This window comes from Podarcis cretensis, assembly GCF_951804945.1.
Source record: "Podarcis cretensis genome assembly, chromosome: 10".
In the NCBI taxonomy this organism is placed as follows: domain Eukaryota; kingdom Metazoa; phylum Chordata; class Lepidosauria; order Squamata; family Lacertidae; genus Podarcis; species Podarcis cretensis.
The window spans coordinates 16,242,182-17,383,525 of NC_137179.1; the positions used below are offsets into that span (position 1 = coordinate 16,242,182).

At 44.9% G+C, this 1,141,344-nt stretch overlaps 14 protein-coding genes and 4 long non-coding RNA genes across 43 annotated transcripts; 8 read left to right on the plus strand and 10 right to left on the minus strand.

The window, feature by feature from the left end:
• Positions 1-54,884: 54,884 nt before the first annotated feature.
• LOC307225300 lies at positions 54,885-56,685 on the minus strand. Its single transcript, XR_013842829.1, has 2 exons — positions 56,565-56,685; positions 54,885-56,488 (listed from the first exon to the last, which is right to left on the minus strand). It is a non-coding gene; the product is annotated as an uncharacterized lncRNA (long non-coding RNA).
• Positions 56,686-57,734: 1,049 nt separating this feature from the next.
• MGST1 (microsomal glutathione S-transferase 1) lies at positions 57,735-65,949 on the minus strand. The gene is made up of 4 exons (XM_079993191.1): positions 65,757-65,949; positions 59,198-59,346; positions 58,566-58,660; positions 57,735-58,014 (listed from the first exon to the last, which is right to left on the minus strand). The coding sequence occupies exons 2-4, from the start codon at positions 59,321-59,323 to the stop codon at positions 57,765-57,767; spliced, it is 471 nt and encodes a 156-aa protein (XP_079849317.1). The 5' UTR covers positions 59,324-59,346; positions 65,757-65,949; the 3' UTR covers positions 57,735-57,764.
• Positions 65,950-105,186: 39,237 nt separating this feature from the next.
• SLC15A5 (solute carrier family 15 member 5) lies at positions 105,187-154,369 on the plus strand. Its single transcript, XM_079992658.1, has 10 exons — positions 105,187-105,213; positions 109,769-110,217; positions 112,026-112,248; positions 121,700-121,869; positions 126,677-126,897; positions 128,502-128,688; positions 133,794-133,982; positions 136,765-136,896; positions 151,118-151,226; positions 153,749-154,369. Exons 2-10 carry the CDS (start codon positions 109,845-109,847, stop codon positions 153,894-153,896), a joined length of 1,752 nt encoding a protein of 583 aa, XP_079848784.1. The 5' UTR covers positions 105,187-105,213; positions 109,769-109,844; the 3' UTR covers positions 153,897-154,369.
• Positions 154,370-189,970: 35,601 nt separating this feature from the next.
• LOC307225441 lies at positions 189,971-201,127 on the minus strand. Its single transcript, XR_013843015.1, has 2 exons — positions 201,060-201,127; positions 189,971-190,188 (listed from the first exon to the last, which is right to left on the minus strand). It is a non-coding gene; the product is annotated as an uncharacterized lncRNA (long non-coding RNA).
• Positions 201,128-209,448: 8,321 nt separating this feature from the next.
• On the minus strand, positions 209,449-253,736 carry DERA (deoxyribose-phosphate aldolase). Its single transcript, XM_079993017.1, has 9 exons — positions 253,620-253,736; positions 247,801-247,898; positions 243,376-243,523; positions 241,111-241,206; positions 240,046-240,180; positions 235,886-236,014; positions 219,927-220,039; positions 215,583-215,732; positions 209,449-211,218 (listed from the first exon to the last, which is right to left on the minus strand). Exons 1-9 carry the CDS (start codon positions 253,648-253,650, stop codon positions 211,162-211,164), a joined length of 957 nt encoding a protein of 318 aa, XP_079849143.1. The 5' UTR covers positions 253,651-253,736; the 3' UTR covers positions 209,449-211,161.
• Positions 253,737-257,166: 3,430 nt separating this feature from the next.
• Positions 257,167-268,293, minus strand: STRAP (serine/threonine kinase receptor associated protein). Of its 2 annotated transcripts, XM_079992858.1 has the most exons (10): positions 268,012-268,288; positions 265,477-265,612; positions 265,218-265,299; positions 264,900-264,972; positions 263,554-263,650; positions 262,819-262,956; positions 261,937-262,073; positions 260,667-260,816; positions 258,257-258,322; positions 257,167-257,693 (listed from the first exon to the last, which is right to left on the minus strand). In XM_079992858.1, exons 1-10 carry the CDS (start codon positions 268,121-268,123, stop codon positions 257,632-257,634), a joined length of 1,053 nt encoding a protein of 350 aa, XP_079848984.1. In that variant the 5' UTR covers positions 268,124-268,288; the 3' UTR covers positions 257,167-257,631. The 2 variants fall into 2 exon arrangements, with proteins under 2 accessions (XP_079848984.1, XP_079848985.1); XM_079992859.1 differs by lacking the exons at positions 257,167-257,693; positions 258,257-258,322 and adding an exon at positions 260,512-260,552 and having other exon boundaries at positions 260,646-260,816; positions 268,012-268,293.
• Positions 268,253-273,460, plus strand: LOC307225420. Its single transcript, XR_013842993.1, has 2 exons — positions 268,253-268,379; positions 273,252-273,460. It is a non-coding gene; the product is annotated as an uncharacterized lncRNA (long non-coding RNA).
• A 22,612-nt stretch (positions 273,461-296,072) lies between these two features.
• On the plus strand, positions 296,073-452,122 carry EPS8 (EGFR pathway substrate 8, signaling adaptor). 3 transcript variants are annotated; one of them, XM_079992401.1, is made up of 21 exons: positions 296,073-296,196; positions 385,834-385,912; positions 392,380-392,453; positions 398,774-398,841; positions 401,787-401,948; positions 402,210-402,359; positions 407,562-407,644; positions 409,035-409,171; positions 411,258-411,331; positions 415,945-416,071; positions 417,300-417,388; positions 417,910-417,984; positions 419,313-419,461; positions 422,099-422,282; positions 426,806-426,939; positions 430,246-430,354; positions 432,154-432,291; positions 444,797-445,010; positions 447,309-447,489; positions 448,804-448,933; positions 450,500-452,122. In XM_079992401.1, exons 2-21 carry the CDS (start codon positions 385,851-385,853, stop codon positions 450,611-450,613), a joined length of 2,454 nt encoding a protein of 817 aa, XP_079848527.1. In that variant the 5' UTR covers positions 296,073-296,196; positions 385,834-385,850; the 3' UTR covers positions 450,614-452,122. The 3 variants fall into 3 exon arrangements, with proteins under 3 accessions (XP_079848527.1, XP_079848529.1, XP_079848528.1); XM_079992403.1 differs by having other exon boundaries at positions 426,806-426,840; XM_079992402.1 differs by lacking the exon at positions 296,073-296,196 and adding an exon at positions 323,443-323,764.
• Positions 452,123-458,521: 6,399 nt separating this feature from the next.
• Positions 458,522-608,477, minus strand: PTPRO (protein tyrosine phosphatase receptor type O). 3 transcript variants are annotated; one of them, XM_079992219.1, is made up of 27 exons: positions 607,757-608,477; positions 535,353-535,626; positions 522,129-522,287; positions 518,228-518,380; positions 515,709-516,161; positions 514,119-514,280; positions 513,328-513,527; positions 511,579-511,699; positions 510,663-510,856; positions 506,364-506,475; positions 502,653-502,804; positions 501,229-501,349; positions 497,776-497,915; positions 490,403-490,535; positions 489,763-489,883; positions 486,995-487,063; positions 483,681-483,764; positions 482,288-482,323; positions 478,384-478,465; positions 477,104-477,194; positions 474,807-474,883; positions 472,912-473,046; positions 470,094-470,216; positions 469,027-469,181; positions 467,238-467,373; positions 461,310-461,428; positions 458,522-459,542 (listed from the first exon to the last, which is right to left on the minus strand). In XM_079992219.1, the coding sequence occupies exons 1-26, from the start codon at positions 607,847-607,849 to the stop codon at positions 461,324-461,326; spliced, it is 3,681 nt and encodes a 1,226-aa protein (XP_079848345.1). In that variant the 5' UTR covers positions 607,850-608,477; the 3' UTR covers positions 458,522-459,542; positions 461,310-461,323. The 3 variants fall into 3 exon arrangements, with proteins under 3 accessions (XP_079848345.1, XP_079848346.1, XP_079848347.1); XM_079992220.1 differs by lacking the exon at positions 607,757-608,477 and adding an exon at positions 548,841-548,969; XM_079992221.1 differs by lacking the exon at positions 483,681-483,764.
• A 25,555-nt stretch (positions 608,478-634,032) lies between these two features.
• Positions 634,033-727,546, plus strand: RERG (RAS like estrogen regulated growth inhibitor). The gene is made up of 5 exons (XM_079993138.1): positions 634,033-634,302; positions 643,551-643,729; positions 718,853-718,909; positions 724,507-724,580; positions 725,312-727,546. Exons 2-5 carry the CDS (start codon positions 643,669-643,671, stop codon positions 725,717-725,719), a joined length of 600 nt encoding a protein of 199 aa, XP_079849264.1. The 5' UTR covers positions 634,033-634,302; positions 643,551-643,668; the 3' UTR covers positions 725,720-727,546.
• On the minus strand, positions 727,326-732,822 carry LOC307225362. The gene is made up of 2 exons (XR_013842932.1): positions 728,028-732,822; positions 727,326-727,656 (listed from the first exon to the last, which is right to left on the minus strand). It is a non-coding gene; the product is annotated as an uncharacterized lncRNA (long non-coding RNA).
• Positions 732,823-761,448: 28,626 nt separating this feature from the next.
• On the minus strand, positions 761,449-766,958 carry LOC307225114 (perilipin-3-like). The gene is made up of 7 exons (XM_079992892.1): positions 766,668-766,958; positions 765,447-765,642; positions 764,765-764,847; positions 764,327-764,525; positions 763,382-763,569; positions 762,329-762,391; positions 761,449-762,092 (listed from the first exon to the last, which is right to left on the minus strand). The coding sequence occupies exons 1-7, from the start codon at positions 766,764-766,766 to the stop codon at positions 761,694-761,696; spliced, it is 1,227 nt and encodes a 408-aa protein (XP_079849018.1). The 5' UTR covers positions 766,767-766,958; the 3' UTR covers positions 761,449-761,693.
• Positions 766,959-779,978: 13,020 nt separating this feature from the next.
• LOC307225079 (perilipin-3-like) lies at positions 779,979-799,190 on the plus strand. Of its 4 annotated transcripts, none has more exons than XM_079992795.1 (8): positions 779,979-780,203; positions 780,803-780,886; positions 784,641-784,726; positions 785,672-785,867; positions 788,045-788,127; positions 789,308-789,572; positions 796,170-796,366; positions 798,618-799,190. In XM_079992795.1, exons 1-8 carry the CDS (start codon positions 780,137-780,139, stop codon positions 799,050-799,052), a joined length of 1,413 nt encoding a protein of 470 aa, XP_079848921.1. In that variant the 5' UTR covers positions 779,979-780,136; the 3' UTR covers positions 799,053-799,190. The 4 variants fall into 4 exon arrangements, with proteins under 4 accessions (XP_079848921.1, XP_079848923.1, XP_079848924.1 ...); XM_079992797.1 differs by having other exon boundaries at positions 780,097-780,253; XM_079992798.1 differs by lacking the exons at positions 779,979-780,203; positions 780,803-780,886 and adding an exon at positions 783,072-783,380.
• A 2,752-nt stretch (positions 799,191-801,942) lies between these two features.
• On the plus strand, positions 801,943-823,883 carry LOC307225179 (aldo-keto reductase family 1 member B7-like). The gene is made up of 10 exons (XM_079993026.1): positions 801,943-802,102; positions 811,989-812,156; positions 813,251-813,367; positions 814,451-814,528; positions 816,949-817,071; positions 817,612-817,709; positions 819,244-819,325; positions 820,526-820,609; positions 822,386-822,468; positions 823,110-823,883. Exons 1-10 carry the CDS (start codon positions 802,037-802,039, stop codon positions 823,150-823,152), a joined length of 942 nt encoding a protein of 313 aa, XP_079849152.1. The 5' UTR covers positions 801,943-802,036; the 3' UTR covers positions 823,153-823,883.
• A 183-nt stretch (positions 823,884-824,066) lies between these two features.
• CALD1 (caldesmon 1) lies at positions 824,067-1,008,459 on the minus strand. Of its 10 annotated transcripts, none has more exons than XM_079992390.1 (16): positions 1,008,187-1,008,459; positions 930,157-930,262; positions 907,893-908,006; positions 854,270-854,416; positions 851,376-852,555; positions 850,566-850,649; positions 845,689-845,846; positions 842,017-842,278; positions 839,751-839,891; positions 834,483-834,526; positions 834,306-834,384; positions 832,705-832,842; positions 830,657-830,752; positions 828,608-828,688; positions 828,403-828,436; positions 824,067-826,470 (listed from the first exon to the last, which is right to left on the minus strand). In XM_079992390.1, exons 3-16 carry the CDS (start codon positions 907,961-907,963, stop codon positions 826,439-826,441), a joined length of 2,547 nt encoding a protein of 848 aa, XP_079848516.1. In that variant the 5' UTR covers positions 907,964-908,006; positions 930,157-930,262; positions 1,008,187-1,008,459; the 3' UTR covers positions 824,067-826,438. The 10 variants fall into 10 exon arrangements, 9 of the variants coding, with proteins under 9 accessions (XP_079848516.1, XP_079848512.1, XP_079848510.1 ...); XM_079992386.1 differs by having other exon boundaries at positions 845,689-845,849; positions 907,893-908,001; positions 1,008,187-1,008,458; XM_079992384.1 differs by having other exon boundaries at positions 845,689-845,849; positions 1,008,187-1,008,458.
• A 50,646-nt stretch (positions 1,008,460-1,059,105) lies between these two features.
• Positions 1,059,106-1,075,367, minus strand: BPGM (bisphosphoglycerate mutase). 2 transcript variants are annotated; one of them, XM_079993060.1, is made up of 4 exons: positions 1,075,241-1,075,367; positions 1,069,177-1,069,237; positions 1,064,745-1,065,400; positions 1,059,106-1,061,048 (listed from the first exon to the last, which is right to left on the minus strand). In XM_079993060.1, exons 2-4 carry the CDS (start codon positions 1,069,194-1,069,196, stop codon positions 1,060,867-1,060,869), a joined length of 858 nt encoding a protein of 285 aa, XP_079849186.1. In that variant the 5' UTR covers positions 1,069,197-1,069,237; positions 1,075,241-1,075,367; the 3' UTR covers positions 1,059,106-1,060,866. The 2 variants fall into 2 exon arrangements, with proteins under 2 accessions (XP_079849186.1, XP_079849185.1); XM_079993059.1 differs by having other exon boundaries at positions 1,075,184-1,075,335.
• A 7,088-nt stretch (positions 1,075,368-1,082,455) lies between these two features.
• On the plus strand, positions 1,082,456-1,112,633 carry AKR1B1 (aldo-keto reductase family 1 member B). Its single transcript, XM_079993019.1, has 10 exons — positions 1,082,456-1,082,662; positions 1,091,062-1,091,229; positions 1,092,943-1,093,059; positions 1,095,636-1,095,713; positions 1,098,069-1,098,191; positions 1,106,357-1,106,463; positions 1,107,436-1,107,517; positions 1,108,198-1,108,281; positions 1,109,814-1,109,896; positions 1,112,072-1,112,633. Exons 1-10 carry the CDS (start codon positions 1,082,597-1,082,599, stop codon positions 1,112,112-1,112,114), a joined length of 951 nt encoding a protein of 316 aa, XP_079849145.1. The 5' UTR covers positions 1,082,456-1,082,596; the 3' UTR covers positions 1,112,115-1,112,633.
• A 7,531-nt stretch (positions 1,112,634-1,120,164) lies between these two features.
• Positions 1,120,165-1,136,855, plus strand: LOC307226077 (perilipin-3-like). Of its 8 annotated transcripts, XR_013843317.1 has the most exons (9): positions 1,129,922-1,130,500; positions 1,130,805-1,130,898; positions 1,131,084-1,131,279; positions 1,131,946-1,132,028; positions 1,132,329-1,132,593; positions 1,134,301-1,134,497; positions 1,135,929-1,136,057; positions 1,136,134-1,136,728; positions 1,136,759-1,136,855. XR_013843317.1 is itself a non-coding variant. In XM_079994491.1 (8 exons), the coding sequence occupies exons 2-8, from the start codon at positions 1,130,830-1,130,832 to the stop codon at positions 1,136,479-1,136,481; spliced, it is 1,287 nt and encodes a 428-aa protein (XP_079850617.1). In that variant the 5' UTR covers positions 1,120,165-1,120,493; positions 1,130,805-1,130,829; the 3' UTR covers positions 1,136,482-1,136,855. The 8 variants fall into 8 exon arrangements, 7 of the variants coding, with proteins under 7 accessions (XP_079850617.1, XP_079850616.1, XP_079850618.1 ...); XM_079994491.1 differs by lacking the exon at positions 1,129,922-1,130,500 and adding an exon at positions 1,120,165-1,120,493 and having other exon boundaries at positions 1,136,134-1,136,855; XM_079994490.1 differs by lacking the exon at positions 1,129,922-1,130,500 and adding an exon at positions 1,126,761-1,126,848 and having other exon boundaries at positions 1,136,134-1,136,855.
• The last annotated feature ends 4,489 nt before the right edge of the window (positions 1,136,856-1,141,344 follow it).

Sequence of the window (1,141,344 nt, forward strand, 5' to 3'; positions counted from 1 at the left end):
TTTAGTTCTCCTGGACCTGCCATTAAGGAGGCTACAGGAAGGATGTTCGGCTCCTTCCTTCTCTCCAGCATGTCCCTGGGACGAAAGCTTCCCAGAAAATATCTCATGTAATCAATGTGTTCAGAGAGTTACCCAGCACAAATTACTCATTAATTCAATAGCGCACAGTAAAAAAAGAACAATTAATTAATGAGTCACCCTTAGATCACTTTGATTGCAATGCGGTTTGGTTGACGCGGCAGACACTTACAAATGAAGCTGCTTTCCCATGTTATAGATATATAGATAGTGCCATGGCCAGTGTCATATTTAACACACGCCTACGAGTAATTGTGTGATTACTAGCTTCATTAAAGTGGGGCATAGGAAGAGTGCCTTCTGTCGTGGATATGCTTCAAGACAGAGGAAACCAATTATTCAATTCTATTTGATTTGCAAACTTCGCCATTCTTATCTTGTGCTCCCTAACAAGATCGCCCATCGCTGTTATTCCCATTTTACAGATAAGAGGCTGAAGCTAAAGGCTTTTCCGGATTATCCATTGGTAGTTCAACAACTCTGCAAGTTGTTTCTCATTTCTTGTACCAGAGCCAGCTGTCTGACACTGAGCAAACAGAGGAAGGGGACACTCGAACTCGCGGCTATCCAACGAAGCTGAATGTTGGGACGGATGAAATAAAATACTTCTCCAGGCAACACATTGTTAGTTAAAAGTATGGAACTCGCTCCCAAAGGAGACAGTGATTACCACCAACCTAAAGTAAAGGTAAAGGGACCCCTGACCATTACGTCCAGTCATGACTGACTCGGGTTGCGGCACTCATCTCGCTGTATTGGCCGAGGGAGCCAGCGTACAGCTTCTGGGTCATGTGACCAGCATGACTAAGCCGCTTCTGGCGAACCAGAGCAGTGCACGGAAACGCTGTTTACCTTCCCGCTGGAGCGATACCTATTTATCTACTTGCACATTGACGTGCTTTCGAACTACTAGGTTGGCAGGAGCAGGGACCGAGCAACAGGAGCTCACCTCGTCGCGGGGATTCGATCCGCCGACCTTCTGATCGGCAAGTCCTAGGCTCTGTGGTTTAACCCACAGCGCCACCCGCGTCCCGACCACCAACCTAGATGGCTTTGAAAGAGGGTTAGACAAATTCATGGAGGAGAGGGCTATTGATGTCTACTAGCCATGTGGACTATGCTCTGCCTGAAGGCAGCAGTGCTTCTTGGTGGAAACAACCGGAGGAGAGAGCGCTCTTGTGTTCAAATCCTGCTTGCAGGTTCTCCACAGGCATCTGATTGGCCAATGTGAGAACGAGATGCTGGATTAGATGAGCCACTGGCCTGCTCCAGCAGGAAGTTCTTGTGCTCTTACTTTGTGGAGGCCAGGTAAGGTCGTGGCTAAAGTGTCCCTCCTTTGTAACTTCAGAAGAGATGCACATGGGTCCGTGTTAGTCCCAATCTTCCTTCTCCTCTATCCTGTAGGCCAGGGGTCAGCAAACTTTTCCAGCAGGGAGGCAGTCCACTGTCCCTCAAACCTTGTGGGGGGCCAGACTATATTTTGAAAAAAATATTGAACTAATTCCTGTGCCCCACAAATAACCCAGAGATGCATTTTAAATAAAAGCACACATTCTGCTCATGTTAAAACACCAGGCAGGCCCCACAAATAACCAAGAGATGCATTTTAAATAAAAAGACACATTCTACTCATGTAAAAACATGCTGGTTCCCGGACCATCCAGGGGCCAGATTTAGAAGGCGATTGGGCCGGATCCGGCCCCCAGGCCTTAGTTTGCCTACCCATGCTGTAGGCTCTTCTTTCTGCAGGCCAAGAAACTATAGCCTTTGCTTATTAACATGCCCTAATAGCTCAGCGGGAGAATACATACTTCTCATGAAAAAAGGTTCCAAGATCAATCCCCGGCATTAATCTCTTCAGTTTAAAAGGATCATAAGGCCAACCAAGTTTGACACCAAACGCATCATTGTGTTTAAAATGCAGGTTTTTAAAAAATTCAAATAGTATCAACTGGAGGTGGGGGCAATAATGATCAGGATCATGGCAGGCATGGAGTGGGAATTTAACTCAATTTGCATTGCAGAGAAATCCCCTACCGGGGTCAATGGGATATTTCCCCCGACAAAAAAAGATACATTAAGAGCTAACCCCACCCCCTGCCTCCACCTGCATTCCTGCTCTGCTTCCTATAATTATTTTCAGGGGGTGGGTGGGAACTGGTGCTTATTGCATTTTTGAAAACTTGCAGGTTAAAAGCAAAGAAGCATTTGGCATCCCATCTAGCTTGGCCTTTCGATAGGTGATGTGGAAGACCACCTTCCTGGAACTCTTGAGAGATGCCACTGTACTGGGTGAGGGGAGAATGTGACGTGGTACAAGGCAGCTGCTTGTATTCTGAAAGGCTGCCCTGCAGAAAATGGAGCAGGCTTTTTATCTGTTGTTCCGAAAGCATTAAGGCAATTTATCTGATGACATCACACCTCCTCAAGACACAAAGCTAAAGGTAAAGGGACCCCTGACCATTAGGTCCAGTGGTGACCGACTCTGGGCTTGCGGCGCTCATCTAGCTTTATTGGCTGAGGGAGCCAGTGTACAACTTCCGGGTCATGTGGCCAGCATGACTAAGCCTCTCCTGGCGAACCAGAGCAGCACACGGAAATGCTGTTTACCTTCCCACTGGAGCAGTACCTATTTATCTACTTGCACTTTGATGTGCTTTCGAACTGCTAGGTTGGCAGGAGCAGGGACCAAGCAACAGGAGCTCACCCTGTCGTGGGGATTTGAACCACCTACCTTCTGATCAGCAAGTCCTAGGCTCTGTGGTCTACAGGCTCATAACTCTGAATCATGTCTCGGTTTAAAAGCCCTTAGGCTTTGCCAAGCTTTTGAGGCATCTAATCATAAGCCTGCATTTTTATTAAAGCTTATATGTTTGATCAGGGCCTGTATCTTAAAAAGCTTAATGATTTTCAAATATTTTATGCCAGGCAGAAGACCAGTTGCCTAAAAACCTTGGCAAGATATTTTTACTCCTAGACAAGGGGCCCCCCTGATTTATAGCAGAAAACAATTCTCAAAGTCGTAAAAAGGGAATTACAGGCTGACAGCCAAGGTTACACTGACCCTACAAATTAAGGGTGGATAAATAGTAAAATGAGCCATATCTTCTTCCTAAGGTTAAGAAGGTCAAGAGCAGTGAAAAAGCATCTAGCTGGCAGAAAGAGAACATTTTGGGAAATCTTTTCTAAAGCTGTTTCTTTCTTAAACTAAGATCCTTTTAAGATTTCTTTTCCTTTTAAAAGGTTGTTTATGTATTAAATATATTAGTTTAAATATAATTATGCAAAGGATTTAAGAAATGCTAGATTCTTATTTCATATAGTTGTAAGAGTTGTAACTATCCTGAAATTAAGTCAGCCACCAGCCAAGCCCCTTGCCAGACAGGAGACGCCAATCGAGCACTCCTGATATATGGTTGTCAGGCCTTTTGTTTAGAAACCTTCAAATGAAGGAGATCTCTCAATGTTGATGTGAACTCAAAATCCTTGACATATGCATAAGATAAAAATTCAAGATTAATTATCTGTTTTGGAAGGCAATAGGGCAAGGAGGGCAAGAGGTGAGCTGGTAATTAAGATTCCTTGTTGAGACACATGTAAGATATATTACTACTTATTTGTCATTTATAGATAGAAGAATATATAGCTTTTTATTTTCCATAAAAGGGCAAGAGGAAATGGGTGTATCTTTTGTGATTGGTTCTAGCAAACAGCCAATAGGAATTTCAACCAGGCTGATTGGACAGAGGCAGCCACAGGAGGAGCAAGGGGGCTGGATTAAGGAAATATAAGTGCTGGCCAGAATGGCAAGAGGCCAGGCCAGAGCTTGGTAACCATATACCACTGTGCCTCATATTTATTTGTCTGACAAATAAATTACTATTTTAATTTCTCTATTGCTGCGTTGAATATTTCATTCCAGCTAAGCGTTAACCACAAGCAGGGTGCTACACTTTGACTTGGTAGACTATTACCTGCACCCTTAAAACAGTCAAACGTTACTTTCGTTCTGTATCTCATGAGCATTTAGCTTCTGAGAAGACTTTACAAAAAATCTTCTGTTTTGCATTTCATTCCTTCAAATAAAATTCACTTTTGAATGAAGAGAGCGGCTTTCATTCTATCATAGCTGTCAACTTTTCCCTTTTCTTGCGAGGAATCCTATTCAAAATAAGGGAATTTCCCTTTTTAAAAAGGGAAAAGTTGACAGCTATGCTTTCTATAATGTTAAAGTACTCTTTAGTACAGTGGTACCTCGGGTTACATATGCTTCAGGTTACATACACTTCAGGTTACACACTCCGCTAACCCATAAATAGTAATAATAATAATAGGGCTCAGGGCGGCTAACAACAATAAAACAGTACAACAGTACAACACAACACTCTAAAATCATTCATTATAAAATTAATTCAAATCAAACCAATGGCAACCACTGGGCCAGAGCTCCGCGAAGATTGCCGAAGAAGGGAGTCAGGCTGTGCCCTGGCCAAAGGCCTGGTGGAACAGCTCTGTCTTGCAGCACCTGCGGAAAGATGTCAAGTCCCGCTGGGCCCTAGTCTCTTGTGACAGAGTGTTCCACCAGATCAGAGTTCTTACCTCGGGTTAAGAACTTTGCTTCATGATGAGAACAGAAATCATGCTCTGGCGGCGCAGCGGCAGCAGGAGGCCCCATTAGCTAAAGTTTTGCTTCAGGTTAAGAAGAGTTTCAGGTTAAGAACAGAACTCCGGAACGAATTAAGTTCTTAACCCGAGGTACCACTGTAATATAATAGAAGATAGCCCATATTATTAAGTAACTTATTCTGATACATTTAGCATCATAACCACATTTATTTAGGTAAGTGAATAGCACCCCCCCCAAAAAAAAGGGTTGCACACAAGACCCCAAAGTCCATAAATCCACAATGGCTTTTGTGTTTGTCACCCTGGGCTTCATTAGGAGGAAGGATGGTGTTATGTATTCAGTGATCTGCGATTGCCTGAGCTTGAGTCTGGACTAAGGGTTCTGAGCCCCTGTGTTCTGATTCGATACGTGATATCCAATCACAATGCCTCTGGCATTGGCCCTTAAACTCTGAGTCATGATTCGCAGCTTGGAAGTTTAGACAGCCATTCACGCTGGGAGTGGGAGTGTCCCAGGCCTTCAGAAATGTATATAAGCAGTTGCTTTGCCCCTGTTGTCGAGTTCTGTTAGTTCAATAAAGGTTCTTGCTGTTATCACTGTGTCTTGCCTTGTGGGAACCCACCTACACTTCAGGTGGGGTACAAATTAATAATAATGATAATGATAATATTTCCCAGTGTTCTTCCTTTTGGGACACGTTGTTAATCTCGCTGATTTTCTAGCGCAGCAATCAGCCACACTTTCAGTTCTGTGCAGTGTCCCAGACCACAAAGCTATGCCAGGTTGGGGACACTTTGGCAAATCGAAAGGGTGGCTAGATCTGGTGACCTAGCACTTTAAGAGGAGTCAAGATGAAAGCCAGCTGAGGCCTTGCTAGGTAAAGGTAAAGGGACCCCTGACCATTAGGTCCAGTCGTGGCCGACTCTGGGGTTGCGGCGCTCATCTCGCTTGATTGGCCGAGGGAGCCGGTGTACAACTTCCGGGTCATGTGGCCAGCATGACTAAGCTGCTTCTGGTGAACCAGAGCAGTGCACGGAAACGCCGTTTACCTTCCTGCCGGAGCGATACCTATTTATCTACTCACACTTTTGACGTGCTTTTGAACTGCTAGGTTGGCAGGAGCATGGGCCGAGCAATGGGAGCTCACCCCGTCGCGGGGATTCGAACCGCCAACCTTCTGATCGGCAAGTTCTAGGCTCTGTGGTTTAACCCACAGCGCCACCTGCGTCCCAAGGCCTTGCTAGCTGTTGATAAACCCCAGCCATCAGCCTTGAATTCTCTAGCCAAAGAAAGTCAAGATGTAATCCTTTGAAACAACATTCAAAAATGACTCATTAAGTCACAGGGTTCACAGAGTTTTTGCGGTAAGAACAGCCTGCCCACCAAGCCCACATTTTGTGTTGTGGGGAGCCTGAGAATATTCTGTGGGGCTGTTGTCAATGCAAAATATCAGAAACTAAAACAAAGGTAATTTTAATAAAGTAGAAGAGGAGAGCCAAGTGAAATTGGCAGCCATCCCAGCTTTACATTTCGATAGACTGTTGCCTGCATTTTTCCTTCTTATACCTAAAGATGTAAGAAGGGCAAGAGAGGATTTTCTTTTTGTTTGTTTTTTTAAATCAAAAACACTGAAAAATCTGGGTCCTGGTCTGCAGCAGGAACTTCTGGCTGTAGTCTCACCCACTCCAGTGACACCCAAAAAGCCACTCCTGAAATCCAGGAGAACTATGGGAGTGGCCTCCGCTGCAATAATCTGCTGTTCGAAACCAGAGAAGTCATATTTGCATACGTAGAAAGACTTGTGTATGTCCATGGGCACCTTTGGATCCTGGCTTGTGTTATGGACTGGTTGGACTCAGAGGCTGGTGAAGAAACATGGGGGTCTTCCCCTCCTGCTACAACAAGCTCCCCTCCCACCTGGTCTCCCAGAACCAGGAGAGGTGTGAAGAGGGTGGAAGAGAAGTTAGCTTCATGTAGACATAGTCTCAGAATGCTTGGGGGAAACTCTGGAGAGGAGGGGGCTTAGGCAGCTGTGAGGGAGTGGAGACCTTCAGGCTCAGAAACTGCTTATGAGGACAAGACCTGCCAGAGACGAGTTGCTGTGCTCATTAGGACTGGCACTCCTGTTCTTGTTAAGAAAGAGTCAAGTCCAACTCGCTCTGTGTAATTTACTGCTGGCTTGCTCTTGTCTTTCAGGGTTGGATTGAAGACAATGAGTAAGGTAAGTACTATATCACAGTGCTAGAGCATCTGCTTTGCCCTACACAACAACATAATAAACAAAACCCTCTAAAAGAGGGCATGCCCAGTAAAACCATTATGTCTAGGATCTAAAATTGTCTGTATTACTTGATGCAGGGTCACATATTATTATTATTATTATTAAAATAACGAGGTGTCTCCAGATCACTTCTCATTGCTAGGAAACCCACTGCAGTCAGTATCTGTTTGGCAGCAGATTCTACAGCCACAGATTGCAAAATATGGTGGCTAGGAACAGATTTTTTGCAAAGCTCCTTGTTACCTCACGTTTTCTCCCTTCAACCCCCGAGAGAAAATCCTAATAAAAGAACACAAAGTCACCACCTGAAGTTCCTACACTACCTTGGTTAAATGCCATTCCACAAAGCTTATAGTGTAATTATAACAGTTCCCTTAGGTAAGTAAGAAACATCTGTTAGTAACACATAGCAGGTGTTAGCAATTACACATACTGATTTTTTTTTAACAAAAAAAATGGTTTTAATTAAAAAGAATTCTGTTGTCTGAAAAGCGGGGCATGCTAAGTCCAAACACACTCTTGTCAGCGTGTCTCCACATAATGTAATATACAAACTTAGATAAAGGTTTGTGTGAGGTTTTCCTACAGAAATGGGAGGGGGGGGAGAAGAAATCAGAAGAAATTAGAAAAGTATGTTTTACGGAAGATGCCAGTTCACCGCAATCCAGCTGGCATTGTGATTCAGTGTAGTTCATTTACGCTTTCATCTAAAACCCACAACCAATTTGTATTCCAGCATGAGGCTTGGTAGAATCTGTACAATTCATCTGATCACCGAATAGCCGAGCAAAAATATTTGAGTGCAAACAGAATGAATGCACTTCAGGAGCGAATATAATAGCCAGACTGGGAAAGCAGACAGCAACAATGCAAGTATTAATTTGCAAACCAAGGACTCTACTCTTCAGTTCCTTTTGAGAGAGAAACACTTACACTTGGGTTTTTGAATTTCCTATACCTGCACCATGGTGCCGCACTGACCTTTATTATTCATGTTTAAGTTAATATAGGTGTCTGACACCTGCAATTTTGATATTTAAACATTAAGAACACAATGAGAACTCTGCTCAATCAGACCAAGGTTCCATCTAGTACAGCATCCACTTAACCACTATAGAGCCAGATGCTTTTAGGAACATGGGAACCAGTTGCCCATCTGGCTCAGAATCCTGCTTTCATAGTGACCAGTCAGATACCGGTGGCTGGATCTGAGCAGGATCTGAGCACAAAAGCACTTCCCACCCCTCTGGTTCCCAGCACCAGGCATTCAGAAGCTGCTAGGTTGGCAGGAGCAGGGACCGAGCAACTGGAGCTCACCCCGTCACAGGGATTCGAACCACTGGCCTTCTGATCAGCAAGTCCTAGGCTCTGTGGTTTAACCCACAGCACCACCTGCGTCCCTCACCACCAGGTTAGTAGCCACCAATAGCCTTCTCCTTGATGAATTTCTATAATCCTCATCCAAACTGGTGTCCATCACTGCCTCTTGTCAGAATGCATTTCACAGTTAAGCCATGTGCTGCATGGAGTAGTACAGTGGTACCTCAGGTTAAGAACTTAATTTGTTCTGGAGGTCTGTTCTTAACCTGAAACTGTTCTTAACCTGAGGTACCACTTTAGCTAATGGGGCCTCCCGCAGCCACAGCACAATTTCTGCTCTCATTCTGAAGCAAAGTTCTTAACCCAAGGCACTATTTCTGGGTTAGCAGAGTCTGTAACCTGAAGCGTCTGTAACCTGAAGCGTCTGTAACCCGAAGTACCACTGTACTTTCCTTTGTTGGTCTTGAATCCTCCAACATTCAGCCTCATTGTCTGTCCCTGAGCTCTAGTGCTTAGAGAGAAGGAGGAAATCGGCTACCATTGGGCCTTGCAAAGTCCATTGCACCATGCTTTCTTTGCAAACCTAGGTGATCAACTGATTAATGAGGTCAGGTACAGGGCAGGTGGGTGCAGCTGAGTCAAACAGAGACGTTCGCCTCTATGCTAGCTAATACTCTCTGTAAGACATGTCTGCAGTTATCGACCATGGCAGACCCTCCAGGGGTTCCTATTTTCCAGGGACAGTCCCAGATTTACAGAAGCCATACTGGTTTCTGATTTGATCCCAGAATGTCCTGCTTTCCCTTAGGACATCCCTATTTTCATTGGAGAAATGTTGGAGGGTATGGAGTTATGCAACCCTCGAGTCAAGGAAATAAGTAACTATACAACCTTTAGAAGGAATCTGAAGGCAGCCCTGTCTAGGGAAGTTTTTAAATGTTTGATGTTTTATTATGTTTTTATACATGTTGGAAGCTGCCCAGAGTGGCTGAAGCAACCCAGTCAGATGGGTGGGGTATAAATAATAATAATAATAATAATAATAATAATAATAATAATAATAATTGAACAGGACAGCCCTATTTTCACTGGAGAAATGCTGGAGATTATGCCATGATCCATGTTGTGTTTATATCCAGGCAAGGCTATTGCAATGTGCTCTATGTATGGCTGCCTTTGAAGATTATTAGGAACTTTCAGCTGCCCTTTTTTATCTCTTCGTTTCAGTTTTCCACTCTTTCTCTTAAAGAGAGTGAATCTTCACCTCGGTTTCCTTCAGGATATTAATGGATGTCACTGATGTCCTCAAGGCCCAAATTCTGGCCACTGGACAGTTAGGATCAATTAGATCTTAGGCTATGCTGGGGGTCAGGAATACACCCTACGGTCAACCGTGCTTTAAATGGAATTTAGATTTATTAGTGCAAATAGGATTTAGATTCACCCCACAGCATGCCTGCGCCAGCTACTGCGCCCTCATTTTGCTCTCTGGCAGCCGAAAGACACATTTGCTTCTGCTGGCCCCGAGGCAATGAGCCTCAGAACATGGCGATATGCTTCTCTCTCTGCTGCCTTACTCATGAATTAATGGCCAGGACTTTCCATATTTAAAGAAATGCCTCCACAAGGCCATCCACTTTTCACAGAGTTATGATTCCACCTCATTCAGGTGGCTGAAGCTCCCAATTAGAGAAAATCAGTGAATCTCTTTTGTGTGTGGGTGAAAACGAGGGATTTCACCTCCCCTGCTTCCCCCCTATGAATACTACAACTGTTTAATATTTATCAAGTGTCAAGAACATTCTGGTCTTCTACAGAATGCAGAAGTGACCAGGGATGGGTTTGTTTTAACACAAAAGTTAAGGCGCAAGACCACAGCTAAATTAGGGATTGCCAATGGGAATGTTTTGGAGAGCAGGGAACGGCTACATCAGAACCAGCCCAGGAAAAAGAAGACTGAACGTTCAAAAATGGTGTCATAATATAACAAGCTCTAAGTCAGGGGTAGGGAACCTCTGGAAGTGCCAAACAGCACAGCCAATTATTGGGGGCAGTGAGATCTATCCGCGCTGTACATTTAAAGCACTTTGATACCATTTTAAGCAGTCATGGCTTCCCCCAAAGAATCCTTGTAAACATAGTTTGTTGAGGGTGCTGAGAATTGGTAGGAGAGGTTAAAGTAGAAACAATACAATGGGCTAAAGATTTTGGTTATCATATTCAACTAGAATCTTGGGGAAAGTTATGGAATGAAGGTATAAATTTCACTGCTTGCAGTGCATTGAAAGAGAATGTGATGAAAATGATGTACAGGTGGTATTTAACTCCAACTAAACTTGCTAAAATGGGACGCGGGTGGCGCTGTGGGTTAAACCACAGAGCCTAGGACTTGCCGATCAGAAGGTCGGCGGTTCGAATCCCTGTGACGGGGTGAGCTCCCGTTGCTCAGTCCCTGCTCCTGCAAACCTAGCAGTTCGATAGTACGTCATGTGCAAGTAGATAAATAGGTACTGCTCCGGCGGGAAAGTAAACAGCATTTCTGTGTGCTGCTCTGGTTCGCCAGAAGTGGCTTAGTCATGCTGACCGCATGACCCGGAAGCTGTCTGCAGACAAACGCTGGCTCCCTCGGCCTATAAAGCGAGATGAGCGCACAACCCCAGAGTCGGTCACGACTGGACCTAATGGTCAGGGTTCCCTTTACCTTAAACTTGCTAAGATGTACAGGACAAAAAATAAGGAATGTTGGAAATGTAAGGAAAAGGAAGGGATCTTCTGTCATATGTGGTGGAGTTGTAAGGAAGTAAAAGCTTACTGGGAAATGATATATAATGAATTAAAGAAAATGTTTAAGAACACCTTTGTTTTAAAAAACCAGAAGCTATTTTACTGGGTATAGTTGTGGGAATGTTCTGGGGTGCAGGAGAGGATATATTGACTAATTATATCCTTATCCAACTTGTGCTAACAAGTTCCCAAAATATCAGCAGAGTTTATGACATTCCCCTTTAAGTTCGCAACGGTAACGCTTGCACAGGTTCGCTAGAACCTCTATAATAATTACTCTGGTAATTTCCCCTTTTGTTCCCTCTTAAAATACAAGACACGACACAGTCTTTATAAAAGTATAAAAGAGTTTACTCACGTTCTGTTCACAATATGATCCCAGAAGGCATACAGCTTCAAAAAGGTTACATACACTTAGAATCTATTTTATAGGAAGATAGTACTGTCCTCTCTTGGCTGAGAGCCAAGAGGGCATGTTGCTCCTTCAGAAGATGAAGATGAGAGAGAGGCAAGAGAGAGAATGGCTGCCTGCCCTGTGCTTTTATCATTACCTGCACAGGTGAGGCCACACCCACCTCTGGTCACATGCGGAGGAAGTCCGTCCCCAGGAAGTTTACCTGCTTGCTGGACAGACATCCCTCCCCATGTTCTAACATGTACACTCTAGGAATGTTGTCATTGACTGCTCCTGTGTTTTACATCCCACAATAGTGAGGGAAGAGATACCAAGGGGAGATAAAAAAATTGTTTCTGTATGCAACAACTGCGGTAAGAATTCTTTTAGCCCAAAAATGGAAGCAGGAAGAGGTACCAACAAAGGCAGAGTGGCAGGGGAAGATGATGGACTTTGTGGAGCTGGCAAGGCTGACTGGAAAAATCTGAAACCAGCATGATCAAGCATTTCAAAAAGACTGGAATAAATTTTGGCATTATTTGAAGGACTATTGTAAGCAATTAACATCACTAGCAGGGTTGCTGGAAGATTTGTAAAGAAAACAGTATTATTCTATTCATAATTACTAAAATAAGAGATCATTATAATGTCTGAAAGATGGATTGAAAAGGTACAAATGCTAAGATATAAAGATTAACTTGGAAAACCATGTGGCGAGAGGGAGGGAAGGCGATGAGCTCTAATAGAGCGAAAAAATAAAGTAGATAACAATGATGTGGTTATATGGTGTAAAATGTAAAACCAATAAAAATGAGAGAGAGAGAGAGAGAGAGAGAGAGAGAGAGAAGAGAGAATTGGTAGGAGATCCCTATTCCTTTCCCTGAACTATAGTTCCCAGAGTTCCCCAGGAAGAGGGATTGATTGCTGAACGACACTGAGAATTGTAGGTCTGTTGGAAGAAGAGAGGGCCTCTGTCAGGGGACTTCCATCGGAACAGGGAAGGGAGGCAGAGGGGCAGCTGGGATACAGGGAACCTCCGAAAATCTTGAGAAGCAGTTCCTCTTCCTGCGGTGGGGAAAGCCACACCTCCAGTGGGGAAGAGGGGAAGGGACCAGAGGATGCTGCTGGGAGCCCCAGCGCCGCACCTCATCAGTCTGAGGGTGGGGAAAGCCACACCTCCCAGGGAAAGGGGGGGAAGGGGCTAGAGGATGCTGCTGGGAGCCTCAGCACCGCTCCTGGCCAAGCTGGCCAGGAGGGAAGCACGCCTCTTCTGTCGCCCACCTTGCGCAGAGGTATAAAACGCAAAGAAGGAAGGAAAAGGCTGGGGGTGACTAAGCTCTTATGTTGGGGGAGGACCCGAAAACGACCACTCCTGGATTCTGCTAACGATTGAGGCAGTCATGAACTTGTGGTTCTGCACAGTAAATAGTTTTGCACCAAAATAAAACCTGTAAAAGACAGGTCAGAGTCCTGACTCACAAGCAACCACCATTGCCATCTGACAGCCTCCTAGCAATACTTAACAAACTACAGTCCCCAGAGGTCTCTGGAAGAAACCATGTCGGTTTGAAGTGGTATGATACTGCTTTAAATCAAATAGTGCAGATGGGACCCTGAGGTCCATAACATCTAGCCTGTTACACCATCTCAGTTCTAAACTGAGGTTAAATAAATTATTCCCTCTTTGGACTAGGACCTGGGAGACCAGATTTCAAATCCCCACTCAGCCGTTGAACTTGGCCATGTCACTGTCCCTCAGCCTCACCTGCTTCACACGGTTGTTGTGAAGATAAATTCGGGGGAATAGAAACCTGTGTGGCTCCTTGAGGACCTTCAAAATGTGGTAAGCCAGCCTTGCAGCATTTGGGGGCCCCAGATTTCCATTTCCCAAAGCCCTGTCCTGATGACACCACTGGCTAGAAGTGTGCACACAGCAATAACAAATGGCCCAGTGCTTCAGAGTGTGGGGAAATTCTGGCTTTCTGGACATTGCTGAACTGCATCTCCCATCATCCCTGTCCATTGGTCTTCCTTGTTAGGGATGATGGGAGTTGTAGTTTAGCAAATCTGGAGGGTCAAAGGTTCACCACACCTGCCATGTGGTGCCCATTCCAATCCGGAAAAACGGGAAGGTTCATCTACAACCACACAGCCTACGATGTGAAAAGGGGTCACACTGAGTGACAATTGTCCAACTGTACTTCCAGATCCTTGTCTCTGTCTACACTGCACTTAATTCCCCATCTTGCAATTAATTCTTTTGCTGGATTGGATCATTAGCTATATAAAGTCCATTACAGGGTTTACGATCCCCTTGAACCTACTTAGCCATTCTGTTGGGTTACTTAGAGAAACACAGTATTCCTGGTACACAATGTGAATTAATAGGCCTTTTGTTAAAAGCAGCCAAATTTCAACAGGCTTCGCAGCAGAAATGCCCGCAGGCACCACCTATTAAAGGGTGGTTTGACAAAATATGGGGATTGCTTATAATGGACAAAATATCTATGTAAATTAGGGCTGCTTTGCACCCTCATTTCAAAGATGATTTATGGGGGAAATGTTACGCATTTCTTATTGACTATAAAAAGAGGATATATAAAAGGCCTGCTAAATTCAGTCCCTCCCTCCCTTTCTCTCTTTCTCTCTCTATGTGTGTGTAAAGAGAGAGAGGGAGATTTTATGTTATAATTTCAGTGTATTTGATCTCTTGTGACTCCAGAAACAGAATATAGAAGTGAAAATTGGTGGTTATGTTTGAAATGAATGCGGAATGTAATGTTGGTTAATGACATGCCGGTTAGTGCATTGCTTTTTTTGTAATTGGGGTGGGGGTGGGGGTGGAGAGAAACCCTTCAGATAAATAACAATCAAAATGTTTCCAAAAAATAATCACTTTGCACAGGCAGGGCCGGGGAACGCCATTTGTAATTCAAGCCATGGACTTAGGACGTCTGGTTCATGCCTACTTCCATGTGTCTGTCTTGTATTGCTCTTATTTAAAATGTGCTGTTTGCACAGCTCACGGAGCCAATGCTGCATTCTATCGCTGAGGACTGCGTTTAAAAAGAAGAAGCAGCAGCTTTGAAAGCCAGACACGTAGCCAATGAGTTATCAAAGAGAAGAGGAGGAGGAGGAGAAGAGGGAGCACGGTGCCTTGCGGCCCTGAAAGGGTTAATGGCAAGCCCCTAAAGTTAAAGGTGTTGTCACTTCTAGGCAGTTCATCAAGCGATGGAGTCAGGAAACAAGGGAGAATAGATGAAGGTGCTCGGGATAATAATAATGGCAAGTCGTGATTTCCCTAGAGATGATCTGATCTATAGCCAAAAGCACAGAAAAAGAGGCCAGAAAGTGCTATAACGCCACCTTGCAGCGCTTAACAGACTCAGAAGCAGTAACCTGGTGTCAGAAGAGAGTAGTGGGGGCCGGGAGGGAGCCCATCACCCTGCTCATTTTTAGCGGTGGGGGGAGGTGGGAGCAAGAGTTATGCTGAGGCACAGGAAGGGAGAGCAAAATTCACCTCCAAAATTAAACAGCTGAAAGGTATGATTTAACAATGCTCAAAACTCAATAAGCCAAAGATAAACAGCAAATTAGATGGCTCAATGTCAGGAGGTAAGGGAAGCGGGGGGAGCATCTTCCATCGATCCCATCGTCAAAAATTAATCTGCTTGAGAATGCCCTCTGCTCCAATCGCGGTACTGATGGAGAGTGGAGGAATAGAGGGATAAATATATATGTACACACACACACACACACACACACTGCGTTCGTGCTTCACCTTCAGGCTAGACCCTGATTACAATCTCCTGTGAGACACCTCGGCTGGAAGCGCTTCTCATGTTGGGACTGCAAAATTAAATTGCAATCAATACTTTACAAAAATAATTGGGGGGGAAATGTTTCAGAAGTCAGAGATGTACTGCGTGCCCAGCAAACATGAAAAAGTTGGGTGTTCTCTCTCTCTCTCTCTCTCTCTCTGTGCCCCCCGCCTCCGTTTTACGCTGCTTACCTCCCTGGAGGTTATTCTTCAGGACAGATCAGTTCAAAGGTGTCTCTTGATAATATGGTTCTTCGACTGGTTTCACACACCTTGTTAGGGAATTGCCAGGGCAGGTGATAATCATACATACAGAGCTCCAAATAAATCATATCCCTGCAACCTTCTGTATATTTCCTCTGTTTCTTCTGTATGCACCTATAACCAGATTTATACAATATTGTGTTGCTGCAGTCACAAGCTGTTTTGGTTTTATTTTCAAACGAGAGCCTGGTTTGAGCAAGGATGGTTGGTGGCGGGGAGGTTTGAAAATCCATATATACTGTTCCAAACAGTGTGATAAGGAGAGAACTGCCCACCCAGCCATTAGGATAGTTTTGGTTTTGGTTGTGTGGGGTTTTGTTTTGTTTCTTAATAGCCATTTAAAACTTTCATAGACTGAAACAGGGAGGCCAGTCATTAAATTCAAAGTACAAAATGCATTTAATAAAAAAACACACTTGTTTTGCCTTGAGCAACACTTGCTATACCAGCTCTGCTAAATTCCCTCAGTTAAAATAAGTCTTGGCTTGGGTTAAAGAGCGCTTTAAAAAAAATTTAAAAATTCACACACAAACACAAAGTGGGGAGGTGAGAATTTCATCCTCAACATACACAAACACTCAGTTGTAAATAATGGTAATGTATAATTTATTTATAACCTAACCTAGCAGTTCGAAAGCACGCCTAAAAAGTAGATAAATAGGTACCGCTCCAGCGGGAAGGTAAATGGTGTTTCCATGAGCTGCTCTGGTTCGCCAGAACTGGCTTAGTCATGCTGGTCACATGACCTGGAAAAACTATCTGTGGACAAACGTCGGCTCCCTCGGCCAGTAAAGTGAGATGAGCGTCGCAACCCCAGAGTCGTTCACAACTGGACTTAATTGCCAGGGGTCCTTTACCTTTTTATAATTTATTTATTCATTTCCTTGCATTTCTATCTTCCATCATGGAACCCAAGTGGTTCCAGGTGCTGGCCAGACCTAGGCCTGCTTATTTTCATCATGCGCCTTCAGAGCATACTGTAGCCTGATATATTCAGCCTTGTACACATTTACAGGGGTCCTTCTTTGGAAGCCATTTGGGAGCAAGCAGTAACAGTCTCCAATTAATATGGCTCAGAAGAACCCATCAAACATAAAAAGCCAGTGGCTCCTTATGAGAAGTAGAACTGTGGCCAGTAAGATGGATTCAGAGAACAGCCCACCAAATACTGAAATACCCTTGAGAGTGATTGGAGTTTCAAGTAGGCCAATGTAGGGGACCTAATTCCTCTCCAGCCATTTTTTCTCATGGCCTGGTGGGATCAGGCTAACAACAACAATTTATTTATACCTTGCCCATCTGGCTGGGTTTCCCCAGCCACTCTGGGCAGCTCCCAACAGAATATTAAAAACACAACAAAACATCAAACATTAAAAAGCTTCCCTAAACAGGGCTACCTTCAGATGTCTTCTAAAAGTCAGATAGTTGTTTATTTCCTTATCTGATGGGAGGGTGTTCCACAGGGAAGGCGCCACAACCGAGAAGGCCCTCTGCCTGGTTCCCTGTAACCTCACTTCTCACAGTGAGGGAACCGCCAGAAGGCCCTCGGAGCTGGACTTCAGTGTCCGGGCTGAAGGATGGGGGTGGAGATGCTCCTTCAGATATATGGCCCATCTAGTCCAGCATCCTGTTCTCACAGTGGCCAACTAGATACCTGTGGGAAACCGGCAACAAGGAGTCAAGCACAAGAGCCCTCTCCCCTCCTGTGGTTTCAATCAGCCCATTCCAAAGGCAATTGCTTCCCTTGAAGGCTAGGCAGGCAGTGACCCCTTGGAGAGGGGAGCCTTGCTCCACCTCTTTCTCCTTCCATCAGACTCGCTTCTTTCCAGAGCAAAGGTCTATCCAGCTCTTGAGGGGTGGAGAACCTGCTGTCTTTCAGATGTTGTTGAACTGCAGCTCCCATCAACCCAGACCTTTTGGCCTACAACATAAAGATGGCCACAGGTTCCCCATCCTTGATACGGATATCTCCTTCGCCCTGGGATTGTGGTCACTGAGCTATAGCCCCATCATAACTAGCCACTATGATTTTTCCAGTAAGGATTATGGGGTGTTATTTATTTAAAAATTTACAGACCTGCACCTTAACGAAAAATACAGCAAGGTGGTATGCATAAGAAGACAATTTCACAATAAGGTCAATAGAAGTGTCAATAAAAACATTGGTAAAGAAATTGGTTAAAGAAATTCACATCTCAACAAGCCTGTCTGAATAATACAGTTTTCAGGAGATGCCCAAAAGGAGGCAGGGATGATTCCTGGCAACCCTCTTAATTCTATGATCATGCCATAAGAATATCGCAAAAACTCCATTTCAATAAGGTTTCCGGACAGACAGCTTTTAAATCTCTCTCTCTCTCTCTCTCTCTCTCTCTCTCTCTCTCTCTCTCTCTCTCTCTCACACACACACACACACACAATATCTCATTAATTTTTTTTGGGGGGTGGAGTGGAGGAAACAAACTGGGTCACTGAGGAACGAGTGACAATGACACACTTCTCACCTTACATTGTTGGCAATTGCTCTCTCTTTAATCCCTAGACCCAGTGTTCCACTTGTTAGTTAAAACTTACAAGATGGTGGGGCAAACTAAAGCCCCGAGTTTAAATGGTATTTGTACGCAGTAATGGCAGGGCTTATATTTTCCAAATCATAAAACACAGCGGGGAGTGTGGTTTATCTCTAGGTGGGGGGAGGGGAAATCAATCCTTTGGGATCTTATAAATCATAGCCAGATGCCTATAATCCCCCAGAGGTGTGATTATCTCATGACAGCCACTTTCATTGAAGTTGTCTTATGGAAACCACTAAAATAAAATAATAATAATAATAAAATCTTTATTGTGAAAGAGGGAGCTGTGAATTGTCTGCTGTGAGGTTGTTTCTGGGGGCGGTGTGTGTGTGTGTGTGTGAATGCAGAATACTCAGCAGTTAGATTAACCATCCCTTCCTCAACAAAGGGATCCCCCCTCCCCTTCCACTTGGTAACCCAAACATTGCTAAAAATGCAACACATCCTAACAGTCCTCGATGCATAAAATTCTGAGCCATGACCGTGTTTTTCTGTGATACATGTACAAGATGAAGACAGGTGCTCTGGAAGTCTGGGTCTGGTCAGTGTCTGGAGAGGTGATCACATATGCACTGCTTTGGGTTCCATAATGGGAGAAATGCAGGTTATGGGTGTAAGGGAATAGTAAATAAACAGAGGAAGTGATCCAAAAGCACCCTCTCTACCTTGAAAATGCAAGCATGTTTTTCTATCCCAGAGTGAACTCTGGAAAAAGAAAAAGAAAAAGAATCATCCAGCAAGTTTCCAGCGTGCCAGAGGGAAGCAGGTGTTTTGCTGAGGGTGCTGTCAGATCTTGAGGTGCCCCAAGTGCAGGAATAAATGCAAACCAAACATATAATTTCCCCATATTATAGTAGGGATGGGAGATAAAACCGATTTAGTTCACATTTAAAGGTGGATGTACCCAATTTGCAGTTTCCAGAACAGTACAAAAAGGGAAGCATAGCCATCCTTTGAAATTTGCAGTTCTCCGAATTTTGCAATGTAGTTCTCTATCCAAGTTGTTGTTGTTGTTGTTGTTGTTAATTCACCTTATACACCACCCTATAGCCAGAGGTCTCAGGGTGGTTCACAACAAGACATATATATACTGGGATAGAGCGTTCATGAAAAAAAATCACAAAGCATACAGAATGCATTGTAAGGGAAATATGTGCATATCTAAAATTATATACAAAAAGGTGTAAAGGGAAGAAGAAGAAGAAGAAGAAGAAGAAGAAGAAGAAGAAGAAGAAGAAGAAGAAGTAGTTAGGTGAAATTCACACAAAAATGTTGATGAATTTTCATGAGGATTTTTTTTAATTGTAAACTGATGTAGGAATTAAGTTAGGAAAAATGAGGATCTGAAACTGAAATTAATAGATTTACCCACCCTTATATCACAGTGTACATTATCCTTGCTCAACAAAAGGAATAATATTGTGTGTGAAGAGGCTCTAAAATTTCCCTCCACGCTTGCAAGCAGATTCTTTATAATACCATTAGCAACCTCATTTAAATTAGAAGCAGCTTCTTGTGTTTTATTTCTTCAGCTCAGCTACCAGCGAGTGCACAGATATATGTGTATATATATATATTCCTCCTCCGGTAAGCAGACCATTGATAAATCATCTATGTTTAGAATGGACCTAATTGTCAAATCAGCTGGGTCACAGGCTAATACCAAATAGTCTGCTTTTTGCCTCTTAAGCTATCTATCTCCCAGTTGTGTCTGACCTGTGAAGTACTTTGAAATACTGCTCAAAGAGATACCAAAGAAATGCAGGCGGCGGTCGTAGCATCGCATTAAGTTCTTTCTGCAGAATTACCTCAAAGTCAAATATTAGCCATTAACTCCCTTGACCCGATCATCTTTGAAAGACAGGTGAAAAGCGGAAGGCAGACCTAAGCGGAAGGCAGACCTCAGCACTGACATAATCTTAATTGTTTTCACTGTTTCCCCCCCCCTTTGAGAGAGAGAGAGAGAGAGAGAGAGAGAGAGAGAGAGAGAGAGAGAGAGAAGGCATAAGTGGATTTTAGAATGTAGCAGGCTGTAGAGGAACCAATAGTTTTAGGATAAACTGACCAAATCTCAGAAATTTATTGGTGACTAAAAATTATTTTAAAATATAATTCTATTTTTGGAAGTGAGAGCTGGGCCATAAAGAAGGCTGATCGCCAAAGAATTGATGCTTTTGAATTGTGGTGCTGGAGGAGACTCTTGAGAGTCCCATGGACTGCAAACCTAAGTTCAAACCTATCCATTCTTAAGGAAATCAGCCCTGAGTGCTCACTGGAAGCACAGATCCTGAAGCTGAGGCTCCAATACTTTGGCCACCTCATGAGAAGAGAAGACTGCCTGGAAAAGACTCTGATGCTGGGAAAGATTGAGGGCACAAGGAGAAGGGGACGACAAAGGACGAGTTGGTTGGACAGTGTTCTCGAAGCTACTAACATGAGTTTGACCAAACTGCGAGAGGCAGTGAAAGACAGGAGTGCCTGGCCTGCTCTGGTCCATGGGGTCACGAAGAGTCGGACACGATTAAACGACTAAACAACAACAACAATTCTATTTTTCTTTTTCTTTTGTATTCAAATGTCTCAGGAGAAATAACCACTTGGCAAACTTATTGCCATATCAAGCCCTAAATAAGGATTTGCTTACACTTGGGGTGGGGAACCCATAGCTCTCCAGATCTTGCTGGTCTACAACTCTCCTAATCCATGATCATTGGCCATGCAGGATGGGGCTGATGGGAGCTGTGGTCCAACAACATCTGGAAGACCACAGGCTCTGCATCCCTAGTGTACATCAAAGTGGGATGAACCTAATAAGACAGTGAGCATGGGACTTTCCTGTGAGTATCTAGTCTCTTAGGAGAAAACATTAGCAAGACAGCTATAGCAATGGCTCGCCTCTCCAAAAGGATGTGGGAGAATATGGTGCTAATGACCAATACCAGGATGAAGGTCTACCAGATTTGCATGTTGTGCTCACTGCTGTAGGAAAGTGAGTCATGGGCAACTTACAACCATCAGAAGTGATGCCTCAATGCCACCACATTTGCTGCGTCAGGAAGATGTGGGGCCTCTCATAGTAGGACAGAGTCTCAAACAAGTATGTGCTCTCCCAAGCCCACATTTCCAGTATGGTCACACTCCAGGCTCAGCAATATCTACGCTGGCTTGGTCATGTCCACAGAATGGAAGATGGCAGGATCTCCAAGGATGTGCTCTTTAGGGAGCCGGCTGCAGGCACCAGCCTGTTGGCAGACCAACTCTGCTCTGCAAAGGTATCGATAAATGTGACGTGGAAGCTGGCAACCTCAGCCCTACCATATGAGAATCCCTTGCAGACAACCACAGTGCCTGGAGACACACAGTCAGGTCTCGTATCCACAGCAGTGACTAGAGGAGGAATAACTGCTGGAAGGAGTGCAGAGAGAAGAAACGCTATGGTGCATCTGCAGCAACACAAGCAGACACAAATATTGAGTACCAACAACATTTGAAGGGCATCAGGTTTGGGAAGGTTTCACTGAGCCCTGGATTGGAACCTTCCAATCCAGTTTTCACCTGGATGAGCCAACCTGGGGGTGCAGAAAGAGTATAAGAAGCATCTCCCCAGAGAAAAAAAATTGTTGTTGTTTAGTCGTTTAGTTGTGTCCGACTCTTCATGACCCCATGGACCAGAGCACGCCAGGCATTCCTGTCTTCCACTGCCTCCCGTAGTCTGGTCAGACTCATGTTTGTAGCTTCGAGAACACTGTCCAACCATGGTTGGTACCTTTCAGGTCTATGATGGGGTGGAAGGCTGCCCAAGTGCTGTTGGAGCCCAGCTCCCATCTGCCCCAACCAAAATGTGTCATCCACCACTAGACCTTTTCCATCTATTTAAGGCGAGCATCAGGGGTTAGAAAGGTTGGGCACCTGCTGAGTCTCATCCCCCACCTGGGGGCAACCACCATGAGGCCCCTGGTTCTGCTGCAGCTTTTGACCACCAGCAATGGGCATAACATTTTTATTCCCAGACTGAGTAATTTTTGCACATGTTCACCCTTAAGTCATTTCTGTTCCAGTTTCATTAACCTGTAATTTTTTTAAAAAAGTGTGAAAATTCACATTTTAAACATACATTTCCAAATGTGTTCTCTCTCAAACTATGCATCTCTAAATGTATTTTGATAGGTTTTCATTTTGCTTTGAGCCAAGAACTGCCTCTTGAACACTCGGGAAGTGAGGAAGCTGGTGGGTTCCTGTGTTCTGAGCTGCACTAGTCTAGCTAGTGTGGATCAGATCAGTCCACATTAGAATTTGTGAAGACCAAGTTCCTCAGGTGCCCCTAGCTGCCACCTGCTGCTCACCCACTCTCTGGCCAAGAAAGCATGAAGAAGTGACTGGTAGCAATTGCAATTATGAGCTGATGCCTCTTGCTTTGCTCACCTTGGTGAGTGAACACCTGGGAGCAATGGTGGCAAGCCCAGTGAGAGTTTATGGAAAGGGGGGAAAGTACATTAAGGGTATCTGGTCTGAATCAAACCAAGTTACAACAAAGGAGATGTTGACTAAACATCAGGAAAATCTTTCTGATAGCAAGAGCTGTTCAACAGTGGAACGGTCTCCTTCAGGGGGTTGTGAACTTCCTTTGAGGTTTGTAAGCAGAGGTTGGATGGCCACCTATCAGGTGTGCTTTAGCTGAGATTCCTTCATTGCAGGGGTTTGGATTAGATGACCCTCGGGGTCCCTTCCAACTCTACAATTCTATGATTGTATACCCCCTCTTCCCCCCCAAAAGCCCACTGGAATCATCATGGTCTGCAACAGGGGTGAGAACCTGGTGCCAGCTGTTGTCCCCAACCAGCATGGCCAACGATCAAGGATGATGGGATTTGCAATCCATCAGAAACTGGATAGCCAAAGGTTCCCCAATCCCTGAAATGAAGAAAGCCTGAAATGCATAGAAGGATTCCTTCACACACAAACCCAATTGGGAATTAAATGTATGGCTTGAAGCATTCATTCCACCAAGCCAGACTTCCTCAGCCTGGTGTCCTTGAGATGTTCTTGGACCACCATTAATCCCAGTCAGTTTAGCCAAAGTTCAGGGGTGACGGAAGTTGCAGTCCAGCAACATCTGGAAAAGCCATAGGTTCCCCATCCCTGGTCAATGTGGTTGTCCCCTGCACAGCCACCTCTCCCAACAATCTACTGAGATTTCCTTAGGAGCTATTTATTATCCATAAATACTTTTAATGGATCTTGTGGTGGTTCAGGGTGGGGGCAGGGGTGGCTAGCAAATGCTTTTCTTGCAGGAATAAAAAGCTTCTCTTAAATGCCTCGATTTGATTTTTTCCCCCTTATTTTTTTTTATTTCATTTTCTATACAGCAGGGTTCATATATTAATTCCTTTTATCAGGGATAACTGATGCTATCTTCCCCTTTGCTACAAAAATTAAAGCCATTCTTAAAAAGTGACCCGAGTCACTGCATAGCGGAAAGGCATCTATTAGATAAAGTTAAAATGAAAAGCTAGAAAGAGTCGTCTGTCTAATCCTTCCTCTTACCAATGACTCAGATAGATCTTTTCAAACAGAAAAATGAAAGGGCTCACAGTTTCTGAAGGTTTCCCCCCCCTCTCCCCCTCCCTTCTTTTTTTAAAGGTTCAAACTACAGTACCTGGGAGAGAGAGGGGGGAGGGGGAAAATTGCCAAAGTTGTAGAGTATCTAAAAAGGAGTGAAGATCAAATTTATTTTTCTGACACAACGACTCTTTTTTATTTATCTTTTTGCTACTGGCCATAAAAGTAAAGAAGCGAAACTTCAACAAAATATCTAAAGGTTCCATAAACAGCCCCTTTCGTTTCAGATGCTCCTTTTCCTTTTTTTTACAAACCGAAACCAGTTAGACACTTACAACCGTGTAAAGCGAATGGGTGGGTGCGAGTTTGGGGTTACTTTACTTATATTTTTTTATTTTTATCTGTTACAATTTGATTTGTGGACGTTTCTGTTCCCCTTTCTCCTTCCTCTGCCAGGAGAGCACTTTCTGCTAAGCTCATTTAGCAGAATCCTATCTCAGCCATGACTCAAAGAAGTTTCATTTTCCCACTTGATCTGTGGAAAGACAAATCGAATGAATGCTGCGACACTGGAATAAAACATGGCCCTGATGTGAAGCAGAGACGCTGAATTATTTCATGTGGGGGACAGCTAAAAATGCTCACTTACCCACTATTTGAGTAGGCATTGCGCGGTGTTCTGCTGCCATCCATACAGTTAGCTCGGATTTGTTGACAGCTATCCTTTTTTTCTGATTGATTTTCTGATTTGCAGGGACAATCTCACATTCAGGGCAGCTACAGGGGACAACGAATGGATGGAGAAGGCAGCGCGGGGAGGTAAGTTTGAGAATGTCAGAGTCTCAAGAGAAGTTTTTTAAAACACAAATGATGAAGGAACTTGGACGGAACATAGGAAGCTACCTTATACTGAGTCGGATCACTGGTCCATATAACTTAGTATTGTCTACTGCCTGGCAATGGCTTTCCAGGGTCTCAGTGTTTCACAGTCTTACCTGGAGATCCCAGGGATTGAAGTGCAGACTTTCTGCATGCAAGGCAGAAACTTTAACCACTGAGCTATGGTCCTAAGCAGGTATTCTGTCTGCTCCAGAGTGAGATAAAATCCTCCTTAATGAGGACCGCCCTGGCATGGCAGTGTACCTTGGCCCCTGCATTGCTCCTGGATAGGCAGGTGGCTGCTGTGGCTCCATCAGTGGTGGCTGGTACCCATTGGTGGAGTCAGAGTCAATCACAGGCAGAGCCGCTCCCTGAGTCAGAGAGATGGAGACTGGTGGGACAGTGTATTGGACCTGCTTCCTCTGGGCCAGAGTAATTTTTGCACAGCTTTGGCTGTTGTGCCAGCTGTAACCTTTCCTAGAGCGGACAGATCCTGCCACAGCTGCAGATGTGCTGGCTATGTCCAGGTTCCGCAGCAAATATCGCCCTTGGTGTGCACATGCTGAAAGGCTTTTTAAAAGGCACCTCTATCTATCAACCCAGGAGCAAGCTAGGGACACAGATAGGCACCAAAAATATGGCATGTCCCTGGCAAACTTTTGGAGCATATGGAAGATGCCTTCCACGAGGCTTCGTCACTGCTCAGTATTGGTACCCTCCTTCTTATCCACAACTGGTACCCTGATGATCAGTTTAAAGACCAGTGGCAATTTTAAGAACCAGGGTTTGCCTTAGCTTGTTCTGCTACAGTACTAAAGCCCTATTCCACCGCTGGGACTTCTCAAACTTTAGAACCTAAATAATGTTATTGGAAATGAAACAAACCTAGTTTGAGAGCTGCGGCTCCTACATCTAAAGCGAAGCCCATTGCAAGATGATAGTTCTAGTGTATGCTCATTGGCAAGAGCTTTGGGAAACCTGAACAAGCCCAGCTCCTTGCAAGACATCTGCTGCAAGAGAAGTAAAATTAAACTTTGCTAAACCTGAGCCATCAGCAATCTTACCAGGAAGCTAAACCCACCTTCTCAGAGGCTGCTGTTGTTTCTTAATAGAGTGAAGAAATAAAGACTTAAGTCTGCTGCTCTGCTTTACAGAATGAAGGTATGTAGCATCCTAGTGGTTTTATTTTTCCGAGTATACTTTGGGGGATACGATCCAAACGAATGCAAATATTAAAATATTTATACACCAAAGCACAAAGCAAACTGTGCATCGAAAAAGCCATATTAATGCATAATATGATGTGAATACAAGATGCGCAGATGGCACCATATTGCTTTGGCGAGCAGGAGAGGTCAAACAATACACCAATTGACTTTGACTGCTATCATATAAACTACTCTAATGTGGAGCTGTGAGCTGCCAGATTGCACTCCCTTTGACTAAGTATCTTACGGCATGATGTGATCACCAGGCACAGGACAGATGCTCTCCCTGGCTGTAATACACAAAGCCTGAAGACAGTGTCACAATATTTAGGTGTAATGGATCTCTGTGCTTGGGAGCATGTACGGAGTAATGGTGATCTGTATTCTTGTTCTTAAGGACATTCCACAGGACTTAGGATGGTGAACACTGGCATTCCGATCTCGGTTTCATTGCATTGACAATATTTATATGCTACCCAGCAATAAAAGTTCCCTGGATGATTTACAAGTGAAAATTAAAACCATTAGATTTATAAATACATAAATAAAGGCACGAGCGTGAAACAGAGTTTAACCAGAAACAGTGAAGGTTATTCTTTAGCCACCTTGGGCACTTGGTTCTGGAGTGGAAAGGCAGGGTAAGGTAAAGGGTAAAGGGACCCCTGACCATTAGGTCCAGTCATGACCGACTCTGGGGTTGCAGCGCTCATCTTGCTTTATTGGCCAAGAGAGCCAGCGTACAGCTTCCGGGTCATGTGGCCAGCATGACTAAGCAGCTTCTGGTGAACCAGAGCAGTGCACGGAAACGCCGTTTACCTTCCCGCCACAGCGGTACCTATTTATCTACTTGCACTTTGACATGCTTTCAAACTGCTAGGTTGACAGGAGCAGGGACCGAGCAACGGGAGCTCACCCCATCGCGGGGATTTGAACTGCTGACCTTCTGATTTGCAAGTCCTAGGCTCTGTGGTTTAACTCACAGCGCCACCCACGTCCCAAATAGAGGATAAATAGATGATAGATAGATGATAGATAGATAGATAGATAGATAGATAGATAGATAGATAGATGATAGATAGATAGATAGATAGATAGATAGATGATAGATAGATAGATGATGATAGATAGATAGATAGATAGATAGATAGATAGATAGATAGATAGATGATAGATGAAAGATGATTGATAGATGATAGATGATAGATGATAGATAGATAGATATAGATAGATGATAGATAGATGTAGATAGATGATAGATAGATAGATGATAGATAGATAGATAGATAGATAGATAGATAGATAGATGATAGATAGATGATAGATAGATGATAGATAAATATAGATTGATGATAGAATGATTGGCCCAAGGTCATCCAGTGAGCTTAAAGGTAAAGTCCCCCTGGGCAGTTAAGTGCAGTCAAAGGCAACTTTGGGGTTGTGGCGCTCATTTCACTTTCAGACTGAGGGAGCCAGCATTTGTCCACAGACAGCTTTCCAGGTCAAGTGGCCAGCATGACTAAATCACTTCTGGTGCAATGAGACACCGTGACGGAAGCCAGAGCACATGGAAATGCTGTTTACCTTCCCGTCGCAGCGGTACCTATTTATCTATTTGCACTGGCATGCTTTCAAACTGCTAGGAGTTCACCCCGTCACACAGATTCAAACCGCCAACCTTCCAATCAGCAAGCCCAAGAGGCTCAGTGGTTTAGACTGCAGTTCCACCCTGTAGGATGGCAAGGTGAAGTAAGAGGGGTGGACTTCTCCCCAGGGTCCCTTTACTACCTACATGAGTGTACAATCCTTGTGCCCAGGTGGAGGAAGCTGACGAAGAAAGAAGGGGGAAGGGGGAAGGAAGCAGGAAGCAGGAAGCAAGAGGAGGAAAGAGAACAGAAAAAGAAAAGGGGGAAATGAATAATAAAGAAAAATAAAAAGGACTTCCAATTTTTCATCTGCCAGTTATGATCATGGTATCTAAAGGGCATTTTCTCTCCCTAGAACCATAGTTTCACAGTAAGTGTGATGATGACCATCAAAACTCCATTGTAAGGCAGGGGGGATCTTGGGTGGGCAGAGCCAAGAAAGCCAGGTAGAGCCAGGAAGCAGGGTCTCCGCTGCGACTATTTTTAAAAAAACAACTAAAAATGCTTGTTTTCTGAAAACAAGAGCTTGTTCTTGAAATGGAAACGGCCACATCTCATAGTACTAGAATCTGGGGACCATCCAGTGAAGCTGAATGTTGGGATATTTGCGACAAACAAAATGAAAAGCTTCCTCACACAGTGCATGCTTCAACCATTCTGGTGTCCGCTGTACTGGATGGCTTTAAAAGAGGATTAGACCAATTTCTGAAGAAAAAGCTCTCAGTGGCTACTAGGCAGCTATCTTCTTTCTCCACTGCTGAAGGCAGTGTGCCTCTGTGCACCAGTTGCTGGGTATCATTCCTGTTGTACTCAGATTCCTCTTGTGGTCTTCCTATAGGTACCTGGTTGGCCACTGTGAGAACTAGATGGACTTTTGGCCTGCCCCAGTCAGCCTCTTCTCCCCTTCTCCTCATGAGGCACTATTCCAGATCCCTCAACCCCGAGAAGCCTAGCATTTGCTGTCGTTGTGCCCACTCCCTCATTTAAGACAGTTGGGAGAAACTTGGCTCTTCAAACCCCATTCCATGTACATTTTAACTGCTGTCGTCGTTGGTTTAACATGTTAACACCCGGGTTTTATGGCTTCTGTTGTCCTTTGGAACAAAGTGCAATTCACTGTTTTCAATTGTTGCATGACTGCTGTTTCGTTAGCCGCCTTGAGTTCCATTTCTGGAAATAAGGCGGGATGTAAGATTCGACCACCATTCCTAGTCCATTTGTGCCATCATTTGAAAAATAAATAAAAACAAACCATGGTCTCTGAAGCTCCTTCTGCTCCTGCGATCCAACCAGCTCATATTGTGGTACTCTTTGTTTTCCATTTACAGTAGCAACTCCAGCCAACTGTTTTTGAATCTAGACTCGTTTCCAGATGGGTGTTCTCAGAGTATGTTCACCCTCTCTGCCCGGCTTGATTAGCAAACCGCTCTCTCACTCTCTCTCTCATGTATTTACTCCCATGAGAAAGTTATCATTTATCATACTTATGTTCATTTCACCCCTATTCTAATCAATGTGGCTTTCATGTAACAGGAAAAGTAGAGGGAGGGAGGAACACAAGATTAACACCCCATTAGTACACCTTTATTGCCTCACACGCTCACTTCTGAAGCAAACACTATGCCCTATATTACATTCTTTTCTTTTCTCTTTAACGTCTGGCCTCTCCAGCCCCCTTATCAGCATTATCTGAATGTAAATATTAGATGGAGCTGTGGGAAAACAGAAAGCAACTTGCAAATCTGCATATTCACCACAGAAGCAAAAAATGAAGAATGAATCTTCAAGCCAACCATCTGGCTTTAAACAATGCTCCATTTCAAAGGTAACTATTTATAAAACAACATATACTGATGGTTTGGCAGATTAGCATAAGCGCACATTAAGAATACCATCGCTCTGGGCGCATTTCATGCACCCGCAAGATTATGGCATAAATGCAGAATTCTTTCTTTCTTTCTTTCTTTCTTTCTTTCTTTCTTTCTTTCTTTCTTTCTTTCTGCTTCTCTCCAGCATCATGTGACACAAGAGGTTACAAAGCCTCAAGGGGCTTCTGGAAGATGCTTTGTGAAGGGTGGCAAACTACATGATAGAATAAACTGTTACGACAAATGCATGAGGATTATTAAAATTGTTACCAGTGAATGGGCAACAGTGGTCAGACTATCATTGTCTGGAAGCTGAAGACATTCCTAGCCACTGAAGTCATCTGGGCCTCTAGTGCCAAAAAATTGATTCAGGAACACCCCCAGATTATGAATCAGCCCTTTCAGAAGAAGTATACCCAAAGCAGGTAATTGACTAGTTATCCAGGCTTGAGACCCACCCACTATGCCTCCATCTTGACAGGATTCAGATGGGGTGGCACAGTATATGTTAAAGAAATAAATCAGATATACTGAGTCACATGCCAGGTCTTAAGTACAAGAGGCAGAAGTACCTATTACCCCAGGAAGCCCCACTAGATGGAACGAGCTGTATTGTATATCTGCAATCTTTACAGGTTTGATTGAAGAAGCTCAAGCTGCTTTTTTCTGATTTGCAAGGTTATGCGCATAGTTCCTTGTCCATGATTCGATGAGTGGATGGAAATGCAAGAGTCAAGGTTGCTGTTGGGTTCTCTCCAGCCCCTCACGAATACTTACATTAACAAATTCCCATTTGCTTTCTGAGAATATTCCTCCGCTTTTTCGCTTCGACATTCAATGCCAGTAAACACAATCACGGGAATCAGTGCTGAAAACAAACACAAAAGGAATGCAAGTGAAGGCGAAGGGGATGATTTTATTTGTATTTTTTTCCCCCAGGGGGAGAAAAAAAAGAGAATGCATAAGTGCCAAGATTGTGTTGCAATTTGTACTTTATTCATGTCACATAAAGCATGTTGAGAGACAGCAAAACCCAACTGAAGAAAAGTTAGAAGGGACTTGATTAAGGTATTCAGATGCATAAAAGGCACAGTGAAAACTAATCAGCTTCCCTCTCTTCCCCCCATCATCCCCTTCCTTTGACTCTCGCCTTGGAGAGCATGGTCACTCCAAATCAAAGGGCAACAGAAACAGTGCAAATTAGAGCAGCTTCTTCATGCAGCTTTACTCAGCCAAAGGAATTCACGTGCACAATATATTATCCCGACAAGTCTATTGCCTTGATTGAAAGGGAAATTCTGGCTGATTTCCTGAATAAGGTTATTAAAGGGGACTGGAAAATCTTCCTTTCAACTTCCTCAATCAGCAGCTCTGATACCAAACCTGCAAGCAAGAAAGAGAGAGAGAGGCTAAGGGTGCAATCCAAACCCACTCTGTGCCAGGTCAGGCTGGGCTGGGGTTGACTTGGGTGGAGATAAACCCTCTGCCCAGCTGACTGCCTCTGGCCTCTACCTGCTGAGTGATGCTGTGATGGACCAGAGTCTGGTGATGCAGTACCTTGGAATTCCACCAAAGTGCTGGAGCTGCTCTCTGATTGGCTACCAAGCCAGAGAGGGGTGGAGACAGCACTTTGGGGGAGGGATAAAAGGAGCAGTTTCTAAAAGAGCATTCAGATGGTTTAGGACAGGCATCCCCAACCTGTGGCCCTCCAGATGCTTTGGCCTATAACTCCCATGATCCCTAGCTAACAGGACCAGTGGTCAGGGATGATGGAAATTGTAGTCCACAACATCTGGAAGGCTGAAGGTTGGGGAAACCTGGTTTAGGAGATAGTTTTGGGGAGATAGTTGAAGAGATGGTTTAAGAAAGCTTTGAGGAGGGAGGGTTGGGGGGAAGAGAGACCATTGGTTCTGATCTGTGTGTATAGCATCCACTCTGAGGGTATCTAAAACTAGGGTGTTAAGTTGTGGGTGAACATATCAGACGACACAGCGATTCTTCAAACAGCTCTTGTTTATTCACAGGACAGGACAGAACTGAACTGAAGGGTTCAGTCAGCCTGCTTATATAGAGCTCCAGTACAACGTAACTGTGACAATTTTCTAAAACTATCCAATCACTGAACGTCACTTTCGATCCCTTATTTGCATAACTATCTACAGTATCCCCCTGCTGGCCCAGGGTGAGAACTTCAGTACATAACATAGGGAAAGGAGTCTCTTAGCTTAGATAGGAAGACAGTTTTTAGTGTCTTGTGAGAGTATTCAGGAAGAGGTTAACTGGAGGGCTGAGTTTGAGTGAGAAGTAGAGCTGTGGGTTGGGTCCCATTTCAGTCAGGAGGGGAATATTCTTCTAGGAAGAGAAGAATCCCAAACCAGTTAAGAAGGGTGTGGTGACCCCTATGTCTGTTATACTGCTAGAAGTACCTCAGGAAACGCTTCTCCCAGAACCAGAAGAGGCATGTAAAGGGTGGGGGAGAGGTTAGCTGCATGCAGGCCCAATCTCTGATTGCTTGGAAAAAGCCCTGGAGAGTAGAGGACTTAGGCAGCTGTGAGGAAGTGGGGACTTTCAGTCTTGGCAACTGATTTTCATGGACTAAGACCACCAGAAATGAACTGCTTATTAGGCCTCAGCCAAGTCTGTGATGATCACTAAACCAAATCTGTTGGGATTGTGATTTTGCTAACAAAGAGTTAGCTGTGTAATTACTGACCGTCATGCTCCTGTGACATGGACAGGATGGCCCTGCTCAGCATGTCCATGTCACTCAGCATTGTCATGTCACTGGGAGAACTGTAGGAAATTTAAATGGCAATGGACCTCTAGCAGCTTGCCCAAAGGCATTCAGTGATGCTGGGCTTAACAAGTGTTGCCTTGTTGCATCATTGGCACAACAGATACTGGAAAAGAGTCTGCAGACAGCGAAGGTCTTGCAGAACATATTAGGGATTAAATCACATTAAAAAGCCTTCAAGCGCATACTCTCCATTTATGTGCCAGTAACCAACAAAACCAAGGCTTAGATCTTGCTCCGTGACTTGTTTGTATTTGAACTATGTCCTGTTGATCGGAGGGAGAAGCCCATTAAGCATTTCTACCAAAATGGGCAATCAAAAATATTATCGTCTTACGACTTCCCCATTGATCTGCAGATCACTCAGTTTTGCTCCTGTTTTCTTTTCTAATCTGGACGACAGTGGGTTGGAACAAAAGGTTTCCACGACACCACTTGTCACTGCAGTTTTACTGTGCCTTTTAAAATCACAACCCCGGCCGTAGTTGGAGGCGGAAGGCCAGGAAACCACAGATACCTGCTTCACGCCATTACTGAAAGCAACGTGTTCCGATGGTGTAATGAAAGCAGGTATCCAGAGTATATCCTTTTAACTGTGCCTCTTCCATTATAGCGAATAATGGCTATTTAAATACCTGCAAGTTGAAATTATCCTGATGGAAAATGCAGCCAGGAAAAGTATGAAAGACAAAGAACTTTAAAATAAATCTCCACCTGCCATATGAAGCAATTTTTGCACCAGATGGCAGATGTTTATGACGGTGCTTAAAACAAGTAAAAATTAAATGGATCTCAAAACTTAATTGTTTTTAGTGTAAAAGGGCTCCCAATAAAAGCTTTTCTTTTCTTTTCTTTTTTTGGTTCGTTTCCACCTCCCCCACTCCATTTGGTTACAGTTCCTTTTAGAAATGACCTAAAAACTTCACTCTGGGTGTGGAAGTCTCATGAATTTGTGGGAATGTTCAGGGAGGCAGGAGAGGATATATTGTTTATTAATATCCTTCCTAACTTCTTCCCCTTCGCTCTCCATCTCCCCTCTTCCCTGTGCTCCTGCTCCTGAGCCCCTGACAGTTGTACTTAACTGCTACTTACATATCACATCCCACAGAATTCACAAGGAAGTACTTTGCTGGGTTTAGTTCAATCTGCTGAGCGCTTTCTGTATGCCATAATTCCACATTGCAGAAAAGGCACAGAATGTAGGGGTGCACACATACACTTCCAGAGAAATCTGAGCTTGTATTTATTTTTTTCTTAAAGAGTTTCTAGTCCTTATGAGTGTGGCAACATTCTTGAAACCATGTCAGCAATGTATACTGAAATCTAAGGAACCTGGGGAGACGAGGTGAGTGAATATGATGTATCATGCCTAAGGCTGGGCTAATGTCTGTCAGTGTAGATAATACCGTAGAACACATGGCCCCTTGATGAATCAACAGTTTGGCTGAGTATTAGCAGCTTCCAATGTTCCTGTTGTACAGTACAGGAAAGGTAGACAGGAATGTAGATCTGACTCTGTGCATTGCCTGGCTCACAGACCTTGCTTTTCTTGCCCAGGGATGCCACTAACCCCAGCCAGATGCAGGTTATCCCAGACCCTCCATGTGTCCCTATTTTCCAGGAACATCCCTGATTTAGAGAAGCCACCCCAGTTTCTGATTTCATCCCGGAATGTCCCGCTTTTCCTTAGGATGTCTTTATTTTCATTGGAGAAATGTTGAAGGAGTTATCTGACCCCCCAAGCCATCTGAACGCAATCCTGTATAGGGAAGTATTTTTAAAAAATGTTTAATGTTTTATTATGTTTTTATATACAGTGGTACCTCGGGTTACATACGCTTCAGGTTACAGACTCCGCTAACCCAGAAATAGTACCTCGGGTTAAGAACTTTGCTTCAGAATGAGAACAGAAATCGCGTGGTGGCAGTGGGAGGCCCCATTAGCTAAAGTGGTACCTCAGGTTATGAACAGTTTCAGGTTAAGAACAGACCTCCAGAACAAATTAAGTTCTTAACCCGAGGTACCACTGTATGTTGCCTAGAGTGGCTGGGGAAACCCAGTAAGATATGTGGGGTATGAATAGTAAAATGGTCATTATGGAATGGGACGTCCCTATTTTAATCGTTATGTTTTCCATCATTACTTAATGTAGCTGAAGTACAGTGGTACCTTGGTTTGCATATGTCTTGGTTTGCATATGTTTTGGATTACAAACACATCAAACCCAGAAGTGTGTGTCCCAGTTTGCAACCTTTTTTTGAATTACAACCCTTTTTCTTTTCTTTTTTGGATTACGAACAAAAAAATTTTGGAGGCTCCATTGGCGAAAGTGCACCTTGGGTTACAACCTGTTTTGGTTTACAAATGGACCTCCGGAACGGATTATGGTTGTAAACCAAGGTACCACTGTACTTCATTCAACAAACTGGAAACTTTCAGTTCTCCCCTTTCTATCCCCTGCTCCAACCTCAAGTCAAAGGAGCCCGTAATGGTAGAAGACTGGGAGTCTCCTCTTATGGTCAGGACAGCATCTTTGGCGAAGTCATAGATGTGCAGAGGCAGCAGGCCTGCAAAATGATCTATGAGCGACCAGTCCACTATTGGCTTGCCGAAAATCACATAAATTGCAGCCCCGGTGCAATCAATGGTCCTGCTGAGGAGAAAGCTGAATTAGAGCAAACTTTAATAGTATAGTTTACACTGAAAGTCCTGAATTATTTCCAAGGCAATACAAGGAGCGAACCACAATTCCAAGCAATGGGGGCTATTTGTTACGCACCCAAAAAAGGGGGAAATCTTTGCAATATAACGTTGGATTTGCGGATGATAGTTAGTGAGTAGGAGGAGGAGAACACAAATTCATTAGACAAACAAAAGCAATACTTTAGCCCCCGACAACGGAGATTCATTGATAAAACAATGAAGTGAGCGCAACACCCTTCCTAAATAAAGTTTCACCAATAGTGCTGTATGTTAATGGAGCTATTTCATTGTTAACGTGACTGACTGCTTATTGATTCTTCCAGTAATCCAGCAAGGGCTTCAGAGTACAATTTAGTTTGGAGAGCCACAGGCCCAACATCTATGCTCAATTACAACTTTCAGAAGGTTGGATCAATAAAATTTAAATTGCTTATGGTAATCACAACTTCAAATCATTGCGATCAGCATAAGCAATCTGCTGACCCCAGCCAAGCTCCTAAATTGAAACTTGTAATGAGTGGTCATTTAGTTTGGGTCCATTCATATTATTTGGGAGGCAAGTGATGAACAATTAGAGATCAGCCAGCACCTTCTCCTATCCAGCCTCAGTCCCCAAAGTACTAATATGCAGTTACCCGTAGGTAAAAGCCTTTGCACTTCCTTAATGGGTATTCTGTATGAATCAGCAATTATATTTTCTATTAAACTATTTCAGTGTAATTGAATTAGCAACTATAATATTGCTAGGGCAAGCGGAAACCTTTCCTAGGGAAAAATTAAACAAGATTGGCTAATTCAAATTAAAGTATAGGATTGGAGGGGGGGTGGGATGGAGAGAAGTAACCATTAAGGAGAATTGCACCTCCCAAATGATAATTAACCAGTGTATTGCTTTACTCTGTAAGTATCCTAATACTTTGGAGGGTTTTTGGGAAGGGTTCATAATAGACTTTTAAAAAAATTCATTATCAAATTCTGCCCATACTAATGAAGATTTAATCATTTGTTTTCTCTGACAAAGTAGGTTGCACGTTTATACCAAGATAGCCCACAGATTTCATTTTATGATACAGACTAACCTGCAGATTACATTTTAATAAATCATTGACAATAAATCTTTGGTGATGTTGCACAAGGTTTAATGTGGGAGGTGTGGGAAGGGGAGAGGGGGAGACTGAATGTATTAAAGGAAATGATCAATGGAAATCTCCTTATGCCAATAGGAGAACAGCCTGCCCCTCCCAAATGCAAACTTTGTGGCCAGGAGAAAGGGCCCCAAACCTTAATTTAAAGGAGATGGAGGCAAGACAAATATCAATAAAATCGTTAGACAGGAATGGGATTGAATCACAGTTATTCATATTCACGCAAGACCTTTGGCAAACAGAGCAGGGCCTTCTGCAATTTAAAACTGTTGGCTAAATCCTAAAGTCCTCCTTATTCAAGATTAGACTTGGCTGTGAATTGTTGAAAAATTGATTTTCTGAATATTTTCATTAATAAAAGTGCCAAGTTACTTTCCCCTTAGTTTCTGTAACTGGTTATTCCTGTGCATTTGGATTCCTTATGGGTGCGGCGTGAAAACATTGGAGATTCACACAAAAAACCCCAATTTGAATTATAATATAAATGCAACTTTTCATTTTCCACAGGGTGTCTTGTCTGTTTGATTCATTTCGCTCCCGTTTTAAAATGACTCCGGCAAGTAGCAATCAGATGTGTCTCCGCCCAGATAGGAACCTCTTTCTGATTCTTCAGCTGCGTTGAGAGAAGTTTTCCAGGCTGAGCAAACTGAACAGCTCCCACCCACCCTTGGCAAACACCAAAACAAAAGAACCAGATGCCGAGCTGAAAGGCACCAGAATACTAACCCTGATTGGTTGGCATTATCATGTGATGAGACCACAATTTACCAGGAGAAGAAGCAAACCAAATTAACACAATGGTCCTGATTATTGGGTGGGTGGGTATGATTTTGAAAAGCACAACGGGGAGATCTGTATGTGTTCACTGGTGTGGACTTCTAAGAATAATTTGAACAGCAGCAGAGGCGCTGCATCACAAACTACTTTCCCTGCTAGAATTCACTAGTGCCCAGAGCTGCCAGCACCAGGAACCTAGACTATGATAATGCCCTTGAATGTGGCACTTCCCTTGTGTCTGGTCTGGAGGTTATACAGCTGCTGCAGAATGCCATGGCCAGGTTTGTGACTGGTGCCTGTTATCAATTCCATGCTAGGAGGTGTGCACTACTAGGTACCAAGGCATACCGTCCAACTTTTTGAGCTCCTAATCCAGGTCGGGCACCAGAGTGAGGGTCTTTTGGTCTGGTGCTCTGACACAAGTCCTCGCGCCAGAGTGCCAGGCCAAAAAGCAGGATATTCAGGCATGTGCTGAGCAATGAGGTCCAAACCCTGCCTTCAAGTTCCACCACTGAGGACTTTTCATTGGGTGTGTGCAGTACCCTACAGTAGAGTTTGATGCCACTACTCTAATCAGAACTTGAATGCAAGTGCATGGAATCTGGAGGTGCCTTCTGCTTCTTCTGCTTCTTTATTGGCATTAGTCAAATTATATTAGGTAAAGGTAAAGGGACCCCTGAACATTAGGTCCAGTCGTGACCAACTCTGGGGTTGCAGAGCTCATCTCACTTTACTGGCTGAGGGAGCTGGCATACAGCTTCCAGGTCATGTGGCCAGCATGACTAAGTTGCTTCTGGTGAACCAGAGCAGCACACGGAAATGCCGTTTACCTTCCCACCAGAGTGGTACCTATTTATCTACTTGCACTTGACGTGCTTTTGAACTGCTAGGTTGGCAGGAATTATTATTATTATTATTATTATTATTATTATTATTATTATTATCATGCATTAGAGTTATTAAGAACATAAGAAGCTGTCTTCTACTGAGTCAGACCCTTGGTAGTGTTTACACAGACTCTGTAGTGTTTACCCTGAATGGGAGCAGCTCTCCAGAGTTTTAGAAAGGAGTCTCTCTTAGCCCTACAAGACTATCTCCTTGTTCAAAGTGAATTAGTAAGAGCCAAGTTTAAAATCCACAGGCCACACTCAGCAAAGTTGTTGTGTTGGCTTGCAGAATGGGACTCCCCCCTTCACCTCTGCACCTCCACACACCTCCCTCAAATCTGCTCTCAGAAGGGTCAGGGGAACCCAGGGTTGCCGTATTTCAAATAGTGAAAATCCAGGACAGAAAATTGTTGAGCAAAGTTGTCGACGCTGCCAACGTCCAGATACGTTTCAGTGATTTTCACTCGGACATTGTTTGAGGACCTTCAATGCAGTGTGTGAGATGAGAGGAGGGGCAATTGTTCCATCTGACGAGCAGAAATGCTTGCTCTGATGCAGCGATCTCCATAGCACAACAGTGAATTCCATCTTGTGTTCTTGATTATGCTATGGACAACCACAAAACTGCCCTTCTCTGTACTCCTGATTGCAAGGAACTCATATGCCAACCTACCTAGCAAGTTTATTCCCCCTGCTGTGCCTCTTATTTCACATATAATGTAAGAGTGCTTGAGAGTATCAATCTTCTCTCTCTCTTTTTTCCCTCCAAGTATGCTGATGTTTTACAGCCGCTCTTGCTTTGCAATACAAATGACATAATTACTTGTTTTTGTCTGGAGGCGGTCCAATCCTTGAGTTCATTTTTTAAATGCAAATCTTTTAAGTATTTTATCCTAAAATGGCAAATGCAAAAAGGGTAGCCTGAGACTAAGACGGACAACCTATCAACCAAAATAAATATGGTGCAAGTAATGGGACTTGCGTTCCGATAGCATACGGCTAGCCAAATTGATTACTTATTGAAATATGTTAACATAGTGTAATGGGGGAGCTGCCAGAGCCAGACGGACAATAATCTTGCATGAATCATGAGAAGGGACCTGCCCAGCTTTATAAATAACAAATAATGAAGCAATAAAACATCTTGTTTTCTCGGGAAACATACAGTAACTAATGTGCGGCTACCTAAGAGTTTCTGCATGGTGTGTTTGGACCCCAGTGAGCAGTTAACTTGGAGAGCCCAGTGGATCTGTGTTCACAAACGATCCCAGATGCGGCCAAAATTTGCAGATTAGCAATAGCGTTATAAAGCATGAAATGTGACTCTCTCTCTCTCTTGAAAAATGCATCTAGCCCTCAATCTTGCAGGAAAACCAAGATCAAAATTGTGCAGGCCATTTTAGCATACAAACTTTTAAACCAAGGTGAGGTCAAGTTCTTTAACAGTGGAACAGATTGCATGACTACCATAACTAGCAGGAGGGCAGAAATCAGGACTTTATGCTGGTGCAGCAGTTTCCGCTGGTGGTGCTGCACTGGCGAACCCCTCTTTGCTAAATATGGATACCATAAATGTGTTGTGCAAGCCTGCCCGGCCTGTGAGCAACCAATCACAATGCACAAAATGGCCTGCTGGAGTTCCTGTTTTGGAATAGAAGGAAGATGAGAATTCAGGACAATGTGGCAAGAGTCACCAAGGGAAGTCCTCACATACCCCCCAAGGATGTTGTTTACTAGCCTCCAATCCTTTTTTCTAGTTATATCAAGACTCATTTCACTTCCCTCGCCTTTCCTCAAACAATTTGCCCTAGTTGGAACCTCCAGATTCACCTGGGAATTTTGTTCCAGGCAAAATTATAGAAACTGAACTATTCTGAACTATTTTCCATGACATTGTCCCCTTAACAAGACCATCATGCAAATTCTGGCACACAGCATTGGGTTGCCTGGAAATGCTCAGGCCCAAATGAAACCTAGCCCGACCCTCCCTCCCTCTCTCTCTCTCTCTCTCTCTCTCTCTCTCTCTCACTACAGCTGTCTCTTTTTGAATAACAAGTGGTTTTGAATATTTGAAATACTTAAACGATTAGGCAAAGCTGCAAATAACATGCCTCCTCTCCCTGAGATAAATATTTATGGCATTTTTGAGTTTAAAAGCAATATGACAATTTATAGATTTGTGATATTCTTGAAAGAAACCTGCAAAATTGGCCTGACAAATCCCTAATCCATTTATCCATAAAATGCAAACATTACCTGACTGCTCTTAAAGAACTGTGCATAAGTTATCAGTCTCCTCGGCTGTGATTGAAACGCTGATACTAGAAGGCAGCTTCGAATCTCAACAATGCTAAAGAAAGTTAAGACTATTTGCAGTGTAACCACTTTGGATTTAACTTACCACTGCACTTCAGAACAGAAGTCGAGCTTCACTGTGGCTGTTCAGTTCGCACTAGTAGCTCAACTGCAGACTGTCCAATTTCCCACATGCACCATGAAGATAGGTTGCTCGCCAATTTGAGAAAAAAACAACAGCCTGGCCAATGTTTTTGCCACTGGGTCAGACACCAGCATCCTTTGTATAGAAGCCGGAACTCTGAGTCAGTGGATGTCAGAGGGCTTGAACTAATATCAGCATCTGAGGGCCAGTGTGGTGTAATAATAATAATAATAATAATAAATTTTATTTATATCCCGCCCTCCCCAGCCGAAGCCGGGCTCAGGGCGGCTAACAACATTAAAACAGTGTGGCATTATAAAACATTATAAAAATGAATTAAAATCAAAATTGATGGCAACCATAAACTAAAGCTTTGTAAAGATTGCCAGAGGAGGGGGTCAGGCTGCGCCCTGACCAAATGCCAGGTGGAACAGCTCTGTCTTGCAGGCCCTGCGGAAAGATGTCAAGTCCTGCAGGGCCCTTGTCTCTTGTGACAGAGCGTTCCACCAGGTTGGAGCCGCAGCCGAAAAAGCCCTGGCTCTAGTTGAGGCCAGCCTAACCTCTCTGAGGCCTGGGACCTTCAAGGTGTTTTTATTTGAAGATCGTAAGTTCCTCTGTGGGGCATACCAGGAGAGGCGGTCCCGTAGGTACGAGGGCCCTAGGCCGTATAGGGCTTTGAAGGTTAAAACCAGCACCTTAAACCTGATCCTGTACTCCACCGGGAGCCAGTGCAGCTGGTATAGCACCGGATGAATGTGATCTCTAAGCGAGGACCCCGTAAGGAGTCTCGCTGCGGCATTCTGCACCCGCTGGAGTTTCTGGGTCAGTCTCAAGGGCAGCCCCACGTAGAGCGAGTTACAATAATCCAGTCTGGAGGTGACCGTCGCGTGGATCACAGTGGCTAGGTCAGGGCGAGAGAGGTAAGGAGCCAACTGCTTAGCTTGGCGGAGATGAAAAAATGCCGCCTTTGTTGTAGCTGCAATCTGCGCCTCCATGGAGAGGGAGGTATCGAAGATTACACCCAAACTCTTAACGGACGGTGCTGGCACTAATTGCACCCCCGCAAGAGATGGGAGTTGCCCCCTCAGTCCCATGTCGTCCCGTCCCAGCCAGAGGACCTCTGTCTTCGAAGGATTTAACTTCAGCCGGCTCCCACGTAACCATCCAGCCACAGCCTCCAAGCATCCGATCAGTGTGTCTGGGGCCGAGTCCGGGTGGCCGTCCATCAACAAATAGAGTTGGGTGTCATCAGCATACTGATGGCAGCCCAGCCCAAAACTCCGGACAAGCTGGGCGAGGGGGCGCATAAAGATGTTAAAAAGCATCGGGGAGAGTATTGCACCCTGAGGCACACCACACACCAAGGAGTGGCGGGATGACAATTCCCCCCCAAGCGCCACCCTCTGTCCCCGACCAGAGAGAAACGAGCACAGCCATTGAAGGACTGTGCCCTGGATCCCCACGTCGGCAAGGCGGTGGTCCAGGAGTTCGTGATCGACCATGTCGAAGGCTGCTGACAGGTCTAGAAGAATCAGCAGCCCCGACCCGCCTCGATCCAGCTGCCTGCGGAGATCATCTGTTAGGGCGACCAGAGCCGTCTCGGTCCCATGACCAGCGCGGAAGCCGGACTGGAATGGATCCAGAGCTGATGTTTCATCCAGAAACCTACCAAGCTGTTCAGCAACCGCTCTCTCAATCACCTTACCCAGGAATGGAAGATTCGAAACCGGGCGGTAATTGGATAGATCTAAGGGATCTAATGATGTTTTCTTTAAGAGCGGGCGCACCACTGCCTCCTTCAGTTCCCCTGGGAATGTCCCGGTGCCAAGGGACAGATTGATGATATCCCCCAGGGGGGCCCGCACCTCTTCTGGACACGCTCTAATCAGCCAGGACGGGCACGGGTCGAGAGGACAGGTGGTGGGCTTTCCAGCTCGGAGGAATCTGTCTACATCAGCTGGGGATATCCAGTCAAAGTGGTCCAATACTGAACCCGAGGACAGTCGAGGGGCCTCCAGTTCCTTTATTGTATCCAAATTGGCAGGGAGGTCATGGCGGAGCAACAAGACCTTCTCCGCAAAAAAGCTCGCAAATGCCTCACAGCTGTGTGTCAAATTGTAATTTAAATTTGGCTGTCCTTCGAGGGACGTTAAAGACCGAATTATACTAAATAATTGTGCCGGGCGAGAGCTAGCAGATGCAATGGAGGCCGAGAAGTAGGACTTTTTAGCGGCCTTCACTGCCATCTCATAGGTTTTCATAAAAACCCTATAAGATGTTCTTGAGGCTCCGTCACGGGCACCCCGCCATACTCGCTCTAGCCGTCTGAGGTCCCGCTTCATTTTCCGGAGCTCCTCGGTAAACCAGGGAGCCCGGTTTCTGCGGGGTCGCAGAGGGCGCTTAGGTGCGATCTCATTGATGGCTGCCAGGAGCTGGGTATTCCAGGCCTCAACAAGCTCAGTCAATGAGTCGCCAGGGGGAGAAAGGTCCCGCAAGGCTTGACGGAATCTATCAGGGTCCATCAGCCTCTGCGGGCGAGCCCAAATTGGCTCGCCACCCAAGCAGGGTGGGGGTGGAACGTCAATCCTGGCTTTCAGAGCATAGTGATCAGACCATGGCACCTTCATCGAAGGAAACATGATCACATCTATACCGACGCCAAAGATCAAATCCAGCGTGTGGCCTGCTTGATGTGTGGGGCCCGAAACAAACTGGGAGAGCCCTAGTGTCGCATGGAAGACACCAGGTCCAGAGCCTGTGAGGAGGGAGTGGCATCAGCATGGATGTTGAAGTCCCCCAATACCAATAGGTTAGGGAACTCCAAGGCCCAGCCGGCCACCGCCTCCAGCAGGCCTGACAGGGTGGCTGCTGGTGCGCTAGGTGGCCGGTACACCAGCCAGACAGCCAAGCTCACCTCGGAGCCCCACACTAGGCCAACACATTCAATGCCGGGGATCGATGGCGATGGTAGAGCCCTGAAAGAACAATCTTCCCGGATTAATAACGCCACCCCTCCCCCCCGGCCCACAGTCCGCGACTGGTGAAGGACGGAGAAACCCGGGGGCGCCATCTCTCGTAGGGTAACAGTATCCCCTTCGCGCACCCAGGTCTCAGTCACACATGCCAGGTCAACCCCCTGCGAGGTGAAGAAATCTCGCAGGGTGGCGGTTTTGTTGCCTATAGACCTGGCATTGCACAACACCAGTGACGGAGGTGAGTAATCCTTGCTCACCCTACCCTCGTCTCTCGGGATGGGGCGCAGATTGGAAGGGGTACGAGCATATCCGTATCTCGATCCCCTTCGCCTATGACATCTGCCCCCACCGCCATACCTCCCTCGCCCCTCCACAGTAGGAATCCCAAGCCTCATATTTGCCTCCATTTACAGAATATAAAAGCAAACAAACAAAAACAATTACATAAAAACAAAACCAATCCCCACCCCACTCCCCAACCACCCCACCCCAACCCACAATAAATCAAAACAAAATAAAAGTACATGGATAAAAACCACCGCTTATGGTGGTACAACAAAGCAAAAAAAAATAAAAAATAAAAACAGTTTAAAACATATAAAAACACTTCCAACAACCGCTGCAGCAGCACCAGTGTCCCCGAGGCTGCGTCGGTGGTGAGCGTGGGCCCCGCCCCCTGGCCTGGTGGAGAGTGGGCCTGCAGGGGGAAGAGCCCTCCCCACAGACGCACGGCAGAGTGGCAGCAGCGATGTTCCGAGGCCTCCGTGGAGTCTTATATGCTGAGGTGGAGTCTGGGGCCCGCCCCCAGGCCCAAGGTGGAGAATGGGCTTGCAGGGGGAGCGGTCCTCCCCAAGACTCACCGGCAAAGCGGCAGCAGCAGTGTCCCGGGCCTGTAGTGGTTAAGAGAGGTAGTCTCGTAATCTGGGGAACTGGGTTCGCGTCTCCGCTCCTCCACATGCAGCTGCTGGGTGACCTTGGGCCAGTCACACTTCTCTGAAGTCTCTCAGCCCCACTCACCTCACAGAGTGTTGTGGGGGAGGAAGGGAAAGGAGAATGTTAGCTGCTTTGAGACTCCTTCAGGTAGTGATAAAGCGGGATATCAAATCCAAACTCTTCTTCTTCATCATCATTTTTACTTAGTTCACATGCTTGAACTATGTCCCCATTAGACAGATTCCCAGTTAGGCCTGCAAAAAAAAAAAAAAAAAATAGGGTTGCTGGTGTTCATTGGGATAGGTAGGGTGAAAGGCAGGGAGGCCAACAGTAGATGGTCCTCAGGTAAGATGGCAGGCAGGCTGGGGTTGGGAAGGGCATTGATCAGCCATGGCAGGATGTGGGAGAGGCTAACAGTAGCCTGAACAGGAGGGCTCAGACTTGCCTCCTAGAAACAGGTGCCATCTTCACAAATGGGAGCAGACCCACCCTCCCAGACCAGGTGTGCTCTTGCAATCCCGATATCCCCACAAGGTGAGTGAGTCTTATGAATGAGCACACCATGCCTTGTCTTTAAAAGCTTGGCAGAAGGGGTGGGGAAACCTGTTGGGACACCTTCATCACTTCTCTCCAGTTCTTGCCCTGCTCCTGAACTCCTGCTGTCAAGCCTGCTATTTGCCTGAATAAAGATCTCTTTCTTACTTCTAGGTAAGAGCCTATGTCTGTGTCCTTTGGGGGAGAAAATTCCCTTTGGGGGTTCAATACAGAGGCTCAAACAAGGTTGTCAATTAGTCAGATGTAATGATCACCAAACCGAGTCCAAAAGAGTCTGTAAGAGCATATCCTGTGGGTATAGGGTGATATATAAATTCAATAAATAAAATAAAATAAAATAAAATAAATATGCATTAACCCTATGCAGCAAAAGCCGTGTCTCCTTGGCTGTTTATTCTCTAGCTAACCACTTTCTCCTACCTTCTGCCACACCAGCACCTCACCGTCTCCTAATCCAACCATAGTCCTTGAAAAAACTTATTCAACTCAGGGTTGTTTTTTTTGCTGTGCACAGATGTCTGCTTGCATCTTATCTGTTAGTTATTTTTCACTCTTAGGAGTCATGGATTTCCCCCAAAATGTGCTGGGTAGGAGCCAAGACAATGGCCATTTCCTATGCACTGCAATCATATTCTGGTGACATTATTCTCTGAGGAATGGGGGCACACACATCATGGTAATAGTATAATAATTAATTCCTTGTACCCCACCCACCTGACTGGGTTGCCCCAGCCGCTCTCACCACCCAGCAGCGCCCCAACTCAAAGCCTTAAACAAATCAGAGCTTTTTGCGCTGAGGACAAATTCTCCATGTCTGTTCTGATAAAATTATACGTTATCCACAAGACTTGTCTGTTAATAATTCTTCATAATGTAATTCCTGTCCACTGCTCATAAGCCTCCGACAACTACCCTGTAAGCCACTCAATTCATTTCTGAAGTTTTCTCCCTCTCCCTCTCTCTCTTTCCCCTAGTACCAGAAGTGCCTCCTTCAAACTGATAACCCCTTTTTGGAGAGATCATTCTGAAAGCTAATTCTTCCTTTTGATTGTGAATAATGAATAACTGGAGAAGGGGAGAGAGGTGGTGGTGGGGAGTGAGCTTGTGTGTCATTTTCTTTCTTGTAGAAGATGTTCCTTCCAATTGCCGTTCTCATTAAGGAAATTACCACAAGGGTGGGCTTGTAAAGGAGCATATGTGTCACCAATACTCAAAGCGAGTAATAAAAGAGGAAGCTGGGGCCATTCATCAAAGCGTTTAAGCACATCTCAGATATCTGGCAACAGCGGTAACTGCCAAGATGGCAGACCCGGGGAGCGAGGAGGCAGAAGACTGCAGAGGAGTTTAAGGCTCACCATTTCTGAAGCAAACATGCCCCTCTGCTCTAGGAGGAGGCCATCCCTTTCATGGGAATGGAGTATCTTTTCTCAAGGAAGACTAGGGATTGAGGGGAGAAATTCAGTACTGTTTGCATCTGAAGGTGGACTTACCTAATTCACACATTCCGAAACAATATGCCAGTCAAAACTCAGCCATCCTCTGATATTTGCACTTCTACAAATTTTGCAATGCTGTTCTCCAGCTGAATAATGTGGATCGAAATGCATACATGTGCATTGAAAAGCCTATGTTGGTGAAAATTCCATACGAAAAATGTATTGTACTGGAGAAATTTGCTTTGCAGAAATGTGTATATTGGGCAAAATTGCAAAGGAACAAGTATCTAAGGACAAACTCATGCAAAAATACTGTTGAACTTTCATGATGTCTTTTTTTTTCTTTTTAAGCAAACTGATGCGGAGAACGGGACTTACGAAAGGGAAAATGAGTAACCGAGAGAAACCAAAATTGACAGATTTGACCCTTCCTTGGCAACACCGTGCTCCTTTCTCATCAAGCTACCTCAACCCCATTTTTTTTTTGCGACACATTAATATTTTTATTAGTTTTTTAAAACATATTTTCAACAGTAATTAAACATACTTTTACATCTTATTCAAATTTTTGACTTCCATCAATCCTGTCTGAAAATTTTCCAATCTAATCTCTCAGTATGCATTCCTTATCTTCCCTATTACATTTCAAACTCATAACCAATATCTCTACAGTGGTGCCTCGCAAGACGAAATTAATTCGTTCCGCGAGTCGCTTCGTCTTGCGATTTTTTCGTCTTGCGGAGCGCGGATTCCCCAGGTATTAACGGTTTTACAAAAAAGGAAGCAAACCTGCAAGACGTTTTTGTCTTGCAAAGCAAGCCCATAGGGAAATTCGTCTTGCGAAGCACCTCGAAAAACGGAAAACCCTTTCGTCTAGCGAGTTTTTCATCTTGCGAGGCATTCGTCTTGCAGGGCACCACTGTATCTTTTTTTACTTTGTAACACTTTGTATGTTTCTCCTTACAAAACTTCTTGTAGTCCTGCAAGCGTAATTTGTTGATTACAGTTGCTCTTCAAATACTTTATATACTTCTTCCAATCTTCTGTAAATCTCTGGTCCCACAGGTTTCGAGTCCTTCCTGTCATTTTGTCCAATTCTGCATAGTCCATTAATTTTGCCTGCCATTCTTCTTTCGTCGGAATTTCTTCTTGCTTCCATTTCTGGGCTAAGAATACTCTTGCCACAGTTGTTGCATATAAAAACAATTTAACATCTTGCCTATTAATGTCCTGACCTATAATACCAAGTAAAAATGCTTCTGGACCTCAACCTCAATTCTGGCCTTCATCTCAGCAAGAGCTGTGGCCTACCCAAACAGTTCCTCTTAACTTCCATGCAGGAGAGGCAGTTCCCCTGCCCAGGTCCAGCATTTCTTCAACAAGTGGCATCAACAGGGATCCCAGGTCCCATGGCACGGCCATGTCCAAGGGCACGGCCCATCCCTACTCTCCTGCAGTGTTTACATGCCAGCAGCCCACTTGAATGGGTCTTAGGTCACTGTGGATTGACTAGCGCCATCATTCCTCAATTCAGTAGTATTCTCTTGCATCACCAACCCTGGCCAAAGAGCTGGGGGGAGTCAGGTATCCAGGCTGTCCCAGGCTGTCCCACCCACCTACCAGCACCATGCATTTAAATCACTATTAAGCCAGTGTGGTGTAGTGGTTAAGAGCGGTAGGCTTGTAATCTGGTGAGCCCGGTTCGCTTCCCTGCTCCTCCACATGCAGCTGCTGGGTGACCTTGCACTAGTCACACTTCTCTGAAGTCTCTCAGCCTCACTCACCTCACAGAGTGTTTGTCGTGGGGGAGGAAGGGAAAAGGAGATTGTTAGCTGCTTTGAGACTCCTTAGGGTAGTGATAAAGCGGGATATCAGATCCAAATTCCTCCTCCTCCTCCTCCTCCTCCTCCTCCTCCTCTTCTTCTTCTTCTTCTTCTTCTTCTTCTTCTTCTTCTTCTTCTTCTTAACAGGCATGGCTCCCCCCCCCCCCAGAATCCTGGAAACTTATTTGTTAAGACTTGTTATGCAGCCCCTAATTCCCAGCGTTCCCTGGGAAGAGGGGTTATTAAACCACTCTGAGAATTGTCTCTCTGCGAGAGGAATAGGGGTCTCCTAAAAACTCCCAGCAAACTACAGTTTCCATGATTCTTTGCTGGGAGGGGAAGGCGTGACTGTTTAAAGTGGTATGATATCGCTTTAAATGTACAGTGCGGATGTGGTTCAAGACCAGATGGCCACTTTCTCTGCCTTGTGTCCAACATGGCCCTTGTAAAACAACATTGAAAAAGTTGTTTTCTTTTTTATGAGAGAGAAACCCCAATTAGCATATTTCCAAATTGTTCTGCTGTAACAGTTCTTTGAAGTCTGGCTTGCTGAGTGAGTCCCCAATGGAAGTCGAGCATTCTGAAAACAATTAAGAACAAAGGAGGAGGAGGAAGTGAAGGAGAAAGTGAAAGAATACTGTAGTTAAATTAAGCAGTGTGTGTGTGTGTGTGTGTGTGTTGAAATAGTCTAGGGATTAAACAAGCCATCGAATCATTTAACAGCACTTCCTCAGACCTGGAGACAGTAAATACCAAGTAGATTTTTGAGAAGGGGGTGGGGGTGGAGAAGGATGGAGAAAGAAAAAGAACATAGAATAACCCAAACAATTAATAAATGAAAATGACTTTGGGATGCAAGCAAAGGTAATAATCCAACAGACCTGCCACTCAGAGCAATTTATTCTGTGTTTAAAATGGATCTTCTCCCCTCCCCCCACCTCCCAAACTGTGCATTTTTAAAGTGATGAACAAAACAATCAGCGCTGCTTTAAACTATTTACTGATTTTGTGTTAAAAGCAAATTTTCCCTCATCTGGTAAATATCAAAATGTTTAGGTCTCGAGGATGTTATTTATTGCTGTGCATTTATTGCTATACATATATAGAATATGTTCAAAATGGATTTTTACTGGGAGGGGAGGAAATCAAATACATTACTCCATGCATGTTGTTATATAAGCAGTAACATAATACTGTCAGCAGGAACAATTGAATAACCGCCGGCTGCTATATTAACAAGCAGAGGGCGAATGTTGCTTCCTTGGCCCACCATTGTGGGGTGCAACCTGAGGTCATACAGTCATGGGAAGCTGCATTAGTCCATCTTGCTCAGTATGGTATACACTGACTGGCACTTGCTCTCCTGGGATTCATGCAGGCCTCGCTCCCATCCCTGCCTGAAGATGCCAGGAATTGAATGCACAGGAACCCTTACCACTGTGCCATAGCCTTTTCCCTATAAAGGTAAAGGTAAAGGTACCCCTGACCATTAGGTCCAGTCATGACCGACACTGGAGTTGCAGTGCTCATCTCGTTTTATTGGCCGAGGGAGCCGGCGTACAGCTTCCGGGTCATGTGGCCAGCATGACTAAGCCACTTCTGGCGAACCAGAGCAGCGCACGGAAACACCGTTTACCTTCCCGCCGGAGCGGTACCTATTTATCTACTTGCCCTTTGACGTGCTTTCAAACTGCTAGGTTGGCAGGAGCTGGGACCAAGCAAAGGGAGCTCACCCCATCGCAGGGATTCGAACCGCCGACCTTCTGATCGGCAAGTCCTAGGCTCTGTGGTTTAACCAATAGCGCCACCCGCATCCCTCTTTTCCCTGTAGTCCTTTGCAAAAGGTGCCCTCTGGTGCCTATGTCTTGCAGAAGGAACTTCCACCATTCCTCATGTTAAGTATAATGGTTTAATTGCACATCAAAATGGAAAATGGCTCTGGATGTGCATTGCATTGGAAAATTCTACTGTGCTAACCTAGAGCTCTCTAAGTGACACCAGGTTGATAATTAACTGTCAATGCATCTCTGCTGGCTCTGTCCCATGCCTAACTTAGATCACATGGCATTCGGTTGCAAATCTCTGTTGGGCGTGAGTCTTTTGTTCTCACGCCACCCAAGATAAAGGTGGGCTGATGTGTCTCTTGAAGAGGAAACAGCTCCAGGCTGCAATGGAGGCTGTGGAGAGAGACAGACCTTTGATTTCAGGTATGTTTGGAGTTATTTCATATTTGTAAGAAGCTGAACCTGTGACCTGGACAAGCACATGGTGGTATGAAACTATTTGCATATATCATGGTTTGTTTTTTCTGTCTGTCTGAAGAAAGTTCTGTTAGTAAAGCTTTGAAACCATATTTTGGTCTGGACAATGTTTATTCCAAGAGGAGTCAGTTTTTACTGATCCTATTGCTTCAAGCTGCACAATATTAATATTTGCAATACCCTGTTACCAGCAATGGGTTGGCTCCCGTGAACATCAGGTGGAACTCCATGCCTCATGACGGTGTGGGATGAGGCACAAAAGGGCTGCCTTCTGTAAGTGGAAGGGCTATTCCCACTTGCCCAAGACACCCCTGGATCCAAGACATTGGGTTTTTACCCCCTCCCTCCACATTTATTGGCAACCTTCCACAAAGAAGAGCTCTGTGAAGCTCAAAAGGTGGATGATCATTTTGTGATTCTCTCTCTCTACACACACACACACACACACACAGCCAAAGCAGATCACATAAAAAATGTGTGAGCACAGTTTGCATGAATGGTTCTGTGAAAAAGAAATAAAAGCACACCAGAAAGGGTTTGATCCTCCGTGCATACATGCTGCAATCCTTACAAAAATCTCCAACTCCTGAACCTGCTATTTACTGCCAGTTTAAACCTTTAAAAAAAAATATTTTGAATAAATCACTCATATCTTTCTGTATCTCTATCTCTATCTCTATCTATCTCTATATCATCTATCTATCATCTATCTATCTATATATATATATATAAAATCAAAACATTTTTTCATCCAGCTAGCCCACATTGAAGAGAGCCGTGTCACATTTTGACCAGTCGTGTTTTCCTGCTAAACGTTCCCCCAGTTCTTTCAAATGTTTTGGAAACAGGAGTATGGCAAAAGTATAACACAATCCAAAACTTATTACTGTTGCAACCTTGGTAGAGCCACTGTGATGTAGTAGAGAATCAAATAACTGTGAAAGATCTCAGAGGTCACCCAGCCTATCCCCCTTGTTGGTGCAAGAAACACATTACTGGGTAACTACTCAGTGTTGGATTCAGACTGGACATATTTGTGTTAATATCCCCCTGGAGAGTACTGGGAGATGCTGTGCCAATCACTATTTCTCAGGCTAACCTGCTTTACAGGGTTGTTGTGAAGTTAAATATGAGTTACCCTGAGTTCTTTGGAGAAAGGGTGAGATAAAAATGTAACATAAATAAAGGCTATTGCTCATTTCGATATGTCACTCTTTTTTTCTGGCTTCGTTGGGTGAAAATCTATTCAGATAAGAAAAGTTTTAGAAAGCCCAAACAAATAGTTGCATGGTTTCTCTTCTGCAGAGAAAATATAGGAGATTTTGAATGTTTTCTTTCAAGCAGAAGGGAACAAAATGCCTTTTAAGTAATCAAGCCCCGCCGTGAGAATTAAAAATACCTTTTCTATATGTTCCTGTCTCAAAGCAAAGCGATACTAAATACATACAAGGAAGTTCAGGTAGGAACAGCAAATGATTAAAACAATGTCCCCTGGGCTGCAACTCAACCAGAGAGGACATAGATAAAGTAGCCAGGAAAGGAGATAAAATACAAATAGGGATGCCGTGCGGTGTCCAAATGAGAAACATGACTTTAAAAGGGGCTGCATCATTAGCGATTCCATCACCGGACTGTGCAATGGAGTCTCAGTTGTTTACTCCAGTGGTTCTTAAACTAAGGCCCAGGGCAGTGGGAGCTGGCGTCTATGTGGACTGATAGGGCAGAAGGCAGGGAACCCAAACAGTAGGTGAAGCTAGAGCTGACAGGCCATGCTCCCCACTGGACTGGTTGTAAGTAAGAGGAGCAGAAAGAGATTGGTGGGACTGTGTCCCATTCACCCAAATGGACCAGTCTTCACTGATGGAGGGACTGCATGTTACCTTCAATGCACCTCCCCATCAGCTGGTCCCTAAAATTGCAAGGAAAGCAGCAGCGGAAATTCCTGAAGAGCCTGGTGTCCCTTTAGGTCCAGCCACACTATAGTCATATACAGTGGTACCTCGGGTTACATACGCTTCAGGTTACAGACTCCGCTAACCCAGAAATATTACCTCAGGTTAAGAACTTTGCTTCAGGATGAGAACAGAAATCGTGCAGCAGCAGCAGCGGCAGTGGGAGGCCCCATTAGCTAAAGTGGTGCTTCAGGTTAAGAACAGTTTCAGGTTAAGAACAGACCTCCAGAACGAATTAAGTTCTTAACCTGAGGTACCACTATATCACTTTTATGGCCGGTTAGAGTGTTCCCTGGGTTTCTCAGCAACTCTGCATTCCCAAGACAGTCGCTGGCAATGTCCCCTGATGTGCAAAGACTACAGAGAAGAGATGGGAGCCTTCTGGTTCATCACATGATTATACTATCATAGAATTGCACAGTTGCAAGGGTTGGCTAATCCAACCCAATCCAATGATGTTGGACCACAACTCCCATCATCCCCCACTATTCCTCACGCCAGCTGGGCATGATGGGAGTTGGCATCTGAGACCATCTGGAGAACCACGGGTTCTCCATCCCTGCTACAAGGGCTGGGACTATGCCTGGGTGACACGTCCAATCCCCAGATTCACATTCCAGCCTTGTGTCTCCTGACTTTAGACTTCTGACCTCCTGGCTCTCGGTCAGCTGCTTAAGCCGCTTGTCCAAAAGAAATCCGGTTTAACTATGCCCTGTATGAAGAAGCACTTCCTTGACCTCATTCGTCGCACATTCAGCTTCACGGAGTGCCCTAGCTTCTTGTACTGTGAAAGGAGGAGAAAAACTTCTCTCGATCCACTTTCTCCGTACCACGAGCTGATGCCAGGCAGGAGAAACCAACACCTCTTTTGCTGTGCACAAAACAAGTTTGGAAGGAATGCTTCCCCTCCCCGAAGGAAAAGAAAAGCCAAAGAGGGACATCTAGTGGTGGTTGTTCCAAATCATTTGTTTGAACAAAAAGCAGCATTTTAGCTGGCCTGGGTGGGGGTGCCTCACTTCCTTCCACGTCTATGAATAATAAAATACAATAACATGCAATATTTGAACACGGTGATAATGAAAGCTAACAATGACAAATTAATGAGTCGACTTAACACCACATGTGGAGCGGGGGTGGGGGTGGGGGAGAAGGATTTGTGGCTGCTATTTGGACTCATATTATGGCTATTTCTGTAGCCGTGCTCAGAAGACAAATGATTTAGAATAGATTAAGCAAAATTTGAGGTACTGTATGAAAACCAGACAGGAGGTCCAACAAACTCAATATTTCCCATTTATTTGTTTAGTGTTACCTCCAAGGAGCCCAAGGCAATGTACACGGCGCTTTTTATTTTATCCTGACAACAGCTATGTGAGGAAGGTTAGAGTGAGAGGCCTGATCTCACCCAGAGAGCTTCACAGCTAATGAAGATTTGAACAGTCTCTCTCAGGTCCCAGTCTGTCTGATTATATATATATATATATATATATATATATATATATATGCAGCACTTGCACATTTATTTCTATGCATGTCAATCTTACCAAACATTTATGCACTTTTTTAAAGCTACAAAATTGGAAGCAGCAATGTATTGGCGATGGCACAGGCAGCAGCCAGTAGCTCCCTCCATAGTGCAATGAAAACCTTGCACCATGCAGATCTTTTGAGGCTTTTCACTGGAATTTTTTTCATTAATTGGTGGGAAATAGCCGCGGGGGGGGGGGGCAGGCAGGCAGGAGCAGGAGAAATTATTGACACAACACTAATTAAATAAGGGGGAATCATCATCATCATCATCATCATCATTTATTTATACCCCGCCCATCTAGCTGTTTCCCCAGCCACTCTGGGCGGCTCCCAATTGAGTGTTAAAAACAATGCAGCATAGGTGAAAGGTGGTGTAAAAAAAAAGTTGAAGCCTACTGAATCATTCACTGCAACTGTATCTGTCCAAGGGGAATACGTGGCCTGCTGTTTCTGTTTCTTGGCCTCCCCAGGTCTGAGATGATTCCACGGGAGGGTTGTGTAACTTAAGTAAGTTCCCCCTTCTGATCTTGCAATCTGCAGACTAGTCTCCCTGCCCCAAGAAGAGTCTGAAAACAAATGACCCTGTTCTGGAAAGATCCCCTTCTTCCCTACAGACCTCCCCAAGCATTAGGGTCAACCACCTCCCTCAGATGTTCAGGGTAATAAGAGGGCAGTCTCCTTGGCAACCCCCAAGTTGTGAAACTCCCTACCACAGAAGTACATCTGGCTTTTTCACCACTCACCTTTGGGCAAATGCTGAAGACATTCCTCTTCACCCTGACCTTCGATGCCTGAGATGTGTACTTTCAGGGCCCACCCTATTCCTGTGACTATCCTCTGTTTTAACCATTTTTAATTCCAAATTTTAAGTTGTTGCAACCCGCCCTGGGACCTACTGGTGAAGGTGGGTTAATAAGTTTACCGTATTTTTCCGTGTATATGACTAGGTTTTTTTCCTTTAAAATAATGTCAAAAATGTGGGGGCGTCTTATACACGGAGGTCATTTCCCCCCATTTTCTTAAATCGGAGTCCCCAAAAATAGAGGGCGTCTTATACATGGGGCATCCTATAGATGGAAAAATAACGTATTTATTCATAATAATTCTGAAGTTCAGTAGGCTTGCCCTTGTATGCTTCGTCAATGAGCAGCTACCTGTGCAACTGGAAGTAACATTTATGTGCAATAGTGTCTGGAATTGCTGTTGGACACACACCAAGTCTGGTCAGCAATCGGATTTGCATAATGAAGGGTCTCATAATATCAGCTCTATTTTTATAGGCAAAGAAATTGCTTCAAAATCTTTACGGCTGAAACTCTGGTAGAAGACACTCAAAACATTCTTTTCTCTTAAGGGATACGGTAGGCTAAGAAAATTCTGCTCCCTGTGTTTATTTCAGCACTTGGTTACAAACACCTATTTGCATCAAAGTCTCCTTTACAACAAGGCTTGGCGTTGCTTTGCAATATCTTATTATTAAGGTAAATAATCTTCAAAGAACTCCCTGATTTGAATCTCTTATTCTTTGTGACATCCTATTTGCTGACTGTAGTTGGAGAAGTCGCGGGAACGAAAATAGCCCCCCCAAATGCAAAGACTTCCCCCCCCCCTTTTTTGCTGTTGTCTTTATTATTTATGCTTCAAAAAGATACATCCCAAAATAGCATCTGTAGAAAATTACCATACGTACATGCCGTCAATAGAGTTGTTACACATTAACAAATCCTAAAGCTGGTACAAGTCATTCCAATCATTCTGAGGTTGAGACAGTGTGCGAAAGAGAAAGGAGGACAAAGATTATCTGCGGGCATTGAAAAAGTTGTTCACAATATCTGGAATCAGCTACCATATACGGTAACAATAAAAAAACCCACTCTATAGAATGCAGCAACCTTGCAGCTTATATTATGTTGACAACATTGCCCAGAATGCTGACTGGTATTCAAGGAATGACGACTGGAGTCAAACCTCTCCAAATGGGCAGCTGAACGGGCAAATTCTTTTTACCAATTTATAACCACTAGGACAACCTTTTGTGATGACCTCAAGGCATAGACGGAGCTTACAAAATGGGTTTGATGTGCATTCATCAGCTTGGGCATAATGTGCTCGACAAACGTGGGCTTGAGCTCTGCTAGATGGTTGTAGCAAAGGAGTGATGTGGAGCATGGGGTGGAGGGCATGTGTTGTATCCATCGGGAACCCTGTTTGCCCACCAAGATCCGCAAGCAAAGAACATAAGAAGAACCTGCTGGATCAGGCCAATGGCCCATTCAGGGCAGCATCCTGTTCTCACAGAACCAAATGCTTGTGGGAAACCTGCAAGCAGGATCTGAACACAAGAGCCTTTTCCCTGTGGTTTCCAGCAACTGGTATTCAGATCCATCGTTGCTTCCAAATCTCAAGACCTGTTACTGTGTGTAACAAGTGCCTAATTGTTTCTATTGCTACATCTAATTTTACATATCATGCTTCACATTTGTACATTTGTGGCAGAGGCACTGCATTTAAGGCTCATCCACAGTCCCACTTGACCTGCTGCTTCCCCCCAGGAGAAACTCTCTGTTTACTGCTGAACCGGAGCAAATATCAATTGGTTTGCAGTGGCAAACAGTGGGTTTTCTCGGGGAAAGAAGCAGGGCAAACAAAAACCCTCTCGCAACCATGCCAAGAAAGTATGGGACAAGCAAAAGTGTGGACAACTGAAAACATAAAATGATTTGCAAGTAGGAAAACATGAATATTCTGCCATTATTTTGTAGCAGACCTGAGCAGGGCCTTCATCCTATCATGGTGAGCTGTCCTACGATTTATGGAGGACTTACAGTGTGGCTGTTGGCTCCTGGTAGTGCCTATATCTTCCCCTCTTCACCATGCCTGGTGTCCTCTAAATGCTTTGGGCGACAGCTCCCATCACCCTTGACCATTGGCTACACTTGCTGATGGGAGCTGTAGTTCAAAACATACCTGAATTAATTTCTGGGGAATCTGGAGCTGGAGGAACAAGACCACCACAAAAGTATGCCCATGACTGGGACAACTCAACTGTGTGAACAAACTTAAATATGGCCTTGCTGGACCAGACCAAGTATCCATCCATCCCCTGTTTCTGCTCCAATATTGGCCAACCAAAGTCATCTAGACTTTCAGAAGCGGGACATAACAATGCAAGCTATATTTACTTTCGGTTCCTAGCTTCTGATATTCCAAAGTAAATGCAGGTTTTTACATTTACATGTGAGCTCAGCTACCTTATGACCCCATACACATAAAAATTGGTGAACTAAAGCAATGGTCGTGCAGCTGACGAGGCAATGGTCTGAACTTTGTTAGAGAGGGGGTGTGGTTCAGTGGTAGAGTACCTGCCTGCATGCATAAAGTCTTGGGTTCAATCCCTGGCGTCTCCAACTAGCTAGAAAAGACTCCTGCAAGACCTTGGACAGCCACTGCTAGACAATGTATATGAGGGACCACATCGCCTAATATGAACTGACCCAAGCCCTGAGATCATCATCTTTGGCCCTTCTCAGTGTGCCTCCTCCATAAGAGGCCCAGAGAGTGGCAAACAAGAAAGGGCCTTTTCTTCAGTGGCTCCCCATTTGTGGAATGCTCTCCCCAGGGAGGCTCGCCTGGTGTCTTCATTACATGGGCACCAGGCGAAAACGTTCCTCTAATATTCTACAGCCTTTTAAATGTGTAGGGTTTCAGGCAAAGATATTTCCCCATTAACTGTTTTCTGCTTTTATCCTTTGTACTGGATATGCCAGGGGTTGAACATCAGACCTTCTCCATGTAAACCAGGAGAGCAAGCACATTTCCCTGGAAGACTTATGAATCTTCCCCTGTAGTGTGCATCGGCAGGAAAGTGTATGGTTTTGTTCTCACATTAACTGAGCAAGGGTGGGGTGGGGTGGGGAATAACCTCCTGTCCTCCAGTAGACTCAAACTCCCATGAGTCCCCGCCAGGACAGGACAGTGGTCACGGATGATGGGAATTGTGGTCCAACAATGTCAGGTGGATCACAAGTTCCCCAACCCTGCCCTAGAATATGCCCTGGGATGCTCTGTCATGCATTGGGGAGTTCTGTAGCAGGCAGGTTTTGGCATTGGGGAGTTCTGTAGCAGGCAGGTTGCGATGGCCGGGTGGGGGGGGGGCGTTGTCCCTAGGCAGGTGTGGAAAAGATGCCCCAAAGGCAAAAATCTGAAAACTACTGTAGAATGGCCATTATGGTGGTAACGAGGGCAGGTTTCTTTTCTATAACAGATTCAGGCCGTTCCACAGAAGCTGGAATATCATTGAAAAGGTCACAAACACGCCGACCCCAAAAGCCAGACCCCTGCAGGGCTGCGGAAGGGGCACCAGGTAGGCAATGGTGTGGAAGAGTCGAGCCGCAGTAAATAGTCTGTAGTGAATCAAGGCTGTGGTTTCAGAAACGCCCGTGAAAGAATAGAAGAATGCAATGAAGAGGTATGGAATGATGTTCTCAAGGTCGTTGAGATGGAGTCTGGGGAAAGAAGGAAAGTATGAGTCAGCGTCAAAGGAGCTCTTCTGGCTGTTTGCTGCCAATCAAAGCAACTCCGTAGATTATGTATAGCCAACATAGCACCGTCCAGATGTTTCTGATCCACAACAGTCATCATCCCTGATCACTGGTCAGGCTGCCTTCAGCTGATGTAAGCTGTAGCTCAGCATCATCTGGTGGGCAGCATGTTGGGTACCTCAACATAAACCAATCACCAAATGCACCCATTTTTTGAGTGCAAGGATTTGCAGTAGAACTTTACCGCTCCTCTTTCTGCATCTTCCCAAAATCTGCTTTGGGAAAGCCCCAGAATAGATTTAAGGGGTACACAGGGGGAGGTTCTGTGGAGCAAGTGTAAATCCCTGCACTGATGGATACAGAATACCCACAACAGACACAATGCACGCTACATCTTCTACATATGTAAATTGTTACTTCATGCAACTTTTTCCTTCTTCTGAAGAACAGGATAGAAAGCTTTCAAGTAAAACCAATAAAATACTCTTGTTTTCGTAAAAGTCCCCCTCAGCTACCTTCGCACGCGCTCCACATACGGATCAGTCCTGAGAGCCTTTTTCCCATCCTCTCCTTTACCCAATGCAGCCGCATCTTCAGGGTTGGCGAATGCCTGTTCGAGGGCAGGAGGAATAAATGCATTATTGTTGTTGTTAGGTCCTGCAACATTTAGAACTTACAACCACAAAAATAGGGTGATCTTTGAGCTGCGCCCCCCTGCTCCAAAAAGAGGGGTCTGAGAAGCACCCCCTGGCCAGCCCCAAAGGCACCATTTGCCTGAGGAGCTTGTACCCAGGGCTGCTGCAACAAATAGCTGTGCAAGCCTTTGGGAGGCAGAGACGCAAGAGGGCATCATAAGAGGGAAGGAAAGAGGGACAGAGGTCAGTTTTGCTCGCGGCACCCCGACCACCATTCAAGGCATCCCAGGGTTGAAAAACCACTGCTTTAAATGTATGGTGTGAATGAACCATAAATAAAGATTTTGAGAGCTGTGTGTGCAGAATATCAGCCGGTTTCCAAGAAACAGTTCTGGATCCTGTCCCTTCGCAGAGGGCAACAGAGCATCTTCCTCTCCGATCACATTAGTGGGTTTCCGCCTTTTGAAAAACACCATTGGGCTTTCCATTTCCAAACACATATATTTTCTCACCTGCTTCTTCAATCTTAAGTGTCCTGTTAGAGGGCTCAACAGCATCATTTTTATGATGATAATGACTGCATAAAAAGTGTAGGCCTTCACCACATCGAAGTCTACTATTTCATTAAGTTTATTCATTTTGGCCTGTATCCTCTGGAGACCTGGGATGGAAATTGAGAGTGAGAATGTTATTTAACATTACATTCATGGTGTGACATCAGCATTCCCGACATGTGAAACGAAGCGCGAGGGAACAAGTATGGGGTGGGTGTCAACAAGGTAGGACTTGCAGGCAGAAATCCAGGGCCTCACTCAGCAGAATAGGAACAAGCAGTAAGCCATCGCATCATTGGTCCAGCTAGCTCAATACTCTCCACACTGGCAGCAAATCTCCAGGGCTTCAAGCAGGAGTCCTTTTCCAGCCCTAGCTAGAGACAGATGGTACCTGGGACCTTCTACGTGCAGAGGAGATGCTCTACCGCTGAGCTATAGCCTTTCTACTTTTACTGAATAAGGAGAGTGTCCAAACTAAGCAGGACTGTAGTTTGCAGTAAGTGAAGTCATTTTATCTTGTTAAAATAATTTATATACCACAATTTATCAGGCAATCGGCACTGAATGCTCTGTCTCATGAGACCAGGGCCCTGCAGGATCTGATTTCTTTCTGCAGGGCCTGTAAGACAGAGTTGTTCCACCTGGCCTTTGGCTTGGAATCAACTTGATCCCCTCCACCTCTTTCCTTTTTCCTTTCTCCTTCTGTGATGGAACTCCTATTTGGGGACTTCCCTGACTTTTTTCTGGCCCACGTAGAACCAGTCTGGATAGTTGGCCTTGGTGAAGATTTGACGTTTTCATCCCCCAAAAAGTTTTTGATTTGAGTTTCTACTAAAATGAGGCTGCATTTTAATGTTGTATTTTAATCTTGTTTTTAAGTTGTATTTTAATTTTTTATTCCTGGTGTTAGCCACCCTGAGCCCGGTCTTGGCTGGGGAGGGCAGGGTATAAATAAAAATTATTATTATTATTATTATTATTATTATTATTATTATTATGATGATGATGAAGTGTGTTTTTGTCACACAAGCGTGGACTGTGACACCGATCACTCCCTGGTGGTGAGCAAGATACATCTCTAGGCAAAGAGGGTCCATAGCCCAAAGCAGAAAGTGTGGTCTCCAATCAGCTACAGCTGGGTGGTATCTGGTTTTCAGCATCGTGATATATCAGCAGCAGCTAAACACCATGATATGCTGATGTAGCACACTGTCTGGAATGTCTCTCGGTTGCTACTGCTTCCTCACCTTAGGGGAGGAAGAAGCAGCCCAGATACATTGCTCAGCACTACAGTGAGCAAGCCCCGATACCTCTCCAGCTGTCATGCAAGCTGGAAGGGGCACTGAGGCGTAGTGGAACTGCTCAGCTGGGGGGTGGGAAGCCACCAGCCCCTCACCTCAGCAAGCCCCGTACTGCTCCAGTTCGAGAAAGCTGGAGGAGCAGGGAGCTTCCTCAAAGGCGCAGGCATGCAGGCAGATGGGGCCCAAGAAAGTGCTTGCCCAGAACCTTCTTAGGTTCTGTCTACCTGCCTGCCTGCGCCGTTGCTGTCTGAAGGCAATTCGAGCTGGCGCAATGTATTGCCAGCTCAAATTGCGTGAAACTGGTATTGCAATCAGAACACCAGACAATTTATCAATATATTGCCCAGCTCTAAAATCAACACTGCCAGAAGAGTCATAGAATTGTAGTGTAGGAATATGCAGCTGCCCCATATTGGGGATTGAACCTGCAACCTTAGCATCATCAGCACCACACTCTAACCAAGAGTCATACCTCAACGGTGTGAATACTTCTCTCATTCCATTGAACAAGCTCTACTGAACTGCCCCAGAGTTAGTGTCAAAGCAAGGTGGAACCACACCAAAGAGACAACCTACAACACAGCTATTGTTAGGATTTTTATCTATCCGAGCTGCTCCAGCGAGTGGTACTATTGTACTATGTTTTGTATACATCATGTGAGTGTCTGAGAGAACGTGAGACTGGAAGTCTGAGTACTTTTGGAAGTTAGTTTCACTGCTGTATGTGACGCAGTTCTGTACCGGTCTCCAAAGAGCACAGACGTACTGATGGAGTCTCTGTATTAAAGGTAAAGGTAAAGGTACCCCTGCCCGTACGGGCCAGTCTTGACAGACTCTGGGGTTGTGCGCCCATCTCACTTAAGAGGCCAGGGGCCAGCGCTGTCCGGAGACACTTCCGGGTCACGTGGCCAGCGTGACATCGCTGCTCTGGCCAGAGCCAGAGCCGCACACGGAAACGCCGTTTACCTTCCCGCTGGTAAGCGGTCCCTATTTATCTACTTGCACCCGGAGGTGCTTTCGAACTGCTAGGTTGGCAGGCGCTGGGACTGAGCAGCGGGAGCGCACCCCGCCGCAGGGATTCGAACCGCCGACCTTTCGATCGGCAAGCCCTAGGCGCTGAGGCTTTAACCCACAGTGCCACCTGCGTCCCTTATATAGTCTCTGTATTATAAGACTGTAAATAAAGTAGTTTATTTATTAAAAGACGCCTGCTTCTTAGGAGAAAAGCAATGACAAACCTAGACAGCATCTTAAAAAGTAGAGACATCACCTTGCCAACAAAGGTCCATATAGTAAAAGCTAGGTTTTCCCAGTTGTGATGTATGGAAGTGAGAGCTGGACAATAAAGAAGGCTGATCACCGAAGAATTGATGCTTTTGAATTATGGTGCTGGAGGAGACTCTTGAGAGTCCCATGGACTGCAAGAAGATCAAACCTCTCCATTCTTAAGGAAATCAGCCCGGAGTGGTCACTGGAAGGACAGATCGTGAAGCTGAGGCTCCAATACTTTGGCCACCTCATGAGAAGAGAAGACTCCCTTGAAAAGACCCTGATGTTGGCAAAGATGGAGGGCACAAGAAGGGGACGACAGAGGACAAGATGGTTGCATAGTGTTCTCGAAGCTACCAGCATGAGTTTGACCAAACTGTGGGAGGCAGTGGAAGACAGAAGTGCCTGGCATGCTCTGGTCCATGGGGTCACCAAAAGTCGGACACGACTAAACTACTAAACAACAACAACAAATAAAGTAGTTTAGAACTACTGATTGAGTCTTTCTTCTGCTATGATAAGCCAGAAGACTAGCGTGCTCTTCTCAGGAGAGAGGGGTCGCTTATTACCGGTCTCCCTGGACTGAGGGAGATTTATGGCCAGAGAGGACCACCGGAGAGACGCCTCGAATACCTGGGAAGTTGGCAGCCTTCCCGGGCGTGTTTCCAACAGCTTATGTCCTCCTTCAGCAGCAGATCCTTGACTGGTTTGAGGCCAGCATAAAGGACACAGAGCCTGCTATTGTCGCATAGCGTAAGGCTCTTGTGAGCGAAAAGACACTTGCTACACTGAGAAAGGCGAGGAGCGGTGCCCGGTGGATTGCCAGACGATGTGCCAATGACTACTGCCTAAAGCTGTGTCTATCGCATCCAACTCGTTGCTAACAGTGGCAATACTCACAGAATGGTTGCAAAAGCCTTTGGATAAATAGGTACCGCTCCAGCAGGAAGGTAAACAGTGTTTCCATGTGCTGCTCTGGTTTCAGTGTTCCATTGCGCCAGAAGCAGCTTAGTCATGCTGCCCACATGACCCAGAAAAACTGTCTGTGGACAAATGCCAGCTCCCTTGGTCTGTAAAGCGAGATGAGCACCGCAACCCCACAGTTGTTTGCGACCGGACTTAACTGCCAGGGGTCCTTTACCTTTACCTTAAAAGCAGCGCAGCAGTGACTCTCATAAAGGGACCCTGAATTTCTGGATTTGCCACTGCACTACTGCTTGAAGGACTTCCTTCAGTCCCTGGCTGGCTCTGATGTTCCCCATCCCTGAAATAAACATTCCAATACACAATATACTCTCAAGTTTAGAGTTCCCTGCCCCTCCTCTTCTCCCCTTTCTATAAGGTGGGAAATGGATGTTTGGAAGGGAGGAAAGAATAAACTGCCTGGAGCTCTGGTAATCAAAACCCAGCTTAGATTGATCCTTGAGAGAGAACTTAAAAGCAACAGGTTTTACCACATTGCAAAGGCAAAGCAGAAGGAGAATGAACTTTGAGGTGAACAACTGAGCCGCTGGCATTGGCGTGGGGAGTAGCCTTTGTGTTGCAGGTTTTGGCAGGAATGCTTTGGAGAGATCACACTTCCTGGGATAATGTTGCACCAGCAACAAGGTGAGAGATCAAAGTCTGTGCCCAAGATTGCAATGACTATGCTAGTGTGCATTGCAAAGCAGTGAGAAACCAGGACAGTTTGCCACTGTGTCCCCACATGCTGTATTTGCCTGCATAGGAATGTGCTTTTGTGTAGTTACTTGCATAGCACACCCTTGCAAATGCACCTGTTCATTCACTAATGGCCACAGTGGCGGAGGCAGCCTTTCAGACTAGCAAAAAAACTTTTTTAATCTGCCAGTTTCTCCAAGCAACTGCAGGGGAGTTGCACTGGCAGCAGTTCCAGAAGAAGTGAGGCACGGGGGAGGATAGGCCAAATAATTTGCATTTAGTTGGGCTTGATTGAAGTGTGCTTATAAAAATAAGTGCAATTCACTCAATCCTACTCGCATCGAAAAGTGGAGAGATTTCTCCTTCTCCCCCCCTCCCCCCTCCTGCAAATATATCTGAAATAGACACAAAAAAGATTAACTGCATTTGCTGTTCAAAGCAATTCGTTTTGAAAGAAAGTAATGAGTCCTTAAGCACTTCATAAGTCAATCATTTGCTTCTATGCAGAGATGTGGATTATTATATTTTAATAACCAATGGCAGACATCTTGAATATATCCACATTTAAAAAAACAACACACACAATGACACACACTACCTGGTCTACGGACATTTCAAGGGGGAGAACCTGTCTTATCTTATCAGTGCCAAGAGGGAAAGTTTAGCAAAGGAACTTGAAGAACCAGAAACATTTGGCAGTTGATAAAATTAGCCCCTCTGTTTCCAATGTACATATGTGAGTGCCGTCACTTACGTAGCTAGGGGTGGCTGGGGCCCATGGAGGCTGGTAGGGCGAAAAGCAGGGAGGCTGACAGTAGGGGGAGCCAGAGCCACCGACAGGCAGAGCCAACCGATTCTAGAACTCTATGCCAAGTTCTATAGGCATTAAGGAACAGGAATCCAACAGCCCCGGGGCTGGCTGCAAGTAAGAAGGCAGGCAGGTAGGTGCAGGAGAGGCTGTGGTCCACTTGCCCTGATAGATCAGCTTCTACTCTTTGTAGCCAACATGGCACCAGGCAGGCAGACTAGGGACATGTCCGCAGCCTTGGGGAAAACCAAGGTTTACAAAACATGTGATGGAAGGAGCCAACCCTAACATGGAATGGAAGGTAAAAACAGCCCCAGGAAGGAACACGCACAGTGATTACAGGTTGCTGAGATTTTTGGTATGGGTGAGAACAAAAAGCAGGGCGAGAGCACGGTACAATATCCTGGAGGAGTGCATGTCGGTCTTCCTGGAACAGTGAGGTGTACACCACGCTGCAACATTATGTTGCCGTTCCCCCTTGCAGATAGAAAATCAGAGAAAAAAATAAATAAACGCCTGCAGATGCTGAAGAAATTACCTGCTTGAATCTTTGCTTTCTAGAACCCCACAGGGAAACACAGAGGAACAGTGGCGAGATTTGAACAGAGGGCTTTCAGTGAGGCAAGGGAAGGTTCACATGACTAAAGGCTCCTCCACCCAAGAATTAAAAACACACCTGCACTAGCAAACCACATTCTCCCTGCTGATTTTCTATGTGCAGGGATATATATATATATATATATATATATATATATATTTGTATCGCAGAGCATTCAGTCATATGACTTGCAGTGTGGCATTTTCCATCTCACATAGTGGTTTGTCTTCTCAGGAAAACCAGGGCCTGTGCTCCTCTAGCTTCAAGTAAATTGCATACTTAAAATAATAAATCAATAATAACAACAACAACAACAACAACAACAACACTCTTCAAAAACTGGGAGGTTGATGGGTAACTGCATTAACTAAATAAATTAGGAAAGCCAAGAAATAAATTGTGCAATTGGAGACCTAGAAATGCTTTAGTGGTGCCACTAGCACCTATTCGTATGTTCTCCCCTGCTTCTTGCTCTAGCTATTTTCCTTGAGTGAGTATGCTAAGTTTGGCAATGTAGAAAATGTAGGAAGTGAGGCCAAACATCCCAAAAGGGCCTGCACATTTCCAGTATGTATTGCACCTGTCCTGTGAAATGCTGCAGACATCAGCTCAGGAGAAGGCCACAGTGAGTTCTGTGAGACTTACTCCTAGGCAAGCGTTGGTCTGTCTCTCTACCCGTCTATCTGGTTGCAACTTCAGTCTCCCCACCTCCAACTTCCCACACTGGCCTGTGAACCAGAAAGCCTTTGTCAGAAGTTGCACAAGCAAAACACTGAAAGCAAAAGCCCAGCCACGCACACTGTGCTCTTTCGTTGTTGTTGTTCCTGCAAAAAGCTTTTGCTGCAAGGGAAAACGCTGTGCAAAGCGTTAAAGCCAACGCACCTTTGTCTTTTTCCGGATCCACACAACACCACCGTTTTGAGGAAGCAAGACTCTCCTGCTGCTGTTTTAATCTCTCTCCAACAGACACAGCTCCCTGCCTTTTCTGCCCCCTTCACTCTCCTCCCTCAACCCTCCCCTAATGGAGTCTCCCAGCTTCTCTTGCTCTGCAGCTTGCCTCACACACCCTCCAGCTCCAACGAGCTCCTTCCCTGGCCCTCCCACTTGGCTGTTGTACAGCTTTTTGTAACTCACACGCACAGTCCCTTGCAATCTGCTCATTAGCCTTTGCTCTGCATTTCCCTCCCTCCCTACTGCCCAAGGCCTCGTGCTTCGATTGCACTCCCCTCACCGCCGCAATCCTTGAACCGAAATGTGGTGAAACTAAGCAGAATGCAAAAATGCTTGTCGGGTGCCTTTAAACGTGTGCAGAGGTCCTGCGTACACACCATACATTCAAAGCACATGGGGAAGAATCCTAGGATGTGGAGTTTGTCAAGAGTTCTGGGAAGAGTACCTCCGCACAGGGTAAACTACAGTTCCCAGGATTCTTTCAGAGAAGCCATGTGCTTAGTGCCTCACGTTCCTGCTTAAACAGGACACCTTAGAGGAAAGAGGAAAATAACACAAGCAGCAATCATTTCTAGGCACATCCAATTGATGGGCAGAAAATTTGAAGTCTCCTCTCTTCTAAGCAGGGAAATGAAGATCTCCCAGGTGAGATGTTGGGGAAAGAAAGGAAACCTGTCCCAGGTGAGAGCAGGGAGGATCCATCTCTTTCCGTGCATGACAAGTGTTGTTGTTGTTGTTGTTGTTTAGTCGTTTAGTCGTGTCCGACTCTTTGTGACCCCATGGACCAGAGCACGCCAGGCACTCCTGTCTTCCACAGCCTCCCGTAGTTTGGTCAAACTCATGTTGGTAGAGACTCTCCTCCCTGAAAGAGAGGGGAGTGGTTGTGGGCGGGAGCCCGAGCACCGCCCAGCAGGGGGCATTTGCCCCCTGCCCAGTGGCGTAGCGTGGGGGGTGCAGGGGGGGCCAGCCGCACCGGGCGCAACATCTGGGGGTTAGGGAAATCCACGGGTTAGGGGGCGCAAATCCACGGGTTAGGGGGTGCAAATCCATGGGTTAGGGGGCGCAAATTACTTTCTTGCCCCGGGTGCTGATAACCCACACTACGCCACTGCCCCTGCCTCCAGCTCACCTGGCTGGCGCTCACGCCCCCCCCCCGTGGCCATCCAACCAGGTGCCACGGAGGGGGCGTGTTCAGCAGCCTTTTGCTGCAGCGCCAGCCTTTCCCTGGCCTCATTCCTCGTCGTCCCGTTGCGAGTCACCCACCCTCCACTCCCTTTTAGTTAGGGCCTAGGTCATTGGCCTTGCTATGGACCTTAGGTTGGTCGCCCTGGTTGTCCGGGGGGCCTGGTAGGAGTTTTTCCATTTGGCATTAGGCTTTTTGGTTTTTTCACCTACCTCGTAGCAATCGTCACAACTTTTGTGGTATTGGTGGGTAGGTTAGGCATTGGAATAATGTGTTGTGGTGTGTCGAAGTGCTAGGTGTGGCCATCGCCTATGCCTTCAATGTTTAGGGGTATTCCGTTAAAGGAATCTGGCGGTCGTGTATTCTGTCTGATGCCTGCTTGGCGGGAGGCCATGGCACGACCCTCGGTGACAGCAGGCGGTGAGCCTATAGTTGGATCAGCATCAACAGGCTCCACCTACTGGTGAATAAACCCACTTGTTTCGATCCAATGCCTAAGCCAATACATTTTCATTGCTGTAATCAATAAAGTTGTGGCCTTTTCTAACCCATTAACCTTATATCACGTGTCCTTGTGTCTTCATTTCACTTCGCGGGGTCGGGTCCTCGAACCACAACTTCAAGAATACTGTCCAACCATCTCGTCCTCTGTCGTCCCCTTCTCCTTGTGCCCTCAATCTTTCCCAACATCAGTGTCTTTTCCAGGGAGTCTTCTCTTCTCATGAGGTGGCCAAAGTATTGGAGTCTCAGCTTTAGGATCTGTCCTTCCAGTGACCACTCAGGGCTGATTTACTTAAGAATGGATAGGTTTGATCTTCTTGCAGTCCATGGGACTCTCAGGAGTCTCCTCCAGCACCATAATTCAAAAGCATCAATTCTTCGACGATCAGCCTTCTTTATTGTCCGGCTCTCACTTCCATACATCACTACTGGGAAAACCCTAGCTTTAACTATACAAACCTTTGTTGGCAAGGTGATGTCTCTGCTTTTTAAGATGCTGTCGAGGTTTGTCATTGCTTTTCTCCCAAGAAGCAGGCGTCTTTTAATTTCGTGACTGCTGTCACCATGTGCAGTGATCATGGAACCCAAGAAAGTAAAATCTCTCACTGCCTCCATTTCTTCCCCTTCGCAGGAAGTACCTTTGAGAGAGGACTCTGTGTTTCTTTTCTCTTTCTCCATTTTTGTTTTTATTTAGATTAGTTTCTTATTGCATTATAAAAAAAGCTTCAATAGAATGTTATAGCGGGGGGAGAGAGAAAAACAGTCATTGTGTTTGTTTGGGCATTTGGTTTGTCTGGCTGTTTTATATTGGAGGACGAATGTTTGGCTAGAATATTTCCTGACTAGCCAAAGGGGGCAACCCCACACAGGGCTAATTCACACAAACAGTGGGCAAGTTAGGAGGGTGGGTTAAACACGATGGTATATCATGGCAAGAGTCTTGCTAGCACAAGGATGGAAGAATGAGGAAATCCCAACGAAAGAACAGTGGCAAGAAAAAATGATGAGCTATGCAGAACTGGCTAAATTGACATACAAACTGCGGGTCAAGGACAACTGTGACTTTAAGGAAGAATAGGAACTTTTTACTAATTATCTAAAAAGACAACAAAATAAACTGGACTCCTTGGCAGGTTTTTAATAAACATACACAAATTTATTGGTTGATAACATGATAGATAGACAACGCAAGGATATGTATAATTTTATAACATGCAGAGAATAATATGTGCAGAGAAATCAAAGACAGGAGCTGAGGGAAGTCCCTGGTGGGGGTGGAGGGGGTGGAAAAAAAGGGGGGAAATAATGTATGTGATCATATGATTTGATAATTTGTTATGTTGAAATTGCTTAATAAAAATATTCAGATATGAAAGAACAGGATGGTATATCACATTTTGTTTATTTATTTTTTGCATTTATACCCCGCCTTTTCTTCCAACAAGCTCAAAGTGCTCTACATAGTTCTCCCCCTGCTCATTTAATTCCCACAACAACCATTTGAGATTTGAACCCTGCTCTCCCACGTCTGACACTCTAACCGCCACACCACGCTGGCAGCATGTCACACAAATGTGACACAAAAAAAGGTTCTCGCAATGTCTGTTTCTGCATCAAATGCCAGATTCTGTACTGTCTGAGCTCATACATGAAATTTACATTCAAATGCCTAGACTTTTCCAAATGACGGTTGAAGAATGTCCACCTTACGCTTCCTTTTAGAAGTTAAGCAGCGACGCACGCTGCTTAGCCAGTGGTTAGAAACTCTTCTGGCATAAATGAAAATTAAGACAAGCAATTGGGGGACGATAGTTGCTCTCAAGGGGCTCGTTCTTGAAGCCTCAACTGCAGTGAATAGGCCTCCTGGCTTTAATGGGAAATCCAGAATGCAGCCTCAGCATCACCCAGCACCATCCAGTTAAGTGAAGGAGATCTCCAAGGATTACAGACCCCAAGCGCTACGCATGAAGATTCTCCATGGTCCTTAGGTAGGACTACGAACAAACACGTAAAGTTAGGTCTGTGCTTTTCAAACGACTGTTTAGTGATGTATGTGAACAAACTGGGATATTAGTAGTGGTAGTATAATATTATGAAAGACTTTTATGTAACCAATATAAACAGGTGCCAAAATGTCTTGGACCAGCTCTGGAAACATGTTTTGACCCTCAAGCTTTCCTCAGTGGTTTGTTTTACACACACACACACACACACACACACACACAGAGAGAGAGAGAGAGAGAGAGAGAGAGAGATTTTGACACAAATATAAAATATGGATTTACAGTACAACCTACAATTTAAAACTGTGTGTGTGTGTGTGAGAGAGAGAGAGACAGAGAGAGACAGAGAGAGACAGAGAGAATAAAGCAACTACACCAAATAATAATAGTACTTATCTGGCTTCAGAGTGCTATATATGCATATTTTTCAGCCACAACAGGCACTCAAAAGCTACAGACTGCCCTCTCAGTCGTAACATCCATCCATTTATGAGTCAGCATGGATTCCAGGAAAGTGCAGCGCATTCTGATGATTCATTAGTCCTGCTAATTTTGGATGCAGGCTGCACAAGTTCTCCATCTGTGTTCTAAAACAGGAATAATAGAGCTTCTGGAATGCAGAACATGGCTTTCTTGATAGCATAAGAGCCTGGTGGATCTAGGGCAGCTTGCTGTTCTCACAGTGGCCAGCCAGAAATCACAAGCAGGATTAGAGTACAAGCACTGGTGGACCTTGGGGTCTCAAATTTCAGGGGCACCCTGGCGATGCCAACATTTGGTGCCACCCACCCACCCCCCTCTGACCTTCTATTCTACATCACAGTTGCAGCGCCCCCTGTGGTTGCACTCCCCTAAATCCGTCTCTAGCACAAGAGCCCTCTCCCCTCTTGTGGTTTCCAGGAACTGACCTTCAGAAGAATTGCTGCCTCATCTGTGGAGATCAGTTAGAGGCACCAATGCTCAGATGAGTATGGCATTTGCAGACTCCTCAAATGTCCCTATTTTCCAGGGACAGTCCTGGGTTTACAGAAGCTCCACCCCCATTGTTCAGCCTGGACACTGAGGTCCAGCTCCGAGGGCCTTCTGGCGGTTCCCTCCCTGCAAGAAGTGAGGTTACAGGGAACCAGGCAAAGGGCCTTCTCGGTAGTAGCTCCCGCCCTGTGGAATGCCCTCCCATCAGATGTCAAGGAAATAAACAATATCTGGCAATATCTGACTTTTAGAAGACATCTGAAAGCAGCCCTGTTTAAGGAAGTTTGTTTGCTTGTTTTGTTTTTGGTTTAGGGAAGCTTTTTAATGTTTGATGTTTCATGGTGTTTTTAATATTCTGTTGGGAGCCCCCCAGAGTGGCTGGGGAAACCCAGCCAGATGGGCAGGGTATAAGTAATAAATTATTATTATTATTATTATTATTATTATTATTATTATTATTATTATTCCTGGAATGCCCCATTTTTCCTTAGGATGTCCCTATTTTCATCGGAGAAATGTTGGAGGGTATGTGGTTGTGCGACCCCCAAGTCAAGGAGATACATAACTATACAACCTTTAGAAGACATCTGAAGGCAGTCCTGTAGAGGTAAATTCTTTAATAATTTATTATGTTTTTATATATGTCGGAAACCAGTCAGTTGGCATTCCAGTTAGATGGCTGGGGCATTATTATTATTATTATTATTATTATCATCATCATCATCATCATCATCATCCCTACTTTCATTAGAGAAATGTTGAAAGGTATGTATTTGAGGTGGATGGCATCTCTATGCCAGATTCCAGTGTACAGTGGTACCTCAGGTTAAGTACTTAATTCGTTCCGGAGGTCCGTTCTTAACCTGAAACTATTCTTAACCTGAAGCACCACTTTTGTTAAGTTGTGGGTTGACATAGCAGACGACACAGCGATTTCTCCAAGTAGCTCTTTATTTTGTAAGCTGGAATAGAACTGACTGCAAACAGCTCAGCCGGCCTGCTTTTATAGGCAGCCGGCTGTCAACATTGTAGCAACGAGCCCAGAGTTCCCGCCTAAAATAACTGACGTGGACCTGAGTGAAAACTATCTACAGACCTGAGTGAAAACTATATACAGTATCCCCCTGCTGGCCCAGGGTGAAACTTCACTACATAACAACTTTAGCTAATGGGGCCTCCTGCTGCTGCGGTACCTTGGGTTACATAAGCTTCAGGTTACAGACTCCACTAACCCAGAAATAGTACCTCGGGTTAAGAACTTTGCTTCAGGATGAGAACAGAAATCGTGCTCCGGCAGCATGGCAGCAGCAGGAGGCCCCATTAGCTAAAGCGGTGCTTCAGGTTAAGAACAGTTTCAGGTTAAGAACGGACCTCCAGAATGAATTAAGTACCGGTACTTAACCCGAGGTACCACTGTACTTGCTCCTAACTGCATAAAAGTCACAGGACTGAAGGGGGCGGCAATTTGCAGCAGCCTCAGGCCTAACAGTGATCTTAGAGTATGTCTGCAAATTCCCAATTTCTAAGGATGCTGCCGACATTGTCCTTGAGGGCTAAAGGCCAAGTTAACAGGAGATCTCAGCCTTCACCAAAGAGCTTGCCAATGAGTCAACAAAACAAGGTCTAGCGCAGATAGTCAGTTCAGGCCCAAATGTGGCCCAGAGACCAAATCAGGCAACAGACCAAGATCGATATCAGGGAGTGTCCAGGCAAAGTACACACAGCAGAGAAAGGAACTTTGGACGCCTGCGATTTTCAGCAACTGGTATTCAGAGAGATAAATGCCTCTGATAGAGGAGGACGAACATAACCATCATGGCTAGCAGCCACTGGTAACGTTTTCCTCCATGAAAAACTGCTTTGAGGGTTTCTTTTCTTTTCTTTTTGACAATCAAGCAGTATGTTATGCTAGTGATGTGTGAATATGAGACAGAACGGATACTGGTGGGACTGGGCCACTGCAACTTCCAGGCCTTTAGCTTTGCTGTATAAATCTTTTTAATAAAAAAATACTTAAAAGAAATAAGCATTCTACTGTGTTCAACAGAATAGGCTGTAGAAGAAGGAGAAGAGTTTGGATTTGATATCCCGCCTTTCACTCCCCTTGAGGAGTCTCAAAGCGACTAACATTCTCCTTTCCCTTCCTCCCCCACAACAAACACTCTGTGAGGTGAGTGGGGCTGAGAGACTTCAGAGAAGTGTGACTAGCCCAAGGTCACCCAGCAGCTGCATGTGGAGGAGCGAAGACGCGAACCCGGTTCACCAGATTACGAGACTACCGCTCTTAACCACTACACCACACTGGCTCTCATACACACTGTAGTGTAAGCCTGGTCACTACCCAGTGGCATGTGGTTCCCACAGAAATTTCTCCTCTTTGCAAATGTGCTCACAGGCCTCCCAAAAGTTGGCGGCTCCCCATTTCTGTTGCTGCCACCTGTCTCACAGTGCAGGTCCAGTTGAGAAAATAACCAGGTTGAGGGGGGTCTTCTTCTCCCCGACCATCACAATGATCCCTCCCCTCCCCACTCCACAATCCCTTGCTCGGCCCATTAATTAAGTAATCAGTATGACTAATCAAAATCATTTATCAAAGATTATGACGGGGGCTTTCTAATTGGATTTTAATAGGCACTGTCCCTCGCGAAAGGGTGTTCTGTGCTGATAGCACTATCGAGATCTGCGTACATCTGCTTACAGTAGCAACGGGTTTGAGATGATGTACCAGTGATTAACTAGTTTCTGTGCTGTGCGTCCATGAAGAAGTGCAGTCTTAATTAGAAGTCCTCAGAAAGCCAACTGTCACTTCTATTGTAACACTCCCAGCTCTTTGTTCTGGGGTTTTTTCATGAAACTAAGGTGTCACCCTCTGATGGATGTCAGCAATGAGAGGCTCGTTCCCTGCCCCCCTTCCAGATGATCTGGGATCTGCATCTGAAATGCACCTGTAATAAATGGGATCCGAAAAGCTTTTCCCCTCCTCTAATTGCACCAGGCAAGGAGAAATAGATCCTATCATTGCTACCATGTCCTGTGTGCCTGTTGTTTCACCTGCTAAACTTGTACACTTGTGAAGGAAAACATTATTACACATACTGCAAAAGTTGCCAATGTACTGTTCTTCAAAGAAACAAACTCTTTAAAAACTCCCTTGAACATACCGTTATTACTGCTGCTGTTATTTTGCACCCATCCTTCACTGCAAGGTTATAACAATTTAAAAATGCAATATTAAAAACAATTTAAAACAAATTCCACTCGCAAGAATAGTGATACTAATGTAGTTGAGTTTTAATAAAAGGAGAGGCTTCACTAATCTGAGCCTGGTCTCGCCTCTGTCTGAGCCTAAATTGGTCGGTATGCCGGACAGGGCCTTGTTAGTGGTGGTGTACCTGCTCTGCAGCTCCACCTCCTCCCCTCCCCAAGCCATGGGTTCTTTCTCTCAACTTTTTCAATGAGTAGTCAGCATTTCCTCCATTCTTTCTTAACTGGATGTTGGATTGTATAGTTTAGTGGTTCTTAAACTGTTATATGAGGAGCCTTGGCAAGGCAGGAAAGCAGCATATAAGTGCTCAACTCTATCAACAATCCCATCAGAAACATTTTCCCTCAAAAACCTAACATATTTTTTTACCATCTTCAGACTTGTTTCATCAAATTGTGGCACAGTGTTCTTCAACCCAGATGTCGCTAGAATAGAACTCCCATCATCCTTGATCATCACATAAGCAGGCTGTGGATGATGGGAGCTGGAGTCCATAAGAACATAAGAAGATCCAGCTGGATCAGGTTAAAGCAGGCATGTCCAAAGTCCATTTTGGAGGCCTAATCCGGCCCGCTGGTCGATTTAATCTGGCCCCCGTGCCAGTATATGTCCTGGGGTTAAATCCTAAAAAAAAGCTCAGCAACTTTGATTGGCCCTCACACATGTTCACTTCATCAAATGTGGCCCTCTTTGAAAAAAGTTTGGGCACCTCTGGGTTAAATGCACATCTGGTCCAGCAGTCTGTTCTCAAAATGGCTAGCCATGTGCTTATGGAAAGCCCACTAGCAGAACATGAGCACAATAACACCTCATCACGCGTGAATCCCAGTAACTATTAGTGGTAGACAGGCTCTAATGCTCATGTGTTGGGGTGAAGAAGGTTGTCTGATAACCCCACATCTTTTTCTTATGGAAATCCCATTCTTTCCTCTGAGTCAAGAAATGTTCCCAGTATGCAATACACACCCCAATTTGCATTGGGTGCATTCTCCAAAGAGGTGAGATGGCCGCAATACATGTTTAGTTCTTCTACACATTCCGTGTGTCCAGTGAATTTAGCCTCTTTGGTGGGGAGAGTTTGTCTCCAAAAACCTTGAGGACTAGTAGAAAATTGCTTTAGAAGAACCAGGCAGAAGGCCAGAAGCCCCCCCCCCCCCCCCGTGGAACGCCCTCCCATCAGATGTCAAGGAAATAAACAACTACCTGACTTTTAGAAGACATCTGAAGGCAGCCCTGTTTAGGGAAGTTTTTAATGTTTGATGTTTTATTGGGTTTTTAATACTCTGTTGGGAGTCGCCCGGAGTTGCTGGGGAGGCCCGACCAGATGGTATAAATAATCATCATCATCATCATCATCATCATCATCATCATCTAGGGTTCTTCCTAAGTCAGTCCATGTCCTGCAGTTCCCTAACCCACAGGTGGCAACTTAGTGTACCTTCTCCTGAAATGTTTGCTGGAAGAAATGTTTCCTCCAATGGCGCCAAAGCACCATAGTGGCCTCAAAACAACCTTGTTTGATAGGGCAGGTAGATAGCGACTTGTCCAAAGTGACACAGGCACACAGAGGAGAGACTTGAGCCTCGGTTTCCCACAAGGAAGCCCAGTATTCTGGCCGTTGCTCCACACTGGCTCTCCCCCTTGGGCTCCACGATGGTGCAAAGATGGTGTGTATTATATATAAAGCCATAGGAAAATTAGGAACTATTCCTCACATCCTGGTTGCATTTCTTTCAAGTGCCTTAAAATGGCTCCTCTACAAAATGTGCGGATGTCGCTTTAAAGAGCAGGAGAAACTGAATAGGAAGAAAAGGCGGAAGATTTATCCCAGACAGCTATTAACGCGAAATTCATTCATCCCTTGTGGAGCTTTATCCTCCTCCTCCTCAAAGGGCTAGGGATCTGCTTAACCAATTTAAAGTCGTCATAATAATCAGAATCTGCTTAGCCAGCAAAGGCAGAGGCAGCTTAAAAAGTGAGAGATCCTACCTCCTTTACTCCCCCCTGTGTCCCCCCCCCTTCTTGCGGCAAGTTCCTTGTCACCCTGAACTTTTCTGCTGGCTTGCAGGAGCAGCCGTCCTCTACTGAAGGCAATAACGTTCTACAGGGTCGACTCTTTAGGCAAGGATTTTCTGCTGCGGTGCACGATTGTTCCTAATGATTTTACGGGACTCTGCTAGACATTAATAGCCGCCTGGGACAATTATTTCAAAAGAAGCATTGTGTAGGGAGAGGCTGTATTCTGAAGAACTGCATGGATGCTGAGCCAGAATATCTCTCTCTCTCACACACACACACACACACACCCATGTACAACAGTGGTAGGACTTATGTACACCTGTATTCCATCCTTCATCAATCAAACCCAGGGTGGCTTAGGAGACATTGTCACAGCACTTTCCTTAAAAAATTGCATCCGTAGGTTGTGGGTTCAAATACCGTGCAGGGCCTCTTAAGATCAGGGACCTTTTATTTTTGCTTATGCCACCCTGCAAAACTTCATAGGGTTGTTCTGAGTGGTCTGTAGTCACCAAGAGGAGAGCCGATGCCACAGAACAAGTGATGGTGACGAATTTTCAGCCCCGGACACTGGTTTCCAGGAACTCTCTATAGCAAACTCTTGGCTGAGTGATAACAAGAATCCTTGGCAGAGAGGCCCCAGGCTACAAGACACAAGCTGAGGAAAGATGAATGAAAGCAGTTCGCATTCCCTCCCTCATTTGTATAGCAGGAAAAGTTGCGAATGGGTGGGGAGAGGCCTTATATGACGCAAGGAGGCAGGGAAACTGACAAAGAGAGAGCGAGTTTGTGGAAAAGTATAAATGGATCTGTTTAGCTTTTGGCACTGGCTGTTACCAACATAAAGAGGGCAGAAAATTGGTGCCAACCAGTTGGTCATTCCCAAACTATTAACATTTTTGGAACAGAGTGGATAGCTTTGGCTCACTGGAATGAGCCAGCTATTTATCCCCCTGAAAATATCCTTCCACATAGTACACACAATTCTCCACCAGCTCATTTTATCAATAATTATTATTATTCCACATTTTATGTAACACATTTGAACAACAATACATTCGTACCTTGGTTTTCAAACAGCTTAGTTCTCGAACATTTTGGCTCCGGAACACCGCAAACCTGGAAGTGCGTGTTCCAGTTTGTGAACTATTTTTGGAAGCCAAACGTCCAACGGGGCTTCCATGGCTTCCGATTGGCTGCAGGAGCTTCCTGCAGCTAATCGGAAGCCGCGCTTTGGTTTCCGAACATTTTGGAAGTCAAACTGACTTCCACAACGGATTCCGTTCAGCTTCTGAGGTACGACTGTATCTCCTAAAAAGGGCATAGGTAAAACAACTAAGAACTGCAAGACTTCAAAATACGCCAAGATATAACCTCAAGTAGATCATGTTCAAAATTTTATAACTACAGGATAATCATGATTCCTGAAGCACTCTGTTCTCACTGTGGAGATATATTTGCCCTACATGGGATGGAGGTGATAATTTATCAGGATAAATAGCAAGGGGTCAAAGTTTTTGGTTGGGAAATTCAAACAATGCAAATAGAGCTAAGTTGCTTTCTCAGCAGAAGTCTATTTTTAGGTGCTGGACCTTGGTGCGAAAGTTCTTGCTGTCCTGCAACTGGGGTGGGCAGGAATTCAATTCAGTTTGCATTTCAAGGGGAACTTGCCAAATTCATATTTCCCAAAGCAATATGTGTACCAGATCACAGCAATCCTTCAAAATTCTCACTTTTCTGAATTTTGGCAATGCAGTTCTCCAAACAAACCATGTGGGCACAAATGCATAAACTAGGGTTCCATGTGAATTAAAACATATGTCTTAATTAGTAAAAAAATAACAAACAAAAAATACAGAGTATTAGGGATAATTGCTTGCAAAAAATGTGTACGTATATCAGTACAAAATGCATACAAACATTAGGATAAATTCTATGATGAATTTCCATGAGGACTTAAAAAATAAATAAACCACAGGCTGATATGGAAATGAGGCAAACTGAGAAACAGAGAAACAAAAATTCACCCATTCCCGCTTCCAGTTGATGCTAACTCTGCAGAAATTGAAATGTTGTTGCAAATGGAAGAAAGATCCGCAAAATACCTGTCATCAACTGAATTTAAGAATGGAAAAATGAGAAATTGAGATTGATGGCTTCACCCATCCATATTTTCAACAGGGACAGTAAATTTCACGGAAGAGGGCCAGTGTGGTGTAGTGGTTGAGAGCGGTAGACTCGTAATCTGGGGAACCGGGTTCGCTTCCCTGCTCCTCCACATGCAGCTGCTGGGTGACCTTGGGCTAGTCACACTTCTCTGAAGTTTCTCAGCCTCACTCACCTCACAGAGTGTTTGTTGTGGGGGAGGAAGGGAAAGGAGAATGTTAGCCGCTTTGAGACTCCTTTAGGTAGTGATAAAGCGGGATATCAAATCCAAACTCTCTTCAACACCCAATGCTTCCATTCTGTAAGATGCGGTCCTAAGGCTGGTTGATTGTAACAGCAGGTTGAATGGCTGCAAAGTTCTTGATGTAGACTACGATAACAGTGTGCAATAAGTTTATGAAAATCAGGCAGCTGTGTCTGTTCCTTAGAAAAAAATTTACATGGTCAGGAATGTAAAAGCCTTATTAGGACCCATTCAATGCTCATAGTGCAGGTTGCAAGTTGCACAGAAGTCATCCTCAAGCTGAATGTTCAAAGTGACAAAAAACACAGAGATTTTCATACCTATAATGTCTTAAATGTTCTTCCCTCTGCCAATCCCCTCACAATCTCCACTATTTCACTTCTCCCCCATAACCCTTTTTTTTCAACGTCCCCATGAAAATCTACCAGTATTTTAGTGCAAATTTCCCCTCTGAATTTGGCTTGTGCAGTTCCATTACGGACGTGCTCACTCAAGAGTTTACCCTGCCCCCACTTCAGTGGCTTAGCCTGGCAGGCTATGTTTCTTTTTTTAATAGCGCAAATATTTTCTTTCTTTTTCATACACAAAAGCATATCGGCTCTTCGGATCAGGGGAACGCATTGCTTTGTCACCATGCAATCTATTAATAACCCATCTAAATTAAAGAGAAACAAAATGTATATTTAGATGCACTGATGTACATCAGTAGCGCTCAGTAAAACATTCCCAATGATCTGTTCTGACTCTGCCTTCCTTTAATATGTTAATTTTGCCATCAAAGCATAATTTTATAATTTGTCAAACCAGTCCTTTATCAAAGGCAGCGTATTTGACCTTCAGTTTTTTACACAAATAGATCATACTAGTAGCATTACTCTCTGTTGTCTTGTTACTCTGAACACTCTCTGTACATGCACAGCTATCTATGTGCAAGACTGCACACATTGTTTTGTACAGCTCAACTGTTGTGTACACATGTACACAGGCTCTACACAAGTTGAAGATAGCATGTGAATAACTTTACGAGTGTGCAGCTCAACTATTTGTGCACACAGGAGCACAGATTGTACCTCTGTTGAAGGTAACGTGTGCACTTAAGTTTGCATCTAACAAACCAATCTACATAACTTAGTAAATTAGAGGGTTGAAAGGAATAAAGTGTACCCCATTATCTTCTCTATCATCTTACTAATCATTTCCCAATAATTTCTCCCCTTTTGGCCTTTGCCTTTTGATACATATATATATAAAATCACCTACTTGCCCTTTTGCATTTCCAACAAAGCTTTGAATAATTTGTATGTATTTTATTTATTACAACCACAGGAGTATAGCCCCCCTGCCATGATCTTATGACATTTCCCTCTAATTGCTACATTTAATGAAAATTTATGTTCTCTGTTCTAAAGGTTTTCCCAGGCACGGAATGGGATATTATTTCTGTATTGAACCCATTTAATCATCATGTGTTCCTTGGTTTGCTCTGGTTATCTTTCATATTTTATAACTAGTATTAGTGTGTCTCTGCGTGTATGATAATAGATGCTAGATTTCTATGTGCAGAGTGGGCTGTTGGGTTTTATTTGTTTTTACATATGGGAGCACAGAATCATAAACAATAACTCTCATATCAAGGACCAAGAGCAAATCTGCAGCAAGCAATGTGATTCTGTCCTCTAGGAATGTACCACTTGCAATACAGGTGGCCCTTTTCCATGTTTGAATTTCCCACATTAAAAAAAAAAACTTATAAAGATTATTGCACAAAGAAAACTACCCTGCCATGGAGAAAGGTTGCTCAGAGGCCTTCCCTCTGAAACAGTGGCTTTTCACAAGCACAGTCTCTTTGGCACATTTTTAAAAGGAAGGGGGGGGGGAAATATATTTCTATATAGACGAGGCATAGGCAAACTTGGCCCTCCAGATGTTTTGGGACTACAGTTCCCATCATCCCTGACCACTGGTCCTGTTAGCTAGGGATCATGGGAGTTGTAGTCCCATATGGAGGGCCGAGTTTGCCTATGCCTGCTATAGACCTACAAGGACTGACTTGAAAACCTCTCAGGAATAAAATCAGACAAGCCAGCTTGGAATCAAGGTTTCAATGCTATGCACAGCTCTGTTTTCCCCTCCAGGTCTGCAAGCAGAAGTAGCCCATTTCCAGCATTAAAACGAAGCTGATCTTTGGAAGCTTCATTTGTGCAATTTATCCAGGTTGCAAAATCCAGCTTCCTTGGTACTGAATTCTCACCTCGTACCATTTGGATCCCTGCATGGATGTGTTTTAATGCATTGCCCTGCATATAGAAACTCTCTTGCTTGCTTCTGAACCCTTCCAAATTCATCTTAGCATTCCCTCCCTCTCCCAGGACCAGCCTTGGTGGAGATGGCCTGAGCATTACTCAGGATTAACAGCTGTTCTACCTGGGATGTGTTTGGCCCAAGGTCAATATAAACATTTCAGGGGCGGTGGTGGGGATGATGGATTGCTAATTACTTCGAATTAGACCTTCTTCCATGCTTGCTGCCTTGTCGGGTCAATGTTCTACTTATTACTATATTTAGGTGGGAGGGGGAGGAGGAGGGGGGAGGGAAGGGGAGGAGGCAGCCGATTAATTCTTCCATAGCTCACTTGTGTTTTTAAGAAGTGTGTTGACTGACAGTTCCAAGTGCCACATCTTTTACAACAAACATGACACGCAGTTCACGGAGAGTGAGTGGGCATGGACAGGATGGAAACCCTGTTGAACTGTCCACTCCTGTAAAGTGATGCAGTTCCATCTTTGTTGGGATGAAATGGCTATTTGGATGGTTCAACTGGGGCTGAGATAATGGGGGGGGGGTACAGGATAAACAGTCAAATAAGTCATGATTAAATGAGAAATGAATTGGAAAGAATGTCACATCATAACTGTACAAAAATGGCGGCATTTTTTTTTTACTAGTTTTCATTCGCTGTATCCAGTGCCGGATTTACGTATAAGCAAACAAACTATAGCTTAGGGCCCCACTCTCTTGGCCCCCCCACAAAAAAATTCACTATTACTATACCTCTTCTTAATTGTCTTTCAGTTCAACAATTACGTTGATAAAATACATATATGCAAATGACTTTAGATACCTATTAGGTCCATAAATTACTGTATTTTTCGCCCCATAGGACGCACTTTTTCCCTCCAAGAATGAAGGGGAAATGTGTGTGCGTCCTATGGGGCGAATGCAGGCTTTCGCTGAAGACTGGAGAGGCTTCAGGAAGCTCTCCGCAAGCCTTGGGAGCCCGCGGGAGCGCCCCAGGCTTCATGCAGATATCGGGCAGCCCCACAAGCTCAGGGGACAGCGGGGAGGCACAGCGCCGCCATCCTGCTGTTCGACCTGGTTTGGATTCCCCGACCTGGTTTTGGGGGGGAAATAAAGGGGGGGGAATTTCCTTTATTCCCCCCCAAAAAAACTAGGTGCGCCCTATGGGGCAAAAAATACGGTACTATATAGCATATATTCTACAACAAAAACAGTGACAATTTTTTTGTTGACAAAGGACAGCTGGACATATAAAGGGCCCCATTACTTTCAGTAGCTTAGGGCCTCATCAAACCTCAATCCAGTCCTGGCCATATTGTATATACGAACAGTGAACTCATTTTCCAAGTGTGAATCCTTACGTAGCCAAAATGGCACTACAGAGAAGTACAAGAAGGGATCCTCAGGATTGCAGAAGTACAAAAAAATCTGAAGGGGAAAATAATCTGAAGGGGAAAGAATCAAAGAGGAGGAGGAGGAGGAGGAGGAGGAGGAGGAGGAGGAGGAGGAGGAGGAGGAGGAGGAGGAGAAGAAGAAGAAGAAGAAGAAGAAGAAGAAGAATTTTATTATTTATACCCCACCTATCTGGCAGGGTTTCCCAGGAGACTGCCCCACCCCTGCAAAATACTCAAATGAGAACTGAGCATGCTCATTGGGCACGGAATGCTGACCGTCAGGCGGCAAAAGTGGATTATCAGGAGGCATGGGATGGAGTCTTCTGAAAGAGGGGGTGGCTGTCACACTGAACAGGAACACTCCACACTGCTGCATTTAATTAGGCCCTGTGACAAAATGATGCACCATGGAGTGTTCCTGTTCAGTGTGGCCACCAGCCTGCCATGTGCTCTTCTGGAGTACAGTCATACCTTGGTTCTCGAACAGAATGCATCCAGAGGTCCGTTCGACTTCTGAAAATGTTCGAAAAGCAAGGCACAGCTTCTGATTGACTGCAGGAGCTTCTTGCTCTCAATCGGAAGCCTTGGAAGTCATGTCGGACGTTCAGCTTCCAAAGAAAGTTAGCTAACCGGAACACTTACTTCCGGGTTTGCGGCGTTCGGGAGCCAAAATGTACACGTACCAAGGCATTCGAGAACCAAGGTATGGCTGTACAGTGGTACCTCGGGCTAAGTACTTAATTCGTTCCGGAGGTCCGTTCTTAACCTGAAACTGTTCTTAACCTGAAGCACCACTTTAGCTAATGGGGCCTCCTGCTGCCGCCGCACTGCCAGAACCCGATTTCTGTTCTTATCCTGAAGCAAAGTTCTTAACCTGAAGCACTATTTCTGGGTTAGCGGAGTGTGTAACCTGAAGCGTATGTAACCAGAAGCGTATGTAACCCGAGGTACCACTGTACGCCATTCCATGTGCTGTGTTTATTTCAAAAATTTATATGCCACCCTTCAGCACAACTTCCAGGTCAGTTTCCAAAAATAAGATTTTGACAAACATCAAAATAAAAATGACCGCTGTGTTCCCAATCTCTCCTTTGTCCTTCTCATGCCTCTTCTGGTTCTGGGAGACCATGGATGAGGGGAGCTTTTTGCAGCAGGAGGGGGAGACACCTATACATCTTTTGCAGTTGGACTCATCTCTGCCTCTCGGCCTCCCTCTTCTCACTCTCTTGCTTCAGCTTCTGATTCTGGACCTCTCTGTCGCAAATTCTTCGCGGTGCTTTAGCAGAAATGCTCAGAGTTCCAGGTTCTTCAGTGCAGTATATTTATTGTGAGCTTTATATACAAATATCTACAGGCTATAATACGTGAGCAGTTCATACAGCCAAACAGAGTACAGTGGTACCTCGGGTTAGGTACGCTTCAGGTTACATATGCTTCAGGTTACATACGCTTCAGGTTACACACTCCGCTAACCCAGAAATAGTGCTTCAGGTTAAGAACTTTGCTTCAGGATAAGAACAGAAATTGGGTTCCGGCGGTGCTGCAGCAGCAGGAGGTCCCATTAGCGAAAGTGGTGCTTCAGGTTAAGAACAGTTTCAGGTTAAGAACGGACCTCCGGAACGAATTAAGTACAGTGGTGCCTCGCAAGACGAAAATAATCCGTTCCGCGAGTCTCTTCGTCTAGCGGTTTTTTCGTCTTGCGAAGCATCCCTATTAGCGGCTTAGCGGCTTAGAAAAAGGGGGGGGAGGGACAAGACTCGCAAGACGTTTTTGTCTTGCGAAGCAAGCCCATAGGGAAATTCGTCTTGCGAAGCGCCTCGAAAAACGGAAAACCCTTTCGTCTAGCGGGTTTTCCGTCTTGCGAGGCATTCGTCTTGCGGGGCACCACTGTACTTAACCCGAGGTACCACTGTTCCTGGCTGCACCTTAAGGCAAATAGGAAGATCTCTAACTCTCTCTCTCTTTGACCACACTCCTCTACACCACCCACTTACTGCTGGACAGGTTTCTCTTTTAAACCATTGACAGCCAGTCAACTGACAGCACATTACTGCTGAATCATTCTGACCCAGCACTTCCACAGAAAGCATCGCAGGCTGATTGCATCAGCCAGTTGCATCACCTAGCAAACTCAAGCCTGCAGACTTACTATCTCACACAGCATTCTGTGAGTCACAACACTCTCTCTGCCAAAGACTCTTCCAGCTCATTAAGCCCTGTTACCTCTTCAGCTTCCGACACCTCCTCTTCCCAGTCTTTTCCCTCTTCTCCCTCTGACCACTCACTGTTGTCCCACCACCAATCCCCTGGCTCTGAACTTTCTTCCCATGGTTCCCCAACTGGTTCCTCTCACCATTCCTCTGCATCGAACCAGTCCATGACCGTAGGACTTGGTAATACATCCTGGTTTGGAATTATTATTTGCTATGTGGCGCTGTGGGTTAAACCACAGAGCCTAGGACTTGCTGATCAGAAGGTCGGAGGTTCGAATCCCCGCGACGGGGTGAGCTCCCGTTGCTCGATCCCTGCTCCTGCCAACCTAGCAGTTCGAAAGCACGTCAAAGTGCAAGTAAATAAATAGGTACCGCTCCGGTGGGAAGGTAAACGGCGTTTCCGTGCACTGCTCTGGTTTGCCAGAAGCGGCTTAGTCATGCTGGCCACATGACCCAGAAGCTGTCTGCCGACAAACAACAGCTCCCTCGGCTAGTAAAGCGAGATGAGCGCCGCAACCCCAGAGTTGTCTGCAACTGGACCTAATGGTCAGGGGTCCCTTTACCTTTACCTTTTATCTTCATGCTGGTTTTAAGTGTTGGGGTTTTTGTGGAGTAGTGCATGCCTACTCACTAGTAAGTTGCACTGTGTACAACAGCAGCTTTCTCCCATGGAAGCATTAATAGGATTGCAGCCTTATTCAATTTTATGGATCACTTGGTTAGACTCTTGAGATCTTTCTAACTACTGTAATAAATTATGGTATTTTATTGAAAACTGGATTGTAGTTCTGTTTTATTTTTTTAAACTCGCCCTTCTTGGGGGTGGGGGCTTTTTGCCTGGAAATCTTTAAAATAAAAACACTTTCTTCAATCAAGCCTAGTCCAAAGTCCTCTCCTTGTGAAATTCTATAGATTTTGCCTAACGTTATGTAAAGAAGCTGGTTTTTCCCAGGGATGAAGTTGTGCAACGTTTGCAGCGATCTGAGAACAAGAGACATTAAATGGATGTCAGATCATTATCAGGAAGATTGCTATCATTACCTATCTCTGGGTTGTCAGCAGAGTGCCTGATGAGCCCCTCTTATTTCTCTGTGTTTAGGAATAGCAGGGAGACGCGACAGCAGGTGGAAGCATCATGCAACACAATCCTACTCAGAAGTAATTATTCTTTCTCCGAGGTAGGGATGGGTGGATCTGTCAGTTTCAGTTCTCTTGGTTAACATAAGAACAGCTTGCTGAATCAGACCAAAGGGCCATCTAGTCCAGCATCCTGTGGCCAGCCAGTTGCATGTGGAGGCAGTCAATAGCAATCATGGCTAGTACCCATTGATCCATTGACACGTGTGGCGTTGTGGTCTAAACCACTGAGCCTCTTGGGCTTGCTGATTGGAAGGTCGGTGGTTCGAATCCCCGTGATGGAGTGAGCTACCGTTGCTCTGCCCCAGCTTCTGCCAACCTAGCAGCTCAAAAGCACACCAGTGCAAGTAGAAAAATAGGTACCACTGCAGCGGGAAGGTAAACTGCGCTTCTATGCGCTCTGGTTTCCGTCACGGTGTTCCGTTGCACCAGAAGCAGCTTAGTCATGCTGGCCACATGACCTGGAAAGCCGTCTGTGGAAAAACACCGGCTCCCTCAGCCTGAAAGTGAGATGAGCACCAAAAGCCCATAGTCACCTTTGACTGGACTTAACCATCCAGGGGTCCTTTACCTTTACCTTTACCCATTGATAGCACTCTCCTGAATGAATTCGTCTAATTCTCTTTTAAAGCCATCACTGCTTCCTGTGGCAGTGGGTTCCACAGTTTTAGCTATATACTGTGTGAATAAGTACTTTTTAAAAAATCTGTTCTGAATCTTCCAACCTGAAGCTTCATTGGATGTCCACGAATTCTGGTGTTATTAAAGATGAGGAAAAAACCCATCCGCTTTCTCCATGCCACACATAATTTTATAAAAGGCTATCATTTTACAGCCAGTGTGGTGTAGTGGTTAAGAGCGGTAGTCTCATAATCTGGGGAACTGGGTTCGCGTCTCCGCTCCTCCACATGCAACTGCTGGGTGACCTTGGGCCAATCACACTTCTTTGAAGTCTCTCAGCCCCACTCACCTCACAGAGTGTTTGTTGTGGGGGAGGAAGGGGAAGGAGAATGTTAGCCGCTTTGAGACTCCTTAAAGGGAGTGAAAGGCGGGATATCAAATCCAAACTCCTCCTCCTCTTCTTCTTTTTCTTCTTCTTCTTCTTCTTCTTCTTCTTCTTCTTCTTCTTCTTCTTCTTCTTCCTCTTCTCCTTTTCTCTAAACTAAAAAGCCCCAAATGCTTCAACTGTTCTTCATAGGGAAGTCACACCATCCCATCAATCATTTTGGTGGCCCTTTTTTGAATCTTTAAAAAGGTAAAGGTACCCCTGCCCGTACGGGCCAGTCTTGACAGACTCTGGGGTTGTGCGCCCATCTCACTTAAGAGGCCAGGGGCCAGCGCTGTCCGGAGACACTTCCGGGTCACGTGGCCAGCGTGACAAAGCTGCATCTGGTGAGCCAGAGCCGCACACGGAAACGCCGTTTACCTTCCCGCTGGTAAGCGGTCCCTATTTATCTACTTGCACCCGGAGGTGCTTTCGAACTGCTAGGTTGGCAGGCGCTGGGACCGAGCAGCGGGAGCGCACCCCGCCGCAGGGATTCGAACCGCCGACCTTTCGATCGGCAAGTCCTAGGCGCTGAGGCTTTAACCCACAGCGCCACCTGCGTCCCTGCGTTTTGAATCTTTACCAACTCAATAATATCCTTTTTGAGGTGAGGGGAGGTTTCTCACTTTTCCAATCTTAAATTCATTATTCCACAGTTCTGCAGGAATTTGCGGGGTTTGTTTTTTTTTTAAAAAAAAAAAAAACCTTCATGAAAATTCATCGGCATTTTAGTGCAAATTTCTCCCTAATAACAACTTTTTGTGTGCACTTCTAGCATATTTTTGCAAGCTGTTTTTCTCCAGTTTCTCCAGAGCTTCTCCAGTTCACAAGTGTGCTCACAAACTCAGAGAAGTCAGCGATCCCTGGGGTAGACTATGCTGAGCTAGTTGGGCCAATGGTATAACCTCATATATAGCAGCCTCTCGTGCTTCTGAGGGTTATCATGAAGTTAAAGAGATGAGCAAGTGAACCTTGGCTGAGGCAGATGCCACCAAACTCTCTCAAACAACAGCAACAGCAGCAAAAGTTTACAGGGAGGTTGAAAAGAACAGCAAGGGGCTGTCAGCTCTTCTGCTGACATGACAGATGAAAAGAAATTCAAGATACCATCCTGGGGAGAAAATTAGAAACTTTGGAATGGAAATGGCAAATGATTTTTATTGAAATGTACATCCTGCTGTCAAATGGAAAGATCAAGCCTTAGGTACTGATGCTTAAAAATAATGCTTTTTAAGTAAAAGCACGTGCACGCACAACCACTAACCTTTAAAATAGAGAGGTGGCCGTGTGGTGCATTCATTGTCTGTATTTAAAAAGAGAAGCAGAAAATTCTGGACTGTAATCCTACACAGGTTTACCAGTAAGCAAGCCCTCTTGAACTCAATAGGACTTATTTCCAAACGGAGACCCATCTGTTGTGAACAGCAGAGAGATCCAAGGAGATTCTCTGTCAAATAAAACTGATTGGGGGGCACGCCATTATTTCTTCCTGGCTCTTTTTCTGCTCCTTCCCTGTGGCAACCATTTTGTGTTATGCTGTAGCACCCTGCTTGTGGTTAACGCTTAGCTGGAATGAAATATTCAACGCAGCAATAGAGAAATTAAAATAGTAATTTATTTGTCAGACAAATAAATATGAGGCACAGTGGTATATGGTTACCAAGCTCTGGCCTGGCCTCTTGCCATTCTGGCCAGCACTTATATTTCCTTAATCCAGCCCCCTTGCTCCTCCTGTGGCTGCCTCTGTCCAATCAGCCTGGTTGAAATTCCTATTGGCTATTTGCTAGAACCAATCACAAAAGATACACCCATTTCCTTCTGTCCTTTTATGGGAATCAAAAAGCTATATATTCTTCTATCTATAAATGACAAATAAGTAGTAATATATCTTACATGTGTCTCAACAAGGAATCTTAATTACCAGCTCACCTCTTGCCCTCCTTGCCCTATTGCCTTCCAAAACAGATGGTTAATCTTGAATTTTTATCTTAAACATATGTCAAGGATTTTGAGTTCACATCAACATTGAGAGATCTCCTTCATTTGAAGGTTTCTAAACAAAAGGCCTGACAACCATATATCAGGAGTGCTCTATGGCGTCTCCTGTCTGACAAGGGGGGGGGGGGGGTGGTGGCTGATGGCCCCTGTGATCTCTTCCAACTATATGAAATAAGAATCTAGCATTTCTTAAATCCTTTGCATAATTATATTTAAGCTAATATATTTAATACATAAATAACCTTTTAAAAGGAAAAGAAATCTTAAAAGGATCTTAGTTTAAGAAAGAAACAGCTTTAGAAAAGACTTCCCAAAAATGTTCTCTTTCTTTCTGCCAGCTCTTCTCTTGTTTCTCAGCCTCAAAAATAGAAAGAAAGAAAACCTATTTTCTCCAGCCAAGCCAGTTGTCTTTTTCACTGCTCTTGACCTTCTTAACCTTAGGAAGAAGATATGGCTCATTTTACTATTTATCCACCCTTAATTTGTAGGGTCAGTGTAACCTTGGCTGTCAGCCTGTAATTCCCTTTTTACGACTTTGAGAATTGTTTTCTGCTATAAATCAGGGGGGCCCCTTGTCTAGGAGTAAAAACATTTTGCCAAGGTTCTTAGGCAGCTGGTCTTCTGCCTGGCATGAAACATTTGAAGATCTTTAAGCTCATTTTTAAAATACAAGCCCTGATTAAACATATAAGCTTTAATAAAAATTCAGGCTTATGATTAGATGCCTCAATGCGACAGCCCTTGCAGCAGCCATTTTGTCATGGATTCCCTCAGCACTTTCTCAAAATTTGAATGCACCCACTGGCCCCAAAAGGCTGATAATGCCTTCTTAAGTAGCATCCAAAGACTTGGGAAAGTCTGCTGAGATGGTTGACCCTCCCCTTCTCCTTTCTTTCTCTCTCTCTTTCTCTCTCTTCATAAAGGGTAACGAGTTACTATTTGCTGAGTTGTTCTGACGCTTAGTGTCTCTGCTTGTCGTTTACAGAGGTGTATGAGGGGATGTTTTGTTTCTCAATTAATGTTCATTATTAATATTCTCTTCGTTACTATTTCCTTCCTCGATTCAATTGGCTTTGCCGTTGATTCGGAACAAGTTAATTCTTTTCTATAATTTCCAATAAAGTAGTACCTCTGGTTACGTACTTAATTCGTTCCAGAGATCCGTTCTTAACCCGAAAGTGCTCTTAACCTGAAGCACCACTTTAGCTAATGGGGCCTCCTGCTGCCGCCGCGCCGCAGGAGTATGATTTCTGTTCTTATCCTAAAGCAAAGTTCTTAACCCGAGGTTTCTGGGTTAGCAGAGTCTGTAACCTGAAGCATATGTAACATGAAGCGTATGTAACCTGAGGTACCACTGTAGTCTTTGCTAACTGACTCCAAAGGGAGAACTGGCCACTCCTCTGCTGCTTGTAGCTTCAGTGTTTTCCATCCAAATGGCATTGAATTTTCAGGCATTCTGCTACTCCTTTGGGGCACAAGAGCCACTGAATTTCAGATAGATGGGGAAATGGTCCTCATTGTAGAGGCAGTTTAAGAAAGGAGCTTGTACTATGAGCTTTGAGCTGCTTTCAATGGAAGACACATTTGCTATTCTGCTTGTAACTTCTGTACTGTTACACCCCACCCCGCGGTGGAGATTCCAGTGAGTTTCAGGCACGCTTTACACAGGGTTCATGCTTCCTTTGGAATAATAATAATAATTTATTATTTGTGTCCTGCCCATTTGGCTGGGTTTCCCCAGCCACTCTGGGCGGCTTCCAACCGAATATTAAAAACACGACAAAACATCAAACATTAAACACTTCCCTAAGCAGGGCTGCCTTCAGATGTCTTCTAAAAGTCAGGTAGTTGTTTATCTCTTTGACATCTGATGGGAGGGCATTCCACAGGGTGGGCAGCACTACCAAGAAGACCCTCTGCCTGTAACCTCAAATCTTGTAGTGAGGGAACTGCCAGAAGGCCCTCGGCGCTCAGTGTCCGGCCTGAAAGATGGGGGTGGAGATGCTCCTTCAGCTATACAGGACCAAGGCCGTTTAGGGCTTTAAAGATCAACACCACCACTTTGAATTGTGCTCAGAAACGTATTGGTAGCCAATGCGTGGAAATGATGTTCAGTGCTTGGGGAGGGATGGTGAAGTGTTTTTGTTTTTGTTTGTTTTTTAAAAAGCTACTTCTCTTACTGCTCCCCCCCCCCTTGTGTAAGTTCTCGGAATGTTTTGCTGTTGTTGTTTAGTCGTTTAGTCGTGTCCGACTCTTCGTGACCCCATGGACCAGAGCACGCCAGGCACTCCTGTCTTCCACTGCCTCCCTCAGTTTGGTCAGACTCATGTTTGTAGCTTCGAGAACACTGTCCAACCATCTCGTACTCTGTCAGCCCCTTCTCCTTGGGCCCTCCATCTTTCCCAGCATCAGGGTCTTTTCCAGGGAGTCTTCTCTTCTCATGAGGTGGCCAAAGTATTGGAGCCTCAGCTTCACGATCTGTCCTTCCAGTGAGCACTCAGGGCTGATTTCCTTCAGAATGGATAGGTTTGATCTTCTTGCAGTCCATGGGACTCTCAAGTGTCTCCTCCAGCACCATAATTCAAAAGCATCAATTCTTCGGCGATCAGCCTTCTTGATGGTCCAGCTCTCACTTCCATACATCACTAGTGGGAAAACCATAGCTTTAACTATACAGACCTTTGTTGGCAAGGTGATGTCTCTGCTTTTTAAGATGCTGTCTAGGTTTGCCATCGCCTTTCTCCCAAGGAGAAGGCGTCTTTTAATTTCGTGACTGCTGTCACCATCTGCAGTGATCATGGAGCCCAAGAAAGTAAAATCTCTCACTGCCTCCATTTCTTCCCCTTCTATTTGCCAGGAGGTGATGGGCCCAGTGGCCATGATCTTCGTTTTTCTGATGTAGAGCTTCAGACCATATTTTGCGCTCTCCTCTTTCACCCTCATTAAAAGGTTCTTTAATTCCTCCTCACTTTCTGCCATCAAGGTTGTGTCATCTGCATATCTGAGGTTGTTGATATTTCTTCTCGGAATGTTAACAATGAATTTAATTGGTGGCAAGTGTTCAGGTTGTCTTTGGTTTATCCTTAACGACCCTACCCAACCTTTTTTATATATGTACCTGCTTGTTTCCCATTGTTTCCCAACCAATCCCATCATTGTTCATTTGCTCAGCCTGTCTTTTGTTTATAGTTGATAGCAGTACCCAGCCATTCTTATATACCTGCTTGTTTTCCACCCTTCCCCACTCAATCCCAGGCTCATCCTTATCCTGATAAAGAAATGAATAAATAATTGTTTGCTAGCTACCTGATTTGGTCAGGCTAGTTTCTTAGGCAGTGAAACTTCTCGTTTTGGCCCTAGTTTTTAAGGTTAGACTTGCATTTTACATGCAGCTGTTTTCTGTATCTGTCTTCATTAGTACTCACACCAAGTACTTGTGTGCCTCTGACTTGTGCACAAGCAGCACACATACAGTGAGTGTATAAACCATAAAGCTTAGCGCTAACATGAAGGATCTGGGTAGCATCTCTCACATCTACATCACACCCAAATAGAAGCATGAGAGCCAGCAGGACTGAGCACTCAGTTGGCTGTATGCTCTTGTTAAAAATATTAATTTAATTCTGGGCTAGCACATAATCCCCTGGACCTATCTGCCTTTTGGTGGGATCAATCCCCTCTGGAGCAGCTCCCATGTCTCCAAATTTCATGTGCTTAAGTGGAAAAACAAAAACATTATTGCCAATGCAAGTCAGTGGGAGGAATGGAGGTGAAGACTTACAAATTTGGATTAGATTGGATCTGAACCATAACTAGTGGGGCTGAGGGCTTGCACAACCCATTTGGAGGACATAGGTGGATGATCTGGTGTGAAAGGAACATAAAGTTGCAGCATGTTCCCAACTTAAAATGAATCCTTCAGCGGTGAGCCTCTGATGTCTATTGTTTAACAGACTATCACATAGACAGTGTCAAAAAAAGTCAGGAGAGACCTGCTCCCCCGCATCACCAAAAAGTAACACCAACATTCCCAAACCTTGCTTTTCAACATAAACAGATAAGTGCTATTTTAACACCGGAAACTGCAATTCAGGGACATAGGAAGCTGTCAAGAGCATTTGTCCATGTAGCTCAGTATTGTCTACACTTGTGAGCAGTGAATCTGGAGGCTGAATTAGGCCCACCGTGCCTCCCCATTCGGCCTGCGAGGTCATTTTGGCCAAGCCACACTCATCACCCCTGCACCTGATGCCACGGATGTCATTAGGTTTGGGGCAGGTAAAAAATCTTGCTCAGCAGAAAGGAAGTTTGCAGGCACTGCTGATCAGCAGACCTAAAAACAAACAAAAAAACAAAAAAACCCTTTGCAAAGAGCTGCGCAAAATGGCTCTTTGAAAGAACTTCTCAAGAAGGTCTGGCACAGAACTTTGCAAGTCACTGTGAGTGGGGTGGAACTTGCAGGATTTCTTTGAGTAACCTGGGCCACACCTCTCTTTCTACAAAGCAATTACTAACACATGTCCTGGCTCAACTTCCTGATGCACTTACCCTTCCTTGCATAAGCCAGATTTAATTGTTTCATTTCCAGTGCAAGGTTATAGATTGGAATCTACTAGCAAAACATTTTTCAACATAGCTGCTGGCAGTATCCATGTAATACTTTTTTTATCATTTATTTATTTGGAGATATTCACACTTAAATTACAGAACAGCCACCCCACTTCACAACAACCCTGTGAGTTACTTTAAGCTGAGAGATAACGTGCGGATAAAGGTCATTAAGGGAGCTTCTTGGCTAACTGGAGATTTGAACCTGACTCCCTTTAGCCCTATTTTGATACTAAATGCAGCATCACACTAAATCCTGAGAGAAACTTGAAGGACAGGAAGGGATAAGGCAGGACAGGGCAGGAGCGGGAAATGTTGCTTTTCCCCCTGTTGAACTCTGCATTCCTTTTGACACAGGCCAACAGTAGGTGGGGTAAATTCCCCTCACACCAAATTCCTAATCAGACCAAATTCCAAGCCAGGCTTTGTTTAGTAATGCATTCCAGTCGTACCTTGGAAGTCAAACAGAATTCATTCGGGAAGTCCAAAATGTTTGGAAACCAAAGCTCAGCTTCTGATTGGCTGCAGGAGCCGGACGTTCGGCTTCCAAAAATCGTTTGAAAACTGGAACACTCACTTCCAGGTTTTGATCATTTGGGAGCCAATTTGTTTGGGAGACAAGGCATTTGAGATCAAGGTATGACTGTACAGGACAGACTTCAAAGAGTGTGCAAGAGCATTTCCATTAGGACACACACTCTACAGACAACATATGCATAATCTTAGCTGGGAAGGTGAGGCATCTAATCATAGCCTGCATTTTTATTAAGGCTTGATCAGGGCCTGTATTTTAAAATGAGCTTAAAGATTTTCAAATGTTCATGCCAGGCAGAAGACCAGCTGCCTAAGAACCTTGGCAAGATGTTTAATCTCCTGGACAAGGGGGCCCCCTGATTTATAGCAGAAAACAATTCTCAAAGTCGTAAAAAGGGAATTACAGGCTGACAGCCAAGGTTACACTGACCCTACATATTACAGAAGATAAAAAAACAGAGAAAAACATAATTAAGAGTGGGTAAATAGTAAAATAAAACCATGTGCCTCCCATTAAACTTGAGCCATATTTTCCTAAGGTTGAAAGGTCAAGAGCAGTGAAAAAGGCAACTGGCTTAGCTGGAGAAGAGAGGTTTTTTCCTATCTTATTTTGAGGCTGGAAACTGTTCCTTTCTTTTTTACTTTGAAAAGGTTTATTCTTCTAAAAAGCTATCTATGTTATGTATTAAATATATTGGCTTAAATGTAATTATGCAAAGGAATTAGAAGCTAAGAAATGTTAAATCCTTATGCTAGATTCTTATTTCATATAGTTGGAAGAGATCACAGGGGCCATCAGCCACCAGCCCAGCCCCCCCTGCCAAGCAGGAAACATCATTAGAGCACACATATGGTTGTCAGGGCTTTGTTTAAAAGACCTCCAAGAGAAGGAGATCTTTCAATGATGATGTGAACTCAAGATCCTTGACATCTGTTTAAGATAAAAATTTAAGATTAAACCATTTGTTTTGGAGGGCAATAGGGCAAGGTGAGCTGGTAATTAAGGTTCGTTGTTGAGACACATGTAAGATATATTACTACTTATTTGTCATTTATAGATAGAAGAATATATAGCTTTTTGTTTCCCATAAAAGGGCAAAAGGAAATGGGTGTATCTTTTGTGATTGGTTCTAGCAAACAGCCAATAGGAATTTCAACCAGGCTGATTGGACAGAGGCAGCCACAGGAGGAGCAAGGGGGCTGGATTAAGGAAATATAAGTGCTGGCCAGAATGGCAGGAGGCCAGGCCAGAGCTTGGTAACCATATACCACTGTGCCTCATATTTATTTGTCTGACAAATAAATTATTATTTTAATTTCTCTATTGCTGCGTTGAATATTTCATTCCAGCTAAGCGTTAACCACAAGCAGGGTGCTACAAAGGTTCAAGCAGGTCATCACAAAAGTGTCCTGCGTCCTGATATCAGACTCCTCCCGGGAGCTCCCTCTGTCACTCTTATCAGTAAGGAGCTTCTTCCAGAGGCGGAGCCTGAAAGTAAGTTGGATTTTGAGCTGGTTTCCCCATCACCAAGGACACAGAGATTCCAGTGCCAGAACGAACGAACCTCACAGGACCAGCCTGTCAGAGTGTGCCCATTTGCTTGCCAAGACCAGAGAGGCCTGTTGTTTGCCACACTAAGGCTTGTGACCATCCTTCTCATCTGCTCATGCCTAGCCATGCAGTTCATCTGCTGTGCCTTTAAACCTTGCAATGCCTATGTCTCATTCATCAAAGAATTTGGCAGAAACGGACACCTGAGTTTGAGTTCTGCTTCTGTCAGCAAGGTCATGGGCTTCCTCAGGTGGCAGACCTATGTGTGGGTTGAGAGGAAGTCCTATTCAAAGCAATAGGGCTTACCTCTGAGTAAACATGCATTTACCCAGCTGCAAAATGTTGTGGGAGACTTGGTAAATATAGATCTATCTATTTCAATCCATCGCAGAGCTGCCAAGCGCAGAACTAATTATAAACCATTTCGTACTAAAAGCAATAAATTGCTCTTGTGTTTTATCCAAGCTTAAATTACCTATTGCTGAGAGAGGGAGATCAAACATGCACATCTCCGACAAAAACAAACAATTTATTTTTATTTTATTTTATTTTGGAAATCATATGCATCAAAATAAAAAAAAAGAGGAAGCTTTGGGAAACATGGCTTGATTTTCAGAAATTGACAGGTATTCTAGTTACATTAAGCCACCGAGATTTAGGTGGGTTCAAAAGGGGAGGAGGCCAGTTCATTGAGGATAAGGGGAGCAGTGGCTTCTAGCCATGATGGCTAGATGCTACCTCCAGGTTTCCGAAGACAGGTGCCTCTGAAGTACATGTTAATGAGAAGCAATCATGGGAGAGGTCTCCTCCTCCTCTTGTTCTGGTCATGGCTTCCCAGAGAGAAGGTCAAAGGACTAGACAGACCTTTGGTCCAACAAAGCTCTTCTGTCAGGGACTGGCTGGATGAGGAAGAGTGCCCAAGAGCCCCCCAACAAGAGCTCAGAAGATGATGACTTAGATCCTGGATCCTGGTTGTGGGACACTGAAGAACAGTCTGCAGAAGCGATGAGCTGGGAAGTACTAGAAGTAGGGGATTTGAGCGATCAAAGGTCAGGAGAAGGAGGGCCTTCTAGGACAGAGTTAGAGGCTGAGAGTCACAGTGTGAGTGCAGACAGTCACAGTCCTGCTGTCTATCCTCCCCCTCTAACGCTCCATTCGAGGAGAGTCCTACATGTTGCTGAGCAAAGAGCCAGACAGTCCCAGATGAGGCACTCACCCCCTCGACAAAGCCTTTGTCTGCTTGAGAGGCATCCAGAGTGAGAGGCTAGAGTATGGTTACCAAAAAATTTTCAGTGAATCCGGGGACACTCTTTTTTTTTAAAAGCTGAGTAGCAACAGGGAGTCAGTAGTGGGGATGGTGAGGAAAAAGATCCTGGGCCCAAGTAGACATGCATATTGTATAAAAGTGCAAATCCCTTCTTTCGCACCCTGTGAAACATAAATGCCCAGAGTTTTTTTAAAAACTGGGCAATAGCTTGCCACCCGCCCGTGATTCCCGAGCCTTCCCCAATCTCCTTCCCCCTTTGTTTGGCAGATCAGGGGAGGCTTGGGAGTCATGGGTGGGTGGCCATTGTTCAGGAGGGGCCAGCTTGGTAGTGCAGTTGGCGCTGGCTGGCTTCAGGAGCTGCTCGCTGCTGTGGCGCAGGAAAAATGGTGGGCGCCATGGCACCGAGCAGCTCCTGAAGCCAGCCAGAGCCAACTGCGCTACCAGGCTGGCTCCGGGCTGCTGAGGCTGCTGCTGCCACGTTTCCCAGGGTCAGATTTGCAAATCTGGGCACATTCCGGGGACGGAATTTGTCCGGGGACAGATTTGCAAATCTGGGGACTGTCCCTGGGAACTGGGGACGTCTGGTTACCCTAGGCTAGAGGGGAAGGGTACAGCTAGTGGTCAGTTTCAGCAACTTGTCAGTTGGATTTATATGAACCAGAGGACTCTGCAGTGTTGGCATTTTCTGTTAATAAAGAACTCATTGCATTCTGTGCCGCCCGTATGTGTGCCTGCCCTGTGGTTGACCTGGCTCCCTGACAGCTCCTTGACATCTTATGCTTCCAAATGGTGTGTTGCGTGTGGGGCAGTGTGACCCTTTGCAAGTTTATACAGAAATGAATCCCACTAACTTTCATGAGATTGATTCCCTAGTATGCATTCTTAGGGTTACAGTCCAAGTCTGCACCAGCTCAACTCACAACTGAGCTACACGTCCAAGTGAGGACTTGAACCAGGTCATCCAGGGCCTTGTTTGACACTTTAACCACTACACCACACTGCCTCTCATAAGAACTGGAGCAGACCAGCATCTTGTGGCCAATCAGATGCCTATCAGAAGCGCACAAGCAAGAGAGGAGCACAACAGTCCTTGACCAATTACGATTCCCAGGAATTGGTGCCTTCTTGACGTAAACCTAATTAAAGTAGCATAGCTGGCAATGGAAGGAGATTTTCCTTCCCAGTTCTATATATGAGACCAACCTGTGAATGGACACTATCCATCATTATCAGATGAGAAGTGGAACCAGATGCACATATCGTATTATTTTACTTGTAGGCACTACTTGATCACATAATTACATATCCCTCCCCCTTTTTTGGCAGATGCAAGGGGGGTGGGATCTTGAGTGCTTTCTCCAATCTATAGTTTGTCATGGGATTTTTAAAAAGCCGTCTTTCTATATGATAGAACTAGGTCTAATTTACCCATTAGAGAAAACAACATCGTAAAGAATATCTGCCAACTCCACAATATAAAACTTCACCATGCATCATGAAAAATAATTGCAATGCAATTACCTCTGAATTATAAAACCGTCAAATAGGTGCAATAAGACAAGAGCCTGTGAACATATGAAAAACTGCCTAGCACAGATATAATTATATATGTTTGGGTTGAGGCTGAAAGAGAAAGGGAGCAAAGACGTAAAATAATAAAGCAGGTGCCATTTGAGAGGAAAGCACAATGGTGCCAAAAATCATGGAACGGTGGAATGGACTTCAACCTTTGCTGAATATGGATATGTGCCAAAACATAAGTGCCTGTGTTTATAACCCCAGAAAGTGCTTTCAGCCAGCTTAGAGTAGTGCACCAGATGTGCCCATTTGTGGTGAGGTCAGATGTAGCCATGGTTTTGTATGCTTCAGTTACGTTTTTGGACTACTGCACCGCACTCTGTGTGGGGCTGCCCTTGAACACTACTCAGAAACTTCCGGTGGCTCAGAATGATGCTGCCAATAACTTGACCAAAGCCAGCTGTTTGGGATCATGTGACCCTTTATTGTATTGGCGGTTGGTACAATGGAAAGCGGTGGCCAAGATATCTAGAGCAGGTTTCCCAAAGCTTGGGTCTCCAGTTGCTTTTGGACTACAAATCCCATCATCCCTAGCTAGCAGGACCAGTGGTCAGGGTTGATGGGAATTGTAGTCCACAAAGAGCTGGAGACCCAAGTTTGGGAAACCCTGTTCTAGAGCCTTCAATGGCTTAAGGTCAAGTTGCCTGAGTGACTTTTTCCGCCTTTGTGTATCTGTTTGTCCTTTAAGACAGAACCGCCTGTGCATATTTTGAGGACTGCTTAGTGGCAAGAGATGAGAGACCTTTTCCTATGGCAGTGCCCTGTACGTGGAACTCCCTGCCTCATGAGCAGCTATGGAAACCTGTGGTCTTCTAGATGTTGCTGGACTTTAAAAAACCCATCACCTGCTCCCCATAAGCAATGCCATGGTTGATGAGAGGTGTGGTGTGATAACATCTGGAGGGCTGAAGATTCCCCATGCCTGATTTAATTCCTCTACCTCTTTACTTCCATCCCACTGCCATTGGAAGGCTGTTCTTTTGCGGTTGGCCTTAAACTTTGTCACTGATGTTTGAGTTACTGTCACTGCAGATTCCACCTCACAGAGCTGCGATTCCCAGCACCCTTAACAAACTACAGTTCCCAAGGTTCCTTGTGGGAAGCCATAACTATGTACTGTGAAGCTGACCTAAGGTAAGCATGGGAGGGGAACCTACACCCCACCCATGAGATTTTCACTGAAATTACAATTCTGCCAGATATGCCTGACGTTTGCTTGGCCTGAGGTATAGTTGAATATTTGAAGAGAAAAGTAGACAGGACGTCCAGTGCATCTTTGAATTTAACATGCATGTTTTAAAAATTGCAAATTGCATCAGCTGTGGGGGAGGGGGTAATAATCAATAATGGTATCAGAGAAGGCATGTGGGGGAAGGGCTTAACCCCTTCTTCCCCTGTTACAGTCCTCAGGAAAATCACTCCTCTTGAGGCAGTATTTTGCATCCTGAGAATCCTTCAGTGACTGTGGATTTATGATCTGTGACCAAATATCATTTCTGACTAAATTACATCATTAAAAAAAGCTTAATTATTATGTGTTGTCCCTACAGCCATAAATAAAACGAACCTCCTATAGCCATAAATAAAGAGAACCTCCAAGTTTTTATTTCTTTGTGTCTTATATTAACATCTTATCTCTCCCTGCAACCTGCTCAGAGTGCTCTCTTATGTTAGGAAGTACTTCTCATTTCAATAGAACTTACATCCATTTCTACTTAGTCTGCCTGGGACCATAGCCTTTGTTCTTTCTGCCATAGCAGTCCAGCTACGTAGATGGCTGGACCAAAAGACCAGAGTCACATCCACAGCAGACATTTAAATTATATGGCTTCTGCAAGAAAAGAAAATAAATATATATATATATATTGGGAACTGTAGTTTTTGAGGGTGCTGGGAATCGTAGCTCGTAACTATAATTCCCAGGGTTCTTTGGGAGAAATCGTGCATTTCAAATGCATGGTGTGAATGTAACCAAGAACCTCATGGCTGGGCAGGGTAATTGTGAATTTCCCATATCCAAATAAGTGGCGCAATAGGTCAGTGCAACCTTCTGTTAGCCAGAAGGTTGAGGGTTCGAGCCCACCCAGGGACGGCTGTGGGCAGGATTCCTGCACTGCCCTCAGGGTCCCTTCGAACTCTGCAATTCTAGGATTCTAGGGAAGGAAGAGCTAGCCCCATCACATTTCCTGAAAAGCCTTGTTCATTATTTTTATGAGCTAGGACCTTGATTTCACCTAATAGACAAACTTTCCAGATATTCCAAAAACCTTCCAGTTTTCCCATATCCCACTTCTGCCAGGTTTTGTGAATTCTTACCAAATTACACAGCAAGTCAATATACAACCAAAATGTGAGCAAACATTTGAGTTCATTGAAAGTTTTCAGCCAACCTGATGAAGAGTTCTGAATGATCTGAAAGCTTGCCCACTATTTTCCTACCATAGATTAGGTTAGATTAGCTCCTATGGACCCAATACAGCCACTTTCAATTAGTGTGTGTGCCTTTAACAGTTACCTGACATGGAGAAATCTTCCACCAGCTGTATGCCAGATATGTGTTAAAAGCACAGGAGCCTTATCAGAACAAAATACTTGGCATCTCTGTGTCTGCAACTGATTGACAGAAGGGATATCCTACCTCTATGATTTTGGTTGCTGGACAAGCTTTGCTGCGGAAAGTCTGCAGATGGGAAACACAAGTTGCTTGCATAGTGGTATACTACAGACACTTACTTGAGAGTAAGCCCCACCGGACTCAGTTTGTAAACATGTTTCGAGCTAATCTGAAAAAAGGATTTCTCCTGTTTCTGTCTGCCTGCTCTTTCTGCCACAACAGCTTGTGCAAAGACCAGGGTCTGGAGCCTGAGTTTTCTGCCTCCAGAGCTGCATTGTGTGAAGATAAGCAGGGCAATTTAGTCTCTGAGGCAATGCAGCCCACTGACTAGGAAGTAAGTCTCTTCAAACTTAGTAGCATTTGTTTCTCAGTAACTGTGAGCAAAGATCTGCCTACAAGCATTGCGTGCATAGCTGTCAGCTTTTCCCTTTTCTTGCAAGGAATCCTATTCAGAAAAGGGAATTTCCCTTAAAAGGGGGAATATGGTTGTGTGTGTGTGTTGGAAGGGAGCTTTGTTCCCTGTTAGCAATGGGGGCAAAGTCTGGACTGGGAAAATCCCTGGTGCCTCATGCCTGGTGTGAGGCAAACCCAGACAGTTCCAAAGCAGAGCAGAGCCTGGGCTCCTATCTGGATTTGACCACCATCACTACTGCTAGCCATCCTTCCAATCTCCTTCTCCCAAGTTCATCAGACAGCAAGGGCTCCTCCTAACCCTCTTGTTTTTGGTGATTCTCCCACTTGAGAAGGCTCAGGAAAGGCTAAAGGTAAAAGTAAAGATAAAGGGACCCCTGACAGTTAAGTCCAGCCACGAACGACTCTGGGGTTACGGTGCTCATCTCGCTTTATTGGCCAAGAGAACCGGCGTTTGTCCGCAGACAGCTTCCGGGTCATGTGGCCAGCATGACTAAACCACTTCTGGCAAACCAGAGCAGTGCACAGAAACGCCGTTTACCTTCCCTCCAGAGTGGTACCTATTTATCTACTTGCACTGGTATGCTTTTGAACTGCTAGGTTAGCAGGAGCAGGGACCGAGCAATGGAAGCTCACCCCATTGCAGGGATTCAAACCACCGATCTTCTGATCTGCAAACCCTAGGCTCTGTGGTTTAGACTAGAGGACCACAAAAAATCAGTGGAAGCCAATGGGAGTTTGCCCATCACCACATCTACAGACCCTCCCAAGTGTCCCTATTTTCCATGGACAGTCCTGGATTTACAGAAGCCATCCTGATTTCTGATTTGATCCTGGAATGTCCCACTTTTCCTTGGGACATCCCTATTTTCACTGGATAAATGTTAGAGAGTATGGACTTATGCAATCCCTGAGCCAAGAAACTATACAACGTTTAGAAGACATCTGAAGGCAGCCCTGTCTAGGAAAGTTGTTTAATGGACTTCCAGGTCGGCGCCATCGCCGAATGGCGGACTCCCTCCGAGCTCCGGAGGGAGCCTGCTGGGTAGGGGTTGGGTCCTGCCGCGCCGGCGATGCGGGGACCCTCAAAAACCATGGGCGGTGATGCCCATGGACTTGGTGACTCGGCGGGCACCGTTTGCGCCCCCCCGACCCGCGAAGGAGCCTTTTTAAAGGCTGCGGAGCGGGTGACGGGGGGGTGTGGTGCTATGAGTCCACTGCTTCCCCTGCCTAGCGAAGCCGCATGCCATTCGGCGGAGAGCAACGACTTCTTCTTTTGAAAATTTTGGATTAAAAAGAACAACCCGTGAGTAAATTTATCGGACTTAAAAGGAAAATTTGATTTACGAATTCGGAGCGAGCGGGGGAGGTGCAAAAAGGAAGTCCGCCCCCCCCCCATTGTAGATGTTTTAACGCAAGGATTTGACAACTAAGATCGAGAGATGAATTTGTTTATTTGAAAAAAGTTAATTTCACGAAGGGAAATTACAAGTAATTGTGCTGGAGGAGAAGATTGGTCTGTGAGAATTAAAATGCAACCCCCCGGGAACCGGGAGCGATCCGTCATGAGAGACTGGTGAAGAGACACAGAAACTTTGACAGCTGTCAAAGTAGCTGTCAAAGCAGGAAAATTAAAGAGAACTTTGTTACGATGGCTTTGCTGGTTAGATTTGTTACAATTTGGACATAAATTATTGGAAATAAAGGCAACAAGTTATTTGACTTTTGGTTCTGATCTGGAAAGAAACTAAGTTACCATATTCCCTCTAGAGGGAGTTCGGGACATTGCAACAGTGGCAGTAAGTGGAAAAATACTAGGAAATTGAGCAGGATTTGTTATCTCTTGGGAAAGCTGCAAAAACGAAGCATTATTTTGTCTACAGAGGTTTCTACACTAAAGGAGACAATGGATTTATCTATTGAAGAAAGGAAGGGACTTGACGTAAGTTTATGTTCCTGAATAAATAAAGCCTCTGTAGAGGAACCAGAAGTTTCTGAATTAGAAGGTTTTTGCAGCAGAACAGGAAAAGAAACCTGAGGAATAAGAGCTGGATTAAATTCAAAGTTAGAACATTTGGGACATCCAGACTTTAAAAGGATCAAGAAACAGAATTTGAGTTATACTCTTAAACACAGAGGTCTGGATGGAAGAAGAATGATTTTTTCTGAGAGTTTCTCCGAGATTGGACTTTCTGAAATTAAAAGCTACCAAAAAGACGGCAAAGTGGAACTGAGAGAGATTTAGACATGGACGTGGGTTCTCCAGGCTGGCAGTAGACAGATGGATGAACTTTGGGGATCGAAACTGAGACAGGGGGGAGGGAGATTTGGAACCCAAAGGCTGTAAAACTATACATCTTTTCTTTTTTTCCCTTTTTTTTCTTGTTTTATAAAAATAGGGGAATTCGTGGAAGAGAACTGGGGTCGATCTTAGGGAAGTATAAAAAATATAAAGAGAAATGGCTAAATAAGATAAATTAATTTTGAATAAATGGGTTAATTGTAATTCTAATAAGGTTTTAAAATTTGGGGTAAGAATTTGTGGAATTAATTTAATGAAAATGGAATACAAGAGGGGAAGGGGGGGGGGGAGTCCTGGAAAGATATCAATGAAATTAAGTGTAAAATGTATCCTTTTCTTTTTTCTTTCTTTCCTTTTTTATTCTGGAAACTTTAATAAATATTATTTTTTTTTTAAAAAAAAAAAAGGAAAGTTGTTTAATGTTGAATTATGTTTTTATATATGTTGGTAGCAGCCCAGAATGGCTGAGACAACCCAGTCAGATGGGTGGGGTTTATTATCATTATTATGCGTAATTATTATTATTATTATTATTATTATTATTATTATTATTAGAATAGGATGTCCCTATTTTAATCGGAGAAATATTGGGGGGTATGTGTCTGGTGTTAATCGGGAACCATTAGATCCAGTCTTTTTCTCTTAAGAGTTTCTAGACCTTGTGGCGCCAAATAATAAGTCAAGACACACACAGGCTTTCCTCTAAATGAAACCTCAGTAACCAAAGAGAACAGGGCTCCTAGAAATCAAAGAGGAAGGATTTAGCACATATCTCTTGTCTATGGCAATTATCGCCCATCCCTCTGTACCTAATTTTCTCCCCTCCCTGTTTGATTCAAACAGACTTCCAAGAATATTGCAAAATAGCTTAAATCTGTCTTCTTGCAAATATACACAGAGTTGCCCACCGATGTTTTCTTTTCAGATTTGGAACTATGCTGCACCACTAAATTGCAGGGGAGGGGAACCTCAAGGCAGTTTACAAAGAGGACGCAACAACGAAATTATTAACAGAAAAGTTAAAATCGATGATTTAAAATGTTTAAATTTGATAGGCTGCTTCCGAGCAAATGTGGATGCATTATAGTCCTTGGCTGCAATCCCATGCACACTAGTTGCAAGTCTGGATGGAGGAGAATTTTGTTTCTATTTGAATTTAAAGTCAAACCCACCTAATTCACACTTTCTGAAACAATATGTGAACACAAACAAAGCTGCCTCTCAAAATTCGTACGTTGTCAAATTTTGCAGTCGAGTACCATGTACATATAAATCTGCATATACTCGAGTAAATGTCGTATAGAAATGAATATACAGTGGTACCTTGGGTTACATACGCTTCAGATTACAGACTCCGCTAACCCAGAAATATTACCTCAGGTTAAGAACTTTGCTTCAGGATGAGAACAGAAATCATGCAGCAGCGGCGGGAGGCCCCATTAGCTAAAGTGGTGCTTCAGGTTAAGAACAGTTTCAGGTTAAGAACAGACCTCCAGAACAAATTAAGTTCTTAACCTGAGGTACCACTGTATTACTAAAAAAATAGCAGAGATATATTAGGGGAAATGCATATGTTGGACAAAGCGGCATACAAAAATGAGTATATTACATGAAATCTGCAGTCAGATGTTAATGAATTAATTTGCAAACTAATGTGGGAATGTGAGAATGGAAAAGAGAGAAACTGAGAGAAACCAAAATGGACATATTCAGTGCACCTTCCCTACTTGGGAGCAAGTCTCATTCAGTTCTATGAGATTTGCTTTGGAATAAGCCTGCTATGTGTATCAGGGGCTATAAATGTGGAATGTAAATCCTGAGGGTGGTTTGACCCAGCTTGCTGACTCTCTCGGGTCTCATGCTGCAGGTTTGGTAAGAGTGCTCTGACCTTTGCATGTTTACTGGAAGGAAGTCCCACTGGGGTTCACTCCCAAGTCAATCTTAAATCTTCCCCTAGTGAGGCTTAAATCAGTGCAGGATTAGGCCTTTTGGGGGAAATTATCTTGGAACTGAAGGCTCCGACTGTCAGAAGCTGAAACTGGCAGCAAGAAGGGAGGCCAGACCACAACTGCTGCTTGTATCAGGTACTGGAAAACTTCTAGAGGCAGGATTAGACCCCCTGTTTGTTTCACCAAAGATCTCTCCCTGACACAGTTTTCCAAAAAAAAACCACTCAGGGATTCTTATTGTCTTCTTTCTTTCTTTTATTAGTCCTGGCCTGACATGGTTGTTTGTTAGGACTGGTGGTTCTTCAGGGAGAATTGTATCTCTTTTTAAATGTGTAGAAGTATATGTCTGAAATTAAGAGTTGATTAAAGGTGCCTAAATTGTGGGGGCAGCAGGGGACCCCCTTAGATTTTGTGACAAGTCCCTTTAGCTCCTTATATATATATATTGGGGACTTTATGATTTGACTAAAATGGAAGGGAACTGAAGAGTGGGCCTTTTAGATTTCCTCCAACTTCCCCACCCCTGCAAAAAGGCAATTTAATTTTGTTATATGGTTGTCAAGGTTTTTAGACTGCTTCCTCAGCAAAAGCCTCTAAGCAGTTTGCAAAACAAACAGAAACAAACCACCAATAGGCAGTATTTATTTAGAACACATGTAAATCAAACATTGAAGACAAATTGACGCAAAACGTATCGAAAATATAAACAAAAGCAGTGGTTTTAAAACAAGTATGTGCAATAAAATTGCATGTCTGAAACACATGCTTTTAAAAATTACATGCTTGCCCAGTGGTGAGTGATGGGGCTGTGTCTTGAATGTCTTTGCATGATTTTTTCACTCTGCAAAGATGCTGCGCATTCATTTCTTGGCTCCGCAAAGCCCTTGCCTCCCATGTTGCTCTCCTTGTAGTTCGCTGACTCTTGGAGACCAAGGAGCCTAACATCACATTCACACCATGCATTTAGATCACTCTTATGCCACTTTAATAGCCATGGAGAACCATGGGAACTGTAGATTGTTAGAGATGCTGGGAATTGTAGCTATATAAGATCAACACTCCTTACACCTGAAGGAGCATCTCCACCCACATCATTCATTTTTTTTTAAATAATATTTATTAAAGATTTTCCAGAATAAAAAGGAAAGATAGCAAAAAGAAAAAGAAAAAACAAATATGATTTACACTTGGTTTCCGTGGCATCTTTCCCGGACTTCCCCCCCCCCTCTTGTATTCCATTTCCCTTAAATTGATTCCACAGATTCTTACCCCAAATTTTAAAACCTTATTTGTAATTTTAAATAACCCATTTATTCCAAATTAATTTATCTTATTTATCTTAATGAACCATTTCTCCTTATATTTTATATAATTCCCTAAGATCGACCCCATTTCCCTTCCACGAATTCCCCTATTTTCAAACAACAAACATGAAAAAAGAAAAGAAAGAAATAATATATAATTTTACAGCCTTTGGATTCCAAATCTCTCCCCCCCCCCCATTTCCCAGTTCCAATCCCCAAAGTTCATCCATTGTCTACTGCCAGCCTGGTGTATCCACGTCTATATCTCAACTCCACTTTGCCGTCTTTTGATAGCTTTTAATTTCAGAAATTCCAATCTCGAAAAAACTCTCAGAAAAAATCATTGTTCTTCCATCCAGACCTCTATGTTTAAGAGTCTAACTTAAATTCTATTTCTTGGTCCTTTTAAAGTCTGGATGTTCCAAATACTCCGGCTTCAAATTTGGTCCAGCTCTTATTCCTCAGGTTGCTTTTTCCTGTTCTGCTGCAGAAACCTTCTAATTCAGAAACTTCTTGTTCTCCACAGAGGCTTTTGTTATTCAGGAACATAACTTGCGTCAAGTCCCTTCCTTTCTTCAATAGATAAATCCATTGTCTCCTTTAGTATAGAAACCTCTGTAGACAAAATAATGCTTCGTTTTTGCAGCTTTCCCAAGAGATAACAGATCCTGCTCAAATTCATAGTATTTTTCCACTTGCTGCTACTGTTGCAATGTCCCAGCCTCCCTCTAGAGGGAATATGGTAACTTAATTTCTTTCAAAATCAGACCCAAAAGTCAAATAACTTGTTGCCTTTATTTCCAATAATTTATGTCCAAATTGTAACAAATCTAACCAGCAAAGCCATCGTAACAAAGTTCTCTTTAATTTTCCTGCTTTGACAGCTACTTTGACAGCTGTCAAAGTTTCTGTGTCTCTTCACCAGTCTCTCATAGCGGATCGTTCCCGGTTCCCGGGGGGGTTGCATTTTAGTTCCCACAAATCAGTCTTCTCCTCCAGCACAATTATTGTAATTTCCCTTCGTGAAGTTAAAAAATTTTTTCAGGTAAACAAGTTCATCTCTCGATCTTAGTTGTCAAATCCTTGCGTTGAGCCATCTACAACAGGGGGGGCGGACTTCCTTTTTGCACTCCCCCCGCTCGCTCCAAATTCAAAGATCAAATTTCCCTTTTAAGTCCAATCAATTTACTCATGGGTTGTTCCTTTTAGTCCAAATCCGAAATTTTCAAAGAAGAAGTCGTTGCTCTCCGCCGAATGGCATGCGGCTTCGCTGGGCAGGGAAAGCATTGGACTCACAGCACCACACCCCCCCCGCCACCCGCTCCGCAGCCTTTAAAAAGGCTCCTTCGCGGGTCGGGGGGCGCAAACGGTGCCCGCCGAGTCACCAAGTCCATGGGCATCTCCGCCCATGGTTTTTGAGGGTCCCCGCGTCGCCGGCACGGCAGGACCCGACCCCTACCCAGCCGACTCCCTCCGGAGCTCGGAGGGAGTCCGCCATTCGGCGGTGGCGCCAACCCGGAAGTCCTCCACCCACATCATTCAACCCGGACACTGAGGTCCAGCTCTGAGGACCTTCTGGCAGTTCCCTCCCTGCGAGACGTGAAGCTACAGGGAACCAGGCAGAGGGCCTTCTCGGTAGTGGTGCCTGCCCTGTGGAATGCCCTCCCATCAGATGTCAAGGAAATAAACAACTATCTGACTTTTAGAAGACATCTGAAGGCAGCCCTGTTTAGGGAAGTTTTTAATGTTTGATGTTTTATCGTGTTTTTAATATTCTGTTGGGAGCCACCCAGAGTGGCTGGGGAGGCCTGGCCAGATGGGCAGGGTATAAGTAATAAATTATTATTACTATTATTATTATTATAGCACTCGTAACAAACTACAGTTCGTAGGATTCTCCATGGCTATTAAACTGGTATTGTAGTGCTTCATATATGTGCTGTTTATGTGACTATGGTATCTTTATGATATATTAGGGCTGCCATATTACAAAAAGGAAAAGCCAAAATACCACGAAAGTTGTTGAGCCCAAAAAAACCTGTGATTTTTTTTCAGTTTACAGTGGTACCTCGGGTTAAGAACTTAATTCGTTCTGGAGGTCCATTCTTAACCTGAAACTGTTCTTAACCTGAGGTACCACTTTAGTTAATGGGGCCTCCTGATGCAGCGCCAACACTGCACAATTTCTGTTCTCATCCTGAAGCAAAGTTCTTAACCCGAGGTACTATTTCTGGGTTAGCAGAGTCTGTAATCTGAAGCATCTGTAACCCAAGGTACCACTGTACTTGCCAAAGCTCCAGGACAAACCGCTGTCTTCCAGAAATTCCCCCCAGACATCACTTCCACCTTTGAAATCCCACACATATGTCAGCCCTATGATATATACATTTATTCGCATATCTGCACAACTCTGAGTGTAGGATGGATGGGTGGACAGCATTCACAGTCCAGGAGCAGCTAGCTTTTGCAACAAGTGCAGCAGCAGCCTATCTCAACATGGGATTCAGGCAGCATTGCCCCGAACCTCGGATTCAGAACAGCAGTCAGTTTGGTTCAGAGCCTCTATGTAACAGCCTGCCTGAGTCAGTCCACGATGTCTGCTGCCCTTCTGCATGGAATTCACTTCTTAATTTTAGTTTTAATTTTTGTCTGCTTGCCACTGACCATTGCTTCCCTCCAAAAAAAGGCACTTTCTCTCTTCTGAATCGCAGCAAACAGTTGCGACCAGAACACAGTCAAAACAGATAAATTTTGCACGGAGATTTCCCTTACGATACCCACCCCTACCCTGTTTTCATTAGCCCATTGCAATTATTTGGCAGGAGGGATGCTGACGGAGATACGACTTACTGCACTTAAATGTAGTGGCGTATACTTTTCCCCCTCCTAATTAACTTTCTTATCTCAATTTAACTCGAATAATAACAAGAAATGTTATAACGATAAGCTATTGTTCATTTGCTTATGTGCATCCTTCCTGTCTTTATCGCTTTGCTCCCAGTTTCATCCGTGGTTGCTTAATTAAAAGCGTTGGAATATTAGCCCTGCATTATTTTTTTCCTTGATCCCAATACTTGAATTTTGCTGAGGTGCTTTAGCCGTCCTCGGTATTTAAGCCTTTATCTGTAGCGGGCAGATAAAGTTTGCTGCACTTTCTATTGGATTCACATAATTTTAATAGGCAATTGTTGCTTTGCGGTCGGAGTGGGGGGAGGAGGTCGTGTTTGCTACATAACGAGCTAATTAAACCGATTGGTTTCTGAAAAACCTGCATGCTCAAATAAGTTAGTGTAGACGGTTTGGATCTGTAAAAGATGAGGATCTGAGAATTGTTGTGGCGAGATGTGGAATTTAACGCAACGGTCTCACTTGTGTGCCGGTTACAGAAGCGGGTGACTGAAGTGCGCGCACACACAAAAGATTGCCTTGCCACGAACTACTATCCTCCAGCAACAGCAAGTGATGCCTCTTGTAGATATGAAACTCATGCCAGATGGGCAACCGCTAAGCGCTGTAGCCACGAAGGAGGGCAGAAAACCCACAGCCAGGCAAGACAGCGATGGCGTCTCCAGCTCTACGCCTCGGAAGGAAATCCAAGGCACAATCTGGCTCCTGCTCGTGGAGCTGTGCGAAAAGTTCACTTTCTTTGGCATCGTCTGCAACATGATCCTTTTCTGCACTATCAAGCTTGGCTATCCCAATCACCAGGCAGCCACAATCAATCTCTGCTTTGTAGGTGCCTGCATGGTGGCTCCGCTTCTGATGGGCTGGCTTGCCCAGTGCCTGGTGGGACGGAGCAAACTGGCGTATATCTGTGCGTTTCTGCATTTTGTAGGTAGGTATCTGGTAGCGCCACCTCCCAGGGGTGGGGATGAAATCAGACACAGTTAGCATCCCAAAGCGAACCTACCCAATTTGGGCTTTCTGCAAACAATACGCAAACCGAAACAAGGCCATTTCTATAAATTTGCACATCTCCGAATTTTGCAATTTCGCAAGGCAGTTCTGCAGCTAATGTCTACTAAATGCATGCACTTGGGTATATTGTGTTTAAAAGATGTAAGTGGAAATAACGTGCAACAATGCATTGTATAGGGAGCATATACCTTGCTTTGCAAAGGTATATATATTAGGGGAAATTGCATACAGTCCTGTGTATTAGAAGACCTAAACTGAAATGCTGATGAATTTTCACGAGGACTTTTTTTTTAAAAAAAGAAAATCACTATTGTGATTTCCACTATTGTAGAAATGGGAACTTGAGAATGGAAAATATTCTCCAATCCCTGCAACTTGATTGGGGTACTTTATCTGTTTTCTTTGATTGTCATTTATGTAGATGATGGATTCCCAAACTATTTTTGGTGGTTCTGGACAAAAACAGCGGTGCAACAATAGAGCACCTTCTGCCATGGAAGTAGCACGCGCTGCAACTGTGGCTGTGTGCACAGTATACATTTAAAGCACCTCTGAAGCACATTTTCTTCCTCAAAGAATTCTGGGAATTGTAACTCTGTGGTGGGTGGGTGTGAACGTGTGTGAACTACAGTGCCCAGAATCCTTTGAGGGAAAGAATGTACATCTTATTGCTGGCATCCTTCTGTCTTGGGAGGCAATGGAGGAGTATGCCTTTGGCTGTAGATACGGGAGAGACATGTTTTGTTGCAGCAGAGGCAGATGAAGGCATCTGGTTCTGCTACTGCAGATGCACCGGGGCATTTCTTCTCTCTGCACTGCGTCCAGTGGTCATTCCTCCTCTGGTCACTGCTGTGGATACACAACCTTGACCGTCTGTCTCCAGGCACTGTGATCATCTACAAGGGATTCCCCCATGGCAGGGTTGATGTCGTGTTTGTAGATACCTGAACCGGGAAGGGCGGGGAATAAATAAATAAAAATTATTATTATTATTATTATTACCTTTGTAACGTAGAGTTAGACGTGGGTGGTGCTGTGGGTTAAACCACAGAGCCTAGGACTTGCTGGTCAGAAGGTCGGCGGTTCGAATCCCTGTGATGGGGTGAGCTCCCGTTGCTCTGTCCCTGCTCCTGCCAACCTAGCAGTTCGAAAGCACGTCAAAGTGCTACTAGATAAATAGGTACCGCTCCAGCGGGAAGGTAAACGGCGTTTCCGTGCGCTGCTCTGGTTTGCCAGAAGCGGCTTAAGTCATGCTGGCCACATGACCCGGAAGCTGTACGCCGGCTCCCTCGGCCAATAAAGCGAGATGAGTGCCGCAACCCCAGAGTCGGTCACGACTGGACCTAATGGTCAGGGGTCCCTTTACCTTTACCTTGTGCCAATAGGGCTGGTGACTGAAGCCAGCTCCTTGTAGAGCACATCATTGCGGATCACTCCATCTTCCATTCTGTGGACAAGACCGTGCCAGTGTAGCTGTCGCTGAGACAGGAGTGAGAACTTTATGGAAATGTGGGCTTGGAAGAACACATATGCTTTAAAGGTATAATAGTGTGCGCACAGCCTGGTAGTCCTTTCGATGATGCAACTCCTTTTGGGTGTTTAACACGGTCTGGTTACACAACTGTCCCCCTATTTTTTTTTTAAAAAAAGTCATAAGGAATACTTTCATTTCTTAGTTACACTTTCATCCTGCCCTTCTCACACACACTGCCTTTCATGTTGCAGGTACAGCCCTGTTACCTGTCGTCGCCTTCCCCTTTGAAGATTTTTTCATAGATAAGCACTACGTCCTCCACACCTTGGCTAGAAGAGAGCAGCAGGTCCTCTTTTATGTGGGGCTGTCGGCCACCTGCCTTGGCTCAGGAGGAATAAGAGCCATCGTGTGCCCCTTGAGCGTTTACGACCTTGATGCTTACAGAGAAAAGGAGCTTCTGTCGTTCTTCAACTGGTCAGTGGTTGCAATTGGGAGAAGAGTGGTGGAGAAGGGGTGTTGCTTTGAAAGATCTCGGTAGCTGATGAAATATCCTGACTCCAATGTTGTTGGACTCCAACTCCCATCAGCCTCAGTCAGCATGATCAGGGACCAGGGATGATGGGAGTTGTAGTCCAACCACTTCTGCAGGGACACAGCCCATGTGTTTTAAACCCTTATTCCTTCCATTGTGCTTGAGGTGCTCCTGTGTGAGACTTCCCCACTGGAAGGCCGCCAGTTTTAAAATCTCCACCGAACACTTGTTGACAGGGATGTTGGATTGGCTGTTGAGCACTGGGGTTTTTTAGTGTATTTAGCTTTGCATCAAGGTTGGCCCTTAAATGCAACATCCCTGCTCGGAGGGTCCATACTTCTCAGTTGCCAGATGCTAATGGCAAATGACTGGGGATGACCATCCTTTTCATATCCTTCTTGTAAGTTCCCAGAGGCACATGGCCATCTTGGCTCCACTGAGTACCCAGCATGCACCAGATGCAGTCTTGCATTCCTAGTACAGTGGTACCTTGGTTTACGAACTTAATCCATCCCGGAGGTCCGTTCTTAAACCGAAACTGTTCTTAAACTGAGGCGCGCTTTCCCTAATGAGGCCTCCTGCTGCTGGCGCGCTTACACCATTCGGATTCTGTTTTTAGACTGAGGTAAAGTTCTCAAACTGGGACACTATTTCCACTTTTCCGGAGTTTGTAAACCGAATCGTTCTTAAACAGGACTATTCTTAAACCGAGGTACTACTGTATATTCCCTTCAGCAAACATTCTGGAAAATCCAGGGAATACGTAGTGGCTTACTAGCTTCTCCTAGGTCTCGTCTTGATCCCAGGGTAGTGCGAGGAATCCAGAAACATCTGAAATGCCACAGTTTCCCCACAAAACAACAACAAACAAACCTATGGTCACGTAAAGCAATTACCACAGCTACTGCTATGCCATAAGATCCACTGTCTTGTAATTTCACATATGTGCTTTAACTACTGAAGAAGCCCAGGATGGTGAAACAAGGCCAATATTCCAGAAATCCTTGTCTAGACTCTGTGAAAGGATTTTCTGGAACTGTAACAACCTCTCATGTGAATTGTTTGGAATAGACACCATTACATGGATGGACCTTATGCATGAATTGACTAAAGAATGATCTGATCCACTGGGTCTTCTGCTTTGTTTGTTTGTTGAACTTTATGAGTTTCTTCTGTTGAAATTTACAATTTGATACAATGAATAGTATACCTTATTTATCTAAGAACACAGCCGGTTACATCTTGTGTGTTTATTGAGGACAGTTTCCCCACAAGCAACTCGCTCTGCTTTCTCAGAGCTGCCTTCTACCAGAGCAACATCAGAGAACATGGCAACGTAACAGCTAATAATTCCACAGTTCTTGCAAGCCAAATTAATTATCATTTAAACAAGCAGATGTTACTGAAAAGGGATCATAACAGAGATGTGTTGGCATAGAAAGATGTGGAAGAGCTGGCATGTTTGTAGTAGTTAGAGTGAGGACAGGGGTGGCGCTGTGGTCTCCTAACCCTACCTGGAGATGCCAGGGATTGAACTTGGGACCTTCTGCTTCCAAGGCAGATGGTCTTCCACTGAGCTATAGACCTTCCCCAAGGGAAGGAAGAACCACCTTTGTTCTGGTGCAGCTCTGGGAAGGCGTGCATGAGGCAAGGCTACCATTGTTGTGTAGGATAGGGATGCGGGTGGCACTGTGGTCTAAACCACTGAGCCTCTTGGGCTTGCCAGTCAGAAGGTTGGTGGTTCGAATCCCCGCAATAGGGTGAGCTCCTGTTGCTCTGTCCCAGCTCCTGCCAATCTAGCAGTTCGAAAGCACGCCAGTGCAAGTAGACAAATAGGTACTGCTCTGGCGGGAAGGTAAACGGCGTTTCCGTGCACTCTGGTTTCCGTCACGGTGTCCTGTTGCACCAGTAGCGGTTTAGTCATGCTGGCCACATGACCCAGAAAGCTGTCTGTGGACAAACGCCGGCTCTTTCAGCCTGAAAGCGAGATGAGCGCTGCAACCCCATAGTCGCCTTTGACTGGACTTAACCGTCCGGGAGTCCTTTACCTTCACCTTTCTTTTTACTAAGAGCTGGACTAAGAGTAGTTTCAAATCTTCCTCTCATCCATTAAGCTCGGTCATAGCTTCCCATTTAACCTGCCTCACAGGGCTGTTGTGAGGGTAAAGTGAGATGGGAGTTGGAAAACCACATACATCATCTTCAGCTCCTTAGAGAAAAGCTGGGACATAAATGTAAGAAATAATTTCATAGATATGAATGATCGCATTGTCGAACACTAGCCAACCTCTTTCTGGGTTAATAAATAGTACAGGGAGCCTAGCTGCAATGACTTACAAACTTTGAATAGCTCCATATAGATTTCCTGCAGAGGTCATAATAAATGCCTGTTCCTCTGCATGGCTCTCATCTGCATTGATATGAAACACATACATTTTAGTTACCTCTGATTAAAATACTTTCCCAAAGGCGTTACCGTCTGCATACCATTTTTTAAAAACAACAGCAGAGAGCCTTGTGGCACCACGAAGGCTCACAAATTTATTATAACAAAGAGACCAAGTCACAGGAACCCAATTACAAAGCATATTATTTTTGTAACTGGGTCCCCGAGACTTGGGCTTTCTGTTATTTTCATTTGGGGACCCCCTCTTCTGTTTTCTTGTAACAAATTTATCCTGACATAAGTTTCACAGCAGTTTCACAGCTGAGTTCATCAACGCATAAGCACACGGCTGGGAGGAGGGAATTGTAAGCAGTGGAGTCAGAGCAAAAAAACTGATAATTGCATGATTGAACTATGGCCATTCACAAAACAGTTGTTGGCCAGACAGGTGTCCTGGCATTGGCAAGTCAATTGATATCTATAGTGTAATTAAAATTGCTTATCTCTGTTCACTAATAGCACTGAACTTTTTAATATTGATAATTATATTATCAGTAGAAATATATTGGCTTTCTTCCATTGTGGGTCAGTTTTCTAAGTATATTTTCAGTGCTTCCATAACCACCCCCTCCTCCCCAACTATATTGATATCTTCGTCTTTGAATTAAATCCAAACATTCTTAAATATTGCAGCTTTGCAGAAGGTAGCAAGATGGTTTGGTTCCTCTGAGCAAATTTCTTCTCCTTGACCTACCCGAAGGAGAGAATAAGGAAGCAAAAAAAAAAAAAAAAAAAATCTTTCCTTTTGAAATAAATAAATAAAATTCCAGGTTTTAATCCTTAATTAGCAACATCATTTTGATTAAATAAGACTCTGGAGAATTAAGTCTGAAGAGCAATCTGAGCGATAGCTCAAGAGAATTTATTGTACTGCAGTCCTAGTAATTCAGAGGAGCCTTTTTTCTTCTCCTTTTTTCTTTTTTGTTTAATCAAAGTGACACTTTCTGGTGTTGATTACAAAGGGAAAGATTAATGCATATAAAATGTACCCTTGGGGTAAACCGAGTGGGGCGGTGCTTGGGGCTTTTGCTAAGCAAAGGAAGGCAGGTAATAAAAAGCTAATTTCTCCGGCACTGTGTGGTTTGAAGAAAGGACACATGGCTCCAATCTTAAATCTAGCATAATGAAGTTTAGTCTTTGGCCTCTTCATTGTAAGTGCACGTAATTATAGCTCAGGCCTTCTTTTTACTTGATAGCTGGTCATAAGGATGTGTCTAATTTAGCTATATGCTTTGAGAAGATAATTCACTGGCGATGCAGGCCTTTACATTGACCATCAATTCTGCATCCAGAGTGTTGTCTGCCTTTACGATCACCAAGTCAAGGAGAAAGGAGGCGAGGAGGTATTGGCTGGTCCCTTCATGTGCAGGCCTGCAGAGCCCAGACATAGGCTGCATCCGCACCGCCGTTTCTTCCATTTTCCCAACGCCTCTCTAACTGTTAATTTCTGCATTGTATCTGAGCCAAAAGCCACTTTCAGAAAACTATGGGGGTGTAAATGCACGTTTAGAGCTCATTTCTGTGTTATCTGATTCCAGAAAAATCCACTGGCTGCTCTCTTAACCCAGAAAACTGCAGGGGTAAAGCGATGAAATTTCGGGTAGTAGATTGGCATGCAGTTCTTTCCTTCTCTTTTCATGGGGTAGTAGTAGCATTATCCAGTGATGTTTGCTATTGTGCCACACCGTGCCCACTGATGCGATTGATATGGAGCACGACATGCTGGTATAGGAAATTCCCCATTTATGCAGGGGTTACATTCCGAGGCACCCTGCATTTATGTGAAATTGCATATATATGAAACACCATTGGAAAAGCCTGAAACACTCTCTAAACCTTTGGAAACCTTGGAAAACCCTTTTAAAAACCAGCAGCACTTACCAAACACCAAACTGCATCAGAATCGCTCCCTCCAAATCTCCTTGCTAAACTCCAACTCTCCACAAGCCTCAATGGTCGGTGCAAGGAATCCTGAGATTGCACTTGCAAAGCTCATGCAATTACTTGGTGCTGTTTTCGTGCTTTTTTGCCCTTTCTGGACTCTTTTGGGGCTATTTCTGCCATTTTTAAAGTCACTTCTGGGTTTGGTGCGATGCACAGGTGCACGATCACATGTCAATTGGCCATTGCCTGTATATCAGCCAAATCCCCACAGTTCCATATCACAAAATGTGCTGCAGTGTGAAAGCAACGTTAGAAAACAGGACAGAAGCACTAGCCTTACAGTGGTACCTCGGGTTAAGAACTTAATTCGTTCTGGAGGTCCGTTCTAACCAGAAACTGTTCTTAACCTGAGGTACCACTTTAGCTAATGGGGCCTCCCGCTGCCGCCGCGCCGCCACCGCACAATTTCTGTTCTCGTCCTGAAGCAAAGTTCTTAACCCGAGGTACTATTTATGGGTTAGCGGAGTCTAACCTGAAGCGTCTGTAACCCAAGGTACCACTGTATAATCAGGAAAAAACTATGCAATATTCTCCACGTCTGAATGCACCCATAGGCTATCTGCACTTTAGAAGCTTAAAACGCAGTGAGATTGTATTTGTCCGTCACCTTTCACATTGCATTTGCTGAGTGGATGCTGAGTGGATTTGCCAGGGATGTCTTCACCTGATGTGCATTACCTTTTTGGTTTCCCCGCACCTGCACGCCCTTCAAACACCTGTTCATGAAGTTGTCATTATCTGAGCATGTGTAATGGCTGTCTCAAATGACACACCTCAGTTTGGCTGAAAAGCGAAAACTGTAATAGTAAAATAAAAAAAATCAACCTTTGGAATTGGCAAGCACATTGCTAAATTAAAGCTTATGGAAACTGAAGGTGCTAAGCATCATCTTAAAGGGGGGGGTCTCCCTTCTCTCTCTCTGAAAAAGAAAGCATGCTTCTAGCTGTGTCCCCCCCCCTTTTTTTTTTAAAAAAAAAGAGCTGAGTCATTGTTGCTGGATCAAGGATTCCACCACTCCGTGCAAACCTTGGGCTTAGAATCCTGTATCATTGTCTTCAGGTTAATTTTTAACTGTTGGAAGACTTGCTTAGCAATGCCATACTTATATATTGTTGAAAATGTTTCTAACCCACCCTTCAACTGAGAAGTCTCCTGCTCTGGCTTTTGAATGGCCAATAAAAACAAGTCAGTCCCTGCTCTCAGGCTAGCAAGCTTAAAGACACAATGAAAGAACTAAGCAGCATTATAAGTAATTGGTCCAATAAAGGTAAAAGGTAAAGGTACCCCTGCCCGTACGGGCCAGTCTTGACAGACTCTGGGGTTGTGCGCCCATCTCACTTAAGAGGCCAGGGGCCAGCGCTGTCCGGAGACACTTCCGGGTCACGTGGCCAGCGTGACATCGCTGCTCTGGCGAGCCAGAGCCGCACACGGAAACGCCGTTTACCTTCCCGCTGGTAAGCGGTCCCTATTTATCTACTTGCACCCGGAGGTGCTTTCAAACTGCTAGGTTGGCAGGCGCTGGGACCGAGCAGCGGGAGCGCACCCCGCCGCAGGGATTCGAACCGCCGACCTTTCGATCGGCAAGTCCTAGGCGCTGAGGCTTTAACCCACAGCGCCACCTGCGTCCCCAATTGGTCCAATACAGCACTCCTTTTTCTTCTCCCTGTTCAGTAGTAAGAAACTACGCAGCTGCCACACTCCTTGACAGCAGTCTCAGCAGATATATGGAATGTGTGAAAATGGTATGATTTTTGTAGAGTTCTGTTGATTATTATTTTTAATGCCTCCCCGTATTCCCTTCTTTTTAGCTCATGTCCTATGTTTGTACTCCTTCTGTGAACTATGATACATTAGTTAACTATATTATTTATATTTACTTTCCATCAAAATGTGATTCACCTGATTATGTTTTATTGTTTTCTAAACTATGAGGAAAATTAATAGAAAGTATTACCCCCTGAGGTAAACAGAAACAAATGAAGTCAGGCTGGTGTGAACAGCTAGGTGTGGGAAGAGCTGTGAAATGCACCAGAAAAACAACTTCGCTGCACTCTGAGGGGGGATGCACCCTGAGTCATGTTCATTAATTTCAGTCGGTCTATTCTGCATAAATTGCAGTTGACTACCACCCACCCACATCCGGGCTAGTGGGAAGCATGATCAGAACATGCCTTCTATTATTTCACATTTGTGGAGAGGGGAAGATGTGCAGAAAAGAGGGTGCCTCTTTTTTGACATTATGTGTGGGTAGGTGTAATGACTTCTTGTTGTTGTTGTTTAGTCGTTTAGTCATGTCCGACTCTTCATGACCCCATGGACCAGAGCATGCCAGGCAGTCCTGTCTTCCACTGCCTCCCGCAGTTTGGTCAAACTCATGCTGGTAGCTTCGAGAACACTATCCAACCATCTCGTCCTCTGTCGTCCCCTTCTCCTTCTGCCCTCCATCTTTCCCAACATCAGGGTCTTTTCCAGGGAGTCGAGTCTTCTCATGAGGTGGCCAAAGTATTGGAGCCTCAGCTCCAGGATCTGTCCTTCCAGTGAGCACTCAGGGCTGATTTCCTTAAGAATGGATAGGTTTGATCTTCTTGCAGTCCATGGGACTCTCAAGTGTCTCCTCCAGCACCATAATGCAAAAGAATCACTTCTTTGGCGATCAGCCTTCTTTATGGTCCAGCTCTCATTTCTATACATCACTACTGGGAAAACCATAGCTTTAACTCTACAGACCTTTGTTGGCAAGGTGATGTCTCTGCTTTTTAACATGCTGTCTAGGTTTGTCTTCACTTTTCTCCCAAGAAGCAGGAGTCTTTTAATTTCATGACTGCTGTCACCACCTGCAGTGATCATAGAGCCCAAGAAAGTAAAATCTCTCACTGCCTCCATTTCTTCCCCTTCTATTTGCCAGGAGGTGATGGGACCAGTGGCCATGGTCTTATTCTGTCTTAAATTACCCGCTGATGACAATGTATTTATTTATTGGGTTTATATCCCCTCCTTTTTCTCCAAGGGTCTCAAAGTGCCATGTATGACTCCCACCCATCTCATTTAACTCCCACAACAACCCTGTGAGGTAGAATAGGCTGAGAGGGTGTAACTGGCCCAAGGCCACCCAGTGCGCTTCACAGCCAAGTGGGGATTTGAACCCAACCCCCCGCCACGTCCTAGTACAACGCTCTAACCGCAGCACCACAATGTCTCTAAACTGAGTATGCAAGATTCTCTTCATTTCTGTGAGCGAAGTCAGAACTGTTACTCATCCTTGTTCCTTGTGGCAAACTTGAGCCATCTTCAAGCCAAGCGAGATAAGCTCACATGGCTGATTTTCAATACAAATGTGTGCCTCTGTGTACGTGTGTTTAATGGGAGCCGAAATGGTCCTAAGTAAATAAACAGCGTTGACATTTTCAGAGCTTTCGATCGTGACCTTGGGGAAACTCCGTTTCCTGGTGCTCCCAACATTTTGATACCACCCAGACAGCCGCCAAAGGGTTCTCGGTAGTGTTAAATTTACTCAAATTGGGTCTGTCATTGTTTTCTCCCCCTTTGGCTGCCTGCTGTCTGTATTCCGCCAGGCTCTCTGTGCGGATGTTCTGCTCTGCTCTGACTCATCCGCTGTCATTCTTTGCTCTAACAAGATGAAAGATGATTTTGCTCAAAGTTAAAGCCAACCTGGGGATTCTTATGGTCTCTCTGGGCTTCCAACTTGTAAAGGTTCTGCCCTGACCTTTTGGAGTCCTTAAATAACTCTTGATCTCAAATTACTGAGTGGGGGGGGGAAGCTTCAGAATTATGGCTGTCAGTATGATTAAAGAAATCTTAGTTGATTAATTGTATGAATTTTAATTGACTGATTATTGGACGAAAGCAACATGAACAAAAAGATTGTTCTGGAGGAAGGAAAGCTTACTTTCTTTGTAACTTGAGGTTTGTGTCAGAGATGTTAAGAGGCATTCTCTTCTATTTGGGGGAAAGGGGAATGCCTCTTCTTCAGATGGCAATTGTCACTTGCAATTCTTGTATTTAAACACTTTTTTTAAAAAAAGCACCAGTGCCTGATTTATTAAACTGGGGCACCTTTTTAACTGGTTGATTGACTAAACATTGCAGCAGATCAGCATATTTTCCCTCTAATAGCAAACTCTGATGGTTGGGTGTCTGACTGTTTGAATGGGAAGCCAACCTCCACAAAATGGTAAGAGTTTCTACATACTTGAGAGATTCACGAGATACATAGAAATAAATCTATCTATCATCTATCTATCTGTAAATATTAAAAAATATATTTCTTTGGTAGGTTCTCCCTTTTTCATTGCATATGCATCCCATATCGCCTGCATGATTTTGAACAATGAAGGCAGACGAAGAATGTCAGAGAGTAGGGGACGGTTAGCTCTGTTTTTAAAGTGTTGAGATGAATTCTAAATTAGTAGGGTCATCTTATAGGTAGCGGGTGTTGCAGTTAGTGTTATCATATCATTACTGTAAAATAAATTGGATGCGGCAGTGGATTAGAAGCTGCAGTAGATTATGGTATTAGTTGGGGGGGGGGGTTATTGTGTGATTTGGTGATGCCAATAAATATTTGACTTCAATGCACATGGAATTATTGTCTTCAACCCTTCTGTGACGCTTTGGCCAAACCATTCAGTTTCCTGGTTATAAACAGAGAAGATACATGAAAACAGCCAACCAGGGAAGGGAACACAGAGGCAGTTCTTAATGTCCATGCACACACAAAAATGGAGTACACTTATAAGATCTTGAAATAACAAAATTCCATCTGAGCTTCTACGATGGTCTTTGTTGATTAACGGGAGTATTTTGGTGTAGCTTGGGAGTTGTTGCATTTAAATATGGAAAAGAAGGCACAGGACATTACCAACAATGGACCTGATTTCCCCCCAAAACAAACTAATGAACAAACTAATGAATAGTGGTTCTTCTTCCCATCCCTCCAAAAATGACTCCTGTGAGCATTTCTTTTCTTTTCTTTTCTCTTGTAGGTTTTATTGGCTGGAAAATCTAAGTTCTGCCATTGTCTTGGTCATCATTTCATACATCCAGCAGTCGGTGGCCAAAAACCTTGGCTTTCTTATCCCCTTTGTGTCTGTCCTGATGGCGCTGATCACCATCCATATGGCGCGCAGTGAAATGATTTACCAGCCCCGGAAAGGTAACCCAGTAAATTACGTGAATAATCCTTGGTGGTGGTGGTTAAATTTGGGGCATGGGAGAGAAAGAAAATCTTCGTAGTTCTAAAAATTGCAGGTTTAAATCTATTTAATTTGTACTCGGGGTGTCCAAAAGCATATATTCCATTGTGATATGTTATTGCCGGGGTACGTATTGCAGCCTGGCATATCAAGGGTGCCTGGGAAAGTCCTGGAGGCCCTGAGTATTGCCATTAGCTTAAGATGGCCATGTATCTACATTACACTCCTGTGTTTGAAGGACAGTCTGTCAGTTTGGATTTACTTGGTGCTGAAAGTATTGATCTGATGTGTAGGGATCTTTCCTATTCTAATTAATTCAAGAGGGTTCTGGAAGCTTCTCTGTGTGAAAGAAACAAGCAGAAGGTTCATGATGTTTGGGCTATTCCTTCAGGGAAGCTGAGTACAGCTGCTTAAACTGGTTCTGTTATCTCTTCTGTCAAGGTCTTGATGACTATAAAAGTAAGGCCAGAAGGAGCCTCTATTTCACTTTCTCTTTCTACCTCTTTTCCTTCTGGTGTGGTGTTCTGTACAAAGTATGCTTAGTGTTAATGTTTAGACTTATTATAAGTTATTGTAGGTTTAAGTTAAGTCTGCTGCAACTGGATTTCTTAAGGACAGTGCAAATCCTGAATGTATTGGATTTGTGACCATTATGCTCATTTGCCTTCAGTAGCAGTAAAGCTCTGCTGGATGAAATATTAACTGCCTCTGGTCTATTTTTGGGAAATCTTGCAATGTGTTTAAGTTTTTACTCTGCTAACTATGCCTTGGAATTCTGCTCTGGCTCAATATTGAGTAGAATTTCATAACACAGTCTGGCCCAAGTCCAGTTCAAAGATAAAGAAACCTAACAATGGAGGAAGGACATGGACAATTGACTACCGTATTTTTCGCCCTATAGGACGCACCGGCCCATAGGACGCACCTAGTTTTCCCGCAAAAGCAGGAAGAAGGTCTTGGAGTAGCGCACAGGCTGCGTGCAGCCTGTCCGTTGCTCCCAGAGCTGCGGGGGGGGGGGGAATCATATTTTTTTCCTTGATTTCCCCCCCCCCCCGCAGCTCTGGGAGCAACGGACAGGCTGCACGCAGCCTGTGCGCTACTCCAAGACCTTCTTCCTGCTTTTGCGGGAGGTGGCGTAATTCCCCCACCTCCCGCAAAAGCCCACAGGAGCCGTGCGCGACTCCTGCGGGCTTTTCGACCAGGAGGGAGAAGGGACTGAAACGGCCAGTCTGTCCCTTCTCCCTCCTTGGGGAAAAGCCCCCAAGAGCTGCGCGCTCTTTAAAGGCAGTGCGGCTCCTACGGGCTTTTCTACGAGGTGGGGGAATTCCCCCACCTCCTAGAAAAGCCAGCAAAGCCTCGCAGCCCCTTTAAAGAGCGCCCGGCTTTTGCGGGAGGTGGGGGAATTCCCCCATCTCCCGCAAAAGCCCAAAGGAGGGAGAAGGGACGGACTCCACCAGTCCGTCCCTTCTCCCTCCTTGGGGAAAAGCCTGCTTTCTCCCACCGCCAGCCTCCAAGCCGGGTTGGAGAGTAGCAGGAAGGCTTCGCGCGCCTTCCCACTGCCCCCCATCCTCTGGGGCTGGCAATGGGGGAAGCGCTGCTTTCCCCACTGCCAGCGTCCAAGCCGGGTTGGAGAGTAGCAGGAAGGCTTCGCGCGCCTTCCCACTGCCCCCCATCCTCTGGGGCTGGCGATGGGGGAAGCGCTGCTTTCCCCCACCACCAGCCTCAAAGAGCAGACTCTCCTGGCTTCAGCAGAAGCAACGCGAAGCCTCTGGAGCACAGGCTTCGGAGGCTTCGCGTTGCTATTGCTGAAGCCAAGGAGCCTGCATTCGCCCCATAAGACGCACACACATTTCCCCTTAATTTTTGGAGGGGGAAAAGTGAGTCTTATAGGGCGAAAAATATGGTAAGTAGGGCCACAGGCCACCTAGTCACAGTGTGACAATGCATGCTGGGCTTCCAACCAGCCGCTCTGGTGGTGTCATCAGTGGAAGCAGGGCTGGCTCAAGACGTTTTGCTGCTCGAGGCGAAGGACAAGATGGCACCCTTCCATAAGGCATGTACAGAAGCCAAGTTGAATTGTAGTGGAATCTTACTCTGATACTGGTGAAAGGAGAGTATCTCCCACTGTACTTCTGGGCAGTAGGCTAGGGTAGGGGTAGTTCTGTCCCTTCTCCGCACCTCAGCATCTGCCACCTGAGGCAGCTTCAGTCTGTCTCATTGTAGGGCCGGCCTTGAGCGGAAGTGGTGCTGGACTGACCGGGTTTATTACCAGCCTGCTTCCAATCCATTTAATATCATTATATCTGCATTTACGGGACGCAGGTGGCGCTAAGGGACGCAGGTGGCGCTGTGGGTTAAAGCCTCAGCGCCTAGGGCTTGCCGATCGAAAGGTCGGCGGTTCGAATCCCTGCGGCGGGGTGCGCTCCCGCTGCTCGGTCCCAGCGCCTGCCAACCTAGCAGTTCGAAAGCACCTCCGGGTGCAAGTAGATAAATAGGGACCGCTTACCAGCGGGAAGGTAAACGGCGTTTCCGTGTGCGGCTCTGGCTCGCCAGAGCAGTGATGTCACGCTAGCCACGTGACCCGGAAGTGTCTCCGGACAGCGCTGGCCCCTGGCCTCTTAAGTGAGATGGGCGCACAACCCCAGAGTCTGTCAAGACTGGCCTGTACGGGCAGGGGTACCTTTACCTTTACCTATCTGCATTTACCTTTTGGCTGCCTTTGCTTCTTTGCATTCTGGGATGACAGAGAAGGCAGTAAGTACTTCTATGGCAGAACAGGCCCTTAAGTCTGTGTATTGTGTTGTTTTGACTGCCGGCAAGTATGCTAATGTCTTGGCGTTCTTCCCCATATTTGCTTAAAAATAAATCTTGTTAATTTCTGTTAATTTCTCAAGACAGCAAGTAGAGTATATCTTGGCCACTAAGAACAGGACAAGACTTTCTTGAGAAAACAGCACTCGTTTCTTCCCACCCCACCCCCTTGGTTACCTTCAATCTGGTATTTTGTTATATATAGCAGATGAAATGAGCAGTTTCGATTCTGCTGCTAACAAAGGTGCCTGTGTTCTTTCCAACCAGAATGGGGCATATAGGAAAGAGATACTGGAGGTTTATTGTAGCAAACAAACAGCGCTGTGCCGAAAAAATTAAAATTAAAATAAATCTTGCACATTTTATTTCAACCATTCTTCATAAACTTATGAGTACAGAAATTGCATTGGGAAAATTATGAAAGAGGGGAACAAATTTTGGTGCAACTTTCATAGGCGAGAATGGCTGCCTTCACCCTTAGAAACACTCCCATTGGACAGGTGGGAGTGACATGTGCAGTTGTTGACCACAATGCCTATGGCCAAACCTCACATTTGTAGCCAATAAAGTTGTGGCCTTATTTGATCCCAAACCAATATGCCGTGTGTTGTCTAGTTATTTTCACCTTAGGGAACAGGGTGGTCACGGGGCCTCGATACGCAAATGGTAATAGTGTAGTTCATCTTTAAAAATGAGTTGTTTAAGATCAGCCTGCAGATTTGTAGTGGCACTGGGATTTAAGTTTCCTAGGTTTGCATTCAGCACTACTTCCTCTAGAATTGCACAAGTCTGCGTTTTTGCTGCATTTTGGTTTGCACTTTTTTTTTGTTGCTGGCATTCTTCTCCTGCTTCACTCTTTCCCTTTTAGGAGGCAGCTTGAGTGCTGCATGGTTAGCTCCTTTCCCCCCTCTTCTTAATAGCTGAGTTTATAACCTTATTTTGGCTTCTTCCAATCAGATGAGTCATCTGGAATTCTTCCCCCAAGTCAATAATTCAAGTCCATAGGTGACCTTAAAGAAATGATTGCATTTTATTTTAAGGTAGCTTTTCTCTCCCTTTCCAAATGTGGGCCATGCATATGTCAAGCAGGGATTTCATTTGCATTTCTTCACCTAGCTGTAATTTTGATAATTGGCAGTTGACCAAAGACTGGGAGAAGGGGAGGGGAATCATCTAGAGAGCCATGTAGACTTTTTAAGAACCGTAATTAAGTAATATAGATTAGTTCAAGGTCAGAGGAATAGAATACTGGAGCCAAGATTTTTCAGGAGAAAGAACGAGAAGAGAAGACTATCTCTTGCAAAACATTTTAATCTGATCCTGTAATGTAGCCACCAAAGTCCAACAACTGTGTGTATATTTGGGTATATACTTGCTGCTCCAGAGCCAACTCCAATTTATATATGGAGCTATAAAGGTAAAGGACCCCTGGACAGTTAAGTTCAGTCAAAGGCGACTATGGGTTGCAGTGCTCATCTTGCTTTCAGACCAAGGGAGCTGGCGTTTGTCCACAGACAGCTTTTCGGGTTATGTGGCCAGCATGACTAAACCACTTCTGGTGCAACGGGACACCGTGACGGAAACCAGAGCGCACGGAAACACAGTTTACCTTCCTGCCACAGTGGTACCTATTTATCTACTCGCACTGGCGTGCTTTCAAACTGCTAGGCTGGCAGGAGCTGGGACAGAGCAATGGGAGCTCAACCCATTACACAGATTCGAACCGCCAACCTTCCAATCGTCAATCCCAAGACTCAGTGGTTTAGACCACAGCGCCACTCTTTGCAAGGGTTTGTTAAGGGCCCCTGGTGTTGTTAGGAGACCTCAGCTCCTTCCCAGAGTTGCAATCTCAGAAAATGTTGTGATAATTTTCCCAGGGGGTTGGGCTTCCAACTCTACAGTTTGATGATTCAATGACTCTGTTGTGGTTCATTGCCTTCTCTCACTTTTCCATAGGTAATGGCCTGTTGACAGTCTGTGGCATCATTGCTAATGCACTGAGAGTATGTTGTGTAAAATGCCGCTACTTCAGTGGGGATGTCACAAACTGGCTAGACCATGCCAAGGAGAACTACGGCGGCCAGTACAGCGAAACTCAAGTGGAAAGCACAAAATTGCTTGTCCGTCTCTTCCCTTTCATTGCCTTCCAAATCCTCTATAGGATATGTGTTGTACAGGTAAGGGTATGACTCCTCGTAGTTCTAAATCCATTTTTTGAATTGCAATCCCAGAGCAGGCAGATTTATAATATAATGCATACCCTCCAAGACGCTGCAACAAAAAATGGGAATGCCATCTTACAGGGCCTCACTTCTGTGTGAGTCACATGACCCATGTGAGATCGCAACCCCAGAAAAACATTTTTTCAGGCATGGCACCCAAAAACATGTGTTTTGAGGTGCCACACGAGATTGCAGCCTGGAAAAGGCTTTTTTTCTGGGGTGAGATCATGACATGGTATTGTGATGCCCCCAATGGCCACCATGCTCTTATGGGAAAACACTAGATTTCCCTGTTTTTCCAGGGCAATTGAAGGGCATAATGGACACTATAGGTCATTGTACCACAAGATCCTGTCATACTTCATTTTTTAAAAATAATATTTATTAAAAATTTTAAGGGTTACAAAAAGCAAAAGTAAAAGTAATAACACCATATTAAACAAAAACAAAACAACACATCACAATAAGGAAAAAAAACAAAAACCACAACTAATCTTCCCATAACTTATCTTTCATTTGCTTGTTTCCTTGACCTCCTCACATCTCCCTTTTTTGTATTCTAATTCAGTTAACTATTTCAGCAAATCCTTTCCATCTTTTCCAATTTTTGTTCTGTAATTTATCTCAATATGATGTAACTTTACTTTCCCTCCTTTCACCAATTAACAGTCTATTTTTTCCTAAACCCTTATAACATTTCTGCTAAAACCACATAACTTCATTCCAACATCCTTCTAACATTCATTAATTTTACAATGTTTCTGTAAATAGTCTTTAAATTTCTTCCAATCTTCCTCCGCCGACTCTTCTCCCTGGTCTCGGATTCTGCCCCTGTCATACTTCAACGCTATGTCTGATTCAATCTAAAACTACTATTTCGCTCGCGATCTCGTAAATTTGAAAGGTGACCACTCACAGCCTTGTTATTTTGAAAGCAGGCATTGGATGTGGTTCTACCAGGAACTGTCCTTGCAGGCTCTTGGGAGATGCGGCAGCAGATTCTGAAGTACTTGGAAGTATCTTGGAACTGAATTTTTAAGTGCCCCTCTGCAGGGCAATATGGGAAAAAAGAGGGAATGAAATAATCAAGAGGTTGGAGCGCATCTTCCTGGTGAGGAAAGGCAAAAATGCTTGCAACTTTTTAGTACAGAAAACCAAAAGCAAATACTGAGATGATTTTTGGTTTGTAGGATTATGGCTGGCGATAGAGAAAGGATACTCCATCCCTAATTCTAGAATTTGGGGTCCTACACTGAGGCAGCCTGGCAATGACTTCAGAACTGAGAAAAGGATGTTCTTCACACAATGCATAATCTGAATTTATAGAATTCACTTTCATGGAAGGAGGAGACAGCCCCTTGCGTTGGCAATCCTCACAAATAAATAAATAAATTGTGCCTGCTCCAACCATAGCCTTCTCATTTCTCCTATATCAACCTAGAATAAAGCATTCACCTTTAAAATGGGCATGGACAAAACAGGGAGAATTGTTGCCCCTATAAACAGAAGCCGATTGTGCCAACAAGCAAATGTTATGGTCTTTCCCCCTTTTGACGTAGATACCGTCAGGATATTATCTGCAGGCAATGAATTCAAATTTGAATCTGAATGGGTTTCTCTTGCCAGTAGCAGCCATGAATGTGATAAGCATCCTGCCCTTCTTATTTCTGGCTCCTATGCTGGAGTGTCTCAACACTTGTCTCTTTAGTCCTGAAACAAGTGGACGATTCTCTGCAGTCTGTATTGGTGAGTACTAATATATGCTAATTTTCATGTGCAAGAGCTATTGGTTTTTGTGTTTCTTGGCAGCCAAACAGTATTTGTAAATTTAATGAATTGTTTTGAGGTGATGCGGAGGATCTGTTAACTAAAACGCTTGGGTATAATTGATCGTGGCTTCATTGATTCTTACCTTTCCTTGACAGTATGTCTGTAAGGTGGTGCCTTCATTATGAAGCACGTCTTCAGTACCTGAGCAATGTGTGGTTTTACGCTGGGAAAACGTTACAGTTATTTTGTTCATTGCGTTTTGCAGCTTTCCTTTCCTCCCAAAGAGATCTTAAAACACCTTGTACCCTCACAACAATCCTTGCAAGGTAGGCTAGGCTGAGAGATAATGGTATGCCCCATGCCATCCAGCAAACTCACAGCTGAGCAGAGATCTGACATTTTCTGCGAGCTACATGGAGAATTTTGTTGCTGGGTCGCCAATATCAGTACTGTAAATAAATAAAACTAAATATGGGTTTTCCGCATCTAAGCCCAAGGTTTTGCCACCAGCTTCATTAAACACCACCTTGCACTGAGTGAAGAAGTACAGGGTGGGGGGAACGTCATCTGAAAAGGGATCTATTAACACCTTTCAGGGAAGCAGAATTGGCGTCAGAGGTCAGACCTTCATAGACTACGTTGGCAACCCTATCTTCCATCCTATCAGTCCCAATGGGCACCAGTCAACAATGCCATAGTGTAGACAAAATGGGGGAGGATGTGATTGCCACTCCATACCTCCCCATCATTTCTGACAAGAGCTGCCCAATAGTGAAATGGGCTCCCTTTGAAGATGATGGACTCTCCTTCATGGAAGGTTTGTAAACAGAGGTTGGGTCGCCATCTGTCTGGGATTATTTAGCTGCGATTCCTGCATTGCAGAGGGTTGGACAAGATGACTTTGTGATTCTATGAATTCGATGATTCACCAACCTATTCATTTAGCTCTTCTTCTCGCAGTCGGCTGCTCCACCAAGCGGCAAATGTATTTTTTGGACTGGAAACTATGGATGTTGGGGGGGGGGTGTTCTCAAAATAATATGCTTGTACTGCCTTCCCAGCACTACCATGTCATCCACTGAAAGACATTTGATCCTACTCCAAAGGGCATGACAGTCTTTTGCATGTAATTTTCACATTTAGACCTTGCCTAAAGCACCGAATGTATTTGTTCCAATTTGGAACCTTCTGAATATTTAGGTGCAGCTGTGTGTTTTGGGAGTGAGAATAGGATTCTATTTGTGGCCTGCTTCCTGATCTTCAACTGCGCTGTTGACCAAGGTTGTTACACAAAAGAATCCTCATCCCATTCTGTTGAGTTATGAAGGAGAAGTATGGAGGGGAAAGCGATAATCCGGCAAACTTCAATCCAAGCAATGGTCTGGTGAACTGGAGGTGGGGAAAATGTTTCCAATACAGATGCAATCAAACACCTATGCATAGTATAGGGTGGTGGCAAAGGCACCAAAGTCCCTGGTTCAAATCCTGCTCCTTGGGACAAAGACTCAGTTTCCACCAGCACTGTCTGCAATTTGAGGATAACCCTGACCAGACTTACAGGTAGAGATGGGGAATAGATTAACTTTGAATTTTAATGGGAACTTATCTAACTCTGATTTATGAATACATTGTCCACACTTCTACTCATCCCACTGCTTTCTCCCAGGGAAAATCTGCTCTTTACTGCTTACTCGGAACAATAACAACAGCAACAATTTATTAATTATACCCAACCCTGCTCATTTGACTGTGTTGCCCCAGCCACTCTGAGCAACCCTGATGAGCAGACATCAATAATTTTTTCAATGGGTTGACATTTGCTCTGATCCAGCGGTAAAGAGTAAGGGAAGTGGCAGGGCAAACAGGAAAATGCTTGGATCCATGCATGGAGAGCACTGGACAAGCGGAAAACCTCAAAGACCCATGCTTTCTATGTGTAGATGAGCCCTTAGGCTAGAATCAAGGTGCTGATTCTAGTGTATAAATCCCTAGACAGCCAGGAGCCTGCATACCTGAAAGATCATCTCACCCCTTATATACCCAAATGATCACTACATTCTGCAGGTGAGACCCTCCTGCAATGCCAGAGAGTTCACTGTGCACAATGTAGGAATTGGGCTTACAGTGGAATTCCCTCCTCTTGAATATTAGATAGGCACCATCTCTGTTGACTTTTCGACCACCTACTGTGAAGATCTTCCTCTTCCAACAAGCTTTTAAGTAGAGATCTTCACCAGTCTGCATCTGTGCTGCAATTGTTTTTAAAGATGCTTCATCATTTGTATGTTTGCCACCCTGGTCTCCTTTGGAAGGAAGCGTGGGACAGAAATTTAAGAAATAAAACCATACCTATCAAATAAGATGAGCCTTCCAAGCACTGGTTTGGACCATGAACTTGCATCCTTGCATTGTCTGACCTATCTTAATAATAATAATAATAATAATAATAATAATAATAATAATTTTATTTGTACCCCGCCCTTCCAGGTTCAAAAACCGGACTCAGGGTGGCTAACAACAAATTTAAAACACATTGAAACACTTAATTATAAAAGCAGCATAAAATACAGTATAAAAACATGAATAACAATAAAAATCAAAAATCGATCAGATAATCCCCAGGGCTAGCTGGCTGAATTGGTCCTACTTGGGCCAGCGAGGAAGCCAGGGGAGAATTAGCTGTGGGGTCTCAGAGCGGGTGATCTTCATAAAAGAGAAGGGGGAGGGAAGAGAAGGGAAATAAAAGATCAGGCTGAATTTAAATTAAAGCCAGGTGGAATAGCTCTGTCCTACAGGCCTGATGGAAGGAGATTAAATCCTGAAGGGCCCTAGTCTCATGGGACAGAGCATTCCACCAGGTCAGAGCCATCACTGAAAAGTCGCTGGCCCTGGTAGAGGATAGTCTGACTTCCTTAGAGCCCGGGACCTCTAAACTATGGTTATTCATGGACTTTAAGGTCTTCTGCAGGGCATACCAGGAGAGGCAGTCCCGTAGATACAAGGGCACTAAGCCCTCGTTGAGGTTTCCAACACAGGGATTCCTTTTGGCCCCTTCAGACCTCAGTTCTATGATTCAGTGAACACAGAGAAGAGATGCAAATTTCCTCCTTTCTGCATGAAACAACTGAGCTGCTTGTCCAATTTGAAACTCTTCCCATCCTGCCTCGCAGTTTAAAACAGACGTGCACACTTAGGAATTGATGTTTCCTGTTCTCCTATTATTTAATTCAGGACCCCAATTGCATGTGGCACAGCCAGTGCCAAAAGACAGGAAGTATTAATCTGACTAGAATTAGCCTCATTAAGTTTGTTGTAAAGCTTTGTGCAAAGTAAGAAGCACATGAAACAGAAGGTGGCAATTACTTGGGGTTTTGAAATAAAACAGTTTCTCCGCTGAACCGTAGGAAAGAACGTTCAGATAGCAATGATTTTGGTTCTCCAAGTTGCAGCTTGGAAGTTCTGAAGTCTAATGATGCTGCAAAAGTTTGAGAGGTTAAACATTTCGAAAGGTATCTGGTGTGGCACTGCGAAAGCTTTTTATAAAAGAATGTCTGGGAGGTTATAGTTAATGGGCATAAGAAGAGAAGCTAACCCTGGAATGCTTCCTTTGGTATGTAAGTGGAAGAATCTGGGGCAGGTTGTGGACCTTCGAGAGAAGATGTGATGCTCTGTCAAGTTGTCATGGCTCAGATGGAAGGAATCTGGTCCTACCACCCTATCTGGGTTATCTTACTGCAGGAGTGAGGAACCTATTCCCCTTCAAGGGCCACAGTCCTTATTGGGGAGCCCCATACATGTGGTGGGTGGAGCCAGAGGAGAACGTGGGTGGGGCAATGGATGTCTACAATAACCAAGTATGTGTGTACACATACTTGCACACACCTCTGTCTCTACCTTCCAGTCAGCCAAAAGCCCCTACGGAGGGTCAGGGGGTAGATCTACTATGAAACTAACGAATCCTAAGCTTCCAGACCCTCCAAGTGTCCCTATTTTCCAGGAACAGTCCCAAAGCCGTCCTGGTTTCTGATTTGAGCCTAGAATGTCCCACTTTTCCTTATGTTGGCCCTATTTTCATCTGAGAAATATTGGAGGGTATGCAAGTGACCCCTGGGCCAAGGAAATATGTAACTGTACAACCTTTAGAAGACTTCTAAAGGCAGCCCTATATGAGGAGGTGCTTAATGTTTTATTATGTTTTTATATGTGTTTGTGGCTGCCCAGAGTGCCTGGGTATGCAGATGGGTATAATTATTATTATTATTAATGACATCCCTATGAGCTTCAGCACCTCTACTCTCAGAGGGGCCCAGAAGCTACTTTACTCCTTATCCCAGCTCCTCTTTCTGTAAAGAAAATTACGAAGATTACTCATAATGATAATGATAATGATAATAAATCAATTGTTAATTGTGTCCTCTGACTGAATATGGAATAATAGATGCAAGAAAATACCTACAAGCTGTATTGTTTTGTATTTGTTATCAATTGTTAGACAGATAGATACAGGGCTTTTTTTCTAGAAAAAAAGGTGCCAGAACTAGTTGACCTTTTTTTTACGGGGGAGCCCTAAAAAACCTTTTCTTCTTACGCCTCCACTGAGCCACACCAATCGTGCCACCCGCAGCCTCTGTCGTGCAGCCCCGAGTGCCATGCCACCATTCCACAATGCTACAGAGGTACCGAAATGCATCAAAGTGGTGCCAGAACTCAGTTCCGGTGAGTTCTCGATGAAAAAAAGTCATAGATAGGTAGATAGATAGGCAGGTGAAGGTCAGAGGGTGTTTAGCTGTGGAGGTGTGATGTTTGGGAACAAAGCCAGAAGTGAGGCTTTACTCCTGCTAGCCATGGATGGCCTACATGCAAGTAGACATGTGACTAGAGTTACCCTGTTTGGTGAGAAATGACCTCCTTTTGCAGGCTGAAAATCTAGGATTGCAGAGATTCAATTCTGAGTTTCTAATATTTATCAGAGTACAAAATGGAGTGTGTTCATTGTCTTCCAGTATATCAGGTGCAATTCCAAAAGCAAGGTATGGTTTTATAAATGATTCTTTGCCTGCTTTGTGCCTTTTTGTACCCAGTTGCAGGTTATGCATCTGCCACCCTCTCTGTGATGGTTGCTGGGTTTTTAGAGGTACACAGGAAGCATTTCCCTTTGGTGGAACAGACTCTTTCAGGCAAAGTCCTCCTCGTCTCCTCCATGCCGTGCATCCATCTGGCCCCACAATACATCTTCCTCGGCTTGGCAGAAGCTCTGGCGACTCCCACCTGTAAGGGGACTCTTTTGTTTCATTTCCTAGCCTAAAAAGCAACCAGCTTCAACGCAGGATGACATCTGTTTGAACAGGGACAGCCAAAGCACCTTCCGTCGCAATCTTTGCCCCTGGCACTGTTCCACAGCCTCTCTGAGCAGTCTCATTCATCACTGGCATGGAAAGAGTTTAATTTGTCATTCTTGTGGTTGCCGCTCGCCGAACAAGTGTCTTTGCGGTCACGAGAAAATCCTTAATTTACTACCCAGAGTGGGACTTTCCATCCATTTAGAGAAAGGCAGGACCTTCCATGCTAGAGCGTAAAGCAATTTCAGAGATGCCACCCCATGGGGCTCAGTGGCCAAGAAGATGTCCTTCCCTGTAGTAGTAGTAGTAGTAGTAGAGAACCAGTGTGGTGTAGTGGTTAAGAGCAGTGGACTTGTAATCTGGTCAACCGGGTTCGCTTCCCTGCTCCTCCACATGCAGCTGCTGGGTGACCTTGGGCTAGTCACACTTCTCTGAAGTCTCTCAGCCTCACTCACCTCTTAGAGTGTTTGTTGTGGGGGAGGAAGGGAAAGGAAAATGTTAGCTGCTTTGAGACTCCTTAGGGTAGTGATAAAGCGGGATATCAAATCCAAACTCCTCTTCTTCTAGTAGTAGTAGTAGTGGTAGTCATTTATATGATCTGACAGGGTTACCCCAGCCATTCTGGATGGCTTCCAACAAATTAAAACGCCGTAAGACATCAAACATTAAAAAGCTTCCCTATACAGGGCTGCCTTCAGATACATTCTAAAAGTCAGGTGTTTCTTTCCTTGACATCTGATGGGAAGGCGCTCCGCAGGGTGGGTGCCACTACCAAGAAGGCCCTCTGCCTGGTTCCCTGTAACTTCACTTCTCACAGTGAAGGAACTGCCAGAAGGCCCTCAAAGCTGGATCTCAGTGTCAGGGCTGAACGATGGGAGTGGAGATGCTCCTTCAGGTATACAGGGCCCAGGCCATTTAGGGCTTTAAAGATCAGCACCCAAACTTTGAATCATGCTCAGAAACATACTAGGTCAATGTAGACCCTTTAGGACTGGTATGATAAGGTCCCGGCAGCCACTCGCAGTCACCAGTCCAGCTGCCACACTCTGGATTAGCTGTAGTTTCTGAGTCATCTTCAGAGGTAGTCCCACGTGGCGTGTAATAGTTCAGTGGCAATTTAAGGCTTGACCTGGAGGCTTTTCCCATGGGTCAGACTCATACAGCGGCACCCATCTTGAATGCTATGGATTTAACGCAGGATTAGGGCAACCTGTAGCTCTCCCGGTGCTGTTGGACTACAGCTTCTCTATCCCTGACAACTGGCCATGCTGAAAGAGGTTGATGGGAGTTGGAGTCCAACAGCATGCAAAGGGCTGCAGGCTCCTCACTCCCGATATTTCTAAGGGCAAATGGTGGGACAGGTTCCAAGTGAAGAGCTGTCAGGGACTGGCTGGATGATGAGAAGTGGTGGGAGGCACCAGCTGGGGAACCCCCAAGGGGAACCCCAAAGGACAAAGTTGGGTTGCCATATTTCAAAAAGTGAAAATCCGGACAGAAAAGTTGTTGAGCTGCTTCTGCAAAAATAAAAATTAAGGTTTTAGAGCTGTCCCCCCCCCCAGAAAACCACTTCCAATCTGGGTTGGCATATGTCTGGATTTACGTCCAGATTTTCCCAGACATTTCAGGGATTTACTCCCAGATGCAGTTCCCAACAGCCGAATCCCGCGTATGTCTGGGAAATTCTGGACGCATGGCAACCCTAAGAAAGGCTCAGAGCCCAGGGATTGGTGGTGGGACCCTAGGGAGAAGTCAGAGGGAGAAGAGTGGGAGTACTTGTTGGATGCCGAAGGGGCAACAGGATTTAGTGAGCAGGGAGAGCCTGTGACAGGGAGCACTTCTGACTCAGAGGCTGAAGCAGAGGAGAGGGATCAAGAGGCTGCTGAAGAGTATGGGGAGCCTGCCTCTCCTACTGAGACAAGCTCCCCTCCCCCCTTGTCTCTAAGGATTTGCGGAGTGATGCGTAGGATGGAGCAGAGATTGGAGATGCCCAGACGCAGTTTGAGACTGCTTGGGAAACATCTGGCAGAGGAGGAGCCTTAAAGGGGGTAGAAGGCAGGGACCATCAATCCTGGCAACTGCTCCAGAGGGCAAGACCTGTTGCTGAGTGTATGGTTGTTGCCTTAAATTAACTTCACTGGCTCTGCTTTTTCGGCTGTCCTGCATCTGACTCCAGCCCTGACAAGAGCAAACAAAGGGCTCCCACCCAGAACGATCCCTTCATTTGCCCCTGTCCCCTCCTAAGTACATGGAGCGTAATTTACCTTAAGCAATATTTGGGCATTGGGTATTTGTTTTGAAATTGTGGATTTGTTTGCTGCCCTGGGCCCCTTCTGGAGGAAGGGCAGGATATAAATCCAATACAGTGGACGCTCGGGTTGCGAACGTGATCGATGTGGGATGCACATTCACAACCCACAGCGTTCGCAACCTGCAGTCTGCGCACATGCGGGTTGCGATTCAGTGCTTCTGTGCATGCGCAAAGTGCGATTTAGTGCTTCTGCGCATGCGCGACTGCCAAAACCCGGAAGTAACCTGTTCCACTTCTTCCGTGCGTCAGCGGTCCGTAACCCTAAAAAACACAACCTGAAGCACCTGTAACCCGAGGTATGACTGTACATAAAATATCGCTCCTAGCAGGCAGTTGTGATAATGCCCCATTGCACCCCAACCAGAGATTCACACCCTACCTATTTCTCTTCATGCTTCTTCAAAGGTTCCTTCATTACATACAAGTTTGTGCCGGGCAGAATTCGTGGAGTTGCCTTGCAAGCCTTGACTTTCTTCAATGGAGCTGGCTGCATCATGGAGGCTTTACTTGTTCAAGGAGCTTACACCGCCTCACAAGGTAAAACAAACTTTAAGCTGAGTGAAGATGGGTGCCTTCCTTCCCTCACTCTCTCCCTCCCCACCCAGCACTGCTCTCTCAGTAGGGATTTTTGCCCACTTCCTATTGGCTATTGACTTCCATTAGACGCACATAACAAAATCTAGCTGCCAGCAGTGTATTGATCTCTTTTTCGTGATTAAGGTAGGTCACTAAGTTGCAGTCGGATTCATCAAAATGTAATGAATCATTCCTATTTTGATAGGTGGAATAATTAGTGTGGGTGGCATTTATTTATATATTATACAGGACTTCCTTCTCTTCCACTTGGAGAATGAGCTAGGGATTCTCGGGTTACACTAGAATACCAGAGCAGGTTTTTTCCCCTCACATATGTATACAAAGGATATTTATTTGCCAAATAATTGTTTAAACAAGAGTAGAGCTAAGGATGAGCAAAATACCAGAAATCACATTCTTTTCTTAGAGCTTCTTATGAAACCTAAAACTACCCTGAAGGTGTATTCAGTCTGGAGAGGTGCATTAATTTTACCACTCTTACATTATTTTGGATTCATTTATTATAGACAATTCTGATTTAATTCATTTCAGTTGCATTTCTGTGACCAGGGATGCTAAAGTTGAGAAACTAAGCCAGTCTTCCTGAGCCTGGTGCCTTCCACATTGGTAGGGGACGTAGTCCAAAATAGTATTAGTAGTCCTAGACTAAAAACTAGAAAGGATCTTTGCAAATTCCTAAGTGGAAAGGTTTTGATCTACACCTCTTGGGCACAGTATCTTCCAGGTGTTCACCATCCCTGAATGCTGACTGGGGTTTATGGGGGGTGAAGTCCAACAAAGTTTCAACATTTGGGGAGCACAACAGTGGGTACCCCTGTCTTCCTGTGCATATTGGATCTTCGCTGCCGAGCAAATTTTGCACATCTCTGAATATTGCAGCACAATTCTTAGTACTTTGGGTGTATCAAAATGCACATTTAAATATGTATTTTGAGAGGTGGGTTTTTTAACAACAAGAAAATGCAGCTTAATGTAGAAACACAAGCTCTAAAAGTGGAATGGAGATCTTTACTAAAAAATATGAGCATTAAGCATCGCCGTGGTATAGGAGGACAGGTGGTGTTAAGAACCTGAGAAGAGCTTGCTGGATCACTCTTTCAACTTGGTTTATGTTAAAGTCACTAATAATATGAAGTTGGCAAGGGGTGAGGTCAGTTTGGAGGATACCCTGAGGGTGCAAAGTGGGGCTGGCCTTCTGAAGAGAGTCCTGGCGGCTGCATAGAGAAGCCTGGAGTTCGTACATTTCAAGAAAGTAGTAATATCTATGCTGTAGGAGATTTCCACCAATCATCTGCCAACTTTGACCCTTCCCTTTAACAAGAAGTGTCCATCGCATTGCAGTTTAGCAACTTGAGAGTCCCCTTGCACATCTCTTTCAGTTTCACTCTTGGTTTACAGCAAGGACGTCTAACTCCCAAGAGACAGCGTAGACAGACATCTACTCCCGGGGGGAAAACTTGCCAGTGATCTACCCATTGGGGGGGTTGTTGAGCTTTTTTTAGGGGAGCAGGTCAAAGTTGTAACTAGGGAACTAGACCAGACTTCCTCAACCTCGACCCTCCAGATGTTTTGAGACTACAATTCCCATCATCCCTGACCACTGGTCCTGCTAGCTAGGGATCATGAGGGTTGTAGGCCAAAAACATCCAGAGGGCTGAGGTTGAGAAAGCCTGCATCAGACGCAGGGAAAGACTGAGGGGGGAGGAGCCATGATTCTAAACAACGCAAGCGATAAGGATCCCGTGATCAACCACGATCATCCGGGGATCCACCTGTGGTTTGCGGTCGTCCGGTTGGATAGCCCTGGTTTATAGAATTTTTTTTTAAAGCTACTAACAGCTTTTTTAAGTTACATAGCTTTTAGAGGAGCACTGTCTCTTAAACTCTCTGGATCATCTTGAGATGCCAGAGTGGTTCCAGGGAGTTGGGTTGCACTAACAAAGGAGGCAACCCAGAGTTTACCTATTTTTCACACGGTGGAATGTTAGAGGAGACGATGCTCTGAGAGTACCAGGTACTGTTTGTATCAAATATCTGTTGATACGCTATTATTTTTTAAATGTGAAGCAATTTTTGTGAAGCCGCTGCCAGCATTTGCCTCTTGAATCACCCATTTGACCTGCCTCTCTAGCCAACCCTGCAAACTGGCCATCCACAAATTTAGGAGGAAAACTGTTGAACTTTTTTTTCTCTCTCTCAAGGCAACATACTTATGGTTCTTCCGTTTTATCTTACCAACCCCCAGTGAGGTAGGAACAGAGGAATCTGCCTTATACTGAATCCATACCATGGGCCCATTAGGTCAGAACTGTCTACACTGGCAGGGACTCTTCAAGATTTCCAAGCCCTACCAGGAGACACCAGGGGTTGAGCCTGGGACCTTCAGTTTGCAAAGTGTATGTGCTACCCCTGAGCTATGACCTTTCCTCAGCCTAGGGTAGGGTAGGCTGAGAGAGAAAAGGAGGAGGAGAGGGAGTCTGGCATGGTCACCCAGTGAGCTTTGTGTCTCTGAGTAAGGATTTGAACCTGGGTCTTCCTCATTCCTCTAAGGGACATGGGTGGTGCTGTGGGTTAAACCACAGAGCCTAAGACTTGCCGATCAGAAGGTCGGCGGTTCGAATCCCTGCAACCGGGTGAGCTCCCGTTGCTCAGTCCCTGCTCCTGCCGACCTAGCAGTTCGAAAGCACATCAAAGTGCAAGTATATAAATAGGTACCGCTCCGGCGGGAAGGTAAATGGTGTTTCCATGCGCTGCTCTGGTTTGCCAGAAGCGGCTTAGCCATGCTGGCCACATGACCTGGAAGCTGTACGCCGGCTCCCTCAGCCAATAAAGTGAGATGAGCGCTGCAACCCCAGAGTCGGCCACGACTGGACCTAATGGTCAGGGGTCCCTTTACCTTTACCTTCCTCATTCTAGTACATACCGCTCAACTGTCCTGATTTAAATGGGGCACCCCAGAATTAACGCCAGCTTCTGATTCTCCCCCCCCCAAAAAAAAAATTGTTTATTTGATTTTACATATTCAAATTTACAATCATACCACACCTCCCATAAGTACAAGATTTCCACAAATCTCTGGAATTACCTCCTCCCCCTCTGTGGGTCCCATTGTCAAACCCTTTCTACTGCATCTTTGATAATAATAATAAAATTATATCTCCATTGTATCCATAGTTCTTGTTACATTACAAGTGTTATTGCGGGCCCGCTAACAATTTTAACTGTGGTCTCCAAGGTAACTTGTAAATTTCTCCTATTCCTTATTAAAATTTTTGTCTTCCTGATTTTTCCAGTCATTTTTGCCATTTCAGCATAGTCCAACAACTTGATCTGCCATTCTTCTCTGGTAGGGACTTGTCTTCTTTCCAACTCTGGGCTAGCAGCATCCTAGTTTTAAATTTTGATATGTTTGGGATCTTATGGCTGCTGTTGGTTTTGCCAACTCTATGTATTCACTTAGCTTATAAATCCATTCTTTAGAAGGTATTGCCTCGGTTTTCCGTTCGCTGGCTGAAACTATTCTAGCTGCTGCTGTGGCTTATAAAATTTCTTTTCTTATTCTGTGGGATATCACTCCCTATTATGCCCAGTGTATATGCCTCTGGTTTCCGAGAATGCTTTTATTACCTTGCACTTCCACCACATATGATAGAAGGTGCCTTCCTTTTCTTTACATTTCCAACAGATATTTGTACACTCCAGCTTCTGATTCTTTCCCAGGATGTCCCATTTGGGCTCCTGCACTCTGACACAAGTCAGTTGGCTCCTGCCAGAGCGTGGGACCAAAAGACATGTGTTTTGGGTTCCATACTCTCTCTTTGGGCCTGTGCATTGCTCCCTTCTCTTTCTCCTTCTCTGTGCCATGTGGCCCAAGTGGCGCCCACTTCCAGAAGCCCCACCCCTATCAAAACTTCACCTGGAAGCAAAACAAACCCTGCAGCCTTCATGTGGCCACCCACATGAATGGGAGAGAGAGCCAGCGAGCAATTGTTGGGACAAAACAACCAAAGTGATGACAGCAAACACAGAGGCAGGAGGAGTAGTGAGCCCTGAGGGAGGAGGGATCTGAGTGACAGGGGACCCAAGTGAGAAGGGGTGGCTCTCTGTTAATAATAATAATAATAATAATAATAATAATAATAATAATTTTTATTTATACCCCACCCTCCCCAGCCAAGACCAAGCTCAGGGCGGCTAACACCAAATATAAAACAATGGATTGAAACACAACTTCAAAAAACAAGATTAAAATGCAGCCTCATTTCAGCAGAAACTCTAAAACTTTTTTGGGGATGAAAACATCAAGTCTTCACTAAGGCCAACTATCCAGACTGGTCCTACGTGGGCCAGAAAAAGCCAGGGAAGTCCCCAAGTAGGAGTTCCATCACAGAAGGAAAAAGGAAAAAAGAAAGAGGGGGAGGGGATCAAGTTAATTCCAAGCCAAAGGCCAGGTGGAACAACTCTGTCTTACAGGCTCTGCAGAAAGAAATCAGATCCTGCAGGGCCCTGGTCTCATGAAACAGAGTGTTCCACCAGGCCGGAGCCACTGTTGAAAAGGCCCTGGCTCTGGTTGAGGCTAATCTGACTTCCTTAGGGCCCGGGACCTCTAGAGTCTTGCTATTTATGGACCTTAAGGTCCTCCGTGGGGCATACCAGGAGAGGCCGTCCCGTAGGTTGAGCTGTCCAGTGGGAAGGTAGGGTCACTGAGGGGAGTGGATGTAACTTAGGAGGAAGCAGAGAGGCATTGGCAGAGGGTGGGTCATTTAAAGAGTGTTGAGTGGCCCAGCCATGCTCCTATTTTCATCAGCAGGATGTTGGAGGGTATGCTAGTGAGACAGTGTAACTGACCACTGAGGAACACTGTCCCTGGTGTAAGAGTTGTGCCAGGGAAGTGTCCCAAATCAGACCAGGCTAGCAGCTAGTTGTCCTAAGAGCTGCTTATGCACCATCCATTTAAAGCACTGTGATACGTTAAACCAGTGATGGCCAAACTTGGCCCTCCAGCTGTTTTGGGACTACAACTCCCATCATCCCTAGCTAACAGGACCAGTGGTCAGGGATGATGGGAATTGTAGTCCCAAAACGGCTGGAGCGCCAAGTTTTGCCATCACTGCATTAAACAGTCATGGCTTCCCCCCAAAGAATTCTGGGAACTGTAGTTTGTTAAGTGTGCTGAGAGGCCCCTTTTCCTCTTCAAAAGCTACAATTCCAGAGTTCCCGGGAATCCAGGGATTGAACCTGGAAACTCCTGCATGCAGAGCAAATGCTCTCCCACTGAGCTATGGCCCTCCCCAAACAGGGGAAATGTGTTTGGGGCAAGAAGGATCAGTAACTGTGGGGAAGTGTTGTCTTTGAATCTGCTTTATGGCAGGCTTTTTAAATATCTGAGAATTTATGTCCAACTCCCCACTCACTTTTCACCTTCTTCTCTTTCCGATACCTGATCGCTCCCAACTGTTTTCACCCCTTTTCTTCCCCCCTACCTTTAAATTAATTTATCATTTTTACTGCTCTCCTCTTTGCTAAATGTTAAGGTCAAAAATCTCCCCAAGGTGCCAATAAATTGTAATGCATCCTCTGCCATCTGAGGTGGGCGTAGCGAGAGCGGGCGTGTGTTGCAAATGTTACGTGTTAAGTAATGTTAATGTGGTGCCATTTTGCTGCTCTGCAAATGTGTTGAGTCACAAGATCTTTTTCATTCATTCTTTCTTTATTTGATGCAATTAAGGACTCTTAACACCTATAGGCACTTCAGAGGGAAAATAAATTTGAGACAGAGAAGCCATTTGTGCTTTCAGGTATTGCAGTACATGCAATACAGTGTAATTGTTCAAATGTTGGGCATGGACCCAGAAGAACTGGGTTCAAATCCTTGCTTTGCCATGAAGCTCATGTTCAGGGGCCAGTCAGCATCTCTTAGCTTAACTACCTCCCTTTGTTATTGGAAGGATAACATTGCAACCTTCCTAGAGTGTTTTTCTTCCAGCTTGAATGAGTCCTTGAACTCTGATAATGCATTTTGCTGGCCTGGGTGTAGCAAAGACAGGAGTGTGCTGAGCGCCTGTGTACAAAATTTACATACATTGCTCTGCCCACTTTTGTCTCTGTCCTCACCCACCACTGGCATGCGGAACCTGGAAGGTCACGCAGAAAGGAATGCAGCCCTCTTTCTTACTTCGCGCCTTGTACAGGTCAAGGAGACATTCAACCAAACATGCAGAGGGAAAACTCTCACAGAACTACACAGCCAGTCAGGTTATATATTACATCTGTGAGGATTATTTCACTGCTGGTTTCTAACCCACACTTCCATCTGCCTGCCTCCTACCTCGTTGACTTTAACACTAAAAGAATTAACCCTTGAGCTGCACTTGTAATATCTTTGCTGTTGCAATTCTAACACCAATTATCTAGTGCAACAGTAGGCTCTCCCTCACTAGAGGTCTTCAGGCAGAGGCTGGAGACATATCTGTTGGGGAATGCACTGGCTTTTCCAGCCTAGAGCAAAGAGTCCTATTAATTTAAGTGGATCTTCAGTGCAACTAACTTTGTTTATACCTGAACCATAGTAAACATAAATACATTACTCATGTTGTTGGTGGGAAAGGACAAGGCTGAGTGATAAACCAAAGGCCAATTGAGAACGACCTTTTGGAGCACCACCAACCTTCAACCACCCTCCACTTGCCTGCCTTCTTGCAACCAGCCCAGAGAGTAGCACTGCCTATAAGCTTCCTCCTCCTTAGTCTCACTTTTGATCTTGTAGAATTCAGCAGGGGAAACGATGAGCGGGAAACTAGAATTACAATGTCATTGGCTCTGGCGCCACCTACTGTTCATCTCCCTACCTTCCACCCTACCAGTGGAATGGTCACCAGCCACCAGTGCCAACAATTAATTCATGCATCCGTGCATTACAGTAAGGCTTACAGTTAACTCTATGTTGGTTGTCCTGCTACAGAAGGGATGCTAGCAAGTTGTCAAGTCTCCCAAGTCCATCCAACGGGTCTGGCACTCTGGTTTGGGGATTGGAACCCAAATTTCCCAGATCGACAATGGCGCAGAATTTCGAAGAAGGATATTTCAGCCTCATTTGCATCCCGTAGCATCTTGTTAGTCTAGAGTTGCATTTTTGCTGGCAAAGTGGGTAAGATAGTCACCCGGCGCCTTAAGTGGCGTTAATCATTTTTTAAAATGTATCTATGAAGGATGGTGTGAATATGATAAAATAAGACTTCTTGGGAATTTGATGAGTGCAAACAGATGACGGGTGACAGTGATATTTCAGTACAAGCTGGGGAAGTGGATTTCTTAAGGCTCTTTCTACCTCCCTTGACATTTTAATGAGACACATGACAAAACCTATCCCCCTGTGCTACTTGTTATGGAGAGAAGTTTTTTTTTTCTAAAAAGTTGCAGTGCAAATATGTACATTCGGGTTTGGGTTGGAGGTTAGGAGTGAAGGAGACTGTCCTGAACCAGTTCCTTTTGACTCCATCTTGCCTCAGTTATAAGAGCCCGGTTACGTCCATGCTAGGCTTTTGGGATGCCCTGTACATGGGGCAGTCTTTTAAGACTGCTCTGAAACTTACACTGGTACCGACTGCAACTGCTTGGGTGCTTGTAGGGACCAGATGGCATACCAGGTACATTTAGGGTTGGCATATTTCCGAAAGTAGTTGAGATTTTTTAGGAAGACCCCAAATGCGTTTTTTTGTTTGACTTGCCTAAGATCCAGGATAAAGCACTGCCTTTCAGAAATTCCCTACAGGCATCAATTCTGCCTTTGAAATCCCAGTAATGTCTGAGAAAATCTGGACTTATGGCAGCCCCTGGACATACACTGGCCCCTGCTTTTTTCTGCGTCCAGTTTAAATTTCAGGGAAAGGTTGCAACTCCATGGTAGAGAATCTGCCTTGCAAACAAAAGGTCCCAGCTTCAAACTCTAGCTTCTCCAGGTAGAACTGGGAATGTCCCCTGTCTGAAATCTGCAGAGCCACTGAGCTAGATGGACCAATTGTCTGAGTCAGTATAAGGCAGCTTACTATGTTCCGGTGCTGCTGGTAACCTTCAATGCCCTAGACAGTTTGGGACCAGGTTATTTGAAGGATCAGCTACACCCATATGAACCTGCCCAGGTATTACAATCAATCTCAGAAGCACTCTGCATGGGTGTACCAAAAAGATCCATCAGATTATAGACAATGCCCTTTCAGTGGTGGCCCATATCGGTAGAATTCCATCCCTAAGGAAGTATATGTGGTCTCTATTTTAGTGGGTTTTAAGAGGCTCCCCATTGCATTTCATAGAATCATAGAGTTGGAAGGGACCACAAGGATCATCTAGTCCAACCTCTTGCAATGCAGGAATCTTTCACCTAACGTGAGATTAAGAGTCTCATGCTCTACCAACTGAGCTATCCTCTGGGCTACACCTAAATAATATGTGTAGTGCTGTGTATTGTGTTAGCTGCTACTGTTTAAAATCTTTATAATGTGTGGAGGGTTTTTAAAAATGAGAATATGATTAACATTGTTTTTATGTTCCATTTGGGTGTGAGCCACCACTGATAGGCTTTACAATGACAGGTAAATTCTGAAATAAAAAATACCTATGTGTGATGGTGATCCTCTCATTCAGTCTCTGATGGATCCTGGCTACCAGCATTTTCCTAAAGTAGAATTACATGGTTGCTGAAAAGCCAGATTGGTTAAAAATGAGATCAATATTTTAAAAGATTATTATTATTATTATTTTGAAAAGATAACAGAAGGAAAGAGGGGAGAAAGCCAGATTAAAAACATTGCCATCTGACATTAACGGGAGGAATATTCCATCAATCCTAACTTAAAAGCCTAGATTAATATAGGAAGTCAATATGTCCAAACATGTCTAAATCAGACTGGCAATTATAAGCCTTGTATTCAAATGTAGAAAGGGCAGTGAGATCTTCGGACGACTGAGTAGTGAATGGGTGGTTATTTGTCATTCTAGCTTTGCTGTATATGTATCTTTGCCACCATAAGGGCAAACAGAATCTACTTTTGTTGTCCGTCTCTTAGTCCCCACGTCGCAGGGCTATGATTTAGGAGGATGTGAACATCCACCAATATCAAGGATTCTTCCAGAGCAAAGTTAATATGAACAATACTTGTTGGCCTCTAGTTGACTTTAAGAAACCCTTCAAAACTTGAGTCAGGGGTCTGTTTCTGATATACACTTCCAAGCATATGCATGTCACTTCCGCCCATTCTTATAAACATTTTGAGACTGTTTCAAATACTTTTTGTGAGCTCAAAGTGAGTCTGTAACAAACAGGCTTCACAACTTGGTGTCAAGATTCTGCCACTTTGCTCACACATCCCAAGCCCTTGGGCTTCTAGTTCCCATTCCTAAACTTCAACTTGGGATGGACTGGGCATCTAAAGCCATCCTATTTTCATCTTATTGGAGCTTAATTTGTTGACTCTTATTTGTTCCAGTGCATTGGATCTGTTCATTGTATCTATTTTGTGTGCACTTTTTACATAAGATATCCATGTTTAACATAAAATATACACACTTTTCAAAAAAAAGTACATGCTTCCATGTACATTAATGCAAAATATGTATTTTTGAGCATGACTTTGATGCATGAAAAATGCATTGCAAAATCTGGAGGAACATGTGATCTGACTGGAAATTGCCTTCTGATCCACTAGCAGTTGTCAAATCCAGTCAGTCCACAGCAAAGAGTGGATCAAACTATTTCCTCCCTGATCCCTAATTCTAGCCATTTTCTGTTGAACTCAACAAAATGAACTGTGTCTAAGGTTGGGCAAATCTGTCCATTTCAATTCCTCTCTGCTTCTCATTTTTGCAGTCTTAAATTCAACTCTCTGCATTTCTGCAGCAATCTTTTTTAAAAAGAAACACCTTTTGAACATTCATCAGTGCAAATTTCTCCTAATGGTCACATGTTTGTATGCAGTATTGCCTAATGCACACACTTTCCTGCAAGCATCTTCCCCCAACATAATGCGTTTTTGTCTTTTATGCCTTTTGTTGTTGTTGGAGAACCATGTCGCAAAATTCAGAAGTGTGCAAATTTCAAAGGCTAGCTGTGCTTCACTTTGCATATTGGTTTGAGAAATGCAACTTAAGTCGCTTCTCATTAATATGCAAACAAAAATAGATTTTCCCTCCCACCCATAAGCTGTAGCACAGGGACCCATATAAAACCCTTCCTTGACGTCAGACACACTTATTCTCTCCTCAAGTCCTTGCAGCCGCTGGGATGTGTAAAATGAAAAGCTGCTTGATTATGAATGATGGCTCTAAAAGTTTATAAGCTACTAAAGGGGGAAGTATATAGTTCCTAGGTGCTCAGTCAGCTGACAGTGTTAAATGATATGTTTTAAACCTAGCTCTGGGAGTTCGGCTCAGTCTGTTGCATCTTTGAGGAGTAAGACAAGGGGAGTAGAGGAGGAGGTGCGGCTGTTCTGCTCCCTGACAAATGAAGGCAGTTTTTGTCTGAGGAACTGAGCGAGAGCAAACTCTGCTGACACCCAGCTGGCAACTGACAGCTTATTCTTGTTGATCCAGTGGAGGAAATTGCTTAACAAAGTTGTGTTTGCGGTCGTCCAAGAGAAGGGCAGAAACATCTCACCCCACGGGCCCAGCTGCTCTTATACCTTAACTCCCAGTTTGGCCTTTCAAAAATATTGGTTGCAATGTTATAGAATTGTGGAGTTGTTTGACTGATATATTTGTGTTCCCTCCAAACCTGTGGTTTTTATTTATGTAAGATGTGAGTCTGTACTATAAGGAACTGTCTGGTGGTCAAACTAGTCTGTTTGCTAAGTTCATGGCCCTAGTCCAGCCTCTTAAGCATCCTTTGTACATGTCTAAAGAGCTGGTAAGATACTGGGAGTGTTGCCATAGAAACAACCAGGTAGTGATGCTTCCAGAAGGACAGGGCAAGCTTGCCCCCTTCCCCTTCACTGAATGGAAGATACATCATGAGGATTATCTAGGTTCATTTGCAGCTGGGAAGAAACAGAGGTTTGATTTGTGCAGAAACGAGAGCTATGACTTTGGGAACTCACCCAGAAATCAAATGAGGGACCAAGATCTGTTGGAGAGTTTATGATGTGAGCTCTCCTGTCTTATACATGTGGGCATGGAGTTGAGGGTAAAACACATATCCATAGACAAGCGTGCGTTATAACTCCAGCAAAAGATCCTAAACCTCTCAGCGGTGTGTGTATCAACATACATGAGTGCTGGTTGCACACATGGGAATCCATATACACACTTGTAACATGATGCTCAGCCTGTATACGCATGTCAATAAAGTCATATATCACAAAAAAACTCCCAGTTTGGTCTTCATCACGAACTGGTGTGCAAAACTGATTTGCATGTATTTTCCAGCAAGAGGGGACCCTCCAAAATCTCTCCTGGCTCTGAAGTCCCTCCACACCTCGCGTGACAAGTGGGGTTGTATGTACACAAACATTGTACACGTTATAAAAGAGGAAGCAAAGGGAAGCCCCTCCAAACCTACAATGATGCGCTGTGTCTACCACAAGTAGTGGAGTGGAAACTTGGTCATCATTCCTAACTTTACTGTGCTTACCACTGCAAATGTTCCTGTATATTGAAGATGTCATTTGATTCTCCAACATGGTGCCCGTGAGCACCATGCTGCCATTGGGCCATGTTCCTTGACACCTGCTAAGACCTCCCATGCATGCTTAGGGGTGCCAGAGAGAAGATCTTTTTGAAATAATTTTTATTTGATTTTACAAATACAAGGTTATAAAAATCCAAATATAAGTCCATATACAGAGATTCCTCCGAATCTCACAACTTCCCCCCATGGGGTCCCATTTTAAACATTTACAACTGCATATTCTTCCATACTTTAACTTTTAAATCACTCCATACAGTGGTACCTCGGGTTACAGATGCTTCAGGTTACATATGCTTCAGGTTACAGACTCTGCTAACCCAGAAATCTTGCTTCAGGTTAAGCACTTTGCTTCAGGATGAGAACAGAAATCATACTCCTGCGGCGCGGCGGCAGCAGGAGGCCCCATTAGCTAAAATGGTGCTTCAGGTTAAGAACAGTTTCAGGTTAAGAACGGACCTCCAGAACGAATTAAGTACTTAACCCAAGTATCACTGTATAGTCTGTGGCATTTGTTACGCTACAAGTGAAATGAAAATCCTGCCAATGTTTCCATCTGCTTCCAGTGGTCTCTTAGATAACTTATAAATGTTTCCCATTCTTTTGTAAAGTTTTTATTGCCTTGGTTCCTGGGTTTTCCTGTCAGCTTTGCCATTTCAACATAGTCCATCAGCTTAGTTTGCCATTCCTCTCTGGTAGGGACCACCTCTGGGCGAGAGAGGATCTTGTTGTGTGCTCTTTGGTACATACATAAAAGCACTTCACAGGAAGCAAATAGCTATTCTTATCAGTGTATTTTTACTGCCAGAGGAGAGGCACTTGTGGGATTTTCTGCTCCACATACTGGACTTGGGTATTGCATATGCAGACCTGGGGGACACCATTTGCAGCTCCATCTCTGGTAACAAAATATCATAGGTCAGCCCTGGGGGTTTTGTGACTAGGGCTGGGGTTGAACTGCTTGTTCTGCCCCAGTTAGCTCTTGCTGCCAGTTAGTCCTGGGTTCATTCACCTGCCTCCATCCTATTCCTGTCCTATTTCATGCTGTTCCTTTGTGTCCCACTGTGCAAATTTTGTGCGCACCATTTATGTATATGAAGAAGAAGAAGAAGAAGAAGAGTTTGGATTTGATATCCCGCCTTTCACTCCCTTTAAGGAGTCTCAAAGCGCCTAACATTCTCCTTTCCCTTCCTCCCCCACAACAAACACTCTGTGAGGTGAGTGGGGCTGAGAGACTTCAAGAAGTGTGACTGGCTCAAGGTCACCCAGCAGCTGCATGTGGAAGAGCAGAGACGCGAACCCGGTTCCCCAGATTACTAGACTACCGCTCTTAACCACTACACCACACTGGCTCTTTTAACAAACTTTCTAACACACTCTCCAATACAATATGATTTTTTTAATGGAAAAGCTTTTTTGTGTGTGTGGAACGTATGTAAATCTGTGCACACATTTGGGGCATCAAAAATGCATTGCTGTATCCAATGAGGTCATAGACTTGGAAGGGACCTTAAAGGGCATCTGGCCCAGAATGCATAATCTTACTGGGAGTTACATTCTGATACGCAAGAAAGTTGGGAAGCAGTGTGCATAATCTTACTGGGAGTTACATTCTGATATGCAAGAAAGTTGGGAAGCAGTGTGGTCTGTAAGAAGCAGACCACACAATTCCAGCCTCATCGCTATTTAACTTCCTTCCGCAGGGCCTGTAAGACAGAGCTGTTCCGCCTGGCTTTCAATATGAACTTAGCCTGATCTTTTATTCCCCTTCCTTCCCTCCCCCTCCCCCTTTTTATGAAGATTACCCGCTCTGGGATCCCACAGCTAATTCTCCCCCGGTCTCCTCGCTGGCCCAAATAGGACTAATTTAGCCAGCTAGCCCTGGTGATCATCTAATGTTTATTGGATGGATTTCCCCCCTAAATCGATTTTTGAATTCTGAATTTATTGTTATTCATGTTTTATACTGTATTTTGTTGCATCAATTAAGTGTTTTAAATTTGTTGTTAGCCACCCTGAGCCCGGTTTTCTGAACCGGGAAGGGCAGGGTATAAATAAAATATTATTATTATTATTATTATTATTATTATTATTATTATTATTATTTGTGATGAAACATGCATGTCATTTGGCAATCTCATGCTTTGTGATAAGGGACCCTTCTGAGGTTTGAGGGTACCACTCTATTCTGCCTTGGTCAGACCACACCTGGACTAATGTGTCCAATTCTGGGCACCATAATTTAAGAAGGATGTAGACAAGCTGGAAGGTGTGCAGAGGAGGGCAACCAAGATGATCAAGGGTCTGGAAAGCAAGCCTTATGAGGAGCGGTTGAAGGAGCTGGATATGTTTAGCCTGGAAAAGAGGAGACTGAGAAGAGATATGATAGCCATCTTCAAATATCTTGACACTCTACACTCTATTTTTCTGATGGGTTTCTTGGAGCTCATCTAAATACAGTTTTTTTTCTTCTTTCCCCCCCAACAGGTGACTGGTTTCCAAATATTCTGAATGAGGGTAGACTGGAGTGGTTTTACTTCTTTTTGGCCTCACTAATGATGATTAACACTTTAGGCTTCTGGACCATCTCACACAGGTAAGTCCTTGCATATTGAGCACATGAAATCTTGACGCATGGTCGGACCAGCCTGAACAGAATGAATATTCACATATGATGCTGCATTTTCAGACAGGTGCTTGATATCTCTCTTGGAGGGCCTTCCCCAAGTTCCCAAGTGAGAAGCCACTAGAAAGAGAGAGGGCCCTTTCAGTGGTGGCCCTTCCTGATGGAATTCCCTCTGCAGAATTACCAGCAAAAGAAGAATGGCAAATGAAATTAATAGACTATGCAGAGTTAGGTCAATTAACAGGAAGGATTCGAAACCTGCGGGATCAGAGATTCTTAGAGGACTGGAGCAAATATTTGAATTATTTGAAAAGCAATTGTGATAAACAGATTACGCAAGTAGGACTGCAAGAAGTTCTGTAAGGAGGACTTTGTGAAATATTGCAAGGAAGACTTTCAAAAGAATTATTAGTTAAGGACAATTAAAAGTAATAGAGAAATTAAGAAATGCAGAACAAGTGATAAAGAATGGAAAATCTTCAGAGGTTCTTGACAGAAGTCTAAAATATTGGGGACATTTAGATTTGAAAGGAGAATGAAACAAGATTTGGAATACCCCATAGGCCTTACTTTTAAGCACGGAGGTTTGGCTGGAAGGAATGTGGATGCTGTTGGGTTGGAGCTTCCCCGAGATTTGGTTTTCAGTACTAAGGACTATCAAAAAGACTGGCAGAGGGTACATGAGAGAGACTTGAGAGCCTCTGATGTAAGATCTCCGGGCTGAGGGCTTCTTGAGATTGATGGACTTATGTTGGGGACTGAAACCGGGAAGGGGGTATGGGTGGAATGGAAATTGGGAACTCAAAGGGTATATAATATAACTTGTTTTTTTGTTTTGTTTTGTATGAGAGTTGGGAAATTTGTGGAAGGGGTGTTTTTTTTCCCGACCTTAGAGAAATGTCTTAAGAATAAGTATTGATATATAGGTTTGGATGAGAGCTAAGATTGGATAAAGTAAAAGTGGTTTTTGAAATAAATTAAATTATTTAATGAAAATAAGGTTGGAAGAATTTGCAGAAATAACGATTTGAACTAGAATACAAAAATGGGAGGTGCGAGGAGGTCAAGGAAATAAGTAAAGGAAGAAAGTGATGCAAAGGTTTAATCTGTGTTTTTTTTTTCTTTTTTGTGAGTATATTTTCTTTTTTGTTGTTATATTTTTCTTGTATTTTGTATTTTTTTTGTTTCTCTTTGTAATTCTTAAACTTTGAATAAATATTATTTTTTTAAAAAAGAAGTCTAAAATATTGTGTAAGATAAGAAGTTAAATGATTGTTGGAACTTGTTTGTTTGTGTGTGTGTGTGTGTATGGAATGCCCTCTGTAGAGATGCTGGCCTGGGGCATGCAATCCAGTCTTTTAGATGCTTTTAGGTAATTTCAGTTACAATCTATTGAGTGCTTCATGCACCAAACATTGCCTTTGCTGCGAAGGATGCTGGTTTCAGCTGCTGTGTTCTACATTGATTTGGGGTTTTCACATTCTTGTGCTACAGTGAACAGGGATGAGAAACAGAGCCGAATGGCCCTGAATACACAGCTGTATCAGACGGGCTTAAACAACGCCTTTCAAAATAGGCTTAACACAAACAGAAATAGGGGCTTTCTTCGCATACAGGTCCCTGATATCCCCATCTTAGGTACCAGGCGAGCAGCTGTCAGTCACAATCCTGGGATGGCTAGACCTTTGGCGTGGACATGAGGCAGTTCAACATATTGGAGGCCCTTCTTCATGTGCCTCTTCCACAAGAGGTCCGGAGGATGGCCTTTTCTTCAGTGGCTCCTTGTTTGTGGAATGTTCGCCCCAGGGAAGTTCGCCTGCCGCCTTCATTATACACCATTAGGTGCCAGACGAAAATGTTTCTCTTCAACCAGGCCTTGGGCTGGTTGACATCCAATGCCCTTTTAAATGTATTGTGGAAGGGAGGAATGTTGCTTTGTTCTTGTTTTTATTGTGTGTTTTGTGTTTTTATCTTGTCTTTTTATGCTGTGAACCACTCTGAGATCTTGGGATGAAGGGCAGTATACAAATTTAATACAGTGGTACCTCGGGCTACGAACTTAATTCGTTCTGGAGGTCCGTTCTTAACCTGAAACTGTTCTTAACCTGAGGTACCACCTTAGCTAATGGGGCCTCCCGCTGCCCCTGCGCCAACGCCACCCGATTTCTGCTCTCATCCTGAAGCAAAGTACCCAAGGTACTATTTCTGGGTTAGTGGAGTATGTAACCTGAAGCGTCTGTAACCTGAAGCGTATGTAACCCAAGGTACCACTGTAATAGTAATGATCGTCGTCGTCGTCATCATCACTCTTTCCCTTTTGGACTCTTGAAGGCATTAAACATGGCTGGTATACAGTATTACATTGTACTTCAAATGTCTTTATATGCTAAAAGCTGCCCAGAGTGGCTGGGGCAACCCAGTCAGATGGGCAGGGTACAAATAATAAATCATCATAATCATCAAAGGAGATTTAATTTATTTTTGCTTTGCAGGTACACTAATCTCCAGCAGGACTACGACAAAGGATTCAGAGGGAGTCTTCTTCAAGAGCAACTTTTACAGCATGAGAAATCGCTGATATTTTATGACAGCATCCTGGATTGCCCCTCTCCTTTGTCTCCCGTGGAGACTCTCCTGTGAAATCTTCCTCTGAAAATGACTGGTTGGTCACACGGCGCAGTCAGTCACCAGAGTATTGTCTGTCAGATTTTAATGATACATTCCTGTCTGTGTTTATGAACTGACTTAACAATAAATGGATTGTTGTTTCTCCTTTTCATGTCCTCATAAGATAGATAATATTTGAAATCTCAGCGAGAGCATTCAGACTTCGGCCCCGATCCTTAGCTTTCCATATGCCTAGCTCCCTTTACTGAGACACTCCAAAAGGTGCATTGTAAGTGGGCAAGAGGAATACTTACAACTTTGTGCTTCCGTGTGTGTGCAAGAGTTCACTCTGAAAATGATGTTTGCAAATAATAAAATCTCTTGCATCACAATGCTGTGTAAGTTTCCTGTTCCAGAAGGTTGGGAATCTGTGTCTGTTGAGCAAAAAGTCCAGGCGACTGAGGCAGAGTAGTAAGGGGTAGGAGCATGAAGTAGTGGTAATAACACTAATAATACATTCGAGTGGCTGATATGTTTCGCAGCAACCACTCCAACCTGTGTTTGCTGATGGTATGCAAATCAGCAAGAGGAAGACGTCCACTTGTGCATGAGAAGCAGCAGGAACATAGCTGGGGCTGATGGAAGATGTGGTTGAAAATACCTGGAGGATACTAGGTTGGAGAAGGCTGTAGCTGAGTGTCAGGGACCGTGCTGAGGAGGGTTGCACTGAGAAAAGAATGTTTGCAGCCACTCCCTCCTCCTGACCCTGAATCTTCCCAGGAGCAGGAGAACAGTATAGATTGGGAACAATGGTTTGCAGAGGGGCACACCGTATTTTTCTGTGTATAAGGCTAGGTTTTTTCCCTAAAAAATAATTTCAAAAATTAAGGGGGTGTCTTATACACGGATACATCTCCCCCCATTTTCTTAAATCTGAGTCCCCCAAAATAGGGGGTGTCTTATACATGCGGGCGTCTTATAGAGGGAAAAATACGGTATTTCAGAAGGCAGAAACTGGGAAATGCTGGATGGGGAACAGCTAGCAGAAGGAACACTAGAAGAGAGAGAGTTTACAGATTCACAGTCTCTGGATAGTATCCAGACACACCCTCCCCCAAAGTCCTGGAGAGCTCAGAAGGTTTCAGAACAGAAAACACAGCGGCTCCAAGCTCAGATTACAAGAAGTAGGAGTGACATATATTAATCGGGATGGAGGGGGCAGTGAAAGTTTCTAACTGGGAAGAAGAAGAAGAATTTATTATTTATACCCCACCCATCTGCCTGGGCTTCCCCAGCCACTCTGGGCATCTTCCAACAAAATATTCAAATACAGTAATGCATCAAACATTAAAAGCTTCCCTAGACAGGTCTGCTTTCAGATGTCTTCTAAAAGTCTGGTAGTTGTTGTTGTCTTTGACATCTGGTGGGAGGGCGTTCCACAGGGCGGGTGCCACTACCAAGATGGCCCTCTGCCTGGTTCTCTGTAACTTGGCTTTTCACAGTGAGGGAACCACCAGAAGGCCCTCTGCACTGGACCTCAGTGTCTGGGTAGAACTCCTTTTCCTTTGTTCTGCTTATCTACTGCCATGGGGGAGGAAGCTGATACCCCGAAGCCTGACACTGAGGGTCTCATGCTTCCTCTTCCCATCTTTTCAAGTCATTATGTAATGCCCAGAGCCACTCAGAGACATTTAGAAGAAGAAGAGTTTGTATTTGATATCCCGCCTTTCACTCCCTTTAAGGAGTCTCAAGGCGGCTAACATTCTCCTTTCCCTTCCCCCCGCACAAGAAACACTCTGTGAGGTAAGTGGGGCTGAGAGACTTCAAAGAAGTGTGACTGGCCCAAGGTCACCCAGCAGCTGCATGTGGAGGAGCGGAGACGCGAACTTGGTTCACCAGATTATGAGACTACTGCTCTTAACCACTACACCACACTGGCTCACACTGGATTTAGAACATTGAAAGCAATGGAAATGGAAACCAGCTCTGTACTGGACTGCAGCAAGAGGATAGCAAGGTTTCACGTGCCTCTTCCAAACCTACCTGAAGATGCCAGGGAATGAACCTGGGAGCTTCTGCATCCACAGGCAGGTGCTGGAACCACTGAGCTACAGCCCCACACTAATCCAGTGCAGCTATAGCCATTATTGAGTGACCACAATCCAAACCCAAGAACCAGATGCTAAACCCTTTCATCCTGCACAGCAAAGCAAACTGCATTAAACACACACACACACACACACACACACACCCTGTAAATTACCAAGCCTACTCTGAATGAGTTAAATGTATCTGCTGGATGACATTAAGAAGTGCTCTTAAAAAAAAAGAATTTGAACCATTTCCCAGGTACTATGAGCAAGATAAAGCATGTGGGACATTGTTTCAGGTAGAATGGGGGGGGGGGAGAGAAGAGAGATCAGTGGCAGGGATTAAGCTATCCATCTGTTGAGTTTGCACTGATGATGGAGCACATGCTCTCCATTGCAATGAGATGCGTTCAGAGAGCATTTTTCATTTCCACTGCCTAGCAACAAAGTCATTCAGCACCTGCAATAGTTTAAGCATTAAGCATAATTGGCTTTGCTTGACATAAATCTGTAGTTTTGTAAATAAGAACAGGGTAGTCTCGTCGTCATACCAATTAGCGGAAAGGAATGCTTTCTTGATGTCTGCTGTTTTTGGAGAGGGTAGATGGGTCTCTTTATTGAAAGGATTGCTCGCAGACAGCGCCTGGTGTTGCTGAAAGTTTGCCAAAGAAGCTCGGAGAGGTGACCCGAGGCTTCTCAAATGACCCTAGGCCAAAAGGAGAGGATCCTTTGTCTCTCTCCACCAATGCTATGGCTATATTCATGTCAGCAAAGTCTCTCTGCTTCGTGAGCATCCGTCCCAATTCGTTCGCACAAAATTTCTGCAGAGGTTATGCAATGCTAGTTTCAAATGTTGGTTACTTCACATGTCTCCCACTTGGATATGCCATCATTTTTCTTTCAGCAAAATATCCTCTTCCTTTTTAGAAAGCAGATTTGTTGCACTACAAGGGCTGTAGTGCCTTTGCTATTTCATTATGAAGGCACACGCTAGCACATGAAGGTCAGTCTGAATGGGTGACAGCAGCAGTGTAGCATGGGGGGGCACAGGGGCGGTTGCACAAAATTGTTAGGGGTGCAAATTTTCAACACCCGGTGCTGCCTCAATACAGCTGCATGCTTCCGTTGCTGGACGTCGCTGAAAATGGCTTTTCCATGAAACCAGAAACTGACCTCTGGACAACAGAATGACTTCTCTGATCTCTGTGACTGTGATCTGCTGGGTGACAGAGATGCTGTTAGGCAGTTGAATGTGTCTATTTCCCTCCCTCCCATCCACCACCCTCAGCGTGGCCCAGGGCATTGGCACCCCATGTTTCACCACTGGGTGTCAATTGGAAAATAACTGTAGCATGATACTACTGAGATGAATGTTGCTGTGTACTCTTACCTGGTGCAGCTTCTATTCTGTACCTAGGGTGCTTTGGAGACTTAAGTATTTTGGCCTTTTCTTAGACCAAAAAGCTTTTCAGAAGAATGTAAGAGCAGCACAATCTCCATAGCTGCTCCTCTTCCAACTTCATACAAGGTATTGATATGAGGGACATAAGAGCCCTGCTGGATCAGACCAAAGGCTAATCTAGTCCAGCATCCTGTTCTCACAGTGCCCAATCAAATCATCATCATATTATTATTATTATTATTATTATTATTATTATTATTATTATTATTATTTTATTTATTTATTTATACCCTGCCCATCTGGCTGGGTTTCTCCAGCAACTCTGGGCGGCTTCCAGCAGAATATTAAAATACAATAACCTATTAAACATTAAAAGCTTCCCTAAACAGGGCTGCCTTCAGATGTCTTCTAAAAGTTTGGTAGTTTTTGTTCTCTTTGACATCTGGTGGGAGGGAGCTCCACAGCGTGGGTGCCACTACCGAGAAGGCCTTCTGCCTGGCTTCCTGTAATTTCACTTCTCGCAGTGAGGGAACCGCCAGAAGGCCCTTGGCGCTGGACCTCAGTGTCCAGGCAGAACGATGGGGATGGAGACGCTCCTTTAGGTATACAGGACCGAGGCCATTTAGGGCTTTAAAGGTCAGCAACAACACTTTGAATTGTGCTTCGGAAACGTACCTGGAGCCAGTGTAGGTCTTTCAAGACCAGTGTTATGTCTCCAGGAAGCCCAAAGTCAAGACCTGAGGGCAACAGCCTCCAACAGTGGAGGAAGAACATAGCCATCAAGGCTGGTAGCCACTGGCAGCCCAATCATTCAGAGCTCAGAGCTCCATAATTCCATAGCTGAGGGCCATAGCTCAGCACTAGAGCAGTTGCCTTGCATGCAGAAGGTCCCAGGTTCTATTCCCAACGTATCTAAGTAGAACTGGGAGAAATCTCTTCCTGAAATCCTGGAGAGCCATTGCCGCTGCAGACAATATTGAGACAATATAAGGCAAGTTTCTATGTGCCTGTTGTGTAGGCAGCGACGAATCCACAGCAACTGAGCACACGTTCATTATAATTTGGGGTTAGCACCATTTTATGACCCCATTACTGTTCCTTAACCAATCTGCTAATTATCTTTTAATTAATTATTTCTAATCTGGCATTGAATTAATTATCAATCCTTTAATTCCCCAGTTATAATTTTCTTTAATGAAAGAGAGGTTCAGCATTATAACAACATAACGCTACAGCATTATTGCAGGGTGGCGCCGTAGCAATGTGGTGCCATAATACAGGGACATTAAAGCAGCATAGTGCTGTAGCAGTGCATCTCTTTAATTTTTTTAAAAAGCAAGCTGGAAAACTGTTTTAGAAATAATTAAAGGGTTCATTTCTTAAATGATATAAAATAAAGGGGTCATAATATTATCAGCCATCACAAGGATTATAGTCGGAAGTTATGCCATGGCCATTGGTGTGAACAGAACATTGCAGAAGGTACACAGGGAGGCATGGCGATGCTTCTGATAGCATGGGTGGAAGATTACAAGCCCTTTTGTAGCTAACAATGGAAGTGCAATGACTGGGTAGTTCAGGGCTGTTGCTCATTGGCAGAACAGTTGCTTTGCATACAGAAGGCTCCTGGTTCAAACCCTGGCATCTCCACATTAGGTCCCTGCCTGGCGCCCAGGAGGGCCACTGCTTGACCATGTTGACAACTGGATGGGCCAATAGTCTGTCACATGGCAGGACAGAATTCCAAACAAAGATGGGCCCAGGACTGACCTGCTGGGAGCCTGAAGGGCCCTGCCCTGCTTCTCTCCACCTGGCTTGGAACGGGGCCTGACAGGCTCCATAAAGGACTGCTGCTGCTGCTGCTCGGCAGAGAGGGCTGCGTTTTTGGTTTTTAAATTGCTTTTATTTTTTACCTATGTCATTTTAAACTGTGATATTAATGCTGTACAGTGGTACCTCGGGTTAAGAACTTAACTCGTTCCGGAGGTCCGTTCTTAACCTGAAACTGTTCTTAACCTGAGGTACCACTTTAGCTAATGGGGCCTCCCACTGCCGCCGCGCGATTTCTGTTCTCATCCTGAAGCAAAGTTCTTAACCCGAGGTACTATTTCTGGCTTAGCGGAGTCTGTAACCTGTAGCGTCTGTAACCTGAAGTGTCTGTAACCTGAGGTACCACTGTATTCTTAGTTTTAGATTTTATGATTTATGTGGAAATGGTTTTCCATTTGGTTGTGCCCTTTTTGACATGTTTTATTTATTGCTTATGACTTTTGTTACGTTGGTGATTATGTAAATCTCGTCATGTTGTAAGCTGCCTTGAGCATTGTTTTAACTATGGAAAGCCGGCATACAAATAAAGTGATGATGATGACGATGATGTGCTCTCGCAAACCCATGTTGCCAGCATGTTTGCACTCCTGTCTCTTTTTTGTTTTTGTTTTTTATTAACATATACAACACATACGTATACATTTACACAATACACGTACACAACACACTACCTAATTTTCATAACATAAAACATACCTACATTACTCTATATAGTACCTACCTATACTATACATATCAACATGTTTGCACTCCTGTCTCAGTGACATCCATGCTGGTTTGGCCATGTCTGCAGAATGGAATGTGGCAGGACCCCCCAAGGATGTGTTCTGTGGGGAGCTAGCTTCAGGCACCAGGCCCACTGACAGGCCAATTCTGCCTTACAAAAATGTCTGCAAACATGACGTGAAGGCTGGCACCACCAACCCCACCACATGAGAATCCCTTGTGGACGACCACCATGCCTGGAGACAGACAGTCAGGTTGTGTTTCCACAGTTTATGATATTTTAAAATCCTCGTGAAAATTTGTCAGCAGATTTCTCCTCATATAAACGTGCTTGTATGCAATTTTGCCTAATATGTACATTTTGCAAAGCAATTTTCCCCTAGTTTTGTTATTTCCACTAATATCTACATTTTTATATGCTAGTATATGCATTTATGTGCAAACTACTTGACTGGAGAACCGTGCTGCCGATTTTGAAGGGTGGCAGCATAAAAAGAAATCGGCCCATGCGTTATTTTGGAAATTATGTAGGTTCGCCTTTAAATCTTAATGGAATCAAATTTCTCCCCTTTCCCTCCTCTCCCAACAGTGAATTGGGCGTGTGTGTGTGTGCATGTGTGTTTTTAAAGAGACACTTCAAGAATGAGTCCCAATTTAAATTCTGCATCGAACTTGAAGACACACAAATTGGGAGCTAAATCTCAAAGCTTCTGGTGAGGGTCTCTGGCAGGTCACCCAAATCCAGTCACTCAAACATTTTGTGATTGCTTCCCCTGCACTTACGTAAGTGATGCTGTTTGACACCTCAGAGACAATTTCTCATGTTAGATGGGTTGTAAACGAGCACATGGTCCAGAATAATTAACGGTAACACTTCAGTCCTTTCCTGACAGAGTTGTGTTTCTCATATGCTTTGCGCTGGTCTGTCTCCTTAACTGCATGCAGCCATGCCTGAAAGACGAGAAAGAACGAGATGGACAAGTGTGTCACTGATCGAACCTCCTTTGCTGTAATTAGAAGTGTACAGGGAATAAATTATCCTCACATTCAAGCTGTCCAGCCTGCACTAATAATAACACAACCCAAAATGCAATCTGTTTATGCGGAGGCAGGGCTGAATTTGCAACCAAATGTTTTCCACTGGCCGATTGAGTTGATTAGGTAAAAACAGCTCTGTCAATACATTTCAGGTGCAGAGGGCTCCCCTCTTTTTTCTTTTTCTCCTGCAAAGCAGGCAATCTATTTCCTGTAGATCGCTAATCTAATCTTCCGTAAATTTTTAGCACCAAACTCCCTGTTGACTTAACTTGGTTGAATTTAATAGCCATCAGATGGGTAAATCAAAGCAGCTGATGTGGGACAGAAGAAGGACTTGGTTCCAAATATTCTTCTAGACACCAAGCCGTTGAACTCAAAAGCTTTGCTGTGGACAAATGCTGGCTCCCTTGCCCTGAAGAGAGATGAGCGTTATACCTCATAGTCGCCTTTGACTGAACTTAACTGTCATGGGGTTCTATACCTTTTCCTTTTACCTAGAGGTGGGGAAGAGAGTTTAGACGAACAAGATGGAGTTGTTTGTTTCTGAAAAACTATTCAGGTCTCAGCGTGAAACATACATTTTTCTTCTATCATCATCATTTTCATTATTAATACATTTATTTTATTTATTTTATGAATAAAAGCAATGTTTTAGCATTGAATTTTAATTCTTCTCTATTTATAATTTTAACATTTACACACCATGTTTCCATCAGCATCAAACATACAGTTGTCTTCTTTATCAGCCTTTAAAAGGTTTTTGGTTTTTTTGGATGTCTTTAAAAGTTTCTAAATGGTTTTTAAAAATTGCTTTTAGATGCCTGAATATATTTTCATTTTTTATCATTCTAATTCAGTTTTTAACACTTTAACAATGTTATACATTCTCAATCTAGATAATATAGAAACAAATAAGGAATATTTCTGATTGAGATATTATAATATTGTAGCTATTTAATTATCAACAAGAAAAGAAAACCTAAACAGAGAGAGAGGAGGAGGAGAAAGAAAAGAATAGAAAACAATTGGGGGAGTTAGAGTGGTCCTGGAGAGAGATAAAGAATCTACTGTATTTGTTGAAAACCATACAATATTTCTTAGATATATTAAGATTATTTGAGTAGCAGGCTTCTCACTATAAAAACTTGGAGATTCCAATGAGTCTGGATCCAGAATGATTATTAATAAATTAAATGCTTCCTTATTAATATGTATATAAAAGTGGTTATAAATATGGGTTTGAGTACTGTTATGAATGTTGTGGGAAAGGGAGAACCAAGGGAATGGAGAACCTGAATATTTTAATTTTAATTTTTGCTTTAAATTGTGTTGTTTTCGCATTTTGTTGTTTGCCGACCTGGACTACTTTTGGAGGAAAGGTGGGGTGAGCTGGCAAGGGCTGATGGGCGCTGTGGTCCAAAACAGCTGGAATGCATCAGGCAGACAGAGGTTGGCTTGAAAGACAGAGAGGAAGGAGTGAGGTGCATTATTCTGAGGGAGGCACTTCCTCTACTCCAACACCACTGCTAAGAAGGTCCTACTCACCATGTATGAGGCAGGGAGGTCATATGGAGTTGGAACTCTGAGGAAGGGAAGGAATGGCCATTGCTTCATGGCAAGAGTTGACGCTTTACATGTGGAAGGCCCCCACTTTCAATCCCTCGCATCTCCACTATTCCTGTTGCTGTGATTTGTTTTTCGTTCTGAATTTTAAATTGTTGCAACTTGCCCTAGGGCCTGCCGGTGAAGGGTAAATCATAAACTTAATCATCGGCATAATTAATAATATGAAGACGTGATTTCCTATGACACCAGTATCGAGTAACGTCAACTCGCCTTTTTGCTTCCCGCAGCATTGTGTGCTAGCACCCACATAAATTTTTGTTGTTGTTTAGTCGTTTGGTGTGGATGAGTTGGCTGAGAGGTAAAGGTGATGGACCAGAAATCCATTGTGCTCTGTACGCATGGGTTCGAATCCTTCACTCATCGGACTTTGGGACGCAGGTGGCGCTGTGGGTTAAAGCCTCAGCGCCTAGGGCTTGCCGATCGAAAGGTCGGCGGTTCGAATCCCTGCGGCGGGGTGCGCTCCCGCTGCTCGGTCCCAGCGCCTGCCAACCTAGCAGTTCGAAAGCACCTCCGGGTGCAAGTAGATAAATAGGGACCGCTTACCAGCGGGAAGGTAAAAGGCGTTTCCGTGTGCGGCTCTGGCTCTGGCTCTGGCCAGAGCAGCGATGTCACGCTGGCCACGTGACCCGGAAGTGTCTCCGGACAGCGCTGGCCCCTGGCCTCTTAAGTGAGATGGGCGCACAACCCCAGAGTCTGTCAAGACTGGCCCGTACGGGCAGGGGTACCTTTACCTTTACCTTTAGTCGTTTAGTCGAGTCTGACTCTTCGTGACCCCATGGACCAGAGCTCACCAGGCACTCCTGTCTTCCACTGCCTCCCACAGTTTGGTCAGACTCATGCTGGTAGCTTCGAGAGCACTGTCCAACCATCTCATCCTCTGTCGTCCCCTTCTCCTTGTGCCCTCCATCTATCCCAACATCAGGGTCTTTTCCAGGGAGGCTTCTCTTCCCATGAGGTGGCCAAAGTATTGGAGCATCAGCTTCAGGATCTGTCCTTCCAGTGAGCACTCAGGGCTGATTTGCTTCAGAATGGATAGGTTTGATCTTCTTGCAGTCCATGGGACTCTCAAGAGCACCATAATGCACACAAATACTGGCACCTCATTTTTTACCACCACCACCCCCCCCAAAAAAAACACCACTGGTCATGATCATTATCATCATCACTGAGAAGAAGCTCCCACTGTATAATGTGAAGGAGACCTCGATTTAATAATAATCCCTGTGCATTAGTCTTCACCTTCAGTCCTTCTTCTAGGGAACTCAGTCTGAGATGCACAGATTGGAGGAGTCCATTGAATGTCTCCTTCATGACAGCTTAATCAATCCCTCCAGCCCAAACGCCAGAGCACTTCTCCTGTCAGCTAGAGCCGAGCATCCCAATATGGCTGCTTCTTTGTGGGTTTGTGTATATGCTGGGCTTCCTCATTTGTGGTTTCCCCTTGTGCTTCAACGACAGAAAGAGATACCTGCCGTGAGCCATCAGCCTTGACCGAATGAGGAAGCCCATGTGTGCAGGAGCTCCATAGTAAGCAACGGAGGTCACAAGGTGCTCCATATCAGCACCGGCATCTACAGATTACTGAAAATCCAGGGATATTCAGTCATCTGCCTCTCCACAGATTTTGAAAGAACGCATTCGGTTTCCATCTGCCAAGACTACAAGGAGAGCTAAACTGCATTGGAGGAACTGTGGGGACATCCAGTGGTCACATGGTTTAATTAATTACAGCTGAGTTCCTCAGTGTCACGATACATCGTTTTCCAAGGGGTGTATCTTTTATCCAGTCACACCGTGCCGTGAAGCGTTGCTGGGCTTTCGGTGTGTCTGTTTGCCTAGACATATTTGCAACCACTAAATAAAACCTTGTATTTCCTCTCAGTTTGTATTTTCACTGTAAATGCTGGGAACTGGGGGGGGGGGGTGGAGAGAAAGAGAGAGACTGTGGAGAAAACAATAGCCTTCTACCCCTGCCTCCACCTCTCCACCCTCTGCCGGTGTGTGAGATATGCTTTTTTAAAAAAAATTCAAAAAATAGGGACATTTGGTAGGTACAAGTTTCTGCCTCCTGGCTATGTGACAGCTTATTTAGAATGAGTTTGTGGTGCTAAAAATCATCTTCCAAATTGGCACATGCTGTCATCTGTCTGATCAAATGACAAGCTTTGGAAGCTAACCTGTTTGGTTGACTCTGGTGAGGTTCTTTGCACCCCAATGGGGGGGGGGCAAAAGAGACTTAGTGCCATGTAAGTCTGGATGTCTGGATGACTGATGCACAAGGACATATTTGGTAAGAATCTTCTCTGGCTTGCTGGGTCCAGGAACAGCAGAAATAAGCTAACCAGTTTAGATAGGGAACAAGAATTTGGTGCCTAAACAGGGTCCCAGAGATTGATAGTGTTGGGCCACGACCCACAACCATTTATAAGTTGTGAATCTTTGTTTCTCAATTTGATCCTTTATGTGGTTAGGTAATGCCCTGTGGTGTTTTATGCATTGTGACGCAGTTATTTTTATCAGTCATAGTTCAGTAGTTATTTATTCTAACTGTTAAGAGTGAATTTCTGTTTAATTATTATTTGCTGATGCTTTGAGAGTTAATTTTATTGTGTACTATTATATTATTGAATATTACTTTATTTAAGTCGTTCCATTTTAAAGTTATGTTTTATTATGACTTTATGTATTGGGTCTGATTATTATAAGGTGTGTGTTCTTCGTTGCGTATTTTGTTGCTGTAAACCGCCTTGCGCGTAGTAATTTAGAATGGAGCTATACAAATTAAAAGTGAAATGAAATGCTGCAAATCTTGTTCCATATAAGACAGCTTCCTGGGTCCCACATCTCATTTGAGAAAGTTCTAGTGATGGACAACTCGATCCATTTTTGTCCTTATTTTTCCAGAGTGTGAATATTCCGAGATCACGCACTGATTTCCTGAACACAGCTTTTTGGGTTTCCTTGAGCTGAGAGTCCACGTTCTTTGTCTGAGGATGGGAGCCAATAGACGCAGGAACCCTGCCCACTTCTATCGTCTGGCCTCCCTGCTGCCACATGACACTGCCCATCACTTGAGTCTCAAGCTATAGGATGCTGGAGAGCTGATGAACAAAACCCTGGGGTCCAAGCATCCTTCAATGACACCATCAGTGATATGGCTACTTATTCTTGCATCTTACTCCTCTCCCCAAAATTGTGTTGTTGTTGTTGTTTAGTCGTTTAGTCATGTCCGACTCTTCGTGACCCCATGGACCAGAGCACGCCAGGCACTTCTGTCTTCCACTGTCTCCCGCAGTTTGGTCAAACTCATGCTGGTAGCTTCGAGAACACTATCCAACCATCTCGTCCTCTGTCGTCCCCTTCTCCTTGTGCCCTCCATCTTTCCCAACATCAGGGTCTTTTCCAGGGAGTCTTCTTTTCTCATGAGGTGGCCAAAGTATTGGAGTCTCAGGTTCAGGATCTGTCCTTCCAGTGAGCACTCAGGGCTGATTTCCTTAAGAATGGATAGGTTTGATCTTCTTGCAGTCCATGGGACTCTCAAGAGTCTCCTCCAGCAGCATAATTCAAAAGCATCAATTCTTCGGGGATCAGCCTTCTTTATGGTCCAGCTCTCACTTCCATACATCACTACTGGCCCCAAAATTGTACCATGTTTCAAAGAAGCTGATGCTGTTATTAGATATTTCCAAATGACACACAACTCTGTGCTCTGATGTTCTTCCATTTCCTTCTTTCCTTCTTTCCTTCTTTCCTTCCTTCCTTCCTTCCTTCCTTCCTTCCTTACTTCCTTCGTCTTCCAAGACAGTAGCAACAATCACCAGTAGCAGATACTCACTAAGGTATCATTTCTACCCCCACCTCATCATTCCATTTCCTCCCTTTTGCTTCCCTTATTTTCCCCTCTTGAAGTATAACTTGATTATGCATTCATTATAAAGACAAGGGAAGGGAATGATTAAACAAAAACATCTTTAGAATGCAGAGTTCATTTCAACCCATTTGGTTTTGTTACACACAAATTGGATTTGCATTGCAACCTCCACAGCAGGTATTCCACTTGAAATCAAAGACAGATGCTTTTATGGGATTAGAAAGAAATATCTTGGGGAATGGAGCGAGCACCTTGTTTTTGTGTGTAATAATGGCACCCAAATGCATAGTGGTTGTTTCATTATTTTATCCACCTGGAGTATTAAAACTTTTTTATTCTTTCCCCTCCTGCAATTAAAAGAAATTGAGGGTCTCTTTGGTTACCTGGCTTGTTGACAAAGCAAAAAAATATTTAATTTAAGATTCTCCCCCCCCCCCGTAAGCAGCTAATGATTCCTGAACCTATTTGAATTTTAATTGTAAATGGGTTGGAGGGGAAATATTGGTGGAATCATTTCAAGTGCTGATGTTAAATTGTTTGTTTGAAAGCAGTCATTAGTTCAAACGGTCCCTGCAAAAGCGCTATTCTGTTCCTACAAGCCCTGATTTAGCTTGTGAGGACCCTCATCATTTTTCAAATTCAGGCCCTCAATTACCTCCTTCTGAGAACACACAGCAGGCGGGTGTGTGACAATGGAAACAGGATCAAAATTAATGCATGGATTCAAGAGCTACTAAACCCTTTGCATATTACTCAAGGAAAAGTGGGCTAGATTGGAAGCATGTGCAGCCATTCCTGGCTCCTCACCCAATACAGAATATAAGAAGCTGCCTTATACAGAGCTAGTCCACTGGCCCATCTAGCCCAATATGTTCTACACTGGCTGGTAGCAGTTTTCCAGGGTTTCAGACATGGGTTTTTCCCAGCCCTACATGGAGATGTTGGGACCTTCTGCAGGCAAAGCTTTGATACTGCAAGCACAGCTACGATGCTTATCCATATCATACATGCTGGATAGCCCCATCTGCAATGTTGAAGCTTAAACAAGAAGATCTCATCGCATGCAAAACTTGTGTTAAGAATTTTTTTAATTTTATTTTTTATCTTCCCTTCCTCCAAAAGGAGTCCAGGACAGCAAACAACAAAATAAATGCAGTGGAACCTCGGTTTTCAAACGTAATCCGTTCTGGAAGTCCGTTCGACTTCTGAAACGTTTGGAAACCGAGGATCAAAGGGACGTCAGCAAGTTCAATGGGAAAAATTGAGAAATGCACCGCGGAAACTTCTGAGGCACATTCGAAAATGGAAGCATTCACTTCCGTGGTATTCAGCTTCCAAAATGTTCAGCAGCCGAGAAGTTCGAAAACCAAGGTTTAACTGTACAAATTTCAATAAAACATTAAGCACATATAAAATCTCTCTATCTAATGTATGTATGTATGTATCATCTATCTATATCATCTATCTATCTATCTATCATCATCTATCTATCATCTATCTATCTATCATCTATCTATCATCTATCTATCTATCTATGTATCTATCTATCATCTATCAATCATTTCAGGAAACATTAAAGAACAGGCACATATCCTCACAGCTAATAATTCCAAGGATGCCAAACACAGTATATTTCAGCCATCATATGCCGGGGGCATATTTTAAATTACTCCTGCTGCCCTGCGGGACATCTTTGGGAGAAGAAAAGGTTAAGAAGTAAACCTGACACAGATCAGGAGTGGAGTCAAGCTGGTGCCAAACCTCATGCTCTGCCTTCCTTTGGACCACATCAGTGAAGCTAAGAGGGACTTCTTGTCGTCTGGGCCTCCATACACAATGCCCAGGCCTGTGACCCAGGGAAGTCACTTTGGTGCTGCTGATGCAGCAAAAGCAACACAGGAGGCAACAGGCAGCGGTTTACCAGTTTCTGCAGCCACAGCAAGTGCTGTCATTCTTCAGCAGTTTGATTTCACCCCTGGAGGCACACTCCATTGTATTAATAATAATTGTCTTTCAAGATGGACGGATGCCAACAATATTTATTTCATTTCCATATCCCTTAATGTTGGTTTTTTTTTGGGGGGGGGGATTCAAAGCACTTCACAACCTACGTTAAAACTAGAGAGGACATTCCAAAAATGAGAAGCCACCACTGAAAAGGCCCTGTCATGGGTCAGTGGTGCCAAACAACCTACAGCAAATAGCATCTTGAAGGGAGAAATTTAGGGAAGGTTTCTACGATGCTGTGCTGCTTCCCCAGTCAACTTAGCCCTCACCCCATACTTCCTAATATATCATAATACTATTTTGGCCCACGTGGCAAGAGTAAAACCGCATTAAACTCCTTGGACTTACAACTCGTGTAACTGATGTCATGAGGAACACGCTACACAAAGGGGTAGGTGGTGATGTATAAGTTAACTGTATTGTTTTGTAGCACGGTAAATTTTTCATCGCTTCTCATCTATATTTTGGATCAGAAAAGAAGAAGAAGAGACATGGATCAGAAGGGCATAGAAGGTGATAAATATTTCACACGTTCTCCTAAAAATAAAAGGAATCGGGTGGACTGCTTCATGAATTTATGTGTTTATGTGGCTTAGGATGATTAGATGTATTCATGAATGTTGAAATACAAAGGAAAGAACAGCAACAAACAACTGTATAAAAGAGCCGGAGATGCCAGCATCGCTTATATTCATTGAAAAATGCACTTGTATTTTTGTGAGGCAAGAAGCTTGTTTCTCAAACTGGGGCAGAGAGAGAGTCTCCAGAAGGAGATGAAAGGCAAGCAGTGAACAATTTTGCGTATCTTATTGATAAAAGATTGGGATAGTCCTCACAGCTGATCCCAAGCATAAGAGGGACCATGGCAGGGTGATATGTTCAGGGGGTGCTGGCAACTGCCTGAGGAGGCCTGCATATCACCCATTTTTTCTAGGGCACTTATCTTCCTGGATGTGCTCCACTGCAAGTCATGTGACCTGCACCTCGCTCTTGCCCTGGAAAAGCGCTTTATTGGGGCAATATCTTGTGTGGTGCTCAAAAAAACCACACATTTTGGGGTGCCACTTGAGATTGCGGCCCAGAAATAGTGCTTTTTTCCGGGCCAGAGTGCAGGGCGACAGCACACAAGATGGTGGCACCCAAAATAGCTGCTGAGATCTCATGTAAAAAAAAAATGGGATGTGACTATTTTCGGGGCATTCGGCAGGTAAGTGCCAGCTGGTGACCCAGGGCCTGGCCCTCCTGTGTGAAAGAAACAGACCTAGCAGAATCACTGAGTTGGAGCTATGGGTTTCAATCCCTTACTCTTACAGGCTCGGAGGGTTTACAAGCATCTGAAATCGCCTTTGAGCTTCTCTGCTACCATTTATGTAATGGGTAGGTCTGTAAGAGCCAGTGTGGTGTCAGGTTCGCGTCTCCGCTCCTCCACATGCAGCTGCTGGGTGACCTTGGGCTAGTCACACTTCCTTGAAGTCTCTCAGCCTCACTCACCTCACAGAGTGTTTGTTGAGGGGGAGGAAGGGAAAGGAGATTGTTAGCCGCTTTGAGACTCCTTTGGGTAGTGATAAAGCGGGATATCAAATCCAAACTCTTCTTCTGTGAATTCTGCAGAAAAAGCCATGACTGTTTAAATCGGCATGTTACCGCTTTAAACGTATACAGGCAGTGGCACAGCTTCATGCTCCGGCACCGGGGGTGGGGAGCAGGTGGGGGCATGGCTGGCGCGCATCCCAGGGGTGTCGTGTGGTGCTCGCAGGGGCGTGGCACACATCCTGGGGGCATGGTGCGCCACCTGCACACGTCCTGGGGGCATGACATACCACCTGTGCGGCGTGGCGCCCAGTGCGGGGGGTCCAGCCATGATGGCACCCCACCGGGTTCATGGTGCCGGGGGCGGTGCGCTCCCCCCACCCCCTCTTCCTCTTGCTAGTAACCATTTGGGGCATGTCTGCCATGTGCTCACCTGCGCATGCACACCTCGTGCCAAACCCAGAGGTGACCCGAAAATGTCACCAAAAGGGGCAGAATGGGGTGGGGGGGGTGACCTGTAGTGTTTACAGACTTTTTTCAATGGTGTTTCGAATGCACACAATTTCATTTAAATGTGCGGTGCCTCGGAACGTAACCCCCAAGTAAATGGGGGGGGGTAGCTTGTAGTACAGCAGGGCCTGTTGGTCATTAAGTGGGGAGGGGGAGATGCTGCCTCAGGCGGCAGAAGCCCCTTTGGCAGTGTCCTCATGGGCTGACTCCCCACCCCACTGTGTCCATCGCTGGCAGAGAAACAGCACTGACATCTTGCAAGATCATGCATGATCATGAGGGGTCTCGCCAGAAATCAATTCCAGTGCCACTCCACTGCTGGCAGCAGAGAGGGCACAGGCAGCAGTGGCAGAGCAGGGTGGCACTTCTTGTTTCACCTCAAGCGGCAAAATGGGACGCGACGCCCCTGTAGTGCAGGCAGGGGCAGAAGTCCCTTGAACCCTGTTTCTGCATGGATCTGTATCCAGCTAAGCTTTATCCAGAGTAGACCCATTGAAATTTACCGGCTCAACTTAGTCATATTCCTTCATTTTGGTGGGTCTACTTACTGAAGTGAATGAAGTTGGGCCTATAAGATTTCAATGAGTCTATGCAGGTGGCTCTGTGAGTTAAACCACACAGCCTAGGACTTGCTGATCAGAAGGTCGGTGGTTCGAATCCCTGCGACAGGGTGAGCTCCCGTTGCTCGGTCCCTGCTCCTGCCAACCTAGCAGTTCAAAAGCACATCAAAGTGCAAGTAGATAACTAGGTACCGCTCCGGCGGGAAGGTAAACGGTGTTTCCATGCACTGCTCTAGTTCACCAGAAGCAGCTCAGTCATGCTGGCCACATGACCCGGAAGCTGTACACCGGCTCCCTCGGCCAATAAAGTGAGATGAGCGCCGCAACCCCAGAGTCATCTGCGACTGGACCTAATGGTTAGGGGTCCCTTTACCTTTACTCACTGAAATGAATGAAGTTGGGCCCATAAAATTTCAGTGGGTCTACTCTCAGTCAGATTTAGTTGAATACCACCCCATGTCTCCCACTTACTGTACATTTTTTCTAAATAATACGGTGGTACCTCGGGTTAAGAACTTAATTCGTTCTGGAGGTCTGTTCTTAATCTGAAAGTGTTCTTAACCTGAAGCACCACTTTAGCTAATGGGGCCTCCTGCTGCCAGTGCGCCACTGCCACACAATTTCTGTTCTCATCCTGAAGCAAAGTCTGTAACCTGAAGCATATGTAACCTGAAGCATATGTAACCCGAGGTACCACTGTAATAATAATAATAAACCACCAAATATTGTAACTTTTCCTCATAGGAGAATTGCTCCAGCCTTCACAAACATACAAAGATGCACAGAAACAGGCAGAGACACTTCTCTCCCAACCCACAATTCTATGCTTAGAGTTGCTTTGTTATTTTAATTTCCCTTGCTCTACGGACGGCACAATCTTTGAAACAGGCTGTAGGATTATATAAATATATAGCTAACTGTCTCCACAAGCCCATCGGAGAGATGGCGTTTCCACTGTAGCATTTCGTGACGGCGTTACCTGATGAGATGAAGCCATTTTATATTTTTTTGGTCTGAAAAGGGAAAAGGGAAGAGTTGGTGGTGTCAACATAAATTGCATAACTCGGTTTCATGCTGAGATCAAGATTCCTAAAGGGAAATCCTTTGGGATCCTTCCTTACTCAACAGAAGAAGGGGGTGAGAAAAGCCAAAAGGAAGAGAGAGAAAAGAGATACTTTTGAAGAAGAAGGTTGATCAATTTTGCAGCATCGCTTTGATTAATGCACACATTTTGGGCACCTATCATATTTTATTTTAAGAATTTTGCCAGTGATCTTTTTTTAAGGCTTGAGGAAAAATGAAAAGAAGAAGAAGAAGAAGAAGAAGAAGAAGAAGAAGAAGAAGAAGAAGAAGAAGAAATAGTTCCCTTCTCTCCAGCAAACAAAGGCAGAACCTTATAAAAGTGTTCTGTTGCCCTTGAGCTGAGAGGGAAATTCTTTCCCATTCTTTGACCTTACCTACAAGACTTTTCCAGCTGTTGTTATACACATAGATCAGTCAATAGATGTGGGTCTTCTACGATGAATGGATCAGTGCCCCCAACCTCTGTCTGCCCCTCAACTAGCCCCACTCCTTATTTCCACCCAGTCCAAGGAGCAGCCCTACTTGTCTGTTTCCTCCTCCTTTGTCTCAATATTACCCCCTGTAGACCTCAGCAAGGAGGAGGAGGAGGAGGAGGATGGGGAGAAAACTGTTTTTCACTGGTTCTGATGCCACCTACCATTGCCTCCCTCCCAGCACCTTTCCAGAGGCATCACACGATCAGTGGTGAGTAGGGTTAGAGGCAACAGTGGACGGGCCCACAAAGGTGTGTGGCCTCAGGAAAGTCCTGCTACAGTGTCCCTAGATTGGGGCCTGTACCTAGCTGTCCGCAACTTGTGAGATTTGCTGAGCCGATCGACAGCTGCGTCAGAGTACTGCATGAAATGTTCCAAACAGGCCCTTTCTAGAACACAGTGCTTGTACAGTGGTACCTCGGGTTACGTACGCTTCAGGTTACAGACTCCGCTAACCCAGAAATAATACCTCAGGTTAAGAACTTTGCTTCAGAAATCATGCTCCTGCGTAGCGGCAGCAGCGGGAGGCCCCATTAGTTAAAGTGGTGCTTCAGGTTAAGAACAGTTTCAGGTTAAGTACGCACCTCTGGAATGAATTAAGTACTTAACCCGAGGTACCACTGTACTGCTAAGCTATTATTATTATTATTATTATTATTATTATTATTAAGTTTTATTTAAACCCCACCCTCCCCAGTCAAGACTGGGCTCAGGGTGGCTAACACCAGTATAAACAACTGATTGAAATACAACTTAAAAACAAGATTAAAATACAGCCTCATTACAGCAGGAACTCAAATCAAAAACTTTGGGGGGGATGAAAACAGCAAGTCTTCACCAAGGCCAACTATCCAGACTGGTCCTACATGGCCAGAAAAAAGCCAGGGAAGTCCCCAAATAGGAGTTCCATCACAGAAGGAGAAAGGAAAAAGAGGTGGAGGGAATCAAGTGATTCTAAGCCAAAGGCCAGGCGGAACAACTCTGTCTTACAGGCGCTGTGGAAAGAAATCAGATCCTGCAGGGCCCTGGTCTCATGAGACTGAGCGTTCCACCAGGCCGGAGCCAGTGTTAAAAAGGCCCTGGCTCTGGTTGAGGCTAATCTGACTTCCTTAGGGCCCGGGACCTCTAGGGTGTTACTATTTATGGACCTAAAGGTCCTCCGACTGTGGAGGCAAAACAGAGTCACATTGGCTACCTGTCAGGGACTGGGCAAAGGAAGAATTGTGGAGACCGCTTCCCCAGCCTGATCCTTCCAGAGAAGAAGGAGACAGTTCAGAATTACAACAGGGGTTTGAGGGAGGTCACAGCTCAGAGGCAGATGAGGGGGGAAGCTGGGAAATAATGGGAGGAGGAGGAAGAATAAGCACCAAAGCATTCCAGACCCAGACCCCCTCTCCCAGAACACGGTGGGCCTTGAAAGTAGAAGAGCAAAGAGCTCAAAGGCAGAATTTACCCATACTGATGACTCGTATGGAAATGGGAGAAACCGAGGGGGTGGCGATTCACTCGGGGCAATGCCATTATTCCAAGAGGCCACATTCCCAAGCCTCTCTCTGTGAATATTGAATAAAAGCGGGTGGTAAGGACTTGAAGAGACAAGACAAGGAAAAGGAGCCTGCCATGGGGTTGGCTCCTCTGCCGCCTGACATAAGTTGCCATTGATAGCCTTTTCCTCCATGAACTTGTTAAACCTCTCTTAATCCCATCTTGTGGGAGTGAGTTCCATAGTTCAACAATATGCTGCATAAATACTTTATTTTAACTGTCCTAAGAGAGACTATGATGGGACGCAGGTGGCGCTGTGGGTTAAAGCCTCAGCGCCTAGGGCTTGCCGATCGAAAGGTCGGCGGTTCGAATCCCTGCGGCGGGGTGCGCTCCCGCTGCTCGGTCCCAGCGCCTGCCAACCTAGCAGTTCGAAAGCACCTCCAGGTGCAAGTAGATAAATAGGGACCGCTTACCAGCGGGAAGGTAAACGGCGTTTCCGTGTGCGGCTCTGGCTCTGGCTCTGGCCAGAGCAGCGATGTCACGCTGGCCACGTGACCCGGAAGTGTCTCCGGACAGCGCTGGCCCCTGGCCTCTTAAGTGAGATGGGCGCACAACCCCAGAGTCTGTCAAGACTGGCCCGTACGGGCAGGGGTACCTTTACCTTTACCTTTAAGAGAGACTATGAGGCATATGCTTCCCTATTTGCCCAGAGTTCCTTGTGCAAAGCCAGGAAGGCTGGGAGGTTTAAAGCATCATAATAACCAGCGACATTGATCCTAGAGACAGTAGGAGCCAGTTCTACTGGCGGGCTCTTTTTGCCCAGACAGTGATCTGAAGGCAAAAGAGGCTGTTTTCCAGCTGATCTCTGGTAACTGCCTGGGTGAGAGACCGCCTAGGCGCCATAAACAAGAGAGAGAGGCAGTATGGTATAGTAGTTAGAGGGCTGGAGCTAAGCCCTGTAACAGCTGGATTCAAATCCATTCAGGTTAGTGAGTGACCTTGGACTGCTCACTCTCAGCCTAACCTACCTCACAGTGTTGTTTTTGAGGGTTTAATGGGAGTAAAGGACCATGTGAGCTTTCTTGACCTCCTTGGAGAGGCGGTGGGATGCAAAGATGATAAATCGTAATGTAAATGACTCTGAGCTCCTCCGAAGGACAGTGAGCTATAAACTGGGATGAGTCAATAAAGTAATTTGCTCAAGTAGGCTGAAAAGCCTCCTGATTCAACCAAAAGACCCACCTTTTCAAATTTCCACGGTGGCCTGAACCACATGCTACTAAATTCCTTCAGAAGCTCCTCATCTCTCTCTTTCTCTCTTTTTTAACCCCCTGGAAGACCCCACCTCAAAAGCAATAAACACTTTAGAAAGGATAATCATAAGACTTGCCATTCCCACAATAGCAGATAATCACCTACAATTTCTAGATGCGTTTTCATCTGTTTCTCTCCATCTCTTTCTTCTTTTCATTTTTCCCTCCCAGCATCTTTTAGGTTTGTTGTTGTATGCTGTTTTATTTTCGCTTTTATTTGAGAACTCCCACCCCACCCCGCCGAAATGAGCAAAAGATGGTGTTTTAAGTGAGCTGATTTCTCTCTTCTGAGTGGTCTTGCTGTCCTTTGACAGGCTCCTACTCTGGGTGGAAGGATCAAACAGCCCTACTCTTTCTCCTGTGTTGCAAAGGAATGTAATATTTATCACAGCTTACTCACAGGGAGGAAGGATCTGAGAATATTCCCTTCTGCTGTGCTTTGGTCTAGGGGCTGTACATGCACATCCCGGTCCATTCTAGTGGGTGAACTCTGCGCTCATCTTTCCTGCTTAGCCACTGGCTATTGGGGAGGCGGGAGCAACACACACAGCACAAACCAGCTTGTTAGCTCTCATCTCCTCCACCAAAATGCTAAAGCAAATCTTCCCAGCAGATAGCCCACCTCCCTTGCCCACCCTCCCCAATTCTTTGCAACATCTTACAAATCAATGGTGCTTTCGGCTGAAAAGATCTCAGCTTACTTGTGGGGTGGTCTTGCCAAGCAGTGGGGCAACTTCTGAATGCAGCTGCCCTACTGCCCCTTCCTCTCCCAGTGAACTATTTATTGCATTAATAGAACACAAGAATTTGGGGTGGGGCAGCAGTACAAAATGGCCTGGCAATGTGCTCCAGCATTTCCTGATCCCACTCACACCCAGTTTTCATTGCTATTGTGTTTACACAGTGCCTTCCCCCACCCCACTGCCAAGAAAATAGGTGCCGGAACTCACCACAAAGTTGTTACAGTAAGTAGCCGAGCGACTCGGAGCAGCCCTGAACAGATGGCAGCCTGGCAACAGCCATGTTTCACTGCCCGCAGAGGTGCTAAAAACTACAGCGAGCTGCCTTACTGGCTGGTTTGGGGTCACCCTGTTAGAATTCCTGCTCCGTGATTGGAGTCATGGGATTTTTGTCTATCACATGGCGGTGTACCACAAAGTGGGAAGTGACGGAGACAGGATGTTTGTGTTACTGTGTTCCATGAAGTGGGACTATTGTCCTTTGTTTTTTTTCTCTTTGCTATCTGATGCTAGAGAGAGAGGGAGCCATGTTGCAGTGCTCCGTGTGTGTTTATATGTAAATAAAATAGATTAGCCAAAATGCTGAGTTGCTGAGGTCTGTTCCGCAAGCTGCAAAAACTCTGCGGATCCCTAAGTGTGCCGATGTCTGTTGGCATCGGTCACTGTGATGTTCAGGCAGAAGAAAGCTTTTGAAGCTCCCGAATGATCGTCCAGGAGGGAGGGAACATGCCAGTTGGGCATGTGTCTCTGCCAGGGTCCTACTCGAGTGTAGGACGAGCTCCTGACAGCCCCTGGTTCTGGTGCAAGTCAAATAAATGCACCTCCACCTCCATCATTCTCTTGGATTTGTGTGGATGGCTAAGGCAGCTCGGAAGGGCCCTTGCGCAAATGCACACACATGCAACAGTAGAGACCTGCCTGCAAAGCGTAAGGCCCGCCACTATTACATGAGAGATGGATTGGGGGAGGGATATGAATTGCTCCTCCCCGTAGCCCCCTTCATGGATCACTGCCTTGCCGTGGCGAAGGGGCTTGAATAACTCAGAGAAGCTATGAGCTATGCCGTGCAGGGTCACCCAAGATGGACAGGTCATAGTGGAGAGTTTTGACCAAACGTGATCCACCTGGAGCAGGAACTGGCAAGCCACTCGAGTATCCCTGCCAAGAAAACTCCATGGACAAAGACAAAAGGCATATAAAAGTTATGACGCTGGAAGATGAGCCCCTCAAGTCGGAAGGCGTCCAACATGCTACTGAGGAAGAGCGGAGGACAAGTACAAGTAGATTCAGAGCTGATGAAGCGGCTGGGCCAAAGCCGAAAGGACGCTCAGTTGCGGATATGCCTGGAAGCGAAAGGAAAGTCTGATGCTGTAAAGAAAAATATTGCATAGGAACCTGGAATGTAAGAACCATGAACCTTGGTAAATTGGATGTGGTCAAAAATAAGATGGCAAGAATAAATATTGACATCCTGGGCATCAGTGAACTAAAACAGACGGGAATGGGCGAATTCAGTTCGGATGACCATCATATCTACTACTGTGGGCAAGAATCCCGTAAAAGAAATGGAGTGGCCCTCATAGTCAACAAAAGAGTGGCAAAAGCTGTATTGGGATGCAATCTCAAAAATGATAGAATGATCTCGATACGAATCCAAGGCAGACCTTTTAACATCACAGTAATCCAAGTTTATGCAGCAACCACTGGTGCTGAAGAAACTGAAATTGACCATTTCTATGAAAACTTACAACACCTTATAGAATTGACACCAAAGAAGGATGTTCTTCTCATTATAGGGGATTGGAATGCTAAAGTAGGGAGTCAAGAGATAAAAGGAACAACTGGCAAGTTTGGCCTTGGAGTTCAAAACGAAGCAGGGCAAAGGCTAATAGAGTTCTGCCAAGAGAACAAGCTGGTCATCACAAACACTCTTTTCCAACAACACAAGAGACGACTCTACACATGGACATCACCAGATGGGAAACATCGAAATCAGATTGATTATATTCTCTGCAGCCAAAGATGGAGAAGCTCTATACAGTCAGCAAAAACAAGACCTGGAGCAGACTGTGGCTCAGATCATCAGCTTCTTATAGCAAAATTCAAGCTTAAACTGAAGAAAGTAGGAAAAACCACTGGGCCGGTAAGATACAATCTAAGTCAAATCCCTTATGAATACACAGTGGAAGTGAGGAACAGGTTTAAGGATTTAGATTTGGTGGACAGAGTGCCTGAAGAACTATGGATGGAGGCTCGGAACATTATACAGGAGGCAGCAACGAAAACCATCCTAATTAAAAGGAAATGCAAGAAAGCAAAGTGGCTGTCCAACGAGGCCTTACAAATAGCGGGGGAGAGAAGGCAAGCAAAATGCGAGGGAGATAGTGAAAGATACAGGAAATTGAATGCAGAATTCCAAAAAATAGCAAGGAGAGACAAGAAGGCCTTCTTAAACGAGCAATGCAAAGAAATAGAAGAAAACAACAGAATGGGAAGAACCAGAGATCTGTTCAAGAAAATTGGAGATATGAAAGGGACATTTCGTACAAAGATTACCATAATAAAGGACAAAAGTGGTAAGGACCTAACAGAAGCAGAAGACATCAAGAAGAGGTGGCAAGAATACACAGAGGAATTATACCAGAAGGATATGGATGTCTCGTACACCCCAAGTAGTGTGGTTGCTGACCTTGAGCCAGACATCCTGGAGTGTGAAGTCAAATGGGCCTTAGAAAGCACTGCAAATAACAAGGGCAGTGGAAGTGATGGTATTCCAGCTGAACTACTTAAATTTTTAAAAGATGATGCTGTTAAGGTACCACACTCAATATGCCAGCAAGTTTGGAAAACTCAGCAGTGGCCAGAGGATTGGAGAAGATCAGTCTACATCCCAATCCCAAAGAAGGGCAGTGCCAAAGAATGCTCCAACTACCGCACAATTGCACTCATTTCACACGCTAGCAAGGTTATGCTTAAAATTCTACAAGGAAGGCTCAAGCAGTATATGGACCGAGAACTCCCAGAAGTGCAAGCTGGATTTAGAAGAGGCAGAGGAACCAGAGACCAAATTGCAAACATGCGCTGGATTATGGAGAAAGCTAGAGAGTTCCAGAAAGACATCTACTTTTGCTTCATTGACTATGCAAAAGCCTTTGACTGTGTCAACCATGGCAAACTATGGCAAGTTCTTAAAGAAATGGGAGTGCCTGATCCCCTCATCTGTCTCCTGAGAAATCTCTATGTGGGACAAGAAGCTACAGTTAGAACTGGATATGGAACAACTGATTGGTTCAAAATTGGGAAAGGAGTATGGCAAGGCTGTATATTGTCTCCCTGCTTATTTAACTTAAATGCAGAATTCATCATGCGAAAGGCTGGGCTGGATGAATCCCAAACCGGAATTAAGATTGCTGGAAAAAATATCAACAACCTCAGATATGCAGATGACACAACCTTGATGGCAGAAAGTGAGGAGGAATTAAAGAACCTTTTAATGAGGGTGAAAGAGGAGAGCGCAAAATATGGTCTGAAACTCAGTATCAAAAAAACAAATATCATGGCCACTGGTCCCATCACCTCCTGGCAAATAGAAGGGGAAGAAATGGAGGCAGTGAGAGATTTTACTTTCTTGGGCTCCATGATCCCTGCAGATGGTGACAGCAGTCACAAAATTAAAAGACGCCTTCTCCTTGGGAGAAAGGTGATGGCAAACCTAGACAGCATCTTAAAAAGCAGAGACATCACCTTGCCAACAGAGGTCCGTATAGTTAAAGCTATGGTTTTCCCAGTAGTGATGTATGGAAGTGAGAGCTGGACCATAAAGAAGGCTGATCATCAAAGAATTGGTGCTTTTGAATTATGGTGCTGGAGGAGACTCTTGAGAGTCCCATGGACTGCAAGAAGATCAAACCAATCCATTCTGAAGGAAATCAGCCCTGAGTGCTCACTGGAAGGACAGATCGTGAAACTGAGGCTCCAATACTTTGGCCACCTCATGAGAAGAGAAGACTCCCTGGAAAAGACCCTGATGTTGGGAAAGATTGAGGGCCCAAGGAGAAGGGGACGACAGAGGATGAGATGGTTGGACAGTGTTCTCGAAGCTACAAACATGAGTCTGACCAAACTGTGGGAGACAGTGGAAGACAGAAGTGCCTGGCGTGCTCTGGTCCATGGGGTCACGAAGAGTCGGACACGACTAAATGACTAAACAACAACAACAACAACAAATTAAAATGCCAAGGTGTGTTATTTTTAAGCTGTTGCAGAACTGTAGTGAACTGAATGTAATATTTGAAATATTAGACCAGGCTTCCACAAACTCGGCCCTCCAGATGTTTTGAGACTACAATTCCCATCATCCCTGACCACTGGTCCTGCTAGCTAGGGATCATGGGAGTTGTAGGCCAAAACATCTGGAGGGCCACGGTTGAGGAAGCCTGTATTAGAGACGCAAGTCACATTGAGGCACACAATACATCAAAAAGCACTGATATGCTGCTTTAACAGTCGAGGGGAATCCTGGGAACCATAGTTTGCTAATAATAGTAATAATAATAATAATAATAATAATAATAATAATAATAATTTATTTATACCCCGCCCATCTGGCTGGGTTTCCCCAGCCACTCTGAGCAGCTTCCAACAAAACACTAAAATACAATAACCTATTAAACATTAAAAGCTTCCCTAAAGAGGGCTGCTTTCAGATGTCTTCTAAAAGTTTGGTAGTTATTTTTCTCTTTGACATCTGGTGGGAGGGCATTCCACAGGCGGGTGCCACTACCAAGAAGGCCCTCTGCCTGGCTCCCTGTAACTTGGCTTTTCATAGCAAGGGAACCACCAAAAGGCCCTTGGCGCTGGACATCAGCGTCCGGGCAGAACGATGGAGGTGGAGATGCTCCTTCAGGTATAGCTAAGGGTGCTGGGAGGTGTAGATCTGTGAGGTTAGCACCCTCGGCAAACTACAGTTCCCAGGATTCTCCATCACTGTTAAAGTGGTACCACAGTGTTGTATATGCATGCTGCAGGTGTGACCTGAGAGAAATGGAGATTTAAAGCTTCACCCATCCCTACCTGTCTGCAGAGACCTGGGAGGCCCCCTTTGACATTGCCGCACCACATCCAGCACCTGCTGCCTTAGCTTCTAATGCAAATAAGTGGGAGGCATGTTTTACCTGCGTCCCTGTCCCCCAAACTCCAGCGCAACTGGAGTCTGCATGCATCAGGGAAGAAGTGTGATTATCTAACTTGATCGTGGCAAGTTGCTAAATAAATTGGAGAGGCAGGGAAGCGGGGGTGCTATAAATAACAGCAGCATCTGCATCAAGGGTCCTCCAAGACATGGGGTGGGTGGGAATTGTCACAAACACCACCTGTGCTGTGTGCTGATGTGACTCTCCCTTACTCTGTGCAGCAGACGTTTGTAAAACCCAGCTGTGGGTTTAGTGCTAATTTAATAGGTGGTTTTCTGTTGTGTGTGTGCGCGCTCCGATACTCTATCCTACATTGTTATCCTCTCCCTTCTCCCTTGCCTTAATTAGGTTTACAGATACAGTTTAGGAGTGGAACCAAAGGCATATGAACCCCAGAGACGTAAGTCTCAAAACTGCAGACGTTAAAGATAAAAAGGTTGGAACTGGGTGGGCTAAAGGTGGTCTTGCAAGGTTCTTCAAGAACTCAGCCTAGCTCTGGTGCCAAGAATGGCTTCAGGAATCAACCAGGAGACTGAATATGCAGCAGAGTCTAATGGGCGACACAAACGCTGTAGGGAGGTTTTTAATGTTTGAGGTTTTTCGTGTTTTAATATTTTGTTGGAAGCCACCAAGAACGGCTGAGGCAACCCAGTCAGTAACAGTTTGAAGGGAAGGCTTTAAATTTTTTTTTCCAAAGAGCAAATAGCAACATGGTTAATTTTGAAAGTTTTAGGCAATGCAATGTTGCACAGGAACAAAACTGCAAATGACTTGCTAGGCTGGAGGTTTTCTTCCTGGTGATTTTGCTCCACCACAGGCATGAGGGGACAGTGGGATTAGCAAGGCGGAGTCTACAATCTCCTTCATGGCTGCAGGCTGATAAATACAGTGGGACCTCAGGTTAATAACTTAATTCATTCTGGAGGTCTGTTCTTAACCTGAAACTGTTCTTAACCTGAGGTACCACTTTAGCTAATGGGGTCTCCCGCTGCTGCCGTGCCGCCACTGCACGATTTTTGTTCTCATCCTGAAGCAAAGTTCTTAATCCGAGGTAATATTTGTGGGTTAGCGGAGTCTGTAACCTGAAGCATCTGTAACCTGAAGTGTCTGTAACCCGAGGTACCACTGTATCTAGGAGGGTGTTTTCAGTTGCAATCTGGCAATGCCATGATCAAATTATCTCCCACTTGAAATTGCCACAAAGACAAGTCTTTCTAGGGACATCATTTGTCTCTTTACAGATGGGGGGGTTTGTCCTGTTGGCCAGTTTGGGCTCCTGATATAGATCTATCTGGCCATATTTTAATCAAGTTGTGGCAAAATATTTCACTCTGAAAGAAAAAATGCAGGAAACCTCCACAGGATATCCTATAATACCCATTTTTCCAATGTCTAAATGGCTCCACCCTCACAGAAGAGGAAGATATCTGTGGGCTTGAGAGAACCGTGAAGATTCACAGAAGTACAACAAATATATTTTTGGAGGGAAGGGGCTAAATGGACAGATAACATCCCAATGAAAGCTGGGCATGCTCAGTGAGCATGGAATGTTGACTGCTGGGGGGTGCAGAAAAGTGTGTGTTGTTAAAGTGTTGGTGCTGACCTTTAAAGCCCTAAACGGCCTCGGTCCAGTATACCTGAAGGAGCGTCTCCACCCCCATCATTCTGCCCACACACTGAGGTCCAGCGCCGAGGGCCTTCTGGCGGTTCCCTCGCTGCAAGAAGCCAAGTTACAGGGAACCAGGCAGAGGGCCTTCTTGGTAGTGGCACCCACCCTGTGGAACACCCTCCCACCAGATGTCAAAGAGAAAAACAACTACCAGACTTTTAGAAGACATCTGAAGGCAGCCCTGTTTAGGGAAGCTTTTAATGTTTAATAGATTGTTGTATTTTAGTGTTCTGTTGGAAGCCGCCCAGAGTGGCTGGGGAAACCCAGCCAGATGGGCGGGGTATAAATAATAAATTAGTAGTAGTAGTAGTATTGGAAAGGGAATGGAAATGAACGACTGGCATGGAAAGGAGTGATTCAAATCCAGAACAGAGAGCACTCCACACATTATGTTACAGGTCCCACTTGTATGCATATTCCTCAGAGGATCTTGGCACGAAGAAACTGGATAGAGATTTTTTTCCCCTCCCTCTCTCATAACACTAGACATTGTAGACATCCAATTAAGCTGAATGTTGGAGGATTTGGGGCAGTTTTTAAAAAAGAACTTCTGCATTCATCGCACAGTTAAACTACGGAACTCACTATTGCTGGAAAACAGAGAGCAGAGGGAGAGAGCTTGTGGATTCCCCACAGATCAGCCAATGTCAGAATATGATGGTGGACCTGGTGGGCCATTGACCTGATCCTGCGTGTGTCTCTTAAGTTCTTCCATTCAGGTCGGAGAAGCCAGTGTTTCATCTCTTTATTATTCCGGCCACCTGTGTTGGGGACCCAGGTTGCTCTGCTCCTGCCCGAAACTCGTGTCTTGAATGGCCCCTGAAATCACAGATGTTAGCCATGCTTGCTCTGGGGTTAACACGCTGTTAGGTAAGCCCCTGGGGGAAACACTTTAGTGTTGGTGCGAAGCACAGATTAGATAAAGGAATAGTTTCCGCACTAATTGGTCTCTTAAGTGTTCCTCCTTGGCCCTCTTGTCACTAGAACCACTCGCACCTGTGGGAACAGGGAGAGAGAAAAAGCTGCTTCTGCCAGCAGCCGCAGCTGCACACACCCATTTATAGCTTTGTCAGGCCTCTTAGCAGGCTGTCAGAGTCTGGAGTGTTCGGTGACGGTGTTAACCTTTGGAGTACAAACTGTCTTTAATGCAACTACAAGGGAAAGAACAAAGATTTGAGCACACCGTCTCTAGAAAGCTTGCGGGTGTTATTCCTGGGAGGACTTGGTAATCATCATTATCAGACAGTAAGCCTTTCCCATTTGCAAAAGGGCACCACTTTGCAAAAACTGGGAAAGGGACCCCCACAGGTAAACTAATTCAAGGGTCTTTGGTATTTCCAAACCCACGAACCATATTTAACACCAAACTGCAACCCGGGAGACACGTTTAGTTTTGCTTTATGCATTATTTTATCTTTACATAATGCTCCCACTTCCTTTCTTTTCTGGCTAGATTTGCCAAATTCTCTCTTCTTCTCTTTTGCCCGACCCTTTTCTTCTCATCTTTTCTCTTCAAAAGTTGAGGTGCCATACAGTTTAGGTACAGCCCAGTGGTGAAGTGTAACTAATCATCAGGCAGCAACCTTGTATTCAAGCAGTGCATCATTCATATGCCCCAAACATCTGCTTAACCCTCTGTTTTGGTTTTCCTCAAATTGAAAATCTCCCTGGGAAGATTCCTTCAGAGAGAGAGAGATGAAGTTTTTTCCTAGGACAGGGATGCAGAACCAGTAGTATCTCTGGATGCTTTTGGTTTCCAGTTCCCAAAAGCTCCACAGCTGATGGTCACAGATTATGGGAGTTGTATTCTAACTGTCGGCATGCAGAGGACTGGGAGGCCAGCTGGCTAGCCCCAGCTGGGCCATTCCCTTCCAGCGGCCCGGTGCAAAGACCATCACTTCTGCTCCAACGTAAATCAGCGACCCAGGCGTCAAAGCCAGGGCACACTATCAGCAGATCGAACTGCACACACAGAATAGATGTGAGGCTTGTGGAAGCATACTACAACTACAGATTTATTAATCATAAATCAGGACAAAGAAGCATGTTGTCTCTTATGTCATCTCAGAGAGAACAGCTAAAAGCAAAAGCTATACACAAACGGAAGTTCCCAACATACTGTGCTGGAATATAAACAGACATATGACATGTAACAATCCCATGTCTGTTCCTTAAGGTGGAACGGAATTCTCAACAGAATTGAGAGCCAGTGTGGTGTAGTGGTTAAGAGTGGTAGATTCGTAATCTGGGGAACCGGGTTCGCGTCTCCGCTCCTCCACATGCAGCTGCTGGGTGATCTTGGGCTAGTCACACTTCTTTGAAGTCTCTCAGCCTCACTCACCTCACAGAGTGTTTGTTGTGGGGGATGAAGGGAAAGGAGATTGTTAGCCGCTTTGAGACTCCTTCGGGTAGTGATAAAGCGGGATATCAAATCCAAACTCTTCTTCTTCTTCTTCTTCTTCTTCAACACTTACCAACAACTGGAAGACCACAAAGTTCCGCATCCCTGTCTCAGGAAAGCATATATATCACCATGCAACATACAAACTCTCCTGAATCTTTCTGTCTGTCTGTCTGTCTGTCTGTCTGTCTGTCTCTCATTCCACACACCCACACAACATCCTAATCCTTATACAAACGAAGAAAAAGAAACACTGAATGCTTAGAAGGGGAGATCAGCTTTGTGGCTACAAGCCCAACCAGCAGAAGGTCTGTACGGATGCTCATTACACACAATGCAACAGAGTCTCCAGTTGTGTGGCGAGAGCTGAATGCATTGCAGCTCTGTTCGGATGTTTCACCAGAAACACCAGAAGCTACCCTAGATCTCAGGAGCAGGTCAGCAATGAAGAAACACCAGGGTCAGGGAAGTCAACCCTTTGTTTAAAGAAACCGAAACAGCTCGGGCCTAGCGGTCCCAGCGACACTTCTCAGTAGGACTTGCCCCAATGTGGCAGTTGCAAGGACCGCAGGTCCCTGCCTTCCCACAGCTGCCTAAAACCTCTCCAGGGTCCCCTCTCCCCAAGCAATCAGAGACTGTGTCTGCACCCAATCCATTGGAGATTGAAGCTGCTGAGGACGAGCTTGGAAAACAAGGCTGACACTGGCTGCTAGCCAGAATGGCTCTGCTCTGCTGGAATGTCTCTGAGAGTGTGGGAAATGTGCTCTTGTGCTTGGCTCCTGTTTGCTGGCTTCCTGCGGGCATCTGGCTGGCTTCTGCAAGAGCGGGCTTTGGTCTTTCAAATTTGAGCAGCGCCCAGTGCAAGGCCAAAAGTCGGCAACTCCCCACCTCTCACCTTCTGTTCTATTCAACTCACTATGTCATAGTTGCAGTGCCCTGCAGCGCCCCCTAGGCTTGGCACCAGATGCGACGGAACCTGTCGCGCTGCTCTAAATCCACCTCTGGGCTATTGCAAGAACAGGATTCAGGGGTAGATGGGCCACTGGCTTAATCAAGAAGGCTTTTCTTCCGTTCTCATGAACTATGCCAGGTGGAGCAAAGCTGCATCTTTGTGCCACCAATGGGTTAGTGCGTAGGCAGCCTTAATTACCAAGTAAGCTTCCCTGCTTTGCCTCTGTTCCTCTCACCTGCTCAGCAAACAACTGTTACAGCACCACCTAGCGTCCAAGATGATCATTTCATCCACTCGTCAATGCAAGTGAGATAATATTTAGGCAAAACTCATTGCAAATGCTCTGCTACTGAGCTATCAATACGGCCTGCCGGAGACATTCTTAAAAAAAGAAAAATCATCTATTCTATTGCAGTTTTAACTTTCTATATGTTTTAAATCATGGTTATAAGTCTTTCAGTGATAATTTTATTGTTTTACCTGATTTGTTAAACCGCTGTGAGGTTTCTTTTCCACCCTACAACCAAGCAAGTACATAAATCTTATGAAATGAAATTAATAAATAACGGCGGAATCAATGTGCTTTATATAACGACATGAGGGAAAGGGGTGGGCAGGCCTCAGCACCACCCAAACTGCATTTTGGACAGCGGGATGATAACAGAAGGTGAATAGGGGCAATCAGATTAGTTTGTTTCTGTTGTGTGTTAAGTTTGCATTCATAGGCCCCCATCTGCACTGTACCTTTAAGGCAGAATCGTACCACTTTAAACAGCATGACTGCTTCCCACAAAGAGTCCTGGGAACTGTAGTTTGTGAAGGGTGTGGAGAGTTGTTGGGAGACCCCTCACAGAACTGCAATTCCCAGAATGGCATAACAATACATTCTTCTTCCCAGGGAACTCTGGGAATTGTAAAGGTAAAGGTAAAGGTACCCCTGCCCGTACGGGCCAGTCTTGACAGACTCTGGGGTTGTGCGCCCATCTCACTTAAGAGGCCAGGGGCCAGCGCTGTCCGGAGACACTTCCGGGTCACGTGGCCAGCGTGACATCGCTGCTCTGGCCAGAGCCAGAGCCAGAGCCAGAGCCAGAGCCAGAGCCAGAGCCAGAGCCGCACACGGAAACGCCGTTTACCTTCCCGCCAGTAAGCGGTCCCTATTTATCTACTTGCACCCGGAGGTGCTTTCGAACTGCTAGGTTGGCAGGCGCTGGGACCGAGCAGTGGGAGCGCACCCCGCCGCAGGGATTCGAACCGCCGACCTTTCGATCGGCAAGCCCTAGGCTCTGAGGCTTTAACCCACAGCGCCACCTGCGTCCCCCTGGGAATTGTACCATCCCCCAAAAGCCTGTCAAATAATATATCTCCTCCCACCCCCAAGAAAAGATCAGGCTTCTTCACGCCTGCCAAGTTCTTTTACCCCAAAGTTCTCACTGGAGACATTTTGGCTCCACTGTACATACAATGGTCACAATTCATTCCTGTGGGAGAAAATCAATGGCTGCGCATGGCAACTTCTCATGAGCGGAAACAGACCTGCTCTCCCTGACAGTGGGCAGTGGGTGGGTGTGGGTGTCTTCCACTCCTTTGAGGTCTTCTGCTTCCTTGCCTGCCCTAAATACTGTTTCCCAAGCACAAGGCAATTACAAATTGTCCCTAGAACTGTCTGGCAGCCAGTATAATGGACCACATTTTTGCACCAGCTGCAGCTTCCGAAACAGTGGTGGATACGGGTTCCTTCAAGAATCAAACCTCTTCAGGCCCCACCCTGTCCCTCTCCACTCTAATTCTGCTCTAACTAGCATATCAAGATGGCAGCCTGTAAGGCTCAGGTGCAGAACCTCAGGCATCCTTGAGGAGTGGCACTGCTTCTCACATTGCCTGGATAGAGAAGTATCTCTCTGCAGAAACCTCTGGCTGGAACCTAGCCTGCTGTACACAGGTGAGGATCGCTCCCTTTGCTCCTCCCACTTTTCCCTCTGGCCACGCCCACCACTGGCACTCAGAAGGTTCCTCAGGGAAGAGTGCGGCCCTCCAGCTCCAAAATCCCCCCAACCCCGCTGTCCTGTGGAGCGTGAGGTGTCTAGATTCCTTGTTCCCAACTGTGATGTTTCATGCAACGGGAGAAGCATGAATAATTGCGCTCCTTGAAAGAGCATAACGCGCTATGAAAAACTCCTCCTGCTTCAGTCACCAGAAGTACATGTGGCACATTATGCCTCGTGTGATGGATTGAATGAGAAAGCAGCAAGGGAAGGAATCCTTGCTCTACCCAAAGCATGGGGACTCGGAGTGTGTGATTATCCTAGCCCCTGGCAGCTGGCGAATCAGTCTGTGTCAGTTTATATATATATATGCATCCCATTTGAAGTTTGTCACTTAACAAGTGTGATTTTAAAGCTTTCTGGCGGGGATCTGTACTTGCAGATTTTTTTTCTTTTCCCTCCCCTTCGCTTACCATTTGTTTTAATTATTCCTGATGTTTTTGCCTATCAAATTTCACATTGCAGGCTTCTTCAAAAGAGAAGGAGAGACTGTGCAATTGTCATAACAACAAAGCTCTTCATTACCATAAGAACTTTTTGACAGCTTTATTTTTTTATTTTTGGGTGGTTTTTTTATATATATTAAAAAATAGGGTTTTGGTTTTTTTAAAAAAACAACAACAGCCAATTACTTTTTATCAGTCTGATTCATGTTCTTCTTAAACAGATTACAGTCTTTGCTCCAGAAGTTACAAAGTGATGGGGAGAATGCATTATGCATACTTATGGAAACACACTTCTGGAAAACACAACAACAAGGAATTAGCAAGTCTATTTTCACAACAAGGCATTGCTGGCATCTTTATCATCATTGTGGCAGTTTGGGGTATTTGCAAAAGTGGGCCAGAACATATCAGCTCATTTTGCACCCACCGACGGGCAGAGGCTTTCAATTTCTGTATCTGAAACACTGGGCTCTTTCTGCCACCTCCAATGCCACGTGCTAAGCAGTCTTTGAAACTGGGGCAGAGAGAGCTTTGGCACAACACTGTTGTCATGATGGTACAGTGGTACCTCGGGTTAAGAACTTAATTCATTCCAGAGGTCCGTTCTTAACCTGAAACCGTTCTTAACCTGAGGTACCACTTTAGCTAATGGGGCCTCCCGCTGCTGCTGCCATGCAATTTCTGTTCTCATACTGAGGGAAGTTCTTAACCTGAGGTACTACTTCCGGGTTAGCAGAGTCTGTAACCCTGAAGTGTTTGTAATCCAAGGTACCACTGTACTGTGGGAAATGGCAATAGCAGGTGCACAGGAAGTGCTCCATGGCCCTCTGTTTTAACTGTTGGCAGTGCCATGGAGTTGCTGAGGGAAGGTGAGGTAGAAATGTTTGGGAAGGCCATAGCTCATTGGAAGAGCATCGGATTTGCATGCAGAAGGTCCCAGGGTTGATCCTTGGCATCTCCAGGTATGGCTGAGAACATCCTCTTCCTTATTCCCTGGAGCATTGGTGCAGATAATATTGAATGAGATGGACCAAATGGTTTGACTTAGTATAAGGCAGCTTCATATATCCCTGGATGATGATAGCTGTTGTTGTTGACATTCATGTGTTTCTGGAGTCAAGGGAGTCAAGGGAAGAGTGCAGCTTTGCATTCAAGCTTTTGGAGAGTTACAGCACCCGCTGTGGCTGTAGAGAACAATACGGAAGAGACATGTTTTGTTGAAGGTATCCGGTTCTGCTGATGCGAGCATGCCATGGCGTTCCTCCCAGTGTCCATTCCTCCTATGTTCACTGCTGTGGAGACACAACCTAATTTGATTGTCTCCAGGTGCTGTGGTCATCTGCAAGGGATAATAATAATAATAATAATAATAATAATAATAATAATAATAATAATTTATACCCCACCCATCTGGCTGGGCTTCCCCAGCCACTCTGGGAGGGGGGTTTAACACTGCCAGCCTTTGTGTCACATTTGCAGACATCTTTGTAACACAGAGATGGGCGGCCAATGGGCCTGATGGCTGAAGCCAGCTCCCCCTAGAGCACATCCTTGGGGGTCTTGCCATCTTCCATTCCGTGGGCATGACCAAGCCAGCGTAGACATCACTGAGACAGGAGTGTACAAAAAAGCTGGGAATGTGGGCTTGGGAGAGCACATCTTTGTTTGAGACTCGGTCCTGCCATGTGATGCCTAAAATCTTCCTGTGGAAGGCATTGAGGCATCACACACACACACCCCCCATCCTTAGCTTATAGGCTTGGTGCTAATACTGCAAACTCCACCTGCCCCAGGTAACAACTGTGCAGGAGATTGGACACCTGAGCTGCAGGTGTGCAAAGGTCAAGAGCCAAATTGGACTGTAAAATGGAGAGGTGGGGAAAACAGAACCAAGGAGAAATAGAATTTCTCCATTCAGCACTCATGAGACCCGAGCTGACAGAGTACCGTAGTCTGACCGCCACCGTCGAAGCTGAATGTTGACAAATTGAAAAGGGCTCTCAAGGGGGAGAGAGATTAAGAATGACAGAAGATCCAGATTATTCTAAAGAATATAAGGGGGGAAAGGAAGTTAAATGAGTGTCAGAGTGTGCTCCATTCAAATAAGAGCTTCGCGTATGCCAGCTTGTCTCCTATTGTTTGGTAATTGCCCAATGGGACGAGAGACAATGATCAGTGACAAATGGCCCATGATAGCATTTTTTTAAAACATCCTCGAGTTTTCCGCTAATAGCAGCAATTTACCACATGGGAAACAACCTTACTATGGAATGGGGTCGAGGGTTAGCCAACGAACCCAGGCAGAGGCTAGGATTTAGGCCAAACTGGGCAAATACTTGTTAAATAAGCATGTGTACACTGATTTGCCAATAGAGTGGGGTTGTGGGGGTTTACTTTAGAATCCCCTCCCCTGCCTTAGCTACCTGTGATCTGGTCTTCCCTTGTCTCAGCCTAGATCCAGCACCAACCTACAATAGGGGGGGTCACCTTTGTGTGCAGGTCCTGGGGGCTAACTGAGAGGTGAGGTCCGAGTCCAGTCCAAGGTTGATGGTGCTGTAAGGAGGCTGTCCGCCAAAGCTGTAGCTGGGTCCAAGGCAGGGAGTTGGGTGGGGTCAGGAACTCTGGCAGAAGAGCAGGACAGGGTGCAGGCAGGAACAGGCTAGCAACAACGTTGCTCCCACAACCTGGGACTGGGGCTGACTGGCTTTTATCTGCCCCAAGGCATAGGGCGACCCCGGTCCACAGGTGACTCGCCTCTCCTGGCCTGGAGGCGAGTACTCCTCCTGCAGGAACTTAGTTCCCTCCGCCTCTCTGCCCTGAGCCTCTGCAGCTCAGGAGAGGTTGGAGGGTTACCGGACCGGGCAACCTCCTCTTCCCCTGACGGGGCTGAGAGTGGAGCACCTGCAGGCAATGGGTCCTCCATCAACTCAGGGGCCAGAGCAGACTCAGCTGGTGCCTGCACCTGAGGATCCAGCACAGGTGAGGACCCTTCAGGCTCAGGCCCCAGCCCTGGCTCAGCTGGTTCTGGAGGTGGGGACTCCTGTGGGAGGCTGGGATTCCTCAGGTTCAACCTCTGAGTCCGAATCCCAGGCCATCACACCTTGGGTCCCAAACTCTACAGCACAAGGTGGTGCACTTCAGATGTTGTTGGACTACAAATCCCATCAGCCCCTGCTGGTATGGTCAATGGTTGAGAATGATGAGAGTTGAAGTCCAACAACACCTGGAGATCAGCACGTGTGCTCTACAGGGTTGCTCAAGAAGATAACGATGGAGGGAATATCACTTCAGATCTGAGTACAGCCCATGCACTTGTGACTAAAGCCTACAAAAGTTTGCACTGCCTCATGGACGCTCTTAAAACTCACAGGCATCCAGCTGAATGTTGGAAGATTCAGGGCGTATAACAGAAATGACTTCTTCACACAGTAGTTAAACTAGGGAACTTGCTTCTCCAGGAGGCAGTGAGGGCCACCAACTTGCAGGTCTTGAAAAGAGGATGGACAAATTGGTGGAGGAAAAGGCTATCAAGGGCTACTAGCCCTGCTGACTATGCTCTGCCTCCGTTGTCAGAGGCAATAATGCTTCCCCAATACCTGTTGCTGGAATCCACAGGAGAGGGAGAGTACTCTTTTGCTTGGGGCCTGCTTACAGGTTTCCCCCTCAGGCATCTGGTTGGCCACTGAAAAGAGGATGCTGGGTAAATGGCAGACCCACTTATGGAAAGAGGATTGTGGGCCGCCATGACCCTCAAAGTGTCCCTATTTTCCAGGAACAGTCCCAGATTTACAGAGACTGTCCCAGTTTCTGATCTGATACCGGAATGTTCATTTTTCCTTAGGACGTCCCTATTTTCATCAGAGAAATGTTGGAGAGTATGAGATGGGCCATTGACCTGATGTAGGTAAAGGTAAAGGGACCCCTGACCATTAGGTCCAGTCGCAGATGACTCTGGGGTTGCGGCACTCATCTCGCTTTACTGGCCGAGGGAGCCGGTGTACAGCTTCCGGGTCATGTGGCCAGCATGACTAAGCCGCTTCTAGCGAACCAGAACAGCGCACGGAAAAGCCGTTTACCTTCCCACCGGAGCAGTACCTATTTATCTACTTGCACTTGATGTGCTTTCGAAGTGCTAGGTTGGCAGGAGCCGGGACTGAGCAACGAGAGCTCACCCCGTCACGGGGATTCGAACCGCCAACCTTCTGATTGGCAAGCCCTAGGCTCAGTGGTTTAGACCACAGCACCACCCACGTCCCTTGACCTGATCTAGCAGGGCTCTATCTTATGTTCTTTTTAAAACAATAAAACCAGCAGGGAGGCAGAAAACATGTTTTATTTATGGAGGATGCTTCCTCTGCGTGCGCGATTCCTGTGGCACACATAAGAAGCGCCTGGCTCTTTCCCTTTGAGAGATATAGTTCTGGTTCAGCTGTTACATGAGATGGTGTGGGTGACAATTATTTAATTATGTCAACTACACACATACAAGACGTTGCATTAGGAAACACATATGCACCATCTGTTGGGTACCATGATTTAGCTGTAGGCGTACAGGAGTGGAGACTTGCGGGCATTGACTATTCTGGGAGGCTATAAATGCAAAGCCTCGCCTGCTGAGCATTAGCAAGGGGGGCACGGGGAGGCAGAGGCACATTTGGAGGGACAGTTACTATTACAGCTTTGGAAAGATGTTGATTTTGACAATCAATAAGCGGCATCCACTTAGCGCGAGCCGCTTTCAGAAATAAGCAGGTCGTTTTTACGAGCTAGCGAGATGCAATTCGAAAAGAGAAGCGTTCAAGATTGTATAAATAGCAAGGCAGTTTTTGCAGGCTAAGGTAAGGCTGGCCAACTTATTGAGTTCAGGGAAAAGCTTGGCGGAAAAAACTATCAGGAGCTGGGAGGTCTGTTGGACTTGCAAGCCAGGATCTGTATGAATGGGATCCTGGCTCCCTACTGCATGGCCAGGTGGACGGCAGGTCAGGACACTCCTATAGCAGCCCAAAGCCCTCCTCCCATAAGTGATATGGGAAGTAATAATAATAATAATTTATTATTTATACCCCGCCGATCTGGCTGAGTTTCCCCAGCCACTCTGGGTGGCTTCCAATCGAGTGTTAAAAACAATACAGCATTAAATATTAAAAACTTCCCTAAACAGGGATGGAGAAAGGTGTGTATAACTTCCATCTGACAGGATGGAGAAAGGTGTGTGAAGAAATCTCTGCCTTTTTCAAGACTGCACCATGGTAAGAATCACACCTATTGCTCCACCCACTTTTCTCTCTGGCCACACCCACCATTGACATGCGGCCCCTGGAAGACTCTTCCTTCAGCACCACTGATTTATAGGAATGCAATCATGGTGTATTTAGGATTGCAGCCTGGGGTAGAGTAGGATAGGGTGATCTGGCACTAAAACCAAGGACTTGGTGGTCCCCACTGGACCCCCAAATCCCTCACTGCCAGGTTGTGTGTGTGGTGTTTTTTTTTTTTAAAGAATCACATCATTCAATTTACCCCAATTTATTTAAATCTGTTCTTTTATTTCAAGTGCTAATTGCCTTTCATAACAAACAGCCTCTTCAGCTACAATTACTGGCACTGCACTAGACAGGCATCCAGAAAGTGTGACTCGAGGCGAAAAAGGTTGCCTTGGTTACCTAGACCCCCCCCCCCCCCGCAAATGCTTAATGCTTGCATCTCATGCCTGTATTCCCTGATACGTGTGATTCAATATCATAAGCATGTTGGGGGGGGTCTTCCTTTTCTCCAATCTCCCTCCATGCCTCTGACACATGTGGACTCACACCTTAATACATGGACACCTCAGGACTAAGAAACACACACACCTGGCAACAGATGCTGTTCCATGCTCCTGCTCCCACAAAACGCTGATCCCATGCTCACTACAATATTCATTTCAAGCGCTCTCATGCCACTTCAACTGGCCTGGCCAAAGAATTCTGGGAACTGTAGTCTTCTTAAAGGTCCTGTGACTTATTAGAAGACCGTTCACAGAAGTACAGTTCTCAGCACCCTTCACCAACTTCAAGGTGAGCTCAAAACCAATCCAAAAGCCCTGAGAATGAGATTGTCAAAATGGAAGCCACTTTCTTCGGGGGAACTTGCAAGAGGGGGAAGGACAGAGTTACAAAGAGTACTATTTTTTTAATTTAATGACAATTGTTGGTAATTAAAGGATTGAAGAAATAGGACTGTCTTAGAGTTATGCTTAGATGATCCAGCGCTGACGTCCTTCTGGCGGTTCCCTCACTGCGAGAAGTGAGGTTACAGGGAACTGGGCAGAGGGCCTTCTTGGTGTTGGTGCCCGCCCTGTGGAATGCCCTCCCACCAGATGTCAAGGCAATAAGCGACTATTTTACTTTTAAAAGACAACTGAAGACAACTTTTTAGGGAAGTTTTTAATGTTTGATGCTGTATTGTTTTTAATATTTGGTTGAAAGCCACCCAGAGTGGGTGGGGAAACCCGGCCAGATGGGCGAGGTATAAATAATAAATTATTATTATTATTATTATTATTATTATTATTATTATTATTAAAAACAAAATAAAAAAATTCCTTCCAGTAGCACCTAAAGACCAACTAAGTTCTTGGTATGAGCTTTCGTGTGCATGCACACTTCTTCAGATACTTCTTCAGATACAGAAAGTGTATCTGAAGAAGTGTGCATGCACACGAAAGCTCATACCAAGAACTAACTTAGTTGGTCTTTTAGGTGCTACTGGAAGGAATTTTTTTATTTTGTTTTGACTATGGCAGACCAACACGGCTACCTATCTGTAACTATTATTATTATTATTATTATTATTATTATTATTATTATTGCAGTAATGGCATGATGCAAACTTCTCTGTGGGGGGGGGGTGTTCCAAAAGGAAGGTGCCCCCACAGAAAAGGCCCTCTCTCTTCACTTTGGGTAGTCTCCACCAGAAGACCATCCCCTTTCGCTTTTGTTTGCTCTTGCTCTGTTGCTCTTGTGGAAAAGCAGGGTGGGTGTTGGGTGCTCCTACCCAGAGGCAGATTTGGAGTGACTAGTTCTGCCACACTGGGCACCAAGGTTAGGGGGCGCCACAACTATGACGTAGTGAACTGAGCAGGACAGAAGGCGAGAGGTGGGTGACACAGAATTTTGGTCTTGCACAGGGTACTGTTGAAATTTGAAAGACCAAAGTCCACCCTTGCTCCTACCACTGAGCCATAGGAGCCAATTCCTAGGGGCCAAGGTCCCTAGGAGAAGAATGGTGGGAGCCACACCCTCCCCTTGATGTGTCAGAACAGAAAGCTCAGAGGGTACAAGCTCAGATTACAAAACATAGGAGTGACATGGATTAATAGGGACGGGGGGAAACCTTAATTGGGAGCACCCCCATTCTGGTTAGAGGCTTTCTTTTATCCTTCACTGTGTTTATTAAAGAAACTAACTAGTAAGAATTCCCTTTTGTTTGATCTGCTCATTTCTGGCCAGGATGGAGGTAGCTGATTCCCCAAAGCCTGACACTTTGGGGCCTCCAATAAAATATTTGAGGGGGTCCAGGGCCCCCCAAAGTTGATGGACATTGCCATTCAAATGAGGTGTGTGCACCATGACTTGCGATGCATTAGATGGGGCAGCACTTACCTGCTCCCCACAATATTTTATTCAAGTTGGCACCCCGGCCCTGAGCTATAGTAGAGAAGAAAGAAAACAAGACTCCAGATTCTGTGCACTGGACCTAGATCTCCTGCCCTACACCCTGTAAACATTTTTTTTTTTTTTTTAAGAAAAGAGAGAAAATATTAATAATTACAGGGCAGCAGGGTACACTGCAAAGTGCAGTGCCAGCAAGACCTAACTAGCCGCCATCTTAACGGCACATTAATGTCACAGGTCTCTGCTCTGAGCCCTTTAAGTATCTAGCAATGCCCCTATGAAGAAGCCAGATGACCGCAGGCCTGAACGGTGGAAGACAGACCTCTTTGATGCGCCATCAAGCAGAGCTCTTAAAGAACCAGACGCTCATGGCTGGTTGGGAGCTGACAAGCTTACCTTCCCGTAATTGCTGGAGCAGTAGTTGGAATCTCCTTGAATTACAATATCATTTCAATTAAGAAACATGCGGGGTGGGGAGGGGGGTAAGAGAGGAAGAGGACCGTGCATCTGAAATAGCAGCTCCTTTGTAGACACAGCTGGTCTGTGTTAAAATTTTAACTGTTGCTTAAGATTCCATTTCTTAATTAGAGATAAAACTTTAAAACAGCCCAGCTGCCATCAAAGCTCAGCATCTGGTATGGAGGCGTGAAGGAGGTGAGAACTGATGGAAAGGGGTCCCTGGGGAGCAGAGAAGTAGGGAAGCGGGGGGAGGGGGGAGAGAGATATGGACATTTGAAAGTGGTTCCTGGAGTGGCTAGCTTGCTCAGCCGTTCCTAAGAGGCATTGCAGATCTGTTTTTGTTCAGGACACTGTGTGTGTGCTGGATCGAAGCCATCAGGAGGAGATATCAGTTAGGCATTATGGGGGTGGGGAGCAAGAGAGATTGCTCCATGCCGCAAAAAACCACACCCACTGATATCTGCCAAGGGTGCAAGAACCAGGCGTTTAGGAATCCGAATCTAGCATGCTGGTGGTTTATCATGCCATACGAAATTTTATAGGTTTTCAGGCAAAGGTATTAGACTGGAAGACATGTGAGCAGTGTGGGGTCTCAGCAAACTGGCTTTCTTCTGGGAAACGGATCTGAAGTTAAGCTCACAGTATAAAGACCACTTTGCAAGTTCTCTCCCATTTAGGTAAAATTGCAAACTGCTAATTTTTGAATTACCTTGAGTTATCAGTGACAAGCCACCCAAGCACTTAATGGCTGTCAAGCGTATGACTGACAAATCTGCGTGGCTTTCTCTTGAGAAACCAGCCATTGTTCCATATTAGTGGTAACTGAAAAGCCCTCCTCCTGAGTAGACTGGATTATGCACTTTTGTGTTGGGGATTAGCGATGATTTGATGTACTCTTTCAGTGCTATATATTAAATGGCACTTACGCATTCAGCGCAAGTGGTTTCATTAGGATCAATTATTTTATTTGCTTGCCACTTTCCGTTGGGACCGAACTGAAGAATTCACTTTGCATAAGAATTGGCTATCAGTTTTAAATTAGCTTTAACAAAAAATGGTGCAGCCAGCCTACTCAAAAACCCTTCCGTTCTCAAAGTCTCTGCTGCTTTCTTGAAGGCCCCAAAGGAATTGGCATGGGGAGCCTATCAGATAAAAATTCCTGCCACTCAGTTGTGGTGGTTATGATGTGCCACCTCTACTTAACTGGCAAGTAGCAATGGTGCAGTAGCGACTGACCTTGGGAAAGACTGCAAGGACCACTGCTGCTGCTCTTTCAGAGCTGCTGTGCTGTCCAGCATCTCAGAGCAATATAGAGGTAAGAAGAGGAAGGAAATGTCCTTACTCCCACCTCCACAGATGCCAAGAAGTAAACGGAAGGGCTGGTTGGGTGCTTTGGAGCATGAGGGGGGCTGGCAGAGTCAGAGAGGAAGAAACAGGAAATTCTTCTATGGCTTAGATTTTGATCTGAGCTGGAAAATGATTTGGTGGGGAAAGAAGCTTCAGCTTAAAAGTTTGCTGTTTCTTTCGAAGTGGGCTTTAACACCAAGGTTGCAGGTTCGAGCACCTTATGGGACAGCTGCATATTCCTGCATTGAACTAGTTGATCCTCAGGGTCCCTTCAAACTCCACGATTCTATGATTCTATAAAGTTCTGAAGTTTTCAAGCAAAGCTCTGATGGATTTTCCAATGTCACTAAAAAGGTGCTGCAGGCTACCCAGGAGTCTCATGTCCCCATTTAATAGAGGCATCCCATTACTCACTGCTGGAAACTGGCTGCTAGACTAAACAAACTGCTGGATTAAGGCTCCAATCCTACACACGCTTACCTGAGAGTAATTTCAATTGAACTCTTTTTCTTTCTCCTGAGGAGAAACATATAAGTTTGCCTTGTTAATGTGTTTTTGTTTTGATCCTGCAAAACAATGCTTCTATTCTTACTCACATTTATTCTTGCATTTAAATCCTTCAGGCCTCTGAAGGAGGAAAGCAATACAGGGCAGTTGAGAATTACTGGATAAGAGCAGTTTTTCTGCAAACAGAAGGGAAAGTGTTGACTTGGACACCTGACAGAAAGACAATCTTTTCATTGTCCCGCAGAGCCAACCTGGCCCGACCCCTGAGAGCCATCTTAAGCTGCTCTACATTTTATCCGCCAGTTGTTTGAATTTACTCGTCAACACACCGTGTCAACATGAGAAAGTGACCATATTTTTATTTTAACAATTTAGATGACTTTTTGCAGGGTGTCCCCCCTCCCTTTGCTAGGAGGGGAGAAGAAGGTGGGGGAAGCTCTCTAGATCTCTTTTCGCTTTGGAGTGTTGGCCTCATTTTTTCCCTTGTAAAGATGTCTCAATTTATAGATTTTATTTTGTACTCTTGTCTTGAAGACAGAATGTATGTGGTTGCTTTTTTTTGCATTTGCTTTTTTTTTTGTCCCTCTTTCTCTGTTCTGTCACTTCTAATTCACAGTTGCTAAGCGTTCCAAGAGCTCACCAGAGGGACCCTCTCATAGTGTGATTTGAAAACTTTCAGATAACACCTACCAACAGAAGCACCATATGCTCTGAAGTTTCACGATGCACCAACAGGAGCATTCCATATAGCGTTTGAACAAAATTCCCAAAGATAGCATCCTTTGCTACCAACAAAGGCCTCTTTGCTTAGGGTTATATATCCCATGCTAGCCAAATGTTACAGCATCTCCTGCCCCTGCTCCCCCTCCATTTTATACTGCTCCTGGTCTGCACAATTGCACCACACAGGTGCCATTTAGGAGTGGGAGAAAGGTTTTAGGGAGGGGGATAAGATTATGCAAGATCCAGTGGCCTGCTGTTGAATATATTCAAGGTTAGAGTGCCAAAAAATATTAATAATTTAAGAGCAATAGCTGTGAATATTGTGTGTGTGTGTACGTGTGCATAAGCATTAGCTGTGAATTTTGTATATAAGTATTCCAGTAACTATAGCAGTGTTATCAGATAGTCACCCTTAAATAAAAAAAAGGGGGTGGGGATTTATGCCTTTGGCATGCATCCCTAATACATAGGCCTATTTTCTTATTTAGGATAAAGGATGGGAGCTTCTACAAAAATGTTTCAGGTGTGAAGTGCTCCCTGTTCAAGATCTAGCCTGATGAAGGATTTCGGGCAACTTGAAAGCTTGCAGATTATTCTGTAACAGGTTGCTTGGTCTAATAAAAGATATTGCCCTCATATGGAGAGAGATATATATTGTGGGGCAGCAGCGGCAGCCTTGAACTTTGAGGAATGTGAATGTTTGAAGGAACAACTCCTACGCATCATAGCCAGCGTTGAAAGTGGAAGAGGGAGACTTGTGATGAATGCAAGTATAGAATTTTGCTCCGATTCCCTAAGCTTTGTTTTGGGGCTGCAAACCCAGGATCTCAAATGAGTGTAGAAGCCACAGGAAGTTAAAGTCAACTCAATACTGGCTCTTTTTCCAACGAGTGCTGACTTGTACAGTGCCTGTTTTCTAAACCACTGTTGCTTTCTCATTTGTGCAGTGTATTTTTAGGTGCACACTCACAACAAAATCTCTTTCCAGATGTTCAGCCAACCTATAGAAGGGTAGAATTAGAACGGTGACCATGTCCCCGACCTCCATGTAGTCTCTAATCCCCCAAACACATATGATGAAAATGGGGGTGAGGACATTAACTCTACCCTCCTTCCATGCCTAGTTGCTCTATGTTTATTTATTACTATCTTTATATCTTGCCTTTCATCCAAAGAGCTCCAGGTAGCATACATGATACCCTCCCTCCCCATTTTGTGAGGTAGGTTAGGCTGGAAGATGGTGACTGGCCCAAGGTTACCCAGTGAGCATTTGAACCTGGGTCTCCCTGGTCCATTCTGACTCACTAATCCAGAAGTGGGAAAGGTGTGGATGCTGCTGGACTACAGCTCCCATCAGCCACTGCCAGCATGGGTAATGATCAGGGTTGATGGGAATTGTAGTCCAACACTTGGAGGGTGAATGTTCCCACCCTTACTGTAACTACACTGGCTGCAGGCCTCTATGAGATGGAGGTAGGGAAATCTAGAACCCTGGTTCTAAATTGCACGGCAAGTCCACCAGAGCCCAAAAGGCTCCCTGCTTCAGAGGTTATTCCTCCTCTTCATGAAGGGTGATGGAAATAGAAGCTTGCTCATCCTCTCTCCCTCCAAACATTTCAAATTTAAACACCTGGACAGGGTTAATGGTTTAGAACAATCAGAAGAACATGGAGTGATCAGGGCAGAAGATTGTCAGGAGAGATCCGGCAGTAAATCACACTGTGCAAGTTGGAGTTAACTCTTTATTAGCAAGAACATGGTCAGCACAGACTTGGCAGAGTATCAGGCCTAATGAGCACAGCAGTTCATCCCTGGAACGTCTTACCCCGTGAATCAGTTGCTGAGAATGAAAGCTCCCGCTTCTTCAGTGCCATCTAAGTCCCCTCCTGTCTGGGGGTTTTCTCAAGCAATTGGGGACTGTGCCTGCGTGTAGCCAACCTCTCTTCCGCCCTTTTCTTTTTTTAAAAATACATTTTTATTGCAGTTTGATAATTGCTAATTCCATATATCACCTACCAATATCCAATCCCAGCTTACCATTACATTTACAATCTTCTCCCTCCCCACCTGACTTCCCTCAACTTCCCCTTCTGGTTTATTACATTACTTGTTATATTCTGCATGTATATATACTACTGGGTGTTGTTACAATGTCGTCCTCCATGTTTAAACTCAATAAAATTGTGAAAGTTTATTCAAATCCTGCCAATGAATCAATTTCTTTTTGTTGTTTCTGCAAATAGGTTGTAAACAGTTCCCATTCCTTTTTGAAGTCACTGTTATCTTTTTCATGTAATTTGTCTGTTAACTTTGCTAACTTTGCATAGTTCAATTTTTCTTGTCATTGTTCTTTCGTTGGTATTTCTCCAGACTTCCAGTTCTTGCCACAGTTGTCGCATATAAAAAGAGCTTGCATTTCCCCTTTGGTAATTCTTGACCTAGAATACCTATCAAAAAAGCTTCTGGCTTTTTCATAAATAATATTTTAAACATCTTTTTCAATTTGTTGTATATCATTTCCCAATTTTTTTTTTTTATGTCTACATTTCCACCACATATGGTAAAAGGTACCTTCCCTTTCTTTACATCTCCAACAGGTCTTTGATTCTGTTCTATACATTTTAGCCATTTTTACCAGTGTAATATACTATCTATACATCATTTTCATGTAATTCTCTTTCAGCAATATGCAGTCCATGAATTTCAAATTCACTTTCCACAGTTTCCCCCAATCTTCAATTTGTATGTTATGCCCTACACCAGGGGTCAGCAACCTTTTTCAGCCATGGGCCGGTCCACCGTCCCTCAGACCATGTGGCAGGCTGGACTATATATGGGGGGGGGGAATGAATGAATTCCTATGCCCCACAAATAACCCAGAGATGCATTTTAAATAAAAAGACACATTCTACTCATGTAAAAACACGCCGATTCCTGGACCGTCCGCGGGCCGGATTGAGAAGGCGATTGGGCTTGATCCGGCCCCCAGGCCTTAGGTTACCTACCTCTGCCCTACCCCCTGTGCCCATTTAATCATTACTGATTTCACTTCTTCATCTTTCATTCCCCTTTCCGCCCTTTTCATGCGTCTTCAGCTTCTGGAAGACCAAGGTGGAGGGGTGCTTGTAGCAGCAGGAGAGGGAGACACCTGAGGCGATTCAGGCTGGTGAAGAATCTCTGCCTCTTGGTTTCCCTCTTCTCATTCTCCTGCTTCAGCTTTTGCCTCTGATTCTGGACTTCCCTCTGCCACTTACTCTCCCAGCTCACTAAGCCCCATCACCTCTTCAGCTTCTGACACCTCCTCTTCCCAGTCTGCTCCCTCTTCTACCTCTGGCCACTCGTCGTCATCATCGTCCCACCACCGTTCTAGGGCTCTGAGCCTTCATCCCTTGGTGCTTCCCCAGCTGGTTCCTCCCACCATTCCTCTGCATCCAACCAGTCCATGGCGCAGCTGCAATCTCACTGATGGCTGGTGCCCATTGGGACTCTTAGGGCAGGAAGGTCAATAACAGGTGGAGTCAGAGCCAACTCGTTATAACTTTGACCCCCATCCTCTTCCCCGATGAGCTCTGCAAGGGCACCCACAGAGGCCAGAGGCAGTAAGAAGGTAGGCAGGTGGGAACTGGCTGAGATTGGTAGGTCTAATCCTTGTTGGCCCTGCCTCTCCTGCACAATCCTCATTTCCCGCCCCCTCCGCCTGTTCCAGTAACACCTGAGAAGAACTGCAGTGATTTGTGAAGACTTCAGACCCTCAGCAGAGCCTGAAAATGGTATGAATGACCTCTTCACCCACCAAACTGACCACCTCCATCGATGATAGTGGTGGCCACATTAAAATCTAATTGCCTCCACGTTGGAATTGTGACCGAATTCCAAGGTCAGCTGGTGAATTTTCTCGCTCCCACCCCCATCGGCTTCATCTGTTGCGACATGTGGATTTCTTTGCTCTCTCTCACACTGATAATTCCATGTACCCTTTTTTGATAATAAGATGGAGCATTGAGGAATATCTTTTTGAATCAATCAAAAGCAAACTCCACATAAAACGCAAGCTGTTCCCTTTGTGGTTAATTTTCATCCAGCTGCACTTAACTACTGATGGAGCCAGCAGAGAAAACTACTTGGCAACATTTCCTAATTAGGGGACGTTAATTACTGCTAAATACTATACAATTTCAATGTTAGAAGAGTTCATCTCCATCAATGTTATTACAGTACTAAAGGAATTAATAATGATTTCAGACTTGGAAACTGTTGCCAAAGTACCCATTAGTTCAGAGTTTTAAAAGTGGTTCAACAATGCAGTTTCAATATATGCACTTCACAAAAGGCTCGGAGCCAGTCATTCTCTGTGCTTCCATCAGACAGTGAGAGAGGCCTGCAACCCTGGATTTGACAAGTTATTTCAAATAAATATGTGAACTTCAGCCTCTCTTGCCTCTGCAAACCTCTCATGTAAGCTATTGTCTCTTTCTTTCCCAATCAAAATCCTTCCTGCAGTCTTTTCCTTACTTTGCTAGATCGAACTCTCCTTTCCCAGGACAAATACTTTCTTTCAGCCAGTGCATCCCAGAATGCACCTCTCAGGTGGGTGCCATTGTTTTTTTTTAAAAAATAATAATATTTATTCAAGTTTTAAAGGTTACAAAAGGAAAAAAGGAAAAAAAACACCAAATTAAGCAAAAAAAAAGACAATATATCACAATAAGTAAAAACAAAAAAGAAAAAGAAAAACAGAAAAATACAAACAATTAAAAAACAAATCAAACCTTCCCATAACCTATCTTTCATTTGCTTGTTTCCTTGACCTCCTCACACCTCCCTTTTTTGTATTCTAATTCAGTTAGGTATTTCAGCAAATCCTTTCCATCTTTGTTTTTATCCTAATAATTTATCTTAATATACTGTAATTTTACATTCTCTTCTTTCACCAATTAACAATCCATTTTTACTTAATCCTTTATAACATTTCTGCTAAAACCACATAACTTCATTCCAGCATCCTTCTAACATTCCTTAATTTTACAGTGTTTCTGTAAGTAAACTTTAAATTTCTTCCAATCTTCTTCCACCGACTCTTCTCCCTGGTCTCGGATTCTGCCAGTCATTTCCGCCATCAGGTGGGTGCCATTGAAGGCTGGTGCTCCCAGTGGCGGAAGAAGCCTCTCCGGCACTTAGGGGGTGCTGAGGGGTGGGGCGAGCTGCCCAGAGGCGCAAGTATGGCACCCGTATGGATTGCCCCATATGGACTGTGCATGTGGGGCAGCCTGTAAGACGCTGTGTGTGCCCTCGGCTGCTCTACAGCTGGGGGGGGAGGCAGCGGGCCATCTTGTCACACCCCCAGGGTGGCACCTGGGATGGACCACCCCCTGCCCCCCTTCGTACACCCCTGGGCGCTCCCCCACCTGGTTTCTTGCCTTTACATACTTCCAAGAAGCCCAAAACAAACATTTCAAGTCAAAATGGAAGCTGGTCAACGTGTGTGAGGCTTCACTTTGTTTTCAGATCTTTGACTCCACCTAGTTCCCAGCCACAATTGACCAAACTATGGGGCAGGACCTATTCATATTTCCATTTCTTCAATCCGTCTCCCATGTAGGAGAGTTCCGGCACCTATTTTTCTTGGGGGGGAAGCACTGCCTAGGACTTTTCCTCTGAGGCCAACTCCAGATTTAATGTGGCCTTCACAAAGTGCCCTCAGTGGACCATCTCTAGGTTCATGGACGTTCACGAGTTTACCTAGCAGGTGTAACGGGCTGCTACAAGCTGCCATTTCAAATTTCCCACAGTGCACCACAGCACTGCACCATAGGAAATTGTAAAAAGTGGAGTTGCTGATGAGAGGGTTTGGGGGTTTTTTAAGCACATAATGCACACAACCTCCTATATAAAGCCTTGGAGAATCAGACAGAAGATCTGTCAAATCTAAGCATCTTGTTCTGAGCAGTAGCCGACCAGATGCCTCCACAAGGGCTGGGGGAGAAATTGGGGTTGGTTTGCAAATTCAGTTCTCCAAAGGCTGTGATGTAGTTCACCATCAAGAAGTTGTGTACAAAAATGTATAAATTGAAAGGAAAGTGTGCATAAAAATGAATGCAGTGAAACAAACACACAATTGCATTCTATTTGCGTAAGTTGCATACAAAAATGCTGATGATTTTATGTGAGGATGTTCTTGAGGTTAAGACTGATCACAACCTGATATGGAAATGTGGCAAGCTGAACTTTAGCTAGGGAAAACACAGGGGTGCCAACTTGAATAAAAAATGGGGGGGGGGGAGTAAGCCCCACCCTGCATAATTGATCACGTCGCAGCAGACACACTATTTAAATGGCGACACCCACCAACTTTAGGGGGTCCCTTTCCACCCCTTTGGAGTTGGCTCCTATGTACCGAGAGAAACAAAAATGGCAGATTTGTCTATCCCTGAGCTCTAAGAAGCTCCAAATAAAACCATGTAGGGAAAGGTCCCAACTGGTATACAGTATATGAATATGGAGGTTCAATATAGCTGTTATGGCCTTAGTTTTTGATAAGACGTCTTCTTGGGAAACAGGGCCCCTCCAGATGTTGCCAAACTACAATGCCCATCCTCCCTGACCATGAGCTATGGGGCAGGGATGGGGGCTGTAGTCTAACTTGTTCACTATGTGTTCAAGATGCCATGGGTTTTCTTATGGGGTGTGTGAAAAAGTTCTCCATTTTGTCGGCCCTGAATCTACTGTCAAAACAGCTTCTTTGGATGACCTCAAAGAGGGAGCAGAAACCTCTACCCATTTTCTCAATGTCATGAGTACTTCTATAAAACTCCATCCCTCACCCCAACCCCACAAACATCTTTGATGACCCTTTTCCCCACCACCTCTAAAGCCCAAAGTCCCAAATTCTGCGGCTGTCATTCAAAAGGAGCTTTCTCCAAGCTCCTGATCATTTTCCTCGTTCTTTTCAAGCTCAACAACCCCCGTCTTTGAGGTGGAATGTCCAGAACTGTGTATATGACAGTTTTATTTCCAATCCTCTCTCCTAATAATCCCTAGCAATGAATCTGCCTTTCTCCCAGCTAATGTACCAAACAGTAACAGCTAGCCTAAAATCTCATATAGGACACAAACAGAATAATTTTTCTTCTTCTATGCGAGTTTAGAGCAGCCAGTATATTAGCTCAAATGGCCATTAGGCATTTTAAACACGGTGTCCTTTTGTACAGTTAGAATCCTCTTGGTTCTCATCTGCCCTATTAAAGAATTGACCAGATGGAGATTTTCCTCCCCTCCCCCCGCCGGCAAATCCTCATCTTTTCTTTCAGCACAGGTTGTATTTAATTAAAAATGATTCTTCCTTTTAATCCTACCCCTGACATTTTATCTATCATCCAGATGTTACCACTGATCATTTCAGCACAGAATCAGCAGGATAAAACTTACTTCTATTCTCTGAAGTGGGGGGGGGGGGGAGGAAACCAAAGTTACAACTGAGCAAATTAAGTTATGGAGGTAGCTTCTTCTGTTCCGGTCCTCCTCAAAGTTATGAAGAGCCAGGCTTTATGGATCAACTTGGCTGACATGAGTGGATGGGGGGGCGAGGAGAAGCAATACTTGGGGAGAAGCAAAGTTATTACCCCCAAACTGAGATTTATCTACTAAGAATGTCAGAGCCCAACTGAAGCCTATGCGCCTGATATTAGCGGCTGCTGCTTCTCGATTTGTTGTTGTTCAGTTGTTTAGTCGTGTCAGACTCTTCGTGACCCCATGGACCAGAGCACGCCAGGCACTCCTGTCTTCCACTGCCTCCCGCAGTTTAGTCAAACTCATGCTGGTAGCTTCGAGAACACTGTCCAACCATCTCGTCCTCTGTCGTCCCCTTCTCCTTGTGCCCTCCATCTTTCCCAACATCAGGGTCTTTTCCAGGGAGTCTTCTCTTCTCATGAGGTGGCCAAAGTATTGGAGCCTCAGCTTCACGATCTGTCCTTCCAGTGAGCACTCAGGGCTAATTTCCTTAAGAATGGATAGGTTTGATCTTCTTGCAGTCCATGGGACTCTCAAGAGTCTCCTCCAGCACCATAATTCAAAAGCATCAATTCTTCGGCGATCAGCCTTTTTTATGGTCCAGCTTCTCAATTAGGGTGGCAGATTTCCAGCTTGTCTGATCTACTTCGATTTTCACTAGACCCCAAGAACTACCATTCAGGGCCAGATACAAAAGGCAAATAGCTAAAATAATAATAAAACAAAGACCAGTGTGCCTCCGAGTGCTTTCTGAGGCCTAGGAATTTGTTTACCATACCAGTGCAAAACTGAGCTCACAAACCTTTCACACACAAGTCTGTTCCCGATTAGCTTTCTAGCAGCGTTATTTAGATGCAGGAAGTCCTGTTACTGTTCCTGTTAAACTGGGAGTCAGAAATCCTTGTCAAGCTACTACATATCACTCAAGAGATTGACCAGTCTACCCGTCTTCATCTCAAATTTGGGTCTCCAGCTGGACTACAACTTCCATCACCCCTGACCACTGGGGCTGCTAGCTGTTGGTGCATGAGCATCTACTCTTAGATTTTCTTTATATATATAAATTTTTATTAGTTTTTTTAATATAGTGTTTTCAAATAATCAAACATACTTTTACATCTTATACAGTTCTTTTGACTTCCATCAATCACATCTGAAAATTTTCCACTCTAATTACTTAATATACATTTCTTACTTCCACTATTACCTTTAAATCTCATAACTAATCTCTCTTCTTTCTCTATTTGCAATATTTCATATATTTCTCCTTACAAAACTTCTTGTAGTCCTACTAGTGTAATTTGTTGATTACAATTGCTCTTCAAATAGTTCGTATATTTCTTCCAATCTTCTGCAAATCTCTGGTTCCGCCGGTTTCAAATCCTTCCAGTCATTTTGTCTAATTCTGCGTAGTCCATTAATTTTGTCTGCCATTCTTCTTTCGTCGGAGTTTCCTACTCTTAGATTTTCATTTCTGTCTGCAGAAGTTCTTTTTACAGACGTTTTCCTGCATCTTTTACTTCTTTGCAGCAGCAGCAGCATTCCAGCTATCTTAGTGAAATTCCCATTACAGGAATAAACACCATTTGGTTCGGTTTCTCAGAGTCTTTATTATTTACAGAACTTTACATTGGTCATTAATAAAGGGAGGGGAAGGCAAATAAAGAAACACCATCTTTTTCTCTTTTTAACCTTGGGTTAAGTACTTAATTCGTTTTGGAGGTCCGTACTTAACCTGAAACTGTTCTTAACCTGAAGCACCACTTTAGCTAATGGGGCCTCCTGCTGCTGCCGCGCCGCCGGAGCCCAATTTCTGTTCTCATCCTGAAGCAAAGTTCTTAACCCGAAGCACTATTTCTGGGTTAGCGGAGTCTGTAACCTGAAGTGTCTGTAACCTGAAGCATATGTAACCCGAGGTACCACTGTACTCATTTACACTGACCCAGACTTAGTTGATTGCATGCCCTGATAAGGACACCTGTTGCTAGGGAAAATTTTCGTTGCCTAGCATCTTGTCCAAGGCCATTTACAAGTTTCTTCTAGAATATTCCAACGCTAGCTAGGTTTGATGGGAGTTGTAATCCAACAATAGCTGGAGACCCAAGTTTTGAGAAACACTGTTCTAGGCAGTACTGAAATCATGCACCCCTCTTTTTTAAAAAGCAAGCCAAACATTTCTTTTTGAGTTGGCAGTTCCACGCAATGGTGGCAGTGGAAACTGGAAGTCTAAGAGAGAAAATGGAAAAAATCTGAAGTCTGCCAGCGCCTGAGCCCCACTTCCTTCCCCAGCAGAAGGCAGCAACAAAATAAGGCACAAAGCTCGTGGTGGCCTGATCTTTAGAAAGGTAGTGATTATTTTTAGTTAAATCGTGTGTGCACGGTAATTAATCTCAAGCAAAACAGGAGAACAATCCCTGCACAGAATTTTTTTTTATTTAAACATATGTTCTTAAAATGTCAAGCAATTTATTTCTGCAAAGTTAGAACTTGAGACAAGATTTCATAAAATATAATCCCATCCTTTAAAAGAAAAACCCACCAGAGGCTCAGATTTAAGGCATGTGTAACGATTTTTTACAGTATTTGTACACGATTCCTCCCTCCATCAGCCTACAAAGAATTAAAAGGGCTTTAAAAGCAAATGGGAAATTTGTGGACAGGTCTGTGTACTGCATTTCAGAGTCCTGTTGAGTTCCTGTATGTGCAATGCTCTCTGCAAAAGCAGGAGAGGTTTCCAGCTCAAGAGCAGGTTGTGTCACTTGCATGCCTGTCAGGATCGCTCATTCAGAAAAATCTCCCAAATATCTCAATGAATGGGGAAGCTGCAGCCCTTTACCTGTGCTCCAGAATCACTGGGCTCAGCTCCATGGCATGTGCTTGTAGACTTTTGCATAAGGGTGCAGCTGAGGTTTGGTTATGGTTTTAGCAGCCCACAAATGCCATGCACCCTGCTGGGTCTCAAAAAAGTAGAGTATCCTGTACAATGTGCAGTACAGTAGGTTGCAATCCAGACAGACAGACAGACAGACACACACAGAGAGGGAGAGAGGGAGGGAGGGAGGGAGGGAGGGAGGGAGGGAGGGAGGGAGGGAGGAAGGAAGGAAGGAAGGAAGGAAGGAAGGAAGGAAGGAAGGAAGGAAGGAAGGATACATTGCAAGATGCATGTCTGTGTCTGTGTAGGGGGGTGAGGCAAATTGTTGAAGCCCTAACAAACTCAAGATGACAATAATTCAACCATCCATGGCTCTGTTTTTCAGCATATCATGGGATACAGCAGCCTTCTCCAACCCAGTGCTCTCCAGATGTTCTAAGACTCCAACTCCCATCATTCCCAGGATGCATGGCCAATGGTGAAGGACGATGGGAGTTGTAGTCCAAGGCACTTGGAAGACCTGAGGCTGATTCAGATCCATATAAACCAATCTTTTTTTGTTCTTGTTTAGACTAACAACACCTCCCCAGCTCCCACTGAATACATCAATAGTAGCTTCTGAGACTCTGGAGACTTTCAGATATCACTTGCAATTCAGTTTAGGTGGCAGGTGGGCGTAAATAAGAGCATCTTCTTTTTAATGCCTGCTGCTTGCATTATTTTGTGAACAGACCTGAAGCCCAGCTTTAGAGAAGGGGGCGGCAGTCTGAGACATCTGGCTCTCAAAAGAGCCTGCAACAGTGTTCATCCTGATACTGGAGACCATGTTATAGTTTATTTCGGTACCACCTTAAGGCACCCTATGCAATGGGAAAGAGGGGTGGGTAGGAAACACCAGTACAGAAAACAAACCCATTAATACAAAATTCGCAATAAATCAATCCTTTGATCATCTCTTTGCCCCACTCCCCTCCTGCTGGTATTAATGTTAGTGAATGAGGCACAGCAAAATTGACCTGGAAAAACCTTCAAAATCCAGAATTTCTCTTAGAATCATGAGCACTTGTCCAGCTTGGTGAAAAAGTGAGTCAGAAGCCCCTTGCCCTTTAATCCTTTCCCAAGCACATCTTGGACTTGTTTGCAGGAAAGGATTCGAGGACGTTGCTTGCTTACGCCTCTTCTGTGTATCCCCTTTTCCTTCTTTTTCCTTCTCTCTCTTTCATATCATGAATTAGTCACTGGTCTAAGCCATAGGCAGGTCATAGGAAGCTGCGTATCTGCCGGTCACATGGTGGTAAATCTGCAGAGTGGGAGGAGGGCAGTTGGGGAGGAAACGAGTTTACCGGAGCAGCAATGGAAAAGATGAAATTATACAGGTGTAACAAAGCCGACAAATTAAGGGCAGGTTAACAAGAAGGCGGATGCCATTTATAAACTTTTAATTACTCACACCGATAGAAATAGCACACGTTTTCTGAAGACATCTCCTTTGAGCACAAGATGATCTCATTCTGTCCTGTTCTTTGCTCCGTATTTTATTTAATTGGCAAATTTTGTGTGCCGCTCCTCTCCAAGAAACAGAAGCACACATGGGGCTCATTTAACATTGCCCTGTAAGGCAGGCCAAGCCAAGAGTGTGTGACTTACCTGAAACCACATAGGAGGGCTTTGTGGCCAAGCGGGTCTAGCCACTCCACCTCACTGGCTCTTTCCAGGGAGAAAGATGTGGAAAGTGCCATTTGTGTTTGGGTCCTGCCAAATTGGGGGGGTGAATCACCTTTCATTGGGCCCAATGCATTTTGGAATAAGCACAATTTTTCCAGCTTGGTCTGAAACCACTGCTCCACCTTGATTTATTCCAAAAACTGCATTGGGCTTAATACAGTGGTACCTCGGGTTAAGTACTTAATTCGTTCCGGAGGTCCGTACTTAACCTGAAACTGTTCTTAACCTGAAGCACCACTTTAGCTAATGGGGTCTCCTGCTGCTGCTGCGCCGCCAGAGCACGATTTCTGTTCTCATCCTGAAGCAAAGTTCTTTAACCTGAAGCACTATTTCTGGGTTAGCGGAGTCTGTAACCCGAAGCGTATGTAACCTGAAACATATGTAACCAGAGGTACCACTGTACATCTGTGTCCCGAGAGGTTCTCTCCTTTCCCCTTTATGTGACTGTTGCCTTCCCGTTTACATTTTTTGCACATCCGAATCCATCTCCCAGAGCAACTCTCATGACTGTGCCATCAATATGATAAGCCTCAGTGGTGGCAAAGTTACTTGGGGCTGATGCACTTACTCAAACCTGAAATCACGCAAAGCATGTGGGGTGTGAAGGATCAGCCATCGCAGTCAGTCCTGGGGCTTGCCCCCCTCCCCCAGAAAGTCTTCCGCTTCGCACATTACATGCTTCCAGTGGGGGCTGCAAAAAAAAACCCTATTCCTCTCAGAGAGCTACAATCCCAGAAAGGTTTAGCAAATCAATCCCTCTCTTCCCAGGGAACACTGGGAATCGTAGCTGTCAGAGCTGCCTCTAGGTCCCAGCTCATAGAGGACCAATGCTAGGCTGTTGTAATGTACAAAAGTCTTTATTGAAGTTCAATTTCAATTTCAAAGCCGCAGCGCGCAGCCCTACATCTTAAACCCTAGATCGGCGAAGTCCCGTCTGAGTCTCCTCCCCTCTGACACCAGTTGAAGATCCTAGCCCTGCTCCACCTTTTCCGCTGCTCTCTCCTCTTCTGGGTCCTCCTGCCCGCTGGGGCATTGCCCTTTCTGGACTCTTCCGACGCTGAGTCGCTTAGCTCCTCCCCCTGCCTCCTGCGGGCTTTAGGACCCGGTTCCCAATCCTCATTCTCTGCTGTCCCGCGCTCCTGTACATTTGAACTTGCCTCTCGCGCCAACCCAGTGACCTTTCTCCTAACCGTTACACTACTTCGGCCACTGCTTCCCTCTTCCGGGATACTGGCCGGATCTGACCTCCCCTCCGTTGTCCGACTTTCTGATGGAGGCGTGGTCAGCCCTGCCTCATCTTCTCTCCCTGGTGGGGAATGCACTGGCCCCGATCCTTGGGACTCTTCCCCCCCACTCTGCTCTGGTGGGGAAGCTGGTCCTGATTTCCAACTACTGCTCTGGGAGTCCCTGCTGCCCCCTTGCTCCTGGGGCGTTCCCCTTGGGAACCCCCTACCCCTGGCCACTGGCGCCCCCTTCTGTGAATCTTCCGATTCGCTGGAGAGGCTCATGGAATCCCTCGGTCCACTGTCCTCTTCTCCTACGCTCCCCTCGGATTCTTCCCCTTCGCTCTCCATCTCCTCTCTTCCCTGTGCCTCTGCTCCTGAGCCCCTGACAGTAGCTTTGTGAGAGGAAATGGGGTCTCCTAACAACACACTTAAGGGATGCGGGTGGCACTGTGGGTTAAACCATAGAGCCTAGCACTTGCTGATCAGAAGGCTGGCGGTTCAAATCCCCATGACGGGGTGAGCTCCTGTTGCTCGGTCCCTGCTCCTGCCAACCTTGCAGTTTGAAAGCATATCAGAGTGCAAGTAGATAAATAGGTACTGCACTGGCGGGAAGGTAAATGGCGTTTCCGTGCGCTGCTCTGGTTCGCCAGAAGCGGCTTAGTTATGCTGGCCACATGACCTGGAAGCTGTACGCCGGCTCCCTCGGCCAATAAAGCAAGATAAGTGCCGCAACCCCAGAGTCGGCCACGTCTGGACCTAATGGTCAGGGGTCCCTTTACTTTTTAACAACACACTTAACAAAATAATACTTCCCAGGATTGTTTGGGGGACGTTGTGGCTCTTAAAAGTGGCATGATACTGCTTTAAATGTGTAGTTCAGATGGTGGCCTTAGTTGGGTAGAGTTTGGTGCTGATGGAGCCCAAGGTTACAGGTTCGATTCCCATATGGAACAGCTGCATATTTCTGCATTGCAGGAAGGTGATCCTTGGGGTCTCTTCCAACTCTACAATTCTATGATCCACACACACATTTGGCAACAGATTTTTTTAAACTACAGTGGTACCTCGGGTTACATACGCTTCAGGTTACGTACGCTTCAGGTTACAGACCCAGAAATAGTACCTCGGTTTAAGAACTTTGCTTCAGGATGAGAACAGAAATCTTGCTCTGGCAGCATGGCAGCAGCAGGAGGCCCCATTAGCTAAAGTGGTGCTTCAGGTTAAGAACAGTTTCAGGTTAAGAACGGACCTCCGGAACGAATTAAGTACTTAACCTGAGGTACCACTGTATTTTTTTGAAAGGAAAATAGGAAAGTGCCCTATACCGAGTCAGGCTGCTTGTCCATCAAGCCTAGAGTTGTCAACTTAGACCGGCAGTGGTTCTCCAGGATGCTGAGCAAGGGCTTTTCCCATTGCTCAGCTGGAGAGTGTGTGGGGCTTTGTATGCAGAAAAGTTCAGGTTCCATCCCCCCTATCTCCATTTAAAAGGATCAGGTGGTGGTTGGTGGGGAATAGACCTAAGATCTGTGAGAGCTGCTTCCAGCCAGAGTCGACAATATTGGGTTTGATGGCTTCTGCTATTCCATCATCCGCTGCCTGGGGTTTTTTAATGGAGATGTCAGGGATTAAACCTGCGACCTTCTGCATGCAACGCAAGTGCTCTCCCTTCGAGCTCTCGGCCTTCTCCATTAAAAGCCTTCCAGCACTTGAAATAAATTAATAAAGCTGTGGATAGAGGAAAGGGGGGGGGGGGAGGAAATGGCAAGAAGGGCCAAGACTCATGCTGCTTGTCTGGGGTCTCTTGAAAAGCAGATGGTGGGAACTGAACCTGTGGCATCACAAATGCACAGCGCAAGATCTACCCATGGGTTATTCCTATATGATGGCTAACATGGTACAAAATGAACATATTACTACTGTGCAGAACCACCTTGCCTCCCCAAATGAGGTGGATCAGAACTAATTGGTAAACGCCACCAATTAAAAAGCAAGGCTCCGTTATAAGCAGCAGTGTAAGAAAACGAAAGCTCTCAAAAGGCAATTTTTAAAGTCTGTACAGTCATACCTCTTGTTGCATTTGCTTCAGGTTAAACTTTTCAGGCTGCGTCCCGCAGCAACCCGGAAGTACCGGAAAGGGTTACTTCCGGGTTTCGCCGCTCGCACATGTGCAGACGCTCAAAATGACGTCACGTGCATGGCCAGAAGCAGCGAATCGCGACATGCGCCTGTGCAGATGCAGGTTGCATTCTGCTCATGTTGCGAACGGGGCTCCGGAACAGATCCCGTTCGCAACCAGAGGTACCACTGTATTACAAAAGTCAAAACCACATGGTTTTTTATGGGGGGGGGGGAATAATATAGCATTAGGAGGAATAACAACCTTAAAAATGTAGTATAAATGCCAACAACTGGGAAACACTGGCCTGTGAGCTCTCCAATTGGAGAACAGCCTTTACCAAAGGTGTCATGGGCTTTGAAGATGCTCAAACTCAGGATGCAAGGAAGAAACATGCTAAGAGGAAAACATGCTGGGTAAACCCTCACCGTGATCAACTCCCTCCCAGAAACCTATGTCCCCACTGTGGAAGGGCATGTGAATCCAGAATTGGCCTCCACAGTCACTTACAGACTTTCTGTTAAAACCGTGTTCATGGAAGACAATCTTATTCAGCTACAAGTGATTGCCAAAGAAGCAAGAAGTAGGAATACTAACCTGTCTCTCAATATCTCCCAGCAAAGTGCTGGCCCCCAGGCGAAAGAGTTCTGGCTTTAGCCACTCATCTCCTAGTTCCTCCTTCATCAGCGAGAGCCAGATCAGGGCATCTTTGGCCGTGCGAATGCCTCCCGCAGGCTTAAAGCCAACCTTGATTTAAGAAAGAAGAACAGGAAACAGGAAATTTAAAAATACAGGAAGTTGGCCTAGATAGGAATCTGCATATCTGTATACAATATCCGTATGATGCTATCCTGCCCCCACTGGAGACTCTGTCTACATGCGCCCCAGAAAAACTTAGAAGGCTGTCAAGCTCAAGAGATGAGGCCTTATCTGTGGTGGCCTCTCATCTATGGAACTCGCTTCTATATGAATTCCCTACTTAGCCCCTTTTGGTTCGGGCATTTATATCCTATGATTTTTATTCAGCTCTGTAAAAGCGTAACACATACAGTCACGGAATCCGTTCTGGAAGCCCGTTTGACTTCCAAAACGTTCGAGAACCAAGGTGCGGCTTCCAATTGGCTGCAGGAAGCTCCAGCAGCCAATCGGAAGACGCAGAGGACGTTTGGGTTCCAAAGAACATTTGCAAACCAAAACAATCACTTCCGGGTTTGCTGCATTCGGGAGCCAAAACTTGCATCTCACAAGGCGTTCGGGAGCCAAGATATGACTGTATTTAAAAAGAAACAGAAAATTGATAGTACCATGTTCATAATTTGGTATTTCAGCATCTGGGGGAATCACAGACTCCCTGTCTCTGCTGTACACAGGGCCGCAACAGCTCTCTCGCTTGTCCGCCTTACTTTTCCCCAAACACAGTTCCTCTCCATGACCTTTCCTCAAGGGGAGAGCCATAGGCTCAGTGGGCAAACATCTGTTTTAAATGCACAAGGTTCCAGGTTCAATCCCCTACATGAAACCCCCGAGTTGCTGCAAATCAGTTTATGCACTGAGCTAGATGAACCAATGGTCTGACTCTGTGTCAGGCAGTTTCATATAACGTACAGGAGGCTCTTCCTCATGTTCCCACAACTTTCAGGAATGCACTGAGAAGTGGGCCTCAGAAGCAGCGATATACAAAAGGTAGCTCTATCTGCGACACTCTGGATTCTGGCTGCCATCTTGGGTTTGGTTTCTTTTAGTTAAAACATTCATGTTCCCCACAAATAATTACATTTATTTTCACCCAGAGCTACCTATTACTATCCTGTCTCTCATTCTGTTTGCTGACTTTCTACAGAATCCATCTGACTGCCAGAATGCACCACACACACACACACACACACACACATATCTATATATAATAAATGTTTCATTCAAGAGCTGAAAAAGTTGGGCTACTTTCCCCCTGCTGTTTCACAGCATTTCATTATTTTGTTTAATAAGTTCATCTCCTTGAGAATTTTTTCTCGTCACCTTATATTATTAAAAGTAATAAGTTTCTCTGGACTGGGGGATTTCCCAACAGAAAAACCAATTTGTGTGTGTCCTTCAATAATGACAGGAAAAGATTATTTCCCATTATGCTGCACACTTTTCATATCACCGCCGCAGCTTATCATTCAATAAATGTTACCCTGCAACCCGCTTCTGTCCTCGGAAGAAGTTTAATTTCTACATTAACCTGTTTTTATTGGCCAACGCCTTGTTGGAAAAGCATCTGTACGACAGCCAAATTGGTTTGTTAAGGAAACCATTTAGAAATCTCTCGTCAGTGATAAAATTGTCTTCGTTTAATAAAAAGGATATAAACTCAGTTTACATCTAATTTTTTTATTATTATTTCCTGAGCAGGTGCACGCACCACACACTTTTTGTTAATAGAACTTTAAGCACACACACACATCATAAAGTCTGCTTAAATGAACGATAAATTAAACAGTTATTTTAATGACATGCAAAACCTCCACGGAGGCAAGGCGAAGGACCAAATTATATGTGCTACCACCACCAAATTACCACAGAGACTTGAGACAATACACAATAGTTGCCACAGCCTTCTATGAGGTGCCCAAGTATCTGCAAAAGGAGCCAGGTGCGTGTTTATATGCCAATGCAGGCAGCAGCAGGAGTAGGCATTATTGGCACATGATGAGGTCCATCCCCAAGCGGAAGGGCTGGGTCATGACCCTGGGGTCACATCTCCCATCTTCAGGGGAGGAGACCAAGGATTCGACTGAGGCAGAGCTGCTCCTCTTATTTGAGGTTCGGTCAGACGGTGACTGCTGCTGAAACAACATTCCTGCTCTGCTCGTTATTGAGCCCTGCATGGAGCTGTCCAGGGTACCAACGAAGCCTTGCTTCTGCACTGCTGAGCTCATCGCTCAACGAGGAAGAACAGCCCCAAAGCAGACATCTGGAGCCCCCTGCCCCTTCTGCTCCACCTCTTGGCTGCCCCAGCCTGTTCGCCTGCTATTTCTCCAAGTAAGAGCACAGTGACAAGAGCAAAGAGGAGCTTGCCACACCCTCCCCCTCAGCAGCATTGAGGAGGACGCAGGCCTGTTCCAAGAGCAGGGCATACCGAGGACATCTTGCACAAAGATTCCCTCAAACCCAGTGCCAACATTGCCAGATATCAAGCTGGTGGTGCTCTCACCACCCTGACTGAAGAATTGAGTGAACATTTCTCCACCACCGCCCCAAAACATGTTTCAAGTGAAACTCAGAAGAGTGACCGTTGAATAAAAGGCTGAAGGAATGACGTGGAAGTCCCTAGTGAAGAGGTGGTTCTCTTGCAAGAATCAGAGAGGAAGTACAGGATGACACAGCCGGGTTATACTTGCTGCCGAACTCTATGCCTTCCACCCTTCCACATACACAGGACCAGGAAACAAGCCGCACCAGCAACAAAATGTTGCTGCATAGAATGCTCTTCTACAAACTCTGCCATTATGCTATTTCCCATTCTATCCCCGCTCCTGCCCACTTTCCCTCCCCATCAGTCAGTCAGCGTCCAGTGGCCACCAAGCACACACAGTCCTCACTGGGGTGTTTTCAGGGTTCGCAACCTTCGTTGTTGTAGTATTTTTCCTCCAAATGTATTTGTACTTCTGCAAAGCTACTAATACCACCCCCTTGTGGCCATATGGTGCTGCTTTGGCTACATAAGTCAAGAGAATGAGTTTTCTATAAGAATACCAGATTGGAGATATTTGCTTCTCATTCTTCTGAGATAAAAGGTCTTCAAACAAACTAAGTTTCCTATTCCTTATGAACCCTCTGTCTGTCTCTGGGCTTCCGTTCAAAGACAAAGCACAACAGCTCTGTGTCACAGCCGGTCAGTGTGGTGTGGTGTATAACTTAGAGGAGTGTAGCTCAAACTTGGGTCCCGAGCTGTTGTTGGACTACAACTCCCATCATCCCTAGCTAGCACAATCAGTGGTCTGGGATGATGGGAGTTGTAGTCCAACAACAGCTTGGGACCCAAGATTGAGAAACACTGGGTTAGAGTATCAGGCTAGGAGGAGGAGGAGGAGGAGGAGGAGGAGGAGGAAGAAGAAGAAGAAGAAGAAGAAGAAGAAGAAGAAGAAGAAGAAGAAGAAGAAGAAGAATAGTAGTTTGGATTTGATATCCCGCTTTATCACTACCCGAAGGAGTCTCAAAGCGGCTAACAATCTCCTTTCCCTTCCTCCCCCACAACAAACACTCTGTGAGGTGAGGCTGAGAGACTTCAAAGAAGTGTGACTAGCCCAAGGTCACCCAGCAGCTGCATGTGGAGGAGCAGAGACGTGAACCCGGTTCACCAGATTACGAGTCCACTGCTCTTAACCACTACACCACACTGGCTCTGAGGAGACACCAGTTCAAATCACCCACTCTGCCAGGAAGCTCACTTGGGTGACCTGGGTCTAGTCACCATCTTTCAGTCTAACCTTGCTTACAGGGTTGTCATGAGGAAAACAATGTGGGGAGAAACAGTTTATGCCACCCATGGCACCTTGGTGGAACGGCAGGATAAAAATGTAGTTAATACATAAGTCTGGCAGTTTACAGACCCTAAAGCACGGATAGAGGAACCTGTAGCCTTCTAAATGTTGCTAGATCACAACTCTCATAATTCCCGACCACTAGCCATGCTGCTTTGGACTCATGGGACTTGGAGTCCAACAAAGTCTGGAGGGCCACAGGGAAGCTTTTAATGTCTGATGTTTTGCTGTGCTTATTGTTGGAAGGCTGGGGCAACCCAGTCAGATGGGTGGCAACAATAATAATTATTATTATAATAATAAAATATAATAATTACAATAATTCCCCACCCATGGTCCAAAGCCTGCGCATCACACCAACATTGCCTTCGAGAACACAGTCTACAATGAAAAGATGGAGAGGGTATGAAGTTACCTTATAGCCAGTTTTCCAGAAGAAGTCTCTAATAGCTCTCACCATGACAAGTCCAACGGGAAAGGTAGCATTAACAGTTTCTTTTCCTGTGGAAGTCTTGATAAAATCAGAACCTGCAAGGGTGAGAATAAAAAGAGAAAAAGTAATAAACAGATGTGTCAGCAAAATTATCATTCTGGTTCTTAGTATGTGCAGATCCCACTATCAGAATGCCCCTTAGCTGAAAATTCAGTTATCCAAACATAAAGAATTACGCCCAAACCTCACTGGGCACATAGATGATTCAGATATCTGAACAGCCGGAGTTTGCCTACTTCCTTACTTGTTAGCTGGTTGACAGCTGACATTTTCGGGCAGGAACCACAGAGAGAGGGAACAGGGAGAGAGATCAGACAAATCAGAGAGCAGGAGAGATTGGACAAATCAATTTTCTCTCTTTTGCTGGTTGGCTGCAGCCATTTTTCAGATGAAACCATGGAGGGAGACCACAGATTAGAAATGCCCCCATAGGAAATGGTGGAAATTGAGGGCTCTTTGTGCAAACGCTGACCTAACAAACGATTTCCTGCGTTCAGAAAGCGAGAAGTCTATGTACAATAAGCTTTAGATTTGTCATATGAATTTAACACCTTAACAAACTAGGAAAAGAAAGAAGTAGGAATTGGAATGTTCCCTTTTGTGGATTTCCCACAGGCATCTAGTTGGCCAATGTGAGAAGTGGATGCTGGACTAGATAGGCCATTGGTCTCATCCAGCAGACTTGTCTTACATACTTAAATTTTACACTGTGGAGTGCTCCTGTTCAGGATCCCAGCCAGCCAGCCACACCTTTTTCAGGATACTCCATTCCACCCCGGCCCTTGGCAATCCTTCAGGGCTGTTTTTGGATTCCCGATCCCAATTTCAGTATATTATCGTAAACACTTTTTAAAAATTTTAATTCTGAAAACCTTTGGGTTCCTGCAAATTTTTCCAGTATTTCCTTCTTGGCTAGCATAACGATACAGTGTCAGAAATGAATTTCAAGAGAAGAACATAGGAAGCTGCCTTATTACTAGGACAACCTATTCCAAAGGTCCACATGAGACTCTGGCTCAGTGGCGAAGGACAGCTTCTGCATGTAAAAAGAAGCAGTCCCCAAGCAGATGCCCTCCAGATGTTTTGGGCTACCATCATCCTGGCCATTGGCCATGCTGGCTGGCACTGAATGAAGGGAAGGTCAAACTAACAGCCTTCAGTTGGGTGCCATCTACCACCAAACTACTGCCTCTCACTGAGCTCTCTCTTTAGTTGATGACCTCTTCTTCAGACAAGTAAGCCAAACTTCCTCGCACCAACTCCTACTTTTCCCTGTATTTCATTTAATTGTGGCATTTAAGCCCTTTAGCACAATACTTCCACCACCACCACCCCTCCGCCTCCTCTTTGCAGGGTAAGGTAAGTCAAAGCTTTTATAAGTCTGGTAATTAGAAACCTCTATGGTACAGTTTCATTAAAAACTTTCATTAAACAACATCTGCCCTTGTATAGGGTCCCCTAATCAATTTGGTCAAACAGAAGGCCTTCTAATCGGCTGTTGATAAAAATAGAAGATGAAATTTTAATTCTAATAGATTAACCACAAACTCAAAGATAGTCTTCAAAATCCATCTCGCTCCATTCTCCAGTGGATTTAACGACTATTCAGCAACTCATTACTAAATAGAACAAGATGAACATTTTCCAGTTCATTAAAGAAATGTACTATGTATTTTTGCATTGTCCTCATGATTCGTTACAGGGAGTCTTAATTACAAGATAATGGATAATGGTTATTAAACGGAGGCTCCAGTAATGAAGCTCTATTCATTTGCGAGCCTTGGAGACTGCAAAGAAGGGAAAATAAAATTACTAGCTTCAAAAGATTAACGGATCAAATTATTATTCAATTCTGAAAATCTCATTCAGACTTTGCAGAAACAAGAAGGGATTTTTTTTCACAAAAAAAAATTACTAGTATTAGGACTATAGTGATGCACTTATTTTTATTTTTTCAATAAAAATAATATCTTAAGGCTATTAGCAGAATAATCAGCTTGAGATGTGATTATCAAACATACAGCCAATTTAGCAGCATCTTCTAACAAAGAAAACAATACATTTTTTTTATTTCGTGGAACAAATTCTATTTATGATACGAGTGAGAGCTTGCTAGCAGGATTCCATAAAGAACATGGAAGACAAATGTTGCTCCTGAGCACTACAGTATAAAGGTATTATTAACATTTTATATTCCACTAATGAAAACAGAGACTTTGGAAAAAGGCGGAGGGGGGAAGGAGAGAGAGAAGCAAATGGCTTGCTTTAAAATGGAGGCCATTAAACATAATTCACACTAGCTTTATAAATAACGTATTTCTGGTCATATTGTTCAGATGTCAGTGCCTTTTTTTAAAAAAGAGTGGTAATATAAAGGGCAAAGTTTAGGAACAGAGAACAGGTTGAGAATCTGATTCCACGGCAGTATGGAAGGACCGTTCTTCTGTGATACAGCATCTTCTCCCTTGCATGCAGAAGGTCCCAAGTTGAAGGCCTGGCATCTTCAGGTAGGGCTAGTGGAGAACCTTGCGTGAAACCCCAGACAGCCTCTGTTGGCCACTGACTACTTCTTCTTCTTCTTCTTCTTCTTCTTCTTCTTCTTCTTCTTCTTCTTCTTCTTCTTCTTTGGCAATCACTCATAGCCAAGTAAGAAGTAAGATTATCTTCCATAAACATGGTTTTAAAAGTGAGTCCATAAGTGACTGTGGAGGCCAATTCTGGATCCACACATCCTTCCACAGTGGGGACATAAATTTCCGGGTGGGAGTTGATCCCGATGAGGGCTTGCCATATGTGCCTTCCTCTTAGCGCATTTCTCCCTCTTGTCCTGAGTTTGAATGTCTTCAAAGCCCGTGACACCTTAGGGAAAGGCTGTTCTCCAACTGGAGCGCTTGCAGGCCAGTGTTTCCCAGTTGTCCATGTTTCACAAGCATACAGTAAGTTTGGCAGTACAATAGCTTTGTAAACAAGCGTTTTGGTTTCCCTATGAATGTCCCGGCCCTCAAACACTCTGCACTTCAATCAGGAGAGCCACTGTAGAGGTGGATGAACCAATGGATTTGACTCAGCATCAGGCAATTTCCAGTGTTCCACTAGATTCCCATCAAATGGTACAGTGGTGCCCCGCAAGACGAACACCTCGCAAGACGGAAAACCCGCTAGACGAAAGGGTTTTCCGTTTTGGAGGCGCTTCGCAAAACGAATTTCCCTATGGGCTTGCTTCGCAAGACGAAAATGTCTTGCGAGTTCCTGCGGGTTCCCCCCCCCTTTTTCTAAGCCGCTAAGCCGCTTATCAGCTGACCCGCTAAGCCGCTAAGCCGCTAAAAGCCTAAAAGCCGCTAATAGCGCTAATCCGCTAAGCCGTCAATGGGCTTGCTTCGCAAGACGAAAAAACTGCTAGGCGAAGAGAATCGCGGAACGGATTCTTTTCGTCTTGCGAGGCACCACTGTATTCAGAGGCATGTTGCCTCCAACAGCTGGCGGAGAGCATAGTCATCAGGTTTAGCAGCCATTACTAATCCTCTTCTGAAGACATCCAAGTTGGTGGCCATCACTACCTCCTGGTGAAGATCCCATAGTTGAGTCACTCTGTCCTCCTGAACATTTTGGTTGCACATTTCTGAACCTCTCCCAATTCTACGATATCATTTCTGAGGCGAGGCAACCGGAACTGCACACAGTATTCCAAACATGGTTGCACCATAGATTTGTATAATGCCATTACGGTTATCAGCAGTTTTCCTTTCGTAGTGATCTCAAGCATAGACTTTTATCTTTTTCACAGCTGCCACACATACTGGGTCAACATCTGGCTGCACAAACTGTAGCAAGAAATGAAGGAGAAGCAGGCCAGGCCAAAGAATGTCAGGTTTAAGGATCCAGTTTTGGAAGACTTTAAGTATTTAAGTTCCAGCTGATGAATCCTACCACGTTGGGTGAGAAAATATAAATCCCCCAGGGTGGGTTTCCTATAAGAGAAATTGGGGAGCAAGCAGAAGGAAAATGCATACAACCTTTTGGAAAAGTCATTTTGGGTCACGTGTTTTTGTGGTTTCTTTTAAATCCTTCCTGGCCTACGTCTAGAAACAGAAGGAAGGCTACAATGTGAACTCACCACTATGCCACTCAGTTCAAACAATGGCCCCCAAACTCCTTTTGCATTTGTAAAAACGGTAACCATTTACATGATTAAAACTGGGAGAGTGGTTTTCAGCTAGCTATATCCAAAAACAATATTATGGTCCCACTATTAAGCAGTAAAGAATAATAAGCAGCATAGCAATCACAGAGTAATCACAATCCTTACGTTTCAAAGTGCCATAAAGACCCTGGGGACGTGATTATCTCCTGATAACCTCAGACTGCTTAAAGTTACTTTACTCTTAATAAAGAATAAGGACACAGTCTGCAATTTAAAATAATGCAGAGCAATCTGGCTGATGCATAATCTTTTGTATCACAGTTTTCACTGCAATCCTTTCAACCGCACTAATGAAAGTCCAAATTGGATGGCCCCGCGATGGGAGTGTTAACCAAAAGCAACACATTCCTCCCTCCACCCGTGAGTGCAAGGGGTGAGGATCCTGCTGGGGATCTTATATCCCCCAACCTATGTGAATCAAGTCTCGCAAGAAAGCCTGCAGAGAGCACAAGGGCTGCTGCACTCACGTGCTGCTTGCAGACTTTCTGCAGGCATCTGGTTGGGTCCTTCTTAGGTTCTTAAGGCTGCTTGTGGTTTCAAAGCCCCTTGCACAGCACGTCACACGGGGCTTTGCAGGCTCCGCTGACCAGCAGGGCCTGCAAACCCCCACCCTTTCAGCCCAACTGCATTTTAAACTGCCCCACACCTGAGATCATATACGATGCCAAGTGTAGGGGCAGGCTGCCCTGGCTTGACTGACATGGCCTCTTGGGTCCAGTGGGGTAGTCTGGCATGGCCCTGAGGTATGCAAGCTGGAGATTCCTCAATGCTGTTTCAACCCAACCAAGGCCGGCCTGATATGTTTTGTTGGCTGACCTGGAACAGCAAACACTCCGCCCGCCCCCCCTGCATGCATAGACACATCCTCATGAGTCAAGGTACATGGAACTCCTGAGCTTGCACAGAACTGGAATTGACTATTTTAATTCGGATCATTTAAAAAACAAAACAAAACAAAAACATTAGTCACTTTGCTGTCTGCCTCGTATTCCCAAAAGGCCAAAGATATGAGGCCTTTAAACCCAAGGAACCAAGGAGGGATCCAGTGGTAAGCATTTGCTATAAAGTGTTGATCCTATTGAGTTAATGCATTTTCCTCCCTCCCTTTCGTTAAATAGATCCAGCGGTTAGGATGCATAAACACGTATATCACACACACTTGTTGTTGTTGTTGTTTAGTCGTTTAGTTGTGCCCGACTCTTCGTGACCCCACAGACCAGAGCACGCCAGGCACTCCTGTCTTCCACTGCCTCCCGCAGTTTGGTCAGACTCATGTTTGTAGCTTTGAGAACACTGTCCAACCACCTCGTCCTCTGTCGTCCCCTTCTCCTTGTGCCTTCAATCTTTCCCAACATCAGGGTCTTTTCCAGGGAGTCTTCTCTTCTCATGAGGTGGCCAAAGTATTGCAGCCTCAGCTTCAGGATCTGTCCTTCCAGTGAGCACTCAGGGCTGATTTCCTTCAGAATGGAATCACACACACAGTCACACACAAACACACACACACACACACACACACACACCATGCATTCTCCTAAAGGGAGCTCAGGGCGGCTAACTAAAATATAGTATATGCAACAACTGAACAAGAAAATTTACTTAAAATATTAATAAAACGACACAAAACACCCATAATGAAACAGATTAACACAACAGCAGTATCAGCAGGGAGTGGCAGGCGGGAATCTTACAGAGGCCTGGGGGAAGAGACATTTTCATTTGTTGGCATCCGTCTGTCTCAAGAGACAATGGAAGAGTGTGGCATCAGGGGTGAAGTCATACAGTTGGAGAGTTTCAACGCCTGTTGTGGCTGTAGAGACAGATGCGGGAGAGACATGTTTTGTTGCAGCTGAGTTGGGCTGCCATTGGGCTTGGTGCCTAAAGCCAGCTCTCCATAGAGCACATCCTTGGGGATCCTGCCCTCGTCCATTCTGTGGACATGACGAAGCCAGCGTAGACGTCACTGAGACACCATTGCAATCATGCTGGGAACATGCACTTTGGGAGAGCACATCATTGTTTGAGACTCTGTCCTGCCATGTGGTGCCCAAAATCTTCCTGACATATAGCCAGGGTCAGATTACTTGTATGGTCTTACCCTAAGATGGACACCTTGTTTAACCTCAGGCCAACACTGACTACCCACCATGGCAGGGACAGTAGTGGAAAGGGCTGTAGCTCAATGACAGTGCATCTGCTTTGAACCCAAAAGGTTCTAGATTCAATCCCTGGCATTTCCAGGTGGGACCAGGAATGTCCTGGCTGAAAATCCTAATTAGGAGCCACTCCTAATCAGCATAGGTGCTGACAATGCTAAACTAGATGGATCAGTGATCTGACAAGGTAGCTTGTTATGTTTCTGAGATTTGGTGTACATGATACAACTTTTTATTTTTAAGCCTATCTTCCAAATGTATTCATTTGCTCGTAACCTAGCCTTCCTTGAATAGCTCTGAGGAACTTATATGGAGCCCCTCTGGCAGTCTCTCCCAATCGAGTCCATACCAGCTCAGCTTCAACAAAGCAACAATGCCGGATGTTGCCAGACCATTCCCTTCAACTTATATTGCACGGAGCTACGGAACATTTCCAGCAACTCGATTTAACTTTGATGCTTTCCAGTGTCAGCAGTAAGTTGTTAACTAATTTTATTAATAAAAGCCTATTGTCTACCAAACTTGGAGGAAAGTTGCTGAAATGGAAAAATGAGCTGCTTGAAATGGATTTAGAAAAAATATATTACACTGAACAAAGCAAGCCGGGAAATTAGGCTCCTTTATCAGGCTCTGAAAGTGCTATGAATTTTAAACATAACTTTTTTTTTTAAAGGCAGATATATTTTTTAAAAAAACACACACACACAACCAAGATCACAACACTTCAATGTCAACTTGAGTGTATTTTTCAATGGTTTCTGATAAAAGCACTCGAATTGTAATAAAAGTTCATGCCTTGAAGGAAGGAAGAAGTTATCTTTGCTTTGAAACCTTTAGGCTTTAAGTATAAATGCCTCGACTGTGTCAGCCCGCCCTCCCACACACACAAAGTCTGCACCAAAGACATTAAAAAAATTATTTGCAAGGGATATAACTGATGAAACTTACAAAAGCAAATGTTTGTCCTTGTTAGCTATCCATTTCCACAGCGCCATGAGCATACATGGCGTTCTACAGAATCGGATATCGTGGGACAAGTGCCTGCCCCTACGAGTTTACAGGCTGTCTTTCCATAATGAGGGAGGGGGGCATGGAAAGGTGGATGGGAGAGGCAGGGGGACTTTCCATAATGAGGGAGGGGGGCATGGAAAGGTGGATGGGAGAGGCAGGGGGACTGTGTCCATGCACATTTCAGTATCTACCCCCATATCTATAAGGAATATAGAATATTCTATACTCTATATAGAATATATCTATAAGGAATTTCAGGACGTGGGTGGCGCTGTGGGTTAAACCACAGATCCTAGGACTTGCCGATCAGAAGGTTGGCGGTTCAAATCCCCGCAATGGGGTGAGCTCCCATTGCTCAGTCCCTGCTCCTGCCAACCTAGCAATTCGAAAGCACGTTGAAGTACAAGTAGATAAATAGGTACCTCTCCGGCGGGAAGGTAAACGGTGTTTCCGTGTGCTGCTCTGGTTTGCCAGAAGTGGCTTAGTCATGCTGGCCACATGACCCGGAAGCTGTACGCCGGCTCCCTCGGCCAATAAAGCGAAATGAGCGCCGCATCCCCAGAGTCAGCCACGACTGGACCTAATGGTCAGGGGTCCCTTTACCTTTTATAAGGAATTTCAGTGGTTCTTAAGGAGATCTAATGCAATTAGCTCTTTATCAACAGAAAATAACAACACTCTGGTTCGCAATACTCCAGCTAAGATGCCCCTGAAAAGGTAAAATGTAAAGGACCCCTGGATGGTTAAGTTCAGTCAAAGGCGACTATGGGGTTGTGGTGCGCATCTCGCTTCCAGGCCAAGGGAGCCAGCATTTGTCCACAGACAGCTTTCCGGGTCCTGTGGCCAGCAGGACTAAACCGCGTCTGGCGCAACGGAACACTGTGACAGAAACCAGAGCGCATGGAAACGCCATTTACCTTCCTGCCACAGTGGTACCTATTTATCTACTTGCACTGGCATGCTTTCAAACTGCTAGGTTGGCAGGAGCTGGGACAGAGCAACGGGAGCTCACCCCGTCGCAGGGATTCGAACCTCCAACCTTCCGATCAGCAAGCCCAAGAGGCTCAGTGGTTTAGACTACAGCACCACTGTATCCCTCTACCTTTTTTATGCCGCTGAAACAGACCACTAGCTCCACCCTCCCCTTCTAGCTTATCACTCTGGATTCCTCCCAAGCAGACGAAGGCTGCATCGAGCGGGCGAGCTCCTCCTCTGGGCCTGTCTGGCCAATGTGCAGGACTCTCCTCGACCGAGGAGTCAGAGTGGGAGGTGCGCCAGCAGGACTGGGACTGTTCTGCTGCTGCTGCTGCATAGCTGGGGCAATCTGACTTCTCTCTATCTGAGTCTGTGATTGCACTGTGACTCTCAGCCTCTGGCCCTGTCCTGTAAGGTCCTCCTTCTCCTGACCCCCCTTGATCGCTCAAACCCCCTACTTCCAGCACCTCCCAGCTCCTTCCTTCTGCAGACTGCCCTTTATAGTGTCCCACCACCAGGACCCAGGACCTAAAGTCTTCTTCTTCTGTGCCCACCCTGGGGGGGGGCTTCTGGGCAGGCGGCTCCCACCACTCTTCCTCATCCAGTCAGTCCCAGACACTCTGCACTAGAACATCTACCGTTTCCTCCGTGTCTGTGTTGCATATACAGGAAACTACCATATGCAGTTCTGCTGAAGCACAATCGCCACACACAAAATCAGAGCACTGCTGAGTGATCGCTGTAAACACAGGAGGGAAGCTGCATTTAGCATTCCTGGCTGCAAGTTTATTTAAAATAATTTTATGCCAGCCCTTTGCTAAAACAACAGACAACTCCCAGGGTGGTTTACTACAAGGCAATAAAAACAAAGAAACATAAAAACCCAACAAATATGGACAAACAAACAATAAATCAAAATTGGGAAAACGGCAGCAGAGAAGACACAACCCAACAGTTCAGTGTGAAAAACAGAACTTCACAGCCAGCTTGTATGAGATCAGGGATGGGGAACCAGGAGCACTCCAGACATGCCTGGACTACAATTCCCATCATCCCACTCTTAGCCATGCTGGCTGGGGCTGGAGCCCCAACAACGACAGGAAGGTCACAAGTCTCTCACCCCTGGATGACACAGTATTGAGACTAAGGGATGAATGGTAAGTATAATTCTATGCTAGAAGACAGAGGGCCTGGAAAGGGGGGAAGCTTCTTCACCAGGTGCCAAAATAACTTCAGAGGGCATTTTGCAGGCAGGGGCCCATGACCAAGAAGGCTCTGTCTTTGGGGAAAAGGGATGCAGCTCAGTGGAAGAGCATCTGGTTTGGTCCCAAATTCAACCCCACAGCATCTCCAGGGAGGGTTGAGGAGAGACTCCTGCCTGAAACCCTGGACAGCTGTTTTTGGCCAAGTGTATAAACTATTCGGCTACATGGGCCAATGACCTAACATGACAAGTTCCTATTTTCTCTTCAATCACCATTTGCTTGCCTAACTTATCAATCTTATTATCAAAGTTTTAAATGTTCCTAGATGTTTTGAATGTGGCTTCTTTATGTCTTTTTTATTTTTTTAATGGCACCGTTTGGCTGCTTTGCTGTTCGCGGGCCTGGGCTCCTTTGGCAGGGAAGGCATAGGGAAAATTCCCCTTGGGCTTTCGAGTACGGAGGCTGACGCCAAGTTCCCAGAAGGCCGGGCTTTATTCAGCAATGCATTGTAGGACAGAGTCCAAAGAGCCTGAGGGAACTTTCCATTGCGACACAGGAAAAATAAACGTCACGTCGGCTGTTCGCCCTCACTATTGTTTTCCTCCATCCAACATACACTCAGCCTATTTTCTTTCACTGAACATGCAGACACCTCCTTGTGCCTTATCTGGAGTTGTTCTGCACTCGAACAGTCAGTGTTCAATTCCTCCTAAACTGGTTCTTACTGGTTTTATATGGTCAGGCTGCCCTCTTGCATACGTGACGCCGACCTCGGCGATAATGGGTTTTCCATTCCGCGTCAATGGTCAGCAAAGAAATCCAGCAAGCAAGATGGCGGCGATGGCGGCCAGGTCACCAAAGATGACCCTAGTGTTCCGCCAGGTAGCTGACGTTACAGGAGGAAACTTGGGTCCCAAGTTCTCAAAGTATTTAAAAAGCAACTCTCTTCAAACCTGCCCACCCCCGCCAGCAGCTTTGTAGCATGAGGGAACTGAAGAAACAGCATTCGCTCTAGCACTTCAGAGAATCCACACCCTGCCTTTCTCAAGGCATTTGAAGTGCCCTGGGAGATCCTTGGCTCTTGTGCATCATCTGCTTCTGCTTCTTCTTGCCCTTGTTCTTTGAAAGGCAGGAGCCGTTTGATCAACGAGTGGCCCAGATCAAGTCTTTTGTGACTTCAAAACACAGCACTCATTTGTACCTGTTCCCGCCTCCTAACATCCAGCTGACTTCGTCCGGGAGAGTTTGGGCTCCGGAAGACAAATGAAACTTATTTAAATAGCTTTATATTAAAATAGTCCATCATAAGCATTAACATGCAACCCCTGTCCCTCAAAAGAAAGGAAAATAAAAAAGCCCACTCAAAAAAAAAAAAAAAAGAAAAAGAAAAAGAAAAAGAAATTAGCACAAGGGAATTAAATATTTATATCAAATACAACTCCTATATATCTCTCTGGAGATAGGGGGCGGGCGGGAAGCTTGTCGGAAAATAAAGTTTAAAAGGATGGGTGGGAGTAATAATTTTTTTTTCAAAAGGGGGGGAAGTTTGTTCTTTTCTCCTGAAACTGATTGCGGACTAAAATATCTATTTGGAAACACCAAGCATCTGTTCGGTGGCAGCTGTAAGTAACATTACCCACACTCAAGACAATTTATATCTTTCCCTTTTATTAAAAAATAAACAGGCCCCTTTAAATTATTCACCAGCAAATTAAAACAGACACAAGCGCAGCAGCAGCAGCGAGGGGGGTGGCTCAGGAACCCAAGAAAGGAAGAGAACCCAAAAACTACCTCTGGAGGGGAGACAATCCAAGACCTCTTCCATTGGACTGTGCAGCCAACAATTTATGCACTGACCCAGCCAATTTTCAATACAAGAGAAGCTCTGAAAGCTCAGATACTGTATCAAAAGCTGCATCTATTGTCAGGGAACTGACATCGGAGCCAGCAGTGGAGGCAGGGCTCCCAAGCGATGCCGGAGAAAGGCCAAGCAGGGAGAGAGGGAACTCATCGGCTGGGGAAGGAAATCAGCGTAACACCAGGGATAAAGGGGGGCGGTTGGGGGAATCGGAGAGGGGTCTCCAGGACTCTTCGCTGGAGACCAGCGGGGAGAGCACAGGTCCTCCTCTGCCCACACCCACCCTGCGCAGAAGACGTCCGCGCAGGGAAAGTAGGCGTAGACTTGGCGTCAAAGAGCTTTTGTGCTGGAAGAAGTTTAAGAAACGCCCACTGACGGATTCTGCTAGCGACTGAACAGCCACGAAGTGAAGGGCTGTTCAGTCAGGAAAGGTTTAACCAGGCTACCTAGCCAGGAGTGGTGGCAAATTACGCACGAGCAACCCCAATACATCCATTACATCTATAAATAATTTTAAAAAAACACACACACAGAGGTGCCAACTCTGCAAGTCTTTTCCTCTCTTCACAAAGCAGGCTGCGCGCTCTGACTTTGGTTTTCATTGCACCTTTTCAACGGTTTTGGACCTTCCTCTCCCCCTGCCCGTCTTGCTGGTTTCCCTATTCACCACATGCATCGCCTGCTTGTTTTCTGAATGTGTTTCAAGTGTTTTATATAACTGTGCTTAAAATTCAGCTCAAGCGTCTAAATACAGAGATGCGGGAGTTTTCCTTCTAAAGAGAGTTGGACCTCAGTAGCAGCTGCTGCCAAAGCACCGTCCTTTTAATGCCCTTTTAAAATGTGGGGAATTTTTTTGGGGGGGTGGGGAGGGGTTATTGGGTTGTTTTTATTTTGGTTATGTATTTTGTATTTTTATACTGTCGTTTTGTCTTGTGAACTGCCCTGACACCTGCGGGTATAGGGTGGCATACAAATGTTAACAACAACAACAACAACCACAACAGACCTCCTTCCTGGAAATTGCACAGCAATCTAGGGCGAAACAGCCTTCCGAGCCCAAGCTCAGTTACTTGGGAAGCCTGGCATGGGACTGTAGGCCTTATTCAAGGCTGTATAAAACTGAGGCATGGCATTGATTAAAGTGGATTGGGAGAGCCAGAGTGGTGTAGTGGTTAAGAGCGGTAGTCTCGTAATCTGGGGAACCGGGTTCGCGTCTCCGCTCCTCCACATGCAGCTGCTGGGTGACCTTGGGCCAGTCACACTTCTTTGAAGTCTCTCAGCCCCACTCACCTCACAGAGTGTTTGTTGTGGGGGAGGAAGGGAAAGGAGAATGTTAGCCGCTTTGAGACTCCTGAAGGGGAGTGAAAGGCGGGATATCAAATCCAAACTCTTCTTCTTCTCTTCTTCTTCTTCTTCTTCTTCTTCTTCTTCTTCTTCTTCTTCTTCTTTCATCCTCTCTTGTGCTTCTAGAACCTGAGGACTTCCAATGAAGCTGAATAGAGTGGTTCAGGACAAAGGCAAAATCTGTACCACACATCTAAAGCACTATTATACCACTTTAAACAGTTAAGGCTTCCCCCAAAGCTTCCTGGGAACCGAAGTTTGTCAATGGAGCTGAGAGTTGTTACCTATTCCACACAGAGAGTTACAACTCTCAGAGTTCCTGGGGCAACTCAGTCAGCAGAGTATGAGACTATTAACCTGAGGGTCTTGGGTTCGAGCCCCATGTAAAAGATTCCTGCACTGCCGAGGGTTGGGCTAGATGACTCTTGGGTCCCTTCCAACTCTATGATTCCCGGGAAGAGGGCTTGATCGTTAAACCACTCTGGGAATGCTACCCCTGTGAGAGAAATAAAGGTCTCCTGGCAACTCTCAGGACCCTTAAAAAAAAATACAGTTCCCAGGATGCTTTGAGAGAAGCCATGAAGTGGTTTAACAGGGCTTTAAATTTATGGTGCAGATGTAGCCAGAAAAGAAAGAAGTAGTTATTCTTCTCACAGCGCATGATCTATGGCATGGGTAGGCAAACTAAGGCCCGGGGGCCAGATCCGGCCCAATCGCCTTCTAAATTCGTCCCGCGGACAGTCCAGGAATCAGCAAGTTTTTACGTGAGTAGAATGCGTCCTTTTATTTAAAATGCATCTCTGGGTTATTTGTGGGGCCTAGGAATTCATTCATTCCACCCCCCAAAAAATATAGTCCGGCCCCCCACAAGGTCTGAGGGACAGTGGACCGGCCCCCTGCTGAAAAAGTTTGGTGATCCCTGATGGACTTCGCCTCCACCAGAGGCTTTCCTTGTCCAAGGTGCTGGTTCAGCAGCCAGTCTCTTTTTAATGTCCTTCCATTCGTGCTGGCTTATTATTATTTATTGCATTTATACACTACTTTTATCTTCCAAGGACCTCGTGGTGGTGGTTTTCTTCCTCCCCATTCCATTCCAATTCTCCCAACAAGCCCATGAGGTAGGTTAAGGCTAAGACATGGCGACAGGCCCAAGGTCACCCAGCGAGCTTCATGGCTGAGTGGGGATTTGAACCCTGATCTCCCGGGTCTTATTCCAACACTCTAACCATTACGCCATACTGGCTTCCAACGGAGGGCTCGTTTCTCAGAATTTCTGAGGAGAAGGAAACGCTCCGCTTTCACAGTGTGGTCTGATGCGTTTGGCTGCTGCACTCGATTCAAACAGAAACAAAAACACGCTTAGCCGCTTACAAAGCCGCAGATCGTTGAAAGCTATTGTGCATATTTAAAAATGGGAAGCTGCCACGGTGCTGTTATAACAATGCGGGCTGAGGAGGGAGGGGGGATAGTGTTAACAGCAGAGCCATCTGCTGTACTGCAGTGAAACTGCATTTCAAAAAACACAGGGTGGAAAGGAGAGGTGAACTTCGGAACTTATTTTTATTTAAGGAAAAATCAAAACAAAGATTTTGAGAACCCCGCAGTGTTAAATTAACCAGCAGCCCCGTTCTAGCAGTTCTGTAGGAAAGGCTGCTAATTCTACAGGGCTAACTGCCCACTTAACGGTTATTTTCTGAATTTGTTCCCTACCCTTCACCGTAAGGTCCGAGTGTGGGTTACAACAATATAAAAATACATTAAAACTAGTTTCAAAAACTAGGAACCGGAAGAATAGGGTTGGTCCTGAATATCTATGGGTGGTATTTAGCCAAGAGTTATTCAAAGCAAACCCACTGAAATTAAGGAACGTGACGAAGTTAGGCTCATAAATTTTAATACATCTACTCTGAGTAAAGCTAAGCTGAATACCACCCTTTATTTTAGGAGTCAAAGGGAAGGGTGGAGAGGTACATCATTGGGTCTGCCTGGGATCTGGGCCATGGTACCTGGTATCATGGATGTTCAAGCTTTTTGGTTCAAGTATTCCTGCAGTGTCCCCTAGTCCTGCTATAGAAGATTTGACTGCTCTTCATGTGGCCTCCCTTTCATCTTGCCTTGGTGCACTCTGCTCCACACAAGGCCTCCCACAATCTGGGCTGCAGTGGGCCTTGTTGCCAAAAAACAGCCAGTCACAACAGCCATTTATTATATCATACCCTCCAACATATGGGACGCAGGTGGCGCTGTGGGTTAAAGCCTCAGCGCCTAGGGCTTGCCGATCGAAAGGTCGGCTGTTCGAATCCCTGCGGCGGGGTGCACTCCCGCTGCTCGGTCCCAGCGCCTGCCAACCTAGCAGCTCGAAAGCACCTCCGGGTGCAAGTAGATAAATAGGGACCGCTTACCAGCGGGAAGGTAAACGGCGTTTCCGTGTGCGGCTCTGGCTCTGGCTCTGGCTCTGGCCAGAGCAGCGATGTCACGCTGGCCACGTGACCCGGAAGTGTCTCCGGACAGCACTGGCCCCTGGCCTCTTAAGTGAGATGGGCGCACAACCCCAGAGTCTGTCAAGACTGGCCCGTACGGGCAGGGGTACCTTTACCTTTACCTTTTACCCTCCAACATGGGACGCGGGTGGCGCTGTGGGTTAAACCACAGAGCCTAGGACTTGCCGATCAGAAGGTTGGCGGTTCGAATCCCCGTGACGGGGTGAGCTCCCGTTGCTCGGCCCATGCTCCTGCCAACCTAGCAGTTCGAAAGCATGTCAAAGTGCAAGGAGATAAATAGGTACCGCTCTGCCGCAAAGGTAAACGGTGTTTCCGTGTGCTGCTCTGGTTCACCAGAAGCGGCTTAGTCATGCTGGCTATATTACCATTACATTATATGTACGCCAGCTCCCTCGGCCAATAAAGCAAGGTGAGCACCGCAACCCCAGAGTCGGCCACGACTGGACCTAATGGTCAGAGGTCTATTTACCTTTACCCTCCAACATGTCCAGGCCAAAAACTGTGTGAGTCCAGTCAAGTGACCTGCACGAGATCACAGTCCTGAGGAAAGTGCAGGTGATGCAGGGTTGGGGACTAACAAGCAACTAGCAATTGTATTTATTAAATAATAAATAAATAAATAAAGGAAGTTACCTGCCATCATGGCTACAAGACTTGCTTTGTAGACATTAGTAAGCGATCCCAGCTCTCCTGTCCCCAAAATAGTTTTCATATGAGCTTCTCCACAGGCCTGACGACACTGACGTATTTCTTCGTAGAGACCTAGCAGAACGGAATTTTTTTTGGTTAATAGTAATAATAATATCCTGACCATCTTGCTGGGTTTCCCCAGTCACGCTGGGTGGCTTACAACATATATAAAAACACAACAAAGCACTGAATATTAAAAACCAAAATATCCTATACGAGCAACAAACCAACCAATAAATCAATAGAAACCAATAACAACAATAACAACAGGCTCTTCTTGTGTTCTTAACATAGAAGGACAGCAAGTAGCTGGGTTCCCTCTTCTGCCAACCCCTAGCGAGACTAGCCCCTATTTATTTATTTATTGGCTGGCTGGCTGGCTGGCTGGCTAGCAATTGGGGGGGGGGGGTATTTACAATGCTGTGAGTGTGTTAATTGCCTCTTGCACCTGCTATTAGACGGCACACTCGCTCTGAAATTCTGTGACACACTCTGCATTCGTAAAATTCGTAATGTGGGTGGGAAACGTCCTTGATTCTCCCCAGCAGCAGCACCCTCAGTCTCTCCTTTCTTTCCTTTCCCCCTTTTTAGAGCTTTTTAAAAAGCCCATGGCAAAGTTGAGGGTCGTGCTTGATGGATGGCTAGTGGCCGTTCGGAACAAATCTCCATGTTCTTAATACATTTCAAAAATTGCTGAAAATGTTAAGTACTTTAGTGTACGTCCAATTACGCCAAGCCTTAAGTTAAATCTGCTGTTACCTATTGTTGAGTATCTTCACGCCACTTGAACTATAATTTGTCTAAGCCTGGTCTTTTAACAATTATTTTAAGTGCTCTCTAATGGATTGGAATATAAAAGCAACTGCTTTGTGTCGGCTCCCTCTTTGAGTTTAGGAGCTGAGTCCTTGCACTGGAGTTACTGAACTCCTTTCTGATAGATGACTTTCCCCTAACAATTTTCCATTAGTGCAAAGAAAATGTTAAAAACACACACGATTTTTCTCTCTTACATTTACTTCCCCCCATCCCCACTAATATACCACGACCAAGGGACAAAGAATGTGATGCAGCTCTGAACATGGGCTTCAGTCCTAAAATGTTAGCTTAAGGAGCAGCCACCATCGCTTCTGTAGAATGGCTTGAACGATGTAGGATGTGCTATCAGGGGAGCAGGGGACGGGAAGGTTTCCTCTTCTGAATTTCCTGTTTATTTATTTATTGTGTCTGCACCCTACGTCAGGCATAGGCAAACTTGGCCCTCCAGATGCTTTGGGACTACAACTCCCATCATCCCTAGCTAACAGGACCAGTGGTCAGGGATGATGGGAACTGTAGTCTCAAAACATCTGGAGGGCTGAGTTTGCCTATGCCTGCCCTGTGTTTTCCTCAAGGAGCTCAAGGTAGTGTTTGTGATCCTTCCCCTCCTCATTTAATCTCCACAGTAGGTTAGCTGAGAGGCAGGAAGTGGCTCAAGGTCATCCAGTGAGCATAGTTCTTTATTATTGTAAATCTATCTCACCTGTTCTCAAAGGAGCTCAAGACGGCATACATGGTTTGACCACCCCCCCTCCTTTTTACCCTACTCCTGTGGAGTAGGTCTGCTGAGAGATGGTGACTGGCCCAAGGTCATCCCGTAAACGTCGTGGCTGAGTGGGGATTTGAACTCTAGCGTCCTACCCCGACACTTTTAGCACCACATCTTAGGATCCAAGCTTTGAACATCTAGCCTCTGGATATGGAAGAGAGCAGCCTCTCCCAAAATGACCTTAACAGATTGGAGAACTGGACCAAAACCAACAAAAATAATTTCAATAGAGAGACATGTAAGTTTCTGCACTTAGGCAGATGCACAAATACAAGATGGGGGACACCTGGCTTGCCAGTAGTTCATGTGAAAAGGATCTAGGGGTCTACGTAGACCACAAGCTTCACATGAGTCAACAGTGAGTTGAATTCTGGGCAAACCAGCTCGAAGTGTTCTCGAAGCTACCAGCATGAGTTTGACCAAACTGCGGGAGGCAGTGGAGGACAGAAGTGCCTGGCATGCTCTGGTTCATGGGGTCACGAAGAGTCGAACACGACTAAACGACTAAACAACAGCAACAAGACGTTCTGCGAGCCCTGAAGAACAGGATACAAATGCTCGAAATGAAATGAGTTTTTAAAAACTGCTCCTGCTTCACTCCTCAGCTGGGCGTAAGTGAGGCAAACAACCTATGAAACCACAAGTTAAGCTTGGTGTCCCATTACGTCAGCGGCCCAGGATCCTGGTAACAAGCCAGGATCATTTGCCAGCTTTAAAGAACAGCTTGGCGTCAGCCTTTGAAGGTGAGCTTCTCAAGGAGAAACAGGCCATGATCCCAGGTTTGGGCACTATATGAAGCCAATCTTAACAGCAGCAGTGCTTTCTCACTTGTGCCAGAGGAGGAGCACACAGTGAGAGCAATGGGGGTGCTTGCACCAGCACACCACTTGAGCAAAGACGCCAGAAGAGAAACCCTAGCTTATCACGATGTGCAACACACGGCCAATGTCAAATCTGCATGGTATAGTAGTTAGAGCATTGGACAAGGAGTTGCCAGGCCTTGAAGCCGACTGGGTGACCTCAGGTGAGCTGCTACCTCTCAGTCTAACCTACCCCACAGGGTACTTGCAATGATAAAATAGTGTGGGTCGGGGAGATAACTGTGTGCGCTCGTCCCTTGAGCTCCCCGGAGGAAGGGAGGGTGGAAATAAATAAATAGCCTGCGTGAGTTCAACAGAACATTGTCTACGACGAAGCTACTTGATAAAAGAGGCCTTTAGCACCATATCCTCCAGCTAAAGAAATGTTGCATTGTAATGGAAGGATGCTAATTGTACAAACACAGAGCTTAGTTACTGGAGCACTGTCAGCATTTAAAGGCAAACCATTCAAGGTACATTAAGAGAAAACCAATTACAGAGAAAAGCCTTCTCCTACTGTATTAAAAAGCTTGTTAATTAATAGCATTCCAGGGAGACAACTCGCAACAGCAATCTAAACGGTACTGAGGATGCACTGAGATTCTGCGAACACCAATTAGAAAACACAGAGATTTTGTTGTCAGGAACCAAACACACTTTCCTTCTTTCTTTTCTTTTTTTAAAGTAACGCTAGGCCAACAACCCCTCGAGTTCTTTTTAACAATTCTGTTTGGAAATAATTAGAGCGCTGGCACCCATGTTGGTTTCCTTTCCCCTCCCCATTTCACATGAAGTTAAGACAAAAGCGGGAGAAAATTTATTTTTCACAATATTCCTTTGCGGAAGGAAAGCTTTGTAAAAAAGAAAAAGGAAAGGAAATCTTGCCGATACATGGGCCTGATCGTTGTCAGCGACAAATGCATTGGGGTAACGGGTTTCCTCCGCCATCACCAGGCAGGCGGCAGCAAATTGTGCAAAAAGAGAACAAAGGCTCTCAGGTTCAAGCCCCACATAGCCAGGGAAAAGAATCAGGAAAAAGACATGTGCTGGTTAGCTTCTGGGCTCAAATTGAAGTGCTGGCATGGTACAAATAATAAAATTATTATGATTGTTTTTATTTAACCATTTAATTTTATTATTATCATTGTTGTTGTTGTTATTGTTGTTATCAGTTGTGCTCAACTATAAAAGAGTTAAAATACAAATAGTTGAAAAACACTGGGTAATTTTTGGCTCAAAATATCCAGAGCCCAAGGTAACCCAAGGAAGCTGGAAAACGGGAGATTCAGGACTGTCAAAAGGAAGCAGATTTTCATTTAGTGCATTGTTAAATTGTCACATTTGCTACCTTTAGATGTTACGATGGCTGCCATTTTGGACGGCATTCAAAGGAGATCAGACAGATTCGTGGATGATATCCACGGGACATGATGGTTATATTATCTCCAGTATCAGAGGCAGTACTGCATAAGCCTCTAAATAAATACCAGTTGCTGGGGGTCACCATGGGACACGTGCCATTGTGTACATTTTCTGGGCAACCAGTTGGCCACTGTGAGATCAGGATGCTGGACCAGACAGGCCTTTTGGTCTCACCCAGCGGGGCTCTCCTGATGTTCCTGCAACCATTTTTCTGTCAGGACTCCCTTAATGCTCACCTTCCCACTGGCCTGTCAGGACTAAGGTTCTGTTAATGACAATGTCTATCTCTCTGGCGCCATCGTCCACGGCGAGGCGGATCTCCTCCAAGCGGGTTTTCAGAGGTATCTGTCCTGCTGGAAATCCGGTTGCCACTAAGAGAAAAAACACACACAGTGCAAGTTATTAGTCTTGGTGCGAGCAGAGACATAGCAGTGGGGGCAACAGGCACGAGCTTGCCAAATCTATAGAACTGGTTCACCACAGTCGTCTACTTCCCACAATCCAACCATCCACAATCCCTCCCAAATTTCCAGTCTCTTTTTTTCCTCAACAAAAGGGGGAAGTGTGAAAGTAAGCGGTTAAACTAGCACCACACACGAGACTCTAAAACAGAAGAGGCCAGCATCGTGCCCTTCAGGTCTGTTGGACTACAACTCCCATAATTCCTTGCTGTTGGGTTGCGCAGGCTGGGTTTGATGGGAGCTGGCAATCCCTGATTCACACACCGATGATTTTCAAGCATTCTGCCCTCATGTAATTGCAATATAAACAGGAAACGGGGAAAGCAGAGCTGCAACAAGCAAATTAACTTTCATCAGCAGTGCCATAGCTGTCAACGTTTCCCCTTTTTTAAGGGGAAATTCCCTTATTCTGAATAGGATTCCTTGCAAGAAAAGGGAAAAGTTGACAGCTATGATCACGTGCATACATAATCTTATGTGTATGCCACCTTTCCACAGCTCAAACCATGCTCAAGGTGGCTTACTAGATAAAAAACCCCCCACATAACTACAACATAACAAAAGTAGTCATAAACAATAAACAAACTATTAAAAAATACAACACCAAACTGAGCAATTTCCACGTAAACAACAAAACCCCCAAACAGTGGTACACATTGTTGCCGCAGCCCCTATACCAGGGGTGACTAATCTTTGGCTCGGGGGCCACATTCATCCCTCGTAATCCTCCAAGGGCCACATAATGGGAATGCATGTGGTCAAGTCAGGCTCCACATGAAGAGACAGGGTCTACACTAGGGCATTCAGACTCCCCTCTTGAAACACAGGAGGGAAGCTTACCTGAAGCTACTGGGATGTCACAGCCAGCAGCCTTCAGTGCTTTCACTGCATCAGAGACTCTTGATGGATAGACGCAAACGGCAGCAGTAGTAATGCCTGCAAACAGATCAAGAATATGGTCCACTTTAGTTTCCAACTCACTTTCAGGGCCAGCCTTGCCACAAGGCAGGGCAAGGCCCCTCTCCACCATCAAATGGCAGCAAATTGCCAAATGCGTAGATTATATATATATAATTTCCATGGTGGGGCATCATTTTGCTTTCCTGTTTCACAAACAGTGACCCCAAGGGCCCATCTCTCCCATTCCCCAAAGCAAGAATTCAGTGTTGAGAACTTAAATATTGGATATATTAAGAAAGTAAGAACTGTGTTCTGCTGGATCAGGCCAAAGGCCCATCTAGTCCAGAATCCTATTCCCACAGTGGCCAACAGCCCTCTATCCACTTGTGAGTCCCAAAAATTGGCATTTGGGGGCACGACGCCGCTGATAATGGATGCAGAACAAAGCCACATCTTATTATGTACTTCCCACTTCTCTTGAGCATCGAGAAGTTCCAGAGTTTTTATTTGCCAGTATGAAGTCAGGTCACAACTGGAGACGAAGATCCCCCTTTAGAACTTACAGAAGTTCTCTTTCGCGGGTTTTTGCTTTTCACTTTGACACCTTTTTTAAAAAAAAGAATGGTTCAAGCCATATTTCGTGCTCCTTTGCTGCGAATCTGTAGACCTCCCAGAAAACCTTTTGCTTATGGGTGGTATAAAAATGTTGTAAATAAAATAGAATTCTTTATTTTGTAGAAGAACCTTTATTTAACAAAAACAAAAACTATACAGTGTGTGAATAGCCTTATTTGTAGCATGGCAGATACTCACTGAAAAAGCAAGGCAACTCAGCTGAAGAACCTGCGTTATACTGCCACCTAGCTATTTTATTGTCTCTGACAGAGATTTGTTTAGAAAGAGACTGAACGTGGGACCTTTTGCAGAAAAAGCAGGTGCCTCGAAAAGGCAGGCAGACACACGCCCCACTACTCACCGAAACCTTATAAATGGGTGATGATGGGAGGCAGGGAGGGTGTTTGAAGATTATCAGGCTTATTCATTCCATGATCTGGGCAACAGAAGATCTATGGGTCATATTTATGCCACTTTCCCGTGAAAACAGTCACTCACAAAGCAGTTTACAACAAATAAAAACCAGACTGCGTCTCAAAACCAACCACCATGAGTAAAATTTAATAACGAAATGTTATTAATAACTTTTTTTGTTAAGAGATAGCAAAATGGGTGAAAAGAGAAACAAACCAGAAGCGGAAGTTGGGGGAAGTCTTGGAGGGGAGGGAGGGAGGAATATATAGCAAATGTTAAGAATTTGAGGTGTATGTAATGAATGAAAAAGAAAAATGAATAAAAATATATGACGGTCTTCAACCTGAAGTTGGGCATTTAGTATAGCTCTTCCAGCAGAGATTTGCCAGGCATCTTCAATGCTAACTTTCAGGTGCCTCTCAAATATATTTTTTTTATGCCAAAAAGCCTATTCTGTTCTTTAATTAACCCCCACCGCAAATCATTATTATGACAGCTGGTTTCCGTGCTTCATTGGATTTGTACGTACCGCCTTGATGTTTTATACAAGGGGGCCATATATAAATATTTGTACAAATATAAGTAAGTAAAATGGGACGCGGGTGGCGCTGTGGGTTAAACCACAGAACCTAGGACTTTCCAATCAGAAGGTCAGCGGTTCGTATCCCCGTGACGGGGTGAGCTCCCGTTGCTCGGTCCCTGCTCCTGCCAACCTTGCAGTTTGAAAGCACGTCAGAGTGCAAGTAGATAAATAGGTACTGCACTGGCGGGAAGGTAAATGGCGTTTCCGTGCGAAATCGTGCTCCGGCAGTGCGAGGCCCCATTAGCTAAAGTGGTGCTTCAGGTTAAGAACAGTTTCAGGTTAAGAACGGACCTCCGGAACAAATTAAGTTCTTAACCCTACGTACCACTGTAGTTATTTTTCTCTTTGACATCTGCTGGGAGGGCGTTCCACAGGGCGGGTGCCACTACTGAGAAGGCCCTCTGCCTGGTTCCCTGTAACTTGGCTTCTTGTAGCCAGAAGGCCCTCGGAGCTGGACCTCAGTGTCCGGGCTGAACGATGGGGGTGGAGACGCTCCTTCAGGTATACTGGACCGAGGCCGTTTAGGGCTTTAAAGGTCAGCATGACCTTAACAGGACCAAGTTTCTGTTCCTGATTTGCACAGAAAGACTTACCTTTGTCGTCCACGCTCATAGCTTGCAACAGATCCCTTCGGATGGGATGCTTGGCTTTGTAGCACAACCTGCAGACGTTGGAAGGGGTGTCATCGCCCGAAAGGGTGGTGAGGTCGATGCAGGTGACGGCCCTCAGGTGCCAAGCTGCCTTTTATCATATAGAAATATACATATATATTAGGAAAAGGCCTTATCATATAGTTGCATGCCTAGAGAACACCTGGGACTTCGGAGGCCAGGACTGATAAGAGCGCTGGTACATAAACAAGCTACAATGAACCATAGACTCTCACTTTCCCTCCTCTCATCTATTTTCTGTTCCAGGAGAAGATCAGAAGCTTCTGGCGATTTTTAAACAAACCAGTTTGCTGAAAATGCTCCCAAACCCAGCTGACCAAACCCTGCTTTCGACAAGGATCCTTCTCACCGGTCCAGATTTTATTCCCCCTCCTTCCTGTAGTTCGTGGTTTAATTTAAACAGCTGTGGGATCAGGGTGATTAAGCAGACAATATTTTGCCCACTGTATCTTTCAACTGGCACATTTCATGCATACTGGGGGGAGGAGGAAATAAATGTATTTAAAAGAAGAAGAAGAGTTTGGACTTGTCAGAGCTGCCTCTAGGTCCCAGCTCACAGAGGACCGACGCTAGGCTGACAGGACTCTTCTTGGCAACTGCTGGAATCATATTTGTTTAATTAGAAGAGTTTGGATTTGATATCCCGCTTTATCACTACCCAGAGGAGTCTCAAAGCGGCTAACATTCTCCTTTCCCTTCCTCCCCCACAACAAACACTGTGTGAGGTGAGTGGGGCTGAGAGACTTCAGAGAAGTGGGACTAGCCCAAGGTCACCCAGCAGCTGCATGTGGAGGAGCGGAGACGCGAACCCGGTTCCCCAGATTACGAGACTACCGCTCTTAACCACTACACCACACTGGCTCCCTAAAAGGAAACAAAAAAACAAGTATGATCCATCTAAAGTTAGGCAATTTAAAATCTCCCTGATTACAATGGAAAGGTCACCCACACACCCCTAATGCTGTTCCCTCTGATATGTATGGGAATTAGAAGGGCATAAATTTGTCCAGATTGCACTGGACCCATTGCCTTGCATTTAAAGTATTTAAAATATTATAACCTAGAGAAAGGAATACTGAGAGGTAATGTGATAGCCTTCTTCCAATATGTTTTCCCTTGCTGCAGAAGGTAGGCGCTGAAGCAAGAGATTCAAATGAAAAGAAAGGAGTTTCCAACTAAACATTGGGAATTACTTTCTGACTGCCAAGAACTGTTTGACATTGGAATGGACTCTCTACATCTCTGTGATTCTGAGGTCCACCTCACTTCCCCTGCAACTTGAGGCATTTAATATACAGTGGTACCTTGGTGTTCGAACGTCTCCACTGACAAACATTTCGGTTTTCAAATGCTGTAAACCCGCAAGTAAATGCTTCGGTTTCCAAACGCGCCTCGGAAGTCAAACATGCCACGTGGCTTCCGTATTGAGTTTTCTGTACGGAGGCTTCCGTACTGAGTTTTCGGTTTTCGAACGTTTCAAAACTCGAACGGTCTTTCGGAATGGACTACGTTAAAAAACCGAGGTACCACTGTAGCGCTAGTAGAAGAATTTGTTTCCATCCAAAATTCATCAGCCAATCAAAATCAAATCTTGCTTTTGTTTTTTGTTGTTGTTTTTTTTTAAAAAAAGGACTGTGAAATCAAGAAATCAGCTCACTTCAGGCAGACTTTACTAAACTTCCCGAACCTCACGGAGGAATGCAGCCTGCCAAGCCTTGCCCTGGGAACCCCAGTTCAGAGTTCTGGGGCTGTTGCTTCTGAAAAGCACAATAATAATAATAATAATTTATTATTTATACCCCGCCCATCTGGCTGAGTTTCCCCAGCCACTCTGGGCGGCTCCCAATCAGTGTTAAAAACAGTACAGCATTACATATTAAAAACTTCCCTGAACAGGGCTGCCTTAAGATGTCTTCTGAATGTCAGGTAATTCTTTATCTCTTTGACATCTGATGGGAGGGCGTTCCACAGGGCGGGCGCCACTACCGAGAAGGCCCTCTGCCTGGTTCCCTGTAGCCTCACTTCTCGCCATGAGGGAACCGCCAGAAGGCCCTCGGCGCTGGATCTCAGTGTCTGGGCTGAACGATGGGGGTGGAGACCGCAACATTAGCTGCTTACTTAACAAAGTAATAGTTGTATTTTCCTATTTGGTTAGTGGAACCTCCGCTCCTTACAAACCCCTCATGGCCTCCCCAGATCTGCTCCAGAGGTTTGTGGGGAAATCCGGAACAGATTTATGAGGCTCATAGAGGAGAAAGTTCCACTGCACAGGCGTAAATCCTACCGCTAATGGAACTGCATGGCTGACTATTGCTCTAGGTCTGCACCCACCTGTTTTGAAATGTGGCACTTAGCTGTTTTAGCACCCTTTGCTTCTCTTTCTAGACCCTCCTAGAATGTCCTCAGACCTTTCCACATCCCAGTGTAAAGTGCTGAAAAGCAGACTGTGCTGTATTGAGAATGGATGTTATGAATCAAGCTCTCCTTGAGAATCATTTAGATTCCCTATTTCATGGAGAAAGCAGGGTAGATACAAAGGACATCTTCCCTTTTTGCTCTGAAGTGATTTGTTTTGCTTTTCGTAAGTGTAGAAAAGAAACTAAGTGCACTTTTATTGTTGCTGGAATTCCTATTCCAGCTAAAATAAATGGAATTAAAATTGAATATATAATCGGCTCCTAGGAAAGAGATTCTGGCCTCCACAGTTGAAAAACAAGTTGTGAAGACAGATGTAGCAAAAACGGTTCCAAGAATTGGTGTGAACTTGTAGGGGGGCTTTTTTTTTTTGTCGTTGTTTAACCGAGAAGCTATTTTTACAGAAGAGGCTGAGTTATGAGAGTCTGGCTACATATTCCATAGCCAAACCTTCGCCAACACTCAGGATATTTCAAAGAAATATGTCAGTCTAATCCAAGCTGATATTAAAACCCACTATTAGCAGTTTTTAAGCAGAGACATTCAAATATCCATATTAGGGAAATGCCTTTAGTTGAGCAACCAAACAGGATTTTGTGATATTTCAGTCAGTAATATAAAGTCATTGCTCTAATGTGGATGTTTTATTTAAGTAATTTTCTTTCATTTAGGTAAAAACAAATACGCAAAACCCATGAAAACCACGCAGAATATCAATCAATGATGAAAAGGGAATATCCAATATTCTAAGGCTGCAATAGAAGTCTAGTGTCCAGACCAAAGGAAGTAATAGTACCTCTCTACTCTGCCCTGGTCAGACCACACCTGGAATAATGTGTGCAAGTATGGGCAACACAATTTAAGAAGGATGTTGACAAGCTGGAATGTGTGCAGAGGAGGGCAACCAAAATAATTCAGGGTCTGGAAAATAAGTTTTAGACTTGAAGTCCCACCAGCCCCAGTTAAGGTTGCCAGGCCTCCAGGGCTGACCAGGAGTTTCCAAGTATCATTATCGTCATCAGTGCTTTTTTTCTGGGGGGTTGCATACCCCTAAACATTTTGTGAATCTTTGTACTTTTGTCCATTTCCTCTATTTATTTTTCCCGATTTGAAGTATAAAATGGTGATTTTCTTGAGTCAAAATGAGAGTACCCCAAAACATTTTTTAAAGAAAAAAATACACTGATAATAATAAAAGAATTGTCCAAGAGGTGGCTTAGAAAATGCACACACCTACCCACTCATGAATCAACGTATTTAAAGCTTATTTGTGGTTTTGCCCCTCTCTGAGGTGCCTCAACACCCACCACACATGTACGCAAAAACGCACTGTTGGAAAAGAATATTTTTACCAGCCTCATTACCATGGTCCTCAAAAATGAATTATTAAAAAAGGCAAGCACCATCTTTTATGTCTATAGGCAACTTGAACAAAATTCAGTACCTTAGATCGCAAACGCCTTGGTACTCGGACGTTTTGGCTCCCGAACGCCGCAACCTGGAAGTGAGTGTTCCGGTTTGTGAACGTTCGTTGGAACCCGAACGTCCAACAGGGCTTCCATGGCTTCCGATTGGCTGCAGGAGCTTCCAATCAGAAGCCGCGCTTTGGTTTCCGAGCGTTTTGAAAGTCGAACGGACTTCCGGAACGGATTCAGTTCGACTTCCAAGGTATTAAAGCCCATGGAGGTATAACAGGTGTCTGTGGAACACGAGAGCAGAATACTCAAGGAGCAAAAGGACGTTGCCCGATACGGAGTCAGATAACTGGCCCAACTTGTGCAGCACTGCCTACACTGAATGGCAGCCAGAGTTTCAAGCAGGGGATTCTCCCAGCACCTACCTGAAGATGCCAGGGTTCACCCTCAATACCTTTGACACGCAAAGCATGTTCCCTACCCCCTCAGACACGACCCTCTCCTGGGAGCCACTTACCTGCCAATTCTTTTTCACAGCCCGCTGTGTCTGAATTTGAGCTGCCCGCCTCAGGACGGCCGGCTGGTTCACCCGGACTCTCGTAAGCCAGCTGAGGTCTGTGAGGAAAAGTGCCTAGTTCTGTTTAGTACATTTATTATTATTATTATTTTGAATGTATTCTTATTGCATCGCATCTATGTAACCCAAATAATAAAGCAGAACAAAGTCGTAAAAACTAAACCAAACCAAATCAATAAGCAACATGGCACACCCCAGATATGCTGCTTGGTGCCTATTAAGGCCCTCTGCCCCACTCTTCCCCCCTTTTTTCAATTACATTTAGGATTGTTTGGGGTCCTGTCCCCCCCCCCTTTTTTTACCCTGGGCTGCAGCTGGCAGGGTGGACAGATCCATGCAAGGGAGCGTTCCCCAAACTGCCAAGGATGAAAGGCTACACTTTGCGATGAAGATGATGATGATGATGATCATCATCATCATTTGTATGCTGCCCATCTAACTGAGTTGCCCCAGCCACTCTGGCCACTTTTGCACGCATCACCCAAATTCAGTAGCCTTTCTTATCCACACTCAAGTTTAATCAGAATTAAATTCCGCAAGGAAGAAAACCACAATTTCAATCCCTGAGCCGTTTTGCAGTGTGATGTCCATGCCAGTTTCTCAGATTTCAAAATGTGTCACCCGGGGACTGGAAAAGTTGGGGACCCATGCCCTCTTTTGAGAACTGCTTCACAAATAAAGTCCCCCCCCCATAGTAAAAAAGGTAAAGAGACCCCTGACCACTAGGTCCTGTCGTGACCAATTCTGGGCTTGCGGCGCTCATCTCGCTTTATTGGCCGAGGGAGCCGGTGTACAGCTTCTGGGTCATGTGGCCAGCATGACTAAGCCGCTCCTGGCGAACCAGAGTAGCACACGGAAACGCCGTTTACCTTCCCGCCGGAGCTGTACCTGTTTATCTACTTGCACTTTGATGTGCTTTTGAACTGCCAGGTTGGCAGGAGCAGGGACTGAGCAACGGGAGCTCACCCCGTCGCGGGGATTCGAACCGCCGACCTTCTGATCGGCAAGTCCTAGGCTCTGTGGTTTAACCGACAGCGCCACCCACATCCCCCCGTATACTATACACAGATTATTCCTACTTAAGCTGGAGAAGCAGATATTATTATTAATTGGATTTTTTTACTTGCCATTCACCGTAAGGTCCCAGGGCAGCTAACATCAATTTAAAAATAGAGTATTAAAACCTTTTTTAAAAAATCAAACAAAAAAACAGTCAAGAGAAAAGGGTGGCTCCTAAAAAAAATATGCATTTCAGGTATACAAGGCCTGGGAAAGATGTGCAACCCGCTGTTGGGAACTGCTGTTTCAGAGTTCAGCTTTCCGGGCAAATGCAGGTCAGAAATTTGGATATATTGCGGAGGGGGGAATTCTGTGTGAATCATCTCAAGTACCTGCCAAAGGAGGAGTAGGGAAGCAGCTTAGATATTCATTAAACATGGAGCGTGAATAGTCCCATTTTTTATATGTCATCTGCTCCATCTAAATATTCATAGGACTTCAGGGATAAAAGTAATTAAAGCAGTTAAACTACAGCTAATTAGCCAACTTTCTTTTAATCCTCCTCTGAAAAAAAAGAGAATGTTTTACTCCTCTGAAGACGTGTCCAAAAAAGAAGAAGAGAGAATAAGGGGGGGGGGAACAATTTTCAAAACTGTATTTAGAAGTTTCATGGGAAAGTCAATCTTCCTTTTTTCTTTTCTTTTTTAACTTGAGGGCCTGTGACTGTAGGCAGCTTGGCCCATTATGCCTCAGGGTACCGCAGCATAGCTGGTGTTGCGCCAAAGAGAAAAGGACGTTAATAAGATAGCGTTGAACTGGATGGCTACAGAGTACAGAGTTCTCTTTAATTGGTATAAAACGGTGCCAACTCACGAAGCGGCGGGTAGTGGAAAATCTGCCCAAATGGCTGGCAGTGAAGTGCTATACTTCATGAGAGGAGAGATGATAGCTGTTTCACAGATCTCAAGGGCTGACACATGGAAGATGGAGCCAGCTTGTTTTCTCCTGCTCTGGAGGGTAGAACGGATGACTTCAAGTTACACTACTGAGCAAGGGGACCCAAGGCCTGTCTTGGTAGGAGCGAGATTTCTACAAGCATCCAGAGATACCCATTTTAGACATCTAGGGTACACTGACAGCCTAAAAAAGACATTGGACTACAACTCCCATTAGCGCCAGCTAGCATGGCCCAGTAGACAGGGATCGTGGGAGTTGTAGTTCAACACCACCTGGAGGTCAGAGGTCCCCATCCCTGGCCTAGCACCTCTACTTAGAAAGATCAGGTAGTAGATAATGGGAAATGGGCTCACCACTAATCCCGAGACACTGGCTCCTGCCAGTCAGAATTAACAATAATGGACTGGAGGGTCAACTCCTCTGATCTCGTGTTCCCTACAATACTCAGGATTTCTTCACAGGGCCTCCTCAGTTGTGGCCCCAACACACTTTGTCTTTTGAGGACCCCCAAAATCTAGGGCTGGATTTCTACCCTCAGACAGTTCTTCGGTGATATTTTGCAATTGTAGATGAACGGTGACTCTCTGTTCTATTCGCAGTCGTGAGCGTTCTTAGAATTTGATCTTTGATTTTTTATATATGCATTGAGTTTTTGTTTGCTTTTTTGGTTACCTTTTAAAAAAGCTCTTAGGACTTGTTAGCTTACCTGAGTGAGCCTGGACTGCTAACCTATATATGGGATGGTTTTGCCTTGCAATCTCTACATTTTTGGGACATTGTTTTTCAAATACATATATCCTGATTAGAGTTATAATTCCTTTAGGGTGCATAGCAAGGCACTAAACCAGGCATAGGCAAACTCCGGCCCTCCAGATGTTTGGGACTACAACTCTCATCATCCCTAGCTAACAGGACCAGTGGTCAGGGATGATGGAAATTGTAGTCCCAAACATCTGGAGGGCTATGCCTGCATTAAACCTATTACTGCCTTTTCCATTACTCGATCTTTGAACTTGCAAGTTCCTTTTACTATCTCTATAGACCCAAAGTGTACACAGACATTCCAAATTTGGTGCACTCAAGATGCTTCTGGACTAAAACTCCCGTGACCACTGCTCATGCTGGCTAGGGCTGATAAGAGATTATTATTATAATTATTTACTAAATTTGTATAAACCCTTGGAGTGTCTGGGGTGGTAGGGGAGTGGTAGTAGCTCTGGCAGGATGCTCCTTCTGGTGTAATATGTTCGCCTTTTGTAGACTGAGCTCCTAGAAAGTGTCAGCATGTGAGAGTGGTCACACCCTGGGAATGGCTTCAACTGGCTGGTTAAACCAGATGAGGGTAGCCGATGGGTCTAAAACCCTCAGTGAATTAGGGACTTCCCCTCCAGCAGATTGAGAGGATGAGACCAATAGCGGGTCAAACGGTCAAGAAGGCATTTTCTGCACATGCTATAGACACAGCAGTTCTCAACCTGTGGGTCCCCAGATGTTGTTGGCCTACAACTCCCATCATCCCTGAGCTCTGACCTTGCTAGCTAGGGGTGATGGGAGTTGTAGTTCAACAACATCTGGGGACCCACAGGTTGAGAAAGGCTGCGTAGAGGGAAGTGAGGGGCAGATGGGGCTCATCAACCCAGGAAGGTAGCCCATCTAGGAGAAGGAAAACTCTGATCCAAACCTCTGCTGCCCTGTGGGGTATATTCAGGAGATGAAAAGGCTCAGGAGTGAAACCCCACAGAAATCTGAAACGGAGTCCCTAAGACAGTTTGGACGGCACCTTGGATGCCTCCTTCTGCCAACTCCTGCAGCCAAGCTGATGTGGTGCAAAGGAAAGTAGAGCAGTACTAATGATTGGATGATGCCTTGCATGCTGGTGCCAGATGTGCTGCTCTACCTTCCTTTGGACCACATGAGCAAGGCCGGGGTGGGCTGTGTGTTCTTGATGTCCTGACAGCCGAGGATCTCCAGACACACTGCTCAGGCTCACACCCCAAGGAGGTCACTTTGGAGCTGGTAACGCAGCAATCTGATTTCACCCTCAGAGGCACTGTCTCTCGAAACAGGCAGGTGTATATGTACAGTGGTACCTCAGGTTACATATGCATTCAGGTTACATACGCTTCAGGTTACAGACTCAGGTTACATATGCATTCAGGTTACATACGCTTCAGGTTACAGACTCCGCTAACCCACAAATAGTACCTCGGGTTAAGAACTTTGCTTCAGGATGAGAGCAGAAATCTTGCTCCAGTGGCACGGCAGCAGCGGGAGGCCCCATTAGCTAAAGTGGGGCTTCAGGTTAAGAACAGTTTCAGGTTAAGAACGGACCTCTGGAACAAATTAAGTTCTTAACCCGAGGTACCACTGTATATGTAGTAATAATAATAATAATAATAATAATAATAATAACAACTTGCGGTTTTTGCAAGAGGATCCATGCACCAAATTTCCACCAATGTACTAAACCCACGTGCGATTCAGATAGATCTGCTCCCCTGGTGTGGACTTTAAACCCTTTCATAACAAGAGGAATTTTGCCAAGGATGACCAAAGGGAAAGGGAAAGGTAAGGCAGCTATCTTCACAAATCGGCGTGGCAGAAGAAGTTTAGATAAGTGGATTCCCACAACCTCCCTTCACAAGCTGCAGCTACGAAAGTTTCTCTTCTCCCCAACTATTACAAAATGCATAATTCTTTTCTTCCTGGGGTCACGAGCAAGCTTGGGCAGTAAATAAAGCACATTGTCTAAGGTGCAAGTGCCACTGACCTCAGCAATGTTGGGAGACCAGGGTTCAAATCCCCACCCAAACAAAGCTCACTGGGCCATTTGCCAGTGATATGATAGCCATGTTCAAATATATAAAAGGATGTCACATAGAGGAGGGAGAAAGGTTCTTTTCTGCTGCTCCAGAGAAGCGGACACGGAGCAATGGATCCAAACTACAAGAAAGAAGATTCCACCTAAACATTAGGAAGAACTTCCTGACAGTAAGAGCTGTTCGACAGTGGAATTTGCTGCCCAGGAGTGTGGTGGAGTCTCCTTCTTTGGAGGTCTTTAAGCAGAGGCTTGACAACCATATGTCAGGAGTGCTCTGATGGTGTTTCCTGCTTGGCAGGGGGTTGGACTCGATGGCCCTTGTGGTCTCTTCCAACTCTATGATTCTACGATTCTATTCTATGCCAGCTCTCAACCTGACCTACCTTGTCTGGCTGTTGTGAGGATAAGACAAAGAGTGCTGCTTTGAGCTGCCCCTCTGAGGAAGGACGGGATACCAATCAATCAATCAATCAATCAATAATAATACTTAATATACTAGTGCTTAGGATTGCACTGCATGCTCTCACTGGATAGCAAATCTTATTAGCAGAATTTAAGGACATAAACAGAAAATTGCACAGTTGGATACTGTATGCAGACAGTGGAATACTTAAATATTTTTGGATTCTGGAATGTAGGGTCATGCAAAGCCAGTGGAAGAGTGGGACACCCCCCCCCAAAAAAAAAAAATAAGCCAGTCCTGTTGCATCTGGGAAGGGGTCACCCCTAATGAATGCGCCCCCTGACAGCACCGCTGCGTATCCTTAATCAGGCACATGATATCCCAAACCCTAGTGAACTCGGTGGGGCTTCTCCTGCAATCGCAGCCCCCCATTGACCTGGAAGTAAGCCACTCTGAATTGAGCAGGGCCTGCGTCTAAACGGGCACAGCTGGGATTGCTTGTGAGTAAGCACGCGCGGGGCTTGCAACGACCCTGGCTCCTGCCCCCCTCCCGCTCTGCAGCACCCGAGCCAGCCTTACCTAGCGCCGTGCCCTGGTTCCTAGCAGCCATGATCGGGGCAAACCCGCCTCTCCTTCCAAGCTTCCCGCACTTCCTGCTCTGCGTTTCCTCCTCCTCTTCCTGCTGCCTCAACCCGCCTCCCCCCCGTGCAAAAGAGGCTTTGCAAAGTCCGCGCCGATGCAAAGTATGCTTGTCGTTTTGCTGCGCTTGCAAGCCGGCCTCAATCTTTCGCTGTTTTGTTTTCAAGTGCGATGTTTCCCACTGCTTGTTTGAATCTGACGTTTGCAGCAGGATCTGTTCACCCTGCAGCCTAATCCCAGGCAGATTTGACTCGGGAACATGTGCCCCTCATTTGCCATGGGAACCTAGGAAGCTGCCTTTGGATAAGAGTCAAAACCATCGGTTCTCCACCTTGCTCAGTCTTGTCTGCATGACTGACAGCAGCAGACACGCACGCGGTTTCCAGGCAAGGGTCTTCCCCATAGCCCTATCTGGAGATGCCGGTCTGGGCTTGAATTTGGGACCTTCTGTATGCAAGGCAATCTGCAAATGTGGCAGCCCCTAAATTGTGGGGATTTTCTCCACAGAAGTGCAATTAGCACCATGTACAGCTTTCCTCCTTTGCTGAAGTCGCACCTCTTTAACCTGGCCTTTGTCACTCGATATACAGTGGTACCTCGGGTTACAGACGCTTCAGTTTACAGACTCCGCTAACCCACAAATAGTACCTTGGGTTAAGAACTTTGCTTCAGGATGAGAACAGAAATCATACTCCGGCGGCGCAGCGGCCCCATTAGCTAAAGTGGTGCTTCAGGTTAAGAACGGACCTCTGGAATGAATTAAGTATTTAACCTGAAGGACCACTGTAGAGAGAGAGTGTGTGTGTGTGTGTGTGTGTGTGTGTGTGTGTGTGTTTAGGATCCACTTTAGTGCAATTTGAACTGAAGTCTGTAAGCCTTGTCTTTGGTGAGAAGATTCCTGCATTGCATTCCTCCAATGAGCTCAAGGCGGTGTATACAGCAGATGGAACAGGGTACAGTGGTGCCCCGCAAGACGAATGCCTCGCAAGACGAAAAACTCGCTAGACGAAAGGGTTTTCCGTTTTTCGAGGTGCTTCGCAAGACGAATTTCCCTATGGACTTGCTTCACAAGACTAAAACGTCTTGCGAGTTTGCTTCCCTTTTCTTAAAGCTGTTAATACCCGGGGAATCCGCGCTCCGCAAGACAAAAAAATCGTAAGACGAAGCAACTCGCGGAACGAATTAATTTCGTCTTGCGAGGCACCACTGTACTGGGTTTCCATCCAACCCCCACCTTGAGCCAATTTCAGGGGGAACACGGGGAGGGGGGGGAGGGGGAAACCACCCAGCCTCTTGGGCTTGCCAATCAGAAGGTCGACGTTCAAATTCCTGCAATGGGGTGAGCTCCCATTGCTCTGTCCCAGCTTCTGCCCACCTAGCAGTTCAAAAGCATACCCAGCACGAGTAAATATGTACTGCTGCGACAGGAAGGTAAAAAGGCATTTCCGTGCGCTCTGGCACTTGTCAAGAGTCCCGTGCGACAGAAGTGGTTTGGTCATGCTGGCCACATGACCAGGAAAAATCTGTCTGTGGACAAACACCCATTCCCTTAGCCTGAAAGGGGAGATGGGTGCTGTACCCCATAGCCAAATTTGACTGGGATTAACCGTTCAGGGGTCTTTTGCCTTTACAAGAAACCACCCTTGTGCTGGGCTTTCAGGCAAGAGTTCACTAGCGGAATCCAGTTGCGAGACCTCAGACACACAGATGATAGGCAAGGTAACATCACACAGCACTAAACTTGCAGTATTGTCCCCATTGCCTACAGCGAGTTTCAGCCAAAAGTATAGGCATCATCTTACTGCCAACACACATTTGGTGTAGCAGACCAATGATGGATAGGGTGAGCCAGAGAATCTATTTTAAAAATGTAAGATACATGAGAACACTGCTGTATATATTTCCTTCGAACCATACTCTACAATAAAGCTGATGAACAGCTTTTCCATGGATGTTTCAACTATTAGAAAGCAAGTATAAACTCAACAGTATTTTATTGAGAACCCTTTCCTTAGTGGAGTATTGGGGAACTGGTGACCTTTCAGCTGTTTTTGGTTGGTTGGTTGGTTGGTTGGTTTTTTGCTACCCGACCAAGTTAGCTGGGAATAATGGGAGTTGGGAATCCCAACATCATCCGAAATGCAATTCCACCTCTGCCCCAGTGGGACACAGATACCACCACTCATGCAGAACTCATACTGAGATATAAAAACTGGAAGGGAGAATGAGGCAGGAGCAATGTGCAGCGGCTGCACTATGCAACAGCTGGGGAAGGTTAGTATTGAAAAACAGCGGGTCTAGACCTAATGGCATAATCACAAAGTCACAGCTCATGCTTGGTTATTTTGATTTGGAACTGCAGAATTTCAGTACTATCCTTGATTGATGTTTTCTACTGTTTGTCATCCATTGGCCCAGTGGTACAAGTTAAAGAACAGCTACACCCTCTAAATTACCCGATGAGATAATTCTACATCTAGATGCTCTTGAACAGGCCCCCAAACCCAGAGTTCCATTAATTCTATGTTCTCAAACTGTGTTTTCATCCTTTTTCATCTTTTTCACACCTTTCCCCTAAAGTGATAAGTATTTAAATACTCCTACCCAATACTATCCTTTGACTTTTTGGCTTCCCACCACCCATTTATTCCTTTAAAAACGCTTTTCAGAAACCTTATCAGAATAGAACTGTCGTTATCTAGAAGATCAGGGTCTTTTTGGAATGTACAGCTTTGGCCACAAATACATGAAGCATTCCAAACAAATTAGGATATTTGCAAGTTGCCTGTATAATGGCACTTATGCACATTTAACTTGTGCACACTCAGTTTTATGCACTTGGCAATAAAAAACAAAAATAAAAAGCAGAAAAGGGGTGAGCATAGAGGAAAAGAAGACTTGAGCAATCCACACACACACACACCCATTGAACACAGTGTGACTATACACAATTTTGGATTCACACACAAACCCTGGAACATAATCCCATATAAGTTGAATCTCACGTGTGTGTGTGTGTGTGTGTGTGTGTGTGTGTGTGTGTGTGTGTATATATATATATATATATATATATATATATGAATGAAAGGCTCATTTATATTTATTCTCCAGTTAATACAGATGGCCCCCTCAAAACCACAACTTTATTCCTATACACCATATGTATAATCTGATGACACACAAAAGACCAAATTTAAATCGGGGGGAAAACAAAACTTATTTCTGGTGTAGAAAGCGGATGCTACTGGGAGAAATTAAGATGGAAGATTGGCCCAATATTGTTATTTTAGAGAGAAGGTTGATTAGATAAATTTGCCAAGGTGGAGTGGGGAAAATAAAAGCCTGAAGCAGAATTGAATTTAGCCACCTACATGCAAAAACTACCACCAGTCTTAGCAGACTTATCTCATTAAAACCTCAAAAATGCCCAGTGCTGTTAGTGAACAGATGAGTTAGCTTGTACAATTTATAAGCTCTCTAAAGAGGGTTGTTGTAGAGGCATTTTATTTATTTAGATGGTTGAAAACAGATTATTTAGATGTGGTGTACAACAAAAGGGGAAAAAACCAAATCCGCTGTTTTCCCACACAACCCTATCTTTTTGCCAATTCTTTCCACTTTCAGAGAACTCTCTACTAGAAGCCATTACATTTCTCCTCAATTATTAACACTATACTGAGTTAACCACAGTTGGAGAAACTGGGTCTCGGCTGCCATGTTACATTCAGACATACAACAGGCAGTGGCGCTAGAAGATAGCGAAAAACCGTTACTGCTCATCTCATTCAATACTCTCAGCTCTCTTGAAAGACAGCCAGTTCCAATACATTCTCATCAATTACTGCCCATCTTTGCCTTGGGGTACAGTGTGCACCCTGGGACGCTGCTGCATTCCACTGCTTCCTTGATTTAGTCTCAAAATGTCCATATGTTGCCATTGACAGCTGCGAACTTAAGCCTTAACTTCAGGAGTTGTGCTGTAGATGGAATCTGAGTTTTCAGAGCCAATGTCTTCTGCCGAGTCAAGAAAGGAAACACCGATATAATTATTTTTCAGCAGGCAGATAAATTCATCTACTTTATTCAAGCATTCTGTCATGCAATTATTTCAGGTACTCTTATCTATACTTAACAAACAGCATTGCACTCATTAAGTGTGCGGGCCAATCATGGCTCTAGCAATGCTGTTTTGGCCACAATAGCAGCATCTGGTACATACTTGTCCCCGTTCACTGTTAAAATGGAGGGAAACTTCCTTGCTATGACTTCTAGACAGCCCTTGGAGCCATCTCAGATAACAAGGAGCTAGCTGTTTCTCGGCTGCCACTCACTTCCCCAAAAGGGTCTTCCTTGCACTCTTTTCACTTGGTTTTTGAAGTTCCTGAAGCTACATGGCTAAGCATGGGGTAGGGGGTATGGACCCCTACTTTGTAGTGTACATTTCACACTGGTTCCTATTCCACACCCACAACCCGCTTCCCCCCAACTGACTTAACACACTACACCGTAAAAGCATATGTTGAGGCCATTATTTAAATTACTCTGGCCGGACCCCAGCACAGCTGTCAGCTCATTACCTAGGTCTTCCTCCGCAGTTCCTGGAAGGTTGGCCTTTGATTTCGCCAGCTCTACACCTTCTTCTTCTACAGGGAAAGAAAACAGAGTCCTCTTTTTGTATGCTCAAACATGCCAAACTTTGTTGTAAAAAGCGTAAATGTCTGCTGCAGAACTGCAGGAATTCTGCAATTCACCGAGCAAATGGCATCACTGCTTTTCTGTATTTGTTGAATTCACTAGTGTGCTTTTCCATTATACGAATACTATTTATTATGAGCCAATTTTAAGTAACTCATTGACATGATCAAAAGGTGGCTTGGCATCCTCTTCCAATTTTGGAAGGCCAACAGCCGCAAAAATAATTTTTTAAAAAATCAGGAACTAAAGTGAAGTATGTATACTTCTAAGGTAGTAAAGCTTTGTCCAGGCTGCACCCTCTTCCTCAAGATGGCTTGTGTAGGCTCACACAGCAATCAATATAATAATAATAATATTTTTTATTTATACCCCGCCCTCCCCAGCCAAGGCCGGGCTCAGAGCGGCTTACAAACAATAATAAAAACAAGAAGAATGCCTCACAGCTGTGGGTCGAATTTGTGCTTAAATTTGGTTGTCCTCCTAAGGACGTTATTGACCTAATTATTCTAAAAAGTTGTGCCGGGCGAGAGCTAGCAGATGCAATGGAAGCTGCAAAGTAAGATTTCTTAGCAGCTTTCATAGCCGTCTCATAGGCTTTCATAAGCGTCCTATAAGATGTTCTTGAGGCTCCGTCACGAGTCCGTCGCCATACTCGCTCTAGCCGTCTGAGATCCCGCTTCATTTTCCAGAGCTCCTCAGTAAACCAAGGGGCCCAGTTTCGACGGGGTCGCAGAGGGCGCTTAGGTGCGATCTCATCAATGGCTGCCAAGAGCCGGTTATTCCAGTCCTCAACAAGGTCATCTAATGAGTCGCCAGGAGGAGCAGGGTTCCGCAAGGCTTGTCGGAATCTATCAGGATCCATCAGTTTTCGTGGACGAGCCCAAATAGGTTTGCCACCCGAGCCAGGGAGGAGTGGGAAGTCAATCTTGGCTTTCAGGGCGTAGTGATCAGACCATGGCACTTCCACAGCAGGGAGCATGATCACATCTATGCCAGCCCCAAAGATCAGATCCAGCGTGTGGCCTGCTTGATGAGTGGGGCCCAAAACAACCTGGGAGAGCCCTAGTGTTGCCATGGAAGTCACTAGGTCCAGAGCCTGTGAGGAGGGAGTGGCATCGGCATGGACGTTGAAGTCTCCCAAAACCAGTAGGTTTGGGAACTCCAAGGCCCAGCCCGCCACCACCTCCAGCAGGTCTGACAGGGTGGCTGCAGGTGTGCTGGGTGGTCGGTACACCAGCCAGACAGCCATGGCAGAGCTCTGAAAGAGCAATCCTCCCGGAATAACAACGCTACTCCTCCCCCCCGACCCACAGCCCGCAATTGATGAAGGACAGAGAAACCTGGGGGTGTTATCTCATGTAGGGAGACTACTTCGCCTTCCCGTACCCAGGTCCCCGTCACGCAAGCCAGGTCAATCCCCTGCGAGACAAAAAAGTCACGCATGGTGGTGGTTTTGTTGCCTATGGACCTGGCATTGCACAGCACCAATGACGGAGGTCTGTAATCCTTGCTCTCCCTACCCTCATCCCTTGGGATGGGGCGTAGATTGGAAGGGGTTCGAGGATCACTGCATCTCAAAACCCTTCGCCGATAGAGATACCTAGCCCCACCGCCATTCCTCCCTAGCCCTTCAATTATGGAAATCCCAGATCCCATACTAGCCTCCCCAATAGATGGGTAACATTCCCTCAATAACAAGTCATCCTTGGGCCAGGACTCATGGGTCAAAATGGTATGGGAAAGAGGTGGAGGTTTGGTAGGGTAAGTATCCCTAGAAGATAAAGCCCAACCAACCGCACCCCAAGCGGGGGGGACAGTCCCATGGTGTTTCATTAACTGTCAATCCCCCTCTCCCTCCTGGGTTGATCCATAACACACACAAAAACCAACCAAAGAGAAAACTAAACGTTAAGCAGGAAGATTAAGCTCTAACTAGACTTCTCACCCACAAGTCTGTTGTGTGAGATGTTTTATTCTTTGGTGTAGAGGAGCCCACACCTGCTCTATAAACAGGGACAGTCCAGAGGTTTACCACCTAGGCCTTAACTGATAACAGTTAAAAGATGTTCTGCTGGTATGCAATTCATTAAGATGCCAACAAGCTATTCAAGTAACGGAGTAAGATTATTACTATAAAACTGCACTGAAAATGTTAGATTCTTGATTTGGCTGGGGAAACTCAGCCAGATGGGCGGAGCATAAATAAATTATTATCATCATCATCATCATCATCATCATCATTATGATTATTATCATTATTTTACAGTGCACTTTTGTTCCACCAGTTCTTACCAGGGATCACACATTTCCAGAGACCATATGTTTTCCCGACTGTTGTCTGCCACAGTCTTAGCGTTCCATCCTCAGAGCCACTAGAATACAACTCTCCGTCTGGGCTAAATCTGACACAGTGAATAGGCCCAAAGTGCCCCTTGTAAGATTCTGCAGGGAAATGACAAATCACTGAATTTCCAGGCAACAAGGAATGCATGTGCTTTAACATGTAGGCTTAGGAATTCAGGAAGAAAAATAATGTCTCGGTTCCTTAGCGGTTGGGTTTTGTAAATGAATTTACCGGTCCAAGTCATAGGAGGACAGTAATGAGGCCCCAACTGTTTACAACATGAAGAAGCCCTCACCTACTTTGTGTGATATGGAGAGGTCCTCCACTACTAAGGGTATGGCTTGCCACCCAAACATGGATGTGATACTGCAGCAACCACAAAGTTTCCTTGAACATTTTACTCTCAGCATGGAAACATCAAAAAGAACTGCCTGCAGCTATCGGAGGGTCACTAGAATCAGAAACTCAAGCTTCAATCTGGGCACTTGCTTAGCTTGAGATATTCCTTACCCAACAGCTATGCACAGAAGACAACCTGCAAGGCCAAACATTAGAAGGCTAAAAAGATCCCAGAACATGAATAATTCTTAGTCAACACTTGAGTCATTTTGCAAGCTCTTAGATTTCATTTCCCCTTGGCCTGGCTACATGCCTCCTAATGGTCAGAAGTTGTTGCTAGGGACCAGTTTCCCTTACCTCCCCACTAAATAATATGCATAGGGTTCCCCCCATTCTTCTTGCACCCCATTTCTTCCAGTAGCCAGCCCTGAATAAAAGACATGAGTGTAGGGAAAGACCATCTCGGGAGGGAACGATTGGGAAGTAACAAGAGATGGTTGCGCATCACTTTTGTTTCTTTGGGATCTTAGCCGTACAAAGACTGATCAGCTTTGGTTATCTGGACAGCAATTACAGTCAAGGTCAAATTTAACTAATCCTATTGAAGCCTGCTGTTCTGACTGAAGTGCAATGACAATCTGAGGAAGTTTGTGAAAGTGAGCCTACACACATACACACAGACCAAGGGAAGTAAAATGAAATGAAATGTGGCTTTATAACAATGGCTTAGGAAGTTACCGTCTCTTCATTATACTGATTGCGAGAAAACCTGAAGGCTCCAACCTTTGGAACGACCAGTTAAGCAGGTTTTATATTTTAACAAGAATGCAAATGATAAAAACATGCTCTGGAGGTATTTCGAAACCTGTTGGAACATACCTAGTTCTTCACCAGTATTATAATCATACTTATAAAGTTTAAAGTCCTCGCCACCCGCAACTAGACATTCTTTCTCAGGGTGAAGGGATGCAGAATTAATTGTTGCAGGAGCCTCAAAGGATTTAATCTGTTCCAGGCTAAAGAAGGGAAGGAAAAGGCATTAAAAGCTAGAACTGGACTCTCCACAGAACCATATACCAATGCATTAAAAAAACCAAACCCACAAAAGGTGGAATTCCATATAGAGGACTTTCATCCACTTACTATGCCAGGGTCTTCTCAGATTTTTCTGCCTGTTCTAGCAATAGTAATATTTTGTGCTAGTTGTTGTATAATTAACTGGATTTTTATGGCTGCATTGCATTGTATATTACCAGACCTTTAACTGACTGATTTTAGTGCCACTCTCATTTTGGATGTTTTTAGTGCTTTGTGTTTATCCTGATGTGTTTTTGCTATGTTCATGCTTTGGCAACAGGTTCAGAAATTATGATTTAAAAGCAAGGTAAGCTTTAAAATTAAGTAAGATGAAACCATTTCACTCACAGGAGAAAAACCAAGGTTGTGAAAGTTTTCCAATCTGAATGATGAACTGCATCTCCTTAATCAAGACTACAGAGACTTTCTTCAGGATGCAAAGAACTAAGGATTATATCCAATGCTAGTTCTCAGAGCAAACCCATTGAAATTAATGGTCATGACTAACCTGGGTTGATCAATTTCAATGGGTCTCCTCTGAAAAGAACTTAGATAAAACATGAAGTATTTCTGAAGGGATACATATTAGATCTAGTATGGAAATATACACTTTTTATCTGTTTACTCCAAAAAGTTGCCAATTACATTTCTTTCAAAACTAACCACATTAAAAACTCAACTTACGTTTCTGCACTGTGGAAGGCGATTGTTTTTCCATAGGTGATTACTATTATCTCCCCTTCTGGAATATATTCCATACTGCTGACAGACATTGCAACATTTATTGCCTTTATTTCTGTAAATGTATTTCTGTCCCAGAGTCTGCATCAGAGACACAAAGGTAAAAATCTGTTTAGCTTATCACAAGACCAGCGCCATAGGTTAGATCTCCAAAGCCCCTTGGGTCACATGCTTCCCTGCACTGTCATCACCTCCCCCAAGACATTTACAGTATGGCTTAAGAGCATTTCACAGTTTCCCTCCCAAGAAGCTCTGTGATTCTTCTTGCTTCTCAGCCTGGCAAACAAACTGCAGCTTTTTATGAACTTAAGCATTGTATACCTTATGTAAATCCAGCAATATTTAAGTCTGTCCTTTCCTGGTGCAGGGTACTGTATTGTGAGACATATACTCTGCTGAATAGATCAGTCAATAGAGCATGAGACTCTTAATCTCAGGGTTGTGAGTTTGAGCCCTACACTGGCGGGGGGGGGGGGGAATCCTGCACTGCAGGGGGTTGGACTAGATGACTCTTACGACTCTTTCAACTCTACAATTCTATGGTTCTAGGACAGAGCACACTAGCTGAAAAGCTAATTATATATATATTTGAATTCAAAAGAGGGCCCTATAATGAACACTAAATCCAGAAACACAAAAGGCAGCTCTGGTGAAAGGGAGATATTTGTTCCTTCCTACCTGACAGTTTTGTCATCTGCTGAAAGGATCTGTCTGTCATCACTGCTCCACAGAGCCTTTTTAATCCCAGACGTGTGGCCGCTGACGATTTGAGGGTCTAAACAGTAGGGGAAATACTGTGTTATTTCAAAAGATCTCTTCTAGCCATGCACATCATCAAGGTAGTTTTCTCTACATGACTTACAATCAATACCAAGCAGATTTACTGAGAGAATAGTAGCAGTACAAGTAAGCACTACAAATGAGATATTTTATTTCCCTGCATATAACTACATAGTGTAATTGCAAAGGGCTGTGAGAAATGATCTTCAGTGCAAATTCCCAAACTTATTGTGACAGGAATGAACTGCAGTAGCTGCAGCATAACCACAAGTAGATCAGAAGCATACAGGGCAACCAAAGCAGTTTGTACCAAAACCTGGCATATACCCCAACTGAAATGGATCTAGAAAATCAAGTTTCCTCCTGGGGTGGCTGGATCTGGTCCACAATCATCCGCTCAAGAACCTTGCCCAAGAAGGGCAGATTAGCGACTGGCTGGTAGTTGCTTAAGATTTTCCGAATTCAGGGTTTCTTGAGGAGTGATTTTCTGAGCACCTTGTCCACATCCTCAAGACTTACTAGCTGAAACTCACCCAACACAACAGGGCCAGACACCCCTTGAGATTCATCTGCTACAACAGCATAGTCAAGATTCTGGCTGATGGAACAAGTTTGTTCTCAAAATGCTTTGCAAACAAGTCACAGTGAGCTACAGTCAGTTCCACCACCTCCTTCGGACCATACAGTGAGAGGATCCACGCTACACGGAAAAGCTCTGCCGGACATCATAACGAGGCGGCAATGGAAGCACCACGGTATACTTTCTTTGCTGCCTTCACTGCCACGTACAGCAGGTTGTGACGACTAATAAGTAAGGATGTGCCCTTACCCTACCCCAATCCCTAATGCAGCCTGGAAATCCAAAACACACTTTCTTTGGGGGGGGGGTGTGAGAAGAAGGGAGTGTTTTGCAAGGAAAGGCAACAGCTTGCAAAAGGCAGCTTTCTCCCTCTCCCTTTTCAGGAAAGGAAAAGTGTTTCCTCCATTACCTTTACTGGCAAAAACGGCTTGCCTCTTCCTCCCATCTGCACACCCCACACAAGTATTTTGACAAATGGGTGGGACACCCACCTGTCAATCATGTGACATCAGAACAATGGGATTGACAGCTGGGTTGTTCTGCCCACCTGTCAAAGCTGGTCTGCGAAGAGGCTCCCCAACCCTGAAATAGTGTAACTGGATGCAAAAGAAATTCAAAAAGAAATTATAATAATTAGTTTCACCTACTAACAGTAAAAACCCACCTGCCTCTGGCTTGCTTAAGTCATAGATACGCAACAGTTTATCTTGCCCACCTGTCAGCAAGTAATTGCTGTCCTAGAACAGAAAATGAAAGCCATTGTTTTCATTGGTGCAACAGTAATATTATATTAAACATCACTACTTTTAGAAACTGGTTTTTAAAATCAGTACTATTTCATTTATCATTATTTTATTTAATACTAATAAAATCAGTACTAGTTAGGAATATGAAGCTGTTCATATGATGCCCTTGAGAAAAACACAGGCAAACAAAGGCAGGCATTCAGCCCTGAAACAAAGATATTTAGTGTCTGTTTTACCTGAGTAAAGTCCACAGATTTGACAATGTGCTTGTGGGCTAAGGTGATTATTTCATCTCCCGAAACACCATCCCACACTTTGCTGAAAGGAAAAAACATAGCTATTGATATGATATATTCCAGACTTGAAATAATGTTTTTACACAGATTTGAGACACTGGGGGTGGGAGGGGGGAGATTCAAGTGCATTAAGTGAGCTGCAAATATAGTAGTAAAGAACAGGGTAGGTTTTGGTGTTAGATACAAGACTTTCACTTACGCAGTGAAATCTGCAGCTGCTGTAGCTGCTTTAGTGGCATCTTTATTCAAAGTGGCACCCCAGACAGCTCCTTTGTGACCCAGAAATGTTCCAATCCAATCTCCTGTGTCACCCTGGCGAAGCATAGGTTTCCCATCTAGACAAAAAGAAATAAGTAAAACATAGGAGTTTAGTTTATTAACCAACAATCTATATGAAATAATCATACGAAGAGTATCTTTGAAATTAGGATTCAGGAGAGATTATCGAGCAAGAGGTTTGGTCATCTATATGTCACTATTCTTCTCTATGAACTTCACCCATCAAAGAACACTTGCTTTTACACAACCACTTGTATACAGAAGGGAAAAGGAAGGCAAGATCATGTGGGGGACTGACAATTCATATTCAACCTCTGATCTAAATAAATGTTCAGGGGGTAAATCAGAGGTTGAAGGTAGGTTATTCCAGGATGATGGGTCGTACCTACTTCCCCTCAGTTGCCGGGGGGGGGGGAGAATCACCTATGATCTCTTAAGGCAGCACTGCAAATAAGTTTATGGAAATGTTTGGAAACTTGTCTCTTTTCTCAGGTTGACAGATTCAACATAGTTTTATATGTGCAGAGTGGAGAGGGGAGGCACCAGGAATTTCTGCTCTATTGGCCCCAACAAATCCCGATGGCTTTGCCTGTCTGCTTGCAAGAGCACCAAGCAAAAAAGTTAATTGAAAGGCCACCATCCATTACAGGATTTAGGGGTGTTTCAAGCTCAATTAAGCATGTTTAATCCAGCACTGAATGGTGGCTCAAGTGCCCAGCGTATAATGGATATGCATGTACTTTTTATATTAAAAAAATACCATAATGGAGCTAATACATCAACAATATTTGGAAGGCTCTGGTGGCCCTGGCATCATTTAACAGTGTAACAATAAACTTTAAAGACTTAAAGCACTAGACACAGCTTCCCCAGACAATACCCTATCCAGGCACTGGCCAGCTTGACTTCAGCAGTGTTTCTGAATGATTTAGTTGAGATTCCTGCATCACAGGGGGGTGGACTAGATGACACTAGGAATTCCTTCAACTCTACCATTCTATGATTCTATAACCAGAACCATGGTATGCATATAGTTAAATATTAGGCACAGACACATTATGTGCCAAGAGATAAAGTGATTAACAAAATGGCTTATTATTGTCTCCATAATACCATCTACATTCATTACAAACACCAGCTTCAACAGGTCTCTACTCCCAAAGGCCTTACAATCTGGAAATAGAAACAACAGAGGAAAAGGAATACAGTGGTGCCCCGCAAGACGAAAAACTCGCGAGACAAAAGAGTTTTCTGTCTTTTGAGGTGCTTCGCAAGACGAATTTCCCTATGGGCTTGCTTCGCAAGACAAAACGTCTTGCGAGTTCCTGTGAGTTTTTCCCCTTTCCCCCCCTTTTTCCAAGCCGCTAATAGTGCTAATCCGCTAATAGCCGTGCTTCGCAAGACGAAAAAACCGCAAGACAAGAGACTCGCGGAACGGATTAATTTCGTCTTGCGAGGCACCACTGTAAAGGGAAAGCAGGTACAAAGAGAGAGTGGAAGCATAATTATTTACACACACTCCAGTTTAAAGAGCTTTCCCTGTGAAGGATGCACCTTAAGCACAAACATAACTTGGAGGACCCACTTCTAAAATACTAATACAACATGGATTATCGGCAAGGAGACTGTTCCAAAAGCTTTCCAAGAAAAGCAAGGATTTGAAAGTACCAAGTAGTATGGCCACAGACAAGGCAGGAAAAGGAGGACAAGGGAGGGGAATTGTTTTCATTAAAAGTAAAAGTTTTCTTGCTGCCATTTCGGTTCAATGTATACCCAAGATAAAGTATAAGCTACTGTGGTATTATTCCAGTAATGTTTGATTCAACACTTATAGACTCACAGAACTGTAGTCAGAAGGGACTCTCGAGAGTCACCTAATCCAACCCACTCCAACGCAGGAATGTTTTTGCCCAGCATGAGGCTCGAACCCACAATCTTGTGATTAACAGCCTCATGCAAGTGTATACTGATGTTTTGGGGGTTTTTGGTAAATCAAGCAGCATAAAAGAAAGATAGGACTGCGGACACACCCAGGCACGAAGAAGGTTTGTTAAAGATTCTGTTCCCAGATCTGAAGGCTCCCTTAAAGCAGAAGATTGAAATGAAATGAAATACTTTATTGTCACTTGTACAACTTGTATACAGTGAGATTACACGAACACCCCCCCACTCAGCTCTCTTAGTCTTAATTCCCCTCGTTTACTGACGCACACCCACCAAACCCAAGTCAGTTGCTTAGTATTATTATTAATATTAATAATAGAATTTGTACACCACTCTTCATCCATAGATCTCAGAGCTGTTCGCAGCCTAATTTTCCGAATATCTGTACATAAAAACTTGAGATTACTATTATTATTGAAACAGGCTAGAGGGAGAGAATTCGCAGTATTATTTCCGTGCCTGCCACCCACCGACCCCTCGCGAAGAAGCCCCCGCTGGCCCCTCGCCTCACCCTTGCAGGCGCTGATGAGGAAGTACCCGTAGGGGGTGATGCCGCTGAAGGCCAAATCCACCACAGGCCGCGTGTGGCCGGAGCACGTCAGCGGGGTCTGTCTCATCGCCATGGCGGCGGCGGCGGCGGCGGCGGGAGGGAAGGAGCAGCGGGGGGAGAGGGCCAAGAGGGCGACGCGAGGAAGGGCGAGGGGAGAAAAGAGGCCGCGGGAGGGGCGGAGAAGGCGGCCACGCCGGGGAAACGCCGCTCGCCCACAGCCACGCGCAACACTCTGGCCGCCAAGGGAAGGAAGGAGGGAGGGATAAGACGGCGCCGGAAGCGACGTCGTCAGAAATGGCCGCTGAGGGAAGTCCGCGCCCAGGTCGAAGGTAACCATAGCGACGCTTCCGGTTTCGCCCTAGAGCACCATAGAGTTTCGGGGATGGAGCGGCGCTCCTGCTCTCTAGATCTATATCTATTTTGTATGAGTTGTGGGTTGATAAATATATAAATTATCGCGACGGGAAGGATATACATGAATTATAGAAATATGAATTATAGACATGTAGCGTTGGAAGGGACCCCGAGGGTCCTATGTTCCAACCAGGGATAGGTACGGGATTCGAACCCGCAAAGTTGGCTTTGTCAGCCCCATATCATATATATAGCTCGCAATCATTTTAAACCCGAAGCTAAGAAAGTGGAAGAAATAGGAAAGCCGCTGTTGGGATTAAACTCCGCCCCCAACTCAATTCCTTTTGTGAGGCTGTTTCTTTAAAAGGGGGAGGAACCCTCCTCAGGCCCCTGTGGGCCCATTGGGCGCACACCGCCGTACGTACTCTGACGCAACAGGTTGAAGCAAAGCGAAGGATGCGATAGGGTCCTCATGTCGTTGGGAGGACTGTACCACTTCAGCCTACAGCTGCGGGGGAAATACTGTACTGTGAGCAATTCTTTGCATTAAGAACAAAACAGGTTGACATCATAGAATCATGGAATCATAGAGTTGGAAGAGACCACAAGGGCCATCGAGTCCAACCCCCTGCCAAGCAGGAAACACCATCAGAGCACTCCTGACATATGGTTGTCAAGCCTCTGCTTAAAGACCTCCAAAGAAGGAGACTCCACCACACTCCTGGGCAGCAAATTCCACTGTCGAACAGCTCTTACTGTCAGGAAGTTCTTCCTAATCTTTTTTCTTGTAGTTTGGAACCATTGCTCCGTGTCCGCTTCTCTGGAGCAGCAGAAAACAACCTTTCTCCCTCCTCTATGTGACATCCTTTTATATATTTGAACATGGCTATCATATCACCCCTTAACCTCCTCTTCTCCAGGCTAAACATGCCCAGCTCCCTTAGCCGTTCCTCATAAGGCATCATTTCCAGGCCTTTGACCATTTTGGTTGCCCTCCTCTGGACACGTTCCAGTTTGTCAGTGTCCTTCTTGAACTGTGGTGCCCAGAACTGGACACAGTACTCCAGGTGAGGTCTGACCAGAGCAGAATACAGTGGCACTATTACTTCCCTTGATCTAGATGCTATACTCCTATTGATGCAGCCCAGAATTGCATTGGCTTTTTTAGCTGCCGCGTCACACTGTTGGCTCATGTCAAGTTTGTGGTCAACCAAGACTCCTAGATCCTTTTCACATGTACTGCTCTCAAGCCAGGTGTCACCCATCTTGTATTTGTGCCTCTCATTTTTTTTGGCCAAGTGCAATACATTTCTCCCTGTTAAAATTCATCTTGTTTGTTTTGGCCTAGTTCTCTAATCTGTCAAAGTCGTTTTGAAGTGTGATCCTGTCCTCTGGGGTGTTAGCCACCCCTCCCAGTTTGGTGTCATCTGCAAATTTGATCAGGATGCCCTTGAGTCCATCATCCAAGTCGTTGATAAAGATGTTGAATAAGACCGGGCCCAAGACAGAACCCTGTGGCACCCCACTAGTCACATCTATTGTTTGTTTAACCCATTTATTCATTCATCTTTCAAAATGCAGTCTTTCCTGGCTGGAACATGTTGTTGTTGTTAAAAAACCTAAATACATGAATAATCCTCAAGGCAGCTTAACATGAAAAGAAAATGCAAAAGCAATTAAAATACCAGTTAAAGGTGGTTAGGGGGTCAAGGTAAGACTGGAGAGAACCCAGGGTCAAATCCCTGCTCAGCTGTGAACCTCACATAGCAGCCTTGAGCCTCTTGCTTTATCTCAGCCTAACCTACATCATAGGGTTGTTGTGAGGATAACAAGTACGTAGACTAAAATACTAAAGCAGCTGGGGCTTTTTTGTTTTTGTTTTTCTTATACTTTCCCCAAGTCACAAAGTACTGTATTCACATTCTCACAACACCTTTGTAAGTTGATTGCATCAGGTTGATCATTGGGGTTTGGGGGGGATTGTTGTTTTAAATGAGAAATGTAACCAAATGATTGTGGCTGCACTGTTATGCCCAGCTTCCTGGGAGTAAGTATTTCTGAGCATAGCAGGTGTCTTCACCCTTTAAAGACCTAGGACCCTGAAAGCCTCAGATTTATTTATTCAAAAAATAAATAACTCAAACATGCATTTTGGGAGCCCATTTCTTAATCTTTCACCATTTATTTGCATAGGTTGTGGCCACAAACCACTGGTTGGGTCCCCAGACCTGCCAGTTGAAGTCTAGTGATGTATAGCATTGCATGGTGAATAAGTAAACAGATTCATTTAAACCTTTCACTACCCATTTATCTATTATTTCACCCAAGGGGAGGACATTTCAATTCCCTTCAAGTGCTCCCCCACACCCCCGCTTCATCCTCTTGAGAAATGCAATCTATTTTTGTTGATTTCAAGTGCCATCTGAGAATTGTGTCTGACTTAATTAGTGGAGCTGTCTTCTTAAATTTTTAAAAGGCCCTTGGGTTGACTATTATGGAGAACTGCTTCCAAGAGGGAAAAGAATAAAATCCAAGGTCGGTAAAGCTGACTTTGTAGGAAAACTTGAAGTAAGCAGTGCAAACTATGCAGCCTGAACAGCAGTGGTAATGCAGAGCAAGCTGTGTGCTCCTCAAGAAAGTTTGATTTGATTATTCCCACCAGTTGGCTTGTAATTTAATTTTCTGTGCAATTGGCCTACAATTTGCCCTGTAGGCAAAGGCGCCATATGATATCCATTTGGGGAGATATAAACCTCCTAATAGTCAAAGGAAAGTCATAAATAATATCAGAAGCACAAATGGAAAGACAGAGCCCTGGAGATAACAGGCTCATTAACATTGGGCTATAGTAAAAACCATGCTTATCTGGCTGCTTTAAACCTATTAAAAATCATTCATTCATTCATTGCATTTATACCCCATCTTTCCTCCCAAGCAGCAGTGCATAGGTCTCCCTATTTTTTTCCTCACAACAACCCTGTCAGGTAGGTTGAGCTGAGAGACTGTGACTGACCCAAGGTCACCAGTGAGCATCATGACCTGGTGGGGCTTTGAACTCCCCTCTCCCAGGTTTTAGTACAACAATTTGCCTACTACACTACACTGGCTCTAGTGATACTATTCCTGCCTGATGTTTTACACAACTCCTCTTCATAACTTTACAAACAACAGTAGAGATTTAACTTCTGATGCAGCAAAGGACAAGGTTGGGTTGCTAGTAATGGGCAGAGGTGCTTACCTGACATCCCAGTTGGTGAATCCCTGCTTCTTACTGGAAGAGGCAGGTTTGGTGTGGTGCAAACACACCAGCAGAGCCAATCCAGTGCTGCTGGTGGTGGATACCTCACCCCTCTCCTTCCCAGCAAGCGACTTACCTGCCGGGAGGTCAGGCAAGCGTCTCCACCCCAAACACTGCTAAGGATTTCTGTCATAAATAAAGCAAGTAAGTGTGGAAGTGCTGGCAGCTTCTAGGAGCAAGAAATGAGAGCTGAGTACAGGGTGGAGGCTAAAGATGGACAAACTACCCCAGGAGGAGCACGGCATGTCCCCCCAACCAGAGGAACAACCCTGCCCTATTGCCAATGGGTCTCAAACCCTCAGTGAGTTAGGACTACCCCTGCATGCAAAGACAGGCTCCGGCGGATTGAGTGGATGAGGCGAACAGTAGGTCTAACGATCAGGAAGGCAGTTTCTGCACGCGCTGTAGAGGGAAGTGATGGGTTGATAGGGCTCATCAACCTGGGAAGGTAGCCTGTCTAGGAGAAGGAAAACTTTGATCCTGAACCTCTGCTGTCTTGTGGGATATCTTCAGGAGAAGAAAAGACAAGGGAGTAAATCCAACACAAATCCCTAATGATTAGCTGGTGCCTTGCATGCTGGTTGCCAAACGTTATTGCTCTGCTTTCCTTTGGACCACATCAGCGAGGCCTGGGGGAAAGGGCAGGTCCTGATGTTTGTGCAGCCCAGGATCTCCATACACAGTGCCCAGGCTTGCGCCCTGGGGAGGTCACTTGCGTGCTAACACAGCAGTTTGTCTTCACCCCCAGAGGCAAATTCCATTATCTCTCAACCTACTATTGGTCTTGTGTGCTCAATCTGCCAGAGCCTATCTTCCTATGCAGAGGAGTTCCCTAGCTGAGGGTTTGAGACCCATCAGCTACCCTCACCTGGTCTAGCCAGCTAGACGAAGCCATTCCTGGGGTTTGGCTGCTGCATGCTGACAGTTTCTAGGAGCCACAGGTGAGAGCTGAGTAATAGTAATCAATAAAAGCAGACTAAAATATCTCAGATTCCCTTGACACTTAAAAACAAACTAAACATGAGCCAAAAGCTTATACAGTGGTGTCTCGGATTACATACGCTTCAGGTTACATATGCTTCAGGTTACAGACTCCGCTAATCCAGAAATAGTACCTTGGGTTAAGAACTTTGCTTCAGGATGAGAACAGAAATCGTGCTCTGGCGGCGCGGCAGCAGTAGGAGGCCCCATTAACTAAAGTGGTGCTTCAGGTTAAGAACAGTTTCAGGTTAAGAACGGACCTCCGGAACGAATTAAGTTCTTAACCCGAGGTACCACTGTACTGTAGTGTTTATCCTTGAACACAATGTGCCCATCGCCACTAGATGGAGCTCTACCTATCATGTTGGACACCAATTCGTTTTCTGCTTGGAATCACACAGTTGTATGTTTCTGTTACTCTTATGTGATTTATATATTGCATGGTTTAATCTGCTTTGGTTGACCTACTGACCTCTAGACAGGTGCAAGCAGGATAGGAAAAAAATGAGGAAATGCTGGGTCTTCCATCTCTCTGCTTCACCCGTTTGCTTTCTTCTCCTTATTAAAGCAGGCGATCTTTGTCAACAAGAGTGGTGCTGACAACAACTCATAAGAAGTAACCATTGCAGTGTAGGAACTGCCAGCCTTACTCCTGACCTCGTCAGCTACTTAGTGATAACACACTGGAGCAGCAGAGCTACAGTCACATTAATTCACCTAACAGTCAATGCCAAAGGCACTTCCAACAGGAAACATGAACAGGCCTTATGCCTCAAATGTCTCACACCTGGTTTTCATTAAGATGATAAACTTGGTCCTGGGCTGTACCACTTCACAGTGGTAGGGATGTTCATGTGATTGAAAGCTCCCTCATTGCCCAAATTGGGGCTTGCAGTTGCTGTCAACCAGCTAATTGGCAGCGCTTGTAAAGTACTGTTTAACCTCAAATCGCAAAGGGAAACAGACCACTTGGCTGCATTGCAATATCAGGTGATTGACAGGTGGGAAACCCCACCCAGCTGTCAAAGTTGGCCCCCTGGGCAGTGCTGGAGGGCTGTGTATGTGAAGGTAAGTTCTCTAAGCAGAACACAAAACTGACACTCTCTGCAATACCGTCATTGCATACTCTCCAACATTTCTCCGGTGAAAATAGGGAGGTCCTACTCAATAATAATAATAATAATAATAATAATAATAATAATAATAATTTGTTATTTATATCCCACCCATCTGACCATAATAAAACACTAAACATTTTTTTAAAAAAACTTCCCTATACAGGGCTGCCTTCAGGTGTCTTCTATAGGTTGTATAGTTACTTATCTCCTTGGCTCGGGGGGGGGGTCACATAACTCCTTATCCACCAACATTTCTCTGTTGAAAATAGAGACATCCTAAGGAAAGGTGTATGGTCTGAAGCTCAACATCAAAAAAACTAAGATCATGGCCACTGGGCCCACCACCTCCTGGCAAATAGAAGGGGAAGAAATGGAGGCAGTGAGAGATTTTACTTTCTTGAGCTCCATGATCACTGCAGATGGTGACAGCAGTCACGAAATTAAAAGACGCCTGCTTCTTGGGAGAAAAGCAGTGACAAACCTGGATAGATGCTTTTGAATTATGGTGCTGGAGGAGACTCTTGAGAGTTCCATGGACTGAAACCACTCAATTCTTAAGGAAATCAGCCCTGAGTGCTCACTGGAAGGACAGATTCTGAAGCTGAGGCTCCAATGATTTGGCCACCTCATGAGAAGAGAAGACTCCCTGGAAAAGACCCTGATGCTGGGAAAGATGGAGAGCACAAGGAGAAGGGGACGACAGAGGACGAGATGGTTGGACAGTATTCTCGAAGCTACCAGCATGAGTTTGACCAAACTGCAGGAGGCAGTGGAAGACAGGAGTGCCTGGAGTGCTCTGGTCCATGGGGTCACGAAGAGTCGGACACGACTAAATGACTAAACAACAACAACAACGAGGAAAAGTGGGAAATTCTGGGATCAAATCAGAAACCTGGACGACTTCTGTAAATCCGGGACTGTCCCTGGAAATTGGGGACAATTGGAGGAGCTGCCATTAAGCTGTGTTCCATTGCAGTGATTTTCTTCATGAGACAGAATGGCAGCTATGTATTTAGGAGGGAGAAACTAAAGGAGTGCATGGGGGAACACAGCTCAGGTAGGAGCCAAAGTGGTTTTCTCTGCTACTAATCCCAGCCATTGAGAAGCAAGGTGGCTCTTCGGCCATAAGTCTGGACAGATCTGTGTGCGCATGTGTGTCAGAGTCCACACCATTCCCCCCCCCTTCTCTTTCTGATTTGCGGCCTTCAACTGCTGACACCGTTCCACTTTGTGAGTTCATTTCGAGGGAGGAACATACAGTGCATTCAAGGCAGTTGACGAGAAGCAGAGACGGTCCAAGGATTCAGCACTGTTGCGCGAGCCTGGCGTGGCAAGAGAAAAGGTCAAGGGAGCCTCATCTGTATTCTGTTCTTGGAGCATAGCTAGAAGAGAGGCACATCAAAGATAAAGCCAGGTCAGCTTGTGGTTTTCTGCTGAAGTCACAGAAAAGGTTCAAGGTATTGCACGATTTCAGCCTCAGTTGGAAAGAAATAAACCCCAAATCTATGCCTTACATCCGATTGGGCTGCAGCTTTGTGGTATTGCATCTACATGAATGTGGAATGGCAAAAGGTATATAGCCCCTAATGGAATACAGGTTCCATTTTACGGCCCATTGGTCCATGTAGCTTATCTACACTGACTGGCAGAATCTCTCCAGGGTTTCAGACAGGGAATCTCTCCCAGGCCTGCCTGCAAATGCCAGAGAATGAACCTGCTGTTAAGTTGTGGGTGAACATATCAGACAACACAGCGATTCTTCAAACAGCTCTTGTTTATTCACAGGCCAGAACAGAACTGAACTGAAGGGTTCAGCCAACCTGCTTATATAGAGCTCCACTAGAATGCAACAGTAACCATTTTCTGTAACTATCCAATCACTGAATGTCACTTTCGATCCCTTATTTGCATATGTGGACTTGAACTATCTACAGTATCCCCCTGCTGGCCCAGGGTGAGAACTTCAGTACATAACACCTGGGACCTTCTGCATGCAAGATCAATGCTCTGCCACTGAGCTACAGCCCTGGCCCCTAATGTCCCTTGAAAATGCATACAAAAAGCAGTATACTGCACTACTCGTGGTGCTACCATCAGCCAAGATCAACGCATACACATGCCATCTGCTTTGTTGACCATGTAGTGTGGTGAGAAGTCATGGAGAACTCAAAAGCTTGTGATATTTTGACTGCCTTAATAAACGCATTGCCATAATATGGTTTTTAAATCAATATGATTCCTGTTTTTAAAGAGCCACGGAGAAAGACAGCAAGTTCTCATGATGATAAATTGCTTCGATCTGTTCTGCTAACTACAATCCCCCGGCTCCATCTTCTGTAACTTTGCTCCCACACAGCTCCTTCTAACTTGTGGTAATTACTATTCCATGCAGAAGTTGCACTCCAGATTGTTGTGTTCCTTCTCCAGCTTTCCTCAAATAAATAAAACTGACCGCTTCACATTCTAATGCTAGGAAGTGGATGGAAACTTAGCATGCCTGTGTCTGTTCTCCTCACGTACCAAGATGTTATCACAAAAACCCAAAATACAGCAAAAGAAATGCTTTCTATAAGAAACCTTTTGTCTCCCCCAAAGCCATTTTCCTTGCATTCCTTGAAATTTCTCAGACATGTGAGATTTTGTTCCAAGGTATGTTGCTTCGTGCAATCTTTGGTGGACATTATGGGTTGGATCCATACTTAGGTTTGTTGCTTCCAGGTCCCATTGAAATCAGTGGGGAAAATCAGTCCTGAATTAAGTCCAATTGATTTCAGTGGGAATTATGCGTGCAAACAGCAGGCTACATGCCTCACCCTACTTCCGTGGGAGTAAGCCTCCTTGAATTAAATGGTGCTTACTTTGGAGTAGACATGGTTAGGACTGCACTGGTTGCAACCCACTATGAGCCAAACTAGATGTTGGGTGGTAGAACTGAGTCGTAATTCATTTCTGCCTTGCACTCAGCTTCTTTTACAGCTAATTTTCTTCCAGCTTCGGCAAACGTGCCTGAGAAGCTTACCAGGAGAAAATACATAGCGTGGGGGGGGGGGAATTCAGGGAGGAAGAAGGCCACACACCCTCCTCAATCACACCCCTTTGTCACAGACCAAACCTCTCACAGACCCTGCTGTGTACAGTGGTACCTCGGGTTACATACGCTTCATGTTACATACACTTCAGGTTACATACACTTCAGGTTACAGACTCCGCTAACTCAGAAATATTACCTCGGGTTAAGAACTTTGCTTCAGGATGAGAACAGAAATCATGCTCCGGCGGCGCAGCGGCAGCAGGAGGCCCCATTAGCTAAAGTGGTGCTTCAGATTAAGAACAGTTTCAGGTTAAGAACGGACCTCCAGAATGAATTAAGTTCTTAACCCAAGGTATCACTGTACTGTCTTTGAGTGCTCTTGCCAAGCTAGATAATCATACCCTGCAAGTGTTCCAGAAGAACTGAGACATTCCTTCTGTCATGAGAGCACAGTGGCCATTTTGGTTGGCATGATCTTGTGTGATTTTGAGACATGATTTCCTCCAGGAAAAAAATCCCTTTTGGGGGACCCGTGATCTTTTGTGGTGCCCCAAAATTCATTTTTGGGCACCATGCCCAGAAAAGCACCTTTTTGTGGGGGGACTATGTAATCACTTGAGCATGTGGTAGCCAAAAACAGGAGGACGGAGTCCAGGATTTTGGCTTCAAAGTGTTGGTGGGTAACAATTTGTGTCTTTGGACACCAATGATGTTTCTTGCTTGCCTGGAGGGAAATAATAATTTATTACTTATGCCCCAGCCATTCTGGGCAGTTCTTTGTCCGAAATGCATCCCTCAGCCTGAAAAGAGGTTCTGCCAACCCTGGCATATGAGATATTACCACACGCTGTGAAATATACTTGGAGTTGGGTGTGAATTTCATGCTCTTTATTCAGCTCATAGTAGCAATGAATTAATCTTTCCCCAAAAGGTCTAGCTATATATACATTATTTACACAATAGGCCCTGGGTGATTGGCTAATTCCAGGCTGCTGCTCCATTCACCTCCTCCAGGAGCCTGATTTGCTGCTCCTGCAGGCCAATCAGACTGCTGCATTCTGGATCTTATTGGTCTAGGATTCAGCTCCGTACATAACACGCTGGCTGACTGTTATCCCTCCCAAATCCCCCCTCTAGTTTTAGATCTTCCTAGAAATCCAGGTTTCTACCACCATCCCTTTACAGATGTTCCACCCTGAACATTTGAGGACGAAAGATTTTTAGGGTGCCAGGTGCCATATGCTAGTTTTTAGTGCTATTTTTCTAGAAAAGGAGGTGCCGGAACTCTCCATGAACGCCTCCCTTGTTCTCTCATAATGGCAATAGCGCCCACCTGAGAGGTGCCAGAATTGAGCTCTGTTGAGTTCCAGCTAGTTTTGCCCTGCTAGTTCTGCCTTTAATGTCCCCACATGGTATTTTATCATAAAACTGTGGAGTTGGAAGGTACCCTGAGGATCATTTAGTTCAGGCTTCCTCAACCTCGGCCCTCCATATGTTTTGAGACTACAATTCCCATCATCCCTGACCACTGGTCCTGCTAGCTAGGGATCATGGGAGTTGTAGGCCAAAAAACATCCAGAGGGCCAAGGTTGCAGCTGTCCCATATCAGGATTAAACCTGCAACCTTGGCATTATCAGCACCATGCTCTAACCAACTGAGTTATCTTGGCTTGCTCCCTGCTCTCCTGGGGTTCCTGCATTGAGCAGAAAGGTCAGCCAGGAGCTAAGCATGTAAGTGTTTCTTTTTTCTTTTTTTCAATTAATTTTCCCAAAAAAATAAACTAACAAACAAACATACATCATAACTGTACTTAATTCAATCTTCATAACATTGTTAAGTGACTTCCTCGAATTCCCCTGACTGAATTTCAATATATATCATTGTAACGGTTTTCCAAAACAAATTTCTCATAAAATTTACTTAATCACTTAACATCTTTCTTTCTTTTCATCTTTGCTTTAAACATATTATTCTATAACTTCGCATATTTAAATCTTTAGCCTATTTATTTTTTGTAAGTATTTCTATTTTAATTATCTTGACATATTTAAGTAAATAGTCTTTGAAATACTTCCATTCCCCCTGGTACTTCTCCTCCTTCTGGACTCTTCCGGTCAGGTCGGCTAGCTCCGAAAAGTCCATCTTCATCTGCCATTCCTCCACTGTTGGTACTTCTTGTGTTTTCCAATTCTTGGCTAATAACATTCTAGCTGCAATTGTGGTATACAAAAACAATAAGCATGTAAGTGTTTCTAGCTGAGTACTGAGCTTCTAGATGAGTCTCTTCATGACCAGAAACTCTGAGAATGCAGGGGTAGCCAAAAACATGCTTCCAAACTCCCCTCAGACTTCCACGCTAAACGTGTCAAGAAGGGGTGTGCGGTCAACATCTGCAAGGACATTGGAGCCTCCATATGCACCCTTGGCTCCTAAATGACCTCTGGCAATTGGAAGGTGATTCACCTACCTTGCGTGGACCATTTTGGCCATATGTTACCTGACCTGTATGTGCAGGAGGCGATAGTTTTCCAAGGATGCAGCTGTTAGCCACACTAAATACCAGGGAATGATGCAATACATCTTTACGAGGTCATCCCGTTCAAAACGTATTTTAACAAAAGAGGTTTTCTGTTCCTTTCTTTTCTGGGGGTGGGGGGTGGGGGGTGGGAATCCCTCCCTGTTTATTGGCATCTGCCCCAACATCTTTGCAGCTGTTCTCAAATTGGGGATATGTTCGCTGACCTCATGGGCCGCATATTATGATTATCTAATATACTAGAGAACGGATGACACACTGGATTTTTAAAGAACTACCTAACGTGTGAAGAAAAAAAAGATTCCCATGAGCATGGATTTCTTGCATGCAAAAACAGGCATGTTTTGGACCTTAAGCCCCTTGTCGAATAAACTTGCTTGCTTACAGCGGCCACAGATGAGAGGCCATGTCTGCCTCTAATCAAAATCATCTGGCATGTGGCCAATGATTTCAGTCATGTCAGCAGGTCTCGTAAATACAGATGCAACAGCACTCTTAAAGCTGCTTGCCTTCTCCAGCTGAGTGGAGTTCAGGGCCAAACTACACTGATGCCAGACCTGTTTTTAAATGTGTGCTTAGCCTAGACCTAGAGCAAGGGGGGAGGCAATGGGGGGGAGCAACGAGGGGTGCCCCATTGTTGAATAGGATCCAAATTGCAGCAGTCTGATTGGTCCTAGAACAATAGTATTCAGAATGCAGCAGTCTGATTGGTCCTAGAACAATAGGATCCAAATTACAGCAGTCTGATTGGTCCGCAGGAGCCACCCAATCCAACTCCAGGTGGAAGTGAATCCGCAACCTGATTGGCCTACAGGAGAATCCCGGAACCAGCCAATCACGTGGGGCCCATTGTGTAAATAATGTATATAAAGCAGACATTTCAGGGAAACTTCCATTTCTCACTACTATGAGCTGAATAAAGAGCATAAAATTCACACTCGACTCCAAATATATTTCACCCATAATGCTCCAAGTAGCGCAGAATTTTGGGACATCGGCATTTGAACTTGTACAGCCAGGTTTGCTTATGCAACTCCAATTTTAAAAAATCTGTGCGCCTTACCTATTTGTTTCAGGGCTCAGTTCAAGGTGCTTTAACAAATTTGCGGTCTGTAGGGCAGCAGCGGAAACACTCCTTCAGGTACACAGGGCCAAGGCTGTTTAGGGCTTTAAAAGTAATACATTGAACTGTGCTCAGAGCCAATGTAGACTGGTGTAATATGGTCCCAGCGGCCGCTCCCAGTCACCAGTCTGGCAGCTGCATTCTGGATTAGTCATAGTTTCAGAGTTGCCTTCAAAGTTAGCCCCACGTAGAGCACATTGGAGTACATATATTGGTGTTTGTTTATTTTTTTCTTGAAAATTATTTAATTGATGCAATTGTTTAAACTGTTCTTCTGTTCGTAACTGTTTTATATATGTTTTTTATTATATAGTAAATCACTTTGGGATGTCTCATGGGAAGTGATTCATAACGAAAATAAATCACCATCTCCTTTCTTTTCTTGGCAAAACTACCAATGATCATCTCCCATTCCCACCCCCCCATGTTTATTTTTCCAGCTGTCTTAACACAGCTTTAGATTGTTGTCCCTTTACTAGTGTTTTTTGTTTTTTTTTTAAAAAAGGCTGTGTATCATGCATTTTTCAAAAACGTGCACCTGATGTCTATTTTCACAGTCTTTAGAAGCCAGGTGAAAACATACACTTTATGCTGCAGTGTGTTTTGTGGTGTTAACTGCTGCCAGTTATTATGTTTACTGCTATTATTTTATTGTACTATACAGTGGTACCTCGGGTTAAGTACTTAATTTTTTCCGGAGGTCCATACTTAACCTGAAACTGTTCTTAACCTGAAGCACCACTTTAGCTAATGGGGCCTCCTGCTGCTGCCGCACCGCCAGAGCACAATTTCTGTTCTCATCCTGAAGCAAAGTTCTTAACCTGAAGCACTATTTCTGGGTTAGCAGAGTCTGTAACCTGAAGCGTATGTAACCCGAAGCATATGTAACCCGAGGTTCCACTGTAATTTCTGATTTATCATGTTGCACACCACCCTGAAATCTGATCCAATGAAGGGCCGGTGTATAAATGTTTCAAATAAATACTGACTAGGGGGCTGCACACGCTGGTTTGCTGCTTTAATCACCCCCTGCCAGGTTACAATATATTATTGGAAGGTGCTTCACGCAGGAAAACAACTTTCAGCTGAGTTCACTATTACAGGGAGTGATTATATCTGCGGGATATATATAACACCTTTAAAAATGTTCCCTCCATTGGCCCTTTTCTCTGAGTTGGTAAATCGCTTCTCCCCCCTCCACCAGTCAGCTATTTTGGGTAATGGAAAGAATGTACGGTTGTTATCCCAAAGTTTGGCAAAGCTGATTTGCTTCATAGCCCAAATGGTCATAAACCAGATAAGCTGAGGCTAAAGAGTTCGAATGGATCTCCAGGGAGATTCCATTTTCAGTACTTGACAATGCTATTTGCTGGGGCCAATGTTTTGGGATGACTCTTCAGAAAAATAAACAGTTTCACCCGTTCCCATGATCTTGGTGTCATGAGAATTTGAAAACCATAGACATAATTGATGCAGAAACAAATAATTTCTGGCCTAGTCCAAAGTAATTGAGTTGTTATCATTGGGGTGGGGGGAGACCTCTGTGGTGAGTGGTGACATCAAGTGTCCCCCAGTACCAGGAAATGCCTCGCCCCCCATTGTACAATTTCTGGGTAGCACTCCACCCTTAAGAGTTCCTTTTGAGAAGATGCCATCGTGTCTAGGGCTGTGCCAAACATTTCTCCTGGATTTTTTCCATATGTCTCATCATCATTCTGCCATTCCATTTGAAAACTATGAAAGGGGGGGAGAGAGAGAAAAAAATTCACTGAAATTCTCATGAGTGGGGGCAAGAGTTTTGTCACACTTATTTTTGAGGTGGCTGACTGGGTGTTTGTGAGGGTCTTTTAATTCTGCAAATCATCTCCCTGATGGTCTACACTCTGCAGCCTCCCTGGGTGCTCTTTTCAATCAGCACCTGGGGAGGCTGCAGCATGCTGGAGAAATGTTTAATGGGGACCAAATGCAGCCCTCCAGTTCTTTCTTTCGGGTCCCTGGGATCCTCCTCATGGCATATCCCCTGCACAGCCCTTCTCCCCAGGGCATACCCTACACTGATAGTGCTTCTCACTTGCCTGGATGGAGGATAAAGAGGCTGATGTGAGTGTGTGAGAAACTAGTCTACTGCACCGAGGTGAAATTTGCATGCATTGCTCCACGTACTTTTGCCTCTGGCCCCACCCACCACTGTCCTGTGGCTCCTGGCAGTTTGCCTAGAATGGAATGTGGCCCTCAGGTTTAAAAGGTTCCCTCAGTCACCTCATAACAATATACGTGAAGGAGCGTCTCCATGCCCATTGTTCAGCCCGAACACTGAGGTCCAGCTCCGAGGGCCTTCTGGTAGTTCCCTCACTGTGAGAAGGGAGGTTACAGGAAACTAGGCAGAGGGCCTTCTTGGTAGTGGCGCCCACTCCCATCAGACGACAAGGAAATAAACAACTATCTGACTTTTAGAAGACAGGCAGCCCTGTTTAGGGAAGTTTTTAATGTTTGATGTTTTATAGTGTTTTTAATATTCTGTTGAGAGCTGCCCAGAGAGGCTGGGGAGGCCCAGTCAGATGGGCAGGGTATGTATGTATGTATGTATGTATAAATAAATAAATAAATAAAATAAGGTAAGCACTAAACCCTGCAACCACCAACATTTGAAATAAATTCTCAAGTACCCTGTGTATGAGGCACAAAAGGGGATGCCTCTTTCACTGAGGAATAACACTTCTGATAAAGCTGAAGATAGATTTCAGCATGGCACTAATTATGACTCTCAGCACAAGCAGTGTCTTGGATTCTGACACAGAGGGATGGATGGACCAACTGGATCAGGAAGATCAGGGCAGCTGCTCAGCACAGACTGAGGCCCAAGCTTGAGCCGAGAACCTGAGGCGCTTGAACTTGAAATTGCACTTCTGGACCCAGGTTTCCCTGAGGAGCTTGATCACTTTACATTGGAGGGATACATGAGAGTGGGAGGGGGTCTGCTCACCTATTCAGGCAGTGCACAAGGTGGAAGACGACTACTAGGCTCCACTCCCAGGGGCCTGCCCCTTTAAGGCTTTCTGATGGTCTGGAAGGGGGCGGGACCTGGGAAGGGAAGCCCGCCTCTCCCCTTACCCCATGCAAGGTCTCCAAACTGAGCTCCAAACTTCTTTGCAGCAAGCTTTTTGCTTGGAGCTATCCAAGGTGCTGCAACATCAGCCTCATTCCCCATTTCCTGACTAAGGCAGGTGTCCAGCGTCCCCTATAGACTCCCCTTTCACGGTCAGGATGGGTGCCCTTATAAAAGGTCAGGAGGGGTACACTTCTTCAGCTTTCAGTCTCCTCCTTTGGGTCCCTAGGGCAATCCTTAGAACCATACTAGCACCAGCCAGTGGGCCGGATCCTGACCTGCTCCACCCACCCCAAGCTAATGTTGACAGGTGGGCAGGCTATGTGCCTGTCAGTCAGCTGAAATCTCAATCATATCACGTGACCTGGTTCGAACATTTCAGTGAACTACACGGGGAAGTGGAATGTTACTGAGCTTTCAGGGGAGTGCGGAGCAAGTGATGTTGGAAAGCAGCTCAAGCAGGAGTAGCAATCACTCCCATAATTACAATAATTATAATTATTATTTATTAAATTTGTATATCGCCCTCTACCGCAGGTCTCAGGGCAGTTCACAAGATAAAATCACGATATAAAAACACAATAATAATAATAGCACAAAATAATAATAATAATAATAATAATAATAATAATAATAATAATAATAATAATAATAATATATTTATACCCTGCCCATCTAGCTGAGTCTCCCCAGCCACTCTGGGCGGCTTCCAGTCAAGAGTTAAAAACAATACAGCATTAAATATTAAAAACTTCCCTAAACAGGGCTGCCTTCAGATGTCTTTTAAAAAGAAGATAGCTGCTTATTTCCTTAACATCTGAAGGGAGGGCGTTCCACAGGGCAGGTGCCACTACCAAGAAGGCTCTCTGTCTGGTTCCCTGTAACCTCACTTCTCGCAATGAGGGAACCGCCAGAAGGCCCTCAGTGCTGGATCTCAGTGTCTGGGCAGAATGATGGGGGTGGAGACGCTCCTTCAGGTATACTGGGCTGAGGCCTGTATATTGATTTAATTATGTACAAAATGCATAATCAAAATTAAAACAAAAGCAACCCAATAACCCCCCATGACACATTTTAAAAGGGCCTTGGATGTCAATTAGCCAAAGGCCTGTTTAAAAAGGAAGCTTTTTGGCTGGTGCCTAAAGGTGTTTAATTTATAATTAAATAAATTTCTTAGTCGTTTTATCTTGCTCAAGGCAACTCAAAGCAACCTGCAACCCTGAGTTTATAGACACAGAGAGACAGGGGCTGTATTTTAATATAAAAATCAGTTAATTTAATTGATGACTGTTTGCAGTGCTATTTTTCTAGAAAAAGTGTTGCTGGAACTCATCATGAATGCCTTCTTTGTTGTGATATAATGGCAATGGTGCCCACCTGAGAGGTGCCAGAACTGAGTTCTGGTGAGATCTCCCTGAAAAAAAAAAGCCCTGGCTGTTCCTATGCTTTCCAAATATATTTTCAGTTATTTAATTTGTTTTTACATACAGACAGCCCTTCCATATATGGAAACAAACAGTCAGTATTTTTATTATTATTTAACACTTCTTAATACCTTAAACCATTTGCTCTTGAAACTTTATGCTATTTTGTAGGGTATCACATTCGACCTTGCCGTATTTTCTCCTGAGCAATTTTCTTCTATATAGGATTTTTACACAAGGGAAAGTTGTTTATTTTGCCCCGCTGTATTCCCATATCTTGAAGGAGATGAGCTTTTTGAAAACTTCGCCTTGCTTTATCATAAATGATTTATCAACTTGGAGAATGCTGTATATAATCTGACATTTATTTGTTTTTAATGTTGTTTTTAAAAATATTAATTATGCATAATTATGTCCTTGATGCTTTGTTTTGTTTCTTTTCTGTTTCCAGGCAGTGGGCTTTGGGAGCATTGAAGCTCATTGGCAGGCAGCAAATAGCTTCCTCCTGGTAATTAGGACACAGGTGGCATTGTCGTCTAAACCACTGAGCCTCTTGGGCTTGCTGATCAGAAGGTCGGCGGTTTGAATCCCCACAATGGGATGAGCTCCCGTTGCTTGGTCCCTGCTCCTGCCCACCTAGCAGTTCAAAAGCATGTCAAAATGCAAGTAGGTACCACTCCGGCGGGAAGGTAAACGGCATTTCCGTGCACTGCTGTGGTTCGCCAGAAGCGGCTTAGTGATGCTGGCCACATGACCCAGAAGCTGTACGCCAGCTCCCTCAGCCAATAAAGCGAGATGAGTGCCGCAACCCCAGAGTCTTCCATGACTGGACCTAACAGTCAGGGGTCCCTTTACCTTATAAAGAATGGTGGCAGCGATGAGCTCAGTGAACTCCATAGGCCTAAATCACCCCGATCTTGTGCCCGTTCAGATTTGAATCCTATTGAGACAACAACCTCAGTTGAAGGAATGTGTGGAGATATGTATATATGCCAGTATCACAACTGCTGGCCTCCAAGCATGTTGGCAGCGCACTCTCAGATCTATCCCTATGAGTCTCCCCTGAGGAAGAACCCCATAGGCTCTTCACTAGTAGAGGCTGATGCCAGCAGCACTTCCATTGACTAGAAAGCAGCACTCAGGTTATCCAGTGATATTGAGGAGGGCCGTTCCACTTCCCTACACTGGCTCCCAGTACATTTCCGAGCACAATTCAAATGGTTGGTGCTGACCTTTAAAGCCCTAAACGGCCTCGGCCCAGTATACCTGAAGGAGCGCTTCCACCCCTATCATTCGGCTCAGACACTAAGGTCCAGCGCTGAGGGCCTTCTGGTGGTTCCCTGACTGCGAAAAGCGACGTTACAGGGAACCAGGCAGAGAGCCTTCTCGGTAGTGGCTCCCGCCCTTTGGAATGCCCTCCCATCAGATATCAAAGGAATAAACAACTATCTGACATTTAGAAGACATCTGAAGGCAGCCCTGTTTAGGGAAGTTTTTTAATGACTGATGCTTTAATGTATTCTGATGTATTTAATGTATTCTGTTGGAAGCCGCCCAGAGTGGGTATAAGTAAAATAATAATAATAATAATAATAATAATAATAATAATAATAATAATAATTCCCTTGAATCTGAGTCCCAACTCCCAACCACCTGGGACCTTCTATAGGGTTTGAGTCCTCCTTTGGTTCTTGCCCACTGCCTCTCAGCACACTGGGGTCCTCCCTGGTGCCATAGTTTTCTGGCTCCCCAATCTCTTCCCATTCTTCCTCCTCTGATCAATTCTGCCTGTCTCCATGAGGCTTGGAGTAAGTTTAACATGGACGGTCTCCCAGAACAGGGGTCTGTGCCTGATTAGATCACTCTCCTCCCTACAATCTCTCCCCCTTCCTCTGAAATTAAATCAGATTAGTAAGAAATGAGGGGATGCTTTTCAAAAAATCCCTAACAAATCGTCATCCAACCGGAAAAAGAAGGGGGAGAACAGAAAGCAAAAAGAAAACACCCAGTCTTCTCTAATGCAAACATTGCTTTTCCTTTTTAATCTTGCAGAATGTCCTCAAGAGTTTAAGGGTTGCTGAGCAATCTGACCTTGGCAGCACAGAACATTTTATGATTTCACATGACTTGTGTTGCGCTCCATCAGTTTCTCTGGTGTGTTAAAAACAAACTGGCTTTTCCATGTCCTTTACTGCCCCGCCCCCCACTGCTCTCTCTCTCTTTTTTAAACTCTTTAGGCTACAGTGGTACCTCAGGTGAAGAACTTAATTCATTCTGGAGGTCCGTTCTTAACCTGAAACTGTTCTTAACCTGAAGCACCGCTTTAGCTAAAGGGGCCTCCCACTGCCACCACGCGATTTCTGAAGCAAAGTTCTTAACCTGAAGCAAAGTTCTTAACCCGAGGTACTATTTCTGGGTTAGCGGAGTTTGTAACCTGAAGCGTCTGTAACCCGAGGTACCGCTGTATTTCTGAGCAGGATTCAATAACAAACCGAAAATTCTGCTTGAGCAATGAAAGTTGATTTGGTGCTCTTGTGCAATGAACCTCATCCCCTCCCTCCCCCTCCCACTGGGATTTTTGAAATAAGGAAAACGATGTGAAGTTACACTGGAAAGTGGGGGATAACAATTGTCTACCCTCCCTGCAAGCATATTCCTCTTCCTAAGTTAGCAGTATTAGACCCTGCTGGGTACCAGGACGCTGTAAGCTGCCTGGGCTGCAAAGTTGTCATTGCTGGGCCTGATTTGGTAGGCCTGCATGACTGAAGTCTCCTTCTCACTTAAATGTTGCTTCCAATCCCAATATATATATATTTTTTTTGGGGGGGTGGAGTTATACCTCTGGATTCAATAGGTGACACTTTCAACACCTGATTTGATTATTTAATTTTGATAACTCCTTATATATTAAATATATATCTAAGCGGTATACAGAAAAACCAAAGCAACAACAGACAACGTAAACAAAAAAGTTACAAAAATACAAAGTTACATATAAAAATGTTATATTGATTGTTATGTACTGACCTGAATCCTAGATCAATAGGATCCAGAATGCAGCAGTCTGATTGGTCCGCAGGAGCCACCCAATCCAGCTCCAGGTGGAAGTGAATCAGCAACCTGATTGGCCTGCAGGAGCAGCCAATCGGGCTTCTGGAGGAGGTGAATCCGCAACCTGACTGGCCTGCAAGAGCAGCCCGGAATTAGCCAATCATGCGGGGCCCATTGTGTAAATAATGTATATATAGCTAGATGTTTTGGGGAAAGTTTCATTCATTGCTACTATGAGCTGAATAAAGAGCATGAGATTCACACTTGACTCAGAGTATATTTCATTAATACAAAGTAACTATGTGGGCTTTTGAGAGGGAACAAGCTTGTTTTCTCCTGTTCTGGAGGCAAGGACATGACTCAAACCAATGGCTTCAAGTTTCAAGAAAGGAGATTCCAACCAAACAGGACGTTTCTGGCAGTAAAAGCTGTTTGATGGCTCTCTCGGGAGGTTGTGGACTCTCCTTCCCTGGAGGTGTTAAAGCAGAGGTTGGATAGCCATCTGTCATGGATGTTTTAGCTGAGTTTCCTACACTGACCCTTCCAAATCTACAATTCTATAATTGTAAGCTGGTGTTAAAGGCATAGCTACAGGAGCAGGATCAAAAGTTGGCAATCCTAGAAAGGAACAGGGTGGGGATGGCTAACATACTATTCATCCAAAATAGCCTGCCAGCCTGCCATGTTGCCAAAGCCAATGCTCCATCCATAGCTCTCCTTTGTTCCTGGCTTGCCACCTGGGAGTCTGGGTATTGCCCCACAGGGGACCAGATTTTGCATCAAGGCTGCCAGCTGCTGACTCGTCCTACTCCATCTCAAGCCCATCTAGCTTTCTCAAATCCATACCCAGCATTTTGCATCCCACCTCACCGCACACTGGCTCTCTAGAACATCACCTTAATTTAAAAAAGAGGTGTCCATACATCACCTACAACAATTCACAGTGCGTTCAAAAACCTTTCCACAAAAAGATGGCTCTAATTAAGAGCCGGTCTTTAAATCCACATTTTAATCTGCGATTTGTGAATTAATCAACATCGCGCCAATTAATTAATTCAGTGTTAATTTAATGTACAACAGGGTGTTGGAAAGAGACAAATATACTAAATTATGGAAAGAGACACAGACCTGCATTACACGCTGAAGGAAAGCGGCTGATGAATAGAGCTGGAATAAGGTCAATACAATATAGTTAAACTCCCAGGCATGTACGAATGAGAATATAAGAGGCAGCAAATCGCTCTCCTGGAACATCAAGATGAGTAAATGTGAAGGTTTTATTTTCTGACTAATGTTATTGCCACTGCTGTGCAGTGAATCAATCATACCTTTTGCAGAATCCCTAATATATTTTGAAATGTTCCCCTTCAGGGATGGAAATTCTCAGCCTGATGGCAAATGTCGTAAAAGTAGCTTTGGCAGGATAAACCACCTAGCTAAGGAAGCTATGGAGCAGAACCTCACTCCAGTTGTGTGCCTTGCTATGTTGCAGTTATCTGAAAGGGTCCCCATTGTGGAATCTGCACTGTGGCTGATGTCAACATGCAGCATCCTCAGGGTGGGTACCAGGGCCCACTGATGAAAACAGCCCTTGCCCATTTTAACACGGAACATAGTACGACATATGAAAAAAGATCTGGGGGTTTTAGTGGACCGCAAGCTTAGCATGAGCCTACAGTGTGATGCTGCAGCAAAAAAAGGCTACTGCTATTCCAGGTTACATCAGTGTCCAGATCAAGGAAAGCAATAGTCCTGCTGTATTCCACCTGGCCTTTAATTTGAATTCAGCCTGATCTTTTATTTCCCTTCCCTGCCCTTCTCTCCCCTTTTATGAAGATCACCCGCTCTGAGACCCCACAGCTAATTCTCCCCTGGCCTCCTCACTGGCCCAAGTAGGACCAATTCAGCCAGCTAGCCCTGGGGATTATCTAATTGATTTTTGATTTTTATTGTCATTCATGTTTTTATACTGTATTTTATGCTGTTTTTATAATTAAGTGTTTTAAAGTGCTTTAAATTTGTTGTTAGCCGCCCTGAGCCTGGTTTTTGAACCGGGAAGGGCAGGGTATAAATAAAAAAATTATTATTATTATTATTCTGCCTTGGTCAGAATACTCACCTGGAGAACAGCTTCCTACTTAGCTATAGTTCCTATGAAGGAGGGGAAAACTTCCAAGGCTAGGCCATATATGAGCAGTGTATCCACACAGTGAAGAAAGAAGCTGCCAAACTTATCTACCTTCACCTCGGGCTCACCTTCTGTCTTCAAGAGAATCAAATTAGTTGAAAGAGGGGGGGGGACCACCCCATTTATTTGGAAGTGTTTTGAATTCCTCTACGAAGAGCTGTACCAGCTCCATAGTTCTAACTAGAGGGGTTAATTGAAAACTGCTCTCATTGTGTACAAGAGCCCAGCCAGAGCCCTCTTTCGATTGGGTGACTGTCACATTTAATGCATGTTATGCTCTTGCTGTTCACCTCCCTCCCCGTCTTGCAGACAGGAGAAAGCAATCTATTGTTCCTGGCTTGGTTTTAATCATTACAACTGTCACACCAATATGATATCTCTACCGCTATGTATATCTAGATTCATTAAACAACAACAACAACACAGCAGTGGCAGGAAACTGAAAGGCAAATATAAATATTGGGGGAGAGAAAAATCTGGATGCTTTACAGCAGGGGCGAGGAATCTCAAGCCCGTGGCAGCCTTCTAGGCCTCTCGGAGTGACCAGTGGCGTAGCGTGGGGGGTGCAGGGGGGCCGGCCGCACCGGGCGCAACATCTGGGGGTTAGGGTTAGGGGGCGCAAATCCACGAGTTAGGGGGCGCAAATTACTTGCCTTGCCCCGGGTGCTGACAACCCATGCTACGCCACTGGGAGTGACCCTCAAAGTGTATTGCAGATCACACACTCCCTCGGCCAGACACCTCTTACTGGCTCTGCACACACTTTGGAACTCCCTGCCGACTGACCACAGCCAGGCACCTTCACTGTACTCTTCTTGGCAACTGCTGGAATCATATTTGTTTAATTAGAAGAGTTTGGATTTGATATCCCGCTTTATCACTACCCAGAGGAGTCTCAAAGTGGCTAACATTCTCCTTTCCCTTCCTCCCCCACAACAAACACTCTGTGAGGTGAGTGGGGCTGAGAGACTCCAAAGAACTGTGACTAGCCCAAGGTCACCCAGCAGCTGCATGTGGAGGAGCGGGGAATCGAACCCGGTTCACCAGATTACAAATCCACTGCTCTTAACCACTACGTCACACTGGCCAATTCAGATAGGAAGAAACTGTTGCATCTTTTAACTTTGGGGGGGGGGCTTACTGTTAATTTTAATTATTTTTGAATGTTTTAAATACTTCCTGGTGGCCCCTCCCACTGGTAATATTGTTTTTGTAAACCACTTTGCGGTTTTATTACAATCAAGCAGTCGATGAATGTTGTGAAATAAATGAATGAATAAATCTATGTTTTCGCCTGGCTGGAAGGTGGCTTCGAACTCTGATAACGCCTCTTGTTTGCCTGGGTGGAGGACAGAGGGATGTGTGAGTGCCTGCAGAAACTAGCCTGTTCTGTGAAGGAAAATTTTATAGTCATTGCTCCACCCACTTTTACCTCTGGCCCTGCCCACCAGCATGTGGCCACTGCTCAGAATGTGGCCCTCAAGCTGAATGAGGTTCCTCCTGTCTGCTTTACGGCATGATCCTGTGCATGCTTATTTAGAGGTCAATCCCATTGAGCTCAGAGGAAATTAGGCTGCATTCCTATGCACGCCTACTTGGAAGCAAGTGCCATTGAATCCAACAGGACTTGCATCTAAGGAGACATGCATAGGGTTGTGCTGCAAAGCTCTGAGTCCACCTCCCATCAGCTCTGGTAGCTAATACGACCAACAGTGAGGAATGATGGGAATTGTAGTCCAGTAACAACAGCTGGAAGGGCTAGGCATTGCCGCTTTGGATATGCAGGTCTGGTTTAGCTATATGCAGCATTTTGAGGCAACAGCAGAAGAACCTGTGGCAACATCTCAGGTAACAATGACCAGGTAGATCCAATGATTTATAGCAGGGGTGGGGAACCTGGCGCCCTCCAGATCCTGCTGAACTACAACTCCCATCAGTTCTAGAAAGCATGACCAATGGCTAAGGATAAGGCCATCTTCCAGCTGTTTTGCCCACCCCCTGGCCTTGGGAGTCCTCATAAGGAAGCTGGTCCTGGAGGAAGAACTGTGAGGGGAGAGACTCCATCAGGCAAAGCCTTCTTCCACTTGCCTTGCCCCACCCTCCAGTCTCTGCTTCTCAGTTTGTATTGTATTATTTTATGCACTGTAGCTTGCCGTTGTTTTATTGATTGTAGTTTCGAAATTATTTATTGTAATCGTTAAGAGTGGGTTTCTGTTTAATTTTTATATGCTCATATTATTATTCTATACTATTCTAATGATTGTTGACTGTTACTTTATTTGGTGTAGATTGCTTATTTTAAAGCTCTTTTATTATCACATTTTTGTATTGCATTAGATTGTTATAAGGTTCTTTTGTTTCTTCAGCTTGTAAACCGCCTTGAGTATTGTGAGATAGAAAGACGGTATACAAATTAAAAGTGATGATGATGGTGGAGGTGGTATCGCTTTCCCTGGAGCTTTTAAAGCAGAGGTTGGGTGGCCGTCTGCCATGTATGGTCTAGTTGAGATTCCTGCATTGCATTGGACTAGATTATCCGGGTTCCTTTCCAACTCTACAATTCTATGATGGGAGTTGTAGTCCAGTAACATCTGGAGGGCATCACATTCTGCACACCTGATTTGCAGGAAGCCGTACATTCCAACCATCACTTTGGAGCCCAATAAAGTATGTTAGCTTTAAGTATATAAAGCAGCCCCTAAGGACTTTGGCTTTTATGACTGTTTGTCAAAAGTCCCTCTTCCACTCCCTCAGCAAATCACATGCTCTGAATGAATTGCTTTCAATGCAAGCTCTTCTGTTTTTTTTTCATCCCAAGAGCATAATATCAGCCAGGCTGGATTAGGCCAAAGCCCAGTGTTCTAGCATGGAAATCCTGTGTCTGTATACTTAGAAGTAAATGGTCAGTGGGATTCATTCCCATGCAAGCATTCACTGGATTGTAGCAGCAATCTTGGGCTGAGATCAAAAGTCAGTCACACTCAGAGTAGACCCACTGCAAGGTGGAAAGGGGCGAGAAATGCCCTTTCTCTGCACTACCTCCCAGGCTGGTGCAGTGAAGAGGCCTGGATCAGGGCCATTGCCATACATGACCGCATGGGCGGGGGGCAATTGAAGACCCATCAACACCCCTCGTGTGAGGACTACCAGGCTAGATGGGGGAGGGGGACCATGGATACAACCCCCCCAAGCAGAATGCTGAGGTAGCCTCATGGTGCATGCTCTAGTTATCTCCTGCTTGGAATATTGCAATGCGCTCTACGTGAGGCTACCTTTGAAGTTGACCAGGAAACTACAACTAATCCAGAATGCGTCAGCCAGACTGGTGACGGGGATTGGCCGCCGAGACCACATAACACTGGTCTTGAAAGACCTACATTGGCTCCCAGTACGTTTCCGAGCAAAATTCAAAGTGTTGGTGCTGACCCTTAAAGCCTTAAACGGCCTCGGCCTAGTATACCTGAAGGAGCATCTCCACCCCTATCGTTCTGCCCGGACACTGAGGTCCAGCACTGAGGGCCTTCTGGTGGTTCCCTCACTGCGAGAAGCAAAGCTACAGGGAACCAGGCAGAAGGCCTTCTTGGTAGTGGCTCCCGCCCTGTGGAATGCCCTCCTATCAGATGTCAAAGGAATAAATAGCTATTGACATTTAGAAGACATCTGAAGGCAGCCCTGTTTAGGGAAGTTTTTTAATGACTGACGTTTTAACGTATTTTTAATCTCCTGTTGGAAGCCGCCCAGAGTGGCTGGGGAAACACAACCAGATGGGCTGGGTATAAGAGATCCTTCTTGGTAGTGGCGCCCACCCTGTGGAACGCCCTCCTATCAGATGTCAAAGAGATAAACAACTACAGTGGTTTTGTTGTTTAGTCGTTTAGTCGTGTCCGACTCTTCGTGACCCCATGGACCAGAGAACGCCAGGCACTCCTGTCCTCCACTGCCCCCCCGCAGCTTGGTCAGACTCATGCTGGTAACCTCGAAAACACTATCCAACCATCTCGTCCTCTGTCGCCCCCTTCTCCTTGTGCCCTCCATCTTTCCCAACATCAGGGTCTTCTCCAGAACTACAGTGGTACCTCGGGTTAAGTACTTCATTTGTCCGTTCTTAACCTGAAACTGTTCTTAACCTGAAGCACCACTTTAGCTAATGGGGCCTCCTGCTGCCACCGCGCTGCCAGAGCACGATTTCTGTTCTCATCCTGAAGCAAAGTCCTTAACCCGAGGTACTATTTCTGGGTTAGTGGAGTCTGTAACCTGAAGCGTCTGTAACCAGAAGCATCTGTAACCCGAGGTACCACTGTACCTGACATTTAGAAGACATCTGAAGGCAGCCTTGTTCAGGGAAGTTTTTAATGTGTGACATTTTAATGTATTTTTAATCTTTGTTGGAAGCCTCCCAGAGTGGCTGGGGAATCCCAGCCAGATGGGCGGGGTACAAATAATAAATTATTATTATTATTATTATTATTATTATTATTATTATTATTTTCAAACCCAGCACCTTTCAGTGGATTCACCTGTCACAGGATTCACAGAAGAAGGCCTCATCTAGTCTGGTATCCTGTTCTCACAACAGCCAAGCAGATGCCTGCAGGAAACCTGCAAGCAGAATCCGACCATCAGAGCAGTCTCCCCTCTTGTGGTATCGGACAGTTGGTCTTGAGAAGCCCTTAGCAGCCCTCTCTTCCATATCCCACACATTCAGTTTCAGCTAGTACTAATCAGTTGGGTCACCTTTCATAATATGGCGCCAATGATAACAACAACAACAGTAGTAGTGGCAAGAGTATTGTTAGCCCAGAAATGGAAGCAAGAAGAAATTCCGATGAAAGAAGAATGGCAGACGAAATTAATGGACTATGCAGAATTGGGCAAAATGACAGGAAGGATTCGAAACCTGCGGGACCAGAGATTTGCAGAAGATTGGAAGAAGTATATGAATTATTTGAAGAGCAACTTTCATCAACAAATTACGCTAGTAGGACCACAAGAAGTTTTGTAAGGAGAAATATACAAAGTGTTACAAAGTAGAAAAAGAGAGAGAGTTTGAAATGTAATAGGGAAGATAAGAAATGCACACTAAGAGATTAGATTGGGAAATTTTCAGACAGGACTGATGGAAGTCAAAAAAATTGAATAAGATGTAAAAGTATGTTTAATTACTGTTGAAAATGATATGTTAAAAAACTAATAATTTTTTATATATATATAAAACAGTAGTAGTAGTAGTAATTTATTATTTATACCCCGTCCATCCGGCTGAGTTTCCCCAGCCACTCTGGGCGGCTCCCAACAGAATATTAAAAACACGATAAAACACAAAACATTAATAACTTCCTTAAACAGGGTTGCCTTCAGGTTGGGTGGGGGGCAGGATTTATGTTGGGGTGGGGGCAGAACCGAGCTATCTGCAACGCGATTGGTCAGTTAGTTAAGTATTTTTATTTATTTACTCCATTTAGTGGGGGCAGCTGCCCCCCCCATGGGCCTTCTCAACTTTAAATCCAGCACTTTGCTAATGGTCAGTAAGGGTAACTTTCTCTCCCTAGCGGCCGCCCTAATCCTCTTACTTAGTTCCACACACATGGATCCACATTTCTCAGCCGCGGCGGCGAGACCACGCGACGCGCATCCTGCACGTGTGAACCGCCTCGCTGTTTCCTCCCCCTCCGCGGGGCTTCGTCCACCAGCGAGCGAAGCCCGGGCCGTCCAGGAGAGGGCGCTGCGGCCCGCGGGAAGCCCGGAGCGCACCGAGCCGCCGAGGCAGAGGCGGGCACTTTGGAAGCGGCAGCGGGCCGTGCGGAGGGCGCTTCAGTCGGCAGCCTCGCCGCTCTCCCCGCCCGTCGGCTCGGACGCCCTGCGCGGACCAGACGCCTCTTGTCCTCCCTGGGAAGGAAGGGAGAGGAGAGACGGGAGGCGAGGAACCAGCAGCGCGGTAAGAGGCGCACAAAAGGCGTCGGGGGGAGCGGGGGAAGGGTCGCTCTCCCCCACCCTCCCCCCACAATCGGGGGGGGGGAGGCGGGAGGGGGGTCGCCCCTAACCCCTCTGGGGCCCAGACCCACATTTCCCTGCTTTAATACTCCCTTTGGGCGTCGAGGGGGTGCGAAGTACCGCGTCTGGGGGGGGGGCGCCGTCTGCTCTCCTGGGAGATTTTGGAGGGGGGGGGTCTCTCTTGGTGGGGTTTCCCCTTTTTCCAAAGGGGTGGGGTGGGGGGGGGAAGCCGGTGCCGCCCCCCCGCCCCCCCCGTCTATTTTCCGCCCTGGAACTCCTGAGACTCGCGCCTTTGCTCTCTCTCTTTCTCCGCGTCCGCTGCTCGTGAAAAGCGTAACGTGTGAAATGGCCGCGCGTGTTTGTGAAAGGTGGAAGGGGGCGCGGGTTCAGTAACAGGCGCTCCCGCCCGCCGCCGCCGCCCTGTCCAGCCGAGACGTGCGCTGCTCCGCTTCCCTTCCCCTGTAACCTGAGCACTCGCTCACTTCCCACACCTGTGATCTATCTTGTCAGCTGGTTTGTTTTTCATATATATATATATATATAACAACTAGGGAAGGATTGTAGTTGCTGGCTTTTTATTGCTTCCTGGAGTAGATAAATGTGCTCCTTGGAGGAAATCCCAGCTTCCTCCCCCGCCCCCAAGCTTTTATAGCTTTCCACGATTAGGCTGTGCAGTCCTGACCCCACTTACCTGAGAGCAAGCCCCGTTGAATGCAACAGGACCTCCTTCTGAGTAGGCATAGGACTGCAGCCTTTAAACTCTGGGGATTGCATTGCCTTTTGACAGCAGCTAATGCTCCAGATTCTTCTCAGAATCAGGGAAGGGGCAATAAAAACTGCCCCAAAGATGTATACCTCCGTGTGTTCTTTCTCAGCTAAGGCAGTGTGGTGTAGTGGTTAGAGCAACAGACAGGGAGGTTAGGCTTTAAATCCCCACTTGGCCAGTGTGAGCTTGAGCCAGCTGCTATCTCTTGGCCTATCTTACCTTGTAGGGTTGTTTTGTGTGTGTGTGTGTGGGGGGGGAGATACTGCCTGGAATTCCTTAGAGAATATGTATTTACATTTATATATAAATGTAATAGTAACTAACTAGCTATATTGCTACTTTTTCTGCCCCTCTCCTAATCACAGGGAATGTCTTATTGTGCAGTGTACACACCATTCATTTCAAGCACTCACTTCCTAAGAATCACCAGAACTGTGTTTTGTTAAGGGTGCTGGGAATCATAGCTCTGTTGGGGGGGGGTAAACTACAGTTCCCAGAATTTTTGAGGGGGTGCACTTTAAATGCATGGTCACTCTTAACCACAATTAGCCACCGCCCATTTTGACTAAGGTGCATGACCTCCTGCATGACCCATTTTCAGCCCATGGTGAGCTCTCCATCTCTCTGTCTGTTTATTAATCTGCATTAGTGTTTGTGGGTACAAAACTGAGAGCAGTTGCTTATTCTGTCAAGGAAAAGCACCAGGGAAACTTCTACATAGCAGGCTGCATAAGTGATGGTTAGTTAGGACTTCTCTAGTGGATTCTTGTGTTCCAGTTTATGATGTGGTACCTGTTGGTTATCAGCCTGCTTAGCAACACTTAGTCACTGCCTCTTGAGCTGGAAGTAATAATACCCATGGGTAATTATTGTTAAATATACTGTGTAGGGCGTCTTTTTACAATTGTGGTTTCTATCTACTCGGTAGATATGTAATAACAGGCAGCCCCACCAACTTCAGCATTGAACTTTATCACAGAACGTCAGATGTTAACATGTGGCAATGTTAGAAGCAGGAGCCTGATGTTTTGCCATGGGTGGGACTGATGGATTTGTAGCAGGGAGTCTAATTCAAGAAGGTAGTGCCCTCCCCAAAAAAAGATGTTGGAGGGAGTCAAGGCAATAATAATAAAAATTATTATTATTATTATTATTATTATTAGCCAAATTGTTGTTCCTTGCAGACTGCAGTTCAGTGTTTAGCACTCAGGCCAAAAGGTGAGTCACGCAAACATGTGACAAGATTTCTGTCACATTCTTGAGCCTGCTATAGTATGCGTGAATTTTCTGATTTAAAAATAAATGGAAAGTTAACTTTCTAAGTATTTCTGTTCTTTGCCGTTGAACTAACACAAGCAAAAAGTTAAATCCTGGGACCACAAGGTGACAATAATTAGGTAGGCAAGGGCCTCCCTTCAGTTCCTCAGTTTGTGCCTAAGAGTTTGCAAACTGTTTTGCAGTGATAGCCAACTAATACATGCTTGGAGTAGACCTGTTGGAAACCACTGTGCTTACTCTAACGTTGGATATCACTCTTCGTGCACCAGCAAGCACTTTTTAGTCGGGGCAGAACAAATGCAAAATAAAGGGACCGGTTTTGCTATGGACAGTTCACACAATTGTTGGCTTTTGTTGCCATTGTTGAATTGGCTGGATGATATTATCCATCTTTTTTGAGAGGGGTCAGATGAATGCATCTTACCAATGTTCCACCTGTGACCTCCATCTCAGCTTCTGTCTCTAGCACTTAAGGTGAAATGTTCCTGCTCTACTTAACAACTATGGTTGCTGCTACTTTGGCAGTTCAGCCTGAGCATCTTTGAAGCTTGCCTCCAAGACTTAACTATAGGTCATGGATAGGCAAACTTAGGCCCGGGGGCCGGATTCGGCCCAATCGCCTTCTAAATCCACCCCGCGGACGTTCCGGGAATCAGCTTGTTTTTGCCAGAATAGAATGTGTCCTCCTATTTAAAATGCACCTCTGGTTTATATGTGGGGCATAGGAATTCGTTCATTATTTTTTTCAAAATATAGTCCGGCCCCCCACAAGGTCTGAGGGACAGTGGACCGGCCCCCTGCTGAAAAAGTTTGCTGACCCTTGCTCTAGGTGGTTCTGTAAAAGGCAGTTTCTGTTTCTTTCCAGTAGAAATGTTAGGGTGCTTCCTCCAGACTGTCACTTGGGGGGGGGGGGCTGAGCATGCTTGTTATTGCCAAACTATGTTCATGCAAACTCAGAAAGGTGCAAATCAGTCCATTGCGGGTGGAGCAGAGGCAGTCTGCACTCTTCTGGATTTGAGCACAGACCGCGTTTGCTTGGGCTGCACAAGTTGTCCTGATGTCTTGTCCACACCTAAACCCCAAAGCAGAATCTGTCAGTTGCATCAGCTGTCTTGCAAAGGGATCTCTTTTTCCCTCGACCCACAAGATCGGGACATTGCCAGTAGTACTGACTTCCTGTTTTTGGCATGTGTTTATACATCTTTAAAGTTTTGTTTTACCAGGTTTAGTGTTGTATCTCTGTTTTTGTGGCATCATTTTGTTGTGCTTGCGTTTCTTTCTTTTTGTACATTGCATAGAGATTTTCAAACAGGAATATGAGCACATGCTACAGCCAGATACTTCGTAGCTTTTTATTTCCGATTACTTAAAATAGATGCTCAATTCCGTATTAAATGTTGCCTTGGTTGAGTTAGCAATTATACAGTGAACCCAGGGTCAGCCTTTGCTTTGGTATCGGGCTTGAGAATCAAAATTCCCACGTTTTCCGTGCCTGTTGCTGCTGGCAAAAGATCCCAGAGAAGTTACTTGATCTCCCTTTAAGAGGTGGAACGACTTTCTGGTTTCTCCAAGCTGAATGGAGACTTTTTGTACTGCTGGTTTCTAAAGCTCTTTCTCCAACTGTAGCAGAATCTCTCTTCTCAACCTGCCTGTGGCTGCCAGCCAGGAGGAAAATCATCCTGACACTTTTTGAACTGCAGCCCATTACAGGGAAAGGGTCACACCCTTGACTCCATCCGAATCCTTCTGATCGGTCAGGGAATGAATGGCGTTAGCTCTCAACTCCTGGGTTTTGATTCCCTTAATATGGAGATCCTGAATAGAACGTCTGTCTGGGCCAATTTCTTTATAGAGCTCAAAGCTGGGCATGAAAACAATTTGCCTCTGGATTCCCCCGTCCCCCAAACCCCCTTCATTTCCTGAGAGCCTGTTTAGCATTCAGCAAAACGGAGCAATAAAGCTTTTTCTGGGCTGTACACCAGACCCTCAAAATGTCCCTATTTTCCAGGGACAGCCCCAGATTTACAGAAGCAGTCCCAGTTTCTGATTTGACCCTGGAATGTCCCACTTTTCCTTAGAATGCCCTTGTTTTCATCAGAGAAATAGTGAAGTGTATGGTAGGAAATCCCTATTTTCATCAGATAAATGTTGGACGGTATGGAGTTATACGACCCCTGAGCCAAGGAAATAAATAACTGTACAATCTTTGGAAGACATCTGACAGCAGCCCTATACAGTCATACCTCATGTTACATTTGCTTCAGGTTGAGCGTTTTCAGGTTGCGTCCTGCGGCGACCCGGAAGTACCAGAAAGGGTTACTTCCGGGTTTTGCCGCTCGCACATGCGCAGACATGCAAAATGATGTCATGCACAGAAGCAGCGAATTGCGACCTGCAGGTGTGGGTTGCATTCCTTTCAGCTTTCGAACGGGCCTCCGCAACGGATCCCGTTCGCAACCAGAGGTACCACTATACAGTGGTACCTTGGGTCTCAAACAGCTTAGTAGTTGAACAAATCTGCTCTCCAACGCCGCAAACCCGGAAGTGTTCCGGTTTGTGAATGTTTTTCGGAAGCCAAACATCCAACACGGCTTCCGATTGAGTGCAGGAAGCTCCTGCAGCCAATCGGAAGCTGCACCTTGGTTTTTGAACAGTTTTGGGAGTCGAACGGACTCCCGGCACAGATTAAGTACAAGAATCAAGGTACCACTGTGTAGGGAGTTGGGGTTTTTTTAATGTTCAATGTTTTATTATGTTTTGATGTATGTTGGAAGCCACCTAGTATAGCTGGGGCAACCCAGTCAGAAATAAATAAAATAAATAAATAAATAAATAAATGGATGATAGGATAGGATAGGATAGGATATCCCTATTTTCATTGGAGAAATGTTGGAAGGTATGTGTACACTACAAGGTAGGCAAAGAGGTTTCAATGTTCCTTCCACGAGTGTCTCATGAAATATGGATGAACCATATTGAGCTCCTGGAAGAAAAGGGTGGGATATCAATGAAATAAAACAAAATAAACAAAAGTAAATAAATATCTGTTGAATTGTTGCTGATGACAAATTGCATCCCTTCTCCTGCCCAAATTCGCTTCTAAAACTGACACCCACGTCAACCTTCTCGGTACCAACTGCACAGCAGCCAAACAGATAGAAAAGTACGATACTAGCTGGTATCTCTTCAGCCACCGGACATCTACGTCAGCACTAGAAAAATGAGCTTCTTCTTCTTAAGTTGCATCTACTGTGGCTTCAGGAAAAGCTAAGATCGGGAAATGTCACAAGTCTAAACAAAATGCACCCATTCTCTAGCGCAGCGTTGGATGCTGTGAGATAACAGTGCCTGCCTTATCGAGACTTACACCTGGTCTGCTTGAAAAGTATAGCGTTTCTGGCACGGGTGCGATTGGCGCACCTATCGCTTTCACTTTGAGGAGAGGAAGTAGAGTTTTATCCCATCGTTTCTCAATAGCAGGCCAGAACAATGAGCGCTCCTGCTCTTGCAATGTCCATAACAACTCTATCCCTGTTTAGCTAATCAGATCAGAGGATGCAGGGGGCAGTGTTTGTGGTCAGAATTGTACCTGTCCTCAACCTCTGCCTGTTGCTCAGCTCTCTCTGCTGATGCTCTCTTTACAAGGCACAGAAGAGTGTCTACATAGACACAGCTTGTCTGCACACAGGCCTGGTTTATCTATGACAGTGGTTTTCAAGCAGTGTGCCGTGGCACCCTGGGGTGCCTTGAACGATGGCCAGGGGTACCGTAGGCAACACTGGCCTCTGTCCCTCTTTCCTTCCCTCCCCCCTCCAATGCCCTCTCGCATCTCTGCCTCCCCGTGGCTTGCAGAACTGTTCGTTGCAGCCGCCCTGGCCACAAGCTCCACAGGCGAATGATGCCTCTGGGACTGGTCAGCGGGTGCTGGTTGCCAGGAGCCAAGGTGACCTCGGAGCAAGCAAGCAAGTGGGTGAGGGAGCCCAGCCAGTCCACCAGCCCTTGCAGTTGGGAGTGGACAGACAAGTCCCAGGCCCATGTGGGGTGGTGTGGGGAGACAGATCAGAGATCAGAGGCAGCGGCAGCAGCTGCCCAGAGGAGAGGAGTTATAGGTTAAGTTGCTGGGCTGGGTACCTGTCACACTAGCCTGTGGTTTAGTATTATGTGTTAATCCAGAGTCCGTATGGAAGAGCCAGTTACTGTAGGAGTGCAATCCCACTTGCCCCATTGAATTGAAAATTCCGGATTTGGTTGAAGGTGTAAGATGATTCTTTTGTCTTACTTGGTGTGATGTGGTCGCTGGGATACTTCTGTTGATGGCTGGGTGGAGAGACTTCTGTGTGCAGAAACAGATCTGGTGGCTGGGTATATATGGTGCTGCTGGGTTTTTTTTTTTTTTTTGCATCTGGATCTTGAAGCCTGTGTGTAGTAGGTCCATTCTTCTCCTGCTCACTGCTCGTTTTGCAAGGTGTAGATCGCTGCCACAAGCCTGTGTGGCCTGCTCACTCACACATTCAGAATGGTTTCCTCGCCAATGGATCCTGCAGAGAGAACAATATACCTTTCAAACAATGTGGCAAATTCTCTTCCACAGGGTCCTGTGCATGCAAGCAATATACATTCCTATGCTGCCATCCCACTGGGTCCTGGGATTTCATTCTGCATTGCTCTCTCGTTTCTAAACGTATTTTGGCAGCTGTAAGAGCTGTCAGATCTTGCTTCTTCTTTCTAATGGGAACCTGACGATTTGCACGGAGCTGAATTCTGCATTCCTATAGACCTGGGGATGCCTGCTCATTATGCTCCTAGCTGCAGGACTTTGGGAGGATGTGCAAAATACATCAATGCGCCTTGGGAGCAAGTTGTGCTCCCGCTTCATTGGAAACATTTATGCGCTGGCCATTGGGAGGTGATGGTTTTCTGTGATGTGCTGAAAAGCAGGGATCAACTGTACATGTCTGAGCAACATGTGGAAGGATAGCGGCAGAAGAAGCAGAGTTTTCTTACCTATATAGTACACAAACAGCCTCTCCAGTTACCAGTATGTAATGCAAAAGGGATCTTTTATGCATTCATGTTCCTCTATCAGTACAGCACCGAGTGACATGTGATTTGTACCAAACAGCAAGCAAATTTGTTTTATGGTCACTGGCTATAAACAGCACTTTTGTTCATGATATTTTCTAAGAGACATGTCTTTTCTTTCTCCGTTTCGGAAATGGGTGTGCTTTCTGTATGGGGGAAATACATAGTATGGATTGCAGTTAGTTTTATGTGTTTTTAGAGACCTGTTCCGTTAAAAAAAACCCCACCCCTTTGACTTAGGAAGTGTGTTTTCTATTAAAATTCAGGCACCTTATCGCATCTAAACAGCTTGCTTGAAAGGGAATACAGACACTCTACTATCAACAGTAGAAGGAGAAGGAAAGATGTTGGGGAGAAGGGGAGGGTTTTGATTTGACCAAGCTATGCAGGTAGTACAACTCGCCCTTTCCCCATCAGACAGTGAAAAGCATTAAAAATGGTTTCAAAGAGGAGCTATTCATTTGTGAGCGAAGTCTTTTTGACATAAGCCATTTCTGAACTGTTACCAGTGCAGCTGGAAATGCAAAGGGATTTTAATTTTACAGGACATTCAAATTGGCTAATTATATTAGCCTAAGCCATTAGAAACACTCTGTAGGGTGGGTGGGGAAGATTATAGTACAAAAGGGAGAATTCAAGTACCCATTTTTAGGATTTTTAGAAATATTCCTAGCACCAGAGGGCAGCTGCTATGCACTCTACCGGAAATAAACACAGTAAACTGTTTCGTTTCTGCCTAAAGGGAATTGGTTAGGATTTCTTTGGATAAGTACAGATGTCTTGCCTCAGCCTCTTAACTAGGGTTAAAAGGTTTTGAGAGGGCTGTGTGATAGTGTGTTCCCTCCCCCAAGTGACTCCCCTCTTACACAAAATGCCCCCTCCCTCCTTGACGCCATCTTGGCTATGGTTAAGACTATCCATAGTTCTCACCTTAGCCAGAATGTGCAAACCATGGTTAGCAGGGAGTCACTGGGGAATGGAAGTAGGGAATTCTGGGACAGGTGTGATGGCTGTTCCCTGTTCTTGCCACTATTTTGTGACATTTCAGGTTGGTCCATTGGATTTTGAGGTATTTCCCCCCCCTCTCCACAGGCTACTGCTTCCTTTGCCTCGAAGGGAACTGAATGCTATTGCACTTCTTCCATCATCATCATCATCATCGTCATCATCATTTATTGCATTTATACCCCACTTTTTTCTCCAAGGTGCATTGTTCGCCTCTCTCCATTTAACCCCCACCACAACCCTGTGAGGTAGGTTAGGCTGAGAGGCAGGGGTGGGTCCAGATTGTTGTTCTCTTTGGGGGGGGCGGAGGGGCTGAGTAAAGCCCCCTAACAACCAGACTTTTAGAAGACATCTGAAGGTGGCCCTGTTTAGGGAGGCTTTTAATGTTTGAATGTAGTACAGTATTTTAATATATTTTTTTGGAACCAGCCCAGAGTGGCTGGGGAAGCCCAGCCAGATGGGCAGGGTATAAATAATAAATTATTATTGTTATTATTATTAACAAGAGTTTCCTGGTGCTCTCTGGAGCATGGGTAGGCAAACTAAGGCCCGGGGGCTGGATCCGGCCCAATCGCCTTCTAAATCCGGCCCACGGACGGTTCGGGAATCAGCGTATTTTTACATGAGTAGAATGTGCTTTTACAGTGTTACCTCGGGTTAAGAACTTAATTCATTCTGGAGTTCCATTCTTAACCTGAGGTACGACTTTAGCTAATGGGGTCTCCTGCTGCCATCATGCCACCCCCGTGTGATTTCTGTTCTCATCCTGAAGTAAAGTTCTTAACCCAAGGTACTATTTCTGGATTAGCGGAGTCTGTAACCTGAAGCGTCTGTAACCCGAGGTACCACTGTATTTAAACTGCATCTCTGGGTTATTTGTGGGGCATAGAAATTTGTTCATATTTTTTTTCAAAATATAGTCCGGCCCCCCACAAGGTCTGAGGGACAGTGGACTGGCCCCCTGCTGAAAAAGTTTGCTGATCCTTGCTCTGGAGTATAGCATTCACTATAATGAAAAGGCTAGAGCTAAAGCGATGATGGTTTTATCGTCAACTTATTGACTACCTGCCAGATCTGCCTTGAAGTGAGCGAGGCATGAGAGAGTAGCGTGCTCCTCGTGGCTGCAGCAGCACATCAGAGCATTTTGTTGACAGATGACCTTCCAGGTTCTTGATTTAAATTCTTGATTTCTGTTGCCAAACTGAAGACAGCTCTGTAAGGATATGCCTGCCAAAGTGAGGGATCCATAATCATTAGGAGAACCTCCTGCTGCTTTGATGAGATGGCTGTTTTGCTCTAACATTGGTCTTCTGTGCTTCACTTTTGATCAGAGGTGCCTTCTGTTAGTAATGCCCTTGAGATGTTGGACTACAACTCCCATCATCCAGTGTTAGAAACACAGATGTATAAGCTAGGCGCCAAATGGCTCTTCAAACCAAGGTTACAGTTGGCAAAATAAAGTGTCTAGTTGCCATTTTTTTGGCAAGATGGCTCCAAAGTCTTATTTTGACTGACCATGATTCTCAGTTAAACATCTGGCTAGTTCAGATGACAACCCTGAGCTCGTTTAAGAACCTTTAGAACTTATAAGAAGAAAAGTCATTTGATCCAGGGACAGTCCAGATATTTATATACAGTCGTACCTTGCAAAACGTTCAGAAAACAAAGTGCCGCTTCTGATTGGCTGCAGGAAGCTTCTGCAGCCAATCAAAAGCCGCAGAAGCCCCATCAGATGTTTGGGTTTCAAAGAACGTTCACAAACCAGAACACTCACTTCCCGGTTTGCGGCATTTGGGAGCCAAACATCCAAGTACCAAGGCGTTTGGGATCCAAGGTACAACTGTATTGGCCCATTCTATGGGTAGGCAGACTAAGGCACGGGAGCCGGATCCAGCCCAATCACCTTCTAACTCCAGCCTGCAGATGGCCCAGGGATCAGTGTGTTTTTACATGAGTAGAATGTGTGCTTTTATTTAAAATGCATCTCTGGGTTGTTTGTGGGGCATAGAAATTTGTTCATCCCCCCCCCCCAAAATATAGCCCAGCCCCCCACAAGGTCTGAGGGACAGTGGACCGTCCCCCTGCTGAAAAAGTTTGCTGACCCCTGGCCTATTCCTACCCCTTTTTCTTAAAGGTAACATGGACCATTCACAACTTGGGAATATTCTTCACAACTGTGAGCAGGGCAGTGTGGTGAGGCCAAGCTGCAACAATTAGCTATAACGTTGTTCACTGCTCCTGCTCAGACTTTACAGCAAAAGCATTTCACAACCCACCCACTCAAAAAATCACTCTGATTGTGCGGATAAAATATAACTGATAGAATTCTACAGTATTAGTGTGTAAAAACTTTCAAGATCCAATGATCCCCAGGCATGCATCCCGGGCATCTTCACTTGATCACAAGTAGCCGATAGGTGCAAAATGCTCCTGGCGCCTGGCTAATTTTGAACTCTGCTCACCACTGGTCATGCTGGTTGGAGCTGATGGGATGGCAGCCTGGCATCCAGAGATCTCCACGTGGTCGCAGTTGGACCTGTTCCAGTTTCTGTGACTGACCCAAGGTCACCCAGTGAGCTTCATGGCTGAGTGGGGATTTGAACCCTGATCTCTTAGGTCCTCTAGTCCAGTGTTTCCCAACCTTGTGCCTCCAGCTGTTTTTGGACTACAATTCCCATCATCCCTTGCCACTGGTCTTGCTAGTCAGGGATGATGGGAGTTGTAGTTCAAAAACAGCTGGAGGCCCAAGGTTGGGAAACACTGCTCTAGTCCAACACTCTAACCACTACAATACGTTGGTTTCCTAGAGTCCTTCTGCTATGGAGGAAGCTATATAAATTAAGTAGGTAGAGGAAAAAGGGGAAAGCAAAATGTCACTTAGAGAAGAATCTGAAATATGTTCCTTGAAGCTTGAATTTGTTTTATTCTGGATCATATTGTTTGACGTTTCAGTGTGTTGTAAACTACTTTGAGATTTTTTATTTAAAATTTAATGTGGTATAGAAATGAAATGAACAACAGCAATAGCAGCAGCAGCAACAACAATTGGGGGGCAGGAAGAAATGGTGCCTAGACATTCTGTTGGGGCAGGTGAGGAGGTCTCCCTGGTCCTGAATGGGGTAACTGTGCCCCTGAAGGACCAGGTGCGCAGTCTGGGAGTCATTTTGGACTCACAGCTGTCCATGGAGGCACAGGTCAATTCTGTGTCCAGGGCAGCTGTTTACCCGCTCCATGTGGCACGCAGGCCGAGACCCTATCTGCCAGCGGACTGTCTCGCCAGAGTGGTGCATGCTCTAGTTATCTCTCGCTTGGATTACTGCAATGCGCTCTACGTGGGGCTACTTTTGAAGGTGACCTGGAAACTGCAGCTAATCCAGAATTTGGCAGCCAGACTGGTGACGGGGAGTGGCCACCGAGATCACATAACACCAGTCCTGAAAGACCTACATTGGCTCCCAGTACGTTTCCGGGCACAATTCAAAGTGTTGGTGCTGACCTTTAAAGCCCTAAACAGCCTCGGTCCAGTATACCTGAAGGAGCGTCTCCACCCCCATTGTTCTACCCAGACACTGAGATCCAGCACCAAGGGCCATCTGGCGGTTCCCTCATTGCGAGAAGCAAAGCTACAGGGAACCTGGCAGAGGGCCTTCTCGGTAGTGGCACCCACCCTGTGGAATGCCCTCCCATCAGATATCAAAGAGAATTTCAACTACCAGACTTTTAGAAGACATCTGAAGGCAGCCCTGTTTAGGGAAGCTTTTAATGCTTAACAGACCACTGTATTTTAATACTTTGTTGGAAGCCGCCCAGTGTGGCTGGGGTATAAATAATAAATTATTATTATTATTATGGCAACTGTAAATTAGGTTTAAGGTGCCATTTGGTGATTAGCTTATATATCTGAATTTCTAACACTGCTTGAATGGTAAGTGGATGGTGCTGTTTTGGCTGCCTGTGGATCCTTCCTTGGAGAATGATCTAGCTATTACCATCTAGGATGACTCATTATATACCTGGCATGTATCATATGCAGTGAGAGGACTTTGTTTCCTCTTTGGGACTAAATACATTGCATACGTTCTTTCTTGGAAAAGGCTGCACCTGCACATCTACTAATTATGATTCAGTCTCCTTAATGAACTATATGTCATGATTAGAAGAAGAGAGATGATTTACTGTATTCCCCCCCCTTTTTTTTCAGTGGGATGGAAGTGACATTTCACATTTTGAGAATTAAGTTGCTGAGATCTCTTTTTTTAGGATTGAAAAGATATTATTCTGCCCAGAGCAATCAATCGCATAAGAAAATGTATGCCCCATGAGCTCCTGCACTCAAATTAGTTGTCATTTGAGTCATGTGTGTGTATTTAGCTATCACTGAGTAATGGCTTTAAGAAAAATATCAGAACATGCTGTGCGTATGTAAGGAGGGAGGCTGCTTTTTCACTGAATTTGTAGGTTTTGCAGCACGTCTGAGAAAATAAAAGTTGGTCCCCACACTGAGAAATGAGCAATTAAAAACAAAACAAAAAAGTAAGGTGGCACAGATTCTGTACCTTTAAATCATATTTGAAGCACATTCCCTCTCAAAGAATTCTGGGCAGTGTAGTTTGTTGAGGTTTGCTGGGAACAGTAACGACAACAAGGAATAAACTACATTTTATTGCAGGCCCTTCTGTGTGTGTAATTGTCCCAAAAGTTGCTTATTGCTAGGTCCAGCTTGGTCACTGATTGATTATGGCAGGGAGATTGTGCTTAAGAATGACTTCCAGAGCTCTTAATGTCTCTGTTTAAGAATCTTACGTTTTAAAAATAAAAGGTATGGCTTTTGATCCAGAAGTTCAGAGGTGCTCTTAATTGGCAAAGGGGTTTCTAAGAAGACCTTGCATTTTTAATATTTGCTTCTTGTAGTATAGCATATGTTTGGGAACATATAGTTTCACAGTTGTATATATCCGTCTCTTTAACTAATTTTTTGTGTTGGTAGTCTTCCATTTGTTGCTGTTGAGATTTCTAACTTGGGAGCGGGTAGAATATAGACTCGGTTCTGCCGATTTGCTGCTGGCCAATTTCCGATGCACCAACTTCCTTAACTTCCTGGGTGGCAGAGCAGGCATTTTTGCATGCAAAAGTTCCCAGAGAGGATCCTCAGCATCCCCAAGTAGAACGGGGAGAGACTCCTGTCTGAAATCCTGGAAAACTCATTCAGCTGATGTAAAACGCTGTATTGTCTAACTCTGTAGATGGCATCATTCGTATGGGCTTGCAGTGCTAGATTTGGTCCGAACCAACAACAAACTTGGCGTAAGCAAGAATGCAAACTGAGGATTGCTACTAATTCATTCAGCCTTCGCCAACTTGGTGGGATGGGCGTTGTAATCCAAAACATCAGGTTGGTGAATCAGTTGGTTGCACCTTAGCTATCACTATTAAGGAATCCTTGCTATAGGTTCTTGCTATATTTTGTTGGAAGCCGCCCAGAGTGGCTGGGGAAACCCAGCCAGATGGGTGGGGTATACATAAATAATAATAATTTATTCTTGCTTTGTAGGGGGGCAGAGGAGAAAGGGGGACCACACAAGATTGAAATCTGCCACTCCTGCTTTAACTTAACATTGTTAATAATTTAACTTTGCGGCAGGCAACAGCGTCCAATTGGATTAGATCCCTTTTTTTCCCAGGGACTACACTATGGAAAGAGGGTAACAATATCTATTCCAGTGATTGAGCATATGTTTTGTTCATCAGTTTTTCCCAGCTGTATTGAGTTAATTTTGCAGAAGATTCTTGTTGTACATTGTCTATGGCCTAGCTGCTGGAATCTCTCTCTGTGTGTATGAATGAAAACAATGACAAATATACAACACTCACACGGGCATTCTTATTTGTGTGGCCACTTTTTGTTGTTTCTGGCAGAACTTCTGCATATCTAAAAACTCAATTTCCCCCCTCTCCTTTGGAATAGGCATACAGCGGCAAGGAGTATTGAATTTCTATATGATGTGCCCCTGTTGAAAAGACAGGAGCGACTCTTTATTAAAAGAAGACGCATTTGGAGCCCCCTGTATAAACCACCTTTTCAAACTCCTCCTTGCTCATTTTGGCAAGATGCATCTTGCAGATGTGCAGTGGAAAATAGTTGAAGGGGAGTTCCACACCTTTGGTCCATATAACCGTCAGTTCACTGATGAAGGGAAGACAGCTTAAAAAACAAACAAACCCAGAACAAAACAGCATCCTCTTTTGGTGCAAGATGTTCCAGTTGCACATCACTCTCTGCTTGTTTGAGAGATGCAGAGATGGGAGATGAACAGTGCAGTTCCACGCATGTGCTTCCCCCAAAGAATATTGGGATCTGTAGTTTTCCACTGCAATTCCCAGCGCCCTTAACAAGCTACAGTTCCCAAGTCAGGGATGGGGAACCTTTGGCCCTCTCAACTTTTGGGGATGATGGGAATTGCCATGCAAAAATAAGGTCATTATGTGTAGATCACTTTGATATGGTGGTTTACCAGTGATGGTGATGACAATGATGAATAACATTAATACACAGATTCCCTATTTGTGCATATTGCTTCCAAAGAAGGTAAAATCCAACCCTCTGTTTTGTTTTGTTTTGTTTCCTATTATCAGTTTATTGTTTTCCTGTACTTTTACTGCTCTATTATTAGATGATTATTCTTCTACGTGTACTGTGTTTTTTATTGCTCTGCCATTACTGATCAGCTAAATTGTTGTGAGATTTATTAAGTATTGCACTTTGAAGTCTCAGCTGTTGGCTTGAGACAACATGTATCTGGCCAGTGGGATGAGTTAGGGGATGCTGTATATAGCAGGAGGCTGCAGAAGATCTTTTTTTACTGGCTAGGCGTTTGTATAAAGAGGCAGAACTATTTTTAGGCACAGTGTAACCAATATTACCGTATTTGCCGCTAAATTGTTGCTGTTATGGCTTCATGGTTTTAGCAATGCGTTAACTTTGTATAATGCTTTATCTGTTGATTGTAGCTGCCTTGAACTCCCAACTGGAGAGAGAGAGTGAAATTTTAAGATCTTGAATAGATGATAGTTAAGTTACTGTGTTCCCTTTAACCAACATGCCTTAATTTCTGCTGATTGGCATCTCTGCATTGGGCTAACACCTTCCTTTAAAGTCACCTAACACTAGTTTTTAGCTTATTGTTGTTTTCAATTATTTTTGAACGTTTTAAATAGTTGCTTTTAACTATTTTTACGGGTAATTTGTTTTATTCTTTTTGTAAACCACTTTGAGGGTTGTTGTTGTTGTTTTAGTTTATTTTACAGTCAAGTGGTATATACTTCATAAAAAACAAAACACAATAAGCTAAAAAACAGATTAAAATACCGGTCAAAGGACTACATATCTGGATAGGCTTGTCTAAACACAAATGCACCTAAAAGAGTGCAGTGCACCTGATATCAACAGGCAGAAACTTCCAAAGTTTGTTGTGCTGCCACACTAAAATATCACTTTAAAAGAGGTGCAGAGTCATTCTTGGCAGTCAGCAGTGAGCCAGGTGGGCCAGAGACCTGATGGCAAATAAAAGCAGATTCACGTAGTCTAATTGCAGCCGAGTCAACATTTATCAGGAAGTACTTTTCTGAGACAATTCCAGAGACTTTCCTTTCTTCTTTTTCCCACTTCCTCCTTTACCTCTTGAAAATATCAGTTTACAGAATTTTCTCCCAAGTACTCGCCACCATTTTTTTAATGGCAGCTGCCATTTTCTCACCCACACCCCCTACTCTTAATTGACCCTGGGGAGTTGTGGAGGATGGAAACTGGTGGCCAGTTTGCCAACCCAATTTCCACTGGTGCCACTTGTGGCGAGGGCATAACAAAAACCTGGAGCGTGGCAAGAATGAAGCTGTGTTGTTGCCACTGTATAATAGTTAGGCAAATTATTAAACAATAAATCCATTTATTTCCCTTAAAAAAGGCAACCCATTTAGAACTGCAAGTGCATAAGTGGACATGACAACACTTCAAAGAGGCCTATGTGAACCACCTGAGATTCAGGAGACGTCTTGACACATCCGGCAGATAGATCTGCCTTGCGGCCTTTTGTACAGATGTAGTCTTCCACTCTCCATTGTCAGAAGTATCTTCACCCAAAGAGTTAAGGTCAAGCAGCTGGTTAATCCAAATTTGTTGAAGATTAGGGATGTGGCGGCATTTATAATGGGGCCTTTAATCTGGCGGTTCTGAGTCACTGCTTAAATGCTGCATAATTTCCTCGGCTTATTGAGCCTCCCCAAAGCTTCCGTTCTCCCACCCTCCCTCCCTCTCTCTCTCTCATTAAGGTTTCCCCACGTGAGACAGAAAAGTGGAAAGCGAAAGGGAGAAAGTGCATTAGCGCACTCAAAACGCAGCAGGGAAGCGGCATCTCCCTCTCCCTCCACCCCACCCCCTCTCTAAATGTTCTCGTCTTTGACCAAAGGTGCGATAATTAACATTGTTATAATTAGAAATGTACTGTCTTTGTGTGTGGCGTGCTGATTGAGTGCAAGTATGCCTCCAGCTTGATGGAACGTGCGTAATCATAGAATCTTAAGAGTTGGAAGGGACCCAAGGGTGATGTAGAACAACCCCTTGCAATGTTCTGTAAAGGTAAAGGACCCCTGGACTGTTAAGTCGAGTCAAAGGCGACTATGGGGTTGTGGTGCACATCTCGCTTTCAGGCCGAGGGAACCGGCATTTGTCCACAGACAGCTTTCTGGGTCATGTGGCCAGCATGACTAAACTGCTTCTGGCGCAACAGAGCACTGTGATGGAAACCGGAGCACATTGTTTACTTTCCTGCTGCCGCAGTACCTATTTATCTACCGTATTTTTCGCTCTATAACACGCACCTGACCATAACACGCACATTGTTTTTAGAGGAGGAAAACAAGGGAAAAAACATTCTGAATGAAACAGTGGATGTATCATTTTTGGGCTTCATGCTGTGGCCACAGACATGTGATCTGATGGTGAATTTGGGGTGACCCAATGCAAAAATCCTGAGAATTCCTGTGGATCCATGCTTTGTAACCACATTTTTGCACCATTGCAGCCCCAGGCAACAGTGGGTGCGTGATTTTTTTGGTGCAGGCTGTAGCCATGGACATGCTTTGTGATCTGATGGTGAATTTGGGGTGACCCAATGCAAAGATCCTGAGAATCCCTGTGGATCCATGCTTTGTAACCACATTTTTGCACCATTGCAGCCCCAGGCAACAGTGGGTGCGTGATTTTTTTGGTGCAGGCTGTAGCCATGGACATGCTTTGTGATCTGATGGTGAATTTGGGGTGACCCAATGCAAAGATCCTGAGAATCCCTGTGGATCCATGCTTTGTAACCACATTTTTGCACCATTGCAGCCCCAGGCAACAGTGGGTGCGTGATTTTTTTGGTGCAGGCTGTAGCCATGGACATGCTATGTGATCTGATGGTGAATTTGGGGTGACCCAATGCAAAGATCCTGAGGATCCCTGTGGATCCATGCTTTGTAACCACATTTTTGCACCATTGCAGCCCCAGGCAACAGTGGGTGCGTGATTTTTTTGGTCCAGGCTGTAGCCATGGACATGCTATGTGATCTGATGGTGAATTTGGGGTGACCCAATGCAAAGATCCTGAGGATCCATGTGGATCTATGCTTTGTAACCACATTTTAAGTGGGGAGCGAAGGAAAAACAAAGAAGGGGGGTGTGCAGAGAAGCAGCTGGCTAAGAATGCAGGAGAGGGATTTAACGGGAGGGAGGAAAGAAAGGCAAATGTTTCCCCCCACCCAAGCCAGCCATCTCTCTCTCCCTCCCTCCCTCCATCCCCCCTCTCTCTCCCTCCCCCCTCTCTCTCTCCCCCCCTCTCTCTCCCTTCCCCCCTCTCTCTCCCTCTCCCCCAGCAGCACTCCACGGAGCACAGAGAGGAATTCCCCTCTGCTTGCCTTGAGGGGAGGGGCTTTCCCTGCTCTTTGTTCCGTTTCAGCAAACACAGCAACGAAACATAGGAGGGTGGGCAGTAAGACCCTGAGGCAGAATGCAGGAAAGCAGCCGCTTCCTCTTTTCAGATTTCCCTTCTCCGTGAAGCGCTGCGATTTGATTTTTGCCTGATTTTTCGGCTCCAGGGACCACACATTCGCTCTATAACACGCACAGACATTTCCCCTTCCTTTTTAGGAGAAAAAATCTGCGTGTTATAGAGGGAAAAATACGGTACTTGCACTGGTATGCTTTCAAACTGCTAGGTTGGCAGGAGCTGGAACAGAGCAATGGGAGCTCACCCCGTCACGGGGATTTGAACCACCGACCTTCCGATCGGCAAGCCCAAGAGGCTCAGTGGTTTAGACCACAGCGCCACCTGCATCCCATGCATGTACTGTAAACCACCCTGCTGGGTACTCCTGAAAGAGACCTCTGGATCAGACCCAAGGCTTATCTAGTCCAGAATCCTGCTCTCACAGTGGTCAACCAGACGCCTGTGAATTAAAGCAGGACCCACAAGCACAAGAGCACTGTCTCTCTCCTGTGGTGCCCAGCGCCTAGTGTTCAGAAGCATTGCTGCCTTTGACTGTGGAGGCAGAGCAATAGCCATCATGGCTAAGCAGCCAGTGTGGCGTAGTGGTTAGAATGTCGGACTAGGACTTGGGAGGCCGGGGTTTGAATCCCCACTCGGTTGTGAAGCTCACTGGGATGACCTTGGACCTGTCACTGCTTCTCTGGCTTGCCTACCTCACAGGGTAGTGGTGGAGATTGAATGAGGAGGGGCACGAAGCATGAATGCCACCTTGAGCTCCTTGGGGGGGGGAAGGTGGGATATAAAAGCAATCGATCAATAATAAGCTTGCCCTCCATTAATTTCTAATCCTCTTGGGGAGCCATTGATGGACATTGCAGGAGCCTCCTCATTTCCGTATGCAAACCTAGGGTGGAAGCCTATGTTTAAACTGGCAAATACACTTTACTCAAGCATGTAACCTACCTGTTAACAATACACCTGTATTTTGACGGTGGGGGGAGAAGGCAGAAAGACGTTTTCAGGGGAGAACTGGCGAGAAAGAAGGTTGCTTAGCCCTGCCCAGGGCTCTCCAGCCCCCAACCCCTGCAAACACCACAGCTCCCGTCTCCTTAAAGTTGGCTTTTTTCCAGGCATAGAGCCTGGCTAGTGGAAAAAAACACCATATATTTATATATTAAAAATACTCCACCCTCTGGAGTTCTTGCAGGATATAAAACCTCCCTCCCTGTACAAATGCACACACTCCTGCCATAAGAATGGATGCCTCGCTAGTGCAAATTTCTTTTCCAGCATCCATGACTTGCCTTTATCTTTTAAGTTTGCCGTTCCTTCTCTGTGAGCTCGTTTTGCACTGGTGGCTGTAGGCAGTGCAAAGGGTATTTCTTCCTTTCTTTTTCTTTAAGCAGGGGTGAACCAGTCGACTCTCTGGAACAAGGAGCAACCAGCAGCGTGCCGCTAAGTCAATATTTGCCTTTTCAAAACGTCACACGTCATTTTGCGGCTGCCAGGGCACTCTGCGAATGCATTAGGGCATCTTAGGCAGAGCGTGATTATTTAATTGAGGAGTGAAATCTAATCCTTTTTAATTTATCCTTAAGCTGCATCGAGGCCTCCCAAGCTGATCACGCATTGGGAAAAGACACAAGTTTCCACTCTCAGTTTCTGTTTCTGACAATGAGAGGTCTTGGATGTTGACCTGAAATAACAAACAACGCCGTGTGTGAAATAATGGCTCACTCAAGTGCATCATCCTCCGTGTGTACAGGTGTGCTTTGAAGAGCCATTCAGGTAAGCTCAGGGATCTGAGAAGCCCAAGAGTTGCAGGAGAGGAAGTGTTCCTCAGTGCTTAGAGCACATGGTTTGCATGCAGAAAACTACAAATTCACTCCCCGGCTATAAAAGATTCCCTCCACCATTGTAGACTGTTGTCTGTCAAAATAAACAACCCTCAGCTAGATAATCCAACCAATGATCTGACTTAATATTTTAACGGCTTCATGCATTTCACATCTTCTGGATCAAGGTTCGTTGTGTAGAAACTTACGCTACTTGTTGAACGGTTCATTCATCCAGTCTGTATAACGTTTATTGCACATGTAACTTGTTAAGGTACAGTTGTACATTTATCCACTCCATGTTTACAGTATCTCCCGGCTTTGTTTTGCACATGGCACCTTAGTATGTTTGTTGCTTGAATGGTTACAAGTCTATTTGTATTCTAGTTGTTATTCTAGTAAATTTGGTTTTATACTTATAAGCCAGTTTGTGGTGGTGTTGTTTTGTTGCATCATTATTACTGTCCCACATTTGATACTTTGTGTATATACTAGAAACGTGAGTGTACAACTTCTACAGCAGATTTTTTTTGCTATTTTATTTTATTTTAGGTGTACAACTTTAACATCTCCAAAATTTGAATCTGTGCCCTCTGCACCTTAATTTTTAATTCTTACATTTTTACAGTGTTAAATTCCCAGCTATAATTTGGGGTGGGTGGTGGGGTGGGCTTAAAGGTTTTAGGTGGGGAAGAAGCCAAAACAAAACTGCTAAGACATTTGCAAAGCTAAGTAGCTTTTGATTTGAATGCGAGACCACGCGTTGAGATTTCCTACATTGCAGGGGGTTGGGTTAGATCCTTTGGGGTCTCTTCCAACTTTACGATTCTATGATTCTTTGCAGAAAGCTTAAGATTTAGGGAGCTGCATCCTCTCTTCCCACTCTTGCGTAGCCTTTGTCTTTATACCCCATTCCCCTGTGGCGAACATGCAGTAGGCTAGGGGAAGGGCTGTTCATGCAGTGGCATAGCATGGGTTGTCAGCACCTGGGGCAAGGCAAGTAATTTGCGCCCCCTAACCCGTGGATTTTAGCACTCAAGTGCAAGCGTGCCCCCCCCCCGATGTTGCGCCCGGTGCCGCCGGCCCCCCCTGCACCCCCCACGCTACACCACTGTGTTCATGCACACTGGTGTACATAGGAGAGGATTCCCAAAACTGGATTTGGGTTTGACACCTCTAATCATGCCCCGCCCCGCCCCGCCCCGCCCACTAGTTTAATTTCTGCTCTGGTACCAGCTGCAGGCAGAAGCTGCAATAACCAACCTTCTACCATCCCCTGCTTATGAAGGGAGAGGACGTTTGTTTGTTTGTTTATTCATTATGTTTATATACCACCTTTATCTTCCAATGATCTCAAGGAGGTGCACTTGGTTCCTCTCCCCCCCCCAAAAAAAAATTTCATCCTCACAACAATGCTGGGTGGTAGGTTAGGCTAAGAGATCAGTGAGTGTCTTGGCTGAGTGGTGGTTCAAACCCTGCTCTCCCAGGTCCTAGTCCAACCCTCTCCAGCCTTTTTCAACCTGTGGGTCCCCAGATATAGTTGAACTACAACTCCCATCACCCCCTAGCTAGCAAGGCCAGAGCTCAAGGATGATGGGAGTTGTAGTCCAACAACATCTGGGGTCTCACAGGTTGAGAATCACTGCAAAACCCATGGGAAGGCAAACTAAGGCCCGGGGGGCAGATCCAGCCCAATCGCCTTCTAAATCTGGCCTGCAGACGGTCCGGGAATCAGCGTGTTTTTACCTGAGTAGAATGTGTCCTTTTATTTAAAATGCATCTCTGGGTTATTTGTGGGGCCTGCCTGGTGTTTTTACATGAGTAGAATGTGTGCTTTTATTTAAAATGCATCTCTTGGTTATTTGTGGGGCCTGCCTGGTGTTTTTACATGAGTAGAATGTGTGCTTTTTTAAAAAATGTATCCCTGGGTTATTTGTGGGGCATAGGAATTCGTTCATTCCCCCCCCCCCCCATATAGTCTGGCCCCCCACAAGGTCTGAGGGACAGTGGACTGGCCCCCTGCTGAAAAAGTTTGCTGACCCCTGCTCTAACCATTATGTCACATTGGTTCCTTCTGGCTGTTGTTGGGCTGCAGCCCCCATAATCCATGAACCCTGGCCAGGCTGGTGGGGCTGGTGGGAGTTGTAGTTCCAGACTCTTGGAGGGCGCCCGGTTGGAGGACAGCTTTTCCTGATGCAGTAACCACTCTAGCTAGCGGCAGCAAAAACAGCAGAGTCCTTTGTCACACATTAAAACATGAATTAGTTTATTGCGGCTTATTCTTTTATGGTCGTGTGTGTGTGTGTATGTTTTCAATCTCCACATTAACTCCTGTGATCCTTTTCATAGCATCCAGATTTTCAGGCTAAATAATTTGATTATGCGTGCCCACATTCAAATTATCTGTGCTGTATAAGGGCAATATTCTTGTGTTCTGAAAGGCTTCATCTACTCAAATGAGAAGTAGGGACAATTGAGAAGCAGTCTATCGAAGTATGGTTTTTGCATCTGCGTTGCTTGTTCCTGAAATTGCCTCCTTTGTTAGTTGGTTTCCCCCCCCCCACCTCGTCTCATTGCATGGCCTTGGATTAGACCCACAACTGGACTCACTGTGGCCTGGCATTCTGGATCCATTGTTTATTAATTGGCTACATTCACACCAAATATTAAAGCGCTCTTTTACCACTTCTTTTGGTTGCCCCCAAAGAATCCTGGGAACTGTAGTTTGACATGGGTGCTGTGATTTGATAGGAGACCCCTGTTTCTCTCACAGAGCTACGATTCCCAGGGTGGTTTAACAGTCAATCCCTCTTCTAGAATCATAGAGTTGGAAGGAACCATGAGGAACCATCTAGTCCAATTCCCTGAAATGCAGGAATCTTTTGCCCAAAGTGGGGCTTGAACCCACAACCCTAAGAGTCTTGTAGTCTGACAGCTGAGTTGTCCCTGACTTCTTCCTAGGGAACACTGGGAACTGTAGCTCTGTGAGGGGTCTCCTGTCAGCTTTCAGCACCTTGAACAAGCCAGAGTTCCCAGGATTTAATGGCATGACTGTTAAAAGTAGTGTAACAGTGCTTCAGTGTGTGGTGCGAACATTGTCCTGCAAGGGTGTCAAATAAACTTGTTTAAAGTGGGGTGCTGCAGCTTTAAATGTTCAAGGGAGATGGGTTCAAGGTGTCCTGCAAAACAGCACCCTGAGCAAGGGCGAGGTTTTCTCCGCCCTACAAGGAAGCAGGAAAGGCTACGCATTTGTCAAACAGAATGGAAAGATAAACCCACAATGAATAGTTCCGTTGTTGTGATTCCTCTCACCCTGCTCCATAGACATTATGTAAAATGACTTTGCCGCAGCAGGAACCACAGGAGGAGGAGGAAGAGAGAAAGATGATAGTCTCCCTTTGGAGACAGAACCAAAGATCTTGGTTTAAGCACAGGCAGGGAGGTGCTTATTTATTAATTAAATTTGTATACTGCCCTATATCCATAGGTCTCAGGGCGGTTCACAACATAAAATTACAACATAAAATCACAAAATAATGCCCAGTCCTGCCTACCTGCCCAGGGTCCCTAGTCCCTGCACAGATGGAGGTGTCATAGGAAGCAATGCCTAGTACAGTGATACCTCAGGTTAAGTACTTAATTTGTTCTGGAGGTCCGTTCTTAACCTGAAACTGTTCTTAACCTGAGGTACCCCTTTAGCTAATGGGGCCTCCTGCTGCCACTGCATGATTTCTGTTCTCATCCTGAAGCAAAGTTCTTAACCTGAGGTACTATTTCTGGGTTAGCAGAGTCTGTAACGTGAAGCGTATGTAACCTGAGGTAAAGGTGAAGGGACCCCTGACCGTTAGGTCCAGTTGTGGCCGACTTTGGGGTTGTGGCGCTCATCTCGCTTTATTGGCCGAGGGAGCCGGCATACAGCTTCCGGGTCATGTGGCCAGCATGACTAAGCCGCTTCTGGTGAACCAGAGCAGCACACGGAAACGCCGTTTACCTTCCCGCCGGAGTGGTACCTATTTATCTACTTGCACCTTGACGTGCTTTTGAACTGCTAGGTTGGCAGGAGAACCCGAGGTACCATTGTACATAACTCTACTTACAAATTCCATTTTTGGGGAGGAGGAATCTTTTTAGCCACCCTTGTCAACCATCATTTACGACCTTATAGGGTAGACTGGTATTGGGACCGGATCCTTATCTGGGGATGAAGGCTAAGGGAACGACTTGCTGAAAGCCTTTCTGGCAAATTCAGCTGCTCTTTGAACTTTGGAGCAGGGAATCCCCTTTGGGATGCTGTTCCCAGCCTTGCTTGCCTTATCCAGGTGTTGCTAGAATTAAACTCTCATCAGCCTCAGCCAGCATAGTCAGTGGTCAGGGGGTGTAAGTCCCAAAGCATTGCAGGGCCATTGATTTCCCCCACTTTTCCAGCTTTTTAGCTTTTTATGGCAAGAACCTGCATCCCTGAAGTGCCATTGTTTCATGCATGTACCTGTATATTGTCTCCACCTTCTGAAATTAGGCAGGTAGCAGTGTGTGGGGGGGGAGGGACTGTGGAATGCTCACTTGGCACCCACTGACATGTATGTTTGTTTTCTGGCAACAGACAAACACACACATTACCCCCCCCCCCAGTCCTTCTTAAAAATGGATAGAATTATTTGAATAAACCAACTTTCCCAGGTTTGTTTCTTGTTTTTATACGACTTCTGTTTTCCTGTGGTGTTGCTCTTAATGCATTAGAGCATGCTGTTAAATTGTTTTTAAAATGGATTTGTTACGGTTGTCGGGAGAGCTGTTTTGCGCCGCAGATGCGGGATATAAAATACACTGTAAATAAAATTAAGCGCAACGGAACAGTTCTACAGAACGGGGCTGCAGCTCTGTAGCAGAGCATCGGCCTTGCATGCAGAAGGTCCCAGGTTAAACCCCTGGCATCTCTAGATAGGATTGGCAACAGAATCATAGAATCGGAAGGGACCCCGAGGGTCATCTAGTCCAACCCCTGCAATGCAGGAATCTCAAGTAAAGCATGCTTCTGAATCACTAGCTAGCCTCTGCCAGTCAGTGTTGGCAATGCTAAGCTAGATGGACAGGCTGTCTGACTCGGTATAAGGTAGCTTGCTATATGCTCTGGTCCCATGTGCTTCCTACTTGTCGGTCAGTGCCTTTTTGCATTCTGGGAGCTGGATATGATGCTTTAACTCTCTTAACACTTGATCCCAATTAATTGGTATTATTGCTTATTAAAGTTCTGTCCTGTCCTTCCTCTCAAAGGAGCTCAGTGCAACAAACAGCTAAGAAACAAAATAATACAAATACAAATAAATAAAAATGGCTGTATAAATGTTGGAGGTTTTAGTTACTGGGTTCCCTAATAATTGGTTATAAAACAACTCTGGGAATTGGAGCTCTGTGAGGGGAACAGGGGTCTCCTAACAGTTCCCAGGATCCTTAACAAACCACAGCTCCCAGGATTCCTCAGGCTTTGATGCTTTGCCACCCAACGGTGGAAAAAAGCAGCCCTGAGCTTCTTCCATCTTGAGAAGTGGAGAGCAAAAAATCACCCCACCCCCCAAGCTTATGGGCTCTAAACCACACATCAGTTACAGGGTGTGATTAATCATCCATTATTTCAAACTTTAACCATGCCCCTGGACACCTGCAGGAAATTTTCCGGGGTGGCAGCAACAGTAAAGTAAAATGCTGCAAGCAGGGAGCCAGACTGATTTCTCTCTCAAAAAAATGAGTACTATTGGTAGTTTGTGCTGTTGGACTGATCCTTATAGACTCTCCAGTTTGTAGCTGTGACAGAACTGGAAGAGGAACAGGCTTGGTTTTGGCCTCCGTATACCATTCCCCTTGGGACGCAGGTGGCGCTGTGGGTTAAAGCCTCAGCGCCTAGGGCTTGCCGATCGAAAGGTCGGCGGTTCGAATCCCTGCGGCGGGGTGCGCTCCCGCTGCTCGGTCCCAGCGCCTGCCAACCTAGCAGTTCGAAAGCACCTCCGGGTGCAAGTAGATAAATAGGGACCGCTTACCAGCGGGAAGGTAAACGGCGTTTCCGTGTGCGGCTCTGGCTCTGGCTCTGGCTCTGGCTCTGGCTCTGGCTCTGGCCCTGGCCAGAGCAGCGATGTCACGCTGGCCACGTGACCCGGAAGTGTCTCCGGACAGCGCTGGCCCCTGGCCTCTTAAGTGAGATGGGCGCACAACCCCAGAGTCTGTCAAGACTGGCCCGTACGGGCAGGGGTACCTTTACCTTTACCTTTATACCATTCCCCAATGTGTTCATGTGAGGGGGCAAAGGGGTGGATTGAGCTGGGATGGGGGTGGCGCTGTGGTCTAAACCACTGAGCCTCTTGGGATTGCCGATCGGAAGGTTGGCGGTTTGATTCCCCGCGACGGGGTGAGCTCCCATTGCTATGTCCCAGCTCCTGCCAACCTAGCAGTTCGAAAGCACGCCAGTGCAAGTAGATAAATAGATATCACTGTGGCGGGAAGGTAAATGGTGTTTCCGTGGGCTCTGGCACTCGTCATGGTGTCCCGTTGTGCCAGAAGCGGTTTAGTCATGCCGGCCACATAACCCAGAAAGCTGTCTGTGAACAAATGCTGGCTCTCTCGGCCTGAAAGCAAGATGAGCACTGCAACCCCATAGTCGCCTTTGACTGGACTTAACCGTCCAGGGGTCTTTTACCTTTACCCTTTCTTACATTGTGCAAGAACACCCAGAGTAAGTCATGACTGGGCTGAATTTGCACCCAGGACTTCCCAGTCTAAGATGGCCTCTAGCTTGGGAGTCACCCAGGAGATGGGGGAGCTGTAGCCCTCTAGATGTTGTTGGACTCTAACTCCTATCATCCCCAACCATTGGCCATGCCGATGGGAGTTATAGTCCAGCAACATCCCTGATCTAAGCAGTTTTAACATCAGATCTACTCACAAAATCCTGTTTGTTCACTCTGGATTTCAGGCAGCTGGTGACACAGTGTGAGTGGATTTATTTATTTTATTTAAAGCATTCTTATTTCACTTGTGCTTCACACCACATGTAAATGAAACTTAAAGTATGTATCTCCAGAATTGCTGCTTTTTTGAATCAGAGGGTTTGTTCCTAGCTTGAGATCCAGGGCAAATAGCGTCTTACAAGCGAGGTGCTCAAAATACTACCAATTTTGGAAAATGCGGTAGTGTTGGTCTTGTTTTCACCCAGCTAATCAGTTTTCAAAGCAAGAAATGGTTAAATAGTTGACAGTGCTAATATTGATCTTTGCTTATTAACCTGCTGCTCACGTGCTGTGTGTTCTGCCAATGCTGTGCATCGGTCTGTAGCTTGTAAAACAGTTACTGTCTGTGCCCGCAAAGCAATCAGTGATTTAGCGCATGGTTTATCAGCATGCCGTAGGAACACAGGCTGTGCAACGTAATTGGCACATGCAAACGACTAAATCTCGGATGGTGATAATGTTAACCCGGCATTTCTCAAAGTGCACCTTCTCAGATGTCTGGGAGAGAACGGTTGCCCGCTTTTAACTGGTTTGTATTTTTATTTCAAATGTGCCTTCCGGCTGGCATGCAAAGTGGTGCTTCCTGAACTCCAACCATGGATTATTCCGGAGAAACAGAAAGAGGACTGTTCTGCTTTGCAGTGTCAGAGAGCTTTTCCTTTCACCAGCACCGCTTTTGAGTTACGGAACGGGCAGCAGCTGCTTTTTCTCCTGGCAAATAGGAAGAAGTGGTCGAAGGCGAGTGTGTGTGTGTGTGTGGTTACTGGAAGCAAAGTAGCAATGATTTCACCTTGGGCTGGGGGTGGGGGAGAACTGGACAGGGTCCCAGTTCTGGAGAATCAATAGCTGGAAGACATATGGCAAGGTTATGTTGAGCACGGGTCATTGACGGGGCAATGTCCCAAACTGGCTTGCAATATGGACCGACTGATAGTGGGTATCTCAATGGATTGCAGGCTACTGGGGTCTGTTTTGAGTTGCTGACCGGGCCAGTGTCTCAAACGAATGCAAGCTAGGGCATATAGGCGGGAGGAAGATGGTAACATGGAGGAATTTGGAATAAAGCACTCTCTTTAGGAAGCAAAAGAAGAAAACGGTTCTTCTGTGCTGACAGTGGAGTCGTATCACCATCTACTCGACAAAAGCTTCCCCTCAAGGGATGTGTAGGATTACTACCTTAATGACTCCTTGCTGTGTTGGAAATGAAAAGAGGCATGATAAAAAACTTTCAGTAAATGAGGAAGAATGGAGAGAATGCAGTGCCCAACTTAGACAAATTGCAGGCAGGAAAGCCTAGATGAAGATGTTCAGCAAATTTTGCTTTACAGCGTGTAATCCCTTCTCTCTTTGTTAATTTTAATTGGATTGTGAACAGTTATCTTGAGTTCTTTGTTCTTCCCGCCCTCATTTTTGGAATCGTTCTTTTGTCATTTCCTCCAAGTCTGGGTGGACTGCTTTTTTCTTACACGATTTAGCTACACCCTCTGTAGATGGGAACCTTTGGCTTGTTGCGTGTAACCATGTAGGGGGGAGGATTGTAGTTCAATGGCAGAGTAACTACTTTGTGTGAAGAAGGTCGCGGGTTCAATCCAGGCATCTCCAGGTCTCGGTCCAGCAGTCTAACTACTTCTCTATACTAGATCCCCTGCCCCTGACCACCTTTCCCAATATATAGGGACCAACAGACATCTTGGGGTTTTCTTTTCTTTTTCATTCACTGAATTGTAAAACAACAACAGAACAACAAAACAACAACAACTTATTATTTATACCCTGCCCATCTGGCTGGGTTTCCCCAGCCACTCTGGGTGGCTTCCAGCAAAATATTAAAATACAATGATTCATCAAATGATGGGGGTGGAGATGCTCCTTCAGGTATACTGGGCCGAGGCTGTTTAGGGCTTTAAAGGTCAGCACCAACACTTTTAATTGTGCTTGCAAATGTACTAGGAGCCAATGTGTGTCTTTCAGGACTGGTGTTATGTGGTCTCGGCAGCCACTCCCCATCACCAGTCTGGCTGCCGCATCCTGGATTAGTTGTAGTTTCTGGGTCACCTTCAAAGGTAGCCCCAGATAGAGTGTGTTGCAGTAGTCCAAGTGGGAGATAACAAGAGCATGTACCTCTCTGGCAAGACAGTTCACGGGCAGATAGGGTCTCAGCCTGCGTACCAGATGGAGCTGGTAAACAGCTGCCCTGGACACAGAATTGACCTGCGCCACCATGGACAGCTGTGAGTCCAAAATGACTCCTAGGCTGCACACCTGGTCCTTCAGGACCAGGGAGTCCTCCATACCTGCCCGCCTCCTGTCCCCCAAAAACAGTACTTCTGTCTTGTCAGGATTCAACCTCAATCTGTTAGCCGCCATCCATCCTCCAGCTGCCTCCAGACACTCACACAGGACCTTCACCGCCTTCACTGGTTCTGATTTGAAAGAGAGGTAGAGCTGGGTATCATCCACATACTGATGAACACCCAGCCCAAACCCCCTGATGATCTCTCCCAGCGGCTTCATGTAGATGAAACTAGGGAGCTTCATTTCTGTAAACAGTTTTGCTTCTCTTAGAATTGTAGCCAGTGGGTCTCCTCTCCTTCAAGCGAATTCAGGCTGTCTCAGTAATCACTCATGAAACTGGTAGAGAGCTCCAGTTAAGGAGGGAACCTCATTTATTTCCATTGCAGATAAGAACAAAACAGGAACCTCTCTGTGCATTCATCTGAATGTGCAAACACCCCTAATGTGAACATATGATCCTCAAATATATATTTAAAGCTCCTTCCCATGTGGCCAACATCCTTTTCTCTGACTGTAAAGCAAATCCTGTGACTTAAGGCAGGCTAACAACCTCCCAGAAGGGAGCCCAATTCAAGCCAAGCCACCTCCACAAATTTGTCCCACGTTACTATCTGCTGTTTTGCTTGTGCAGCCATCATTCATTAATTGCTTCCACATCCAGAGCTATAAACAGTGAAATCGTATTAGCGGGTACTGTCTCCTACGCTCACTGGTAAAATCTGTTTTCTGAGCTACTTTATGTTGCCCAGAACCCAGTACTAAAAATCCATCGCTAAAACAATTTTGTCTGCGGAAGCGTGGGTTCTGTTTCCGCCGTTACCATTTTGGAAAGCAGATTATTAGCTTTGATTTCCATGTAAGAAGCTGCTAATAATAAAACCTTTAGGATTTGGAATGCGAACACATGTGGATGCAGATCTATCTGTCTATATTTGGCAAGCGGAGATTTTAAAGGCATAAGCACAATTCTGAATTTGCAAGACCGGCCTCAGCTGTAAATTTGATAATATGACTGTCGTGCTTGGCAGACATAACTGTGGTTCAGCATATCTCTGTTTCACAGATCCAGTATCGGGCAGGTATAGTTCAGCATTACCTCTGAATACTTAAAGCCATTGTTAAGGATTAGCTAAACCAAGATGTGACTGCATCGTGGTTAGAAAGGAATATTGTGGTTTCAATGCTGTTCTTTGGTCTGGTCCAGTAGAGCTCTTCTTGTGTCTTTGAAAGGAAATTACATGGCTTGTATCCAATGGTAGCTCAGAGTAGGAACCTAAAGTTCAATGAGTCTACTTTGAACAGAACTCAGTGGAAAAAAGGCCCATGTACAGATTCCACTAACCGTGAAGGTAACAGAGATAGAAGAAGCTGGTGACTGATGTACTTTGATACAGAGGGAAATGTTTTGGATCATTGTTATGGTGTTCTACGTATTGTGGAGCACCAGAGTGCTCTCTCGGAGAGCCAGTGTGGTGTAGTGGTTAAGAGCGGTAGTCTCGTAATCTGGGGAACCGGGTTTGCATCTCCGCTCCTCCACATGCAACTGCTGGGTGACCTTGGGCCAGTCACACTTCTCTGAAGTCTCTCAGCCCCACTCACCCCACAGAGTGTTTGTTGTGGGGGAGGAAGGGAAAGGAGAATGGTAGCCGCTTTGAGACTCCTTAAAGGGAGTGAAAGGCGGGATATCAAATCCAAACTCCTCCTCTCTTTCATTGCACGTAAGCAGAGATAGCTCAGTCGGTACAGCATGACACTCTTAATCTCAGGGTTAAGGGTTCAAGCCCCATGTTAGGCGAAAGAATCTTGCATTGCAGGGGGTTGGATTAGAGGATCTTCATGGTCCCTTTCAACTCTACAATTCTATGAATCTATGCAGTAGGATCACAGTTTAGTTTTACTTTTGCGATCACAGCTTTATGGCCAGTTAATAAATAAATAGAAAGACTGGGCAGGAGAACTTAGTTTTCTGGTCTCTGGGAAGCTTCATGGAAAGAGTTTCTAACCCCTCTGCTTTGCTTACCAAGCTCTGGGAGGGACGCACAAGATTTCACGGGGCGTCTGGGAACCTGCGAGATCTCAGACAGTATGGTCGTTCTCAGTTTGCACGATTTTGCTGTCACCTGCAAGCCCCGGGAACGTAACGCTTGCCTAAGTTGCGATGGCACTGTACATTGCTGTGTTTTGCCTCGATATCTTCTGTGAGTTGATGATTGTGACGTTACCATGTATGAGAGAGTGCTGGAGGGGAAATAGTTAAATAGATTGCACCGACAGGACCCAGGGGGTGGAGTCAGTGGGTCTATAAAGGAGTTCTGGGAGGAGTTCTGGGGGGAGTTCGTTGGGAGTTGTGGGTGGGTAGTTGGTTGGTTTTTGAGTGGGTTGGCTGGTTGGGAAAGGCAGTTGGTAATAGAGAGACAGTTAGGGCAGTTGGTCCTTGAGTGTGGGAAGATAGCAGAGATAGAGAGAGGAACATAAGACTAAGAAAGTAAAGAGGAGCACTGTTTGGAATGCTGTAATAGTTTTGTTTTAAGTCTGAAATAAAATACACTCTTCTTTATGAATTGAAAGGCTGACTGAGACTGAAGTGATTTTACCAGGGAGGACCTGGTTGGTGGCAGCGGATTAGTGGTGTACGGGTCAATAGTCCGTGAGACGACCGGGGGCTCCGTACGAACGCCACAGTGATGCATAAATATTTTAAATAAATAAAGACAGAAACATAGGTATTTTTTTTTTTAATGAGGATGGATCTGTGTGGAAAACACAGCTGGAACAGCACCCATTATAAGAAAGTGATGTGGGCAGAGGCCTAGTTTTAGCGCAGTCGAGATATCAAATGTACTGCTTTATCAAATATGGCCCAACCAGCTGGGTATGAAATCCTTAAAAATCCGCACTGAGTGTCTTTCTCACCTCACACCTCCTTTATGGCAAGTTTCCAGAGAGGGCTGTAGCGACAGAGGTGAACCCAGCGGAAACATACATATCTGAGCAGGTGAAAAGTGAGCTGGTGTAGGAACAGTCAATTTTCCAGATTCTTTCTCCCCACCAGGCATGCTGTGAAATTCTCCAGGGACGCTCACCTTTTACAGAGCCGCTAGAACATAAATGTCAGCTGTTTCTAGCTGTGGGAGAGAGGTGTTTGTTTTCACACGCGCATGCCATCGGTGCGCAAACAAACAAACTCTCAATCCAATCCAGCGTGGTTTGGGATTTGGCTAATTGGCCTCTGGAGTCGTAATGGTGCTGCGCAAAAGCTCGTGGTTTATGGAAACCTAGCAGCCCTCCCCTTTTTGAAAGAAACAAAACAACCCCCACTTAATCCTAAAGACAGAACTGCTTTTTAGATTGTTTCAAAAGAACGAGAGATTAATTGAATATAGGAGAGTCGTCTGGGTTGCTTGCTAATCCTGGTAAATCCCAACTCTTTCTGCGCCTAATGTGCTTTCGTTTATACCCCTCCTGCTCGCAAAAAAACCCCTTTAAGTAAATAGAGCGGTGATATCTTGTGCATCGGGAAAATCTCCACCTTCAAATTTCTAGGCCAGCCTTGCCAATTATTCTTCCAAAGTTAATAACCCATGATAGTGTTTTTTTCTCTCCAGCCTATGCCTAGTTTGCCATATACGTCCACTCAGTCACTTCAGACTGGGAAACCAACAGTTTTCCAAGTGCCAAATAATGCTCATTCTGCACTTGTAAGGGAGCAATCTTTTAGCTTGGCAGTTCCTACACTCTGGAACTACTTGCCTCTTGACATTAGGCAGTTGCCTTCCCTGGTTCCTTTTCGGAGCCTGCTAAAATGCTTTCTGTTTAGGCAAGTCTACCCAGACATGTTACGTTGATGTGTATCTTCATCTGTAATTTCAGTTTGGAACTCTTGATTTTATTCGTTTTGTGTGTTTTTTATAAACTTGATTTTAACGTTGATAATAATGTAAACTTTAAAATAATTATTTAATGTTCTTTGTAAACTGCTTAGAGGTTTTATTTACAGTTAAGTGGTATACAAATTTTGTCAAACAAAATAAATACCTAAAGCTGTCTATACTGAGGGGGAAAGTTCTAGCTTTTTTGAGCTTTCTTTCCTGGTCACCCAGAAGCATAAAAAAATAATAATTCAGACTGTTTTTTTAATTTGGGGGTGGGTCTGCAAGGGGTCTGCTGCCAACCTAACAGTTTGAAAGCACGTCAAAGTGTAAGTAGATAAATACGTACCGCTCCGGCAGGAAGGTAAATGGCATTTCCGTGTGCTGCTCTGGTTCGCCAGAAGTGGCTTAGTCATGCTGGCCACATGACCCAGAAGCTGTACGCTGGCTCCCTCAGCCAGTAAAGCAAGATGAGCGCCACAACCCCAGAGTCGTCCACAACTGGACCTAATGGTCAGGGGTCCCTTTACCTTTACCTGCAAGGGGTGTTGATTGTTCTTGGTGTCTCCTGCTTTGCATTCAATCCCTTGCAAGCACAGGTGCAGAATCTTTCCCCATGTGCCTGGCAAAGCACCTCAGGTGCCTGCTCCCAATTGGCTTAGTTTTGGCTTGCAGTTGCGAGAAAGAAGTTGAGGAGCAAGGGGGAAGACCTTTGCTGGTGTTGTCTGCACCTGGGAGGAGGTGAAAAGTCAACTTGGCTCAGGAGAAGCCTCAGTTACAGAGCATCTGCTTTGCATTCAAGTCCCAGGCTCAGTCCCTTATTCTAAACCCCTGGAAAGCAACTTCCATGTCAGCAGAGGCAAAATGAGCTAGGTGGACCCAAGGCTCTCTCAGTACCAGCTGGCTTCCTATGTTCCTTTGAAAAAAAACAGCCAAAATGCACAATTCAGGGTTAAACCTGGGGGAGCAAATGGGGATACGCTCAGGTCACTCGTTGCATACACCTAGTATGAGACAAACTGTATTCCATAATGGAAAAGATAGCATGAAATGGCAAAAATGACCAGAAAAATCTGAAATCAGGAAGACCGAAAGAGGAATGGGGAAAATTTATAATTTATCTTAAAAACCATTGTAAACAGTTAAAATTGTTAGTAGGATTGGAATAACACTTGTAGTTCAGTGGTGAATTTTGGATATAATGGAGATGCAAAAGATTTGAATTATTATAAAAGATGCAGGAGGAAATGATTGACAATAGGACCCACAAAGGGGAGGACAGGATATTCTTTGGAATCTTGTTTTTATGACATATGTTGGATAGGTGGTTGTAAAACTTTAATTTGAAAAACCAAATAAATATATAAAAAAGAAAAGAAAAGAGAGCCCTTTCAGAAATTCCAGGAAATAGAGGAGGGGAAGCACAATTTGATTTGTGTGCTTCCTTTCCCTAAGCTTCTGGCTCTTCTCTGGGCAGAGGGATACATTTTGTGTAGCTCCCCTTTTGGAGGAGGACTGGAAGCAAGGGGGATAGGCAGTACAAGCCAGCCATGCCTCCTCTCCCGGGAGCTGGAAAGTCTCCTGGGAACATGGAAAGTTGCATGGGACATCAGTGTCCCTTTAGGATCAAAAGTCAGGGTCAGTGCAGTGCTCACTGTTAAGATGCATGTGGGGGAGCCCTGCACACTTTGGTCTAACAACTGGATTCCATGTTGCTTCCTGTTGTTTATTATGGTGGTTATAGCAGTTCCCATTCATCTCAGCAGCAGCAGCAGCAGTTCTTATTCATCTTCTCCCCTGGGCATTCCAGTGTAGCACTCCCTGGCATGCTCATTTGCTAAACGGAAACAAACTCTGCTCCTGCCATGCTAGGAAACATTTCTAGCATGTTGCACTGTGTGTGTGTGTGTGTGTGTGTGTGTGTCCCCCTCTGCGTGTGGCCTTAAGCCTATGCTTGTAATGAAAATGAATTGCTGCTAATGAAACAGCTGGGTGATGTGACCCCGTTGTGCCCTTGGTCGTGCAATACTAGACGGTAGGTGAGATGTTTTTCTAAAGAAATTCATAGCAATGCAAATCCCTTTGCCCTTTCAGATAAGCAGAGGGCTGGAATGGTTTGCGATTAGTCTACTCTGCACAATACATGATTTTAAAGGGAAACAAAGTTAACTGTCTTTTGTATGCCCTAGAGAGTGATTTACTTTTCTGGCTTGGTGCAGATGTGGACCACAGGTTTCTTCCTCTCTGCAGGTTAAGCACCATATCATGATTGTATTTGTGTTTGTGTTTGTATTATATATATATATATATATATATATATATATATATATATATATATATATATAATCTACAGTCATACCTCATGTTAAGTTCTTTCAGGTTACATCCCGTGGTGACCCGGAAGTACCGGAAAGGGTTACTTCTGGGTTTTGCCACTCGCGCATGCACAGAAACACAAAATGATGTCATGTGCATGCGCAGAAGCTCCGAATTGCAACCGGTGCGTGCGCAGGCGTGCCGCTGCAGGTTGCGCTCTTTTCATGTTGCGAACGGGCCTCCGGAACGGATCCAGTTCGCAACCAGAGGTACCACTGTATTATTAATTTCTGCCCTGCATCCTTGCCATCTCCATCAAGCAGCATTTAGAATATTCCAAAAGCTTTCCACTCTGGCTCGGAGTGGCTAGGAGTGCATATGCCCAGCCACACACTCCCAGAGATGCTCCTCCGCTGCTCTGGGTGGCTGGCGTGGTCCACAGGCCCCACTGGGTATCTCAGCGGAGGAATCTAGTCACTGGCATGGGCTGCCACAAGAGCCCTGCAGGACCCCCTCCCCTGTCAGCCAGTGGCGCTATTAGAAGTGTGAACCTAAGTCCCCAGCAGGGCTCAGAGGGAAGAAGGACAGAGAAAGCAGGTGAGAGTTGCAGGAGGAAAAAAAGGGGAGGGAGGAGGGAGACAGGAGGGAAAGCAGCAAGTGGAGGGAGGGATGGAGGCAGGAAGGTAGACAGACCAGTGGAGAAGGAGGAAGGAGGAGCAGAGCAGAGCAGACCCAACCTCAGTTGCTGTGGAAGAAGTCACTGGCAGAGCGCAAAAGCCATCAAAAAGCAAACTTTTTGAGTTTCTAGTCCCTGATCTCTCCCAGCTTTGGAGACACAAATACAGCTCCATGCCAAGGGCGCAAGGGAGCCTAAGTACGCCTCTGATCCCTGGCATCTCCAGGTAGAAAGCCTTTTCTGAAACCCTTCTGCCAGGGAGTGCGGCGAATACTCAGCTAGGTGAACTAGCCCATGGTTTGGCTCTGTAGCAGAATGCTTTCTGTGTCCCAGACCTGCTCAGCTTCAACAAGGTGGCTGCGTCTTGTGCCTCCAGACCTTGCCTTTGCCCCAGCGAATGACTCTGTTTTTTTAACTGCTTGGTTATATTAGATTTCCTGCATTCGAAGTAAATCCTCTAATTTAATAAAAACGTACTTGGCACATGGGTAATGCCAGGGAGTTACAATTACGGCCTTTGGGATCTAATTACATCAAAAACCCAAACAAGCCAGCCAAACCTCCCAGAGATACAGGAAGAAGGCATTTTCCCCCCCACCTTGTCTTCTTTTCATCTGAAGGAGGCTGCTCCTTGAATTGGTTTCCCTCTTTTGTTTGGCGCAGTTGCCATGGCGATGAATGAGCCGCTCTGTAGATGTGTGCATGTCTCATTCTCCTAGGTAGAAAGGCTGACCCAATCAACATCGGTTTCCATTCACATGCGGTGTGCCTGCTGCTCTGGAAGTTATTTACCTCCCTGCCCTGCTCAAATAATCATCATAATAAATGGAACGCAGAATGGGTAATCTGAGTTGCCTTAATTATTGGCTCGCTCTCAAGCTGTAGGTTTGCCTCCTCTTGCTACTGCAGGCTGTGCGGTCAAACTGTTTAGATTTTTCCATTGCGTGCCTTGTAAATTTCATGAACGGTCATTGATGCGTCGTGTTGCTTGCTTGCTACATAACAGAGAGGAATGTGAGTAATGAACTGAACTGATAATAAGCGTTCAGTACAGTGAAAGGTAACATGTCCTTTTCCTTTAGTAAGAGAGACCTGCACACTTGCTTCTGAGCATGTTTTACTTAGAAGTCAACCGCCTTGACTTCAGTGGCGTCTGCTTCTGTGTCGGCGCATTTTAGGATCAGAACATTTAAAGTGTGTTTAGGAGATTTTAAATTTTCTGCTTTTAGAACTACGTTGCTCAGTGTCCCCCAATATATGCACGTGTATTTTTTTTAGCCTTAAGCTGGGCATTTTTGTTTTGTTTTTTTAAAATAATTTTTATTAATTTTCCAATTTTAAGACAAAGCAACATACACACATCAACAAACAAAAACAAACACACTAATATAGTTTCATAACCTCATTTTCATAAGCCTTCTTTCTCGGACTTCCCCATACCTCACCCTTTTTGCATCCTTGTTTTAGAGTTTTTCAGCAACCCTTTACTCCAATTAATTAAAACTTATTATCTTTCTCAATTTCATCTTAATTCAACAAACAATGTCCGCTGCAATTCTGTATCTTCCTTTCCCTTGACATTTTAGCACTCATCAATATTATAACAGTTCTTAAGATAAACTTTGAATTTCTTCCAGTCTTCCTCCACCGTCTCTTTCTCTTGGTCACGGATTCTGCCAGTCATTTCTGCCAATCCCATAAAGTCAATCACTTTCGTCTGCCATTCTTCCAGTGTGGGGAGTTCTTGTGTCTTCCAATACTTTGCTAGAAGGATCCTTGCTGTTGTAGTGGCGTACATAAAAAAAGTCCTATCCCTCCTTGACACCAATTGGCCAACCATGCCCAAGAGAAATGCCTCTGGTTTCTTATGAAAAGTACATTTAAGTACCTTCTTAATTTCATTATAAATCATTTCCCAAAAGGCTTTAATCTTTGGGCAGGTCCACCAAAGGTGAAAGAAGGTACCTTCAGTCTCATTACATTTCCAGCATTTGTTATTGGGCAGATGATAAATCTTTGCAAGCTTGACTGGGGTCATGTACCACCTATAAATCATTTTCATAATATTTTCTCTTAAGGCATTACATGCCGTGAATTTAATACCGGTGGTCCATAACTGTTCACAGTCAGCAAACATAATGTCATGACCAATGTCCTGTGCCCATTTAATCATGGCTGATTTAACTGTCTCGTCTATTGTATTCCACTTCAGCAACAAATTATACATTCTTGATACATTCTTAGTATTGGGTTCTAACAGTTCTGTTTCCAATTTCGATTTCTTCACCTGGAAGCCAATTTTCCTGTCTTGTTTAAAGGTTTCCATTATTTGATAGTAATGGAGCCAATCTCGTACCTTAGACTTTAATTTCTCAAAACTCTGTAGTTTAAATTCACCACTTTCTTGTTCTAAAATTTCAGAATATTTTGGCCATTTGGATTCTATATTAAGTTTCTTCACCTCCTTAGCCTCCATAGGTGATAACCACCTAGGAGTTTTATTTTCCAACAAATCCTTGTATCGAATCCAGACATTATATAGTGCTTTCCTAACAATATGGTTTTTAAAACCCTTGTGAACTTTAACCTTGTCATACCATAAATATGCATGCCAACCAAACCTGTTATCAAATCCTTCCAGGTCCAGAATGTCTGCATTCTCAAGAAGTAGCCAATCTTTCAACCAGCAGAAAGCTGCCGATTCATAGTACAGTCTTAAATCCGGCAGGGCAAACCCCCCTCTTTCTTTTACATCAGTAAGTATCTTAAATTTTATTCTGGGCTTTTTGCCCTGCCAGATAAATTTAGATATATCTTTCTGCCACTTTTTGAAACAATCTAGTTTATCCACAATTTGTAGTGTCTGAAACAAAAATAACATTCTAGGCAATACATTCATTTTGATCACTGCGATTCGGCCTAACAAGGAAAGCTTCAAGTTCGACCATATTTCTAGATCTTTCTTTACCTCTGTCCAGCATTTATCATAATTGTCTTTAAATAAATTCACATTTTTAGATGTCATGTTAATCCCCAAATATTTTACTTTCTTTGCCACCATTAACCCAGTTTCATTTTGGAATCTCTCTCTTTCAACATTTGTTAAGTTTTTTTTCCAAAACTTTAGTTTTTTGTTTGTTCAACTTAAATCCTGCCACCTGACCAAAGAATTGAATTAACTCTAAAACTCTTTTTGTACTAGTGTCTGGCTCTTGTAAAGTCAATACTAGGTCATCTGCAAATGCCTTCAATTTGTAGTGTTTAGCTCCGACCTGAACTCCTTTTACCAGCTGGTCCCCCCTGATCATATTCAACAAAACCTCCAGGACTGATATAAAAAGTAATGGGGATATTGGGCACCCCTGCCATGTCCCTTTTTCTATGGAGAGTTCATCAGTAACCACATTATTTACAATTAGCTTTGCCTTTTGTTCAGAATATATTGCACTTATACCATTTTCAAACCTTTGGCCTACCCCCATCCCATGGAGATTCCTCTTCATGAAGTTCCAAGAGATATTATCAAAGGCTTTCTCCGTGTCCACAAAAATTAGGACTGCCTTCGTATTAATATTTACAGTTAGCAGTTCCATAATGTCAATTATGTTCCTTACATTATCTGATAAGTGTCTTCCTGGGAGAAAGCCTGCCTGGTCCTTATGAATCTCCTCCATTAACACCCTCTTCAGTCTTTTTGCTAAAATGTCAGCAAATATTTTGTAATCCACATTAAGTAATGATATAGGGCAGTAGTTCTTGATCTGGTTTTTTTCAGTATCAGTCTTTGGTATAAGTGTAATAAATGCTTCTTTCCACGATTCAGGTGCCTTTTTTCCCTCTAATATTTCGTTACAAACCTCCTTAAGCGGCTGTATTAGCCATTCTTTCAATGCTTTATAATATCTGGAGGTTAGTCCATCTGGTCCTGGAGATTTCCCTAATTGCATGTTTTGAATGGCACCCTCCATTTCTTGATCTGTTATTTTCTCATTTAAAGTCAACATACTTTGTTGTCCACATCTCTGAATAGGGTGTCATTCATTCTCCATCTGAAGGATCCAGCTGTTGTTAGTTTCATTTCCATCTTCACTGCGTTATGGTCGGAGCATGTCTTTGGGCAGATTTCCACCTTTTTTATCCTTGGAGCCATTCCACTAGTAGTCCATATTTGATCTATTCTTGTCCATGTCATTTGTGCCTCTGAAAAGAATGTTCCCTCTCTCTCAAGAGGGTTTCTTGTTCTCCAGATATCAATCAGGTCTATGTTTTCAGTCATTTCAAAGAAGGTCTTAGGTAGTCTCCCATCCTTAGAGACCACCTGTCTTTGTGCTTTATCCATATTTGTAGAGACCACGCCATTCATATCTCCTAATAAAATCACCTTGTAATCCAGATGATCCATTAATGTCTCATGCAATTTCTTGTAGAATTCTGCCTTCCCTTCATTTGGTGCGTAGATGCCAACTACCAGGAATTTTTCTCCTTGGATTTGTATCTCAATTGCCAAAATTCTTCCATATTCATCTTTAAAGATCAGTTTTGGAGCCAATTTTTCCTTTGCATAGATCACCACTCCTCTTTTCTTAACTTTATCTGATGAAATAAATTCCTGTCCTAATCTTTTATTTATAAGTAATCTTCTATGTGCCCTTGTCACGTGGGTTTCTTGTAGACATATCAAATCCAATTGTTCTCTTTTCAAGATGTGAAAGACCTCGCGCCTTTTTCTGGGAAGGTTCAGTCCATTACAGTTCCAGGTTAAAAATTGCAGAGACATTGTTAATTAGTTACCTCCAGCTGCTCCCTGCAGCTGTTCTTCTTCCGTTGGTGACTTCAGTCCAAATGTCAAATTTCCAAGGTCTGTGTCAGAGGTTGAGTCTAGCACTCCTTTCAAAAGGTCCTCCTCGTTTCTGTCCAGGAATTGTTCTTTATCTTGCACTGTTCTTATTTTGACTTTCTTTCCTTTGAAGTTAAAAGACAAGCCTTGTGGAAATTCCCACCTAAAAGGTATGTTATTCTTCTTCAGCAGGTCAACCAGATTCTTAAAATAGGTTCTTACCTCCAGAATGTATTTTGGGATGTCCTTGTAAATTTGAACAGAAGCATTTCCAATCTGAAGGGTTCTCTGGTAATGCAAATTTAAAATTTTATCTCTTTCCTCTTTAGATCTCAGAGTTATCAGACAATCCCTTGGGATCTTCCTGCCTTGCCTTCTGCCCAATCTGAAGGCGGTTGTTATCTTAAATTCTTCTTCCTCTGAGTTTACCTGCCAAAATTCTGATAATTCTTTTGTGAGAAAGTCCACTAGGTTGTCCCCTTCACTTTCAGGGACCAACCTAAGTCTCAAATTCTTCTCTTTCCTCTGCATCTCCCACAAAGACAAGGCCGCCTCATGCTGGTCCAGCTTCTTACAGACTGGTATTAAACTTTCCTGTGTGGTTTCTGCGGTAAATTTAGCTTCTTCTGCAATTTTTCGAATTGTGGCGTTTTCTTGAACCAATTTATTTATGGTTTCTGTATTAGATGTAATGCTTTTGGTGTTTAAATCCAGTTTTGTTGTAAGTTCTGTCAGTTGTTTGGTATTCTCCGTGCTTTGCTTAGTCAAATTTTCTAAAGATTCATTTATTTTGAGTAATGCTTGAGTCACTGAATCCATGAATACGTTTATTCCTTTCTCCTGTCCAGCTGTGCCTGTTGGCAGTAAGCCTGATATTGAGCCTCTTTTTTTTTCTTTTTTTTATTAATAATATTTATTAAATTTTTAGTTTAACAATAATACATAAATAATAACACAGTCTTTTCCAATATCCACATTTCATATTCATCTTTGGACTTCCTCACGACCCTTGTTCCTGCTTTCTAAACTCATAAATTTTACCAGCAAATTATTAACTTAATTTAATTCATATAATATAATTTCAATATTTAATATGTCAAATTTTGGGATTTAACTTACTCACATTGAAGCTTAATCATAAAATATTACTTATCCACAATTTATCTTTTCATCTTCCAATTACTTTAAATTTAAATTCTTTATAACTCGTTTGTTGGAGCCATATTTTTACTAATCTTACATCTTTCTTAACATTCATACAATTTGCAATATTTTTGTAGATAGTCCTTGAATTTCTTCCAGTCTTCCTCCACCAGTTCTTCTCCCAGGTCTCGGATTCTGCCAGTCATCTCGGCCAATTCCATATAGTCTATCAGTTGCATCTGCCATTCTTCCAGTGTGGGTAATTCTTGAGTTTTCCAGCTTTTAGCGATGAGTATCCTTGCTGCTGTAGTAGCATACATAAAAAAAGTTCGGTCCTTCTTTTGCACACTCTGACCAACAATGCCCAAGAGAAAGGCCTCTGGTTTCTTAGGGAAGGTATACTTAAATACCTTTTTCAGTTCATTATAAATCATTTCCCAGAAAACCTTCACTCTAGGGCAAGTCCACCAGAGGTGAAAGAATGTTCCTTCAGCTTCTTTACATTTCCAACACTTATTGTCTGACAGGTGATATATTTTTGCTAGCTTGACTGGGGTCATGTACCACCTATATATCATTTTCATAATGTTTTCTTTCAAGGCATTACATGCCGTAAACTTCATACCGGTGGTCCATAACTTTTCCCAGTCAGCAAACATGATGTTATAGCCAATGTCCTGTGCCCACTTTATCATAGCTGATTTAACCGTTTCCTCCTGTGTATTCCATTTTAACAGCAAGTTATACATTCTCGAAAGTATCTTAGAGCTGGGTTCTAACAGTTCTGTTTCTAACTTTGATTTTTCCACCTGGAATCCTATCTTTTTATCCGACTTAAAAACTTCTTTAATCTGAGCATAATGTAACCAATCTCGCACTTTATCTTTTATTTTCTCCATACTCTGCAACCTCCAGGTATCTCCATCTTTTTCTATAATTTCCCAATATTTCGGCCATTTGGCCTCCATATTGAGTTTTTTCAGGGCCTTAGCCTCCATTGGTGATAGCCACCTTGGGGTCTTGTTTTCCAATAAGTCTTTATATTTCAACCAGACATTAAATATTGCTTTTCTGACAACATGGTTCTTGAAATTCTTATGTATTTTAGCCTTGTCATACCACAGATATGCATGCCACCCAAATGCATTGTTGAATCCTTCCATGAGCCTCTTTTCTTTTGTGCAGCTTTAGCCTTAGATCTTGTTGTTATATCTTCTGTGGAGCCACTCATGTCCCAAGGTCGTTCCCACAGGAACAGCTCTTGAGTGGAAAAATCCAGTGACTTGTTTTATTTGACAGTCTATGTTACAACTGTAGCCTTTCAGCCCTCTAGAGGGAGCAGTACATTATGTCCAATAAGCAGAAGAAACAAAGAAACCAAAAGCCCTCTTGGAGAAGAGTTTTTTTTTTTGACAAAGAAACTTTCAATCTTCTAATTGCAACAATATTATTTCTGTAGAGTCCCAAAAATTGTATCTATTTGAGCTCTCCGCTTTGCAGCAGGTTCTATCAGACAGTTCCTGTCAAAGCGCTTCACCCAGGCAGTCTGTTCCCAGAGTCAGAGACAGCAGGAATTAATCACTTAAATTTCCTCTCATGCAGGTTAAGCCAAGTTCCCCTTTCTTCCCCCCCTGCTCCTGCTTGCTGGGGGGGTAGTTAGAGTTCAATGTCAAAGTTAAATAATTCAGAAGTTCAGAGTTACTTTTCCTTCAATTGCAGCTTTCCAGTTCCGTTGCTTTAAAAGCCATGCAGTCCGGGGGAGGCAGACTTCCTTTATTTACCATCCCCGTTTTCAGCCAAATTTCAAACTTTTTTTTTATAATCCCAGTAGGTTTCCCAATCCTACTTACGGGTATTTCAATTTCAGTCCAGATTTCAGGAAGGAATCGGCGCTCTCCGCCTATGGCGACGCGGCTTCACTTCATGGGCTGGGTAGCGACTCTCAGCACCGCACGATCCCCCGATGCTCCTCTGGAGCCTTTAAGAAGGCTCTTTTGCAGTAAAGGGGGGCGCAAATGGTGCCCACCGAGTCTCCTTGTTCACAGGCTTCCGCGCCTGTGATTTTAGGGGTCCCCGCTTCGCCGTAGCAGTCAGACCCGAACTCGTGAAGCAGCCCTCTCTCCGGAGATCGGGGAGAGAGCCGCCATTAAGCGCTGGCGCTGACCGGAAGTCCCCTAAGCTGGGCATTTTTGTGCATTGTTGCAGAATGGTAAAAGGTAAAGGTACCCCTGCCTGTACGGGCCAGTCGTTAGAGTTCAATGCCAAAGTTAAATAATTCAAAAGTTCAGAGTTACTTTTCCTTCAATTGCAGCTTTCCAGTTCCGTTGCTTTAAAAGCCATGCAGTCCGGGGGAGGCAGACTTCCTTTATTTACCATCCCCGTTTTCAGCCAAATTTCAAACTTTTTTTTTATAATCCCAGTAGGTTTCCCAATCCTACTTACGGGTATTTCAATTTCAGTCCAGATTTCAGGAAGGAATCGGCGCTCTCCGCCTATGGCGACGCGGCTTCACTTCATGGGCTGGGTAGCGACTCTCAGCACCGCACGATCCCCCGATGCTCCTCTGGAGCCTTTAAGAAGGCTCTTTTGCAGTAAAGGGGGGCGCAAATGGTGCCCACCGAGTCTCCTTGTTCACAGGCTTCCGCGCCTGTGATTTTAGGGGTCCCCGCTTCGCCGTAGCAGTCAGACCCGAACTCGTGAAGCAGCCCTCTCTCCGGAGATCGGGGAGAGAGCCGCCATTAAGCGCTGGCGCTGACCGGAAGTCCCCTAAGCTGGGCATTTTTGTGCATTGTTGCAGAATGGTAAAAGGTAAAGGTACCCCTGCCTGTACGGGCCAGTCGTTAGAGTTCAATGCCAAAGTTAAATAATTCAAAAGTTCAGAGTTACTTTTCCTTCAATTGCAGCTTTCCAGTTCCGTTGCTTTAAAAGCCATGCAGTCCGGGGGAGGCAGACTTCCTTTATTTACCATCCCCGTTTTCAGCCAAACTCTAGGGTTGTGCGCCCATCTCACTTAAGAGGCCGGGGGCCAGCACTGTCCGGAGACACTTCCGGGTCACGTGGCCAGCGTGACGAAGCTGCTCTGGCGAGCTAGCACCAGCGCAGTACACGGAAACGCCGTTTACCTTCCCACTATAAAGCGGTACCTATTTATCTACTTGCACTTGGGGGTGCTTTCGAACTGCTAGGTGGGCAGGTGCTGGGACCGAAAGACAGGAGCTCACCCCGCCGCAGGGATTCGAACCGCTGACCATACGATCGGGAAGTCCTAGGCGCTGAGGTTTTACCCACAGCGCCACCCGCGTCCCAGGCGTTGCAGAATGAGCTGGTGGCAATTAAGTCTTCAAAGAAATTGCTTTCAGAGCATTGTGCTGCCCTCTGTGTTTTATGGGGCTCTTCTTTGTGAGAATGTTCAGGGTGGCAGGAGAGGATATATTGTTTATCAATATCCTTTCTAACTTGTGCTAGCAAGTTCTTTAACTTAGCCGAGTTTACATTCCCCTTTACTTGCACAGCAGATAGCTGGTTGCAGGCTTGTGTAAGCCTCTGACTATACACAATTCAATCTGGTTTGTGCAGACTGCAATGTGTTCTAATATTTTCCTGGTAAGACTCCTTGAAGAATAAAGACACCACAATTTTATTCATAAGTAAATAAAATAAGTTTACTTACACCAGGCAGAGCACAGTGTGATCCCTGAAGGCAGACTTAGTTCCAAATATGTATATGTGGATCTACCCCATATGGGGGGGTTAATCCCAGTGACTACAGACTGGCAGTCACTACAGTTCACACGAAGAAAGGAAAATGGAAAAGAAGAGAGAGTGGCAGCATGCCTTATCCTCTTGTTACCTGGGCAGGTAAGGTCATCCCCACCTCTTTGTTGTTGTTTAGTCGTTTAGTCGTGTCCGACTCTTCGTGACCCCATGGACCAGAGAACGCCAGGCACTCCTGTCCTCCACTGCCCCCCGCAGCTTGGTCAGATTCATGCTGGTAACCTCGAAAACACTATCCAACCATCTCGTCCTCTGTCGCCCCCTTCTCCTTGTACCCTCCATCTTTCCCAACATCAGGGTCTTCTCCAGGGAGTCTTCTCTTCTCATGAGGTGGCCAAAGTACTGGAGCCTCAGCTTCACAATCTGTCCTTCCAGTGAGCACTCAGGGCTGATTTCCTTCAGAATGGAGAGGTTTGATCTTCTTGCAGTCCATGGGACTCTCAAGAGTCTCCTCCAGCACCATAATTCAAAAGCATCAATTCTTCGGCGATCAGCCTTCTTTGTGGTCCAGCTCTCACTTCCATACATCACTACTGGGAAAACCATAGCTTTAACTATACGGACCTTTGTTGGCAAGGTGATGTCTCTACTTCTCAAGATGCTGTCTAGGCCTGTCATTGCCCTTCTCCCAAGAAGCAGGCGTCTTTTAATTTCGTGGCTGCTGTCACCATCTGCAGTGATCATGGAGCCCAAGAAAGTAAAATCTCTCACTGCCTCCATTTCTTCCCCTTCTATTTGCCAGGAGGTGATGGGACCAGTAGCCATGATCTTCGTTTTTTTGATGTTGAGCTTCAGACCATATTTTGCACTCTCCTCTTTCACCCTCAATAAAAGGTTCCCCACCTCTAGTCACATGCAAAAGGAAGGATGCTCCAGCCCAGGAGGAACAAGGAAGTTTTGACTGGCTGGACCAAACATCCCTTTGCATGTCCACTCTAGGAAAACAAGGAATGTTGTGTTTGACTGCTCTCAGTGGATTGCATCCCACATTCTTATGGCGAAAGGGTTTTGGGGATGATCAAGGCTTTGAAGAAAAAAATTCCTAAGAAAGGACTGGGTCTCCAGTGTCCTCAAGCAGCCTAGGAGTACCCTCTTCAACACACTACATATTCACTGAAACATTTTATATCCTGTTTTTCAGTCTTTCACAGCCCCGTCTCCAAAGTTGGCTCACAAAATGTGTCTAAAGCAGCACCGCATACACAATAAAAACAAAATACAAGCAAATCCATAGCTAAGAGGCAGCAGCGGCCCAGTAACAAACTGGTAGAGGAAGGAAAGAAACCAGCTCAGAACAAAGGTGCATCAGACAGAGAGGTCTCACTCACGTGAAAACAAATTCCCGGTCATTGCGAAACATATTTGGGTTGGACTAGATGACCCCCAGGGTACCTTCCAACTCTATAGTTCTATGAAACATTTAAAGAGGGGGCTGGTTTGGTTTCCCAGTGTAGGGAGTTCTATCATCCAGCAGCCACAGCGGAGAGTGGCCTGGCCTTAGGAATGTACAGATCCACTCACCAGTTTGCCAGCATTCTGAGCAGGAAACACAGTGCCAAACAGATCCCAGATCCTAAGATATCATTTCCACTGCAGTTTCAAAGCAGGTAAGATACAGTGGAAGCCCCTTTTGAGCAGCAAGAGAGATTCCCTCCACTTTTTTTATTTACCTGACACAAGTAAGAGAAGACCTTCCCTGCCTCCCAAGCTCTCTGTGTGTTCCAGAGTATGAAACGGTGATGGTAATTGATGGTGACCACTGGGTATGGATGAATATTTTCATTTCGGTTTCTGGTTTTTCAATATTACCATTTCAGCCCTCCACACCAGTTCTTCTTCTTCCTCTTCCTCTTCTTCTTCTTCAAGCCCTCATGAAAATTCATCGACATTCTCCTGACACACACATTTCATTGTTGTCCAGGCAAATAGCAATGAAAAGAACATGCAAAAATGAAATTGGTCAGCAGAAGAAAAGTATCTTAGGCAAAATTGTAGAGCCAGGTTGTTGGAACATCTAGAGCAGAGCCGATTCAGCCCTCCACAATTCCTCTAAAGCAGGGTTTTCCAAGCTTGGTTCCCCACAAATTCCCATCATCCCTAGCTAGCAGACAGGACCAGTGGTCAAGGATGATGGGAATTGTAGTCCCAAAACAGCTGGAGCTTGGGAAACCCTGATCTAGAGCAGTTTTGCAGGGCTGAAACAGCTCTGCTCTAGATGTTCCATCAACCTGACTACTTCCCCAGGCTTCTCTTCTGAAGGAGCTGATACTGGAAGCACCAATCTGTTGAGTATATCAGCATTGTCACATTGACTACCTGCCTTGTGCATCATGTATCATCAACCTTTCAGACTGAGGACCCAGTTTTAACGTGAGCATGCATTGGGGACCAATTTCACCGTACATTTGCATGGTGGTCATGCTCCTGCTGCGACCCACGTTGGATCAAGCTGTGCCCCACCAGTGGGTCCCGCCCCACTGTTTGCAGACGAGTGTTGCGGAGAATCATTTACTCATAAGTTGAATGCAGTGCCCAACAAGAATAAGGGGAATGAACCAACACCCACAATGGCTGCAGCCCGACTACAGTGTTGATCTCCTAAAATTGCCCTACCAAAGGTTTGTGGTCTGTTATCATGGTGAAGGGCTTCCTATGCAGGCACTAGGTGGTTTGAGTGTTTGTTTTTCCTGCCAGAAAATAAACCTTGGCTCCTGCTTGTGGTTTGTGTGGAGGAAAGCAAACCTTGAGTACTAGTTTGCGTGTAAAGCTGAGCCAAGCGTTGTGGTTTGTTTCTCCTGGCTGCAGAGAGGGTGGAATAAAGTGGGAGCGATTGAGGAGCTTTCCGTGATGTGTGAACTAGGCCCCTGTTGTATGTTGTGCTTTGAAATTTGATGAGATACACGTTTACCTAAGGAATACAGGTTAAGTGCTGGAACAGTAAGCAACTTGTGTTCCTTCCTTGGGCAAAACTGCCAAGGCTCACATTTAGGCAAGTGAATCCCATTTAGGAGACAGTATTCAGATAAAAAATAAAAATCACAGTCAGTTACATGTTTTGCATTAATATGTCTTCTACAACAGCCTTGCTGCATTCAAGGAGCGTGTAGGCCTGTGCCCCCTACCTTGGTTTTGACTTACTTTATACATTGCTATTTTTCTCTGAAGTGGTACACTCTGAATTCTTCATTTGGGGCCTCTTTTCCCAACAAGGCTTCATATCTAACCTGGAATATTGTGTCCAGTTTTGGGCACCACAGTTTAAGAAGGATATTGTTTTTTTGTTTTTTTTTAATAATAATTTTTATTCGTTTTTCAAACAGATAATAAAAAACAGTATAGAACAATATAACTTCAAAATCATCATTTCATACCCTTCTTTCTTTTGACTTCCCCATACCTCCCCATCCCTGCATCCTTGTTTAATGGTTCTTTAGCAACCCTTAGGTCCATTATCTTAATTCCCTTTCATAAAGATTCCTTTAGTTTTTTTTTTTTGATTACTGCTGCAATTCTTTACCTCTTACCCCCTGACATCTTAACATTCCTCAATTTTACAATTATTTTTAAGATATATTTTAAATTTCTTCCAGTCCTCTTCCACTGTCTCTTTCCCCTGGTCACGGATTCTGCCCGTCATCTCGGCCAGTCCCATAAAGTCAATCACCTTTGTTTGCCATTCTTCCAGAGTAGGTAGTTCTTGCGTCTTCCAATACTTTGCCAGTAGAATTCTTGCTGCTGTAGTGGCATACATAAAGAACATCCTATCCTTCCTTAACACCACTTGGCCAACCATGCCCAAGAGAAAAGCCTCTGGTTTCTTAGGAAAAGTCCACTTAAGGACCTTCTTAATTTCATTATAGATCATTTCCCAGAAAGCTTTAACCTTTGGGCAGGTCCACCAAAGGTGGTAGAAAGTGCCTTCAGTCTCATTACATTTCCAACACTTATTATTAGGCAAATGGTAAATTTTTGCAAGCTTGACTGGGGTCATGTACCACCGATAGATCATTTTCATAATATTTTCTTTTAAAGCATTACATGCAGTAAATTTGATACCGGTGGTCCATAACTGTTCCCAGTCAGCAAACATAATATCATGACCAATATCTTGTGCCCATTTAATCATTGCTGATTTCACCGTTTCATCCTGTGTATTCCATTTCAACAGCAAGTTATACATTTTTGATAAGTTCTTAGTATTGGGTTCCAACAATTCTGTTTCTAGTTTTGACTTCTCTTTCTGAAATCCTATTTTCCTGTCCTGTTTAAATGTCTCATTTATCTGATGGTAATGCAACCAATCTCGAACCTTAGGCTTTAGTTTCTCATAACTCTGAAGTTTCACCCTTTCACCATCATATTCTAGAATCTCATGATATTTTGGCCATTTAGAGTCCATATTAAGCTTTTTTACTTCCCTAGCTTCCATTGGTGACACCCACCTAGGGGTTTTACTTTCCAGCAGATCTTTATATCTAATCCAAACATTATACAATGCTTTCCTTACAATATGGTTTTTAAAACTTTTATACACCTTTACCTTGTCATACCATAAGTATGCATGCCAACCAAAGCTATTGTCGTACCCTTCCAGGTCCAAAATGTCAGTGTTCTCAAGAAGTAGCCAGTGTTTCAACCAGCAGAAAGCTGCCGATTCATAATAAAGTCTTAAGTCCGGCAGGGCAAACCCCCCTCTATCCTTTGCATCAGTTAAAATCTTGAATTTAATTCTGGGCTTTTTGCCCTGCCAGACAAATTTTGATATGTCTTTCTGCCACTTCTTGAAACAGTCCATCTTGTCCAAAATCTGCAACGTCTGGAATAAAAATAGCATTCTAGGCAATACATTCATCTTAATAGTAGCAATTCGGCCTAACAAGGAAAGTTTCAACCTTGACCATATTTCCAGATCCTTCTTTACCTCTGCCCAACTTTTTTCATAATTATCCTTAAATAGGTTCACATTCTTGGATGTTAAGTTTACCCCCAGGTATTTTACCCTTTTTGTTATTTCCAAGCCTGTTTCATTCTGAAAACTCTCTCTTTCTTCCATTGTTAAATTTTTTTCCAACACTTTCGTTTTTTGTTTGTTCAATTTGAAACCTGCTACTCGACCAAATATTTCAATTAGTTCTAATACTCTTTTAGTACTAGTGTCTGGCTGTTGCAAGATCAATACTAGATCATCTGCAAATGCTCTTAATTTGTAATGTCTAACTCCGACCTGAACTCCTTTAACCAACTGGTCCTTTCTAATCATGTTTAACAAAACCTCCAGGACTGATATAAAAAGCAAAGGGGATATTGGGCATCCCTGCCGTGTACCTTTTTCTATGGGTATTTCTTCTGTTACCACATTGTTTACAATTAACTTGGCCTTTTGTTGAGAATATATTGCACCTATACCGTTTTCAAAACCTTGGCCTACCCCCATCCCTTGGAGATTCTTTTTCATAAAAGTCCAACAGATATTGTCAAAGGCTTTCTCCGCGTCCACAAAAATCAGAACTGCTTTCCTGTTAATGTCAACATCTAGCAACTCCAAAATGTCTTTAATGTTCCTCACATTGTCTGACATATATCTCCCTGGGAGAAAGCCTGTTTGGTCCTTATGAATCTCCTCTATCAACACTCTTTTCAATCTTTTTGCCAAAATGTCTGCAAAAATTTTGTAATCCACATTGAGTAAAGATATAGGGCGGTAGTTTCTGACCTGGTTCTTCTCAGTTTCTGTTTTCGGTATAAGTGAGATGAAAGCCTCTTTCCACGATTCAGGTGCCTTTTTCCCCTTCAGAATTTCATTGCAAACTTCCTTCAATGGTTGTATCAACCATTCTTTCAGCATTTTGTAGTATTTAGCCGTCAGGCCGTCTGGTCCTGGTGATTTTCCCAATTTCATATTTTGGATGGCACCCTCTATTTCTTGTTCTGTTATTTCCTCATTTAAGATCCTTTTACTTTGTTCTGGAATTTTTGGTAAACCGTATTTTCTGATGAATTCTTCTATTTCTTGTTCATTAATTGGCCCTTGTGCATATAATTTCTTAAAGAAACTTTGAAAACAATTGTTTATCTCATTAGGTTTGTGGATAATTTTTCCATCCATTTCTAGACTTGTCACGGTGTTCATTTTCTGCCTTTTTTTCAATTGCCATGACAGAAGTTTCCCACATTTATCCGCTGATTCGAAAGTTCTTTGTCTCATTTGCTTTATCTTCCATTCTATTTGTTGGTTCATGAGCTCCATGTACTGCATCTGATAAAACTTTATTTCTCTCAGAATCTCATGGGACTTTGGTTTGGACCTCAATTTCTTCTCTCCTTCTTTTATTTTTTCTAAGATTTTTTCTTTCCTCTCATTTTGTTTCTTCCTCTTTATAGAATTCTGTTGAATTAGGAAACCTCGCATCACGGCTTTGCTTGCGTCCCAAATTGTTCTTTTCTCCACATCTGTTTTCCTGTTAATCTCAAAATAATCTTTTAATGTTTTAAGGGCCTTCTTGTAAATCTCTTCATCTCTAAATAGGGTGTCATTCATTCTCCATCTAAAGGATCCAGTTGTTGTTAGTTTCATCTCCATCTTCACAGCATTATGGTCGGAGCAAGTTTTTGGGCATATTTCTACTTTTTTTGTTCTTGACGCCAGACTACTAGAAATCCAAATTTGGTCTATTCTTGTCCATGTCATTTTGGCCTCAGAAAAGAAGGTTCCCTCTCTCTCTAGAGGATTCCTTGTTCTCCAAATATCAACCAAGTCCATAGTTTCAGTCATTTCAAAAAAGATCTTTGGTAGTCTCCCTTCTTTTGAGATCACTTGTCTCTGTGCTTTATCCATGTTTGTTGAGACAACTCCATTCATATCTCCCATCATTACGATTTTACAGTCCATAAAGTCAACTAGTGTCTCATGCAACTTCTTAAAGAATTCGGCCTTCCCCTCATTTGGGGCATATACTCCAACAATCAAAATCTTTTCTCCTTGGATTTGTATTTCAATTGCCAGGTATCTTCCTTGTTCATCTTTAAATATCAATTTTGGAGCCAATTTTTCCTTTGCATAGATCACCACACCTCTTTTCTTCACTTTGTCTGATGAGATAAATTATTGACCAAGTCTCTTATTTATCAATAATTTCCTATGTATCCTGGCAATATGGGTTTCTTGCAAACATATTATATCTAATTGTTCTCTCTTCAAAATGTGAAAAACTTGTCGTCTTTTCCGAGGAAGGTTCAAGCCATTACAGTTCCAACTAAGAAGTTGCAGAGACATTTTGTGTTTAAGTAGCTGTTCCTCCAACTGCTCCAAGCTTCTGTTCTTCCTCCGATGGTGGTGGTAAAAGTCCAAATGATAGATCTGCTATATCAGGTGGTTCTTTCTCCTCTACAGTTCCTTTCTGCAAATCCTCCAGGTATCTCTCCAGAAATTGTTCTTTGTCCTGAATTGTTTTTATTTTGATCTTTCTTCCTCTAAAGTTAAAGGACAGTCCTTGTGGGAACTCCCATCTGAATGGTATGGTGTTTTTCTTCAACAGGTCTGCTAAGCTTTTATAGAAGGCTCTCACCTCTAAAATGTACTTGGGAATGTCCTTAAAGATCTGTATTTGACAGTTTTGGATCACTTTTGGCTAAGATCAAGGCCTTTTGGCTAAGATCAAGTGTAGTATCTGTTCTTATCAGTTTAAGAAGGATATTGACAAGATGGAACGTATGCAGAGGAGGGCATACAGGATTATTATTATTATTATTATTATTACTGAATTTATATATTGCCCTATACCTGGCGGTCTCAGGGGAAGAATTCAGAATTTATGAGGAATGGTTGAGGGAGGTGGGTCAGTTTATCCTGGAGAAGAGAAGACCAAGAGGTGATATGATAGCCATCTCCCAATATTGGAAGGGCTGTCACATGAAAGGTGAAGCAAGCTTGTTTTCTGCTGCTCTAGAGGGTAGAACTCAAACCAATGGATTCCAGTGACAAGAAACCAATGACTAAACACTAGGAAAGACTTTTTGATGGTAAGAGTTGTCCAACAGTGGAACCGGCTACCTAAGAAAGTGGTGGATTCTCCTTGCTAGGAAGTTTTTGGCCAGAGATTAGATGACCATGTGCCAGGGATTCTTTAACTTTGGTTCCTAGATTCCATCTGTACAATTCTCTAAATTCGCTTCACGCCGACTCTTCACCTTGACGACAAAAATGTGAGTTGGGTCTTCCATATCTGTTTTCCCTTGGGAGGCTCACCCCAGTCTGCATTCTGCATCACTTTCAGTGACAGAATTATCTGTCTAAGGGAAACAGTCACCCCAGAACTCACATTGGGATGAAGCCTTGGTCTCACCTGACACCACTTCAACCACAATGCTTTCACACACCCAGTTATACATTTTGGATATTGAGTAAGAGGGTATTGGACCTGTCGTGACTTCCTGCTTGAGTAGACACTTGTCATGTTTATTTCCTTCAAGAAGCTCAAGGCGCCATACATAGCTGTTCGCCTGGCCTAGATTTTATCCTCACACGCACCCACCCTCTGTGAGCGAGGTTAGGTTGAAGATGGTAGTTTCTGGCTCAAGTTGACCCAGTGAACTTTCATGGCTGAGCGAGAATTCGCATGTGGGATTTGAGCATGTCAGCATCATGTAAGAGCAGTTACCTTTCATGGGACTGAATTCAATGAGACATTCAGGTTGGTCATTTCTCTCTACTGGCCCCTCTCGCCCGCCCCCCCCCCCCCCCCCGATGCTCAACTACTGTTAGGAATGCTTTGAGGCCAACAGTGTGAGAGAAGAGTACGGCTCAATTTCATAATTTTGCACACTGTGTAACAGCATTTACTATGAATTATGGCATTCTTCAAGAGACTAGCATCCTTGTAATGATGTAAAAAAAAAAAAAAATGATTGCCATATCTAGGCCACACTTGGACAGCTGTAAGCCCAAAAATGACTCCCAGGCTGCACACCTGGTCCTTCAGGGGCACAGTTGCTCCATTCAGGACTAGGGAGTCCCCTGCCTGCCCGCCCCTGTCCCCAGAAAACAGTACATCTGTCTTGTCAGGATTCCACCTCAATCTGTTAACTGCCATACATCTTCCAACAGAGATTATACTTGGCTTAGTGCAAGTGTAGCCAGTGTGCTGCCTTCCAGATGTTTTGGGCTAGAACTCTAACCATCCTTGACAGAGAATCATAGAATTGTAGAACTGGAAGGGACCATAAGGGTCATCTAGTCGAACCCCCTGCAAATGCGGGAATCTTTTGCCCAGTGTGGGGCTCAAACCCATTACCCACTGGGAATTATAGTCTCATGCTCTACCGACTGAGAAAGGCAGCCCCAAACATTCTAGACTCATATAACATTCTTCTGTGGTGGTTTAGGCAAAATGGGCAATTCTCTGTGCACTTACAAGAACATAAGGCTATAAGAGGAACTGTACTACATCAGCTCAACGGCTCATCTCTTCCTGCATTCTTTACTCTCATTGGTCAGCCAGATGTCTATGGGAAGCTTGCAAGCAGCACATGAATTGACCTGCTCCTCCATGGACAGCTGTAAGCCCAAAATGACTCCCAGGCTGCACACCTGGTCCTTCAGGGGCACAGTTGCCCCATTCAGGACTAGGGAGTCCCCTGCCTGCCCGCCCCTGTCCCCAGAAAACAGTACATCTGTCTTGTCAGGATTCCACCTCAATCTGTTAACTGCCATACATCTTCCAACAGAGATTATACTTGGCTTAGTGCAAGTGTAGCCAGTGTGCTGCCTTCCAGATGTTTTGGGCTAGAACTCTAACCATCCTTGACCATTGGCCGTGCTGGCTGGGCTGATGGGAATTGGAGCCCACAACATCCGACTACCTGTAACTTAGTAAGTTGTTAGACCTGCAATTTATGTCTTTAAAGGCAATTATTTCATCAGCTGCAGATTAAGAGTTAAATCAACAGCATTAAAGTGTGTTGTCATGTGCTTTAGCAGTAAATTGAGGTAGTCCTTCTTTTAACTTTGTAAGGAATACGCCCGCTTAAAGGCCTGGTCAAAGTATCACACTCCAGGAAGCATCACTTCTGCTGTGATGCCAACCCAGTACTTGCTGCTAAAATCAGCTCATGCTTTGTTGGCACCCTATTTTATTTTATTTATTTATTTATTTTATTTATTATTAATTACATGGAGGCTGAAATATATTTGTAACTGGCCAACAATGTGTGTATCACTGATGATCGCGCTGAAAGTATCCTGAGGGGCGCTGTCCCTTTCTGGGCATGGATTTAAAAGTTAGCAAGGGCTGGAGAAGAGTGAAAAGGAGTTTTTCCTTACTGTAAATGGTTCACGTCTTTGCTTTTTGTACAATTGATGGTGATAATTGCTTCCTTGTAGCTCCAGCAGTGTATGTATTGTGTATGTAGAAAGTAGGTCCTTGCTTTTATACTCTACTTTTACATACTGTACTCTATATCTAAATCAAGATAGTGTTGGAGGGAAGTGGAAAGGGTAATAAACCAGCAAGAGAGGAGGAAGGAACTGGGAATGTAAAGGTAACTATAGTACCTATTGGAAGACTAATAGAGAGGTTGGTTTCGTACTAAGGAATTCTGCACTAGTGGCAATTGGAAACGTGGATCTTGCACGTGTCCAAAGTTCTTCATTGCACTTCACAAATTCTTTGGAAGATGAGAATATGGAGAGACAGCATGCCACAGTGTATCATTGGAGGCATGTCAAGTCATCAATGTGAGAGGACAGCATATCCCTCCAATTCTCAGTTATGAATGAAATGCTGGAAATTGTGTCTGACCTACATTGTGCCGTATTTGTCCAGCTGCTGACTTGGCAATACAGAAAACTATGCACTTGCAGGATCAAACTTCAGCAATCTTCCCTTAGCCATAGGTCCACAGAACTGCAATTTGGGGATAATACTGTAATGATGGGTTGTAGATGCATTGCACTGTGATTTTTAAAAAAAGGTTAAAACACATTTCTCTCTCTCTCTTGAAATTAAGCCCAGAGTTCAATACAGCATCAACTTAAATACAATATTATCAACCCGGGTAGTTTTAAAGTTGTAGTTTAGTTGATTTTCTTAAGGTGTTTATTCCTAGCAAGTATGCAAGAAAATGCATGTATTTCAAGTTGAATGCTTGTGGTGTATTGGCATCAGAATATAGTATGGTGTACTTCAGCTTTGTTTAATAAATACAAAGAAAGTAAACATGCTAAATTGGATCACTCTCTGGGGCACCAGAAAATGGTCTGATGTAAACTACCCTAAGCAAATTATCTTAATTTGCATGTGAATATGAACAACCTAGATTAATTTGCATAGGGAAATAATAAAATTCAAAATTTCCCAGAAAACCAGGTCTTGGTGAATTGTGGAGAGCATATTGTTTCTCAGTCACAGTTATGCTGAGTCCTGGATTTCTATGTTGTGTTCTTTAGACAGCTGCCATTTTTGCTGTTCTGGAAATAAATGGCACCAAAAGTAACCAGGAGTGGGGAGGAGCTGGAAATGCTTCCTGTTCACTGTGTGTAAGTTCCCAAGCATCCTGAATTCCTGGCAGTGGAGGCTGGTCCTTTGGGGAAATGAGACACTGCCCCATAGACCTCAACCCATCTCCACCTGCTTGCATTCCTACTTGCAACCAATCAAGGGATGGCTCTGCTTGTCATTGCCTCTGGCGCCCCCTACTGTTGGTCTCCCTTCCATCTGCCCTACCAGTCCTAAAGGACACCAACTGCCACTGATTCCTCAGCTCCTCATGAGGATAAATCTGCCACGTTGCTCTGCGAAGTCTGCACATCACACTTGCCGGTACTTGAGGTCCAAAGCAAGGTTGGAGAATCTTTTGCAGCCCAAGGCCTGCATTCTCTCCCTCCAGTGGTGAGACAAAAGTGATGTGCCACATAACTTTCACATAACACGCTACATTCCATCCAGGTGAAAACCAGAGATTCCAGCTACACATTGCACACTTCTCTCTACCATTCATTCAGACAAGCAAGAGGCTTTATTGGAGTTCAGCCACCCATTCCAGCTAGACTAGAGCAGTCAGGGAGAGCACCATTTGTAAGCTATGAATAAACCTTGGAAGCTCAGGCCCAGGGTTAATTAATGGCTTCTTATCCAGGTTGCCTATTGATGCTAGTCCCAGCTGGTGGTCTGCAGTCCCCAAGGGGTCTGCGTAGCCCACCCAGGAGGTCCGTGGCACAGACCCGCCAAGTGTCTAGGACATTCCATTTTAGGGGGCCATGTTCTCATGTGGGTCACATGACTTGTGTGGAAGGACGACCAGGAAGATACACACCCCAGTTTTGTGCTGGGACATGTTGAGAGGTATGGTGGCACCATTCACATAACAAAAACTATCATGGAGATATGGTAGTTTTCAGAAGTTGTCTTCTTCTTTGACGATCATTCGTAGCAGAGTAAGATTGTCTTCCATGAACACGATCTTTAACAGTGAGTCTGTAAGTGACTGTGGAGGCCAGTTCTGGATCTACGCATCTTTCCACAGTGGGGACATAGGTTTCCAGGAGGGAGTTGATCATGGTAAGGGTTTGCCAAGCGTGTCTTCCTCTTAGCGTGTTTCTACCTTTCATCCTGAGTTCAAGCGTCTTCAAAGTCCATGACACCTTTGGTAAAGGCTGTTCTCCAATTGGAGTGCTCGCAGGCCAGTGTTTCCCAGTTGCCAGTGTTTATATTACATTTTTAAAGATTTGCCTTGAGAGAGTCTTTAAACATCTTTTGTTGGCCACCAGCATTACGGTTTCTATTTTTAAGTTCGGGACTAGAGTAGTTGCTTTGGAAGACAATAATCAGGCATCCACACAACATGACCAATCCAATGAAGTTGATGTTGAAGAATCATTGCTTTGACACTGATGATCTTTGCTTCTTCCAGTACACTGTCATTAGTTCACTTGGTTTTGGAAAAACGGGATCCGCACAACTTAGCTAATTGGGAACCACTGACCTATAGGATTGGGCCTGCTTAGCTTCTTCAGTGGAACAAACACCCTCTTCATGTAATTGTTTTGATGACTGGTCTTGTGTTTTGGGTTGCCCTTCGTATGTTATTTTAAAATAAAATAGTGCATTAGAAGTTGTGAGTTCTTGCAACTCATTCCAGATTTATTTAGAGCTCAGCCTCGAATCCCTACAGTCGGAATCACTGAGGAAAAACTTTGCTGCTGTAAATTTGTTTTAACCATGTTTGATCTTGGAGCGATACTGCTGACCTATCGCAGGGTCCCGCTGCCCAGTTCGCTAGCAAAGTATGACTTGCTCAACTTGAAGAGTAAATATTTACTTTATTAAGCGTGTAAAGGAAATGTTGGTTCACACCCTTCAAGCGGTAACTGAAAAATTTACCAGGACACCAGACCCCGACCTCCTTTTGTGAGAAAAAGGTTATTTGGTATCTGAGAGAAGCTGATAAGTTGGGTTTGAATGTGAGGAATTTTATTTTGTTTTGCCTGAGATTGGACGGGGACTGTAGAGGTCACAATCACACGATATATTTGAAGCACTATGATTCCACAGCTATGGTTTCCTCCAAAGACATCTGGGAGCTGCAGTTCATTCTGGGCGCTGAGAATCACAGAGCTGCAATTCTCAGAGTCTGCAGGAAGAGGAATTGATTGCTAAAGCGCTCTGCGAATTGCAGCTCGGAACATAGGATCAAAGTGCTTCTCCCTTGTCCCAAAGTAGTCAGCTGTGTGGCTTCCAGATCTTCACATGACAGGTTGTAGCATTGGAGCAGCTGATTCAATAGCAACCAGAAGGTGTGGTCAGCTGACTCACTTGCCAGAGCAGCAAAGGTCCACTATGTCATCCTAGAGCCTGAAATGCCACACCAGGTTTCTGTTGGCATTCAAAACTTGGTTGCAACATCAAGAGCGCAAAGAATAGTTGTTCACTTACTTCAAAAAGGCCAAGCATATCTTAAGTCAGTTTCAAAACTCTAAAACCCACAGAAATGTGGCAAAACCTAAAGATAGGTAGGAGTGCCTTTTCCTATAGATATGGCCAGATTCTGTCAACATTCCAGAATCTGCTGAGCTGATGTAAGCTTAGCTGGCAGTTTGGTCATAATTCTATTGCAACTTTGCTCACAGCTAAACCACTTGACCATCTTGCGTCTGTGAACACATCTTAACAAGGGACGGGCTCAGCTGCAAATTTATACACTGAATGGCCCCGGACTATGTCCTAGCCTCTTTTTGTTTCATGGAGCAGTGAAAGCGAAATGTTGCAAATACTTGTTTTGTTTTTGAGGAGTGATGTTATTACCCTTCTATTACTATCCATACCAGGTCACTCAACCATTGTCCTTTATTTTAGCAGATCAAGATAATCAGGTGACAGCAAAAACTGCAAAAAAATAATAATTAGCAGGAGCAATTAGAATAAAATCTATTATTTGATTATTGATGTAAACCTCCAGAATATATTTTGCATAGTTACGTTTTTTACCTCTATCATCAGTACATGTTTTTAATTTTTTTAATTTTTAATTTTATATTTTATTTTATTTTATTTTATTTTATTTTATTTTATTTTATTTTATTATTTTATTTTATTTTATTTTATTTTATTTTATTTTATTTTATTTTATTTTATTTTATTTTATTGCTATTGGCTGATGTAAATAAAGATTCTTCTGATTCTGTTTTGTCCTGTTAGTCGCAGAACTATGGGTATGTTTTGGAGGGGACATGACTACAAAAGTGTTGAGAGAGCCAGTGTGGTGTAGTGGTTAAGAGCGGTGGACTCGTAATCTGGTGAACCAGGTTCGCTTCCCTGCTCCTCCACATGCAGCTGCTGGGTGGCCTTGGGCTAGTTACACTTCTCTGAAGTCTCTCAGCCTCACTCACCTCACAGAGTGTTTGTTGTGGGGGAGGAAGGGAAAGGAGATTGTTAGCCTCTTTGAGACTCCTTCAGATAGTGATAAAGAGGGATATCAAATCCAAACTCCTCCTCCTCCTCTTCTTCTGTGCAGCACACTCTGCTTTTAATTATTAGGAATTAGGAATTATATTCCACAAAGGTTTGAGCTGTAATCTTGAAAGCCTCTACCAGATATAAGGAACCTGTGGCCTTCCAGATGTTGCTGGATGGAGTACAACTCCTAGCCTCTCTGACCATTGACCATGCTAGCTGGAGGGGATGGGAGTTGGAGTTCAACAGCATCTGGAAGGGCATATGCTTCCAGTGTTAGAAATTAGCCAGGCGCATTTTGCAACTGGTGTAGGTCCAATTGCAACCACGTGGCGATCTCTGCATGCCAGGTTGGCGACTGACATCTCCATCTGGCTGGCCCCTCCAGCTTTCTTAAAAATGAGGAAGCAGAAGAGCTTATTTATCACACCTTTTCCTCCAAGGAGCACATGGTTCACCCAGCTCCTCAGTTAATCCTTACAGTGACCCAGTGAAGTAGGTTAAGAAGCTGGGACTGGCCCAAGGTCACCCACTGAGCTTCACGACTGAGTGGGGATTTGAACCCTGATCTCCCAGGCCCTAGTCTGACATTCTAACCACACTGGCTTCCTAGACTATACATCTGCTGTGGGGCAGCTATATACATGAAGTAGGCAAATAAATATGGGGAAAGCAAATTTCACTTAGAGAAGGAGCTGAAATAACTTTCCTTGAAGGTTGAATTTGTTCTGGTTTGTATTATTGGAGGTTTTAAATGTGTTGTAAACTGCTTTGAGATTTATTTATTTGAAATATAAAGTGATATAGAAATGTTATGAATTGTAATAATTATAAACCCAATTGTAAAAAAGGCCCCTAGACATACTGTTGTGGCGACCATAACCTAGGGTTAAGGTGTGGTGCCATTTGGCGATTAGCTTATATATCTGAGATTCTAATACTGCATGCTCCCCATCCCTGTTGTAGGTTTGTTCTTAATTTTGTATGGGGGATCAGCAACTGGCAATCAAATGTGGCCCATTAAGAGCCAGCTGCTGACTGAGGGATGGGGTAAAAACACCAGGAATCAAATCCTTGAATAAATCTCATTCTCTCTTTTTCTGATCCTCCTTGCTGGGCTCTTTCTGAAGGTGAACAAGAGATCAAGCTGCTTGTTAGGAGCTGCAGAACGTTTATGCTTCTTACCACTTTGCCCTGATCTGTTGTTCTCCCCCCTCTCTCTCTTTCCCACCCCTATGCCAAGTAGGCCAGCTCCCAAGCAGACACCCAGAGGGTTAGCAGGGTGTGTATTCTATGTGGTTTCCTTCTTCATCTGAGCGATCTCTGGCAAAATCAGTTTTCATCTGCAGTTTGGGGATTTCCTGGCAATTAGTTGTTGGATCAAAGGCTTGGCAATTTCATTTCATTTAGGTACACCCTGTTGTTGTTAACCTTCAGGATATGCCCTGCCTATTGGCTGCTGTTGCTTAATTTTCTGTGTGTGCTTCCAATTTGACAGGAAAACCAATGGAGTTAATACTGGATCGGTGGTGAAAGCGTTTATAGCACAAAGGGAAGGTATTTTGATGATGAGCATTCCTTCGGGAGAAAATCAGCTGGGTCATAGTCCAAGCTGGCATAAAACAGTGAGTCAGAAGGGCAGGCGACAGCTATTTGGGTACAGCTGATTAGATCTGGCCAGCTGCCTGATTTCTTGGAAGTATTTGGACCACATTGTATCTGAACATTTCCACGTGTGGCACAGATCCCTTGTGCTGTAAACTCTGCTCACATCCATTCTCCTCTGCATGGATGTGGTGATCCAGTGGTCCTGCGGATATTGGGTACCAACTCACGCCAGCTCTAGCCAGCATCTTCAACAGCCAAGGATGATGGGATTTGGAGGACTGCAGGTTCCCCACCCCTACTTTAAACAGAGAATGGGCAGTTTAAGAGGCTATAGAGATAAGGCTGTCAATGTAGCAGCTATGGGCACAAGAGCACTCTTGAGGACCTTTATCTGATACCCACGAAGCCTATGACCCCCACCTCTGGTTCCTTCATCTCAAGATGGGGAGAAAGGTTTTCCTTTTCCTCCCTTGGAAAGCACATAGAGCTGAAGGAGGAAGTTGGAAGAATGATACTTTGACCCACTTTCTCTTTCATCTCTATGTGCTTTACAAGGCTCTTACCTGCAGCAGAACAAAAAGCCAGGTGACTGAGAGGACAGGTGGGAAAGGGGGGGGTGATCTGGGAGACTGGGGAGAGCAAAACTGAATATCCAAGGGGGACAATTTGGAGTGCCTCAGATGTCATAGGGTTGTGTGTGTGTGCTCACATGTGCAAATTTGTTGTTGTTGTTGTTGTTTAGTCATTTAGTCATGTCCAACTCTTCGTGACCCCATTGACCACACGCCAGGCACTTCTGTCTTCCACTGCCTCCCGCAGTTTAGTCAAACTCATGCTGGTAGCTTCGAGAACACTGTCCAACCATTTCATCCTCTGTCGTCCCCTTCTCCTTGTGCCCTCCATCTTTCCCAACATCAGGGTCTTTTCCAGGGAGTCTTCTCTTCTCATGAGATGGCCAAAGTATTGGAGCCTCAGCTTCATGATCTGTCCTTCCAGTGAGCACTCAGGGCTGATTTCCTTCAGAATGGATAGGTTTTATCTTCTTGCAGTCCATGGAACTCTCAAGAGTCTCCTCCAGCACCATAATTCAAAAGCATCAATTCTTTGGCGATCAGCCTTCTTGATGGTCCAGCTCTCACTTCCATACATCACTACTGGGAAAACCATAGCTTTAACTATACGGACCTTTGTTGGCAAGGTGATGTCTCTGCTTCATGGGATCACTGCCTTGCCATGGCAAAGGGGCTTGAATAACTCAAGGAAGCTATGAGCTATGCTGTGCAGGGCCACCCAAGATGGACAGGTCATAGTGGAGAGTTTTGACCAAACATGAACCGGCAGGAGCAGGAACCGGCAAGCCACTCCAGTATCCCTGCTAAGAAAACTCCATGGACAAAGACAACAGGCTCGTGCAAATACATATGCACAATTGCCACATCAGTAAAACAGAAACAGTTTTTTACTGTGCACTCCACTACAGTGAATCTGGATGGTCCCAGGTATGCTGTTCACGCTTTCCAGTCCATAATCCTCTGGACCTGAGAAGTCAGGTGTTGCCAGAAAACTAGCCTCATACATTTTATTAGAGGGGAGTAATTTATCTCCGAAGGAAGTCATCTAGTGTCCTCTAGTTTCCAATGATTCCTCACTGCCTGCTCACCTGCTCAAGGTGTTTTCCTTTCCCTCTGGCTTGAGTGCCTGATAATTACCTTCGCCAGGTACACACTGCCCTGTGAAAGGTCATTTCTTATCACTAATAAATGGTTACGCAGAGTAGAAGGGAGGAGGTTTTGGCACTTCTGACAGCACCTGGAAGCTGCAAGGAATTGGGGATACTGTCCCACTTCTGATGAACAATTGTGGGCAGCTCTTAACCTTCAGACTTGTTCTTGCGGTCTAGATTTCGTTGGGCTTGGGTGAAAGGGAGAGAGTGTTTTGAAGACCACCCTGCCAACGTAGGTGTTTTGCTTCTGCCACCCTAGTTATAGCCCCAGACTGGAATAGCTCAGTCAGTAGAGCATTAGTCTCTTAGCTTAGGCTGAGAGATGGCAAAGTCTCCCGGTCAGCTTCGAGACTGAGGGGAGAAATGAACCAGGATCTTCCAGGTCCTACACTACCATTACGGAGTTTTTATTCATCTGTGTTGAAATGCAGAGCAGTCGCTTTCTTTAATTACAAATGGTAACCTGTTTGATGCATGAACCACCGGCACCATCAAGGTTCATGTGATTAAAGGCAAACATCAGTCATCACAAATCACGGGTGGTTAGAAATTTCATAAAACCACAGGGTTAAGCAGGTCAAAGAGCACCTCATAGCCTCTGTTTATAAATACTTCAGGATACAGAGAGGGAAATCGTGACCTAAGCATCTTCTTTATGGATGTTAAGTGATTGCTGTTTCAGGAAATGGCAATTTCCTGCGTAAAATTTGATCAAATTATGTTTTGGCTGCGACTGCAAACAGGGAAACTGAGAGAGAGAAACAAAACACTGTTTCTTAACACACACACACACACACACACACACATTGTTTAAAATGTGAGATGGGAACCTAAATTGGAGAAAGCATTGAACATTCATGAATAGGTTTGCTCATCAGAGGAATGTATAGAGCAGGCATCCCCAAACTCGGTCCTCCAGATGTTTTGGGACTACAACTCCCATCATCCCTGACCACTGGTCCTGTTAGCTAGGAATCATGGGAGTTGTAGTCCCAAAACATCTGGAGGGCTGAGTTTGCCTATGCCTGGTATAGAGCAAGGTGGTACAAGCAGATGGGAGTTGTAGTCCTAAAGGTATGGAATGCACCAGGTTGGCAAAGGCTGATTTAGAGTGTGTTCTTGCCTAATCTCACTATATATTCAGGTTCAAAGCTCGGATAATGTTGGAGTGAGACATAACCTGTGTAAGTTAAGGTAAAGGGACCCCTGACCATTAGGTCCAGTCGTGGCCGACTCTGGGGTTGCGGCGCTCATCTCGCTTTATTGGCCGAGGGAGCCGGCATACAGCTTCCGGGTCATGTGGCCAGCATGACTAAGCTGCTTCTGGCGAACCAGAGCAGCGCATGGAAATGCCATTTACCTTCCCGCCAGAGCGGTACCTATTTATCTACTTGCACTTTGATGTGCTTTCGAACTGCTAGGTTGGCAGGAGCAGGGACTAAACAACAGGAGCTCACCCCATTGCGGGGATTCGAATCGCTGACCTTCTGATCGGCAAGTCCTAGGCTCTGTGATTTAACCCACAGCTCCACTCGCGTCCCTGTGTACTGTCCTCTTAAAAACGTCTCTCTTGAACTAAGAGGAAACCCTGCTGCAGGCCTGCATTAAGAACCTTATCAAGGAGCTATATATATATATATATATATATATATATATATATATATATACACACACACACACACACACACACACACACACACACACAGTGGTACCTCGGGTTAAGAACTTAATTTGTTCCGGAGGTCCGTTCATAACCTGAAACTGTTTTTAACCTGAAGCACCACCTTAGCTAATGGGGCCTCCCGCTGCTGCCATGCCGCCAGACCACGATTTCTGTTCTCATCCTGAAGCAAAGTTCTTAACCCGAGATAATATTTCTGGGTTAGCAGAGTCTGTAACCTGAAGCGTCTGTAACCTGAAGCGTCTGTAACCCAAGGTACCACTGTATCCCTACTGCATACACCATTTATTTACCAACATTCCTGTTGAGGTTCAACCAAGCAGAGCCCTTCATTGTAACCTGCTTCCCCCATGCTGCATTTTTTAACCCTGGTTCGCTGGCATGTTTCCTCCTTGGCTTCATCCTCCAGGCCATAATCCAGTTCTCCAGTACGTGTGACTGTGTTTGTGTTCCTTCCAGAGACTGATCAGTTCAGAGTCTCCTTAGGCTTTCGTGAACTCATTGGGTCTTGGCCTATGGGTGGAAGCAGAGCTAAAAGCTGATGCGTAGGCCATTGCCAAATGGTTATATATATTTTCTGCAAATCAACCCTATAATTGAAGATGCTTTGAGGTGTGTGTGTCACCTACTAAGTGTCCGGAAACTGACAATGCAGAGAAACCTCAAGTTGCCCTATTAGTGCACAGACAGGAGGCTTTGTCCTCATGCTTCTGTAGGGGTGTAAAACAATCTGTGGTTTTGACATCTCAGCCTATTGTCAGCAGTGCGTGTTGAAAAGCTGTAAATACGTAAGGGAAAATTACCTCCTGTGTTTCCTTTGTGCATGGAAATTGGAATAGATGCTCCCTCTTTTCTTTATGTGCTGCATAACTTGAACTGAGACAATGCTGCAGTTGTTTACGTGTGTGTTTTTTTAAGGAATGGAGACTTCAAGGATGGGGAGAAAAAGGAATATAGATATTTGGGTTGGATCCAGTTTTGGTGATGCTTAGAGTAGACCCAGTGAAATCAATTAGGCTTCTTGTGGATTTCAGTGGGCCTGCTCTAAGTATGACTTATTATGGGTTGTATCTAATGAAGTCGTAAAATCATGGAATTGTAGAGTTGGATGGGACCACGAGGGTCATCTAGTCCAACCCCCTACAATGCAGGAATCTTTTCCCCAACATCTTTTTGAACCCACGACCCTGAGATTAAGAGTCTCATGCTCTTTCGACTGAGCTGTCGCAGCTTATGTACAATAAAACAGAGAACGCCACAATGCAGAAAACACCATAACAGTGATATAAAACATTGCCCTGCTTATCAAAGTACAGCAGACACCAGCTTCTTCTGTCTCTGTTATATTATCATATTTACAGCTGAGCCTGGCTCTGCAAATTGGAAACTGAGCTTACGGCCTTTAAAAAATCAGCCTGCCAAAGATTATAAGATATATAGAGATATAGATATAGATTCGTCCACATTTCAAATCCCAAATGTTTATTGTTATTATTAGCAGCTTCTTACATGGAAATAAAGCAAATCTGGTTTCTAAGACAGGTAAAGGCTGAAGCCACACTTCCACAGGCAAAATTGTTTTGGTAGGACTTCTGTGATGGATTTTGAGTACTGGGTTCTGGGTGAGATAAGTGGCTGAGAGAACAGATTTCACAAGTAAGCGTAGGAGACAGTACCCGCTAATACGATTTTACTGTCTATAGCTCTGGATGTGGAAGCATTTAATGAATGATGGCTGCACGAGCAAAACACCAGACAGGGACGTGAGACAAAGAGTAAATTTGTGGAGGTGGCTTGGCTTGAATTGGGCTCCCTTCTGGAAAGTTGTTAGCCTGCCTTAAGTCACAGGATTTGCCCTATAGTCAGAGAAAAAGATGCAAAACAAACAAACAAAGAAACCGACCCCCCCCCCACAAAAAACACAGCATCCACTATTCCTTCCACAAGGGACACACTCATGATTTCTTTGAATAAAGTATGTAGGATCTCTGACCCAAGGGATGCTGGACATACGTTCTCACATTACTTCCAACACGCAGCCTTGTCTCTTTATGTCAACAACAGCACCAACCATTCACAGCTTCTTTGCTAATCCCCTGCCAAATCCTGTAATGCCAAATTATCCTCTGCCAAATCCTGCAATGTCCCCATTTTTTCAAAAATTTAGATTGGGGGTGGGGAAACTGTTGCCCTCCAGATGTTGTTGAAAGCACCTTCCATGATCCCCGACTATTGGCTGTGCTGGCTGAGGCTCATGGGAGCTGGAGCCACGTGCCCCTCAACACTGCTTTAGATGATTCCCTACTGAGAAATGAGAAAGTCATAGAATTATTGAATTGTAGAGTTGGAAGGGTCCGCAAGGGTCATCTGGTCCAACCCCTTGCAATGCAGGAATTTCAACTAAACCAGCCATGATAGATGGCCATCCAACCTATGCTTAAAATCGCCTAAGGAAGGAGAGTCCACAATCTCTTGAGGGAGTCCATTTCACTGTCGAACAGCTTTTACTGTCAGAAGAGCAGGAGAAAACAAGCTTGTTCCATCTTCCATGTGACAACCCTTGAGATATTTGAAGGTGAGAGATTTTACTTTCTTGGGCTCCATGATCACTGCAGATGGTGACAGCAGTCACGAAATTAAAAGACGCCTGCTTCTTGGGAGAAAAGCAATGACAAACCTAGACAGCATCTATAAAAGCTGAGACATCACCTTGCCAACAAAGGTCCGTATAGTTAAAGCTATGGTTTTCCCAGTAGTGATGTATGGAAGTGAGAGCTGGACCATAAAGAAGGCTGATCGCCGAAGAATTGGTGCTTTTGAATTATGGTGCTGGAGGAGACTCTTGAGAGTCCCATGGACTGCAAGAAGATCAACCCTATCCATTCTTAAGGAAATCAGCCCCGAGTGCTCCTGGAAGGACAGATCCTGAAGCTGAGACTCCAATACTTTGGCCACCTCATGAGCAGAGAAGACTCCCTGGAAAAGACCCTGATGTTGGGAAAGATTGAGGGCACAAGGAGAAGGGGATGACAGAGGACAAGATGGTTGGACCGTGTTCTCGAAGCTACCAGCATGAGTTTGACCAAACTGCGGGAGGCAATGGAAGACAGAAGAGCCTGGTGTGCTCTGGTACATGGGGTCACAAGAGTCCGATGACTGAACGACTAAACAACAACATCATATCTCCTCTCAGTCTCATCTTTTCCAGGCTAAACATACCCAGTATCTTCAACCATTCTTCATAAGGCTTGGTTGGAGCTTGGCTTGGCTGCCAGTGCCCATAGAGGTGGCTCGGTTGAGGGAAGTTTCTCCATTTTACAATTCTTTCAAAATGGTCCCCCAAGAAATGTGTTTGAAAATGAAGACCTTTTAAACTCCAAATGACAGTCACATTCCAGTCCCTCTTTACAATGGTTACTGCTTTCAGCTGCCCAGCGGTGAATTCAAGGCAAAGTCCACCATAAATGATAGATGTCACCTTCTGTAATTACATACACCTTCGCTTGTATGGTACCCCAGTCTTGAGGTTTACACCCGTCTCTAATCTGTGCACATTGTGTGCAGCTAAGTTTTATGTGCCCGAAAGTTCATTTCTCTACAATCCGGTGATTCTATGGTTATCTACCAGCCACATCTTCAAGGACGCTTAACAGCTTTATGTAGGAGACCTGTCAAATTGTCTGGGGTCAGAGTGCCTATATGCAATTTCCATGTATGCATAACGGAGAGGAGAACAGAGGAGAACAGAGGAAGCCAAAATTAAATGTGGGAAACCTTGACAGCTACAGTTCATCTTCTGCTTTGCCTTGGGGCCCCCTCTCTGGCCTGACATTCCCCTCACAGTTTGCACTGTGCAAAGTGCACAGCTTGCACTTTGCACAGTTTGCCAAAATGACGTGCTGCTCCCTGTTGTGGTACCAGTCACGGCGCCAAGAGGTGTGATAGAACAAACTCAAACAGACAATGATCTGCAGGAGGCACATGTGGCCAGCCTTTATGCATTGCCTCCTGCCTGGGCATGGCCCACAGCCAATTCCCAGCCAGGGGGCAAGGTATTGCCCCTCCAGTTTTTTGTTTGTTTGTTTTATTTGTGGGAATCCTGCTCTGTACTTCTTCCGTCCAGGGAATTACCTCAACAGCCAGCCAATATACGGCTTCTGCTTCTGGGGGCGGTGGCTGGGACCACCAGCTGCACTGGTTGCTAGTTTGTTTCTGAGCCTAACTCAAGGTGCTCGGAGGCAGCCCATAAGTTGTGGAATGTCCTTCTCACATAGATGTGGATTTATGTGGAAATTGTTTTCCATTTGGTTGTGTACCTTTTGTTGTGCTTTATTTATTGTTTATGACTTTTGTTATGTTCGTAATTATGTAAATCTTGTCGTGTTGTAAGCTGCCTTGAGTACTGTTTTAACTAGGCAGCATACAAATAAAATGATGATGATGATGGTGGGGGTGATGAGATGGGTCTGGTGTCTTTATTACATGCCGAAGACACACCTCTTTAACCACGCATTTGACTCCTGAGTTGTATATTTTTTAGGACCCACCTGATTTATGTGATTGTAAAAGGTAAAGGTAAAGGGACCCCTGACCATTAGGTCCAGTCGTGGCTGACTCTGGGGTTGCAGTGCTCATCTTGCTTTATTGGCCGAGGGAGTACAGCTTCCAGGTCATGTGGCCAGCATGACTAAGCCGCATCTGGCGAAACCAGAGCAGTGCACAGAAACGCCGTTTACCTTCCCGCTGGAGCGGGACCTATTTATCTACTTGCACTTTGATGTGCTTTCAAACTGCTAGGTTGGCAGGAGCAAGGACTGAGCAACGGGAGCTCACCCCATTGCAGGGATTCGAACCGCCGACCTTCTGATCGGCAAGTCCTAGGCTCTGTGGTTTAACTCACAGCGCCACCTGCGTACCTGTGTGATTGTAAGCTGTTTAAAACTTTTTGTAATAGTGTGTTTTTGGTGCTGTAAGCCAGCCTGGGACTTTAGGGTGAAGGACTGGTAAAAAAATCATCATCGTCATCATTCAGCCATGTGGCTTTTCCAGTGGCTTTCAGTCTGTGCCCAGACCAGGCTCCTTATCCTTCAAGCAAAAGTGGTCCTCCATTTTGTTGGACTCCAACTCGCATTGTGTCCTAATTGTGCTAATACGGGGGGTGTCAGTTTGAAGTAAATTATTTTTTTGTTGGGGGGGGGGGGTTGAAGAACACTCACATATGGTTTTCCCCCCAGCAAACACACCCATTAATAATGATCACAGCTCGCTCGAAATGCCATCACGTGTGTGGTTCCGACCTGACGGTTGTTTTCAGGTGTAGTAAAAACTTGGGGAAGATAATTTGTTTTCAGTTTGCGCTGTGCTGAGTGGAATGTTTGCAGGGTGTGGCTCATCTTTTATTTCTGTGAAATAACTTGTCTTTTTGGCTGTGCAGTAACTCACCTTTTAATGAGTCATATTTCCCCCCTCTCCCCGAAGCTTGACATTTAAATTAAGCTTAGGCTGAGAAGTCCTGTGCTCGCTTCCGATGTCGTAATGACATATGCTCAACTGGTAGTGTTTTTAAACAGCGGCCACATTTGTAATATTTTTTATTTCCGAAGAGTGGGGATTGCTCACAAGTGGAATGTGTACAGTTCTGGCCGTGTTTGAGGATCAGCAACGCAAATATCATGAGCTGGGTTTGGTTTTTTCCTGCAGTGAAATTGCTGCAGAAACTTTGTGAACACTGATAGGACAAGCAATTGGAATGCTTTAGGGCTGCAAACGGATAATTTATTGCATTGTATTGGGGAACTGTATGTGGACAGAATAAAAGCTCTGCTTGAAGGGGATTATAATTTGACCAGATGAAGCAGATATATTGCAGGCTTTATACAAGCAAATAGGCCATTGTATTATAAACATCATTCAGGAATGGTGGATGTGGTCTGAACAGGTTAAAACTGCCTAGTGAATTGGAGCTAAAAATTCCCCTCTTGAAACGAAAGAAAGGCAAACATTACATTTTATTAAGGGTGCCAGCTACTTTTTCTCTCTCCTTCTCCCCCACGCTTCCATTGCACAGATATATTGCAGTTTTTGTCTGCTGGGATTCTCTCTTTCCTCCCCCCCCCCCCTGAGAACAGGGCACAGATGGTCTAAAATGCTGACTAGGATTTGTTATCCATCAAGCGTGGCAGTTTGGTAGGAATTGGACTGTCCTGTGGTAGAGGATGTGCTAAGCACACTGTTCTCCCCTCTCCCCCCCTCCCGCCCTGCCACACTGGATTGGTGAGGAAAGCGCCAAGCAAACCCTAATAAACAAATGAAACTGAAGAGACAAACGTCAGCGGTGTTTCCATTGCCTCAGGGAGTAGATGCACTGAGTCAATGGCACACTGGTGTTGTTCTTTAAATGTACTAGTCAGGGTAGGGGTTGCTGGGAATACAGTTAAAGCATCCAGCTGGTGGCACCTTCCGGGGAAACGTCAGCATGTTGGCTCTTTTGACAGAAGGAAGAGATGATGGTCCCAAACGTCAGTAGTGTGATATTTTAATCTAGCTGCTAGAGGACTTGATGTTGTGCTTAAAGATAAACAGCCTAAAAGCCCTGCTGAATTTGGGGGCTGCCCATGTTGTACCATCCAGACATCATTGGACTTCAGCTACCAGCAGTCCCTGCTAGCATGGTCAGTGGTAAGGGCTGTTGATGATGGGAGTTCAGGAACATTATTCATTCATTCATTCATTCATTCATTCATTCATACCCCACCCATCTGGCTAGGTTTTCCCCGCCACTCTGGGTGGCTCCCAATAGAATATTACAAACACGATAAAACATCAAACATTAAAAACTTCCCTAAACAGCGCTGCCTTCAGATGTCTTCTAAAAATCAGATAGTTGTTTATTTTCTTGACATCTGATGGGAGGGCTTTGCACAGGGTGGGCGCCACTACCGAGAAGGCCCTCTGCCTGGTTCCCTGTAACCTCACTTCTCTCAGTGAGGAAACACCAGAAGGCCCTTGGAGCTGGACCTCAGTGTCACGGCTGAATGATGAGGGTGGAGGCGCTCCTTCAGGTATACTGGGTCGAGGCTGTTTAGGGCTTTAAATTTCCTCACCAACACTTTGAATTGTGCCCAGAAACATACTGGGAGCCAATGTAGGTCTTTCAGGACCCGTGTAATATGGTCTCAGCGGCCACTCAAAGTCACCAGTCTAGCTGCCGCATTCTGGATTAATTGTAGTTTCTGGGTCACCTTCAAAGGTAGCCCCACATAGAGCACATTGCAGTAGTTCAATCTGGTGGGCACCACATTGAGTATCCCTGGCTGTCATGGACTGTCTGGACACAGAGGAGTGGTGGGAGGAACCAGCTAGAGAATCCTCAGGGGGTGAAGGCTCAGAGCCTGGGGATTGGTGGTGGGACAACGATGAGTGATCACAGGGAGAAGACTGGGAGGAGGAGGTGTTGGAAGTTGTGGAGGCAACAGGGTTTAGTGAGCTGGGAGAGTCTGTGGCAGAAAGAGGTCCAGAATCAGAGGCAGAAACTGAAGCAGGAGGGGAGGGAGCTCAAGAGGCAGAGACGAGTCAGGCTGGTGAAGAAGCCAGGGTCTCACCCCACCTGCTGTCTTTCCTGCTACCCATAACCCTAAACAAGTGTTGGGTGACAATCTCTGGCTGTGCAGCACCAACTCCAGTGTGGGGGTCTTTTAAAAGTGTGCATGGTTTTTTTTAACTAAGACTGTGAAGGTCTGCTTCCAGCTTTCTTACGGTGTTTACCTTAGGGTTGTTGCACATTGCACTGAACACGGGCAAAAGCCATCTCTGCATATGTACAAGTGTGTGTGTGAAAGAAGTTCCCGCACTGTGAGAAGTGAGGTTGCAGGGAACTAGGCAGAGGGCCTTCTCAGCAGTGGCACCCTCCCTGTGGAACACCCTCCCATCAGATGTTAAGGAGATAAAGAACTACACAACTTTTAGAAGACACCTGAAGGCAGCCCTGTACTGGAAAGTTTTAAATGTGTGGCGTTCTGCTATGGTTTTTATATGTGCTATGAGCCACCCAGAGTGGCTAGGGAAACCCAGCCAGATGGGCAGGGTATAATTAAAATAGTATTAGTAGTGGTAGTAATAGTAGTAGTAGTAATGATAATTACACTTGTTCATTTGTACAGGTCAATTATTTGTATGCACAGATTGCACACTTGTTGAATGGAATATGTGAACAGCCCCCTTGGTTTGTAGAAGCTGGGTTAGGGTAAAAAAAATCATTTTGAATGCAAGCCTACCTAATTTGCACTTCCTGAAACAATATGTGAATGAAAACACACTTCTCCAATTTAAAAAAGTGTATGAAATGAGTATGCGAAGAAAAAGTTTCTTTTAAAAAATGCAAGTATTACTGTATATAATATACAAAAAATGCATAGTGTTAGGAAAATTTTCAAAAAAAGTCTGTATTAGGCAAAATTGTATAAAATGTTTATATTGGGAGAAATGTGTGCCCAAATGCTGATTAACTTTCATGAGGATTTGAGAAGAAAATGAAATGTGCAACTTGACGAGGAAGCATGGCAATCTGAACTTCAGCTTTAAAAAAGGAGAAACAGAGAGACTGGCATTGCGTATACATGGGCACGACTGTACTAGCTGTTCCCCCCAATGAAGCACGTACGCCACCAATGAAACTATTTAAAGACTTGAAATATTACCTATTCTATTTAACATACTGTTTTGTTTCCTGGCATGTTCAAAGACTGACAAATGCCAATGTAATAAGAAATAGGAAAGACCACAGTGTGCTTTCCTCTTCGCAGTGACATTTACCCAACCTTTTCAAAGATAAAAAAATTGTGCTTTGTTTGCACTTTCTGAGAGAAGATACTTTCTGTGAAAGTTATACTTTGTATCATCCAGGTTTCTCAGATTTAGCCTTCACTTGCAGCCATCTCAGCAGATGTATACCTATTTTTCTTATAGAAAACCCTGGTTGTTTCTTGTTCCTCTGTACTTTTCAGTGCAGGGATATCATTAATGGGGTCAGGAGGACTTATTGCTCCACTTTGGGATCCTGTTTGCCCAGAGACATCCTCACCACTCTCTGCACAACGCACTGAGCTTAGAAAGTAGCTAACAGTGGACAAAAGCAGGGGTATAATATGACCATGGATGAGGACTGTGGTTAGTCCTGGTGAAGAAGACTGGAGGTGGTGGGAATATCAGTTGTGCCACATTGACAGCCTGGTTGGGTGAAGATGGGTCCTACCTAGGAAGAAGAAGAGCTCACATCAAGTTGGTTGGATAGATTGTTAGCTGTTGTTGATAATTTGCTGATGATGGAGGGGTTGCATAAAAGTCCACTGTTAGCTGCTGTTCACCCACTTAGCATTAAATTATAGTTTAGGATTACGTGTGAGCTGAGCCAATTTTTGCCAGAGACTGCTTGAAAGCGTCTTCTCTTTGTACAAAGCCCCATCACTGGCACTTGCATTTGTTCGGAAAGAACCCTCTCGCCCTCCTTTTAAAAAAAGTTCCTTTATCTCCCATATGTTCTGTCAAACAGAACCCTTTATTGTCCTTTTCTTATGTCGGCAGGACTGCACAAAGTGTTTTGAATGCCATGTTCACCTCCTGACCTCCTGGCTTTGAACGCTTCAAGCCTTGGCTGCTAGGCATTTGGAAACAAACATATATTATCATTGCACGGTATAAATAGATGACCTTGGAATCTACTGAGCTGGGTCTCAGACTTGTAAATAATTAAGCGCACCTCCTCATTGACTTGTTGCTGTACTTTGCCTGAACCTGAGCTTAAAAAAAAAGAGTACCAAAAAATAAATAAATACAGCTCTCGCCATTTTCCCTTTGCAAAGAGTTTTTGTATATAAGAAAAATGAATTTATTTAAGAAATAAGTGGGGATTCCCCCGGCTCCCCCGGCTTCCCCTTCACAGCATGAAGTGCTTACTGTGGTGCTTGTGTAGTTAAAAGCTGCACAAACAGAAACAATACCAGTGGGAGCATCAGAAACAAGGCATCTTGCTGTTGAACAGGCCTGCTGCCGACTGTGTATGATATTTTTCCATTTTCCTTTTTGACCCAGGAAAGGAATTTCCATTCCCCCAAAAGGCCAGGCTACACGGGATGTTAAATATGTTGGGGGCTCCTGATCAGAATCAGAGCCACAATGGGCTCAATAGGGGGAAGCTTTTCCTCTGTTCCCATTGGAAATTGCCCTTCCAAAAGCTGCTAGTTTTTACACTGGAAGCTCCCATTTGGGCAGTGCCATAGCATTTGGGTGGCTCAATAATTGCCTCTATCATATAATCTAGTTCATTGGTTCCTCTAGCTGTAGCTCAGTGGTTGAGCATCTGCTTTGCACGCAGAAGGTCCCGAGATCAATCCCCAGTATTGCCAGGTATGGCTGGGAAATAGCACTTGTAGACAATATGCTCACTGGAAGGACAGATCCTGAAGCTGAGGCTCCAATACTTTGGGCACCTCATGAGAAGAGAAGACTCCCTGGAAAAGACCCTGATGTTGGGAAAGATGGAGGGCACAAGGAGAAGGGGGACGACAGAGGACGAGATGGTTGGACCGTGTCCTCGAAGCTACTAACATGAGTTTGACCAAACTGCGGGAGGCAGTGGATGACAGGAGTGCCTGGCGTGCTCTGGTCCATGGGGTCACAAAGAGTCAGACACAACTAAACAACAACAAGACAGTTTGGAGGCACTTGAACCCAATGGTCTGACACAGTATAAGGCAGATTCCTATATTCCTACCTGAAATTGATTAAAGCCATTTGACCAACTGATCCTGGCCTGTGGCTGTTTGTGGCTGTGATGCAAACCATCCGGAAGGCACCAGTTTTGGGAATGTGGACCTATGTCGTCTTCTTCTTTGGCAATCACTCGTAGCCGAGTAAGATTGTCTTCCATAAACACATAAGATTGTCTTCCATTAGCACGGTTTTAAAAGTGAGTCTGTAAGTGACTGTGGAGGCCAATTCTGGATCCACATGTCCTTCCACAGTGGGGACATAGGTTTCTGGGAGGGAGTTGATCATGGTGAGGGTTTGCCAAGCATGTCTTCCTCTTAGCGTGTTTCTACCTTTCATCCTGAGTTTGAGTGTCTTCAAAGCCCATGACACCTTTGGTAAAAGCTGTTCTCCAATTAGAGCACTCGCAGGCCAGTGTTTCCCAGTTGTTTATTTTACATTTTTTTTATATTTGCCTAGAGAGAGTCTTTGAACCTCTTTTGTTGATCACCAGCATTACACTTACTGTTTTAAAGTTTGAAATAGAGTAGTTGCCTTGGAAGATGATAATCAGGCATCCACACAAGACAACCAGTCCAACGAAGTTGATGTTGAAGAATCATTGCTTTGACACTGGTGATCTTTGCTTCTTCCAGTACACTGGCAATAGTTTGCCTGCCTTCCCAGGTGATGTGTAAAATTTTTTGGAGACGCCATTGATAGAATCTTTCAAGGAGCTGGAGATGGCATTTATAAGTGGTCCATGTTTCACAAGCATATAGTAAGGTTGGTAGTACAACGGCTTTATAAACAAGCATTTTGTTTTCCCTGTGAATGTCCTGTTCCTCAAACACCCTGCACTTCAAACAGAAGAAAGCTGCACTCGCAGAGCTCAGGCGATGCTGGATTTTGGCATCAGTGTGTGCCCTTGTGGAAAGATAACTGCCCAGGTAGGAGAAGTGACCGACATTTTCCAACTTTACACCATTGAGTTGGATTTGTGGTGCTGCAGAGGGGATGATAAAACTGACACAGATAGGTCCTTAGGACTGGCCAGTCCATCCCATAATATTGCCTGTGTGCACCTATAGAGCAGTCCCAAGCTCAGCCGCTGCTGTGCATCTGATTTGCGGAACAGTCCTGGGCAATCAATGACTGACGTTCCTTTTCAGTTGTACCTATTCTCCAGCAAGCTAGGTGGTTATTGTACATCTCTCACATCCTGAAAGCGGAAGAGCTGAGGAGCTCATTTAATGTTGGACTAACTTAGCGTGGGCATCGCTCGACAGTGACAGCTTACAATGATGAAAAAGGACACTTAGCCATGACATTTCAAGGCAGGCGTAAGTGGCGGTTGCAACAGGCAGCTTACAAAGCTGGCTACGTATCCTTATTACTCAGTGTTTCTAAGATGCATCTTAGTGAGCTCAGATGATTAAGCTGTTCAGTAGTCGGATGTTGACATAAAAGTGCAAGCTAAAATTTGCATCAGCCGGCAATCTGACACTGGACCAAATTGAAGGTTTTGGTACTAACTTACACAGCCCTGGGACAGTTTGCTGGAGAGGCTGCCTTATTCCTTATATAAGGTAAAGTTAAGTGCAGTCAAAGCCAACTATGGGGTGTGGCACTCATCTCGCTTCAGGCCAAGGATGCCAGTGTTTGTCCACAGACAGCTTTCCAGGTCGTGTGGCCAGCATGACTAAACTGCTTCTGGTGCAACAGAGGACCGTGACAAGTGTCAGAGCGCACAGAAACACCATTTACCTTCCCACCACAGTGGTACCTATTTATCTACTTGCTCTGGTATGCCTTCGGACTGCTAGGTTGGCTCCTTATGTACCCAGGAGGTCACTGTGTTCTGCAGGAGAGCTTCTCCTTCAATTTCCAAAGAAACCTTCTCCACAGTAACTTGAATCAGGTCTTCCAGTGCAGATACCTCCATTTTGTAGGACAGCTTGCATGTTGAGACATGACAGGCATCCAACTATCTGCACTTTCTGAAATTACTGGAAGACAAATTTGTGGCGAAATGCTTTCCCAGCTGAATGAACAGGTCTCTGTCATGGGGGTACATTTTGTATTATTTGTAAATTCATCTTCTTTCTTTTCCTTCTCTTGGTTGTTTTTTTATATTTTGTACATTGCCTTGAAGTATATATGTGGAAGTTTGTCTGGGGGAGGGGGGGAATTCTCTGTACAGTTGGGGATGGCCCCCTGGTGAAATTGGCCTTTAAAATAATAGCAAGAGAGAAGAGCAAACGAAGGTGGATTTAGTTTATAGGTGTGAATTCGGAGGCTTGCTGGGGTGTTGGACTGAAGGACAAATACGCTTTTTATAAGCCAGGTATTAGTCCTGGCTATAGCAATTTCTCTTCCGAACACCCTCTCCCTTTTCTCAAAATTGGATCAGCCTTCAGGAAATAACAGTTAACTATCCAGCCTGGAGCAGCATCTGTTCTGTGTTGTTTCAGATATGCGGTTTGACAAATGTAAACAGAGACATGCTATTTGCAAGACGGGCAATGTATGCTGCGTTAACCATGAAGGGAACAAATCTGGCTGCAGGGAATGAAGATGAAGAGTCCTTTGGGGCACACTAGTCTCCCTCTGAAGGTTACACTTGTCCTTGTGGAAGGCTGGACCCAGACTATGCTTTTGAACAGCAAGCCAGCCATGGAGCTAAAGGCTTGTCTGTTTGTCGACAAGTGCATCATGCAGACTCAGGTTTTTATCTTGAGTTCACATGACAGGGATAGCCAACATGGTGCTCTCCTGGTGTTTTTGGACTTCATCTCGCATGAGCTTCAGCTAGAATAGTCAGTGGCCAGGGATGGTGGGAGACTTACAATGTCAGCTACCTCTGCCTCATAAGAACCTAAGAGTTACTTTGATAGATCAAAGCAAAGTCTGGCAAATCTATTTGGTTGCCATAGTAGCTAGTCAGATGCCCTTGAAAGCTCAAAACTGGGTGGTAGAGAGGGTGACCACCTTCTCTTGAACCCAGAACCTGCTAGAGTACTTGTAGATATGGCGGTTCTTTTTTCTTGTTAGCTGTTGTGGATAATAAACAGATGTTGAGCAACCTCTCTATGGATTTTTCTAAACCTTTTAAACTATCCATCTAAACTAAATAAAAAAAATTTAAAAATTGTCCAGTAGCACCTTAGAGACCAACTAAGTTTGTTCTGGGTATAAGCTTTTGTGTGCATGCACACTTCTTCGGATATCATCTAAACTAGTGAGATGTTTTTTGTGTTTAGGGAGGTTTGTTTGTTTGATTTCTGGCCCTCTTTTCTTGGTAAAAACTCTCTCAAACCATATTTGAAGACACAGATTAAATAATCAAACTATATAAAAGCAGTGAACCAAGCTTGTATGGATCACTAAGATAGCTGCAGCATAATAAGGCTTCAGTTAAAAGCACGGGGTGCTAAAAGTGACCAAATGCAGACTGGTATGCCAAAGGCCAGCTTCCTAGAGGTGATTCTTCCAAAGATGTGGGGCCACCACAAAATAGGCCTTGGCTCTGGTACTGTCCAATCTCACAGCTCTCACTGATGGACCAGAGGGATGGACCTCAGATGCTGATCTTAAAAGCCTTGTGTAGGTGCAGCCAGTTCTTCAGATTACCTGGTTCCAAACCATTAAGCTGACTCTTAATTATGCTTAGTGTGAATAAGTATCCCCGCTCATTTGTTCTTGAACCTACAGTCAATCAACTGGGAGCTGAGAGTTGTTAGCAGCCCCCTATCTCCCATAGCTACAATTCCCAGAATTCTCTGGGAAGAGGGATTCCTTGTTAGACCACTCTGGAAATTGTAGCTCTGCGAAGGGAATAAGGGTCTCTTAACACCTCTCAGCTCTTTGGACCAACTTCAGTTCCCAGGATTCCTTGAGGGAAGCCATGGCTCTTTAAAGTGGCATGATGCTACTTTCAATGTGTAGAGCAGATGGGGCCTTATAGATGAGGTTAGCACATTGAGGAGCCTTTCTTCTTCTATTCTAGAGAGTGAAAATTCTGCGTTTGTAGTTGCCATAGTTTTGCACGCATGTGTTTCTTTTAACATTTTTTTTTGTATGCATGGACATATTGCCTGTTCAGAACATCATAATAAAAAAGAGGTGATAAAAAAGCCCGATTCCCCACATTTTATTTTTTTGGGAGGCTTTTACTCCCTGTTGAGATGAGGTACTTGGTAGATGTACTTTTCAGCAAATGCTGGCACTGCGCCACTTCTTTGGCAGCAGCTAACAAATTGCGTATCAGGGCCACAGCTGTTATTTCTTAGAGCTATTAAAATCCTGGGAACCTTGAATGGAAACCTTTGTGTGTGGGAATGTTATTTACGTGAAATATAGTAATGTTCAGTTTTTAAAAGTTTATGTGGGTGCTGTGAATGTGATTTCTGAGACGAGGTGGGGGGATATTCCTTCCTTGGATCCCATTTAGTCTGAATGACAGAGAGCTGTATGTGCCAATTCACAGGGAGAGATTGCTGCAACTGCTGCAGAAGGTCTATATAGTCAGAAATGTTGTGGTGATGAGTCCTGATATTATGACCAGGTTCACACATAACTCTCAGCCAAACCACTGCTTAGTGCAAACAAGCAAGCCTTTTGGGGGATGCTTGCTCCTAAGATCACTAACACTTCCCTTCCCCTTCTGCTTAGGTAAAGGTAAAGGGACCCCTAACCATTAGGTCCAGTCGTGGCCGACTCTGGGGTTGCACCGCTCATCACGCTTTACTGGCCAAGGGAGCCAGCGTACAGCTTCCGGGTCATGTGGCCAGCATGACTAAGCCGCTTCTGGTGAACCAGAGCAGCGCATGGAAACACCGTTTAACTTCCCACCAGAGCGGTACCTATTTACCTACTTGCACTTTGAGGTGCTTTTGAACTGCTAGGTTGGCAGGAGCAGGGACCGAGCAATGGGAGCTCACCCCGTTGCGGGGATTCGAACTGCCAACCTTCAGTAACTGAGGCATGTTCTTTGTTGACCCATTTATGGTTTGTCCAGGAGAGACAAATCATGAGTCCAGGTGCTAAGCCAAATTATGTGGGTGGCACTGTGGTCTAAACCACTGAGCCTCTTGGGCTTGCCGATCAGAAGGTTGGTGGTTCGAATCCCCGTGACGGAGCGAGCTCCCTTTGCTGTGTCCCAGCTCCTGCCAACCTAGCAGTTCGAAAGCACGCTAGTGCAAGTAGATAAATAGGTACTGCTGCGGAGGGAAGGTAAACGGCATTTCCATGCGCTCTGGTTTCTGTCACAATGTCCTGTTGCTCCAGAAGCGGTTTAGTCATGCTGGCCACATGACCCAGAAAGCTGTGGAGAAACGCTGCCTCCCTTGGCCTGAAAGTGAGATGAGCGCCGCAACCCCATAGTTTCCTTTGATTGGACTTCACCGTCCAGATGTCCTTTACGTTTACCTTACCTTACCTTACCTTACCCCCAGGTGGCTCAGTGGCAGGTGAACCAGGGAAGGAGTGGATCAGCCGTGATCTATGGGACTTGCATGTTTCCTCATGGCTTAGCGTTACATGTGAACTGGGCCTACGCATATGAGTGCATGTGGATGGAGGTGAAACGTTACACAGGGTACCCAAGTCTTGCTGCCTGCAATTATTACTGGGCTTGCCATTGTTATAAGAATTTTAAGGTCTCGAATATAGAATAAATATTCATAAATGCACACATATCTAAGTATATGGACCATGTGTCTCAGATAGTATGGGAGAGCAATCCTGAAGCCTTTTTGACTCTCCCAGTGACCTCAAATATTCCTCTGCAGTAGGGGAGGCAAATGGGGAAAGCCTTCTCATTATCTTTTTGCTTGCAAATCCTCTCTTAAGGGCGTATTTGTGTAGGAATAGGGTGTGCCTGTGACCTGGACTCAGGAACTAAAGTATTAACCATCAGAAAAGAATGGCCGGACTGCCTAGGTAATGCAATCAGTGACCGTTATCAGGTATCCTGGTAGACAGGATTTATGCTGTAGACCTCCTCCTTCTGTGATGTATGTATGATGTTGGGGGCGGGGCGTCTTGGGCTACAGGGTGGGCAATTTCAAAAGTCAGTATAAGGGCTTTCACACCATTGTTCTGGGTTCCTCTTCCCTCCTGCGTGTGGTGAGTGGGAACCCTGTTGCAACAGTTCCTTGAATAAAGATCAGGCTTACTAGCTACTTTGCTTCTCAATATACTCTGTTTGGCTACTGTTACTTTCTCCTACCGATAGGGAACCCACTGAAGGACTCTATACGGGCTCAGGAACACCCCATAAGTATTATAACACAATCAATCATCAGGTAACAAATTAATCAAGTAATTGTTAGTTGATTAATTGGCAGGGCTAAGTTGCTTCTGTGCCATTAGTAATAAGGCATGAGAGAGATAATGTTAGGGAGGATCTCTTATCTCTCTCTCTGCAACAATAAGTAGTAGATATCCCTTCGTTGCAAGTTACTCAGCACTTCCTGGTTATATGCAGAAATATTTAAATGTAGTTGGTCAGTTGCTAAGTGGCAATTTTTAATAAACTAAAAGTGCTTTAACCAGACAGCACTAATTATTATGGGCTTTTCTTTTCGCAAACCAGCTTTGCCTTTCCTGGGCGTTGTGAACAAATGCACCACTCAATTTGGAAAGCAGCTGAAAGATTCCCCCCTAAGCTTTTCCTGGGCCTTTTTATTACCTGCAGTTCCTTGCAGAAACCAGTGGATTTAAACAACAAACAAAACTTCAAGGGCAGTTTCACCTCAGAAGAACGTGAAGTGCTGGAAAGCGAAGCTGCGAGCAGGAAGGCGCTGCCTTTGACCACAAGTTGCTGGCTTGCTCAGGGCTTCCTGAATTTTAAAAAGGGTCATGTTACCTGTCCGAGGAGCATTCAAGGACACATTTTTTAAAAATACACGGAGGTAGTATAACCTTGTGGCATTGAATGAGCCAGGATTTTAAAAATGGAAGATGCATAAATATTTTATTGTTCCAAATCAGAAACTTCCAGAACACAGCGGTTGAACAAACTGGAACCAGTTCTTTTATTTCACCCTGCACCAGAGTGGGGGCACTGGAAACACCTTTGTGTTGGGCCAAATCTGCATTTTATTAATATTACGCATTTAAAGTGGTATCATACCACTTTAAGCCGTCATGGCTCCCCCCAAAGAATCCTGGGAGTTGTAGTGTCTTCAGGGTTCTGATAATTGAAGGGAGTCCCTTCAGTGCTCATAACAATCTACACTTCCCAAGATTCTTTGGGAGTAGATGTGAGTGTTTAAACTGGAATGATACTGTTTTAAACCTGTAGCACAAATGGGGTCTTTCTCATTTCCTTCTTTAGGAGGTGGTATCCCTCGCTCCTCCTTTCTAGGATGGTAATCCTAGCTGTTCGCAGAGGATACATGAAAAAATCTTGGAGATTACTGCAGAGGTGATTGATTCATAATTGATCCGTGTTTCTGGCAATCGCATGGCTGTCCTCTTTGCTGTCCTGAAGTTCAGAGCAGCACCTTCCATTTTACGCATTCTCGTGATGCATGGAGCTATTTACAGAACAATACCACACAGTTCAATGCCTCGTACATTTCAGCCAGGTTAAACAGAGGGTAAACTTCGCTGAGTTTTGGCTCAGTTTGATATTAAAACAATCCGTGGCGGCAGCTGCTCATTCACGATGGTGTTCCGACCGAGAGATTGTGTGCATATTTTGAAGAAAAGCTTAAATAGAGGAGCTTTGCCCCCCCTTCAAATAACAAGGGCCACAGCTCCGATTCAGATCAGGACTATGGTGGAATCCAAAGGGTAACGGCCCCATGCTGCCCTCTCCCTGGTTCCAACCCAGGTTGGGCCCCTCCTATAACATGCAATTGGTGACTACATGATTAATAATAATAATAATAATAATAATAATAATAATGAATTATTTGTACCCTACCAATCTGGCTGGGTTTCCCCAGCCACTCTGGGTGGCTTCCAACAAAGATTAAGAATACATTAAAATGTCACTCATTAAAAACTTTCCTGAACAGGGCTGCTTTCAGATGTCTTCTAAATGTCAGGTAGTTGTTTATTTCTTTGACATCTGATGGGAGGGTGTTCCACAGGGCGGGCGCCACCACTAAGAAGGCCCTCTGCCTGGTTCCCTGTAGCTTTCATTCTCACAGTGAGGGAACTGCCAGAAGGCCCTCGGCGCTGGACCTCAGTGTCTGGGTGGAATGATGGGGGTGGAGACGCTCCTTCAGGTATACTGGGTCGAGGCTGTTTAGGGCTTTAAAGGGCAGCACCAACATAGTTTGCTAGTTTGCTTTATGGAAAGAATAATAGAATTACAGACTTGGAAGAGACTCTGAGGATCATCTAGTCCAACCCCCTGCAGTGCAGGAATCTGCAACCTTGGCATTACGCTCTAAGCCAAGAGGCTATTCTTGGCTCTTTTTCAAGGGAGCCCATGTCGTGTATAGTTCTCCTTTTTCCTCCTTACACATTTATGTAGGAATTAGATTTTAGTTAGGAAGAACAAATGAGCTGAATGTTATCTTTCCTGTTTCCACACTTGCAACACTTAATGAACATTAGTTTGTTTAGCAATTATATTTAATTCCCATTAACAGAAAGCTGAAGCGAAAGCTACAGAGTGGATCATTTAATGCTTATGTTCGTTCCCTTTTCCCTCCTATAAAAAACTGCACAAGACGCTTCTTTGAAGTTTAAATAGCAATAACTTTTTCACACAGTGTCCTCACACTTATTAGATTAAATGTGCATATACGAGGCTGGCAGGTATTACTTATGTTACTAGTGTATTACATAGATTTATCCCTAAGACTAAAAGACTCTCACAGACTCTGACTAACTCGGAGGCAGACGGCAGCAGAACAGAACAGACCTCCTGCTCAGCTGCACTGACAACACAAAAAGACTGCTATTAACTGACATAATTGTACCAACTTACACAAGGTATATGATCTTGCTAAATTCTTTCTCAGAATGTGGCAGGCCTTCTGAGTATCAGCCCTGTCCTTAGCTTTTTGGATGCTCATATCTCACCATTTAGATCTATATCTACATCTGTCTTCTTAATGCACGCAGGGTGTTATGTACTGAAATTCTCACCCTGGGCCAGCAGGGGGATACTGTAGATAGTTTTCACTCAGGTCCACATATGCAAATAAGGGATTGAAAGTGACGTTCAGTGATTGGGTAGTTACAGAAGGTGTTACAGTTGTGTTGTAGTGGAGCTCTATATAAGCAGGGTGGCTGAACCCTTCAGTTCAGTTCTGTTCTGGCCTGTGAATAAACAAGAGCTGTTTGAAGAATCACTGTCATCTGGGAGCCTGTGTGGTGTAGTGGTTAAGAGCGGTAGTCTTGTAATCTGGGGAACCGGGTTCGTGTCTCCGCTCCTCCACATGCAGCTGCTGGGTGACCATGGGCTAGTCACACTTCTCTGAAGTCTCTCAGCCCCACTCACCTCACAGAGTGTTTGTTGTGGGAGAGGAAGGGAAAGGAGAATGTTAGCCGCTTTGAGACTCCTTAGGGTAGTGATAAAGTGGGGTATCAAATCCAAACTCTTCTTCTTCATCATCTGATATGTTCACCCACAACCTAACACAGGGTTTGTGCATGTGGTGCTCGGTCCTGGGGGTCAAATTCAGCCCCTAGGACTCTCCCTAGGCTCTCCCCAGCATGGGTGCTTTTCCTGAGGGATGTGCCTTTGAAATGAGCTGATGCCTCTTCCCTGCTTGGGTGGAGACTACTTGTTGGACAGACGTGTGTTTAAACCTCTGACTTATCCATTGCTCCACCCACTTTTGCCTTTGTCAGCCTGACGAAAACTAACATCCTGGGTCAGCACTTGAGGTGATAGGCAGTTTTGTCTGCCTGGGATCCACCACAACCAAAATCTCCATCGACGCTGAGCTAGACAAGAGTATTGGCAAGGTAGCTACTGCAACAGTTCGCCTCTCCAAAAGGATTTGGGAGAACGTGGTGCTAATGTCCAATACCAAGAGGAAGATCTACTGTTATGTATTAATATCAGTGGCAGTTCTCACTCAGGGCCACCAGTATGTAAATGAAGGATTGAAAACTGTCACTCCTGATTGGTTAACTAGTTGTGAGTTGTTACTGTTTCAAGTTACTTAGTATTATATAAAGCAGCCAGCTAGGTTGCAGTCAGTCTGATTCCAGGAGCAGACTGACTGCAGATCCACAGCTGCAATAAAGAGCTGTGAATCCAACAGAGCTGTGTCCTTTGTCCATCTTTTCCACTATTCAACATCTACCAGGCTTGCGTGCTGTGCACACTGCTTTGTGGAAGTGAGTTGCAGGCAACTTACAACCGCCAAAAGCAATGCCTCAATGCTTTCCACTTGGACTGTGTCAGTAAGATTTGGGGCATCACATGGCAGGACAGAGTCTCAAACAAAGATGGGTGATAACATTGAATTCAAAGAGGGTAGTGAGCTGGTGTTACCTCCCAAAAATTCAATCCAGGGTCTTAAAGAGACTGTGGTTGGAGTGAATAAAATACAGTAGGGTGTTGTGTAGGGCGAAATTTCCATTTGTGCTGTCAGTTACACTGCTGATGTTTGCGTTGACCAGTTAATAAATGCTGCCTTCTTTGCTTGCTTGAATGGCGTCTCTCGCCCCAGTGTTCTGCCAGGCACTATACAAATTCCTAAAAAGGATCCCAATAAAAGCATTTGTGTATGCTTCTTTTAAGATCTGGTGCAATCTGTGCACCGTGATGGAGGGTGTCTGCCAGGGAGGAGAGCAGAAGGGTATGTCAATGCAGAACTTTCACTCCTAATTGTTGGAGAGGCTTAAAAAACCCTCCTCACCCCAAACCAGGGGTCAGCAACCTTTTTCAGCCATGGACCCGTCCACTGTCCCTCAGACCTTGTGGGGGGGTGTGTGGACTATTTTTTTTTTTGGGGGGGGGGGGTTGAACGAATTCCTATGCCCCACAAATAACCCAGAGATGCATTTTAAATAAAAGGACACATTCTACTCATGTAAAAACACACTGATTCTCGGACCGTCCGTGGGCTGGATTTAGAAGGCGATTGGGCCATACAAACAGAACAGCTTTGTTCATTCAAACTCCAGATTATTCATTATTCATACTGCTCTGCAAAATTCTAACAGCTAATTAAGAGAAAGGTGATCGGCCCAGCAAGTTAGAGAGACAAAAGGCCTACGAGGAAAGTGCTAATTTTAAGGAATACTTTAAACTGCAATATGTCAACTGGTCATGAACATGTGATTATAGACTGACTGGCAAAAAAATCATGCCACTTTCCCAAAACATATGCTTTATAAATAAGGTGTTTGTGTGTGGGCAGGTACAGGTCTCCTGCTCTGCGAAGAGATTTGCCTGTGACTTTTGTGTGATTTCCCAGCACCCCTTGAAAAACCTGGGGAGAGCCTTGTCCTTCAATACCTATACAAAAAGTGGCAAATCTTGTTTGTACTCAGGAATAATGCATTAGAGCTGCAGAACTAGGAGGGGACCCAAATGATCACCCCCTGCAATGCTGGAGTAGATTAAATGGATCTGCCTCGAAAATGCAGAAAAGCACCACGCTGAGCAAACAAGGTCTTGGAAAATCCAGTGTATAGTGATTTATGGAGAACGTAATGGTATTTTGACAGTGGGCTTCATTTTAATGCAATGTCCGTAAGCTAGGGTCAGGGGCGGTGTCTGTTAAACTTCAGCAAGTGCAAAGCTTTCCTTTGCCTGGTACCAGCAGCTGCAGTGTTTACATTCTAGTGCAGATATGGAAAAATGGTGATCCAGAACATCAGCCCCCATCAGCTCTAGCTAGCATGGCCAATGGTCACTTGGGATGGGAGTTGTAGTCTAAGAGCCTCTGGAAGGCTACAGGTTCCCCATAATCTGATCTGGTTGGTATAAGGCAGCTTCTTATGCTTCACTTGCCCTGGGAGAACGGAAGAAACTGCTTGAAGATTTCCACTGCTTCACCCAAAGCGATGCCAGAGATATATGACTTTGCAGAGGCTTGCAAGGAGGAGTTTTGATGGTCTGGTCCTTGAGGGATGTGCTGTTTGCTTTGGGGAGCTGATGTTGTTTTAAATTCCTGCATGGTCTGCATGCTTGCCTGCTCCCACAAGCTGGATTGGTATGTTTGTAAAACTGATAAGAGCAAAAAGTTCCGTAAGACTTTGGTGTGCTCTCCTCACAAGGAAATGGATTCTGCGGCAGTTGCCTCTGGACCTCCTGGGCAAGTACACAATTCTTAGGTCTGGTGCACAGATCGTTTTCTTTCAAACCAAAGATGCACTCAGATGATACTGATTGATAACCTTGTGCAGGACTTTTTGAGGTTGTTGTTGCTAGATGATGAAGATGTTTGTAACAATAGCATTCTTTGCTTTTGGAGGCTTGTGATGTAAAGGTAACAGTCGTCTTCCACTGTCTTAACTAGGGATGGAGGAGAAATTTGATTCTAAAGGGAACTAAGCTAGTTTGTACTTCCTGAAGCAAAACATAAATCAAAACATTGCTGCCCTTTGAACTCCAAAATTCGTGTCACTGTTTTCCAACCAAATGTGCATATGTTTCAGAGGCGATTTTGTGTGTCTGTATACATACAAGCATGTGTGTGTGTGTGTGTGTGTGTGTAAGAGAGAGAGAGAGAAAAAAAAAATAATTACCAAATGCATTATATTAAGGAAAATTGATTGTGTACATTACTCAAAACTACATACTGAACTGCATGTATTTGGAGAAATTCACTCTAAAAGCTGACAAATCTTCATGAGTATTTTAGTATTTTTAAAAATCTCTTTGCTGCAGAAATATGGAGAATTTAATTTAAGATTGAGAAAATAAAAAACTTTCAGAAACAAAATTGACAGATTTCATCCATTGCTAGTCATAACTGGCATATTCTGCAGTCTTTCTTAAATGTTAACATTATTGTACTGGTTGCCCTAATAACTTTTTCCTCTCCTGTTTCCACAGAGGGAGTGTTGATCAGAATGAATGGCCATATTTCAAACACCCACCCAAGTGCATATGGAAGTTACTCTTCTCAAGTAAAGTAAGTATTATCCCACCAACATGACCTCTCCTTGCCACCCAAGTTCATTGAAAATAAAATAAAAGGAAGAAGAAGCCCTAAGGTCTCCTCTGAGACTTAACATTTCATTTACAGCCTGGAAGCTATTGTCATTTCAGACATAAGATCAATTTCATATGAGCTTGGATATAATGAGGGTACCAGCCTGCAGAGGCATAAATACCTTCTTCACATCAGACCTCAATAATGTGAACCTCAATAAGTGTTTTTGTTGCTTCTTGTGTATCCCAAACTTAGATGCAGCAGAAGATCTAGGGTCCTTGCCGTGCTAGAAACTCAGATATACAAGCTAGGTGCTAAATGGCTCCTTAATCCAGGGTTACAGTAGCCCAAACAGAATGTCTAGTTGCCATTTTGGGGCCAGAGGCTCAAAACATGAATTTTTCAATATGAGTTTTGGGTTCCTGAAATTCATTCTGATCGTGCAGCTAAAATATAATGTATAGAATTATCTAGGATGTGTTGCTGGTGTGTGAAAACAGTCAAGATCGAGGGAATCCCAGGCATGCACCTCCAGATCATGGTGACATCAGGCATCATCCTTGCACCCGGGCATCTTCACTTGGTCACAGGTAGCTGATAGCCAGGTCCAAATTGTGCCTGGCGCCTAGAGAATTTTGAATGCTGGGTCCTTGTACAGTTGTTCCTAGATGAAGCTCGTAGAGAACTGTACCTATCCCAGTCATAAGAACTTAAGAAGAGCCTGCTGGGACAGGCCAATGGCTGATCTAATCCACCATCCAATTCTCACAGTGGCCACTCAGATGCTTGTAGGAAATCCTCAGGCAGGGCCTTAGCACAACAATACTTTCCCCTGTTGCAGTTTCCAGTATCTGGTGGTCAGAAGCATCTATGGAGGCAGAACCTAGTTGTCATATAGTTAGTTGCCACCAATAGCATACCCTTCCACAAATTTGTCTAATCCTCTTTGAAAGCTATCTGAGTTGATGGCCATCGCTGCCTCTTGTGGGAGTGAGTTCCATTGTCTAATTGTGCACCGTGTGAAGAAGTACTTTCTTTTTTCTATCCTAAATCTTCCAGCATGCAGCTTCATTGGATGCCCTCGAGTTCTAGTGTTGGGGGGAGAGAGGGGAAAAATCTTTACTCTCTCCATGTAATCTTATAAGCTTCTGTCATGCCATATCCATGCCTTGTGCAGGAGCATTTACAGTCAACAAACTGCACCCATCGCCCAGCTCCGCCAAGGTTAATTTGTTGGTATGTGTGTCAACATTTTGGCTGCAGACTGCAATGTTGATGGTAAATAGAACCATAGCAGTCAGTTTCAATTGTCTCTGAAGCTGTCGCTTGAATTCCTTCTGGGATCCCGATAAATCTCTGGTCGTGCACCAAGACTTCTGTGGGTGAACTCAATTTTCCTGGGATTTTTTATTTTATTTTATTTTCCTGATAGCTCATTGCTTTGTCTTGGAAGCTGTTCCCGAAGTTATCCCAAGATTTCAGAGAGATTTGCACCTGTCAGGCCGTGGAGGTCCAGTGGCATCCGCAAGAATCACCTCTCAGTCTTTAGGATCCAGCCTTTTGACTTGAGAGGACCGGGGTTACTTCTACTTCACAGATGTCCTGTCGTGAAGAGTCTTTGTGGAGAGGCAGTTAAAGACTCTGTGAGGGCAAAGACTGGTGGTTAGGATGGCTGTTGAAGAGGGGAGTCGATAACAGGGGACATTATAGATCAAGGATGAGGAATCTTTGGTGGCTGGGGAAACCCAGCCAGATGGGTGGGGTATAAATTATTGAGACATCAGCTTGCCAACAAAGGCCCATATAGTTAAAGCTATGGTTTTCCCAGTAGTGATGTATGGAAGTGAGAACTGGACCATGAAGAAGGCTGATCGCCGAAGAATTGATGCTTTTGAATTATGGTGCTGGAGGAGACTCTTCAGAGTCCCATGGACTGCAAGAAGATCAAACCTCTCCATTCTGAAGGAAATCAGCCCTGAGTGCTCACTGGAAGGACAGCTCCTGAAGCTGAGGCTCCAGTACTTTGGGCACCTCATGAGAAGAGAAGACCCCCTGGAAAAGACCCTGATGTTGGGAAAGATGGAGGGCACAAGGAGAAGGGGACGACAGAGGATGAGATGGTTGGATAGTGTTCACAAAGCTACCAGCATGAGTTTGACCAAACTGCGGGAGGCAGTGGAAGACAGGAGTGCCTGGCGTGCTCTGGTCCATGGGGTCACGAAGAGTGAGACACGACTAAACGACTAAACAACAACATTATTATTATTAGTCTTTTGGATGTTGTTGGACTCCAACTCCCATCAGCCCCCAATGGTCAGAGGTGCTGGAAGTTGTAGTCCAGCGACATCCATAGGGCCACAGCCTCCCCACCCCAGTTATAGATAGAGCCAATATTTTGACTCTACAGAAGCTCTATGCACTCATTATTTGGGGATATAGGAAGCTGCTTGGTTCATATAGTTCAGTTGTCATGGACTGACTGGACGCAGAGGAATGGTGGGAGGCATCAGCTGGGGAACCCTCAAGGGACAAAGGATCAGAGCCCAGGAATTGGTGGTGGAACAATGATGAGTGGACAGAGGGAGAAGAGGGAGAAGCTTGGGAGGAGAAGTCCAGAAGCAGAAGCTGAAATGGGAGAGGATGGAGTCCAAGAAGCAGAGATGAGTCAGGCTGGTGAAGAAGCTCAGGTGTCTCTCTCTCCTGCTGTGACCAGCTCCCCTCCCCCTGTCTCCAGAACCAGAAGAGGTATGAAGAGGGAGGAGCAAAGTCAGGCACGGCTCCCAAGTCTCAGATTGCTTGGGAAGGACCAGGGGGAGGAGGAGATTTAGGCAGATGTGAGAAGGTGGGGACCTTCAACCTCCATGGGGCAAGGCCTACTGAGAAGAGCTGCAATGCTCATCAGGCCTGGCACTCCTGAGCAGACTTTGTTTCTGCTAATAAAGAGTTAGCTTCACATGTGATTTGTTGCTGACCCCGCTTCTGACAGTAGTATTGTCCACACTGGCCGATAGTGGCTCACCAGGGTTTTAGATCTGGAGTATTCCCAGTCCTACATGGAGCTGATGGGGACTGAACCAGGGATTTTCCATATCCAGTGCATGCTTTCTTCTACCACCAAGCCGCTGAGTTGGTCAGGACTAGCATAAATAGTAGGAGCCTGGGCATCTACCTTCACTTCATCATCAGGAGAGTGGTACGGGCTGGTCTTCAGTTTCTCTGCCTTCAGCCCTAACCTTCTACCTCTGTGTTGTAGCAACTGGTCTCTCAGTTAGACGGCATACCCTCCAGACCCAGGTTCAGGTATGGCTGCTTTCAGCCCCACCCTTATTTTAACGAAGGTCGCTCTTCAGACTTCTAAACTTAACTGATCTCTATTAGGGCCAGAAAACAAATTTCCCTTTGGAAACATCTGTCCTATTGGTTTATGTACAACTGAATGGGTAGCAGCTGATAGTGCTATATGCTGTTGATTGCCAGGGGCAACCTTTCTACCCTTGGAAAGCTACTAATGGGATTTCCTCCTTCATCTAGAAGGAGATTCTGTGATTTGTGGTAATCTAAATAGATTTATAAATAGATCAGATGTTGTTTGCTCAAGCCAAAGCCATGCATAATTTATGTCTGTGGGGTTTTTTTTATAGAAAAAGCAAGGGGTGCAAGTTGTCTCTTAAAAGACTCTGCAATCTTAGGTTGCAATTCTGGTTTTGAGCTGCGATGTGTGTCTGTGTGCATGCTCTAGCAAAGTTATGTGCATGCAAATATATATTCGCACATGCTGTATTCTTCACGCACGCACACACATTGCAACGAGCATTAGCTATAAACAATAAAATTTGATTCACACACAAGCTGTGCTCTCAAAATATGCACACACTAATACACACACAAATACAAGGGGAGAGCCTTAGATAGTCCAGTCATAAGGCAAACTTGCAAGCTGCTTACAAGCACGTTTATTCAAATAAATGATGCTTGGCCTTGGCTGGAATAAGTAACATCAGAACTATTTATAAATGTATTTAGCTGACTGCAAACCATAAAAAAGGTAAAGGTAGAGGTACCCCTGCCTGTACGGGCCAGTCTTGACAGACTCTGGGGTTGTGCGCCCATCTCACTTAAGAGGCCAGGGGCCAGCGCTGTCCGGAGACACTTCCGGGTCACGTGGCCAGCGTGACAAAGCCGCATCTGGCAAGCCAGAGCCGCACACGGAAACGCCGTTTACCTTCCCGCTGGTAAGCGGTCCCTATTTATCTACTTGCACCCGGAGGTGCTTTCGAACTGCTAGGTTGGCAGGCGCTGGGACCGAGCAGCGGGAGCGCACCCCGCCGCAGGGATTCGAACTGCCGACCTTTCGATCGGCAAGTCCTAGGCGCTGAGGCTTTAACCCACAGCGCCACCTGTGTCCCTTAACCATAGGCTTTACTAAATTGGGATCACGGGTTGGAAATCCCACGAGAAGCTTTCCAAATCTGGAACCATGCTGCTGGAAATTGACAGTGTAAATAACTGCGAACGTGAATTTCCTGAAATCCATAGCACCATGCAAAACATTCTGTAGCTTTCGTATGTGTGCTTGTTTGCTTGCTTTCAGATATTGATATGTTAGACCCAATACACAGGCACTCTGTGTCAAAGGTGACATTGTGAATTCCTGCTTCTACATGTAAACCAAAAACTAAGGAGTGGCATGACTTTACTTCCATGTGTCCTAAGGGGTCTTGAGTTTCTCAAATAGGAGCTGGTCTCCCCCCTACATTATATTGCAAATTGCTTTTGGAACACAGGGGACTGTCAAAAGCAGTCTGCGGCATGGTTTGCCTGACCATTCGAAGGAGAAGAGTCACAACTTCCAATAGGCCAACAGAAGTCCTTGGACATGCTTTCTAGATCCTGGTCATCTCCAGACGCCCTTGTCACTTCTCATCTAGTAGTCAAGATTAAATTCTTCTCTTCACCTCCACCCATCCCACTCCCAGTAGCTCTTGCTCACCTTTATAACCATTTTGAAGATGGGGAAATCCTTTGCAGGCACTGTAATTCTGCAATAGAGCCAGTGTGATGTAGTAGCTGCCAGCCAGGATGGCTCTGGTCTCCCTGTGCTGGGGGGGGGGGGGGAGGCAGGATCCCTCTGAGTACCAGTGGCTGGGAATTGAAGGTGGAGAGAGTGCTGATGCTCAGGTACTGCTTTCAGGCTCCCCGTAATACCTGGTTAGCCACTGTGAGTACAGGATGCTGGAATAGTTAAGCTGTTGACCTAGTCTAGCAGGGCTCTTCTTATGATTGCTGGGCAATGACCAGGACCACATCTCCACTCAGCCATGGTGCTCACCTTGGGCTAGTCACTGTCAGCATAATAATAATTATCATCATCATTATTATTATTAATACCTCGCCCATCTGGTTGGGTTGCCCCAGCCACTCTAGGCGGCTTCCAACATACATAAAAACAATAATAAAACATCAAACACTAATAGTAAGAATCAGATCCTGTATAAAAAATCACAATAACTTCTAACCTACCTCACAGGGTTGTTGTGAGGATAAGAGGTTTGCAAAGTTGAGCTCCCTAGAGGACAAGCAGGATATAAATATTGGGTGACATTGTGGCTCAAGCAAAGCAGTCGCAAAACAGGTGATTGTGAAGAGAACGATTTGTATGAGACATTTCTGTTATCTGTGACCAGCAAAATGATACCAGTGTGTTTATTATAACAGATGTGCATTTATTTCATCACTTTCCTCCCTGCACAAGGACACCCCACCATGCTGGCTTTCAAAATAGCCGCACAGAATCACTTGATGCAACCACTTCAGCTGGAACACACACAAATGCACACAGGCATATATGAAATAGCAAGTAATCACCACATGGGCTTTTTAAATCCTCCCTTTGTTGTTGTTTAATGGGGTTACTGAACCTTTGGAATTTCTGGATGGCATTATCTTGCTTGTTGTTGTTTTGAAGTTAACATTTTTTTGTAATTTTATTGGTTGTTTTGTATTTTATACGTTTATTGATGAACCATTCATTGATTTTTAAGAAAGGGCGGTATCTAAATAAAAACAATGGATGAAAGAATATGGATAGAGAGAGCGGGGAATTTGAATGGATGACAGGGAGGCTGTAGGTGTTATAAATATAGCTCCACATAAAATAATTGCTTTGCATAAGTTATTTTTCTTTGGCTCAATAGAGAAAGCAGATCTGTGAGGGGCAATAAATCTCCACCTCTTAGAAATCTATTTTCTGAAGTGACAGTAGGCATCCTGGTTTCCTTTCAATCACGTCTGCAGTCAATATGGTCTTGAAATATGGAAGCCAGGAGTTTTCAAGTTCCTGCGCTCAGTGCAAACATTATCTCCGTATGCATATTAGCTTTATAAGGTATGTCAGCTGACCTTTTGCCAAAGGAAACCACACACAAACAATGTGCCTTCTCTTGCAGTGGATATGGATCACCAACATTTTCTCAGAGCGAGAGGGACCAGGCATCGAAGACAAGTGCGAAAGCTTTGTACGGTAAGGCTCATTGGCTTTGTGTATGTGATAAGGCCACCGGTATGAATTCCTTATTAAGCTTGGTGGAAGGTGTCTAGAGCAGAGAATATTTAAAGACACTCTCCTTTGCTTGGTAGGCAATCTGTGCTGTTATCTGCTGATCTGCTTCGAAAGTGGAAATACTAGCGTCATCCTGGGGGTGAAGCCTATGATGGAGACTCCAGAGGGCTTAGGAGTTATCCAGACTTTTGCTTCAGCCATAGAATGAATTCAGGCAGCTCTGGTTTCACTGTAGTCTTTTGCTCTGTGCCTTCATGTGCATCTGGAGCTTGGAAATGCGGAAACACATTAGGAAATCAAGGGAAGCCCTGTGCCCAGGGGTCTTCAGAAATCCAGATTTTGGGGTTGTCCCACAGTCTGAGTGGGTGGTTTTGCATTCACGAGACTTGAGGATTCATGGGCATCTCATACAAGATGGCTGAATGGGGCCAGCCTTGGAAGATCATGCATGTGTCCTGGCAAACAACAACAACAACAACAACCCACTTCTCCAATGAGTGTTTGCAGACATTGCTTCTTAAGGGGCCCACCTGGTAGCCCTCACAGTCCCCAAGAGAGAGCTTCTAAGCTGTGGTACACACACACACACACACACTGTAATGAGCATGAGCTGTAATGTGCATTTTTCACCTTCTTTATACAGCTTCTAGCAAATGCTGAAAGCACACATCTGGGTTTGGGTGCTGGAGATGTATCTTTCTAGGACACACCTTATTTTTGTATATGCTTTAAACTGTTTTTTTTAATATTGTGTTTTAATGATGCAACCCGGCCTGGGACCTTAGGGTGTTTAATATTAGTAGTAATAGTAGTAGTAATAATAATAAAATCCTTCCCTCATGATCTTGAAGCCCCCCTTCTTCCGTAAATTGTGTGAATGGGGTGTTACACGATTACCAAGCAAAGCCTTGATTTTTGCAATGCCCTTATGCCCTCACGTGGACTAGGGCTGTGTGATATCCGGTTCTCAACACTGTGATATACAGTCAAACCTCTGTTCTCGAATGGCTCAGTTTTCGAACGTTTCGACTCCCGAATGCCCAAAACCCGGAAGTAACTGCTCCGGTTTTTGAACAATTTTTAGAAGCTGAATGTGCTATGCAGCTTCCGTTTTGAGTTTCCCTATTGTTCTGAGGCTTCCACTGTCAGTCAGTTGTTGAACGTTTTGGAAGTTGAATGGGCTTCCAAATGGATTGCGTTTGACAACCGAGGTTTGACCGTATCACCAGCTAAACATCATGATATACCAGTACAGCCTCAATACAATTGAGCAGTTAACGTCCGGGTTTTTGGCATTCGGGAGACGAAACCTTAGAAAAGAGAGCCGTTTGAGAATTTCTGAAGTAAGGATGGAGCTATGTAGAGAGAGGTGCTAGGACTTGCCGATCAGAAGGTCGGCGGTTCGAATCCCCACAATGGGGTGAGCTCCTGTTGCTCAGTCCCTGCTCCTGCCAACCTAGCAGCTCGAAAGCACATCAAAGTGCAAGTAGATAAATAGGTACCGCTCTGGTGGGAAGGTAAACGGCCTTTCCATGCACTGCTCTGGTTCGCCAGAAGCGGCTTAGTCATGCTGGCCACATGACCCGGAAGCTGTACGCCGGCTCCCTCAGCCAATAAAGCAAGATGAGCGCCGCAACCCCAGAGTCGGCCACGACTGGACCTAATGGTCAGGGGTCCCTTTACCTTTACCTATGTAGAGGCGTTGGCTGGCTTCACTATTTTCCCCACATGGTGATTTTTGCATAGCATGGGCACACACACATCATGCTTCGCGATATAGTGCCAGGTCAAAAAATGAAGAAGCCGGTATCGCGATATGGACTTCAAGCCAGTTTTGGATGATGTATTGCCCAGCCCTAATGTGAGAGAGCCTGCAAACAAGCTTCTGGTCACACCCAGACATTTGTGCTATCTGATCCCTGTCCTAACTGTGGGTTCCATTTTCATGGAAGTCCGATCATGCACATGTGTCGGCTTTCTTAAGGCATGGATCCATGGGCAGGGCCATTGCACTGCATGATGCAGAGGCAGCTGCATAACCATTCCCCCATCTGTAGCTTCTGTGCATAGGGAAGGAGCGAGAAGGTTTTGTAATGTGTGTTTGTGTGTATGTCTCCCGCCTGAGAAGCTGACAATTTTCTCTCTTAACAGTTGGTTCTCCGGGGAACTGATTAACAGCAGCAGCGTATGCGGAAAGCGGTGTCTTTAAAATGAAAAGATGTGCTGCTATGCACATTTGAGAACTGAGTATGAGGCTATACAGTGGAAGTAGACATCCGATTAAATTCTGCTTGGGTCTTAATGCAGGCAATATTCTAATTTAGCAGACTTTTTTTTCAAAAATAAAAATGTTGTGCAGCCTGTTTGATTATGTTTAAAATGTATATCCCACTTAGAGCTCAAGAAGGCTTATAACAACAAAAACATATGAAACCTAAAACATAAATTAAACCTAATTTGAACAGAAATCTCAGAAATTTAAATGAGAACATAATAAAAAAATGAAAATGTCAGAGAAGCATTTGTGGCTCGAAGGCATCCTGAAATTATTTTAACCAGATGCTTGAAACTCATCAGTGACAGATCCTGTCAGATTTCTAGTGGGGAGGAGTTCCACAGATTTCAGCCCGTGACACTGAAAGCACAACCTCTGGTCTGTGGGGAACCACTAATAATGCTCCCCTGGGTGTTGCTGTTGTTAATTAAATTTGTATCCTGCCCTTCATCTGAAGATCTCAGGGCGATGCGATACACAACAGAAAAATACACAATGATCACCGGGAGTGATCTCAGTGATTGACCTTGGATATGCTATCTCTCCCGGGCCTAAGTCGGTCAGGGCTTTTTATACCTTCGAACCTGGCCTTGGTACATAAGTCACGTGGGGGAGAATAATGTTTTGGATTGCTCATGGAAACAAAGGGACATACACTTTGGCAAAAGGAAGGCCAGAAAATAATGAATTGAAAGCAAAAATAATATGAGGATTACATTGCTAGAAACACAAGACCAACAGCAGAGAGGCAGTTGGACTCTTGGATGGCAAGGGAATCAAATGTGTGCCAAAGGAGGAAAAGGAGATTGTGGAGATGGTGAATCGATTCTCTTCTTCTGTCTTCCTTGTGGAAGGGCAGATCTTGGTACCTGAGCTAACTTTCTCAGGAAGGAAGCTGGGAGCTGAGGCAAATAGCTGCATAGCTGTCAACTTACAGATTTGAAAATAAGGGACCAGCAGCCTTGAAAATAAGGTGACCAGCAGCCAAAATAAGGGACCTGCAGCCTCACCTGTTCCAGGCACTCCAGTCTTCCTGTTCTCCTGCAGTCTGGTCAAACTTATGCTGGTAGCTTCGAGAACACTGTCCAACCAACTTTGTAACCAGAGGTTCAACTGAATAGAATCTGAATCACATGCACCACAAGACCTATGCAGCCTCAACTTAAGATGGCATCCCGGCCTGGCTTTGCACTGCAAAGTTTGCAGCAGCACGAGCAACAAAATGGCGTCCAGCATTCAAAACCCTCCTCAGCTTGCATTAACTAGCCACACACAAGGCATGCAAGCTCCACCCCCCAGTCATTCTTAGACTTCTTATTGGGTGAGCAACACAGCCAAGCAACACAGTTGGAGCCTCCCTCCTCCCTGGCCGGCAGGGAGGGAGGGAGGGAGAGGAGCTGCTTCCTTTGAAATTTAAGGGACATCATTTAAGGGACATTTAAGGGACATCCATCAATAAGGGACAGCAGCGGGACATGGCGCTGGAATAAGGGACTGTCCCTTCAAATAAGGGACACTTGACAGCTATGAATAGCTGTGATCTCTTATGAAGTTCTAGGCCATATTAAAGAAGTTAAAAAAAAACTTTAGGGATGGGTAGGGAAAAAAATGGAAGTGGAAACACCCCTATAACCGAATGTGGACCGAGCATGCTCAGTGGCCACATATTGTTGACACTGGGGGGCGGGGGAGAGACAGAGGAGCGAATGGAATGTCTGAAATCCTCTTCGCTTCCCACTGCAACATTTTGTTGCAGTCCCCACCAGATGCATTTTGTTTCTAAATGAAAAACGAAGATCCTCTGGGATAGAAATAAAGTTAAATAATGTGCACAGGTTCATTTCTGTGCAGTGTGTGAACTGATCCTTTTAAAAATCTCCTGTGTGTGTGTGTGTATTTCTTTCTGCCACGTGGCATTTTTCTTCTCCTCGCCGCCTCCCTTTAGCGCTGCACGGCATCCCATTTTTTATTGAAATCCCATCAGTGAGCACTATTGCCCTGTCACCTTCCTGAATGGAAATAATTAATCGGTGTTGGATTGATCTAGATTTTACTACTTTTTTAAAAATCCCCATATTTTGTCAGGGGCAGATGGATTTTATTTCTTCAGATCCTCGTCCAAGCAGAAAACCAAGAAAGGTAGCGAATGATAAAAGAGTTGGCTTGCTGTGTGTGTGTTCACGCATGTTTTTTAAAAATGAAGTTTTTTTTCCTCAAAAGAAATGCTGCAAAAGCAAAAAAAGATATTGTCAACATTTTGAAATGATCAAAGGATTCTTGCAGCGGTTCTTTGGAATAATGAACTCATTAGCATTGGATCAGACGATTGGGAATTTCTGTAGTGTGCTTTTGAGCCTGTTCCTCAGTGTTTTTTCCCCTTTGTGACTTGCATGATGTGTTGACATTTTACTGTCCCTCCCTTTTTTCATTCCATACTAATACCTTCCTTAGTCAAATTATTTACATGAATGAGTCGTCCTTTTCTCTCCTCACTCCCCATTTGCTCAATCTGTAAAAATGATGGGTGTGTTCACAGAATCACAGAACTGGAGAGGTGGAAGGGAACCCAAGGATCATCTAGTCCAAACCTCTGCAATGCAGGAAGCACAGCTAAAGAATTTCTGACAGATGGCCATTGAACCCCTGTTTAATAACTTCTGATGACAGAGAATCCAACACCATCCATTCCACAGTTGAATAGTTCTTACCATCACAAAGTTGTTCCTAACGTTTAGTTGGAGTCTCCCTTATTTTCATTTTTAAAATATATTTTTATTAAAGATAAAGTTCCACCGGTTCAGCTCCAACCCTCTGAGAGGCAGAATTATCCTCCATCTCTTCTGTTCCTCTAGTGTCTGCAATAGGGGTTAGTTTGCGTTTTAATGAGAAAGCACCTAATTTACGCTTCTCGAACCAATATGCAAACCGAAACACAGCTATCCTTTGAAGGGTGCTCTTCTTCTCCAAACACATTGTATTAGAGGAAAATGTGTATTGTGTATGCTAGTGACAAATGACACTGCAACACATGAGATTTGAAAGTCCCAACTGTGAAGAAAGGGAAAAATTAGCTCCACCCACTAAAATGGTTGCTTTCCAATTCTGGAATGGAAGGCAAATGCAACGATGGTTTGCCAGTTCTGATATCATGGCAAATTATCTACACCACTCGGCAAGAAATGGAGAGGGCACAGGTATGTGTGGAGAAGAATTGGTAATTGGCAAGAGTGAAGGAGGTTGTGTTAGCAGGTGTGGGCTGAGTGTGTGTGGAATTTGTGTGGGAATTGAGTTTGTGGAAGTGTGTTGAATGAGTGGAGTGGATTTTCTGAGTGGAGTTTTGATATTTCATCTGTTTTCTTCTCTGTTATGTTACAATCTTTTATAATGAAAAGTGGTACATTAATACTTTAGGCAATATAATGCTTTTTTATAAAAAAATGAACTCAGTTGTGCATAATGATGCCATCTCATCCAAAATTAATAATTGGCACCCATGTAACCATTCCTTAAACTCATTCCTAGCTCTCTATTAATTTATTCTGATCAATATTGCCTAAATCAGAGTTGTTTTTATGTAATGATCATTAGCATTCACAGACCTCCGTGCTGTGTGATCTGGAAAATTGTTTGGACTGAAACCATGTCTGTTGACCAGTTTCTTAAAAAAAAAAATATGAGCAGAGAGTCCCAGAAATGTCACATAGTTGTTCCACTCTTGGGTTTTGCAGTGAATTCTGACTTCTACTCACTTTCCTATATTGAAGAGAATTGCAGTCCTTGCTGTGCTTTGAATCAACCCTCCTCCTTCAGCTTCTGGTGTTTAACACATTGTATGTAAGCAAAGCAGATGGAGATGTATTTGAAGGCTAGTAATCTCAGGATAAATGGCACTTTAAACATACCCTGTGCAAAGAGTAAGCTGGAATGTGAAAATGAAGATGGTAAATCTCTCTCTCTCTCTCTCCCTCTCTCTCTCTCTCTCTCCTCTTATTTTTTTTAAAAAAAGAGCAAAGGAAGAATTATGCCCGCGATAGTGCCAGCAGCATATCTGAGACATCGCAGTACCACGTGGAGGTAAGAATTCTACAGATTTATTTGTATTTACGATATTTATTAACCTAATTTTCACTTGCGGGATTTGATGAAAATAGCTGCTGCAGTGCTGGACAGGTCTGAAGATTAACCATCAGACTTAAATTACTTGTACATTTACATGCCTCTCTAACATAAATACAGACTGTGCTGTTTAATGGAAGGATTGTTCTAACTTGGACTAGGGGAGGTCAGGGTTGAAGGCACTGATTAACCACAACCCAGCTGCAAGGACGGAAAAAGTGAGAAGAATTCTGTGCGCCAACCTGAACTCTTGAGGGAGAAAAGTTAAACAAGTGTTGCTGTTGTTTGCTTTTGTCTTACTAACTTTCAGCCTGCCTCCCTTCTGTTTTAGAGAAACTAGTAAGAAAAGGGAAGAAGAATCAAATTGTTGATTGATTGATTTGTGAGCAGAAACAACCTTAAACTGGAAACTTAAGACCTAAGGACCATTCGCCCTTGTAGAGCTCACAACAGCCATATCACCCCAGCTAAGCCACTGAGAAAGCCTTGCTCCAGGCGCCTCTTCAGTTGGTGGTTAAGGTCATGGTGACGTCAACAAGGCTTTCTCTGTGGTGATGCCACAGTTAGGAAACACACTCCCTTTGTTTAAATTAATGCTTGAAGTATGCCACATTTTGTAGAACCCATTGTGTTTTCTGATCAGTTTCATCCAATGTAATGTTTTTTAACCTTGCAGTTCTTCTGTAACGAATGGGGCGTAGGCTGGGCTGGAAGCTACCTAAGGCTCCATTCAAAAACATTCCTTAAGGCAGAAATAAGCCTTGTTGCATTTAGCACCTCTGATGTCAACCTCTGCAAGAGCTTCGAAAGAGAGAGCTGGAGCAAGTGAACAGGGGTGGCTTTGGAAAACCCTGATTTAGGGCTCTGTGCTAGGATTCTCAGAGTCTTTTTAATGAGGCTGCCATCCTGTCATGATTCTGAGTTAACCCCTTAGCTTAACTCTAAGCCTCTGGTGCACGCCTTTGGTCAAGGAAGTAAGCGGAGAGGCTCATGAGTGTGTGGAAAGCCAAGCAGAGGTGCAGCGGAAAATGAATTAAGTGCTTCTTTGCTCACCTTGGGCTGAGTGGCTGCACAAATAGTAATGAGGACATTGTAAATGTTACTTCCCACACACTTCAAATTAAACCCCAGTGAGTTTCCAGGCACACGCTAAAGAGCAGGTTTCGACCTTTAAAACTCTGAAAAGCCTGTGCCCTGATTGTTTGAAGGAACGCTGCCTCTCTTTCCTCTTCTGCCCTCCGACAGAGGCAGTGGAGGAGGCCCTGTTGAGGGTGGCTCCACGGTCTGGGAAATAGATGCATGGAATCAGGTCCAGGGCCTTTTCAGCTGTGGCTCCTGATCTATAGGATACCCTCCCAAAGGATGCTTTCCTGGCCACCTTAGCCCTTGATTCTAGGAGGGCTTACTAATTTTAGACGGCTTCTATGGATTATAGTCATTCATCATGTATTGAAGCTGATTTACCGGTTGCTTTCAGTTGTTCTACTAAACAGTTTGTTGATACACATAAGTTGTTCAACTCCAGATGCTAGCTGCAAACCTGGCTTTTTTTTCTACGCTTGGTTTTTTAAATGTAGACACTGTATTAAAAAGCCCGGCAGAAACGGGCACACACAAACGGGCTCAAGGTGACTTAGATGGTTCTCGTCCTCTCCATATTATCCGCACAATAACCCTGTGAAGTAGGTTGGACGGAGAGTTAGTGACTGGCTCAAGTTTACCCACCGAGCATCATGGTCAAGTGGGGATTTGAACCCTGGTCTCCCAGGTCCTAGTGCAGCGCCCTAACCACTGTGCCACACTGCCTGTTTAGCTGGCACCTACATTGCAGATCTTAGGAAATTGTCTGTCTGATACAGTATTTTGTTCTAATGTTTTCCTGTTTTCCTTATCTGCTGTTACAACCTGCCCCGGGCCCTTAGGGCAAAGGGTGGGCTACATTTTTGTATTTTAAAGTAAAACAAAAACATTATTTGTTTGTGTGTGTATCGAAACCCCCCCCCCCAAATCTAGGTAACCTAGGAACGAGAGATAAATATCCTAACTCAGTAGCAAATTGATGCATCTCCATATGGAGTGACAAACTGGATATGCAAAGACATAAAGATGAAATAACATGTGCAGTTGCACAAAACAAATATTTTCCCAAGCCCGTGTCTGCAGCCAGACACATTTAAACTCATCAGTCATCTTCAGTAACAGAGAGATGAGTAGAAGCAATTGTAAACAAGAAGCAATTGTTGTTGTTTAAAAGAAAGAAATGTTTTAAATTGTGCATGTAAGCCATTTCAGAAACACCATTGTGGTTGTCAGTGAAATGGGTTTTTAAAAGAAGACCTCTGCCCTGAATATTCCCCTAGCCCATGGGTCGGCAAACTAAAGCCCGGGGGCCAGATCCGGCCCAATTGCCTTCTGGATATGGCCCGCAGATGGTCCAGGAATCGCTGCATGGATCAGTGTGGGGATTCTGGTTGTTCGTGCTGCGCCATTCCCCCCCCCCCACACACACACTGTGGCAGCACCTCTTCCCTCCCTCCTCCTGGCTTCTCCCTGCCCTGCCTAGAGGAGGAAGGGGCCTGGGCTTTGTTGAGCTGCGGTTGGCTGAGCGCCATCTTAAGCAGCCCCTCTCTGGAGCCAGCCCTTTCATGCTGCTCATTGTCCCTCCACTGCCGCCACCACCAGCCCCTGCTGCTCGCAAGGCACAGGTAAGCAGCCACCGGGGCTCGTCCGGTACTGTGGAGAAGGGAGGGGAGAGTCGGTGGGTCCCCCCCAGATATAGTCTGCCCCCCACAAGGTTTGAGGGACAGTGGACTGGCCCCCTGTGGAAAAAGTTTGCTGACCCTTGCCCTAGCCCCTCTTTAAAACCATATCCATTTTTTATCTGTTTTCCTCGTCTCCCTTAGCACTTGACCACTTTTGTCTTGGATCGGAAAGAGGCCATGATCACGGTGGATGACGGCATAAGGAAACTGAAGCTGCTGGATGCCAAAGGCAAAGTGTGGACACAAGATATGATTCTCCAAGTGGATGACAAAGCTGTCAGCCTGGTGGACTTGGAATCAAAGGTACCGTGAAAAGCCTTTTAAGCATTGTGCCTTCGTATTTTCAAAGTTGCTGGGGAAGAGAGAAATTGTCTTGGGGCTAGGGGGAAACAGCTTTCTTGTTCAGGGTTTTGTATCATTTTTTAATAACTGCTTTACGGTCCTCTCTGTGTGAGCAAAAGTTCGTAAGTCACGGAGCTTCTCGAGCTTCCACGCAATTGAGTTCTTTGATTCAGTGGCTTTGAGTAATAATTTGAAGATTTGCCATCAAATCTTCCTTTGCAGAATGAGCTGGAGAATTTCCCCCTGAGCACAATCCAACACTGCCATGCTGTGATGAGCTCCTGCAGCTACGACTCCATCCTTGCCTTAGTTTGCAAAGAGCCAGCCCAAAGCAAAGCAGATCTCCACCTTTTCCAGTGCGATGAAGTTAAGGTAAGGCAAAAGACAGAAACTGAGGGCGCTTGGCCTTTTAACTTTGCTTTGCTTAGGGCTTAGCCACACCCACCTTTCCTCTGCACTTTCGTTCATTCTTTGTTTGCCCAATAGATTTTATTAAGTTTTGAAAGAAAATATACAAAGGTTAATATCAGATATCCAATGTCTTTGTATCACAGATAAAAGAAATCAATCTAAATAGAAACAGAAACCAAAAGGAGGGGTGGCGAGAAAAAGGAAAGGAAAGGAAAGAAGAGAACTTCTGATTCTTCATCTGTCAGCTATATATAGAAAATTACTCAGAGCATCCACTCCAAGATCACACCTAACAATTCTACTCTCTATAAACCAATATTTTATCCAGTCCTCAAACTCAGATATCATAAGTTCATGTTCTTTTTCATGCAACGAGTCTGGGGAGAGGTCTTTGGGAAGGCTGCAATTGGCCCCTGAGCCTCGGGTTGGATCCTGCTGGATCAGTCCTGCTGGATCAGACCCCAAGGCCCATCTAGTCCAACATCCTGTTCTCACAGTGGCCAACCGGATACCTATGGGAAGCCCACAAGTACAGCTGTTTATTGCTGATGCAAAGTGAAATACTTTTAATCTTGTGACTTGGGTTTTCTGATTTGATTTTTGAACTGCCTCGAGAAGGGTGGTGGTTGTTGTTTTGCTCTGAAAGGTGGTGTAAAGTAGTAAATTGATTACCTAATTTATTATACGACTAAGACCCATCTAGGACAACATTCTGTTTCCAACAGACATCAACCTCCGTTGCCCTCCAGATGTTGGACCACAGCTCCCATCAGCCCCGAGCAGCATGGCCAGTGGTCAGGGGCAATGAGATTTGTAGTCCAGCAACACCTGGAAGGCACCAGATTTCTTAGCTATGCATCAAACCATGGTTTTTCAGACTGAGATTGAGTCCAAACAGGGCCAAAGTGTGAAGTGACCTTTAGCTGAGCCGCTCAGTCCACCTGCAGGCAGAGCTCATTTTCCTGCCGCAGTAATGTTTTCACCTGCTTGGCCCTCAGGGCATCCAGGTAAATTGCTTGGATAGTTTACTCTGCCACACTGAATCAACTGGACATATATTGGAGGTGACATTCTGTTTTCTCCTGAATCAGATGCTTTTGCAAAATACTGAAGGGAGATGTCTTGTTTGGGGATGGAATGCTTGTTCTGCAGCCTTTGTCCGTAGCTGGATTTCTATTTTATTTTTTAATTTCTTGTGAACAAACTTGATCCAAGTGTCCCCAAACTCAAAGGAACATTGGTGAATGTTGGCAGCCACTGAAGTCTGTTTGTCAGCATTTACTGGTGAACACCCCAAAACTGGGGAACAGATGGTGACTGTCAAACATTCCCCAGTGTACGTCTTGAGCGGTTGGATATTCGCAGAAGATTTCCACAGCTGTCAACATTCATTAAATTTGGGTCATTCCCTGTACTAGACAGATTAAAATATATAACTCCTTTCCTTTAAGCCTTAGTGTTGTATCCAGCTAAATTCTATTCACAGGAGACTCAGTGAATTTTAGGAAAGTAAGAAGAGCTCGTTAGATCATACTAATAACCCATCAAGTCCATTATCTTGGTCTTGTAGTGGCCAACCAGGTGCCTGTCAGAAGCCCATGAGCAGGACCTGATGAATTAATCCTAGATCGGTCATCTCCCATCAATTTCAGTAGGTCTACTTTGAGTAAGGCTAGTACTGGAATATATTCACAGGAACTTCATTTGCCTTTCCAGTCCCTGCTCTTTATATCCTCTTTCTATGTATCGCAAAGTATGGCCTGTTGAAGATCTGACGCTTTTGGAACAGTTCCAGTGATAGTAACAGGACAATGTCTGGTTGGCCCATGTGGCTGCCTAGCAGAATCTGTTTTCCCAAGACAATGGAAGTGGGCTCCAAGAATATGTCAGAGCTGCAGTGTTTTAGGAGATCGTAATCGTGAGCGTAAGCAGGCAACTTCCGAACTATCCACCAAAGCAGTAATTGTAGCCGTTTAAATTTGTTTCCTGCCCCTTAGCTTCCTTGCAAACTCAAGAATAGCCTTTCTGGTTATATCAAAGGTCCTCTCTGTGGTTATAAACAATAAACAAAACACCAAAAGGTACATGACCAAATTGTACAATTTCCACATAAATCTTTAGATCCAAAATAAAGATCCAAAAAGTGAACAGCAACAATGCCTCCAGGCAATACCTGGTTTTCAACATTGCAATGTATCACCAGATAAACATCATGATGTACTGATAGCTCACGATGTCTGAAATAAGGATGGGCTATGTAGAGGCACTGGCTGGTTTCATTATGATTTGTGGTTTTTGCATAGCACACGCACCATGATATATTGGCAGGTCACAATTCCCGAAACCAATATCACGATGCGGACTTCAAACTAGTTTTGTTTTTTTTTTGTTTTTTTTAAAGATTTTTATTAATTTCCAATTTTTTAACACAAACAAAAAACAACATAAAAACAGACAGACAAAAAACTCATATTTTCTTAACCTTATTTTCATAACCCTCTTTTCCCGGACTTCCCCATACCTTTCCCTTTTTGCATCCTTAATTTAGTACCATTATTCAGCAACCTATCTTGCCCAATTAAATATAAATTCATCCTCTTTTTCCATTCCACCCTAAATTTTAAACCCAATTATCGCTGCAATTCTACGTCTTCTTTTCCCTCAGCATTTTAACACTCCTCAGTTTTATAATAATTCTTAAGATACATCTTAAATTTCTTCCAATCTTCTTCCACAGTCTCTTTCTCTTGGTCGCGGATTCTGCCGGTCATTTCTGCCAGTCCCATAAAGTCAATCACTTTCACCTGCCATTCCTCCAATGTGGGTAGTTCTTGTGTCTTCGGACTTCAAACTAGTTTTGGACGATACATGGCCGAGCCCAACTCATGAACAGTTCACGTCAGACAATGTGACAGGCTCAGTCAGTACCTCTGCAGTGAATTAATGCCCAAGAATTCCTGAGTTGGCTGGCTGATGTACTTGAAAACGACTGCCAGAGCCTGTTACGAGGAAATCAGGGAGACGACGATCAGAGCCGTCTTTCAGAGCCTTGATTTGACAGGGCAGCAGAGACTGATCAGCCCTGAGCTAAAAGTGACTTTTAAGACCGTGACGCTCCTGCCTGACTGGATGAGAATGTGATAGTTTTGGCTTGCAAAGAGAAGTGCAAAGAGCACTGACTAATATTGGCAACTTTACCCTTGTACGGTTTTTAAAGAGCAGCTGTTCTGTATTTACTTGGAAGTGGAAGATTTGCTGTGTGCCGAATACCCTTTTTAAATTTTTTTTTTTTTTTGCTGGTGTGCCAATAACCTCGAAACAGAGTCTGGCTCGCTGCCAGCCAACATCCCTAAAGATTATTGACTCCCACCTATTACGGCTGTCCTGAGGTGGTTGGCATGTGAGCAGATTTAAGCTGCAAACAGCAATTTGTATCTCATAGGTGCAATCGAGCTCTGTAATGAGGTTGGCACCCCTCTATCTCAGGAGACAATGGAGGAGAGCACCTTTGGAAGTGAAGTTGGTATGGCTGGAGAGTTACAGCACCTGCTGTGGCTGTAGAGACCAATATGAGAGGGAAGAGAAACACAAAAAAATATAGAATGGTAGATTTGGAAGGGAACCCATGTAGTCAGCCCTTCGTAATGCAGGAACCGCAGCCTCTGAGTAAAGTGAAGTCGAATGGCAATATAATCAGGACGGACTTAGAAATATCATTCGCTGGAGGTGTTTGCTCTGCCACAGATGGAAGCAGGATTATGTACTAGATATGTCCTCAGTTAGATCTACCGGGGTTCGTACATCCTCACAACACCCTTCAGGCATGTGGTAGAGCTGTTTGGCTTAAGGTAGGGATGGGGAATCTTGTCGGAATCTTCGTTACGACCGAGCTGATAAAGCTCATCTTCCTCCGGTCGAGTCCTCCGCAATCGCCTCCGACGTGATTGACGACCTGAGCCTCTGATAAGGCTCCAGGCACATCCCAGTCAGCAGAGTATCAAAGCAGCAGAAGTGATGAGATTTATGGCTACATTGCTGTTTTATTTTCTAGCTACGCAGACAGAAAAGTAATACATCCTCTCTCTGTGAGAGCAGAGAGCAACTGAAAAAACAATGGAACAGGAAACCAGTAACGTCACATCCGTCTCCTGTCTTCCGTGAGACTTCCAACAGCCTGGAATGTCTCTGGAATGTATGGTAAATGGAGTCTTGTGACTCCAAAGCACTGCACAGTGGCAAACAGAAACTAACAAATCTGTCATGTGTTCAGCTACAGGTCTCATCATCACCGACCATTGGCTATGCTAGGTGGAACTGATGGAGAGTTATGTCTCTCCAGATGTTGATGGACTCAGAAGGTCCCCATCCCAGATAGAGGGTTCTCTACTTACAGTGTTGTCAGGGAACTGCCATCGGAGCCAGAGGGAGAGGGAGGGCTCCAGAGGGATTACAGAGAGCGTCCCGGGAGGGAGAGAAGCAGCCCATCTTTTGGGGAGGGAAATCAGCGTAGCACCAGTGGAGAAGGGGGGCAGATGGGGGAATCGGCGAGGTGGCTCCATGACTCCTCGCCGGAGACCAGTGGGGAGAGCATGGGTCCTCCGCTGCCCACACCCTCCCTGCGCAGAAGGCTTCCGCGCAGGGAGAGTAGGCGGAGACTAGGCGTCAAAGAGCTTCTTTGCTGGAAGAAGTTCAAGAAACGCCCACTGACGGATTCTGCCAGCGACTGAGACAGCCACGAGTGAGTGGCTGTCCGGACAGAATAGGGTTCACCCAGGTAACTCAGCCAGGTGTGGCGACAACTTACGCACGAGCAACCCCTAGAACCATTACAAATGTGTTTGATAGCCTGTGAATTTCCAACACACCAAAGTGATGGCTGAATCAAACTTGGCAGTGATCCTGGGATGAGGCTTCAACATTCCCCATAACTCCTTGCTTCCTACAGGGACTAGCAGAACTTGGATAAATAGAGACCTGCGGGTATAGGGCGGTATGCAAATTTAATAAAATAACCATTCTTCTTATCTTGCTGCTGAATTTGGGTTGCTCTCTGGGCAGAATTTTGCTTTGCTCAGCATCTTCTTAACACAGCCCTGCTTTTAAGATCTTATGCTATTTGGTATCGCATTTTCTGTTTTCACTTGTTGAACTGCTTCTGCCCAGGCAAACTTGATCCATGAAGACATTGAAAGTGCAATCAGCGACAGCAAAGGGGGGAAGCCAAAGAGGAGACTCGAAACACTCAGGTAAGGCATACGTTTTGATTTGCAAATAATATCCTATATTCTTCCTAACAGTGAACTCAAGTGCGGAGCACCGATAGAAGTGGGGTCAAAATGCAGCAGAAATGAGAGAAGATGGGTAACTTGTCAGTGTGCTTGCAGCATCCTTGGGGCTTAGTCCAAGGCAAACTTCCTGAAAGGAGGTAGACAGGAACTCTGCACAAATAAATATATATGGGGTTATTATGTGCTCCACATGGGTTGTTCCACTGCTACAGCAGGGATTTTTATTTCCTCTTCTCCCTTCTGAGCCCTAGATTACAAGGTTGGAGGGGGTGTAAGGCTACAAGGGATAGGTGAGGAAGAAAAAGTTCTGTTGTGTGCACATATATCTGTGTTGGTTATGGCCCACAGTGTAGTTGTTGTTGTTTAGTCATTTAGTCGTGACCCCATGGACTAGAGCATGACAGGCACTCCTGTCTTCCACTGCCTCCCTCAGATCCTTCATGGATCACTGCCTTGCCATGGCAAAGGGGCTTGAATAACTCAGAGACGCTATGAGCTATGCCATGCAGGGCCACCCAAGACGGACAGGTCATAGTGGAGAGTTTTGACTAAACGTGATCCACCTGGAGCTGGAACTGGCAAGCCACTCCAGTATCCCTGTCAAGAAAACTCCATGGACAAAAACAACAGGCACAGTGTAGTACTCTTTACTAAAAATTATTAAATTATTTAACAAAAAGAGCTAAACGCTTTCACTTACTTTGTCTTCCCTGTTCAGCAGGGAAGGTTTTGCTTCTTACAGATTATGGTACTCAGGAACAGAAATGTGTGAGATTAAGCAGTAGTGTTTTGTTGCGGGACTCACACATGTAGAAATGTTTGCAACCTTGAGCATTCTCTGGGGTTTTTTGGGATGGCCCACTTCCTTGTGGGCACTTAGTCTCTTTCCACAATAGCTCCTTTGAAAAAACATCACACCCTGCCTGCAAATTGGGAAGGGGGGCACTTTCCCCACCTATTAGTGAAATATCTTCTTTTATAGATGCTGACAAATTATCTTAAGTTCTCTGGAAAAGTGTGTCAGCTCTTACCCAAAAATACATACGTTTATTTTAGCGGTGTGTTATTTTGCTTTTAGACTTGCCCCTGCTGTACAAAGACGATGATATTACTTTGGTTTCGATATGCACGATATTCAGCCTTGTTGAAAGGCTCCTCCTTAGATTCAGATGTATAATTTATTGATTTTGCTTTGTGCTGCTTCCTAGGGAGAGCCAGAGATGGCATGCAGCTGAGAGTTCAGAGTACAAGGGTCCTCTCTCTCTCCTTGCTATTCTAATAAACCACGGGGGAAAGAGATTTCATTTTCTCAGCATTTCGCTTTTGATTTGCTATGTCTCCCACCTAGGATGCTTTCCAAAGTTGACGGTGCCATTCCTCCGCCTCCGAGAGCACCAGCTCCCGTCCCTCCAGGTACTGTCACTCAGGTGGACGTCAGAAGCCGGGTAGCAGCCTGGTCCGCTTGGGCAGCTGAACAAGGAGACTGTGAGTGTTGCAGAAACCATGAGATAACCTTGCAAGGCAGAGACTGGCAACGTTCTGTGCCAAGGCTGTCGGTTGCATGGCCTTGGGCTGTATGTGGCCTGTTGACCTTGCCTATGACAAATCTCCTCTCAGGGTATAGGCGAGGCTGTCCGAACTCCACACACGAAACCGCCACATTAGTTTGGATGACTTATCAAGAAGAGCTAAATTCTGCTTTGTATTGTTTATTCTGGGTTCTTTAATTTTTTTGAGGGGGCGGGATTTTAGGCCACAGTGTTTTGCACATGTACCAGGGAAGAAGCTTTGTTGAACATTGATTTCTGTGTAAAAATGCATACAGTTGCTTTGCTGTGGTTTTTCTTGCCATGGAGAAGGGCAATTAGCTAATCTGAGCAGTGAAGTCCCAATCTCTGAAAATCTTATCCAACCACTCGGTTGGCTCCTAAGATTTCAACAGCCAACAGTGTGACGCGGCAGCTAAAAAAGCCAATGCAATTCTGGGCTGCATCAATAGGAGTATAGCATCTAGATCAAGGGAAGTAATAGTGCCACTGTATTCTGCTCTGGTCAGACCTCACCTGGAGTACTGTGTCCAGTTCTGGGCACCACAGTTCAAGAAGGACACTGACAAACTGGAACGTGTCCAGAGGAGGGCAACCAAAATGATCAAAGGCCTGGAAACGATGCCTTATGAGGAACGGCTAAGGGAGCTGGGCATGTTTAGCCTGGAGAAGAGGAGGTTAAGGAGTGATATGATAGCCATGTTCAAATATATAAAAGGATGTCACATAGAGGAGGGAGAAAGGTTGTTTTCTGCTGCTCCAGAGAAGCGGACATGGAGCAATGGTTCCAAACTACAAGAAAGAAGATTCCACCTAAACATTAGGAAGAACTTCCTGACAGTAAGAGCTGTTTGACAGTGGAATTTGCTGCCAAGGAGTGTGGTGGAGTCTCCTTCTTTGGAGGTCTTTAAGCAGAGGCTTGACAACCATATGTCAGGAGTGCTCTGATGGTGTTTCCTGCTTGGCAGGGGGTTGGACTCGATGGCCCTTGTGGTCTCTTCCAACTCTATGATTCTATGATTCTATGATTCTAACCACAGTTCGTTGCCCAAAGCAGGAACAATCTCACAGGTGATCCAAGTCACTACTGGCTGCTCCTCTTAGGCAACAACCACACCAGACATTTAAAGCACTATGATGCTGCTTTAGTAGGAGTAGTAATTGTTGTTGTTGTTGTTGTTGTTGTTGTTGTTGTTGTTGTTGTATGCCTCCCATCTAACTGGGTTGCCCCAGGCACTTTGGGTGGCTTCCAGCAAAATATAAAAACACAACAAATCATCAAACATTAAAAGCTTCCTTATACAGGACTGCCTTATACAGGACTGCCCTATAAGTCATATAGTTAGACAGTCATGGCTTCCCCCGAAGTATTCTGAGAGCTGCATGTTAAGAGTGCAGAGAGTTGTTCAGAAATCCTAATTTCTCTCAAGAGCTACAATAATAATAATAATAATAATAATAATAATAATAATAATAATAAATTTTATTTATATCCCGCCCTCCCCAGCTGAAGCCGGGCTGAGGGCGGCTAACAATAATCAAATAATAAAACAATCAAATAATCACACATTCTAAAAATATTTCATTATAAAAATTAATTAAAATCAAATTAATGGCAACCGATTAAGCAAGATTCTGTGCAGGTTTGATTGTCAAACCCTATAATGGTTTGACAATCATTCCCTCTTGACAGGGAAGCCTGGAATCTGTAGCCCTGTGAGGAGAACAGGGATCTCCTAACAACTCTCCTCACCATTAGCAAACTACCGTTTCCGGAGTTCTTCGGGGGAAGCCATGATGTGGTATCATAATGTTTTAAAAGTTTGCTGTGAATGCAGCCTTCCTTTCCTATCATGACTTATTTCACAACATGTGACACACATCATTTGTGATGGACTAAGAAATAGTCCTTCTGTTTCAGGTATTGTGGGCTGCATATTGTGGGTTGCAAGTCACTGGACTTTGAAAACACTCTAGGTTCCTGTCCAAGTTGAGTGGATCAATTGGTATGTTTCCTTCCTTAGTTGAGAAATCTAGACAGTACCACGAGCACGAAGAAACATCTGAAATGATGGCAGCCAAGATCGACAGAGATGTTGTAAGTGAAAGAAGTGTGTGTGTGTGTGTTCTCATCATGTTGTTCAAATCTGGTGAGATGTTGGATGTTAGCTGCTTTGTAAGGTGGGAAGACGGTTAATGGGTACAAGGCCTCTTTGCTTCTAGATTCCCTAAAAGCCTCTTCATTATGCTACATTTCCAAAGGATCCAACCCACTTTGAGTTCCTGCCTCAAATCTTAGTTGTAAATGGAGTTGAATAGCCACCTGCTTTCTCCTTTTCATTTTTACCATCCCTGGTAAAAATTTCTACCTCAACCATTTTCTCAAAAGAGCCCAGGGCAGCACGCAACAAAAACAGCAAAACAATATTTATTTGTTTGACACTAAACAGTTATTTTAAATATTTATAAATGTATTGTATTCATATATTTTATAAAATCAATCTAATATAAATTTAATATTTATGAATAAATTTTAATAAATAAAATATGTATGAATGTATCCATTTTTAAACAATTTGAAACATCTGGAAACATTTCAACAGTCACACACAGATGGTAATTTCAAGATTGCCACGAATAGCATCTTCTGGCCATCAAATGCCTGCGTATTTTAAAAAATTCATCCTCCGCAGGGAGGGCGTTCCATGAAAGGATGCCGCTGCCAAGAAGGCCCTGTCATGGGTGTCAGCACCCACCAAGTGACCCCCAGTGGCAGCTGTAAAGCTAACCTTTCTTCCCTTCCTTGCTCAGAACGAGCCCTTTGAAGGTTCTCAGCCTTTCGAGTGATTTCATTGTCCTTCTGAGGGAGATGGCACACCTGCATGGCCAAGTCAACCAGTGCAGAGATCTTTCTATGCTTCTTCTCTGTGCCACCTTTAGGCCTGCAGTCATTCCCCATCCCTTTTCATTCCAACAGAGCCCTGGCCAGCAGCAGGAGATGGGTTGCCCTTCCATGTGATCTTGAGGATCAAAACACCCAGACAGCATTTCGTTTCTGTTAGATAGCCATATTTTCAACAGTAGGCACACAAAGTGTGAGGAGAAAGCTCCTATTCATAGCCCTGAAGTGGGTGTGCACCACAGAGTCCTGATGGGCTGTTGCTTCCTGCCACAAGCCCAGCGTGTGTTTGAGGATACCAGTCTGCCTTTCACACTTTAATTTTTGCATGTTTACTAGAGCATCTTGCTGCCTAAAGGGTAAAGGAGTAGTACCTTGGAGCTGGTTGCCTAGCAACCACGAGGCATTTGTCTTTCACTCTCTCAGATCTAGAAAATGACTGGACTGGACTTTCAGCAGAGGCCAGGAAGAGTGTGACAAAGGGCATGAAGAGAATTTTCCAGAGCTACCGGGTAGCAAGGGCAAGATACACATAGGCCTTAGACCAACCTTGGGTTCCCCAGCTGTTGTTGGACTACAGCCACCATCTTCCCTAGCCCAATTGTCAGGGCTGATGTGAGTTATGGTTCAAGGACACCTGGGGCCCCAGCATTGACGAAGGCTGCCTGGGAACTAACATCAGGGCCTGCTTTCCAGCTCTGGATGCCACAAGTCCATGAAACACCCTGAGATTTTTCAGATGACAAACAGTATACAAACCAAATAAACAAACTTTTAAGAAGTTTGGAGCACCTGCTCTTGGGCTCTCCTGTGCCGCACAGGACTGCTCTGTGTTGTGCACACGGTTTGTGCAGAGCAAACGTAAGAAAAGCTTTGCTGGATCAGGCCCATCCTGTCCTCACAGTGGTCAGCCAAAAGTCTGTGGGAAGCACTCTGCCCACCTGGGTTCACCAGCAGCTGGTATTCAGAGGCATACTGACTGTCTTGATCTGTAGGCCCAAGGGAGGGCCTGTGAGGGTGGTTTGATGCAGGGATGCCAAAGGAAGACGCTAAAAATATCAGAATGACCAGTTCTAGTGCTTTATTAAAGAAAGGTGTGATCTCACAGCCTTCAGAGCCCTGCTGCCTTTACAGACTCAGGGTCAAAGCAACAAGCAGTCATCACGACTTGTCCACACCAGGGAAAGCATTTAGGCAATAACAGCAATTTATTATTTATATGCCACTCATCTGACTGGGTTGCCCCCAGCCACCCTGGGCGGCTTCCAACAAATTAAAACACAGTAAGACATAAAACATTAAAAACTTGCCTATACAGGGCTGCCTTCAGAAAGCCAGATAGTTGTTTATTTCCTTAGCATTCTGCCTGGTTCCCTGTAATAGGGTTGCCATATTTCAAAAAATGGAAATCCAGACACAAAAGTTGTTGAGCGTAGTTGCTGCCATACGCCCAGACATTTTTACTGATTTCAGGAAATTCCACCCGGATTCCAAAGGGCGGATCCCAGATATGTCCGGGAAGTTATGGACGTACAGCAGCCCTACCTGTAACCTCATTTCTTGCAGTGAGGGAGCCACCAGAAGGCCCTCAGAGCTAGGTCTTAGTGTCTGGGCTGAAAATTGTGTATAAATTTTGTAGTTATACAAAGGCAAGCTACCTCATCTGGCTTCATTAGTCCAATTAACTCACCCCTAGCTTGGAAGCCCCTTCCCAACTCTCTTCCATCTCCTAGATAAGGAGGTAGCTGACAGCCAGTCAGTATGAAAAGTCTTCTCTCTCTCAACTAAGTAAGTGTCGCAAGCCCACAGATAAACATAGCATCAGAGCAAGCCAATTGGCATTCAGTCATACCTCTTGCTACATTCGGTTCAGGTTACGTTCTTTCAGGATATGTCCCGCGGTGACCCGGAAGTAACAGAATGGATTACTTCTGGGTTTCGCCGCTTGCGCATGTGCAGACGCTGAAAATGACGTCATGCGCAGAAGTGGCGAATTGCGACACGCGCATGCGCAGAAGCGGGTTGCGTTCTGCTTGTGTTGCGAACGGGGCTCTGAAATGGATCCCGTTTGTAATCAGAGGTACCACTGTATATTAAAACAAGTATATTAAGATATGTGGGCTGATTCTTGCAGCGACTAACAATTGATCCCGGAGTTATATTGACGGGTCAAGATGCTGTTTACAGGCCTTCTGGAACATTGCCACCGTTTGTTTCTGGCAGTGGAGGTGGAAAATGACCATTGTGGCTTCCTTGAATTTGTCTAACCATCTTTTAAAGCCATCCAAGTTGGCGGCCATCTCATGAACTGAGACTGTACCTCGGGACGTACGCCAATTTTGCAACTGCGCATTGCAAAGGAAGATAGGTAGTCATGGAAAAGCTAGTTTGCTGTCAGTGCAGAGTCAAGGTCTGCAGAGAACCACACGACTTCCCAGAACACAGCCCAGATACTCCTTTTTTTTAATCACTTAGTACATTCGTGGCTGCATCGGTGGTGGTTGGCCCCCTTGGAACTGGCAGGGCAGAAAACAGGGGAGGCCCACAGGAGGGAGAACCATAACCAGAGGCAATGACTTGTGGAACCAACTAATTATTGTTAATTTCTCCTTGCTGAATTCTGCAGAAGTGCAACTGAGACTAAGGAAGAGGAAGCAGAGAGGCATTGCCCCCCCTGGGGGGCCTGCTTGTAAATATGGAGGCAGGCAGGGACATTTGTCCTAATGGTCCAGGGTGGTGTGTGTGGTTATATTTTCATTTGCCCCCCACCTTCCCACGTTTTATCTTCACTGCTGTCCTAGCTTAGGGACACCCACTGAGCTTAAGGGCTGAGCAGGAATTTGAACCCGGGTCTCCACAGTCTTGCCTGACACTCTCACTCAGGGGTAGCAAAGCCTTCCAGATGGTTTCTCGAATCCAACTCCCTTCACCCTCAGCCACCATAATCAGGGTTGGATGGGAGTTGTCATCCAACATTACCCCTTCTCTAACCATTATACTATACTGCCTTACAGGCAGAGGGTGGGTGTTTATGGAGCAGGCTTGAGACTTGAGTCCTGCTTTCAGGTCCTGCACAAAGCCTGACCCTGGCAAAAGCAGTCTAAATACCTGTGAAGTACATGCATCAGAGAAGACTTTGGCTGCACTGGGTCAGTAGAGCTTGAGACTCTCACTATCAGGGTTGTGGGTTCAAACCCCATATTGGGCAAAAAGATTCTGACATGGCAGGGGGCTGGACTAGATGACCCTCGCCATCCTTTCCAGCTCTAAATTTCTATGCACCATACCTTTGCTTTGCCTCTCAAGCTGAGCGCTAAAAATATTCGTGGCTGAATCAGTTTCTTTTGCCCCAGAATGCAAAATCGAAACAGAATGCTGTCGAAACAGTAATAGTTTTATAGCTTTATAATAGCTGGGCATTTGAAGACTTAAGTTGGCCAGGATGAGGTGAGTGATTAGCTGTCTGTACCACCCCAGGCAGACCGATATTTCAGCAGTTTTGCCTGTGTGTGGGAGAACATGCAGAAGGAATTAAGTGTTCAGCCCCGGGACTTAATCATCTCAAATCTTACTTAGTAAGAGTCTTTGTTGACGATGGCTTCCTAAGGAAAATATAGGCCTGAGCTGTATAGAAATGTCAGGCGTATTAATTTTAGCATGTGTCACTTCCTGTGGATGGAATGTTCTCTTCATCCCCGCTGCGGGTTCTAATTCTGCTCAGTGACTAACTGCGCTGCACTTTGGGTGGAGTCCCTGGCATTTCTGATCTCCTTTTCCTCCTCCTCCTTCTTGCCCCCTCCTCTTTCCCTTAGCAAATTCTAAACCATATTTTGGACGACATTGAATATTTCGTTACCAAGCTTCAGAAAGCGGCAGAAGCATTTGCGGAGCTTTCGAAGAGGAAGAAAACCAAGAAGAATAAGAAGAAAGGGCCTGGGGGTAAGGGGTTCCTTTCGCCTGAATGGCTTTCCAAGAGCCCCCCTTGTATCCAGCTTCGGGGATGAGGGACCTGTAATATTTTCAGTGCTGTCAGATTAGGCACTTGCATAATCCCTGAGCTGGCTGGGGCAGGTGGGAGCTGGGAGTCCCACGACATCTGGAGGGCACAGGGTTGGCTACCGTTGCCATGAAGTGATGCCTGATTAGAGCCTGGGATTTGGACAAACAACAACAACATTCAAATGTCCCTTGTCATGGGCTGGTTGGATGCAGAGGAATGGTGGGAGGAACTAGCTGGGGAACCTACAAGGAAAAAGGCTCAGAACCCGGGGAATGGTGGTGGGATGACAATCAGAGGGGGAAGATTGTCAGAGGGAGAAGATTGGGAGGAGGAGAGGTTGGAAGCTGGAGAGGCAACAGGGCTTAGTGAGCTGGGAGAGTCTGTGGCAGAGAGAAGTCCGGAAGCAGAGGCAGAAGCAGGAGAGGATGGAGGCCAAGAGGCAGTGATGAGTCGGGCTGCTGAAGAAGCCAGAGTGTCTGCCCTGGTCTCCCAGAACTCAGAGAGGCATGAAGTGGGAGGAGCAAAGGCAGACTTACAAGCACAGTCTCAGAATGCTTTGGGGGAAACCCTGGAGAGGAGGGGACTTAAGCAGAGGTGGAAGGCAGGGACCTTCAGTCTCTGCAACTGACCAGACCTACTGAAGAGTTGCTGTTCTCATTTGGCTTGACTCCCCTGTGCAGATCCTGTTTTTTCTAATAAAAGGAAAACTTACCTCTGTGTGATTTACTGCTGACTGGCTCCTGACGTTTGAGGACTATGTAAGCTCTCATGGAGAGAGCCACTGAGATCTTATGATGAAGGGTGGTATATAAAGTAATCATCACCATCACCGTACCACCACCATCATCATCATCTTGTAGGCAGTTGTGCAATTCAGTAATTTAAAACTATGGACTTAATGGTCTTGGAGGGAACCAAGGTAAGGGGTGGTGGACTACAACTCCCATCATCCTTGGCCATTGGTCATGCTGGCTGGGGCTGATGTGTGTTGGAGTCCAACTTAACACTGCAGGGGGAGTGTTGAGCTAGGACCACTCTCCCTGATGCGCTTCTGCTGCTGCTACCACTACTGTGTACCTTCAGAGGCACCTCATTCTGCTTTCACATGTTGTGGATGCCTCCCAAGAAATTCTGCCAAGTGATTTTCTTTTGTTCTTTGTTCCCCAGAGGGTGTCTTAACTCTCCGCTCCAAACCTCCACCTCAAGATGAATTTGTTGACTGTTTGCAAAAATTTAAACACGGCTTCAACCTTCTGGTAAGTGGCTGTGTGCAAAATACTCGCAAAACGTAAGAGCCCTGCTGGATCGGGAGGGAGAGCCCTTCTTGTCCAACATCCCATTCTCACAGTGGCCAACCAGATACCTGTGGGAAGTAGGAGTGCAACAGAACTCGTAATCCCCAGCAACTGGTATTCAGAGGCATACAACCAACAACAGTGGAAGTGGAGCATAGCTGCCTGAAAATAAAAAAGGACATCTCTATGCAAGGATCAAAGAGAGAAGGAGGGACCTTGCATGCCCAAGGCATTTTACACACCATCCAGTCTGAGACATTGTGGACTGTGATTAAATAAAAAGCTATAGGTTTGATGCTCTGCCTTGACAGGCAGTGTCAAAGAGCTTTCCTGCTAGCTGACAGTGTTTTAACTAGCAACTAAATATTGCCCTGGACCTTCTAAACAAAGCCTGCATGTTTCAGTACTAAGATTTGTCGTTTCCCATGAACTGCCTTTAAAATAGTTATTTCTCTTTCTCTTCCTTTTCTTTTCTCCTGCAGGCTAAATTAAAGTCACACATCCAGAATCCCAGCGCATCTGAATTGATTCATTTTCTGTTTACCCCTTTAAATATGGTAAGATTATTTCTAGATATAAAATGTCACAACGTTTCATAAAATCATAGACTTTATGATCGGAAGGGACCACAAGGGTCATCTAGCCTGGAATCTTTTGCCCAATGTGGGGCTCGATCCCACAGCCCTGAGATTCAGAGTCTTGTGTTCTGCTGACTGAGCTATCCCAGCTTATAGCTCCTGATCCCTTCGAAATTAATCAAATGGGAAATGGACAATGGAGATGATGTATGCCACGAAAACGAAAAGCATTGTCTACACTAAAAAAAAAACTTTTTGGTGGAACCCAGTTTGTGCTCTTGCATTTGTGGAAGAGCTTTGGATTGTGGGGACACTTCTGCTAACTGGAGAAGAAGAAAGACAACCCCCCCCCATTTCTTCTGTAAGAGCAAACGTTATCTAGTCTAGCATCCTGTTCTCATTTTGGCCAGGGGAAGCCCTGCAAGCAGGAACTTGAGCACAACAGTGACTCTCTACACTTGTGATTTGCAATGCCCCTTCCGATCTTCAGGAGGAGGGGGGGTTGTGGGATCACGACCCCGCCCACACTCGCTCTCGCGAGGCTGGCGTCAGCCTCGCGGGAGACAGGGATTCACCCAATTAGCATACCCTGTGGCGCCAGCCAATCGGCTGGCGGCAAGGGGCGGGACTTCGTAGGGCCACTTAAGGTCATTTATTCCACCTGTGGGGGGGAGGGAATAGCCACACAACTGGTTTTAAGAGGCATACTATTTTTGACAATGGGGACAGTTCATAGCCATTGTTACCTAGTAGCAATTGATGTAGGCTTTCTTCCTGAAGCCCCCTTCTACCTGTTCTGGAGGGTATTGGGTGGGGGCACCGTAGATAGAAGAGGAATTGGGAAATATCATGTCCCTTCTAATCCTATTAGTAGAGATATCCCCTGCATCAAAAACTTCCTGCAACTGTGCCGGTTGGATTCAGAACGCATTGCTGTTTCGCTGACATCTTGTCCAATCAATTGCAAAGGCTCTGTTCGGCCAAGTGTAGGTTAAAAATGCTGAAAAGAAATTGGAACTGGGTCCCAAACGCTTGAATAGTTTCAGTTGCAAAGCATGTGCCTGTGCAACTCATTGAAAATTCCCTTTAAAATACATAAAAGCAGCAGCTGAGAAAGGACTCCAGCCTCATTTGCATGTATGTTAAAGGAGAATGCCGCGATTTTCCTTTTTACACTTGAACCCAATTACAAAACACAGGGTGAGAGTCTTCCCTGGCAATGCTTCCTCAAACGCCAGGCTCAAGAACATCCATGATCACTCCTACCATATCAACAATAAGCCTGCTTTCAATTCTCTTTGTCGTAGGTGGTGCAGGCAACGGGAGGGCCTCAGCTCGCTAGCACAGTCCTCAGCCCCCTCTTAACAAAAGACACAATAGACTTCCTGCGTTACACCGTCACAAGTGACGAAGGACAGCTATGGGTGTCTCTAGGTGACACGTGGACCAAAGCCAGGTAAAAAGAAATTAACACGTTTGGCTACCAATATGAGCTATGTTATGCTTCACGGGCATCATCCTGTTTTTTTCTCTGAGCCCAGCTTTGGTCGGAGAGGGCAGGATACAAAAAAAAAATATTACTAATTTATTATTATTATTCTGTGCACACTGGTGTGAATGCTAAGAACATAGGAGGCTGTCTAGTAACAGAGTCAGACCACTGGTCCATCTAGCTCAGCATTGTCTGCACTGATTGGCAGCAGCTCTTCAGGATTTCAGACAGGGAATTTCTCCCAGTCCTACGTGGAGAAGCCAGGGGTTCAACCTGAAATCTTCTGCATGCTAAGCAGATGTTCTGCGCCCTGAACTACGGCCCTCCCCCAGTTGTTTTGCCGTGGGATCAGGGTTCTGAAAACATCATCATCATCATTTTTTATTTGTATGCCACCTTTCCACAGTTAAAAACCAATGCTTAAGGCGGCTTACAGCATAACAAGATTTACATACAGTGGTACCTCGGGTTACATACGCTTCAGGTTACATATGCTTCAGGTTACAGACTCCGCTAACCCAGAAATATTACCTTGGGTTAAGAACCTGGCTTCAGGATGAGAACAGAAATTGTGCTCCAGCGGCGCGGCAGCAGCAGGAGGTCCCATTAGCTAAAGTGGTGCTTCAGGTTAAGTATGCACTTCCGGAACAAATTAAGTACTTAACCTGAGGTACCACTGTAATTACAAAAGTCATAAACAATAAATAAACCACATCAAAAAAATACACACATGCCGTAGCTGAGACACTTGTCAGCAGATATGACTATTGTTTTTTAAAATACCCTGCCCTCTCCTCACCTTCCCACCGTGCCTATAAGTAAGCAAAAACTACCTTCCCACCGTGACTATAAGTAAGCAAAAACTACACTGGTGTCCTATTAATTCCACCTGCTCTTAGGACTGGTTCAATGGCATTTATTACCTTCATCCATTTTCGACAACACCCATAAATAAGAGATGGCCTCCAAAAAAGGAGAAAAAGGAAACCATAAAGTGTCTTTCAGGGAGCTGTATGTGAAAAGGCAGTAATTCAAACCACAGGGCGATGCTTTCTATGCATGGTGCGTAGGCATCTCTAACCCTGCGAGGAAAATCCTGCTTCTGGTGCAGTAACATCACGTAGGGAGAGCCAGCTGATCTCAGCGGAATATCTTCACTGATTCCAGAAATCCCCGTCTAGTTAGAAGTTGCTGACAGAGATACGCTGTGGGAAACACAAGTGTTGAAAAAGTGAAAGCATTGTGGTTTCCTAGTTTTGTCTGTGTGGTTTTTAAAATAATAATGATGATGATGATGATAATAAACATTCATTTACCTAGGTGCATAGTTCAGCATATAATGCAATATTGCAATAAAGCAAAAAAATAAAATTAAAAAATGATCTGGTTGTATACTGCCCCGACATACTGGAAGATAATAAACATGACGCATCATTCTGAGAATCCTAGTTGTACATTAGTTGCTCTATAATAAACAGCGCTGTGATCTCTGGATGAAGGGTAGTGTAGAAATTTTAATAATAATAATAATAATAATAATAAGTTTTTAAAATCTCAGGTGTTTTTTTTTTTTAAAAAAAAAAACTACTCTTGAGACTAGTAGCTGTTCTCCCCCAATCCCTCCCTTGCTTTAGCAAAGCTTATTTTTTGCAGCAGAGAGTAGAACACAATCACAGATGACAAGCTGGCTGGATCAGGCCAATGGCCCATCTAGTTCTGGATTCCCGTGAGAACAGGACCTGAGCACAAAAGCACACTCTCCCTCCCCTCCCCCTCCCCCCTCCCCCCCCCTTCTCTTCCCTTCCCTTCCAGCAACTGGTTGTAAGAAGCGTTACTGCATCCAACTGTGTAGAGGCAGAGCACAGCCATCGTGGCTCGTAACCCTTGATAGTATTATCCTTTGTGAATTTGTCCAGTCCTCTTTTAAAGAGCCACCCAATAGGTTCAGAGTCGCTTCCCAATCTTCCTGCAAGAATTCAGATAATTTAGTATAGGGTTACCAGATGTCCCCGGTTCCCAGGAACAGTCCCTCGATTTGCAAATCTGTCCCCGGACAAATGCCGTCCCCGGAATGTCCCTAGATTTGCAAATCTGTCCCTGGGAAACGTGGCAGCGGCAGCCTCAGCAGCCCGGAGCCAGCCTGGTAGCGCAGTTGGCTGGCTGGCTTCAAGAGCTGCTCGCCAGCCAGAGCCAACTGCGCTACCAGGCTGGCTCTGGGCTGCTGACTGCCGCTGCCGCTGCCACTGCCAAAGGGGAACCGGGGACATTCGGCTGTACAGATCTCCTGCCCCTTCCCCCTTTGTTGTGACTGACTGGGGGAGGCTCGGGAGTCACAGGCGGGCAGCCATTGCCCAGTTTTTTAAAAACTCTGTGCGTTTATGTTTCACAGGGTGCGAAAGAAGGGCTTTGCACCTTTCTACAATGTGCATGTGTGCTTGGGCCCAGGGTCTTTTGCCTCACCACCCCCACTACTGACTCCCTGTTGCTACTCAGGCTTCATTGAAAAAAATCTGGTAACCATAATTTGGTAGTAATATTTGGGGAGTTGTTTCATAGCGGGCAACCTAGTCATGTCTTAAACCTGTTCCTCCTTGAATGCAGAGCAGAGTGGCCCAAGGAGCAGTTCATCCCACCCTACGTCCCACGGTTCCGGAACGGATGGGAACCCCCTCTTCTGAGCTTCATGGGATCCCCAAAGGAACAAGAGCTCAACCAGCTAGCCGAGTCGGTGGCAAACGTAGCTGAGCACCAGCGGAAGCAAGAGTTGAAAAGGTTATCAACCGAGGTAGGGAAGCCGCCGACTGCTAAGCCCAGGTGGAGGGTTTGTGTGCATCAGGCCAGCGGGAAACAGGCAGGCGATGTGATCCACACATCTCTTCTACAATGGCTGTTTACAAGTGTCAGGAGTTCAGCCTACACTCGAGTAGGACCCTGGCAGAGACACATGCCCGACTGGCATGTTCTCTCCCTCCTGGTCTTTCGTTTGGGAGCTTAATGAGCTTTCTTCTGCCCGAATGAAAGACCAGGAGGGAGAGAACATGCCAGTCGGGCATGTATCTCTGCCAGGGTCCTACTCGAGTGTAGGCTCCAGAACGGAACTCCAGAACTTCCCACTCTGTGGAGTCAGAACATATACCATCATGTGATAGACAAAAATCCCATGACTGCAATCATGGAGCAGGAATTCTAACATCCAGCACCACCATCCTTTCTTCCCTTTGGCATCTACTTCTTCCTCCTTTCAACCCCTTGGCTGCTAACTCCTTTGGGGAAAGAGGCAGCCATTGCAAACGCAGGCAAGCTAATGGATCCAAGACTAGGTACCTGTGAAGCATCTTAAAGATGGATATTGACTGGGGGCCATAGCCAAGGTGGGGCCAGTGGGTGCATTTTTTAAAAACTGATTTTTTTAATAGCAGCAGCTTGTGCCCCCTCCCCCTCTGCCCCACAGCAGCAATACTCAACACCAGTGCCAGCTTTACTCTCTTGGGGCCCCCAAAAGAGAGTACCATATAGCATATATTCAACACTAAAAAACAGCGACAATTTGTTGTTGACAAAGGACAGCTGGACATATAAAGGGCCCCGTTACCTTCAGTAGCTTAGGGCCTCATCAAGCCTAAATCTGGCCCTGCTCAACACTCCCATCTGTCTGAACCTCACAGTTCTGCCCATCCATGTTTCCTGCTGATGGTTTTTTTTTAAAAAAGTCTCTCTCTCTCTCTCTTGTACTTACGTGAACCTGCCAATATCTTAGATTTTTGCTATGGTGGAAGGGAGCATGGCAGGATGCCTAGAGGGGAAGAAGGAGTAACTTAAGGATGTTATTATTTATTTAAGAACAATGTTCTTTATAAGCGCACGAAAGCTTCTGAATGTAAAAAAACACAAACCTGTGCTTTTTTAGGTTATTTACTTTGGATGTTAACAGTTCATGGACACTAAGGTACGCATAGGCATTTGGGGTGGGTGAGAAGGCAGTAACCAGATAGTTATGAAGAACTCTGTGCTATTCTGTTCACTTATTAGCAGCACCTGCTAGCAAGGAATCCTGACTGCAGCCTGGCTTCCATTTATTTTTAAGGGCAGAAATCACAAAGCTCTTTAATTCCCGCCATAAAATGTAATGAGACTCAGTGCATCTTTGAATTCTCCCTTCAAAGAATAAAATATAGTGGCCTCGCATTTCACACTAAACCATGATTTAGTGTGACATGCTGGAAACAAGCCTGAGTTTTTCTAAAGTTGGCATGCCTCTGCCACCTATATAGATTGGAGGGTGCCTTTGAGAGCATGTAGCCTCCATTTCACTGGATCCCAGTGGTTCTGATTAAGAACAAATTCTGATATGTTTCAAAACAAGCCAACTTCAAACCGTGGGTTAGGAAGCTGGCTTCTGAAACCAGCCAGAGTTTATTATAAACCACAATGCCTGCTTTGCATGCAATGGCATGCCAGGATTCTGCAAAAAAAACAACAACTAACCACTTTCAAAGTTGTCGTCCAATGCTGAAAGAGGAGAGGGGCGGGAGAATGTGCAAATCACACTAAACCGTGGTTTAGCTTGACATGTAAATGTGACCATTACCAATATGTACAGAAATCAATAGTAGTGCAAGAGGAGCAGAAGACAGTGCTTGATTCCTAGTAAGACAGGAGCAGAAGATTGCCAGGTTTCACAGTATCCAACTGAAATCTGTGAAGGAATGACATTGGCTTCTGGTGTCTTCATCTAGGTGCACGTTAGAGGCCTTCCAAAACTCTCAAGTGAACATGCAGACTCTGCCCATCTTCCAGGCCCTGAATTTGGGCTGACAGGTTGCAACCTTTTACTTTGATGGAAAGGTGTGAAAAAGATTGACACAGAAACTTCGGCCTCCATTTCCTTTTCAGACTGGAGTCGCATGCCCCCAGCGAGCCAGTGGCATGAAAAAACTTCTGTGTACCCTAAGCTCAGAGCTCACCCCCACAAGATTGTCTTTTTCCTGCAGGGCATCCTTTTTTTTTAATACAGAAAAATGCACCCCAGTGCGAGTTAACAGCATACTTGTGGCTGCCATGGTTACAGTGCCTAACCCGGAGAAGTAAGCTTTGATCTGACGTCTAGGAAAGTACATCAGAAATTCTGATTCCTGAAAATTATTCCTAGCTTAAGCTGCGGAGACATCTGCTGGCATTCCCCCCCCCCCCCAAAAAAAGCCCCTGCTACTTTGAATAGGTTTCCTGCTTGTGCATAATTACTGTAATGAACTACAAGGTGGTGTCAGTTGTTTCCATTGCAATTATTAAGAGACATTTTGTGCTTTTGCAGCACACTGGAGTCATCCCAGTCACTACAATTCATGTCCCTGGTGGTACATGCCAGGTGGTAGCTAGTGGATCTTAGCAACTTCGGTGCTCTCAAGTACATTGTGTAGCATCTGCTCTCGGATGTTGCAGCAGCTGGTATCCATATTGCAGATCCAGGAAGCATCCACATAGCTCAGTGCTGTGTCCCAGGTTCAGTCCCTGACAATCCCAGTTAAAAGGCTCAGGTAGTGAGTCTGGGTTAGGCTTCTGCCTGAGTTTCTGGAGAGCCATTGACAGTCAGGTTGGGGAGGGGCCATAGCCTGGTGGTAGAGCATCTGCTTTGAATGCAGGTTTCCTCGCAGGTATCTCCAGTTGGCAATGGGAGAGGCTCCCTGTTCTTCGTCCACTTTCAGAGGCATGCTGGTTTTGACCTTTAAAGCCCTATGCAGCCTAGGACCCACGTACCTGCAAGACTGCCACTCCTGGTATGCCCCGCGGAGGACCTTAAGGTCCACAAATAACAACACTTTGGAGGTCCCGAGCCTCAAGGAGGTTAGATTGGTTTCCACTAGGGCAACGGCCTTTTCAGCACTGGCCTCGATGTGGTGGAATGCTCTGTCACAAGAGACCAGGGCCCTGCGGGACTTGACATCTTTCCGCAGGGCATGTAAGACAGAGCTGTTCCGTCTGGCCTTTGGGTTGGACTCGGTCTGACCCTTATGTTTCCCTCCCCTTATGGTCTTGATTTATCAGCTACTTTAAAATGAGGCTGCATTTTAAATTGCATTTTAATCTGTATTTTAAATTGGTTGTTTTTTTTTCCTTTCCCCCCTCTCTTTCACCCCCCCCATTATGTTTTTACTGTGATTTTATTGATATTAACCGCCCTGAGCCTGGCTCTGGCCAGGGCGGGTGGGGTATAAATAAAATTTATTATTATTATTATTATTATTATTATTATTATTATTATTATGCTTCGGAATATCAGCTGCTGGGAATCACAGGGGAGGGAGAGTACTGTCGTCTCAGGCCCAGTTTGCAAGCATCCCACGGCACCTGGTGGGCCAACATGAGAACAAGATGCTGGACATGATGGACCATAGGCCAGTGTCTCCTGAAGTTCTCATGGAAACCTGAAGAGCTGCTGCCAGTCAATGTAGACAGTACTGATGGGCCAATGGTCTGACTCAGTGCAAAGCACCTTCCTATGTTTCTGTGTCGGAGTAGACCAGGCATAGGCAAACTCGGCCCTCCAGATGTTTTGGGACTACAATTTCCATCATCCCTGACCACTGGTCCTGTTAGCTAGGGATGATGGGAGTTGTAGTCCCAAAACATCTGGAGGGCCGAGTTTGCCTATGCCTGGTGTAGACAATACATACTGGGATACAGGGACCAGAGTAGGAGGCAGCTTTCTGTGCCCAACACTCTGAAACAGATTTCTGATACCTTCCAGATATTTTGGACTACAGCTCCCATCAGCCCCAGCCAGCATAGCCATGAGGCTGATGGGATTTGTAGTCTGCAATATCTGGAAGGCACCGGATTGGGGAAGACGGCAGTAGTATGTTCTCTACTTAGCTTCTGTTGTCTTCTGGGCTGCGATCAACTAGAGAATATAGTGGAAGTGGAAGCTCTGCGCTGATATGAGTCACAAAGGAATTGTGCGCCGTGTATGAAGAGAGGCTTCCTTCAAACCTCTGCCTCGCGTTCTTGGAAGCAAGGCACAGGGTGAACCATCTCCTGTCTCTGAAGACTAGAAGCAAAGCATGGCAAAAGTGTTCTGGAGCTGATGACTTCCGTGTGTTGCAGGCTTGTGAACCTGCCAGCGTGAACCCAAGGCATCCCCAAGGCGGCTTTGCCCTGCCAGGTTTTCCATCGCTGTGTGATATAGCCTTTAAGACAATTAAGACAACGATTGTGGTGCGAGTGCGCAGAGAAGCTGTGCATTATGTGCAATGGAAAGTCAGCTGTGGACTTTCTGTGACTGACAAGAGTTCCTTGTTTTCTCTCTTTCAGCATTCCAGTATCTCAGATTATCCTCCGTCTGAAGGGTACGCATTCAGTAACACAGCTTACAAGCGAGGGCCCTTGCCGGACCAGGGGGCAGCTGTAGCCGCTTTTAAGCAAACTGTTAGCCGACATGTAGATAGGTAACATTTCAGTGGATGTCATGTGCACAGCTGTGGAGAACTGTCCCAGCCGGTTGCTTTTAGGGTGGAGGGTGCCTGCCTCTTTACTTCTACTTCTCTCCATTGGTTCTAGAAGTAGACAATCCTCTCTCTGTGTTAGAGCTAATATCTAAAACCTCTTTTACTCTGCTTTTACTCTGCTTTCTCTAAGGGGCCTCTGACAAATTATGTCCTAATTCACTACTATCAATGTTTGCTTTCTAAAAAGAGATGAAAAATTGAGTCGTATGCTCTGAATTGGAGCCTGGAACGTTATTACACTTCCAGACAGCCCATTCCCTTGTTGTCTGTGGCCAAGGTCAATAGTGGCGTGTCCATTTTTTTTAAAAAAATGTGATCTTGCTGTAGCCTTCAGCAAAATAAACACAGGAGAGAGATGTTCCCTGTAGTTGCCTGGGATTTGGTTACGTGGACTGGCTTCCACACTGCAGAGTCAATGGGAGAAGAGGCTCATAGCCTATGGGTGGAAGTCTCTGAATTCTGGACTGGCTCATGAATCCCAAACCATTTTCACTGGTTATGAGGCTTGGGTCTTATCTGTTTGTGCCCCCCCCCCATCTTAAGCACACATCACCTGGTCCAGGTAGCTTCAGGTTTAGGCCTGAAAGCCACTTCCCAGACCAAATGTATAGTAAGCAGCCACCTCTCCAAATCAGCCCATCAATTCCTTGTCGGCCAGGTAGTTTTACAATCCCTTGTCGGCCAGGTACTTTTACAACTCCTCATTCTTAGAGTGCTTTGTTTTGCAGCATCTCCCTCTCCCGTTTCGTGTCCCCATATTAGGGTAACTTTTTAGGTGATGAGAAGCATTAAGAAGCATGTGCATGAATGTGCCCAGGACTCCACATTCTGCCTTAGGCTGTGATGTTGCCTGTGGGCAACTTGCAACATATCAGAGCCACCAAACCAAAGAGCCATTGTCTCTCCCCACCCCACAATCTATCTGTCTCTGTCTCTCTCTCTCTGAGTTAAAATTTCATCCCTCCCGGCTAATGGAACATATTAATTGCTTGGTGCAACAGCTGAAGACAGTGGTGGCTGGTCCCCTTTGGGGCTGATGGGGCAGAAACCAGGGAGCCCACCAGTAGGTGGTGCCAGAGCCAATGAGAGAGGCAGAGCCAACTAAGTCTAATTTTGTCCCCATTCTCCTCCTTCCTGCTGACAAGGTGCAAAACTGAGACTGTCACAGCTCTCTAGCTGCCCCTGTCTGGAGGAGAATCAAGCTAATCTATACTACCATTTGAATATTTTTTGTAATAAACTATCCCTGGCTTGCCACCACTTTTGTGTCTTAATGTGTATTTATTTAGGTACATACAACATGTATGCGTGCACACACATTTGATATCTAACCTTCCTTCCATCATGAAGCCCAAAGGCAGGATACACAGAATTCCCAACCAGGCATGGATAAAATTCAGGCTTGCTTAGCTTCATCAAGCTGGTTGCATCTTCTGCCTTCACACCATGACCTGGGCTCAACCTGGTATCCCAGGTGAGCTTCTCATTTGGCAAAACCAGCAAAAACCTACAAATACTTACAGGGTTGTTTTTAGAGAACCATATGGCTTCTTGCTGTGAGTACCAAACGCTACATGTGAAATGGGTGATCAGGGTTGCTGATTATTTGGACTGTGTTACTTATGGCTCTTTCCATCTTGCCATAGCGAAGTGCTTACCTTCAGGCGCATATCTTCACATCTCAATGCGGGGAACCTCATTTATCCAAATGATTTCGGGTGGGTGATGAAGAACGCAGAGTATGTACATTACCAAAGAGTGAGGAAAATGGGGGGTGTTGCTTATATTGGCCCACATCTGCAGACGACAATTGGCTATTGTGACAAAGTCAGGAGCATTTTGGATAAGTGAGGGTCAGTCAACTTTCTGTTCTCCTTCTTCTCCCCTCTTCAAGTAAACTGGAACAGTTCTCCACAGCTAACCAAAAAATACAAGGTAGCTACTAGAGTACCCAAAAGGTGTGCTCAGAATCAGTAGTTTACAATGGATGGATGGTGATGAAAACCCGTTTCCTGCCTCTGTGGTGTGCCGTCGGCACTTGATGTTGCACAACCATTGCATTCCATTTCTCATTATGTGTTTGGTTCCCTTTACTTTGTGCTTGTGACTGATTTATTAGGAGTAGTATTCCTCTCGGGGGTTTCTTAAAGCTTTTTTCCACCTCCCTGTTCCTGAAGGCTGAGGACAGATGGCATTTAGAGTCAGGGCTGTGAAGTGTAACGTGCTAAACTTTTAAAATAAGAATGTTTTTCAAAAAGAAAATATAATGCATAGCTTCTGACAGACATCCTATTTTTATTTTTATTTTGTTGATGAAGAAATGTCTTGCTCCTTCAAGCTGGGCTTGCCTTTGGCCCACATTCAAAACCATGGGGACAGTAGTGTCAGGCTAACAATCCAAAGACTGACAAACGCAGATGGCGCTGTGGGTTAAACCACAGAGCCTAGGACTTGCCAATCAGAAGGTTGGCGGTTCAAATCCCTGCAACGGGGTGAGCGCCCGTTGCTCGGTCCCTGCTCCTGCCAACCTAGCAGTTCGAAAGCACGTTAAAGTGCAAGTAGATAAATAGGTACCGCTCCGGCGGGAAGGTAAACGGCGTTTCCGTGCGCTGCTCTGGTTTGCCAGAAGTGGCTTAGTCATGCTGGCCACATGACCCAGAAGCTGTACTCCGGCTCCCTCGGCCAATAAAGCGAGATGAGCACCGCAACCCCAGAGTCGGTCATGACTGGACCTAATGGTCAGGGGTCCCTTTACTCCTTTACCTTTTAACAATCCAAAGAGCTATGGAAACTGAAGCCATGGCAGCCAGTGTCCCTTAGCTTCTGGCTTATTGGAGATTTTCCCTCAACAATTTGCAAATGGTTACACATTTCTTGTTTTCCCCCACTTTGGGGGTGAATTGCTGTGCTTTAAATGCGATGCAATGTTCTGCAAGTTGAATACACCTGCAGTGCTCATCTGCAGATGCTTTTCAAAACGGAACGCCCTGCCGCTGTCATAAATTCAATTCATATTTACAGCTGCTTCAGTGGTTAATGGTATTATTGTCCATTGCCAGCTTTTTTTTCTTTTTTTTTTGCTGCTGCTGTGACGGATGCCTTATTGCATGGCATGGCAGTAAATTCTGGGCAAATCATCGTTGCTAATGATATTTGCCGGCAGGCAGCACTTGCTGCTTCACTCTTCTCAGCTATGCTCCCCTGCAAAAGGAGCCGGATAACGTCTGGCCTCTTTTTGCTTTGTAGAAATTATGAGGCGCATAAAACCCCAACCAAGAAGTATGCCAAAACCAAGTATGACTTCGTGGGAAGAAACCAGAGTGAACTTTCTGTCTTGAAGGATGACATTTTAGAGGTAATGCAGTGCTTGTTTTGACCTTTCCCCTTCCCCGGTAATTTTCTGCTCCGTGCGGCACGCTTCTTGAATCATGTCACTAAAAGTTTCTGTAGAGCTAAGGGAAATTTGCATTTAATGTGATTAGTTCAGCTGCATGCTCCCCCCCCCCCCCCCGGAAGCATTCAGAGAATTGACAGCATTAGAACAGAAGGAGATGCGTTGTCAATTGAGCAAAGAACTTTTAAGACCCAGGACTGGGGGAACGTATGACCCTGCAGACTCCCATCAGCCCCAACCAGCATGACTAATGGTCGGGGATGATGGGATTTGTAGTCTAGCAACACCTGGAGGGCCACAGGCCCCCCACCCCTCCTTTATCTAATTTCACAGAGGTCTTTTTGCTTTAACATGAGAAAAATGTATAAAACGATGCATGGCATTGGGAAAATGGATATAGAAAAGTTTATCTCCCTCCCTCATGATATATGGAACTCATGCACTTTCAGTGACCAAAAGAATAAGAATAAGAATAATACCCCACTCTGTGCAGCTTCCAACACAAATAAAATACTTCTTTGGGCAGCACATAGTTAAACTATGGAAATCACTGCCACAGGAGGCAGTGAATATTTGGATATATTATTATTATTATTATTATTATTATTATTATTATTAAATTTAATAATACCTCAACCATCTGGCGGCTTCCGGCAAAACATTAAAAATACATTAAAACCTTAGTCATAAAAAACTTCCCTAAACAGGGCTGCCTTCAGATGTCTTCTAAAAGTCCGATAGTTGTTTATTTCTTTGACATCTAATGGGAGGGCGTTCCACAGGTTGGGTGCCACTACCGAGAAGGCCCTCTGCCTGGTTCCCTGTAACCTCATTTATTGCAGGGAGGGAACCGGCAGAAGGCCTTTGGTGCTGGACCTCAGTGTCGGGTTGAACGATGGGGGTGGAGACGCTCCTTCAAGTATACTGTGTGGCTGTAAAAGAGGACTGGGCAAGTTCCTAGAGGACAAGGCTATCCACTGCTACTAGTCATAGTGGCTATTTTCTCCCTCCTCTGCTGTAGGTGGACAGAGTGCTATTTCACTCATGTCCAGTTTGCAGGCTTCCCACAGGCACTTGGCCAGCAGGCTCTTCTTAGACTCTGGTCTACTCTGAGTAGCTGTGGCTTTCCAGAGTTCTTTCTCACCACCTGCCAGCAGATCCCCCTAGAGATGCCAGGAAATGAACCTTGGACCTCCTGCATGCAGAGGATCCACTCTTCTCTGGACCCTCCTAAAACAGAGAACACCCACAACGGAGGCTGTCAGCTGATTAAAAGCTGCATTTTAGGTGTGCAGCTTTGAAACTGTTTCCGCAGGAAACCCTGGTGGTTCCTTGCAAGCATATAAAACCTTGCTGTAAACAAAGGTTTGTTTAAATCAGTTTTTTTTTCTATATACTCCTCAAAACACTTGCAGTCAGTCTGCAAATATATCACTGGGCATGTCGCATGTTGTGACTGCTTGTAACGTGTGAATTACAGGAAAAGCCTAGTCCGTTGTAGCTATATTTGGAAATGTAAGAATATTCAGAATTCTTTTTATAATGCTGAAGAGAACCTGCAGAAGACCGGGATCAATCCATTTAGATGAATCAAATTGAAGGTGATGGAAGGTCCCCTGTATGAAGTACGGTTGCTAGGCAGAATAGACCATGGTGGGCAATATTCTGTTCTAGGGTAAGGGAATGCCCTGTTTTTTTCCTATCACGTAGGTGACGAGCTGACTTCCCATTTCCTTATGACCACGTTTGCTTTGCTCCAGGTTCTCGATGACAGGAAGCAGTGGTGGAAAGTCCAAAACGCCAGCGGGGTCACAGGATTCGTGCCAAACAACATCTTGGAGCCTCTCCGATCTCAGGAAAGCGGCAGTGCGGAGCCATCTTATACGCACACCATACAGGTATGTATCCCCCGTTCTGTAGATGCTTCTTGCAGGAGAAAGCGGGGTGAGGCTTTTCCCCAGAGGGGAAAGGCACAGGCCGATCTGTAGAATGATACCCCAGGAACGCCAGGCGAAGCAAGCTCATTCTGGGGGTCTGGTAAAAAGCCAGTTCTATCTCAGCGTGGCAGTTGCGGAAGAGAGTCAAACAGGTCAGGTGGAGAGCTTTCCGTCAGGCAGAGATCAGCCTGGCAATGGCGCCATCAGGGCAGAAGAACAAGCAAGGGTGCCCCCCCCCCCAACAAAGCTAGGCTAACTGCTAGGAGTGTAACAACATCTGTACGAACAGCCATCCTGCAACTCCAACTCCAAATGCGCTTCTTCCCTGGATTCTTCTTCTTGTTAAACCATCGGGCTGCAGCAACCTGACTAAAGGACTCCATCCTGACAGCTCGTTTAATCTTTGTATTAAATGGCGTTTGTGAGTGTCAGTTTCAGAGCACAATAGATTATCTTGCAAATGCAATACAGATTCACTTCACCTTTTATTTACAAGCTGACTTGATTCTTCCTCGTGTGGAGCAGAATCCGTCCCTTTAAAGAGTTGTCTTTAAATATATTTAAGTCCTCCATTTGTCTGCATTATTTAGATTCAAAGTCTGCTTGTGGATTTATGTGCATTTCAAATAATTTCAAATGCTTGTTCTATATCGCTAGCTGTTGATGCCAAAGAGGGAATTTGAATTATTTAAGGTAGGGTTGTGTTCCGCGCCCCCTTTCCACTGCCACTTCCTCCTTGACATTCCCCCACCCCATTTCCCCTCTGCAAGTTTGAACCCTGACCTTTTCTCAAATTTTGCATTGCATGTGTGTGGACTGATGGTTTTCTGGCTGGTTTGAGGTGAAGGTTTGAAGCTTCGACTGTATAGAAAAAGTTCTCTAGATGCCATGTGTAGCCCACCGAGTGCTTTGAAGATTCTTTTTGTGTTTTTAAGGTTTGGGAACAAGTTTTGTAATTGATGGTGCACTTTGCAACAAAGCGCCTTCCTTTTTGCTGCTAAAATCGGAAGCAAATAAGGATTCAGTAAAACTGAGTGTTTCAAATAAAACACACAGCTACCTCTCCACCCTCTCATTAACCCTGACACTGCAGCAGACAATAACTTGTGTATGATATGTACAGATGACTTTGTACAGAGGAAAGTCCTTTAGATGCACCTGACTTTTGTCACTCGAGATGCAGAATTTTGGGACCCACCTTATTTCTGTCACTGAACACTGTTTTAAACTGTTTTTAATACTCGGTTTTAATTGCTGTAACCCATTCTGTGACCTTAAAGGTGGAGGGCGGGTATTTATTATTAATAATAAAACAATAACAACAATTTTGTTCTATATTTCTATGTTTCTAAAGGAACCCATATTGTTCATAAGGTTTAGGTTTGCTGTTCCTTTTCGCTTCTTAGAATAAGGCAATATTCCTCTCTGTTCCTGACCTAAACCATAGTTTCATGCTCCAGCTAAACCTGTCTGATCTTCCCTTGAAATTGCGTCGTTCTCAGTTGTATTGTCTGAGGCAAAAGCTAAAGCCTTTAATAGGATAATGAAGATTTTCCATTATTTACCATTCATTATTCAGAGGCTAAGATACTGACTTATACAAATTGTAATGTAGCAGTAAAGGCCAATAGAAACATTGGGAAGCTCTTAAATTACTGGTTTCAGGAGAATTCCAGCCCTAGTTCCTGGAAAGTTGATAGAGATAATAATAATCTGGGCAAGCACTGATTATGCTTGATCAGACTCAACCTTTGTCTCTTGTGAAACTACAGTGTGTACTTTCACTATTTTCAATAGTTGTGCAGCGGAGAATTGGCCGTATTTCTTCTTCATCATCATCTTCATCATCTTCTTCTTTTGGTGTTCTTAGCTTTCTCCTCAACGAAGGTCCTCAGGGCTCCTCACAAAGGGGCAATAATAATTCAGAACAGCATAGAAACTATTAAAAAAAACTTTAACAAGAATTTTAACAGTTCCATCTGCAATCTCAGCAATAGCAGTGGGCAGTATACAACACTCTAGCTAGTTTCTATGGCAGAAGTGAGGAACCTATGACTACAACTCCCATAATCCATGACTTGGCAGGGACTGCTACAGGAGCACAGCCACCACAGAAAAGGCCCTGAAGAGGCGATCTGAGTAGATTTTTCCCTTGGCAACCATAGCATACAGGAAGTTTCACATGGGACTAATAGGTCCTTAAGATTTAAAGGACACACAGCACACTCCCAAAGATGGTACGTTTGAACAGAGAATTGTACCCGTATATTTTCCTCTCACAGGGAGAAAAGCACCTCAGGAGGGTGATTTTGAGTGCAGAAATGATTTAATCACTACCTTCCCTCAGAACTTTTCCTCCAACCCAAACTGCTTATGTTGTTCCTGTTCTTTTCGGGTTACAGGCAATAGTATGTGACATCTGATTTGGTCCCTGGGTGCCTGAGCTCCACATCATTTAGGATAATACTTATACTTTGAATTGCATTTGAGGCATGGGGTGGGGTTTTTTTTTGCTTTGACTATGGAGTGTTGAGGTAATTGAAGGCCATAAGGAACTGAGGAGGGGGTCCACAGCTTGTTAGGGTGGGAGCCTCTCATGTGTGTGCTTTTTTTAAAAAAAAAAAAAAACAACCAAAACCTGCCACTTGGTAGGATCCTGTATGGAGTGTGGTTAGTTTGGGAAGGGATATAAATTTTCGAGCAGGCCCAGGAAATCCTTAATAACGGACTATCTGGACAAGATCAGCACATTTCTACAAAAAAAACACCAGAGAGACTCATCCTGCAGAGGTGTGTAAGCATGTTCAGAAAAATGAGTCAGGGGTCCTCATGCTGCGATCTATCAAGCAGTGGGAATTTCAAAGTCACAACATATATCAAACAGCAGGCCTAGATTGTTTCCATGTTTTGTTTGCACTGTGTGGTGTGAAGCATGTTGTTGGAGTGTTCCGGAATTTCTGCGGTGCTGATCAGTTTTCATTTATCTTTTGGTTTGTTGGTGTTTTATATACTGCCCAATTAACCATGTCCTCTGGGTGGTTCACAAATTTAAAACAATATGAATGCAGTCACCAGCAATCAGGTAAAACAATGCAGAAACGGCATGAGTCAAAAAATTAGCCTGATACTTCGTGAAGCAGCATAGGCTTAATAAAGCAGCATTGAAAACCCAGCATGGGGGCAAACCACAATAGCTCTAATTAAAAGGCTCAGGAGAGCAAAAAGCGAAGAAAGATCATAGAGCCCAGGCAAGCATCTGCAAGGAGAGTGTTCCATGGCTGGAGTGTCACCATTAAGAAGGCCCACCTCACCACCTCAGATGGATGAACCTGGAGAAGACTCTCCAACAATGATCCTCATGTATGTTTTCCCTTTAGGTTTCTAACACATTGGCTACCTAGTTGCAGCTTCATAATACTCACAGTAATGAAACCATTCATGGGTGTTTGGGTCAGACTTTCACATTAGGCAAGTTGTGGACTTATTTTGGTCTTGGATATATTCAGTATTGAGGCTGCTGCCCCCTTTGAGTCCTCCTGCCAATTTTGTCTCCTTGACCCTGTGAAAGCAGAGCCCTGCCTCTGAACAACCCTGCCCCTACTGGTAGGTAATTTTCATAGTCTGTTTTGAAGCAGTTATTTGTTGTCAAAACTTGCTATAATCCATGAATCCCACTGGATGTGAAAGTATTGCATGAGCAAATTGAACTTTATTTTTATGAGGGAGGTTTCACAAGACCCCAAGGAAGAGGCTGGAGGTTTTCTGAAATGATCCCATCCCCAGGGCACTTAGGAGGTCTGGACCTGGCCACACCTTAGCTGGCAGATCACCCAAGAGCCCCCAAGAGCCCGAGCTTCAGTTCCACCCTCCTCAGTGGAAGAGACAACAGACAGAAACCAAGACTCCACCCAGGAAGACAATCATAGAATTGTATTATTGGGAGTGGCCCCAAGTCCAGCCCCCTTGCAATGCAGGAATCTCAACTGTAGCATCCATGACAGATGACATTCCAACCTCTGCTTAAAAACCCCCAAGGAAGGAGAGTCCACCAGCTTCCGATGGAGTCCGTTCCACTGTTGAACAGCTCTTACTGTCAGAAAGCTATTCCTGATCTTTAGCCAGAACCTCCTTCCTTGTAATTTGGTTTGACTCCTGCCCTCTGGAGCAAGAGAAAACAAGCTTGCTCCATCCTCCATGTGACATCCCTTTCGATTTTTGAAGATGGCTATCTCAGTCTCCTCTTTACTAGGCAAAACATACCCAGCTCCTTCAACCGTTCCTCATAAGGCTTGGTTTCCAGACCCTTGATCATCTTGGTTGCCCTTCTCTGCTCACTTTCTAGCTTGTCAATATCCTTCTTAAATTGTGGCACCCAGAACTGGAAACCGTACTCCAGACATGGCCTGACCATGACAGAATACAGTGGTACTGTTACTTCCCTTGATCGGGACGCTATAATTCTGTTGATTCAGCTTCAGAATCATTAACCAACACTCCTGCCTTCTCAGAACTCACATCACTAGAAAGAGCAGCCCACCCTTATGCCTGAAGAAGTAGCTCCACTGCCCAAGGGCACCAGCTCAGAACCCACCACCTTTAAATCAAGCCAGGCTTCTTTAAGGGTGGCACTCTCGCTCACTGTAGGGGTGGAGCCAACAACCCAAAGGGAGTCAAATCCCTCCTTAAGACTCAGTCAAGAGTTTAATAGTTGTTGGAACAATATTCAAGTTTTGCTTGTTTGGCACTCAGATGCACTCTGAGCTCTCCGTGGTGCTGATCACATCCTTGCCCTCCTTATCTAGAGCCTGCCTAGACTTTGTCCCTGGCCTGGCCTGGCCCTGCTTGCTGAACCTGGTACAGATTTGGCTGCTCCAGAGCCAGGACCCAGCTGTGCCCCATCTGGCCCAGAACCCCACCCACAGCAGGGACTATTTCCTGAAACCGAACAGTATGTGACCGTGCAATGTTAAGACTTGCAAATAAAAGAGATACCTGTGGCCTGGAGGTATTGAAGCAGAACAGAGCATGTGGAGCCTGTCCACCTCCCCATCTGTTTCCTCCATAGTGGGAGGAATGAGGTTGAAAGGAGAAAGTTCCATCCCAAGGACCCAGCAGGATGAGAGCTCAGTACTTCCACCTGTCTGCCTGAGTGCAATATGGGCAAAAGAGGAAGCGAGTGCCAAATTCACCACGGTGTCCTGTGCTGTAGCTGTTAGTTTGCTCTTCATCCCTTTCCATGGAGGTGGGGAGCAGAAAATAGAACCTAATTCGCTGTCTTCTTTTTATTTTATTTTTTAAAATGCCCCACAGTCCCCAAAGCTCTGTTTATGCCCTTCTCCTAGAAGAGGAAAATAGTGTCATGCAATGTACAAATTGAGTAAGTCTAAACAAAACAGTGGGTGTTGAAGACAATGTAGCAAAAGTGCTTGCCTGCAGGGACTTCCAGAGAGTAGCTGATGCCACATGGAAGGATCGGTTCCTCGTGGGTGTGGATATGTCAGTTTCAGTTTCTCTTTTTTCCCAACCTCAAATTCAGTTCAGAAAAGCAATGACAAACCTAGACAGCATCTTAAAAAGCAGAGACATCACCTTGCCAACAAAGGTCCATATAGTTAAAGCCATCGTTTTCCCAGTAGTGATGTATGGAAGTGAGAGCTAGACCATAAAGAAGGCTGATCGCCGAAGAATTGATGCTTTTTGAATTATGGTGCTGGAGGAGACTCTTGAGAGTCCCATGAACTGCAAGAAGATCAAACCTCTCCATTCTTAAGCTAATCAGCCCTGAGTGCTCACTGGAAGGACAGATCCTGACGCTGAGGCTCCAATACTTTGGCCACCTCATGAGAAGAGAAGACTCCCTGGAAAAGACCCTGATGTTGGGAAAGATGGAGGGCACAAGGAGAAGAGGACGACAGAGGACAAGATGGTTGGACAGTGTTCTCGAAGCTACGAACATGAGTCTGACCAAACTGCGGGAGGCAGTGGAAGACAGGAGTGCCTGGCGTGCTCTGGTCCATGGGGTCACAAAGAGTCGGACACGACAAAATGACTAAACAACAACAACAAATTCAGTTCTCCACCTTTCCACATGAGTTTGCCAGGGTTAGGGAATTAAAGTCTTCATGAAGATTCACCAGCCTTTTAGTGCAAATCTCTCCTTATATATGCATTTCTGCATGCAATTTGCTAATATGCCCCATTTTGCAAAGCAGTTTTCCCTAATGCAACACATTTTTGTATTCTCTTTTCACTGAAACAAGCATTCCGTGTACCCCTTACATTAGTTTGTGCAGTTGTTTTTACACATTACTTGAGTCTAAATTTGGTGAAGGGAGGCTAGGAATTCTAAAGTTTGATATTGATTCAATTAAAAATCATAGCTCCTAATTCAACGCATTACATTCACTACAAGAGGCAGAAAAATTACTAATTGGTGAAGCAAGACCCTAAGTAATTTTTAAGTGATCCATGGGACGGGGAAGGTTTGAGAACCAAAGATAAAGAAAAATGCATATGAGTGAACATGTACAAAATGGACAGAGGTCAGAAATGCATAGTGCCTCATTGCCTTTTTAATCCTGGCACTGGTTTAATGAGGTTTTTTATATTATTAATATTTCTTCCTGCTGCCAAAAGATCTTGGCCATTTGCTCCTGCTTGCAAACATGCTGGTGCCAAGTTTGACCAGGGTTTCCCCTTGGGATTCACTGCTTTCTCTTTGTATTCTTTGGAGTCCACCACTAAACCTTCCACAAGTCTCTTTATTTATCCGTTTGTGGCAAATGTCTCTCTGTGGGGGTGCAGCTTCTCTTTCACACACATTTCTCGTGCCCAGATCTCCTGCCAGCTTGCTTAGATCCAACACAAGTGCCCACTGCCAACTGCTCTCACACATCCCCTTTCTCAGCTGCCTGGGAAATGTGTTGCAAATGAAGGAATGTGCATGGGCAGGTGCTCATTCGGCAGTTGCCAGAATTGTCATTAAGTCTTTGCCAGTAATCCATGCAGTACCATTCTAGCAGAACTGATCGGTTGGGGACGAAGAGGAGGCGGGAGTGTTCTTTTTTAAAAGAAAGTTTAATTAAACAGCTATTGTGTTGAGTTTCTTGTTTCCAAATTTATCCAAATGGTGACTGCACTTTTTGGAAAAAAGAGAACTGTTGCATGTGCATGGCTGCTCAGGCATACTACATTTCTTTTCTTTGTTAATTTGATTTGGTCCATACAGGGGTATAAAGCCTGTGCAGAGAAAATCTAGGCTTTGAGTCTGCTCTCATTCTTACTGGGCAGAGCTGGGAGTGTGGAGTTAGCCACCTCCTTTTACAAACAGAGCATGGTGGTGAATGGGACTTCAGCTGGGAGTTATTTTTTTTTAACAATTTTATTTATACCCCGCCCTCCCCAGCCAGAGCTGGGCTCAGGGTGGCTAACACCAGTAAAATTACAGTAAAAACATAATGGGGAAAAAACAATTTAAAATACAGGTTAAAATGCAATTTAAAATGCAGCCTCATTTTAAAAGTAGCCCGTAGATCAAAACCATAAGGGGAGGAAAACATAAGGGTCAGACTGAGTCCAAACCGAAGGCCAGACGCAACAGCTCCGTCATGCAGGCCCTGTGGAAAGATGTCAAGTCCCGCAGGGCCCTAGTCTCTTGTGATAGAGCATTCCACCAAGTCGGGGCCAGTGCTGAAAAGGCCCTGGCCCTAGTTGAGACCAATCTAACCACCTTGCGACCTCCAAAATGTTGTCATTTGTGGACCTTAAGGTTCTCCACGGGGCATACCAGGAGAGGTGGTCCCGTAGGTATGTGGATCCTAGGCCACATAGGGCTTTAAAGGTCAAAACCAGCTCTTTAAACCTGACCCTGTACTCCACTGGGAGCCAGTGCAGTTGGTAAAGCACTGGATGAATGTGATCCCACGGCAAGGACCCTGTAAGGAGCCTTGTCACAACATTCTGCACCCGCTGGGTCAGCTTCAAGGGCAGCCCCGTGTAGAGTGAGTTACAATAATCAAGCCTGGAGGTGACCATCGCATGGATCACTGTGGCCAGGTCGGGGCGGGAAAGGTGCCTTCCAGATGTTTTGGATCTTCATGGAGGAGAAGGCTCTTAATGGCTGTTAGCCATTATGACACCACTGTCTAATGCTTTGTATCCACATATACCAGTTCCAGGGAATCACAATACAGAAAATTCCCCACATGCATGAGATGTTCTTCTGTGTGACCAAGCACATGTACAGTGTTGAGAACCTGGAAGTGGTGGGTGGCTCATGCAGACGCCCTCCCCAGAGCCCAAAGAAGATGTCCTTTTTGGGCTTGGGGTCTGTGGGTGTCTCCTTGCGAGCCAGAGGCACAGCGGGGCTTTGTTGAGCCTGCTCAGCTGAAAGCAGCTGCTGCTGCGCTACCCTGTGTACCAGCTGTTAAGCGGGGAGGCTGAGCAGCCTCAACAAAGCCCCACTGTGCCTCTGGCTTGCGTAGAGCCCCAAGAGGATGTCCACTCTGGGCTGGGTCTCCTCGTGAGCCACAAGAACTCTCCAGGGTGTTCCCCACTTGCACACATTTCTCTTATGTGTGTGGGGACCCGGAATGTACCCCACCTCATAGTATCATAGAATCATAGAGTTGGAAGAGACCACAAGGGCCAACGAGTCCAACCCCCTGCCAAGCAGGAAACACCATCAGAGCACTCCTGACATATGGTTGTCAAGCCTCTGCTTAAAGACCTCCAAAGAAGGAGATTCCACCACACTCCTTGGCAGCAAATTCCACTGTCGAACAGCTCTTACTGTCAGGAAGTTCTTCCTAATGTTTAGGTGGAATCTTCTTTCTTGTAGTTTGGATCCATTGTTCCGTGTCCGCTTCTCTGGAGCAGCAGAAAACAACCTTTCTCCCTCCTCTATGTGACATCCTTTTATATATTTGAACATGGCTATCATATTACCCCTTAACCTCCTCTTCTCCAGGCTAAACATGCCCAGCTCCCTTAGCCGTTCCTCATAAGGCATCGTTTCCAGGCCTTTGACCATTTTGGTTGCCCTCCTCTGGACATGTTCCAGTTTGTCAGTGTCCTTCTTGAAGTGTGGTGCCCAGAACTGGACACAGTACTCCAGGTGTGGTCTGACCAGAGCAGAATACAGTGGCACTATTACTTCCCTTGATCTAGATGCTATACTCCTATTGATGCAGCCCAGAATTGCATTGGCTTTTTTAGCTGCCGCGTCACACTGTTGGCTCATGTCAAGTTTGTGGTCAACCAAGACTCCTAGATCCTTTTCACATGTACTGCTCTCAAGCCAGGTGTCACCCATCTTGTATTTGTGCCTCTCATTTTTTTTGCCCAAGTGCAATACTTTACATTTCACCCTGTTAAAATTCATCTTGTTTGTTTTGGCCCAGTTCTCTAATCTGTCAAGGTCGTTTTGAAGTGTGATCCTGTCCTCTGGGGTGTTAGCCACTCCTCCCAGTTTGGTGTCATCTGCAAATTTGATCAGGATGCTCTTAAGTCCATCATCCAAGTCGTTGATAAAGATGTTGAATAAGACTGGGCCCAAGACAGAACCCTGTGGCACCCCACTAGTCACTCTTCTCCAGGATGAAGAGGAACCATTGATGAGCACCCTTTGGGTTCGGTCAGCCAGCCAGTTACAAATCCACTGAGTGGTAGCATAGTCCTCTATATGTCTCTTCCTGTCCCCTGCCTTCACATCATGGTCCACGGAACTCCCTGGCTAACACTGACCCCCAATAGTTGTATCCATTCAATTCCTGAGTTACACATCCCCACAGGCAACTTGAGGGATTTTTATTTAAAATCTAATATTTCTATTTTTAACAAGTTTCTGGTCCTCATGGCTCATATCAGCGTAGGTGCCATCTTGTGATGGAGATTGTGGGTGACCGCAACAAAGGGCTTCAACTTTGCCCATTGGCTTTGTGGGGGCCCAGTACATATCAGTATCTCTGAGAACATATTGCCCATTTAAAAAGCGCATGACTTGGAAAAAGCATTGCATTACCACATGATACAGTCTATTGTCCCAGGAGTTGTTATTATCCCAGGAGGCAGATAGGTAATGCAGTCTAAACCACTGTATTATATTTTAGTATACTATAACACACCCGTAATGCAATCCTGAGCTAATATAACACAAGCCATGGTTTGCTTTGCTTTGTGACTGCACATTGTTGTCCCAGCTGGTGATGGTGGGAATTCTAATAGGAATTCAAAAATTGGCAAGTAATTGCTGCCATCAAGAGTCAATGAATGCTACTTAAATTGCTGGAAGGCTGCTGATTCTGTGGTTGACGTTTCAACATTGTTCCAACTTGTCTAATTTGCTTTGGTTTACTTCATTTTTCTTGTAGCAATTACTGGGAGAACTCTCTGAGGTAATTCAAATTGTTCTCATATAAAATGGATGAAGCAGTGTGTCTTGTTAAAAGCTTTTTGGGAACTGTCCGTAAGATCTGCCGCGCTCTTCAAAAGCCTTCTCTCCCACCTCACTACTGTTTCCTCTAACAAATTTCCAACTTCCAGCCTTAGGGAGTCTCAAGCGAGGCTTAACATCTGAAGCTGCCCTATGCAGGGTCAGAAAACTTGGTCTGTCTTCCTTATTACTGAGCTGGCGCAGATGGAATGCTAAGCAAAACTGTAGCTTAGCAAGAAAGCTCACGGTTCTGGAAAGGAAATCACTGCATCTACGTTCTACCCCCAGTTCTTCTGCCATGAGCTAAGCCACGGTTTAGCTGGCTTTGCATGTCATGGTTTGTCTCTCTCCAGATGCACCACAAGCTGTAACTAAGGTTTGATCTTGGGTTTACAGCTCATAGATTGTCTGGAGAAAACATGCTCTGCTTCAGAATGGTATATTATTATTATTATTATTCACAAATACTTCATGAGGAATATATTTTGCATGGGCTTTTCACTTTAGATTAGCCATCAAACATTTGTGGGAACTAAAAGAAACACACACATACACCTCTCTCTCTCTCTCTCTCTCTCTCTCTCTCTCTGTGTGTGTGTGTGTGTGTGTGTGTGTGTTAATTTTGATACCTAAGGAAAGCTCAGTTGGTTAGATCATGGTGCTGATAACACCCTATGGGAGAGCTGCATATTCAGGTTGGACTTAGTGTCTCTTCCAACTCTGATTTTATGCATCTGTAAGACCTATGGGACCTAAGGGACGCAGGTGGCGCTGTGGGTTAAAGCCTCAGCGCCTAGGGCTTGCTGATCGAAAGGTCGGCGGTTCGAATCCCTGCGGCGGGGTGCGTTCCCGCTGCTCGGTCCCAGCGCCTGCCAACCTAGCAGTTCGAAAGCACCTCCGGGTGCAAGTAGATAAATAGGGACCGCTTACCAGCGGGAAGGTAAACGGCGTTTCCGTGTGCGGCTCTGGCTCGCCAGAGCAGCGATGTCACGCTGGCCACGTGACCCGGAAGTGTCTCCGGACAGCGCTGGCCCCTGGCCTCTTAAGTGAGATGGGCGCACAACCCCAGAGTCTGTCAAGACTGGCCCGTACGGACAGGGGTACCTTTACCTTTACCTTTTAAGACCTATGTAGGTGACTCCTGCTGTGTTTGTGGAAAGGCCATAGGTGTGTACCTATATTCCTGCGCATTGACATGACACAATTCTGCATGATTAAGGAGACAGATTAAAGGATCCAATAGGGTCCTTAAATCTCTTATTTTTGCACAGTGCTTGAGCCTTACTATATTTGGTGGCTATTTAGCAAGACTCTCTCTTCTGCACAATACTTCCCACTCTCCGTTTTTTCAGATCCCATGTAGCTTCCCAGGAGGACAAAAAAAAATATGCCCCAGCGTTGCCATCTCCACTGTGGTTTCCTCTGCTGTTAAGAGCTCTCGAAAAACTATAGAGCCTTTTGAAAACATTACGCAGTCAGGCCTCTTGAAAGTCTGTAGCCTACTTAGCAGGCTGGGACTGTAAAGGTGTTCGCAGTGTGAACTAGCCTTTTGGGAGTGCATTCTCGCCTGCTCTCTCCAGAAGTAAGAACACTGTGGACCAATTCACATTGTCCCCAGGCATGCAGGCTCTGCAGTTAGAAGGAAGAGTAAACCTGCAACAGTAAACCTTGAGCTGATGCACACCCACACTATGGTGATAGGTAGACAGACAGACAGACAGACAGACAGACAGACAGACAGACAGATGCATTAAAAACTATTTTTTAAAAAGAAGACCAAGAGATGGTGATCATCTACTGACTTAGGTTTCACTCTCTATTTTCCTCTTCCTGCAATGCATGGATGTGCTTTACCTGCAATGCCTCTCTCGTGTTGCTCAGGTTTGACACGTGGAAAATAAGCAAACAATTGTTCACTCTTGCAGAGGTTTAGTTAACGCATATATTCTGCAAAACAAAACAAAACCCCAACAACTTGGATTTCCCCCACAGCTATGAAAAATGTATCCTCTTTTTGTGTGTGTGCATTTGTAGAAGCAAAGGACAGACTTTGTTCCGAAGCAGCCTGACCCTGCTCCTGTTGTCCCTTCACCGCCCCAGACGCCACTTCCTGTCCCTCTCCCACCAAGCATGCCAGCGCCCATCCCAGTTCCTGTGCCAAAGGTGCCCGGAGCCATCAGCCGCCAAAGCAGCACCTCAAGTGAAGGCGGGAGAGACGGACAGAGGCAGAAGCCGCCCCCTATAGATCGTGAGTCTCTCTCTCTCTCATTCTGTGTGCCAGAAAAATCATGTGTGTCAAATGATGCAATTAAGCTGCTTATATCCAATTAAGTCATACTGCAAATAGCGTATTTTTCGCTACATAAGACACACTTTTTTTCCTTTTAAAATCTAAGGGGAAATGTCTGTGCATCTTATGGAGCGAATGTGTGGTCCCTGGGGCTGGGGGGGGGGGGGAGAACCTGGGCTGCTCTTTTCGCTGCTCCCCGATCTGCTCTTTGGGGTGGGGGAAAAGCCGGCGGTGGGGGAAAGCCGGGCTTCCCTCCACCGCCAGCCCCACAAGCTCGGGGAGCAGCGGGAAGGCTGCTCCTTTCAGCCAAAAGGAACCCGAAGCCTCCGGAGCACAGCGGGAACTCCTGCTGCACTCCAGAGGCTTCGGGTTGCCTTCACTGAAGGTGAAGGCAATGTGGGAGAGGGAGAGCTGTGCAGAGCCCCTTCAGCGAAGCAGGAGAAGAAATGGAAGGGGCTCCGTTTCTCCTGCTGCTTTGCTGAAGGGGCGCTGCGCAAAGAGGGGGAGAATTTTTTTTCTTGTTCTCCCCCTCTAAAACAAGGTGCGTCCTATGGTCGGGTGCATCCTATAGAGCTAAAAATACGCTAGTACCATTTAGGTCAATGGGCTTAACTTGCCGAAATTCATTTATTTCCTTGGTTCTGCTCTGAGTATGGCTAGTGTTCGAAACCAGCCTGTCACTTGGGGAAAATAGGTTCTGAATACTCCACTCAACAGAACTTGTCATCCATAAAATTTGACATCGGAAGTGGTGTTGAGAACCAAAGGTTCTTGGGGGTTTCTGAAAGCCAAGTTTCTAGCTCTTAGGGAGGCAGACTGTACAGGGTATCCTCTAGGCAGGAAATGGGCTTCTTCTATCCTCCTCTTCAGCCCATCTGCCTTCAGTCTCCATGCACAGACTTTTGCCGTTCCCCTATCCCAACAATTCCGGGTGCTTTGGAAAACATGGCTGTGGAAAGCAGACTTGACTAATGCAGACATGTTTAATTTTCACAATTTATTCTACTCGCAGAATCGCTTGGGTTAAGTTTTGGTGCAGAAGTAGCCGCAGCCTTGACCAGTGAACAGTCAGCTATTGCAAGGCTGGCGCTCCGATCCCTGGAGGGCTGTGCCAGCTTTTCATTGTGCTTCCTTTGCTATGTGCGGCACGTGCTAATTTTACAGGATGGGAAGGAAGAAGCACAGCCAAGTCTTCTTGGCTGGCAGAATTCAAAGCAGTGATTCCCCATTGCTCTTGAAATAGCCAGTGTGGGAGACAGGAGCTAAGGAGGAGAATGCTGCAGTAGCCAAAAACCCTAGTGATGGACTGTTTTTTGGTGCCTACAGAACTGCCCTGCTAATCTCGAACAGCCAGTGCTGTTGGTGTGATATATAGAACCATCCTAGTACATTCTTGTTTATTAAACATAAATGTAAAGAGACCCCTGACCATTAGGTCCAGTCGTGACTGACTCTGGGGTTGGGACGCTCATCTCGCTTTATTGGCCGAGGGAGCTGGCGTACAGCTTCCATGTCATGTGGCCAGCATGACTAAGCCGCTTCTGGCAAACCAGAGCAGCACAGGGAAGCGCCGTTTACCTTCCCACCGGAGCGATACCTATTTATCTACTTGCACTTTGACGTGCTTTCGAACTGCTAGGTTGGCAGGAGTAGGGACCGAGCAATGGGAGCTCACCTCGTCACAGGGATTCGAACCGCCGACCTTCTGATCAGCAAGTCCTGGGCTCTGTGGTTTAAACCACAGCGCCACCTGCATCCCTATATATTAAACATATATGGCCCTAAATACTAAGGAACCAATCAACATAAAGAACTCCTAAGTCCCATTGATTTTAATGGGGGAAATGAACATCCTTAGCTCTCTCATTGAATGCAATCAGGCTTAAAAGTGCTTAAGTTTGGTTAGATCACTCTCTAAGTGTGCAGTGGAGTTCACCACAAATCCTGTTAAATGTGGGGGGAACAGAATTCTGCAAAGTTGATTATGTTTTTGAATTAATTCTGGATTAAACAGAAAAAAATCGGATAATAGCTATACCATTTGACAAGAAAATGGTATAGGGCCTCAATTCTATGCACATTTACTGAGGAGTAAACCCCACAGCATTTACTTCTGAGTAAACTTGCATAGGATTGCACTGCAGTAAAAGCAATCAAAGTGGATGGCAGGAATCAGTTTCCCTTTGAGTCGCTTCTTCAAATACATATTTTAAACAGTCAATTTTCTCTTCTTCCTTCTCCTTCTTTTTTTTGAAGGACGGAAATCTCAGATGGAGGAAGTCCAGGATGAGCTCATCCACCGGCTCACCATTGGCCGAAGCGCTGCTCAAAAGAAGTTCCATGTGCCACGATCCAACGCCCCAGCCATCAACATCAGCTACGATTCCTCTCCTGAAGATGTGAAAAGCTGGTTACAGGCGAAAGGTTTCAACCCAGTGTGAGTTTCAAGGAGCAGCATTTTCTGATAAGAGTTGATCAGAGTTAAGAGGCAAGTAGACCACCTGAGGTGCTGCATTGTCCTCAACACCATCCTGTCCGAAAGAGCTGGATTAAGCTCAGTGGCAGATCATCTTCTTTGCTTGCAGAAGGTCCCAGGTTTGTTTATTTATTTTAAGAGTCGGCAGTATGGCTTAAGTGCAGTAGTCTCTAAGCCATGTGCAAGTAACTGAATGCTGTAAGGTAAAGGACCCCTGACCATTAGGGCCAGTCGTGGCCGACTCTGGGGTTGTGGCGCTCATCTTGCTTTATTGGCCGAGGGAGCCGGTGTACAGCTTCGGGGTCATGTGGCCAGCATGACTAAGCCACTTCTGGCGAACCACAGCAGCGCACGGAAATGCCGTTTACCTTCCCGCCGGAGTGGTACCTATTTATCTACTTGCACTTTGATGTGCTTTCAAACTGCTAGGTTGGCAGGAGCAGGGACCGAGCAATAGGAGCTCACCCCGTCGCAGGGATTCGAACCACCGACCTTCTGATTGGCAAGTTCTAGGCTCTGTGGTTTAACCCACAACGCCACCCGCGTCCCAACTGAATGCTGAGAAAGAGATAAAACTGGACTTGGACCTGGGAGAACAGAATTTGCATCCCCTCTTGGCCATGAAGCTCACCTTAGGCCAGTCACGATCTCTTAGCCTAACCTACCTCACAGGGTTGTTGGGAAGGTGAAACGAAAAGGTGAGGAGGAGAACCATGAACCACCACCTTGAGATCCTTGGAAAATAAAGGAGGTATATCAATGTAACAGATAGATAGGCAGGTTCTGGAAGTTCAATAGGGAAAGTGGCCTGTCTGATCTCAGCCGGAATGGAGTTCCATAAAATTGGGCCCACAATACTTAGGATGAGGTTGGCATCCCCTGCCTGGAAAAAAAAACCCCTGCTTGAAATCCACTGCCATTACTGATCCTACAGTAGGTGGACCTGTGGTTTGGTTCCCTTCTGAATAAACTCCTCCAAATTGCTGGCATACTTCACAAAAGCAGGATCAAATTAAAAGATGATGCTTGATTCTCTTCCCTTCTGAGTTCATCTTGGGACCAAACAAATATGTTTGGTTTTGAGTTTAGGCTTTTAGGAGCCTACTTTGGTTGGTTGGGGGGGGAAGGCCTCAGCGATTTCTGGTTGCGTGTTGTGAGTGAGCAATTTCTTTCCTTTACCCGAGTATCACATTTTGCATTTTCTTGTTTGTTTTTATATTTTTTTATATATATATATAGCTTCACTGTGCTAATCTGTTGCTGCTCATCCTACAGAACTGTCAACAGCCTTGGGGTTTTGACTGGCGCTCAGCTGTTCTCCCTCAACAAAGACGAGCTAAGGACTGTGTGCCCCGAAGGAGCTCGAGTCTACAGCCAAATTACTGTTCAGAAAGCTGCACTGGAGGTACGTGCCGAGTCGGTTTCTCCACCAAATCCATCAGCTTTTGCCATCCTAGTTCCCCATCCGTACTCTTAGGTGTTAGGCCTGGCTATCTGGATGCACCAAGGATTGAATGACCAACACACTGCATGCGTTGAGCTCTGAGCCCTTCCACTCAGGGTAATGACAAAAGTGGAATGAACATTAAGATGGGTGTCATTTAAATGCTGAGTTGGGGTTTCAGCAGGAGTTTGGACTAGATGGCCTTTGATTTACCACTTCCTCCCAAAAAGGCACTGCGGCAGAAGACTGCCTTCAGCATCTCAACAGTTTAACTGAGAACTTAGCTGTACCGTCAACAGAATCTCACAGTGCAGCTCTTGCTGGATCATAGCACTTCAATCTGCATGCTGCAATGCTCCCCCACCCTCTTAAAATAAGCAAACACACCACAGCACTAAGATCAGAGATATGCTTCTGCTTGCTCTAGGATAGTCATAGTTAGCAGCAGAGGCAGTGCTAACATCAGGGATAAGCCTTTTTAGTATCAAATAGCAAGCAAATGAGACTTATCTCTGAGCTTAGCGCTGTGGGATCACAGCGCTAAGATCTGGGGAAAGCCTCTGCTTGCTCTAGGAGACTCATAGGTGGCAGCAGAGGTGGTGCTAACATCAGGGATAAGCCTCTGCTGCTGCCTTTTTTGTATCAAATAGCAAGCAGGGTCTTATCTCTGATCTTAACTCTGTGGAGTCACAGCGCTAAGGTTGGGGGAAAGCCTGTGGCTGCTCCCATGGCTAGAATTTTGAATCACCTGGCATCATACGACCTGTCAAAGTGGCCTGTTTGGAATCCAACCCTTTGGCTGGGTCCAGTTCCCCAGGCCTGCGCTACACATAGAAAATGGCAGTGTTGTACAAAATGACTCTGTCCACCTTTCTCGAATAGCAAGCCCACTTTCCAATGTGTGGGGAGTTGGTTTAGGAAGCAGGAGGCAAGTTTGAACATGCAATCTCTGACCTTCCACCTGAAGTAGTACAATCCAGTAGCAGCTGCACTGAATGGCTGCTCCCTCTCTCATAACACTGGAACTCACGGACCTCCAATGAAGTTGAAGGTTGGAAGACTCAGCGCAGATAAAAGAAAGTGCTTCTTCACACAGCTCATTGGGAAACTATGGAACTCACTCCCACAGGAGGCACTGTTGGTCACCAAGGGTCATCTAGCCCAACCCCCTGCAACGCAGGAATCTTTTTCCCAATGTGGGGTTCAAACCCACGACCCTGTGATTGAGCGTCTCATGCTTTGGAGGACAAGGCTATCAGTGGCTACTAGCTATGTTGTTCTACGCTCAGAAGCAGAAATGTTTCTAGATACCTATTGCTGTAACCTAACCTAACAGGCTTCTCTTATATTCTTATTCTCGGCTTTGGGTCTCCTCGACATGTTTTGCTGAATCAGAAACCTTCCTCCACTCCTACCCCTGTTAAATAAATGGATTTAATAAATGCATTTCATAACTGAGTCAAATCTTGGCTCTTGTGAAAAAATAGGCTTGTTTTGAATCTCTCCCCCCCTTTTCTGATTTCAAAGGCTACCAGTGGAAGTACAGAATTACAAGAGATTATGAGAAGACGGCAAGAGAAACTCAGTGCTGCTGCCACGGACTCGGGAGTAGAGTCTTTCGACGAGAGCAGCAGCCACTAAATGCATTCTCTGTCCATTTTTGTTTGTACTTGCTCAAAAAAAGAAGGAAGAGCTCCCATTATTCTGGGCATTGTTCCATCATGCTTTGTTTTAGGAAGCCATGAAGAGGAAATGTCTGATTGATGACGACTATTTATGTAGACACAACTTGATGCCATAAACCAGCCTTCATCAACCTGGTGTTCTCCAGATGTTTTGGACGACAACTCAAGTGGGGCTGATGGGAGTTGTCGTCCAAAACATCTGGATGGCACCAGGTTGATGAAGACTACCATGAAGAAAGCATGCAGCTGGGAGGTCAGTGGGGCAACTGGTGTTCCCCTTCTCCCTTACTCAAAAAGCACATTTAATGGAAAATGAACCAGCGCTCCCAAGGCTGGCTAGATGAAGCCAATCATTTCATGCTTTTCTGATCTTCCCCCTTCTTCTTCTTCAAAGCAGGCAAGCAAAATCACACCGCTATTTGCAGGGCAAAGACGGCCACTGAGCCACCTGATTAAAACAGACAAGGAAAATCTGTGGGACTGTTGTTGTACGACTCCAGCTTCTATCAGCTCTGGCCAGTCTGTCCAATGGTCAGAGCTGATGGCAGCGATAGGCCAGCCATGTCCAGAAGGCCACTAGCTCCCAATCTCTGCAACAAAACATGTTGAAATCTGTGAGCCAGTGTGAATCCAAAGGCACATGATCTAGCCAGGGAGAATTTCCTTTTAAGACCCATTGATGTCAACAAAAGAGTTAAACGTATGTGAGCTTTTGGCTCTTTGCTGCTGGAATCAGTGGGACTTCATGGCATCGGGAGTGCACCATTTCGCTTGTCCTGTCACTGTCATCTATAGCCATGGGCTCTTTCTCTCCACATCTCATTTCTCAGCACCTGAGATGCCGATGGCTCGAATCTTCCATACAGACTATGGCCACTCTTCCAACAAATTCACAAGATGGTTTCTTAACGGAGATAGCGATAGCAGAGGTAACTTGATCTGGATTCCAATTTTACGGCTGTTCCAGTGGGGATGAGCACAAGAAAACCAATAAAGGCACAAAGGAAATGAGAACAGAAGTCTCAGTTTTTTAAAAGGTTCAGGGCGGGGCAGTTGGACCTTTCGAAGGTCTCTGTGTGGTCATTCACAGTATTATTTCTGAAGGGCATCGTGTTAACTTCACCCGTTGAAAGGGAAACCCAGGTTTTCTGGGGGGTGGGGTGAAAGGCGATTGCGAGAGAGAACAAAGTATTAATTTCCAACTGAAATCTTTTGAAACATGGCCAATCCGAGTTAAATATTCCAGTAAATGTTGTTTATGGTACTATGACGACTTCTTCCCTCCACCTCAGTTTCCCCAGTGCAAAATGTTCTATTCTGTCACCTGTATATAAAGGCATTACGAAAAGAAACCCATCGTGTCATTTAGAAGAAATTAATCATCTAGTTTTATTAATTTTCATGGTGCCTTTTTCATATGACTCAGCTGAAAGTCTGCAATAAACACTATTTGATGTATGTAAAATGCTTTGCATTCTCTGTCGTGATAAAGGGAGGGTGGAAACAAATGGTGAAAGGTTAACATTCCGCCCCCCTTTTGTCCCAAAAGAATGGATTCAGACATTTAGAAACCAGCTGTGGTATAGTCCCAAGTTATAGCACCTGGATTTCAGAGGGAGGGAGGGTGTGGGGGCAGTTTTGAAGCATTTCCCTGGCTTGTTAGGCAGTGGTGGACTTCAGACTCTCAAATTTCAGTGGCACCACGTGTGATGATTAAATTCCCCCTGCCGTTGCCTCTCATGCTCAGTTGTGGTGTCCCCTGCAGTGCAGCGCCCAGCGTGGCCAAACTGGTTGTGCCACCTCTGGCTGTGCACATTTCTACTGTAGGCCCCCTCTCATACTAGCTTTCCATCTTCAAGGATCTTTTGAGATGAAACATTTAAATGCGATCGTCCACCTGCATTCCAACATTATATGGTCCCTAGGAGAACTCATCTACATGACAATTTACCATATTTTTCGCTCTATAGGACGCACCCGACCATAAGACGCACCTAGTTTTAGAGGGGGGGAACAAGAAAAAAAATATTCTATCCCTCTCTGCGCAGCGCCCCTTCAGCGAAACGGTAGGAGAAACGGAGCCCCTTCCATTTCTCCTCCCGCTTCGCTGAAGGGGCGCTGCGCAGAGAGGGAAAGCTGTGCAGCGCCTCTCCAGCGAAGCGAAACCAGGAGAGCAAGAGGGATCGGTGCGCACCGACCCCTCTTGCTCTCCTGGCTTCAGCAAAAGCAATGCGAAGCTTCCGGGAGCTCCCACTGCGCTCCGGAGGCTTTGCGTTGCTTTCACTGAAGCCATGGAGCCTGCATTCGCTCCATAGGACGCACACACATTTCCCCTTACTTTTTAGGAGGGGGAAAGTGCGTCTTATATAGCGAAAAATACGGTAATTGCTTGAATTGGCTCTTCAAGGAGAAACACCAGTATGAAAACCGGGATTTATCATTTAGCTAAATTCTCTGCAGAGCAGGTTTGGCAGATTGGAACTCTGGATTTTTATTTAATTTGCTGCATTTCTGTCTCGCCTTTCCAACAAGGAGCTTCAGGCAGCTTGCGTGATGTATTCCCCCCCCCATTTTATTCACCCAATGACTATGTGAGCCAGCAAGTTGGTGAGTGACCAAAGACCACCACTCAAACTTTGAGACTGAGTCCGGATTTGAATGGTTGGCTCCTCCTGAGCATGAGAGAGGAAGCTGCACTGTGCTGGGCTCCACACTCAGCCTCCTCCCAACGATGCAACGTTGCGCACTGTTTGACACGACAATACAGACAGTCATCCTAGCACAGGTGGGGGCTTGAAAAGAACACCCCCACCGCCAAACTGGTCTCGTGATTGGATTGTTGCAGCTGAGGATAAGTAATTGAAAAAGTTTGGGCAGCATCATTGTGCGGAAAACACATGAAAAGGACTGGTGCTCCCCTCCTTGCACAAACCTTAATGTTTTTCTCCAACAAACACATGTGCATGTTTTTTCCCACATCCATGCTCATGTGCTCTCTCTCTCACACACACAAAAGCTCTCATTCTTCTCTCTTTGCTACGCTGCTCTTTATCCTCCCCCCCCCCCCATAAACCATCAGTTCTCCAAACAAGGACTGATAATTTTGATAAAGCACGTGAGCAGTTTGGGGCAAAATTAGCCAGCCATCATACATTAATGGCAGGTCTCTTTTGTAATGTACTCGGAAGGTGGGTTTGTTTTTGTTTTTTTGTTTTTTGCAAAGGGTATTTTGCAGGCTGATCACTGAAGAATTGATGCTTTTGAATTATGGTGCTGGAGGAGACTCTTGAGAGTCCCATGGACTGCAAGAAGATCAAACGCATCCATTCTTAAGGAAATTAGCCCTGAGTGCTCACTGGAAGGACAGATCCTGAAGCTGAGGCTCCAATACTTTGGCCACCTCATGAGAAGAGAAGACTCCCTGGAAAAGACCCTGATGTTGGGAAAGATGGAGGGCACAAGGAGAAGGGGACGACAGAGGATGAGATGGTTGGATAGTGTTCTCGAAGCTACGAACATGAGTCTGACCAAACTGCGGGAGGCAGTGGAAGACAGGAGCGCCTGGTGTGCTCTGGTCCATGGGGTCACAAAGAGTCGGACACGACTAAACAACAAACAACAAAAATTTTGCAGGTTTGTGTGCTTTTGCTGATTGTTCCCAGAACATAGCAGCTCTTGTAAATAGTGTGTGCTTTCTTCGTTCCAATAGGCTGACAACTGAATTATAATACTCTAGCTAAAAGCCTAAAAGATATGGTGTTGTTTTTCAATAATGGAAGACCCCAGGTCTTTCTCCCTCCTCAAGGACAGTTTCCAGCATTCTGTGTCTCTGAAATGCAGAGTTGAAGAAGGAGGAACCACAAGTCAGGGACAGAACATCTGCTTTTCCTGAACAAGGCCCCAGATCCAATCCTGAGCATCTCCCAAGTAGGACTGGAAAATCTGAATCCTTGCCTGAAATCCTGCAAAGCCCCTGCCAGTCATTGTAGATGGTTGTGGCATGACTCTGACAGAAAGAGAGAAAATGTTGGGAACAGGCTATTGTAGAAAGAGACCACTTTTCCTCTCATTGCTGTTCAACACAGAAGGTTCTGCAAGTAATTGCACAATGACAAAATAAAGACGAAGCAAGCCATCTAGGTGGTGTTTTTGCGTCGATCAGTGTTATTTGTGCCGTTCATGTTCATACAGCTCTGGCCCCATGTTCAGATTCTATAACTCTACAACCTCAAAGAAGCTAAGCCTAACACAGAAATACTTTTCTAATACACACATTGCTGCAAAACTCAGAACAGTCCCAACTGAAAGAAATCAAGACAATTGTTTGAGGTGTCGCCCCATGCTCTTCCGTAGGATTGCAAAGCAACACAAAACCATGTTTCTGTGGCCATCTGGTGTGACAAGCCTGCATTACCGTGACGATCCATGGGGTTGGTCCCTAGACCACAATAATGTTTGGTTTTTCTGCACCCAGTATTTTTTTGGTGATGGTACCCATGGCACTTTTATGAAGATACAAGCACCAGTATCATTTTTTAAACCCCCAAATCCAGATGCTTTGAGCAAAGCAGTAAAAATCTGTAACCATGCACACCCAGTCTTTCCTGACAACCAGGTTTTTGATTTCATGATTCAGCCAGGAGCTCCTAATGCCCCTCCTGAGCATGTGCAAAGCGCACTCCCCTTTCCAAACACCAGCTTCTGGTGTTTCTGAGCAAAGAACATCCAGCTCAGAGAACATGAATTACTTGCAGGTTCGAAACCCCATCACCTCTTTATGTAAAATTTGAACACTGATCCCCCTTACGCATTGTGAGAGTTCGCACACAGTTCACACACACAGTTTGTGTTAATAACTTGCTGATCAAAATCCTGAATCGAGAATGGTAATGGTTGGTTTTGAGTCTGAACTCTGGCAGCTTGCTAGCTTTGACCTCATTTTGGAAGTGTGCACCCTAAAAAAGTGGGACAGCGGGCAGGAAAGAGGTGCACAATTTGGTCAAGCACACAGAAATCACTGTCCTGAGGTCCAGGACAGATGGACTGCTGGTCTCTGGGACTGCTGGTATGCAAGGAGAGCATGGCACATTCATAGTTCGTCTTCAGTGTGCGTATCATCAACTACAAAAATGCCTGCTCCCCCCCCCTTTTTGTATGTGTGGTCAAAACGCAAGCTAACATGGCCTGAGGTTTTTTCTCTCTTTCCTTTGGTACCCCCCAAAATGCAACTTTGCAAAACAGTGTGTCACACTTGCCTGTGCTGTGTGATCTGCTTCCGCAGAGCATTTGATATCGAAACCTGGACTTGCTTCAGAGGAAGTTTGTCATGTTGTGAACACCCATGAAAATTGCTTCTTTAGAGGCGTGCAAGGAGGCGCTTACGTTGTCGCATGGCTCTGCAGAAATACAGTTGAAATCAAAAAGACCCTGTACCCTGAAGACTTAGTCTTTATCCACACTCCCCCTTGTCCTGCTGCTTTCGCCTGGGGAAAACCGCTCTTTAGCGTTCAAATGGAGCAAACGACAATCGGGCTGCTGCTTCTTTTGCAGATGGCCATTTCTTTTCTGCTTTAGAGCTAGAGAGTGGGTTTTCCCTGGGAAAGAAGCAGAGCAGGGGGGAAACCACTCAGACCCACTAGCCCCATGCTTTCTAGGCACATGGCAAGCAGATGTGAGGATGAGCCCTTTGGCCCTGATCCTAAGCCTGCGTAATTTTTATTCACATGTACAGGATCACACTACTAGTCTTCTTATTTAACTGAGCAGATTAAAGGACAGCACCCTCATCTAAGTCCTGCTTTTCAAAGACATGCAAGCCTGACTCCTTGCATGGGCGTGTTTTTGCATCCCATAAGAAGCAAGACCTAGTTCAAGGGTGGCTAACCTGTGGCTCTTCAGATATTGTCGGACTCCGGCTACACTTAGCCACAGTCAGCAGGACCAATGGTCAGGTATGATGGGAGTTGTGGCAAACCATATCTGAAATGTTACCAGACATCTGATTGGCACCTGGGTTTCCTAATAAGCACCTAGAAACCTGCTTACAAACACACAGCTCTCCTGAGATAGATCATGAGCACGTAAGTAAATAGTCCAAAAAACTAGGAGGAGCAAGCCTTTTGAGATCAGCTGGCCTCTGGCATACTTCTGTGACATCCCATGCTCTGTCCTTGTGAAAGCTGGTCAGTCAAGAGAAAAAATCTGTAGGAGCACCCACAAATTCTAGAAAAGCAGATGGGTTGGCTAGAACAGCTCCATGGAGGGAGGTGGATGGGGTTGGATCAGAGCTGAGCTTGTGGGGTTGCCGCAGAGTTTAAGGGCACTTCCAAGACAAGCACTCAAAAGATTTGGCCCACTGCCTGCCACAAATCTATTGCAGGGACTGAGGGTAGCAAGGCAGTGCTCTGTTCACCCTTCACTTGTAATAGAAAATAAAATAAAATCTGGATTTGGGGAAAGGCTTTAAAATGTGTTTGTTAATGTGGCAGGCAATGGGAATTAAGCTTCAGATGCGGGCAGCTACCACAAGTTCTGTAACTGTGATTTCTCTTGCAGTCACCCAGCAAAAATAAGCACGCACCCATTCTCAAAATGTTTCAGTAGCTTTTACACTATTTAATAGCTTCTTTCTGAGCAGGGAATTGGGGACATAAGCCTTATCTACATTTGGGACACTTGCCCATCACACCATATTGGTCCTCTGTTGCTCAGCCTCAGGCGGCCTCCACCATGGAGACCTGGCTGGTGGCTGAATGCCCCCCATACCCAACATTAGGAACGTTGGAAGCTGCCCCATACCATGTACATTGGTCCAGCCGAGTACCGACTACACTCACTGGCAGCACCTCTCCAGAATTTCAGGTAGGGGACAATGCCACCTCCTACCTGGAGATGCTGGGGAGTCAACCTGGGACATTCTGTATGCCAAGCCGGTGCCCCGCCACTCATTGACTTCCTCCACCCCAAATCCTCAACTTGCAACGTTTCTTCCCAACTTGTAACCTCAGGGCTTTCCTTGACATCCTGGTTGGTAGGTACATTGGCACTGGACAGTCCATGGCAGCCACAAATCCCACCCCAGTTTTCATGTTTTCACACCATTCATTTAAGGTGAAAGGCCGCCTACAATTTTCTGGTTGGTTCTTCCCACTTGAGCACCTTTAAGGTGGGGAAATCTCCAGGTATTCATATTGGGGGATTCCATTCCCATCTCACCTATGCTGCAAAGAGCTCAACCTGGCCCAGGTGGGTTTCACCCCCTGCCACACTGATACACATGCTATCCTCACAGTCCTGATCCAGTTCACTAACCACTGCACCACACTGCCATACTCCTTGAAACTGCCCTGTTTTTGCAAATGTGAGCATTTTTTAGTTCTTTCTTTCAACTCAGCCCACCTCCTGGGTATTATATTTTGCTTCCAGTAGTTCCAGAGCCAATCCCTCCAGAAGCTTTCCGTCAAACAGAAGTCAAATAAAAAGGGGCACAAATGAGAAAATGCCAGCAATGCCCAACCAGACAGCATTCCTGTCACAAGGTATGACTCACCTAATCAGTACAATAACCCAAAGAAAAGAAGAAATGCTGTGTTATCCTAACTCGGTTGCTCTCCGAGTGTTTTGCACTATGTCCTCCATCAGTCTCAGCCAGCCCAGCCTTGGGGCTGATGGGAAACGTAGTCCAAAACACCAGGTTGCCAAAAGTTGCACTATTCTGATTCCAGAATAAATGGCTTGCAGGGAACTGATGAGCGGCATACATGGGCAGCACTGAGGAGCAAAGCAGTCATTTCAATGCACCTAGCATGCTAAAATAAATCCTCACTTCTGCACCTTTCTCAGGCCATGGGACACCACCGACGTGTGTTTACCACTGCACTTTACTTCCCCTCCCACAACATCGACAAACTTCCTAGTTTTGTGTTGTTTTTGTTTTGTTGGTTTTTTTTACACAGGGCGACTACACAGAAAACAAAACCAAGCCAATGGAGAAGGAACAGGCAGCAAAGGCTCCTACTAAATGGGGATAGTGATGACATTTGGACCAGACTCGTCACCCAAAGTGGTTGTTTTGTGTCCATTCACAGTTCCACCCCGGATCCAGGCGCACAGGATTCATTTTCCCTCTATCCATAACACAGGCTGGTTGAGCAGGCTAGAAGACATTTCTGCTGAAATGCACTGATCTCCTGAGCTTCTCAAAGCGCTCTGAAATTTCACCATTGATCTCTGTTCTGTCGTCTCAGTCAATCTTTAAAACGTTGGCTGTGAAGTGAAGTTTTCTCACCTCCTCTGTTTTCTTCCCACCTAGCTTTGAGCCAGTTTGTTTTATGAGGACGGCTCAACTTGGAGGTTCCTCTTGAGCATAGACAGCAGTATCCCAATATCTTCTTCCCCCAAGATTCACAGTCTTCCTGTCCCTTGCTTCATGCTAATGAGGTATCTTCCAAAACCCTAGCCCTGCCTTTGACAGACCTCGCCAGAGTCACACTTTGAAAGCTCACTGTCGTTTGGATTGAGCCTTGAATATTGCACTTTCCTTAACCTTCAAGCCCAACCTGCGTGTTTACAAAATAAATAAAGAGTGGGTTTGTAAGAAGAGAAAGACAAAAAACCTTTCTGAAGCACGGAGTTGGATTTGGTCCAGTGTTATAAACGTCTAAAAAAAAGGTACAGAAACAAAATAGTCCATTACAAGACACTGCAGGTTCCTTAAGGCTATGTCTCCCCAGAGCTCCTGGATGTGAAATCTTGTCTTTCTTTTTTTCCACTTGTCCATGGGTACTGTCGTCCATGGGAAATCAATAAAACAGTAAACAAAACAAAAACCCCAGAGAGAATTAAAATCTGAAGCAAGGGAAGATGGATGTCTTTCATGTTGTAACCTGCAACAGAGAAAGAAAGAAAGATATTGCAGCCTTAGTTTTAAAAATGAGCCATCAAATGAGCAAATATTATAGCAGGGTCATCAAATCAGTGAAATGCTTTTGCACTGATTGTCTATAATTTAACTTGGGCAACATGGAGATTGTATTTTATTTATGCTCTTGTGGTTCATGTTTTCGCTTTGGGATGCTTTGTGGGAAGTGGTTCACAAATGAACAAAAGAAATTTGGAAATCTAAGAAACGGCCGCGGGTATAACAAAATACCAATTTCACAGAAGAACAAGCTGGCAATGCTCAGACCTCCACCTAGCAGGCGAAAACACACACACACACAAAAAAAAACACACCACAAAAAACCATATGCTCCCTTTTGTGGTGATGGTGAAAGTGTAAGGTAAGTTTTCCAAAAGCTAATTCCTCGCTGTGAAAGGGGAAAGTCACCTTTACTTCTCTTTTTCTTTCTTTATTGCAGGATCACATCCGGAGCCAAACAAGGCCCAGAAATACCGTATTTTTCACCCTATAGGGTGCACCGGCCCATAGGATGCACTTATTTTTTTGAGGGGGGGGGGAATAAAGAAAAAAAAATTATTCCCCACCACCACCCCCAGCCCCAAAGAGCAAAGAAGCCATGACAGCGAGCAGGATGGATCCCGCTTGCTGTCCTGGCTTCGTTTTTAGCCTCGGGGCTGGGGGTCCGGGAGTGAAGGCGAGGTGGCGCAGCCCCCAGAACGGGTCCGAGAGCGATGGCGAAGTTGCGCGCAACCTCGCCATCGCTCCCGGAGCTTGCCGGGCTGGGGGGATAGCTTCCTGAAGCCTGGAGAGCGCTTCTCGCCTCTCGCTCTCCAGGCTTCAGCGAAAGCCTGCATTCGCCCCATAGGACGCACACACATTTCCCCTTCATTTTTGGAGGGGAAAAAGTGCGTCCTATAGGGTGAAAAATATGGTAAATAAACAGTCCCTTTGACTTTCAGACCCACCGACTCAAATTGGCATCCACTGATCAATTAACATTAGTAACACTTTGTATTTACAGAGCACAGCAGCTGAAAACTCTGCACTCATGTCATCACAATTGCCCTGATGCAGTTCAGAAACTTGCGCATGTAAGCAGGGCTCAGGCAGGCATATTCCTGGCTGGACTGGGAGCAAATAACATAGACTGGAGATACATTTTCAAAAGAAGATGCAGGCTCTCTGCCTTGCATTGAACGGGAAGAGCATCCTGATGCATATTCAGATGTGCCCCCCTATTTATATCCTTACATGTTAGCAACTTGCACATTCATGTGTGTGTGTGTGTGTAGATAATTAAGTATTATTAATGCTCCCTTACTGCAGAGCAGAGGGACACATAGTGCAAGCAGAAATCCTTGTGTTACTGATTCTATTTTGCTGCATACAGCCTAACAGCTCTGGCTCCACCTGCTGTTGGCCCCCTGCCCAATGGATACGGACCACCACTGGTTGAAATCCAGCTCTGCATCTCCTCCCAAGCAGTTACGTTTGGCACTACCATTTATTTTTAAACCTGGCTGTGAATGGGCAGCTCTGGCGGCTGAGCCTCTTGCGTTGCAAGCACAGGTAGGACCCATCAAGCCAGCACTCCGTTTGCCGTATGCTAGCTGGATGGGAGTATCTGGCTTCGAGGCACGGTCCTTGCAATAAATAAAAAGGCTGGGGCTTTAATATTTATGACAGCAGCTGCTCCTGAGCGAGCAGTCAAAACTGAAGCATGAAAGCAAAGAAAGCTCCCCGGACTCACCGCCTGGCCTGGAATTATGACTTGCTGACATTCTCATATATAACGTCGCTGATGCAGAACTGCTTCTTTTTCTTTAGCCACATTAATTGCACACACTGGTGAATAAAAATGTATTGTTCCTGCAGAGAGAGAGAGACCAAAAGGCAGTCTATCACATCCAGGGGGATCTGTTTTATGAACCTAGCCACCCACACCCATTACACATGTGCTAAAAGCAGTCTTCTTGATCCTGATGGATCCCAGAAATGACATCAGCTTCCCTGGAACAGTTGGGAGCAAAAAATTAAATAAAAATCAATGTTATATGGACAGCATGAAAGAAAAGAAAAAAGGAAGAGGAACTGTTCTGAACATTTGGAGGAACTTTTCATATAATTCGTTGCTCTGTCAAGATTGGTCCTGGGGTCTGAACTGGTTATATTCTTTATCCCTTCTCATGACTTTCGTGGAAGGTTTCGTTTGAGCATTTCAGGTCCAGTGACCAGCCTTGTCAGGGTCCAAGAGACTCCTTTGAAAAACAGGCTTCCAGTTTTTTCCTACCTACCTGCACGCAGCATTGGCCTTTGCCTCACCCAGAAGGCTTGAGAGCGATGCAGTGAGCATAGCCAATTCATTTTCCACTTCAGAAGGTAACCTGAGACCAGGTGAGTGGTGAGCACAGCGTGGTTTCAAGTTTTCTGCGGAAACATTCACAACCCTCCCAAGGCTGGTTGGCTTCCAGCTCCTTAAAGCGCACTGACATCTAGTGGCTGTTAACAGAAGTGTTTCCCCTCTCTTGGATCAACTCGCTTTCGGAAATGAACCGATGGAGGGACAATTAAAAGAGAATTGTTCTTCCCTGGAAGCGCCAAACCAGAAAGCGTGTACAAGTTTGGTTATTTAAAGAGCATTCGTGGTGCGGAGAGAGAGGCACATGATCAGTAATATGCTTTGTGGGGAGAGTTTTTGCAAAACTTTCCCCCTGCATAGGAGTTTCAGTGGGATTCTCACTACCTGAAGCTTCCATCACTCACAGCTGTCCATGGAGGGGCATAACAATAATAATTTATTATTTTTACCCTGCCCAACTGGCTGGATCTCCCCAGCCACTCTGGGTGGCTTCCAACAAAGATTAAAAATACATTAAAATGTCACACATTAAAAACTCCCCTGAACAGATGTCTTCAGATGTCTTCTAAATGTCAGGTAGTTGTTTATCTCTTTGACATCTGATGGGAGGGCGCTCCACAGGGCGGGCGCCACCACTGAGAAGGCCCTCTGCCTGATTCTCTGTAGCTTTGCTTCTTGCAGTGAGGGAATTGCCAGAAGGCCCTTGGCACTGGACCTCAGTGTCCAGGCAGAATGATGGGGGTGGAGATGCTCCTTCAGGTATACTGGGCCGAGGCCATTTAGGGCTTTAAAGGTCAACACCAACACTTTGAATTGCACTCAGAAATGTACAAGTTTATTCCATGTCCAGGACAATTGTCTACCAGCTCTGGTTATCTCCCACTTGGGTTACTGCAGTGCTGTCTACATGGGGTTACCTTTGAAGATGACTTGGAAACTACAACTCATCTGGAATGAGGCAGCTGGACTGGGAGTGGCCACTGGGACCATATAAAACCAGTCCTAAAGGATCTACATTGGCTCCCATTTCCAAGCCCAATTCCATGTGTTGGTTCCCTACAGAGCCCTACAGAGTCTCAGCCTTGTATACCTGAAGGAGCGTCTCCATCCCCATCACCCAGCCTGGACACAGAGATCCAGATCTGAGGACCTTCTTGCAGTTCCCTTACGGTGAGAAGTGAGGTTACATGGAACCAGGCAGAGAGCCTTCTCGGTAGTTGCAGCTGTGCTGTAGAATGGCCTCCCATCAGGTGTCAAAGAGATAAATAATTATATGCAGTGCTTTTTTCCAGGGGATAATCAGTACTGGCACTGATTTTTTGTTGTTGTTAAAAAGCGTGGCATTTACTGTAACAACTTCACGGTGAGTACTGGAACCTATTTTTCTAGAAAAAAAAAAGCACTGATTATACGACTTTCCATAGATATCTGAAGGCAGCCCTGTATCAGGAAGCTTTTAATGTTTGATGTTTCATTTTGATCCATTATATTCGCCCAGAGTGGCTCGGGCAGCCCAATCAGAAGGATTTAGTACAAGTAATAAATTATTATTATTTTGAGGGAACAGAGGTGGGGTGAAGCATTCAGATCTGCTGAACCAAATAGCTCAGGAGCAGGTGTCATGGGCAGGTGGGTCAACCTGAGTACTTCAGAGGCTGGGCCAGCAAGCTCAGAACTGAAAGGACAGGATGAAAGCACAGATCCATTTCAAAGGCGTTATGAGAGCTCAAGGATGCTTTCCAGGTAAAAGCAATCAAGGATAACCCAGGGTAGTATTGGTGAAAGACCCAAGGGCCAAACAGAGAAGCTTGGAGGACCACATTTACAGTCCTATATCCCAAGCCTATATAGAGGATTAAATCTTGTGGTTCCTCCTTTGCTTGCTGACACCCTCCCCACTTCCCTGGACACTCCAGCCCCTGGCAACTAGTTCATCATATCCTGCTCCTGAGTGTTAAATACTGGCACGAGTTGGGGGTGTTCTTTAATCCAGATCCGGTTTGCTGAAGCATTACAAAGCCCTGCTGTCTGCTGTGTTTGTGCATGAGAGACAGAGAGGGGGGATGCAGTGATGCTCTGCCAATGGAACAGGAGGAGAGGCCAGCTGGCAAACAGCAGGAACTCGGAAACTGCACAGAAGCTGGCAGTCACTGGTGCGTGGGCACTTTGGAGGAAAGCTAATTGAGCGCCACTATGCAAACAAGTGGGTGGCATAGATAAGTGGGGGAAAGGAACAGCAGCTCACCTGACAGTACCCTGATCTGCTCCACAGAGAGGTACAGCGTGTCAGAAAGGCCTGGTGTATACACACTAGGGATGCGGAAATCTGTCAGTTTAGTTTTCTCTTTGGTTCTCATTTTACCATTCCCAAGTTCAGTTCTCCACATTTCTTTGTGATTATTATTTTTAAGAGTCTTCAGGAAAATTCATCAGTGCTTCAGTTCAAATTCCCCCAAGTATACAATTGTTTTCTTTGCAATTTTGTAAAACAATTTTCCCTAATGCCAAACATTATGGGATGCTATTTTCACTAATGCCCCTTTAGGCACACTTCAATAATTTGCATTTTCGTACATATTACTTGACTGGAGGACTGCGTCGCAACATTCAGAGACAAGTGAATTTCACAGGATGGCTGTGTTTTCATTTGTGTATGGTTTCAAGAAAGCGAATTGGGTAAACTTGCCTTTTAAATGTGAAATCAATCCAATTTACCCATCCCTAAGTTTGAGGCTGTTAACTGGGACTAGATGTTGTGATCACATTAGGCCAACCACACTGGCTCCTAATTTGTTTCTAGGCTCAATGCAGAGTGCTCATCTTGACCTTTAAAGACCTCAAGAGCTTGAGACTGGGACCCCCACAAAACTGCTCATCTCTGCACGAACCTGCCCATGTTACAGATCATTAAGCAAAGGGTTTGAGAATAAAATAAACTGTGTACTGGTCACTGCACCTCAACGAGAAAGGACATCCTGCAGGATGCATCTCACCCGGGATACAGTCTGTTTGCACTACTGCCTTCTGGCAGGAGATATAGAAACATCAAGTCAAGGACAAATAGACTGAAAAATAGTTTCTATCCAAGAGCTGTGGCCTTTTTAAATGCTGTAACTCGATAGTGTGACCTGGGAGTTTGATGGGTGTGGGTGTGGGTGTGGCTGGAATGTGGTTTGTTTGGTTGTTGTTGTTGTTTTGCTTTTGTTGTTTTTAAGGGATGGCATCCAATTTCGTTGCACTTGTGCAATGTTGCACTTGTGTAATGACAATAAAGAATCTATCTATCTATCTATCTATCTATCTATATTACTGAATTGGAGAAGGGGCAAAACAAATTGTGGTGATCAAAATAATCAAGGGGTTGGAACAACTCTCCGGTGAGAAAGGGTTGGAATATTGAATGCTCCTTAGGAAAGAGGAGTGTAAGGGGGAGGGCATGCTAGGTAAAGAGACCCCTGACCATTAGGTCCAGTCGTGGCCGACTCTGGGGTTGCAGCGCTCATCTCGCTTTATCGGCCGAGGGAGCCAGCGTACAGCTTCCAGGTCATGTGGCCAGCATGACTAAGCCGCCTCTGGTGAACCAGAGCAGCACACGAAAACGCCGTTTACCTTCCTGCCAGAGCAGTACCTATTTATCTACTTGCACTTTGACGTGCTTTTGAACTGCTAGGTTGGAAGGAGCAGGGACCAAGCAACAGGAGCTCACCCCGTCGCAGGGATTCGAACCGCCGACCTTCTGATCGGCAAGTCCTAGGCTCTGTGGTTTAACCCACAGCACCACCCGCATCGCCATTAAATTTAAGAATGGTGTGGGAAAGCGGAGAAGTTCCGCCCTCTTGTCCTTGCTGTCATAATACTAGAAACTGGGGTCATCCAATGAAGCTGAAGGAGATTCAGGAAAGATGAAAGGAGGTGCTTCTCCACACACCACACAGTTCAGCTTGGATAGCTCAGCTGGTTAGAGCGTGGTGCTGATAACGCCAAGGTTGCAGGCTCAATTCCTATATGGGACAGCTGCACTGCAGGGGGTTGGACTAGATGATCCTCAGGGTCCCTTCCGACTCTACAATTTATGATTTTAAGTGATGCAAGCCTTCCCCCAACCTGGCACCCTCCAGAGATTTGGGGCTATAAAGCCTACCAGCCCTAGACAACTTACGATCCACTTCCGTACTTAAAGCTGCGCTGGCTGTGGCTGATGGGAGTTGTAGTCCGAGACTGTGTGAACAGGATGCTGGACCAGATGGACCATTGGCGTGTGACCCAGCAGGGTCTTCTTGTGTCCATGCACATGCATTGCTGTGTCCATATGCTGCTGCAGCAGCATTCAAGCAGGCAGTGAACAGGCACCAGGCAGAACTGTGAGTGAGGGTGGCTGAGCATTTGAGGATGGCTCTGCATCCCCTAAGCTAGTTTTCTGCCCTCAAGTGTGGCAGACACTGTTTCCTTCCCAGCCCCGCCTCCAGGCTTCCCAGAGGCACCTGGTTGGCCACTGTGGGAACAGAATGCTAGATAGATGGGTCTTTGGTTTGATCCTGCACAGCTCTTCTTCTGCATGCTAAGGTGTTCAGTGGAGCTCCTTCTTTGGGCACACACCTGAGGTGGGACAGGTGGCTGCAGAAGAAAGGGACTCCTTAGTGGTGGCACCGAGTGTGGAATGTTTTCCTCAGGGAGGTTCACCTGTGATGAATGGTTTCTTTAAATATTAAGGTTCATTATTGTTTCACAAGATGTGTATCTCTTTAAAGGCCAGAGAAAATAACATGACCTAGTTTTACAGCTGTGAAGAAGTATAGCAGGTGCTGTTGTGTTATTTAAGCTGTGTCAGCAATTGGGTATAGTATATAAAGAGCAGCATGTAGCTCTCTCATTACCCTGGTGAATGGGTCATACTTATTGAGATAATGTAATTTAGTGTAAAAGGAGTTTTTGTTTTTGTTATTAAAACCACGCAAAAGTTACTTCTGCGTTTCTTGAATGTGTGGTCTCCCCAGCACGCCTTCTGCAGCGCAACTAATCTGCAAAATAACCAACAACCTGGTGTCAATCTTGTTGTCATTTCAGTGGCAGGAAAGGACTTAAAAAAACTTTCTCAGGCTTTTCAAACCTTCATGTGGCTTTGTGCTTGTTTCACTTCTGCAGATTGCTTTGATGCTGCACTGCCATGTTGCTAAGTTTTAATTGTTTGGGTGGTGGTGGTGGTAGTTATGGTCATTTTGACTTTCTGAAAGCCCCCTGGGGTTGGCAGGGTATAAATACCTCAAACAAAACAAATATATGCACCCCTTTTTTAGGGGGGAACACAGCTGAAAGTCTTACCTCTGTCTGTACCATGGACATCCGATAGGACCGCATGTCGGACACCAGCCCCAATATATCTACAAACTCGTGGTCCCGAATGTGCTGTAAGAGTCGGTCCAATGCTATAAAAGTCCCCGTCCGTCCCACACCGGCACTGCAAAACAGAGGGGAGCAGTGGGAATAGGGATGGGCACTTCTATCCATTTTTTGTTTCTTTGTGTTGCTCATTTATCCAGTCTGAAGACCCACATTTCAACGTCAATTTGTTTTTTTCACACCAGTTTGCAAAATAAAACCAAATAAAAGCTCTAATGAATTTTATTTATTAGGCAAGTTTTTCCTCTGTGTGATTTTGCTTAATATATGGATTTTTATTTATTTTTGCAAATCAATTTCCCCCTAAAACAATGCATTTTTGAACCCAGAGCTGCATTGCAAAATTCAGAGAAGCACACATTTTAAAAGATGGCTGTGTCTCGGTTCTAGTATTCTTGCAAAAAAAAAAAAAAAAGTGCATATTACGTAGGTTCACCTTTACATGTAAATACCATCAAATTTATCCTCATCCCTAAGTGAGAATGTGCTTGAAATGCAGCCCCATTTTGGGAAACAGTATTCACATTGCAAACATCCACCACTGTCATCAGAGGAGATCACTTATGCTGCAGAGGCATAGCTGTCAACTTGTCCCTTTTCTTGCGAGGAATCCTATTCGGAATACGGGAATTTCCCTTAAAAAAAGGGAAACGTTGACATCTATGTGCAGAGGGCTAACATTATGTCGTCCATTGTGAAGCTTCTTTCAGATGTTTCCTGGGAAGCAGTTCATAAATGAAACAATAACAAAAAAAAACTTCCAGGCATTTCAGGTCAAGATTTGCCAAAAGAGAAGAAAAAAACTTTTCATATACAGTGGTACCTTGGGCTGTGAACTTAATTCATTCCGGAAGTCTGTTCTTAACCTGAGGTGTGCATTCCCTACATAGGCCTCCCATGGCCCCAGAAGCGGATTGCGTTCATATCCAGGGACAAAGTTCACAACCCGGGACACCTACTTCCGGGTTTGTGGAGTTCGTAACCCAAAGCGTTCATAAGCAAGACTGTTCCTAACCCGAGGTACCACTGTATGCTACAGCTGCGGCTAGAATATTGCTAGCACAAAGATGGAAAAGTGTTGAAATACCAACTAAAGGAGAATGGCAAGGAAAACAGATGGAAGACGCTGAAATGGCAAAATTAATGGAAAGACTTCAAGACAAGGACAATAGAGACTTGAAGAAAGACTGGGAACCATACATGTCATGTTTACAGAATCAATGTAAAAAATGGACTCATTCTCAGGGTTTGATTAAACACTTGTAATTAACAAAATAAATGTAGGAAATAGAATGAGGATGTTGAAATGATAAGAGAATAATAATATTCATGTTAACAAATGTTATAGAATAAGAAATAACCAATAAGCAGGGAGAGATAATATGCCAAAAAACCAGAAGTGGAAGCTGAGGGAAGTCGTGGAGGGGAGGGGGGAATTGGAGAATGGTATTTTTGATATATGTTATGATATTTTGATGTTAAAAAATGTAAAATTTCACTAAAATTTGTTTTAAATTGTTTTTTAAAATTTTAATTTAATTAAAAAGATTAAATGAAACAATAACAATACTAACAATTAAATGAAACAATAACAATACTAACAACAACAACAAATTGCGCAGCCATCTTTGTGAGCACTTCGAAGGCATTGCAACAACCTTCTCCGCCTCTTGCTTTGCTAATGTCTTCTGGGCAGAGAGGAGAGGCTCACCTGCAATGTATGATCATGGGGCCTTTGCTTTTTGCTGCCTGCTGCCTGACCATCTGTACAAACTGCAAGACGCTTTCTGCTGCGTTTGTGGGAGGGACTCCGTGGTCAGGCCAAGCCGTGTAATTAAAATGCATTACATCCTGCACCTCATCGGCCTGGGGGAAAAAGAAAGAAAAGTGGTGCTTAGCAGCCGTTGCCTTTATAATTCAGTGACCACCAACCCCATACCAGGGGCGTTTTGAAAGGTGAGAAAGGTCGCCATTGGAATTTACCTCCCGATGAAAGTCACAGTCCCTTGAAATCCAGGCAGTGGCGTAGCGTGGGGGGTGCAGAGGGGGCCGGCCGCACCGGGCGCAACATCTGGGGGTTAGGGTTAGGGGGCGCAAATTACTTGCCTTGCCCCGGGTGCTGACAACCCACGCTACGCCACTGAATCCAGGTTGGGGCAACAGCAGGAGTAAAGGGTTAAAGCACCCCAACCCCAACCCCAGCCAGGGCCCTACTCAAGATTGGCTGCTTTAAAATAAACATTCCCAAAATTATTATCATTATTATAATTTTGCAAATTTATAAACCTCTTCACAGCCTAAGGCCCTCAAAGAGGTGTGCAAGATAAAATGAAAAATAAAATACAAATTCCAAGAACAATTAAATCCATTTCTACTGTGCAAAACTATAAAGCCATTCCCATAGATGCCCCGTTGGTATTTCATCAATGACTGGATCAAACCTCCAGGAAAGCCTTTTTAAACAGAAACATCTTCAGTAAGTGGCTAAAACATCACGGCTAATTTCAGCCGGCAATTATTCCAGAGGGTTAGAGCTGCAACACTAAAAGCCCAGTTTCTAGTATAAGCTATGTGCACTTTTGGGGCATGCAGTATTTTCAGCACTGCCCCATCTAAAGACCACAATTGCTGGGCAGGGATATATATGGGGCAAGGCAGCCCACTATGGATACACTTTATTAATAAAAGGTTTGTGTTTGCAAGAGGTTTGAATTTAGATCCAAAGTTTGCAGGACGAATAACATTAGTAAAAACAAAAAACCCTTTACATTGACCTACATAGTTGATTCTGAAATTCCTAAAGACCCAATCCGATTGCTCTTCTTCAGACAGCATCTCCACTGTGATGTCCCCATAAGGAACCAACTCTTCCGTGAAAGGCCAATAGTGATCACATTTCACCTGGAAGAAAAAGAGTCAAGGAAAACTTTTCAAAGTCTTGGTAAGCATCGTAGCTTAGTCCCAAATCCAAAGAAGAAAAGGTTAATAATAATAATAATAATAATAATAATAATAATAATAATAATAATTTATTTATACCCCGCCCATCTGGCTGGGCTTCCCCAGCCACTCTGGGCGGCTTCCAACCGGATATTAAAAATAATACAGCACCAGACATTAAAAACTTCCCTAAACAGGGCCGCCTTCAGTTGTCTTTTAAAATTCAAATAGTTGTTTATTGCCTTGACATCTGCTGGGAGGGTGTACCACAGGGCAGGCGCCACTACTGAGAAGGCCCTCTGCCTGGTTCCCTGTAACCTTACTTCTCGCAATGAGGGAACCGACAGAAGGCCCTTGGCGCTGGACCTGTGTCCGGGCTGGATGATGGGGGTGGAGACGCTCCTTCAGCTATACAGGACTGAGGCCGTTTAAGGCTTTAAAGGTCAGCACCAACACTTTGAATTGTGCTCAGAAACATACTAGGAGCCAATGAAGATCTTTCAGGACCGGTGTTACATGGTCTTGGCGGCCGCCCCAGTCACCAGTCTAGCTGCTGCATTCTGGATTAACTGCAGTTTCCGAGTCACCTTCAAAGATAGCCCCACGTAGAGCGCATTGCAGTAGTCCAAGCGGGAGATAACTAGAGTATGCAGCACTCTGGCGAGACAGTCTCCGGGCAGGTAGGGTCTCAGCCTGTGTACCAGTTGGAGCTGGTTTAGGAATAAACTCTACACAAATCCGAAGTCCCTAAGACGATTGGATCTTGCCTTTTATGCCTCCTTCCAGCAACTCCTGAAGCCAAGCTGGTGCCAAACGTATTGCTCTGCTTTCCCTTGAACCCTATCAGCAAGGCCGAGGGGGGGGGGGTCTTGTTGTCTGGGGAGCCCACAACCCCCATACAGACTGACCAGGCTTATGCTCCGATAGGTCACTTTGGTGCTGCTAATGTAGCAATTTGACTTCACCTCCAGAGATGCACTCTATTGCCTCTCAAAACAGAAAGATGCCAACTTTGTGTGTGCATGTGTGTATAAAAATACATGCACACAATTTCTGCTAAGGACTAGAAACATAGTTCTTTCAAAAAAAGAATCTTTAGAAGCTGAATTCTGCACCCAGCTCCATGTACTGTGCATGACAGGTGCGCATACACACACACAAAAACCACACGGAGTCTATTCCCTATAAAGGTTTGACCTCTGATATGTAGCAATGTGATTATTGAAGGCTGTATTTCATTGTACGTTTTCCGTAAACCTGATTACACATGGAACGTAAGGGAAAGAATGTCATATAATGTGGAGATAAGATGCGCATTTAATCTTCTGCCTATTATAACAAAGAAACTGCTCCCCGGGGAGTCAGTAAACTGCACACTGCGGGAAGCTAACATTCGCTTTGATGTCCCTACATCAGAAGTATGAATGGTTTTGGAGATAGTGGAGAAAATATATCTGTCTGTGCATTTCGTAGTACTAGAACGCAGGCACTCAATGAGACTGAGCAGCAGGAGGCATCAGACAGAAAAAGAGGTAGCACATCAGGCCATGCGTAACTCTAACACAGTGGAAATCACTTCTACAAAATGTGGTGATGGGTCAATAGATTAGATGGCTTTAAAGCGACAGTGTGGTGCAGTGGTTAGAGCACTGGACAACACCTGGAACAGCAGGGATCAAATCCTGACTCAGGTATGAAGGTGGTCTTTGGCCAATTACAGGTTCTCAATCCAAGCTGCCTCTCAGGACTGATTTAAGGATAAAACAGGCACAAGGAAGGACTGCTTACTTGTTTTATTCCATTTGTATCTCACCTTTCTCTCAAAATAGCTAAAGGGGGCATACATGGTTCTTCTCCCCTTCCTCAATTACCCTGTGAGGTAGGTTAGGCAGAGAAGCAGTGACTTGCCCAAGATCACTCAGTGAGCTTCATGGCCAAGTAAGGATCTGAACTCTGGTCTCCCAGGTCCCAATCCGATATTCTTACCACTGTGCTACACTGGTTCTCACCAAGTACATCACCTTGAACTCTTGAGAGAAGCGGTGGGATATAAATAAAATAAACAGATATTAGTAAAATTAATGGAGTGTGGTTCTATTGATAAAAATTAGCGGTGACGACTAAACAGAACCTCCATGATTTGAGGCAGTGTATATTTGATTTGAAGCAGTGTATATTTGATGATGGGACGCGGGTGGTGCTGTGGGTTAAACCACAGAGCCTAGGGCTTGCCGATCAGAAGGTTGGCAGTTCGAATCCCCGCAACAGGGTGAGCTCCCGTTGCTCGGTCCCTGCTCCTACCAACCTAGCAGTTTGAAAGCACCTCAAAGTGCAAGTAGATAAATAGGTACCGCTCCAGCGGGAATCTAAACGGCGTTTCTGTGCGCTGCTCTGGTACGCCAGAAGCTGCTTAGTCATGCTGGCCACATGAACCGGAAGCTGTATGCCAGCTCCCTCGGCCAATAAAGCAAGTTGAGTGCCGCAACCCCAGAGTCGGCCACGACTGGACCTAATGGTCAGGGGTCCCCTTAACACCCTATTTATGAGGACTATGGCATTCTGAATGACTATAACCGAGAACAGAATTCTGGGTAAGAGGGAACGTAGATCCACTGCAGATTTCGAGAGGCTTGGAGGATTTTCCACACATACATACCCTTCTTTTCTCATTGCATTGTGTGAGCATGACGATGATTTGCGACTTCTGCTGGAGAACCATCTTCCAGAAGTCGTTCCTCGTCTCTGGCAGAGGCCCCTGGGTGGCAATGTACTCTTGGGGAGAGTTGTAACCCTAAAAGAGAAAGCATGTGGTGGCTCCTTTGGATTGGCTTTAGATTTGGGGTATTTTGAAAGCACAGGAATAACATAGGAAGCTGCCTCATACTGAATGAGGTGGAATCACCATTAAATGGGAACCGACTCAAATTTCTTCCCCACCCATTACTTTTCACACACATTCGCTTTCGACTTAGCTTGGCTTCTCCTTCCGCAGAGCCGTGCTGGGTTAGGACTGCACTTGTCCTTCCCATTTTATCAACTGGTCTTGACCACAACCATCACAGATTGTTATTTCTGATGGTGTCTGATGGTGGTTCAGAGCCCCAGTCAATTTTGGCAGGGACTATAGTCCTTCTGCCCACTCCCCTCTTGTAAGGTTGCCTGTATGTAATTCCACCCTTGTGTAAGAAAAGGAAAAGAGGTATATTGGGGGATACTGTCACATTATGCACGAGGTGGAGCCTCCTTCCTTCCTCTGAGGACCTCAGCTCCATCCTGGGTCCCGTTTCCGGAACAAGCGGGTCTGGGACAGAATGTTAAGAATGGGCTTTTATTCATCACTGCAAGCGGGCCTCACAACAAAAATGCAAGCATATGCTTGTAACAGTTTTCTCTCTCAAAATGTTAAGTGGTATATGAGGAGATTTCACCCCTCCCATATCCAGCAGTCTTGACGAGTCTGCTGATTCTCCAGAGAGGAGGAGCAGTGTACTGCTTTCTACTTATTCAGCTCCAGCACCAAGTCAGTCAGTCAGTCAGTCAGTCAGTCAGTCAGTCAGTCAGTGTGTCGGAGAAAGAGAGAGAGAGAGACTGAGTGTTAGAGATCGTGTATAGAGATAAGGTTGCTGCTAAGAGCAGCTGCAGACACTCAGTGTAGCATTCATTTATGCTTAGACCTTTTTAGCTCTGTATATAGTTTTGTGTTATAGTTATAGAATAAAAGAAGATATTCTACAGAGCTGCTCTCCGAGTGGTTTATACACTGCTAGACTCTGCTATACTCTGCTGTGCGATGACTGTATTGTGGAAGTGAATCCAGTATTCACAACTCTAAGCTGTGAGTCCACAGCACTTTGACCTGTTCCTGTGAAGAAGGTGGTCTCTGGAAGTGCTACCCAGCTCGCCTAGCCCAGTCGGGGTTGAAGTGCATGAGTCCAGTTGGTGACACTGGCTCAAGAGCGATGCTGACAGTATATAAATTATCTAAATAAGTACGAAGCTTGATTGAGAAGCTCATACAGTCTGTTCCTCCTTAAGGCCCCTTCCTCTCTCTGAAAGTTCACCTGCTACCAGTGTTTTTCTTTTAAAAAAAAATGTTTAGGGATACTCTCATTTTCCTACTCAGATTGAAATACTGTCCCTCAATGAGGCCAAACTTAGATTCACAAAATGTTTAGGGGTATGTGTACCCCTGCGTCCCACCCCCCGAAAAAAAGCCCTGCCTGCCACCAATATTCGGTAAATCCCATGATTATAGAGGTGCTTCGTGCATCATTTCAGCCTTTAAAAATGGATTCTGCTTGTAATTGAAATACATATACACACCTGCATTCCAAGGGAATTCGTCATGCATATGGGAACCCCCCCCCCTAATTTTGGTATGGTTCTGTTTCACTTTTAAATTGATTTTCACTCAACCACGTTCTCTATTAAAGGGGGGTGGGGAATATGTTGAAAGGTTTGGCTCTTGCACTGGCTTGCGTCTTATTTTGCAAGCCACCACCCTCACCCTCATATTATTCTTTTGGATGCTTTAGAGTCCAGTTCACTTACAGGGATATAGTTGGCATTGATGTAATCTGAACCTTCTTCTTCATTCATTGAGACCAATCGAACTCGGCTGAAATCATCTGCAAAAGGAAGAAGACCCAAAGGTGGATGGAACTTGAAGCATCGCCACAAACCAGACAGCTCCTAATTAAACCTCTGAAAGCTTAAAGCATAAATTTGCAGATATTCTGAGCAAAAAGTGAGGCTGCAGGCTGGCCCATTTAATGAATGCTTTGGTAAATTTGTAATCTTTAGCGCAAGGCAATCCCTTCACTACTGTCACTTCCAAACATCCTTCAGTTGGGGTCCCTTGGAACTCATTAAGACTACTTAGGAATGTTGCATAGCTGAATACAGTGGTACCTCGGGTTAAGTACTTAATTCGTTCCAGAGGTCTGTTCTTAACCTGAAACTGTTCTTAACCTGAAGCACCACTTTAGCTAATGAGGCCTCCTGCTGCCGCTGCACCCCCGGAGCATGAATTCTGTTCTCATCCTGAAGCAAAGTTCTTAACTTAAGGTACTATTTCTGGGTTAGCGGAGTCTGTAACCTGAAGCGTATGTAACCTGAAGCATATGTAACCTGAAGCGTATGTAACCTGAAGTGTATGTAACCCGAGGTACCACTGTACATATATATGCATATTCATTGCTAACAATTCTGAATCCTACCCAAAACAGAAAGGGTTGTATTCTATGCTAGTCCTACTCAACCCCAAGAAGGTTATTATACATGAATGAACTTTCAATGGGTGTACTCTAAGGACCCCTCCGAATCACCTGCTGCTTGAGCATTCTCCCTGATTTGCTTCAAGAAAGCTTACATGGGGGTGAAGCTACAGGGTGTGACCAAAAAGTTCAGTGCATGGTCACAGAAATCGAACAGCGAGAAATATTTGAACATACAATCAGCATCGGAAACCCACAAAATGCTCACAATTGTGTACAGAGATGAAGCTGGGACTCGAAAGACAGCATATGAGTGGTTTAAGTGTTTCTGTGAAGGGCGGCAAACCATCGACGATGACCCTCAGTCTGGCAGACAGTCGACGGGCAGAACGGCGGCAAATGTCAACAGAGTTCATGAGTTATTGATGCAGAATCGGTGTTTCTCCGTCCAAATGATGGTGGAAGAATCGCATATTCTGCGTGAAATCGTTACTGAGGTTACTGAGTTGTCCCACCATATTCTCCCGATCTGGCCCCACGGGATTTCTTTCTTTTTCCAAAACTGAAATCTGCACTGAAAGGGCACAGATTTCCCACCATTTCACACATCCAAGCTGCTGTGACGAAGGAACTTGAATCAGTACAAAACTTCTCCAGAAGTTTCCAACAGTTCTACGAACACTGTCAACAGTGCATTGTATCACAGAGGGCCTACTTTGAAGGCCTGGAAGGTATGTATGTTCAAATATTTTTTGCTGTCCGATTTCTGTGACCATTCACCAAACTTTCCAGTCACACCTTGTATATCTGGTCTTTATTGAGCATTCATTCTGATTTGTTTGTGGGGCAGCCAGAGGACAATGAGCAGTCAATCTTGCACTCATCCTGGCTTGCTTGCAGGGTCTTGACATGTCATCACAGTTGTCATTCGTTCATCCCACACTTTGCATTTCCTCGTAACTCTCCAAATTTCAAGAAGTCCGTTTTGTTAAAACAAAAAGTGGACTTCTTGCTCTAGGGCAGGGTTTCCCAAACATGGATTTCCAGTTGGTTTTGGACTATAACTCCCATCATCCCTAGCTAGCAGGACCAGTGGTGGGGGATAATGGGACTTGTAGTCCACAAACAGCTGGAGACCCAAGTCCGGGAAATGCCGCTCTAGATTGACGGAGCCGCTGAAAAGTGCAAATCTAACATTCTGGGATTTGATTGGACTCTCTTCTGCAAAATTCAGCCTGGAAGCAACCTTAGTTGGATACAACCCAAAGGAGTGAAATAAACTGGTAATGGAATAAATATAGGAAAACCAGCTCTTGTGGTGATAATTCAGATGGGAGTTATGTTTATGGGCTCAGGTCAGCTTACAAATGCTTCCTTCTTTCCCTCACATTCTCCCTCTAGATCGGAGGAACAGAACAGGCAGTAATAGCAAGAGAAGTAGCATGAGGACATCTACTAGGGCCTGGGTCTCAGTTGGTGTCTGACATTGCCAGCAGTTGACCTCAGGCCCTGAACGTGTCACAGAATTGCTATGCATCAACCTGATTCCTAAGGGTTAGAACTGGTGTTACGGGTACCCTGGAGCGCACAAGTCAAAGCAGCCATAACAGGCACATCCCCACAATAACGTACAAGGGAGGATATTCGTGTAGCGATTTTTACTGCGGTTCATGGGGAGGTCAGCTGCAAAGTGTGGGATATCCAGCCCAATCAGCTTCAGTTCCTGTAGAAGACACAAAATAAAATGCCGTCATTGATAACCCATCTGTCTTCAACCTACAAGTAGGTCACACCCAAACCAAGATGGAAGTCGTAGTCTAAAAGATGGTGGATATAATTCAACATGGCGGATGAAATTCAACGTCACACTCTTCCAGTTGCTTCTATCTGCACAAGCAATTCAGTTGGCCAAATAGAACAATCCCCTTATCCTGTTCTGGGGGTTCTCCTGCCCCACCCGAGTCAATTTCACGGGTGTGGGGGGAGCACAGGACTGGAGAGGGGTAAAAAGTCCCATTGCACTAGCAAAAATTGCACTTGTGCAGGGCTTCTGTTGGCAAGGTGGGATATTCCTAAATTTTACTTGGATTATACCCATTGAAATTAATGGACATGGCTAAGCTAGGTTATTGATTTCAATGGGTCTACTCTGAGTAAACCTTACTTGACCACCAATACTGAATGGATACTGTTAATGGAAAATAAATTGCTGCTCAGATGGAGGGGGACTTGTGCTGGGCAAAGCCATCCTGAAAGCTGAATGCTTCCTATGGGCTGCCAGTTAATGAACTGCAAGCCATAAGCTATTCAGATAGTCCTTGTTCCGGTTCTCTGTCAAGCCAAGGCTGAAGCGAGGTCTATGCATTGCATAAGATGAGGCAACAGAATTCTAAGTAGAACTACCTTAGACAACAAGGGAGTGTGTTTGCACATGTTGTTTTAATGCTTCCCCATCTAACAAACCTCCTGGCATGAAATAAACTAGCACATCAGTGAAAAGAAATGTAAAAAACATTACCTGCTAGATTTCTTCATGCAGGGGGATTTAAAGAAAATGTAGGCAAGCTTCTAAAAATGTAACCTGCCACCTCCACTCTGCCGTGTCAAAGCTCAATGATGTGCTTTGAGCCAGTGTAGTGTAGTGGTTAGAGCGCTGGTTCAAATCCCTGCGTAACCATGAAACTCACTGGATGACCCGGGACCAGCCACGGCCTCTAGCCTACTTCAAAGGGTGGTTTTGAGGTTAAAATGGGGAGGAAGGGAACCCTACATATGACCTTCATATCCTTGGAGGAAAAGTGGGATATGAATGTGATAAATGATGAAAGCGCCGCCAATTCACTCTCTGTCATTCCATTCTACGCAATTTGCTGAGTTACATCTAGCAAGCTAATATCCGCGTCAGGACATACCTCAAACTGCAGAGAGAATTTGTAATCGGAATCTTTCGCCATATCTTTGATGTAGCTGTCAAAATCATCCAGCTGGACGGGGCTTTAAAAACAAAGATATAGCATGTAACAAGCGAAACAGAAGGGGGAAACCAGATAAGATATTCATAAGCTAAGAAAGAGAAAGAAAGAAAGAGGCTGGATGAATAAAAATAGATCCATCCCTTGGTGCCTAAAGAAAAGTAGCTTTGGTGCAGGGAAAACCCCCTTGAAGAGGGCATTCCAAAGCAGAGGGGGCAGAAGTCAAAAAACCCTCACTGAATAAAGAAGCCTTTCCAAACCCGGTACTCTCCAGATATAAAGGTAAAGGGACCCCTGACCATTAGGTCCAGTCGTGGCCGACTCCGGGGTTGCAGCGCTCATCTCGCTTTAGTGGCCGAGGGAGCTGGCGTACAGCTTCCAGGTCATGTGGCCAGCATGACTAAGCTGCTTCTGGCAAAGCAGAGAAGCATACAGAAACGCCATTTACCTTCCCACTAGAGTGGTACCTATTTATCTACTTGCACTTTGACGTGCTTTCGAACTGTTAGGTTGGCAGGAGCAGGGACCGAGCGACAGGAGCTCAGCCTGTCACGGGGATTTGAACTGCTGACCTTCTGATCAGCAAGTCCTAGGCTCTGTGGTTTAACCCACAGCGCCACCCGCATCTCTAGATATAGGAAAGGCTAAAACTGAGTGACAGAAGGGCTCAGGCTGAGTCCAACACCCAGCATCTCCAGGAAGGATTGGGAGTGACCCCTGTCCAAAAACCTGAAGAGTCACTGCCAGCCAGTGTAGAAATGATGGTTAACATGTGTGGTTTCTTCATGGTTAATAAACCATGGTTAAGCAGCTGGGCCAGATTCAGGTGGTGGTTTATAACCATTGCTTAGAGTTATGTGCCAACCAGACTTCCTATGAGTTCCTTTCACATTTTCTGCAGTTCCCATAATGCTCAGTGGCCCCAGCTAATGCTAATTCTATTTATTAAAAAGTACATTTTAAATGTGAAGATACATTTAACGTCAGGTCTAATTTATTTTTCTATTTCTAGGGATGAAGAAAATACACACCGTCAAATCTTGTGAGGTTTCTTAGGAGGCTGACTTAGAAAGTGCCAACATTTAAAACTGAAGCTGAAAATATCCAGCTCTCCCTTCCGTTTAAAAAAACACAAAACCTCTAAATGTCACCCACATGTGCAAATATCTAATACTATAGCATCGGACATCAAATTATGAATTTGTAGTAGCACTCAAGAGGCTGACATGATCTAGCAAACCACAGCTGACATTTCACAGCATCAGAAATGGCCACAATCAATATCTGACAGTATCTGACAATGGACTTGCAACAGCATTTAGTGATATTTGTACTAATGGTTTCATTCTTCCCAACTATAAGCACCCTGCTGACAGACAGACGGAGAAACTGTGAACCACTGATGTCAAATTTTGACTCTGAAACTGGAATGTCAAATGTTGATGTCAAAATCTAAAGGGTAAAAATCTGAAAACCATCCAGATTTTTTATTTCCCACAATTTTGTCTCAGCTCTGTAAGCCTTTGTGTCAGGAAATCAGTAACAGAACTATAAAAAAGCCCATATTGTCCTTGATCCAGCTAAAGTGAGGCCTGCAGATAAAGTGGCAAAACTGTGTCTGGACTATACCACTTGACACTTCAGGAAGGGGCTCACATGGTTAAATCACTGGTATTCGCTGTTGTTGCTTTCAGTTTGCAAACAATACATAATTATTACACCCACACCCACACACCACAATTTGCACTGGGCTTCCTTTCCATTGAAATAATTGGGGTTGAATAATGTAACAACACCACAATTTACATAATGTATGTAATGGCTTACGTAAATGACGTAAGTTTCATAAATTTCACCTCATTGGACAGAAAGAGGAATAATGTAATTTTTGGCAGAACATGAACTGCAGCAGACTGGAAACAGTGCTGCAGGCAACAAATATAGAGCAGAATGAAAATTTATGCCTTCTTACATATCTAGTTCCAAAACAGGTTCACCACCTCACTGGTCTTGGGGCTTAGTTGTTACTTTCAATGGAACACAGACAAGAATAACTTTAACTGGATCAGGGCCACTGTGGAAACTTGCCTTAATTTGTTAAATTTATATTGTGAATAATGAAGAAGAGGCAAACAACTTTATCTTGCCTGATTATTCATGTTCCAATTAGCAAATAGTGAAGCATATACACACATTCCCCCCATTTCCTTGAAGCAGCAAACCCCAAGGAACTTGTCTCTTATCAACAGTTAATTACTCCTGTTTACCTGTTAGCATTAATGATCCAGTGCATAATTAGCAACTGCCATTAGAGCGCTGTGCTGAGAGAGGGGAACGGCACTGATAACACATACGTTGCTGAGATTTTTCACATTTTGTCATTGTTAATGAAAGGCAAACCCTGTCAGGACTGTAAACTTGAGATAATTGATCTTTCCCTAATGCCTAATTTTCTGCCAGCCAGGAACATTTTTATCGTGCAATATCTGTGGCGAAGATTAAGCAGGCACATACAATTTTCTTTTGCTTAAAAGTAATAGTCAGTGACATATTTGGGTTTTGAGGACCCTTGGGCAGGAAAACCCAGAAGCAGCATCAGAGCTGAGGGGCCTGTTGAGCCCCCAGTGGCTGGAGCTGCTAGCTTTGCTTCCCCCAGTGCAGCGTCTGAGAAGTTCCACCACCCTGTGGCATTGTGGGTAAAATAAAAATGGCAGCACGATTTGTCAGCAAAGATGCGTGGTAAGTCCTTCACCCACTTTTACACCCTAGAGACTCTTCTCATCATTGGACATTGGTTTAAAATGATTTGTATGTTTAAATTAAGATGTATATGGATGGTTACTGTATTCTTCATGTGAGCTGAAGAATACCTTCCCACAAGACCCCAGGAAACTACCAAACATAGTTGGACTCCAGTTCACATCAGCCAGCAGTGGTCAGGGATGATGGGAGTTATAGTCCTGCAGTCAGAGGGCCAGAGATTCCCCATACCTGCCTCTGATAGTTGGACGAATAGTCCGATTCAATATATGGGAGTTCCATACGGCATATGCATTAGCAAAGGGGGGACCTGGTCCCTTTTCACTTCAGTGATAGATGTCTGTAAGGCAGGGGTAGTGAACCGCAGGCCCAAAGTCTAGTTATAGAAATTTAATCAATCAATTAATCAATTAAATGTGGCCCTCCAGACCTGTATTGAGCTCTCAGGACACTGTCTAAGCCAGAGCCCCTTCCAGACCCTCCAAGTATCCCTATTTTCCAGGGACAACCTCAGATTTACAGAAACTGTTCTGGTTTCTGATTTGATCTTGGAATGTCCCACCTTTCCTTAGGATGCCCTTATTTTCATCGGAGAAATGTTGGAAGTTATGGAGTTATACCACTCCCCCTGAGCCAAGGAGATAAGTAACTATACAAGCTTTAGAAGACATCTGAAGGCAGCTCTGTATAGGGAAGTTTTTAAAAAAATGTTTAATGTTTTCTTATGTTTTGATATATGTTGGAAGCCGTCCAGAGCGGCCGAAGCAACACATTCAGATGGGTGGGGTATAAACAAACAAACAAGCAAAGGATTGGAAAGTGTGTTTGTGTGTGTGTGTTTGTGTGTGTGTGTGTAGCAAACCACTGAGTTTTGTGTGGCTGGACCACTGTCTACTGCCTGAGCCTCATCCATTGCTCTTCCCACTTTTGCTTCTGGCCCTGCTCACACTTGCATGTGGCCCCCAGAATGTGTCACAGGATGAAATATGGCCCTTGGGGTTAAAAAGGGTTTCCTGCCCCTGTTGAGAAGAGACGCATGAGGGCAACAATGGCATTTCCATTAAGTGTTACAAAATGGACATACTTGGTCAGTTTCCTCTTCTTCAGTCCGTTTTTACTCCTGGAAGAGGAAGAGAATGCTGCAGTTACCTTTTGACGGCCATTTTCTGGATGGCGACAGTGTTAATCAAATGCCGTGAAACAAATCTGCTAACACACACTTGAGGACACATAACGTAGTAAGAAATGATTTCTAAACCACTTCTCCTTGGTTCACGTCCAGGTGAAAGAACAAAACCTTATATAAAAATGGAACCAAGAGAGAGATGCAAGCTGAGCGTCTAGTAGGGACCCGGTTTATTAAAGGGACCCGGTTTATTAAAGGAGCTATTGCAATAACGACAGCTGCTGTAAACCAGATGTTCAGCAAACCACCAGTTAGGAGAACTGCCCCGAAGGCACATTTTAACAAGGCTTTCATAGTGTTTTTCAAACACAATACATCATTAGCTTATAGAATGCATACATCAAGAGAGGTCACGGGTCAAGGGGTTTGCACATGACAAACATATTTAGTTCATTTGTGTAACTGAATGATTAAAATTGGGCAGATCTTAAAAGCATGCCGGTTAATTGGGGGGGAGGGGAGAGAACCATTGCCCTTTTGGAACAGGCTCTTGTATAATGAGCATATAACCTGAAAGGACATTTGCTTTCCTATAAAGAAACTTCTGGATACTAGTCACATCAGGGGTGGGTGAAAGCTTAGCCATATCTCACTGATTATATGCAAAGTATGCAGGGTTCATTCATTCATTCATTCATTCATTCATTTATTCATTCAATTTACTGCCCTTTTCCCCCCATAGCAGCCCAGGGCAGCAAATCTATCAATAATAAAACATTTATTTTTAACTTGGTAAAAACAGTTTACAGATTTCCAAAACCAGGTATCTTAGGCTTTCCAAGAACAGTGCGTTTAGGCCATCAAATCTCCAAGTAAACAGGGATGTTTACTGCCACTGAAAAGGCTGTCATGGGTCAATGCCAACCAAGGAGCCCCCAGTTGGCACCCCCTGTTGGCACCAGTATCCAGCGACATTGTCCCATTCATGGAAGGGCTTGCCCATCCCTCTCACCTCACTGTGTGTGCCCCAGATTTGCTCTTTGGGAGAAGTTCCACTGTGCAAGTGGAAGTCCTTCTGCAAACAGAACAGCTTTGTCTGATACAACCCTGAAGTTTCTTGGGCATGGCTAGACAGAGTTCTGTGCAACGCCCCCCCCCCCCCCAATTTCCTCCCCACCTAATCATAAAATGGGTGCAAGGGGCAAAGTTCCCTCTTGCTTTCGTATTTCAAGAGTTGAACTCCGTTTTAACGCCGAGAACATATTCAACATAGATTTGAGCAAACCTAGCAGGAAATGAAAACTTTTCGGTTACAGTCGAGGAAGAAGCAAGCTGTTTGATGCAGACTTACCAGGGGTTAATATAAAATGCCAAGAGATAATCAGTCCATAGGCAGGAAGGCAACAGAGTTAGGAAAGCAAAGACACTCCTACGCCTGTGAGTATTAATAGATAATATGCAGAGAGATTAACAATTGAAGTCAGGAGGATTAGTATGACAAGCAAGAGATCAATAGGTCACATGTTAAAATCTAGACAGACAGCCTGGAAGAAGAGGCAGGGATGTTAGAGGCCCTAGCTAAGACCATGGGCATAGTCAAGGCTATATAATGAAAAAGAGGAATTGGTCCCCGTTTTCTGGGATGCAGCAATCAACTACGATGCATGGAGTCAACCAGCAACTCCCCACACTATTCACGCACAATTGTATCCCCTTCTAAACCTCCCCAGGGACCCTCTTGCCACCCCAGAGGCTCAAGTAAATTCATAGCATTGGGCTGCTCCGTTTGGGGTTCCTTGTTAGCGTAACTCCAGCTTGGATCATTAATTAGCTAGAGCATTTGATCTTCCACCTTTGGTGCCATATCAAAGAAGCCCCCCGAAAAGAGGATTAATGATTGCTGCGGAGGGCTCTCTGCTTCTGGGAGCTCAAAGAGGGAATAAAGGTTGATTTCCGCTTAGTTCATTAGCTGCATCAATATTTACAGGGCCTGCTGGTGGCTTTCATTCAGTTTGGGAAGTTTTTATCATCAAAAGACTTGCTTCGGCGCCATATCAAATCGATTTTGCCAGTTGCGCCAGCCAGCTGCACCTCATAAAATCTGCAAAATACCTTCACACCTGCCCGCTCCCCATACCAGCCCTTTAACTGATTGGTCCATGGTCTTGGGGTCTTCCACTGTTTGGGGGAAGCATCTGCCTCACATGGTGATATCCGGGGTCTCATCTGCACATCACGGTAAGCCAAAGCTGGTTACCAGATAAGCTAATTAAAGCATCAGCAACTGCCCGAGGCCACTCACAATTCAGAATAGGAGATGAGACAGTATATAATATAATAATAAATATAATATAATATAATATAATATAATATAATATAATATAATATAGGGACGCGAGTGGCGCTGTGGGTTAAACCACAGAGTCTAGGACTTGCTGATCAGAAGGTCGGCGATTCGAATCCCTGTGACGGGGTGAGCTCCCGTCGCTCAGTCCCTGCTCCTGCCAACCTAGCAGTTTGAAAGCACCTCAAAGTGCAAGTAGATAAATAGGTACCGTTCCGGCGGGAAGGTAAACGGTGTTTCCGTGCGCTGCTCTGGTTTGCCAGAAGCAGCTTAGTCATGCTGGCCACATGACCCGGAAGCTGTACACCGGCTCCCTCAGCCAATAAAGCGAGATGAGCGCCGCAACCCCAGAGTTGTCCGCGACTGCACCTAATGGTCAGGGGTCCCTTTACCTTAATATAATATAATAATGTTCTGAACTGATTTTTTCTAATCACTTGCATTTCAAGGTTACCAGGATTGCTCAAACATGAGGGATCTCAAAGGAGCTTGCAACCACAATTGTTCCGCCTCAGCTCTCTAGAGTGTGCTACTGGCTTAGATCTAATGAGACAGGAACAGAGGAAGATGCTGTAGACCAAGTCTGACCTTTGGTCCATACTGTCTGCACTGACTGGCAGCAGCTCTCCAGGAGTTCAGACTGAGGATGTGAGGATACCCAGAGCTTACAGGCTTAACAGCTCAGAGGGAAATGACATCCTGTCACTGGGGGGCTGTTCACATCTTTGTTATGTGAACGTTTTACTTTCTGTTTTGGCTGCGACGGGAGAAGCATCATGCCTTCGCTATCTCATGGTTGGTCATTTTGCTGCTGTACAATAAAGCTTCATAGAATAGAAGCTGTTGTGCGAGAGTTTTATTGCATGGCTGAGATTCCTTCCACACAGGCACAGCGCCGCGCAAGATACTCTGCTGTAGCTGGGAGAAGCAGGTTGGCACAGTGGAAGCGGACTGGACGCCATAACAGTCCCACTGTTCACAGCCGAGATGGACGCTCAATGGAACAGAGGACACTCCCAGCTCTCCCTGGATATGCCAGGGATTGAACTTGGAGAACCTTCTGCATGCAAAGCAGGTGTTCTATCACTGAGCTACAGTCCTGCCTAGGATTCTGGATTTCAGAGAAGCGGTAGCTAGAAGGAGGTATTTATAAACTGAGAAGAAGAAGGAAGCATCTCAATAGACATGTTTCAGATTTCATGACACGACCCTAAGCATGTTTACTTTGTACTGGCTGAAAGACTTGGAGGGAATTTCCAAAGGTATATGTGGGTCTAAATATGTTTTAAATTAATAAGTCCTTGAAGAGAAAGCCATCCAGGTCTCTCTGCCTTGTGCTCTCTCTCTCTCTCTCTCTCTCTCTCTCTGCCAATATTTATAGAAAGACAGAAGAGGTACCAAGGGCCATCTAGTCTAATCCCCTTGATTATCATTTGGGAGACACCAGGCTTGGTATACAAAACACCTGCAGTGTGGAAGAAATGGGTTTCATGGGTGAACAAGAGCATTAATTGATGATCCCTTAAGCATTTTTCTCATTGCAGAACTCATAGCAGATTCATTGACCAGATTTTCTGGACTCTTTATTGCTATGGGAGATTATATGTCCAGGGGAAGAAAAGGCAGCATCTGTCTTGCCTGACTCACATAACCAGATGCTTGAGCATTGCAGTTTCTCAGTGGAAACAGCTAATGATGAAAGGCACAACCTCAATCAAATGAAATGCAATGTTTGAAGTGGTCAAAGAGGATGGGGAAGGAGTGCTATAGGTGTACTGTACTGTTTTGTTGTATGGATAGCCTTGGGAAGAATTTTGTTCTTGAAAGGCGGTACAAAAATTTATTTAGATAATGAATAAATAGCTGTTTTCAGTGCCATGTGGTCTCTGGAAGGCTGTGGGGGAGGGAAATGAACATTTTGTCTGAAAAAGGACCCCCTGTTCTAGGGCTGCTTCCCAGAGGCGATGTGACTGCAAATAAAGGGACTGGTGACCTCCTGCTTCCAAAAAAAAAATTAAAAAATTGTCCAGCAGCACCTTAGAGAACTAAGTTTTTTTAAAATAATCTTTTTCAAGATTTGTTTTATTTATTTTTATTTATTTTGGGGAAAGAATGGGGTAAAAATCATACAGATGAATAAATAATATAAAATGTACGTCCTATTTAAAATGTGAGATCCAACTGTTAACGTTTGAATTGCAATATCTTTCTCACAGCAAACATTATTTAGAGTTAGGGCCAAAAAACCCCAAAACTCAATACACATCAAGTAGCCAGGCAAATGTAACAGTAGCTGTAATAAAACTTTGGGCATCGCTTACCAGTTATATGGCAGTTTTCCATCTCTCTCCAATGAAGCGAAGTTCACAAAGGTTCCAGCTCCACATTCCCTGGTATTGGAAGAAGACCTCAAGTGATTATTGGTAGATCGGCCTCTGTCTCTCTCACTATCTTTAATCTGTCCTGGATCCTTCCCTCCTTCTTACTAGATCAATAAATTTGTCCATGATGAAAATACACCCCCAGTGGACACAGCGAGGCTGACTTCTGACTAAGCATGGTTAAGAATCAAACCAGACAGAGCGAGAGAGATCAGAGAATCTCTCAAGTTCTTCCCTTTCATGGTAGAGGGTTTCCCAAACGTGGGTCCTCAGCTGTTTTTGGACTACAACTCCCATCCTCCCTGGCTAGCAGGACCAGGGATGATGGGGATTGCAGTCCAAAAACAGCTGGAGACCAAAGTTTAGGAAGCCACATCCTGAACTGAGAACTGAGTGTCGCAGTGCTGCTCCAGCCTTCCCTCCCCAGCAATTGCAAAATTGGTTAACAGAACAATTAAGAGTCAGCAGATCTGATTGCAACCTTTGGTAGCCGGCAATATTTCTCCTCTATTCTGTAACATCTGCATTTGTACCAGTGAGCAAACTCAAGGAGGAGTATTGCATTTATCGCCAGGTCAGGGAAGAGAAAAAGATGGTGAGCATCACCTGGAGAACAGCTGTAGCTATAAATAAGAGCCAAGCAGACATAATCCAATTTAAAAGAGCTCTGCTATTCCAAGTGCACATGTTTCACCTGAAATGTGTACAGTACATCAAATACATCCCATTTAATAAAACACCATGTCTGCGGGAGAACCAATTAACACCCCCCCTTTTCTCTCTCTCAAAGTGATGCTTTGAAATGCAATTACATACCTTGTTAACCTTGAAAGGAAAGAGGAAATTATTTTTATGCGCAGTGTGCATGGAAATTTTAAGGAAATAGGGAGTCTTAATCCTTCTGCAAGGCTTTCATTGATAGATGTTTGCAGAATGAATCAGTGATGGGATTAACTTGGCAACCGGGATGAGGACAGTCCTTGGACAAAGGGTGGGAGTTTCAGGGGTGGTGAAGGTCTTGCAAACAAGGTTGCTGCAGTGGCGCATGGAATCACCAATTGCTTATTAGTTAATTCCTTTGGATACATGTAAGTAAGGGAACCACTTGTTGCTTATCACTTAAGAGATGAACATATTGGAGGAGAATAACTGGTTTAGCTGTGGTGCATCCATACAGAATCATAGAATTTTAGATTTGAAAGGAGCCCTAGGAGGTCAGCTCATCCAATTCTCTTCTGCCTGTGAACATGAGTTCAGCCCAGTCCAAATCTGGAATCTGAGGTCTTCTGAACCTAGACGTTCCAACCGCAAGACTGGAGGTCTCCACACAAACAGCTTGTCTGGGCATCCCAGGACCTCCATACACACTGCTCTGGCTTGCGTCCCAGGGAGGTCACTAGCGTACTGCTAACACAGTGATTTGACTTCACTCCCAGAGGTGCACAACCTGGAGTTGCTGGGGACTGAAATTCTGCATGCCTAGCAGATGCTCTCTCATTGAGTTACAATGCCCCTTCCGATCTTCAGGAGGAGGGGGGGTTGTGGGATCACGACCCCGCCCACACTCACTCTGCGAGGCTGGCGTCAGCCTCGCAGGAGACAGGGATTCACCCAATTAGCATACCCTGTGGCGCCAGCCAATTGGCTGGCGGCAGGGGCGGGCCTTCCTAGGGCCACTTAAGGTCAGGGCAGCCCCTGGCTCGCCCCCTTTCTTCCCTGGAGACGACGCAGTTTCCCACCCACCCGCCCTTTAGGTTTTGCCACTGACCTTGCTATGGGCTTCGGCTGGTCGCCGCAAGGGGCCTGGTAGGAGTTTTTCCATTTGGCTAATTGGCTGGTTTTGTGAGCCACTTGGTTTTTTCGCCTACCTCGTAGCAAATCGTCACAACTCCCTCGGTTTTGGCGGTAGGCATTGGCCGGGGTATTATCATGCAGATGAGGTTGGGGGGGAGGAACGCCATCACCTCCCCCAATGCTTGAAGGGTAGTTCGTTAAAGGACTCCGAGGGGCGACGCCTCGTCCGAAACCTACGGAGGCTAGGGCCTAAAGCGCGCCCCCGAGCGGTAACCCCTTGGGGAGCGCCTAGGGATATGCATCTCAGGTGGCTCCCCCTGTTGGTGTTTAACCCTTCCCGGTCAGACCGGATAGTCGGTTAGGGCCAATGCCTAAAGCCAATACCCTTCTTTCCTGTAATCAATAAAGTTGTGGCCATTTTCGCCCATTAACCTAAAACTCTGTGTCCGTGGTCTTCATTTATTCCACCTGTGGGGGGGAGGGAATAGCCACACAATCCTATTGAGCTCCTCATAGAACATGGTTCATCATAATATAAATTATGGATCTCGTAAGAACATTAGAAGAGTCTTGCTGAACCAGGCCAATGGTCCATCTAGTCCAGCATCCTGTTCTCACAGTGGCCAACCAAATGCCTGTGGGAAGCCCTAAAGCAGGATCTGAGCACAAGAGCCCTCTCCTGGAATCCAGAGGCATACTGCCTCCAAGGTGGAGGTCAAACATCGACATCATTGCTAGAAGCCACTGAGCTTTGGGGGAAATTCTCCATGAATTTGTCCAATCCTCTTTAAAAGACAGCCCAGTTAGTGGTCATCACCACTCATTGTGTAAGCAATATGCAGTGGCCCAAGCCCCTAGCTCAGCATGGCACACGGTTGCTCCATCTCTGGCATTAGAAGTCAAAGCTGACCTACCTGGCCATTTGCAGGTGTTTTCTCCGAAGGACCACAAGAGTGACCAGCAGCAGACCTATCAAAAGGATGCTCAAGATAGCCAGGACAGAGATGACCACCACGTTGGGATTCATCTCCGTAACTGAAATGCAAGGAGGAGGAGCCAGGTTAAGGAACAATACCAAGACACGATAAGGAAAAGACAACAATCCTGAATTATTTCTGCTTATAATAGTTTCTCAGAGAACACTTCCACAATGACTACAGGGGTCCTTTAAAAAAGGCATATAGTGACAAAAAATGATGGACAATTGACCAAAAAATGCAAATAGTGTACTCTCAGTTCCCTGGCGGGCAAAATGTAAGAATAAGCTCAACAACTGACAATTTCATGCCCATTAATGCTACTCCAAAAGGTAGCATCTGACTAATAACTCAATGCTTAGGAATGTACATTTTGCCTAATATGTTCTTCTGCCCCATCTCAATCTTAGACTTGGAGGGACCACGAGGGTCATCAAGTCTAACCCTTTGCAATGTAGAAATCTTCTGAAAACCATTTTTGGGTATTTTCCACAGGTCCTTGCCCTATGGTCACCTTTTTGGGGTGGGAAGAGAGAAATGGGTGAAGTGAGTGAAGAATCAAAGGAATTCAGCTCACCCATTGTGGAGACAGCAATGAAGGTGGGGATGCTGGGGCTGTTGTGGCTGAAGGTGGTCACACTGCAGTTGTAGGATGTGGCAGGCAGGAGGCTGGAGATGGTTACTACATGCGAAGAGACCGTAACAGGCTCCTAAATGTAGGGGGGAGGCAAGGAAAGAGTTTGTGGTTAGTGATCACTCCGATTATTATATGCCTTCCCCACCACCGCAAGCAAATGCAGGCTAAACTCCTGTATGTGCTTAGAAACATATAACTGGAGAAGACCCCAGGGGCCATGCAGTCCCACCCCCTGCAGTGCAGGAATCTCAACTGAGCATTCATGACAGATGCAGGGTGGCTTACCAGAAAGCAAGCCCCATTGAACGCTGAGGGCCTTAATTCTGAGTAGACATTGTTATTGTTGCGTTATTCACTTTATCTGTTATTCCATCCTTAGTATATTATTATCCTATCACCTTGCTCCTTTTAATATGCAGAAGTTTAAAAGGCACAATGAGATAGGATAATAATATATTAAGGATGGAATAACCAATAAAGTGATTAACGCCACAATAACAAAAGTAATAGTAGGTAAAGAAGATGACACATGGGTGGAGGGAAGTACTGGGCTGTGGGGGAGGGAGGTAAAGGGATTAATTGAAAGTGTTAAAGATTGGTATAGGATTTAAGGGATTTAAATTTTCATAAAGATTCTGTAACAAAAGCAGCAAGCAGCAAGAAATATCAAGTAAAGGTATCGGAGAGGAGATCCGTGTAAATGAAAACATGAGATTTATGGTTTTGTTACATATGATTTTATTTTGGAGTTGTCTGTTTATTTTGGAGTTGTTTGTTGTAAAGAATGTATATTATGTGAATAAAATAATAAAGGATTTGAAACGGGGGGGGGGGGATTCTGAGTAGACGTGCATGGAATCCTCTATGAGGAGAAGGTGCAATGTTTGGGGCTTCTTAGTTTTGGGAGGGGGGAGAGCAAGTAACAGTGGACATGATAAGGTGTATAAAATGAAAGTGTGGAGAAAGTTGTTTTAAGAATTTTAAATATAGAATAAATATTCACAAATGCACACATATCTAAATATATGAACCGTGTGTCTGAAATAATACAAGAGAGCAATCCTGAAACCATTTTGACTCTCCCAATGACCTCAAATATTCCTCTCCAGTAAGGGAGGCAAATATGGAAAGCTTCCCATTGTCTTCTTGCTTACAAATCCTGTCTTAAGGGAGTATTTGTGTAGGAATAGGGTAAGCCTGTGACCTGGATTCACAGGAGCTAAATTATTAACCCATTACAAAAGAATGGCCAGGCTGCCCAGGTTAATGCAATCAACAACCATTATCGGGTATCCTAGCAGACAGGATTTCTGCGGCAGATGGCCTCCTAGGATGTATATATGATGATTCTGGGGTGGTCTTTGGCTAAGGGGGTTGGGCAATGTCACAAGTCTTTAAAGGTGCTTGCACACTTTTGTTCAAGGTCCCATCCTCCCTGGAAGAAGGGAACTCTGTTTCAACAGAAAAATAAATATCTGCCTTGCTTTCCACTGGATCCTGCCTCCACCCATTCTTCTCTGACTCGACTTAGGGAACTCAGAGTTGGGCAGCAAAAGCCAAAACCCAATTTTTACATCAAAGTGGACAGGGAGAAGTTTTTCTCACTGTCTTAAAATACTAGAAGTCCGGGTGATCCGATGAAGCTGAATGTTGGATGATTCAAGATGGGCAAAAGCAAGCACTTCTTCACACATGGCTAAACTTTGGGATTCCTACCACAAGAGATTGTGGTGGCCAGCCAACACCGTCCCATTTAAAGGATAGGTTTGCGAGTGTTGAAACTCCCGCTTTGCATGGAAAACCACACCATTCAGACGTCTACATATTTATACATATGTCCTCATTTTGGATAACTTATATCCTGGCCTTTGCACAAGCCGCAAAGTGTTTGCAAGAAAAACAAATGAGATTAAAAGAACATATCAAATATGACAAATATTGTCACCCTTAAAAACAGCAGAGCAACAACTCGCTAAACTGCAGTTATGGATAGCAGCAGTGTGGGGCAGCAACAAAGCATTCTCAAGCTGTACAGTCCTGGGAAGGCTAACATCAGCAGTCAGGAGCGCTTCAGCCCTGTTTTTGAGTTTGTTTGAAACTTAAACAGCTTATCTCATATTCCTCTGTAAGTTTTTCTCAAAACCCTTTTTGTAAACTCAGGGAAGCATTTCAGCCCTGCTCTTGAGTTTGCTGGAAATCATTTAAAATCATTTAAGGTTTATAATGTTCTCTTAAATAGGGCTATGTTTAAAACTTGTCATTGAGGTTTTTATACCTTTTTTGTCAACACAAGGAAGCGGTTCAGCCCTGCTCTTGAGTTTGTTTGATATCACTTAAAATTATTTAAGGTTTATGAAATTCTTTATTTCCTTCTGAGGAAACTGATTAGTTCAGTGAAATGAATTTTGTAGCCGGCATCTCGTAAAGTCTTTGTTTAATTCTAGGTTAATTTTTCCTTAAATTTTTGATTTTTGTTATTTAGTTTAATTCTAAAGTTCATTACTTCTTGTTTCAGGGATTTTCACGGCAATTCTTTTGTTTTGTGTACAGTCCTGGGAAGGCTGTAACATGTGACAGAGACAAATGTGGAATTTAGCTCTTCTGTTCCTGACCACAGCATGCCGTGCAGGAAGGCGATAAAACCAAATCATGACACAAGCACAAATCAACAGTTTCGTCATAGTAACTCCCTGACCCTTTTTGTTTCTTCCTGGCTTTGTAACCAGTTCTGAAATAGTGACGTGACTCATGCCAGCACGTGGCAAAGGCAAGAGATGCTGTCCTAGACCTAGATGAAGCAAGCAGATGAGGCAAAGTTTTTCTTTTAGCAGAGGCCTCTGAGGCTGCATCCAGACATTTCCCTACCTGTTACTTTCCACATTATAGCTTTCACAGGATTTAAAAGCCACAAATCTAGCAGAATCTAGTGGAAGTTTATCACTCATTTCCATGTTAATTGGCTCCAGACATAATCCCTTTGCGACCCCCATAAACCCCCAAAATCGCAGAAGTCAAGTCACAATTTGGGGTGCCTTCCCAGCATGCTGTTCTCTCCTGCTGTGTTTATGGGGGAATCATGGGGGAACAGAAGCACACAGGGTAGAACAGCAGCGATGTTGTCCACTGGTGTTTGCTCTCACGCCACACCACACCCACTGGAGTGAATGAAATTTGGCGTGACCTGCCAATATATCAGCCAACAAGCCACACTTCCATAATGCGACTGCAGTGTGAAAGAAACATGCTAGCATTACGATCAGAAAAACTAACATAATATCCCCCGCATCTGAATGCACACTTAGAAGGGTCAAGCAGCGTAGAGAGATAGAAACCAAAAATTGTGATGATACAACAAGAGATAAACCTCAGGAAGATCATCAACAAATGACCATCATCTACTTTTTCATACCACCCAGAATCTTGGGTGTGCCTTCGTTTTTACTGACTTATGTGGAAATACAATTATTTTATACCAAAGCAGAAACAAAGTATATCATAAAAGCATATCAACAAAAGATGATTAATGTGTTTTCAGCCTTTCTTTGCAGCCTACATTGGCTCCCAGTACATTTCTGTGCACAATTCAAAGTGTTGGTCCTGACCTTTAAAGTCCTAAACAGCCTCCGTCCAGTATACCTGAAGGAGCATCTCCACCCCCATCGTTCTACCCGGACACTGAGGTCCAGCTCCGAGGGTCTTCTGGTGGTTCCCTCACTGCGAGAAGTGAGGTTACAGGAAACCAGGCAGAGGGCCTTCTCGGTAGTGGCACCCACCCTGTGGAATGCCGTCCCACCAGATGTCAAAGAGAACAACAACTACCAGATTTTTAGAAGACATCTGAAGGCAGCCCTGTTTAGGGAAGCTTTTAATGTTTGATGGACTACTGTCTTTTAATATTTTGTTGGAAGCTTCCCAGAGTGGCTGGGGAAACCCAGCCAGATGGGAGGGGGAAAAATAATATGTTGTTGTTGGATTCCCCACCATCACCTCTATAACTCAGTTATTAAAATAAAGAAAACAATGCCTTAATTCTACCACACACCAGGTTAGGAACTGAGTCTTTGGGGGTAGTCATGTGCTTTCAATACACAGTGTGGATGTAACCAAGAAAACAAGAAGTGGTGTTCTAATGAAGGGTGCAAACTGTAACTAGTTTTAACTTTTAGATGTAGAGCTGCAACCACAGCAAAAAGTTGGAAGCCCACAATTATCCGCGGAGAGGCCACTTGTTTGTTTTCCCCTCTCTGGCATATTATTGCTTGCTTTCCCTTTTACATTCAAAGCCAGAAGTCCCATGGGGGAAAACCCTCGGGCTTTCCCCCTTGTAACAGAACCAGAGAAATTGAAAAAAAGGGAAGAGCTTCCTTCTTAATGAATTGTGCTTTGCTGCAGATTCCCAAACTGGTGGATACGAAAATACTAAAGGATTGTCTTTCTGGGTACTAGTAGCTAAGTGTCGTACTTTATAGAGGACCTTCATCTACCTGAAGTGCTGTTAAAGGACAGTCCTCTACTTGAAGGAGTCCTCCCTTTTGCAGGCTCTCCACTCCAAGTCATGTTTAAGGATAAAACAGCCTCAAGAAGGGAGAGCAAGAAGGCTCTCAAAGAGACCCATCGACCATGAGCACTTTGTCAGCAGAAGCAACAGGTACACACCTCACCTGATCACAGCCATTCCCACTGTGGTGAGATATATGGCATTTGTCTTTAAATTATAGTAATTATACCTAAGTTTGCAACTGTTCATATGCATCAACACATTCAATTTTATGCAAATAGGTGCCACCCCTTTTTGGTGATATGTAAACGGGCACCCTATAGCACAGGTGTCATCAAAGTTGCTCCCTGTGGAAGTTTTGGACTACAACTCCTATCATCCCTCACCAAAAGCAATGATAGCTAGTGCTGATGGGAGCTGGAGTCCGCAACATCATATCTTGAGTAGTTGTTTAGAAGAGCTGTGGACAAGGAAGGGCTGTAGCTCAGTGGCAGAGCAGCTGCCCTGCAACCCTCTCTGAACCTCTGAAGAGCCCCTGCCAATCATACTGAGCTAAATGGGCCAATGGTTTGACTCAGTATAAGGTAGCTTCCTTGGTTCCTAGATGTAAGAGAGAATTACATTTTGGAGCACACTTTCTTACGCTTGCATAAGAAGATGCATCTATTCCAGTTCCCCCTTCTGCACTAAAGAGCCCCATTTTCCTTTGCATTTGCTACCACTCAGTGGATTTGTAACTGGCTGACTGACTGAACCCAAAGGGTGCTCATCAATGGTTCCTCTTCATCCTGGAGAAGAGTGACTAGTGGGGTGCCACAGGGTTCTGTCTTGGGCCCGGTCTTATTCAACATCTTTATCAACGACTTGGATGATGGACTCAAGGGCATCCTGATCAAATTTGCAGATGACACCAAACTGGGAGGGGTGGCTAACACCCCAGAGGACAGGATCACACTTCAAAACAACCTTGACAGATTAGAGAAATGGGCCAAAACAAACAAGATGAATTTTAACAGGGAGAAATGTAAAGTATTGCACTTGGGCAAAAAAAATGAGAGGCACAAATACAAGATGGGTGACACCTGGCTTGAGAGCAGTACATGTGAAAAGGATCTAGGAGTCTTGGTTGACCACAAACTTGACATGAGCCAACAGTGTGACGCGGCAGCTAAAAAAGCCAATGCAATTCTGGGCTGCATCAATAGGAGTATAGCATCTAGATCAAGGGAAGTAATAGTGCTACTGTATTCTGCTCTGGTCAGACCTCACCTGGAGTACTGTGTCCAGTTCTGGGCACCACAGTTCAAGAAGGACACGGACAAACTGGAACGTGTCCAGAGGAGGGCAACCAAAATGGTCAAAGGCCTGGAAACGATGCCTTATGAGGAACGGCTAAGGGAGCTGGGCATGTTTAGCCTGGAGAAGAGGAGGTTAAGGGGTGATATGATAGCCATGTTCAAATATATAAAAGGATGTCACATAGAGGAGGGAGAAAGGTTGTTTTCTGCTGCTCCAGAGAAGCGGACACGGAGCAATGGATCCAAACTACAAGAAAGAAGATTCCACCTAAACATTAGGAAGAACTTCCTGACAGTAAGAGCTGTTCGACAGTGGAATTTGCTGCCAAGGAGTGTGGTGGAGTCTCCTTCTTTGGAGGTCTTTAAGCAGAGGCTTGACAACCATATGCCAGGAGTGCTCTGATGGTGTTTCCTGCTTGGCAGGGGGTTGGACTCGATGGCCCTTGTGGTCTCTTCCAACTCTATGATTCTATGATTCTATGATCCCCAAACTACGTCGCACTTCAGGAAAATCACACCCTCCCGTTAGGATCTTAAAAAGGCACCTGTGTTGCAGTTTTGAAAACATGCAAAGCTATTTAAATATAACAAATAGGGCTAGAAATTGCACATTATGGAATTACCTTTTCATTGATTAATTGCTGGGAAGCAAATTGAATGGGCAAATGAAAATGTCAGTTGATGGGACTCCTAGCTAAGGACACATTCATGTTGTGAAGCAACCTGATGTGCTAGTATAATGAGGGAATCAGAAAAGTATCAAAACTATATCCCTTTCAGGTGTTCTCCACCATGAGTTCAAGGAGCATGCAGAAGGGGGAGGGTGTTCTCTAGCGAGTCACACTGGCACAGACATTGACACACCCCTCTGGCCACAGTGTGAGTCACACACTGAGTTGAACATGTGAAACTGTGACCAACAGCTGTATTGCAGTAGAGGTTCTCATGTGAGCAGGAGTTCTGATAGTACACAATTCCTGATTGAACTGAATTCAGATACATAAGAAGAGCCTGCTAGTTCAGACCAAAGACCCACAGTGGCAAATCAGATGCCTATGGGAAGCCCCCAAGCAGATTCTGAGTCCAACAACACTCTCCCTACTGGTGTTTTCCAGCAACTGGTATTCAGAAGTTGTAGAATATAGTCATCGTGGCGAGGAGCCACAGGTAGCATGATTCCCCAGTGAACCTGCCCAATCTTCTTTTAAAGCCTGACTCTCTTAAAGCTAAGAGTGTGGCCAGAGGTACTGTCCTGTTCCCCATCCCACTCAATGGATTCCCTGAACATGTGGATCTCAGCACCTGAAAAAGACTCATGTAGTAGGATAGCTTTCGTTTATTAAATCAGCAGAAACTAGGGTTGCACTATTGAATTGAGAACTACCATGTTGGTTATTTCTCAGAGTCTTACATAGGAGAAGATAACGTAACTGCAGGGGACAAAACAGATTCTCAAATCTTTACCATTGAGATACAAGAGGAGGTAGAACATCCCTGAAGAAGAAGAAAACACATACCTGGATCTTTGTGTCTTGGCTCAAACCAGCCTGCTGACAGAAGACTTCAAAGAAATCAGCGACTCCCTCTTCCACCCACAGGAGAGTCACAGATGTCTGGGTCTTATTCACAGCGAAAAGTGACCTTGGAGGAGCTGGGTCTGGGGACAGGAGGAAAGTAACTTCAAAGTATCTTACAAATCCAATGGGAAGATGTGGCAGGCAGAACCAGTTGAAGAACCAGCTCTCTAGTGGTTCCACAGAGATGTTTTTTACTTTTCCCAAAGCTCTGTCAGCAGTAAACAGGCAATTTTTAAACAGAAATACCCTTAAGTAGCGGGCTGCTCCCTCTTCCCTATTTTCAGTTATTGCTTCATTTCCTTTTTCAGTCGAGTCTTAACTGGCGTGTGTGTGTGCACCTTTAGGAAGATAAATGATATTTGCACAACTTTTGACAGAGGGTTCCGGAAGCTGTTATTTTGTGGAGCTAGAACCACACATCTCTCTTCTTGGCTTGTCTGACCCTAAGATTGCTGTGAGTCTGAGATGGTCAAAATGAGACTGTGTGCCATATTTAAGGAAGCTCATTAAGACACACAACCCTTGACTGTTCAAAAGTCCGTCATATTCAGAAATTTTATATCATTTCCCAAGGAAAAAGTTAGTGTCATTTTTTTACTTTTACGTTTGAAAGTTCATATAGTTGTTTTTTTTCTCATGTTGATATCCGCCTTCCTTGGGGTTCTTATTTTAAGGAGATTTTGACAAGCAATTTCTCAAAGTTAATAAGAATAATGATGTCTTCCGTGCAGGAAAAGTCTTCAGGTTGTGGGCATGCAACCTGCCAGAGGAAGGTTTATATGCCAGCAGAGAGGTAGGGTCTCACTGTTGGTGCAGCTGCTTCCTAGAGCCCAGACCTGTGGACAGCTGCCTAGAAGCTAGAAGCATGTAATAAGGTGCATCTGGAGCCCCATGGAAGCTGCTGCTGGTGTTTCTCTTCCCAACAAAAAGTTAACTATCAGGCACAAGCCTTCCTTATCTGGGATGGGCCATGACAGGTTCTGACCTATCTCTCAAATCTTTCTTTGTTCATTTTTAGCTGGAGTTCAAAAAGCCTGACTTCATTGTATTTAGCACTTCCATATCTTATAATAATAATAATAATATTTCCATTAGTGCTATGTCTGCCATTACCGCTACATCAGCAAAACATACCCATTTCCTTCCCCTTTACTTTAATGCTGGGCTGTAGCACTTGTTCCATTTTATTAATTGCATCCTTTATAAATGTATTAAACAGTGTAGGGGGCGGTGGGCATCCATGACAGACACTAATTCTGGCTCTTTGTTCAATATAATTTACTCTAAATATAGCTTCCGGGGTTTTGCATTATTGCATAGTATTCTTCTGCCCTCATAATTTTTTTCTTGCTTTCTGAAATATACCAGGCATTTATTTTTTTCAGTCAAGGCTGCCTAGCCTTTTTCTAGGCTATATTAAACACACACACACAAACACATACACGAAATAAGATTTTTGAGCTGAAAGGGACCCTGGTTTTCATCTATTCCAGCCCCCTGCAATGCAATAATATGCAGCTGCCCCATACGGGGATCAAACTAGTAACGTTGGTGTCAGGGGTTCAGGAGCAGAGGCACAGGGGAGAGAGGAAGCGGAGAGCGAAGGGGAACAATCCAAGGGCAGCGTAGGGGAGTATGACAGTGGGCCGAGAGATTCCATGAGCTTCTCCAGCGATTCGGAAGATTCCCAGAAGGGGGCACCGATGGCCAGGGCAAGGGGGGTCCCGGGAAGGACGCACCAGAAGCAAGGGGCCAGCGGCGACTCCCAAAGCAGCAGCTGGAGATCGGGACCAGCTTCCCCACCAGGGCGTAGCGGGGGGGAAGAGTCCCATGTGTCAGGGCCGGCTTCCCCTCCAGTGGGGAGAGAAGATGAGGCAGGGCTGACCACGCCCCTATCGCTGAGTGAGGGAACGGAGGGGAAGTCAGACCCAGCCAACCCCCCCGAAGGGGGAAGCAGTGACAGGAGCAGTGTAACGGTCAGGAGGAAGGTTGCCAGCTGGGCGCGCGCGCCAAGTTCAAATGTACAGGAGCGCGGGACAGCAGGGAGGTCGGATTGGGAGCCAGGTCCTAAAGCACGCCGGAAGCAGGGGGAAGAATCTGGGGAATCAGCATCAGAAGAGTCCAGAAAGGGCGACACCTCAGAGGGAAGAAGGACCCAGAGGAGAAAGGAGCAGAGGAGGAGGTGGAGCAAGGCTAGGGTCTTGAACTGGTGTCGAGGGGGAAGAGATTCAGATGGAGCTTCAGCGGTCTAGGGTTGAGACGTAGAGCTGCACGCTGCGGCTTTGAAATGGAAATTGAACCTTAATAAAGACTTTTGTATATAGCAAGAACTGGCGTTGGTCCTTTGTGAGCTGGGACCTTGGGCAGCTCTGACAGTTGGTGTTATCAGCACCACACTCTAACCAACTGAATTATCCAGTGGTCTATACACATCTGAAGGGAGGAAGTGTGGCATATAAAGTTCTTACTTTGAAGAGGAAGGATGGGATATAAGATTAATTCTCTCTCTCTCTCTCTCTCTCTCTCTCTCTCTCTCTCTTACACACACACAAACACACACACACACACACACACACAGAGAGAGAGAGAGAGAGAGAGAGAGAGAGAGAGAGAGACACTTTCTACATATAAACCTAAATCTCTAGTCCTCTTGCTATTAAAATCTGAATTGCAAAGGTGACTTTGTTCTGCTCCTAGTACTTTCTTAAAACCAAAATGACCCTCGCCAAATTGTTAATTTAAATTTGCTTGCATCTGTGCTTTAATTTGCTTTGTTAGATAACGTGGACCAAGTTAACTCTCTCTCTCTCTCTCTCTCTCTCTCTCTCTCTCTCTCTCTTAAAGAACCAAATGGCTTGGATTCTAAAATAAATGAACAGAAGGAGGTTTTTCCATCCCTGCCCCCAGCCACTTGTTTCCCCTGAAAGACTTTTCTGGAAGTTCAGGAGCCGCCGCCCCACACCTCCCATGAACAAGGCTAGGTGGGCCTGCAGAGGTTTGCTGGAGAATCATAGCATTATAGAATTGTTGAGTTGGGAGGGACCTGGAGGGAGGAACCACTCCAGATTAGGCAAAGCTCTGTCCAACTTTGAGTGATTCCCCCTCTCCCATTAGCAGCTCTCTGGGCCTCATCCTACATGGTCCAGGGGTGACCCCTGATTTATTTATCTTATCACTGAAGCCAAGAAACTAGTATCTAACCCTGTCTACTTTTATTAAGAGACTTAAAATAGAACACCTAGTGGTCAGTGCTACTCTTTCAACAGTTCATGTTAACTGCACAAAACAGGCAGTTCCATTGTCTGTGGTGTTCTCAGTTTTACCGCCTCCTGGGTCTTTGGCAATATTTTGCTTTCACAAAATTGCAGCCCATTCACCTAGGGAATAACTTACCAACTTTCACAAGCTGAAGCGCAGATGTGTTGCTTCCTGTTTCGGTGCAAGCAGTGACCGAGAGATTGTAGATGTCCCCGGGTGGCAGGTTGAGCATGGCGCTCATGACGTTTCGCGTCACCTAAAATGGTCAGTGGGTGAAATAGCGCCTCCACATAGGCGGTGACACCACAGCAGAAGAGACTAAATTACTTTGAACCCTGTTACCAAGTGGGTGGGAGCATGATGTGCCATTGAGTGGTTGTTCTATCCCAGTTCATCTGGAACTGGACCCAGCTGGCAGGACAGATCCTTATCTCCCCCACCCCTGTAGGTCAAGTCTGACAAGTAGGCAGGAGTGCCCACCTGCCAATCATCCATTGCCACAATAATGCCAGAGGAATCTATTTTTGCACTGCCCTCTAAAAGCACCAATGATCAGCTGATTTTAGGGGGGTTTACCGAGCTCTGTGCAAGGAGAGCCCTGCTAAAGATATAGATTTAATGTGCATAACATGTAATGTTTATATGCACTGAAGTTTAAGACTTACGTAAAGATTAGCGTTTGCAAAGAGAAGTTTGCATTAGGCAGAAGGTTCAGCTTTAGATAAATGCTGAAATAAGGAGAGGCTGGAGATTTCCGTTTTGGTGTGTGTACTAAGTAATGACTCATTGCTGGGAAACCTGAGAACTCTTATAAAATGCACTTAAAAAATTATATTTGCAGCTATATAGCTGAACAAACAAGTTGCTTGTATAGGATATCTCTCTGGAAGCAAGAATGTTCTTAGACTATACAGTGGTACCTCAGGTTACATATGCTTCAGGTTACATACGCTTCAGGTTACAGACTCCACTAACCCAGTAATATTACCTCGGGTTAAGAACTTTGCTTCAGGATGAGAACAGAAATTGTGCTCCGGCGGCGCAGCAGCAGCGGGAGGCCCCATTAGCTAAAGTGGTGCTTCGGCTTAAGAACAGTTTCAGGTTAAGAACGGACCTCTGGAATGAATTAAGTACTTAACCTGAGGTACCACTGTATTAAGGACTTAAAGAAGACTGGACCGCATTGTTAGTTTGTTTAAGAGCAATGTGTTACTTTGTATTTCTGCAACATTTATTTTGTAACTAGTTTAAGACAGTTTGCAGTAATACTTTTTGGGACTCTTTCCTGTGATGGAGAGCACAAGGTCCAGAAGAGGGATTCCATTTGCATCAACTCTAACAAGTCCCAATGATCAAATGATCATTGTTGCAAGCCCCGACAGCTTGCAAACAATCAGCTGGTTTCTGGTGCTTGCAAAGTGCTGTGCGAGGGCCTTTGTAGGTGCAACCCCCCCCCCACTGCCCCATAACAAGCTTTTGTTTTGCTTTTTAAAAAAATCCATGACATTGTGCCTCTCTGCATGCGAAACCCAAAGAAAGTACAAGGTGTTTAAGCTTACACTCTTTTTTATCTTTTTCTTTCCTTCTGCAATAACCATCCAGTGCAACATTCGAGAATGCGAAAGGTCTGTGTTGTCATCACCATAGATCCAGCTGACATAGAGAAGGTTATTGAAATATTCAACTGAAGTGATTTCAGGAGATACTGGAGCTATCAGAAGGAAAAACAGTGCATCATCATCATCATCATTTGCACCTAATTTGAGGCTGCAAAGCATTTCACAATTAGATATACAACAGCAAACCCATGTTCCTAGTGTGGATCCTTATGTAGCCATAACAGTACCACCTACACATGACAGGGAAGCAGGGGAAATGAAAGTTTGCAGACATTAAAGGAATCTAAGCCGCAGGAGTGGGCAATATTCCAAAACAACTCAATGAAAACTCAGCATGCTCAGTGGCCACAGAATGCTGGTTGACTGCTGGGGTGTGGGAACAGAAAACCAGAGAATGGAATGGGGTCTCCCGGAAAATGACATGGCTGGCTGGCTGGCAGGCACTCTGAACAAGAGCACTTAGTACTGCAGTATCTTGTTGCAAGCCACACTGGTCCATACTTAGATTATAGTGCATGTTCTGGAAGTTGGGCAATAGGGGCAGTACAGGATTCCTTTTGGTGTACCGACCTCCCCGCTGCACCAAGGATTCCCTGCCCGAGCTGCTTCAGGTCGTGGCGGATGTTCTCCTGGAGACACCTAGTTTGGCTGTCCTAGGGGATTTTAACATCCATGCCGACACGACCTTACAAGGGCCCGCTCGGGACTTCATGGAAAGCATGGCCTCCATGGGGCTGTCCCTGAATAAGTTTGGCCCAACCCATAGCCGCGGACATGCCTTGGACCTGGTGTTTACCTCTACGGATGTTGGTGACCTGACACTAACTAAAAGTGAAACAAAAGAAGTGCCATGGTCAGATCACTTCCTGGTGCAACTGGACTTCTCCGCGACCCTTCCCCTCTGCAGGGAGGTGGGACCGATTCGGATGGTCCGCCCCCGCCACTTAATGGATCCAAATGGTTTCCAGAGAGTGGTAGGGGATGCTTTATCCCATGTTGATGGCCTTTCAGCTGATTCCCTGGTGGCCCGCTGGAATGTGGAGTTAACCAGGGCTATTGACTGTTTGGCTCCGAAGCGCCCTCTCCGATTGCATGGAGCCCGGAGAGCCCCGTGGTTTTCCACGGATCTGAGGGCAATGAAACAATCGTTGAGACGGCTAGAGCGCCGGTGGCGGATAACTCATTCTGAAGCTGACCGGACACAGGTTAGAGCTCAATGTCGAGCCTACCAAGTGGCGGTAGCGACGGCGAAGAAGACTTTCTTCACCGCCTCTATTGCATCTGCAGAAAACAGCAGCAGGAGACTTTTTCAGGTGGTCCGCAATTTAGCGGAACCACCTGCTACATCAGGGCCCAGTACGGGCCACATGATCTCCTGCAATGATTTTGCAAAGTTTTTTGCAGATAAAGTCGCTCAGATTCGGGAAGAGGTAGACGCCACCGTGGGAGCAGGGCCGGGGCGGGAGAGTGCTAGAGTCCTGTCTAGTCAAATTGCATGGGATCAATTCCAATCTGTTACCTCCGAGGATGTGGACAGGCTGCTTGGACGAGTGAAACCAACCACCTGTCTCCTTGATCCTTGCCCATCCTGGCTTATAAAAGCTAGCCGGGAAGGACTGGGCGATGGGCTTCGTGGGGTGGTGAATGCTTCCCTCCGTGAGGGAGCCTTCCCAGACCCGCTGAAAGAGACGGTTATCAAACCACTTCTTAAAAAACCATCTTTAGATGCGGCCACGATGGCCAGCTACCGCCCAGTCTCAAATCTTCCATTCTTGGGCAAGGTGATTGAGCGAGTGGTTGCTGAACAACTCCAGGCACGCCTGGAAGAAGCGGACCATTTGGATCCCTTCCAGTCGGGATTCAGGCCTCATCATGGGACTGAAACTGCCTTGGTCGCACTGGTTGATGATCTCCGGCGGGCTAGGGACAAAGGTGAGAGCTGTTTCCTAGTTCTGCTGGATCTCTCAGCGGCGTTTGATACCATCGACCATAACATCCTTCTGGACCGTCTTGAGGGGCTGGGAGCTGGGGGCACTGTCCTACAGTGGTTCCGCTCCTTCCTCCTGGGCCGTGTTCAGAAAGTGGTGGTGGGGGATGAGTGTTCAGACCCCTGGGCTCTCACTTGTGGGGTGCCTCAGGGTTCTGTCCTCTCCCCCATGCTTTTCAACATTTACATGCAGCCGCTGGGAGAGATCATCAGGGGGTTTGGGCTGGGTGTTCATCAGTATGCGGATGATACCCAGCTCTACCTCTCTTTCAAATCAGAACCAGTGAAGGCGGTGAAGGTCCTGTGTGAGTGTCTGGAGGCGGTTGGAGGATGGATGGCGGCTAACAGATTGAGATTGAATCCTGACAAGACAGAAGTACTGTTTCTGGGGGACAGGAGGCGGGCAGGTGTGGAGGACTCCCTGGTCCTGAATGGGGTAACTGTGCCCCTGAAGGACCAGGTGCGCAGCCTGGGAGTCATTTTGGACTCACAGCTGTCCATGGAGGCACAGGTTAAATCCGTGTCCAGGGCAGCTGTGTACCAGCTCCATCTGGTACGCAGGCTGAGACCCTATCTGCCTGTGGACTGCCTCGCCAGAGTGGTGCATGCTCTGGTTATCTCCCGCTTGGATTACTGCAATGCACTCTACGTGGGGCTACCTTTGAAGGTGACCCGGAAACTACAACTAATCCAGAACGCAGCAGCCAGACTGGTGACAGGGAGCGGCCACCGAGACCATATAACACCGGTCTTGAAAGACCTACATTGGCTCCCAGTACGTTTCCGAGCACAATTCAAAGTGTTGGTGCTGACCTTTAAAGCCCTAAACGGCCTCGGTCCAGTATACCTGAAGGAGCGTCTCCACCCCCATCGTTCTACCCGGACACTGAGGTCCAGCACCAAGGGCCTTCTGGCGGTTCCCTCACTGCGAGAAGCCAAGTTACAGGGAACCAGGCAGAGGGCCTTTTCGGTAGTGGCGCCCTCCTTGTGGAATGCCCTCCCACCAGATGTCAAAGAGAACAACAACTACCAGACTTTTAGAAGACATCTGAAGGCAGCCCTGTTCAGGGATGCTTTTAATGTTTGATGTATCATAGTATTTTAATATTCTTTTGGAAGCCGCCCAGAGTGGCTGGGGAGGCCCAGCCAGATGGGCGGGGTATAAATAATAAATTATTATTATTATTATTATTAATCCTGAAATCCTCAATGTGCTACAATTTCACAATGAAAGTACAGAATTTGGAACTAATGGCAAAACTCTGCATCTTGAAAGGGCCTATCCTCTCCTTTTTTCGTATTAAAAAAAATCAAGGTTCTAGTCCCTGTTGCTGCCAACTTAAAAAAACCATTAAAGCAATGCTTGGTGAGAAACATCAGATGTCACTGCAGATTTAAGAAAGTTCTACAGTGGTTTGCAGGCCCAATGGTTTCTTCCTATTATCAAAGTTCCTAATCCAATACTCTTACCCACTAGACCAGCCTTCCCTAACCTGCTTTTTGGATTCAAATTCTCACCAGCTCCAGTCAGCATAGCCAGCAGTCAGGGATGGTGGCAATTGTAATCCATCTCCATCTAGAGGCCAGCAGCCTCCACACTGTCTTATATTAAAGAGCAAAACCACACACACAAACTGTGAAAGGCTCTCCAAAGCTCTATTCACCTGTTATGAAGCTGATGGTGGAACTGTCACAACAGCTCAGTTCTGGGACTCCCCATGTCACCATGGTGACCCGAAAGTTGTAATACCAGGCAGGCAGAAGGTTTCCTATTCTCTGAAAGATGTGCAAACAAGAAGAGGCATGGAAGAAAGAGAATTAGCTCCTGAAAAAGTGGGATCTGAAAGCGACGTTAAGGCTACGTTCTGGATTGGACCTAGAATACCTATGACTGCCTACAGAGTGTTTGGCATTGAATTGCTGTACGTATTTATTAAAAAAAGGTAAAGGTAAAGGACCCCTGATAGTTAAGTCCAGTTGCAGATGACTTTGGGGTTGCGGCACTCATCTCGCTTTACAGGCCGAGGGAGCTGGCATTTGTCCACAGACAGTTTTTCTGGTTCATGTGGCCAGCATGACTAAGCCACTTCTGGCACAACGGAACACAGAAACCAGAGCAGCACATGGAAACACCATTTACCTTCCCGCTGGAGCGGTACCTATTTATCTACTTGTACTTTTTGGCGTGCTTTCAAACTGCTAGGTTGGCAGGAGCTGGGAGTGAGCAACAGGAGCTCGCCCCATCATAAAAAAGGCAAGAGTTTTACAACAATATAAAATATCATGGATAAAAAACAGTTAAAACTGGTATTTTGAAATATTCAGAAGAAGATTAAAATCAACAGTTGAACGACGTGGCCCAGGGAGAGAGAGAAAAATAGTGGAAGTGAACAGCTGGCTTCGCAAATGGTGTAAACAGGAACGGTTTGGATTCTTAGATCACGGACTGCAGTTTCTTGAAGATGGACTTCTGGCAAGCGATGGGCTGCACCTCACAACGGTTGGGAGGAATGTTTTTGCCAAAAATCTCAGAAACCTCATCAGGAGGGCTTTAAACTGACTAATGTGGGGGAGGAAGACAGTGCTCCTGAAGGTAGGAGTCTATCAATTGATGAACATGATCATCCAAATGTCATAGACCAAATGGAGCAAACAGCACGCAGACCTAGTGGTGGGAGGAAAAAATCCTTAAATAAGAGACACGGGGGAATGATTAATGGACTTCAATGTCTGTACACTAATGCGCAAAGCATGGGTAATAAACAAGATGAGCTTGAGCTCTTGGTACAGCACACTAAATATGACATAATAGGCATCACTGAAACCTGGTGGGATAAGTCCCACGACTGGAATGTAATAATGGAGGGTTACAATCTATTTCAGAGAAACAGACCAGACAAGAAAGGAGGAGGAGTGGCGTTATATGTCAGGGATGTGTATACCTGTGAAGAGATCCAAGATTTAGAACCTCAAAGCCAAAGTGAGAGCATTTGGGTCAAAATTAAGGGAGAGGTGAATAACAGGGACCTCATTGTGGGAGTTTACTATAGATCCCCAAGCCAAACGGAGGACATAGATGATGCCTTCCTGGAACAGATGGCCAAGCATGCAAAAGGAAGGGAGATAGTAGTAATGGGGGACTTCAATTACCCGGATATTTGCTGGATGTCAAACTCAGCCAAGAGCATAAGGTCAAACAGATTCCTCACTGGCCTTGCAGACAACTTCATTGTCCAGAAAGTGGGAGAAGCAACAAGAGGAACAGCCATTTTAGATCTGGTCCTAACCAATGTTGATGACCTGGTTAGTGGGGTAGAAGTGGAAGGATCATTAGGCGCGAGTGATCATGCTCTTCTGAAATTTACTATACAGCGGAAAGGAGCAGCCAAGCATACTAGGACTCAATTTCTTGACTTTAAGAAAGCTGACTTCATAAAACTTAGGGAAGTGCTGGGTGAGATCCCATGGACAGTAATACTAAAAGGAAAGGGAGTTCATGATGGCTGGGAGTTTGTTAAGAGGGAGTTAGTAAAAGCACAACTTCAGGCAATACCAATGAGACGGAAACATGGAAGGTGCCTAAAGAAGCCAGGGTGGCTATCTAAAGAACTTTTAACTGAGTTAAGATTAAAAAAGGATGTGTACAAAAAATGGAAAAGGGGGGAAACCACCAAAGAGGAATTCAAACAAATAGCCAGCACGTGTAGACACAAAGTCAGAAAAGCTAAAGCACAGAATGAACTCAGGCTTGCTAGAGAGGTTAAAAGCAACAAAAAAGGCTTTTATGGGTATGTTCGTAGCAAAAGGAAGAACAAAGAAACAGTGGGGTCACTCAGAGGAGAAGATGGTGAAATGCAAACAGGGGACACAGAAAGGGCTGAACTCCTCAATGCCTTCTTTGCCTCAGTCTTCTCCGATAAAGAAAACAATGCCCGACCTGAAGAATTTAGAGCAAATGATTCAGCAGAGGAAACACAGCCCAGAATAACTAAGGAGATAGTACAAGAATACTTGGCTAGTTTAGATGTATTCAAGTCTCCAGGGCCAGATGAACTGCATCCAAGAGTATTAAAAGAACTGGCAGATGTGATCTCAGAACCACTGGCAGTCATCTTTGAGAATTCCTGGAGAACAGGCGAAGTCCCGGCAGACTGGAGGAGGGCAAATGTTGTCCCTATTTTCAAAAAGGGGGAAAGAGAGGACCCAAATAATTACCGCCCAGTCAGTCTGACATCAATACCAGGGAAGATTCTGGAGCAGATCATTAAGCAAACAGTTTGTGAGCACCTAGAAAGGAATGCTGTGATCACCAATAGTCAGCATGGATTTCTGAAAAATAAGTCGTGTCAGACTAACCTGATCTCGTTTTTTGACAGAATTACAAGCCTGGTAGATGAAGGGAACGCAGTGGATGTAGCCTACCTTGATTTCAGCAAGGCATTTGACAAGGTGCCCCATGATATTCTTGTAAAGAAGCTGGTAAAATGTGGTCTTGACTATGCTACCACTCAGTGGATTTGTAACTGGCTGACTGACCGAACCCAAAGGGTGCTCATCAATGGTTCCTCTTCATCCTGGAGAAGAGTGACTAGTGGGGTGCCACAGGGTTCTGTCTTGGGCCCGGTCTTATTCAACATCTTTATCAACGACTTGGATGATGGACTCAAGGGCATCCTGATCAAATTTGCAGATGACACCAAACTGGGAGGGGTGGCTAACACCCCAGAGGACAGGATCACACTTCAAAACCACCTTGACAGATTAGAGAACTGGGCCAAAACAAACAAGATGAATTTTAATAGGGAGAAATGTAAAGTATTGCACTTGGGCAAAAAAAATGAGAGGCACAAATACAAGATGGGTGACACCTGGCTTGAGAGCAGTACATGTGAAAAGGATCTAGGAGTCTTGGTTGACCACAAACTTGACATGAGCCAACAGTGTGACGCGGAAGCTAAAAAAGCCAATGCAATTCTGGGCTGCATCAATAGGAGTATTGCATCTAGATCAAGGGAAGTAATAGTGCCACTGTATTCTGCTCTGGTCAGACCTCACCTGGAGTACTGTGTCCAGTTCTGGGCACCACAGTTCAAGAAGGACACGGACAAACTGGAACGTGTCCAGAGGAGGGCAACCAAAATGGTCAAAGGCCTGGAAACGATCCCTTATGAAGAACGGCTAAGGGAGCTGGGCATGTTTAGCCTGGAGAAGAGGAGGTTAAGGGGTGATATGATAGCCATGTTCAAATATATAAAAGGATGTCACATAGAGGAGGGAGAAAGGTTGTTTTCTGCTGCTCCAGAGAAGCGGACACGGAGCAATGGTTCCAAACTACAAGAAAAAAGATTCCACCTAAACATTAGGAAGAACTTCCTGACAGTAAGAGCTGTTCGACAGTGGAATTTGCTGCCAAGGTGTGTGGTGGAGTCTCCTTCTTTGGAGGTCTTTAAGCAGAGGCTTGACAACCATATGTCAGGAGTGCTCTGATGGTGTTTCCTGCTTGGCAGGGGGTTGGACTCGATGGCCCTTGTGGTCTCTTCCAACTCTACGATTCTATGATTCTATGATTCTAGTAGCTAAAATGAAATGAAACCCATGTAATTTCTAAGTCTCTGGATATGCTTGCCCCTCAAAAAACATGTTTTAAGCAGGCAAAATATTACAATGAAGGCAACTGCTTGATGTCAATAGGTCAGGGGTTTCAAAGTGTAGGTGCTGCCACACTAAAATGTTGATTTATTACCAGTGTGGAATGAGCATTATGTGCCTCTTGTAATAGTGCCAGTTCCACAGATTAAAGTAGTCAAATGTAGTTCTGTTGTTAAGCATAGTGACTGTATTTACATGAAGTTGCATTTAAAAAGGATATTGTTTTAGAATAATTTTGTTTCTCTCTGTGTGTGAACGATGAAGTTTGGGCATGAACATGTGAGAGACATTTACAGCATCCAAGTGTGCTTTACCACTGATGACGTTAAGGAGACGGTTGCTGCTATTTCGTAGTACGTTGTCCACTCCGAGGTCATTGTTGACGGGTTGAAATAAAACATTTCTACAATGTATTTACGGAAAACACCCAGAAGAGGCCTGTTCCAGCTGAGGACCACAGCAGTAGGGCCCAAAGGGTAAAGTGTTAAATCCCTTATCCCAGTTGGCACTGTAAAACAGACATGGAAAGCTATTAATACGTTTGCAATTCAGCACATAGAGTTTCTGCTAGAGGTGGGTCACCTCGTTCCCACCTCATCCACAAGAGCTATTTAGTCATCATGCAAAAATCTGAGGTGAGGCATACAGTACTATACATGTGATCAAACAGGGGCCAAGCCAATGTCTTGGGTAAATAAGGCACACCCTTGGTCTCATTCCCCACCAACTACAAGTATAAGGGAATAAATGGATTACCGGTGAGCAGGTTTATCTGGACTCTCTCCTTCCCAGTAGAACATGAAGAAAACATACTACAGTCCTTGGTTTAGAATTAAAACTGAAGCATAGATTATGGTTTGTTTTGCTCCAACAAACCATAATCAGTAAGCTATGGATCCATAGCTATCATAGTTTTCCTCTTGCTTGCCCTGGGAGGAAACAAACTATAATCCCTAATCCAAATGCAATGCTAAGACAAATATGGTGGTTTGTTTTCTCCCAGTGTGAGGAGTGAGGAGCAAAGTGGCCAGAAATGGTGCATTCCTGTCAAAGCGTTACTTATGGCTTTCTGTGATGTACAGACAAAACCAATGTTTAACTCAACACATGGGCCTTGCAGGCTTCTACAGACGCAGCACCACACTCGTTCTTCTACCAATAATTCTTCTGCCTAAAACGTCTGGTTTCAAGCAACCAAAACAACAGAGAGATGCAGAGGTATCCCATTACCAATGGCAAATGTCACAGGATCGGAAGGAGGCCCAACCAGAGGTCCCTTCTGTAAGTAAATCACAACTTGGTACTGAGCGCCAGGAACCAGGTTTTCGATAAAGCTGCTGCTTGTATTCACCTGTAGAAATGAGACAGAGCATGTGTAAGGAAAGGAAGGCAGGTTGAGCATCAGGGCCAGCTCAAGACCTTTTGCTGCCTGAGGCAGAGCAGAAAATGGCGCCTCCTCCCTGCTCAGAATCAAGGTGCAAAGTAGCCAAGGCCAGCCACGTTAACTTTGGCATGTGAGGTAAAGCTTCATGCCACCCCAGCTGTGAAAATACAAAGATAAATTATATAACACTTCTGCCTTTTCATGCCACTCAGAATCTGCTGCCTGATGGTAGGGCTGGATTGACAGTACAGTCATATCTTGGGTTACAGCAGCTTCAGGTTCTGTTTTTTCAGGTTACGGACTGCTGAAACCCAGAAGTACTAGAACAGGTTACTTCCGGGTTTCAGCGGTCACGCATGCGCAAAAGCGCAGTATCGCAACCCGCGCGTGCGCAGACATGCAGATGTGGGTTGCGAATGCGCATCCTGCACATATCATGTTTGCAACCTGAGCATCCACTGTACAACCAATCACCTATTTACTCAGATGTAAGTTCCATTGCATTCAATAGCACTTTCTCCCTGGTTCAGTGTGCTTGGGAATGTAGCCGTACAGTGCTTTCCTGTGCATGTTTACTCAGAAGAAAGTTCCCCGGTGTTCAGTTAGATTTACTGATCCTCTGATATATACTGAAGTGCCACTGGTTTCTTCACAGCGAAACAAATGTCACTGAAGTCTCTCTGAAATACCCTATGAGTCAAGCTCAAGCAGCCCAAGAAACACAGCCATGTTTTCTTCACTGTGCCCATATCCTCCATGCCCATGGTCACCCTGATGGCCTCCTTTACTGAGCATTCATCCTGATTTCTTTGTGCCACATGTGCTGGGAGGAGCATTTGTCCTGATTTCATTGTGGGGAGGTTAAGGGAAGTGCCATAGCTTAGTGGTAGAGCATCTGCTTGGCATGCAGAAGGTTGCAGGTTCTATTCCCAGCATCTCCAGGCACAGCTGGGAATGTCTCCTGCCTGAAACCCTGGAGAATGGCTGCCAGTCTTTCAAGAGAGTACCAAACTAGTAGGAATAACAGTGCAACTCCGTATAAGGAAGCCTCCTATGTCTGGATGCTATGCAATGCTGGTCAAGCAGTTGTTTCCACTGCACACTCCTGACACTTTCCTTACCACAAATAAACCGATTCTTTGTTGCACAAGAATGCCAAATCCACATTAGCTGTGCAAACCCGAATTTGCAATATGCAGTTCAGTCCCACCTGCAACTCAGTGACAGCCTGGAAAATGGTGTTTTCTTCCTCTTAAAGGTAAAGGTAAAGGTACCCCTGCCCGTACGGGCCAGTCGTGTCCAACTCTAGGGTTGCGTGCCCATCTCGCTTAAGAGGCCGGGGGCCAGCGCTGTCCGGAGACACTTCCGGGTCAGGTGGCCAGTGTGATGAAGCTGCTCTGGCGAGCCTGCACCAGTGCAGCACACGGAAACGCCGTTTACCTTCCTGCTATCAAGCGGTCCCTATTTATCTACTTGCACTTAAGGGTGCTTTCGAACTGCTAGGTGGGCAGGAGCTGGGACTGAACGACGGGAGCTCACCCCGCCGCGGGGATTCGAACCGCCGACCATGCGATCGGCAAGTCCTAGGCGCTTACCTCTGAGCAATAATGCTTTTCAAGCCTTTGACTTTCCTTCTGTTTCTGGCATGTCAAGGACACGACAGATATGATGGTGCTAGTGCTGGTGGTCTCCTGTGAAGTGGTCCAGGACAACGAGGCTGTGGTAGAGGTCAGCACTGTCGCTATGACGTTCTGAGGTTTCTCAGTGAGCTCTTCTATCAATTCCCCTGTGGGACCTAAAGCATCACCAGAAACAAGGAGAAATCACCTTCAAAGGCTGGTCCTCCCCACTAACTGAGCACCAGTGTTCTTCTGGATCCAACCCACTGCCTTAAAAAGTATGCCTAAGATTCTTCACATGCATGCTTGAAAACTGAACAAGCGGTAGAAAGTTTTGTGCTTGTCAGTCCATCACATCTGCATACATTTATTGAGGAGAATCTAAATGTGACATTGATGCCTTAAAGTGGGGTGGGGGCAAGTGGGCCTCCATAAATTCCTGGACTACAACTCCCATCATCCCTGACTTTTGGCCATGCTGCCTGGGGTGATGGGAACTGGAGTTTAACAACATCTGGAGGGCCACAGGTAATCCATCCTTGCCTTAAGGTCCCCAGCACTCTCTCATCCAAAGGAAGCTGAACCTGGTCTTTACAGCTCCCAGAACTTTCAACTGAGGAACCGGCTTGAGGAAGCATCCAAAACAATAAGAATCAGATTTAAACAAGGCAAAGGAGAAGTAACATTTAGCATCGATGAACTTAAGTACTGACCAGATATACTATTGCAGATACTGAGGTATATTATATAACTATGTGTAGACTTACTAATATAAAAACTGAGTGTTTTGGCAGATTGGCTTTCCCGAATTTCACATGAACCAGAAGAGCTGAATGTTGTAACAGATATTGTGTATTTCCCTGGTTCTTTCAGATCCGTGGCAAATTCGTGAATGTCCTCGCCAACAGTCAGAAATTCTGTGAAGTTCTCTAAATCAAGAGAAGAGGTGTGAATTAGCTGGAATCTGATAGGGTTTCTAGTGACAGAGGTAACTGAATTATGTCCCAGTGCCCTAACGCAGGGCTGAAGGAATGGATTAATTCTGGTAACATAATAATAATTAAATAAATAAAATTTTATTAATATACTTTTTCTACCATCTTGTAACATTATGAACGGCTGGAGTGGATGCATGGGAGCAAAGGGATATATTAAAAAATGGGACAAATCTCTTCGAGTGGTGCTAGTCATTAAGGAACGTGTTCATGAAAGCATGAAAGTGAAAAGCAACACAACTGAGGCAGAAGAGTTCAAGAGAGGCTTCTGCAATGTCTCTGGAGCTTCTTCTTGTTCTTTTTAGAGGCCACCTGGAGTGAGCGAAGCAATGACAGGTGTGCCCGTGAGGCCCACAAAAATCCGAGGCTAGCTCTGAAGCTGCTCAGTGCTTTTGCTACCCTGCAGGTTGAAGGGGGTCTTTGCAAGATGTCTCATGGTGGACCCTCTTCTCTTGCAGTGGGCCTGGCAGGCTAGACTGATGGGTGGGAGGTGGCAACAGAATCATTCTGAGCAGCCCTGGGCTGCTGCTTCGAGCCATTAATTTCCCACAATGCTATGGTGAAACACCACATTAGGGTCTTGGGAGGAATCAAATGGATGCTAGGCCAAACTATATCTAGAGACATTTCAGCAACTGAGGCAAAACACCCCCTGCCACCTCCATGATGGAGGCCCCTTGCAAAGCCTTGCCACCTCGTTGGGGTGGGGGCTCCAGAAAGCACTTTTCCTTAAGGAGCCCCTTCCCAACTCAGCAAGACCCAGCACTAGCACCAGTCCCTCTCCAACTCTAAGGTTGGGGGAGACAGGTGGCAAAGCTGAGCAAAGGAAAGCTGTGCTGCTCTGTTGCCGCCAAAACCTCCCTTACCTGGGTGGCTCTGGTGGCAGGGTGAGTGGGTATGGTTCCCGCGGGGAACCACCTCTTTTGTTCACACCACCTGAGGCAGCTGCTTCATCCCGCCTCATGGGTGGGCCAGCTCTGCTATCTACAGTGGTACCTCGGGTTACAGACACTTCAGGTTACAGACTCCGCTAATCCAGAAATAGTACCTCGGGTTAAGAACTTTGCTTCAGGATGAGAACAGAAATTGCACGGTGGCAGCGGGAGGCCCCATTAGCTAAAGTAGTACCTCAGGTTAAGAACAGTTTCAGGCTAAGAACGGATCTCCAGAATGAATTAAGTTCTTAACCCAAGGTACCACTGTAGTACTACTTGGGAATGCCAGCCCAGAAAACAATTAAAGGATAGGGGAGAGAAAGGACAGGCCAGGCAACAACTAAGAGACCTGTTAGGGCCCAATGATAACAGGTTTCAACGCCAACCTTGGTGCCATAATTCTCAACAGCGCCGTGTGACCTTTTACCTTCTCTCTCAATGTTAATATGGAAGCCATCAAACGCCGTGGGCGGTTTGGGAGGGAGCCAACTCAGCACCATTTTCACTGGGAGGAACGTGGAAGGCTCCGGCATAGGGCTCCCAAACTCCTCAGTGGGGTTGACACTCTCATAATCTCTTGGGATCGCGTTGACAAACTCTTCTTCATTCTCTGGGGAGTCGGGCTCGTTAATCCACCAGTCGGGCTGAGACGTGGTTTCATAGTCGCTGCTATTGTAGCGGTAATCAGGCCACGTATAGGAAGTGTTCGCAGTTGGGAGCTCAGGGAGATCATCCAGAATCTGGGTGGCTTTGTCCTGTTGCATTGTCTTCTGCGTCCCCAAGAATGGCTCTTCGGGGAAACTTCCACTCTGCTCCTCCCAGTTCTCATTGAAGTTCATATGTAAGATACGCACAGAAATGTTTCGAGGTGGGTAGGGAACTGGAAAAGATAGAACACTTTTTTCCATTTGCGTATCACGCATAAAATAAAGGTAAAGGTAAAGGTACCCCTGCCCGTACGGGCCAGTCGTGACAGACTCTAGGGTTGTGCGCTCATCTCACTCTATAGGCCGGGAGCCAGCGCTGTCCGCAGACACTTCTGGGTCACGTGGCCAGCATGACGAAGCTGCTCCGGCGAACCGGCACCAGAGCAGCACACGGAACGCCGTTTACCTTACCGCTAGAAAGCGGTACCTATTTATCTACTTGCACTTAATTGTGCTTTCGAACTGCTAGGTGGGCAGGAGCTGGGACCGAACGACGGGAGCTCACCCCGCCGCGGGGATTCGAACCGCCGACCATGCGATCGGCAAGTCCTAGGCACTGAGGTTTTACCCACAGCGCCACCCGCGTCCCACGCATAAAATACAACAATAAATAATACTCATCAATTTCCATTTCCTAGATCAGTGTTTCTCAACCTGTGCTTCCCAACCCACAAGTACTTTGGGTCACAAAGCTTTAGAAGTGAACCTCAAATATCCTGCAATCAGATGTGCTTACATTCCCAGGAGCAAAACTCTGAATAACTTTGTAAGTACTATACATATTTTAATGAATTCCACATTAATAGGAGCAATAAACAGTTTTTTCCCCCTTGGATGCCTCAAGTAATGATTATAAAATAAGCAATTTTTTAGTTCAAATGCATACAATCAGTAGCTGCCCAAGACCTATAGTCCAAAATTCATGGGATAATAAATTAATGGGTCACCATACCAGGTAAATTTGGACTTGTGGTTCGCCATACTAAAACGGTTGGGAACTACTGCCCTATGATTACAGTGGTGCCCCGCAAGACAAATGCCTCGCAAGACGGAAAACTCGCTAGACGAAAGAGTCTTCCGTTTTGGAGGTGCTTCGCAAAACGAATTTCCTATGGGCTTGCTTCGCAAGACAAAAATGTATTGCGAGTTCCTGCGGGGTTTTTTTCCCTCCCCCCCCTTTTTCTAAGCCGCTAAGCCGCTTATCCGCTAAGCCAATAAGCCACTAAAAGCCACTAAAAGCCGCTAAACCGCTAATAGCGCTAATCCGCTAAGCCGTCAATGGGCTTGCTTCACAAGTCAAAAAAACCGCTAGACGAAGAGACTCGCGGAACGGATTCTTTTCGTCTTGCGAGGCACCACTGTATCATGAACATAGATATGGCACACACAAAAATAGCAGATAAATTCCAAATTAACTCAAATTCCCTTAAACTGCCTGACCTGCCTTTCCCTTCTCAATACTTTAACAAAGAGGTGTTCACATGTTATACAACAACTACAATATTAACGACTTCCATTCATATTGACACATTAAATGATTTACAGTGGTACCTCGGGTTACATATGCTTCAGGCTACATACGCTTCAGGTTACAGACTCTGCTAACCCAGAAATAGTACCTCGGGTTAAGAACTTTGCTTCAGGATGAGAACAGAAATTGTGCTCTGGCGGCGCGGCAGCAGCAGGAGGCCCCATTAGCTAAAGTGGTGCTTCAGGTTAAGAACAGTTTCAGGTTAAGAACGGACCTCCGGAACGAATTAAGTACTTAACCCGAGATACCACTGTACAAACGTACAGGTGAAGCATTCAAACTATATCCTTATTCTTCCTGTGTGTGACAATTACTCTGTCCATGATGTTTCTTCCTGTCCTTGTAAAATATTATGTCTATCTTTTCCCAGTTGCTGCTGTTCTCCATCATGCCTTGATCATGCTTGGCCTGTACTGCAGGTTAGCTATGGGAAGCCCCCATGTCCTCAAGACTACAATTCCCCTCATCCCTGCCCATTGGCCATGCTGGATAAGGCAGATGGGAGTTGGAGTCTAATAACAATTAGAGGGCCACGGCATCCGTCTGCCCCATCCCGGGCATATAGGGTACAGGTCTTGGGGAGGCCTCTAAAGGACAGGTTCACAGCAGGGTTTCTCTCAGGCCAAAGGAAGAGGCTTCTGCTTATGGGGACAATGAATTGTATCTGGATACAATGTGCACACGACATACAGAAGCCACTTGTTCTACCTGTTCGGTGTTGCTTTGCTTCGTGCTTCACCCCACTGTATTCCACCAGGGTGCTTTTGCTGAACGTCGCTTCAGACACCAGCTGAAACGTGATGTTGCTGTAACATATTCCTGGCAGCCAGTGGTTGAAAACGGTTTTGCCTTTAAAGAAATCTGCAGGGTGGTGAATAAATGGCACAGATTACATGAGCCAGAAGACCCGACGTCACAGCCTTAAGGAGACAGATATTGCTTAGCACAGTCTCAGAGATACAGGATTGTGTGTGCACTCAACAACATTTCTACACTCCTGCCCCCACTCCGTGCCTCCACTCTTTTCTTCCTGGCTGTCAAAAGTACTTAGAAGCAAAACCCAGGAAAATAAACACGAAAGTAGGCAAAGGAATTGCAAGTGGCAACATGCCAGACAACTACCAGACTTTTAGAAGACATCTGAAGGCAGCCCTGTTTAGGGAAGCTTTTAATGTTTAATAGGTTATTGTATTTTAATATGCTGTTGGAAGCCGCCCAGAGTGGCTGGGGAAACCCAGCCAGATGGGCGGGGTATAAATAATAAATTATTATTTTATTATGTACGGTGTGACACAAAACATTTCGAGGAACAGATGATATAAGCTTCTTCATTCCTAACAAATCGCCAAGGGGCAAAACTTGCAGGGAGCAAACCAAAGATGCAAGGATGTGGGGGTTTCTTTTGTTAAAGCCCCCAATCCCTGCACCATGGTATGGTCCCATTCTGAATCAATGCCCCCTCCCCATGCCTGCAATCTACTCCCCCCCCCCCATTCACAGCAATTACTATTTAGGTGACTTGTCTGCTTCGTACCTCAGTGTTCCCTATGGACTGACTGGCACTGTGATGGCCTGGGATTCCGATTCAGAGGCTGAACCAGAGGAATCCCAGCCTGCACAAGAGTCTCCGCCTCCAGAGCCGGCTGAATTGGGGCAGGGCCTGGATTCTGAAGCGCCTGCACCTGTGTTAGATCCTCAGGAGCAGGCACCAGGTGATCCCACTCTGGCCCCAGAGGTCGTTGAGGACTCAGTGCCTGCAGGTGAGTCTCCCCCTGGGCCCAGTAACCCTTTAGCCTCTCCTGAACTTCAGAGACTCAGGGCAGAGAGGCGAAGGGAACTGGTTGCTCCCAGGAGGAGTGCTCGCCTTAAGGCCAAGAGAGGCAGGTCTCCTGGGGGCCGGGACCGCCCCTGGCCTCAGAACAGATAAAGGCCAGTCGGCCCGGTCCCAGGTTGTGGGAGCAACGTCGTTGTTGAGTTCCTGTTCATGCCCGGACCCAGACCTGACTCTTCAGTGCTCCTGTCCCCGCCCAGCTTCCTGTTTCGGACCTCGCCCCGCTCCTTGTGGACTGATTCCAGGCTAGTGACCCAGGACCGGACTTTGACTACGCCTACGGTAACCTCCCCCCCGGGATCAGCACAGGCACCAGCTTTCCACAGTTTTGGATATGGGTCTTTCTCCATCCTTCCTGGAGATACCAGGGGATGATCCTGAGTCCTTCTTTGTATTCAGCAGATGCTCTATCACAGAGCTCCAGGCCTCCCCCAAATAATGACCCATAATAATTATTAGTAACATTCCAGCTTCTTCAGCTATTCAGCTGAACAAAAGACAGGAAACGATTCTTGCTTAGGAAAATAGGAAGTTGCCTTACACCGAGACAAACCATTGGCCCACCTTATTCAATACTGTTGATGCTGATTGGCTGCAGCTCTCCAGGGCTTCAGGCAGGGGACAATCCCTACCTAGAGATGTTGGGGGTTAAATCTGGGACCTTCAGCATGCAAAGGATGTTCTTGATCAGGCATAGGCAAACTCTGACCCTCCAGATGTTTGGGACTACAATTCCCATCATCCCTCGCTAACAGGACCAGTGGTCAGGGATTATGATCATCGAGCTAATGTAATAGGTAGTAAGAAGCATGGTCTGTAGGGGGAATATTTGTTCAATGATACCCTTAGCAGGAACTTTATCCCCCAGGTCTTGACATAAAGCAATAATGCCATCACAACAGGATAATCAACTAATGAAATGGCTGGCTTTGTGAACTGCCCCTTATTTCCAGCTTCATGTGAACTTTACACCTTCAGTCTTGAGGGGTTGAGAGCTGGGGGCACTGTCATACAGTGGTTCCGCTCCTTCCTCCTGGGCCGTGTTCAGAAAGTGGTGATGGGGGATGAGTGTTCAGACCCCTGGGCTCTCACTTGTGGGGTGCCTCAGGGTTCTGTCCTCTCCCCCATGCTTTTCAACATCTACATGCAGCCGCTGGGAGGGATCATCAGGAGGTTTGGGCTGGGTGTTCATCAGTATGCAGATGATACCCAGCTCTACCTCTCTTTTAAATCAGAACCAGTGAAGGCGGTAAAGGTCCTGTGTGAGTGTCTGGAAGCGGTTGGAGGATGGATGGCGGCTAACAGATTGAGGTTGAATCCTGACAAGACAGAAGTACTGTTTTTGGGGGACAGGAGGCGGGCAGGTGTGGAGGATTCCCTGGTCCTGAATGGGGTAACTGTGCCCCTGAAGGACCAGGTGCGCAGCCTGGGAGTCATTTTGGACTCACAGCTGTCCATGGAGGCACAGGTCAAATCTGTATCCAGGGCAGCTGTTTACCAGCTCCATCTGGTACGTAGGCTGAGACCCTATCTGCCTGCAGACTGTCTCGCCAGAGTGGTACATGCTCTGGTTATCTCCCGCTTGGACTACTGCAATGCGCTCTACGTGGGGCTACCTTTGAAGGTGACCCGGAAACTACAACTAATCCAGAATGCGGCAGCTAGACTGGTGACTGGGAGCGGCCGCCGAGACCATATAACACCGGTCTTGAAAGACCTACATTGGCTCCCAGTACGTTTCCGAGCACAATTCAAAGTGTTGGTGCTGACCTTTAAAGCCCTAAATGGCCTCGGTCCAGTATATCTGAAGGAGCGTCTCCTCCCCCATCGGTCTGCCCGGACACTGAGGTCCAGCTCCGAGGGCCTTCTGGCGGTTCCCTCACTGCGAGAGGCCAAGTTGCAGGGAACCAGGCAGAGGGCCTTCTCGGTGGTGGCGCCCGCCCTGTGGAATGCCCTCCCATCGGATGTCAAGGCGATGGACAACTACCTGACATTCAGAAAACATCTGAAGGCAGCCCTGTTCAGGGAAGTTTTTAATATGTGACATTTTAGTGTATTTTTCATCTCTGTTGGAAGCCGCCCAGAGTGGCTGGGGAAACCCAGCCAGATGGGCGGGGTACAAATAATAAATTATTATTATTATTATTATTATTATTATTATTATTATTATTATGAGTATCTGGGCAAAACAAGATATTTCTGTATTTGCGTTGCATCATATTGAAAGGAGATCTCCTTGGCCATTGGATCAGTTGCTGAGGTGCTATGGAATGACTATAAACATTCTAACTTGCCCAAAGGTTTGAGACAAAGTCAGCATACAGGGCCCAGGGACAGAAAGTGCTGGGAGTTGTTGGTAGAACAGAGAAGGGTGTAGGCAGGCAGCACTACCAGACTGTTCTGTATGTGAAGACAATCGGATATATCCCCCGGGGGTGGGGAACTTTTGGATGACAGCCTAATTTCCTGTGGTTGGGTGGAGTCCAAAGGGAGAGAATGTCAGGAGGGGGAAATGTTCAGGAGGAGACCAGGTGGATGGAGTGATCTAAGGTGGAGGGGGAAGCTCCCTGCAAGTGATCTGCTCAGACTTCTAACGAGAATAATCTGTCCTTCTCCTGACAGTCTGGTGAGTGGCGGAGGAAGACAGGGAGGCAGAGAAGCAAGGGAGAGGTATCAAAATAGAGAGAGAAAGAGAAAGGGGCTGCCCTGCCCACTTTGGGCTCTGTCTCCTCATTTTTGGCTCTGACCTCAACTACCATTGTTTAAGATTCCACCTACCTTTATATAACATGGTCCGATAGTCTTTCCCTTCCCAGTAGCTTATATTCACACGGGTGAACACATTGTACTTCTCTGGATACTGGATCTCAAACAGCACCCCAGTTTCTGGTGATGGTTTATAGTCATAGATGGAAACGCTGGTTACAGGTAGAGGTTCTGAAAGAGAGAGAGAGAGAATGCATTTTAGTTCTCAAGATAATCAGGTTATACTTTTAGAAAGAGATGCATATTTTGCAGTGACTTGGGGTCTTAGTCGTACATGCAAATAAATTGCTTTATTTCTCAGTGTGTAAAAGGTAAATGTGTGAATTGTTCCATTGCCTGCAGTGACCAGCATGTGGCACCCTTGGGCAGCTCTTGGGGTCCCAGTGCCCCCCAGCATGGCACACACCTGATGTTGCCATGGGACGTCTCTCAGATGTGGCATCCCAGCATTCAGAAGAATTCCAGGAAGCTGGATGTGGGAGAGCCTCTATTATAATTTCCCCCAATGCCTCTAATGTTCTATCACACCAGGTAGGGATGGACAAGTCTGCCGATTTCAGTTTATCACCACCTCTCACATTTTCAGTCTTGGATTCAGTTCGCCACATTTTTGCAATAGTTTGCAACAACAACAAATGCCTTTAGGAAAACTCTCCTAATATTGATGTTTCGGTCTGCATTTTTGTCTAATATACACAGCAAGTTCCCCCTAATATGTTTTTGCACACTTTCCCCTCATAAATGCATCTTTGTACATATTATTCACTAAATTCAGAGGTGTGAATTGCAAGAGCCATGTTTCAACTGACATTTTGCAACATAATGACAGCATGGTGTAGTGGTTAGAGTGTTTTCCTAGAACTGGTGCATATCCCTACCCAGCCGTGAAACTTGGGCCTGCACTCCCTCAGCCTGACAAACTCCACAGGGACATTGTGAGGATAAAATTTGGGGCAGGATGAACCACGTACACTGCCTTGACGTCTTCAGAGGAAAGGCAAATTATTAAGTAACCGATGCAATGAAACCTTTGGACAGGGTTAGGTTCAGACAATTTTCTAGGTAGGATCAGGCATGATGGTCTGCCTTGAGACTCCTCCTGGATTCATCTTGCCTCTACTATTGTCTGAAGGCACATGGGGCTTAGCTATCCTTCATGACTTTCTGCCTGATGAAGCCTTCCTAGGCCATAATCACATTACAATTTTCTAATTACGGCAACTTTATAGACTGAGCGATTGCATTACCCTGTTACTTCTTCCCAGAAGAAATCAGATGAAGAATGCAAGCTTGGTATTCATTTTTATTACAATTTTATTTTGGCCCTGATCTTTTGATTTAATTAAGTGATGATTAGATCAAGTGGGAGGCATCATTAAGCTCTCCCTTCTTCTGTTTTCTTTCTAGCTGCAGCCAGCAAATCAACATGGATTAATGAATAGCATTTGGAGATGCTGCATTCAACATTGCGTCTTTTGGAAATATCTCAGTAGCTAAGTACCCTACGCACTCACTGTTCAAGGTCGATTTCCAGAAGAGCAGCCGTGTTAATCTGCTTCAGCAAAAGCAACAAGACCCTTGCGGCACTGAAAGGTCGCTTTAATGGCATCAGTTTTCAAGCCAATGGACCATACTTCATCAGATGTAAGACCCCCAATATCAGAGAAGGAGGCTAGACCTGGTTTTGTTGTGGTTGTTGTGTTGCAACCAGGAGAAAGTGCGCTTCTTTATAAATGCACGGTGGTCCCTTCCAACTCTACAGTTCCATATGCAGAATTCATCATGCAAAAGGCTGGGATGGATGAATCCCTAGCCGGAATTAAGATTGCCAGAAGAAATATCAACAACCTCAGATATGCAGATGACACAACCTTGATGGCAGAAAGTGAGGAGGAATTAAAGAACCTTTTAATGAGGGTGAAAGAGGAGAGTGCAAAATATGGGCTGAAGCTCAACATCAAAAAAACGAATATCATGGCCACTGGGCCCATCACCTCCTGGCAAATAGAAGGGGAAGAAATGGAGGCCGTGAGAGATTTTACTTTCTTGGGCTCCATGATCACTGCAGATGGTGACAGCAGCCACGAAATTAAAAGACACCTGCTTCTTGGGAGAAAAGCAATGACAAACCTAGACAGCATCTTAAAAAGCAGAGACATCACCTTGCCAACAAAGGTCTGTATAGTTAAAGCTATGGTTTTCCCAGTAGTGATGTATGGAAGTGAGAGCTGGGCCATAAAGAAAGTTGATCGCCGAAGAATTGATGCTTTTGAATTATGGTGTTGGAGGAGACTCTTGAGAGTGCCATGGACTGCAAGAAGATCAAACCTATCCATTCTTAAGGAAATCAACCCTTAGTGCTCACTGGAAGGACAGATTGTGAAGCTGAGGCTCCAATACTTTGGCCACCTCATGAGAAGAGAAGACTCCCTGGAAAAGACCCTGATGTTGGGAAAGATGGAGGGCACAAGGAGAAGAGGACGAGAGAGGATGAGATGGTTGGACAGTGTTCTTGAAGCTACCAGCATGAGTTTGACCAAACTGTGGGAGGCAGTGGAAGACAGGAGAGCCTGGTGTGCTCTGGTCCATAGGGTCACGAAGAGTCGGACACAACTAAACAACTAAACAACAACAACATATAGGAACTCTCCTAAATTTGATTCTGTAGTCTGAGCAACTGGTCTATGAGAGAAGGTGCGAAACAAGGCCTGATCCTGGCTAACTTGGCCCATGCCGTCTGCCTCTGGTGCCTTGACTGCCAGAGGTTACTTTGGAGCCTGATCGCTGGGCTGTCCATACAGCACTGTTAAACTCTGCTGGACCCTGACAAACAGCTCCTTTCTCCCATTCTTCCTTTGCAATAGTACTGCTGGTTTGTGCTGCTTTGGGTGAGGAATCAGGGCAGACAAAAAGGGCCAAGGGAGGAATTTGCTGAATTAACCCCTATTACCTCTTCTCCCATTGTATCAGTGCATTGGAAGACAGACTGACAATACTTACCGTAATAACCAACCGTTGCAATCAAGAGGCTACATTTCCAATCACAAGCACCAAGAGGGAAGGAGTGATGGCAACACATTGGAGCAGAACTGGGACAATAGCTAATGGCTCAGATCAAATTGGCTTGGAAATCACCCCCAAACACAAATTGGGGTGATGGGTCAACTCATTTTGTTGTTGTTGTTTAGTTGTTTAGTCGTGTCCGACTCTTCGTGACCCCATGGACCAGAGCACTGTCTTCCACTGCCTCCCACAGTTTGGTCAAACTCATGTTAGTAGCTTCGAGAACACTGTCCAACCATCTTGTCCTCTGTTGTCCCCTTCTCCTTGTGCCCTTCCCTCGCATCAACAGCTTCCACAGCTATGGAGGTGTGTCTTCTCTGCTCATGAGGTGGCCAAAGTATTGGAGTCTCAGCTTTAGGATCTGTCCTTCCAGGAGCACTCAGGGCTGATTTCCTTAAGAATGGATAGGTTTGATCTTCTTGCAATCCATGGGACTCTCAAGAGTCTCCTCCATCACCATAATTCAAAAGCATCAATTCTTTGGCGATCAGCCTTCTTTATGGTCCAGCTCTCACTACATCACTACTGGGAAAACCATGGCTTTTACTATACAGACCTTTGTCGGCAAGGTGTTGTCTCTGCTTTTTAAGATGCTGTCTAGGTTTGTCATTGCTTTTTTTTTTTATAAATATTTATTGAAATTTTTTGAATACAAAATGCAAAAATAATAAACAATATAGCATGGATCATAACACATTTGTCAGAACTTCTTTGGACTCCCTCGCGCCTCCCACTCCCACTTACATCATTATAAATTTTTTTCCAGCAATTTATCATCTTATTTATATTCTTGAATCTTGTTCCGTTAATTTAATCTAATCTTCAAAAATTTTATATTTCCCTCAATCTCACTTATCATCAAGTTCAAATCTAATTCAATGGTAGGCAATTATTTATGATCTAGCATCCTTCTTAGCATTCAACCAAATTACAATACTTTTGTAAATAAATCTTGAATTTCTTCCAATCTTCTTCAACCCTCTCTTCTCCCAGGTCTCGGATTCTGCCAGTCATCTCGGCCAGTTGCATATAGTCCATCAGCTGCATCTGCCACTCTTCCAGTGTGGGTAGATCTTGAGTTTTCCAGCTCTTAGCGATGAGTATCCTTGCTGCCGTTGTTGCATACATAAAAAATGTTCTGTCCTTCTTTAACACCTTCTGGCCGACAATGCCCAGAAGGAAGGCCTCTGGTTTCTTAGTGAAGGTATACTTAAATACCTTTTTCAACTCATTATATATCATTTCCCAGAAGGCCTTCACTCTAGGACAGGTCCACCAGAGGTGAAAGAATGTTCCTTCGTGTTCTTTACATTTCCAACATTTATTGTCAGACAAATGGTATATTTTGGCAAGTTTAACTGGGGTCATGTACCATCTATATATCATTTTCATTACATTTTCCTTCAAAGCATTACATGCAGTGAAGTTCAGCCCAGTGGTCCACAACCTTTCCCAATCCTCAAACATAATATTATGCCCAATATCCTGAGCCCACTTTATCATAACCGATTTAACCATTTCGTCTTGTGTATTCCATTTCAGCAGCAAGTTATACATTCTTGATAATACCTTAGTTTTTGGTTCTAACAATTCTGTTTCCAACTTCGATTTCTCCACCTGGAACCCTACCTTTTTGTCATTTTTGAAAACTTCTTTAATCTGAGCGTAATGTAACCAGTCTCGCACTTTATCTTTCATTTTCTCCAAACTCTGCAATTTCCAATTGTCTCCGTCTTTTTCTAATATTTCCCAATATTTTGGCCATTTGGCCTCCATATTGAGTCTCTTTCGGGCCTTAGCTTCCAGAGGTGAAAGCCACCTCGGAGTTTTGTTTTCCAGTAAGTCTTTGTATTTTGTCCAGACATTAAAAACTGCTTTCCTGACAATATGGTTCTTAAAGACCTTATTGATCTTAACCTTATCATACCATAGATATGCATGCCAACCAAAAGCATTGTTAAACCCTTCCAAATCCAATACGTCAGTGTCTTCGAGAAGTAGCCAGTCTTTTAGCCAGCAGAATGCTGCGGCTTCATAGTACAACTTTAGGTCCGGCAGGGCAAAGCCCCCTCTTTCTTTCGCATCAGTTAGTATCTTAAACTTAATTCTGGGCTTTTTGCCCTGCCAGACAAATTTAGATATATCTCTCTGCCACTTCCGGAAGCACTCTGTTTTGTCCACAATCTGCAATGTTTGAAACAAAAACAACATTCTTGGCAATACATTCATCTTAACAGCAGCAATTCGGCCTAACAAAGAAAGCTTCAATTTTGTCCAACTATCCAAGTCTCTCTTAATTTCAAACCAACATTTTTCATAGTTATCCTTAAATAGACTCAGATTTTTTGCTGTTATGTTTACCCCTAGGTACTTTACTTTTTTAACCACAGTTAGTTCTGTTTCTCTCTGAAACTGTTCCGACTCTACATCTGTCAGATTTTTCCCCAACACCTTAGTTTTCTGTTTATTTAGTTTAAATCCCGCCACCCGACCAAAATCTTGGATCAGTTGTAATACTCTTTTTGTACTAGATTCTGGCTCCTGCAGGGTCAAAACTAGGTCATCTGCAAAAGCTTTAAGTTTATATTGCTTCACTCCGACCTGAATCCCTTCCACCAACCGGTCCCCTCTAATCATATTCAAGAGCACCTCCAGAACTGATATAAATAACAAAGGGGAAATCGGGCAGCCTTGTCGTGTTCCTTTTTCAATTTTAAACTCTTCCGTGACCACATTGTTTACTATCAATTTAGCCTTTTGTTCTGAATATATTGCATCAATCCCATTCTCAAAACCCCGACCCACTCCCATTTCTTTTAAATTTCCCTTCATAAATTTCCAAGAGATATTATCAAAGGCCTTCTCTGCATCTATAAAGGTTAGCACTGCTTTTGTATTTATATCAGTTTGCAAAAGTTCCAAAATGTCAATAATGTTCCTTGTATTAGCAAACATGTGTCTACCTGGGAGAAAGCCTGCCTGGTCTTTATGAATTACTTCGTTTAAAACTTTTTTAAGTCTACTTGCCAAAACGTCTGCAAATATTTTGTAATCCACATTTAAAAGGGAGATGGGACGGTAGTTCTTAAGTTGTGTCTTTTCAGCTTCCGATTTTGGTATCAATGTGATAAATGCTTCCTTCCACGACTCCGGCGCCCTCCTCCCCTCCATAATTTCATTGCTAACCTCCATCAATGGTTGTATCAAATGGTCTTTTAATATCTTATAGTACTTGGAGGTTAGCCCATCTGGTCCTGGAGATTTGCCCAATTTCATGTTTTGAATGACTTGTTCAATTTCTTGGCATGTTATTTTACTATTCAGGAGAGATCTATTTTCTTGTGACAACTTTTTAAGTCCATTTTTCTCTAAAAATTGTTTGATCTCGACCTCATTCTGCGGCCCTTGAGTGTATAGTTTTTTGAAGTATTTCCAAAAACACTTTCTAATCTCCATGGGGTTCTGAATATTTCTTCCTTCAATTTCCAAATTTGTAACTGTATTCAATTTTTGTCTCTTCTTCAACTGCCAAGCTAGCAGTTTTCCACATTTGTTTGCCGATTCAAAGGTTTTTTGTTTCATTAATTTAATCTTCCACTCTATTTCCTGATTTATCAGTTTAGAATACTGTGCTTGATAGAGTTTAATTTCTCTCAAGGTCGGCAGGGACTTCGGGTTTGATCTTAGCTTCTTCTCTAGTTCTTTTATTTTCTCCAAAATCTTATCTTTTCTGTCATTTTGTGTCCTCTTCATTGCAGCATTCTGTTGTATCAAGAACCCCCTCATCACAGCTTTACTTGCATCCCAAATAATTCTTTTTTCCACCGTAGTGTTCATATTTATCTCAAAGTAGTCCTTCAATGCTTTCTGGGCCTTCTTAATAATCTCCTGATCTCTGAACAAATTGTCATTCATCTTCCATCTAAAGGAGCCAGTTGGTAATAGTGTCATATCCATTCTCAGTGCATTATGGTCGGAGCAAGTTTTTGGGCAGATTTCCACCTTTCTGACCTTCGGTGCCAGACCTCTAGTTATCCAAATTTGGTCGATTCTTGTCCAAGTCAGCTGAGCTTCAGAGAAGAATGTTCCTTCTTTTCCCAAGGGGTTCTTCGTTCTCCAAATGTCAATCCAGTCCATATTGTCAGTCAATTCAAAAAAGGTCTTTGGTAGTCTGCCATCTTTTGTAACATTCTGGCTTTGTGACTTATCCATGTTAGTTGATACGACCCCGTTCATGTCTCCCATCATGATGATGTTGTCATAATCCAGATATTCCAGCATAGTCTCATGCAACTTCTTGAAAAATTCCGACTTCCCTTCATTTGGTGCATTAGGTTTGTCATTGCTTTTCTCCCAAGAAGCAGGCATTTTTTAATTTCGTGGCTGCTGTCACCATATGCAGTGATCATGGAACCCAACTCATTTACAAGCCAATAAAAAACAGAGATGGCACACAATGGGGAAAAAGTGATAGGTTTGGTGGGGAAAACTCACCCACCACAGGTGACTCTCTTGCCTCAAGGGTCCTTCATGGGCTAGGCTTCCCTCGCATCAACAGCTTCCACGGCTATGGAGGTGTTTTGTAGCTCTGTATGGCTAGGAGAGATCCCAGAAGGAGAAGTCCTAGCCATGCAAAGTTCTCTTTAAGACTGGGTGCGTAGCAAGTGAATTAAGCCAGGAATTCTTCTCCAGCTTGGGTTTTTAATCTGAAATGATTTGGGGATTTTGCAGTGCTTGCCTGCCTATTAATTGAGGTGAGCATTAGGAGCCCCTGAAGTTTGCAGTGAATTCAAATAAGGGGTGAAGTCATACCTGGGGGTTATCCTACAGCTCAAGGATGGGGAACATGTGGCCCTCCAGATGTTACTGGACCCCAACTCCCATCATCCCTGATCACTGCCCATACTGATTAGGCCTGATGGGAGTTGTAGTTGACTCCAACAACATCTGGAGGGCCACAGGTTCCCCATGCCTGCCATATTCTCTTTGCAACCACTTTTGCAATCTGTGTCCAACACTATGCATTCCATCACACTGGTGGTTCGCTCCAGTCAATATCCCAGTTGAAGAATACATTTGTTTTCCAACTCTTCCCAAAGAGAGGAAGAAGTGTATTTACAGCAGGTTGCTATTCCCCTTCTCATAAACATATCATTCTTATTCTCTCGGTGTGATCAGCTCTGTGACAAGGAGCAAGATCAATACAGAGCTGAGAGGAGGGGGGAAAGAAAAGAACGAAAGAGAAAAAAAGAAATAAATTGCATTGATCTGACCCAGACCTGGCTATCTTATTAGGCTTGCCTTAAAACCTAAGCCTCTAGATGGAGAAAGGGTGACGATGCAAGCATGTTGTTTTAGTAGCAAAGTTTTAAATTGCTTTCCAAAAACGAAAACAGTATCTTGAAAGCATCAGTAAAATTGGCCGAGATTCATGCTGCAGATTTCATTCAAAGAAAAATAAATCTGGGGATTTTCTTCCTTGGTACCTAAAGCCAATTCACAGGCTAGGCTGCAACCTCCATGCTCTCAGAGGAAGATGTCTTATACCTCGTTAGGCGAGTTGTCAACCTGGATCAATAATGCCGACTCTGACTGGCAGTGGTTCTCCAGGGTGTGAGGCAAGGGCCTCTCCCATTTAACCAGAGATGTCAGAGACAGAACCTGGGGCTTCTTCGGCTGAAGCACATTCTCCGCCTCTGAGATGGGTCCCCTCACATTTGACTTCATGCACAACGAACTTGGAGTGAGCAGACTTTGGAGCACACAGTACAGTGGTTTTCACTGCCTTATGGAAACCAAAATTGCATGGGCAATCTTTAAGCTGGCTGAATGTTCTTCGTTTCTTCAGAGAACCTTGAGATCCACCAGCTGCAGGCAGGTGCAAAATAACAGATGAGGTGGAGCTGAATGCAAAATGGTGAACTAGGGGATTGGCGAATAGATCCAATGACCTACTGTATCTCATTATTCATACACAGGGGGAAACTGCATATGCAAGTCCAACTATACACTTGAGTTAGGAATACCTAACCTAATGTGTTTCTTTTTTAAAACAACAACAATAACCCTTTTTGTTCTTGCTATCACTGAACCACTAGATGTCAGAAATCTTTACCAAGCTACTACAAATAATTCCACAGCTCGTGGGATATTTGCAAGGACATTCTTTTAATCTGCCAACCTGATTTGATTACTGGGTTGTTTCAACTGGAGTGTTTTATTGTGTGTTTTAATTGACAAAGGATGGGTCTCTGGACTTCCAAAAATTACTATTATATGGCAAGTTGTTTTCATTAAACCAATGGTTTGGTACTGGCGAAGGTATGCTATGGTATTGCTCTGAGCACAACTTCTGTTAGGCTCCACTAATATTGCTTCCCCACCTCTCTAAGGCATTGCAGAGAGAGCGGATAATTAAGAATCCAGTGCCTAGTCAAATTTTAATTATTGGGAATAAATAGAGGAATTTTCCCTAGGTATTTTATTTTCTTAGAGTTCCTCATATGCACATGGGGCGGGGGGGGGGGGAGAGAGAGAGATCAAAATAGAACAGTGTCTCCCCAGACCCTAATAAGAGTGTTCCCTCTCTCCTGGGAACCAGCCAGCCTGGAAAGGAGCTTTGTAGTGCTGATTGAAACCTGGGGGTGGGAGGGAGACTTCAGCAAGAAGCAAGAGGGATGGAAAGAACACATATTCTCTCTCTCTCTTGCCTCTCACTATGCTACATAACACTCAAGCTGGCTGCCAGCTAGGGCAGTCCTGTAGCTTCTACTTGTGGGAGCCCACCATTTGAAGGCCTGTCTGTTGTGAGCCCAATTCAAAGAGAAATAACCCTTTAAAAAGGGAGAGCAGGTAAGGGTGTCAGAACTGCCTGTCATCAACAGCGAGCCCCTGCACAGCAGATGGAGCAGACCCTCAGGTCACCTGGTCACACTCTCCCCTGCCAAGGTGAGAGGCACAGCATCCTACGTCTGTTGCACGAATCCTTTCCACAAGGGCACCTGTACGTAGAAATTCAAAGTGTTGGTGTTGACCTTTAAAGCCCTAAATGGCCTTGGTCCAATATACCTGAAGGCGCATCTCCACCCCCATCATTCTGCCTGGACACTGAGGTCCAGCGCCGAAGGTCTTCTGGCAGTTCCCTCACTGCGAGAAGCCAAGTTACAGGGAACCAGGCAGAGGGCCTTCTCGGTAGTGGCACCCGCCCTGTGGGACGCCGTCCCACCATATGTCAAAGAGAACAACTACCAGACTTTTAGAAGACATCTGAAGGCAGCCCTGTTTAGGGAAGCTTTTAATGTTTAACAGGTTATTGTATTTTAATATTCCATTGGAAGCCGCCCAGATTGGCTGGAGAAACCCAGCCAGATGGGCGGGGTATAAATAATAAATTATTATTATTATAATTATTATTAAATCAGCCCCGGCAGATGTTATGCAAACCTGTGCCCTCTTTCCCCTCTTTTAATTGTTGAGACACCCCCTCTTTTTCAGGCGAGGCTTAACTGACTAACCTCCTGACAGCCTAAACCTCTTAATCTTAGCGTTGTGGGTTCTAGATTTGGGCAAAAGATTTCTGTATTGCAGGGGGTTTTTACTAGATGACAATCGTGATCCCTTCCAACTCTACATTTCTATGACTCTATTCTGAGAAATTTTCATGTACCCAGCATTAACACCCAAGAAAAATGTGAACAGGATCTATCTTGCCCCATAGTGAAGGTAGTTGAAGATAGCATGTACCAGATGCCCATGCGACTCCTAAGCAGGAAAGCGCCAGCCTCATGCATATTAGGCTGACATTCAAGCCATTGTTCTGAAGACTTGTGTGCTCTTTCCCTGAAGAGGGATGTGACAGTGATGAGCAGCTCTCCTGCAAACATCAATAGGCCCCGAGGAACTGTGGTGAAATGTCAAAGGACAACTAAGGGACCAATTGTTTCGGTGATGCTTATTTCACAGAGTGAGGCCTCTTTGGGGGCCTCGTTTGCTGTGTCCCACGGCAGCCGATGCCGGCGGATGGCCTGGGAGCGCGACGCCTGCCTGGATCGAAGTGGCACGCCAGTCTGTAAGGCCCAGCCGCAATTAGGCATGCGCTCTGTCAATATGCTCTCATATGGTCTCCATACGCTAGTGATCTTTAGCAGACAGGGAGCCATATGGCGCAGCGAGTTTCGACTGCTGCACGGGTTGCCGTTCACAACAATGGTAATTAAGGATCGCAATATAAAGAAGGTGGTGTTTTAACCGCCGAGTGTCGGCGAACACTGGGGAAACCCTTCCGCCTTTCCCTTCTCATTCCTCGTGTCTTTTCAAACCGTCTTCTGCCAGGATTTTTCTACTCCTGTCACCGCTTTCTCTCCATCTGTGGGCCAAACTAGACATGTTTGGCTCCAGGGCGCGTGGCTTTTGTTTAATAAATAGCAGGCAGGCATGTGGGGGAATTCAGGTCCAGACTGAGGGGGTGGGGCATTTCTTATTTATTTCATTTATTTATTTATTTGAAGAGCTTGTACTCTTAAGCAGAAAAAAAGGCTAGCAGGAGGAACTTACATGCAATCAGTTGAAACACAACAGTCCCTGCCCACAGCCTTATGATTGAAAAAAACAAACAAACCACATGGCACACAAGGAGAAAGGGATGGGGAGGGAAGAGGAATCAAATCCAGGCACTGTGTTACCCCTGTGATCCTGCCTCAGCCCCAGAATCATAGAATTATAATGTTGGAAGAGACCCAAGGGTGTCGGAATCTCAACCAAAGTACCCATGACAAATGGCCACCCAACCATCGGCTTAAAAACCTCCAAGGAAGGGAGTCTACAACCTCCCTAGGGAGTCTGTTCCCATGTTGAACAACTTTTACTGCCAGAAAGCTTTTCCTGAAGTTAAGTCCAAATCTCCTTTCTTGTAACTTGAAGTCATTGGCGCAGGTCCTACCCTCCGGAGCAGAATTCCCTAGCTCCTCTTTGCCTAGAGATGAAAGGTGACATTGGCATCTATGTATGTAAATAGCAACCCCAGTCCAGGGGGTGGGGACCAAATGGTTCACTAACCAGGGGTGGCTAAACTGTGGTTCTACCAATGTTGAGGGACTACATCTCTGACCATAGCTGTCAATTTACAGATTTGAAAATAAGGGACCAGCAGCCTTGAAAATAAGGGATCAGCAGCCAAAATAAGGGATTTTCCGAGCACAGGTATGTTCAACATCTGAGCCCCTCCAAGCCAAAGGCAGAAAGCCCAGCCAGCAGCCAAACGAAGCCTCAAGTGGTGGTTCCCACAGCGCAGCAACCCGGCAAAGGGGATGCAGCAAGGAAAACCATCGTCACCTCTCCGCTGGGAAGCGCTGAGCAAAAGCGAGTCCCCAGGCAACGCGGCCGATTTGATCGGCACAAGGCATGCAAGCTCCACCCCCCCCCCAGTCGTTCTTAGACTCCTTATTGGGTGAGCAACGCAGCCAAGCAACACAGTTGGAGCCTCCCTCCTCCCTGGCCGACAGGGAGGGAGGGAGAGGAGCTGCTTCCTTTGAAACCCAGGAAATTTAAGGGACATCATCAATAAGGGACAGCAGCGGGACACGGCGCTGGGATAAGGGAGTTTCCCACCAAATAAGGGACGGTTGACAGCTATGTCTCTGACTGGTGCCCCTCCTGGCTGGGGCTGATGGGAGCTGAAGTCCAGCAACACCCCAAAAGACACAGCATCAAACGCATGAATGGCCATGGATTCAGAAAACATAGAGGCATGAGGAAGGCAGACTGGTAGGTTCAGTCTGCTGGCGTGCCTGCCTATTATTTCAGTTGCGATATTCATGGCAGCTGGCTCTCAGGATATGCTGTGAATTCTCCTTCTCGGGATGCCTGCCTCTTATTGATTGCATTCATATTCCATCTTTTTCTCCAATAAGCTCAAGGGGGCACATATGGTTCTCCCCCTCCTCATTTAACACCCACAACAACCCTGTGAGGGAGGATAGGCTGAGAGGCAGTGACCAGCCCAAGATATCCCTGTGAACTTCATGACTGAGTGGGGATTTGAACCCTGGTCCATCACTTAAACCACTGCACTTCACTGGCTTCTCTCTCCACTCCATGTCTGGCACCAATAAACTGCAAAAAGGCATAGTGCCCAAGTTTCAAACGTGTTCACTTTGATTTTTAAAAGTTACTTACTGGTTAACACCGTGATGGATCTCGCTGGCTTGGAAACCATGTTTGCGCTCACCACGACCAGAGTCACTATGTAATAAAGGCCATGGTACGAGGCATTGAAAACCACAGGAGCAGGTAAAGTGCTGTTGAATTCGTCAAACTGGAAAAAATAGTTCTTAGATTCGCCGGTGATTTTGACAACGTACACCGAGGACGAGCTCACCACGTCCGCTGCATCGAGGGAAACGGCGATGCAGTTGTCGTCTCGCACTGCCACGTGGAAAGGTGCCGCATTCTGCAAGTGAATAAGCAAAAGAAACATATTGGCAAACGGCGCTCAGCAGGTGCTGCTGTTTTGTCTGCCACCAACAGAGAAGTTGGATCATGCTTAGGAAGGTTTTATTAATGGTCAGATCAAGAAGGAGAGGATCAGGATGGGAGAGGAACACCCCCCCCCCCAATTTTGGCATTTTCTCCTTTGGGGTGAAAATTATGCTCTGGCATGAGCACTGCTGGTGCTTCTTCTTTTTAATTTTTTTTAAAATTTTTATTTCAAAACCCCAAAAAATTACAAATTACAAATATCAAATTCAAAATCCATATTCATTTTCTAGTAAAGGTAAAGGTACCCCTGCCTGTACGGGCCAGTCGTGTCCGACTCTAGGGTTGCGTGCTCATCTCGCTCTAGAGGCCGTGAGCCGGCGCCGTCCGAAGATACTTCCCGGTCATGTGGCCAGCGTGACGAAGCTGCAGCTGGCGAGCCAGCACCAGCGCAGCACACGGAAACGCCATTTACCTTCCCGCTATAAAGCGGTACCTATTTATCTACTTGCACTTAAGAGTGCTTTCGAACTGCTAGGTGGGCAGGAGCTGGGACCGAAAGACGGGAGCTCACCCCGCCGCGGGGATTCGAACCGCCGACCATACGATCAGCAAGTCCTAGGCACTGAGGTTTTACCCACAGCGCCACCCGCGTCCCCTATTCATTTTCTAACATAACCCTATTACATAGTTTACTTAAATTAAAATATATCTAGTTGCTCTAGGCTTACCCTTTGCTATATGTAAATACAACGCAATTAACAAATTATATTATAAATGATATTATAGGTTCCTATATACCCCCACTCCCCTTCACCCATGTGTGATCTCAATATTTTACTTCTTCCATCTTGTTGTGTTGTTATAATTTAATAATTATTCAGTTGATTCTGTTATTATTTTCTTGCTTACCCCTGCACGTTTTATACATTCTCTATTAATATTTCAATTCCGGAACCATATTTTTTCATGTATACCTTCACTCCATCCCACTCGCTAATTATTCTCTAATTTGAGTGGCCTCTAATAATTGCCGTCAATTTTGCCATTTCTACAAACTGGCAGAGTTTGTTTTGCCATTCGAAGCACTGCTTCTAGGGATGTGGGCACCTCTGGACCAGCGGCAGAGCATATGCAAAGCGGCGCAGCTCCCCCCTTCTCTCGACAGCTCGGGGTAGGCTTGGAGGTCGTGGGCGGCGATGTACCAAATGTCTGTTACAATATTCCGTTCCACCTTAACAGATGTGTGGAGTTGTTGTATGCCACATGTCTGTTTACCTTCCAGCACAGCTTGTTGGGAACTTCTGTTGTGTGTATAGCTTTTGCTTATGCTTTTCGCTTGGACACGAAGGGGAGAAGACATGTTTTTCCCTTTGTCCTGATGCTGAATAAAATGCCTGTAAATACGCTTTACACAGCTTCTATCTGCCCTTCTGTTGCGATGAGTTGTTTTCTCTCTGCTGGCTTGCGTGCTCAGTTTCTGAAGGTTTCTGAAGCTCAAGTCGCAGTTACATACTGATCCAAGGACCGGAGATCGCCTGGCTGCCGGCTGGTGCCAGCTGGGGGCCTGCCAATTGCCCCCGTTTCCTTGGACGCATCCCAACAATGTCACCCCCTCAGCGAAGACATCCGGGGCAGTCTGCCCCCACCACACACCCTTCCTCCACCCCTGCTCTGGACATTGATTGTTTTTGTGGTGCTTCCGGTAACATGGCAACATGATTGTTCTGCATGCCACCACTGCTAGCCCCCAGGGCAAGGCAGAAGTGGCCCTGAAATTGGCAATGAGTGGAATCCAATGCAGTGCAGAACCTCACAAACCACTGGCCCCTTGCCCTGGATCATCCTCCTGCTTCCTCGCCTCCTCCGGCCACACATCCCCCCCCTCCATCTCTGACATCACACCCTATGTGTGGCATGATGCCGACAGAAGGGTCTTCAGCTTCAGGACCCTGGTATACAACAATTATTTCTGTATCTATAGAAATTAAAGCTACAAGTGTGTTACGGGCGAACCCAAGTTGCAATACCAGTCTTCCGTCCCAGACACTAATATATAAAATAGTGCCATAAGTTTTCTCTACCACCATGGATTTTCCTCCCAGTTTTTAAAGTTTGATTCCAGCACAGGGGGATTGTTCCCACTGTGTGACTTCACTCCTTTTACAAATAGTGTGGCTTTGAGGGGTTTTACTATTATTATTTTAAAAAATTAGTTTTCCACCCATGTCTCCTTCATAAAGCTATAATTACACTGGAATTTGGGAGAAGTGGAGTGAATCCACAGAAAAATGAAGGAACAGAAACAGGGGGAATCCACTCATTCTTAGATACAAGGAAGCCCAAATCTTTCCTGCTCACCCAATTTATTTTCTATGAAGCTTCAATTCTTTTCATATTAGACAACTCTGTCACTCAAGTGTATAGAAGAAAATGGAACAGTTTAACCTTCTCTCTCTCTCTCTCTCTCTCTCTCTCTCTCTCTCTCTCTCTCCATCTGTCACACAGAAAATCAATTCTTTGGCTGATTTGGAAGGAAAATAAAACCCTCTCCCTTTCATTAATTGCAAACTATCTGTCAGAAAGGAAACCGCCAGGTCTGCAGGAATTCCAAAATGCAGCGACTGTAATTATAATGAAAAAGGGACCACATTTAAAGTTCCAGCATCTCTCCCAGCCCTTTCCCCTCATTTAATTGGCATGGCGATGCTTAGATCTCTACCTCCTGGCTGCTCAAAAAGTCAGCACCAGGTGATATTTCCAGCTCCTCTGAATCACTTTGCCCTTTGATGGTCCATAGGAGAGCAACTTCAAACGCCTTAGCTCTGCAGCTCCTACAGCAGAAATGGCTTTGCTCTTGCAAGTGAGGATGTTAGCAAGCCAGTTAGGTGTCTCTTCACAAGGAGTTCTGAAAATCTTTCACCAGTGTAACTATCACCACCCCCACCCCCAGAAATAAGTCAACAAAGATTGCAAGCTCACAAAGGTTTGTCTACAATGCACCAAATATTAGTCATTCACTGCCCCGCCACAAATAAAAGCTTCCCCTACCTGATTGGTTTCTTGGAGATCATTCTTACGAATCACCTGTCTGCTCAGAAACCAGGTGCAAGCTCTATCTGTTACTCATTCATGAAAAATTTCTCATCAAACACAACTTCTCTTTTACCCTCTCTTGTATTCAAAGCAACAAAAGGCTGTTATGGGCAGCAATGCAAATAGTCCGCTAGGCCTCTGCCACTCACTAGCAATCCTTGATTTATTGTTATGACTTTGTGGGGTGCAAGTCACACCCTAAATTCCTGGGTCCAATAAAAGTTGGAATTAATCAATGTTTGAAGAGTTAAACTGTGCCATACACTGGACCCCTGGATTAAGCCTATGTTAACAAGCCAAGCCAGCATGGCAGTTGCTAGCTGAGTGGGGAACAAAGGCTGCTAGCATCCCATCAAATGATGAGCCATCGGGATGTTCAATGGCAGACAGCAAAGGGGGAGGAGCCCCTCCTCCAGCTGTGTGTTAGTGGGCAGAGACAAATAAGGGTTTAGGATTTCAGTTTGGACAGTGCTTTTTTCTGGGGGTACGCAGGGGTACGTGTACCCATAAACATTTTGTGAATCCAGCAGGAGAAGAAACTTTTTAAATAAAAAAAAATACAGTTGTACCTCAGGTTACAGATGCTTCAGGTTACAGACGCTTCAGGTTACAGACTCTGCTAACCCAGAAATAGTACCTAGGTTAAGAACTTTGCTTCAGGATGAGAACAGAAATCGTGCGGCGGCAGTGGGAGGCCCCCTTAGCTAAAGTGGTACCTGAGGTTAAGAACAGTTTCAGGTTAAGAACAGACCTCCAGAACGAATTAAGTTCTTAACCTGAGGTACCACTGTACTTTCTTCTCTAGCACAGTGAATTGTCAGTTCCATTACTACCCCCAATGGTGGCCTCATTTCCTTTCCCGAGTCTCAGATGGAAGCGACTGTTTAATGTGTGAGGTAATACATGTTCTTTGTACTTTTGTCCATATACTGTATTCCCCACCCCCTGATTTGAACTATAAAACAGTGATTTTCTTGAGTCAAAATGAGAGTGCCCTTAAACTTTTTTTTAGGAAAAAAAAAAAGCACTGAGTTTGGATGATGTATGCCAGAGGGGAATAGTTTCACTGGGTTCACATACAAGGAAGAGGAAGTGGGGTGAACACCACCACATGGGCTGACTGTGACAAAGAGACAAAGAGCATGGGCTGATTTCTCTGTTCTGAGACCCAAGCCTTCTGTGCCTATGGGAGAAGCAAAAGTATGCTCTGAGCAGTCTCCATCATATTCTCAGGTTGCACATATGTGTAAACAAACCTCATATTATAAAGACACCACCAACTGTGCAGAGCCTCATTTCCAAAGGAAAACCCAAGCTAAAGTGCGCCTGGCATCCTTGTCATGTTGTGCCGCTTGTGGAGATTGGGGTGGTGTGTAACACTATTTTCTGCTTCATGTGCCAATAGGGGGTACAGCCAGAAGCAGTAATGGTTGTGAATACCAGTTGCTGGAAGCCACCGGAGGGGAGAATGTTACTGAGCTTGGGTCCTGCTTGCAGCTTCCCATGGACATCATGGCGGCTACTATGAAAGCAGGATGCTGGAGTAGATGAAACATTAACCTGACCCAGCAGGGCTTTTCTTGTGGTTTAGGGGGGTTCAGATCACCCACGCACCGACAATGAAAGAATGGATGAGAGTAAAGGGAGTTGAGGAGGGACACAGATTTTATAGCACATTCTAGGTTTCCCCACTTATTTCCATGAAACTGAAGGTGTAAACCAGCTTTCCCCAGCCAAGTGCATCCTCTCCGATGCTCCCCAGACTAACTTTTATCCCATCCCCAGTCAGCATAGGTAAGAGTCCGGGATGATGGGACTTGTAGTCCAAAACACCTTCTGGCCTTAACTCTATTTGGAGGCTGGGCCTCAAATCTTTGTGAGATGTGTTTCTGCAGGGAAAGAAAGCAAACAGATAGTAGTACATTGAGGGTCTTTGTCTGCTCCCAGCTTTTCTGAGGGCTTTGGTATGACTTGGGCTTGTCATGCTTGTAATAATAAACCATGAAGGAGGCTAGATGAAATCATTCGGTTTAGGAGGCAGGTCTTGCCAAATTTCCCTGGAGGTGTGAAACAGCCTCTCCAGCTGTGACACTAGCAAATTAAATCCCGAAGGTAGCTGACCAGAAGTAATGAAATGTGTATTTGCCATACTGATGCTGTCAGTCCCGACTCACAGTGACTTCCCACTGCAATAAGTGGTGGCAAATTTGTCACTTCCAGTGGGGCTTCAGAGGTCACATCCCTGCACAACCTTCCTCTGCAAACGTTGAGAACCTTGGGGGCAAACTGTCACCCATCATGCCTGCTCTTCCATCCATTGGTCCTATCTACACGTTTGTCCTGGCTTCCACCCAAAACACGCAGACAGAGACTCTTGTAAGTAAGAAAGAGATCTTATTCAGGCAAGTAATGAAATAGGCTCAGCAACAGGTACAGAGTTCAGGAGTCATGATTCCAGCACAGGAATGGGTAGGGCAAGAATTTCAGAACTGAACAGAAGTAATAAAGATGTCCCAACAAATTCCCCCTACCCCACCCACCAGTCTTTTAAAGCATGTGCTCTTTCAGGAAACCCAGACCAAACATTGTGGCCTAAATTTACAATTAATTCAGTACAATAACTACGCTAGAGCAACTTGGAACACTGTCTTATACCAGGTCAGACTCTTCAGCTGCATTCGGACAGAACTTTATTCTATCTCCCCAACATTTCCTTACCTGATCGTTTTCACATTCTATGTGATCTTTTACACAATGTTAAAGCCACTTCTGGAAGGTGAACAAAATCCAGTGGAAGTTTAGCTCTCATTTCCATGTTAATTGCTTCCAGAAAAAAATCCATTTGTATCCCCATTAACCCAGAAAATCATGGGACAGAATTTGGGGCAGTATTTCAGCGTACAGCACATCCATCATACAGTTCCTTCCTGTCATGGGGGAACAGAATTGCACATGTGCATAAAGAGTGGCAACATGTCTGATAATATCCATGGTTGTGTCAGACCACAGCCATTGGTGCAAGTGAAATTTAGCATGACAGTATATCGATCAAAAAGCTACAGTTCCTTAATGCAACAGGTAGTGCAGTATACAGTACAAGGAACATAGAAACCAATGTTATTAGTATAACCAGGAAATCTAAACCAATAAACCCTATTCCTGAATGTAACTTTTATCCAGTTAGCCCAGTATTGTCTACTTGATTCTGACCCGGAGTAGCCCTCCAGGATACCAGGCAGAGAGGTCTTTTCCAATATCTTCTGCTTGACCTTTTTAACTGAAAATGTTAAGGATTTAATCAGGACCTCCTGTATAACCAAACTGCATGCTCCTCCACTGAGTGATGGTTCTTTCCCTAGTATCTTGGCTAAGTGAATGTACTGTAATCTCATTCCCAGTTGCAAATCTCACCTCCACTCACTTAAGGGCACAGGGGCTATTGTGGCACACATGCACCCACCCCTCCACCTGCAATAGTAGAGTAATAATGCTATTACAAAGGTAACATTTGCAGACTGCTTTGGTTGCTTGAAATGCATGTTCTACAGATGTGAAGCATTCATTCAAGCAATTAAGACAAATCTATAAATCTGTACAGTCTCCTCAGCAAGGAATCTGTTCTGACATGAGACTAATCCATATGCACAAACTACCAGCTCCGTATGCATCCACCTACTCAGCTACTTAGGAAGCAATGACAATTAAACTTTAGCTTTTCCCTAGTGAATAAGCACATGTAAATACACAAATGAGTGCAAGATGAATTATACGATGCAATTAAAAAGCTCCTTCCCACACAGGCCTTATTCAAAACCCAGGACGATATAAACAGGGAAGATAGATGACTTCATCTAATGGATCTCTTTACCAATGCCAGATTATTCCCAATAGTACAAATCTTGAGTGCAATTCTAGTCTAAATTGCACACACACACCCCTCTGACAGGTAGGTAGGTAGATGATTAGATTTTCTATGTTAGGAATGAACAGTAGTTGTTCAATATATGAGGTTTTAATCAATACCCAAACAAGTTTTTAGAGATTTCGTTGATGAAAAACAATGATTGTGTTACAGTGGACGCTCGGGTTGCGAATGTGATCCGTGCGGGATGCAGGTTCGCAACCCGCAGCGTTCGCAACCTGCGTCTGCATGTCTGAGCTCGCGTGGGTTGCAATTCGGTGTTTCTGCGCATGCGCGACTGCCCAAACCCGGAAGTAACCCGTTCCGGTACTTCCGGGTTTCAGCAGTCTGTAAACCAAAAAAACGTAACCTGAAGCGTCTATAACCCAAGGTATGACTGTACTGGGATTTCCTCCCTGCAACCACTCATGTTGTGAGCTGTCTTTCCTTCCCCCAACAGGCCACAATGGCCTGGCTTGGGCATTTCAGCACCATGGACAGGGGATAAGCACTAGACTTTGGAACTGGCTTAATGAGAGCGGTCTTTATAGAAGGGTGAAAGGAATGCTACATTACATGAGCACAGGAAACTGATAGTTGCAGTTACAACACAATTGTTCGCCAGCTGGGGAACGTGGATATTCCACACAGAGTCAGGGAAGCATAAATCTAAAACTTTGAATGCAATTATTGCATCATCCCCTGAGTTCCCTGCCAGTACTTAATTGGTCCCTGCAGTATGAATCTCAATAGCTGACTCCCCTCATCCCACCTGCTGTTCTCTTTTGAGAGGAGAACAATTCCTCACCCAAACATTAATGATGCTGGAAGAACTGCATGTAGTCCTTGTTCTGCATTTGCTCCTTGTTCTGCATTTGGTGGAAGGGGTGCAGCTCAGAGGGTTGCATGCAGAAAGCTCCAGGTTCAACGCTTGGCACCTCCAGATAGGGCGGAGGAGCGATCCCCATCTGCAATCCTGGAGAGCCGCTGCCACTCAGTGTAGATCAGGCTTCCTCAACCTCGGCCCTTCAGATGTTTTTGGCCTACAACTCCCATAAACCCCTAGCTAGCAGGACCAGTCATCAGGGATGATGGGAACTGTAGTCTCAAAACATCTGGAGGGCCGAGGTTGAGGAAGCCTGGTGTAGATGATACTGATGGATCAATAATCTGGCTCGGTATCACATAGCTTCCCATGTCCCTCCAACGTACACTTTTTATGTTCATATGGGTGCAACATCAGGCCAATGATAGATAATCAATGGCTGATTGACTAGATCTGACGCCTGGCCTGAACCAATTTTCTCTGGCCCTTGGAGATTCTACCAAATCTTAACCAAGAGGAATATGGGCATTTGCTCACATTTTCCTAGAAGAATATTAGATTCAAACATTGTGAGATGCAGAGGTGTTCCATCCATCACCCCATTTATTACTGAATGCATGTGCTCCATAACAGGAGGCAGAACTTGCTGCAGTGGGCATTGCATGGTGCTGCAGGGTCATTGCATGTGTCAATATCAGAAGGAGAGGGGCAGAAGGGGAAGATTGCATGCCCACCTCCACCCTCCTTTTCCTGCCTCAGTTCCCTCCCTGAGTTTCCAGTTTTACAAACTGTTTGGGTTTTTCTCCTCTCCCCTTTTTTCTTTTGATTTATAATTTTGCATATTTCTGCATGCCTTGGGAGTCCTCCAAGCATATCCTATTTTTAGGTGGCCCCATCCGAAAGACACTTAACCACCCAAGTTCACAATTGAGGTTATGTATTATGTTCTCTCCCGCTCTTTAATGTGCCATTTTAAAAACAAAAAGTAGTAAGAATGAAGGGAGATGGGCAGCTGGAACCTTAAGAAAGATTAAAAACGGATCAATACAGCAGGAAAAGCGAGAGATCTGGGCTGAGCTGCTGGGAAATGAACAAGCATGCAACTTCAGTGCAATTTAATGGTTCACAAAGCAGAAGCTGTAGCAGCTTGGCTTTGAAATTTGGAAAGGCCCTAGTGACTCAGCGATTGCCCTTTGCTTTTTCGGTGTGACCAGCGACCAGAAAGAGACAAGTCAGTTCATGCCCTCTTTTGGTGGCCGCTTGACTTCCTGCTCACACAACAGGGGAGCATCTATGGATGTGATATGCCCACTCTGATTGCGTGCTTTGCCTGCGAAAGTCAAAAATTCAAGCTAAAGGCTTAGATGCCTGTAGAGCAGGGGCAGAAGGCAAGTTGCCCTCCAGATGCTGCTGAACTACAATGCTCATCATTCTGGACCATTGACCATGCTGGCGGAGGCTGGTGGGAGTTGAAGTCCATTGACTTCTGAAGGGAACTATGTTGGTAACCCCTGCCTGCTGTAAGAGACATACATCACTCCTGAAGATGGTGCAGTGGACAGAAAGCTCTGCATGTACAGTCAGAAGTCTTCACACCCTGGCCCCCAACTAGGTAAAAACAAACAAACAGATGCCATTGTGGTTGGAGTCTTAGACGTGGACCCAGGAGATCAGGGTTCAAATCCCCACTCGGCCATGAAGCTCACTGGGTGATGTTGGGCCAGTCACTGCCTCTCAGCCTCACCGGGTTGTTGTAGGGATTAAACAGGGAGGGGGAGAACCGTGTTTACCACCTTGATCTCCTTGGAGAAAAAAGTGGAATATAAATGCAATCTGTCCATCAATAAAATCACCTGGATGCAGGATTACTCAACCTGTTATCCACCCAGAACATAATCCATCCATCATGATTCTATGATGTATAGTGGCCTGCCCCAGCCTCCATAACACTCCACCTTCTGTTTGCTGCTTGTCTGGCTCTGAAAAAAAATGGGTGGGGATCAAGTACCTAGGTAGTCACAATACACGGGGTGGGTCACAATATGTGCATGGTTGCCTCAATACACAGCATCACACCTAATCCAACAGCGCATTCTTAAGCACATTTGCTTGTCACCTCTTCTCAGTTCTCCAAGTAGGAATCGTCAGCTGTTCGACTGAATGCACTGAGTGCGTTCCTCATCTCACGGTCTATTTCTAACTTACTCTATTTTACATAATGTGTATTGACAAGCCAATCAATTACGTTGAAGCAGATGATATGTGATAAGTGCCAAGGGTGCAAGCTCTCAACCAGTAGGTTGGGGATCCAGGGACTTTGGGGACATGAATGACGTGAACGATAAGCAACCGCTATTGCGAGATGAGATTGTGATTTTAGGAGAGGTTAAGGCGCTGGACTTTGTAGCAACTTGGGAAGTGTCTGTGATACACAGGAAGGACTTTCAACCCACCATAAATATATCAGCTGTTTTTCTCAGGCTCTGGGCCATGCCCCTCCCTGCAACTACAGTTTGCATTGCCAATAAACGTACTGTTTGCTGCAATGGGACACACTGTGTCAATGCAAAAATTGACCTGGATGAGACCTATAGCAAGGGCAAAGGGATAGCACTAGTCTACCCTCATACTAGGGTCCTAATTTGGATAGGTCACCTGTGTTATTTGTTAAAAACAAAACCCTGCGCTTAAGAGCAGAGTAATGCAACTATGTGGTTTGGTCTTCCAGTAGAGGGATTTATCACAACTCACTGCTTGAATCTATAACTGGATATGTTAGGTGTCCAAACCAGGACCCCCTGTGGGCAAATGATGCGAATCACCACAAAGTTCCTGCCCTGAAGTCCAGAAGTCCTCATGCTACCTGACAGAGACCTATGGCAAGGGCTAATGCTACACACTCAGTAGACTCAGTCCCAGGCTGGGTACCAAATTCAAAAGAGGCGGTTTTCAGTTCAGGTTCCAGAGTACCTGATGCCCTTGCCCCATACAACATCCACAATTGCATGCCAGGGAGACTAGAGGTCATTACCTAGCATCCATAAACAAGTCACAGCTTTCGCAGATAATTAATGAAAATACAACATTCAAGAAAAGAATGAAGTCTGTATAGGAACAGACTTTTAAAAGTGCTAATTTCTGTAAGCTTTACATGCCCATTGGCAAGGACATAATTAACAGAACCAGGACAGAGAAAATACTTTATAATACTGAACTACCAATCCTAACCACTTCCCCGCTAAGTTAATTTGAAATTTGTAGGTATTTATGTGCATATTTCTTTTCTGCCTCTTTGGGGGGTGGGAATATCTCACAAGGTGGCTTATAGATAATTGCCTCCAAAAAAAAAAAAAAAAAAAAAATCAACCGTAAGATCCAAGCATTAAACATCACTAAAAACAACAACATTTTTTTTAAGGACAAGCAAAGTCAGCATATACAGAAATTAATCATAAAAGCCTTCTGGAATGAAAAAAATACCCAAATCTGGAATGCACACAGCGAAGAGGGCATGACACGGATATCAAAGGGAGACCAGAGACTGAGATGGTGAATCTGAAAATTTGGGTAGATTTACAACATGTATGAAGGCGGGATGGAAGAGAAAGTTGGTTCAATTTGCACTTCCAAGAGCAATATGCAAACTGAAATGCAGCTACCCTTCAGAAGTCACTGAATTCTCTAAATTTTCTGACACAGTTCACCAACTAAAAAAAGGTGGGGACATGAATTATATTGGGGAAAAGTGTTATATAACAATGCCTTTATCATTAAAAACAACATGCACACAATTCATTGTATTACGGGAAGGGGCTTGTAATAATGTATGCATTAGCCAAAACTAGATTTAAAAGAAAAAATGCGTATTAAAACGCTGATGAATTTCGACAAAAAGTTTAAAATAAATTGCAAAACGGTGTGGGAAAGGAATTAGCTGAACTTAAAATTTGAAAAAAATGAGAAACAGAGAAATGAAAATTGAGAGATTTGTTTGTCTCTAGTTTGAAGGCAGTCCTTTCACAAGCAGGTTCCAGACTGATCAGGGAAGAGCTGTGCTGAATCTTTCGTTTCTCTCTATGCACTAGTCTGTCATCACACTGTAGTTCATGCGGTCGCTGACAGATGGTGCTAGCATCACAAAAGAATTACAACCATCTAGTGCTCCCTGTGAGCCTGTGAGGAGGAGGTATCTAAAGCAGGGTGAAGGTGAAAATGGGGGGGGGGGCAAGACGGGCTCTGTGTGACTTTGGAAATGCTGTCGTGAAAAGGGGGTTAGTAATTGCATTCACTGGGGAGATCTCAGGGGTTATATGTGTCTGTGTGCAAGAGCAGTTTGCAAAAAGGAGGAAGGCAAAGGTGGCATGGGAATGAGGGTGAAGGTGAAAACAAAGGGGACTGCAAAATAGGAGGGGGTGATGTTTTCAGAACTGGAAGATGAAAAGATGGCTTAGTATGGCTGGGAGAGACCCCTGTCTGAAATCCTTGATAGTCAGAGGCCTTTCTCTTGGGCATAGTCGGCTAATTGGTGTTAAAGAAAGACAGAACGTTTTTTATGTATGCGACAACAGCAGCAAGAATACTTACCGCAAAGTACTGGAAGACACAAGATTTGCCCACCTTGGAAGAATGGCAGATGCAAGTAATAGACTACATGGAATTGGCAGAAATGACTGGCAGAATCCGAGACCTGGGAGAAGAAGCAGTGGAAGAGGACTGGAAGAAGTTTAAGAACTATCTGCAGAAATACTGCAAAGTTTATGAATGTTAAAATGATGTTGGATATAAAAATAATATGGCACTAGGGATATAGTATTTAGAAGGATGCAAAAATGTAATAGAAAAAGGGCGAAAAAATAAAGTTATATTATATCAAAAATAAACAATATGTTAAAGGTGTTAAAACATAAGGAGGAAAGATCGGAGACATAATAGAAGTGATTTTATCAACTAGAAATTAGTTTCAAAAGAGGGTAAGGATTTGCTGTACCTGATTGGACAAAGAGGAATACAAAAAAGGGAGGCGTGAGGAAGTCAAGAAAGTAAGTTTTGTATACATGAATTTATTTTTAATTTTTTTTCCTCTGATGTATATCTGTGACTGTTTTTGCTGTTCTGTATTTTTTGATGTCTTTTCTTTTTCTGTTAAAACAAATAAATAATTTTTTTAAAAAAATGAAATCCTCGATAGTCAGTTACTGTACGCGACCCTGATCTAGATGGAACAATGATCCATAGTTTGGCTCACTATAAGGCAGCTTCCCATGTTCCTGCGACATGACAGAGAGCCCTCCAAGGCACCTTTAATCATCACTGCTATCTTTGATTAAATGTATTTATCCTGAATTAGACTCTGAATCAGCAACACCTGAAAAACTGCAGAGACCACCATTCCTCTCTAATAGGCTGTTCCCGTTTCCAAATATTAATGGATTCGTTTTTCTTGGCGTGAAGTGGGCCATCTATGCATCTCAAGTACCAGGTGGGAAGAATCCAACTGCAGGTCCAACTTGATGATGATGCATTCAGTTCATTCCGGGGGTTGGAGCAACATCTGACTGTTGCTATGGCGACGCTGCCGAAAACATCCTCTTTGTTACAAGAGATGCCTGCTTGGTCTGTAACTCTGAGAAGTCAGCCCTCTGTTTTGCGAGTCTCAGTGAAGGCGAGGGTTCTAGAGAAGCACCCTGTTTGAATTTCCTCAAGCAAGACATAATCAGTGGGTGTTCTTAATTAGTTAGAGATAGGACTTATTCACGCTTCCATTTGTGCTGCAATTTGTAAGCACAGGTCTGAGCAGGGGTGATTGTTATTGTAACTCACTCTACGTGGGGCTGCCCTTGAGACTAACCCAGAAACTCCAGCGGGTGCAGAATGCTGCGGCGAGACTCCTTACGGGGTCCTCACTGCGAGATCACATTCACCCGGTGCTATACCAGTTGCACTGGCTCCCAGTGGAGTACAGGATCAGGTTTAAGGTGCTGGTTTTAACCTTTAAAGCCCTATACGGCCTAGGACCCTCGTACCTACGGGACCGCCTCTCCTGGTATGTCCCACGGAGGACCTTACGGTCTTCAAACAAAAACATCTTGGAGGTCCCGGGCCACAGGGAGGTTAGATTGGCCTCAACCAGAGCCAGGGCTTTTTCGGCTGTGGCTCCAATCTGGTGGAACGCTCTTTCATAAGAGACTAGGGCCCTGCGGGACTTGACATCTTTCCGCAGAGCCTGCAAGACAGAGCTGTTCCACCAGGCCTTTGGCCAGGGCACAGCCTGACCCCCTCCTTTGGCAATCCTCACAGAACTCTAGCCCAATGGGTGCCATTAATCTGATTTGAATTAATTTTATAATGAAATGATTTTAGAATGTTGTATTTATTTTGCTGTTGGCTGCTCTGGGCCTGGCTTTGGCTGGGGAGGGTGGGATATAAATGAAATATTATTATTATTATTATTATTATTATTATTATTATTATTATTATTATTATTATTTTGGTCCCACTGCTTCCCCCAGGAAAATCCTCTGTTTACAAACGTCAATCAGGTTTCCTGCAAATCATGGTACAAATGGAAGCATGGATGAGCCCATCAGAGGAGTTGGAGGTGCAGGGCTCCAGCCAAACAGGGTCCTTCCCTACAGTTCCCCTGAACCTGCAGATTCCTAGAGATGCTGAACTACAACTCCCAACATCCCTGACCACTAGCCACATTGGCTGGGACTGTTGGGAGTCTAGCAACAACTGGGTGGCCACAGGTTCTCCACCCATGACCTAAGGGGTCAAGAAGAGCTTCTCCCTGAAGTAGCTCATTTCTCTCTCTGCTGTAGTTATCTGAAAACAATGCTCCATTGTGCCATTCCTAGGTGACTTAAGGGGGTGTGAACTGCAGCTACATGAGCAATCCTTGCCACCCCATCACTAATCAGTGAATCCACAACCTGATTGGCCTACAGGAGAATCCCGGAATTAGCCAATCACGTGCAGGCCATTGTGTAAATAATGTATATAAAGCAGATATTGTGGGGGAACTTCCATTCCTCCTCACTACTATGAGCTGAATAAAGAGCATGAAATCCACTCTCGACTCCGAGTATTTTTCACCAGCAAAAGAAACATCTGAGAAGTTAAGTCACATCTCTCCACCCCTATCACGTGATACCTGCCCACTCACAGTGGGATAACCATGGCACTCAAACCATCCACACCCATTCCATAGAGTCAGGGTCAGTATGATTTCTAGTTGCCACTGCAGAGCTTGGTGCAATAACACCGTCTTCCTCAGCAGTTCTTAATTACTGTGTGTGAATGGCAGGATAAAGACAGCTTCAGGCAACCAGTGGTTTTCACTTTTAATGCACACACACTTCTTCCGCTGAGTTGGGTTACCCCTGCCCTCCACAAATTGCAGAAATGTCTCCAGCCATTTCAGCCCCCACAGTCAAACAGGGAACATTGGGGTTCAGGCCTAATCTGAACATAAACATCCTACCTCGAGATGCTTCACAGAGCCTCCTGTAATTCATAGAAATGTAGAGTTGGAAGGGACCATGAGGGTCATCTGGTCCACTCCAATGCAATGCTGGAATATGCAGTTGTCCCACACAAGGATTGAACCTGCAACCTTTGCGTTATCAGCACCACGCTCTAACCAACTGAGCTATCCTGGTTGCTTTACGCCAGTCTTCCCCAACCTGGTGATCTCCAGCCAATTTGAACTACAACCCCCATCACCCCCAGCCTGATGGGAGTTGTAGTTTAACCCAGCTGGAGGGTACCATGTTGGGAAGGTTGCTGGACACAGTCACACTTCCCTGCCAGTCCATTTAAAAAAATAACATTGACTCACGGGAGAGTTCTAAGAAAAGCCTCTAGTAATGTAAGTGCTTTTTCTTGAAATCTTACCAGAATTACAGCCAGCCTGAATTGCTCTCTTGCTGAGAATGCATACTTATATTTAACGAAGGGGCTTGGCTTATAAGAACCGATGGCAAAGCACTTGTTGACACGCCACTCAAGGTTTTTACATTGGGGAAGATGGCAAAATATGGACTTTGCTCGTTCTGACTCGACGAAGAGATTTGGAGGGTAGTTCAGGATTTGTGCTACAGCACCAGTGACAGAGCCAAGGATTACCTGTGGCTTAATGCAGCAACTGAAAAGTAGCATTGGGTTGTGGCTGATGGACACTTGACGCATTAGCCTCATTGGGATGTTATGTCAGTACATAGAGCTAGGGAAGGGAAACTCAGACACAGACCCTCTCTACGTCGCATAAGAACATCATAAGAGCCTGCTGGACCAGGTCAATGGTCTATCTAGTCTAGTATGCCGTTCTCACATGAGGGGAATGTGAGGCTTGGGTTCCCCACTCTGATGAAGAACAAAATTGCAGGGGACAAATACACTAGCTCTGCTTCCAGCAACACTATCATAGACCCTCTGACTTGAAGAGGTGCATTTGCTGCTCTGCCTCAGACATTCATTCATTCATTTTATTAAACGGTCACAGACCAGATTAACTCGTACAGCTAGTCAGCGAAGCATCACATCGGAAAAAACAAAGGACAATTTCAATACAGATTAGGCCATAACAGCAATTTAAAATTAGACAGCATGAATAAAATTAAGTATTTGCCTTTGCCTGCATGTTGACATTGGAAAGCTCTTGTTTCCTGCGCCTAATAGTGGCTACACAAAATTTAGCAACATTGATCGTGATCTCAGGAACCTTATCTTCTACCAAGGCTCTCATACATTGGAGTTCTGGCTCATTTTTAGGCTTTTGTAGAACTGGGACAATAAAGGTCAGGCGTAGATCCTCGTAATAACTACAGTGCAGCAGTACATGCAAACTTGTTTCCACTTCCGATGAGCCACATGGGCAAACACGTGACTCATATGGTTTGCCCTCGACCAGGGGAAGGAGACAGTGGAAGAGGACTGGAAGAAATTTAAAATATATCTCAAAAACTATTGCAAAATTGAGGAATGTTAAGATGTCAGGGGGTAAGAGGTAGAGAATTGCAGCAGTAACTAAAAAACTAAAGGAAATTTTATGAAAGGGAATTAAGACAATTGACTAAAGGGTTGCTAAAGAATCACTAAACAAGGATGCAGGGATGGGGAGGTATGGGGAAGTCAAAAGAAAGAAGGGTATGAAACGACGATTTTGAAGTTATATTGGTTTAATTGTTTTGTGTGCTTTGATTTTCTTGTTTTTCTTCTGTTTGTCTTTTTTTTATAATAATTTTTATTCGTTTTTCAAACAGATAACAAAAGCAACACAAAACAACACAATTTCCAACTCATCGTTTCATACCCTTCTTTCTTTTGACTTCCCCATACCTCCCCATCCCTGCATCCTTGTTTAATGGTTCTTTAGCAACCCTTAGGTCCATTATCTTAATTCCCTTTCATAAAAGTTCCTTTAGGTTTTTTTTTGATTACTGCTGCAATTCTTTACCTCTTACCCCCTGACATCTTAACATTCCTCAATTTTACAATTGTTTTAAAGATATATTTTAAATTTCTTCCAGTCCTCTTCCACTGTCTCTTTCCCCTGGTCACGGATTCTGCCCGTCATCTCGGCCAGTCCCATAAAGTCAATCACCTTTGTTTGCCATTCTTCCAGAGTAGGTAGTTCTTGCGTCTTCCAATACTTTGCCAGTAGAATTCTTGCTGCTGTTGTGGCGTACATAAAAAAAATCCTATCCTTCCTTAACACCACTTGGCCAACCATGCCCAAAAGGAAAGCCTCTGGTTTCTTAGGAAAAGTCCACTTAAGGACCTTCTTAATTTCATTATAGATCATTTCCCAGAAAGCTTTAACCTTTGGGCAGGTCCACCAAAGGTGGTAGAAGGTGCCTTCAGTCTCATTACATTTCCAACACTTATTATTAGGCAAATGGTAAATTTTTGCAAGCTTGACTGGGGTCATGTACCACCGATAGATCATTTTCATAATATTTTCTTTTAAAGCATTACATGCAGTAAATTTGATACCGGTGGTCCATAACTGTTCCCAGTCAGCAAACATAATATCATGACCAATATCTTGTGCCCATTTAATCATTGCTGATTTCACCGTTTCATCCTGTGTATTCCATTTCAACAGCAAGTTGTACATTTTTGATAAGTTCTTAGTATTGGATTCCAACAGTTCTGTTTCTAATTTTGACTTCTCTTTCTGAAATCCTATTTTCCTGTCCTGTTTAAATGTTTCATTTATCTGATGGTAATGCAACCAATCTCGAACCTTAGGCTTTAATTTCTCATAACTCTGCAGTTTCACCCTTTCACCATCATATTCTAAAATCTCATAATATTTTGGCCATTTAGAGTCCATATTAAGCTTTTTAACTTCCCTAGCTTCCATTGGTGACACCCACCTGGGGGTTTTACTTTCCAGCAGATCTTTATATCTAATCCAAACATTATACAATGCTTTCCTTACAATATGGTTTTTAAAACTTTTATACACCTTTACCTTGTCATACCATAAGTATGCATGCCAACCAAAGTTGTTGTCATACCCTTCCAGGTCCAAAATGTCAGTGTTCTCAAGAAGTAGCCAGTGTTTTAACCAGCAGAAAGCTGCCGATTCATAATAGAGTCTTAAGTCCGGCAGGGCAAACCCCCCTCTATCCTTTGCATCAGTTAAAATCTTAAATTTAATTCTGGGCTTTTTGCCCTGCCAGACAAATTTTGATATGTCTTTCTGCCACTTCTTGAAACAATCCATCTTGTCCAAAATCTGCAGCGTCTGGAATAAAAACAGCATTCTAGGCAATACATTCATCTTAATAGTAGCAATTCGGCCTAACAAGGAAAGTTTCAACCTTGACCATATTTCCAGATCTTTCTTTACCTCTGCCCAAGTTTTTTCATAATTATCCTTAAATAAATTCACATTCTTGGATGTTAAGTTTAACCCCAGGTATTTTACCCTTTTTGTTATTTCCAAGCCTGTTTCATTCTGAAAACTCTCTCTTTCTTCCATTGTTAAGTTTTTTTCCAACACTTTCGTTTTTTGTTTGTTCAATTTAAAACCTGCTACTCGACCAAATATTTCAATTAGTTCTAATACTCTTTTAGTACTAGTGTCTGGCTGTTGCAAGGTCAATACTAGATCATCTGCAAATGCTCTTAACTTGTAATGTCTAACTCCGACCTGAACTCCTTTAACCAACTGGTCCTTTCTAATCATGTTTAACAAGACCTCCAGGACTGATATAAAAAGCAAAGGGGATATTGGGCATCCCTGCCGTGTACCTTTTTCTATGGGTATTTCTTCTGTTACCACATTGTTTACAATTAACTTGGCCTTTTGTTGGGAATATATTGCACCTATACCGTTTTCAAAACCTTGACCTACCCCCATCCCTTGGAGATTCTTTTTCATAAAAGTCCAACAGATATTGTCAAAGGCTTTCTCCGCATCTACAAAAATCAAAACTGCTTTCCTATTAATGTCAACATCTAACAACTCCAAAATGTCTATAATGTTCCTCACATTGTCTGACATATATCTCCCTGGGAGAAAGCCTGTTTGGTCCTTATGAATCTCATCTATCAACACTCTTTTCAATCTTTTTGCCAAAATGTCTGCAAAAATTTTGTAATCCACATTGAGTAAAGATATAGGGCGGTAGTTTCTAACCTGGTTCTTCTCAGCTTCTGTCTTCGGTATAAGTGAGATGAAAGCCTCTTTCCACGATTCAGGTGCCTTTTTCCCCTTCAGGATTTCATTGCAAACTTCCTTCAATGGTTGTATTAAGCATTCTTTCAGCATCTTGTAGTATTTAGCCGTCAGGCCATCTGGTCCTGGTGATTTTCCCAATTTCATATTTTGGATGGCACCCTCTATTTCTTGTTCTGTTATTTCCTCATTTAGAGTCCTTTTACTTTGTTCTGGAATTTTTGGTAGGCCGTATTTTCTGATGAATTCTTCTATTTCTTGTTCATTAATTGGCCCTTGTGCATACAATTTCTTAAAAAAGCTTTGAAAGCAATTGTTTATCTCATTAGGTTTGTGGATAATTTTTCCATCCATTTCTAAACTGGTTACCGTGTTCATTTTCTGCCTTTTTTTCAATTGCCATGACAGAAGTTTCCCACATTTGTCCGCTGATTCGAAGGTTCTTTGTCTCATTTGCTTTATCTTCCATTCTATTTGTTGGTTCATGAGCTCCATGTACTGCATCTGATAAAACTTTATTTCTCTCAGAATCTCATGAGACTTTGGTTTGGACCTCAATTTCTTCTCTCCTTCTTTTATTTTTTCTAGGATTTTTTCCTTCCTCTCATTCTGTTGCTTCCTCTTTATAGAGTTCTGTTGAATTAGGAAACCTCGCATCACGGCTTTGCTTGCGTCCCAAATTATTCTTTTCTCCACATCTGTTTTCCTGTTAATCTCAAAATAATCTTTTAATGTTTTAAGGGCCTTCTTGTGAGTCTCTTCATCCTTAAATAGGGTGTCATTCATTCTCCATCTAAAGGATCCAGTTGTTGTTAGTTTCATCTCCATCTTCACCGCATTATGGTCGGAGCAAGTTTTTGGGCATATTTCTACTTTTTTTGTTCTTGACGCCAGACTGCTAGAAATCCAAATTTGGTCTATTCTTGTCCATGTCATTTTTGCCTCAGAGAAGAAAGTTCCCTCTCTCTCTAGAGGATTCCTTGTTCTCCAAATATCAATCAAGTCCATAGTTTCAGTCATTTCAAAAAAGATCTTTGGTAGTCTCCCTTCTTTTGAGATCACTTGTCTCTGTGCCTTATCCATGTTTGTTGAGACAACTCCATTCATATCCCCCATCATTACGATTTTATAGTCTATGAAATCAACTAGTGTCTCATGCAACTTCTTAAAGAATTCAGCCTTCCCCTCATTTGGGGCATATACTCCAACAATCAAGATTTTTTCTCCTTGAATTTGTATTTCAATTGCCAGGTATCTTCCTTGTTCATCTTTAAATATCAATTTTGGGGCCAATTTTTCCTTTGCATAGATCACCACACCTCTTTTCTTCACTTTGTCTGATGAAATAAATTCTTGACCAAGTCTCTTATTTGTCAATAATTTCCTGTGTATCCTGGCAATATGGGTTTCTTGCAAACATATTATATCTAATTGTTCTCTCTTCAAAATGTGAAAAACTTGTCGTCTTTTTCGAGGAAGGTTCAAGCCATTACAGTTCCAACTAAGAAGTTGCAGAGACATTTTGTGTTTAAGTAGCTGTTCCTCCAACTGCTCCAAGCTTCTGTTCTTCCTCCGATGGTGGTGGTAAAAGTCCAAATGATAGATTTGCTATATCAGGTGGTTCTTTCTCCTCTGCAGTTCCTTTCTGCAAATCCTCTAAGTATCTCTCCAGAAATTGTTCTTTGTCCTGGATTGTTTTTATTTTGATCTTTCTTCCTTTAAAGTTAAAGGATAGTCCTTGTGGGAACTCCCATCTGAATGGTATGGTATTTTTCTTCAACAGGTCTGCTAGGCTCTTATAGTAGGTCCTCACCTCTAAAATATATTTGGGAATGTCCTTAAAAATCTGTATTTGACAGTTTTGGAACACCAGTGCCTTTTGATAATGCAAGTTCAGTATTTTATCTCTTTCTTCTTTTGATCTCAGTGTAATTATACAATCCCTTGGTTTCTTGTCCTGTCTCCTGCCCAGCCGGAAGGCTGTTGTTATCTCAAATTCTTCATCTTCCGCCCATTCCTCATGCCAAAAGGCTGCAAAGTTCTCTGTGAGGAATTCCACAAGGTTTTCCCCTTCCCCTTCAGGAACCAATCTAAGTTTTAAATTCTTCTCTTTCCTCTGAAGTTCCAATAAGGAGAGGGCTGCATCATGCTCATTAACTTTTTTAATAATAGGCCCAAACTTTTCCCTTGTCTCCTCAGCCGTGGTTTTTGCACTTTCTGCAATCTTTCGTGTTTCAGAGCTCTCCTGGATTAATCTATTTATAGAATCTGTGTTAGACTTTACACTAGCTGTATTAACATCTAGTCTTGTTGTCAAATCTGTTAATTTTTTGGAGTTCTCTGTCGATAGCTTTGTCAATGCTTCCAGAGATTGATTTATTTTAAGGAGTGCCTGTGTCATAGGATCCATAGAAGCTGCTGTTTTTTCCTGTGCAGCTGGTACAGTTCCTGATATGGAGCCCCTTTTCTTGTGAGATTGTTTTGCTTTAAGCCTTGTTACTATCTCTTCTGTAGGGCCACTCATATCCTCAAGGTCGTTTTCACAGAGTTAGTTTCCAAGTGGAAAATCCCACTGTTACTTCTCCTAATGCAACAGTTTCACTTAAGACCCTCTAGAGGGAGCATTCAGTTGTATCCAAATGGCAGGGAAAAGACAAAGAAGCAGGAAAGTATAACAGTAGCCATTAAACTCCAATGTCCAAACCACAAAGTCTCTGTCTTCTATATAGCCAAAATGCAACAGGGTAAAATCTAAGTTCCAGTAACTTTGTTACAAGCAAGCCCCCACTTTAAAGAGTTTGACAGTTCATATCCCGGTGTCTTGTTTGGGCAGCCCGTCCTGGGGGGGTTTGACAGTGGAAGGTCTTATTTTCCCAATAATTTTCCAGCAGGTTAAGAATGTCTCAATCCCTTCCCCCCTTCTCCTGCCTGTCGGGGGGGAATTTTAGTCCGATGTCAGTTTGACAGCTTAAAAAAAAGAGAAAAGTTCCCTTCAAATGCAGCTTGATTTTTCGTTGCTTTGTTTCTCCTGCAGCTCCGGGGAGGCAGACTTCCTTAATTTATGCCTTTCCCGTTTTCAGCCAAATTTCTTGTTTTAATGTCCCGTCAATTTCCAATCTTACTCACGGGTGTTGTAGTCAATTTCCAGTTACAGGAAGGAATCGGCACTCTCCGTTCATGGCGACGCGGCTTCACTCCGCTAGCTGGGTGACGACTCTCAGCACCGCGCTTGCCCCGATGCCGCTCAGAAGCCTTTAAAAAGGCTCCTTCACAGTGCCGGGGGGCGCAAAAGGTGCCCACCGAATCTCCTTTGTTCACAGGCTCCTCGCCTGTGATTTTAGGGGTCCCCCGCTTGCCGTAGCGGGTAAGACCCGAACTAGCGAAGCAGTCCTGCCTCGGAGCTTGAGGCTCGGACCGCCATTAAACGCTGGCGCCGACCGGAAGTCTCTGTTTTTCTGTTGTTCTGTTTTTATTATGTGTTTGAAAAACGAATAAAAATTATTTTAAAAAAACAAAAAACAAAATATTCATATGGTTTGCCCTCGTATCTGCCTAACAGCAGGGCAGAGGGCAGAACGTTAAATCTGGCCAGGGTAAAGGAGTGTCTGTACTTAGGTATTTGTAAATCAGCCAGATAATTTGCGGGTGAGAACCCTCTCCCAAAGTCTCTAATTGTGGCATATTTATCCATTTTGCCCATATGACATTGCAGCTCTATGTCCCTAATGCGTTGGAGCACTTGACTTCTGGCTCTCTCATATCCTGCCGCTATCAATATCTGTGGGGAGAATCCCAAGCTTCTTATCTTTTCAAACAGGGAAGCCTTCCAGGTAGAATGAAAGGTGTCTAAGAGTGTTAAGGGAGCCAAACCGGCCGGGGAAAAAAATAAGTTTTAACCAGTAGTGTATCTTTAGAATCCACAACTGTGTGTTAACGGGTGGTTGTCCAACTTCTAAGCGGACAGCTATATTACATACACAGGGGGGGATCCCCAATAAACACCGATAGAATTTTGCTTGAAATGCCTCCATAGGTGCAAAATTTTTAAAACTGCAAACCTGCCTCAGACATTAAGATGTTTTGGTCTAGCGTTGAAAGAAGAAGAGGAGTTTGGATTTGATATCCCACTTTATCACTACCCTAGGGAGTCTCAAAGCGGCTAACATTCTCCTTTCCCTTCCTCCCCCACAACAAACACTCTGTGGGGTGAGTGGGGCTGAGAGACTTCAGAGAAGTGTGACTGGCCCAAGGTCACCCAGCAGCTGCATATGGAGGAGCGGAGACGCGAACCCGGTTCCCCAGATTACGAGACTACCGCTCTTAACCACTACACCACGCTGGCTCTCCATTCCCTCTCTGAACTATCCAAGTCATGCTCAAGAATGGCATCTCTACCTCCACAACCTCAGACTTGAGAAGCAATTTCCTCCTGTAAGAAAGATACCAATTTTTTGAGTACAAGGAGGAAGGGAGAGAAAAAGGAAAAGAAAAAAAAACAGGAAAAAAATCAATCCTTTAATCCAGTCACTCTCTGTGAGGAAAGTATCATAATCTGTTACATTTGTCAGAATCTCCTTGGATCAACGGCATTGCCTTTGATTTTTGACCGTCTTTAGATAGACGTTGCACAGGAGGAAGAACAGGAGAAAGTGGGCTTGGTTTGAAATCAACGTTCAGCCTGAACAGTCGTTTACTTCAGAGATCTACTACTGTGGGCACTGCAGACCCAAGACATTTTCGCACCCTGCTTAAATGTTTTGTTGTACCACTGAGCCACCAATCCCTGCCTTAATCCATTTGTAACAACACTTGAGGGGCTGACTGAGATGGATTGCTTCCTCCTGTCGTAAAACATGCCTGGTGAACAGTGTGAGACGTCTTGAAAGACCACAGCCGGCCCTACTGTTAGGCAGAATGCCTCAGGCAGCACATGCCAAGGGACAGGGAGATACATGAAGTTATTGGAGGACAGAATAATGTTCGCCCCGGTAACCAACTAGTCTGCTGCCCTCCAATGAAGTGCAGAATGCTGTTCTGCTGCTACACTGGAGTAAGGTCCAGCTCCCCAGGTCAGAATGGGAGAGAAGGCATCTTGTCCTTCACCAGAAGTGACTGTATCAACTGCCCTGGTCTTAATAGGATGGTGACACCTTGTCCTCTGCTTACCTTGGACTTTACCTTTGTAAAAAAAAAATGCAATGCAAATTTGTGATGCAGCAGCTGGAAAAGTGAACATAACAACTCAAGGGGGTAAAGCTATGTTTGGTAACTAGATAATTGGCCTGGGTGGCATCAAGAACCCACTGCCCCACCAACGAGAGCAATGCCCTTCGCCGAGATGAAAATGGGGTGAGGGGCATGATGGAGCATGTGCAGAGTGCCCATTCAGTGTGCCAGCGGAATGTGCCAATGGAACAGAAAAATACAGTGGTACCTCGGGTTAAGTACTTAATTTGTTCCGGAGGTCCGTTCTTAACCTGAAACTGTTCTTAACCTGAAGCACCACTTTAGCTAATGGGGCCTCGCGCTGCCACCGCACCGCCGGAGCCCGATTTCTGTTCTTATCCTGAAGCAAAGTTCTTAACCCAAGATACTATTTCTGGGTTAGCGGAGTGTGTAACCTGAAGCGTATGCAACCTGAAGCGTATGTAACCCGAGGTACCACTGTACTAGACAGTTCTAAGTAGGGTACAGTGCAGTTTTAAAGCTTAGCAGTTACATACAGTCATAGTACAGTCTTTCCAACAGCATACAGTTTCTTGCAGCATTCCAACCCATACTAGGCTGTAGCCCAGAGCAAACCAGTTTCAAACACAAGTGCATTTAGACTTCAGATCGTACTGAGTCACTCTCACATGCTTGCTGACTCACTCTAACATGATTAACTAGGTGCCAGGTGCAGGACAAGCAACCAATTAACCAGTACACCTAACTTAACCCTTTCTTGTCCTTTCCCTCTGCATTACCAGGGCAAGGTAGCAGTGGGGCAAGGTCAGGAGAGAGCCAAGTTGGCCACTGCTGCCTTGTCCCCTCACACACCACAGCTACCCTGTTAGTACTGATTTGTTTCAGTGCCAATAATATTTTTGACAGATAGGTGTTAGACTTGCCCCACTTGAGAACGGAGAGCTTATCTTTAGAATAAGACAATAAATCTAGTTAAATCTGTGCTCCAAATTCTGCCTGCCTCGCCCACCCAGCACGGACAACTCAAAATTTTCCACCACTATGCTAAGAATGCTGAAAGGATTAATAATAATAATAATAATAATAATAATAATAATTTATTGTTGTTGTTGTTGTTGTTATTTATACCCCGCCCATCTGGCTGGGTTTCCCCAGCCACTCTGGGCAGCTTCCAGCAGAATATTAAAATACAATGATTCATCCAATATTAAAAGCTTCCCTAAACAGGGCTGCCTTCAGACATCTTCTAAAAGTCCGATAGTTGTTTATTTCTTTGACATCTGATGGGAAGGAGGGCGCCACTACTGAGAAGGCCCTCTGCCTGATCCATAGATTCACATACCTCCTTTAGCTGCTGCTCCTTAAGTGCAGCAGAGCACTTTAAAGTTGCAATTGAAGGAGGTTCTTGTTTGTTTCAGGGAGGTATTCATTCAAATTAAGAGCAGCTGGACTTCCAAAGATCTGCTGTTATTGAATGGATACATTTGGGATGCTAACAACCAACAGGCACTAAAAGACACACAGCCCACCTGCCACTCACAGGCACCAATGTTGCATTTCCCATCTGCATCTGAAGAGAACTCAGAGGCCTGGATGCACATAGACTCAGATGCAGCTCCTGAAGTCTTCCTGCACTAACCTGTTTACCCTTCAGTTGCTTCACTGCCTTTTCACTTAGATAAGCTACTGATTTTAGCATTACAAGTGGGCCCTGCAACGAAATATTGCGTTGGATCCTGACCTTCTAGCAGGAATGCTAGAAAACTGACATTTTTGGTTCCTCGTCTTCCCAATCTTTAGTTTGGTTCTCTGTATCTCCACATTTCTTTGTGATTTTTCTTTCTAAGCCCTTGTGAAAATTCAGCATCATTTTAGCATGCGCTTCTTCTAATTCTAATGCACTTTTGCCTAATGCGCACATTTTTGCAAGAAATTTCTCCTAATGCAATGCACCTTTGATACTATCGTCATCACTATGTGCAATTCTATGCAGATTTTACCTGATTAAATGCAGTTCTATACCCGCTACTTGGCTGGAGAACAGCAGCGCAGAATTCAGGGAAGTGTGACTTTCAAAGGACAGTGGCTTTTCAGTTCGCATATTATTTTCTGTTCTTATTTAAAGGTGAGTTTACTTACTTTGCATTCTTGAATAATTTCTTCCCCATCTCTAGCCTCCAGCCAGCAATGCACTCCTCTAGAACATGCCGTTCCATTCATTCCCATCTTTTTTATCTGCTATGTAGCTCAACATTCCTCAGCTAGGAGCAAGCATGCTCAGTCCTCATTGGATCATATTTGTTTTATATTTTGCTGCCTAATATTTTATTATCTTAAAGTTTTTTGTACTTCTGCAAACTGCAAGGTTCCCCCAAGCAGCTGGATATCTTCTTGTGCTTCAAAGGGGCCTGTTTTAGCTACGTCATCACTAACACCACCTGAGTTCGCTGTTAGCGGGAGCAATTATTTCCACATAATTCTGCATAATCCTCTATGATTATTCACTTATGCTGGAGGCACCTCTTATATAGCTCTTTTGATGCTTTCTGACCTTCCTTTTTCAACTAGCCATTTTATTTTGTTTTTACTTGAGATCATTCACAGTCTGCTTCTATTGTTTTATCCCTTGCGTAGTTTCGCTGCCCTGGGCTCCTTTTGGGGGGAAGTGGGTATAGAAACGTAATAAATAAATATATGACATTGGCCTGGAAAAGGCTTCCCTCGCGCAGTTTTAAGTAACTAGACAACATTCACCAAGGATTCAGAGAACAGGCATTGAAATTCACAGAAAATCGTGGGGAGAAAATTCATTTCAGCTCCGCTGCACCAGATGACACACATGTGTGTTTTGCATATTTGTGGCTGAGAGATATGGCACTTCTTCTTTGGCTATTAGAGTTAGCATTAGCACAGGTAGAGCAACACACTCTCTGAAGAGTTGCCTTGTCAGCCTATAGCAATTAACATTCATCTGGTGCCCATGAGAGGATATGTCCATTGTGTCAACATTGCCCTTTTAAAAGGAAGCTTTTAACTATAGACACATTTTAAATTAGCGGGTGCCCCGGAGGGTATCCATTATCCTTCAAAATGTATTGCACTTCCAAATACAATCCATTTTATAAATGAGGTTCAGGCTGGAAGTAGCTGTTTACTCTCTCCAAGACATCAATTTAGAAAGCTGGCATTTCCTCATTACCCCAAATATAAGATAATTGTCTGTGTAATTCCTTCAGCAAGTTAATTGCGCACAGGCCCTCCTTTCGTTACGAAAATCAACTGTCAGCTTTGCATAATTTTTACAGCACAGGGTTTCTCATATATGCAACTATACAGGGCTTGATCTGCCACCCATCATCACCCCTTACATAGAAGAAGAAATTGTATGGAACCTTAAAGCCGCAAGCAAATTACCATAATGTTTTTTGGGGGGTGTGACTGAACCTTGCTTTGAATGTAAGGGGAGACATGGAATACACCGGCATTAGTCTAAAAATTAATATACAGTCGTCCCTCGGAAGTTGCGTGCCTTGCGAGCTGAATGTTTTGGCTCCCAAACACCGTAAACCCGGAAGTGAGTGTTCCAGTTTGCAAATGTTCTTTGGAATCCAAATGTCTGATATGGGTTCTGCGGCTTCCAATTGGCTGCAGGAGCTTTAAATATATAGTGCGTATGGAGCCTAAGCATCATCTAGAAAAATCTGTACATTCTTTAAAACTTTAAAGTTCGCAGGAAGTTGGACTGAATAACTCTTGGGGTCCCTTCCAACTTTATAATTTTATGATTCTAAGTATTGTGACTTTACCTGTGACATTTAAGCACCTATACTAAACTACAGCTACAAGACAGAATGCTATTGCAACTCCCTTTTTTGTACAGTGGTACCTCGGGTTACATACACTTCAGGTTACATACGCTTCAGGTTACAGACTCCGCTAACCCAGAAATAGTGCTTCAGGTTTAGAACTTTGCTTCAGGATAAGAACAGAAATCAGGCTCCGGCGGCGCGGCAGCAGCAGGAGGCCCCATTAGCTAAAGTGGTGCTTCAGGTTAAGAACAGTTTTAGTTTAAGTATGGACTTCTGGAATGAATTTAGTACTTAACCCGAGGTACCACTGTATTCGGGTTTCTTGCTTCTCTTCTACAGCCCCAGAATCAATTCTGCTCTTGATAAACCATGTATTCATTTGGCCAAGGAATTCACAAGTCTGGCCAAATGACAAAACCCCTTGTTACTCACTCAGATCAAATTGCTTTTAATACAGAAGGTAGCTGTAGCTTGGCAAGGCAGTTGAATTCAATAAGAAACATATGCACAGGCCAGTATCAGCCAAACTCTTGATTCTGGGCTTTGCTGAAAATTCCCACAAAATATAAAAATTCAGTCCTACTGTGCACTGGAAGCAGAAATGTAGTCAGGGGTCTTGTCTAGCTGGTGAGTCTGCAAATAATGAGAATTGTGAGGTAATATTGAGCTCTCCTGGTCCAGATTAGGTCAAATCCCAGTTCTATTTATGACTACATCTAGCAAATCAGAATTACTCTTGTTTCTCTCTGCTATATCAACAGTGAGCAGTCGGGCAGCAGTCTGACCAGGCATACGGATCAATGGGTCTCCACCTTGTGCATGGCAGTGGGATGTATTCTAACTCTTTCTAAATTTGCATCTATGCCTTTAAATTAATATATGGAAAATAATATGGTGCATTGTAAGGGTGGTGCGTTGTAAGGGTCCACCCCCTGTTTATGTATGCGACCACAGCTGCAGGGATGTTATTGGCCCAGAGATGGAAAGAAGATAGAGTCCTGACCAGAGAAGAAGATCAAGTTGATGGACTATGCCAAAATGGCTAAAATGACCGGAAGAATCAGAAACCAGGAAGACCAAAATTTTAATAAGGAATGGGGGAAATTTATAACTTATCTTAAAGACCATTGCAAACAGTTAAAATCATTAGTAGGATTGGAATATCACTTGTAGTTTAATGGTGAATTTTGGATACAATGGGGAGATAAAAGATTTGGATTATTATGAAAGATGCAGGAGGAAATGATTAACAATAGGACCCACGAAGGGGAGGAGGAAAGTCCAAGAGATGCCTTGGAATCTTGTTTTTATGTTGTATGTTGGCTATGTGACTGTAAATTTTTAATCTGAAAAACCAGAGAGAGAGAGAGAGAGAGAGAGAGAGAGAGAGAGAGAGAGAGAGAGAGGTCCACCCTATTCAGCTGTGATAGGGGATGTGTCTAATGTGTATGTGACTTTTTTTGGCATTGAAGTCAACTGTCTAATTTTGCATGGCAATGGATTGCTCTGTGTCTCATGGCTGCACAATGCCTTGAACATCAGAACTGATAGCAAGGCAAGACCTGCTTTCTTCTGAGAATCATGATAACAGTTAATCATTTTTACTTATTTATTATTTGCCGACATAGCACTAAGGGGAAAACCGGGGAGGGGGAATCATTCATTTTGAGCAAACACCACTGGCCTGGCTCTGATGTGTTGCTTTGCAAATACAAGCATTCCAGCCACTGCCAGATGTAATAGGGAGAAATGGAAATAACAGCGTTTAGATCTTTGGTGACCTACTTACGGCATTAAAGGCACAAGGCGGGGGGTGACATGAAAGGGAGAGGATCTAGGCTACAGCTTAATATGGACAGACAAGCATCAGTATTTCAGACCACATAACCAGGAAGATATTATTCCACCTTCTACTGAAAAGACAACTGACAAAAATCAGTACCGGAGAGATGTTGATCGTTTGCCAAAAATAAGAGGCACAGATTTACATAAACATTTGCATATGCTGATTTATATGTACAGATGCAAATTTAGAAATAATTATTACTGCTTGAATAGAAATACATTCACCATGGGTGCGAAGACTGTGCTTACAAAACCTGTGTGCCTGCTCCGTCTGCTGTCCAAGGGCAAATTGGTGATGGGCAACTTCAAGTTCCCTTGTGCTCTCCTTTCTTAGGGTTCTTTGACTAGGCAACTCTTTCAACAGAGGATGCCTTCAAACAGAGGACCGTCCTCTGACAGCCCTCAAAAAGAGGATGACTTCCTCTGCAAAGTAGGATGCACAACAACCTTGTTCTCTACAACTGTACTGCTACTGAACTGTTTCTTTCTGGTGTCCGTCAGGGCCAGGCTGAAGCTATGGGCATCCACACTGGAATCTAGATTTGGTCCGGGTGCTTTCAGCCTAAGCTGGAAGGACTACATAAAAACATAAGAAGAGCTCTGCTGGATCAGGTCAATGCAGTCCAGCATCCTGCTCTCAAAGTGGTCAACCAGATGCCTGTACAAAACCCACAAATGCACTTCAGGGCAACCACACTCTCTATACTGGGGATTCCTGCCAACTGGTATTCAGAAGCACACTGCTGCTGACAGTGGAGATAGAGCGTTGATCACCTTATCTTCCATGAATCTGTCCAATCTTCTTTTAAAACCATGCAAACTGTTGGCCATCAGTGCCTCTTGTGAATTCCGTAGTTTATGTGTGGTACAAGTAGCAACCCTTGTTGTCCAGGCTAAGACTCTTATAGACTGGTGACTGAGAGCGGCTGCCGGGACCATATAACACTGGTCCTAAAGGATCTTCACTGGCTCCCAGTACATTTCCGAGCACAATTCAAAGTGTTGGTGCAGACCTTTAAAGCCCTAAATGGCCTCGGCCCAATAAACCTGAAGGAGCGTCTCCACCCCCATCATTCAACCCGGACACTGAGGTCCAGCTCCAAGGGCCCTCACTGCGAGAAGCGAGGTTACAGGGAACCAGGCAGAGGGCCTTCTCAGTAGTGGCATCCTCCCTGTGGAACGCCCCCCCCATCAGATGTCAAGGAGATAAAGAACTACACAACTTATATCTGTATCAGGGAGTTTTTAATGTTTTTTTTAAAAAAAAAAATCCAGCAGGCCTTTTTTTTCTATCTGAACCTTCACTAAGTATAGTGTTGTGAGGGAAGAGAAGGAAGAAGAGCAAAGGCTGAGTGCTGCCAATGATGTCATCAGAAGACCATTGGGGCCTAGGCATCTCTTCAGATTGGAACTGATCCATTAGCAGTTGATTAATCTTGGGTTCCTTCCCATTAGATTTCCCTTTAATTCACCTGTTTGGGTTTTTAAAAAAGAAAAAGAGGCCAATTTCAGTCTGCCCTTCCATGACTTTACATCTGCTGCATTTAATAATACCTCCTCAATTCCCCCAGATAGTTCAGAAGATTGAACTTCAATATCAGAAGCATGAGGGGCATAACCAGAACCTCTAGCATGTTAGAACTATTTCCAGGCGATGCACAGATTGAACCCTAGAGATAGGGATGGAAGAGTTAAGAGTGACACACAGCCCCTCAGTTTAGATTTTCAGGTGAAAGGGACCATACACGCAGTGGCGAAGCTGCATGCTCCGCTACTGGGGGTGGAGAGCAGGCAGAGTCATGGCTGGTGCCCCCGGGGGTGTGATGTGTGCCCAGGGGGTGTGGTGAGCATCCCGGGGGCATGATGCGCCACCCGCAGGGGCATGGCACGCGTTCTGGGGGTGTGGCATGCCACCTTTTGGGGTGTGGCGCCAAGTGCATGGAGGGGTGTGCGGCACATGTTGGGGGGCCCCCACCACAATGGCACCCTACTGGAATAGCAGTGCAGGGGCGGTCCACTCCCTCCATACTCCTGTCCTCCACTAGTGCAAAACATGGCTGAAACAGAAGAAGTTGCTCTAACTCAATCTCTGTGGTGCACTGCCTCATTTGTACACCATTAGTAGCCCACACACATGGCTGGGGTCCCACTTTCATGCAGTGACTCCTGCTTTTCTTATCTCTGCAGTCCCAATAAGTTGCTTGATTTCAAAAGAAGCTGTTCTCTTGCTCCTGGGGATCCCCTAAGGAGGTGAATGGGCTTCTGACAGGAACTAATAAGATGAAGAAAGACTGGAAATCACTCACTGTTCCTGGGCATATTTATCTTTTTGTTTTAAAAAAAGGCCTACAACAAATTAATTGGTACACTCATTTTCAACAGCAAAACCCTAAGCATGTAGAAACATGAGGCACATGGCCAAATGATGTCTCAAGCAAGGAGCATCTTGGGCATGTACCTCCTTTTGCTCATTTTTAAAAATGGCTTTTGTCACCCATTTCATGACTTTGATGGATTATTTGCCTGCATGATTTATCCCTGTAATATAAGATGACATATGGGTGCACTGGAATCTAAATCTGTATGAATCCCTCCCATGCTATATTAATTCACCCCCTCTGTTTCAGCCGCTGAGGTTATAGTTGTGCAGATAGCCTGTGATGATAGCACCCTCCAAGCCCAGTACACTCCATGTGTTGCCAACCCAGGCCAGATATAGATTGGAGAAGAACAGGCTAAGGAATAAACCCTACACAAATCCAGAGTGGGGTCCCTAAGATGGTTGGTGGTGCCTTGTATGCCTCCTTCCAACAACTTCTGCAGGCAGGCTGGTGCCAAACATCTTGCTCTGCTTTCCTTTGGACCACAACAGTAAGGCCATCTAGGAAGCCCAGGACCTCCAAACACACTGCTCAGGCTTGTGCCTCAGAGAGGTCACTCTGGTGCTGCTAGTGCACTGGTTTGACTTCACCCCCAGAGGCGTACTCCATTGTCTCTTGAGACAGACGGATGCCAACAACAATTGAGTTCAATGAGACTTTAAGTCAGGGGTCAGCAAGGTTTATCTCGCCTGGGCCAATTCACTCCAGCGGAGATCCCTCTGTGGGCCGGATTGTGTGCGTGTGAGAGCGTGTGCCTGCCCCCCACGCGATTTCCGGCATCTGTGCAGACACAATTTCCAGTGCCACAGAAGAGAGTCCCCATGCTGCGCTGCACCAGTTTAGCACAGCACGTGGGGACTCACCAAGCGGGCGGCTTGAGGGCTGGCCCATGGACCTTAGGTTGCCTACCCCTGCTTTAAGTCATGGGGTAGTTCTAGGAGTCGCCAGATGTTGTTGGACTATAATCCTCTGACCATTGGCCATGCTGGATGGAGATGATGGGAAATGAGTCCAAGATATGAAGGACACCACACTACCCACCCCACTCTCCTAAGTGTGCTTAAGACTGTAGGCAAAGAAGCAGTCAAACAGTGAAGGCTCTTTCTTTGTGTACCGGTTGAATTATTTAAGCTATCCTTCTCCTCAGAAAAGGTTTTAAGCCCGTGCTTCATCTCTGGTGTGTTTGCTTCAGACATCAAGAGGATGTCGACCAGGTTCTTTGAAGTCATCTGCATTATTTATTTCTACTTACCATAAGAAGTCTGATAGGCATGCTGTTTCAGTAATTAAATGTCAACAATTCATGTTGCTGGCTAAACCCTGAAAGTGCTTAATCAATAATAATGTACTTCCACGTCTTTCAATCAGGGGCCTTGAAAAGATCAACACCATTCCATAGCATCATCTAAAGACTTATCAGTCACCATCCCCAGCCAGCAGCTCTCTAGAGAGAAGAGCCCCCGCCATGCTGCTTTGACTCAAGTATTTCAGTTGAGTCAACCCAGCAAAGGTTACTCCAGATTATTTATACTACTCTGTAATCAAAAGCAAAGCAAAAGCCTAAAACAATGAACCCAATTTCTGTGCACTGAAAAATTGGATCCTGCAATTAAGGTTGGCACCTGATCTAAGTCAGTAAACCATATACATTTTAGCTGATTGATTGGTTAAGAGTAAAAACAGTAGTATTTGAGCAAGGAGTGCCTACTCTCCTTTATATGTAAGGAAGCATGTCTTTTTAAAAATATGTTGCTTGTTCATTTAATTGAAATATATATTCTTCTGCATATCCAGGGTTTTCCCCAAGTATATAATCACCAGTACCTTAATTTTTGATGACTCTGCTTCACTTCCAAATATGTAGGTAGCTGCTCAACCATGTGAGTTTGTTGCCATGAGTTTAGTCTGCCCATAAAATATCAGTGCTATATCCTTGGCATGCAACAAACCCACTGAAAGCCACAGGATCAATAGCTCTTGAGTAATCCTTGCTGAAGGATCACATGGCTCATGATAGTGTTATATCCATGTCCTTCCAGCACAGATCAATGGTTCATCCATGATCCAATGTCTCTGGGTGTGATTTATGCCACTCACTGTTGAAGGACTGCTGTATCTATGCTTTTGGATAGCAGAACCAATGGCTGATCGGGGTCAGTGCTCCTGAATGCCTGATATAAAGCATTCTTAAAAGATCATATATTTTCTATATGAGACTGAGAGTCAAATTTATTTCCGCATAGACAAGAGAAGATAACAGGAATAGCTTTCTTTCAGCTGATAGCTATGAAGACTCCATGCTGTCTATCTGTATATTACTAGAAGCAAGATTAGAGTGAAGGAGAAAGATAAATGCAGATCATTTTGAGCAATTTACCATATAATCCTACCTATCTTTACTCAGACGTTCAGTGGGATTTACTCAGAAGTAAATATGCAAGGGGTTGTATACATGCAAATGAAGCTAAAATGCTATGCATATTTCCAGGGGAGGGTGGGGGTTGGAGTCCAATTGTGCACAGCATGACTTACTTTTGTGGAAACATATAGTGGGTTGTACTACATATGCAGAAAGACACACAAAGGTGAGATAGCATGGAGATTTGTGACAAGAAAAGAATTAGCAGAGCTTTAGCTCTTTCATCAGTAATTGGGGCATTGGACATCAGAAGAGCTAGCTTTGTTTTCATTTAAACTTACATTTAATCCCAGAATGACAATCTCAAGCAACTAGAACCACACTCTTGGTTTTTCTGTGTCACATGAAATTCACTAACACTGTATCTGGAGGTCTTTAGCATTCAAAAGACTATATCTGTGATGGGCCTTTCTTTTTTGTTGACACTACATGCCTTTGACCTCGAGGGAAAGCATAGCTAGTGGACAATGGACAGATTATGGTCCACATTTAACTCCTTATTCAAGCCAATTTATGAGGCTATGGCTGAGTCTGGAAACCTCCGTTCCTCAACACGTTGTTGGACTCCAAATCCCACCAGCCCCAGCCAGCGTGGCCAATGGTCAGGGATGATGGGAATTGTAGTCCAACAATATATGGAGGGGCACAGGTTCCCCACCTCTGAACTATGGCCAGGAGAACCGAGGTTGATGGAAAGGGAGGAACAGAGGCATGATAATCCACACCCTGTGAAGGAGGAACCTCCAAAATTGCTTTTACATAGGAAAAAGTTTGATGGCTACTTTAGAATAGAGGAGACTGAGAACTGCTGGTTTTCTGTTTGAAGTTAAGGCAGTGGGAGAAGCAAGGCTGTGAACCCCATCACTGTAGGCTCAGGTTGTAAATATGTGTAAATAAACCCTATATCCTAAAGACACCACAGTCTCCTCTGTGCCTTATTTCCAAAAGGAAATATGAACCTTGGGTAAGCGCCTGGAACCCCTGGAATCTTGCAACGTTCAGAGATTGGGGTGGCATGCAATATATGAGAGAGAGAAAGGAACAGAGGAACAAAAAACCCTCATCTAATTACACCATCAGAAAGCATAAAGAGATGGGTGGGCTCTTTTGTTTTTGCAAAAATGTTTCTCAACAGCTATTTGGCTTGCTTTCTTCAACCATCTCTTAATATAATTTGGCGCTGCGGTCTTCCCACCCCCCACCCCACCCCCAACAACCTTGTAATAGTGGCAAACAAAATTGTCCTAATGACAATAATGATATTTCATTTCTATACACAGAGTTTCATCTTGAGTGGCAGGCGGAGATGCATCCAATAAAAGAGAAAGCGTGGAAGCCTGTTTTCTCCCGAGTTAGAAGGAGCCAGTCGGCATTCGATCTGAGCACAATTGAATTTGAAGGCTATGTACATTTTATGCTCTGCCAGTTTTCAGCTGCTTATTCTGTTTTCACTTTGGGTTGAAAACGTGAGCAGATTGGTTTGGATAAAGACCCCCCAAAAAAAAGAAAGAAAGAAAGAAAAAGGGAAAGGAGTGTGTGTGAGTGCGCACACACACTAATGCTGCGCTGTGATTCCGATGTGATTTGTCACACTAAGCCGTTCGAACGCCATCGAATATGAGATGTCTTTTACAAAAGGACTAAAAGATTGATGACTTACCTGGTATTTGAATGAGGGGCTTCCTGGATCGCATCTCAGCTTTTTAGCTATGACACTGCACCAACTGTATTTTTTTGGTGTTCACTACTTTATGAATCATTTCCATGTGATTAATGCTTTCAAGGAGAATGAAAGGCAAAGTTCTCCTGTGTCTGATTAGCTCACAGCAACCCTGACTCCTTATCAAGGCTCACCGTTTAATCAATCTCCGCAAGATCCATCAAACCAGCCTGCTTTACATTAAAAGGGTACTCATCGCCCAATTGCAGAGCTGTAATTCAGGTGAGCTGTCATACCTTAACAGAGACAATAAAATGTAATTGGCTGTTATCAGTGCAGAGGCACCTGTAACTCAAAAGTCTGACAGCTGCAGCACAGATAAGGGTGACTGCACACTGGGAATGTTCTCCCCAGTAGAATGTTTAATTGAGTAGCATGGTACCTCATCCTGCATTAAATAAAACTTGCTGACTTGGCTCTCAACATGTTCGCACCACACGTTTTAAGTGCTATGATGCCACTTTCAACAGTAACAGCTTTCCCCCCAAGAATTCTGGGAGCTGTAGTTTGTTAAATGTGCTGAGAGTTCTTAGGAGGCCCCCGATGCCCCTAATTCTTAGAGAATAGCTGTCAACTTCTCCCTTTTCTTGTGAGGAATCCTATTCGGAATAAGGTAATTTGAATAAGAAGAGTTTGGATTTGATATCCCGCTTTATCACTACCCTGAGGAGTCTCAAAGCGACTAACAATCTCCTTTCCCTTCCTCCCCCACAACAAACACTCTGTGAGGTGAGTGGGGCTGAGAGACTTCAAAGAAGTGTGACTAGCCCAAGGTCACCCAGCAGCTGCATGTGGAGGAGCGGGGAAGTGAACCCGGTTCACCAGATTACGGGACTACGCTCTTAACCACTACACCACACTGGCTCTCAGTGAGAGTTGCCTGTGAAGAGGAGCTGATGGTGAAACCACTCTAGGAATTATAGCTCTGGGCAAAATCATATCCAAATCAGCAGGTGAAGCTTTCCACAGCATGGAGATGAACACTGGTCACTTCATAAAGTCTGGACACTGAGGCACTCTTAAAGGCACAGCTACAGCGGCCGGTTGAAAAGCTGGCACTCTTGTTATAGACAAGAACCTGTTTGATACCGGCTGCCTTTACAAACATATTGCCCCCATCCCAGATGCAAACGAAAACACACTCTTCCTCTAACAGTCCTTGAGGGACACTCCAGACCGCATGGCTTGTGGTTTGTCTATAATGAGTTGCAGTAAAAGTTAATGACACCTCTTTGTACCCTCCTCTGGCTTCAGCCAACATCCCTCCATAAATCAAGCAGAAGGAATGCACATGTAATAAACTTTATGGATGTAAAAACAACAGCCGTACAGGAGAAAGCCGGTTTCCTGGCTGTCAAGTGGAAGAGGTGGGAAAGCTTCTGTTTCAGATCATGATCCTGATCCTCAAAGAAGAGGGGCAACACCACAGCACAGGTGTCCAATTCTCCCTACCCCTGCCTATGCCTAAGGAAAGCTGTCCAAGGGAAGAATTGTGTGGCAGGAACTCTCTTCTCCTCTTGGCTGTCTGGACATAGTCACCTGGTCCTGAATCTGAATGGAGGACAGAGGGTGCTTCTAAGGGAGGACAAAACAGTCAGAACCACCACTGACCTCAGTGAAAAAGGAGAGTAACTCCATCAATTCAAGTGGCCCACATTATTGTTTAAAGTTTTAACTGACTCAGGCCACAAATACCTGAAAGACCACCTCTTTCCCTACAGACCCTCCTGAGTGTTAAGATCAGCAGAGGAGGCCCTCTTGGTAGTTCCACCACCCTCAGAAGTTTAGGGTAGTGGCAGTGGAGGAGAGGGCATTCTCTATGGTGGCCCCTAAATTGCAGAGCTCTTTCTCCACAGACACACATCTAGCTTCTTCACTATTCAGTTTTCAGAGAATGATGAAGACGCACTTCTTTACCCTAACCAGAACATCAGGCAGTTCAGGTGTATAGTGCCTTTATGACCCGCCACAAGAGCCTTTGGGTCTAACACTGCCTTAATAGGCCTACCAAAAGGCAAACAGTCTAAGAACAGAAGAATCACACCATTGTATGAAGCCTAAGACAAAGGCAGTTGGGTGGGAGGGAATAGTTGGAGAGAAAGCCAGGAATTATTCTCCAGGTCAGATATGAATCCAATCCAGAGAAGAATTTGGGAGCCTGTAAAGTTCACCCCTTCTATTTTAGGTGAGCTTCACAAGCCCCCTGAAGCTCAAAGAACTTTGCCTGCATCTCTATCCAAAAGCTTTGTTTAAGGCTCAGGCCTTCTATTCACTTTTAACAAATGCCTGAAGAGGATTCATGACAGGTAGCAAACCAATCTTTTAACATCCTGTGAAGATTTTGCTAAGAATGCCAGAAACACCAGTTCAGCATAACAACACTAAATGTGTTTTTCTTGGCATCCCCACCTTCCATCCTCCCTATTTCAGCTAAAGATAATGAAGTTAGAAGCAACCACAAAATAAAATGAGAAGTATCAACAACTCATGGCAGAACATAATTAGAGCCCACAGCATTGCTCTTTTGATGCACTGAAGTGTAATTACTTCTTCGTCAGCTCCGATTCCTTGTCAGTTCAAGCTCATCCCACGTAGAACAGCTGAGGTTCCTAATTACCCACTGCGATGGCAAAAGTCTCCATTTTGCTCCCGAGAAATCAAGGTCATTAACCCAACTCATTACCTGATGCAGAACTGATGTATGTGGAAATTCCGCCACCGCTACGCCTGGGATTTGATAAGCAACAGATGGAAGGAAAAGGTTACCATAGTCTGGATGAAAGCATGAAGAGGGAGGACTGCATTTTATTCTGCTAATTAAAAGCGCAAACCTTGTGCATTCTTATTCAGGAAAGCACTCGTGCTGAAAGCAAAAGGACATTGTGGAAGACTTCATGCATTTGGCTTCAGCTAATTAGAGGAAACAGAATCTTGGCTAGATAGTAATACAATGGGACCGAACAGTTGCTTGGGTTCAGACATTGGAGCACTCAGATTGTGAAAGCAAAAGGAGGTAAGGTTCTGGCACAAGGGTAGTCAACACAGTACTCTCCAGATGTTGCTGGACTCCAACTTCCATCAACTCATGTTCAACACATTTAACATCTGAATGACATCATTGGCCAACCATGTTCTGCTGCAACAACTGACATTTATTGGGGGGGCAGGTAGGCTATAGCTCAGTGGTAAAGCTCATGTCCTATTGTGTTCATGTCCTTGTGGGCTTCCAAGAGACATTTGGTTGGACGCCATGTGAACATAATGCTGGACTAGATGGACCTTTGGTCCATCAAGTAGGTGCTTCTGACGTTCAAGCATGCTTTGCAATCCTCAGCACCTCCAGGTAAGAAAGGAATAGGTAGCTGATGATGGGAAAGTGCCCTGAAATTCTGGAGAGCCCCTGTGAGTGACAGCAGATAACACCAAGCTGCAGTGCCAGCCTGGCCCCACAACTGTGGGTTCCTGGGGCCATGGGTGGCATGCAGCGTGCATGGCCCTGGCACTGAAATTTGTGGGTACCCAGCCTCTTCATGGGGAATTTTGTGGGTGCTCAGACACACCCAGGGCCCCTGGGAGTTGGCACCTATGACACCAAAGTAGATTTGCCCTCTGCTAACACAATTGCGGTTGGACTATAGACAATACACAGGAAATATCAGTTTAGTGGTTGAGGGACATTTTTACAATGGAGGCATGGCAGCGTGATTATTATGACAGCCAATGGAATAAATGTTGATTGGTGTAGCTATATCTGTGGTCTTGTCTGACCTTAGAAGAATCTTGGAGAAATTGCAGCTCTTAAAAAAAAGAAAAGAAACTGAAAGGTTGTATTCAGTGGAGCAATAAGGAGTTTGTTCCATCATCATTTCTGCTTCTCCGAAAGGATGATCTCCCCTCTCTTATCCCAACAAACTCATATCCTGCCAGTCTGGTGCTTCAGGGCAGGTAACAACTAAAGCCAAGCATTAACATGCAATACAAACACAACAAAATTAATATATATATTATTTTTAAAACACCAGAAACAAGGACAGCAGCTTAAAACAGAAGTGGTTATCAGATAAAACTGTAGTGGTTATCAGATTTTAACTTGCTTGTATGAAATAATTTTCTTATCTCAGCTTTCATACATAGATTTCTAGTACTGTATATAACTAAACTTCTTCTCCACAGAATCCTTAGCCACTACAATATACTATACAGTGGTACCTCGGGTTAAGAACTTAATTCATTCTGGAGGTCTGTTCTTAACCTGAAACTGTTCTTAACCTGAGGTACCACTTTAGCTAATGGAGCCTCCCGCTGCCACCGTGCAATTTCTGTTCTCATCCTGAAGCAAAGTTCTTAACCCGGGGTACTAATTCTGGGTTAGCGGAGTCTGTAACCTGAAGCACCTGTAACCTAAAGCGTCTGTAACCCAAGGTACCACTGTACAGAAAAATATTAAACCTCTCTCTCTCCTCTCTTTTGAGTCTGGCTAATACAATCGCCTTTGTCATTCTAAAACTGTTGTCACAATTGGTTCCATTTCCAGACATGACGGACTGCATTTTCCTTCAGGAGCAAACTGAACCCAGCAGTAAACAGGACCACCTATCATTGCCACATTTTATTTATAGAGCACCAAGTGTCATACAAGTACATGTAGAAACTAAATTCCTTAGACTCATTCACTGACAGTGTGCCGTAGGTCGACAAGTGTGCTGGCTTGCCCCCACAATTGAGGTGGGCAGGGCTGTGCGCATGCCACACACATGCCACTGAGGGGGGGATATGAAAGATAGTCTTGTCGTGCGCCAGAACTGGAAGAGACCCAATTTGCTCTTTGCAAGAATCCAAGTGTAGCTTTGCTGACCATTCCCCCCAACAAAACCTAATGGGTGTGTGTGTCAAAGATGTGTTGGAGTGTTAATGCTGTGAATCATCTATCTTATGTGCAGCCTGTATAGATGTGTAAAAAAAAGAACCCCATACATCACAAAGGCGCTAGAAGCCTCCAGTGACCTTCATTCCAAGGCAATGAAATGTGGAATATGTGCTGAGAGCGCTGAGAGCTCTTTCCGCTCAGAGGCTGGGGTGCCCCCATATCAATACAAAGGAGAGGGGAGCGGAATAGGCAAGCCCAGGGAGGCACATTGGAAAATGGCAGCCTGCAGTCAAGCACATAGTAGCACTAATTGCCTAGTTGTCCTGACATCATTATGCTGCAAGTTTCCCTTTTCATGTTCGACATCATTAGCTGCCATTAGGAATATGCGATGTTTGCATACGATGAATAAGAATGAATTTAAGGGAACTTATACAGTATCTCGCCTTTCACGTGAGCCTCAAGAGGGTTAGCAAAATAAGCAAAGCAAACAAATAAGGCAATGTAACCAGAATAATAATAATAATAATAAATGACAAACTAGCTTGTGGTACCTTAAAGACTCTTTATCGGATGTATGATGGTAGGCAATATTTTGTGGAGTTGAGCCCATCAGACTTCGAAGCACTTAAGTCTGCAAAAGCTTATGCCACAATAAACTGCTTAGTTTTTAAGCTTCTTCTGTTGTTTGTTGCTAAGAGAGACTAAAAGGGCTACCCATCAGGAAAATAATAATAATGGAGAAAGCAAAATGCAGGTTAAAAAAATATGAAACTCTGAGGTTTGCAGTGGTTAAAATAAAACAAAAAATCTTTAGATTGGATTTCTCACCCCTGTCGTGTTTATTGCCCCTCTTTGAAGGCCTAAAGCCTGATACAAAGACTAAGGATTTATTGACTATCCTTCTAGCATCAGCTCAGCTTGGGCAGATTTGACCTCCAAGGATTGTGCCACTGCTGCTGCCACAGTGGCAGGCAATGTATTCCTTGGAGGCCGGACCTTCTGCCCCTGCAGATCCTGCTGCCTGAGGCGGTCACCTTACTTTGCCTCATGGGTGGGCTGGCCCCATGCTTATGAGCTTCCCAAGAGCATCCAGCAGATGAAGCGAAAGCAGGAGGGTTGGTATAGAGAAGGGGTCAGCAAACTTACTGCACCTCGGGTCGGTATCTCCAGCGCCAATCACGTGGCGGGCCAGAGGGCGGGGAGCGCATGCCCATACATGTGCGCACACGCTATTTCCGGCGCACTTCCGGGACAGAGGAGTACAGGAAATAGTTTGTGTTCATGTGCACGGGCCTTCTCCGACCCGGATATGGACCAGAAATAACGCTTGCGCCTGCGCACAAGCTATTTCTGGTGCTCCTCTGACCTGGAAGTGGGCAGCTGTGCAGCGCAGCGGCAGTAAGAGTGGGCAGTGGCAGCGGGTGTCAGGGGTATCCAGCCCGTGGGCCTTAGTTTTGGGACCCCGGGGTAGAGAGTCCCTTGCTTCAACCCAGCAAGGGCGCACGTAATGTTGTTTCTGATGCTTATGCATGGCTGTTCCACTTTGGGCATTTCCACAAGAGATCAGAGCATTGCAGAATGTCTAGGACTTTAACTCCACTCTCTGGAGAAACTCCTCTCTGATGCTTAAACCACCAGAAATCCATCTATCTTCTCCACCACAAGGAAGAATGGGGCAATCTAGTCAATGGCAAAGCAATTACTTGTGTACAGAAGGGTTTGAAAAACAAAAGGGGAGAAAATTGCACTTGGGTTCATTCCCCCTCCCAAGCCCCTTGAGGACTCTTCTCTGACAAATGTGCTAAATGGTCTTCTGCTGTTCTCTTTGTCCACAGCAATCAGGAAGAAACAGGGGGGAAATGAGTGTGAAGGGGAAAGAAGCAGGAATTAGACACACATCAAAGGCAGGCCCAGCAGCTTCACAGGCAAAATGAGATTTATTTGTTTGTTTGTTTTGCCAGCAGGGTGGGGATTTGGGAAGCACTTGCAGCAGAAATGGAAGGGCGGAGTTGTTTGGTGCTGCCTCCCTGCTCTCCAGGTCTCAATATGTTTCCACTCAAGTTCTGCGAAGGCCCCAATCCCGCAAAGCACTAAGCCCCCTCTCTAAGGCGACTCCACTGACCCGGCTGATAATGTTTGCATTCTCTCCCTGAGTGTTTGCCACTGCACCCCCCCCCACACACACACACAGCAACAGCAACAGCAGCATCTGTTAATTGCCTATTATTGTTGGGTACTGGAGGAGGATGGCTTGGATCTTTGCAAAGGGCAAAGTCAGAAGGAGGCAAACACTGCAAAATTGGAAAGGCATTCCATGGAGGAAGGAGCTTTGTTCCATCTTCCGCCCCAGCCAAAGCACCGTCCTCATAAATAAATGCAATCCGCGTTTGTGATTATCTTCCCTCCAGCCACGCCAGTATTTGTCTAGGGCTGCTATCTAGCAGCCAATTCCACCCGCTGCCCTTTTGTCTTCAAGGAGTTTTCTTGCACACATTGCTGGCCCTCAGCTGCAGTGCAAGCACCCGGCTAGGTGGCATTGTCCCCTGGGAGGCAGGGCCCCATCTTGTTTTGCTGGGCTCTGTCATGCAGTGGCGGACTTGGGCACTATGGCATCCTGTGTGAGCCCAAAATTTGGCACACACATGGCATTCCTTGTGGGGCAAGGAGATGCCTGACTTTGGGAAGGTCTTAGAACTCTTTAGGCACTAGGTGAAAGAGGAGAGCGCAAAATATGGTCTGAAGCTCAACATAAAAAAACCCCCTAAGATTATGGCCACTGGTCCCATCACCTCCCGGCAAATAGAAAGGGAATAAATGGAGGCAGTGAGAGATTTTACTTTTTTGGGCTCCATGATCACTGCAGATGGTGACAGCAGTCACGAAATTAAAAGACGCCTGCTTCTTGGGAGAAAAGCAATGACAAACCTAGACAGCATCTTAAAAAGCAGAGATATCACCTTGCCGACAAAGGCCCGTATAGTCAACGCTATGGTTTTCCCAGTAGTGATGCACGGAAGTGAGAGCTGGACCATCAAGAAGGCTGATCGCTGAAGAATTGATGCTTTTGAATTATGGTGCTGGAGGAGACTCTTGAGAGTCCCATGGACTGCAAGAAGATCAAACCTATCCATTCTTAAGGAAATCAGCCCTGAGTGCTCACTGGAAGGACAGATCCTGAAGCTGAGGCTCCAATACTTTGGCCACCTCATGAGAAGAGAAGACTCCCTGGAAAAGACCCTGATGCTGGAAAAGATGGAGGGCACAAGGAGAAGGGGACGACAGAGGACGAGATGGTTGGATAGTGTTCTCGAAGCTACCAGCATGAGTTTGACCAAACTGCGGGAGGCAGTGGAAAACAGGAGTGCCTGGCGTGCTCTGGTCCACGGGGTCACGAAGAGTCGGACCCGACTAAGCGACTAAACAACAACAATCAGGCATTTGGCTGGTTAACATTCTATGACCTTTCAATATGTTGTGGGAGCAGGGTTATTGGTTTGTTTGCTTTTGTTTCATTATGTATTCTGCACTTTTCTTTTTGTATTCTTATGTTGTGAACAATTACTAGGAAGTGACCACAAAATAGCACCTGCAGCACCAGGAAACAAGGAGTGAGTAAAGATTGGCATCAGGAACAAGGGGAAATTTCAGCTGAAGGGTGGTATAAAAATTTAATAAATAATAATAATAATAATCACTTCCCAGCAACCCCTTGTTTGTTTCCTTCTGCTTTTCTGTTGAAGAAGGCTTTCCATTGTTCTGGTCTAGCAAAGCCTAGCCCAACAGCTGAAACCTTCCTCCCATAAATATCTGACCAGTGGACAGCAATTCCGTAATAAGAAAGGTTTTCCCTCCCTGCCTGTTGGACCTCTTCTCTGATGAAGCCAATCTATAATACCCTTGCTGCCGTTGGCAAATATCATTTTAGCATTTATCTCCCCATGAGGCGGCACTCATGAATAACACCTTCCATTACAGCTCCTGCCCAGCTGCAAAGATAAGAAGCTACCCATCTCTGCCACCCCGTTGCCCCCATTTATTTTAAAATGAAAAGCAGATCGCACATCACATGTGTTTGCTCGACACCGAGTTCTATTAACAAGCAGGAGGAAGAATTACATCAAGGCCGCAAATCCTCGGGTGCGTGGTGGCAGCGGGTGGATAATTACGGCTCTTTTTCTGAAAGCATTGCATTCTCTTCCAGAGGCTGGAAATATACACACACAAAACCCCAGCAAAAAGCTTAAATTGTAGTCATGACAGCATATAAGTCTTGGGCTTTGATATTGCTGTTACACACATTTCGCTCCTGTTCTGCAAACTGTTAAGATTCAAGGTCTGTGATGGGCATGACACTACTCTTTTGTTTACAGGGATCTTCTAGCACACTGTTCCGATTAATTCTGAGAGTTATGCATATTCTACCTGCCTTTCAAGTTTCCTTGTTTTGTTTTTAAGTTGTCTCTTGTTTTGAACCACTGTCAGAGCTGGCAGTTTGGGAACCCAGCCAGGAAGCAGGGAAGCTGATATGCAGGGGCTGGTGGCATTCTAAGAACTTGGTCTACACCTCAGCACCCAGATGCTTAGATCAAGGAGCCCTGTTGGCATCCTACATCTGGCTCCTGCTAAACTAGCAGCTACACTCAAACCCTGTCCACAATGTTAGTGCTGAATTGCAACACAGACAGCCTTCTCCTTCCTAGTGGCTTAGATCAGGGAATGGGACCCTCATACCCAGGGGCCAAATGCATCCATCCAAGCCTCTCTATCTGGCCCTCAGGACTCTCTCCAGGCCAGATCCCTCATTGACCTTGCTTTGATCTTTCCTTGACCCTGCTTTTCCTTGAAGAGTTGGACACGACTAAATGACTAAGAAGAGTTGGACACGACTAAACAACAACAACAACAACAGTTAGGATCCATTGTGTAGTTCCCAGTACCATAAGTTTCCCAATTCAAGGCCCCCCTGAATCTTATAAATGTGCCACGATGCCTCGCACATTGTGTGTGCCCTCCTTGACAATGACAATGAGCACCTTGCAGAGTGAGTGCAGCTCCCAAGTGAGATTCGCCAGAATTCAGAGATGAAATCGCAAAAGCCAAAGTTCCTAACGTCAGTTCTGGATGACGGCAATTGGTCTGAACTCTGGCCCCATGCATTCTAGTGCCAATGAAGAAATTAAAAGCAGCTCGGGTTTCATTATGCAAGGAGGGATGTGGGGGACTTCCATCATAATTAAAAGTACACAATGGGTGTGTTTTTTTTTAAAAATGTTTTCTACTCCTTTGTTGCTTTATCATGAGATATAGGTAATAAAAAAAAAGAATATTAGTTTGCATATCCCTGGAGTCTGCAACAAGGAGTTAGTAGACACCATGGCACTCTCAAGCACACGTACTTGCCAAGGCGCTCTTTTAAACATTTTTAAATTATTTTGTTTTTGTTTTTTTCCAGCTGGTGGTGTCTGTTTTGTGGGAGGGTTAGCCACTCTCTTTTTTACGAGTATTTTTGTAGTGCCCATAGCAATTTATTAGATTTACAGATGTGGCCACAGGCCCAAGAAATTGAAGGACCTTTTTCTAGTCTGTGGCTTTCATAATATGATAGAAAATGTATAAAAATTGGGATTTGGAAAACCGTTATAAGGATATGCAATGAAATTCAACAAAGGGGAAACGAGGAAGTTGCTTTACAAAGTTAATAACTGTTATTTTCAATAAGGTTATGATTTATGTTTGTTATGTTTGTTCGTTTTGTGTTTTTGTTTGTCATTAATATTGTAAAAACCAATAAATTTTTTGGAAGGAAAAAAAACCATAATATGATAGAAGGTTGTACAGAAGCAAAACAACCCATTGCAAGTAGTCTCATTTTTAAAAACTGAGGGTGTTTTCATTTAATACACTCTGCTCCAAAACATGTTGGTGGAGGGTGGAATGGATTCATGCCAGTCTGCCCTAACTCTGGGCATTGGGCACAGCTACCAAAGACAACTGTCATTCTGCACAAGAGCTTCCTTCTCTCTCTGCAATCAGAGCTGTCACCAAAGCCTGCTCCTTTATGGCTGGACAGAGAGGGATAGTTGGGATCATGTATGAATGAACTAGTAGAGGATTGTAGACATGTATGGATCACACTACATAACTTCCAGAATGTACCTTTCAGATAGCAGGTGTTGTTGGGGCTAAACAGATGTTGTTACCGGGATCTACAACGATGATGGGCTGCATAGGAACATTTTAAATATAAAATTGGTACGTATGTTACGTAACCCCCACGAGAAAAGGGAGAGAACCATGTGAACAGCTGAACCAGACAAAGTGCTCGCCATCTGCAGTTTTTTATTTAATAGTGTCAGAGCTGCCTCTAGGTCCCAGCTCACAGAGGACCAACGCTAGGCTGTAGTAATGTACAAAAGTCTTTATTGAAGTTCAGTTTCCATTTCAAAGCCACAGCGTGCAGCCCTACGTCTTAAACCCTAGATCGGCGAAGTCCCGTCTGAGTCCCCTCCCCTATGACACCAGTTTAAGATCCTAGCCCTGCTCCACCTTTTACGCTGCTCTCTCCTCCTCTGGGTCCTCCTGCCCGCTGGGGCATTGCCCTTTCTGGACTCTTCCGACGCTGAGTCACTTAGCTCCTCCCCCTCCCTCCGGCGGGCTTTAGGACCCGGTTCCCAATCCTCATTCTCTGCTGTCCCGCGCTCCTGTACATTTGAACTTGCCTCTCGCGCCAGCCCAGTGACCTTTCTCCTAACCGTTACACTACTTCGGTCACTGCTTCCCTCTTCCGGGACACTGGCCGGATCTGACCTCTCCTCCGTTGTCCGACTTTCTGATGGAGGCGTGGTCAGCCCTGCCTTATCTTCTCTCCCTGGTGGGGAATGCACTGGCCCCGATCCTTGGGACTCTTCCCCCCCACTCTGCTCTGGTGGGGAAGCTGGTCCTGATTTCCAGCTACTGCTCTGGGAGTCCCTGCTGCCCCCTTGCTCCTGGGGCGTTCCCCTTAGGAACCCCCTACCCCTGGCCACTGGCGCCCCCTTCTGTGAATCTTCCAATTCGCTGGAGAGGCTCATGGAATCCCTCGGTCCACTGTCCTCTTCTCCTACGCTCCCCTCGGATTCTTCCCCTTCGCTCTCCATCTCCTCTCTTCCCTATGCCTCTGCTCCTGAGCCCCTGACAAATAGGAAATCCAGTTTATAAGCAATTAAGAGCTGCTTTCCATGACTTCTAGGAAGTCATAAAAATAAGCCAATTTATTTATGATGCTCGATTTCCGCTGGTTCCCCACTGCTTCGCGTGTGTTCTTCTGCAAAATGTGGCTTTTGGCAATGTAAACATTATGGGCATTCATCAGCCAGCCACTAATTCTTGTTCTTATTTTTTAAACTTGTATACTGCCCTTCTCCTGAAGGTTGTTGGACTCTAACTCACATCTAGCCATTCCGCTGGGCCACTGGCCAAGGATAATGGGAGTTGTAGTCTAGTAACATCTGGAGAGCCACAGGTTCCCTATCCCCGCATTAAGAAGTCGTCAGTATGCACTCACTACTGCAGGAGTAGACAGACACCAGTCTCATTAGATCATCTCTCTATATATATTTGCCAGAGTCCCAAGATGAGAGCAAAGTGCAAAAGACATAGTTAGAAGTCAACAGGGTGCCTCCGAGCACATTTTCTGAGCCTAACAATTTATTTTCAGTACCAGAACCAAAATGAAACCACACATTTACAAAACCTTCTGCTCCTTCTTAACCTTCATCATCCCAGCAACCTAATTTAGGTGGCCAAAAAGAAAACATGTCTTTTTCCTATGGTTAAAAACAGTGGCGAGTCAGAAATCTTTGCTGACCTAGAGATCTACTCAGAGATCTACCAGGAAATACTGATCTACCCCTGCACTAATGGACTCTGGAAGTTCCACCATGTGGTTTTTTTTTTAAAAAAAAAAAGCAAGATGAAAACAGACCACTCTTGTTATAGCTTTAGTGAGTGTTTACCAGCCAAAGCCAGAACCTTCCATTTAAATTTCATTTTGAAGATGAATGCAAATGATTGTACATTAAGCGAAGAGTACTTCAGAAATGATTTCTAACAATACAGGTTGGGGGAGCTTCAGAATTGCCATGTGAGCCAATCAACCTGAAGTGCACAACAGCAGAGAATCGTATTAAATTCCAAGTGCTAGATAATAGTCTTGTGATGTGCAGGTTGTGCTCTGCTCCCATTGTTATGCAGTCATTACCAGGAAATTACAGAGCTCTGGATATCCTGTAAAATAGTTACCTTTCCCTCCAACAAGCAATTGAGGGTTTCGGCATGGAAGCGAGTGGAAACAAAAGACGAAGATGTCTCATGTGGTACTAGAAGTCTTTTGTTTACCTACAGATGAGCGCTGTGATATCATCTGAAATGGAAGCAACGCCATGCAAATGCTGCTAGAAGCAGCTAAAGGAGTTTCAGTTCATGCAACAAAAACACTTTACTTTTAAAAAATTGTTTTCCTGGCAAGGATCCACCACATCCAACTGGGCAATTAGAGTTTCAAATGCTCCTCTTCTCAAAGGAGCTAAGGACGAGTGACTGTCCAGCTGATGGACCAGGGGGAAAGCCATGGCGACACACTTTCTACAAATGGGCTGATCCTAAGCAGACAAACCAATCCACAGAACTTACTTCTAAGTCTGCCAGGAGCTGCCAAGGCAAGAACCAGAAGCCCCCAGTTCTGTCCAAAGATGCCCTGTGGGGTGAGCCTTGTGGACTACAGGCCAGAATATCTCCCCTAGATCAAGGATGGGGAACCTGTGGCCAGTGTGGTGTAGTGGTTAAGAGCGGTAGACTCGTAAGCTGGTGAACCGGGTTCGCGTCTCCGCTCCTCCACATGCAGCTGCTGGGTGACCTTGGGCTAGTCACACTTCTCTGAAGTCTCTCAGCCTCACTCACCTCACAGAGTGTTTGTCGTGGGGGAGGAAGGGAAAGGAAAATGTTAGCCGCTTTGAGACTCCTTCAGGTAGTGATAAAGTGGGATATCAAATCCAAACTCTTCTTCTTCTTCTCCAGAACTCCACCTACCATCAATCCTAGCCAGCACAGCTAACACTCAGGGCTGATGGAGTCCAGTAATATCTGGAGGGCCACAGGTTCCCTACCCTCATTAAAAAGGGGTGAGAAACCTCTGGTCCGAGGGCCAAATGTGGCCCTCAAGATTCTTAGGTTGCTCAGCTGTGATGTGAGCTTGGCATCTTCCAAGCTCAGCAAGTAACTGATGGGCACACCAATGAACCCAGTTGTGCGTTTTTTCAGCTTGCCCTTCTCTCTCTCTCATTTTGGGGTGTTTGGGGTTATTTTAATGTCCTCATCTATGCTTCTTTCCCATCTTATGGGGGGCGGGATGCAACATGAAAATAGTTATGAAACTACTGTGCAATGGCATGCGAAAGGGCCAATCAGTACCATTTGCCCATAAAACCACCAGAGACTTCTTTTTTCTTTTTAAGCATGGAAAGGAAAGGTATATTGGAATTAAACTCGGGTGCAAACTAGATAATACAAGCATGCACTTAATGCATATTTGTAGCTTTATCTTAAGAGGAAAGAAGTACCAGCCATGTGGGGCTCTGACCTGGGAATGTGGTGTTGCAAGGGGGTGGAGTATTTGAAGAGAGTTGCTCATGTGTTTTTTTGTAGAGTTTATGCAATGTGCACTATTCAGAATCAGAACTGATACAGCACGCAGTTCTGTGTTTCATTTTTTAAAAAACAAAGTCTGGAAGTAGATCACTTTTTTACAGAAGTGAAAAAAATGCACACAAAACTCCCCCCCCCCCATCCTATAAATGTAAAGTAAAGGAACCCACGACAGTTAAGTCCAGTCACAAACGACTCTGGGGTTGCAGCGCTCATCTCGTTTTACAGGCAAAGGGAGCCAATGTTTGTCCGCAGACAGTTTTTCCAGGTCATGTGGCCAGCATGACTAAGCTGCTTCTGGCGAACCAGAGCAGCGCACGGAAATGCCGTTTACCTTCCCGCCAGAGTGGTACCTATTTATCTACTTGCACTTTGAGGTGCTTTCAAACTGCTAGGTTGGCAGGAGCTGGAACCGAGCAACAGGAGCTCACCCCGTCACGGGGATTCGAACCACCAACCTTCCGATCGGCAAGCCCAAGAGGCTCCGTGGTTTAGACCACAGCGCCACCTGCATCCCTCCCCCAATCCTATACAGGGAGCAAATTCCATTGGAAACAGTGGAACTCACCTCTGAGTGAGAATCCATAGCCTTCTACTGTAATAGTTCACAGATCATAAGCTTTCCCCAACCTGGTGCCCTCCAGATGTTTTGGATTACAGCTATCAGACCCAGGCAGCATGACCAATAGTCAGAGATGGCAGGAGTTTTCGTCCACAGTAACTGGAGAGCACAGCAAAGCTTATGAACAGTTCGGTCTTTTGGGTGTGGATGCTCTAAGTACCCACCTCCTTTCCAAGGCAGGGGCCACCAAGCCAGACCTTTGCAATCCTTGCCAATCAGCCCCAATGGCTTTATATCTGGGTCGTGGAATACAGTTTAATAAATGACACCTGGTGGGTTCAGTCACAGGCAAATATATCTGTCTCTTTCCCATTTTGTCTCCCTTTTCAAAATCCATATGGATTAAGTAATGCGTGATCACGATTCTGGGGCTGTTAGGCCAGCGACTAATTTACTGAACTACCCAAGCAATGAAGGATTATTTTATCTAATTAAGACGAAGCACAGTATTTAAGTCAGGACATTTGCATTAAGCGGGCAATTCTGAATTCTAAATACTGTTGCGTCTGAAATTATGCATGTTAATCTTCTCCCTGTACGACAGTGTTCTACTGACACATATTATAAATCACTTCCTTTTCTGCAAAAACCTGCAGAGCCTTTCCCTTAAAACAAAAAACAACAACAACAAAAAACACACGCCGCAATTTTGTGGTGAATAAATGGTCCTCACCCTCTGTCTATGGTTCTCCAAGGGACCCCAAGGGTATGCAGCTGATTCTGCTGCTGAGCTGAACGCACTGCAATAGAGACCCAATTATTTTCACACTCCCTAATGGCCTGCTCCATTCAAGGCCCCTAGCAGACAGAGCTCTGCACAATGGGCACCGCACCCCTGGCAAAGCTTGGGTAGCTGGAGGCCCAGAGAGGATGCAACATGCCCATCCCTTTACGGTCTTTGTCGAATATTAGAGAGAGGAGGGGGTGCTGCTGATTATTGGCTTTCCTGGCTTGCCATACCAGGAACTGCCAATGGCACTAAAAGTGGCATGCTGCTTTTATCATATGTGGTGGACTTGTAAAAGGGTAAAAGAGTATTGGGAAATGATATATAATGAATTGAAGTACATTTTTTAAAAAAGAGTTCTTTTTGTTGAGGATAATTCTGAGGGAAATTCCCAGGTGTCAAAAAAGACTGCTTATGTATGCTAGTACTGTGGCCCGTGTTTCGTTAGCCCAAAAATGGAAAACGAGTGAGGTCCCAACCAAAGAAGAATGGCAACTTAAACTAATGGAATATGCACAGCTTGCAGACTTAACATATAGAATAAGAAGACAAGAAGAATGCATGTTTAAAGAAGACTGAAAAGTGTTTACTGAATATATGGGTGAAAATTGCGTTCATTTAAAAACTCTGGCAGCATTAAGATAAATTCAAGAGTGTAAATAAGCTTTGATGAATGTAACAATGGATTAGCGAATGGTTAAGTTTATGTAAAATATGCAGTGATGTATGGTATGCAAAATGAACTGCGGGAAGAGAAGAAGGGAAGTCAATGATTTAAGGTTGTTTAAATGGATATTTTGAAATGTAATTTGGAAAATTTTAATAAAAATTATATATACCGTATATACGTATATATTAAAAAGTGGCATTCTGCCAAATGGTTTTGCCCCCCCCCCCATAAACCATTTGATAAGCTAGTCATGATGGTGGCTATGGTCTCCCTCAACCGTCAGAGGCAGTATGCCTCTGAAGACCAGCACAAGCAGAGAGATTGTTGTTGCACTCAGATCCTGCTTGTGGAGTTCCCATCGGCATCTGATTAACCACTGTGAGAACAGAGTATTGGACTAAATGAGGCTCTTATGTATGAAAGTTGGGTTTTGGTTACGGAATCTCAGTTTGGTCTCCTCTCCATGACGGACCCTGGGTTCTTGTTTGTTCTTAACTATATATTGCAGTTAAGGAAGAGAGGGCTTAACCACGACACCACTTGGCTTAGCTGCTGTGCTGGGATGAGCTCGAAAGACCAGGGAGAAGCAAAGTAGGGCAAGCTGCTCCCTAGAAGCCACCATAGCCACCTGTTCCTGGTAATTCATAGTTTGGCTTGCTATGAAGTGCGAACCAGGCCAGTGCTTTGAATCTTGTATCTGATTTCAAGGATATCATATTGGACCATTCCTCCAGGCAGCTCAAAATGTCACACACAGTTTGCCCCCTCCTGGAAGGTAGATTAGATTGAAAGAAAATGGCTAGGTGAAACTCACCCAGTAACTTCAATGGCTGAGTGGGGATCTGAACCTGGCTTCCTGTTGAACAGTATCAACCACAGCAACAGCTTGGGAGCCACCATCCTACTAGACCCTATCCAAGAACCATTAGGTGGGGGGAACCTTTGGCCCTCCAGTTGTGGCTGTACTACAAGTCCCATCAGCCCCAGCAAGCACAGCCAGTGGCCAGAGATGTTGGGAGCTGTAGTTCAGAAACATCTGGAGTGCCAAATGTTATCCACACCTGCATGAGAGATGCACACACTTTGTTTCTTGCAATGCAAGGACTGAAATGACAGTACCCAGATGTTACTGATACTCACTGGTAATATGGCAGCCTAAATCCCAGTGCATTCTGCAAAAGCACCTCAGTTGCTGTTGATTATGGGCTTAGAACTCATGGGGACCTTGGTGTAAAATCCCATCATCTTAATGATAATGCTCGAGTATCTATTTTATGGGCCATCACCTTGTTCTGGTGTAGAGGAGAACACATTTGCCTACCAGAAAGGTTGGGGGTGGCTGTGCACGATTAATGGGGAGAATATACATAATCCACTCAAGACTCTGATAAAAAGACCTAAACAAATTCATTGCAAAGGCTCTCATGGGGGTGGGAGAGGTAAATGGGGAAGGAATCAAAAGCTCTTCAGGGAAACTTTGAAGACTGGGTGCAATAATTTAAAAGATTTATTTTTCTCTAAGTGGCCAGCAAAGCTGAAAAGCAGGGGGCTAATTTCTGATGGTAGCTGTGAGACTGTGAAGTAATAAATGAAAGTGCCACTAAGTTTATAGAGGAAAGCACAATCTAATTCCAACTTAAGCAGCTCCTATGCAGATAGGGCAGTGGTTGAGCTTAGTTCCTGGGACCCACAAGTAAGCCTGGATGCCAGAAAGCTTGTAATGGGGTCAGGGAGTATTGTCTTATCTGCTCTGGCCTATTGGTTCATAGAGGTTCTCAGAGGTTCACAATCTATTGGTTAGATTGTGGATAAACTAGGTACAATTTAGTCCCTAAGTGGCACCTGACTTTGTTGTATCTTCATATATTCTTATACAGTGGTACCTCGGGTTACAGACGCTTCAGGTTACATATGCTTCAGGCTACAGACGCCGCTAACCCAGAAATATTACCTCGGGTTAAGAACTTTGCTTCAGGTTGAGAACAGAAATCGTGCAGCGGCAGCGCAGTGGCAGCAGGAGGCCCCATTAGCTAAAGCAGTGCTTCAGGTTAAGTACAGTTTCGGGTTAAGTACGGACCTCCGGAACGAATTAAGTACTTAACCCTAGGTACCACTGTATACATAAAAATGTAAGGTGTCGTCATGTTCTGCAGTTCAAACAATTTCCAGAATGGCTTAACAGTCAATCCCTTTTCCCAGGGACTTCTGGGAATTGCAGCTCTGTGAAAGGAATAGGGATCTCCTAACAATTCTCAGCACCCTAAGCAAGCTATGCTTCCCAGGATTCTTTGTGGGAAGCAATGACTATTTAGAGTGGTATGATCTTGCTATAGATGTATAGTGCAGAAGGGGCCATAGGCAAGAGTAGAGGTCAGGGATGGGAAAGATGTGGGTCTCCAGACACTGGGTCCCCAATTCCCATTGACCCCCAGTTAGGATGGCCAATGGTTATGAGAGCTGTAGTCTGCAGAGAAACTCACCTGGTGCCAACGAGTTCTGCCAGGCAGGAGGTGCTTGGATAGAGGAAAGCCATAATAATAATAATAATAATAATAATAATAATAATAATAATAATAATTTATTTGTACCCTGCCTATCTGACTGGGTTGCCCCAGCAACTCTGGGTGGCTACCAGCATATATAGCAAAACATTAAACCTTAAAAAGCTTCTCTATACAGGGCTGCCTTCAGATATCTCCTAAAAGATATATAATTACTCATCTCCTTGACACTTGATGGGAGGGCATTCTACTGTAGTCCAAGCCACTGAGACTCTTGGGCTTGCTGATCAGAAGGTTGGCGGTTTGAATCCCTGCGATGGAGTGAGCTCCCGTTGCTCCATCCCAGCTTCTGCCAACCTAGCAGTTCGAAAGCACACCAGTGCAAGTAGATAAATAGGTACTGCTGCGTCAGGAAGGTAAACAACATTTCTGTGGGTTCTGGTTTCCATCACGGTGTTCTGTTGTGCCAGAAGCGGTTTAGTCTTGCTGGCCACATGACCTGGAAAGCTGTCTGTGGACAAGCGCTGGCTCCCTCAGCCTGAAAGCGATATCGACACCGCAACCCCATAGTCACCTTTGACTGGACTTAAGCATCCAAGGTCCTTTACCTTTTTACCAGAGGGTGGGTGCCGCTACCAAGAAGGCCCTCTGCCTGGTTCCCTGTAGCATTACTTCTCACAGTGTGGTAACTGCCAGAAGTCTCTCGGTCCAAAATGATTCTTAAGTTTTCAGTCAACAAGTGAATGGATAATGGAGCCATGCCAGCTATTGCTACCTCTGGCTTCACACAGATCATCCTAACCTACCTGCTGATGCTTGAAAGTCTACAGTGAGGAAGCCTCCATGAATAAGCTGAAGAAGCTCTTCAAAGAGAGATCCCACAGGTCCAAACCACCATGTATTCATCACAGCTCTACAGAAGCAGGATTGATGGGGAAGACAATGAGGAGTGCATGCCTACACACACTTTGTGAGTCATTATGTTTGTTTTGATTATTTCTCTTGTTTGTTTCGGTTATTCTGCTTACATTTCCTGCTCAAAATCAAAGAAGTGCTCTCAGAAACATAAGGCTTTTTTGCGAAAGGATTTGCTAATCCGTTATTTGCTGCTCTCACACATATAAACACATACGCACCCTGTAACCTTCTTGAAGACGCATTGTTTTCTTGTAGAGGAATCACGGGGCTCTGTTGTTTACTTAGGTTTTTCACTTGGAGAGAATCTAATTCCAAGGGCCTGCTAAGGGCTGTTCTACACCATTATGTGGCACCAGCCTCACCTCTGCCAGCAGTACACTCTCAATGGAGAGCAGCAACCAATCCTGGTTTTCTGATGAGCACTCTCAGGTTGCATGAGGAACATTTCCAAATATACAAGCTAGCATTGGGGATGGACCATTGTGAAGGAAAGTTTTGCTTCTGCACATCACCCTAGAATGTTCAGTTCACCATGAGTTCATGAGACATTGCATCCTGACCTGTTCTTAGTGCTTGGTTGACCACATCTACGGATGAATGCTATATATTAATCACTAGTAATTGTTTAAGTCTTGCTATATTAATCACTAGTAATAGTTTAATAAGGAGGTTTTCATGCCTGTCCAATTCTGTGTTCCCTTTCCCAGCCTTTAATCTATTGATGATTGATGCCTATATGCAACCTTTGCTTTATACTTGTGTTGACCAATCAGCAACAAGCACATATGTGGCAATGCTGTAATATTCAATAAAACAGACTCCCCGAGACATGCTCGGGAGATGCCTCCCATATGACACCCACCACTCGTCTGTCGTTCATTTCAACCCAACACCATTGGACTGAGGCAGCAGGATATTCTGATGTTATTTACATGCCACACCCTCCAACATTCCCCAGATGAAAATAGGGACATTTCTCACTCCCCCCCTCAAGAAAAATTGATCCTCCTCAACCCCTGATTTTTTGTCCCCTCACTTCCTGTCAGAAGAAGGGTGAGTGCTGGCACCACTACACCAATGGATCACACGCCCTCAACCATCCTAAGAAAACCCCTTAATCCTGATTCTATGTTACAATGGTACCTCGGGTTACAGACGCTTCAGGTTACAGACTCCGCTAACCCAGAAATAGTACCTCGGGTTAAGAACTTTGCTTCAGGATGAGAACAGAAATCGCGTGACGGCGGCAGCGGGAGGCCCCATTAGCTAAAGTGGTACCTCGGGTTAAGAACAGTTTCAGGTTAAGAACAGACCTCCAGAACTAATTAAGTTCTTAACCCGAGGTACCACTGTATTTTATTCTTGGTAGATTCACAAAAAGAAAAGAAAAACACAGCAATAAATAAATTTTAGAAATGGGCAAGATGAGATGCAGACACACAAAATGTTTATTTTTAAAATCAAGATTTCTTGCGCTCCACTTCACTCCCCCTTTCTTCCCGCCCGGGGCAGCCCGGCCCCTCAGAGCAGGTATGTCACACAGAGCTGGGGCTTGGAAATGGCAGCCTCTCATGCTCCTTGCCCTCTCTCCAGAAGCCCCGATGAGCTGCCCAAGGGAGAAGGCTGGCAGTGGCAACCATGAGAAGCTCCCTCATCGCTGCTGCTTGGGACAAGCATCAGCTCATCCTCTTCCCTGAGCTCAGCGGTGGCAGCACTGGTGGGGAAAACAGGGACATTTTGGGATCAAACGGAAGCTGGGATGGCTTTCATAATTCCCGGACTGTCCCTGGAAATTCGGGGAACTTGGAGGGTATGGCATACTAGTCAGGAGGGGGGTCCTTGCTTCCCAGCAAGCCACCTATACTCACGCTCAACAAATCACAGGCAACAGCTAGCGATCTCTGGCAGGGGTGCATATTGGCTGGCAACAAGAGCAGCTAGCCAATGCCATGACGCAGATGCAAATGAATATCCTGCTCTTCCATCAGCTGGGTGCTCAAAAACCTGCAAACAATCTACAGTAACTTGGTCTGGCTATTCTTTCTCCTTCCCGTACAACAAGCTCTCCTTATGAAATACACAGTTACATGGTGGAGGGGTGATAGGGGCGGATGGACTACTGCAATGTGCAGCTACATTAAAAATGAGGCCATACATTTGGCTTCATTTCAAAGACAAAGTCATTTCCCAGCACACGGAGATTAGCCTCTCTCCTTGCTTTCGGTATTACATTTGCACATTTCTGGGCTTTTTTTTTTTTTTTACTTCATTTCAGATCCATCGCCAAGCTGGAAAGCACTGCTTAAAGATTTTGTTTCAACCACAAAATAAGTAATTCAATAATCCTAACACAAAAGGGATTTATTTCATTTGTTGGAAAGAGTAATGTGTTTTCCTTTTTTTGTAAAAAGAAGAAGGGATCATTTCGGTTTTTGCATATTTAGGAGATAGAACAGGACCACTGAGTGATGATATAGGTCTCTCTAGCACAGTGATGGCCAAACTTGGCCCGCCAGCTGTTTTGGGACTACAACTCCCACCATCCCTAGCTAACAGGACCAGTGGTCAGGGATTATGGGAATTGTAGTCCCAAAACAGCTGGAGAGCCAAGTTTGGCGATCACTGCTCTAGCCACACCTTCAGCCCAACGTTTCAGAAAATATTTAGTGGGTACCCAAAATGCTGTTTAGCCAACAACCATGTGCTTTGAGGTCTCTCCAAAGGCCCCATCAATCAAATGTGTTGAGTTTCATTGTGATCATCTGACACTCATTCACTTCTGTTTGTTATGAGGCTGGCCAAGACATACTTACTTTCAGAAAGCCATTGGTGAACCTGACCAATCTGATTTTATTTATTCTCATGATATACTTTATAGGTTTTAGGTCTCTGGCTAGCTGGCATTGATACATCATTTAATCATAGAATCATAGAATCATAGAGTTGGAAGAGACCACAAGGGCCATCGAGTCCAACCCCCTGCCAAGCAGGAAACACCATCAGAGCACTCCTGACATATGGTTGTCAAGCCTCTGCTTAAAGACCTCCAAAGAAGGAGACTCCACCACACTCCTTGGCAGCAAATTCCACTGTTGAACAGCTCTTACTGTTAGGAAGTTCTTCCTAATGTTTAGGTAGAATCTTCTTTCTTGTAGTTTGGATCCATTGCTCCATGTCCGCTTCTCTGGAGCAGCAGAAAACAACCTTTCTCCCTCCTCTATGTGACATCCTTTTATATATTTGAACATGGCTATCATATCACCCCTTAACCTCCTCTTCTCCAGGCTAAACATGCCCAGCTCCCTTAGCCGTTCCTCATAAGGCATCGTTTCCAGGCCTTTGACCATTTTGGTTGCCCTCCTCTGGACACATTCCAGTTTGTCAGTGTCCTTCTTGAACTGTGGTGCCCAGAACTGGACACAGTACTCCAGGTGAGGTCTGACCAGAGCAGAATACAGTGGCACTATTACTTCCCTTGATCTAGATGCTATACTCCTATTGATGCAGCCCAGAATTGCATTGGCTTTTTTAGCTGCCGTGTCACACTGTTGGCTCATGTCAAGTTTGTGGTCAACCAAGACTCCTAGATCCTTTTCACATGTACTGCTCTCAAGCCAGGTGTCACCCATCTTGTATTTGTGCCTCTCATTTTTTTTTTGCCCAAGTGCAATACTTTACATTTCTCCCTGTTAAAATTCATCTTGTTTGTTTTGGCCCAGTTCTCTAATCTGTCAAGTAATAGTGCCACTTCCTGACAGTAAGAGCTGTTTGACAGTGGAATTTGCTGCCAAGGAGTGTGGTGGAGTCTCCTTCTTTGGAGGTCTTTAATCAGAGGCTTGACAACCATATGTCAGGAGTGCTCTGATGGTGTTTCCTGCTTGGCAGGGGGTTGGACTCGATGGCCCTTGTGGTCTCTTCCAACTCTATGATTCTATGATTCTATGAACCATTGATGACCACCCTTTGGGTTCGGTCAGTCAGCCAGTTACAAATCCACTGAGTGGTAGCATAGTCAAGACCGCATTTTACCAGCTTCTTTACAAGAATATCATGGGGCACCTTGTCAAATGCCTTGCTGAAATCAAGGTAGGCTACATCCACTGTGTTCCCTTCATCTACCAGGCTTGTAATTCTGTCAAAAAACGAGATCAGGTTAGTCTGACATGACCTATTTTTCAGAAATCCATGCTGACTATTGGTGATCACAGCATTCCTTTCTAGGTGCTCACAGGCTGTTTGCTTAATGATCTGCTCCAGAATCTTCCCTGGTATTGATGTTAGACTGACTGGGCGGTAATTATTTGGGTCCTCTCTTTCCCCCTTTTTGAAAATAGGGACAACATTTGCCCTCCTCCAGTCTGCCAGGACTTCGCCTGTTCTCCAGGAATTCTCAAAGATGACTGCCAGTGGTTCTGAGATCACATCTGCCAGTTCTTTTAATACTCTTGGATGCAGTTCATCTGGCCCTGGAGACTTGAATACATCTAAACTAGCCAAGTATTCTTGTACTATCTCCTTAGTTATTCTGGGCTGTGTTTCCTCTGCTGAATCATTTGCTCCAAATTCTTCAGGTCGGGCATTGTTTTCTTTATCGGAGAAGACTGAGGCAAAGAAGGCATTGAGGAGTTCAGCCCTTTCTGTGTCCCCTGTTTGCATTTCACCATCTTCTCCTCTGAGTGACCCCACTGTTTCTTTGTTCTTCCTTTTGCTACGAACATACCCATAAAAGCCTTTTTTGTTGCTTTTAACCTCTCTAGCAAGCCTGAGTTCATTCTGTGCTTTAGCTTTTCTGACTTTGTGTCTACATGTGCTGGCTATTTGTTTGAATTCCTCTTTGGTGGTTTCCCCCCTTTTCTGTTTTTTGTACACATCCTTTTTTAATCTTAACTCAGTTAAAAGTTCTTTAGATAGCCACCCTGGCTTCTTTAGGCACCTTCCATGTTTCCGTCTCGTTGGTATTGCCTGAAGTTGTGCTTTTACTATCTCCCTCTTAACAAACTCCCAGCCATCATGAACTCCCTTTCCTTTTAGTATTACTGTCCATGGGATCTCACCCAGCACTTCCCTAAGTTTTATGTTTGCTAAATTATTTAGTAAAATTTATATACCGCTTCCTAGTAACAAAACCTCTAAGGGCTTATAAGAAATTAAAATTATCGATAAAAGCAGTTAAGAAGAAGTCGTTAAAACATATGAAAGACATATTAAAATCAACAGTAAATTAAAAAGAGATCAAAACATAACAACATCTATGTGTCTGGACAGGCTAGCCTAAACAAAAAGGCTTTTTAGCAGGCGCTGAAAATACAGTAAAGGCCCTTAATGTAGATTTATTGGCTTTTAATTTTATCTGAAGTGAATTTGCACTGTGCTTGATACAGACACAGTGTTTAATTGTACAGGCACTCAAGGGCAAACCAGAAGAGTAAAGACAGAAAATTATGCAGAAATGCACCCATAAAACGTGATGTAGAATATGTAACTCGTAACTAGGTATCTGCACATAAGAGGGCTGCTACATCAGCCTGGAGGCCCATCTAAGTCCAGCACCTCGTTCTCCCAGTGGCCAACTGGGTGCTAATGGAAAACCCACAAGCAGGACTCAACAACTGGTATTTAGAGGTCTATTGAGGTTTGAGGGAGGATCAACTGGGATCAGAGGACAGACGGTAACCAGACAACCTGTCATTTTGCCAGGGTGCTGTCAAGAGTGCCACAGAACACTTACTTTCCACACAAGCGAAAACTTTTGGAAAGTAGCCTAGACCTCCACCTCCTCCTCAGCAGCAAATGACAAGTGGAGCATCACTGCCAGCCAGGGATTAGGAGGCTTAGAGTCATGTCTATGAATCCCCAGAGCAAAGAGGCAATCGGCATCAGTTCCTGCCTCTGGGAATGTCCGCCACCACTGCTGCTTCCAACCCTCTCCTTGTTAGCAAGTCATCTCCTTCTTCTTCCACCTCCCCCGGGAGAAGGACTGGCAGAGTGAGCAGGGAGTGGCAGCAGCTGGGTGCAAGCCAAATTTGGGCCAGCATGCTCAAGGGAAGGGAGCTGTGGGAGCTCCACTTAGGGCTGCTTTCACTGAAGCCGAGGCGTTTGTGCTTCTTTGAACATCCCTGTTTCAAACCATCACCCCAGCCTTTGGAGTCAACACTAAGCTGTTGTCTTCATCATCTTCTGGCTTGCTGCGCTAGGAGGGGGACCTGTGGCTGTGCAGATGCTGTTGGACTCCCAAACATGGCAGACCTGGGGCTGATGGGAGCTGCATTCTCACAACCTCTGGAGGGCAACAGGCTTATCCATCCTGGCCATAATGCTGCACACAGAGTATATTTTAATCTCAGTGCATAGCTAACCTCTGGAATTTGCTCCCATCAGAGGCACTGATGGTCACCCACCTGGATGGCTTTAGAACATTAGATCAATTCATGGAAGATGAGGCTATCAGTGACTCCTAGCCATGATATCTAAGCTCCACCTCCACTGCCAGAGGCATTATGCCAGGCATAGGCAAACTCGGCCCTCCAGATGTTTTGGGACTACAACTCCCATAATCCCTAGCTAACAGGACCAGTGGTCAGGGATGATGGGAGTTGTAGTTGCAAAACATCTGGAGGGCCAAGTTTGCCTATGCCTGCATTATGCCTTTGAATACCAGTGGAGAGAGTGGCTGTTGCTCCTGGGTCCTTTCAGGCTTCCCACAGGTATCTGGTTGGCCACTGTAGGAACAGGATGCTGGACGAGATGGGCCATTGGCCTCATCCAGCAGGGTTCTTCTTATGTAGCTCTGCACTCAGGGAAAGTTCTGGTGTCAAGCGTAGGTGTCAGGGGCTGGACTGAGGAAGAATGGTGTGTGGGATGTGAAACACAAGAGCAGTCAAGTACAACATTCCTAGAGTGAACATGTTTACACACGGGGAGGAATGTTTGTCCAGCCAGCAGGTAAACTTCCTGTTTCCTTCTGGGCTGGGACAGACTTCCTCTGCATGTGACTAGAGGTGGGCATGGCCTCACCTGTGCAGGTAACAAAAGCACAGGACTGGCCGCCATCTCTCTCTCTTTGACTACATACATCAAAGAAGCAACATCTGTTTAGCCAAAGATGCTCTCTTCAGCCAAGAGAGGACAAAGGGACTGTCTCCTTATGAGATAGTTTCCAGGTGTATGTTACTTTTCTAAGCTAAGTCTGCCTTCTGGGATCCGATTGTGAACAGAATGTGAGTAAACTCTTTTTATACTTTTATAGAAGAATGTGTCGTGTCTTATTTTTTATGAGGGAATAAGGGGTAAATATCAGAACAGTTGTTACTCCGCTGTGAGTTTAAAAAGGGGGATGTTACTCTGCTAAATTGTGAACTTGTTAACACAAGTTGGAAAGGCTATAACCAAACAATATATCCTCTTCTGCATCCCTGAACATTCCCACATGGTGGAGACTGCCCCCTCTCCTCCTGCACCACACAGAGAAGAGGAAGACAGTGTAGATTTACAACAGTAGTTTGCAGAAGGTAGAGATAGATGAGGGACAAAGCTGGGGAAAAAATGGGAGAAGAGGAGGGGAGAAGCAGAGCCAGAGCAGCTGGTTGACACATTAGCATTAGAAAGCATTCCAGACCACCACCACCCCTTCTCCCAAAACCCAGTGAGCACTGAAAGTAGGAGAGAAAAGAGGCAAGCCACCGTAATAGGAGTGGTGCTGTTGACGATTGAGAAGGGAAGGGGGTGGAGATTACTCTGAGCAATGCCATTACTCCAAGTGGCTCCCTTTCTAAGCCTCTCTCTGTGAATATTGAATAAATGACTTTGGTAAGAGTTTTTCTTGTCTATTTATCCCTGGCAGCCTGCCTGGGGGGTGGGGATCAGATTCCCTGACGCCTGACAGTAGGGCACATAGATATGACTTGGCTGAAACAGACTCACAGGCCTATTTAGACCAGTGGAGCAGAGCTTTCTCCCTCCAACACGATGAGATTCTCTTGGCTTTAGTGTTCCCAGCTATCATAGGAGCCAACTCCTAGGGGCTGAGGTCCCTTCACCCCCGCCCCCCATAAAGTATTTGAGGGGAGTGAGAATCCCAAAAGTTGATGGGCAGTGCCATTCAAATGGGGTGCATGTGCCACATCTTGCAATTGATTACCTAGGGTGGGTCTTACCTGCCCCCCCCCAAAAAATATTTTATGCAAATTGGCATCCCTGCCAGCTGCTTTCTGCAAGTTTCATGCTTGTGTTGCTGAATCGAAGGTTTACAGGACCAGGATTTTAAGGAAAGGACACACCCATTTCCAAGCAACGCTAATGATTAAGGCTTAGTCATGTGAAAAATGACCATCACCGTTCTCTCTTGGGGAAGAGATCGGGAACTCTCGGGCGCTGGCTTTTATTTCTTTCTTTTGCATATGTGCTGTACGCTGTCATCTGAGCGCAATGTTAATTACAGCCAATGGCACAGAGCCTGGGTGGCTGGCAGCTCTCTCTGTAGCAAAGTTTCGTGGAGCGTATGAAATGCACTCCGGGGGGTGGAGGGGGGAAGAAGGACCAACAGGCTCACAGACTAAAATGTCATGTGTAACCAAGCTTGCAGTGTTAAGCAGAACTCAGAGAAATGAATCCGTCAAGAAAATACGCTGACCCTGTTCTATCTGGCTCTGCAGTAATTGGAAGGGGCTGGCGAGGGGGGCAAAGGTAATATAGATGGCACTGGCTCTTTCTTCTATCAGCGTGTCGCTGGTGCAGCCATGAGACTGGGAATATGCTGTGAGCACAGGCAATGTGATAGTCAAACACTCAGCGCACTTGACCTAGAGATGGTCAAGATGGGGGAATAGGTTCCCAAAGGCAATAGGTTGTATCCAACTAAGTTAGAATCGATCCATTGAAATTATTAGTCCTAAATTAGTTGCGTGCATTAAGGGCCGTAGCTCAATGGCAGAGCATCTGTCTAGCATGCAGATGGTCCCAGGTTCAATCCCCGGCAGCTCCAAGTATGGTTGGGAGAGACCCCTCATACTCTAGTTTCTCTTCAGATCATATACATCTTTTGTCTTTTGTGGAGAGACCCCTGTCTGAAACCCCTCCACTTGTAATATCCAGATTGGAAATTGCAGTATTTGGATTTGAAGACGGGGGGGTGGGGGGGTTACAGAAGATAGAAATTAATGAGTGAATACCATATTTAGCTGCAGGACAGAGAACTGGAAGTCTTTTTATCTTTCTTTATTTTCTCTCTCTCTTCTTTCCTTTATTTCCTTTTTTATTTTATTTTTTCTTTCTGCCTCTGTTCCTTTTTATATTAAACAATCCCTTTTATTTCAGTAAATAATAATAATAATAATAATAATAATAATAATAATAATAATACCCCACCCATCTGGCTGGGTTTCCCCATCCCCTCTGGGCAGCTTCCAACAAAATATTAAAATACAATAGTCTGTTAAACATTAAAAGCTTCCCTAAACTGGGCAGCCTTCAGATGTCTTCTAAAAGTCTGGTAGGTTTTTTCCCCTCTTTGAAATCTGGTGGGAGGGCGTTCCACAGGGTGGGTGTGAACTTTTGTATACCTTTGGCCAAGTATCAATAAATAAACTGAAACCCTTCCACTTTTGACTAAACACCAATGCCTATTCAGATGTTACCTGGGTGTAGGACTAGACAATATTGAGGGTAAACAGGACTGTGCATCTGGCTGATGTCCCTCTCCTCTCAACAGTCATGCATTCAATGTGGTTGCTTCCAGAGAAGCATCTACATTTGAGCAGCTTCTGATGTATAAACACTGATGTATAGATCAGGACATCTATAGTGCGTAGGTGCTCTCTTGAAGGCATCCCTCCAAAATGTGTGAGCATCAGGGAGCAGACTCAGTGGGGCAACCCATCTCAGGACAGGGCAATCAGGATCAACCATTTACATTTGATCACACATAGCTCTGCATATGAGCAGAGCCATTGTTTCCCATTATGTCCAACTCCAGGAACTGTGGCTTATTCTAACTCTAGTTTGTTAAAACAAACGGGTTGAATCATGGCTTGATATCCTGGTTTGTTAACCAGTGCATGTCATTTAGATCACATCTGACCATGGTTCTAGCTATTTAGCTGAACTGGGACAATAGCTCAGTGATACTTCTAGCAGTCTTGCAGGAAAGACACTGCTATTGTCCTCTTGCATTGTTAGTTGGAAGCAGAGAGAAGGACTCGACTAAGGTTAGCTAGCGTGTGGCTCAGGCAGGATCTGAAGCCAAGGCATCGTAGCTCAGATTATTTTACTTTTAATAATAATACTAATTTTTATTTATACCCCGCCCTCCCCTGCTAAGGCCAGGCTCAGGGCGGCTAACAAGCAATAATAAAAACAAGTTGAATGAATACAACTTAAAAACAAGATTAAAGTACAACATTAAAATATTGAAACATTAAAATACAGCCTCATCACAGGAGGAGAAAGGAAAAAGAAAGAGGGGGAGGGAATCAAATTGGCTCCAAGCCAAAGGCCAGGTGGAACAACTCTGTCTTACAGGCAAAGAAATCAGATCCTGCAGGGCCCTGATCTCATGAGACAGAGCGTTCCACCAGGCCGGAGCCAGTGTTGAAAAGGCCCTGGCTCTGGTTGAAGCTAATCTAACTTCCTTAGAGCCCAGGACTACTAGGGTGTTGCTATTTATGGACCTTAAGGTCCATACCGGGAGAGGCGGTCCTGTAGGTACATGTCCCGTGACATGACTAAGTCACACATCACTGGAATAGATCCCAGGCAGTAACAACAACAATAATAAATTATAATAAAAGCTGAAGTACGAAATGAGCCACAATGCAATAAAAGCTAAAAGACAACAGCTAACACCAAAAAGCTGACCAAAGACAAGTGAAACTCATTCCATGTCACTGGAGAAGACTGTAGCGCATCTGCTTTGCACACAAAAGCTCTCAGGCTCCATCCTCAATATCTCTAAATAGAGCTGGGAGACACCCTGGTCTGAAGTCCGGAGTCACTGCCAGCCAGTGTCGACAATATGGAGCTAAGTGGACCAGTTCCCTGTTAATGCAGTGGATTGCCAATGCCTCTGACAGCCATTGTTCGACAGCAAGGGGCCACATTCCTTTACTAGCAACTTTCCAGGGGCAGCATGCAATTGGTGAGTGCGACAAGGGAGGGAAGTGGGTGGGGCAAAGGCTGCCACTCTTTCCTTTGAACAGTGGGGTACATTCCAGCCACACCATAGTCAGAGGTTTCCACTCACACAGATCTTCATCCTCCATCCAAGCAAGCAAGCAAGAGCTCCTTTCACAGTTCAAGGGCACATTCCAGCCAGGCAGAAGCATTCGAGGGGAGTGCAGAGTAAGACTGGTGAAAGATGAAGTCTTAGAACAGTATTGGGGAGAGGCTTGGAGGGTGACATTTGGCCCTCATGCCTGAGGTTCCCCACCCCAGTTGTGGAAAGAAGCATGTCAAAATGTCCACCTGATCCCCAGGCTGAGCCAGTCCTCACACAGCTATGGGCTTCCCAACATCCACCACCAGCTTTTCCAATAAAAATGTCCAAAGCAGCAGTAATTTCTCAAGATTTCAATCACAGAGTCCTACCAAAATGGACACCATGACCTAAAACCTCTCCTCCTTTTCTACAAGCAGCAGCATAAAGGAGACAAAATGATCGGCTCAGAAAGGCCTGCGTCAATAAAAGTCTTGATCTGGCAACAAGCAAGGCAGCTGGACAAACTGGGAAAGCAAAGGGAAAGCAAAGCAGGTGCCATTGTGGAGCAGAGCCTCTCCAGATGAGCAGAGGGAATGGGGGTGGGGATGAGAATAATTCAGAAGCAGGCAATCCCTAAGGTAGGGTGGGCATATGTCTCATGGGGTCTTCAAGGTAAGAGCCAGAACACTGATTTGAGTCAGGAAATTATCCCTGATCATTGGCTATGCTGTCTGAGGCCAGTGGGAGCTGGCACCCAGCAACTTTGGAGGGTTACAGGTTTCCAGTCCCTGCTCCGAGTCCACACAATGGCTCCTTCCTGGACATTGGCTCTCAGTTGGGTGCAAGCAAACCCAGCTGGTTGCAAGAACAATGTAGGATATTTGCATGTTCAATTAGTAATCAACAAGAGTTGATGGGACTGCGGGGAACTGGGGCCTTAGCACAGTGGTAGAGAGTGCATGCTTTGACTGCAAAAAATCCCAGCTTCAATCTCCAGAATGGGCTGGGAAAGACCTCTTTCTGAGACCCTGGAGAGTCACTCCCAATCTATGTTGACAATGTCAAACTAGATGGACTCAGTCTAAGGCAGTTTCACAGGCTGTATATTTCTCTCCTTCTAACAGACTGATCCTAAGCACATTATGCAGAAGTACGTTCCGCTGAAACCAGTTTAGCTTATTTCCAAAGAGTGTGTTCAGGTATGAGCGTGTAAGCCCATTAGCTATGGAAAACTCCTTAGCTGCTCTGCACAGTAGTATATGAATGGAGATTGGGTCTGCAGTGCTGAACGGATAGCTCCTTCTCCCTCAAAACTCTTCCTAGCTGTAAGTTGGTGACTTGAGAAAAAGACATCAGAATCCAGAAAACACAGAAGCTAATGGGCCTCATGACAAAGCGATTGTCGTTCAGTCACCATTGCCTAATAACATATGTGGATAGGGCTGTCACCATGTTTGCCAATATCTGAGGAATTAGGAGAGAACTTTTGATCCAACAAATGTTTAATATACCAAAAGAGGGAAAGTAGCAAGGAGTTGTTTTGACATAGCAGAGGTGCAACTATTTGGCGCTGATCCATTTATATATAATTTAATCTAATGTAAGTTGGATCCAAGTGTGGATGTGATTCCCAATTTTTTAAAATTTCTTTGCACCAAGCTGGAGAAATGGTGTGTGTTTTTTTAAAAATAATAATATTGGCCTCTATATTATTTTTTAAAATGTTTGCTTTCCCCCCTTCTTCCTCCCCACCCCCTTTTCCTTGTGTGCCCTGTCTTTTTAGACAGCTCATGGGGAGGGATTGCCTTGTTTTAACTGATTAAGGCACTCTGGAAGGTGGGGTTGAAGCACTCTGAAAATCTATACTGGAAACTAATGAAGAAAAATCGCTAATTTCAGGGATGGGGAATTTGTGGCCCTACAGCTTGTTAGACTCCAACTCCTATCAACCCCTTCTAGCATGGCCAATGCTCAGGGATGGTGAGAGATGGAGTCTTGGTGGTTTCTGCCAGGCCACAGGATTCTCACCCCTGATTTGTCCCAAGGTATCTTTTCTCTTACAACCACAGGCTAATGTAGAGCTGAGCTGAGAGTTCTCTATGAACAACTTTCATCTCAAGATGGTGTGTATATGTTGAAGTTATAATGAAACTCCTGATTTGGGGAGTGCAGGGGCTGGCAAAATTTACAGAAAGCTACAGAGCCTTAAGGATAAAGGTAAAGGGACCCCTGACCATTAGGTTCAGTCACTCATCTTGCTTTACTGGCCGAGGCACTCATCTTGCTTTACTGGCCGAGGAAGCCGGCGTACAGCTTCCAGGTCATGTGGCCAGCATGACTAAGCTGCTTCTGGCGAATCAGAACAGCGCACGGAAACGCCGTTTACCTTCCCGCCAGAGCAGTACCTATTTATCTACTTGCACTTCATGCTTTCAAACTGCTAGGTTGGCAGGAGCAGGGACCGAACAACGGGAGCTCACCCCGTCGCGGGGATTCGAACCGCCGACCTTCTGATCGGCAAGCCCTAGGCTCTGTGGTTTAACCCACAGTGCCACCAGGCGTTCTCTTTTTAAACTTAGTTTTTCATCCATGGAGATCCACCTGGGTGCCCTTTCTTCTACCCAGAATTCCAAAGGGGATTCTGAGAGGAGAAAAATGGTGGCTCTGCTCTTGCAGCAACAGGTGCTGGCAAAACTAAGTTTCTGAAGAATGGGGTGGGAGAGACAGGGAACCTCTGACAACACTGACAGCAAGCAGGTAGCACCCCAAAATTTGATAAGAATTTCACTCGCCTCCAGGGAATGAAATTCCCCACTCCTGCTCCCCACCCATAAACAGTCTGTCAAATTGAGCAGGAGGCACTTCACCTCACCAGGACTATAAAGCCAAGTTATCTGTTCTCACTTCTCTCTGTGTATGGTCAAGCAGGTGTTTTGCATACAGAAGCTCCCAGGTTCAATCCCAGGCAGGGTTTAGAAAGACCTCCATCCGATACCCTGTAGACCAGCTTCCATCAAACTGGTTCAAAACACCAGGAGGACCCCAGGTTTGCAAAGGCAGGAGTCAACAATCCTGAAGCAGACAGACCAGTTGTCTCTTCTTTTGAATCAGATGCTCTTTTGGTCTAACTAAATGTCAAGTGGCTTTTAGACTGGGGTATTTCCCAGACTTACTTGGGAGACGTCAGGGATTGAACCCAGGACCTTCTGCATGCAAAGCAAGTGTTCTCCGCCTGAGCTTAGGACCTTTCCTACCCTTCAATTCACCAGACTTGTAAAGAAGAGCAATGAAGCAAAGACAGATGCTCGTTAGGGCTTTCCCTGGCCCCAGGGTTGAGCCAGGAGGGACTCAAGGAGGGACTTAATTGAACCACCCCACTTCAGATTAAGCCCTGAGATGCAGATTCACCCAGCCCCCTTCACCCTGGCTCCTCCAGGCCAGTCGCAGGAGCAGAGGAGAGCCATGCAACATGTTCCCTTGAAGAAACACCACAACAAAGACCCGGAAAGCAGCCCACGCACACCTTGCCTCGAATCACCAAACGCACCGCCACCTTTTCCAACCCTCCGTCTCCACCACCAACCAGACAACCAGCCCGGTGATCAAACCAGCCAAGCTGCCCCCTGCCTCCATTTGCCTGCCATTCCTGGCTGACACAGACACACACACAGACACACACACACACAGAGAGAGAGAGAGAGAGAGAGAGATGCTCGTGGTGTTGAAAGTGACCTCATTTTGCCTTGGGAAGCGGATCCCCACCAAGCGACCTTGAGTGCCAGCTCCTATTAGCCATGCTTCAGAAAAGTCCCAAGCTCGGGGGGCGAAAAGAGATAGAGAGAGAGACAGAGGAACACCGAGGAGGATTGCCGAGATTTCTCAATAAATACACAAACCGGGGAAAGAAACGGGGAGGGGGGAACCTCTTTGCTCCACAGACACAGGAGTGTTGCACTAGCTCCTTCCACCCTTCCCAGGCCAAAGGAAGAGCGCCAAGGAGCCTGGCACAGGGAGCGATGGCTGGTGTCTGGGGCGAGCGATCTCTTACCTTGAGGAGCAAAACAAAGAGCCACAGCCGGGAGAGGCAGCTCATCGGGGCGCCGCTGCTGCTCCGTCCCTGGGCGAGATGACCCCTGACCATTGGAAAGGAGAGGCGCGGGGGGAGAAGGACCCCGAAGCAGAGCCGCCACGCCGCCTGGATGTGGAGCTCCGGCAGCAGCCAGAGCCCCGGGAGAGCCCAGGAAAGAGACGAAGCGCCCGCAGAGAGAGACACAGAGGCAGCCGGAAGGTGTGTGTGTGTGTGTATGTGCGCGCGCGCGCCTGTGGGCTCGGCTCTCCCAACTGGGGTAACAATGGCGAGCCTTCTCGGAGCTGCGGCACCGTCAGATCCGCAGCACAGCCTTTCCGTCTCGCTGGAGGAGACCCATCTCCTCTTTCCCCCCACCCTCCTCGCTGCTCCCCCCTCCTCGCTCCTCCTCTTCCTTTATGGCTGGAGAAGTCCGGGGTCTCCTTCCCCCTCCCCTTTCTTCCTTTCCTCCTTCAATCGCAGCTCCGGCGGCTTAAATGGCCAGGGAGTCGTCCGGGGACCGGCGATCGGCGCTGGCCAGCTGCTAGGTGCCTCCTTCTCGCGGCCACCGGCCAGGTGCGCCTTTCCCCTTCGCCGCTGCCGCCCGCGCTGGCTGTCTCGGAATGAATGGAGCGCCTTCATGCCAAGCACGCCGCCGAAAGCGGCGAGGAGACGCCCTCTACCTCGCGGGAGCCTCCGCCCTTCCCTGCGCTCCGCCCCCTCCTGCCTTGACAGAGCCATCCATACCCACGCCCCAGCCACGCACAGGCCAGTTTCCAAGGGCTTTAGCTTGCCTACCGAGTCGTTATTTGCTGCTGTTGTTTAGTCGTTTAGTCTTCGTGACCCCATGGACCAGAGCACACCAGGCACACCTGTCTTCCGCTGCCTCCCGCAGCTTGGTCAAACTCATGTTGGTAGCTTCAAGAATACTGTCCAACCATCTCCTCCTCTGTTGTTCTCCTTGTGCCCTCAATCTTTCCCGACATCAGGGTATTTTCCCCGAGTCTTCTCTTCTCATGAGGTGATCAAAGTATTGGAGTCTCAGCTTCAGGATCTGTCCTTCCAGTGAGCACTCAGGGCTGATTTGCTTCAGAATGGATAGGGTTGATCTTCTTGCAGTCCATGGGACTCTGAAGAGTCTCTTCCAGCACCAGAATTCAAAAGCATCAATTCTTCGGCGATCAGCCTTCTTGATGGTCCAGCTCTCACTTCCATACATCGCTACTGGGAAAACCATAGCTTTGACTATACGGGCCTTTGTTGGCACTGCCTTGCCGAGGCGAAGGGGCTTGAATAACTCAGAGAAGCTACGAGCTATGCCGTGCAGGGCCACCCAAGATGGGCAGGTCATAGTGGAGAGTTTTGACCAAACGTGATTCACCTGGAGCAGGAACCGGCAAGCCACTCCAGTATCCCTGCCAAGAAAACTCCATGGACAAAGACCGAGTCGTTATACGCATCACCATATACCCATCACCTGCTTGGATTTCCTGGCCACCGCAGGTACCAAGCCAAAGTCCTTTCCTTCTGTGTTTACTACCCTGGATGGAAAGATACCTTCCCTAGGCATGTTCGACAGGTGTACTGGAAAGCAAGTCTACTGTACAGTAGATGACAGCAAGCCTGTGGACACTGTGAGATGAAGATGCTAGACCAGATGGGCCATCAGCCTGGTCCATCTGGTTCGTCTTAGGTTCTTATGGGAGTGCTTCCGGTCTCAGGTTCTGCTTGTGGTGGGCACAGAGGTGGACAGAAGTTAGCTCCACCTGTTCCATCACCCTGGTGTGGTGCCTTGGGGGTGGAACAGGAGGGCACTGCACCTATTATTTAGAATGGAGTGAGAGGCGGGGGTGTCAAATTTGGGGGCCCCAAAATGGGCAGGGCTCTTCTTGTGCACAGTTAGGAGGCTAGCCAAGAAGACCTGGGTCCAAGGTGCTGAAATCCCAATGGAGCAGGAAAGACTATTTATGTATGTGACCATGGCTATGCAGATGTTATTGGCCCAGAGATTGAAAGAAGATAAAGTCCCTACCAGAGAAGAAAGGCAGGCTGAGTTGATGGGTTATGCTTAAATGGCAAAAATGACTGGAAGAATCAGAAATCAGGAAGACCAATTTTTTAATAAGGAATGGGGAAAATTTATAATTTATCTTAAAAAACCACTGTAAACAGCTAAAATCATTAGTAGGATTGGAATAGTTTGTAGTTTATTGGTGAAATTTTGGACATAGATCTGGATTATTATAAAAGATCTGGATTATTATAAAAGATGCAGGAGGAAACTGTTAACAATAGGACCCACAAAGGGGGGGGGGAGGGGAGGAGATTCTTTGGAATCTTGTTTTTATGTTGTATGTTGGATATGTGATTGAAAAACTTTAATCTGAAATGTGTGCGTGTGTGTGTGGTTGTTGTTGTTTAGTCATTTAGTTGTGTCTGACTCTTCGTGACCCCATGGACCAGAGCACGCCAGGCACTCCTGTCTTCCGCTGCCTCCCACAGCTTGGTCAAACTCATGTTCGTAGCTTCGAGAACACTGTCCAACCTGGGTCCAAATCTCCAAACAACCGTGACATTTACTGATGTGGGGTGGAGCCAACTCTCAGCTTAGTTGTAACATCGGGTGTACAAGAGAAGAGTGGGGTGCCAGTTCTGAAATGTTGCACGTCTCCTTAGGAATATAGGAATTTGCCTTACACTGAGTCAGACCTTTGGTCCATGTTGCCCATTAACCCTAGCTCTCTCCATTCTCTCCCAGCCCTACCTGAAGATGCCTGCGAATGAACCTGTATCGAGATGCGGGACTCTTTCGTTCATTTTAGCCTTCCCAAGAGTGAGGTGATGATTGATTGATTGATTGATTGATTGATTGACTGACTGGCTGACTGACTGACTGACTGACTGAACAGCTTCTCCAAATCAAAAACAGCTTAATCAGCCCTTATATTTGAATGCCGAATGGAAAGTCAGAAGACGAAGTGTGACGATGCCTGAGGAGGGGATTAAAGCCAGCATATATTAGGAAAGGAGAAAGGGAGAGGACACCAGGAGAGGTGGGATATTTAATTAATTAATTGGGTTTGGGCAAAATTAATGACTCAGTGTGTCTTTTACCACTTCTACAATGGGATAAATCAGGCATCCTAGGTGAGAAGGGACAAAATTGAAAATTTTTATGCTTCTGTGCTCTGTCACTGGGCTATGGCCTTCCATTATATGTGCTCTGTCACTGGGCTATGGCCTTCCATGATTTTTGAGGATCAACACAAAAATCATTTTAATGCATTTTTGTTGCATTGGGTGTGTTGCCCCTGTAAATTAAGGACCGCCTCCCCCCATTCGAACTGAACTGGGTCCTATGCTTATCATCGGAGGCCCTTCTCTGTGTGGCCCTTATGAGGCCCCACAGATTTAGAGGGTTGCAACACAAGAACGGGCCTTTTCTGTGGTGGCTCCCCGCCTGTGGAATGCTCTCCCCTGTGAGGCTCGCCATCATTACAGATTTTTAGGCACCAGGTGGCTGGGGAAACTCAGCCAGATGGGCGGGGTATAAATAATAAATTATTATTATTATTATTATTATTATTATTATTATTATTATTATTATTATTACTACTTCTTGGCCATTAAATAAACTATGGCCTGTTAAATGTAGGAGGACTGTTGTTACAGAAGGGGTAGTGTGTGTATTTACTGGTAGCATACTTAGCTAGGCTTTATTTTAGAAAACGGGTAATGGGCGGAGGGATTGGTAACAAGAGGCTGTCTGGTTTTCCCCAAGACATTTGTATTTTACATACCATAACAGGTACGTTTGACAGCTCTTTATATCCATGCACTTTTCATAAGGAAGATGATTGGCAGCTCTCAAGTGGAGCGGTGGTGTTCATATTATTCTTATCATGTCTGGGAAAGCATCAAAATACATGGCGGGGTCTGCTGGCTTTCTCAAGAATTCAGAAGCGCACATTTTCAGTGTTTTTCCTTCTGACCTTTTGGACTTTGTTTTCCTAGCAATCCCTCCCGCTCTCACATATCCCTTTTTTAGGCTGATGACCAAAATAGCTGCAATCCTGGCCCAATGAAATCAGCGGGAGTTCTGCTGCTGATTTATTTTCCTTTCTTTTTAAAAAAATATTATATATTTTTATTTAGTTTTAGGGAAAACACACACAGAAAAAAACAAGAACCCAGGAACCTGTGCCATAGCCCTATAAAGTACAAATTGTGGTGGTGAAAGAAATTCTGAGTGCAGTTCATGGAGAAATATAATCATAAACTGTAAATAACTAGTACTTAGCAGAGGGTAGCTGTGGACCAGGGCTGGCTAACAATAACAATAACAATAAATTTATTATTTATACACCGCCCATCTGGCTGAGTTTCCCCAACCACTCTGGGCAGCTCCCAAATGTCTTCTAAAGGTAAGCTAGTTGTTTATTTCCTTGACATCGTATGGGACGGCATTCCACAGGGTGGGTGCCACCACCGAGAAGGCCCTCTGCCTGGTTCCCTGTAACCTCACTTCTCGCAGTGAGGGAACCGCCAGAAGGCCCTCGACGCTGGACCTCAGCATCCGGGCTGAATGACGGGGGTGGGCCACATTAACTCATGCGCCAACATGAGCAAAGTAGAAAAATTAACACCTTTTGTCTTCGTTCCATCCCCTTCATTATCTTTATATATTTATTTATAAATACATCATTGCGTTTTATTTACTTCTATCTTTTTATCTCAGTCTTATAAGAAGAAGTAAGAGTAGCATGTAAGCCCTGCGCTCTGCTACTGAGAGATGGTCCTTCCTTGTAGGAAGGCGGTAGACCCACTGGGGGCATCTTGTCATGGGCCACCTAAAATCTAGAACCAGCCCTAGGGGGTGCAGTGTGTTTGTTTAGTGTGGCAAGCAGTTTTCTTCCTGCTCACATGTGTCATAACATGAGGCATGCAATGAGTTTGCAGCTCGAAAGATTCTCAGTCACACCGGATCTGCAAGGAATGGTGGGGTCTCTCCGTATATCAGTAATGTGTCTAAACACTCAAAAGCCTCATGACCTTTTGCTGCTTACACCCCCCCCCAAAAAAAAACAACAACCCCATTGTCAGTTACTTTTGTCAGTTGCCACTTTAGCTTCTGATCAAAATCTAGCTGCAATCAAGAATGAAGAGGAGGAGACCCAGAAACAGAGCTAGTTTGGGGCATTATATATGTACCGGTATATATTTTTTTAAAAAGCCATGCAGTATTCCAGTATGTTTCCATGAGCTCAGTTGGCAAGAAGAAGCAGGCAAATGGGGTAAGTGATTTTCTATTCTGGTGAGGCATTGACCCTGTCTTCAACTCTCTGGATTACCTTGTACTAGCTATTTATCTCCCCCTGCTCTCTATTTGTATCATTCAAGGCTGTGTGTGCGGTCGATGGAAGACTGCTGAGGTCTTTCATTGTCAGCTCCCCCCCCCCCCATTTCACCTTCTGCAAATACAGCAGTTACAGTTGTTATGTGAAATCATTAGGTCTACTTTGCAAGTCTCGTTTGGGTTTCTGCACCTGCTGTAGAGAGAAGTGAGGGGTTGACCAACCTGGGAAGGTAGCCCACCTAGGAGAAGGAAAACTCTGGTCCTCAACCTCTGCTGCCTTGTGGGATATCTTCAGGAGAAGAATAGGCTAAGGAATAAACCCTACACAAATCCAGAGTGGGGTCCCTAAGTTGGTTGGGTGGCACCTTGTACGCCTCCTTTCAACAACTCCTGCAGGTGAGCAGGTGCCAAACGTCTTGCTCTGCTTTCCTTTGGACCACATGAGTGAGGCCAAGAGGAGGGTGGTCTTGTCATTTGGGCAACCCAGGACCTCCAAACACACTGCCCAGGCTTGTGCCCCAAGGAGGTCACTTGGGTGCTGCTAACGCAGCTGTTTGACTCCACCCCCATAGGTGTGCTCCACTGTCTCTCGAGACAAGACAGATGTCAACGACAACAAAAGTATTCAGAAGCATTACTGCCCCTAACAGTTGAGACGCAGCTTCTTCTTCTTCTTCTTCTTCTTCTTCTTCTTCTTCTTCTTCTTCTTCGGCTATCACTCGTAGCCGAGTAAGATTGTCATCCATAAAGACGGTTTTAACAATGAGTCCGTAAGTGATTGTGGGGGCAAATTCTAGATCCACACGTCCTTCCACAATGGGGACATTGGTTTCCGGGCAGGAGCTGATCACGGTGTGGATTTGCCAAGCATGCCTTCCGCTTAGCATGTTTCTCCCTTTTGTCCTGGGTTTGAGTGTCTTCAAAGCCCATGACACCTTTGGGAAAGGCTGTTCTCCAACTGGAGCATTCTCAGGCCAGTGTTTCCCAGTTGTCAGTGTTTATACTACTTTTTTAAGATTTGCCTTGAGACAGTCTTTAAACCTCTTTTGTGACCTCCAGCATTACGCTTTCCGTTTTTAAGTTCGGAATAGAGTAGTTGCTTTGGAAGACAATCATCAGGCATCCGCACAACATGACATCATGGCTAGTAATCAAGGCTGGCTGACTGACCAAAATACCACCAGAGGAGTGTCCACCAGTAATAGCATGCAGAAAGCCCCAAGGGGCATTCCAGGGGCAGCAAGGGTCTGAGGTGACCTTCCTGCCATCACTTGATAGCATTAGGTCCTATCCCGGCCTGTTCCGGGCTTGAACAGTGGTGCTGAAGTCAGTTGACTTCCCTTCTGCCCTAGTTGGCATGAGCAGTGAGGCTGTGGATACAGGAATGAGCTGCCACTACATTACAACCAGTGGCGTAGCGTGGGGGTGCAGGGGGGGGCCGTCCGCACCGGGCGCAACATAGGGGGGGGGCGCGCTCGCCGTCTCCGGAGTCGCCGAAGAGCCTCGGGCGCAGGCTGTAGCAGAGCCCCATGTCTCGCGGAACCAACGAGCTGTGCGCGCGTCCAGGCTGAAGGCGTCCGGCAGGCAGCGGCTCTCAGCACTCGCCGCGGTCCCTGCGCATCAGGGCCGCGGAGGGCGCGCCAGGCAGCCCCTCCTTACAGCCCTGCCGCCGCCGCTGCTGCTGCTGCTGCAGCTGCTGAGCCATGTTGCATTTTCCTCGCCTCTCTGCCCTCCTCCTCCTCCGGGCAAGCGGCGTCATTTGGGCGGCAGTGCCAGCGGCAACTTGCCTCAGATCACCTGACACGGACCTGCCGCCGCCGCCGTGGCTACCTTACCATAAATACCCCAGCCCAGGCAGCAGCAAGAAGAAGCTGGCAGCGGCAGCAGGTTAGGGGCGCAAATTACTTGCCTTGCCCCGGGTTAGGGGGCGCAAATTACTTGCCTTGCCCCGGGTGCTGACAACCCACGCTACGCCGCTGATTACAACCTACCACTGCCCAGCCAGGGCTTTGACTGTCCTGTTTGGCTTGTTACAGAAAAACAGCACAGCATCATCAAATCTGTCAGGGACCAGCAACAGGTTTCTGCTCCGTCAGCTTTGCCAAAATCATCAACACATAGCAAACACACAGTTTACCTTTTTAGACTGCCTGCTGACCTGCAAATCAAAGAAGTGTCAAATGAATTACACAGCTATGAAATAACAACAACAACAACAATTTATTATTTATACCCCACCCATCTGGCTGGGCTTCCCCAGCCACTCTGGGTGGCTTTCAACCAAATATTAAAATATAGTAATGCATCAAACATTAAAAGCTTCCCTAAACAGGGCTGCCTTCAGATGTCTTCTAAAAGCCTGGTAGTTGCTGTTCTCTTTGACATCTGGAGGGAGGGCATTCCACAGGGAGGGTGCCACTACCAAGAAGGTTCTCTGCCTGGTTCCCTGTAACTTGGCTTCACACAGTGAGGGAACCGCCAGAAGACCCTCAGTGCTGGACCTCAGCATCCGGGCTGAATGATGGGGGTGGCTCCTTCAGATATACTGGTCTGAGGCCGTTTAGGGCTTTAAAGGTCAGCACCAAGACTTCGAATTGTGGGACCTCCGGAGGCGGCGCGAACGGCAATGGCGGTCCTCTTCCTTCTGTGAAGAGGAAGCTCCGTGGGAAACGGGTCGTTCGCTACGGCGAAGCGGAGACCCACGTCGGAAACCCACAGGCAGCAAAAGCCTGTGGTCTCGGGACCCGGCGGGCGCCAGAAGCAACCCCTGAAACGTTGAAGGAACCCCGTAAGGGGCTCCGGAGCGGGGAGGGGGTAGCGGCGCTGTGGGTCGTTTCGCAAGCTACGGAGTGAAGCCGCGCTGCTGCTGCCGGTGAGTGCTGACCTCTTTTCCTGAAACTTCTGATTTGGAAAAGCAACAATCCGTGAGTAAAGAGGACTTTACAAAATTTGAGACTAAAAATTATTGAATTTGGCTGAAAGCGGAGCGACGTAAAACAGGAAGTCCGTCTTCCGCTGTCACTGAGCTTCAAAGCAAAGAGCTGAAGGAGTGGAGGCAAAGAAAGAACTTTTAACCTAATCGATCTGAGCAACCGCTGAACTTTCTTGTAAGTAAAATAAGGACTTTAAGCACTTGATTTTATGCTCTTTACTTGCATCGTGATACCTTTCTTCTATCGGAAATATAATTTGAGTAAGAAACCCAGGTTCTGGAGCTGCCTGAGTGACTGAGCTGTCAGTCTGCAGATTTGGTTACTTTGAATTAAAAATTGCAACATTCTGAGGGAGTTTGGACTTGCTACTTTGAAGCATCATTTGAAATACCAGTTTGCACTGTTTGAAACAATGTGGCTGCTAATACTAACTCTGCTTAAAACCTGCTATTGAAGGTTCCTGGACTTTAAGCTTGATTTTAGCAATTTTACCAGAATTGATCTTTTCCCTAAAGACATTTTAAGCTCCCCCTAGAGGATTCGGGATTTACAGCAGTGACATTATTTTACTTTCCTTTCCTGGCCTCCTGTTTGACTGTTACCATCTGGGCTGTTGTTTTCTCATGGGAACAACTCAGCTTGACCTTGACTTTTAGATAACTCTGGAATGAGTGGCGCAAGAAAAAAGGGACCAAAAACTAGACAAACAACTTTAACAACTTTAACCACAGCCTCTCAGGCATGCAGATTATCTGTACCTACTCTGCCTTCAGAAGAAGAAGCTGCTTCTCGGCCACAAGCAGGGGAGGGAGAAACTGAGCAATTACAACTGGAAGATATGGCCTCAGGAGCAACTGCTTCTATTTTAGAGAAAATCTACGAAAAACTGGAATCTTTGGACAGGAGAGTAGAATCTCTGGATAAGAAAGCTGATGAGCAAACAGCTAAAATTGATCAAAACACAGAATGTTTAAATAGATTAACTGGACAAGTATCACAGAACGTACAAGCAATTGGAGAACTGACGGAGGCCACGGCAGAAAATCGGAAATTGGCTGAGGATACTAGCCAAAGACTGGGAAATTTGGAACAAGAGGTAAGACCACTCAGCAAACAAGTAGGTGAACACCAGACCTACCTCTCCATGATAGAACTGTGGAACAACCTTAGGATAAGGTCGATACCAGAAGCAGAAGAAGGCAACTTAGCTGAGTTCCTGACTAAAGAGTTTTCCAAGTTTTGGAATTTAGAGGAAAAGGACTTTAAAATCGTATCAGCCTTCAGGCTTGGAAGACTTGTAAAGAAAGAGAAGCCCAGAGACTGTTTGATAACATTGAGATCAAAGGAGGAAAGGGATAAGATTTTGGGCCTACACTACGGAAAGTCACTGGACATTTCGGACAGAAGAATTAAAATTTACGAGGACATCCCTAAACAACTGTTGGATCTTAGATCTGACTTTCTTGAACTGGTCAAATTGTTGAGGAGCAACTCAATTATCTTCAGGTGGGAATTTCCCCAAGGAGTATCTTTCACTTTTAGAGGGAAGAAGGTTAAAATTAGAACATTGGAAGACAGAGATAAATTTTTGACTGCATACGGAGAGGACCTTCAAAAGGGAATTGAATTACCCTCTGGGCCTGGAGCACCAGCGGTACCTGCACCCTCGGAACCTGAAGTCCAGTGAACAAGACACCACCCCCAGGAAAATAATCAGATTAATTCAGGATGTCTCTGCAACTCTTGAGTTGGAATATAAATGGCTGTAACATCCCGGAAAAAAGGAGGAAAATTTTTCACATATTAAAAAAGGAACAATTGGATATCATTTGCCTACAAGAAACACATGTGACTAGGCTCCACAGAAAAGTGTTAATAAACAAAAGACTTGGCCAGGAATTTATATCTTCGGACAGAGTAAAGAAGAGAGGCGTGGTGATATATGCAAAAGAGAGCCTGTCACCCAAATTCTTATTTAAAGATGAACATGGAAGAATTTTAGCAATTGAGATACAACATCAAGGAGAGAAGATTTTGTTATTAGGAATTTATGCACCAAATGAAGGGAAATCGGAATTTTACAAGAAGTTGCATGAGACAATGCTGGATTATCTGGACTATGACAACATCATTATGATGGGAGATATGAACGGGGTCGTATCAACTAACATGAGTAAGTCACAAAGCCAAAATGTTACAAAGGACGGCAGACTACCAAAGACTTTTTTTGAAATGACAGACAATATGGACTTAATTGACATTTGGAGAACGAAGAACCCCTTGGGAAGAGAGGGAACATTTTTCTCTGAAGCCCAGCTGACTTGGACAAGAATCGACCAAATATGGATAACTAGAGGTCTGGCACCCAAGGTCAGAAAGGTGGAAATCTGCCCAAAGACCTGCTCCGACCATAATGCAACGAAGATGGACATGACACTACTACCAACCGGCTCCTTTAGATGGAAGATGAATGACAATTTGTTTAGAGATCAGGAGATTGTTGAGAAGGCCCAAAAAGCCTTGAAGGACTATTTTGAGATAAACATGAACACTACGGTGGAAAAAAGAACTATCTTGGACGCAAGTAAGGCTGTAATGAGGGGGTTCTTGATACAACAGAATGCTGTAAAGAAAAGGAGACAAAATGAGAGGAAAGACAAGATACTGGAGAAAATCAAAGAATTGGAGAAGAAGTTAAGATCAAATCCGAAGTCACGGCCGACCCTGAGAGAAATCAAACTTCATCAAGCACAATATTCTAAATTGATAAACCAGGAAATAGAGTGGAAGATTAAATTAATGAAACAAAAAACTTTTGAATCGGCAAATAAATGTGGGAAACTGCTAGCTTGGCAGTTGAAGAGGAGACAAAAACTAAATACAGTTACAAATTTAGAAATTGAAGGAAGAAATATTCAGAACCCTGTGGAGATCAGAAAGTGCTTCCAGAGATATTTCAAAAGATTATATACTCAAGGGCCGCAAGATGAGATTGAGATTAAACAATTTTTGGAAAAAAATGGACTAACAAAATTGTCACAAGAAAATAGATCAATCCTGAATTGCAAAATAACACGACAAGAGATTGAACAAGCCATTCAGAACATGCAATTGGGCAAATCCCCAGGGCCAGATGGGCTGACCTCCAAGTACTACAAGACATTAAAAGACTATCTGATACAACCACTGATGGAGGTCAGCAATGAAATTATGGAGGGGAAGAAGGCGCCGGAATCGTGGAAAGAAGCTTTTATCACATTGATACCAAAATCGGAAGCTGAAAAGACACAACTTAAGAACTATCGTCCCATCTCCCTTTTAAATGTGGATTACAAAATATTTGCAGACGTTTTGGCAGGTAGACTCAAAAAAGTATTAAATGAAGTAATTCATAAAGACCAGGCAGGCTTTCTCCCAGGTAGACACTTGTTTGCTAACACAAGGAATATCATTGACATTTTGGAACTTTTGCAAACAGACATAAATACAAAAGCAGTGTTAATTTTTATAGATGCGGAGAAGGCCTTTGACAACATCTCTTGGAAATTTATGAAGGGAAATTTAAAAGAAATGGGAGTGGGACGGGGTTTTGAGAATGGGATTGATGCAATATATTCAGAACAAAAAGCTAAATTGATAGTTAACAATGTGGTTACAGAAGAGTTTAAAATTGAAAAAGGAACACGACAAGGCTGCCCCATTTCCCCTCTGCTATTTATTTCGGTTCTGGAGGTGCTCTTGAACATGATCAGAGGGGACCGGTTGGTGGAAGGAATCCAGGTCGGAGCGAAACAATACAAACTTAAAGCTTTTGCAGATGACCTAGTTTTGACCCTGCAGGAGCCAGAATCTAGTACGAAAAGAGTGTTACAATTGATTCAAGACTTTGGTCGGGTGGCGGGATTCAAATTAAACAAACAGAAAACTAAGGTGCTGGGAAAAAATTTGACAGATACAGAGTCAGAACGGTTTCAGAGAGAGACAGAACTAACTGTGGTTAAAAAAGTAAAGTACCTAGGGGTAAATATAACAGCAAAAAATCCGAGTCTTTTTAAGGATAACTATGAAAAATGTTGGTCTGAAATTAAAAGAGACTTAGACAGTTGGACAAAATTGAAACTTTCTTTGTTAGGCCGAATTGCTGCTATTAAGATGAATGTATTGCCAAAAATGTTGTTTTTGTTTCAAACACTACAGATTGTGGACAAGACGGAGTGCTTCCGGAAGTGGCAGAGAGACATCTCTAAGTTTGTCTGGCAGGGAAAAAGCCCAGAATTAAGTTTAAGATATTAACTGATGCGAAAGAAAGAGGGGGCTTTGCCCTGCCAGACCTAAAGTTGTACTATGAGGCCGCAGCTTTCTGCTGGCTAAAAGACTGGCTACTTCTCGAGGACACTGACGTTCTGGATCTGGAAGGTTTTAACAATGCTTTTGGTTGGCATGCATACTTATGGTATGACAAGGTTAAGATCAATAAGGCCTTTAAGAATCATATTGTCAGAAAAGCAGTGTTTAATGTCTGGACAAAATATAAAGACTTATTGGAAAATAAAACTCCAAGGTGGCTTTCACCGCTGGAAGCTAAGGCCCGAAAAAGACCCAATATGGAGGCCAAATGGCCAAAATATTGGGAAATACTAGAAAAAGATGGAGACAATTGGAAATTGCAGAGTTTGGAGAAAATGAAGGATAAAGTGCGAGACTGGCTATACTACGCTCAGATTAAAGAAGTCTTTAAAAATGACAAAAAGTTAGGGTTCCAGGTGGAGAAATCGAAGTTGGAAACAGAACTGTTAGAGCCTAAGACTAAGGTACTTTCAAGAATGTATAACTTGCTGTTAAAATGGAATACACAAGATGAAATGGTTAAATCGGCTATGATAAAGTGGGCACAGGACATTGGGCACAACATTATGTTTGAGGACTGGGAAAGGTTGTGGACCATTGGGTTGAACTTCACTGCATGTAATGCTTTGAAGGAAAATGTAATGAAAATGATATATAGATGGTACATGACCCCAGTTAAACTTGCCAAAATATACCATTTGTCTGATAATAAATGTTGGAAATGTAAAGAAAATGAAGGAACATTCTTTCACCTCTGGTGGACTTGCCCTAGAGTGAAGGCTTTCTGGGAAATGATATATAATGAGCTGAAAAAGGTATTTAAGTATACCTTCACTAAGAAACCAGAGGCCTTCCTTTTGGGTATTGTCGGCCAGAAGGTGTTAAGGAAGGACCGAACATTTTTTATGTATGCAACAACAGCAGCAAGGATACTTATCGCTAAGCACTGGAAAACCCAAGATCTACCCACACTGGAAGAGTGGCAGATGCAGCTGATAGACTATATGGAACTAGCCGAGATGACCAGCAGAATCCGAGACCTGGGAGAAGAGAAGGTTGAAGAAGACTGGAAGAAATTTAAGATTTATTTTAAAAAGCATTGTAATTTGGTTGAATGTTAAGAAGGATGCTAGATCATAAATAATTGAGCACCACTAAACTAGATGGAATTAGGATGACAAGTGAGATTGAGGAAAAAACATAAACCTTTGGGAGGATTATTAGATTATATTTTAAATGAATGGGATATAAGAATGTAAACAAGATGATAAATTGCGGGTAAGAATTGACAATGATGCAAGTGGGAGCGGGAGACGTGAGGGAGTCCAATGAAGCTAAGAAAATATGTTATGATATATGTTTCATTGTTTTTTATTTCTGCATTTATGTTTAAAAATTTTAATAAATATATATATATATATATAAAAAGACTTCGAATTGTGCTTGGAAATCTCTCATTTGAAAAGTGCATCAATAACACAACACAAAACTCCCCCCCCCCCCAGTTACATTTCTGGTCTAATTAAAAACAAATAAATTCAAAGAGCTTAGCATCACATGAAATTGCCTCCCATTTTCCGTTTTCATATAGCAGAATAGGACCAGTCCCAAGTATGAATGTTCTATGTGTTACAGAGATGCCTATGAGGCTGTTGAAGTGTGTTTCTCCAAGCAGCAGCCCAGAATCGAAGGTCTTCCGAAATTGTCAGAACAATCTGATGCTTTTGGACGGATGAGGATGCTCTGATGCACCCACCCAATCAGCAGCATGCAACTCACGCCAGGCAGCCAATTAATCAATACTGTTTACAGTAGATGTCACAATGACATGAGGGAAGCCTCAGAAGACACAAACAGTGCATGTTTAAGCTGCAATAATTGAATGCAAATCTGTTTGTGAACTACCAGCGCCTGTCAGAGCAAAGTGTCCATTGACATTTCCCCAATAGTGGGAAATTTGCAGTTATGAAATATTGAAGAGCAAGGGTTCCTTGCACTGGAAATTGTAAGTAGCTAAGAGTACTGCTGGGAGGAACGCAGAGAGAAGAAATGCCATGGTGCATCTGCAGCAGCACAACTGGACGCCCTCATCTGCCTCGGCTGCAACAAAACATGTCTCTTCCATGTCAGTCTCTATAGCCACAGCAGTAGATGCAACCATCCAACAGCTTGACCTCATCCCCAAAGGCACACTCCTTCCTTGTCTCCTGAGACAGACGGATGCCGACCAATCAAGAGTGAATACTCACTGACACATTTGTCAGTATTTGCATCCTTAGTTTGGATGAACTTAGAGAGTAGTTCTTAATGATATGATTATCTCTATACATCAGAAGTGCATTTGGCACCTTCCTTGTATAGCTTTAAATATCTAAATCTGTATCTGTAATGTGCCACCCATCCAATCAAAATCTGCCATCTGATCCTTTCTATAGTGGACTACTCTATTCCGAACTTAAAAATGGAAAGCGTAATGCTGGTGGTCAACAAAAGAGGTTTAAAGACTGTCTCAAGGCAAATCTTAAAAAATGTAGTATAAACACTGACAACAGGGAAACACTGGCCTGCGGGTGCTCCAGTTGGAGAACAGCCTTTACTAAAGGTGTCAGGGGCTTTGAAGACACTCGAACTCAGGACGCAAGGGAGAAAGGTGCTAAGAGGAAGGCATGCTTGGCAAACCCTCACCATGATCAGCTCCTGCCCCGAAAACCTATGCCCCCACTAGGACGTGTGGAAGGACGTGTGGATCCAGAACTGGCCTCCACAGTCACTTACAGACTTATTGTTAAAAGCGTGTTTATGGAAAACAATCTCGCCAAAGAAGATAAAATACGAGGTGGGAAGGACTGTGGCTCTTCCGATGTTAGAATTACAGAATTGTAGAGTTGGAAGGGACCACAAGTGTCATCTAGTCCGACCCCCTGCAATAAGGGTTTTTTCACCCCAAGTAGGGCTTGAACCTTGAGATTAAGAGTCTCATGCTTTACCGCCTGAGCTATTAGGTCAGTGTGTCAGGCAGTGGTCTTCCTCCAGAGGGCAAAGGTTGTTCTTTCCCTCTTCTGTTGGCTTGGCAGATGGATTTTGACTGATGTTCAGGGTTTGACGGATCAACATAAATGGTGTTAGAAAGCTCGCGTTTCTTTCCCCCTTTCAGTATTCATCTTTGCTCATTATTTAAGCCATCCGCATGGTTTCATCAAAAACATTCCTTGCCTCTGTTGGCATTTGGTCATAGAGTGACATGTTTCCTCCCGAGACGGGATTATTTAGATGAATATTCAAGCACGGGTGAGTGGATTTTCCCATTCTGTTACTTTCTTGTTCCACAGATTCCCTCTGCCTGCTTTCCACATTCCTGAACACTGATTTAATTGGGAATATTTCTAAAATTTACCTCTGAACTCCAGCCTGAACATTTTGCTATAACTTAAGAATACCTTGCACTTGTCTGGCATCTTTTTCAACTCTGCATTACCCAAGGGCATTGATAAAACACCGTAACAAATTAATAATTGCATCAAGGTGTCTTTTGTACAGTGTTTTATCAATGAACCCAAGTCCTCAGATGCTGTGTCCCTCTCAGGTCATCCAGCTTTTTCTGTGGTGGCACTCGATAAGTGGAATTCCTTGCCCCAAGAGATTAGTTTAGCTTTGCTTTTATTTGTGTTCCACCAACAACTGAAAACTTTCCATTTTTAAACATGCTTTTTCTGATTTTTTTACTACTAAGCAAATTGATCTGTGGTGCTGTCTCTTTTTGCTTTTGCTGCTGTTCTTATTGGACTGCTTATGATTTTTAACAGGTACATCACACTTAGCTTTTATGTTTGCTTTTATATTTAAAGGCAAGCCTACTTAATTTGCACTTTCCAATTCAAAACGCAAAGCAAAATACAGCCATCAATTGAAATTTGTGTTTCTCCAATACAATGCGGCGCAGTTCTCAAACCAGGTATATACTGGTGCATATATTAGTGAAAATGACATACCCCCCAAAATGCATCGCATTACAGGAAAATGTTTTGCAAAAATGTGCAAATTAGGCAGAATTGCATGCAAAAGAATGCTTATATTAGAAGAAATTCGCAAGAAAATGCTGGTGAATTTTCACGATAACTTTTTTGCAAGATAAAAAAAATATCTCCAACTGATGTGGAAATGTGAGAACTGAACTTGAGACTGGAAAAATGATAAACTGACCCAAAAAGCTGTAATGGAAAGATTCACTCATCCCTATACACCAGCTCCAAATCTCCAAGCGCATCTGTAGCTGCAGGTTCCCCGTCTATCCATCAATGTTTATGAACAACAAAGATGTTCAGAAACCATCCTTTAATTATTCCAAGGACATCATCTGCAACGGAGGGGGAACGGAATGTGGCATAGAAAAAAAAATCAATATTAATGCGCCACATTAAATTAGATCAACCCCAGATTACCAAAGACATTCTATTCCAAACAGTATCCTGCACATTTAATTTGTGGTTTGCTTTTCTGAATAAATTAGCGCCGTCACAGTAGAATTAATTAAATTGGCATTAAAAATATATCAACTGCTTAGTATTCTTCTGCGAGAAAGACAGGGTGGGTGGGAAACCCTGCAATGAATGTATCGTGCCCCTAGGAATAGGAATGTCATTAGCAACTAAGAGAAATTAAAGAATGCTTGCGCACACTTGGGTGACATTTACAATTAAAACCACTCATTCAGCGAGATCTCTTCATTAACTCACCATCCTGGGGAAGCATCGCTGAATTTTGAAGAAGGGACAGAGAGACTGAAAGATGGGTGTTTATCCTTAAAAACCTTGCCAAGCTGCAGCTAGAATCCAGTTTAGCCCTGACATGCTAGCTTTCTGTGTGCGGGGGTTATTATTGCCATTCTTTCTTTTTATCTAGGACCATTCAAATATACATCTCAACTTTGCAGTCTGAAATGGTGCGGCCAGAGACGGGGTCACCACCTGGAAAACCGACAGTCAAAACAGGATATTTGGAATAGAGCTTGGAAACACTTCTACCTCTTGTTTGATTATCAGAATCGGATATAGATCCAGACTTAGTTACCTTTAAAATAAGCACAGTGGCATTACCAAGCCTTCCCTTCACTTAGTCAAAGTTTCCCATTGGATCTACCTTGAGCGTGACTTTCAGTGCAATCATAATCATGTCTACTCAGAAGTAAGACCTACTGAATTCAATGCAGCTTGCTCCTAGGTAGGTTGCAGCCCAAATTTGGGTCCAACCGTATCTCTCTGGCTGCACACAAAAGAATTGCCTTTCTGGAAGGTCCATTTAGCTCAACATCCCATTTCTATATTTAATCACATAAACTACACAGTTGTGAAATGTCATGAGCAGAGCATGGTGGTGATGTTTCGGAGCTCCTAGGCAGAACAGTATGGCAACAGATTTGGAACTTTGGAACTCCCTGCCCATTGAGATTATTTTGGGTGCCTGCCAAAACCCTTTTGTTCCAGCAAGTTCCCCAGGCCTATAATTTTGACAAATGATTTTACTAGGTAGGTTGTTGTTGCTGGCACCTGTTTGTCTCGGGAAACAATGAAAGAGTGTGACTTCAGGACTGAAATCAAACTATTGGAGAGTTACAGCACCTGTTGTGGCTGTAGAGACTGATATGTGTTCCTAAAAGTTACTGGTTTTACTTTATCTTTTGTTTTAACATAGCTTGCTTTTAATGTTTTTTTTATTTTATTTGATATTTTATTTGGCCTTAAAAGCTGCTTAGAGATCTTTTGTTATAGTAAGCGGTATATACCGTGTTGGCCCAAATATAAGCCACACCCGAATATAAGCCGCACCTTTAAAAAAAAAATTTTTTGGGGGGGGGAGAGAATACCAGAATATAAGCTGTTTCTTTAAAATTCTGTAGGCACTCACATCTGTTCCATTTTACCATGTGTCTGTTTCAGCAGCGATATCATAAAAGCCAATTTTTGTAAGGTCATGAATTTAAGCTGCACTTTAACTTTTCGCAGTCAGAATTGGGGTGGGGGGGAGTGAGGCTTATATTCAGGCCAATACGGTATGTTTTGTAAAAGCAAATCAATAATTTTTGATCGTGATGTGGATGAGGGCCAATTGCATGGTTCTCTCTCCCCCCCCCCCGTGGTTATGAAACAGCCAAGATTACAAAAACAAACATCAAAATATGTATTAAAAACAAGACTAAAAGCAATTGTGTATAAATAAATAGATCCAATTCAGCCCTACTTCAAAATACACAGAAAATTAAGGTCCAAAGGTCTGCATGGATATAAAAGTGTTTTTGCCTGGTGCCTAAAAGCAGATAGTGATGGTACCATGTGTCCCTCCTTGGGACAGCATTCCTCCAGGGACAGGGAGCCACCACCGAAAAGGCCCATTCTGGTGTCACTTCGCATGTGGGGAGGCACACAGAGACGGGTCCATGCACTACATATTGAGTCACTGAGTTCCACCTATTAATAAAGGTAAAGGTACCCCTGACCATTAGGTCCAGTTGCAGACGACTCTGTGGCTGCGGCACTCATCTCGCTTTATTGGCCGAGGGAGCCGGCGTACAGCTTCCGGGTCATGTGGCCAGCATGACTAAGCCGCTTCTGGCAAAACCAGAGCAGTGCACGGAAATGCCGTTTACTTTCCCGCTGGAGTGGTACCTATTTATCTACTTGCACTTTGACGTGCTTTTGAACTGCTAGGTTGGCAGGAGCAGGGACCGAGCAACGGGAGCTCACTCCGTTGCGGGGATTCGAACCGCCGACCTTCTGATCGGCAAGCCCCAGGCTCTGTGGTTTAACCCACAGCACCACCTGTGTCCCTTCCACCTATTAATACTGTACTGCAATTCCTTTTATTTGCCTTGAAACTACTGCCTTCCACTCTTGCTGACTGACCCACCCAGAAGTCATGTCTACCTACTGCTTGATAGGAGAAGAGGCTGTAAAATCAGCTCCTAGCCCTTCCTATCAAACGAGTAAACAAGCCCATTGTAGCCTGCATTTCAATCAGCTTAAGGAAAGCCCCTCGGACAGGCAAAATATGGTTTCATTCAATCAGCCGAAGCGAAGCCTGACCGAGATCTCCTCTGAAGGCTTTGCAGCTTAAAATACCCTTGGGGGCGGGGGTGACATAGCAATTGTTTCCAAAGACAGGAAGATAGTCTGGCAAATAAAAAGGCCTGGGTGACATTTCCCCCAAAGATGAATGTAGATGGCAAGTGAGATCTACAACAAAATGTTGCAGCGCTGCTGCTCAGTGTTTCAGGGTACCTCCATACGGACAACAATTTGAAGAAAGGATATAAGCACAAACTGGGAAATTTAGCTTTGTGCCATTAAAGCGCCCATGCAGATTGCTGGGGTTGTGGGGTTTGTGTTTAATAATAATTATTATTACGGTCGTAGACCAGCGTGTGGGGTTTGTGTGTTTTTGCAGGTGTGTCCTGCAACATGCCATTGATGCATTAATACTGCATTAATGGTGGATTTATACTGGACTGTCCACACACCACTGCACACTTTATTAGTCGTTCCATAAGGCTACCCCAATGCTTCCACATTAGTGCCATCTGGAGGGGCGCTACTGCACTGCAGTGCAACGAAAGCAAAACAGCAACAAAAATCCGGAACAGCTGTGGCACAAAAAGCTATAGGCATTTAGCAGAAGCAAATGGTATTGAAAGTGTGATCTTTTATAGCTGAGACTGAATCTCGGGGTTGTGACTTTGAGTCCCGCGTTGGGCAAAAGATTCCTGCTTTGCAGGGGGTCGAACTAGATTACCCTTGGGGTTCCATCCCACTCTATGGTTCTGTGCTTGCCTAGGATTGCCCCCAAGGCACAATAAAATGGATATCTGGAGGTTCCCAAAGCGTATACCCTAGCACAACAAATCCACTTTTAAATCGAAACTGACTTTTGCAGTTAGGAAAGTGGCGTGGGTGTACATTGAAAAGCGTGGGGAGAACGGTGATTTACAAGAAGACATCTAAACACCTTGTAGTCAAATCAGGATGAATGCTCATTGCCTGAATAACCTACTCACAAACAAACCAGAACGGATACTCAATAAAGACCAGATAGAATCTAACCTCCTTGTAAGCTTTGTGCAAGCAAATCAGGGCAAATGTTCAGGAGCCTAGAATCCATTGGCCATGCTGATTTTCACATTTGGAAGTGGTTGTTTCCACTGCTGAAATTCTCTGCATGTGATGGATTTCTCTGGAGCCTCATGAGATCCTCGAGAACGTGCGCAAATCCATTTTAATTGCACCGACTTGTGGAAACATCCAGCTTAACCTAGACTGGTTGCCCGTTACTGTGTAGCGTTTGTGTTAAAATTAATCCTCTTTGAAAGATTTCTCCATGAAACAGATGCCATCTGGCCACCATTTCTGTCTCTTGGAAACGGTAATCAGTCTGTCTCTAGACAAAGAGTTGATTGATTACAGAAACTAAACTTGTCTACGCTCTGGGCCATAGACACAAAATAGCAGCCACTCAGTGGCCCCTTGAAGTAGTTCCAACAAGGCCAAACAAGACGCGTGGAGGCAGCAGCAGGCTCAAGCTTTGAACCAAGCAACCTGGCGTACGAGGAGAGGGATTGCTGCTCCACAATGCCCCCACCTTGAGAACAGCAGGAAGGGGAACTGCAACTCAGAAGTAAATCCACCAGTGCTGTATCTCTTTCCTATAGTCATGGCCACATCCCCTCACAGCTGCATACCTTTCTAATAAAAGGTAAAGGTACAGGGACCCCTGACCATTAGGTCCAGTCGTGGCCGACTCTGGGGTTGCAGCGCTCATCTCGCTTTATTGGCCGAGGGAGCCGGTGTACAACTTCCGGGTCATGTGGCCAGCATGACTAAGCTGCTTCTGGCTAACCAGAGCAGCACATGGAAACGCCGTTTACCTTCCCACTGGAGTGGTACCTATTTATCTACTTGCACTGTGTGCTTTCAAACTGCTAGGTTGGCAGGAGCAGGGACTGAGCAACGGGAGCTCATCCCGCCGCGGGGATACGAACCACCGATTTTCTGATTGACAAGCCCTAGGCTCTGTGGTTTAGACCACAGCGCCACCCGCATCCCTACCTTTCTAATAGGATACAACAATTTGTATCCACAAAAAAAGAGAAGGAAGGAAGGAAGGAAGGAAGGAAGGAAGGAAGGAAGGAAGGAACAAAGAACTGCCTGACACTATAGGTAGCCATATCAGTCAGTAAAAGGTAAAGGTAAAGGTACCCCTGCCCGTACGGGCCAGTCTTGACAGACTCTGGGGTTGTGCGCCCATCTCACTTAAGAGGCCAGGGGCCAGCGCTGTCCGGAGACACTTCCGGGTCACGTGGCCAGCGTGACATCGCTGCTCTGGCCAGAGCCAGAGCCAGAGCCGCACACGGAAACACCGTTTACCTTCCCGCTGGTAAGCGGTCCCTATTTATCTACTTGCACCCGGAGGTGCTTTCGAACTGCTAGGTTGGCAGGCGCTGGGACCGAGCAGCGGGAGCGCACCCCGCTGCAGGGATTCGAACCGCCGACCTTTCGATCGGCAAGACCTAGGCGCTGAGGCTTTAACCCACAGCGCCACCTGCGTCCCATATCAGTCAGTACAACTGCCTTATTACCCATTGCGCCACCCACGTAGATCTTTTCATATCTCACGTTAAGTGGATTATGAAGCGAAATCTTTAGTAGGCCTTCTTCAGACCATTTGCTAACAAAGAACATGGCCTTTCATCCAAATGCTTCATGGCACCCTATTGGCTGCAGCCGACAAATTGTCTTCAGTCTCCAGGCAACGGAGCCGGTAAATATTTCCATCGGCTTCCCTTTTTGTTCATTCAAAAAAGGAAAAGGAAAAAGGAGGCTGGTCAACAAGCCAATCTGTGGGCCAGTCCTTTTGGTCTAGCAACACTAAGGCAATTGGAGGGAAAGCAGGATTGATTCACAGATGAAAACTCACTGCTGGCTGATCGCTGCTTAGCTTCAGAACCATTCATGTTTAGACCAATTGATTCACGATGTTTTGGACAAGGGATTTCATCCCCCTGCAAGCAAAACCTCATATATACAGCAATCCGTATTCTGTTAAATATGAAACACTGGCTGGCAGCACTGCACTGAGATTGCTTAATGCACGTTTGAATAGGGCAGTGATAGAAAGCGAGGTTCTTTGAAACGCCATGGTGCACCTGTGGCAGCAAAGCAGGATGCCTTCATCTGCCCCACTTGCAATAAAATATGTCTCTCCCATATCAGTCGCTGCAGCCACAGAAGGTGCTGTAAGTCTCCAACAGTTTGAGGTGCACTCTTGTCTTTTGAGATAGCCAACAACTGCACCTACCTTCCTCTCAAGTCACTCCAATCAACCATCTTGTTGTAGACACTGGGGCTCCAGTGCTGGGATAGCTCAGTCGGTAGAGCATGAGGCTCTTAATCTCAGGGCCATGGGTTTGAGCCCCATGTCGGCCAAAAGATTCCTGCATTGCAGGGGGCTGGACTAGATGACCCCCGTGGTCCCTCCCAACTCTACAATTCTATGAAATGCATGGAGCACCCTCCGCTGGCATTGATTCTCTTCACACGCATCCCTTTGAGGGTGCTCAGCTGTCCCCTTTGATTCACGTGAATGGGGGCATCCTGGATATGCCACTGTACCCAGACTTTGTAATTCCTTCTGTAGGGAAGTTCATCTTGCTCATGGATTGCTGGGCATTCCACCACAGTGTGAAGACCTCCTTTCCTTTATTTAGTTGATTTCTAGCCAGCTTACTATATGACAAACCTAGGCAGCATCTTAAAAAGCAGAGACATCATCTTGCCGACAAAGGTTCACATTGGTTTTCCCAGTAGTGATGTATGGAAGTGAGAGCTGGAACATAAAGAAGGCTGATTGCCAGAGAATTGATGCTTTTGAATTATGGTGCTGGAGGAGACTCTTGAGAGTCCCATGGACTGCAAGAAGATCAAACCTATCCATTCTTAAGGAAATCAGCCCTGAGTGCTCACTGGAAGGACAGATCCTGAAGCTGAGACTCCAATACTTTGGCCACCTCATGAGAAGAGAAGACTCTCTGGAAAAGACCCTGATGTTGGGAAAGATGGAGGGCACAAGGAGAAGGGGACGACAGAGGATGAGATGGTTGGACAGTGTTCTTGAAGCTACCAGCATGAGTTTGACCAAACTGCGGGAGGCAGTGGAAGACAGGAGTGCCTGGCGTGCTCTGGTCCATGGGGTCACGAAGAGTCGGAGACGACTAAATGACTAAACAACAACACTATAGAGAAAAATATACTGGAGCCATTTGCAATCAGGTGTCTCTCCTTAAAGTTTCATGGTGCGAGGTTGATTTCCGTACCTCAAATAGATACTGAAAATTCATAGAAGTCACAATGTTTCACCAGTTCCCACAGTGACAGGATAGATTGCTGATGGGAGCATTTTAATCCAGCCTTTTGTGAGCACAAACGTGGCCTGTAGGTGGTGCTATCAAACTGCATTTGCACCAAGCAGTTGGCAACCAATGATCTCATGGAAGAAGCATTATTGCTCCCCCCCCCCCCCCGCCCTGCTATGTAGCTTTCGAACTTTAACATTCCACTTGGGTGAGTTTTGGGGGTTTTTTTAATAAATAAATAAATGCCACAGGAGGTGTCACTAATGCATTTGCTGCCTGCTTCGCTAAGGGGCACATGCTTTCTGAAGAATGGGAGGGTGGGTTGCTTGCTTTGGAGGGGGGGAGGAAATATCAATGCCTCGCTTTCTTTCAAAAGCTGGACCTTCAGGCATGCTTCTGAGGAGGGGAATCGAAAGCAATTGATTAAGAGACCAATTAACCAGGTGGGAAATGGAGGTAAGTCTTGAACAAGGCCCAAAGATAGAAGGACCATATAAATGTGCTAAGACCTGAATTCTAGCACTTAACCTGCCAGATCTTCTTCTTCATCTTTCTGCTGTTAATAAATATATATTATTTCAAAGCGGGGGAGCATGTACCTAAGGCACTGGCTTTTCAGGGAGTGGCATATTTTGGGAGGGGGGTGGTGGTAGTTACACAAGCCTCTAGCTCAATGCCTAAGAGCCATTATGGAGAAAGAATAACAGAGATTCTAGTCCTATCGGGGTTTGACTCATCGCCAATTTCCAGGCCTGCATTGAAGCAGACCTCATGTGGGTTGCAAAGACAATTTGCCGGAAAACCTCTATGGACCGGTATTGATTCTTTCTCCCCTTCTTGCAAGCCTCGTCTCGTTTCTAAGAGAGTACCTTGAATTAAAAATAACCTCTGAGCAGTAACAACTGATTGGAAACGTGCTTCTTTTCAAAGTGAAGAAACAAGCCCGCTCCCCAAAGCACCCTGTTATATCTTGTTAAAGGGCTCTTAAAGAAAAATGTTCGCTGCGAATAAAGCAAATATATGTGGACGTGGAATTTGGTCACAAATTGCTCCAGAGGCTACTTCACTCGAAAGCACATCTAGTAAGTTCATAATTCGAACTGGTATTGAAAAGGGGCCAAGGATAGACAGCTTCCGTTCCCAACCAGATGTGTTGAACAACTCCCCTCAGCACCAGCCAGAATGGCCAAAGGTCAGGGATGATCATCGTTTCAGTCCAAAAAACCAGGCTGATATTAAGAATGAACTTGAGTTGACAGTAGAAGTGGAGCATACATTGACAGCCTTCCACAAACTTTTCTAATTCTCTTTTAAAGCCATCCAAGTTGGTAGCCATCGCTGCCTCTTGTGGCAGGGAGTTCCACAGTTTAACTACATGCACCATAGGAAAAAAACATTTTTTTTCGCCTGCCCTGAACCTTCCAACATTCCGCTTTATCCAACATTCAGTATCAGGAGAGGAGGAAAAGTTTTATTTATCACAGTGGTTCTCAAAAGGTGCACCACACAGGTCTGGCAGAAGAGGATGAGAAGATTGGTGGGAAGATTCAAGGACATTCCAGTAAACATTTCAATATTTCTGTGTAATATAGTATAATACCAGTTTATTTATTTGCAGAATATGGATAGATATCTTTTCAGAAGGACAGTAAGAGCATCAAGTGAAGCTGAGGACAATCCCAGTTGGTGTTTATAATTATATTTTGGGAATGATTCATGTTCTTTGGTAGCTACATTGTTTTATACTTATTGGATGTCCCCTGGTTATATTATAAAGCAGCTGTGTTCTTTGTTATTCATCAAGCACCGCTAGGGGTTGTTTCTTTTTGTTTTCCAATGTATTCCTTATAGAGAAAAAATTCGGTGAGCAAATTTTTATGCTGAAAGTGTGGCCCAGAGAGGAAAAATTGAGAACTGCTGCTCTAGCCACTTTTAATCATCCCCGCGAATCGTTTTGTACTCCACGCTTCCCTTTTACTCGCCTTTTACCCAAACTAAACAAAAAACCTGTGCGGCCACCTTTCCTCATCGGGGAGCTGTTCCAACTTTTTGGATCGTGCGTTCTTCTCGCTGCGTAAATACGCGCACCCTCGAAAATAAACTCTACCTCCCCACCTCTCGGCTGCCATTTTTTGGTATGCGGTCCCCCGAGCCGCCTTGAAGCCTGGCGGCCTGCCGGTGGCGCCCTAGAGCTTCCTTTCCCCCTATTGAAAAAACCGGCGGCGTGATTCGTTTCTCCCACAGCTTTGCCGGCAAGCGAGGGAGACGCGTCGGGCTGCTTTGGAGCGCTGCGCGCCGCGCCGCCTTTTTTAACGCCGCAATCTCTGCCGCTAGCCGAAGAATCCGGGAGGCTGTCCATGGCTCGGCGGCCGAGGCTGCGCCTCTGATCCGGACGTCGGGTCCCTTGGTTGCTGCAGCGCTGCAGGGTTGCCGGGCTGGAGGCGGGCAGGGAAAGACCTGATCGAGGGGTCGCCTCCCGGAGCGCAGGCTGAGTGAGGTGAGTCGGTTTCGCCGGATGGGAGACCGAGGGTCGCTGCGCGTTTGGAAGGGTGATTTTTTTCTCCCCCTCCATCGCTGCGGCAAAAGCACGAGGAGAAAAGTGCCGCCGCCACAAGCTTGCAGATCTCCGGGATCGTGGGCGGGTAATTTGCATTTAAAATGTGCCGGAAAGGAAGAGTTTTGTTTCCTCCTTCCCAAGAATGAGCGGAGAGAAGTCTCCCAGGTTTAAAAGCCGGAGCATGAGACTCTGAATCTCAGGGTGCTGGGTTCGAGTGCCGCTTTGGGCGAAAGATTCCTGCATTGCGGGGGTTGGACTAGATGACCCTCGGGTGCCTTGCCACTCTACGGTTCTGTGATTGTCAGGCAGAAAATGACAGCGAGGGAAAGAGTGGAAAAGAAGAGGCACTCCCTGGAAGGGGTCCTCCTTTTGCGTGTGGGGGACCGCCAACAACAACACCACAAAACTGCAAGCTTACATATCTTGTTTATTATTTTTATCGATTGCATTTATGCCCCACCTTTCCCCTCCTGCTCCTCATTTAATCTGCACAGTCACCCTGTGAGGTAGGTTAGTTGGAGAGGCAGCAGCTGGCCCAAGGTCACCCAGCAAGCTTCGTGGCCGAGGGAGGATTCGAACACTGGTCTCCCAGGTCCTGGTCAGGCACACTCACTATTATGTCTGCTCAGAAGTACGTTCATTGGGACTTATCCCCAGGGAGGAGGGCAGGATCGCAGCTGCTGAGGAGGCAGGTGCAGGAAGGTGTGGTGTGTGGTGTGTGGTGTGTGGGTGTATATTTTGAAGCTTTTTGTTCTCTCCAGGGTAGAAGAGGTTGAGGGAGTTAGTTGGAGAGAAGTTGGCGTCTTCTGCTCTTTCGTCGAAAGCATCTCCTGGCACCTTTAAAGGCTGTTAGATTTATGGGGGTAGAAGCTTTTGAGACACTGAGGAAGTGGGCAAACGTCCACCAAAGCTGGTGCTTCTGTTGGACTATAAAATGGCTCGGTATTCTCCCCAGCCGCACACCCACAAATCTGGGATTCAGCAACGGATCTCTCTCATCTGTTACCTGTGTGGCTTATTTGCAGAGCAGAGCCACCTGGGCTGTTTAGGAATCCTGGCTTCTCAATCTTAGGAACTTTTTCCACCTGCCAAGGCAATGTTGGGCTGCTAGGACTGGAGAGACTGGGAGCCCCTCGAGACTGTGTGTTTGTGGGGGTGTGATGCAATGATAGTGGTGGATTCTGGTACTTATTTTCTTTTTGAATTGCATTTATATCCCAGCGTTTCCTCCAAGGAACCTCCAATGTGGTTCTCCTCACTCTTCATTTTATTATCACAACAACCTGCAAGGTAGGTTCAGGGTTGCGAGACTGGGACTGGCTCAAGGTCACCCAGCAAGCTTCGTGGCTGAGTGTGGATTCGAACCCTGGTCTCCCAGGTCCCGATCCAGCACTCAGAGCACCAACTGGACCATCCAAACTTCGGTCGGTTTCATCTGTTCTTCTGCGACGCTTCTCCGATGTCATCTCATTATTGCTATAGAGGCGACGAAAGTGTTAACAAAAGCCAGACAAAAACCAAAGGAACGGTTATGGTATTTAAAAGTTGTGGAAATTCTGCAGGAAGTTACGGGACGTGCACTGATTTGGGAATGAAACAGTATGTCCACCCCAAAACTTTCGCAGGTGCAAACAATATTGAGGGTGGGTTTGCGTATGACCACCCTGATACCATGAGTTCAAATCAGCATGGATGGACAATACAAAGGGTATTTTGGAAGGGCCCTGAGGTTCAGTTCCCCTTCTGCAGCTCCATAAGTCACTGGGTGACTTTAAGCTAGTCACCCCCCCCTCTCTCTTAACATACCACCTACACTGCAGGGTTGTTGTGACGTTAAAAAGAGGGAGAACTAGGTATGCTGCCCTGAACTCTTTGGAAGAAGGGCTGGTTATAAATGAATGGTGAAGGTACTCTGCATGTGTTCAGAGGCACAGTTTTCTTTTCTTTTTCTTAAAAGAAGTTCACGTTACAGTGGTACCTCGGGTTAAGTACTTAATTCGTTCCGGAGGTCAGTTCTTAACCTGAAGCACCACTTTAGCTAATGGGGTCTCCTGCTGCTGCCGCGCCGCTGGAGCACGATTTCTGTTCTCATCCTGAAGCAAAGTTCTTAACTTGAAGCACTATTTCTGGGTTAGCGGAGTATGTAACCTGAAGTAACCACCAAAATCTAGGCCAGAGTTTAATTTACCTTGCCTGGGAGCATGGCTGCTCAGAAGTCCTGCATTCTCACTGCATGCCTATGCCAAATGTAGATATTTGGGGATCAGCTGTGGCTATCTCAATGCTCTGAGAAAGCTGCCCTTGCACATGCTTGGAGGGCAGGGACCTCCATCCTTAATTCATGTATTTTCAGGGTGATCTTAGTGGTACAGAAAACTTGTTCTATTTCAAGCTCAATAATCTGAACTACCAGTACAGTATTCCAGGCTTTGGCAAATCACCCTTCTGGGGACGGGGGGGAACCTTACATAAGCTAAAAGTGTCCGGGGGCCAAAATGCTTGAGATCATTTGGTAGCTCAGGAGCTACCAAAGAGCTATGTTAGTGTGTCAGTTTGGTACATCTGAAGGTTACTTTTTGTCGTCTTCTTTTAAATAAAAACTTGTAATTGTTTTGATTTAGACCATGAGACGCTTTGTAATTATAGACCAAACATCCCTTCCCTCTTGGTATGCCTTATTATGGACTTGGTAAATCTAAAAACTGTATCCTATACTTTTGTTTGCTGGCAATTGTGACAACTTTCCCTTTTAAAACATTAACTTTTCTTTCATTTCTTTTCCTTTTTTTAAAAAAAAAAACTTGCTTGTTATCAAAATAAAATAAATGGAGCAGCATGTTATTTTTTAGGGAAAAATTCTGTCCTGCCTTATTTTCAAAAACAAAACTCAAGGGGGGCAAGAATCACAGCACAGTTTTTGAAAATAGTATATTATGCCCACCTTTTAGGCAAAGTTTTTGTTCCAAAATGAGCCCTGAACAGCAGCAGCACTTTTTAGTTTTACACCTGCTGCTTTTTAAATAGTCTCCTATCAAGTTCCACGAGTTGTTCATCTGGGCTTTTCTTTTGCCTCTGAGGTTAGCAATTGGTGGGGAAGATTTATACCCAGGGTTGCCAGTTGTTGACTCTTACTGTAGTTTCTGGGTGATCAGAAGCACTTTCATCAGGACACCTTGTCAATGCTGCGTTTCTCTGGCATCCTGACTGTCCAAGAAACAAGGCTGCACAGTAGCCAAGACAGGAAATAGATGCATATGCCTGCTTTGTTTACGTGTGGCTTTTAAAAATAGCTTTGCAAGGATGAATGAAAGCTCCTGCTTTGTTTAATTTAGCATGAAAATGTTAAGTCTCTGGAACAGGATACTCTACTCTAAACCTAAAAGATGTACCACAATATTATCTCTTACCAGAACAATTCCAAGACATCGGAAGGCCTGCCAGCTTTTGACTTTCACAGAGCTCCTTGTCAGATTTTTTTCTGTTACTTTTGCAAAGCTCAAGAACATTTCCTTCTCTCCTTTTGTTAACGTCACGTTACCAGCTTCTCTGCCTCCTTCTTTTTTCTTTTTTTCTTTGTCATCTCCTTGCAAATATTATCAGTGTTCAGGTATCTTTGACTTTTGTCCAGGCACACAAAAGGTTTTAGAAATCCACAAGATGCAATGAATAATAGAGAGGCAATCTTCTGTACAGAATGGCTGCCTTCCAGCTTTGGACATCTTCAGACATGACCAGTTTCAGAGGTGGGGCAGGCGTGGAATATAATATGCGTTCTTTGTGGTGGATCTCCGCAACATGCAATAGGCATAAGGAGAGCTTTTCTAGATCAGACCAAAGGGCTATGTAGCCTAGCATCCTGTCCCCACAGAGAAACAACCAGATTCCTGTGGGAAGCCCACAAGGAGGACATAAGAGCCCCTTCCCATCTTCTGATTCCCAACAACTGGTCTTCAGAGGCATGCTATCTCTAATACTTCAGGTAACACTGTGATCACTCTCTGACTATTAACCATTGATAGCCAGCAACTTGGATGGCTTTAAAAGGGGGTTAGCTGAATCAATAGAAAACAAAAGCTATTATCACATCTTATGGTGGTGAAGGTCATAGCTTTAAATATGGGCTCGTCCACACTTCCACCACTTTCCTCCAAAAAACTTGTTATTTGTCGCCAAATCGGAACAAGTGTAAAAGCAGATTGACGTTTGTTCCGATTGAGTGATAAACAGCAGGTTTTCCTGGGGAAAGTGGTGGGTCTAACAAAAAGTCTCTCAGACCCATGCCTAGAAAGCACAGGACAAGTGAAAAACCTCAGTTTCTAGGCCCAGGAGAAGCAAAAGTATGGATGAGCCCATGTGCCAAATGCAGAAATATAATCTCTCCCCCCCCCCCCTCCATTCAGCTTCATTGGGTGACCCTGAGTTCCAGTATTTTGAGAGAGGCCTACCAACTTTTTCTTCTACCCACCGTGTACACTTTGTATTCCTCTGTTGCATTCTCCCTTGCTCACCGTTTTTCTACCCCAAAAAGCTCCAAATGTTGTAATCTTTCCTCACAGGGGATTTGCTCTGTCTCCTTGAATATTTTGCTTGCTCTTTTCTAAACCTTTTTGCAGCTCTACCTCACCTTTTTTGAGGTGAGGAGACAGAGCTGTTCATGGCATTGCAAGTGTGGCCGTGCCACAGATTTGCACAAAGGAATTATGATAATTGGCAGCTTTGTTTTCAATCCCTTTCGTTGTGACCCATGAAATAGAAGTTTCCTTCACAGCTTTCACACTTCGGGGTGACGTTTTCAGAGAGTAGAGTGTTGGTTTGTTTTTACTTGTATCTTTCTCACCGGCCTTTTGGCCTACTGAGGCCTTCAGCAGATTATTATTTTTTGCCAGTATTATAAACACCCCTGAGCCAACAAGATAGCTCTGGGAACAAAGTTGTGATGAAAAAGAGCTCCAAAGGCATCAGCTGTAATCCAGAACAGAATTAAGCATGTTTAAACCAAATTATTTCAGTGAGCTGAATTTATTGGATGGTGGTCACCGTGTTGTCTGACTGCAAAGTCCTGGATCCTGGAATCATAGAGGAGGAAGGGACTATGAGGTTCAGTCGAAACCCCTTTTCAATGCAGGAATCTTTTGCCCAACATGGGGCTCAAATCCTTGACCCCTGAGATTAAGAATCTCATGTTCTACAGACTGAGGTATCCCATCAGAGTGCTAAGCTTGGAGAGCCCAACTATGTGCTTCTTACACATTAAAAAATGAATTCTAAATTCTGTTCCAAGCAAAGTTGGATTTATTTACTTATTGCCAGCCCAATAAATCAGGCAAGAGCAGTGTTAGAAACTTACTTAAAGTGAAATAAGTCAGTGTTTAGTGAAATAACTTGGCACGGAGCACTAAAGTCTGCATTTGGGCAAGAACATTCAAAAGGCCTCGCATCACCACTCAAAAAAACTAGTGGAATCACTTCACATGCCCAGCTGTCAGTCCTCAAGTCAAATAATGGTTGCTTGGCCGTAGTATGGGTGAAAAGGATCTCAGGACTATAGTTGATCATTAACAGTGCGATGCAGCTGCAAAAAGAAGAAAAGAGCCAGTGTGGTTTAGTGGTTAGAGTGCTGGTCTAGGATCTGAGAGATCAGAGTTCAAATCCCCAGTCAGCCATGAAGCCAACTGGGTAGTCACCAGCTCTCAATGACTCTGAATAGAAATCACATTTTAAAAATGTAAATTAGAACACAGATGTGGAAACAATGAGGAAACTAAGGTTCCCCCCCTCTCTTTCTCTCTCTCTTACACACACTTTTGCCCCGTTAGTATAAATGCAGATGCAGTATCTCTGAGCGTGTGGCATGTTCCTATAACAATAGCTACCCAACAGCTGTATCTCAGTGGGTAAAACATCTGCTTTGCATGCCAGAAGGTCTCAGATTTGGTCCCTAGCGTCTCCCAGGAGACTGGGCAGTGGAAGAGATACCTGTCTGGTACCCTGGAAAGCTGATGCCAGTCAATTTAGAGACTAGATGGATCAGGGGGTCCAGCTCTACATACATTTGTTTCTGTGTTTTCCCACATAACTGATATCATTTGTAGCCTCCCTGTGAAAATAGAGGCTGATGAAGAATACTCTCTACAGTTGCTTGTCAATAGTTAGCATAGCATAAGTCTTGTTACGGTGGCTTTAAATGACACTCCAGGCCAGAGTCTTTTTGCTATGTAACACAACAACAACAACTTTTTTATTTGTACCCCGTCCACTCTGGGCATTTTCCAACCAAGTATTAAAAGCACAATAAAACACCAAACATTTAAAACGTCCTGGGTTTCCTTCCAGGGCTGCCTTCAGATGCCTTCTAGAAGTCATATAGTTATTTATCTGTTTGACATTTGATGGGAGGCCACTACTGAGAAGGCCCTCTGCTTGGTTCCCTGTAACTTCCCTTCTCGCAGTGAGGGAACTGCCGGAAGGCCCTCAGAGCTGGACCTCAGGCTGAACAATGGGGGTAAAGACACTCCTTCAGGTATTCAGGGTCAAAGCCATTTAGGGCTTTAAAGGTCAGCGTCAACATTTTGGATTGTGCTCTGAAACATCCTGGGAGCCAGCGTCATTGAATACTTATAACTGCCCCAATATTATCATGAGCACAAATTATTGTGGATGCATAATAAAAAGGACATCTGGAGGGACCTTTGATTTTGGGCAAAGCGTTTCTGGGTAGTTGAAGATTACTCACACCCTCTTCCAAAAATGGCCACACTTTTCCTCACAGTTGTCAGTTGTCTCATGCTTTTCTGGGGTGGGCTACTGGGAAGGTTGAGGCGGTCAGTGTTGGTCCACTCCACCTCTTAGCATTTCTCACAGAGAACTCCTCCATCAAGCCGATGAGTGAGATGGGATGGAGCAGGGTGGGGAAAGCTTTTCCGAGCCCTATAATAAAACACCTTTTAAGCCTTGCCTAACCCTGCACTCTGCCCCTGATGCAGAATGCACAAAGGGCTTCTGAGCACTTCAAAGCACAGAGGTTTGTTTAGGGGGAAATGTAGAGAAGCATACCATTCTGAACTGGTGTGGCTTTTATAGTAATTCCTGAGAACCAATAAAGGGAGTTACAGTAGGCTGTGGGGAGCTGACTCCGCAACGGCGTTAATGGGTTTTTCGTACATTCAGAAACGTAAAAAACTGTATTAGAAGTTAGTTGTCAAGGCCAACTGCTGGCAATAATAATTGCAGCTATCTTGGCTGGGGTGGAAATGGGACTTTTTCAGTATTTTGAGCTTATTATATTGAAGAATGTCAAGACTTTATTCAGCGGTTGTGTGTCCTGTGGTATCTATTAACTGTTAGGTAATTTTGCCAAACATGACGTTGACATTCTCTGTTATGCAAGCAAGACAGAACCACCAAAAAGCCCCAAATTAATGCTCCCCTAAAAACAGGAAAGCACAGAGTTGCACCCTCAAAAGCAGTCTGAATCTGGATTGGCAGATCATTTTTTAAACAAGGGCCATACTTCGAAATGATTAAATGTTGACGGCTAGTAACAGGCTGCTTAACCCTTTCCTCCCAATTGTAAAAGAAGTTTGTGCAGAGTTATTTCCTGGTTATACCCTTTAAAGTATGTTTTTAAGGCAAACTGTTTTGTGCTTCTGGTTTTTTTGGAAGTGACCAGCCATTGTGCGTAATGAGGCATGGGCTCTGCTCAAGCTGTGATGCCCCCACACAGGAGGAATTGCTAAAGATAGCTTTGACTGTGTTGTCCTCAAATGTGATTGAAGAGCAGAAGGGAGGTGAGGTCTTGGGTTTGCGGGTGATGCTTGGAGCCAGGGAGGGAGGGAGCTGAAACAAGGACCTACAAGGACCAAATGAAGGGACTGGTTGTTAATTTTTACTCTCTAGGCTCCATACCATGGGTTTCTGGAAGCTTCGCTCCTCCATCTGCTTTGCTGCACAACTTCTCTTTCCTGAAACTTCTGCTTCTGCTGTTGCACTTCTGCTGTTGCACCAAGGCTTGAGTTGGTTGTGGTGCAGATGCAAAATGGATTGATCCATTAAGGCCACATTGGGGCCTTGGCACTTAATCTGTGTTCCCTGCTTCATGCAACAGCGCATTGGATTGTACTGTTTAGTATGCTAGTTCTATAAAAAGAAATTGGGTGTGTGTGTACAGGAATAATGCAAAGGTCATTCCAGATGCATTGTGTTGTTGATGCGCAGGCCTAAATTTTGCCCATTAACATTAACCTAAATTCTGTGTCCTTGTGTCTTCATTCTCCTGGGAGTGGCTTGGGGGTCTTGAAGTGCAGCCAGTTGCTGGGAATCACAAGTGAGCTGTGGCTTTTCTTGGATCCTGCTTTAGGACTTTCACTAGGTATCTGGTTGGCTAGTGTGAGAACCAGATGCTGGGACAGATTGGCCTTTGGCCTGATCCAGCAAAGCTCTTATCATGAAGTTATGTGGAAAGGTAGCATCTCAGGGAATAGGGTTCTTGCCAAGAATTGCGAACCACCGAAACCCAGAAGTACTGGAACAGGTTGCTTTTGGGTTTCGGGGGTCACGCATGCGCAGAAATGCCAAATTGCAAGCTGTGCATGCGCAGACACGCCACTGCGGGTTGCAAATGCTGCAGGTTGCGAACGTACATCCTGCACGGATCACGTTCGCAACCCGAGCGTCCACTGTGTGTGTGTGTGTGTGTATGAGATCATTCAGGAAGGGAGTCAGGTTTGTCCATCGCCCCAGCTGTGATCTGAAGAGAGGGGGCTGTAACATGTGATTCTTCTGAACAGAGCCATCGTGATGCAGTGGTTTAGAGTGCCAGACTTGGACCTGGGAGACCAGGGGTCAAATGCCCGCTCAGCCATGGAACTCACTGTGTGACTTTAGGCTAGTCACACTCTCTCAGCCTAGCCTAGGTAAATGTAAAACGCAATATAAAGAAATATAGCTTTTGCTCTTTTTCTTCTTCCCCCATGCCCGAAGACGGAGAACCCACCCCATGAGTTTTTAGAAAGGAGATTGGGTCTAGGTTCATGGCTTATCGTTTGAGGGCAGCGTCTGATGAAAAGCTCTCCCTGGGGGTCCTTGAGAAACAGGGCACACCTCAACCCTCTGCTGAGACCTTGGCAGTGGCTGGCAGCACCCCTGTTCACCTGCTCATTCCTTCTCTTTGGTGGGTCTTTTTCCATTAGGCCCTGCTTGAAAATCACAATGGCGCGGTAAGGCGGAAGAAAAGACTTGGCCATTCATTCTTCGTACCAGTTTGGTTCAACCAGTGACGTTTCTGTCAGCCTCCATTTTCTCCCCACCATGGCTAAGAGCGCAGAAGTGAAACTGGCCATCTTTGGCCGAGCCGGAGTGGGAAAGTCAGGTATGTCTGCTTTCTCTTCCATTGCTCCTTATTCTGCTTTGTTTTCTTGTGTTTTTAAGATGTATTTTTCCACACAAACACACACACAGCAGAGTTCTGATCTAGCTGAGGTCTCTCACACCTGTAATTCTGTTTTATTTTTTAAAAGGTTGGAACATTTTAGCCATTTTAGCCACTTTAGGTGCATTAAATAAACTCTGAAGCTGTTGCCGCACACCGAAAAGGTCACAAGAATTGACCTGAGCCAAGATGTGGGAGTTTCTTTTAAAACAGGCATCGCACTGTGATTGTATTGGTGACCAAACCCGACCACCCACCATGGTCCCACTGAGTCTTCGGGAACAGCAAATAGGGGCAAGGGGAGAGGGTCTCAGGCACCTTCAGGGTCAGTGGACTGTCTTCACCCTTCTGTGGAATAAAAATTTGGCCACCACTAGGACAAACCTGTGTAGGGTAGCTTGGTTGAGTAGCCTTTCCTGCAAGATAGGTGAAAAAACCTCAGGTCACAGGTGTAGAAGCAGCCGCCCAGGCCTGTCTTGGTCTGGTCTTTAGGACTCTTCCCAGGCCACACCCTCCTGAAGCCACACCCCCTGCCCCAGGCCACACCCCCTCAGTGGCCCTGCACTGTGTCCTCCTTGAACAATTTTTTTCTTGAATTGTTATAATGCCTCTTGTCTGCCTGGATGGAGAATAAAGAGTTGCGTATGTAGAAACCTCCTGATTTTACTTCACAGGGGTAAGAGGTACACCTCTGGCCCTGCCCACCTCTGGCCTGTGGCCCCTGGAAGGTTTCCCATGGAAAGAATGTGGCCCTGGAGCTGCTAAAGGCTCCCTCCTCCTGTCATAGAAAGTCAGTGGTAAACAAATGAAACGTTTCATCAGAGGAGGTCAGCATGACTTTTTGGAATGACCCAACTTTGCTGTAATTTACTTCATTCAAAGCATTAGTGCTTTGGAACGGGGGCTGTGTGGAGGGAAAAGCTGCCAGCCTGCTGCTTAACCGATTACCTCCCTTATGGTCTCCACTTAATAATTAGCAGTTTGCCAGTTTTTGTCCTCTGACTGGAAGAATTGTTCAGGTTCAAGCGTATTGAGGGGATGGGTGTGAAAGCAAAACAGTTGCTGCTGCGGAAGATGGTAAAATGCCAATGCCTAGCTCTGAATGCTAATACTTAGTGCTCATATAGCACATTCCAAGTCCTTTGCAGACATCCTCAGTACAATATCCCTGAGAGGCAGGCCGTGAGGATCCCAATTTTGTAGATAAATGGGAATGAACAACTGAAAGCATTGTTTTGGCTAGCATTTTCAGCCCCACCTCTTTTCCAGAGAGCAATGTGGTGGGAGGAGCCTGAGTTCAGTGTCTGCTTTGCTCGCAGGTGGTTCCTGGTTCAATTCTCAGCATCTCCAAGGTAGGGCTGGGAGAGACCCCTACCTGAATTTCAGTGTCTGTGTATTGACTACATGCCACTGTCAGTGGAGACAGTGCTGAGCTAGATGCACCAGGGGTCTAATTCAGTATAAGACAGCTCCAACTGGGCTCTAATTAAAGTGCTGGCACCTGGGGAGGCTGCAAAGTGCAGAACACTGGTGTGATGATTTGTAGAGTAGGAGGAAGGTTCAATACCTGTACCCAAAGCATGAGAATGTAACTGAAATCTTCTCTTCCCTTTGATAATTTGCAAATGCAGTTTCTTGAGGGTTAGTTGAGTGGGGAGGTGAGAAACTGCTGGATGATTTGAGGGGGGGCATGGCACTAGAAGAAATGCACAAAAAGGGCTGCAGTGACTGGTTCAAGATCACCCAGGAAGCTCTGGGACTGGGTTTGGGTTTTTTTTAACCCAAATCACCCTGCACAAATGCCAACACTTTAGAAACCAGATGCATGTTGTGCTATTGGGTGGTCGTTTATTACATATGCCGAAATACCGGGTTTACAAAATACTTTCTTGCCAGCGTTAAATGTCATGATTATATTTCTGCTCTGAACTTTGTGCTTGGGTATCTCAATTTCTTCTGGCCAATGAAAACAGTGACATTGTCCTGATGATATGCCCTGCAAGGTCCCTGCAAGAGCAACACAGAAAATGAAGGATGAAGGCAACAATACATAATACATAAGAAAAATACATTAAGAATTCATTCAGTACATTAGAATGAATAACATCACTTTCCTGGCTTCTGGCATAGAGGGGAAGGAGGTATGGTTGTTTGTTTATGTATTTCTTGTTACATTCAGTTTCTGTTTTCTGACTCCATACAGTGCATTTATCACTGAAAAGCTGATAAAAATTATTAGCATGTCCAGCATTTTAGCCACAACACTATGCTAGCTCAGCCTCTCTGAAGCAGGGATTTCTCAGACACCACACCATGCCATTTGCCCCTCCTCCTTTTTCTGCTCTGCAGATGGTTTTCTTGGCAAAGTGTGGTGCTCGCTTTGCGAAAGGGGAAGTCTCTGGACTCTAGCACAGCCACTGGGTTTTCTGCTTGGAGCAGTCTGGCCTTGATGGATGTGCTCAACTCTCAGTTCAAGTAGATAGTTGCCTAATGGATGAGCTTCTCCTTCTCCAGATCTGCAGGGTTTCGCGCCATCAAAGGGAGGCCGCTGTTGAATGCAAAGCTGCCAGGAGGAAAGTCTATCCAGCATTATGACTTATGTGGCAGTTCTTTGCGCTGCCTGCTTTACTCGACAGAGCTGGCCAGACAGCTGGAGGGCCTTGCCAAGCAGCGTAATCCAAAAACGTTAGCCAAGATCCCGGAGGAGGAGGCCTTGATCCACTATAAAGAGAAGAGTGCATGCAACAGTAAATAAGATGACCGGGACTGCCAGGACTCCCTGACAGTTGTTCTATCACTGGTGCGGCTCATAGTTCCTATCCAACAGCCAGACACTAGACTTAAACACTTATGGTCTTCCAAAGTTCAGATCTGGCTCCAAGATTTGGGGGTCCCAGTTCATTTGCCCTTGGTGTCATGGACTGGTTGGATGCAGAGGAATGGTGGAAGGCACCAGCTGGGGAACCCCCAAGGGAAAAAGGCTTAGAACCCAGGGAATGGTGGTGGGATGAAGATGAGTGGTCAGAGGGAGAAGAGGTAGCAGACAGAGCGGAGGAGGTGTTGAAAGTTGAAGAGGTAATAGGATTTAGTGAGCAGGAATAGTCTGTGGCCGAGAGAAGTCCATAATCAAAGGCAGAAGCTGAAGCAGGAGAGGAGGGAAGCCAAGAAGCAAAGATGGGTCAGGGAGAGGCATGGGTGTCTCCTTATCCTGCTGCAACAAGCTCCCCTCCCTTCTGGTCTTCCAGAACCAGAAGAGGCATGAAGTGGGAGGAGCAAAGGCATGCATGCAGGCACAGTCTCTGATTGCTTGGGAAAAAACCTCTGGAGAGGAGGAGACATAGATGGAGGGTGGGGACCTTTAGTCTCTGCTTCATGGGGCAAGACCTACCAGAGATGGGTTGCTCTGCTCATTAGGCCTGACACTCAGCCAAGTCTGAAGATCGTGTTTTTGCTAACTCCAACTTGCTCAGTGTGATTTCCTGCTGGCTCGCTCCTGTCACTTGGGGGGTCCCAGGTGCTTGCCCATGGTGGTGGCGGCTATGCTGATCACACTGCACACACATTCCCTGGCGATGCTGGCTTATGCCATCCACGCCCTGAAGGGTCCTTGCCTTCAGGAAGAAGGCTGGCACTATTAAGCTGATGGCCCCAGGTAGTCTGCACATGTGGCCCAGTGCAGAGAGCGGCACAATGCCATGCCCTCAGACAGCCTACCCTGCGTCAAGGACCCAGGAAGGGCCCAGCAGTGGTGCAGATCAGAACTCCAGCCTATGTACACAAACTCCCTGCCTCCACCAGCTTGAATAGCACCCGCCTCACCCTCAAACATAGGCATGGCAGAGAACATAGGAAGTTGCCCTGTACTTTGTCCTTTGTCTCATCTAACTAAGTATTGTCTGCAATGTCTGGAAGCAGCTTTCCTGGCTTTCACACAGGAGATATGGATATGGTGGGGGTTGAACCTGGGACCTTCTGCATGCAAAGCAGATGCTCTGTCACTGAGCCACAGCCCTTCCCCAATCATTGTTGGCCTAATTAAGCTGGTGTTGATGGGGCATTTGCACACATGGCCAATTGCTCTGGTCAGTTCCCTGCCATCCCCCAGTCCTTTGCGCCAGCCCAGGAGTGGTGGTAGTAGCATTAGCAGCAGGAGTGGTGTGAGACCTGGCAGACAGCAGTGGCAATGGGCTTTGCCAGGGCCTCTGGGTTCTAGCGCTTCTCTCAATATATGCCATATGCTGGCTTTCCAAAGATGAAAATATGGAATACAAGATGGTAGAACAGTTTAATTCCTTGGGGGTACTGCAATAAGTTTTACAGAGTGGACCCACTGAAGAAAAGACCTGAAAAAAGAGACAACGCGCATACTTTTATAACCTAAGAAAATATTTATTATTATTTTTATTATTATTATTAAAGTGGACCCACTGAAATCAGTGAACATTAAGTTTGGGCCATTAATTTCAACAGGTCTGCTCTGAGTAAAACTTACTAGACTATCACCCTTTGTTCCTTCCCACCTCCCCCAAGATCACATCCACACCCTACATAACTTCCCCAAAGAATCCCAGAAGCAGTGACGGTACAAATGTGCTTTGAAGGTGTGGTGACCCAAGAAAGGATGCTTTGAGGAATCTCAGTGCACTCTTAACATTTAACCCAGAAACATGGGTGCCATTGAAGGAGGTCCTTCCTGCATCTCTGGGCCAGTGATCCTAAGGAGAGATTTCTTTTTAGGGTGTATTCAGCAAGCTTTCTTTCCCTTTCCAGCGCCTTGATTAAAGGCTTCCTCGCAAAGCTAAAAACAGGCTGGCGAAACTAGTGCTGGGAAGCCTCAGAAGATAAACCAAGAGAAACGGGCCTGTCAAGTGGTCAGTCTGGAATTTCCGTAGCGCTTTCAAATAACTCGTTTGAAAGTTGTTTAGGTTGCAAGCCTTCTTCAGATGCTTGGTAAACCTTTGCTACTCGCAGCAACTCTTTTTGCGTGTGCAAAATGGGCCCCTGAGCCACTTCTGCATTTGTTATGTAGAAAAAGTCTGAAGATGCGTCCGTGTGCAATGCATGTTTGCCAGAGAGTTGTGGCTTATTGCAGCTCTTCTTGTAAAGAAGACCCTCCTGAAAAGTGACCATCCTAAGGGAGATGTAGCAGTCACATTTCCTACTTCAGGAAACGACAATTCTCTGAAGGAGTTGCCACTACACGATGCAGGTTTGGGGATCTGGGTTAGTCAGACGGCAATGACAGCATGTGAGGAGTGGGGTTGGGAAGAAAATTGATCCCAGCTGAATATGTCAGATTTGCACTTTTCTGAAACAGTATGTGAACAGAAGCACAGCAAGCCTTTGAAATTTGCACTTCTGCAAATTTCGCTATGCAGTTCGCTGACCAAACAAGGTTTACAAAAACGGTGAAAGTGTGCATAAAGATGGATATGTTAGTAAAAATGACACAAAAATGCATTGTGTTAGGGGAAATCGTTTACAAAAATGTGCAAGGGTTAGACTGCATATAACAATGTGTTCTATTAGGAAAAATCTGCACTAAAATGCTGGTGAATTTTCATGAGGTTTTCTTAATTTTTTAATTTTAATCACATTTATATGCCACTTTTTTTCTTCCAAAGAGCTCATGGTGGTGTACCTTGAGTGTCCCCATTTCATCTTCACAACAACCTTGTGAGGTAGGTTACGCTGAGAGACAATGACCAGCCCCAGATCACCCAGTGAACGTCATGACTGAGAGAGGGTTTTTAATTTTTAAAAAGTCACAAATTGCTGCAAAATGTGGAGAACTGAATTTAAGATTAGAAAAAAATAAACTGACATAACTCAAACTCACAGGTCCTATCATCCCTAGTGAAAAGCAATATATAGAAGAAGGTAAATTACCCAAGTGTAGGGATTGGGGAAATTTTGATTCAGTCTACATTTGAATACAAATCTCCCTTTTTCGCACTTACCACACAGCTTAACTCACAAACCAAAACAGCCATTCTTCAAGAGTTACACTTTTCTGAATTTTAAGATGCCTTTCTCCTGCCAACTGACGTGTGTGTTTTTAAAAAAGAGAAGAAGTATAAGCTAGGGTAAAGTTGCATAAAATGCATATAGTTTTGACTATTTGTTGTTGTTTAGTCGTGTCCGACTCTTTGTGACCCCATGGACCAGAGCACGCAAGGCACTCCTGTCATCCACCGCCTCCGGCCGTTTGGTCAAACTCATGCTGGTAGCTTCGAGAACACTGTTCAACCATCTCGTCCTCTGTCGTCCCCTTCTCCTTGTGCCCTCAATCTTTCCCAACATCAGGGTCTTTTCCAGGGAGTCTTCTCTTCTCATGAGGTGGCCAAAGTATTGGAACCTCAGCTTCACAATCTGTCCTTCCTGTGAGCACTCAGGGCTGATTTCCTTCAGAATGGAGAGGTTTGATCTTCTTGCAGTCCATGGGACTCTCAAGAGTCTCCTCCAGCACCAGAATTCAAAAGCATCAATTCTCTGGCAATCAGCCTTCTTTATGTTCCAGCTCTCACTTCCATACATCACTAATGGGAAAACCATAGCTTTAACTATACGGACCTTTGTCGGCAAGGTGATGTCTCTGTACAAAAAACTGTTACATTAGAGAACTTATGCTTTGCAAAAATGTGCATATTAGGCAAAATTGCATACAAACATTGGAGAAATTTGCACTAAAAGGTTGATGACTTTTCATGTGGACTTAGAAACAATTGCAAATTGATGTGGAAATGTGGGTAACTAGGCTAAAAACTGGAAAAATGAGAAAGCATCACTGACAGATTTTCGGACCCCTATCCAGGTCCCATAAGGAACATAACGGACAATGAGACAGGTCTGCATCCTGCTCTCCTTTTCGCAAATGGCACTCTGTCCCTGATTTTTCTTGCCGAACTGAAAGCCAAGAGCAGGAATGCTGTGAGCCCAAAGGCCTCCAGTTGCCGATCTCGAGTTTCAGAGCTGGTCCCAGAGCTGATTCAAGTAGGAAAGATAATAAATGGCAAATTGGCCTGAAAGAGCCTTTTAAGTGAGTTGAATTTCCATAGAACTGCATGCCAGGAGATTAATGGGAGGGAGAGCAAGAGAACGAAAAGGAAAGTGTGCAAAAGGCAGTGCGAGTTGAGTTTCTGCATCGAGATAATTGGTTTCATTATTCCGTAAACACACATTTGCTTCACTGCTAGGGAGAGAACTGGCTGCAACAACCATTTATTTAGTTATTTGCTAATTACATTATGTGGGTGCAGGAGTGCTATTTCTTCCGTCGCTTTGCGAGTAAGCACAGTCTATCTCTTAATCAATCTCTTAATTACATAGATTTTTGCCTTTTGTGCAAGGAGGTGGTCAACGGAGGGTTTTGTATCTGGAAGAACCCAGGCTCTCTTGCTGCTCCTGAGGACCACTTGCTCGTTCCAACACTTTGGCCTCGTTGAACTTCCTTAATTAAGTCGGACTTGCCTTAATGGCATTCTTGGCGATCTGTTGCATGATGTTGCGCAACAGCCGGCTGGTAGCACAATAGACTTGTTTGATTTACTCATCGGACCATTTCCTTTGGTTAAAAAAGGGGGAATCATTGCTGATAAAATTCTGTCTGAAGAGCCATTCATTCGAAAGAAGCCTGCAAAAAGCTGGCAGAAAGGAGTTATGGGGGAGAGAATGGGGAAGCGACAGATTCAGGCACTGCAAACAACAACAACAACAACAACAACAACAACAACAACAACAACAACAACAACTTTATTTATCCCCTGCCCATCTGGCTGGGTTTCCCCAGCCACTCTAGGAAGCTTATAGCACATATAATAAAGCATCAAACATTAAAAACTTCCTGATACTGTGCTGCTACGGTGTTTGGTGTGCTATTGGAGCAATAGGTTAGACTGTGTGCGAACCTTTTGCCCTCCAGATGTTGCTCCCATCAGTGCCAGCAAGCATGGTCAGTGATCAGGGATGTTTGGAGTTGAAGTTCAGCAAGATCTGGATGCGCAAAAGTTCCCCACAGGCAGTGAAAGAGGAGTTAGAAACTTTGTTCAGCCCAAGTTCCCTATGGGCGGACTTTTGGGTTGTCATAGTTACTGCTGGTGATGCCTCTGCCTCTCACCTCTGGTGCTTAAAGGATTGCAAGGCAGCCACTGTTGCAATTGCCCATATGGTGAGTGCATGGCGCTCATCATAAGTTTGTCACCAGCACCATTTTTTTCTCCTACAATGGTAAACCTACATCTGTGTCTGGGTGGAAATAAAAAGGAAGAAGTGAGGGGTTGCCCACTAACACCTCTTCCAGAAAAATAGAAAGAGAAAGTTTGCAAAAGTCACCTCTTTTGTTCTGTCTGCCTACAAATGTTCTGATGGCAGATGGATGTCTTTCATGGACTAGAAAGCCAAAAATCACGATCCCAGTGAGCTGAAATAATGCTCTGAGTCTGTTGGGCAGAAGATGTCATTCCAGTTTGCCACTGTATTAATCTCATGAAGGGCCACTATCTCTGCAAAGTACCGTATTTTTCGTTCCATAGGACGCTCCGTCCCATAGGATGCACCTAGTGTTTTTTGGGGTAAATAAAGGGGGTAATTCCTTTGTTTGCCCCCCCCAAACCAGGTTGGGGAAACCGAACCAGGTCGAGGAATAGCAAGATGGCGGTGCTGCACCTCCTTGCTGTCCCCCGAGCTTGTGGGGCTGGCCGATGTCTGTCCGGCGGGCGGGGCGCTCTGATTCAGGGCGTTCCTCGCGCCGGGGGGCAGGCTGCTATCCGCAGCATGGGGAGCCCTGTGGGACCTTCCGCAGGGCTGCCTAGGCTGCGGATGTGTTCCCAAAGTGCCGGGCGCTCTGCTTTCAGGGCGCCCGACGCTCCGGGAAGCAGGCTACTATCCGCAGTCTAGACAGCCCTGCGGGAGTTCCTGCAGGGCTGCTTAGGCTGCGGATGTGTTCCTGAAGCCTGGAGAGCAAGAGGGGTCAGTGCGCACCGACCCCTCTCGCTCTCCAAGCTTCAGTGAAAGCCTGCATTCGCCCCATAGGATGCACCCAGATTTCCCCTTCATTTTTGGAGGGGAAAAGGTGCGTCCTATAGGGCGAAAAATATGGTACACTTCTGATAGCCAGGCACCATGTATTCTAACGTCATTGCAGCAGGGGCAAACTTCCTAAGTGTGGGTTCCTCAGCTGACTGCCCAGAGTTTAGAGATTTCAGAATCACAAACTGCTTTTGCAAGGCTGGACTTAGCTAATACAGAACATTTTGTTCAGCTGTTTTGATTTCCACTAAATCAGATATTTTTCTATCCAAGTCTGGTCTAAGCTGGGTGGCAGCTAGTAAAGCTGTGTTTCCATGTCTCCTGTCCAGTGCTATGGGTTTTCTGGAATATTTTCGATTGGGAACTTTTGGGGGGAAAGTTTACTATGCAAAACTTTCCCGGGGGTTATTTCAGCATACCATAGGATAATTTGCATAGGGACATTTCCAGTTTGAATGGGGAAATTATCTGATGCCTGAGTGATCTGATTTAGCATGTTTATTTTCCTTCTGTTTAGGAAATAAAGCTAAAAAAGCATTGAAACTGCCAAGCTTGCCTACTGTTCTGGTGTTCTCTTTTTTTGGCAGTTGGCATCCATCTACCATTAACAATGAATTAATGTTATTCGTTTCCACAGAAAAACAAAGCGCTATAAATTGTTCCATCCCACATCGCTGCTTCTTTCTGTATATGTTTTGCTAAGCCAGTCTTTAACACCTGGCCCTGAAGGGAAGGATGCCAAGCTTCAAGGACTGCATCTGTTCTGCAAAAATCCGAGTGTTTGGCTGACTGTTATGATGACTTCCTCCATCATATCTCCCTCCAACATATTTCTGCAGGGATTGCTGAGAATTGTTGTTTATTGCTTGCAATGGGTCTGAAGTTTGAGCTAATCTGCTCATACAGATTCTGAGAATTGTCACATGATACAAGACTATTGAGACTGTACCATCTGACCAGTGGCGTAGCGTGGGTTGTCAGCACCCGGGGCAAGGCAAGTAATTTGCGCCCCCTAACCCTGAGTGAGCCAGGTAGGGGCAGAGAGCTGCGAGTGCGAGTGCGCCCCCCCCCCCATGTTGCGCCCGGTGAGGCCGGCCCCCCCTGCACCCCCAGGCTACGCCACTGCATCTGACAACGCAAATGGAGGATTAAATATGTTTGCATATTCCTTTTGTGTCTTAAAAAAACCATGACACTCTTAATGTAGAAAACTGATAGGCTAGTTCTCAACAGAGAACAGTATGTGAGAACCTCCATGTGAAGGAACATTCCAAGGTGCAAACCCTCCACCTGCAGTGTGAAATGGTACAGTCCCTGCACTGAAACTGTACAGACAATTTATTTATTCTGGGGTATTTCCATAACTGGGCAGTAAATTACGGTAACCTTTCCAGCCCCCCCAGTTTGTTTTTCTTTCCTCTGACACATGGGATTTGATTCACTTGCTCAAATCTTCCAAGAGGCATTTCCACTGCAAACACCTTTTGTAGAGTACAGTTTCTTTCTGCAGGTTGTTTGGATTGTGTTTGTGGAATGATAATTCTGGGATTGGCAGGAGCCAAACTATATATGGTTTATTTCATTGTTTGGCACCTAAAAAGTATATGATTGCATTAAGGCTGTAAAGTTGCGATTTACTCCATTTTATTACCAGGTTAAGAAGTTGCTTCCCTTTCTGGAGAGCCAGTGTGGTGTAGTGGTTAAGAGCGGTAGTCTCGTAATCTGGGGAACTGGGTTTGTGTCTCCGCTCCTCCACATGCAGCTGCTGGGTGACCTTGGGCCAGTCACACTTCTTTGAAGTCTCTCAGCCCCACTCACCTCACAGAGTGTTTGTTGTGGGGGAGGAAGGGAAAGGAGAATGTTCGCTGCTTTGAGACTCCTTAAAGGGAGTGAAAGGCGGGATATCAAATCCAAACTCCTCCTCTTCTTCTTCTTCTTCTTCTTGTTACCTTTTGTACGCAAGGTATTTCAAGTAAAATTTGCAGGGTTTTGCACCAACGTCTTGCCTTCTGCCTTTGAGTGGTCAGGAAATTCTTTCTCATTTTCTTCTGCCCTGTTTTCAAAAGACCCCTAGGGAGTGGTTCAAGAAATAGAAGCAAAGATTGCAAACCGGTTTGTAAGAAAGAACCTTCCTTAGCTCGCACACCGGATTGAGCTGTGTGGACACATAGATCACTTCGTCAGGTCATGAGGCAGCTTTGCCAGACTGGTTTAAAAGGGCAGCGGTAGATCCATTTACATTGCTTTCAACTCTGTGTTTGCAACAGGGAGAAATTAATAGGGAAAGCTTTGAATAAATAGGCTTTTGTGAAAAGCAGCGCAGAGCCTTTGCTGAGAATTTATAGGCTCATTCTTCAACAGAATAGAGTTTATGGGGACATAGTGCTCGTTTCCCCATCACTGTGGTATGCGTGTAGATGGATGAAGTTTGCAGTCTAATTATTAGTTGCACAGAAGAAGAGAAGAGAAAGGCAGAGGCACACGTACGCATTCTCACAAAACGGGACATGCTCAGCTCGCTGTAGTGCTGGAAAGCATAAGGAGCTTCCAGTGTTGGCTCTAGATTTTGACCTTTGACCCCCCCAGTGAATCTAGTTCAGTGGGGAGAAATCTCCATCATTCCCCTGATGAAAATCAGAAGGTGAGAGCTAGCTGACTCGTACGACAGTGTGGCTGAGACACGGGTTGCGCTGTGGTCTAAACCACTGAGCCTCTTGGGCTAGCCAATCAGAATGTCAGCGGTTTGAATCCCCACAATGGGGATTTACTCTGTTCCAGCTCCTGCCAACCTAGCAGTTCAAAAGCACACTAGTGCAAGTAGATAAATAGGTATTGCTGTGGCAGGAAGGTGAATGGCATTTCCATGCGCTCTGGTTTCCATCATGGTGTTCCATTGTGCCAGAAGCGGTTTAGTCATGCTGGCCACATGACCCAGAAAGCTGTCTATGGACAAATGCCAGCCCCCTTGGCCTGAAAGCGAGATGAGCACTGTACCCCATAGTCGCTTTTGACTGGACTTAATCATCCAGGGGTCTTTTACCTTTTACCTTTTTACGAGTGTGTGGCACTGGCTCATTCCCGGGACATTCCGGGATCAATTCAGAAGCTGGGATGGCTTCTGTACTTCCAGGACAGTTGGAGGGTATGGGAACCTCTGCACACACACACCCCGGCCATTTTAGCCAAGTCATGTCCACCTGCCATCGTGGATTGTGTCAGGTGTTGGGCACAGGCAAAGATGCAGCCGGGAAAATGAGAGTTTTCAGGCCCTGGTGTCTGATGGCATAAAAATTGCAACTTATTAAAGCAAACCTACAACTTCCTAAGGATTCGGTATGTTGGGTTCTCCTAGCTGTTATGAATTGCATTTTACATGCATATCTCTCAAGGCAATTTAGCTGTATCATAAGAATGGCTAAAGTAGTCTTTTAAACAGTACAAACCTGAAAATAGGTTTAAAGACAATTCAGAATTCACACCTAAGGTAGCATTCCTCAAGAGTGGCTGTTCTAATTCAAGGCACTTTCTATATATACTCGGCTCACCTAGAAGCCGGAGGTTCCCTGGACTGAGAGGTAAATGAAAGTGAAAGCTTCATTTCTATTATGATTACCTTTTGAAACATGGTTTGAATTATGGTTTATTGCCCCCAAAGCAGGTTTACACTGACATATGCTATAGCAATGAACATTCATTGTTTTCAGGTTCGATCCCCCTATAGGACAGCTGCATTGTCCTGCATTTCAGGGGGTCCCTTCCAACTCTACAATTCTGTGATTCCATGATCATATTTGTTTGTGTGGCATTCACACATATTCCTGTTAGCCATTCGTTCTTCCTCTGCCTTTCATTCTTCATCACATTCCTAACTGCAAACAAGTCCTTTAAAATATAAGTAGTATTTGTTATGCTGAGGTGAAAGAGCAGTTTACAGGTGCAACCCAAATTTACAGCGTGTGTTTGAATCCTTCCTGCAAAACAGCGGCGTAGCGTGGGTTGTCAGCACCCGGGGCAAGGCAAGTAATTTGCGCCCCTAACCCCTAACCTGCTGCCGCTGCCAGCTTCTTCTTGCTGCTGCCTGGGCTGATCGGGTGTGGTTCTCTCCCGCGCTCAGCGCTGCACTGGGCGGCCACTGCACTGTCCCTCCCCCAGATAGTCCCTCCCTCGCTCTCTCTCCGCTCCGCACCGCACCGCACGCCTGGCACCCTCCCCCTCCACAGTGGGCGGCGACCTGGCAGCTCGGATCGGATTTGCACAGCCAGCACTGCAGTGAGAGAGAGTGAGTGAGCCAGGTAGGGGCAGAGAGCTGTGAGCGCCCCCCCCCCCAAAATGTTGCACCCGGTGAGGCTGCCCCCCCCTGCACCCCCCACGCTACACCACTGCTGCAAAATGCTGAAAGTCTGGAGGTGATCCTCCTTTGTTGGTTCAGATGCAGAGGGCAACTTCCCACCCTGAACTCCATTTGTGCTGGAGCACAAAATCTAGCAAGGAAGCTGGAAATAATTCATGCAGGTGTCACTACCCAGGGTTCTTGACATGGAGCTCAAAAAGCTATCGAGACATGAAGAATGAAGCCCAAAGGAAGGGAAGAAAGCAGCCGATACATGGACACATAAGAAATGTGAATTTCTACAAGAGGATGTGCTCAGATGCCATCTGGAATCCCAGAAATGTTAAAGACGGTAGCCGATGGAGGGGAAAGCTGAAAATGTGCAGAAAACATCAGGCCTCCTTTTGACAGAGTACGAAATCCCCGAGTGCTCGTAGGTCACTGATTCCATTTCCATGCTGAAATTGTAAAGGAAGCGGGTGAAGATGAAAGAGCAGGAGCTTGTGGCAGAATTAATGTGGAAAAAATGTTCTTCCCAGAAGCTGAAAGGAGGCTTTGTACTGTCCCAACCCCGAATTGGCTGCAGGGGACATGGAAAAGGATTCATAAGAATGCAGAAGTTGCCTTAGAATTAGGACCCCCTGCAATGCAGGTGGCCCATATGGGGATTGAACCTGCGACCTTTGCATTATCAGCGCCACGTTCTAACCAACTGAGCTAACCGATGATGCTTTAGGCTGGGGGCTAGGTAAGCTTTCACCAAGCTAGTGCTCTCTGGACTGCAACTCACATCAGCCCCAGCCAGCAGAAAACTTCAGAATGATCTTCTGAAGTTTACTGAAATTTAAATAGAACTACATCTTGTCATCCATAGCAGGTAGGGCCAAGACCAGGTAATGTGTGCTTCTGGGTGCGAACTGTTGATGGGCCGCATCCAGACTCCAGCTCTCTCTCATCTTTATCATTAAACTGGACCCAAGAGTCCTTGAAACAGAACAGGGGCAGGCCGTTCAGATGTTGTTGGACTCCAGTTCCAACTAACCAGTGCTCTCAGTGGGTCTGGGATGATGGGAACTGTACACCAGCAATATCTGGAGCGTCACAGGTTCCCCATCCCTGAAATAAGAGACTTGTTCACCGACAGACCTTCAAATACGTGACTGTGCCCTGCTCTCAGTAGGAGACATTATTACTATCTATCCCTTAATTCAGTGTTAAGGGCACGGGTGGTACTGTGGGTTAAACCACAGAGCCTAGGACTTGCCAATCAGAAGGTCTACGGTTCGAATCCCCGCTACGGGGTGAGCTCCCGTTGCTCGGTCCCTGCTCCTGCCAACCTAGCAGTTCGAAAGCACATCAAAGTGCAAGTAGATAAATAGGTACCACTCCAGCGGGAAGGTAACTGGCGTTTCCGTGCGCTGCTCTGGTTTGCCAGAAGCGGCTTAGTCATGCTGGCCACATGACCCGGAAGCTGTACGCCGGCTCCCTCGGCCAGTAAAGCGAGATGAGTGCCACAACCCCAGAGTCAGTCACGACTGGACCTAATGGTCAGGGGTCCTTTTACCTTTAGCTAATTCAGTGTCGGAGGCCTGTCTGTCTGGTGATGCCCAGGTCACATGCTTTCCCCAGGTACATCCATTATGGGCTTTCTCTGCATCCTCTTTGAGTGTGGTTGCCTGGCTGGAATGTGTCCTTGTGCTCTATTGATGCCTCCTGCTTGCCTGGATGGAATGGAGAGAGGAGAAACTAGCCTACTGCACGAAGGTAACGTTTGCATTCATGGCTGTACCCAATTGTGCCTCCATCCCTGCCCTCCATTGGCGTGTGGCCTCTGGAAGCCTGCAGAGAAGGGAATGCGGCTCTCGCTACCTGAATTAGTTTGCGTCAGCTAATGGTCTGGCTTAAAACAATAAATGCATTGGGCCAGAGTCAAGCTGACTTCAGTAGAAGGTCCCTTCAGGGCATTGTGGTTTGTGGGTCAAGGAAAGCATGTGTTGTCTGTCTGTCTCTCTCTCTCTCTCTCTCTCTCTCTCTCTCTCTCACACACACACACACACACACACACACACATACAGATTTCATCTTAATTCCACATGGTGATAAATGTATTCTTTAAAGCACATGGATTTTGTGCCCTTGTGACTTTTATCCTACTAAGTGGAACTGCAGATGTAGCTCTTATTCATATTCATATATAATCCCTTTTGGGGTGTTTTTAAAAAACACACACACACACACACAAAAAAAAACCAACAACAACACAGCAACCAAACGAGCACACACTGTTTGTAAAAATAGCTAGCCCAGGAGTCCAGCGTGCATCCAGTTGAGAGAGAGATATAATCTTGTAAATAGCCCCGCTGACTGCAAAGCACAGCTGGAAGAAATGGAAATGTGGGGAAAAGGGAAACAAACCAGACCCTGGTTACTTAGCATGCAATGTTTTTAAAAAGTTTGGTTTGGTTTTTTCTAATGTATGTAAAAAATAAATAGTAATGTGAGGTTTGCGGTTGCAGAACTGGGGGAAACTTACGGCTGGGGGGAGGTGAGCCTTTGTGTGTCTCCGGAATGTGAATTAAGCAAATGCTAAAGCTCTGTCCTTGACAAGTATAATCTGTTATGTTTCCGTTCTGCTTTTCCTTCAAGGAACTTGGGGTATGGTGCGCAGTTCTCCCCCCCCCCCTCTGTACCTCTTCTTATGCCTTGTGAGGTGGGTTAGGCTGAGACAGAGGGTGAATGACTCAACATCATCTGGATAGCAGAACGGAGATTTGAACCCAGGGGTAGGTTGGCCCTACTGTTAGGTAAAGTGAGTCAGCTGCCTCTGGTGGCTGATACTGGCAGTGCACAGCAGTGGCAAGTGATCGGAAGACAGAGCGGTTTGTGCCATGTGGCCTGCTAGTTTGCTGTCCTGAGGTGCCGAGGAGTATGGTTATTGTTGGAATAAGATATAACTGCCAATCTAGTTGACTTCTGGTTGGATTGGGGGTGGGTGTTATCCTGTCCTATGCCTCGGACAGCAAAATGTCTTGGACAGACCCAGCTCAAGCTTTCTCTAATCTTACACAACATTGGGCCACTTTCTTCCCCATCTCCATCTGCAATTGCACCAGGTATAAAAAATTGCATTTATTGTGTGAAGGACTATAAACTCCCTCAGGAGGAAATTATGGAATACATAAAAAGGGCCCAGCAATTTTTTTTTAGACCTGTTAGCACATGCGGACTTTTGAGCAAATGCACTTTGTGTGTGTGTGTGTGTGTGTTACTATAGACTCACACAGAATGTAACTTTTGTATCCAATCTATAAATAAAAATATATTGCAGTTCCGAAGGAAGTTGTTATAATCCATTAGCTGGGAGCTTTAAGATATTTATCACCGCATGCCCCAGTCACTTCCAAGGATTTTATTTCGGTCACAATCCTTTCACGTCACACTACCGTCCTGCAGTGTGAAAAATGCTTTCTTTCATGTGAGACAAAAGGCATGTGAGGCTTCTGTGGCTGCTTCAGATTCGTCTGTTCGACACTTCAGATGATACATTTAGACTCTGAACAAAGGGACTTTTGATATCAGTGGTTTTCCTGACACCTCCAATGACCCAGTTTGTTTGGTGAGGTTTTTTTGTTTTGTTTTGTTATACTTCTTAAAGCACCCTGAGCTACTGTGGCTTTGTCTTTCTATGTGATCCTTTCATACAGACTGATGGGGCTTCTGCTGCTGCTACCTGCCCCCTGGATAGGAATGTTTGTCCCATGGGGTGAGAGGCCAGGGAGGAGGAGAAAGATAGCTGCTTTTAATGATATTCAGCACAGGTCAGCTGATGCCATCCGTAGAGCTGAAATAGTCGTGCAAAATCCACCAGGAATATCCACAATATCTGCATACCCGCCAACATTTATCCAATGAAAATAGGGACGTCTTATTCTATAATAATAATATTGATAATAATATATTATTTATACTCCATTCATCTAGCAGGGTTACCCCAGCCACTCTGGGCAGCTTCCGACATACATAAAAACATAATAAAACATTAAAAAACAATTTTTTTGAAGAAAACTTCCCTATACTGGGCTGCCTTCATATGCCTTCTAAAGCTTGTATAGTTACTTATTTCCTTGGCTCGGTCATCACATAACTCCATACCCTCTAACACCTCTCTGATGAAAATAGGGATGTCCTAAGGAAAAGCGGGACATTCCAGGATTAAATCAGAAACTGGGATGGCTTCTGTAAATCCAGGACTGTCCCTGAAAAATAGGGACACTTGAAGGAGCATCCCCCCCCCCCCATCGTTCAGCCCGGACACTGAGGTCCAGTGCTGAGGGCCTTTTGGCGGTTCCCTCACCGCAAGAAGTGAGGTTACAGGGAACCAGGCAGAGGGCCTTCTTGGTAGTGGCGCCCGCCCTGTGGAATTCCGTCCCATCAGATGTCAAAGAAATAAACAACTATCAGACTTTTAGAAGACATCTGAAGGCAGCCCTGTATCGGGAAGTTTTTAATGTTTGATGTTTTATTGTGTTTTTAATATTCTGTTGGAAGCTGCTCAGAGTGGCTGGGGAAACCTAGCCAGATGGGTGGGGTGTAAGTAATAAGTTATTATTACTTGGAGGGTCTGTATCTGCCTGTGCATCTTCCTTTAATCCTAAGCTTGCTAAACCTGAGCCGAAAGTGAGAGCGTTCCCCATTCGTAAGGGCCACAACTCCACAGCTGAACAGATGCTTTTCCGTGCGGAAGGTTCCAGGTTCAATCCTCAGCATCTCCAAGGAAAGCTTGGAGACTCACTACCAGTCAGTGTCAACATTATGGAGCTAGATCAGGCTTCCTCAGTATCGGCCCTCCAGATGTTTTTGGCCTACAACTCCCATGATCCCTAGTTAGCAGGACCAGTGGTCAGTGATGATGAGAATTGTAGTCTCAAAACATCTGGAGGGCCGAGGTTGAGGAAGCGTGAGCTAGATGAACCAGTGATCTGACCTGGCCCGAGACAGCTTTGTCTAGCCTGTGATTTGAGGAGAGCTCCCTCCATGCAGCTCCCTCACATTCTTTGGAGTAGATTTGCATTTTGGCTACAGAGCTGGGGGGGGGCAGCAAAGCAAACAAGATACAAGACTGTAGAGTTGGTCCTGGGGTTGCCTCCCCACACCCGTCCATCCCAAGTATGCCTGTCCCAGCTGGGAACCACTCACGGAGGAAGATGTGATTCTCTGCTAAGCTTGGCTTGCGTTAGTGGAGAGAGTCCTGCTGCTGGAAAATGGGAGATTTGGGGTCAGTTTTCAACACGGCCAAAGGAAGCTGCACAGCTTTCTGTGTGGCCTCAGGTCTCTAATTACTTTGCTTAAAATGGGGATAGTAGGCCTATTCCCCACAAGGGAAGATGCACGCACTTCATTACAGAGTACGAGGTGTGGGCTGTCGACTTGTATGATGCCAAGAAAACTAGATTAATTTGTTCCATGCTGTCTCACACTTTGGAGGAGTCCTGTTTTGGAAGAAGAGCTGTCATAGTGGAGAGTGTATGCCAGCTCTGGGTGTGTCAGTATTACTGGGATTTGGTTTTGTCTTGTTTTATGGGGAATTGGTGTGGTTTCTGTAAAACATTGGCACTCCCGGAGGCAAACATAATGTCATTGTTCTTAAGATAAGTGCACACACACAATACAAGATACAAATGGCCATGTTGCTGAGTTACCACTGAAGGCAGAGGGATTGGATTAAAAATACTACTAAACATGGAACTGACCACCGTATCACAGCTTACTGGGGTTCCCATTCAAGTTCCTTGCAACCCAGTACGCCTTAGCATTGTTCTGTTAACTCTAATGTACACTGAATCTTCAGGCAGAGAAAGGAGGCAAAACAGGTCTCGCTTTACTGAGTGTTTCATTAGTTACAGCGGAGCTTCTAACATTGTGTGGTTTTGAACAACTTCCAAGTGTTTTGAAGCGATTTGGCTCTCTTGGCTTTGCCTTTCAACTTCCTTTTTACCAATCCCCTCCATCACTGGGGGAAAATTTCCTCTTTTGAGGTCAAAATTGACCATGCTGGATTTTCTTGGCGATTGGCCGATACTGAATTTGATAGCCCTATCGCTGCTGTTCCCAAGTGATTCAACCACATTACGTCCCGGGTACCATTTAAAAGCAAGTCCTGGGTTACCTCCCCTCTGATTGAGTGTATGACCTGCTGTTTTAGGGCACAGTTGTCTAGGGTTATCAATAACTTTTCTCTCTTTATCATGATAGGAAAACCCTCTGTGTGAGGGCGGTTGGTCACTCATAACTACAACATCTATTTTGGATGCTCCCCTGATCCCATTTCCATCTCAAGAGCTCCCTGAGCATTTTGATACAGGGGACAACAGCACATTCCCAGTTTCAAATTGCTTTTGGAGCCAGGCATCACCACCCATAATAATTCGGTGGAGGAATCTGCCTCTTTGGGGAGTTCTGGCTCATTCAGTTCAATGCCCTCCCACCAGATGTCAAAGAGAACAAAAACTACCAGACTTTTAGAAGACATCTGAAGGCAGCCTGTTTAGGGAAGCTTTTAATGTTTGATGCATTACTGTATTTTAATATGTTGTTGCAAGCTGCCCAGAGTGGCTGGGGAAGCCCAGCCAGATGGGCGGGGTATAAATAATAAATTATTATTATTATTGTTGTTGTTGTTGTTGTTGTTTGTTGCAAGCTGCCCAGAGTGGCTGGGGAAGCCCAGCCAGATGGGCGGGGTATAAATAATAAATTGTTGTTGTTGTTGTTGTTGTTGTTGTCTACAGAGCAATGCCACTTGCAGTACACCCTTCCTCGTGCTTCCTGCAGAGTTTGTCTCCCTCTGGTTCTTTCCAATCCACCAGGTCAGGGTTTCCCAAAGTTCGGTCTCCAGCTGGACTACAGTTCCCACCATCCCTGACCCCTGGTCCTGCTAGCTAGGGATGATGGGAGTTGTAGTCCAAAAACAGCTGGAGACCCAAGTTTGGGAATCCCTGCACCAGGTCTCCGGTAACACCTACCACGTCAATGCTGTTCTCTAACATCCAGTGCTCCAGTTCACCCATCTTGGATCAGAAGCTTTTGAGCATTAGTGTATAAACACTTATATACCCTGTTTCTCTCCAGCTGTCTTGGGCGCTTGCATTTTGACCTGAGGTGCTTTGTTATGTCTGAATTGCTACCTCATGCCTCTGCTCTCATAATGCTGAGTTCTACACTGTCTTTGGTAGCTCGAAAAGAACTGGAGGTCTTCTGTGGGCTTGTTTTTTTAAAAGGCTGATTCAGTTGAAAAGCTTTTTAAAAAATAAATAAATCCAAAAGTCTCGCACAGCCGTCAAGCTCATAAGATATTTCTTATCACTTCAACAGCCAAAATAAGTACCTTTCACATTCAAGACATGTACAAAAAAAACCCCACAAACCTTTTTGTGATCTACATTTAGATTCTTTTCATGGCAGGAGCCAAAAAATTAGTTTTGGCTTCCTTTCTGCCTTGCAATGCTTGGACATTTCCAGCAATATTTCCTCACTACGTTGAAACTGACAGATAACTGGAAAGCAAAAGCCACTTCCATCACATTCATGGGGCCTGAGGCCATCCCCTCCTTATGGGAGGTCTACAAAAAAGGAGGAGAGAGAGAATGAAAGAAAAGAAAAGAAAGGCCTCAAGAGGGGAACATGGCATGTGCTGTGTAGTTCCTTAAATTTTATTTTCAAGAAAGTCCTTCAAATAACAGTATTCACAAGAGGAGTGCTGCAATCACAAGATTCATCTTGTATCTGTATTTGTAGCATTTGGCAGCAAACTGATCTGGTTCAGATTTTCTGTGTGCCACTCCAATTCAATTCTTTATTTGCGTCCAACTCTGACCAGCTAAATCCAAAACTCTGTTTTGCTCCTGTTGCATGTATGTATTTGAATATGTATATACATAACAAACTCCCCCCCCCACACATAAATGGATAAAATCTGCAGGCAGAGTAGCACCTCCAAGTGGATTGTGCCTGTCAAATTTCTGACATATCCATCCACATCATGTCCTGTGATCATGACTACAAACCTCCGTTGATGCAAACTGCCCTCAAATCTTCTGTATTAGCTACTCATAAAGCCTTTAGAAAATGATATCCTCTTGGCCTACTTCTAGTCTAGTCCTGGCAGCAAAGACAGTTGATTAAAGATACACCTTCAAAACCATGTTTCCCCATTAGTGAAATTTATTGGATTCAAGCTCGTCTAAAAGAGTGCGTAAATATTCATTATTGCATTTATTAAAAGTGTTTTTAGCCCACGCTTCAGCTAAAAATGGTTTCCAGAGTCACTTACCAAGGTCAGTGATAAGAGACTCCTTTTTCTTGGGTTTATCAACTAAAAGGCACCAAGTTAAAGGAAAAAGTTTTGGAAAAGGCACCAATTTTTAGTTACAAAGTTGTTGCAATGGCCAGCTGGAATGGAATGATGCAGAGAAGAGGAGCCCAAAGTCGCTGGCCTTTCAGCAGAGTGGACAAAGAGTCCCTGCAATCCTCTCTCTTTCCCTCTCCCATATAACCTGCCGGAATAGTTGCTGGTTAGATGGGAGATGGCTTCTGAAATGAGAAAACACAGGTTAGATGAAAGCCTCTTGGTACACACTGGGGCACGCGGCTGCTTTTCGCACCTGCTTTATAGCAAATGCCATAATTGCTTTCTGGAAGCAGCAAAATATCAGAGCAAAATTTCAGAGCCAAAATCCTGTTGGCTGAGGAGCAGCTAACATGCATCACAGTTAATGATTACTCCTTTTGTGGCATTTTCATTTGGAATATTGACAGAGGGAAGCGGCAGGGGGCCTACAGGCTACTCTTTTGCAATATGCCGGATCTGAGTGATTAACTCAAGGTTCGCACACAGAGAGAGAGATGCTTCCTATTAATTTAATAACTTAGAAATAGTGGTTATCTCAGCACAGAACACCCAGGTATTTCCGCCGCTCCCTCCTCCAATAGGAAAACTGTTATCGTCAGTGATGCTAGCATGTGTTTTTGTTGAGTGTGGCCTTTGGATCAATGAGAACTCCTTGCCTTTTGTCCGTTTCATTTTACAGCATGATGAATTGGCATGGGGGGGGGAGGGGAAGCTCATTGTCAGCCCCTGTTGTTCTGCACTATTTAGACATCCTCAGACCTGTGAAAACCAGCTGGGCCAGAAAGAACATCAATACATGCTGCTAAAGCTTTGCTCAGCAAGGCTGGGTGAGCTTTAGGGGAAAGAGTTGCTGCAAAAATTCTGAAACTTGGGGCATTCCCAAATCACCGATCCCCCCACCCCACCCCAGGTGGGATTTAATCACATGCCAGCAAATTACAAAAAAAGGAGATTTCGACTAAACGTCAGGAAAAACTTTCTAATGGCAAGAGCTGTTTGACAGTGGTCTCCCTCGGGAGCTCCTTCCTGAATTTCATAGAATCATAGAATTGTAGAGTTGGAAGGGACCCTGGGGATCATCTAGTCCATCCCCCTGAAATGCAGGAATCTCAGCGAAAGCATCCATGACAGATGGCCATCCAACCTCTGCTTAAAAACCTCCGAGGAAGGAGAGTCCACAACCTCCCAAGGGAGTCCGTTTCCACTGTCGAACTGCTCTTACTGTCAGAAAGTTCTTCCTGATGTTAATTTGAATGCTCTGGAGCTGATGCTGTAGAATTGCCCTGTTTGTGTTCAAGTCACAGATTCCACCCACTGGCACAAAGATATTGCTTAAACCAGCACATCTTCTTTCTCCACCCCCCCCCCATCGGCGTAGCATTTTGCTCCACCGCTGCAAGGTGGTCTGGGAGTGATCCTAGTGGGTGTAACTCAAGCATATGATTGCTCAGTTAGTTCAACGACTGAACGCTTTCTTACCAAAGAAGTGTAAGCCCAGGAACATTCTATTAATAGGACCATGTTGCTCTTCAGCCTGGCCACAGTTAATCATTTTTTTTGCTCTTACTTAACAAATGTGGTATGTGAGGCAGAACTCCCTCAACGGTTTGGGTCAGCGAGGTTGGGCACAGATTCTCAGCCGCATTGTTTCCTGTGAAGTCATTAGGCAGTTGACTTATTTCCCCCCTTTGCAAAATATTTCACCCTTTGTGAAATGTGCGCTGGCAGATCTGGCAGCAGTTGTGTGGATCCACTGGATTGAAAGCCAGATCTTTTTCTGATTCTGGAGCAATTGATGGATGTGTCCATGGAAATAAATGGCATGGCACTAAGTTCCTGGGTCAAATACACGAGATGCTTTTAAAGAACAGTGTATTCATCCAGACTTCCTGTGACTGCTGAATTTTGGTTACTGAACCCGAGCCCCGTAGTTGGCAATTCTGATTTGTAGTTCATCTGTTGTTATAACAATGTGGGGGTTAATGATTATATGTTGTTGTTACATGTTGAGTTTTGCACACTGCTAAGGGAGGTTTCTTTAATATTAAGTGAGTCCTTAAGTAAATAAATGTCAAAGTGCAAGTGGAAGACTTACGTTTGAATGTTCTTCCACAGCAGAAGTTCCCTTCCCATTGGAAAAGCAGCATTTTTGATGCCTTATTGGCCATTGACCCAGCATCTCAGTACTGTCTACACTGACATTTTCAATCTCAGGTCCTCTGGAACAGTGCAAAACCAGGGCTAGCCTCTAGATGCTGTTTGGCTCCAGCATCAGCCCCAGCCAGTGTTTAGGGATGATGGGGGTTGTACTCTAACAACACCCAGAATCCCACATTTGCAAAAGCAGCAACATTTGGATCTCTCTTTTATTAGAAAAATGGTGAGCAAGTGGACAGGAGGTATGATAGAGATGTATAAGAAGAAGAAGAGGAGGAGTTTGGATTTGATATCCCGCCTTTCACTCCCCTTCAGGAGTCTCAAAGCGGCTAACAATCTCCTTTCCCTTCCTCCCCCACAACAAACACTCTGTGAGGTGAGTGGGGCTGAGAGACTTCAGAGAAGTGTGACTGGCCCAAGGTCACCCAGCAGCTGCATGTGGAGGAGCGGAGACCAAACCCGGTTCCCCAGATTATGAGACTACCGCTCTTAACCACTACACCACACTGGTTCTCAGTGAGAATTATGCATGGTGTAGAGCAGGGATAGGGAACATTTGGTACTCCAGCTGCTGCAGAACTATAGCTCCCATCAGCCCCAGCAAGCATGGCCAGTGGCCAGGGATGATGGGAATTGCAGTTTAGCAACATCTGGAGGACCAAAGGTTCCTCATACCTGGTATAGAAACAGTGGATAGGGAGGTGGTCTTCTCTCAAACTTTGGGCCACTCAGTAAAGCTGAACGTTGGGAAGATTCCAGATAGACAGAAAGAAAATGCTTCTTCTGCATGGCCAGTCATCAGGGATGATGGGAGTTGTAGTCAGTGGCATGTAGAAGGTGCCATCCCTGTTTTAATGGGCCTTTCCACTTCCTAGCAAATGACCTCAGGTGCTGGTGGGCTCCTCTTTGAAGGAGATACTTAAGCAGTGGTGGCACAGCCAATGTAGCTCCATCTTGCATTGTAGGGGAGGGATGAACGAGATGTTCTCATCAGTCTCTTCCGATTCTATGATTCAAAGTACAGAGGCAGTGGGTAGCTGAATGCCTAAAGCTGGAAACATAAGATGGGAAGGATTATTGCTTCCCCAGAGGCACAATCATGGCTACCCCTGGCCTATAAATGTGGGGGCTCAAGCCATGGTTTGTTTTGTAAACCATGATTAGCACAAACTGTGCCTGAATTAAGCTAATGAGTTAAGGTTTCCAACCTGCAGGAGCCTATGTTATAAATAGAATAGTAATCTGAAAGATTGTTCCTAAGCAAACACGTAAGCTAACAGTGTGATAAAACAGTCAAGGCAACTCATTTGCAGGGACCTCTGTTGGCTGCCATTCACAAGTAGCTCAAGATGTACTTTTTCCAGTTCCTGACATCAGGAAGGCTGGCGCAAGCAGCCATTTATACTAATCTCCTCAAGGCAGCAATCAAGTCCAGCATGTAGCTCCATTATCTTGGATGGTCTTCTGTCGAGAACAGCAAGAGTTATTCTCAGCACTGATGCTATGCTTTGTCTAAGGAGAGCAGTGTTTCTTCTCCTGCCCTCAACCCCTTGTAAAAACACAAAAAAACCTTCTTTTTAGCAGACTGTCTTCATGATGCATTTCAGCAGAGAGAAATGAATGCATTCAGAGAAAGGGAAGGATTTCCTTGCCCTTCCACGCAAACATGATCCTGCTTTGCACACCCATTGAGATCTAGAAGAAGCTACGGTGTTTCAGCCTTTCAAGGCTCTGTCACAGTTTGATGCCACAGCGCAACACCCTAGAGCCACTGTGGTGTAGTGGATAATCTGTTGGACTAAGACTGGGCCATGCCAGCTTCAAATTCCAATTTGATGTTTATAGAATTATGGATGGCATGGAGAAACAAATAAAAGAAAGTACCGTAAAATATGGTCTGAAGCTCAGCATCAAAAAAACGAAGATCATGACCACTGAGCCCATCACCTCCTGGCAAATAGAAGGGGAAGAAATGGAGGCAGTGAGAGATTTTACTTTCTTGGGTTCCATGATCACTGCAGATGGTGACAGCAGTCACGAAATTAAAAGACGCCTGCTCCTTGGGAGAAAGGCGATGGCAAACCTAGACAACATCTTAAAAAGAAGAGACATCACCTTGCCAACAAAGGTCCGTATAGTTAAAGCTATGGTTTTCCCAGTAGTGATGTATGGAAGTGAGAGCTGGACCATAAAGAAGGCTGATCGCCAAAGAATTGATGCTTTTGAATTATGGTGCTGGAGGAGACTCTTGAGAGTACCATGGACTGCAAGAAGATCAAACGCATCCATTCTTAAGGAAATTAGCCCTGAGTGCTCACTGGAAGGACAGATACACCTTATTTTTCACTCTATAAGATGCACCAGGCCACAAGACGCACCTAGTTTTTGGAGGAGGAAAACAAGAAAAAAAATATTCTGAATCTCAGAAGCCAGAACAGCAAGCAGGATCGCTGCGCAGTGAAAGCAGCGAACCCTCTCACTGGTCTGGCTTCTGGGATAGCTGTGCAGCCTGCATTCACTCCATATGATGCACACACATTTCCCCTTACTTTTTAGGAGGGAAAAAGTGAGTCTTATAGAGCAAGAAATACGATACTTTTTCACACAGCCCGCTGTTAAACTCTGGAACTCATTGCCACAGGAAGCAGTGACGGCCAGCAACCTAGAATGGCTTTGAAAGAGTATTAGACAAATTCATGGACAAGAGGGCTACCAGTGGCTTCCATCCATGATGGCTATGCTCTGCCTATCAGAGGCAATAATGCTTCTGAATACATGTTGCTGTAAAGTACAGGAAGGGTGCTCAGTTCCTGCGGGTGGGTTTCCCACAGACATCTGGTTGACCCCTGTGAGATCAGGATGCTGCAGTAGATGGGCCCCTGGTTTGCTCCAGCAGGCTTTTCTGATCTTTTTTACCTGGTGGCAGATTTCGCAAGAGGAGGCGTGAAGGAGTTGCCCTCCTCTTTTGTTGATGTCTGGGGTGGTTTTGACTCCTTTGCCATTCCTTGGAAGCACTCCTCTTGCCCTGCCCCAAATCAGATCCAGTAGCAAAACATGGGAAAATGTCCAGGTCAGAAGGACTGGGGGCCCTCATAACTTTTGAGTCAAAGGGGAAGGTGTGGAATGACCCATAGAAGACATAGGGAACAAGGTGGTTAGTTAGATGCTAGGAAGCCCGATATTCTCATGTGTTGTGTAACCCTTAGAAACGGAATAACATTTTTATTGGATGGAGGCCTCTGGCAGGCATTCAAAGCCAAAACCCAACAAAAATACAGAATATTATTAACCTGCCAAGAGCTGAATTTTTGCCATGGAACATTTCCCTTCTCCCTCTACCTAGCAAGGTTACTCAACATGATTTAGGGATGAGAGATTCTGTCAATTTTGGTTTCTCTCATCTTCTCATTTTTCATATCTCCAGTTCAGTTCCTCGCATTTCCACATCAGTTTCCAGATTCTTTGTTTCCAAGTCCTCATGAAAATTTATCATTGAATGTCTCCTAATAGGCACATGGTCATATTGCTACCTAAAAACACACATTATTGAGAAGCAATTCCCTGCATTCTAAATGTTATTTTCACTGATATGTGCATTATTATGCACAGTTTACCCTTGTATATGCATCTCTGGGGACATCACTGGGCTGGAGAACTGCCTTGCAAAATTCAGAGTGAAGTGGGAATTTCAAAGGTTAGCTTTGTTTCAGTTTGTGAATTCTTTGGGAAAGTAAAAATTAGGTAGGTTTGCATTTAGATGTGAACTGAATCAAATTTATCTCCCATTCCTGGTGTGTTTCCATTTCCTTATGCTCAGTGGTATCAATAGTAAGGTAAAAAGTAAAGGAAAATGACCCCTGGATGGTTAAGTCCAGTCAAAGGCAACTATGGGGTTGCGGTGCTCATCTTGCTTTCAGGCCGAGGGAGCCGGCATTTGTCCACAGACCGTTTTCCAGGTCATGTGGCCAGCATGACCAAACCGCTTCTGGCACAATGGAACACCGTGATAGAAACCAGAGCACACAGAAACGCCATTTACATTCCCACCACCTATTTATCTACTTGCACTAGTGTGCTTTCGAACTGCAAGGTTGGCAGAAGCTGGGACAGAGCAACAGGAGCTTACCCCGTCGCAATAGTATTTCCCCTGAAGAACCCTAATAGCAAGTACTGAATCACCAAGCCAAAAACAAGGATTCCCTTTACACTTGGGCAGAGATACCATTTCACCTAAAATCACTCTGCCCGCCCACCCCCACCCCAACCCCCACGAAGTGTGGAATTGTAATTGATGTGATGGTGAATTGATTTATGTTGGAGCCAGGAAATTTGTGCAACAGTGGAGAAAAATTGCAAGGGGAAAACTTCTAAACTTGCTCCTAATTTTTTGCCATGCTGTCAGGGACTCAGCGGGAGCGCAGGGAGGAGAGGAGATGGAGAGCGAGGGGGAGCAATCCGAGGGCAGCGTAGGAGAAGATGACAGCAGCCCGATAGATTCCATGAGCCTCTCCAGCGAATCGGAAGATTCACAGAAGGGGGCGCCGATGGGCAGGGCAAGGGGCGACCCAAGGGGGACACCCCAGAAGCAAGGGGCCAGCGGGGACTCCCAGAGCAGCAGTTGGAAATCAGGACCAGCTTCCCCACCAGAGCGTAGTGGGGGGGAGGAGTCCCAGGTGTCAGAGCCCACATATGCACCACCAGCGAGAGAAGATGAGTCAGGGTTGACCACGCCTCCATCGGAGAGCGAGTTAACGGTCAAGAGGAAAGTTGCAGGCTGGGCGCGCGCGCCAAGTTCAAATGTACAGGCGAGCGGCACAGAAGGTAGCCCGGATGGGGGACCAGGTCCTAAAGCCCGCCGGAAGGAGGGGCAAGAATCATCAGGGTCAGCGTCAGAGGAGTCCAGGAAGGATGAAACCCTAGCGGGCAGGAGGGCCCAGAGGGGAAAGGAACTTAGGAAGAGGTGGAGCAAAGCGAGAGTCTTAAACTGGGGTGGAAGGGGCGGAGACTCAGACGGGACTTCGCCGGTCTAAGGTCGAGACGTAGAGCTGCGCGCTGCGGCTTTAAAATGGAAACTGAACCTCAATAAAGACTTTTGTACATAACTACAGCCTAGCGTTGGTCCTCTGTGAGCTGGGACCTGGAGGCAGCTCTGACACATGCGCTATCGGGAAACTGCATTTCCCAGCTTACCAGGTGCCAGGGAGAAGGAAAGGGAAGGAACCTCAGCTTTGGGACCATAGGCAGCCAACAGCAGAACAGCAGCTGGTGGGTAATTGGGAGGGAAAGGGAAAATGGTTCTCTGGTTTGGATTAATATGTGAGTTTTGATACCCACTGTGTTTCGTGGCAAGCTCAAATTGCCACACTTTCTTTCACACAATCTCAGTGGCATTCCATAAGCTGACAATGCATTGAGGAAGCAACAAAATGAAAAGAAGGAAAAAAATTTAGAAAAAATAAAAGAAGGTGAGAAGAAGTTGAGGTCCAAACCAAAGTCTCATGAGATTTTGAGAGAAATAAAGTTTCATCAGATGCAATACATGGAACTCACGAACCAACAAATAGAATGGAAGATAAAGCAAATGAGACAAAAAACTTTTGAATCAGCGGATAAATGTGGGAAACTTCTGTCATGGCAATTGAAAAAAAGGCAGAAAATGAATACGGTAACAAGTTTAGAAATGGATGGAAAGATTATCCACAAACCCAACGAGATTAACAATTGTTTTCAAAGCTTTTTTAAGAAATTGTATGCACAAGGGCCAACCAACGAGCAAGAAATAGAAGAATTCATCAGAAAATACGGTTTACCAAAAATCTCAGAACAAAGTAAAAGGATCTTAAACGAGGAAATAACAGAACAAGAAATAGAGGGTGCCATTCAAAATATGAAATTGGGAAAATCACCAGGACCAGATGGCCTGACGGCCAAATACTACAAAATGCTGAAAGAATGGCTGATACAACCATTGAAGGAAGTTTGCAATGAAATTTTGAAGGGGAAAAAGGCACCTGAATCGTGGAAAGAGGCTTTCATCTCACTTATACCGAAAACAGAGACTGAGAAGAACCAGGTTAAAAACTACCGCCCTATATCTTTACTTAATGTGGATTACAAAATTTTTGCAGACATTTTGGCAAAAAGATTGAAAAGAGTGTTGGCAGAAGAGATTCATAAGGACCAAACAGGCTTTCTCCCAGGTAGACATATGTCAGACAATGTGAGGAACATTATAGACATTTTGGAGCTGCTGGACGTTGACATTAATAGGAAAGCAGTTTTGATCTTTGTGGACGCGGAGAAAGCCTTTGACAACATTTGTTGGACTTTTATGAAAAAGAATCTCCAAGGGATGGGGGTAGGACAAGGTTTTGAAAACGGTATAGGTGCAATATACTCTCAACAAAAGGCCAAACTAATTGTAAATAACGTGGTAACAGAAGAAATACCTATAGAAAAAGGTACACGACAGGGTTGCCCAATATCCCCTTTGCTTTTTATATCGGTCCTGGAGGTTTTGTTAAACATGATTAGAAAGGACCAGTTGGTTAAAGGAGTTCAGGTCGGAGTTAGACATTATAAATTAAGAGCATTTGCAGATGACCTAGTATTGACTTTGCAACAGCCAGACACTAGTACTAAAAGAGTATTAGAATTAATTGAAACATTTGGTCGAGTAGCAGGTTTTAAATTGAATAGACAAAAAACGAAAGTGTTGGAAAAAAATTTAACAATGGAAGAAAGAGAGAGTTTTCAGAATGAAACAGGTTTGGAAATTACAAAAAGGGTAAAATACCTGGGGGTAAATTTAACATCCAAGAATGTGAACTTATTTAAGGATAATTATGAAAAATATTGGTCAGAAGTTAAAAAGGATCTGGAAATATGGTCAAGGCTGAAACTTTCCTTGTTAGGCCGAATCGCTACTATTAAGATGAATGTATTGCCTAGAATGCTGTTTTTATTCCAGACGTTGCAGATTGTGGACAAGATGGACTGTTTCAAGAAGTGGCAGAAAGACATATCAAAATTTGTCTGGCAGGGCAAAAAGCCCAGAATTAAATTTAAGATTTTAACTGATGCAAAGGATAGAGGGGGGTTTGCCCTGCCGGACTTAAGACTTTATTATGAATCAGCAGCTTTCTGCTGGTTGAAACACTGGCTACTTCTTGAGAATACTGACATTTTGGATCTGGAAGGGTATGACAATAGTTTTGGTTGGCATGCATATTTATGGTATGACAAGGTAAAGGTGTATAAAAGTTTTAAAAACCATATTGTAAGGAAAGCATTGTACAACGTTTGGATTAGATACAAAGATTTGTTGGAAAGTAAAACCCCTAGGTGGGTATCACCAATGGAAGCTAGGGAAGTAAAAAAGCTTAATATGGATTCTAAATGGCCAAAATATCATGAGATCATAGAATACGATGGTGAAAGGGTGAAACTTCAGAGTTATGAGAAACTAAAACCTAAGGTTCGAGATTGGTTGCATTACTATCAGATAAATGAGACGTTTAAACAGGACAGGAAAATAGGATTTCAGAAAGAGAAGTCAAAATTAGAAACAGAATTGTTGGAACCCAATACTAAGAATTTATCAAGAATGTATAACTTGCTGTTAAAATGGAATACACAGGACGAAACGGTGAAATCAGCTATGATCAAATGGGCACAAGATATAGGTCATGATATCATGTTTGCTGACTGGGAACAATTATGGACCACCGGTATTAAATTTACTGCATGTAATGCTTTAAAAGAAAATATTATGAAAATGATCTACCGGTGGTACATGACCCCAGTCAAGCTAGCAAAGATTTATCATTTGCCTAATAATAAGTGTTGGAAATGTAATGAGACTGAAGGCACTTTCTACCACCTTTGGTGGACCTGCCCAAAGGTTAAAGCTTTCTGGGAAATGATCTATAATGAAATTAAGAAGGTCCTTAAGTGGACTTTTCCTAAGAAACCAGAGGCTTTCCTTTTGGGTATGGTGGGCCAAGTGGTGTTAAGAAAGGATAGGACTTTTTTTATGTATGCCACTACAGCAGCAAGAATTCTACTGGCAAAGTATTGGAAGACGCAAGAATTACCTACTCTGGAAGAATGGCAAACAAAGGTGATTGATTTTATGGGACTGGCCGAGATGACGGGCAGAATCCGGGACCAGGGGAAAGAGACAGTGGAAGAGGACTGGAAGAATTTCAAAATATATCTTAAAAATAATTGTAAAATTGAGGAATGTTAAGATGTCAGGGGGTAAGAAGTAAAGAATTGCAGCAGTAAACAAAAAAACTTAAGAAATATTTACGAAAAGGAATTAAGACAATGGACTTAAGGGTTGCTAAAGAATTATTAAACAAGGATGCAGGGATGGGGAGGTATGGGGAAGTCAAAGAAAAAAGGTTATGAACCGATGAGTATGAAGTTATATTGTGTTATATTGCTGTTTATTATCTGTGTGGAAAATTAATAAAAATTATTATAAAAAAAAAAAAAAAAAAAGACAATGCATTGCATCCGGCCTCTGTTTTTTAAAAAAATTCTGGTTGTCGGCCACCCCGTTGCAATACCTTGTATTGTGTTGGCAGATGAACATCCCACCCAGCCACCCATCAGTCACCAGACATCACAGCAATATCTAGCCGCAGTCAGTGCAGCCTGGTGACAGTAACTGATGGGAGTTGGAGTTGAAAACATCTGGACTCCTGGCTGGCAAAGGATGCCTTAGAGGCCAGGTGGAGATTTCCTGTTCCAGAAACCTGTTCCAGAAGCCAGACTCCTTGTTTTTCTCTTCTGTCTGTTTTATCAGAATCTAATCTAACAATAGCTGGTTTTTTTGGCGATATATCATACCAGGGTAGGAGAGATCATTTTTTCCACATTATCTGTCAGATTACTCTTTAAACAAACTTGATTATCTCGTAAAACATGTTTCAACAGGGCCCAGACACTAAAAGAAGCAAGTAAATAAGGCCCACTTGATGCACCTCAGGTGGGGGCAGAATCTGGTTTAATTCTACGGAAATGTCAAAGCCCAAAGACGCAGAGAATTTCAAACACTCCCACCGAAATTGGCAAGGACGTCATGGCTGGCATGAAGCAGCCACCTTGATACATCCCATTTTCTGTCTGTGTGTGACATGCAGGAAATATTTTAAGCCACCGAAATAAACCTCCCTAGAGAGGGTCAGAAAGCTGGCTTGGAATTGCTTTGCAGGAGGTCATTTGAAGACTGCTTTGTTCCGGTGAGCCTTTGGAGACACTTAAACCTGCCTCTCTATTTTCAGATTTAACTGAGGGGTGTTGTTTTTCCGAATTGCTGCTACTATGAATTGTTACTTTAGTGGGTTTCTTCCTAAATGGTGCCCTACTTTGTTAAAGAAAAAGTGTACAGTCGTTCCTTGGTTGCCGAACGCCTTGCGACTCGAACGTTTTGGCTCCCAAATGCCGCAAACCCCGAATGTTTCGTTTTGCAAACATTCTTTGGAACCCGAACATCCGGCGCTGCCTCCACGGCTTCCGATTGAGTGCAGGAAGCTCCTGCAGCCAATCAGAAGTCGCGCCTTGGTTTTCAAACGTTTTTGGAAGTCGAGCGGACTTCCAGAACGGATTCCATTCAAGGTACGACTGTACTTCCTTGATTTAAATTTAGCTGACGTGCAAGGTGGTGTTAGTGTAAAGTGCAATAAATTAAATGAGATTATTGGAAGTCTTTGGTATTGAATAATGCTGCATATCCATATTCACTATGCATATTCATGTATGCAGCATCAAAGCAACTGCTTTAGCATTCAAATGCATGAAATTTAGCTTCAGATCCCTGACCGGCCTTCTAGCTCAGTCAAAGCACTAGGAAGCTGCTTACACCAAGTCAGTCTTTTGGCCCATCCAGCTCAGTACTGCATAAGTATAGAATGGTAGCAGCCCTCTGAGATTTCAGACAGGGAATCTGAGATCTTCTGCATGTTAAACTTGAGTTTCACCTCTGAGCTCTACCTCCGAGCTGCAACCTAACCTCCAGATAGGCAGCGCTTGATTTCTAATGTTGCTATGGTAAAGCATTCCCAGAGGATTCCCTTATTTGGGGTTTGTAGAGTGGTTTTCAAAGAGGAGGTATTTAGTGACAGGTTGCATATATCCATCATGGCTAATAGCCATGGGGTTGAGTCTAAAAGTGTCCTTTGACTCATGGAAAACTGTTCCCCAACTAAGCACAAGCTTCTTGCCTGACAAACTGGATCTGAAATCTAGGGATACACAGGAGATGTTGCATTTGTTTAATGCTTTCTTGCCATTGCAATCTTCTTTTCACTGCCTTTTATTCTGTTTGTTGATTTTAATCATGATATATTGCATTTTATTTTAGCATTGCTTTATTTGTAAACTGTCTGGAGAATATTTACTGGCAAGTGGCTATATAAATTCAGTTTGTCATCCTCTTCATAATCTCTTGCGCAAGATCTTGCCAGGGCCGGCCCTTTCCTTAGACAGGATGAGGCAAGCACATCAGGCAACTGATGCTGAAGGGGACAGTGGCAAGGCGTTGTCAGGCAGGGCTGTGCATGCCACATGGCTTGATGTTCACTCATAAGCTAGGCTGCCACTATCAGCTACATTGAAGGGTGCTATCGGGCCAGCAGTGTGAAAGATAATTCAGTCGCCAGTCTGGTCAGCTTCTGGGCATGAAATGGGGAACCACCCTGATAAATTTTATGAAAGGTGTAGATTCTACTATCTGGCTCCCTCACAAGGTCTCAGGGTACATTCTTGTGCAACACCTGCATATTTTGAAGCCTTCCAGGAGCTCTTGCATAGCAGTTTGCAGGATAGCACCCCAACAAGTGTTTTCTTGCTGAGTCGCTGAATCCAATCTGTGATATTTTTAATAACTCCAGAGCAAAGATGTCAAACTAGTAGACTGGTTACAACTGCCAGAGAAACTTTCATCTGGCCCTGAATGCTAATCAAAATTCAGTTTTTAAAATTTGCTCGTGGTGTCACTGGGGAGGGAAAGAAGCAATAAATCTCTGTGTACATTCGATAATCTTTGTGTGTTTATTTTGGGGATCCAAAGGACCACCACCAATCTGGTCTCTGAAACGATCTTCATTACCCAGCCAAATGTGTGTGCTGTGTTGCCAATGAAGCCTATTTTGCAAACTATTTGAGACTGTCGTCATTCTAGAGAATAAAAGGGTTTGCCATCCTTGCTCTGTGGGAGAAGTTGGGTTGACAAGAGAGCCATAGTGGTGCAGTGGTTAGAGTGTTGGACTAGAACATGGGAGACCCAGGTTTGAATCCCCACTCAGCCTCTGAGAAGCACACTGGGTGATTTTGGGCCAGGCACTGTCTCTCAGCCAGACCTACCTCACTGGGTTGTTGTAGCATTAAAGGGTGCAAAAATAACTCATTGGAAGAAAAACAGGATATAAATGTGCTGATAAGCAAACAAAACATCCTTTGGAAGATCTTGATTTCTAGATCTTGTATTTTCTGTGAGAGTTTTATAAACCACCACATTCACCATCTACCGTGCAATTAATACACACCCCTCTGCCACCCCTAGTCTAACAGACTAATCTTTAATCATGTATATTTATTTTATTCTGGTTTTGGGTTTTGTATTCTGGGAAAGCAGTCAGTCATTTTATTTAGTCTTTTGCTGCTAGAAATTAAAAAGCAGAGGGGGTTACGCGTATTCCCCCCCCATCTTGTATGTTTGTGACACTGTGCTGTCCTCACCTTATAAATGTTTCAGGAAGAGTGAGTAATACCAGGAAAGCCATTCCACATATTTCAATTTGTCATGTTAATGGAACCAGATTGGGTGTACATGGGAAATATTGGAGGGTGGGGAGGGATGTGGAATCTGGGTCAAGAATGACTTGTGCAATAGGACATATTTGAATACATTTGAACATTGCACCACTGTAGCATTTCTTGATGAAGAATAAATATTACAGGGAGATTCTTCCCATGATATGAGTATAGGCAGTAGAGATGGTCCAATTTCTATCAATTTCCATTCCTTAAGTTTCTTGTTTCTCCCATCTTAAATTAAGTTCTTTGCATATCTGCTGCAATTTGTGATTCCTGCCGCTGCCGAAAACGATCTCATAAAAAATCACCAGCAATTTACTGCAAATGCATTTTTGTACGTTATCTTCACTTACAAATGCATTTTTATGTACGTTTCCTGTTAACTTATGTATTTTTTCCCTACATACTCTTTGGTAAAGAAAACCACCTAGGAATTTCGAAAAAGTGTAAATTTTGAAGGATGGCTCTATTTTGGGTCACACGTTGGTTGAAGAAGTAGTTTCTCATTGTCAAATGCAAGAAATATTGACTTTCTCTTCCATCCCTGATAGTGAAGGTCTTCCACTGTCCCTTGGGGGCTAGAGCTTCACTTTGGGGGTCTCAGCAACAAAGGCAACTTCAGTGAAGGAGGCAAGTGGGCTAAAACCACAGATCCCAGCCATATTTGGGAAGAGACTCATACCCGCCTCCCTTGAGCTCTTTCCTTGTATCGCAGAACCACTTTTATCTCCTTCCCTGGTACCCCTTGGTCAACATGCTTCTCCTACAACCCTCTCCCTGGATTGCTATTTCCACCAGCCATGTTCCCCCAGGGTCCTACTGCCCATTACTTTCCTGAGGTATTATCCTTTAGATGAGTTGCTGGGAGTGCCACTTGGCAAAAAATGTGCCAAAGCACATCCTGAGCCTTAGGTCTAATGTGCTAGATAAATTGCTTCTTTATTGCATTTTGCTGAGGAACAAGCTATTCCCTGGAGATAAAGGTGAGGTAGATATCTGGGATTTCTTCCCATTGGAATACTGTTTTCAGCCTAGTGGTTCAAGGACTGTTGCTTACAGCCTGAGACCATATCTGGCCCTGACCTTGTTTTATGCCATCCCTGATATCTCCTGAAGCTGCCCCAAACTTTTGTCCCCTCTGAATTCCTTCCTTCCTGTTGTGTCCTCCTTATTTTCTCCTAGCTTTTAAAAGTAGTGGAAAGGTCAGTATTTTATTCGATCAGCATACATGGATGTAAAATGTAAAATGAGCTATATTGGTCTGTCATACAAAAACAAATTTAAAACACATAATAAAAAATTAAACATTAAAAAAAAAACCTTCCCTATACGGGGCAGATGTCCTCTAAAGGTTGTATAGGTACTTATCTCCTTGGCTTGAGAATCACATAACTCCAAAATTTTCTCAGATGAAAATAGGGACGTGGCGCCTAGGACTTGCCGATCAGAAGGTCAGTGGTTTGAATCCCCGCGATGGGGTGAGCTCCCATTGCTTGGTCCCTGCTCCTGCCAATCTAGCAGTTCGAAAGCACATCAAAGTGCAAGTAGATAAATAGGTACCGCTCCAGCGGGAAGGTAAACGGTGTTTCCGTGCGCTGCTCTGGTTCACCAGAAGTGGCTTAGTCATGCTGGCCACATGACCCGGAAGCTGTAGGCCAGCTCCTTCGGCCAATAAAGCGAGATGAGCACCGCAACCCCAGAGTCAGCCATGACTGGACCTAATGGTCAGGGGTCCCTTTACCTTTACCTTTAAAGAAAGGCAGGACATTCCACAATCAAATCAGAAACCAGGGAAACTTCTTTAAATTTGGGATTGTCCTTGGAAATTAGGGACACTTGGAGGGTCTGGAATGAGGTGAAGCTCCTGAAATAATGAATCCCCCCAAACAGACATTGCTGCCTTGTATGCTCCTCTGTTAATCTGGTGCTGAAGGGTGGTGGGAGTTTTGTGAGTCAGTTCACCTGCTGTTGTATCTCCGGCATAACTCCCCACCTTTTTTCCTCACTTCCTTGCCATTCTTATACTTCCATGTATATCTAACTCAGGTCTTGTCTACACTTCTGCTTTCTAGGCATGGCTCCGAGCAGTTTTACTCTCTCCCCACCACTTTCCCTTGGAAAACCTGCTCTTTGCTGCTGAATTGGAACAAACATCAGTCTGGAGAAAAGCCAATTGATGTTTGCTCCAATTCAGCAGTGAACAGAGGGTTGCCGTGGGGGGAAGCGGAAGTGTGGATGAGCCCTTAGGCAAATCAGAGTTGCCAACAGGAAATGCGTGGAGGCTGGAATGATTTATGGCGCATTTCGGAAATAAACAAATCCTTTCTCTCTCCTCCCTCCCTGCCCCCTGTATTATCTCTCATGTGTGAGAGTGATAAGGAAAGAAACCAGCCTGCCATCCTAATGATGATGGATATTTTGAATCAGCTGATCATGGTTCCATGTTCTGCCAGACATCTGACTGACATCTCTTCAGCTTCATAAATTGGCCGATTCACTTGTCGGAATTCTTTTCTGGCTTCAGCAGCGTTTCTTTTACAGACTTAAACAAAATATTTTCTCGCCGTAAATTGCTTCATTGCAGACTAACGGCACCAGTGCCTATCTCAATAATAAAAGAAGCCTCGCAGGGAGAATCTGTATTAGTGTCCATACACTAATAAAAAATAATAATACACTGGCCGATAGGGCATCTGGATAATGACGTTCAAGACTTGCTTGCTTTTTGTGGTTGCTTCATGCTTTTAGAAACATGCTGCTGTCAGGGATAGAGGTTGGTCTGATATATGGCCTGTGCCATAAGCCCCTTGGTGATGTCATGGAGGGAAGGTGTATGATCCCGAGCAAGAGTGGGAGGAGCTGGACAATCTAGAGGAGGGTCCTAGTGGGTTGAGGGGTTCGAATCCCACCTTCATTGCCAGTGAAATATACTCTGAATCAAGAGTGGATTTCATGCTCTTTATTCAGCTCATAGTGGTGAGGAGGAATGGAAGTTCCCCCAGGATTTCTGTTTTATACACATTATTTACACAATGGGCCCCATGTGATGGGCTAATTCTTGGATTCTCCTGTAGGCCAATCAGGTTACGGATTCACTTCCACCTGGAGCTGGATTGGGTGGCTCCTGTGGACCAATCAGACTGCTGCATTCTGGATCCTATTGTTCTAGGACCAATCAGACTGCTGCATTTTGGATCCTATTCAACTCAGTACATAACAGGAGAGATGTCTGAGTCTGAGCCATGGGGAAACGTTTAGCTTACTTCTTCTAAACTTCCATAGGCTACACTGTTGTGTTTTTGCAGGGTGTGTTTCTCTCTGAGTTGGCTGTGTTTTGTTCAGGAGAAGTCAGACTCAAAAGAGAAATGCAACACTGACATAACAATTCCTTAGAGAGTAAAGCTCTGTGTGTGTGCATCTTTTTTGTTTTTAGTATAATGTTCATATACACTGGGGCTTATACTGTATTTCCTATTTGGTTGAAAGATAGTTGTATCATAGTATGAATTTTTTTCACATGAAAGGGGTTTTATTAACAGCAACCCAAAGATCTTGGATGGCTTTAAAGGAGGACTAGACAGATATATGGGACTCGGGTGGTGCTGTGGTCTAAACCACTGAGCCTAGGACTTGCCGATCAGAAGGTCAGCGGTTCGAATCCCTGCAATGGGGTGAGCTCCCATTGTTCGGTCCCTGCTCCTGCCAACCTAGCAGTTCGAAAGCACATCAAAGAGCAAGTAGATAAATAGGTACTGCTCCAGCGGGAAGGTAAACAGCGTTTCCGTGTGCTGCTCTGGTACGCCAGAAGTGGCTTAGTCATGCTGGCCACATGACCCGGAATCTGTACGCTGGCTCCCTCAGCCAGTAAAGCGAGATGAGTGCCGCAACCCCAGAGTCGGTCACGAATGGACCTAATGGTCAGGGGTCCCTTTACCTTTACCTAGACAGATATAGGATTGTGTTGTCAGTCTCCCCCTGGAATTCCACACAGCTAGTATTGTGCATAGAATCATAGAGTTGGAAGAGACCCTAAGGATCACAGTGCAGGAATATGCAGCTTCCCGGACAGGGATCGAACCTGCAGCCTTGACGATATCAACACCTTGGTCTAGCCAACTGAGCAAAGAAAGTGGGTGTGACTGCACACTAGGAAACAGCCTTATACCAGATCAGACCATTGGTTCACCTGGCTCTGTATTGTCTACACTAGCTGGCAGTGGCTCTCCAGGGTTTTGCACTCGGGGCAACCACCCCTGTGCCCCCCACGCTACACCACTTTGCCCCCCCCCTTTCTGCAAACTTTGGGTGTTATGTACTTGAGGGGTCTGCTTCTCGGGGGCGAATAGGCCAAGCAGCGGCTTGTGGTAGGTCACGACGGTAAAGGGGCGCCCATACAAGAAATCGTGAAATTTCTTTACTCCCTTCACAATTGCCAGGCCCTCTTTGTCTATTTGTGAATAGTTCCTCTCGGAGAGGGTCTGGGGAAAGTAAGCCACCGGCACCTCTCTTCCATCCAGAAGTTGGTGGCCTAGTATGGCGCCAACACCATAGGGCGAGGCATCACATGCCAGCACCACTGGCAACCTCTCGTCAAAGTGTGCCAGCACTGAGTTCGAGATGAGGAGATCTTTGACTGCTTGGAATGTGGCCTCCTGGCAGTGCCCCCACACCCATGGGGCCAGCTTGTCTAACAGTCTGTGTAGGGGCTCTGTTGCTGCTGTCTTGTGGGGTAAGAAGGCATGGTAAACGTTCAATAGTTCCAATAAGTTCAAATAGTCCCAAGAAGGCCTGGAGTTCCGCCTTACCCTTAGGTGCCGGGACGTCGCAAATAGCCCGTAACTGATTGGCCTGCTGGAAAAGACCAATCAGGCTCCAGGAGTGAAGCAGAATCAGCCAGTCAGATGGGACTCATTGTGTAAATAATGTATATAAAAGCCTAGGTTTGGGGGGCAGTCCAATCACTGTTTTACAAGCTGCAATAAAGAGCATGAAATCACTACAGGACTCCGAGTATATTTCATTGGGTTTCCCCTAAGCCTACCAATACCTCCCTGTTGTGTGTGGACGATGCCTATTTGACTGCAGTAGGATCCACACTCTGCAAATGTGTGTACTATTCACATTACAGGATGTCTTTGATTGCAGCCCAGTCATGGGACATATGTATCTCCCACACTTGGACCTTTTCGGTTTGCTGAGTCTCTCTCCTCCTCTTTCCTCTCCCTGAAATCTCAAATGTCACCCTTGGGCGATGCCACATTTGTTGGGAATTGTTTAGCACAATTTCAACCTTGGATTAAATGCACCCACGCATGCCCTTAGAAAGGTAAGCCTTTGTCAGTAAAGAAAAGGAGCTATGAATTCATCATCACTACCAGACTGCTACAGGGTTGAGATTAAAAATAGCACCTCCTCCTTTGTTATTCATCAGTTACAATTTGCCTGCCTGGAGGTAGCGGGTGTGTGTGTGTGTGTGTGTGTGCGCGCGCGCTACAGGAGAAGCAGCTGCTAAAGGGAACAGATTTGCACAAATGGATTGTGCAAAGCTTCAGTTGGTGAATAATAATAATAATAATAATTTTAGTTACAGATAGGTAGCCGTGTTGGTCTGCCATAGTCAAAACAAACAAAAAAAAAAAATTACTGGAAGGAATTTTTTTTGTTTTAATAATAATTTTATTATTTATACCCTGCCCATCTGGGTTGGGTTTCCCCAGCCACTCTGGACGGCTTACAGCATATTTTAAACCATAAAACATCAAGCGTTAAAAGCCTCCTGATACAGGGCTGCCTTCAGATGTCTTCTAAAAGTTGTGTAATTCTTTATCTCCTTGACATCTGAAGTGAAGGTGTTCCACAGGGAGGGTGCCACTACCAAGAAGGCCATCTGTCTGGTTCCCTGTAACTTTGCTTCTCGCAGTGAGGGAACCAGCAGAAGACCCTCGGAGGAGGACCTCAGTGTCCGGGCTGAGGAATGGGGTGGTTGTGTGTATTGTCACTCAGCCCTGCCTCCAGCAAGCTATTTGCTACCACTTTCAGGGTTGCTGAACTCTGCTGACCTTTGATGCGGGACAGGCTTGGAGAATAGGATGGTGGTGGACGTATCTTGTCTTTTTCTTCTCTTTTGCTGTTTGTTATGTATGGGGTGCTATGGCTTGTATCCAATTCAATTCAGAGCAGACCCATTGAAATTAATGGAGCTAAATTAGTTGTGTTCATTGATTTTGTTTTATTTGCCTTTCTCTAGGCTTTTTTTAAAAAATGTTTTTATTGAAAGATTTTCATGGATAACAAAGGTACACATAACGTCTCTTGATTTCAATTCAGATGTCAATAGTGCATGATCTTGTGGAATGGCATTGCAGAAAAAGTTAATAAAGTGGAATGATATGTGGATGGTCCGTTATAAATCCACCACAAATGCAGTTGTTGCATCAGGGACATGTTGCAGAGTACACTAGCCTGGAGGGGTCCTTAAAAGCAGCCACTGATAGAGGGTGATTGGATGGCCAGGGGGCGGGGTATTTAAATGATTCTCCCTCATTCCTGAAGCTGCTCTGGGCATCAGTGGAGGAGGGTGGGGGAGAAATAGGCCCCTTTGCGCTACTGATCTTTTTCCCCCAATGGAGCAAACGAAAGAGACCTGCAGAGGAAGAAGAAATCATTTCTAGAGAAAGAGGTCTATAGCAAAACTCAACAACAACCATGCAGCTTCCCCATTCACTTTCATAAGCCCTCGATGATGGGCCATTTCATCAGGACTGCCCGAAGCATTTCCTACCATACATGTCTAGGAAAGGAATTCACTGCCGGCCCTTTAGCATGGGTCCCATCTCCATTCTGCACACGTGGGAAAAATGCCATTCTCAGTCCCTCCGCCACAGGCGTTCTGCTGGAACCAGCTGTGGGAGTTTGCCTGGAACTGCTACCTAGGCTCACGGTCCGAGGTCGCTCAGCTCGCCCAAGAGTGACTTGTTTGTCAGGGGATATGTTATTCAAAAGGGAGTGGTTGGGAAAGGCTTAAAATAATACACAGCAGGCTGCCAATCTGCAGAACACGCTGGAAGTCAAAAATAGCCCAGAGAAAAATCCCCAAAGGTTGCATTTAGCTTCTGCTATTTGGCTATCTTTCTGAGGGCACCACAGAAAGTTGTTTTCTACTGGCAGTTGAATATGGAAGCCCGGAAGGGTCACCCCATTCCCACCCCACCACCCTACCTATATATATTGCTGGTTCATTTTTATACTTCTAAATTTTCTTCCCCCTGACTTTTTAAAAAAGTCTTTTCATTGGGCTCTGTTGAGAAATTCTATAGTGACGAACATGAAAACTTGCTGGGAAGATGCAGAGCCTTCTCTCTGGTAGCCCCCAGACGACCATGTAGGACCATGGCCCTTCCTCCTGGAAGAAATGTAAAACTTAGAAAATTCAAGCCTGTCTTTTCATGCTGTTTTCTTATTGTGCTGTTCATAGTATTGGAATGAAGTTTTTTTTTTTTTTTGCTGATTGATCATTTCTTAGTCACCTCAAGAATTCATATTTTTTTCCAAAAAATAATAATAGGATCTAGTGAGAAATAAGAAGACAGGAATAATACAGATATGGGAAATCTCTGCACCACAGCCAAAGTAGGCCCACAGCTAATTTGCCCCATGGGCCACTTTTCCCAGCCAAAGCCACCTGCCCCAGGTGTGGGGCAGGTAAACCCATGACTGCAAAGGAACAATTGGGAACATTAGACTACACTCATGATTGTTCCTCTGCAAGTGGGGTTTGCATTCAGCACTGAATTTAAATGCAGCTCTGAATATAAGGGCACTGGGATCAACTCTGCTTGGGAACGCCCAGTCGGTGCTTGCAAAGTAAACCCATCCCAGCCACAAGTGGGGCTGGCATTCAGCATCTTCGTTTGCGGACACACCCCTGATTCTTTCCTTTGAGCACACCCCTGATTCTTTCCTTTGAAGTCAAGTCACCAGTCCTCATGGGGATGAAAGGTGCATGGCCCAGCCCACCTGTCAAAGCAGCCCGTGGGGCAGGAGGTGAACTCAGGATCTGTCTCTTCAACCTGTTCCCCAACCAGGGAGTATGATTAAGACTGATAAATGATAGCTGCGGACATCCTGTCACTTCTTAATTTCAGCATGAATCTGGCGGTGGTGTCCCACTGTGGAAATATGTAACTTCCAAGCGTTTCAGAGGCCTAGCAAGTTGCAAACAGCAAGCTTTTGGGTGAGAGCATTGCTTTTTAAGGCAATTTGGCATTTGAAGCCAAACTGAGTGCAGCTGTTGGGGAACTGTCAAAGGCAGATACGTATTAGCGGGTGTTAGTTACAGGGAACCAGGCAGAGGGCCTTCTTGGTAGTGGTGCCCGGCCCACCCTGTGGAACGCCCTCCCACCAGATGTCAAAGAGAACAACAACTACCAGACTGTTGGGGCAGGCTGGGTGCTTTCAACTTGAACCTGGGAAGCATGAGAATAATAAGTCAGCAGTCTGAGCGAAAGCATGTCCTGAGGTACCCTAATCCATGCCTATAGTGATGCATGAGGTAAAAACCGGAAGTCAATTTGGCAACACATATCACCATGGCTACTCAGCTTAGCACCACAGGGCCAAAATCTGCCAGGCTATATGTGCCTTCAACATGAATGAGTGATGAAATATGAATAAATGGGCTGCTGTAGTGCTTAGAGAGTATATGAGTTAGGAACAAAGAGAGCTATTCAAATCCCCACTCAGGCTGACGGGAAATGCTAACCGCTGCTTCACAGTGAAGAACCTTCCTTTTTTTAAAAAAAAAAAAAGTTTTTATTATTAAAATAATTCAACATTAATACACACATATTGTGAATATACAAGCATACAAACATACATTTCATACAGTCCTTAATAATGTTCAAACATACCTACACTCAATCCCACAGATAATTCCTTTTCCCATCACCATCAAAATATTGAGTGAAGAACCTTCCAGAATGATTCTGCCCAGCCTAGCCATTGGGTAGAAAGGACATCCTGCCTCAGTGGAACTTCTCTTGAGCAACAGGTCTACCTGAGCTTAGCCTACAATGCAGAATTATCAAATCTGGTGGCAGGGAAAACAACCATGTTCGCTGTGCTGTGCTTCTTAAGAGGAAAGGCAGAATATATTACACAATTGACTCATCCAGCTTAGTACTCTCTGTACCAAATGACTCTCCAAGGTCTACTGCTCATGAGGCAGGGTCAACTTCAAGTTTGAGGAGGCCTAGCCAAGGAGCCTTCTGGAGGCCCCTTCTCTATCAGTGCCAGCCTGCCCCAGCAATAGGCTTCCCTGGGGACAGTAGTAGTAAATTTCCCATAATACCCTGAAGCACCTGGCATAGCACTGATGCCCACCTGATGCCCAGGGCAAGGCTCAGGGCAAGTTCCAATGAATCCTGCTGGCCATGGACTACGGTCTTTTCCATTCCTCCTACTTGAAATTATTTCAACTGGGAAAGCTAGGAACTGTTGTGACCTCTTCTTCAAGCTGGGGATTTGGAGTGGATGAGAGAATCAGCCTCTGGACCATCCCCAAATGTACATAATAAATCAGAAGCACAAGAGGAACCTGACTGTATCAGTTCCGTTCCACCCTGAAAATGCCACATTGCCCTCCGTTGACTCCCAATAACTACTGCTTAGAAACCCTGATAGGATCACACTATAGCAGGCTGGGCATCTTCAGATGAAGAGGCTCCTCTCATGGCAGAGCCAGCTACTGAGATAGAGCTGTATCTCCCGGTTGAAGGATGACCTCTACTGAAACAACATCCCAGCTCTTATGGAACCTCCAGCCTGAGACCTGCATGGAGCTGTCCAGGGTGCTGTTCAGCCTCATCACACTTCATTCATGTACTACCGAGGCTGTGACTCAAAACAGAACAGAACCTGGAATGGTACACGTGCAATAGATGGGGCATAGCAAGGAGCTAAGACTTTCCCCGTGACTCCTGTTCAACATTCCTTCCACATATGCCACAGACATAAGGGCCCAGTTCAGGTCTTGACACAAAAACACAATTGGAATTGGGTGTGGGGGAAGAGTAGGAATGTGCTTGTTGGTTCCACCACCTTTGTTGTGTTTGCTCAACTCCATCACCTTCTGTGGGTCAGAAGGGTAGGCCCAGAAATGGGATCCTGTCTATTTGCAAAGGCTCCCTTCATGATTTGAACACAGCACTCTGACATTCTAAATTGTGCAGAGGAAGTAGAGTAGGTTCCCTTCTACAGATGTTTTCCCTCCCAGTGCTGAGAGGGCCACAAAGCCAACTTCTGAGAGAGCAGTGGAAGAGATTAGGATAGTGTGCGTGTTCCCATTCTCTTCATTGTGCTATTCTGTTTGGGGATGGGGAGTGAATTCCTGAGCAGTTCTAAGATGCCACAGACTTGGGGGTCTTCTTATATACAAATTCTTCCTCATGCACATACTCCCAATCACATGGACCGGATGTTTGCTAGCAAAGCATCAAAGCTGTTTTCATTATAACCCTTTTTTAAAAATCCAGCATATAAACAGTTGCAATTCACAGCAATATGTGCAGTTTTGAATTAACAGTCTGGTCTTGTATGCAAAGCAGCCACAGACATTAAATATTTAAGCACCGACAATTATCCGCCGGAGGTTGGAAATAGATATAATTTTTGGATGCATCATGGTGTAATTAAACCATCACAAACAATGCTTCCAGTGCTCTGTTATTATTGTATTATTGTATTAAAACACAGCAGCCACCTTACGACATGTAAATTAAATGCATAGTTTGGTCCGCCAGTTGACAGACTGTCCCAAAATATTTGCATGATATGCCATCCAGGCATTTGCAGTATTTAGAAAATGCAGTGTCTAAGCAACTCGTTGGGGTCAGGCATAGCATTCAGCAGTGCCTGGGCAAACACCTGTTCCTAAAGCATTGCATAGACATCAGTTCTTTGCTGAGTCAAGATAGTAAGAGGTCTGTAAAGGGCAGCTTCCATGTGATCATATCCTTTTGGCAGGCAGGTTTAGTATGTGGACTCCCCATGTTAGCTGTAAATTCTAGCGTGGTTTGCTCTGGATCTTCCTGATAAAAGTGGAGCATTTTCCACAGTGCCAAGTTTCCTGGGGACGTCAGTTGGTGGCATGGAAGTACCCATCGCGGAGCCACATGGCAAGCTTCTCAGAGACACTTGTTACTTATTTGTTTGGATTAATAGCTCCTGCCAGCATAGCCTGTAAACAACTTATAATTAAAATCAAGAGTGACGCACGGCGTCCTACTCTTCATGAACTTGCTGCCAATTAAAAGCCCAACTGAGCACCGTAAAACAAATGTCATTAAGGGCGAGAAGGCACAGAAAGAGCAGAAGAAACTCAAGCACTTGCTTCATCGGATCTGCTGAAACACCAGCTCTGTGAGTCCTTCTCTCTCAACCATTGCCTGGTAGCAGCCAGTGAGGCTGTCTACAACTCTCTCTGTGATTCCATCAACTCTTGTCTACAATTCAGTTGTCAAAAGCCAGATGAAACAGAAAAGTCTAGATCAGCCTTCACTACCCTGGTGCCTTCCAGACATTGGACTATGGCTTCCATCAAATCTAGCCAGCTGTAGTTCACACTGTGCTGCCTGGGGCTGATGCGAGTTGTAGTCCAACAACATCTGGAGGGCATCAAGGTTGGTGAAAGCTGGTCTAGAGTAAGAACCGCCCTGCTGGATCAGACCAAAAGCCCTTCTAGACCAGCATTCTGGTCTTACAGCAGCCAGTCAGATGCTATGGGAGGCAGGGCCTGAGCACAACAGCACTCTCCACCATGCATTTCCCAGGCATTCAGAGGCATATTGCCTGCTACAGTGTTGTTTAGGGCTTTAGACTGAGGCTGTTTCTGTCCCAAAGCCCCATCAGCATCCAGACTGAAATGACTTCAGGGGGATCCTGAAAAGTTCTACCCTATTTACTCGGATTTTATCTTATAAACAACAAATGAAAACACACAGAACTCCCTCTCCACAGCATAATGTGAGATTTGCCTGTCCTAATGATCTTAAGTACTTTACCGACTTATTATTATGTCTCTACAGGATTGCTTTTTTTGTACAGTGGTACCTCAGGTTAAGTACTTAATTCGTTCCAGAGGTCCGTTCTTAACCTGAAACTGTTCTTAACCTGAAGCACCACTTTAGCTAATGGGGCCTCCTGCTGCCGCCGCACCGCCAGAGCACGATTTCTGTTCTTAACCTGAAACTGTTCTTAACCTGAAGCACCACTTTAGCTAATGGGGCCTCCTGCTGCCGCCGCACCGCCAGAGCACGATTTCTGTTCTTATTCTGAAGCAAAGTTCTTAACCCGAGGTACTATTTCTGGGTTAGCGGAATGTGTAACCTGAAGCGTATGTAACCCAAGGTACCACTGTATTGCTATTATTATTATTTTCCTATTAATGTCTGTGATCTGCTTCAATAAAACCTTTAAAGCGCACGTGCGCGCGCACACACACACCATTGGGTCTGGGGTGTTGCTGCTTTTGCAGAAGTCACACATCACCACCTCCTTCAAGGCGGACTCCCACTCACACAGAGATATGCTCACCATACCCACTTACCTTCTGACTGGGATAGCTCAGTTGGCAGCGCATGAGACTCTTAATCTCAGGGTCATGGGTTTGCACCCCACATTGGGCAAAAGATTCCTGAATCGCAGGGGGTTGGACTAGATGACCCTCCTGGGCCCTTCCAACTGGACACTTCTATTATTCTAAACCTCGTCACGTAGCTTTAGTAAGCTGCAAAGGATAGGGGGTGGAGAGAGTGTGTGTTTGGCCACCTTGGGAGGGGAAAACTGGATTTGACAGTGCACTGTACTCCATTCTTTGGTATCTCCCAGTCTGGATACCCTTTCATCATTTCGGTTGTGTTATTTCAGCTGAGGAACAATAGCCAGGGAATCAAGACCAAAGTATGACTTGAAAGCTACTTCCTTGCTGAAGCTACGCAGGTCTTGGCCTAGTTGTGGCCTGGTTGGTAGACTGTCTGATAATCACATATGCTGCCTTGTGTTCTATGATGGAAGAAAGGAATGTAAAGGTAAAGAAATAAAAATAAATACATTGAAACCCAGGCCTTCCACAGTCGAATCTAACATTCTGACCACTTCACCACACTAGTTTTGCAATAAGTCAAAGGATGCATCCATTTCAGGCCAAATGGTTTAGAAAAACAAACCCAAGTGTCAGTATAATCTTGGGAAGGCGGGGGGAGCGGAAATTCCTCCCTTCTTTTAGGGAGGACATTTTATAGTCTTTTTGGCTGTGTTTTCCATTCTCTCTTTCGTTAGTTGTGGCAAAGCAAATGAGAAAGACAGCACTCTAGCTGTCCTTGAATCAGGACATTTTGTACCCCATTAAAGACAGCAATGCCTAAAGCCTTTCTATTTGTTCTGAGTAATGTGAGCACTCCCTTCACCTGCTTCATAGGGATCTCACTGAACTAAGCTGGTAGGATTCCATAAGTCAATATCACTAACAGCATTCATTCATCTTTGCCGTTTTGCTGATGATGGTGAGAAGAGAATTTCCATGTTGTAAAGGAGCGTGTTCCTAATCGCTCGCCGTAACGGTGGCAAATTAAAAAACTTCCATAATTGCCACTGATGTTAACAGCATAGCGGACTAGGGCCTGTAATACATTATCTTCCATCTCCTATAGGGAGGTTAGTCAGTGGGGTGGCCTTCAAATGCTGTCAGACTAATCGTTCTTGGAAGCCCCAGCTGGCATGGCCAGTGACCAGGGATGGTGTCATTACATCTAGAGAGCACGATGTTGACTTCACCTATCCTATGGAGCCTGCCAGCAATATTTGCAGGAGTTATAGAAGGTTAGCGATGGTCAGTCCAGTCCAGTTGGCATCCTGCAGTTGTATATGGGGTTCCCTGGGGGTAGATCTAGTAAAACAGCTTTAGACAACCTGGTGCCCTCCTGATGTTTGGGACTCCAGTTCACATCAGCTCCAGCCAGCATAGCAGATTTGCAAAGATTGTAGTAAATGTTTGTAAAGAATTTGGCAGACACTCTTGATAACAACTTTTTAAAAAAATTGCAATAGTCATGATATCAACTGCATGTTACCATGTTATCATGACCATTACAGTGGTATCTCTGGTTGTGAACAGGATCCATTCCGGAGCCCTCTTCACAACATGAGCAGAACGCAACCCACATCTACGGGTCGTGATTGGCCGCATCTGTGCATGCGCATGACATCATTTTGAGCATCTGCACATGCACGAGCGGCGAAACCTGGAGGTAACCCTTTCTAGTACTTCCGGGTCGCAGCCTGAAAAGATTTAACCTGAAGCAAACATAACAAGAGATATGACTGTACAATCTTTTTGGTGTCGGGTTAAGCCTTTCCTAAATGTCAGGGCATTTGGAACAGAATTTTTACCGGTGCTGTTTTTGTTCTTTACTTTTGTGTTTGCTCTGTGTATGCTTGTTTCACAGCATGGTGGTGTACACACTGCATGAATTGCTTTCACTGTTTTGCACACTATCCTGGAATCTTCTGATTAAAAAGTACTTTGAATAAACATATGTGTCAGGGGCTCAGGAGCAGAGGCACAGGGGAGAGAGGAAACGGAGAGCGAAGGGGAAGAATCTGAGGGCAGCGTAGGGGAGTATGACAGTGGCCCGAGAGATTCCATGAGCCTCTCCAGCGATTCAGAAGATTCCCAGAAGGGGGCGTCGATGGCCAGGGCAAGGGGGGTCCCAGGAGGGACGCACCAGAAGCAAGTGGCCAGCGGGGACTCCCAAAGCAGCAGCTGGAGATCAGGACCAGTTTCCCCACCAGAGCGTAGCGGGGGGGAGGAGTCCCATGTATCAGGGCCAGCGTCTCCTCCAGTAGGGAGAGAAGATGAGTCAGGGCTGACCACGCCTCCATCGCTGAGTGAGGGAACGGAGGGGAAGTCAGATCCAGCTAGCCCCCCCGAAGGGGGAAGCAGTGACAGGAGCAGTGTAACGGTCAGGAGGAAGGTTGCCGGCTGGGCGCGCGCGCCAAGTTCGAATGTACAGGCGCGTGGGACAGCAGAAGAGCCAAATTGGGAACCAGGTCCTAAAGCCCGCCGGAGGCAGGGGGAAGACTCAGGGGACTCAGCGTCAGAAGAGTCTAGAAAGGGTAAGACCCCAGTGGACAGGCGGACCCAGAGGAGGAAAGAGGAAAGGAAGAGGTGGAGCAAGGCTAGAGTCTTAAACTGGTGTCTGGGGGGAGGAGATTCAGACGGAGCTTCAGCGGTCTAGACTCCAAGACGTAGAGCTGCGCGCCGCGGCTTTGAAATCGAAACTGATCTTCAATAAAGACTTTTGTATATAACAAGAACTGGCGTTGGTCCTTTGTGAGCTGGGACCTCGGGCAGCTCTGACAGTATGAATAAACATGTACCATTTCAAAAATGTACCATTTTCAGCAAGAAGTAATACAGATTCTTGCTGCTGTTAATAGGTTTATTGTTAATTGTAAATCCTAGATTCAATGTCCAGCTTTCTCGGCATGCTCTTCAGATGCCCCCAAAGGCATGTTTTCTCCCAGAAAGGTATTGTGGAACGGAGCGGAAAGTTCAGTTTTCTGTCACATCCCCAAAGTACCATTTGAAGGTGCTGGACAAAATCTTAAACCTGCATTTGGTGGCAGATGTACATGGTCAACTACATTGTGCAACCTTTTCCAATGATTGCTATGAGACAGTGAAGCCTTTGCTAAATCCCTTCTGACTGTCATTTTCAAAATCCCTGTTGCTGAAGACAGCCAGGAAGTTGGAACTCTGATTTTCCCCTGCATGAGCAGATTTCCAAACGTAATCAAAACATTGCAAATTGTCTTCATGAGTGGTGACCAAATCGTCTTGGCTAATGCACTGTGATGTTCCCCCATAAATAAAATGTCCGCTCTAGTCTGTACTTAACTCTGATTGAGCAGCTCGTTTGCTGAAACAAATTGCTCTGTGTCCAGCCCTGAGATTTGGAAATGAATGGAATGTTTCCCTTCAGTCTTTTTTTTTTCCAAAGGAGATCTTAAGAGCAGCTTGATGCCAAACAGCTACCTCACATGACACAACCCCGAGCTAGATGTGTTTTTGAATAAGCTGAGGCAAGAGAGAAACAAAGACAGTTGCAAAGTTCCAGACACCTCTTCCAGACACATCTTCTGTTCGGTTCCTAAGTCCTACTCAGCAAGTGAGGAAAGGCAAGAAAAATGAGATCTCAGTGGGACTGTGTGTCGTGCATGGTGCCAGCACACAACATACTCAGGGAAAGGCCATTGTGCCAGAAGGACCCATGCCCACTACTACCCCATCATTCTGCCCTGACACTGAGGTCCAGTGCCGAGGGCCTTCTGGCGGTTCCCTCGCTGTGAGAAGCCAAGTTACAGGGAGCCAGGCAGAGGGCCTTCTGAGTAGTGGCACCCGCCCTGTGGAACACCCTCCCACCAGATGTCAAAGAGAAAAACAACTACCAGACTTTTAGAAGACATCTGAAGGCAGCCCTGTTTAGGGAAGCTTTTAATGTTTAATAGGTTATTGTATTTTAATATTCTGTTGGAAGCCACCCAGAGTGGCTGGGGAAACCCAGCCAGATGGGCAGGGTATAAAAATAAATTGTTGTTGTTGTTGTTGTTGTTATTATTATTATTATTATTATTATTATTATTATTATACCAGGATATCACTGTCACCACAGCTGATATGACTCAGTTGAGTGGTGGTGAGTAAGGAGGAATAACCAGACCCATATGGTAAGCATAAACCTACTGGTGGAGCTGGCATGATTCAGAAGCCTGCTGTCAGGAGTGAGCCAGCAGTAAATCATGCCATGCAAGTTGGAGTTAACTCTTTCTTAGCAAGAACATGATCTGCACAGACTTGGCAGAGTGTCAGGTCAAATGAGCACAGCAGCTCATGCCCCATGGATCAGTTGTCGAGAATGAAAATTCCCATGTCCTCACTGCTGTCTAAGTTTCCTCCTCTCCAGCAACCAGAGACGGCGCCTTTGTGAAGTCAACCTCTCCTCCACCCTTTTCATGCCTCTTCTGGTTCTGGGAGACAAGGGTGGGGAGGGAGCTTGTCACAGCAGGAGGAGGAGGCACCTGTGACTCTTCACCAGCCTGACACATCTCTGCCTCTTGGCCTCCCTAATCCCACTCTCCTGCTTCAGCTTTTGCCTCTGATTCTGGACTTGCCCGTGCCACTGACTCTCCTAGCTCACTAAGCCTCTCTTCTCATTCATCATCATCAACATCCCACCACCAATCCTCAGGCTCTGAACCTTCTTCCCTCGGTGGTTCCTCCCACCATTCCTCTGCCTCAACCCAGTCCCTGGCACCTGCACTAGCAAGTACAGGTCAGGTGTACAAGCCAGGAGCTCAGCTTGGCATGTGCCCAAGGCAGGCAGGCAAGTGACCTGATTACCAACCAATTAATATGTTTCCAGGACCCACTATTTAATTTGTGATGTCATTTCTTTCAATCATAAGTTTTCAAAACTGGTTTTAATATTGTATTTTAAATTGTGGCTCATGGTACCACGGGGGGGGGGGCTTGTGGTCAGCTAGCCCTAAGGCCCTGCCCTCAAAACCCAGAGCTGATCCTGTTGCATATCCAGCACTCAGAAATCCATTCAGTATCCACCACTACATGCAAACATAGAGGGGGCCTCAATAATGACAACCCGCCTTTGAGTGTGCTTTCCATTTGCATTTATTTCCTATATGGATGCTACTTGCTATGTGTTCAGTTGCATCCATCTTCCAGTCTCTCTCACCAGCCACAATTCCTTGGAGTGATGGAAGTGGGAGTATGAGACATCTTTTGCCCTGAAACGTCCACATTCCTCCTTCCTCTACTTCCTTTTCCCATTCTGACTGGTTCCAAAGTGTGTTGAGAATAGGCACCTTGCAGATAGTCAGGAATGTGCTTAAAAGAAAGAAGTCATTTACTTGGCAGTGGCATAGCATGACTGCAGAAACATGGGAAATATTTTCTAGGCAAAAATGATTGGGCTGGCAGCTAGCTGTTCCTGAGATTCAAGGCCCAGGAGGAAAACGTTGCTTTCAGGAACAGAGAAACGGCAAACGTACAGATCCCAACAGTCTAGGCAACACTGGCTGCTAAATAGCGCGCTGTTCAGAACAAAGTGTTTCAGATAATTTGATTTAGTAAAAAGAAAGATTTGCATTCGTGCATGGCGCCAGCAGATAATAGATTGCTCTGCTTTATTTCTCACAGGCAGTTTTTGTAAATATCTATATGGTGTGCGGTAAGATGATTATGTAAATGAACTTTAGCAACTTCATATTGGCATTTCTTCTGGGCATGTTGGCAGGCAGGGTTTACCCAGCGTAATAATCACATGTGGGACTTCACTTTACGCTGTGCACCAAGTACATCTTTGGAGGAAGCTGGACAAGGCTATACAGCCTACAAGCAGAATTTTTAATTTGGGTAGAGGTTTCATTTAGATTTTGTGCGTGTGCGCTCCCTCTCTGCCCTGTTGTGTCTGGAGAAGTGCACTGTGGGTAAAGCCAGTTTTGTCAGCCTCTTGGGTTAAAAAAAGATGTCATGGAGGATAAGGCTTCTCGCCACAATGGATATGCTTCTCCTCCATGGTTAGAGACAATCTGCTTCTGAATACCAGTTGCTATTGCACTCAGATCCTGCTTATTGGGTTCCTATAGGCATCTGATTGGCCACTGTGAGAACAGGTTGCTGGGCTGGGGGAGGGGTCATTTTATTTACTTAATTTTACTGTATATTAAATTTGTATACTGCCTTTCATCCAAAGATCTCAGGGCGGTTCACAGCATAAAAAAAATGCAAAATAAAAATACATAATACATAATTAGAATGAAATGAAATATACCTGCCCACCGACATTTAAAAGGATCTAGAATGTTAATCAGCCTCAGGCCTGGTTGAAGAGGAATGCTTTCACCGAAAGATGTGTAATGAAGGCACCAGGTGAGCCTTCTGGGGAAAGCATTCTACAAGAGGGGAGCCACCACAGAAAAGGTCTGCTCTCATGTTGCCATTCTTGTGACCTCTTTTTAGCCTGCCACCTCTCTTTAAATAAAAAGAAGAAGAAGAAATGGGGAGGGGGGGGGCAAATGACTTAGCGACAATCTAACATCTCCAGTCTCTGCTCCATTGTGAAATGGTGACGGCAAAAAAGGGAAAAGATCTAGCATAGGAACATATGCAAAGCTCTTATGCAAAGTCAGGTCCTTGGTCCATCTAGCTCAGCAGCTGACTTGGCAACAGCTTCCCAGGATTTCAGGCAGGATTTTCTCTCAGCCATACCTGGGGATGCCGGGGGTTAAATCTGGGACATTTATGTGCAAGGCAGATGCTCTGCTTTTCCCACGCTGTGCATGAGTTTCTTCATTATATATGACCAGACTGGGTGCTTTGTACAGCTTGCCAGAATAGTTGCAGGTTTTTAGAACTACCTCTGTTTGTTTGTTTGTTTGTTTGTTTAAAAAAGAAGTAAATATCTGGACCATATAGATATAGGGGGCAAATCTACAGGCTTGTTTGCCACTGTGGCTAGTGAATTCAATGTTCAGTTCAATAAATTGGTTAACATTTTCACCTCCAACAACTTTGCCACAGAAATAAAAGCGAGTGTGTTTTAAAGAAGAAGGGGGGGGAGCAAGTGAGTGGAGGAACAGGTTCCTAAGCTCAAAATATGCCGAGACTAAAGGCCAGGGATTCTGCTCCAAATATTACACATCTATGAGCATTTCTGTGCAAGGTGTATAAAGAAATTCAAGACAATATTTGAGTCACAAACCACTTAAGTAGGTGGTGAGTGGAAGCATTCAATGGTAGTCGGACTATTAATGGCTTTTTTGAACACACCCGAGAGATGGTGACTCAGGCTCTGTAAAATAAATCATGATCTTTCTTAACTCCGGGAGGTATAACAGATCCACAAAGTGCTTCACAGGGGGAGCAGTAAGCCAAAGAAAGTCGGAAGTCTGAAATGGAATCATTAGCATCTCTAGAAATTGCCTTCTACTGACTCATGCCATCAAGCCACCTAGCTCAGTGCCATCTCTGGTGATAAGCAAGCTCCTTCTGAGTTTAGAATTGGGTTGACAATTTTGAACCTCATTAGAGAACATTTTTTTGCGGGGGGAGAATTGTCTTCCTCCCCCAGCCGTGGAGCACTGGTGGGCAGAAGGTAAACCATCCTGGACCCTGAGATCATCTTCTGAGGCTCTTCTTCATTCATGTGCCACCTCCACGTGAGGTCCAGAGAGTGGCAACACAAGAACAGACCTTTTCTGTAGTGGCTCCCGGCTTGTGGAATGCTCTTCCTAAGGAAGTCCACCTGGTGCCTTCATGCAACCAGGTCTTTGGCTGATTTATATTCTACAGGTGTCTGTGGGAAGGTTTTTGCAGTCTTTTGCAGTTTTGTTTTATTTATTTTCATGTTTTTGTCCTGTATTTTATTCCGTGAACTGCCCTGAGATCTTATGGTGATGAGCGATATATAAATCTAATAAATAAATGAATAAATGCCCTTTATAAATAAACCACAGCAGCTTTCAGAGGGACCGAGGGTGAGCTAGGCATTCACTGGCAAAAGAGATTGCTCAATGACAAGCTGAAGCAGGTTTCCATTCCAGGAGTGTCTTGTCACAGTCGGTGCCCTTGACTGTGGAAAACCAGCCTGTACTTTTTGCATAGAATAAAGACCACACACTGGCCACAGATAAGAGATTACAATTCAAAAAGGCAATTGTTTTTGCTTCAGTGCTGCTTTCAGCCACCAGCATAATTTGCAGCGACCTTGCGCTGAAACAAAAAGAAGAAGCCACATTTTGCCTTTGTTTATTGACTGAACAAATAACAGCTTATTTTGGAAGAAATATAATAGTATCGTACATATTTAATATCTTTTGTCATTGAAGCAGAACTGCAAGATGTGTCAATATAAGTACGTATATCGATTAAGAATTCAAAAACATTAATAAACATGAAAACCCCATAAACAGAAAACTAGTTTCCATTTATTCTTTTTAAATCAATCTTATTAAGAGTTTTCAACCTAAAATGCAATAAAAGCCAAACTAATCTAAAGAAGATGAATAGGGAAGAAGCAAAAATAAGCAAAAGAAAAGAAAGACATAGAAAAAGAAGAAATAAATGCAAGAGCCTCTACCCTAATTATGTCTTAACCCTTATTCCACACACAAAAGAGCGATCCCTCCGAGCTCTCACCTGGGAATAAATTTCATTTATTCAACGTCTGTTATATGTGATTTTATTTTATTCCAATCCTTGTTTTTCCTATTTATGTATTCATCCATCAGTTTTATCAACCATCTTTCATCACGTAAGTCAACCCAGGGTTGTTTCAAACATATAAACCAACTCAATTAGAAAGGCATTTAAATAAAACAACCAATAAGAATTAAAACTGTACCATAGCAGTTTGGAGACCAGTAGCAATGGGAGTTCTTATTGACCAACCACTACAACAAAAGGCAGGGTCTAAATTTTCTAAATAGAACAAAAATAGTATTATGTTAATTTGTTCATGTTCTGTGCATGTTAAAGCTGGCTGTGAAATTATTGCCTTTCTTTTCCCTGTAAAATAGCCAGGACCATTTTCAGCATTCTCTCTCTCTCTCCCTCCCCCTCTCTCTCTCATGTATTTTGGCCAGTAAATGGGGCAGGGGACAGTGAGGATAGACTGGCTTAATCCCAGTCTATCCTCCCAACCCCAACAACCCTATGAGGAAGACAAGGCTGAGAGTGACTGGCTCACGGCCATCCGTTGTCAGTTTCATGGCTACGTTGTGTTTTGTTCCTAAGCCTTCAAGTTCAACATTCTGGCTACTGGACTACAACATCTCCCTATGTGAAATGGCTCTATCCCTTCCCATAGATTGGATATTCATCCAGGCTCTGGGAAGGAGCAATCAACTGATCTCATTTCTATAAAACCAGCCGGCTTTCATTTGGATTCCATTTCGTTCCTTTAGTTCCTTCTGTTTTATACACTCTCTCTGTGTGTGACTTCTAGTCCCATTATCATACTTTTATGAGGAGCTTTAAATATTTTAAACCTCTGAAGGCCAGAGTAGGAAACAAGCTCTGGAGGAATTGTCCTTAGTTTGTATAAAGGGAGGTTGTGATGGCCACTTTTTCTTCCTTTCCATTTTTTGCTCCCCTCAATCTGGCTGGCTGCCTAATCCAAACGAGGTCAAGCGAGACGGATGAGTCACTGGTGAAGAAGAATTATTAACTGGTTATAAATATTACCAGCAACAGTAACCTATCATTTTGCTCCACTGTTTGGAAACTTCCAAATTTATCCCTTAACCAGAGTCAAATTCAACACACACATCAGGGCCAAGTACTCCCTCAGGGAGCAGGAAGAGAATTTATTCAGAGTTGAATCTCACACTGAAATCTGTTGCAAATGCCTGTGTTTTCTATTCTGTTTGCAGAGAGTTTTGCATAGATTAGTGTGACATTGAACATTTAAAGGTCCCATGTTCAGTCCCTAGCCCCCCAAAAGGGGGGCGGGACTTTGGAAATTTGTTGCCAACCAGAGTTTACAGTTAATGGGCAAATAGTTTGACCTGATATCATTGTTCCTAGCTTGTCTGCATTTAGGTCATCCCTGACAGCTAAAGTTAAGATTTGTAGCTTTCTATGCCAGATGCAATTAATTTGACAGAGAAAGGTCCTTGAATGCCTCAGCTAAATCTATTGTACAGATTAGCTGTGTATCTAGTCTGTCTCTGAGGTTTCCCTCCCTCCAAGTTCCTCTTCAGAAATATTATTGTCGAAGTCATCAACATTTTATGAACTCCCTCTCACCAGCCCCCTCTCACTAAAAACACACTTTCCTGCAGGGAACAGTGTTCTCAGTCGACGCTTCAGTAGTGCACAAAATCCACAGAAAATAAGCACGCCGGTTGCTATGTGCAACTCTCTCCTGTGTGTTATCTTGTGAATAAATGTGTGACTCATTCATTCGGCATCACTCTTAAGCCGTACAGATTGGAGAAGAATGGCTGCTTGCGGGCAGGCTAGGGTGATGCATGACTGATAAGCATCACTCTGTGGGTAGGAAATAAAGAAGCAAACTCCACCACCAGATATGAAAATGTTTGGTTGTCTTGCAGAATAAATGTTCAGCAATCCAGCTTTGGCTGTGAGAACAAGTCACAGAGCAGCTGCTTCCATTTCAGATAGTTGTGTACCTGTAGCCTTCAAACCACCATTCCCTGGTAACCCATCGATCTCACTTGAGGCTCTCACTTGCGGGGGGTGGGAATTCAGATGATAAATCTGTCTCATAAAACAGGAATGGGGGAAGTTCTGGCCCTCCAGATGTTGTGAGACTACAGCTCCAGCATAGGGATAGCGGCCCTCCCCTCCCCTCAGTGGCCAACTCAGGAGGAACTGAAGGACCATCTTGCCCTGAGAGGAGAAGAAGCAGTAGCAGCTTTTTCTAAAGGAACAAGTTGCCCTTTCAATTCCTTTGTAACTTTTTCCTTCTAATTTGATGCTTATTTTTAAAATAATGCATGTGAACTGCTTTGTGAGGTCAGCTGTCTTGTGTTGGCAGCTGTCTTTCTCGAGAGACAATGGAAGTGCGCCTCTGGGAGTGAAGTCAAACTGCATACCTGTCAACCTTCCCTTTTTTTGCGGGAAATTCCCTTATTCCAGCACCCCCGCTGCTATCCCAGATTGTTAGATATCCTGTAGACTGTCCTCAGGACTGGTGAGGCTGCTGATCCCTTATTTTCGAGGCTGCTGATCCCTTATTTTCAAATCTGAAAGTTGACAGCTATGGTCAGACTGCTGGAGAATCACAGCACCTGCTGTGGCTACAGAGGCCAGTAACTCAAAACTGTTACCTCCTGTGTTGTTTTTGCTGTGCTAGAAGCGCCGAAGTGACCTCCCCGAGGCGCAAGCCTGGGCAGTGTGTATGCGGGTCCTGAGCTGCCCCGACAACAAGACTGCCTTGTTGATGTGGCCCAAAGGAAAGCAGAGCAAGACGTTTGGCACCAGCTTGGCTGCAGGAGTTGTCAGAAGGAGGCGTACAAGGCATCTTCCAACCATTTTACAGACTCCACTCTGGATCTGAGTAGGGTTTAATCCTTAGCCTTATCTTCTGTTGCCTTGTGGGACATCTTTGGGGAAAGCTGTATATCAAGACTGTAAACAAACAAACAAACATGCCCAATGGCCAGGGGTGATGGGAGTTGGAATCCCATAACCTCTGGGGGCCACAGGCCCTGGCACAACTTAGAATCATAGAATCATAGAGTTGGAAGAGACCACAACTTGAAGTGCTTCCTGCTTGTTGCTGGCTTAGGTTAATCGTTAAAGAAACAAAAAAAAAACAATTTTGTGGTCAGCAGGAACTGGAGCCAAAGCTTCACTTTTGGAAACATCGTGTGGAACAGTCCTGTGCAGATGAGCCACTACAGGCAGCAGGTCAGGGATTGCATAGTTAAATGCACCTCTCCATTATATATAAACAGCAGTAGATCATTCTAAACCTGCTCTTTGGTGTGCAAATGCGAGAGCATTCAAATATGCAGTTCCCCACCTGCATTCCACAGTGGTACAGTCTCAGGAGGCCTGCACTACATCACGCACCATTTCAGGCAATGTAGGTCAACTCTTGCATGCTTGAGTGATCTATCCATGTTGGACCAACTGAGTTCCCACCCCTCCCGTGTGTAAGAACCTTTGGCACTCTTGAACCTCCTCCTTTCTCTGCTTGCTGCATTCTATCACCTGGTTTTACTTTAGCTTGGATATTATGCACAGTTATGCTTTTGACAGTTATGTAGGACAAGAAAAGAACGCGGCAAGCAAAGGAGGGGGGGTTGCTCTGAACTTCGGCAAATTTGTATACTAAACTACAGCATACCCAGTCCAGTATTTGTTAGACAAAAATAGAAGTGATTAATTTTGCAAACAAAAATAGCATGCTGTGCTGGCCTATGATACATTTATTTCAAGTCTCACCCCAGTAACTGTGAAAGAGTGCAATGGAATACCAAAATGTGCATTTTGTGAGGGGGGGGGGGCGGTTAAAATAATGCAAAGTTCCACACATAGAAAAGAAAATTCACAAACTGTAGTGGAAACAGGAGCGAATGAACATGAATGGAACATTGCAAACTCACAAATGGGTGTAGCTCAGTGGTAGAGAAACTGCTTTGCATGTAGAAGGCGCAGTCCCTGAAATTTCTGTGGGGGAGTGGAAAAGACCCCTGTCTGTAAGGCCAGTATCAGCCAGTGAGGCAATATCCGCCCTCCCTTCCCCACAGGTGGGTGGGGTTTGCGGCACCGAGCGAGGCTCCCCTGGGCGGGTGCCACCCACCTGCTTGAGCTGGCCTTTGATCCGCCCTTGGTCAGGGAGGACAATGGACGGCTGGCCTAAGGGGGTGGGCCTAAGGCCAAAAGAAAAGAAGCTGACTCCTGGGCTCAAGCCTCTTTTGCTGTCTGTAAGGCCAGTATCAGCCAGTGAGGCAATACCATATGGACCAAATGGCTTGATTCAGTATACAGCAATTTCCTAAATAGACAGAGCCATCCGCCCCTAAAACCGAGACATACTTTTAATGTTCTAAGAGCAAAGCTGCTTCTCAGAATTCTCGGAATCTAATAGCATCATTTACAGAGCAATCTTCTGCCTGTTTGCTCAGAATTATCTCCCACTGAGTTCATCGGAACTTAATCCCAGGTAAAATGTGCATACCGCTGCATCCTTAGTCTAGTAATTCATCACTTTCTGATCTCATCCTGCAAATTACAGAAGAGCAGGATGGACTAGGGAAGGAAACATAACCTTTTATAGGCCACATGAAAAACAAGTATGCTTTTTCTTCTGGCTTCAGAAGGAGAAAAAATATGGCAATGGATTCAAAATTTGCCATTGCATGTGGGTTTTCCTGGTGTGTGTGTTTGTGCGTGCGTGTTTTAATTAAAAACAACAGCAACCTATAAAACTCAAAACAGCTGCAAATCTGCTGATTGCTTGGAGAAATTCCCTGTGTAGCCAACTCTTTTGAAAGAAGAAGGAGAGAAAGCATCTGGGGAAAAGAGATATCCTGAATTATAAAATGGCATTTAAAAAATAATATACAGAAGAGAGAAGAAGGGAAGAATGGTAGAGGGAGGGAAGAGCACTGAAATATTTTCTGCACTGTTTGTTGATTGCCCCAGTGTTGAAAACAGAGTAACTTCCTTTGTTGGATCAGACTAAAGTTCCTTTTCATTCAGTTTCCTATTTCCAACAGTGACCGCAAGATGCCTTGTGAAACACACAAGAAGCAGGACATAGATGGGCCACTGAGAAAACAGGATACTGGACTAGATGGGCCTTTGGCCTGATCCAGGAGAGCTCTCCTTATGTCACCAACCTCCGTGGTATCTGTACAGGCAACTCCCCATTTACGTGGTGGTTACGTTCCGAGGCACCTCACATTTCAGTGAAATGGTGTATATTTGAAACACCATAGGAAAAGCCTTCAAACACCCTCCAAACCCTCTTGGAAACCCTTGGAAAATGCTTTTAAAAACAGCAGCAGATGCCAAACTCCACCAGCATTGTTCCCTCCAAACCTGCTTGCTCAAACTCCCAATTCTCAACGCTAGGTGCAAGGGCTCCTGGGATTGGACTTGCAAAGGTTTGTGGGATTGCTAGACACTGTTTTTTCACCTTTTTGCCCTTTCTGGGCTCTTGGAGGGCCATTTTTGCTATTTTAAAAGTCAGAATGACGCGCACGGGTGCACGCCAATTGGACACTTGTAAATTGGTCACTGCTGTAGTTTAATTGAAGTACAAGCAAAGATACCATGAGGCAACTCCTCCTGTGTGACTTTTTTCAGATTAGGAAATGTTCTTCAGATCAGAGAAATGAAAACAGTCCACCAGCAGTGGTGAGGTAAGCTCAGCGCTGCACACACTGAAATTACAAAGAAGGTCTAAAGATGCATGTCTATGAGGCACAAGAATCACAAAGGGAAGAAAACATAAAAGAAATTGGAGGGGCAATTTCAGCACAGGAGCACCCTTGACTTCCTCCTGGAGCTTGTTTTTAAGCCAAGCATCTGCTTTTGACCCAGCAGACACAAGGGCAGCCCGCTCTGACTGACAGCCGCTCTCTCAGGGTCTTGTGTTGTATCTGAACTTCCTGACAGCATTGACGCATTTTCCAGACCTTTTTCACTGCAGTTTCTTTCTTTTAAAAGGGAATATGGGAACTGTAATGCTGAAGAAGTTCAGTCTGTTTATATAAATAAAGCCTTGACTCGTAGGGAGAGCGTGGAGCAGACTCTTGAGCAGAACCGTAAGCTGGGAGAAATGGCAACCAGGACTGAGTCACATCTCGGAGCCACACGACAGGTAGAGACGGGGAAGAGCTTCGCCCTTGCTCAAATCCCAGCAGGAATCATGGCTGCTGGTGGAGGCAGAAGCATTGGTGGAGCAGAAGTGGAATCAGAGCGATGGAACACTGGCCAAGTCGGCGCTTCCATTAGGCAAACTGAAGCAACTGCCTCAGGCAGCAGCCACAGAAAGTGGCACATTTGTCTTGCCCCCTGCTAGACCTGCTGCTTCCCTCTGCTGGGTTACTGTCCTAGAGTGAGGGGCTCTATTTCTCCTCCCTGCCTGCCTCACTCTAGCAAGAGTTAAGGGGGCCCTCAGAGCGAAGCATTCTGGGTAGGGTGGCCATGAAAGCACCTGTACCACAACTGTGGTTTGCTTTGGTGGCTAATTGAGCCTAAAATTAGGGGGGGGGGTGGAGTAATAATGTGAGAGGGGTAGCAGGGACAGGATAAGATGAAGAGGAGTGAGGACAGCAGCTCAGGCAGACCATTTTCTTGCGCCAGCCCTGAATGCTGGGGAAAAGTAGAGTGAAATGGATCGTGCAACTCCCCAATGGTTGTTGGCATGAAATATTTGGGATGGGCAATCTGGAGAGTTTTGGTTTCTCTTGGTTTCCCATTTTTCCTTCCTGCAGTTCAGATCTCCACATTTCCACATCAGTTTGCAATTCTTTTTTTTTTCTTTTTTTTTAAGAAGAAGCCTGATGAGAACCCACGCCCATCCTAATGTAAAATTATCCTATCATTTCATTCTAGGCAATTTTGCCTAATGTGAACATTTTCGCAAATCGATTTCCCCCGATGTATTGCATTTTTTTGCATGCATTTTTGCTCCCGTATGCATTACGATGAACACCTTAAACTTGGCATATGCATCGTTAAGGCACGTTACTTGAATGGAGACCTGGATTGCAAAATTCAGATGAGTTGGGATTTCTAAGGAGGGTTGTTTGAGATAGCACAAACTGGGCAGAGTCACCTTTAAATGTGAACGGAGCTGAGTTTCTCCCCCATCCCTACTCCGTACACAAAGTGGGGTGCTTTTTAACCAGCTCTGAAGTCGAACCACCTCTCTGCTTACTTCGCTCCGCCTCTCCGGTTCTTCTTCCATGCCTGCCACAACTCTTACGGTTTCTGTGGTGTGCAGTGAGTTGTTGATCTTTAAAAAGGGCAGGCAATTAACCTGCTCTGCCACCCACCCACGTTGCTGGCTAAGTCAAGCTGAGGAAAGGCAGAAGCCAGACGTTTGTACACAGCAGCAAATATTATTAACAGGGAAGGGGTTGGTGGCCAGAGGCCTGCATGCAGCATGTCTGCTAATTCTTCTTAGGAAGCTGGCGAGATAAAGAGCAAGCACTAAGAAGAGAAGAGTGAGGCAGACTCAGCAGGAAAAGATGCTTCTTGCAATGTGTAACTGGCTTTGCATAACTTCACAGATTATACTGACGCAGACAAATCCCCACAAATTTCAAATATGATATATTATCTAGAGCTCACTCACTGAATGCAGTTGGAGCACCAGGTGTTGCTCTATTTGTTTTCTTGCTTGCTTGTTTCAGAAAAATTTAAACGCTACTTGATTGTAAGGGGAAAGAAACCTCAGAGCGAATTACAAAATATAAAACAGTAAAATCAAGAAAGAAATACTTTAAAACATACAAAAGTTAAAATGCTAAAAGAGATTAAAATCACCCCAACTTTCCATTTTGAACTCCATTTTCCGAGCCCACCCGCTGCATTTCTGAAGATGTTAATTTCTCCCTTCAGTTACAAACTCGAATATCATGCTCAAATTATCACTGCACCATGGATTAGGTTGGTCTATCTATCCAGTTTGGGGTTAGGGTTTTAGATCAGGTATGGCCTAGGCAGCTTTTGATTCCCAAAGCTGCATAGATCGTAATTCTTATTTAAGGTTGGTTGTACCCAACTACATTATACTCAGAGTAAACCCATCGAAATGAATAATCCTAAATTAGTCATCTCGAATACCATAACTGGGTCGATTCTGAGTGGGATGCAGCCCTGTGTGTTTATAGGTGATGGACTGGATCCAAAGAGGCTAGAGAATACAGAGTGTCTGTTGCCTTGGTGCAATACACATCACAGCACTTTCTGCCTGAGCAGATAATTGACAAACAATTCGGAAGTCATTAAGTCACCCTGCAATTAAATCATTAAGTCAGCCTGCAATTGGAGGACACTTAGATTCTTTTTTTAAAAAATAATAATAATATTTATTACTTTTAAAACTTACAAAAAAGAAAGAGGAAAAAAAAGACAAAAAGAAAAAAAACAAGAAAGGGAAAAAACAATACAATACAATATATGAACAATACAAAACACAACATTGACACATTAAACTAAACAAAACAAAGCAAAAACGATTTAAAAACATACATCTTACCATTTCAGTACTCTATCTTTCATTCCCTTGTTTCATCGACCTCCTCTCACCTCCCTTTTTGTATTCCACTTCTATTAATTGTTTCAGCAATTCCTTTCCATTTTTCTCTATTTTCTGTCATATAAATATCTTAACTTATTTTTACCCTTATTTTCCATTAATACTATAATGCTTATTTATGCTTAACTCCTTATAACATTTCTACTAAAGCCATAACATTTCATTCCAACATTTTTCTAACACTCAATAATTTTACAATATTTCTATTTCTAAAAATAAACTTTAAACTTTTTCCAATCTTCTTCCACCATCTCTTCTCCCTGGTCTCGGATTCTGCCAGTCATTCATCAATTCCATATAGTCCATCAACCTGGTGATCTTCTGTCCGAGGCTCTTAACTCTTTTCCAAGTCCCTTCTGTAGGTCTTCTTCATATTTATACATGCACTTTACTTTGTCTTCTACTGAACTTGTTCTTATTTTCCTTCCTTTGATTCTGAAGAACAGATCTCGGGGAAGCTCCAACCTAGCAATGCTTTTATTCCTTCTCGACAGGTCAGCCAAATCTCCATGGTTAAATCTAAAATCCATAAGGTATTTCAGGACATGTTTCAAAATTCCTCCAAATCTAAAGGCCCCCACAGCTCCAATCTCCTCATGACCCAAGTCCAAAGATCAGTAAATCCCTGCATGAAGGGATCTATCCAACTTTCCTTCTCCAGTCCAGGCAGGGCTCCGATCCTCAAAATCTGACTTTTTCTAAATTCAGTCATAAAAGGCCTCGACTTATAGTCCTCAATTTGCCTCTGTAAGGCTGGGGCTCCCACTTGTATTACTTTAGGTTCAACAACAACAACTTTCTCCTTCGCCTTCTCGACAATTTGCCCTGTCAAGGTAGATTCCTGTATCAGATCTTGAATAATTTCTGTATTGATGTTCACTTTTTGTCCCAAATTAGTCACTTTTTGTCCCAAGTTATCAATTTTAGTAGCCATAACATCCGTCTTCTTGTGGAGCTGTTCCAACGAGTGACTTATCTTGCATAATGCAATCACTAAAGCATCTTCTGTGGACATTCTCAAATAGTCCAAGGTCAATCCCTGATTCTCACAGTCTCTTATCTTGCAGCTGGTTCCCCCAGCTCAGCTCTTATAACAGTTTCAAAGGCTCCCTCTAGAGGGAAACAGTTTCTATTTGTGTCAATCCTTTTAAGCACAGTTCAAGCAGTAAAGATAGTTTCAATTTTCAGTTACTTTTCCTCCTTTTTAAACGCAGAAGAGGACAATGGAAACAATATATTTCTCTTATTTAGCTAACTGTCAACATATGTTCTATTCACAGCTAATGAACTTCAAAACGTCAATCTTACTGGCAGCCCCTTTCCAGGTTCAGAGCGGTGGTAATTTAATTTTCATCACTCTCAGGCTTGCGCGATCCAAAATTTCCCCCCTCTTCTCCTGCTTCCAAGGGGGGTTTAATAGTTTAATCGATGGAAGTTTAATCCTTTGCGGAAGACTTTCCAAGACCTTAGCTTGCAGCGTCTTTGCTTCAATCTGTTTACAAAAGGGGAAGGCTGACTTCCTGTTTGAAACCTTCCCGTTTCGGTGCCAAATTAAGACGTTTAAAAATCCAATTTTCCGTTCTACTCACGGGTAGTTGTTTAGAATCAAATTGTCCACAGGAAAAAGTCAGCGCTCTCCGGCAACAGCAATGCGGCTTCACTCCATGAAAGAAGCAATCAATTCAAAGCACCGCGCCGCTCACCCCACGTCGCTCCGGATCCCCGAAACCAGGTTTCCCCGCGAGTAGGGGAGGCGCAAAAGGTGCCAGCCAAATCCCAGGTTCACAGGCTTCTCCCGCGTGTGATTTTTAGTGGGTCTCCGCCTTCACCGCGGCGGCCAGACCCTGTTTCCACGGAGCATATTCCTCCCGATCAGAGGAATTCCGCCATTGCCAGAGGCGCTAACCCGGAAGTCCTGGAGGACACTTAGATTCTTTAAGGGTATGCCAAAGGCAGCTGACAGAAGTTGCCCTCTTTTCACTTCTCTCTTTTGCAGCATAAAAGCAGCACAGCAATTCGGACAGAAAGATGGGACAATTATCTAAGGTGTTGATTTGTGTGGTAAGATCCCAGAGCAATGTTATGTACCAGAAGGAGTAGAAACTGCCATAGTTAGTGCTGGGGGATGCTATTTGATCCAGATTGCCTTGATTGATGAACCTACCTACTTTCTTTTTAGAGTGGGGAATAACTTTTGTCTTTGGGAGAGTGATAAATAGATATATGCCAAAGAATACTGATGCACAATATCCTGTATAATATGATTTGGAAAAGGGATATATAAAATTAACAGGAACAACAGTGTAAACTCAGCTTATGCTGGAATCAGAAATCTCTGTATGAAGATTGTAGAAAGGAAATCGGAGACGTTGGATAAAGAGAATATTGGTGATAGGATAACATGTTACAGAAACTTTATTGTGTGCACTTTATTTCAGTTGTTTTTTTCAGTTTATTTTTTAAGAAAGCAGTTGCATTGGCTGTTATATGAACACCTACAGTTACACACTTTGAGAACCTTGCTCTTTCAACCATTGGGTCCAGTTGTGGAAGGCTGGTGGTTTTTCAGGTCATCCTTCCATGCTTTTTGATAGACTACAACTCTCATTACCCCTGACCGTTGACCATTCTGCCTTGGACTGGCGATGTCAGGGAGGGCTGCACTGAGGAGGAAAGGTGGGAGCCTCCCCCTCCCCCTGCTCCCGATCAAGATCCTGAATCTTCCCAGGAGCAGGAGGACAGTATAGATTTGGAACAGTGGTTTGCAGAGGGACATAGTTCAGAAGGCAGAAGCTGGGAAATACTGGGTGGAGAAGAAGCACTGGGAGAGAGAGTGTTAACAGATTCACTGTCTCTGGAAAGCCTTCATCTGCTCAGCCCAAGGTCAAGAAGAGCTGATAAGGTGGCAGCACAAAAAGCACAGTGGTTGCGAGATCAAGTTACAAGACACAGTAGTGACGTGGGTGACTAGGGAGGAAGTGGGTGAAACCTTTAATTGGGAGCACCGCCATTCCTAGGAAATGGATTCTTTGTTCTCTCACTGTGATCATTAAAGTTTCTAGCTGGTAAGAAGACTCCTTTTCCTTTGTTCTGCTTATCTACTGCCAAAGGGGGAGGAAGCCTGACAGACATGAGTTGTAGTCCAAAACATCTTAAAAGTGGTAGGTATTACTTAAAAGTAAGTCCTACATAGTGTCGTGTCCAGGTTGCATTCCAGATTTGGAGATGTGGCTGGTAGGCTGCAGAGAGCCTCACACCCCTGCCAGGAACTGTGTGGCATTTAACAAACGTCACCTTGGCCACCTCATCATATTCAGGCAGGGGTTGCTACAATGGGACCTACCAGAGGTTGCTAGATTCCAACTTCCATTTGCCCCAGCTTGCATAGCCAATGGTCATGGATTATGGGAGCTGCAGTTAAGCAATATCTGGAAGGCACCACACTGGTCACCCCAAATGAAAATAACCCATGCCTCCCACTTAACACACTCAAAGATTCCTATGAAATTCACCCATGGCCCCTTGAAAGCAGCTGAAAATCTGCCTTTCCTGCAGACAAATGGCCCTCCAACAGTGGAGAGTGGTTCAGAATACCTTTAGCACATATTCCCTGAATGCATGAGCCTTAACTTCATTGGGGTGTTCAACCTGCGTCTGGGGTGTGCTGCTCCAGCCTTCAGAGAGGGGCTCTCATACGACTGAATGTTTCTTCATTCCAAAAAGAACATCCTTGCACATAGAAAACTAGGGGCCACATTCAGCTAAGTCATTGAACTAGCAGAAACCAGCAAAATGAGTCCCACTAGCACCATGGGACTTTCCCCCTCTCTCTGCCGCATACCCCACGTCCTTCCCAAATCTGTTTAGGAGAGTTGGGAGAACCACACAGGAGGAGGAGGAGAGGGGAGATCATCCTTGTGCAGAAATGCTTGTGCTGACAGAGTGATCACCTTGGTGTGAAGTTGAATTCCACCTTAGATATCCAGGGGAAGACTTCTGGGCTAGTGCTTTGCTCTGGTGTCTGATTTTCTGTTTGAAAGGAATTGTTTTTAGGAAGGAACGTTCCGTTCTGCACATCCCTACCTGCTGTTTGAATTGACATCACCCAGACACAGATTTACCGCCACACTGAGAACTAGACCTAAATGGAGATTAACATCTGGGGGCAGAGCCTTTCCTGTGCTTATGTTAGTCCGCAGCATACCATGTACGCAGATGGCAATATCTAAATAATAATAAAATTTGTAGACTATATTTCAAGTGGGATTTGGCTGTGTTCTTTAAGCATCGCTAAGGAGTGTGGTGTTCAACAGTTGATGGGAGAAGCTGGAAAGCCCTGTTGTATCCCTTGGTGGTCTTAAAAGGCCAGAAGCCATGTTCATTTAGGAATGCCATGCACTCTGCTTAGTGAAAAAGATCTGACGTCAGCCTATCAGGGTTGCATCTATTCTAGATTTTTATTTTATTTATTTCAGTGGGACTAATCTGAAGGGTTGTGATTTAATGGGGTTGCGAAATAGGCTCTGTGTGTGCATGTGTGACAATAAAATATGTTTACTGTAGAAATAGCTATTTTATAGACAGCAGATTTTCAGATGCTAGGTGATAAACAAACAGATGTCTTGATTATAAACATGAGTAAACATATGCAAAAGATGGGAGATTTAGGCACAATGTGCATTATTTTAGAAAAAAAAGCTTTACCAGGATTTAACCTAATGCATTGATGAGTATATTTATCAGCAATGATTACTGTTGTTTGAGCTTTATTCCTTCCTTATGTGATGCTTTCGTCACCTTCCCTGTTCTGACCTTCTCTCCCATCACAGCTTCAGTAATGTCATCCTTACAGAAAAGAGGGGTTCAAATGCCCTCCATTATTTAAAAGAAAATACAGAGATGTTGTGAGGGCACATGCAGTTCCTCGGGTCTCTGAAGTAAAGATACATATGTACAGAAAGGTCCACTAACACGGTCCCCATGCTAGCTAACATGTAAAACCGACACTGTCTTCCCTTGATTCTCACAGATTCAGAGTCAGATCCTGTCCCACAGAGAGTGCAGCATCAGAATTTGCAGCAGGGCTTAATGCAAGCAATACCCATCTCTACATTCCTGGACCAGTGGGAGGAGGAATTACTCAGCAAGTCATAGGCCTTGCTGGTGTTGCTGTTGTAACCCAGAGCACTTATCTCTTATCCAGTGGCGTAGCGTGGGGGGTGCAGGGGGGGCCAGCCACACCGGGTGCAACATCTGGGGGTTAGGGTTAGGGGGTGCAAATCCACGGGTTAGGGGGCGCAAATCCATGGGTTAGTGGTCGCAAATTACTTGCCTTGCCCCGGGTGCTGACAACCCATGCTACGCCACTGCTCTTATCTCAGAACATCCAGACCTGGGGGATGTGCTTCTCAAGACTTGAGACCAAGCACTGTGTAATATAACCCATTGTCTGAATTACAGCAACAGATATTCATCAGATTGCGAACCTCAGTGAATCATAGATGTGGAGATGGATGACGCACTCAGGTTCTGCTTATGGGTTTTGCATGGACCTCTGGTTGGCAGCTGTAAGAAAAAAGCAGAACTGGATGGACTAGCAGGTTCTTCTTATCTTTCTATGCCTCCAAAAAGGACTCCCATGTAGTAAGGCAATAAGTATGCACGTTTAGGAAATTGTGGAACAACAGGCAAAGATTCATTTTTGAAAATTGTTCAAGAAGGGAGGAAGCGGGTGGAGATAAGGAGCCTTGCGAAAAGGACCTGGGACTCAGGCTTCCTGGGTACCGTATTTTTCACCCTATAGGACGCACTTTCCCCCCTCCAAAAATGAAGGGGAAATGTGTGTGCGTCCTATGGGGCACATGCAGGCTTTCGCTGAAGCCTGGAGAGCGAGAGGGGTCGCTGCGCACCGACCCCTCTCGCTCTCCAGGCTTCAGGAAGCTATCCGCAAGCCTTGCGCGCCCAGGGGGAGTTCCCACGGGCTCACAAGGCTTGCGGGCAGCAGCCTGTTCTGGGGGCTGGGGTCAGGGGAAGCTCGGGCTTCCCCCGCCCCAGTCCCGCGGCTGGGGGGGAATAATTTTTTTTTATTCATTTCCCCCCCAAAAAACCGAGGTGCGTCCTATGGGCCAGTGCATCCTACAGGGCGAAAAATGCGGTACTTCCTAACCACCCCTGACTAATCTCCCATCATTCCTGAGTATTCGCCATGCTAGCAGAGACTGACTGGAGCCAGATTCCAACAACATCTGCAGAGCACCGTGTTGGCAATACCTACTGTAAATAGGAATGAGGGAGAAATTTGATTCAGTTTGCACCAAAGGCAAAGTTACTTTTATCACACATTTTGATACAGTGCATGAGCTGAAATACAGCCATCCTTCAAAATCTGCATTTAACCAAAATTTTGCAGTGCGGATCTCCAGCAAAGCACTGTGTACAAAAATGCCTATATGTACTATACTAAAATGTGCATATATTAGTGAAGATAATTTACAAACTTGCATTGTTTTAGGGAAAGTTGCTTTGCTAAAAGGTTTATATTTGACAAAGTTGCACGTACCATGGGTCTCTTACGTGAAATTCACATAAAAATACTGGTGAATTTTCATGCAAATTTCTTTTTTAAAAAATCACAAACTGCTGAGTAAATGCGGAGAACTAAACTTAAGTTTAGAAAAAAGATTAAAAACTGAGAGAAACCAAAACTGTCATATTCTCTCATCCCTAGCTGTAAGTAACCCTGCCTGTGAGGTGGGGTTAAATAGGCACCTCAAGTGGCAGAAGCCAAAAAGTTGGCACCCCACCTGCCCCATTGGCAGAGCTGTGGATCCACTTTCCACCCACAGGGGCACTGCCTCTTTGGCTCCCCAGGTAAGGGCAGGGAGGGGGGAGCAAGGTGGCACATTCCCCTTTCACCTTAGATGGCAAAACAGGATGTGTCGCCCTGGCTGTAAGGCAGGCATCCCCAACCTGCAGCCCTCCAGATGTTTTGGCCTACAACTCCCATGATCCCTAGCTAACAGGACCAGTGGTCAGGAATGATGGGAATTGTAGTCCAAAACATCTGGAGGGCCGAAGGTTGGGAATGCCTGCTGTAAGGGCAGTTGCCTGGGCCCATTTTACATCTTGCGAACATTGAGCAGAAAGAAGGTACCCTCTACAGTGGTACCTCGGGTTAAGAACTTAATTCGTTCTGGAGGTCCGTTCTTAACCTGAAACTGTTCTTAACCTTAAGCACCACTTTAACTAATGGGGCCTCCCGCTGCCACCGCATGATTTCTGTTCTCATCCTGAAGCAAAGTTAACCCAAAGTACTATTTCTGGGTTAGTGGAGTCTGTAACCTGAAGCGTCTGTAACCCGAAGTACCACTGTACTTCAAAAATGCCTTTGAGGACATTTTCAGAAAGCCATATGTCCAGCACATGTTTATGTAACCTCCATCCATATTTCTGTTAACCAAGGAAGTGTAAGAGGAAATGGCTCAAGCATGCAGCTAGATGCAGCTGGTTTCCAGAATGCTTTTTAAATGTATCTTCCATATACACTATTAAGGAAGAGAGAGAGGGATTTGCCAAGTGCCCCCATTTGGAGATCAGAGGAATGGAAAGGTCACAATACAGAACAAAATGTGGATCCTAAACTTAACATTTTGTCCATCTCCTTATTGCCGTGGCTTTTAGCTGGAGCGCTACAGAAACCACAGCATGTTAGGCGGTTTGATGTACACCGAATTATAACATCAAGGGTGTTTACCTGAACTTCTCCAGACTTCCGATCCATTCAGCGAAGCAGATGTTCTCACAAGATTTAACAGCCCATCCAGCTAATGGAGGGGTAGTTTATACCACAAGGAAAAACATTTTTCTTAAGAGTTTTGTGGTTGTGCCTCTGATTCCAGCCAAACCCAGAAAGCAAATATGTGCCTTAAAAAAACCCAACGATAATGATGAACCATTGCAAATAGCTAATAAAAAGTTATGTTAGCCTTTGTTTCATAAAACCTTTCATGTGTATTCCATGGCACCGTGTAAATCAAATTGGTTTTTATGGAAATACATTGCAGAAAATAACTTAGGATTCTTCCAAACTCTAGCAATCCCTCAGCCCAGATAACTCTGGGAATTGTAGCTCTGTTTGGGGGAACAGGGGCCTCATAACTCTCAGCATCCTGAACAAACTACAGTTCCCAGAATTCTTTGGGGAAACCATGACTGTTAGTGGTATAAGAATGCTTTAAACATATGGTGTGGCTATGAACTATCATTCTTCCTTGTATGCTGAACAGAGAGAAGGATCCAAATGTTGCTGATCTTTCAGCATTTTGAAGCTTAGGTGAACATAGAAAACTCAAAAAGCAGCATGTTAAATAAAACACTCTTGCTTGTTACTTGAATTTAAAAAATACATTGCTACTCTGATTTCTTTAAAAGCTTTTTTTTTTAAGACTTCACTAAAATAAATAACATTGAACAGCTGTTAGGCTAGGCAGACAGCAGAGAGCCTTCCCACCTTCTTGGACTTGCAGGAAAGCTCAGCTGGGAATGACATACATTTTTCAGGAAAGACAAGCACCAGGATGGTCGCAGAGTGCAGCCCTCCAGAGAAATGATTTGCTGAATGCAAAAAATGGCACACCCTAAAGACCCCTTGACGCCCCTTGAATGCAAAGTTAATACAACAAAACACTGCACCATACCCATGAGAATATCACTAATTTTATTTTTCTTCTCCCTTTGGACATTTTTTTCTGTATTCCATTTCTCTTTTCATTAATTGATGGAGCGTGGTTGAAAAAATGCAGATTTTTTGTGCAGTAGAAGTGTGTATATGTGTGTGTATAAAAAAAACCCTGACTTTTGCCTCTGGCCACACCACTGGGGTGCGGCCCCTGAATGGATCCCCATAATGCAATGTGGCCCTCAGACTGACTGAATTTACTTCCCCAAATTATACTCACTGCAGTCAAAGGTCAGTATTCAAGGACTTTCTGTACCTAGGGCACCTGATGTTACATGACAGTAAATAATGAAGAAATCCTGTTTGAATGTCCCTATCCTATGAGACTCTTGTACAGAGCTGCAGTGTTGTAGCTAAGAGACTGAGGCCCTCTTATATCCTGAATTCAGTGTGGAATCCATTCATGCCAAATTCTCAACATGTTAGTTTGGTTGTGTGAATCTGCTCTGTCTTGCAAGAGAGACTGCCCAGGTCAATAAGGTTTTTATTGTGCCATACAGCCCTCAAATACAGCAGTTGTCTAGAATATGGATGAGGAACCTGTGGCCTTTTCCAAGTATCGTCAGTGGTGAAGGATAATGGAAGTTGTAGTCCAGTAGCACGCAGAAGCTGCCGGCTCTTCACCTAGAGAATGTCCCTGAACAAAAGATTTGTACTCCTCTGACTCTAACTTCATTTGTTTCTTTCTCCATAGCTCTTGTGGTGCGTTTTCTGACCAAACGGTTCATATGGGAGTACGATCCTACTCTTGGTAAGTTCTATTCCAGGCATCCCCAAACTTGGCCCTCCAGATGTTTTGGGACTACAACTCCCATCATCCCTGATGACTGGTCCTGTGAGCTAGGGATGATGGGAGTTGTAGTCCCAAAACATCTGGAGGGCCGAGTTTGCCTATGCCTGTTCTGTTCTGTTGCCTGTAACCATGGAATGCCGCAGAGATTTATAGTATCTCTCCCACTCCACAACCTTCTAACGTCCAGTCACTTTCAAGATCAGCAAGGGAACAATCCTAGCATTGTTATTGCAATGATAAGCCATACCCCCCCCCAAAAAAAAAACCCCTATGGTCATTGATCCAATGCACCAGGTAGGGAATACTCTTGATGTAATTTTTACCCCTAGTGATATGAGGGCTGAACCCAAGTTTTGCGGGGTGCAATACGTTCCCTTGTCATGGTCAGACCATTTCTGGTAAAGTTTGAACTGGAACTTTCTGCCTATTGACATCAGCAGGTTCCTTCACTGCAAGTTTTTCAGCACCTGAAACATTTTTGCTTAGGCAGGTTTATCAAGACCCATCAATGCTGATGCATTTTACTATTACAGTGGTACCTCTAGTTACGAACTTAATTCATTCTGGAGGTCCGTTCTTAACCTGAAACTGTTCTTGACTAGAGGCGTGCTTTCACTAATGGGGCCTCTTGCTGCCGTTGCGCCGCCGGCACACGATTTCTGTTCTCATCCTGGGGCAAAGTTCTCAACTCGAGGTAACTTTTCCAGGTTAGTGGAGTTTGTAACCTGAAGCGTTTGTAACTCGAGGTACCACTGTAATTAAAAACGTTTTTATTGATGATTTTGATATTTCTCGCAAGCCCCTTGGAAGTTCTACTGCAAGCAAGTGATATACACATTTCGCTAAATGAAATAAAAGATAAATAAAAGCCTTCTTTTAGGAATTTGAACACACACCCCCCAAAAAAAGGAATTCCCTCTCTATTTTTGCAGGTGGTGGCAAAATGGTCCTACAAAAATGGAGTAGGAAATTCATCCCACCCCTAGTTTATGCGAACGTGGGTGTGTTTATATAAATTGTGAAGAATTCGGCATTTGTTGACATGGTTTTCGAGTTCGCTTGGCACAGGGTTTTGCTCAATTTCCCCCCCTAAAGAGCAGAGTATACAAACGTCCAAAGGTCATGGCACTAGCAGTACCTCAGGCTGAAAGTGTAATGAAAACTGCTCTGATAGCTGTGCAGAATAGCCAAGCCATGCACTGTTAAGAGTACTCTTCTCTGCCAATACACCAGGCAATAAGACTTGGATCTGATTCAACCCCCAACAAGGCAATTAAAGTTAGATTTGGAGCACGATACAAAACCAGTCCATTAAGCATTCCCAAGGTTTTTTGGGGGTGGGGAGGATCTTGGCTTCTTGAAAAGCCTTTTCTTGATGATTCAAATTCTCCAAGCTATTCTAAAAAACCCCAATGATCCGGCCTTCCCACTGTGGTCTGCTCCAAATGTGGAGCATTCATTCAAAGTCAGAATTTGTGTGATCCCTTTTCTGGCAACCCGTTTCGACTCAAGCATATGGCATTGCAGTCGCATACTCGGCAGACCAAGGACAATTTAAATGATCTGTGGACGGCTGCCAGGTCCTCTAAAAACAAGCCCGTGCAAAATCAAATAAATGGCTCTCTTGCCAATGAAGCTGTTCATTCTTAACAGTGCTTTTGGAACATCTTTCTCCCCACCACTACTACCTTCTAAATGCTCCCTTGTGGCCTTTGAGCAGTTATGTCAGGCAATGAGATACACAGAATGGGTATGACTTGTGGTGTTGCGGGGAAAAGATGTTTGGGGCTCTTGCCAGCACAGATGACTTGGACATTTTATTTCTAAAAACCACTGGAGGGGAAAGGAATAGGCGGGTTGGCTTTTAAACATAGGATTGTTCTCTAAAATCTTTTACGCCAGTGTGTAAGTATGGAGTTACTTACCATAATGCTTAGCTCAATGACCTTTCAAAAATAGACATTAATGGCTCTTACATGCACTGTGTGTTTAAAGTAGCATCATACCAATTTAAACAGCCATGTCTCCTGCCCCCCTCCCCCAAAGAATCCTGGGAGCTGTAGTTCATTAAGGGTGCTGAAAGTTGTTAGGAGACCCCTATTCCCCTCACAGAACTACAAAGCCTAGAGCGGTTTAACAGTTAATGCCATTTCCCAAGCTCTGTGTGTGGAGATGTTGCCTTCATTGTGATTACCGTAGTTCGTGGAGAGGTTATATATTATCCCAAGCAATCCTTATCCAGTGCATTTCCCCTTTCAATTTCCTTACTGCACTAAGTCCACAAGGTTTTTGGGAGGGGGTATTTTTTAAAAAAATGAAAGTTTGTTGTGCAAGAGTACCCAATCCATTTCTTCAACTGCACAAATTGCATTTGCCAGTCGGCAGTTGAATCCCACCTGCAAAATAGTGCCTGTCTAGAAGCAGCAACCTTGAGCAAAATGAGCTCATCAAAACTTGCTGATACTCTTTGGCAGGGATAGTGAAGAAAGGTGGCGCTGCTATTCTCCCAAGGAGAAGGTGGCACTGGATTCTGTATCAGAGTTCTGTAGTCTGTCCCCTGTTTAATTAGTGGCATGCCTTGTTTGGGGAGCTTCTTTTCTTATCCAGATTTTCACAGCTAAAGAGCATCATAGTGTGTTCTCATTCTCAAGGCTACCTTGACAGGTACCTGCCCCGCAAAGACATTATTTCCAGTTGCCAAAAGGGAGAGCGGAATATTCAAGTCGCTCAACTTCATACAAATTTTATACGCCTTCTGTTGCCAGCTCCCTTCTCTCCTCTCCACTGACGTGGATGGATTGGGCTTTGGGCTCTTCTTCCACATCATTTGTGCAGCAGAACTAAAATCTGGGCTCCCAGATAGATTTTCCCATCCATCCTGTATCCCCAAATGCCATGCGAGACTAAATAATGCAAGGCAGTGCACTGCAATATGTTGAGCCATGGTTTGTGCCCCAAGCAATTATAAATAAAACAGAGTTTTATTGTGGGGCAGGGAATGTTCCTGCTCATTTTTGTCTGAAATTTCCAGTGAGTGGTGTCCACAGTACATGGTTTCCTACAGGGGTGTATAGGAAGCTTCTTTCCTAGGGAGGGCCAGTGACTCTCAGGAAAAGTCACTGAAGGGGCGGAGCCAATGGTGGGTGGAGCCACAACCCATGTGGGCAGAACTACCACTTCTCCCTCTCACTCATTCTCTCCCACAGCTCTGCCCGCCTCTAGCAAGGCCCAATAGGAGACCCCACCACCAAAGTGTTAGGCAGGATAGTGTACCTTTTCCTCCTGGGCAACATTTTGGGGGCCACATGAAAGTGGTGGGTAGGGCCAGAGGCAACAGTGGGCAGAGTAATGTATGTATCAGGAGTGAGCCAGCAATAAATCACATGGGGTAAGTGAAGTTAACTCTTTATTAGAAGAAACAAGGTCTGCTCAAGAATCCCCGGCTTAATGAGCACAGCAACTCTCCTGTGGTAGGTTTTGGTCTTAGGAAGCAATTGCTGAGACTGAAGGTCCCTGCCTTCCCGCAGCTGCCCAAGTCTCTTATTCTTCTGGGTCATTCCCAAGCAATCTGAGGGTACGCTGACATGCCTGCCTATGCTTCTCCTGCTTCATACCTCTCCTGGTCATAGGAGATCCAGGGGAGGGAGATTCTTCACCAGCCTGATTCACCTCTGCTTCTTGGCCTTCTTTCTGATTCTGATTCTGGATTTCTGCTTCTGATTCTGGACTCCCCCAGCCCACTAAGATCTTTTACCTCCGCAGCGTCTGACACTTCCCCCTAGTTTTCTCCCTCTGACCCCACATCGCCATCCCACCACCACTTCCCGGGCTCTGAGCCTTCTTCACTTGGGGGTTCCCCAGCTGGTGCCCCCCCCCCATTCCTCTGCATCCAGCCAGTCCACAACAGTATATAAATTTTACTTTTGAATAGTAGGCTAGTTTCTACACACACATCTCACACGTCCTTCTCTGTCCTCCACCCAGGCAATCAAGAGGCACCAACAAAATTCAAAGACACATTGCAGTGTGATAAAAACACTCAGGGAGGGTGCAAAGCAAGGCTGGTGAGGGATATGGCCTGGGGAGAAGGGGTGTGGTTTGGGAAGAGTCCTGAGGGCCAGTCAGAAAAGCACTTGGCCCCCCAAGCCTGAGGTTTCCTGTTCCTGAGTTAGGAGTTTGTATAGTGGGTATATGAGTTTCACCTAACACCAGAGACTCTACATTCTGATTCCATGTTTTCTAGCGTACTCATTAACTCTGTGGCACAAATCAGCCCAGGGGAGGTTTTTTTCAATCTGCTTTCTCTTTTTTTTCCCCTTCTCGCTACATCTCCTTTATAAGAACTTTGTGTCTCCAGCAATTTAAAAGTAAATTGAATTGGGCAACATGGGGTGGGAAGGAATGAAAGTGCCTGGCTCTGCCAATATTCCGTAGCCCCCATTGTTGTTGTTTTTAAATGAAAGCTGAACCAAACTAATATCTCAAGCATGGATCTAAATATTTAAAGCGTGAGTTTTACATATCTCAAAATCTTGGCTTTTGATCCAGTCAGGGAACAGAACATGACAGGAAAGAGAGCCAAATAACAAACCAGCCATAGGATTAATGACGGTGGGAAAAGATCCAAGGTTATGCCAGTAGCATGTAAAATGGATTTTGAAGCATCATGTTTTGAGGCTATGAATTTTTACATCTATATTCTGCCCTTTCTCCAAGGCGTTGGGTGATGTTACATTCCTCTTGCTCCTTCCTATTAACCTCACAACATCCCTGTGAGGGAGGTTACATGGAGAGATTGTACCTGGACCAGAGTTACCTGGTGAACTTCTTATGGCTGAGTGTGGACTTAAAATATGGGTCGCCCTAGCCCTAAGTCTGTTGCTCTTAAACATGGCAGACATTCAGTCTTCCAGCTCACGAGGAGCCATGAGGGCAGGGAGACAAAAGACAGAGCTAGCATGCTGGTCCTCTGCTTTCCTCTTCTAATTGTGTGAAGGATCTGAATTCCCAAAATGGTGGAAAGGTCTGGTACTCGGCTGAGACCTTTAATCCTTCTTGAGCCAGGCCACCCCTCCCAAGCTCCTCCCTCTTTCTGAAGAGTGGAGACTCTTAAAGGGGTAGACCGGTTGCCTGGAGCATAACACCTCATCAGCTCCCCACTTTATGCATTGCCTTTGTTGGTGAACAGATGTTGGGAGCAGCGAGACCCCTGGTATAAAGCAGGCTGGTTTGTCAGGAGAACCTGGCTCAGAGGGAGGGGAGGGTTGCCGTCTTCTGAAACCCAGTTTGGGGGTTCTCCCCTCCTCATGTTATCCTCACAGGGTAGGTTAGGCTGAGAGATGGTGACCATTCCTGCTTCAACAGTCTAACCAGTACACCACACTGTCTCATACTGGTTGGGATCATAGGCCATATCTGTCAGAATAGAGGGGGGAGGGGTCCAGAGGCCCAATCAGATATATAGAGATGTGTTGCAAGCGGCTGCACCCAAAACTGTTTGCTTTTTGAGTTTTAATTTAATTTTCTCTCTCTCTCTCTCTCATGTTTCTTTTAAGAGTCCACTTACCGTCATCAGGCCACAATTGACGATGAAGTTGTTTCTATGGAAATACTAGACACAGCTGGGCAGGTGAGTCAGAACTCTACAGATCCCTACAACAGAAACCAAATGCCAGAGAACTGTAAGTAACTTCAGAGGAAGGTTATGAAGCATTGCTAAACCAAATGTTAGACGTTAAAAGCATTCAAGAGGCAAAAGGGGACATGCCAAAAGACAGTGGGCAAATGGGTAGGGAGGTGACATCTTATTTTCCTTGCCTGTAATTGTATTATTATTATTATTATTACTACTACTACTACTACTACTACTACTACTACTATTAAATTTGTATACTGCCCTTCATCTGAAAATCACAGGGCAGTTCACAACATAAAATTTCAAAATGAGAACACAAAATTGGTCTCCATTGCATAAGAGGGCATTTAGGGTGATCTAAATGGACCCGAAATCAGGACACACACACACACACACACACACACAAGGTTAGAAGTCCCTGTTTTACTACTGCTCCTATTTTTCATGCTGCCTTGTTTATTTGAACGTAGCATCAAAGTACCATAAAACCATTGAAGGAATGCAGGGTAATAATGCTTTCTGCTAGTATTGCTGCGCTAGGGCTTGCACATTTAGTGCCTGGCCCTGGAGAATGGACACTTTTTATAGATCGTAAACAAAAGCCATAGCACAGCAACACTAAATCAGAACATAGTCCTCTGCGGTCCAAAATACGGGTCCAAAAAAACCCCTTGATTGTGTCTTTTGACCACACCCATTCTTCCTGCCTCTTTCTTTCAAAACAGGAGGATGCCATTCAGAAGGAAGGCCATGTGCGATGGGGCGAAGGCTTTGTGCTGGTCTATGACATCACCGACAGAGGGAGCTTTGAAGAAGTCCTGCCACTTAAGAACTTGCTAGACGAAGTTAAAAAACCCAAGAATGTTACCTTGATCCTAGTTGGAAACAAAGCAGACCTGGACCACTCGAGGCAGGTCAGCACCGAAGAAGGGGAAAAGCTGGCCACCGATCTAGCCTGTGCATTTTACGAGTGCTCTGCTTGTACAGGGGAAGGCAACATCATGGAGGCCTTTTATGAGCTTTGCCGGGAAGTGCGGCGCCGGAAGATGGTCCAGGGCAAGACCAGGAGACGGAGCTCCACGACTCACGTGAAGCAAGCAATCAACAAGATGCTCACCAAAATCAGCAGCTAAAATATTTCGCTTGTTTTGTTAATATAGAACATCTCAACTGAGGTGGGGTGAGAAGGCCGGATTATAGGCAATCAACAAGATGGTGAAAGCTTTGCTCTTCCCTAAACCCCCAAAACCATCACATTACTCTTCCTGAAATTAAGAGAAGCAAAGCAGGTTTCTGGAGTTGGAGCAATTACCAAATTGAATATTTTTTTAAATAATAAATTCACAGGGTCACTTAGAGAATGGGGAACATGGAAGAATGTACCAGATCGCTTACTGCTTCCCCTACAACACAGCATGTTCACCTCTCACTATTATTTGATGACTTATCACTGGCCAATAGGTAAATGAGTCTCCAGTCCAGTTTTACTGGGTGATATATTCTTTTATTGGGTCTTTTACCCCTGGCAACTTAGGCTGTGTACACACAACATTTTATTCTAGAATCAAAGGAGTATGAATGCAGTATTTGTTTTTTCCTACATAGTCCACACACACAGGCTAGATCTAGTGCATTTTTATTTATTTATTGGCCCCTCAAAAGTGCTTCTTGAGAAACTGGTTTCATTCAGAAAACAAAAGCTCCTTGCAAGTTGATTCTGCATTGCCCCCACAGTGTGTCCACTTGAAAGCAGATGTAGGTGGTCCCAGCAGTGGGGGTTGCATCCACACCTACTCAATGGCTTTGATGAAGGATGTATAACAAGAAGGGAATCGTCACTTCCTCCTTCATTCACCTTGGTGGATGTACAGGGAGGAAAAGGTGTGGCTAACCTAATCGAGGGGAGGGTTTTCAAATCTGTACTGAGTAACCACACCCACTCTTGTGCACAGCAGGCTCTAGAATCAGTCTAGTTTGAAGGCATGTTGAGAATGAGCGAGAATGGTTGAGCATGTTGAGGATGAGCAAGAATGAGAAGTGGAGACAACATCAGTGCTGATTTCCAGCAAGATCTTGCTGAAGTCTAGCAAGATCTCATGAGATTTTGATCAGGTCTCGCAATACCTTGCTGGAAATCGGCACCGAGGCCAGAGCTTCTCCACCAGGGGCAGAGACGGTAGGACTTCACCTCATCTCATGGGTGGGCCAGGCCTGGTTAGTGTGTACACAGCGTTAATCTGCATGTTGCAAGAACACCCATCCTTTCTGCCGGATGTCTAAACCCCATCCATAATCTAAGAAAGCAGAGGAATTGTCACCTAATTCCTCCAGTGTGCTTACTGGCCTATTGCAAGTGAGCAGCTTAGCAAGTGTATCTGCATCAGCCTTACCACCACCAGGATGTTTTTGGACCACAACTCCCAGCAGCCCCAAACAGTACCTGGTTGGAGAACTTGCTCATTGTGGGCAAAGTGGTCTGTTGCTATCTATCTACATAACACAGAAGGCATTCTCTGGGTTAGGAGAACACTATGTATCTGGCTGTCAACCTATGGAGGGTATGAGATGGATTTCACACATTTCACGACACTATATTAATGCATGGTCAATTTTTCTTAAGAACAAAACTGCCTCTTTCCTTGTGTCACTTTTCCTGAACCTTTATAATGCCTACATTTTAGTAGGATATCTTTGTAAACTCAGCTAGCAGAAACTCTTCAACGAGTTGGTAGGCTCAACTGGATTTGTTACGTTATGTTAAAAGTTTATTTTTATGCCGCTTTTCAGTTCCTAAAGCCCCCCCAAAGTAGTACAGAAAAGTGAAAATGCAAAAAATAAAATAAAAAATAAAATATCAGTTACCAAGAGATTGTATGAAAATGACACACTATACGCTTGGCTGTGTATCTATGTAAGCCCTGCAGAGTTAGACAGGAAATAATACTCATTTCTTTCACAAAGGTTTGGCTTTTTTATTGTTCTGCTTCCTAACTGGTGGATCCATTTCTGCTTTAATTGGAACGGGCTATAAAGAAACCTCTTTGGCAGGTCACAACAGATAGTGGTGCACCTTAAGGTAAAGGTAAAGGGACCCCTGACCATTAGTTCCAGTCGTGACCGACTCTGGGGTTGTGGCGCTCATCTCGCTTTACTGGCCAAGGGAGCCGGCGTACAGCTTCCGGGTCATGTGGCCAGCACAACTAAGCCACTTCTGGCAAACCGGAGCAGCACACAGAACTGCCATTTACCTTCCCGCCGGAGCGGTACCTATTTATCTACTTGCACTTTGACGTGCTTTTGAACTGCTAGGTTGGCAGGAGCAGGGACCAAGAAATGGGAGCTCACCCCGTTGCGGGGATTCGAAACGCCGACCTTCTGATCGGCAAGTCCTAGGCTCTGTGGTTTAACCCACAGCGCCACCCGCATCCCATGGTGGTGCACCTTAGCTCCTACTTATTACTGGGGTTGACAAGCCCCATTTGTGCTGATCAAAAGCTGTATTTGTCTACAATATGAGCTCGGTACTGGAGCTGATTCCAGGTTGGGTGGAGCTTGATTTGTACAAGGGCTGGAATATACAAGCATCTGAATTTCCTTCTAGAACAGGTCCAAGACATTTTTCTGCCGGCAAGTCAAGGCACAAAGTACCCAATGGTGGTCAAGCTGCTTTGGTGCCTGAGGCAGAAAATATCCCAAGTGCCTCTCCCTGTCCCTGGCAATAAAAGCACAACAACAACCAATGAAATGAATAAAAGTGTGCTGTCCTTTCATGGGGCACCCCAAATCAGCTGCCTTGAGGCAACTGCCTCAGATATGGGGAATCTCAGGCCTGGAGGTCAAATGTGGCCCTTCAGGCCCCTTCGGGTTATCACCAGGCCACACATACCCTCTCCAGCTGACCCTCTTACCAGCCTGGCTTTGCATCCACCTTCAGTGGGGAAAGCAGAAGTTGATGTAGTGGTGAGAGAAGAAACAGGGAAAAGCTATCTCCAAGCAAACAGTTCAGATCAGCTGCATGGGGGGGGGGGGAGAGAGAGAGAGAGAAAGGGGTGTCAGAAAGAGAAAAAGGGGGATAAAGTCCTTTACATTAAAAAAGCTCCCTGTCTGTGATGTAGAGAAACATCTGAAAGCTCTGATCCCCACCCCTGTATCCCTCCCAAGTTTATTAGGTACCCAAGAAGTTTATGGTGTGACCAACACAGAGGCCTCTGTAGGAATCAGCACACTTGAGCTCCCCAACAAGTCTGGCTATCATAAATGGTCAAGATTTCAGAAGGTTATTTCCCACTGTGCTGTTAAAAGAATAATAATCTGAAAAGATGGGTTTTGTTCCCTTTAGCCTGGCGATTCAGTCGTCAAAGTGTTACAGCTGACTCTTTTATTGCAATGTGTTCCTGCCTAGAGCCCAGAGTACCACTTTCGAAAAGTGTTGACGTATATTAAAGCTTTGCTTCCAGAAGGCTTTCAGTTTTGGCAGCTGTGTTGAAAGGAGCCAATGTAACATGACCCCCTTTCAACTGGGCTTCCAGCAGCAGAAAGTAGCAGGGTTGAAATAGCCCCTATTACGTTGGGTTCTTTCTGCCGGCACCACCGCTCCAATTCCCCAGCTTTGCTCTCATGCTCCCTGCCTTATTCTACTGGACAACCCTTAGTTTCAGGCCTGGAGCCTGCACCCAACATTCTGGGCTGACCCCTTGCCTGGCTGACTCACCTCTGTGCCCCCTCACCTGCTGCCTCCTGGTGGTTGTGCTGCCACCACCTTCCCACCCTGTTTTCAAGTGTGCTTAAAGGTAAAGGGACCCCTGACCATTAGGTCCAGTCATGGCCGACTCTGGGGTTGCAGAGCTCATCTCGCTTTATTGGCCAAGGGAGCTGGCGTACAGCTTCCGGGTCATGTGGGTCAAGCATGCTTACCTGGCAACAATGAGCTTGTTCCACTGACATAATTTTATTGTTGATTTTATACCATTCACTGCCATGAGCTATTTTTCTTAATATCAGTGGTATATAAAATAATGTAAGCTCGCTTGCACGTGCAAAAGGAAGGCTGGCAGCTACTCCCAACAACCTCCTGCTGCTTATCTAACAGCTGCCGTATGCTGAATGGCTCCTGGCCCATGAGAGGACCACCGCCAGGTAAGTCCACGAGCAAGCATGCAGCTAAGTGAGCTCAGAAGCATGTGATGGGGTGGTGAGCATGCTAAAGGCTGAGGAACCACCACTACTGGGGTCCCAGTCAGTGCTGAGAGGGGACTGAGGGCAGCTTGCACAGAGCCCCTCAAAATCCAAAGCTGACGCCGTTTACCATATTAGCCATCTGATTGACATATGCATGTTTTGCTGCACTAACTGGAAGCAGTGAGTGTAGTAGCATCTGTGGTTGAGTTGTACAGAGGCCTACAATGGGCATTGTTTGGCTAAAATTGGTGAGAGGTTGTCAAGTCAGGGAACGTGGATTCCATTAAACACAGAGTTCCATACCCTCCAACATACCTTCAATGAAAAAAGGGCCATTATTATTATTATTATTATTATCATCATCATCATCATCATCATCTTTATACTCCACCCATCTGAGTAGGTTGCCCCAGCCATCCTGGGTGGCTTCCAACATAACTAAACATTAAACAATGAAAAATTTCCCTATATGATGCTGCTTTCAGGTGGCTCAGGGGTCAGATAACTCCAAACCCTCCAATGTTTCTCGAATGAAAATAGGGATGTCCTAAGGAAAAGTGGGGTGAAATCAGAAACTGGGATGGCTTCTGTAAATCCGGGACTGTCCCTGGAAAATAGAGACACCTGGAGGGTCTGGAGTTCTGCCTGTAGTGAAACTGGTTTTAAGCAAGGGTTGCATTAGCTAACGGGAAGGATATGCAGCAGCAACAGCTTGATCTTACACACATTTATTTATAAATGGGTGCCAAATCTTGAAGTTTAAAAAAGTCTGGTTCTTGAATCCGGAAGGCACAATCCAGAGCAGGTTAAGGAGGTTGCCCGGCTAAGGCAGCAATTCTCAAATGTTTGTTCACAGACCGCTTGAAAATGACTGGCGGCCTCAGCAGACCACTTAAAGAACTTTCACAGCACAGGCATAACTCATATTTTAATAACATTTTTCCTCCAGTGGCAGCATTGCAAGAGCCAGCATTGTATTATGTTAACTGTGGGCTCTAGCCTAGGTGCCTTGGGAAGATCCCCTTAAACTAGTAATTGTTTTTGGGAGAATTTGGTAGACTGCACCAGTACAGTACTATATTAAGAAAACCACAGGCCCAGTTGTTGTGACCCTGTTTGATTACTTGGCCTTGGTCGGAAAGGTGTAGGGCCAAGCACAGATGTTCTCAACTGTTCTGCAACATTTCAGCAGACCAGCTGAATCTGAAAGGAGGTAGCGGACTGCTAGAGGTCTGCATGCATTAATTTGAGACTCTCTTATGTGTAGTAGCTGTAGCTGTGTAATAGAGCATCTACATGGAAAAAGTCCCAGATTCAACCCCAAGTATCTCTGGGAAAGTCCCCATCTTAAGACAGACGAATGGTCTAACTTGGTAGAAGACTGCTTCCGATATATATTTCTAATCCACCTCGCAGGATTGCTGTAAGGATTCCCAAGGTCTTCATTTTAAAGTGCCACGGGGTATAATTATATAATCATAGCTGTCAACTTTTCCCTTTTCTTGCGAGGAATCCTATTCGGAATAAGGGAATTTCCCTTTAAAAGGGGGGAAAGTTGACAGCTATGTATATAATCTCTGTTCACTAGATGGTGCACCACAGTCTGAGAACTGATGCTGCCCCTCAACTGTCCTGATAAAATCGGGACATCGCGTTTTAGCACCATGCTCTCACAAGGCAGCCCCAAAATATAGGAGAGCACAGCACCCAAAAATCCACATTTTGTGTTCTCTGTGCTCTCGCAGGAGTTATGTGACTCACATGGGAGCACGGCCCAGAAGACTTGTGTCCTGGGTTTTCGCCTGGACCTGTTGGAGGCCATGCTGATGGAGATGTTGCAGTGGGGAGACAGGAGTGTATCATCTCACTTTTTCCAGACGGGAACATTCCAGGTCTGAATGTACCCTTTGTACTCAGATCCCCAAACCAGCACTTCAGGGAGGTTTCTGGGCCTGCCTTCAACGTGATGTGCTGACTTTGTAACTAATAGTGGTATGAGGGCTTTTTCAAACAAGCAAACTGCGGGCAGAAATTTATTTGAAGTGGTGCAGATGGTACCTTGGTCTCTGCTCACCATTTGGTTCTGTTCCAAGTCAATACACAATCGGTCATATTTTCAACGGTTTAGCATTACACAAAACTTGTGGAAGGCAGCCAAAAAGGAAATGTCTTTGAAACCCCTATTATTCATATTTTGTTCTATCAATGATTAGCTTCAACTCCAATCTTTTCTTTTCTTGATTTGAAGGCGGGGTGGGCATCGTTTCAACATGCATTTTCTGTAATACTTTGTACTGGAGGAGAAGGGACCTAAATGATTTTTGCCAGATGGACATTGAGTTTGGATGGTTTTTGTCCCCAACTTCAATTATTTTGTTTTTAATGGCTTGAGGTATTCACATATCTTTTCAGAAAGGAAACGAATGCATTTGTAAAATATAGAGGCTTTAACTGAACAATATTTCTTGGCTATTTGGCATAGCTGACTTTATTTTCCTTGAAAACATTAATCTATAATAAAAGTGTCATTTTAAAAGCTCTCGGCTTTTGGATGCTGTTTCCACCTTCTGTGCCAGAAGTTAAATGTAACATTTCAGACATCTTGTTCCGTGATGACGGAGATGGAAGATTATAGGCCCAACAGTTAACTGTGAGGATGGCTGTGTATGCGCCGTATATTTAAAGCACATAACTTCCTCCAAAGGATCCTGGGAACTTTAGTTTGGGAACTCCTTTGTTAAGGAGGCTGGGAATTGTAGCTGAGTGAGGGGTAAGATGCAATTCTTGGGATGATTTGCAGGAAATTATGTGCTTTAAATTTGTAATGTGTAGGCAGCCCAAGACTAAGAAACACCACAAGATATTATGCTGACTGAGGTGAAGGACAAGATTGTGTCCCTCATTCCATTCCAAAATAGCACCTCCTACTGTTCCATATACCCAGCTTGACCAGACTGGCTGCTGACTGCAAGCTGTATGGTGCACAGACACCCTGTCCTCCAACATCCTGCTGTCTGCTGTTCCCCAGTATCTGCACCTGAGGAAGCCATCTTGTACTGCCTAATTCTATGGCCAGCCCTGACTAAGACTTGGAACTTAGTATAATGACTTATCTACTTGGGACTTTGTCGCGACCACCTGTAGCAGGATTGAGGCCTACCACCACACACCTAAATAAAGTGAACCCTCACCCTGGATATTCACACTATGAAGCCAGTGGTCTTAAGACAACACTAACCTGTGACACTTCTCACATACTGCTGCCACCATCTCTCAATTCACCCTAGTACCTGAGTGGAAATAAATCCCAAGAGCTGTGGCTTAGTTTGGGGGTAAAAGGTAAAGGTAAAGGTACCCCTGACCGTTAGGTCCAGTCGTGGCTGACTCTGGGGTTGCGACGCTCATCTCGCTTTATTGGCCGAGGGAGCCGGCGTACAGCTTCCAGGTCATGTGGCCAGCATGACTAAACCGGTATTGGCGAACCAGAGCAGCGCACGGAAACGCCGTTTACCTTCCCGCTGGAGCTGTTCCTTTTGAACTGCTAGGTTGGCAGGAGCAGGGACAGAGCAACAGGAGCTCACCCCAACACGGGGATTCGAACTGCTGACCTTACGATCGGCAAGTCCTAGGCACTGAGGTTTTACCCACAGCGCCACCCGCGTCCCTTTAATGTAGGAGTAGTATCTACCAATCACTGCTGCATGAGGTCAGCCTGTTTCTCCCTTATCCCTCCTTGGGTCAAGCTTGTGCTGAGGGTCAACATGAACAGGCTGTGGGCTGACACCAGCAGGGACACCACCAACGGATGCTGGGGATCTCAGGTGGGTTGAATGTTGTTGCATCCATGTCCTGCTTGCAGGCTTCCCAAAAGATATCTGGTTGGCTGTTGTGAGAACCAGGATGCTGGACTTGGTGGGCCATTGGCTTGTTGCAGCAGGCTTCTCTTATGTCCTGTGGGGACCTGAAGTAGTTTCGAGAGCATCATTTCATGAATCAGCCTTCCTCTGGTAGCAATTCTTTCCCCCGCATTTCAGTCTGGCACATTTAAATGAACCCATTAACACAAAGTACCTTGGTGGAGACAAAGACAGATCGAGCTTGCATAATGGCTGTGGGGGAATTCTCCCCAGGCTCCTTTCACATCCTAGTCACAGCTCCATTCGTAGAGCATGGAAGATGCATCATCGCTGTTCCAGACAATTTCCACTAAAGTACAAGATCTACAGGAAAGGAAACAGGAGGTCATTGCCAGCCTGCCATGAGCTCTTGGGATGATCTTCAACTCGGGCTGAAGAGTACAAACAAGGAGTGTTTATCTAGTAAAGTAAAGGGACCCCTGACCATTAGGTCCAGTCGTGACCAACTCTGGGGTTGTGGTGCTCATCTCACTTTATTGGCTGAGGAAGCCGGCGTACAGCTTCCGGGTCATGTGGCCAGCATGACTAAGCTGCTTCTGGCGAACCAGAGCAGCGCACGGAAACACCGTTTACCTTCCTTCCAGAGCAGTACCTATTTATCTACTTGCACTGTGTGCTTTTGAACTGCTAGGTTGGCAGGAGCAGGGACTGAGCAACGGGAGCTCACCCCGTTGTGGGGATTTGAACCGCCAACCTTCTGATCAGCAAGTCCTAGGCTCTGTGGTTTAACCCACAACACCACCCGCATCCTCGTAGTGTTTATCTATTTCCCACTGAAATCACAGTCCAAACACTCCTCGGTCTAATGCCGGGATAAGGAAACTTTTTCTGACTGAGGGCCACATTCCCGTCATGGCAACTTTCTGGAGGCCATATGGCAGAGCTGAGTAAGGTCAGAGACAAATGAGGACAGAGCAACAAATATAAACTTTACCTTTGTATACTGTGTGGAAACCTAGACATTCACACATCTCTCTGTCCTCTATCTAGGCAAGCAAAAGCACGATCAGAATTCAAGGACACATTCCTTGAAAAGCACTCGGAGGTGGGGGTGCAAAGCAAAGCTGATGAGGGGTGTGGCCTGCAGAAAGTTTCAAGAGTCAGACCAGGAGAGTCATTGTTGGATCCCAGGGCTGAGGTTCCCCATGCTTGCTTTATTTTTTTTTAATAATAATTTTTATTAATTTTCCAATTTTAAAACAAAGCAACAACAACAACATAAAGACATCAACAAATACAAACAAATACACAAATGTCAATTCTTAACCTCATTTTCATAAACCTCCTTTCTCGGACTTCCCCATACCTCACCCTTTCTGCATCCTTATTTTACAGTTTTTCAGCAACCCTTTTTGCCAATTAAATTTAAACTTGTTATCTTTCTCAGTTTCACCTTAAATCATCAAACAATTTCAGCTGTAATTCTGCATCTTCCTTCCCCTTGACATTTTAGCACTCCTCAATTTTATAACAGTTCTTAAGATATACTTCTTCCAATCTTCCTCCACCGTCTCTTTCTCTTGGTCACGGATTCTGCCAGTCATTTCTGCCAGTCCCATAAAGTCGATCACTTTCGTCTGCCATTCTTCCAGTGTGGGTAATTCTTGTGTCTTCCAATACTTTGCTAGAAGAATCCTTGCTGCTGTAGTGGCGTACATGAAAAAAATCTTGTCCCTCCTTGACACCAATTGGCCGACCATGCCCAAGAGAAATGCCTCTGGTTTCTTATGAAAAGTACATTTAAGTACCTTCTTAATTTCATTATAGATCATTTCCCAAAAGGCTTTAATCTTTGGGCAGGTCCACCAAAGGTGAAAGAAGGTACCTTCAGTCTCATTACATTTCCAGCATTTATTATTGGGCAGATGATAAATCTTCGCAAGCTTGACTGGGGTCATGTACCACCTATAAATCATTTTCATAATATTTTCTCTTAGGGCATTACATGCCGTAAATTTAATACCGGTGGTCCATAACTGTTCCCAGTCAGCAAACATAATGTCATGACCAATGTCCTGTGCCCATTTAATCATGGCTGATTTAACTGTCTCATCTATTGTATTCCACTTCAGCAACAAATTGTACATTCTTGATACATTCTTAGTATTGGGTTCTAACAGTTCTGTTTCCAATTTCGATTTCTCCACCTGGAAGCCAATTTTCCTGTCTTGTTTAAAAGTTTCCATTATTTGGTAGTAATGGAGCCAATCTCGCACCTTGGGCTTTAATTTCTCAAAACTCTGTAGTTTAAATTCACCGTTTTCTTGTTCTAAAATTTCAGAATATTTTGGCCATTTGGATTCCATGTTAAGTTTCTTCACCTCCTTAGCCTCCATAGGTGATAACCACCTAGGAGTTTTATTTTCCAACAAATCCTTATATCGAATCCAAACATTATATAGTGCTTTCCTAACAATATGGTTTTTAAAACCCTTATGAACTTTAACCTTGTCGTACCATAAATATGCATGCCAGCCAAACCTATTGTCAAATCCTTCCAAATCTAGAATATCTGCATTCTCAAGAAGTAGCCAATCTTTCAACCAGCAGAAAGCTGCCGATTCATAGTACAGTCTCAAATCCGGCAGGGCAAACCCCCCTCTTTCTTTTGCATCAGTAAGTATCTTAAATTTTATTCTGGGCTTTTTGCCCTGCCAGATAAATTTAGATATATCTTTCTGCCACTTCTTGAAACAATCTAGTTTATCCACAATTTGTAATGTCTGAAACAAAAATAACATTCTAGGCAGTACATTCATTTTGATCACTGCAATTCGGCCTAACAAGGAAAGCTTCAGATTCGACCATATTTCTAGATCTTTCTTTACCTCTGTCCAGCATTTATCATAATTATCTTTAAATAAATTCACATTTTTAGATGTCATGTTAATCCCCAAGTATTTTACTTTCTTTGCCACCATTAACTCAGTTTCGTTTTGGAATCTCTCTCTTTCAAGATTTGTTAAGTTTTTTTCCAGAACTTTAGTTTTTTGTTTGTTCAACTTGAATCCTGCCACCTGACCAAAAAATTGAATTAACTCTAAAACTCTTTTTGTACCAGTGTCTGGCTCTTGTAAAGTCAATACTAGGTCATCTGCAAATGCCTTCAGTTTATAGTGTTTAGCTCCGACCTGAACTCCTTTTACCAGCTGGTCCCCCCTAATCATGTTCAACAAAACCTCCAGGACTGATATAAAAAGTAATGGGGATATTGGGCACCCCTGCCGTGTCCCTTTTTCTATAGAAAGTTCATCAGTAACCACGTTATTTACAATTAGCTTAGCCTTTTGTTCAGAATATATTGCACTTATACCATTTTCAAACCTTTGACCTACCCCCATCCCATGGAGATTCTTCTTCATGAACTTCCAAGAGATATTATCAAAGGCTTTCTCCGCGTCCACAAAGATTAGGACTGCCTTCATATTAATATTTACAGTTAGCAGTTCCATAATATCAATTATGTTCCTTACATTATCTGATAAGTGTCTTCCTGGGAGAAAGCCTGCCTGGTCCTTATGAATCTCCTCCATTAACACCCTCTTCAGTCTTTTTGCTAAAATGTCAGCAAATATTTTGTAATCCACATTAAGTAATGATATAGGGCGGTAGTTCTTGATCTGGTTTTTTTCAGTTTCAGTCTTTGGTATAAGCGTGATGAAAGCTTCTTTCCACGATTCAGGTGCCTTTTTCCCCTCTAATATTTCATTACAAACCTCCTTAAGAGGCTGTATTAGCCATTCTTTCAATGCTTTATAATATCTGGAGGTTAGTCCATCTGGTCCTGGAGATTTCCCTAGTTGCATGTTTTGAATGGCACCCTCCACTTCTTGATCTGTTATTTTCTCATTTAGAATCAACATACTTTGTTGCGAAATTTTTTGTAATCCATATTTCTTAAGAAAATCTTCTATGTCTCCTTCGTTTTCCGGCCCTTGTGCATATAATCTCCTGAAATAACTCTGAAAGCAATTGCTAATCTCATTTGGTTTAAAGATGTTCTTTCCATCCACCTCCAAGCTTGTGACTGTATTTAATTTCTGTCTCTTCTTCAATTGCCATGCTAGGAGTTTCCCACATTTGTCCGCTGATTCAAATGTCCTCTGTCTCATTTGCTTAATTTTCCATTCTATCTCCTGGTTCATCAATTCCATATATTGCATTTGATAGAACTTAATTTCTCTCAGAATTTCATGAGACTTTGGTTTAGACCTCAATTTCTTTTCTCCTTCTTTTATTTTTTCCAGAATCTTATCCTTCCTTTCATTTTGTTTCTTTCTCTTTAAAGAGTTCTGTTGTATCAGAAAACCTCGCATCACGGCCTTGCTTGCGTCCCAAATCACTCTTTTCTCAACCTCTGTCCTCAGATTTATCTCAAAGTAGTCCTTCAAGGTTTTTTGGGCCTTTTTGTAAATCTCCACCTCTCTGAATAGGGTGTCATTCATTCTCCATCTGAAGGATCCAGCTGTTGTTAGTTTCATTTCCATCTTCACTGCGTTATGGTCGGAGCATGTCTTTGGGCAGATTTCCACCTTTTTTATCCTTGGAGCCATTCCACTAGTAATCCATATTTGATCTATTCTTGTCCATGTCATTTGTGCCTCTGAAAAGAATGTTCCCTCTCTCTCAAGAGGGTTTCTTGTTCTCCAGATATCAATCAGGTCTATGTTTTCAGTCATTTCAAAGAAGGTCTTAGGTAGTCTCCCATCCTTAGAGACCACCTGTCTTTGTGCTTTATCCATATTTGTAGAGACCACGCCATTCATATCTCCTAATAAAATCACCTTATAGTCCAAATAATCCGCTAATGTCTCATGCAATTTCTTGTAAAATTCTGCCTTCCCTTCATTTGGTGCATAGATGCCAACTATCAGGAGTTTTTCTCCTTGGATTTGTATCTCAATTGCCAAAATTCTTCCATGTTCATCTTTAAAGATCAATTTTGGGGCCAATTTTTCCTTTGCATAGATCACCACTCCTCTTTTCTTAACTTTATCTGATGAGATAAATTCCTGTCCTAGTCTTTTATTTATAAGTAATCTTCTGTGTGCCCTTGTTACGTGGGTTTCTTGTAGACATATCAAATCCAATTGTTCTCTTTTCAAGATGTGAAAGACCTCGCGCCTTTTTCTGGGAAGGTTGAGTCCATTACAGTTCCAGGTTAAAAATTGCAGAGACATTATTAATTAGTTACCTCCAGCTGCTCCCTGCAGCTGTTCTTCTTCCGTTGGTGACTTCAGTCCAAATGTCAAGTTTCCAAGGTCTGTGTCAGAGGTCGAGTCTAGCACTCCTTTCACAAGGTCCTCCTCGTTTCTGTCTAGGAATTGTTCTTTATCTTGCACTGTTCTTATTTTGACTTTTTTTCCTTTGAAGTTAAAAGACAAACCTTGTGGAAATTCCCACCTAAAAGGTATGTTATTCTTCTTCAGCAGGTCAACCAGGTTCTTAAAGTAAGTTCTTACCTCCAGAATGTATTTTGGGATGTCCTTGTAGATTTGAACAGAAGCATTTCCAATCTGCAGGGTTCTCTGGTAATGCAAATTTAAAATTTTATCTCTTTCCTCTTTGGATCTCAGAGTTATCAGACAATCCCTTGGGATCTTCCTGCCTTGCCTTCTGCCCAATCTGAAGGCGGTTGTTATCTTAAAATCTTCTTCCTCTGAATTTACCTGCCAAAATTCTGATAATTCTTTTGTGAGAAAGTCCACTAGGTTGTCCCCTTCACTTTCAGGGACCAGCCTAAGTCTCAAATTCTTCTCTTTCCTCTGCATCTCCCACAAAGACAAGGCCGCCTCATGCTGGTCCAACTTCTTACAGACTGGTATTAAACTTTCCTGTGTGGTTTCTGCAGTAACTTTAGCCTCTTCTGCAATTTTTCGAATTGTGGCGTTTTCTTGAACCAATTTGTTTATGGTTTCTGTGTTAGATGTAATGCTTTTTGTATTCAAGTCCAATTTTGTTGAAAGTTCTGTCAGTTGTTTGGTATTCTCCGTGCTCTGCTTAGTCAAATTTTCTAAAGATTCATTTATTTTGAGTAATGCTTGCGTCACTGAATCCATGAATACGTTTATTCCTTTCTCCTGTCCAGCTAAGCCTGATATTGAGCCTCTTTTCTTTTGTGCAGCTTTAGCCTTAGATCTTGTTGTTATGTCTTCTGCGGAACCACTCATGTCCCAAGGTCGTTCCCACAGGAACAGCTCTTGAATGGAAAAATCCAGTGACTTGTTTTTATTTGACAGTCTATGTTACAAACTGTAGCCTTTCAGCCCTCTAGAGGGAGCAGTACATTGTGTCCAATAAGCAGAAGAAACAAAGAAACCAAAAGCCCTCTTAGAGAAAGAAACTTTCAATCTTCCAATTGCAACAGTATTTATTTCTGTAAGGTCCCAAAAATTGTATCTGTAAAGTCCCAAAAGTTGTATCTATTTAAGCTCTCCGCTTTGCAGCAGGTTCTATCAGACAGTTCCTGTCAAAGCGCTTCACCCAGGCAGTCTGTTCCCAGAGTCAGAGACAGCAGAAATTAATCACTTAAATTTCCTCTCACGCAGGTTAAGCCAAGTTTCCTTTTCTTCCCCCCCTGCTCCTGCTTGCTGGAGGGGTAGTTAAAGTTCAATGCCAAAGTTAAGTAATTCAAAAGTTCAAAATTACTTTTCCTTCAATTGCAGCTTTCCAGTTCCGTTGCTTTAAAAGCCATGCAAACCGGGGGAGGCAGACTTCCTTTATTTACCATCCCCGTTTTCAGCCAAATTTCAAACGTGTTTTTTTTTTTATAATCCCAGTAGGTTTCCCAATCCTACTTACGGGTATTTCAATTTCAGTCCAGATTTCAGGAAGGAATCGGCGCTCTCTGCTTATGGTGACGCGGCTTCACTTCACGGGCTGGGTAGCGACTCTCAGCACCGCACGATCCCCCGATGCTCCTCCGGAGCCTTTAAAAAGGCTCTTTTGCAGTAAAGGGGGGCGCAAAAGGTGCCCACCGAGTCTCCTTGTTCACAGGCTTCCGCGCCTGTGATTTTAGGGGTCCCCGCTTCGCCGTAGCGGTCAGACCCGAACTCGTGAAGCAGCCCTCTCTCCGGAGATCGGGAAGAGAGCCGCCATTAAGCGCTGGCGCCGACCGGAAGTCCCCCCATGCTTGCTTTAATGGTCCTGGATTGTTCAATACAGCTGCAATCTCGACGTTCCGTGCCATTGCATCAAGATTCCTTTTGTGAAATGTTTCAATGATTGCATGCATGCACTCTTGATCAGTAGGTAAAGCAACACACAGCCATCTCTACCTTAAGCCACCACAAGGCCACGGGTTACAATCACATTGAGGTTGCTTTCTTGGAGTGTTTTATCAATGCACTCATCAGGACAACAGTGGTCTGGCACCATCAGGACTGGGGTGATTTCTTAATTCTTGTTGCTATATTTTATTCAATGTACCTAGGACCGGATGAACTACCACCCACACTCGCAAAATGGATGGTTTTCAGGGTAGGGGCCAAAAGCATTCAGATGGTTACAGAGAGAAAAGACACGTGGAGTGCAAACGCTTTTTCTTCTGCTGGGTCTAGCAGGGTGCTGCAACCCATCGGACGTTGGGGTTCCATTGCCAGAGGCCTTAAAATGCAATATGTGAGATGTGCAGCAGAGTCAGCCTGGGAGAAGCTGCAGAATGGGCTGAATGTTTCTTCCCAAAGAGAGAAAAAACTTTTGCGTTAGCATCACAGAGCTTTCAAGCCCAAGAAACCTCGTTTTGCTCCAAAGCATAATGCACAGTGTCAGCTGCGATATATGTGTCTAGCTCGACTAAATCCTTAAGTTTGTAGGGCAAGTTGCATGCCATTCCTTTGTCGTAACCCCTGTTAGACATGGAGAACTAATTAAGCATGATATGGCATTAGGATAAGCCAGTTGCCATTACAGCCTTGACGATTGCTTAGATGACAACACTTCATGATGTACTGGAAACTAATCTTGGGAGACTAAATAGTCAATAAATTAAATGCCCTACTGAAATCCAGACTTGGACACCATCAACCGGGTTTTGAATTACAAATCTCAACCCCGTGTGACTAGCCTTAGCAATAATATTTGCATATCCCGTGGCTTGATGGCTTTGTGGTTTATTTTTCTCTTAATTAATTTTCTGGGCAGATTCCCAGGGTTATAACTCAACATTGTTTGTAGCTGATAATTTTTTCTAAAACTGAATTACATCGACTTACAATTCACACAGTAGACAGCTTTGCTCATGTAAGGAATACTTGGTTTTACTCTTAGGACCAAACACTATTCCAAGATCAGCCCAAAGCAGAGGTTCTCTCAGGCTAAAGTAGCATTTGATGTCCAATCTATCTCTGTATTAAGGACTGTCAGGCCTGAGTCAGGTTCGAAGTTAAAGAAGAACTAGTTGAAAGAAAAGTAGGTTCATATTCACACCATATATTTAAAGCATGATACCACGTTAAACAGTCATAGCTCCCCCCCCCCCATACAAGGAACTGTGGTTTATTAAGGTTGCTCAGAGTTGTTAGGAGACCTCCATTCTGTTCACAGCGCTACAATTCCCAGAGTGGTTTAACAGCCACTCCCTCTTCACAGGGACCTCTGAAAGTGTCCCAATCAGTTAACAAGTCATATGTTACAATTAGAGTTGCCATGTGTCCTCTTTTTCCAGCACACATCCTCTTTTTCTTGGGTAGAGTTGTCATAGTGATCCATAGTTAGAAGTATAAGTGGGCAAATGTGTCCCCTTTTTCGCTCTTCGAAATATGGCACTGTTGGGGAAAAGGCTTGCCCAGCATCACACAGCTTCAATGGCCGCAGCTCCTCCTCTCTTGCCGTCAGGAAGAGCCTGCCTTTGATGCTCCGCCCCCTCAATATTGAGGGGCTGAGCCCCCTGCTAAGGAACACTGAGGGTGCTGATGACACCTCTTCCTCCTAGAGTTGGCGTGCCTTATCTATATCATCACGGGACACGGGTGGCGCTGTGGTCTAAGCCACAGAGCCTAGGACTTGCCGATCAGAAGGTTATCAGTTCGAATCCCCATGACGAAGTGAGCACCTGTTGCTCGGTCCCTGCTCCTGCCAACCTAGCAGTTCGAAAGCACATCAAAGTGCAAGTAGATAAATAGGTACCGCTCCGGCAGGAAGGTAAACGGTATTTCCGTGCGCTGCTCTGGTTCGCCAGAAGCGGCTTAGTCATGCTGGCCACATGACCCGAAAAAACCGTGGACAAACATTGGCTCCCTCAGCCTATAGAGTCGTCCACAACTGGACCTAATGGTCAGGGGTACCTTTACCTTTACCTTTATATCATCGCAACAAGAATAAGTCAAAGCCAAGCTATAGAACAGGGATGGAGAACATCTGCCACTCCAAGGGCCATATTCCTTCTGGGCAACTTTAGCGATGGGGGTGGTGCATATGGCAAAAGTGGGCAGAGCAATGAAAGTAAATATAACCTTTGCACAGTGAGAAGAGTGGCCTACAGAGAGGGGGTGTGCCTTGGTGGAGAGAGACCCGAGCGCCAGATGGAGGAGCCTTGAGGGCCACATTCAGGTCCTAGAATGTGTCTGCAGGCCTAGGATCAACCCAGGACAGCACTGCTCAGCCAGGGAAAGAGGAAGCTCTGTGTTTGTTTCCCATTTTGAAGGCGTAATGAGCTTCCCTTCAAGCCCTTGCATTCCTCCTTAGAGTGGCAGCAGGTGTGCCCTGAAGTGTTCGCACACAGCACCGTTCCAAGGCTGAAATCTGAAAGCAGCAGATGTTTTGATCAATATGAGATGAGTACAGTTTTACACCATGCCATTTCTACCCCCTCCCCCCCACTCAGGAAACACCAAGGAGACGAGGCTGCTTGAATGGGACCGAGTAAATTGGCGGATGCAGGCATTCTGCCAATATTAACATATATATGAGGTTCATTAATAGCGAGACATGCGCCTTCCTCTTCCTTTTCATTTTTCTAATATTTGAAATAATCACAGTGGATGTCGCCTGACAAGATCCACCATGCGCTTTCGTTTTAAACAACAATCTCTCTCCTGTGGTTATTATGGAGTCAGGCGGATTCCGATGTTAATAAGCAAAATGGTAGTGGTATAATAACATTGATAAGAAAGAATGGAAAGAATGGAGGGGGTGAGGAAGAGCGAGAAGCAGTACAAAAGGGGGACGTGCTCTTCAAATTCCATCACTGTTTTAAGAAGCTCCTCTGCAGTCTCCTCAGGCACGGGAGGCAAATTCAATTCAATTCTCATTTAAAAGCAAACTTAGCTGATTTGCCCTGAAACAATGCACAGACCAAAACACAGCCATCCTTTGAGACTTATACTTCTATTAATCCTATGCCCTTTTAAAATGTGGGGGTTTTTGCGGGGAGGGGGTTATTGGGTTGTTGTTTTTATTTTGATGGTGTATTTTGTGGTTTTATATTTTGATTTTATTCTGTGAACTGCCCTGAGACCTCTGGGTATAGGGCGGTGTGTGTATATGTATATATTATATATATAATCAATAAATTTATCCCTATTCAATAAAGGGTGTGGCCAGTGTACCAGCTGAAGTTGGTAGTAGACTTTCCTATCCATGGAAGTTCCTTGAGCCTCTAAGGACAAAGGCAGTTCTCGGACATGGGTCGGCAAACTAAGGGCCATGGGCCAGGTCAGGCCCAATTGCCTTTTGGATCCGGCCCACGGATGGTTCAGGAATCGCCGCATGGATCACCAGTGTGCATGTTCTTTCCTTCTCCCTCCCTCTCCCTCACATGGCGGCAGCGCCTCCTCCCTCCCTCCTCCAGGCTTCGCCCCGCCCTGCCGAGAGGAGGAAGGGGGCTGGGCTTTGTTGGTGCCAGCAGCAACAGCTTTTGAGAGGCCGCCATTTTAAGCAGCTCCTCTCTGGAGCCCTTTCACGTGCCGCTCATCGTCCCTCCGCTGCTGCCAGCCCCTGCTGCTCACAAGACACAGGTAAGCAGCCACCGGGGCTCATGGTGATCTTGCATCTCTCTCTCTCTCTCTCTATATATATATATATATATAGAGAGAGAGAGAGAGAGAGAGAGAGAGTCCCATGGACTGCAAGAAGATCAAACCTATCCATTCTTAAGAAAATCAGCCCTGAGTACTCACTGGAAGGACAGATCCTGAAGCTGAGGCTCCAAGACTTTGGCCACCTCATGAGAAGAGAAGACTCCCTGGAAAAGACCCTGATGTTGGGAAAGATTGAGGGCACAAGGAGAAGGGGATGATAGAGGACAAGATGGTTGGACAGTGTTCTCGAAGCTACTAGCATGAGTTTGACCAAACTGCGGGAGGCAGTGGAAGACAGGAGTGCCTGGCGTGCTCTGGTCCATGGGGTCACAAAGAGTTGGACATGACTAAACGACTAAACAACAACAATATATAGTCCAGCCCCCCACAAGGTCTGAGGGACGGTGGACCGGCCCCCTGCTGAAAAAGTTTGCTGACCCCTGTTCTAAGAGCATCCCCAAGTTACATACCTGTTCCTTCAGGGGGAGTGCAAGGTAAATAAAAGTAAATACCCCAACTCCCAGAGCTTGGATCCACCCACCCACAGAGTCTCTGTCTTACCCGGATTCAATTTCATACTGTGTGCTTGTACATGCTCCATTGGTGCAGGCTGTTATCCCAAACATTGCTTCATTGGGCTCTTATTATATTACAATGTGGCTGATGCCCCACAAGAGATAGCGCTCATCAAAGCAAGCTGGGAAAGCAATTTGCTGATAATTGAGAATAAGGAAGGGTTCCAATTTTCCCCATGAATTTGGAATGAAGATGGATGCTACAAAAACACAAACTTACAGTATTATAACCATTAGCTCCAAACGTGGATTGCATAAAGCAAAAGAGGGAAGATATGCAAAATGCATCACCATAGGAACTGCTCTCCAAACATGTGTGGGTGACAGAAGAATGATGATTAGGAGAGTCCCCATTGGCTGTAAATGTCACCTGGTTCTAGAAAAGAAATGAGATCAATGTGTGGTCTCTACGGGAGAGGAGAATGCGTTGTTCAATAATGGTTTGGCACAATAGACAAGGTTGTTCACTGTGCGGCAAAGCTCTGAGCGGAGCAGGGAAATGCTACAGTCAATATGAATGACAAACAGAAATACTCGTTGTCAGGGGTTCAGGAGCAGAGGCACAGGGAAGAGAGGAGATGGAGAGCGAAGGGGAGGAATCCGAGGGGAGCGTAGGAGAAGAGGACAGTGGACCGAGGGATTCCATGAGCCTCTCCAGCGAATCGGAAGATTCACAGAAGGGGGCGCCAGTGGCCAGGGGTAGGGGGTTCCCAAGGGGAACGCCCCAGGAGCAAGGGGGCAGCGGGGACTCCCAGAGCAGTAGTTGGAAATCAGGACCAGCTTCCCCACGGGAGCAGAGTGGGGGGGAAGAGTCCCAAGGATCGGGGCCAGTGCATTCCCCACCAGGGAGAGAAGATAAGGCAGGGCTGACCACACCTCCATCGGAGAGTCAGACAACGGAGGGGAGGTCAGATCCGGCCAGTATCCCGGAAGAGGGAAGCAGTGACAGAAGTAGTGTAACGGTCAGGAGGAAGGTCACTGGATTGGCGCGAGAGGCAAGTTCAAATGTACAGGAGCGCGGGACAGCAGAGAATGAGGATTGGGAACCGGGTCTTAAAGCCCGCCGGAGGGAGGGGAGGAGCTAAGCGACTCAGCGTCGGAAGAGTCCAGAAAGGGCAATGCCCCAGCGGGCAGGAGGACCCAGAGGAGGAGAGAGCAGCGTAAAAGGTGGAGCAGGGCTAGGATCTTAAACTGGTGTCATAGGGGAGGAGACTCAGACGGTACTTCGCCGGTCTAGGGATAAGACGTAGAGCTGCGCGCTGCGGCTTTGAAATGGAAACTGAACCTCAATAAAGACTTTTGTACATAACGACAGCCTCGCGTTGGTCCTCTGTGAGCTGGGACCTAGGGGCAGCTCTGACACTCGTGATCATTAATATCATTTTTTGTGTTAATATTGTGCAAGGAATATTTTTTTAACAAAAATTAAATCATATAGTATAAATCTTGGAAAATTCAGTTTTAAATGGAACTGGTTTTACATTCTGGTTCAACATGTCCTGAAAGGAACCAAACCTAGTTCACATTTGTCCCTTTATAAAATGAACTAGTATGGTTCACGTTCAGTTCAAGTTCATCCAAATGATCCTCAACAAAATAAATAAACAGGAGGAGGGGGGGGGGGGAACAAACCAAACAAGAGTATGAATTTGAAGTGGAAATCAAAGTTTCATCCTGAAATGAACTTAGTTCACCTAGCAGTTATGGGAACTACTTTCAGGTGCAGTTCATAAAGTTTTGAACTAATTCAGTGGACATTGTTGAACAAAACTAGTTCATTCCAAGCACTGGTACAAAGCACATACTAGTTAGCAAAGTCAATTCCACACTGCTGGGTCTCACTTGCTCCAGAGGCAGCTGAGAGATATGAGGGGTTTTTTTTGTTCCAACCTTGTTGTTTGAGAAGCGTTTAAGGCTTAGAATTGGAAGACCATATGCACAAAAAGTCTAGAAATTTTCAAAATGCCCTCAAAGAGCACATTGTGGTTTACATGTAGAAAGGTTAAGTGAGAGCCCAGAACTTTGAAGCTGTCTGTTGCGCAAGCATTAATTCACTGTGAGCCATCACAACCCCAGGGTCAATGAGTGCATTCCCACATTAACAATCATGAGAATATGCGGGGGGGGGGGAGGGAAGATGCATTATAAGTAATAGATCCTGACAGCAAATGAGAGGAATGAAGGACCATAACAGGCATGGCATTAAATGGGACTGCACTTAATGCGTCATTTCCCATTAATAATAGCAGCTACAGGAGACAGGGTAAACAGGGCATGTAAACACCGTCATGTGTTTTAATCTGGTTTCAGCCAGTTGTTGATTTGGATTATTATTTTTGGAACATTTTAAATGCTCGTTATTAACTCTCCCTTTTTTAAATAAATAAAAAAAACCCTGATAATGGTCGTCATCCAATTCTTCCTGCAAATCGCTTTGGGTTTTTGTTGCAATCAGATGGTATACAGTGGTACCTTGGTTGTCCAATGTAATCCATTCCAGGAGTCCGCTCAAATCTCAAAACCATTCGAAAACCAAGGTGCGGCTTCCAATTGGTTGCAGGTGCTTCCTGCACTCAACCAGAAGCCGCGGAAGCCCCGCCGGACGTTCGGCTTCTGAAAAACATTCGCAAACCAGAACACTCACTTCCGAGTTTGTGGCATTCAGGAGCCGATTTGTTCGACAACTAAGCCGTTCAAGAACCAAGGTTCCACTTTAAAATAAATGTTGTGAAATATAAATACAGTGGTACCTCAGGTTAAGTACTTAATTCGTTCCGGAGGACCGTTCTTAACCTGAAACTGTTCTTAACCTGAAGCACCACTTTAGCTAATGGGGCCTCCCGCTGCTGCCGCGCTGCCAGAGCACGATTTCTATTCTCATCCTGAAGCAAAGTTCTTAACCCGAAGCACTATTTCTGGGTTAGCAGAGTCTGTAACCTGAAGCGTATGTACCCTGAAGCATATGTAACCCGAGGTACCACTGTAAATATATAAACAGGACCAGCACCAGAGGGGGTTAACCATTTCCTTCTGCACCATGGTTCCATAAAAAACAACATCCGCCACCCCAACCCCACAAATAGAGGCCGCTCTGCTCCACTGCCTTTAACTACTGGCGGAGAAAGGGAGGGGTGGGGGGAGCGCACTGACCCCAGCACCATCGGGGAGGGGGGTACCATCTTGGCCGCCCCCCAGACACGCGACACGCACCCCCCACCATGCCAGACACCATGCCCCTGCCTGCTTTTTGCCCCCAGTACTGGAGCATGCAGCTTCGCCACTACCTTTAACAGAGGCTTGTTAAAGAGAAATCAGACAACTTAAGCTTCTCCTTGCAGGTATCTAAACATCCCCAGACACTAATTGCTGGAGATCCAAATGATGTTGAAGGGATGACTACATGGTCTGGTTCAAGAGTTGGCAACTCTTTATAATGCTATTGCTTGAGACAGTTCCTGATACAGTGGTACCTCAGGTTACATACGCTTCAGGTTACAGAATCCGCTAATCCAGAAATAGTGCTTCAGGTTAAGAACTTTGCTTCAGGATAAGAACAGAAATCATGCTCCGTCAGCGCGGCGGCAGAAGGCCCCATTAGCTAAAGTGGTGCTTCAGGTTAAGAACAGTTTCAGGTTAAGAACGGACCTCCGGAACGAATTAAGTACTTAACCCGAGGTACCACTGTACCTGAAAGCTGTTGGGTGGAGAAACAAAGGCCCATCCTCTCAATTACCGCAATGGGCCGCAATAGAGGTTCTCAAAGGAAATTACATAATATCCTCCATGAAATGTAAATGCAAAAGTGGTCAGGGCTCCTGTACCTTTAATAGTTGTGCAGAGGCATGGATTCCAGCTGCTATTAAAGCTGCAGAAACACCTGGCCTCTTTTGCATCTGGCAACTCTATTGCTCCCTCCACTGTGACTATGCAAGAGAGACCTGAGCTTAAAACTGTGCAAGCGATTAGAGATGAGTGGCTTTGGAACGTTTTTAAACAAGCTGTTTCCTAAGGCCGGCTGCATTTCTGTGTTCATCCCACGCTCCCTTCCACTGACAACGGGCACACGGCCTTTGCACAACGGGTAGTTAACATAACAAATTGTCTCCCTCGACCTGTTTTGTACCTCTGTTATTTGTATTTTTTCTCTCTCTTGCAGAAGATGAAGCACAGGGTACTTTTCATGCCGGCTTGTCACTTTTGAATTTATTACACCCATTTTGCAAGGAAAGTGTGTCAGCCTGGCTGTCCAGGCCAAGTTTCTGTACTGGTACATTGTGTCACCCAACAGCAGCAGTATCTCCTCCCCATCACAGCCAACAAAAAAATAACAAAAACATTTTAACACCAGCAGATAAAGCATGCAGGCTAAGACCCAGGAGACGTGCTATTGAATTCCAGCTAAACCACACGTCTTACTGCAGAACTTGGGTAAACCTCAAGCTCATACACTTGATAGATGGAAGTAGGGACACGATTGCATCACTTATAGTAGTTATCAAGCAGCGGCCATATCATATCGCAGCAGCAGTCGAAGACATGGGACAGCAGTTGCATGGGCAGGTTCAAAAGAAGGTGGCACTTCTGCAACTTTAATAATAATAATAATAATAATAATAATAATAATAATAATAATAATAATAAATTATTTATACCCCACCCTCCCCAGCCAGAACCGGGCTCAGGGCCAGGCAGAACAGCTCTGTCTTGCAGGCCCTGTGGAAAGATGTCAAATCCCACAGGGTCCTGGTCTCTTGTGAAAGAGCATTCCACCACGTCGGGGCCAGTGCTGAAAAGGCCCTGGCCCTAGTTGAAATCAATCTAACCTCCTTGAGGCTCGGGACCTCCAAAGTGTTGTTATTTGTGGAACTTAAGGTCCTCCACTGAGAGAGCCAGTGTGGTGTAGTGGTTAAGAGCGGTAGATTCGTAATCTGGGGAACCAGGTTCGTGTCTCCGCTCCTACACATGCAGCTGCTGGGTGACCTTGGGCTAGTCATACTTCTCTGAAGTCTCTCAGCCCCACTCACCCCACAGAGTGTTTGTTGTGGGGGAGGAAGGGAAAGGAGAATGTTAGCTGCTTTGAGGCTCCTTCGGGTAGTGATAAAGCGGGATATCAAATCCAAACTCTTCTTCTTCTTCCACGGGGCATACCAGGAGAGGCGGTCCCGTAGGTACGTGGATCCTAGGCCGCATAAGAGTTTAAGAGTTGTGAGGAGGAGGGAATGGGACCATGCAAAGGACCCAACCTGTGTGCAAGGACCCAACTGTGGATGTCAGAATGAGGCTGCCCCAGGCTTAGTTTTTATGTACTGAGCATTTATGCAGCCCCTTTTGTGTGTTCAAAGATCTTTTCACAATCCTTACTACAGCCCTGTGAGGTAGGCAAAAATAGTTAACTCTGTATCAGGCTGAGAGAATAGCAGCCTGCCTAGAGCAAAATGTGAACTAAGGTATTCACAGTTCAGCAGCTCACATTCTTCGCCTCAATATTGCGGCACCTTCAGCTCCTGGACCAATTAGTTCTCCTACCTGCTTGATTAGACTGCAAGTCACCCCAACGTGATTTACCAAGTACAATTTCCACATTCTTAAAATAGGCTGGTTTTGTTAGTGCTGGCTGGTGCTCTTGTTTACGGATGGGATTCAGTACAAAAAAGGGCCTACAGAAACGTTCCCAAATAAAACCAACACGAGAGATGCTGTGTGCTCTGCCCAGCTTCTCACAATTATCATTTGTTATGTGCTTGATTAAAAGGGAACCCTGATGCCTCATTATTTCTAAAGTCACAGATCATCAATCCCTACAAAATTAGAGGATAAACGATGTGGCACAAAACAGCAGTTTTAAAAACCATTCCCTTTATTTCCAATTTCCAGGGGAGAGAGCTGTCACTTTTGCAAACCCTCCAACATTTCTCCGATGGAAATAGGGACGTTCCTATGGAGCTAAAATGGCACCACCTGCACAAAGTTGGAATATCAGCAGTCTTGGGGAAACCCCAAGACGTCTTTAAAAGGGGTGGGGGGTCACAAACACAGCCCAGTAAGGAATAAGCATGCTTAGTGGACACTGGATGCTTGCTGACTGGGATGGAAAACCAGAAATGGGAAGCAGGAGTGGCTGGTGTCCTGAACAGTAGCCCCCCACCCAACTGAAACATTTTGTCATACTTTTTCTATTCTAAATGCAGCAAGTGAACAAGAAAGAACTGGCTTGCCTCGCACCATGTATTATTGAAGATTGTACCATTTGCTCTAGGCATGTGCAGCCGTGTTCAGAAGCAGAACATCCCTGAATACCAGTTGCTATGGGGGCAAAGGTAGGAGAGGCAAATGCCTTCATGTCCTGGTGATGGCCTTCCCAGAGGTATCTGGTTGGGCACCAAGGAAACATCACATTGGGTTAGATGGACCTTTGGTTTGATCCAATAGGGTTCCACTTTGGTTCCTACACTCTCTCTCCCCAGATGGTAGGTAGTTAGAGGAGTGGCTACTGCAACAGAACTCTCAGTCTCCGTCTCGCTCTCTCTCACACACAAATCTCTGACCATTAGTCATTCCTGGCATATAGAATGCAAAGCACATAGTAGATGGATTCTGTTCTCCATAGGAAACAGCTTCAAGGTTGTTGTCATTAGCATTCATAAGAGAGGAAAGGGTAGGAAACCAGCGGTGTGCTTTTTTATGTAAGCAAATGCTCAAATTGCAGTGAAGCTGTGGCATAACAGAAGTCAAAGATGTTGCCCTGGGTGTAACTCTGCAGTGAAGGTCCCCACTGGGGTTTAATGAGCATGGACACGTTTCTGATTTCTTTAGACAAGCTGTCTAATGAGTTACCTTTTGAGACTAGAACAGAACAAGAATTGAAAAGGGGTTATGCTTTCGGAATAAAACTCTTCAGCCTGAAAAGACCAGCTTTTGCAGCAACCTGATACAAACCCACCCCAATTCAAAAATATTCTTTCATGCTCACTTTCCCCTCGTGGCAGGAACTGAGAAATGCAACACTGGTAGGGGTGGATGAAATCTCTCAATTTCAGTTTCTCACTTTCCCCAGTCTTAAGATCACTTTGTGATTAAAAAAAACAAATCCATACACATTTTGTCTAATAGTCATATTTTTACAAGTCATTTCCCCTAAAATGCTACAAAATAGTAGGTGTGGTGGGGAAATTACCTGTAGTTTGTTAAAGGTACCGATCCCCTTCACAGAACTACAATTCCCAGAGTGGTTTAACAATCAATCCCTCTCCTTGGAGAACTCTGTGAATTGTCAGCCAAAGTTTCCAGTGTTGTATTTATGCAATAATTGGAATGTGGTACAATGCCCCATTGAATGGCAATTACTCCCGTGTAAATGTGCAGAGGACTGCAGCCTTATTTGACCTTCTTAGGACTGACTGTAAGGAAATGAAGATCATTTTGGGCTACCACTGATACAAAAATAAAAGAACAATCTTTTCAAAGGATATCATGCACCCCCACCACAATGAGATGAGAAAAGCTGGATCTTTTGTCTATAAAAGGGCAATGCATCTGCTCAACAAATAAACAAAATTATCCAGCCAAAGTTAAGCACTTTGACACCCTGCTGATTCCTTTGTAAGGGAATTAAATTCATGCCTAACTTTTGCTTCTTGAAATCCATAGGATTTGAAAACACCTAAGGCAGCAGTCTTAACCCCACTTACCTGCCTGGGAGTAAGCCCTACTGAATTCAAATGGACTTACTTATGAATAGATCTGGTGAGGATTGTGCTGTAACTCTGCCTGTGTTTTATCACTTTTCTATTATGCTCTTTTTTGCCAGTCATCACTGCTTTTACAGGCTATGGTCCGTCCAAAATTAAGCATGTGTTTTTAAGTCACAAGGGGTTAGTCAACGGCTTACTGTTCCCTTTCTTTGAAATTCCTGGCATTTAAAATTGCCTCACTTTAGCAGGATTGAGCCCAACATTTTCTTGAAGGGGAAAAAAACTGGTAGGAGACACACATACAAACAATATAAGTTGCCTATTATATTATGTGCAAACTGATGCCAGTTCATTCCTTAGTTGTTCTTTCTGCTGCAAATGCTAAAAAACAAAACAAAACAAACAAACCCTTCTGTTGCTTTGCAGATTAAGACTGACAACAACCCCCCCCCCAAAGCACTGCATGATATCCAGCTCTTGTTCAAATTCAATGGGACATTTGCATTTATTTTCACGTGAGCCGAACTCTCACAATATTTTGTTTTCGATTATTTACAGAGGTACTGAACAAGGTAACTGACATCCAACATATTCCAAGGAGAGCACTTTGCATTTATATAAAAGTAAGTCTCTTCTTCTTCTCCCCCCAGCTCTCTGCTGCCCGACCTCCTGTCCTAGACTATATGCAATAAGAAGAGAATCTGGAAAGTATTTGGGGATTCTCTCAATGCCAAACTTTTCCCCATCTCTGGCGAAGCTTTAATTCTGAGGCTTGGCAGGACATTTCTCCCCTTGAAGCCTGTGTGTGTGGCATGTACCCAATTCTCCCCTCCCCCTGCCATGCATGTTCCCTTTCTCATATTGATTTGATGATCAGAGGCTTCCTTTTAAAGCAGGCTGCACTGAACATTAAGTTTTTGATCTATTAGGCAGCGGTTGAGAATCTGCCTTTGGGAGAGGCTTTAATGTTCCAGTTACATAGCCTGCCCCACCATGCACCAGAAGGATTGGGTGTTTGCAGGTAACGAGGCACAGACCAGGTACAGAAGTTTCAAACGTTTCCCTTGGCAAGACACCAAGTTGAGAATCGCCTGTAATGTAATAATGCAGTTCATTGAAAGGTGTGTTTATATGTGTGTGTGTAACAGAAAGAATAATTCATATTTGTTATTTGCTGTTAACTCAAGTGCATTTCCCAACAAGCTTTGACAGCTGATAAGAAATCCTCAACCCTTTCATTATTCTGCAAATATCGCTTTGCTTGAGCAGGATTCATATCCTCCTGATACCTTCCCACGCAGCACATTGTGGTTTCGTTTCACCGCTGGCCTGTTAAATTCAACAAGAAGGGTAGTCAAACTTGCTTCCACTTAAAAAATCTCAGAGGGAGAGCTGGCAACGTGGGAGGTAATATTGATCAAGCAAACTGCCATCGATCTCTTGCCCGCTATTATTCCGGAATGGGGAAACAAGGTTTGAAATATGATGCACGGGGCATTCTTTTGAGTTTTAATTTCAAGTAAGTCCCACAGGCCTGGAGGCTGCTATAATCCCACTGCAGCCAATAGCATTCAGAAAGCCCATCAGTGTGCAGAACGGAAACCCTGACCAGTTTCGACCCCCATATATTCAGTGGTAAGGAAATTTTAGACTCTGGACCTAATGATGTCACAGCTGTGGGGGGAGTACTCTGGAGGGTAATGTGTGTTACTTATTTTTTAAAAAGTGGTAAGCTAGCCCTGTTGCGCTTCGGGGAGGGGCACCCTGCTCATTCTGTTGAGGGGGGCTCTGGATTTCACCCCAAAAGTCCTGCCCTGATGGAACTTCTGCCTGCAGTTACCCGACAATGCCTATGCCTGCCCTTTTATTCTCTTCAGCCAGAGTCCTGTAACCAATCACAAAGTTCCCTCTGAAAATCCTGTGGCCCATTGGACTATAGCTAAGGACCAATGAGTTCAAACGGAATGCTCACTAAAGGACCTATCACAGCTTTAGGATTACACCAGTGCTTATAAAAGCCACGTTCTGCTGCCAACTGCCATAACAGGAAACCTAACAGCGCATGGTTTAGCAACTGCCTGGGCCTAGCTGCTTCTTCGCAAACTGCCAACTCAAAGACCCTCATACATTGTGCCTTCCTGGATCAGTTCGGGCTCATCTACACTTCTGTTTGCCCTGCTGCTTTCCGCTGGGAAAACCTGCATTTAAGCACTGAATCAGAACAAATAGCAAGCGCGTTTTCTGCAGATTACTATTTTTTCCGATTCAGCAGTAAATTGTGTGTTTTCCAGGAGAAAGCTGCCAGTCAAACACAAAACTGTTCGGAACCATGCCTAGACAAGGGGGAAACTACTCAAACTCATGCTTTCTAGGAAGTGTGGACAATTCCTAGGCCTTTTCTCCCTTATTATAATTATTTACACACCAAACAGTTTATGCAACAGAACAGTGTTTTTACATCTAAATCTTCCCTCATATTTTTCCTCACAGGAACACGTGTCCACCCTACTCCTAGAATTTATACCAGGCTTGGCCAGTTTAAGGGTTTCATATTGTCTGTTAGGGATGTGCTGGAAGATATCAATGGCCACTAGCCATGAGGGCTGTGCTTTGCCTCCACAGTTCCAGGTATCTTCTGAATCCCAGTTGCTGGAAACCACAGGTGAGGAGAGTGCTCTTGCACTCAAATTCTGCTTGTGGGCTTCCCACAGAAAGTTTGGCCACTGTGAGAAAAGGATGAGCCATAGGCCTGATCCAACAGGTTCTTATTGTGCTCTTAAGAATCTGTCACCTTCCTTTGCAATGAATGAGGAAATCTTGCTCATACAGGGTTTCTGTGCACACAATATCCTGTTGTAAGTATGGTAGCCAGCGTAGTGCAGCACTTAAAAGCATCACACTTTGTTGTTTAGTCGTTTAGTCGTGTCCGACTCTTCGTGACCCCATGGACCAGAGCATGCCAGGCACTCCTGTCTTCCACTGCCTCCCACAGTTTGGTCAAACTCAGGCTGGTAGCTTTGAGAACACTATCCAACCATCTCATCCTCTGTCGTCCCCTGCTTCTTGTGCCCTCCATCTTTCCCAACATCAGGGTCTTTTCCAGGGAGTCTTCCCTTCTCATGAGGTGGCCAAAGTATTGGAGCCTCAGCTTCAGGATCTGTCCTTCCAGTGAGCACTCAGGGCTGATTTCCTTCAGAATGGATAGGTTTGATCTTCTTGCAGTCCATGGGACTCTCAAGAGTCTCCTCCAGCACCATAATTCAAAAGCATCAATTCTTCGACGATCAGCCTTCTTGATGGTCCACCTCTCACTTCCATACATCACTACTGGGAAAACCATAGCTTTTACTATATGGACCTTTGTTGACAAGGTGATGTCTCTACTTTTTAAGATGCTAAAAAGCATCACACTAGTACTGAAGAAATCCAGGATCAAATTCCCACACAGCCATGTCCCTCACTTGGTGACCTTGGAACATTTTGCTGCCTGACCCAGCTCACTGGGTTTTTGTGAGGATAAAAGAGGCAGGTTCACACATTCTGTCTTGAGCCCCTTAGAGAAAAGGTGGGATATAAATGTAATAAGTTCTGAATCTGGCTTATGAGTCTTTGAACTGCAAAGGACAAAGCCTGTAGCAGTGTTTTCTTTGCCATGGCAAACAAGCAGCACAGCTACACAGGGCCTAATAAGGGAGGGGTGTGTGTGTGTGTGTTGTGTGTGTGTGTGTGTGTGTTTTCAATGATTGCACTGTTTGGCAGGATTTTGTGACAACAGGCAAACATATGGTAACAGTTTGTGGTTCTCCTAGAGTGCAGACACTTTGTGAGCAAACCATCTGATATTAACAGTTTGTTATTTCAGAAAGGTGCCAGCTCGAAATTTTTGGCAGCCTCAGGTACCAGGCTTATACTCCATATAATATAGTAAGATATTCAGCTTGGCTGGCTTCCCCTCCCCTTCCTTCCCTCCAAAAAAAAAAAAAATAATCTATAAGTTTTGCAAACCAACAAATGAAAAATACAGATGATTTTTTAAAACAGACCAACAAGGAATTGCAAGAGAATTTTTCCTCCTTACCTCCCCCCACCCCCCCCCCCAAAAAAAAAGAGGAAAGGGAAGAAAACAGCCACCAAATATTCACAAAACAATTATTGGAATTGGAAGCTTGACCATAAGGATATGTTGCTCATCAAATCAAAGTATTTTGCTACAGACAGACACTAGCAGAAAGGTGCAGTAGAAGATCCAGAGAGATCCACAATTTCTAATATATTGTGCTCAGTCGTTGGAATTGTTTCTATTTTGTCTTGAAATGGCAGGTTTTGTCTCACATTTTTACTTCTTCCAGTTCTGGTGTTGTCAGAATTCATTTCAGAAATATTTCAGAACACAGGGAGCCGGTGGAAAGAGACATCTCCCCTGACATATGCCAATTTTCCTTCCCCAATGTTTCTCCTGAATGGAAGCCCTCAACCCTCATCCCCAGCTGACACCAGTGCAGCTGCATTTGATAATACCCACCCCCTTATTTCTCTTGCCTTTCTTCTCCCGGTCAAAATTTGGACCGTAAGCGCCTCAGGGCAAAGACCCCAATCCTTTGCTTATGGAATTCTGTAAGACTCTGTACAGCAGAAGCAAGGAAACTGTGGCCCATTGTCCACACTGGCTGGGGTTGATGGAAACTGGAGTCATTTGGTGGGCCACAAATTCCCCATAGCTGCAATATACACTGAGGTGCTAAATGAAAACAAGCACGTTGTTTCTCCATCACAATCACGCCTTGTGCAACACAGTTCCTGATTTATTACATTTATGGGCAGAGAAACAGAACAGAGCGATCCATCACCACACAGAGCAGCACAGCAGGCAAGGCCCCTCTACGAGTAGGTGCTTTCGGCTCACAGGAACATTTAATGATTTCTTATGGTCTACTAATAGTTGGGCTGCGGCCTACTATTGAGAACTGGCACACAGTTTGGCAAATTGCTGACATAAGCACATTGGGAGAGACATTTCTGTCACATTGCCTCCCCGGAGCAGCTCTTCTTGCCAAGAAAGTGCCGTTTCCAATATCAAGATGTAGATGTATTTTGAAAGCTATTTCATTTAGTATTGGATAAGTAGCAGCAACCCACAGCTGGCTGGGTTACATTTCCTCAAATCTGTTTAGCTTTCGTGCAGTTGGGGGAAAAGTTCTTCTAATAAGCAAGTTCAGAACATCCAGAACTGCATCTTGAAGAAATAAACAAGATTTCTGTGATCTTCAGTGAGATTCTTTGGGGAGGAGTGTAGATAGATTTGTCACCTGTCAAAGACCCCCCCAGTGACTTTCGAGACAAAAGAGGCAAAGATAACTTTCCTTGTGGGGGCAGTTTTATGACACACAGCTACTGAATTTCTGCCTGCATCGCCTAGCTTGCAAAGGACAAAAACAGAGAGAGTGTGGGCAGCTACCAAGGCCTCATCCTGATGGTTGGACTACCAAACCATGACCAGTTTCCATGGAAGGGTAGTGCCTCCAGGGGAGACCTGAGTCATCTAAGGTGTGGGGGTTCCACTCCTTTGCCCCACAGCAGCCCCTCTTCTCCATCTCTCTCCACTGGCCCCAAATCCTGGTGCAAAGAGAGCAAGTAAAAGGCTGCTGCAAGAAGAGCTGACCATTAGTCTTAGTGAGACAGTCACCTCAGGGAGAAGATGTAGCCCCTACAGTTGCTCTTCCTGAGCCCCAACAGACAAGCTTCCCTGTGTTGGCTAACAGAACTAAGTGTGCCTGGGGATGAGTAAATCTGTCAGTTTGGGTGTCACATTTTTCCATTCTTAAGTTCTGCTCTCCACAGTTCCACATGTTTTTAATGGCAAGCGAAGTCCTCAGGGAAATTTGTCAGCACTTTAATGCCAGTTTCTCTTAATATGTACATTTGTGTAATGAAGAGGTTCCCAAGATCAAGGAAGAGGTTTTCCTCTAGGTTTGGCCCCAGCTGGCCACCATTTTGAATCAAGATGGCAGACTACCTTTCAAAACTGATGTTTTTGTTTCTTAGAATTCCAAGCAATACCAGGTATCAGGCTACCAATCATACATAAGCTAGGCCATTGGACTCGCCTAGTATCAGGCACTCTTTCAAGAAAGCTTAGTTACCATTAGTAATATTGACTATATTGGACTATTGGACTACAACTAAGGCAACCCAGGCATTAAGCTCACTGGGTGGCCTTGGGCCAGACACTCTCATCCTGGTCTATTTCACAAGACGGTTGGAGGCGACAGGAGAAGAAACAAGGAACTCCTTGTAAGAAAGGTAGGATATCAGTATAAATGAAATAAATAAAACTTCTCTGTTAGAAACACTGACTACCTTCTGAAGATCCTGAAGCTTCTCCAAAACAGCCTGGGAACTTATTACAGAAAACATTGTGACCAGCTATAGTATTATGTGAGAACAGTTTTCTCAGCTCATTATAATTTGTCTGACAGTGTGACTCACATTTCCCCAATCTTCTCTATCTATGCCTTTTGTCTGTCATAACCATCCCGGGGGTGGATGCGTCTGAGGCCAGATGTCTTTTTAACATGCTGTTTCTAATTGTGAATAATTTTCTTGCATGAGATGCATGCTACTCTCAAGAGATGGCTCTGTGGATAAGGTGGGGAGAGCACAGGAAAAGTAAACACTGGGGGGACATAGACCTGTCATTGAACTTCACGTCCTGATAGATCATTATACTGGATCCGCAGGCAGCAAAACCCTTTAAACAAATGACACACTCATATCCTGTATCTCTAGCCTTCTGAAATTTTGCAGGTTACCTTGCTAGGGGCACTTCTATGATATATGGCTGTATGCCATTTGTAGAATAGTCACCCACAAAAACCACCATGAAGGAAGCAAATCCCATTTTCATCCCCTCCCACAAAAAGGTCAATTTAAAAGTCGCTTAGCACAAAGGCCCCAAGGCATATTTGCTGCAATTTGACAGGTTTCTTACTCAGGGGTTCCCTTCTCTTATACATGCAATATTCATTCACATTGCATATAAAGCAGATTAACTAAATCCTTTTCAACACACACACACACACACACACACACACAACTGTAAAGGATTTCCTTGCAGAAAAAACCCTCTGCAGCTTATGTCCAGAAATTCTCACTCTCTCAGAAGGGTCTATACCTTGCCTGAAAATTTCATCCTGTGAGGAAAAGGGGAGGGCATCAGATTTGAATATTGCCCAGCGTGTGCACACAAATGGGCCTATTTAATGTCACTGACATCCAGAGAAATAATATCCTGCAAACATGAATCCAATTAGTGCATGAAGGTGTTACACCAGAGAGTAAACTGCCCTGCCAGGCTTAGTCTGGGTCATGACTTCCCACCTTGACAGGAAATGGGTCACCAAAAGCCTTTGTTATCGCTCTTCCAAGATTCCAGACATGAGGGACATGAAGCTTGATTTCCCCAAAACAGGATTCAGAATTGGAATCTGAAGCATTTCATATGCTCTCCAATTCGGTTCAGAATGGATCTCTGTCTTCTTCATAGGGAGGGTCCTAATGAAATCTTGTCATTGATGTACACCTCAGTTTGAAAAGGCCTCACCAACTTGAAGGTCTTGCCTCATAAGCAGGCTAGGCAAAGACTACTGAGGCCAAGATGCAGCAACTGGAGCTCATGTTAGATGGTCAGATTAAGACTTTCCATTACCCAAACTCAGTACATCTACCATGACTGGCCTTCACTCAAGTTCCTTCTGCAATTCTCACCCTGTTTCTTTATGGTTAAGAACCTTGCACAGCTATAGGGGTGACGCTTTTTGGCTGGGTTTTTTAATTTTCCTTCCAACTTTATAATTAGGTCATTAGTCATTTTAAGAAGGCCCACCCCATGGTAAAGTCATTGTGCTTTGTTTTGCGGCAGGCATTCTGTTTGATGAGACCAAAGGTGGGTCTCCAGCATTTTGTCCTCAGCAGTCAGCTGCCTCTGGAAAGTCAAAAAGCAAGATGGAGCAGAATAGCACCCCAACAGCTGGTATTCAGAAAGACTGCTTCTGATTCTGGAGTGGTCAAAACCCTGCTGGGTCAGTCCAAAGGTCAATCTTCTGGTAGGAACATTACCAAAGGCAAAGACTGAACCTAGGACCTTGCCAGGGGAAACATGGAACCTTTTGCATGCAGAATTTGAGTTCCACACTACAGCCCCTTTCCCTCATCAATTCATGCTTCAATTCTGCTTCCTAGCATGGTGAACCCATCATCTAGGCAACCTTTTAACATATATTATGCTAGTTTGTTCTGGGAAAGGCTTTTCCCTAGTATAATGCAGTGCTTCCACCATCAGCTGAAACGTGCTTAGGCCGAGTTACTGCTTAAGACTTCACACAGACAAGTAACCGAGTGCAACAATTTATTCCAACCATATTTCAAAGCCAGGTTGCAGAGACTACCAGCTGCATACATTCATTCACAGCCAATGAATAAATACAAGTCAGGTTTTTTGTTTTTGTTTTACTTGTAGAGTCTGAAGCCCCTGGGAGTTAGCAACTGATTTTTCCAATAATGGTCAAGTCTCCCATTCTACCAAAAGTTCCAGGGCCATAGTTCTGTCATGTTAGCTTAGTCACATTCATTTCAGCTCTTCCAACAAATTCAACAGCAGGCTCAAGTGCTTTTTCAAGCTCCATCAAGTGCCCAAAGACACAGAATTCCAGCCTCTAGAATGAGCTACAGGTCACAAACTCTCCTTTGGCACTGCCACTTTCAAGTCTCCCTTGTTCCGATCGTCAGGCTTTGTGGGCTTCACATCATCAGGTTTCCGAGGTGAAGGGGAGAATGGACCCACCAGCCAAGACATTGGAGCATTGTGTAAGACATAGTCCAAGATGTCGTCCACATACTCCTGGGCTTTGAGGGCCTTCTCTTGGCTTTGGCTTAGAATGCTGTTGGGGAGGTCTTTGAAAGAGTGAGCACTGGTGAAGTAGGTTTGAAGCTCTTCTATGTTGCGGTAGGCCAGCTGGATGTTCTGCTGGAAGTTAGCTGGCAGGCCTTGGATGCTGGCAATCAGGTTCTTGTAGGCTGCTTGCAACTGCTGGGTGATGTGGTGGGACATGGCCAAGGTCTGAGATTCTATCTGCAATTAGAAGGAAGAAGTCAACAGATCCCTCAACCAGGGTTCTACATGCATGGGTCAAGCCATGTCAAGCCACCAACAGTTAGCTCCATTGGTTAGAACATGGTGCTGATAATGCCAAGGTCATGGGTTTGTATGGGTGCATATTCCTGCACTGCAGGGGGTTGGACTAGATAATCCATGGGATCCTTCCCAACTCTGATTCTATCACCATTAAATCAGTAGTATAACCATACCTGACGAAGCCTCTCCTGGCTTTCCTGGAGTTTCTGCTGAACACTTTCCTTTGTATCCTCTATCTAGAGAGGAAACAAACAAAAATCAACAGAGCAGCTTGGAATAAACTAAAGCCAAGAAAAACCTTGTAATTGCTACACATTTTGTTACCATACCTGTCAGATAACTACTGACCACTATAAGGCCCCAGTGCATTGAGAGAGATGGGCACAATCTCGTTCAATTAGATACAAATTTTCATAAGCAAGCACATGCAGATGTTGAGCTTCTTGTACAAATAAGATTTCCCCCTCTCATAGCTTGCCATGTTGGTATCAGCATTGTTCATCCTCACACAAAGATACCTGATTTTACACAACCGTACAATTACACTCCAAGTTTTCCACTGGTGCTCAAAAGCAACCATCAGTATTTAACTAGTGCTAGCAATTTGCTTTGTCTAAATGTGACACTTTTACACACTTCTTATGAATCAGGGTCATCTGCAGTTTCACATCTTGCTGCTGTGTGGAGCTTCATTGTGGTCCAGAGATCAAAACACAGCATCCTGTGACTTGAGAATCAATTGCCACCAGCCATTGCTATATCCTCAACAGTTCATCATCTTGAAATTATGCAAATCATGCTCCATCTCAAGGTTTTCCAGTTTTCCCAATGAGCAAAGACTACTATATTTGTCTGCCCAGAAAACCCTGAAAATTTTCAGAAGATACTGGGGCATATTCTGTGTATAACGTTTATTCAGAGTGTTTTGGCAGGAGCCTTTTCAGTTACAGTGTTGACTGCCTGAGGTGTTGGGGCAAGGGGACGGGGACAGGCCCATGGCACAAATCTTCATATGCAAATTTGTGTCATGATCCTAAGCCCCCCGCCCCACCCCATGCCTCCCTCTAGAAACAGCCTATGGAGATTCCCATGCCATCAAGTTTTTTCAGTTGCCAGTCATAACTGGTTAACAAGGAACACAGATATTTACAGTAGCTTAAATAGGAAGCAGGCATCTCTTCCCTGTGGTTAACAAAGAGTACACACCGCAGAAGTGAAGACCCTACCTGCCCAATGGCTTGACGCAGCTGAATGAAAGTCTCTCTGATGTTCTCTCTGGCAGCTTTCATCCTGGCTACAGCATGCTGATAAGCACGACGTTGGATCTTGGTTGACAGAGAACCAAGACGCACAAAGTACCCCCGAGTCTCAAGGGGTGTGCCCACTCCTTCTGGTGTAGTTTCTGCAACTTTTGCTAAAGAGCACATTTAAATATTGTTACTTTTTAAAAGGTTTCTACCCTAGCTAACTTCAAACACACACACCAGCAAAGATCACAGCACACCACCTTTCGAAATCCCATAATCAGAAGGAAGATTCATGAAGTATGAAGTAGTTTTTTACTCAAAGCAAGGCCTTTGAAAGATGTTGCACCCATCTAGGATGAATGCAACAAAAATCAGGCACCACTCTCAGGGCAGCCTCTCATGTCTGGTCACTACCTGCTTAAGTTTCAGAAGGTGCTCACACCTGGAGTAGAGTCCTGGAGACTATCCAAATAAACATGGTTGTCACGCAGTTCAAACAAATGTTTGTTTCCCAGTAGGTTCCTGATCTTAAGGATAAAGTAGACACCAAAGAAGCTGTGAGCATAGCATGCAAGGCTGTCTTACCCATAGGTGCTAGGGGTGTGGGGCACCCAGGCACCGGGCTCTCAGGGACCCCAAGTCGAGAGTCTGAGGCCTGAGAGTTGAGTTTGGGGAAGAGCCCGCCCAGTGGTTGGAGCACTGCAGCTGGCGGCTTTCCTGCGGGCAGCTCTGCACCGCGGGTTCGGGGGCAACCAAGCCAGCGAGACGCTGAGGCAGCCAGCCGACTCCGCCCTCCTGTGCGCCTGGGACTGGGCAACCAGAGGGGGGGGTGCCGGGTGGATCTTTGCACCCTGATGCCGCATATGCTTAAGACAGCCCTGATAACATGGATCACAATAGATCAGGTTGCTATTCTTTGCTTACCCAGTTCTTCTTCAGTCATTGGAAGGTAGTGGTCCAGCAGCTCTTCAGATTTCTCCAGCACTGCTTCTGCTCCACTGAGGGCCATCTTGCCCATTCTCGTTTCTACCACCATCTCTTTGCCATCCTGCACAGCCTTGGCTACTGCTTCTTTTGCATCTGCTACTTTCGATGACACCAGTTCTTGCGTATCAGAAATAACCTAAAGCCAGATCATCAAACAAGCAGCTTTATTCATCACCCCCTACCACGCAGTATATTTTACTGCCGTGACCACTCTCCACCCACCAGAATTGTTGTGACTAGGCAAGCAACCTCTTACCCAAGTTGCTGTGAATTTGTTCCCCAAAGTTCAGGAACGCATGAAGAGCAATATTCCAACAGTAGAATTAAATAAATGCTTGGGACATAAGAAAAGATAGTGTGCAGGTTGCAATCTACCTGGTCAGCTGTCTGATGAAGGATGGGGAGCTTCTCCTCTAGCTTGTCCAAGCCTTTGGAGGCATAGTGGCTTGCTGCTGCAACTACAAAGAGGATTCCTTTAGTTGTGGTGCACACATGAATTGTGGAAGAGGAAATTACTGTAGCCTACACACTTGTCATTGTTTGATCTAGCGCCACGTACTAATGAGGACATTGAGAACAGAGTATTCCACATAGGTGGCATCACATATATATGGGATGGTCATCTTCAAAGATTGTGATGTAAAGAATTTGTACTATGGCTGCTGGCAGTAGCTAGGCTATGCATGGTGCACAAAAATGGAAGAATTTCTCTGTGGTATAAAAATGTATGGAACTTCACAATCACAGGAAAGATAACCTACACTATATAAATCTCCAGAAGCTTAGAAGATCCAGAACATTTATCATTTATACCAACACAACTAACCTCCAGGGCTCTTTGGCATTGCCAGTGTGGGGAAAATAGACATTTTACTGTTTCTAGTAATAGGTGCCTCCAATTTTCTTGACAAAGAATGGATAAACGGGTCCCTTTGTCATCTCTGATATTTTTATGCTTTTTTACACTGGTTTTCATTTGTGTTTAATTTCGTACATATGGTGGAATAAGGTATTTAAAAAGAAAAAGATCAGAATATTTCCAATGCAGCCTACTCACCCTGTGGTTCAAGCTTACTGAGAAGAGGCTGGGCACCGCTCACAGCAATATCAGAGACATGCTTCACACCTTTCTCAGCCAAATCCAGAACAACTTTCACATAGGGATGGTTCTCTTTGGTTGAGGCATAAGCAGAGGCAGCCAAATCATAGGTGGAGCTTACCAGAGGCAGACTGGTAGCTCTCTTGAGGACATCCTAGAGGTGTGGTAAGAGAACATCAGTAAAGTATCTCAGTGGCCTGTAATATTCTAGACATTCGTTCTACCAATGGCCTGTACCTAACTAGACACATCATAGTAAAGTTAGTGTCGAGGTAGACTAAATTCCAAACTTTAAAAATCTAACAGTTCTACGTTAGGATTAATCCATGCACCAAGTTTCAAGTTACCTTGCCTATTTTTTTCAATTGTTAAGATATTCGACGCTGCCGTAGCTCAATATGAGAGCACGTGTTTTGTACTTCAGGACACAATCTTCTTCAGTTGCTTATAGAGAGTTGGGACAGTAGTCTGTCCAAACCAATGTCCTAGCAGTAAGCTTTCTGGGGTATCAGGCAGGCATATTTTGTCAGCTAAATGCTTTGTATAGGATGGCTGGAAATGCGAGGGATTCAGGCTGGAGCTTTCTGGCTAAAGAGTCCAGGGGTGGAGGGGAGCTGGGCCAGAGCCCCAGGACACCAGAGCCCCAGAGCACCAAATGCCAACAAGAAATTTTATTTTGGAGTTTTATACCCTGCCTGCTAACCAGAAGTTCAAGGCAGAGAGAGAGAGAGAGAGAGAGAGAGTTAGAGAGAGTTGTGTGCATGTAATGGATAGTAATAGAGGGACACGGGTGGCGCTGTGGGTAAAAGCCTCAGCGCCTAGGGCTTGCCGATCGAAAGGTCGGCGGTTCGAATCCCCGCGGCGGGGTGCGCTCCCACTGCTCGGTCCCAGCGCCTGCCAACCTAGCAGTTCGAAAGCACCCCCGGGTGCAAGTAGATAAATAGGGACCACTTACTGGTGGGAAGGTAAACGGCGTTTCCGTGTGCTGCGCTGGCTCGCCAGATGCAGCTTTGTCACGCTGGCCACGTGACCCGGAAGTGTCTCCGGACAGCATTGGCCCCCGGCCTCTTGAGTGAGATGGGCGCACAACCCCAGAGTCTGTCAAGACTGGCCCGTATGGGCAGGGGTACCTTTACCTTTTTACCTAATGGATAGTAAGACCTGATAGGAGAAACATACCTGCTGTACTACTTCTTTAGTCTCAGGAACTGGAATGCTTTCTTGACTTTTAGAAGTCATTGTGTGGTCTGACCTGAAAGACCACAAATATAACTCCATTTGTGCCCGTTTCACACAAAAAGACTTCCTAACACAAGCCAGGAGTTCATCCTAAAGCCTTTATGAGAAAGGCAGTTTATTCCCTTTGTTCTAGCTTGGTTTGGCATCCAGACAGGGAAGTGCTTCAGAGTCCCAAAAGCCAAGCAAGACTTCCAACAGCGTCTTCTTGAGTTTAATAATGATGCAAGGCCTGAAGACGAGGCCCCATTGGCGCCACCTACTGGCAGCAACATTATTACTTTGCACCACCGTCTTTCATGAAAGTTTGTAGCTATTCCAACCCCACATCTCAAACCCCCAAAACACATCCCACCTTCTCCCAGTCAGTGGCTGAATCTAAATAGATGTACACCTTTGGTCCTCTCTCTTTCCTCATTAATATTTTGCCCACTTTCACTCCCAATAGGAAAAGCTTTGAACAGCAACCCAGCAGGTAGCATTTCAACAGGTGCAACTCTCCCCCAGCTTAGAGATGCAGTCTTGCTTTATCGTTAGTCAATGAGAGGGGGGGTTGGGGGGTGGATAATACATATTTTTAAAAGGTCTTCTTAAAAAGGCACAGCACAGTTCTGCATTAGCCATTACTTCACTCCACGATAAAAAGGAACAGAGAAGAGATATTGGAAGGACTTGCAGATACTTACCCCAAGAGGAGAAAGCTGGGTGAACAAGCCCCCAAATTACAGGCCTTCCAGAAATAAGGCAGAAAGAACATGAGAACCTGAAATTTATGAAGTAGCCAATAGAAAGAAACCTATAAGCATTCAAAAAGGGAGATAGACAAGCTACCCCAGTCTTAAGAACTCCAAAGCCTTTCTCAGCTCACTTCACAGTAGACAGCATCATAAGTAGGACAGATACATATCCACACCTTTGTCAGCAACACAACAGGCAAATCAGAAAAACATAACCAAAACTTACATATTTGTTTGCAGCTAAAGTCCAAAGATGTTCTCTAAGTAAAGGGCCAAGCACTTCTATAATAGCTCCCACAACCCTCTTCAGCTGATTTATATATCAGGTGGGGAAGGAAGCCATCACATTGACAGTTCAAGGAACCAAAGAGAATGGAGCATGTTATCTCCTGAAGAATAAGAGGGTGTCGGCAGGAATATGGGAGGGCCCTTTGCAGAGAGGTCAACCTCTCCAGGTATTTCAATCAGTGGCCTAGGTCTCCAATAGCAAATGATCTGGAATATGGATTTTTCTTGAAGAAGCCACTTTTTGCTCAAGTTTTAATAAATAGTTCACTGATGTGCAGCAAACTCAGGAATAAGGTATTGAGCTAAGTGAAGATGACAGTGGTCTCTTAATTAGGACCTAACCCTGTAAACACTTAACGGTCTCTAATAGAAACACTTGCAGAACTTTCAGCCTCTAACGGCTTAGCAGTGGTTACTCTTAAGGTAGTCAACTGACGACATAGCCTGGCGTATTTAACAGGGCCTGCCTATCATTAGACAGGGTGAGGCAACTGCCATCTCTTGCAGATGGTTTGGGATAGCATGAAAAGAGAGCAACTTCTTTAATTGCTTAATAGCTTGGGAACACCTGCAGAACGTTCTGCATGTGGCTGATGGCAGGGCCAAATTGCATAGTTGCAATTCTCAGTATAATTGTGTTATTTTTCCACCCAAATTTCCAACACTGGGGGCAGGATTCACCTAACGAGATCCATCAGCAGAAGGCCTGCACAAAGACTTAGAATCATAGAATCATAGAGTTGGAAGAGACCACAAGGGCCACCGAGTCCAACCCCCTGCCAAGCAGGAAACACCATCAGAGCACTCCTGGCATATGGTTGTCAAGCCTCTGCTTAAAGACCTCCAAAGAAGGAGATTCCACCACACTCCTTGGCAGCAAATTCCACTGTTGAACAGCTCTTACTATCAGGAAGTTCTTCCTAATGTTTAGGTGGAATCTTCTTTCTTGTAGTTTGGATCCATTGCTCCATGTCCGCTTCTCTGGAGCAGCAGAGAACAACCTTTCTCCCTCCTCTATGTGACATCCTTTTATATATTTGAACATGGCTATCATATCACCCCTTAACCTCCTCTTCTCCAGGCTAAACATGCCCAGTTCCCTTAGCCATTCCTCATAAGGCATCGTTTCCAGGCCTTTGACCATTTTGGTTGCCCTCCTCTGGACACGTCCCAGTTTGTCAGTGTCCTTCTTGAACTGTGGTGCCCAGAACTGGACACAGTACTCCAGGTGCGGTCTGACCAGAGCAGAATACAGTCTACTTGTGCAATGGGGCTTCCTCAACTTTTACATCACGCCCCCCCCCCCACACTCCATGCATCTCAAAATTGGTTTGGGGGATAGTCAGGGGATCCCTTTGAACAGCGTGGGAGGGAGGGGGGATCATTCCATTTTGCAAGCTGAAATGCTTCTTCAGACAAGAACATACATTAAATTCCACCCAAGGAGTCTGGATTTAGATCAGGCCCCTAAGGTGGGGTGGGTGTGGTCTTTAACCATTTGACTCCTGCTATGGCCCCAATCCAATGCAAATTCCAAGTGCCAGGGACCTGATCTGGATCCCAACACACACATCAGGATCCTGAACAGTACTGGGGTGGCGGCTACTCTGGCAATCTATTTACAACAACAACAACAACAAACCTGAATGTAAATTCACAGGAACAAAACTTACCTAACATATAATTTGTTGCTACAGGAGCCAATTAACAAAGAGGAAATATAGTCTGGTCTTTAATGGCAGTATTATATGAAGAAATAAGGTGATGTAGCCTTCTACCCTAAGGATAGCCAAGTCATCTGTGGCTACCAACCACAGTGGTTATATGAAAGAAGAAGAAGAGGAGGAGGAGGAGTTTGGATTTGATATCCCGCTTTATCACTACCCTAAGGAGTCTCAAAGCGGCTAACAATCTCCTTTCCCTTCCTCCCCCACAACAAACACTCTTTGAGGTGAGTGAGGCTGAGAGACTTCAGAGAAGTGTGACTAGCCCAAGGTCACCCAGCAGCTGCATGTGGAGGAGCAGGGAAGCGAACCCGGTTCCCCAGATTACAAGTCTACCGCTCTTAACCACTACACCACACTGGCTCTCCACACCACAGAAGGCCTCTGTAATCCAATTGCTGGTGGGGAGAGCACTGCTGCACAAGCTTCCCACAGTGAATCTGGTTCACCACTATGAGAACAGGATGAAGTATGATGGGTCTTTGGCCCAATCCAGCAGGACTCTTCTTGTGGTGATATTGAAGTATGCATTGTTGGAATAGACAAAACCCTTTAATTAAAATTCACTGTATTCAGATAGGAAAGTCTGCAAGGGGTTAATATATCTGAGGGTGGGGTGCTGAGTGCCTTTACTGAATTGCCAGTTTACTTTGAGTTTACCCCCTTGCTTCTCTCTGTAACATTCCATGGTTGAGATCATCTCAAATTAATGCAGCTGTGTAAGTTTTGTTGCTGTTTCTGTCTCCTTTGCAAAGAGACAAAGGACCTACTCTGCAACATGTGTGGCCTATCTCTTTAAGAGGCATGCCTAGATTATAACAACAGCTGATGGTGGAATATATTTCCTTTATTAACTTTAGTTCTTCACATTTCCAAAAAACTTTGTAATTTTTTAAAATGGGGAAAAAAACACCTCATGGAAATTCTTCGGTAGATTCTCCTAATAACACCAGGCAGTCTTCCCGAATGCAACACATTTTTGTATGTTCTTTCCACTAATGTATGCATTTATATTCTCATTTTGCCCCAGTATGTGCATGTTGGTAAAAATTACTTAGCTGGAGAACTGCATTGCAAAATTTGGAGTAGTGTGAATTTTGAAGGATGGTTGCATTTCAGTTTGTGTATTATTTAGGAAACTGTCAGTTAGGTATTATTTTTATTTATTGGGTAGAGTTGCCTTTAAATGTGAACATAATTCAGATTTCTCCCCCAATCCCTAACAGCAGTTCCCTTCTGATGTGAATGGATGTGGTTTCCTTCACAATCCAGTTAGCGCTGGTTAGGCATGTTGGTCAATTCTGTATAGCAAGTCTAAATGTCTTGTGGCTCCTAAATGAAGGAAAGTTCCTGAAATCACCCCTTTGTTGTTGTTTTGCATTGGGGAAGGCAAGTTGAATGTTCATTTGCACAGTGAGTAGTCTCTTCCATTCTCACAAAAATACGGAAGGCACTGTTGCAAACTGGTTACTCTTACAAGTGATGCCTGAGAACAAGGCTGATGATGATGTTGATCAGCTGCAGCGTCCAGTGCAAAAGTTGGCAACTGTATGCAAAGGACTTGGAATAGGCTAGTTAGGTTTAATTAAGGGCATCAAATTAGTTCAAATTTATCGGTATGTAATGAATGATGCTTTGCAGGGTTAAAGAAAGAGAAAAATGGTGTGAAAGTATAAAGAAAGAGGTAATCTACATTAGACACAGCAACTTAGAGTAAAAATTTTGAGGTTTTAGAACAAAGGAAGGAAGTCAGTATGTGTATATGTATGTAATGACAAGATTAGAATGATGATATGGTTTTATTTGTAGATGTGTGTTTTTGTTTTTTGATTGTTTTTGGTGTTCTTTTTTCTCGTGTTGTTTTTTTTTTCTTGCTTGTACTGTTTTATTTTGGATTCAATGTTTGTAATTTTTGCTGTAATTTTGCATTGAAAATATTTTTTTTTTTTAGAAAAACCACAAATCAGTTCAAATTGTGCTTTAATTAGGGCCAGCATACTTCAGCTGCTGCTCAGCTTTACCGGATGTGTAGCAGAGTAGACACAGCTAGTGCCTTTGTGTGTAATGTATGGAAGTGAGAGCTGGACCATAAAGAAGGCTGATCGCCGAAGAATTGATGCTTTTGAATTATGGTGCTGGAGGAGACTCTTGAGAGTCCCATGGACTGCAAGAAGATCAAACCTCTCCATTCTGAAGGAAATCAGCCCTGAGTGCTCACTGGAAGGACAGATTGTGAAGCTGAGGCTCCAGTACTTTGGCCACCTCATGAGAAGAGAAGACTCCCTGGAGAAGACCCTGATGTTGGGAAAGATGGAGGGCACAAGGAGAAGGGGGCGACAGAGGACGAGATGGTTGGATAGTGTTTTCGAGGTTACCAGCATGAGTCTGACCAAGCTGCGGGGGGCAGTGGAGGACAGGAGTGCCTGGCGTTCTCTGGTCCATGGGGTCACGAAGAGTCGGACACGACTAAACGACTAAACAACAACAACAACATGCAGAAAAACTGAAAAACAAACTCTGAACTAACCTCAAAAGTCGTTCCCATAATTGCCAAGCGAACTGAACGTAGATCAAGTTCATTTTGAAATAGAACTTTGAAGGATTTCTAGCTCCTAGAATTATAAAGATGGAAGGGACTATGAAGCTCATTTAGTCCATTTCCCTGCAAGGCAGGAATCTTTTTGCCCAATGTGGGGGATCAAACCCACAACCCTGGGATTAAGAATCTCATGCTTTACTGACCGAACGATCCCAGCTCATTATTTATTTATTTTTTAAAAATACTTCTTGGACACTTTGACTTTGAAACTTGAAGATCATAACTGCTGGGGGAAATAAGCAATTCACATTCGACTGCATATGCCATTTACGGTTTCCTTAGTCTGCTTAAGGCTGTTTTATAGTTCAGTGCAGCATCTTGTAATAGTCTAAATGCTGCGGCAGGGGGATGCTGAGGATTGTTTGATGAATTTGAGCCAGTGGCAACACCAGAAAAAAACAAATTATAGGAGTGCACAGACGGGGCAAAGTATATTTCTAGGTGGGCAAGAAAGAAAAATAACTGTATATGCTAATGATAAGAGTTCAGAAATGGGGTGGGCAAGTGGGGGTGAGATGCTTGTTTAGGAGGGGGCTTGCTCTCCTGCCCCTCCTCTGCCGCCACCGATGACTTGAGTTGAACTGTGATCTGAATGTGAACCAAACTAGTCTGTTTTGTAAAGATACAAACAGGAGGTGGTTCCTTTTTGGACCTCTTGAACTAGTTGTTTTTCAGAATGAGCTTTCCAGGCTCTGCCTATTCATATGTTTCAGGCTTTTCTAATCATTATCTTTCCATTGAATGAAATTGCCCGTTGCATCACTTCTGCTAAAAGCTGCAGGGCTCATACAAAAGTTGGAAAACTAGATTTTCAACAGCGTCTGAAACCAGCTAAAGCCACCACAAACCTCTCCTTTCTTCTTGCAATTTTATATGTGTGTGTAGAGTCTGCTAATACAGAGAAAATAAGCCCAGTGTGTACCTGCCTTTTGAAGACACCCTGCCCAGATGCTAAAATGCGGAACATTTATATATCGGCTTTTAACAAAAATGGAGTTCCAGAATCCTCCTAAGCAGCTTTTCGATAAATGTCAAGATACTCGGCTGCTTTGCAAAGGGAAATGATTTCCCATGGCTTTGATTTGGTTAAGTGCAAGCAGAAAGCTTCCAAAGTATGAAGCACGATGACACAATCTTCTCTTAAGATCTGGTCTGAACAATTCTAAAGTTCATAGGAAATGAAGCTGGGAGAGAAAAGAATCCATGAAAGAGGCTTGGCATTTGCATTGTTCCATACGAAAGCCTAGGAGGGGGTGGGCAGGCATCGTGGCGCAATGCTGGATCACATTTTTGGGGGGAAGAGAGTCTTGGGTTTCATCCTGCTTATAAAGATGAGATGGTGGGTGGGAGACACCAGGGGCAGACGTTGGTCTTTCAGATTTCAGCAGCACCCTGTGCAAGGCCAAAATTCACCCATCCCCGACTCTCACCTTCTGTTCTGCTCAATTCACTATGTCATAGTTGCAGCACCCTGCAACACCCACTAGGCTCAACACCCAGAGCAGCAGAACTGGTCATGCAGCCCTAAATATGCCTCTGGAGACACCCTGGAGAGCCACCTTCTGGAATAGACAATACAGTGGTACCTCGGGTTACATATGCTTCAGGTTAAATACGCTTCAGGTTACAGACTCCACTAACCCAGAAATAGTACCTCAGGTTAAGAACTTTGCTTCAGGATGAGAACAGAAATTGTGCTCTGGTGGCGCTGCGGCAGCAGGAGGCCCCATTAGCTAAAGTGATGCTTCAGGTTAAGAACAGTTTCAGGTTAAGTACGGACCTCCAGAACGAATTAAGTACTTAATCCAAGGTACCACGGTACTGAGATAAACTGTCTGCATTTGTGTTTATTTATGCCATAATTCTTATTCTGTCACTTTTTCTTCTTAGTGCCACACAGACATGAAGATTGTACAGTGGTACCTCTTGTTACGAACTTATGGCTTATGTGTGTGGTACGGAAGCTGTACTACCCAGGACAGGATGGCGTTGTGCAGAGTTGTTAAGGCAGCAGAGAGCATTGTTGGCTGCCCACTCTCCACCTTAGAGCAGATTTATGCCACAAGGTGCCATAGGAAGGCACTGGACATAGTAAAAGATCCATCACATCCTGGTCACTGTCTCTTCGAGCTCCTGCCGTCGGGACGGAGATACAGGACGATGAAGACAAGAACGAGCCATCTCAAGAACAGCTTCTTCTCCAGAGCGATCTCGGCCCTGAATGGGAAACCTGGACTTTGAAAGTCATCTAATCTTCCTTGCTGTATTATACTATATTGTTTTAATTAGTGTTTTTATAGTTGTTCTGATTTTGAGTGGAGTGCCCTACCTGGGTAGATGGAGCAGCCAAGTAATTTCGTTGTCCCCGAGAGGGGGCAATGACAATAAAGATCTTGTTATTATTATTATTATTAATCCATTCCGGAGGTCCGTTTGTAACCCAAAACCGCTCATAACATGAGGCACGCTTTCACTAATGGTGCCCCCCGCTGCTGCCGGTGCACAACTTCCACTCACATCCTGGGGCAAAGTTCACAACAAGGGGCATCTACTTCCAGGTTAGCAGAGCTTGTAAATCGCAGAGTTCGCAAGGAGGATGGTACGTAACACGAGGTTGTTGGTTTCTGCTCTCTTCACTGTGCAGCGAAAGTGCTTGTCACGAGACAGGTGTTTACATTCCACAGTCAATTGCTGTTGGAGTTTCTCACGGGAAAGGAGACTGGATGTGACGTACACTGGTTTCCTGTTTTTCACTGTTCTCACAGTTCTCTCCGTGCTTTAGAGGAGAGAGGATGCATTCTCTGCTCCGGCAGAGGCAAGATGTTTTTCTGTAATCTACCAGCTTTGAAGTGTAAATAAAGTAATATAGAGTATGTGGCACGTACTCCTCATCATTCCGCTGTGCACGGGACTCTGCAAATTCAACAGAGGTTCCACTGTAGTGAGAAGTGGGAAGAGAAGGTGGTTTTCAGGAAGGAGGGAGGAGAGAGACTTCTTAAGTCCCCCCCCCCCCGCCATTTTTCTGCCGAAAATTGTCTCTGTGGACCACCCTGCTAACTAGGGAAAAGATAATGGGTACATCATCATTATGATCATCATCATCATCGTTATTAACTGCAAATGGGTGGTGACTGAATGTGGAGAACTACTTGAGAAAGAATCTCAGCAGTTGTGGTGCTATGCCTTTAGTATTTCCTTCTCAGAGAGATTTACCTTGTACAGTACTGATTTACCCAGGCTTTAAATTGTTGGTTTCCATCTGCATTAAAAGTTCCTGATCGTTGTGCTGCTCTCTGCTGTTTCAATTATCAAAGTTTCTTTCTTTCTTTCTTTCTTTCTTTCTTTCTTTCTTTCTTCCTTCCTTTCTTCCTTTCTTCCTTTCTCTCTCTCTCTCTCTCTCTCTCTCTCTCTCTCTCTGTGAAATTGTTTGTTTTATCTTATTTTTAACTATAAGCTACCCTTTAGTCTGTGAATCGCCCTGAGACCTGTGGATACAGGGCAGTATATGAATTCAATAAATTAATGAATAAAATAAACACTCTGAGAGTTTCAGGATATGATTCCTGAAATAAGAAAACAAATAAACATGCTTGTTACATGTAGCTATGTTCAAAGAGATGTAGCGAAATGTAGGACCCGACATCCCCTATCTTTATATATTCACTTTTCTACTTCAAGAGGTAATAAAATGAAAGAAGGGGCTTCATAGCTTTAGACACCCAGCCATCCTGAAGTAGACTTTTTGCCTCTGAGTCACAGCAATTTCCCTTAATTTATTTCTGTTTGCAAGATGCTGACCTTTTTGGCATGACACTAAACATCTCCAGTGCTTTCTGAGCAAAGGTTACCATGGAGACATATTGTAGGGAGGTTGGGCATGCTTCACAGCAGATCCTAACTACAAACTGACACTGGATTTATTATCTGTCAGCTGAATTGTCATGGCTTCCCCCAAAGAATCCTGGGAAATGAGTTCTGGACAGTTAGTGATTCTGGAAGAAAATGCATGAGAACTCCCAAATTTCTGAGAGCTGGCATACTTAAAAAAATTTACAGTTGTAGGCACACTTCATTCTTCCTTCACTCGTCGTAATCCTCATAAAGTTTCATTTCAGAATGGGGTGTGCAACTTCCAGGTAGGGGTGGGTAAATCTATAAATTTCAGTACTATTCTGTCTCCACCCAAAACCACCACCCCAAGTCTTCAATATGGTTCTCCACATTTATTTATTTAATGCACTTATATTCCCCCTTTTTTCCAAGGAGCTCAAGGTGGTCCACATGGTTCTCCCTCTCCTCATTTAATTCCCACCAAAACCCTGTGAGGTAGGTCAGGCTAAGAGGCCTAACTAGCCCAAGATATTCATGGCCAAGTGGAGATTTGAACCCTGATCTCCCAGGTCCTAGTCTGACACTCAAACCACTGCACCACACTGGCTCTCCACAACAGTTTGCATTGTTTTATTTATGTATTTTTACATCCCCATGAAAATTTACACGCATGTTTGTGTGATTTCCTCCTATTATACACATTGTACAGTGGTACCTCGGGTTACATACGCTTCAGGTTACAGACTCTGCCAACCCAGAAATATTACCTCAGGTTAAGAACTTTGCTTCAGGATGAGAACAGAAATCTCATGGCAGTGGGACGGCGGCAGCAGGAAGCCCCATTAAGCTAAAGTGGTGCTTCAGGTTAAGAACAGTTTCAGCTTAAGAACGGACCTCCAGAATGAATTAAGTACTTAACCCGAGGTACCACTGTATAAACTTTTCCAGTGCATCTTTCCCTTTTATATAATGCATCTTGCACTAAGTCACATTTTTATGCACACCTTAGCCGGATACATGCATTCTTGCATTTTGTATGCATTACGCGGCTTGAGAACTTCTAGAATTGTAGAGTTGGAATGGGACCACGAGGATTGTCTAGTCCAACTCTCTGAAATGCAGGAATCTTGTGCCCTCCATGGAGCTCAAACCCACGACCTTGAATTAAGAGTCTAACGCTCTACCGACTGAACCACCCTCCACCCTCATATGTTAACGTTTCTGAAGCAGTCACCTAAGAAGCATGTAAACTGTGAATATGAGAAGCAAACATTTGCAAATTTGTGCATGATGCAAAGACGCTGGAAAGCCAGGATCAGGCTGCAGCTCCCTCTGCAATGGATACACATTGGCCAAACCCCATTTGCAACAACAAAATATGTGAAATGCCCCTAATCATGACTGTAGCCCAGCATACTCTTGCAGAATTTATGCTGCAGCTAGACTTTTATCACTACACTTTTTGCAAAGGTCAGTATCTCTGAGGCACATACATGAACCCAAAAGCTGCAGGCTTGTTGGAGTCATAATACAGGATGTGATATATAATTTCCAACATGAGCAAATAAATCCTTGCATGCAGGGTGAGCTGGGGGAAACTGTATTAATAAAATGGATAGCCGGAAGCACAGAAGCTGATGGGTGGCTAGGAACAACTTCAATTTCACCCTCCAAATTACACCGTAGTAATCCTAAAGGGGGAACTGAAATCTACCAAGTCTATTTAGAAGAATTGCTTGCAATTCAAAGTTATTCTGCCACCCACAATTGCATAAGTGTTAGGAATAAAAAGGAATAAATATTTTTCTGCTTCCCATTTGCCATTACACCTGATTGCTTTTATTCTTTTTGCTCCCCTGGAGAACAAAATTCTGAGCATTTCCGTCTTGAAGCTGCTGCTGCAAGGTTATGTATTTATTTCTCCTGCTTTTCTCCCCCCAATCAGAAAACTAAGTAGATGACTCACAGCTTAATGTGGGCTACGGAATGAACCATGAAGTGCAAGAACACTGTAAAATCCTTCTGATACAGACATCAGTTGAGAATTTTAAGGGCTAGAGAATATGATTTTGTACCATGGAACAAAGGATGCCACAAACTTGAATTTACGAATAGCATAGCTCAATAGGAAAATGAATACATTTTCTAAATAAGGTAAAGATGTGACTGTAATATTTAAAATTAAGTGTTTTTTCACTTTGTGTGTGGGACTGAGATATCTATATATCTATATCTATGTAGAAATACAGCTAGTCTTTCAGATGCTAAAAGTCATGAGAGAGAGTTGGCAGTGCAATCCAAAACTCAGTGAGCCCAGATAATATTAGCAAGCCTCAATTTCAGCCAGTTACCAGTTGTTGTTTTTCCAGGTGCCTATGACGTCTAAGAAAATGTTACAAGCTCTTTCTGAGCAGCTGTGTTCAAAAATAGTTTGCATATACTGTAAAGTGCTGAGCTGTGTGAAATAGTCCATCTGTCAAGTTTAATTTCCCCCACTTTGGGTCAGATCTTGGCTAGAGCTCTAAATAGACAGTTTCCCAACATTATGTACTATAGATCTCTACAGTTGACTCTCCTTTGAGTCACAAATAAATGCCGACTGCTGTGACAAGTGTGCCACCCACTTTGCAGACAAGAATCACTCATAGGCAGCATGGCTCTAGGTCCACAAATTTGGTGGTGGAGTCTGCTCTCAGGATATAGAGCAGTAGCGGCTGGGGGTCTGGTGGGCTGCCGCTCTGGTGGACTTCATTTCCCATCAGCCCCAGCCAGCATGACCAATGGTCAGAGATGATGGGAGTTGAAGTCCAGCAACATCCAGAGCGCCACAGCTTCCCCACCTCTGGCATACAGCCTCATCTGTCCCATTATGCATTACCTGAATAATGTGTGCTAACAGTGTCTTATGCATTTGGTGAGGATTGTCCCCAAGTCAGTATCCCATACCCTCCAACATTTCTCCAAATAGGGACATCCTATTCAATAATAATAATGATGATGATAATAATAATAATAATAATATTTATACCCCACCCATCTGACTGGGTTGCCCCAAACACTCTGGGTGGCTTCCAACATATATAAAAACAGACAGAAATATTACACATTTAAAAACTTCGCCATGCAGGGCTGCCTTGAATGTCTTTTGAGGGTTGAATTGTTACATATCTCCTTGGCTCACATAAATCCATACCCTCCAACATTTCTCCAGTGAAAATCGGGACATCCTAAAGAAAAGCAGGGCATTCCAGGAGCAAATCAGAAACTGGGACAGCTTCTCTAAATCAGGGACATCCCTGGAAAATAGATGCACTTGGGGGTGGGGTTCTGCCAGAGATGCCGCCACCACCACTCAGGACAAGTGCTGGCTCATCCTCTTCCCTGAGCTTGGCAACAGCAGTGCTGGTGGGGAAAAGAGCCACATTCCAGGATGAAATCAGAAGCTGGAGTGGCTTTTGTAATTTTGGGACTGTCCCTGGGAAATCGAGACACTTGGTGGGTATGAAAGCGCTGCAAGACAGGCTTGAGGTCTAGTACTGCTTATGACATACATACGCTCGCAGAGAGAAGCAAAAGTGTGGTGTAGTGGTTAAGAGCTGTGGGCTCGTAATCTGGTGAACTGGGTTTGCTTCCCTGCTCCTCCACATGCAGCTGCTGGGTGACCTTGGGCTAGTCACACTTCTCTGAAGTCTCTCAGCCCCACTCACCTCACAGTGTTTGTTGTGGGGGAGGAAGGGAAAGGAGATTGTTAGCCATTTTGAGACTCCTTAGGGTAGTGATAAAGCTATGGCAATTAATCAAACACAAATGCACGCGAATTACAGATATTTATGGCAATGGAGCCCTTCAGCCGGGGTGGCCCATAATCTGGACAGTGCGACCTCCATCATGAATTACATGGTCTGCTGGCCTGGAAATTTAAGGCACTTGTCCTAATAGGTTTATGCCCTCATCACTGATGCCACCATGAGTTTCCCAGTCTTCTGTGAAATTTTAATTGCTCGAAAGTATTTCAGGGGACACTTCAAGATCCATCAGTGGCATAAAAGAGGGAGACCACCCGGTGGAGAGTTCTGAATGCGGTGAACAGAATGTCCTCCCACGAAGGGATTCCGTATTCTAAGGCAGCAATCCGGGTGATTGTTGATGCGTTCCTCTGTGAGGGTGACAGAGGAATGGAAGTTTTTAGAACTCTGTGAATGACAGCCCTTACCCTCTATCTGTATAAGGGAAATGCCATTTCGAGGGAAGGGAAAGGAGTGTGACATCTCCGAGAAGCTGCAGAAGTTCTGGAAAAAAAGTGAGACGGAATTTGTATTTCTGTTGCTGTGTACTCACCTTACATATCTTGTAAGCCTTACTATTCTTGCCATATTGATCAGTCCCCTGGGTAGGGGGTTGTGTGGAATCATTAAGATAGCACTTCTTTTTCAATTAATATTTGCAAAATGTACGCCGGAGGTTGCCAACTCCGTCTCTTTGCAACAAGTAAAAACATGTCCTCCTGTTAGGTTAAGCAGTATTATGGTAAAATAAACCCCTGGTTTGGCCAAAGTCTAGCAGTTGACCCACCATATTGTGTTGATCCTGTTTGCTGGATCCTGTTCTGTTTGTGCCCCTGCCTCGTGGGCCAGAATTTTTGAAACCAAACGTTGGTAATTCTGTGGTAATTCTGTACCCGACTCTTTTTGTCCTATCCTCATAAACAGAAGCAAGAAACAAGCTTTCTCCTTCATAAGAATTTGGTGCAAAGGAAAAAATCCTTATATTCCATTTTGTTTGGTTTTTATCTTGTGTGGGACATCTGTGGATATGTTCATATGTTCTGCGAATTTGTCAGCGCAAACTTTTCAGAATACAGATAAACAAATTTGCCCCTGCTGCAATCTTTTAATCTAGGAAAGAAGCTACATAAACTGCGTCGGGCTCTTGCTATGATGATTTATCCTGAGAATTTTACTCACTCCATTAGCTCCCCATCAGGTAAGCAACATAAAGATCACTTATATGATTAAGATCAGCATTGGAGGCCCCACTGTCAAACATACCTGTAGGAAAAGACTTTTAAATTGTGGTATCCTGTTTGCAGAATACTTTATCATCAGGCAACAGAGGCTATGTACATAGTGTATATTCAAATCATAGTTGCCTCCAAAGAATCCACCCACAGAGCTACAATTCCCAGCACCTTTAAGAAACTGCAGTTCCCAGAATTCTTGAAAGGGGTGCTTTAAATACTTGGTGGGTGTACACAGCCTGAGTTGCTTTTTGATGCAGCTTTGAAAACCTTTTAAAATTTTATTTCCCAAGCCTTTTCTCATTCTGATGAAAGCTGTCTGCTGAATTTACTGTTTATTTATTTTATCTGCTCTCCTGCATTTGCACTGTTTACATTTTTTACTGCATGCTTTTCATTATTATGTCTTTGAATTTGCAAGGTGACAAGAAAGCTCTTCTAAAGCTAAGAGGCAGTGTAAAAACTATTTTTTTTTAAGTAGTTCCAATGGGCTTCAATTACAAAGAGGGTAGATTTTGGTTGGACATTAGGAGGAACCTCTAGCCAGTAAGAACAGTTCAATATTGAAGTTAATGACTTAGAGGAGTGGTGGGCTGCAAATTCATCTATTGAGGATGCTTGTAGCTCTAGAGTTTCTACTCAGAGCTGAGAATTAGATGGAAATAGCCTACAAGGCTGCATCCAACGATGTGATTATGTGAAATTCAGAGTTTTGTCCTCCTTCCTGGTGATTTAGCAGATGCAAACAGGGTCACTATGGTGTATCTTTAACCACACTATTGCCAGATAACTATTGCTGCAATCCTAAAGTCACTTGCTAGGCCATGTGAAGAATATAGTATGCTGGATCAAACAAAAGTCAGTTTGTCCCAGTATTTTGCTTCCATCAGCAGACAACTTATGAAAAATCAGAAGCTAGTTATGGTTTAAAGAAAACAGTCTTATCCTGTTGTCTCTGTGTTTGGTAGAAGGGCAGGATTTCTGAATACAGACGTCCTCCGTTATTTTGCCTAATCCCCGCCTTCCTGCCATGTAAGCTTTTGGACATCACCACTATAACTTGTGGTTATGAGTTACACAAGGTAATAGAATAAGTTTGCCTTTAGGATGGGGAACCCTTTGAAACTGAGGTGTTGCTGACATCAGACATCCATGTGGTTTCAAGCCAAAAATGAATAAAAATAAATGCATGTGTTGCATTCTAAACTGAACAAAAGACTTAAAAGAAGATTCAGTGGATGCACGATATGGAGGTATATCAATCAAAAAGTCACAGATCCTTAGCGCGACAGGTACTGATTGCAGTGTAAACAGAACATCAGATGCCAGGACAGAAGTTCTAGCATTATAATCAGGAAAGTGAATGCAATCATCTCCGTATCTGATGCACCTCAAGTGATCATTTACACTTCTTAGGAGTTTTCTGGAAGGAATGACTGGCTTAACAGCTGTGGGATCTCCACAAAGAGAAGAGAAAAAGTAGCCAAGTCTGATGGATGGAAAGATTCACCTCTCCTGATTTGAGGGGAATTTTTAAAGCAAATGTGGTTCTATGGCCCTCTGGTGGCATTTTATAAGCTACAACATGCTGTAATAAAATTTAAATACACTGGTGGGCAAAGGGTCAGCCGTACTAACTGAATATCACTTCCACAATGCACATATTTATTTATGACAATATTTGGGGGCATGGTCCACCCGAGGAAGCTCGCAAGATAATAAACAATGAATACAAGCAATCTGAAAGTTCTCAAAATTGGCCAAAGATTGCCTTGAGAGTTTTGCAGGAGGGATTCAAATGCCTAGCGAAATATTAGGGTTTATTTAGTTAAATATTAGGGTTTATGCAGTTAAAGTCCACATGTGGAAGGGACCCAAGAAAGAGCTATTGCACTCATGTCCTGTTCCTCATATGACAAACAAGACAGCAGACTAGACAGGCCCTTGGTCTGATCCAGTAGGGCTCAAACGTTCTTTGCAATAAGCCCCACTGGATTCAATTGGGCTGAAGTCCCAGGCAAGGTGTGCATAGGGTTGCAGCCTTCATAGCTGCTGGATCCAATTGAACAAGCAATCATAAAGAAACTAATTTGCATGTACAGCTTGATTGGTGGGCACTGCTCTCTCCTTCAGTGCTTGCCGGGCTGAAGAAACAATGGGAACTCCCATCACTTGCAACCCTGGTGGTTTCTCCCCACGACCCGTCTTAGACAGTGGCAAAACGCCACCATCTTTCCTGAATTCATCCTCATTCACCCTGGGGATGAAGTTTTGAAACCATGGCAGCGGAAGCCTCTTCCTGAGAGCCAATGTAGTCCTCCTCTAATGGGAAATGCCCAAAATGTTAACATAGGAAGCCGTCAGCGTGAAGAATAAGCCCAATGGAATAATCCAGTCTTCCTCCTCCAAGTCCAAAGTAGTTGTTGCTCTGGGAAAAAACAGTAATAGGGTCACCTTCTGGTGAGTCTGGGTAAACACTGGGGGGTGGGGGAATACAGCTCATTCTGTAGGGACAGCAGTGCTTTATTTAAGAACAGGGTTAGCCACTAGTTTTCCCAAAAGGCTGCTTTGAGGATGGTTGAGTATACAGAGCTTTGGATCATGGCCACTCCCACCTCACAATGGGTGTTTGTATCCCAGAAATTCTAATGCTCACATCTGTTTGTCTCTGGATCGACTTGGATGGTATGTCATTTATCAGTTTCTTTAAGCTTATATTCTGCCCTTCCTCCGAAGAGCTCAGCACAATATACATTTTACTCATTTCACAACTTACTGCATAAAAATTATATACCTCTTGATTTTAAAATTAAAATAAAACGTAGGGCTTTCCCCCTCTTTTTTAATCATGTCAACCTGGTAAAATAACCTGGGAAATAGTGCAGGCTCAAGGTCACCCAGTGAGCTTCATTTAAGTGGGCATATAGCTGCTCCATCACAACACAGACTGCTCATCTTTAACATTTGGAGGGAAGGAAGCTATAGCAGACAGTGGGTGCCAGAAAGCAACCCTCCAAAGGTCCCTATTTTCCAGGGACAGTGCTGGATTTACAGAAGCTGTCCCGGTTTCTGATTTGATTCCAGAATGTCCCGCTTTTCCTTAAGGTGTTTCTATTTTCATCAGAAAAATGTTGGAAGGTATGGAGTTATGTGACCCCCGAGCCAAGGAGATAAGTAACCATACAACCTTTAGAAGACATCTGAGGCAGCTCTGTAGTTTTTAAAGGTTTAATGTTTTATTATGTTTCTATATATGTCAGAAGCTGCCCAGAGTGGCTGGGGCAACCTAGTCGAATGGGCAGGGTGTAAATAATAAAAGTATTATTGTTGTTTTAAAAATTTAGAGACAGTGTGAGTGCTTTCAAGCCTCATTATCAATGGAAAAGTTTCCCAGTATGGAAAGGCATAGCCTGTTTTTTTATTGATTTACTTGCTGCACTTATATTCTACCTTCCTTCTGAAAGTGGTCTGCTGGACTCTCACCCCCCTACACACACATAAACATTACATCCTCACAAGACCCCTGTGAGGTAGGTCAGCCTGAATGATAGTTACAGGTCCAGGGCCACCCGCTAAGTTTCATGGTTGAATGGGGACTTGAACCTGAGTTTCCCATCTTCTGCTTCCACTGGCAGCAACCCAGCAACGGAGCTATTTGTGGCCGTTAATTGGGCCATGATTGCCCCCGACACAATTGCTTTCTGTTCTCTGTACTTCCAGTGACCACGGAACGCATCATGTCTTCTACGAAGCCAGAACCGTCTGCTACGTCTTCAGAGACCTCTGACGAAAGTCTTGAGGATGAGGTAGTTGTGTATTCAAGCTTGTTTGCATACCATAGGTGGTATCTAAAAAAAACAGTTTTTAGCTATGCGATGTAACTTTCCCAACCTTTCCCCCAACTCTCCAAAGCAGGAAATTAGATGGCACAGCTTAAAGTTGTATTAGAACAAGTGTTTAGATGAATACTCCCCACTTTGTTCTTTTCTTCTTCCAGTTTTTTTTTTGCTGGGCTACACTCCTTTTTGCTATCTTATTCTCTCCTCAGATTACCCATCTCTCCAGGTTTTGCAATGCCATCTCAATCCCCCAAAGGTGCAAAAATAAAGGTGTTCTTTTGTTTTTGAAAGAACCTCATACAAAATGCATGTTTAAAGGGGAGAATGCACCAAAAAAAATGTGTGTTTTACAAGCAAAGTATGTACAAAATGTGTGATAGTTTACATATGGGTTTTGGGGGGCATCCTTCTGGAAAGACATGATGGAATGGCCCTATGATGGAGCATCAGGAAAAGTGACTGGTCCGTCCATCCCTCACTTGCAACGGAATCAAAGAACCACAGTATGAAAGGCAGGGCACTGGGAGAATCTCAGCAGATCTCGGAGCATAAACTTGATCTAAACTAGTGTATTTTAAGTTGTTTTGTCTTTGTTTTAAATACTGTTGTTTTTTGGAAGTCACTTTGAGTTTCATTTTTGAAAAGCAAGTGACTAATAAATATAATAAATGTTTAAAATAAAATTATAAAGTCCACCCAAACACGGAGGGTTGCTAACTTCAGGTTATAGTATTGACTTGTATTACAAATCGTGGCCTCTGCTTCTTTTGTGGTATGCTATTGTTTATTGGTACTGCCGTAGTGTGGACGTGTTGTTTTGTTTGAACTGTGCTCTGAATGGTTTTTATTTATGTATTTATTGTACAACTGATGGTTTAAATAACAAAGGTCTGGCTTTGGCTTCCATGTCAGAATGTCTTGAAGAGAGTTGGCAGCCTCCCCTTGGTGTGCTCTGTCTGCGACTTGGTTTCTTCAAACTACACCTCCATCAAGAGAAAAAGCTCCTACATTCAGACAGTGTGTGGCGGGGCAGAGAAAGGCATGAAGACCATCACTGGAGCTGCAATCAACAAGGCACAGCCACTTCTGACTACATTTGAACCTCAGAGTGAGTAAAACTGAGGCAGAGGGCTGCATTTTTGTGTGCACGCTAAATGCAACAAGCTAGAATTAGCCAAAGAGATGGCAATGAGTATTTATTGACAAGCTAGCTCACAGTCTCTGAAATATACTCGGAGTCCTGTAGTGATTTCATGCTCTTTATTGCAGCTTGTAAAACAGTGATTGAATTGCCCGCCAAACCTCAGGCTTTTATATACATTATTTACACAATGAGTCCCGTCTGATTGGCTGATTCTGCTTCCCTCCTGGAGCCTGATTGGTCTTTTCCTGCAGGCCAATCAGTTGTTGCATTCTACAATCCTACCAGCCTAATAGGCTGATTAACTTCCTCCTGGAGCCTGATTGGTCTTCTCCTGCAAGCCAATCAGTTGTTGCATTCCGGGATCCTACTTGCGTATTGTTCTAGGATCCAAGCTTAGTACAGTCATATCTCGGGTTGAAGTAGCTTCAGGATGAATATTTTCGGGTTGCGCTCCACGGCAACCCAGAAGTAACGGAGTGCGTTACTTCTGGGTTTTGCTGCTTGTGCATGCGCAGATGTTCAAAATGACGCCACGCGCATGCGCGGAAGTGGCGGAACGCGACCCACACACGTGCAGTCGCGTGTTACGTTCGCTTCAGGATGCGAACAGGGCTCCGGAATGGATCCCGTTTGCATCCAGAGGTACCACTGTACATAACAATCGTCCTCAAATTGCCACTGCTGTCAACACACACAACAATCTATTCAAGCTTCTCTGGGTTTAGGAGTCCTTCCTACCTTGGAAATGAGGTCTAGCACAGTGCAGGAACTTCCTGGAACCCTGTAGACCAGTAAACGGATTCTAGTCAGTGGTGAAGCGTGACTCCAACCCGCCAATGCAAGGGTGCAGGGCAAGCGACAGAACAAAGGCATCGGACAACCAACCCCCACCGCCACTGGAGCAACCCCAGCCCCGAGCTGAGGCTGTTGTGCCCTTCTGCCACCCCCTCCCCAGATCTGAACCTTGCAAGGCTGCTCAGTGTGGGGACATGGCGTAAACTAAAGTCACCTGGCTCCGTTGCTTTGCTTGCATTTTGAAAGACACTCGCTGCTGCAGGGCGCCTGTTTGTGCGTGTTGTGTTTTCCTGCAAAAGGTTCCGCTTTCAAGTTCGCCTCCGCCCCACATGCCAGTGGGATGGAGTCAGGATTCGCCCCCCTCCCCACGACTCCCCAAACTGGTGCCGCCACCCCCCCCCAATTCAGGATGGTAGTGCCAGGAGGCAGGCGTGCAGCGCGCTCAGAGTTGAGCGCCGGCACCAGGGAAGCGGCGTGCCCACCTCCCAGCTGGTTGGCCATTTTGTCACCCCCCTCATTGATGACACCCGGGGGGGCCCGCACCCCCCTTCCTATGCCGCTGATTCTAGTAAGTCCCTGTTCTACTTTGCTCCGAAGTCCACCAAGAAAAAGCAGGGGAATCTGCTGCTGAATTTGGTTGTTACAGACAGAAATCCAAAACTGACCAGCCAAATAATCACACCAGTGGTGGCAAAAGTAAAGGTTTGTTCAGACGGCGGTAAGAAATTACAGGGGAATCAAGTTCAAAATCCTGTACAAAAGTTGTGTTGGGTAATTTCTTCCAGGTTAGAAATGCGGTCAAGGTTTTCCTGATTTCCTTTATGAACATAGGCCTGCCCTCAGTATCTTGGCTATTTAACTGTGTGCTGTTAGATTAATTGATTTATTGCTGTTGTTATTGTTGCAATCTTTGAGGTATGTGAGATTCCGGGGGTTCCAGGCACTGACTTGGGGTTCATGTTTCCTTTGAAATGAGGGAGAGTGGAGACTGTGCTTTAAAGAGCAGGTTTTCATGGGGAAAGCTCTGGAGCAAAAAAAAAAAAAGGGGGACTTTAAAGGCTTTAAAGTGTGGACCATGCCTGGAAAGCGCGAAGGAAAGTGGTTAAGCCCATAGAAAAATAAAACGGACATTGGAAAAATGAGGGACTGAGAGAAAGAACAATTGATAGATTTTCACCCTACCAGTATTTTGTAACCATTGCCAAAGTTCCTTGTGTGATTTCTTGGTATAATATTTTTGTTACAAATAAGTCAAAGCTCAGTTGTTTTAGTGAGACTGAAAGGGACACATACCAGTAACCATAACAAAAACCTAAGTGTCTTCCTCTCTGTGTCTCTCTCCTTAGTTGCAACAGCAAACAGGTACGCCTGTCGGGGCTTAGATACAGTGGAAGAGAAGATGCCCATCCTTCAACAGACAGCTGATCAGGTAAGCAGTTGTCTGCCTCCCAGAAGATTGCAAACATTTATTTAGGTCATTTCGAATAAGTCTCTGGACACTTTGCAACATCTTAAAAACATCACAAATAGAGGTGAAGAGTGCCACAAATGATCCACAGTTCAAAGCAGCCCAAAACCAAGAGAAAAGATGGTCCTCTTGAAACACAGAGGGCAGATACATTGGAGAAAAGATATTGGTCAAAATATAGATATGGAAGTATGGGAATGACTGTGGAATACAGACATAAAATTTACAGCATGTTATTGGTCTAACAGAAAATTATATGAAAATGATATATCGATGGTACCTAACACCGAGTAAATTGGCAAAAATGTATAAATCCAAATCAAGTATGTCCTGGAAATGTAAAGAGAAAGAAGGTTCTTTATATCGTATGTGTAAGGTCTTGTAGTAAGGTTAAAGCTTACTGGGAAATGATATATAATGAATTGAAAAAGATGTTTAAAATAACGTTTGTAAAAAACAACAACCCAGAAGCTTTCCTTTTGGGAATTATAGGGACAGAACTACCCAAACTGTCTAGAAATTTATTCATGTATGCTACTACAGCAGCAAGAATGTTATTTATCCAAAAATTGAAAGAAGAAGTCCCAGAAAAAGAAGAATGGATAAAAAAAGCTTATGGAATATGCAGAAATGGTGAAGCCTAGCAGAAAAATAAGAAACCAAGATAACAAACTTTGTGTAAAAGAATGTAAATAGTCTATTTAATATTTACAAATAAACTGTAAACAGATAAGAACATTGGCAGGATTATTGTAATAACCTGCAGTTTTGTAAGCATATATGTATCTAAAGTAGATGAATAAATGAGCAAATTAAGTTAATTTGGATATGCAAAGAATATTAAAAATAAATTTAAGGAACTGCAGAAAGAGGGGAAGGAAGCCAAGTTTTGAAATGTTAAAATGATCATAAAATTATTGAAATGTATAAAATTGAAAATCATAAATAATTTTTAAATTAAATTTAAAAAAACCCACAGACTCAAGTCGCATCCCATGCACCATAAATTTAGAGCACATGTCTTCCTTGCAAAGAAGCCAGGGCACTGCAGTTTGCCCCTCACAGAGCCACAATTCACAGGACCCAAGACAAAAGCTAGTTTCCAATAATCCCACCAGGATCTGTCTTCTGACTCTTGCAGGTTGTCTCTGGTACGAAGGAGATGATGTCTTCTAAAGTCACATGTGCAAAGAGCGCCATGACCCGCAGGCTATCGGGGATGGTTGACATGACCAGAGATGCTGTCCAGGGTAGCGTGAGGACCACAACGTCCATGGTGACTGGGAGTATGAGCCTGTTGATGGGGACGAGAGTTGGCCAGATGGCCAGGACCAGTGTGGACACCATGCTGGGCAGGTCCCATGCATTTATAGATCACTATCTCCTGGTTGCAGATGAAGATATGAGTAAGGGCTCCTTAGAGTGTTTTCCCCCTACCTGTACAGTACAGAGTGGTTTTTTATCTTAATGATATGTGCAGACAAAGTACCAAGATTTAGACCTGGGGTGGGAGAACCCTTTCAGTTCAAGTGCTACATTCCTTTCTGGGCAAATTCTGGTGGTCACATGCCCAGTGGGGGGGCCAGGTACAGAGGCAAAGTACCCCTTTGGACAGTAGACTAGTTCCTACACATACCCAGCTTTTTTTCAGCCAGAGTGCAGTTTCGGCATCTCTCAGGTGGGCACCATTCTGGCCCCCGCTTCTTGCCTTTATGTACTTCCGCGAAGCCCCAAACAAACATTTCAAGTCAAAACAGAAACTGGCCGGTGTATGCGAGTCTATTCTTTTTTTTTAGATCTATGACTGTAGTTTTTTAGCGGTGAATGCTGCTGTTGTGCTGTTGTCAAACCAACAGCTGTTCAGGGCTGCCCCAGATTGCCTGGCAACTTACAATTTCATGGTGAGTTCTGGCACCATTTTTTCTTGATAAAAAGCACTGCACATACCCCTCTATCCAGGCAAGCAAGAGGCAATACAAAACCTCAAGGATGCATTCTGCACAGGCAAACAAGGCCAGTGAGGGGTGTGGCTTGGGGAGAGGATGTGTGGCATGAGGAGAGCCCGGAGGGCCACATAGAGAGGACTGGAGGGCCATATTTATTCCCCAAGCCTGAGATTCCATGCTCCTGATTTAGACAAATCATTAATGTCTAAGGCTGGGTCAGCCCCATGAGCATCTTTCCGTGACTTTATGCTCCTCTAGTGTTGGATTTTTTTAAAAAAAAACACACACACAAATGTGTATACATGCTCCATTAACTGTGAAGCATCTACCACTTAGATGTGCCAAATTTATTATGGAGCCTGACCACTCACGAGGGGGGTCAGCGTCTGTGAAAATATTAGGCCCTAGACGAAATGACCCCTCCTCAGCTCACTCTCCTATCTGTAGGTAGCAAAATGGGAAGAGAGATTTCAGAAATTTTGCAAAGGGGGCAGGCAATGTGGTGAAATGAGGGGCATATTGGAGGGGGGCAGGCTTCCCAAAGTCATCTTGAAAGATAAGTGATGAAATAGCATAATTCCCAGGACATCTCTGCAGGTGTGGGGAGGGAATGGCAGCCAGACTAACTGGCAGGTCCCAGAGATTTTCTGGGGAGTGGTGACTGGGGAAAGTAAGGCATTTCACTCTCTTTCACCCCCCCCCCACATATGACTGGGTGGCATTTTACTCTCCCTCGTTACAGTCGATCAGGTATATGAAGACGAGCAGCAAAGTCAGTCCTCAGGGAATGTGCAGGCGACCTTGGAACGGACAGATCACGGAAGAACCCCGACCAAACCTAAGAGGAGGCGTGTAGTGGTGATAGGGGATTCCCTACTGAGGGGAACAGAAGCAGTGATCTGTGGGCCTGACAAGATGTCTCGGGAAGTGTGCTGTCTCCCCGGGGCTAAGATCCAAGATGTAACTGAACGACTACAAGGAATCATAAAACCCACTGACAAATACCCCTTCCTCTTGGTTCATGTGGGAACCAATGACACTGCAAGCAATAGCCTCCAGAAGATCAAAAGAGACTATGAGGCTCTGGGCAGGAAATTGAAGCAATTAAATGCACAAATTGTCATCTCATCTGTCCTCCCAGTTGAACGACGTGGCCCAGGGAGAGAGAGAAAAATAGTGGAAGTGAACAGCTGGCTTCGCAAATGGTGTAAACAGGAACGGTTTGGATTCTTAGATCACGGACTGCAGTTTCTTGAAGATGGACTTCTGGCAAGCGATGGGCTGCACCTCACAACGGTTGGGAGGAATGTTTTTGCCAAAAAACTCAGAAACCTCATCAGGAGGGCTTTAAACTGACTAATGTGGGGGAGGAAGACAGTGCTCCTGAAGGTAGGAGTCTATCAATTGATGAACATGATCATCCAAATGTCATAGACCAAATGGAGCAAACAGCACGCAGACCTAGTGGTGGGAGGAAAAAATCCTTAAATAAGAGACACGGGGGAATGATTAATGGACTTCAATGTCTGTACACTAATGCGCAAAGCATGGGTAATAAACAAGATGAGCTTGAGCTCTTGGTACAGCAAACTAAATATGACATAATAGGCATCACTGAAACCTGGTGGGATAAGTCCCATGACTGGAATGTAATAATGGAGGGTTACAATCTATTTCAGAGAAATAGACCAGACAAGAAAGGAGGAGGAGTGGTGTTATATGTCAGGGATGTGTATACCTGTGAAGAGATCCAAGATTTAGAACCTCAAAGCCAAAGTGAGAGCATTTGGGTCAAAATTAAGGGAGAGATGAATAACAGGGACCTCATTGTGGGAGTTTACTATAGATCCCCAAGCCAAACGGAGGACATAGATGATGCCTTCCTGGAACAGATGGCCAAGCATGCAAAAGGAAGGGAGATAGTAGTAATGGGGGACTTCAATTACCCAGATATTTGTTGGATGTCAAACTCAGCCAAGAGCATAAGGTCAAACAGATTCCTCACTGGCCTTGCAGACAACTTCATTGTCCAGAAAGTGGGAGAAGCAACAAGAGGAACAGCCATTTTAGATCTGGTCCTAACCAATGTTGATGACCTGGTTAGTGGGGTAGAAGTGGAAGGATCATTAGGCGCGAGTGATCATGCTCTTCTGAAATTTACTATACAGCAGAAAGGAGCAGCCAAGCATACTAGGACTCAATTTCTTGACTTTAAGAAAGCCGACCATAAAACTTAGGGAAGTGCTGGGTGAGATCCCATGGACAGTAATACTAAAAGGAAAGGGAGTTCATGATGGCTGGGAGTTTGTTAAGAGGGAGATAGTAAAAGCACAACTTCAGGCAATACCAATGAGACGGAAACATGGAAGGTGCCTAAAGAAGCCAGGGTGGCTATCTAAAGAACTTTTAACTGAGTTAAGATTAAAAAAGGATGTGTACAAAAAATGCAGTATGTGGACCGAGAACTCCCAGAAGTGCAAGCTGGATTTAGAAGAGGCAGAGGAACCAGAGACCAAATTGCAAACATGCGCTGGATTATGGAGAAAGCTAGAGAGTTCCAGAAAGACATTTACTTCTGCTTCATTGACTATGCAAAAGCCTTTGACTGTGTCGACCATGGCAAACTATGGCAAGTTCTTAAAGAAATAATAATAATAATAATAATTTATTATTTGTACCCCGCCCATCTGGCTGGGTCTCCCCAGCCACTCTGGGCGGCTTCCATAAAAACCAAAAATACACTAAAATATCACAGATTAAAAACAAAAAAAAAATATCACAGATTAAAAATGGGAGTGCCTGATCACCTCATCTGTCTCCTGAGAAATCTCTATGTGGGACAAGAAGCTACAGTTAGAACTGGATATGGAACAACTGACTGGTTCAAAATTGGGAAAGGAGTACGACAAGGCTGCATTTTGTCTCCCTGCTTATTTAACTTATATGCAGAATTCATCATGCGAAAGGCTGGGCTGGATGAATCCCTAGCCGGAATTAAGATTGCCGGAAGAAATATCAACAACCTCAGATATGCAGATGACACAACCTTGATGGCAGAAAGTGAGGAGGAATTAAAGAACCTTTTATTGAGGGTGAAAGAGGAGAGTACAAAATATGGTCTGAAGCTCAACATCAAAAAAACGAAGATCATGGCTACTGGTCCCATCACCTCCTGGCAAATAGAAGGGGAAGAAATGGAGGCAGTGAGAGATTTTACTTTCTTGGACTCCATGATCACTGCAGATGGTGACAGCAGCCACGAAATTAAAAGACGCCTGCTTCTTGGGAGAAGGGCAATGACAGGCCTAGACAGCATCTTGAGAAGTAGAGACATCACCTTGCCAACAAAGGTCCGTATAGTTAAAGCTATGGTTTTCCCAGTAGTGATATATGGAAGTGAGAGCTGGACCATAAAGAAGGCTGATCGCCGAAGAATTGATGCTTTTGAATTATGGTGCTGGAGGAGACTCATGAGAGTCCCATGGACTGCAAGAAGATCAAACCTCTCCATTCTGAAGGAAATCAGCCCTGAGTGCTCACTGGAAGGACAGATTGTGAAGCTGAGGCTCCAGTACTTTGGCCACCTCATGAGAAGAGAAGACTCCCTGGAGAAGACCCTGATGTTGGGAAAGATGGAGGGCACAAGGAGAAGGGGGCGACAGAGGACGAGATGGTTGGATAGTGTTTTCGAGGTTACCAGCATGAGTCTGACCAAGCTGCGGGGGGCAGTGGAGGACAGGAGTGCCTGGCGTTCTCTGGTCCATGGGGTCACGAAGAGTCGGACACGACTAAACGACTAAACAACAACAACAACAAAAAATGCAAAAGGGGGGAAACCACCAAAGAGGAATTCAAACAAATAGCCAGCACGTGTAGACACAAAGTCAGAAAAGCTAAAGCACAGAATGAACTCAGGATTGCTAGAGAGGTTAAAAGCAACAAAAAAGGCTTTTATGGGTATGTTCGTAGCAAAAGGAAGAACAAAGAAACAGTGGGGTCACTCAGAGGAGAAGATGGTGAAATGCAAACAGGGGACACAGAAAGGGCTGAACTCCTCAATGCCTTCTTTGCCTCAGTCTTCTCCGATAAAGAAAACAATGCCTGACCTGAAGAATTTGGAGCAAATGATTCAGCAGAGGAAACACAGCCCAGAATAACTAAGGAGATAGTACAAGAATACTTGGCTAGTTTAGATGTATTCAAGTCTCCAGGGCCAGATGAACTGCATCCAAGAGTATTAAAAGAACTGGCAGATGTGATCTCAGAACCACTGGCAGTCATCTTTGAGAATTCCTGGAGAACAGGCGAAGTCCCGGCAGACTGGAGGAGGGCAAATGTTGTCCCTATTTTCAAAAAGGGGAAAAGAGAGGACCCAAATAATTACCGCCCAGTCAGTCTGACATCAATACCAGGGAAGATTCTGGAGCAGATCATTAAGCAAACAGTTTGTGAGCACCTAGAAAGGAATACTGTGATCACCAATAGTCAGCATGGATTTCTAAAAAATAAGTCGTGTCAGACTAACCTGATCTCGTTTTTTGACAGAATTACAAGCCTGGTAGATGAAGGGAACGCAGTGGATGTAGCCTACCTTGATTTCAGCAAGGCATTTGACAAGGTGCCCCATGATATTCTTGTAAAGAAGCTGGTAAAATGCGGTCTTGACTATGCTACCACTCAGTGGATTTGTAACTGGCTGACTGACCGAACCCAAAGGGTGCTCATCAATGGTTCCTCTTCATCCTGGAGAAGAGTGACTAGTGGGGTGCCACAGGGTTCTGTCTTGGGCCCAGTCTTATTCAACATCTTTATCAACGACTTGGATGATGGACTCAAGGGCATCCTGGTCAAATTTGCAGATGACACCAAACTGGGAGGGGTGGCTAACACCCCAGAGGACAGGATCACACTTCAAAACGACCTTGACAGATTAGAGAACTGGGCCAAAACAAACAAGATGAATTTTAATAGGGAGAAATGTAAAGTATTGCACTTGGGCAAAAAAAATGAGAGGCACAAATACAAGATGGGTGACACCTGGCTTGAGAGCAGTACATGTGAAAAGGATCTAGGAGTCTTGGTTGACCACAAACTTGACATGAGCCAACAGTGTGACGCGGCAGCTAAAAAAGCCAATGCAATTCTGGGCTGCATCAATAGGAGTATTGCATCTAGATCAAGGGAAGTAATAGTGCCACTGTATTCTGCTCTGGTCAGACCTCACCTGGAGTACTGTGTCCAGTTCTGGGCACCACAGTTCAAGAAGGACACTGACAAACTGGAACGTGTCCAGAGGAGGGCAACCAAAATGGTCAAAGGCCTGGAAACGATGCCTTATGAAGAACGGCTAAGGGAGCTGGGCATGTTTAGCCTGGAGAAGAGGAGGTTAAGGGGTGATATGATAGCCATGTTCAAATATATAAAAGGATGTCACATAGAGGAGGGAGAAAGGTTGTTTTCTGCTGCTCCAGAGAAGCGGACACGGAGCAATGGTTCCAAACTACAAGAAAAAAGATTCCACCTAAACATTAGGAAGAACTTCCTGACAGTAAGAGCTGTTCAACAGTGGAATTTGCTGCCAAGGTGTGTGGTGGAGTCTCCTTCTTTGGAGGTCTTTAAGCAGAGGCTTGACAACCATATGTCAGGAGTGCTCTGATGGTGTTTCCTGCTTGGCAGGGGGTTGGACTCGATGGCCCTTGTGGTCTCTTCCAACTCTATGATTCTATGATTCTATGATTCTACTCAGAGTAGACCCACAGAAATCAATGGACCCACCATGGTTACATGAAAAGCTTTAAACAATGGCTCCACCATTGGGGCGTAAAATGGTACCCAAGAATGGTATAAAATGGTACCCAAGAATGCCAACATGGTTAATCCCCGGCGTAGGGAAACATTGTGTACATGGCAACTGGCTCATGGAGATGTCTCCTGGCCATGGATCCCAACACCTCGCAAAAATGACTGGGGCCACCTCAAACACGGGGCTTCTGCAATCTCCAGCTGCAACCTTCTGTCTCCCTTTATGATCACACAGTGATGTTTCTTTTGTTTCAGATGAGACTCGGACATGTTCTAAATGTGGATTGGGGGATTCTGGGGAGGAAGTGCAGGCGCAGATCAGGTGCGAAGGGTACATGGTCTGCTTGCTTTCCTTGCTGAACAAATTCCAACACTATGCTTCGATGCAGTCTCAGCGCCGCATCAGCCACACGTGCCAGAGCCTCCAAAAGGTCACGGAAAACTGCTATGCGGTAAGAGCATTCCTTCCCCTTCCTATGTCGCTCTGGGCTGGGAGGAAACAATCACATCTCCTTTGAAAACAAAAAAGTTTCAGTGAGGCTGAAATATTTCTTAGATTAGCCCCAAGGATGGTGTATGTGAGAGAGAGGGCGGGGGAAGGGGAGGCAACTGTGTCATCAAGGTCAAATTCTACACCAGAACTTTCCAAACTTTTCACATTCGTGACACACTTTTTAGAGATGCATCTTTTAGTAACACAGTAATTCAGTTAGTAATTCAGCTAGTAATTCAGTTTACTAGCAAACCAGAGGTTAAACTAAAGGAAGGTAAAAGGTAAAGGACCCCTGGATAGTTAAGTCCAGTCAAAGGCGACTATGGCGCTGTGGCGTTGATCTCGCTTTTGGGTCGAGGGAGCCGGCGTTTGTCCACAGACAGCTTTCCAGGTCATGTGGCCAGCAGGACTAAACCACTTCTGGCACAACAGAACACTGTGACGGAAAACAGAGTGCACGGAAACACTATTTACCTTCCCGCTGCAGTGGTACCTATTTATCTACTTGCACTGGTGTGATTTCAAACTGCTAGGTTGACAGGAGCTGAGACAGAGCAACAGGCGCTCACCCTGTTGGGTGGACTCGAACTGCCGACCTTCTGATCAGCAAGCCCAAGAGGCTCAGTGGTTTAGACCACAGCACCACCCATGTCCAGAGGTTAAACCAACCCCTTTCTAGCCCTGGGAAGAGCATGGGGAGCGTTCACACGACACACCTACACACTGCAACCAACACAGTAATGTTTTGAAAGCTCTGTTTATACATACACACACACTGCAGAATGAGAAGTACATTGCCATGTAAAGAGAGAGAGGAGAGCATAAGACCATTGAGTCCACAAACTAAAATAAATGCATGGGAAAGGGAATTTATGCTCCAAATTTAAACAGCACTAAATGCAAGCTGTCAAAACAAAATAAAAAAAATTCCTTCCAGTAGCACCTTAAAGACCAACTAAGTTAGTTCTTGGTATGAGCTTTCGTGTGCATGCACACTTCTTCAGATACACACGGCTACCTATCTGTAAATGCAAGCTGTGTTCGGGAAGGGTGACCAGGATACTAACAGTGCACTCCTGATTTCCCCACTGCAAGTGTGCACCTTGCACTTGGCACTGTTCGGATTCAGTGGATTTCCAGGTGGATCTGACCCAGTCTGGCTTGCGTTTGGCACCCAAAATGCACGTGCTGGCCAGCTCCTGGGTGCGTCGTCAGCATGATCCACAGAGTTCAGCAAGTCCACAGCACAAAGTTAAGTGTGACCACCTCCCTGTAAGCTGATCCACAGTAAAAAAAAGCATTAGGAGCAGGGGCTAATGGAAAACTTCATCCTTGCATTACATCACATCCGCCGTCTCAAAATCTCTCTTTAAGTGTGGTGAGGCCATAGCTCAGTAGCAGGAGAAATGCTTTGCATGCAGAAGGTTGCAGGTTTGAGTCCTGGCATCTTGAGATAAGGCTAGCAAAGACTCCTGCCTGAAACTCTGGAGAGCCAGTGCCAGCTATTACCTGTGGGTTTTTTAAAATTACATTTATATAACACCTTTTTTCAAGGTGGTGCACATGGGTCTTCCTTTTCCTGTTTTATCCTCACAACAACCCTGTCAGGTAGGTTCACTGGCCCAAGGTCTCCCAGTGAGCTTCGTGACTGAGTGGGGAATATAGAAGCCCCATCTCCTAGGTCTTTCTTCAACACTCTAGAATTGTGGAATCTTAGAGCTGGAAGGGACCCCAAGGGTCATCTAGTCCAACCCAGACCTTTGATCATCTCAGTTGCCCTCCTCTGCACACCTTCCAGCTTGTCAATATCTTTCTTAAATCGTGGTGCCTGGAATTGGACACAATACTCCCTCCAGCTGCAGTCTAATCCAGCCTTTCTCCACCTAGGGTCCCCAGATGTTGCGCAACAATTCCCATCATCCCTGATGCAGCACTGGTCCTGCCAGCTAGGGCTGATGGGAGTTGTAGTCCAACAACCCAAGGTTGAGAGAGGCTGCTCTAAGCACTCCACCACACTAGGTGGACCAAAGGTCATGACTTGTAATAAGTCATCTCCCTATGTTGTTGTTGTTGTTGTTGTTTTATATATATATATATATATATATATATATATATATATATATATATATATATATATATATATATATATATATATATATATATATATATATATATATATATTCATTCCCCAATGGATGTCTGCATTTCAGGAATGGAAGGCTTGGCTGGCTGCCTTGTACTATACGGTCACACTCCCGCTGAGGACCATCTACCTGATCGTCCTCTTCAGCATGGAAGAATTATCCTCCCAGTTTCACGAGAATGTCCCCCAGGCCTCGTACGCCCTCGAAGAACTCAAGATGGCCCTCTCCACCCTAGAATGCCTGCAGGATCTCTGCCGAAGAATCTTCACCCGAGTGTGGGAGAGAATGTCTGAGGAGGAGAACCTGAACGCGCTTTTGAACTACGTGTCGCAGTCCCTGCCCTTTTGCTTCTTCACAAACAGCTGCAGATGCAAGACCTGCCCTGGCAGCGCTATAAGGGCCCTCAAGATCGCGCGGAGCGGGCAAGCGTCTCAAGGCACCTTTTCTGGGCAGCAGGAATCCAGGACCAGCTTCCTGGCAGCAACAACCCCAACCACCTGAGCCCTCTGGGTCTTGTTCACCTGTACAAGGCAGAGGAGGAAAGTGTGCAATGTGGACTTGAGGGCATTTTTAAAGGGCTTGGTTCTTAGATTAAATCCTAGGCACAACAGCAGCCTGGCAGTAAATGAGTGAATTAGACCTTAGTGTGCATGTGTGTTTTTCTCGTGTCTCGGAAAGCCAAGGAAACTCACTCTCTCTCTCCAGGCTGAGGGAAGATGGAGGGAATCCAAACAGAAGTCCTTGTTCTAGGATCCCCAAAGACTCAGTTACGTTGTCAAGCTAAAAATATGCAGTATGCATGTCCCAGTGCACCTCCTTCCCAAGTCATGGGATAGCTCAGTGAGAGGGCTCATGCTTAGCATTATACGGGCTGCAGCATATCCTGTAGGAAAGATTTCTCTATCAGGCAGCTGTCCAACATTCCTTTAAGGGTGGGGAGCTGCTTCAGAACATCCTTTTCTGTCAAAGATGGGGAATTTCCAGAGGTTAGGCTGCAGCTCCCATCACTCTGGACTGTTGGCTGAGGCTGTCGGGAGTCCAAAAACATCGGGAAGACCACAAGTTCCCCAGCCTCGTCTTATACTATTTTGGTAACACCTGAAGATTGGGGGCCACATGGCGAGGACTCCGCACCGTCACTTTTTCCTATAACCCTGTAGTCCCAGTTCCTGGGAATGGTGGCATGAGCACCCTCAAAAGTGGGACAGGGAAGCTATGACCTTCTCGAGGTTGTTGGAGCGGCCGCCGAGACCACATAACACAGGTCTTGAAAGACCTACATTGGCTCCCAGTACGTTTCCGAGCACAATTCAAAGTGTTGGTGCTGACCTTTAAAGCCCTAAACGGCCTCGGTCCAGTATATCTGAAGGAGCGTCTCCACCCCCATCATTCTACCCGGACACTGAGGTCCAGTGCAGAGGGTCTTCTGGTGGTTCCCTCACTGCAAGAAGCCAAATTACAGGGAACCAGGCAAAGGGCCTTCTCGGTAGTGGCACCCGCCCTGTGGAATGCCCTCCCACCAGATGTCAAAGAGAACAACTACTACCAGACTTTTAGAAGAAATCTGAAGGCAGCCCTGTTTAGGGAAGCTTTTAATGTTTGATGCATTACTGTATTTTAATATTTTGTTGGAAGCCACCCAGAGTGGCTGGGGAAGCCCAGCCAGATGGGCGGGGTATAAATAAATTATTATTATTATTATTATTATTATTATTATTATTATTATTATTCTTATTACTCCCATCATGCCTAACCACTGGCCCGCTGGCTGGGGCAGATGGGAGTTGGAGTCTAATGAGCCGCAGCTTCCCTAGCCTTGCCCTAAAAGTATCATCCGGTAGGAGGGGAGCAGAGGTGGAGAGGTCCAGGGGGCCCAAAACTTATTGCAGCAGCATCCCTGTCTCCAGCGCCCTAGAGACACACCCCGTCAGCATGAAAGGAGAGCTTTTTTGCCACTGCATGCACCTAGGCTAAGCATTTAGGAACACTGAAAACACAAGGCGCTTCCATTTCAATAGACCTATGTGTAAGTTCTGTTTCTTCCCTTCACAACTCAAGCCACTCCAAAAGAAGGTATTGGGGAACTCCAAATGATCTGCCCATGTATGTGCCCAGATCTAGCTGAAAGGCAACACATGGAGATCTTCATTGATCATTGCAATGCACTCATAATAATTATTATTATTATTGCAGAAGTTATCATACAACCTTGCACAATCTTAGAAGCTGTGGCTGTGGCTCCCATGGCGGGACCCTGTACTTCTGGATTTCCTGCTGCACTACTAGCAAGGAGAAGAGGCTGTTCCCCTTGTTCATATTAGCTGTTGATGGGAAGATCTATTCACGAAGTAGCAAAAGAGTCGAGTTGAATTTGGTGGGCATATCCTTGTCTGCTTCCCGATGTCAGGGGTGAAGGGCAACATGGGGCAGGCTTCCGAGAGCCATAGGCACAAATGGTTGAAGCGACACATGTAAATGTTGCTTTCTAGAGTAACCCATGGCATTACCTATACATACTTGCACACCTATCTCTGTTCAAAGACACTTTCCAGTCAGGCCAAAACTACTCAGGAAAGGGTGCAAAGTTGGACTGGTGGCAGGTGTGGCCTAGGAAGAGTCTCAAGGGCCAGATAGAGGCCAGGAGGGCCACATTTGGCCCTCACGTCTGAGGTTACCCGCCAGTGCCTTATGTACAGTACTAACTCCCTGCAGGCAGAAAGCCTGTGGGGTGTAGATAAAGTACTATGATGCAGCAAAAAAACTGCTAGCACATTTTTTGCAAAGCTAAGCAGGGTTCAGCACGGTTTCAAATTGGATGGGCGACCCATTGCAGGAGAAGGTTTGCCGCCCTAGACGACCCTCAGGGTCCCTTGCAACTCTACAAGTCTATGATTCTAGGGCTTAACCGGATGGGTGTGGGTTCAAATCCTCACCTAGCAATGAATGCACAACCAGTCAAAGCCGCAGATTTGCCACCACATTCTGTCGGAATATGTGTGGACTGCCTTTGTTAGTGACCTTGGTGGGAGGGTAAAGGGGAAAAGATACAATAATAAAGAGAGGCACGTTTACTGCCCTGGGCTCCTCAAAGGCAGATTAAGAAATCCCGGCGCTTCCTTATAGCAACCAGATAAAGGCCAAGTCTATTTTAAAAGTCTGCATGTTCGCACTTTCCTCCAGACAGCTTCCCATTCTCCTAAACCCGCTTCTTCCATTGCAATGGAAACTTTTTTTCGGAGCGGGGGGCGGGCGGTCATAGTATACAGAACAAATCAGGCGTTTGCATGGATCCTGTCCGGCCCGCGCCAGCGCCACGCGCTTAAGCAGTGCGTCTCCGGTCCGGCCCGCCCTCCGCTCAGATCCGCGCCGCGCTTCCGCGCTCTCCTGCCGAGCCGGGGCGGAGCCAGGCTGGTCACGGGGGAAGAGAGACCCGCACAGCTGCGGCTTGTTCCCGGGGGAAGGAAGAGGCTCCGAGGGCGAGAGCCATGGCTGCGTTCGTGGAGCTGAGCACCAAGGCGAGGATGCCCCTCTTCGGGCTGGGCACTTGGCAGGTACTGGGGGGCAAAGCGGGCGCAGTTTGCCCTTTGCAGCCCTTTTTGCAGTTTGCCCTTTGCAGCGCGGCGCCTTCAAAGCTGCCCGGGCTGCAGACGGGAGTTGCGCGCCTGGCTGCTTGGAAGCCTTTCCCCCATTTATTTCTATTTCCTTGCGCAGCTGGAGGGAGAGGAAGACCCGCTTGCTCGGTGGAGCGCTTAGCCGCCGTGCCTTTCCGCACGTTTGCTCCGCGCAGCCGGGAAAGGAGGTCGGCCTTGCAGCGCTTTGGAGCGACTTCTATGCAACTCTTTCCCTTCTCTGCTTTTTATTGCCTATATCCAGCTCGATTCGGGTAATATAAGGTTCATCCAAAACTGGGTGCGTTTCTAGGACGAGCGTTTCCTTTGAATTGTGCTGCTTCGGCCCGAAAGGAACGCACAAGCCTCGTTCTCACGTGCAGATCGTTTTCTCGGAGTGCCTGCACGTGAGAACTCCGCGGCGCTTATCAAAGCAGCTGCAGGTCCGGTTTTGCTTATTAGCAGTTGAGAGGCGTGCTCTCCCCAAAGTTGCCTTGGTTCCATTTTTAAGCAATCCAAGGCAGTGATTGTCGCCGTTATCTTATGACTTGGGCGTCCAGGGAGTTTTATTCTGCGCCGTGATATCGAAGGTTTTTTTAGTTTTTATTATTATTATCTTGAATCAGCTGGCAGCCAGTTACATTGGATGGACACGAGACCTAGTATAGGAGAGGGGAGAGAAGAAAATCGTACTTTGTGCATGCACGTTCACATATGCCTTCCTGCCAATCCCAGTGATAATTTGCATTTGTGGACGGGGCCGTTGCCAGCATCCTCACACATAGAACTCGTTTCCTCTTGTTGCCTCATAGCCCCTCAGATCCAAGTGGTTCTCAGTTGTCGGTTCAGAAGTTTTGCTGTCAGACATGACCTCTGAAGTGTTTTGCTGGACCTGGTGACTTGCATGTGTGAATGGCCAATGCAGAATTCATATCAGAGAGAGCTATTTCCTTTCTCCTCTCATCAACTCGCCCAAAAGCTTTTCAGAGGAGTCAGTTCCCATGCAGTTTCCAGTCTTCCGAGTTCATAGTCATCAAGTGAGATACAAAAGCATCTCTTGTAGTTGCGATGACCCCAAATGAACAGTAAGCCCATTAGGACGGCCTCTCAGTTTCCAGTTTAGTGGCAGAATTTGTAAGCCAAGGCAGTTCACTCCTGGCTTTACTCTTCTCAAACATTCATCAGCGATGTGGAATTCCTGGTAAATTTTAAACTGGAAAATGTTCCTGCACCCATTTTCCAATTCAAAACAATTTTCCTCTGCAGACATTGCACTTGGCATGAGAATTTTTTTCCCAGTGTTCTAGATCAGTGTTTCCCAACCTTTGGTCTCTAGCTGTTTTTGGACTACACTTCCCATCATCCCTGACCACTGGTCTTGCTCGCTAAGTATGATGGGAGTTGTAGTCCAAAAACAGCTGAAGACCCAAAGTTGGGAAACACTGTTCTAGATTGTGATCCAGTGTAGCTCGCTTATTATATTTGCATTCAATAGACAAATCCTAAATATGCTTAGTATTTGTGGTAAATAGTGTTTGATTGAAATTTTAAAACATTTAAAATTTCTGAGGGTTTTGAATATTGAGGTTCAATTTATGTTTCAAATTTCTTTACATTGTATAATTTCTGGCATTGTAAGCCGCTTTGCAACCTAGACAGTGAAAAGCAGGATATAATTGTTTATAATGATATTTTTTTAAAAAAGCTAAATGCCTTGAAGCTGCCAAGCTTGGCTAACACTGGGTTTGCAGTTGGCACCCATCCATTGTACTAATGACTTTACGAAAAAGTAAAGCGCTGGCAAATTATCCATCTCTCATTCATGAACACACACACAGCTGACTTTGCTCTTTGTTGCTGCAGAGGAATTCATGGGTAGAAATGGCAAAGAGCCCTGTTCCTATGGGTAATAAGAGGCGTTAAGCAGTAGACTAGACTACTTTGGGAAATGGTGGCCGACCATCTGTCAGAGGTGTTGTAATTGCATCGAATGTTGAACAGGGAATTGGATAACAGCCCCCAGATCCCTATCAAAACTACAATGACCTAGCATAGGTCAGCGGTAGAGCTTCTGTCTTGCATGCAGAAGGTCGCAGGTTCAAACCTTGGCAGCTCCAGGTAGGACTGGGAGATTTTCCCTGCCTGAAACCCTGGAAAGCTGCTGCCAGCCAGTGTGGACAATATTGAGCTAGGTGGACCAATGGGTCTGGCTTGGTGTAAGGAAACTGCCTTATACTGTTGTTGTTGTTCTTGGCCTCCGTCTGTCTTGGGAGACCGTGGAGGAGTTTGCCTTTGGGGGTGACGTCAAACTGTTGCAGCGCCTGCTTCCAGTTGTGCTTCTGCAGATGCACCAGGGCGTCTGTGCTCCTCCCAGCCGTCATTCCTCCTCTGGTCACTGCTGTGGATACACAACCTTGACCGTCTGTCTCCAGGCAGTCTGAGGTCGTCAGCGGGGTTGATCATAGAATCATAGAATCATAGAGTTGGAAGAGACCACAAGGGCCATCGAGTCCAACCCCCTGCCAAGCAGGAAACACCATCAGAGCACTCCTGACACATGGTTGTCAAGCCTCTGCTTAAAGACCTCCAAAGAAGGAGACTCCACCACACTCCTGGGCAGCAAATTCCACTGTCGAACAGCTCTTACTGTCAGGAAGTTCTTCCTAATGTTTAGGTGGAATCTTTTTTCTTGTAGTTTGGAACCATTGCTCCGTGTCCGCTTCTCTGGAGCAGCAGAAAACAGCCTTTCTCCCTCCTCTATGTGACATCCTTTTATATATTTGAACATGGCTATCATATCACCCCTTAACCTCCTCTTCTCCAGGCTAAACATGCCCAGCTCCCTTAGCCGTTCCTCATAAGGCATCACTTCCAGGCCTTTGACCATTTTGGTTGCCCTCCTCTGGACACGTCCCAGTTTGTCAGTGTCCTTCTTGAACTGTGGTGCCCAGAACTGGACACAGTACTCCAGGTGAGGTCTGACCAGAGCAGAATACAGTGGCACTATTACTTCCCTTGATCTAGATGCTATACTCCTATTGATGCAGCCCAGAATTGCATTGGCTTTTTTAGCTGCCGCGTCACACTGTTGGCTCATGTCAAGTTTGTGGTCAACCAAGACTCCTAGATCCTTTTCACATGTACTGCTCTTAAGCCAGGTGTCACCCATCTTGTATTTGTGCCTCTCATTTGTGCCTGGTGCCAGAAGCCAGCTCCCCGTACAGCACGTCCTTGGGGATCCTGCCATCTCCCATTCTGTGGAAATGACTAAGCCAGAGTAGACTTTGTTGAGACAGGAGTGCAAACACACTGGGAATGTGGGCTTGGGAGAGCACATCTTGGTTTAAGACTCTGTGCTGCCATGTGAGGCCCCAAACCTTCCTGACGCAGCGCATGTGGAAGGTGTTGAAGTGTCACTCCTGTCAGTCGCTCCTGTCGGCCTCGGCCCAGTATACCTGAAGGAGCATCTCCACCCACATCGGTCTGCCCGGACGCTGAGGTCCAGCGCCGAGGGCCTTCTGGCAACTGCCCCCACTGCAAGAAGCCAAGTTACAGGGAACCAGGCAGAGGGCATTCTCGGTAGTGGCACCCGCCCTGTGGAACGCCCGCCCACCAGATGTCAAAGAGAAAAACAACTACCAGACTTTTAGAAGACATCTGAAGGCAGCCCTGTTTAGGGAAGCTTTTAATGTTTAATGTTGTTGTTGTTTAGTTGTTTAGTCATGTCTGACTCTTCGTGACCCCATGGACCAGAGCACGCCAGGCACTTCTGTCCTCCACTGCCTCCCTCAGTTTGATCAAACTCATGCTGGTAGCTTCAAGAACACCATCCAACCATCTTGTCCTCTGTCGTCCCCTTCTCCTTGTACCCTCAATCTTTCCCAACATCAGGGTCTTTTCCAGGGAGTCTTCTCTGCTCATGAGGTGGCCAAAGTATTGGAGCCTCAGCTTCACGATCTGTCCTTCCAGTGAGCACTCAGGGCTGATTTCCTTCAGAATGGAGAGGTTTGATCTTCTTGCAGTCCATGGGACTCTCAAGAGTCTCCTCCAGCACCATAATTCAAAAGCATCAATTCTTCGGCGATCAGCCTTCTTTATGGTCCAGCTCTCACTTCCATACATCACTACTGGGAAAACCATGGCTTTTACTATATGGACCTTTGTTGGCAAGGTGATGTCTCTGCTTTTTAAGATGTTGTCTAGGTTTGCCATCGCCTTTCTCCCAAGGAGCAGGCATCTTTTAGTTTCGTGACTGCTGTCACCATCTGCAGTGATCATGGAGCCCAAGAAAGTAAAATCTCTCACTGCCTCCATTTCTTCCCCTTCTATTTGCCAGGAGGTGATGGGACCAGTGGCCATGATCTTCGTTTTTTGATGTTGAGCTTCAGGCCATATTTTGCTCTCTCCTCTTTCACCCTCATTAAAAGGTTCTTTAATTCCTCCTCACTTTCTGCCATCAAGGTTGTGTCATCTGCATATCTGAGGTTGTTGATATTTCTTCCGGCAATCTTAATTCCGGCTTGGGATTCATCCAGCCCAGCCTTTCGCATGATGAATTCTGCATATAAGTTAAATAAGCAGGGAGACAATAGACAGCCTTGCCGTACTCCTTTTCCAATTTTGAACCAATCAGTTGTTCCATATCCAGTTCTAACTGTAGCTTCTTGTCCCACATAGAGATTTCTCAGGAGACAGATGAGGTGATCAGGCACTCCCATTTCTTTAAGAACTTGCCAGAGTTTGCTGTGGTCGACACAGTCAAAGGCTTTTGCATAGTCAATGAAGCAGAAGTAGATGTCTTTCTGGAACTCTCTAGCTTTCTCCATAATCCATCGCATGTTTGCAATTTGGTCTCTGGTTCCTCTGCCTCTTCTAAATCCAGCTTGCACTTCTGGGAGTTCTCAGTCCACATACTGCTTGAGCCTTCCTTGTAGAATTTTAAGCATAACCTTGCTAGCATGTGAAATGAGTGCAATTGTGCGGTATTTGGAGCATTCTTTGGCACTGCCCTTCTTTGGAATTGGGATGTAGACTGATCTTCTCCAATTCTCTGGCCACTGCTGAGTTTTCCAAACTTGCTGGCATATTGAGTGTAGCACCTTAACAGCAGCATCTTTTAAAATTTTAAATAGTTCAGCTGGAATACCATCACTTCCACTGGCCTTGTTATTTGCAGTGCTTTCTAAGGCCCATTTGACTTCACTCTCCAGGATGTCTGGCTCAAGGTCAGCAACCACACTACCTGGGGTGTATGAGACATCCATATCTTTCTGGTATAATTCCTCTGTGTATTCTTGCCACCTCTTCTTGATGTCTTCTGCTTCTGTTAGGTCCTTACCACTTTTGTCCTTTATTATGGTAATCTTTGTACGAAATGTTCCTTTCATATTTCCGATTTTCTTGAACAGATCTCTGGTTCTTCCCATTCTGTTGTTTTCCTCTATTTCTTTGCATTGCTTGTTTAAGAAGGCCTTCTTGTCTCTCCTTGCTATTCTTTGGAAATCTGCATTCAATTTCCTGTATTTTTCACTATCTCCCTCGCATTTTGCTTGCCTTCTCTCCCCCGCTATTTGTAAGGCCTCGTTGGACAGCCACTTTGCTTTCTTGCATTTCTTTTTCATTGGGATGGTTTTCGTTGCTGCCTCCTGTATAATGTTGCGAGCCTCCACCCATAGTTCTTCAGGCACTCTGTCCAGCAAATCTAAATCCTTAAACCTGTTCCTCACTTCCACTGTGTATTCATAAGGGGTTTGGTTTAGATTGTATCTTACCGGCCCAGTGGTTTTCCCTACTTTCTTCAGTTTAAGCTTGAATTTTGCTATAAGAAGCTGGTGATCTGAGCCACAGTCAGCTCCAGGTCTTGTTTTTGCTGACTGTATAGAGCTTCTCCATCTTTGGCTGCAGAGAATATAATCAATCTGATTTCGATGTTTCCCATCTGGTGATGTCCACATGTAGAGTCGTCTCTTGTGTTGTTGGAAAAGCATGTTTGTGATGACCAGCTTGTTCTCTTGACAGAACTCTATTAGCCTTTGCCCTGCTTCGTTTTGATCTCCAAGGCCAAACTTGCCAGTTGTTCCTTTTATCTCTTGATTCCCTACTTTAGCATTCCAATCCCCTATAATGAGAAGAACATCCTTCTTTGTAGTCACTTCTATAAGGTCTTGTAAGTCTTCATAGAATTGGTCAATTTCAGTTTCTTCAGCACCAGTAGTTGGTGCATAAACTTGGATTTCTGTGATGTTAAAAGGTCTGCCTTGGATTCGTATCGAGATTATTCTATTATTTTTGAGATTGCATCCCAGTACAGCTTTTGCCACTCTTTTGTTGACTATGAGGGCCACTCCATTTCTTTTACAGGTTTCTTGCCCACAGCAGTAGATATGATAGTCATCCAAACTGAATTCGCCCATTCCCATCCATTTTAGTTCACTGATGCCCAGGATGTCAATATTTATTATTGCCATCTCATTTTTGACCACATCCAACCTACCCAGGTTCATGGTTCTTACATTCCAGGTTCCTATGCAATATTTTTCTTTACAGCATTGGACTTTCCTTTCGCTTCCATGCATATCTGCAACTGAGCGTCCTTTCGGCTTTGGCCCAGGCGCTTCATCAGCTCTGGATATACTTGTCCTCCGCTCTTCCCCAGTAGCATGTTGGACACCTTCCGACCTGAGGGGCTCATCTTCCAGCGTCATAACTTTTATATGCCTGTTGCCTTTGTCCATGGAGTTTTCTTGGCAGGGATACTGGAGTGGCTTGCCGGTTCCTCCTCTAGGTGGATCACGTTTGGTCAAAACTCTCCACTATGACCTGCTCATGTTTGGTGCCCTGCTCGGGATAGTTCATAGCTTCTCTGAGTTTAATAGGTTATTGTATTTTAATATTCTGTTAGAAGCCGCCCAGAATGGCTGAGGAAACCCAGCCAGATGGGCGGGGTATAAATAATAAATTATTATTATTATTATTAGTTGTCAGTTGACCACGACTCACTTCCTTAAAGCAGTTACAGGTAGGTAGCCATGTTGGTCTGCCATGGTCAAAACAAAATAAAAGAAAAAAAATTCCTTCCAGTAGCACCTTAAAGACCAACTAAGTTAGTTCTAGGTATGAGCTTTCGTGTGCATGCATTTCAGAAATAGACTGGAAAGAGAAGCTGCTGAATTGCAATTTATTACCAAACTTAAAACCATGGAGAGACCTGGTCTTAACAAAGACATTGGATTCTTATCTCATTATACATGACAAAGCCATTTTTCACCTTCTCACCCCTTGCTTTTTCCTGTAAGACCTATTGCAGTCGTTAAGAGTCGTCAACAGGCTCATCACAGCTATCTGCCAATCACCCATTGCCACCACCCTTCTGAGCAATACCCCTCCCCACCTTCTCACTATATAGAAGGGTCTGGTGACTTCTGTTTCAGTGTATCTGAAGAAGTGTGCATGCACACGAAAGCTCATACCTAGAACTAACTTAGTTGGTCTTTAAGGTGCTACTGGAAGGAATTTTTTTTCTTTTATTTTGTTTCCTTAAAGCAGTGTGCACAACACGCAAGACCATCTTAGTCAGGGATCAGCAAACTTCTTCAGCAGGGGGCCAGTCCACTGTCCCTCAGACCTTGTGGGTGGCCGGACTATATTTTGAAAAAAATACGAATGACTTCCTATGCCCCACAAATAACCCAGAGATGCATTTTAAATAAAAGGACACATTCTACTCATGTAAAAACACGCTGATTCCCAGACCGTCCGCGGGCCAGATTTAGAAGGCGATTGGGCTGGATCTGGCCCCTGGGCCTTAGTTTGCCTACCCATAACATTGGTACTGGGAGTTAGCATCACATTTTCCCATACCCTTTTGGAGAGGCAAGCCATTGAAGTAGCTGCATTGCCAATATGCTTGTCCAGCTCAGTGTCGAGGGAACTGATTATGGTGAAACTCAGACAAAACAGTTGATAAGTCTCTGTAGAGCTTCCTTGGATTGCCCTGTCAAGGCTGCATTGCCTGCAAGCAACACCTCTCAATTTATAATTCGTAGAGAATTCGTAGTTCGTATCATCCGGTTTTTGGAAGCCTAAGAGTTGTTTCACGGGAAGCATCACAAGTTTCTTTCCCAAGGGCCTTGTTGTAGAAGCACAGCCAAGAGGAAAATGTTGCCTTTCTCATTCTGTTTGTTCAGCCTCATAAAAGTAATGGAAACAATTTTAGAAATATAAAGACACGTTTCTGCCTCCTGCTGTCATAAGGCAGCCAGAACTTCCTCGGCCTCCCAAGACCCCCAACGCAACACCCTCTCCCCATTTTTCATCTTTTATTAAGGGAATCGGCATCTTAATTCTTTTTTTCTTCTTTTTTTCTTCTTTTTTTGCAGATTGTGAAATGAGGCAGAAAGATCTGGTTGCCCCGCAAAGCCACAAACCCTATTCAGGCATCACTTGCACCAATAATAAATAATAAATAAATAATATTTTTTTATTTATACCCCACCCTTCCTGGGTCAGAAAACCGGGCTCAGGGTGGCTAACGACAAATTTAAAACACTTAATTGATGCAACAAAAAAACAGCATAAAATACAGTATAAAGCGTGAATAACAATAAATTCAGAATTCAAAAATCAATTTAGGGGGGAAATCCATCCAATAAACATTAGATGATCACCAGGGCTAGCTGGCTAAATTAGTCCTATTTGGGCCATTGAGGAGACCAGGGGAGAATTAACTGTGGGATCCCAGAGCGGGCAATCTTCATAAAAAGGGGAGGGGGAGGGAAGGAAGGGGAATAAAAGATCAGGCTAAGTTCAGATTGAAAGCTAGGCAGAATAGCTCTGTTTTACAGACCCTGCGGAAGGAAGTTAAATCCTTCAGGGCCCTGGTCTCATGGGACAGAGCATTCCACCAGGTTGGAGCCATCACTGAGAAGGCCCTGGCCCTGGTGGAGGCAGGCATGGGGGGAAATGGGGTTGTGGGGTGGTCAGGCGACTTCTCCCACCATGGCTGTTCTTAGGCATAACTTCTGAAATGAGGAGCCGGTTCTACAGATGAAATCTTTCTGCCTGATTTAATTCCCTGAGTTCTAAATCCGATGGGTCCCATCACTGCTGTATGAGAAGCACTGGTCTAGGGGAAGTTTAGCCAACATGGTTTTGCTGACTCAGAGTTAGCAGCAGAACTGTGGTGGATCAGCCTTCCCTGACCAAGAGCCCTCAGAATGAGTGATGGGAATTGTAGTCCAAAACATTTGGAGGGCATCAAGCTGTAATGCTGATTTAGTTTGCAAGTCTTTGGAACAGGGAATCTGCCCTTTTGCCTGTGCCACTCTGCAAAGCACCAGATGGGTGGAAGTATGGGTGGAAGTTTGGAATATTTGACCCAGATTAACATTTTATCATATCAACTCTGTACCCAGGTTAGCATAACTGAAATCCAAAGGGCCCCAGCAAACAATTCCAGCATTCCGGTGTCAAATTGTTTTGCCTATTTGGAATTAGTTTTGTACAAGCTTTTTGAAGCTAGCAACTTGGCCATCCTTTTCATTCTTCCCTGAAATTTGTTTTCCTAATTGTTAAACACATTGCTCATTTATTGTGGAAATATATATTTTCAGAATGGGGGGGGGGGGGGCAGGGTAGTATGTGGTAATATTTGTTTTTTGTTTTTGTGGTAATGTTTGAAAACGTTTAATAAATCCAGTTGGTAATATATCTGACATTCGAATTGGGAATGTTTGTTTGTTTTAGAAAGAAAAAGGCAATTTGGTACATTTCAAAGGCTGGCAGTGCTTGTTTTGGTGCTTGAAAAAAGAATACAAATTTTGTATTTCAGGCACCTGTTGGAAAAGTAGGCGAAGCCGTTAAATGTGCCATTGACCTTGGATACCGCCACTTTGACTGTGCCCACTACTACAAGAATGAGGATGAGATTGGGAGTGCCCTCCAGCAGAAAATCAAGGAAGGGGCTGTGAAACGGGAAGAACTTTTCATTGTTAGCAAGGTAAGGTTGTTATTGCAGCAAGAAGATTCCTCTGAGCCCCAGCCTGAGGTTGTTGATTTTCAGTGAGAAACCATCTTGGGAGCACATCCTGGATTGGGCCCTGGCTCCTTTCCCCCCTTCAAAATAAACATGACTGGTTTGAGTGCTTAAAAAAAAAAAAAAGCATGGCCAACAATGTATAGATTGGTCCTGAGTACAATTAACAGAATATTATTTTCCTATACTGTTATTCCCTTTGGCTACAGGGGTGTGTGTGTGTGTGTGTGTGTGTGAGTGAGTGAGAGAGAGAGAGAGAGAGAGAGAGAAAGTGCTGTGAGTTGCATGTCTGAATGCTTCTTCATGGTGAGAGTAAGGGAAAGGCCATTGTGAAGAAACAGACGCAAGGAAAACTAGCATGTCAGATACAGTGGTACCTCGGGTTAAGTACTTAATTCGTTCTGGAGGTCTGTTCTTAACCTGAAGCACCACTTTAGCTAATGGGGCCTCCTGCTGCTGTCGCGCCTCCGCAGCCCGATTTCTGTTCTTATCCTGAAGCAAAGTTCTTAACCTGAGGCACTATTTCTAGGTTAGCGGAGTATGTAACCTGAAGTGTACGTAACCAGAGGTACCACTGTATACGAGTCCTAAACTAGCTTTCTCCCAAGATTTTATATATTTCATAATGTCCAAACCGCTCTGCATTCAGAGAATACCCAAGCAGTGTGCAGAAATAATAATACGGAGCATCAAACAGTATTTGCATGCAAACAAACACCAATGAGAATTGAAAAGTGCAGAAATAGACCAATTTGGGAAGTGTTGGGAGAGAGAAGTTCGACTAATGTCAAAAGTGTAACAGAGAGGGCTTGCTATACTTCTTAAGCGAAGAGAATTGGACTACAATTCCCATCATGCCACTAGACATTCTGGCTGACGCTTATAGGAGCTGTACTCCAACAACATCTAGAGGGCCCCATGTTCGCTTTCCCTGGCCTAGGGTCTGCAACGGTTCCTTGGGTAAAGGACTCATAATCAGGGTTGAAAGTGATGCTTTCTGCCAACTGGGCAGAGGATACGGGTCAATGGGCTGATGGATTTCCTCTTCCCCTGCACAGTTGTGGTCCACTTTCCATGAGAAGCACTTGGTGAAGAAATCATGCCAGGATTCGGTCTCTGCGCTGAAGCTGGACTACTTGGACCTCTATCTAATGCACTTTCCCATGGGATTCAAGGTAATAGCAAAGCCCCTCGTCATCCCTTTCTGTTCAGTGAACCTTGGATGTTGCAGGAAGATTCTCTTTATATATATATAAAATTTTTTATTGATTTTGTCATACAAATTGTAAAATGTACCACACAATTGGTATCACTCATACAATCTTTTTGGACTTCCATCAGCACCTTTGATGATCCTCCGTCTTAACCACTTCATATGCATTTCTTAACTTTATATTGCCTTTACATCTCTTAACATATCATCCCCCCTTCCCCATTTTTGCAATACTTCCAATAATACTGCTCACAAAACTTCTTGCAAACCTCGTCTGATCTTCACAAATACTTTTCAAATAATCCGTAAATTTACTCCAGTCTTCGGTGAACTTCTGGTCCCGCCGGTTTCGAATCCTTCCCGTTAGTTTATCTAATTCTGCATAGTCCATTAACTTCATCCTCCATTCTTCAATCGTCAGTAATTCTTCTTGCTTCCATTTTTGGGCCAATAATATTCTTGCTGCTGTTATTGCATATAAAAAAAGCCTACATTCCTTTCTATTTATATCACTCCCAACAATGCTCAGTAAGAATGCTTCTGGTTTCTTTATAAATGTATATTTCAACATTTTTCCCAACTCATTATAAATCAACTCCCAGAAGCATTTCACCTTTTTACATTCCCACCACATGTGATAAAATGTTCCCTCTTTTTCTTTACATTTCCAACATTTGTTACTAACTTTATACATTTTCGCTAACTAACTAACAGGTGTAATATACCATCTATACATCATTTTCATCACATTTTCTTTTAGGGCATTGCATGCAGTAAATTTTAAACCTTCTTTCCATAATTTTACCCAATCACTCAGCTGTATATTATACCCAAAATCTTTGGCCCAGTGAATCATAACCGACTTAACCTCCTCGTCTTTCAAATGCCATTCAAGCAGCAATTTATACATTTGAGACAAAATTTTAGAATCATTGCTTAATATCTCTTCTGCAAGAAGATTCTCATCCCTCCCAAGAGGCGGGGTGGGACCTTGGGAGGTGGGCAACAGACAGAAACATAACAATTGCCCTTTTCTTTCCGCCAGGCCGGAGAGGATTTAGTTCCGCGTGACGAGAATGGTATGGTCATCCCCAGCAACACGGATTATCTGGGCACTTGGGAGGTAAGCTTGACTTGAGCTCATTTTGAAGGTGTTTCAATGAATTCCATCTAGTGGCTGAGCAGGAAAATCAGGGATGCTAAGGAACATGAAGCAGCCCACTAAGATCTTGGACAAAGGTCTTCTCATTTGCAGCTCTATTCCCTGAAATCCTCTTTTTGATCTGAGATGATAAACATGGAGGCCATACTTTTCTTATAAGCGCAAACACAGGAAGATGCCTTACTTGTCCCATCAGCACTAAGGCAGCAATCACAATGCCTTCTAGATGTTGCTGGACTACAACTCCTATCATCCATGCCCTTTGGCCATGCTGACTTGATGAGGGTTGGAGTCCTAGAATTTGGAGTGCCCCAGGTTGGCTATCCCTGCTCTACACTGACTGGCAGCGACTGTCCAGGGATCTTCCTGCACATGGCAGGGATTGAACCTTTTGAAGGCAGAGCAAGTACTCTGCCAAAGAGCAACAGTCTCTCCCCAACCGAAAAGCAGGTCTCCTCACCTCCCGAGTGCTCTAATGGTGAGAAATACCAGTGCATTCATTAAATCATATTTCAGGCAAGCACAGGCATTCCCAGTTTGAGTCAAGTATAGGGATTTCCAGCCAGAGTTGAACATCATTGAGAAGTGCTTACCTGGGAGGTTAGAAGGTTAACTGGGTTTGGTTTCAGCCCTATCCTCTGCAACCTTTGGGTTAAACATAGATGTATGTTATGTATGTATGTATGTATGTATTTTTGAAAATTTTCACTGAGAAAATAAAGTGAAAAAAGCAAAAACAAAACACACAACGAAACGTTGAAATTGTGATACAATATAATATATGGGTGTATAAGTAGTACAGTGGTGCCTCGCAGGATGAAAAGAATCCGTTCCGCGATTCTCTTCGTCTAGCGGTTTTTTCGTCTTGTGAAGCAAGCCCATTGACGGCTTAGCGGATTAGCGCTATTAGCGGCTTTTAGCGGCTTAGCGGATAAGCGGCTTAGCGGCTTAGAAAAAGGGGGGGAAAGGGGGAAAAACCCACAGGAACTCGCAAGACATTTTCGTCTTGCAAAGCAAGCCCATAGGAAATTCGTTTTGCGAAGCACCTCCAAAACAGAAAACTCTTTCGTCCAGCGAGTTTTCCGTCTTGCGAGGCATTCGTCTTGCGGGGCACCACTGTACAGTTATTTCAACAAATTTAAAATTATCATTGACACGTCATTCTTTTTATAAATGGATCCCAAATATTGTTAAATTCATCAGACACAGATTGCATCTAAAAGCAATCTGTTTGTATGTTGCAAGAGTTGTCATGTCTTCTATTCATTGATCAGAGGGGGCCATGGTATTTTCTTTCCAATGAATCAGTACCTGTGTTTTGGCAGAAGGGCACAGAGAGACCACGTACATTGACCCTGTATAGTTGGTATATAGTTTGAAATGATGCAATTATTATTATTTGTATAATTATTAATTGCATCATTTCAAACTATATACCAACTATACGGGGTCAACGTACGTGGTCTCTCTGCGCCCTTCTGCCAAAACATAGATACTGATTCATAATTATTCATAAAGGAAACAGCTTATAAGAAGTAAACAAGGAGGCCAGGTACAGGATAAAGGAAGTAATTTTTTTGGTTGTTTGTATTGTTGTATGTTATGCTCATTGCATGTTATTTTCACGTTTAATGAGGGTGGGTTTCTTCTTTTTTGGGGGTGGGAGGTTTATGTTATGTTGTAAATAAAATTACAATAAAAATTAAAATATTAAAAAACTGGGGTAAAAAGAAAGAAAGAAATGATGCAATTATCTGACAATTTTAAATTTTCCCCATACAGTGGTGCCCCGCAAGACGAATGCCTCGCAAGACGAAAAACCCGCTAGACGAAAGAGTTTTCCGTTTTGGAGGCGCTTCGCAAAACGAATTTCCCTATGGGCTTGCTTCGCAAGACGAAAATGTCTTGCGAGTTTTTCCGACTTCCCCCCCTTTCCCCCCCTTTTTCTAAGCTGCTAAGCCACTTATCCGCTAAGCTGATAAGCCGCTAAAAGCCGCTAATAGCGCTAATCCGCTAAGCCGTCAATGGGCTTGCTCCGCAAGACGAAAACACCGCTAGACGAAGAGACTCGCGGAACGGATTCTTTTCGTCTTGCGAGGCACCACTGTAGTAGTATTTCCAGAAATTTCTAAGTGTCTGACATTGCATAAACATGAGTTTCAAAGAGGCATTTTCCTTATCGCATCTCCAGCTACATGTCATCATAGCTTAATCATGACTTTTGAGATGCTGATGATTTTCCACCCGTCTAAATGGTTCACTTGGCCAGGGATGCTGTGCTCTTGCCATCTGTGGTTATAGCTCAGGTGTGAAAGTATGTTCCAGCACATAGGACCAAGGTGATGCCCTGAAATTCATCTGCCTTCCCCCTCTCCCCTTAGGCAATGGAGGAACTGGTGGATTGTGGGCTGGTGAAAGCCATTGGGATCTCCAATTTCAACCACTATCAGATCGAGAAGCTCTTGCAGAAACCTGGCCTGAAGCACAAACCTGTCAACCACCAGGTGAGTAGGGCTAGCATCTCTGCCAGCTTCTGGAAATGTTGCTTCGTTGAAGCTCCTCAGTACTGGGCACGGTCTCGTCAGGAACTGCTCCTCCACAACCTTACCTTGCGAGCTCCCCCAGCATAGCTGAGGTTCCCTGCTTTCATGGATGTGGACATCTTGAAGCTGGTCACTGGCTTGTATTTGAAAATCCTTAGCTGTGCTGCCTTCCTCAACTAGGCCGCAGCCACACCATGCATTTTAAAGCTCTCTACCACTTTCTGCAGTCACGGCTTCCCCCAAAGCATTCTGGGACCTGTGCTTTGTTGAGGGTGCTGCATGTTGTTAGGAGACCTCTATTCCCCTCTCAAAGTTCCCTGTGAAGAGGGATTGACTGTTTATCACCTTCTTAGATAACGTGTGTGTGTGTGTGTGCCTTTGTGTCTGTAGAGTGGGAGGTAAGTTCGCAAATGTTTTGTCTCCCCTAAAATAGGACATTTGTTCAAAGGAGTGTGTCAGTGCCTGCTAGTTGAGTAATCCAGAGTTTTCTTGGGCTTGCAGATTGAATGCCACCCATACCTTACCCAGGAGAAGCTGATCCACTACTGCCAATCCAATGGGATCTCTGTGACTGCTTACCGACCTTTTGGTGCCCATACGTAAGACTGCTTTGAATTAAACTTTTGGCGGGATGATAACATTCATTGTCCAGATTGTTTGCTTTCTGTGTATATGCTGTGTGATCAAGTGTATATGGCCATGGAGTCATTGTTGGGTCTGTGGAGCTTATCTAGTTAATCTCTCTACTGTTGTATTTATTTATGTGTTACCTGGTTTTCATATTACATGACACAGTATTCTTGCAAATACAGAATCCCTAAGCCTAGACTCTGCTTAAATGCTTCCTGCAAAGGAAAATCTCTCACCTTCCAAGGTCGGCAGCTACTGTTAAAATTCCTGCTCCGTGATTGCAGTCATGGGATTGTTGTCTTTCACATGACTGTATATGTTTTGACTCCACAGAGTGGGAAGTGACGGAGACAGGATGCTTGTGTTACTGTGTTGCGTGAAGTGGGACTATTGTCCTTTGTTTATTCTCTTTGCTGTCTGATGCTTGAGAGAGAGGGAGCCATGTTGCAGTGCTCCATGTGTGTTTATATGTAAATAAAGTAGATTAGACAAAATGCTGAGTTGCTGAGGTCTGTCACGCAAGCTGCGAACACTCTGCGGATCCCTAAGTGTGCCGATGTCTGTTGGCATCGGTCGCTGTGATGTTTGGGCAGAAGAAAGCTTTTCAAGCTCCTGATCGATCGACCAGGAGGGAGGGAGGGAACATGCCAGTCGGGCATGTGTCTCTGCCAGGGTCCTACTCGAGTGTAGGACGAGCTCCTGACAGCTAGTAGTTACGATGGCTTTGCTCTACCTGTGTTGTCAGAAGCAGTATGCCTCTAAATACAAACTACTGAATGCAAAGCACTGTTGTGCTTGCAGACTTCCCATAGGCATCTAATCAGATGGTGTGAGAACAGGATCCTGGACTGGATAAACCTTTTGACCTGATGCAGAATGTTCTTATGTCCTTAAAGGATGTTCCACAGCTCTTCTCACTTCGAAGTTTTTTCTAAGATTGAGGAAGCGCCATTGGTTCTAGTCCTTGGCCTGGAGCAACCGAAAACCAGTCTGTTCCATCTTCTTAGGTAACAACCCTCTAAATAAGTAGAAGACAGCGACTTGTTTGTAAGCATTTGACTAAACTTCCTAACGGTCAGAGCTGTTCAGTGGAGGTGATGAGCTCCCCTTTGTTGGGGGGTGTTTTAAGCAGAGGCTAACTTAAGCCACCTGTTAGGGGTGTTGTAGTTGCAAACTGCACAGCAGACCTTGAACCGAGCAAGGGGTTGGATGAGACTACTTCCAAGCTCCCTTCCAACACCCAAAATTCCATGAGAATAAAAATGAGAATTGTGTTACTGGGAAGTAGTTTTGCCTCCTGCAAGACAGCTACCGCTGCAGTTCTATGTAGGAAATCTAGGTTTTCTGCTCAGTGTCACATGTGCCAAAGAAATAAGAGGATAACTCTTTAAAGTTCCAATCCAACACTTAGCTAGAAGCCGCATTGAACGCAGTGGGTCTTTCATTCTGAATACACAGGCATGGAATCACACAGTTAATGGGTGTATTGGCTTTATTTTGTAGTCTCAAGCCTGGGGACCCTATCCTGTTGGAGGACCCAACGGTTAAAGAGATTGCTACAAGGCACAAGAAGAGCGTCGCGCAGGTAAATATGCTGAAGACAAAGAGTGAATAACGAGGCAGTCAGCCTGAGCTTGGATGGTGCCTGATTTTTGCATGCAGATAGCTCTGTGGAAAAGCTGAGGGAAGCCTCAGTCACTGTGGAAGCTTCTCTGCTGAAAATGTAGTGGAACCTCGGTTTTCGAAGGTAATCCGTTCCACAAGACCGTTCAACTTCTGAAACGTTCAAAAACCAAAGCATGCATTTCTGGGTATTCAGTGTTCGAAAGCCAAACGAGATGCTCAAAAACTGAGGTGCCACTGTAGTATGGTGCATCTGTGTAGTAATTGTGGGGTGAGGGGTGCAGATTCAGCTCATGCCAGGCACGTAGCCATGCCTGTATTTGCATTTGCAAATCAGCCCACCAGAAGGGGCTGATTGGGGCCTGCGCTGGTGGTGGCATAATTGAACCAAGAGGAGTATTGCATTAGGATCATTGCAGAATGCTGCTTTTCACAGTGGTTGATTCCCATCTGGGCTTGGAAGGACTGCTTACTGTATTTTTCGCTTTATAAGACACACTTTTCCCCTCCTAAAAAGTAAGGAGAAATGTGTGTGCGGAATGCAGGCTGCGCAGCCATCGCTGAAGCCAGGAAAGCGAGAGGGATCGGTGTGCACCGATCCCTCTCGCTCTCCTGGCTTCAGGGATAACTACACAAAGCCTCTTCAGGGCAACGGGAGGATCGCTCCCTCTGCCCTGAAGAGGCTTGGCATGGCTATCCTAGAAGCCAGAACAGCAAGAGGGATTGCTGCTTTCGCTGCGCAGCGATCCCTCTTGCTGTCCTGACTTCACTTTGCTGGAGAGGCGCTGCGCAGAGAGGAAGAGAATATTTTTTTTCTTGTTCTCCTCCTCTAAAACTAGGTGCATCTTATGGTCGGGTGCATCTTATAGAGCGAAAAATACGGTACTTTCTCCTTCTGAGGAGGCTGTTTGCTGTTCATGCAAACAAACATGAGAATGAGCTGCGTAGCTTTGACTCTGCCGTGAATTAAGCCTTTCACCCAATCCCCATGGCAAGATGATTAAAGGGGTGGGGGAGATAGGGAGACAGATTATTATTATTATTATTATTATTATTATTATTATTATTATTGCCACAGCTGTTGCTGAGTTCATTGGAAATCTGAAATGCTCAAAACATTGGTCCACCCTTGTTGGAAACAGGTCTTGATTTGCCCCTGCAGGTTCTGATCAGGTTTCACATTCAGAGGAACGTGGCTGTCATTCCCAAGTCAGAAAAACCACACCGCCTGGAAGAGAATTTTAAGGTAAAGGGGAATCTCACTGCCCCATTCTTAATGCAGCCATGTGGATGTACCACTCATCTGAATCAAATAGCAGTTTGGGAAGGATTGTAGTCCAGTGGTGTGGAGAGCATATGCTGTGCATTTAGAAGGACCCAGGTTCAAGTCTTGGTATCCTGGAGTTCTGTTGCTAGTCACAGTGGATGGTACAATGGTCTGATGCAGTATGAAAAGGATGCGAAGGAGCTGAATGGCTAATAGGTTTGTCCAGCCACCCTGCTGGCTGCTAGCTCCCAACACCAAACCCATGGAGTGCATGGCCCCCTCTGAACATCCCAGTCATTACTTTTTAGCTTGCATTTGCAATGCAGTCTACGTGGGACAGCCTTTGGAGAGGACTTGGAAACTTCAAGTGGTCCAAAATGCAGTGGCCAGATTGCTGCTTGGGGTTCCATTTAGACTCACTTTTCAAACAACTGCACTAATCCAATGTGCTCACCTTGGGATTTAGTGCTCTAAACAATTCAGGCCCTCAAAATCTGAAAGACCACCTCCTTCCCCAGCGACTCTCTTGGATGTTAAGATCGGCAGAGGGAACCTATTTGGGTAGTTCTACCGCCCACAAAGGTTCTGAGGGCCAGCTTGAGAGAAATGATCATTTGTGGCCGTCCCTAAGTTATAGAATGCTTTTCACACATAAAGGTAAAGGTAAAGGTACCCCTGCCCGTACGGGCCAGTCTTGACAGACTCTGGGGTTGTGCGCCCATCTCACTTAAAAGGCCAGGGGCCAGCGCTGTCCGGAGACACTTCCGGGTCACGTGGCCAGCGTGACATCGCTGCTCTGGCGAGCCAGAGCCGCACACGGAAACGCTGTTTACCTTCCCGCTGGTAAGCGGTCCCTATTTATCTACTTGCACCCGGAGGTGCTTTCGAACTGCTAGGTTGGCAGGCGCTGGGACCAAGCAGCGGGAGCACACCCCGCCGCAGGGATTCGAACCGCCAACCTTTCGATCGGCAAGCCCTAGGCGCTGAGGCTTTAACCCACAGCGCCACCTGCGTCCCACATAGGTGCACCTTAATATTGTATTCCTAAATTGCTGTAATCTACCCTGGGCCCTTGTGGTAGGGCAAGAAGTCTAATTAATTACAGTGGTACCTCAGGTTACATACGCTTCAGGTTACATACTCTGCTAACCCAGAAATAGTACCTCGGGTTAAGAACTTTGCTTCAGGATGAGAACAGAAATCGCGCTCCGGCGGCACGACAGCAGCAGGAGGCCCCAGGCGCTTCAGGTTAAGAACGGACCTCCGGAACGAATTAAGTACTTAACCCGAGGTACCACTGTACTTAATTCACAATTTACTGCATCTGAGGCAATGGTGTATGCCAGAGTGGTACAGTGGTTAGAGTTGAACTTCTGACCAGGGAGACCTGGACTTAACTCCTGGCTCAGCCATGAACATCCTTACAGAGGATGGCACTCTGGGTTCGTTGGCAGAAGCCTGTGATAAAATGACAGTAACTGTGGCATTCTGGAAGTTTCCATGCACACAGGAGCAAGTACTCTTACTCACAAACCATGCACACTTAACACCTTCCTCAGTAGGGATGTTGATGCTCTCAGTTTGAAAACTTGGCACCCTCTCTCTCTCTCTCTCTCTCTCTCTCTCTCTCTCTCTCTCTCACACACACACACACACACACACACACACACACACCAGGTTACCTTGACATTTCATTATTCAGCCCATGGGCCGGGGGAATGTACCTCACTTTTTTCATCCTTTTTCAAATTATAGGTCTTTGACTTTGAATTGACTAAAGAAGAGATGGCGACTCTCCTCAGCTTGAACAAAAACTGGAGAGATTGTGTGATGGCTGAGTAAGCTTGAAACTTCCATGCTCTATCTTTTTTTTAGTGGGAGGTTTAGGCGGGGTAATAAATCATTTTTATTTCTGTAGTGCGCCCACAGCCACCAGTAGTTTCTGTTCCAAATTCTTTCCAACTTTTCTTAAAAACACAAAGCGCCTCCTCAATCAAATATAATTAAAAAGTAACCCTTTCCCTGCTGCCTTGACATCCTGCTAAGCGTATGCTGTGGAATTTTGCCTGAAAAATGCTTGACTATAGGCATTGAGAGCTGTCACACACAGAAGGGGGGGCCTAGAGCTAATGGGTTGGCATCACACGGGGGTAGATTTTGGTCGAACTGTAGAATTAACTTAAGGGCAAGGGCTGTTGGACAATGGTACTGTCGGTTTCCTTTAATGGAGACATTCTTGTGGACAAATTGCGGGATGCCGTAACTCTACATTTTCTGCTTTGAGATGGGTTTGGACTAGGTAGCATGCAAAGTTGCGTTAAACCACTCTTAGCGTTGTATTTGAATTGCTGCAACCCGCCCAGGGACCTTAGGGTGAAGGGCGAGTAGCAAACTGATGATAATAATCCTCTCCCACCCCATGGTTTTACCTTTCATGTATTCAAACTCATGAAGCTTTTTCCATGTCCTGTTCTTGCAGTTCTGTCAATCACAAAGACTACCCCTTCAAAGCCGATTACTAAGAACCGAAGCTGCTCCGGATGTAGAATTGTTGCCTTTGGGACTCCTGCATCGTGAAGCTCTAGTGCAGGTACCTATTCTTAGCCAACCACTTTGGGTCTTTCATCCGAAAGAAGAGGAGAATATTCAGGCCAAGTGGAATGAACAACCAGAGGACTCCACAGAAGCAACACAAGTGGATGATGTTGTAAAAGGCTACCTTCCTCATCTCTCTCTCCCTCTCGCCCCATCTACTGAAGTTGGCCAAGTATTGAGTGTTGATCAAGGACCCTGCTAGAGAGTTCTTGTTGGCTGTGATGCTTTTGTAACATCACTCGCATTGGGTGAACCCACCTGCAAGTGGGCTTGAGAGAAAAGCTTGGTTTATTCCGGGGATGGGGAACCTGTGGCCTTCCGGATGTTGTTGGGACTTCCATGAGCCCCACACAGCACAGCCAGCGCTCAGGGGCTATGGGAGTTGTAGTCCAAACAGCATCCAGAGAGCCATAGGCTCCCCCACCTGATTTATTTGAACCAGTTTGTGAACATCAGGGGAGAAAGAGGAGTTTTCTTCTCCAGTTCAGATTAAAATCTGAGCCAGAGAAGAAATTTTGGGTCCTAATGCTTGCTTTAAGGTAAGTATTATGCACCACCCAGTTGTGCATTCTGGGCCATTGAAATCCAAACACCTTACCTGTTTTGTTACTAAGTGGTGTGTACCTTTTGGAAATAATAAAAATGATTCCCACATCAACACTTGGGTAACCTGATTCATGCCACCTGTTTAAGATCTTCCCATTGCATCCTGTCTATCCTCATCCAGTGAACTGGGAGCAACCTCTTGCCTCTAACCCTTTTCAACAGGTTTCACACACACACAGCCTGATCCTCTCAGTACCTTAAATAATTTGGCGGGGGAAGAGAATACCCAACCACCTGGTAGACATACTGCATTTATTGTGAATTGCAGGTTCAACATACTGGTTTTATTGCAGATACTTGAATGTAAAGAGTCCAAAAAGTGTTTTAAAAACAACAAACCACCACCAAACAGTAACAGACGAATCCAAAAGCCATTCACTGCATGATTTCATTCTGAAAGCCCAAGTGAAATTCAATATGTAAACAAGAAACTTTTAAAATAAAAATAGGGCAGATGGAGGCAACAAAAACAAAAAGCAGTAACAAGGCAATAACTGTTCCCAGACTATAACTTGCGTCTGAGAAGTGGGCCAGAAAACCTGAACAACCATAAACTGTTGCCTATTTTTACTCCACCCGTCTAATTTATGGTGTAAAAGCAGAACCTCGTGCGATACGTAAATTCAAACCTAACTTGGTCATGCTTGAGGCTGCTAATATATACAAGTCAAATAATATGGCTGTAAGTAAGGAATTTTGGGAGGAAGCGTTGGGGGCGCGAGCATCCCCTTCATCAACACTCCCGCTCCCAAAATGCAGCTGCAGTTCTTTAGGAGAGAACGTCCGCACAGGGTTCAATGGAGCCCCCTTCATCCCCACAACCCAGCTGGCCTTTGACCCTGCAGTACAAATAACTGCAGTGTTCAGCCTGAGGTGTGCTTAGGCCGTTCTGTGGCACTACATCTCTGGCCAAGGGCCAGGGGGAGGAAGGACAGAGGTTTTGGATGCATATAGCTGCATCTACAAGTGGCTAGACTATGCCTATTTTAAAAGAGACCGAGATGCATAGGAGACCTGATAAAGGGCAAATCTAGCATGTGGTAAGTTAGAAATAGTGTGTTGCAAACAATGTGTACGCGTGTCTCGTGTGTGTTAATTACGGTAGTTTTATATAAATTAGCTACATTGTTTTATACAAGTGACATTATGCTTGACGCTTAATACCCTTTCCAACCCCCCTCCCTCTTTAAAACTATACTTTTAATTACCCATTAAAAGGCATCTGATACTTTCTTTAAAAAACAATCTAATATTTCTCTTGCCACGTGCTTAATGGCAATTATGAAATCTTAATATAAAAAGTGTGGTTGTTTTTTTTTTTTTGTAAAAACAAAAAAGTTGTGATATTGGCTAGTTATGTACGTTTATAACTAAATATAGTACTCTAGCGGGTATTAAAAGCCTTCTACCATTAGTAGTGCCTTACAGCTAATTTTTGTAAAGCTTTATGCATATATTCTAAAGTTGCAAGTAACCAAAATGACAACAACAACAAAAAAGGAGAGAGAGAAAAGCTATCAGTACCGCTGTCAACCGCAATCATCCAAATTTAGGTTATTAACTTAAAACTAGACGGGAAAAGGAACGATACCTTAAAGTACAGAGCAGGTTTCAACTGGGTGCCGATTTGACATGGGCAAAGTACAGGATATATATATATATATATTGTCAGCAAAAGGTATTTCTTCCATGCCTCAATCTAAAGTGCAGAAAGAAAAAAAAAAATAACAGGGCTCAATCCAGCTGTGGAAGTGGGTAGTATTTGTGGGGGGTCCACAGTGGCCCGTTCCCTGTGGTCTCCCCAGTGGCATTCATTTTCGCAGAGTGGGGGAAACACTTGGCCTCCTCTCACCTCCTGCCGTGTGGTTGACCTCATGCCACATTTTTCCTGGCCTTGCTGCAAAACAGTATTTTTAAGAATACTGCTATTGGACCAGGCACTGTTGCAAGAGAGCATCAGTGTGATGTACCCATGCCATATGTGATTACATCCCAGGGAAGACGCAGAAATCGTGGGCTTCCGGGGGGTGGGGATGCAACAGGGAATTAACGCCAAACCCATCTGTGTTCAGTAAGGAGCCAGCGGCAAATAGGTCGTTTACACCTCTGCCTTTAAAAGCCATCGACTGCTTTTAATTTCTTCGCCCCCTCAGTGGTCCAGACTGATCCAATCTTATTCCTAAGCATCATTCCGTTGAACTAGGACTGCATTCGGGAGGTGTAGACACTAGAGGGCACCCCTCTCTTACGGCACAAACACAGCCTTGCTCTGACACACAATTGGTTAGAGCTACTCAGTAGAAGTGTCTCTCGTTTCACAGCGTGGATTTCTTTTTAAGAATAAAGCTCTTGTTCGAAGGCACTACTATTAGGATGAATGCTTTAAGGCTGATTATTAAATACAGTGCTAATATACATGGTGTCTTTTGTTTTTTTTAAAAAATGGGATAACGCACCAAAAAACACAGCGGACCCCCCAATCCCCTCCCCCCCTCCCCTCCCGAAGGCCTTCTGGTAAACAAACATAAATATATATAAAAGGAAAGGGACAAATTTAGCACTTCCGTTATTAAAAACCGAGTTGGTCCAGCATCATTGGTGAGTTTCTTAGGGTTCCTTTTCAAATTGTCTCAAACCTGCTGAAAGAAAGAGAAGTTAGGGGGTAGCATAGATTCACAATAAAATGCCATTCCTCTGACCTACAGTGGTACCTCAGGTTACATACGCTTCAGGTTACAAACTCCGCTAACCCAGAAATAGTGCTTCAGGTTAAGAACTTTGCTTCAGGATGAGAACAGAAATCGTGCTCTGGCGGCGCGGTGGCAGCAGGAGTCCCCATTAGCTAAAGTGGTGCTTCAGGTTAAGAACAGTTTCAGGTTAAGAACGGACCTCCGAAACAAATTAAGCACTTAACCCAAGGTACCACTGTATTTGCATAACCAAGAAATCCTAAATTGTGACAAAGACTGCTGATTACGGCATGGGTGAATCTGTCAAGCTTTGGTTCCTTGTAGTTTCTCAGTTTTTAAGTTCAGTTCTCCACATTGGGGCTTTTTTAAAAAAAACAAAAAAAACTCCCCATGAAAATTCAGCAGCACTTTAGTGCAAATGATTCTTAATACACACTTTCTTTTGCAAAGCATATTTTCTCTAATATTTATATTTTTTCCTGATATAATGCATTTTTGTGCACATTATTACTTGGCTGGCAAACTGCCCTGCAGAATTCAGAGGGGAACAAATTCAGAAGTGTGGCTGTGTTTTGGTTGACATGGTTTTTATGTGAAAAAGTTCGGATTAGGTTGATTAGTGGCCTCTAAATACAACTTGAATTACATTTCTCCCTAGTGCTGATTCAGCGTTCTGATGCTGAATCGGCAAATTGCAAAGAGCCCAGGTACTCCAGGCAGTTATTAGCAATACCCCTTTGCTCACTCTAAGGTCTAGAATTGGTTTGCAATCACTTCTGCACTCCCATCTGCCGCTGTATAACTCAAATAATATCCACTGTATTGTTTACCTGCTAACTGATTATCAAAAGGGTAAAGCATGAACACTTAAGGAATGAGGAACTTTAAAATTTTAAGTGCCCATCATCCCTGACCACTTGCCCTGCTTACAGTGCAAGTTGGGAGTCTTAGCAAAATCTGGAGTGCCACAGGTTCCCCACCTCTTGTTTTAAGCCAATAATGCGAAAAAAGACTTGAAGGAGAAAGAAGAGGATCCATCACACCGAAACCATAGGTACCAACCCCACACACCCCTCATAGCAGCAACTTCCCTACTCAACCAAGCCCTCCTAAAAAAGGAAAGAGAAAAGCACCACCCCAGTTTTAAAAAAATAAAATTTGGTTGAGGACCTCAACTCCAAAACACATGAAACTAGATAGCAAACATAATTTTGTTGTTGTTTAGTCGTGTCCGACTCCTCGTGACCCCATGGACCAGAGCACGCCAGGCACTCCTGTCTTCCACTGCCTCCCACAGTTTGGTCAAACTCATGCTGGTAGCTTTGAGAACACTGTCCAACTATCTCGTCCTCTGTCATCCCCTTCTCCTTGTGCCCTCAATTTCCCCAACATCAGGGTCTTTTCCAGGGATTCTTCTCTTCTCATGAAGTGTATTGGAGCCTCAGCTGCAGGATCTGTCCTTCCAGTGAGCACTCAGGGCTGATTTCATTCAGAATGGATAGGTTTGATCTTCTTGCAGTCCATGGGACTCTCAAGAGTCTCCTCCAGCACCATAATTCAAAAGCATCAATACTTCGGCAATCGGCCTTCTTGATGGTCCAGCTCTCACTTCCATACATCACTACTACATAATACTACTCTGTTAGTCTAGACTCTTGTAACCAAACATCTCCCTCCACTATCAGAGAAAGTCTATTGGGGCTATTTATCTAATACAGAATGTTGTTCCTCACCCAAACTAATCTTAAATTGCAAACCCTGCTCCACCAAAAGTGCTCCCTTGCTTATGCCACCATTCCTGGAATCCGCTTCTCAAACTAGAGCCACCCTGGAAGCATGCTCACACCATGAACACCCCCAAAATATTGTTGTTTCACTTACCATTGGTCTCTGACTTTTTGCCGGCCGCTGTTGCCTGAATTACAGAAGAAGAGCACAAAGTTGAAAGGTCAGGTCAGGTTTTTTCTGTTCACATATAATAATAGCATAGCGTTTATTTCCAGCAGATTGCTAGATACTGTTCAGAAGAAAGGAATAAAGAGATGAAAAATACTGAGCTTACAGAGGTGGCTCTGCGATCTCTTACCTTTGTGGGGGAAGTGACTTTTTCAACCGACTGCTTCTCCCAGAGGTTACGTTTGCCAGATACGTCTCCAGGTTTTAAGTCCTAGTTCAAAGAAGGAGACGGGGAAACAAAGCAAGAAGTTTGAAAAAGAGAAAGCAGTTAATGAAAGGTCACTACACGTGGAAAGACTGACATTTGTGCAATAGAACTTACCCTCCCTCCCATCATGTGCACCCCCCCCCCAAAAAAAAAAATCTGTTCTAGCAGGCTGGGGGAACCCCAGGGCAGATTGGGGCGAGATGCTCAGGGGAAGGGAGAGAGGCTATGTGCCATGATGCAAGCAATGGCATAGTTCGATCCAAACAAAGTTGTATCTTATTTAGACCCCTTAAGGCCAATTTCATATACGTACATTGCCACGAGTCTTTCATCATTTATTGAAAAGGGCCCCAGTGACATAAACAGAACTTGTATGAATGGAAGCCTGGTTATGACTGGGACTGCAGGACTACGGTTTTGTGGCTTAGCACGATGGTAGCTCAGAAAGAGATTTACCTGACTAGTTTAACAGAAAACAGCCAGTCCAAGAGAAGAATAGTACAGCAGGTATCTGGAATCCAGCCAAGGAGATGTTGGTGAAAAGAGAGGAGCGAATAGAGAAATCAACTGAGAAAGAGAGAATGAATTGGAGAAAAGGACTGGTAAGCCTTGATCCACTTCTGTTGCTCTTGCACACGCCCACAGACTAATTGCAGTGCCAATTTATGTTGCATGAGATTTACTTCTCTGTGTACTTGCAAACATCCATCGAGGAGTTTTGACCAGAGGTGGAGAAGAGCATACAAATTGACCGAAAATGGGGAACCCTTTCCAGCCCAAGGGCAACCTTCCTTGGGGGATGGGGGCTGTGTATGCCAGTAGTGGGTGGGGCCATAGGCAAAAGTGGGTGGAGCAATAGGTGTGACCTTTGCTCAGTAAGCTATATTCCAGCCATGCAAAAGTCAGAGGCTTCTACATCCTCGCAAGCAAGAGGCATTTTCACAATTGAAGGACACATTCCAGGCAGGCAGAAGAGCTCAAGGACAGCATAGAGAAGGACAGGGACTGGTAAAGGGCTGGACACAGATCTGAAGGGCCTCATTTGATGACCTGGCCCTGCGGTTCCCTGAATGGCAGGGGGTTGGACTCTGATTGCCCATCTCTGTTGTAGGGAAACTGGCCACCAGGAACTAATGGTGGCTGCTACCATCGCCTATTTCTCCCTGCTAGCATCTGGTAACTGAGGAGACACACATTCCAAACATAAAGGTCCCACTATTATGATTAATGGCCCTTCTTAATTGCAGGGTCCATGAATTAGCCTACTTGATCCCCTACAGCCTTCATGCACGACAGCCTGTATCTTGTGCTGGTTCCTTCCCTGCTCCGGCCATTCACAGTACAAGGCACGTCCCCATGCTCAGAAGCCATGGGTGATGGCAAGGAGGAGGAGGAGGAAAAGCTGACTCCATATAAGAGGAACAAGCACCTCTACCACCACTAAAATACGAAGCCAGGAAATGTAAAGGTACCCCTGACTATTAGGTCCAGTTGCAGATGACTCTGGGGTTGCGGAGCTCATCTTGCTTTACTGTCCAAGGGAGCCGGCGTACAGCTTCTGGGTCATGTGGCCAGCATGACTAAGCTGCTTCTGGCAAACCAGAGTAGCGCATGGAAATGCCGTTTACCTTCCCGCTGGAGTGGTACCTATTTATCTACTTGCAATTCCTGCTTTCAAACTGCTAGGTTGGCAGGAGCAGGGACCGAGCAAAGGGAGCTCACCCCGTCACGGGGATTCAAACTGCCAACCTTCTGATCGGCAAGTCCTAGGCTCTGTAGTTTAACCTATAGCGCCACCCGCGTCCCAGAAATAGTACCAGAGTTTGTTCTTGTTCCCATTGTGTGCAGAATTTGTCCTCTTCTGGACTCGCTTCTGCAGGAAGTTACTGGCATTTCACCTTGCTGTGTTAAACTGGAGCTGTTTGATTACCAATGAACGAAGCTACTGTAAATAGAAGGGCAAACACTCACCGATGGTTTGGGAGCAGGCGATTTGCTGTTTTCTGGGGTCTTGGTCAACCATTCGTTGATGCGACTGGAGACGCCAACCTTTAGTCCAGCTGTTTCCTGCAGAAGATTCATTTCCCAATGTGATTACAGGTTGCATGCGAGGATGAATTATAAAAGGCGCGGGGGGGGGGGGAGTAAAGGATTTAGGAGTGAAACCAAAGTGAGGGGAGAGAGACACTGAGTTGGCCAGCAGGTAATGGCTTTCTCCACCTGCCTTGCCCCACCCTCCAGCCCTAGGAGCCTGCATAAGGGAACAGTTTCCAGAGGAAGAACAACGAGCTGAGAGAGAGTCTGCTTGCCATCAGGGGGGTTTGGTTTCACTTCACAGGGGAGTTGCTGCCACGGGGATAAAGTGTATGCTTATTCTAATGAGCTGAACAGAGTGAAAGATTATGAGGAATGGGAGTGTGTAGAGTTTGTGTATGAACTGAACAGTGCTTAGTTGTTGTTTTTTTGCTTCTATTTGGTTAATATTTTGTTAAAACAACTGCCAGACTTTTAGAAGACATCTGAAGGCAGCCCTGTTTAGGGAAGCTTTTAATGTTTGACGGATTATTGTATTTTAATATTTAGTTGGAAGCTGCCCAGAGTGGCTGGGGAAACCCAGCCAGGTGGGCAGGGTATAAATAATTATTGTTATTATTGTTGTTATTATTGTTATTATATTGTTCTATAGATTATGAATGCTGCACTGATTTGTTAAACCCATAATATGACTTTTGCTTTCATTGTGATGCTTTGCTTATTTTTTAGCTGCTGCTATTTTGTTAATATTGTTTTATAGATTATAGATTTGCTAGTAACATGACCTTTGCTTTAATTGCAATGTTTAGCTTATTTCTTAGTTGCAGCCTTGTTAAAGAGTTTTTATAGATTGCACTCGTTTTACTGATGATTCGTTAATCATTCTCCATGAGTTATGCCGCATTTGTGATGTTCTGTGATGTTACTTCTTGTTTGTAAGCCACTTTGGGACTCCTTCCAGTGAAGAGCAGCGTCGAAATATAATAAATCGTATCTCAAGCCTGTGTTTCGCAACTTCACGGAAGTGGTGGGCTTTGAAGTGGCGTGTCCTCAAAACTTAGAACAGATGCTGTAGTCTAGGAGGGCTGTGCAGTGGAGAGCCCCCATTGCCATTTAGATGCAAAGTGCAGGTTAAGATCATAAGGAGAGTCCTGCTGAATTAGGCCAGTGGCCCATCTAGTCCAACATCCTCTGGAAAAACAATCTCTCAAAGGACCTGCTGATGGCATTTTACCATTGTACTGTTGAGAGTGTATTAACTTATGGTCTGTTTGTGTGTGGTTTGGGAGCTGCACGGTCAGGGGAAAAACAATGCTGTCCAGGGTTGTAAAGACTGCGGAGAGAATAATTGGGTGCGCTCTTCCCACCTTGGATCAAATCTATGCTTCCAGGTGCCATAAGAAAGCTGCAGAGATAGGGCAGAGATAGTGCGCACCCCAGAAATGATCTCTTTCAGCTTCTGCCTTCTGGAAGAAGGTACAGGGTTATAAAGGCCAGGACTAGCTGCCTGAGAAACAGTTTCTACCCAAATGCAATTTTGGTTTTAAACGCAGTGTAAGGAGTCTCTATGGGAGTATATTGTATTTAAAAATGGGGTATCAGAGTTTTTAGGGGGCTAACCAGGTTGGGATAGCAGGCTTGTTGGGTTTTGAATGTTTTATGTAGATTTTTCAATTTCATTGTTCTGTATGGGACAATGACAGTAAAGATTATCGTATCGTATTGCATCCTGTTCTTAGGGTGGTCAGCAACCAGGTGCCCCTGGGAATTCTGCAAGCAGGATCTGAACGCAACACCCCTCTTCCCACTTGTGATTCTCCATCCATCAGCAATGCCTAATAGACATGGACCGGTTAAGGTTTCCACTACCCCAAGCCCTGCGACAAGTGGACCTAAGCATCCTTTCCTCCCTTGCCTTGACCGCTATCTGGAATCAGAGCAGAGGCGCTTAAATGTGTGTGTGACATCGAAGGGGGGACACTTACCTTATTGGGCGTCCCCGTGCCAGAAGGTGACGAGAACACGTTGCCTTTTTCCCACATGCTTTTGATGTTTCGGACTCCCTCGGCAGGAACTGGGAGGTCAGAGGCTGCTGGCTTGGCGGCCTTTGCAGCTTTAGTGCCCTGCAGGAAGAAGCCAGTCAGTCTCCAGGCCAAATCAGATGTTCTTCCATTGCATAGTGAGCAGCTATGATTTTCCCTGGTATGTCCCACGGAGGACCTTACGATCTTCAAACAAAAACATCTTGGAGGTCCCAGGCCACAGGGAGGTTAGGCTGGCCTCAACCAGAGCCAGGGCTTTTTCAGCTGTGGCCCCGACCTGGTGGAATGCTCTGCCACAAAAGACTAGGGCCCTGGGGGACTTGACATCTTTCCGCAGGGCCTGCAAGACAGAGCTGTTCCACCAGGCCTTTGGCCAAGGCACAGTCTGACCCCCTCCTTTGGTAACCCTCACAGAACTCTAGCCGAATGGTTGCCAGTAATTTGATTTTGAATTGGTTTTAGAATGAATTGGTTTTAGAATGCTGTGTTACTTTTATTGTTGTTAGCCGCTCTGAGCCCAGCTTTGGCTGGGAAGGGCGGGATATAAATTAAAAAATATATATTATTATCATTATCATTATTTAATTCCATTTGCAGAGGGATCTATGGTGCACCAGTGGGGGGGGGGGTTCCCTAAGCACCACAGCCATGTTGGGGGCAGGGGAGCACTTTGCTGTGAATGCTGCTGGGGAGAGAAAAATTAAATCTACTCTTGAGTGGTCACCCAGGGATTTGAGGCAAAGTGGCATCAGTATGTGGACAACACTCACTTCTGTTTTTCTGTACCATTTATGTCAGGGAAAGCTGTGCAGTTGCTTGCTTAGTGTCTGGAGGTGGGGATGCAGAGGGAGGGAACTGCACCCAGCCATAGGGTCAGGAGTGTGGGAGTGCCCAGCTGCCAATCATGAGACACCATGCGATTCAAATTCATATGCTGAGGCTGCAAAGGGAGAACCGAGAGCATGTCCTAAGCATGCTTCTGATCCTTCCTTTGCAGTCACCGCTTGAATTCAAAAATAATCTGCACCTGCAAAGATTCTCCCTCTAAGGATGCTTTCGGTTCTTCCTTTCCAGCATGCAAGCACTCAGAGAAGAACCAAGATTTCAACAAAAGGGACTGGGAGGGAGTGGCTGGGTTCAGACAGAACATAAAACCATGGATTGTGCTAACCATAGTTAAGAACCCACACCGTGGTTTGCTCTTCCAAACAAACAATAGGCAAACCATGGTTGTGAGCTTGGCCCCAACTGTGGCTTTCAATACTCTGTAGATTCAGATTCTACATCACACTTTGGTTAGTACAAGCTGTTCTTTACAAACCAGCTTCAGGCTGAGATTTCTGTTTTGGGTTTATTGACACTAAACAAAGGTTTGTAGGCAGAGTTTGGTTCAGATGTTTAACCAATTTCATTAAGCAAACGATGGTTTTGTGTTACATCCAAGTTTACTCTTGCCTGGGCCTGGAGCCCCAAGTACATTTTCTGGGCCTTGCCAGCAGCCAACCAGAAGAACCCAATACATGCTGAAGCTGCAATAAGCTCACCTCAATTGCACTAGTGTACTGCTCCAACCTGCTGTCTATCTTGGAGACGACTGGAGTTGTGTGGGTAGGTTTCATTCCACTATGTAAAAAAATTAAACAAATGGAAAAAACGTTATTCCCTATTGATAGGCACCAAATTTTTACAATGCTCTTGTTGCTACAGCAAGGGTCTTTTACCTCTTTTGGGCGGATTTGTTCAAGAACTCTGCACGTTCTTCTATCTAGAAAAGAAGAAAAGAGTCAAGTAAAATAAAATTCAAGGTTTGCTAAGGCAACAGAGCCTGGTGAAAAGAGAAAAAGCTGAGTGATCAGCAAAGATGCACTAAATAAAACAGTAGCACAACACACAACACCACCACAACAAGATGAGGTGACCATGGAGGGGAAGGAACTCATGGCTAGTTAGGGCCTTCTGTGGATTTTGCAGTTCTGTAAGCATGAGAGTCTCTTAGAATCATATAATTGTAGAGCAATAAAACAAACCCAAACAAACCCAGTAACTCCCTCCCACAAGCACATTTAAAAGGAGATATCTGGGATCTTCGTGTTGAATAATCCAGCGTGCAAGGGGTAACTGCACGCCAGATAATTCGCTTGCATGATAATGTCAGACTGCAGAATCGGAGCACCTAAACTGTTGCTCAGATTGGAAGTTTGGGGTTGCAGATGGCCCAAACGCAGTGTGCTTTTCACCGCCACAAGATGGCAACGTAACACAGATAGAAGGCTATAAAGGTACAGGAACCCCTGACCATTAGGTCCAGTCGTGGCCGACTCTGGGGTTGCAGCACTCATCTCACTTTATTGGCTGAGGGAGCCGGCGTACAGCTTTCGGGTCATGTGGCTAGCATGACTAAGCCGCTTCTGGCGAACCAGAGCAGCACACACCATTTACCTTCCCGCCGGAGCGGTACCTATTTATCTACTTGCACTTTGAGGTGCTTTCGAACTGCTAGGTTGGCAGGAGCAGGGACCGAGCAACGGGAGCTCACCCCGTCGTGGGGATTCAAACCGCCGACCTTCTGATCAGCAAGTCCTAGGCTCTGTGGTTTAACCCACAGCACCACCCACGTCCCTTGTCTGACTGCAGAATTGGAGCACCTGAACTGTTGCTCAGATTGGAAGTTTGGTGTTGCAGATGGCCACAAACGCAGTTGTGCTTTTCACCGCCACAAGATGGCAACGTAACACAGAGAGAAGGATACAGTTCCCCTACAAATCCCTCAATTTTCTCCTTCTATCAACCTCTCTCAGGGTTGTTTCAAAAATCATGTATCTCCAACAAGGATAATAGTATTTCAACATAGTGGGGGAAACATACAAGCCACATGTCTAGCAACCACATGTTTTTAATTCACATGTATGCGCTAGAAAGCCATGGCTGAGTGCAGAGAAACATTTGCATATGCAATCAGAACGTAACAATAATCTGCACACTCTCAGTGCTTTTTGTATCCACAGCTATATCTCTATGGGAACTTCATGTGAGGAAATCGATCACATCTGAAATGCCAGCCACTTTGCTCTTCTTGTCTGGCTGGTATTATTTGCCCTCCTCTGTGCCTATATATTCATGTTTTTCTTTAATTGAGAATCACTGAGAGATACCTGCTTGGAGAATGATAAACATGGCAGTATGCTTTTCTGTCAGACCACCCAGTTTATAGGGATCCTTGAAGAATTCAATAATTCCAGCATGGACGGACCTGACTGCACATCCCAGATTAATTTGCAGACTGGAATTTAGCAATCCATCCGATTCTTTTGCTCTCTGGATGTCCCATATTTTGCCACAAACACGCACACACACCAAGTTTTTAAATGTGCAGTTTGAGAGAAAACACTTTCTGAGAGAAAATGCATTTAAAATAATCAGCTAAATGCACGTTTTTGTGCATTTAAAAATAATAATCATAGCTTAAGGTGGAAACAAGACAGAACAGACTTGTGAGTGAATACATGCAAAAGATAAAATGGACTGGAAGCCAATGGAGTAAATCTATCTCTACTCCAGAGGTGGGTAACCTGTGATCCATCTCCAGATGTAGGTGAACGACAACTCCCGCTGTTGCAAATCATTTGCTATGCTGGCTGAAGCTGCTGGGAGTTCTAGTTCAGCAGCACATGGAAGGTCACAGGTCAAGCACGACATGGGAGCCCTTTTCCTCCCCAAGGGCCGTATTTCCTAGTGAGGAACTTTCTAGGGGGCCACATGCAGGTGGAGGAAGCAGAGCCAAGTATGGACAGAGCAGCAGGTTTGAATCTCTACCTTTGTACAGTAGGTTAGGTTTTATCAATAGCTCAGTCGGTAGAGCATGAGACTCTTAATCTCAGGGTTGTGAGTTTGAGCCCCATGTTGAGCACACTAAAATTTTTAGTCAAGAGATTGTAAGGCTTCTGTCCATACGAACCTGCATGACTGCTAAGGTTTTCCTCCAGGCCTCTTGCTTTAAGAAGTATGATGGGTGTCAGTAACCCATGACAGGGCCTTTTTAGTTGCAGCACCCCATGTTTTTGGCTTCAGGGAAACACTGTTTTATCTGCCCAGGATCACTGTGATGCTGCGTTTTTTACATAACTTTTTAAATTGGTTTGTATCTCTACCTGCTGTTGGTGTTTTATGCTGTTTGGCTTTTGTGGTTTGTATTGTATTTATTGTTGCTTGTAGTTTTTTAACGGTTGGCTGATAAATGGGATGAACAAACAAACAAATTAAAGATTGCTTTGTAATTTGCAGGCTTGAACACTGGGGTCACCAACCTGGTGCCCTCCAGATGTTGCTGGACTAGAACTCCCCCCAAAAAACATGGACCATGTTGGGTGGGTCTGTTGGGAGTTGGGGGTCTGACAACCTCTGGAGGGAACTACATTGACTGCCCCCGGCCTACAAAAAAGGGGAGAAAGAAAACGTATTTGAAGGAGTTGATCAAGCTGAGCACAAGAGTATATACAGGAAAACAGATGTCACTGCACAGCACCAACATGCTCACAACTTAGAAATGTTATGGGCACATACGGTAAACAGAATTACAAAATAGATCTGTAAAACAAGACAGAAAGCAGGAGAGATCTGTAAAAACAAGCAGCAATCTGTAAAACAAGACATCAAAAGCAGAAGGTGTTATGATCTCTCTAAATCCGAATTCCAAACCCAGCCTGTTTCTTTCTCTCTCAGTCTGAATTTTACATCCTGTTCAATCTAAAACTATAGGGTTTAATACACTATCCTTTTAAAATCAGCGGCGAAACTCTTGTTCCTGTTAATGGTTCTGCGCAGCAGAGACAGATCTCTGTTTTGAGTGCAAGCAACACACACACATGCCAGGATTCACAAGGCAGCACATAAGAATCTTCCTCTGGGAAGCTTAAGCAATGAAAAAGAACAACAGTAATAGTAAAACCTACTCTGCAGCTTCCTATTTTTTATTTTTTTGAGGAAGCCCAAAGTCAACTCCAGATGTAGATTAAGCTGGGAATGAAGAGAACTGGTCAAGGAAGGGCGATATCTCTTTTCCAAATTTGTCGGAATCTGCAAACAGTACTTACGAGAGCCCATCTAGATGAGCATTGTCCATTTCAATTAAAACAGCTCTGCAGGGTCTTGCACACAGAATCCCACCGAACATCTGCTATCAGATCTTCTAAAGCAGCAGCAGATGACATGGAGCATCATGCCCCTGACCGCCTTCTGGCCGAGTGGCTGCTGCGTACTGGGATGAAGGGCAAGACAGGCATGCAGTAGGTGCAGTGCAAACAGGCCAGCAGGAGCGCTGGTTTGGCTCTGCCAGCCCGTTTGCACAGCCCCGACCTTGCCATCTCCATCCTAGTATGCAGTAGCTACTCAGCTGGCATAAGGTTGGGTGAGTGGCATAGCCCAACCCTGCTGTCCATTGCTGCTTCTAAGCTTGAGAAACTGGAGATAGCAGGGACTGAGACCTTCTGCATGAAAAGCATGTGCTTTGCCACTGAGCTATGATATCTTATGATTGTCTGATGAGGCCTTGTAGGTGGCGCTGCCACGAGCGGCTGCCCAGTTGGCACTGACCCGTAACTGACCTAAGAGCCAGTGTGGTGTAGTGGTTAAGAGCAGTAGACTCGTAATCTGGGGAACCAGGTTCGCGTCTCCGCTCCTCCACATGCAGCTGCTGGGTGACCTTGGGCTAGTCACACTTCTCTGAAGTCTCTCAGCTCCACTCACCTCACAGAGTGTTTGTTGTGGGGGAGGAAGGGAAAGGAGGATGTTGGCTGCTTTGAGACTCCTTCGGGTAGTGATAAACTCTTCAACAGGGTAGCAAATTTGGCAAGCAAAGCTTTACTTCTTCTCATTGCTAAATCCATGAAATATAGTCAGAGTCGCGTAGTGATTTCATGCTCTTTACTGCAGCTCATAAAACAGTGAATGAATCCCCCCCCCCAAAAAAAACCCTCTGACTTTATATACATTATTTACACAATGGGTCCCGTCTGATTGGCTGATTCTGCTTCCCTCCTGGAGCCTGATTGGGCTGCTCCCACAGGCCAATCAGTTGTTGCATTCTAGGATCCTACCTGCCTATTGTTCTAGGATCCAAGCTTAGTACATGACAACCCACATGCTGCTGCTGTTGGTGGTGGTGGGAGAATACTTTGTATCTTTTTGGTCACAAAGCACAGAGCACCAAAACAGACACACAAAAAGTTGGTAACCTTATTCCCAGAGGGTCGAGCTCAAGACAGGACCGTTAGCAGTAAAGACTTTGCACAGTTATAGAGCAAAAGCGTTTATTGAATGTGGCCTGGACACTCCCTCCAAAAACTAAATAAGGGAGGTGGGCTGCAGCCAAACCATACCATTAAACAGAGGCGCTGTCTTGCGTCCAAGATTAGAGGGAGAGGGTGTTTGGAGAGCGCATGGCGTCGCATCGTTGGGAGTGGCTGAGTGGGGAACATCAAAGAGGCTCGGCACCCTGCCAGAAGATCTTGAGGGGGCCGAAGACCCCTCTGCCTTCAGGAGTCGGTGCACCTGTCTTCAAAGCAGATTCAGCGAACATTTAAAGCGTCTTGCTTCCTTCAAAGAATTGCAGGAACTGTAGCTTGTTAAAGGTGCTGGCAATCATATAGGCCTGCGAGGAGCAAACTTCTTTCTGCCCAGGATGTGGCAGAAGGAAGCTATGTGCTTTAAATATGTTGAAAGTGCTTTAAGTATGATCTGACCGTCATGTTGGAGTGAGCCAATAGGCAAGGCCTGTACTGTTGCTTTGAATTTTTGTACAGCCATCAGAATTTTTAGATGCTATCAGCAGAACCAAGGAAGAGGAAAAGGCATTATTTCCACACCTACTTCGCAAGTGAAATAGGGGATACATTTCATCAAACCTGGATTAAAATGGTACGGACACTAGGAGCCAGCTGAAATTCCTTCTTGACCTGCAATTAACCCTCCACATGGACCCAAGAAAGCCTTACCTTGAGAGAGGAAGCTTTTGGGGTGAAACATTTGAACGGCTTCTTGTCTTCGCTCTGGGCTTCCTCAGGCATCTTCTGGCGTTTCTCGGCAGCTTCTGCCCTTCTCCTCTCAATTTCTTCCTTCAGCCGCCTCTTCTCTTCCTACCAAACTCACAATATGTAGTGAATGAGTAGCTTGTAGCTCATTTTCATGTTTACGTCTCTCTCTCTCTCTCTCTCTCTCACACACACACACAAATTCAGGACAGCAGTTAACACAGCTGCTTCAGCAAAGCCACCGCTAGAGTGTGGCGCAATACCATGGAGTAATAGCATACATCTATGTATCAATGGAAAGATAATTTAATGAAGAATGTAAAGCAACAAAGTTTGTTCAGTTATCAGTATTCTATCAAAAGTTATATCCAAATAACCAGAAAAAAGGAAGCACAACTTGCTTAGGTTGATATGCAGCAGCTTTCCTTCATTTGAATGTATCCAATGAGCATGAGTGTTTAGAAAGCCAATCAGGTGTCATCTTGTTTTGGCAAGGATCCATCCAATCAGGTCACAGTAGGATTCAGCTATTGATGTTATGTACCAGAGCTGAGAGGAGGACATTTGCCAGTGTGTTATGCGATTGCTATCAAGTTGGTTGGGGTGTTTTGTTTTGTTTTGTTTTGTTTTGTTTTGTTTTGTTTTGTTTTGTTTTGTTTTGTTTTGTTGTTTTGTTTTGTTGTTTTTTTCATTTAGTGAGCTTGTATAACGTAATAAAATTAAAGAAACGGCGCAGAGTTGGCTGGTCTCCCAAAAAGTGATGTAAACTAGTACTGTTAAGTGAACAAGGCTACAGTTAAGAAGAAATTAGAAGAAAAATTGGTGGAAACTTAACCAAAGGTGGCATTTCTATACTAGTGTATACAGGCATCCATGAAGACAGGAGTCAGGCTACAGTGGAAACTGCACTTCCTTTAATATTGTTGCAATCACACATACACAATAAAAATTAAGAGCTAAGGACAAACCCCAACAGATCACACCAGAGGATTATCTAAGTCTGGCAAGCATCTCTCAAGGACTGAGGCTGTGGGCAGGGGGGGGGGCGTGCCCAGCCTGAAGTGGCTGTTCAGAGCACTGATTGGTTAGGAGAATGTGACATCACAAAGCACTTTCTCTGTTCTTGCAGGGGGTTCATCTAGATGACCTTTGGGGCGCCTTCCAACTCTACAATTCTATGATTCTCCACAGAGCAGTTTTTTCCAATTTAAAAGCAAACAATTGGGATCTATCCGTTCCTACCCCTGTGGTAAATTTCTGTATCTTCCCCACACCCAGCTAGAACTGTAGCAGGGGAACAGAATTCCTGACCATCCTATGGCACAACAGTAAAAAGGGCATGATAATCCGTAGACAGAAGCTACTTTTGCAAGTAGAATTTAGGAAGAGAAGAACTCATTTCATTGTTTTATTATTTTTGTAAGCTGCTTTGAGGAAGTTGTTGCTGTTGCTTACAACCGAGCGGTGTGCAAATTTGGTGAAACAAGTAATGAAACAAACCAACAATATTGCAAGCTTTGAAAGAGCACCTCGTATAATACAATTATCTCTTGAGAGGAGTATTTCCCTTAAAGAGTATTTCAATATTAGTCACTGGTTGCCTCATTTTTTGGAATGTGCTGCTGTCTTTCATTAAAGCCATAGGGTTTTAGGAGCTAGACGCTCAGTTTTAAAAGGCAATTACCCTCCGTTTAAAGAGCTTATTCCAAACCAGATTTTTCCATTAAAGTAAGTCTGAGTCACAACACCACCAGAAGAATCTTTGCCAAAGGAACAGAGCAACCTAATTCAGAGATGTACAACCAGAAGCTAGGCACAATTCTTAGGTCCAATTGAGATATTTACCCAAACCAGTGATCCTGTTCTTATGGTAGAAAGCTGGGCAATTGGTCCCTCACCATGCTCAGGATATAGTGTACAATGCCACTGCTCTACAAAGACACCCATGCACACAGAGGGTCAAAGTGCCTACCCTTTTCCTGTCAATCAGTGTAGACAAAACTTGTGTAGATGCACCAGTGGAATCTATCCGTATGAGGCAGTTTCCTCCATCAACCACAACAATGTCTTGTTCTGAAAACATCAGGCTTCTTCAACCTCGGCCCTCCAGATGTTTTGAGACTACAATTCCCAGCATCCCTGACCACTGGTCCTGCTAGCTAGGGATCATGGGAGTTGTAGGCCAAAAAACAAGGTTGAGGAAGCCTGGAATACATCAAGCAGCTATTACCTCCTCCCGAGTTTTTCTTTCTGCCTCCTCCTTCTTCTTCCTCTGCTCCTCCTCTTCCAGAATCTTCCGGCGCTCTTCGCGCTTCTTCTTCAGCTCCTCCAGCTCCACGGCTGCCTCCTGTTGTTTCTGTTTCATCTTCTCAAACTCTTCGCTCTCGTTTTCACCTCGGCGACGGCGCAGCTCCTCCACCCGCTTGCCAGCCTCCACGTGGGACACCGGCTTGGCTTCTTCAGAATCTGGGGTGGTTTTGAGGCCAGGGCGGCTGGGAGAGAAAGAAGCAAGCGACAGTGAGGAAGAGTATTCTGTAGCCTGTCAGGATTGGCATTGTAAAGATCAATCTAGATATAATGCAAAATGGAATGGATGGCAGAGACCGCTGTACCCTGAACTGGACCACTTCAGAGTGCAGAATGGGGTGTCGTAGCTTTCAATTCTCTTCTACATTTTTTTTAAAACTCCCTCAATATAATAAACCAGCACATGAGGGAGAGTGGTTCTTGCCTAGCTCTCTCCCCAGTATGAAAATATATTATGCACTTTTTACATGGGAGAGCACTGTAAATAAAACTCTGCCACTTGCAGTCTGAAGTCTAGACACTGAGGGCCAGCTCTGAGGGCCTTCTGGTGGTTCCCTCACTGCGAGAAGTAAAGCTACTGAGAACCAGGAGAAGGGTCTTCTCGGTGGTGGCGCCCGCCCTGTGGAATGCCCTCCCATCAGATGTCAAGGAAATAAACGACTATCTGACTTTTAGAAGACCTCTGAAGGGATGTCTTCACTGTTTAGGGAAGTTTTTAATGTTTGATGTTTTATTGCTTTTTATTATTATTATAAACATTCTGTTGGGAACCACCCAGAGTGGCTGGGGAAACCCAGCCATATGTGTGGGGAATAAATATATTACTATTATTATTATTTATTATATATATATGTATGGAAGTGAGAGCTGGACCATAAAGAAGGCTGATCACCAAAGAATTGATGCTTTTGAATTATGGTGCTGGAGGAGACTCTTGAGAGTCCCATGGACGCAAGAAGATCAAACATATCCATTCTTAAGGAAATCAGCCCTGAGTGTTCACTGGAAGGACAGATCCTGAAGCTGAGGCTCCAATACTTTGGCCATCTCATGAGAAGAGAAGACTCCCTGGAAAAGACCCTGATGTTGGGAAAGATGGGGGGCACAAGGAGAAGGGGACGACAGAGGATGAGATGGTTGGACAGTGTTCTCGAAGCTACAAACATGAGTCTGACCAAACTGCAGGAGGCAGTGGAAGACTGGAGTGCCTGGCATGCTCTGGTCCATGGGGTCACGAAGAGTCAGACACAACTAAACGACTAAACAACAACTATTATTATTATTATTATTATTAATAATAATAATAATAATAATAATTGGTAGAATCCAGAATTCTACCAGCTTGTTCTGTTTTAATGGGAAGACTGGTCCTCACTTAAGCTTCAGGGAATCATAGCATGATATTTTCCCTGGTGCTCTCTGAAGCATGTGGCTACGGGCGAAAATTCCTTTTCACTGGTGGCAGCCTTGACTTTGGAATGGTCTTTGCAGGCAGCCGCATCCAGCACCTATTTTGATGGTACTTCAGCACCAGGCAAAAATTCTCTTTATCAGACCTTTTATCCTTACCTGTTTTACCTCTGCTGCTGTGCTTATGCTGCCCTCCTTAGATTTGCTGCTTTTAGTATAGTCTATGTATGTTTTTAATTGTTCTCATTACGTTTCTGAATTATTTATTTTTTGCAAGCTGCCTTGGGTATTTGTTTGTCGGGGATGGGGAGAAAATATATAACAGTTTCATTGCACTTGTGTGTTTGCTGTACTTTATATTTTTAATGCATATATGCATTAACACACACACAGTTTTATTACGTATTGTTTTATTATTACTTGTTTGTTTTTTTAAAAAAAATAGTGTACATTGCAAGTGTCAAAAGCATGGGAAACAATCAATATTCTTTGAGCCTCTCAGGACTTCCCTTCACACTTTATCTTTATATGGCTCAAACACACATAGTTTAGGTTTGCAGACGTATGCAGCTTCAGGGGTCATCTTTACAACCCTAAATAGCTTCAGCTTTACAGAAATGGAGGCTTGTGAGTGGCGTTTACAATATCATCTCATCTACTGAAAGGGCCACAGGGGAAATGAGCGGGAGATTAAAACAAAACAGCTGGCTAATCCAACCTCTACAGTAAGTGGAGCAGTGTTGATTTCCCAGGGCCACATTGAGATGGGGCTGCAAGAGGCATCTGAGAACGTGCGGCGAATCTGGGCAGATCATAAGAATAAGAGAAACGAGGTTCTGCCGCTGGCTCCTGAGCTGTGTTTCTCACGTGGTCAAAGTGAGCTCTCTCACCCTGTTGTCTGAAGTGTCCCAGTCCCGAGGCAAGTTTCTGTAGAGAACTTTCATGCTAGCCGGGGGACAGAGAATGACGCAGGCAAAATCCCACTCAAGGCAAAACCCTGCCGACATTCAGATCATGTGAATGTCAACCTACACCAAATCTTGGGAATTTGTTGCAACGTTTAATTGTTTATAACCTGATTTATTTATTTATTTATTTACTTTTAATTTTACTTGATTTATATACCACCCTTCATCAGACGATCTCGGGGCAGTCCACAAGGTAAAAACACGAGAGAAGAGCACAAATAAATAGTTGGAACAGAAACACACTTGAAAGGCTGTAGAATATTAATCGCCCAAAGGCCTGAGCGGAGAGGAACGTTTTCACCTGGCACCTAAAGATATACAGTGAAGGTGTCAAGTAAACCTCCCTGGGGCGAGTACTGCACAAATGGGGAGCCATTGCAGAAAAGGCCCCCTTGCCACCTTCCAGATCTCTTGTGGAGGAGGCACACAAACAAAGGACTCAGATGATGATTACAGAGTCCAGGTCAGTTTATATTGTGAGAGACAGACCTTCCACCCCACCTTTCCTCCAAGATAGCACATATACTCCCCCCCCCATTTTATCCTCACAACAACCCCGTGTTTAGCCCTGTTTAGGGAAGCTTTTAATGTTTGATGCATTACTGTATTTTAGTATTTTGTTGGAAGCCGCCCAGAGTGGCTGGGGAAGCCCAGCCAGATGGGCGGGGTATAAATAAATAATAATAATAATAATAATAATAATAATAATGCCATGAGCTTCACAGCTGGATGGGCCTATCTGGTCCTAATCTAACACTCGAACCGCTTCACCACACTGGCAGACTCCAGCTCTTATAGCCAACTCACCGCTTACCTTTTAATTTCCTAAAGGATAAACACTGCAGGCAGAAGCACCACGCCAACGTCGCTGCCCTGTGCAAATTGCCCAGTGCTTCACAGAGTAAACTGTGCAAGATTAAACTTTTCATGCAGGAGGATAGACTTCTGGCCGTTTCACTGCACTATTGACCCAACTGTTGTACTTGTTGCCAATGGGGCAGAGAAATCATGGGGAACGAGAACGGGAACGCTAGCCAAGAGAGGATTTATATACAAATTGCAGATTAACAGGTTAGCGAGAAACCCTTTCAAGCCTCCCATGTAAAAATGGCTTTTGTCTTTCCTACGGCACAGTTCATCCTGTTGCAGCCAAGACCCATTAAAGGCAACACCAGGCCCAAGTATAAACACTGCCCCCTTACGGGTGTATCTCTTACCTAAATGCATTCTCCGTATGCTTAAGTTTGTGGGCAGGGAGTTCCTGGAAACGCTCCCCGTTCTGTGGCTTCGAGTCCGGAAATCCCTTCTTGCGATCCCAGCCGGGCTTAGCCTCTTCTTTGGGTGCTTTGTCCCTGATCAGCTTGCTGTCTTTTATCTGCTAGGGAGACATTGCGAAAATGAAGCAATCACATCCTAGCACCCCAGAGGAGAGGCATCCCTCTCCCGCTTTCAGCAAGCAGATGATGAGCCATTAATCTTCTGCAGATGTTCTGCAGCAGGAGAACTTGTGGTCTGCCAGATGTTTCTGGGCTCCATAGCCATAGCCAATGGTCAGGGGTGATGAGAGTTACAATCCAACAACATTTCAAGGGCCACAGTTTCCTGATCCATGTTTTGCAGCGGCTCTTACAACAGGTGTGGGGAATCCAGGGCCCTCCAGATGCTGCCGACCTACAAATCTCAGCATCCCAGGTCATTGGCCATGTTGGCTGGGGATGATAGGAGCTGTAGTTCATCAACAGGGATTCATCACAAGTCTACCAAGCTGGAGAAACTGGCAGGAAGATCAACTCCCTCCCCACCCCCACTATTGGCCATGGACAATCCTGTTTCTGCACAAGTCCATTTAGGCAGTGTTGAAAGTTCTCCCCAACCCTGCAAAATCCAGTGCAGGTCAGGACAAAGTAAAGGCTTCACAAAACTGCACCTCGACTCAACTTTTTCCACCAGCACCACCATGTATTTTATACTTCTGGTGGAAGCAATAATAACCAACTCCACAGCCTCAGCTGCTGTTTGCCACATTTTTTTTTCCTCCTAGCATTCTCTGAGGAAGCACTGAATTCACTATACAGTCATACCTTGGGGGTACAGACACTTCAGGTTGTGTTTTTTGGGGTTGCGGACCGCCGAACCCCGGAAGTACCGGAATGGGTTACTTCTGGGTTTTGGCGGTCGCACATGCGCAGAAGCGCTAAATCGTGCTTTGCGTGTGCACAGACACACCGAATTGCAACCCACACATGCACAGACGCACTGCTGCGGGTTGCGAATGTGCATCCCGCACAGATCACATTCGCAACCCGAGCGTCCACTGTAACTGGCTTCATGATGACGCTACAACCCGTCATAAAAATTATGGAAATGCCAGCCCCAACTTTGCTCTGTGCAAAAAGGATGGGGAAATTGGGAAAGCCATTTTATCACACACCCCTTACAACTATAACTGGTCTCTGCTTTTTATTTTATTATTTATTAAATTTGTATACCACCCTTCATCCAGGGCGGTTCACAACAGAAAAAAATACAAAATGAGAACATAGGATACCTAATGAAACAAAACAAAAACAAACCAATAACCCCACATCCCACAAACACATTTAAAAGGGTCATAGGATGGGAGAAGAGGAATGTTTTTGCCTGGCACCTAAAGATATGTAATGAAGGTACCAGGTGAGCCTCTGTGGGGAGAGCATTCCAAAATGGGGGAGCCACCATAGAAAAGGCCTGCCTTTGTGTTGCCATCCTCCAGACCTCTTGTGGAAGAGGCACACAAAGAAAGGCCTCAAGGGATGACGATGGTTCTTGCTCTGTGGGTTAGCCACCTGTGCTCAATGCCACAACTTGAACGTCCTGCTCCTGTCAAGGTGAGCCACTAACTCCTGTTCCCTGTGCCATGCACAGGTTATGGGTTTTAATGGCTTCAGGCGCATGTAGGTGCAGACATAACTCCACCACACCTATAGGACCATAGAAAGCTGTTTTACATCAAGTCAAGAGAATTGGTCTTTCTAGCTCACTTCCAGTGCCTTCCTTGGATTTCAGACAGGCCTTTCTCCTTCTCTGGCCTACCTGGAGTTGCCAGAGAATGAACCTGAGACTTTGTTCAAGCAAACCAGGTAGCCTGAGCTGCAGTCCTTCCGATATGCTTTGCGCAAGCATATAAGCGGTTCTACTGCTCAGGTTGAGCTCTAATGCCAAAGGCAAGCCAAGTGGAGTTTTTCCCTTTTGCTGCACAATTCTTGGCCTAGTGATATTCTCAGCCAGATGCAACATCCTTGCAAAGTCCTTCCCACCCCAAACGGCATCATTTGGGATTAGCATCATTTATGTCCACGGCTGACAGCCTGACCCTACAGCACACTGAGTCATCATGCCTGGATGCTCACTGGAACTGTGCAGCGTTAAAAAACAACAACCCCTCTTCTGACACATAAGAGAAATTGTATTCTCAGGAAGAACATCAGTTAAACTAGCAGCCAAAGCAAACCTGAAATGGGAGTGAGCAAAAATGCAAATGTTCTCCCTTGACTCAGCTGAGCAACCTTCACCATGCACAAATGCTAAAGTCTTTGAGAAAGGAATTTTGGAGATTGCCAAATATATTTGTAGGGGGGAGGTATGTCAAGAAGGCTCTACTACACATTTATTCCAATTTCAGGGTAGGAATGAAATCCAGACATACAACAACATAGTGTTTCAACTGTTGCATCACAGCAGTTGCATCATTTGGGGGGGGGGGTTAGAATGTTTCCCCAGCTTTCTCTCAATGTTGATATTCAAGATGCACATAAAAAATACAATAACGTTTTTAAAAAATCAATTAAGAGAAAAGGACCCAGACAAAATATAAATACAAAAGCTGGAAGCACTTCACTAATGCCACTAACCAGCCACCACCAGGCTGCAATATCTTCTAAAGCCCTCCTAAAAATATATAATAAAAATAATAAAATAATTAATAAAATAAACCTTCCAGGAAACAGAGCGAACCGCTTCAGAAATGCTCCCATCCCCATCAGAAACTGAGATTCCATCATGGAGGGCAGAACTCCAACCCAAATCTAGTAACACATGGTAGCTTTTCTAAGTTTGAGGCTGCAATTCTATAACACTTTACAGGAGTAATTAACTCAATGACACTTACTTATGAGTAGGTGTATATAGCATTGCTCTTTCAGTTTCACACTTCCTCTAATATTCCTGCCCCCAAAGACACCTAGACAAGTTTTTGATATCCTGCAAACTCATTTAATTGTGATTACTTAATTTTCAGTTAAAATGTAGATAATTTACCAACAGCTCCTTAATCAGTTGACTGGCAACCAGCTGACTTAGAAGGAATATATAATGTGTGGTATTTCAAGATCAAAATTCTCCAAAGAAAGTTGTGAGCCTTTTATGACCACAATTTAGACTAAGAGCTTATCCTCTTGTAAACATAAATGCATTTTAAAAAGAAAAAAAAAGGGGGGGAGACTCTGTAAATAAAGAAAAGGAAAATAAAATGTGGTTCATGCTGCATGTCTAGCCAAATTGGAAGCAGGAAATACCACAAATATCATGTCATGAGAAAGCTTGCTTCAGTACGACGTTTGCAGGCCAGCTCTGCACACCCAGAATTTTAAGGTAGTCTAGAGAAGCAAACTGAGTCTAATATGTAAACTGAACTGGATACAGAACGATGGTCACCCTTGTGAACTGGAATCTCTTCTCGTTTTCAGAGTTTTGCTTTTCCTTGAGAAATTGGTGAATGGTCAAGCTCATCACTTAATTGCCAACAACACATAGCACTTCATTTAGCATTTAAGGATGGGAACTGACCAAAATATAGCCTTTTCTCAGCTTGCTTTAAAAGTACACAGGTAAATCCTTTGTTTTATGGGTCAGGCAACAGATGATACTTGCCAGTTTGATCCTCATGGAACTGGGACCATGGGTAGTGAAAAGGGATGGAGGAGAAAGTCAATTTACTTTACATTTCAAGTCAAATCTACCCAATTCGCAGGTGAACCGAAACACAACAATCCTTTCTCTGAATTTGCAGTGTGGTTCACCACTCAAGTAATGTGTTCAAAAATGCATATGCTCAGGCAAACTGTATAAAGAGGCATAGATTGGTGGGAAATTGTTTGCAAGTATGTGTATGTTAGGCAAAATTAAATACCAAAAAATTGGTTATTGGGATAAATTCAGAATTATGAGGACTTAAAAATAAATGCAAACTAGACTAAAGACGGGGGGGGGGGAATGAGAAACTGAAATGGAAAGATTCACTTAAACGAAACCTACATTATGGTTCTTGCATAAGTGAGCCAGACTCTGAGTTTGTGAATGATGCTCTAGGACCCAATATTCTTTACTTACCATACAGTGAAACACAATGGCACCAGCTCCTGTGTTTACAGAAGAAATGCAATGCACTGTATTTTGTAAAAAATTGAATTTTTTCAACATGGGGGAGGAAGCTGGAGTCTGCATATTTTATATTATGAAATGGAAAATCATTAGTTAAGTTCAGACTAAGGAGCTAAAGGTTTCTTGGGGTATCCATCATTAACAGAATAAATTACCAATTTCAGGAAGAGAAGTTATGAGGAAATGGAGGGAGAAATTGAGAAACGGAAGGTTAGTCGGTGCCAGTCCAGAACCCCAACACCAGATGCTCCCTTAACCTACTAAAAATACAGGACCAATGACCACATCCTGCACTCCATACAGGGATGTGGGCTGAGGTTGACTGAAGCTGGTTCTTTGGTAAAATGGGAATGCAATATTTTCGTCATACACCTGGATACAAGCTAAGGCTGGGGCAGGCTAAACTAGCCTCGTGCCTGTTTTACCACACACCCAGTTTCACAAAGCTTTGACTCAGCTCACGTCTTGCTATTGGCCGTTATCTTCTTGCGACCTTCCTTTCCTTTTCCCCAGTATGAAACGGTGCTCTGGAGTCAATGTGCTCCTACACTTGGAAGGTGCATTAAATGGCTTTGACTTTTGCTGAGTGACTCTCCTCCGAGCTTATTTTATGAATGTCTGGGGCTCCGTTCCGCTTCCCACACGCCCTTCCCCCTCCAAGCAACAGGTTAGTTACCTCCTCTTTTTTGAAGGCCGGCCGGAGTTTGTCATCTTGAGGCTTTTCCTTTTTAGCTTCCACTTTAACCTCTTTCTCTTCCCCCTTTTGCAATGTTTCCGCAAGACGAAAAGGTCAATTTCCATGGCAAACCCTGCCCCATCTGCCACGGTGTCAACCAAGCTTGTGCTCACATACCCCCTGGTTCCGTGCCACTGCTGCTGCCGCCGTGCAACACAACTCCCTCCGGGTGGTAGCACAGTGACTTCCATATCCCTTTTGCACGCTCGTGCTCTCTTCCCTCCGTTCTGGAGTGCCCCGTGTCTGCGCATAGCCCAGCAGAGCTCGGTCTGTGCTTGGCTCTAATACTCAAGGGTGCTTATCTGGCACTCCCGCCACAAACGTTTGCTGAGTGCTCATCCGCAGACCGCCCATGCTGTGCCTTTGTACCTTGCATATGCGCCCGGCTATTGCCCCTGGCCAACTGGCAGCCGTGGAAAGAGAAGGCAAGGGAGACGGTGAGGGTTTCAGACCATGCACAAAATCCCACTGGAAGATCTGAGAGCCAAGAAGGGAACAAACAGACATGCACCACCATGCACTATGTTAGCGAGAGTTGGAAGCCATAAGTTTAAGAACAAATAATAATAATAATAATAATAATAAAGATTTTTCCTTTTTTTGCAAGAGTTAGTGGTCCAAAGTGCAGAGGGATGACTGTGAGCAAGTCGCAATCCAGCCATTTTTTTTGTTTTGTTTTGGTAAAATGCATTACATTTCCCACGAAACACAAGTGTAGTAAGTTGGCTGAGTGCAAAATGTTTACTGTACCTGTTTTCTCAGGGAAGCTGCCGGGGCTTTTTCCTCTTGCACTTTCTTCTCTTTTACCTGTTTGTCTTCTATTTTCTTCTCTTCTCCCTTCCTCCCTTTTGCCTGATCTACCTTGGTCTCCTCGGCCTTTTGCTTTGCCTTCAACCTTTCCTCTTCTAGCTTAGCCTTGTCTTCCGCTGCCTTCTTCGCCCTCTCCCGTTCCTCAGCCTCCCTCTTTGCCTGTTCCTTTGCCCTTTCCTCGGCAGCTTTCTTCTCTTCGGCCGCCTTAGCCCTTTCCCTCTCCTCAGCTTCACGCCTCTCTTTCTCCTGGGCAGCCCTTCTCTCCTCTGCCTCAATCCTCTTCCTCTCTTCCTCCGCTTTCCGTTCTTCTTCTGCTTTGATCCTTTCCCTTTCCCTTTCCTCTGCTTCTAACTTCTCTTTCTCCTCAGCTGCCCTTTTCTCTGCTTCGAGCCTCTCTCTCTCCTCCTCAGCCCTCCTTTCTGCCTCTGCTTTAGCCCTCTCCATTTCTTCTCTCTCAAGCCTTTCTTTCTCCTCTAATTTTTTCTTTTCTGCCTCTGTTTCATCTTCTTCTTCTGTCTTTTGATCTAAGGCTATGGTAATATTTATTACCTCCCCACTCCCTGTTTCCTCCTCAACTGCTAGGGCATCGGTGCCGTTTTCTACTTTTCCCTCATCTGCGTTTACCTCAAAATGTTTTATTTCTACCACCACAGCTTCTTCTGCATTGTCTACTGTTTCCTTTTCTAATGTTACTTCTACCTGATTATCCTCTATGGTTCTTTGCTTTGGCTTCTCATCTTGAGGTTCTTCCTTGTCTTCCTCATCTTTCTTCTCGTCTTCCTCGTCCTGTCTCAAGTTGTTCCTCTGGTACGATTTGGTGATGGTTTCAGTTTCCTCTACCTCATAGCGTCTCCTATGGGTGTCCACTTTTTCATCTTTCTCTGGGGTCTCGTTTTCTTCCACATTGTTCATCTCCTTTTTGCTTAAGAGTGACAGGCTCTCATCAGTAATTGTCGGGTCAAACTCCTTCTGGCGTTCCATGGCTTCTTGGAGACGCTTCTGACGCCTTTCTTCTCTCCTGGCCAGCCTCTCCAGGAACACGGAATCATCATCCCCATCCCCTTGACTATTTGTAACGGTGGTAACTGTTGTCATAGTACTTTTGGTCTCTTCTTCAATGCTACATAAGACACAAAATTAGCAATACTCTGTGAGCCTTCAGCCACAACAAAGTGCTTTGGTTTTACATCAGCTATTACATTAATATTCTTTATCATTATATTTATAAGCCGCCAACTCCTAGAGGAGCACAATGAAATCAGTAAAATATCATCAAAGTGAAAAATCATAAAATAGAGTGGTATCTTGGTTCTCAAACTTAATCCATTCCGGGAGTTTGTTCGACTCCCGAAACTGTTAAAAAAACAAGGCGTGGCTCCCAATTGGCTTCAGGAGCTTCCTGCACTCAAATGGAAGCTGCGTCAGACGTTCAGCTTCCGAAAAAGGTTCGCAAACCAGGACACTCACTTCCGGGTTTGCAGCGTTCGGGAGCTGATTTGTTTGACAACTAAGCTGTTCGCGAACTTAGGTACTACCGTACAGGACAAGTGATAGACACTGAATCAAATGAATTCTCTAAAAACATCTGGAGAAACAAGAATGTTTTCAGGGGTGACAAATGTTAGAATGCATGGACATTCCGTGAAGCTGAATGTTGAAAGATTCGGGACAGATAAAAGAAAGTACGTCTATATCCCACAGGAGGCCACCAAATCTAGATGGCTTTAAAAGAGGATTAGGCAAATTCATGGAGGAGAGGGACATTCATGACTATAGGCCAGGCATGGCCAAACTTGGCCCTCCAAATGTTTTGGGACTACAACTCCCATCATCCCTAGCTAACAGGACCAGTGGTCAGGGATGATGGGAATTGTAGTCCCAAAACATCTGGAGGGCCAAGTTTGGCCATGTCTGCTATAGGCCATGACTGCTATGCTCTGCCCCCACAACTAGAGGCAGCAATGCTTCTGAATACCAGGTTTTGGAAAGAGCATGATAGAACAATGCTCTTGAGCTCAGGTCCTGCTTGCAGAATTTCCCACAGGCCTCTGGTTGGACACTGGACTAGATGGGCCACTGGCCTGATCCAGCAGCCTCTTCTTATGTTCTTAAATATCAGAACTGTAGGTGCCTGCTTGATTTCAGTTAGGGGAAGTGTTGCCAGATGTGATAAATTTGACAAAGTTTGGTTCCCTCTTAGTGAGTTGTGTAAACAAGTATCTCGCTCCTCCTCCTCTTCCTTTCACCCAGGCTTCCTTTTTGCAATTATGCAAACCATACGTATGTTCGCTTCCTAGTCACGAACCCAATGTTTGCAATTCTTACTGTATGTTTGGTTTGAACGCTTGTGCTGACTGTACTTACCAGGGCTGCTCAATTTGAAGCACTCTTCTCTTCCGTGTTGGCAATGTTAAAACTTTCAATCAAATGTTTGTTTTTAAAAATACACTTTGTGTTCCAGATTACTGGTGCCTCTATTACACTAAACACTTCTTTCAGTTGGGAGAGTAGATGATATAGAACAGGCATCCCCAAACTCAGCCCTCCAGATGTTTTGAGACTATAACTCCCATCATCCCTGACCACTGGTCCTGTTAGCTAGGGATGATGGGAGTTGTAGTCCCAAAACATCTGGAGGGCCAAGTTTGGGGGTGCCTGATATAGAACATTGGGTTAAACAGCAGAAACAGAGCCGGCCCACCTATTAGGCCGGGTGAAGCAGCCGCCTCAGGGGCACAGCAGCAGAAGGCGGCACATTCACCTTTTGCCTCAGGTGGTGAAACAGGACAGGTCACCCCTGAGCAGGAGCTATTACATTACTTGACACTTCTTACTTGTTTTGGGCATTGACTTCAGGCTTGTCTATCACTTGCCCTGTGAAGTCATCATCTTCCTTTTGCCGCAGTCTTTCTTGCCGGGCCCGCCTGCGGCGTTCTCTGGCAGCCTCTTCCTCATCGTCGTCATTTCTTTGGTAGGCTAACCTGCAAAAGACCATTTGAGAGAGGTCAGAGCCTTTATTCAATCCATTCTGGAGTGATTGTGAGCCTGCAAACCACTTTGCTGTTGTTCATTCAGTGGTGCATTGACATTAGACTGTTTCTAAGGTTACAGAGTTTCTACTATTGTACAACACAACCAACGTATGCGCGGAGGAAGCAAAACAGAAAAGAAGAGAAAGAAGGCAGGTCTCTGTACCCAGCAAGCCTACAATCTGAAATTTGGCCAGAGTGGGAAGTCTACAAGAAGAGGGAAGGGAAGGGAAAGGAGCAGGGTGGTGAAGCAAGAGGTGATTGCTAGGAATTGCATGCAATTAACATGGCGCTGTGGTCTAAACCACTGAGCCTTGGGCTTGCTGATCAACAGGTTGGCGGTTTGAATCCCCGCGATGGAGTGAGCTCCCATTGCTCATTCCCAGCTGCTGCCAACCTAGCACTTCGAAAGGACATCAAAGTGCAAGTAGATAAATAGGTACCACTCTAGCGGGAAGGTAAATGGCGTTTCCATGTGCTGCTCTGGGGTTAGTGTTCCGTTGCGCCAGAAGCAGCTTAGTCATGCTGGCCACATGACCTAGAAAAACTGTCTGTGGACAAACGCCAGCTCCCTCGGCCTGTAAAATGAGATGAGCGCCATAACCCTAGAGTCATTCGCGACTGGACTTAACTGTCAGGGGTCCCTTTAACATTCCCAGGTTTTGTTTCTGTTGGAGGTGAGAACCAAAGGGTTAAGTGAAAGGCTTTATGGGAAAAAGTGAAAGGTGTTGGGTCATGAGGTGCTCCAGGAGGGATGTTCAGGCGCTGAGGAGCATCAAGGGCCTTGTAAGTTCCAAAATGAACCCATGTGGCTGTTTTCCAACAGCTTGGTGCAAAAACACCTTTTTCACGGGGGAACATGGAGTCGTCATGTCAGAAGCTGCCCTAAGGGGGAGGAGTGAGAAAGGGAGAAAAAGCTGTATCAGCAGACATTTCACACCCTGGCTTTACGAGTTCCAAAAGAAACTTAAAAGCCAATGTTGCCGTTAACGTGCCAGAGCTGGAGTGGAAGCTATGCTCCCGTGCTGCGTTTCTTGGCTTTGGCACGGCGCAAGCTTTTGTTGTGGTTGGTTTGCCCCTGCCCCTTGTTCCACCACAACTGTTTCTTTTAATCTTGCTGGTGAGACCATGCCATAAAAGAAGAAAAAGTGGGAGGAGGCATGTGTCAGCAGGGCAGCCCTTGCGGTTGGAAGAGTTCAAAGCAGAGACAAAGCAGAAAGCCTTGACCCTAAACGAGAAGGATCTGGTACGAATAAGGGATAAAGCAGAGCCCTATCCTGGCATTCAAAACAATGAGGCACCGACTCTGGGTGAGCATCTGCAGCAGGGAATCTGCTTTACTTAAAAATTTAGAACCCTGGAAGCCATGCATAAAAGTTTCCCACCCAGTGCTGGATTTACGTATAAGCTAAACAAGCTATAGCTTAGGGCCCTACTCTCTTGGGGCCCCCCCAAAAAAATTAAAGGGGAAAAATTGGATGTACATTTCCAAAATATAAGATAAAAAACAAATAAAATAAAACCTACGTACAGCAACAGTGTTTTATGTTGTGTAGGCTCCTATGATGTAAGTAATGGCCCCGCCTGCTAGCCTGCTCCCTAAAAAAACCACTGGTTTGCTCATTTCTATATATAGGGTGCCTACATTCTGCATGGACTGGTTGCATGTTCAACAATTACTTTGATAAAATACATATTTTGTTATGTGCAAATGGCTTGAGATACCTATTAGGTCCATTACCATATAGCATATATTCAACACGAAAAACAGCAACAATTTGCTGTTGAGAAAGGACAGCAGGACACATAAAGGGCCCCATTACCTTCAGTAGCTTAGGGTCTCATCAAACTTAAATCTAGCCCTGGTAGGTGATGTTGCCAGCTAGAGGAAAAGGAACACCATGGGGAAGGAATTGGGTTGGGTTTGCATATTAATACAATCCTATCTCATCTGCCCTTCCCGAAACAACACACAAACCAAAATACACCTGTCCTGCAATAGTCACGCTTCCCAGAATTTCGCAAAACAGTTCTCCAACCCCAAAAGGGAGTTCTAATTCAACTTAGATGTCCTGGCATCGCAGCATTTTGCATTTCATCCACTCCCAATATTACAGAAGGAAAGATGTGAACAAGGCGTACAGCTGCCAGCCATGCGCTTAGTTTTAGGTCTAGTGAAGAAATGCAAGAGATAAATAAAATAAAGGTCAATCAATAAAAGGTAATGCTTAATTTGGTCCTCACAGACACCTCATACTTTGCCTGGCTAACTGTGCCTGCCACATCCAGAACATGCCACATGTGTGTTTCTCTTAATAACCACATAAACTGCAAAAGGCAGACACTTGTTACCAAACACCATGAAGCTGGGACCCACCAAAGCTCCATAATGCATGCTGTGAGGCCCCTGCAACATTCCATGCAAGTGAGATATTCCCCAGCCAGGGCAAACATTCATTTCTGCCTCCTTTCTAAGCAACCCAGGATGTCAAATCAACAATGCCCTTCTCTTCAGAATGCAACTTGCACAATCCACACTGAGATAACGTTCTCTCTACCTGCAGCATGTCTCTTAACAAACCTTTTCCCTGGTTGAACATCTGCTTGCTGCAAGCTATTTTGTCACCGCTGGGAAAACAGCTCCATAATGATAGGCTTCTCTGCTCTCCTGACCATCTGATATGCCTTATTAAATATTCAGCTGAAAGGAGGATGTTGTGAGATAAGAGCACTCTTCTCTCTTTCGCTCTTTGCTCAGGGCATTTCCCATATATGGTGCAACCGGGAACAGGAAGTGCACTGCTTCGTTAAACCCAGTGGCGTAGCGTGGGGGGTGCAGGGGGGCCGGCCGCACCGGGCGCAACATCTGGGGGTTAGGGTTAAGGGGCGCAAATCCACGGGTTAGGGGGCGCAAATCCACGGGTTAGGGGGTGCAAATTACTTGCCTTGCCCCAGGTGCTGACAACCCACGCTACGCCACTGGTTAAACCAGGGGTAGATCACAGGAGGCCTCTGAACGTTGCTGAACTCCCATCAGCCCCAGTTAGCGAGCCCATGGTCAGGGATGATGGGATCACAGGAAGCTGCCTTCTATGGAGTCAAATCCACTGGTCCATCTAGCAGTCAGTGTTTCCCAAACTTGGGTCTCCAGCTGTTTTTGGACTACAACTCCCATCATCCCTAGCTAGCAAGACCAGTGGTCAGGGATGATAGGAATTGTAGTCCATAAGCAGCTGCAGACCCAAGTTTGGGAAACACTTGATCTAGCTCAATATTGTCTACACTGATGGCCAGCAGCTCTCCTGGATTTCAAACAAGGGGTCTTTCCCGGTCCTGCCTGAAGATGCACTTTCCGCATGCATAGCAGAGGCTCTAGCACTGAGAGGCTGAAAATCTCACCCCCAACCTTGCCTTAAGAGAGTCATAGCTGGAATAACTCTAAAGGCCCTCTGCCACTGCACTTTTGTTTTTACATCAGCCTGGCTGCTTGGCTCTCCTTTCTATATAGTCATTTTTAATATGCCATACCAGGGGGAGGGGGCATTTTCAGAGAGGGGTTGTGGCTGGGGAAGGAATAACCCCTCCCTTCTTAGCATACTGGGGGCATAGACACAGACACACACAGACATACATGCCATGCCCCCCGTGTAATTAATTACAGAAAAACAGAGGATGTAACAGCATTCAAGGCATTAAGCATCAACATGCTGTTCGCCTCTGAATCTCCATGTTCAGAAGCAGCTTAGCTCCAAAGGCCAGTTCCTGGGGAGCAGCGGCAGGAGAAGCCTGTGGACTTCATGTCCTGCTTTTGGGTTTTCCCAGAGACATCTGGACAGCCACTGTGAGAAACAGGATGCTGAACAAGGGGACCCTTGGTTTCATCAACCAAATCCCTGCTTGAGCCTTTTGTAGGAACCACAGAGATGATGTGTGTGAAGCCCTTTGAAGGCTTGCTGGCTTGTCAAGCAGATAAATAGGTCCAGATAGGTCAGGCAACTTGTCTTGCATAAGCTGTATGCAAGACGAGCCACGTACGCTGAGGTGGTCCCTTTCTCAATTCAGTCTAAAACCTACCAGCCTATGGTTTGCTTTCCGTCTTGCACACACCCTGATGTCATCACCTCCAGCCAAGGGACTGAGAAGACAGGTATGCCTTCTTTTACCGTAATGCCTCTCTCCTTCCAGAAGTGCCTCCAGATATTCTGTTTCATGACTTCAACATTTTGACCCTAGTTATGTTACACACAGAGAGAGATTTTTTTTTGGGGGGGGGGTGGAGAACTCCCGTCACCAAATCTGAAATGTAGATTTTGAAGGAGAGCTGTAGTTCAGCTCATGTATCGGTTCAGGAAGTGGGAATCAAATAAGTTCACATCTCTGTCTGCTTGTTCCAGTACCTATAAGAAAATGTTTGCACATCATGAAGGACCTTAGACTATTCCAGTGAGGCAGTTGTTGTGTTGTTATAGTCCTACCTTAAATGACAAAGTCATTGCAGTACGTGCATATAGAAAAGGTTCACTGGGAAAGAGGAGCCCTTTCTCTTGCTAAGCTTGCTAATGTGATGTACACACCCGGCCAAGGAAGTGGTTGGAGTTCTTAGCTGCCCTTAATATCTGCATTTACATCCTGCTAAAAATAAAATGGGATACACCACCAGCTATCAATCTCCTCCCTCAAGAGGCATTATGGTTTTGGCCACTTGCGACAAAATTTCTCGACATTTCAGCTATTTCCACTCAGAGCCGTAGGTTTTTGCTCTGACTGCCCATCAAGGCTCTGTGATTTGACACTGCTTGTTCTCTCTTTTGAGCTGTCTGTTCTCATCAGCTGCATTACACTTTGTAGTATTTATTTGTCTTAGGGAAGCTCCAAAATGTCTCAATCCAGACTGCCAAGGTAGGTACAGCATGGAGAAGTTGCAGGTTTTGTTTCGAAGGAACTTCCCGTGCAAGTATTACATACGCCAACCAGATTGCAAAAAAAGAGGGGGGAGAAGGAGAAAACATGCAGCTTGGTGGATTAATTGGATGCAGAGCTGGATTGTTTACAAATCTATTCTTAAAATTTAATTCATCTCTTCCTATCTAAAAATACATCTTGGCAAACATATAGCTCGGAGAAGCTCAAGCCTGGCAAAGCAGCTAGGAAATGGATAATGTCTCCTGGGGAATCACAGCATCACAGACTAAGGGCTGAATTGAAGTCTGTATTGGGTGCTAGAATGGACCATATTCAAGGGCCCCCAATTGCATGAGTTCAGATGCACACCGTGAATTATCGTGTGAAGACATTCTCCCTATGAGACCACAATGGTAGAGCACATGCATTGCATGCAGGAAGTTCCCAATTCAACCTGCAACATCTTGACTTTAAAGCCTGGTAACATAATTGGGAGAAACCCTTGCCCCAAGCCAGTTTGGCCCCTGATGCAAAGCCTAAAATAGCACACCCTTGCCCACCAGGGAAGAAGGGGTGAGTGAAGATCTACATCAGGAACAAGAGGGGGAGAAATTTGACACCAGGATCTGCTGCCCCTGGCAATCCCACCATCTGAGGAGGTTGCCTAATAGGTGGGCCGGCCCTGCCTGGAGAGCTCCTGCTATTCAGAGCGGCTAATAGCGATGAAGGAGAAATTAGTTCGTTCTGTATTTTAAAGCAAAACCAACCTAATTTGCTGGTTTGTGCCTTGTAGATTCTCCATTATTAGAGACCGTAGGCCTTTGCATAACATATAGGCTACTTTGTTGGATAAAGTCCACCAATATCTATAGGAAGCTCCTATTTTTTAAAAAAGGTAGAAAGACTGATCGTTTGCTTCATAGCATGAGACGCAAGCTGATTCTACAAAACACATCTGCAGCAAGTCTACAAATTGCCTCCTCCTTATATCTCAGGAAGAACTGCAGGCAAGGCAGCCTGTAAAGAGAGCAAAAATAAAACCTTCAGCTACTGAAACAATGTTAAATTTGCCTCCAACGAAAAGATAAAAGGGCTTTGCTGGAAGCATCCCAAAGCCAAAGCGAGTAATGTGCTCAATATGCGAAGTCTACAATGGTTTGCTGGGTTGCCGCATCTATGATGGGTTTGAGACTCAGTGCTCTGGGAGGGCAGCCTTTTTTAACCTTTGCCACAGACCACCCAAAAGATACACATGTCCAAAGGTGGGATATCACACTTCTGTTTTTTATGGATGGCAAATCCGCCATTTTCAGCTTCTCTCAATTTCTCATTTTCCCAATCTCCAATTCAGTTCTCCATGTTACTTTGTATTGTGCACAGTCATATAAAACATAGTGGCAGCACCAAAAATCTCTCTGGCCAGGTATTGTAAATCCCATTGCTGTCTGAGTGGGATAATATAGAACTGGAAATCACAGACACTGGCAAAATAAAAAACTAAACATGGAAGTTATGGAGTATGTACCTCGCTTGGAATGGAATAAATTTTGATGCTAGGGTAGCCAGTCACATACTGCCTAAAGAGAAAGTTAATCACTCCCCCCGCCGCCAAAAGGACAGATAGGCAGACACTTGCATAAAATTTGCAAATGTGAATTCATATGAACAGAGGCAAATTTAGAAACAATTTAGAAGAAATTCATCTCCACGCTGTGGGGAAGACTATGACCAGGTGACTGTGTACCTGCTTAGTCTCTCGGGGTGGATGTGCTGCTACAAAGGACTGCCTGCTTTTCCTTCTTAGAGTTATTTATCTTTAAGCTGACTTGGACCAGACAGCCCTTCCAACAGACGACTATGACATGCGGTCAACAGAGTTTGTTCCATAATGTATTAATTCAGGGCCAGCCCACCCAGGAAGTAGGGTGAAGCAGCCGCCCAACTTCTGTCAGAGAAGCAGCACCAAATTCTCATGCCAGATCTCGTAAGACCTTATGGAGCGCGAGAAATGAGATCTGGCAGAAAATCAGTGCCTATGGCAGGGCCATTTCTCCACCACTGGCAGAGGCAGTGCAGTGGGGCCAGAGGAGGTGAGTGGGCCAGCAAAGGAGGAGGCACTGCAGGGAGACAGAGTGGGGCAGCACTTCTCATTTCACCTCGAGAGGAAAAACTAGGATGTAACACCCCTGTGTGCATTGCACCACGGTCCTGCTTGCAGGCTTCTGATTGGCATCTGATTGGCCACTGGTCCAGAACGCTGGACTACATGGGCCTGATTCACCAGGGCTCTTCTTCACAAGTCTATGTTCTAGTAGGTTGTGCTCAACTTAGTTGCACAGCTATATCCATATTCTAATAAGAGAGGTGAGAAATGTCCCCATTGTGATGGCTTTTCTACCAGAGAGCAGGCTTCCCAACCAACAGGGAAGTGCTTTGCATGCGTTTCCTAGATGATACGTATCAATGGAGTGTTTCCTTCCCCACCTTTTTCCAGCTGGTAGACTAACTATTGCTAGCAACCAGAAAGCCATGCGTATGAAAGAAAGAAAGACCCACACCAAACAAGAGCTGACTGTGAAATTTCACATTAATTGAAAGAAACTGGGCTGATTTGGAGGGAGGGGAGACCTGGCTTCCCAAAGATGTGCTGTGCTGAGCTGTGTGGCATGTGGAGAACAGAGCTAACAAGAATCAGATGCCCCACATTCCTACATCGCCAACGTCTCCATATACTTGCTGGATGGATAGATACCATGCACAGCAGAAAGGATCTTTCTTCAAAGTGGGGGATTTGCAGCATACCTTTGCCAAGCACTTTTGTACAATTAAAAAATATGCTGCTGAACTTCCTTTCTAACCAATGGAAACCAAACTATCATTTGCGATGAGGCGAGACACTGAGTCACCACCTCTCAGCCTCAGTACCCCTGCTTCCAAACATATAACTGTTGACCAACCTCACAATACCACTGTAGCCATGAATAATGAAGGTCTCTAACAACAACAAAACAACAACAACAACAATATTTATTACTTATATCCCGCCCATCTGGCTGGGTTTCCCCAGCCACTCTGGGCAGCTTCCAACAGGAGATTAAAAATACATTAAAACATCAGTCATTAAAAAACTTCCCTAAACAGGGCTGCCTTCAGATGTCTTCTAAAAGTCAGGTAGTTGTTTATTCCTTTGATATCTGATGGGAGGGTGTTCCACAGAGCAGGAGCCACTACCAAGAAGGGCCTCTGCCTGGTTCCCTGTAACCTCACTTCTCGCAGCGAGGGAACTGCCAGAAGGCCCTCAGAGCTGGACCTCAGTGTCTGGGCTGAACGATGGGGGTGGAGACACTCCTTCAGGTATACTGGGCTGAGGCTGTTTAGAGCCAGTGTGGTGTAGTGGTTAAGAGTGGTAGTCTTGTAATCTGGGGAACCGGGTTCGAGTCTTCACTCCTCCACATGCAGCTGCTGGGTGACCTTGGGCTAGTCACACTTCTTTGAAGTCTCTCAGCCCCACTCACCTCACAGAGTGTTTGTTGTGGGGGAGGAAGGGAAAGGAGATTGTTAGCCGCTTTGAGACTCCTGAAGGGGGGTGAAAGGTGGGATATCAAATCCAAACTCTTCTTCTTCTTTAAAGGTCAGCACCAACACTTTGAATTGTGCTCGGAAATGTACTGGGAGCCAATGTAGGTCTTTCAAGACTGGTGTTATGTGGTCTCGGCGGCCGTTCCCAGTCACTAGTCTAGCTGCCGCATTTTGGATTAATTGTAGTTTCCCGGTCACCTTCAAAGGTAGTCCCACGTAGAGCGTGTTGCAGTAGTCCAAGCTGGAGATAACCAGAGCATGCACCACTCTGGCGAGACAGTCTGTGGGCAGGTAGGGTCTCAGCCTGCATACCAGATGGAGCTGGTAGACAGCTGCCCTGGATACAGAATTGACCTGTGCCTCCATGGACAGCTGTGAGTCCCACCTCCTTTCCACACACCCCAACTTCAAAACCATTTGACTTCCTCCCTTCAGCCCATCCCTGTTCCCACTTCATAAAATGGCTAAGACTGATGTCTTTGCTCCAACTTTTTGTAAACGGCTTTGAAGTGTTTTATGATCAAGGGGTGCATAAAGAATAAGCAATAAACTGAGAAGATTGCCATGTAAAAATTGTTGGTTTCTGCTCTCTTCACTGTGCAGCGAAGTGCTTGTCACGAGGCAATGTTTACATTCCACAGTCAATTGCTGTTGGAGTTTCTCACGGGAAAGGAGACTGGATGTGACGTACACTGGTTTCCTGTTTTTCACAGTTTTCTCTCCGTGCTTTAGAGGAGAGGGGATGCTTTCTCTGCTCCGGCAGAGGCAAGATGTTTTTCTGTAATCTACCAGCTTTGAAGTGTAAATAAAGTAATATAGAGTATGTGGCACGTACTCCTCATCATTCCGCTGTGCACGGGACACTGCAAATTCAACAAAAATGTCCTGAAATTCTGAAAGTTCTGAATATATTCCGAGATTAACAGAAATATTTGCGTTATTTGGATTACACTCAGCGCCAAGTATGATCAAACGGTTTGGAAACATACGGTGACACAAAACTGACTGCCTTTAACTTATCCCTCATATACAAAGGAGCTCATCTTTCCCCACAGATAAGCATGAGGAAAATAGTATATCCAAGGGTATTGGAAAATATTGAAGTGCCTTTGTAGACAAAACCAATATAGCACTGTCACTATTGTGGTTCTGAAAAGGCAGATTTAACCCAAACTGCTCCTGGCTGAATCAGCTTCTGTGCCCAAAGAAACTATTTCTTCTGACTACGATGAGGCACCAGGTCACCTTCCGGCTGAAACCAGCAGGCCTGAGTTGGCTCAGTGCCTGGATGTCAAGGCCACCTGGGAACCATATCTATGCCATCTTGGGTACCACAATTAAAGAAAAGCAGGGTATAAATATGAAGAAGTGTAAAATAATAGTTCACAAAAATGAAGATACAAAGCAGGTTTCTTAACCCTCAGAATCCTAGTTGCCCTCCTGTAGATCTGTCCCTGGGTAAGCTTCTTACAAAGAGAAGTTCACTGCCAAGATATTTAACATTTCTGGCGCTGCAAAGTTCTGCTGTAATTATGCTTAAGAGGCTTCAGGCCTACACACAGCATGAGTGATATGTTTTATGGCTAAAAGCCTGTAGGCAATTTGGCTACACTGAGCCAAACAAAAGCCAAGGCTCTGTATCAGGTGTTCGCAGACACAATTATTTCAGGGCTTTTAACTTAAAGGCACGCCGTCCCCAGTGTCAGATTCTTCAGAGAGGGGGGGAACTGTAGCTTACCATGGCAGGGGATAAATAGATATATTCTATCTAAAATAGATATGTTCTGTTTTAGATTCACAACCCAACTACCCCAAAAAGGCTTTTCAGAGAGCCAAAGAACGAGCTACAGAAAAAGGGCTGAGTTCGGCGCCGGCAGTCACCTCTTACATTTAATCTGCGGTTTCATCCAATTTGACTTCAATTGCACAAAACGTTCCTACGCACATGCTGATCTGCTCATCTTTGCCTCTAGTTAAGTGAAAAAGCAGTGCAAGGCGGCCAAAAATGGTTCCAAAGATAACACAAGGAAGACTGCTTAGCTTTGGTTGCTGCTAGACTTACAAGGCGTTGGTTGCTAAATGTCGCTAATGAGCCACCCGATGAGTGACAGCGATGATGCCATTTACCAAAGTTCTAAGAAAATGTTGTAATAAGGAACCATGGGGGGGGGGTCATACAAGTGTCTGCCTTGAGTTCATGCACAAGCCTCTTTCTCCTTTCCTGGTGCATTCCTGATTTGCTCTCTTTTGCTATCAGGGCACTGTGGGTTAAACCACAGAGCCTAGGGCTTGCCGATCAGAAGGTCAGCGGTTCGAATCCCCGTGACGGGGTGAGCTCCCGTTGCTCGGTCCCTGCTCCTGCCAACCTAGCAGTTCGAAAGCACGTCAGAGTGCAAGTATATAAATAGGTACCACTCCGGCAGGAAAGTAAACAGCATTTCCATGCGCTGCTCTGGTTTGCCAGAAGCGTCTTAGTCATGCTGGCCACATGACCCGGAAGCTGTACGCCAGCTCCTTCGGCCAATAAAGTCAGATGAGCGCCGCAACCCCAGAGTCGGCCACAACTGGACCTAATGGTCAGGGGTCCCTTTACCTTTACTTTTACCTTAAATTTATGTTTAGCAACCATTCTGTGCATGTTAGGAAGTAGAATGAGAACCCCACCATTGTCCTATAGCTTCACCGCCTTGAGGCTCCTGAAGATCTCTTGCTTCCTTTAACATCAACCTCCCCAACCTTGCATCTCTCCATGCAGCTGAACTGCAGTTCTATCATTCCTGGCCATTGGCCATGCTGGCTGCATTACAGAGCTCGAAGTCCAACAACTTCTGAGAGCCCTGCGTTGGAGAAAGCTCTCCGGTGATTCCACACTTTCTCCCTTGCTGCTCTTTGGGCCTGGAAATGCCTTCAGGAATGCATCCATGAAAACATTTCCTTGACTTCACACTTATCCTCAAAATACGTCAGTGAGATCTTTTGGACAACCTGCTAGTCCTAAAGCCCAACTACAACTCATCTCAAAAATGTGCTAACTGAAACAATCACATTATTTTCCTCTTTACCCCCTTGCTTCCGTTTCCTTTCTCAGTTGTCCCACTTATCTGATATATTTGAAAAGGTAATGATGGGGAAACAAATGTCAAAAGATTTTGAATAAATGGAATTGGACAGCACGGGGGGGCGGGGGGAGCCAACTCAAGCATCCAAATTAGAATGAATAACCTGTGTACATGGTTAAAGATCTGAAGAGATAACAAGTTTTTGGGGGAGGGGTAAAGGGGAGGGAGGGAGAGGGAAATTAGGATAAATTAGTAGGGACAAAAGTATATATTGTTATGTATAACTAATAGGAGGAGGATTTTGATGCATGCTATTGTTAGATTTTCGACTGAATGGTTTTTTTGTTTTTGTAAGTTATTCGACAATCCTGGATGAAAGTGTGATAATAAAGAATGGGAAAATAAATAAATAATTTATTTTTTTAAAAAAAGCGTCCCACTTGAGTCTGTTTTTGGACTGAAAGGCCTTAAGAAAGTAATACCAAATATATCTATCCCAGCATCCTGTTCTCAGAGTGGCCAACCAGACACTCACAAGAAGCCCACAAGCAAGAGATGCGCATCATACCTCTCCCCAGCTCATGACCCCCAGCAACAGGCATTCAAGGAGGCATGCTGCCTCTGATATTGGAGCTGGTGCATTGCCCTTATTGCAAATAGTTGTTGAAAAGCCTTTTCCTCCATTAGTGTTTCTTTAATCTCCATTTAAAGACACAAATTGGGGAGCCATGACTATATCTTGTGGCAGCAAATTCCACAGTTCAACTATGCGCTGCGGGAAGCTGTAATTCCTGTTTTCCCATTCTTTGCAAGAAAAGTTTTATATAAATAACAAAGAACAGCATATTCTTATTATTTCTAAAACACCCTCCGCGAAACTGAGAAGCAGAACAAAATGTGGTTCGTTTTCTGCAGATGTGTGGGAGAAAACCACACAGAAGAATTTGCCACAGACCCTAATGTGCCCGAAATCCACCCCCATGCCTCCCATTTCTCAGCAATATGATCAACGCTCTGGAAGAGATTGATGGCTTGGACATGATATAGAAATGTAGCAAGTGGGCACTGTGTTATTTGCCTATTCTAGGCCACACCCAAGTGGGCAGCAGTGACCAACTGTAGCAACGCCATTTGGGGAGAGTCTTCCTATTTGGCCGCTATGTATATAGACTTGTCAGGTGGGAATTTCTCAATGCTAAGGCTGATTTCTATTCTCCCACAACGAACTCTGATTTGATGTTCTCTCTCCCCCTTTGGTTACTGTTAACTCCATGGGAGTTTTCTAACCAATGCTATCAACTGTTAAGTCTTTGAGTCCAGCTGCTAAATCAGTGCAGAAGACTGCACAGCACAGCTCAGGTCTGTTTAAAGCTAACGAACACTTTGCAGCACACTTTGCAGCACACTTGCAAATCACTCACGCTGCGTCGAAAGAACGCACACTGCACTTTAGTAGGCTTTGTAGAACCTCGGGTGAAAGATCAAAGCAGAACTCTACACAAGATCTTTGCCGTTTGGAACAAAGAAAACATTGTTGCATCCCTTTATTCCAAGCTCTGGCAAACAGGTCTTGCAGTTCAGGCTTAAAGTGAGCATAAGCTCTGCCCAAATCAGAATCCTGACTCTGGATTCAAGGTAGGGCAGAAGCATTTCCTGACCATATGGAAGGTCTGCTGCTTCCACAAGAAACACTCTAGTTCTTCCCCATTCAGGTAGTTTTAAAAAGGTGAAGAAATACATAAACAGCATGTTACATTTGTCTATTCGTTTATCTACACTCCTGCTCAGTTTCTAGCTCTCATGGTTTCAGAGAACAGCTTTTAAAACTAGAACCATTGAGTCTTCAAATCTGGGAAACCAAGCCAACTAAACATGCTCCATACATCCCCACCGATCCATCCCAGTGGCAAAAAGGAAGAGATAACACTGAAAAAAATGTGGTATTGTTTCTTCACTGCAAGTGCTGCAGCAGACGGGGAAGATTCTTCGCTGTCTGTTTTGTTCCATTTGGCACTCTTAAAACACCCGCCTCCTCCTTCCTGTGCTACTGACGGGCACTTTCAAAGCACCAAAAATAAGCAGAATACGTTTTTGTTTTGCGTTCCCTTTCTGCCGTGACACCCATCTGAAAACTTTCCCTCACATTCCAGCTCCTTTCCAGGAGGAAGCACTGAGGGAAAGGGCAGAGGGTGGAGGATGGTCAGAAGAAGTCCAGTTGACAGAGATCAGCAGAATAGCAGCAAAGAGGAGCCCCGGACCAGATTTGCCCTACCTTTCAAAGACAGAAGCGGGAGCCTGATGCCGCTAGGCTTCAGACTCCCATCAGCCTCAGAGAGCATGGTCAGGGCTGATGGGAATCCAACAGAATCTGGCAGGGCACATCCTTGCCTTAAAAGCAGGGTGGCTGATCTTGTGAAAAGCACAGATGGAAGGGCTCCTATGCACACCCCTTATGTATTTATAAAAAAAAATACTATCTCCCAGCTTGCATCCCAGCTGGCACTGAATTTCAGCAGTGCGCAAAACTCCAGAGGAAAAGGAGAAACAGAGGAATGAAAGATGCAAAGGGACCTGGATGATGGTTAAGATGTGCTAGTTGTTGTTGTTTAGTCATTTAGTTGTGTCCGACTCTTCGTGACCCCATGGACCAGAGCACGCCAGGGACTCCTGTCTTCCACTGCCTCCCGCAGTTTGGTCAAACTCATGCTGGTAGTTTCAAGAACACTATCCAACCATCTCATCCTCTGTCGTCCCCTTCTCCTTGTGTCCTCCATCTTTCCCAACATCAGGGTCTTTTCCAGGGAGTCTTCTCTTCTCATGAGGTGGCCAAAGTATTGGAGCCTCAGCTTCTGTCCTTCCAGTGAGCACTCAGGGCTGATTTCCTTAAGAATGGATAGGTTTGATCTTCTTGCAGTCCATGGGACTCTCAAGTGTCTCCTCCAGCACCAGAATTCAAAAGCATCAATTCTTCAGCGATCAGCCTTCTTTATGGTCCAGCTCTCACTTCCATACATCACTACTGGGAAAACCATAGCTTTAACTATACGGATCTTTGTTGGCGAGATGATGTCTCTGCTTTTTAAGATGCTGTACCGAGACACAAACCTAGGCTTTGCTTCAGCTGAAGATGTGGATCTGCACACCACTCAGTAATGATGTATAAAAGTTACTTTCTGCACATCAAAAATGAACGGGGGAGAGCATTATGCGCCGATAGTTCTGACCTTCACAGCACACACCTCTACTTCTGTGAAAATGGGCACATTATCAGTGTGGTGCTGTGGTTGGAAAGAAGGACTGGGGATATCCTGGTTCAAATCCCCAATGAACCATGGATCTCACTGGGTCACCTTGGATGGGCTAGTTGCTCTCTCTCAGCCTAAGCTACCTTGCAGGGTTGTTTGTGAGGATATAATGGATCTGTGGTGTGTAAGCATCACGCAAGCAAATCAGGGCAGATAGAGGATGAATTATCATTGTCATATAGCTTCCCCGCACATCCTCAATAAAGTCCAGGTAAGCTTTGTGCAAGCAAATCATGGTGAATGCTCAATAAACGGGGAGGAGCCCCCAATTCACGGTGGGACAACAGTTTTTCTGGCAGCATCTTCTGGCTCCAGGTATTTCAGCTTTGTTCACTGCACCGGTGAGTGACTCATTGAGCAGATACATAAAATATAATGAAGGGAGGGAGGGAAGGAAGGAAGGAAGGCTATAATGTCGTGACCATCGACTCTACAAGGGATTTCAACAGTGGAACAAACTGACTCGTGACCAGCTAAGCCAAACCACCGCTGCACAGGCCAAACCACACCATATCCTCCTCAGTGAGAGAGGGAGTTAATATATGCACTGCCTCATTTCTTTGACCTCGCCAATAAAAGCTGTGTATTTTTTATTTGCCCTTATTAGGACAATCTCGGTTATCAACCTCTGGGCCCTAAAGTTTACTTTGCGAACATACGCTGCACATCAGCAATAAAAAAAGCAAAATAAAATAAAGCACGCATCGGAAATTAAAAGGAACAGGGAAGAAATAAAAGCCTGGGAGTTAACTTGGGTTTGTGCAACTGCTTCAGAATTTGTGACCAATTAAAAAAAAGAGAGAGGTTTTATTTTTTAAAAAAGAGAGTAATCTTATCTTGTTGATAATTTTAGCAAGGACTCAGATCTGCATCCTGTAACCTGTAAAATACAGAGTGCCTCTCAGCACATACCAAGTGTATTTGCCTGATTACCAAGGAAGCAAACTCTTAGTTGGTGCTGAGGCAAGTTTGAACCCTGCACCTCTCATTTTATGGACTAAACTGTATTAAATTCATTACACATAGCTTGAAGTCAGCTTGCTTATACGCTGACTGGGCGTTGCTTTAAACCAAATCAACACTAAGCCAGGATTCTTTGAAAGCAAAAGTAAACGCAAGCAAAGTATCCAGAAGGATCAATATTCAATTATGATAGAAATCGCCCCTTACCAGTTCAGGGTGGGCGGTGGTTGTGACCTGTCGTGTGGCAGCCATTTGCTTCCTCCCCAGCCACTGCGGAGCATCACAGGTTCCCGCCAGACCTGATTTGATCCAATCCACGGCGGTCTGGGGGGCGGGGCTTGGGGAGTGGACCCGAGTGTGGCAGTCTTCAATCAGGTCCGCTCCCAGCCTATATAATGGGGCTGGCACTGCTCTCGGCAGCACATTCGGCCGGGAGCATCACCCACCCACTGCTCGTTATTGCCTTTGTGTTGGTGTCCTAAACCTTTCCTTCCAGGATGTTTTGTGGGCTTTGCTATAGTTTGTAAGGGTTGCCGTATTTGGAGCCGGGAAGGTTTTGCCTTCCTTGATGCATTGTAAAACCCTTGTGCGTATGTATTTGCCAAATTTCTATCCCTCCATTCCTTCCAAAGAAGGTAGAACTCTCATGAGTGAACTGATTACTACTGTGAAAGAAATTTTGATGAAAAGACACTTGAAAGCCATTTAAAAGCCAATTATATATATTTTTAAATAAACCACAGGTACACCTTCACTTTTACTTTTTGGGATGTCTTACTGCTGAATACACAAGAAGCTCCAATGAGAACGTAGGCAAAGTCTAAGTCTACGAAACTCCATCCTTTTGAGAGCCAATTGGATTTGGGGTGAAACATCCAAAAATGGCACGGAAAAAATTAGGTAGTAGGTGAGGGAAAACAACACCTTTAAAATGAGAAAATATTTTTCACAGTGGTGGAAAACTAGGAACGCACAAACACACGAATGCAAAGCGCGTACACACACAACCAAATACTTCTGTATGGAAATATTATTTTTTTCAATCAGGAGAGAGATAAACCTCTAGAGAGACCAGTGGAAACCAGCACATACACAAATATATCTACCTGAATGGAAATAGTTTTCATTCATTGTACCGAGAGCCCTCTGGCTACAAAGGCAGTGGTGACAAACTAGCTTGTTTGTAGAGATATAGCTATCAGTAAACTCATTTGGGAAGAATGGGGAGTATTTAACAAATACTACTGCTAATAATATGCTGTAGTGAGAGTTAATGCATATGATGGTTAAGAGGCTGCGTTTTAGGGCTCAGAAGTCCCCCGTTCAACACTCATTTCTAAGAACTTAGAAACAGCGCTGCTGGATCAGACCAAAGCCCCATCGACTCCATCATTCTGCCTTCACCGCAACCAACCAGATGCTGTGAGGACAGGAAGCCTGTGAACAGGGCCTGAGCACAACAACAACCCTCCCCTTCTGCAGTTCTCAGCAACCCTTAATCAGAAGCATGGTGCCTCCAATAGCGGTGGCAGAACATGGAGATCAAGGGTAGTAGCCTTATCCTCCTGGGAACCATTCAATTGTTTTTCAAAGCCATCCAAGTCAAGGGCCATCCCTGCCTCCTGTGGCAGTGAGTTCCACAGTTTAACTGGGTGCTTTCTGCCCTCCAACCTTCTGCTTCATTCGATGGCCACGAGTTCTAGTCTAATGAGAGAGGGAGGAAAGAGGTTCTCTATCCACTTCCCATCCATACTTTTTTGTACACTTCTGCCATGTCGCCTCTAACTTGTCTTTTCTCGAAGGACAAAGGAAGATCCCCACAGGATCCCCGAATTTCGACTTTGTCCCCAATCTTCTTTCCCACACCAGCCGTCCAGACGTCTGTGGGAGTCCCACAAACAGGGCATGGGGGGGGTGAACCCTGCCCTGCTGCTATTCCCCAGTAAGGGCTATGCAGTGTATTGCTGCCTCTGCTCAGTAGGCAACATTACATTTCTTATTCCCTTCCTCGAAGGAACTCAGGCTGCTGCACAAAGTCCTGTTCCCACCCAGCTCCGTTTTGTCCTCATGGCAACCCTGTGAGGTAGGTCAGATCTGAGAGATAGCGAGCGGCCCAAGGACTCCGTGGGCTTCCTGGATTATCCACCTGGTTCTCCCCAGTCCAAGCAAAACTACGGTAACTACTACAGCACATTCAAGAAGCCATTGTGCTTATCCTCAGCCCTCCATCTCTAATTACAGTGGGACCTCTGGTTAAGAACTTAATTCATTATGGAGGTCCGTTCTTAACCTGAAACTGTTCTTGACCTGAGGTACCACTTTAGCTAATGGGGCCTCCCGCTGCTGCGCAATTTCTGTTCTCATCCTGAAGCAAAGTTCTTAACCTGAGGTACTATTTCTGGGTTAGTGGAGTCTGTAACCTGAAGCGTCTGTAACCTGAGGTACCACTGTATAGGGACAATAATAATGACCCACCGTGCAGAACTGTTGTGAAAACACAATGTAAGTGAGGTGCTAAAAGCACTCATAAAATCACCAGATGAATGCTGTATATTATCCTATATTTTAATAACAAATGCATGTAGAGGGTCAATTATTAGGCAGCCTAGATGGCACCATCCATGCACATCAAGGGGGTATCAGCAGGCTGGGGAGAGAACCCCAAGGTGTGCAGTAGTACAAAACCCCTAAGGGGTGGGGGCCAAGACCCTCATTGAAGTCTGAGTATGCCCAGTGACTAGAGCATGCTGGCTGACAGCTGGGTGGAAAGCAGAAAACCATCTTGAGTGAGAAATGGAATGGAACATCCCGAACATAGGTATAGTAGAGCACTCTACCCTGCAACTTTATTTTGTATTTTTATTTTCTGCAAGTTCCGTTACATACTAAAAAGAGATCCCAAAGAACCCATTCCTGGGGCCATTTTGGGCTCAGTTCTCACACAGAAAGGCCATATATGCATTTTTTCATTTAATATCAGGTTATCATTTTATAGATTGCAGTACCAAGTTGACCTATTGCATACATAACCTTTGCTTGACACAGCAGCTGCAGCTGACTTCAGCTCTGTTAAAACAAAAGAAAAAACAAAACCCAGCAGTTTGATATGAATCTAAGTATCCAGAATCGAGGAATTTGGTTGGATTCACTCAATCTGTCAGGGATTTGGAGCCACTGAGTCTGCTAGGTCCTGCTGCAAATCTGACTTGCTTGAGTAAGTTTTTTATTACCTGTGATTCACAAAAGGTTGAGTAACTTGTGAAGCTCGTTGGTGCAATGTTGTGGGACATGTAAGTATCGAAGGAATGTTTAATATTTACTTCGTTTTCTGTCTGCTGCCCGAGTCCAGTTTCCGTGTGATAACAAAGTCACTGTCTAGATACCTGTCTGAGCCTTTATCCCTTTAACAGGAGAGAGACACTGGGAGGCTTTGAGTCAGACAGCCTGGTGACCCTCAATCATGATATGAGCATGTGTCACCTTCTGACAAAGCTGAGTGATGAATGAGTGGGAAGGGTTGAGCTGATAGCTGGAGATATGATGGAAGAATCACAGAATTATGTAGAAACACCAAATTGAGCTGACTTTAGCAAGACAAAAATGAGCCCCTGTGGTTAACTGTCTACGTGGTGCCGTCGTCGTTTCCCACTCATCTCATTCAGCTGGAAGAAATATCTACCACTATGCATCAATTTATCCAGATTCAGTGTATGTAATCTTGTCAAGTCTCCTTTTGCAGGGAAATCGTATAATTACCTCTGCAGATTTTCACATTATGAATCATGCCATAAAATCCACCGTGAATTAAAAAACTAAGAAATGGGGCTTTTAGCGTTATCAGCCCAGTCCTCTGGAACACCCTGCCACTAGAGATTCCGTGGGCACTTTTCTGTGCCAACTTTTAAAGGCCTGCTGAAAATTCTTCTATTCCACCAGGCCTGTGTGTGCAATTAAGAGTACATCTCCCACAATGGCCTAATGATGTTTGTTTTTAGTTTCTTTTTCCTTTAAACTTGTTTTTAACTTGTGATTTTATTGTCTGGTTTTATGCAAACCGCCATAAACCGCGGTGATATATTTTTATGATACATCAGTATACAAATATTGTTATAAACGATAAATAAATAACCATTGTAACTAAAACTGACACATTTGGATCATTTGAGGGTTTGGTTATTTATGAATGTTTAAGGGATACAATGTTCACCTCTCTGCAGTCATGTGGGTCACATTGTTGTCATCATGAAAACAGGCTTTCTAAACTACCCCCAGTTTTGATTTGATTGCTAGAGTCTGCTGTGCCCTAATTAATACCCCCATATAACATTTCTGCAAATTCCTAAAATTGAAAGAACACTTTGCCAATAGCAGCAATTAAAACATGCAGTGCAATGATACAACTCCTCTCTCAATATCATACTACCAGATACCACATCACTTTCTATGCCCCTTGAGTTAATCAGTGTCTAGTATTTACCAGGAGATTAAGCAGCCTCCAAATTTCACATAGACGAAAGCAACTTCTATAACAACTAAGCAGCCAATTGTCATTTGAAATTTGTTTGCTAGATCTTTTCTGAATGCATACAGAGTTGTGGCCATTTTTACAAGCAAGCAAAATTTGACTACAGCAAAAGAGGGTGGAGGGGGGCAGGGACGGAATAAGACAATTGAAAGCATTGGCTCACAGCTCTCCCAACATGTTGCAACCTATTCTGCTTCTTTGAACCATCAGAGCCAATTTTTCTCCAACTTTAGGAGGAAAACCCCACAGACCGAAAAGTTAGAAACTCTCCCCCCCCCCCCCCACACACACATACAGCATCAAAAATCAGGAACTCACATGGAAAGACCTGATAGGTTTCTCCTGCAATAGGCTCCGCTGATCATCCCTGGAATGCAGGGATTAGAGAACGGTGCTTTGCCGGCTGACAGCCTCGGAGGGAGCAGTTGAAGGAATGAGCAGGGTGTGGAAGGAGGGAGCAAAAATATTCCTCTTGCCTTCAGGCAGCCGGAGAAGATATTGGCTGCTTTCGCTACCTCCCCTGTCAGCTAACTGCTCTGGAACGACCCTCTGGTGTATTATATGGCAGCTTCGATTGTGCCCTCTGTTCTACTGACTCTCTAGCCCGAATCCTCCAACCATTTAGTCCCCTCTGCACTGTGATCACATGATCCCAAGCTGCCCCCACCCCCAGCACTACCTTTACTGCATTCTCTCTAATAGAGCCCCATTTGCAAAGCTCAGGCCCATTCTTTTGCAAACACTGGAAAGGATCCTACAGCTGCTCCGCTGTGATGTCACCGGTAAGCAGATACCGGTCTGCTGCATAGAGGTTTCTTCGGTTTGGGTTTGCCTGCAGCCAGCACTGAGCTGCTGGGAGGTGAAACACAATGCAAAGGTGTTTGTTTACTTGCAAATGCCCTGTTTGCAGTAAGAGCCGCATTCCAGGTAAGCCAGCATGTGTGTTAACAGCAGGGCTTCAGGTCAAAAGCCTGTCTGAACAGCAAACACGCAGAAGCACAAAGCCCGTGGCATCTTAAAAACAATTTTTTTTTCTTGTGAAAGGAGCTTTTGTGGGACACAGAATACTTCACCAGATGTGTAAGATACTTTTTTCAGTTATGCATGGTTATAGATTGAATTAGGGATAAGCAAATCTGTCAATTTCAGTTTCTCCTTTTCCATTCTCAAGTTCATATTTCCACATTTCTGTATCAGTTTGTAGGGGGTTTTCTTCTTCTTTTTTATAACCCTCATGGAAATTCACCAATAAATGTCTGCTAATATTTTGCATGCAATTTTGCCTAATATTATGTTGCACCAAGGTGATAGTTATGCCAAGGCAAGCATTTTGTTTTGCCAAACAGAGCAATGCTCCCTTCTTCACCCTCTGGGTTCTCCCAACCCCTCACAGAGCTGATTTTGGGGGCAAGGGAGCCTGTGAGGGGTGGGCAGAGCAGGGGGGAAGACCTGTTGCACAAACTTAAGTCCTTGCACTGGGCTTCCATGGATGGGACTTAGTAGTTTGGTGGTTCCCAACTGGTGGTCCAGGGATGCAGGTGGCGCTGTGGGTTAAACCACAGAGCCTAGGACTTGCCGATCAGAAGGTTGGCATTTTGAATCCCCGCGATGGGGTGAGCTCCCGTTGCTCGGTCCCAGCTCCTGCCAACCTAGCAGTTCGAAAGCAAGTCAAAGTGCAAGTAGATAAATAGGTACTGCTCCGGTGGGAAGGTAAACGGCGTTTCCGTGCGCTGCTCTGGTTCACCAGAAGTGGCTTAGTCATGCTGGCCACATGACCCAGAAGCTGTACGCCGGCTCCCTCAGCCAATAAAGCGAGATGAGCGCTGCGACCCCAGAGTCAGCCACGACTGGACCTAATGGTCAGGGTTCCCTTTACCTTTGAATTGGTGGTCCACAGACCCCAAGGAGTCCGTAACCCACACAGGGGGCCTGTGGCACAATTCACACAACAAAAACTACCATAGACATACCAAATTTTCAAAAGCAGGTTTGTGGCCTGGCTCTTGAAATATAAGGGGTGTTCAGGATTTGGCTAATTGGGAACCACTGCATTTCAGTTGAATCCCACCCAGTTTTAGAGAACATTCCCCAGCTTACTTGAAGATGCTAAGGGCTGAAATTGGCACCTTCTGCACGCAAAGAATATTCTCTACTCCTGCTATGCCCCTTCAGTGAGTGTCAGGAATACTTTTCTAGCTCTGATTTTGATCTGAACTGCAGAAGAATTTAGAATAAATGGCCTCAGCCCAGTATACCTGAAGGACCGTCTCCACCCCCATCGTTCTGCCCGGACACTGAGATCCAACGCCAATGACCTTCTGGCGGTTCCCTCGCTGCGAGAAGCCAAGTTACAGGGAACCAGATAGAGGGCCTTCTCGGTAGTAGCACCCGCCCTGTGGAACGCCCTCCCACCAGATGTCAAAGAGATAAACAACTATCTGACGTTTAGAAGACATCTGAAGGCAGCCCTGTTTAGGGAGGTTTTTAATGACTGATGTTTTAATGCATTTTTTATCTTTGTTGGAAGCTGCCCAGAGTGGCTGTGGAAACCCAGCCAGATGGGTGGGGTATAAATAATAAATTGTTGTTGTTGTTGTTGTTGTTGTTGTTGTTGTTGTTGTTAGAATTTGAAAGCTCATCATTCATGTGAGATTGATTTTACAAGCCCAAAAGTTCTCATCCGAGCACCTCTTTGTTGGCATGTCCAGTTTGATCCTTTATGGAAATGAGGATTTTCCAGGAGCTAAGTTACAACTTAAATATAGTTTTGCCCCAAGGGATCTTGACATAGTTCTTTACGGTGAGATGCAGAACTTACATACGTACATCATTTCATTTGTCTGCTGCCTTTCCGTAGTTCAAGACATGCTCAAGGCAGCTTACAACATGAAACAAAAATCACATAATTACAAACATAACAAAAGTAGTCATAAACAATGAAATATCAAAGAGTACACAATCAAATTGAATAATTTCTACGTAGATCATAATAAGATCTAAAATATATTTTTTTAAAAAACAGCAACAACTGCCCACCAACAAAATCCACTAAATACTCCAGTTCCAGAATCTGTTAATTAACTTCAGTTTTTGTAGCTGGAGTCAGTCCAGGCCCCACCCTCCCAGGTCTGGGGGAAATGACCTGCAAGGTGAAGAGCAGGTCTTCCAGGAATTGCAGCCAATGTGGTCTCTTGAACTCAGAGTCTTGTCCTGTTTGAGGAATGGCCCCTTTTGCCTTTCTAAGGAAGCTATTGGGTTGGGTATGTTCCACCAGTGTCATTAAGAGTCGGCACACTCAGCAAATTATCTGCAATAGTAGTTAAGCAACATAATTTCAGGCCACAGTACAGTGGTACCTCAGGTTACATACGCTTCAGGTTACAGACTCCGCTAACCCAGAAATAGTGCTTCAGGTTAAGAACTTTGCTTCAGGATGAGAACAGAAATCGTGCTCCGGCAGTGCGGCAGCAGTGGGAGGCCCCATTAGCTAAAGTGGTGCTTCAGGTTAAGAATAGTTTCAGGTTAAGAACAGACCTCCAGAACGAATTAAGTACTTAACCCGAGGTACCACTGTATGAAATACGGCAGAGACTGTGTCTTGATTTCATACACATGCAAGCTGTGTTTCCTCTTTTAAAATGAAATGGGAACTCTTTCTGCATGTATTAGCAGGCAGCATGAATGTCCACCCAACAAATGTTTGGCAGCGTCAAAGGTGGCAGAACCAATCACCTTCCAAAAAGGGAAGGCGGGCCTAGATTTAATCTCCTGGCTTTACCTTCAGCAGTGAGGGGCAGCTGATAGCATCAAGCATCTGTTTCGCACTGTATATGAAGCCTCGCTCCAGAGATGGGAACTGTGCCAATAACCCTGGTATTACATGGAGGAATTCAGGAAAGGGAATAGCATAAAAGCCTCACCTCTTTTTGCATGCGCAACTCAAAGTCTAAACAGGGGAATCTGAGCACCAGCCACTCTTTCTGGATCAGGACAAGATTTTCACACTGAATATTGCTAAATGGCTTTAATTTATTTTTAAAACCTGAAAGTTGGCTCATGTAAAAGGGAAACTTTTGCTTTCATTGGCATTTATTTGTACATCTGTAGCACCATTTCTCCTTCAACAATTTCTCCAAATGAACTCTGGTACATGTGTTTAACGACATTTCACATCTGAATTCGAACTCAGTCCCCACATGCTTTCACAGGGTCTGTTGGAGAGGAAAAGATGCAAAGTGCCAGGAATCTCAAATATCGTAGCTTACTAGATAAACGTGTTGTTTTTAAAGAAAAAGTTGTTATTTCCACCTCCAGGTAAACATGGTATTTATCCTCCGTTGAACTTTACACTGAAGATGGAAGGGGGAAATAGATACAAATACAACTGCCTTATTTCAGAGATGCCAGCTTCTCCAAGAAACACACAAACTCCAGCCATGTACCACTTCTCAGAAAACAGGCTTATCTGCCAAAGGCTCCACAAAGCTATTGGCGCTGTGCAGGAAAAAGAAATGTGTTTGTTGTTAAAAATCCAGCATAATGACATTAACATCTGCTCATTGTTTAAATAATATTATTAACTCTTCACTACCTGGGAAAGTCAGGATTGTCACAACTTTTTGTTGCTGTTGCAGAATACACAGGAACTCTGCCTTTATAACATACATTGCTAACCCAGCCTTCTGTATTGAGTCCCATTCAAATGCTTTCTTTTTTAAGAGAGCTTTCTTTAGCCCTTTAATTCTGGTTATTGCAAGGAGCGGCAGATTCTTATCTGGTTAATTAAACAGGGAATAGGCAGCAGGAGCAGCAGCAAGGGAAAGCACCTGCATATTCAAAGCAATTGGAAGCAATTTGAGGTTCAGTGGCAATTACAATCCCATTTCTATCCCATTTAATTTGTGAGCTAAACTGCATGCTATATGGGAGATCTCTGAATAGAACACCAGAATTTTCTTTTTTAAAGGAAATATTGCTATGGAGAGCTAATCAGCGAAACAGCAAAAAAACAACAAAAAAAAAACTCTTGTTTTTTGTGGAGGGAGGGAAATAGAACTACAGTGGTACCTCGGGTTAAGTACTTAATTCGTTCTGGAGGTCTGTTCTTAACCTGAAACTGTTCTTAACCTGAAGCACCGCTTTAGCTAATGGGGCCTCCTGCTGCCGCTGCGTCGCCGGAGCACGATTTCTGTTCTCATCCTGAAGCAAAGTTCTTAACCTGAGGTACTATTTCTGGGTTAGCAGAGTCTGTAACCTGACGCGCATGTAACCTGAAGTGTATGTAACCCGAGGTACCTCTGTACATGCTACTGACCAGCCTTGCCTGGTATAGAAGCCGAATAGTAAGGTTGGAAGGGACCCCTAGAGCAATCTAGTCCAACCCCCTGCAAGGCATAGAAGGCATAGATGGTAGAGGCACAGACAACAGAGAATTCTTGGCAGGCAAATAAGCAGATTGACAGAAGCAGGGGCAGATCTCTCCATTCCTCATATGTCATTTAGTTACCATGCTGGCTCTGAGGAAGGGAAACCCTTTGTTCCACAGACAGCACAGAAACACAGAAGACTGGCTTTCTCCCTCCTCAACAAGACTGATCAGTCGAGGGCAATGTTTTCACTAGAGGTTAGTAGCCTGTATGTCTATGCTAGATGGGGGGGGGGGGGTTCCTGGAAAGGATGACTACATAAGTATCTCCATGCTTGTATTCCATATCAACCACCCAGGTCTCTTGGGGTATCTAAAGGAGGTCTGCTCCATGTCCTTTCAGTGTATAAAGGGAAATCTGCCAAAAGTATGGGACAGGGCTTTTTTTAGTGTTGGCCCCAATTTCGTCAAAAGATTGCCCTGTGGAAGCCCATAACAAGGAAGTAGGCTTCCTTGTTCCCTGCCTTCTACCACCAGGTCAAAAATGGATGCATCTCCTTTAGTGGAGATATATCAGTGCAGCTTGGCCACTGTTTGAAAACATAAAGTTGAAGCCATCAAGCAAAAAAGTCACAGCCCATGAGCTTTGTTTACTGCCTTGGAACAGATTACCAGGTTTTTACTTATGGTTGCTGCTTTTATTGGTTCACAGTCTCCATTTTAAGATTGTTGCTGAATAGTATTAACTCCCTGTATACAGCTTTGGGTGGTTTTATTGGGAAAGTGACTTATAAATGTTGAATGCAACTAAAATCTGAAGGGCAAAGTGGAATTTAATCTGAAGTACAGGCTTTCGCTCAGTTACTGGTACACAATGTTTAGGACATTAACAGTTGTTAAACACCTGAAGAAATATCTAGATAGGTTTCACGTGAACAGTCTATGTACCTGTTATTATAATTTTTTTTAAAACTCTCCCTTCTTCCAAAACATAATAGCCTCATAGAACATAATGGAGCCCTGTTCTATCAGAACAGCATTCCACTAGAGAGTTCAGAAAATGGAGTTTTCCATATTTTTTGCCTTCTGGCAGCTCTCCTTTATAAGAAAGGAGTAGCAAGATATCATATCGGCTCCCTCTCTCACTGCAAACTGAAACTTGATTAGAAAACCACATTTCCTAGGACCAACTTCCATGTCGGCAGTCCACAAAGTGATGCAAAATCCAGCAACAAAGGAACATAATATTTTATAAATCTGTGATAGAAAGGAAGGCTATTTCCATCCAAGTGTTTCCTTGAGTTGTTTTTACTGCTGTACCATTGGTGGTGGGGTACATTATACAAAGCCTAGAACAATGATCTCCTTGTCATGTCTGGGGGTAAGTTAATTTAGAGGCCTTCCAACAATGTACTATAGAGCCACACTCCTTTACAGAGCTATATCAATACAGCATAGAGATACTGGTTTTAAAATCATTAAGTGGAAGCCATTGGGTGAAATCAAAGCTTATTACAATGAGCGGCCGCTTGAAGCATCCCTCAAGAAATACTGTAGCTTACACGTCCAGATCCCATGTGGTGGAAAGGATGGGGAACCGGTGGCCCTCCAGATGTTGTGGAACCAATAAATAATAATAATAATAATAATAATAATAATAATAATAATAATAATAATTATTTATTTATACCCCACCCACTCTGGGCAGCTTTCAACAAAATACAGTGGTACCTCGGGTTACATACACTTCAGGTTACATACGCTTCAGGTTACAGACTACGCTAACCCAGAAATAGTGCTTCAGGTTAAGAACTTTGCTTCAGGATGAGAACAGAAATCATGTGGCAGCAGCGGGAGGCCCCATTAGCTAAAGCGGTGCTTCAGGTTAAAAACAGTTTCAGGTTAAGAACTGACCTCCGGAACGAATTAAGTACTTAACCTGAGGTACCACTGTATTAAAATACAGTAATGCATCAAACATTAAAAGCTTCCCTAAACAGGGCTGCCTTCAGATGTCTTCTAAAAGTCTGGTAGTTGTTCTCTTCGATATCTGGTGGGAGGACGTTCCACAGGGTGGGTGCCACTACCGAGAAGGCCCTCTGCCTGGTTCCCTGTAACTTGGCTTCATTATTTCATTATTCCTGGCCATGCTAGCTAGGGCTGATAGAAGCTGAGTTTGTTATGGATGCTATTAGAAAACCCCAACACCACTCCCAGAACTACAATTCCCAGAGTGGTTTAACAGTCAACTCCTCTTCACAGGAAACTCTGGGAACTGTAGCTCTGGGAGGGGAATAGGGATTGCCTAACAACCCTCAGCACCGTTAACAAAACACAGTCTCCCATAATTCTTTGGGGAAGCCATCACTGTTTGAAGTGGCATTACAACACTGTATGGTTGAACAGGACCCAGCTGCTTGGCTTCTCAGTCTATGACACCAGGAAACAGCAGGAGGAGGAGCAGGAAGAGCTGCCTGCATAATGCTGGTTCCATATGGATACCGCCTCATATCTACTCCTGTATTAGGTTTGAGCATGGTTTTATTCCGAGGGTCTTTTCTAATCTTTGACAGCTTCTCAGGGCTACAGTGATATAGCAATGCTTCTCTGATGCAGCCTGGATAGCTCAGTTGGTTGCATAGTGCTGATGATGTCCGGTGTTGCAGGATCAATCCCTGTATGGGCAGCTGCATATTCCTGCATGGCAGGGGGTTGGAATAGATTATCCTCAGGGCCCCTTCTAGCCTTATGATTCTGTTATTTCCTTAAGTATTCAAAATAAGCAAATGAATAGTATCTTCAGGTTGGGAACAGAATCTGCCTTGAAATACAGTCCTACCTCGGGTTACAGATACTTTGGGTTGTGCACTTTTGGGTTGCGCACTACGCCGAACCTGGAAGTACCAGAACAAGTTACTTCCAGGTTTCGGTGCTTGCGCATGCACAGAAGCACTAAATTGCACTTTGCACATGCACAGAAGCGGCAAATTGCGACCCTCGCATGCACAGATGCAACGCTGCAGGTTGCGAATGTGCCTCCCGCACGGATCACGTTCGCAACCCGAGCATCCACTGTATATTTTTTTCCAGGGAGCTTCCAGACTGTCACAGTTTTCACAAATCTCTCCCATGTTTGGGTGCAGGTATATTTTTATTATTCTTTCAACTGATTAGTCACTTGTTACCTAAAAGGTCTCCAGGTGGCTTACGTAAACATTTGTTTATTTATTACTACATTTCTATTGTACCTTTCCTCCAAGGAGCTCAAGGTGGGATACATGGTTCTACACCCTCTCCCTTTTACCCTCACAACAACCCTGTGGGGTAGGTTAGGTTGAGGGATGAGAGATAGTGGCTGGCCCAAGGTCACCCAGTGAACTTGATGGCTGAGCAGGGATTTGAACTGCAGCCTCAAGGTCCTGGGCCCAACACTCTTCATCACCACCGCCGCACACCAACTCTCAACACAAATACATTTCCCTTTGTGCAGTAAGAATGTACCTTCTTATCCCACAAAGGAAGTGGATACACTGCAATAAAAAAGCAATAGCTAAGCAGAGCCCTTGCACAATAAATCCACTCAAGAAGAAGAAAAAGACTTTATGCAATAAGAAAAGTGAAAGAAAACTCCGGCCAAGAGTGCACAATATTGAGAGAGAAGTAATATGACTTCCATGCAATTTTTGTGAAAGCAAATCGGGGCAATTGGTGCTTCGATATAGACTTCACCCGGAAGCAGACAGTGTTAGGTCATACTGGCAAGCCTTTATTTTAATTATTTTTACAAGTGGCATCTATGTGACAAAGCTCCCTGCCAACAGACCTGTGTACTGTTTTGTTTTTATTTTTTAAAAAAGCTTTCTCTCTTAGGTTATTTTTAGCTGCTGTGGCATTTTGAATCTTCTGGCAGCTGGATTTTTTAAAAAGTGCTTTTGCTGCTGCTGTCTATTATGGGAACAATCCAGTCCAAATTAAGCACTTTTAAAGTTCAAATGCTTCTCACTGAGAGAAATGTAAAGTAACGTTTAACTCTGTCAGCAAAATTAATGGGACTTAAAAAGTGTTTGACTTGGCTGGATCGTGTCTAATGTCGTGCTTCGCTTTAGTGTTATTTTGATAGGAATTTTATCTTCAGTTTGCATTTTACACTATAACTCACACTAAATGCACTGTAGCAAAAAAAGCAATTTGCTATATTCATATGCAAAAAAAAAAATAAACAAAACAGCAGTGATGATGCCATCGTGCTTGGCTAGTTGCACCCTCAGACTGGAAGCAGATACTGCGGCAGATGCATGATGGTTTTGAAGACAACAGCCCCGACTCTCTGACTCTCCTCCCTCTAAACATGCAATATGGCACTCCACTGCACTGCATGCACAACACTGCTGCATGCAGCCCACCACTTTTGCAGGGTGCGCAGACATCACAACACATACATCAAAGTCTAGCATGGTATAGTGACTAGAGCGGCTTTCTCCAACCTATTGCCCTCCATAGGTTATTGGACTACAAGTCCCATGACCCCTGACCTTTGGACATGCTGGCTGGGGCTCATGCAAGTTGCAGTTCAAAGGAGGGAGGGAGGATGGACAAGGGTGTTGGGTTCAAATCTCTGTTTAGTAATGATCTTGGGCCAGCTTCTCTCTCTGAGCCTAGCTTACTTAACAGGGTTGATAAAATGGGTTGAGGAAGAGAATTGTGTACGCTATGTTGACGATGGGGAGAAAATTCAATTCAGCTCACATTCAAAGGCAAATTTACTGAATTCATCTTTTCTGACACAAATCGAAACACTGCAATCCTTCAAAATTCACCCTTCTACAAATTTTGCAATGTTGTCCTCCAGTGAAGTAATGAATACAAAAATGAGTATACAGTGGTACCTCGGTTATCAAACATAATCCGTTCCAGAAGACAGTTCGAGTTCCAAAACGTTCTAAAACCAAAAACTCAAAACGGAAGCCTCAAAATGGAAACCTCAATACGGAAGTCGCATGGCATGTTCGACTTCCGAGGCTTGTTCAAAAACCGAAGCATTTACTTCCGGGTTTATGATGTTCGAAAACCGAAACGTTCATCAACAGAGATGTTAAAAAACTGAGGTACCACTGTACTAGAGTAAAGTGTGTGGATAAATGCATATGATAGTGAAAGTAACATCCAAAATGCCTTATATCCTGGGGAAATGCTTTGCATAAATGTTCGTATTAGGAAAGATTGCATACAAAAATGTGTATGTCGGGAGAAATTTGACCAAAATGCTGAAAATGTCAATGCATCCTTTAAAAATATAGTAATAATAAGATGCAAATGGATGTGGAAATGAGGAGAGCCAAATGTTAAGATTAGGAAAATGAGAATTAAAGAGAAACTGAAACCGGCAGTTCCACCCACCTCCATAGCCAGGCGCATCATTACTCCAGTGAAAGTAAAATAGTGGCAGGTTGACATATTTGCCCATCCTTGCACTGCACTGACCTTCTTGGGAGGGATAAAAATGAAATTGATAAATTTTGTATTGCTTGATGTAACCAAGGAGAGAAAAATGAGACACAGGACTGCTGTTCTTGGCAACAGCCTTCATGCATCTGCCCTAACGTCTAGTTCCAGCCTCATTAACCAGGTCAGGATCAACTCTGCCAACCTAAGTACATATGAAACAGATCTGCGCAGAGAGCTCCAGCATAAATACCACAGTCTGTTTGGGTGGATACATTTGTCTGTTTTTCTTAAGATGTTCCCACACACCAAAAATATACCAATTTTACACATTCTGGTGTCTGAGTTTTATCAGAGAAACAGAAATGTCCTTTGTTTCTGACAACATGTTGCTTCTATAAAGACATTTTGATAACATGATTGTTATTAAATGATAAAAAATGAGCAGATCTAAAAATAATAGGAGCATTTCACCATGCGAAACCAAAGCCCACTCTTCATGGAGTGGAATCAATTAGCAAGTCAATTTTGCACCCTTTGCAAAACCCGTAATGATTGCTGATTCTGCTACTTGAATATAGGTAGTCAGTGCTTTTTTTCTAAAAAAAAAAATGTTTAGGGGTACTCTCATTTTCCTACTCATATTGAAATACTGCTCCTCAATGAGGCCAAACTTTGATTCACAAAATGTTTAGGGGTATGCATACCCCTGCGTCCCCCCAGAAAAAAGCACTATACTGTACATAGTCACTTTGCCTTCACATGTAGAACAAAAACCCCTCCTTCTTAAAATATCCTTAACATAGCAGCTGGAGACCTTGGGTTTGGAGATGAATGGTAAAATTAATGTGTTTGGAAATAAACTGTGTTGTTGTTTAAATTTGTATATCTCCCTTCATCCACAGACCTCACAACTTGAAATTCCAGATGAACAACACAAAATACATAACAAAAACAGGGACAATGCAAACCAGTACCCCCTCCCACAAATACATTTAAAAGGGTATAGGATGTTAACTAGCCGTCTCTCTTGCCTTGTACACAAGGGTGAAACAGACTAGATGCCGTAGGAAAATTCAAACAAAGAAAGACAGACTAGCTGCTCTCTACCTGCCACAATATTATGACTAGAATGCATGCTAGTCATAATATTGGAGAAGAGGAGGTTAAGGGGTGATATGATAGCCATGTTCAAATATATAAAAGGATGTCACAAAGAGGAGGGAGAAAGGTTGTTTTCTGCTGCTCCAGAGAAGCGGACACAGAGCAATGGTTCCAAACTACAAGAAAAAAGATTAGGAAGAACTTCCTGACAGTAAGAGCTGTTCGACAGTGGAATTTGCTGCCCAGGAGTGTGGTGGAGTCTCCTTCTTTGGAGGTCTTTAAGCAGAGGCTTGACAACCATATGTCAGGAGTGCTCTGATGGTGTTTCCTGCTTGGCAGTGGGTTGGACTCGATGGCCCTTGTGGTCTCTTCCAACTCTATGATTCTATAATTCTATGCAAAATTTTCTGTGGTGCATATGGGATTGCATAGCAGATGCAAGGAGTCCTTCAGCTGCCTGTTCAAGGTGAAGAATGTTCCTTAAGCACAAACAGTTTGGAAACTACTGTACAAGTACTAGGCAGTGGAATGATCATTGCAGAACCTTCTAGAATCACCAGCCCTGCCCATTCAATATCCAGCCACTATTTTGTCAGTGGAATGTCAGCAAGCAGTTAAGGCTTCAGTCTCAACCCCACTTCTCTGGGAGCAAGCCCCACTGAATTCAATGGGACTTACTTCTGAGTAGACATGTTTGGGATTGCAACCTAACACACGAAACGGGCCTCTGTGAGATGATCATTAACTTCATTTAGTTGGGCAAAAGTTGTACACTGTTCAGATGGGTGCCGGGTTTAAAGCTGCTAGATATGATCTTACATACCATCTTTTTTAAATATCTAGTTATTATCCTCAGGTTTTTTTGGGGAGGGCCACTATTTGACTAGCTGCTCATGATTAAAATTTAGCCGGATGCTCCCAGGAACCTTAGTGGAACAAAACCATATCAGTTTATTTAATAACTTTCAAAGTGAAACTAAAGTCTTGTTCAAATCATGTCTCCTCTGATTTAATTAAATACCACCACACATACTGTAAGGCTCTGGGAATCATTAACAGAGTTAATTGAAGACAGGAGATGATGCTTTTCTTTCCTTTTGAAAGCCGGTAGAAAATTTAAAAATAGTTTCTATTCAGAGCTTCCTCAAGGCTTTTTTTATATACATACAGCAGCTTCCACCCTTGTTGAAGCCTCGATAAATATAAAAGAGGATTGACGGTCAGCATCAAAAGGTGCTGTGCACGAGAAAGCTTGGGTGTGCAATCAGGTTTGGTGCATGCACACACCTCAGGATTGCAATCAATTGTCTATAATCTAACAAGTTTGCCTACGCCTAAAAGATCTACTCCACTTATTTAAAGAGGGGTCAGCAGCTGGAGATCCCAGCAGAAAATATGGCTCTTTGAGAAATTCCAGCTTGCCTCACCTTTCAGTTGCCCGCCCTGAGGCAAGAGCAGTGAGTGGAAGGCCTGGTAGTTGTGATAACAGTGGCAATTGGTGAATCCGTCAATTTTAGTTATTCTCAGTTTCTAATTTCTCCAGTCTTTTTGAAGTTCACTTCCCCACATTTCCACATCAATTGTCCTCGTGAAAATTGACCGGCATTTCAGTGCGGATTTCTCCAAATACATACACTTTTGTATGCAATTGCACCTAACATATTTTTTGCAAAGCAATTCTGCCCCATACAATGCATTTTAATGTTGTTTTCGCTAATCTGTGAACTTATATGTACCCTTTTGCAACAGCATACGCATTTCTGTACACATAACTTGGGTAGAGAGCTGCAGTGCAAAAATCAGAGACGTTTTCAAGGGACACTGTGTTCTGGTTATTGCAGGGATTTTTTTCAGCCAGAACTCAGTTCCGGCATCTCTCAGGTGGGTACCATTGCCATTATAAGAGGACAAAGGAGGCATTCGTGGTGAGTTCTGGCACCTCTTTTTCTAGAAAAAATAGCACTGGGTTATTGTATTGTTTTGGAAGATTCAGATTGGGCAGGTTCACCTTGAACTTTCAACTACAGTGGTACCTTGGGTTACAGACGCTTCAGGTTACAGATTCCGCTAACCCAGAAATAGTACCTTGGGTTAAGAACTTTGCTTCAGGATGAGAAGAGACATTGTGCGGTGGCAGCAGCGGGAGGCCCTGCTAGCTAAAGTGGTACCTCAGGTTAAGAACAGTTTCAGGTTAAGAACAGACCTCCAGAACGAATTAAGTTCTTAACCCAAGGTACCACTATATATCAAATTTCTCCCCTTGATTACAGGACTTGCTCACAGTCCACTGCTGACTAGATGCTGCTCAGAGTGGCTTCTGCTATGATCCTAGTTGCTTCAATGGATGGCACAGCTGACACAGGCAAGAGTTCAGATCACACCTGGGCAGATTTGTGCATCATGCTTCTGTCTCAGAAGAGCATTCAAACCACGGCTGAGCTTGAAGACAGTTATTAGCAAATGGATTTCGGAACCAGACCAGCAATTATGCAACAAAAACTCAGCTGGCAATTCTCTCAGCCATGCAGAATGGAAACTAGCTCTGCAAGACACTTCCATGCGACTAGAGGCATTCAGGAATGCTACTTGCCATAGGAGGCGTGCGCAAGGACATATGGTGCACATGTGTTGAAAAGGAAAGATGAGATTATACCATAATCTTTCTCAATGTATCCTCCACTAAAATGAATGTGGCCTTGGTCTAAGTACAGATTCTTCTAATGGGAGCCCCCCCAAAAGGAAGTGAAAGCTTAACACAGATCCTTTAAGGACTGACAAAACGTTTGCGTTCAGCGTCCCAACTGTATTCTCTGCAGTGTGTATGCAGCAGAAGTCTCTTCCCCCCTGCCCCACATAAAGTTCTTGAAAAACAGGAAGAGGAAATCAATGCTTCCTTGGAAGCTAATTCCCACTTGCACAATTTCAAGGCTGTCTTATGCCCTCCTACCAATATCTGCAGGCTTCTGCCATGAGAGCTAAAGGTAACTGCAACAGTCATTATATATACAGACTTCAAGACAGAACAATTCAAAGTGTTGGCGCTGATCTTAAACAACCTGCACCCTGTATATCCAAAGGAGCTTCTCCACCCCCATTGTTCAGCCCAGGCACTGAGGTCCAGCTCTGAGGGCCTTCTGGTGGTTCCCTCACTGCAAGGAGTGAGGTTACAGGGAACAAGGCAGAGGGCCTTTTCAGTAGTCATGCCTGCCCTGTGGAATGCCTTCCCATCAGATGTCAACTTATCTCTCCAAATTTGGGTTCCTGTTTTTTACTTCAGTGTGAAAGCACATTCCAACAGGATGGTGCTGCTGCAAATGTTTAGCCCCGTCAGCAGTTCAAACAAAGTTGTCAGAAGGAAAAAGAAGAAGAATATTTTCTGTGGCTGTATAAAATAGGTACTGTTATTCTGAGGGGCACATTCCTTCATCTGATGATCCATGCACTTATAGAGCATTCATTCTGTACTCATTTATTAAATTCATTAATATACCATCCTTAATTTCAAAAACCTGGGGCAGTTCACAAATCACACTGCCAATGCAATACATAACAGAGCATAATAAAACCATAAAATTATCTCAAAGCAGCAGCAAGTAAACCGTCTCAATCTCACTAGTCTTCAACTAGTGAGTCGTGAGGTGGGTTGCAACTTGAGAACTACCATCATGGTAATATATGATTAAAGATTAAGAAATGGGTCCCTAAAGCTATGTTTTGGTCCTGGGTCTGGAAAGGTTGAAGGCTATGGCCACAGACCACTTTGCAAATCAAATTGTCCTGAGCCAACTTACCTGACCCATAGTGAGACACTGCAAGAGATCTTGTTCACATTCCAATAAACCCCAGAAATTGTTCTAAATTCCCACAGGGTTGCCAAGAGCCAAAATTAGCAAGTCTGGATTGCAAGGCGCACAGACACACATTCAAGTCTGCCTCTCATGCAGGTCAGCTATTATCCTGAATCTTGCAGGGAGAGGCTGAAAGTAGGGTGGGGTGGGGTGGGGGAGCCAACAACATAGAATGGAAGACAGAGAAGAGTTTCCTACTCTAAACAATGTTTGTGGTTTAAAATACTTTTGCTTGATATCTACCCTGGGACTAAACACATATTATTCGTATGTATTGGGTAGCAGTGTCAAATATTTTTACAGCAACAATAGCTGCTGTATGAAGCTTTAATAACTCTTTTCTAAAATGGAAATTAAAAGCTCTCACACATTTCCACTTCTCCCATGCCTAGAAGCCATGGGTCTGAGCAGATTTCTGCTTGAACCACTCCCTCCGCAGGGAAAACCCGCTCTTTAGCTCTAAATCAGAACAAACGACAATCTGCCGGAAACCCTCTTGCCATTTGCTCCGACTGAGCGGTTTCTTCCGGGGGGGGGGGGGGGGAGAGAGAGCACTAGAATTCTAGTCCAAGTTCTGGTGAGATGTGGAACCCTACTCCATTCCTAAAGGAAGCATTTTCTGACATGGAGATGAAGAGATGAGAAAGCTTTGCCTGTTTAATTTCTGTCTGTCAATGTACTAAGAAAGATGCAAGGTTAAAGAGGGAAAAATGCCTAACAGGGCAGGGTGATATCTGATTTTCAACATCACAATATATCACCAGCTAAACATCACGATATACCAATATATAGTGATGTCTGAAATAAGGATGGAGCTATGTAGTGGCACTGACTGGTTTCACGGTTTTCCCTGCATCTTGATTTTTGCTGGCACCCGCACTTGTGATTCGCTGCCCTATGCAGGAGGCTGGAGAGAGCTGAGCCAGGAGAGTTAACAGGGGCTGCAGGAATTGGGAGAAACATTGGCTGGCTTCACGGTTGTTCCCACATTGTGATTTTTGCATAGCACACCCACACCATAATTTGCAATATATTGCCAGGTCAAAAAATATGAAACCGATATCATGAGATGGACTTCAAACCAGTAATGGACGATATATCAATATATCGCCCAGCCCTAATGTGTATCCTTCTCCAAGCACTATAATCCTAAATTAACTATTACATTTTTTATACCATCCCTTTACTCATGACACACATCCTCCCAACATTTTCTCCCTCAAAACAACCTGTGAGATAAATTAGGTTGGAAGAATGTGAATGGCCCAGCACCACCTAAGCTTTTGGACTCAGCAGAGATTTGAATCCAGGTTTCCCAGATCTGAAGTCCAATGAAGTTCAACCACTAGACCCATGGTTCCCAACATGGGGCACACCCCCCATAGGGGGGCAATTTGATTTTTAAGGAGGGCAATTCAAGAATGAGTTAGACCAAGTTAATGGCCTTTTAGACTTCCTCCATGTGAATAGGAGTTGACTTTTTGAATAATAAGAATTATATGTCATGGGGGGGGGGGCAACCAGGATTTTAGAGGTGCTTAGGTGGGGTATGGCCAAAAAAAAGGTTGGGAACCACTGCACTAGACCATTTCCTGGTGTAAGAGAGAGTCCCATGTTACAACATGTACCCTATCGACCTATTTCCAGCACCTGAGTGCTATTCATTCTTCAGTCCCTCCAGTGATGGGACTCATATCACTAGGATAAATAAATAACCAGTTTTCCATGGGTGTCATTAAGACTTCCTTCCCATTTCTCTAGAGGGAGAAGTTAATTCAGCAGAGTTAGCTGGCTTAGATCTAACTGGTGGTTTAATATATTCCACATGAAGCAAAAGAGGCTGCAAGAGACCACACCAGTAGTTTAACACTCTGACACCCATATTTCAGTCACAGTATATGGATTTTCTAGGTAAGGGATATGCAGAGGGCCGTGGCTGGTTAAGGCAGTGACATCCTGTTCTCCCCTTGGTGGCTCAACAGGCTTTCGTACATCTGATATTCATTCTTTTATTGGGCTCTTTGGATGAGAATAATAGTTCTTCCTTCCAATCTGCCACCAAAACACCAGCCAACCGACTGGTTACCTCCATATGTCACTCTGATAACTAGCCAATGAAAGGAAAACTAGCCAGGCATCTTATATTGCACTTTGGCTTGTAGCTCATCACAGCTCAACAGCCCTGGCTGAATAAACTTCCTAGTTTTTCTGCCTTCCTCCAGGGACTGACACCCCTTTCACAAACACACACAAACAGGGTGGGAAATTGCCAAGCATCTGGCACTCAGCAATGAATGGTTGGGGAGCTACCTCCAGCTTGGTGGAGCCCAAGCCTGCTGCATTATCTGGACCTGATTCTTCTTTTTGCTAATGAAAATGTTCCATTTTCTTTGTTTGCAGACGCAAAACACTGTAAACAAACAAGTTTGCTCACGCTTTGTGCCATTTCCTGCTGTACATTCTTCAGATTCTCCTTCCCTCTTTATCTTCTTTTTATGTATGTGCCCTGGAGGCTTCAAGGAAAGTCAGTGTCCCCTCCTGTGAATGCAGAGCTGCCCTTGAATCCAGGAAATCTCAGCTCAAGTGTCTATCGCCCTCCCCCTGTACCCCATTGTGAACTCTGTGGGGGTTCCTTGACTGAGAAGCTGAACTGGCCTTAGTAGTTCCCCAGTATACAGAGCAGAAAGAACAGGGCCCTATTAAAAGAGTTGTAATATTCAGACATTACGACTGTACTGTACGCATTTTAGACAGTGTCTCATTGAGTTTAGCTGGGCTAAATACAAAGTATAGATGCAATATAAAGCGAGCAGGTTTATAATGGGAGAGAGTTTCTTTGACTGATATGTTCACTATCCATTCCTTGATATTTTCTAGGCTTCATCCATGTATTAAAACAGACCACCAGAAAGCCTGCATGTTTCTCTGTTTGCATTGGCTGCCAGGAAATTAATAACCAGATTTTCAACTCAACTTTGAATGTCTTTCTTCTTTGATATGGCTTGCAGCTAAACAAATAAAATTGTGAACACAACAACAACTACAGAAAATGGAGGCAGCACCACTGCTGTCATCTGCTTTGGTTCAGTCAGCATCATGACCCACCAGTTGAAGATCAAGGGCTTCCCAGATACTGTGGATTTAAAAACATGCTGTTCCAAATGATCTAGAGAGGTCCTCCTGAAATGTCCACCCTGATTCACACAAACTGCACATGCCTTGAAAATGTGGAGTCAGGCACGATCACGTTTTGTTTTATTTATGAATTTTGTGAACATGCAGAACCTCCTCAGAGCAAGGAAAAACCCAAGGGCATTTGATCATTGTTGGTCTTCTACCTGAGAGGTGAAAGTGCAAATCTCAGCTACAAAAAACCTGCTGGGTGGCCTTCTGTAATTCACTACCCCCCAGGCTTCAATATGCTATCATTAAAATTTGGTGACCTGGGTCACTGGGCTGAGGATGAACAAAGTAAGAAAATGCGGCTAGCTATAAATCTTATATAAATAAATTGAGATTAATTTCTGCGGATATGATATAACTTCTTTCATCTTCTGCACCTCTGATTTGCCTTTGATGGTGTTCAGTTTAAGTTGAGAAGCATTACTTGCACTGCATGCCTCAGGTTTTCCGTGGGCATCTAGTTGGCCACCGTTATAATAGGATGCTGGACAAGATTGGCCTGATCCAGCAGGGCTGTTCTGATGGGCTTATGTTCTAGCACAGGCTTCCTCAAACTTGGCCCTGCAGATGTTTTGGAGACTATAATTCCCATCATCCCTGGCCACTGGTCCTGCTAGCTAGGGATCATGGGAGTTGTGGGCCAAAAACATCTGGAGGGCTGAGTTTGAAGAAGCCTGTTGTAGCATCTGGGAACATCTGCCCCAAATACAGCCCGTCCCAAGGCAAACAGACTTTGTATGTCTGCGTACGTGCATGAGAAAGAGAAGACATGCTTGTGTTCTATCTAAATAAGCACCTCATTTATTTCTGGGAAAGCAATCTGAGGTTGGGTGGAGCCAAATTTTCCCAGAATATATTTTTCAGCGGGGGCGAGGGATTCAGAAAAGGAAGTCCACTTTGCAGAATTTCCCCCATATATGCTCCACCACCTCTCCTCCCACATTGCCCTGGAACAAGAATAAGTCCAAGGAACAGTGGAGGATGCAAAGTGTCCCCCAACACCACACACAAACAAACAAGAAACTGTTGAGAAATTTCCCTTCATCCCTCCAATATCCCTGCCCACAATTTCTCTATCCGAAACCACTCAACCAATATGCACCAATTATGTCATATAGCCATAGATGACAAAGCTCAACCAACCCCCAAACAGTGGTGACTGGTGCTCTTTGGCAGAAGGCAGGGAGGTCAACAATAGGGGGAGCCAGGACCAATGATGGGCAGAGCCAGTTATTCTAGTTTTGCCCCCTAAAGGTCTTGAGGGCACACAGGACTTCCTGCATGGTTGTTTGGATCCTAGCTGTTGCTTCTCTTCACCATCATGGTAAGAAGTGAACAGCATCTAGTATAAAATCCCAGTTGTTTATTTATTTTTTAAAAAACAGCATGAAAATCCAAATTTAAATACATATTTTAAATATGGATTTTGAATGAGGTTTCCTATGAAATACACTTTTCTAAATGCATCTTATCCTAAAATATGCAAAATAGCCTGGGAGGTTTTGATTGGATAAGTTCAATCAGAATTTGCAAAGAACTAATTCCCCAAGCAACCTCTCCCATCACCGCACATGTAAAAACAGATGGATATCGTGCGTTTTGGCATCCCCCACATTCTGGCACCTTAACACAGAGGCATCACAAACTGCCCCATATCTTTCTGCTTATTTCACCCTATTTCTCTGCCCTAAGGCAATCCTTCGTTCGAAGGCGTGACGCCTGCAATCAGACCCAGCTCAGCACTGCAGCGAGAAATGCACTGTTATCTGTGTTGCTGACCTTCAATGGAATACCAGGTTTGCGAGCCTTGCCATAAATGGAATCTGCAGGCAACCAGTATTTAGAAAAGGGCAACACCCATCTGTTTTACAGCTACATGCTGCTGCCTTATTAAGACATACAAGTGACAGTTCAGAGGGAGAATCTTTGGAATGTTCTCACTAACAGAGACCAGAAGAAGCGGCCGGGTCACATGGGCTGCAAATGAACTATTCACAGACGAAGTGTGCAGTCCTGCCCATTAATTTGCTAGCATAGATTATGGCTGGGGGTGGGGAACTGGAGGGACCTGACATCTTGAAACAGACATTTTAGTGGCTTCTACAAATATGGACCTCAGCAGAGTGTTGGCTATTTGCATTCAACACAGAGTTGCCACCCAGGCAGATTTTTACTGGGCGAGCAAATATTTTATCCGCTTCTACCGTTGCCAGAGATAAATGAAGCAAAGCCAAAAATAAATTAAAAAACCCTCAAAAGAGTTGATTTACTAATGCTTCTTAGTTCACACATCGGGGTGGATTTCGGGCTGTGCAAGCGTGCAATGGGCACTGAGCCCAGGGGGTTGCTGTCTTGAAGCTCGGCAACTGAGGCACTGGGCTTTGGGATGGAGGCAGAGTCCTAAAGTCCTCTCGCCTCTTTCCCAAAACCTAGTCAGCGCTTTGCTGGCTTCAAGGAGGTGGTAGGACTCCTCTTGAACCTGTCAGTTCCCTCACGCCTCCTTCCCAAAGTCAGATGCCTCCTTATCTGCCTTTGGGAAGGTAGTGTGAGGTCTGGGGAGCGGCTGCCAAATTTTGGTCTTGCACGGGCCACCGTAGTACCCAAATCTGTCACTGCACACATTTTGGATGTCGTAGCCCTGCCTGCGTATTGAGGCATTCACTTGGGACGAGGCTGCATTTGTAGGACAGCCACTGCCTGATGTCTCAACTCAGGCCAGTCCTCTGGAATATCTACAGTGCACCATTACCACCTGAGCAGGTAGGCTGAAGGTGAGGAACAGGCCGCAGCTGCTACATCTAAGCAGCCTCTAAACAGGAGGAGAAATGGCTCCTTTGCAAAGGAATGTTATTCAGCAGGGACAGAGAACCCACAGCACTCCAGATTTCCATTACAGTGGTACCTTGGGTTGCAGACGCTTCAGGTTACAGATGCTTCAGGTTACAAACTCCGCTAGCCCAGAAATGGTACCTTGAGTTAAGAACTTTGCTTCAGGATGAGAACAGAAATCGTGCTCCGACAGTGTGGCAGCAGCGGAAGGCCCCATTAGCTAAAGTGGTACCTCAGGTTAATAACGTTTTCAGGTTAAGAACAGACCTCCGGAACGAATTAAGTTCTTAACCTGAAGTACCACTGTAGCTCCAGCCAGCATGGAGAATACTCAGGGGTGGTGGGACTAGGGGGTCCAACAAAATTCAGAGCACCCCACTTTCCCCATCTTTGCAGTAGAAGCGTTTTGGCTACGGGAAGGAATTCTGGAAAATTCCATTGGAAACAGGAGCAGAAATTGCCACAGTCTGCATGTTCGTTTGTGGACAGGATCAGAAGTATGACTTGTATCCACTATCGTTGGAACCAAAACCAAAATGGACAGGATATCAGCATTTAGCAGGAAGCTTTTTGTTTGCATGAAATATCATTAAAAGCAAATGAGCAATAAATATGATATTTGGCACGAGGTTACTTCCTAAGGTCCTTGGTTTTTATTAGCACATTTGGCATTAATACAGAACAGAATATATGTCCAATGTGATCATTTTTATTAGTAATCACTTATGCAGATGTTGTAGGACGCAGGTGGCGCTGTGGGTTAAAGCCTCAGCGCCTAGGGCTTGCCGATCGAAAGGTCGGCGGTTCGAATCCCTGCGGCGGGGTGCGCTCCCGCTGCTCGGTCCCAGCGCCTGCCAACCTAGCAGTTCGAAAGCACCTCCGGGTGCAAGTAGATAAATAGGGACCGCTTACCAGCGGGAAGGTAAACGGCGTTTCCGTGTGCGGCTCTGGCTCTGGCCAGAGCAGCGATGTCACGCTGGCCACGTGACCCGGAAGTGTCTCCGGACAGCGCTGGCCCCTGGCCTCTTAAGTGAGATGGGCGCACAACCCCAGAGTCTGTCAAGACTGGCCCGTACGGGCAGGGGTACCTTTACCTTTACCTTTTTATGCAGATGTTACAAACATTTATGTACAGACCTAAGCAAACGCCCATCCTTGTACTAAATGCAGGTAAGCCTAAGTATTTATGGCGTGCTCTTCCTAGGGAGGCTGCGTGTCACCAACCTTGGCATTGCTTCCAAGTCAGGCAAGGATTTTTGCTTTCCCAGGCTTTTGGACAGCAATGATATTATATTATATTGTTAGATCTTCTTCTGTAATTTCATTTTTTTTGTAAACAATAATAATAATAATAATTACATGCTTATAAGTTACTTTATATTTTTTTACTGGGAAGTGATATGTAAATTCAACAAACATAAACCTACAAGTAAAATAAATGTGCTAAAACAGATCACTCCAATGCAAACTGATTTTTTTCCTATGCAAAGTTCGCCAAATGAAACCAAAACTTTCCCAGAAACACCACATACCTTTTGATAGTTTTTGCATTATTTAGAGTTATATTGGGCCCAACTCACATAATTTAAACACTTGTAATAATAATAATAATAATAATAATAATAATAATAATAATAATTTATTATTTATATCCCGCCCATCTGGCTGGGCCTCCCCAGCCACTCTGGGCGGCTTCCATAGAAACCAAAAATACAGTAAAATCACACGTTAAAAACTTCCCTAAACAGGGCTGCCTTAAGATGTCTTCTGAATGTCAGGTAGTTGTTTATCGCTTTGACATCTGCTGGAAGGGCGTTCCACTGCAGGCGCCACTACCGAGAAGGCCCTCTGCCTGGTTCCCTGTAGCTTTGCTTCTCGCAATGAGGGAACTGCCAGAAGACCCTCAGCGTCCGGGCAGAACAATGGGGGTGTAGACGCTCCTTCAGATATACTGGACCGAGGCCGTTTAGGGCTTTAAAGGTCAGCACCAACACTTTGAATTGTGCTCGGAAACGTACTGGGAGCCAATGTAGGTCTTTCAAGACCGGTGTTATATGGTCTCAGCGGCCGCCCCCAGCCCCCAGTCTAGCTGCCGCATTCTGGATTAGTTGTAGTTTCCGAGTCACCTTCAATGGTTGCTGCCATGGCTGTCAGTGGCTATTGTGTGTCTTATTGGTTTCTGCGTCAATGGGTGGTGTTGATTGGCTGACGCTGCAGCAATTGGGCGGGCAATTGGCAGCTTCTGCTGGCGAGGGGATTTAGCTGCACGTGCAGGTGAGCGATTGTTGGCATTCCCTCCCCCCCCCTCAAAAAAAGCTCAACAACTCTGGGCAATCCTCCCCCGGAAAAGCTCAACAGGTTTGTGCCATCTCCCCCCATTTTCTTAAATTTGAGTCCCCCAAAATAGGAGGCGTCTTATACATGGGGGCGTGTTATACACGGAGAAATACGGTAATTGGCTTTTTTGGGATACTCACCCCTCAATAGGGCTGGATTTGGTCCCAACATCTCCAGCTGCTGAATATTCGGCTACAAGAAGCAGCTGAGATAACAAAACTTGGTTTGTTTGTGGAAGGGCCTCTTTGCTTACAGATACGGAGATTCCTTTTAGGAACATTTGGATTAGCCATGTCGCCGCATCTGCAGCATTTGCAGCCCCTATGTTTGCAAACAAAGCCATCCCCACGAAGATTTGAAATGCTACACAAATTACACAGCGTTTGGCCATAATAAGGGATTGTATGCCAAACCCCAACCCATAGTTGCACGCACATAACCACATTGCCTTCATTGAGATTTCACGCACAAAAACCAAGAGTGGAGTCTTACCAAGCGCGCTCTCTGTTTTTGTCTCCGTTTGCTGCCACAGAGCAGTAGCCATTGAAAAATGATAGCAAAGTCTTTTGCAGACAGACTTAAGAAAGATTGTCTTCCCTATCTCATGACTAGCAGCTCCCATAAGAGATGCCAGCCTTCATTTTAAAAGGCAGCAACTTAGGCCCCATCTGCACTACAGTGGGACCTCGGGTTAAGAACTTAATTCGTTCTGGAGATCCGTTCTTAACCTGAAACTGTTCTTAACCTGAAGCACCAATTTAGCTAATGGGGCCTCCTGCTGCTGCTGTGCCGCTGCTGCACGATTTCTGTTGTCATCCTGAAGCTAAGTTCTTAACCTGAGGTAATATTTCTGGGTTAGCAGAGTCTGTAACCTGAAGCATCTGTAACCTGAGGTACCACTGTATACATTTAAAGCAGTACAGTGGTACCTCTGGTTATATACTTAATTCGTTCTGGAGGTCCGTTCTTAACCTGAAACTGTTCTTAACCTGAGATACCACCTTAGCTAATGGGGCCTGCTGCTGCTGCTGAGCCACCGGAGCATGATTTCTGTTCTCATCCTGAAGCAAAGTTCTTAACCCAAGGTAATATTTCTGGGTTAGTGGAGTCTGTAACCTGAAGTGTATGTAACCTGAAAGCGTATGTAACCCAAGGTACCACTGTATACTACTTTAAAACAGCTGAGGCTTCCTCCAAGGTATGCTGGAAATTGCAGTTTGTTTTGAGTGCTGTGAGTTTTAAGGAGACCCCAATTCCCCACAAAGATCTACAGTTTTTAATAATCAACCCTTCTTCCCCATGGGACACTGTGTTCTCCCCACAACAAGTTACAATGTAAAAGCTGTAGGTTTTAGTACATTTGCCTGCAATTTTGGAACAATACTCTGATATGATCACATTAAGCAAAATCTGCTACCAAAACATTTACTTAAATTCCTTTGAATTGCATACAGTTCTTTGACATGAATTCCAATCTATGTTATTATATAGACAGGGGAACTGCTGAAGAAAGCTATTGTATCTATTGTTTTGTTGTTGTTATTTGCTTTTTTCTTTTTAATGACACCATAGTCTTCCCTTAGGAAAATTACAGTATTTCATTATTAGCCCAAAGCAGTTTTGATGTATTCTTCTATACCCTGTGAATATAGAAAATAAGACTCACAACGCAGCACACCAAAGTTTCTATGTAGGAAACAAAATAATTTACAAACATCAGATATGTCTACCATCTATGAAGTGTGAGATACCCTCAGAATTTAAAAGGGAATGAATATAAGGTTTTAAGAAACTTCAGTATCTTCAGAATAACGAAGGAGAGTCACCCCACAAGCACATAGGTGCAAGAACACCAGTCTCCCTGGGTCCTTGGACTTTTAGCCCGGAGGAAAATAGCTTCAAAAAGTAGCTTTTTAAGAGAGTGTAAATATTTTCTTAAATAGTTACACTACTTACACTCACTTAAAGGTCTCTTTACACTGCTGTTGTAAATCAGCAGATGAAAATTAAGGTCATAAACAACAAAGTCCTTTAATGAAAATGCCTTTTTCAGCTATAACAGCAGCATTGGGAGCCCCCAGCTGTAACATGGAAAATAAATCTCATAGCTGTAAAGTTGTGTGGTTTACATATGCCCTGAGGAGGCTCTTGCAAAGACATTTCATTCTGAGTCGTTCTCTTGTTTTGACCCCTCAGGGAGGGACACAGCTCAATAGCAAAGGCCGTAATTTGCACGAATAAGGTCCTAGGTTCAGTCCTGGACATCTTCACTTACACGAGGGTAAAGAACTCTATAGGAGACCCCAATGAACTGCTGTTCAGTCAGAATAGACAATATTGGACTAGATGGACAATACTGGAGGAAGGGTCATGCCCCAGTGATGGACCCCAAGCTTTGCGTACAGATGGGAATTCATACTAAGACCATTGTCTTCAGGTAGACCTTCATCTGGATCCCTGGAGAACTATGCCTATCAGTGTAGATTTAAAAAGTGCAATGGATATGAATACCTGCTGTTTATGCCCTCCTATGCTCTAACTGTATGTATAAAGCAAAAATTACCAAGTCTCCCAGGTTCTCTTGGGCAATGGAAACCAAAATCTCTGGCTCTCCATAGGGTTGCCATATTTCAAAAGGTGAAAATCTGGCTTTTGACTTGCATCCTGTGCGGAGGCAATCCGAGGTGTCAAGGCTGCAGTGCCCTCCTTTGCTCCAGAGCTGCCCAACACGCTGCTGGCACATGCAGGGCGTCGGTGACCACGGGTTTCCAGAGCCTCCAGCGGTTTGGGGAGGCAGGGGGCACCATTTCCAGCCAATCACAGGCCTCTGCGCTTCTCCCCGAGTTGCCTCGCTGTGCTTCCCGCCAGGTGCGTGGCCAAGTCTGGCGCACAGCAGGCATCACGTCCTCTCTGGCAAAGCGCACTGTGCAGCGCACCGGACACAGGAAGGGCAGCCTGGGTGCTCTCAGTGGCCCCACAAGGAGGATCAATGGGCCTCTCAGCAGCGGCAAAGCGTGGGTTGTCAGCACCCGGGGCAAGGCAAGTAATTTGCGCCCCCTAACCTGGGGCAAGGCAAGTAATTTGCGCCCCCTAACCTGGGGCAAGGCAAGTAATTTGCGCCCCTAACCCCTAACCTGCCGCCGCTGCCAGCTTCTTCTTGCTGCTGCCTGGGCTGGTCGGGTGTGGTTCTCTCCCGCGCTCAGCGCTGCACTGGGCGGCCGCTGCACTGTCCCTCCCCCAGATAGTCCCTCCCTCGCTCTCTCTCCGCTCCGCACCGCAACGCACACCTGGCACCCTCCCCCTCCACAGTGGGCGGCGACCCGGCAGCTCGGATCAGATTCGCACAGCCAGCACTGCAGTGAGAGAGAGTGAGTGAGCCAGGTAGGGGCAGAGAGCTGCGAGTGCGAGCGCGCCCCCCCAATGTTGCACCCGGTGCGGCTGGCCCCCCCTGCACCCCCACGTTACGCCACTGCCTCTCAGGCTGTCTGCTCCTGGGCCAGTGAGACAGCCAGCAAGGAAGGCCCATCTGCCATTTGCTTCCTTTTCTGCCTCCCTTTTGCTGCTGCATCTGTGACTGGAGCTGTTGGGAAGGCTGCACTGGGTTGCCATACGTCTGGGTTTTCCCGGACATTTTACCACTTAACAGAAATTTTCCCCAGATGCAATTTCTGAGGGCCCAATCCCAGATATGTCTGGGGAAACCCGGGTGCATGGCAGCCCTAGCTCTATAGCACCTCATTGCTCAGGAAAGTTGGGAGAGCAGGAGAACGTGCTAAAGAAAAGCCCATTTTACTCTTCTAGTTTTTGGGATTTGGTTTTGTTCAAAAGACAAAAACACAAAGACACTTCTTTTTAAAAAGCACTAAGCAACAACACGGGATGCAGGTGGTGCTGTGGGTTAAACCACAGGGCCTAGGGCTTGCCAAGGTCGGCAGTTTGAATCCCCGCAATGGAGTGAGCTCCCGTTGCTCGGTCCCTGCTCTTGCCAACTTAGCAGTTCGAAAGCATGTCAAAGTGCAAGTAGATAAATAGGTACCGCTCTGACGGGAAGGTAAACAGCGTTTCTGTGCGCTGCTCTGGTTTGCCAGAAGTGGCTTAGTCATGTTGGCCACATGACCCAGAAGCTGTACGCTGGCTCCCTCAGCCAATAAAGCGAGATGAGTGCCGCAACCCCAGTGTCGGTCACGACTGGACCTAATGGTCAGGGGTCCCTTTACCTTTAAGCAACAACACAGTCCTCAAACCAGCATTAATATTTCTGAAAGTCCAGCACAGCACAATATTTCCTCAATCCATCCCACCACAAAATGGTGGTTAACCATAGAGGATCCAGTAAGCCCAAGTTCAAGCTATGCTTCATACCCATAACTTCAGTTGGGAAGGCCAGTTTTATTCATTTATATTTATTTCAATGACTATTTCAGGCTGGAGCACAACTTACTAACAGTTATAACACACATACTAAAAGTCAAAACAAAATAAAAGAAAAAAAATCCTTCCAGTAGCACCTTAAAGACCAACTAAGTTAGTTCTAGGTATGAGCTTTCGTGTGCATGCACACTTCTTCAGATACACACGAAAGCTCATACCTAGAACTAACTTAGTTGGTCTTTAAGGTGCTACTAGAAGGATTTTTTTTTCTTTTATTTTGTTTTGACTATGGCAGACCAACACGGCTACCTACCTGTAACATACTAAAAGGTAAGAGCAGAAAAACATGATCTATCAATAGTAGGGATGGGGGAGGAATTTGGTTCAGTTTCTATTGAAAGATGATTCTACAGTCCCTAATACACACTTTCTGAAACAATACAAAGAACTGAAACACAGCCATCCTTTGAAAGTCTCACTTCTGCCATTACAGTCCTCCAGCTGAGTAATGTTTACAAAAATGCATATATTAGAGTGCAAAAATATGACATTTTAGTGAAAGTAGCATACACAAATGTGTTTTATTAGGGAAGACCGCTTTGCCAAAATGTGTCCATGAGGAGAAATTTGCTCTAAAATGCTGGAGAATATTCATGAGGATCTCCTTTTAAATGCAAGCTAATGTGGAGAATTAAACTGAAGGCTCAAAAAATGAGAAGTTGAAATTAAGCAAAAAAACAAAAAACAAAACAAAACCCTGACAAAATCACCCACTCCTAATCAATAGGAAGAAACCAGCAGGCAAGTCATAACCAAACAGTCCCAAGAGACCATCCCAAATGCTTATAGAAAGAGGTTTTATTTTAGCACCAAAAAGTAACCTCCATTGGCATTACGTAATCAGGCTGCTGCAGTGCAGAAGACCTGTCTCACATGATGTATAGCTCCCAAAAGGGTGATGTCAAGGAGTGCCCTGCTCCCCAAGGTGGGTCTTAAAGGTCAGGCACGGCAATATGGGGGAAAGACATTCCTCCAAGTAGCCAAATCTTAAACCACTCAGAGCATTGTAAGTCACATCTAGTGCCTTGAAACCAGGCCAGAGAACAATGGCAGCCAGTGGGCTTATTTGAGGACTAGTGTTATGTGGCTCCTATAAGATGTTCTACCCAGCATATTTGCCACCACATTATGCAGCAAGTTGCAGCCTCCATGTCTTGTTTAAGGATTGTAGTCGCCCAGTCGATAGCTTAGTCATGGATGACTGAGGTCAAGCTATCCCTGTCTGGGAATGGCTGAAGCTGGTCCAAAGACTCCATGACCAAGGCCACTTGGGCCTTCAGCAACAAAGATGAATCTAGGAGTTCTCCTAGACAATGTACCTAGGATGAAATCCTCCAACCCATAGAGCCTCCATATAGAGAAAGAGATTGTTCCTTGCTGTTTTAAACAGCCACCCTAGCGAGATGCCCACTTCCACAGACTGTTACCCAGACAGCCATCTTGGATGTTGGCCACATGTATAGAGAAGAATTCAAAACGCCCATGAGCTTGCCCCCAGTCCGTGCCAAATCAGGAAACGTTAGCTGGATATATGAGGGAGGGGAGAGGGAAATACTGATACCAGTATAATTCAAGCCAGATCTGAATGGTGCAAGTGTTCAATGAATCCCTAGAGTGTTTTAAAACCTGGAAATACTGTGGGTTTCAGGCCTTTTGTTTAATTAGTTACAATAGCACAGCTAATCAATCTTCAATCAGTTGATGGATTTAACATATACATTTCCCCATCTATACGCCATTTCAGGTCACAGACTTCATGCTTGACTTCTCCACAGATATATTCCTTGGAAGGCTCAGCAAACTTCTTTCAGACGTTTTGCAGAAATGCAAACAGAATGCACTTTTTAAACCTCTAACCTAAATTGTTACTTTACTTTATTTCTAAAGCTCCCATCTAAAGAATATTGTATAACTAGGCATTGCAGGACAAATAGGGCTACCACCACTGCAATGTGGTTACCTCCAGAACAGCGTAAGGATGCAGTGGCCTTCCAAATGTCATTGGACTACTACTCTCATCATCCCTGACCACTGGCCATGCTGGCTTGGACTTATGGGAGTTGGAGTTCAGCCACATTTGGAGCGTCACGGTTTCCTCCACTCCCTGGTGTAGAGCAGAGCACAACATCTGGTGTGGCATAGTGTATCTCCTCTCCACAGTCAGTCAGTGAGGTGAGACAAGAGCAGAGACACCACGAGGTCATGTCATGCAGTTGTGTTATATCCCATATTACCATGGAGATGGGGTGAAAATGTGACAGTAACATTAGGAAAGATGTTCTAGCCCAGCTGTACCAGAAAGAAGCTGAACCCAGAATGCTGCTCCACTTCCCCAGCCCAACTGGCGGCTGTGAAAATGGGATGGATCTCCCACCCAGCCAATTTCTAGGTAGGGTGGGCAAATTTTTCCCACATTGCCAGAGGCAAGGGGCTTACTGGGAACAAGTAGCAGCTCCCCACCCTCTTCATTTCATTGTTAAAAATTCAGTGTAAACAGCAGGAGTAATTTTTTTCTCTCAGCGGCCTAAAGGGCTGCCATGTTCTCCCATAATGCCTCACTTCAAACAATGCTATGCCCTGACATATCATCACCCCAGGGGCATTTCTCTCAAATGTTTTCCCAATAGTGAAAATTCTGCTGATTTTAAAGCAGTATAGAAACTCACAAAACTCTGCCCACAGACCTGTAGGGGGGTGAATGCACACATGTCGTAGGGGGCAACAGTGTCCCATCAAGCCACCTTCAATAACTGGGGTTAGGGAGAACCAGCTCAATACTGGAAGCAAGGTCAATGTCAAGGTAGACATGGTTGGGCACTAGCTGAGTCCCACCCTATAGCCAGCGCCCCACTCCTTGGAGCCTCCCAACCTCCTTGCTTGGTGTGGCTTCCAGTTCACATGCCATCTCAGAAGAACTGAGGAGAGCAAGGAGAAGCAACAGTAGTCTCCAAAGGCTTTGTCCTCTCTCTCTGGGAGGTGGTGCCAACTGGGTCCAGAGGGAGAGGCAATGGCAACAGCAGTGTGCCTGCTCAGAGTGGGAAACCCAACCCACAGAGATCATCTGGCCCAAGAACCTTCCCCAAAGTAGCTGAGAGTTTCTGTGCACCCTCCATTTGCATTCACACACAAGCTGGCCTAAATGAGGAGTCAGCAATCTCATATATATGAACAGTGGAATGGGCAGCTTTTCAAAACAGCTCCTTACATTGAAAATCCCTGGACACCAAATCTTCTTCGACAAGTCTCATATTCTGAACTGAATGAGGATGAAAGGCAAACTGCTTTTGCTCCACCCACTTGGCTTATTCCCATGCCAACTAAAACATGTGAAAATGCATATCCTCCAACAGTTTGAAGCCAATATCTGGGACACCAACTTCCTGGTTTTTATCACTAGAACACGGCAGCCATTTTGGTTGCTGTGATCTTGCATGATTTCGCGCCATGGTTCCCCCCCCCCAAAAAAAAAGCACTTATCAGGGCTTCATGGCCAGAAACACCCATTTTGGGGTGCCGCACGAGATTGCAGCCCTGAAAAAAGCGCTTCTTCCGGGGGGGGGGGGGGACACACAAAACGGCAACCAAAATGGCTGCCTTCTCTCACAATAAAAAAATTTGAAAGTATGCAAATAACTTCACTAAGCTCTCTTTCACAGAACTAATAACAGCAGTCGGTTGGGGGGTGCTGATGTGTGTGTGTGTTTAGACTTCTTGCCAAATACACCTCAGCTTTCATTTGGCTCACACACCACTAGGATGTAAAGGAAGCACCCAGAATAAATTCTGTTGCAGTTCATACTAGGCGTATAAGTGGTTAAAGAGCCCTTTACCTGGGTCTGAGCTCAGGGAACAGTGGTTGAGCATTGCAGCATTTGCCAAGCAGGCATCCTTGGGATTAGGTGCTTATCTAAGGGCCAGGAGGTGGTGGATTTGGCCCACAGGCTATCAGTTCCCTACCCTGGGCTTAAATAGCTTTGTTCTCCACCAGTACCATACAAAGGGAACAAGCAAGAAATTGTTCCAGAGGATATAGTACGAAAGGACGTGTTAGAATTAAACACTCTATCCACTATTAATAAGCAACGGTATTTACTGTTGCATACTATACTGTTAAGGACACATTAAAAATGTTCTCTACCAGCTTCTACTCAAACAGCCTGTAATTTCATCATAGGCTCTCAAACAGGACTGCATCGACTTGACAGTAATTAGACACTTTAAACATGGCTATTACCAGCTTCTTCTGCTCCTTTCTAATAAGGCCTATAAACTGTTTTCTGCCTCCCCGCTCCTTCAGGTAATTCCCTCCCAAGGCACAAAAGGTGGCAAATGGAATTCACAGAAGGGCCTAGTGGTTGAGGAACTGCTGTGTTCATACTGTGCAAAAAAAGAAGAAGAAAGAAAGTTGCTTTTCTTAAACTTTCAGGCAGCATGGTCTGTTGAACCATGTCTCTTCGGTTCATTTTAGCGGGAGGAAGTCTCAGAGACAAGGCTTTTTTAAAAAAGTAAAAAATAAAACTGCAGACAGCATTTCCAAATAAAATTTAATTACTCACCTCTCTGCTTCCAGGCGCATCTCCTCTCGTTTTTGCCTCCTGAGCTCTCTGCGACGTTCAAAGTCGTCCATGGCGTGCACTCAGACTTGGTTAAACCCCCCAAATCAGACTGAACTTCAGGGAGAAAGAGAAAGAGAGAGGCGAAAGTTGCTTAGAACAACACATGGAAATGAAAGGGTGCCTTTAATTAACTGGGTTACATTAAATTTTTGTTCGCCTTTTAAATTCAGCTCCAAATTCAGTTCTCTATCACATTCCCCTTGATAGTAAACTGGATCCCCAAAGAGTCACGGAGATAAAATGTTAAAAATTTTGATGCAACACATTTTGGAATTCAGCTCCCTAACTAGAAATTAAGATTTTTAAAAGTAAACAAGTACATTTTCTATTTGTTATGCAAAGGCTTTTTTGTGCCGGGGGAACAGTCTTTTTTAAAAAAAGAAACAAAAAATATATAAACAATTTTATTATTCCTTAAGATTGCACAACAGTTGACAAAACAACTATATATTATTTAACCACGGTCTAGGTATAATAAACATGAGCAATGTATACATTTTAACATTAGTTTGGTTACTGGAACTGTGAATGAAATATTAGTTAATTTGTAACATCACAATTATACAATTGCAGACTTGGGGGAGAGAGAGAAAGAGAGAGAAAGAGGAGGGGAAAACTGTAACTAAAGAAATCAACCAACTTTTTCCAGCAAAATGCTACCCTGAACTTGAAAGACGTTTTGCCTTGCTAGCCACACTACTAAAAGGAGGAATGTTGGGAAGATTAAAGGTGGCATTAAGGGTGGAGAGAGAGAACCTAGTGTTTTAAAACATCATCCAGTCAAAGGCAATTTTGCTATAAATCCTTCTTCAGAAAGCAAAGCTGGAGGTTGGCACATTTTTGCTGGGTTTGGGGGAAGAAGGGTGGGGAGGGGAGAAAGAGACAGAGCTTGATCCCTGCAATTTAAACAGGCACCTACCTTCCTCCTGAGGGTTTACTCCATGAAATATTTGCTCTCTTCTATAGTTCCTTCATATGCAAAGCCCTCTCACAGCCTTTGGTTTATATCCTATCGAGACAAATATAGGAGAATTCTCCTGCAGGCCCCAAACTTAAAAATGACTACCAGAAAAGGGAAAGCTTCTCTCTTTTTTGTCCCTGCTTTGTTTACAGAGCTGTCAGTGGTTAGTTAAACTCTGCCTGGAATCTGGCATTTAAGGCCTGCTCCAAGATTGCTTCCTGTGCAGAACAGGAGGCCCTCAACTTCCTCTGGAATTCTAGCCTAGACTCTGCACTCAGGGTGCTTTTTTTATTTATTTAAAAGGGAGAGAGGGAAAAAGAGTCCTCCCCCCTCCCTTGTGCAAAATTTCCAACCCTTTACTCCAAGTTCAGGCATTTGCAATGAAGGAAAGAGGAAAGAGAAGGGGCGGGAGGACACGGGGTTGATGCACAGTGCAATTTTAAGGAGACAAAAAGAAAACTGGAATTAGTTAAAGCTTGCCTGCTGATTATATGTATATATAGGGCTTGCTCACATATGATTACTTGGTGGAAGTGAGACAGAGGAGGAGGGGAGACCCATGCAGAGGCCTTCCTTAATATTTGAACAGGAAGACTGTTGCCATGCTTATCGAGTTGAAGGGCACATCTCACAAAGGTGGGGGAGGGGAGCTGGACAACCATCAAATATTTTCATATTGCAGTGGTACCTCGGGTTACATACGCTTCAGGTTACAGACTCCGCTAACCCAGAAATATTACCTCGGATTAAGAACTTTGCTTCAGGGTGAGAACAGAAATCGTGCAGCGGCAGCGCAATGGCAGCAGGAGGCCCCATTAGCTAAAGTGGTGGCATTTAAAGCACCATGATACCCCTTTAAACAGTCACAGCTTTCCCCAAAGAATTATTGGAGCTCTAGTTTCTTAAGGGTGCTAAGAGTAATTATGAGGTTCCTATTCCGCTCCTGAAGCTACAATTCCCTGAGTGGTTTAACAACTACTCACTCTTCTTTGCAAGGGTGTTCTAGGAACTGTAACTCTCTGGCTGCAGTTGCAGTCCAAAATATCCAGAGAGCACCAGGTTGGCAAACATGGCTCTAGGCTTTGCCCTCTGGCGGAGAGCTCCACCCCCCAAAGCTCTCACCCAGAACACAATATCACAGCATTTGGCAAACCTATTGTGCTCAGCTAGATCGGGAAATGGGACGCGGGTGGCGCTGTGGGTTAAACCACAAAGCCTAGGGCTTGTTGATCAGAAGGTCGGCGGTTAGAATCCCCGTGAGGGGGTGAGCTCCCATTGCTCAGCCCCAGCTCCTGTCAACCTAGCAGTTCAAAAGCATGTCAAAGTGCAAGTAGGTAAATAGGTACTGCTCCGGCGGGAAGGTAAACGGCATTTCCGTGTGCTGCTCTGGTTCGCCAGACGCGGCTTAGTCATGCTGGCCACATGACCCGGAAGCTGTAATCCAGCTCCCTCAGCCAGTAAAGCGAGATGAGTGCCGCAACCCCAGAGTCGGCCACGACTGGACCTAATGGTCAGGGGTCCCTTTACCTTTACCTTTAGATCTGGAAACAGCAGCAACTGTTTTCAGCTTGTTTTAGCCAAAGCAAGGAGTAGCAAACGATGGGAGACAAATGCTGAAATTTCCTAATGGCCAAATGATGACAAACGCAGAAGGAAAACTCAGTTTCTGGCACTCTGATGCAGAGACACTGAATACAGGCATGGGAGGAAAATGATCAATTCTGATTGACTGGGGTTATTTAAGCAGAGGCTAAGGGTCCATCTGTCAGGATGTTGTAGCTGCGCTCTACGCTGCAAAAGCTGCTAGGAGCAGGGTGGGTAGACTAGATGCCTTCCTAGGTCCCTTTCCTTCAAAGCAGCGTTCTATGGCCAACATATCAGTGATGTGGAGCTGTGCCAACCTATCAACATCCAAGCACCTATGCACTGTCGTGCTGTACACATGAAAACAGATATATGCTTGCAGCACTTCAATGGTCATTCAAGGATCACAGTCCACCACCCCCATAGTATTCATTAAGGGTCTATACAAGCAGCCTCAGGCCTAGCATTGCTTGGGCATTCTAAGAAACCAAAACATTGGCGCAGTTATGAAATCAGTGATTAAAATCAGTGTGGTTTTGAAAGGCTCGGTCCACCATCTTGATTCAAAATAGGGGCCCAGTTGTATCCAAACATAGACAAAAGCCCTCACCTTGATCTTGGAAACTAACATTTCTTCATGATCGTTTAAGAGGCATCCAAACGCACAGTGGACAAGCAACTTTCCAAAATGTATAGCAATTGGTTTATTCTCCAAAAAAAAGTGTGCAAATCTCAGAGTATGGCTGCATTTTGGCTTCTGTATCTTTTCTACAAAGTGCTGACTGGGCAGTTTACGTTTATACATGATCTGCATCAAATGTCTCCCCCATCCTGAATGCAGGCCCTAACTAGAAGTTGCAGGGGACTTGTGGCGGCGGCTGATTCATGTCCTAATCTCCCCACCCGCCATAGACTTGGTAACTTCCAGCATAATATATGGCAGACATCTCAGTCAGCCTTCCCCTTGCCCTCCGAAAGCCAAACTGATGATTCTGAGTGGAGGGTACAGCAGGGTGAAGTGGAATGACATCACACCACTCATTGTCTTTTACTAGGCTTCTTTTTAAGTAGCAAAATTTTAATATGAAAAGTACAAAATGGGGAGGGGGGAATCACAAGATCTTTTTTAAAAAAAGAATCCTAGTCTCTACAGTAGCCTTAAATGCTTATTAGAATAATGAAATCGGGGCACAGGGAAGGCATGCTGCTCACCCCCCAAAAGTTGTAATTTAAGAGCACACAACATTTCGTTAAGATGATACAAGCTAGAGTTGTGGTCTGCAATACTACAAAGCTTAAGGAGGCTGCAGAAAGGATCTGGAGGAAGTGGACACATATTGTAAACAATTCACAGTGCCCAAAAACAGCTTAGAAAAAACTGAGGGATGATGATGGAGGTTAAAGTGGCCACAGCTGAAGGTCACCAACTCTTTTAGCAGCTGCTATTAGTGGAGGCATGAGAGTGACTGGGTCTGTTTGTATGCGTAGCCTTGTCTAGGATGTGAAATGGCTAATTCCAAGCGCACTGGACATTCTGGCCTTTGAGGGTATAAAATGCATTGCTTCAGTTGCGTGTATGCTATGGCATCTGCTGAACCACAAGCAAGCGACCCCGGGGAAGAAGACAGGCGAGCCATTCCAATTCTCCCTTCCCCACCCCCTCCACCATCTGAAAAGTCAAGCAAACTAGCAGCAATCCGGACTCGAGCTTCGGTTGTTTAAACTGGCACCCTGAATTTATAGCTATGTGAAGCATTCTTCTGCAATATCTAAAAGAATTAGATATTCTTAGTCTGTCTGGAAGGAAAACAAATAAATCTGTTTTCTATCAAAACCTGTTCAGAAATATTTGGAAGTGAAAAATTCTCCAGAAGACTACAAGGGAGGGAGGGTCATTGGCCATTGTTCAGACCTGCTATAAACAGGGACAAGTTCTGCAGAAACTGAGAAGAGGTTGAAACCACTCGGAGGCACCTGTTTAACCCTTTGGCATGCTACATGTAAACCAGGGGGAGAAATTAGCTTGGTCTAAATGTTAATGAAAACCTACCCAGTTCACGCTTTCGAGACCCACACACAAGCTGAAATGCAGCAGTCCTTCAAAACTCATAGCCCTCCTCATTGTGATGCAGTCCTCCAACCACAAAATGCATACAGACTGTGTATTTTAGACTAAAGCAGGAACAAAAATGCATATATTACTGAAAATAACACAAAAAAGCATCCCAACAGGGGAAATTGCTTGCAAAAATGACTATATTAGGCAAAATAGCACACACAAAAATGTGCTTCTGGAAATCTAGCGGAATGTAGTAGAAATTTAGTGCTCATTTTTGTGCTAATCATTCCCATTAAAAAAAAAAACCAAACCATTTGCAGCCCTAGAAACCCATATTGTGGGTGCTTTGCTTGTGTAATGAAATATTTGGGAGTATTTTGGCATACCTCACAGTGAATCATAGGGGAACGGAAGCATGCATGAGTGGAAAAGGGTAATGGAGTGATAACAGGTCCATTGACAATCTTTGTTGTGTCGTACCACAACCCACTTTCATGAATAAATTTGAGTGTGACGTGGTGGTTTGTCAGTCAAAAACCCACAATGCAAAATGTACTGCATTGCAAAAGGGACATTCGGAATCAAGACAAAATGGCAGCATCTATCATCCTATCTCCCTGCTCAAAAAAAGAAAAAAAGAAACCCCTCCATTTAAGGTTGTTCTGGACTGACTTCTTCCTCTGTGTTCCTTTCGTGTAACCATGTACGCAGTCCTTACTGTAAACTTGACTATGTTTCCATGTTCATTGAAGATACTGAACTTGTGCACCACTTTTTTTTTTTTAAAGGATATGTATCCAGCAGCTTGCTTCTTCCCAAACAGAACAGCTCATTTGGGACGCCAGTTAAAATAAACACATTAGCTCATGTGAACATAGAAGTTTTGTTTGAATTCAGCCCATCCCTTCGTTCTTCTGTGTGTGCCTTTAAAGACTTTCAAGGCATGGCAATCCCAGGCAAAACAACAACAACAACCCTAAATGCCATTCAACTCGATATAGATTTGCAAGGGCCTGTTTTCTGGAAAACCAGGGCTGTGGAGCAAACTCACTGTGCATTGGGCAAAGCTGGTAAGTTACAAACTCATACTCACCCCCAACCTTCACGTCTGATAAGAGAGAAACTACTTTCAACCCTGGTGGCCTTTAAGATTCCTTTTCTGCTCCGTTGAGAACAGATCCATGCAGCAAATCTGGAATACTGCACAGCAGCCAGATGCACAAAAAGGGCCCCTGCACCTTTAGTAATTGTGTAGAATAGCTGACAAGCTACACCTGCTGAAATCCTTCTTCTATCCAGCTATTAAAGGTGCAGGAGGCCTGTCTTGTATCTGCCCCCTCCTCCACTCTTTCCTGACTGTTTTCAGAAAATTCAGTCCGGCTTTATTAATTGAAATTGTAAATCAGCTTTCAAGTGATTTCCTGAATGGGCTTCTCACTCTGAAACAGACATAAATTGGTGCATATCTGTGGAGATCTTTGGACGCAACACCAAGCCGTGGTTTGGCATTTTGTGAGCAAGCACTGAGGAACCTTGGGCTCGTCCATAGACCTCTCACTTTCCTCCTTGTTATGTACTGAGTTGAATAGGATCCAAAATGCAGCAGTCTTATTGGTCCTAGAACAATAGGATCCAGAATGCAGCAGTCTGATTGGTCCACAGGAACCACCCAATCCAGCTCCAGGTGGAAGTGAATCCGCAACCTGATTCGCCTACAGGTGAATCCCGGAATTAGCCGATCACATGGGGCCCATTGTGTAAATAATGGATATAAATAGACATTCTGGAGGAACTTCCATTCCTCCTCACCACTATGAGCTGAATAAAGAGCATGAAATCCACTCTTGACTCTGAGTATATTTCACTCCCCATGTTCAACAATATTCCCTCCTGGTTCATACGCAAGCACTGACCATCTTCTGCCCATTTGGACAAAACTGTAAACTATGGTTTGCGACAAGTAAGGATTGGAAAGAAGGTATCTTGCCATGCAGGGGAAAAGAAAGAGCCACAGGCCCCTCAGTGCACATTCATGTAACAAAAATCCATGGATAGGTGTCATGTCTGAACATACCCTATTTATACTGCACTTGACAGCTTGTTTTAATGGCCCTCTCCCACGGCAGCACTAAACCCGCTTCTGGGTTTTTAATTAAAATGCTATATAAAAGCCTTAATCACCTGTGAATGAGCTTGTTTTATGAATGCTTTTATCACTCGGCCGACACCCTCCCTCCTCCTTTCCCTCTCTTTTCCCTCGCATCTTGCAGAACTCTGCGCTAAACAAAACATTAAGGTCACGCGCAAGGACAGTCGCGAGAAGCCAGGAAATGCAAAAGGTAAAATTCCAGCAGGAACACTAATTAATTCAGCTAGCTGCATGCTTTCAGCAGTATATTTTACAAGACAAACAATGATCCTCTGAGCTAACCTTTCACCCAGGGAGGGGGGATTCTGGAATATAGTAATTCCATGCGATGCAGTCAGCAGCCTACAATATCTTTGAGGACGGGTGCGGGGATGGTTCAGAGTTCGGGTGGCCAGATAGAAACAGGGACAGAATTCCTATATAATACTTAGCATTTATAGAGTTCACCAGTACAAAACAATCTTGTTGTATGTAAGTGCCACTGAGTTCAGCGAGGGTTCAGTTACCGGTAGTTAGTTCTCGTTCTCTCTCTCTCTCTCTCTCTCTCTCTCTCTCTCTCTCTTTCTCTCTCTTAGAGGGACATATAGTCCACCCCCTTTGGCCCAACATGAGGCTACACAAATCAGAGTTGTTGTTAAACATATATGTTACCCTTCTGCAGAAAACATTAGGGCAGTTTACAGTTTTAAAAATACATTTTTTAAAGTTAAAATGGCTAGGGTGGGGAACATGATCAAAATCAGGATACTGAAATCAATACAGTGGTTCCTCGGGTTACATACGCTTCAGGTTACAGATTCCACTAACCCAGAAATAGTGCTTCAGGTTAAAAACTTTGCTTCTGTATAAGAACAGAAATCGTGCAGGATAAGAACAGAAATCGTCGTGGTGGCAGCAGGAGGCCCCATTAGCTAAAGTGGTGCTTCAGGTTAGGAACAGTTTCAGGTTAAGAATGGACCTCCGGAACGAATTAAGTACTTAACCCGAGGTACCACTGTACTAAGATATCATCAGATATTTATTTTTTTTGGGGGGGGGACTTATGCTTTTGTGTAAAATGAATTAATAATGCCTTCATGTGGAATGGAAAAGACGGCAGCATGAGCCTTATTTGGGCCTTCAGGGGGCGTGTGTAGCTGACCCATCACCAAGCATCTCCACCACTTGCATGCTTGAGGACGAGGTCTGAAGCACGGATCCTGCTCTATACGCAGAGGCTCCCCCTGTGATTTAGAAACCGCATTGTGCAGGGTCCTAAATCGTACAAGGAGCCGGCAGAGAGAGCAGGATCACCACTTCAGACACTCCCAACCACACGTATCGTTTTTACTCTTCTAGAATTTTCCAGAAAGCCAACTGGAGGACAACCTCAAAGGTATGGACTTGAAGCTCTGGTTGCTGGCAGTCTCAGGGATCCAGAAGCGCTTACCTGGTAGTGGTGATGGTCACAGTAGCAGCTGGGAACCTACCCAGAGTATGCTAGAATGCACCAGAAGGCATGGCGCAGGAATGGGGAAGAAATGTAGGTCTGTTATCATTTAGAGGGAAACCTATGCAATTCGCCCTTCCTGGGCTGTGCAGTCATTTCGAGATTCACCCTTTACCCAACCTCCACTCTAATTCAGGTTTTTCTCCCTCTCTCATAACAACAGAAACTCATGGACCTGCAATGAAACTGGATGTTGGAAGATTCGGAACAGGTATCATGCAGCACATAGTTAAATGGTGGACCTCCCTCCCACAGGAAGCAGTAAGGACCACTAACTTGGATGGTTTTCAAAGAAGATTAGATGAATTCATAGTGGGCCAGGCTTTTCAATGGCTACTAGCCATGGAGGCAGAAATGCTTCGAAATACAGTACCAGTCACTGTAAACTGCAGGGGGTGTGCGTGCTCTTGGGCTTAGAAATTGCTTGCGGGTCTCCCACAGGAATCTGGTTGGCCACTGTGAAAACAGGATGCCGGACTAGATGTTCTTATTCTTGCTCTTGTTCTTATGCTCTGGTTGATTGATTGATTGATTGATTGATTGACTGATTTACCCTCTGCCTCACAAAGACTTCTGTGCAACTGGAAAACCTGGTGTTCTCCTCCACCAAGACAGACATTAAAAACAACAATAGCAACAACAAAAGCATCTCAGCAATTTGGGATTCTACCTGCTTTCAAATGAAACCACTCTCAGGAGCTTTGCGGATCATTCATGGCTCATGGCAAGCTTTTTCATCTTAGGGGCATTCGGGAGACTTGTTCCTCAAGTAAACTACCGTATTTCACGAGGAAGACCGTGGGAGGGGGTAGGGGATGAAACAGGTGCTGCTAATCAGAGCATAGACACACACACACATGCATACATATCGAATGCAGACTTACCCGGAAGTCTGAATGGATACAATCCATCTTGTTGCTCAGAGAACATATGATTCCCCCTTTGCACATTGCAAAATGTTAAAGCAGACAAAAATGATTGTGGAAATGACTAAGCACTCTGAGGGTTATTATTAAAAGTGTCTACAGTTTAAGGGAGTACGACAAGGCTGTATATTGTCTCCCTGCTTATTTAACTTATATGCAGAATTAATCATGCGAAAGGCTGGGCTGGATGTTTCCAAAGCCGGAATTAAGATTGCCAGAAGAAATATCAACAACCTCAGATATTCAGGTGACACAGCATTGATGGCAGAAAGTGAGAAGGAATTAAAGAACCTTTTAATGAGGGTGAAAGAGGAGAGCGAAAAATATGGTCTGAAGCTCAACATCAAAAAAATGAAGATCATGGCCACTGGTCCCATCACCTCCTGGCAAATAGAAAGGGAAGAAATGGAGGCAGTGAGAGATTTTACTTTCTTGGGCTCCATGATCATTGCAGATGGTGAGAGCAGCCACGGAATTAAAAGACGCCTGCTTCTTGGGAGAAAAGCAATGACAAACCTAGACAGCATCTTAAAAAGTAGAGACATCACCTTGCCAACAAAGGTCCCTATAGTTAAAGCTATGGTTTTCCCAGTAGTGATGTATGGAAGTGAGAGCTGGACCATAAAGAAGGCTGATCGCCGAAGAATTGATGCTTTTGAATTCTGGTGCTGGAGGAGACTCTTGAGAGTCCCATGGACTGCAAGAAGATCAAACCTATCCATTCTGAAGGAAATTAGCCCTGAGTGCTCACTGAAAGTACAGATCCTGAAGCTGAGGCTCCAGTACTTTGGCCACCTCATGAGAAGGGAAGACTCCCTGGAAAAGACCCTGATGTTGGGAAAGATGGAGGGCACAAGGAGAAGGGGACAACAGAGGATGAGATGGTTGGACAGTCTTCTCGAAGCTACCAGCATGAATTTGACCAAACTGCGGGAGGCAGTGGAAGACAGGAGTGCCTGGTGTGCTCTGGTCCATGGGGTCACGAAGAGTCAGACACAACTAAACGACTAAACAACAACTACTACTACAGTTTAAGATCAGCTTTGCTTCCAATAACTCCAAAGCCAATCATGACAATTGCCTTTCTTAAAAAAAAAAAAGCTCAACAACTTAGGGTTGTTGTTATGTACTGAGTCGAATAGGATCCAAACTGCAGCAGTCTGATTGGTCCTAGAACAATAGGATCCAAAAGGCAGCAGTCTGATTGGTCCTAGAACAATAGGATTCAGAATGCAGCAATCTGATTGGTCCTAGAACAATGCAGCAGTATGATTGGTTGGCAGGAACCACCCAATCATGCTCCAGATTGAAGTGAATCCACAACCTGATTGGCTTACAGTAGAATTCCGGAATTAGCCAATCATGTGCAGCCCTTTGTGTAAATAATGTATATAAAGCAGATACTGAGGGGACATTCATTCCTCCTCACCACTATGAGCTGAATAAAGAGCATGAAATCACTTTGCGACTCTGAGTATATTTCAGTTGTCCATCCCCAAAAGGTCGGAGTTCCTGCACCTCTTTTTCTAGAAAAAAAGCACTGTGTGTGTGTGTCATCTCAGGCCACTTTCAGGTGTGCCTCCTTGCTCTCCTGCCCTGTCCCCTGGGCACACCTTAGCCTTTTGCATGGACTGAGGACAGCTCCAGCAATTCCCCAAGGTACCAAAGGAGAATGGGTAGTTCAGGGAGTTTTTTTAAAAAAAAAAAAAAAAAGAAGAAGCAGGGAGGAAGGGAGGGAAGGCAAAAAATAAAGTAAAAGGGCTTCTCCACTTTAAAGCCTTTGGATCAGCAAATTCTGCCTAAAACAGGGAGGATAAGTCACAAAACCTCCAGAGCCAGTATCTGTACTTAGCCTGAGGAAAGCTAAAGTTGCGGGACGCTTTGCAACAAGGAAATCACTATGGTAAAGAATTTAGGAGTTACTAAAGAGGGAGTAGTTGTCAATAGAAAATGATATCTGTAGTTGTGAGCTGATTGTGCCAATTTCCACCTCCACCTGCCACCTTTTTGTAATTGGCCCTGTCCCTGCACCACCATGGACTCAGCTACATTAGTCAGAAAACAGCATTTTAAATGCATTGTAAACAAACAACACCAGATGGTGCTGTAGAGCATAGAACTTTTCTATGAGATTTTACATAGGGTTTTTTCCCTTTGTTACAACAATTTAATTTATGACTTATTTATAGTGGGGATTTTCCTGTGTGTACATCCACCCCATCTTGCGATGGGCAGTGCTCAGTAATTTTCATCTCTCTCAAACGGATCGTGGGGATAGAAAGTTTGTGAACTCCTTCTCTGCAGCATTAAAATCAGAGGTATTATTTTCTGGCCGCACAGAAACTACAGAAAAAAAGTTAAGAGAAATGTCTTCAATGTCTAATGTCCTTTTTCCCATCACTGTAGGTCACCCACTGGCAATGGAATTTATTTCCATGGCTCCAAGGACAGTAATGGTTCAAAAATAACTTCCCATACTAGAAGAAATTGTGTTTGGCTTTGGCATTCTTTCAGTTTTAATAGCAACTTTAGAAATAACTCAAGAATATGGGCAGACCAAAGCAGCAAACTTAACATAATTCATTTATAGCAAGGGAAACTGAGCATAAACACATGGTTTCATTAGGAGACCATGGCCTAGATCACACAAATGGCAGATTGCTAATGGGGAGCTGAGGACGACTGTTTCCCCAATAAAATAACAGTAATATCCACCTTCTAAAGAAACTACCCCAGAACTTCCTGACATCCAACAATGCCCTGCTCCCAGAACCAGCGTGGTGTCCCCTTCCCACAATTCAAGTGGGAAAGGGGCTATTGAGAGGCCCATTTTGAGAATTCACACATTTTTTTTGCCACAACTTCCTTCATATAGGTGTATTCCTCCAAGAATTGTTGGCATCCGTCTTTCTGAGCATTCGGGGGTGAAGTCAAACGGCTACGTTAGCAGCACCGAAGTGACCTCTCTGAGGCGCAAGTCTGGACAGGATGAATGGAGGTCCTGGGCTGCCCAAATGACCAGACACACACACCCCTCTCAACCTTGTTGATGTGTGCAAAGATAAGCAGGGCAATATGTTTGGCACCAGCTTGGCTGCAGGAGTTGCCAGGAGGAGGTGTACAAGGCCTTAGGGACTCCACTCCAGGTGTTAGGGCCAGGGTAGTACCTCTGAGGAGGGACATATCCTGCTCCTTCTGGGGTCGTTTGTGCACCACTGATCTCCACCTTGCATTCAGCTCCTTGCATCAGTGGCTGTAGAAGCTGTCAGCACATGACATTGGCCACACCCTCAGGAAACTGCTTCCCTAGAATATTGTTGTGTTCAGTTCAGTCCCTTTCTTGTTTTTCCAATCTTAAATTCAGCTCTCCACATTTCCACATCAATTCCCAATTTTAAAGAAAAGCCATAAGCCTTCCTGTGCAAATTTCTCCTAATAAAAAACTCTTTGCCAGGCATTTTGATTAACACACAGTCATACCTTGGAAGTCGAACAGAATCCATTCCGGAAGTCCGTTCGACTTCCAAAACATTCAGAAGCCAAGTTGCAGCTTCTGATTGGCTGCAGGAAGCTCCTGCAGCCAATCGGAAGCCATGGAAGCCCCGTCAGACATTCGGGTTCCAAAAGAACATTTGCAAACCGGAACAATCACTTCCAGGTTTGTGGCGTTCGGGCGCCAAAACGTCCGAGTTCCAGGGCGTTCAGGATCCAAGGTACGACTGTACATATTTTTGCAAACAATTCCCCCTAACATGATACAGTTTTGTTTGTTGTTTTCACTAATATATGCATTTTGACACTCTCATTCCTCCGGTATGCAGTTTTGTACACATTTTTTGGTTGGAAAATTGTACTGCAAAATCTTGAGGACTATGAGGCACACCCCACCAAAAATTGTCTAAACTAAAGTATGAATTAAACATGACTTTTCAGGAGCAGACGACAGCCTTTCCCACAAGTTTCTGTTCAGCAAAGGCTGTGCTCTTCAGGCATTACAGCAAATTACCCTCAGCTGATGCCCAACAGTCCGAATAAACAAGCTCGCTTCTTTTTATTACATCAGTCGTTTTGCCAAGCTGAGCCTTTTTATTGCAAGCCTCATGGTACTGGGAGGTTTGCTTCAAGCTTCAGCATTCATGGTCAGAAACCCCAACTTTTGTTTAAAAAATAAATATGCACACACATAAGACGTTTCTGAGTCTTGTGGTTTCTTTTTTCTGGAGAAAAGATCAAAAGCATAGCCTGCATGTACACTAAGGACTAAAGATCAGAAGGCCAATGAAAGGAATCCCAGCATCTCTGCCTGCGGAAAGTTTGCTTGCTAAGGAGAGAGGTTTTTAGGGTGGCAGTGTGAGTTAAACCACTGTGGGCTTGCCAATAGAAAGGTCGGCAGTTCAAATCCCCGCAACAGGGTGAGCTCCCGTTGCTCGGTCCCAGCTCCTGCCAACCTAGCAGTTCGAAAGCATGTCAATGTGCAAGTAGATAAATAGGTACCGCTTTGGTGGGAAGGTAAACGGCATTTCTGTGTGCTGCTCTGGTTTTGCCAGAAGCGGCTTAGTCATGTTGGCCACATGACCTGGAAAAACTGTCAGCGGAAGCGGACAAACGCCGGCTCCCTCAGCCTTTAAAGAGAGATGAGCGTCGCAACCCCAGAGTCGTTCGCGACTGGACGTCATTGTCAGGGGTCCCTTTACCTTTACCTTTATAACAGGAGTTGACGCAGCCACAGTCCCTCCTTCCCATTTTCTCCCTGGTTCTGTCCTTCACTTCCTCACTCCTGCTTGCTGTGTGGCACGCATGGAGCCCTGATCAATCACAGCAGCGTTGGGGGAGGAATAGAAGACAGGGGCAAGGAAGGAACTGCCATGAGAAGTTGCTGCAGCCTTGGCTTTTGCCACACTGTGGAAAACATATATACTAAATGTTCTCTCCTGCTTTGAATCAGGCAATCCTAGCCCTCAGGGAGCCTGAGCTGCAGAGAACGACCTCATAACCTTGATCTAAGTTTGGTTGCTCTCAGGTCTAGCCTGGGCCCTGAAAGACAGGAAGACGCGGGCTCCTTGCTCCATGGTGGCTGCACAGACACTTAGCATTTATAAGTTGCAGAGCCGCAGTGCTCAACATGGAAGGAGCCAAATGGCATCTTTGCCCACCAGAGAGCAAGTGTTGTGAAGGGTCGGACCTTGAAAATCCTGGCCACCAGCAGGGACTGGCTCCCTTTTAACCCGCCATCTTTTGAACGGACGTGAAATGGAACAGCTTGCCTCCCTCACAGAGCCAGAGTGCGCAAGAGGTATTTTGCTTTGTTTTAATTTTGAACGCACGCACTGTCTGTAAGGGGATTCTCCAGCCTGACTAACAGTCAAGATTCATTAGACCCTCTGTGATGGTTTTCTCCGGCTTGCGGGTACGTGATTAATCTCAGATGTTTCTCAGCCTGAGTAAAACCATACTCTGTTGACCCCACCGCAGTACAGTTGGAGGAAGCGGGAGGTGGGTGGGGGTGGGAGAGAAAAGTAATTTTGACAAAGAAATCTTAAAAATGTATCTCCAGTGTAAGACAGATGCAGAGGATAAAGGAACTCTGGGGGGATTAAAATATTTTGGCTTAATTTAGAAAGAGGCTCCATTCTTGGATGAGCAAAATCGGTCCATTTAGGGTCCTTCTAATCCTATTTGCATATAACAACGAACCTGTCTGAATTATATCTGCAGAGAACAGAACTGACCTGTGGCATTTTCCTCAACAAAGAAGAGCAAACATATGTATGTGAATATGTATTCCAAATACAACAACTCAGTGGCTGTGCAGTCGTTGTGCTGCATGGTTCATCCTGCTTGGAAACATTTAAGTAGAGGGATTTCAACTCCCTCTAGCAAAGCCTTAAAAGCAAAGCAAGGCAAGGTCTGCTCAGTTCTCCCACACGCTTATCACTTGTGAGCTGAACCGCTGATTATAGGCCTATGATGAGAGGACTAACTTTGTCCAGAAAAAAATGCAACCTTTATCTCCTTAAACAGGGCATTTGCTTTGAAGCAGCCCCTTCATTGCCTTTGTTTCTTGTTGGAATGCACTCCGCAAAAACTGAGATGAACCCTAGATAAAGGGTGATGTGGATTAGTGGCTGCAGCATTAGACTAAGAGCCAAACTAGACAGGATGGCGGAAACTTCGTCACTGTCACAGTTATATTGGCTCTGGGACACGAGAACTCAGAATTTCATTGTACGTCTTCCACTCTCCTCAGTTTCAGTTTCCCTATTTGTAAAGCAACACTGCCTTATTCCTTTGTAACTCCAGCTGAGTACTACTGTAGTAGCGAAAGAAGCAGAGCTGAAATATTAATTAAGGCATTCCAAAACTGAGCCATCAAAGGCTATGGAATGCTTTAAATGTTGGGTTAAACTTCACCTGACTTCAGGACATTTTACTGCCTGGCTCAGGGAGGGGAGATTGAACAAAGCACCCCCCCCCCATGCAGCCAGGGCAATTGCCCCAGAAGACCCTCCACATGCTACGCCCCTGACAAAAGTATAATGTCCAGATCAAGGGAAATAATAGTCCCACTCTATTCTGCCTTGGTCAGATCACACCTGGAATACTGTGTCCAATTCTGGGCACCACAATTTAAGAAGGATGTAGACAAGCTGGAATGTGTGCAAAGGAGAGTGACCAAGATGATCAAGGGTCTGGAAACCAAGCCTTAAGAGGAGCGGTTGAAGGAGCTGGGTATGTTTAGCATGGAAAAGAGGAGACTGAGAGGAGATATGATGGCCATCTTCAAATATCTCAAGGGCTGTCACATGGAGGAGGGAACAAGCTTGTTTTCTCCTGCTCTGGAGGGTAGGTTTCGAACCAATGGCTTCAAGTTAGAAGAAAGGAGATTCTGACTAAACATCAGGAAAAACTTCCTGACAGTAAGAACTGTTCAATAGTGGAATGGACTCCCTCAGGAGGTTGTGGACTCTCCTTCCCTGGAGATTGTTAAGGAGAAGATGGATGGCCATCTGCCATGGATGCTTTAGCTGAGATTCCTGCCTTGCAGAGGGTTGAATTGGGAGGACCCTCAGGGTCCCTTCCAATTCCAAAATTCTATGATACCAGAACGGTTAACAGCTCTACAGTATCCTATTTGGGGTAAGGCAACCAGAACTGTACACAGTAGTCCAAGTGTTCCTGCAAAGGTTTGTAGAAAGGCATAATGGTAGCTCACAGTTTTATTCTTAATCCCTGTTGAAGACAAAATGCTGGATTAGATAAACTGTTAATCCAATCCTGCAAGGCAATGATAAGAGCATCTGGGTGCCCATGTCCAAGATAGGACTTTATTTGCCTTTATCTGATACTTGGCTCAGACCACCTCTATTTGATCAATATACTGGCCCTCAGGGCCGTCTTAACCATTGGCGCTAGGGGTGCATGGCACCTGGGTGTCGGGCTCTCAGGGGTGCCAGGCTGAGAGTCCGGGGCTGAGCGTTGGAGTCTGGGGAAGAGCTGCCGACAGCCGAGCGGAGCAGATCCCATCGGAGTGCCGCAGGCAGCTCTTCCCTAGACTCGACTGCTCACCCCCAAACTCACGCTGAGCCACCGCTCTGCTCCGCTTGGCTGTCAGTTCTTGCCCCAGCTGCATGGTGGCTGTTTCAGTTCGGAGCACCGTGTAACATTGTGGGTGCTGCACGACACATCCTGTTGCATGCGCCGAGCTGTGGGTTCCTTTGGTGGCTTTTCCGCTGTCGGCGCACACTCCCAGCACCACCCAACGTGGGGTGCCAGCGCAGAATGATGGGGAATGCAAGTGGCAGCAGAGGAAACATCTCCGGATGGGATCCACTGCATGTCAACAATGCCAACGGCAGCAACAAAACCCGACGACTACGAGTGCGGGGATCACCTCCAGAGAACTCTCCTCCACTGTCGCTTGCATTCCCCGCCGTTCTGTGCTGGCAGCCCACATTGGGCGGCTCTGGGAGCATGCACCGACAGTGGAAAAGTCAGCAAAGGAACCTGCAGCTCGGCACACACAACAGGATGCATTGCGCAGCACCCACAATGTTACATGGCGTGCAGGGCGCTGCGCATGAAGCCAAAACAGTTAGCTGCCATGCAGCTGAGGGGGAGGCAGCGGGTGGACAGCGCGGCGACTGTGCCACCCGACATTTTGCCCCTCCCAGCATGGAACCTGCACCCACCTTCGTATGCCCCTGTGCGTGGGGCACTGGCACCCCTGTTGGTTGGCACTGTGAGTCCCTGTGTCCCGCAACCATTCTAAAGGTAAACATCTATTTCCTAAAACAAAAGGTCAACAACTTTGGGGGTTCCCTCCCTTAAAAAAGGTTGACAATTCTGGGCAACCTAGGGGCGCCGGGCGGATCTTTGTACCCCAGCACCTCATATGCTTAAGATGGCCCTGGAAGGCTTTCTGGCAATGTTGTCTACTATCTCACTGTATTCTCATTCCACAAAGTTGTTCTTCATTTAGAATAAATGTTATTTTAAAGAAGATTAATAAATGCAGAGTTCCAAAAGCACACATACAACAGAATTCCTGCCACTAACTCTTCCTGCTGTGTGCTGAGAAAGAAGACGGGCAAATCCTGACCACTATGGCATTCTGCTCTCCGCCTCTGAATTCCCGTGACCGGCAGGACCAACCAAGCTTGGAGTGTTTATGTCACGTTTTTAAAATCCATTAAAAGTGTGGATTTGTGGTCAGTTTGCATGCTTTGGATGTTGTACACGGATCTTTTGTTTCTTGACATACGCCGCCCCGCTCTCCACCCTGAACCATTTATGAAAACAAGATGTTGAGGCATTCTGGATTTCTTGGCAAAACTCATTTAAATAAGCATCTCACATAATTTCAGAAGCAAAGGTCAGGGGCAAAGGAGGCATGGCCCCATGTGTCATAACGCAGGTTGTCTCAATTTCCCACAATGTGGAAGGGTGGGGGTCAATTTAAGGTGCAGCACAAGGGAAGCAAAGAGGGGGGCAATCAACCTTCCTCTGCAAATGATGTCGTCCCCCCCAAAAACCCTCCACCCCCCAGCCATCTCCCACTGGGGGTTACTTCTAGGCTCAGTACCCCACTGGGATAAAAAGGAGCTGAAACGAAGTGGTTTCTGGGAAAGGGAGGAAACATGGGCAGTGGAAGTTTTCAGCACCTCTCCCAATTCAAGTCATTGATGAGGATGAGGATGAGGATGAGGATGATGATGATTTATTATTTATACCCCACCCATCTGGCTGAGTTTCCCCAGCCACTCTGGGCGGATGCCAACAAAATATTAAAAACACAATAAAACACCAAACATTAAAAACTTCCCTAAGCAGGGCTGCCTTCAGATGTCTTCTAAAAGTCAGATAGTTGTTTATTCCCTTGACATCTGCTGAGAGGGCGTTCCACAGGGTGGGCGCCACTACCAAGAAGGCCCTCTGCCTGGTTCCCTGTAACCTCACTTCTCACAATGAATCATAGAATCATAGAGTTGGAAGAGACCACAAGGGCCATCGAGTCCAACCCCCTGCCAAGCAGGAAACACCATCAGAGCACTCCTGACATATGGTTGTCAAGCCTCTGCTTAAAGACCTCCAAAGAAGTGAGACTCCACCACACTCCTTGGCAGCAAATTCCACTGTCGAACAGCTCTTACTGTCAGGAAGTTCTTCCTAATGTTTAGGTGGAATCTTTTTTCTTGTAGTTTGGAACCATTGCTCCGTGTCCGCTTCTCTGGAGCAGCAGAAAACAGCCTTTCTCCCTCCTCTATGTGACATCCTTTTATATATTTGAACATGGCTATCATATCACCCCTTAACCTCCTCTTCTCCAGGCTAAACATGCCCAGCTCCCTTAGCCGTTCCTCATAAGGCATCACTTCCAGGCCTTTGACCATTTTGGTTGCCCTCCTCTGGACACGTCCCAGTTTGTCAGTGTCCTTCTTGAACTGTGGTGCCCAGAACTGGACACAGTATTCCAGGTGAGGTCTGACCAGAGCAGAATACAGTGGCACTATTACTTCCCTTGATCTAGATGCTATACTCCTATTGATGCAGCCCAGAATTGCATTGGCTTTTTTAGCTGCCGCGTCACACTGTTGGCTCATGTCAAGTTTGTGGTCAACCAAGACTCCTGTATCTGAAGAAGTGTGCATGCACACGAAAGCTCATACCAAGAACTAACTTAGTTGGTCTTTAAGGTGCTACTGGAAGGAATTTTTTTTGTTTTGACTATGGCAGACCAACACGGCTACCTATCTGTAACCAAGACTCCTAGATCCTTTTCACATGTACTGCTCTCAAGCCAGGTGTCACCCATCTTGTATTTGTGCCTCTCATTTTTTTTTGCCCAAGTGCAATACTTTACATTTCTCCCTGTTAAAATTCATCTTGTTTGTTTTGGCCCAGTTCTCTAATCTGTCAAGGTCGTTTTGAAGTGTGATCCTGTCCTCTGGGGTGTCCTCTGGGAATCCTGTCCTCTGAGGGAACCACCAAAAGACCCTCGGTGCTGGACCTCAGTGTCCGGGCAAAACGATGGTGGAGACGCTCCTTCAGATATACTGGGCCGAGGCCGTCAAGGGCTTTAAAGGTCAGCACCAACACTTTGAATTGTGCTCGGAAACATAGCCAATGTAGGTCTTTCAGGACCGGGGTTATGTGGTTCTGGCGGCCACTCCCAGTCATCAGCCTAGCTGCCGCATTCTGGATTAATTGCAGTTTCCGGGTCACCTTCAAAGGTAGCCCCATGTAGAGTGCATTGCAGTATCCAAGCGGGAGATAACCAGAGCATGCACTACTCAGGGGAGACAGTCCATGGGCAGGGACACCATTTCCCAGGCTTCACCAAAGCAAGAAACACTTTTGAGTAGCGCTCATGCCTTAAAAATTAGGCCTCTGAAGCTGCTGAAGTCCTCTGTTCCACTGGACCCCCTTCTTCATCATAAGTGTAGTGGGGAAAGAAAGGGGCTTGGCGGCAAGGAAGACTGACTGTATGACTTCAGCCGGCATTGCTGGAGCTGGGGGGAAGCCCATTACAAACCAGAGAAGCAACATAGCTCATAGGTAGAGCTTCTGCCTTACAAACAGATGATCCCAGGTTCAATCCCCAGCACCTCCAGGCCAGGCTAGGAATTGTCTTGCTGTCTGAAACCCTAGAAAGTCACTGCCAGTCAGTGAAGGTAACACTGATCTAAATAGACCAGTGGCTCCAACTCAGCTTCCTATGCTAGGCTCAAATGTTGGGGTGGGGGTGGGGGTTGGGCTTGCCTGGGGGTGGGTGTTTCAGAGACACATAGGCCATTCTGAATGAGCGTCTCCACCCCCATCGTTCTGCCCAGACACTGAGATCCAGCGCCGAGGGACTTCTGGCAGTTCCCTCATTGTGAGAAGTGAGGTTACAGGGAACCAGACAGAGGGCCTTCTCAGTAGTGGTGCCTGCCCTGTGGAACACCCTCCCTTCAGATGTGAAGGAAATAAGCAGCTATCCTATCTTTAAAAGACAAATGAAGGCAGCCCTGTTCAGGGAAGTTTTTAATATTTAATGCTGTACTGTTTTTAACATTTGATTGGGAGCCGCCCAGAGTGGCTGGGGAGACTCAGCCAGATGGGCGGGGTATAAATAACAAATTATTATTATATTATTTCAGTGCCACCACAAAACACGAAGCACCATTTAAATTGATTGTGGATCTATACGCATGAGATGCTCATAAACGATGAGAATAATATATATATATTTAATGCAGGTAAGCTTCCCGAGCACACGATGCCAGCATGCAGGAAGTCAAACAATGGGGAAACAATGAGGCACACAACCATCATTTGCAAACTGATAGTGGTGCTTATCTTCTATAACAGGGGTAATCAACATTGTTGGATTTCAACACCCAGCATTCCTGGCCATTGGCCATGCTGGCTGCTGCTGACTGGAGCTGGAGTCCCACGAAATCTAGAGGGCACCACATTGACCATCCCTGTCCTATGATCAAAACCTTAGATTCCAGACCCCACAATTCTGCACCTGACTACATTTAACACTCCTAAGGAAGGCTGAAATGTTTCGCCCAAGGCTCAGATATTTGAAAAAAAGCTTAGACCATCTTCAACGAAAGGTGCTATTTAAGCTATGTGCCTCTTTTGCCTGACAGCGGAGCAGCTGGTATCCTAACGTCACATTTCATTTGAATCACGCCTGTTTCAAGAGTCAGTCTTGCTTTGAATCAAACTTCTCAAGGTTAGCTTAATGGTGGATGATGCATGACAGCTTTTCTCATCCCCAGAAAACAGCTTCAAAAGACCCAACAAGTGAATCTTTTATAATAATGAAGTGGGTATCTTAATAATGAGGTGAAAATCCTCTGTACTCTTTTTATTATAATGCTGACACATTTCCACAACAGTTTGCAATTATTAAAAAGTCCTCATGAAATTCATCAGCATTTTGCTGCAGATTTCCACTAATATACACGATTATAGACAATTTTACATGCTAGTTTCACTAATATATGTATATTTATGCATAGTATGTGCATTTTGGTACATGTTACTGGAGAACAGCACTGCAAACCTCAGAGAAGTGTGGATTTTGAAGACTGTTCCCTGTTGATCTATTGTTCAGGAAAGAGCAAATTAGGTAGGTTCACCTTTAAATGCAAATGAAATAAAAATTTCTCCTGATTTATAGTCCAAAACATCTGGACTTGATGAAAGCTGCATTTGGAGACCCTTCATCATTCAAGAGGCTGATTCTGCTAATAGAGCAAATGTTTTGCACCTATGTCAAGAACCCAGTGTAATATATTAGAATTATTCTGATTCTACCATTCAAAGCCATTGGATTTGCATGATGGAGAGGGGGAAATGTAGGTTTTCGCAGCACAGAATTTGAATTTTTCTTCTCATTAAGCAGAGTACAAATACCCATGAAAGGTCAGTTTTCCTACAATGGTTTGTTGCAATGCATTGTGTTTTTAAGTAAGAAAAGTGAGAACAAACAACAGTGCAAAAGTAGCACAAATTTCAAAAGCTCATCCATCATACTCACATCGACTCAGCTGGGTAAGCAGGTCAAAGCTGGTCAGTCGCGTGTCAAAGACTGAAGGCTTGAGGTTAGATGACAGAGATTGCTCTGCAGCCTGAGTAGGCTATCGCTGTGGAAAGAAAAGGATTCAAGAGGTGAAGGATACAGTCCACACAGAGCATTTCTGTGTTATTGCACAACTCCCTTGAAGAGGGACAAAAGCAACATAACACTGTCATTTTACAGTCAGGAACTTTTGCAGAACAGACTTACTCCGGCAGCTGCAATATAGATATAGGCTCCCCACACATAAGAGTGTGCAGGTGTGCAAGATTTCTGCTCACAGAAGAGAAGTAATAATAATAATAATAATAATAATAATAATAATAATTTATTATTTATACCCCACCCACTCTGGGCGGCTTCCAACACAATATTAAAATACAATAGTCCTTCAGATATTAAAAGCTTCCCTAAACAGGGCTGCCTTCAGATGTCTTCTAAAAGTCTGAGAGTTGTTTTTTCCTTTGACATCTGATATGAGGATGTTCCACAGGGCGGGCGTTGCTACTGAGAAGGCCCTCTGCCTGGTTCCCTGTAACCTCGCAGTGAGGGAACCGCCAGAAGGCCCTCAGAGCTGGACTTCAGTGTCTGGGCAGAACGATGGGGATGGAGACACTCCCTCAGGTATACTGGACTGAGGCTGTTTAGGGCTTTAAATAAGGAGGACTTTGGCTTATACACACCATTTAAATTGCACACAGTTTCTAGTACTCATGGACAAAGTGAAAACCACTACAAAAACCACCAAAGTCAGGTGAGAAACAATAGCAAGAGAAGCACCCTTCTCTTTTCCTGTCACCCAAAATAGGGTGGCCATGTCTCTCTTTTTTACAAGGTGTAAGTGGCCACCCTGGTCGAAACCCAGATCTTCATTTTTGCTGATGTCAAATTAATCTGACCTCGAGTGACTAGACTGGCCATGATCCTGACAGTAAATCTGGGCTGTGAAGGATGGCAAGACTTGTGACCCCTTAACCCAATCACCCCCACATGTCCTGCAAGCTCTGAGAACAGGAAGAAGATATCTCAGAGGCCTTAAACTACCTGATATGGCAGCTAGCCTTTCTGGAAGAAAGTGCTCACCTTTATTGCCAAACCTCTCCACAATAACAACCTGAGCGGCTTCCTCATCCCTTTCATCTCCTCATCAGCTGCAACAGCCAAAGGAGCACAGCTACTGCTTTGACAAGGATGTCGCTTATTCAAGTCATCTTACTTTTGTTAAAAGATTTTGCTATTTCCTCTCAGCCAGAAAGATTAGGAGCTGTTTATGGTCATGGGTAATTTGAAGAAAAACAATTAACTGAATAATGGCTACTGACTTGGGATCTCACCACAGTTAAAAATGAGCAGCTTTTTTTTTTGTGCACTTCTAATTTTAAAACATTGTGGAACTCGGTCTTAGGCTTGCACACTCCTCCCATACCTGCATAAAGTTTTTTGGTGTGATTCCAGCCCTATGTGCCTTTAACAAAAAGTGTGCAGCTTGCCACAGGGAGCAGTGGTCCTATGGAGGCAGTTTCCAGTGGGCTCCACATGAACGGCATTTTGTCCAAATCGAGTCTTAGTCAAAACAGCCCATGCATCTCTTTGCAAATCTTCACATCTAGGAATGACACAGGCCATTGTAGAGAGGCGTTTCTGCAACAGAATACCCCTGCCGGAGCAATCTGTTTACTGCTGTTAAAAAAAATTACTTACTTCACTGCATTTCCCTAGACATTCCGTTTGCCGTCTAGCTTCAAAAAGCTCTGCTACCAAGAGCTCTAATGACAGCAGGATGTGGAGTTCATTGTGCCTTTCTGGAAAAGCTGAAGAAGTGCTTTTTCTGGGGTTTTCCTATCCAAGTTTTAATATGTGCACAGAATTAGTGCCATAAGGAGACAGGAAATAGCTGTTGGGACAAGAGGCAAATAGAAACTGACTCATTCGAAGCATCACTTGGCAGCCGCTCACACTACCCTAGCTGGCAGAGAACAAAATTACTTCAAAATGGAGAGGCAGAGCAGTCACTTAAAATGAAGATGAATCTCTTTTGCAAGACATTGTGGGGGTTTTTTTGTTCTTATATTTTACCACAAAGGAGTGTGGAATTGGTTGGGTATTATATAGGAAGTGTTAGCAGTGTTAACATGGGCTGTGATATATCTCTGTGTTTACAAATCTTGGGATGGAAGGAAGCACTGTTTTCCATTTCACAATGTGTTGCAGCACTGTTTCCAACAGGCTGCAGTTCGCCTTCTCCCCAAAGCTACATTATTCATTTCACTCACTACTGTAGCAAAATTGCATAAATTACATAATTAATTACATACATTGTGTGATTCATGTTGTCATTATGTTACTCCATTCCATTCATTTCAATGTGAAGGAAACACAATGCAAAAGGAGGGAGGATCACATAATCAATTGTGTATTTTCAGACTGAAAACAACAGCTGCAGAAAATACCAATCATATTTGCAGAATTGATTTCCATTTTGGTCATGGAGAAAATAAGCAGACACCGGCAATTTCTGCTCCCGTTTCAGCTTTCCTTGGAATTCTCCAACACCCCTGAAACACACTCATCTTACTAATTGCTGGCCCCCACCTATCTCAGGAGAAAATGGAAGAGTGCACCAAACTTTTGGAGAGTTACAGCACCTGCTGTGGCTGTAGAGACCAATACAAGAGAGACATGTCTTGTTACAGCTGGGGCAGATGAAGACATCAGTTGTGCTGATGCAGGTGTACTATGACATTTATGCTTTCTGCCTTCCTCCCGGCAGTCATTCCTCCCCTGGTCACTGCTGTGGATACATGATCTGACTTGATTGCCTCCAGGTGCTGCAGCCGTCTGCAAGGGATTGCCACATGGCAGATTTAATGTTCCCAGCCTGGTTGAACAGGCTGCTCTTTGAATGGACAAACATACAGGATCAGTAAGTGAAATCTTTGGGAAAGTTGCTTAGGATCCAGCACCCCAGAGAATCTCTCTGGGCCATTGTAATTTGAGTACAGTGGTACCTTGGTTCTCAAACTTAATCCATTCCAGGAGTCTGTTCGACTCCTGAAACCGGTCAAAACCAAGGCACGGCTTCCAATTGGCTGCAGGAACTTCCTGCACTCAAGCTTTGGACGCTCAGCTTCCAAAAAACATTCGCAAACTGGAACACTTACTTCTGGGTTTGTGGCATTCAGGACAGTGGCGTAGCGTGGGGGGTGCAGGGGGCCCTGGCCGCACCAGGCGCAACATCTGGGGGTTGGGGTTAGAGGGCGCGGGTTAGGGGGTGCAAATTACTTGCCTTGCCCCGGGTGCTGACAACCCACGCTACGCCACTGGTTCAGGAGCCAATTTGTTCGGCAACTAAGCCATTCAGGAACCAAGGTTTCACTGTACTGGGGCTGGGTAGAGAGATAGCCACAAATGCTGTGGTAATGCAACCTAAAATCTTTGTGACACAGACAAAATATAACCACAGGTAGCTTCAGGGTTACCTCCAAGTTTGAGGGCCCCTTCAGAGTGCCCCAGTGGCAGCCGCTGCCCTGCAGTCCATGCCAGGCACTATAGAGCCACCATTTTAATTCCCACAATGCCCCATACTTAGCACTGCTCCAGGACATTGAGGGAAACTAAATGAGCAGCTCAGACCTAGCCACCTAATGGGTCAGCTGGTAGCATTCATTGGTGAGCTCCGCTAAGGTCCTGGAGTCCCCAAGAAGCAACAGCTGATGCCAGCCTGCATGACACAAAACATTTAATATTGCATTACCCCTTAGTGAACAATTGGCCAGCTGTACTGCTAAATAAATGGGAGGCAATGTGAATATATATATATATATATATATATATATATATATATCACATACAGGCTCAGTGCAAATAATGACAGAAATCAGCAAGGGAAAACCAACCAATGAGCTGCTATGATGGAAGAATAGCAGCTGGGAAAACTGAGGTCAACTCAGCTCTGTTATTTTTTAATTAAAAATAAACACTGCATTTGCCATAAGGGGATTGGTTAGCATTCCATCTTGGAGGGAAGGGAAGGGTGAGGGTTTTGTGTGTGTTTTTTTGTTTCATATTATTCTTATCGAAAATTGTGCAGAGCGCACACCCCGCACTCATAAAGCTAGGTGAGCATGCGATATAACATACAACAGACTCCTTTCATGCAGGGCACTTCAGAAACACCACTGCACGGGAGTCCGTTTCCCTCCTGTGGACCATACATAATACTTCCAATCAATGCTGCATTCCTCTATACCCACAAATAGTTTACTTATGATGTGAATTTTCGCTTGTTGTTCCCTTCTGTTTGTCGGCCTTTGATTGATTATCTCAGGAAATAATAATCAGGAAATATATCAGGAAACAGACTCTTTTCGTCAAACTGAATGAGTGGCAAAGGGTTCTTTGGCTCTATCCGCACTATACAATTAAATCAGTATTGCTCCACTTTAAACAGCCATGTCTTCACCCAAAGGGTCCTGGGAACACTAGTTTGTTAAGGGTGCTGAGAGTTGCTAGGAGGCCCCTTATTCCCCATCACAGAGCTACAGTTCCCAGCATTCCCTGGGAAGAGCCACTGATTGTTAAACCTCTCTAGGAATTATGGTCCTGGGGTGGGAATAGGGGTCTCTTAGCAAGCAACTCTCAGCCCCCTTAACAAACCACATTTCCCAGGATTCTTTGGGGGGAAAGACATGACCATTTAAAGTGACATGATACTGCTTTAAATGTGTAGCACAGATGGGGCCTTTGTCTCTCTGCCTTGTAGGGCAAAGGAGTGTGAGACGGGCACTGCAAAAACATAGCCAGATGCCTCAATATGACTGTGACAGATGCTTAAAACCAGCCAATTTCCCCCTCTTTGTCTGCAGGAAACACAAATAGTATTAGTTATTTATGGCATTCCATTATTTTTGCGCTTCTCATGGGAAACTTACTCGTTGCTGAGTGTTAGCTCTTAAACGTTCTCAAGCCTGCACTCAAGTCTATGAACTACACAACCCGCTGCCATCCACCAAAATGTCTTTCCATTGCTCCTTGGGGAGAAAAATGCAAGGAAGGAAGAAGAAGAAAGGAAGTGGGGGCAGAGCTAGACATCTCTTCTCTGCTTCCCAGGATATGCTCATACGCAAGTTCATAAGGGAAGGATGCCAAACACCTTTCAGTATCTGGGAGGCAGCGTGGTATAGTGGTTAGAACACCCCTTGCCAGCTTGTGCTGGACTGTGCCCCATCTGCCCCAGTTAGCACAGTATTTACAGGAGGAACAAAGAACCTGTGGCCTTTAAGGTGCTACTGGACTACAATTCCCAGCATCCCTGGCTATGGGGGCAGGGGCTGATGCAGCCCAGCAGTATCCAGGGGGCCGCAGGTCCCCCGCTGCTATTCTTTTATGTGTTGCTGTTGTGGTTTTAAAAAGTAAACAAATAAATAAAACATTACTTTTTTGGGGGTGGAGTGGGCATTCCTAGAAACTCACAGGTGTGTTCTTGCTTTAAATGAAGGCACTAGGCAATGTGAAAGAATAAAAAAAATAAAAATCAACCGAATTTAAAATACGGTGGTACCTCAGGTTACAGAGGCTTCAGGTTACAGACTCTGCTAACCCAGAAATAGTACCTGAGGTTAAGAACTTTGCTTCAGGATGAGAACAGAAATCGTGCGGTGGGGGAGCAACAGCAGCAGTGGGAGGCCCCATTAGCTAAAGTGGTACCTCAGGTTAAGAACAGTTTCAGGTTAAGAACGGATCTCCAGAATGAATTAAGTTCTTAACCCAAGGTACCACTGTACTACTAAATAGGTTAGGGTGGGGAACCACTGGCCCTTCAGAGGTCGTTGGGCGTCAGCTCCCATCATCCCTAACCACAGGTCATGCTGACTGGGGCTGATGGGAGTTGGAGTCCCAATAAGTTTCTCATCCCTAATTTAGATTCCCCACCCCCCTCAGTTTCACATTGACAGATATTACCAGTGGCGTAGCGTGGGGGGTGCAAGGGGGGCCGGCCGCACCGGGCGCAACATCTGGGGGGGCGCGCTCGCCGCCTCTGGAGTTGCCGAAGAGCCTCGGGCGCAGAGTTTAACTCTGAGCTGCCTGTGATGTGGGGGGCACGACTGTTCCGCAGGGGGCGTGGCGTGGATCTGTACCGTTTGCCGCTTTGATCTGGCGCCTTTTGCGGAGAGCACAAGACGGGCATGTCGCTTTGCGGGAGCCGAGGAGAGGCACCTGGTTCAGTCCCGCGGGGTGCGCTTCTCTTGCGAGCCCCCCCCCAGCCGCCTCCCGCTGCCCACGCCGCACTTCTCCGCCCCCGCCCCTTCTCCTTGCTCTCAGCAGCCGTCTGTGTCTGATTTGAGAGGAGAACAGAGGCAAGGCGGCTGCAGCCAGCGACCCCCCTCCGCCTCCCGCCCCGGGGCTACCAGAAGCCCCCCTCGGCTTTGGCTGGGGACAGAGAGCGCGCCTGCTCTTCCCTGCGTGCCGCTGCCCCATTGGAAGGGCGGAGGAGGAGCTGCAAGCTGGGGTGCGCGCCATGAGCCTCAGCCTTGGGGTTCAGGGGCCAGTGGTGGAACCAGGGCCAGTGGTGGAAGTGCGGCGCTTTCCCCGGGTTGCTGGGCGCGGGGAGCCCTCGGGGCGCGGGAAGAGGCAGCGCTCCTGGCTGTAGGTCTGAAGCCCGGCTGCTGCCCGCCTCTCGCGGCGGGAGGGAGTTGCGCTGCCGCCGCCGCCCGCAAGGAACCAGCCACTCGCTGCCCGCGAGACTCCTCTCTGGCCGGCCTGCCAGCTGGGCTCATCCTCCTTGCCAGCACAGGCAGCGGGCTCTGCTCCCGGGGGACCTCCCGGGGGAGCGCAGCAAAGGGGTGCCCTTCTCAGCCTCCCCAGCAAAGGGGCACAAGCAAAGGGCACGTCCCGGCACCGTGGTCGTGCCCTTTGCTCCGCTGCGAGCCACGCTGCCGCTCACCTTCGCCTTTCACAACAGCCCCGCAGGGTAGCCCAGGCTGCGAGGTCAACCCAGCGAGAACTCTCCGAGGCTTCTCTCGGGCCCCAGACCAGCCCTCCAGCTCCGCAACGGTCAGTCTCTTGAGTCCGTTGCCAGGCCATGGAGGGCCAGCAGCCAAGCCTGACAAGCGCAGAATATAGAGGCTTGGTGGGGGGGCGCCACGGCGTGGGGCGCAAATTACTTGCCTTGCCCCGGGTTAGGGGGCGCAAATTACTTGCCTTGCCCCAGGTGCTGACAACCCACGCTACGCCGCTGGATATTACACCACCATTATCACTTCTTTGGCTGAGCTCAGCACACCCAAACATCTCTTGAAACCCGGCGCTATGTTCCCAAACTCACAGAAATGGATTAGGAGCATAGGAAGATAGAAGGATACTGCCTTATACCAAGTCAAACCATTGAGCTATCTAACTCAGTACTGTCCACACTGACCGTCAGGCAGGTGGTCTCTCCCAGCCCTACCTGCAGGTGCCAGAGATAACACCTGGGACCTTCAGCCACACTGCTGAGCTATGGTTCCTCCTCTTGGTATCTTTCTGCCCTTTCAAAGACCTATAGCAGGAAGTAGTTCGGGAGCTGGGATTCTAAGCTCCTGACCTATGCAGCGTCTATTTCTTGAATGCCAACACACACCACTGAATGAAGTCTCAAAGTAATTATCAGGAAAACAATGGCATTATTCTTCTCAAGGCAAGCCATCCTCTCTCTCTCTCTCTCTCTCTCATATTTCTCTCTGTCTCACGAGTGCTGTTCAGCAGAAGTTCTCCAGAATGATGATCGCTCTGGGATGCCTTCGCAGGAATTTGGAATGCCTGACTGAAAGTTTCCAAATAGTCCCCCTTTGACTTTTTCCCATCCACTTCAATAGTGCAGCGAAATGCTTCAAATTCTTCCTCTGAACTGCAGAAATGATGTCTGTATGTGACAATGTGTCACATCCACTCGCCTGGCAAGGGATACAGCGGAGATAAAAGGCTGCTTCTCCCCTTCTTTTCTCGCTTTTAATGGTGCCTTGGTGTCAACTGGATCTCCAGTTACACATTTATTTGGCTTGAAATTAATACCGGAGTTGAATCTAACACGTACACTTTCTGTTCATTTACAAGAGCTAGAGCAATGAATGCTTGTTTATTACACTGCAACAGAGCTAGCCCATGACATTTTGGCACCTGAGGCAGATACCAGAATGACATATTCCTTACTTTCCTTGTCAAGGAAGAAGCGGGTGAGGGAGAATCTACATCAGGATGGGGGGGGGGGGATTGACATCAGAATCTGCTGCCCTGGTGGATCTGCCGCCTGAGGCAGTTACCTCCCCTTGCCTTATGGGTGGACCAGCCCTGCACTGAAGGTTTCCTTTCACTAAATCTGGGCCGGGGTTCATGCAAACAGGCACCCTCTAGGCCATGGGTAGGCAAACTAAGGCCCAATCGCCTTCTAAATCTGGCCCGTGGATGGTCCGGGAATCAGCGTGTTTTTACATGAGTAGAATGTGTCCTTTTATTTAAAATGCATTTCTGGGTTATTTGTGGAGCCTAGGAATTCATTCCCCGCCCCCCCCCAAAAATACAGTCCGGCCCCCCACAAGGTCTGAGGGATAGTGGACCGGCCCCCTGCTGAAAAAGTTTACTGACCCCTGCTCTAGGCCACAGATAGGAGAGCCCATGGCCTTCCAGACATTATTAGAATCCAATCTCCATAATCCCTGTCTGTCACTCCTGGAGTCAACATCTGAAGGGCCACAGGTTTCCTATGACTGTTCTAGGCTGAAAACAAATCCAACTTTGACTCCACTTCTATTTGCATGTTAATTTGGGAACAATAAATTGAGATTATATACTACTTCCACAAGCCCCCCCTGACCACAACATGCAAGTAGGGCAGCAGCAAGTATCTAGCACCAGGAACTCTAGGAGTCAGTCCTGTATCACAGTAGCAGTTTTGCCAGAAGAGGGAGCTACTGATAATTGCTCTTGGGCACTACCCAGCCAGATGGCCAGAAGGAGGTACCTCAGTTTAGTGACCCGGCACTTTTCAGGTGACCTAAGCGATGTGGTATAAATCCACAAACCTTAGCCAACCTCTGCAGTCTGAGCAGCTTCTTTGTATATAGAAATCTAGTTGCATCATACAAGCTGCCTACTTGCCTGCGACCAAGCTACCTCCTGGTTTACCAACAGCACCTCCAGACTGGGAGAAGGAGGTGTTGGAAGTAGAAGAAGCAACAGGGTTTAGTTAGCAGGAAGAAGCTATGGCAGAGAGCAGTCCTAATTCAAAGGCTGGAGAGGAGGAGGGCCAGGAGACAGAGATGAGGCCGGCTGCTGAAGAATCCAGGGAGTCTCCCCCTCCTGTTGCAACCATCTCTACCCACCCCCCACCTCCGGTCTCCAAGAACACACAGAGAAATGAAAAGAGCAGAGGAGAGATTGGTTGCACACAGGCGCAGTCTCCAATTGCTTGGGGGGGGGGGACCCTGGAGAGGAGGTAGCTGTAGGAAGGACCATCAGTCCTCGCAACTGCCTCACTGGGGCAAGACCTACTGGGAAGAGTTGCTGGAACCACGAGGCCTGAGCTGTTTTTGTGTCTTTGTATGAAGAGTTGACTTCACTGACACCATGTTTTTTATATCTGACCTGCACCTGACTCCAGCTCCTGACAGCGAAGGGGGATAAAATGGAGAGGCAGCAAAGTGTTGCACGTCACCTTGAGCTCCTTGGAGAAAAGGTGGGAGATATATATATATATATATATATATATAATGAATAAGTAAGCATCTGGAACGTCACAGGTTTCCCCACCCAACAGAGACACCAAATAGAGTCCCATCTGTTTTTGCTACCTGACGGATTGACTGTACAGATGCAAACACGGCTTCCCTCTTTCAAACGACTTTCAGGAATGCCCAAGCTGAACCAAAATGTCTTCTGCAATAGCAATTTCTTCAAATGACATTCCTGCCTGACATTGCAGGCCACTGATGGTAACAATTAAGGCAATTGCATATGAGAAAATATGGGTCTAATGTCACTGCAATTAACATATGGCAAATAGCACTGTGCTATTAGTCTATCATAAGGACTGTACATCTGATTCCTGTTTTCACTGGAACGAAGCTATTTTGGCTGGAGTGAGTCCAATATCTCTGCCTTTTTTGGCATAGAGAGCGTTTGTTCCATTTTTGGATGAGCAAAACTAAAAAACTTTCTACTGCCGTTAGGGAAGACTGAGATTCTTGCACATCTGACACAGGTCATAGCCATGAACCTTGAAAGGAGATTCATTCATCATTTTTACAGCAATACAACTTGAAACTACGAGCAAAAATAAATCAAGAGTTTGTATTTCTTTCATGGTGGTGCAGTTCCTGTGCAGGCAGCAGGGTACAGATGTATTAATCAAAGAGGGACCAGAGGTTTTCTCACAGAAGAAAAGGAGTGAGTTTTCAGGCTGTATTGGGTTTGAGGAGGCAGGGCATAGTTAATTTGCTATGTCTCAATACAGTACAGGAAGTTACCCAGTAAACCCGGGGTGAGCAATCTCCAACCCCTGAGGCCATTTCCCCCAAACCATACACATCTGTCAAGCAGCTGACATCACTGGGTGATGTGAGTGGGGCGGGGAATGTGCTGGCGAAGTAGGCCACTGCTACCAACAGCATTGAACCCTTTGCTCATCAGCTGTTGAGCAGAGGCTTCAACCCTGCTCCATTTGGTTGCATGTGGCCAGAGCATAGTGTGGGGCTGTTTGAAAGCCCTTTTGCAAACAGATCCACACTGCTCTTCAAAGCTATGGTTTTCAGAGCTTCAAAGAGCAGCATACGGTTGTTTGGAAAAGGGCTTTCAAACAGCCTCACTCTGTGCTTTGACGTTCCAACCACTGGGGCTTCAAACCGCATCTTCAAGTGATGACATCAGGTGATTGACACCTTTGGTGTCAAAACTTGTCTCCTAGAAGTGAGGAAATAAGGATCTGGCCCACTGACCAGAAAAGGTTCCCTACCCCTTCTGTAAACAGCTACTCCTGGAACTCTCTACTTCTCCAGGAAATGGGGAGTATGGATCAAGTGTCTGTGTTTGTCACTGCTCAACCTAGTTTTCACAAAATCACAGAATTGTAGAGTTGGAAGAGACCATGAGGGTCATCTAGTCCAACCCCTGCAATGTAGGAATCTTGTGCCCAAGGTGAGGCTTGAACTTACAACTCTCAGATTAAGAAGCTCATGTTCATGGCCCTCAGTCAGCTGCAAACAGAGCAGGTGAAACCTCTATGCAGTCTGCTCTCCTCGGCAATCTGCAGTCCCTTCCTCTCTCCAACCATTGCCATATAAATATGCCCTGAGAAGGCAAAACCATTAACAACTCTCATTGGAAATTTATTCCTCTGTTGCAATCAGCCTTGAAGGCCTCTGAATCGCTAGCCCTTTTTTTGCATGGGGGGGGGGGGATGACAAAAACCCCTTAACAAAATGGAATGTCAAGTAAGTAAAGCGCCAACTGAGCCAAGAGACCTTGAAGCAGCTTAGTCAATTCCCAACAACATCTCTCGATACGCCAAGAATAGCAAACACATTCCAAGGACAAATGGGGAAGATGCAAAACAACAGATATGGCCTGCCTCTCACTGTAGCCCCTGATCCAAGCGAGGAAGCTAGCAACACAGGGCTAGAGAGAGACTGTAGTATATATGGGAGAGGCCAACATATTCTGAGACAGACCCTGCACAGACTTCTCTAAGCTAGGGTTGGGCAGACCCAGCAAGATTCACAAACCAGAGCAGGTGCCAAATGCCATCAGCACAAACACGTGCTTAGAATTCTGGAGCCAGGTGCTGCTCATAGTTCTTTCTTCCTATGCAGATCCACTGCTGGTTGTCTTTTAAGCTTTTGTCTTCAGAACAGAGGAGGGGCAAGGAAAAGCATGGCAGTACTTCTTGCTGCTTTTGCTAAACAACTGAGCATCAGGAAGGAACCCATGCAGGGCCAAGGTCAGAGGTTGTCAACGTTAGGCACCCCCCAACAACCTGTGGACCCCACTGCTGCTTTCTGTGGGCTCCTGGTTCTGCTGCTTGATAAAGTGACCATTTACGTGTCACCCCAAAAGTGGGACTACACCACCAAAAAAAGAGAGGGCAGCGATTTGCATCACATGTGCATTATGCTAACATTTACATACACAGATTTAGAAATAATCACTTCAATTTAATTACACATTTAGAAATAATTACATTATGGGAAGATAAATGTTATGATCGGGGGAGTGGTGTACCTGCCCAGTTTGCTGCCCAGGTGATGATAACTGATGGTTGATGAAGTTGCTGATGGGCAACTTCATGGTCCTTCCTGCTCTCCTCTTTAAAAGTTATTTAAACTGGATTCAGACTAGACAGTCCTTCAACCGGGCCAGTTCAAGACTGTTCAGTCCCTGGGTCAAAAAGCAAGATGGCGCTTCCCACCCCAATCCATTACAGAAGCCAACTGGACTGGAAGTTGAGTCTCACTTCAACACTGGTGATGGGACGGTACTCCTAAAGGCAGAATGCTAGCATGTAGGGAGCAGACCACATGGCACATAGATCTCTGTCCTCTAAAACCTGGCTGCCACCACTTGTGCCAAAGCTCCTGCTGTCTAAGGCAGCTGCCTCACGCCAGCGAATGATAGGGGCAGTCCTGTCCTTCAAATAGAGGACAATTTCAAGCAAATGATGGCCCTTTGTAAAGTTGTTGTTGTTGTTGTTTAGTCGTTTAGTCGTGTCCGACTCTTCGTGACCCCATGGACCAGAGAACGCCAGGCACTCCTGTCCTCCACTGCCCCCCGCAGCTTGGTCAGACTTTGTAAAGTAGGGCATGTGAAAACAATGTGTAAAAACGTGTATGTTAGGAGTAAACCACACACACACAAAAAGCACCAATTTTCAAGACATTGTTGCGGGGGGAGAGTTTGCAAGCTGATACAGAAATGGGGAAAGCAGAACTCAAGATTAGAAACAAACAAGTCCACCCCTACTTGGGGGTGAGACAGATGGCCTCAACATCCACTTTATGCTTCCATATGTTCTTTTGAACATATGAAGAAGGCCCAGCAGATAAATCCCCAGCATATCCTCATCTTTGATGACATTGGGATTGCCAGGGTTTCTAGTGGCCTAGCCCTCCCTCCATTAACATGAAAAAGGGGGAAACTGAACAAATGAGATTTCTGTGTTAATCTCTGAGCTCTCATGCTAACCATAAAGCTCCCATACATTTTCCTCTTTTTGAAGTGCCCACTTTCAATGTTGTGTTAATAAAAAAAAAATTGCCTATAAATATTTTGTGTAAAATAAGTAAATAAATATTTGCATTGTAGTTAAAGTCTGCCATTTCAACAAGCTATTGGCTTGGGCTTCCCTGCTTCTCCTTGGACCATTGGACTGAAACTAAAAGAATGTGTTATGTTATGAACCTATTAAGGTTTCAGTTTCAGAAGAACACTTAAACTCAGTTCTCAAAATAAATATGCAAGCAAAAACACGAATTAAAATCCATACATTATTTTGCAAGAAACTCAAATTAATGAACGAGCCCAATGAATTAATTGCTTGTGACAGCCATTAGAAAATAATAAGACACGGACAACCCTTTTTCTATCCCACTCTGTTTCACTATGGAAACTTCATATTTCCATATAAATCACACATGTCTCTTTTTTGCAAGTATTAAATTTTTTAAAATAAAAAAAACTGCAATTAGTGGTAAACCTAAATTTTATCCTATGCTATAAATAATGCTGCTAGTTTGCCCCATGAATCTTGCTGTTCGTTCAAACCCATAAATTTCCCTTGAGAACTACCTGGCTTCTGCTACGGTCCATAAAAAGGGGTTTCGATCGTTATGGGTTTTGTTGGTGCCCAAGTAAACAGCCAAAGGATTGCCTCATTGGGACATACCTTCAGAATGAATCAAGATTGCCCAGAACAGCCCACCACATATGGACATTTAGCAGTTTATATTTAGAAGCCAGAGTCCTGGCTGGACAAGGTGCTCACTACTTCACAATAAGTTGCTGGACTCTTCTAGTACTTCTGGGGGAGAGGCCAAGATTTAGTGCAGGGGTTGCCAGTCTCTGGACCCATGGGCACTTATGGGTTTCCTTCTCTCTTCCCTGTACCACATTTCTACCCTCCCCACCTACCCCAGACAGAAAGAAAACATTTGCACTTGCACACACACACACACACACACACTGGGTTCTGTCTCATGTTAGCCATGCTCAAAGCAGATTCATTGAAATCAATCGACATTACTAAATTTAGTCCATTCATCTCAATGGTTCTACTCTAGGTAGTGCCTATAGTTGGATTCAACACTTTGCTTTTCCGTGGGGGTCAAGATTAGACTCAAATCCAGTAGAATTAAAATGGATTTGCATGATTTTTCCATGCAACCTCCACACTCGCCAAATCAAACTGAAACTTTAATTGGTGACTGCACTTAAAAAAAACAAACCCATCACATTACTAGAGCTTGCCAGCACCATAAAACCATTGAGCCAAGGCATGAGATGACAACAAGACCAACAGAAGACCATCTGCAGACACAGAGGTGACCTACGATTTCATGCTGGTTTTCAGGATATTCTTGTAAAAATTATGAGGCCTCATCAGGGTCTGTGCCTTGGATCCATGTCTTTATGCCATGGCAATGTTAAAAAGTGCAGGATCCATGATTTTCAGAGTTCAGACAATGGAGACACATGTGATCTGTGATTTGAGGGGGAATGAATTAAAAAAAAACATGCAATTTCAATAGGCTCTCTTTTCTTTGATCCAACTTGTGTGTGCCTGCTCTTTTTCTCTCTGGCACTGCATGTTTTTTTTAATTCCACCTCACAGTGAAGGGAGCTGTGTGCAGGGATGTAGAGGCTCTGCAGATACCAGGGGAAGTTCTCAAAGACACCATTGTGCTGGTGGGTGACCCCAGACTTAGTCGTTAGATGCACCCTTTTCATGAAGGCTCCTGGGTTCAACCCCTGGTGTCTCCACATAAAAAGGACTGAGTAGGAGGGGAAGGGAAAAACAATCCCTGCCTGAGACCCTGGAAAGCTTCTGCCTACCAGAGTAGATAATACTAGGTTGGGTGGACAATACTTTGGTAGGAGTAGTTTCCATGGTGCCTTGTAGATGCTGTTGGGCTACCACTTGCACCCTTCCCAACATTTGGCCATACTGCTTGGGGCTGATGTTGGACTACAGCTCCTATCAGCTCCATCCCCCATGGCTGATGGTCAGTGCTGATGAGAATTGTAGTCCATCATTGCCTGGAGGGCACCACATTGGCTACTTCTGGCCTAGGGCAACTTCCTACATTCCTGTGACCGCTGCATTCCTGGAGTAAATATAAAGCAAACTTTAAATTTATAAGTACAGTGGTACCTCAGATTAAGAACTTAATTCGTTCTGGAGGTCCGTTCTTAACCTGAAACTGTTCTTAACCTGAAGCATCACTTTAGCTAATGGGGCCTCCTTCTGCCGCCACACCGCCGGAGCACAATTTCTGTTCTCATCCTGAAGCAAAGTTCTTAACCTGAGGCACTATTTCTGGGTTAGCGGACTCTGTAACCTGAAGCGTCTGTAACCTGAAGAGTATGTAACCCGAGGTACCACTGTAAAATAATACACGCGGACTGAAAACATGGCCATAGGGGAAAAAACAGAAATAGCAGGATTCACTGTGGTCACTAGCTTTGTTCTTGCACACATAGAGATGAGACGTGCTCCACATGTTTCTACTTGGTTGGTTTGTTCTGGATTGCCCTTGGGGTTTTGGACATGACTTTTCTTTCCTAGGGTTTTGAATTTTCCTGAATAGTTAAATTTTTGTTGTTATGTAAACTATAAAGAACCACAGGGTATCTACACACGCTCTGTAAGCCTATGGTTTTTTTGCTTTCCAAGTTCCATCTGTAGGCAGGCGGAGCTTGGAATCCTTGAAGGGTGGCCAGGTCCTCAGAGTGTGCAGATATGCTTTCATTTGGGCAGTGGAGGAATGGAATGAATTCAGCACCCCCTCTTCTACAAGCCACAAGCAAACCCTGAAAATTCCACATTCCACATGCCTCAGGAAATGAGGAGATATGTCTCCACGGGGTTCATTTATTGGGTGCTTCCAGGCAGACACTTTTAGGGGGTGGGATTCAACTACATACCTGCAAATTCAGGCCGTGCAATTATAGCTGATGGGGAGGTTTTGCCCGGCAACCCCACTTTTTCCAATAAGGAAGGGAAAAGGTAAAGGGACCCCTGACCATTACGGCGCTCATCTCACTTTATTGGCCGAGGGAGCCGATATACAGCTTCCGGGTCATGTGGCCAACATGACAAAGCTGCTTTTGGCGAACCAGAGCAGTGCATGGAAACACCGTTTACCTTCCCGCCGGAGCGGTACCTATTTATCTACTTGCACTTTGACATGCTTTCGAACTGCTAGGTTGGCAGGAGCAGGGACCGAGCAACAGGAGCTCACTCTGTCGTGGGGATTCGAACCGCCAACCTCCTGATCGGCGAGCCCAAGAGGCTCAGTGGTTTAACCCACAGCGCCACCTGCGTCAATAAGGAAACTGATGAGGAAATACACAGTATGGGACAACACATGCTCTTTGTGATAATTTTCAAGGTGGAGCTTTGTTTTTGATGTTTACATAGTTTTTGATGTTTATATAGTTTTTCTTTTCATTTTTGGATTTAAAATTGGGGCTCCTAGTAAGAAAGGTACCCATTCCTTGTGAGATGAAGAGATATCTTCTCACACCAACGATACTCCTCAATCATTAGGAACATATATAGGTGGATTAATGACGGGTAAGCAGACCATATGGTGATTTGCCTGCATGGTGCAGGTGTCGCACATCTTCTAGATAGCCTGTTAGGAGGAGGGAGTGGTTGTGGTGCATCTTCATACAGTGCATAGTTGAACACCACATAGCCCATAGTTTTGGAACTCGTTCCCACAAGTCATAGTAATAGCCACCAACGTGGAAGGCTTTCAGCATGGAAGAAAAGGCTATCAATGACTAGTAGCCATGATGGCTGTGTGGGAATCACAACTGGGTAGAGGACGGTTGCACTGATGTCTAGATGGGCCTTTGGTCTGATCTAGCAGCGCTCTTCTTGTGCTAGACTGAACCCAAGGTCAGTCAAATCATTTTGGTAGCTGAGGCAGACGCCTCTTCCCCATCCCTTCTGAAAACTTTGCTTAGGCCTGCCTTGTGGAAGACAAGCATTGTCTGCAACCTAAGCATTCCTCCCCTTTTGTAGCATACCGCACCGCACCACATATTTTCTGCATAACAAGAGCAAACGGTCCAGGCTCCTCCTTGACCTGATTCACTGGGGCAGGCCATAGAGAGGGGCAGGAATGATTCAGATCTGACTGATAAAAATCAAGTGTGAGGCATGAACTAATGAAAAAATATCAGGACCTTGTTGATGCAACGTGGTAATCAGTGTCCTTGCAACGTGGATATGGCGAGGAGGATGACAGCTTTGGAGCCAGTAAAATACTATGATCCAATGCTCCTTGCAGCTCCAATGTATACACAGAGCTTCCTCATTTTCACCAGCGTTTAGCTTGGTTCTGTGTCTGCATCATGAACTGCAGGAAGCCGCCCTAAAATTGTCCTTTTCTAGCCCAATATTGTCTACTCTGGCTGACAGTAACTCTCCAAGACCCAGGCAGAGGGTCTTTCCCATCATCTGCTACTAGCCCTTTAAACTGGAAATACTAGGGACCGAGGTGGTGCTGTGGGTTAAACCACAGAGCCTAGGACTTGCCGATCAGAAGGTCAGTGGTTCGAATCCCCGCGATGGGGTGAGCTCCCGCTGCTCAGTCCCTGCTCCTGACAGCCTAGCAGTTCGAAAGCAAGCTGTACGCCGGCTCCCTTGGCCAATAAAGCGAGATGAGTGCCAGAACCCCAGAGTTGGTCACGACTGGACCTAATGGTTAGGGGTCCCTTTACCTTTACTAGGGATCAAACCTTCCACTTGCAAAGCATTTACTCTACCACTGAGCTATGATTTGTCCCCTATGGTAAAGGGAGGCTGTACACAGAGACTTTCTGCTGAGCATGTTATCTGTGCTGGCACCATGGACAGTTGCCCCAAATCATTCACACAGCCATCCAGCCTGTTGTTCACTAACTTGGCCTCCCCATCCTCAAGAACCAGCTGCATCACGAGTCACAGCCAATTAACAACATGGACCTAGAATGGTAATGAGGGTAAGATGTGCCAGCATTTCATACTCTTGTTATGCACTTATGTTTTATATTAAAGTTTTTTATGTTTATGTTAATTCCAATCCTTTGCTGCGCACACACCCTTTTATTTAGCAAATTGTGATTTCACTGAAAATCTAAGTGGGAGTTCTCCCCCTACATCCCACACAAAGTGAAGCAAATAGGAAATCTACATATTGCAACAGGAATCCTGTAACACCATTTTAATGCTCTTTCACTCGGCAGAATCAGGCAATTTTTGTTTTGTTTTTGGAGTTGCTTCATTTTCCCTTGTTAATTTTTCTTTTAAAACTACTTTTGATGCTTAAAAACTCTAAATAAGTTCTATGGAAGCATAGAAACAAGGGCATTTGCTTTGACAAAGCCACCTAATAATTTATCAAGTTAGAGAAGTTCTACCCATTTCACAGCAACCATTCTGTGGCAGAAGATTGCCAATTTTGTGCCATATAAGCAACTGTCTGCAACAGACTTGTACAAAGCAAGCAGACAGAACTTTTCACAGTGCAAGAATGGAAGGGGTAACCCTCCTCCTTTCTTTCACTAATAATCTTGCAACTGCTGTCTGAAAGTAATCAGCCCCTACTTTGTTCCAGCTGTGAATGAATGGGATAGCTCAGACCATAACTCGATTCATGTTTAAAACCCAGTGTGGTTGAAAGAACATTGTGAAGAAGAGAGAAAATCAAGTCCCTACTAAGTCACAAGATTTGCTTTGGGTAAATCATTAGCTCTTTTCCGGTCAGATGTGGTGGGTCAGCAATGCAGTGGCAGGTTCTGCTCCCAACCTAAGCGTGTTTATTATATCTAAACAAAGTCCACATATGTACAAATTTCTGGCATGCGTAGATTTTGATGATCTGTAACACCCATCAGGGGATGCGGGTGGCGCTGTGGGTTAAACCACAGAGCCTAGGACTTGCCGATCAGAAGGTTGGCAGTTTGAATCCCCGCGACGGGGTGAGCTCCCGTTGCTGGGTCCCAGTCCTGCCAACCTAGCAGTTCGAAAGCACGTCAAAGTGCAAGTAGATAAATAGGTACCGCTCCTGCAGGAAGGTAAATGGCGTTTCCATGCGCTGCTCTGGTTCGCCAGAAGTGGCTTAGTCATGCTGGCCACATGACCCGGAAGCTGTACGCCGGCTCCCTCAGCCAATAAAGTGAGATGAGTGCCGCAACCCCAGAGTCGGCCACGACTGGACCTAATGCTCAGGGGTCCCTTTACCTTTTACCTTTAACACTCATCAGAACAAGCAAGCCTAGCCAATGAGCAGGGTTAATGGCAGTTGTGGTTCAGCAACATCTGAAGGAGCACTGGTTCCCCACACCCACCCTAATGTATGCATGCTGTTTGTGCCAGAGTTTCCCACTGCAATGCTGCTCCCTTGCACCACCACCACCCCACACGGTGCTTTTGCCCCACATGAATCTCATGCTATGACCTTCAACCATTAATTTCAAATATGATGTCTTTAATGTAAGTGTTCCGTTCATCCTTCAAACAAACTCGGAGAAACACTAATATTTGCATTTTGCAAATGAGAGTGCTGAGATCTAGGGCTTCCTTTCGAGTCAACCTATAAGGTCAAGAGGGGATCTCAGGTTCAGGGCAAACTTGAGTCTCCATATCCCCACCCAGGCTTTTGCTGTGGGCTCCTTATCTTTTTGCTGCAGGCTCCTTATCTTGCACAGGTGACTGTGGCCAGCAAAATGCAGGGTCGGTTAGTAGAATGACATTCTAAGCCATAAGCAAATCTGCCTTTTCTTTAGAGCATGACATTCAATTATCGTTATCTCCCCATGTGTAGCTGCACGCTCAATTAATAGCTGTAAAACCAAATCTTCCTTCGTACCTAAATTATCTTAGTGCCTTGCCAAGGATTTGATTTGATTTGCTAAAAAGATTGGAACAGCATAAAGCACAACAGTACAAAGAGCACATTTTGCTCTCCACCGAGGGTGAATTGGGTAGCAGCTTTGGACGGTAGAACCATTCGCAAGGTACAGTGAAGTCCTCTGAACCTATAAACCAGAATTACCAGGTCTTTCACTAGAGTTGTTTAACACACACACACACGGAGGTAGCATATTGGGAAAATGATGACAAAATGCACCTTCCACTGCACATGTTTCCATGTGTTTTTAAGGGGTCCTTCTTAGGGCTTTGGATGCAGTCTTCTGTTCGTGCAAGCTTCTGCTTCTCACAGCCAGAAGGGGATTGCAAAAGCTTGTCTTGTGAAGAGACTGTAGATAAACATTATGGGGCCAGCCTGTCTATCAGCATCTACTCAGGTGCCCACAAAAGGTGTCACCAAATATCCCTTTAAAAATCCACAATGCACAATGTTGGCTCTTCCTATTCACTTCTTGTTTGCACTGCCTCAGCCTCTCCTACATTGAAGACGCACCCTTAAACAAACTCGCAGCTCACTGGATGCCAGGACTGGACCCTTCTGCTCTGAACAGAGGAGATGTGAAAATAACCTTAAAAAACCATCTTTAGACCCGGCCAGTATGGCCAACTATCGCCCAGTCTCAAATCTTCCATTCTTGGGCAAGGTAATTGAGCGTGTGGTTGCTGAACAACTCCAGGCACGCCTGGAGGATGCGGACCATTTGGATCCCTTCCAATCGGGATTCAGGCCTCATCATGGGATTGAAACTTCCTTGGTCGCGCTGGTTGATGATCTCCGGCGAGCTAGGGACAAAGGTGAGAGTTGTTTCCTAGTTCTGCTGGATCTCTCAGCGGCCTTTGATACAATCGACCATAACATCCTTCTGGACCGTCTAGAGGGGCTGGGAGCTGGGGGCACTGTTATACAGTGGTTTCGCTCCTTCCTCCTGGGCCGTGTTCAGAAAGTGGTGGTGAGGGATGAGTGTTCAGACCCCTGGGCCCTCACTTGTGGGGTGCCTCAGGGTTCCGTCCTCTCCCCCATGCTTTTTAACATCTATATGAAGCCGCTGGGAGAGATCATCAGGGGGTTTGGACTGGGTGTCCATCAATATGCAGATGATACCCAGCTCTACCTCTCTTTCAAATCAGCACCAGTGAAGGCGGTGAAGGTCCTGTGTGAGTGCCTGGAGGCGGTTGGAGGATGGATGGTGGCTAATGGATTGAGGTTGAATCCTGACAAGACAGAAGTACTGTTTTTGGGGGACAGGGGGTGGGCTGGTGTGGAGGACTCCCTGGTCCTGAATAGGATAACTGTGCCCCTGAAGGACCAGGTGCGCAGCCTGGGAGTCATTTTGGACTCACAGCTGTCCATGGAGGTGCAGGTCAATTCTGTATCCAGGGCAGCTGTCTACCAGCTCCACCTGGTACGCAGGCTGAGACCTTACCTGCCTGCGGACTGTCTCGCCAGAGTGGTGCATGCTCTAGTTATCTCCCGCTTGGACTACTGCAAAGTGCTCTACGTGGCGCTACCTTTGAAGTTGACTCGGAAACTACAACTAATCCAGAATGCGGCAGCTAGACTGGTGACTGGGGGCGGCTGCCGAGACCACATAACACCAGTCTTGAAAGACCTACATTGGCTCCCAGTACATTTCCGAGCACAATTCAAAGTGCTGGTGTTGACCTTTAAAGCCCTAAACAGCCTCGGCCCAGTATACCTGAAGGAGCGTCTCCACCCCCATTGTTCTGCCCGGACGCTGAGGTCCAACGCCGAGGGCCTTCTGGCGGTTCCCTCATTGCGAGAAGCAAAGCTACAGGGAACCAGGCAGAGGGCCTTCTCGGTAGTGGCGCCTGCCCTGTGGAACGCCCTCCCATCAGATGTCAAAGCGATAAATAACTACCTGACATTCAGAAGATATCTTAAGGCAGCCCTGTTCAGGGAAGTTTTTAATCTGTGATATTTTAGTGTATTTTTGGTTTTTATGGAAGCTGCCCAGAGTGGCTGGGGAAACCCAGCCAGATGGGCGGGGTACAAATAATAAATTTAAAAAATTAAAAAAGAGGTTGCCAGTCAGAGTAAACAGTAGTGAGCTAGACAGACTAATGGCTCAATTTGATATAAGCTGGTCCTTTCACCAACCATGAAAACAAGAAGGTAGAAAACAATCACCATGGGGAAAGCAGGCTTGTATTTCACCCAGAGACTGAAGATTGGTTCTACACATTGCTGAAGGCCATAAATTATCTTCCTTGATCCCTTCTGATCTAGTCCCCTCCTTCCTTGCATTCTTCATAATGCGCATCCATCACATGGCAGAATGATTCATCTTAGGCGCTGTCTTTGTATAAACTTCCCCTACCCCTCCGAAGGGTTTATCCCCTCCTCATTCTGATGCCCATGTAATCTAATCTCCCAGAAGCACCTTATCAGTGACTGCATGCAGGAAACATGAGAAATATCTAATAAGGGAATTCCTTTCTTTTACCAAACTTATCTTTGAGAAGCTCCAGCCTCTCACTCCCAATGAGAATCTTGTTTAACAAAAATATATATCACAGGTTCATTCACAAGTGCATGTACATGGGTATTTTTACTCTGCAAACCCATTCATAGGAAGGGGGACATTTTTCCAGAGTGGACCTTTTTTACCTGCAGCACAGAGAGTGCCCAAGACTTTTTGGTGCACGAGGCAGAAAATCCAGATGACGCCCCAACCTTCCAAAATCTTCTTCCTGAGATAGACAGCTCCACCCTACCTAGATGTGCCAATTCTAGGGGGCCATAGACACCTTGGCCCCCTCAATATTTGTTGGAAGGGGGCCGAGAGCCCTCCATGTTGAGGGGCCTGGTGCACATCATGTGCAAGTAACATCACACGCACAACATGCCTTGCATGCTGCAGATTCAGTGACTGGCTCCGACAGAGTACTCAGCCTCCTTCAAACAATGCGATGTTGTGCGGCGTGCCATGCACGCAATGTTTAATGACAATTTTGTAGAGAAATGGTGCAAAATGTAATCAGTTTGCTTATAGATTGGCCACTTATGCATTGTTTTGTGGGTAGGTGGGAAATGCATCACCAAATACTGAGAACAAAGAGGACACAGATTTGCCTAATATTAGCATAATGTTGCAAGTTAAGCACACAGCTACAAAACCAAGCAGCATAAATCAACAGGTTTCAGCATGTGAAATGCGTGTCATTTAAGACACACAATATTAACACTCAGAACTATGTGTGTTTTACTCCTATGCAGAAGAATTAACCTTTCATCATGACAGAGTGCCGTGCCTTCTGTTCACCATTCATTAACAACCCACCCAAGCCCTGTATCTGATTAGGCTTCTAGGCCAATTTGAGATCTAGATCAGTTATTTCCAGACACATCCCCCCCCCAATGGACCACTTGCAAATTGCTGATGGTCTTGGTAGACCACCTATTTATTTTTTCTGCCTGTAATAGCAATTATCAATGCACTGTGGTAGATGCTGTGCGATTTTTAATAGTATTTTTTGTGCTTTTTTTCTCTCATATTGTATCACAATTCTTTTTCTCTCTCATATTGTATCACAAATGGCATCCTATGGAATGCAAATCTAAAATCAATATAAGGCATAAAAAGCAATTAAAATTGAGAATTTAAATACAATATAAGAAATAACAAGCAACAAAAAATAAAAATCAATGTGAGCGTTTAATATGGACATGCCACGGACCAGCTGAATGAAGCTCGCAGCCCACAGTTTGGGAACCCCCCGATCTAGAATATCTTGGTTTAAAAATTCAGTATGAGTATCATGGAATTAAGGAATGCAAAGCCAACATGTGAAACAGAAGTGTTTTTCTGACCATGTGCTGAATGCTTTTTCCTTATCCATGAGTGACTGCAACCAGATCCGGAATTAGGGACCAAAAGGGTTCCAAACAGGCTTGAGACTTGTCATCTAAAATATCAGCCTCCGCTTCATGGCTCTCCCCCACCCCACCCCCCATGTAACACAGTAAACCACAGTAAACTAGGGCTTTCCTTTCATTTCTCAGAAGGAACCCACAGATGTGCTGAACGAAAATGAGGGAGGTTAGGAAATGTTAAGAAGCGCTTCACGAAAAGTAAGCAACTCAACCAGCTCTTTGCTCGTTGGCTGGTGTCCATATTGCCTAATATGGTTAGCAAAATGTTTGACTGGAAGCGAGTGCACGGGCAAGGGCCAAATTTAACAACTAAGCAGAATGCCAAGGAGCCCTCTGCTTAGGCTCAGGGAAATTGCAGCACGGAGCAGATAACTTGACTGCAGCCCGCCAGTGGTTCTGTGTTACAGAAAGCAGATAGCTTGGTATTCTCCCTGCCATCAGTGAAATGCAACAGTAAACATCATTTACCATAGAAGGAGTGCGGAGTTAAAAGCTGCTTGACTGTCTTGGGCTATATAAAGGAAGGAAGGACATCTAGGGTGCTCCTGAGATCAGGTGGCCCTCAGGCCAAATTTAGCCCCCACGGAAGTTTTATGGGGCCACATTGAACCAAAATGCAGTGAAATACCTGCCTGCAGCTTTGATCAAAAAGGAGAGTAGACAGAAACTATTTCACTTCGAGACAAGCAAAAAAATTATCACAAAAAGAATTCTCTGAGACATCTTTGGTTTCTTTGGGGGGGGGGGGTTAGAACCCTTCTGAAAAAGAGGACACTTCTGCAGAATATGCGCTGGTTATTCTCAGCAGCTTGCCACCATTACCACCACTAACGCCCAGGATGACAAATGCCAACCCAGGAACTCAGTAGGTCTTACTTCCAGCAGTTTTGGGGGGAGGGCAGAGAGGAGAAGAAGGAAAGAAGCTGTGCTGCTTCTTGACACTTTTAAGAAACTACAGGAGAATTTTGTCGTCGGCCCCTGAAAATATTCAGCAAGATCTCCTCATTCCTCCCCAAAGAATTCTGAGAGGCCATTTTTGCTCAGCCTTTACTCAGCAGAAGGATGAGGAAACGGTTTTCAAGTTATAAAAGATGGAAATAGTCTCACATGACCTACGTCTTTGTAATTTGCTGAAGAAGGGCTATAACTCCCTGGCAGAGCATCTGCTCTGCATGCAGAAGTTTTCCCTGGTTCAATCCCTGGTCCCATACTGGGCAGGGCTGGGAGTGTCCCTTGCCTGAAATCCTGAAAAGTGGCTGTAGACAATACTGAATGAGATAGATCGGTGCTCTAACTCAGTATAGGGCAGCTTCTGAAGTTCCTATTGAATGCCCAAGCATCCCTGCTGTGTGAACTGTGAAGATCACAGTGCAAAACTGGTTCTGATAGCTGGGAATTTCCCTTTGGACTAGCTGACTCTTGACACCCCCCTATAAAAACAACAGACCACGCAAATACCTTGACATTCATAATGTTTCTCCTCTTATTTGTTCCATGGGAAGCATTGCAATAATCTGCTTAGGAAATAACATTCTGAAATGGCTGGAATGCTCAGAAGTCCCAGCAAATTTTAGGAATGTCAAAAATTCCCTCCGGCCTAGGAAACCAGAATTTTTGCCACCCCTATGTGTGGGTCACTTCTAGTGCCAGCTGCTGGGGAGAAACGATAGGAGGGGACAATTGCCTTCATGTCCAGCTTGTGGTCTTCTCAGAGGGAAGACAGTGGGAAACATGATGCTGCTGTCTGTCAGCAGTAGATCTGTCAGAGTAGATCTGAATGGGGAGCCTATGCCCCCCCCCAGATGTTGCAGGACTACAACTCCCATCATCCCTGGTCAATGAGCATGCTCATTGAGTTGATGGAGTCCAACAACATCTGGAGGGTCACATGTTTCCCACCTTGAGAGCATCAAGAGTGGTCATAGGTTCATTCTTTTCTTTTATCATTACATCACATTGTTGGGCCAGGGCTGTTTTGATTCAGTTCACAGGAAGTAATGAAGAAAGCACTTGACAACAATGGCCTATCAGTCTCAATGTATGTGCCTTCCCCAGCCTCTTTTGGATGGCCATGAAAACAGTGACCATAGAAGCATCAGGGCCAGTCCAAGACATTTCGCTACCTGAGGCAAAGGAAAAGATGGCGCCCTCCATCATTCCATGGGCAGAAGCGGACCAGACTGGCAGGTGAAGCTTATTTCAACACTGAGAGAACATCCAACACCACATCTGAGGGTAGCAAGCTTGCTTAGAGGGCATGCACACACAGAGAACTCCAACATTTCTATGCCACTCACCAGGACCCAGCACCCGTTGCCTGGTGTGATTGCCTGCATCTGCCTAATGGTCAGGTCGGCATCAGGAAGCATGTCATGCATTTGCTAAGCTAGAACAGTGTGCTTCCTCCAGTCCACTCCTAGTCCTTGGATCTGAAGATTACAGAGAAGGCGATGGGAGGCTGATACACAGCCTTCTTTTCTGCAGTGCAGACTTGATGCCTTCTGTCTTGTGGAAGGCTATCATTTCACAGATGAAAACAGGGACACACTTCTAACACAAAGCATCACTGCTCCCGAGCTTCAACTCCTGCATTATGCACTACTGAAGGCTCCAAGCCACCCACTACATTCCCATTGCAGTTGGCTGTTCTGTGCTGTTTCAAAAGCCAATGTGGTTTTTTTAAAAAAAAGTTATGCCAGAAAAACATTAGCCCTTTTTATACATTCTCTCTCTCTCTCTCTCTCTCTCTCTCTCTCTCTCTCTCTCTCTCACACACACACACACACACTGCACTTCCAGCTGCATGAAGGGAAGAACAGGACCATGCTTGTTAGCCCTGCCCCATCTCACAGTGCCTTTGCTGACTCCATTGACTTCCTTGCCCTGGAGGGCAAACATCTGCAGTGGGAAGGCGGCTGTACTCGTCGATGATCCTTGCATGATTCCCAATGCTGGTGGAGGGAGCCTCCAGGTGTGGGGTTCATTCTGCGCTGCAGATATTCAGCCCCAACACGTGACATGCAATTGGACTAGGTCTCCAGAAATGTGAGAGAGGGAGGGAGGAGGCTAGCTGGCTGGCTGGCATACACACTCTCCCTCTTGTGATGGAAACCACATACAGCTGAAAGTGTCCTGCAATCTTATCAGAATGCGGTTCGCTGGTTGGTGAGTGAGTGAGTGAGTGAGTGAGTGAGTGAGTGAGTAGGTGTTGACATGTGTCTGCATTTGACTAAGCAGCCTGGGAGCAGGATAACAGGAGGAAAACTTGCCTCCACATCAGCCAGTCTGTGTGTTGAGATCAAGGGAGTGCCCCTACCATGAGGAGCATGGTAAGGGTGACTGAGGAGGGGGCCTTCTCAGTGGTGGCACCATGTTTCTGGAACACCTTTCCCTGGGAAGCCTTGCCTGGCACCTATTTTACCCAGTTTTCAGAGTCAGGTTTTGTTAGTTAAGGGTGTTGCTTTTGCTGCTTTTCACCCACTGCTTTGCGCTTTTGTTTACTAACTTGTTTTGATTCTCGTTCCATTTTCATGATGTGAACTACCCTGATTTCCATAGGCCTGGGGCAGGAGGTGAACAATGCAAGCCTACACCTGCTACCAGGACTTATTCCCAGATCAGCCCACACCTCTAAAGATTTCAGAGGAACAGCAGGGTAAAAATGAAATCAGTCAGTCAGGACTGCAGCCTAATATCTGAAGGCTGACATTTGTAGCAGATCAGAGTAGAGCTGCTTATAGACAACCTGTTTACTAAGCATTCGTCCTGATTTGCTACCACACTTTCCAGTGCATTTTCCCAACACTCTCCTTGCTATTTCTTTGGAAGTCCGGGTTTTTGTGTAAGAGCACCAAGACCACTTTAACTGGGCCACCTAAGAGTCAAATTCCGATAAAGATTTTCCCCTGTTGAGGGCTCAAGTAGATCATCTCAACTCAGCTCTCTTCACGATTAATTGTTCGAGGCTGGGCCACCTAAATTTGCTGGTATGCAGTTTAATCCTACCTACAAAATAGGAACTGTTTGGAAGCAGCCTAGCAAAGCGTCCCCCCCACCCCAACCCACAAATAAAACAACAACAACAACCAAGGATGAAATAGGAAAGTGATTTAACAAGGTCCAGGGAAATAAACCCCATCCCTAGTAAACAGGGATAGCTGGAGTGCAAGTTTCATCCCTGTATCATTGACCCCTCCCCAGCTGCTACCTTCCTTTCTGAACACCTGCAGTAAAGCAAATCCCACACATTTGCTTGATCTGTGCCTGTCTCCGAAGCAGGTACATGTCATCGTGACATTCCTTAGTTTTAAAGGGTTGCTGCCAAAGTGCAATCGTGCAATGCAAAGGGGTGACGGGGGGGAAAACCCCTAGTAGCTATTTAAGAGAGAGAAAGGGAGGGAGATTTGCATCAAATGCTGACACAGCAACCTGCTGGAAGTCACTCACTGTTGTGGCAAACTCTTCCACCTGGCAGCTGAGAGAAAAAGCCTTGGAAAGGATTCCTTCTGCTTCCCGCAGCCAACTCAGGCTAGCCCGAGGGCGTAGAAAACTGAGAATTGCTGGCTTTGCTACATGCCCAACAATATCATTATTATAATGGTCTGTGGCAGCAGCCGTCATAGTCATAACTTTCCGCAGAGAAACAATGGCGACTATTGAACTCTAATTACTGCCTCTGCGCTTGCCTGCCTGCCTGTGTGTAACTAGAGGAGGTCAAAAAGGGACAGGGGGAGCAAGGAGGAGGAGGAGTGGAGCCAAGACACGTTTTGGAGGAAAGGGAGATGTCAACACAGCTTGACTTAAAAGACAGCCAGCCTGGGGCAGTGGTAAGAAGGCAGGGCTATGACAGGGAAGGCTCAGGTTCAAACCTTCCCCTCCACCCCCATCAGGAAGCCTGTTGAGGGACTTGGGGCCAATAAACATCTCTCAGCCCAAACCTTACAGAGTTGTTGTGGGCATGGGGAGAAATGCCATGTGCACCACTGTGTGAATTCGTTTGGAGGATGGAATCAGCAGAGGCTGGTCCATTTGGGTTGATGGGCAACTGCTCCACCAATGCCAGTATGTCCTCAAGCAGCCTCCACCTGCCTAGCTCCTTGCTTACAACCAGTTCAGGGGGTTGCACGGGCTATCAGCTACCTCCTCCTTAGCCTCAAGTGTTGCCTTTGCAGAATGCAGAAGGAAGATGTGCTTGTCAGCTTTAGCTCCACCTACTGTAGGCCTCCTACCTTACACCCCTGCCAGTTCCAATGGACATCAGCCACTACTAGGTGGAATAAAGACATCATAATAATTTATGAAGGATAAAAAAACACCCCTTTTTTTGTATTTACTGGGCAAGGTAGCAATAAGCGGAGGAAACAATGGGAGAGACTCGCTGAGCTTCCCCCCTCCTCCCGTGTCGTTTTCCACTGGAAGTATCGCTGTGGTTCCAGCACTTAGCCTGAAGTTGAGGAAGGGTCTCTTCTGCCGTCAAGGGAGCTTGCTATCAACTGTACCTACATTCCTGTCGCCAAAGGAGAAGTCGTCCCCCACCCAGCCACTTTGGAGGCTGCCAGTTGATGAAAAAGAGACTGTAAACAGAACTGAAGTGGGGTGAGCAGAACTGAGGCATGGAGGTCTGCTTGCAGATCTGCCCAGCCTCAGTTCTGTGCGCAAGAATTCAAGTGTGGGTGCTCACATGCAGAGGCAGAGGAAGGGGGCGGTGGGGGCGGGTTGCCCCAGGTGTCATCACTGACGGGGGTGACCCGTCAGCACACCGCCCACCCACGACACCCAAGCCTACCCCGAGCCGTTGGGGAAAGGGGTAGAGCTGCGCTGCCTTGCCGGCGGCCTTCCCCCCTCTTCCCTTCGTTTTGATAGCTTGGGGGAGGCTTGGGTGTCGCGGTGTGGGTGGTGCGCTGCTGCCACGTGCTCCTGGGTTGCTTCGGGGGGGGGGGAGCTGTTAGGATATAGTTCCATTCCACCTTAAAAGGAGCAGGCATGACTGGTGTGTCACATGCCTGTTTACTTCCAGCACTTGCTGGGAACCTCTGTTTGTATATAGCTTTTGTGTTACTGCTGTTTTGCTGGAGACGAAGGGAAGCAGACATGTTTTCCTCTGTTCCTGAACTATGCTGAGTAAAATGCTGTACATTATGCTTACACGTTTCTCTGTCCGCCTCTTCTGCTGTGAGAAGATTTACGCACTCTGCTGATAGAGCGTGCACAGGTCTCTAAACGTATCTGAGGCTCGTGGCGCTAATTGATGCTGTTCCAAGGGAGACCAGCTGCCGGCCGGTGGCTGGAACCACCTGGGGGCCTGCCTGATGCCTGCCTGATGCCCCCGTCTCCCTGGAAGTATCCCAACAGAAGCCTCACCCAAGCTGTCAAAAGGAAGAGGGAAGGGAGGAAGGCTGCTGGCAAAGTGGAGTGACTCCCTCCCCCCCCCCACCCTGCCATGGGCAGCTCAGTCCGCCTCCATGGGCGTCTCGCCCCCTGGAACACTTACCCCACCCCAATGGCCCTGCCCCTGGGTACACAGCCTCTGCTCACATGGTCAAATACAGAGTTCAAAAGGAATAAAAGCCCGGCAGTACATGATGTTAAAATGTGTTTCGATTTAATGCACTTGAAAAGAAGAATTAATTTGCACCAATGGGGCTGGGGTGGGGCTGATCATTTACAGCAGGAGTGAGAAACCTCAGGATGAGGAAGTGGAAATGTGGCCCCCAGGCTGTTCTGTCTGGCCCCCAGAACTCTCCCCAGGCCACAGCTCCTTTCTAATTGCACCCACCGTTTTTTACGCCTGGCTAGATTTTTCCCCTCCTGGATGGAGGATAGAGAAGGATGTATGAGTGTGTGCAGAAACTTGCAAAATGTCCAAAGGTAACATTTACACTTACTGCTCTACCAACTTTTGCCTCTGGCCCCTCCCACTCCCGAAATGTGGCCCCAGAATATGTGGCCCCTGGGCTGCAAAGGGTTAGCCACCCCTGACAAACAGAATCAGACACAGAGCAGAGATTTAATCCTTTTCTCCCTTGCTGCAGTCCTGAGCAAAATACTTCCCTGCTCACATCAGAGCAACTCAGCCAATTGCCGCTGGATGGGTTTATTCTGAGACTTTCTCCTGCTCAAGCCCAGTGTGGCATTTGGAAAGGAAGGAAAGAAAATGGAAGGGGGAAAGCAGATGGAAGCAGAAATATTCCGGAACCTCACAGCCTGCCATCTAAAAGAGCCTCATGAGGCAACGGGATGTGGCTCACACACCTCCGAATCCGTCCTTTGCTTACAACATTTGCTTACAATACATTTCCAAGATCTTCTAAAGCCTATGGGAAGAGGATTCCACAGTTGCAGAAATTAGCTCCAAGTTTCTCATCTGTGCCCAATTCCACCACCACCACCCCCCGCCATAGAAGGCAGATTTTTTCAACCACATTCTTTTATGCCAAGAAGCAACACAGATGAGAGACAATGGCCACACACACCCCATTTCAACAAAGCTTTCCATTGCGTGCCAAAATAATAACCCACAGCGCTCGGCATGCGTACCGTAGCGGTCAAGTTACATGAAACGCAAGGAATTGCTCAGAAATGTCATACTAATGCATTGTGGCTTGATTGTTTTCTGAAAATGGTCATTTTGCTCCTTGCTGTATGTGCAGAAAAAGCAGGCTTGGAACAAAGACATTGAAGGCGAGGAATGGAGAGAAAATGTCCAAGTTTGGTTCTTTGTTGTGAACCAATGTCTTGGGCCAAAGGGAATTGGGGCTTAATTAAACTCATTATTTATTGGAAGATGTATGCATATACCCATGCATGAAGGGAGAATCCAATTCACTTTTGTTCTGGCATGTGCCTTCCTGGGTTCAAAACCATCAAGAGCTCTTACCCAGTAGTATAAGCAGCTGGGGCTTGTGTGGAAGACATGAAACATTTCGCCCCACTCAGTGTGGCAGCTGAGGTATGGCTGGCATCAGCAGTGGGCAAAGTCAAGAAATTTGCCAGGGCCCAGAAAATGTTCACGGGGCTACCGGTGATCCCACACACCACCAAAATCTCTGTCCACATGCCCACATGGGCAGTGTGACAGAGTTCCTATTTGATCCAAGCAGGAGGAATCTTCTGTGTGATTGCAGACATGGATTACTAGGCAACAGAAATACATTAAATGAAAGGAGCTGCGTAGAAGTAAGACCGGGAACTCCTTCCAGTCTCAAAGGATTCGAAGCTGGCTATGGTCATGAAAGGATGGAGAAACCCCCGCTGCCTCTGCTTCTTGTTGGAAGACCTGGCTCCAGATTGGGGCAGGGGTGGATGATGGGCTGTTTCCCCACAGCTTACCAAGCCAGAGCTGACCAGGACCTGAATAAAAGGAGACTGAGAGGAGATATGATAGCCATCTTCAAATATCTCAAGTGCTGTCACATGGAAGATGGAGCAAGCTTGTTTTCTCCTGCTCTGGGGGGCAGGGCTTGACCCAACGGCTTCAAGTTACAAGAAAGGAGATTCTGATTAAACATCAGGAAGAACTTTTCTGACAGGAAGAGGTGTTTGAGGCTGTGGACTCTCCTTCTTTGGAGGTTTTCAAGCAGAGGTTGGGTGGTCATCTGTCATGGATGCTTTAGCTGAGATTCCTGCACTGCAGGGGTTTGGACAACTCTACAATTGGGGTTCCTTCCAACTCTACAATTCTATGACCTCCAAAACCCTGTGCCATTTGGGCCCCCTGGTAGTAAACACTCTGCAGTGGCCGGCCTTACCCTGCCACTCACACTTTCTCAAGAGCTTACCTGGCACCAGAAGGGCAATGAGCCAGGAGCAGTCACTTGGCTCCCGGTCCACTACAGTGCCACTGCTGGCCAGCAAGCCCACCAATGAGTAGCAGGAGTGAGGAGCGTGGGTGACGTCAGCAATAGGGAGAAATCTGTTACATTCACATTTTAATATGAACCTACCTAATCTGTACCACCAAGCAAGAAAGCAACCAAATACAGCAATCCCTCATAATCTGCTGTTTCCTTCCAAAAAAAACCCCCAAAACCCTCAAGGTGCTGTACACAGTTCTTCCCTCCCCATTTTATCCTCACAACAACCCTGTGAGGTAGGTTCATGACTGGCCCAAGGTCGCCTAGGGAACTTCATGGCTGAGTGGGAATTCAAACCATAGTCTCCTGGGTCATAACACCCTTAACTGTAACACCACACTTCAAAGCAAATGGATTGCTTCATCAGCTATTACTTCTCAGAGTCTGCTTACAAATGAGAGCTCATGTGGTTAAGACAACCACACTCTCTTCAGCTGCTATTCACTGCAGGGCTCACCATACTCTCTCCTGGGTTGCATTATAGTTCGTGCATCCTGTTTGGAGCAGGTTTTGAATAGGAAATATCTGCTGGAGGTAAGCAGCTGTGCCAGTTTGGAGGAGAGAGGAAAAACAACAGTTGAATGAAAAAGAGACAGAGGAGGACTACTGGAGGAGGGAACACTTTGATTTATTTTTACAGTGGTTCCTCGGGTTACAGACGCTTCAGGTTACAGACTCCACTAACCCAGAAATAGTACCTCAGGTTAAGAACTTTGCTTCAGGATGAGAACAGAAATCGTGCTCCGGTGGCACGACGGCAGCGGGAGGCCTCATTAGCTAAACTTGGTGCTTCAGGTTAAGAACAGTTTCAGGTTAAGAATGGACCTCCGGAACGAATTAAGTTCTTAACCCGAGGTACCACTGTACATCAAAAATCTTCCATAGGATGGTTCATTTTCTTAGCACAGCTTTTAGAAGGGGGTGGGTCTGTCACACTGACAGGACTTGTGTATGCCAGCAGCGGTGAAACTGCAGCCTTCCAGATGTTGCTGAACTACAACTCCTACAACTACAGATGTTTCACAACAGTTAGATAGGAATCTGGAGGCCCAAACTAGACACAATTAGGCCAACCAGCCTACTCTGAACCTCTTAACTAGCTGCCCCCTTGCCCATATGTCTCACAGCATTAGGTAGAGTTTGCTCTCAAATAATCCTGTATGGCTGCAGTCTTAACCAGAGTGACATAAAAAACCTGGCATGTTGTTTTTTTGCAGGGTGGGGGGGGGAGAACCTCTTTAGGAGTTATTTTAGTACTTTAGGCCTATTTTTACATAGTTTCGTTGGCAAGGCTTTCAATACATTTTTGTGGGACAACAGCCTGCGGCAAACATCTAGCCCATGAGCCAACATAAACAGTGCATTTATAACTTTTGAAAACAGAAGACTCTGGTGACAGAAATCTAAATCTGAGCCTATGCATACAAATTAGCATATGCAAATCTGAAGCCAACCTGTGTCCTCTGTTTTGGCAATGCGTGTATTTTCTCTTTTCTTGCATGGGGGAAAGACCAATGTTATGTGGAAGAGCATTTGCCTTACATGCAGAAGATCTCAAGGTCAATCCCAGGCACCTCAAGACAGGGCTGGGAGAAACTCCCTGTCTGAAATCCTTCAGTGGCTACCAGTCAGCACTGGCAATACTGAACTAGGCACACCAACTGGTCTGACTCCTTGAGGGGAGCAGACAAATCTTTCTCTTGCTCTATGGCATTCAGATTGAGGTTGTTTCATTGAGGACTTCCCCCCACCCAAGGGCTTCTCTTACGTCTCTTCCTCATAGACTCAATCTCCTCAGAGTATTGCGGAAGAACGATGTCAATCAACATTTGATGATCTCCTTCTACCGGTCAACAATAGAAAGTGTCCTTTCATACTGCATCACACTGTGGTACACTGGTTTGACATCATCTAATAGGAAGTGCCTACAGAGGGTGGTGAATACAGCACAAGATATTATGGGCTGTCCCGTGAATCAGCTGGATGAAATAGAGGAAGAACGTTGCCTCAGGAGAGTGAGGAAAATTCTCAGGGATGAGTCACACCCTGGCCGGCACTTTCTTGATCTCCTGCCCTCAGACAGAAGATATAGAAACATGATTAGTCACACCAACAGGGTAAAGAACAGCTTCTATCCGAGGGCTGTTAGGCTGCTAAATGAAAAGATAACAACAGGGCAACTGTCTTTCGGGTTTGGTGGGTGTGCATCAGTAAACGAGGGGAATTAAGACTAAGAGATCTGAGTGGGGGGTGCTTGTGTAATCTCACTGTATACAAGTTGTACAAGTGACAATAAAGTATTTCAATTCAATTTCAATAGGCTGCAACCAGGATGAACTTAAGCCACACACCCAAGCTCTAGGTCAGGAAAGGGGAACCTGTGGCCCTCCAGATGCTGTTGTGCCACCATGGCCAACAAGAGTTGTAATTCAGGGCTGGCCCACCCATGAGGTGGTGAGGTGACTGCCTCAGGTGGCAAAATCCTCATGGGCAACAGATCCCAATGTAGATAGTTATTCAGGCCAAGTTCACCCATGAGGCAAGGCAAAGCTGCCGCAAGATCCACCAGGACAGCAGATCAAATGTTGACCTTTCTTTCCCCCCTTGGTCCTGATGTAGATCTTCCCTCATCCCTTCTTTCCTTGTGGGGAGGAGGCTGCCATTTTGGGGTCTGCCTCAGGTGTCAAAATGTCTTGGGCCGGTCCTATGCAGAAGATGCCAAGTCACCCATTTAGGTCTTTCATTCCCTCGTCTACCATCCACCATGTTTTGCTGTTCTTTCACCACAGAACTATATGGTTTCCTTCAAAAGGAGGGCCAATGCTTCTGTTGCTCACACTCAGGAAGAAGTGCAGGCCGCAGCCAAAAAAATTATAAGAAACATACATATCCATCGTGGAACTCACTAACTCTTTCCCATAAACATCATCTGTTTAAATTCCCGTGCCACAGGGATGCATGTGGCACTCTAGTTTTGAATAACTATCCTTTTTCAATGCATACTTACAAGTCCCAATAGGACTAGCTCTGCATTTCAGCTGCCCATTAAAATATTATAGTTGAAAATACAAGTTCTTAATCGGTGTTGGGTTTTCTTCATTTAACACTTGGGAGACGGACAGCCCAGAAAAGCTCAAATGCTCAGAATAAAATCCAAAACATGCGAAAATCTCCTGGGTCCAAGCTGCATAACCAACCTTTTAAAAAGTTCAGCCCAGGTTCATGAAAGGTTCACACAACCTTTTTAAAACAACAACAATAATAATAAAGCTTAACTATACTGAAGGGGAAGGGGTGTGTGTGTGTGTGTGTGTGTGTGTGTGTGTGTACACGCTTCAATAGGACCAGGAGAGCAAGGTTAGAAAGATCAAAAGCTTCATGTTTTTGTAAGTGAGGGAACTGGACATCCATGAAGAGATTGGGAAAGACAGGCAAGTCATAGGCTTGAACCAAGGGTGAAAGGGCATCAGGTGAGACTGAGGTAAATTTGTGACCTATCAATATAATCGTTGAAGTGTAAAGCATTAGCACCAATCCTGAAACAAGCTATACAAGTGCTTTCCCCCGACTTTGCTAACTTGCTTCAGGATCAATGCTTACTTCGTTACTCTTTGACAGTTACACCAATCGCTTACAAAGTTACCTCAGTGATGGATCTAGAATAGGGTTGAATCAAAAGGGGTGAGTGTCTTCTTTCTCAAAAGCTTTCCATAGCAACAAAAACTGCCCCCCTTTCAGATCTTTTGAAGAAAACTTTTATTAACGGTGTGCCTATAGCATAGGTTGAGACTTAGAGGATTTCCATATGGACCGTTTATTGAACATTCACCCTGATTTGTGTTCACAATATTTGCACTGAAGTTAAATGACAACTGCTGTTTATTGGGCATTCATTCTTATTTTGTACAGAGATTACATGATATCACATCAAGTGATGGTTACCCTGTACTTTTCATTTCATTCTCCTTTCACTTTCCTTGCAGGTTGGGAGGCAGGTTGCTTGTGCAAGAGCCACAAATCCATTTTAATTGTGCAGGTATATGTTTGAACCCCACCTGCAAAATACCAATAGCCTGGAAACAGTGTCAGTCACAGCTTTCCACTCTTGCAGGTCCGTCAATTTTAGTCTTTGCCTCTTTAGGACACTTACATGCTATTGGATTGCTCATTACTTGCATATATATTTTACCTTGACCCTTTGTCGTCATACCAAAAGCATCTATTCCTTGGAAACATATCAAGGTTAGGATATTCTGCGATGGCGTTGGGAAGCAGAATTGCTCTTACCGTCAGGTAATTCTCTCTGGTGTTAACCTATGTTCACACCTGCCTTCTCTAGTTCAAAAACCACTGCTTCTACACCACTGAATCAGCACTGAACTGCCATTCCAAACTGGAGATTCTGGAGCTATCAATCTACGTGTCTCAGGTCTGCATGATCCTATGGGAAAAGACAAAAATGTGTGGACCTCTTTAGGTTTGCAGGGGGTGTGGCTAAGTGCAGCATGATCAAAGTTCATAAAATGGTGTTTGGTATGGAGAAAGTGAACAGAGAGAAGCATGTCTCCCTCTCTTAGTAGAACTTAGCATGATCCAATGAAACAGATTAGTACTTTGCACAACACATAATTTAGGGAGTTGAGCACAGAGGGCCATAGCTTAGTGGCAGAGCATCCACTTTCCATGCAGGAGGCCCAAAGTTCAGTCCCCAGCACTTCCAACTAGAGCTGGGGATGTTGTCAGGAATGAGCCAGCTCCAAGCAAAGGTTTGCACCCAACTGCAGAAAGCAGCCAGGAACAGAGAGCCTTAGATGTTAGCCAGACAGGGGAGAGCTGGCAGCTGCACAGCTGACCTTGATGGGCAGGCTGATAATGTAGTAGCTGAGAGCAGGCTAGAACACAGCCAAAGCTCACCGGAAGCACAAACAGGAGCGAACAAAATCAGAGACAGCCTCTCAGAACAGGAAGAGGTTGGAGATAATCCACTAAGTCCAAAGAGTCGGTGAATGGGAGGGTTACTAGACAGGAAGCAAAACAAAAGATGTAAGGGTCGTAAGTTCAATATCTTCTGTTGACCCTGGAAGAAGTCTTCAGAAGGGTCATCTTGAGTAATGATGCCCGAGGCTTTGTCAGAGCTGTCAAGAGCATTTTTGCAATAAATCCTCTTTTTTAATTACCTACACTTACTTTGCTATCAAGCTAGGAACCTGGACTCCTGACAGATGTCCTCTTGTCACAAAGCATGGAGATCCTCTGTTACAAACCATGAGACATTGGGGTCTCAAACTACAGCGGTGCCCTGTGAAATGCCAAAATCCGATGCCCTCCTTGCCTCTTGCCTTGCATCATAGTTGCAGAGCCCCCGAGGCCCCACACCCAGTGTGACAGAACCTGCCGCGCTCCCCTAAAAATCCACCTCCAACTGCCAAGCACCATAGACAATACTGACCCAGTGCCAGATTGACGTATAAGCTAAACAAGCAATAGCTTAGGGCCCCACTCTCTTGGGGGCCCCAAAAAAAATTGAAGAAGAAAAACCCTGGCTGTACATTTCCAAAATATAAGGTCATAACCTTATGACCACTGCTCCATAGTTATTGCTGTTATACAATTCCATTCACCATACAGATGGGTTTATGAAGCATTTCTGTATCCTTCTGCTGTGCTGAAGAAGAAGTCTACGAAACAGTGGGTATATCCGGAATCACTGTTCTGTTCACTTCGTCTGTTTGCGGACCACTTTGGCAGCGTTGGACGCCATAAAACAAAGCTTTACGGCTTGTTTTCACCAGATAAGAATCTGACCTATTGCTTCTTTCAGAGACTTGCATAGTCTACAAAGACTTTCAGAGACTTATAAGACTTATGTTTATTTGGTTCCACGTTTTCAAGAGAATCCATCTAGGCCAGCATCCTGATTTCACAGTGACTAACCAGACGCCTGTGGGGAAACCCGCAAGCAGAATTCAAGCACAAGAGCGCTCTCCTGTAGATGGCATAAGGAGCTGCAGTGAAAAGTGCCCCACAGTAAACCCCCATGAAAAATTGGTGCTTCAGTTTCCTATGTGCCAGTGGCCACCTGTGCTGTATTATTAGTATTTTAGTATTAGTATTAGTATTAGTATTATTAATTCATTTTATATACAATGGTACCTCAGGTTAAGTACTTAATTCGTTCCGGAGGTCCGTTCTTAACCTGAAACTGTTCTTAACCTGAAGCACCACTTTAGCTAATGGGGCCTCCTGTTGCCGCCGTGCCGCCGGAGCACAATTTCTGTTCTCATCCTGAAGCAAAGTTCTTAACCTGAAGCACTATTTCTGGGTTAGCGGAGTCTGTAATTTGAAGCGTATGTAACCTGAAGCGTATGTAACCTGAGGTACCCCTGTACTGTACTTTATCGAAAGATCTCAGGGCGGTGTACAACATTAGAAATACATTACAAAACATCAAGGACGGAAACATAATAAAAACCTAGTAGAAAGCATACTGACAGAGAAGCCTAATAATAAAATAATCATAATAATAGCAGTGCCCCCCCCCACACACACACTTTCTCGGGCCATGGCAACTTGACTGAAGTGGTGGGCAGCTTCTTATGTTTATTTTTCTTTTTTCATGTGGCATATTGAAGACTAAGTCTTGTTGTATTGCTAAAAGGTCTACAGTAAATCAGAGTGCGACCCGTAGGATGTACGTGAAAGTTGGAAAGATCGGGGGGGAGACTTTAAAGAGCGTGTCTTGCGGGTGGGAAGGGTGATAGATTGGCTAGAAGGCAAGATATCAAAGGGCTGGATATCACGCCATGTTTGTTTTGCAAATCTCCAGCCGAAACATTTCAGAGGAATTATGAAAAATGAAATGAATCATTGTGAGGAGGGAGACGGAGGGGAGATGCCACATTATTGGTTCCCACTGTGCCTTTGGCTTTCGCAGAAGGCAGATTTGCTCTGCAGCCTTCCCAAGGACGTGTTCAGCATTCCATACATTTTGTTTTATATCACTAACGTCTCATAATGAAAATCCAGTTAAAAGGGGGGAAAGTGGGCAGTAGGGCGGATTATAAACCTACTTATGATACAGAAAGTGTGTTGTTGTCCGGGGGGGGGGGGAGGACAACTGGATATTGAAATAGCACACTCCACGCATAAGAGAGTTATATCAGCATACATGGACTGCACATGTTCAGTGGCCACTGATTTGCTGACTGGCTGTTGAGGGAAGGAGGGAATACTAGATGGGGAGAGAGGTTGCAATGGAGTACCCTAGGAGAGGACACAGCTAGCTGGCTGGCTACTACTTTGGACAGGAGCTACAATGCTTTGTTCCAGGTCCTGTTTGCACAAGTACTAATTAGAACTTGGCTTTTATCAAGTTACAAATATAAAACTTGATGTTTTGTTCTTTTCAAGCCTGACTTTGGCCCAAACACTTTCTGGAGGTGGGGGAGGGGAGCCATGTGATTAAACTTGCCGCTCTTATTTTGAAGAAAAACAGCTGTGAGGACCCATTCTTGATCATGCTCCCAATCTGGGTGAGAGTCCCATAACCAGTTTCCTGCTGGAGGTTACCCCCTACCCTTTAATGCCATACACACACAAGCACACACATGCACCCTGTGTGCTAATTTCATTTTTTTAAGTAGTAAGTTCCTTAAAAAAAAAAAGTTGTCACTTATGTACACATTTCGCCAAAGTGCATGACTTCCATCAAAATTCCTCAGATGCTCTGTCCAAGCAGAAACCTCCAGTTTGCTCTCAAATTTTGCTTGAAGCAAACTTCCTTGCTTAGCCTACTGAAACACATGCAATTGCTTCCATCGTTGCCATGGCCCTTACTCAAAAAACACAAATATGCCCACGGGGCAAAAAAAAAAAAAGGTTGTTTCCTCAGTGGTTAGGGTAGGTCAACACCCTCCAGCCTGTAAAATGTTCCAGAAGAATGTGGGAAATTCCTGGGCAGTATTCAACCTACACATCCTACCTGTGCAAGGATTTCCGCTTTTGAAATGGGATTCTCCCTCCACCCTCCTGAAATCTGTTCTAGAGGGGTAAAGGTAAAGGGACCCCTGACCATTAGGTCCAGTCGTGGCCGACTCTGGGGTTGCAGCATTCATCTCGCTTTATTGTCCGAGGGAGCTGGCGTACAGCTTCCGGGTCATGTGGCCAGCATGACTAAGCCACTTCTGGTGAACTAGAGCAGCTCACAGAAATGCCGTTTACCTTCCCGCCGGAGCGGTACCTATTTATCTACTTGAACTTTGACGTGCATTCGAACTGCTAGGTTGGCGGGAGCAGGGACCGAGCAACGGGAGCTCACCCCGTCGCAGGGATTCGAACCGCCGACCTTCTGATTGGCAAGTCCTAGGCTCTGTGGTTTAACCCACAGCGCCACCTGCGTCCATAAAGAGGGTTAAGGGAACCCTTATCACAGTTTTAGTGGGGTGTAGGGGGAGAAGATTCTGTAGTGCAAGCAAAATCACTCATGTTGGGAGAACTTTCGCTTAGTACTGCGTTGGCTTTCGCCCTGTGTTTGCCAAGAAATCCAACAGCAATGGTGTTAAAGAACAGCTAATCTGCATTAAAGTGATCTTGTGGAAAGCACCGTCAGAGTCGTTCCTTCTGTGCACTTGGGACGAAGCCCTTGGATCCGAGTCCTGCTTTGGAGAAAGGCTGCCAGACCATGTCTTTGCATCTTTAATTTCTGTCCCTCAGCCAACATTGTCTCCTTGTGTGGAACAGGCCTCGAAGGCTCCTTCCACACTCTTTAACTGCTCAGCTTTATTAACCCAACTACAGCCCCCCAAAGGATTGTTTTTAAGTGGAAGTTATGAAAATAAATGTAAAATATGTGCTTGTACTTCATAAAAAAGGGGGACAGGGGTTGTTCCACTTTAGAATAGGAGATTTTAAAAGTTTGGCAAAGGCTGTAAAATGAAATGTATAAATCTCGGGCCAAAAAAGGGTTACGCTCCACTGAGGTGTGCTTCTGCTGATAGATGAAAATGTTACAGAAATGAGCCTGACCCAAACTTCTGAGTGCATTTGCCTGGTGTGCTGTGTTTTATGTTCCATAACGAGAAATTCCAAGGGTTAAAGCTTGTCTGGTTTCTGTGCCTTCTGAAATGGTATTCCTTCTTCCCCTTAAGCCATCCTTCTTCAACCTGGTGCCCTCCAGAAGTTCAGCCCAATGGGATTGATTGTCTAAAACATCTGGAGGGCACCAGGTTGGCAACGGCTACCCCAAACCCAAGGTATGGGGCCTTAGAGGCTAATTGCATGTGCTCAGTTGGATGGCGGGAGGGGTACGAAACATGTTGAGTTGAATCCACAGTAAATTGTTGTTGTTGTTTAGTCTTTTAGTCATTTAGTCATGTCTGACTCTTCGTGACCCCATGGACCAGAGTGCGCCAGGCACTTCTATCTTCCGCTGCCTCCCGCACTTTGGTCAAACTCATGCTGGTAGCTTCGAGAACACTGTCCAACCATCTCGTCCTCTGTCGTCCCCTTCTCCTTGTGCCCTCCATCTTTCCCAACATCAGGGTCTTTTCCAGGGAGTTTTCTCTTCTCAGCTTCAGGATCTGTCATTCCAGTGAGCACTCAGGGCTGATTTCCTTCAGAATGGAGAGGTTTGATCTTCTTGCAGTCCACGGGACTCTCAAGAGTCTCCTCCAGCACCAGAATTCAAAAGCATCAATTCTTCAGCGATCAGCCTTCTTGATGGTCCAGCTCTCACTTCCATACATCACTACTGGGAAAACCATAGCTTTAACTGTACGGACCTTTATTGGCAAGGTGATGTCTCTGCTTTTTAAGATGCTGTCTAGGTTGTCCATAGTAAATTGGACATCCTTTAATCCATGGGTAGGCAAACTAAAGGCCCGGGGGCCAGATTCGGCCCAATCGCCTTCTCAATCCGGCCCACAGACAGTCCGGGAAGCGGCATGTTTTTACATGAGTAGAATGTGTCCTTTTATTTAAAATGCATCTGTGGGTTATTTGTGGGGCATAGGAATTCATTCAAATATAGTCCGGCCCCCGGTCTGAGGGACGGTGGACAGGCCCCCTGCTGAAAAAGTTTGCTCACCCCTGCTTTAATCCCACTGAAATCCATGGGGTAAGTTAGTCACACAGCTATGATGCGTCCCATTGATTCCAGTGGGTCTAAGGTATAACTAACTTCCTCTGCGTCCAACCCATTCTTTGTTGCTGCAAAAACTATCGGTGGGGCACCAATCTCCCCTCTCCACCGGAACACATGTACTGTTGTTCATGTGCAATGTGGCTTTTGAATTCTGTTTTTGGCAAAAAAAAGGAAAAACCTAGGAATCAGGGAGCTGCCTTATACCCAGTCAGATCATTGGTTTGCCCAGTTCAGGACTGTCAACACTGACTGGCAGCAGCTGCCTAGGGCTTCAAAGAGGAGACACTCACAGCCCAACTTAGAGAAGTTGGGAGTGCGATCTGGAATCTTTTTCACAGAACTAGTGTGCTCTACCACTGAGCTACAGCCTTTCCCCAAAGAGAACCCTTTCCTGAAGCAAGGTATTATTTTTTGTGTGCAGCTAAACACAAAATACAGAGCTGTAAATAGTCTCTGCATTTGGAAACCTGATAATGTGCAGTTTGAAAAGTGGAGGAGGAATAAGACACATTAGGCATATGTGTCTATTAAGCATTTAAATGACAGGCAACGTAAGGGAACAGCATATACACAAATTATATCAGGGTAGAATGCATTCAGTTTCCAAGAAAGAAAGAAAGAAAGAAAGAAAGAAAGAAAGAAAGAAAGAAAGAAAACACTTCCCTTTTGGGGTCGAAACCTCCTCTACTTCACCTTCCTCTTCGGACAAGTTAAGGTTCAGCACATCCTTCAATAGTAAATACCCTTCAAATACTCTCTTTTTGTGTCTGCTGGTTAATGAAGCATATTGCTACATGAATCATTGATGCATAGCAGAAATTAAATATGGCTGACTCCTATGGAAAAACTGCCAGAGTGGCTGGGGCAACCCAGTCAGATGGGTGGGATACAAATATTATTATTATTATTATTATTATTATTATTATTATTACTACTACTATTATTATCATTATTATCATTATTATCATCATCGTCATCATTTGTAAGTATCAGCAAGGAGCAAAGCACACTTTGTTCAGCTTTTTGTGGAGGGGGCAGTATCTGGTGTGGAATTTGTTTGGTAGGATAATCTACTTTTAAGAACCCCTGTCCCCCAAAAGAACTGAAGTTGACCCACACCCAAGCTTCCTGCTTACAGCTTTCCCACTTGCATCTGGGTGGCTATTATGCAAACACAATGCTGGACTAGATGAGCTCGATCCAGTTGTGCTCTTCTCTTCAAGAGAACATAGGAACCTCATTTTTTAAGGTAAGGTAAGGTAAGGTAAGGTAAGGTAAGGTAAGGTAAGGTAAGGTAAGGTGGGACACAGGTGGCGCTGTGAGTTAAGCCACAGAGCCTAGGGCTTGCCGATCAGAAGGTCGGAGGTTCGAATCCCCGCGACGGGGTCAGCTCCCATTGCTCGGTCCCAGCTCCTGCCAACCTAGCAGTTTGAAAGGACATCAAAGTGCAAGTAGATAAATAGGTACCGCTCCAGCGGGAAGATAAACGGCGTTTCTGTACGCTGCTCTGGTTCACCAGAAGTGGCTTAGTCCTGCTGGCCACATGACCCGGAAGATGTACGCCAGCTCCCTTGGCCAATAGAGTGAGATGAGCGCCGCAACCCCAGAGTCGGTCACGACTGGACCTAATGGTCAGGGGCCCCTTTACCTTTAAGGTAAGGTAAGATAAAGGACCCCTGGACGGTTAAGTCCAGTGGAATTTGACTATGGGATGTGACACTTATCTCCACTTTCAGGCCGAAGGAGCTGGTCTTTGTCCACACACAGCTTTTCTTGGTCCTGTGGCCAGCATGACTAAACCGCCTCTGGCACACAGGACACCGTGACAGGTGCCAGAGCACATGGAAATGCCATTTAAGTTAAGATCCTCATTACCCAAAGTTCCTTAGAATTTGCCTGCCTCCTGAAAATCAAATTTGTCTTCGGGGTCTTTTTTTTATTTTTTAGCACCTCCCCAAATTACTGAGCTGAATATTTCAGTCCATTCCTAGTGACATGGCAAACCTGACTTTTCCCCATCCATTCTCCCCCTGGATCTATCATTCTCTCCTTCCCAACATGCCAGGGTCAGTCCTTTGAAATGCTAGTGAATTCTACACCTTGCACAGCACAATCTCAGCACTACAGGCTATAGGCTTTGGTTTCCCACCCATTTCCTTCTTTATGGCTGTCAAATCTTCTCCATGTCCAATCCAGTGTCTAAGGAGACAGCCAGGCTACAAACTGAGTTAATAAATTATCTGTCTCAGCCTTAGCCCCACAGAGGACTCTGCATGACGTGAAACCTTCCTTATCGTATCAAATACTTACCCACAATGTGGTCCAATAAAAGACAGGATTTTGATCTCCTTAATGTCTTTAAAGAGGAGATGTAGACAATTCCTTGGTTTATAGAGGGTCGTTTTCAAGCCAAAAGCAACCCTCTTTGTCAACACGGAAGCCAAACTATTATCGGAATTTTCCATATTCCAGGGCGCCATGACGACTTTGTCTTATTTTTCTTCTTTTGTAACACTACTACAGTCCTGTCCTGCTGATTTCTGAGATATTCCACCAAAAGAAAGAAATACAATCCTAGATCACAAGGGCTCCTTTTGCCTCTTAAGGGAGGAAGTGTGTGTGTGTGTGTGTGTGTGTGTGTGTGTGTGTGTGTGTGTGTTTTCTCCTCAAGAGAACATCATGTTATTTCAGTAAAATTTACCTTGCAGGGTAACAAACAGAATTCCAGTATCTTGAGAATTCCAGGACAGCAGGCACTTTCCGCTCAGTGTGAATGTGTCTGTCCCAGTGAAAATAATACAACGAATGCAGTGGCGTAGCGTGGGGGGTGCAGGGGGGCGGCGGCCGCACCGGGCGCAACATCTCGGGGTTAGGGTTAGGGATAGGGTTAGGGGGCGCAAATTCACGGGTTAGGGGGCGCAAATTACTTGCCTTGCCCCGGGTGCTGACAACCCACGCTATGCCACTGAACGAATGTATAGAGAACTTGGCAGGTGCACAGGAAATGTCTAGAATTCTCAAGGCAACTTCAACAGGTGCTGATCTGGTTTCTCTAACTCTAGACCTGCAGATGTGGTGGAACTTAGAAAGCACAGGGCAACCTTCTACCTGAGACACCCAAACTGAAATCAAGGTGTGTGTGTGTGTGGTTTCATTTTGGCAGATTTCACTGACTTCATTTTTTTGTAATCCAGAGCACTCTCCCCCGTACACTCCAAAGGCACATCAAAGCAGAGCACTTTTCAGAAGCACGTTGCTAGCCATGGCAGTATACCTCTAAATACTTGCTGCTGAGAATCACAGGGCACTGCAAGAATAAGATGACAAACGACCTTTGGCCAGATCCAGAGTTTTCATGTTCAGACTGGGCCAGCTTTTTAAATAGATAAGGTCAGTGAGTCTAGATTCAGGTAGGTAGCCGTGTTGGTCTGACGGAATCAAAATAAATTGAAAAATTGTCCAATAGCACCTCAGAGACCATCTAAGTTTGTTCTGGGTATAAGCTTTCGTGCGCATGCACACTTCTTCAGATACACCTGAAGAAGGTCAGTGGAACTGGGTGGACTTGGGCAAATCACTTTCTCTCAGCCTAACCCACCTCCCAGGGTGGTTGTGAACATAAAATGCAATATATATATATATATATATATATATATATATATATATATATATAGGCTGCTTATGTCACATGCGCCTCCATCCCCTTCCTTGAGCAGGCAAGGCCCTCTGGTGTGACAGCACTAGCATGCTTACATAATGGCAGGTGCATGATGTGTCTGAAACCCCACTGTCCTAGAGTCCTCAGCCTGAGACTATGGGAAAAACATATGGTGGTTGGTTTCTGTCCAGCATAACCAATGCTGCTTCGTCCAATGCCGGTGAATAAAAGTGGTATCTGCAGCAACAGGTTGTACCTGTCCACTGTCTCCGTCGGCCAGACACACCCTCCTCCAGATGCTCCATTGCATTCCCCCTCCCACTCAGTATTCTGGGATCCCCTGCCTCTGCCCCATGGCCATTGAGCATGCTTGGTCCTCGTTGGATTGCTTTGCAGTGCCCTTTCCCCACTACTTTAGGGTTTTCTCCTAAAGATGTTTTGTCCACTTGTGCACAGACACTATTCACTACTACATATGCATCAGCACTGCCTGCTAAACATCAGAAGTGGAGGGGATGGTAATACCTCTTAACGTTGATTGTCTTGGTATAAGCAAAGCTGACTTAACTGCAATTCTGTTAGCTGTGATTCACACAGAAGAAATATAGCTGCTGATAAACTGATTTTAAAAAAAACCCAAAACCTAATTAAGTAGAGAAGGGGGAGATGGGTTGCAAGGGGTCTCACCGTTAAGATGGGTACTGAACTCTTACTTTCCCCTTTGAAGTTCTTAGTACATTCCTCGGTATCTTTCGCAGCCTAAGATGTTGTGTGTCTGCTTCTGATTAGATAATTGACATTAAACTAGGCCAAACAAATGCCGATCTCTTAAAATAAGCTGCAGAGGTCTGTGAACTCTGCAGAGTGCAATGGAGAGGTCTCCCTTCCATGAAGTACCATTCTTTGAAAAATCAGGTATTTGGCAGGGATGTTCCTTTTGTGTTATCAACCCAGCATCGAGGCATTAAAAAGGGTTGAAAAACATTGCATAGCAGTTTGAACTTGACTCTTGGCATCTCTTAAAGCAGCATACAACTTTCCCCTAGAGCAGAACATAGCAGGAGTACTTTGAGTCGAATATATCCTGGATACCTTGGTTCTGTTATTTTCCTACATTAGTGTGATGATAAAATATATAGGGTTGCCATATCTCCTCTTTTCCCAGGACACGTCCTCTTTTTCATGGATATGTTAATGAGAGGAGTCGTCATGATCCATAGTTAAAAGTAGAAGTCGACAAATGTGGTGGTGGGTTTTTTTTTGCTCTTCAAAATATGGCAACCCTACCGAGGACATCAGCTCAAGCGGAGATACAGCTATAATCAACAAAAAATGGGCATCATTATGAACAAAAAGCTGATCTAATGTAATATACACCATTGGTACTAAGTGACAGCTCTCTATAACCACTTTTTTTTTTATCAGACAGTGGTACCTTGGGTTATATATGCTTCAGGTTACATAGGCTTCAGGTTACAGACTCCGCTAACCCAGAAATAGTACCTCGGGTTAAGAACTTTGCTTTAGGATAAGAACAGAAATTGTGCTCCGGCACTGCGGCAGCAGCAGGAGGCCCCATTAGCTAAAGTGGTGCTTCAGGTTAAGAACAGTTTCAGGTTAAGAACGGACCTCCGGAACGAATTAAGTTCTTAACCTGAGGTACCACTGTACTAGGAAGCTGCCTTATACAGAGTCATAGAATTCTACAATTCTACAATCACAGACTTGGAAGGGACCTTGAGTGTCCCTAATTCAACCCCTTGCAATGCAGGAATATCAAATAAAGCATCCATGACAGACGGCCATCCAACCTCTGCTTAAAAACCTCCAAGGTAGGAGAGTCCACAACTTCCTGAGGGAGTCAGTTCCATTGTCAAACAGCTCTCACTATCAGAAAGTTCTTCCTGATGTTTAATTAGAATCTCCTTCCTTATAACTTGAATCCATTGCTTCAGGTCCTACCCTTCAGAGCAGGAAAAAAGCTTACTCTATCCTCCATGGGACAGCTATTTGGATATTTGAAGATGCCTATCATATCTCCTCTCAGTCTCCTCTATTCCAGGCTAAGCCACATGAGGCCTTGTTGGTGGCACAACCACCACCAGGGGCTGCCCAGTTGCCACTGACCTGTAACAGGGCCTTTTCAGTGATGGTTCCTCAGTTGTGGAGTGCCCTCTCAAGGGAGATGTTTCTGTCCTCATCGTTATTAACTTTTGGGAGGAATTAGAAAACATTCCTGTTTACCCAGGCATCGGGTGGCTTAAGAATACTGTTCCTGACAAGCCCAATATCGTTGCATGCAACAATGTTTTTAACTGCAACTGCTTTTAGATGTTTTTAATTTTAACTGTTCTTAGAATGTTTTAACTGTTTTGGAATGTTTTTGCTTTGTTTTTGCTCTTGAAGTATGTATCCATTTGCCACAGATATAGTCTATTATATATAATATTATATATTTTATGTTGTATAAATGATATTCAGTCTTGTGATTCCCACTTTAAGTCTGAAGTCGTACATTCCAGACACAGATTTATAATTTAATCTGCTATCTATGAAAACGAGGCCTCAGTTATACTGTTTGGCCAATTGGCCAGTTTTGTTTTTTATATACAGGACACTCATAAAGCAATTTATCACTAACAGATGTAATAGAGAGAGACTGGATATTCAGTGATAAACATAAAATCTACACAAATTATCTGTTCAGAGTAAAATGAATGTGGTTCTCTGGCAAAAGCAGTAGATTAGTAACTAGCAACATACTAAATATCCTGGTGTTGCATCAACATTTTGAAAATGTCCCTTACAACTGTATTCCATGATGAAAGATCAACATCCCAAGAATGTTCTAAACATAACAAAACTTTTGGGGGTTTTTGGTAGCATGTGCTTCTTTGAGGCCTGCTTTGAGACCTATGTGGATTTTGAGACCTATGTTGCGGCATCTTGCTGCAATGTTGCTTCCAAAATCCAGAGAGTTCTAATTAAAGTTCTACAAGCTTTAACGACGAAAGGGGCTTAGAATGAGATGTGGCCACCATTTCTCATCAAAGTTCAAGATTACATTTACAGCACCTCCAAGTTTTACGTACCCCCCTTGCCGTTCCAATTGGTTTCTGAAAAGTTGTGTCTTTGATATCTCTTTGACTCATGGGAACAGGCAAATCAGTTGACTAACCATCATTCAATTTAAGTGAGTGGGCTTCCCCTTTAAATCAGTGATGGAGAACTTGTTGGACTCCCACTCCCAGCATGATGGGACTGCCAGCATGATGAATGCTTGGGGATGGTGGGATTTGTAATCCCATAAATTCTGGAGGGCCACAGACTCCCTACCCCGGTTTAAACATAACATAAGCACTGTTCCTGGTGTGGTGTGCAAATCACCAAATGGCAAAGCTTGTGAAGTCACCACAGCGGAAATGTTTCACCATGGGTGGGGATTCACACAAAAGCATCACCTGCGCCATGGCTCCCAGGCAAGGAAACCTCAGGAAACGTCATTCAGTGATGGGTCTTGAGGCCACTAACAAAAAAATATATATATTTCCTGTTGGACCCTTTGTTGTTATAAATTCTCCTAGGAAGCAAAATTAAGGAAGCAAGAAAAGTAGTAGACAAAGTACCAGATAAGACCACTTGATAATTTTGACAACTGCTAAGCTAACACAAACAAGCAAACATGCAGACTTCAAGATGTCAACTCCTCCAAAAGTACTTCAGCCAAAGAGAGAGGGGGGGGGAGAGAGAGCGCACATAAATTCTAATATTTGATAAGTAGATAAAACTTTTCCTTAAAGCTTTCAACTCATAGGACTGAAACTGTAAACAAAGGGAAACAGCGCCACTCCCAGTGGTGGCTGGATAGTCCTAATCTTCAGCCTCTTAAATATATCAATATGTTACATGTTTGCTGAGTGGGTATTTGTGCATACATCCTGTTCCAGGGTATCTTTTCAACTGCTGGAACTGGTCCCAGTATGTCTCACTCCTTCTGGCTGCCTCCTTCCCCCATCTGTCAAAGGCAGGGTGGGGTGAGGGACGGAGGGAAAGGGAGTCAGTGTTACGCTATTCAAAAACAACATCTTTTAAAAAGCAGATTTCAAAAGTCAGGTTTTATTGAACATTTAAAAAAATAAAAAGACAAATGGGGAGGGGGAATAACACGCAACATCTGATCCAGTCTATATTGATACTGACAGCTCAGAAACAGAATTGCATTAGTTATGTCGGTTCTGGGCCTATTGGACAGATTCTTACACACACACCCCAAAAACACTCACCAGAGAAGAAAAGTTATTCTTCCCATCCGCAAAGAACATGCCTTATTACAGACCACAAAAGTGTATGAATCTGAGAGCAATACATAGGTTACCCAGACCTACATTATGTTTTGCGGCCTTTACGGAGGAGGGGATCTATCTATCCATCCATCCATGGATTTTTATGCTACTTTACACCACTCTGATGCTTTGTGAGACAGTGGTCTATAAATATGTATGCCACTCTCCAATATCCTCACATTCTGACCAAGGCCCTGGGGAGGACTATGCAAACAGAAGTTGACTTGGCTGTCAGAGTTTGTCCCACTTAGCCATGGGGTAGGCTGGCAAATAGGAACACTGATGAGAAAGGGGGGAGAAACCGAGGCCATCAGGGGCAACTCTGGCCCCATTCCAATCATGTGACCCTGATAACGTAACTTTGCTTTCCTGCATGTAAGCAAACAACTACCATCGGCAAACTACAACATGTCTGATCACCATTAAGGAGGGCAAAAGTGACCCTGTTTCTGAAATGAGGACAATGGTAGCCTCTGTTAACATATTCCCATGGATCACACAGCATGCAGAGATGCATGTGGATCTCTCCCAAGAACCTGCCATAGATGGTTCTTTTCCCCAGTTCTTCTCCATCTCACTCTTCATAATGATGCATATCTTCCCATCATACACCTATGTTCATTATCATCATTAAAGTAGTCTTCACTCTACAGACACTGTGAGAGGCCAGTGGGGTTAGGGCAGAAGAGGATAGGAAAAGGTTTCTACACATGGCTGAGATGGGCTACACCAGTCTACAAAAACCAAGCCAGTCAGCGTTGGCACCACATATTGTCGTCTCCTGTGAGGGGACGTCTGACACGAGGAATGACACATCCCTCCTCATGAGGGATGTCCCATCACTTCAGAGGGGAAGGGAGGCCAGTCTCTTCCTTCCCCTCCAGAGCAGCCATAAGGGGTGATAGAAGAGAGCGTCCTTTTAAAGAATTGTGATATTGTGGCCATAAATTTCACCATAAGTGCTATTTCAATAAGAATTAGTTTTCATTGTGGTTAGGCTGAAGTTCATTCCACTGACCACTGTAATACTATGCTAACGTAAGTCACCAGAAAGTCTGGGCTAGAAAAGAAGATTCCAGAACCTGGCATTCTCTAGGAGAACCCCAGAGTCCACCTCCAATACAATCTTGTAAGAAAAACATTCTTTTCTTCCAACTTGGCTGCAAGACTTTGCTGTGTGACTCTCCACTGCACAGAGCCTGTCAAGATAAAATACATGTGCGGACATATAATATTTTCTGAGCATTTTATCAACTTACACTTTACTGAGAGGCAGCCAAAATTATTTTACTTTTTTCTCCCTCCCAGAGAGGGCTTTAAGACTTCTAAATATTATTACCCGTGAATTGATACAGGATACAGAATGCCGAGGTTCTTTGTGCAGTTTTCTGCCATATATCCTGTCATGAGAATAACGTGTGAAATTTCTGTTTCCATTACAGAAAAAAAAAAAAAAAGATGTTAGTCTGTCGAGAGTCTTGGAGTTCAATATACCCAGTGAAATCTCCAAGGGGAGTTTTGACTTAATAAGGCCTGTTGGACTGATGCCATGGTCACCACAGAACAATGTTTATCTAGTATATTAAAAATAAAAAGTGGAGTTGCAGTCTGTTTCGTACTGCCAGGTTTTGAGTGTGATGGTTGGACAGCAGGCAGAGGTGACATGACAACAGCTTCCATATTCCCAAAATCTCTCCACCCCAACTCAGCCAAAACATTCCTGGATAACAAATTCACATGTCAAAGAACACGTCTTTGTTCTTCTGATCTTCCTCTCAACCAACGAAGGGTATTCTTTCTTTCCTTGTGCAAGTGTTTAACAGAAAACCCAGAGCCAGTATTTTACTTCCTCTCTTTGTGTACCTTAGGAGGAAACAGTTGCATCCCAAAAAGGCCAAAACAAGGACAAGGCACAATTGGCCTCTGAGACAAAACTATGAATGGATGGATCAATTTCAGCCTCTCTCAGCTTTTCATTTTCCCAGCGTGAAATCTACTTGTCCAAATACCTAATCAGCTTGCAGTCGGGGGGTGGGGGAGGGAAAGACCTCATAAAAATTTGTTGGCATTTTTGTATGCAATTTCATAAATTTCTGTAATTACGTTCACTAATGTATTCATTTTTGCACAAAAAATTTCCCCTCATATGTGTGCTGTTGTACACTTTTTTTGAAGAATTGCATCACACAATTCAGAGATTGGTGGATGTTGAAGAATATCTGTGTTTCGGTTCCTGTGAATTAGATAGGTCTGCACTGAAATGAAAACATAATTCCTCTCCCATCCCTAGACAACTATACCCAGCAGATGACCAAAACCAAACTCTCATCCGAAGAATAGGTGCCCTAAACCAGGTCAGGCCATCTAGAGCCCTCTTGCTGCTACCACAGGAAGTGATCATGGAGGTGGAGGTTAAGGTCATCACTGCACAGGAAGTTCTTTACATTTCTGGTGTGTGCTTTATCAAACAAATCAGGAATGCAAGACAGCACTCAAGAAGCCAAGGGAGAGGGTATTAATGCCATTTGACAAGTCTTGCTTCAGTGGCCTCTCCTTCTAGGTAGCCTCCAATCTGCAAAGTACAGTTTTCTATGCTTGCCCAGTGGCTGGCAGCACCACGATATGATACAATAATCTTTATTGTCATTGTCCCATACAGAACAATGAAATTGAAAAAATCTACATGAGACATTCAAAAACCAACAAGCCTGCTATCCCAGCTATCCCAGCCTGGTTGGCCCCCTTAAAACTCTGATACCCCATAATTAAATATAATATACTCCCATCGAGACTACCTTAAAGGTAAAGGGACCCCAACCATTAGGTCCAGTCATGGCCGATTCGGGGGTTGCGGCACTCATCTCGCTTTATTGGCCGAGGGAGCCGGCATACAGCTTCCGGGTCATGTGGCCAGCATGACTAAGCCGCTTCTGGCGAACTAGAGCAGCACATGGAAACGCCGTTAACCTTCCCGCCGGAGCGGTACCTATTTATCTACTTGCACTTTGTGCTTTCAAACTGCTAGGTTGGAAGGAGCAGGGACCGAGCAACGGGAGCTCACCAGATCGCAGGGATTCGAACTGCCAACCTTCTTATCGGCAAGTCCTAGGCTCTGTGGTTTAACCCACAGCACCACCCGCGTCCTTACAGAGACTACCTTACACTGTGTTTAAAACCAAAATCGCATTTGGATAGAAACTGTTTCTTAGGCAGCTAGTCCTAGTCTTTATAACCCTGTACCTTCTTCCAGAAAGCAGAAGCTGAAAGGCCACACCAAACAAGGCTCTGGGATATCTAAAATTAGGATCTCCCCGTGCTTTTTCGTTTTGCAAATTAGTAGCCCCTTGGGGGCTGGTTTGAAGATCAGAAACAATTATCTGAGAGGAGGTATTGAAACCTTTCTCCCATTCCCTGATGTAAGCCAAACACTCCTCACCTAGAGAAATGTCTCTTAGCAATGCAGGGGTTAGAGCTGGGAAGAGACAGAAAGAGATGCTGTTTGAGCCAGTCCCCCTCTGAGTGCACAAGAATGGCCGCACTGGACCAAGTCAATGGCCTATCTAGTGCTGCATCCTGTTCACACAGTGGCCAGTCAGAGGCCTATGGGAAGCCCATATGCAGGACCTAAATGCAACAGCCACTCTCCCCACTTGTGATTCTCGGCACCTGGTATTCAAAGACACAGAATGCTGCACGTACATTTCCTAATCCCACAAAATCTCTGCTTCAAGCTAGGAGTGGGGTAGTTTCAAGACCCAACCAGGACTGTGGTTAACCACATCTGAACAAATCTTCCCAGCTCAGGATGCCAGTGGGCCACAACATACGCTAAGACTGAAGTGTAGCAAGAAGGCGTCTTTGTTCTGCTGTCTGTGTGAAGTCCCGGGCTCCGGGAACAACTAAGGGGCTTCATACCACCTGCCAGTTGGACTGGGTTGACGCTACATGTTCTTCTGGGCCTGAAGAGGGTTGTGAGGTCCAAGCTCACACAGACTGTGGTTGCTCACCAGCTTCAAGGTCCCCTTGCCAGTTCCACACCCCTTAGGGCTGTTTCAAATGTCAAATCTGATGCTGACAAGGTTCACTTTTCAGTATGCACATATGGAGAAATCATGTGAAAACAGGTTATGTCCAGGTGCCTTTCATTGTGATAATTCCATGGGCTGCACCCAGCAGGAACTGACCCTCAAAACTTTGCATTTCAATTACCTGGTACGTTGCCACTGTTTCTCGTCTCCCACCACTGATTCCAGAATACTGTCGCCTGCTGTTAACTGGTTCTTAGGAAACAGGTATGTTGGCACTAAACCTAGACAGCTGGCATACATTTGTCAAGTATCTGCATTCACTTTGGCAAATGACATGAGTTCGGGTTGCACTTTGATGCTGGTCTAGAGATTGTCCAGCGTTTCAGTTTCAGCCAGTGAAATTCACGACTCCTTTCTAACAAAATAAAAGAAAAGGTGTATCTGAAGAAGTGTGCATGCACACGAAAGCTCATACCTAGAACTAACTTAGTTGGTCTTTAAGGTGCTACTGGAAGGAATTTTTTTTCTTTTATTTTGTTTTGACTATGGCAGACCAACACGGCTACCTACCTGTAACCTTTCTAACAGAGGGCGATGTCCACAGCTTGGAACCCATGAAGCAATCCAAAGGGAGCAAACCTCTCTTCTATCTGACCATCATTTAGTACAGATAACAGCACCTAACATCTAATTTGCAGCTCAAGCTCACCTATTTCTTTTTCTTTCCCCAGCACAGCTTAGTACTGAGGTAGCCATAGAGCTGTAGCTTAAAAAACAAAAACACAATACCCACATCTCTTTTAAGTCAGTTTTCCTAAGATTATCAGAGCTGTATCCTCGAGGCGTGGCTGCGTCTGGGAATCCTCAGGGAAGCTGGCGTTAGCAAGAAAACTGTGGTGGGCCTTGAAGCACAAATATTTTTCCGATTACATTTCAGCTCCCCGTTTTTCCTACTCCCCCTCCCCCCCCCCATGTCTTCACCCTTAGCTATAAAATGTGCTCTGAAAGGCATGTATCAGTGCAGGTAGCGGTTGAAAGACAAGATGAGCAAATTTCTCTGGGAGAGCAAGAATTATTCATAGTGGGGTTTTGCCAGAAGAGTGTGAAAAGCATGATTTAGAAAAGAAAGGCCAGCAAGTACTTTAGAAGCAAGAGTGAAATGGCAACAGTTCTTGTCACCACAGCTTTGAAGATTCTCAGGTGGATGCATTCAGAGGGTTCAACCATGAGTTTCCAGCTGTTTTTATCTATTTATTTATTTATCCATCACATTGGTATCCTGATTTTTCTCTAAGCAACCTAGGGTCCCCCAGCGCAGAGTTGCAAGTAGATTTTTTAATGCTCAGTTGGTAGAGCATGAGACTCTTAATCCCAGGGTTGTGGGTTTGAGTCCCATGTCAGACAAAAAAGATTCATGCATTGCAGAGGGTTGGGCTATGAAGCAATTAACCCCCCCCAAAAAAATCACAGAAATATCAGCAGATATGAAAGCACTATCAAATTTAATGCAGATGGACTCGGATTAAAATTTCCATTTGGAAAGTTTGCTGAAAAGGGGAGGCTTTTCAATGGGCACTGTCTGATATGTAGTGGCAGATGGCAGATATGTTGTCTGATATGTAGTGGCAGATGGGCAGGGTATATATTATTATTATTATTATTATTATTATTATTATTATTATTATTATTACTATTATTATTATTACTATTATTATTATTATTATTAAAGCATGTTGCTTCTAACAGCATCAGAACTATCCTAGGTCAGTTTCAAAATTCCATTTTCCAACACCCCTAGGAACAAACACCAGAGTGAGTTTGTGGATCTTTAAATCCCATAATCATAGAAAGAAATGGCCTTCTGCTTAAATTTTTTAAAAAAGTTCTCCCAGCATACTGCTCCTGTTCACCATCAGCTATTCTGCAAAATATTTGCTGGCTACTGGTTTTCAGTGGTTCAGTCCAAATACCCCACTAAGCCAAACTGTGGCTTAGCTTGAGCAGGCAAAAAAGCAGGTTTCCAGAGAGGAAATGACAACCATTTTGCTTCTCCTCCAGTCTTGCTGCTGCTGCTGCTGCACCGTTGTGAGGTAAGCCATGGTTTGTCGTCCATGGTTTCTCTCTTCCAGACAAACCTTGACCCTAGGGTTTGGATGCTAAGATAAGCAAAGTGTGTCTTAGCTCGCAGCATCACGCCAGAAGCAGGACCAGATTAAGCGGTGACTGCTTCCTCTCTGAAACCTGCATGTTTTTGCCTTTGCACTAAGCCACAATTTGACTTAGTGCTACGTGTGAACCAAGCTGGTGTCTCCAATCTTCATCTCTCCCAGCGGCAGTATTAAAATGGGAGGTTTGCCAGGCAGCAAACACCACTGAGAAGATGCAATATGCACTCTTCTGCCCGGCCTGCTGGCCTCACTAAACCTCTGAGGAAGCTGGTCTCTCGCTTCTCATCTGCCATCTTGAAAACGTGTTCCATACCCCCCCCCCCAAAAAAAAAATACAGAATCTGCTAGTGAAGTTAATTTATGCAATAACTGTCAACGTATTACATGAGCTTTAGTACATTTAGCTAGCACCCCTAACCAGACTGTGCCCAGGCCAGGCGCCCCCATCACTCTTCCCCTCCCCTCATCACGCTTCTGGTTCCCAGCTTCATATGTGCTAATAAATAATATAATTTTCATACAGGCACTTGCATAAAACTCTTTAGTGGCTTTGCATTTCAACACTTGTGCTAAATGGAATGCAGACTGCAGAGCAGGCAGAATGGAGCAGCGCAGAAACACCCAAGATAAAAATCATATATTTTCTTCGGAGTGAGAGAAGTTTGGGGTGTTTCCAAATACAAATCACCACTGCTGAGGTGCTCTGAAGGCAAACAGTCTATAAACTGGTTCTTCTCACTGCAGTTGGCAAACACAGAGGTTGGAATAGGCTGCTATCGGGAGGGGGGTCTCAGGGAGATTCAGGCTGCAATCTTATGTATAATTACCAGGGAGCAAGTGCCATAGAACTCAGTGGGGCTTACTCCAGAGTAGGCATGCATAGAAGCATACTGTTGTTCTTGTAGGCTGTTGTAAGCTGCAGTGCCATTTATAGAGAATAAAGTTGGGAGAGGGATACATTTGATTCAGTTCACATTTCAAGGCAAAAGTACTCCTTGGGACCAGGGGCCACTCTTACAAAAAGAAAATAACTTCTTGGCTGAATTGCAGCTGTTTAGATTAGGATGGCACAGGCAGCAGCCTTCGGCTTTGCTCCCTAAATGGAGCAAAGCCCAGAGGTTTTGCTTCATTTAACAGAGATAAAATCAGATACATCGTGTGCCACCTCAGCTCCACAGGACCGAGCTTCCCATTTTGGTTTAATTGCTTGGAAAATGCCCCTACCAGTTTTGAACTCTTGGTAGGTAGCAGAGAAGGTTATATAGATCAACAATCACCTTACTCCATATGTGCCCACTTGGCTGCCTCAGCCTGCAGAACTGGCATTCTTACAGGTGCCACATCATGTTGTTGTTTAGTCATTTAGTCGTGTCCGACTCTTCGTGACCCCATGGACCAGAGCACGCCAGGGACTCCTGTCTTCCACTGCCTCCCGCAGTTTGGTCAAACTCATGCTGGTAGCTTCGAGAAGACTGTCCAACCATCTCGTCCTCTGTCATCCCCTTCTCCTTGTGCCCTCCGTCTTTCCCAACATCAGGGTCTTTTCCAGGGAGTCTTCTCTTCTCATGAGGTGGCCAAAGTATTGGAGCCTCAGCTCCAGGATCTGTCCTTCCAGTGAGCACTCAGGGCTGATTTCCTTCAGAATGGATAGGTTTGATCTTCTTGCAGTCCATGGGACTCTCAAGAGTCTCCTCCAGCACCATAATTCAAAAGCATCAATTCTTCGGCAATCAGCCTTCTTGATGGTCCAGCTCTCACTTCCATACATCACTACTGAGAAAACCATAGCTTTAACTATATGGACTATATGGCAAGGAGATATCTCTGCTTTTTAAGATGCTGTCTAGGACAAAGACAACAGGCCTGTTCAAAAGCAGCACCGTCACCTACCCCCTTCTAAAACAGCCATCTTGGGTCCCAGTGGAGACGGCAGTAGTGGCCAAGTTGGGTTATGCCAGTGAAGGGCTCTTCTGAGCTACTGGGGGCCTCGGCCAGAAGTGATGGACCTTGGCACCTCAAATTTCAGTGGCACCCCCAAAATCCACCATCTTCTGTTGGACATCATAGTCGCAGTGCCTGCTGTAGCACCCCAGATGATCTGTGACTGGTGTGACCGGCCCAGTCACACTCCCCTAGATCATCCATTGTGGCCAGAGCCTGACCTGTCCAACCACTGGTGCTAACCCTGCTCTGATTTCTGCCTCCCCTCTCAGCACAACAAGAAGGAAGTCCCCAGTAACCCAGGGATGGAATTCTAACTCAAGAAGAAGCTATGCCTCTATGGCTTATGTCAAACTGGCTCAGGGACTATTCTACAGCATTGAGCACCTAGGCCAAGAGGCAAGCCAAAGAAACGATCAGTTCAATGTGGGCGTGAGTATATATGCTTTCTTTTCTTTAAATACCATTTAAAAGAATAAACTGAAAGCTGATCTTCTAACTGTTTCTATTGCTTTATGTTAAACTAAGACAAGAATTAAATTGTGAAAACCCGGTACAGGTAACTCCCCATTTACTCAGGGGTTGCGTTCCGAGGCACCGTGTGTGTCCGATGGGTGCGCATAACGCCTGCCCCACCCCCATGTGGACTGAAAGGCGCACATGTCAGCAGGTGTGCATGTGCCTATCCCATGCAAACAGGGAGTTGCCTGTGTAATAATGATCAAGAAGACCAGGCCATCCCTGCTATGGCCATTGGAGAAATGTACATAGGAACACAGGCTTGCCTGGACCATTAATCCACACACTAACTGACCGAGACTCTCCAGTTTTTCCAACTCGCATCTCCTCATGCTCTACGTTGATTGAACCTAGGACCTTCTGCACATAAAGTTATCTGCTCTACTGCTGAGCTACAGCCCTTCCCCAAACGTAGCTTTCCCAAGGGCTACAAATTCACACCAATATCTGTAACAGGAGCAGAGTGTTTTGCAGCAGTTTTAGCAACACACACCTGTTTGTATTGTGAAGAGAATCCACCAAGCTACTCAACAACAGAGTCACAACAGAGAGAAAACAAACGCAGACAACAAATTATGCATCGTAATATTTCCAAGGTTAAACGAGTATTTCATTTTGGGGTGCATCTCAACAGTCCAATTATACAAACATGTCTATCCGAAAAAGCAAAGCTTATGGAGCTCAAAGGGCTTATGGCCAGTAAATATGCTTAGGACTGAAGCCTAAATACTCACTCTGCTATTAATGTAATTGAGACTAGAGATGGACAATAGTGGGGGTTTTTAGTTCTGTTTTATTTTTCCAGACAGCTAAAGCTGGTTTAAGAAAAGATAGCTGTTTATGGTAAGTAGCCTCATCTCACTTTTGCTTTTGGTCAAAACCTGTTGGACCACAGGGAATGGGGCAAGGATAAGGAACCCATGGCACTCCAGACACTGTTAGACTCTTAACTTCCTTCCGTCAACTCCAGGCAGCATGGCCAATAGTCAGGGATGGTGGGAGGCATAGCCCCAACGACGCCTGTGGGGGGCACAGGTTGCCCACCCCTGCAATAGGGAAATAAAGCAAGCTTGTATGAAGGGCTGTGCCTTTTCCCAAATCAGTTGCAGCTCCCTTAGTTGCGGCTGTTGGGTCTCCGGCCTAGCAGAAACAAGCATCACACAGGTGGGTGGCTGCTGTGCATTAAGGCCTGTGGAATGAGCCCCTATATGTTCATAGTGCCTTTATAAAAATAAAAAAGTGTTCTGTTGCCTTCTAAGGAGGTTCATACCAACTTGGCAGCACCCTGCCGCTGCTTCAGAAGCTTCTGTTTAGCACTGTTTAGATTTGCACTGTCATATTTTTTGTGTGCCTTGTCAGAGAGCATGGGAACTGAAGATAAATTCGAGAGATCCCAGAGCATGTTAGAAAAGCAAGGCATGCCACATTCAGCTGATGCCTTACCTTCTAATTAATATTACACAGAAGAAGGAAAGTGCATTAATATTCTATTTGCAACAATCCGTGACTTCATCTGGGTGGAATTCTGAAATTGCCTCCAGGACCCTGTCCTCAGCAGAGGTCTCATATATTTTTATGAATGCTGAATTGGTGCTTTATACCCATATGCTTTTCCTGGAAGCCTGACGAGCACAGGTTCTCTTTCATGTACACTCGGAAACGGCCGGCGCAAGTGGTGCGTGTTAGCTTTATACTCTACACATGTAAAAGTCAAGCCATAATTTACATTGATTACATAATGAGGCAATCTGTCTCCTTCCAGAATTGCCTTTCAGCTCAAGCTGGTCACACCTGCATCGCGGCAGAGTCACATCTGGCGCATAAATCACATACTCAAGAGAGGTACCCTTTTCGCCTCGTGGGGAATAGGCCTTTCCACAGCCCTTAATGTACAACTGCGCGAGCCTGACTGGAGCCACCTGCCTTTGGATAGGCCAAACCAGTACATCAAGTACATAACTATTTCCCAGCAGACCTCCAAGGAAGCCGAGGGAAGGCAAGGGAGAACACCACTATTTCCCTAGATGGCTTTGTATTGTGATCCTGGAGCCAGTCCCACCCTCCTCCTCCAGTCCTCCAACCATATTTTAGAACCTTCCTTGCTGTAATGTCCCCTATAGACAAAGGTGAGCAGTCTCCCTCTTTTTTGCACATATCCTTTTATGTGTTCTCTTTGCGCCTCCCTTATCTTTACATGGTGATTTTATGGCGATCCTTCACTTCTGCAGCTTATTTTGCTTCTATTGGGCCAGATCTCATTGGTGTCTAGCATTAGTGCCTGTACTTCTTATTTATTAATTCTATTGTTTTATGGTTCTAAATTACTTGTGGCTTATATAGTATGAGTCTATACAGTGGTGCCCCGCAAGACAAATGCCTCGCAAGACAAAAAACTCGCTAGACGAAAGGGTTTTCCGTTTTTCGAGGTGCTTCGCAAGACGAATTTTCCTATGGGCTTGCTTCGCAAGACGAAAACGTCTTGCGGGTTTGCTTCCTTTTTCATAAAACCGTTAATACCCAGGGAATCCGCGCTCCGCAAGACGAAAAAATCGCAAGACGAAGCAACTCGCGGAACGAATTAATTTCGTCTTGCGAGGCAACACTGTATGTCAGAAGCTGCCTTGGGAGAGTTCAGTGGTGTAGCGTGGGTTGCCAGTGTCCAAGGTCGTGTGGAGGGTGTGGGTGGGAGGGAAAGAAAGAGACAGAGTAGGCACGTGTATACAACTGCCTCATGGTGTCCACATCACCCAGGAGATCACAGCCACAGAGATAAAAAGAGAAGAGTCGTCCTGCTGTCTGGAGAGGTGACTTCCTCGTTCGCATGGAGAATCTGTTTTCAACAGAGCCCAGCAACAGAAGCACACAAGAGTATTAAGGCAGCACCGGGTGTTGAAATTTTGTACCCCCTAACAATTTCCACCCTGGGCAACCACTCCTGTGCCCCCCACACTATACAACTGGGAGAGTTTGACCCCAAAATGCAGTCTAAATGAATCAACACTAAGCATGCCCAGGTTCTTCAAGCTTTACTTCATAACCTTTTTATTTTTTTATGCATATGTAGGCCTTTCCAACCTCAAAAAGTTCTTATGAGGAAGCACCATAGATCACCTACAGAGTTCAGAAGCAAGGGGGGTACACTGTTGTCGGGATTTCACCTTTCCTGTGGGGTGAAATTTGATGTAATTTGCTTATTCTTATGCAATACAGGGAACAGAACCCTTTTGCAAAACAGGTATTCCATATTGCTTTTCCGTGTCTGATGAAGACGTTGTTTTAAGAACATTTCTAACTCTCTTTTTTTTTAAAGAAAACTCTCAACAGCATATAAAACTCAATGTATAAAAACTTACAATATGAAACCATTGTATCACCATGTGAGGAACTCCAATGTGGTGGTTTCAAAAGATTTCCTAGTTGCATTGCACTGGAGCCTTGGCTCAGTGTAGTCTCAGAGACTCTGGGAACCTTATGGCTTGAGATGGAGACTGAGCTTAGTGAATCCTCTTCAGGCACAGAGGGCAGAAGAAAGGTAATATCTGTTCCTGTGGCTGGCAGCCTCAGCTCCCTATCATTTGACCTCAGGAAACGTGAAAACACACTCCAGACACCTTCAGACAGTATATTTGAAACACTGCATTAAGCAATAATGGATTCCCGCAAATAACTATGGAAGCGTGGTTTGTTAATGGTGCTGAGAGTTGTTAAAGGTAAAGGGACCCCTGACCATTAGGTCCAGTTGTGGCCGACTCTGGGGTTGCGGCGCTCATCTCACTTTACTGGCCGAGGGAGCCAGCGTACAGCTTCCAGGTCATGTGGCCAGCATGACTAAGCTGCTTCTGGTGAACCAGAACAGAGCACGGAAACACCATTTACCTTCCCACCAGAGTGGTACCTATTTATCTACTTGCACTTTGACGTGCTTTTGAACTGCTAGGTTGGCAGGAGCAGGGACCGAGCAACGGGAGCTCACCCCGTTGCGGGGATTCGAACCGCCGAACTTCTGATCAGCAAGTCCTAGGCTCTGTGGTTTAACCCACAGCACACTATTCTCCTCTCAGAGCTTCAATTCCTAAATTTTGCTGGGAAGAGCAATTGGTTGTCAAACTGCTCAGAGAACTGTAGCTCTGTGAGGGGAATGGGGGTCTCCTAACAATTCTCAGCACTCTTAAACCACAACTCCCAGAATTCTCTGGGGGAAGAAGATAGTTAAATCAGTATCAATAGTTCTTTAAGTGCAGGGTGTGAATATGGCCCCTACTTCAGGTAAATCACAGGTTTTTCCCAGGGAAAGAGACGGGACAACAAAAAAAGGAACCTCTCAGACTCATGACTATAAATCAAGGGTCAAATGGAAGTGTGGATGAGTTAAGCAAGTAAAGGAAGAATACAACCACTTCTTGCAAGTTAATACTGTATGACATCAGACGTGTTTAATTTCTAGTTTTTGCAAGAGGGCTTTTCGCATCTGTTGCAGCTTTTAGGAATGGAAGGAAACTAACGGGGAAAGAGAACTAATGTAAAAAGATTAACAACACTTAAAGCACCGCAAAAAATAGGCAAAGATGATACCCTGACATATTTGTATAAGTATAAAGGTTGAGATAGATAAAATTTGGCTTTTGCAGAACTATTTTTTAGTGTGGGAACAAACTTGGGAAGATTTTGGCACAGAGAACAAAACAAGCTAAGAGGAAAACACTGATTTTGCCTATATAAACAAGAGAAGGAATCAAAGTGGAAAGAGAAGCAACTACTGAGTGAACTTGCAAAATGTTATACAGAATCATATTCTTTGGTTAAGACTTCAAAGGATCACCATGGGAACATTCTTAATAAAATGGTGAGGAGGATAATGAATGTTTAACGGTGGTGTTATTTAAGTAGTTAGTACAGTTCTAGATCATCTACTAAGAAATAAGTGCTTAGGATTAGATGACTGTGTAAAGATGAGTTTGGGATGTAACACTAAACTGTGGTTAATCAGAAAGGCAAGCAAAGATTCTGATCATGTCTGTACCAGAGGAGGAGAAAGGAGTGGAAGAGCATGCAAAACCAACGCTTACCTAAACTGATTCCCGTAACAATAAACTATAGCATTTTATTGTCCCCAAATAGAGCCAATATGTTAATGCTACAGCCTTAGAATAAGGATGAAACTTTTGACTAAACCATTAAAAGGAGCTGTAAGGAGATCATGGAGGAACAATTAAGTACCGTATTTTAGCATCTTATTCACCTCAAAAATCGAACATCTGTGATATCTATTGATGGTCAGCTACCAATTTGGTCAGCAGCTGGAGTCGCCAATGTATGCCCACATGCACATGACACTTACAAACCACACACACACACATTCATCCATCACACACATGACCAGTGCTTTTTTTCTTAAAAAAAATGTTTAGGGGTACAGTGGAACCTCAGGTTGTGAACATGATCTGTGCAGGAAGCACATTCACAACCCACAGCGTTCACAACCCGCAGTGCCGCATCTGCGCACACGCGGGTTGCGGTTCGGCACTTCTCAGCATGCGTGAAGTGTGATTTAGCGCTTCTGCGCGAGCGCTGAAACCCAGAAGTAACCTGTTCTAGTACTTCCGGGTTCGGCGCAGTGCGCAACCCAAAATCGCATAACCTGAAGCGTCTGTAACCTGAGGTACCACTGTACTCTCATTTTCCTACTCATATTGAAATACTGCCCCTCGATGAGCCCAAACTTAGATTCACAAAATGTTTAGGGGTATGCGTACCCCCAGAAAAAAACACAGCACACAACAGAATACTCCCCTCTCCATCCCTCTCACACACATGAATAGTCATGCATGCACATACAGAGGTGCAAGGGCACATGTAACCAGCACTTCCCAGATTCTCTCCTTCAGTTTCTACACAGATCTACTTCAGGATTTATACAAAAAGGCAGCGTTTCCGCCTCTAAAAGAGGGGAGGGAGAAATGCTGCCTTTTAATCTTAAAGAGCAGGGAAAAGGACTTCACTTCAAATCTCAGTACAGTGGAGTTAGTCCTAAAGACCGAAGATAGAAGATCCCTTTGGCTGCCCTTTAGAGGAGATCTCTAAAGAAAAGGCAGAAGGGTTTTTATCTCCCTTTCAGGAGATAAAGAGCTCCTCTTGCTCTTTGGAGATGACTCTCTGAAGAACAGGGAGAGAGGCCTACCTCCCTATCAAATGAGGCACTAAAACCACAGGGGCTGGCTGGCCACTTTTTCCTGGGCAACGGGCTGCATAAGGCACACAGGCTGTGAGTTAGCCACTCCTATGTGTAGTCAATTAAAACCCAGTAATGAGCAAGATCTTGAAATATGAAGCAGCACAAATGTCTGCTGGAGGCAGGCAGAAAAGACAGACCACTAGACTCCAGCCACCCAACGCACACACACTCGCAACTGCCTTGGTGCAAGAATCCCAAGAGAACGAGAAGACATTGAGTACCTGGTCATGTTACAAATACTTTGGGAGAACTGGCATCCTGAAAGGTGGGGTGTATATAATTGTCACAAATCAATAAATGATTTTGAAGGACTTCGCAGCGAAATGTGTATTATTCCTAGGAATTTAGTTCTGTTCCAACTGCTGCTAATATAAGGTAAAGGTAAAGGTACCCCTGCCCGTACGGGCCAGTCTTGACAGACTCTGGGGTTGTGCGCCCATCTCACTTAAGAGGCCAGGGGCCAGCGCTGTCCGGAGACACTTCCGGGTCACGTGGCCAGCGTGACATCGCTGCTCTGGCCAGAGCCAGAGCCAGAGCCAGAGTCGCACACAGAAACGCCGTTTACCTTCCCGCTGGTAAGCGGTCCCTATTTATCTACTTGCACCCGGAGGTGCTTTTGAACTGCTAGGTTGGCAGGCGCTGGGACCGAGCAGCGGGAGCGCACCCCGCCGCAGGGATTCGAACCGCCGACCTTTCGATCGGCAAGCCCTAGGCGCTGAGGCTTTAACCCACAGCGCCACCTGCGTCCCAACTGCTGCTAATAGTTATTAAGAATTATTAAGAATTGTGATTTAGAGAAAGGGCACTCAGAGAGGGAAAAAACAGAGAATCTAAGTGAGGATACTCCAGAAGCCCAAGCAGTTAAGTTAATCTTAATTAAGACACAGAGCCCAAAATATGACAGATACCATAAAATATGGAACTGGAATCTAAGAATTGAAGTACAGGATCATGACCGGAGAATAAAAATTCCTTGTGTGTCAGTCCAATCAAGGTTCTAAGTTCATTGCAAGATGGTATTTGACACTCTGGGAGCTCAAAAAACTTTTTTTTTTTTTTTACAGGAATGCTTTTAACTGCTACAATGTGGAGTCTGATGCACATATGCTGTGATGGCCTTGCCATTATTTTAGGGTCAAATAACCGGAAGAAGAGCGAAAAGAAAACCCACCAACAACCCATAAATATTTTTTCAAAGCAGGAAACTGGTCTCACATTTCACTCAAATAAACTGCTTGAATCTCATTTGTGAATTTTTGGAGACAAAGGAGATACTCTGTCTTAAACTGTGAGAACAAAACTAGGCCTAGAACCTTAACCTAGGTCGGGATGGGAACCATTTTCAGTCTGAGGAGGGCATTCCCTTCTGGGCAATTTTCCAGGAGCCACATGCCAGTGGCCAAAGCGGGTGTAGCAATAAATATAAATGTTTTTATACACTGGGCAAGTTTCTTCACACTCTCAACCTTCCATCAGGCAAGCAAAAGGCATTATCAGAGTTCAGTGACACAGTCCTGACAGGCAATGACATTCAAGCAAGACCAGTGAGGGCTAAGCCCTGGGTAGAGGGCAGACAGCCAGGGTGGTATGCGGTGTGGAGAAAGTCCCAAGGCCCAGAGAGTCTTGGAAGGCAGCATTCAGCTCCTAGGCCTGAGATTCCCTACCCCTGCTTTAGGAACTCCTTGGAGAAAAAATGGCAGCTCGCAATTGCCATGACTCCTGGAAAGACTGTCAGCACTCATGGGGTGGATCTAAACTCGGGGGGGCGGAGGGGAACGCTATAAATAAGTCAGAAATTAGATCATTTTAACACAGGGGAAAAAATCCCTATGGAAAATTGCGTTTTAAAATTTCCTGCTCTCCAGCGCCATCTGGTGTTGCATGTTTATAGCACATTGAAATTGCTGTTGTTGTTTTCTACTAATGTAGCTGAGTCCGTGGTAAATTTTCTGCCAGCTTTGTCACCTTTCCACCCACCCACCCACTCCTCCCTGAAATTATACAGTAGTGGGGAAATTGGAAAGGCAGACATTTTCACCCAGTCTTAATTTCTGTCCTCTGTCTCTCTGTTTCTCTCTCCCTGTCACAGGCCTCCACAACTTATGAGCCACTGAGCCAAAAACACCAAAACCAGCCCCTAAGCAGCCCAAGAGGAAGTCTCTAAGATTTCTCTTTTCGCAGTCCTCCTCAAATTCCACAATCTAGGGGACCTTGCAGCCCGCGAGACATGATTGACAGGCTTTATTCAGTTCGAGGGCTCATGACTTTCGCAGGCCTGCCTCTTATGAACTGCTGTATTTACACTGAGCCTTCCTAGGTACATAAAAAGTGCTCCAAAGCTCCAGTTATCCTTGACCTGTTAATGATGGGCTCAGGTGTTTACAAACGGGACCGAAAAGCTCTTAAATCCTAACCACAAGTTACTTACTGATTGAAGAATCTGTTTGCCGAATACTTGTGCCTTTCTGTGGTCAACGTGGTAACTGCCAAGGAAATTAAACAGAAGTCTCCTAAAAAAATTGTAAAAACGGGGCCATCTTTGGGCATTAGGACCTTGGCTCTAAATATACCTACAGGTCCCATGAAATCCAAAGGGTATTGTTAATTCAGCATTTCGTAGATCCCCTAAGCTGTTTGTTGTTCCCAGTATCTGGTTTTCAGAGGCAGACTATCCCACACCCTCCAAGTGTCCCTATTTTCCCGGGACAGACCCAGAATTACAAAAAACCATCCTGGCTTCTGATTTGATCCTGAAATGTCCCTGTTTTCCCCACCAGTGCCGCCGCCACCGAGCTTGGGGTGAGCCATGCTTGTCCTGAGCAGCAGTGGAAGATATAGGGGAGCATCCTGTGGCCCCTCTGTTGTCTCCTCCCTTGGGCAGCTGATAGTGGTTACTGAAGAGCGGGCAAAGAGGAGGAGAAGCTGCCCCTGTCAAGGCCCTGCCTGGTGTGACGTGCCAGCTCTGAGGTGCAGCTGGGCTGCCCTGGGTGGGAAGAAAGGAGGAGCAGAGCACAAGGTGTCTTGATTTTTTCCATGCACCCATATCTAAAATCTTGCCCCTTTCTATCTACCTATCTACACCACCACTACCCAGAAACCTCTGTGCCACCAGCAACCCCAAAAAACGATTTAGATCCAGGCATCCCCGTGTGACGTTAACATATGAGAGTGCTGGAGGTGAAATAGTTAAACAGGTTACCCAATCAGAACCCAGGGGTGGAGTCAGAGGGACTATAAAACCAGCTCTGGGAGGGGCAGAGGGACAGTTCATTGGGATTTGGGTGGTTGGTTGGAGTGGGAGTGAATTGGAATAGAGTCTGTGGGTAGGTTGAGTTAGTCTAGCGAAATAAGCTGAGTCAGGAACATTTAGGAACTAAGAAGACATTTGAGAGGTGGTTTAGTGAGTGAGAGCAGGTAGCGGAAGTTATAGATCTGGATAGGCACCCCATGATTGTAATGGACCAATACCGTTTATGAAACCACACGCTTGTTAAACTGCAATAAATAAACAGAAGTTTATGTTCCAATTTAACCCTGACTGGACTCAATATTGTACCAGGTAGGGTGGTGGCAGCAAGAAATAAAGTGGTGGCACAGGGATCAATAGATGGTGAAATGTCTGGGGACCCTGTGTGATCGCCAAACCACGCTGTGGGATTTTCCTGGTTCCTTCATAGGAAATCGGACACCTCCTTGTCTCCCCCAGGGCCACTCAGGAGCAAAGGAGACAGTGAGCCAGGCAGGAGCTCTGAGGCACTTGAACGCCGGAAAGGTTTGAAGCCACTTTGATAACCGAAGCTTCGGGAGGCAGCTGTCAACGTGAGCAAGCTGAACGGAAAGGTTATTGTGATTATTTTCAAGCTGGAAAAGTGAGCGATGCCAACTGTTGCCTCAGAAGAATATTTCAAGCAAGAGAGCAAGCTTCCCTAGCCTGGTGCCCTCTCCAGATGTCAATTTCCATCAGCATCAGCCAGCACACAGGTTGAGGAAGGCTACAACAGAGTATGGAAGTGTCTCCAGCTTCACTGGATCATTGCCAGTACAGATTATTCGTGGTTGAGGGCTAGGATCTCATGCTTAGGAGTTGCTTGTGTGGAACTGGAAGATGGTTCAGATTTAAAATCTCAACTCCATTTCATTTAATCAAGATTGGAAAAACTTTGTGGATTAATTTAAAGAACACTGCAAGAACGTGGAAACATTAGCAGGATTGCTGCAGCATTTATGAGCTGAAGGCCGGATTATGATGTGAAAAATAATTGGAAATTAATTGGGGAAAATAATTAGATGCAATGAAAAATATAAAATAAAAAATTGGAAACTGGGGCAGGGGGGAGTCAATCAATGCAAATTTGGATTGGATTTCTATGTGTAAGAAAATTGTTATTAGAAAAATTGAAAATAAAATACTAAAAATAAAAAAATAAAATCTCACTTCCAGAACAGGTGTACTGCTCAAAAACCAAGAGAGGCTCAAGATCACTGGGGTCACTGAGCTATAATAATAATAATAATAATAATAATAATAATAATAATAATAATGGTTAAGCATTTTCCAAGCAATTTTGCAATCAAACAAAAAACCCCCCTGAGTAATGTGAGTATTTTCAACATATACTATCTGTTCACCCTTTAAAAAAATAAAAGGCACGCATATCGATGGTTGATCAAACCATCGGAACCCCTTCCTCAAACCCCATTTGCATCCAGTTCAAGCTTTTGTCCCTTAAACCCCTCAATGTACTTGTCCTACAATCTCCCCTCACCACCTTATTTCTCATTATACCCTTCCTGTGACCTGTGCTCCTCCAATATACTTCCACAAGGACCCTGCTTATTATTCTTTATTCCCTCTCCTTTCAGAATGGCCATGTGATTCCGTTTCTCTCCCATCAAGTCTGTCCTCAAAACACCCCTGAACATTTGGCTTAACTCCCTGCTCCATGTTCTTGAACACTTTCCCTGTCAAATCTACCAACAGCCACGCTTGGAAATAAACTAGTGGATGAGATGGGTCATGCATATGACCCAGTAATTGTGTTCTTAAAAAGGAGAGGGGGCACGTTTCAAAAGCCCCCTCCAAAATCCCAGGCCTGCGGAATTGCTTATTTACAAACGTGTTTTATGGCAATGCTGATCATATTTCCCCACGGATTAGCTGGTGCGAAGAAAGTTTGCCTCGTAAATCTGTTGTTTCTGTCCTTTGTGTTCTTTAAAACTACAATATAAAGTTCCTGACAAGTCTGAGTTACCAGATTCTTAAGGGCAATATTCCCAGCATTGTTTGGGGTTTCGTTGTAACTTGTCAATCTGTGTGTGTGGCGGGGGTGAGGGGGGCATGCATACATATTGATGTATCCCACAAGCTCTGGGTAGTTCCAAGCTAAAAATTATTTATGACTAGACATGGTGTTCTACACAGTTCTATGAGCCAATTTCCATTATTCCCCCTTTTTTCCTATTTAAGGACATCCAACCAATGAATGTGCAAACGGGCGGGTTGCTTATTGTCTTGTTTTTACACCCTGCGCAGCGGCTCTCAGAGGACCCTTATTTATTATCGGTATGAGCAGAGCATTGAAATATGTAGTGGAAGTTTCCACAGAGCAAAAGCTTTTCCAAGTAGGGTACTTTCCCACAGCAGCCTGTCCTCGTTCCAGTTGCTCAGATCACAAATTCTAGTCTCATCAATTAAAAAATAGCGCTTCAAATTTCATTCCCGAAGAATAATCAGCCTTCCTAAGTTAAGGCTGATGCCCAAGTTTTGCGTGTGCATATGTGGTCTCGTTCTGTTGGTGCTGATATTTAAAGCAAAGCCAGCAGTGGGCAGGAATGGGTTAAAAGTGGAGAGGGCACTCCTTTTTCAGGGTTTTGTTGTTGTTGTTTTGCCTCTTTTCTCCATCTTCTCCCTTCTTCCCCCATCTTTTTGCTACTTCTTCCACCCCATTTTCCCTCTCCTAGCAACCTCCATGATATTAGGTCGAAGGCTACAGAAGGGTGTAGCCTGTCCATGAACTCTGGTGATGCCTCTTTGCTTTCCTGGATAGAGAGGGATGTGTTATTTACTTCCTGGCCCTGTCCACCAGTGGCATGTGGACCCTGGAAGGTTATCCAGAAAAGAATGTGGCTCTTGAAGTGGAAAATAATAATTATTATTTATACCCCGCCCATCTGGCTGGGTTTCCCCAGCCACTCTGGGCGGCTTCAACATAACACTAAAATACAATAACCTATGAAACATTAAAAGCTTCCCTAAACAGGGCTGCCTTCAGATGTCTTCTAAAAGTTTGGTAGTTATTTTTCTCTTTGACATCTAGTGGGAGGGCGTTCCACAGGGCAGGTGCCACTACTGAGAAGCCCTCTGCCTGGTTCCCTGTAACTTGGCTTCTCGCAGCGAGGGAACCGCCAGAAGGCCCTCAGAGCTGGACCTCAGTGTCCGGGCAGAATGAGCACAGGTTTCCCATCTGTGCCTTAGGCTCTCCTCTGCTTGGAAAGCCTGGTGAGACAAGGATGCTCCCTTTGGCCTTGCCAGTTGCGCAGGCTGCTTGCCGTTCACCAAGTCCCTGAGAACGGAGACTGTCACAAAAACGCAGGCTACCTTTGCTACTCAGGGAATGCTGCCAATTTCACATCCTTCCTCCAGGTTAGGGATGGTTGAATCTGCCGACTTCTAGTCATTATACATTTCTCATGTTTTCACCCATAATTTGATTCCAGTCTGTTTCCACATTCATCTGATTTTTATTTATTTTTTTAATGCAAAAACAAAACTCCTTCCAAAATACATATTTCAGTGAGTATTTTGACAGATGAACGTCCAGGAACTGCAGAATTTGGAGATGTGGAAAATCTGTTGGATGCCTAAATCCCGAGCTGCACATTAGTCCATGAGATCCTGATAAGGCCATTTCATATAGGAATTCACAAGGACTAAATCCCTCAATTGTCCCTAGATAAACTTTCCGCCTCCACATTCATATTACTTGGAAGGAAAGAACTCCATAAATGTAAACTCCTGAGGAAGTCCAGTTTGCTAAAACAAAAAGAAAAAAACCCCATTGAAACCAACAGACTTCAAAAGCACTGTGTGTGTTCCACAGAAGCGCTGGAGCTTGTACAGAACATAGCATTCAGCACCTTGAAAATCACAGCTTTCATTATTTTAATGATAGGAAAAGCCCTGTTCAAATATTCTCATTGGGTAGAAGGAATGTGGAGGAGGGTGATGGGAAGGAAGATTGGGACCACACCGCTGGCTCTGCCCATGACCTTCACATGTAGACCCATAGACCTAAAAAAGGAGCACCTCTGTGTGTTAGTAGAGCTATGCATGCACAGATACTCCATGTGATAACGAACCCCAGCTGTGCACAGTCCCCCACCATGTGGCATTTCTGCACCATAAAGCTCTAGAAGTACAATACAGGATGCCCTTTGCAGGCCTTCGAATCTATGCAAATGGCACACAGTAATGAGGGAGGGCCAGTAGTGATGTATGGAAGTGAGAGCTAGACCATCAAGAAGGCTGATCACTGAAGAATTGATGCTTTTGAATTATGGTGCTAGAGGAGACTCTTGAGAGTCCCAAGGACTGCAAGAAGATCAAACCTCTCCATTCTGAAGGAAATCAGCCCTGAGTGCTCACTGGAAGGACAGATCGTGAAGCTGAGGCTCCAATACTTTGGCCACCTCATGAGAAGAGAAGACTCTCTGGAAAAGACCCTGATGCTGGGAAAGATTGAGGGCACAAGGAGAAGGGGACAACAGAGGATGAGATGGTTGGACAGTGTCCTCAAAGCTACCAGCATGAGTTTGACCAAACTGCGGGAGGCAGTGGAAGACAGGAGTGCCTGGCGTGCTCTGGTCCATGGGGTCACGAAGAGTCGGACACGACTAAACAACTAAACAACAACAACAATGAGGGAGGGAACACCAATGCAGTTCCTTATAGATACAGAGAAGGTCTGAGCTAAGCTGCAATTTCTGTGGCACCCAACCAGAAAATGAAGAACTGGTCAGAGGTGAACTCCACTCAGCTTGACTCAAAACAGTTATTTATGAGCTTTCTTTTTCTAGCTCTGGAGACTTGGGTTCTTTCCCAAGCCACGCCTGGTGCTAATTGCTGAAGAGCTGCAGTTTCTTGGAGCCTAAAAACAGCTTCTGGAGGCCTTTTGCAGAACTACGATTCAGACAAAAAACAGGCAGTGTTTTTGATGGGGTCATGGATCGTACATGTGAACAATCTTCTATCACATTCTGAGCCAGATAATAACTTCTAATTGAAGCTGTGCTCCATTTGAAATACATCCAAGCATTATGAGCTGGAGAAATTCATATTCCCAACAAGGTGACAAAGGTGTTTGGCGAGATATTTCTGAGAAGAACCTGCTGGACTGTCCATTAAGAGGGATGCCGACCGAATACACAAACCAAAACACACCTCTCCTAAGAACCCGAAGGGTCCACTTTCGTCATCGATCCATTAGTACCCACATCACAGGAAAATAATTGAAAATATGTTAACGTCCGCAAATACTAAGGATTTTTTGCAAACCAAAGTTAATATGAACAACACATTCTGACCAAAGGCATACAATCTGAATATGCACCATTCTAACTTCCAGTGCTATAGCTACAGCCTTGTGACCCCTTCCCTCATCTTCCTGCCAAAGGCTTTGAAACAGAAATAACAGGAGGGGGCACACAGCTCGACACTGAAGGGACGTCTTGGTACAATGCAGAGGACCCACACTCAGGATCTTCACATTTATTTATTTAAACTTAAAAACAAGTGTGATTCGGACTGGGATTACAGTGCAGGATGTGGAAGAGTTAACTCTCTGTGTGCCAATATGCCATAATTTCACCCCCAGTTAAAATTGCTGAGCTGTAGGCAACAATTCAGAGGGGAAAGGAGATCAGCCCTCATCAAGGGACAATGGGTTCTCACCAAGCACTGTGCAGAAACATACCAGAATTAGGAAAGCATTGTTGCTCAGGCAAGGCTTCAGACCAAACAGGAAGTTTTTTATAGTCCTTCCTCACCAGCTTGGGTGGGTGGAGCCAGTCCAGAACCTGAGATCACTTCATTGCCCAAATGTTCCAACCTGCAGTTCTTAAAGGTAACCACATTGGGCAACCAAACGCTGAGCCAACTGCATTGCAGTGCTGACACATACACCCCTCCCAATTTGCTATTTGCCACATTGGGGGGGGGCATACTGATACCTGCAAAGAGGTTGCAGAGGGGTTAAACGTGAAAAATGACTGCAAGTAAGATCATGCTTAACCCTTCCCGCACCAGCACTATGTCCCTGATCCAAATTGGAGAGAGAAATATTCCTGATTCCAGAGCTGCTTTGGCCCTTAATTATTACAGAACAAAGCCTTTATTGTTTTATTAACAAAGGTGCTTCCAGCTGGATGTGAATCATAAAAAGGGTTCTCCACATGCATGCAATTGTCAGCGTATTTCATTCAGATCAGGGGTGCCCACATGAATAAAATATTGGTGGGAGCAGGTAAGCCCTGCCCAATCAATCACATGACGCAGTGTACACACACCATTTGAATGGCAATGCCCATCAACTTTGGGGAGGTGCAGCTTCCTCAAAAATGTTATTGGGGGGCCAAAGATCCCTCAGCTCCTATCATTTGGCTCCTATGATCCAAATATCCAATTTCTGGGAAAAGTGGGGAGGAAGCACACTTGTTGCCAATGACCCGTTTGCAAATTCAGCACCTTGTCAATCCCTTTCTGCAACCATCCCCATTCACTCACTTGCAAATCAGATCCACTGCAAAATCAGCTGAAGTCAGGATATTAAATTATGCTGCTTCAGCATCCAAAGTGCCCCTGTTGCATTTGCATATGCACCTGGCCTGTACACATCTCTCTGTGTGGAAGATTAAGCTGCATACAGACAATGACTCGGTGTTAAAGTGGTCCAGTCCATCTTTCTGCCAGAAGCCAGGAGTGAAAGACTGGACTGGACCACTTCTCAGTTGCCCCATTCCTTGTCTGGATGCTCATGCGGAAGGAAATAAGTTTTCCCCTTCATTATTAATAGGAGCTTGGGGGGGGCGGGGTTGATTTGGAAATCAGCTGGAGGGCAAAGAGCTAAAAAATCCACTGCCTTGGTGCGGCAGCCCTGATCCACTATCATGAGTCACATCACAACTTAAGGAAATGCGGTTGGAATTTCCACACCCAGAGCTCATACATCATGCCTAGTTTGACCAAGAAACTGATTGGTAGGTTGAAGGCAACATTGGACCATAGAGGCAACACTTACAAGGCACTCTACTCCCTTATAAGTTGTAAGCACCGCTAAAAGGAATTGGAATTTAAAAGCAGCATTGCTTAATGAACTGCATGCTGTGGCAGTCCTTATGAAACAGACATGATTCTGATGTATGTGTTATCTATTGCATATTTCATTGTGTTGATGGTTTAGATCTCATTCATTGTTTCTTGGGCAATTTCACACATTGTTCAGGGGGAAACCTAGGCTTACCACCAGCCAACTGCAAGTCCCTCCCAAGTGTAATTGTCTGATTCAAGCGCTTGGTGCATTCCCACATTACATTTGTAAGTTATATCTAAACTGTAACATGTGAAGTGGTCCTAAGGGCCTTTCCATGCATAATGGGGCAGTAAACCCAGGTTTGTGACTGGGTATCCCCTGGTCAGGGAGCTGCCTTTGTGACAAGTGTAGCCAAGTGATACAAAGACTGCCCAACACATGTCTGATTCACACATTACATTTTTAGGTGTCTACCGAAAAGATGCAAATGTGCGCAATGGTCTTCTGAAAAAAGCACATCCTGGGAGAGCACACCTCTCCTACATCTCAAATTAATTTAAAGGTGTTTGCTCAGTGGAGGTTCCTGGTAGCTTGTCCTTGATGTTTTTAAGAGAGCTTTTGCCTACATAGCCCCTTTTCCAGGGCAAAAAAGATCCACAATGAACAAAAACAAAATATAGGCACAGCCACATACCAAGAAAAGGAAGCTTGGGCTACCAAAAAGAAAGAAAAGAAAGCCGTTTTGTTCAACAAAAGCAAACAAACACTACATGCCCATGTATTATCTTTGGTTCTGGGTGAAGGATATTGTCTCCTTTAAACATTTCCACCCCTTTGCTCCCATTATTACTAGCATTAAGAGAAATTCTGTGCTTTCCAAAATATCATCACCTTCTACTCACAAAGTCATCAGAGCATGTCAGGAGTGCTTTAAACGTCTGCTTCCAGTCTTTGCAGAGCGACAGTCTGGCTCAGCTACACACACTCACTTTATTATCAGCCAGTTCCACCCATGAACATTTCTTCTGTTAACCGGAAAGGCTCCCTCATAAGAAACATCCTGGCAATAGGCAACATTACATGTGGAAGGCTAAAAACTAAAAACGGATGGAGACTACTTTCAACAAAGCTCCTCTTTTATGAAAGACAGTCGGAGCGAGACATCTGTTTCAGCAACATATCAAATCCATAACATTAACCAGAGCTTTGCCAGGTCTGTGCTAGTGGCGTTCTCTCTCTGCTGCTAAGCTTTTCAGAGCCCAGGTTTTGGACTCTTAAAAAGGCGGAGCGAGCTGGGGAGCAGAGAGGCTAGTTTCCAGTTGTGCAGCTTTTCTTCCTCAAGTTTTGAAACAAAAACCCCACGCTTTAAAAAGGAGATTAACAGCCCTGTTACAACGGGAGATAAAACACCCCATCTAATAGGGTAGTTGTTATCCATCTCCCAATGACAGACAGGTAAGAAATCCTGCTGCACAGAGTCTCATTCTGTGCAAACATACCCATCGTACTTACACATATACAATTTTTAAAAAGGTATCTCTGGGAAACATCAGACTCTGGCATCCCTCCTCCGTTAATTCAACGCTGAGCATCATTGCAAAGCTACAAGGCGCTCTTTGCAATACCCCTAACGCTTGCTTTGCGTTTGTTTTAATGGGAATGCTCCTGCAAATCATCCACAGTGCAAGTGCAAAAAGAAAAAAGCCCTCTTGATTTATTTATCGTTCATTGAGCCCTTACCTCAGCAGCAGAAACTGTTCACAGACCGGTCTAGGCAGTGAGGCTCTGGCTGTTTCCCAGCGGCAGCAGCAGAGCATAAGAAGCACCCAGGCAGTCTAAGCCCCACAAGCCCTAGTCCATGGAACTAAACTCTCTCCTTGGCCCCTCCCCAAAGTCAGTGCTAAGTGAATACATATCCCTTATGTTTAAAATTGGCAGCCAGTGGTATGCATTGTCCTCAATTTATTCTAATAAGCAGCCAATGGCTAGGCTTCAGCCAAAGGTGGGGTCAGCCAGCCTGAAGGGATGCCTGTCATTCCCTAGGCATGCTCAGGAAGCCACTCATAAGAAAACCAAGACCTAAAAACCTCCGAAAATTCGCACAAGCTGCCAAAACTGTCTTGCTCCATGCCCTTTTTTGGTTATCCTTCGCAGGGCCTCTGAAAGTAAGTCCTCTGTCAGGAACAATCATAAGAAATGTTAATCTTGGAGAAAGAGGCTCTCTTGTTGAACACAAATGGAGGGTGGTTTTTTTTTGTGTGTGTGTATATATATATATATTTAAAAAAATATGAAATATATTGGAAATCGGGGGTGGGGGGAGAGAACCAGTCTCTGCATATTTACTGATGCATTCATTTTGGAGAGGAGGAGGTGGGATAAAATTAAAAGCAAGGCATTCGACACAAACAAAATACAGCGACACTGTATTTTGGGAATGAATACCAGATGTTTTAGAAGTATTTCCTTTATCATTTGGAATCTGCTGGGAAAGGAAAGTGGAGGGGAGAGTGAAAAAGATGAGTTAGCGGGCTTTAGAAGCATTTTGAACAGAGAAGAAAGCATTTTCAGTTGCATGTACAACTATTAAAATACGCTGATTTCTCTTTTAAAAAAATAACTCTATAGTCCTTGCATATTTCTCATGGCATTGTTGTTGGGGTTTTTTTAAAAGACAACAACATCTGTTGAATTGTATCTTTCTAAATATCTGGCTAGCTATTCCAGCTATTTGTCCCACTCTCCAAAAGGAAAAGCCACAGCTCAGTGACAAGTTCATGCTTTTTCATGGAGAAGGTTCTCCCCTTCAGTTCTTGGTGTCTCCAGTTAAAAGGTTGATATAGCATACTGTATATGATTGCAGGAGAAACTCAATTCAGTTCACATTTAAAGCTGAACCTATCAAATTGACACTTTCTATTTGCAAAACCAAAACATAGGAGCTCCGAAATTTGCACTCCTCTGAATTTTACGATGCAGTTCTCCAACAAATGTTTACAAAAATTCACACACTGGGGAAGTAGGTCTAAACAAATGAAGGCACTAGTGAAAATAACCTACAAAATGCATAATATTGGGGGGAAATCGCTTGTAAAAATATTTGTCTGTTAGTCAAGATGCAAAAATTCATCAGGAAAAAAATTGTAGCTGACTTTGGGTGTCATAGAACAGCAACAAATTGTTGGTTATTTTCCCAATAAGAGTGAGAGTCACTTGTAGGATTTTCTGCTCGGGTGCCAACGTTACTTGGTCAGCCTTGTGTACCATAGTGCTTGACTTGAGGAGAAGGGTGCCATTTTCTATTCTGCCCCTGGCAGCAAAATATCTTGAGTCAGCCACAATCCATCATAAGCAAACGGCTGCTCCATAACTACAAAGTGAGGGGGTGGGGATAACATGTTGCATTTCAGGGCAACTCACCATTACCCCTAATAGTGGAAGGGGCCACCAACAGCTGCCCCTTAGAAGGACACAATGGGAGAGCTGGGTGCTATGACCATTTCCCCCCTTCTGTAGGCAACTTCAGGTTAACAGGTATGGGGAGGGGCTATGTATAGCCACCTGGAATTTTGTGATAAAGTAGGAATTAGTATCTTAAATCAATAACTATTTACAGTGCTCTCTCCTCGCCCCAGTGAAGAACCAGGAATCGTGTTCCTTTCTGAGATAATAATATTCTCTCATTTAGCATGTTAGTGAAAGAATGTATAAAGCATTTGCTCACTGAAAGCCCTTGTTATCCTTTCCTTTTCAATTCCTCCCTTTCCTTTTCAATTCCTCCCTTTACTCCCTTTTCTTACCTTCGCTGCTCCCTTATTCTCCTCCGTCTCTACTCTCTTTTTCCCTCTGTATTCCACTTCTGTTGTCTAAATTTGGACTCCTCTGCACAGGAATTATATTTTGCTTAGTCTCTAAACACATATATTTATATTGATGGTGCCAAATGAATAACTAATGCCTACTATGAAAGCCTCTAGAAAAGATCTGAGAGGGGCCCACCTTCTCCTCAGGTTACCCAGCCAACTGAATTGGCCAACACAGGGAATCAGACTATCCAAGCTCCTCTTGCCTAACTCTCTGCTGAAAGATAGAACAATACATTCATAGTTGCCATTCCCCCAACACACGCACATACAGATCAATCCAGGCCAAAAAGGGTGTGTATCGTTTGATCCGATTGACGTCAGTGAGCCAAGATGGTAAAGGAGAATGCAATTGTCGGGCACTCAGGCCCTAGACCAGCTAGTTCTCAGCATATTTTGGAGTTTATAGCAGGCAGTTGCATGTGGATTGGCTCTCTGGGGTCACCTGATTATTCAAGGCAAGGAGACTTTGTGGTCTGTAATGCTAGTTGTAATATGGCAGATCCATTCCTTAATCCAGACCAGCGTTTCAGAATGCCCTGGGTTAGTCACATATGAAGTCACATATGAATGGGTTCATTTCAAAACTTGAAGACATAGGAGTCAACTTGTGGCCACATGCAAGAGAGGAACCAGGAGACTGAACTCCACATCTGTTAAGTTTAGCATACATCCAGATTCTTATACTTAAGAGTCCCAAGCTTTTTTAAAACTGAGTTGTTTAATAATAATTATTATTTATTTATACCCAGCCCATCTGGCTGGGTTTCCCCAGACACTCTGGGCAGCTCCCAACAGAATATTAAACAGAATAAAACATCAAACATTAAAAACTTCCCTAAGCTGCCTGCAGCTTCATTTCCCCAAACTCAGCCCTCCCATAAATAATTTCCCCAAAATCAGAGCAAGGAGGGGTCATCTGGCCCCACGGGACTGCTGGTCACCTTCAACAACACTTTCCTTCTAAGCCTACTATCAATCTATCCTTAGTCTGCAGAATTTCCTTCCCACCCAAATATGGTATTTAAGTCCATAGAACTACGGTACTTTGATTCAGGAAACAATATACTGGAGCTGTGGTTCTCAAACATTTTTCTCTGGGCCACACTTTCAGCCACACCAATTTTTTTTTTTTATTGATAAGAAATACATGGGGGAACAAAAAGGAAACTCCTAGAACAGTGCTTGATTGACAACATAGAACACAACTGCTTTATAATATGATCAAGGGGCATCCAGAAAGTATAAAACAATGCAGCCACATAAGAACATGAATCCTACGCAAAATACCATTATATACTTACATACTGTATTGTACCTTCAGTAGGTATACAAACTCAATGAGAGGTGTGAGCTTGCTTTTGCTGTGTAATCTCATTTATATTAGGCCTAATATTCATTTGAATTCTCATCTCTTCATCAACACAAAGAAGCCTTCTATTTGCCAGAGCTGAAAATTTGTTTAGAACAATATGTCGTGGAGAAGTGTAGAAGATTAGCCAGCACTACAGTGGTGCCTCAGGTTACATACGGTTCAGATTACATACGCTTCAGGTTACAGACTCCGCTAACCCAGAAATAGTGCTCCAGGTTAAGAACTTTGCTTCAGGATGAGAAAAGAAATTGTGCAGAAATCGTGCAGCGGCGGCGGCGCAGCAGCAGCAGGAGGCCCCATTAGCTAAAGTGGTGCTTCGGGTTAAGAACAGTTTCAGGTTAAGAGCGGACCTCCAGAACGAATTAAGTACTTAACTCGAGGTACCACTGTATTCTCCAGCTTTCTGTTCAAAATGTGATTCTGATCACAGCTACGATTATCTTCAGTATCACTTGATGTCCTCGCTCTCATTTTGTTTTGTTTTTGTGTGTTTTCCCCCAATAATTTTTATTGTTTTTCTTACACACTTTTTTCAAACCATACATTAAACAACATATAACCCCTTTTCTCTGTTGAGCTTACTGCTTCCCTCCATCCCTTATCAATTCCAATCGCGCATTCTTACTCTTTACAACTTGTCTACATTGTAGGAATTACTTCAGTCCTGCTAGTGTCTTTAAATTTTTACAATTGTCATTTATATATACAATAAATTTACTCCGTTCCTTCTGGAATTTCTGCTCGTCCTGGTCTTGGATTCTGCAAGTCAGTCTGGCCAACTTGCCCTCGCTCTCATTTTGAAGCAATATCTATCCATATTATGTGAATAAAAAAATATTTTCATACTATAAGCAACTCCCAATTTGCTCGAGGGTTGCATTCCGGGTCGCTGCATGTGTCACTGGTCTGGCATAAGCCCAATTTGCCCCCTCCCTGCCCCATTCTACCCTGTTCTGCACCCTTCCAGGGCCGAAAGCAGCGTGCACATCAGCAGTTGTGCATCCATCAGTTCACACGCAAAATGGTCACCACTTGAATGCTACACTGGAATGTTTAAATGTCTCTTTGAATCTTCCTACCTACCTGTGTTGGTCCCGGGGGCTAACCAAGAGGCGAGGTCCAAGTCCAGTCCAAGGTCGATGGTGCTGTATGGAGGCGGTCCGCCAAAGCTGTAGCTGGGTTCAGGGCAGGGAGTCGGGTGGGGTCAGGAACTCTGGCAGAAGAGCAGGACAGGGGGCAGGCAGGAACAGGCTAGCAACAACGTTGCTCCCACAACCTGGGACTGGGGCTGACTGGCTTTTATCTGCCCCAAGGCATAGGGCGGCCCCGGTCCACGGGTGACTCGCCTCTCCTGGCCTGGAGGTGAGCACTCCTCCTGCAGGAACTTAGTTCCCTTCACCTCTCTGCCCTGAGCCTCTGCAGCTCAGGAGAGGTTGGAGGGTTACCGGACCGGGCAACCTCCTCTTCCCCTGACGGGGCTGAGAATGGAGCACCTGCAGGCAATGGGTCCTCCATCACCTCAGGGGCCAGAGCAGACTCAGATGGTGCCTGCACCTGAGGATCCAGCACAGGTGAGGACCCTTCAGGCTCAGGCCTCAGCCCCGGCTCAGCTGGTTCTGGAGGCGGGGACTCCTGTGCAGGCTGAGATTCCTCAGGTTCAGCCTCTGAGTCTGAATCCCAGGCCATCACACTGCCGTTCTCTCCTGCCATGCCTTTTGAGACCCACAATACTAGAGAAATGAGAGGTGAGCCTTGGAAGCAGAAAAGGAATTGGCTTGGCAAATGGGCTTGCTCCAGGAAAGGGGGCTACATCTCGGATGGGGAACCTGTGGCCCTACAGATGTTGTGGGACAACAGTTCCCATCAGCCCCAGGCAGCATGGCCAATGGTCAGTGGTGATGGGAACTGTAATGTCTAGAATGCCACAAGCGCCCCTGGGCTGAATGGTGGGAGGCCCTAGGATCCCAGAGGAGCTGTGTGGAATGGTGAGATCAAGGAGAAGCACAAAGGGATGGAGGAAATATAACTGGGCTGGAGTGCCTTAACACCAAAGCCTGGAAGCTTGAGATTAATTATGAGAATGACAAAGACTTCGGGATATAGCGTCCCGTTCAAATTCTCACAGTGAAGGGAGGCAGCTGTGAGTCTTTCTTTGTAACTGTACTCTTCGCTGATATACATCAAATGGAGTGGTTTGAGAGTGCCACGATGCCTTAGAGCCTTGTGGTGTAGTCTGTTGCTTTCCTTTTTTTAAGAGAAATGCCAGTATCGGATGCTGCTGACCCTTCCCAGAGCTTGTCACTCCTTAGCCACTCAAGCAAAGGTTTATTGTGGTTGAAAGCTTTCCGAAGAGGTGCCCGCAGTTCAAACAGTGTTTGAACAGACCCTGGCATGATCACAGTTCACAGACACTCGCCAGCATTTGGCTGTGAATAGCCGAGTGTTTAAAAAATGGCCAGATACTTCATGTTTGGCTGCAAAAAAAAACAATTTGACGTGTAATTTAGTTTCACTTGGAACCAGCACAGTTGTACGCAAATGAGCCCTTCCACCCAACCCAAAGGTGTTTCTTCAAAGAAATGGAAGTGCTGTCTAGGGGAAGAAGGGGAACTAAAACAATCTAGAAAACACCCAGTAGGCAATCATGTGAGACAGTAAATCAATCTCTCGGTTCAGCCCTGGCCAGACCTCAAACCTGAGCTATCCTCAAATGGTTCCTCAGAGCTGCTACACCACTTCCCAGCAGGTAAGGTGAACTGTCCTCACAGGAAACGTCTCCTTATCAGTGGCTTACTGGGTGGGAGAGAGGGAGGGAGAAGGAGGTCGACACTGCAAATGCACCAGCAAGGTTGTCACATTGGCTCTGCCAATGTGTTTGCACCAAGCCAGCCTTCCCAGTAAGCAACAATGACCTGCCTGCCTGGAAGCTAGCATAGTTTCTCTGCCCCATCCAGGTTGGCTGGCCAGACCAGGCTGGGCCAGGACAGAGGAGTGGCTGCTGGATTGTCTCTGGGAAGGTCAGTATCTGAGTCAGGAACACCCCTGCAAGAGGATTCTAGGAAAGGTTCACAGGTTATTCACCCCTGTGTCTCATATCTAGAGCAACTCCCTCAGCATTACCACCCCTGCATGACATGAGGGAGGGTCCCTCTCTCTTCATGCAACAGCAGCAAAGACCATGGTGCCATCAGAGACACATAGGGCACAGATCAACATTATGTTGACAGAGATGGGATAAAGTAAGAGGGGAGTGAATCACTTGATTGCTGTGAGATATTTCCTAAGTGACTTAACACCAAACTGCAGCCAATCTATGTTTTTTTCCTCAGGAAGTGGGGGAGTGGTCAGACAATACTTCATTGTGGACTCTAATCCATGAAAGCTTGTGCCATAAAAAAGATTGTGGAGACATTTTAGGATGACAGGGGTATATCTCCCTCAATCATAGTGCATCTCCCTCCACTCCCCAACTACGGATGCAGGAGAAATTCAATTTGGTGTTCATTTTAATAAGAAACTACCAAATTTGCATGAACTGAAACACAGCTATCTTTCAAATTTTGCACTTTTAGGAATTTTGTGATACAGTTCTTCAACAAATAATGTATACAAAAACGCATGTATTGCCGGAAAATGTGTATAAAAGGCATAAATTAATGAAAATAACACAAAAATGCACTATTTTGGTGTATACTGCTTCCAAGAATGTGTGCATTATTCAAAATGACATACAAACATGTGTTTGTTTAGAGAAATTTGCACTAAAACGTGGGTGGGTTTTCATGAGGGTTTTTAAAAATGCAAACTGCTGCAGAAATGTGAATTTAAAATGGGGGCAAATGAGAAACAGAGGGAGCTGAAATTAAAAGATCCATCCATCCCTATCCCACTCCACCCCCACCCCAATTCTGACTTCTGGCCTAACTATACAGTTGCACCTTGGAAGTCGAACAGAATCCGTTCTGGACGTCCGTTCAACTTCCAAAACGTTTGGAAACCAAGGTGCAGCTTCTGATTGGCTGCAGGAGCTCCTGCAGCCAATCAGAAACCACAGAAGCCCCGTCAGACATTCAGGTTTCAAAGAAGGTTCGCAAACGAGAACACTCACTTCTGGGTTTGCGGCATTCAGAAGCCAAAATGTCCAAGTACCAAGGCGTTTGGGATCCAAGGTATGACTGTAGTTCTATGTCACATGCACAGACAGAAAGCCCAGCTGAATGACATCTATCAGCAAATCACCTAATCCAAGGCATAAGCAAAGTCTTGTTAGCCTTGAAACATGCCAGTGGAATTTACTGGTAAAGAGCACACTAGCCATCATAGCACATATCCAACATTTATTTTTATTTTTATTTTATTTTTAAAAATGCTCTTGAGAAGTATAACTACATTTTTTTCAACCTCCAGCCTTCCCTTGATGAATGTGAACTTAATCCATGCACATAAATAATTTTAGTATGACATTTTATTGCTTGTCGTCATTCCTGCTGTCATCACTGCAAGCCCCCTTGAAGTACATAAAACTTTCATCTAGACTCTTGAAAAGGTTATAGCCCAAACCAGCTCTTGGACCAGCTCTGCATGTAATAACCACAGCAGATTCTACACTTATGGTGTGAGCCCAACTTCATAACTTGCCCTGCACATAGCCATACTACAACAGGGAGGGCTTCAGATGAGCTGCCTTTTCTGTTTTTCAACTTTTCTGTTCCGCAGGCAATTAAAAGTACACACACACACACACACACCCATGGTCTACTGACGTTTGTTCTTAATTCTGTTGCTTTTAACTTTTTGTGATTTTACTGTATGGTTTTATATTGTTGCAAACCACTGTGATGTATGTCTATGACATAGCAGCATATAAATATTTTTATGATTTTTTTAAAAAAAAATCCACTGAAAATATTTATGCATTTTGGTATGTTCTTCGTCTTGTATCATCATACTCATCCCCACAAACAGGTATAAAACAGCTGTAAAACACGAAGAGCATTGGCGACATCTTAAGCAAAAGTCAGTTGCTACCACACAGAGTTGGCTTTTCCCGATTCAAAGTTAGAAAGTTAGAAAGTTAGAAAGTTAGAAAGTTAGAAAGAAAGAAAGAAAGAAAGAAAGAAAGAAAGAAAGAAAGAAAGAAAGAAAGAAAGAAAGAGCTGGCTTCTCATTTTCTGTACTTGTGCTGGCTGTAAAAGTATTATGGGACCAGACATGGAAAGGACAGCTGCATAATGCTCAAATCTAATGTATGACAGTTTCCACTAATAAGATTCGTTTAATCATAGCCCTACATTGGACTCTTCTTTTCCTGCAGATAGTGCCGCAAATGATATTAGACTTCTAGTAATCCCCAGATCTTTGTAATTTAGAAAGCCAGTTATTTTCGCTATGATTGTACTGGTCGCAGCACCAATTCAGTTCCAAATGGGAGACAACTGTTCACGCTTCTCAGAATTTTGCGATGCAGTTCTCCAAAATATTCATGAAAATAACAATGCAAAAATTGCTTGCAAAAATGTGTTCATTTGGGGAAATGTGCACTGGAATACTGACAGATTTCGTGAGGATTCACACTGATGCAGTTATGGGGCAAGCTGAACTGAAAGCTTGAAAAATGAGAAACCAAGAGAAATTAGCATCGTCCCTCCTATATACAAATCACTTTGATTGAAGATTGAGTGAAAAGATTTCTTAAAGAAACATAAATTGTATATAATTTTGTAGGCATTGAATGTTTTTTTGGTGCAGAATAAGCCCACCTACCAGTGTGGTAGCTAGGTGGGTTTAGACTGGTAGCTCTTTGTTTGAAGAAATGATCGTGAAGGGTCCTTGTTTAGCGATATAGCAGCTTCTAAACATGTGGCTTGTCCCAGCAGCCACTGATTGACGTGGTTCTCCTTGAATTTGCGTAATCCCTTCCTAAAGCCTTCTAAGCTAGTAGCCATCACCATATGTTGTGGCAATGAATTCCATATGACGCGATGTTTGGGGAAAGTACTCTTCAGTCTGCCCTGAATATGCCCCAATAATTGGGTGCTTTCCAGTGAGGCTTAAGAGGGAGGAAAGGCCTGCACAACCATTGAGGAAAACAAGTCCATTCACTGCACAATAAACTTAGCTGTGCAGCAGGGCCCATAATTTCTGGGGAAATTCTTGATCTAAAGCAAAGCTTGCATCTTAAACCCCATGAATTGTAAATGCATTGGCTCAACGTGTCATGATTTCCTCACCACTTCCCCTTCCCGATTCTCCACAACAAGGGAATTAGCGTGGCTGGCCTCCCCATATTTGGGGAGCCAAGAACAACCTCCCACTACATCCACCAGTCCTTTGCGAGTCCCCCTGCATGCATGGGGGGGGGAACCTAGGAGAAAACCCAACTGAGCACAAGACAGACCTATTTCTGAGCAGTCGGGCATAGGATTGCACTGTTTATCTTCCCCTTCACTCCATGCTAACTTCTCTCTTCCAGATGCTTTGGCCTCTGTATGCTGGCAACATGGACCACTGTGAGAAAAGAGCTCGTAAATCTTCCTCACCACCCACCCTTTTGTATTTTAGAATAGCTGTTTGGGTTTTGTTTTCGGCAGAAGTTATTGCTGCACAGCTTGGGTCACCACATTGCTCAATATCTTTAGGCATTTTCCCCTCCCTGCAGCAACCACTCTTTGTTCCCTAATTAGTGGAGTTTCGGGCATTTTATGAGCTCTACGAAATTCAGCTAAAACGTCGGTATGGAAAAGAAGCTCTATAGGGTTCTACATACGTCTTGGAAAGCTTTGATTCATATCTTGGGCTTAGCCACAAATTCCCTGGGCATACATATTTTACTTGCCGTGGAGACGCTGGTAAAAAAAAAAAATCAATTCCCATTGCAAGCTCTTACACCTACAATTTTACCACGTGGAATGTCTTGTTGCAGTGCTGTGAAGATTCTCTAAGCCACCTCACCATGGCTAAGACGGTGGAAGAGAAGCAGGGAGACTTAAGTTGATGGTGGCTGTATTGTCCATCAGATTTCAGACTCCTCACAGCTGTGTTGTTAACTAGTTTATTTTACTGCTCCCTAGCAGGGCACTTAATACAAGCCTGCGGCTGGCTCTCTCTCTACTAGGGGAAAAGGAGCAGCTGGAGGAAGTAGGGAAGGAGGAGCCCAGAGCTTGGGTTGTGCTCAAGGCAGGATGAGAGAGCCTGTGGTTTTCCATCTGTTGTGGGATTCCAACCCCCACAACCCGCCCCCCTCAGTATGGGAATTATGGAAGCTGTAGCCACACAACCTCTGGAAGAGTATTGAATCTCCACCCCTACCTTAAGAGAGCAATGGACTGTTAATTTAGCATGCCTGACTACAACACAGGCTGTCCACAGCAAGGCTGAAATCCTATGCATGCTTACCTGGGAGTAAGTCTCATTTTATTCAGTGGGATTTCCTGGTAAATATGCAGTGGTTCAGGCTGTAAGCAGTGGTATAAATTACAGTGGTAGCTGTGTAGCTCTGAAGCAGTTTTCAACAACAGATGATTGATGAGCAAAGTTCCCTCCTTTTCCTTAGACACTTGCAGCCTGCACAAGCAGAAGGAACGTTTTCGCTCCCCTCACATGAACATCAGCATTAAGTGATCAGGCTTCTCTATGCCTTTGTTGCAGAAAAAGAAATTTGGCCAAGTACTGTATTTATGCAGAAATGGGAAGAACGCATTCTTCTGAAATACCTTGTCTTACCCAGCTATTAAAAGTCTAGGAATCCTATTTTCCTTTGTTCTTGGTCACTCTCTCTCATACTAATGTCCTGTTTATTTTAAGTTGGTTGATTAAAATAATTCAATGGTTGCAAACAAAGCGGCTGATGAGCTAAAAGTAACCCAGATACATTTTCAACCTTACTTGGAAATGAGAACAACCATTTGTTATCCTTTCACCAGCATTATAGCCCCTAACCACAGTTCTCTTAGATGCATTTTGGCTTCCAATATTTTGTAATTAGGAGGCCCTGCAGTCACTGCATTTATTCTCTGTCCCAATCCCAAGGCAAGTCACTGTTCTTTGCTGCCCTGGAGGTTCGCCTGTTTATAATCCAGACCTGTTGGCCTCTGGTAGGCACTTACATCACCACTGGCCATGGCACAGGCTTGCAATATTTGCCATTATCCAGTAGCTGGTTAGCAAGTTCAACAGCTTTTCCCTTCCAATTCTTTATTTTTTCCTTTCCCAGGAGACAGGGATTCATTCCAAATATCTTTTTTTTTTTTTTTTTTTTTTAACAAAAAAGAGAAAAGAATTCTTTACTTCTTGGACAACTAATCTGGAATCTTAATTTATGAGTTAAGCAAAACCATAAAACCTGGAATAGAATCTGCATACAAGGAAACTAACATGGAATCCTTTGCTCACTTTGCTGGACATCATGTAAACTCTTGCCTTCCTTTACCAGCTTTCAAAAATCATGTCATCTTTAGAAGTCTGTATTTATTGCAGTATAGAGTGAGGAAATTCCAGGGTATTACCTGTGGTCTTTTCATATCTCTTTTGAATACTTTGTATTCAAGAGGTCCCCGGTTCAGTTCCTGGTATTGCTGGGAAAGGCTCCTACCTGAAACCTATAAACTGTCCCAGAAAATGTTATAGTATCTCAAAAGTCTTTTTATTATTAATTTATTTATAGGTATTTATAACCTGCCCTTCACTATGAGGTCATAGGGTGGGTTACATGCTGCTCAATGCAATTGACCATGTAGCATCTTCCACCCTACAAAGCCTATTCAAAAACATGGGTCTTGATATTGAAATGTATACAGTGGCAAGGCCAGATGCATCTCAGAGGGAAGGAGGATGTTCTACAATCCGGGGGCCACCACAGAAAAGGTCTCTTACGCATGCCAAACTTCACATAGGACTGGAGCAGACAGCAGGACCTCCCCAGCAGATCTCAAACACCTGGGCAAGTTAATATGAGGGGCAACGCTAGGAATCGCTTGGACTGAACTGAAAATAAAACAGTCAAAATTATGCCCTTATGAAAATCTAAGGGACAGCTGCACTTGGAAATATTGTGTTCAGTTCTGGTTGTGCATCACATGGGTGGGACCTTCTTGTACCCAACAGTATTTATTATCATCATGTATTTATTTATTAAAAGGGACGCAGGTGGCGCTGTGGGTTAAAGCCTCAGCGCCTAGGACTTGCCGATCGAAAGGTCGGCGGTTCGAATCCCTGCGGCGGGGTGCGTTCCCGCTGCTCGGTCCCAGCACCTGCCAACCTAGCAGTTCGAAAGCACCTCCGGGTGCAAGTAGATAAATAGGGACCGCTTACCAGCGGGAAGGTAAACGGCGTTTCCGTGTGCGGCTCTGGCTCACCAGAGCAGCGATGTCACGCTGGCCACGTGACCTGGAAGTGTCTCCGGACAGCGCTGGCCCCTGGCCTCTTAAGTGAGATGGGCGCACAACCCCAGAGTCTGTCAAGACTGGCCCGTACGGGCAGGGGTACCTTTACCTTTACCTTTTATTTATTTATTAGGGACGCGGGTGGCGCTGTGGGTTAAACCACAGAGCCTAGGACTTGCCAATCGGAAGGTCAGCAGTTCAAATCCCTGCCACAGGATGAGCTCCCGTTGTTCGGTCCCAGCTCCTGCCAACCTAGCAGTTCGAAAGCACAAAGTGCAAGTAGATAAATAGGTACCGCTCCAGCGGGAAGCTAAACGGCGTTTCTGTGCGCTGCTCTGGTTCGCCAGAAGCGGCTTAGTCATGCTGGCCAGATGACTCAGAAGCTGTCTGTGGACAAATGCCGGCTCCCTTGGCCAATAAAGCGAGATGAGAGCTGCAACCCCAGAGTCGGTCATGACTGGACCTAGTGGTCAGGGGTCCCTTCACCTTTTATTTATTTATTACATTTGTATACCGCCCCTCATCTGTATATCTCAGGGTGGTTCACAATGTTCCAATAGTAAGCACATTGTCCTCAATTCACACTATATATTCTAAGCAGAGGGAGGGAGGCTTCCTCTAACACTCCTCCCCATATAGAGTCTATATGCAGTAGCTGAGTGAGAGCTGACCTATAACCTTGAAATGTAGTTATATTGACCGAGAAGCACCGAAAGATCTGATCTATGATTTTTGTGGGGACTCTCCAGAGATCCTCGTATGCAATCACCGAAGTGTTTGACACTCCCACCCCTCTCATTTCTTTTAATTACATTTTTGCCACTAATTCAAGTGGAGTCAGGGTCCTGTGCCAGACTATACATGTCTCACTGGAAGAGTAAGCACAGAAATATGGAATAAATTGGGCCTGGCCTCTTCAAGCATAGCTGCAAGGATCTTAGCTTTCACATTTCCTGACTTACTTTGAACAAAAAAGAAGGAAAAGAGTGAACCATACGGACATGAACAATGTATTAATGCTGCTTTTGTTTCTTAAAAGAGATTCTCTTGGTTTCTCTCCCGCACGCCCCCTGCCTTTTCTGTTTAGTTTGAACAACAAAGGCGGCTGCTCATGATTTGGCAGCAGTCAAAAGGCACTCTGAACTCAGAGCACATATTGTAATCTAGCCCCAGGTATGAGATTAGCTACTGGTTGAACGGAAAGCATGTGTCTAGTGGCAGAGACTCCTGGTTGTTGGAGAAAGGTTTCCAGAGTAGCATTAGAGGGTTGAACAAACACATATGGGCCCTATTCTGATGCTCAGATAAAGCCTGACCAAGGATGCTTTCAGATGAGAGCTTGATTTGCAAATAGGTCACTGGTAACAGGGTTTTTGGGTTGTTGTTTTGACTTAGCAAACTCAATAAGACAGATAAGAATAACAACCAATTGAACCAATCAAAGCGTATTTACCATGGCTGTAACAGGTCCTGCGATGAGAATAAAGGTCTGTCTACATACAAATGTCCTTGCATGTCGGGGTCCCCAGGGCCACCTCAAATAACTCACACATCACACCAAAATTTTAGTTTAAGGTTTTGGCATAATTTTGGCCACAACTTTATTAAAATACAAACATGTGAGTGGTTGCTTAGGCATTGGTTGCGACTAGCTGCCCCCACCATGGGGGACAGTCTGACATTCCGCAAGCATGCGAAAGTCAGAAAAGGGGAATACACTTGGGGAACCTGCCCTCAGCCCACCCCAAATGCAGCCAAGAGCTCTTGCAGTGGCCCGAGCCCCCTTGACAGGGTGGACAAGCAATAGTTAGCCCCCGATTCCTTTAACGGAATCCCTTGCAGCAGCAGCATTAGAGGGGCAGGCACAGCCAATCCATGCCCCTCAACCAACCAAACCATAAACCAATGCCTAACCGCAACCTTACAAGTTGTGACAATTTGCTACGCAGTAGGCAAAAACCCAACTGGCCCAGCCAATCTGCCAGATGGACAAAATTCCTACCAGGCCCCTGCCTCAAGAGCAGACGACCCCATGACAGGCATAGCAAGGTCAAGCGAACAACCCTAATTCTAGGGAGGGAGGGACGGGCAATCCGATGCACGGGCGAAAAGAGGAAGCCCTAGCCTCGTGCAAAGAGTTTTAGCATTTCTGGCTGTCAATCAACAAATGGCAAAATTAACTTCTTCCCAACAAGGGAAGCCCAATCAGATCAATGGCCAACGATCAATTAGCCCGCCCCACAACTTTGGAGTGTCCTGGCGGCCCCAACCGCAACATGCGCTCTCCATGAAGGAGAACACGCTTTACCTGCTGGCGGAAAGTCATAAGAGAAGGAGCTAGATAGGCAAGCCTAGCCAATGAGTTCCAAAAGCTGGGCCTTCTCGATCCAGAATGTCCCATCAGACATTCAGTCCCATCAGATGCCAAGGAAATAAGTAACTAAAGAAACTTTAGAAGACATCTGAAGGCAGCCCTGTGCAGGGAATGCTTAATATTTTGATATGGCCTTATATTTGCTGGAAGCAACCTAGTCAGATGGGCAGAGTACAAATAAAATGATGATGATGATGATGATGATGATGATGATGATGATGGTGATTTAATCTGTGGAAGAATTCAAGCATCTGGTCCTCCATAACACTGTTTGGCTGTCATGCAAAAGAACAGAGGGAGTTGTTGCTCTGATTTGTATTGCCCTGCTGCCGCACAGAGAGGAGAGGTTCTGATATGTGATTATGGGTGTTCAGTGCTTCCACAGAAGACGTGCACACATACAGGCTTCCTTATTTGCACAGAAAGCATGAGTAATAGTTGTAAGTCAGAACAAAGAAAGAATGTCTGATCAGCAGGCACAGCTAAGCACCAAAACATCAGCATTTGGCAAACTTGTTTAGCTCATCTGGATTGCATTAATATTATATATATATATTTATTTATTTATATATGTGAGATTTCTTAAAAGCTTAAGAGCTTTGATGTCCTTTGCTTCATCTGAGAGCCTAAATGAATCTGTAAGAAACTGATTATCTTCTATGTTCCGTTGTGTATTTTTGCACCGTGCTCTGCTCATATTTGTGGATGGAGAAATTCAGAATCTATAGCTAGAACTCACACGTGTCTTCACCCAGTGTCTGTTATGGTACTGAGGGGGTTATGGGCAAAAAGTTTCAGGGTGGACATACAGTACTGCTTCCTTTCCGATCTGTGCATTTCCTGTAACTTCCTGCTGAAATCTCATAGCATTTCACACCACAAATGCTGTGGGTTTCTTTTTGCTCTGCTTTTGTTGTGCTATAGTTCAAAAATAATGCAGTAGCAGTTGGGGGTGCATCACAGAACAACTAGTAAGTCAAAATAAACCCATCACTAATGCACTATTATTGTGTCAAGAAAATGTTGCCAAATACATCCACAGTAAAACACCAACTTGGAGGGGTCCTGAACAGGCATGTTAGTGAGTTCACCTCCACACTACACATCTCAAGCACAAGACATCATCCCAAGTATCCTGGGAACCACAGTTTGCTAAAGGCGCTGGGCACTGTAGCTCTGTGAGGTAAGTAATAATTCCCAATGTTATGGGGGGATCCATGTGCTTTCAATAAATCATATGGTTGCCCCACATACAATTCTATGATCCCATGACCTGAAGCTTTGGAAAACAAGGAGGCAAAAGGGAAATTTAAAATATTAGCTCTGTGAGGAGAAGCTCTCTCTTTCTCTCTAGTGACATAAACCTTTGTGTTCTCACTAAACTACAGTTCCCAGAATCCTTTGAAAGACACCGTGACAGTTCAGTGGGCTGTAAGTCCCATTTTCTTCTTCTTCTTTGGCGATCACTCGTAGCCGAGTAAGATTGTCTTCCATAAACATATTTTTAACAATGAGTCCGTAAGTGACTGTGGAGGCCAGTTCTGGATCCATACATCCTTCCACGATGGGGACATAGGTTTCCGGGCGGGAGTTGGTCACGGTGAGGGTTTGCCAAGCGTGCCTTCCTCTTAGCACGTTCCTCCCTTGCGTCCTGAGTTTGAGTGTCTTCAAAGCCCATTACACCTTTGGTAAAGACTGCACACTCTTTACTGATTTTTTATTCCTGGAAGTGTGCAACATAAGGGGTGGGGGAATACAATCTGACACTGTCCCAGAGGCATATTACAACGGTCCCTCCGTCCCTGTCCCCCACCCACTCCACACGGGCTCAGGCGCTTCACTATTATAAGTATTAAGGGCAAATCACATCATGAAGCAGAAGCAATTATAAGTCCATTGGTAAAGTACTCTTCTAATACAGACTGAAGTTCCAGAGGCTAATATTTGCTGGAGAGCAAATTTTTGTCACATTAAAAATTAAATTGCCACTGACAGTAAATATTATAACAGAGAGAAAAGCTGGTCTAATGGGTGGGGATCACAAGTGTCTTCTACAAATGGTTTAAATTACGTGCTGGCAAGGCACTAAAGCACATCCATTTGAATGCATACGAAGGCAGAATTAAATAGGAAACCCAGGGTTTTCCAGACATATTTTTCCAGACGGTATGTCAAATTCCCAGCAATATGTTTTATAAGCTACTAGAATTGTCCATTACACACACACACACACACAGAGAGAGAGACAGAGAGAGAGAGAGAGAGAGAGAGAGAGAGAGAGAGCTTTTCACCTCCATATTTTTTGATGATACGACTTCCTTGAGCAGTGAGGTCACCTCTGCCATAAGTGTCAGGCTTGAAATCTTTTCAGGGAAGAGGGCGGGAGGGAGGGACCCCAAGTGGTGATCATGCCCAAGAAAATGCCACTCAAATTGTGTTATTTAGCAGAAAAATCTCATGGACCCAGGAGGTGGGTATGATGATTACAGCTGGCAAAAGCTGACATTTCCCTCAGTGGAATTTCTAGGGGCAGCGTGGCTAATTTTGAAAACACCACGTGCCGGTATGGTCCATAGAGTTGCCAACTTTTTTACCAGTCCCTGCTCCTATGCCTGTCAACAGTTGTAGCTTCATCTGCAGGCATTACCAGGTGACTTAAGGGAAGGGTCATAGCTCAGGGGTAAAGGAACTGATTTGTGTGCAGGAGGTCACAAGTTTGATTCCCGGTGGCATCTCCAGGTGGGAAGAAAGTCCCACCTGAAATGCTGGAGAGTCACTATTAGAGGGTGGCACTGTGGTCTAAACCTCTGAGCCTTTTGGGCTTGCCGATCAGAAGGTTGGCAGTTTGAATCCCCACGATGGAGTGAGGTCCCTTTGCTGTGTCCCAACTCCTGCCTACCTAGCAGTTCGAAAGCACGCCAGTGCAAGTAGATAAATAGGTACCTCTGTGGCGGGAAAGTAAACGGCATTTCTGTGCACTCTGGTTTCCGTCATGGTGTTCTGTTGCTCCAGAAGCGGTTTAGTCATGCTGGCCACATGACCTGGAAAGCTGTCTGTGGACAAACGCCAGCTCCCTCAGCCTGAAAACAAGATGAGCGCTGCACCCCTATAGTCACCTTTGACTGGACTTAACCGTCCAGGGGTCCTTTACTGTTAGCTTTACCTTTTACTGAGCTAGATAGGCCAGTGTTCTGACTCGGTATAAGGCAACTTCTGATCTTCCTATGTCAGGCTTCCTCAACCTCGGTCCTCCAGGTGTTTTTGGCCTACAACACCCATGATCCCTAGCTAGCAGGACCAGTGGTCAGGGACTCTGGGAATTGTAGTCTCAAAACATCTGGAGGGCCGAGGTTGAGGAAGCCTGTCCTATGTCATTCAGATTTGCTGGGGATGGGTAACTCCAAAATAAATGGGGAAATAATATGGGACAGTATTTTTACTTTTAAGGCTAAGTCGCATAGATGCTGTACAAAACTTCAATGCATGACCATCACTGCCTCTGCAATACACTGCCACGTGGAAGCACCCACAGTGATCACCCTGATGATGGAGAGGCAATAGCAGTCTGCGCTTCCATGCCCATTTCAAAGAAGTCAGAGCACTAGGATCAACTGAGACAGCAGCGCAGTTCACAATGGAAAAATCAAGCATTCAAGAAATGCTACTAAAAGCATTACCTGAGATGAGACATTTTAGGCACAGCCATGTGAATAATTCCACAGTTCTACACAGAAAAACAAAACTATGGAATCAGATAAAGAACTGAATCTGCTGAGAATCTCTCTTTTCATTTATTTTTTAATAAACACAAATTCCTAGATTAGTAGACGTATGTATAGGCAACTTCTTCCCAAAGTGGTTGCTGAGCGAGTTTTCAAGTGGTCAGAGGTGGTACCTTCAGTCTGTAGCTCTTTCACCATGGCAAATGATGCAAAATGAGGGGGGAAATGGGCAAACATGTTTTATTCACACAAAGTAATATCAGTTGCAGAATTCTGCTTTTGAGGGTGCAGAATTGGATTTGTCTTGGCTTTATTCTCTTAGCTTCAGGCAACAGTTACTATGCTGTAGATATAGGTCTCTGCCCCCACCCTAATTTTTTTTAATTCATTTACGTGAAATAACCAAGTGAAGAGTTGCTGTGCTTCATTGCATGCCTTCAATTGTAAACTTCAACCCAGGAAACCACAAACCATCCCTCCTTCTCTCCCTCCCTCTTTCCTTTTAAAGGTATGAGTTCCCTGATGGCAGCGTTCTAGGATGTGCTGGTGGGGAGCACCATCAAAATGCCTGCAAATGTATTAAATAAATAACATTTTTTCCAGGAATATATACAGCAGGGGAATGAACCAACTGTTTTTCTTTGTAACCACAGTTCCCTGCAATAGGTTGCTCAGATGATCTAATGCAGACTGCATTTTACATTTATTGCTGCGAATTACTTGCATGGTAAGATGGGGCTTTGGGTTTGGTTGGTGTTGGGGCTCCCCTCCCCCATTTTATTGGTACATATCCAACAACTCTTTAATTCATGACCTCCACCATGCAAAACACTGAGTGGTGGATGCTGGTGATATCCCTTGCAATCTGTCTCCCCCCAAAAAATGCTTAAGGCTCTCCAGACGGCTGTCTTTTTCTCACTTGGAGATAAGACTGTTGTTGTGACCCAATGCCAGGCTGCTCTGCAAACAGGGCCAGATCAAGACATTTTGCTGCCTGAAGTAAAGGGCAAGATAACACCTCCCAACCCAGTCTATGTACAGAAGCCAACAGATCAGCAGCTCAATCGTCCTTCAACGCTAGTGATGGGTCTACATTCTCCACTGGACCTGAGTGTCACAGTCTAAGTAGAGTGGCTGGAGGTCAGGGTGACTGCCTGGGCAGTGGGGACAGCTGCCACTGCCCCACATTTCCATGGGGCCACCACCTCACTCTGCCCAATAAAAGGGCCACCCCTGTCTGCAAATGCAAGGTAGGCCTAAGACTTGCACATACATATACTGTCAAGTGCCAGCTAGTATTGTTTAAGGCTGCAATCATATGCACACACATGCAGAAGTAAGATTCATCAAACATGGTAGGCCTTTCCTCTGAGTAAACAAAACACAGGATTCCTTCTCCTCAGGTAACCAAAGGCTGCAACAGAGAATTCTCAATGCCCTTATTAAGCTACAATTCCTGGGATTATATTTGGGGCACAGAAGGGGAATCTGTTGTTGGACTCCAACTTTCACTGGCTGCAGCCAGCATGACCAATGGTCAGGGATGATGGGAGCTGTAGTCCAACATTGTCTGGAGTGCCAAATTTTCACACACCTGTGTTAGGGGAAGCTATGACAGCTAAACTAGTTTAAAAGCCATATTAGTACTGTAATGTATCCTTAACTGTGCTCAAAACTATGCTAGATTATGCATGTGAATATATTCATGGCTGGAAAGCCAGGTGATTTGGCTTTTTTTTAATAGCCCTGCAAATCCTTAATAGGCTGTCAAGTTTTCCACGAAGGAAAATCTGCAGACATTATAGAAACTTATTCTTCTTATATGTATCTTTTCTAAAGTTGCAGCATATAGTAGGTCTTAACACCTGTAACCCAGAAAATATATATTACCTTCATACTATATTGTCAGCTTCTCAGCTAGCTTTGTTCGTTTGTTTGCTTAACTGTTTTAACTGCTTAATCTGCACATTTATTCTTTGTTAACCATTATTATAAATGATGCTAACAGAAAGATTATATTCAGGTGAGGGCTTCTTTAAAAAAAAGCAAAAAAAGATGGAAACTTTTAATGACACTTTGTGTAAATGTTTAACCCAAATATTAGTGCTGTGTGCTGCAAGCATCCCAAAAGCAACACATTCTTAAGAACATTTTAACACCCTATAAATCACTCTTGGAAATGTTAAGCCTAAAAGCCTTATTCGAAACCCAAGTATGTCCTACACTGAAATACAAATGTTATTCCCTGTAGTCAAGAACCACCAAGTGAGCTGTATTCGAACCACAGGAGGCTGCAAGTCAGTATCACGACCAATGAACATCAAAATTTAACTGCATCTTCCCTCTCCATTACTTCCAGCATAGCCATCACCAACCTCATGCCCTCCAGATGTTTTGGACTGTGGGTCCCATCAGCCCCACCCAGCTTTCACCCTGGCTAAGATTAACACCCTGATGCAGTGAAAAGCAGTTGGGGTCTCTGCCAGTGCCAGCTGTTCCTCCCCTAGTCATGTCTCCTGACTCTCCTCTCCTGCCTGCTATGTGGCACATCAGGAGTTTTCAACCCAGACTAGACGGAACCATTTATTTTAGGCTTAGTTGCTGCTGCTTCCAAAGCAGTAGGGAGCTCAGTCCACATCAGAATCACAGGGAATTCCCCCCTCCAAACAAAATTTTAGCCACCCAGGCTGCAATCTCCAGTGGGAGATTAGTGTGGGAGCAAGATGAGGAGCATGCTTAAGCCTTTCCTCTCTGCCATTCTCCACCTCCAAATTGCCCTCCTCAAACTTATTTGTTCTTCCCACGGAGCTAAAAGCAGGTTGCAGGGGCGGAACGAGAAACCTGGAGGTGGGAAATGGGTGGAGAGCAAAGGATTAAGCTACCCATCTCCTTCTTCCCTCTCCTGTGTCAGCCTCCCACTGGAAAACTGCAGCCTGGGTGGCAGCTCCAAGTAAAAAGAAAACCTCCAGGAGGGAGGGGGTGTGGAACCTACAAGTGATTAAGATCATGTGTACGTAGCTTCAGCATAAGTCCTCCAGAATGTATCTGTCCTTTGCTGTGGGTTGTCCCATGGAGGGCTTGTTTTCCTTCAGTATAGATGCTCCCAGCTGTGCTTTTCCTGGTTTTGGACTATTTTTTAATATTTGCTTGATATTGCCATGGTAACAGGGGAATCACAGATGGTAAGAGTTAGAGATTATGCCACTGGAGACGTTTATCATCATGGCCTTCTATAATACGAACTCTTGTTCTCAGCGCTCCCCCCACCCACCCACCCAACATGCTGGACACTACTGTGTTTATTTTGTTGGGAGGGGAACCAATGGACACCCTCACCAATGCACACACTCCTGATCCGAGCAATGTGAAACTCTTAACTTCCTCTCTAATCAGCAGGCATTTCAGGCTCTTGAGGTGATCTGAGAGAGAGAGAGAGAGAGAGAGAGAGAGAGAGAGAGAGAGAGAGAGAGAGAGGCAAATTGCACTCAGCCGCGTTTCACCGAAAATCTGAATGACATCATGGTTATAAGGCATTTCCCTTTCCTGACTCTCCCCACCCTTGTCCACACAACACAATTTTCAGTAGCAGAGCTGCAAGCTTTCAATACAGTTGTACCTTGAATCCTGAACGCCTTGGTACTTGGACATTTTGGCTCCTGAACGCCGCAAACCCAGAAGTGAGTGTTCCAGTTTGCGAGCATTCTTTGGAACCCAAACATTCGATGGGGCTTCCGATTGGCTGCAGGAGCTTCCTGCAGCCAATCAAAAGCCGTGCTTTGTTTTGGAAGTCGAACAGACTTCCGGAACGGATTCCATTCGACTTCCAAGATACAACTGTAGTAGGTTAGGAGGCACAGCTTGTGACTTACCGCAGGAAATAGCCCACTGATCTTAAACTGGTTTACGCAGGAGTAACCCACATTCAGCCCTAGGGCTATTACTCCCTGATAGGTCAGTTTGAGAATGCAATGCACAATAGCACCTTGACTCCAACATGAGCATTTGCACCTTCCATTGACATGAAGTCACCCCCTTGCTCCAAATATCTTAAGTGGGGATCTAAAGAGTTGTTCAGTACAATTAAAATCAAAATATGATTCAGTGGTTCCACTTTAAAGCATGCCATGACGCACTCCTGTTAGGTTTTAATTTTCAATGATTTATGGATTAGCATAAAGACTGCTTTTATGTGCCTTTGCAAATTCTTTGCCATCGTTCAAAAATCAAAATTATTTACACTGAAGACAACTCTGACTGGAGGTATGGTACATTTTGCTGTAGTTACTGTAATCATAATCATCATTGTTTGAGACAAATCCCTGAAAAGATTTTTAGTTGCTATCAGTTTAAGAAGTGGAAACTGGTGGGAATGCAAGGGTGTTAAGAAGACAACATTGTCTACTGGTGTTTCCTCACTTCTTTTTCTCATTTAACTCCAGCTGTTTCTACTGCAAGGATGGGGAATCTATGGTGCTCCAGAAACTGATGGACTTTAAGACTTGACATACTGATTCACTCATAGGTGCTAACTCCCTGGGGCACTGGCTGCCTGAGCACCCATAAAATTCCCCATGAAGGGGCTGGGCACCCACAAATTACATGGCACCCATGGCCTCAGGCACCCCACAGTCGTGGTGCCAAGTTGGCACTCCTGGACTTGCTACTAAGTAAGCCAGGGGTTCAGGACACCTAAAGGCATGCATTTGTGTATGTCATTTTCATGATTATTTTGGGTTTTATGCACTCTTTCCCCTTTAAATATTCATGGCAATGCCTTGAATTTGGCCCTGCAATAAATCGGTGGCCAGTTCAGGTCTCTGAAACTCTGCATTCTTCCCCTTGTAACTGGTGATTCCATATGGCCAATGGTTGCAGATTCCAACTAGCAGTGAGGAAGCTGGATGGAAATGTTTTTTCTCAGCAAGAAGGGCCTTTTCCTGGCAGAAACATGGTAGGGATCAGGAATGAGTTTGTGCTTCCCTACCAACCGCTCACACCTCCCATCCCGAGAAGAGAGGCCTTTAATCCTGTTCTCTGCCTCCCAAATCCATCCCGGCGAAACCATCAGCTGTTGAAGCAGCAGCACTTTTTACAAACCTCATGCTTTCTGACATCTGTGCAGTAACCACTTCAGTTGCCATCAAAGTCTCAAAAATGCTGACAACATATTGATGTCATTAAGGATAATAAACGAGAGGGTTCCATCAGATAACAACTGGCGGCTGGTCGTTTTAGTAAAGTTTTCTTGTTGGCTTAATTGAAAATATATGAACGGATGTTATCACCGAACCTTCTTTTGAAGACTTACATATGCCCGAGGGTCTTAAAGTCGTTTTTTAACAAAAGTCAAATATTGAATTAGTTTCCAGGCGTATTGCATTGTTTTATTCTCCATGCTACACAATGGACGGGTTTTTGGTTAATAGAGAGTATTAGCCATTAGGAGGCTGAAATAATGACTACTAAGGGTACATGTGCATGTCAGCTTGGGGGGGTCAAGTAACCAGTTCAGCTCTCTGTAGTTCAAGCATTTTGCAGCTTCAGAACATACTAATCCCCATCTCACCCGTATGGTAGTCAATAGTGACGGGCAAATACGTCAATTTCAGTTTCTCTCAGTTCTCATTTTTCCAATCCTAAATTCAGTTATCCACATTTCCACATTAGCTGGCCACTTTTTCAAAGTTCTCCTAATGAAAATCTGCTAGCATTATAAAAAATATATATTCACATTTTGGTTTGCAATTTTGCCCTATACAGGCATCCATCCCTCCCACCTACATGGGGGTTACGTTCTGGACCCCTGTGCACTCAAGCGAGCATCACATAAGTGGAGAGCTCCCTCTAAAAAGCCTCTTTTTCCTGCTCGCCAGCTCTCTCTCTCTCTCTCTCTCTCTCTCTCCACACAACTCTCTCTTAAACTAGAGTTCTGTCGCTGGATGGAGGACCCACAAAGAAACAGTTGCTGCATCAGGCTAGGCGCAGAGGATGAGCAGCCTAAACAAAGCCCTGCTGCACCTCTGGTCTCTTTGGGGTTTCCTCTGCCCCCACTGAAGTCCTCTTTGGGCTCCAATGAGGGTCTCCTCGTGAGCCACAAGGGCCAGTGTGGTGTAGTGGTTAAGAGCAGTGGGCTTGTAATCTGGTGAACTGGGTTCGCTTCCCCGCTCCTCCACATGCAGCTGCTGGGTTACCTTGGGCTAGTCACACTTCTCTGAAGTCTCTCAGCCTCACTCACCTCACAGAGTGTTTGTTGTGGGGGAGGAAGGGAAAGGAGAATGTTAGCTGCTTCGAGACTCCTTCGGGTAGTGTTAAGCGGGATATCAAATCCGAACTCCTCCTCTTCTTCTTCTCTCCTCCTGCCATTTCCTGGTTTGAATCTATTTATTTCCCAGTGCCACACGCATACACAACCATGCACAAGTTTTGCAATCTGGCCCTGGGTTATGAAGACACACATGAGCAGCAATTTCCCAGAAAGACGCACTTACTCAACCCTGTCGCTATTTCCAAGTGTGGCTCCAGAACATTTCTTAGAGGGCATGTTGGTTGAAACAATGGAAACATGGGCAGGTATTGTTTGCTTTCAGCACCTCTTTCCCTTCTAATCAGGCTAGAAATGATTTTTTTCTCTTTTGCATTTAACAGGTCACTTGTATTTAGGAGCCACCCTTTTTTAATGGGGTCCTCCCCGCTTCTCTCCTGGCATGTAGAAGACATGAAACAAAATGGCAGGACTATTTTGAGGGGCCTCTTGACTCTTAAAACACAAGCCTCTTCCAACAGCTACAGCTGTGTCAACTCATCTCATCAAGATTGCCATCCCAAAATAAAACAGCTGTCCTGAATTGAAAATATCTCTTTCCTGCTCCCCACCCAAACAGATATATGGATGGGCATTCCACTTCCTCAGGATAGTTGCCCCACCTGAATCAACCAGTCTGCTTCACACTTCCTCCCAACCCAGCCACACTTCCTGTATGGAAGATACCTCTCTGGCCCTCGTGTTGTTGCCTTTGGATTTGTACATGCCTGGCTTTTCCCACTCGCAGCAGATGGCTAGTGATAAAATATCTTCTGGACCCAACACAGATCCCTTCTGCATATGTCATCCCAGCAATACAGCAGTAGCTCTCAAACCACATTCCATGGGAGCATTTCGTGAGGACCAAGAGGAATGAATGGATTAAATAGCTCTCATGCTCTGTGTCCATTCAGGAAGGTGCAAACACCATTAGTCTGGCCTTCCAATGACACCTAATCTACATTTAAAGAAAATTAAGTGGTAAGCCAGGAGTGGGGAACCTCAGGCCCAGTGCCATCTCCATCTGACTCTGAAATCTCCCCAAGCTACAATCCCTTCCCTCCTCATTGGTGCTACTTCATACCCAGAGTGTTTTTTCCTAGTTCCTGAACTCTGATAATAACCAAGGATAGAGAAAAATGTGTCAGAGTTCAGGAAGATCTTGCTGCTTGAGCAAAGCTTAGCTGGAAGCCTTTTCTACTATTTCCTGTCCAGGAGGCCCAAATGATCTTCACTGGCTCCCAGTACGTTTCTGAGTTTCAGAGTGTTGGTGCTGACCTTTAAAACCCTAAACGGACTCAGCCTAAAGGAATGTTTCCACTCCCATCATCCAGCCCAGACACTGAGGTCCAGCTCTGAGGGCCTTCTGGAATGCCCTCCCATCAGATGTCAAGGAGATAAAGAACCACACAACTTTTAGAAGACATCTGAAGGCAGCCCTGTTTAGGGAAGCTTTGAATGTTTGATGTTTTGGGAAACAGCAAAAAACAATGCAGAACATACTGCAATTTACGTAAGCTCTTCAGACAAAATAATAACAATGAACATCACCTGTATTCACTTGCATAAGTTCCATTCCTGAGTTCTGGAACTGCAGCAATTTCTGCTCCCATTTCTGTTTCTGACAGAATTCTCTGACATCCCTACTGTCTACTGACAACAGCTCTTTAGGATTTCAGGCAGAAATAATTTCTAGTCCTTCCTTCAACCACCAGGGATTGAAGTGAGAGCCTTTTGTATTCCAATCGTGTTAGTTACCACTGAGCTTCAACCCTTCCCTGTATACAGGTAAGTGCTGTCCTGTATTTGAAGCTCTTTAAAAGAACTCTGTAAGGTGGTAAATTGAGGGTTCTTTCTATTTGAATCCTTAAAAATTGGTTTTCTGCACAGTCCTATGCATGTTTGCCATGCAATAAGCCCCACTGATTTCAGTGGCGCCTACTCTCAGGTAGTCAGCACAAAACTGTACCCTATCAGCTAAATCAAAGTAATCAACTAGAGGAGGTGGTAGAAAAGCCTTTAATCAATTCTCAGCCTTAAATAAATACGTAGACTCAACAAAACCACTAGCACCCAAACAAACATCCCCCCCCCAACTCTGTAGTCAATTAAATTAATTTCCTTGCAAGCTGGGAAATTAGAATGATTGTAAATGTTGTTTCTGATTAAGGTTGTAGGAAAATGCTGTCTGATTAGCCTATGAGGTCACCATAGACAGACTGAATTAATACAGGCACAGACACAAAATGAAGTGGGCAAAGTCCAGATTTCCCTGGAAGGTCGAAGGGAAGATCCCCATTGATCTCCATCTCCGCCTTAGGTCATTCTTCACCTGGACTTGATGGAGAAGGCTGCCAGGTTCCATAAAGGGAGAAAAGGGCACAGGATGAATGTTCAGCCTCTTCGGGGATTTTTGATACTGAAAGTGCTGCTTGTGCAATTGTGGACAAGCCACAGAAAAGACGAGTACAGATTTAGAACTGATTCGCAATTAGCCAACACACCTTTAACTCTTCTGCCCTTTCCCTGGACTTTGCCTTGGAACAAACTTCGCCAAGTCAGGATGGAATTCAATCCTATCCAAAAGGGCTGGAAGTTGGGGAGGAGGAGGGCTTTAAATAAATCGTATTGCTTTAAAAGCTTTAAGTTCTGAATGTTTTAAGGCTTCATGTTCACCCGTTAAAGCTACAGTATATTCCTACCTCAAAACTAACTTCTTTTCCCTCTTTTTTTTTAAGAGAAAGGAGCATGTTTTGCCTTTAATCCTCTCCAAAGACACATTCCATGAATTGCTAGCATCTTTGCCAACCGCTCGGTCTCTCAGCAAGCCTACATACCAGCTTTAAAGTAAGCTTCTCGAAAACCAAAGCAACAGTCCTGTGGGTTACGTTTATATTATTTCCAGATTTGTATAGCTGCAGGCTTCTTTTTAGAGTTGCAAATGATAAGCTGTGTCTTTGTTGCCAGTACTTTTTCCCCCACCCCCACCCCGCCTTTTCCTTTTCTTTTTGGTAATATTTAAACATTGCTCACCAATGCGCTTACTGAAAAACAGACTGTTCTAGCTGTCGGGCAACTACACACGCAGCTTTCCCGAAGTACGTTCTTCATTTTCACAGGCTAATAAAGATATTCTTCAGTGGTGGTGGCAACTGCTAAATTCTAGATCCAGACAGAGAATTTCTTTTGATTCCTGAGAGTTCCGTATTTCTAATGTTTATTAGTTCAGCCTACAGCCTAAACAGGAGTTGGTACAGGGCTAGAAAATTCATAAATGGTAGGGATTTCTAACAACAGATGAGACCAACCACACACTGAAACTACTTCCTCATCATGATAAACGCTGCATAAAAACAAGGGCTTTTCCCACAGAGTCTCTTTGTCTAGCAACAAGCTCAAGACTATCATAGGAGCCAACTCCTAGTGCCTGAGGTCCCTTTGGCACCCCCAATAAAATATCTGAGGGTGCCAGGGCTCCCAAAGTTGATAGGCATCGCCATTCAAATGGTCTTGTGATCGATTATGCAAGGTGGAGCTTGCCTGTGTGCTCCCCCCTCCAATATTTTATTCAATTTGGCACCCCTGTCCCCAACCCAAACATGCATCATCTTCTCCAAGTCTGAGCCCTTAGCAAGCTTCAAGGGCTGTTGAGAAATGAAGTCCTACTACACCACAGCCCTACTGCAAAAATAATGATTCTCCTTTTCCATTTCCAGTCACCTCCTCATCCAGATTTCCTATTTGGAAACAGTTGCTAGGTTACATCAGATGTTGAGGTCAGAGAAGCACCTGGAGTGGGAGATAGTAGTTCAGAAGTACAGAGGAAGAACCTGGTGGTTTGAATCTTGCTGCAACCATTTATTGCACACAGTGGCACCAGCTTGGTCCTCAGGTCAGGTGTCACATGATTCCTGGAAGTTGGCAGATTCTGGCCTTCAAACAGATAGACACAGTGCTTTGGGGTGGGGGCAAGGCAGCCATTTTGTGCTGGCACCCACAGTGCACTAGGAGTAGTACTATTTAATATGCTTATATCCCACTTTTTGTGCAAGTCACCTCCAAGCAGTTTTCATAAAAACATAAATAAATCATTACAAATCACAGAAAACAATTTAAAGTAACAGTGAAATATCAGCAACGTCAAGAATACCGATGTTCCTGATATTACACTGTTACCTTAATTGATATTGAATATCAATAACACCACCACAAAAAAATCAGTGCTATAAAACAGAACCATCTCAAAACCAGCTCATGACTTTTAACAATACAGTGGTACCTCGGGTTAAGTACTTAATTCGTTCCTGAGGTCTGCACTTAACCTGAAACTGTTCTTAACCTGAAGCACCATTTTAGCTAATGGGGCCTCCTGCTGCTGCCGCACCTCCGGAGCCTGATTTCTGTTCTTATCCTGAAGCAAAGTTCTTAACCTGAAGCACTATTTCTGGGCTAGCGGACTGTGTAACCTGAAGCATATGTAGCCTGAAGTGTATGTAACCCGAGGTACCACTGTACTTCTTTTAAAAACAAACTCAAGACTTTTAACAAGAATTGAGTACTGGCAGCTCCATTCCTGACAGGAATTGCCTCTAAGCAGGACCCTGCTATCACCAGAAACTCTGGTGGCAAAGGGAGCCAGACACCCAGTTTGACCCCTGCAACGTCTGACACTTCCTTGCTTTTCACCCTCCTACACAGGACCCGTGTCAAGTTTGGCAGGGTCAGTGGCACCTCCTTCTAGGAAAGACCCCTTCCTTCCCTTGCCTTGGTGGGACGCTTCCCTGTCCCCTTATCTTGGGCAACAGCAGGAAGATCCAACAACAACAACAGCAGCAGCAGCAGCAACAACAACAAATATGGTGCCCTGAACCCCTGGCCTACCTGGCAGCAAGTCAGTATGTCAAGTCCCCAGTCCAGGGTCAATCCACATGTCCAAAGTCCAAAACAAAACACAATCCCTCAGAGATCCTGGGGCCTCCAAGCTGAGGTCCACCAACATGGGAAATTGAGCAGACACGGCAGCTCAGCTCTGCTGCCCTTTGCATGCTGATTGCAGCATCTGGGCTGGATGAAGCACATGACCCTCACCTGTTCTGAGCCAACTCCAGCTGAGGAATCACACCTCTCCTCCCAGAGCTAGCGAGCCCCACCTGGACAGCTAGGGAGCTGGGCTGTGGGTTGTTGCCTGCCTCAGGCTCCTGGAGCTCCCTACACCTCAGAGCCCACCGTGTTCATGGTGATGGGTCCTGCTGCTCTGGTTCCTGTATACTGACCCCTATCCCCTCACCATTCTGTGTCACCCCAGGAGTACTTCCTATGCCAATATCTCCTTCCCCATCTCTGGCTTGCCCCAGTGTGTCCCAATCCTGGCTACCCCCCTTGCCAGGATCCTCTTCCTCCTCTCTGTTGTCCTGTCAGTTCATGACATGCAGCCTAGCTGGCAAGCCTTGTTACCTGCCATCTTAAATCCCTGCCAGAGGCATTGTGGGGGAAATGAAAATGGCAACTTAGCCCAGTCCTAAGAGGAATGCTAAGGGACGCGGGTGGCGCTGTGGTCTAAACCACTGATTGGCTTGCCGATCAGAAGGTCGGCGGTTCTAATCCCCACGGCAGGGTGAGCTCCTGTTGCTCGGTCCCTGCTCCTGCCAACCTAGCAGTTCGAAAGCACGCCAAAATAAGTGTAAGTAGATAAATAGTCACTGCTCCGGTGGGAAGGAAAATGGCGTTTCCTTGCGCTGCTCTGGTTTTGGTGTTCCATTGCACCAGAAGTGGATTAGTCATGCTGTCCACATGACCCAGAAAAACTGTCTACAGACAAACGCCTGTAAAGCGAGATGAGCACCGCAACCCCAGACTTGTAACTAGACTTAAATGTCAGGGGTCCCTTTACCTTTACCTTTAAGAGGAATGCTGGGTCAGAACAACCCAGGGCTGGCAATAGGCCCTCTTGAGGCCTCAGATCATTAGCCAACACAGTGCTCCCCCTGACTTTGGGTCTGCTCCCACACCTTAAGAACGAATACTAAAGAAGGAAATAAGCAGGCATTGCACTGGCTTTTCTGGAACAATTACAGACAGTCTTGATGCTCTGGAGGCCTGGCTGGCTTGGCTTCAGCTTGTGTACTGACTCAGAGAACACAACATGTACAGAGACTGCCCAGTGAGAATTGATACCAGTGTATGCCTTATAAAAGGCAGTTGCCACACGGCAAGCGCTGATGTGTACCCTGTGTCACAGGCTGTGTACACATCATAAATCTAAAAAACATGGCTTTCCTCAAAGAAGCCTGGGAACTGTAGTTTGTAAAGGGTGCTGGGAACTGAAGCTCTGTGAGGGGTAAATGGCAATTCCAGGATTCTTTGTGGAAAGTCATGTTTTTTAGATTCATGGTATATATGCAGCCACAGTATGCATACACTCTCAACTCAAAGTGGGGTCACACAGGTACCATAATGCTTATCCATGTGCTATAGAGTATTTTTATTCGATGGAGGCTGGTCCATTGGGCTACCAACCTCGGTTTGTTCTTGGCCACCCCCCACCTGCCTGCCTTCTTACTTGCAACCAGTCCAGGGGGCAGTGGCTATATTTGCTTCTTCCTCCTTACTTACAGTGTTCGTTGCCCTTGTAGAACTTAGCAGGAAGGAGGATGGGGATAAAACTAGAATTAGTGGGCTATTCCTGTCACTGGCTCTGGCGCCACCTACTGTTCGGCTCCCTGTCTTCCACCCTACCAGTTCCAACAGTTATACCACTTATGCATGTGTAATATATATCTTGTCTGTATATCTACATGACAGAGAGGAGAAACAAAAATGCAATTTTCTGGCTTTAGCGTCTCTTGCTCTGGCAACCACAGAGGAGAATTAAAATCCAGCTGGGACCAGCAAAATTGTCTCTAATGGTCTTGGCTGGGGAAACCCAGCCAGATGGGTGGGGTACAAATAATAAATTATTATTATTATTATTATTATTATTATTATTATTATTATTATTATTATTGGAACCCTTGTTACACTGGACATCTTCTACATGGGAGATGCAGGATCCAAGTGCCTGTCGCAAAATTTTTTCCAAGTCATGAAATGAAGCAGGGAAACCAAGAAGTTGCTTTGTCATCTTGCATCAGCACAATATATCTGAAGCATTGCTCATGTTTGTACAGTGGTACCTCAGGTTAAGAACTTAATTCGTTCTGGAGGTCCGTTCTTAACCTGAAACTGTTCTTAACCTGAGGTACCACTTTAGCTAATGGGGCCTCATGCTGCCGCCGCGCATTTTCTGTTCTCATCCTGAAACAAAGTTCTTAACCTGAGGTACTATTTCTGGGTTAGCGGAGTCTGTAACCTGAAGTGTCTGTAACCTGAGGTACCACTGTATTTTACTCTGGTTTCCCATTGAATCGGAGTACTTTTCTCGTTTCAACTTTCAAATTTTATTGCTATGCTACACAATACATATGTGCAGCGTTTCACAAAGTCACACAGGTGACGTAAGAGCCTAAGAAGAGACTGCAGGATCAGGCCAATGGTTCATCTAGTCTAGTATCCTGTTCTCACAAGCTGGACCTGAGCGCAAGAGCCATCTCCCTTCCCATAGTTCCCAGCAACTGATATTCAGAAGCATGACGTCCTGTGAGCATAGCCAAAGGTCAGCAGCCTTTTATAGCTTTATATAAAAAATGAAAGTGTGTCCACTTTCTAGGGACCCTAGATGGGAAATTCTGAAGAACAGGTCTATCCCCCAAGCTGCCAGCTGTTTCTCTCTGTTCCCCCACTGTCTGTTTTAAACTATGCAAGGAAAAGTTGCTATCCAAGGCATGGCTGAAGAGAAGGGGTAACATTTTGGAGCAGAAATTGGAAGTGATCACATACACTGCTGAAAATGAACAGCTTGGTTCATGAGGCTCTGAGAAAGGTTTGCAATATTCAAACTCTGTAACGTGTCTATGGTTAAGAAAGAAGGAAGAACCAGTGCCACCTGCTGGGAACCCAGGCACACTTCATATAAGCTATGGTTTGATTCATTCTACAGTACAGTAATAGCAAACTGGGGCGGGGAGCTGATAAGTGCTAGTGGAAATGGAGCCAAAATGTGGTCAATGAGAAATAAGAAGACATGCCAGCGTATTAGGAGGAACCCCAAGGTTTGTTAAAGTACAATAAATCAAAAATTCACATACGGATAAAACCCTAATGGACAAAACTCTGATGAAAACTGAGCATGTTCAGTCGCCGTGCAAAATTAAGTTTTAGCTGGAAAGGGAAAAGAGAGGAAAGAGGAGAGGGGATGGCTGGCCTGCCTGCCAGAGACATCTCCTGCAATTCCCTTTTCTATACCTAAGGTGGACAGACTTCAGGCTTGAAGGATCTGCTCTGTTTTTTCACAACAACCCCAAAGCCCAACAACCCGTGCCAAGTGCAAAACAGTGGGGCAGACAGACACTTATAATGAAGGTACAGGGTGGCACTCAGCCCATTTGTACCTCAGGAATTTATTTGCAGAACTGTTATTGTGCTCAGTCCGCCCTGAGGCAACTGTGCCTACTGATATAGCACACAACTTCCAAAGTTTTTAAAAAAAAAAAAAAATACTGAATTTTCAAATTATAACAATTTTTCCACAAATCTTAATCGAATAATTTATATATCCATATTTCTCCCCTCCCCCCTCTTTGGCTTCCCCCGTATTTCCATACAGTGGTACCTCGGGTTAAGTACTTAATTCGTTCAGGAGGTCCGTACTTAACCTGAAACTGTTCTTAACCTGAAGCACCACTTTAGCTAATGGGGCCTCCTGCTGCCGCCATGCCGCCGGAGCACAATTTCTGTTCTCATTCTGAAGCAAAGTTCTTAACCTGAAGCACTGTTTCTGGGTTAGCAGAGTCTGTAACCTGAAGCGTATGTAACCTGAAGCGTATTTAACCTGAAGCGTATGTAACCTGAGGTACCACTGTATTGGTTTATTAAACAAATTCTATATCCTGCTGATTTTGCCTCTTACATAGTTGTGAAAGTTTAGTCAAAACCTGCCAATGAGTCGAAATCTTTATACTGTCTTTCTATGTCGTTTATAAATGGTTCCCACTCTATTTTGAAATCGATGTTGTCTCTCTCATGTATCCTGTCAGCTTAGCCAGTTCTGCATAGTCCATAAGCTTAGCTTGCCATTCTTCCTTTGTTGGTCATCTTTAATGTGCCTGATACAGGCTGAAACTTGGATGTGGGTTCAAATGTCCACTCAAGCATATAACTCACTGGGCAGATTTGTACCCTTCAGCAATGTTGCTTCACAGGTCAGTTATAAAAATAAAGAGTAATAACCCAGTTTGAGCTACACCGAGCTACGTAGTGAAATGGCAGGACGCAATTAATAGAGAGAAGTTTCAGCTCTTCCAAAGACCTTTGCACAGATTATTTCTTTTGCTATTTATGAGAATATTTTTATCCTGGCCTTTCCCCCCTGAAGAACTTTCACATTACATGAAAGCAACACAGTTCAATTAAAACAATGTTTAAAAGATAAAAATAAAGACAGGGCAGAGCAGCGTCAGAAACAAATGGGAAGCAACCAAATTAACTATCAGGGTTTTAAACTGGAACAAGTTCTGCCTAAACAGGATGCCTCATAAGGAGGAGTGACTAAAATAAATGGACCATAAGTGGTATCAATCATGCCATTTATTTTTATTTTTTGAAAAGAAAAACACTTACGTTTAAGCTCGCTAAATTATAGCACATTTAAAAATGACTGGGTAAGTGTTGGTTTGGCTTTTGGGAAGGGCTATTGCCCTTCAATAGTTTTAACTCAAAAGCACTTCACACTTTTTTTCTTTTAACTCTGCATATTATATATATATATATATATATACACACACACATATACACACACGCGCGCATGCGCGCGCACACACACACACACACACACACAGTGGTACCTCAGGTTAAGAACTTAATTTGTTCTGGAGGTCCATTCTTAACCTGAAACTGTTCTTAACCTGAGGTACCACTTTAGCTAATGGGGCCTCCCGCTGCCGCCATGCCGCCACCGTGCGATTTCCGTTCTCATCCTGAAGCAAAGTTCTTAACCCAAGGTACTATTTCTGGGTTAGTGGAGTCTGTAAACTGAAGTGTCTGTAACCTGAAGCGTCTGTAACCAGAGGTACCAGTGTGTGTGTGTGTGTGTGTGTGTGTGTGTGTGTAATGTTGTTTTCCTCCACGCCTTCCTTGCAAATTATCTCCTTCCAACTACTGCCCATCAGTTTCTTGAGTTTCTTCAGTTGGCCCAGCTTTTCCCAAGTGTTTCTAAAAGGGCTTGGTTGTGTTCTGCCTGGACAGGAAATGCCTGGTTATCTTTACTGGGCAAGGAGGTGGTCCCCATGCCAAAGGTTTTTCAGACAGTTTTTAGCTGCTCAGGAGCAATTTACCACTCCAGACCTATTGTTCCCCCACCCTTCGTCCCCCATTTATTTTAATAAAATTATGACATCCATGACCCCTGTCTGTGCCCCAAAGCAAGGATTAAAGCTCCAACCACACAAAAACAGCCATAAATAATGAAGCCATTGTTCGCAGAAGTTCCCACCAGTCCTTTGGATTAAACAGCAGGCTCATGTAACAGGGCGTTTTGACTCTGCCTTGCTGTATTTTCTACGGCATTGGCGATCATTAATTCATCCTGCTCCCCCACCCTCTCTCCTCAACTATATGATTTGATTGCCAGCAACTTAAATGTGTATGAGGTCTGTTAAGCATATTCTCGCTGAGGTAATAAACCTGTGTCTGGGGGGCAGTGCCATTTGAGACTTCAAAAGGGAGGCCACACAACCAAACACCCCTGCATGCAAAACAAACAAAACTTAAAACCTTTCCCTGCACTCAACAAACTAGCAAATTATGGGAGTCTAGTATGGTGTGGAGTCTAGGCTGGAACACTTCTCCCTAAAATGCTAATCTTCTGTGTTCTGCATTTGGGGTGTTGTTTTGTGCATTCGGGGGAGCAATAAGGATGGAGTGCTCAGCTCACTTACCTGAGAGTAAGCCCCAATGAAGTCCCTGGGGCTTATTAATGAGTAGGCATGTATAGGAATGAGTGGTCTGCCCTGTCCCCTGCCTCACAGGTTTAACACCTCAGTATTCTGGATCTTGGCTGGTTCTCTTTCTTAAGTTGTGGGTGAACATATCAGACAACACAGCGATTCTTCAAACAGCTCTTGTTTATTCACAGACACTGAACTGTACTGAACTGAAGGGTTCAGCCAGCTTGCTTATATAGAGCTCCACTACAATGCAACAGTAACAACTTTCTGTAACTAGCCAATCACTGAACGTCACTTTCAATTCCTTATTTGCATATGTGGACCTGAGTGAAAACTATCTACAGTATCCCCCTGCTTGCCCAGGGTGAGAACTTCAGCACATAACACTTACCCATTTTAGAACTCAGGGGGATGAAGGATTATAGTTTATCAAGATCAAAACACCTGGCTTGTATTGATAAATTAGCAGCCCAACTGTGATAAGGAAGTGGAGATTAAGAGACTTTCCCTTAATACAGGCATAGTCAAGCTTCACAGGCGGGAGGAGAGGGAAAGTTGCCTGAGAACTAGAAGCCATGACAGTGAGCTTCTAGGTTTGCTTGTGGCCCTTGAATTAGCATCCAAGGCCAGGTTCAGTTGTCTACATTTTCTCGGTAGTTTCTGCATTCACCCCTAGGTAGAGTGTATCCTTTCTTTTCTACAGCTTTACTATAATAGGATTGAATACAGCTGGGATCCCTTTTGAATTAAGTTCAAGTTTAAAATTCAACCATTTTGAGCCACCCTGACCTTAAAACTACTGCAGTGGGGAAGGGGCTGTTTGCTTCATTTTTTTGATAACATAGGAAGCCAGTAGTCCAATGTTGTCTATTCCAGACCCTCCAAGTGTTCTTATATTCCAGGGACAGACCGGGATTTACAGAAGCCATCCTGGTTTCTGATTTGATCCTGGAATGTCCTGCTTTTCCTTAGGATGTCCCTATTCTCATCGGAGAAATGTTGGAGGCTATAGAATTATGTGATCCCCCAAGTCAAGGAGATAAGTAACTATACAGTGGTACCTCGGGTTACATATACTTCAGGTTACATACGCTTCAGGTTACAGACTCCGCTAACCCAGAAATAGTGCTTCAGGTTAAAAACTTTGCTTCAGGATGAGAACAGAAATCTTGCTCTGGCAGCACGGCGGCAGCAGGAGGCCTCATTAGCTAAAGTGGTGCTTCGGGTTAAGAACAGTTTCAGGTTAAGAACGGACCTCCGGAACAAATTAAGTACTTAACCCGAGGTACCACTGTACAAGCTTTAGAAGACATCTGAAGGCAGCCCTGTATAGGGAAGGTTTTAAAAAATGTTTAATGTTTTGTTATGTTTTTATATATGTTGGAAGCCACCCAGAGTGGTTGGGGCAACCCAATCAGATGGGTGGGGAATAATAATAATAATAATAATAATAATAATAATAATAATAATAGACTAGGATGCCCCTATTTTCATCGGAGAAATGTTGGAACGTATGCTATTCTTGAATGCCCCTACAATCTCAAAGAGCGGTCCTATCTCATCTGCTGCTTCCTACTGGAGATGCCAAGAATTTAACACACAACCTTCTTGATGCAAAGCACCTGCTCTCCCACTGAGCTAAGGACCCTCTCCTAGAAGACAACCACTTATCTTTCCTAATAAAAACCAGTGGGGGTGTTTTGGTGGGAAATGTTGGGCCTTCTCTGCTGGTTGGGGAGTCTGGGCCTCCAACCCATCTGAGTCTGACTGCCCTGCTATAAAATAAAGCATTAACATTGGCCTTAGTCATGCAAACATTTGCTAGGCTGAAATAACATTTCTCCAAATGTCCAAATAATGCGTTGGAAAATTAGCCCGTCTGGCCTCGAAAGCTTTCAAAATCAAATTCGGAATCACGCCTCCCTCCCACCCTCAAAGAACAAAATATGAGACCGACTTTCCTCCGATGCAGTGGAGGGACACTGTAGCTATCGCATTTCACAGCCATCACACATCTGGCTTAAATATGCTCACCACCTTGACATTCTGCCATAAACCACATGCATAGCCAGACAGCATTAACACCTCTGCTGGTCTGCACCAAGATTATTCATGTATGGCTACAGCTGTTGGTCAGGAGGCAGCAGGAAGCAAAGCCTAGAACATCTTCAGATGAAAGAAAGACCTTCCCATGCACAGGGATATTTTAATGCAAGCTGTCGAAAGCTGTAGGCCCAGTTCGGACATCACAACGTAGAGGTTATGGTCTGCCCAGCATGAAAAGGCTTAGAGCTCAGGTACTCTCTCCTCCCATCTCTCCTCATACACTCCCAATTCTTCCCCTAGTTCTCGGTAACTACAGCTAGCCTCCAGACCAGAACTGCAAGCCATCATTTTAAATGGGTTTCCAGTGCTGGTTTGGAGACTAGCTGTGGTTTGCAGTATCTGATTTGAATGTCCCGGCAAGCTATAACTACGCCGCTAATGAGGTTCCCAATAGAGCCAATCTCTGAAAACCAGTTCCTGGAGTTCAGAAGTAGGAAAACTGGCCAGACCTTCCAAGTGTCCCTGTTTTCCTGGGACAGTCCCTGATGTACAGAAACCATCCCAGTTTCTGATTTGATCCTGGAATGTCCCACTTTTCCTTTAGACGTCCCTAGTTTTATTGGAGAAAGGTTGGGTAGACAGACAGATAATTTATTATGGTCGGAGACCAGCTTATAAAACACACTTGGGGGTACAATCCCGGAAGGAAAACCAACATTTAAAACAATGTACAACAATAAATATAAAATTTATAAATGCAATAAGCGTATAGACACTTAAAACTTTAAGATAAGCTACCGCAGAGAGATGACCCAGAGTCACCCATGGAACTGAGTTTGGGGATTTTCTTAACGAACTAGTTTGGGTCGGGGGATGGTCTGCGCCTACATATCTGTACACAGAATCTGGCGACCATCCAGGTCGTCTTATGATCTTTGCCTAACAGGAAAAGGTCAAAACTTTGCTTTTCCGGGAGGTCAGCGAGCCTCACCAGCAGGGGATCAATGTTCTCACTACGTGCCTCTTCATAAAAGGGACATCTAAAGAACAAGTGCTCTGGGCTTCCTATATCCCCCAATGAACAGGTGCAGTCTCTGAGCATATGGGACTTTTTTAAAGGATCCTTCCAGGACTGGCGAGGGCAGAGCCGAGCTTCTGGCAGTTGGGTGGTATGGATTGAATCCCACTGTGCTCATGTCACACTTGCAAGCTTCTCATAGGCCAGGGATGGTTAGCCTGCAGCCCTCCAGACATTGGGGGACTGCTATTCAGAAGGGTTGATGGTCAGGGATGCCAGGAGCTGCAGTCCAATAGCATCTAGAGGACCACAGCCTAATCACCCCTGCCATAGGCATCTGGTTGGCCACCGTGGTAACAGAATGCTCGGTCTGATCCAGCGCCGTTCTTCTGGTGTTCTTATATGACACAGTAACTGGGGTGTTGGTCTAGGACTAGGGAAAGGGAAAAGTAAAGGGACCCCTGACCGTTAGGTCCAGTCACGGACGACTCTGGGGTTGCGGCGCTCATCTCGCTTTATTGGCCAAGGAAGCCACCATACAGCTTCCAGGTCATGTGGCCAGCATGACTAAGCCACTTCTGGTGAGCCAGAGCAGCACACGGAAATGGCGTTTACCTTCCTGCTGGAGCGGTACCTATTTATCTACTTGCACTTTGACGCGCTTTCAAACTGCTAAGTTGGCAGGAGCAGGGACCAAGCAACGGGAGCTCACCCCATCGTGGGATTTGAACTGCCAACCTTCCAATCGGCAAGCCCTAGGCTCAGTGGTTTAGACCACAGCGCCAACCGCATCTAGGACTATATGGTAGTTAATAGTGGTGCCACTGAATCCATATACAGCAAAGACGCTTTAGGCCAGACAGGCTACACTGTCTGGGGTATGGCTACTTTCCCCTCTGCACATTCTCCAGATTGAGTTTTGCAGCCCTTTCTATATGAGGTATAGCCATGGAGCAGCACTAAATGGTAGCACATCCTCCGAAGTGAGAAGAACTTGCATTCCACCTACCTGCAAAGGAGGGAGAGGTGATCTAGAGAAGCCATTTCCATCAGCCTGGTTGGGACCAACAGCCATTGGGATCCTGCCCTCTGGGGGTGATGTTAGAGGGGGCAAACTCCATTTTTTTTGGCGGAGGGGGTCTCTTGCCCCTTGCTTCCTTGTTGCTGTTGTTGTTTTGATCTTCTTTGCTTATAAGGCAGTTGGGTTCAGTGCGGGAAAGATGGCCAGCTACCCATCACCTTAATTTCCTCAAGGAAAATATACATGAAAATTAGGATGTGCAGATGCCATGCAAATCTGTGTTAGAGGCCTGTGACCAGCAGCATCCCAACTCCCCTTCCAAAATGGCGCCCATTACCTCCCATTCCACCTGGCTGCATCAGAGAAAGAGGTGATACGCTGAGCTGTCTTCTTTGGCGGCTACTGGAAACTACAGGAGTGGAGAGGGCCCTCTTGTGCTCAGGTTTCCCCACAGGCATCTGGTAGGCCTCTGTGAGAACAGGATGCTGCATTAGATGGGCCATTGGCCTGATCCAGCAGGCTCTTCTTATGTTAACTGCCACATTTCTCCTGCCCTCCCAGTTCTGCCTCTTGCAGTGGCCATGGAAACAAACTGGCTTGTTTTCACCATCCCTCCTGTCCCCTCTCTTGGGTTTGTTAAAAAACTGCACACCCTTCTTTTAAATTCTGAGTCACCACATGTCCATCAGCAGGAAGGCAGTACAGAAATGCATTTGAATGGGCGAAAATTCTTGAAGTCCTCAAGGATTTGGCTTCTGCCTGACTACCAGATTTCATTTTGAACTCCTTGTTTAACTAAGACGAGCACCCAGAGCAGAAGTTTCTTTTCTCCTGAATGGATTCTGTCCCAGCAGTCTGTCTGCCTAGAGCCAAAAGACTCATAGATCTAGTCCTTGATGAAGGCCTCTGTGAAGATTAATTGCATTTAAAGAGCTGTGATCTAGTGCCCTTGTGTTCCTTATTTTCTAAAGAAAGAATGTATTTTTGGCTTCTGAACAGTAACAGAAAAAGATGGGTGGTAACATATATGCTTCTAACATTCAAATCCAGTCTAGGGTTTCTTTCTTCTTCTTTTAATCCCCTGGTTCCACTTCACATAATGAATAAATCCACCCACTGAATATCAACAGAAGTAGATTTCCTTAGGAATGTTCATTAGAGAGAAAGACTCCTGCAGGAATTAAGGGGGAGAAAGAGCAATCACAGAAAAGAAACTGTGGTGAAAGGAGAATCAGACCCAACCGTCCCCATCTCCACAAGCTTGCAAAAAACAAAAACAAATGGGACTTTTAAAAACACAGCAAACCAGTTAAGACAGAACACTTGAACTGAGGTCAACACTGTTTGTCAGCAAGGGACAAAATTTGCCTGTATCAGAACAGAAGCACCAGTGTTATGAAGAGAGAGAGAGAGAGAGAGGACTCATCATGAATGAGTTCATGATGGCCCATTTTCATGGGCTGTTCAGAAATGGGCATCGTAAGAACATAAGAAGGCCTATCGTACACCAGCAGCCTTTTCTCAACCAGATGCTTGTGAGAAGAAGAAGAAGAGGAGGAGGAGGAGGAGGAGGAGGAGTTTGGATTTGATATTCCGCTTTATCACTACCCAAAGGAGTCTCAAAGAGGCTAACATTCTCCTTTCCCTTCCTCCCCCACAACAAACATTCTGTGAGGTGAGTGGGGCTGAGAGACTTCAGAGAAGTGTGACTGGCCCAAGGTCACCCAGCAGCTGCATGTGGAGGAGCAGAGACGCGAACCTGGTTCCCCAGATTATGAGTCTACCGCTCTTAACCACTACACCACACTGTCTCTCAAGCCCACAAGCAGGACCTGAATATGCGCCCTGCCTCCTGTGGTTCCCAGAAACTAGGAAAGAAAACACCCTGCATCTAGAAATGAAGATAGCATGGAGAAAAGTCCTGTCCAATCCACCCTTTGCTAGCTGTGCAGTGAGTTTTCTCGCTGCTGTGAATTTTTCAGTGTAGGAGGGCCTTCAAAAATGCGATTGCTGCACATCACCTGAAGTGATACAGTCCATTCTACTGCCTTAGTCCTAGGGCTGGGCAAGAATCTGAAGCAGGCTTGACTGATATCAGTAACAGAACCAAGAGTTGGCATGGTTAGGTATCTGCTGAGAACTCACTCCCGAGGAGAAGGCCCACTGGCAAGAGCAACATGGCATCACAGCTCTCTGGGACCACTCCTCTAAATCCAGGGTACCCGCTGCTTTACTAAGAAGCCCTTGCTCCTTGCAGTCAGTTGCTTCCCTTCAGAGAGTCGTGGCATTTGAAATAGGGTTTCCTAAGCACATATGGATATGTATGTGTGCCATATGGGAGCAGGCACACCCTGAAGTCTGTTTATTATGCCTAATTATCATTAAAGCCTCTGTCTCAGCGATTTCAGTTTTCATTGTGATGATGGCAAACTAAATAGCAATACTAAGCATATTTCCACAAAAACAACTTATTAGTTCCTTACATACACACAAAATGAAGCAGACTTGCTGTTGCTTTTGGCTTCCTTCAAGAGTCTTCCTGCCCTCCCCCCTCCGCCAAACACATTTGAAAAAAATATATAAATGAAGGCAGCCCTAATTGAGGTTTGTTCAGGCAAGCATTTTGGCCTTCTTGGGAAATATGGACAAGTGCCCTCTTTCTGACTTAGAGATTTCCAAAATATGAACTACAGACAAATATTGTGAAAGGGGATGGAGATGCTCCCAAGTCTGAACCCCTGAACCCTTGAGACTGAAATCTTCCATAGGCAATCTGCTAGGAACTTTGCCTCAAGTGCTTTGTGCATATTAGTCCATTAAGCATTCAGCGAAATTCCAATTCCCATTTGTAGATGCAAATCTACATCTGCATCAATGCCAAGACCAAGTAAAGATGAACAGATAATTTACTAAAGGAGACAGGCTGGAGATTATCTATAAAAAGGAAAAAGAGAGGGTTAGCATGTCAACATGGAATGAAATAAGCTTCCAAATAAGTAGGCTTATTTTTAAAAAGGGATCATACACTAACCATCATCCCCATGTTCTTTTGTATTTAAATAAGATTTCATTAAAGCTTTTTCATAATACAATAAGATAAAAGAAACTATTCTAAATAAAAACAAAAACAGAGAAAAAAGAAGAAAGATTCTATGATTCTACGATTCATAATTATTCATCCCGCCATCCTTGGCTTCATTCCGCTCCTCCAAGTTTCTGTGTCCTCTTTAATTCCACTTTCCATTTCATCCATCTCAGTTCTAATCACTTTTATTTGCTCATCAAACAATTGCTGAATGCTGCCAACAGTGAATGGAATGTCCAAAAATGTATTTGTGATACTGAATGTTCTTGGTCTTATTAACAATTAAGTCTCTACCATAATATCTTCACAGTGTTATCTCTTATCAGAACACATTCCTTTCCCAAAGAGGCAATATGAAGTAGCAAAATTACTTTCAATTTCAAGGAAACAATTTCGCCAGGAAAACAGATAATTATCAAACAAAGGAAATAAGAATTCTTAGTACTCAGAACTCCCTTGATCATTTAAAAATTTCTTTGTTCAAACAATTAGAGCAAGCATAGGCAAACTCCAGCCCACCAGATGTTTGGGACTACAATTCCCATCATCCCTAGCTAACAGGACCAGTGGTCAGGGATGATGGGAATTGTAGTCCCAAACATCTGGAGGGCCAGAGTTTGCCTATGCCTGAATTAGAGCATGCTTTTCATTCTGCCAGAAGACATTCAGCCTGCCATGTTCCTCCCCCTGGAAGTCTCAAACATTCCCATTAACTGAGTTAGGCTACATGCACAATTGCACATTAGTGGCTTAAACACAACAAGGTCATTTCCCGCCACTGCACTTCAAGTAGTGTACACACCAGAGTGGAGGCAGGAATGTCTTCACCTGAGTTACTTTACCTGTTTGGTTTCCCTGCCCCTGCAATCCCTTCAAACTCGTGTTCATAAAGTCTTGTTGCTTCTTCTTTTTTTACAGTTACTCAGCTCAAGCTGGAGGTATTCGGCAAATCACATCTCACTCTCTGTGGAATAGAAGAGGTTATTTTTGCTATTATAATTGGCTGCTCCTGCAAAGATAGCTAGGTGGTCCTTTTGAGGTTTGTAAAAATCAGATGTGCGGAATGAGTTTGATTTCAAAATGGGGGAAAGGAATGTGTTTATCTTGGGGTGGGGAAGCTTATCACTTTTACTTTGTTGCCTCGAGCGCAGTTTAGCAGAGAGGTGAGATATCCTTATAGGTTTTAAATAAATATTTGCAGTGACAGTAAAAGCCATGGGACAGGGGTCGCCCCCCCCCCAGCCCTCTTTTATTTACTAAAAAGTGCTCTGGGGTTAAGAGGGGTAAGCAGGAAGAGGAAGGAGGACAGACATTTTTGGTGGTTAGCTGAGGCTGGATGATGCAGCTGAAATCTAGACACTAGTCAAAAGGATTCTTCACGGATATCAGTCATAGATCTAACCATTCTGTTTTAATTTCCTGGGGCAGGGGGAGAGATTTCTTGCACATTTGAATGTGCGATTGCCCTGGATGTTTCCATGGCGCAGGCCACAGTTTTGAATTAATACCATATTATTACTAAGATTTCTAAGAAAACATACCTGCTGCTTGCCTGAAGCATGCACATCTATAATTAAAACACATGTAACTGGAAATTTAGAAGACTTAAAGAGAAAGAGCTGGGAGACCTGTCCAGTCTTATTCCATTAGGAGCCTAGGAAGCTGACTTGCGCCTACTCAGATCACTGACCCATGCAGCTCAGTCTCATTCACATTGACTTACAAGGTTTCGGCCGGGAATATTCTCAGCCTTACCAAGAGATGTTGCCGAGGACTGAACCTGTGGCATTTGGCATGAATGGTAGATGTTCTCCCAGTGAGCTACAGTGTCAGGGCTGGAGCTAGGTGCAGGTCATCAACAAAGCAATGACTCACCCGAGGCCAGTGAAGTGAACCCTTCAAGGAAAATAAACACAGCTCCTGCCTAGGGGGTCTCAGCAACACTTTCCAGGAGGTCTTGCCCCAATGAATGAGTTGCAAGGACTGAAGATCCCTGCCTTCCCAGTGCCCACTAGGACTCCTCCTCTCCTAGGTCTTTCTCAGGCTGTGTCTGTGTACAACCTCCCTATGCTGTGCCCGTTTCATTTCTCTGTGAGTACTAGGTGACCAGGGAGGAGAGGAGCTGCTTGCAGCAGGAGGGAGAGACTCCCTGGATTCTTCAGCAGCCTGCCTCCATTCTGCCTTTTGGGCCCCCTCCCCTCCAGCCTCTGCTTCAGCCTCAGAGTCTGAACTGCTCTCTGCCACAGCTTCTTCTGGTTCACTAAACCCTGTCACCTCTTCTGCTGCTGACCCCTCCTCCTTCCCCCTCTGACCACTAGTCATCGTCTCACCCTCAATTCCTTGGCTCGGCGACTTCTTCCCCTGGGGGTTCCCCTAGGTAGATTCCCCAGCTGCTGTCTCCTACCACTCCTCTGCATCCAGCTAGCCCATGACATGCAACCTCTCCCCACAAGGAAGTAATAAGTCCCATTTCACTCCATGTGAACATGCAAGGAGCAAAATCCCCTCTAACCCCCAACTCCTCTGTCACTGGATCCTGCAGCTCTTTCCTGGCTGAGCCAAGTGCTCGGAGGCCTGTAAATTATCCACAATTACTCAAATCAATACTAGTTCAGGGGCAGTGTGGGAAACTTAAACGGTGGCTCCCTGGTTCTGATTGGAGCGCCAGTTCAAAATGGCGGACCGTGCTGGTGCCAGATCTGTTATGTTATTAGAGACAAATTCACGGAGGAAATGTCTGTTAACAGCTACAAGACACAATGCCTATGTTCTTCCTCCACTGTGCATCTGAACGCTAGTTGGGAATCTTGTGCCGTGAATCACAAGAGTTTACTATTACAGCCAGGTCCTGCTTGCAGGGTCAAGTCTGCTAGGTGATGCCAATAAATACGAGGTTGCCTGGTCATAGATAAACATGTAAGCCTGCTATAAGTGAGCAATATTTTCAGGATCAGGGACAGAGAGGCCAAGCTTAGCAGGATCTGATCTGGGGTGGTGTTGGATGTGGAGGAGAAACAAGAGGAAGGGCTCGTGCTCTGGCTATTCTATGCTAGTCTCCCCTTGCTTTCTGGGCCCATTCAGCACCCCTTTTCTGGTTATAGACTTCCCAGCTGTTCCTGCTGATGCCGACTCAGCACCGGGCCCCATTCCTTTGCTCTCCTCTTCCCACCAACATGCAAGATGCTTCTCCTGCCAGTTTCCCACTGGCTGTCAGATGAAAGGAATCGGCTGAGTCACTCGGGGAGAAACAGCTGCTGCCAGAGAGGACAGGGGGAAAGGATGTGGCGAAGCTCAAGTGAGCAACAGCACCTGGGAAACCTTCTCTGCTGGAGTTGTTGGGTAAGGCAAGTGCCTGCACACAATCATGGATGGACCCCTCACTAGCAAGGCTTAGAGCAGGTTCTGGGGTCCTCCAGGAGTGGTTGGACTCCAACTTCTGTCATCCCCATCCACCATGGCAAGTCGTCAGGGAATGATGGGAGATGGAGTCCATCAACATCTACAGGTTCTCCATCTCTGGCTTAAAAAGATATATACTTAATGGGTGTTAGTCATTTTATTCATCATCATCGTCATCAAACCTTTTATTGGCATCACATACAAACATCCAAAACAAATCAATAAAGAATTACCACTTGCCCATTGGCACAAAACATTTGCTAAAAGAAAGGAGGCAGAGCAGTCAATCGTCACATCTCTAGGTCTCCAGGGAATACGTCTGCAGTGTATTTCGATGACAAAAAAACAAATAGAGATATTTAGCCACTAACTTGGTGAACTCCTGATCATTCCCCAGTAATAGAAAATGTATGACCTCCAACTCTGGTTTCCATTTGGGGATTCAGAGTTGATCTAGAAATTGCTGATGGAGATCAGCATATAGTTTACAATTAATAACCATATGTGTAAGGGTTTCCACCAGGTGGTCTTCACATGGGCAAGTTCTTTCTCCTTCCACCCTGCCTGAGAACCTTCCCCAAAGGAAGGTCATTTTATTCAGATGCCTGTTGACATCAGCCCTCAGACCTGATAGGTTTGCTGTTCTTTTGGCCATTAAGACCCAGGGGCTATGGAAAAGGCAAAGGTCTAATGTAGGGGAGGGGAACCTGTTAGATATTCCTTAGACTGTAACTCCCAGCACCCCTGGCCCTTAGGTTTTCTTCAAAGGCTGCAAGCCAATGCACTCTTACCTGAGAATAAGCTGCATTTAACGGAACCGGGCTCAGAAGCATAGGGTTATATCCTGTATGTACCTTATATTTCTTTTACAGTGCTTCTATTCTCAGTTTGTGTTTATTTTGTTTTTAGGAATTAAGTGGAGTTTGGAGGAGGCAGAGAAGAACAAAATAAGCCAAACTATCAGTAGGCATCACAAATACTTCTTCGTTTGTTCATTGGATTGGCCCAGACAATCTCAAGAGCTCTGGTCCACATTAAAATCAATGCAGCAATTACTCAAGATATATTTCCTGCTTAACAGCTGAAAACCAGCACTATTTTTTAATATTAAAAAAGTCTTGTAGGGCTTTTGAAAAATATAGTGTTGGAGCAGTCTTTCAGGAAGGTAAACTGCACAAGTCTCATTGTGATTGATGGATCCTCAAGAATAGTGGAATAAATTAAGGGGGTGGGTTGCAATAACCTTAGGCCCTGCTCATACCTGGTTGTTACACCCTGGTTGTACATTTCCATGAAGAAGAAGCAGCACACCAGTAGGATATCCCTTGGATGTTTTCTTTTTTCTTTGCCTGTATCTGTGCCAGACAAATGGAAATTTACAAGGAAGCCAACTGTACAAACAGTATACGCTCAATAAATACCAGAGAAGCATAAATAGAAATCTGGAATGGGACTGCAGATCTTCAACTGGAACATTAAGTCAACCGGCCACACTGAAGTCTTGCTTTTGTTTTTTAAGGTATAATGAAAGTTCCCCACATAATAGACCAGCAAAATATCCATCCTTTCTGTGTGGTGGGACTTATATACAGGAAGGCCTCCTGGAGGATGTACACAGAACCACATTACATACCCAACGCAGTGGGATTCTAGTCAGTGATGATCAACCAGGCGGGATATAAATGTAGGCTGCAATACTGCGCACTTTCCAGTGAGTAAGCCCCACCGACCACAGTGGGACTTGCTTCTAAGTGGACATGCATAGGATTGGGCTGGTAATAAATAAAAACATCCAAATATATTGCTCAAATCAGAGGTGGGATGGGAGAGCAATAGCTACAGTTCAGTACGTATTGGCAACTTTTCCCTCCTGTGCTCAGTTTCTTTAAGGGAATCCTTAATATAACAACAGCCTCAATGTGCTACTGAACAACCCTCTGCTCATCCCTGGCAGCAAAACCTTTGCTTGAATAAATGTCTTGCTCTGCCTTTGGGGCACACTTTTACTTGGGCTTTGGTGAACTTGCAGAGTTGGGAGAGCAGCTACCAAAGTTCCTCTGAGGACATCGGTCCATGCTAATTTTAACCCAGCCATTCAAAACAACAAGTTCCCAAAGTACTCGTTCTGACCCATTCATCTAGGCCTGCAAAGCGAATGGTTGTGTGGTACATTGGACAGCCTGGGGTCCGGGAGACCCACACAGTTCCAAAGTTTTCTGCAGGCCCTTTGGCTAGCCAGTCACACTCTCTGCCTAACCTACCTTATAGGGTTATTGTGAGAATAGGCAGACACATACATGCACGCAGGCACACACCCACACCCACACCCACACCCCTGTATTCCTCGGAGGAAGACTGGGATAAAAATCTAGTTGATATTTAAGCGAAATTTTAAAAATCATCCCTGGTTTGCATCATTGGTTTATTTTGGTAACTCTGGGTGGAAAAGATTACCATACAAATATTTGGTTAGGTTTCCAGGCAAATACAAATAACCAACAATATGATTCCTGCAATATGTAGTGATGGCTAGAAACTTGGATGGCTTTAAGAGGATTAGACAAATTTGTGGTGGATGAGGCAATCAGTGGCCACTAGCTGTGATGGCTGAGTTCTACCGCCCATGTCAGAGGCAGCATAGGGCAGTTGTTGGAAACTGCCAAGTGGGGAGGGTGCTGCTGCCTATGGGAAACTCGTAAGCAGGACCAGAGTGCATCTAGCTAGCCAGCCTGAGGACAGTATGCCAGACGGCAGAGTCTTTGTTTTAATTCACCAGGGCTCTTCTCATATTCTTAAAACATAACCCCAGGCAATGGTCTGCTGGCTTCTGGTGCTACCATATTGTTACAACCAAACAGGCCTTATTAGTGCCTGCATGGAAGACTACCTGAGATCTCTATGTAAGCTCATCCACACTTCCTAGAAAGAGGAGAGAAAATAGGATGTGAAGGGTAGGATGATAAATAAAAGCGCAAACTTGCGATTGTCGGTTTTCATCCATGCACTCCCTTCTGTGTCGACACCTGGGCTGTTGCAACATTTTCCCTTTCGCTGGTGGGAGAAAGAGCAATCCCAACACTACAGCTCCCTCTGCTGTTCCTTTATATTTTTGTAATTCACTAAGTGATTGTGATGGCTGTAAATAGGACAGCACTCTTTCGGAGCAACGGCTCTGGCTGTTTTATGACTTCTTGTGCTCCTTCCAGCAAATCTGCATTCTCTGCCACACGCTAGATTTGTCCCTAATCGCTGTTTCAACAATACTCAGGCCACAGTTCCCATTGCAATATTTTGTGTGGGTGTTTGCAATTAAAGTAGGAGTAGGGAACCTATGCCCTGCCCAGATATTGCCAGAGCATAGGTCCCATCATTCCTGACCATTGTGGCCAAGCTAGCTGCGGCTAACGAGGGCTGTAGTCCAATAACAGCTAGAAAGCCATTAGTTACCCACTCCTGAATTAAAGCCAGTATGTCATGTAAACATGTGTGATTAGGCCCAGAGTTACCTAAAGAACTGCCTGCTCCCATATAATATGCCCACCCCTTGTTAAGATGAGTCGTGATCACAGACAAGGCCTTCTCAGTGGTGGCACCACATGTTGGAACTCTCTTACCAGAGAAGCTCTCCTGGTGTGGTCTTTCTTTTTGGTGCTAGGTGAAAACTACATTTTCCAAGGCCTGGTGTGATTCGTTTTTCGTAGGTTTAATTTGTAAGCTACCTTAGTAAAGTGGGCAATAAACTCTGGTGAGAAATAAAATACCACCACAAGTGGGGCCTGTTAACAAAACGTTGCTCCTCACTTCATCCCTTACATATATTTGTCATTACCAGGATTTGATCTGAAGGCATATCATACAACAATCTTGCTAATACCAACCAGGACAGGGTATGATCAATGCTTGGATAGGAGACCGCTGAGGTACCCTGCAAACTCCGCTTCAGATTCCAAGATGGAAGAAAAGGAAGGAACAAATGAAAGAAGTTACCGTAGTAACAACTGCTTGCTTGTTTCACAAAGACACATACACACAGAGATAGCATTTTGTATGTGCAAACTGAATTATATTTGTCACTTGTACAGGTGCAAAAAAAGCAGTTCAGTTTGGATAAGCAAACAAGTAGTGCACATTATTTTAGATCTCCCCCCCACAGTTCTCCCCTGAAACCCTACCCTGTCAAGGATACAACTTTGCAATGTCTTCAAAGTTTCTAAAATATATAAACAAATGCATTTGTGCTTAGAAATGCTGACAGAGGGTCTCATGTAGTGCAAGGGTCTATTAGATTCTGGAGAGGAAGTTGTAGGGCATTGGGGGCACCAGTGGCTATTTTATCACTCCTTCCTGTTGGAAGGTCATGACCCCGGAAGAGAGGAAAATTCTGAAATTAAACAACTGGTTGCGCTGATCAATGGGACTGTAGATCCTTCCCCTTTCTGAGCTTCCTTCTATTTGTTAATTGACTGTGATTGTTTTTCATAGTTCTGTACTTAAAACAGATTAGTATTCTATTTGTGTTATAAAATAAAAAAAATTGAAAAAAATAATAAAATAAAACAGATTAGTATTCTATGTTCTGTTTGAACCTGGAAAAGTGATACAGAACTATTTAAAAACTGAATACTCAACACAGCCCTGGCTGTCCCAAGAACATTCTATTTGATAGCATCAGAGTTTACATTTATATGTTCCAGTAGTTCAGCCTTCACAAAGCTGGTAAGTCTTCAGGTCTTTTGGACTAACATGCCATCAACCCCACAACTGTTCCTACAGCATTCCTACAGGGTACAATGTATAGGAGATGCTGGCCTGGGAATAAAAGAACTTCTGACTGTCCAATGGAATTTTCCCTCTATCTCCTCTTCCTGCTTGTGTGCTCCCCCCCAAAAAAATATTATCCAAGTTTTCTTAACCCTCAGGAGCAGATTTGAGGATGGCACGGGGAGTGTGCTGGAAGAGGAAGCTCCTTTATGAATGAACCTTGTGCAATGCTTCGTTGGAAACTGCCTATTCTCCCTAGAGCACAACTTATATCCTGACATCCAAAGCAAAATTTAGAATATAAATCTTTAAAAAATAATAATGAGATTTTGAAGTGGTACCATTAATATCCATCCTTCATTATTGCATATGGGTCAAGTCTAACTGGGATTTGTTTTTTAAATGGTCCTCTCCAACATGAAAAGTAAAACTTGGGAAAATTCAGCCAATGTGAGCATTTTGATGCCGGTAAAAACATACGGGCTTTATTCAAAACAACACAGTCAGCCATGCAACAAAAATCACACCAATCCGTTTAACAGAGATTAATGCTATACCAGAAATTGCAAACAGTGGGGAGAAAAAATTCGGGGGGGGGGGGGGGGAGCAGGTATTCTAAATTAAATAATTATGTGACTGTTTAGCATCTGTGAACCTGAGAACTTGTAAAGATCACTTGAGGCCTAGGTTAAAATCAGAAAGCATTTTCTCCATTGATCACAATGATGAATATATATATTCAGCATACCGGTTCTTGCTCTGGCCTTCTCCGATAGTGTAAGACTTATACAAAGGATATGGAAAGTTTATAACAACAGCTATCTGTAAAAGTAACAAAATTCACTGTTACTTGTACCAGGATCCAACACAGCTGCTAGAAGGAAATAAGGAATAACCAAAAATGGTGTGCTAAAATGCTAAAAATCTACCACTTACTGGGAACTTAAGCAAGTTCTCACAGGGCAAGCACAAAGCACTATCCTTTTCCTGCACATGGTAAGAGGTAAAAGGGAGAGCATTTTGCATAAGCAGTCTTTCATTTCTCAAGTGTGGGCTTGGCTTTGCCTTGATCTTCGACTTTCTTGATGGCAGCTTGGATTGCCTCTTGGTCACCAATGAACTGGTGTGGGCCAAGAGAGCGTAGATCCTCGTCAAGCTCCAGGAGAACTGGGACGCCAGTGGGCAGAGTCACATTGACTATGTCCTCATCAGAGATGCCTGCAGAGGAGGAAACAACAGAAGGTTTATATGTGCCTCTTGCGCTCGGCTCATGGGAGGCTCTTGGGCCTAAGCTGCCATGAAGTGGCATCCTATTTACCAAACTTTCAAAATCTGGTGAAGATCAGATAACCTGGCAGAATACTTCATTTCATGCAGAAAGATGCATAATAGGTTGCCCGTGATTGTTCCCCAGAACAATGGGACGCTATCATGAGCATCTGAGGTAGGGGAGGCAGTCCCTGCCTCCAGATGAACCATAATCCCCAGATTCAGAGCTTTCTTTAAAAAAACAGTAGGTCGTTATTATTATTATTATTATTATTATTATTATTATCATCATCATTATTTCAATTTATATACCACACTTTTTCAGAAGATCCCATTAAAAACACATTACAGAACATCATAATAAAAACATATTAAAAATAATGATGGACAGCTTAATAGTAAAATAATCATCAAAACTTCCCCACACTTTCACAGGCCATAGAATATTTATCCCATAGGCCCTGGGTAAAGGGAAATGTTTTTGCCTGATGTCTAAAGACATGTAAAGATGGCGCCAGGCGAGCCTTTCTGGGGAGAGCATTCCAGACAGGAATTAGAATAGGGAGTAGACATCCTACCGTTCCAAACACAAGCATCCCCATCTTTCCAATACAGCACTCCTTTCCTTCGGTAGAGTATTGCATCACTGAGTGATGCACTTCCAAAGGTTTCTCGTGCTAGGATAACAACTTCAGATTTGTTTCAAGAGACGGGGAAAGAGGATGGGGCACTTTGGCAGTCCCTGAGGGTCGCTCGGTCTTTACCAGGGGCCAAAGGTTTAGCATGGCAGGTCCTGCAGGACACTTTGCCCGACAATAAGCCTGACAGGAGTCTTCTTTTGACATCTTTTGAAACCTGGACAGCTCTGACAGGCCTTTTGAATGTGATCTCTTTTTAAATACCCAGCCTTTGTGGATGTTACTGTAGTATTTTATTTTATTTTATGGTGCACACTGCCTTGCTATGATTTCTTTTTTAATGGAATAGCAGTTCACAAATATCTAAATAAATAAACTGAAGGGCCTTGGATAACCTAGAACTCTTTCCTGCCTTGCCTTGCCTCCTCAAAAGCGTGAGCCAAACACTGAAAGTCAGTACTGGGCAACTTCTATGATGACACGCTGGAGGGACAACATGAATGTCAACTAAGGCCAGGGTCTGGTTACTTTACACAACTCGTAACCTAAGACGGTTGACCTTTTGTGCGACTTGTCCATCCATTTCTCTTTGGGTTGCGGCCCCAGCAATTTTCAGCACACCAAGCTGAGCAAAAGCAATTAAGTCCACATCGCCTGCTTGGATGCAACAGGAAATCATAGAATCATGGAACTGTAGAGTTGGAAGAGACCACATCTGGTCCAACCCCCAGCAATGCAGGGATCTTTTGCCCAATGTGGGGCTGGAACACACGACCCTGAGATTAAGTGTCTTGTGCCCTACCAACTGAGCTACCTGAGAAGCATATGTCTATGTAATGGCACATCTACATTACACACCATTTACTGGCCCTGGGTTTGGTCTTTTTGGAACATTCTGCCATTCCCACCCTACCTGCTCCAGATGAAAAAGGTTCTTGGAAGGAAAGCACAAAAATAAGGGGAGGCATCAGCTTTGCAAGTAAGTTCACAGAAGTTAAGGTAAAGGGACCCCTGACCATTAGGTCCAGTCATGGCCGACTCTGGGGTTGCGGCGCTCATCTCGCTTTATTGGCCAAGGGAGCCGGCATACAGCTTCCGGGTCATGTGGCCAGCATGACTAAGCCGCTCCTGGCGAACCAGAGCAGCACACGGAAACGCCGTTTACCTTCCCGCTGGAGCGGTACCTATTTATCTACTTGCACTTTGACGTGCTTTCGAACTGCTAGGTTGGCAGGAGCTGGGACCGAGTAATGGGAGCTCACCCCATTGCGGGGATTCAAACCGCTGACCTTCTGATCTGCAAGTCCTAGGCTCTCTGGTTTAACCCACAGCGCCACCCGTGTCCCATAAGTTACTAGCTCCAAAATTAAGCAACAAACTTTAACTGGTTAATCTCTGCAAGTCTAACTTCCTTCTCACTTGAGTTGTTCTTCTCTTTCTCTACCAATTCTTGCTCTGAAATCTCCCCCTGTTGACACTGGCCTATCAAAAATTGCTCCCCCAACTGGTCCAGAAAGGCCTCTGCTTTATACCATATTTTCTGGTAAGCATAGGGTGATAAAGATGACTTTGATGAGATTCCTGCATTTCAGGGGATTGGACTAGGTGAGCCATGAGGTCCTTTCCCGCTCTGCGATTCTATGAAGCCCATAGGTTCAAATTAGAAGAATGGGGGTGCCGGCTAAGCTTTGGGGAGAACTTCCTGACAACAGGTCACGTTTGAGAGTAGTGTAGGCTGCCTCAGAAGCAAGCAAGCAAAGTGAACTGTGCAACTTTTACAACAACCTCCTATTTCTGCAGCATTACCTAATATCAGATCAGGTATTACAGCCTATAGCTTGGGCAGGGACCAAAGGAGTACATGAGGACATGTCGCTTTGATTTATAGAGGCCTCTAGACTTTGAGCCACCTCTGCTGAAAAGGCCTTGTCCAAGTCTGGCAATGGCCTAGATGCATTAACAACCAACGTCCACCCACTCAGCCTTCTGAGGAACTGGCTGACACCTGCAGGAATGAGCCCTGAGTGTTTTGTTGGCAATCAATGGGTAGGTTTGATATTGGGAAAGGCTTGATATTGGGAAACCTTGTTCCTGTGAGGTCTGTTTGAATAAGCCATTTCTAAATACGAACGTTTCGTTTTCGTCAGTCGGTCACGGGGAAATATCGCACGCAAAAGGAAAACATGGCATCAGCTCCAGCGGTTGTTTTCACCATTCATCTACTGCGCTGGAGAGTAGGCAACAGCACAACGCTGGTAAGGTAAGCAGGGGTGAACATATTTGTGTCATAACCAGGGCTATGGGCGCTTCCTCTCTGAACAGGCCATGAGAGTGGGGCAGAGGGAAAATGCTTCGCTGTCAGAACATCACAAAAGACACACACAACACAACCTCCTGCCGCATAACTTAGGTCCACAGATTTCCTGGGAAGATGGCAAGGGCAAGAATCACTGCAAATAACTCTGCAAACTTGAGAATGCTCTAGAGATTGTCAGCAATGGCCATCTGGCTAGCTAGCTCACAAGGCTAAAGAAGCATATACAGTATTTTGTTTTCTAAAGCAGGGATGAGGAACCGGTGGCCCTCCAAAGGCTGTTGGACTCCCACAACCAATCACCCTTGATTGTTGGCCATGCAGACGAAAGCCAATGGAACTTCTGAAGGCCACAAATTTCCCCATCCCTGATCTACGAACTTATGCACACTACGGACAAAGAAACGCAATAGGCAGTCCTTCCCTCTATGGAACCAGGGTAAGGCAGTCCTCCAAAGAAGACGAGAGGTCTCCAACAGAGAATTCTCAGGACGCTTGCTGACCTAGGAGTCTCAAGATTTTTCGAGAGAAGACACAACAGTTAAAACTGCTATAAAACTAATAGTATAACTGTGCCCTTTTTAATTTGAGAAACAGAGAGATAGAATTTATTCCTGAACAAATAGCCAAAGAAGACAGGATGGTCCCCAATGTTTATACCACATTTAGAACAAATTAGTGGCACTACATTACCTTCCAAATGTTTCAGCAAAGCGCGCGTGCTGTTCCCGTGAGCAGAAATTAAAACCGTCTTGCCCCTCTTCACCTCCGGAGCTATCCTCTCATTCCAATAGGGAAGGAGTCTATCAAGCACTTCTTTCAAGCTTTCTGCCCTCGGGAGTTTCTCCAACGGCACGTCGCAGTGCTTATACCTGCGGTCGTTGTAGATTTCGTGGTAGTAAAGGTGGGACTCGGTGATGGGAGGCGGGGTGACGTCATAGCTTCTCCTCCACCTTTTCACCTGCTCCTCGCCGTGGTTCAGTGCCATCTCTGCCCTGTTGAGGCCTATCAGGGCACCGTAGTGCCGCTCATTCAGCCTCCAGGAAGATTCAGTGGTGACCCACTCCTGCCCCATCTGCTCCAGCACAAGCCAGGCAGTCTGAATAGAGCGGCTGAGGATGGATGTAAACACAAGGTCAAACTCAATGCCAAGAGCTTTGAGGTGCCTGCCGCAGTTCTGAGCCTCTTTTATCCCATCGCTGCTCAGCTTCTGGTCCACCCAACTGCAGAAGCGGTTCTCTTTGTTCCAGGCCCCTTCGCCGTGCCTCAAGAGGATCAGTTTGTACTTGGCCATTTTGGCTGCAACTTCCTTGGGTTTGCAACAGGAGTAGCATCTAATGATAGGCCATCTGATAAAGAGAAGGAACACATAGGTCAAACGCTTTGGGCCACTGTGTTGTGGTGAACCCTGGAGACCCACAGAATCTTGTCACGAGTTGCCCGATTAGATTTTCAGCAATGAGAGATGAAGGCAGCTCATCCACCATTCTGTAACATGTAGAAGGACATTGGGTTTTCCCTCCGCTGCACTCTCAGTTCAAGCACAGCAATGGCGATTACTGATACGTTCAGCCAGTGCTACATGTAAACTGAAGACTAGTACTAAAAGCACGATTAGTGGGTGGTTTGCTAGACTGGGTAGCTGGGATGTTGCCTGCTCTTGATGGGGTTACACTCCCTCTGAAGGAGAGGGTATGCAAAGAGAACAACAACTACCAGACTTAGAAGACATCTGAAGGCAGCCCTATTTAGGGAAGCTTTTAATAATAACAAATAATAATAATATTTTATTTATTTATACCCTGCCCTTCCCGGTTTAAAAACTGGGCTCAGGGCAGCTAACAGCAAATATAAAACATTGATTAAAGATGCAACTTAAAAACAGCATAAAATACAACATAAATGCAGCATCAATATCAATAAAATTCAAAAAATCAGGGGTCATTTTTTTGGGGGGAACCCCCAATCAGTAAACATCAAATGACCAACAAGGCTAACTGGCCAAGCTGGTCCTACTAGGGCCAGCAAGGAGACCAGGGAAGAATTTAAATGTGGGGTCCCAGAAAGGGTTTCTTCCTAGAAAAGGAAAGGGAAAAGGGAACAGAGGATCAGGCTAATTCAAATTGAAGGCCAGGCGGAATAGCTCTGTCTTACAGGCCCTGTGGAAGGAGATCAAGTCCTGCAGGGACATAGTCTCGTGGGACAGAGCATTCCACCAGGTAGGAACCATTAATGCTTGATGGACTACTGTATTTTAATATTTTGTTGGAAGCCGCCCAGGGTGGCTAGGGAAACCCAGCCAGATGGGCAGGGTATAAATAATATATTGTTGTTGTTGTTGTTGTTACTTCTGGGTCCTTTGCTGCTGCAGAGTGCCTCCCACCAGCTTCAGCTGGTGGCCCAGTTGTGCCCCTATGTGGACAGGGTTAGCCTGACCACTGTTGTCTATGCTTTGGTAACCTCTAGGTTTGATTACTGCAATGCATCATATGTAGGGCTGCCTCTGAAGATGGTTCAGAAACTTCAGCTGTGTTTGGGGGAGGGGCTTATTGGTTTCTTAGTGCTGTCCAGATGTTTTGGTCTACAACTCCCCTCAGCCCAAAACCGAGGGCACCAGGTTGGGGAAGGCTGTTCCACCCAATCAGCGACAACATGCTCAATGTGCCTGTTGCAGAAGATGACCCAGGATGACACAATTAAAGTTCCTTGCGGCCAAACAATACCTGCAACACACACCCAATGAAACCCGGCCCTCAAATTGGCAAATGCAGGATTGCGTATTGAAACCAGCAATGTGCATCTCCTGATCTATCAAATTCCTTCTCCTGCACATATGAAATTCTGATCACCTTATCTGCTTTCCAGTCAATCCTCCCACGCCCTGTAATTTCTATTTACCCCTGGTAATCCACAATCTAATACGAACATATCAATTACATTTTACAATCCATTGCTATATCCTTATACAACTTACCTAGATTCTCTTCCGGTTCCACACACACAAAAAAAGTGTATTCAAGCAAACACAGCTATCTATATTGCTTTTGAATAAGATCCCTACCTCCGTGCCCTCAAATCCATCATGTGCCTCTAGCTCAATTCAGGACATTATATAAATCTCAAAGGCTACAGTATTAAACATGCCTAATCATTTGTTGATGGCACCCATCTGTCTTGAGAGGCAATGGAGTGTGCCTCCGGGGGTGAAGTCAAACCACTGTGTTTGCAGCACCCAAGTGACCTGCCTGGGGGGCAAGCCTGGGCAGCCTGGGCTGGTGAGGTCCAAAGGACAGCAGAGCAATATATTTGGCACCAGCTGGGCTGCAGGAGTTGCTGGAAGGAGGCGTACAAAGTGCCATCCAAACATCTTTGGGACTCCACTTCAGATTTGCGTAGGGTTTACTCCTTAGCCTTTCCTTCTCCCAAAGATATCCCGCAAGGCAGCAGACATGTCTGGATTCAATTCAGACATAGCAGGGACCTGGCCTCTGCCATTATGGCGCACAGAAGCTATCACATGATACAACAGCACAGCAGAAGTGGCACCTAGTTGTCTGGGAACAGTGAGATAGCATACAAGGTCTGTGTGATATGGGGAAACAAAGCCAGTTCCAAGATTCAAAAATGTAGAGGCAGTGCCATATTTTCATCTCACAGTAGCCATTTTTCAAGTGTTCAAAAAGAACATCTGAGGTTCAACCTGTGGAGGAGGTTTGTGTGGTGTATGTGTGCGCACACCTGCTCCCGCACTGAGCAGGAAGGTCCGAACGGAGCTCTGAAGCACATACAACTTAACAGGTGGCGATCTTGCAACAAGCAACCCTATGGAGCAACCTCTCCTGGTGCGTTTGGACTGTCCATGCTCCCATCTCCCTCCTAAGTTTGAGACCTCATCTGTTCTTTTTAAATGCCTGGAGAGGGCTCAATACCTTGACTAGAACATGCCCATATTAGGATATCCCTAATACAGTGGGTATTTCTAACAAAGCTGGTTTATTGCTGGGGGAAGTGGGACACAGGTGGCGCTGTGGGTTAAACCACAGAGCCTAGGACTTGCCGATCAGAAGGTCGGCGGTTCGAATCCCTGCAACGGGGTAAGCTCCCGTTGCTCGGTCCCTGCTCCTGCCAACCTAGCAGTTCGAAAGCACATCAAAGTGCAAGTAGATAAATAGGTGGGAAGGTAAGTGGCGTTTCCGTGCACTGCTCTGGTTCGCCAGAAGCGGCTTAGACATGCTGGCTACATGACCCGGAAGCTGTACGCCGGCTCCCTCAGCCAGTAAAGCAAGATGAGCGCCGCAACCCCAGAGTCGTCCGCGACTGGACCTAATGGTCAGGGGTCCCTTTACCTTTACCTATTGCTGGGGAAAGGTCCAGGGGTCAGTGGGCGTGACCCTCTTTCTCCATATCTCAAAAATACAGCTATTAAGCAAGGACATTTTTTTGTGCTTGTTCTTCTGCTGCTTTGAGACTCATTAGCACCTCCGCAGGACTCCACCATTTCCAAATAAACTAGCTTAATTCCCAATAAATCAGCTTAATTCATATACCAATAAGTCATTGGGTTTGTGCAGGTTTTAATAAATCATACTTCTTCAGCTTCAGCTTTCACTGATTACAGTTTCTTCATAATAGACCTTCTGACTGCACCACTGGAATTGTAACACTGAAGAAGCATTCGAATAACAGGACTCCTCAAACCTAATGGAAATTCAAACCCAAAAGAAGCAGGGTGCCACATCCACTGGTGCTAGCAATCAAAATGGAGCTGGTGCATGATCCAGACACTGACCTGGTTTGCACATAACGCTACACCATCACTGGTCCAGCCTAACCAGAGGTTCGTTTGAATATGTGAACCCAGTTCAATGGGCTGACCCTAGTTTATTTTCTGCCAATAACCCATGATGCTAATCTATGTTTATTGTTGGCTTACAAACCATAACTCTATTTAAGTGTGGTATGACATTATGCCCAAATCCAACCACATTGCTTTATCATGGCTTGCTCGGCCAACCCATCCCAGACACCTGCCAAGCTACAAAGGCAGGAGACAAGAGCACATAAAAAATAATCATGCAACAATCTGCTTTAAAACAAGATAAAGATAAAAACAATTTGAACTCACCTTATCCATTGCAAATGCATTCATCCTACACAAATATGAGGCAAAAGACTTTATAGGTAGGCTGCAATATTAAAAGAGAAAAAGAAAACACCATGAAAGCTACTGAAGTTAGGGTCGGGGTCAGGGGGGAAGAATCAAATATTAGTATTCCCAGAGGTGGTAAAACTGTGTCTGAGCTATGAGTTCAGATGAGCGAATACTCCTCCATACACAACAAAACCAAAATTACAGGAACCCTTGAACTCTGGCACCTGGCATGTTAGGGAGAAGCATTCTAACCACAACTTTCCCAACATGATAACTAGAATCATAGAGTTGGGGCTAGAAAATATCTACTTGCTACTGCATAAAAATAATAAGTATAGATAACTGTGTTGTTTCCTGAGAAACGTCAGGCAACTGAACTCTGAAGTTCAAACTTTGCTTAAAGCCCAAGTCCTGTTTGATTTCCAGTTTTCATACCCAAACAGCATGGAGATGGGAGAAAGGCCTGTTACATCATCAGTTCCTCCTGCTGGGCCAACGCTAGGTTTCTTTTTTTTTTAATATAATTTTTTATTAATTTCCACAAAAAGAATATATAACACATCACAATTTCAACTTTAACAGATTTTCCAATTTTGGACTTCCCTCAACCTCTCTGACAATCATCCAAATTTGATTTTTAAATACACAGTTCTTAAATTCGCTATTGCCTTTCGAAAACCATTTGAGACCTGTTTTTCTTTTTTGCAATATTTCTTTGACTTTTACAGAGCTTCTTTAAATGCCACTAACGTTATTTCTCTGTCACTTATACCTTCCCAATAGTCCACCCACTTTTTCCAGTCCTCGATAAACTGTCAATTTATCCAGTTCTGCATAGTCCATCAACTTTGTTCTCCACTCCTCTAATGTTGGTACTTGTTCTTGTTTCCAATTCTGGGCCAGTAGTATTCTCTCCGCTGTTACTGCATATTGGAAAAGTTTACAGTCCTTTCTATTTATTTCATTTCCTATAATTCCTAAAAGAAAAGCCTCTGGTTTCTTAACAAATGTATATTTCAACATCTTCTTCAGTTCATTATATATCAGTTCCCAGAAGCTCTTCACTTTTTTACATTCCCACCACATATGATAAAAAGTGCCATCCTTTTCTTTACATTTCCAACATTTCTTACATGTTTTATACATTTTTGCAAGTTTTACCGGTGTAATATACCATCTATACATCATTTTCATTATATTCTCTTTTAACGCTGTACATGCAGTAAATTTCATGTTTTCATTCCATAATTTAATCCAATCATCCATTTGTATATTATATCCAAAATCCCTGGCCCATTTTATCATAACCGATTTAACTTCTTCATCTTTGGTATGCCATTCCAACAAAATTTTATACATTTTAGATAATATCTTAAATTCATTATTTATTATTTCTGTTTGAAATTTCGACTCTTTCTCTGCATACCCGTACTCCTTAAAATCCTTCTTAAACATTTCATTTGTTTGTAGGTAATGCAACCAGTCGTACACATACTCTTTTACCTCTTCATAAGGTTTCATTTTCCATTTTCCATCTCCCCCCTTCCTTGACAATTAACTCTCCATATGTAGCCCAATTTTTCCTCATATTAGTTTTTTTAACACTTATAACCTCTAATGGAGACAACCAGTGTGGAGTTTTTGGCTCGAGTAGGTTTTTATACCTATCCCAAAATTCTTTCAACGATCTTCGGAAAATGTGATTCTCAAAGCCTACATGGCCTTTCTTCTTTCCAGACCATAGATATGTGTGCCACCCAAATCTATTATCAAATCCTTCTAAGTCTAACAACTCCGTATTATCTAGTTTTATCCATTCCTTTAACCAGCAGAGACAAGCTGCTTCATAATATAATTTCAGGTCTGGCAGGGCGAAGCCTCCTCTTTATTTCGCATCTGTTAGTAACTTAAATTGAATTCTAGGCTTCTTACCCTGCCAAATATACCTTGAAATTGTTCTTTGCCATTCCTTAAAAATAGCCGTCCCTCTGATTACTGGAATTGTTTGAAACAGAAACAGTAGTTTTGGCAGCACGCTCATCTTTATCGTTGACATCCTTCCCCACATTGATAATTTCATTCGTCCCCACACCTCCAGATCTTTCTTTATTCCATTCCACACTGGTATATAATTATTCTGATATAAATCAATACTCTTTGGGGTTAACCAAACAACGCTAGGTTTCAGCTGTCTGCAAAAATTACAGCGCTCTCTGTGACATGCGGTTCCCAGTGAAGCCAAGCTGCAGGGCCACAATTTCTCCAGAGTGCAAAGCAAACCAAGTCTGTCCACTGTTGAACAGGCATCCCATTAAGAGACATCTGAGTTGCGTCAAAATGAGATTTGCGTGTATATTGTCATTGGCTTAAGGTTTCAGTCCATTTATTCCCAAATTAAGCAGCACTTCTGGGCTCTGAAGACTACTGGTTGGTTTTAGCAGAAGTGGTGAGGCATGCAGTCTAATATTTTCTATAAACCAGAAATGGGGTATTTCTTCCTGGTCTGACTTAATCCACCACCACCATCTGCACAATGGGGAGTGGGTGGAATAACTGGGATTACACATTCAGACACGGATTTTGGAGATCTGAGAATAGGATCTTCCAACTCTTCCCTTCAGATCAAGGCAGCCAGGTGTGGGATTGGAGTGGAAAGAGTTTTTAAACCTTCCTCATACACACACTATTTCCACAATTTAAATCACCTCCCCCCTCCCTGCTACAGTGGTACCTCGGGTTAAGTACTTAATTCGTACTTAATTCCGGAGGTCTATTCTTAACCTGAAACTGTTCTTAAACTGAAGCACCACTTTAGCTAATGGGGCCTCCTGCTGCCGCAGCGCCGCCGAAGCCCGATTTCTGTTCTTAACCTGAAGCATTATTTCTGGGTTAGCTGAGTGTGTAACCTGAAGCGTATGTAACCTGAAACGTATGTAACCCGAGGTACCACTGTATTTGCCTTCCAAAAAAATATTTATCAGTATCCATAGGGTCCCTGTATGATATTACATATATTTGCAGGACAAATAGCAGCTTTTGGTGAGGGCATTTATGCTGCAATGCTATGCCCATTTATCTGGAAACAAGCCCCATTAATCTTAGTGATTCTTATTTCTTAGTAGACGTGAATAGGATTGCACTTGCAATCTAGTAAATGGAGCAGGGGAAAGAGATGACAAACACACACAGCTACATGGCAATGTGGACCCCGGGCGGAGGCATCCAGCAATGTTAACACGCAAACACTTATCTTGCTATTGATTTCTGCTTATGTTCTGTGAGCCAAGCTACCACTTGCTTACTTGCAGTCACTGGATATCAACTCGGTCAAATGGTCAGTGTTTCTCAAACTTGGGTCGCCAGCTGTTGTTGGACTACAACTCCCATCATCCCTAGCTAGCAGGACCAGTGGCCAGGGATTATGGGACCTGTAGTCCAGCAACAGCTGGAGACCCAAGTTTGAAAAACACTCAGATGAATGATACAGAAAGCAACAGAATGGTCACCTGTACGCTATCACTCTTTCTGCCATGAACTCCCAGAGGGGGGATCCAAACGCCTTCAGCTGACTAAGTGCCTCACAGTGATATTAATAGAAGTCATACCTGCCAAGTTCCTCTACAAGGTTAACCTTTAACATGACAGGTCCCTATAGCTTCCATTTTCATTTCCCCTCTCAAGTTCAAGTAAACACAGATTTCTTTGGAGAAGCTCTTTAGGCACTGTATTTAGGCTCCTAATTCTGCTACAGTTGTCCTGCTTCTGTGCCTTTATGCAGAAATTGAGCAGATAAAGAGCTTTTCTCAAAAAAAAAAAAAAATCTGTAAAGCTTTATCTGCTGTAAAATGGGCACAAGGTTAGGGCTACAGACAGATAACTCTACCTCTCACATGCTCAGTCTCAGAATAAGATCTGTCACCATATTTCTGGCATGGAACTCGTGCCTTTAGAATAAAAACAGCGAGTGATGTTTCAAGAATCACTACATCTCTACATCGATAAAACAAAAATCTGATATTGAATTCCTACTTTCTCTGTAGCTGTTCAAGGGAAAAGAAGGTGGAAATCCTAAAGAGAAGCTTTCAAAGTGCTGCAGAAACAACCCAGTACTACTGTACTGTAGTTATCTAACTGTCTAGTGAGGACAGAAAACAAGAACTAATTGGTTCTGTTAAAATGCAGCACACACAGGCGAGAATGTTCTTTTTGTTACCACTGTCACCTGATCTGTCCTAGAGGTTAAAAGAGAACATCCCAGTGTTCCCATGAGGCTCCTGGAGAACAAAACACAGGGGCAATCCAGGATAAACCGTTTCTGCAAAGAACATCAGTGTACAAACAAGACAGGCTTCTTCACTATTACAAATATATGGGCAGGATGGTTTGGAAGGGGCTTGGAGATGATGCACATGCAGTCATCATCTGTTGGCATTTTTGAACCAAATGTTGCTCTCTATTCCTTCTCCCAACCCAGGTCCAAAGGAGAACAGGGCTCCAGTACTTTTAACAGTTGTGTTAACCTGCCCTTCCTCCAAATAGCTCAGGGTAGCAGACACTGAATCCCTCATTTTATCCTGCCAATAACCCCATGTGGTAAACCAGGCAAAAAGGGAATAACTGGTTAGGAGTGACCAATAATTTAATGGTCTTCCCAGTCCTGGTCTAACACTCTAACCATTGGCCCCTGCCTTAGACAGGGGTCCTGCACCTTTTATGGTGTAGGCAAGAGAATTTAAGCACTCTGCATGGCAAAATTATCTCTCCTACAGAGCTATAAAATGTTCAGGCCTCTTCCATCTGGCAGCCCCACACTCAGTCCAGCCCCCGTGCTGCATATTGACCTACATAACAGGTGGGATTACCAGCCAAAAGGGGTCAAATGCCTGTCCTACTCTTGAGCCTTTAAAGCATAAACAACAGTTTGATCAAAGGCAATCTGCAGGAAGAACCCAGAACGATCACCTAATTGCAATACTCTAATTGTTTGTGAATCCAGCTGCTGTTACACGCACAAAAGCAAAGCCTGGTAAAGGAGTATTTACAAGGTGTTGGCTGATATTACTCAGATAGCACAGCTTTGAAAATTTTCTTTTTTAAAAAAAAATCTATTTTAAAATACCTTCTCCAATTTTTGTGCTTTTGCACACACAAAAATGTTCTTCATAACTTCCAACTATATTGACACCAGTTTCTACGACTGAACCAAAAACGGCACAACATGTGCACTTAAAAATACATCACTGGATACCGAGATCCAAGGCGGACTCAGATCACAAGCAGAAACAACCTATAAATCCCCCCTGACACCAGCACCTTGCACGGCTGCAAGTCAGTGCAATCCTGTACACAGATAGCCCTGAGCTAGATTAGACCTATGGCCTGGCTCAGTGCAAAGCAGCTTCCTATGCTCATAGAACCATGGGCCTGGAAGGGACCCTTGAGGGTCATCTAGCGGACCTCGCCCCACCCCCCACAATGCAAGAATCTCATCCATGACAATGGTCACTGGACTAAAGACCAAATCTCCAAAATCTAGCTCCAAGCACCATCCCTTTTTAAACCTCAGACTGTGTTTCTCCAACTTGGATACCCAGCTGTTGATGGACTACAACTCCCAGCACACACACAAACCCCCGACCATAGGCTAAGGATAATGGGAGTTATAGTCCAACAAGAGCCGCCCGCGCAAGTTTGAGAAATACTCAGAGGACGAGGCAAGCGAGCAGAATAATAACAACAACAACAACAACAACAACAACAACTTTTTTATTTATACCCCGCCCTCTCCAGCCAAGACCGGGCTCAGGGCGGCTAACAACAATAGTTAATAATAGTTATTAATAATTAATAATAATACTAATAATAGTTAACAACAACAAGAATAGCAACATCCAAGCACAAGACTAAAATTAAAAGGGTGCATAGCAAAACAAGGCTAAACTGCCGCCATGCACTAGTAATTTATTCTCCATTATATTACTTTGGGCTGGTTGAAATCCCCATGCGAATACTGAAAATTGCTCTGACCACTAGTTACCTCGGCAAAAGAGAAAGCCAGACCGCCGAAAGCAAAGCCAGCCCCCGTGCAAATGGTGCTGATGCAGCTGCGGCCGCAGACAGTTGCTAACAGCTCCAGGCTGGGTCTTGCTGGTGGGAGGGGCAAGAACTTCACCAGCCCCCTCGGATCCTCCCCACCCGATTGGAGCTTTGGGTTGCCGCTCACAGATAGGAAGCGGAACGGCCGCCTGTCAGGAAGAGCTCCGCGATGACGACAGCGGAGAGGGAGGCTGTGGACTACGTGACCGGGAACGACACGCGCGACATCAACTCCCAGGTGACGCCACGGGAGGAAAGAGGGGCTGGATTGGGCAGAGCGATGATCGACGTGGTTCGAAGCCAATAAGCAGCTGGTTCGCCGGTTGTGGGCCGTCTTTGGAGCGTTGCGTTGGTGGCCTAGCTGGGACGCTAGTGTGGGTTCCTTTGTTGCAGTTCTGCACGTGCAAGCGCGTGTCTGCGCATGCGTACTGTAAACCTTGCTGCGCTCATTGAAACTTGCTCTATTAAATGGCTTTATAATTGAGGCCCCTAAGCAAAGAAGACACTGAGAGTTTGGACACTATGGGGGGGCGGGGTCAGTGTTCCAGCTCTTCTGTAGTCAGGCCTGCTCAGAGCAGAGCCATCGGGATGGAAATCGGAAACCAGAGTTCACAATTTTGGATCTCAATGGTAATAATAATTTTATTATTTGTACCCATTAGGCTGGGTTGCCCCAGCCGGGTTGTATTTGATAACTGCAAATTCAGGTGAATACTTGCAAAAATGCAAAGAGCCATCACAAATGAATATTTTTGCCACTTCAAATGTCATTCTTTTCTTTCAGTGTAGTTCTGTGAAGCTGTGCGATCTGTGATCTGTGCGATCTGTGAAGCTGTGCGATCACGTTGTGTATATAGGCACGTGTAAACCAGCTCAAGGCTGTCGAAGCAGTCTCAGCTACTTTTTGGCAAAAACAACTATGAATCCTGGGGCAGTTTAAACTCGAACAACTTCATGTCGGGGGGCAATGCACAACCCTTCCTCTATATTTTATTACCATTATTCATTCTCTGTAAAGAAAAAGTCGGTTGTGGTAAGTTGTGGTTCTTCAATACATCTTCTGAACATGCTGCCACAGGATATAATGCACTGTTTCCCATTTCAGCCACTAGAGGTCAGTTTTTCATTAATTGAAGGAAGTAATAAACAAAAGCAAAAGATTTCCCTATCTTATCATCTGTTTACCATGGAGTTTGTGTGTTTATCTATCCCTGATAAATAACTGTCCCTGCTTCTACCTATTCTGCCTTTTGCAGAGATTCTGAATGTGGCTTTTAACATTTCTGTCATTATTTTCACAAGTGTGCTAGTGAAACTAATTCTTAGGAGACACAGCCCATCCTTCACATCTCCAGAAGTTACATCTGGTGATATTTTATCTAATGAGATCTAGATTACATACATAGTGTTCAGATAAGGTGAGGAGGTTTCGGGGCTGCACCAATGCACCTGTTGACCCCCCCACACACACACCATCCACCTGTTGCATGCGCATCACTCCACCTGACCAAATCAGGACATACATAGAGCAACTCCCTTCTCACTCATAGCAAATGTGTGGATGCCGGGGTGGGGTGCCTGCAGAATTGGGCTGCAGTACCTCTACCTCCCCTTACACATTTATTGAATACATTGCTGGGGAGGGTTCAGCTTTCTTGCACACACGTATGTAAATGCATAGGCATGAATATTAATATCAGGCACAATGGCATGCAATTTTGAGCATGCCACTTCATTTTTTAAAAAATTATCTTCTGCACGTTAATATATTATGGGTCAATTATATATGGATCAATTATATATGTGTATGTAGATCTTTCATTAGAAAACAAAAACAAATCCCCACTTGCTTTTAAACCAGAGCAGGATAACCAGAGCATTTACCAGGGTAAATGAATGCCATAGGCAAATAATAACCTCCAGCAATGTGCAATGTCGTGTAGGTAGAGATCTGTGATAGAGAATAGGAATGCTGCAGAAATGTGTCCCTGTTTGCACCTGTGAAATGATGGCAAGTATATTCATATTTAAACTATATTGGGGTGGGGGAGAGACTTAGTGAGAGTTCTGAAAACTTTTGTCAACATAACCTGACCCTGCATGAGAGACAGGGCTATATAGCTCAGTGCATATACGTAAGTGGTCTCATGTTCTATCTCTGGCCTATGCAAGTAGGCCTGGGACTGTCTTCTGTCAAATCCTAGGGAGCAGCTGCCAGTCAGTGTAACCAATAATGAGCTAGATGGACCATTGGTCTGTCTGGCAGCTTCCTATGCTCCTGTGAGGGTGAAAAACTGCATATGATGAAATTGCAAAACTGCCATTTGGTCTCTTCTTCCCAGGAACCGACCGTTGTCTGGAGCTGCTTGTATTCTGCTCCATGATGCTTGGGGAAGAGAAGTTTGGTACTTCTGAGTGTTCAGAGAGCTAAACAGAAATTAATAATCAGGCCTGTAAGCTTAGTAGTGGTACCTCAGGTTAAGAACTTAATTTGTTCTGGAGGTCTGTTCTTAACCTGAAAGTGTTCTTAACCTGAAGCACCACTTTAGCTAATGGGGTCTCCTGCTGCCGCTGCGCCGCTGCTGCACGATTTCTGTTCTCATCCTGAAGCAAAGTTCTTAACCCGAGGTAATATTTCTGAAATAACCTGAAATAGTGCTTCAGGTTAAGAACTTTGCTTCAGGATGAGAACAGAAATCTTGCTCCGGCAGTGCGGCGGCAGCAGGAGGCCCCATTAGCTAAAGTGGTGCTTCAGGTTAAGAACAGTTTCAGGTTAAGAACAGACCTCCAGAACAAATTAAGTACTTAACCCGAGGTACCACTGTATTATTTTTCCAGAGTGCAGATGGAGAGCTCAGAAGAAGAAAATAATGACTTCTTTAAGCCATAGTAAGTTCGTGCCTCACGTTTCCTGCTTGTAATTAACAGTTTTCAAAAGGGGGCTGCAGTTGTTGTCATTATCCGTCCATCTTGAGATACAGTGGAGTGCTCGTCTGGGGGTGAAGAAAAACTGCTGCATTAGCAGTGCTGAAGTGACCTCCCCAGGGTGAAAGCCTGGGCACTGTGTATGGTTCAAAGGAAAGCAGAGCAATACGTTTTGGCACCAGCTTGGTTGCAGGAGTTGCCAGGAGGCGTACAAGGTGCCATCCAACCATCTTAGAAGAAGAAGAAGAGTTTGGATTTGATATCCTGCTTTATCACTACCCAAAGGAGTCTCAAAGCGGCTAAGAATCTCCTTTTCCCTTCCTCACCCACAACAAACACTCTGTGAGGTGAGTGAGGCTGAGAGACTTCAAGGAAGTGTGACTAGCCCAAGGTCACCCAGCAGCTGCATGTGGAGGAGCGGGGAAGCGAACCCAGTTCACCAGATTATGAGTCCACCACTCTTAACCACTACACCACGCTGGCTCTCTTAGGGACTCCACTTTGGAATTGTGCAGGGTTTACTTCTTCGCCTTATCTTCTCCCATAAGGCAGCGGAGATTTAGGATCAGAGCTTTCCTTCTCCTAGATAGGCTACCTTCCCAGGTTGACAAGACCCATCTGCCCCACATTTCCCTCTACTGCAGGTGCAGAAACCACCTTCTTGACCACTGGATCCACTATTGGTCTCATCTGCTCAATCTGCCGGAGCCTGTCTTTGCATGCAAGGGAAGTCCCTAAGTCACCGAGGGTTTCAGACCCATCGGCTACCTTCACCTGGTTTAGCCCACCAAAACAGTTCCCTGGGTGTGGCTGCTGTTGTGCGCTGACAACTTCTACGAGCCACAAGTGAAAGCTGAGTGCAGGGTGGGGACCAAAGGTGGACAAACAACCCCAGAAGGAGCATGGTGTGTCCCCCCATCAGAGGTACTACCCCTCCCCTAAGAACCCATACACCCTCATGACTTTCCTGGCTGCAGTGTGAGCCAGGAAAAATCATGAGGTATCATAAACAAAATTCTGAATAAGATTTGGTACATAGGATTTAACATTTCTACTTGTTCATAAATAATCCCAAGGTCCTTCCATTATCTAGCCAAGGCAGTTAAAGAACAAGCTCAAAATTGATTTTAACCTCAAGGGGAAATTGTGCTCTGCTCAATGGCCTCATGGGAGATCACAAGCTTTCTTGTTTGATCTTCACCAGTTAAATCCTATGTACCAAATCTTATTCAGAATTTTGTTTATGATACCTCATGATTTTTCCTGGCTCACACTGCAGCCAGGAAAGTCATGAGGGTGTATGGGTTCTTAGGGGAGGGGTAACATTGGGGGACGCAGGTGGCGCTGTGGGTTAAAGCCTCAGCGCCTAGGGCTTGCCAATCGAAAGGTCGGCGGTTCGAATCCCTGCGGCGGGGTGCGCTCCCGCTGCTCGGTCCCAGCGCCTGCCAACCTAGCAGTTCGAAAGCACCTCCGGGTGCAAGTAGATAAATAGGGACCGCTTACCAGCAGGAAGGTAAACGGCGTTTCCGTGTGCGGCTCTGGCTCTGGCTCTGGCCAGAGCAGCTTCGTCACGCTGGCCACGTGACCCGGAAGTGTCTCCGGACAGCGCTGGCCCCTGGCCTCTTAAGTGAGATGGGCGCACAACCCCAGAGTCTGTCAAGACTGGCCCGTACGGGCAGGGGTACCTTTACCTTTACCTTTAGGAAAACATTTCATGGTTTAAAAATGGGAGGTGGGGTTTGAAGTTTAAATGCATGTCCTCCAAGGCCAGTTTGTCATGGCCAACAGATCTGGGGTGGAACTAGATAGTGAACTTTAAAAAAACAGCCTTGCTGTGTGTCAAGGTGATGAAGCGCTGTAGACACAGATAGCTCACATGGGTAGGCAAACTAAAGCCCAGGGGCCGGATCCAGCCCAATCGCTCTAAATCCAGCCCGCGGACGGTCCGGGAATCAGCATATTTTTACATGAGCAGAATGTGTGCTTTTATTTAAAATGCACCTCTGGGTTATTTAAAATGCACCTCTGGGCACCTCTGGGACCTGCCTGGTGTTTTTACAAGAACAGAATGTGTGCTTTTATTTAAAATGCATCTCTGGGTTACATAATGAACTTTATTACGGTCACAGACCAGGATTAAAAAAGCATATAGATAAAATAGCAGTTAGGATTTTTTGGCCGATAATTGTTAGAGCAAATGAGGACAAGGAAACAGGCATAAAACATCCGAATAAAATACAAGATTAAACACAGATAGTGGATGGATAAAAAACTAATAATTAAAACAGATAAGAGCTAAAAACCAACAAAGACACACAGTTAAAACAACTGTAAGAGCATAAGAACTAAGAGACTCGCAGATAAAACAGCTATAAGAGGCTGCAGAGTAGAAGCCTCTTAAATAGAGGACACTCACCCCCCCCCAAAAAAAAATATAGTCCAGCCCCCCGCAAAGTATGAGGGACTGTGGACCGGCCACCTGCTGAAAAAGTTTGCTGACCCCTTTCTTTGCACAGGGAATGAAAGGGTACCAGGATGAAAGGCCACCCCACACATTAGGTTTTCCTTTGAGAGGAAATATAAGGACAAATAACCAGGCCAAAAATGAAGGTTCAAAGCTTTATTGCCTAAAAATATTTAAAACCTGGAATGGAAAAGAGGAAAATAGCAGTTGGAGTGAAGATACTTCCCTACCTAGCAGACTAACCCAAAATTCATACGTACGGAGAATGGAGTGTACACCCCCACCCACCCCCAAGGCTAGAGATCCTGGCTGTAACAAACAAAAACAGGAAATAGTTGAGGCTTGCTCTTTGGATTTCTGCTGTTTAAGTCTCCTCTCACCCCTAGGGACCACTCTGGGGTCTCCTGGGCTCTGCACCTGCCTAGTGTAATTCAAAACAAGCCCTTTCCCTCCTCGCATGGCTCTTGATCCCCACTCCAACCATCCGGCAAGGTTGATTTGATTTCGCCTCCCCCACGCCCCATTCTCGATGTAGATCTTTATTCTCTCCTTGTTCCTGATGCAGATCTTCCCTCCCTCATTGTCCCCTGGTTGTACTTCGCCTCGGGTGCCAAAATGCCTTGACCCCGCTTTCTTTCCTGGACCCGTCCCACTGTCAGAAGCTGGCTTGCTTCGCCTGGCGCTTCCCTCGGGACCAGCGAGAGCTGGGCCGTGTCCCCCACGTCCCTGGGCGGGCCTGACTCTGTTTGGACTCCCTTCTCAAGGAGCACCTCCTCACCACCTGTTGTTGTTGTTGTTTAGTCATTTAGTCGTGTCCGACTCTTCGTGACCCCATGGACCAGAGCATGCCAGGCACTCCTGTCTTCCACTGCCTCCCACAAACTCATGCTGGTAGCTTCGAGAACACTGTCCAACCATCTCGTCCTCTGTCGCCCCCTTCTCCTTGTGCCCTCCATCTTTCCCAACATCAGGGTCTTTTCCAGGGAGTCTTCTCTTCTCATGAGGTGGCCAAAGTATTGGAGCCTCAGCTTCAGGATCTGTCCTTCCAGTGAGCACTCAGGGCTGATTTCCTAAAGAATGGAGAGGTGTGATCTTCTTGCAGTCCATGGGACTCTCAAGTCTCCTCCAGCACCATAATTCAAAAGCATCAATTCTTCGGCGATCAGCCTTCTTGATGGTCCAGCTCTCACTTCCATACATCATTACTGGGAAAACCATAGCTTTAACTATACGGACCTTTGTCGGCCACCTAAGCCCCCCTTTTTGCGCGCCCCGGGGCAAGCGCCTGCTCCGCCTTATCCTTTCCAACCCGCTGCTGCTGCTGAGGCCGCCACTCTTCGGCCAGATCAAACCCAGCTACCCGCCGCCCCCACCCCCTCTCTTCCCAAAGCAGCTGCGCTTTCTTGACCCCGCTTGGGCCGGCGGGCGTCGGGTCCCTTTCATAGGCAGCCGGCCCGACTATCTGGGGCCCGGGCGATGCGCGCCGGCTGGATGGGGAGGCGCAAAGCTGCTCCTCCCTGCGATCGCCGCGAAAAAGTCCAGATCTAACACTCCAAGAGGGTCTAATAAACCGCAAGCCACATTGACCACCCCCCTCTCCAACTTTTTCCTCTGCAATTTTACGCGCGCTTGTTTTCACGGGGATCCGCGGCGCTCCCTTCCGAATCCAAAGGCGCAGGGCTGCGCAGCGCACAAGGAGGGGGCGCGGGCCTGTCGGCAGGAGGGAGCAGCCCCCAAACATGAAATGTCTCGACGTTTTTCCTCCAGCCCCCTCGGGGCGACGAGCGCCTGCCGGGGCGTGGCTAGAGCCCATTAAATGCGCCTGCTTTGGAGGCGGCTGCGCTGCGCTTTCCGCTCGCTTCTCGGCCTAGCGTGGCATTTCGCTCCCCCCTGGGCGCCCGGGAAATCATGGCCAAATACGTGGAGCTGTGCACCAAAGCGAAGATGCCCATTCTGGGCCTGGGCACTTGGAAGGTAGGTGTTTGTCGTGTCAAGAAAGAGGGATGATAAGCGGGTCTCTTGAGGCCGATGGCATCTTCCATCTGCCCACCACCTCCCAGTTCATGCTTGCTGGGCGATCTTTTTCCTCCCCTCGGACAAAGCTTTCCACTGCGTCTGGCAGCATCCAAAGGAATTAAAAGCTTCGCTTTCGCTTCGTTTTGCACGCCCAAAAATAGGGTGCACGTTTGCTGCTTTTGCAGTTTTTACTTTATTTTTGCTTTTTCCGGTTTGCCTTTGATCAGATCTGCCTCTCGGGACACTCTCGTCTCCGTATCCCCTTTAATATATTTTGCAGATTTTGCTTAATTTGTCTTTTTGGTGGTATAGAAAGCGGAGCAATTCCTTATTCTGTGAAATGCAAGCAGCTGTTATATAACATTCCTTCCTCTTTCCTTGAAAGCCCATTGTTAAGATTAGCAAATTGCATGAATAAAATTCCTTGTGCTGTGCTGCTTGGATATTTTTTGTGGGGAGAGGGGCAGAGACATTACTGGAATAAAAAATATGGGTCAGAGTTAGTGTGAAACTGGTTTATAAAATGGATTTCTGGAAATGGTTTGGTCTATTTTATATAATTGATTTCAACTTTGTTTAAGACTGCTTTCTAACACAGTTTTCCTCCATTACCACCGTAACATTAAAAAATATATTAAAAAATTCTAATGCCAATAATTCTGATGTACCTCCATGCCCAGGACTGCTGCTCTTAAACTCTATAATTTGGCAGTAAGCCGCCCCCCCCCAAAAAAAAAAAACTTTATGGAATTAATAGGGGTGAAGTGCACATTTACCAACTTCTTTTTTCCTGTTGGGCCCTTAAGTGTTTTATATGTGTCATAAAAATTCTGCAGGAAGATTGCTTTTGTCTTCACTGACTGCTGGGGGAAAATATTTGCCTTCCAAATTATTATATATTTTTTTATAATTTTTTATTAATTTCCACAAAAAGAATACATAACACATCACATTTTCCACTTTAACAAATTTTCCAATTTTGGACATCCCTCAGCCTCTCTGACAATCATCCAAATTTAATTTTTAAATACACAGTTCTTAAATTCACTATTGCCTTTCGAAAACCATTTGAAACCTATTTTTCTTTTTTGCAATATTTCTTTAACTTTTACAGAGCTTCTTTAAATGCCACTAACGTTATTTCTCTATCACTTATACCTTCCCAATAGTCCACCAACTTTTTCCAGTCCTCGATAAACTTTTGATCTCGTAGATATCTGATCTTCCCTGTCAATTTATCCAGTTCTGCATAGTCCATCAACTTTGTTCTCCACTCCTCTAATGTTGGTACTTGTTCTTGTTTCCAATTCTGAGCCAGTAGTATTCTCGCCGCTGTTACTGCATATTGGAAAAGTTTACAGTCCTTTCTATTTATTTCATTTCCTATAATTCCTAAAAGAAAAGCCTCTGGTTTCTTAGCAAATGTATATTTCAACATTTTCTTCAGTTCATTATAGATCAGTTCCCAGAAGCTCTTCACTTTTTTACATTCCCACCACATATGATAGAAAGTGCCATCCTTTTCTTTACATTTCCAACATTTCTTACATGTTTTATACATTTTTGCAAGTTTTACCGGTGTAATGTACCATCTATACATCATTTTCATTATATTCTCTTTTAACGCTGTACATGCAGTAAATTTCATGTTTTCATTTCATAATTTAATCCAATCATCCATTTGTATATTATATCCAAAATCCCTGGCCCATTTTATCATAACTGATTTTACTTCCTCGTCTTTGGTGTGCCATTCCAGCAAAATTGTATACATTTTAGATAATATCTTAAATTCATTATTTATTATTTCTGTTTGAAATTTCGACTCTTTCTCTGCATATCCATGTTCCTTGAGATCCTTCTTAAACATTTCATTTGTTTGTAAATAATGCAACCAGTCATATACATGCTCTTTTATCTCTTCATAAGGTTTCATTTTCCATCTCCCCCCTTCCTTAACAATTAACTCTCCATATGTAATCCAATTTTTCCTCATATTAGTTTTTTTAACACTCATAACCTCTAGTGGAGACAACCAGTGTGGAGTTTTTGGCTCGAGTAGGTTTTTATACCTATCCCAAACTTCTTTCAACGATCTTCGGAAAATGTGGTTCTCAAAGCCTACATGACTTTCTTCTTTCCAGGCCATAAATATGTGTGCCACCCAAATCTATTATCAAACCCTTCTAGATCTAACAGCTCCGTATTATCTAATTTTATCCATTCCTTTAACCAGCAGAGACATGCCGCTTCATAATATAATTTCAGGTCTGGCAGGGCGAAGCCTCCTCTTTCTTTCGCATCTGTTAGTAACTTAAATTGAATTCTAGGCTTCTTACCCTGCCAAATATACCTTGAAATTGTTCTTTGCCATTCCTTAAAAATAGCCGTCCCTCTGATTATTGGAATTGTTTGAAACAAAAACAATAGTTTTGGCAGAACGCTCATCTTTATCGTTGAAATCCTTCCCCACCTCGATAATTTCATTCGTCCCCACACCTCCAGATCTTTCTTTATTCCATTCCACACTGGTATATAATTGTTCTGATATAAATCAATACTCTTTGGGGTTAACCAAACACCAAGATATTTCACCTTCTTCACTATTTCTATTCCTATTTGCTGTTGCATTGTCTCTTATCGTTTCTTGATCCATATTCTTAGCAATTATTTTGGTCTTTCTCTTATTTAATTTAAAACCTGCCACTTGGCCGAATCTCTCCACCTCTTCAAGAATATTTTTGGTACTCTCTAGAGGTTCTTCCACCGTTAAAACCAGATCATCGGCAAAGGCTTTAACCTTATACTCATTCCGGCCTAATTCTACCCCTTTTATTTCCTTATTTTCTCTTATAGTATTTAGAAAGACTTCTAGGACCATGATGAATAACAGTGGCGAAAGTGGACATCCCTGTCGCGTACCTTTGCTTATCCCTATTTCTTCCGTAATCACATTATTTACAATTAGCTTAGCTCTTTGTTCAAAGGGACGCAGGTGGCGCTGTGGGTTAAAACCTCAGCGCCTAGGGCTTGCCGATCGAAAGGTCGGCGGTTCGAATCCCTGCGGCGGGGTGCGCTCCCGCTGCTCGGTCCCAGCGCCTGCCAACCTAGCAGTTCGAAAGCACCTCCGGGTGCAAGTAGATAAATAGGGACCGCTTACCGGCGGGAAGGTAAACGGCGTTTCCGTGTGCGGCTCTGGCTCGCCAGAGCAGCGATGTCACGCTGGCCACGTGACCCGGAAGTGTCTCCGGACAGCGCTGGCCCCTGGCCTCTTAAGTGAGATGGGCGCACAACCCCAGAGTCTGTCAAGACTGGCCCGTACGGGCAGGGGTACCTTTACCTTTACCTTTACCTAGCTCTTTGTTCAGTGTATATTGCCTTTATTCCATTAAGGAATTCCTTCCCCACCTCCATAAATTCCAGATTCTTTAACATAAAGTCCCATGATATATTATCAAAGGCCTTTTCCGCATCCACAAATATTAACATTGCTTGTTTCTCATTCCTGGCAGTCAGATATTCCAAAATATTGATTATATTCCTTACATTATGTTTCATCTGTCTGCCAGGTAGGAAACCTGCTTGGTCTTTGTGAATAACTTCTTGTAATATTATTTTGATTCTCCTCGCCAGGATACTTGCAAAAATTTTATAGTCCGTATTTAACAATGAAATTGGCCTATAATTTTTAACTTGTGTCGAATCCGAATCTTGTTTTGGAATAAAGGTAATAAACGCTTCCTTCCATGTTTCAGGTATTTCTTTCTCCTTAAGAATATTGTCCATAACTTCTTTCAAAGGTACTGACACGATGTGTTTCACTTCTTTGTAATAACGTAATTTGCCTTCCAAATTTTTGCAGATTGTGTAAAGGTAAAGAAGCTTCACTGGGGAAATTTTTTGGCAGTAATGCAGAATTATTTTATGGACGCTTAGTTGGAAGTTCAGTTCAATGAGTCTCTTTCAAGGAGTGGCAGAGAACGTTCTCATCCTGCTAGATTTTATTGGCTGCCTGAAGGAGACTATTTGTAAAAACAATGAAGTTTCTTTTGGTCTCCCAAGCTTTGCTAATGCCATTTTTAGGGTTTAAGCTGTGTAAGAAAACATTTATTTTTATTTCTTAAAAAAAGAAAAAGAAAACACACAGCGGTTTTTTTAAAAGGGGAAGGCGTTTTTGCAGCTTGAAAGAGAGATGCTGCAAGTATCGCTTCCTCGGATTTCGATGTCCCGAGGTGAGTGCCTTGGCTCATGTAGCCAAAACAGCCCTACCCATGCTCAGGGGGCCGGAGGTATCAAAAGGCATTGGAGAACCAGAGATTTGCAGAAATTAAAAAAGAAAATGCTTAAGAACAAATCCCTAAGGGGATAGAGGGATAGGGAACCACCTGGGAAGACGAATGTAATCATTGATTTTTAATGAGGACAGAGCGTCCTCAATGTCCATGAAATGCTGAGTTGGGGACAGAAAACTGGGTAGAAATGGAGTATGCTGGAAGGTATGGGCTATTGGAACACTTCACAAAAGCAGCTATCTTATTTATTATAACATACACATTTTGCTTCTCCAATGAGCTCAAGGTAGTATGTGTGGTTCTTCTTCTCCTCCCCATTTAATCCTCATAAGGTTAGGCTGAGAGAATGTGAATGGACCACCAAGTTCACCCAGTGAGTTGCATGGCAGATTGAGGATTTGAACCCAGGTCCTAGTCCAACACTCTTAACTGCAAAACCCAACCACTAAGCGTAGCTGCAGGCTCCACTTAAATTTGAAGCAAGTAAGATAAACGGCGGTGGGGGGATCTGAAGAAGCAGCTGGCAAAGTTTGTAGAGAAAATGCGTCTTTAATCTTATTCCAGATCTGTGTTGTAGAGAAATAACTTCCTTTTCTTACAAGGAGCAGCAGCAACTTCTGTTTTGTAGAGGGCCATTTTATTTTAATGAGGAAAAAGTGGAAAACGGCATTGTTGGTTTGCTTGTTTTTCTTTTCCAGTAGTTTGAAGATAATCCTAAGGGTCGACTTAAAAAGATGATGTTCTCATGGGACAAAAAGACATAACGTGCTGGTGAATTTCTGGAAGCCAGCCTTGCAGTTCAGTCTGTTTTGGCTAATCAGAGGCTTAGCATAGTTCAGCCTTCTCCATTCTGGTGTCCTCCAGATATTTTGGACGGCAGCTCCCATCAGCCCTGGGCACAAAACATCTGGAAGAACCCAGGTTGAAGGAAGCTGGCGAAGAGGATGAGCTTTGCACTGGGCAAGCTCACCTCTACTGAGTACTTTTTATTATCTGAGCTGCTTGGAGGTTCCCCACCTTTTAGGCCCCAGGAACCATTTTTTCCTCACAAGCTTCTTCTGAGAGCTCTGAGCAATCAGGAGCTATAGCTTCCTGCCAGTCAGGCCTTGCTAATTTGCTTCTTGGCCCCCGCAAGCCCTACTGCATTACCTTTCAGGAGGTGTGCTTAGAAAGGTAACAAAGATCGATTTCATTCCCAAGGGTGCTGGAGACTTTAAATGAAGCTTCCATTTGACTCTGCAGCAAGCCACACACCCTCTATTGAGAACTTGATGGACAGGCTGATGCAAGCTTTCTCTCTTCCTCAGACTGAACCTGTTTTTGCTCCACCCCACCCCACCCAAAAGGATTTTTGTTTCTGAAGTGTGTTTACTGTTTGTTGTTGTTTCAACCACCATGGTCATATCAACCACTGGAAAAAAAGAATATACGTCCTTTACAGTATATACATAAATATAGCATTAAAACACAATCACATACACTCACACAAACATGATACTAATAGTTTTTTTATATTCCATTCCCAATTAAATCTTTACAGTCCACATTATCCTCAATTTTGGGGCAGCAACTGCGAACCTCACAAATTTGTCCTCCACAAATTTGTCGAAACAAGACAACAAATAGGTGATCACTTGATCAGCCGCATCACGTCTCTTACTTAGCAAATCAAGGATAAACTTAGTTCTTGGTTCAGAATACAGAGAGCAATATAGTACATAATGTATAGATCTTCTGCTGCTTGGGTACCAAAAAATTTGGTACTACCAAATTTTCCTGTAGCATCCCTCTAAATATTCTGAGGGCATAGTGTGAAAACGCAAAGCCAGAAATGCTTTCCTAAGTGAGCAGATGAGTAAAACTTACAGATAATTCTCAAAAGCATGTGTTACTTTAATTAAAAACAACCTTGGAAAGAACAATGTTTTTTGGATTGCCTGTAGATCTTTATTTCTTAAGATTCTTTTGTACTTAAGCAGATTTTGTAGCCTGTTGCTGCCTTCCTCTTGTGTGTAGATAATGCCACTTCGACTGCAGAAGGAGCAGCCCTCAGAACAAAGTTTGCTAATAATATATACAATAACTTGTATTTAGTGTGGAACAGCCAGTGCCAACAAAAATAAATAGAAGAAAGCTTATGAGAACCAGAGAGGTTCTGGGGCTGTGCACTTGCCACACGTGAATTCCGTGTGCGGCCCACCCTGTGGCTGCATGATTATTATTAAAATATATTTCCTGCCATTCCTTCGAAAAGGAGCCAACAAAGTAGTAAAAACATTAAAGATAAGAACATCTAAAAGTGTTCAAAAATAGCCACATACCCTCATAATTAATAATTTCAAGGTGCCAGAAACTATCTTTCATTCATCAAATGTATGGGTGAACAGGAATGTATTTAAATTCCTCCTGAATGTTAATAAAGAGTGGGACAGACACACCTCGCCAGGAATTTTGTTCCACAAGTGGAGAACAACCACCAGGAAGGCCCTGTCAGAGAGCTGCCCCAGCCTGGCAGCACTCGGTGGCATGGACTGGCTCTTTCCTGCCAATCATTGGGCCAGAGATTATTTTGAGAGAGGTGCTCTTCTAGGTACTTTGATCGCCAGTCATTCAGGACCTTGTACACTAGTACTAATAACTTGGACTGGCCTCGCAGCTCACTGGAAGACTGCCAGTTTTCTATGTTCACCACATAGACAATATGTCAATGTTTCAGCCTGAAAATTATTCCCCACCACCCCAATACACAACCTTTTGTTGGCAGTTGGTTCATTTCAGTAAGCTAGAGGTCTCGGTGCAATCCAATAAATGTTGGGCAATTCACTCTGCCGATGATTAGCAGTGACACAGAGTCAGTCAAGCAGGATCTCTGGCAGTAGGGACCCATCTGTCTCAAACAAGATTCCCTTCTCCTAATTCTTCAATCTAATAAACACTGCAGCCTTTGGCCTTTAATATTGGTGGCGTCTAGACATCCTTAATGAAACGGGCCTACAAATTTATTTGCCATTTGCTATTTTGCTAGATGCTTTGAGGGATAGCCAGATCCATCTCCTGGTCTACTAGTTCCAGCAAGCCCTTGAGGGCCTGGACTTCTCACAGGCTCCCAAGTCTTCCTGTGACGTGCCTTGCATCTGAGGGAGGAAAGAAAAGCACACGCCTGAAAATATAATTTGGGCAGCCGAATGCCATTTTGATTACGTTCATTGCCTGGGGCTCAGATTAAAGCATATCCAGTAATGTTACATCCAACAGCTGCCCCAAAACTGATGACACTAGTAACTGAGATGGCTCAGTTGGTAGAGCATGAGACTCTTAATCTCAGGGTTGTGGGTTTGAGCCCCATATTGGGCAAAGGATTCCTGCATTGCAGGCAGTTGAGACTAGATGACCCTCATGGTCCCTTCCAACTTTATGATGCTAAGTATTTTTAGTTGTGCCTATTGATAAGCTGCAAACCACTCCAGTATTTTGCTAAGAAAACTCCATGGACATAAAAAAGGAGAAGCTTTGAGAAGAAAGCGAGAGTTTCCAAGGCATGCTCTGGTTCATGGGGTCACGGAGAGTTGAACATGACTAAGGCGACTACAAAATTGATAAGCTATATGCTTGCTTGCCTTTTCATGTTTGTTAAATGAACTGTTAACCATTGGTACAGGTTTTTTTAAGTGTTATATTGTAGTGATATTATACCTTTTATTATATAGCCACTGTACTATTTAGACTGCTTTTTATGTGAGCCGCTTTGAGCACAGCTGAATATGCAGAAAATTGTATTACAGTGGTACCTCTGGTTACGTACTTAATTCATTCCGGAGGTCCGTTCTTAACCTGAAACTGTTCTTAACCTGAAGCACCACTTTAGCTAATGGGGCCTCCCGCTGCCACTGCGCCACCGCTGCGTGATTTCTGTTCTCATCCTGAAGCAAAGTTCTTAACCCGAGGTACTATTTCTGGGTTAGCGGAGTCTGTAACCTGAAGCGTGGATACATACAGGATTGTGGAGCAAAGAGGAAGGTGTAGCAAGTTAATGGGATGCTTGAACAGGATTTCTCTGTTGTTCAGTCCCCACCAGGGAAAGTAGCAGAGGCTGTGAAGAAAGCCATTGACGTGGGATATCGCCACATAGACTGTGCCTATGTGTACCAAAACGAAGAGGAGGTTGGCAGCGGAATCCAAGAGAAAATCAAGGCCGGTGTTGTAAAGCGTGAGGACCTTTTCATTGTCAGTAAGGTATATACATTTATACCCCACTTTCCCACCTGCTGGGCTTTGAAAAGTGGGTTGCAACAAGATTTGTAATGTACTCCTAAACTTTCTTTTTTGCTTGATGCTGACTGTCCCCAGAGAGAAGGGCCCATCATATTTTACCAATGGGCCACTTTCTAGATATTTAATTGATAATCCATATATGACCGGGGAGCTTCTTACCTTGGCAGGTTCCAGCAAGAGGAGGTGCTTCCTGAGTTATCCTGATCATAAACTATTTAGGGCTTTGAATGTTAAGGCGAGCACCTAGCATTTGGTTTGGGAATAGACGAGGAATCAGTGCCGTTTGTTCAGGACCAGTGAGATTTATCCCATACACACAGTCCAGGTTGTAACCTATGTTTTCATGGAATCGTAGAACTGTAGAGTTGGAAGAGACCCCAAGGATCATCTAGGTCAAACCCCCACAGTACAGTGTGTAGCAGTGTGTAGCAGTGAGGGACGTTATCATGGATGTGAGTAACTGGCCAGGCTAGGAGAGACCAGAGCCAGTATGCCAGCCCCAGCTGATGAAAGATGGTTGGGCTTCCAAAGATAAAGCTAGGTCTAATAACCCCCCAAGGGACGCAGGTGGCACTGTGGGTTAAACCACAGAGCCTAGGACTTGCCGATCAGAAGGTCGGCGGTTCGAATCCCCGCGATGGGGTGAGCTCCCGTTTCTCGGTCCCTGCTGCAGCCAACCTAGCAGTTCGAAAGCACATCAAAGTGCAAGTAGGTACCACTCTGGCGGGAAGGTAAACGGCGTTTCCATGCACTGCTCTGGTTTGCCAGAAGCGACTTAGTCATGCTGGCCACATGACCCGGAAGCTGTACGCCGGCTCCCTCAGCCAATAAAGCAAGATGAGTGCCACAACCCCAGAGTCGGCCATGACTGGACCTAATGGTCAGGGGTCCCTTTATCTTTTAATAACCCCCCACCCCAAGCTGAAAGTCTGATCCTTTAGAGCAGAGGTGAGCAGAAGGTGGATCAGGTTCTGTTGATAGATCTCTGAGCAATGTGCAGGGCATTACCGAGGATTTCTGGCTCTTAGTTGTTCAGCAATAGCAGCAAGTCCACAACCACCATCAAAAAAAAAAAGACTAGGTTGCTGAAATAAAGGAACTAGGGGAAACCAGCAGTGAATTTTGTGTTGTGAAGGAACCGTTGTGTGCTCAGTGCTCAGGGATGGTAGGAGTTGCATTCTAGTAACCTCTGGAGGGCTACTGCTTCCCTAGCCCTGCAAGATTGCTGGATTAATGTAGCCATTTCCATCAGTTCATGTGATAGACCTGTTTTCTTCGGGGGGGGGGGGGAGATAACATTGTGGTGGAAGGTACTCTGAGTGAGAGGCAGGGAAGAGGAGACCTCTCCCAGGATGAGAGACTGGGAGAAGAAAGAGAAGATCCTCAGGGTCCTTGCCAACTCTGCAATTGCCTGATTCTATGAAGGTCCCCACTGGAGAGCTGGGAGGGGCCACACGTTTTGTGTGAGACAAGGGTTTTTGAAAGAGAACTCTTGTTTCCATCCCCACCCCCCATTTGTTTTTATTTAGTTTAGTTTCTTTTATCCTATTGTATTATGAAAAAGCTTTCATAAAATATTATTATTTTAAAAAGAAAAACGCATTGTGGAATAGATGTAATCTGGTGAATTAACCTGTGTTCTTGCTATTCTTCCTCTTCCCACCCCTCTCCCAGCTGTGGTGCACATTCCACGAGAAAGCCTTGGTGAAGGGTGCCTGTAAAGCAACTCTTAAAGCCTTGAAGCTGGAGTACCTAGACCTCTACCTTATTCACTGGCCTATGGGATTCAAGGTATTCCTGTCTGTCTGTCTGTCTGTCTGTCTGTCTGTCTGTCTGTCTGTTTCTATCCTTACCTCTAGGCAACACACACAAATATATCAAAATGGCTGAAAACAACACTGCAAATTACATCATTTAAATCAAAACAATAAAAAGTAGGGACCCATGGCAGAGACCTGTTCTTCCAGCTGAGAAAGCTGCAGTGGCGTACCGCGGGGGGTGCGGCTGCACCGGGAGCAACATCTGGGGGTTAGGGTTAGGGGGCGCAAATCCACGGGTTAGGGGGTGCAAATTACTTGCCTTGCCCCAGGTGCTGACAACCCACGCTACGCCACTGGAAAGCTGGTCTGAACGCAAACATTTTCAGTTGTTTCCAGATAGTGGACACCAGTTGTATCCTTGCAAGGATGCTCCTCTCCCAAACTGGGGCAGCTGCACTAAAGGCCCTGCTTCCAAGTTATGGTGGGTCAGCCATCTGGTATCCTTGCAACTTGAAGGGAGAAGCTGCATTTCCTTCCTTTGCTGGCTGCCCCTCACAAAGTCTTTATAGTGGTAGAGCAACATTTAGAAACCACTTCTGCCAAAGGCAGGTGTGTAAAAGTGCTAAAGGCAGAAGTATAGGGGCAAATCCAAAAATGCAGGGTCACAGCCACAATGCTTCTAATAATCCAACAATTATACAACAATGATTAGGGATGCATTGCAACAGTCAGGGCAGATCTCCATGTGTTTCAGTTAGATCTACTGTTTTCTGTGGATGTACATGGGCAAATGGTTTGGAGTTCTCTAATCCCTCCTTTCGGAGTGTGTGTGTGTCAGGGAACTGCCATCAGCTCAGAGGCGAGAGGTGGAAGGGCAGCTGGATTACAGAGAGCCTCCAAAGATCGTGGGAAGCAGCACTTCCTCAGCAGAGGAAGGAGGCCCCGCCTCTAGTGGAGAAGAGATGCAGGGCTCAGAGGGTGCAAGAGAGAGCCGAGACACCGTGCCTGAGCAAAGGGGGGGGGAGGGAGGACCCCCTTTACCCAAGCCTTCCCTGCGCAGTAGGTTTTCACGCAGAGAGGGGAGGCGTCGGCTGGGGGTCAAGAGACTACTCTGCTCGGGAAAGTTTAAGGACCGCCCACTCTCAGATTCTGCTAGTGACTGAGCAAGACATGGAATTGAGGCGCTCTGCACTGTAAATGTTTTACGCCAAGAATAAAGCCTTTGAAAAGACCAGTGTGGGATCTTGCCTGTCTGCTCTCGAGCAACCAAGTCGATAGGCATAACAGTGTGCTTTCTACGAAGTTCCACTGTACGTAATACAACCTGCACATCTTTGTCTTGAAACTGGAGACCTCCTGTTTTCAGTGTTCCTAAATGCTTAGCTTTGGAGAATATGGTAGCCAAAAAGCTGCTCCCCTTTCATGCTGATTGGGCAACTCTCGGATGCTGGAGACGGAGACCCCGCTACAGAAATAGTAAGGGGTCTTTGACCCCACCCCCCACCTACCCAAGACCCTGGACCACTTCACCACTGGCTAAAGGTATAAAAAAGAGCATATGGTTGGTATTGTTTCATTGCACTGGTGTCTGAAAAAGCTGTGAGCTTGACACTCAAGCTTCTGAGATCCTGGAGCAGGGAGCTGTGATGATTCTGCCAGGAGTATTTTAGTGCAGAATACTTTGCACCTCCAGGCATGCTTACGACAGAGGAACAATCTACAGAGACTGCTCTAGTTACCTTCTAGAATTTTGGTTTTTCAGAAAAATAACTGAAGCGGTTGGCCGATCTGGTTGTCTGGCTGAGCAGTGGTGTTGTTTGAGAGCCTGGCTTTTTTTGCCCCATTGTACAAAGAAAATGCGACACCGTCCCTTTTACACTGGTGCTGTATTTCAGTAGCAGAGTATGTGGTTTCTGTGCAGAATGTTACCTGGCATCTCCAGGTAAGGCAGGAATATGGTCCGGCTTGGTACAAAGCATATTCCTTTGTTCACAAGGTCCTAAGTTAAACTTCAGGCACATCCTGTCAAAGTCCTATAAGGCCTAGGACCCTCGTACCTATGGGACTACCTCTTCTCGTATGTCTCACGGTGGACCTTACGGTCTTCAAACAAAAACATCTTGGAGGTCCCGGGCCACAGAGAGGTTAGGCTGGCCTCAACCAGAGCCAGGGCTTTTTCGGCTGTGGCTCCGATCTGGTGGAACGCTCTGTCACAAGAGACTAGGGCCCTGCAGGACTTGACATCTTTCCGCAGGTCCTGCAAGACAGAGCTGTTCCACCAGGCCTTTGGCCAAGGCACAGCCTGACTCCCTCCTTTGGCAATCCTCACAGAACTCTAGCCCAATGGTTGCCATTAATCTGATTTGAATTAATTTTAGAATGAAATGATTTTAGAATGTTTTATCATTTTACTGTTGTTAGCCGCTCTGAGCCCGGCTTCGGCTGGGGAGGGCGGGATATAAATAAAAATTATTATTATTATTATTATTATTATTATTATTATTATTATATTGGGGACTGGGAAAAGCCAGTTGTCTGACTCTGCACAAGACAGCCTCATCTACTCAAAAGCAAACCCCTCTTATGTTCTTGCTTTGCATTTGACAGGCCGGCGATGACATCTTCCCATCTGATGAAACAGGCATGATAATACCCGGTAACACGAAGATTGAGGACACCTGGGAAGTATGTTCCGCTGCAGTTAAAGGTTTCTCTTTGTTCTGTGTGCAATTTCTTGCATTCACCTTTTGCATAGATTGCAGCTATTTATGGCAGTTTCTGTTGGCTTAAGTTGTGCTATATATCAGTTCCTTAGAGGGCTTCTTCACTAAGTAAAGCTCAAGATTTTACATGGAATTGGCTGTGCATAGTTGCAAATACCATAGAAAGGTCCCTCTTGACTAGGGTTTGCAAACCTCGACCAGGGAGCCAGATGTGGCCCTCTAAGCCCCTTTTTCTGTCCCGTCCCCCATCCCCTCGGACTCTTCTTATGCCAGGCACACATCTTATCTCATTGGCCTGCACTCTCCTTGCATGGTTTTGCCCAACTTGAATGTGTTGAACTCTGATGGTGCCTTTTTGCATCTCTGGATGGAAGATGGAGAGAGGAGTTTGTAGAAAGAAGCCTACTGTACAAAGCTAATATTCATTCAGTGCTCTGGCCACTTTTGCTTCTGGTCCTGCATCCTGGAAGGAAGGTTCCTTAAAAGGGAGCGTGGATCTTGGGCTGAAAAAGGTTCCCCAGCCCTGCTCTTGACTTTGGTAGGCTATTTACAGATATATGTGTGAAAGCAAATTTACTAAAAAATATGTACTGAGTTCTTCACCGTTGTGGCCATGCTAGACTAGATGCCGTGTGCAACAGAACCAGTGGGCATCACCGGAGAAAGCCACTTGGGCGCCTGGGGCAGCGTGCCCAGGGGCGGGGTGGGCCGCCCATAGGGGCTAGGGTGGGATGCACTGTGGGGCCTCTGGAGTCTGCCTGCTTCCTCCCACTCAGCCGCCCTACACAGCTTGAAGACTTTACACAGAGAGGAACCCCACGCGGGTTTCCCCTCATGTAACGTAACAGGCAGGGAGCCAGCCCAGATAGAGAGAAAGACAGCAACTATTTTATTGGCTTTTTAAGTGCCGGCTGCATCCATTGCTACCATCACACCCCCTCTCTCCTGTGCGTTCCAGGGTTTGGGTCCTGAGTTGAGGGAGCTTTTGTTTCTCTCCGTCCAGGTCCCCAACACATCTAAACTTGCCCCATAAACTGTGTTCTTCTCTCTCTCTCTCTCTCTCTCTCTCTCTCTCTCTCTCTCTGTGTGTGTGTGTGTGTGTGAGAGAGAGAGTGAGAGAGAGCGATCACATGTTAAAATGGTTCAGCCAGCCGTGGTTCTGTAGTGCCGCAATTTCTTACAAGGGAGTATGAAATTCCAATTTTCAGTACGCGCCCCTTGTGCTTAGGGAATTAATCTGCCTTGAATTTAGAAAATATTAACCTTTGGGCGGCTTCAGTCAGATATAGGCACGCCTTCACTTAGGAGCGTTATTAAATCCAGTAGGTCCGTATTGCAAGATCCCTTCTGCGTTTGCAGAGCCGCCCCCGAAGTGACCCTTTAAATCCACTTGATAGTCCAGCTGTAGGCACTCATCTTCCAGGCAGAATGAAAGGCGCACCCACCAATCCCACTTCCTTCCTTTCCCCTTCCCACCCCCCTCCATTGTTTGCTCACTTGGCTCCTTCCCGTCCTCTCCCCTGCCTGCCTCCTCCAGCCGGGAGTGCGGGGCAATGGCGCGCCGCCCACCTGTGACTCCCAAGACTCCCCCAACTCCCGAGCTGTCAGAACGAAGGGGGGAAGGCTGCCAGCACAGTGGCGCAGCTCCCCGCCTTCCCCCAACGGCTCAGGGTAGGCTTGGGAGTCGCGGGTGGGCAGCACAATGAATGTCACCCCCCTCCTGGATGACACCCGGGGTAAACCGCCCCCACCGGACCCCCTTCCTCCGCCACTACCAGTGGGGAGTAGTCATCTCCAAACACCACCACACACATGTGCTCCCACCTCCCTGACCAAATAGTTATTTCTATGTGGTACAGTGGTACCTCTGGATGTGAACGGGATCCGTTCCGGATCCTGAAGAGAAAGCAAACCGTGTCTGCGAATGCACGGGTCGCAATTTGCCGCTTCTGCGCATGCGCGTGACATCATTTTGAGCATCTGCGCGGGCGGCAAAACCTGGCAGTAACATATTCTGTTACTTCTAGGTCGCCACGGAGCGCGACCCGAAAATGCTCAACCTGAAGCAACTTTAACCCAGGGTATAACTGTACTGGTTTTTTGGTCTGGAGTTCCCCATTTCCAAATTCCCTTTCGGTTCACAGAGAGGTGCATATGATAGTTTTGAAGGTGTTGTCTTATTAGACGAGAGCTTAGCAGGCTCAAAAGTGTGACAGCTTTCCAAAGACAGACCAGGAGGAATTCCTAAGGACAGTGGGGAGATTTATGTTTGCAACATGTTTATGTAATATTTGGTCTTCATTTGTCCACCCCCCAGGCAATGGAGGAGCTGGTGGATGCTGGATTGGTGAAGTCTATTGGAGTTTCCAATTTCAACCACGATCAGCTTGAGAGAATCTTGAACAAGCCCGGGTTGAAGTACAAGCCTGCAAATAATCAGGTAGGATGCCCAGCGATGTAAACTGAAGCTTTTTAGGGGCTTATGAAGGGTTGATCATTTCACAGCAGCAAGAAGACACAGGAATTAAAAAAAGAAGATGGGCAGATTTCAGTGCTTGTAAGGAAATTCTGAATTCTGAATGTCTATTCAGGATGCACAGGGATCCTGTTGCATCTTTTCATAGCTGAACTTAGATTTGAGTCTGTTTCCCTGCAGCACCACGCCTGGAATTGGGGAAGCATGTTGATTATATTTATTTACTTATTTCACGAAAATTATACGCCACGTGATTGTAACAACAACAACAAAAAGCGCCTCACAACACTTTTCAAAAAAAGATGAAGATGTTGAGGATAGAGTTAAGAACACACAAAACTTTCCCCCATCAGAAATCATGGAGACTTAAAGTATGCAAGAGCTTGTCCCTTGCTTTACGCTCTCATCAGCTTCAAAGGCTTGGAGGTAGGAGGTTTTCAGCTGGCACTGAAAATTAACTGGCTGAATTAATTACCACGAATCAATACCTGCTATGGTGTCCTCCCCTCCGTTGGAAATTGCTCAGTCAAAATAATTGTCTGAACTTCCCCATGTGGAGTCGTTTTTGTTTTTTTAAATGGTAACTTTTCAGATTTTGCATCTGAACTCTTAGCTTTATGGTGGGCGGACAAAAGGATGGTTGGAATGGAGTGAGTGGGTATGTTATTTATGCTAAGTGAGCATGAAATTAAGCCCCAAAGAGCAGTGCATACTGAGACCAAGGTATCGTGTGACAGAGACAAGGATGCCCAGGGATCCTGTTGCATTCTAAATATAGTCTGTGTGCTCTGCTAGATTCATAAGTCTGCACAGAAGCCTCGCCAGTGTGCTTCTTCCTTCAAACAAGAAGCTGAATTTCTGGATACTGCCTGAACATGGTATCCCACAGGGGCCTGGCTGTGAACTGATTAAAAAATATACATGCAAAACTCATGCATGAGTTTTTTGGGAAGTTGCCATTATGCCTACTTAATAAAGCAGTTGAATCCAGAAATAAAACTCGCAGCAACTTTGCAGCTCTATCCAGTATAGTTCAGCACCCTTCTTGGCTGGTCAGGAAGACTAAGCCCCAATAAGTAAAGACTGGAGTGATCACAATTCTCCACACCCCACAGAATGTTGAACAAGATGCAAAAAAAACTCGGTTGTTCCTGGTATATATGCACATCCCGCCACTGCCTTTGATAAATGGTTTCTCCAGGGTTCTCAAAAAACCTTTTTTTTTTTATAAGATATTTATTAAAGATTTTCTTAATACAATAAAAAAAACAACAACAATATAACTTTACAATGACCATATTTTCTTCACTTCTTTGGACTTCCTCACATCTCTCGTTCCTGCGTTCTAAGTTTTCCAAACTTAACCCAGCAATTTATCACCTTGTTTCAATTCTTATATTATGATTTCCAATATTGTGTCCCTAGTTTTAGATAATTTTACCCAAACCTTAAAAGCTTAATTTTAGCATAATGTTTATCCAAAATTTGTCTTTTCTTATGTTTTCATTTATCTTCATATTTCCTTTATCTAACTTGATGGTGCCGTATTGTTAATAATCTTACATCTTTCTTAACACTCATACAATTTACAGTATTTTTGCAGATAGTCCTTAAATTTCTTCCAGTCCTCCTCCACAGCCTCTTCTCCCAGGTCCCGGATTCTGCCAGTCATTTCTGCTAGCTCCATATAGTCTATCAGTTGCATCTGCCATTCTTCCAGTGTGGGCAAATCTTGGCTTTTCCGGTGCTTGGCGAGAAGTATCCTTGCTGCTGTTGTTGCATACATAAAAAATGTCCAATCCTTCTTTAACACCCTCTGGCCAACAATGCCTAAAAGAAAGGCCTCTGGTTTCTTAGGGAAGGTATACTTAAATACCTTTTTCAACTCGTTATATATCATTTCCCAGAAAGCCTTAACTCTAGGGCAGGTCCACCAGAGGTGAAAGAACGTTCCTTCGGTTTCTTTACATTTCCAACATTTATTATCAGACAAATGATATATTTTTGCAAGCTTGACTGGGGTCATGTACCACCTATATATCATTTTCATAATATTTTCTTTCAAGGCATTACATGCCGTGAATTTCAAACTGGTGGTGCATAACCTTTCCCAGTCAGCAAACATGATATTGTACCCAATGTCCTGTGCCCATTTTATCATAGCCGATTTAACCGTTTCATCTTGTGTATTCCATTTTAGCAGCAGATTATACTTTCTTGAAAGTACCTTAGTCTTAGGTTCTAACAGTTCCGTTTCCAACTTTGATTTTTCCACCTGGAATCCTATCTTTTTATCTAACTTGAAAACCTCTTTAATCTGAGCGTAATGTAACCAATCTCGCACTTTATCTTTTAGTTTCTCCAAACTCTGCAACCTCCAATTATCTCCATCTTTTTCTATTATTTCCCAATATTTCGGCCATTTGGCCTCCATATTGAGTCTTTTCCGGGCCTTAGCTTCCATTGGTGATAACCACCTTGGGGTCTTATTTTCCAATAAGTCTTTATATTTTATCCAGACATTAAACAATATGGTTTCCTAACAATATGGTTCTTTCCTAACAATATGGTTCTTGAAAGCCTTATGACTTTTGACCTTGTCATACCACAAATATGCATGCCATCCATAAGCATTGTTAAAACCTTCCAGATCCAAAACCTCAGTGTTCTCAAAAAACCTTGAAAGCCAGCTTGACCTGAGATAAGCAATGGGAGAAAATAATGTGTGCATGGTTGGTGCTAGCTTGATTACTTTGTTTATTTGAAATTGCATTTCTCCTTCTTAATTCCATTTCTTATTCCTTGTTTTTGTACAATTCGTTCTTCTACTTCAACCTTGACCAGCATAACTGTCTTGCTCGGGTGGTTGAGAAATTGAATTGGGCATTTGAAGGTGCTGCTGGAGAAGGAGGAAATCACTGGGGAAAGCTGGTAGTCTTCTATTAAACGGGAACATTATGAGTGCCCTGTGAAAATCCCACCAACTATGAAATTAGTGCTGCAGCCCAAGAAAAGCCTATAGGGGGAATCAGGAGTGCAGCAACCAGAGATTGTGGCATTGGGGAAAAAAGTAAAACCTACCATGTGGTTTTCTAAAGAGGCCAAACTATGTTTGCAGATAAATTATGGCTTGCCTGTTCAACTGCCAGTAGCTGTCCAGGAAACCTGCCAGGAAACTGTCGCGAAATTCCTCGCGGCGCTTTCAGCAGAAACGCTAAGAGTCCCAGGTTTTTTCCCAGTGCAGTCTTTTAATGTGAGGTATATACAGGTATTAACAAAAGAGACAGTCCATACAGAGTACTTACAAATGAATACTCTCCACCACAGCACCACCACACTACAGCACAACCACCACAGCAACCACACCCACTGTTAAACAGGCTTTTCTTTTTAAAACAGGTGATAGCCAATCACATTAATCACACTCCTGCTGAGTCACTCTGACTCAGCACTTCACAGAGTATTGCATCATCCTGTTGAAGCCTGCAGACTTATTCAGTATCCTGCGAATCCCAACACTCCTCCTTAAGTCAAAGGCTTGAGACCTAATAATTCTCTTAAGTCTCGAAATTTAGGAGCATCCAAACATTTTGTATACAAATCTGCCACATTACATTTTGTATTACAGTGCTGTACCTTTAACACATTTCTTTCCAAAGCATTTTTCACATTTCCGTATCTTATAGCTATATGTTTACTTTTGCTTTTAAAGTTCTGTTGGTTAGCAAGCTGTTGTGCAGCCATGTTGTCACTTAGCACAGTGATTGGCATTTCAGAAGGTATTCCAAGTTCTTTTGTTAGACAAGCAAACCACTCTATTTGTGACACACATTCGCTTATGGCTGAGTACTCTGCTTCACAAGTACTTGTGGCAACAAATGTTTGTTTCTGGGATTTCCACTGAACCAGGGCATTTCCAATATATATGGCATAGCCAGTGGTAGACTTTCCATTTTCTCTGTCCCCCCAACTGGCATCAGCGTATGCGTACACTTGCTGATCATATCCTGTATCCAGCACCAGTTTGTAATCTTTTGTGCCTTTCAGATACCTTAGGATTCTTTTAAGTGCTACCCAATCTCTCTGAGCCGGGTCTGCACTTCTTTGGCTTAACATGTGCACTGCCAATGTTATGTCGGGTCTTGTCCAACAACTTAAATATAACAGAGAACCCAACAGAGAATGAAACGCTGTTGCATTCTCACATTTTTGCCCTTCTGGTTCATTTCTGTACTGGGTAGTTATGGGAGTGTCAACCTCATTTGCCCTCTCCATTCCATATGTCTTCAGTAACTTTTCAATTTTTTCCTTCTGACTCAGAGAGTAGATGCCCTCTTCATTTCTCTGAACCTCTACTCCTAAGTAATCCTGAATCTCTCCCAAATACTTCAGTTTGTATTTGTTACCTAGGCTGTTTATAAACCAAGACACTTGCTTTTGTGCAGTTGTTATTAGACAGATATCGTCAACATACAGAAGTAAATAACAAACACTTCCTTGCACCATTGCTGAATATAAACAGGAATCAGCCAGGCTTTGTTTGAATCCCATCTTTTTCAAAGTTGTGTCTATGCATTCATGCCATAGACGTGCACTTTGGTGTAAACCGTATAGTGTCCTTTGCAGTTTTAACACCATGCTGTCTTTTTCCAGCTCATAACCTGGTATTTGCTGTAAATACACCTCGGTGTCAATAGGAGCATTTAAATATGCTGAGGCAACATCAAAATGATTAACTTTTAACCCTCTCAGACTTGCCATTGCTAAAACTGATTTTACTGTTTCAGCCTTTGTTTTTGGGGCAAACACTTCATCATAATGTATCATTTTTCTTTGTGTAAAGCCCCTTGCAACCAACCTGGCTTTCCTCTGACAACTACCATCAGCCAGCTTTTTCACTTTAAAAACCCACTTACAGCTTATGGGCTTTTTACCTTCAGGCAATTCTGTAGGTACAAACACATTGTTGTTTAGCAGAGAGTTATACTCTGCCTGCATTGCCTTTAACCACGCCTCTTTCTCTAGAGTAGGTAACTCTTGCACTTCTTCAAAATTTTCTGGCTCAGTTACACAAACCTGGTTTATGGTGGCTGGGAACCCATAACGGTCTGGAGGTTGACCTTTATTACTTCTTGCAGACCTCCTTGGTTGATTAACCTCACCCCCTGGGCTACCTTCAGGACTGCTTTTGGGGTGGATTGATTCTGGAGATTTACCTCCTGCTGCCCCTGTTGCACTTTCTTCTCTCCCCTGCTCCATGCTAGCAGCTGGAGAAAAATGCTCAACCTTTACCTCCTCCCTTTCAGTTTCTCTGGGAGAGCTGCCAATTCTTAGCTTTGTTTCAACTGCCTTATCAGGTACGCTCGGCAGTAAAACTTTTTCTGGCAGCAGGTTTGCATGTATCTTCGGCCAATTTCTTTGCTCATTAAAGCTGGCTGATCGACTATAACTCAAAAGATTTTTATCATCTTCAAACCTGTAGGCTTTCGTACCACTTTCATACCCAAGAAATAGCAACTGCTGTGCCCTTTTCCCAACTTTTCTTCGGTTCTTTACAGGTATGTCAACCCATGCCTTTGTCCCAAAGATTCTCAAATGTTGCAAACTGGGACTTTTGTTATAGAGAATCTTATAGGGTATGTCATCTAGTACCCTTGACCACAAGCGATTCCCAATATAATTCGCGGTCTTAATACTCTCAGCCCAGTATTTAATTGGAAGATTTGCATCTGCTAACAATGCTTTCATTTGTGTCTGCAAGACACCTCCCCTACGCTCTGCTACTCCGTTCTCCTGAGGCGTTGCCACATTGGTAAGTCTATGTTTAATCCCTTGGGAACGCAACCAGTTTCTTAGGGAGCTTGCCATAAACTCTCCTCCCCTGTCTGTCTGAATAGAGCACACCTTTTCGCCAAGTTGCCTTTCTACCCTTCTTACCCAGAACTTCAAAGTTTGGGCAACGTCAGACTTTTGCTTTAATGGATAGACCCAGCCAAATCTAGAATAGTCATCCACTAGGATCAAACAGTACTTGTTATGGGAGACACTTGGTGGAAAAGGACCAGTTACATCAGCATGAATCAACTCCAGTGGTTTTTTGGTTTCTCTCTGGCTTGCTCTTGCTACTGGGCAAGCCCTGCTTTTAACCTCCTTGCAGACATTACAGTCTAAGTAATTATCACAACTTTTAATGTTTTTCATTCCCCCACACAACTCCAATGTTTTGTTTAGCACCTTATAGCTAGCATGAGCCAGACGCCTGTGCAGGAGATGAATACACATATCATGGGTTGGGACATTTTGCACATTAGCAACCTTAGACTCACACTGCAGTACATACATATTAGTTCTAAGGTTAGCATTTGCCAACACTGCCCCATTTTGCTTTATCTGGCACTGATCTCCCACAAAGTTTACTTCAAAGCCTGCTTTTGCCAAGTCAGGAATGCTCAGGAGATTGTTTTGCAAACTAGGCACACACAACACATTCCTGAATGTGTGTCCCAGCTGTGGGAACACAACCTCCCCCTCACAAACCACATTAGCTTTCTGGCCCGTAGCAAGACTTACATGTTTTTTGTTTGAGGCCCTAGCATCAGTTAGCAATCCTTTTCTTTTACAAAAGGTTTGAGAAGCTCCACTGTCCAGAACCCACAGCTCTTCATTTTCTTGACCATCTGCAGACACCCAAGCGGTAGACTCTCTCTGCTGCCTCCTGTGCTTCTGCTGTTTTTGTTGTTTTCTCGGGCAGTCCCGCAGCAGATGTCCACTGGACTTGCAGCAAAAACACCTTTTTACTTTGTTGACCACCGGCTGGTCTGCAGCAGCTCCTCCTGGCTGTTTCTCCGGCTCCCGACACCTCTGCTCTTCCCGGCTGTTGTTCCCTCTGGGATGCTCCAACAGCTGGGCTGAGGTCATCTTTCGCTCTGCACGCCTGTCCTCCTCTGCATACAACCGTCCTGTTACGTATTCCAGAGTCAGCTTATCAGTCTCTACAGACTCGAGGGAATTGACCAGCATATCATAGCTGTCATCAAGGGAACTCAGGACTATAAAGACTTTGTCCTCTTCCCCCACAGGCCTCCCTCTTAAGGCTAGCTCCTGGAAACAGCCTGTTAGGAATTTTAGGTGGTTCACCAGGGAGTCCCCCGGTTTCTTCCGACACCGGTACAGTCTCCTGGTCAGTGTTATCAGTGAGCCAGCTGTCTCTCGCACATGGACAGCCTTGAGCGCATTCCACGCCTCACTTGCCGTCACCTTCTCAGCTACGTAGACTAGCTGGCTGTCGTCCACTCCAAGGATGATCGTAGCCAAAGCTTTCTCATCCTTTTCTAGCTGGGCCTCTGCTAGTGCCAGCTTTTCATTGTCATCCTCATCCTCCTCAGGGGGCTGCGGTGGAGTTTCCACCACCTTCCACAGGCCCTCACGCTTGAGGAAGTGTTGCATGCGGACCGACCAGATGCTGTAGTTCGTGGCCGTCAGCTTCTCCAGCAACACACCACTTCTGGACTGCTCCATCCCTGCAGCTCACCTCCAGCACCCACGGCTAGATAACTGCCACCTGTACTCTGGCGCAGCGGGAGCGTGCTGGGCCCATAACCCTGTCGCGAAATTCCTCGCGGCGCTTTCAGCAGAAACGCTAAGAGTCCCAGGTTTTTTCCCAGTGCAGTCTTTTAATGTGAGGTATATACAGGTATTAACAAAAGAGACAGTCCATACAGAGTACTTACAAATGAATACTCTCCACCACAGCACCACCACACTACAGCACAACCACCACAGCAACCACACCCACTGTTAAACAGGCTTTTCTTTTTAAAACAGGTGATAGCCAATCACATTAATCACACTCCTGCTGAGTCACTCTGACTCAGCACTTCATAGAGTATTGCATCATCCTGTTGAAGCCTGCAGACTTATTCAGTATCCTGCGAATCCCAACAGAAACTTCCTATTATATGCATAGTTGATCTCTGAATGCAAATCTTAAACTTCTCTATTGTTTTGTTTTTATTTGCAGCCTGCCCTTTTCTTTTTTTACAAACAAGCAGTGAATATTTTTTTTTAATGAAATAAATAAATAAATGATGAATGCAAATAATGCAAATTGTTTTCTTCTATGTTTACAGATTGAGTGCCATCCGTATCTTACCCAGGAAAAACTGATCAGTTACTGTCAGTCCAAAGGGATCGCTGTCACAGCGTATAGCCCCCTCGGCTCCCCTGACAGACCATGGTGAGAATGTTTGGTTGTCTTTTAGTGCTTAGCTAAATGTGCCATGAGCTTGGAGCTCCACATCTTAGTGAGTAAATGGGTAATGGAAGTTTGCTTAAGAGATAACTAACCCAGGTCCAGCAGCCCCAAATATATTAAGCGTTTGGATTTGAAGCTATCCACTATGATGAAAGTTGTGTTGTTGCCATCTGTCCGTCTTAGGAGACAATGGAGTGTGCCTCCAGGGGTAAAGCCAAACCGCTGTGTTAGCAGCACCAAAGAGACCTCCCCAGGGCACAAGCCTGGGCAGTGGGTATGGAGGTCCTGGGATGCCCAGACGACAATACCCCCCTCTCAGCCTCGCTGATGTGATCCAAAGGAAAGCAGAGCAATATGTTTGGGACCAGCTTGGCTGCAGGAGTTGCCAGAAGGAAGCGTACAAGGTGCCATCCAACTGTCTTAGGGATCCCTTCCGGATTTGTTTAGGGTTTACTCCTTAGCCTTTTCTTCTCTTGAAGATATCCCACAAGGCAGTGGAGGTTTAGGACTAGAGTTTTCCTTCTCTTAGATGGCCTACCTTCCCAGGTTGCCACTGATGGAAGTAAATACAGCAAATCTGCCTATTAATTTATTTGTATGGCTACTGCATGCATAATTGTGCTTCATAATTATACTTAGCATTTGCTTAGCACCTTCATCTACTCAAAGATGGTGCTATTTACATGCATTATGTGCTTGTAACAGCCCGGTAGGGTGAGCTTTATTCCTGTTTTGCAGATGGTACTTTTAATAGTGTAGAGAACAAAAGTCCTAAATGAAATTCCCTGTTAAAAGGTGCAGAAGCTTTGGGGGTACCCAACCAGATAAGTGGGGTATTAATAAGTTGTTGTTGTTGTTGTTATTCCTCTGCATCTGATCAGCCCTTCTGTTTTTTTTAAACATGAGTTATCTTAGTAGCATTCATTACCCTTTGGCTTTTGTTGCTTTTCCTAGGGCCAAGCCAGAGGATCCCTCTCTCCTGGATGACCCCAAGATCAAAGAGATAGCTGCTAAGCACAATAAAACTGCAGCTCAGGTGTGTTTGATTTATGTGTTGAATCGAGTGCATCAGCAAAGAAATTGGTGGATTGACAAAAAGAGAAGGTTTTCAGAAGGCAGTGGGCAGAAAGCAGACCTGAGAAATACCTGCTTGATAACTTGGCAGGAAGACGTGATTAGATCAGATGCACAAATCATGATGGCTTGCTGTGTTCAGCAATGTCTAGGTCCCCTCCTATTGAATATATACAAGGTTAAATTGTGGTGATCAAAAACTCATTTCTTCAGTGCTCCTACTTGAAATAGGGATTTAAAATGTTAGCAGTTGTAGATACTCGGTTAAGGGGGAGGTCACTCCTTGCCATTAGGTTAAAAAAAAAAAAAAGGACCCCTGGACAGTCAAAGGTGACTATGGGGTGCGGTGCTAATCTCACTTTCAGGCCAAGAGAGCCAGTGTTTGCCGTGGGGATTTCAAGGATGCAAACTTTCTGGCAACAGATGTGTACTAGGAAAACTGAGGGAGACCCACAACCCTTGGATCCCTCAGCAGTTAAACTCCATTCTGGAATTTGAGACTTGAAGCCAGACTTTGCAGAAAGGGGTGCCATTTTGCTAAAGAACATGTGGTGTGTGTTTTCCCTGGCAAATCTAATTTTTAATGTATTTGTGACATGGGACAGGAAGACTTACTTGGTTTGGCTTTGTCTTGATCATTAGGTCCTGATTCGCTTTCATATCCAAAGAAATACAATTGTGATTCCCAAATCTGTTACTCCTGCACGTATTGAAGAAAACTTCAAGGTAAGATTGAAAGTAAGATCAGCTCCCACCAGGATTGGTTTGGGTCCTACATGGCATATGTCACCCCAAACAAGTGCCCTCCAGTTACCTAGTGAACGGAGATTATGGAAGCCGTAGGCATAGCTGTCAACATTTCCCTTTTTTTAAGGGAAATTCCTTTATTCCGAATAGGATTCCTTGCAAGAAAAGGGAAAAGTTGACAGCTATGGCCATAGGCCCAACAACATCTGGAGGGCATCATGTTGGGGAAGGCTGGTGCAAATAAACATATGAATTACAGCTACCATTAAGGGAATAATCTACTTTTGGTCTGTATATCTCCCGGCGGATGGCTCAGCGGGAGAGCACATTAGGGCTTAGGTTCAGTTCTTGACTTCTCCAGTTTTAAGATCCAGGCAAAACAGCTGCAAAAGACTACAACTCCCATCATTCCTAGCTAGCAGGAGCAGTCCTAATGGATGATGGGAGTTGTAGTTCAACAACAGCTGGAGGCCCAAGTTTGAGAAACAGTCTAGAGAGTCTGTGCCGACCAAAAGAAGACAGCAATGAGCGATAAAGACCAACAGCTCAAAGGCTGTCATTCTGTTTCCTTCTTCTGAAACTGTTGTTTCAGGTTGAGGAGAGTCTAGAAACTGAGAGGGAGGGGTGGTAATTGTGCTTGGGAAATCTGCGCGCGCACACACGCCGGGAATGTCATACCTGAAGGAGCATCTTCACCCCCATTATTCTGCCCGGACACTGAAGTCCAGCGCCGAGGACCTTCTGGCAGTTCCCTCACTGCTAGAAGCCAAGTTACAGGGAACCAGGCAGAGGGCCTTCGCGGTAGTGGCACCCGCCCTGTGGAATGCCCTCCCACCAGATGTCAAAGAGAAGAACAACTACCAGACTTTTAGAAGACATCTGAAGGCAGCCCTGTTTAGGGAAGCTTTTAATGTTTAACAGACCACTGTATTTTAATACTTCGTTGGAAGCCGCCCAAAGTGGCTGGGGAGACCCAGCCAGATGGACAGGGTATAAATAATAAATTGTTGTTGTTGTTATCTTCTGAGTCCTTGCTGCCACCGCTGTAAGCTCATTCCCCCAGAAAGGGTACAAACCACTTCACTGCCTCCTTTCACCCCATTTCAGAGTTGGCCCCAAATGCCCTCCCCAACTCATTGGAGCCAACCCCAAACCCAGTAAAAGAGGCCAACTCTACTAGGCTGCTTTGGGCATCTCTCAACCCGACCAACGTCACTTTCGGAGGCAGCGATGCTTCTGAATTCCACTCAGGAGAAGAGTGCTCTCCTGCTTCCAGGTTTCCCACAGGCATCTGATTGGCTACTGTGAGAACAGGATGCTGGGTTTGATGGGCCATTGGCTAAGATTTCAGTGAAGGTAAAACGGGAAGACACTTGCTTTTCCTTTGAACACTTGGGAAGAAGAGGCAGGCTACAAATGCAAATAATGCATAAAACAAGTGATGTAAACCTCCACAATTCTCGTGAACCTGCCATGAATTGGAAATTCTGCTTTTTCTTTCTCCTTGCCAGGTGTTTGACTTTGACTTGACTAAGCAGGAGCTAGAAACCATTCTCGGTTTCAACAGGAACTGGAGAGCATGTGCATTTAGCCAGTAAGTAGCAGGGTCTGAAAAATCGAAAAGGGTTGATAAACAGCATTGTCGGACTCTCATGCCCAGGATCAGTGTAGAACAGTTCTGCAGTGCTTAGTTAGAAAATTGGTTAAATAGATCAAAAGAGCTTTTAATCAAAATCGTTAAAAGGTGATTGGGGAAACAACCTTCTTGTGGGGGGGAGTGATAAAAGTAATTATATTTTTTTTAAAGGCATTTGTGCCAACCTTCTTTTACACAGTTCATTTGGGGCAGTCAGGGATGAAGACCAGGCTGTTCTAATCTGGGGTGGGCAGTCATCAAGCTTGTGAGATATGATATAATGCAGACATGCATTAAGATTGCCGGTACAAGATTATTCTAAACATTTCCTCAGCCCATGAATTCGTGATCAGTATCAGAACCAAGTCTTCAGGCCCTTTGACACTAAAATCTGCTCCTATTTCCTCCCCCACAGAGTTCTTTTCCAGAATCTGAATTTGCAGGTGGGGCAGTCTGTGGAGGCAGAATGTTTTCAGTTGTAGCCACCGCTATAGAGGACTGGGAGTTGCAATCTGTTGCTGATCTACTGCAAATAACCCAGAAATCTCCCAATTGTGATTATGGCTAATGCTGGCCCTTGATTAGAGGACATTAAATCAGTTTTCACCCAGTGGCTAAAAAAGCCGGTTAGGTTATCATTTAATTATTCCTGACAATTGGCAGTTATGATTAGGATAAAGTTAAAAGTTGCCTGACCTGTGAAACAGGTTTGTTATCCTTACCATTGGTAAGCATGACTACTGACTTGGTCACATTCTGCTGTAGTTTTGAGTGTTTAACCACCCCTTTAAAACAGGCTCTTGCCATTTTCTCATTAAGATGTCCTCCTGTAAGCTTTACCACAGAATCCCCACCACCACTTTCTGTTGACGTATCTGCCGCTTTTAGGAGCATTATTGATTAGCTTTCCCTCAGGGCAATCTCGAGGCCTGCTTTAATTGCTACATCAGTGGTGCAGTCCGGACCTCTTATAGTGTCTCGGGGATCTTCCGCTTTAGATGGTAATGTTTAACTTCGCTTAGAAGTTAAAGGAAGCCATCCCTGCAGCCTCTGGGGGGGACTTCCTTCTCATTCTGCTGAGTGCAGTCCTGGATGTCTTGTGCCAAAGTCCTGCCATGACAGCACCGCTGTTTGAGGTAGCTGGTTTATCAGAATGTAGCCAAAGAATCGCTTCTCAGTTCCAGAGGCAGAGAAGGGTTGAAAAAGTTTGGCCCGCTGTTTCCCCATATTTCTTCAATTAAAGTGTAGATGGTTTCTCTCTTCATACTTTCTTCGTGTGGCTTCTTCCACAATTGTGAACATTCAGCATTCTGCTTTGAGGTTTGAGGTTTAGCTTGCTGACTACAGTTATGGTCCTGGTTTCTTAAGGTTTTTTTAAATGGATGATATTGCTGCAAATTTCAAAAATGTCCAGCAAAGGTAAACTTTGTGGAATTGTCTTATCGTACTTTGAAGGTTCGGCATTTTGCACTCAAATTTGAAGTTCAATTTCTGGACACTGCTGTAAAATTATTTAAAAAACAAAAAACTGTGGACATTCTTCCTCGTACAGCAAGTACATCCATTATAGTACAGTGGTACCTCGGGTTACATATGCTTCAGGTTACATACGCTTCAGGTTACAGACTCCGCTAACCCAGAAATATTACCTTGGGTTAAGAACTTTGCTTCAGGATGAGAACAGAAATCGTGCTCCAGCAGCATGAGGCTCCATTAGCTAAAGTGGTGCTTCAGTTTAAGAACAGTTTCAGGTTAAGTACAGACCTCCGGAACAAATTAAGTACTTAACCCAAGGTACCACTGTACTAAGTATTTTCATGCTGCCAGCTGGTGTCTGCTGGGGGTGATGCTGGACAAGGCCTTAACAACTTGTGACCCACCTCCTAATTTGCGTTTTTCCAGATGCTCAACAAGTCCCATTTTTTGTACTTTTAGGGGGGCAGGAAAAACTGGGGTTTGGGGTGTATGACTAGTAGGCAGCATTTTACTTGTTGGTTCACAAATTGTACTGGCCTAAACAGATACTTTTTGAGAGTTTAGGGTGCTCCATGCTTCCAGTTTGCCCTGGTTCCCCTAAAATAGGCATTGGCATAAGTAAAACCAAACATCTGATTTAACTCTTTCTTTTCATAGGTGTGCCAACCACAAGGATTATCCGTTCAAAACCGAATATTAAGTCTGGTCCTGAAACTTTTCAAAACAGAAAATGTGGACTTTTTGTGTAGACTTCCTGGCATTAAAAAAAAAAAAAAAATCTGTCCTCTCCACACATCTTCTATAAACCTTTTCCAGCCTAGATGCGATATGTTCTGAGCAGAGGTATTTTTAAGAACAAAGTGGTGTGTCATCTTTATTTGGCAGAATCATCCTTTCCGATATGAGCTGTTGGAATTATAGAGAGGTGAATAGTAACATCCAACTTTTGTACCACCACTTCTCCCCTGGTTTCTCCCCTCATCTGAAAAGACAGAATATGTTGACACTTTTTATGGGAGACACAAGTTCTAATGCATTTTGTGTTTTAAAACTGTGTTTTTTTTCTGGACACACCTTTGCCTTGGCACCACACTGGGAGCTTCTAAGTTCTAGGTGTGTGTGCAGTCTGTTCGTTGCTACATGGGTAGCTCTATCTAAAGGATTTGAAGTGTTGTCTTCTTACAGTATTGCTTCTAATAAAATTGCCTGGTTGCTATAATGGTGTGAGTCGTCGTTTCCTGTTAATAAAATGCATCAGTACAATAGTTCAAAAACTTAGACCTCTCCTGAAGATATATCCCTTTCAGAACATATTCAAATGCAGAAATCACTGCTGTCCTAGGAGAGAGAGACCAGACCAATATGCTTGCTTGATCTACAATTGCAAAACCATTGCTAACTAAAGCAGTCTGCCCAGAGAACTTACTTATGAGAAGGCATACAAATGCTATTAAATAAAATCAAAATCGGTTATCTATTATGTCTGTATCAGACCCTCTATGTGCTGAGGCAGAATGTCACTGAATGCCTATTTTTGGGGAGCAACAGGTCTCACTTGGTGGTTTTCCAGAAGCATTAAGATTAGTGGTTTTTTGCTGTAAATGGGAAAGACAAGTATGCTAAATTGCCAACCACAAAGCATAGCTCTCGGGACTTGTTCTCATATTTATCATCTTTGTGGTCACACATCAGATAAGTGGAGGGAGTGTAAATCCATCTTTGTATGGAGGCTGACAACGCGTAGTGTTGAAGCACCATGTATTCAACTGAGGGTTAGTACACACAACCCCGTAACTCCATTACAACTTTCAAGTAGGGATATAATTCATCAAAGCGTGCATATCTTTGAAAAGTAATGAGGTTTCATGGACTTAATTATTGCCAATAACTCACCCCCAAAAGGAGCTTACAATTGTGCAGTTCCACTTTGTGTGGTAAGGGTCCTGATTTTTGCCACACACCAACAACACCTTTGAAAAAGAGAATTTGTGCTGGGGCCTCTATGGGCATCCAATAAACACAACAAATTTTCTGCTGAAAATGCAAATTATTTTAATAGAAACACAGAGTTGGGAGTGCAGCACTGGATTCAGTGAAAAGGGGAAGGCAGTTCCTCCACAAAGTGGGTACTAAAATTGAGAATATCCATCCAGGGGGTGCCACATTTTTTGCCTCACACAAAAATGCGCCATATTACAAAAGATTACCAGATTCTGCCCCTGTTGGAGGGAGCCTGGTAGATCATCTAGTCGAATGCTCCTCAATGCAGGAACTATAAAGCTATATGACTTGAGCCTCTTGGGAAACTTCCAGCAACTACCACTCCAGGCAGATGGTTCCACTGTCAAACTCCCTTAATGTCAAGAAATTTCTATTCGTGTTCAACCAAAATCTGCCCTCAAGACCATTATATCTAGTCTGACCCACTGAGGCAGCAAATAACAAGTCTGCCCTGTTATCCATGACAGACTTTCAGGTATTTGACAAGTATTAGCCAGTGCTACGCCCTTTCTGTGGTCTTGATTTATTGTCTCCAGGCTAAACCCACAAAGTTTCTCCAACCTTTCCTCATCAGACTTGTTTTCTACACCACTGACCATCTTTATATTACCCTCCTCTTTCTTAAAGTGTGGCGCCCATAATTGGACACAAAAGGCCTTAGGTTTGCAACAGGGCAAACATAAAATGGAACTGTTAATTCCCATGACTTGTCAATGATGGTTTCATTAGAACAGCCTAAAATCACATTAATTCAGCTGCATCACACTCTTGTCTCATGTTCAGCTTGTGATCGGCTAGATTTCCAAGATGCTTCTCTCATGTACTGCGGCCAAGTTCCAGTTCTTCCATCTTATAACCATGCGTTAAAGGCAAATTATGACATCTGCATCTCGCGAATTTCATTATGTTAGTTTTGAATTTTATCGCTGACTTCTCAGGGCAGTTGAAGTTTCCCATTGCTACCGATTCTCACTTCCCTGAAACATCTATATAGAAACATCCATATAGAAGTTAAGACTAGAAATGGCTACTAATCATGATCGTTTTACTACTTCCCTGTATCAATAGGACTCTGAATATCAGCTGCTGCAGAACACAAGCATTGCTCTCATCTTGTGGGTTTCCTATAAGCATCTGCTTTGCTACTGTGGCAACAGAATATTGGACTAGATAGGCTTCTGGTCTGATCCAGGAAGGTTCTTGATATTTTCTTGAGTTAATGGGTCCAGCTGGCATATAAGATGCCTTTATATTTCTTGTTAGACGGTTCCCATGCACCACCACTGTCTCTTCTTGTGGCCAAGTCATCTGGAATGGACCCAGAAGAATGGTGGGGAGGCACGAGCTGGGGAACCCCCACAGGACAAAAGACTCAGAGCCTGGGGATTGGTGGTGGGATGGCAATGAGTGGTCAGAGGGAGAAGCCTGGGAGGAGGAAGTGTTTGGAAGCTGAAGAGGTAACAGGGTTTAGTGAGCAGGGAGAGTCTGTGCCAGAAAGAAGTCCAAAAGTGGAAGCTAGAGACGAGGGCAGCTGAGGCAGAGATGAGTCAGGCTGCTGAAGAAGCCAAGGTGTCTCTCTCTCCTGCTGCAACCATCTGTAAAACACTATTAACAAAGACTGGGAAGAGAAGTTGCTGAATTGCAACTTATTACCAAACTTAAAACCATGGAGAGACCTGGTCTGAATAGTGACATTGGATTCTTATCTCCTTATACACAATGAAGCTATTTTTAGTCATCTCACCCATTGCTTTTTCTTGTAAGACCAATTGCAGTCGTTAACAGTCGTCAACAGGTTTACCACACCTATCAGCCAATCACCCATTCCCACCACCCTTCTGAGTAATACCCCTCCCCACCCTCTCACTGTATATAAGGGTCTGGTGAGTTCTGTTTCAGTGCACAGTGGTACCTCTGGTTGTGAACGGGATCCGTTCCAGAGCCCTGTTTGCAACATGAGCAGAATGCAACCCGCAGCAGCACATCTGCGCACGCGCGTCTGCGATTTGACACTTCTGCACATCCGCGTGACGTCATTCTGCGCCTCTGTGCATGCACAAGCGGCAAAGAGCAGCGAAACCTGGAAGTAACCCTTTCCAGTACTTCCAGGTCGCCGTGGGACGCATCCTGAAAAAACGTATCATGAAGCAAACGTAATAAGAGGTATGACTGTATCTAAAGAAGTGTGCATGCACATGAAAGCTCATACCAATAACAAACTTAGTTGGTCTGTAAGGTGCTACTGGAAGGAATTTTTTTATTTTATTAACAAAGCAGCAACTGAAAAATAAGCTGAACATCAGAATTACAGCAATAGTCATATGGTTAACAAATCCATACGGCAATCAGTACTCAAACAATATTAGCAACATTAATAATAGAGCAGCTAAAAATAATAGAGCTGCTAAAAAAATAAGCTATTTATTCCAGTAAGATCTTTACACAGGATGGCCTCTGTGTCCTACTCTTCACCAGCAAATAATAGTTATCACACCAAAGAATAGCTTAATATTCAGGCCTCAGCTATCCGACTTCACCTCAGCTTTCTCCGGTATATGCCTCACACATCTGCCAGTAACCAACTTCCCATATTGGTTATTATTTTTTTAACCTCCCAAAGGGATTTTCCAGACCAATCAAAATAAATTTACCTGATCTATAAATATTAAACACAATCTTTCTCTCTCTCTTTCCCCGCTTTCAGAACCTGTTGAGCGTCAAGGTCCCCCATGCCACCCCCCCAAAAAAACAACCAAATGGCAAAAACCAAATGGCAACAGCCAATCAGCCAAATGGACAAAATTCCTACCAGGCCCCTGCCCCAAGGCAGATGACCCCATGACAGGCATAGCAAGGTCAGAGGACAACGAACGCCCCCTCCCCTTTTTCAGGGAGGGTGGGCAGGTGATTCAGTGCACGCAGCCCAAGGCTGTGAGCCCTGTATTTAAGACCTCTGACCCCTCCCACACTTTAGCAATATAACATTCTCCCCAGCAACACTCCTTGCCCAATCACAGCATGTGGCCAATTTGCCCAACAACAGTGGGGTGGCCTTTTTGGCCCCCACCGCAACATGTGCTCTTATGGAGAACACGCTTTATGAAGCAACTGTGTGACTCTCAAAACCTTGAGAGTCACACTCTGGCTTCATCAGAGAGGTCACAGAAAAAGCTCCCCAAGGACGAAAGATAAATAGGGAGTCATATACGCAACATTTATCTACATAATTATCAGTTGATGTAACCTGGTCACCAACCAACGAAAGCTTTTCTGCTGCATTAAGAGCCTTTGAGTCTAAGCTCTCTTAAAAGGAAAGAAGGGTCCTTATGGCAGTAAAAGTTGCAAGGAGCTAAAGAAATTCTTGCTCTGTTTTTCTGTAGCACCCTGCTTGTGGTTAACGCTTAGCTGGAATGAAATATTCAACGCAGCAATAGAGAAATTAAAATAATAATTTATTTGTCAGACAAATAAATATGAGGCACAGTGGTATATGGTTACCAAGCTCTGGCCTGGCCTCCTGCCATTCTGGCCAGCACTTATATTTCCTTAATCCAGCCCCCTTGCTCCTCCTGTGGCTGCCTGTCCAATCAGCCTGGTTGAAATTCCTATTGGCTGTTTGCTAGAACCAGTCACAAAAGATACACCCATTTCCTCATGCCCTTTTTTGGGAAACAAAAAGCTATATATTCTTCTATCTATAAATGACAAATAAGTAGTAATATATCTTACATGTGTCTTAACAAGGAACCTTAATTACCAGCTCACCTCTTGCCCTCCTTGCCCTATTGCCCTCCAAAACAAATGGTTTAATCTCAAATTTTTATCTTAAACAGATGTCAAGGATCATCACTGAAAGATCTCCTTCCTTTGGAGGTCTCTAAACAAAAGCTTGACAAATGCTCTAATGATGTTTCCTGCTTGGCAAGGGGGGCTGGTGGCTGATGGCCCCTGTGATCTCTTCCAACTATATGAAATAAGAATCTAGCATAAGGATTTAACATTTCTTAGCTTCTAATTCCTTTGCATAATTACATTTAAGCCAATATATATTTAATACATAACATAGATAACCTTTTAAAAGGAAAAGAAATCTTAAAAGGATCTCAGTTTAAGAAAGGAACAACTTTAGAAAAAGACTTCCCAAAATACTCTCTTCTCCAGCCAAGCCAGTTGCCTTTTTCACTGCTCTTGACCTTTCAACCTTAGGAAAATATGGCTCAAGTTTAATGGGAGGCACATGGTTTTATTTTACTATTTACCCACTCTTAATTATGTTTATCTCTTTTTTTTATCTTCTGTAATATGTAGGGTCAGTGTAACCTTGGCTGTCAGCCTGTAATTCCCTTTTTACGACTTTGAGAATTGTTTTCTGCTATAAATCAGGGGGCCCCCTTGTCTAGGAGTAAAAACATTGCCAAGGTTCTTAGGCAGCTGCTCTTCTGCCTGGCATGAACATTTGAAAATCTTTAAGCTCATTTTAAGATACAGGCCCTGATCAAGCCTTAATAAAAATGCAGGCTTATGATTAGATGCCTCATTTCCTTTTTAATTGTCACTCAAAATCGTCACTCAAAAATTCTGAGCATGCTCAGTCCTGGGTGTTCTTTGGTGTGGGTTTTTCAAATACCTCAACCACTTCAATTTGCAGAGCTGCCTCTGTAATAGGTGCCACATAATATACACTCTGCGTTTGTAAGAAACCTTTTTTTTTAGTGTGGTAGCACTCAAACTTTGGAACTTCCTGCCTATTGACCTCAGACAAGTGCTTTCACTGTAATGTTTCTGTTGTCTGCTGAAAACATTTTTGTTTAGTGCATCGAGGTCCCCCAGGCCACCCCAATAAGTCACACTTCACACATCAATTTTTGTTTAAGGTTTTTGGCATGAATTTGGCCACAACTTTATTTAAATACACACACGTGAGTGGTTGCTTAGGCATTGGTTACGACACTCTGTCCTTGCCCCAGGGACAGAACTGACTTCCGGATTCCAGCAGGAGCCAGTCTGGGATAACCATACGGAGAGAAATGAAGCTGGGCATCAGTCCCTCATCTCTCACCCTCATGCCCCCTGGGGCTGGCACGGCCCAAGTCTGATGCCAGGGACTAGGAGGAAAGGGATGTAAGCCCCTGGATTCCTTTAACAGAATTCCCTTTCAGCACTACCATTGGAGGGGTAGGCACTTACCCCTCCACCAACCAATTTTAACCAATGCCTAACCACCAACCTTACAAGTTGTGACGATTTGCTACGCAGTAGGCAAAAACCAAATGGCAACAGCCAATCAGCCAAATGGACAAAATTCCTACCAGGCCCCTGCCCCAAGGCAGACGACCCCATGACAGGCATAGCAAGGTCAGAGGACAACGAACCCCCCCTTTTCAGGGAGGGTGGGTGGGTGATCCGTTGCACGCAGCCCAAGAGAAGGCCCCAGGCTGCGAGCCCTGTATTTAAGACCTCTGACCCCTCCCACACTTTAGCAACATAACATTCTCCCCAGCAATACTCCTTGCCCAATCACAGCATGTGGCCAATTTAGGGAGGCCTACCAAAACATACAGAATGTCAACATGTGCTTTAATCTAGGTTTTAGCTTAGTGTTTTATTTATTTTTGGATGTTTTAAATATTTGTCTTATACTTTTTGTAAACTGCTTTGAGATTTGAGCAAGCAGTAGATAAATCTTGTGAAACAAATCATAAAAACGTAACTCTGCAAACCTTGGGGTTCCTCCAAGCATGCTGGTATTTCCCTTTTGTTCCTCAGTGGCCCATTTTGGGCAACAGGCCTGTTATCACCCTCCAATTGAGTTTGCTGTTAGAAGGAAAGATATATACTCAGATATGCATTGCTTCATTCATGTACATATATATATATATATATGAAACCAAGCACCATTGATTAAAATATGGTAGGATGGACAGCAAACTAGGTAAATTAGTTTGGGGGACATTTAATTTAGCAATTGTTACAGCACTCCCATTATAGCTATAACCATACTACAGACGTTGCTACAGGCTGAAAAAGTGGTGAATTGTCTAAGGCCACGGATCAGTCTTGATGGATTTCTAACCCCACAAAGGACAACAAGAAAACCATAACAATTCACGATATGCCTTTGAACAAAGCATCAGAAAAGGGCAGTGGTACCAAGCCTGTTTGCTTTCCATTAGCCTCTGCTTATCAAGCAAGGAGGTCACATTCCCCAGTACTTTGACAGTATCTTGAAAGGCCTTATTGTAAAGGAGTGAGAGTTACATTGCTGTGGAAACTATAACTCAACAAGTTTCCTTTCTATCAGCGTTCCAGCTGATAAGTGCTTCCTTCTTGGATGAAAGACCCATCAAGCGAGTTCACCTTAGAGCCTACCAGGGCCATGAGGCAGACTGAGGCAAGTAGAATCCAAAGGGTGATTCTCAGTACACTTAACAAACTAGAGTTCCCAGGATTCTTGCGGGGGGGGGGGGGGGGACGGACCTGTTCATGTGCTTTAGATATGCTGTAACTGTACTGTGTTAGCCACAAGAGACGGTGAGCCCTGAGCACTAAGCTTCTAATTATTTTCAGTACAATTTGGATCACTTTGGGATTCAATTTTTAATTTAATATTGAACCTCACCCTTCCGCCATCAAAATACTTTATTGATCTCTATCAGAATGCCTTTCTGTCACTACATGTTTCACACACACACACACACACACACACACACACACACACACACAGTCTTGCTGCATCTTGGCAACTAACAGATATATTGCCGGCTGTAATGGACTAGAATCCACTTCATCAAGCATGTGAAGTCTTATCCCCAACTGTGTATCACTTGGCCAATAGGCATACACACTTGGGTATTGGATGGAGGGGAAACCTACCTTTGTACATAGTAGGGCCAAATGGCCATGGGACAGTTTGTGACGGTTCCATGTGCAGCTCCAGTGAATACAAGATAAGCACTACAGTGCCCATTCATTCATAGTGAAATTAATTGGTGATAACCATCTTCCCCTTGCTGAATAACTTGAACCTGCCAAACCTACTCAGCTAAGAAAATGAGAACAAAGGAATACAGGCATTCAGGTTATTATTATTATTTTTAAATCCAGGCTTAGGTTCCGTCCAAGTATCCAAAGTTTTGTTGTTTTCTTTATCTACAAGGAGGCAAAAGAGAAACATGGGCTTAATCTGAAGTGACTCCATGCACGTGACTTGCATTAAAGTTGATCGCTTTTGGGGAATCTGTGTTTGCATCTGGAAGTAGACATTAGTAGCTTAAAACGCAGCTAGGTCGTTCCTTTTCTCGGTTTGGATTGCCGCTGGTTTAGGGGGGAAACTCATCAAAATGTAGCATTTCATAAGAAACAACAGGATAGGTATGGATGGTGTCTACCATCATGTGCACACTGCTCCCTAAATTAGAAGCGAGAGTGCACTAGATGATGCAGAGTAAATGAGAGAACATACACAGCCCTGGGCCATATAGCCACTTAACATGGACAACAGAAATGTATTGCCACCTGGCCTGCAACTGGCTCTAATTTCAAGGGTGGCCAATTAACAAATCACAAAAGAGGATATTGATTTGTACAAAGTATATGTCCAGGAGCAAATTTAGAAATAGTTACTAAAATTTAAATATAAATACCTTCTCGCTGTGGAGAAGACTCGCGATCAGTCTGCTCTCTAGGGGCTAAGTGTTGATGGGCAACTCCAAGGTGCTGCCTGATCTCCCATATCATGATTCTTTATATTTAAGGCACACAGCCCTTCAAAGAGGACTTCTGTCACCCCAGCGGCTTTCTTATTCACAGTTCTCAGCAATGTAAACAGCTGTGGGGCCCTGTCTGAAACTTCTTTTCCTTCGTGCATCTGGGGTTCATTTGTACATTTCATTTCATTGTTCCTCATTTTGAAAAGTGTTTATCAGTTTTTCAGTCTTTTTCTCACAGTGGGAGAAAAAATAAGTACCTCAGCTCCAGGTCTGTAAGGTCAGATCTCTGTTGGTTTCTGCTCTCTTCACTGTGCAGCGAAAGGCTTGTCACAAGACAATGTTTACATTCCACAGAGTTACTGTTGGAGTTTTCCCACGGGAAAAGGAGACTGGATGTGACGTACACTGGTTTCCTGTTTTTCACTGTTCTCACACAGTGTGTTTCTCTCTGAGCTTCAGAGGAGAGAGGATGCCATTTTCTGCTCCGGCAGAGTAAAGATGTTTTTCTGTAATCTACCAGCTTTGAAAATGTAAATAAAGCAATATAGAGCATGTTGGCACGTATTCCTCATCATTCCGCTGTGCACTTGGATGCTACAAATCAACATTTTGGTTATGGGCCCAGAAGACGCAGTCATTGGAATTCCGGAAAAAGGATCGGAATGCAGAGGGACGGATCGGACGGTATCTGCGCGTCAAGATGATTGATGAGGTATGTGCTACTGCTCCGAGCAGCCTGCCAGCTTCTATTTAATGGCTTTATGGCTGGACTTTGAACTTTTATGTCCGTTTGCCGGCTACAGGCAGCGGCTATGCCTATGCTGGGGAAATCGAAAGTAACTTTTGGGCTGAAGCAGCTGCTGATAACAGTGACGCAGCATGATTTAGGGCAGAGAGAAAGCACTTTTGAACTTGCCTTTGGAATGAGGCTTGAAGCAGCAGAGATGCAGCTTGTATAAAGCAGCTTGTTTAAAGCAGCAGAGATGACGCAGAAGGCTAATGCCAGAGTCATGATGGCCCTTCAGGATGCTTGTGGGATTCCCAAGCTCAATAAGAAAAATTATACGGACTGGGTTATCTATGCAGAGGCTATTCTGCGGAAAGAGGGTCTGTTTGAAGTTATTACAGACACCCCCCCAGCTCCAGTTACAGATGCATGGAAGGCTAAAGATTCCAAAGCAAGGGGAACTCTTACATTGATAGTATCCCCAGAAGAGCTCTGTCTATTGCGTGATAAGACCTCAGCCAGAGAAATTTGGGGCGCTTTGAGAGAGGCTCACTTGAGGACAGAAGCTGAATCTTCTATGTTTTATTTTAACAAGCTGCATAAGATGGCTAGCTGCAGAAGGCTGGCTGATGCAAGTGGGGAATCTGATGTCAATCAGCCACATGCTCAGCTCAGAGTAGCCTGTAATACTGCCATGATTCAGAATGAAGCAGATCGCCGGGGTGCTGGCTGCATGGGAAAGGGGGAGTCTTCACAGACGTCATCCCATAGTGCAGTGGAACCACCAGATGGCGCCAAAGCTTTGAAGGCAGTGAAATGCTACTCCTGTGGACGTCTAGGCCATATGAAGAGGGAATGCAAATATCCCAGGGCCAAGACAGAGCAGCGCAGCGGAAGCTCATCGCGTGGAAAAGGCCAGAGCAAAGGCAAAGGTCCGGTGTCCAGGACAACGCAGCACAAAGCAATGGTCTCACGCTTCACTCCAAAAGTTGCAGAGGTCCAGAAGACGTCTAGATCTTTCTTCGTTGTTGATTCAGCGGCAACCCACCACATGTGCAACGATAAGCGACTGTTCGTGTCTTTTACACCGCAGGAAGGTGCGATTCACCAGGCGGATGACCACACAATTCCCAGTAAAGGCTACGGAACTGTTGTTCTTCACAGTTTGGACTTATCGATACAGAATGTACTTTATGTTCCAGATGCTAAACATAATTTGCTCAGCGTTGGACAGCTGAATGAGCGGAACATTGACGTTTCCTTTAAGAACAAAAGGTGCATCATCACAAAGAAAAATGATTATGTATTGTATGCTGAATATGTTGATCGTTTATATGTTTTGTATTATGATGATGTTGTGCAGGATGACACTTGTTGCATTGCAGGTTCTAACAAAAGTTTGCATGCAGAATGTATTCATGATTTTCATCGAAAATTTGGTCATTTGGGTTTTGAGGCAGTATCTAAAATGCCTGCCTTGGTTGAAGGTATGACTATTAAACCCTGCAGGTACCACATGAAGTGCAAGGCATGCGCAGCAAACAAGGTGAAAATGGCTGCGAAAGGTAAGGTGTCTAGTAGGCAAGCTACAGAACCATACCAAATTGTTCATGCTGATTTGGTTGGACCACTAGCACCCTCTTTGGGTGGAAATAGGTACTTCATGGTTCTCATTGATGCATTTTCCAGGTATATTTATGTGTACAATCTCAAGCAGAAATCAGAGGCTTTTCCAAGGTTCAAGGAATTCTGTGCTTGGTTGGAAAATGTGCATGGTAAGAAGGTAAAGACTCTTTTCACAGATCGCGGGGGAGAATTCACTTCTCAGCAGTTTGAAACTTTTCTGTCTGAGAAAGGAATTCAACACGATTTGTCTAGTCCTCGCTCGCCATGGCAGAATGGACTTGCGGAACGGGCAAATCAGACGTTGCTTCAAGGGTTAAAAACCTTGCTGCATGATGCAAATCTTCCAGAGAGTTATTGGGCCGAAGCTCTCTCATGTTTCACTTACAGTTATAATCGCAGGTTATCTTCAGCGATTGGTTGTACCCCCTATGAGAAGATGTTTGGCAAGAAGCCATACATTAAACACATGAAAATTTTTGGTTCTGACATGTGGGTTCACTCACCACAAAACTCCAAGTTAGACAAGCGTGGTTTGCATGGTATCTTTCTAGGTTATGAGAAAGGTTCTTACAGAATAAGGATGACTGACTCTAAGACTATTAAGCTCACAAGAAGTGTTGAGTACAATGCCAAGTGGGGGGAGAATGTGGGAATTTTCCAATGTTACCCTGATGACAGTGATGAGACTGAGGATAGTCAAAAGCAACCACAACCACCCACACCCACTGATGAAAGTGCTGATTCTGAGTCTGAAACTGAATCGGGTGATTCAGAGGATTTCAAGAGTGCGAAAGCCTCTATGCGACCCTCTGAAAGCTCTGATCAGGAATTGGAGGAACCATTGTTCACAATAGGTCGCTTTTCTCCTAAGAAGGAAGAGGAGAGTGTTGAAGACTTAAGGCTAATTCGCAGGTCACAAAGAGCCACAAAAGGCAGACCTCCAAAGAGATTTGCTGATGAGTTTGCTAAGATAGCAGTAACAGCTGTTAAAAGCTCCAAGAAGGTATTTGAACCTTCAAGTTTTCAAGAAATCCAGGATTTGGATTCAAAGGAAGCTGAGCCATGGTTAAATGCCATGAAGGCTGAGCTTGATTCCTTGGAAAGGAACAAAACATGGGAACTAGTTCCAGTAGTTCCAGGAATGAAACTGCTTGGAAGCAAATGGGTCTTCAAAGCGAAGACTGATCAAAATGGTAAGATAGTCAGACACAAAGCCAGATTGGTAGCCAGAGGTTTTGCACAGGTACCAGGTGAAGACTATCACGAGACCTACTCACCCACAGTGAGGTATGAGAGCATTAGGCTTATGCTCAAGCTAGCTGCAGAGGAGAATTTACACATTAGTCACCACGATGTGAATACAGCTTTTCTGTACGGATCTCTAAATGAATCACTTTATATGCTTCCACCTGATGGCGTACAGGTAAAACAGGGATTTGTTTGTGCTCTGAAAAAGTCCCTTTATGGTCTCAAACAAAGTGCACGGTGTTGGCACACAAAACTCACTGAAGTATTGTTTTCTCTAGGTTTTCAGCAAGGGAAAGCTGATCCATGTGTATTTGTCAAAGAGGAGGGGCAAAAGAAACTGTATTGTTTGTTTTATGTTGATGATCTTTTATTCTTTTGGAAAGATGTCACAATGTACAATAACGCCCTAGCTCAACTGAAAGAACACTTTGACATGAAAGATCTTGGTGAGGTAAACAACTACCTATCTCTGGAAATAGAGAGAGATCAAGATGGTAACATTCTAGTACACCAGTCACAGAAAATTGCTGATGTGTTAAGCAAACTAAACCTGATGGATGCTAACCCTGTAGACACACCGATGATAACAGGTTATCAGGTAGATGACACTGAAGAAGCATTTTCTGACACTACACTGTACAGAAGTGTGCTAGGCAAGCTAAACTTTATTGCCAGATGTTCAAGACCAGACATTGCTGTTAGCTGTAATTTGCTAAGCAGACAAGTCAACAATCCTACTGTTAAGGATTGGAAAGCTCTGAAACGCATAGCGCGGTATTTGAAAGGCACTATGCATTACAGGCTGAGATTTAACAATCAGAAGTCTGGTGGTCTTGAGATATTTGCAGATGCAAGTTTTGGAAGTGACACTACAGACAGGAAAAGCACGTCTGGAGTTTGCTACATGTACAATCAGGGTCTTTTTGATTGGTCATGCAAGAAGCAAACAACAGTTAGCTTAAGTACTTGTGAAGCTGAACTGAATGCACTGTCTTATTCACTTAAGGATTGTGAATGGTTGTTACAATTGTGCAAAGACATGAAAATTCCTGTCAAATGTCCAATCCAGGTTTACCAGGACAACAAAGCATGTTTGGCTTTGCTGAATTCTGAAGGTTGTAAGCAAAGCACGAAGCACTTGCAACTGAAGGTGCAACATGCTAGGGAACGTATTCAGAAGGGACTCGTAACGGTGTCCTATATGCCAGGTAATGAAATTCCTGCTGATGTATTGTCCAAGATTGTATCAAGGGATCAACACTGTACCTATGTGCAGAAGTTGGGTTTGTACTGATATTGTACGAACACGCTGCCCAGTGGTGTTCACAGAAAGGGGGAGGATGTTGGTTTCTGCTCTCTTCACTGTGCAGCGAAAGGCTTGTCACAAGACAATGTTTACATTCCACAGAGTTACTGTTGGAGTTTTCCCACGGGAAAAGGAGACTGGATGTGACGTACACTGGTTTCCTGTTTTTCACTGTTCTCACACAGTGTGTTTCTCTCTGAGCTTCAGAGGAGAGAGGATGCCATTTTCTGCTCCGGCAGAGTAAAGATGTTTTTCTGTAATCTACCAGCTTTGAAAATGTAAATAAAGCAATATAGAGCATGTTGGCACGTATTCCTCATCATTCCGCTGTGCACTTGGATGCTACAAATCAACAATCTCCACCCGCAGTCCACTTGCTCTCCCAGGGACAAGATTACACTCTAGGTCAGCTTTCACCAACCTCTTGTCCTCATAGCTGTCAACCTTCCCTTTTTTTGTGGGAAATTCCCTTATTCCCACTGCTATCCCGGATTGTTAGATATCCCGTAGACTGTCTCCGGGACAGGTGAGGCTGCTGATCCCTTATTTTTGAGGCTCCCCGGGACAGATGAGGCTGAAGATCCCTTATTTTCGAGGCTGCTGATCCCTTATTTTCAAACCTGAAAGCTGACAGCTTGCCCTCCTGATGTTTTGGAATACATCAGAAGTTCAAAAACTCTGGAGGGCATCAGGTTGGTGAGCACTGGAGGGAATCATTTCGCTGTAAGCTGCTGTAACAGCTTTATGAGCAATTCCACGAATTTTTATTTAGTGCCATTTTCTTCAGATCCAAATGTTCCTTATTTCCATATTGCAGGTGTGTGCTGCGTCCTCCTGTCGCTTAATTGCCATGTCAATTTCTCCATGAGGGTGACCTGCCACACTTGTTCATGACAGCCTCAGATTGTGTTCCTAGACACTGAGGATGTTTTAGAATGACCGGGTGTGGGGCGGGGTGGAGGGGAGGGGAGACTCCACTTGTAACATCTGAAGGGTTGTTTGCATTAGCCAAATGGATATACCCCTTAATAAGAAATAAAGGCTTTACACGAAATGGTGTAAAATAATTTAAAAGGCAAAGGAAACAGAAGATGTAGTGAAATGATCAAAATATAGATACAGTTTTGAAAAGAAATGTATACAATAAAATTGCATGTAGGCTTGGGTAAACAAAAATAAATGTTTTACCAGGCATCGAAAACAGTATAACCAAGGTGCCTGCCTTAAACTGTACACTTTACATAGATTGTGCACATTCTGAGAAACTGCACATGTGTACAGATCAATAATTCATACACCGGTTGTTCATGTGATGTGAACACCCATGATTGATTGGCTGAGGTACATAATAAGAATATTTATGTATTTGCTTTTATACTAATTATTAGTTACATCCCTCCTTTCCTCAAAGAAGCTCAAAATGGTGTACATGGTTCTCCCGCTTTTCTTCCTCACAACATCCCTGTGAGGCAGATTTTTCTAGTCCTAACTCTGCGAGAGGAGGGGAGAATTAAGGGCAGATCCTGTGGCTGGTTCTTTAGCCCTTGCTTGCTTCAATTCACACACACACACACACCCTTTTTTAAAGTTGCTTACATGGCTACAACGGGGCAGCAAAACTGAGGTTGAGCTGTGTATGTTGTTTTTTTTTTTAAAAAAAGAGGAATCCCAAACCACGAATGCTCTGAGCCTCAGACTAAACACAGCCTGCTAGAGACAGGTATCAAAAATGGAGAGAGAAAGAGCCTTTCAATTCTCATCTATTTTAAAAGTATTCTGCTTGACTTAATGTCTCTGCTTCAGCAAGAAGTTAGGCCAGCCTTGTGTACAGCCAAAAGCAGTACAGTAAGCAGCTCTTTATTCAACAGCTGTCCTTGCTTGCCCTCAGCTTTCTGGAAGCTTACCCCTCGCAATTGAAATTTTCCACTCTGCAGCGAGATGGTGTGCTGTCCACTTCTAGGGAGGAATTATTCAGTGTGCAAAGATGATGTATGGAAGGGATGAGCAATCCATAACAATTATTATTATTGTTTCTTGCTGGGATCCCCATCAATTAAGGGTGGAAGCTATGCTAATTGGGGGAGTTCAGAATGTTAACAGCAGAGGGTTCTGCAAAGAGTTAAAATGCAAATATATTGTTAACCTCTATCTCTGCGCTATGTGAGATCCCAGGGTTTGTGTTTCCTGTGGGACAATAAGGCACAGTGGGATCTGTGGTGCCTTTAGGATATATGGTTTATTTACACATATATACAGCCTGAAGCCTAGATGGAGAGGAATCCAGAGCATCGCCTCCCAAGTGATGCTCTGCCGTGTTGGACATCATGGATAATTTCAGCCACAAAAGTTGGTGAGTGGGAAACATCCACAAGCAGTGGTTTTGAACAAGCACTGGTCACGTTGTGACTGCTTGGTAGCAGCTTGGTAGCTCTCGTCACATGGAGAATTGGTCATGTGTGGTCTCTGAGCATGTGAAAAGATGAGCATTCCTGTGGCCCTAGTTCCATCTGTTTCTCAGCAGTATGGAAGCTGGCTCATCATGTGGCTGAAAGTACCATATGAGACATGGTTCACTGTCTACCGTGTGGCATTGGAAGCCACAGAGTTGTAAGTCAACTATAGACAGAAAATATGAAAAGAAAAGACGAAACATACTGCATACGAACATGTTAAATAGAAAAACAAAATGTAGTGTGGCAATATGAAAATCTTCCATTCAGACAAGATGTGCAAGTACTCTCACACTGTGATCCGAAACATGTTTACTCAGAAGTAAGCCCTACTGAAGTCAGTGAAGTTTACTTCACAGTAACAGTGCTTTGATTTTCTTCTGGCAGGGTGCTTATTTCTTTAACTAAAGCATGGCAGGCGGGAATTCATCAGGTAAAGCTAACATTGCATTTCATGCTCAAAGTTTCATTCACTGAAATGCTGATTGTCCTGAAGCTGTCAAAAGCAGAGGAGTCCTGTCCAAAATATATTTAAAAAGGCAATCCTAGTTATTAAAGCTTTATTCCCATTTTATATAATTTCTGTTTTGAAAAGGCATATGGCTCCCTTTCCATCTAAGAAGGCTGTTGTGATCATAAACTGGGCCAAATATAAACGGTGACTTTCAGTGATTCCTCAGGATAGGTTAGGAAAGCAATAACACAAACTAGGAACAGCAGGGACTAGCACCTTAATAACCCACTATGGAGAATTAAATCTACCTGTGAAAAGGGCTATCTCGCTCTTCTTTCTTTGTTTTGTTTAGAGTAGTTAGCTTGTTTTTATTATACTGTATTATGAAATGTCTTAATAAAATCTTACTTTAAAAAGAAAGCAAGTGAGAGAATTAAATCTGAGTAAGAGCTTTGCTACTAATAGACCAGTAGCAAACAGAGCACAGGTGAGAAGCAATGTCATTCTCACCCTCTATCAGGGTTCCTTATTTGACATATTCCACCTGTCTTCTATTCCTAACTGATTGGGGAAAGAATGCTACTATTTTCATTGGTTCTCTTGACCTTACCCTGACTCCAGGACATCATCACAGTTATTTAAAAGGGGAACTGTATGGGTGACTAGTGTGCTCTTTTGGTGGTTTTCCCCTACAGGTAAGAGGGTTAGTAAAAAGGGTTTGGGATTGTGATAGGTGTGCATGGTGCATTGTTTTGAAAGTGTGTCCCATTTGCTTTCAGTCTGTGAAGGTGTTTGTTGCCAGGCTCTGTATGGCTGTTGATCTTTTTGGCTTATTTCTGGGGGAAAGAAAGGAAATATAAGTAAGCTGAGAGCAGCAGCTTCCGCTCTGCAGATGCAAAGCAAGAGAGCCAAGCCTTCTTTCCTAATGCTGTAGAGTGGCAGTCTTTAGCAATGAGAACTTAAAAAGAAATGTAGGAAATTATAAATGTCTTAATAAGTGGTTATGTTGCAACACTTCCTTGTGCTGATGTGGTCCTTTATTCAAAAATAGATCTTGCTGAGTTAACTGGAACTTGGTGATAATATCTTAGTATGGTCACTTAGCACTACAGTCTGCTTGGCATGCACAAGATCCCAGGTTTGAACCCCAGAAGTTCCAGGCAGGAAGAGCAGTGTACCACAGGGCTTCCTAATGCAGCACCTGTGTGAATCAGTGTGCCTGTTCCTGCAAGGCACAAATGAAAGATGTCAGTAAGAATCTCCTCAAAAGATATTCAGTATAAAGCTGTTTGTTACTTTTGCGTGGTTCCTCTTTGCATTGGGTCAGTCTCTTTGACATCAAATACGTCCTCATAAACATGCCCACTTTTCATTTGGTGCTAGAATTGGCTGATACAGATCATTTCGTGATCCTGTCTCTTCTGCTGTTTTAGATGCTGCAGCCATTTTGTGTCGTGCCACACCTTTGCAGCAGCCATTTTGTTCTATGCCCTATAGTAGCCATTTTGTGACTGGGGATCATGGCACGTTCTCAAAGTTCCAGGTGTGCCCAATGGCCCAAAAAGGTTGGTGACCCCAGGTGTAGACACTATTAAGTGAGATGGACCAGTGTTCCAAGTTGCACAGACCTATTCCCATTTGGGGAATAGTCCTCTCCGCTTAAGAGAGAACTGGGGTGTCATCTTTTTCAGCATTGTAGTGATGGGTTTCGTGAGCTGCTAGCTACAAACATTTCTGTTTTAGGAGTTTCACTTAAGTTCTTAAAGAGATAAGAGCCAAAACTCAAATGAGAGTGACTTGTCTTGTTCAGTACTTGTTAGGCCAATGCAACTCTTCTGTGGCAAATTAACTGTTGACCTCCTTTTCCAGCTCTTGCTAGTTGCAGTGCCAAGTTATGTCTTCCAGCAGTCAAGGAAATATGTCTTCCCATGACAAGATGCAGGAGGCATCTGCACAGGAGGAGGTGAGTTCGGAAAAATGGGCTGTGAACAAGTCTATGCAATGAACAGCCTCCAAAATGCATTATTGCATGTTTTGTACAAAGTGTTTTAAACGACGAGTGTAGGTTAGTCCTAGCTCAAATTGGTTTTGCAGGGCTACACAGGTTGTATGTACCACACTCTGATGAAATATTTCCTCCCTGTGTAGAATGTCTTGAGAAGAGTAGTCAGCATGCCATTGGTTAGCTCTGCCTATGACATGGCTGCGAACGCCTACAACTCTACCAAGGGCAGCCACCCCTATGTGAAGTCTGTCTGTGATGCTGCCGAGAAGGGCATGAAGACCCTGAAAGAAGTGGCGGTCAGCACTGCTCAACCTATCCTGACTAAACTTGAACCCCAGAGTAAGTCAAGAGCAGACTTCTAAGCAAGCTTGTCCAACAGTGTAGGCGAAATACCAGGGACAAAAATACCTATTGATGCAATGTCCATGGAGTAACTTCCTGCTTAATAAGTGGAGGTGGTTTGCATGTTCAGATTATATCATGAGATATATTGCATGCATGGGTGTCCATAGGAATTTTTCCATGGGAGCAAAGTAAATGCTTTAAAATAAAATAAAATTGAGAACTGGTCTACCATTTCTAGCAACTGAGTAGTGGTGAAATTCAGGTAGCCTGTGTCCTTGATACTTCCTTCGGTGCTACTGGACTGGAACTCCGTCACTGTGGGGCATGTATGAATGTGTAACATCATGGAGAGCTCTTAGCTGTGCTTGAAAACTGGTGACATTGCCCTGGTTTCTGCACCCGCCTTCTCTACTTATCCCAGCTGCATTCATGGCAGCTTCCCATCCCTGGGGTGAGGCTTTCAAATTGCCCTTACAAATCTAGAAAGGTTCTAGAATAATAAGGCCAGCCTCTTAAAGTTGCAACCCTCTTAAAAACTGCAAAAGGTGTGTTTGTAGATGGGAAAGTTAAAGCTTGTGAAAATGAAGACTTGGAAATACACTGGGTTTCTCATATTGGCATAGTAGAAAGCAATAAGATAACAATCTTCTGTATTTGTAGTTGCAGCAGCAAATGAGTATGCTTCCCGGGGCTTGGATGCCCTGGAAGAGAAGCTGCCAATTCTTCAGATGTCAGCTGATAAGGTAAGCTGTGGTGCAGCTAGGTTGGGACCTTAGGAGCCAAAGTCCAGGGAGGCAGAGATAATGTCAGGCCTGTTTTCCATGGCCCTTATTAGCACCTGGGCATCTTCTCTTCTTATTTCAAGAACATTTTCTAGTCAAGTAACAAGTCAGCCCAAGTATGCACATGATTACATGTGCTTGCTCTTATTATTTTCACTTTCAATAAATATTATCCTTCCGTACAAGATAAGGGCATGGTTCTGTTACATTGCCGGCGAGTATTTGTATGGAAACGACGTGTGGTTTCTCGCTGCCTCGCAGGTTGCTTCTGACACCAAGGAGATGGTGTCGTCCAAAGTGGCAAACGCTAAGGACGCCATTGCCGGCAAGCTGTCTGGAGTTGTAGGCATGACGAAAGAAGCTGTGCAGGATGGCATGGAAGCAACCAAGTCTGCTATTGGCCAGAGTCTGACCACCGTTATGGAATCCAGAATGGGCCAGATAGCTGTCAGTGGTGCTGAGGCAATGCTTGGCAGATCTGAAGACCTGATAGATGAATATCTCCCCATAACAGATGAAGAACTGGGTATGTAACTTAAAAATCAATGACCTCTTTCCTAAAGAAGTCAAGGAGAAGCAGAGTTCAATGCCAGTTATGTAAATATATTGCAAGAGGTTTTAAAAAGCCATTCCAAACAGAAATGTTTTCATTACCTGCCTAAAATGCTAGAGAAGGGACTAGTCTTGCCTCCTTTTTTTTGGGGGGGGGGTGTTACCACAGATAAGGCCCTGTTTCATGTTCCCATCAACCAAACTACTTTAGTTGGTAGGGCATCTAACAAGGCCTCTGAAGATCTCAACCTGCAGGCAGGTATATACAGAAGGAAACAGTCTTTCAGATATCTGTTCAATGGGTCAATGTGTCTGGCTGTTCGCCATAAGGTTGATGGTTTGAGCCCACCCAGGGACACCCGTAGACAGGATTGTTGCATTGCAGGGGGTTGGACTACATAACCCTGGGGGGGGGATCCCTTCCAACTCTACAGCTTTTTGATTCTATAAACTGGTAGGAAATCTGTTTCAGTGTGTAATTGTAATGGGATGACTCTTGACTCTTTCAAGCAGCAGGGCATTGGTGCAACGGCTGGTGTTTGGGGTGAGGGAAGGAGAGCAGCAGGGTTGCTTTTCAATCTCTCCCCATCTGACTTCAGTTTGGACAGGAAACCTCAAATGTAAAAGCCCGCAAGACATTGTGCAGTTATCTGGGGATTACTGTGTTGTTCATATCTTCATCATTGGGACCCACATTGTACTCCCCTCCTCCAAATCTACAGCTGCATGCCTTGCACTGAACAATAGAAACTGTGCTATGAAAATGTAGCTTTCCACTAGGCACCGAAATACGGTATTGTATGCGGCAGCGATTGGAAAACACACTTTGTGCACCAGCCCTTGCCTTCAAATGTGAATTTAGCAATCAGTTCCTAGATTCCCTGCCATGGTACCCCTTCAAATGGGCAGTGAAACTTTCCTTCCCTACACATGATTCATGGGGCTGCCCTTGAAGCTGTCCCAGAAACTCCAGCGGGTGCAGAATGCTGCAGCGAGGCTCCTCACGGGGTCTCTGCCATGGGAGCATATTCACCCAGTGCTTTTCAAGCTGCACTGGCTCCCAGTGGAGTACAGGGTCAGATTTAAGGTGCTGCTTTTGACCTTTAAAGCCCTTCACGGCCTAGGACCCTCGTACCTACGGGACCGCCTCTCCCGGTATGCCCCACGGAGAGCCTTAAGGTCCATAAATAGCAACACCCTAGTGGTCCCGGGCCCTAAGGAAGTTAGATTGGCTTCAACCAGAGCCAGGGCCTTTTCAACTCTGGCTCCGGCCTGGTGGAACGCTCTGCCTCATGAGACCAGGGCCCTGCAGGATCTGATTTCTTTCCGCAGGGCATGTAAGACAGAGTTGTTCCGCCTGGCCTTTGGCTTGGAGCCAATTTGATTCCCTCCCTCCCCACCCCCCTCTCTCTCTCTCTCTCTCTTTTTCTTTTCCTTCTCCTCCTGCGATGAGGCTACATTTTAATATTTTAATGTTCCATTATTTTAATGTTGTATTTTATTTTTGTTTTTAAGTTGTAATCATTCTTCTTGTTCTTATTATTGTTTGCAAGCCGCTCTGAGCCCGGCCTTGGCTGGGGAGGGTGGGGTATAAATAAAAAATTATTATTATTATTACTAAAGGAGCATGAGACATCAAGGCTGCCCCCTGCTGAATCCACTGTGGTCTTCTCTTCCTTAGCTGAGATTACAGCAGCTGCAAAGGATGGCAATGTGGTTCCGGTGCAGCAGTGTGAGCAGCAGGAATATCTGGTGCGCTTGGGCTCCCTTTCAAGCAGACTCCGCCAAAGGGCCTACTTGCACGCTGTGGCGAAGATCAGACGAGCCAGGCAAAGGATCCACGAGTCTCTCTCCCAGCTCCAGCAGATAATTCACATGGTATGAGCTTGGTCTCCCCTTTTAAGACTGTCCTGTGCCACTGCAAATCGCCCTTTTAATTATAGAAAAGCACCTGAGCAATCAAATATTTTAAAGCTGCAATTTCAGAGTCCATGTTTTCTTTAAATGGAATGGAATTTGACTCCCAAGGGGAACCTTGCTTAGTTTATGGTATTTGGGTGGGGGGACATTTGGCCCTCTAGACGTTGCTGAACCACAACTCCTGTCATGGCTATTGGCCATGACTTGGTGGGGCTGATGGGAATTGTAGCTCAGCAAGCATCTGGGAAGCTAGAGGTTTTCCACACCTGCACTATATGAACTTTGGCGCTTATATGCAAGGGATGCATAGTCCAGGTTATGTGATACTGGACCCTTTGGGAGTTTCCCAAATGCAAATTTGTGGCAAGCACTTATATGGGGCTTAAGGTGTGGGTGTGGGAAACCTGTAGCTCCTCCAGTGGTTTCTTAGACTACACCTCCCATCATTCCTGACTAGGCTAAGCTCATAATTCATGGGTTCCCCATCCCTGAGCTGAGGAATGCTCTATTAGCTTTGTGTACACACACACATACACACATATCTCTTTAGAAATCTCAAAGGGCCCTTGAAGGAATGAAGCTTACACTGATGTTTCCATCTGATGCCTTTTGATATTCTTCTGACTTGGATAACTTATCCAGAAAAGATGGGTGACAAATTGCAAGGCAAAACAAGGATAGGGAACCTCTGGTCCTCCAGATGTTCAGCTCTCTTCAGCCCCAGCCAGCATGGCCAACAGTCAAGGGCAAGTTGAGATGTGTTCCAGCAACACCAGGAGAGCCACAGTTTTCCCATCCATCATAGAGGGAGTTCCATAGATGGTATTGCTTCAACCTTGTTCCAACACACTTGGGTAAACGTATCCTGGGGAAAGTAGACTTGTTACATAATCTAGTCACCAGCATAGTAGGAACCAATATCTCCAAATTTCAGCCACTTGCCATTTGTTTCTATTAGCAAAAAGGGAGCCGAAAAAACCACAATGACCGCTCCCCACTTAAAACGGGGGGCGCCCTTTGCGGGGACGCGTGCAGCCCTGGATCTGGAGTGGCCCCATCAGCATAGGCTTTGCCTTCCCTCAGGTGGGATACCTGGAGGTCCCCGCCTACCCCAGTGAGTTGTCCAATCCCACCTGGGGGAAGCGTTGCCAGGGAAACCAGGCCAGGTAGGGGGAGGGATTACCAAAAAACCCCTATAGTAACATAATTGGCTTTTTAAAAGTGCTATGTAGCTTTTTGAACCAGAGGCCCAAGGAAGCCATTCCTGACACCACACACAGAGATTTGTCTGGGGGGGGGGGCACACTTTACCCAGCTTATTTGAATTTGGCCATGTTGACTACTTAGTTCCTGTTGAAAGTTAAACTAGTGTGTGTTGTTCCCCTCCAGATTGAATACATGAAACAAGGTGTGGGACAGACCTTTCATGAGGGTGAAAAGAAGCTTAGCCAGATGTTGATCGAATGGAACAAGGCAAACCCAGAAGCAAAGGATAACAAAGATATGGTGCAGCTAGAGGTATGTCTTTGCAATGGTTTTGCCTGTCCCCGTTAGGAAATACAGCTTGTCAGTAATGGCTTGCTTGTCTCAACAGGTAGAAAGCCAAACCCTGACAATGTTTCAGTACCTGATCCATCGTCTGCAGACCGTTAGCCAAACCCTGGTGTCCAGCATCCAAGGATTCCCTTCTAGCCTGGAGGATAAGGTGCAGAAAGTTGGCCAAAGCACTGGAGAACTTCATGCTGCCGCTTCCACGGTCAGATCCTTCCAGGACCTCTCCAGCACCCTCCTGGCCCAGAGCCGCCAGACAGTGCAGAAAGCGCAAGAATACGTGGATGAGCTGCTGGAATATGTCACTCACAACACCCCTCTCTCCTGGCTGGTGGGGCCTTTCGTGCTCTCTGGCAAGCTGCCTGCTGAAGTTTCAGAACCAGCAGATTAAGGCAAGACCTCTTGCAACAAGCCTGCTATGCACTCTTTTTGCTCTAGATGTCAGCACTGTATTTTGATAACTTCGTGGCAGGTGAGCCCTGTACAGTGTAGAAGAAGAGCATCTTTGTGCTGGCTGAACTCTCAGAATTGTAAATATCCAAAACAGTCACTTTATTTATTTAATATTTCAAAATGTTGTAGAGCAAAGCTGCTAATATTGAAGTGGTGGTAATTAAATAATGGTCAAAACTGGTATAGTTGGGAACCCTGCTGTCGCTGCCCCATAGGAACAATGCATGACTTGTAGTTGTCAAATCCTGTGAATTGTCTTGCTTTTGGGGGAAAGTGTTTAAAGAAGGCCAAATAAACACTGCTGCATTCCAACACCGGTCTCCAGTGTCTCTCTGGCTGCTGGGGACAAAACAAAGCCCAAATTTGTTTGCCAGGTGCTGCTGTAAGGTGCTCAGCAAACTGGGACATAATAAAACAAATGAGAGGGGTCTCTTCTAAAAGATTAGCGGCATGGCCTTTTGTAGAATATTGGTAGCCAGCTTGTGACTTACAAGCCACAGACAGCCTCCCATACTCCCCTCCCCCCCCAACAGGGTGCCCTACTGCAGGTGGAGAGCAAAAATTGACGGACAGGTAGGCATTCCTGAACATGTGTAGGCCAGTCATGGCATGAGGCAGAGTCACACTTTGGAACATTACTTAAACCACCGCTGCTTTGTTTGCGCTTGTTCACAAGTGCCTAGGGCTGCATTTAATGGTGGGAGGTGCAAGCCCATTGTACAGGATAGCCAATGTGTAGTGGAGGCTTGCCACCAGCACTTGGTACGCTTGGCAACTGCTGGGGCCTTGGCATCCTGGTAATCTGACAGCTGCCCTGGCAACCATTTAAAATTTCCCATAATATCCCAGAGCTCCTGCTACAGCATTCTAGGCAACTGTCAATCACTATAAGCCATTTTTTTTCGCAGTAAGCAACAAATATAATACATAAATCGGCAACATAATACAATTTTAAATGGCAGCCTCCACTGTGTGTGTGTGTGTGTGTGTGTGTGTGTGCGTGCGCGCGCACACACACACACACACACACGTGCCATTCAAGTTTCCCACAATGCCTTTATTGAGTGTTCTTGGAAATTGAAAATGGCGACTTAGGCTGAACACCTTTGCTGTCAAGTAGGCCCTGTGGCTGGGGAGTAGCATTGAAGGAGGAAACACATGGAGGCTACTTTCCCAAGAAGCCCTCACACCTGAAGATTACCCTGTAGCTAGGAGTATTGCACATATTCTATGCAAACTGCTTAGAGGTTATGGGTGGTTTATTTAACCAATTCTGTTAAATAAACAGAAATATCTCTCAGCTGGATATCAAAGCACCATGAGAAGATCCAGACACTCACAAAAATGAGGTACTTGGCCAACATCAATATGTGAGAGGAATTTACTTGGTTATTCACTGGGTTGTATTTTAATCCTGGTTTATTCCAGAGCCTCTTATCTTTTTACAATTAAAGATACCTATGGCTTTCACCCGGCCTGCATCCTCTAGTTCCTCAATGGGACCAGAGATGCAATCAACCAACAGAAGGCAAACCTATAAGATGGAATGTGAGCAAAAGATAAATAAATTAGGTTCACAGCTAGTCAGTTCCCATTTTGCAGAATAATGCACTTGAGTGTGAAACAACAATCAGGCGCAGTTTTCTAAGAACAAAGCTTAGATATAACTCATTGGAATAAATCTTTCTAATTAATGAGAACAACTCCATACTTGCCCAAATTCCTACCACTTCAATGGATCATGTAAGGCAAGAATGGATAATCTGTGGACCTGCAGATGTTTTATGACAACTCAACATCATCCCTGACCTGTGATCATGCTGGCAGGATCTCATGGGAGATAAACTCTTAACAGCATCCAAAGGACCACAGGTTCCCCATCTCTGTTGCAGATGACCAAATGTGCTTATCAATCTCAACTTGCCAGTGTTGGAAAGTTCAGAAGAGTTATGGCCTATGAGAGCCATATGGTTTCACACTCCAAAACACAGATGTGGATCCAAATGGAGACATCAAAGATGGCTTCTCCCATATCACCCCTCACCTCCCATGTGCCCAGGAAATTTGTGATACTGGGCAGTGCCATCCCATTCTCAACTTGAGCCTGTTGGAAGCAAAAGACCACACCGACCGTCTCCAAAACATTTGGTTTAATTAGCATTAAAGATCTCTCCCATTTTATCCAGACACTTGAAAGCAGAGGTAGGAATCCTGTGGCCCTCCAGATGTTGAATTTCATCTCTGTTCTGTCAGCAGAAGCCTGAGCAAGGACTCCCAATAGCACAATGGGGCTTTCCCCCCCTCCACATGCCCCCTGCACCCCGCCCCCCAAAAAGCCAAAAAGCACTCTGGAGGGTCAGGATAATCCCCAGAATAGAATGATAGAGGAGGAGAGATTGAAATGCTCTCTTTAACACTATGTTGAATTCCACCCTAGGTCCACAAACAATTCATAATTAATTTTTTTAAAATCCATTGTTTGGATGTTTCCTTTACATTGAAATGAATGTAAGTTGCATGACTTGCATAAATAGTTACGCAAGTTATATAACTTGCACAACTTACTTACGTAAGTTATATAATATGCATAGATTACATTCAATAGCGGACAGGAAGACTAACACAGTAGTTCCTGGAAAGGACATTGTAGCATAATGGAAACAGCACTGGTTACGATGAATGCAGATCAGAAAGGAAAATGCTGCCTTCTTGCATCCCTCATTGTCACCAGCTGTGCTCCTGGATCTGATCTGGGAGTGACTCCAGGGAAGGGAAGGCAGTCAGAACTAGCACTGGCATCGACAATGACTTTACAAACTGTGACTTTAAGCATCTGTGTTTGAGCTTGCTTTTCCTTCCTCCCTCCTATTCCTTTTCTCTTGTGTATGTGTCATGTCGGGATGCGGGTGGCGCTGTGGATTAAACCACAGAGCTTAGGGGACTTGCCGATCAGAAGGTCGGCGGTTCGAATTCCCACGACGGGGTGAGCTCCCGTTGCTCGGTCCCTGCTTCTGCCAACCTAGCAGTTCAAAAGCATGTCAAAGTGCAAGTAGATCAATAGGTACCACTCCGGCGGGACCGTAAACGGCGTTTCCGTGCGCTGCTCTGGTTCACCAGAAGCGGCTTAGTCATTCTGGCCACATGACTCAGAAGCTGTACGCCGGCTCTCTCTGCCAGTAAAGCGAGATGAGCGCCGCAACCCCAGAATCGGCCATGACTGGACCTAATGGTAAGGGGTGCCTTTACCTTTACTTATGTGTCATCTCTTTTTAGAATGTGAACCTGAGAACTGGTTTTTGTAAGCCATGCTGAGAATCTTTTCGGCTAAATGGCAGGGGAATAAATGCTGTAAATACAGTGGTACCTCGGGTTACATACGCTTCAGGTTACATATGCTTCAGGTTACAGACTCCGCTAACCCAAAAATAGTACCTCGGGTTAAGAACTTTGCTTCAGGATGAGAACAGAAATCATGCTCTGGCGGCGCGGTGGCAGTGGGAGGCCTCATTAGCTAAAGTGGTGCTTCAGGTTAAGAACAGTTTCAGGTTAAGAACGGACCTCCAGAACAAATTAAGTACTTAACCCGAGGTACCACTGTAAATACACAGACACCCTTCTGGAGCCTGTTCTCGTGTCTGAAGCACTCAGAGGTGTGCAGAACTGCCGAGTTGTTAGTATGTGGACATCTACATTGACATTTTTGGCAGATGGGTGGGTCCAAGTGGAAAGGTTGGCACAGCAGGGTGAGAAGTTGTTCTTAAGCAGGAGCTGTGTGCCATTGTGGGAACTTTGCCGTGACACCACTCTCACCTAGATACACACTCTGCTCTCTGCCTCACCCTCGCTGTGACACCCAGCTGCTGTATGGAGCCATAAGCAGGAGTGACCTTTTCAACCCTCTCACACTGGAACATGCAGGGGCAATTCTAATTGGTCTCAGGGATCATTAGAGCAGCCTGTGCATTTTTCAGTGGGAGTTGAACTGGAGTTTAACTTCTCAGCAGCTCGGCTTGGCCCTCACACAGCTGTTATGATTCAGCAGGATTCTTTTATTTTTAACCCTTATTTATCTTTTGCCCTAAGAACAGGACTTTTTTTCAGCTCCAGCACCTCTCAGGTGGGCACCATTGTCACTATAAGAGAACAAGGGAGGTGGTCACAGTGAGTTCTGGCACCTCTTTTTCTAGAAAAATAGTGCTGTCTAAGAACTGTTAATTTGATGCAAGCTGGCAGGCCTACAGTTATGACTTCCCCACGAAGAATTATGGGAAGTGTGGTTTGTTCAGTGTGCTGAGAGACGTTAGGAGACCCCTATTCCCCTCACAGTTACAGTTCCAAGTGGTTTAACCATCAATTCGTCTTCTCAAGGAACTCTGGGAATTGTAGCTCTCTGAGGGGAATAGGGGTCTCCTAACAACCCCAGCATCCTTAACAAGCTGAAGTTCCCAGGATTCTCTGGGGTGAGACATGACTGTTAAAGTGGCATAAATGTAAGACATGAGTGTGGCACTGTTGCATTAAGCAAGTATTCCTGACATTTTACAGCCTGTTTTTGCATCACTTTCCATACTGCAACATTTGGGTTAATAGGTTTGTTGCACAAGACCTCTGAATCAGAGCTGAACATAGCAACTATCTGGGAACACCCCTACTTCAGGGCTCAGGGTGAAAAACTTCAGCATAAATATCTGGTCATTTGTCTGCTGAGATGGGTTTTTGGGTGTTGACTATGAACCCTGATTTGAGGTATTATTTACTCAGTTTGGGATGGTGGTGTTGCAAAATATGGGATTTGTCCTGC

Bases quoted from the DNA above. Each gene is read 5' to 3' on its own strand.
- MGST1 (XM_079993191.1), bottom strand. From the start codon at position 59,323: ATGAATAAACTTAATGAAATAGTAGACTTCGATGTGGTGAAGGCCTAC. The intron at 58,661-59,197 runs GTGAGAAAATAT...GCCCTCGAACAG, and splicing joins ACTTAAGATTGAAGAAGCAG to GCATTCGCCAACCCTGAAGA. The intron at 58,015-58,565 runs GTAGCTGAGGGG...TTCTTTCCCCAG, and splicing joins TATGTGGAGCGCGTGCGAAG to ACTCCATCTCAACGACCTTG.
- SLC15A5 (XM_079992658.1), top strand. From the start codon at position 109,845: ATGCCTCTTGTAGATATGAAACTCATGCCAGATGGGCAACCGCTAAGC. The intron at 110,218-112,025 runs GTAGGTATCTGG...TTCATGTTGCAG, and splicing joins TGCGTTTCTGCATTTTGTAG to GTACAGCCCTGTTACCTGTC. The intron at 112,249-121,699 runs GTCAGTGGTTGC...TTTCTCTTGTAG, and splicing joins CTTCTGTCGTTCTTCAACTG to GTTTTATTGGCTGGAAAATC.
- DERA (XM_079993017.1), bottom strand. From the start codon at position 253,650: ATGGCTGCTAGGAACCAGGGCACGGCGCTAG. The intron at 247,899-253,619 runs GTAAGGCTGGCT...TTTTCCTCACAG, and splicing joins GAACCAGGGCACGGCGCTAG to ACCTCAGCTGGCTTACGAGA. The intron at 241,207-243,375 runs GTAAGTCTTTCT...ATCTGTTTGCAG, and splicing joins TATGAGCGTGGACGACAAAG to GCATTACTACTGCTGCCGTT.
- STRAP (XM_079992858.1), bottom strand. From the start codon at position 268,123: ATGGCGATGAGACAGACCCCGCTGACGTGCTCCGGCCACACGCGGCCT. The intron at 264,973-265,217 runs GTAAAACAGACA...TTTCTGTTCTAG, and splicing joins AATCTGTGGACTTTACTCAG to GACAGCAATTACTTGCTGAC. The intron at 262,074-262,818 runs GTAAGTTGAGTT...TCCCTTCTTTAG, and splicing joins GCCTTCCACAGTGCAGAAAC to CCTGGAACAGATTAAATCCT.
- EPS8 (XM_079992401.1), top strand. From the start codon at position 385,851: ATGAATGGCCATATTTCAAACACCCACCCAAGTGCATATGGAAGTTAC. The intron at 392,454-398,773 runs GTAAGGCTCATT...TTTTAAAAAAAG, and splicing joins AAGTGCGAAAGCTTTGTACG to AGCAAAGGAAGAATTATGCC. The intron at 445,011-447,308 runs GTGAGTCTCTCT...TTTTTTTTGAAG, and splicing joins GAAGCCGCCCCCTATAGATC to GACGGAAATCTCAGATGGAG.
- PTPRO (XM_079992219.1), bottom strand. From the start codon at position 607,849: ATGGTCAGGGGTCATCTCGCCCAGGGACGGAGCAGCAGCGGCGCCCCG. The intron at 510,857-511,578 runs GTAATGGGATAC...TCTGTTTTACAG, and splicing joins TCCTGTGACATTTGCCATTG to TGCCAACTGGGATAAGGGAT. The intron at 490,536-497,775 runs GTATGTGTTTTC...CCCTACATTTAG, and splicing joins GCCAAGACACAAAGATCCAG to GAGCCTGTTACGGTCTCTTC.
- RERG (XM_079993138.1), top strand. From the start codon at position 643,669: ATGGCTAAGAGCGCAGAAGTGAAACTGGCCATCTTTGGCCGAGCCGGA. The intron at 718,910-724,506 runs GTAAGTTCTATT...GTTTCTTTTAAG, and splicing joins GGAGTACGATCCTACTCTTG to AGTCCACTTACCGTCATCAG. The intron at 724,581-725,311 runs GTGAGTCAGAAC...CTTTCAAAACAG, and splicing joins TACTAGACACAGCTGGGCAG to GAGGATGCCATTCAGAAGGA.
- LOC307225114 (XM_079992892.1), bottom strand. From the start codon at position 766,766: ATGGAGTTATATTTGTGGTCTTTCAGGTCAGACCACACAATGACTTCT. The intron at 762,392-763,381 runs GTAGGGTCTTCA...TTTCCTCTCTAG, and splicing joins TGCGTCAAGCCATTGGGCAG to ATAGAGGATACAAAGGAAAG. The intron at 762,093-762,328 runs GTATGGTTATAC...TTCTAATTGCAG, and splicing joins GCCAGGAGAGGCTTCGTCAG to ATAGAATCTCAGACCTTGGC.
- LOC307225079 (XM_079992795.1), top strand. From the start codon at position 780,137: ATGCCATTTCGAGGGAAGGGAAAGGAGTGTGACATCTCCGAGAAGCTG. The intron at 780,887-784,640 runs GTAAGCAACATA...CTGTACTTCCAG, and splicing joins CTCCATTAGCTCCCCATCAG to TGACCACGGAACGCATCATG. The intron at 796,367-798,617 runs GTAAGAGCATTC...TCTGCATTTCAG, and splicing joins TCACGGAAAACTGCTATGCG to GAATGGAAGGCTTGGCTGGC.
- LOC307225179 (XM_079993026.1), top strand. From the start codon at position 802,037: ATGGCTGCGTTCGTGGAGCTGAGCACCAAGGCGAGGATGCCCCTCTTC. The intron at 812,157-813,250 runs GTAAGGTTGTTA...TCCCCTGCACAG, and splicing joins AACTTTTCATTGTTAGCAAG to TTGTGGTCCACTTTCCATGA. The intron at 822,469-823,109 runs GTAAGCTTGAAA...CTGTTCTTGCAG, and splicing joins AGAGATTGTGTGATGGCTGA to TTCTGTCAATCACAAAGACT.
- CALD1 (XM_079992386.1), bottom strand. From the start codon at position 907,963: ATGGACGACTTTGAACGTCGCAGAGAGCTCAGGAGGCAAAAACGAGAG. The intron at 830,753-832,704 runs GTAAGTGTCCCC...AATCTTCTGCAG, and splicing joins GCACGGGGACGCCCAATAAG to GAAACAGCTGGACTAAAGGT. The intron at 826,471-828,402 runs GTAAGTGAAACA...TCTTTCTTTCAG, and splicing joins CAAAAAGTCAGAGACCAATG to CAGGTTTGAGACAATTTGAA.
- BPGM (XM_079993060.1), bottom strand. From the start codon at position 1,069,196: ATGCATTTGCAATGGATAAG. The intron at 1,065,401-1,069,176 runs GTGAGTTCAAAT...TCTCTTTATCAG, and splicing joins ATGCATTTGCAATGGATAAG to ATGGCCTATCATTAGATGCT. The intron at 1,061,049-1,064,744 runs GTAATGTAGTGC...CCTCCTCTGCAG, and splicing joins TTTGCTGAAACATTTGGAAG to GCATCTCTGATGAGGACATA.
- AKR1B1 (XM_079993019.1), top strand. From the start codon at position 1,082,597: ATGGCCAAATACGTGGAGCTGTGCACCAAAGCGAAGATGCCCATTCTG. The intron at 1,106,464-1,107,435 runs GTGAGAATGTTT...TGCTTTTCCTAG, and splicing joins GGCTCCCCTGACAGACCATG to GGCCAAGCCAGAGGATCCCT. The intron at 1,107,518-1,108,197 runs GTGTGTTTGATT...CTTGATCATTAG, and splicing joins ACAATAAAACTGCAGCTCAG to GTCCTGATTCGCTTTCATAT.
- LOC307226077 (XM_079994491.1), top strand. From the start codon at position 1,130,830: ATGTCTTCCAGCAGTCAAGGAAATATGTCTTCCCATGACAAGATGCAG. The intron at 1,131,280-1,131,945 runs GTAAGTCAAGAG...CTGTATTTGTAG, and splicing joins GACTAAACTTGAACCCCAGA to TTGCAGCAGCAAATGAGTAT. The intron at 1,134,498-1,135,928 runs GTATGAGCTTGG...GTTCCCCTCCAG, and splicing joins TCCAGCAGATAATTCACATG to ATTGAATACATGAAACAAGG.